We start from the raw sequence: 1,102,145 nt of genomic DNA, 5'->3' as shown, positions 1-1,102,145 counted from the left end.
CCGCACTTCCGCTTCCAAGTACGCCCAGTTCTCTGCTTTGCTTTCACAGCATCTGCTCTGTTATGTCCACAGACCTACCCAACTTTACCAGCTTTAACTATTGGAATGTTTCAGCCAGGGTCGGTGGTTCACGCCTGTAATCCCAGTACTTTGGTCAGCAGTTTGAGACCAGCCTGGCCAATATAGTGAAACCCCGTCTCTACTACAAATACAAAAAATTAGCCGGGCGTGGTAGTGGACACCTGTAATCCCAGCTACTCAGGAGGCTGAGGCAGGAGAATCGCTTGAACCCAGGAGAAAGAGGTTGCGGTGAGCTGAGCTTGTGCCACTGCACTCCAGCTGGGGCAACATGCGAGACTCTGTCTCAGAATAAATAAATAAATAAATATTGGAATGTTTCAACAAAATACAGAAAATAAACAATTTTTAAAAATTTTTTTAATTGGAATGAGGGAAACTCTGAGCCGATGAGCCTATTCTGGTTCTGGAAACCACCCTATTTTAAAAAGAGGGGGAATTGCTATTGTCTTCCCTCCTTTTTTCTTTTTTTTTGTCTTTATGGGTTTATGCTTTTTTCCCCTTTCCTGTGATTTTAGTAGGTTTCAGGAGGAATTACTGGTTAACAAGCATGTTCAACTGCAGTGTTTATCCAGAAGTTTTATCATTTAAGCTGACTGCATTTTCTATTCCTTGTAGTTAAAATCATCTTGATTTGACGGAATTGCAATGGTATTGACCCACAGAAATATTTTATGATTTTTAATGAGTACATCGTATTTCCTCTTATGGAATAAATATGTAATTATTTAATCACTCTTGAAATATTTGAGTGGCTTTCAATTTGTTTGTTTTTTGAAAATAGAATTATAGAAGTAAAAAAATTTAAAAAGTTTACAAGAATTATACAATTTTTCTGCAATTTTTTAATGTTATCGAACATCCCAAACTGGGCACAGTGGCTCACGCCTGTAATCCTAGCACTTTGGGAGGCCAAGGCAGGAGGATGCTTGAGTCCAGGAGTTCAAGACCAGCCTGAGCAATATAGTGAGACCCCCATCTCTACAAAAAAATTATTTATTTATTTATTTATTTATTTATTTATTTATTTTTGAAATAGAGTCTCGCTCTGTCACCCAGGCTGGAGTGCAGTGGCCCGATCTCAGCTCACTGCAACCTCTGCCTCCCAGGTTCAAGAGATTCTCCTGCCTTAGCCTCCTGAGTAGCTGGGACTACAGGCACAAGCCGCCACGCCCAGCTAATTTCTGTATTTTTAGTAGAGGTGGGGTTTCACTATGTTGGCCAGGCTGGTCTCCAACTCCTGACCTCCGGTGATCCACCCACCTTGGCCTCCCAAAGTGCTGGAATCACAGGCATGAGCCACTGCGCCTGGCCTCTACAAAAATTTAAAAATTACCCAGGTATGGTGGTGCATGCCTGTGGTCCCAGCTACTCGGGAGGCTCAGAGGGGAGGATCGCTTGAGCCTGGGAAGTCAAGACTGCAGGGAGTCATGATCAGGCTGCTGCACTCAAGCCTGGGTAACAGAGTGAGATCTTGTCTGATTAAAAAAAAAAAAAAAAAAATCAGCTGGGCGCAGTGGCTCACGCCTGTAATCCCAGCACTTTGGGAGGCCAAGGCAGGCGGATCACTTGAGGTCAGGAGTTCGAGACCAGCCTGGCTGACATGGTGAAACCCTGACTCTACTGACAATACAAAAATTAGCTGGGGATGGTGGTACATGCCTGTAATTCCAGATACTTGGGAGATTGAGGCACAAGAATCACTTGAACCCAGGGAGGCCGCAATGAGCTGAGATGGCACCACTGCACTCCAGCTTGGGTGACAGAGTGAGACTCTGTCTCAAAAAAAAAAAAATTTGCAAGAATATTTATATCAACTTATGCTCCTACCCTCAGAGGAGGAGAGTATCAGTATTTTCACACTCATAACAGCAGGCAGTACTTATATTGTCTTCAAGCTTTATTTTCTGATTATATTCATTTGAAAAAAATTTGGAAAAATAAAATAAAAAGCCGTGATCTCACCATCCAAAGATCTCCACCATTATCATTTGGAGTGTATCATTCCAGATGAGTCTCTATACATTGTTCTTTTTTTTTTTTTTAGAGATAGGGTCTCAGTCTGTCACCCAGGCTGGAGTGCAATGGCGCAATCTTGGCTCAAGTGTTCCTCCCACCTCAGCTTCCCGAGCAGCCGTGACTGCAGGCACACACTACCACACCTGGCTAATTTTTTAAATTTTTTTGTAGAGAGAGAGTCTCGCTTTTTGCCCAGGCTGGTCTCAAAATCCTGACCTCAAGTCATCTTCCCACCTCGGCCTCCCAAAGTGCTGGATTACAGGTGTGAGCCACTGCATGTGGCCCACATTGTCCTTGAGGGAGTGTTTTGGCTTTTTGTTGTTTTTTCTTTGCTGGACATACTGTTCTTTATTTGCTTTGTTCACTTAACAATGGGTTTTGGACATCTTTCCATATCAATATATCGATCCAATCATTTTCAAAGCTCTGTACATCATACTTTGCTTAACCCACTCCTGTTGATGGGCATTTCAATTGTTTATATTTTTTCCTAAATCCTTACAGACACAGCTTGGCAGTTACCCAATTATTTCCTTTAGATAAATAAAGAGATATACTTCTTGGTTAAAGGATGTTTACTTTTTTGAGTTTTCAACACGTTAATACGTACCACTAAAGGTAGAAAAAAGTGAGGCCAATGATAAACAGGTCTCGGGCAGAATCATTTGATCTGCAAAACTCAATTCTTGGACTTTTGATTTATATGAGGTAATGAATTTACATTTTGCCTATTCTGGCAAAATCTGACATTTGTAATTTCAAATTCTTTCTAAAGTGAGACAGTCGCTTGACTATACCTATATTAGTATTTCAGTAACATAAGGCTCAGATTTCAGCTGTGATGGGAACTGCAAAATGGTATGATTCATGTGAGTGCTAACAAATCATTCAAAATTTAGGAAGTTTGCATCTGTTTTATATAGATATATCTAAATTATGAATATGGGTTAATATTTGGAGTATTCTTAGCCTAATGTATTATATTATATTGCATCTGAAGGCTTGAATTGACACGAATTAACCTATACATCTTTAAATATTTGCAAAATTATATTTTATATGAGCCAGTAATAAATGACCATATTACAATTCAGAAGCTGAGAAGTGTAGTGAGGGTTGCCATGGGAACCTTAATGTGATATTCCCTTGCTTTCATTTAAATTTCATTTTTAATATTGCATTAACATTTTTGCATTTAATGGATAGATATTTGAATTAATATTGAAGTGCTCTTTCTAATATAAATAAAATATAAGAAATGAAAATGTGATTTTTCTTCCAATGAACAAATGAACATATAATCCAAGATCTTGTAGAAATAACAGCACTTGAGTTTTAAATTATTGGATTCCATTCATTTATTTTGAAGTTTCTTAAAGGATCTTTTTTAAAGATTCAGAAATATTTATGGATAGTCATATAATTCATGCCTTTAACATTTCAAATATGATTCAGAATTTCCTGAAAGCTTTTTGGGGATAATTTACTGTGCCGAAGTTGATTCTTCTGTATTTCTGACTGACTGACCTCTCACGTCATTTCTACCTCTCCAAGCTCACATTGGGGTAATGATGATTTATAGGGTGATACGCTTAATCTTACTTAAAACAAAATACAGATTACCAAATACCGGTTTGTCTATTTAAATCTTCTATATAAAAATCTAACTTATGCCAGAGATAAATTATAGGGTATTACTTATGGATTCTTGGCTATAAAAAGTATTCATACATAAGGGTATATGTGAATAGTGCACTGAAAATCAAAATAAATGGCTACAATGTATGGACAACAGAACCTGTGACTGCAAGCAGCTGTTGGGTGTCGGGAGCCTTGAGGGCTTGCTGATGTGGCGTAACCCACCGGACGTGTGACTGTGTGTGAGCTGCTTAATCTCATGGATAAAACAAAGAGTCTGAATTAGGATCACTAGCTTCTTTTCTACTAACGTAGTCGCTAAAAGAAATTTGGAAAATTATGTATCCCCTTACATGTTTTGACTTAACATTCAAACTTTCATTTATAAGTATTTAATTTATGGCATATTCACATTTTAAAATAAAACATTTATTTAAAATATCCACTAAAATCTACATATCACAGCAGTTTGCTACCCACCATACATTTTTTTGTTTTGTTTTGTTTTTTGAGATGGAGTCTCACTCTGTCGCCCAGGCTGGAGTGCAGTGGGGTGATCTCGGCTCACTGCAACCTCTACCTCCCAGGATCAAGTGATTCTCCTGCCTCAGCCTCCCAAGTAGCTGGAACTACAGGCATGCATCACCACGTCCAGCTAATTTTTGTGTTTTTTGGTAGAGATGGGGTTTCACCATGTTGCCCAGGCTGGTCTCAAACTCCTGACCTCAGCTGATCTGCCCACCTTGGCCTCCCAAAGTGCTGGGATTACAGGCATGAGCTACCGCACCCGGCCACACCATACATTTTCTAAAATACAAAAATAAAGCTCCATGATTCTACCTGTGGGAGGTACCTGGAGTAGCCATGTTCATAGAGACAGGAAGCAGAAGGGTGGGTGCAGGGGCTGGGGATGGTGCTGGAAACTGTTTGCAAATGATGTGACTATATTTCACACACTGAGCTGTACAGGTCTAAGCGGTGAATGTGGTAAATATTAATGTATTTTATCACAATGTTTTCACAATTAAAAAGTAATTTTAAAAAGTAATGCTTGTACTTGTCAGAATTTTTACATCACTCCTAGTTTCATTAATTTCTATTCCATTCCTATTCCCCTACAGAATTTTAATCTGATATAATTATGCCTTTTATATTTGAAAGTCCTTTATTGACTTTGTTGGCCCAGACACAGGTCTCTGCAACAAATACATGCATATAAATTTAAATTTTCTCCCCAGCCTGGGCAAGATAGCAAAACCCTGTCTCTATAAAAAAAAATTTTTTTTAATTAGCTGGGTGCAGTGGCACATGCCTAGGGTCCCTGCTAGTCAGGAGGCTGAGATGGGAGGATCACTTGAGCCCAGGAAGTCCAAGCTACAGTGAGCTATGATGGCAACATTGTACTCCAGCCTGGGTGACAGAGCCAAGACCTTGTTTCAAAAACCAAAAAAGAAAGGAACTATTTTCTCCCATGACCTTAAGACTCCAAATATTAAGTAACTGAGTAATTGTAATAGCTAGGACACAATTCATCAAAACAACCTAAATATTTCAGATATTGATAAATAATGGGTAACAAAAAGCAAAAAGTGTCAGAAACGTATTTCTTAATAAGATCTGTCAGTTAGGTCTAAATGTAGTAAGTACATAATAGGACTGAATAAATGAACATAATTAGCTGATCCGTAACATCAGGAAGGAGACTTGCCTCAGTTCAAAAATAAATATGGATTTTAATATCCTACAATCTAAAAGTTAATGAAACTGTAACATCAACATAAAACATTAACTTACCTTGAGTTTATGTTCCTTTCACTTGAAATGGTAAAGTTCATCTGTCAAAAGAAAACATGGGCATTTTCACGCTTCTTCCTTGTAGTCGGGCAAAATATGCAACTGAGACACAAGTGAACGACCATAATTGTCAAGTTCTTTCCCATTACCAGGAACTCTGAAATTACAGAGAAAATGCATTTTGTAAGAAACTGGCATTTTCCAAAATGTTATCTACACATCTTGAATATTTTAATTATTGGATGGATAGATGCTTGAATGGATGGGTGGGTGGGTGGGGTGGATGGAATAGATAGCTGGGTGGCTGATAGGTGATAGATAGATAGATAGATAGATAGATAGATAGATAGATAGATAGATGATAGATAATAGATGATTGATACATAGACAATAGATAGGTAATATAGATGATAGATTGATACATAGATGATAGATGATACAGATAGGTGATAGATTGATACATAGATGATACAGATAGGTGATAGATTGATACATAGGTGATAGGTAGATGATAGATAGATAATAGATATATAGATGATAGATACGCAGATGATAAATAGATGATAGACAGACAGAACCACCAAGGCTGGCCATGTCATTGCCTGGATGAAGCCTCCACTGCCTTCAGTAATTTCTACTCTTCCCTCTTTGCACACAGTATTTTCCCCATAAGCGATGCATTCTAAATAATCAGAGATACTAGGTCACTAAGAGAACTGTTCTTTTCTCCACTGGCCCACTGTGTAAAGATAGCCCACCCTTAACCTATGAAAGGGGAAAACATGAAACTCTACTATGGGTTCATGGTTCTTTGATTAAAGGAATCCTCAGAGACATCAGTGTTTTAAATTGATCCCCTTCACCCTGCCACCCCTTATTTTTGGTGCTCAAAAGATTCCACCTCCAGCAGCAGTGTGCCGTAATAAGGTCTGGTATGGGTGGGAAGAATCCCTGTCTCAGGTAAACTGAGGATCTCCTGTGACGCTCCCATGCCCGCTGATAGCTGTCAATGAGGAAGTGAAGCAGCCGTGCCAGGCAAGGGCAAGGCAATGAAGGGCTCGGACCCCTTACAGATGAAAGTCTGGATCCCCTCAGCTGACAAATGAGCCAGACCAGCCAAAATGTTTGGCTGAAAGTGGGGCAACCTGGAATGGATGGTGGGAGGGAGATAACAGACACCAGTTACGGGCTGGGAGCCGCCACAGCAGCAGGGACTGGATCTTGGTATGCCTGGGAGATCCACGGCCACTTCTGTTAACATTACGCTTTCATTTGTTCTTGTGGGGAAGAAGTAAGAGGATTATTCTCCTGTGAGATCTGGATATCATTAAGAGGAAGTGAGTACACTGGAGTGGTACAAAGGGTTGACTGTCCCACCCAGTGTTTATGTGCCAACCAAAATCCACATGGCCACGCCCTTTTCACCCCCTGCCTCTCCACACCGCGGTCTCTCGGCTTCTGGAGCAACACTGCATGGCTCATGTTCCTCCCTTGGTTATAGAACCACTCCTGCTTGCTGCCACCACTGCCTTGCAAATAAGGACCCTCGAAGACAATGAAAAGCCAATGCCTGTGCCTGCCCACCGGTCATCCAGGGGCCCTTCCTCCCCAATAGCTGCCTAGAGTGGCGAGGTGACACATCCTGAAAGTTTAGGGGACTGAACTCCCTCTAGGGCTGACCTTAACTAAGGAGAGACAGGAAAAGAAGACAAGGAGCGTGGAAGTCAGTTTCTTCCTCCTGAATGCAGCATTTCAGCATTTCCTGTGACGTCACTGAGGACATCCCATGAGACCACGCAGTCGGCTGAGCGTGGTGAGATGCTGTGTGGACCCAGTCATGCACCCCTGTGGATCCGCCAACACACCTGGCTAATTTTTGTATTTTTAGTAGAGTCAGGGTTTCTCCATGTTGCCCAGGCTGGCTTTGAACTCCTGACCTCAGGTGATCTGCCTGCCTCAGCCTCCCAAAGTGCTGAAATTACAGGCGTGAACCACTGCACCCGGCCTATTTCTTTGCTTTTTCTCTTTAAAACTTGCTGTGTTTTGATGACCTTTACATATAGTCTTTGTACTAATGTCTAATTATTTTCATAAGATAAATTCTTAGTATTGAAAATGCATTTCTAAAAGTTGTGCCAGTTTATATTCCTATACTGTATATGAAAACATTAGTTTCTTTATGTACTTGCAAACCACAAGTATCTCTCCTGGAAAATCTTGGTCATACTCCTGTGTTCAAAATGGTATCCATTCTGCTTTCCATTTCTTTGCTTATTAGCAAGATCACATACAATTTTCAATGTGCATTGGCCATTTCTATTTCTTTTGTGAATTGTCTACAACATGGGTCTGTTTATCTTAATTTTTTTTTTTTTTTTGAGATGGAGTCTCGCTCTGTTGCCCAGGCTGGAGTGCAGTGCCGCCATCTAGCTCACTGCAACCTCTGCCTCCTGGGTTCAAGTGATTCTCCTGCCTCAGCCTCCTGAGTAGCTGAGATTACAGGTGTGTGCCACGATGCCTGGCTAATTTTTCTATTTTTAGTAGAGACAGGATTTCACTATGTTGGTCAGCCTGGTCTCGAACTCCTAACCTCGTGATCCACCCGCCTTGGCCTCCCAAAGTGCTGGGATTACAGGCATGAGCCACTGCGCCCAGCGTTATCTTAATATTTTTATCTCAATCTATCACTTGTCTTTGTTTATAGTATCATGTTAATATATTTTTCTACATAATTAGAATCATTTTGAGAAAAAATATTACAGCAATTCTTCATTTATTCATAGTCATTCCTTTTGGAGAATTTTCTGGTCATATGGGTATTAAATACTTCAAGACCCAGCTCAAATGACCCTTTCACCATGAAGTCTTCCCTGACTTCCTCTAACTCAAGCGTCACTTAATCATCCATCCCGTGTTCCCACGCACACATTTAGCACTTCATTCAGACTTTGTTGTATTAAATGTGTTTACAAAGATATTTATCCTATTATAAGCTTTTTGAAAGCAGGAACAATATTTCATTTCTATGAATACAACAGAGCCTATATTCAATACAAGGGCTTGATTTGTGCTTTAATTACCAATGCTTTTAAATCTTTTAATATTTTTGAGAGAAATATTTCTGGATTATGTGTTTGCATACTTTTTTTTTTTTCTGAGACAGGGTCTCACTCTGTTGCCCAGGCTGGAATGCAGTGCTGCAATCATGGCTCACTGCAGCCTTAGCCTCCAGGGCCAAGGCGATCCTCCCACCTCAGCGTCCATAGTAGCTGGGACTACAGGCACATGTCCAGCTAATTTTTTTTTTTTTTTGAGACAGAATCTCATTCTGTCACCCAGGCTGGATTACAGTAGTATGATTTCAGCTCACTGCAACCTCCGCCTCCCGGGTTCAAGTGATTCTCCAGCCTCAGCCTCATGAGTAGCTGGGATTACAGGTACCTGAACCACACCTGGCTAATTTTTATATTTTTAGTAGAGATGGGGTTTCACCATGTTGGCCAGGCTGGCCTCAAACTCCTGACCTCAGGTGATCTGCCCACCTCGGCCTCCCAAAGTGCTGGGATTACAGGCGTGAGCCACCGCACCGGCCTTGTCTGGCTAATTTTTTAATTTTTTGTAAAGATGAGGTTTCACCATGTTGCCCAGGCTGGTCTCGAACTCCTGGACACAAGCGATCCACCCGCCTCAGCCTCCCAAAGTGCTGATATTACAGGCATGAACCACCTCGCCTGGCTTATCTGCATACTTTTTTTTTTTAAATGGAGTCTCACTCTGTTGCCCAGGCTGGAATGCAATGGTGCTATCTTGGCTCACTGTAACCTCCACCTCCTGGGTTCAACTGATTCTCCTGCCTCAGCCTCCTGAGTAGTTGGGATTACAGGCATGTGCCACCAAGCCCGGCTAATTTTTGTATTTTTAGTAGAGACGGGATTTGACAGTGCATACTTTTCAAGTAGAGTTTACTGAAAAACAATTTACAATTTTTAGCAATTGACATGAACATATAAAGATGATGGATAGGATTCTACTATAAGATGCTGGTTTACCAGCCACTGCAAAAACATGCCAAAATGTAAAGACCATTGATGCTAAGAAGAAACTGCATCAACTAACAAGCAAAATAACCAGCTAACATCATAATGACAGGATCAAATTCACACATAACAGTATTAACCTTAAATGTAAATGGGCTAAATGCCCCAATTAAAAAACACAGACTGGCAAACTGGATAAAGAGTCAAGACCCATCAGTGTGCTGTATTCAGGAGACCCATCTCACATGCAGAGATACACATAGACTCAAAATAAAGGGATGGAGGAAGATCTACCAAGCAAATGGAAAACAAAAAAGGCAGGGGTTGCAATCCTAGTCTCTGATAAAACAGACTTTAAACCAACAAAAATCAAAAGAGACAAAGAAGGCCATTACATAATGGTAAAGGGATCATTATAAAGCAATTCAACAAGAAGAGCTAACTATCCTAAATATATATGCACCCAATACAGGAGCACCCAGATTCATAAAGCGAGTCCTTAGAGACTTACAAAGAGACTTAGACTCCCACACAATAATAATGAGAGACTTTAACACCCCACTGTCAACATTAGACAGATCAATGAGACAGAAAGTTAACAAGGATATCCAGGAATTGAACTCAGCTCTGCAACAAGCAGACCTAATAGACATCTACAGAACTCTCCACCCCAAATCAACAGAATATACATTCTTCTCAGCACCACATCGCACTTATTCCAAAATTGACCACATAGTTGGAAGTAAAGCACTCCCCAGCAAATGTAAAAGAACAGAAATTATAACAAACTGTCTCTCAGACCACAGTGCAATCAAACTAGAACTCAGGATTAAGAAACTCACTCAAAACCACTCAACTACATGGAAACTGAACAAGCTGCTCCTGAATGACTGCTGGGTACATAACGAAATGAAGGCAGAAATAAAGAAGTTGTTTGAAACCAATGAGAATAAAGACACAACATACCAGAATCTCTGGGACACATTTAAAGCAGTGTGTAGAGGGAAATTTATAGCACTAAATGCCCACAAGAGAAAGCAGGAAAGATCTAAAATTGACACCCTAACATCACAATTAAAAGAACTAGAGAAGCAAGAGCAAACATATTCAAAAGATAACAGAAGGCAAGAAATAACTAAGATCAGAGCAGAACTGAAGGAGATAGAGACACAAAAAGCCCTTCAAAAAATCAATGAATCCAGGAACTTGTTTTTTTGAAAAGATCAACAAAATTGATAGACCGCTAGCAAGACTAATGAAGAAAAGAGAGAAGAATCAAATAGACACAATAAAAAATGATAAAGGGGATATCACCACTGATCCCACAGAAATACAAACTACCATCAGAGAATACTATAAACACCTCTACGCAAATAAACTAGAAAATCTAGAAGAAATGGATAAATTCCTGGACACATACACCCTCCCAAGACTAAACCAGGAAGAAGTTGAATCCCTAAATAGACCAATAACAGGCTCTGAAATTGAGGCAATAATTAATAGCCTACCAACCAAAAAAAGTCCAGGACCAGACGGATTCACAGCCGAATTCTACCAGAGGTACAAGGAGGAGCTGGTACCATTCCTTCTGAAACTATTCCAATCAATAGAAAAAGAGGGAATCCTCCCTAACTCATTTTATGAGGCCAACATCATCCCGATACCAAAGCCTGGCAGAGACACAACAAAGAAAGAGAATTATAGACTAATATCCCTGATGAACATCAATGCAAAAATCCTCAATAAAATACTGGCAAACCGAATCCAGCAGCACATCAAAGAGCTTATCCACCATGATCAAGTGGGCTTCATCCCTGGGATTCAAGGCTGGTTCAACATACACAAATCAATAAACATAATCCAGCATATAAACAGAACCAAAAACAAAAACCACATGATTGTCTCAATAGATGCAGAAAAGGCCTTTGACAAAATTCAGCAGCCCTTCAAGCTAAAAACTCTCAATAAATTAGGTATTGATGGGACATATCTCAAAATAATAAGAGCTATTTATGACAAACCCACAGCCAATATCATGCTGAATAGGCAAAAACTGGAAGCATTCCCTTTGAAAACTGGCACAAGACAGGGATGCCCTCTCTCACCACTCCTATTCAACATAGTGTTGGAAGTTCTGGCCAGGGCAATCAGCCAGGAGAAAGAAATAAAGGGTATTCCTAGATATTTCATTCTCTTTGAAGCAATTGTGAATGGGAGTTCACTCATGATTTGGCTCTCTGTTTGTCTGTTATTGGTGTATAAGAATGCTTGTGATTTTTGTACAAACTTACAAGGGACGTGAAGGACCTCTTCAAGGAGAACTACAAACCACTGCTCAATGAAATAAAAGAGGATACAAACAAATGGAAGAACATTCCATGCTCATGGGTAGGAAGAATCAATATCGTGAAAATGGCCATACTGCCCAAGGTAATTTATAGATTCAATGCCATCCCCATCAAGCTACCAAGGACTTTCTTCACAGAATTGGAAAAAACTACTTTAAAGTTCATATGGAACCACAAAAGAGCCTGCATCGCCAAGTCAATCCTAAGCCAAAAGAACAAAGCTGGAGGCATCACGCTACCTGACTTCAAACTATACTACAAGGCTACAGTAACCCAAACAGCATGGTACTGGTACCAAAACAGAGATACAGACCAATGGAACAGAAAAGAGCCCTCAGAAATAATGCCGCATATCTACAACTATCTGATCTTTGAGAAACCTGAGAAAAACAAGCAATGGGGAAAGGATTCCCTATTTAATAAATGGTGCTGGGAAAACTGGCAAGCCATATGTAGAAAGCTGAAACTGGATCCTTTCCTTACACCTTATACAAAAATTAATTCATGATGGATTAAAGACTTAAATGTTAGACCTAAAACCATAAAAACCCAACCCTAGAAGAAAACCTAGGCAATACCATTCAGGACATAGGCATGGGCAAGGACTTCATGTCTAAAACACCAAAAGCAATGGCAACAAAAGCCAAAATTGACAAATGGGATCTAATTGAACTAAACAGCTTCTGCACAGCAAAAGAAACTACCATCAGAGTGAAGAGGCAACCTACAGAATGGGAGAAAATTTTTGCAACCTACTCATCTGACAAAGGGCTAATATCCAGAATCTACAATGAACTCAAACAAATTTACAAGAAAAAAACAAACAACCCCATCAACAAGTGGGCGAAGTATATGAACAGACACTTCTCAAAAGAAGACACTTATGCAGCCAAAAAACACATGAAAAAATGCTCATCATCACTGGCCATCAGAGAAATGCAAATCAAAACCACAATGAGATACCATCTCACACCATTTAGAATGGCGATCATTAAAAAGTCAGGAAACGACAGGTGCTGGAGAGGATGTGGAGAAATAGGAACACTTTTATACTGTTGGTGGGACTGTAAACTAGTTCAACCATTGTGGAAGTCAGTGTGGTGATTCATCAAGGATCTAGAACTAGAAATACCATTTGACCTAGCCATCCCATTACTGGCTATATACCCAAAGGATTGTAAATCATGCTGCTATAAAGACACATGCACACGTATGTTTACTGTGGCACTATTCGCAATAGCAAAGACTTGGAACCAACCCAGATGTCCATCAATGATAGACTGGATTAAGAAAATGTGGCACATATACACCATGGAATACTATGCGGCCATAAAAAAGGATGAGTTCATGTCCTTTGTAGGGACATGGATGAAGCTGGAAACCATCATTCTCAGCAAACTATCGCAAGGACAGAAAACGAAACACCACATGTTCTCACTCATAGGTGGGAGTTGTACAACGAGAACACTTGGACACAGGAAGGGGAACATCACACACTGGGGCCTGTCGTGGGGTGGGGGGAGGGGGGAGGGATAGCATTAGGAGATATACCTAATGTTAAATGATGAGTTAATGGGTGCAGCACACCAACATGGCACATGTATACATATGGAACAAACCTGCACTTTGTGCACAGGTACCCTAGAACTTAAAGTATAATAAAAAGTAATAATAATAATAAAAGAAAAAAGAAAAGATGCTGGTTTACAAGGCTATAGGCTATAACTAAATGGGCCTAGATGCTTATAGATTATGTATTTCTTTATAATGGCATATCTCTGCTGCTGTATGACTATGGCTAGCATTCTCCAGATGAGTAAAATCATTAGGATTAAATCTAAAACTGGACTTAAATACACTTTAAGTTTATAACTAGATTGGCTCTCAACGGGGTTCCAGGTCATTGAGGTTGTCATGTAGGTGACCTCTGCACCCATTACTGTTCACTGGAATATTGTTTTTGCCCTACTTCTCTGAGTCTGGTCATTACTTAAATTGTGTTTCCTCAAACTGTACAAGATGAGTACCTCTCTTGACAATGTTCTTTTATAGTGGATACAGTGTCATCTTCATTATAAAGATCTGCATACTATTCTAATATTGATGCTGGACCTTCGCCATTGCCTTTTGAGAGCCTCTTCTCAATGCCAGAGAAATTATTCAAAACTTGGAAGGAGACACGCAAGATTCCTAAGCGATACGGTTTGGGTATTTGTCCCTGCCCAGATCTCATGTGGAAAAGTAATCCTCAGTGTTGGAGGTGGGGATTGGAGGGAGGTGTTTGGATTATGGCGGTGGATCCCTCATGAATGGCTTGGGCTGGCCCCTTGGTGATAAGGGAGCTTGAGCCCTGAGCTCACAGGAGACCTGGCCTGTTTTTTTTGTTTGTTTGTTTTGAGACGGAGTCTCGCTCTGTCACCCAGGCGAGTGCAGTGGCGCAAACTCAGCTCACTGCAAGCTCTGCCTCCCGAGTTCACGCCATTCTCCTGCCTCAGTCTCCCAAGTAGCTGGGACTACAGGCGCCCACCACCGTGCCTGGCTAATTTTTTGTATTTTTAGTAGAGACGGGGTTTCACGGTGTTAGCCAGGATGGTCTCGCTCTCCTGACCTTGTGATCTGCCCGCCTCGGCCTCCCAAAGTGCTAGGATTACAGGCGTGAGCCACCGCGCCCTGCCGAGACCTGGTCGTTTGAAAGCGTGTGGCACCTCCGCCCCCCACCCCCTTGTTCCTGCTTCCCCATGTGATGAGCCCACTTCCCCTTCTTCTTCCGCCTTGACTGGAAGTTTCCTGAGGCCTCCGGAGAAGCAGAAGCTGCTATGCTTCCTGTACAGCCTGCACATCCCTGAGCCAATTAAACCTCTTTTTTCATCAATTGCCCAGTCTCAGGTACTTCTTTATAGCAGTCCAACAACAGCCTAATACACTAGGTGTTCTTTCAGTGCACTGCTGGGCTTGTTCCTTTGACTGACTGTCTAATAACCGGGTTATCTGACAGCTCTGTAGGCGCAGAGGTTAACTTGTAGGTTCTTGTCCAGCTAGAGATGGAAGTCATTTCTGCTCATTGGGAAAGATAACCCCAGAGGTTGTGGCTTATGGCCCTGTATGACATTAAATAGTTTTATATCTAACCTACTGATCGTATAAAGAATATAACATTTCGTCCGGGTGCGGGGGCTCACACCTGTAATCCCAGCACTTTGGGAGGCTGAGGTGGGTGGATCACAAGATCAGGAGTTTGAGACCAGCCTGGCCAAAATGGTGAAACCCTGTCTCTACTAAAAATACAAAATTAGCCAGGCATGGTGGTGGGTGCCTGTAATCCCAGCTACTTGGGAGGCTGAGGCAGAGAACTGCTTGAACCTGGGAGGCGGAGTCTGCAGTGAGCTGAGATGGCGCCACCGCACTCCAGCCTGGGTGACAGGGTGAGATTCTGTCTCCAAAAAAGAAAAAAAAAAAAAAAGGAAAATAATAATCATCTAACATTTCTTTATTACATTGTTATAAATACCTACCTCCTCAAATTCTTATTTGAACCTAGTCTTTTACAATTCCCTCATTAACTAACAAATTGAATACAATGTTTGACCACATGTTCATTTTATATATATTTTTTGTTTTGTTCTTTTGAGACAGGGTCTCACTCTGTTGCCTCTGCTGGAATGCAGAGGCATGATCACAGCTCACTGCAGCCACAACCTCCTGGACCCAGTGATCCTCCCACCTCAGTGTCCAGAGCAGCTGGGACTGTACGCATGAGCCACTACACCTGCTAATTTTTTTATCTTTTGTAGAGATGGGGTCTCGCCATGTTTCCCAGGCTGGTCTTGAACTCCTGGGCTGAAATGATAACACCCACCTCAGGCTCCCAAAGTGCTAGGATTACAGGAATGAGCCACCACGCCCAGCCTCATTTTATATTTGTATGAGATGCTTTTAATCTTTTGAAAATTAGTTTTTAGTCCACTATTAGAGACCTCTTCTTTTAAATTTAGCTTTCAAGTAAGTTAGGTTGATTGAGAAACAAAATAACATGCTGCTGCTAGTACTATAAAAGCCAACAGGCAATCATAGCCCAGACTTCTTTTCCTTCTTTTGCTGTTGAATACTTTCTCTTCTTGTAACCTAGAAAATATAGGCTAGAGAGCTTCACCAGACAGTTCTTTTAGTTAATCCGTCTGCCTGCAATATTTATGAAGCCCTGTGTGTGAAGAGCATGGCCCCGGAGTGCATAGTAAACATGTAATTAAAGGGGTGGGGAGAGGTTGCTGTATAGCTTCACGTTATTGTTTTCAACTAGAGTTGTGCTTGGCCAGAGGAGAAGGGGAAAAAATCCCCAACGATAATAAAATGAAGTTAATAAATTAGCATTTTGGCCAAGTAAGTGGACAAAGCTCCCTGCCATGTTAGCTAAGTTATCATGTGTTATCGTTGTGTCCCCATCCAAATCTCCTGTCGAATTGGAGGAGGCACCTGGTGGGAGGTGACTGGATCATGGGGACAGATTTCTCCCTTGCTGGTCTTTTTTTTTTTTTTTTTTTTTTGAGACGGAGTTTTGCTCTCGTTGCCCAGGCTGGAGTGCAGTGGCACCATCTCGGCTCACCTGCAACCTCCGCCTCCCGGGTTCAAGCAATTCTCCTGCCTCAGCCTCCCAAGTAGCTGGGATTACAGGCATGCGCCACCACACTCGGCTAATTTTGTATTTTTAGTAGAGACAGGGTTTCTCCATGTTGGTCGGGCTGGTCTCGAACTCCCGACCTCAGGTGATCCGCTGGCCTCAGCCTCCCAAAGTGCTGGGATTACAGGCATGAGCCACCACACCTGGCCTCCCCCTTGCCTTTCTCATGATAGTGAGTGAGTTCTCATGAGATCTGATGGTTTAAAAGTATGTGGTGGCCAGGCGCGGCGGCTCACGTCTGTAATCCCAGCACTTTGGAAGGCTGGGGTGGGCAGATCATTTGAGGTCAGGAGTCCGAGACCAGCCTGGCCAACATGGTGAAACCCTGTTTCTACTAAAAATACAAAAATTAGCCAGGCCTGGTGGCACACATCTGTAGCCGCAGCTACTTGGGAGGCTGAGGTGTGAGAACTGCTTGAGTTCAGGGGGCAGAGGTTGCAGTAAGCTGAGATCACACCACTGCACTCTAGTCTGGGAGACACAGCGAGACCCTTTTTCCAAAAGAAATAAAAAATTAAAGAATAAAAATGAGGCCAGGCGCGGTGGCTCACTCCTGTAATCCCAACACTTTGAGAGGCCAAGGCGGGTGGATCACCTGAGGTCAGGAGTTCGAGACCAGCCTGGCCAACATAGTGAAACCCCGTCTCTACTAAAAATACAAAAATTAGCCAGGCGTGGTGGCACGTACCTATAATCCCAACTACTGGGGAGGCTGAGACAGGAGAATCGCTTAAACTCAGGAGGCAGAGTTTGCAGTGAGCTGAGATGGCACCATTGCACTCCAGTCTGGGCGACAAGAGTGAGACTCCATCTCAAAAACAAAACAAAACAAAACAAAAACCTTTTTTCTTCATAAATTACCTAATCTCAGGAAGTTCTTTATTGCAGTATGAGAACAGACTAATACATCACCCAAAATGATCGCTTTCTTTACAGGATGGCTAATACCCTAGTATAACAGACTTGGACTTTAGAATTGGACTTCAGATATGGGAAGGTCATAAGAAAACCTTTCTTTTGGGAAAAGCAGCACAAGCACCATGTCTGAGGGAGAGTATGTCACTCAAGGCGGCCACTGAGTCTATCATTTTGCTCCACCTAGGTTGAGCTTCAAGACCCAGCTCAAATCCTACATGTTCTGTGATGCTTTCCCGATCATCCTGGGCCAGAGCTGGCTTCTGCACTTGTCTGCATCCTCCATTTAAGACTCGTATTTTTTATGTGTATGTACTTTTTCTCCCAGTCCAGACTGTAAACCCCTGGAAAACAAATTTTGTATCCTCTGCTTGGATATCTTCCCCAGTGTTTGTTATACAATAGGCACTCAATAATGAATGCCTCTTGGTTGGTTCATGCCAGCTGGTTACTCCTGGCCAGTATAGGCAGAAAAGAAACTGTAGTCTGACCATTTTGAAAGACAATCAAATTCATTGGTAAATGATATAATTTCTTTCTCTGGATAATCTTGAAGTAATTAGTACAGTCCTCTGTATAGCATTTTTTCAGCTGTCCACACCCATTATTATTGTTTTCTTTATACAGTATTGTCTTAAAATTGAACTTGCATTTACTTAGCAGAGAGCTTCTGAAACTATTCTTAAATTTTCAATGTCTTATTTAAATTGGATTCGTCTAATGAAGAATAGAGTGCGCACAGAGTAAGAACAAATGTAATAGGATGTATTGCACATTTGGTTGAATGAAACATTGAGTAAAGCAACATGCCTCATTTCTCATGGTAGCTACTCATGTTAGAATCTAAAAAAGTCCAATTAGAGAGTTAGTGTGGAGACTAACCTTAGCATAGGCTAACAGCTAGATTATTTCCTCATTTGAGGATGGCGTGTCTCTGGCACAAAAACTGAGGTTTCATAAAAAAAAATTATATATATATATGTGTGTGTGTGTGTGTATATATATATATATATACACACACACACACACATATATATATATATATATATATATTCTTTGGCTGGCATAGTGGCTCATGCCTGTAGTCCCAGCAATTTGAGAGGCTGAGGCGGGAGGATTGCTGGAGCCCAGGAGTTTGAGAGCAGCCTGAGCAGTATGGCGAAACCTCGTCTTCACACAAAATAAAAAATTAGCCAGGCATGGTAGCACATGCCTGTGGTCCCAGCTACTTGGAGTCTGAAGGATGGCTTGAGCCCAGGAGGTCAAGTCTGCAGTGAGCCAAGATTGTGCCACTGCACTCCAGCCTGGGTGATAGAGTGAGACCCTTTCTCCAAAAATGAATAATTTAATTAAATAATATAAAAATAAAATATATTCTTCATAACATATGTCTTAGTACTTTGCTTACAGGACTTATTAAATACTCCTTGACTGAGTCTTGGGGGCCAGCTGTGAGCTAACACAGGGATAGACAGCATAAGGAACCACTTTATTCTATGTGATCATGAGCCCTGTTCCAAGTACTTCCCAAGTCCAAGTGCATTTTAGGGTGACTCTATTATAGAGTCCTAAATAAGGCAAGACCATTAGGACACAAAACGGTAAAACTCTTGTTTTCTACTAGTGCTTCTCAAACTTCATGTGAATACAAATTACCAGGTGACCTCATTAAATGCAGACTTTGATTCAGTATCTGGGGCGAGGCCTGAGATTCTACATTTCTTTTCTTTTCTTTTCTCTTTGAGACGGAGTTTTGCTTTGTCACCCAGGCAGGAGTGCAATGGGGCAATCTTGGCTCACTGCAACCTCCGCCTCCCGTGTTCAAGCAATTCTCCCCCCTCAGCCTCCCGAGTAGCTGGGATTACAAGCACCCACCACCACGCCCAGCTAATTTTTGTATTTTTAGTAAAGACAGGGGTTTCTCCATGTTGGCCAGGCTGGTCTCGAACTCCTGACCTCAGGTGGTCCACTAGCCTTGGCCTCCCAAAGTGCTGGGATAACAGGCATGAGCCACCGCCCTGGCTGAGATTCCACATTTCTTTTTCTTTTTTTTTTTTTTAGACGGAGTCTCGCTCAGTCGCCCAGGCTGGAGTGCAGTGGCGTGATCTCGACTCACTGCAAGCTCCGCCTCCTGGGTTCACGCCATTCTCCTGCCTCAGCCTCCTGAGTAGCTGGGATTACAGGTCCCCGCCACCACGCCCGGCTAATTTGTTGTATTTTTAGTAGAGACAGGGTTTCACCATGTTAGCCAGGATGGTCTCCATCTCCTGACCTCGTGATCCACCCACCTTGGCTTCCCAAAGTACTGGGATTACAGGCGTGAGCCACTGTGCCCGGCTGAGATTCCACATTTCTAACAGGCTCCCAGGTGCCGCTGAAGTTGGCCTGGGATTGCACTTTGAGAATCCTTGCTCTAGAGAATCTGGGATTCTCAGACCTCTCAGGATTGCCCTAGATCTACCCTATTCCTGAAGTTCTTTTTCTCTTTCTCCTCTTCATGCTCTGGCCCATGGGGCTATTGGGCCTTCTCCCTACCAGGCATCCCTGTTACTTCCCCAACACAAAATAGAACTCAGCCCCCTTCCTTTCCAATAATAATTTCTTTGTGATGAAAAAACAGGACAAGATCAGGAAGTGACGTGTTACATGCTCCACAGATGTGAATTCACTGCATTGGAGATTATTCCAACCAACAAATATTGGGACTTTTACATCACAGGCAAAGATTTACCTGTGACCCACAGTGGCATTTAACAGCAGTTATAAAGATGAAACACCTAGCTAAAATTCTATCCCACAATACATATATATTTTTTTTTATGGAGTCTCACTCTGTCACCCAGGCTGAAGTGCAGTGGTGTGATCTTGACTCACTGCAACCTCCGCCTCCTGGGTTCAAGCAATTCTCCTGCCTCAGCCTCCCAAGTAGCTGGGACTACAGGTACCCGCCACCATGCCCAGCTAATTTTTTATTTTCAGTAGACACGGGGTTTTACCATGTTGGTCAGGCTGGTCTCAAACTCCTGACCTCAGGTGATCCACCCACTTTGGCCTCCCAAAATGGTGGGATTACAGGCGTAAGCCACCACGCCTGGCCTATTTTTTTTTTTTTTTTTTTAAACAGAGTCTCGCTCTGTTATCTATGTTATCTAGGCTGGAGTGCAGTGGCCTAATCTCAGCTCACTGCATCCTCCACCTCCGAGGCTCAAGTGACCTTCCCACCTCAGTCTCCTAAGTAGCTGGGACCACAGCCACGCACTACCATGCCAGGCTAATTTTTACATTTTCTATAGAGACAGGATTTTGCCATGTTATCCACACTGGTCTCCAACTCCTGAGCTCAAGCAATCTACCTGCCTTGGCCTCCCAAATCCCAGCTCGCCTGCTGGGATTATAGGCGTGAGCCACTGCTCCTGGCCTGAGAACTATTTCAACAATAATTATCTAAAGGATAAAATTGTGACACTCATAGAAATATAAATATAATAAACACATGTCAAAGATTTTACTAAACTCACAGTTTCATGAGGGAACCAATAAGATGTTATAGCTGGTTCAAAGAGAAGTCAAATAACACACATATACAGGCAGTCAAGAATGCAGAAATAAATTTCCTAACAGTGCAAAACTGGTCAGTATCCCACAAGGCAATAATCAGTTGCATCTCCACCACCAAAAAAGTTCATTTCCATTTCTCTGGACAAGTTATTCATATTTCTACCTTTTTTTATAATTTATAAACTTATGAAATAATTCAAGTAAAAAGAAAGCCTGAGATACGAAAAAAAATTAAAAAAAAAGGAAAAAGAAAGCCTGAGATAACCCTGGAGGATGTGTTAGGCAGTACACCCATTTTAGAGTGTCACATTTTTGCTGGCAGTCTAATCCTTCTTCCTTTGTCATTGTTCTTCCCTACGAAAGTGGCAATCAGGCTGGGCACGGTGGCTCACGCCTGTAATCCTAGCACTTTGGGAGGCCGAGGTGGGCGGATCACCTGAGGTCGGGAGTTCGAGACCAGCCTGACCAACATGGAGAAATCCCGTCTCTACTAAAATACAAAAATTAGCCAGGCGTGGTGGCACATGCCTGTAATCCTAGCTACTAGGGAGGCTGAGGCAGGAGAATCGCTTGAATCCAGGAGGCGGAGGTTGCGGTGAGCCGAGATCGCGCCATTGCACTCCAGCCTGGGCAATAAGAGTGAAACTCTGTCTTAAAAAAAAAAAAAAGTGGCCATCTAGGAAACAAAATTTGGTCTTCCTCTAAAATAGGTTCGTTATGGACATGCCACAGGCAAGGAAGAAATAACTTCAAGGTCTTTCTACTTCAGGGCCATTCACAAGCTTCCACCTTCCAAATATTCATTGTCCAAGCTAAAGTTTCTCCTAGTTTCATATGTATCTTCCATGGCTCTGCTTCTCTCCAGTTAATACTGTGTGTAGTTAAGGATGATTTCTGATGTAAACACTTGCAAGACACTACATATGCATCCCCCTCCCCGCACCAAGCAACCTTCTGAGAACAGTGTCCTCTTTTAATATTTGACACTCTGAGATTCAGAGATTATGCTCTCTACCCAAGAACAGAAACAAATGAGTTGAGTTAAAATCAAAAATAGAGGGGCAGACGCGGTGGCTCACGCCTGTAATCGCAGCACTTCGGGAGGCCTAGGCAGGCGGATCACCTGAGGTCGGGAATTCGAGACCAGCCTGACCAACATGGAGAAACCCCATCTCTACTAAAAATACAAAATTAGCCGGGCATGGTGGCGCGTGCCTATAGTCCCAGCTACTCAGGAGGCTGAGGCAGGAGAATCGCTTGAACTCAGGAGGCAGAGGTTGCAGTGAGCTGAGATCACGCCATTGCACTCCAGCCTGGGCAACAAGAGCGAAACTCCGTCTCAAAAAAAAAAAAAAAATCAAAAATAGATCTATTTTGGTCTAGGCCCTCCCTCCCAGAAGAACTTGGTGGTTGTCTTAGTCTATTTGGGCTACTACAGCAAAATGCCATAAATTAGGTGGCTTATAAACAACATAAATTTATTTCTGGCAGGTTGGATATCTGGTGAGGGCCTGCTTTCTGGTCCACAGATGAAGCCTTCTCATTGTAACCTCACATGGTGGAAGGGGCAAGGCTGTTCTCTGGGTTCTCCTTAAAAAGGCACCAATGGCCAGGCACGGTGGCTCACGCTTGTAATCCCAGAACTTTGCAAGGCTGAGGTAGGTGAATCACGAGGTCAGGAGTTTGAGACCAGCCTGACCAACATGGTGAAACCCGGTCTCTACTAAAATACAAAAATTAGCCGGGCATGGTGGCGCATGCCTGTAATCCCAGCTACTCAGGAGGCTGAGGCAGGAGAATCACTTGAACTCGGGAAGCAGAGGTTGAGGTGAGCCGAGATCATGCCACTGCACTGCAGCCTGGGTGACAGAGCAAGACTCCATCTCAAAAAAAAAAAAAAAAAAAAAAGTAAAGGATGAGCACTGAATTAGAAATTGATAGAATCAGGTTGTCAGAGCAGCCCTGCTGTTCATCAATTGTGTCATCTCCTACAGATCACTTTCTTTTCCTTCTTCCCCTCTTATTGACCAACACAGTAATAAGTAATACATGTCTTCCTTTGGATCAAATGACAAAGTATAGGTTTTGAGCATAGAACAATGAGATTTGCTTTCTTTTGAAGTTTCTAAAACCAGTCTCCTTACTTTATAATCAGGCTATTTTATGAAAACATTTAAAAAAATACACTTTAAACAAGTGAATTTGCAAGTCACTGACAAGGTCTGTTCTCCTGATGGCCTCCTGAGCTCTGTCACTGAAATTCATCTGTCCCTTTCGGCTTCCTGCATGACCTCACCCTGTTCAGCAGCACGGAAGAATACTAAGAATTGACTCCCATTAAGCAACCTCCTAAACAAAAAGTGGTTTGATAGGCAATAGCCTCAGAGACATAACTGTACAGTGAAATCCAGATCATTTCCACAGGCGTCTCTTCCGTGCCCGTCTGCAGCACTTATTCTAAAAGAAAACACTGGTGAAATTTTAAGGATTTCTCTATAATGTGGTAATTGGTATTTGAAATTGCCTTAAGTCTACATTGAAAAGTCATACGGTACTAGTTTGGGAAAATATGAATCAATGTTTTAACAGAAATGCAGTTTCAGTGTTCCTTTAACACACACATACAACTTAAATGAGTTGCGGGTGCCAGACCTTCTTTTAATGAGTGGATCATTTGCAATGAACCTGATTGTGAATCCAATGCCTTAAAAGCAAATGCTTTAAGTGCTTACACAGGTTGTTCTAGATTATATTTGAGGTCAATAACAAGAACACATTTCACTTCATTTTTTAACTTTACAATAGTTTTACTTCAATTGCATTCAGAATTATTTTTTTTTTTTTTGAGATGGAATCTTGCTCTGCCACCCAGGCTGGAGTGCAGTGCTGCAATCTCAGCTCACTGCAACCTCCGCCTCCCCAGTTCAAGCAATTCTCCTGCGTTCAGCCTCCCCCGTAGCTGGGACTACAGGCACTCACCACCACATCCAGCTAATTTTTGTACTTTTAGAAGAGATGGGGTTTCGCCATGTAGCCCAGGGTGGTCTTGAACCCCTGAGCTTGGGCAATCCACCCACCTTGGCCTCCCAAAGTGCTGGGATTACAGGCATGAGCCACCGTGCCCGGCCCCTGTTCAGAATTCTGGCAATTGTAGTGCAAGAGGGACAAGAATCTGCCTCTGCACAAAGTTGCAAAATAATACTGTGGTTCTTTTCTCGTCTAATTTTCATAAACTCTTAACAACAAGCATGTTATTTCTGGAGAAACAAAATCACAGTTTGAATTGAATATAATCTTTATATATAATCTTACAGAGGGACTTTTTGTTCCTGAACTCCTGATAAGAAAGAACTTTTTATGTGACCCGTATCCAACTTGTGCAACTTATCTAAAGTAAGCTCACAAATGTATTTTCTCAAATAATACAATACATACTTCATTATAATAGCCTTGAATTTCCAAATAGGTTGAAAACAAAACTCCTTGTGAGTGGGAGGGGTAGTTTTAACCAAAAAATCAATTAAGTGAGAAGATTTGGTGGTGGTGGTGGGATTAGAAATCCTCATTTTATTTTGTTCTCATAAGCATTTTAAACTGTCCCTCTGGAATCACGTTGTTTTTGAACTTGCATGGATGGTAGGATTCTTTAAGGTAAGGACCAGGTCCTACTCATCTTTGTTTTCTCCGAAACCAGCATATCATTGGTTGAAATAATTCCCATGAAAACTGCCATTCTCTCTGGTGTGTGGACACAATTTCTAACTGACAGGGATCTGAAGTATGGATTTTCAGTAGCTGCTTACGAGTCACTGCACTGAGTCTGCTTATTACAGAAAACTGCCTGACTCAAAGCTCAGCTAAGCCCCCTTGCTTAGCTGCACCGAACCTTACAGAGCATCCCTGTCTGCACTGACCTTGGCCTCTGCCACTCTCCCAGGACACGTGGTTTGTTTCTCTGAGAAGCAATTGTGGTAATGCCACGTTGGGCAGACAGGCTTCTTCAGTGGTAGACCACAGTCAGGAGGAAAGGAACACTCTCTAGGGGACAGCGTTTCACTGGGTGGTTTTCCAGGGACGGTGCGTTGGCAGCACCCACGGTAGGGTGTGTTGGCAGTGTTGGCAGCACCCACCCTGGCCAGGCCTGTGCCTCTGCAGGGCTGCACCCTCCCCAGAAGGCAGTCCCTCCCGCCAGCCTTTCCCTAATGGATTTCCATTTCTATCGATTGGGGACTTAGACGCCGGCAAGCAATTAGTCCTCATCAGGCAGCAGGAGTTTCCTAAGGGGACTGCCAGCTAGTCTAATTGCTGGCAGCTGTGGGGACACTCAGCTGCCAGGCACAGGCTGTTAACCCCCAGTGTCCCGGGCTCCAAACAGTCTCCTGACCTAGCACAGTTCCTCACTGTGGCATGAATTTGGAGATGGCTGTTCTTTATCTTGGAATACTCTGTTGAGAGATTTGCTTTACTCTTCAAAGACACTTTGAGATAAAGTGTGAAGTGCTCAACCTTGCTCTTTAGCAGGAAAATACCTCAGAGAGGAAAAAGCAAAGGAGGATTTACAACTGGTTTCTAGGCCAGCGTGGTAGCTCAGGCCTGTAATCCCGGCACTTTGAGAGGCCGAGGCAGGTGGATCACGTGAGGTCAGAAGTTCAAGAACAGCCTGGCCAACATGGTGAAACCCCAACTCTACTAAAAATTCAGAAATTACTCTGGACATCTGTAATCACAGCTACTCAGGAGGCTGAGGCACATGAATTGCTTGAACCTGGTAGGTGGAGGTTGCAGTAAGCCGAGGTCATACCACTGCACTCCAGCCTGGTCGACAGAGAGACCCTGTCTCAAAAAAAAATTTTTTTTTAATTGTTTCTATTATGGGAATTCTCAAAAACTCACAAAAGTAGAATAAGCCCCCATATACCCCATATATACCCCCATATACCTGTCCATCAGTGAATTCTCTACCTTCTGCCATCCTTTTTGGCCTATTCCCCCCACCTCCGCTTTTTTTCTTTTTACTAGAGAATTTTTAAGCAAATACCAGACGTATCATTTTACTTATAAGTGCTTTAGCATGTCATTCTAATATAGTTTAATACAATTTTTTTTTTGAGGCAGGGTCTTGCCCTGTTGCCCAGAGTGAAGTGCAGTAGAGGGCAGTGGTTTGATCGTGGCTCACCGCAGCTTCAAACTCCTACACTCAAGCGATCCTCCCGCCATGACCTCCTAAGTTAGTAGCTGGGACTACAGGCGTGCACCACCACCCCCAGCTAATTAAAAAAAATTTTTTTAGAGACACAGTCTTGCTATGTTGCCCAGCCTGGTAAAGATATTTCAAAAAATAACCATAACATAATTACTGCACCCCCAAAAAACAGTTCCCTAATAAACAGTTCCTTAATATCACCCACTATCCAGGCATGTTCACATTTCCACAATGCCTCAAAAATGCCTTTTCAGGCCGGGCACGGTGGCTCATGCCTGTAATCCCAGCACTTTGGGAGGCCGAGGCAGGTGGATCACGAGGTCAGGAGATCGAGACCATCCTGGCTAACACGGTGAAACCCCATCTCTACTAAAAATACAAAAAATTAGCCGGGCGTGGTGGCGGGCGCCTGTAGTCCCAGCTACTTGGGAGGCTGAGGCAGGAGAATGGCATGAACCTGGAAGGCAGAGCTTGCAGTGAGCTGAGATCGCGCCACAGCACTCCAGCCTGGGCGACAGAGCAAGACTCCATCTCAAAAAAAAAAAAAAAAAGGTCTTTCTGATGAAAAAATGGCCAACATCATTAATCATCAGAGAAATGCAAATTAAAACCACAATGAGGGCCAGGCACAGTGGCTCATGCCTGTAATCCCAGCACTTTGGGAGGCCAAGGTGGGTGGATCACAAGGTCAACAGATCAAGACCATCCTGGCCGACATGGTGAAAGCCCGTCTCAACTAAAAATACAAAAATTAGCTGGGCATGGTGGCACACACCTGTAGTCCCAGCTACTCGGGAGGCTGAGGCAGGAGAATCGCCTGAACCCAGGAAGCAGAGGTTGCAGTGAAGCCAAGATAGTGCCACTGCACTCTAGCCTGGGTGACAGAGTGAGACTCTGTCTCAAAAAAAAAAAAAAAAAAAAAAAAAAAAACACACATGAGATATCATCTCACCCCAGTTAAAATGGCTGTCATCCAAAAGACAGACAATAACAAATGCTGACAAGGATCGAAGATGTGGTGAAAAGGGAACCCTCATACACTGTTGGTGGGAAGGTAAATTAGTACAGCCACTATGGAGAACAGTATGGAGGTTCCTCAACAAACTGAAAATAGAGCTACCACATGATCCAGCAATCCCATTGCTAGGTATACACCTGTGTATTACTCTGTTTTCACACTGCTGATAAAGACATATCCCAGACTGGGAAGAAAAAAGGTTTAATTGGACTTACAGTTCCACATGGCTGGGGAGGCCTCAGAATCATAGTTGGAGGCGAAAGGCACTTCTTACATGGTGGCGGCAAGAGAAAATGAGGAAAAAGCAAAAGCGGAAACCCTTGATAAACCCATCAGATCTCATGAGACTTATTCACTATCATGAGAATAGCATGGGAAAGACTGGCCCCCGTGGTTCAATTACCTCCCCCTGGGTCCCTCCCACAAGACATGGGAATCCTGGGAGATACAATTCAAGTTCAGATCTGGCTGGGGAAACAGCCAAACCATATCAACCCCAAAGAAAGGAAATCAATGTATCAAAGAGATATCTGCACTCTCATGTTTATCACAGCACTATTCACAATAGCCAAGGTTTGGAAGCAACCTAAGCCTCCATCAACCGACAAATGAATAAAGAAAATGTGGTACATGTACACAATGGACACGTACTCAGCCAAAAAAAGAATGAAATTCCGTCATTTGTGACACAGATGGAACTGGAAGACATTACATTAAGTGAAATCAGGCACAGAAAGACCAATTGCACATGTCTCACTCATATGTGAGAACTAAAATTTAAAACAAACTCATGGGGATAGAGAATAGAATGATGGTTACCAGAGGCTGGGAAGGGTAGTGGTAGGTGTGGGGGTGGAGTGAGGATGGTTAATGGGGGCAAAAATATAGTTAGATAGAATAAGATCTAGCACAACAGGTGACTACACTAAACAATAATTTATTGTGTTTATACACACACACACACACACACACACACACACACACACACACACACACGTATTTTGAGACGGAATCTTGCACTGTCGCCCAGGCTGGAGTACAATGGTGCCATCTCAGCTCAATTCGACCTCTGCCTCCTGGGTTCAAGTGATTCTCCTACGTTCAAGTGATTCTCCTGCCTCAGTCTCCCAAGTAGCTGGGATTACAGGTGCCTGCCACCATGCGCAACTAATATTTTTTGTATTTTTAGTAGAGACAGGGTTTCACCGTGTTGGTCAGGCTGGCCTCAAACTCCTGACCTCAGGTGATCCGCCTGCCTGGGCCTCCCGAAGTGCTGGGATGACAGGCATAAGCAACCGTGCCCAGCCCTATTGTATATTTTTAAATAGATAAAAGAGTCTAATTTTCCATGTTCCTAACACAAAGAAATGATAAATGCTCAAGGTGATGGATACCCCACTTACCCAGACGTGATTATTACACATGGTCTACCTTTATCATCACATGCACCCATGAACATATATACCTATTATGTACCCATAAAAATTAAAAACTAGGCCGGGTGTGGTGGCTCACAACTGTAATCTCAGCACTGTAGGAGGCCAAGGCGGGAAGACTGCATGAAGCCAGGAGTTCCAGACCAGCCTGGGCAACAGAGGGAGATGCTGTCTCCACAAAAAATAAAAAATTAGCCAGGAATGGTGGCGTGCACCTGTAGCCCCAGGAACTCAGGAGGCTGAGGCAGGAGGATCACTTGGACCCAGGAATTCAAGGCTGCAGTGAGCTATGATCACTCCACCACACTTCAGCCTGGGCAACACAGCCAGACTCTGTTTCTAAAAATAAAAGACCAAACAACTAAAATAATTAAAATGTCTTTTCAGTTTGTTTGTTTTTTGGGGGGACGGAGTCTCTCTCTGTCACCCAGGCTGGAATGCAGTGTGCAGTGGCGCAATCTCCGTTCACTGCAACCTCCGCCTCCCAGGTTCAAGTGATTCTCCTGCCTCAGCCACCTGAGTAGCCGGGATTACAGATGTCTGACACCACACCCAGCTAATTTTTTGTATTTTTAGTAGAGATGGGGGTCTCACCATGTTGGTCAGGCTGGTCTTGAATTCCTGACCTCAGGTATCTGCCCACCTTGGTCTCCCAAAGTGCTGGGATTCCAGGCGTGAGCCACCGCACCCGGCCTTTTCAGTTTGTTTGAATCAGGATGAAATCAAGGTCACCCTGAACTTAGTTGTGATTGCATGACGAGGTCGTCATTTGTCCTACACAATTTTACAGTCTAAATGTGGCAGATTATATCCTCAGTGCTCTTTTTTTTTTTTTTTTTTTTTTGTTGAGACGGATTCTTGCTCTGTCGCCCAGGCTGGAGTGCAGTGGCGCGATCTTGACTCACTGCAACCTACGCCTCCCGGTTCAAGAGAGCCTCGTGCCTCAGTTTCCCAAGTAGCTGGTATTACAGGCACCCGCCACCACGCCCAGCTAATTTTTGTAATTTTAGTAGAGACAGAGTTTCACCATGTTGGCCGGGCTGGTCTTGAACTCCTGACCTCAAGTGATCCACCTGCCTTGGCCTCTCAAAGTGCTGGGATTACAGTCATGAGCCACCGTGCCTGGCCGCCTCACAGTGTTCTTTTATGTGCTCCTTTAGCCCCCATATTTTCTATAAACTAGTAGAAAAATTTAGACCATTCATGAGAGTTAGGTTTTTTTTGTTTTGTGTTTGTTTTTGTTTTTCAAGAATACCTTGGGCTGGGCGCGGTGGCTCACACCTGTAATTCTGACACTTTGGGAGGCCGAGGTGAGAGGATCACTTGAGCCCTAGAGTTCAAAACCAACCTGGGGAATAAGACAAAACCCAATCTCTACACAAAATACAAAAAATTAGCCGGGCCTGGTGCCACGCACCTGTGGTCCCAGCTACTCAGAAGGCTGAGGTGAGAGAATCGCTTGAGCCTGGGAGGCTGAGATTGCCGTGAGCCAAGATCGTGCCACTGCACTCCAGCCTGGGTGACAGAGCGACAAAGAAATACAAAGAACAAACAAATAAAAAACCCAAGAATACTTTATAGGTGGTGCTGTGAACTTGCTTTTGCTTTTTATTCAGGAGGCACAAAATCTCTCACTATCCAATAATGTTAGAACTGATCAGAGTTCAAATGTTGTCAGCCTGACCCATCTATTCTAAAGTTCCCTATTAACATTTCACCCAATAATTTTAGCAGATATTGATAATCAGTGGCTAGAATGATTTTGTTAGGGTTTACTAAATGGCAGCATTCTAATGTTTTCATTCCTTTGGCATATATTAGCTATAGTTCTTCTATAGAGAAGAATTCCCCCGTCATGTTTGCAAAGGCAGGATAAATACTTGATTCCTTCCCCTTATTGGTATCAAATTAATGAGTTGCTTCCTTAAGCACCTTTAACTATGAAAATATTTTTGGAATATCATTACGAACTCATGGATTTTTCTATGTTTGATGTGTTTCAATCTTTGCAGTCCTACTTTCTAAAGCTAAAGTTAACCCAAGTTTAACCAATGATAGCCTTTTCCACCGGGCATGATGCCTTGCGCCTGTAACCCCAGCACTTTGGGAGGCTGAGGTGGGCAGATCACTTGAGGCCAGTAGTTTGAGACCAGGCTGGGCAACATGACAAAAGCCTCTCTCTACTAAAAATACAAAAAAATTAGCGGGGCGTGGTGGCGTGTGTGCCTGTAGTTCCATCTACTCGAGAGGCCGAGGCAGGAGAATCACTTGAACCCGGGAAGCGGAGGTTGCAGTGAGCCAAGATCACGCCACTGCACTCCAGCCTGGACAACAGAGTGAGACTCTGTCTCAAAATTAATAATAATAATAAAATAATAGCCTTTTCAAATTTGTTCTGTCAGGACCCCTGCTCCTTTTTTTTCCAGCTGTGACTCCAGACAGGATCCAAAGAGAAGTTTTACAATCTCTTCTTTGGGTTTTAAGGAGACTGGCTTCACCCTTCTGCGTTAGCCTCTTAAAGCATTGCATCAGCCTTAAAGGGGTGCAGGAAAGGGTCATGTGCCCTTCTGAGTTGCCCTACTAGTCTTTGACATTCTTCTGTCCCGTGCTTGGAATAATTGTTTTCCAAGGTGCCATGTTCCTTTCAGTAGAACTTTGAATTACGGTGTTCCTTACTAACAGATTGTTATTGCTTCTTGTCCAGCTTATTATGTTTAAGGAGACAGTGAACCTGTATTAAATTCAGTCTGGTATCAGTATCCTACAAATGTAAATACATCCTCACCCATCTTAAACTTCTTCCTTCCTGCCCCAAACGAACCAGAGTCTAAAATATGCTTTTGATGTCTTTACTTCCATTATTGCCTCACTCTCTCCAACCTTCAGCCTCATCCCCTCTGTGGGTGAATCAGAGATGCCCACCACTGCCTCCCAGTCCCCTATCTTATCTCCTCAACTGTACTGAAGGAGGTATTATTATTGCTCCATTTTATAGATGGAGAAACTGAGGTCTAGGAAGTTCACATATATGCTAAAAGAGTTAATAGTGTACTGAGCTAAAAGGGTTAATAGGGTACTTGGGACAGCAAGAATGACCTTTCTGACTCATTTTGAATCTTCCGCAATGCTGAACACAGAGTATGTCCTCGCTAAGGTTGCAACTGAATTATCACCATGCCACATGCTTGGTGGTGACGTGCTGTCTCAACCCCTCATCCAGGCACTTTTTCTCCCGCACCCAAGAAGCTTCATCCCACAACCAATTCACAGAACCGGAATAAAATAAAACTCTGATTGGTTCTGTTCCGAAGAAGCCATGCTTTAAGGAAGAAAAATCGTGCCTGGAAGAGCTGTCAGCTTCATTACGGGCCCTGCAGCCAGCCACGTGGGAGAGCAGTCGAATCCTGGAGAAGGAGCGGGTTAATGACCAAAACCCCTCCCATGGCACACCTGAGCCCCCCCACACACGTGGTGTTCTCAGAAGCCACACGATGGGGGAAATCTTTTCTCAGTTCCTTAATATTTCAGAAACAATATGCCACTAGCGATTTCTCATCTTTTCTAATTCTCTGAGGAAGATTATTTCAGAGAACCAAATAAGAGGTCCATATAGTAGGGCAGAGTGAGCTCAAGAAAAACCCTCTGCACACCCAGATGGTTGTGGATGCCGTCTCAGCAGTGGGGAGACCTCAGGAGAAGTGGGTAAAAACACTACAGGTCCTCCACATGGGAGGCGTGGACCCCAGAGACGAGCTTCAGAACTAACCCCCATTCGTGCTTCTTCGTTGAGTTTCTACTCACATGCTTTGCCCATTGGCTATCTTGGTCTGTCTTTGTTCTGTAGTTGAAGTAGTTGAAGTCTTTACATGCTGAGAATATTATATCAGCCTAGCCAGGGCGTTTGGGGTTCTTAGGGTTGAATAAACTACCCAAATTAGCTTAAGAGGGAACTTGGCCAGGCACGGTGGCTCATGCCTGTAATCCTAGCACTTTGGGAAGCCAAGGCAGGTGGATCACCTGAGGCCAGAAGTTTGAGACCAGCCTGGCCAACATGGTGAAACCCTGTCTCTACTAAAAATACAAAAATTAGCTGGGCGTGATGGTGAGGGGCCTGTAATCCCAGCTACTAGAGAGGCTGAGGCAGGAGAATCACTTGAACATGGGAGACGGAGGTTGCAGGGAACTGAGATCCTGCCACTACACTCTAGCTTGGGTGACAGAGTAAGACTGCCAAAAAGAAAAAAAAAAAAAGAAAAAGAAAGGAAGGAAGGAAGGAAGGAGAAAAGAGGGAACTCATTGACTCCATAACTGGAAGCCCAAGAGTAGATCTACACTCAGGTGCAACAGGATCCAGGGACCCTAACAATAACTCAAACCTTTCTCTCCATTTACCTTTCACCTTCCCTCATCTCTGTTTGCCTTGATGCCATCCTTCTGCAGTTAGCTTTTCCTTCTGTAGCCAGAATCATCGGCAACCACAGGACACCTCAGTCCTTCAAGCTTTGTCAACCCAAAGGTAAGGTCCATTCTTCTTGAGCTCCAAAGCCAAAAGGAGACTCTTCTTAGGGAAAGGGGATGCTGAACAACCCAAAACAGCAGATGCTCAGTACACTATTAACCCTTTTAGCATATATGTGAACTTCCTAGACCTCAGTTTCTCCATCTATAAAATGGAACAATAATACCTACAAGTAGCCGTTAGATAATGCATGTAAAATGCTTAGCACCATTCCCAGCACATAATAACCCCTATATTCATGCTGGCTCTTGTTATTATTTTTATCATTATATGCCTTTCCTAGATGGGTCATCTTTTAATTCTACTTATGATATCTCCCACTGAGTAGAACTTAAAGTTTTTTCTGTGACCAAACCTAAAAATATTTTCTTTATGGCTTCTGGATGATGTCTTGTATAGGAGAGACTTCCCCACACCAACATTACAAAAACATCCTCTTACATCTCCTTCTAGTATTTTTGTAGTTTTATTTATTTATTTATTTGAGATGGGGTCTCACTCTGCCGCCGAGGCTGAAGTACAGTGGCGTGATCGCAGCTCACTGCAGCCTTGACCTCCCCAAGCTCAGGTGATCCTCCCACCTCAGTTTTTGTATTTCTAGTAGAGACAGTTTCATCATGTTGCACAGGCTGGTCTCGAACTCCTGGGCTCAAGCTATATATATATATATATATATATATATCTGGCTCTGGCTCTTCTCCCACAAGCTATTATTCCAAAACCATTTTTTTGTTTCATTTTTGTTTTTTGTTTTTTTGAGACAGAGTCTTGCTCTGTAGCCCAGGTTGGTGCAGTGGCGTGATATTGGCTTACTGCAACCTCCACCTCCCAGGTCCCAGTTCAGGCAGTTCTCCTGCCTCAGCCTCCCGAATAGCTGGGATTACAGGCACGCACCACCATGGCCAGCTAATTTTTGTATTTTTAGTAGAGATGGGGTTTCACCATGTTGGCCAGGCTGGTCTTGAACTCCTAACCTCGTGATCTGCCTGCCTCGGCCTCCCAAAGCACTGGTATTACAGGCGTGAGCCACTGTGCCCAGCCTCCAAATAAACTTTTAAATCAGCTTATAAAGATACAATTTTAAATGAGTTGTATTTCATCTTAAAATCGGATTGAATTTATGGATCAGTTTGGAAAGAATTAGCATCTTCATAAGAATGAGCTTCCCTGACTAGGAAGCAATGCAGAGCTCCATTGATTCAGACATTCTTCATGTTCCTGAGTTTTAGAGAATAAACATAACAAGGAAAATAAACATAACACATTCACTCTTATTCCTAGTCCTAAATATTTTATGGTTTTGGTGGGCTTTTGTTTTGCTATTAAATAAAATTTTATTGCCATTAAGTTTTCTAATTTATCGTTATTGCCTTATTATTACTATTTTTTTTGAGACAGAGTCTCATTCTCCCAAAGTGCTGGGATTAGAGGCGTGAGCCACTGCACCCAGCCTGCCAATGCTATTAATATATTCGTGTTTTACTCATAACTGGTTATCCTGTTGTGCTCTTTTTATATGAACAATTTTCCGTTTTTAGTTGAATTATTCTGTTTTCTTTTCTTCTGTCATCCAGGCTGGAGTGCAGTGGCATGATCAAGGCTCACTGCAGCCTTGACCTCCTGGGCTCAAGTGATCCTCCCACCTCAACCTCCCGAGTAGCTGGGACTACAGGCATACGTCACCACACCCAGTTAATTTTGTGTGTGTGTGTGTGTGTGTGTGTGTAGACAGTGTCTAACTGTGTTGCCCAGGCTGGTCTCAAACTCCTAGGCTCAAGTGGTCAGCCCGCTAGGCCTCCCAAAGTGCTGGGATTACGGATGTGAGCCACTGCACCTGGCTAGTTGATTCTTACGATTTCATAAATAACCAGTTGTATCATCTGTAAGCAGTAAGTTTGTCATTTCTTTTTATAAACTTAGTTTTGCTCTCCTTATTTCTCGCAGTGGCTAGGGCCTACAGTAAGATACTGACTAGTAGTAGTGCTATGCAGCATCCTCGTCCCATTCTTGACTTTAAGGAGAATGGCTTGTGTTTTCACCTTTAAGTGTGGTTGCTGCTGTTTACTTCTTTATCAAAGTGAAGCAGTTTCCCTATATTCCTTTTTTTTTTTTTTTTTTTTTTTGAGATGGAGTCTTGCTCTGTCATCCAGGCTGGAGTGCAGTGGCTCAATCTTGGCTCATTGCAACCTCTGCCTCCTGGGTTCAAGTGATTCTCCTGGCTCAGCCTCCCGAGTAGCTGGGATTACAGGTGCCGGCCACCATGCCTGGCTAATTTTTGTATTTTTAGTAGAGATGGGCGTTTCACAATATTGTCAGGCTGGTCTCGAACTCCTGACCTCAGGTGGTCCACCCGCCTTGGCCTCCTAAAGTGCTGGGATTACAGGCGTGAGCCACTGCACCTGGTCCCTTATATTCCTAGGTTACTAAGAATTTTTTAGGACTGATTGTTGCATCTATTGAAATAATTTTGTTTTTCTACGCTTATCTATTAATATAGTAAACTGCATTTGTAGTAGATTTCACACTTTTATGTCTCCCTACCTATTAATTTTTAATTGATTACTGGATTTGATTTGCTAATACATTATCTGGCATTTTAAATCAATGTTTATAATTTTCTTTTTAGTGTATCTTTGCCCAATTTTGCTATCAAGGTTATGCTAACCTTGTGGAATGAATTGAAATTCTTTCCACTTTTTCTTCTATTCTCTGGAGCAGTTGAATAACAAAAAAAGTGTGTTACCTATAACTTTTTGGAAGTTTCGATAGAATTTACCTATTAAACATGAAATTTGCTTGGAATATTTTGGGGAATAAATCTGACTATATTTCAATTTTTTCTTTTTTTCTTTTTTTTATTTTTTGAGATGAAGTCTCACTCTTGTCCCCCAGGCTGGAGTGCAATTGCACGATCTCGGCTCACTGCAACCTCTGCCTCCTGGGTTCAAGCAATTCTCCTGCCTCAGCCTCCTGAGTAGTTGGGATTACAGGCGCCTGCCACCATGCCCAGCTAATTTTTGTATTTTTAGTAGAGACAGGGTTTCACCATGTTGGCCAGGCTGCTCTCAAACTCCTGACCTCGTGATCCGCCTGCCCCAGCCTCCCAAAGTGCTGGGATTACAGGCGTGAATCACCGCGCCTGGCCACTCAATTTTTTCTATTTTTGATTAATTTATGTTTTCCAAACAAAATTGTTTCAAACTATCATCTGTATTTTCAAATGTATTATTAAACTTACAATTTCTTTTCCTTATTTACTTGATCTTTTAATTTTTTTTAAAGAATTTCATGTCTCTAGTTGTCATTGCCTTGTCAAATTCTATTATTTCCAATAGGGTTTACCTTATTATTTTAAAGCTATATTGCTCAATTCATAAAAAATTATATCTTAATTAATATCTTTTATTAATATAAGTATCTATTTTAGTCCCATTAATGCTTTTTGTTGTATCTACTGCAAGTCCTGCTTTCTTTACTTTTCCTTCTCTTTGTCCATCCTATATTTTCAGACCTGCTGTGAAATTTGTGTTTTGGATGTACTTCATGTAAAAAGCATAACTTTTTAAACGCAATGTAGGTTTCTTTGTATTTTAATAGAACTTGGTCTATTTAACTGTTTTATTTAGCCTATTTAAATTTTTAATGCTCCTCGATATGGCTGGTGTAATTTTTAATATCTTCATGTTTTCTATTTAGATATATGTCTTGTAAAAAGCTTATAACTTTTTAATGCAATCTGAGATTGTTTGTACTTTAATAGAACTTAATCTATTTAAAATTTTAATGATCCTTGATATGGCTGGTCTAATTTTTAATATCCTCATATTCTGTTTATCTTGCTTTTTATGGTTTGGCTTTTTTCCCCCTTCTGTGTTTTGCTGCTTTGATCTGATTTTCTTTATTCCTTTCCCCTCAACTTAGTAGTTCCACTCCCTCTTGCTATTCTACTGACTATATTAGTTTGACTTATTTTTTGTAGCTGCCCAGAAAACTCTGTTTACCAATTAAGTACTTAACAAATTATCTTGCTGAAAATGATAACTACAATAGCAATGACATCCACAAAACGATCGAAACCTTCTAAATCTGCTTCATTTCTCTGGCATCATCTAAAGTAGAATTGAAAGCTCATAGTTTCAAAATTCTCCAAGTTAACGTTCCCCTCTCGATTCTCTTGCTGCCCACTCACTTGAACTCTGCCGTCTTGCTTAACCTTTCTTCCCACACACTGCCCACAACATTCCATATTTGGATGCTTTTCTTTGAAATGAAATTCTCTCATTATCCATCTTATCACCTAGGTCACTCCAAAGCTGCGACAGTCTCTATCCACTCAGATTTAAAGGTAGAAAACATAAAAGTGGACTCAAAAATTCATTCATTCTACTATCGCATTTGAGATTAAGAAAAAAAAATTGCCTTCTGTGCCAATAGCGATCCTGCAAACATGGTGAATGTTCCTAAAACCCACAGGACTTTTTTTTTTTTTTTTTTTTTTGAGAGAGTCTCGCTCTGTTTTGTTTGTTTGTTTGCTTGTTTTTTGAGACAGGGTCTCACTCTGTCACCCAGGCTGGAGTGCAGTGGTGAGATCTAAGCTCACTGCAATGTCCACCTCCTGGGTTCAAGCGATTCTTCTGCCTCGGCCTCCTGAGGGGCTGAGATTGCAGGCACCCAACACCACGCCTGGCTAATTTTTGTATTTTTAGTAGAGACGGGGTTTCACCATGTTGTCCAGGCTGGTCTCAAACTCCTGACCTCAAATGATCTGCCCACCTTGGCCTCCCAAAGTGCTGGGATTACGGGTGTGAGCCACCATGCCTGGCCAACCCGCGGGACTTTCTGTAAGAAGTGTGGCAAACACCATCCCCACAAAGTGACACAGTACAAGAAGGACAAGGATTCTCTGTATGCCCAGGGTGAGTGGGTTATGACAGGAAGCCGAGTGGCTATAGTGGGCAGACTAAGCCGATTTTCCGGAAAAAGGCTAAAACTACAAAGAAGATTGTGCTAAGGCTTGAGTGCATTGAGCCCAACTGCAGATCTAAGAGAATGCTGGCTATTAAAAGATGCAAGCATTTTGAACTGGGAGGAGGTAAGAAGAGAAAGGGCCAAGTGATCCAGTTCTAAGTGTCATCTTTTGTTTTATTATGAAGACATAATAAAATCTTGAGTTTATGTTCAAAAAAGAAAAAGGAAAAAATTCATTCAACTAATATTGAACTTACTGAGCATGTACTATGGCCGGATACTGTTCTTGGTAGTGGGGGTATAACAGTGAACAAGATGGGAGTAGGGAGAGTACACAGATAATAACAAGTACATTAACACACAATTACATAATCTAATGTCAGGTGGTGACAGGTGCTAGGAGGAAAAATAAAGAAGAGAGAGGTGACAGGTGGTGAAGAGGGTGCTGTTTTAGATGCGGTGGTGAGGGAAGGCATATCTGAGGAGGGAACATTCAAGCAAAGCCCAGATATTTGCAAGGCCCTCGGATGGGAGGGGACTGGCCTGCTCAAGGAGCAGCAGGGACTCGAGGAGCAACAGGGAGGGCTGGGAGGCAAATTCAGGGGGAGTCAGACGCCAGGGCTGGGACTATCTGGGAGACCGTAGTAAAGATTTTGATTTTGATTTTTAATTTAATAAAAGTCATTGGAAGTCATTGGAAAGTTTTGTCCTGGGCAGTGCCATTCCCTGACTCATGCTCTGGAAAGATCACTCTGGCTGCTGTGCGTAGAGTTGTTTGCCAGGGCCTAAGTGGACACAGAAGAGCCAGTTAGGAGACAACTTCTGCAGAGAAGACGCGCGGCCTTGGTGGCTTAGACAGGCGGCCCCGGCGTGGGGGGGAGAAGTGGCGGGATACGGCAGACACACGTTTCCTGTTAGGCTGATGGCGTGGAGGTACAATGCGGGAGAAAGAATTAGGGATGGCTACAAAGGCTTTTACCCCAGTTAAAGGAGGATAGCATTTACTCAAGAAAGAAAAGGGGCAAGAAAAGCTGGCTGCATGAAAACTGAGTTGCCGCGTGCGTGGTTTGCATCTGCCCAAAGAGGGTGGTGACAGGAAAAGTCACAAAAGGCAGTGTGAAGGCATCTTCCGTTAGTGCACGACTAGCAACAGCCAGCTCACTCAGGTAAACATGAGGAAAACTAGAGAACCAGTCCCCAACCAACTCTGACTAGTTCCTGGGAGCTGGCCAGTAAATGAGGCTCTGCTACTCAAGACTAAGTTTGTGGTTTTCCTATGGCTTCTCTTAAAAATCAGTTTTATATGGGCCGTGTGTGGTGGCTCACACCTGTAATCCCAGCACTTTGGGAGGCCGAGGTGGGCAGATCATGAGGTCAGGAGTTGGAGGCCAGCCTGAGCAACATGGTGAAACGCCATCTCTACTAAAAATACAAAAACAATTAGCCGGGCGTGGTGGTGCGCGCCTGTAATCCCAGCTACTCAGGAGACTGAGGCAGGAGAATCGCTTGAACCCGGGAGGCAGAGGTTGTAGTGACCCGAGATCACACCACTGCCCTACAGCCTGGGTGACAGAGTGAGACTCTGTCTCAAAAAACAATAATAATAATTTTTATGTCCTTTGAATCAGCGTCTAACCGTACCACATTATTTTTTGTCTTAAAATTCCCCTCTTAGTAATGCAATTTTCCTTGGAGGTCAGTTAAAACTCATATGCTATCATATGCCTTGCAGCAGCTGCTGGACTCCCAGATGTCACGCGCCCACTCAGGACCTTCAGTCCAGGCTCCTATTTGCCCTCCCTTTTGGTGGTTTATCACAAACAAATATCCTGAAAATATTCTATTGCTGTCAAATCTAACAAAATTATTGATATAGCCAGCTTTGGGACTGTCACTTTCCAAAGACAATAAATCACTTACAATGTCATGGTCTAAATAAAACAGATTGGTTACTCACCGCATACACATAAATCTAAGCTGGCCAGGCACAGAGGCTCACACCTATAATCCCACCACCTTGGGAGGCCAAGGTGGGCGGATCACTTGAGGCCAGGAGTTCGAGACCAGCCTGCCCAACATGGCAAAACCCTGCCTCTACTAAAAATACAAAAAACGTTAGCTGGGTGTGGTGGTGCACATCTGTAGTCCCAGCTACTTGGGAGGCTAAGGCACGAGAATCGCCTGAACCCAGGAGCGGGAGGTTGCAATGAGCCGAGAATGCGCCACTGCACTCCAGCCTGGGCAACAGAGAGAGAGTCTGTCTCAAAATAAGTGAACACATAAATAAATAAATCTAATATTGATTCCTTCAGGTTTCACTTAATGAGCCATGCAAGAGGATCATATTTTAAATGAATTGTAATGTGAGTTATTCACATGGTTTTAAAAATACGCTCTTGTTACATACAAACAATCTGCGTAGGACGCGTCTCCTTTTGCCTGGACAAGATATAAGCTGTTAACTTTGGGATTCGCAGAAGAACTCTTTGGCACAAGGCAGAGGCCACTCGTTATTACCGAACTAAAGGGTTTCCAAAGGCCAGCCGCAGGTAGGCGGTGTGCAGTACCATGAACTGCCCTAGTTAAAAGTTTGTATAAATTAATAGGAAAAACACTAAAACTCAAGAGAAAAATGGGCCCAGTGTGTAAACAGGTAATTCCAAGAAAGTACACAAGTAACTTTAAAAACCATTAAAAGTGGTCAGCTGGGCCGAGCATGGTGGCTCATGCCCGTAATCTCAGCCCTTTGAGAGGCTGAGGTGGGAGGATTGCTTGAGCTTGAGCCCAGGAGTTCAAGATCAGCAAACATGGTGAAACTCTGTCTCTACAAAAAATAAAAAATTAGCCGGGCATGGTGGTACACGCCTGTAGTCCTAGCTACTTGGGAGGCTGAGGCAGGAGAATTGCTTGACCCTAGGAGGTCAAGGCTGCAGTGAGCCATGATTGTGCCACTGCACTCCAGCTTGGGTGACAGAGCGAGACCCTGTCTCAAAAAAACAAAAATAAAATATAAATAAAATACAAATGGTCAGCCAAAGTGATAACCCAGAAATGTAAACTAAAACAATATGAAACAGCATTTTAGGCATTCTAATTAAAGACAATAATAATAATTTTGGGGAGAGTAGAATTCAATTTTCATACACAGTGGCAGGGGAGTAAATCAGTACAAATGTGAAAAGCACTTTGGAAATCCTTAAAATCCAAACCATTTGATCTAGAAATTCCCCTTCTGGGAATCTATTTTAAGGAAAGTTTTAAGCAATAGAAAATTTTGTATTAAAAAAGACCATCAAGTTATTTCTAATAGCAAATATAACTGAAGACAACTTTACTACTTAACAATAGGAAACTGGATAAAGAAGTTACAGTCCTGTGTATCCATATAATCAAATATGATGCTGCCATTTAAAGTGACGTCTCTGAGCCATTTTGCTTTTGACAAACTCTTTCAAAACTTAGCTCTCCAACTTTCCGACATCTACCTAACACCTAGATTTCCTGTCTCTAGATGTACCGTGATAAATTCAGACTTTCTCCTGCTGCAGACATTTAGGTTATTTCCAAGGTTTTTTCCCTTTTAAAAGCACTCAAGCAAGCATTTATGTGAATATTCAGACGTACACTAAAGACCAAGAAACATCTTGAAAGACAGTTTCGCTGGGCACGGTGGCTCACGCCTGTAATCCCAGCACTTTGGGAGGCCAAGGCGGGCGGATCACGAGATCAGGAGTTCGAGACCAGCCTGGTCAACATAATGAAACCCCGTCTCTACTAAAAATACAAAAATTAGCCAGGCATGGCGGTATGTGCCTGTAGTCCCAGCTACTCGGGAGGCTGAGGCAGGAGAATTGCTTGAACCCGGGAGGCAGAGGTTGCAGTGAGCCGAGATCATGCCACTGCACTCCAGCTTGGGCGACAGACTCAGACTTTGTCTCAAAAAAAAAAAAAAAAAAAAAAAAGCCGGGCGCATTGGCTCACGCCTGTAATCCCAGCACTTTGTGAGGCTGAGGCAGGCGGATCACGAGGTCAAGAGATGGAGACCGTGCTGGCTAACATGGTGAAACCCCACCTCTACTAAAAATACAAAAATTAGCTGGGCGTGGTGGTGTGTGCCTGTAATAATCCCAGCTACTCGGGAAGCTGAGGCAGGAGAATGGCTTGAACCCGGGAGGCAGAAGTTGCAGTGGGCCAAGATCGCACCACTGCACTCCAGCCTGGTGACAGAGTGAGACTCCATCTCAAAAAAACAAAAACAAAACAAAAGAAAGACACCTTCAGAGCAATTCTGGTCTGGGGACCTTGTTGAGAGTGGCTGGGTCCCCAGGCCAGTCCCACAAGCCCACTGAGAGCTGCAGCTGCACAGGTCTTTCCAGAACTGGAAGCAATATTCACAGCCACACTCATTATCACAACTCCCAGGACTTCAAATTTGTATCAAAATTTTCATGTTTATCTTCCCTAAAGTCTCCATAAACAAATCCAGAAACTGCTCAGGGACAAACTTATTTGCTCCTGGGAAGAGAAATCCCTCCCAGGCATGTGCAGGCCGGCCTGCCACAGGGGACAAGGAGCTAACGGAAGTTTTGTCCAGGAGTAACGAACGCCCACGTCTAGTTGAAGATGCAAAGGAAAACAGACAGACAAACATGATTACCCAGCGTGGGCCCTGGGCAGGACACCACAGTGACTGCCTCATAGCCACCTACATACTTTTTGGTTGGTTTGTTTCTTGTTGTGGCCAATTGTTCTGCCCCACCCTCCACCACTGTCACTAATTCAAACCAGGAGGGCCACGGAGGGAGGTGACAACGGAGAGGGAGTAGGCTGGGTTTGGTTGTGTTCTTTTTTTGTTTTGAGACAGAGTCTCACCCTGTGTCCAGGCTAGAGTGTAGTGGTGCCATCTCGGCTCACTGCAACCTCTGCCTCCTGGGTTCAAGCAATTCTCCCGTCTCACCCTCCCAAGTAGCTGGGATTATAGGCACGCTCCATCATGCCCAGTTAATTTTTGTATTTTTAGTAGAGACGAGGTTTTGCCATGTGGCCAAGATGGTCTCGAAATCCTGACCTCAAATAATCCACCGGCCTGGGCCTCCCAAAGTGCTGGGATTACAGGTGTGAGCCACTGCACCCAGCCAGTTTTATTTTGTTCTGTTTTGATAGCAGAACTCCCTGTTACAACAGGAGCCTAAAGCAGCAATCTATTAGTTAGACTCTGGGGGCAAGTAATAACCACCAGCTCAGTGAAAGACCGCCTAGAATCCATTCACTGGCTTGGAGGCAGGAGGTGGGGTGAGAGTTTAGCATGAGGACAGCTGGCTCCTTCTCACATGTGACAGTCTTGTGAGCCTATTATGGGGTCTTCAAGCTCCATCAGGCAGAAGGGGGGCAGCTTCTGCTGGAAGGGGCACTCTGTGGGTTGGGGATACAGCAAGCTCCAGGTCATCCAGATCTTTCCGCATGGCCCCATCCAAGCCACTGGACCCTGTGGAGTCCTCCTTATGGGAGTCCTCCTGTTCACAAAATAGTGCATAGCCTGTCACAGACTGTAAACAGTACCCAGTGGCCAAAGCTGCATAGACCGGCAGCCGCACACTGCCATTGTTGGAGATTCCCATTCAGAAGAGTCAGAAATTCCCCAGTTCTTTGAAAACATCTTAAGCCAAAACTTAAGACTTATTGTCTCCAGTGTTGTTGTTGTTGTTGTCGTTTTCTGAGACGGAGTTTTGCTCTTGTCACCCAGGCTGGAGTGCAATGGCACAATCTTGGCTCACTGCAACCTCCACCTCCTAGGTTCAAGTGATTCTCCTGCTTCAGCCTCCCAAGTAGCTGGGATTACAGGCACCCGCCACCACACCTGGCTAACTTTGTATTTTTAGTAGAGATGGGGTTTCACCACGTTGGTCAGGCTGGTCTCCAGCTCCTGACCTCAGGTGATCTACCTGCCTCAGCTTCCCAAATTGCTGGGATTACAGGTGTGAGCCAACATGCCTGGCCAATTTTTTTTTTTTTTTTTTCCTGAGACAGAGTCTCACTATGTCGCCCTGGAGTGCAGTGGTCTGATCCTGCCTCACTACAACCTCCGCCTCCTGGGGTTCAAGTGATTCTCCTGCCTCAGCCACCTGAGTAGCTGGGATTCCAGGCACCTGCCACCACATCCAGGTAATTTTTATATTTTTAGTAGAGACGGGGTTTCACCATGTTGTCCAGGCTGGTCTCAAACTCCTCACCTCAAGTCATCTGCCTGCCTTGGCCTCCCAAAGTGCTGGGATTACAGGTGTGAGCCACCACAACTGGCATCCAGTGTAGTTATTTATTTATTTATTTATTTATTTATCCAAGGTCAGGTCCAGGGTAATGTGCCAACATCGTAACAAGGTTCAGAGGGTGGCACATCCCACACGTGCACGTGAACACCCAGTCATCGTGCTCGGGAACTACAGGGGCCTCCAGTGTATCTAAATGCAGCCAAACAACGCGCCAAGTTTAACCTTCTTGTTTCCATCCCATTCCATGGCTGTCCCCTTTCATTCCGCACAAAGCCTTGCCTTCAATGGATGTGACAGTCCAGGTCACGACAAAGTCCTCACTGAAGTGACACTTTTGCCCCTGGTGCTCACCCTTCTACACGAAATGCATTCTCTCTGTGTTCAGACCCACTCATTTCAGATAACAAACTTCATATCCCGCTTTTCCTGAAGGTCTGTTGCTTGGGACCACTCCTGGTACCAATGTGTAAGGGTCAGGATTTTTAGTTACCAAAAACAAAACTCAGAACAGAATTCACCATGGCTAATTTAAGCAGAAAAAGACAGACACACAAAAGATTTGCTAAAGATCTCAGGTTGGCCGGGCGCGGTGGCTCATGCCTGTAATCCCAGCACTTTGGGAGGCCGAGGCGGGTGGATCACGAGGTCAGGAGATTGAGACCATCCTGACTAACATGGTGAAACCCCGTCTCTACTAAATGTACAAAAAATTAGCCGGGCGTGATGGCGGGCGCCTGTAGTCCCAGCTACTTGGGAGGCTGAGGCAGGAGAATGGTGTGAACCCGCAAGATGGAGCTTGCAGTGAGCCGAGATCACTGCACTCCAGCCTGGGCAACAGAGCGAGACTCCGTCTCAAAAAAAAAAAAAAAAAAAAGACCTCAGGTAACTCACAAGCTCAACCCCCCTTGAGAGGGGTCGGAAGAAAGGCGTTGAGGCTGAGCTTCCTGTGGCAACTCTCAGGACCATGGCCACAGCCACAGCCACAGCCTATCCCGAGACCTGAACCCAGGGGCGTGACTTTCCTGCAAGCATAGCTGAACCCAACATGGGCCCTCAGAGACTCACTCTTGCCACTGCTGCTGCCCCCAGCAGCCAGGTGTCACCACCACTAGCAGTACCAGCAGAGCAGGATCTGTGCACAGAGCCTCTCCCGTCAACCAGTCCCTGTCACGCGAAAGCTTAACACAGGTGCATCCGAGGGGTGTGAGCTGGGAAGCGTGTCCATGTCTCCTGGCAGAGAGGCTAGGAGTCTCTAGGAGTCTGAGTTCACACTTCTTTTTTTTTTCCAGAAGGTGTCTTGCTCTGTCACCCAGGCTGGAGTGCAGTGGCACAATCTCGGCTCACTGCAACCTCTGCCTCCTGGTTTCAAGTGATTCTCCTGCCTCAGCCTCCCAAGTAGCTAGGATTACAGGCATGCACCACCATGCCCAGCTAATATTTGTATTTTTAGTAGGACGGGGTTTCACGATGCTGGCCAGGCTGGTCTTGAACTCCTGATCTCAAGTGATCATCCTGCCTTGGCCTCCCAAAGTGCTGGGATTACAGGCGTGAGCCACTGCACCCAGCCGTGAATTCACACTTCTTGGTAGGGAAGGCAGAGTTCATAACATGGAAATTTAACTGGAGAAAGGTACCCAGAGGGTGATGGGAAACCTCAGTGGGACAAAGGCCCACTCACATGATGGAGCTGAAATGGTCATGTTAGCCTATTGGGTCTAGTTGTGGTCAGGTCTTGTCATTCCTTAGAAGACAGCATGTGGGAAGGGGGTACCTCAGGGTTTCTGCGTCTCCCCAGCAGTGCATTGTGAGAGTTCTGTGTCTGAGACAATTCATCTGTACCTGAGAAATCTTACCTAGCACATCTTAAAGTCCCAGAGTTCTAATACCGTATATTTCTTTTCATGTAAATCCATGATACCGCAGCCGGGCGCGGTGGCTCAAGCTTGTAATCATAGCACTTTGGGAGGTCGAGCCAGGTGGGTGGATCACCTGAGGTCAGGAGTTCAAGACGAGCCTGGCCAACATGGCGAAACCCCGTCTCTACTAAAAATACAAAAATTAGCCAGGCGTGGTGGTGCATGCCTGTAGTCCCAGCTACTTGGGGGGCTGAAGCAGGAGAATTGCTTGAACCCAGGAGGCGGAGGTTGCAGTGAGCTGAGATTGCACCACTGCACTCCAGCCTAGGCAACATGAGACTCTGTCTCAAAAAAAAAAAAAAAAAAAAATCCATAATATTGCAATTGTGATTGGAAGAAACATTATCCTAGCCAGGCACAGTGGCTCACACTGGTAATCCCAGCACTGTGGGAGGCTGAGGCAGGTGGATCATTTGAGCTCAGAAATTCAAGACCAGCCTGGGCAACATGGCAAAACCCCATCTCCACAAAAATTACAACAAAAAATCAGCTGAATATGGTGGCACGCACCTGTAGTCCTAGCTACTCAGAAGGCTGAGGTGGGAGGATCAACTGAACCAGGAGGTTGAGGCTGCAGTGAGCGGTGATTGCACCACGGCACTCCAGCCTACGCAACAGAGGGAGACCCTGTCTCAAAAAAAGAGAAGAAGAAATAAAGAAGCATCAACCCACTATTTGCACTGGTCACTGTCCCTGGAACTGTCCAAAGCAGGCCCTGACCTTCCCTGTAGGAGTTTGAGTAACAGCAATAGTTCCTAGCTAGGAACACTTGGGAAATATGTAAATATGTAAGGCAGCCGGGCGCGGTGGCTCATGCCTGTAAGCCCAGCACTTTGGGAGGCCAAGGCGGGTGGATCATTTGAGGTCAGGAGTCCAAGACCAGCCTGACCAACATGGTGAAGCCCCGTCTCTACTAAAAATACAAAAATTAGCTGGGTGTGGTGGTGGGCACCTGTAATCCCAGCTACTCAGGAGGCTGAGGCAGGAGAATCGCTTGAACCTGGGAGGCAGAAGTTTCAGTGAGCTGAGATCGCGCCACTGCACTCCAGCCTGTGTGATGGAATAAGACTCCATCTCAAAAAAAAAAAAAAAAAAATCTCCCGCCATACCACCCTGAATGCACCCGATCTAGTCTGATCTGGGAAGCTAAGCAGGGTCAGGCCTGGTTAGTACGTGGATGGGAGACTGCCTGGGAATACTGGGTGCTGTAGGTGTGGCCTGGCACGGTGGCTCACACCTGTAAATCCCAGCACTTTGGGAAGCCAAGGCAGGTGAATCACCTGAGGTCAGGAGTTTGAGACCAGCCTGGCCAACATGGTGAAACCCTGTCTCTACTAAAAATACAAAATTTAGCCGGGCGTCGTGGCAGGCGCCTGTAATCCCAGCTATTCTGAAAGAAAAAAAAAGAAAAAGAAAAGAAAAGTAAGGCAAATGAACCAGTCCATCATTAGCATCACCTTCCCGGAGCATTTAGTCACGGGAGTTTCTGTTGATGGGGCATCAGAGGTCATGATAACGATGGGAGGAACAACCTGGAACACTGAGCCAGGCCGTTTTCCTAGAGACCCACAGCCGGGATTCCACGTGTAGGTGTACAACAAATGCGCCAACATGACATTAGAGTTTCTGGGAAGCATGAAAGGGATGAGAGAGATGAATGCATGAACTCACAGAGGCAAGGGACATTCAATGGCAGGGGTCAGTTTGGTGAGGATCCAGAGCCACTGAGCAGCCACTGAGAAACCTTCACCGGAGAAGAGTGGAAAACTAAACCTCCAGATCCCCGTCCAAGCAACCATACCCTAAAATCGCTCCGGGCTCTCTCAGTACACTCACAGATTACCAGTGACATGAATGTTAATATTTTATGGCCCTAACTTGCACTTCTAAAAGTTCTAATTAATCTCACTAGATAAAAGCTGGCAAGCATGCTGGTACAAAGGAGAATCGCACCCTCCTCGCAATGTCTGTGTGCCAACTCATCTGGGATCCTGCAATGATTTGCCCTGTCTCGGCTCCATAAAGGGGCCAGTAATTAGCATCTGGAAGCTAAGCCACACTTCCCCACTGGCTGCCATTTGCTGATTGTTAATTAATTAACTGATTGATTAGCAGCTTCCTGTAGCACTGGCTAGTAAAGGCCCCTTCAAGGAGTTCTCCTCAGTTCTCCCCTCTCCCCACCTCCTCACACCCTGGCAGGAGAAGGATTTCCATAACACCCTTGAAAGCAGGGCTACATCTTGGACATTGTTTCTGTAGCTTGCACGGCGCCTCGCACACAGAAAATATTTACAGAGTAAAGGGATGGAAGATTGGTGGATAGATTGATAGACATGAAAATGTATGATATACTTCCTATTGTTCTCTCACGTTATAAAATTTTTTTCTGAACTTTAGATCAGAAGAGAACTTAAATATTATCCAACCTAATTTCATTTTAAGGATAAGGAAACAGGCCAGGTACGTGGCTCATGCCCGTAGTCTCAGCACTTTGAGAGGCCAAGGCAGGTGGATCACTTGAGGCCAGGAGTTGGAGACCAGCCTGGTCAATAATGGCGAAACTCTGTCTCTACTAAAAATACAAAAAAAAACTAGCCAGGCGTGGTGGCAGGCACCTGTAATCCCAGCTACTTGGGAGGCTGAGACAGCAGAATTGCTTGAACCCAGGAGGCAGAGGTTGCAGTAAGCTGAGATCATGCCACTGCACTCCAGCCTGGGTGACAGAGCAAGACTCTGTCTCAAAAAATAAATAAAGAGGGAAAAAAATATAAGGAAACAGGCCCACAAAGGTTCAAAGGATGTATACATATGCTCAGCTACTAAGAACATAGACTAGGCCGGGCACCGTGGTTCATGCCTATAATCCCAACACTTTGGGAGGCCAAAACAGGCAGATCACCTGAAGTCAGGAGTTTGAGACCAGCCTGGCCAACATGGCGAAACAAAAATACAAAAATTAGCTGGGTGTGGTGGCGTGTGCCTGTAATCCCAGCTACTTGGGAGGCTGAGGCAAGAGAATTGCTTAAACCCAGGAGGCGGAGGTTGCAGTGAGCTGAGATGGCACCACTGCACTCCAGCCTGGGCAACAGAACAAGACTCTGTCACAAAAAGAAAAAAATTCACTCTTTGAGGAGGACGCAGTCGTAGGTGGTGAGGAGCTCGGATCCACCCGCTCCCGCTCCTCACTCACCGCTGTTTACTCTTGCCCAGGAACAAGTTGGTCAGGAAGCCACGCAGGAGCCAAGGCTTTTAAAGATACTGTAAAATCACCCGTGGAGCTGAGGTGGCAATTCACCGAATTCGAACCACTCTAACCAGCCGCAAGGTAAAATCCCTGGAGAAGGTGTGTGCCCACTTGATCAGAGGGACAAAAGAAAAGAATCTCAAAGTGAAAGGACCAACTGGAATGCCTACCAAGACTTTGAGAACCACTACAAGAGAAACTCCTTTTGGTGAAGGTTCTAAGACATGGAATCGTTTCCAGATGAGAATCCACAAGCAACTCACTGACTCGCGCAGTCCTTCTGAGATTGCTAAGCAGATGACTCCATCGGTATTGAGCCAGGAGTTGAGGTGGAAGTCATCATTGCAGATGCTTAAGTCGACTGTCTTAATAAATTGATTATCAGTTGTTAAAAAAATTAAATTAAAATCAGCTTATTCAGGTTTCCTAGAAGATTACATGGATGACAAAATTTAATCTATGGCCCAAATGAGGGAACTGGAGTTAGGAACATCTATTTTTGCTTTCCATGTTATTTGATTATCTGAAATGTATACAGAAGATGTTCCTGTCCTTTTTTTTTTGGAGGGGGGGGATGGGGTCTTGCTCTGTCACCCAGGCTGGAGTGTAGTGGTGCAATCTCAGCTCACTGCAACAACGTTCACTTCCCAGCCTCAAGTGATCCTCCCACCTCAGCCTCCCAAGTAGCTGAGATTACAGGTGCACACCACCATGTCCGGCAAATTATTATTTTTTATTTTTTATAGAGATGGGGTTTTTCCATGTTGCCCAGGCTGGTCTCAAACTCCTGGGCTCAAGCAATCCACCCACCTTAGCTTCCCAAAGTGCTGAGATTACAGGCATGAGCCACTGCGCCCAGCCAGATGTTACTATCTCGTTTAACAAATAATGAAACCAGCCGGCTGGGCGCAGTGGCTCACGCCTGTAATCCCAGCACCTTGGGAGGCCGAGGCAGGCAGATCACCTGAGATCGGGAGTTCAAGACCAGCCTGACCAACATGGAGAAGCCCTGTCTCTGCATGGTGGTGGTGCATGCCTATAACTCAGGAGGCTAATGCAGGAGAATCACTTGAACCCGGGAAGTGGAGGTTGCAGTGAGCCAAGATCGCATCATTGCTTTCCACCCCGGGCAATGAGAGCAAAACTGTCGAAAAACAAAAACACAATAACGAAACTGAACTCTGGAAATTAAAATAAATTCATCATGAAATCAGTGGATTGGAGTTGGATGGTTAGAATGGGAAAGGACCTTAGAAAGTATCTATCCAGGCTGGTCATGATGGCTTACACCTGTAATCCCAATAGTTTGGGAGGCTGAGGCAGGAGGATTGCTTGAGGCCAAGAGTTCAAGACCAGACTGGACAACATAGGGAGACCCTATCTCTACAAAAAAAAAAAAAAAAAATAGCCAGTGTGGTGGCAAGCACCTGTTATCCCAGCTACTTGGGAGGCTGTGGTAGGAGGATAGGTTGGGCCCAGGAGGCGGAGGCTGCACTGAGTCATGGTTGCACCACTGCACACCAGCCTGGGTGACAACAGAACAAATCCCTTTCTCTCTCTCTCAAAAAAAAAAGTATCGGCCGCGCACGGTGGCTCACACCTATAATCCCAGTATTTTGGGAGGCCGAGGCGGGCAGATTGTCTTAGCTCAGGAGTTCGAGACCAGCCTGGGCAACATAGTGAAACCCCATCTCTACTAAAATACAAAAAATCAGCTGGGCATGGCAGCATGCACCTGTAGTCCCAGCTACTCAGGAGGCTGAGGCAGGAGAATTGCTTGAACACAGGGGAGAGGTGGGGGTTGGTTGCAGTGAGCCAAGATCATACCACTGTACTCCAGCCTGGGCAACAGAGCAAGACTCCATCTCAAAAGAAAAAATAAAAAAGTATCTATCCAAATACCTCTTTTTGAAAATGAGAAAACAATTTTTTTTTTTTTTTTGAACAGAGTTTTGCTCTTGTCGCCCAGGCTGGAGTGCAATGGCACAATCTCAGCTCACTGCAACCTCTGCCTCCCGGGTTCAAGCGATTCTCCCACCTCAGCCTCCCCAGTAGCTGAGATTACAGGCGCCCACCACCACACCCAGCTAATTTTTGTATTTTTAGTAGAGACAGGGTTTTACCATGTTGGCCAGGCTGGTCTCGAACTCCTGACCTCAGGTGATCCTCCCACCTCAGCCTCCCAAAGTGCTGGGATTACAGGTGTGAGCCACCACGCCCAGCCGAGAACACAATTTTCAGTCCTCTCTTTAATCTTAACTCTAAAATAACTCTTCTCTGGATATCGTCATTTTTGCCATCTACAATAAATGACCTTGTGTGTCATTAGCAACTAACCAACCTAACAACACTTAGAATAAACAAAGCCTGTACTGAGAATTTTCATCATTCCTATGTCACCCAGGCTGGAATGCAGTGGTGCAATCTTAGCTCACTGTAACCTCAAATTCCTGGGCTCATGTGATCCTCCCACCTCAAGTCTCCCAAGGCGCTGGGATTTCACTGCGTCCAGCCAAAAGATAATTTTAAAGGTAAAATTATAATTGCTCTGCAAATATAAAAGGTACTCATGTCAGAGACTTCATTTAGCTCATTATCTAATGGGGAACCAGTAAAATGTTACAACTAATTCAAAAGAAATTCAAACAACAAGCAATAATGTAAAATGATTTTACGATATATGCAAGATAGATCAATCCACAGGGCAAAAATAAATTGTGTTCCACCAGACACAATTAGTTTGCACTTCTACGGACAAGAATCAATTTTCTAAAAGTCACAGAGTTGTAAAGCATCCCAAAGACAAAGACAGGCTGAGATAGCTTAGGAGCTGAGCTAGACAGGATATACTTTCTAATCCTTTCAGTCCATACACAATTTTTTTCCAAGCTAGTAAGAATTAATTCTTGAATTCCATAAAATATTGAAGAAATACCTAATAGTAAATCTACACAAACTCTTCCAGAGAATTGAAAAGTAGGGACCACTTCCCATTCCCTCATTCTATGAGGCAAGTATTACTCTGTTACCAAAACCAGATAAAGACATTAAAAGAAGACCAATATTCCTCATGAACATAGATGTAAAAGCTCTCAACTAATTAAATACACCAATATGTAAAAAAGATAAGACATCATGACCAAGTGAGGTTTATCCCATAAATGCAAAGTTGGTTTAACATTTGCAAATCAATCAACGTAGTTAATTCTATTCATAGACTCAAGAAAAACATTATCTCAATAGACATAGAAAAAGCATTTGACAAAATCCAGTATCCATTCCTAACAAACTCTCAGTAAACTAAGAATAGAAGGGTGCTTCCTCAACCTGAAAAGGGCATCTATGAAAAACATACAACTGTCATCATACTTCACAGTAAGAGAGTGAATGCTTTCCCACTGAGGTCAGGAACAAGGCAAGGATGCCCACTCTCACCACTTCTATTCAACAGTGCCCTGGATGCTCCAATGGAGCAATAAGGCCTAAAAAATAAATCAATAAATAAAAGTAAGGAAGTCATAAAACAAGGGAAAAAGTAAAACTATCTCTACTCACAGATAACATAATCAGCTGTGTGGAAAATCTGATGAATCTACAAAAAGGCTAATTAGCAAGAGTGGAGGATTCAATATCAGTATACAAAAACAACTATTTCTACATTCAAACAATGAACAATTGGAATTTGAAATTTTAAAAATAACATAATAGAATTAAAACATGTGGGGTCTCCCTCTGATGCCGAGCCGAGGCTGGACGGTACTGCTGCCATCTCGGCTCACTGCAGCCTCCCTGCCTGATTCTCCTGCCTCAGCCTGCCGAGTGCCTGCGATTGCGGGCGCGCGCCGCCACGCCTGACTGGTTTTCGTTTTTTTTTGGTGGAGACGGGGTTTCGCTGTGTTGGCCGGGCTGGTCTCCAGCTCCTAGCCGCGAGTGATCCGCCGGCCTCGGCCTCCCGAGGTGCCGGGATTGCGGATGGAGTCTCGTTCACTCAGTGCTCAATGGTGCCCAGGCTGGAGTGCAGTGGCGTGATCTTGGCTCGCTGCAACCACCTCCCAGCCACCTGCCTTGGCCTCCCGGAGAGCCGAGATTGCAGCCTCTGCCCGGCCGCCACCCCGTCTGGGAAGTGAGGAGCGTCTCTGCTTGGCCACCCATCGTCTGGGATGTGAGGAGCCCCTCTGCCTGGCTGCCCAGTCTGGAAAGTGAGGAGCGTCTCTGCCCGGCCGCCATCCCATCTGGGAAGCGAGGAGCGCCTCTTCCCCGCCGCCATCCCATCTAGGAAGTGAGGAGCGTCTCTGCCCGGCCGCCCATCGTTTGAGATGTGGGGAGCACCTCTGCCCCGCCGCCCTGTCTGGGATGTGAGGAGCGCCTCTGCTGGGCCGCAGCCCTGTCTGGGAGGTGGGGAGCGTCTCTGCCCGGCCGCTCCGTCTGAGAAGTGAGGAAACCCTCTGCCTGGCAACCGCCCCGTCTGAGAAGTGAGGAGCCCCTCCGTCCGGCAACCACCCCGTCTGGGAAGTGAGGAGCGTCTCCGCCCAGCAGCCACCCCGTCCGGGAGGGAGGTGGGGGGGGTCAGCCCCCCGCCCGGCCAGCCGCCCCGTCCGGGAGGTGAGGGGCTCCTCTGCCCGGCCGCCCCTACTGGGAAGTGAGGAGCCCCTCTGCCTGGCCAGGCGCCCCATCCGGGAGGGAGGCGGCGGGGGGGTCGGCCAGCCGCCCCGTCCGGGAGGGAGGTGGGGGGGTCAGCCCCCCGCCCGGCCAGCCGCCCCGTCCGGGAGGTGAGGGGCTCCTCTGCCCGGCCGCCCCTACTGGGAAGTGAGGAGCCCCTCTGCCCGGCCAGACGCCCCGTCCAGGAGGGAGGTGGGGGGGTCAGCCCCCCGCCCGGCCAGCCGCCCAGTCCGGGAGGGAGGTGGGGGGTCAGCCCCCCGCCCGGCCAGCCGCCCCGTCTGGGAGGGAGGTGGGGGGATCAGCCCCCCGCCTGGCCAGCCGCCCCATCCGGGAGGTGAGGGGCGCCTCTGCCCGGCCGCCCCTACTGGGAAGTGAGGAGCCCCTCTGCCCGGCCAGCCGCCCCGCCCGGGAGGGAGGTGGGGGGGTCATCCCCCCACCTGGCCAGCCGCCCCATCTGGGAGGGAGGTGGGGGGGTCAGCCCCCCGCCCGGCCAGCCGCCCCGTCCGGGAGGGAGGTGGGGGGGGTCAGCCCCCCGCCTGGCCAGCCGCCCCGTCCGGGAGGGAGGTGGGGGGATCAGCCCCCCGCCCGGCCAGCCGCCCCGTCCGGGAGGTGAGGGGCGCCTCTGCCCGGCCGCCCCTACTGGAAAGTGAGGAGCCCCTCTGCCCGGCCAGCCACCCCGTCCGGGAGGGAGGCGGGGGGGGGGGGGGTTCGGCCCAGCCGCCCCTTCCGGGAGGAGGTGGGGGGGGTCAGCCCCCCTTCCGGCCGGCCGCCCCGTCCGGGAGGTGAGGGGCGCCTCTGCCCGGCCGCCCCTACTGGGAAGTGAGGACCCCTCTGCCCGGCCAGCCGCCCCGTCCGGGAGGGAGGTGGGGGGGACAGCCCCCCGCCCAGCCAGCCGCCCTATCCAGGAGGTGAGGGGCGCCTCTGCCCGGCCGTCCCTACTGGGAAGTGAGGAGCCCCTCTGCCTGGCCAGCCGCCCCGTCCGGGAGGGTGGTGGGGGGGTCAGCTCCCCGCCCGGCCAGCCGCCCCATCCGGGAGGTGAGGGGCGCTTCTGCCCGGCCGCCCCTACTGGGAAGTGAGGAGCCCCTCTGCCCGGCCACGACCCCGTCTGGGAGGTGTGCCCAGCGGCTCATTGGGGATGGGCCATGATGACAATGGCGGTTTTGTGGAATAGAAAGGCGGGAAGGGTGGGGAAAAAATTGAGAAATCGGATGGTTGCCGGGTCTCTGTGGATAGAAGTAGACATGGGAGACTTTTCATTTTGTTCTGTACTAAGAAAAATTCTTCTGCCTTGGGATCCTGTTGATCTGTGACCTTATCCCCAACCCTGTGCTCTCTGAAACATGTGCTGTGAACACTCAGGGTTAAATGGATTAAGGGCGGTGCAAGATGTGCTTTGTTAAACAGATGCTTGAAGGCAGCATGCTCGTTAAGAGTCATCACCACTCCCTAATCTTAAGTACCCAGGGACACAAACACTGCGGAAGGCCAAGGCCGCAGGGTCCTCTGCCTAGGAAAACCAGAGACCTTTGTTCACTTGTTTATCTGCTGACCTTCCCTCCACTATTGTCCTATGACCCTGCCAAATCCCCCTCTGCGAGAAACACCCAAGAATGATCAATAAAAAAAAAAAAAATAAATTAAAAAAAAAAATAAATAAATAAAAAATAAAACATGTGAAACACTTAGGCATAAATCTGACAAAGGATGAACAAAGGATATACACTGAAAACTAATAGAACATTGCTGCAAGAAATCAAAGGCCTAAATAAATGGAGAAATATATATATTTTTTATTCAGTTTTTTATTTTTATTTTTTCCTTTATTTTTGTAGAGACAGTGTTGCCTAGGCTGGTCTCGAACTCCTGGCCTCCAGTGATCCTCCTGCCTCAGCCTCCCAAAGTGCTGGGATTACAGGTATGAGCCACCATGCCCAGACAAGAAATATATTTATTCATCAATTAGAAGACTCAATGGCCAGGCACAGTGGCTCATGCCTGTAATCCTAGCACTTTGGGAGGGTGACGTGGGTGGATCACCCAAGGTCAGGAGTTCAAGACCAGCCTGGCCAATATAGTGAAACCCCATCTCTATTAAAAATATAAAAATCAGCCGGGCATGGTGGCATGTGCCTATAATCCCAGCTACTCAGGAGGCTGAGGCAGAAGAATGGCTTGAACCCAAGAGGCGGAGGTTGCAGTGAGCCCAGATTGTGCCATTGCACTCCAGCCTGGGTGACAGAGCAAGACTCTGTCCCAAAAAAAAAAAAAAAAAAAAAAGACTCAATATTTCTAGATCCCACACAATCCCACTTAAATTTTCAGCAGTCTTTTTTTTGTAGAAATTGACAAGCCGATTTTAAAATTCATATGGAAATGCAAAGGACAAGACTTACTACAAAGCTTCAGTAATCAAAGCAATGTGATAGTGGTTTAAAAACACACAAACAGATCAATAGAACAGAATAAAAGTGCAGCAATAGACCCATATATATATATGGACATCAATTGATTTTCAAGAGATATGCAAAGGCAGCTAAGGGAAAGGATCATCTTTTCAACAGATGGTGCTGGAATACTTAGATATCCACGTGCAAAAAATTATTTAAGGCTTGGCACAGTGGCTCATGCTTGTAATCTCAATACTTTGGGAGGCCAAGGTAGGCAGATTGTCTGAGCTCAGGAGTTTGAGACCAGCCAGGGCAATATGGCCAAACTCTAACTACAAAAAAAAAAAAATTATTTTAATAATTTAAATCCCTGCCTCACATCATACACAAAAATTAACTCTAAATGTAAAACCTAAAACTATAAAACTTCTAAAAGAAAATATATTGATCTTAAGGCAAAGATTTCTTAGAAAACCAAAGCTACAATCCATAAATGAAAAAAAATTATAAGTTGTACTTCAAAAAAGTTAACAATTTTTGCCCTTCAAAAGGGATATTAGAGAATGAGGGCCAAGCATGGTGGCTCACACTTGTAATCCCAGCATTGTGGGAGGCCGAGGCAGGTGGATCATTTGAGCTCAGGGCCACCCTGGGCAACATGGTGAAACCCAGTCTCTACAAAAAATACAAAAAATTAGCCAGGTGTGGCGGCGCATGCCTGTGGTCCCAAGTACTCAGGAGGCTGAGGTGGGAGGATTGCTTAACTCCAGGGGGCAGGGGTTGCAGTGAGCTGAGATCATTCTACTGCACTCCAGCCTGGGTGACAGAGCAAGACTCTGTCTCAATAATAAATAAATAAAGTAATTAAATTAAATTAAATTAAAATGAAAGTAAACTACCTAATTTTTAAAAAGCTACAAGATTTGGACAGACACTTCACCAAAGAACATAGATGAATGGCAAATAGCACATGAAAAGATGTTCAAGTCGTTGGCCGTTAGGGAAACACAAATTAAACCCACAATGAGATACCACCGTACATTTATAGAATGGCTTAAAGACTGATTGTATGAAGCATTAATGAGGCTATTAGAGAACTGGAATTCTCATACACTGCTGTTGGCAATGTAAAATATAACAACCACTTTGGAAGTCAGGTAGGTGGGGTTTTTTTGTTTTTTTTTTTTTGTTTTTTGAGATGGAGTCTCACTCTGTTGCCCAGGCTCACTGCAACCTCTGCCTCCCGGGTTCAAGCAATTCTTCTGCCTCAGCCTCCCAAGAAGCTGGGTGAAGGCCTGCCACCACACCCAGCTAATTTTTTGTATTTTTAGTAGAGACGGGGTTTCATTCCCCCATGTTGGCCAGGATGGTCTCGATCTCCTGACCCGTGATCCATCCGCCTCGGCCTCCCAAAGTGCTGGGATTACAGGCGTGAGCCACCGCGCCTGGCTGGGTGGGTTTTTCTAAGTTAAACATACACTGAGTAGATGTACCATCAACTCAAGAGAAATTAAAACATGGACATACGAAGACTTGTATACAAATGTTCACAGCCACTCTCCTCAAAAGTGCCACAATTTGGAAATAACCCAAATGGCCTTCACCAGGTGACGGGTAAACTAGTACATTCCTACCATGAAATTCAGGCAACAGTATGGATGAATTTCAAAATAACTGTTATGTGGGGAAAAAAAAGTAAGAGAATCCATACTGTATGGTTATATTTATACAAACTTCTAGCAAATACCAACGGACCTATAAGAGCATGTGGGGGGCTGGGTGCAGTGGCTCACGCCTGTAATCCCAGCACTTTGGGAGGCCGAGGCAGGCAGATGATAAGGTCAGGAGTTCGAGACCAGTCTGGCCAGCATGGTGAAACCGCGTCTCTACTAAAAATACAAAAATTAGCCAGGCATGGTGGTGGGCGCCTGTAATCCCAGCTTTATATATATATATATATATATATACCCCTTGGGGACACGGCTGAGAGCGTGGTGGTGGGATGGAGGTGGGAAAAGGCAGGAGGGACAGATTACAAAAGGCCACAGGGAAACTTCTGGGAGTGATGAACTTCTGGGAGTGTTCATTATCTTGGTGGTGTTGACAGTTTCATGAGTATATGCATATGTCAAAATGTATCCAATTGTACCCTTTAAGTACATGTAATTTATTGTCTATCAACTGTATCTCAGTAAAGCTATTTTTATATAAAACCTACTGGAATGGTAGGATTCTAAGCAATTCCAGTTGCCATTTCAACCTAGGCACTTTTTGGGGGACTTGCTTTGGAATTTTAACCTGAATGTGAGTTGACAGCCCTATACCAATGCCATGACTATTTCTCACCTTTGAGGCTAGATTCACACTGCTCCCCCAGCCCCTGCCCGCAAGCATGCAGTATTTTTGGCATGATTCTCTAGGACAGGGCACTTCTGCTTCCATGGAAGGCCTGAGCACAAGCTCAGCTGCCACCTGTCTTTCACTGGATGGATGTATTTAGCTGACCTTGCTGATGGGGCACAGAAACTCTCCTGAGCACTCATCTACAGAGAACAATCTTCCTTGATCGAAGAAGGCTGTTTTCCGCCAAGACTGTAAGTCAATTTCAGGGAGTCCCCTGAGGATGCTACCACCACTGTCCGAATGCAGATTGTTGGGGAGGCTTGTGGGTGGAGCAGCAGGATGAGGCCCAGGTCCCAAGCTTGGGAGGCTTCCTGGACTCCCCACGCTGGGAAATGGCTAATGATACCAGTTCACAAGGGTAAAGAATGGGCTCAGCTGGGTTTAAAAAAAAAATAACTGGCCGGGAGCAGTGGCTCACGCCTGTAATCCCAGCATTCTGGGAGGCTGAGGCGGGCGGATCACGAGATCAGGAGATCGAGACCATCCTGGCTAACATGGTGAAACCCCGTCTCTACTAAAAATACAAAAAATTAGCCGGGCATGGTGGCGGGCACCTCTGGTCCCAGCTGCTCAGGAGGCTGAGGCAGGAGAATGGTGTGAACCCAGGAGGTGGAACTTGCAGTGAGCGGAGATCGCGCCACTGCACTCCAGCCTGGGCGACAGAGCGAGACTCTGTCTCGAAAATAAATACATAAAAATAACCTCTTCTACAGAAAATCAGTCCATGGCCAGACACGGTGGCGCATGCTTGTCATCCCAGTACTTTGGGAGGCCGAGGCAGTGGATCACCTGAGGTCAGGAGTTCGAGACCAGCCTGCCTAACATGGAGAAACCCCATCTCTACTAAAAAAAAATACAAAATTAGCTGGTTGTGGTGGCACATACCTGTAATCCCAGCTACTAGGGAGGCTGAAGCAGGAGAATCGCTTGAACCCGGGAGGCGGAGGTTGTGGTGAGCCAAGATCGTGCCATTGCACTCCAGCCTGGGCAACAAAAGCGAAACTCCGTCTCAAAAAATAAAAAAAAATCAGTCCATAATATTTGCACTGTCCCCAAAATAAAAGGGCAGCACCGCTCCTACTTTCTTTCCACATATGCCTGTCAAGCTGAATTGTTCTTTTACAATTTTGCCTCCTTTTATGTACATTTTAACATGTAGTACATATAACCCATGTACATGTTCCCCCTAGTGAAAAAGGGGGAAATGAAGTGATATCCACACAGTCTATCCCCTGAATTGTGGCTCTTCCTCCACCCTGACCCCCATGCACATCCATGTAGAACGTGGAGAGGCAGAGAGCAGCCTAATCACCCTGGCATTTGTCTGGGACATTCGTGAACAGGAAAAAGCACACAAAACAGATACCCAAGTGGCTACACTGAGATTTTAAAGACATCAGTGAGGATAGATTTGAATATCCAAAATAGAGTGAATGGCTGGGCAAAGCGGCTCACAGCTGTAATCTCAGCGCTTTGGGAGGCCGAGGTGGGCGAATCATTCGAGGTCAGGAGTTCCAGACCAGCCTGGCCAACATGGCAAAACACCCATCTCAACAAAGAATACGAAAAATTAGCTGGGTATGGTGGTGCGTGCCTGCAGTCCCAGCTACTCAGGAGGCTGAGGTAGGAGCCTCAGGAGGTCAAGCATGTACTCAGCTGTGATTGTGCCAGTGCACTCCAGTCTGGATGACAGAGTGAGACCCTGTCTCGGTCAGGAGTTCGAGAGCAGCCTGGCCAACACAGTGAAACCCTGTCTCTATTAAAAATACAAAAAATTAGCTGGGCATGATGGTGGGTGCCTGTAATCCCAGCTACTCAGAAGGCTGAGGCAGGAAAATCGCTTGAACCCAGGAGGCAGAGGTTGCAGGAGCCGAGATTGTGCCATTGCACTCCAGCCTGGACAGCAGAGCGAGACTCTGTCTCAAAAAAAAAAAAAAAAAAAAAAAAGGAGTGAAAATGAAGACAGAAGGCATTGGGCATTGTTGCCTGAGATGGTGAAATGAGATCACTGGAAAGAACGGGGCTGGATGGTCTTCATTAGCAGCTAGCAAGTCCCTTAAGCTCAAGAGCCTTCTTCCCAGCAGGGATGGTGGCATCATGAAGCTGTTGGGACAGTAGAGCTCTCTCTACGAGCTCCACCCAAGAACAGAGAGTTTTTGGGAACCCAGCAAACGGCCGCCCCGGCGAACAGGCTTCATATCCCGAGGATGACCAGCGTCCTGGAGAGGAGCCAAAACAAAACTGCTAGCACACCTCATCAATCACAACAATCAGAAGAGCAGCATTTACTGAGCACGCGCTATGGGCCAGATGTGATGCCAAATATTGCAAATACATCTTTGACCTAATCCTAACAATCCATGGAGCGGGCATCAGTGGAAGAACATTGCCAGCTCTGCTCCTGAATGAAGAACAAGACACCCAGGAACAGTCCTTCAGTTTTTCTAACTCTGATTCCAGAGAAATTAAGGAGAAGAACCTGGCCTGGGTATACAATAATAATACACATTTTTTAAGAGATTTGCAAGCAGTTAAAAGCAAACAAACATCTTCTCACCCTGACACATAGATCCAGGTGAAATGCAAAGCAGGCACTGGGCTGGCTTGGCTTTCTGACCCACCTGATGTTCTCAAAATCTTAGTTTCTCTTATCTTCTGGATTCAGAAGTACAGACTGTTGCCTTGGCCTCTCCAAACCAAAAATCATTATAGGCACGACGTGTAATTACACATCCCAAATTAATTCAGTCAACCAATAGATATTGAGGGCTTACTTTAATTCAAACCTATCCATGCCTGGCACTGGAGTTTCAAATAAGGACAGCCTTCTAGGCTGCAAGGAGTGGAAGAGACACTAAAATAAGCAGATAATTGTCATGCAGTAGGGTGAGGGAGTAGAGATGTGTAGAAAGTGGGTTAATAGGCCAGGCGCAGTAGCTCATGCCTGTAATCCCAGCATTCTGGGAGGCGGAGGCGGGTGGATCACCTGAGGTCAGGAGTTCAAGACCAGCCTGACCAACATGGTGAAAACCCATCTCTACTAAAAATACAAAAAATTAGCTGGGCGTGGTGGTAGGCACCTTTAATCCCAGCTACTTGGGAGGCTGAGGCAGGAGAATCGCTTGAACCCAGGAGGCAGGAGGTTGCAGTGAGCCAAGAATGCGCCATTGTACTCCAGCCTGGGTGACAACACCAAAACTCCATCTCAAAAAAAAAAGAAAAAGAAAGTAGGTTAATAAGGTTAGAGCAAAACCGCCTTTGCAAAATTATGAGAGTAAGAGAAATCTGACATAGTTAACGCCATCTTGCTTCTGACTTCCAAGCGTCCTTGGTCATTTCTGGGCCTGGGCCAGGCTAACTTTGGGAGAAATTTAGTTTATAGCTTAACCTTGAAGCAAGAGTGATAATAATCCCTTCTTAAAACTAAGCCCTTCCCTGTTCTGGGCTGCTGACACCGGCTTTGTAAGATGAGTGAAAGGCCATAAGATAGATGTAGTTTCCTTTTAAAAAAAATTTGTATTGAATCTTTTTTTTGAGACAGGGTCTTGCTCTGTCACCCAGGCTGGAGTGCAATGACACAATCATAGTTCACTGCAGCCTTGACCTCCCTGGGCTCAAGTGATCCTCCCACCTCAGCCTCCTAGTAGCTAGGACTATGGGTATGCACTACCATGCCTAGCAAATTTTTTAGTTTTTTTGTAGAGATGATATCTTGTCTCTAAGCTGATCTTGAACTGCTGGCCTGAAGTGATTTTCCTGCCTTGACCTCCCAAAGTGCTGGGATTACAGGCACAAGCCACCCACCCTGCCCAACAGGTGTTTCCATAATCCCTTACTGCTCAGGGATCATGCAGCCAGATAACATCACTACTGTAAAGCCTAAGGTTAGTTTTTTGAGATATTTTTCAGACTGACCCCACCCCACCTGGACTTGGGAGTCATGACAAGTGGTCCTATGTCCCCACCCAGAGGCAGACTCAGCACAGGGACTATTTTCCACACCCCTGTGATCTCATCCCCAACCAATCAGCAGCATCCATTCCCTAGTCCCCTGCCCAATAATTGCCCATAAAAACCCTAAGGTTCGAGACTTCAGGGGAGAGTGATTTGAGTGATGGCTCCATCTCCCTCATACTGTGGCCAGCTTCTACTAAACATTTTTTTTTCCTTTTTTTTTTTTTTTTTAAGAGACTGGGGCTCTCTATGTTGCCCAGGCTGGTCTGAAATATCTGGGTTCAAGCAATCCTCCCACCCTGGCCTCCCCAGTTGCTGGGATTACAGGTGTGAGGCATAGTGCCAGGCCTCCAATTAAACTCTCTCTGCGGTAATGCCACGGTCTCAGGGCATTGGTTTTGTCTGTGCAGCAGGCAGGAAGAACCACTGGGTGATTGCAGGAGCAGCTTTCTGAAGAACTGGAAAATCCTGGAGGATAACGATGTCTTAGCCAGGCTTTCTGCTGTTGGTGGTGGTTTGGGAGGGGCAGTTGGGAGAAGGGCCTCAGTATAGCGGTGAAGAGCCGCACAGTGTGCACGGGCAGGCATGGCTCACAGTCTGGTTGCCAGAAGAACACACAGGAAGCAGGGAGCAGGGTGATGCGGCTAGGGAGCTGGCTGAGACCCCTGTGCTGGGTCTCCAACGCCTGTGTAGAAGCCCTTTTTCCTTAAGGGCAGGAGAAACGTACGGAAAGCAAGGAAGAGCTTTAGGTAGATTCTCACTTTCAAGTGATCACTCTGTTGGTTGTAAGAAAGACAAACTGGAGGGTCACAGTGGAGGTGGGGACAGCCTAAGAACCCCCTAGAATTGCGGGTGCTCACGCCTGTAATCCCAGCATTTTGGGAGGCCAAGGACGCGGATCACCTGAGGTCAGAAGTTCGAGACCAGTCTGACCAACGTGGTGAAACCTCGTCTCTACTAAATATACAAAAATTAGTCGGGCGTAGTGGCACGTGCCTGTAATCCCAGCTACTCCGGAAGCTGAGGCAGGAGAATCACTTGAACCCGGGAGGCGGAGGTTGCAGTGAACTGAGATTGCACCACTGTACTCCACCAGGCTGGGCAACAGAGCAAGACTGTCTCAAAAAAACAAAAAAACAAAAAAAGAATTGCGTTGTTTGGGGGTGAGAGGCAGGGTGCCCGACCGGCCCCCAGTCCTGAGGTGGGCCCCAGGCCCACTTGCAAACGTGTCTCTGCAGCTGTTCAGATCTCTTTCATCACAGGCCTCCCAACTCCCGGCTGCTCCGACCCTCCAACGATACGAGGGCGTATGGTAAACACTCGCAAATGCTTTCGAATAGTCCGACCCTCCAACAATAAGAGAGCATATGGTAAACACTCGCAAATGCTTTCGAATAGTTCACTGAATGGAATAATTAATGGATTAATCACTCTGCTGAGTAAATTGCAGCTGAACATAAGTACGATTCTTCTCCTTTTTTTTCCTTTTCTTTTTTTTTTTTTTTGAAACAGGGTCTCTCTCTGTTGCCCAGGCTGGAGTGCGGTGGCGCGATCTCGGCTCACTGCAACCTCCGCCTCCCGGGTTCAAGTGATTCTCATGCCTCAGCCTCCCAAGTAGCTGGGACTAGAGGTGCACACCACCATTCCCGGGTAATTTTTGTGTGTTTTGGTAGAGACAGGGTCTTGCCATGTTGGCCAGGCGGGTCTTGCCATGTTGGTTAGGCTGGTCTTGAACTCCTGACTTCAGGCGATCCACCTGCCTCAGCCTCCCAAAGTGCTGGGATTACAGGCATGAGGCACCGTGCCTGGCCTCTTTTTTTCTTTTTGTCAGAGCAGGAGTGGTGCAGGGAGATGCTGAGAGTCTGTTTGAGGTTATTGTGACTGAAATTAAACTTTGATGGGTTCTCGGTAGTTGCAGAAAGGGGTTTGTCCTGGGCTTCAGGTAGGTGTAGCAGGGATTTGCTCTCCCTATTGTAAGGAGCCAGATAGACTTCCCCAGGGCAGCGTGACCCAGCCTGTAAGAGGCTGGAGTCTGGGAGGGGCATTTAAACCCCCCAGGGCAGATGTGGGTGGGTGGTCCGAGGACGATTCTGCGGACAATGGGTGGTGCTTATGGGTGGTGCTTACGTGTCTAAGACTATTTTTCAACTTGGCTCAGGTGACAGTGAATCATATAACCATTAAGTGAGGCCCAGAGGTTGATTTGCCCCAGGTCACACAGCTGCTTAGTGAGGGGAAGTCCAGACTCTGGGGTCCACAGTACAAAGACTTTTCATCGACCAAGAGATAAGCTTTCAGGTTTAGTGAAAGCGGCTCTGAGTAATAAAAAATGACAGGACCCCATTTGCACTTTATTCTGTGAACCATGCAAAACCCACAGCAGTCCCCAGCTGCCAGGAGGGGCGAAGCCAAGGCCGATCAGCCCCAAGCACAGCTGCGGCTGCAGTCCGGGCGCCTCGACCTTCCATTCCCTTCCTGCTTGAACAGGGTTTATGGCGGTTCTGCTCTCCCACTGTGTTAATTACAGGCACTCTGGAAAGTACCTGCGGGAAGAGGACCTAATGGAAGAAGCAAAGCCACCCACACCCAGAGCCTTCACCTGTGCTCCTCTCAGGCTTTCTGTGGCTTCTGCTTTTAGAGCTCTAAAAGCCCTCTGAGATAACATGAACAAACATGCTAATTTTACAGACAAGGAAACTGAGGTCTAAGTAAGCAAATGACCTGGCTGTGATTACTTGCCGTAATGGCCAGCAAGGACCAGATCGTAGCACTTTGGGATAAGAAGGAAATGTGGGATGAGGTTTGCCTTCTCCCTGATGCAGGAATGCTCATGTCCAGCAAGGACCAAGTGATGGCTACTCTCCTTGGGAGTGCTGCTTGGGAAGGTTCCTGTCTCAGCCAGGGTATGCGGTAGGGATGGAGTGGATAGACAGGGCTCAGTACCCCCTTGTCAGGTAAAACATGTCATGATCTCTCCCCTTCACCTTCAACACAGACAAAAAAAAAAAAAAAAAATTAAAAGCTACCCCTCTCCCACACACACACAAAACAGATATGACAGCATTTGTTCTCACCATAATTTTTCTGTAGCTTTACAAAAATGATGTTTACCAGGAGGTGGAGGTTGCAGTGAGCTGAGATCATGCCACTGCACTCCAGTCTGGGTGACAGAGTGAGACTCCATCTCAAATAAAAATAAATAAAATTTTAAAAAACCAAAAAAAGGCTGGGCGTGGTGGCTCATGCCTGTCATCTCAGCACTTTGGGAGGCCGAGGAGGGTGGATCATGAGGTCAAGAGATCAAGACCATCCTGGCCAACATGGTGAAACACCATCTCTGCTAAAAATACAAAAATTAGCTGAGCATGGGGGCGCACGCCTGTAATCCCAGCTACTTGGGAGACTGAGGCAGGAGAATCGCTTTGAACCAGGAGGTAGAGGCGGCAGTGAGCCGAGATTGCGCTACTGCACTCCAGCTTGGGTGACAGAGCGAGACTCTGTCTCAAAAACAAAAAAAAAAATTAGAAAAAAAAATGTTTAGTAAACACAGAGGAGAATCAATATATTATTGGAAAGAGAATTTAGTAACAATCAGAGAAAACTGGTTGAACCATAACATAGCAAATGAAAAATGCATTGACGTACTTCCTCATACCTTTCGTTCAACAGGATTTAAAACAAGTGTTCAAATTGTGAGGCTCTTCAAATACATTTTACTATCAAAACAACTTGAAACAGTGAATAGAGAATCATACAAGAAAAAATTTAATATACACACCTGGAAAAAATAAATCTTTTTCTTTTTTTTTTTTTTAAGCCCCTGATTAAAATTTCCTTGGAAAGACATACTAAAGTTTTTAGCAAGCAAGCAACAGATGGTAAAGAGAAGTTAATTGTGCATTAGCCACCATTAGTAATTTTAAGAAGTAGAAAATGTCACTGATATATTATTTATTTAAAATGTTTCCTTTAGGTCTGGCATGGTGGCTCACACTTGTAATTCCAGTACTTTTGGAGTCCTAGGAGGGCAGATCACCTGAGATCAGGAGTTCGAGACCAGCCTGGCTAACATGGTGAAACCCCATCTCTACTAAAAACACAAAAATTAGCCGGCCGTTGTGGCATGTGCCTGTAGTCCCAGCTACTCCAGCTACTCGGGAGGCTGAGGCAGGAGAATCACTTGAACCCGGGAAGTGGAGGTTGCAGTGAGCCGAGATTGAGCCACTGCACTCCAGCCTGGGCAATAGAGCAAGCCTCCAACTCAAAAAAAATAAAAAATAAAAATAAAATGCTTTCTTTAGTGTCTTATTTTAATGACAGTACAAAATATTCCTACAGTTTTATATAGGTTCAAAGTTTACATCCTTCCCCTCCTAATTTTAGCTCTGGATTTCTTTTTTCTTTCTTTTTTTTTTTTTTTTTTTTTGAGACAGTCTCGCTCTGTCACCCAGGCTGGAGTGCAGTGGTGCAATCCCAGCTCACTGCAACCTCCGCCTCTCAGGTTCAAGTGATTCTCCTACTTCACCCTCCCAAGTAGCTAGGATTACAGGCACATGCCACCATGCCAGGCAGCTCTGAATTTCCTTTGTTTGTTTGCTTTCTGAGTTGGGGTCCTCGTTCTGTCACCTAGGCTGGAGCGGACTGGTGCGTTCATAGCTCACTGCAACTTAAAACTCCTGAGCTCAAGCCATCCTCCACCTCAGCCTCCTGATTAGCAGGGACTACAGGTGTGCACCACCATGCTGGGCCAGCTCCAGATTTCTTATGCTCCGCAGGCTGGAGAAGTTATGGAAGGGATATTCTGCAAGATGAGGACAACTGATTATCAGAAGAAGGAATGAGAACATGATCCTGCTTCTCTAGGTAAGAGGAACGTTTCGAGTAGGCAGTGGAAGGATTAAAGTAGTATTTCAGGAAATTTTAATCTGGTCTTGGTCTATAGAATGGACGTAATGGGGAGGAGGAAAGCGGGAGGTGGGCGCGTCAGTCTGGAGGGAGGTGGTTTTTCTACAACTAAGAGACAGTAGGTCATTATGGCGGGGAAGACCGGCTTTGAGACCAAATTGAGTGAGTTCCAGTCCCAGCTGTGCCCCTTGCTAATCACATGACTTTGAATAAATTACTTAACTTTGTGCTTTGGTTTCCTGCTTCATAAAATATAGATATGAAAATCTAAAACCCATCTCATAGGGTTACTACGAGAATAAGAAAATGCGTGTTGAAAGCCTTGGCACAGTACGTGGAATGTGGAATGTGGTAAACTCCCAAAGAAACTGGAGCTTTTTATTCTCGCTATTGTGTCATTTGTGACACTACATAAAACCTAAGAAAAGTCTATTAATGTCATTAACAACAATAACAAAAAGTTCCCAAAAGGCACCCACCTACAATCTATTTTTACCTACAATCTAATTTTTTCCTTAGCAGCTGCTTAAAAGAATCAACTGGGGCCGGGCGCCATGGCTCACGCCTGTAATCCCAGCACTTTGGGAGGCTGAGGCAGGCAGATCACCTGAGGTCAGGAGTTCGAGACCAGCCTGGCCAACATGGTGAGACCCCATCTCTACCTTTTTCCCCCCACCCTGAGACAGAGTCTCGCTCTGTTGCCCAGGCTGGAGTGCAGTGGTGCGATCTCGGCTCACTGCACGCTCTGCCTCCCGGGTTCACGCCATTCTCCTGCCTCAGCCTCCAGAGTAGCTGGGACTACAAGCGCCCGCCACCGCTCCCAGCTAATATTTTTGTATTTTTAGTAGAGACGGGGTTTCCCCGTATCAGCCAGGATGGTCTCGATCTCCCGACCTCATGATCCACCCACCTCGGCCTCCCAAAGTGCTGGGTTTATAGGCATGAGCCACCACGCCAGGCTGAAACCCCGACTCTACTAAAAATACAAAAATTAGCCAGGTGTAGTGGTGGGTACCTGTGAGGCTGAGGCAGGAGAATCACTAGAACCCAGGAGGCAGAGGTTATAATGAGCCGAGATTGCACCACTACACTCCAGCCTGGGTGACAGAGTGAGAATCTGTCTCAAAAACCAACAAACAAAAAACCAAAAAATCGACTGTCTTGGTCTTGAGCTGGCTGTTGCTGACTACAGTGGGTGCAGCTTCTGAAACAGAAAAAGCAGGATCGTGCATTAAGCGCTGACCCTTCTACTGCCCATAGCTCAGTCCTCTTCACCTCTGCAAGTCTGTCCTGGAACACACTGAAACAGGCAGAGCAGCTCCCTGCAGTGGCTGAAGACCAGCGGACCTGAAACAGAGGGTCTCTGAAGCGGAGTCAGGCCTGGAACCCCAGCTGCTGCCTGAGACTCCCAGCAGCTCCCAGGGGAAACCTTGCTCAGCCGTGCCAGCTAGGAAAACTCAGCAGCTCCCAGGGGAAACCTTGCTCAGCCGTGCCAGCTAGGAAAACTCCACAGGAGGGGTGGGTTTTCAAGTCTGGGAAGGAGAAGAATGAAATCACTGGTTTCACAAACATTTGAGTGTTTTATGTCCGTTCTCTTCCTGAATCTTAGTGCCATGGATGGATACATCAGAGTCAGCTACACCAATTAGAGATCAGATACTCTAGAGTCAGCTACACCAATTAGAGATCAGATATTCTAATCAGCAGCTCAATGAATATTCCAAAGCTGAAAAACACAATCATTTCTAATTCCATCCGTAGTACAGTTTATATACTTACTAGGCCAAGCTGTCCAACCCACGGCCCTCAGGCTGCAGACATGCTTTGAATGCGGCCCAACACAAATTCATCAACTTTCTTAAAACACTATGAGTTTTTCTGGGATTTTTTTTCTTTTTTAGCTCATAAGCTATCATTAGTGTTAGTGTATTTTATATGTGGCCCAAGACAGTTTTCTTCTTCCAGTGCGGCCTGGGGAAGCCAAAAGATTGGACACCCCTGTAACTAGGCATTCAGATAAAAACAGAAAAAAAATCAGCAAGAATCCAAATATTAAGTCATTTAAACCTGAATATCAAGACATTTAGGAACCTAAACCCCAGATCACAGTAATCTTTATAGGGCAAATATTCACCCAAAGTGATTAGAATTTGTGTTTGCTTTTTTTTTTCTTTTCTTTTTTTGAGATGGAGTCTCACTCTGTTGCCCAGGCTGGCGTGCAGTGGCGTGATCTTGGCTAACTGCAACCTCTGCCTCCCAGGTTCAAGCAATTCTCCTGTCTCAGCCTCCCGAGTAGCTGGGACTACAGGCGCCCGCCACCACGCCCGGCTAATTTTTTATATTTTTAGCAGAGATGGGGTTTCACCGTGTTAGCCAGGATGGTCTCGATCTCCTGACCTCGTGATCCGCCTGCCTCAGCCTCCAAAAGTGCTGGGATTACAGGCGTGAGCCGCCGCGCCCAGCATGTTTGCTTATTTTTAAAACTTCATTAGAAGCCAGGTGCATTGGCTCACTCCTGTAATCCCAACACTTAGGGAGGCAGAGACGGGAGGATTGCTGGAGCCTAGGAGTTTGAGACCTGTCTGAGCAGCACAGCGAGACCCCGTTCTCTACAAAAAAGAAAAAAAAAAAGAAAACCACCACCATCTTACCAGAAATGCCTGAGAAAAAAACAGAAGAGCTGGCAAACCCATGGTCAAGAGGAAGATGCTCTAGGGAAGAGAAAGAAATACTCCGGCCTGGTAACCTCGGAGTTTGGTTAATGTAGTTCGACTCGTAGCTATCTGTGGGCAGTCACTTGGTGGTGGCTGAAGTCTAAGAGAATCTCAGAGCCCAGATATAAGGATGTGGCATCTTTTGTGGAAGTCACATTCTGGTTTCTCCAGTCATCGTTGGTGGATGCCCAGCACTGACTGATCTAGGACTATAAAAAGAGCTGTGGTAGCCGGGCACGGTGGCTCACACCTGGAGGCGGAGGTTGGAATAAGCCAAGATCGAACCACTGCACTCCAGCCTGGGCGACAGAGCAAGACTCCATCTCAAAAAATAAATTAATTAATTAAAATAAATAAATAATAATTTTTTAAAATAAAATAAATCTTTAAAAATTAAAATACAAATACAAAAATCTGGGCGTGGTGGTACACACCTGTAATCCCAACTACTTGGGAGGTTAAGGCAAGACAATCGCTTGAACCCAGGAGGTGGAAGTTGCTGAGATTGCACCACTGCACTCCAGCCTTGGCAACAGAACAAAATCGTGTCCCAAAAAAAACAAAACAAAACAAAAAAAAGGCCTGTGGGTAAAGTCAAGTATTTATTCATCCAACATCATTCATTTAGTAGCAACCATCTTCTGGAAAGGCACTGGGAGTGCAGAAATGAACACGGCACAATCTTTGCACCTTCCCAGGGCACAGGCTATGAGATCAGTCACTCTAGCAGGACAGGTGACTAGAGGGCGGGGCGCCACGGCCATGAGGGGCACTCTGCAGTCCTTGGGGGCCCCGCCCCTTTTCTTGAGCTCTGGTCCTTAAACTCTGAACCTCAGGTCCTCATCTGTGAAGATGGGGATAAAATGCCTAACAGGCCAAGTTACAGTAAGTTCTGAAATGTGTCTGACAGATGGTGGGCCCTCTGGAAATGGTAACCGTTATCTATAATTTATTATGATTATTATAACAACAAAGGGGTGGATGAGGCCCTACAGGGGAAGGAGTGCTTTCTCCTGCCCAGCAGGGGCCAGAAAAGCTTAATAGAGAGGGTGACATTTGAACTGAATCTCAAGTCAGAGAGCCTCTATAGGTTCAGGTGATGGGCATCAGAGAGCATATGAGGTCTCTTCAGTTGTGCTCCAAACCTTAAGTTGTATGCATACGGACGGCCTGTACTTTCCAACATACTTTTTTTTGTTCGTTTGTTTTTTGAGACAGTGTCTCACTCTGTCACCAGGCTGGAGTACAGTGGTGCGATATTGGCTCTCAACCTCCTGGGCTCAAGCGATCCTCCAACTTCAGCCTCCCAAGTAGCTGGGACTACACGCGGGTGCCACCATGCCCAGCTAATTTTTTTGTGTATTTTTTTGTAGAAACAAGGTTTTGCCCAGGCTGGTCTTGAACTCCTGGGCTCAAGCGATCCAGCTGCCTCAACCGCCCAAAGTGTTGGGACTACACTCATGAGCCACTGCACCCAGCCCCAACATATTCTTAAAGGGTTAGTGACCACCTCAAAAGGTGAAGAGCTACCTACACTGGTCTAGAAGTATAACTAAAAGTTCGCCAGGCAGGCAACATAGGAAAGGTCATCTCCAGCATGGCAAACAGTTTAGAAAGAAGTAAAGTGGCTTCGTGGGCACATGACCTATGCAGTCACAGAGTCTGACACTCGGAGCGCCTGTGCTCCCTTCAAAGTGCTGCTGCTGCTGTCACCCTCAAACTTCTTGATTTTTTTATTTTTTATTTTTTTTTTTGAGACAGAGTCTTGCTCTGTCACCAGGCTGGAGTGCAGTGGCGCAATCTCGGCTCACTGCAACCTCCACCTCATGGGTTCAAGTGATTCTCCTGCCTCAGCCTCCCAAGTAGCTGGGATTACAGGTGCCCACCATCACGCCCGGCTAATTTTTTGTATTTTTAGTAGAGGTAGGGTTTCACCATGTTGGCGAGGATGGTCTTGATCTCCTGACCTTGTGATCCACCCACCTCGGCCTCCCAAAGTGCTGGGATTACAGGCGTGAGCCACCACGCCCGGCCAACGATTTCTTAACAAGAATCAAAGAAGCAAGCCCAGGACCCTGGACACAGCAGCACAGGTGAAAGGGGCAGAGCTTGAGAGTGGCAGCGCAGTTGGCTTCGGGCTCCGGGAAGCCAGAGGTGCATCAAGTCCCGAAAGTGAGCAAAGTACTTCTCACAGAGAACGGGGACTAACTCACCGGGGAGCTGAAACAAGAGCCTTGCAAATTATCTAGCCTGTGCTTCTGAGAAGCATGGCATTTTCAGAAAATTCCCAGCAGGTGGTGGGCACAGGTGCTTGGTGGAAAATGGCAGGAGATGAGGTTAAAAAAGTAAGACAGACCAGATGAAAGATGTAAGATTCTAGCTAAGAAACTTCAGAACCTAGGAAGAGGCAGAGGTTGCAGTGAACCGAGAGCGTGCCATTGCACTCCAGCCTGGGTGACAAGAGTGAAACAAACTCAAAAAAGAAAAACAACTGCTCTAAAGGTGCGGAAGGAGACATTCAAGGATGTTTTTGGTTTCGTGTTGAGACAGGGTCCTGCTCTGTCCCCCAGGCTCTTGTGCAGTGGCACAATCACATCTCACTGCAGCCTCGACCTCCAGGGGTCAAGGGATCCTCCCAGCTCAGTCTCCAGAGTAGCTGGGACCACACGTGTGAGCCACCAAGCCTGGCTAAGTTTTTTTTTGTTTGCTTTTTGTTTTTTGTTAGAGACAGGATCTCACTTTGTTGCCAGGTTGGTCTCAAACTCCTTGGCTCAAGCAATCCTCCTGCCTCAGCCTCCCAGGGTGCTGAGATTACAGGCGTGAGCTACTAAACCCAGTCTGAAGGATATAAAAAGTGAAATGGCATGGCATTTCACTGTTAAAAAGATTACTCTAGTGGCTTCAAGAGGATGAATTGGAAGGATTAACAACTGTAGGCCAGGCGAGGTGGCTCACGCCTGTAATCCCAGCATTTTGGGAGGCCAAGGCGGGTGAATCACCTGAGGTCAGGAGTTCGAGACTAGCCTGGCCAACATGGTGAAACCCTGTCTCTACTAAAAATACAAAAATTAGCTTGGCATGGTGGCGCATGCCTGTAATCCCCTACTGGGGAGGCTGAGACGGGAGAATTGCCTGAACCCGGGAAGCGGAGGTTGCTGTGAGCCGAGTGTGTGCCATTGCACTCCAGCCTGGGCGACAAGAGAGAAACTCTGTCCAAAAAAAAAAAAAAAAAAAAAAAAAAACAGGCACGGTGACTCACACCTGGAATCCCAGCACTTTGGGAGGCCGAGGCGGGCAGATCACAAGGTCAGGAGTTCGAGACCAGCCTGCCCAACATAGTGAAACCCCGTCTCTACTAAAAATACAAAAATTAGCTGGGCGTGGTGGTGCACACCTGTAGTCCCAGCTACTCAGGAGGCTGAGGCAGGAGAATCACTTGAACCCGGGAGGAGGAGGTTGCAGTGAGCCAAGATCGTGCCACTGCACTCCAGCCTGGCGTCAAAATGAGGCTCCATCTCAAAAAAAAAAAAAAATTGTAGACAGTGTGATCAACGTGGTGGCTACCACGGTAGTCCAGGGAAGAAAACAGGAAGGCTTGAATGAAACGGTAGCCATGCAAAAAGGAGGAGACTAGAGGAGAGGAGAGGGAGCCATTTAGGTAGACCTGAGGTGGGGTCTGAGTCATTGGTGACCTGGTAGCTGAAGCCCTGATCCCAGAGAACATTACTCACAAAAACCCCACCAAGTGAGAATATCAAGAAGCCAGCCCAGGATCCTGGGAACAGCGGCGCAGGTGAAGTGGGCAGAGCTTGAGAGTGGCAGCCAGCTGGCTCCAGGCAAGCCAGAGGTGCACAGGGGCCCCAAAGTGAGCGCAGCCCTTCTTTGGGCGAGGGGGCTACCTCGCCGGGGAGCTGAAAGAAGAGGAGAGGAAAAGTCATGTGTGTCCATTTATTAGAAGGTTGCAGCTGAGGATTTAGAGGAATGGCTGCAGCGAGGACCAACCAAGGAGTGAATGAGAGGCAACGGCGTGGAGACAGCTAGGAGGGAACGAAGGGAGGGCAGGACGTGCAGGAAGTGGCAGTTGGTTTTTGGATTTGGGAGAGACTTGGGCAAGTTCCTAAGACGCGGTGAAGGAATCAACAGAGTTCAGGAAGTGGCGCGTGTGGAAGAGAAGGCCTGTTGGAGGAGCAGCGGCTCAGAGGATGTCAGCAGAAGGACCTGGGGTGGGGGTTAGAGAGAAGCCTCCCAGGGACTTCCTCGGAGCCTGAAAACATGGAATCGGGGTTCCCAGACATGTATGCGTGGGGCACGAAGTGGAGCGCGATCCCGCAGGTGGGTGGCATCCTTTTACTCTACAGAAGCTGCAAGCTAACGTCTGGAGGGAAGAGGGAAGAGGCAGGGTAGAAGGCTTTAAGGGAGAATGTGCTGAGAGTGTCCTGAGCAACGACAGGAGAAAACATGCCAGCATTACCGAGAATTTAGTGGAGAATGACAGCAACCCCGTGAGTTTCTGCAGCTGCCCTCAGCAGCCTTTGCATGCTGTGTGTCCCAAATCACTTCTCACCCTCTCCAATGCTAACATTAGCCCAGGCAGCCAAGAACTTTTCTTAAGGTGACTGCATAGTCCCCCTGTTCTCCAGCCCACCCCTCTACACAGCAGACAGAGTGATCTTTCGGAAATATGTCAGCTCACATCAAGTCCCCGCCTTAAGACCATGCAGTGGTACCATTACACTTAGACCAAAGTCCTCAGAATAAAATTCAAAGGCCCGCATGATCAGGGCACTCACCCCTTCTCCCTACACTTTCTCCCTCATGTACTGTGCCCCAGCCACTTTGCAGTCCCCTCCTTCCTCAGAGGTGCCAGGCTGTTTCCTGTCTCGGGACTTGTGTGGTTGCCATTGCTATGCTTAGAAGATTTTTCCTCTGGTTCGTCACCGTGGCTGTTTTCACCATCCACATCTTCCTAGTGTTTACTAATACCTGGAATTATTCTACGTATGTATGTGTTTACACATTTAGTTTGTTTTCCCCCAGTGAAATACAAGTTCCTTGGATGCAGGGTCTGTTTGCTTTCTTTACTGTCCAACATCGATTGGCTCATGTGAGGAACTTGATAAATATTTGTTGGCTGTTTGGTGGCTGTGCAGGAATTGAGAGCACTGGTGGCTGGTTGATGCAGGAATGTGGTTGGAAAAGTAGCAATGCAACTATATACAATTCCTACAAGGGTGAATTCAGGTAACACTCATTTAATTAAAAGTGAGTAAATGAATAGAAATGGCCAGAGGAGACTAGGAAATTATTGCAGCCAAAATATGGCAAATTGTACAACTTTAGGACTAGAAAGAACCTTAAAGATGGAGTCTCAATGGTCTCAATAGATTAGAAAAGGGAGTTCTCTCCCGAAAGGTAGGTGCCATGGCCGTTCACACTGGCAGTCTGTGTCCAAGCCAAGTCACATCTCCTATTTGTCTTGCCCTTGGTTTTGAACTTTTCTGGAAACTCAATTGTTGTGTTAGATATTAGTTGTGGTGTTCAAGACTTCTCCCCACCCTTTCTAAAATATCATGATTTCTCCCTGGGAAATAATGAGTGGAGTTTGCCCTCCCTGCGGCCATATTTCACCCCAACATTAGAAAAAGCTGAGTAACTTCATTTTTTGTGCCTTGCATTGAAACGCGTCTCTGCATCTGGAATAAATGGCATTTAAGAGCATCCTCTAGTTTCTAAGTCACTATGTATTTGCGAAAGCTCAGGCTTGGAGTGTCAGAATTAAACGGGGTCAGGAAATATTGCAACGTAGACTTTTCACTCATTACTGGGGTTTCTCCCACAGGTCGAGAAGTGGGCTTGCACACAGGGGTGGTCTATTTGTTTGCTCAAGAATCTAGACCGGCTCTGGAATAAGTAGAAAAAAGTCCCACGTGGCACTCAGTGAACAGGAAGTGTATGCTCTCCAGACATGTGGCTGTCCCCTCCTGCCCTCTCACTAAGCTGCTATTTGTTCAGAGGGTTCTTGGCCTTAGGCGGAAGGGCAGAGCTGCCAGCAGAGAGGCATTTTTCCCAGAAGCCCTTGGAAGGAGCACAATCCAAACTTGTTTCTAGAAGAGTCTGCAGCACAGCACTCCTGGCTGCCCGTGTCCCCGCTCATGGCTACAGGGACCTCAGTGGACTCACAGAGGTGGCAAATCTCACTCCTCTGTGAAAATGGCAATATTCTGGAAACGCTGCATGCTGATAGCACCGTTCATCGGTCCGTTCATTCCTTCTTTCGGCAAGTGGTTGCAAAGCACTTGGTTTGTGCTAGGCCCTGTGCTAGACACTGAGGAACCAGTTCTACAAAACAAGTGGTTAAGGTCTGGCACCACGGCTCACGCCTGTAATCCAAGCACTTTGGGAGCCCGAGGTGGGCAGATCACTTGAGCTCAGGAGTTCGAGACCAGCCTGGGCAACATGGTGAAACCAAGCCTCTACTAAAAATACAAAGGTCGCCGGGCATGGTGGCACACACCTGTAGTTCTGGTTGCTTGGGAAGTGGAGGTGGGAGGATCGACTTGAGCCCGTGAGGTGGAGGTTGCAGTGAGCCGAGATCGCATCATTGCACTCCAGCCTGGGTAACAGAATGAGGCTCTCAAAAAAACAAAAACAAACAAGCAAAAAACCGAAAAACAAGTGGTTAAAAGCTTTGGCTCTGAGAGAGCTACTTTTGTTCTAAGTCCCTGTTTCCTTCTAGCTACAGATTATAATTTTAAAATGTCAAAACAATTCACAATCCATATTTACTTAGACAAATAACTTTTGCTAATGTCCTTTTTTTTTTTTTTTTTTTTTGACACTGGAGTATTGCTCTGTTGCCCAGGCTGGAGTGCAGTGGCCTGATCTCAGCTCACTGCAACCTCAGCCTCAAGGGTTCAAGCGATTCTCCTGACTCAGCCTCCTGAGTAGCTGGGATTACAGGTGCCCACCACCATCACGCCTGGCTAATTTTTCTATTTTTGTAGAGACGTGATTTCACCATGTTGGCCTGGCTGATCTTGAGCTTCTAACCTCAGGTGATCTACCTGCCTCAGCCTCCCAAAGTGCTGGGATTGCAGGTGTGAGCCACCACACCCGGCCTAATGTCTTTTTTTTTTTTTTTTTGACACAGTCTCACTCTTGTCGCCCAGGCTGGAGTGCAATGGCGCGATCTTGGCTCACTGCAACTTCCGCCTCCCGGGTTCAAGCAATTCTCTTGCCTCAGCCTCCCAAGTAGCTGGGATTACAGGCATGTGCCAACACGCCTAGCTAATTTTTGTATTTTTAGTGGAGACAGGGTTTCACCATGTTGGCCAGGCTGGTCTCGAACTCCTCAGGTGATCTACCCACCTTGGCCTCCCAATGTGTTGGGATTACAGGCGTGAGCCACCATACCTGGCCCTATGCCTTTTTTTTTTTTTTTTTTTCATAGAAATGGCGAGTCTAAGTTGCCCAGGCTGGTCTTGAACTCCTGAGCTCAAACAATCCACCCACCTTGGCCTCCCAAAGTGCCGAGATTACAGGCGTGAGCCACCACACCAAGCCTGCTAATTTCTTTGCACACATTGATTTCTTGCAATCCATTATATCTTCCAAGGTTCATTTCTCTTCTTGGAGAATGTCCTTTATTCATTCCTTCAGAGAGAGTTTGTAGGTCCTAATGTGTCTTACTCTTAGAAGATCCAAAATGTCTTTATTTTACTCTTAATATTGACTGGGAGATTGAGAATAAAATTCTAAGATCAAAGATATTTTTCTCAGCACTTTGATGGCGCCACTAAATTATCTTCTTACAGGCCCCGTGGCTGATGTCAGTCTCACTCTCATGCTTTGGTAGGTAATCTGCCAGATTTTCTCTGACAGCTTTTAGGATTTTCTCTTTATTCTTAACTACCCCCTATTTAGGTGTGGAGTTTTTTTTGCTTATTTTTATTCTTCTCAGGACTCAGTGAGATTCTTAATATGTTCTAGGAAATTCTGTGATCTTTATGTCATTACTTCTCCCTACTCCATCCTCTCTGGTATTCCTTTTAAAGGATTACGTCCATGATGCTTACCTTCCATGTAATAGTGTCCATCTGTTCTTATTTTATGCTATAGCCTGAGAGAATACGTCAATAAAATCTTCTAGGTCATCAATTCACTTTTAACCCTGCTCAACCTTTCATTTAGTCTATCTGCTAGCTTGGTAATTTTAAATGTTTTTTTGTTTTGTTTTGTTTTTTGTTTTCCTTTTTTGAGACAGAGTCTTGCTCTGTCACCCAGGCTGGAGTGCAGTGGCATGACCTTGGCTCACTGCAACCTCTGCCTCACAGATTCAAGTGATTCTCCTGCCTCAGCCTCCCGAGTAGCTGGGATTACAGGTGCCCATGACCACACCCGGCTAATTTTTGTATTTTTAGTAGAGACAGGGTTTCACCATGTTGGCCAGGCTAGTCTCGAACTCCTGACCTCAGGTGATCCACCCGCCTCAGCCTCCAAAAGTGCTGGGATTACAGGCGTGAGCCATCGCACCCAGCCAGCAGTCCCCAAACTTTTTGGCACCAGGGACTGGTTTCATGGAAGACAATTTTTCCATGGGGGGCAACGGGATGATTTCGGCATGATTCAAACACATTACATTTATTATGTACTTTAGTTGTATTATTACATACTCACCATAATCAGTGGGAGTCCTGAGCTTGTTTTCTTCCAACTAGATGGTCCCATCTGGGGGTGATGGGAGACAGGGACAGATCACCAGGCATTAGATTCTCACAAGCAGCACGCAACCTAGCTCCCTCACATATGAAATTCACAATAGGGCCCGAGCTCCTATGAGAATCTAATGCCGCCACTGATTGGACAGAGGTGGAGCTCAGCTTCCCTCACCTGCCACTCACCTCCTGCTGTGCAGCCTGGTTCCTAACAGGCCACAGACCAGTGCTGGCATGTGGCCCTGGGGTTGGGGGCCCCCATTTTAAAGTACACATAAAAATTTGCCACAACTCCACTTAAACTATTCAAATGGTTTCCAGCCTCACTTGGGATAATATCTAAACTTGATCCCCTGAATTGAAAAGCTCAACATGACCTGCCACCTGTCTACTTTTCCGTACATAATTGTTGCTACTTTTTCACTTGCGCCACTGCCCAGGATAGTCTTCTGAACTTTGAAAAGCTGAACTTTTTGTTCCTCCAGAACTCAGATTAGACATCTCCCCTCCTAGAAACCTTTAAGGATCACTTAATGTAAAATAGTCACTGTATCACATCACTCTTTTTTTTTTTTTTTTTTTTTTTTAAAGACAGGTAGGCTGGGCCTGGTGGCTCACACCTGTAATCCCAGCACTTTGACAGGCCAAGGCGGGCAGATCACCTGAGGTCAGGAGTTCGAGACCAGCCTGGCCAACATTGTGAAACCTCATCTCTACTAAAAATACAAAAATTAGCCGGGCACGCCTGTAATCCCAGCTACTCGGGAGGCAGAGTTTGCAGTGAACCAAGATCATGCCATTGCACTCAGCTTGGGTGACAGAGCAAGACTCCATCTAAAAAAAAAAAAAAAAAAAGACAGGGTCTTGCTCTGTCACTTAGGCTGGAGTGCAGTGGTGCAATCATAGCTCACTGCAGCCGCGACCTCTGGGCTTCAGCAGTCCTCCTGCCTCAGTCTCCCAAGTAACTGGGACTACAGGCATACCCCACCATGCCTGGATAATTGTGTGTGTATGTGTGTGTGTAGAGTTGTAGAGATGGGGATTTCACCATGTTGCCCAGGCTGGTCTTGAACTCCTGGCCTCCAGTGATCCTACCACCTGGGCCTCCCAAAGCGCTGGCATTATAGTCATGTGCCATTGCACCAGTCTATTTTTAATTACCTTTCACCATCACTTTTAAAAATGTGTTTGAAAAAAAATGTGTGAGTTTGCCTGTTTATGTGTTGCCTGGCTTCCCCGGGCCCCGACAAGACTAGAAGCTTCTGGCAGGTCATGGTGGCTCACGCCTGTAATCCCAGCACTTTGGGAGGCTGAGGCAAGAGGATCACTTGAGGCCAGTAGTTTGAGATCAGCCTGGGCAACAAAGTGAGACCCCCCTCTACAAAAAATCAAAAACTCAGCCAGGCATGATGGCGTGGGCCTGTGGTCCCACATGGAAGGCTGCAACAGAAGGATCACTTGAGTCCAGGAGGTCGAAGCTGCAGTGAGCCATGTTCCTACCACTGCAATCCAGCTTGGGTGACAAAGTAAGACCCTGTCTCAAAAAAAAAAAAAAAAAGAAGCTTCTTGAGATCAGGAACCTTGGCCTAAGGTGCTGCTCTCCCCACGGCATCTGGAGCTATATCTGGGACACAGAAGGCACTTAATAAATATTTGTTGAATGAGGACAAGTTTGGCTGTGAAGAATGAGTTTGGGAAAGGGAATAAAAAAGGAAGAGGGAGTGAGACAGGTCGGGATAGCATTTGAAGGTAGGGGTGGTGACCAGAGGGTAATTAAAAGGTTGCTCAATCACTCTGTAATGCTGAGGCCCCCAAATGAAGCCGGCCTTCAACTTAGCAATGACATCCATTGCTTGGCAATGACATTCATCTGCTTTGCTCTGTGATTTTCTACCCACAGGGTTGAAGAGTCCCGGAATAAACTGAACAAACAGATGGCCTATTTCTTCACTTGTAAAACATTAAGTGTTAAAGTATTATAGATAATGTTTAAGGACTATCCAGCCTTAAAATCAATGAGGATTCAAATAACTTGGGAAACCAGGTATTTTTAAAAATCTGCTATAAAATAAATAATCAGTGACTCCCTATCTATTCTTTTAAAGTTCCGAGTTTTGGGCAGGGTGTGGTGGCTTATGCCTGTAATCCCAGCACTTTGGGAGGCTGAGACAGGTGGATCACTTGAGGTCAGGAGTTTGAGACCAGCCTGGCCAATATGGTGAAACCTCCATCTCTACTAAAAAAAAAAAAATACAGAAATTAGCCGGGTGTGGTGGCGGGCACCTGTAGTCCCAGCTACTCGGGAGGCTGAGGCAGGAGAATTGTTTGAACTCAGCTAGACGCAGTGATTCATGCCTGTAATCCCAACACCTTGGGAGTCCGAGGCAGGCAGATCACAAGGTCAGGAGTTCGAGACCATCCTGGTCAACATGGTGAAACCCCATCTCTACTAAAAATACAAAAACTAGCCGGGCGTGGTGGCGCACGCCTGTAGTCTCAGCTACTCGGGAGGCTGAGGCAGAAGAATCACTTGAACCAGGGAGGCAGAGGTTGCAGAGAGCCGAGATTGCGCCATTGCACTCCAGCCTGGGCAACAAGAGCGAAACTCTGTCTTGCAAAAAAAAAAAAAAAAAAAGAGGCTGATGTTAGACTCCATTTAGAGAAGTGGTGTGAGGGACAAGGAAATTCTGGCGCTTTACAAACAGAAGGTGGCCTCTAGCACAGAGAAGTTGAAGTCTGCAGGTTAACACACAGCATTCAGTGGTGCTGCTAGACGGCAGCCTGAAGCGGGCTCCTGGTTCAGAGAGAACGAATACTAAAAATACCAGGCAGGCCGGGTGCGGGGGCTCACGCCTGTCATCCCAGCACTTTGGGAGGCCAAGGCAGATCACTGGAGGTCAGGAGTTCAAGATCAGTCTGGCCAATATGGCGAAACCCCATCTCTACTAAAAATACAGAAATTAGCCGGGCATGGTGGCAGGCACCTATAGTCCCAGCTACTCAGGAGGCTGAGGCAGGAGAATCACTTGAACCTGGGAGGCAGAGGTTGCAGTGAGCCAAGATCACACCACTGCACTCCAGCCTGGGCGACAGAACAAGACTCCATCTCAAAAAAAAAAAAAAAGAGGCAAATGTGTATTATACATTTATGCAGAACTTTTCTATTTTTCATTTGTGTGTGTGTGTAATATATTCTTACACTTTTCACTGATTCCTTTAATTCAATATTTATTAAACATCTATATATGTTAGACACTGGTCAGGGCTACAGTGAGTACAAATGAATGAATAACAAATCCTGCTTTCCAAAAGCAAAAACTAACAGGAGAAAGGAAGCTATGCACCGGCAACCGGCACGCACAGTGGGCTATGATTCACTGTGAAAGTTCCAGTGAGGGGAGGCCGCTTCTGGTCAGGGGAAGAACGTGAAGGACTCCTTCACGGAGGAGGGCGTTTGCATTGAGACCCGGGATTGGGGTAAGCATTTGAGAAACAGGAATGGAGAGATGGGAGTGCTATTATGGGATATCAGCGATGGAAAACTGTTCCATAGAAAAGAGCTTGGACTTTTCATGAGGGTCACTATAGTGGGCAAAATCAGGATGCATGATTGGAAATGTTTAACTTTAGTTTAATGTCAAACCTTTTTGACAAATGGATATGGAGCCTCTGGTGTATCAGAAGCATTTCCGCAGCAGAGGAAATGTTGGACTAGACCAGTGTTCTCAAGTTGAGGGATGTATGGAGCCATTCTTAAAAAATCAAATTATTTTATCATAGTACCATTTACAAGTAATAAACATGGGCAAGGTGTGGTGGCTCACACATGTAATCCCAGCACTTTGGGAGGCTGAGGCGGGTGGATTACCAGAGGTCAGGAGTTCGAGATCAATCTGACCAACATGGTGAAACCCCATCTCTACTAAAAATACAAAATTAGCTGGGCGTGGTGGCGCATGCCTGCAATCCCAGCTACTCAGGAGGCTGAGGCAGGAGAAACACTTGAACCCAGGAGGCGGAGGTTGCAGTGAGCTGAGATCGCGCCACTGCACTCCAGCCTGGGCAACGAGTGAAACTCTACCTCACACACACACAAAAAAAGTAATAAACATGAACCTAGGTATAAACGCTTAAGATTGTGAATTTTGGCCAGGCGCGGTGGCTCACGCCTGTAATCCCAGCAGTTTGGGAGGCAGAGGCAGGCGGATCATGAGGTCAGGAGATCGAGACCATCCTGGCTAACACAGTGAAACCCCGTCTCTACTAAAAATACAAAAAATTAGCCGGGCGTGGTGGCGGGCGCCTGTAGTCCCAGTTACTTGGGAGGCTGAGGCAGGAGAATGGCCTGAACCCAGGAGGCAGAGCTTGCAGTGAGCCGAGATTGTGCCACTGCACTCCAGCCTGGGCCACAGAGCGAGACTCCGTCTCAAAAAAAAAAAAAAAAAAAAAAGATTATGAATTTTATACTATAATAAAACCAAACAATTTGCAAATAATATACAGACACAAGTATAAGGCAAATAGAAGTCAAATTAACAGCTCTAACTGAATGTAACAGTTGATGTTGTTTTGCTGAAATGAAATCACTCTCCATACAAGAACACAGTACAGATTGCCACTGCCTGGCAGCCACCGGCAACTGCTGTGCGAAGTCGGTTTTTCTACTGCTTTTCTCCATTCAAACTGCTCAGTATCCTTATGTGAACGGCGCGAGGCACAAGGCTCTTGATGTCATCGAGCCTTCATTCAATTTGAATGAATCTTTCCCAGATTCAGTCCAACTATCTCTCTCTTGTAATTAATGCGGAAAAGTAAAAGTCATCCTACCCGATGCCTGTATCAGTCAGGATCCCAACAGAAGGTGGCGGGCTCACCGAGCCTTGGGTACTCGGGGGAGGGTTGACTTACAAGGAGACGCCTGGCATGTGCTGAGGTGGTGCGGAAACCAGGGGCTGATGGCAGAGGAGCTGCTAGGCTTACAGGACACAGGACGGTGAGGGGCCCCCAAACAGGAGGAGGGAGTCAAGGAGAGAAGCCACCGTGAGACATGTGACCTTTGGTCTAGGGGCACAGACAGCCAGGGCCAGGCTCGCTGGGAGAGGCCTCACTCTTGCTGTCGTCCCCTCCCGCCAGGGCTCCTCACACCAGAAAGCAAAAGGCAAGGGAGCCTGTGGATTCCGTCCATACTGATCAGTTTCTGCCGGGTGGAGAAAGGTGGGTGGTGGAGACCAGAGAGGGAAGAGGGCAAATGAACAACTAGTACCAGGACACATGCGCAAGCCTGATATGGTATGCGGACACTCAGTCATGGGTGATCACCAGCTAGTTTAGAAAATATATTGTGGGCCGGAGGCGGTGGCTCCCGCCTGTAATCCAACCTGGATTTACAGGTGGATCGTGAGGTCAGGAGTTCAAGACCAGCCTGACCAAGATGCTGAAACCTCATCTCTACTAAAAATACAAAAATTAGCCGGGCATGGTGGTGCACGCATGTAATCCCACTACGTGGGAGGCTGAGGCAGAGAATTGCTTGAACCTGGGAGGCAGAGGTTGCAGTGAGCCGACATTGCACCCTGCACTCCACCCTGGGCAACAGAGCGAGACTCCATCTCACAGAAAAAAGAAAATGTATTGTACACACACACACAAAAGTAAGTACAGGAGGTAATGCATATGTCAGTTTGCTTGATGTAGCCATTCTATTCAAAGAATCATGGTGGGCCAGGCACAGTGGCTCATGCCTATAATCCCAGCACTTTGGGAGGCCAATGTGGGCGGATCGTTTGAGGTCAGGAGTTCAAGACCAGCCTGGCAAACCTGGCAAAACCCTGTCTCTACTTAAAAAATACAAAAATTGGCCAGGCGCAGTGGCTCACGCCTGTAATCCCAGCAATTCAGGAGGCCGAGGCAGGCGGATTGCCCGAGGTCAGCAGTTCAGGACCAGCCTGACCAACATGGTGAAACCCCGTCTCTATTAAAAATACAAAAATTAGCCGGGCATGGTGGTGTGCACCTGTAATCCCAGCTACTCGGAAGGCTGAGGCAGGAGAATTGCTTCAACCCAGGAGGCAGAGATTGCAGTGAACCAAGATCGCATCACTGCACTCCAGCCTGGGCGACAGAGTGAGACTTTGTCTCCAAAAAAAAAAAAAAATTAGCCAGGCATGGTGGCATGCGCTTGTAGTCCCAGCACTTGGGAGGCTGAGGCACAAGAATTGCTTGAACCCAAGAGGAGGAGGTTGCAGTAAGCCGAGATCGCACCACTGCACCCCACCCTGGGCAACAGAGCAAAACCTGTCTCACAAAACAAACAAACAAAAAAACCCATCATGGTATACACAATAAAAATATACAATTTTTAGGCCAGGGTTGGTGGCTCACACCTGTGATCCCAGCACTTTGGGAGGCCAAGGTGGGAGGATCTCTTAAGTCCAGGAGTTTGAGACCAGCCCGGGCAACATAGCAAGACTCCATCTCTACAAAAAATAAAAGAGTTAGCTGTGCATGGTGGTGCACACCTGTGGTTCAAGTGGGAGCATCACTTGAGCCCAGGAGGTTGAAGCTGCAATGAGCCGAGATGGCGCCACTGCACTCCAGCCTGGGCAACAGAGCAAGGCCCTGTCTCAATAAATAAATATATACATACACACACACACAATGTTTATTTGCCAAATAAATAAAAATAAAATTTTAAATTAAAAAAAAGTAAAAGTCACATTGTTTTTCAAAACTAAAATACAAAATTGCAAAATTCTCATAGAACTCTTTCAAACACCCAAGAACATATCTGTATTCCCCCAGGAGCTCAAAGGCCTCGTGTGGTCCTGTCTAACCTGGAGCTCCCAGAATGTAAGCTCAGGGGAAGAAAGGGACAAGGTCCTTTGGCTTCCTCAAAGTCCTATATGATCAGGACCCTGCCTACCTCTCTTCCTTCATATAGAGCCTCTCCCCACCCTATTCCCACCTGCCTCTTCCCTCTACATTCATACACACAACTTCTTGCATTTCCCCTAAATGCCAGACCTTTTCCTTCAAACATGCCATTCCCTCCACAAGAGGCAGGAGTTTGTTGGGGGAGGGTCACGTCCCCAGCACGCTTCTCCCTTAGGCTCACAAGGTGGCTGTATTAGTCCGTTCTCAGAGTGCCATAAAGAACTACCTGGGACTGGGTAATTTATAAAGAAAAGAGGTTTAATTGACTCACGTGGCTGCACAGGCCTCAGGAGGCTTCCAATCATGGCAGAAGGCGAAAGGGAAGCTGCACAAGGAGGAAGAGCGTGGGGCGGGGCGCGGGGGGGTGGGGGGTGGGGGGCGGCTACACGTTTTTAAACAACCAGATCTCGCGAGAACTCCCTCACTATCAGGAGAATAGCAAGGGGGACGTCCATCCCCAATATCCAATCACCTCCCACCAGGCCCGTTCTCCCGTGCTGGCAATTACAATTCAACAGGAGATTTCGGTGGGGACACAGAGCCAAACCATATCAGTGGCTACTTAGCTCCAGGCCTTAATGCTCTCAAATCAAGCACCACAGGGAGGAGCACCTGCCATAATCCCAACGCCCTCAGCAAAATTCTCCTGGTACCCGATTGGCTTTGCAGAGTCGTGTGCCTATCCCAGTGCCACCTCTGTGCTGGGGGTAACGTGAAGCTGTCATCCGACAGACAGGAGCCACAGACCACTCCTGCACCCAGCTGTGGAGTCTGTTCCCAATAGGATGATGAAGCATAATCCCAGCGCTTTGGGAGGCCGAGGCGAGCAGATCACGAGGTCGGAAGTTCAAGACCAGCCTGACCAACAGGTGAAACCCAGTCTCTACTAAAAAACAAAAATTAGCTGGGTGTGGTGGCGTGCACCTGTAATCCCAGCTACTCGGGAGGCTGAGGCAGGAGAATTGCTTGAACCTGGGAGGCAGAGGTTGTGGTGAGCCAAGATCGTGCCATTGCACTCCAGCCTGGGCAACAACAGCAAGACTCTGTTTCTCTGTTTCAAAAAAAAAAAAAAAAGAAAAGAAAAAGAAAAGAGAGTTGAACTGGAATCTAAAGCATGGGTTGGCTGTCCATAGATAGAAGGAAAAGGAATAGTGCCTCAGTGTTGACGACACTGTGTGTAAAGGCAGAGAAGTCAGGCAAGTGTGGGGATGTGTTGAGAATGATAAAATGACAAGGCCAGCATGAATAGGACAGTTTGTCAGAGAACAGTGCAAGATACATTCATTCGACAGGTATATGAGGGAAGGACTTGTCACTGTTAATATATTCAATGTCAAAATGTGCATGAGACAAACTATGTGCCAGTAACTTATGGGTTTCCTTCTTTATATCCAGCCATGTTGCTTGGTAGTTAAATTCAAAGATGAATGGGAGAGGTAGACACATTCAGCAATGCTTACTGAGCATGTACTGTGTGCAGGCAGTTCTAGATTCTGCCACCCAAGGTCTCTGCTTGCAGAGCACTGACATCCTTATTGAGAGAGACAGGGAGTAAACTGACAAACAAGAAAATAACAGGGAGTGATAAGTGCTTGGCTGAGATATGAAATAACCTGATGGACAGAGTGATTGGGCAGCTATTTCAAACCAAAGGGTCACAGAGGGCTTCATGGAAGAGGTGGGCAGGAAGCAAAGTTGCCAGCCATGCTTAAGTCAGGGAACGGGAGCAGCCAGGGCAAGGCTGCCTTATGTCACCTGACACTTTTCCTAATGCTCCCTTCTTCCTCTTGCTCACCCCCTGGGTTTTCTACTATCTCTGCATTTTTTATTTTTTTATTTTATTTTTTTGAGACAGAGTCTTGCTGTTGCCCAGGCTGGAGTGCAGTGGCACGACTTTGGCTCACTGCAAACTCCACCTCCCAGGTTCAAGTGATTCTCCTGCCTCAGGCTCCTGAGTAGCTGGGATTACAGGTGCCTGCCACCACGCCCAGCTTTTTTATATTTTTAGTAGAGACAAGGTTTCACCATGTTGGCCAAGCTGGTCTTGAACTCCTGACCTCAAGTGTTCCACCCGCCTCGGCCTCCCAAAGTGCTAGGATTACAGGCGTTAGCCACTGCGCTGGCCCTAAAATTTGCATTTCTGTACTTGCACTTCTTCAGTGAAAATCTGGGCTGAAAGCTGCACGGTGGTGTGCCCCTGAAGTCCCAGCTACTCAGGAGGCTGAGACAGGAGGATTGCTTGAGCTCAGTAGTTCAAGACCAGCCTTGACAACACAGTGAGATCCCGTCTCAAAAAAAAAAAAAAAAAAGTCTAATCTGGTAATTCCAGACTGATATCATCAGTTTTCCCTGCCACCCACTGCACTGAGTCCTCTGTTCTACCTTGAACTTTGTCAGCCACCTGACCTTCTTCCATACCTATCTGCCAAGCTTATTTCTTATCTTGGGCCTTTGTCTGCTAAATACACAACCTAGCACAGGATCCTGCCACAATGAGACAAACACTGTGTAAGTTGCAAAACACATTGACGTGGTATTTTTATACTTATTTATTTATTTATTTATGTTCTGTAGGGGTAGGGTCTCACGATGTTGCCCAGGCTGGTCTCAAAACGCCTGGCCTCAAGCAATCCTCCCGTCTTGGCCTTCCAAACTCTGGGCGGCATGAGCCACCATGCCTGGTTGACTTGGTCATTTTAAATGATGTTCTCAGACTTTGATTAGTCTCCTAGTTATTCCCCGGTTTTCCTCAATTACTCATCCATTGGCAAGCTTGCTTTCCTCACCTCCTGCTATGTGTCCACAGTGCATCTCTGCTGCAGGACGGCATTTATTAAAGACTAACTCTCCAGCTCAAAGATGAACCTTAAGCAGTTTTCTTTTCTTTTCTTTTTTTGAGACAGAGTCTTGCTCTGTCGTCCAGGCTGGAGTGCAGTGGTGCCATCTCAGCTCACTGAAACCTCCGCCTCCCAGGTTCAAACGATTCTCCTGCCTCAGCTTCCTGAGTAGCTGGGACTACAGGCAGGCGCCACCACACCCAGCTAATTTTTTTTTTCTTTTTCTGAGACAGAGTTTTGCTCTTGTTGCCCATGCTGGAGCGCAATGGCATGACCTCGGCTCACCACGACCTCCACCTCCCAGGTTCAAGCGATTCTCCTGCCTCAGCCTTCTGAGTAGCTGGGATTACAGGCATGCGCCACCACGCCTGGCTAATTTTGTATTTTTAATAGAGACGGGGTTTCTCCACGTTGGTCAGGCTGGTCTCGAACTCCCGAACTCAAGTGATCCACCCACCTTGGCCTCCCAAAGTGCTGGGATTACAGGTGTGAGCCACAGCACCGGGCCTGAAGCAGTTTCTTTGTCCTCTGAGTTGGCCTTGAAACTTGTATTTTACAGGTGGATGAAACACAAACAAGAAAGGCAACGTCAGCATGAACATGGAGGAGGACGTCTTCGAGGGAGAGCTGGCAGGGTGGGTTAGTGGGGGCAGAGGCTGGGGTTGTTGAGGACTGTGCGAGGTGATGCTCGCGGTGGAAATGAGGAATGAGCAGGCCTGGGCCATCTGGGTGGGGAGAGTGGGAAGGAAGATCAGTGAAGAGATATACAACCTGATTGAAAAGCCCAGACCCCATGTTTCTTTTCTGCCCTTGCCATAGGCAAGTTCAAGAAAGAGAACCATTCCGTGAAAGAGCACTTCTTCTACCAGCAGGTCTAGCACAGACCCGATGTGTATCCTGTAGCCTCAAGCTGTCCAGAAAGCTGCCATCAGCCCTCCCTGATGTGGGGTGCCGGCTGTCCGGGCTGAGCCACCAATGCACAAGACACACCCTGGCCCAAAGTGCATCACTAAGAGCCTCTCACATTCTTCTGCTTCAAACAGGACCCAGGAGTACCGACTGAGGCATTCGCCACCTTTATTTACAGAACAGATTTTGTCCAGCTTAGGAGTCATCAGATAAAGGAAGAAAACATCTCATTACAAAGTAGAATTTCCCTGGAGACTCTCGGTCCCCATAAAGGTGGTGGTCCTAGGGGGCAACAGAGACAAACTTCAGCATCAGCATTTTGACCTCCTTAGGAAAGCTGCTTGAGAGAGTCCATACTCAGGTATAAAACTTTCAAGGACAAATTTAAGGAAAATGGAAAACTATTTCTACTTGTGGCTTCCTTACCAAGAACTTTCTCCTTTACAAGAAAATGACTGCATTCTGATGGGATCTGTGTGTTAATAGTGAGACAAAAGTATAATCACCATTTTTCAGAGACCCCTGTGGACTTTGACAATGAGGTGCCATGGGAGATGGGCTATTTTTCTCACAGTAGAGTCCCAATAGGTGCTTTATTTTGAAATGTTCTGCTTACTATTTTTAATTAAAAATACTGTTTACTTTCCTATTACTACCTTTTTTGTGTTGAATTTGGAAAAAAAATACAATAGACTCAAAGAAGAAAATCAAATCACCATTACTTCATTGAGAAATAATCACTAATTACAACTTGGCATATGTCTTTTTTTTTTTTTTTTTTTTTTTTGAGATGGAATCTCGCACTGTCACCCAGGCTGGAGTGTAGTGGCCTGTGGCTCATTGCACCTCCACCTACCAGGTTCAAACGATTCTCCTGCCTCAGCCTCCCGAGTAGCTGGGAATACAGGCGTGTTCCACCACTCCCGGCTAATTTTTGTATTTTTAGTAGAGACGGGGTTTCAGCATGTTGGACAGGCTGGTCTCGAACTCCCAACCTCAGGTGATCTGCCCGCCTCGGCCTCCCAAAGTGCTGGCATTACAGGCATGAGCCACCGTGCCCGGCCTGGCATAAATCTTTACGATCATTTCTCAGCAGAACAATGAGAAAATAGTGATTTATTCTTACATTGAAACCTGTTTTTTTCCCACATATCACAAACACATTGCCATGTGTGAAAAATTCTTTTGAAATTCTTTTTATTTATTTATTTTGTAGAGATGGGGTCTCCCTTTGTTGTCTGGGCTGGTGGCGAACTCCTTCCTCAAGCAATCCTCCCACCCTGGCCTCCCAAAGTGCTGGGATTACAGGTGTGAGACACCACACCCAGTGTCTTTTGAAATTCTTGTCTGGCAAAATGTTAGCAACTTTAGTAGCCAGGCGTGGTGGTGTGTGCCTGTAGTCCCAGCTACTCTGGAGGCTGAGGCAGGAGAATCAGTTGAACCCGGGAGGCAGAGGTTGCAGTTGAGCCAAGCTCGCATCACTGCACTCCAGCCTGGGCAACAGAGCAAGACTCTGTCTGAAAATAAAAATAAAAATTAAAAATTAAAAATGTTAGCAAGTTTTTCTGTTGACTGCCTGGCACCCACTTTAAGAATGTGTCCTAAGGCCAGGCGTGGTGGCTCACGCCTGTAGTCCCAGCACTTTGGGAGACTGAGGTGGGCGGATCACTTGAGGTCGGGAGTTCGAGACCAGCCTGGCCAACATGGTGAAACCCCGTCTCTACTAAAAATACAAAAATTAGCCAGGCGTGGTGGCGCATGCCTGTAATCCCAGCTGCAAGGGAGGCTGAGGCAGGAGGATCGCTTGAGCCCAGGAGGCAGAGGTTGCAGTGAGCCGTGATCACGCCACTGCAGTCCAGCCTGGGCGACAGAGCAAGACTCCATCTCAAAACAACAACAGCAACAGCAACAAAAAGAATGTGTCTTGCTTCATGTAATCAATCTCCTTGTGTTGAAAGTTTGGTTTTTTCTTTTTCTTTTTCTTTTTTTTTTTTTTTTTTTTGAGTCAGAGTCTTGCTCTGTTGCCCAGGCTGGAGAATAATGGCACGATCTCAGCTCACTGCAACCTATGCCTCCTGGGTTCAAGCAATCCTCCTGCCTCAGCCTCCCGAGTAGCTGGGATCACAGGCATCCACCACCATGCCCGGCCAACGTTTGTATTTTTAGTAGAGATGGGGTTTCACCATGCTGGTCTCTTTCGCCAGGCTGGTGTCAAACTCCTGACCTTGTGATCTACCTGCGTCGGCCTCCCAAAGTGCTGGGATTACAGGCGTGAGCCACCACGCCCAGCCAAAAGTTTGTTTTTTTTTCTTAACTTTTCTCTATCATAGCCACTCTACCATACCAACTCTGAGATTGTTTGTAACTAATTTTTTTTTTTTTAAGATGGAGTTTCCCTCTTATTTCCCCAGGCTGGAGTGCAATGGCGCAATCTCTGCTCACTGCAACCTCCGCCTCCCGGGTTCAAGTGATTCTTCCGCCTCAGCCTCCCCAGTAGCTGGGATTACAGGCACCTGCCACTACACCCAGCTAATTTTTGTATTTTCAGTAGAGACAGGGTTTCACCATGTTAGCCAGGCTGGTCTCGAACTACCGACCTCAGGTGATCTGCCCACCTCAGCCTCCCAAAGTGTTGGCATTACAGGCATGACCCACTGTGCCCAGCCAATAACTAAACTTTTGTGTGATTCTTACTTAGCCCCTCAGGATAAGGTTTTTGGTTGTTGTTGTTGAGACTGAGTCTCGCACTGTCACCCAGGCTGGAATGCAGTGGCATGATCTCAGCTCACTGCAAGCTCCACCTGCTGAGTTGAAAGGATTCTCGTGCCTCAGCCTCCCAAGTAGCTGGGATTATAGATGCCTGCCACCATGCCCGGCTAATTTTTGTATTTTTAGTAGACACGGGGTTTCACCATGTTGACCAGGCTGGTCTCGAATGCCTGACCTCAAGTGATCCGCCCACCTCAGCCTCCTGAAGTGCTGGGATTACAGGCGTGAGCCACCATGCGCCGCCAAGGTCTTATAAATAGCACTCCTGAGCTACACATTTTGTTGGTGCCTGGTGTTAGCCCGTCCTTCATGATGGAACGCCTTCGGCAGCACAGAAAATGGCCTTTTCCCTGTGACTTCACAAACATGAGATTTTTTTCAGTTGAAGGTTCAAAACAGACAGTGTCTCAGTGCCTCACCCTAAATGTCCCTAGCTGCTGGTGAGATTTCTCCTTTTCCCTTGTCGACTTCTCTTTCTGTGTCCCCGTCCATAGAGACAGCACAGCAGGGTGGTCAAGAGCACAGGAACAGACTGGACCAGACCACCTGAGCTCCATCCACTTCTGCCTCATTCATCAGCTGTTCGATCTCAAACAAGTAACCAATCTCAAACAGTGTCCCTGTCTGTAAAGTGGGGACATCAGGTAATGCATAGAGTCATTGTAAAAATTAAATTACTTCATAGCACATGCAAAACACGAAGAACAGTGCTTGGCTTGCAGTAAGCACTTCAGAAGTATTAGCTCTTATTTGTCCATTAAATTTAGTAAAACACCTAGAGTGAACACGAACGTAAACTGTAGACTTGGGTGATGATGTGTCAGGGTGGGCTCATTAATCGTAAGAAATAGCCAGGTGCGGTGGGTCACGCCTGTAATCCCAGCACTTTGGGAGGCCGAGGAGGGCGGATCACAAGGTCAGGAGATCGAGACCATCCTGGCTAACATGGTGAAACCCCGTCTCTACTAAAAATACCAAAAATTAGCCGGGCGTGGTGGCAGGCACCTGTAGTCCCAGCTACTCGGGAGGCTGAGGCAGGAGAATGGCGTGAACCTGGGAGGCGGAGCTTGCAGTGAGTCGAGATGGCACCTCTGTACTCCAGCCTGGGCGACAGAGCAAGACTCCGTCTCAAAAAAAAAAAAAAATCGTAAGAAATGTGTCACTCTCTGGTTGACAATGGGAGAGACTGTGAGTGTGTGGGGACAGGGATATATGGGAAATCTCTGGTGCTTCCTGTCAATTTTGCTGTGAACCTAAAACTGCTCTTAAAAAAAAAATATTGGCCAGATGCAGTGGCTCATGCCTGTAATCCCAGCACTTTGAGAGGCCGAGGAGGGCGGATCATGAGGTCAGGAGTTCGAGACCAGCCTAGCCAACAGGTGAAACCCCGTCTCTACTAAAAATACAAAAAATTAGCCGGCGTGATGGCATGCGCCTGTAATCCCAGCTACTCAGGAGGCTGAGGCAGGAGAATCGCTTGAACCCGGGAGGCGGAGGTTGCAGTGAGCCGAGATCATGCCACTGCAGTCCAGCCTGGGCAACAGAGCAAGACTCTGTCTCAAAAAAAAAAAAATCTTAGGCCAGGCACGGTGGCTCACGCCTGTAATCCCAGCATTTTGGGAGGCCGAGGCGAGTGGATCACCTGAGGTCGGGAGTCCGAGACCAGCCTGACCAACATGGAGAAAGCTCGTCTCTACTAAAAATACAAAATTAGCCAGGCGTGGAGGCACATATCTCTAATCCTAGCTACTCGGGAGGCTGAGGCAGGAGAATCACTTGAATCCAGGAGGTGGAGGTTGCGGTGAGCTGAGATCGTGCCATTGCACTGCAGCCTGGGCAACAAGAGTGAAACTCCGTCTCAAAAAATAAAAAATCTTAAAACAATTATTATTATTATTATTATTATTATTCAAGACAGAGTCTCATTCTGTCTCCCAGGCTGGAGTGCAGCAGTGCAGCCACAGCTCATTGCAGCCTTGAACATCCAGGCTCAAGTGATCCTTCCATCTCAGCCTCCCGAAGTACTGGGATTACAGGTGTGAGCCACTGCACCTGTAAAAAAAAAAAGTCTTAAAACAACTTTTGAACACCACTTCATTAAGGAGAGTATACCTTTACCATGTACTTTGCAAATCTTTGCCTTGCCTTCGTTGTTTAGAATTTTTCACAATATAACCTTTACTTGAGAGGTTTGACAAGAATAGAGAAGAAACGATACTATTTTGTCCAAATGTTATTATCACCATTTGTTTTATATTTGCGTATCCTAAAGACTTTGGCCAGCAACGCGACCTCAGGACGTAGAGGCCAGGATGCTTGTCCTGTTGGGATGCTGGGAGGGAGTGCCCCGACTCAGGAGCCACTGTTTCCTGCCTCTGGCTTCCCTGCCTCTGAGAAGAGAGTGTTTACAGGGACTAGGGACTGTCTTCAACTAGTAGGAAGGCAATGGTGTAGAAGGAAAAAGGAATGGATTCGCTGTTATTACTCCAAAGGGTAAAAGTTACCAGGAAGTAAATTTTGGCCTAATCTAAGAAGGAACTTTTTATCACATACTCGAGCTGCCTGGGAGGTAGCTCCTAAATTCCTCCCGAATAAAGGCCTTCAAGCGTGGGTTGCACAGGCAGCAGAGAGAGCTGCACCCCGTGGAAGGCTGGGTTAGATGACTGCTATAGTTTTTGTGACTTGCTTTGTTCTAAATTCCTTCTATGTTGATATTTCTGGCTCTTCTTCTTCTTCTTTTTTTTTTTTTTTTTTTTTTTTTTAGACAGTCTCGCTCTATCACCCAGGCTGGAGTGCAGTGGCGCAATCTGAGCTCACTGCAACCTCCGCCTCCTGGGTTCAAGCGATTCTTGTGCCTCAGCCTCCGCAGGAGCTGGGAGTACGGGCCCGCGCCACCACGCCCGGCTAAGATATTTATGGCTCTTCATTTGCGCGATCAGAAGCTGTATCAGCTCTGTGTACTTCTCCCTCTTCTGTCCGCTGGACAAACAGACTCTCCAGCTGAGGCAGCGGAGGTCCAAGCAGAAGGGAACACCCCTACTTCTCCCGCTGGTATTTAAATGTGGCCGCATGGGGTTCCTGAGCTCTTGTATTTACAAGTCAGTTTTCCTCCCTGTTGTTACAAAGCGCTCCCTTCCCACTGATGTTGAAGTGCCACGACTTCAGCGTTTGCCTGAAAAAAACATGACCACAAACTAAGAAGCCAAGGCCAGGCGCGGTGGCTCACGCCTGTAATCCCAGGACTTTGAGAGGCGGTGGCAAGCGGATTGCCTGGGCTCAAGAGTTTGAGACCAGCCTGGGCAACACGGTGAAACCCTGCCTCTACTACAACACACACACACACACACACACAAAAATTAGCCGGACAACACGGTGAAACCCTGCCTCTACTACAATACAAAAAAAAAAAAAAAAAAAAATTAGCCGGGCATGGCGGCGGGCGCCTGTAGTCACAGCTACTTGGGAGGCTGAGGCAGGAGAATTGCTTGAACCCGGGAGGCGGAGGTTGCAGTGAGCAGAGAACTAGGCAGTTGGTGGGCGGAGTGCTGACCTGCAAAAGAGTCAGTGAGGGAAGAGAGGGTTAGAAACAATCCACCCTAACATCCTCCCCACCCACTTCTCCAGCCGGTCTTCCCTTTCGCATTCTGTGAGATTCTCTGACCTTCATTTTAATCTGATCGTCTAACACTAAAATGTAGTCAGAACACTCCTCCCCAGGCTGAGTCCTCTAGGGAGAACCATAGAAATGTAAATTGTCATCCTCTTCACCGCAATCATTACTGTAGCCCAGAGCCCAGAGGCCCCCCAGGGCAACCCTTCATCTGGTAAACAAGAGGATACAAACCCAGGCACATTTTTTGACTAATGAGAAACACTCACAGAAAATGAAAAGGCCACCCTCCCTGCAGTGGCATCCAGGCCTGGCCTTGGTCCTTCCTTCCTCCTCGGCTGCTCTGTCTTCGTGGAACTCACACCCCCACGTAGTCATCTTCCCCGTGGAGAATACTTAGCCTTGGATTAGCACTGGCTGCATTTTCTTCAGCTCCATTTCCAAATTCCCGTAATTCCTATTTCATTCAATTAATATATTTTGGCCAGTTCTCTTCTAGCAGACTGGGGACAGAGACATCTCCCATACAGAAATAACAGCGTCGTTGTTATATATACATTTTTTGAGACAGGGTCTCGCTCTGTCATCCAGGCTGGAGTGCAGTGGCACGATCTCTGTTCACTGCAACTTCGACTTCTTGGGCTCAAGATCCTCTCACCTCAGCCTCCCAAGTAGCTAGAACTACAGGTGCACGCCACCACGCCTGGATAATTTTTGTTTTTTTTGTTTTTTTTGTAGAGATGGGGTTTCACCATGTTGCTCAAGTTGGTCTCAAACTCCTAGTCTCATGCAATCCGCCCACCTTGTCCTCCCAAAGTGCTGGGATTACAGGCCGAGCCACCATGCCCCACCTGTCCTCATTGTTAATAAAGACCATGCCAGCCCGGTGTGGTGGCTCACGCCTGTAATCCCAACACTTTGGGAGGCCAAGGCAGGTGGATTCCCTGAGGTCAGGAGTTTGAGACCAGTCTGGCCAACATAAAAAATAAAAAAATAGGCTGGGTGTGGTGGTTCACGCCTGTAATCCCAGCACTTTGGGAGGCCAAGGCGGGTGAATCACCTGAGGTCAGGAGTTCGAGACTAACCTGGCCAACATGGCGAAACCTTGTCTCTACTAAAAAAAATGCAAAAATTAGCCGGGCGTGGTGGTGCGTGCCTGTAATCCCAGCTACCCAGGAGGCTGAGGCAGGAGAATCTCTTGAACCCGGGAGGCGGAGGTTGCAGTGAACGGAGATCGTGTCACTGCACTCCATCTCCTGGGGAACAGGGCAAGACTCTGTCTCAAAAAAATAAATTAATTAATTAAATAAAAAAATAAAGACCATGCCACTGGTTAGGGTGAGCCCCAGCCCCATACTTTTTAAGGCTTTAATAATTAACTTTAGTTCCTCTAATATTCTAATTCTGTCCTGAAATGGATGCCATCTCAAGGAAGAGACTACCTTAAATCAAGTGTCTGAGAAGACAGCTTTGGTGGAACCGTACTATTCTAATTCTACTTAAGATGTTGGCCAATATGAGCACACATAGCTTTTCATTTCAGTTCCCACTCCCTACTGCCCAACATGCTTACTTTTTTTTTTACTTTTTTTTTGTTTTTTTCAGACAAAGTCTCGCTCTTGTCCCCCAGGCTGGAGTGATCTTGGCTCACTGCAACCTCCACCTCCCAGGTTCAAGCAATTCTGATATTCGTTTGTTAATTTATTCATCCAGTAAGCATTCATTAATCCCTTCCCTCAAGGAGTTTCCATTCAGTGAAACTGAGCCTATACAAAGTAGGGCTGACTTGGTGGGGATGCTAACCTTGTATGTGGCTTGAAGGAGTAGTAAGACGCCACCTATTCAAAAGAGTATCTCCTGCATTTTGTATGTAATATTATCGTAGACCATCCTCTGCCTTACAGCAGCATCTCCCAGTGTGTGGCCTGCAAGGTTCATTTGTTCACCACAGATGCTCACTAATGGCCTACTGGGTACCTGGCTGTGGCCTTCACAGAAACCTCCATGGTCAAGTGAGTGTCAGAAATATTGGCATAAACAAGCTGAGGCTTGTCACGCTCATTATGCAATATGACTTGTGCCCTTCCGAAGTTCTTGCCATAGAGGCGAAGGTTGCAGTGAGTGGAGATTGCACCACTGCACTCCAGCCTGAGCAACAGGCAATTATTTTTAATTTTATTTATTTAAAAAATTACATCTTTCATGCTTTTTTTAAAATTTTGTTTTGTTTTGTTTTGTTTTTGAGATGGAGTTTCGCTCTTGTTGCCCAGCCTCCCGAGGAGCTGGGACTACAGGCATGCACCTCCACACCCGGCTAATTTTCGTATTTTTAGTGGAGACGGGGTTTCACCATGTTGACCAGGTGGTCTCGAACTCCTGACCTCAGGTGATCTGTCCGCCTCGGCCTCCCAAAGTTCTGGGATGACAGGCGTGAGCCACCGCACCCAGCCAGTTGTTTCAAATTATATGCTAATACTATATTAATTATAAAGCAACTTCTTCAAGCAAGCAAACACCGTATGAACGCACCATTGTTAACCTATAATTAAAATATGAACAATCATGTTACAAATATATATTTAATATTATTAGTTCCAAGAGTAGGAATGATCAAATGTTTGAGGGATTTTTTGCTGTTGTTCGAGACGGAGTCTCGCTCTGTCGCCCAGGCTGGAGTGCAGTGGCACGATCTCAGTTCACTGCAAGCTCCGTCTCCCGGGTTCACGCCATTCTTCTGTCTCAGCCTCACGAGTAGCTGGGACTACAACGGACTACAGGCGCCCACCAACACGCCCGGGTAATTTTTTGTATTTTTAATGGAGACGGGGTTTCACCGTATTAGCCAGGATGGTCTCGATCTCCTGACCTCGTGATCCACCCGCCTCGGCCTCCCAAGGTGCTGGGATTACAGGCGTGAGCCACCGTGCCCGGCCTGTTTGAGAGATTTTTTATTTCGGTACAATCACTTTAACAATCAGATTAGCCAGAGATTTTTTTCCTTCACTTTATGAAAGCATTGTTTTTCTGTTTGTTTGTTTTCTTTTTTGCCTCCCTATTAAGTTCTTTGAAAGCTCAGAAGAACTCTTATCTTTTCCCTTCTGAAACTGTCTTGTTCTCCAGGGAGCAGTGGGAGGTTTGTTTTGCTGCAGAAGAATGAATGATTCTTGATACATTTCTGGCCTTGTCCTGTTAAAAACTGAGGAGGGGCCTCACATCCCAGCCCTGGGTAAGAGCACAAACACAAATGGGATTCTTCTCTGCAGCAGTTTCCACTCCCACCTTGATGAGTGTTCTGCGGTTGGCAGGACTATCCAAACCTGCCCCAGAGTCCCAGGAAGCTGAGAGGCCAAAGAAAGAGGCTGACAAATCCTGTTTCTTAGCCGGAATCACCTAATGGAGACTTATAAACAAAAGCTAATGGAGGTGGTGGATCCGCAGGCTGCCACTCCCCTACTCCGGGCTTATGTAGCATAGGGGAGGGGTGGTTCAGAAGGGCTATGCAGGAACTGAAGTATGATGACCTCAAGGTCGTTTGCCCTAAGGGCAGGATTTATGATAGTACCTACTCTTACACAAGGAACAAGAGACAAACAGGAAATCTTAGAAACCAACATGGTGAGCCGGGCGCGGTGGCTCATGCCTGTAATCCCAGCACTTTGGGAGGCCGAGGCGGGCAGATTGTCTGAGCTCAGGAGTTCGAGAACAGCCTGGCCAGCATGGTGAAACCCCATCTCTACTAAAAACACAAAAATTAGCTGGGCGTGGTGGCGGGCACCTGTAATCCCAGCTACTTGGGAAGCTGAGGCAGGAGAATCACTTGAACCCGGGAGGCAGAGGTTGCAGTGAGCTGAGATCATGCCACTGCATTCCAGCCTAGGCAACAGAGTGAGACTCCATCTCAAAAAAAAAAAAAAAAAAAAACTGAGGAGGGCTACTTCGTCTGATCACTGGAGTACTGACTTGGTCTACAGCTCCCCTAACTTAACCATTTCCATTTTCTTTGTTTGTTTGTTTGTTTTTTGAGACAGAGTCTCACTCTGTTGCCCAGGCTGGAGTGCCGTGGCATGATCTCAGCTCACTACAACTTCTGCCTCCCGGGTTCAAGCGATTGTCCTGCTTCTGCCTCCTGAGTAGCTGGTACTACAAGTGCACGCCACCATGCTCGGGTAATTTTTGCATTTTTAGTAGAGACGGGGTTTCACTATGTTGGCCAGGCTGGTCTCGAACTCCTGAACTTGTGGTCTGCTCACCTCTGCCTCCCAAAGTGCTGGGATTACAGGCATGAGCCACAGCTCCCAGCCCCATTTCCATTTTCTTAGCCTCACAATTGCCAAATTCAAATATTAGTAAACAAAATATCATGCGATATAATTTTAGAAGCAACAAATTGGTCCCTTTGTCCAGAAATATTTTCTCTGCTTATTTTCCTCAGTTATTAAATTCTTCAATAAGATTTTAATAATTCAGACTAAAGTTTTGACCATGCCTTCCAGTTCAGACAATGCCGTGGTCTGTACATTTGGGAATTTGGAATAGTGGTTAAAAGCACCTGCTTTAGTGGGGTGCGGTGGCTCACGCCTGTAATCCCAGCACTTTGGGAGGCCAAGGCAGGCGGATCACCTGAGGTCGGGAGTTCAAGACCAGCCAGGCCAACATAGTGAAACCTTGTCTCTACTAAGAATACAAAAATTAGCGGGGCGTGGTGGCGTGCGCCTGTAGTCTCAGTGAGAGGTGACAGCGTGCTGGCAGTCCTCACAGCCCTCGCTCGCTCTCGGCGCCTCCTCTGTCTGGGCTCCCACTTTGGTGGAACTTGAGGAGCCCTTCAGCCCACCGCTGCACTGTGGGAGCCCCTTTCTGGGCTGGCCAAGGCCGGAGCCGGTTCCCTCAGCTTGCAGGAAGGTGTGGAGGGAGAGGCGCAAGTGGGAACCGGGGCTGCGCCCAGCGCTTGCGGGCCAGCTGGAGTTCCGGGTGGGTGTGGGCTTGGCGGCGCAGCCGGCCGGCTTATGAGGGGCTTAGCACCCGGGTCAGCGGCTGCGGAGGGTGTACTGGGTCCCCTAGCAGTGCCAGCCCACCGGCGCTGCGCTCGATTTCTCACCGGGCCTTAGCTGCCTTCCCGCGGGGCAGGCCTCGGGACCTGCAGCCCGCCGTGCCTGAGCCTCCCACCCCCTCCATGGGCTCCCGTGCGGCCGGAGCCTCCTCGATGAGCACCGCCCCCTGCTCCACGGCGCCCAGTCCCATCGACCACCCAAGGGCTGAGGAGCGCGGGCGCGCGGCGCAGGACTGGCGGGCAGCTCCACCTGCAGCCCCGGTGCGGGATCCACGGGGTGAAGCCGCTGGGCTCCTGAGTCTGGTGGGGACGTGGAGAACCTTTATGTCTAGCCCAGGGATTGTAAACACACCAATCAGCACCCTATGTCTAGCTCAGGGTTTGTGAATGCACCAGTCGACACTCTGTATGTAGCTACTCTGGTGGGGCCTTGGAGAACCTGTGTGTCTTAACTCTGTATCCAGCTAATCTGGTGGGAAGGTGGAGAACCTTTGTATCTGGCTCAAGGATTGTAAACGCACCAATCAGCGCCCTGTCAAAACAGACCACTGGGCTCTACCAATCAGCAGGATGTGGGTGGGGCCAGATAAGAGACTAAAAGCAGGCTGCCCGAGCCAGCAGTGGCAACCCGCTCGGGTCAGTTTCCACACCGTGGAAACTTTGTTCTTTCACTCTTTGCAAAAAATCCTGCTGCTGCTCACTCTTTGGGTTCACACTGTCTGTATGAGCTGTAACACTCACTGCGAAGGTCTGCAGCTTCACTCCTGAGCCAGTGAGACCACAAACCCACCAGAAGGAAGAAATTCGGAACACATCTGAACATCAGAAGGAACAAATTCCGGTTACGCCGCCTTTAAGAACTGTAACACCCACCGCGAGGGTTGGCGGCTTCATTCTTGAAGTCAGTGAGACCAAGAACCCACCAATTCCGGACCCATCAGCTACTCGGGAGGCTGAGGCAGGAGAATCACTTGAACCCAGGAGGCGGAGGTTGCAGTGAGCCGAGATTGTGCCATTGCACTCCAGTCTAGGTGACAGAGCAAGACTCTGTCTCAAAAAAAAAAAAAAAAAAAAAAAAGCACCCACTTTAAACCAGAGAAGGTAAGTTTGAATTCCAGCTTTGCCATTTGTTAGATGCCGAACTGTGGGCATATCTAGTCAGCCTTTACTTCCTAACCTCAGCAATGGGAACAACGTAGTATCTCTCTCATAGAAATGTTGTCAAGAGTGCAAAAATGCAACAATGCACGTAAATGATTAACAGTGTCTGACTCAATAAATAGTGGCGGTTGTAATCCTGATAAATATTTCTTTCTGTCCTCTTATTTTGCTAAATTAAGGAAAGAAGCATTCAGAGCTCCCATCTCCATCCAGGACACATGACTGACCAGAGTGTTGGATGCTCTTCAGCCTTAAAGCTGAATCCACATGTTGTGTTTTCCAGCCTTGAGGGCAAGCTGAGGATGGAAAAGGTACCTGGATTAGTGACGGCCACAGAAAGCAAGAGTAGGATGCCGCCAGGCAGGTTCAAAAACAAAGACAGACGGCTGGGCATGGTGGCTCATGCCTGTAATCCCAACACTTTGGGAGGCCAAAGGTGGCGAGTCACCTGAGGTGAGGAGTTCGAGACCAACCTGGTCAACCTGGTGAAACCCTGTGTCTACTAAAAATTAAAAAACTAGCCAGGTGTGGTGGCGGATGCCTGTATTCCCAGCTACTCAGGAGGCTGAGGCAGGAGAATTGGTTGAACCCGGGAGGTGGAGGTTGCCAAGATCTCCCCCCTGCACTCCACCCTGGGTGACAGAGTGAGACTCCCTCTCAAAAAAAAAAAAAAAAAAAACCAAAAAAACAAAAACAAAAAACAAAGACAGATGTCACCAGCTTCGCAGTTTTGCTAAGGGTAAGCTCAGGCTTACCTCTATGAATATTTTCTTTCTTTCTTCTTCTTTCTTTCCCTTTCTTTCTTTCGTCTTTTCCTTTTTGAGACAGGGTATCGTGTTGTCACCCAGGCTGGAGTACAGTGGCACGATCTTGGCTCACTGCAACCTCTGCCTCCTGGGTTCAAGCAATTCTGCCTCAGCCTCCCGAGTACCTAGAATTACAGGTGCCCACCTCCACACCTGGCTAATTTTTGCATTTTTAGTAGATACAGGGTTTCACCACGTTGGCCAGGCTGGCCTCAAACTCCTGACCTCAAGTGATCCACCTCTTTCAGCCACCCAGAGTGCTGGGATTACAGCCATGAGCCACTGTTTATGACTGTTTTCTAATCATTTGGGCCAATCAAGGATCAGTTAAAGCATCATTAACCATAATTAAAGCAAAAATTCCATAGATATATGGCATTGAGTTTTTGCCTATAGAGATTGATTTTTTTCAGATTCATTCAATTACTATTTATGAAACAGGACTAGAGTCCATTTATTCACCCACTATGTGCCAGGCACGTTGCTATCTTCTGAGGATACCAGATGACGTGACATGAAGCCTTCCCTCACATAACTCACTTGGGAAGGTGGAACAGACATGTAAACAAATAATTACAATGTAATAGGAACAGCACAGCAAGAGGGAGAGAAGCAAAGGAGAGATTCTAACATTTCCTGAGCTCTTCCAGGAGACAAATGACTCTTTTTTTTAATTTTTTTGAGACGGAGTCTCACTCTGTCGCCAGGCTGGAGTGCAGTGGCACAATTTCGGCTGACTGCAACCTCCGCCTTCCCCAGGTTCAGGCGATTCTCCTGCCTCAGCCTCCTGAGTAGCTGGGACTACAGGCGCCCGCCACCATGCCCGGCTAAGTTTTGTATTTTTAGTAGAGGCGGGGTTTCATCATGTTGGCCAGGATGGTCTCGATCTCCTGGCCTCAAGTGATTCCCCCCGACTCGGCCTCCCAAAGTGCTGGGATTACAGGCGTGAGCCACCACCCGGCTGAAATCATAAAATATTTTAAACTGAATGACAATTAAAATATTACATATAAAGCTGGTGAGATGTAGGCTAAAGCATTATTTAGGGGAAGAATCTATAGCCTAAAGTACTATATTAAAATTTGACTGGCTTAAAAATAAAAAAAGAAAATGCTATATTAATAAAGAAGAAAGACTGAAAGTTAATGAGTTAAGCATCTATCTCAAAAGTTAGAACAGGAGTAGCAGAAAACACTAAATGAAAGTAGAAGGAAGAAAATAATATAGCTAATGGCCAGGTATGGTGGCTCATGTCTGTAATTCCAACACTTTGGGAGGCTGAGGTGGGAGGACAGCTTGAGCCCAGGAATTTGAGACTAGCTTTGGCAACATAGGGAAACCCTGTCCCTACCAAAAATAAAAAAATTAGCCAGGTGTGGCACCTGTGGTCCCTGCTACTCGAGAGGCTGAGAAAGGAGAATCGATTCAGCCCGGCGGGTTGAGGCTGAAATGAGCCATGATTGTGCCACAGCACTTCAGCCTGCATGACAGAGCGAGACTCTATCTCTATAATAATAACAATATACATAAAAGCATATATATATATTTTTTTTTTTTTTTTTGAGGTGGAGTCTCACTCTGTTGTTCAGGCTGGAGTGCAGTGGCCCTGTCTCCACTCACTGCAACCTCCACCTCCCAGTTTCAAGCGATTCTTCTGCCTCAGCCTCCCAAGTAGCTGGGATTACAGGTGCCCACCACCACACCTGGCTAATTTTTGTATTTTTAGTAGAGACAAGGTGTCTCCATGTTGGCCAGGCTGGTCTTGAACTCCTGACCTCAGGTGATCCACCCGCCTCGGCTTCCCAAAGTGCTGGGATTAGAGGCATGAGTCACCACGCCCAGTCAATAAAAGCATATATTGATGATTATATATATATATATAATTATATATAAAAACAGACAGAAAATAGAGAAAATCAGTAAAGCAAAAAATTGGTTCTTTTTTTTCTGAGATAGTGTTTCACTGTGTTACCTAGGCTGGAGTGAGGTGGCACAATCACAGCTCATGGCCGACTCAACATCCCAGGTTCCCAGGCTCAACTGATCTTCCCATCTTAGCCTGCCAAGAAGCTGGAGTTACAGGCTCGCATCACCATGTTAAGCTAATTTTTCTATTTTTTGTAGAGAAGAAGTCTCACTGTGTTGCCCAGGCTGGTCTCAAACTCCTGGGTTCAAGTGATCTTCCCACCTTGGCCTCCCAAAGTGCTGGGATTGCAGGTGTGAGCCACTGCACCTGGCCAAAAATTGGTTCTTTTAAAAAAAATACTAGGCTGGGTGCGGTGGCTCATGCTTGTAATCCCAACACTTTGGGAGCCTGAAGCGGGCAGATCACGAGGTCAAGAGTTCAAAACCAGCCTGACCAACATGGTAAAACCCTGTCTCTACTAAAAATACAAAAAAATTAGCTGCGCATGGTGGCACGCGCTGGTAATCCCAGCTACTCAGGAGGCTGAGGCAGGAGAATCGCTTGAACCCGGGAGTCGGAGGTTGCAGTGAGCCGAGATTGCGCCAGTGCACTCCAGCCTGAGCGACAGAGCAAGACTCCATCTCAAAAATAAATAAATAAATAAAAATACAAAAATTAGCCAGGTGTGGTGGCACACAGGTGTTGTGGCGTGCACTTGTAATCCCAGCTACTCAGGAGGGTGAGGCAGGAGAATCCCTTGAACCCAGGAAGCATAGTTTGCAGAGAGCTGAGATCGCACCACTGCACTCCAGCTTGGGTGACAGAGCAAGACTCCATCTCAAAAAAAAAAAAATTAAATTGATAAATCTCTGATGAAACTGCTCAAGAAAAAAGGAGAAGAGGAACCAAAAAAATATGTTTGGAATGAAAAAAGAGACATCACTACAGATCTTGCAGATATTCAAAAAAAAAAATAGGTATACACTTTAAATGACTTTATGTAAAGATTGAAAATTTTTACTAAAAACAAAATGGACACAAAAAGACACAGAAAACCTGAATTATTTTATAACTATAAAAGAGGTTAAATCCGTAATATAAAACCTTCCCCCAAAGAAAACTCTAAGACCAGATGGCTTTTTCTATAAATTTTATCAACGTGTAAGGAAGAACTAAAACCAATCTCAAACAAACTCTCCCAGAGAAGTGAAACAAAGTACATTTTATGAGGCTATCATAACTTTGTAGCAAAACCTGTCAAGGATATTACTTAAAAAAAATTTAATTACAGGCCAATATCATTCATAAACATAGATGCAGAAATGCCAAATAACATATTGCAAACCAGTTCTACAAATGTATAAGAAAACTAATGCAGCGTGACCAATTTACGTGTATGCTATGAATGTTAAATTGGTTTACTAAAAAAATGTAATTCAGCACATTAGCAAAATAAAGGAGAAAATTATGTTACCATCTCAATAGATGCATTAAAATATTTAATAAAATTGACCTCTGCAAATATACTGAATAGAGAAATATGGGCCAGGCTCAGTGGCTCACGCCTGTAATCCCAGCACTTTGGGAGGCCGAGGCAGGTGGATCACCTGAGGTCAGGAGCTCGAGACCAGCCTGGCCAACATGGCGAAACGCTGTCTCTACTAAAAATACCAAAATTAGCTGGGCATGGTCATGGGCGCCTGTAATCCCAGCTACTCGGGAAGCTGGGAATCGCTTGAAATATAAGAATTGCTTGAACCTGGGAGGCGGAGGTTGTAGTGAGCTGAGATCGTGCCACTGCACTCCAGCCTGGGTGACAGAGAGAAACTCAGTCTAAAAAAAGAAAAAAAGAACTATAACCAGGCACAGTGGCTCATGCCTGTAATCCCAGCACTTTGGGAGGCTGATGTCAGTGGATCACGTGAGGTCAGGAGTTTGAGACCAGCCTGGCTAACATGGTGAAACTCCATCTCTACTAATAATACAAAAATTAGCCTGACTTCGCCGGGCATGATGGCTCACGCCTGTAATCCCAGCACTTTGGGAGGCCGAGGCAGGTGGATCACGAGTTCAGGAAATAGAGACCATCCTGGCTAATATGGTCAAACCCTGTCTCTACTAAAAATACAAAAAATTAGCCGGGCGTGGTGGCGGGCGCCTGTAGTCCCAGCTACTCGGGAGGCTGAGGCAGGAGAATGGCGTGAACCCGAGAGGCGGAGCTTGCAGTGAGCTGAGATGGCGCCACTGCATTCCAGGCTGGGCGACAGAGTGCATCTCCGCCTCAAAAAAAAAAAGAAAAGAAAATTAGCCGGGCATGGTGAAGCATGCCTGTAATCCCAGCTACTCAGGATTTTGAGGCAGGAGGATCGCTTGAACACAGGAGGGAGAGGTTGCAGTGAGCCGAGATTACACCATTGCCTCCAGCCTGGGTGACAAGAGCGAAACTGTGTCTCCAATAATAGTAACTATAATAATAATAATGGCTGGGCATGGTGGCTCACGCCTGTAATCCCAGTACTTTGGGAGGCCAAGGTGGTTGGATCACCTGAGGCCAGGAGTTCGAGACTAGCCTGGCCAACATGGCAAAACCCCGTCTCTATGAAAAATACAAAAATTAGCTAGGCGTGGTGGTGGGCGTCAGTAATCTCAGCTACTGGGGAGGCCGAGGCAGGAAAATCGCCTGAACCTGGGGGGCAGAGGTTGCAGTGAGTCGAGATCACCCAATGCACTCCAGCCTGGGCGACAGAGTGCATCTCCGTCTCAAAAAAAAAAAAAAGAAAAAGAAAATAGATAGAAATGTGAACATTTTTCCCTTTGAAATTAGGAATGAGGAAAGATGCCCACTCTCACCACTTCTATTCAGCGTGGTTGTGGAGGTGGTGGTAGCCTGAAGGAACTGAAAAATGAGAAGGTGGAGTTTGAGAGGTTTTTTCTTTTTTTCTTTTTTTTGGTTGTTGTTGTTGTTTGGAGACAGGGTCTGGCTCAAAACTGGCTCGTGCAGTGGCGCGATCCCAACTCACAGCAACCTTCACCTCCTGGGTTCAAGCCAACCTCCTGCCTCAGCCTCCCAAGTAGCTGGGACTACGGGCTCATGCCACCATGCCCCGCTAATTTTTGTATTTTTTTTTTTTTTTTTTTGAGATGGGGTTTTGCTCTTGTTGCCCAGACTGGAGTGCAATGGCATGATGTCGGCTCGTTGCAACCTCCACCTCCCGAGTTCAAGCGATTCTCCTGTCTCAGACTCCCGAGTAGCTGGGATTACAGGCATGCTTGGCTAATTTTGTATTTTTAGTAGAGACAGGGTTTCTCCATGTCAGTCAGGCTGGTCTTGAACTCCCGACCTCAGGTGATCCGCCCTCCTCGGCCTCCCAAAGTGCTGGGATTACAGGTGTGAGCCACCAGTCTTGGCCAATTTATGTATTTTTTTGTAGAGACAGTGTCTCAACCTCCTGAGCTCAAGCATCCCAATGCCTCGACCTCCCAAAGTGCTAGGATCACAGGTGCAAGCCTCTGCACCCAGCCAAGAATGTATTTCTGATACGGATCTGTAGTCCTAGCAATGGCAAGGCTTAGGTGTACCATTGGAACAGGTGGAGCAAGGAGAAAGGAGGTGAAGACTCAGAGCTGGAGGTGAAGGAAGCTTGAGACTAGAGTTTTATGCCGATTATTCAAATGGGCACTGCAGTCACTGAGGATGATGGGGACGTGGGCTAGAATGAAAGACTGCCACGACCCATGCCAGAACCTTCAATAAATATGGCCGTGACCAGGACTTGGGTAGACGGCGTGGAGGAGAGGTGAGAAGTAATGAAACAGAAAGAAAAACTGTGCAAGAGTGTGTGGGATTTGGCCAAGCGTGGTGGCTCACGCCTGTAATCCCAGCACTTTGGGAGGCCGAGGCGGGCAGATCATGAGGTCAGGAGATCGAGACCATCCTGGCTAACACAGTGAAACCCCGTCTCTACTAAAAATACAAAAAAATTAGCCGGGCGTGGTGGCGGGCACCTGTAGTCCCAGCTACTTGGGAGGCTGAGGCAGGAGAATGGCGTGAACCCAGGAGGCAGAGCTTGCAGTGAGCCGAGATCGCGCCACTGCACTCCAGTCTGGGCGACAGAGCAAGACTCCGTCTCAAAAAAAAAAAAAGAGCATGTGGGGTTTTACACCAAGGTGACATGATGATTTGAAAAAGCTGGTGTGTAACAAGGAACTAACAGGATACTGATTTGAAGTCCTTGTGCAGGGAGTTTCTATCAACAAACCACCGCCATGCAGCACAGCTCTGGAGGGAGCCTTCCACTAAAAACAGGTTTTATATTTTTATTTACTTATTTTTTTTTTTGAGACAAAGTCTCACGTGATCTCGACTCACTGCAACCTCTGCCTCCCGGATTCAAGCGATTCTCCTGCCTCAGCCTCCCAAGTAGCTGGGATTAGAGGCGCCCGCCCCCATGCCCGGCTAACTTTTGTATTCTTAGTAGAGATGGGGGTCTCACCACGTGAGCCAGGCTGGTCTCAAACTCCTGGCCTCAGGTGATCCACCCGCCTCGGCCTCCCAAAGTACTGGGATTACAGGCGTGAGCCACCGCGCCCGGCCTAAAAAAAGGTTTTGCATCAGATCATGTGTGCAGAGCCCCTGGTATAGTGCTTGGCACATGGGAGGTGATGGGTTTTAGCCAGAAGACTCTGTGGAAAGAGAGGAGGGGTCCTGACGGGAAGCACGTCAAGGGAAGGGAAGCGACACCAGCAGGAGACAGAGAGAGGGTGCACATTCTGGGTGGTGGAGAGGACAGGGATGGGAAATGCAGTGGAATTACCTGGCCTAGCATCAGGTTCCCAGCAGGTTCCAACTCTTTTGGGATAATGTCTGGAAGAGTGACATTAGCATCAGATTCCATCTCTCTGGGGAGCTTATGAGGGCCTGGGTGTTTCTCAGTTCCCAGGTCCCATAGCGTCTGCTTCAACTACGTCTCTTATCTCCCTTTTCCCTGCTATGTCCATTACCATCATCCCATTCAGGCCTCCATGATTTCTTTCCTGGACTACAGTCTTCCCACTGTTTCTTCTGCCTCCATGTCATTTTGTAGGCACTACTTCAAAATGAATCTCTGTCATTTACCTGCTCCAAAATCTTCCATGACTCCCAACCAAAGGAAGTTTAATCTCCTCACTTAATGGTCAAGACCTTCGCCAGGTGCGGTGGCTCATGCCTGTAATCCCAGCACTTTGGGAGGCTGAGGCCAGGGGATCACTTCAGGTTAGGAGTTCGAGACCAGCCTGACCAACATGGTGAAACCCCGTCTCTACTAAAAATACAAAAAGTAGCTGGGTGTGGTGATGCGCACCTGTAATTCCAGGTACTCGGGAGGCTGAGGTGGGAGAATCACTTGAACCCGGGAGGCAGAGGTTGCGGTGAGCCAAGATCCAGGCACTGCACTCCAGCCTGGGCGACAGAGCAAGATTCCATCTAAAAAAAAAAAAATAAGGGAAAAATGTTCTACTTTCTTTCTTTTTAGACGGAGTTTTGCTCTTGGGATTACAGGCATGAGCCACCGTGCCCGGCCAATGTTCTACTTTCAAATGTCAACAAAGTAAGGTACCTAAAGAAAAGGGAAAGGATGGCAGGGCACACTGGCTCACGCCTGTAATCCCAGCACTCTGGGAGACCAAAGCAGGAGGATAGCTTGAGCTCAGGAGTTCAAGACCAACCTGGCCAACATGGCAAAACCCCATCTCTACCATAAATACAAAAAATTAGCCAGGCATGGTGGTGCACAACTATGGTCTCAGCTACATGGGAGGCTGAGGTGGGAGGATCGCTTGAGCCTGGGAGGCAGAGGTTGCAGTGAGCTGAGATCACACCACTGCACTCCAGCCTGGGCCACAGAGCGAGACTCCGTCCCAAAAAAAAAAAAAAAAGGCGGGGCATGGTTGCTCACGCCTGTAATCCCAGCACTCTGGGAGGCCGAGGCGGGCAGATCACAAGGTCAGGAGTTTGAGACCAGCCTGACCAACATGGTGAAACCCCGTCTCTACTAAAAATACAAAAATTAGCCAGAGGTGGTGACGCGCACCTGTAATCCCAGCTACTCAGAAGGCTGAGGCAGGAGAATCGCTTGAATCTGGGAGGCGGAGGTTGCGGTGAGCCCAGATCACGCCACTGCACTCCAGCCTGGGCGATAGAGTGAGACTCTGTCTCAAAAAAAAAAGGTGGGGGGGGAGATACATTTTATTTGTTTGTTTGTTTCCTCTGCAATATTTTTCATGAAGGGATAAATAATTTTTAATGAATGCCTGCCCTCTGAATGTTATGTGATTTCATTCTTGTACTAAACCTGAGAGGCTAGTTTCCTTATTCTCATTTTACAAATGAGTAAATCACGGCTTAAACTAATTCAGTCAGTCAGGGTCACCCCACTCAAAGCGGCAGAGATAAGGGTGCTGCCCGCTGTGTCTCACTCCAAACTCACTGCAGCCTCGAAAAGCATGAATACTACAGCCTCGAAAAGCATGAATGCTGCTTCTGCAGGGTAACTGTTTTATTCATTCTGTGGTTAAGTCAGAGATTATGTGACATTTACATGATTCGTCTAGTGGCTCTTTTCAAAACCTATCCCCCTCAGGTATGTATTTACCCTCTTGAAGACAAGTGAATTACAGCAGTTCTCACCCTGGACTGGTGGCCTAAATGAGAATTCCCGGCGGATTTAGTGGAAATCCATTTAGCCCTTTCAATTCTTTTTTTTTTTTTGAGATGGAATCTCACTCTGTCATCCAAAATGGAGTGCAATGGCGCGATCACGGCTCACTGCAACCTCCGCCTTCCCCGGGTTCAAGCGATTCTCCTGTCTCAGCCTCCTAAGTAGCTGGAACTAAAGGCTCACACCACCACGCCTGGCTAATTTTTGTATTTTTAGTAGTAGACAGGGTTTCATCATATTGGTCAGGCTGGTCTCGAACTCCTGACCTCAGGTGATCCACCCACCTTGGCCTCCGAAGTGCTGGGATTACAGGCATGAGCCACACCCCCAGCCTCCCTTTCCATTCTTTCACCGCCATTTTCTTTTTCATCAACTCAGTTGCATGTGATAGGGTCTTTTGAAAGAGATCTCTTTCTGAATCTTTGCAAAAGGAAGAATTTCAGCACAGCCAAAAAAGTATAAAGGGAAACCATTTTAATTTTTTAATTCATGCCATTATTAGTTCTCCTTGCATCAGCTTCTAATTATGCAGAAGTGCGTACATCTGACAGAGTGCCTGGCCCTGACTCATGACTTACTAATGAGATCATATTTTTCATTACAATTCCAAAATCCCATCAATCTTTTCTTAATTATTTTTAAGTGAATTTGCTGCCTTAGAAAGAAAAGGGCGTATGTGGCACTAGCAGGAACTAGGAAAGTTTCATGCGATTTCAATTTCAGAAAGTTTGTTGGCAAGATGGCCCGTATCTGCTGCCAATGTTAATAAATCAAATTTCGATGTCTAGGAACGGGTTTCATGCCATGGCCCCCCCTCCCATGTACCAGAACTCACTCTCATATTCAGTGGATCAGCCTTCAAGCATTGCCATGGCAGAGCTCCTTCCAGATGTCTCTGCCAACACATATTACAGTCATCGGTATAAGCAGGGGCAATATTCAAAATGTCTAACAACGGATACCAGCTTTAACTCTGAAACAAGGTCCTGGACCCCAGCTATGCCAGACTTAGCCCTTTAGCAGCTGGATTTTAAGAAGCTCCAGGAGATCCCTAGAGAGGGGCCAGAAGAGGCAGATTTTGGGGCGTGGGGAGAGATGGAGCAGCATCTATTTAACGACTGGTAGAGACGTAGTTAAATATTTTTGGATGCAGTATGGTACAGTGCTTACCGGTATCCACCGCACCTACAGCCGCCCAGGCAGCCTGACAAGGGCCATCTCCTAAACCTGGATTACAATCGCCTTTGTCGTCCCAGGGCGGTGGTAGTGGTGATGGTGTTTTTTCTTTCTTTCTTTTTTTCTTTTCTTTCCCTTTTTTTTTTTTTTTGAGATGGAATCTCTCTCTGTTGCCCAGACTAGAGTGCAGTGGCACAATCTTGGCTCACTGCAACCTCGGCCTCTCTGGGTTCAAGCGATTCTCCTGCCTCAGCCTTCTGAGTAGCTGGGATTACAGGCACCCGCCACCACACCTGACTAATTTTGTATTTTTAGTAGAGACAGGGGTTCATTCACCATGTTGGTCAGGCTGGTCTCAAACTCCTGACCTCAGGTGATCCTCCTGCCTCAGCCTCCCAAAGTGCTGGGATTACGGGCATGAGCCACCACATCCAGCTGATGGTGTTTTCTCAGTTGTGTCCAACATTCTAGATGAGTTTTCATCAACAGCATCACACCTAAAAACGTGCCCTCGGTCACCCTCCACCCTCTTTCCACAGTTTCAGCTGCAATACAAATCAGTCACCTGCTCCTAGTCCTCAGGCGATGTACCCTGCAAATATTCACGAGTACGTAAATGAGAGGGAAGCCAACGTGGTCACGAATTTTGTCTTCCTTGTTCTGGGTGATCTTTGTTGTCCATGTTAGACTTTTTCATTTTCTTCCTGAAATCCAGGACCTCAAAAATCAAACACCAGTTTTTTTTGTTTTTGTTTTTGTTTTGAGATGGAGTCTTGCTCTGTTGCCAGGTTGGAGTGCAGTGGCGCGATCTCGGCTCACTGCAACCTCTGCCTCCCAGGTTCAAGTGATTCTCCTGCCTCAGCCTCCCGAGTAGCTGGGACTACAGGTGTATGCCACCACGCCCAGCTAATTTTTTTTTTTTTTGTATTTTTAGTAGAGAAATGGTTTCACCATGTTGGCCAGGATGGTCTCAATCTCTTGACCTCATGATCCACCCACCTCAGCCTCCCACGGTGCTGGGATTACAGGCGTGAGCCACCACACCCTACCCCGAAACCCTAGTTTTTTTTTATTACAAACTTAAAGAGCTTAATTTAAAATGTTTAAAAAATTGAAAGCAGGTGTTTCATGTCAACATCACCATTTGTAGCTCTTGGAAGTTCTGGTAGCCCCTTGTAAACAAGAGGGAAGGAGGAAGTCAAATCTCTGAGTTGAAAGGGGCCTGTATCCGTCTTGCCTTCCAGGCTCCCCTGGCAGCCAGGGGAGGGTAGTAACACCTCGCCGCTGGTCGATCCCACGCACAGACAGAAAGTCTCCAAGTCCCTGATGGTGGCACCTCTACTTTCATCTACTCCAATATCAGCCACTTCTCTTTATTTTATTATTCATTATTGTTGGTTTTTAAAATATTTTAAATTTAATTTAATTTAATTTTTTTATTTGTTGAGGTGGTGTATCACTCTGTTGCCTAGGCTGGAGTGCAGTGGCCCAATCTCGGCTCCTTGCAACCTCTGCCTCCTGGGTTCAAGCAATTCTTCTGCCTCAGCCTCCTGAGTAGCTGGGGCTACAGGTGCTCACCACCACACCCAGCTAATTTTTGTATTTTTTGTTTGGTAGAGATGGGGTTTCACCATGTTGGTCAGGCTGATCTCTAACTCCTGGCTTCAAATATCTGCCTGCCTCAGTCTCCCAAAGTGCTGGGATTACAGGTGTGGGCCACTGTACCCAGCTATTGTTGTTGTGCTTTTTTTTTTCTTTGAGATGAACTCCCACTCTGTCACCCAGGCTGGAGTGCAGTGGCATGATCTCAGCTCACAGCAACCTCTGCCTCCCAGGTTCAAGTGATTCTCCTGCCTCAGCTTCCTAAGTAGCTGGGACTACAGTCACGTATCACCACGCCTGGCTAATTTTTGTTTTTTGCTTTTTTGAGATGGATTTTCACTCTTGTCACCTAGGCTGGAGTGCAATGGTGCAATCTTGGCTCACTGCAACCCCCGCCTCCCCGGTTCAAGCGATTCTCCTACCTCAGCCTCCCAAGTAGCTGGGATTACAGGCATACAACACCACGCCCCGCTAATTTTTTTTGTATTTTTAGTAGAGACGAGATTTCACCATGTCGGTCAGGCTGGTCTCGAACTCCTGACTTCAGGTGATCCATCCGCCTCAGCCTCCCAAAGTGCTGGGATTATTAGGCATGAACCACCGCGTCCGGTCTAATTTTTGTATTTTTTAGTAGAAACGGGGTTTTACCATGTTGGCCAGGCTGGTCTCGAACTCCTGACCTCAGGTGATCTGTCTGCCTCGGTCTCCCAAAGTGCTGGCATTACAGGCATGAGCCACCGCGCCCAGCCTATTGTTTTTTAATAGAGACAGGGGTCTCACTGTGTTGCCCAAACTGGTCTCAAACTCCTAGGCTCAAGCAATCCTCAGGCTGTGGCCTCCCAAAGTGTTGGGATTACAGATGTGAGCCACCATGCCCAGCCTCAACCCCTTCCCTTTAATTGGAGCTGTTTTCTTTTTTAAACGTGTTATTCTTTTTTTTTATTTTATTTTATTTTTGAGACTGAGTCTCGCTCTGTCGCCCAGGCTGGAGTGCAGTGGCGCAATCTCGGCTCACTGCAAGCTCCGCCTCCCGGGTTCACGCCATTCTCCTGCCTCAGGCTACCCAGTAGCTGGGACTACAGGCTCTCGCCACCACGCCCGGCTAATTTTTTGTATTTTTAGTAGAGACAGGGTTTCACCGTGTTAGCCAGGATGGTCTGGATCTCCTGACCTCGTGTTCCGCCCGCCTCGGCCTCCCAAAGTGCTGGGGTTACAGGCGTGAGCCACCGCGCCCGGCCGTGTCAGTCTTATTTATTACACTTCATGCTAAGCTGCAGTTGAGAAATGATGGCCTCACCCACTCACCACTCAGTACTCAGTTCTGTTTGTGGAAATGTCCTAGGCTGGCAGGGCCAGGACCCCACAGGGAAGCTGGCTATCAGGAGACAAGCCCTGCCTCTGTCCCCTGCCATGAAAGCAAAGCGAGCCCAGGCTCTGTGTGTAGGAATGTGACCGATCACCTCCTGGTAGCTTCATGGCAGGGCCAGGGAGCCACACTTGCTCTCAGACTCCATGCGCCAGGCCCAGGTTCCGGAGCTTTCCTCCCCGGTCCATGTACTGTAATAACTAAGTCAACTGGAAAGAAAATACTGCAGAAAAGAGTAAGGAAAAACAGGGCATGGGGGCAGCTGGGGCCAGGAAAGAGAGCACACAGCGAGGTATAAAGGACCATTGTGCTGGGCGCAGGACTTGGCACTCCGGGACTCGAAGGAGCCGGCAATGATCCGCTTTCTCTGGAGGGAGATCCTTGGATCCCAGCTGAATAAAGAACAACTTGAAACGTGGCGAGGGAGCCTGGGGGGGACACGGCAGGGGGAGGAGCGGGCAGAGCCAAGGGGAAAGTGGTGTTAAAAACAGGGGCTGCAGCAGGATCGGAGGGAATCAAAGGCGAAGACCAAGCTCTCCTATGTTTTTACTGCTCTCCGTCACCCCAAAATAACGAAGGTCCAATCAGAAGCTCACTTTAACAGCTGTCCACTAGGAAGACCAACTTGTGGGTCTGAGGTGGGAGGATCGCTCGAACCTGGGAGGTCGAGGCTGCAGTGAGCTGAGATCACGGCACTGCACTCCAGCCTGGGTGACGAAGTGAGACCCTGTCTCAACAAACAAACAAACAAACAAAAAACAGGAAGAGCAATCTTTCAAATGGCTAATCAATACATATTAGAAGAATGTTCTTGCAGGAAGGAGAAGAATGGAGAAGAAACTGAGAATCCATTCCAGTGATGACGAAAATTATAAGGCCATGATTTTGAGGCTTTGCTGCTCCCCATGTGACACTGGAAGGAAAGGGAGAAGATGACAGAAGAAAAGGGGGAAATGTAACCTCTGCAGGGGGTGTTGTTTTAATTTTATTATTATTATACTTTAAGTTTTAGGGTACATGTGCACAATGTGCAGGTTTGTTACATATGTATACATGTGCCATGTTGGTGTGCTGCACCCATTAACTCGTCATTTAGCATTAGGTATATCTCCTAATGCTATCCCTCTCCCCTCCCCCGCAAACTGAAATTTATTAAGGAAGACAAGACAAGCTGAGAGTCAAGGGTCCAGGGACGCTTTTGAGCCGGAGCTGTCCTCATTGCAACCGTGGCCCTCCTCTGTCCTCAGTCCCTTCCTCGGGGAGAAGCCCGTGGGGTGCCTTTAGCCTCTTGAGACCTTCCAGTGGAAAACGGAGTTCATCCTAGACCGATGGTTTGTCCCGAGAACAAACTGGGGGTGGGGGAGACTGGGACGAGAAAAAAAAAAAGCGTTAAGAGGAGGAGAGAGCTGGCACTGCTAAATGGAGAAAGGTTCCAGCAGCTTAATCCATCTTGAACAGAATCATTAATCAGGTGCAAAACTCCTCAAAGGAGCAAAACTAGGACCAGCTCCTTCCGAGGGCAGCCTGCCAATCTCCCCCACTTGCATTTTCATTTCCAAATCCTTGGTGTCTTTGTATCAGGGCTGATCCCAGCCAGCCTCGTCAGGAGCCACCTGTTCATGTCTCCTCCTATCTCCCTGACCTCGGAAGTGAGAGGAGAAATGACGGGAAACCCAGACAGCTGCTGCGATCCCCTCCCCCCTCCCCCACAAAACAAGCAGCCCAATTCTAGGATCTGGGCCAGACCCTGGCAGATGAGTTCCTCTCTGTGAGAAATGCTTTTGTAGGCACGTTAACTCTTTCATTCAGCACATCACTCTCTTGCTTAATAGAAGGTAAAGTCGGCCGGGTGCAGTGGCTCACGCCTGTAATCCCAGCACTTTGGGAGGCTGAGGCAGGCAGATCATGAGATTAGGAGATCGAGACCATCCTAACACAGTGAAACTCCATCTCTGCTAAAATACAAAATATTAGCCAGGCGTGGTGGCACGCACCTGTAGTCCCAGCTACTCGGAATGCTGAGGCAGGAGAATCACTTGAACCCAGGAGGCAGAGGTTGCAGTGAGCCGAGATCATGCCATTGCACTCCAGCCTGGGCAACAAGAGCAAAACTCCATCTCAAAAAAAAAAAAAAAAGAAGGTAAAGTCAGGCCCAGGAGGGCCCTCACAGGTCAGGCCTCGCCTACCCTTATTGTTCCAGCCCAGAGAATTCCAGTGACCTGCCCAAGGTCACAACACGGATTACAAGCTGAGTCATGCAGCCAGTCTCCAAGATATCCTCCAGTGATTCCTGCCTCTGTGTCCACACCCTTGGAGTCCCTGCCACAGAGACTAGAATCTCTGAAATCAACAGGACACTGCAAAAGGGACCATGTGGGACTTCCAAGGCCGGGTCATTAAAGACTCTGCAGCCCCCAGCTTGCTCTCTCTTCATTCTTGGGGGGAGCCAGCTGCCACGTCACAAGGACACTCAGACTTGTGGCAAGGCCCACATGGTGGAAACTGAGGCCTACCACCAACAGCCAGCACCAAGCCGTCCACGTGAGTGTGCCACCTTGGAAGCCGACCCTCCAGCCCAAGACGAGCCTTCAGATGAGTGCAGCCCTGGTCCACATCTTGAGAGATCTTGAGCCAGAACCACCCAGCTAAGGCTCTCCTGAATTCCTGGCCACTGAAACTGTGTGAGTTAATAAGAGTTTATTGCAGTGTCAAAAAGAAATAGAGCCAGGCACTTATTAAAGACAGCAGGATGGACTTTATTGAGACTACTCCAGTAAGGGAGAGAGACATCAGTGCATGCTGAGCTCAACTCTGAGCCATGCAGAGGTGACTGGGCATTTTTTTTTTTTTTGAAACAGAGTCTCCCTCTGTTGCCCAGGCTGGAGGGCAGTGGCAGGATCTTGGCTCACTGCAACCTCCCCCTCCCGGGTTCAAGCGATTCTCCTGCCTCAGCCTCCTGAGTAGCTGGGATTACAGGCACGTGCCACTACACCCAGTTAATTTTCGTATTTTTAGTAGAGACAGGGTTTCACCATGTTGGCCAGGCCAGGCTGGTCTCAAACTCCTGACCTTGTGATCCACCCACCTTGGCCTCCCAAAGTGCTGGGATTACAGGTGGGAGCCATCACGCCCAGCAGTGACTGGGCATTTTTAAGGGGAGGATGAGGGAGGATGGAGGAGGAATAAGCAGGAGGAGCTTGGGTGGGGTCGGGTGGAGTCACGTAAGCAGAAACTTACTAAGAGTGGGTGGGGGGCCCTTTTCAGAGAATTGTTAGACAAGGCAGTCATTGGGTCCATGCAAATCTCAAACAGTAAATTCTGCTGGCAGCCCTGAGCTTTTCCAGGCAGGAACTCAAGAGGAGCTGGGTCATGCTAGGGACATGACCTCGAGCTGTTAGAAACCAAGCTAGTGTGTTTTCAAGTCTCCTAGTGTGAGGGTGAACAGAATTGTTTCTGTTGAGATTTTGCGGTTTTCACAGGCAAGGTTAAAGCCTCTTTGAGAAGAAGACTCAGGGGAGCCTGACTCAAGTTTGGTCAAAGAGAAGGTCTTTTTCAATAGTTCTAAGTCACTGTGTTGGGGAGTTTGTTTTGCAGCGATAGATAACAGCTCACAGTAAATGTATAGAAGCAGATTCTCAGAGTCCGTGTCTCATGCTTTTTTTTTTTTTTTTTTTTTTTTTGACAGAGTCTCACTCTGTTGCCCAGGCTGGAGTGCAGTGGCTTGATCTCAGCTCGCTCACTACAGCCTCCGCCTCCTGAGTTCAAGGGATTCTCCTGCCTCAGCCTCCTGAGTATCTGGGATTACAGGTGCATGCCACCATGCCCCGACTAGTTTTTGTAATTTTAGTAGAATCGGGGTGTCACCATGTTGGCCAGGCTTGTCTTAAACTCCTGGCCTCAAGCAATCTGCCCACCTTGGCCTCCCAAAGTGCTGGGATTACAAGTGTGAGCCACCATGCCTGGCCCTCCATGTCTTATGCTTTTCCCACCATACTACTCGGCCCTCCCTTAGAAGACAAGGCTGCCAGACATCTCATGCACAATAACAGAGCTTCAAGGCCGGGCATGGTGGCTCACACCTGTAATCACTTTTGGAGGCTGAGGCGGGCAGATCACCTGAGGCCGGGAGTTCAAGACCAGCCTAACTGATATGGTGAAACCCCTTCTCTACTAAAAATACAAAATTAGCTGGGCATGGTGGTGCATGCCTGTAATCCCAGCTACTTGGGAGGCTAAGGCAGGAGAATCACTTAAACCTGGGAGGTGGAGGTTGCAATGAGCCAAGATCATGCCATTGCACTCCAGCCTGGGAAACAAGAGTGAATCTCTGTCTCAGAAAACAAAACAAAACAGCTGGGTGCAGTGGCTCATGCCTGTAATCCCAGCACTTTGGGAGGCCGAGGGTGGATCACTTGAGGTCAGGAGATTGAGACCATCCTGGCTAACATGGTGAAACCCCATCTCTACTAAAAATACAAAAAATTAGCCGGGCGTGATGGCAAGTGCTTGTAGTCCCAGCTACTCAGGAGGCTGAGGCAGGAGAATGGCATGAACCCGGGAGGCGGAGCTTGCAGTGAGCCAAGATCGCGCCACTGCACTCCAGCTTGGGAGACAGAGTGAGACTCCATCCCAGAAAAAAACAAAAAACAATAACAGAGCTTCAGCCAACATGCAGGACAGCTGGAGACCCTCACCTGTCCACATACTCATTCCTATGGACACTCAAGGCTGAGCACACAGCAGGTAGATTTCTTGACTTAACAGTCATGAGGGTTCCTTCCTCACCACAAATACCTCTGCAGGAGAAATCCCTGCAACTTGGCACGTCTTGCTGTAAATGGAAGCAGTGGCATGTCCGTGTCAGGCATGAAAGCCGTTCATAAAACCACCTTGCTGAGCACTTTCTGTCTGTCAGGCAGGTCTGAAGACACAGAAATGAACGTGCTCATCTCTGCCCTCCAGGAGCACAGTTCTAGAAACCCAGTGAAAAATCTCTTATTTAGATTAGGGTTTAGGTAGGAGCTAGGGTTTGTCAAATGCAACATGAGTTCCTTTACCTACTTTTGAAGCCATTTCATCCCAGCTAAGCTGAGGGCCCTCATGATTGCACCGATAGTCAGAAATGTTTATTTAATGCATTTAACTGTGGGGCAAAGCAGAGGCCAACAGCATCATAATCATCGACAATTGAGCCAAAGCCTTCATCAATGAGATGTTCACAACTTGAGCACCCTAATGACTTTATCTTTTTAATCTTAGGGTGTAGAGAGGTGTGCCCCTACGATTAAAGACCAACCAGACAACTAATCAGTACCATTGGGATAGTAGTCAACACCAAGGGTGGCCATTTTTCTCAAAATTATATCCTATAGATCTTTCTATAGATATTTGTTGCTATAAATGTTTTAAAACTCATAAACATTCTTAACCACCCATATTCAAAGCAGAGAGACAGTGGTGGTGACCAGGTGCCTTGAGAAAGTAGAGCCTTCAACAGGACTTGGTTCAAGTACCACTTTCTCCTAGAAGTTCCTAAAAAAGGAAAATGTGAAAATACAGGAAAGTTCTGTGAATTTTGGTCCAAAGCCCTGGCAGGAGAAACCAAGGAACTAATATTCTAGCTGCTTCTAATTTCAACTTTTCTGCACCTTTATTTTAGGTGCAAATTACCCGAGTGATTGGCAATTTTTCTCATAAGCCATAGAGAATATGCCAGAAGTGGAAGAATTAAACTTCAAAGACAAAAGATTTAATTAATTTTTTAAGCTCTCCAAATGAGCTCTTAAAAATGAAATGGCTCAAAAATACATTTAAATCAAAGTTAGATTTCAAAAGTAATTGAGCTCTGGAAAGTAGTGGAGGGCACTTTTATATTGCAGACTCACTGTTTGGAGTTGAGCTCAGCTGCACCATCCAAAGGCTATACATTTGTCAATTTAGTCATTCTGGTCTCGCAAAAATAACAATGTCCAATTTCTTTGTGAAAAAAGTATACACAAACACATATTTATGCATTGCGAAAAATTGTATGTGTTAAAATCACAGTTTCTCGTGTGTCAAATGGGACACTAAAGGTGCCTACTGCATAGAATTGTTGTGAAGAGTAAAAACATGCCTGGCATATGATAAATATTCATAAATATTAGCAATAATAATATAACAAAGGCATGTCAATCTTGTCTCTTAAATACCTCATTAATCCAGCAGTTCTTAAAGTTTGACCTGGGTTCCTTGAATGGGGGAAAAGGGGTGCTGAGGTCCCTTCAGGAAGTCCAAAAGATCAAAGCTATTATCACATGAATACTAAGGAGTTATTTGTCTTTTCCATTCTCATTCTCTCACAAACGTATAGCAGATCTTCCCAGAAGCTGCATGGCTTATGGTATAGCAACAGATACAAGAATCCAACAGCTACTAATAAGTCAGACATTAAAGACATGCAGAAATGTATAACAATGTCATTCATCTCACTACACTTTTTTTTCTCTTGGCAAACACGGGTTTTTTGTTTGTTTGGTTTTGGTTTTTTTGTTTGTTTGTTTTTGAGATGGAGTTTTGCTCTTATCACCCAGGCTGGAGTACAATGGTGCAATCTTGGCTCACTGCAACCTCTACCTCCCGGGTTCAAGCAATTCTCCTGCTTTAGCCTCCTGAGTGGCTGGGATTACAGGCACCTGCCACCACGCCCAGCTAATTTTTTTTTTTTTTTTTTTTTTGAGATGGAGTCTCACTCTGTCGCCCAGGCTGGAGTGCAGTGGTGCGATCTTGGCTCACTTCAAGCTCCGCCTCCTGGGTTCCTGCCATTCTCCTACCTCAGCCTCCCGAGTAGCTGGGACTACAGGCGCCCGCCACCATGCCTGGCTAGTTTTTTTGTATTTTTTTAGTAGAGATGGGGTTTCAATGTGTTAGCCAGGATGGTCTCGATCTCCTGACTTCATGATCTGCCCACTTCAGCCTCCCAAAGTGCTGGGATTACATGCGTGAGCCACTGTGCCCAGGCTTTGCCCAGCTAATTTTTGTATTTTTAGTAGAGACAGGGTTTCACTGTGTTAGCCAGGATGGTCTCGATCTCCTGACCTCGTGATCTGCCCGCCTCAGTCTCCCAAAGTGCTGGGATTACAGGCGTGAGCCACCGAGCCTGGCCAATTTTTTTTTTTTTTTTTTTGAGACAGAATTTCACTCCTGTTGCCCAGGCTGGAGTGCAATGGTGCAATCTCGGCTCACTGCAAACTCCGCCTCCTGGGTTCAAGCAATTCTCCTGCCTCAGCCTCCAGAGTAGCTGGGATTACAGGCATGCATGTGCCACCATGCCTGGCTAATTTTGTATTTTTAGTAGAGACAGGGTTGCCTCATGTTGGTCAGGCTGGTCTCGAACTCCCAACCTCAGGTGATCCAACCGCCTCAGCCTCCCAACATGCTGGGATTACAGGCGTAAGCCACCGCACCAGGCCATCCTCTAATTTTTAAGAGTAAAAAGAGGTCCTGAGATAAAAAAGGTTGACAATGGCTGCTTGAGTTCAGCCTCTTCTTGCTGTCTATACCACAGTCAACCTACAACCCGTCATCACTCACACCCTCCCAGAGGGACTCCCGCCAGGCACCCACTTGACCCATTGTCACTCATTCCTACTGCCCCAACGTCTTCAGCATCCACCCTGTGCCAGTCACTGTCCCAGGCAAAGGGGATGCAAGGCAGTTATGGTTCTTTCCCTCCTGGAGCTTATATGAGGGAGATTATTAGAAAGAAACCCAAATAATCAAATCCATATAATGATTGCAGGTTGTACTCAGCATAAGCAAGGAAAGAATCTCCGGCTAAGATGGAGAATGAAAGGGGACCTCATGAGGAGAGTGTGGGTGGGCAGGCTCCCGGGAGGCTCTGCCGTTCATACCTCAGGCAGCTCCTTCAGTGGATCGGGGAAGAGCCTTCCCAGGTGGCGGACCAGCCCGGGTGAAATAGCCCAGGTGGAGGCGGCTCCAGGGCTGAGCCTGGGGCCAAGCAGGAGCCGAGCCGTGCAGCACCCTGGCAGTGCTCCTACAGTCTCATCCCAAATTCCAGCCAGCCTTTCATTGCCCATCACATTGACTGACCCATTTCCCTGGCTTCCTATTGTTCTTGGAATAAAGAATAAAATCCTTAACAAGAGCTGTGTATTCATGTTGCCCAGGCTGGTCTCGAACCCTTGAGCCCACCCACCTCGGGCTCCCAAAGTGCTAGGACTACAGGTGTGAGCCACCACACTCGGCCCCTGATCTGAATTATAATCTGCTTAAAGGAACATGAGAGTGGCTTAAACTTCTTTGTATCCCCTGTTCAACATGATGCAAGCATTTAATGTTTTATTCATTCTATAAATAGTTTACAGAGCACATATTAGGTGCCAGGCAGAGTGTCAGACTGTGGTGATACAAAGATGAATACATTGTTCTTGTTTGGTGGGACACACAATCCAATTGATTAAATGCTTTTGAGAGGTGAAGCCGGCTGGGCCTGTGGGTCAGATGGGGACTTGGAGAACTTTTCTGTCTAGCTAAAGGATTGTAAATGCACCAATCAGCACTCAGTGTCTAGCTAAAGTTTGTAAACGCACCAATCAGCACTCTGTCAAAACGGACCAATCAGCACTCTGTAAAATGGACCAATCAGCAGGATGTGGGTGGGGCCAAATAAGGGAATAAAAGCAGGCTACCTGAGCCAGCAGCGGCAACCCGCTAGGGTTCTGTTCTGCGTTGTGGTAGTTTTGTTCTCTTGGTCTTTGGGTCTGCACTACCTTTATGAGCTGTAGCATCCACCGCTAAGGTCTGCAGCTTCGTTCCTGTAAGCTATCGAGACCAGGAGCCCACCGGGAGGAAGGAACAATTCCGAACTCGTTGCCTCTATGGGCTGTAACACCCACCGCGAAGGTCTGCAGCTTCACTTCTGAAGCCGGCGAGACCACGAGCCCACCGGGAGAAACGAACAACTCCCAACGTGCCGCCTTTAAGAACTGTAACACTCAGGTCCGCGCCTTCATTCTTGAAGTCAGCGAGACCAAGAACCCACCAATTCCGGACACACTTTCAAGACTGCCTTTATTGTAAAAGTATCTCTAAAAGTAGTAAAATACATATGTACTCAGCAGGAAGTGAGAAAGGATGAAGAAAACAGTGAGCAGGGGAGTCACAAGCTTGAGTATTCTGGTGTACAATTGGAAGCTGTTGAAAATGCCAATTCCTGGGCCCACCAGCTGACCCCGATTCAGTGGAACCAGGGTTGGGCCCAGGAATCTGCATTGAAGGTGCTTCCACAGCATTCTAGGTGCTTCTGACGCAGGCGGTCTCTGGGTCACACTTAGGATGCACCGAGAATTTAAGGTCAGGTCCTCGTGGTGGGGTGAGTGACCCAACCTGATAAGCCATCCTCAGCGTCGCCTCCGTAGACACGGCGCCCTTGGAGCAGAGTCTGAGGTGGGAATTCAGCTGCCCGCGGGTTGATGGGGAGTGCTCTTCTGGAAGGACCTGCAAGGCAAAGTAGGGAAGCAAAGCTTGGAAGGAGATGCAGCTGACCGGGGAGGATTTCCGGAAGTCTGGTCTTAGCCTGTCCCACGCAGCAGGTGTCCCTGGCAGATTCACCCCTCCGGAGATACAGGGGCCCCTTCTGTGCCTCTGCATCAGTCATGGGGGCAGGGGCAGGACAGCAAAAACCTGGAGCAAACTGGCTCCTGCCAGCCAAGGATGACATCCCAGAGAAGAGGCAGCCTTGATCGCTGGCGGCTGGGGTTGGAGTGCTGGCCCAGAAAAGGGAATGTGGGTGAGGCCTCACAGCTTCTAGCTCACTAACTGAGCAAATACCACCGCCAGCCCCGGAAATAAGACTGGAAAATTCTGTAAAAGATGTAAACAAAGAAGGGGACCACTTACATCCAAAAGGATCTAAACACTTCGCCAGCCATGAGCAAGATCCAAACTCCAACGTCCTGTGAATATAGCAGATCCCAGTTGATTTGCAGCCCTGATTTCTTTAACCCTGCCAGCACTTTCGGTCTCAGGCTGCAACAGGACTCTATTTCATGCATAGAAATCTTGTCTACCAGAGGCAGAGACCTCAGATTGACATGCCCACGCCATCTCGTGCAGGCCAACCGCTAACCAAAGTGACTGCATTTTCTATCAGCTTCCATCACTCATTGCTGCTACTGTATTGCTACTTGCTACTTCCAAAGCCCCCGCGCCAGTTCCAGACTTCTGGGAAACAAATGTCAAGGTGGAATTAGAGGGAGCATACGTCGGCAGGGAAAGTCTTCTGACTGAGACACGGGTCTGACACCTGTGGAGGGTGGGAGGGAAGGAGGGATTGGGCAGGAAGCACCCCAGTGGGGCTCTACAGGTCTCTTCTGCGTGTGTTACCTCGTCTGGTCCTCACTGCAACCCAATGACATAGGAGTCATCTACCTGTAATAAAGCTGGGAAAACAGGCTCTGGGAAAGGTGAAGGAGGCTACCCCAGACGGCATAACGAAGCTGGAGCTGACATGTGATCTAAAACCCAAACCCTCTGCTTAGTATTTCTTTTCCTTTTTTTTTTTTTTTTTTTTTATTTTGTTTGTTTGTTTTGAGACAGAGCCTTGCTCTGTAGCCCAAGCTGGAGTGCAGTGGCGGAATCTCGGCTCACTGCAACCTCCGCCTCCCAGGTTCAAGCAATTCTCCTGCCTCAGCCTCCTGAGTAGCTGGGATTACAGGCGCCCACCACCACGCCTGGATAATTTTTGTAGTTCTAGTAAAGACAGGGTTTCACCATGTTGGCCAGGCTGATGTCAAACTCCTGACCTCAGGTGATCTGCTTGACTCGGCCTCCCAAAGTGCTGGGTTTACAGGCGTTAGCCACTGTACCTGGCCAGTATTTGTTTCTTTACTGGCAATTAGCTCTATCTGTCTATCTATCATCTATTTCTTTCTGTGTTCATCTGTGGATATCATTATCATATTACCATAAATTATAAATACCTTGAGTTTCAGCTGGGTGTGATGGCTCACGCCTGTAATCCCAGCACTTTGGGAGGCCGAGGCGAGCAGATTGCCTAAGCTCAGGAGTTTGAGACCAGCCTGGGCAACATGGCGAAACCCTCTCTCTACTAAAAATACAAAAAAAAGAAAAAATCCGGCTGTGGTGGTGGGCGCCTGTAATCCTAACTACGCGGGAGGCTGAGGCACGAGAATAGTTTGAACCCGGGAGGCAGAGGTTGCAGTAAGCCAAGATCGTGCCACTGCACTCCAGCCTGGGTGACAGAGCAAGACTCCATCTCAAAAAAAAAAAAAAATTCCTTGAGTTTGGAAGCTGACTTCTACTTCCTTTTTATTTTATTTTTGATTGCTCATCATTCAACTTCACCTACTTCCTTTTTATCTACAAAAAGTGATAGGTACAGTCCTCCGCTACAGAGCTAGTTCAACAAAACCACATACGAGAAAGCCTAAGGGTTGTTCCTGCACCTGCTGCTGCTGCTGATTAATTACTAAGTCATAGCTTTCCTGTCTAGTTTCCCCTCCACTTTTTTTTTTTTTGACACAGAGTTTTGCTCTCGTTGCCCAGGCTGGAGTGCAATGGCACAATCTCAGCTCACTGCAACCTCCACTTCCTGGGTTTAAGCGATTCTCCCTCCTCAGCTTCCTGAGTAGCTGAAATTACAGGCATGTGCCACCACGTCTGGCTAAATTTTTGTATTTAGTAGAGATGGGGTTTCACCATGTTGGCCAGGCTGGTCTCAAACTCCTGACCTCAGATGATCCACCTGCCTTAGCCTCCCAAAGTGCTGGGATTACGGGTGTGAGCCACCACGCCCGGGCTAGTTTCCCCTCCACTTCTTTTTTTTTTTTTCTTTTTCTTTTTTTTTTTGAGACAGAGTCTCACTCTGTCGCCCAGGCTGGAGTGCAGTGGCGCGATGTCAGCTCACTGCAAGCTCCGCCTCCCGGGTTTCACGCCATTCTCCTGCCTCAGCCTCCTGAGTAGCTGGGGCTACAGGCGCCCGCCACCACGCCCAGCTAATTTTTTGTATTTTTAGTAGAGCCAGGCTTTGACCATGTTAGCCAGGATGGTCTCGATCTCCTGACGTCGTGATCCACCTGCCTCGGCCTCCCAAAGTGCTGGGATTACAGGCGTGAGCCACTGCGCCCAGCCTTTCCCCTCTGCTTCTATCACCAGTGTCCCATGGTGACCTCCTTACTTCCTATTCCTTGCCCCAAACCACCATCACAACTCTGAGACCCCCATTTCTCTGGTGTTCCTCTCTTTTTTATAATTGCTTCTCAAGGCAAGCTTATCTCCTCAACCAAGTGCAGGACCAAAATAAAAATAAAACAAAAACAAAAAACAAGGAACAGGGGCCGGTTGCAGTGACTCACGCCTATAATCCCAACACTTCGGAAGGCTGAGGTGGGAGGATACCAAGGAAAAGTGGATTGTGTAAAAGGGAGAAGTAGGCTGAGTGCAGTGGCTCACGCCTATAATTCCAGCACTTTGGGAGGGTGAGTCAGGAGGGTCACTTGAGGTCAGGAGTTCAGGACCAGACTAGGCAACATAGCAAGACCCTGTGCCTACAAAAAGTTAAAAAAAAAAAAAAAAAAAGCCAGGCGTGCTGGCTCATGCCTGTAATCCCAGCACTTGGGGAGGCTGAGGCAGATGGATCACGAGGTCAGGAGTTCGAGACCAGCCTGGCCAATAAGGTGAAATCCCATCTCTACTAAAAATACAAAAATTAGCTGGGCGTGGTGGCACACACCTGTAGTCTCAGCTACTCGGGAGGCTGAGGCAGAAGAATTGCTTGAACCCAGGAGGTGGAGGTTGCAGTGAGATCGTGCCATTGCACTCCAGCCTGGGCAACAGAGCAAGACTCTGTCTCAAAAAAATAAAAAATTAGCCAGGCGTGGTGGCACGTGCCTGTAATGCCAGGCTGAGGCAGGGGGATTGCTTGAACCTAGGAGTTCAAGGCTGCAGTAAGCTATGATGGTGCCGCTGCACTCCAGCCTCGGCAAGAGAGTGAGACTCTGTCTCTAAAAAAGGTGAGGGTGTGTTGAGAAATTGCTGAGGGAAGACTTGGCATGCAGAGGAGATGGTGCTGGACGAGCCTCTGCAGGAACACAGGACTCTCCACCCCAGAGAGATACCTGCATACGAATGAATGTGTTCATTTGGCTTCTCGCGTGTAGAGTTGAGGTTAGGAGCATGGACTCTGGATTCATCCTGCCTGGATTTGAATCCCAGCTCCCCCACTTACAAGCTGTGTAACCCTGGCCGAGTTCCTTAACCTCTCTCTGCTTCAGTTTCTCACCTGTAAAATGGGAATAACCATAGAACCTTCCTAATTGGGCTGTAGTTAAGATTAGGTGAGTTAATAAAAGTAAACTTAAGGCATTGCCTGCCATACAGTAATGGCAGTTGACATGACATCAATGACTATGATGATGATGATGATGGTGAAGAAAATGTCCTCCCCATAAACAAAACAAAATTGTACACACACAAATATATATTACCTCTATCTTGTATTCTACTGAAAATTAACATCTCTTTATGCTTACTAGATAGATAGTTATACACTCGTTATCTTCAATACTAATAAAGTTCCTCTCTTGTATGTGTTTTAAGTTTTTTCTTTTTGGTTGGGTTCGGTGGCTCACACCTGTAATCCCAGCACTTTCGGAGGCCAAGGTGGGCAGATCACTTGAGCCCAGGAGTTCAAGACCAGCCTGGGCAACATGACGAAACCCCATCTCTATTTCTGTTTATTTATTTTATTATGATTTTTGTGTGTGTGCTGTTGCCTAGGCTGGAGTGCAGTGGCACGATCTCGGCTCACTGCAACCTCCACCTCCCAGGCTCAAGCAATTCTCCTGCTTCATCCTCCCAAGTATCTGGGATTACAGGTGCACGCCAGAATGCCCAGCTATTTTTTTTGTATTTTTAGTAGAGATGGGGTTTTGCCATGTTGCCCAGGCTGATCTCAAACTCCTGAGTTCAGGCAATCCATCCACCTCGGCCTCCCAAAATGCTAGGATTACTGGTGTGAGCCACCCCGCCCAGCCCCATCTCTATTTTTAAAATTTTTTTTAAAAATTCTTTTTATTTTGCCTTGAGTAGGAAATGATTCAAAATAGGAGTAGAAAGGAAACCTTCAGAAATTTGTGATGGCCCTTGTGACATGTGTTATTTTATTATATATGCTTGGTCATTTAATAGTTTTTGCTTTGGATTTTTTTTTTCTTTTTTTGAGACAGGGTCTCCCTCTGGCACCCAGGCTGGAGTGCAATGGTGTGAACACAGTTCCCTGGAGCCCCTACCTGCTGGGCTCAAGTAATCCTCCCATCTCAGCCTCCCGCATAGCTGGGACTACAGGCATGAGCCACCAAACTCTGCTAATTTTTTTTTTTTTTTGTAGAGATGGGGTTTTGCCATGTTGCCCAGTCTGGTCTTGAACTCCTGGGCTCAAGTGATCCTCTTGCCTCTGCCTCCCAAAATGCTGGGATTACAGGCATGAGCCACCATGCCTGGCCTTGGTTTGGACTTTCTAATTGCAAAATAACACATACATGCACACTTTTTTTTTTAAACGGAGTCTCACTCTGTCGCCTAGGCTGGAGTGCAGTGGCACGATCTCAGCTCACTACAACCGCTCTCCCAGGTTCAAGCGATCCTTCTGCCTCAGCCTCCCGAGTCGCTGGGACTGCAAGCACACGCCACCATGTCTGGATAATTTTTGTATTTTTAGTAGAGACAGGGTTTCACCATGTTGGTCAGTCTGATCTAAAACTCTTGACCTTGTGATCAGCCACCACGCCGGCCCACACATTCATATTGTAGAAAATTCAAGCATACCAGAAGCCGACGGGAAAAATGGGACTGTCCCCTTGCCACCTTTGCCTTTACCCTGTTCCCCTCCAGAGCAAATCACATTCCTCACTTAGTGTGTGCCTTGCAAGCTACTTTCTATGCCCTTACACAAAGATACCTTTTTTGAACAGCCTTGATTTTTTTCAACATATAAAACTATCTGTTTGCTGTTTTTTCAACTTGCTTTTTTCCACTTACATAGATCATATACAGCCTTGCATACATATCAGGATATAGATATATACACACACATATATATTTCACTCCTTTTAAGAATTATTAATGATTTAGCAATTATTGTTTTAACCACCTCTCAATCCATAGACATTTGTTTCCAGTTTTTGCTATTGTAAACAATCCTGCAAGAAACATTAGCTGTATATATGTTTGCATCATTATGCTTTAAATTTTATTTACACTCTGCTTACTACTAAAAAGGACTTAAAATAGCTAAAAATTATTTTTTCAGTTGAATCCAAATCTAAAAGATGCCAGGTGTGATTTAAGATGACAAAAAGGAAGAAGAGAAGAATCAAGCTAATGTCAGAAAATGTATAAGTGAATTAAGCTAAAATGCTAATTTTGAGAGGGTAAAACAGATGGGGCTTTGTAATATGTGATCCAAAGGTTTCTGGAGACACTTATGTTTGAATTAGAAGATACTGCCTGAGATTTCTTGGCAGCAGAAGTGGAAAGCAAAGTGATGTTAAATTGATTTTTTTTTCAAACAATTACTCCCACCAAATCATCCTCCATCATTCTATTTTTAAATACCAACAAGCATGTTGTATACATTTAAAATCAATGAATACTATTTAATAAAATTTTGTATTTATGTACATTTTCCATTTTTGCATTTTCATACTTTTTCTGTCTTCTCATTTCTAATGCCAACACTCTCGTCGATGTTAGAAATTTTATGAGAACTTTGCCCTGTCTTCTACACTAGCTAATTTAGAAAGAGGAATGGCCTCCACCCTGAGGTTCTTCCCAACAGATACATGCCCATGAAAAATCTCTCCAGAGGCCTCGGATCGCATTCCATCAAATGTGTCCCTCGTAGCCACCCATAGCTATATAAAGAGATATTTGGGGCTGGGCGTGGTGGCTCACAACCGTAATCCTGGCACTTTGGGAAGACGAGGTGGGCGGATCACTTGAGGTCAGGAGTTCAAGACCAGCCTGGCCAACATGGTGAAACCGCCTGGCCAACATGGTGAAACCTTGTCTCTACCAAAAAATACAAAAATTAGCTGAATCTGGTGGCGCATGCCTGTAGTCCCGGCTACTCGGGAGGCTGAGGCACGAGAAGCGCTTGAACCCAGGAGGCCAAGGTTGCAGTGAGCTGAGATAGCACCACTGCACTCCAGCCTGGGTGACAGAGTGAGACCGTCTCAAAAAAAAAAAAAAAAAAAAAAAAAAGATATTTGATAGTAATGTTGCCCTAATGGAAACTCTTTCTAAGAGCTAGCAAGGCCAAGTTTGATTAAAGAAAACTCTGAGAATATATACGATGAATACTGGTAACGATGGTGATACTAGTAAGAATATTGGAGGAGGGGTGATAGGAGAAAAACTCAAGAGAAATCCAGCTGGCAGTCAAATGTGAGTTATTTATTTATTTGTTTTTATTTTTTATTTTTTTGAGACAGAGTCCCACTCTGTTGCCCAGGCTGGAGTGCAATGGCATGATCTTGCAACCTCCGCCTCCCAAGTTCAAGCAACTCTCATGCCTCAACCTCCCAAGCAGCTGGGATAACAGGCACGCACCACCACACCCGGCTAACTTTTGTATTTTTATTAAAGATGGGGTTTCACCATGTTGGCCAGGCTGGTCTTGAACTCCTGGACTCAAGTGATCTGCCCACCTCAGCCTCCCAAAGTGCTGGGATTACAGGTGTGAGCCACCGCACCCGGCCAAATGTGATTTAAATATATAGGAGCAAACAGGCTCTTTCTTTATGGGTCATTGCTTTTTTTTTTTCTTTTTTTTCTTTTTTTTTTTTTTTTTTGAGACGAAGTCTTGATCGGTCACCCAGGCTGGACTGCAGTGGTGCAATCTTGGCTCACTGCAAGCTCTGCCTCCCGGGTTCAAGCAATTCTCCTGCCCCAGCCTCCCGAGTAGCTGGAACTACAGGCACATGCCACCACGCTCAGCTAATTTTTTGTATTTTTAGTAGAGAGGGGTTTCACTGTGTTAGCCAGGATGGTCTCGATCTCCTGACCTCATGATCCGCCTGCCTCGGCCTCCCAAAGTGCTGGGATTACAGGCGTGAGCCACCACACCCAGCCAGGGTCAATGCTTTTTCTACAACTAAATGAAATTGTTGAAGTCACTTGATTCTTTTTGCCACCATCCCCATGTTATCTCTCCTGAGTATGGAGGAGAGGCCTAGAGCATCTATCCCTCCTCTGAGAATTTCGCAGCATCTTTCAAATCACACCGGGTAGGCCAGGTACGGTGGCTGATGCCTGTAATTCCAGCACTTTGGGAGGCCAAGGCAGGAGCATACTTGAGCTCAGGAGTTTGAGACCAGCCTGCACAACATAGACAGACCTCATATCTACTAAAAAATAAAAAAACAAAAAAATTAGCCGGTCGTGGTGGTACACACTTGTGGTCCCAGCTACTCAGGAGGCTGAGACGGGAGGATTGCTTGAGCCCAGGAGATTGAGGCTACAGTGAGCCATGATCATGCGACTGCACTCCAGTCTGGATGACAGAGATCTTGTCTCAAAAACAATGGCCGGGAGCAGTGGCTCGCGCCTGTAATCCCAGAAGTTTGGGAGGCCGAGGGGGGCAGATCACTTGAGGTCAGGAGTTCAAGACCGGCCTGGCCAACATGGTGAAAGCCCATCTCTACTAAAAAGACAAAAATTAGCCAAACGTGATGGCGTATGCCTCTAATCCCAGCTACTCGGGAGGCTGAGACAGGAGAATCGCTTGAACCTGGGAGGTGGAGGTTGCAGTGAGCTGAGATCGTGCCACTGCACTCTAGCCTGGGCAACAGAGCGAGACTCCGTCTCAGTAATAATAATAATAATCCCCACACTTTGGGAGGCCGAGGCGGGTGGATCACCTGAGCTCAGGAGTTCGAGACCAGCCAGGCCAACATGATGAAACTCCGTCTCTACAAAAAATACAAAAAAATTAGCTGGACGCGGTAGCGGGAGCCTGTAATCCCAACTACTAGGGAGGCTGATGCAGGAGAATCGCTTGAGCCTGGTAGGCCAAAGTTAAAGCGAGCAACATCATGCCACTGCACTCCAGCCTGGGCGACAAGAGTGAATGAAACTCCATCTCAAAATCAATCAATCAATCAATCACGCCACTTAGGCATCTGGTCACTACTTCCTCTTGTTCTCAAGGTCTTTCCTTCCTAAAGACTATAGCCTCTAGGGTGGCACACCTTAGCCATCTCCATACCTCAGCCATGTGACATGGTCTCAGCTGGAAGCTGTTCAACAGCCTCCTTATCTAAGGCTTGGGCCTTTGCTGGGGCACCCGCGGCAAAATATTATGTGTTGGAACCTCAGTATGCTCAGCTGTAAAATTGATATGACTGTATTATAGCTCTTTTTCCTTGTTCCAGCTTGCCCCCAAATCACTGGAACAATTAGGACACTCACCTAAAGCACTTTGGTGTCCTTGATGGAAGGTCCATGTCAAGAGGTGTGCTGGACGGAAACACATTGGGTCTTACCAGCCTGCAGGAGCAGACTGGCAAAATTTCAGGGATTTTGCAACCAGGGAGATATCACCCTGGTAGCCTGAAATTTGTTTTAGTGGAATATCAGCACCATAGAAATCATTAAAAGCTACAAACAGCACCTTTGAAAAAAATGTATTCCAGGCCAGGCACGGTGGCACCTGTAATTCCAGTACTTTGGGGGGCCAAGCAGGACAGCTCACCTGAGGTCAGGAGTTCGAGACCAGCCTGGCTAACATGGTGAAACCCCATCTCTACTAAAAATACAAAAACTAGCCAGGTGTGGTGGCAGGCACCTGTAATCCCAGCTATTCAGGAGGCTGAGACAGGAAAATCACTTGAACCCAGGAGGCAGAGGTTGCAGTGAGCCAAGATCAGGCCACTGGACTCAGGTCTGGGCAACAATGAGACTCCGCTTCAAAAAAAAAAAAGAAAAAAAAAATGTATTCCAGAGAGCTGTTTACAAAACAATTACCAGCACACCACTAGTTTGTCTAAATTTTTGAGGCTACTTTTTTTTTTTTTTTTTTTTTGAGACAGAATCTCATTCTGTCGCCCAGGCTGGAGTGCAGTGGTGCAATCTCAGCTCACTGCAATCTCCACCTCCCGGGTTCAAGCGATCCTCCTGCCTCAGCCTCCTGAGTATGTGGGATTACAGGCGCCTGCCATCACACTCAGCTAATTTTTGTATTGTCAGGAGAGACAGAGTTTCATCATGTTGGCCAGGCTGGTCTAAGAACTCCAGACCTCGTGCTCCACCCGCCTCGGCCCCCCAAAGTCCTGGGATTACAGGCGTGAGCCACTGTGCCCGGCCGTGTTGGGGCTACTTTCTAACTACTTCTGACTGATCACTTTGGTGACAAAGGAAATGCTGAATAGATAAGGGGAATCCAATTCTTTTGAGAGTGTCTTTTCAAAGATCCTGCCCACTTTCAGTGAAATAAACTAGACGAATTCCAGGAAGTGTGGACACTGAAAAAACTACAGTAAAGTTCTAGAAGATTACCCCAAGTCCTGGCTGACACCAGCACCTGCTCACAGAGTCCTTCCTTAACAGAGCTGACCAGGGTCTGCATCTGGTGCCAGGTCGTGAAACCTCCAGGAGGGACTAAGTGTGCCCCCTGAGCTAATTGTGGAAGGCAGCTGGGGAGAGGGCCAGCTCCAACCAGCTCTACCAGTTTTCCCCAAGGCCATAGGCAGATCTCCTGGGAACGTCTCCTGAGCTCATACCTATCATGGTTTCAGTGTTCCTGCTTCTGCTATGGGAGAGGATCAACAAACCATTGGTGGGGGGTGGGGACTGCAGTGAGGACAGAGCTTTAATGCCAACTGGACGAGCATGAGCTGTAACTATTTGGCTGTCCTTCTGAATTTCTATTGCTCTGCAAATATTCTCTGAAGAGCAGCAATGAGCAAGGTGAAGCAGGCAGATGTGGGTGAGACTGGGCTGGTATCACCCCACCCATCCGCCCAGCTAAGCAATCTTGGGCAGGCCACTTGTCTATGCCTCAACTTCCTTGTCTGCTAATTGGGGACAATACCCTTATAGGCTTGCGTGGAGATTTAATAAGTCTCACAAAAGTCTCAGAACGAGGCTGGCTTCAGGGGTATGCTGTTAGTGCCGTGACACAGCGTCCCCATGCTCAAAAGGGTCCCACACTTGGGACTGAATGTTCTGCAGTCATCATCTTGAAATTCTTTATTTTTTATTTTTTTGATATGGAGTTTTGTTCTTGTCACCCAGACTGGAGTGCAATGGCACGATCTCGGCTCACTGTAACCTCCGCCTCCCAGGTTCAAGTGATTCTCCTGCCTCAGCCTCCTGAGTAGCTGGGATTACAGGTGCGTGCCACCACACCCAGCTAAGTTTTGTATTTTTAGTAGAGATGTGGTTTCACCATGTTGGCCAGGCTGGTCTCGAACTCTTGACCTCATGAGATCTGCCTCAGCCTCCCGAAGTGCTGGGATTACAAGCATGAGCCACTGCACCCAGCCTGAAATTCTTAATGATTTTGTCTTTGAATTTCTGTTCCCACAGGGCAATGGAGTGCGCATGCATCATGGACTTGTAGTGCAGTGTGTGGTCCCACCTCCCTGCCTCCCCCTGGCAGGTTCCTGACTGCCCATTCCCCTGTCCCCTGCACCCTGGGTTCCATGGCCCCCTCCCCACTCCCACCTGGCCACCTGGCCACCCTTCACTCTGGGCAGGGCCTGAGTGTGGGTGCAGGAGGATCAGGGTAAGGCACGTGTTCCCTGGTGTCTTGAGCACACAGCATGCTCCCGAGCACCCCCGGTGGGGGCAAGCCTCTTGCCTGCTGCCTACCCAGGTACCTAGTGTGTGCTGGTGCAAACTTTGCAATGCCTTGGAGGGTGACCTCTCTGCCACAGATTGGGTGGTAGGCTCCTGGCCCCTAGCCAGGGCATGGTGCATTGGTCTAGTGGCTAGTCAGAGTGGGGCTCAGTGGCAGATGGATGCGCCTGTGAACACAGAATGGTAGGGCAGGGACCCCAGCCCTTGGGAGCGTCCCCACTCCTCCAGGAGCATCCTTGATGCTGCAGGGAGTATAATATTCAACAGAAGATTTACAAACAGGACAGTTACACAGATAGATCATGAAAAAAAGAATACTTTGTATTTGGTACCCTTTTTTTTTTTTAAGACAGGGTCTTGCTCAGTTGCCCAGGCTGGCATGCTGTGGTGCAGTAATAGCTCACTGCAGCCTTGAACTCCCGGGCTCAGGCCTCCCACCTTGGCCTCCTGAGTAGCTGGGACTAGGTGCACAACACCACGCCTAGCTGATTTTTTTTTTTTCTGAAGTAGAGATGAGGTCTCACTACGTTGCCCAGGCTGGTCTCAAATTCCTGAGCTCACACGATCCTCCCAGCTCAGCCTCCCAGAGTGCTGAGATTATGGGCGCAAGCCACTGTGCCCGGCCTGTACTTGGTACCTTTAACAGCACTTTTCTCTGCTGTTCGAACAAGGAGCCCTGTGTTTTCATTTTGCCCTGAGCCCTGCAAATTATGCAGCTAGTCCTGCTGAGAACATTACCTGGCACACAATAGGTGCTCAATCAAAGTTAGTAAGTAGAATTATTATGACAATATATACATTCCCTGTGGAGTCATGTACCTGAGAGGACCATTCCACATCTTCACATGTAAGGATAAGGGTCATGTCTGTTCAGTATCGCGTGGGTCTTGATACAGCATCTTGTGTTAATATGAACATCCAGCCGAGCGTGGTGGCTCATGCCTGTAATGCCAGCACTTTGGGAGGCCGAGGTGGGCAGATCCCTTGAGGCCAGGAGTTACAGACCAGCCTGGGCAGCATAGTGAAACCCCGTCTCTACTAAAATACAAAAATCAGTCGGGCCTGTAGTCCCAGCTATTTGCGAGGCTGAGGCTCGAGAATTGCTTGAACCCGGGAGGTGGAGGTTGCAGGGAGCCAAGATCACACCACTGCACTCCAACCTGGGCCACAGAGCGAGACTTTGTCTCAATAATAATAATAATAATAACATAAACATCCACAGCAACAGAAGATGACATTGATTGCTGCGGTGACCTTTAGCATTCAATTTTTTTTTTTTTTTTTTGAGACAAAGTTTCACTCTTGTTGCCCAGCCTGGAGTGCTATGGCACAATCTGAGCTCATTGCAACCTCCGCCTCCCAGGTTCAAGCGATTCTCCTGCCTCAGCCTCCCAAGTAGCTGGGATTACAGTTATGCGCTGCCACACCCAGCTAATTTTTGTATTTTTTTTAGAGATGGGGTTTCACCAGATTGGGCAGGCGGGTTTGAACTCCTGACCTTGTGATCCGCCCACCTTGGCCTCCCAAAGTGCTGGGATTACAGGCATGAGCCACCACCTTCTTTCAAAGAGCCAAGCACTAAATCTTTATTGAATATCTACCTGGGGAGTAGACAATCTACCTGAATCTAGGGAAGCCTACTATAACAATTCTTTAAAAGGGGATTCAGCTCCAAGTGATGTACTGTGAACTGTACGTGGCATGGGGACCCAGAGAAGGGAGGGATCAATATGGCCTTAGAGCAGTGACAAGCTAATCTGAGTCACATCAAAAGCATCTTAGACTCAATGACACAGAGTGCTGGGCCCCCCAGGGTTGCCAGCTCAGTAGGTCTGGGGTTGCAGGAGTGAATTTCCAGTCCCAGGTGACACTGCTGCTGCCGTACTGTGCTTTGAGAACTACTGTTGTAGACTAGACCAATCCAGGAAGCCTTCATGGAGGAGAAGATCAAGACTTAGTAATTAGCGCAGTTAGTTGATTGGTGGGAAAGAAAGCAATTGCAAACAGAGGGAATGACATGAACATAGGCACAAAATCCAAAATGAGAGTGTTTTGTGTGTGTGCGGGGAAAGGTTTTAAGGAGACAAGGGTGACATGCCTCCTGGTAAGATATTCTGTTCTGATGAGCTATGACTGTGCACTTCTCTCCAAAAAATAAAATAAAATAAAATAAAAATTTTCAAAAATTGGCAAAGATAAATCATGCTATTAGAATAAAATTTTTTTTACTTCTGTTGTAAAACCAGAGTTGTAAGCCATGAAAGTAGATATTATTTTTCTCTAACCCTGTCACCAAAACTCTGTGTGTGTGTGTGTGTGTGTGTGTGTGTGTGTGTGTGTATTGTCAACCCAAAATATCTGAGACAGGTCTCAGTCATTTCAGAAAGTTGATTTTGCCAAGGCTAATGACCACTCGTGAGACAGCCTCAGGAGGTCCTGCGGACATATGCCAGAATGGTCAGGATACAGCTTGCTTTTATACATTTTAGAGTGACATGAGACATCAATCAATATGTGTAAGATGTATATTGGTTTGGCCGGGCCCGGTGGCTCATGCCTGTAATCTCAGCACTTTGGGAGGCCGAGGTGGGTGGATCACCTGAGGTCGGGAGGCCGAGGCAGGTGGATCACCTGAGGTCGGGAGTTTGAGCCTGACCAACGTGGAGAAACCCCGTGTATACTAAAAATACAAAATTAAACAGGCATGGTGGCGGGCGCCTGTAGTCCCAGCTACTCAGGAGGCTGAGGCAGGAGAATCGCTTGAACCCGGGAGGCGGAGGTTGCAGTTGGCTGAGATCGTGCCATTGCAATCCAGCGTGGGCAACAAGAGCGAAACTCCATCTCAAAAAAATAAAAAATGAAAAAAAGATGTACATTGGTTTGGTCCCAAAAGGCAGGACAACTCAAAATTGGGGCTTCCAGGTCCAGGTAGATAAGAGACAAAAGACTGCATTCTAGTCCGGGCACATTGGCTCACACCTGTAATCCCAGCACTTTGGGAGGCCAAGGCAGGGGGAATCACTTGAGACCAGGAGATCAAGACTAACCTGGCTAACACAGGGAAACCCCTTCTCTACCAAAAAAATACAAAAATTAGCTGGATATGGTGGTGCACCTTTAGTCCCAGCTTCTCAGGAGGCTGAGGCAGGAGAATTACTTGAACCTGGGAGGCAGAGGCTGCAGTGAGCCGAGATCTCCTCACTGCACTCCAGCCTGGGCAACTGAGCCAGACTCTGTCTCAAAAAAAAAAAAAAAAAAAGGTTGCATTCTTTGGAGTCCTTGATCAGCCTTTCACTGAATACATAACTGAGCATGACTCAGTGAATCTGCATTTTTACATAACCAGTAGAGGAAGCAATCAGATATGCCTTTGTCTCAGGTGAGCAGAGGGACGGTCCCTCATCTGTAAAGATAAGCTATCAATTTACATTGCCAGGGTGAAATTCAACAGAACTGTTTTAGGGTAAAGATCTTGAGGCCCACAAGGAATTTCTCTGGGGGCAAATTGTGAGGAAGGTATGTAGCTTTTATTTATTTATTTTTATTTATTTATTTTTAAGACAGAGTCTGCTCTGTTGCCCAGGCTGGAGTGCCGTGGTGCAATCTTGGCTCACTGCAATCTCCGCCTCCCGAGTTCAAGCCTCCTAAGTAGCTGGGATTACAGGTGTGCGCCACCACGCTTAGCTAATTTTTGTATTTTTTTAGTAGAGACAGGGTTCCACCATGTTGGTCAGGCTGGTCTCAAATTCCTGACCTTGTGATCTGCCTGCCTCGGCCTCCCAAAGTGCTGGGATTACAGGCGTGAGCCACCACACCCAGCCATGTAGCTTTTTTCTAATTTACTTTTTTTCTTTTTTCTTTTTTTTTTAAAATACCACAATCAGGCCAGGTGTGGTGGCTCATGCCTGTAATCCCAGCACTTTGGGAGGCCAAGGCAGGTGAATCACGAGGTCAGGAGATCGAGACCATCCTGGCTAACACGGTGAAACCCCGTCTCTACTAAAAATACAAAAAAAAGAGCCAGGCGTGGTGGCGGGCGCCTATAGTCCCAGCTACTCGGGAGGCTGAGGCAGGAGAATGGCGTGAACCCGGGAGGCGGAACTTGCAGTGAGCCGAGATTGCGCCGCTGCACTCCAGCCTGGGCGACACAGCAAGACTCCATCTCAAAAAGATAAATAAATAAATAAGAAATAAAAATACCACAATCATGATTACATGAGGTATATAGCTTTTTTATCTTTGTAACTATCTTATTTAGGAATAAAATGGGAAGCAGGTTTGCCTGACACTTCCCAGCCTGACTTTTTCCTTGGCTTAGTAATTTTGGGGTCCCAAGATTTATTTTCCTTTCACACTATATAGAAAATACCATGTTACAAAGGATGAGAACACTCCTGAAATTAAAGTATTGGTCCCTTGGAGAGCTTTCTTTTACACTTTCTGTTTGTTTTTTCAAAATTCAGTTTATGACACTATTCCACTGTAAATAGTCCCTTTAAAAGTCCTAGGTCTTTAAATATTTATCTGAGAGCTTCAGTTAAAGCTCTCAGTGGCTACTGATATTTTGACTTTGTATTCTCTGCAAATCTTTAATAGTATACAGCTGCCATTTTTGTAAACATTAGTGGTAAGAAGAATAATTTACTGAAAATAACAAAGTTTTACAGAAAACAGACCTGGTTCATATTCAAATTTTGCCATGTCTTAGGAACTTGTCTAATGCCTTTAGGAAATAAATAATGACAGCCTGGCACAGTGGCTCACACCTGTAATCCCAGCACTTCGGGAGGCCGAGGTGGGCAGATCACAAGGTCAGGAGTTCGAGACCAGCCTGGCCAACATGGTGAAACCCTATCTCTACTACAAAAAGATACAAAAGTTAGCCGGGCGTAGTGGTGGGTGCCTGTAATCCAAGCTACTTGGGAGGCTGAGGTAGGAGAATTGCTTGAACCCGGGAGGCAGAGGTTGCAGTGAGGCGAGATTGCGCCACCGCACTCCAGCCTGGCAACAGAACGAGACTCTGAAACAAAAAAAAAAAAAAAAGAAAAAAAGAAAAAAGAAAATATATAATGACAACCTATTTGTATTAATGAAGATAAGGTTCAGCAGCAAGTAATGAAAATGCCAACAATCAGTGGCTTGAGCAGATAGAAGTCCATCTCTCCCTTAGATAAAATCAAGGCTGGTTCTGCCATCCCTGGGTGAGGGACCCTGACTCCTCTGTCAGGCTCTTGGCTGCACGTCACTCCATGGCCTCAGGTGGTCCATGCCAGCTGTCTCAGCCCTGGCCTGCTCCTCTGCGTGCTGGCCAGGAGAAAGAGGAGAAAGGGAAGGATGATTTCCAGAAGGTGCCCACTCCAGCTGTAAGAGGGGCTGAGCATTGTAGTGTTCACAGCCAGGTGCCCAGCAAAAAAATCAGGATTCTTGTTACTAGAAAAGGAAAAATGCCTGGGCACAGTGGTTGACACCTATAATCCTGACATTTTGGGAGGCCAAGGCAAGAGGATTGCTTGAGCCCAGGAGTTCAAGACCAACCTGGGCAACATAACAAGACTTCATCTCTACTAAAAATAAAATAAAATAAAAAAGCCGGGCACGATGGCTCACAACTGTAATCCCAGCAGTTTGGGAGGCTGAGGCAGGTGGATCACCTGAGGTCAGGAGCTCAAGACCAGCCTGGCCAACATGGTGAAAACCCATCTCTAACAAAAATACAAAAATTAGCCGGGTGTGGTGGGGGGCGCCAGTAACCCGAGTTACTCAGGAGGCTGAGGCAGGAGAATCACTTGAGCCCGGGAGGCAGAGGTTGCAGTGAGCCAAGATCATGCCATTGCACTCCAGCCTGGGCAACAAGAGTGAAACTCCTTCTTAAAAACAAAACAAAACAAAACAAAACATATATATATAAAATCAGGGTGCAGTGGCATGTGCGCACAGTCCCAACTATACAGGAGGACTGCTTGAGCTATGATTGAGCCACTGCACTCCAGCCTGGGTAACGGGGTGAAACTTTATCTCAAAAAAGAAAAGGAGCACAGATATTGAGGATATGTCATTTAGATTATATCTATGAAATCCCTACTAAAGTTCTATACAAAGGCAGTCACAAAACACTAATTATGACTGTCACCACTATCATATATTTGTGTTGCCCGTAAATGGATCATTGTCTACAATAAGCCAGGCGTGGTGGTGGGTGCCTGTAATCCCAGTTACTTAGAAGGCTGAGGTAGGAGAATCGCTTGAACCTGGGAGGTGGAGGTTGCAGTGAGCCAAGATAGGCCCACTGCACTCCAGCCTGGGTGACAAAGTGAGACTCCATCTCAAGAAATAATTTTTAAAAAGGATCATGTTCTTAATTTATTATTTCTTTTTTTTTTTTTTTTTTTGAGACGGAGTCTTGCCTTATCACCCAGGCTGGAGTGCAGTGGCGCCATCTCAGCTCTCTGCAAGCTCCGCCTCCCGGGTTCACACCATTCTCCTGCCTCAGTCTCCCGAGTAGCTGGGACTACAGGCGCCCGCCACCACGCCTGGCTAATTTTTTGTATTTTTAGTAGAGACGGGGTTTCACCGTGTTAGCCAGTATGGTCTCGATCTCCTGACCTCATGATCTGCCTGCCTTGGCCTCCCAAAGTGCTGGGATTACAGGCGTGAGCCACCGCGTCTGGCGTATTATTTCTTTAAGTAGGAAATTTCTACTAAATGAGTAACAGAAAATGTATCATTATTTTCCTCCTCTGCAGTAAAAACTAAGACGGTAAAATAAATGTGTATTCTGCATAATTTACCAGATATATACAAAGCACTATTCCATCAGGAAGGATGTCTTCTGCTCTTAGGAATGGAAAACTCAGTTAAACACAAAACACAGTAGGCCAGGCGCAGTGGCTCATGCCTGTAATCCCAGCACTTTGGGAGGCCGAGGTGGGCGGATCACCTGAGGTCGGGACTTCAAGACCAGCCTGACCAACATGGTGAAACCTCGTCTCTACTAAAAATACAAAAATTAGATGGGCATGGTGGCACGTGCCTGTAATTCCAGCTTCTCAGGAGGCTGAGGCAGGAGAATCGCTTGAACCCAGGAGGCAGAGGTTGCAGTGAGCCGAGATTATGCCACTGCATTCCAGCCTGGGCAACAAAGTGAGACTCTGCCTCAAAAAACACCAAAAACCAAAACACAAAAACACAAAACACAGCTAAGCACAATTCATCTCATATAACAAAATTTTGGCAAGAAGTGAGCTGTCATTCTTATTTTTATCCCTCTGGACAAATTATATCAAGTATCTGTTACAGCTGTTTAGATTTTCTCTTTAACACTAGTTTTATGTATTTTTATTATACTTGTGACTTAATGTAGGTTTTTTGTTTCTATCTTTTGCTTGGGGTTCACGGAACTTCTTGGATCTGTGGGTTTATAGCTTTCATCAAATTCAGAAAATTTTTGACAATTATTCCTTTTCTTTCTTTCTTTCTTTTAAGATAGAGTCTCACTCTGTAGCCTAGGCTGGAGTGCAGTGGTGAGATCTCAGCTCACTGTAACCTCTGACTACAGGCTCAAGCAATCCTTCCACCTTAGCCTCCCAAGTAGCTGGAACTACAGGCATGCGTCACCACTCTTGGCTAATTTTTTTGTATTTTTTGTAGAAGCAGGGTTTTGTCATGTTACCCAGGCTGGCCTCAAAACTCCTGGGCTCAAGTGATCCACCCGCCTTAGCCTCTCAAAGTACTGGGATCACAGGCATGAGCTACCATGCCAGCCCACCATTATTTCTTAAAAAGAAATGTCCCTTCTCTTTCCCCTCTTCTTCCAGTACTCCAGCTTCATGTATATTAGGTATGCAAAGTTGTTTCACTTAGTGATGTTATGTTCATTTTTTTAAAGGCTTTTTCTCTTTGTTTCATTTTAAAGTTTCTATTGATGTGTCTTTAAGTTCACTAACTTTTTTTTTTTTTGAGACAAAGTTTCACTCTGTTACCCAAGCTGGAGTGCAGTGGCGCAATCTTGGCTCACTGCAACCTCCGCCTCCCGGGTTCAAGTGATTCTCCTACCTCAGCCTCCAGAGTAGCTGGGACTACAGGTGCCCGCCACCACGCCCAGCTAATTTTTGTATTTTTAGTAGAGACGGGGTTTTACCAGATTGGCCAGGCTGGTCTCGAACTCCTGACCTTGTGATTCACCCACCTCAGCCTCCCAAAGTGCTGGGATTACAGGTGTGAGCCACCAGGCCCTGCTGCCACTTTCTTTCAAAGAGCCAAGCAGTAAATCTTTATTGAATATCTACCTGGGGAGTAGATGATCTACCTGGATCTAGAGAAGTTTGCTGTATTAATTCTTTTTTTTTTTTTTCAGACTGAGTTTCCAAATTCTTATATTTTTAAAAAATTCTTGAGCTCTGTTCTAGGACACTGCTGAGTTACTTGGGAACAGTTTGATCCTTTGGAGATTTACCAGATAGGACCTGAGTCACCTTCGATGTCCTAGGCTAGTTTTTCTCTATTCCTGAGGCAATTCCTTTCTGGGATGATTTTTTCTCACCAGCTTTTGAAAATATCAACTACTCCCAGCCCTTTGGGAGCTTGGATTCTTGTGCCTGCTTCTTTCAGGTAGTTCTTTCCCTGGCCTTAGGTGCTTGTCTCCCCTGTAAGCCCTGGGCAGCTTAGGGGCACCCTCTGCAGCTCTCTGGAGGCCTTGACTTGTGCAGCTGTCTCCTCTCCAGTTCTCTGCCTTATAAACTCTGCCTGCCTTGGTTTCTCTGAACTTTCAATTCCATCTCCTCAATTAGAGAGACCTCCATACCATCCAGCTCCCAGCTCTGGCTGTGCTCAGTGAAGTAGCCCACTATTACTATTACTGTTGCAAATAGTGAGAGATACAGGCGCATGCCACTATGCCCAGCTAATTTTTAGTAGAGATGGGGTTTCACCATGTTGGCCATGCTGGTCTGAAACTCCTGACCTCAGGTGATCTGCCTGCCTCGGCCTCCCAAAGTGCTGGGATTACAGGTGTGAGCCACCCCACCCAGCCAATTTTATTGAATTTTTAATAGAAATGATTATATCATCTGAAATACTGATCATTTTGCTATTTCCCTTCCTGCTCTTACCTCTTGCATGTACCTCCTCTCTTGGCATAGAGCTGGAAGCCTCCTATTGTATGCCAAATGTTGGGGGGAATTGGCAGCAGGACATATGGCAGGGAGGACAAAGGTAAGTGGCCTCAAGGACAATGGAGGTAACATTGTCATGTTCCCTATCTTAAAGAAATGCATCGGCTGGGCGCAGTGACTCCTGCCTGTAATTCCAGCACTTTGGGAGGCTGAGGCAGGAGGACTGCTTGAGTCCGGGAGCTTGAGACCAGCCTGAACAACATAGCAAAACCCTGTCTCTAAAAAATTTAAAAATTAGCAGGACATGGTGGTACATGCTGTGGTCCCAGCTACTCAGGAGGCTGAGGCAGGAGGACCACTCAAGCCCAGAAGGTTGAGGCTGCAGTGAATCATGATCACACAACTGCACTCCAGCCTGGGTGACAAACTGAGACCCTATAAAAGAAAGAGAAAGAGAAGAAAAGAAAAGAATAAATAAAAGAAAAGAAAATAAATAAAAGAAAAGAAGGGAAGGGAAGGAAAGGGAGGGGAGGGGAGAGGAGGGGAGGGGAGGGGAGGGAAGGGAAGGGAAAAGGGAAGGGAAGGAAAGGGAAGGGAAGGGAAGGGAAGGGAAGGGAAGGGAAGGGAAGGGAAGGGAAGGGAAGGGAAATTCTAAAATTTCTGCATCACCTCTGAAATCTGCTGTAGACTTCTGGCATCAGGCTAAGAAGGTGTCTAAGTAAGAGAAAGAAATCTCAAACTTCTTTTCCTGGGCTACTGCTATAATATAAAAATAAGAATTCAACAGAGATAATAACACCTTAATTTTTTTTTTTTTTTTTTTGTGATAGAGTCTCACACTGTTGCCCAGGCTGGAGTGCAGTGGCACGATCTTGGCTCACTGCAACCTCTGCCTCCCAGGTTCAAGCGATTCTCCTGCCTTAGCCTCCCGAGTAGCTGGGATTACAGGCATCTTCCACCATCCCCAGCTAATTTTTGTATTTGTTACCCTACTTCAAGAAGACAGAGGCTTGTGCTTCTCTTAGAGATGGGATTTCACCATGTCGGCCAGGCTGGTCTTGAACTCCTGATGTCAAGTGATCCACCTGCCTCAGCCTCCCAAAGTGGTAGCATTACAGGCGTGAGCCACCATGCCCAGCCACCTTAAACTTTTTAAAAGGATTACTATTTGGAGCTTTGTTTACTTTTCTCAAGTATATATTCTTTACTATATATCTGTTCAGTTTTCAGTAAATTGATGAGTTTGCTTTTTTAGACTACTGCAAATGTATTGATACATTTCTAGATATCAAACCAGATATGATGGCCCATGCCTGGAGTCTCAGCTACTCAGGAGGCTTAGGCAGGAGGATTGCTTGAGCCTAGGAGTTCAAGACTGTACTGTGCTATGATCGCACCTGTGAATAGCCACTGCACTCCAGCCTAGGCAATGTAGGGAGACCCTATCTCAAAAAAAGAAAAAAAAATTTCCTAATGGGAAAAGGACAATATAAAAAATTGTGAAGGAGATTTCAGTTAATATTTTAAAATATTGTCCTCGAACCCCTCTGAGCCTGTCCTGGTTCTGAGAGCTGCCCGATAAATTTTATATCCTGTAATTCATAGCTGCAGAATCCAGAAAATGTTACCCTACTTCAAGAAGATACAGGCTTGTGCTTCACTTAGGATCTGCACCTGCTTTAAAATCTGATTCTGGATTATAAAAGCATCAGCTAGAAGTAATTTTTGTCTCAAAAAGCTCTCTACTATAACAACATAGGATAATAGCTAACACTTTGAAGTTAAGATTATTTTTTTCCAGATATTAAACAATGGGGAAAATTTTTTTTAATTAAAAAGCCTCAATTACAAAAGCAATACCTGCTTCCTGCATGAAAATTAAAGCAATTTTCAAGCTATAAAGTAAAAAATGGAATGTCTCTAACCTGCTTTTTCCTCCCCTATTCCTGTTACAGAGCTGTAGTTTATAACCTAGAACTTTGGAAAACCTTTTTGACAATATAACCTGTTAATTTTCTGAAAGCTGAACAGACATTATAGTAAAGAATATATACTTGAGAAAAGTAAGAAAAGCTCCAACTAGTAATCTTTTTAAAAAGTTTAAGGCATTATTATCTCTGTTGAATTCTTGTTTTTATATTATAGTGGTAGCCCAGAGAAAGAAGTTTGAGATTTCTTCGTCTTGAAATCTTTTTTTTTTTTTTTTTTTTTGAGACAGAATTTCGCTCTTGTCGCCCAGGCCAGAGTGCAATGGTGCGATCTCGGCTCACTGCAGCCTCAGCCTCCCAGGCTCAAGCAATTCTCCTGCCTCAGCCTCCCGAAGTAGCTGAGATTACAGGCGCCTACCACCATGCCCAGCTAATTTTTTTATTTTTATTTTTAGTAGAGACAGGGTTTCACCATGTTGGCCAGGCTGGTCTTAAACTCCTGACCTCAGGTGATCCACCTGCCTCAGCCTCCCAAAGTGCTGGGATTACAGGTGTGAGCCACCACGCCCAGCGAAAAAATTCTTAATTATCTGTTTTAGCCCCAGGGACACCTTGGAAGAAAGCAATTTTAGTGTGAGAGAAACAGAACGGTACCTTGCAGTGGGATGAGAAGGGATGAATTTCCCAGCATGGGTAGTGTGGCCAGGAGGAGCAGAGTGGAGGGTGAGTGTGGGAAATTCCACAGAGCTCTAAGTCTCCCATAGGAGTCACTCCAGCATAGGTTTGTTATTTTTTTGAAGTATTATGATGCCCCTAAACTTCAGATAGACCCCAATTCTCTGGTAATTACAAAGAACCTCTTATAAACTAATTAGAAATAATTGTAGGAGTAGCTGATACTTTGGGTTTACCCCTGCTGCTGCAAACACTGCAATAAGATAGAGGCCAAGTTTCTTTTTTTTGTTTTTTTGAGACAGAGTCTCACTCTGTCCCCCAGGCTGGAGTGCAGTGGGGCAATCTCGGCTCACTGCAACTGCCACCTCCTAGGTTTAAGCGATTCTCCCGCCCCCGCCCGCCCCCTGAGTAACTGGGACTACAGGCATCTGCCTCCATGCCCCGCTAATTTTTGTAGTTTTAGTAGAGACAGAGTTTCACCATGTTGGCCATGCTAGTCTTGAACTCCTGACCTCAGGTGAGACAAATTGGCTGGCACAGTGGGTCATGCCTCTAATCCCAGCACTTTGGGAGGCTGAGGCAGGTGGATCGCCTGAGGTTAGGAATTTGAGACCAGCCTGGTCAGCATGGTGAAACCCCGTCTCTACTAAAAATACAAAAATTAGGTGGGCATGGTGGTCGGTGCCTGTAGTCCCAGCTACTTGGGAGTCTGAGAGGGGGAAATTGCTTGAACCCAAGAGACTGAGGTTTCAGTGAGCCAAGATTGCGCCATGCACTCCAGCCTGGGCGACAGAGTGAAACTCAAAAACAAAAAAAGATAGAAGCCAAGATTTGTCATCAGATATTCTGAATAGTACCAACCCCATTATAAACACTCAAATCAATGTTAGATGGTGCAACAGCAACAAATGACAACCCAGGGACCTTTGCTCCATCGCCTTTAATTAATGATGAAATGATAGCAGCTTTAAGCAGAGAGGCAAGGCAAAAGGTTTAGAAGAGATGGTTCTATTTTGCTATTGGTCTCCATTCCCCACTTCCCTTCTTGTTGCATTCAGAGAGAGGATAGAAAAAAACACTCGGAAGGAAAGACAAAAAGAGAGGAGCATTTTTAAAAGACATAAATTGTAATGGAAGAGCTACAAGATTAATCATTGTTTCTGCTTTTTTGAGACAGGGTCTCGCTCTGTCACCCAGGCTGGAGTACAGTGGTGTGATCTTGGCTTATTGCAACTTCTGCCTCCTGGGCCTCAGGCAATCCTCCCACCTCAGACTCCCAGGTAACTGGGAATACAGGTGCATGCCACCACGCCCAGCTAACTTTTGTATTTTTTTGTAGAGATAGGGTTTTGCCACATTCCCCAGACTGGTCGTGAACTCCTGGGCTCAAGTGATCTACCCACTTTGGCCTCCCAAAGTACTGGGATTACAGGCATGAGCCACCGTGCCCAGCCCTACAAGATTAATCTTATTTCTGATTTATTTATTTACTAACCGTGTTAGTAACCTGTGAACCTCAGTTTCTTCAGTTTTTTTTTTTTTTTTTTGGAGAGACAGGGTCTCACTATGTTGCCCAGGCAAATCTAGAACCCCTGGCCTCAAGTCATCCTCCTTCCTCAGCCTCTCAAAGTGTTGGGATTATAGGAGTGAGCCACTGTGCCTGGCCTCTGCAACTTTAAAATTGGGCCCAGGAGTTCCACACCAGCTATGATCACACCACTGCACTCTGGCCTGGGTAACTCAGCGAGACCCTGTCTCAAAAAAAAAGAAAAGAAAAGAAAAAAGAAGGATTTCTGACTAGATATCAGAGTTGTGAGATCAAGAGATAATGTTGGAATAAGAAAAATGGGCATGGTGGCTCACGCCTGTAATCCCACCACTTTGGGAGGCCAAAGCAGGTGCCTGAGGTCAGGAGTTCGAGACCAGCCTGGCTAACATGGTGAAACCTGGTCTCTACTAAAAATATAAGAAAAATAGCTGGGTGTGGTGGTGCACACCTGTAGTCCCAGCTACTCGGGAGGCTGAGGCAAGAGGATCGCTTCAACGCAGGAGGCAAAGGTTGCAGTGAGCCGAGATCACACCATTGCACTCCAGCCTGGGCAACAGAGCAAGTAGCGATGGGTTTTTGCCATGTTGGCCAGGGTGGTCTCGATTTCTTGACTGCGTGATCTGCCCGCCTCAGCCTCCCAAAGTGCTGGGATTACAGGCATGAGCCACCGCACCTGGTTGGTTTCAGGACACTTTCACGCTCCTAAAAATTACAAAGAACCCACCAGGAGGTTCGTTTATGTGGATCATATTTTTTGATATTTACCATATTAGAAACTAAAATTGAGAAAATTTAAAAACACTTCATTACTTCATTTTAAAAGAACAATAAACCCATCATGTTAATGTAAAGAACACATTTTTATTAAAAATAATTATATTCTCCAAAACAAAAGACACCATAAAGAGTGGCATTGTTTTACAGTTTTATGAATCTCTTTGCTATCTGGCTTAATAGAGGACAGCTGGTTCTCATATCTACATTCAATCTATTGCAGTCTGATGTTTTGGTTGAATTACATGAAGAGTATCTGGCCTCACATGGATATGAAGTTGGAAAACGAAGGGCCTCACAGACCCATCGAAAGGGCCTCCAGAATCCCAGGGGTCCTCAGGCCACACGCTGAGAACCGCTGCATTGGAGCGTGGCACGTTAGAATAAAGATGGGACTGGCGTGGGAATAAAAAAGCCTATTCTGAGGTCTTTGTATTAACGTGAAATATCTGTTTACAATTCTGTCATTTTCAGGATCCTACAGTTGGGGGCTGGGAAATTCCATACTTGTCAATTCTCCGCCATTTCCAGCACAGCATAGAAGTATGACTCATGTCTCTTAAATAGTAAAATGAAACAAGGGGCTACACTTATAATTTAAAATACAGTTGTTGATTTATTTATTTATTTTCATTTATTTTTTTTTTTTAGACAGAGTCTCGCTTCTTCACCCAGGCTAGAGTGCAATGGCGCAATCTCTGCTCACTGCAACCTCCGCCTCCCGGGTTCAAGCAATTCTCCTGCCTCAGCCTCCCAAGTAGGTGGGATTACAGGCATGTGCCAGCACGCCTGGCTAATTTTTGTATTTTTAGTAGAGACGGGGTTTCACCATGTTGGCCAGGCTGGTCTCAAATTCCCGATCTCAAGTGATCTGCCCGCCTCGGGCTCCCAAAGTGCTGGGATTACAGGCGTGAGCCACCACACCCAGCCTGTTGATTTATTTTTCTTTTTTTATTTTTGTAGAGACAAGGTCTCACTATGTTGCCTAGGCTGGCCTCAAACTCCTGGCTCCAAGTGATCCTCCTGCCTTGGGCTCCCAAAGTGCTGGGATTACAGGTGTGAGCCACCAGCCACAGTTGTTGATTTTTTTTTTTTTTTTTTTTTTTTTTTTTTTTTTTTTTAGATAAGGCCTCACTCTGTTGCCCAGGCTGGAGGGCAGTGGTACCATCACAGCTCACTGCAGCCTCAAACTCCAGGGCTTAAGCCATCTTCCCAGCTTGGCTTCCCAACCAGCTGGGCTAGAGGTGCACGCCACCATGACTGGCTCATTTTAAAATTTTTTTGTAGAGATGGGGTCTTCCTATATTGCCCAGGCTGGTGTTGAACTGTTGGCCTCAAGTGATCCTCCTGCCTCCGCCTCCTGAAGTGCAGGGATTACAGGCATGAGCCACCGTACCTGGCCCACAGTTGTTGACTTTAATGGAGAGAGACACTATATCTAATCATCCATCTCTGAGTACTAAAAATATGAAAAGATATATATTTTAAATCTGTAGGCCAGGGGAGGTGGCTCAGTAATACCAGCACTTTGGGAGGCCGAGGCAGGCGGATCACCTGAGGTCAAGAGTTGTTTTTTGTTTTTGTTTTTTTTTTGAGACAGAGTCTTGCTCTGTCGCCCAGGCTGGAGTGCGGTGGTGCCATCTCGGCTCACTGCAAGCTCCACGTCCTGGGTTCAAGCAATTCTCCTGCCCCAGCCTCCTGAGTAGCTGGGACTACAGGCGCATGCCACCATACCCAGCTAATTTTTGTATTTTTAGTAGAGAAAGGGTTGCACCATGTTGGCCAAGATGGCCTCAATCTCTTGACCTCATGATCTGCCCGCCTCGGCCTCCCAAAGTGGTGGGATTACAGGCATGAGCCACCACACCCGGCCAAGGTCAGGAGTTTGAGACCAGCTTGGCCAACATGGCAAATCCTCGTCTCTACTAAAAATACAAAAATTAGCCGGGCATGGTAGTGGGGGCCTGTAATCCCAGCTGCTCGGGAGGCTGAGGAAGGAGAATCACTTGAACCCGGGAGGCAGAGGTTGCTGTGAGCTGAGATTGGGCCCCTGGACAGGGAGAGAGAAAAAGGAAAGGAAAGAGAAAAGGAAAGGGAGAGGGGGAGGGAAAGGGAAAGGGGAAGGGGAGGGGAAGGGAAAGGGGAAGGGGAGGGGAAGGGAAAGGGGAAGGGGAGGGGAAGGGAAAGGGGAAGGGGAGGGGAAGGGAAAGGGGAAGGGGAAGGGAAGGGAAAGAGAAAAAGAAAGGAAGGAAAGGGAAGAAGGGAAAGGAAAGGAAGAGGAAAGGGAAAGGAAGGGAAGAGAGAGGAAGGAAGGAAGGAGAGAGAAAATAATTTTTTAAAAATTAATGATTCCAGGAAATCCTAAAATGAGCCTGTCTCTTCATTTCTGTGGATTTCTTGTCACTATATAGATGAAATAATGGTTTATGTCATTCTGCAGCAAAACAAACCAACATTTACTTCTATTTACACTTCAATTATGAAAGCTAATTGTTGGATTAAATCAATTGCAACTGGGTTATATCAAACCTCACAGAGTTGTTAAAACCTTAAGTTACCATGTAATAATCTGGAAATGTCACCTAAAATTCTGGATTTCCAACTTTCTGGGAAAATGGAAATTCTGGCAGTAGTTGCTCCAAATTCTCAGATGGAAATCGTTACTGAAAGGTGAATACCAGAGATGCTCCGTAGTCCCTTGTAGTCCTACCACTTCCTGTGGTCCTCAGCAGTGAACCCTCAACCTACCCATCCACTTGAGTTTTCAGTCCTGGTATATGAAAAACTTTACACTGTTTTCAGGACTGTTAACAGTTTGCTAGTATGGCTGGATTTATATCACGAAACTCCAACAAGTCGACGTATTCATGAATCCACCTGACGTGAAATTAACAAAGAACCTCTTAGCTCAATGTTTCTTAAAGTATGGTGGACAGGAACACCATGTGAGAAAAAACTGAGAATCTCTGGAAATAAGCCTGAGAATCTCTTGAAATAAGCAACAGGCTTGTTCCTCTTCTTCTTCTTCTTCTTTTTTTTGGCGGGGGACAGGGTCTTGCTCTGTGGCCCAGGCTGAAGTGCAGTGGCACAACCACAGCTCACTGCAGCCTCAACCTCCCAGGCTCAAGCGTCAAGCGATCTTCCTGCCTTGGCCTCCCAAAGTACTGGGATTACAGGCATGAGCCACCACGCTCTGCCTGGGGTATGCATTTGAAATGAGTTCTCCAAATGATTCTCATGTATACTCAATTTTGAGAACCAATGTCCTAAAGCAGAAAAACAATTCATTATTTTGCAAATTGCTCTCCCTTCAGTGGTTTTTTGACAGAATATGTAAATTCTAAGAGAATTCAAAGGAAGAATTTACTCCTAGCTGGACAGATCAGGGAAGGCTGTCCTGGGAGATGGTAGCATTTGGGCCAGCCCTTGATGAAAACACAGGATGGAGACATGTGCAGAATGGTGCCCCAGGGGGCGGAAACTGCGTGAGCAAAGGCACAGAGGCAGGAAAAGGGCATGTGTAGGGAAGGGCAAGCAACTTTCCTTCGTTGTCATAAGCGTTCATTAAAGGGAGTAGAAGTCAAGCAGGGTGGCTCACACCTGTAATCCCAGCAATTCAGGAGGCCAGAGTGGGAGGATCACTTAAGCCCAGGAGTTTGAGACCAGCCTGGGCAACATAGTGAGGCCCGGTTTCTATTATTTATTTTTATTATTATTATTTTTTAGATGGAGTCTCACTCCATTGCCCAGGCTGGAGTACAGTGGCGCGACCTCGGCTCACTGCAACCTCTGCCTCCTGGGTTCAAGCGATTCTCCTGCCTCAGCCTCCTGAGTAGCTGCGACTACAGGCGCACGCCACCACGCCCAGCTAATTTTTTGTATTTTTAGTAGAGACAGGGTTTCACCATGTTAGCCAGGATGATCTCGACCTCTTGACCTCATGATCCGCCCGCCTTGGCCTCCCGAAGTGCTGGGATTACAGTCGTAAGCCACCGCACCCGGCCTATTTTTTTTTTTTAATGGGGGGAGTAGAGGATACTTAACAAGCTTGGCTAAGAGGCAGGGGCCTCATCATTAACAGATATGACTGCCTGACTAAGGCACATGGCAGGAAGGTTTTGAAATGAGGGCTAATATGATCAGAACCATACATTGAAAGGATTTGTCAGGCATGAGTAGGAGCAGGGAAAACAAGAAACCAAGATGTGCTTTCATGGTGTTTAAACTAAAGGGATAATACTGGGAATAGAAAGAAGGAAATAGAGCTGGGCACGGTGGCTCACGCCTGTAATCCCAGCACTTTGGGAGGACGAGGTGGGCAGATCACCTGAGGCCAGGAGTTCAAGACCAGCCTGGCCAACATGGTGAATCCCTATTTCTACTAAAAATACAATTAGCTGGGTGTGGTGGCACATGCCTGTAATCCCAGCTACTCAGGAGGCAGAGGCAGGAGAATCACTTGAACCTGGGAGGTGGAGGTTGCAATAAGCCAAGATCGTGCCACTGCACTCCCACCTGGGTGACAGAGACTCTGTCAGAAAGGAAGGGAAGGAGGATGGGAGTGAGGGAGGGAGGGAGGGAAGGAGGGTGGAAAGAAGGAAGGAAATAGATTTCTGAGCTACGTTAGGGGTAAAAGTCACAGATTGGACTCGCAACTGTGAGCCTGCAAAAAGCAGAGTAGGCCGGGTGCGGTGGCTCACACCTGTAATCCCAGCGCTATGGGAGGCTGAGGCAGGAGGATCATGAAGTCAGGATGGAGACCATCCTAGCTAACACAGTGAAACCCTGTCGCTACTAAAAATACAAAAAATTAGCCAGGTGTGGGGGCATGTGTCTGTAGTCCCAGCTACTTGGGAGGCTGACAGGAGAATTGCCTGAACCCAGGAGGCGGAGGTTGCAGTGAGCTGAGATCATGCCACCGCACATCAGCCTGGGAGACAGCACGAGACTCCACCTCAAAAAAAAAAAAAAGAAAGAAAGGCAGAGTAGTTCTTAACACTAGCTGCACGTTACAATCAGCTGGGGAGCTTTCAAAAATGTCCTTCTTAGGCCGGGCATGGTGGCTCCCAGCACTTTCGGAGGCACTGAGGTCAGAGTTCAAGACCAGCCTGACCAGTATGGAGAAACGCCATCTCTACTAAAAAAAAAAAAACAAAATTAGCCAGGCGTGGTGGTGCATGCCTATAATCCCAGCTACTCGGGAGGCTGAGGCAGGAGAATTGCTTGAACCCAGGAGGCAGAGGTTTCGGTGAGCCAAGATCACGCCATTGCACTCCAGTCTGGGCAACAAGAGGAAAACTCTGTCTCCAAAAAAAAAATGTCCCTCTTGCTAATGTAGTGTTCAGCCAAGTTGAGACCCACTTACCTAGAGCCTGGGTGACCGGGCTCATCAGAAGTCCATCATGAACAGGAATAGGTAACACAGAAGATGTTGGTTTGGGAGGAAGCAGAAGGTCCTCCTGGGCCCAGCAAGGCCAAGGGTCGTGGCACATCCAGGTGGAGGTGTCCAGTAAGTGCTAAAAATACAGACCCAGAGTAAATGAGAAGATTAAAATAGAGACATAAGGCCGGGCGTGGTGGCTTACGCCTGTAATCCCAGCAATTTGGGAGGCCAAGGTGGGTGGATCACAAGGTCAGGAGTTCAAGACCAGCCTGGCCAAGATGGTGAAACCCTGTCTCTACTAAAAATACAAAAATTAGCTGGGTGTGGTGCGGGTGCCTGTAATCCCAGCCACTCAGGAGGCTGAGTCAGGAGAATCGCTTGAAGCCGGGAGGCGGAGGTTGCAGTGAGCTGAGATCGTGTCACTGCTCTCCAGCCTGGGTGACAGAGCATGACTCGTCTCAAAAAACAAAAAACAAAATAGAGATGTGGATTTCAGAGTTCACTGCATAAAGATGAGAATTGAAAACAGCTGCTCTGAATATTGTTTGAAAGTTAGGTTGGACATTTGGCAAACAGTACCTAAGTTACAAAATCATCATGGAAGAGAAAGAGAGAGAGATGGGCCAATGCTAGAACTTGAGGAATATCTGCAGGTGTACTCAAGAGAGTAGACCATTTTAATGTTTAACATTTGAACTCCCTTTCTTCTTTTCTTCCTTCCTGCCCTTCCTTCATTTTAAAATTTACTTTCCTGTCATTTTGAGGGTTTGTATCTATATGTCAGGAAAAGTAGAAAATGGTGAGTTATGCACTTATATAATTAAATTCCCAACTTGGACCACCTTGGCCTGTCTAATCCTGGGTTAGCTCTCCCAACTATTACACCATCCCTTAGAAAAAGTATAAGCTTTCATAGGTGTGAGATTGACTGTGGAGATAGCCAGGTACGTTGGCCAGGAAAGGCTAGGACTCAGCTGGAATTAATTAACTTCTTAGAGGCATAGAAAAAAGAAACCAACACGTTCCTGGGCTTGATCATGGGTATTAGAGTTCATTTCTACTTGAGGGAACGCTGGCCTGCAAGTTGCCTGTTAGCTCTACAATCAGTTCTCTAAACTCTAATGCAAAAGAGCCTTTCCCTTTCCTCTCTCGGCTAAATTTTTTTTTTTCTGAGAAGGAGTCTTGCTCTGTTGCCCCGGCTGGAGTGCAGTGGAGCAACGCGGCTCACTGCAAGCTCCGCCTCCTGGGTTCACACTATTCTCCTGCCTCAGCCTCCCAAGTAGCTGGGACTACAGGCACCCGCCACCATGCCTGGCTAATTATTTTTGTATTTTTAGTAGAGACAGGGTTTCACCATGTTAGCCAGGATAGTCTCGATCTCCTGATCTCGTGATCCCCCCGCCTTGGCCTCCCAAAGTGCTAGGATTACAAGCATGAGCCACCATGCCTGGTCTTTTTTTTTTTTTTTAGACAGAGTCTCGCTCTGACGCCCGGGCTGGAGTGCAGTGGTGTGGTCTCAGCTCACCGCAACCTCTGCCTCCCAGGTTCATGCGATTCCCCTGCCTCAGCCTCCCGAGTAGCTGAGATTACAAGTGACTACCACCACGCCCGGCTAATTTTTGTAGAGACGGGGTTTCACCATGCTGGTCAGGCTGGTCTTGAACTCCTGACCTCGTGATCCACCCACCTCGGCCTCCCAAAGTGCTGGGATTACAGGCATGAGCCACTGTGCCTGACTTTTTTTTTTTTTTTTTTTTGAGATGGAGAGTCTCTCTCTTGTCTCCCAGGATGGAGTGCAGTGGCAAGATCTCAGCCCACTGCAACCCCTGCCTTCCGAGTTCAAGCGATTCTTCTGCCTCAGCCTCCCGAGCAGCTGGGACTACAGGCATGCGCCACCATACCTGGCTACTTTTTGTATTTTTAGTAGAGACAGGGTTTCACCATGTTGGCCAGGCTGGTCTCGAACTCCTAACCTCAAGTGATCCACCTGCCTCGGCCTCCCAAAGCGCTGGGATTACAGGCGTGGGCCACCATGCCCAGCCCCCAGCTAAGTTTTCTTTTACAGAGTTGGAGGGTGTGACCAGGCTTGACCTCATACTCATGCTATTGTTAGAATGTGATTGTATTAATCATGCTATTTTACGATGTGATTTCTTCATGGGGAAACACCTTAATTCATATTCTGGTAGGGAAGTTTCTTTCTTTTTTGTTATTTCAATTTTTTCAATGTTTTACAGAGAAGTTGGGGTAGTCTTACTACCTTGCGCAAGCTGGTCTCGAACTCCTGACTTCAAGTAATCCTCTCACATCAGCCTCTCGAAGTGCTGGGATTACAGGTATGTCACTGCGCCCAGCCCTGGTGGGGGAGTTTCTGAAGGGAGCAGGTTCTACAGGGAGCATGCCATCTTTGGCCATGGAGAAGTTTATCTACCACCTTGTCACCCTCCTAAGAGGCAAAGGAGCACCTTCTGGCAACTTGAGATTGTAAGAGATTGAGACCAGGCTGGGCAACATGGCAAAAACGCATTTCTAAAAAAAAAAAATTTAGCCGGGCATGGTGGTACATACTTGTAGTTCCAGCTTCTCAGGCAGCTGAGGCATGAGAACTGCTTGAACCTGGGAGGTGGCGGTTGCAGTGAGCAGAGATCATGCCACTGCACTCCAGCCTGGGTGATAGAGCCAGACCTTGTCTCAAAAAAGAAAAGGAAGGAAAGGAAGGGAAGGAAGGGAAGGAAGGGAGGGAAGGGAGGGAAGGAAGGAAGGAAGGGAGGAAGGGAGAGAGAGAAAGGAAGGAAGGAGAAGAGAAGAGAAAAGAAAGGAGAAAGAAGGGAGAGAAAGAAAGAAAGAACACAGAGAGAGAAAGGGGTAAATGCCTCGCCCAAGGCCGTACAGCTGCCTACAGCAAAACCCCATTGGTGGGGCAAGTTCCTGGATCCAAGCTCTGAACTCTTTTCACAATGAACACTTAGCAAAATGTCATACACTCTGCTCGTTCACCATCATCATCAATTAACAAGTGGAATCTGTAACCAAACTTTGAACAGATTCTCTTTTCTATTCAGTCTGAGCCTGTTTTGAATGAAGTAGAGAATCAAATCAAGACAGCATCATCACATTGAGTCAGTGGGTTAATTGCCTAGCCTAGGTTGGAAACAGCTTCCACTGGCCCCACTTATTACATGTTCTTCATTGTGACTGGAAAACTAAAGTCCTCAGGCCTATTTGCTCAGCCCGATAGGGCACAGTTGTTGATAGACAGAGGATTTCCTTGTACTGCCTGCCATGTGTGAGGCCTTCCGCCTTGAGAAGGCACTTGACAGAGCAAGAGAGAGAGGGTCTCCGTGATATGCAAGTGAAAATCAACAAGTAAACAAATCAATACCGACTAGGATAAATGCATTTTATGTTATGTTATGTAATGTTATGTTATGTTATGTTATGTTATGTTATGTTATGTTATGTTATGTTATGTTATGTTATGTTATTTGAGACAGAGTCTCTCTCTGTCACCCAGGCTAGAGTGCAGTGGTGCGATCTCAGCTCACTGCAACCTCTGCCTCCCGGGTTTAAGCAATTCTCCTGCCTCAGCCTCCCAAGTAGCTGGGATTACAGGTGCCCACCACCACGCCTGGCTAATTTTTGTATTTTTTAGTAGAGATGGGATTTCACCATCTTAGCCAGGCTGGTCTCAAACTCCTGACCCCGTGATCCACCTGCCTCGGCCTCCCAAAATGCTGTGATTACAGGTGTGAGCCACCGCACCCGGCCAGGATAAATGCTTTCTAAAAAGTGCTCTGATGGCTGGGCCTGGTGGCTCACACCTATAATCCCAGCACTTTGGGAGGCTGAGGCGGGTGGATCACCTGAGGTCAGGAGTTCAAGACCAGCGTGGCCAACACGGTGAAACACTGTCTCTACTAAAACTATAAAAATTAGCCGGGCATGGTGGTGGGCGCCTGTAATCCCAGCTACTCGGGAGGTTGAGGCAGGAGAATCACTTGAACCTGGGAGGCGGAGGTTGTAGGGAGCTGAGATCACACCACTGCACTCCAGCCTGGGCAACAAGAACAAAACTCCATCTCAAAAAAAAAGAAACAAAAAAGTGCTCTGACAGAGAATGAGCATGGGGCTTACTTTTGCTAGGGTGGACTGGGTGTCATTTCTTCAGAAAAGGAAATAATGAAGACATATGTAAGATGAAGACCTGAAAGCTACAAAGGAGACAGTCAAGGGTTTAGGCAGGTCATTTGTATGAGTCTGCCGGCTGCTATAACAAAACACACAGACTGGGTGGCTTAAACAACAGAATTGGCTGGGCATGGTAGCTCATGCCTGTAATCCCAGCACTTTGGGAGGCCAAGGTGGGAGAATCACCTGAGTCTAGGAATTTGAGGCTGCAGTGAGCCATGATCATGACACTGCAATCCAGCCTGGGCAACAGAGTGAGACCTTGTCTGTAAATAAATAAACATAAATTTATTTTCACAGTTCTGGAGACTAGGAAGCCCAAGATCAGTGTGCCTGCAGCTGCTGCTTCTGGCAAGAGCGGTCTTCCTGCTTTGTGGCTGCCACCTTCTCTAAGTGTCCTCATGTGGCAGAGAGAGGGGCTGGGATCAGTGCACCTCTCTTAACCTTAATTACCTCCTAAAGATCCTGTCTCCAGATACAGTGATATTGGGGGTTAGGGGTTAAACGCATGAATGGGTGGGGGAAAACAATTCAGTCTATAGCATCATTTAAGTTTTCTGTGCCTTAGGCATCTCCAAAATATAATTCCCATGAAATGTAAATAAAAAGAAGTCTTGGCCGGGAGTGGTGACTCACACCTGTAATCCTAGTACTTTGGGAGGACAGGGTGGATCACTTGAGTTCAAACCAGCCTGGGCAACATGATGAGACTACATCTCTACTAAAAATACAAAAAAAGGGCCGGGTGTGGTGGCTTGCGCCTGTAATCCTAGCACTTTGGGAGGCCTAGGTGAGTGGATTGCCTGAGCTCAGGAGTTCAAGACCAGCCTGGCAACATGGTGAAACCCCGTTTCTACTAAAATACAAAAAATTAGCCAGGTGGCCGGGCGCAGTGGCTCACACCTGTAATCCCAGCACTTTGGGAAGCCAAGGCAGACGGATCACCTAAGGTTGGGAGTTCAAGACCAGCCTGCCAACATGGAGAAACCCCTGTCTCTACTAAAAATACAAAATTAGCTGGGCGTGGTGGTGCATGCCTATAATCCACGCTACTCAGGAGGCTGAGGCAGGAGAATTGCTTGAACCTGGAAGGCGGAGATTGTGGTGAGCCGAGATCACGCCATTGCATTCCTGCCTGGGCAACAACAGTGAAACCCTGTCCCCCCACCTCCCCTGAAAAAAAAGAAAAATTAGCCAGGCGTGGCAGCCTGTGCCTGTAATCCCAGCTACTCGGGAGGCTGAGACAGAAGAATCGCTTGAACCCGGGAGGCAGAGGTTGCAGTGATCCAAGATTGGGCCACTGCACTCCAGCCTGGGGGACAAAGCAAGACTCTGTCTCAAAAAAAAAAAAAATTAGCTGGGTATGATGGCGGGGTGGTCCCAGTTACTTGGGAGGTTGAGGTGGGAGATCACTTGAGCTGGGGGGTGGAGGTTGCAGTAAGTGGGGATCATTCCTACACTCCAGCCTGGGTGACAGAGCAAGACCCTGTCTCAAAAAAAAAAAGAAGTCCAGTAGAAGAGTAAGTCAACATTGACTCAATGTCATTTGGTTATGCTGATTGATTTCCTTTGAATTTATGCTAACTGATACGAATACCAAGCAGTTTTATACTTCTAAAGGTTTACTTTAGTCCAAGTAAGCAATTTAATATTGAAACAAGGAAAAGATTGTTGCTTGCACATACAGATTTTTTTTCTGCCAATGCAAAATACAGTGATATTATTTATTTATTCATTATATATACCCTTACCTTTCCCAAAAGGGACTGGAGCCTGCTACAAAATGAAATGAAGGATTCTTTGGTTCAAATCAAAATTTCCTTGCTGTAGAAAAAGTCAATGCAGTTTGGAATTTGTTTGGTTGTTATACTTGTCTTTTTCTTTTTTTTTTTTTTTATTTTTTTGAGATGGAGTCTTGCTCTGTCGCCCAGGCTGCAGTGCAGTGGCACGATCTCAGCTCTGCCTTCCAGGGTCAAGGGATTCTCCTGAGTAGCTGGGTTGACAAGCGCCCACCATCATGCCTGGCTAATTTTTGTATTTTTAGTAGAGAAGGCGTTTTGCCATGTTGGCCAAGCTGGTCTCGAACTCCTGATCTTGGGTGATCCGCCTGCTTCGGACTCCCAAAGTGCTGGGATTATAGGTGTGAGTCACCATGCCTGGCCAAAAAAAAAAAAATTTTTTTTTTTTGAGATGGAGTTTCGCTCTTGTTGCCCAGGCTGGAGTGCAATGGTGCAATGTCGGCTCACCACAACCTCCACCTCCCAGGTTCAAGAGATTCTCCTGCCTCACCCTCCCGAGTAGCTGGGATTACAGGCATGTGCCACCACACCCGGCTAATTTTGTGTATTTATTTTTAGTAGAGACGGGGTTTCTCCATGTTGATCAGGCTGGTCTAGAACTCCTAACCTCAGGTGATCCGCCTGCCTCAGTCTCCCAAAGTGCTGGATTACAGGCATGAGCCACCGCCCCTGGCCAAAAAAAAAATTTTTTTTTAATTAGCCAGGCATTGTGGCACACTTCTGTAGTCCCAGCTATTTGAGAGGCTGAATGAAGCAGGAGGATTGCTTGAGCTCAAGAGGTTGAGGCTGCAGTGAGCCATGATGGAGCCACTGCACTCCAGCCTGGGTGATAGAGCCAGACCCTGTCTGAAAAAAAAAAGTTATCAGTGTGGGCCCTGATTCAATATGACTGGTGTCCTTATAACAAGAGGAGATTAGGACACAGACACACACATAAGGAAAACCATGTGAAGACACAAAAAAAGACACCATCTACAAGCTGAGACGCCCTCAGGAGAGGCCAACCCTGCTAATGCCTTGATATTGGACTTCAGGCCTCTGGAGCTAAGAGAAAGTACATTTCTGCTACCACCCAGTCTGTGCTACTTTGTTACCGCAGCCCTAGCAAACTAACATCCCTTCTTAGATGCTATCCATCCGTCATAGACTATCCTTCCTCAAACAAAGCTGGGGGACGGGCGGGCTTTAAGGGTTACAGTGGGGGAAAATAATTCACACCATCCCTCTCTGCTCAAAGCCGGTATTACTGAGGTAGCATCAGTATGAAATGCACTTTGATTTACTTCTCTAGCATTGGGAGTAGGTTATGCTCAGCCATCTGTTCTCTCTTGCCCAGTTCCCTTGAGATAGTTGGAAAACATTTTTGAAATCTGGAGACAGTAACATCTGTAGCTGTAGTATAATTTTTTTGTTTCTTTTATGGAACTAAAACTCAATAAGCACATGCTCAGTTTGATTTTTAGTTTCTTCCCTGATTGTGTATGTACAACATGTCACTAGAAAAATTTTTGGAAATCCATAACTGCTATGATTTTGCCATATTTTCATCTGCCCTTTTATTCTATCCTTTTAAATGTATTTTAATCAATTAAAAAACTAACACCAGCTGGGCACGGTGGCTCACGCCTGTAATCCCAGCACTTTGGGAGGCCGAGGCAGGCAGATCACCTGAGGTCAGGAGTTTGGGACCAGCCTGGCCAACATGGTGAAACCCCATCTCTACCAAAAATACAAAAATTAGCTGGGCATGGTGGCACACGCCTGTAATCCCAGTTACTCAGGAGGCTGAGATAGGAGACTCACTTGAACCCGGGAGGTGGAGGTTGCAATGAGCCAACATCACGCCATTGCACTCCAGCCTGGGCAACAAGAGTGAAACTCAGTCTCAGAAAAAAAAACAAAAAAACTAACACCACCTTTTAACTCCTAAATGTGTTTTTATACATAATTTTATTTCATGGTTCTCTGTTCATCTAACATATGGTATTAGGCCATTTTATTAAACCCTTCTCATAAGCATTCCGTTATATGAAGATACACTTTTTTTTTTTTTTTTTTTAAGACGGAGGCCCGCTCTGTTGCCCAGGCTGGATTGTAGTGGCACGGTCTCAGCTCACTGCAGCCTTCACCTCCCAGGTTCAAGCGATTCTCCTGCCTCAACCTCCCGAGTAGCTGGGATTACATACGCCTGCCAACATGCCCAGCTAACTTTTTGTATTTTTAGTGGAGACAGGGTTTCACCATGTTGGCTAGGCTGGTCTCGAACTTCTGACCTCGTGATCCACCCTCCTTGGCCTCCCAAAGTGCTGGGATTACAGGCGTGAGCCACCGCGCCCGGCCGAAGATATACATTTTATTTAAACATTTCTCTATCAATGCATGTAGATCCCAACTAAATGTAACTTCACAGAATTGTTCTATTTCTTCAGACTACTCACAATCATCATAATACACAACCCATCTGAACAAACCTGGAATCTTTTCCAGCATGCTGCTGTTCTCATTGGGCTTCGTTGGTTTTTTGGTTTTTTTGTTGTTTGTTTATTTGTTTTAGAGATGGAGTCTCGCCCTGTGGCACAGTCTAGAGTGCAGTGGCGTGATCTCCCTCACTGCAACCTCCGCCTCCTGGGTACAAGCACTCCTCCTGCCTCAGCCTCCTGAGTAGCTGGGATTACAGGTGTCCACCACGACACCCGGCTGATTTTTGTATTTTTAGTAGAGACGGGGTTTCGCCATGTTGGCCACGCTTGTCTCGAACCCGTGACCTCAGGTGAACCAGTTGCCTCGGGCTCCCAAAGTGTTGGCATTACAGGCGTGAGCCATAGCACCCGGCCTCATCTTCCATTTCTTCAGCTGCCTTGAACCCTCCAACCCAGGCACAAGATGAATGCTGTAGTTTGCTGTACCTTCGGGATTATGCTAACCTTTGGCCCTTACTGGTCCTAAAAAGTGACTGAATGTTTGTTCTTTCCTGCCTTTCTCTAATTGTACCCCAAGCATATCCTCTTTCAGGTCTTTTCTGTCATGGTTGGTGTGTCTTTTTCTACTGGCATCTGACTTCTCATGTCAGTAAGAAATATTCCCTGACAAGGGCAGAGGAGAGAGAGAATGAGCCAAGACTGAGGCAGCAAATGTGGTAGGAGCAAAATGAGAAACTCAAAAGAGAGAGAAATACGAGAGCACTAAGGGCCAATAGATGGAGACAGACCTAGACACAGCTACCACCTCCCCTCCTCCATCTACTTCCTCATCAAAACCCAACAAAACCAGGCCAGGCACAGTGGCTCAAGCCTGTAATCCCAGCACTTTGGGAGGCCAAGGCAGGTGGATCACCTGAGCCCAGGAGTTCAAGACCAGCCAGGCCAACATGGTGAAACCCCATCTCTACTAAAATACAAACATTAGCTGGGCCCAGTGGCACGTGCCTATATTCCCAGCTCCTAGGGAGGATGAGGCAGAAGAATCACTTGACCCCAGGAGGCAGAGGTTGCAGTGAGCTGAGATTGCGCCACTGCACTCCATCCTGGGCAACAGAGTCAGACTCCGTCTCAAAAAAAAAAAAAAAAAAAGAAGAAGAAAGAAAAGGAAAAAAAAGTAAAGGAAGATGAGGTAGCAAATAGGAAACTAAAATATTTAATTTTTTTTTTTTTGCTGTGTAGAGTTCATTTATTTATTTGTGTGTGTTTCTTTTTTTTATTATTATACTTTAAGTTTTAGGGTACATGTGCACAATGAGGAAACTAAAATATGACGACATAGTGTATATAAATTATTTAGAACAATGTCCAGCACTCTGCTCAATGTCAAGACATTGTTATTGTCATCATCGTTATTAGTTCTGTAGTACTTTGGGGAATTTCTTCTTCTAGTATAATCTTTCACAGTTGACTACTATTGCTAGGTTCTAATTAGTCAAGATTTCCAGTGATGTTCATTTGAATCAAGGCAAGGACTGTCGTCATTATTATTATTCACTATTATAATTATTTAGAGATGAGGTCTTGCTACATTACCCAGGCTGGAGTGCAGTGGCTACTTCATAGGTGTGATCATAATGCACTACAGCCTTGAACTCCTAGACTCAAACGATCCTTCCATCTCAGCCTCCAGAGTACCTAGGACTACAGGTGCACACCATCATGCACGGCCCAGGGGAAGGACTTTCTACATGGAAAGGAAAGCACAAAAACATTATTTTCTTTTTTTTTCTTTTCTTTCTTTTTTTTTTTTTTTTTTTTTTTTTTTGAGACAGTGTCTGGCTCTGTCTCCTAGGCTGGAGTGCACTGGCGTGATCTTGGCTCACTGCAACCTCTGCCTCTCAGGGTCAAGGGATTCTCCTGCCTCAGCCTCTCAAGAAGCTGGGATTACAGGTGCGCATCACCACAGCCAGATAACTTTTTTGTATTTTTAGTGGAGACAAGGTTTCACCATGTTGGTCAAGCTGGTCTCGAACTCCTGACCTCAAATGATCCGCCCGCTTCAGCCTCCCAAAGTGCTGAGATTACAGGTGTGAGCCACCGTGCTCAGCCATTATTTCCATTTTTTATTAACATTTTCACCTAAATATTGCCTGACCATTCCCTGTGCCTGGGGACTGGTAAACAAAATAATGGGATGCATCCAGTTGCCATATATGATCTTAATAACTTTCTATTTACTAGTTCACTGTATTTACCTTGAACAAAATCCTAAGATCACAGTGGCTCACACCTGGAATCCTAGCACTTTGGGAGGCCAAGGTGGATAGATTGCTTGGAGCCCAGGAGTTTGAGACCAGCCTGAGCAACATGTTGAAACCCCATCTCTACTAAAAGTACAAAAATTACCCAGGCATTGTGATGTGGGCCTGTGGTCCCAGCCATTCAGGAGGCTGAGTTGGGAGGACTGCTTGAGCCCAGGAGGTGGAAGCTATAGTGAGTTGAGATCATGCCACCGCACTCCAGTTTGGGTGACAGAACAAGACCCTGTCTCAAAAAGAAAAAACAATTTATATGACCTAGAGTATTTGTATTATAGTTCATTTACACACTGCTGGTAAAGACATACTCAAAACTGGGAACAAAAAGTTTTGTTTTTGTTTTTTTGAGACAGAGTCTCGCTCTGTTGCCCAGGCTGGAGTGCAGTGGCATGATCTCGGCTCACTGAGAGCTCCGCCTCCTGGGTTCAGGCAATTCTCCTGCCTTAGCCTACCGAGTAGCTGGGACTACAGGTGCCCGCCACCACGCCCAGCTAATTGTTTTGTATTTTTAGTAGAGATGGTGTTTCACCATGTTAGCCAGGATGGTCTCGATCTCCTGACCTCGTGATCCACCTGCCTTGGCCTCCCAAAGTGCTGGGATTACAGATGTGAGCCACCGCACCCAGCCAAAAAAGAGGTTTAATTGGACTTACAGTTCCATATGGCTGGGGAGGCCTCAGAATCAAGGCGGGAGGAGAAAGGCACTTCTTACATAGTGGCAACAAGAGAAAAATGAGGAGGAGGCAAATGTGGAAACTCCTGATAAGCCCATTAGATCTCGTGAGACTTATTCACTACCACAAGAATAACACAGGAAAGACTGGCCTCCATGATTCTATTTCCTCCCTCTGGATTCCTCCCACAACATGTGGGAATTCTGGGAGATATAATTCAAGTTGAGATTTGGGTGGGGACACAGCCAAACCACATCATTCTGCCCCTGACACCTCCAAATCTCTTGTCCTCACATTTCGAAACCAATCATGCCTTCACAACAGTTCCCCAAAGTCCCAAAAATCCACAGTCCAAAGTCTCATCTGAGACAAGGTAAGTCCGTTCTGCCTATGAGCCTGTAAAATCAGAAGCAAGCTAGTTACTTCCTAGATACAATGGGGGTACAGGTACTGGGTAAAGACAGCTATTCCAAATGGGAGAAATTGGCCAAACAAAGGGGTTACAGGGCCCATGCAAGTCTGAAATCCAGTAGGGCAGTCAAATTTTATTTTATTTTATTTTGTTTTATTTTATTTTATTTTATTTATTTTAGAGTCTTGCTCTGTTGCCCAGGCTGGAGTGCAGTGGCGCAATCTCGGCTCACTGCAACCTCTGCCTCCCATGTTCAAGCAATTCCCCTGCCTCAGCCTCCCAAGTACCTGGAATTACAGGGCCATGCCACCATGCCTGGCTAATTTTTGTAGCTATTTTTAGTAGAGATGGGGTTTCACCATGTTGGCCAGGCTGGTCTAAAACTCCTGACCTTGTGATCCACCTGACTCGGCCTCCCAAAGTGCTGGGATTACAGGCATGAGCCACCACACCCGGCCCCAAGGACAGTCGAATTTTAGAGCTTCAAAATGATCTCCTTTGATTCCAGGTCTCACATCCAGGTCATGCTGATGCAAGAAGTGGGTGCCCATGGTCTTGGGCAGCTCTGTCACTGTGGCTTTGCAGGCTATAGCCTCCCTCCTGGCTGCTTTCATAAGTTTGTGTTGAGTGTCTGTGGCTTTCCTAGGCACATGGTGCAAGCTGTCCGTGGATCTACCATTCTGCGGTCTAGAGGATGGTGGCCCTCCTCTCACAGCTCCACTAGGCAGTGCCCTAGTAGAGACTCTGTCTGGGGGCTTCGACCCCATGTTTCCCTTCTGCACTGCCCTAACAGAGGTTCTCTGTGAGGGCTCCGCCCCTGCAGCAAACTTTTGCCTGGGCATCTAGGCATTTCCATACATCTTCTGATATCTAGGCAGAGGTTCCCAAACCTCAATTTTTGACTTCTGTGCATGTGCAGGCTCAACATCACATGGAAGCTGCCAAGGCTTGGGGCTTCCACCCTCTGAAGCCACAGCCCGAGCTCTACAGTGGTCCCTTTCAGCCACGGCTGGAGCGGCTGGGACATGGGGCAACAAGTCCCTAGGCTGCACACAGCATGGGGACCCTGGGCCTGGCCCATTATACCACTTTTTCCTCCTGGGCCTCTGGGCCTGTGATGGGAGGGGCTGCTGTGAAGGTCTCTGACATGGACTGGAGACATTTTCCCCATAGTGTTGGGGATTATCATTAGGCTCCTTGCGACTTATGCAAATTTCTACAGCCAGCTTGAATTTCTCCTCAAAAAATGGGTTTTTCTTTTCTACTGCATCAGAGGCTGCAAATTTTCTGAGCTTTTATGTTCTGTTTTCCTGTTTTTTGTTTTTTGTTTTTTGAGACGGAGTTTCACTCTTGTTGCCCAGGCTGGAGTGCAATGTTGCAATCTCAGCTCACTGCAATCTCTGCCTCCCCAGTTCAAGCAATTCTCTTGCCTCAGCCTGCTGAGTAGCTGGGATTACAGTTGCACGCTGCCACACCCAGCGAATTTTTGCATTTTTTAGTAGAGACACGATTTCACTATGTTGGCCAGGCTGGTCCCAAACTCCTGACCTCAGGTGATATGTCCACCTCGACCTCCCAAAGTGTTAGGATTACAACCATGAGCCACTGTGCCTGGCCTCTGTTTCCCTTTAAAAACTGAATGCTTTTAACAGCACTCAAGTCACCTTTTGAATGTTTTGCTGCTTAGAAAATTCTTCTGCCGGATACCCTAAATCATCTCTCTCAAGTTCAAAATTCCACACATCTCTAGCACAGAGCAAAATGCTGTTAGTCTCCTTGCTAAAACATAACAAGAATCACCTTTGCTCCAGTTTCCAACAAGCTCCTTATCTCCCTATGGGACCACTTCAGCCTGGACCTTATTGTTCATATCACTATCAGCATTTTTTTAAAGCCATTCATCAAGTCTCTAGGAGGTTCCAAACTTTCCCACATTTTCCTGTTTTCTTCTGAGCCCTCCAAACGGTTCCAACCTCTGCCTGTTACCCAATTCCAAAGTCCCTTCCACATTTTTGGGTATCTTTTCAGCAACGCCCCACTCTACTGGTACCGATTTACTTTATCAGTTTGTTTTCTTTCTTTCTTTTCTTTTTTTTCTTTTTTTTTTTTTTTTTTGAGATGGAGTTTCGCTCTTGTTGCCCCAGGGTGGAGTGCAATGGCACGATCTCGGCTCAATGCAAACTCCACCTCCCAGGTTCAAGCCATTCTCCTGCCTCAGCCTCCTGAGTAGCTGGGATTACAGGCTTGTGCCACCACACCCAGCTAATTTTGTATTTTTTTTAGTAGGGACGGGGTTTCTCCATGTTGGTCAGGCTGGTCTCGAATTCCAGACCTCAGGTGATCCACCCACCTCGGCCTCCCAGAGTGCTGGGATTTATTAGTTTGTTTTCACACTGCTGATAAAGACATACCAGAAACTAGGAACAGAAAGAGGTTTAATTGGACTTACAGTTCCACATGGCTGGGGAAGCCTCAGAATCACGGCGGGAGGCAAAAGGCACATGGCGGCAGCAAGAAAAAATGAGGACGAAGCAAAAGCAGAAACCCCTGATAAACCCATCAGATCTCATGAGATGTATTCACTACCACAAGAGTAGCACGGGAAAGACTGGCCCCCATGATTCAATTACCTCCCTCTGGGTCCTTCCCACAACACATGGGAATTCTGGGAGTTACAATTCAAGTTGAGATTTAGGAGGGTGGGGACAGAGCCAAACCATATCAGTATTCCAAACACAGATCCCTGCAGTGGCCAGGTGGTGAAGATAAATGACTGTACTGAGCCTGATATATGGAGTGTACACCCTGTGTAAAGAGGGCAGCAGCTAGTCAGCAATACCGCAGGTAATCGTGCAAGAAATGGCCAAATCTGACTGATTTCCAAAAGAAGTTACAATTCTGTATTCTTATCTGAAATCTCTTATTTTTTATTTTATTTTATTTATTTATTTATTTATTTTGAGATGGAGTCTTGCTCTGTCGCCCAGGCTGGAATGCAGTGGTAAGATACAGCTCCACCGCAACCTCCACCACCCGGGTTCAAGTAATTCTCCTGCCTCAGCCTCTCAAGTAGCTGGGATTACAGGCGCCTGCAACCACACCCAGCTAATTTTTTGTATTTTTAGTAGAGATGGGGTTTCACCACGTTGGCCAGGCTGGTCTCGAACTCCTGACCTGAAGTGATCCACCCGCCTTGGCCTCCCAAAGTGCTGGGATTACAGGTGTGAGCCACCATGCCCGGCCCTGAAATCTCTTATTTTTTAAATCTTGGAAACTAATGTTAAAATTTCTAGACATTGTAGAGACAAACAATACATATCTGTGACCACTGATTTGTAACTTCCAACTCAAGGTGTATTTGTTTCCCATTCACAAAATATTCCACCCCTTTGGGTTTGAGCTGAATTTCCAACCACAGAGTCCTCAACCTCAGCATTCTGAGCTGCCCTGAGAATGTCCTTACCAAGGTAAAGCCACCCACCCTTCTCCCCAGAAGCAGTAAGAAGACTTACTGCTTTTTCCTCCTAGTCTAGGAAATTCACTACCAATTGAGAAATAAAACTGTGCCAAGACATTTGGGTAGGAAATTATAAAAATCATCCTTACAGAATTATACATGAAATGTTTGGGCAAAATAGTAACTCCATTTATAAAGGTAATTAATTTCCCAAACCTATTCCAAAAGTTTGCTAGCAGGGGATATAACAGAAGAAATAATTAAGGCAAAGGCTGGGCGCGGTGGCTCACGCCTGTAATCCCAGCACTTTGGGAGGCCGAGGCGGGTGGATCACGAGGTCAAGAGATCAAGACCATCCTGGCCAACATGGTGAAACCCTGTCTCTACTAAAAATACAAAAATTAGATGGGTGTGGTGGCGCGAGCCTGTAGTCTCAGCTACTTGGGAGGCTGAGGCAGGAGAACTGCTTGAATCCAGGAGGCGGAGGTTGCCGTGAGCTGAGATCATGCCACTGCACTCCAGCCTGGCGACAGAGCAAGACTGTCTCAAAAAAATAAAAATAATTAAGGCAGAATGTTTCTAATTTTCATCTTTAAGAGGAACGGAAAGAAGTAGATTTCTTCGGCTGGGCGCGGTGGCTCATGCTTGTAATCCCAGCACTTTGGGATGCCGAGGCGGGCGGATCATGAGGTCAGGAGATCGAGACCACGGTGAAACCCCGTCTCTACTAAAAATACAAAAAGATTAGCCGGGCGTGGTGGTGGGCGCCTGTAGTCCCAGCTACTCGGAGAGGCTGAGGCAGGAGAATGGAGTGAACCCGGGAGGCGGAGCTTGCAGTGAGCCGAGATCGCGCCACTGCACTCCAGCCTGGGTGACAGAGCGAGACTCTGTCCCCCCCCCCCAAAAAAAAGGAGAATTAGCTTTCTTCTGAAATTAGACGTTAAGGCCAGGTTCCTCACACCTATAATCCCAACACTTTGGGAGGCCGAGGTGGGTGGATCACCTGAGGTCAGGAGTTCGAGACCAGCCTGACCAACAAGGTGAAACCCCGTCTCTACCAAAAACACAAAAATTAGCTGGGCATGGTGGCAGGCACCTGTAGCCCCAGCTACCTGGGAGGCTGAAACAGGAGAACTGCTTGAACCCGGGAGGCAGAGGTTGCAGTGAGCAGAGATCACGCCACTGCACTCCAGCCTGGGCAACAAGAGTGAAACTCCGTTTCAAAAAAAAAAAAAAAGAAATTAGACGTTAAAAAAAGATGTGACACATCATATCAAAATTGTCTACACTACATTAAAGGAGTTAAAAATACTGAAATGCAGCAAGACGAACTTGTCTCGAGACAGGGTCTTGCTCTGTTGCCCAGGCTGGGGTGCAGTGGCGCCATTATGGCTCACTGCAGTCTCGACATCCCGTTCTCACGCAATCCTCCTGCCTCTGCCTCTTGAGTAGCTAGGTCTACAGCTATGTGCCACTACGCCCAGCTAATTTTTTGTATAGATGAGGTTTTGCCTTTTTTCCTTTCTGTAGAGATGAGGTTTTGCCATGTTCCCTAGGCTAGTCTCCAACTCCTGGGCTCAAGCCACCATCTGCTCTGGCCTCCGAAAATGCTGAATTACAGGTGTGAACCACTGTGCCTGGCCGCAATATCATTTAGGATTGCATTTTGTTTAGATTTTTTAATTCTTTAGTTTTTCTTATTATGGTAATATAATAGATCTAGGAGCTAAATTCCAGTATTCAATTTTTGTACAATGATATGCAATTCATTCTCATGATTTGACAGTGTTGACTTTCTATTATTGACAATCTCGTGATCTGAAGAAAAACACTTGTGGTTTTATTATCTTTTTAGTGGGTATTAAGATCAAAATGATGAGCACAAAAAAAAAAAAAAAACGAAAAAAAAAAAGAGGGCCGGGCTCATGACTATAATCCCAGCACTTTGGGAGGCCGCGCCGGGTGAATAACGAGGTCAGTAGTTTGAGTCCGCCTGGCCAACATGGTGAAACCCCATCTCTACTAAAAATACAAAAAATTAGCTGGGCATAGTGGCGGGCGCCTGTAATCCCAGCTACTCAGAAGGCTGAGGCAGGAGAATCGCTTGAACCCCGGTGGCAGAGGTTGCAGTGAACCGAGATCGCGCCACTGCACTCCAGCCCTGGTGACAGAGTGAGACTCCGTCTCAAAAAAAAAAGAGAGAAGAAAACAACCTTCAGTAGGAATAGATAACAAAACATTTGAAATAAGATATATATTTATATACCCAATGAGGGCTAAGAGTTTCTAGCACTGTTGAGGTTGCCAATTGGTCAAAACAGAAAGCAACGATTCCCTTTGGAAAATTAGCTGGCAGTAAGGAACTGGCTACAATGACAAGCCAATAACCATATATGAAAGGTCTCTTTTTGTTGCTTTGTTTGTATTTAATTTCTATTTAAAAGATTGGAACCTCTATTCCTACCTTAATAGCATTTACTAAATGTTAATAGCATTTACTATTTATATTACTATTTATAAATAGTATTTATAAATGTAATAAATATGGTAGTTCAAGTGTAATACTACAGCTAATTATGAATAAGCTCATTCTTAATGTTGAATTTAAGGAACATATATATCTATATATAGATATCTATATATAGACCTATATATCTATATATAGATATCTATATATCTATACATATATCTATATAGATCTATAGAGATCTCCATAGATCTATATATCTATACATACATCTATATAGATCTATAGATATCTCTATAGATCTATATATCTATACATTTATCTAGATATATAGGTATCTATATATATCTATACATATATCTATATAGACCTATATATAGATATCTATAGATATATACTTATATAGACCTAGATATAGATATCTATATATCTATATCTTTATATATCTATATATATATATAGATATAGATTTTTTTTTTTTGAGACGGAGTCTCGCTCTGTTGCCCAGGCTGGAGTGCAGTGGCACAATCACTGCAACCTCCGCCTCCCGGGTTCAAGAAATTTTCCCGTCTCAGCCTCCCAAGCAGCTGGGACTGCAGGCACCCGCCACCACGCCCAGGCTCATTTTTGTACTTTTAGTAGAGAGTGGGTTTCACCATATTGGTCAGGATAGTTTCCAACTCCTGACCTCAGGTGATCCGCCTGCCTCGGCCTCCCAAAGTGCTGGGATTACATGCGTGACCCACAGCACCCGGCCATATTTTCTTTCTATTTTTTGTAAATAAAAAAACATACGTCTGTACATTCCGTACATAGTAATATTTTATTTTCTTCCCAATGTGGTAACTAAAATACATTTAAACGAAGGCTAGAATTTAAAACAAAATTCTTTTACTGATAAGCACACTTGCAAAGTAATGAAAATGTTACATGCATTGCTTTGCATATAAACGTCCAAGAAGTATTTGTTGACCAAATGTCTGAAAATGAAGTATTTTTATCTGTTCCGAAACGCCATAATATTGCAAAGAAGCATTTCAAATTATTGTTGTGTGAAATGTTCAAATTTAGCATTCAAATTTAGCGTTTTCCCACATTTTACCCTTCAATTTACACAATTTGGAAGAAGAGTAGATGAGTTGGTCATTGTTACTTAAAACAATGCGTCACCTTGTTAGGGAAAGAAATTAACATAATGGTCAAGGAGTGATAATTAAACAGAACATGACATTTGCTGTCCATTCAATGTTAAAGTTCTAAGCAAATTAGCATGGAGAAAAGGGATGGGTAGAAATAATAACAGAGCACTAGTTGATTAGTCCGCCTCCACATCCACGCTGCAGGCGTTGGACAGATCCGGCTTTACTGAGTCCACCATGCAGGGAAATGGACGCGCGGGCTAAGCGGAATCCCAGGGGCGCGATCGCACCGGCTGGCGTTCCAGCAAACCCTGCATCCCAGGCCCTGGATTCAGGCTGCCTTCTGAGTCTTTGACTTATTTTCCTTTGCCTGGAAACAGAACGCCGCGGTCCGTACCGGAGAGGGAGAAAGTGCAGGACGACCCGCCGGGAAGACCCGAGCGCGTGCGCCTTCCCCGCGGCTCCACGGGCACAAAACGGTGGCTCCGGAGCTCCTAGACCCAGGCAGCCCCAGCTGCGCGCGCGCCTCCCCCCGAGCGCGGCCGGGCTCCCGCGGGAAACAAGCGACCGCGGCACGCGTGGGCGCGGCGGGTGGGTGCCGGCGCCAGGTTCCTCCCGGCTCCCCACTGCGGATCCTCGCGGCTCCTCCCGGCTCCGCCCAGCGGCTCACCCCGCGGACGGGGATCCCTCCGCCCACCGCCGGCCCTTCCGCGCCAAGTAGTGCGACCCCGGCCCCCGCAGCTTCCGCCAACCCAGGCTCGCGAGGACGAGTCCACGGTCGCGGGCGAGAAGGAGCGACGCAGAGACGGCCGGGGGCGCGGGGCAGTCCCGAGGTTTTCCCCGCGAGGCCGCGGGGGGTCTCCCAGTGGCCAGGGAGAGAGCGCGCCCAGGTCCGCGGAACCACGGCTCCTGCCGCGGCGAGCGGGCCGGGAGTCTACGGTCGGGGCAGAGCCGCCCGGGAAGCCGCGCGAGGACGGCGGCCGGCGGCCGGCGGCGGAGGCAGGTGTCCCGAGGCCTGCCCCACCCCCACTACCGCGGGCAGGAAGAGGAAGGAGCCGCGGCCGTGCCTGGCGGGCGGGGGTGCCCGACCCGCGGAGCGCGTGACCTAGTTCGTCCCAAAGTGGATTTGACAGGTTGTCAGCTCCACTCCCCGCCCCCACCGCCTTCCGGGTCTCCCTCCTCTCGGGGGGAGGCCCACCGCCCGCGGTCCTCGGCTCGGCCTCCCATTGGCTCTCTCGCCGCCTGGCGCCCCGCCCTCTCGGTATCACCCTTCCATTGGCTTGGGACCCCGCCCCTGCCCCTAACTCACCCTCCCACTGGCTTCGTGCCGCCTGGCACCCCGCCTCAGCCCAGAGGACCCGGCCCGCCCTCCCATTGGCCTCGCACCGCCTAATTCCCCGCCCTCGCCCCGGCCCGCCCTCCCATTGGCGTCGTTTCGCCTAGTGCCCCGCCCTCGCCCCGGCCCGCCCTCCCATTGGCCTCGAGCCGCCTGGCGCCCCGCCCCTTCCGCGGGCCCCGCTCCCAGCGCAGCCCGGCTCTCTGCTTGTCTGCGGGTTCCTGCGGGCGTTCCTCAGTGTCTGCCTTCTTCCTTCCCTCTTGAGTGTTGCTCCTCTTCCTCTCCTTTTTTCCATGTCTCTCCTTTTTCTGATCTCCTCCCGTTTCGGCAGCCCGAGCGCTCTTGCCCGGTTGCACCCCGCAGCCTGAGCTGGGCTCCCGGTGCCGGCTGCCTGAGCTCCAGGACCTGCCCTGGGGCCCCCTACAACCTTCCCGCCGCTCCCGGAACCTGACCCCTCTGTGCTTCACTTCTCGGTTTTCTTCCCTGAAATAAGCAGCAGCGAATCCCTTCTCCAGGTTTTCTCATGTGTTCAGTCTGCAAGGCTTCTCCCTTTCTCCACCCTGCGCCTCGGTTTCTCCCCCGCTTCCCCGCCCTCCCTAAACTCAGCCAAGTGGAACAGATCTCCCAGCAAAACAAGGCAGAGGGCGAGGATAAAAATGATAAATGTCAATATCAACATTTTTATTGCTTTAGGTTTTTAAAACAGAAAATTAGCAGGAACGCCCAGATCGACCCAGACCTAGGATCAAGATGGAGTTTCTTAAAGTACCAAGTGAGACTGCAGTGACAAAGTCGATTATCCCAGCAATATAATCAGCTTTGCCTGGGGAATTTACTTTTACTTTGTTTTTATTTGTTTGTTTGCTTTGAGATGGAGTCTCGCTCTGTCGCCCAGGCTAGAGTGCAGTGGCGCGATCTCAGCTCACTGCAACCTCCGTCTCCTGGGTTCAAGCAATTCTCCTGCCTCAGCCTCCCAAATAGCTGGGAGTACAGGCGCCCACCACCATGCCCAGCTAATTTTTGCATTTTTAGTAGAGACGGGGTTTCTCCATGTTGGTCAGGCTGGTCTCGAATTCCTGACCTCAGGTGATCCGCCCGCTTCGACCTCCCAAAGTGCTGGGATTACAGGCGTGAGCCACTGCGCCCGGCCTACTTTTAGTTTATGCAGTATTCTGGCGATTTAAAGTTTGTATTTTTTTTTTAATTTTCTGAGCTCGTTTTGTAAATGGCTGCTCTTGAACGTAAGGATAAATTGACTGATGAGGCTGAGGTTTGGAGCCAATCCCCGCACAAGGCATTTGGCATCAAACACGAGAAACCCTTGGCTATTCAAATGAGGAAACTCAAGTAACTTTCCCAGGGTCACTAAAGTCGGAGACCTCAAACGTGGACCCAGGTCAGGCTCCAGAGGTCCACCAGGACGACCCATCATGGCTCATGAATGTATCCGTAAAAATGGCAGAACTGCTCTTTCCAGCTGCCTTCCTACCTATCATGGGGGTCCTAACCGAGCTCCCCATCATGACATTCAAGGCCTACCTTATAGGATCCCTGCCTTACAGGAGCAGTTTCAGTGCAGCAGGCACACTGACCACCTTTCTGCCAAGACCTTTTTGCCAGAGGGCCTTTGCACTTGAATTTCTTTAGACTTTTCGCCTGGCTTAGCTCGTCTGTCACCTTGGGGAGGCATTTTTCTTTCTTTCTTTGTTTCTTTCTCCTTTTTTTTTTTTTGAAACGGAGTCTTGCCCTGTCGCCCAGGCTGGAGTGCAATGGTGCGATTTCAGCTCACTGCAACCTCCGCCTTCCAGGTTTAAGCGATTCTCCTGCCTCAGCCTCCTGAGTAGCTGTGATTACAGGCACGTGCCACCAACCCTGGCTAATTTTTGTATTTTTAGTAGAGATGGGGTTTCACGATGTTGGCCAGGCTGGTCTCAAACTCCTTCACCTCAGCTTACAGGTGTGAACCACTGGGCCCAGCCTCTCCTCTCTTCCCTGCTCCCCTCCCCTCCCCTTCCCTCTTCTCTCTCTTTTCTTTATTTTTCTTTCTTTCTTCCTTTCTTCCTTCGTTTCTTCGTTTCTTCCTCCTTTCCTTTCCTTTTCCTTTTTTTGAGATGGAGTCTCACTCTGTCGCCCATGCTTGGCTCACTGCAACCTCTGCCTCCCAGGTTCAAGTGATTCTCCTGCCTCAGCCTCCCTAGTAGCTGGGATTACAGGTGCCTGCCACCACACCCAGCTAATTTTTGTATTTTTAGTAGAGACAGGGTTTCGCCATGTTGGTCAGGCTGGTCTCGAACTCCTGACCTCAAGTGATCTGCCCACCTCAGCCTCCCAAAGTGTTGGGATTACAGGCATGAGCCACTGCACCTGGCCTCTTTTTCTTTTTTCTTTCTTTCTCTTTCTTTCTCTTTCTTTCTTTTTTTTTTTTTTTTTTTTTTTTTTTTTTGAGACAGGGTCTCTCTCTGTTGCCAAGGCTCCAAGGCTGGAGTGCAGTGGTGCAATCTCGGCTCACTACAGCTTTGACCTCCTGGGCTCAAGTGATCCTCCCACCTCAGCCTCCCAAGTAGTGGGGACTACAGGTATGCACCACCACACCTGGCTAATTTTTTTAATTTTAATTTAATTTAATTAATTTATTTATTTTGAGACAGAGTCTTGCTCTTTCACCCAGGCTGGGGTGCAGTGGCATGATCTCGGCTCACTGCAACCTCCACCTCCTGGGTTCAAGTGATTCTCCTGTTTCAGCCTCCCAAGTAGCTGGGATTACAAACACCCACCATGGTGCCCAGTTAATTTTTGTATTTTTAGTAGAGACGGGGTTTCACCATGTTGGCCAGTCTGGTCTTGAACTCCTGAGCTCTACCTGCTTTGGCCTCCCAAAGTGCTGGGATTACAGGCATGAGCCATGGCACCCAGCCAATTTTTTTTGTCTTTTTTTTTTTTTTTGTGGAGTCTGGGTTTCACATGGTGAAACCCCAGGCTGGTCTCAAACTCCTGGGCTCAAGTGATCCACCCACCTCGGCCTCCCAAAGTGCTAGGATTCCAGGCTTGCACCCCCTCGCCTGGCCTGGGGGAGGCATTTCTGACATTGTACCTAAAGTACCTTTCCCCGCTCCCTATCATATCACCGTGTTTTCCTCAGAGCTCTTGGCACAGTCTGAAATCATTGTTTACTTACTTATTATGGTCTGTTCTCCTTCATCTCCCTTCCACCATTAAGATGTGAGCTGCTGGACACAGGGGCCTTTTCGGTGTTTTTTCTGAACTGTATCTTCAGGGCACAAGGTGAGTGCTCAACAAATCGTTGATGAACAAATGAACAGGTACATTTGCTGTGACCAAATGGACTAACCAAACTGTCCTTCCCTTTGGATTCTGCCACAATTGTATAGACATACCTATAAGTAAGAAAGTTGGGAGAATAGCTATTTTGTTTTTAAATATTTTGTGTTTCTTTGATTCGTGTACTTTATTTCCTGCAATTTTTGAAAACAAATTAGCAACTTTAATTTGTAACAAAAGGATTAAATAAATATCCTCCCCCCCTTTTTTTTTAATCCTGCTATTTCGTGACAAGGAGAGTGGGAAGGCCATTGTCCCAAGGCCACTGTGTTGCCTACTTTTTTTCCAGCTGTTCACAGAATGTAGCCACTGGCCTTGCCCTCACCCTGGCCCCAGGTGGGCAGATAGTTGGCAGGCAGCCCCTTTCTCCAGAGCAGTCTCAGAGGCTCTCTGCTTGGCAGAGGTTTAGAGTGGGGGAAGGGAAGAACTACTGGTTCAGTGTGACCATCCCTGCGGCTCAGCTGCAGCCTCTGCAGTGGTTAAGTGTCATCCCCTCAGGGCAAAAAAGCAGAACATAAGAAGGCCTCTCTTAGCCTCCTCCTTCCTCCCCCTCAAACATACTTCTGGGTTCTGTTCATCAGCTAGATCACAGTCTGATCTTTATCCGGAACCTTTGCACGTGGGGCCCCTTCCACATGCTGAGGCCAAGAGAACCCTAGGTCAGTTGCTGGAGACTTGTAATTTAGTCCTAACTGGCCCCCAATAGGTAATGTATGCTGGGCAAGGTCTAATATCCTCTCTGGGTCTCAGTGACATCATCTGTCTTTGCCTATGTTGTTTATTCAGAGTTTTAAGGATACGGTATAGACGTCTCAGATTTTAGCTGCTAAAAACTATCAGTTCCAAACAAGAATCCTGAGGCTTCCCCTTAGGGCCACAGAGAGGCTGCCAGTAGCAGCAGAAGCCAGTGCTTCCTAATGTATGTTCAGCAGGAGAGAGTGTACTTCTGTTCCGGCATTCCAGTTCAGAGCCCCCAAGTCACCCAATGACTATGGCCAGAAGAATGGAAAGTGTCGATCAGAGTACATCCTTGGAGCAGGGGTGGTGTCGCCTTCTCCATTAAGTGTGTATGTAACTGAAATCTCAATACATTTACGCAGCGGGATGGAGGACAATGCTGAGTAGGTATTCAACAATGCTCTGGACTGGCGCGGTGGCTCACGCCTCTAATCCCAGCACTTTGGGAGGCTGAGGCGTGCAGATCACCTGAGGTCAGGAGTTGGAGACCAGCCTGACCAACGTGGTGAAACCCTGTCTCTACTAAAAATACAAAATTAGCCAGGCATGATGGACGCCTGTAATCCCAGCTATTTGGGAGGCTGAGACAGGAGAATCACTTGAACCTGGGAGGCGGAGGTTGCAGTGAGCCGAGATTGCGCCACTGCACTCCAGCCTGGGCAACAAGAGTGAAACTCCATCTCAATAAATAAATAAATAAATACATAAATAAATAAATAAATAAATAACAATGCCTCGTGAGTAACTGGCACAGTGCAGGACATATCGCATAGCTGATGTTAGCCATTGCTATTGGCAGCAAAGATAACACGTTGTGGGAGAATCAGCCTGGCACCAAGTCATTCTCTCAGGTCCCTAATCTGCCACTAACTACTGTCTTAGTGATGTCAGACAAATTATGGAAATTATACAATTTTAGAAGTGGAAGAGTTCTTAGAGGTCACAGGGCTCAATCCTTCATTGGACAGACTTGGAAACTGATACCCAGAGACAACAGTCTGAGTCTCAGTTTCTTCCTTTGTGAAGTGAGGCTAATAATACTGGTCATGTCTACCCTTGATGTTATGATGAGGATCAAATGAGGTACTGTTTATGTATAAGGCTTGGAAATGCTATTCTTTTTTTTTTTTTTTTTTTTTTTGAGACAGAGTCTCGCTCTTGCTGCCCAGGCTGGAGTACAGTGGTGCGATCTCGGCTCACTGCAATCTCCACCTCCCAGGTTCAAGCGATTCCCCTGCCCCAGCCTCCCAAGCAGCTGGGATTACAGGTGTCCACCACGCCTGGCTAATTTTTATATTTATAGTAGAGATGGGGTTTCACCATGTTGGCCAGGCTGGTCCTGAACTCCTGACCTCAGATGATCCACCCGCCTCGGCCTCCCAAAGTATTGGGATTACAGGTGTGAGCCACCGCCCCCGCCTGGAAATGCTATTCTTATGGGAAGCATTTTATTTGTGTTATTATTAATGTAGTAATTATGCCTCATTAAGGGGAGAAATGGAGAGTGCCTTCAAAGGATAAGCTTACTTGGTTCAAAATGAATAATGGCACTTGAGAGTGTGTGGTGTGTGTGTGTGTGTTCGTGTTCTTGTTAAGATGGGGAAGGTGTAGTTGAGACATGGCCCTTCGTGTACCATTAAGGAGTGGCATAGGGAATTGTTCTTAGGATGAAAGAGATTGGTGTGGTAGTTGGCTATAAATTGAAGTTGTCTCTCCTTGACTGACATTTGAGGAGAGTTGCTGACCTGGTAGGGCAAATCAAGTACTAGGAAAAGGCAACCTCTTAGAGAGAAATCGCATTAGGCCTTTCTTTGCCTTGCTATAAAGAAATACCTGAGACTGGGTATTTTATAAAGAAAAGAAGTTTAGGCCGGGCACAGTGGCTAACGCCTGTAATCTCCAGCACTTTGGGAAGCTGAGGTGGGAAGATCATCTAAGGTCAGGAGTTTGAGACCAGCCTGGCCAACATGGTGAAACCCCGTCTCTACTAAAAATACAAAAATTAGCTGGGCGGGGTGCTGCACGCCTGTGGTTCCAGCTACTCGGGAGGCTGAGGCAGGAGAATCGCTTGAACCTGGGAGGCAGAGGTTGCAGTGAGCTGAGATCATGCCAATGCAATCCAGCCTGGGCAACAGGAGGAGACTCTGTTTCAAAAAAAAAAAAAATACAGTCATGGTGGCGGGCGCCTGTAATCCCAGGAGAATCGCTTTAACCCGGGAGGCGGAGGCTGCAATGAGCTGAGGTTGCACCACTGCACTCCAGCCTGGGTGACAGAGTGAGACTCTGTCTTAAAAAAAAAAAGAAAAGAGGTTTAATTGACTTAGAGTTCTGCAGGCTGTACAGGAAGCGTGACACCAGTATCTGCCTGGCTTCTGGGGAGGCCTCAGGGAGCTTTTACTCATGGTGGAAGGAGAAGCTATAGCAGGGATGGGGGAGGTGTCACACAGTTTACAACAACCTGATCTTGTGAGAACTCACTGGCTATCCAAGCCATGAGGGATCCACCCCTAGACCCAAACACCTTCCACCAGGCCCCACCTCCAACCCTAGGGGTTACATTTCAACATGAGATTTGGGCAGGGACAAATATCCAAACTATATCAGTCATCTTTTTTTATATTTTTAATTTTAACTTTTTTTTTTTCCTGAGACGAGGTCTCAATCTGTCGCCCAGGCTGGAGCACAGTGGTGCTATCTTGGATCACTGCAACCTCCACCTCCTGGGCTCAAGCGATCCTCCCACCTCAGCCTCCTGAGTAGCTGGGACCACGGGCATGCACCACCACACCCGGCTAAATCAGTAACTTTATGTTAGTATTTTACCACCTTGTGTTGGTTCAGGTCCTTTGAAAAATAGATGCCAAGACGATTGTCATACAAGAGATTTATGGAAGAAACACTGATGAGGGGAAAAAAGTGGAGAAAGTTGGAGGAATGAGGAATTTTATTTATTTTTATATTTATTTATTTATTTGAGACAGAGTCTTGCTCTGTCACCCAGGTTGGAGTGCAGTGGTGAGATCTCAGCTCACTGCAACCTCTGCCTCCTGGCTTCAAGCGATTCTCCTGTCTCAGCCTTCTGAGTAGCTGGGATTACAGGTGTGTGCTGCCATGCCTGGCTAACTTTTGTATTTTTAGTAGAGATGGGGTTTCACCATGTTGGCCAGGCTGATCTCAACCTCCTGACCTCAGGTGATCCGCCCTCCTTAGCCTCCCAAAGTGCTGGGATTACAGGTGTGAGCCACCTCGCCTGGCCGGAATGGGGAAATTTGACCCCCCAGAAAGAAAAGAGAACAGAGTAAGTAGGAGGGTCCCAGACTGCAGTGCAGCTCTCAGATGATTTTGGCCAAACTGACCCAAGTCCCCATTAGAATCTGGCAGGAAGTGACCTTATTATCCCATAGTCGCTGTCTGGGCGTAGCCCTCAGGAAGCACGGTCTTATTGTAAATGTGGTGGTGGTAGATTCAGAGGACAGCAGTTGAGGTTCTCAGTCAATTACACCTGCAGCAGGAGATCCGAGTGGGGTCTTTCCACAGTTGTCATCATCCCACTGGTTTCAAAACAGCTCCATTCATTCACTGAGGGGCTGACCACCCGGGATGTTTCTGTGGCAGTGGCACACAGAAGCATGCGACCCTTGTCTTCTCCAGCCATCTTCCATGTAATTTTTCTTTTTTTTTTTTTTGAGACGGAGTCTCGCTCTGTTGCCCAGGCTGGAGTGCAGTGGCGCAATCTCGGCTCACTACAACCTCCGCCTCCCAGGTTCACACCGTTCTCCTGCCTCAGCCTCCCTAGTAGCTGGGACTACAGGTGCCCGCCGCCACGCCCGGCTAATTTTTTGTATTTTTAGTAGAGATGGGGTTTCACCGTGTTAGCCAGGATGATCTTGATCTCCTGACCTTGTGATCTGCCCGCCTCGGCTTCCCAGAGTGCTGGGATTACAGGCGTGAGCCACCGTGCCCGGCATAATTTTTCATATTTCAAAATGGCGAGTTTGTCTGATCGAGACTCCTTGCCTGCTGACCAAGTTGAATTCTGGTTGCTGGGTAATTCTTTACAAGGGTTGGCACTTAATAAATGTTCAAATTGTTCGAACAATAAACCGAAGTGCACCCTTGGGTTTATTGACTTGAAAGGTAAATAGTTACACTTACTTCCAGAACTCCACTGTTTCTATGCAGAATGAGAGGAGATGTTTAGCTTGCAACACTCTGAGAAGCTCATTTGGATAAGTCCCCCCCAAAAAAAGTTTACGAGTATTCATAGATAAAAGAAGAAAATTTTATTAAAAGCTGAAGTGCTCAGTAGAGAAAAAAAAATGAAAGAAGAGAAATTTAAGAAAATCCAGTGCTGGGCGTGGTGGCGCACACCAGTAATCCCAGCAATTCAGGAGGCCAAAGCAGGCAGATTACTTGAGGTCAGGAGTTTGAGAACAGCCTGCCCAACACGGCAAAACACCATCTCTACTAAAAATACAAAAATTGGCTGGGCGTGGTGGCACCTGCTTGTAGTCACAGCTACTTGGGAGGCTGAGGCAGGAGAATCACTTGAACCCAGGAGGCAGAGGTTGCAGTGAGCCGAGATGGTGCCACTGCACTCCAGCCTGGGCAACAGAGTGAGACTCTGTCTCAAAAAAAAAAAAGAACATCAGATTTTATAGATTGTATCTTTGTTGTAAGATGTTGAACATCTAAATTAAGACTTTAAATTTCAGTCCAGGCATGGTGGCTGATGCCTGTAATCCCAGCACTTTGGGAGACCGAGGTGGGTGGATCACCTGAGGTTGGGAGTTTGAGACCAGCCTGACCAACATGTAGAAACCCCATCTCTACTAAAACAAAACAAAACAAAACAAAAATTTAGTTGAGCGTAGTGGCACATGCTTGTAATCCCAACTACTCGGGAGGCTAAGGCAGGAGAATCGCTTGAACCTGGGAGGCAGAGGTTGTGGTGAGCCGAGATCATGCCACTGCACTCCAGCCTGGGCAACAAGAGCGAAACTCTGTCTCAAAAAAAAAAAAGACTTTAAATTTCAGTAACATATGAGTATATTTTGAAATGTTTTCTATTTAGTTTTAGGAATTAAGGCAAGTATAGATTCTTCTCAAAATGTAACATAGAAAATATCACAAGTAGTTTTAGAAACTATTTTCAACTGAAACAATATTTCAATCTTGGTTCATGGATTGTTATGCCTCTTGTAAATAAAACTACACTAGCCTGGTGCATGGCTCACGCCTGTAATCCCAGCAGGCTGAGGCAGGTGGATCATCTGAGGTCAAGAGTTTGAGACCAGCCTGGCCAACATGATGAAACCCCATCTCTACAAAAAATGCAAAAAATATATCTATATAGGCCAGGCGCGGTGGCTCACGCCTGTAATCCCAGCACTTTGGGAGTCCGAGGTGGGCGGATCACAAGGTCAGGAGTTTGAGACCAGCCTGGCCAACATGGTGAAACCCCGTCTCTACTAAAAATACAAAAATTAGCCGGGCGTGATGGTGCATGCCTGTAATCCCAGCTACTCAGGAGGCTGAGGCAGGAGAATCAGTTGAACTTGGAAGGCAGAGGTTGCAGTGAGCCGAGATCGCGCCACTGCACTCCAGCCTGGGTGACAGAGCAAGACTCTGTCTCAAAAAAAAAAAAAAAAAAAAAATATATATATATATATATATATAAGCTGGGTGTGGTGGCACGCACCTGTAATCCCAGCTATTTGAGAGGCTGAGGCAGGAGAATCACTTGAACTCGGGAGGTGGAGGCTGCAGTGAGCTGAGATTGTGCCACTTTACTCCAGCCTAGGTGACAGAGGAAGACTCTGTCTCAAAAAAAACAAACAATAACAACAAAAAGAAACCCACAGTAATAAAATTGAAATAGAAGGAGGTTTGCAATCAAAATGACTGACTAGGAATGAAATAGGAAACATAATATGTTGCATCTGCATAGGGAAGTCTGAGATTGGCTGATATTGTTCTCTTCTGTAGGGGAAATACTAGTCCAGAACTTGGGGTGCCTGCCAAGAGGGGAGCAGCCACAGTAGGGAGGGGGGATTCTGGAATGCTAGGGTTCTGGAGTCTGTGGACACAGGAGGCAGAGGACATGTGTTAAGATGTTTTAAGAAATGAATGTTGATCTGGATATGAAAATATTTTTCAGCCGGGCGCAGTGGCTCACGTCTGTAATCCCAGCACTTTGGGAGGCTTAGGCGGGCGGATCACAAGGTCAGGAGATCAAGACCATCATGGCTAACACAGTGAAACCTCATCTCTACTAAAAATACAAAAAGTTAGCTGGGCGTGGTGGCGGAGGCCTGTAATCCCAGTTGCTCAGGAGGCTGAGGCAGGAGAATGGCGTGAACCCGGGACGGAGCTTGCATGAGCCAAGATTGCGCCTCTGCACTCTAGCCTGGGCGACAGAGGGAGACTCCATCTAAAAAAAAAAAAAAAAAAAAAGAAAGAAAATATTTTTCACTATAGAGAGGCATATGTCCCCTGAGCTTGCCGGGATCTATCTTTCCTTGCTGATGCATTCTGTGAGTTAGAAGAAAACTTCCAAAGAGCCATTTTTTCCACCCTGTCTACTGTATAAAATTGCTTCTCAAACATGTGCTGCATTGCAGAGGATTACCATTGTTTTGCTAACCAGCGTCTGGTCTTTCTTATGTGGCGCTGCAATTACTAGTGTCAAACCCTGTTGGTAATACCCAGAGGACAGTGTCTGAAGTCCTTATTCAGTATTCACATTTGGCCGGGTGTGGTGGCTCACACCTGTAATCCCAGCACTTTGGGAAGCAGAGGCAGGTGGATCACTTGAGGTCAGGAGTTCAAGACCAGCCTGGCCAACATGGTGAAACCCCATCTCTACTAAAAATACAAAAATTAGCCGGGCGTGGTGTCAGGTGCCTGTAATCTCAGCTACTTGGGAGGCTGAGACAGGAGAATCACTTGAACCCAGGAGGCGGAGGTTGCAGTGAGCCAAGATTGTGCCACTGTACTCCAGCCTGGGGGAAAGAGCGACTCTGTCTCAAAAAAAAAAAAAAAAAGAAAATTCACGTTTGTAGAGAGTTTAAATTCTTTTTTGATATGGAGTCTCACTCTGTTGCCCAGTCTGGAGTGCAGTGGCAGGGTCTTGGCTCACTGCAACCTCTGCCTCCCAGGCTCAAGCGATTCTCCTGCTTTAGCCTCCCGAGTAGCTGGGATTACAAGCACCCACCAAAACGCCTGGACAATTTTTGTATTTTTATTAGAGAAAGGGTCTCACCATGTTGTCCAGGCTGATCTGAAACTCCTGACCTCAGGTGATCTGCCTGCCTCGGCCTCCCAAAGTGCTGGGATTACAGGCATGAGCCACTATGCCCGGCCGAGAGTTTAAATTCTTAAGTCCTACGCTTCAATGTGTGGGAAGTATTCGTGCTATGCTTTTATAACTAAATCATCTCAGTATTTCTATTTCTAGCCCCTTTTTCTGCCTGATGGTAAAATAATTAATCTAGTCAATTCCAGGTAAACTTTGGCCTTTTATGATTTTTCCTGATCAGGCTAAACCTCAACCAAGTCCATTCTTGATCTTCTCCTTCACCTCCTTCTCTCATTCACCCCACAATTAGTCTCCAGTCCACGGGCTGATGCAGCATCTTGGTGTCCTGTGGTCTGAGGTCATTTTCTGTCTTTCTCAAGCCTCAGCTAAAGTTTACAATCCTACCTTTTCTCATGACCTTGAAATGCCCTAAGGTTCAGCGGCTTCATGGTTGCTGCTTCATGGGGGACCCTGGCTGTTCTCTGAGGCTGCTCAGCACCGCGAACATCCCATCAACTACCCGGGGCCCATCTCCGCCCGAGGCCTCAGCCATTCCTGGTCTACAGCTCTGCTGTCTGGTTGGCACAGGGAACTCCTTGGGGCCCCAGGGTTCCAGATTGGAAGCAGAGAATCTCCTCTCTTCTCAGACCCCCAAACTTTGCTGCGGATTCTAATTGTCCTTTCCCCAATCTCACTCCTTGGAACCCACTGGGAGGTGAGTAGAATCCCTCTCAGAGATTCTACCACCATCTCCCTCATTCTTACCCTAACCTTCTTCCTCTTCCTCCCTAGTTAGGAAAGAGGATCTTTAGCCTGCGGCGGGGGGCGGGGGGGGGGGGGTTGGGGGGGTGGGGATTCTTGATGTTTCAGGGGAAAAGGTGACTCATCTACTTTTGGAATATCTGTCATACCTGTCTACTGGTGCAGTGAGCCGGGATCACACCACTACACTCCAGCCTGGGTGACAGAGCAAGACTCCATCTCAAAAAAAAAAAAAAAAAAAAAAAGACTCTGGAGAAACAACTCAATACGCATGAGAAGAGGCTGGCCCATGTAGAGAAAGGACTGGCAAACTATGACAACTCTTTTCTGTTGTTTTGTTTTCAATCTTCTCTTCACAGTTCTTTTCACAGTTTGGAATTGATACCTTTTTCTCTTCATCAGAACTCCAATGTTTTTGTAGATTGAAGTCTTTTTTTTTTTTTTTTTTTCTTGAGAAAGGGTCTCACTCTGTCACCCAGGCTGGAGTGCAGTGGACCAATCACTGCTCACTGCAGCCTCGACTTCCTGGGCTCAAGAAATCCTTCCATCTCAGCCCCCCCCAGTAGCTGGGACTACAGGTGTGCACCACCATGCCCAGTTAATTTTTATTTTTTAATTTATTATTATTATTATTTTGAGATGGAGTCTTGCTCTGTTGCCCAGGCTGGAGTGCAGTGGCACCATCTCGGCTCACTGCAACCTCTGCCTCCTAGGTTCAAGAGATTCTCTTGCCTCAGCCTTCCGAATAAGTGGGACTACAGGTGCATGCCACCACACCTGGGTAATTTATTTATTTTTTTGTAGAAAAGGGGTATCAGTGCGCTGTCCAGGCTGGTCTCAAACTCCTAACCTCAAGCGATCCGCCTGCCTTGGCCTTTCAAACTACTGGGATTAGAGGTGATGAGCCACCATGACTGGCCTACATATAGCCCAAATGGATGAGCAGTTCCCAAGGCTCAGTCCCAGCCTCCACTATCCAAGTCAGCCTCTCATCTCCTTCATTTCCGAGGACTCAGTTCTCATTTTCCTCCCGTTTTCTCTGGATTGTGGCTATTGTTCTCTGGTTGCTAGATCAAGCTGGAGCACAGTAAAGCAGTGTCACAAAGCTGGAAGGGGTCTGGGATGAGTCCACCAGCTACAAGTTCTTATAGAAAATGTACTCCAGGAATGGCCAGGCGCAGTGGCTCATGACTGTAATCCCAGCACTTTGGGAGGCCAAGGCGGGCGGATCACCTGAGGTCAGGAGTTCAAGATCAGCCTGACCAACATGGAGAAACCCCGTCTCTAGTAAAAATACAAAATTAGCCAGGTGTGGTGGCACATGCCTATAATCCCAGCTACTCCTGAGGCAGAGGAATCGCTTGAACCTGGGAGGCGGAGGTTGTGGTGAGCCGAGATTATGCCATTGTACTCCAGCCTGGGCAACAAGAGCGAAACTCCCTCTCAAAAAAAAAGAAAAAGAAAATGTCCTCCAGGAATTGTCATTTCTGAAATTCAACTGCTTCTGGAATTGAAGCAAGCAGCTCATCTTGGAAGAGAAATATGTAGCCAACCCCAAAGCCAAAGCCTTTGAGGATTGAGACCTAGCATGCTAGGAGACCTTGATCCTGTAATCTCAGAAGAAGAGTCTGGATCTGGCCAAATTGAGGTCAAATTCTGGTCAACTTCTCCATAGTCAGTAGGAGAAAAAAACCAACTTGATGTTTGAGTCACATGTTTTGACAACTAAAGAGGACACTTATGCTGGGGTTGGTGGTTCATGCCTGTAATCCCAGCACTTTGGGTGGTTGAGGCGGGCGAATCATTTGAGGTCAGGGGTTCGAGACCAGCCTGGCCAACATGGTGAAACCCCGTCTCTACAAAAAATTCAAAAAAATTGGCTGGGCACAGTGGCTCATGCCTGTAATCCCGGCACTTTGGGAGGCTGAGGCGGGTGGATCACGAGGTCAGGAGTTCGAGACCAGCCTGGCCATTATGGTGAGACCCTGTGTCTACTAAAAATACAAAAATTATCCAGGCATGGTGGCGCGCACCTGTAGTCCCAGCTACTCAGGAGGCTGAGACGGAAGAATCTCTTCAACCTGGGAGGTGGAGGTTGCAGTGAGCTGAGATCACACCACTGCACTCCAGCCTGGGTGACAGAGTGAGATGCCATCTCAAAAAAAAAAAAAACAAAAATTCAAAAAAATTAGTCTGGCTTAGTGGCGGACGCCTGTAATCCCAGCTACTGGGAGGGTGAGGCAGGAGAATCACTTGAACCTGGGAGGTGGAGGTTGCAGTGAGCCGAGATCATGCTACTGCACTCCAGCCTGGGCAAGTGAGACTCCATCTCAAAAAAAAAAAAAAAAAAAAAAGGACACTTAAAGATGACATTAAAGAGGATACTTAGATTCTAGACAAAATCAAGATATAGCAAATTGGGGTGGGACACACCCGTAATCCCAGCATTTGGGGAGGCCGAGGCAGGTGGATCACCTGAGGTCCAAAGTTTGAGACCAGCCTGGCCAACATGGCAAAACCCCGTCTCTACTAAAAATACAAAAATTAGCCAGGTGTGGTGGTGGACACCTGTAGTCCCAGCTACTCAGGAGGCTGAGGCAGGAGAATCATTTGCGCCCAGGAGGTGGAGGTTGCAGTGAGCTGAGACTGCACCGCTGCACTGGTTCCTGGGCCACACCAGTCACTATGCCTGGGTGACAGAGCAAGACTCTGTCTCAAAATAAATAAATAAATAAAATTTTGTTTTGCTGTGTTGCGGCTAATATGCGTGCTATAAGACAATGGTTTCTTGAGTCTCATTCTCTCTGCATATGCCTAAAGCTTTTTTATTTTTATGATTCTAAGAGATTGTACCTTCTCATCTCCTAGATTCTGTCCCATAGGTTCTGATCTTTTCCTAGGGTAACTTGGATGGTTAAAAATGTGGAAAAAGCTTTGGGTATTAGGTGCTGAACCCACTCACCTCTGCTTAGACCCCTTCTTTAATGCCCAAGGTTGTCCAATCCTAGCCCTTCCCCCTACCCTCAGCTTTCTCCTCACCTACACAACAACCTTAGCATAGTCCTAAGGTATGTGTTCTTATCTTCTGTTATCTATGCCAAGGATGTTTGCTGGTTTTGGTTTGTTTTGTTTTGTTGAGACAGGGTCTTGCTCTGTCTCTTAGGCTGGAGTGCAGTGGCACAATCACAGCTCACTGCAACCTCGATCTCCTGGGCTTAAGTGATCCTCCCACCTCAGCCTCCTGAGTAGCTGGGACTACAGGTATGCATCACCACGCCTGGCTAATTTTTTTTTTTTTTTTTTTTGAGGCAGAGTTTTGCTCTTGTTGCCCAGGCTGGGGTACAATGGCATCATCTCAGCTCACAACAACCTCTGCCTCGCGGGTTCAAGCAATTCTCCTGCCTCAGCCTCTCAAGTAGCTGGGATTACAGGCATGTGCCACCACGTCCGGCTACTTTTTTGTATTTTTAGTAGAGATGGGGTTTCTGCATGTTGGTCAGGCTGGTCTTGAACTCCTGACCTCAGGTGATCCGCCCACCTCGGGCTCCTAAAGTGCTGGGATTACAGGCTTGAGCCACCACGCCCGGCCCACGCCTGGCTAATTTTTTTTAATTTTTATTTTTGTAGAGACAGGGTCTCACTATGTTGTCCAGGCTGGTCTTGAACTCCTGGACTCAAGCGATCTTCCTGTCTCAGCCTCCCAAAGTGCAGGAATTACAGGCATGAGCCACTGTGTCAGGCAAGGATTTTTTTTTTTAAGTTAAATTTCTGCCTGCCAGCACAGCAGCCCCTTTTCCTGCTTTCTCTCTCTCTCTGTGCTTTAAGATGATAGTCCCTTCTTTTTTTTCAAATAACCACAACAGGAAGGACTGACCACTCTTGTAAGCTGCAACTGATGTTTTCAGACTCCTAAAGTGACATCTAGACATAAGTCCATATATGTCAGAATATCATGCAGGGAATGCTCAAATAGTTGGGAAGAGATTGCTGCACTGTGTTTTGCATGCCCAAAGCCCACATAGGTACTCAGTTTAAAAATCTTAATAGAATTGAATCCTGCTCTTATCGTAGGAAAGGAAGAGAATCTGATAGAGAGAAACAGAAAACGAAAAGGTCAAGAACTGGCCGGGCACGGTGGCTCTCGCCTGTAATCCCAGCACTTTGGGAGGCTGAGGCAGGAGGATCATGAGGTCAGGAGTTCGAGACCAGCCTGGCCAATATGGTGAAACCCCGTCTCTACTAAAAATACAAAAAAATAGCTGGGTGTGGTGGCGCGCACCTGTAGTCCCAGCTATTCGGGAGGCTGAGGCAGGAGAATCGCTTGAACCAGGGAGGCGGAGGTTGCAGTGAGCCAAGATCATGCCACTGCACACCAGCCTGGGCAACAGAGCAAGACTCCATCTCTAAAAAAAAAAAAAAAATTCGAGAACTGGAAAGGAACTAAGCACATGAAAAGAAATTTTATGTTCCTTCATGTTTTTATTTAAAGAAACTGAATCAAGTACCAAACATGGAATAAAGGCAAACATTCATTTTTGGGGTGATTGTTCCCTTCTTGGCAATCCCTGTTTTATTGAGGGTATCACTAGTTATTCATTCCAAGGATTTTTTTTTTTTCCACAGGAGGTGGGCGTTTCTTTGTCTTCTTAGAGTCAGGATTCCAGATCTGCTGATGTGTGGGACTTTTCTTGGCCACTACGATTTCATCTACAGTCACGAGCTGTAGCACCACCTCAGCCACTGCTCGAAATCCTTGGGCTTTGACTATTAGGGTGTCCCACACCCCTTCCTGGGCCACATTTATTATCCCTTCAGCTCCCACACCCATTAGGAGGTTCCCACCTTGGTGCACTCCACTCATTTCTGCAACCACGTCTGAGACAGCTAAGCCTGCATTCTCTGCCAAGGTTTTAGGAAGATACTTCAGGGCCCGGGCAAATGCTAGGAATGCAGGCCCATTGGGCCCTTCCAATCTGCTTCCTTTATCAGAGAGCATTTTTGCCAAAGCCATTTCTGTGGCCCCAGCTCCTGGGATCAGTCTGGGATCTTGACATGGCTGGAAATAGGCATCAATGCTGTGGTAGACGGCCTGCTCTGCACTCCGCAGCCCCTGGGTGGTGGCTCCCCTGAGAACCACGGTGAGGGCAGGTGTGCCTGTACATTCCCATTCAAATACCACAGCCAAACCATCTCCCAGCTCCTGCCTGTAAACCCTCTGGCACTTGCCTGGCCTCTGGGGAGGGAGCAGACGAGGCAGCAGCGGTGTGTCCAACACCTCACTCAGGTAAATGATCTCCATCCGAGACCTAGCCTGAATCACCACGATGCCATACTTGTCCGCCAGTGTGAGGGTCTCCTCGTCGACCTCCCCCAACACCACTGCCACATTAATTCCCGCGGCTGCCAGCTGGCCTACTTGCTTTTCTAGTAATTGGTCACTTCCTTTACTAAATTGAGCTAGATCAGCAGGACTAGAAAGACAGGCCGTTGCTGGTGCATTTGGATGGGCAGGACCAAAGGGGCAAGCAAAGAGAGCCACCCTGGCACCACTTAACACTGCGGCCATTTGCCCACAGAGCTTCCCAGATATTGCTAACCCCTGGAGGAGGCAGGAATCCTCCAGTGTCCCCCCGTGCAGCGTGCACACCCCAACACGCTCAGGCTTGAAGCTGCCGTCTAGCTCCTTGATAGCCCAGCAGGCGTGGGCCACCAGCTTGGTCAAGTGGTTCATGGGGGGCAGGGTGTGGGTATTCATCACAGAATGGAGGGCCCAGGACGGATCTTCCAAAGGCCCCAGAGATTGGATGGCCAGGGAGGGCAGTGTGGCCAGGACCTCTGCAGTGGCTGTGGCGTAGGCCTCCCGGAGCTGCGGGCGAGGCAGGCCGAACTTCAGCAGCTGCTCTGCCTGTTCCAGCAAGGCTTCCGTCAGCAGAACCACGAAGGCTGTGCCATCCCCACTATTCTCTGCTTGGGTTTGGGCTGCTTCCCGGAGGAGCCATGCCGCTGGGTGCTCCAGCTCCAGGGCCCTGAGGATGGCAGTGGCACACCCCGTGCACACTGTTTCTCCTTTCATGGTCACCAGGAACTTCTGCCGGCCATGGGGGCCATAGCAAGGCCGGATGACATTGGCCAGGGTCTGGACTGCAGCCAAGCTGCTCAGCAGGTGGGGCTCCTCCTCTTCCGGACTCCTTGGGCTCTCCCTTGGGTTCAGTGCCAGCCGCTGGGGCAGCTCCAGGGCTGAAGGGACTGTGCTGTCCATGGCCCGCAGAAAGAGGAGAGGCCACCGTGGGTTGCAGAGATGCTCTAGAAACAGCAGCAGGGGCACCCTTGACACCGATCGTTGAAAGTACTCAAGAGGTCAGTGGAAGCAAGGAGCCAAATGCCCATTGATTGGTATCTGAAGATGTTAGCACAGACCAGCGCTCCACTGTGGGTCCAAGGATGAGCTCCAAAGAGCCCAGTCCTAAAGCCACCCCAGGGTTGATTCTGTAAAGGAACTGGGTCTTGGGGCCTCTCAACCTTGGTGGCTGAAATGGGATCTTTAACTGATGAAGTCACAAAGTGGAAAATGGAACCAGGATAGAGAATGAGGTCGCAGAAGTCTGGTTAGAACTGAGGAGGCCCTACCAGCAGGCAAAAGTCAGGCCTTGTCCAGCAATGGAGGTACATGCACCTCTGCACCAGGTCTGAGACTTGTTTAAACGTTAGATACAATAAGGAGGAGATCAAGTGAAAAACTACCCACTTCACCCTGTCTGGAGTGCAGGGGCATGACCATGGTTCACTGCAGGCCCAACTCCCTGGTCTCAAGCAGTCTTCCTGTTCAGCCTCCCAAGTACCTGGGACTATAGGCGCACACCACCACACCTAGCTAGTTTTTTTATTTTTTATAGAGACAGGGTTTCTGTATGTTGTCCAGGCAGGTCTCAAATTCCTAGCCTCAAGAGAGCCTTCCACCTTGGCCTCCCGAAGTGCTAGGACTACAGGTGTGAGCCACCACCACACCCACGCTTTTTTTTTTTTTTTTTTTTTTTTGAGACAGAGTTGCACTCTGTTGCCCAGGCTGGAGTGCAGTGGTACAATCTTAGCTCACTGCAACCTCCGCCTCCCAGGTTGAAGCAATTCTCCTGCCTCAGCCTCCCAGTAGCTGGGATTACAGGTGCCAGCCACCATGCCCGGCTAATTTTTTGTATTTTTAGTAGAGATGGGGGGTTTCACCATGTTGGCCATAGTTGGCCAGGCCGGTCTCGAACTCCTGGCCTCAAGTGATCTGCCCACCTCGGCCTCCAAAAATGCTGGGATTACAGGTGTGAGCCACTATACCTGGCCTTTTTTTTTTTTTTGAGAAGGAACTGAGAGACGATGTCTGTGTTTTGTTTTGTTTTGGTGTTACTTTCTCTTGCAGTACTGTGTAATATTAGCCATGTTTTGCTATCTGTCTGCCTTTGCCTTTTTGGGTATCTTATCAGTTTGTGCTTGTGTATCAGGTTTCTTAGGGTGTCTGTTGGTCTTTCAGGGTGCAGGTGTGGGAGGCTGCACAGCGTGCATGCCTGTGCCACGACTCCCAACTCTGCCTCCCTGGCAGAGGCAGGGCAAGACAAGCGGGGAAGGATGCTGACAGCTCACAGACAAATAGAAGTGAACCCAGAGGGGTGAAAAGCAACCAGCCTCCCAGCGGTCAGGGAGGTAGAAGCCTAAATGGGGCCCTGAGGTTTAAATGCGAATCGCCTTCCCATCCTAACCTTCAATGCTTACAATTTAAGTCTCTTTTTTTCATTCTCTCTCCTTTCCTCACTCGTCTCCTCTTTCTTCCTATAGAGCCTACTCGGGTAATGATGCTTCTGCTTTAGTTTAACACATATTTAGTCTGGGTGTGGTGGCTCATGCGTGTAATCCCTGCACTTTGGGAGGCTGAGGCGGGAGGACTGCTTAAGCTCAGGAGGTTGAGGCTTCAGTGAGCCATGATTGCACCACTGCATTCTAGCCGGGGCAACAGAGTGAGACTTGTCTCAAAAAAAAAAGGGGAAAGGTCATTTGGAATCCTAGTTCAGAGATAACCGTTGTTTACAACTTGATGAACATTACTACTTTGCACATATTGTATGCATACATAATTATAGATTTACACCATGTTACATAAGATTATGATACATATATGCTATTCTGTAATCATTTCCTTCTCAACATTATCTTGGCTCAGAGAAATGTTTCTTTTTTTGTTTGGACATGGAGTTTCGGAGTTTCGCTCTTGTCACCCAGGCTGGAGTACAATGGGGCGATCTTGGCTCACCCTCGGCTCACCGCAGCCTCTGCCTCAAGCAATTCTCTTGCTTCAGCCTCCTGAGTAGCTGGGACGGAGTAGCCATGTGCCACCATGCCCGGCTAATTTTGTATTTTTAGTAGAGACAGGGTTTCTCCATGTTAGTCGGGCTGGTCTCAAACTCCCGACCTCAGGGGATCCACCCGCCTCGGCCTCCCAAAAGTGCTGGGATTACAGGTGTGTGCCACTGTGCCTGGTCTGTGAGCCATCGTGCCCGGCCTGAGAAATGTTTCTTTTTCTTTTTTTTTTTTTTTTTTTTAGCAGAAACTCATTTATTTATTAACCAAAGGGATGATCCTAATGAATCCAACACACTTTGAAATAGCTGCATGTAAAATGTTTGTGATAAAGATAATTGAACACAGTAATGAAAAAAAAAAGAAAGAAACAGTATGGAGATTTGTTCATTGAACTGAGCTTGGTCATTCTCTTGGTTAACTCCTGTCCAAAGTGATGATGGAATCTTTATTGTGCTTTTTCATAGATCCGAGTACAGGCGACATGGTTCATGACACGCTCCACCACTAATTTCCCATCTTTCAGTTTTCTTGTTATTGTGCTTTCCTTCCCATCCCACTCCTGATGCTGAACCAATGCACCATCTGTAAAGTTGCAAACAGTCTGAGTTCTTCTGCCATCAGCTGTGTTTTCTTCAAACTTCTCTCCCAGGGTACCAGAAAACTGTGTTGTTTTCAAAGTGCTCTCAGTTTTTATGGTGAGGTTTTTGCTATCACAAGTGATGATACAATCTGGCTTGGCCATTGCGCCCATTTTTCACAAAGCTATTCCCACTCCTAGCTCCTTCATGTATTCATCAAAGCCTTTGTTGTCCACCAGGCGCCATCTTCCTTCTAGCTGCTGAACTGTGGCCATGGTGGGTGCAGGGGGGCTGGCGTGCAGAGTGGGGTCTGCGTCGGCATGGCAGCGTGCTGTCGAGAAATGTTTCTAAGTAGATCTTATTTGGTCTGAGAACCATGAATGATTATTTTGAGCAGTTTTGATTCTGGAGACTCCATTTGGTTCAGGCATGGTCCTCCAAATTCAGGCTTCTGAAAGCCTGTACCTCAGAGTAGGCTTGATGTTCCATAAAAGATGTGGTTATGAGTGCAAAGATGACTTGCCTGTATTGTTATACAAATGTAAAATGTAACAATCAACAAAAATGTAGCAAAGTATGCATGTATACATTTTCTCTAAAGATACAGTTTCTTTTTTTAAAAAAATAAACACATTAGGCAGGTGTGATGGTGGGTGCCTGTTATCCCAGCTACTCGGGAGGCTAAGGCACGAGAATCTCTTGAACCTGGGAGGTGGACATTGCAGTGAGCCGAGATTGCACCACTATACTCCAGCCTGGGCAACAGAGCGAGACTCAGTCTAAAAAAAAAAATAAATAAATAATATAAATAAATAAATAAATAAATAAAATAAACACGACTGGCCAGTGGCGGTGGCTTAAGCCTATAATCCCAGCACTTTGGGAGGCCTCAGCCAGGTGGAGTTCAGGCATTCAAGACTAGCTTGGGCAATATGACAAGACCCCTGTCTCTACTAAAAATACAAAACAATAGCCGGCCGTGGTGATGTGTGCCTGTAGTCAGCTACTTGGAAGGCTGAGGTGGGAGGATTGCTTGAGCCCTGAAGGTGGAAGTTGCAGTGAGCTGAGATTGTGCCATTGCACTCCAGCCTGGGTGACAGAGTGAGACCCTGTCTCAAAAAATAAAATAAAATAAAATAAACACTCCTATAAAGGATCCTCTTAGCTCTTTTTCTAACACCTAACCTATATTTTCATATTCATTTCAGTTACCCTACAACTGTTCACTGAGCTGCTGTTGAATAGGGGAAATAAGGCAGATAACTACTGCCATCTCCGCTGGGTTTAGGGACAATATAGACATTAATCTGGGCACTTTCATTACAGGCAATGAGAGCTGTGAGTGGGGAAAGCACAAGGTTGGCAGAAGCATTTAGGGGGACACAGCCATTCTCACGGAGGGCAGAGGTCTAAAGCAAGAGCCGAAGAAAAAGTAGGAACTGGCCTCGTGGAAAGGGGAAGGGCGATGGGACAGCCTGGTGGTTTGTAGCCCACTGGAAGGAGTTCTGAAAACTGGTGGTCAGGTGAGAAGGAAAGCTGGGGAAGAGATGAGCACGTTCGCCAGAGGGTAGCAGGGGCTCTCCAGGACCTAGTGAGTCAAGCCAAGGAATTTAGGCTTCAGCCTGCAGGGTGATGAATAGGGCTGTCTATTCCATTTCTTCCTTCTTTCTTTCTTTCTTTTCTTTCTTTTTTTGAGACAGCATCTCACTCTGTCGCCCAGGCTGGAGTGCAGTGGCACGATCCTGGCTCACTGCAACCTCCGCCTCCCTGATTCAAGCAATTCTCCTGCTTCAGCCTCCAGAATAGCTGGGATTACGGGTGCCTGCCACCACGCCTGGCTAATTTTGTATTTTTAGTAGAGGCGAGGTTTCACCATGTTGGTCAGGCTGGTCTCGAACTCCTGACCTCAAGTGATCTGCCTACCCTGGCCTCCCAAAGTGCTGGGATTACAGATGTAAACCACCATGCCTGGCCTGAAAATTTCTAGTTTATGATACTTGCCAGCAGAATGTGTTCTGTCACCCTCTTCTGAATAGATATGGTTGTCTGCTATGACTTCTCCCACTGCTGCCCTTCCCCCTGAATCCACAGATGCATTTCTTTTAAAACTATGATCTTGTACACAATGGACGTAAATATTTAATCTTTCTATTTGTATGTTTTTCCATGTTTCTTTTCTTTCTCTTTTTTTTTGGGGGGGGGTGGTGTCTGCCTCTATTGCCCAGGCTGGAGTGCACTGGAACAATCTCAGCTCACTGCACCCTCCGCCTCCTAGGTTCAAGGGATTCTGCTGCCTGAGCCTCCTGAGTAGCTGGGACTACAGGTGTGCACCACCACGCCTAGCTAGTTTTTATATTTTTAACAGAGACAGGGTTTCACCATATTGGCCAGGCTGGTCTCGAACTCCTGACCTCGTGATCCTCCCACCGCGGCCTCCCAAAGTGCTGAGATTACAGGCGTGAGCCACCATGCCCGGCCTCCATGTTTATTTTCTAGTTGCTTACTTGTCCTTTTGTGTTTATCCTTGTTAACTACTACTGCCAGGCTTAAAGTATAGACCCCTAGAGGGCAAGATTAGTATCTATATAAAATGTACTGCAAAACATCTACTTAAGCCTCACATTCTTAAACACAAATTACTTTTGAAGATGACTGTTCTGCTTGTTTCCTTCCTGGTTTCTTCCTTTAACTTTTCCACCAAACAGGCACATGATATACTTTACTGAAATAACTTATATAGCAATATGAATTTTTTTTTTTTTGAGGCAGAGTTTCGCTCTTGTTGCCCAGGCTAGAGTGCAATGGCGCGATCTCGGCTCACTGCAACCTCCGCCTCCTGGGTTCAAACAATTCTCCTGTCTCAGCCTCCAGAATAGCGGGGATTACAGGCGCACGTCACCATGCCAGGCTAATTTTTGTATTTTTAGTAGAGATGGGGATTCACCATGTTGGCCAGGCTGGTCTCGAACTCCTGACCTCAAGTGATCTGCCTGCCTTGGCCTCCCAAAGTGCTGGGACTACAGGCATGAGCCACCGTGCCCGGCAAATTTGAGGTGGAGGTTGCTGTGAGCCGAGATCGCATCACTGCACTCTAGCCTAGGTGACAGAGCAAGACTGTCTCCCACTTCGGCCTCCCAAGTAGCTGGGACTACAAGCATGTGCCACCAGGCCTGGTTAATTTTTTTTTCTTTTTTTTTTTTTTGAGACGGAGTCTCACTCCGTCACCCAGGCTGGAGTGCAGTGGCGCGATCTCAGCTCACTGCAAGCTCCGTCTCCCGGGTACACGCCATTCTCCTGCCTCAGCCTCCCGAGTAGCTGGGACTACAGGTGCCTGCCAGCACGCCCGGCTAATTTTTTGCTTTTTTAGTAGAGACAGGGTTTCACCTTGTTAGCCAGAATGGTCTCGATCTCCTGACCTCATGATCCGCCTGCCTTGGCCTCCCAAAGTGCTGGGATTACAGGTGTGAGCCACCGCGCCCAGCCAGGCCTGGTTAATTTTCTTTGGTATTTTTTTGTAGAGACGGAGGTCTCACTATGTTGCCCAGGCTGGTCTCGAACTCCTGAGCTCAAGTGATCCACCCGCCTTGGCCTTCCAAAGTGCTAGGATTACAGGCATGAGCCACAGTGCCCAGCCTACAGTGCAACTTTAATAATAACAATATGAACACAAAAATTCTAAGATCTAAAATTTAAGCTTTCAGTGGTCCTTCTATAACAGTGAAAGTTTGGTTCCTAAAAAGCCCTGAGGAATTTATGGGAAAACAAGAGAGACAACATTTAGTAGTGAACCTGTGCATTCTAAATAAAGACAATCACATGTTATAGGCCTTCAATTAGTAAGAATGAATATTGGACTATGAATTTTTATTCACTGTCACTTGTTTGCTAGATGCTTTGAGAATCTTCCTTGCCTATATTTTTCTGAGATGTTGGTTTTTCTTTGTCAAAGATAACAATGCTCATTCCCTCCCCATTAAAAACTACATATATATATATATATATATGATTAGATGATTACTACATGTGCTTTGAAATATTCAAATATTTTAGACAGTAAAAGTCCCTTGTAATTCACCCCTTTGCAGATGATTGGTTAACAGGTTAGTACACATCTACCTAAATTTAAAATCCCATATTTAACATGTATACTTATTAGAAAGTACACATTCTAATATTTTTCTGTTGTATTTGGTACTGTTTCCAGATGCTCCTGCCTTTTTGCTTTCATAATTTTGAAGGACCTCAGCTCCCTGCCTCCTAGATTTTTGCTACTGTGGTCTCAGAGCTGTGTAATTTGGATGACTGAGACGGAAAAACCTCTGGAAAACCTTTATTTATGTTGAATAAGTATTCCTTGAATCCTTCCTCAGCATCCTGGGTTATATTTGATTTGCTCTGTTCATGATAACTTCATGCCAAGGAGACTGCTATCAGCTCTCTTAAAACAGATCCCAACTCCCTGCTCATAGTGGCCAAAGGAATGGAGATTTCAGGCTGAGTTTACTTACCTGCATCATCATCTATCCAGAAGCATCCCTGCACAAACCTCTGTTTCTACCCTTCCATTCACTCGGCTCACTTTTCTGCTCTTAGTACCCTTTGTTTCTTGTGAACTCTCCAGCAGGAGTGACTTGCAATTTGTATCCACTGACACTTAAGTTCTCAGAAGTGCTGGAGAAGCGTATGGAAGTAAATTATCCTGATGTATAATTTTGTACATGTGAAACTCACCGTGGAAGTGCCTATTCTAATTTCAGTACGGAACACAGCTAAATATTTGGATCAATAATCCAGTTTTGAAAGCACACTTTATTTAAAGTACAATGTGCTGAAGAAAATGAAAAAAGAAAGGGTGCTTTCAAATTTGTACTGAGTAAACTTTCACTAGATCACATCATATGTTTATCACTAGTCACATATATGTTGTATTTCTATGTGTAATCGTCAGGCACTTTTAATTTCTAGTTTGCATTTACCATGCCAGCCTCCTCCTCAATCCCAAATTTCCTTTGGTTATAAATTTAGTAAATTTGAAAGAGCCAGCAGGGATTAAACCCTGAAGGTATTCAAATGACTATCTGACGTTATTCCTCATTTCAGCCATTTCAAAAAATTATGCTTTCATTTAGAATAGGCTCTGGGAATCAAAGTGTGTGTATTTTGCCCAAGTAGAAGACACAGTTTAAAGTTAACATCCTAGCTACTAGAAGGGAAAGCAAACATCGCTGGAAAAGGAGCCTATTTTTTTTTACCTTACACTAAAACTACACTGCGAAGATCAAAAGAAATCAACATGAGAGTGTGCCTCTTAACGCTAGGCCCAAAGTAGATGCTTATTAAATGATAGTTTACCCCAATCCTTCACAAATGGTTGATAGGTCTTACTATTTCCCCCCATTCAAATCTAGAATTTTTTCACTCTCATAAACTAATCGATAGTGAATGGAAAGCACAGAATAGATCATCGTCCAAGTGTTAGGTATTAGCCTGAGAAATCCAGAATCCCATATTTGTAACTGTCCTTCTTGAGAAAGTGCATTTTTCAGGCGGATTCTAGCCCCATTTTTCTTTTTACCATTTTTACATATTATGAGAGGTGGCTTAGAAGTACTTCGATTTTTGCCTCTTCATCACAACACACTGAACGTTAAAATCAAGTGGTTGGGTTTTTATTGGCTTATTTTGTCTCTAACCGTTTTATTTCTCGAGCTGTCATCGTTCTTTTCGTCTTACATCCTTATGAACCTTTTCTGGATTAAAAAAAATGACGTTATAATAAGGAAACTAACTGGCGTTGGATTCGAACGAAGTTGACTCCATTCCTTTTCCTCCCCGTAGTGTGGGCGCTACGAGGAAAGACCTCGGCGAGAACCAGCGAAGCCCGGGCTGCCCTCGCCGTGCGGGCGCACATTTGCTCCTCGCGCCGGGCTGCGCCGGGCGACCGCGGCCGCCTCGGCGTGTGTCCGCGGCTCCCTCCCGCCCTCGCCCGCAGTTCCCCGATCCCGATCCCGGATCTCTGGGTCCACAGCTTGGCTACCTCCCGAGCCGGAGCCGGAGCCGGAGCCGGAGTCGCGGCTGGGCCCGGCCGCCGCGTCACAGGGGGAGGGAACCCGGGGGGGAGGGGGAGGGGCGGTGAGGTCAGCGGCGGCGGCGCGTCCGCGGGCGGCGGGAGCGGCGCATGCGCGGAGCGAGGCCCGTGAGTGGCAGCGGCGGCGCGCGGGGGGCGGGCGAGGGGCCGAGTGTGGGGGAGCGGGCGGGGGCCGTCGAGGCGGCGGTGTGTGGGCGCGACGGCTGCGAGTTGGAGAGGTCTGTGGTGCGGGTCGCCCCGGGGGATCCCCGGCGCGGGCCTCGCGCGACGGCCACGGTCGCGCGGCGTGTGTGTGGGGTCCAAGCACACCCGCAAAACTTCCTCCTCCCCTGCTCCGGGAGAGCGAGCGAGCGTGTGTGAGAGAGCGAGTGTGAGGAGCGAGCCGCGGCCCGGCGCCCAGCGCCGCCACTGGAGCAGCTGTCAAAACTTCGCCGCCGCCGCCGCCCGGGCCTGACGGGCCTGACGCGCGGGGGAGGGGCGGCCGGCCGGGGGCGCGACCCCCTCGCCGCCCCCGCCGGGCCCCGCGGCCGGCCCTCCCCGCGCCGGGCCCCTTTCTCCTCCTGCCGCGGGCGGCTCGGGGGAGGGGCCGCGGGCGGAGACCCCGGGGGCCGGCGCCCCTCACGCCGCCCGCCCGCCCGGCTGCCCCGCCCGCCCGCACCCGCCGGCCCCGCCCGCCCCGCACCGCCCGCCCCGCCCGCCGCCCCCCGCCCGGCCCCTGCGCGCGGAGGTGCGCGCGCCCGCGCCGATGTGTGTGAGTGCGTGTCCTGCTCGCTCCATGTTGCCGCCTCTCCCGGTACCTGCTGCTGCTCCCGGGGCTGCGGGAAATGCGAGAGGCTGAGCCGGGGAGGAGGAACCCGAGCAGCAGCGGCGGCGGCGGCGGCCGCGGCGGCGGGAGCCCCCCAGGAGGAGGACCGGGATCCATGTGTCTTTCCTGGTGACTAGGATGTCGTCGGAGGAGGACAAGAGCGTGGAGCAGCCGCAGCCGCCGCCACCACCCCCCGAGGAGCCTGGAGCCCCGGCCCCGAGCCCCGCAGCCGCAGACAAAAGACCTCGGGGCCGGCCTCGCAAAGATGGCGCTTCCCCTTTCCAGAGAGCCAGAAAGAAGTAAGTTGAGTGCGAGGGAGCCAGGCCGGGAGCCAGCGGCGGCGCCGGGCCGGAGCTGTCACCGGGCGCCCGCCCCGCGGCCTCCGCGCCCCGGCGCCCCCCGGCGGGGTGGGGGCGGGGCGGGCCCGCGGGCGGTGGCGGCTCCCGGCCCCGGCCCCGCGCCCCTCGGTAGCCGCCCGCGCCCGGCCTCCCCCGCTCCGCGCCGCCCGCCCGGGCTCCCGCCGGCGCCCGGCTCCGCACACTTTACTTTTCAGTCGGGCCTTTTCACTGGGTCTTCTCCGCGACTCTTCTTTTGGAGAAATTTCTCGTAGCCGCGTCTTGGCCTAGCTGGATCATTGAGAAAACAAGCCCGGAGCGCGCCCAGGTAGTCCCCGGACGGACTCCGGGCGAACCGCCGAGCCGTCGGCGCTCGGGAAACTCTCGGAGCTGTCAAAACGCCCGGGCCAGGTGGTCTCGGGGCGCGGGCTGGGGGCGAGAAGAAAGCGGCCGGGCGAGTGCAGCTTTTGTTTGTCAGCGACTTGCTCCTGGAACTTTTCCTGGTCCCAAACCTGTGTTTTCTTCTTTTGATGATATATTAGGAAGCCATTTGACTTCTTCCTCCCCCCTCCCCCAACACCCAGCACCGCACTCCCGGGCTCCGAAAGCACAAGTCCTGTGGGATCCCCCAGCTTCGGGGAACGGCCTGCCTAAGTTTTGGAGACGTAGCCAGCGTCCCCTCGTAAGGCAGAATACCAAGAGCACTTATTCGGAGAGAGTGCAGATGTAAATGTCGCTTCCCTCGTAAGTCTTAGCTGTAAGGGGCTTGGGAATAGGGTCGCCTGCCTTTGAGCGTACAGTAGGGCTGGACCCCAGCTTATTAGAGGACCAGAAATGTCTTCTTACAGAACGGTTATTTGACGGCTTTGCTTGTAAATTAAGACACCGTTTTAGTGCCAGCGAACTGCTCGGCTTCTGTGGCTCTCGCGTGTGCCGTGGAAGAACTGTGAATGTCTCTCGAAGTTGTAGAATGGCGTGTGTGCTTACTCATTTCGTGAGATGATATTCTCATTGAACTGTCGGGAGTGGAAGGGTGCGCTGGGACGTGAAGGAAGCCAGCACGTTTATGGATAGGCTGTTTCTTTGGTTCGGGTGCATTCACTTAGTAATAGTATTGTTGTTTGGTGATTTGTAGTAAAAATAGTAGCGTGAACTGAGGCATAGCAGAGCTGGGTTGTGGGAACCCATTGAGCTCTTGACTTGAATGTGCTCTTTTCTTGCCCCGCTGTCCTTTTACTATGAAAATGATTCAGGGCCTTCAACTTGCCTCCATATTTTATTGCCAGCTGTTACCTAGCTATGATAATCGTGAGGGAAGCAAGTACAGGATGTGTGTACATTATTACATTAGCTTGTTCGTGATACAAAGTTAGGACTTATTTATTATGCCACTTGCGTTGTAATACAGTGGCAAGTATAAAATGCCCTTATTCTGTATTAACTGAAATTTGTAGAAGGAAGTGGAGGTTTAAGTAATTTTTAGACATGTAAGCCACTTTTTTTTGCATCCTTTAAAGCAACTCAGGACAAGCCATATTGGGGTTTTACCTTGATTGCCTCCCATTTCACTATTTGCAAAGCATTTCTTCATCTCTTACTGAACATTAATTTGCAAGTATTGTTTTAAATTTGCATTTGAATTCTTACTCCAGAAAGATTAGATCTATGTTGTCACACCCCACACCCCATACTCCTGTAAGGGCGTGCTTGTGCACGCGCACACGCGCACACTCACACGCACGCGCACACTCGCACACACCCTACTTTTGAAATGAGCTCATTTGTATTAGTGCAGCTCCTGAGTGCACTGGACGATTAGGGTATTGCCACTTTATTATTTTAATTCTGAATCTCATGAAGAAATAGGCAGCCTTTGGAGAAGATAAAAAATTTCTGCTGAATAACAGTATAATCTAACTATGAAAAATCAAAACTTTTGGAAATATTTAGAACAAATGTAAGTCTGTAGAGAGCTTTTTCTTTTAGATTTGAAAACTAGTACTGCTTTCTTTATAGGAAATTAAAGTCTACTGGTAAATTTGACGGGTCTAAACTTTTTAGAGCGTTTTTTTTGAAATTGTGTCTTTTGAAGGGAATGGAATCTCCAGTTGTTTTTAGCAACATGTAAATGGAAACTAACATATGAATTGGAAAGCAAAGAGGTTTTTGAATTGTGTATCTCTATACTGTATAAGAATCCATGCAGAAAAGACCCTGTAGTTGGACAGTAAAGACCCTGAAAGTGAAACTTATGTGTAACCAGTGTAAATTAGGTTTGTAACCAGTGAAATTATGTGAAATTGCAAATAATTCACCTGAGAAATGAAAATTAATCTTCTTTGCTAAATCTCATAGAGATATTTTAAGTTGCTAATGTTACTTAGATGTTCATTAACTTAGTGAGTTACATTAAGTAGAGAAGATGCCTTTTTTTTTTTTTTCTGGACGAAGTCTTGCTCTGTAGCCCAGGCTGTAGTGCAGTGGTATGATCTCGGCTCACCGCAACCTCTGCCTCGTGTATTCAAGCGATTCTCCTTCCTCAGCCTCCAGAGTAGCTGGGATTACAGGTGTGCGCCATCGCACCTAGCTAATTTTTTGTATTTTTAGTAGACACAGGGTTTCACCATGTTGGCCAGGCTGGTCTTGAACCCCCGACCTCAGGTAATCCACTCTCCTCAGCCTCCCAAAGTGCCAGGATTACAGGCGTGAGCCACCGCACCCCGCTGAGAAGATGCCTTTTGACAATGAAGTGGATTTATGTATTTATCTTTGGCTTAAAAAAACATGCACCACCAATTACACTTTCCTCAAGTTTAAATTTTTAATAATTAGGTAAATAAAGCATTTTCTTGTCTTATAGTGTTAGCTAGATTGTTTTTGTGTATTTTGTCATGAATAAAAAGCATAGCTATATAGTTACTGCTTTTACATTAACTATAAATATCTTAAAATTTTACTACCTAAAATCAAGAAACTTGAACTGAAGCTATTAATCTTAGAGTTGGAAAAGTAAATACATAGAGGTTTCCTATTGTACAAATGTCAAGTGGCACAGTGAAATTTACATTCATTTGAAAGTTTTCCTTAACTGTAAAAAGTATCAAATTATTTGATAATTTGGAGTAGTTCATCATCTTTATCAGAGGCACAGGTCTTAACCATTGGCAGGCCTCTGTCAGAATATGCACATATTAAAGATCTCATTATTTTTGTGTTAATGTTAAAAAATTTTTCTGAAGCTTTTTTCTTATTTTTTCCATCCTTACACTGTAAATTCACATTACCAAGTTGGGAAGCCAAAGAAACATTCTACTCTACTATGTTTCTTACCAGTTCATGAAAGTTGATGTTAGAAATGGGTGTGGGTGTGGGGGATGGGGGTGGTTGTACAGAAGCAGCAGGTGGTAGGTATAGGATTTCTGAAGCACTATCCTTGGCCTTTTTTGAGTAAACTCTTTATACCCTGAACCACTTTCTTTTCAGAGGGCAATTGCTATTATTAGAGAGCCACCTTAAGCATTATTGTTGTAGAAAAATTAGGCACAACCAGTGATTGTCATTACAAGGACCAGCAAAAATGGCTAGGTTGCTACTCTGTATTTGTAACGCCCTTCCCCCAACAAAATTTCTCCTTTTCATAGCTGTGAATTTGAAATAAGTGATAGAAAACTGTACTGCATTACAATATATACCATTTAATAAAACAAGTTTATAGTTGAGAGACAGCACTATTATTCATGCTTTTTGAGATAATGCAAATTTGTAATTTTTATGACAGCAATTCTTAATAATTTATTGTCCAAGAGATCTGATAAAATTTTTGATATTATTGGTCTCTGGGACTCAATAGGCACTGAAATGTTTTAATTCAGTTGAAAAGTTGACTCAGGATTGCTACCCTCTCTTACCTGTTAGGAGGTTGTTGTTTAACCTGACCTGAAATTCCCATGAATAAGAACCTGTTTTTTTTCTTTTTTTTTTTTTTTGACAGAGTCTTGCTCTGCCGCCCAGGCTGGAGTGCAGTGGTGCGATCTTGGCTCGCTGCAACTTCCGCCTCCCAGGTTCAAGTGATTCTCCTGTCTCAGCCTCCCAAGTAGCTGGAGTAGCTGGGACTGCAGGCACGTACTACCATGCCTGACTAATTTTTGTATTTTTAGTAGAGACGGGGTTTCACCCTGTTAGCCAGGATGGTCTCAATCTCTTGACCTCATGATCTGCCTGCCTGGGCCTCCCAAAGTGCTGGGATTACAGACATGAAACACCGCACCTGGCCCAGGGAATTTCTAATATTTGAGAAGATGTTATTTTTAGTCTATTATACAAATTTATATATTGTTTACTAATATATAAATTTACATATTAGTTACTAATATGTAAACTTACCAATTTACATATTGGTTACTAATATGTAAACTTGATAAACATGGATTTCCATGGAAATATAAAAGTATCACAACAATTTGTTTTCCCATTCTGACACTTGTGATTTATTACATTTTCGTACTATTTCAGTTAATTCCATAATGCCAGAATTGTTGTTAATCTGCCAAGTGACAAGCCACACTGCTTCATCTCATTCCTCTGTTCCGCAAAACTGCAAAGTTTCCCAGACCACAGTCAGGTTTCTCTGGGTAGATAGTGGTTGTCCAACTCTGTAAACTTAAGTCACTTTAAGTTTATGATGGAGGGGCTTCGTGAAACTTCATTGACCTTCCAAGGTGAAAATTGGTCAGTTTCCAGTTATAAAGGACATTAAGGATGGGTGTGGTGGCTGATATATGTAATCCCAGCACTTTTGGGAGACTGAGTCAGGAGGATCACTTAATCCTCATTTAAAAGGAGTTTGAGACCAGCCTGGGCAACAAAGTGAGGCCTTGTCTCTACAAAAAAATTAGCTGGGTGTGGTGGTAGGCACCTGTAGTCCCAACTACTCTGGAGACTGAGCTGAGAGAAGATTGTGTGAGGCTTGGAGGTTGAGGCTGCAGTGAACGGACATCACACCACTACACTCTAGTCAGGTGACAGAGCAAGACTCTCTAAATAAATAGGAACATTAGATGGTCTCTCTGCACTCTTGCCTGGTGGGGACGTGTTAGATACCCTCGTTAGGTTGTGATTTAGTTTTTAATCTGTGAGATGTTTGGGCCAAACAACTTTTAGCTGCCATGGAATAAACTTTACAGTCAGCGTGTGAGTTTGTGTTTGCCTTTACTTTTTTTTTTCTATATTGTTTTGGTCCATTTTTATCTTTTAATTTCAGAAAGCTGATTAATCTCTTCCTTTTCTCTTTAAAAATTTTCTTTATCATGTTTGTGCTACAGTGGTTATTTTGAGAACTTGTTGGCAGGATAAGTGGCAAAAGTTACGAAGTAGAATAGAGATGATTTCTGTTTTTTTTTTTTTTTCTTTTTTTTGAGACAGTCTCACTCTCTTGCCTAGGCTGGAGTGCAGTGGCGTGATCCTGGCTCACTGTGGCTGCCGCCCTCCGGATTCAAGCGATTCGCCTGACTCAGCCTCCCAAAAAGCTGGGATTACAGGCGCATGCCACCACACCCAGCTAATTTTTGTGTTTTTAGTAGAGATGGGTGTTCACCATGTTGGCCAGGCTGGTCTCAGACTCCTGACCTCAGGTGATCTGCCTGCCTCGGCACTCCCAAAGTGCTGGGATTACAGACGTGAGCCACCACGCCCGGCTGAGATTATTTCTTTTTTTATTATAGCTATTGCTTGTAGATATATGCTGGTGGTTATCTGTGAAAATGTAATAGAAAGGCTGGGCACGGTGGCTCACACCTGTAATCCCAGCACTTTGGGAGGCTGAGGTGGGCGGATCACAAGGTCAGGAGTGGGAGACCAGCCTGGCCAATATGGTGAAACCCCGTCTCTACCAAAAATACAAAAATTAGCTGGGCGTGGTGGCAGGCACCTATAGTCCCAGTGACTCGGGAGGCTGAGGCAGGAGAATCGCTTGAACCCAGGAGGCAGAGGTTGCAGTGAGCTGAGATCATGCTATTGCACACCAGCCTGGGCGACAGAGTGAGACTCTGTCTCAAAAAGAAAAAAAAAAAAGTAATAGACCAATCTTGGATTTATAATTGGAAGTGTTGATCCCTTTATTTGCAGAATTTGAAGGACTTAAGAGCACAAGTTGAGAGAAACAAATGACACAGCTCTTTTTGCACTTTGTAATATTCTAGAAAAAGCCTCAGGTAAAAGGAAAATTGTTTCACTTTGTTTCTGCTGTTAATTTTGTGATGGCAGTAACTACATATGATCTACAAGTGTAAAATTGTTTAACAAGTCTTAAGTTTTCTATACTTCTATGTAACTTTTTAGATCTTTCATTTGGTACATGTTATTTAAAGAGCTACAAAGTGCTAAATATGTCCTGGGATGAACAGTCAACCCTGGAAGATTTATTGTGGCCTAGAGGGGTGCTCAAAGATTTGGAGGAAGTAGTATTTGAATTAGACCTTGAAGGATTGGTGGGATTTAGCCAAGTAGAATGACAAGAAAATGAGTGTGTGAGGGAGCAATGTGAATGAAATTATTGAGGGAAGGAGGTGTAAAAGGTGGGGTGGCTTCTGACTGTGTGACTAGAACAGAGGCTGTGTGTAGTGGTGAGGCCAAGCTGTGATAGTTCTTGAATGCCAGACTCATGAGTTTGGGCTTTATCCTGTAGTCCAGGAGTTATAAACTGTTTACAGGGAGCAGGTAAGCAATTTAAATGAACAGTAGGCTGCTTCTAAGAATCTGAATGACAACTGACACTTTAGACCTTGGGTTGGGGAGAAAATGGGAAATAATAACAGCCTTGGGGAAGTCTAGGAGTCCTTATGCCCTGCTTAAGGTGAAACTGATACAGAATTCTGGCTGATGGTTGCTATTTGAGATGCTGTTTCTAGATTTTTCAAGAGGGCGGAAATTTGGATTTTTATGATTTTTTTTTTTCTTTTTTGAGATGGAGTTTTACTCTTGTTGCCCAGGCTAGAGTGCAATGGTGTGATCTCGGCTCACTGCAACCTCTGCCTCCCGGGTACAAGTGATTCTCCTTCCTTAGCCTCCTGAGTAGCCAGGATTACAGGCACCCACCACCATGCCCGGCTAGTTTTTTTTTTTTTTTTTTTTTTTGTATTTTTAGTAGAGACGGGGTTTCACCATGTTGGCCAGGCTGGTCTCGAACTCCTGACCTCAGGTGATCCACCTGCCTCAGCCTCCCAAAATGATGGGATTACAGGCATGAGCCACCGCACCCAGCCCTTTTTATGATTTTTAAACTTGGATTTTAAGTGTTTTTCATTAATTAGAATCTAAAACGGTATTTGCGCCTATACTTTGTAGGCTAGGTTTAATCTGCGGACCACCAGGGGACTACAGGTCTCAATCTCTGCTTTATGCCCAGTTATTTTATTTTTTAAATGAAAGTTTTCAAAGCAGGTATTTACAGTATTCTTGAGGATAGGAACCTTACTAAATTACTTTGTATTCTGTTTAGCATTTATGCATTTGAATGTAGGCACTCAAATACTTGGTGATTTAATGATGCCTATTATTAAAAAAACACTGTGGTAATAATATGGAGACAGGAGTTACCTGGAGGCAGAGATAATAGGCTGTTACAATAGTTGTAGTGTGAGAGATCAAGCCAAAGCATAGAATGTTGGTAGTGCGAATGGGGAGGAAGATTCCAGTCACTGCAAAGGAGGAATTCGGCAGTTTCTGGCATAGATGTTGTAGCAGGCATCCAAATAGATTGGATGCCTGCTAAGCATTCGGGGAAGTAGGACTGGAGTTGAGGAATCGATTAGGATAAGTATTTAAAGATGTGACTTAACATGTAATCACTGAGAATATGGCGTATGGGAATTAGTAAAGGATTAGGATGCTTTGTTGCCCTTAGGAGATAGGGGACCAGTTATACCCGGAAAAACAAGAAAGGAAATCAGAATATATTCTCATGACAAATGGACAACATATACATACAAGATGCTCATGGCAGCAGTATTAGTAGTAGAGAAAAGTTGGCAACAACAAAATATGCATCAATGGACTACCATGCAGTTTTAAATCAAGACATAGAGATAGATCTGTGGGCCCTGAAGTGGGAGAATGTCTATGATACATTGTTGAACTAGAGAAAAACCTTTCCAAAAGTTGTAAAGCAGTAAGTTTAGCAGTAACTTTATTTTGTGAAAAGCACATAAACCCAAACTGTGTGTATATTTTGTGCATATAAAAAGATTGGGAAGAATACATAATAAATATTAATACTCTGGGGGCCGGGCGCAGTGGCTAACGCCTGTAATCCCAGCACTTTGGGAGGCCAGGAGGGTGAGTCACGAGGTCAGGAGTTCAAGACCAGCCTGGCCAAGATGGTGAAACCCCGTCTCTACTAAAACTACAAAAATTAGCCAGTCATGGTGGCAGGCGCCTGTAATCCCAGCTACTCGGGAGGCTGAGGCAGGAGAATTGCTTGAACCTGGGTGGCAGAGTTTGCAGTGAGCTGAAATCGTGCCATTGCACTCCAGCCTGGGCGACAGAGTGAGACTCTGTCTCAAAAACAAAACAAAACAAAACAAAAAAAAACTCTGGGGAGTATATTCTTTCAGTATACATTTATGCATTTAAAAAAAGAAAAAAGCTTAATACTTCAGAAATGGTAAATCATTTGACAAATGAGAAAACCAAATTCTGGGGGCATCACTGATTATAGAGCCTAGACCTTCTGGATTCAAGTCTAGGTTGTACTACATATTAGCTGTTTGACCTTGGGCAAGTTACTTAAATTTTTTGTGCTATGGTTGCCTCACCTGTAGAGAGGACGTAATAATACACCTAATTTAGGATTGTTATGAATTTATATATATGTGTAGAATTTAGAACAGTTTCTGGCATAGACTAAGTCCTATTAAGAGGTGCTGTTGTAAGGATTTAACTACTGTTGTTACTGTCATTGCCACTAATCATCAATTATCAATCAGTTGCCTGTTATAAACTATTTAGAGACAGAAGTGATTAGAAACCAAACTCACTCCAAAAATGCCATGATATAAGGCTGGGTATGTTGGCTCACACCTGTAATCCCAGTGCTTTGGGAAGCAAAGGTGGGAGGATTGCTTAAGTCTAGGCGTTAGAGACCAGCCTGGGCAACATAGTGAGATCCCCATCTCTACAAAAAATTAAAAATAGCTGGATGCGGTGGTATGCACTTGTAGCTCCAGTTACTTGGGAGGCTGAGATGGGAGGATTGCTTGAGCCCAGGAGTTGGAGGCTACAGTGAGCTGTGATCATGCCACTGCACTCCAGCCTGGGTGACAGAGCGAGACCCTATCTCCCAAAAAAAAAAAAAAAAAAAAAAACTATGACATAAAATAATGCAGTTGTTATTGGAGGCGGGGATAGTGGGGTGGCAAAGATTTTCTTTGTACGCAGATGTCCCCAATATATAGAAGAAAGATTTTTAAAAAGCTAGGTCAGCAGAAATCTCTATGAAATGTTTTTCATTATGAGCAATACACGAAAAACAGTCAAAGCAATTCCCTAGGAGTTGTATATGTAGTAATATTATTCCAAAGTTTTTTATTGCTCAAACTTTTAAATGTTGTTAGAGTAGATTTTTACATATTATAACTCTACTGGCTAGGGTTTTATTAGTAGGCCTCCCTCAGTGAGACTTGTTTTAGGTGGTTTTAAAATGATTTCTTACATCTTTTATCCTTGGTCACTTTAAATCTTTACACCTTATTGTAATCGATTTACATTAGAAGCAGCATACTTGATGGTCTCAGTGAAGTCTGTGTGGTGGTGTTCTTTTAGTGGAGCCTAGCAAAAAAAGAATTTCCTTGATTTCCTGATCTTTGGGATTCTAGTCATATGGACCACATTTGGAATAAGCACATAGTTGAATATAAAATGACAAAATGAAACATAACCATATTCTTAAAGTTCTCATTGAATTGTTCTACCATAGTTGAAGTGTTTGGTCAGTATGGCCAAGTGTTTGTTTGTTTTTGAGACGGAGTTTCGCTCTTGTCACCCTGGCTGGAGTGCAGTGGCACGATCTCGGCTTACTGCAACCTATGCCTCCCTGGTTCCAGCGATTCTCCTTCCTCAGACCCCGGAGTAGCTGAGAGTACAGGCGCCCCTCCACCACGCCTGGCTAATTTTTCTATTTTTAATGGAGATGGGGTTTCACCATGTTGGCCAGGCTGGTCTCGAACTTCTGACCTCAGGTGATCCACCCACCTTGGCCTTCCAAAGTGCAGGGATTACTGGTGTGAGCCACTGTGCCTGGCCCTAAGTGTTTCTTATATTAGACTTTCATACTTATAGAGTTGTAGAATATTAGAACTATTAATAGATGAGAATTCAAGAAGATTGAGTCTAACCCCTCATTTTATAGATAACTGAGCCCCAGAGAGATTATGGAATACTAGAAGTCATATATTAAGGTGTTACTTTTACAGTAAATAAAGGAGATGGTAGTCTACTGTATTGGTGTAGACCCATAGTAAATCATGCCTATGGGTATTCATGCTATTGTATAGTCATCTCTCTTTGTATCTCGCCTAGCCCTGTGACTCACTTTAACCAGTAGAACATAGCAAAAATGACACTTTGCTATTTTTGGGTACAAGCCTTGAGCATGTCAGGCAGCTTCTACTTTTGTACTCTTGGGAGCTCTGAGTTGCTGCCGTGCAAGAAGCTGTCATACCTTGCTGGAGAGATGATGTGGAGAGGAAGAGATTCCAGGACTATATGGAAAGAGGGAGGCTTAACTATCTCAGTGTCCTAGCTGCCTTCAGCCCTTAGTTGACTTGCCTGTTGAATACAGACACAAAAGTGATTAGTAAGATTAGCGAAGGGGCCGGCGTGGGGGCTTATGACTGTGCAGTCCCAGCACTCTGGGAGGCCAAGGCATGTGGAACACTTGAGCCCAGGAGTTCAAGACCAGCCCGGGCAATATAGCAAGACACTGTCTCTACAAAAAAATACAGAAATTAGCTGAGTGTGGTGGCATGTCTCTGTAGTCCTAGCTACTTAGGAGGCTGAGGTGGGAGGATTGGTCAAGCCCAGGAGGGTGAGGCTGCAGTGAACCATTATCTTGCCATTGCACTCAAGCCTGGGCGACAGAGTGAAACCTTGTTTCTCTCTCTCACACACAAAAAAAAGATTAACAGAGGAACCACCTAGCTAAGCTCAGTCCAGGTTACGAAATCATAAATAAGTAAAATGCTGGTTGTTTTAATCTGTTTTGCTGGAAGCAGATAGTTTTCTGAATTAAGGGACGCTAAGAACAAAGAGTATTTGGAGCTGGGTGTGGTAGTACATGCCTTTAGTCCCAGCTACTTAGGAGGTTGAGGTGGGAGGATCACTTGAGCAGAGGAGTTGGAGGCTGCAGTGAGCTATGATCCTGCAACTGCACCCCACCCAGCCTGGGTGACAGAACAATACCCGGTCTCAGAAAAAAAAAATGCATTTGGGATACGAGTGATAAAAATCATTATTTTCCATCCTCTTTTACTGAAATAGTTAAATGAAGTTTCTCCTTAACCTTACCCTTTATTTTTCTAAAGTATTTTGAAATACAGATTTTTATTATTGAGGACTTTAAATAGTATTTAAAAATGGAATTGTCACAGTGTAGATTGGGCTATAGTTAGGTCATACAGAATAGAAAGATAAAACAATTATGAATATCAACCCTAAAAAGGATATAGTTTATTTATTTATTTATTTTTGTTGACTTGTACAGAGATCTTTATATATTTGAGCATCCTGGACTCTTGACAGAAGAACTGATTTCTATTTCTGGGCCAATTCTTAACAGCCGGGTATATCAGTAAGGACTAGGTTTGTCTTTATGTGATTGAAAACCCCGTAATAATAATGACTTGAACAGGAGTGTTTATTTCTGTTTCACTTCAAAATCTGGAGGGTAGGTACTGAGGCTGGTATTGTCCCTCTACACTGCAAAGTCATCAGGAGTGTCTCCCTTTATCTAACTTCTCAGACATTTCTAGGTTGTGGCCTTTGCCCTAAGATTCCTTGATGGCTACTAAAGTCCCAATTACATTACATGCATGTCCCATGAAGCAAAATACAGAAAGGAGTCCAAGGGCACACAGCCTCCTCCTTTGAAGAAATATTGTATGTTTTCTCTTACATATAATTGGCTAGAACTATCACAGAGTTCACATGGCTACCTGTAGCTGCAAGGGAGGCTGGGAATGTAGTTTGTTTGTTTTCTGAGACAGAGTCTCGCTCTGTCATGCAGGCTGGAGTGCAATGACATGATTTTGGCTCACTGCAACCTCCGCCTCCCGAGTTCAAGCGATTCTCCTGCCTTAGCCTCCCAAGTAGCTGGGATTACAGGCATGCACCACCAAGCCTGGCTAATTTTTGTATTTTTAGTAGAGACAGGGTTTCACCATGTTGGTCAGGTTGGTACGAACTCCTGACCTCTGGTGATCCACCTGCTTTGGCCTCCCAAAGTTTTGGAATTACAGGCGTGAGCCACCGCACCCGGCTGGGAATGTAGTTTTTTTTTCTTTTTTTCTTTTTTTTTTTTTGAGATGAGAGTCTCGCTCTGTTGCCCAGGCTGGAGTGCATTGGTGTGATCTTGGCTCACTGTAAGCTCCGCCTCCCGGGTTCATGCCATTCTCCTGCCTCCACCTCCTGAGTAGCTGGGACTACAGGCCACCATGCCTGGCTAATTTTTTGTATTTTTATTAGAGACGGGGTTTCACCGTGTTAGCCAGGTTGATCTTGATCTCCTGACCTCGTGATCTGCCTGCCTTGGCCTTCCAAAGTGCTGAGATTACAGGCGTGAGCCACTGCGCCTGGTTGGGAATGTAGTTTTTTTAGATGAGTACCTTGCTACTTAGAATAGGTTCAAAGTCTGGTTACTGATGGTGGGAATAAATATTACAGAAATAGCTAGTAAATAGTCTTTACCACTTTGAGCAATTGGTTTATCACCATAGGCCTAATTTTCTCATGTGTGAGAATTATGATACTGAAGTTCTTGCGATGGCAGATAATTTCATGTTGAGGCCCGGTTGATTGGTAGTGACTGCTTTCAACAATGCTTTGTTGAATCCTGAGCCCCCAGGGTTTTCTTTTTTTTTCTTTTTGAGACAGAGTCTTGCTCTGTCGCGTGGCTGGAGTGCAGTGATGCGATCTTGGCTCACTGCAACCTCCGCCTCCTGGGTTCAAGCGATTCTCGTGCCTCAGCCTCCCTAGTAGCTGTGATTACAGGCATCTGCCACCACGCCTGGCTAATTTTTTTTTTTTTTTTTTTTTAGTAGAGACTGGGTTTTGCCGTGTTGGCCAGGCTGGTCTCGAAATACTGACCTCAGGTGATCCACTTGCCTTGTCCTCCCAAAGTGCTGGGATTACAGGTGTGAGCCACTGCGCCCAGCCCTAAGCCTCCAGTTTTTGACCTCAGCATGGTGAGGAAGTAGTAGAAGTATGTATTTTGGGTGAAGAGGAGAGTAAAAGCATGCTCCCATTTATATGCTAACGCTGTGCTTTTTAAAAATGTGGTTACTTCAACTTTTGTAATCTTTTCATTGAAAACATTTGGTTATTCTGCTAACCTTTGACTATTCTCTTTAAAAATGTCCTACATTCATTCCATATTTTAAAGTTTTCTAATAAACCTGAGTTCCCACTTGTTTTTTTTCCTTCCAGCTTTTATTTTAGGTTCAGGGGTTACATGCACAGATTTGTTAACATGGGCACATTGCGTGTCGCTGAGGCTTAGAGCACAAATCATTTTGTCACTCAGATAGTGAGCATAGTACCCAGTAGGTAGTTTTTGGATCCTCAACTTCCTCCCAGCCTCCACCCTCGAGTAAGCCTTGGTGTCTCTTGGTCCCCTCTGTGTCCACATGTACTTAGTGTTTAGCTCCCACTTGGAAGTTAGAACACACAGTATTTGGCTTTCTGTTAATTAATTCGCTTACGAATAATGGCCTCCAACTGCATCCATGCTGTTGCAAAGGATCATTTCATTCTTTTTTTATGGCTGCACAGTATTCTGTCTCGTATATGTACCATGTTTTCTTTATCCAGTCCGCTGTTGATGGGCAGTTAGGTTGATTCCATGTCTTTGCTGTTGTGCAAAGTCCTGTGATGAACATATGTGTATGTGTGTCTTTATGGTAGAACGATTTCTATTAATTTGGGTATATATCCAGTAATGGGATACCTGGATTGAATGGTAGTTCTCAGTTCTTTGAGAAATCCCCAAAGTGCTTTTGACAGTGGCTGAACTAATTAACATTCCCACTAGCAGTGTATAAGCCTTCCCTTTTCTCTACAACCTTGCCAACATGTTTTTTTTGTGTGTGACTTTTTAATCATAGCCATTCTGACTTGTGTGAGATGGTATCTCATTGTGGTTTTGATTTGCATTTCTCTAATGATAAGTGATGTTGAGCATTTTTTCATATGCTTGTTGGCCACATATGTCTTCTTTTGAGAAGTGTCTGTTCATGCCCTTTGCCCATTTTTAAATGGGGTTGTTTTTTGCTTGTTTTTTTTTTATTATAAACTATTTTTTTATTATACTTTAAATTCTAGGGTACATGTGCACAACTTGCAGGTTTGTTACATATGTATACAAGGTGCCATGTTGGTGTGCTGCACCCATTAACTTGTCATTTACATTAAGTATATCTCCTAATGCTAGTTTTTTGCTTGTTGATTTAAGTTCCTTACAGATTCTGTATATTAGGCCTTTTTTTTTTTGAGATGGAGTCTCTTTCTGTTACAGTCTGGAGTGCAGTGGTGCGATCTCAGCTCACTGCAACCTGTGCCTCCCGGGTTCAAGCAATTCTCCTGCCTCAGCTTCCCGAGTAGCTGGGACTACAGGCGTGCACCACCGCACCCAGCTAATTTTTGTATTTTTAGTAGAGATGGGGTTTCACCATGTTGGCCAGAATGGTCTCGATCTCCTGACCTTGTGATCCACCCACCTCGGCCTCCCAAAGTTCTGGGATTACAGGTGTGAGCCACTGAGCCAGGCCAGGCCTTTGTTGAATGCATAGTTTGCAGATATTTTCTCCCGTTCTGTAGGTTGTCTGTTTACTCTGTTGATAATCTCTTTTGCTGTGCAGAAGTTCCCGCTTTGTGCAGAACATTCCAAACACTGGAGATAGGGATGATGCAGATAAATACTAAACTCCTTTAATGTGTATATCAGAATATACAGAATATGTTACGGTGACAAAGGATCCCAATTCTTAGTGGCATCAGTCACAAAGGTTCATTTCTTGCTCATGCTATGTGTTCATCACAGATCGGTGTGGGTGTTAGATTATAGGTGACTTAAAATCTCTTCCTTTCAAAGTACATTTCTGAAGCATGGTTTATTCTTAGTCAGATTTGCTTTTCCTATTTGTTCTCTGTTAATCACCCAAGGAGGATGTTAGGCAAAATCAAATACTGAGAATCTGCTGTGTATTATACAGTGGAGAGACCAAAATAAGGCAAGATCCCTACCTTCAATTTCTGGTAACTCAGTGCAAAGTATAATGCAAATGACACATTTTACAATAGATTTCAGAAAGTGCTGAGGAAGCTTAGAGAAGGAAGAACTTATCTCAGAGGAACTGAAGAAAGAAGACATCTTTGTTGAGTGTTTAAAAATGAAAACAGACTTTACCGAAGAGAAAAAGGGGAGTGAGAAACTAGTACCTGGCTATTATGTGTTAGGCACTACTAGTGCTTACCAGAAGTTACCTTTTTGATAATTACTGATCACATGGGGTTGAATCATTAGTACGTTTTACAAATGAAAGATGAATTTTTATATAGCTTGTAAGTGATTGAGTCAGGATTTGAATCCAGGTGTGTCTGACCCTGACCTTTGCTTTTTAAGAGACTACAGTCCAATATGGGAGGAAATGAGGAAGGGAAAGTAAATTGGGCATTTTGAATATTAACTGTAAACAATAGGGAGCCATTGAAGATGTTAAACAGAGGTATGACATTGTATCTGTGTTAGAAAAATAACCGGCAACAACTGTAAAACTGGAACTAATGATTTTTTGCATGTGATTAAGTATCAAATGAAGTATAATTTCTGATCTCCTTTAATTTGTTTGTAGTATTTTATAATTTTCAATGCACAGGTCTTGTACTTTTTTTGTTAAATTGATTCCTAAGTATTTCATTGTTTTTGATGTTGTTATAAATGTAAATGTTTTCTTTCCCCCACTTTTTTTTTTGGAGACAGAGTCTCGCTCTGTTGCCCAGGCTGGAGCCCAGTGGCATGATCTCGGCTCACTGCAATCTCCGCCTCCCGAGTTCAAGTGATTCTCCTGCCTCAGCCTCCTGAGTAGCTGGGATTACAGGCGTCTGCCACCATGCCCGGCTAATTTTTTGTATTTTTAGTAGAGATGGGCTTCCACCATGTTGGCCAGGCTGGTCTCAAACTCCTGACCTTGTGATCCACCTGCCTTGGCCTCCCAAAATGCTGGGATTACAGACATGAGCCACCATGCCCAGTCTATTTTTTTTCTTTTAAATGAAAAACAAATCTTTTTATGTAGGGACAGTCGTCTCACTATGTCACCCAGGCTGGTCTCAAACTCCTAGGCTCAAGTGATCCTCCCACCTTGGCCTTTCAAAGTGCCGAAATTATAGACATCAGCTACCACACCCAGCCTGACCTATTCTCTTTCAAACTTTTTTCATATACACAGTTTTTTTTTTTTTGTGATACTACTTATGTACATTTAGAGTTTTGTAACCTACTTTCCCTTGTAACATGTAAAAGAAAATTTCCGTATTGTTAATCTTTTATAACATTTTTGAAGGGTGCTTAATTTTCCATTGAGTAAAACTGAGGGCTGAGTGCTGTCGCTCACGACTGTAATCCCAGCCCTTTGGGAGGCTGAGGCAGGCATATCACAAGGTCAGGAGTTCGAGACCAGCCTGGCCAACATAGTGAAACCCCCTCTGTACTAAAAATACAAAAATTAGCCAGGTGTGGTGGCATGCGCCTGTAGTCTTCAGCTGCTCAGGAGGCTGAGGCAGGAGAATCGCTGGAATCCGGGAGGTGGAGGTTGCAGTGAGCCAAGACCACACCATTGCACTCCAGCCTGGGCGACAGAGCGAGACTCTGTCTCAAAACAACAACAAAAAACTGAGTAACCACACTATAATTTATGTAACCATACAGCTGTCTCCCCTTTTCCTCTTCTCACCCTACTGCCTTTTGTTACTATGTGTAATGCTCTGGCTGACCTTTTTGTAGATAAAGCCTTTTTCATATTTTGGTTATTTTTATAGGACAGATTACCATAGGCAGGATAATTAGGTTAAAAAATAAGCATTTGGCCGGGCATGGTGGCTCACGCCTGTAATCCCAGCACTTTGGGAGGCTGAGGTGGGTGGATCATCTGAGGTCAGGAGTTTGACACCAGCCTGGCCAACATGGTGAATCCCCATCTCTACTAAGATACAAAAATTAGCTGGGCGTGGTGGCGCACACCTGTAGTCCCAGCTACTTGGGAAGCTAAGGAAGGAGTATCGAGGCAAAGGTTGCAGTGAGCCGAGATTGTGCCACTTCACTCCAGCCTAGGTGACAGAGTGAGACTCCATCTTTTTTTTTTTTTTTTTTTTTAAAAGAAAGAGGGTGGGCGCGGTGGCTCATGCCTGTAATCCCAGCACTTTGGGAGGCCGAGGTGGGTGGATGACGAGGTGAAGAGATTGAGACCATCCTGGCTAACGTGGTGAAACCCCGTCTCTACTAAAAGATACAAAAAATTAGCTGGGTGTGGTGGCAGGCGCCTCTAGTCCCAGCTACTCAGGAGGTTGAAGCAGGAGGATGGCGTGAACCCAGGAGGCGGAGCTTGCAGTGAGCCGAGATCATGCCACTACACTCCAGCCTGGGCGACAGAGCAAGACTCCGTCTCAACAACAACAACAACAAAAAAGCATTTTTTGATTCTTCATAGATATTCAGAAGCATATAGGCTCTAATGTCTATTTGCTTATTGTCAAATTCTGGTCTTATCACTTTCTAGTTGTTGGACTTTGTATAAGCTGTTCAATCTGTATCTGTTTGTTACCTATAAAATAGGGATGATAATAACATCTTTGTCACAGGATTATTAAAAGATTTAAAGAGGGTATATGTGTTAAGAAAGCCGCTAGAGGCCAGGTGCAGTGGCTCATGCCTGTAATTCTAGCACTTTGGGAGGCCGAGGTGGATGGATCACCTGAGGTCAGGAGTTCGAGACCAGCCTGACCAACATGGTGAAACCCATCTCTAGTAAAAATACAAAAATTAGCCAGACATGGTGGTGGGCACCTGTAATCCCAGCTACTTGGGAGGCTGTGGCAGGAGAGTCGCTTGAACCTGGGAGGAAGTGGTTGCAGTGAGCTGTGCCTATTACTTAGTAAGTTCTTAGTAAATACGAACTTTTTAAAATTTTTTCCTTCTTATATTTGATGCCTTAGCAAGCAATAAATATAAACTCTTTTTTTGAGATAAATATAAACTCTTTTTTTTTTTTTTTTTTTTGAGATGATGTCTCACTGTGTCACCCAGGCTAGAGTGCAGTGGTGCCATCTCGGCTCTCCACAACCTCTGCCTCCCAGGTTCAAGGGATTCTCATGTGTCAGCGCCCTGAATAGCTGGGATTACAGGCGTGTGCCACCATGCCTGGCTAATTTTTTGATTTTAGTAGAGACAAGGTTTACCATGTTGGCCAGGCTAGTCTTGAACTCCTGTCTCAAGTGACCTGCCTGCTTTAGCCTCCCAAAGTCCTGGGATTACAGGTGTGAGCCACCGTGCCCGGCTTGATCTCTTATTTTTTTAAATTACATTGAATTTTTTTTTTTTTTTTGATACAGAGTCTTGTTCTGTCACCCAGGCTGGAGTGCAGTGGCATGATCTCCGCTTACTGCAACCTCCGCCTCCTGAGATCAAGCGGTTCTCCTGTCTTAGCCTCCCAAGTAGCTGGGATTACAGGCGCGCTACCATGCCTGGCTAATTTTTTGTTGTTGTTGTTTGTTTTTTTTTGAGATGAGTCTTGCTCTGTCGCCCAGGCTGGAGTGTAATGGCGTGATCTCGGCTCACTGCAAACTCCGCCTCCTGGGTTCACGCCATTCTCCTGCCTCAGCCTCCCTCCCGAGTAGCTGGGACTACAGGTGCCTGCCACCATGCCCGGCTAATTTTTTGTAGTTTTAATAGAGATGGGGTTTCACCGTGTTAGCTAGGATGGTCTCGATCTCCTAACCTCGTGATCTGCCCGCCTCGGCCTCCCAAAGTGCTGGGATTACAGGTGTGAGCCATCGCGCCTGGCCTACGCCTGACTAATTTTTGTATTTTTAGTAGAATACTAAAAATACAGGGTTTCGCCATGTTGGCCAGGCTGGTCTTGAACTCCTGACCTCAAGTGATCTCCCCTGCCTTGGCCTCCCAGAATGCTTGGATTACAGGCATAAGCCACCATGCCCAGCCCTGATCTCTTATTTTTATTAAAGTTTTGAAATGCCACTCCCTAAAAAGGTTGCATCAATTTGTAATGTCATTAGCAATGTGTGATAGGTCTAGTTTTATCAAACCTTTGTCATGTATGATATATTAAAATCTTTATCTTAACAACAGAAAAAAAGTAGTTCTAAGCTTTTACTTACTTGATTAGTAGGACTAATGAATATTTTGAATTTCTTTTTCTTTTTTCTTTGAGACCTGAGTCTTACACTGTTGCCCAGGCTGGAGTGCCGTGGCACGATCTTGGCTTACTGCAACCTTCGCGTCCCAGGTTCAAGCAGTTCTCCTGCCTCAGCCTCCCAAGTAGCTGGGATTACAGGCATCCACCACCACGCCCAGCTATTTTTTTGTATTTTTAGTAGAAATGGGTTTTCACTATGTTGGCCAGGCTGGTCTCGAGCACCTGATCTCATGATCCACCCGCCTCGGCCTCCCAAAGCGTTGGGATTACAGGCATGAGCCACCGCGTCAGCCTTTTTTTGAATTTTATTACTTGTATTTCTTGCGAATTGCCCAGTCGTGTTTTGTCCATGGTTTATTGGGGTGGGGGCATTCTAACTGTTTCGTATCATTAATTTAAGCTTGTTGTATGACATATTTGCTCTAAGAATTTCACCTCATTTCATTGTATAGGTAATTATCTTTTGTGTAGTGAAAAGTCCCATTATTTCTTTTAGTTCATTTAAGATTTTATTCAATTATTTATAGAAGTAGTAAGATAAATATTTGTAGATAGGTAAACAAAGCATTAGAATTTTTGACTTTTAGAAAGTAAAATCATTTGATTTAATGTCTATTTTTGTTCATTCCTATTTCCTATCTAATTAATAGAACACAGTACTGGGAGGAGGAACAAAATTTTAATCATGATATTGCTGTTTTTCATAATAATCTAGGACTAGTAATAAGTCCTCTCTTTCATCCAGAAAATATTGAAGGCCGGATGCCATCACCTGTAATCCCAGCACTTGAGGCTGAGGCAGGCTGATAGCTTGAGCTCAGGATTTCAAAATCAGTCTGGGCAAAATGGTGAGATCCTGTCTCTACAAAAAAATAAAAAATTAGCTGCATGTGGTATGCACCTGTTGCCTCAGCTGTTTGGGAGACTGAGGAGGGAGGATCGCTTGAGCCTTGGAGATTGAGGCTGTAGTGAGCTGTGATCATGCCACTGCACTCTAGCCTGGTAGCAGAGCAAGACCCTGTCTCAAAAAGAAAAAAAAAAAGAAAGAAAGTATTGAGAAGTTAACTTATTTCATTACCTTAATGAAAAATAGTTAAGGCCAGGTGCAGTGGCTCACGCCTGTAATCCCAGCACTTTGGGATGCTGAGGTGGGTGGATCACCTGAGGTCTAGAATTTGAGATCGGCCTGACCAACATGGTGAAACCTCTTCCCTACTAAAAATACAAAAATGAGCCAGGCATGATGCCGGGCGCCTGTAATCCCAGCTAAAAAAAAAAAAAGATTTTTTCCAAATACAGTATTTTTATTAAATCTTATTGAGTAGTTTTCACATTGGCAACTCTGTGTGTTTCTTTCTTTTTTTGAGACAGAGTTTCGTGCTTGTTGCCCAGGCTGGAGTGTGATGGCACAATCTCGGCTCATGGCAACCTTCGCCTCCCAGGTTCAAACGATACTCCTGCCTCAGCCTCCTGAGTAGCTGGGATTACATGCATGCGCCACCATGCCCGGCTAATTTGTATTTTTAGTAGAGATGGGGTTTCTCCATGTTGGTCAGGCTGGTCTCGAACTCCTGACCTCAGGTGATCCGCACCCCCTTGGCCTCCCAAAATGCTGGGATTACAGGTGTGAGCCAGCCACCACACCCAGCTTTTTGTGTTTCATATGCATTTTTTTTTTTTTTTGAAACAGAGTCTCACTATGTCGCCCAGGCTGGAGTGCAGTGGCACAGTATTAGCTCACTGCAACCTCTGCCTCCTGGGTTCAAGCAATTCTCCTGCCTCAGTCTCCTGAGTAGCTGGGATCACAGGCGTGCGACACCACGCCCAGCTAAATTTTGTATTTTTAGTAGAGACAGGGTTTCACCATGTTGGTCAGGCTGGTCTCGAATTTCTGACCTAGTGGTCCGCCCGCCTTGGCCTCCCAGAGAGTTGGGATTACAGGCATGAGCCATCGCGTCTGGCCTCATACATTTTCTAAATGACTTTTGTAAATTTTTTTTTTTTTTTGAGACGGAGTTTTGCTCTTGTCACCCGGACTGGAGTGCAGTGGTGCGATCTCGGCTCACTGCAACCTCCGCCTCCTGGGTTCAAGCGATTTTCCTGCCTCAGCCTCCCAAGTAGCTGGGATTACAGGCGCCCGCCACCACACCTGGCTAATTTTTGTATTTTTAGTATAGATGGGGTTTTGCTATGTTGGCTAGGCTGGTCTCGAACTCCTGACCTCAGGTGATCCACCTGCCTCGGCCTCCCAAAGTGCTGGGATTACAGGCGTGAGCCACCATGCCCGGCCAGTTTTTGTAATTTTAAAGAGAACAAAAATCCTGAGATGGAAACTTATGTAGAATTTTATTCATAGTTGAAGTTAGTTACAGTGGAAATAAAAACTAGAAAGTTGCATTGTATCTTCTAAACATATGTATTTAACATAATTTCACATTTCATTATAGATGGTTCTTTGGAATGATATTTAAAAATTTTGTGGCTGGGCGCAGTGGCTTACACCTGTAATCTTAGCACTTTAGGAGGCTGAGGCAGGCGGATTGCTTCAGCTCAGGAGCTCAACTAGTCTGGGCAGCATAACAAAACCCTGTCTCTACAAAAAATACGTAAATTATCCAGCTATGGTGGCCCGCGTTAGTAGTCCCAGCTACTCGGGAGGCTGAGGTGGGAAGATGACGTGAACCCAGGAGGTCGAGGCTGCAGTGAGGTAAAATCGCACCACTGCACTCCAGCCTGGACAAAGTGAGACCCTGTCTCCGAAAAAAGAAATTGTTATAATGAATGAATAGATTTACATTGTTAGTTTAGTTTTGTTTTTTTTCTCAGAAGTGTAGAGTTTGTTCTTAGTCTGTCCATCTGTATACAAGCATGAACTGTACAGTCAACTGCCTTGTAGAGGGGCTGGTTTTTGGTTATGTCTTAAATCTTAACTCCTTTTAATTATTCTGAATTTTAGTGGGATTCCTATATCATTGTAGATTTGGAAAGTATTGAGTAGGAGATGATAATCTATAATCAGGATTCTGAGTTGGTAAGATTTTATAGATCTGAAAAAAGTAATTTCTTGACCTTGGCCTCAATAAGAAAGTCAGAACTTGACCCTTATTTACCAGCACCATCCCCCCCACCACAATATTTAAAGTGTTTAAATCATTTATTTTGAAATTCTTATGTGATCCAAGACCACTGTGCATTTAAGCTAGTTTATTTGTTTATTAAAACAAAAGAAGTAGACTGCAGTTACGTTGTTTCTTTTTCTGTTGTTTGGTGTCAGGAGTAGAATACATTTGGCCAGCTTCATGAGAGGATTAGAAAGTTGGAGAAGGAAAAATAGAATTGTTTACGGAGCCAGGAGAATAATTGTCTATAATTATAGATGCTTGTTTTGAGGTTTGGAAAAGGTGGTTTAAAAAACTTTTAAGAAAAAACATGATAAACATCTATAAATATGAGGAAGAAAAATTGGTTGCAACATTAAAAAAATTTTTTTTTGAGAGGGAGTCTTGCTCTGTCGCCCAGGCTGGAGTGCAGTGGCAGGATCTCAGCTCACTGCAACCTCCGCCTCCCGGGTTCAAGCCATTCTCCTGCCTCAGCCTCCTGAGTAGCTGGGATTACAGGTTCCTGCCACGATGCCCGGCTAATTTTTGGATTTTTAGTAGAGATCGGGTTTCACCATGTTGGCCAGACTGGTCTCAAACTCTTGCCTCAAGTGATCAGCCTGCCTTGGCCTCCTAAACTGCTGGGATTACAGGCATGAGCCACCGCTCTTGGCCAGGTTGCAACATCTTCATTAGACTTGTTTAAATGAGAATTTTCCTTTGTTAAATGGAAGAAAATAGGCTCTGTTTGGGAGAGTGAGGCCCAAGTAGGACATCCTTGATACACATTGAAGATCTATTTATTTATTTATTTAAATTTTTTGCTCTGCAAAATTGACCAAAGAATGAAGATCATTTTAGTTGGTTAATATTTCAGTTTTGACTTCCTGGCCAGAGATAGTAGATTGGAAAGGATTTAGAGATTTACTGAGGGAGTTAACCCAAGATTTTAACATTGTGATGCAAAATGATGTTAAAACGCGTTCGTTTCCCTTTTATTATTTAAAGAAATCCTAGATTTCTTTAAATAATACAAAGTAATTAAATGGACCTGTTGGGTTATTTGAAATTAAGCAGTAGACAGGGGAAGTTCTTGTAAGTGGTTACTAAAGCGTTAACATTAGAGGCATTCTCCACTGGCTGGCTGTAGCAGAGTCCCTGATCTGGGCTTTGGAGAAATCCATCCCACCTTTTTTTAGGTGCCTGCTTTACGTCGGATCTACTTTCTCTACTCGTGCCTTTTCTTCCACCTTCTTCCCCCTCCTCTTTCTCATAGATGGTGTGGAGGTGGGAGAGAGGGAGGGAGAGGGAGATCAACTGATTATTGTGTGTTGAGGGGGTGGGGGGTCAGAGATTCTCTGGGCCATAAAAGTTGCACGAAATAAAATGCTCTTTTTTTTCTTGTGTGGGCCCTGCCATGAGATCAGGTTGTCGGACTTGATTGGGAGCCACGGATCCCGCCCTACTGAAAACATTGTTGCAGGATGGGATGGGATGAAGCTGAAAGTCTTATCAAGTGGTATTATATCTGGCACAACAAAAGGCCAGAACCCCAAAATATCCTAAGGATAAAAAGTTTTTGTTTCTTTTCATAGGATATTTTTGTATCTGGTTTGGAAGGATGACTTGACTTGGATTGTACTGTTAAAGACAAAATGAACTATTGTATTTATTATGTATTTAACCTTATTAAAGCATTAAGTATGACAGCACTAGTTATAGAGAATTGTGTGTGTATGCACACATATACACACATATACATATATACACACACCATATATATATTTTTTTTGAGACTTGGTCTCGCTCTGTCATCCAGGCTGAAGTGCAGGAGTGAGATCTTGGCTCACTGCAGCCTCGACCTTCCAACCCCAGTGATCCTTCCACCTCAGCCTCCCAAGTAGCTGGGGCCGTGGGGATGTGCCATCACCACCAGCTAATTTTTTTATCTTTTATTTTTTGTAGAGACGGCGTCTCTCGATGTTGCCCAGGCTGACCTCGAGCTCCTGGGTTCAAGTGATCCACCTACCTCAACCTCCCAAAATGCTGGGATTATAGGCGTGAGTCACTGGGCCCGGCTGAGATGTATATATTATATATACATCTCATATACATATACATATATACATAATCTCATATATAAAAATTATACATTATATATAATATTTATAATATAATATATATAAATTAAAACTTAAAAAAAATTTTATTTTATTTGAGATGGAGTCTTGCTCTGTCGCCCAGGCTGGAGTGCAGTGGCGCTGTCTCGGCTCACTGCAGCCTCCACCTCCCAGGTTCAAGCGATTCTGCTGCCTCAGCCTCCTGAGTAGCTGGGATTACAGGGGTGTGCTTCCACACCTGGCTAATTTTTTTTTTTTTTTTTGAGACAGGGTCTTCCTCCGTCGCCCAAGCTGGAGTGCGAGGGCGCGATCTTGACTCAGTGCAAGCTCCGCCTCCTGGGTTCACGCCATTCTTCTGCCTCAGCCTCCCGAGTAGCTGGGATTACAGGTGCCAGCCACTATGCCCAGCTAATTTTTTTGTGTTTTTAGTAGAGACGGGGTTTCACCATGTTGGTCAGGCTGGTCTTGAATTGCTGACCTCGTGATCTGTCTACCTTGGCCTCCCAAAGTGCTAGGATTACCGGCATGAGCCACCGTGCCCGGCCTATATTTTTAATAATGAAATCAGAACTAGGTTTGTAAACAGGGAAAGAACAAATAATCATAAAAGTTTTATATTCTGGATTTGGAAGTTGGTTGATTTAAGAGTAATGAGAATAAATAATATCCCCTCCCCCTTTAGTTCTCAAGGTTTTCCACTTAGTTTAAGTAGTTTTATTAGCTATAGTAGAGTAACTCAGCATTTTGAAATATTTGTATAATTTGAAAAGTCTCTGAAAGAACACTGTGATTCGGGTATAGCATTGCAAGTTTGAGGGGTTTCAACAGATTTCTTCATGTGTGTTTAATTCCATGATGATTTAAAAAAAAACCCAAGAAATAAAACCTCTGGTCACTTAACCAGCATTTTATTTTATTTATTTTTATTTTATTTTATTTTTTTTGAGACGGAGTCTTGCTCTGTCACCCAGGCTGGAGTGCAGTGGCGTGATCTCAGCTCACTGCAAGCTCCGCCTCCTGGGTTCAAGCGATTCTCCTGCCTCAGCCTCCCAAGAAGCTGGGACTACAGGCGCCCGCCACCACACCTGGCTAATTTTTTTTTTTTTTTTTTGTATTTTTAGCAGACATGGGGTTTCACTGTGTGGTAGCCAGGATGGTCTCGATCTCCTGACCTCCTGATGCACCTGCCTCGGCCTCCCAAAATGCTGGGATTACAGGCGTGAGCCACTGCACCTGGCCCACTTAACCAGCATTTTAACATATTTCTTCTGAAAATCTGATTACCAGAATTTAATTACATTAGAAGAAATTTTTTAAAAAGCTCATAACTATTACGTAGCAAATATGTTTTCAAAGAACTTGTTTTAAGGTGGGTCTTGGTGGCTCACACCTCTAATCCCAGCACTTTGGGAGGCTGAGGCAGGTGGATCACTCGAGGTAAGGCGTTCAAGACCAGCCTGGACAACATAGTGAGACCCTGACCCTAAAAAAAATACAAAAATTAGCCAGGTGTGATGGCACATTCTTGTGTGATCCCAGCTAATCGGGAGGCTGAGGTGGAAGGATCAGGTTGAGCTCCGGAGGTCAAGACTGCAGTGAGTTGAGATGGCGCCACTGCACTTAAGCCTGGGTAACACTAAGCCTGGGTAACAGAGGGAAACTCTGTCTCAAAAAAAAAAGAGAGAGAAACCCACCCAGTTTGATGAATTAGATGCATGTTAAGTGAAACAGTTTTTTAGATAGTGTAGAATTAACTTCATTATGTTCACAGTTAAATTCATATTAGACTGTTACCTATTCTAAGATATTTGATATTAACCCTCAAGGGACATTGGCTACATTTTTTTTTTTTTTTTTTTTAACAAAACCTTGTAGTTTATGTTAGTGGTCTCCAAACTTTTTGGCACCAGGGACTAGTTTTGTGGAAGAGAGTTTTTTCCACAGACCCCAGGGGGAGCACGGAGTGGATGGTTTTCGGGTGAAACTCTTCCACCTTAGATCATCAGGCATTAGTTAGGTTAGTTAGATTCTCATAAGAAGCATGCAGCCTAGGTCCCTTGCTTGTGCAGTTCACAATAGGGTTTGTGCTTCTATGAGAATCTAATGCCGCTGCTGATCTAGAGGAGGCCGAGCTCAGGTTAATGCTGGCTTGCCTGCCGCTCACCTGCTGTGTGGCCTGGTTCCCAACAGGCTACCGAGTGGTATTGGTCTGCAGCTATAGGTGGGGGGAACCCTGAGTACGATAAACTATCTTCTAGAATAATTTTTTTAATATATTGAAGCAGTAGTGCCTAGTTTATAAGTAGACATATGTATAGTATAAACTATATAGTTTATATTCAGAGTACAAAATCCACCTTGGCCACTATTTTTTTTTTTCTTTTTTTGAGATGGAGTCTCACTCTGTCACCCAGGCTGGAGTGCAGTGGCACGATTTTGGCTCACTGCAACCTCTACCTCCCTGGATTCAGCGATTCTCATGCCTCAGCCTCCCAGGTGGCTGGGATTACAGGCACACGTCACCACACCCACCTAATTTTTGTATTTTTAGTAGAAACGGGGTTTCGCCATATTGGCCAGGCTGGTCTCGAACTCCTGACCTTGTGATCTGCCCACCTCGGCCTCCCAGAGTGCTGGGATTACAGGCGTGAGCCACCCCACCCGGCCACCTTGGCCACTATTACAAAAGTAAAGCTAAATAATACTGAAGTATATGTTCCATATTTTGTAAGGACTGTTGATTTGGAAACAGTGTATTCTAACAAGATAAATTTTAAATGTAACTAATAGTATATGTTTCTGAATAAATAGTTGCTGCTTCTAATATAAAGTGTCATATTTGTTTTAAAATCATTGCTCAAGTTGTATAGTTGTTTTGGGCACGTATTTTCAACTTCTAGACCAATACAAAATGTAAAATAAGTAAAAGACGTGATATAGTTGTATCCTTTCTAAACACTGACCTATTTTTTTTTTTTCCTTTGCTACCTTTTTTTTTTTTTTGAGACAGAGTCTCGCTGTGTCGCCCAGGCTAGAGTGCAGTGGTGCGATGTTGGCTTACTGCAGCCTTCGCCCCTCGGGTTCAAGTGAGTCTCCGGCCTCAGCCTCCCAAGTAGCTGGGATTACAGGCGTGTGCCACCATGCCTGGTTAAGTTTTTGTATTTTTAGTAGAGACCGGTTTTATCATGTTGGCCAGGCTGGTTTCGAACTCCTGACCTCAAGTGATCTGCCTGTCTTGGCCTCCCAAAGTGATAGGATTACAGGCGTGAGCCTCCGTGCCCGGCCCCTTTGCTACATTTTAATGATAATGAAAATGTAATCCAAGTGTCAGATTATTCAGTAGCTTCCTGTCTTTTGGTTTGTGGGAAGTTTGATACGTTATTTTTTAATGTTTCTTAGTCCTTTGTTATATTTCATGGATAGTGGGGAAGTGAGTCTGTGACTTGATTGAAATATATTGTACAATGCATTCATCTGCATCATAGGCACTTGGCTTTTAATGGTAAAGTGGAAACTAAACTTCTCCTTAGGAACAATTTGCACTAATTTATTTAACTGATATTGATGATGCTCCATAAAGATAAAAATGTCATTGCATGGAGGCTTACTTGTGATGTAATTTGTACTTTGGAGAAGTAAATCATAGTATGATTTTAGATGTTTTATTAACATCTAAAATGTTTCAGTTTCTGTAGTAGAATATTGTTAAATAAAATGGTAAACACTGTAAACCTTAATACTCCTTCCCAAGAAGAAACCATTACCACCACTACCTCTTCTCCCTCCAAAACAGAAACCATTACCACCTCCACCTCTAACAACAGAAAAAAAAAACCAAAAAATAAAAAAACCCTTTTTTGGCCCCACACCTTTTTTGGCTCACACCTGTAATCCCAGCACTTTGGAAGGCCAAGGCGGGATCCTCTTGAGACCAGGAGTTCGAGCCCAGCCTGGGCAACATCAGGAGACCTCATCTCTACTAAGAAAAAAAAATGGCTGTGTGTCGTGATACACCTATAGTCCCAGTTATTTGGGAGGCTGAGGCAGGAGGATCACTTGAGCCTAGGAGTTCAAGGCTGCAGTGAGCCATGATTGTACTACTGCACTCCAGCTTGGGCAGCCCAGGAAGACTGTGTCTCAAAAAACAAACAAGAACACCTTTTTAATCTGTTAACTCATGGTTTGTTTAAGATTTTCTTTTAGCCATTTTTGATGCCTTTTTTTTTTTTGAGACAGGTTCTCACTCTGTCTCTCAGGCGGGAGTACAGTGGTGTGATCATGGCTCATTGCACCCTGGACTTCCCAGAATCAGATGATTCTCCTACCTCAGCCTCCCAAGTAGCTGGGACTACAGGCACACACCACCATGTCCAGCTAATTTTTGTATTTTTTGTAGAGACTGGGTTTTGCCATGTTGCCCAGAGTGGTCTTGAACTCCTGGGCTCAAGTGATCCACCCACCTTGGCCTGCCAGAGTGCTGGGATTATAGGCATACGCCAGCTGCACCCAGCCCATTTTTGATATCTCAAATCTTTCATCATAGTTTAGTCAGCCATATTTTTCCTAGAATTTTTTTAAAAACTATTTTGTCTTGCTATCAAGCTATTACTCTGTAGTTTTACATACATTCTTTATTTTAACTAAACTGTTATGAGCAATAATTTGTGATAACTTTTTTTTTTTTCTGAGACAGAGTTTTGCTTTTGTTGCCCAGGTTGGAGTGCAATGGCGCACATGATCTTGACTCACTGCAACCTCTGCCTCCCAGGTTCAAGCGATTCTCCTCCCTCGGCCTCCCGAGTAGCTGGAATTACAGCCATGCACCACCATGCCTAGCTAATTTTTTATTTTTAGTAGAGACTGGGTTTTTCCAAGTTGGTCAGGCTGGTCTCAAACTCCCAACCTTGGGTGATCTGCCCACTTCGGCCTCCCAAAGTGCTGGGATTACAGGCGTGAGCCACCGCACCCTGCCAATTTGCGATAACTTTTTAATCTTTTTGTATCGTGTATTTAAACTTTTAAGTTCTTTTCCCTGTCAATTTCTGACAGATTGAAAAATAATAATCTTTATATTATTTAAAAGCTTCTTCTAAAAGGTACAAAGGAAAAAATAGAATGCAAAGTGAACTAGGCAGCGTGTAGTGGCTCCTGCCTGTAATCCCAGCACTTTGGGAGGCCAAGGTGGGCAGATCACATGAGACCAGGAGTTTGAGACCAGTCTGGCTAACATGGCGAAACCCCATCTCTACTAAAAATACAAAAATTAGCCAAGTGTGGTGGTGCATGTCTATAATCCCAGCTACTTGGGAGGCTGAGGCATGAGAATCACTTGACCCTAGAAGGTGGAGGTTGCAGTGAGCAGAGATCGAGCCACTACTCCAGCCTGGGCAGAAAAAAAAAAAAAAAAAAAAAAGTGAAGTTAAACTAAATTTAGATCTGTTGAGTTTGAAATGATGGTTGTATATACCTCTAAGATCAGTAAAACCTAAATCAATCTAGAGAACAGGTGTTAAAGATACATTTTTGGTGGGGTGTGGTGCCTCATGCCTGTAATCCTGCCATTTTGGGAGGCCAAGGCGGGTGGCTTGCTTGAGCTCAGGAGTTTGAGACCAGCTGGGCAATATGAAGAAACCCCATCTCTACAGAAAATACAAAAATTAGCCAGGCACAGTGCTACACGCTTGTGGTCCCAGCTCCTCAGAAGGCTGAGGTGGGAGGATTGCTTGAGCGTGGGAGGCAGAGGTTGCAGTGAGCTGAGATTGTGCCACTGTACTCCAAACTGGGCAACAGAGGGAGACCCTATCTCAAAAAACAAAACAAAACAAAACAAAAAAACAAAAAAGATTTTCATGCTCTGGTAAAATAAGTATTAAAATTAGGAAACTATGGATGAATTGAATGTTTTGGTCTGGTCGAAGTACTGTGCATTAAATTTTTGGTTACATTTTACTTTGATAAGCAGTGACGGTTCAGTAATTTTGATGATAGTCTATACATCATGTAACTTGACTTATTTAGTTGTCAACAAATATCTTTTTTTTTTGAGACCTGAGTCTTGCTCTGTTGCCCAGGCTGGAGTGCAGTGCTGCGATCCTGGCTCACTGCAACCTCTGCCTCCCGGATTCAGATTTTCCTGCCTCCGCCTTCTGAGTAGCTGGATTACAGATGTGCACCACCACGCCTGGCTAATTTTTGTATTTTTAGTAGAGACAGGGTTTCAGCATGTTGACCAGGCTGGTCTTGAACTCTTGACCTCAGAAGATCTGCCCACCTCGGCCTCCCAAAGTGCTGTGATTACAGGCGTCAGCCACCGCGCCCGGCCTAGAGATACCTTTTAAGGTGGTTCTAAAGCCTCAGAAATTATTTATCCTGAAGAGAAAGATTAAAGTTTTATTCATTGCATTATGAGGGAAAGTTTAGGCAGAGTATCTTATGGTTTTGTTTTTCATTAAAAGATCAATGTTCTTTCAGATTTTAAGTCCATTTAAAAACTTTGCATAGTAATATATGTACATGGTTGAAAAAAGTCTAATAGCCCAGAATGCTTATAATAAGGATCAAGAATTCTGTTTCACTCCTTATTGCCACTCTCCAAACAACTTTTTTGTATCAATTTAAGGGTTACAGGTGCAGTTTTGTTACATGAATACATTGCATAGTGCTGCAGTTTGGGCTTTTAGTGCATCCATCATCCAAATAATGTACGTGTACCCATTCAGTAATTTCTTGTTACTCACCCTCCTCCCAGCCTCCCAACCTTCTGAGTCTCCAGTGTCGTTATTCCACACTGTGCCCACATGTACACATTATTTTGCTTCAACTTATAAGTGAGAACATGGCCTCCAGGTCCTTCCATCCTTCCACGTTGCTACAAAAGACATGATTTCATTCTTCCTTTATGGCTGAATAGTATTCGTGTGTGTGTGTGTGTGTGTGTGTGTGTGTGTGTGTGTGTGTGTATGTGTCCCAGTTTTTCTTTATCCAGTCGTCTGTTGATGGATATGGAGATTGATTCCCTATCTTTGCTATTGTGAGTGTTGCTGTGATAAAGGTACGAGTGCAGTTATCTTTTTGATATAATGATTTATTTTCCTTTGGGTGGATACCCAATAGTGGGATTGCTGGATTGAATAGCAGTTTTATTTTTTATCATTTTTACTTTTTTGAGATGGAGTTTCGCTCTTGTTGCCCAGGTTGGAGTGCAATGACATGATATCGGCTCAGTGCAACCTCTGCCCACCAGGTTCAAGTGATTCTCCTGCCTCAGCCTCCCGAGTAGCTGGGATTACAGGTGCACACCACCACGCCCAGCAAATTTTTGTATTTTTAGTAGAGACAGGGTTTTACCATGTTGGCCAGGCTGGTCTTGAACTCCTGACCTCAGGTGATGCACCTGCCTTGGCCTCCCAAAGTGCTGGGCTTACAGGCGTGAGCCACCGTGCCTGGCCAGCAGTTTTATTTTTTAGTCATTTGAGAACTCTTTATATGGTTTTCCATACAGGTGGTACTAATTTACATTCCCGCCCACAGTGTGTTAAGTGTTCCCCATTGTCTGCATCTTCCCCAACATCTGTTATTATTATTGTTTCTTTAATAGTGGCCATTCTGATTGGTGTAAGATGATATGTCATTGTGGTTTTTATTTGCATTTCCTCGATGATTAGTGATGAGCATTTTTTTCACATACCTGTTGACTGTTTGTATGTCTTCTTTTGAGAAATGTCTATTAATGTCCTTTGCTAACTTTAAAATTCTTAAAAATTTTTTATTAAAATTTTTTCTTAAGACCAGTTAAGTGCAGTAGTGAAAGGGGAGTAAAGAGTATAGAACAAGGAATTTGATCGGTAACTGACAGTGAACCATCAATTGGGATAACTCACTACCAGTTATCAGTAGTGAGGTATTCAGAACAGCCCTTTGCTTACTTTTTGATGGGATTATTTGTGTTCCTTGTAAATTCTGGATGTTAGTACCCTGTGAGATACATAGTTTGAAACTTTTTTCTCCTATTCTGTAGGCCATTTGTTCAGTCTGCTGATTCTTTTGCTATGCAGAAGCTTTTTAGCTTAAGTCTCATTTGTCTATTTTTGTTTTTTTTTTTTTTGCTTGTGCTTTTGAGGTCTTAGTCATGAATTCTTTAAATTCATGAATTCTTAGTCATGAATTGTATAGATCAGTGTCCAGGAGAGTTTTTCCTAGGTTTTCTTCTAATGGTTTTTATAGTTTCAGGTCTTTGGATGAAGTCTTTAATCCTTCTTGAGTTGATTTTTGTATATGGTGAAAGATAGGGGTCCAATTTCCAAAGGAAACTTTCAAATTATTTCTTCCTGTGGTATTGTCGTGACTATATAATATACATATGTTATGATTTATGATTGATTTCTGCTCTGATAAAGGAGGATTTGGCTTCTTTACATCTGCTTCCCCAATAGATTTTTTAAAAATCACTTTTAATTTCTCTGCTAGTTATCTCTGCAGTTTATATCAGAACTTTCCTTCATGTTATATAGACTGTTGATCTTGATGTACCAAGCAGTAACTTTTGTTTGTTTGTTTGTTTTTTTGAGACGGAGTTTCACTCTTGTTGCCCAGGCTGGAGTGCAATGGCGCGATCTCGGCTTGCTGCAACCTCTGCCGCCCGGGTTCAAGCGATTCTCCTGTCTCAGCCTCCCGAGTAGCTAGGATTACAGGCAGGCGCCACCATGCCTGGCTAATTTTGTATTTTTAGTAGAGATGAGGTTTCACCGTGTTGGTCAGGCTGGTCTTGAACTCCCAACCTCAGGTGATCCACCTGCCTCAGCCTCCCAGAGTGCTGGGATTATAGGTGTGAGCCACCACGCCCGGCTGCAACTCTTCTTTTTACCTTTCCTTTTCCCTTTATGTGCTTACATCTGTCATTTCTGACATTGACATTGTCAAGGTTGAGAACAGTTATGCGCTGTATTGTACTCCTTACTACTTTGTTTGTTTATTTATTTATTTTTTTGAGACAGTCTTGCTCTGTTGCCCAGGCTTGAGTGCAGTGGTGCGATCTTGGTTCACTGCAACCTCCGCTTCCTAGGTTCAAGCTATTCTCCTACCTCAGCCTTCCAAGTAGCTGGGACTACAGGTGCGTACCACCGTGCTTGGCAAATTTTTGTATTTTTAGTAGAGACGGGGCTTCTCCATGTTGGCCAGGCTGGTCTTTAACTCCTGACCTCAACTGATCCACTTGCCTCGGCCTCTCAAAGTGCTGGGATTACAGGTGTGAGCCACTGCACCTGGCCGGTATGACTTTAATACTTGAAAGTTAATGGGCTGGACGTGGTGGCTCACACCTGTAATCCCAGCACTTCGGGAGGCTGAGGCGGGCTGATCACCTGAGGGCGGGAGGCCGAGACCAGTCTGGCCAACATGGTGAAACCCCGTCTCTACTAAAAATACAAAAATTCGTGGTGGCGTATGCCTGTTATCCCGGCTACTTGGGAGGCTGAGGCAGGGAGAATTGCTTGAACCCCGGAGGCGGAGGTTGCAGTGAGCCGAGATGGTGCCATTGCACTCCAGCCTGGGTGACAGAGTGAAAAAAAAAAAAAAAAAGTTAATGAATAGTTTCTACATTATTATGATCATGTAATATTTTTCACAGCAGAGGCAAGTAGTATGTAATTACATTTCTTTGTATTGTTTCTTGGTTTTTGAATCTGTAACTGCATTTTTCTTGTCATATTTTCACGATTCATTTTATCAATCTTTTTCTGTGGTTTGTCATTATTACTTATTTTATGCATATCAAGTCCCTCCCACCCTCCCCTGCTTTCCCTTAGTCCTATTTCCTTCAGTTTGGGCTAGAAGTATTTAGACCTGTTGCCTTGTTTTTGTGCTGAACTTTTCCTTACTCTTTTTGCACAGTGCTACTACTGTTATTAGAGCTTTATCATTTCTTGAGTTACTAACTTGTTTTAATGCAGTACACCCACATAAATAGCTAAGAAAGAATATGTGAGAAATAAAGTTTTGAATCCTTGCTTATCTGTAAAAGTCCTCATTAGCCCTTACAGTTGACTGGTATTATTTTATTCAAGTGCAATTAAGCTGAAAATTGTTTTCCCTCAGAGTTTTGAAGGGATTGCTCCAGTGTCTTCTATGTCCATTGTTGTTGGTGAGGAAAAGTCGGATACTGTGTGATTCTTCTTCCTTTGTGGGTGATGTGTTTCATATTTTCATCCATCCCTTTAGAGCCTTCTTTTATCCTCATTAAACTGAAATTTCTCAAAGATGTCCAGATGTGTTTTCTTCTCCATTACAATAAGCAAAATACTTTATGTGCTTCACTTCTTGAAAGTTTTCATGTTACGGCTTTAGTGATCTTTCTTTTTTTTATTTTTTTGAGACGGAGTCTTGCTCTGTTGCCCAGGCTGGAGTGCAGTGGTACCATCTTGGCACATTGCAACCTCTGCCTCCTGGGTTCAAGCTATTCTTCTTCAGCCTCCCAGGTAACTGGGACTACAGGCACCTGCTACCACACCTGGCTAAGTTTTTGTATTTTTAGTAGAGAGGGGGTTTCACCGTGTTTGTTAGCCAGGATGGTTTTGATCTCCTGACCTCGTGATCCGCCCATCTCGGCCTCCCAAAGTGCTGGGATTACAGGCGTGAACCCCCACGCCCGGCCTCTAGTGATCTTTTCTTTGTTTTCTCTATAGCTGCTTTTAGTTGGATTATTAGACTTACTGAATTAATCCTCCCCAATATTTTTGTCTGTTTGTTTGTTTGTTTTTTTTTGGTCTGGCCATCTCTTCTACTTTATTTATTCTTGGACCTTTTAATTTTATATTGGAAGTTATATTTTAAATGTTTGAGATTTCTCCTTCATTTCCTCCCCCGCCAATATCTTTTCTCATTTTATGGATTAATAATCTTCTTGAGTCTCTGAAAATGTTAATAAGGTTTATTTTTTTTTTAAATTTTGTTGCCCTCCCTCTTACCTGTCAACTCTATTGTAATTTTTGTTGTTATCTTAGTCTCATTTATATTGTAGGCTTTTAACCAAATATCTGCTGACCTTGGATATCACTCAGCTTTAAGATTTAGTAGAAGGGTTCACAATGAGCTCTTGGTGGGAATTAATGGTTGGCAGGCAGGCTTTACTTTAGGGTTAAGCTGTTAATTAGTCTTTTGTATTCTGACATTCAAGAGTCCATTGTTTTACCCCAAAGTGCCAACTCCCATGCTAGGTTCACTAGTTTCCTCTCTCCCAGACTCCAGTTTCTTTACTTTAGAAGAGATCTCTTTCCATTAATTTTACTTTGTTTTTTAATAATAATTTGGCTTTAAATTTTTTTAAACTACTGTTTAAAATGGTCTTTTGCTGAAGAGAGATAAATGTATATGTTTGATCTGCTATTTGAGCCAGAGAATCTCTTTCAGTTCTCAAACTGGACTAGACCAAAAACTAATAATTATTTAGATATTTATTTATCCAGTGTTTCAGAATGTGTTAGGTTGTAGAAATATAATAGCAGCTTTAAGTGGTGTAGGAGGTGTTTTGCGTGTTTATAAAAGCGAGTACTGGCTGGGTGCGGTGGTGAGCGCCTGAAATCCCAGCACTTTGAGAAGCCAAGGTGGGTGGATCGCTTGAGCTCAGGAGTTGGAGACCAGCCTGGGCAACATGGTGAAACCCTACCCCTAAAAAAATCCCACAAAAATTAGCTGGGCTTGGTGGTGCGAACCTGTAGTCCTACCTACTCAGAGGCTGAGGTGGGAGGATCCCTTGAGCCCAGGAGGTGGAGGTTGCATTGAGTCAAGATTGTGCTGTTGCACTCCAGCCTGGGTGACAGAGCTGAAACCCTGTCTCCAAAACAAAACTGAGTACTCATTATGTGTGTTAAGCCTTTTACAGTATGTGGAAGATTAGAAGATGTCACATAAAAAGTTATGAATGTAATACATTCTGGTAAAAATAAAGAGCACAGGAGGGCATAACTTAAAAAGTAAAAGGGGCTGGGTGCAGGGGGCTCACGCTTATAATCTCAATACTTGGGAAGGCCGAGGTAGGAGGATCACTTGAGGCCAGGAGTTTGAGGCCAGCCTGGGCAACATGTGTTTCACTGGGTGACAGAGTGAGCCTCTTATCTAAAATAAAAAACAAAAAATGTGAAAGACCCTCTTTTCCCTGTTTTGCCCCACATTTCAGAGACAATTACTGTATCCTTGACTTTTGTTATGGGTATACCTTTGCTATTTCTATGTATGTGTATGTACTTATATCCATTTTTATGATAATGGGATCATTTAATTTATATCGTGATTTGATTTTGTCACTTTGTGGTTGATCTTAGGCATCTTTCCATTTTAGCTTATACACATCTATCTCATTCTTTTCAAAATTTATCCAAAGATATGAATCACGTGCTTAATTTGCCAAGGAGTGTTTTAGGTGTAAGGATTCAGTGGTGAACCAGAGAGACCAAGCTCCTGCCCTTATGGAACAATATTTCAACGGTGAGAAACACAAAATAAATGCATTTCTCGTAATTAGTCTCAAATACTGAGAAGTGCTATGAAGAAAATAAAATGTGGTACTGTACTGAGTGTGTCTGTTAATGGTATGAGAGAGAACGCATGTGGCTAAGGTGGTCAGGAAGGTCTGTATGAAGTGATGGCATTGAAACACACGTGAATGATGTGGAGGCATTTTAGGAAGAGCAGGATTTATTGTGAAGACTCAAAACAAGAATGAGTGTTGTATTAGTGCGTTTACTGCTGATAAAGACATACCCAAGGCTGGGTAATTTTTAAAGAAAAAGAAGTTTAATAGACTCATAGTTCCATGTGTTTGGGGAGGCCTCACACTCACAGCAGAAGGCATGTCTTACGTGGTGGCAGGCAAGAGAGAGTGAGTACCAAGTGAAAGGTGTTTCCTCTTACAAAACTATCATATCTCGTGAGATTTATTCACTACCAGGAGAACAGTATGGGGAAACCACCCCTATGATTCAATTCTTTCCCACTGTGTCCATTCCACAACACGTGGGAATTATGGGAGCTTTAATTCAAGATGAGATTTGGGTGGGGACACTGCCAAACCATATCAAGTGTGTTATACTCAAGGGATCCTCCCATCTCCCAAAATAAACGATTGGTGTTACTGTGCAATGAGGGGAACTTAGGAGACCATATTTGAGAGGCAAGCAGGAGCCCAAGCAGTGCCCTTCACACCGTGGTAAGAAGCTGGGATTTTATCCTTAGTGCAGCAAAAGCCCTTAGAAGGTTATAAACCAGGGCACCCATAAGGCTGTGAAAGTAACCTTGACAGATATGGCTTAGAGTAGAGTGATGGCAGAGGAGAAAGGCAATCAGAAGTGTTTGGAAAGCTCAGGAGGCTGAGGCAGGAGAGAATTGCTTGTACCTGGGAGGTGGAGGTTGCAGTGAGCTGACATCAAGCCCCTGCACTCCAACCTGGGCAACAGAGTGAGACTCCATCTAAAAAAAAAAAAAGCTTGGAAAGTTACAGCGGTAAGATCTGCTAAAGGATTTGATGAGATGGATATGAGATAAAGAAGAATTAAAATTGTCTTCTAGATTTGTGGCTTCAGTAGTTGAGTGGACAGAAATGTCATTTACTTAGATTAGAGATTGATCTTAGTGGAGAAACAGGTTTTAAACTAGATTGAAGGCCCTCTGATTAGTTAAACCATTCCCCTACTGATGGTCATTTAGTTGATTTCCAGTTTTATTATCTTTGTAAGGAATATCCTTGTACTTGTGTATTTGTACGTGTGGACATATTCTGGAAGATAAATTCCTAGATGTAAAGTTCTCTCATCGAAGAGGACAGTACATATGTTTCAAGTTTTGATGGATATTCATTAGTTGCCCTCCAAAAGTGAGGTGTTGGCTTGGATTCCCCCAACAGAGTATGCCTTTTTCCTGGCATCCTCACTAACAACATACCTGGTGGGAGAGAAAGTAGGCAGGGCCTACATTTCTGAAAATGGGAGTGGGAGTTCTAATAGCATTTTTTCTTTACTAAATCACTTTGGCACTTTGTTCCTAGAATGAAAATCAGCAATTGTCGTTTTCTTTTTGGTATCCCTAAAGTCATAACATGTCTCTGGCCATAGTTTTTTCCAGTTACTAATCATATAGCTGTTGGTCAGTCCTTCTAGGCTTAGTGGTATTTATGGAGCCTTTCATAATAATTATGAGAATTACAATGAAAATGAAAACTATTAATTGGTTTAATGTATGCCAAGCACTATCCTAAGTGCTTTACACGTACTATATTAATTTATTTAATCCTCACAACAACCTAAAAAGTAATTACTGTTATTATCTCGATTTCTTGAAGTGAGACAGAGGATGTCCACCAATCTTTGTCTTTTCATTTATGTATTTTTTAATTAATTTTTTTCTGTCAAAATATCTTTTGGGAAGTTTGGCGCTGTTACTTGAATACCTTTTGTCAGTAGTTGTGGGTCAGAATCCAAACACAGAATAAATGGCAGGAAAAGGCACATTCAGTTTAGGAGAATGCTCTGCTTATGGGTGATAGTGTTTGTAATGCTTTGGGTTTTGGTTTTCAGAACTGCCTATGTTCAAATCCCAGCCTCACACTTAGTAGCTGTTTGATTTGGGGCTGATCATTGATCTATTTTTGTAGCTCAGTCTTCTGAGCTTTAAAATGGGAAAACAAGGTTTTGTAGGTTGTAGGATTGTTGCGGGCAGTAAGTTACACATGTAAAAGTGGCCAGCACAAGAGGAAGCACTTTATCAGCATCAACTAATATTTTTATATAATTGGCTAAGAGTGGGCAGTCCTATCTAGCACTCAAAGTGTGGGGAAAATACTGGTGATAGGATATCACACTCTTACTGAGTTATATATATTAATATTTAGGTATAAAACTTAGAAAGTGGGGTGGTTCACGCCTGAGGCTGAGGCAGGCAGATCACTTGAGGTCAGGAGTTTGAGACCAGCCTGGCCAACATGGTGAAACCCTGTCTCTACTAAAAATACAAAAATTAGCCTGGCATGGTGGTAGGCACCTGTAATCCCAGCTACTCAGGAGGCTGAAGCAGGAGAATCACTTGAACCCAGGAGGCGGAGGTTGCAGTGAGCCAAGATGGCGCCACTGCACTCCAGCCTGAGTGACAGAGGGAGACTGTCTCAAAAACAAAACAAAACAAAACAAAACAAAACTTAAAAATGGTTAGGCACTGTGGCTCATGCCTATAATTCTAGTACTTTGGGAGGCTAAGACAGGAGGATCACTTAAGCACAGGAGTTCGAGACCAGTCTGCTGGGCAACATAGTGAGACACTGTCTCTAACTGGGGGGGGGAAAGAAAAGCCAGGTGTGCGGCCACGTGCCTGTAGTCCCAGCTACTCAGGAGTCGAGATGGGAGGATTACTTGAGCCCAAAAGGTCGAGAATGCAGTGAGTCATGGTTGCGCCACTGCACTCCAGCCGGTGCAACAGAGCAAGACCCTGTCTCAACAAACAAAAAACCCTTAAAATTTTTTTAATGCTACTATTGTTGTAATGAGTCATATTAAGTGGGATTATACATGTACCAAACTTTTATTTTTTCTTGAGTGAGATTATTTCATGGTTATTTTAATTGGCATGCCTTACGATTGAGTTAAATTGATTATATTTGTCACTTTTTTTTGCAAACTGCCTACCAGTACCCTATTTCGGGTACTTTGCAGCTTCAAATAAGAAAAATTTTAATTAAAAATGCATTAAACCATAAATAAAATTTACCTCACATGACTGGAAGTCCAGGTGTAATTCAGTGGCTCAATTAAATTATCACGGACCTAGATGGTTTTCATTTTCCTGCTGTTTTATACTCAGCTTGTTGTCGATAGTTGCTAAATTAATTCACTTAAATAATCATTTACCACCTAAAATGTATTAGGCAGTAGTCCATAAGCACGGGAAATACAGCAGTGAGCAAAACAAAGTTCATTGCCTTCCTTCACGGGCTTATATTTTAGTGGGGATAAGGGAGAAGACAGTCAAACAAATAGGTAGAATTTATAGATTGTCAGAAGATGTTAAGTTTTATGGAAAAAAATAAAGCCATGGAAGGGACGGGAAGGGCTGGGTTGGATTGTTTTAAGTGGGGCCATCAGAGAAGGCCTCAGTGAGCTGATGTTTGAATAGAATCTTAAAAGAAATAAGAATGCAAAGGCAGATATTTGGGGAAAGAGCATTGCTGATGCGGGGAACAGTGAGTGCAAAAGCCCCAGAGGCAGGAATGTGCTTAGCATGTTCATAGAACTGAAAGGGCCAGTGTGGCAGGAGCTGAGTTATGGAGAAAACATCATAAGAGAAGTAGCGTGGGGAGTCAGATTGTGCAGGGCCTTGTAGACCATTGTGAGATCTTTTGACTTTTACTCTGGATTAGATGAGAGTCCTTTGGGGGCTTTTAAGTGGAGGACTGGCTTTATCTGACCAAGACTCTAAAACTCTCATGCTGGCTGCTGTGTTGAGACTAGAATGAAGGAGATCAAGGAAGAAGCAGGCATGTTAGATAATATTAGCAGGGTAACAGATGATTTGAAGCATGATAGGCATCAGAGAAATGTTGAAGTAATTCTGCATATGTTGAGGCAGAGCCGAAAAGATTTGTTGAGGGATGTGGCATGTGAGAAAAAGAGGATTCGTAGTTCACACCAGGTTCAATGACCAGTAAAGATGAAGTATATTTGTTCATGCACATCTATTTTATTTGGAATTAAAAACCTTTCCTGGAAGCCCTTAGCAGATTTTTTTTTTTTTTTTTTTTTTGAGATGGAGTTTTGCTTCTTGTTGCCCAGGCTGGAGTGCAATGGCACGATCTCGGCTCACTGCACTGCATCCTCTGCCTCCTGGGTTCAAGCGATTCTCCTGCCTCAACCTCCCCAGTAGCTGGGATTACAGGCATGCACCACCATGCCCGGCTAATTTTGTGTTTTTAGTAGAGACAGGGTTTCTCTCTATTGGTCAGGCAGGTGATCTGCCTGCTTCAGCCTCCCAAAGTGTTGGGATTACAGGCATGAGCCACCGCGCTCGGCCAACAGATTTTTTTCTTAAATCCCATCAGCCGTGATTGGTATCCATCCATGTCCTAGATACAAGTGAGGGTGAGAGAGCAAGGATGTTCCTTGCAGCCATGATAATGGGAAGTGGACTCTGTAAGGAACAGGTTGTGAGTGGGGAGTGGCTATTGGTTAGGTAACTAATAGTCTGTTTGTCATTGCCCATTTTTCTGTTAAGTCGATCATCCTTTTTAAATGATTTGTAAATAATTTTTGCATGCTAAGAAAGTAAGTATTTGTTATATAATTCTAGATTCTAAATATTTTGGAGCTGTAAATGAGGTTTTAAACTCTGAGATCAGTTTTCTAATTTTGAAATAAAGTGAATCTCCATTGAAATTTACAAGTAGGGGCTGGTGATCGCAGAGTCCAATGCATAATTTATAGTTTTTCCTATTCTGGGTGCAGTTGTCATTTTAACCTGAATGCCAGGTAGTTATCTTTATAAAACTATCATGTGTGAGTTATAGAGGTAGCATTGGGGTGGTGGAAAAAAACAAAACACCACTTTTGAGGTAGGATCTCACTCTGTCACCCAGGCTGGAGTGCAGTGATGCAGTCATGGCTCCTTGCAGCCTCAACCTCCCTGGCTCAAGTAATCCTCCCTCTACTCAGCCTCCAGAGTAGCTGGGACTACAGGTGCATACCACCACACCCGGCTAATGTTTAAATTTTTAGTAGAGACAAGATATCACTATGTTGCCCTTTCTTCCTTCAAAAAAAGCTGATAAACTGGCTTATTATATAACAAGGAATTCTCATTTTATTTTACTTATATTGTATTATTGTTCTTTAATTTCAGTGATGTGAAGCAGTGTTTTTTGGAGGTTTTGAGTGTGAGCTTTCTCATCAGATACTGAAGAGTTTTTGAGCCTTAACTCCATTACTTAATTAGCTGTGTGACCCAGACCACTTCATTGTACAGCTCCGTTCTTGTTGTGCTGGGGAGGGCATTCACACAAAATACAATGAAATTGTGCTTCCTGGTGGTTCTGATGTGACTTTAGGCAAGTTCATTAAACACTGCGCTTTCAATAAGATAATGCATGTGGAATGCTGAGCACAGTGCCTTTAAGACACTGAAGGGGATATGAGAACAGTTCCATAGCCCTTCATTTTTACTTTTGATTAAGAGTTGTTTACTAATAACTAACTAGGTGAGTTATAAATGGGGAAGTAGGGTCATTGTGAAGTGGCTATGAAACAGCATAGAGGATATATTTTAAAAGCTGTATTTTTACTACCTATTTTCAAACTGCATATTTCATTTTAGTTTGGAGAACTTTACTGAAAAATAAAGAAGTAGTAGTATGTGAGTTTGGATCATTTCTGTGGTTAGGTGGTGGCTACACTAAGGCCTTTCCAATTCTTGGTCCTGTGAGAGGTAGGTAGGGTTGTGGGGGGTAGGGGAGAACAGATAAATGAGATACATTTATATTTTTTTGCATGGTAACTTATAAGGCATTGCCAAGAGAGGGAATTCACTGCAGGCAAAGAAAAATATAAAACATAGTGTATATAGGGCTTTGTAGCATCCGTGGTTTCAGGCATTTATGGGAGCCAGGCAGGGGTAGGGTATGGGGTTGAAATGTATTTCCTATGGATAAGCACAGGACTACTTTATATCACTTAATCCAAGACCCTTTTACTGGTGAGGAATCCAGCATTTAAATTTATGTATGTATATGATAAAGCTAGAATTTTTCCAGATCTGAGACTCAAAGCTCTTTGTGTTTTCGTTTATACTCCAGCTCTTTTGAGGAGCTTTAAAGTCTAGTTACAAAGACAGGAAAAACAAGAACGGCCACAGTGGCTCACGCCTGTAATCCCAGCACTTTGGGAGGCTGAGGCCGAGACCAGCCTGGTGAATATAGTGAAACCCCGTATCTACTAAAAATACAAAAATTAGCCCGGTGTGGTGGTGTGTGCCTGTAATCCCAGCTACTCAGGAGGCTGAGGTAGGAGAATTGCTTGAACCTGGGAGGCAGAGGTTGCAGTGAGCTGTGCCACTGCACTCCAGCCTGTGTGCCAGAGACTCTGTGTCAAAAAAAAAAAAAAAAAAAAAGGCCGGGCATGCAGTGGCTCATGTCTGTAATCCCATTGCTTTGGGAGGCCAAGGCAGGCAGATTACCTAAGGTCAGGAGTTCAAGACCAGCCTGTTCAACATGGCAAAACCCTGTCTCTACTAAAAATACAAAAACTAGCTAGGCGTGGTGGCAGGCACCATAATCTCAGCTACTCGGGAGGCTGAGGCGGGAGAATGGCTTGCACCCGGGAGGCGGAGGTTGCAGTGAGCTGAGATGGAACCAGTCAGTGCACTTCAGCCTGGGTGGCAGAGCAAGACTGTCTCAAAAACAAAAAAACAAACAAAAAACAAACAACGACAAAAAACCTAGGAAAAACATACATGCAACAGAATGTTAAAGAGGAGATTTTAAGGCTTTTTTTTTTTTTTTTTTTTTTTTTGGAGACAGTCTCACTCTGTCGCCCAGGCTGGAGTGCAGTGGTGCAATCTCGGCTCACTGCAGCCTCCGCCTCCCTGGTTCAAGCAGTTCTCTGCCTCAGCCTCCCAAGTAGCTGGGATTACAGGCGCCTGCCACCATGACTGGCTAATTTTTGTAGTTTTAGTAGAGACGGGGTTTCACCATCTTAGCCAGGCTGGTCTTGAACTCCTGACCTCGTGATCCATCTGCCTCGGCCTCCCAAAGTGCTGGGATTACAGGCGTGAGCCGTTGCTCCTGGCAGAGATTCTAAGTTTTTTGAGAATAGTGACTGTATTTCTTGGGTCATGGCTCTATCTTATACATCTGGCACAGTGTGTGTGTGTGTAGCAGGTGTCTAATATTTGTTAAACACACATGGTCCTTAATATCAAACGGCATGGGATTTAAGACATGAACTTGGGTTTGAGTCTCAGCACTTTCATTTCTTAGTTGTATGACCTTGACCATTTAATCTGTTTGATCTTGAATGTCCTTATCCGAAAAATAGGGGACATACTAATTAACATCTATTGTGATGGGTTGTAATGAGAATTAAATGATAATGTATACAAAATACCTAACTTGATTGGATTTGTGGTACTCAGTAGCTATAATGACCATTTTAACCCCAATATGAGAAGGATTCACTCATCACACTGTTGTATACTTCGTAGCTATTACTTCTTTAATCCCCAAGGACTTGTTTAACAAAGTGTTCTTCAGTTTCTACTTCCTAGTTCCTTTGTGGAACTGGTAAAAATTTAAAATATCTTAACATAATATTTTATTTCAAATGATAAACAGTAAGGTAAAATGTGGTTTTTCTTGGACAACTTATGGTAGAATGATGTCTAGAATATTTAGTTATGTCATTTAATACTTTTTTTCTTTACAATTTAAAAAAAAATTTATTTTATTTTAGATTCAGGGGGTACACGTGCAGGTTTGTTACATGGCTAGATTATGTAATGCCGAGGTTTGGCCTGCTAGCGCAGCCATCATCCAAAGTGACCCTAGTACCCAATAGGTAGTTTTCAACCTGTGTGCCTCCTCTTCTACCTTCTCTTTTGGAATCTCTAGTCTATTACTTCCATCTTTATGTTCACATGTACTCATTGTTTAGCTCCCACTTACAAATGAGACCATGTGGTATTTGATTTTCTGGTTCTGAGTTACTTCTTTTAGGATAGAGGATGAAAAAGAGTGTAGCCTCCAGCTCCATCCATGTTGCTGCGAAGGACATGATTCCATTCTTTTTTATGGCTGTATATTTTTACCTTTTTTTGCGAGGGGGAGAGGATTTAAATATGGACCAGCATAATGAAGAAAATGTCTGTAATCCCACTATTCACATAACCCCTGCTAGTTTAAAAAAAGTTCGTGTAGGCCGAGCATGGTGGCTCACACCTGTAATCCCAGCACTTTGGGAGTCCAAGGCTGGAGGATCACTTGAGCTTAAGAGTTTAAGACCAGCCTGAGTAACATAGTGAAACCTCATGTCTACAAAAAAATAAAACTTAGCCAGGTATGGTGGTGCATGCCTGTAGTCCCAGCTACTTGGGAGGATTGCTTGAGGCCAAGAGTTCGAGGCTGCAGTAAGCTGTGATTGTGCCACTGCACTCCACCAGGTATTTAAAAAAAAAAAAAGTAAATAATTAGAAAATTTAAATAGTGTAAACTAGAGGCCTCTCCTATCAGTTTGCTAGAGCTACCATAACAAAATACCACAAACTGAGTGACGTAAGTGACAGTATTTTTTTTTTTTTTTTTTTTGAGACGGAGTCTCACTCTGTCACCAGGCTGCACGATCTCTGCTCACTGCAGTCTCGGCCTCCCAGGTTCAAGTGATTCTCCTACCTCAGCCTCCCGAGTAGCTGGGACTTCCAGTCTCCAGAATTGAGAAATTTAATTTCTTTTAATTTAAAAAAATTAAGAGTGACAGTTGGCTGGGCGCAGTGGCTCATGCCTGTAATCCCAGCACTTTGGGAGGCTGAGGCGGGCAGATCACGAGGCCAGGAGGTCGAGACTATCCTTGCTAACACGGTGAAACCCCATCTCTACTAAAAATACAAAAAGTTGGTCGGGCGCGGTGGCTCATGCCTATAATCCCAGCACTTTGGGAGTCCGAGGTAGGCGGATAACCTGAGGTTGGGAGTTTGAGACCAGTATGACCAACACGGAGAAACCCTGTCTCTACTAAAAATACAAAATTAGCTGTGCATGGTGGTGCATGCCTGTAATCCCAGCTACTTGGGAGGCTGAGGCAGGAGAATCGCTTGAACCCGGGAGGCAGAGATTGCAGTAACCCAAGATCACGCCATTGCACTCCAGCCTGAGCAACAGGAGCAAAACTCCATCCCAGGAAAAAAAAAAAAGTCTAAGTAGTCCCCAAAACATAAAATTTGAGCCTAAAATAAGAACTGTTTTAAAATTTTAATATATTGTGTTTTTTCGCCATACAATCCCAGGTATTCTTCAGGTTAGAACTCAGTTTCACAAAAAAGGGTGTGCTTGAAAAGCTTACCAAAATCTCCTGATTAGATACTTTTTTCGTTTGTTTCTGTTTTTTTGAGACAGTCTCGCTCTGTCGCCCAGGCTGGAGTGCGGTGCCACAATCTCGGCTTACGCAACCTCCGCCTCCCGGGTTCAAGCGATTCTTCTGCCTCAGCCTCCCGAGTAGCTGGGACTACTGGCACACACCACCATGCCCGGCTAATTTTTGTATTTTTAGTAGAGACGGGGTTTCACCATGTCGACAAGTCTGGTCTTGAACTCCTGACCTCAGGAGGTCCACCCACCTCGGCATTCCAAAGTGTTGGGATTACAGGCGTGATCCACCACGCCTGGCCAGAGCATACTTATTTATTTAGCAGGTGTGGATATGTGTATTTAAACAGACTTACTTGTAAATAGATGTATAAATGTATACCCATAATGAATGAAATTAATGAAATTATATATATTTATATATTCATTATAAGAGGTTACAATTTTTTTATTTTATTTTTATTTATTTATTTTTTTTTTTTGAAGAGGTTACATTTTTTCCCCCCAGCCTAGAAAGCTTCACTGCATAACATGATTATGTGGGAATTTCAGAGTTGGATCACTTTGCATTACTGTAAATGATAGAGCTTTAAAGTATTTTTTATTCTAAAGGTATATGTGCTTTTCATAAATTCAAATTCTAAGAAAAGGTATACATCACAAGTTCAGTTTTACTCCCCAGAGGTTATCACTGGAAGCTTTTTTTGTATATTTTTCTAGATGTTTTTGGTTTGTAGATAAGACGTGTATGTATGTAGAAAAAAATACAGACATAGGCATATATATTCTTTGAAAACAAATGGAATTAGGCCGGGCGCGGTGGCTCACGCCTGTAATCCCAGCACTTTGGGAGGCCGAGGCGGGCGGATCACGAGGTCAGGAGATCGAGACCATCCTGGCTAACACGGTGAAACCCGGTCTCTACTAAAAAATACAAAAAATTAGCCGGGTATGGTGGTGGGCGCCTGTAGTCCCAGCTACTTGGGAGGCTGAGGCAGGAGAATGGCGTGAACCCGGGAGGCAGAGCTTGCAGCGAGCCGAGATGGCACCACTGCACTCCAGCCTGGGCCACAGAGCGAGACTCCGTCTCAAAAAAAAAAAAAAAAAAATGGAATTATACTATAAATACTGTTTTGTCACTTTTTTTTTTGGCATACTAGTATATGTTATACATCTTTTCATAGGTATATTGTGATTAATGTAGGTGCAGTTCAGTAATGATTGAAATGAAGTTTTTTCATTATATTCTATTTTTGAAAAATTACCAATAACTACATATATAACTGAAATCACATCATGTAACTGTCAGTATAAAGGAATGGCTCAGATAAAACCAAATAGAAGTTGTATATTTAATATTTTTAATAATTTTAATATTTAATTAAAAAGTTAAAACTTGTACTACATGGCTGTTTATTAGGGTAAGGAAGTATGATCTCTTTAATGTACATGGTATTTAAAAAATATCTTATTCTGGTGTGTCTTCTTGATTGTAAAACCCCACTTAACATTTTGGGCTCCTATTTATATCTTTTTACTTTAAAGTAACACTATTCTGTGGTTATTCTTATGGCATATTAAAGTGATATTTTAAGGAATACTTAACAAAATTCTATATAAAATGTATCTACTCTAAGTTAGAAATCTTGGTGCCCTTACTGGTCTTGTGATCTTGGAAGTCACTTAAGATCCCGAGCTCTGTATTAAGACAGTGCTGGTTCAAGTTCTGGATCTACCATTGAGTAATTGACCATGACTTTCTTTATACTTCAGTTTCCTCAACTGTTGAATAGGAATAATGGTTGTTGTGATGAGTCCATAAAAAATACAGTCTTACTGACTTTATGGTGGCCGAAATTTCAAGAGTAACACAGTAACAGTTAAGTCATACTGGGACTCAGGCTAATCTTTTCTCCGTTGCCCTAGGCATTGATGTCCACCTGGCAAATGAGGGTGAGAAGCGGTGAGGGATTGCATGGGAGGTTTGGGGACAAGGCCTGGGAGTAGTACAGAGGCATCTTTCACTTTTGCCCACATTTCATTGTCCAGACCAGTCATGTGAAAGGGAAGCTGGGAAATGTAGTTTAGCCATATGCCAGGAGGAAAAGGAAACGCTTTGGTAAATAGCCAGTTTTTGCCACCAGTGCTAAGCACAGTTCCTGGAAGATGGTTTTCAAGTCATTAAGCAAGTCACTTTTCACCTCTCCAGGTCCGTGTTTCTTTCTGTAAAGTGGGAAGGGGGATGATAATGAAAACTTCTATGAAGCACTGTTTTGGGAGAACTATATGTTATAACCATCTTAACTCACTTAATTCTTACAAAAGTCCTCTGAAGTAAAGACTACTATTGTCCCTTTTTTTTTTTTTTTCTTTTTTAACAGCTGAGGAAGCTAAGGCTCAGAGTGAGTCATGGACACAGGATTTGAACCCAGGCAGTCTTTTCTGTAGGGTCTGTGCTTTTATTTATTTTTATTTTTATTAATTTTTTTTTTTTGACGGAGTCTCATTCTGTCACTCGGGCTGGAGTGCAGTGGTATGATCTCAGCTCACTGCAACCTCGCCTCTCAGGTTCAAGCACTTCTCCTGCCTCAGCCTCCCAAGTAGCTGGTATTATAGGTGAGTGCTACCACGCCAGGCTAATTTTTGTATTTTTAGTAGAGTCGGGGTTTCACTGTGTTTGCCAGGCTGGTCTTGAACTCCTGACCTCAGGTGATTCACCCGCCTCAGCCTCCCAAAGTGCTGGGATTACAGGCATGAGCCACTGCACCTGGCCTCAGGCATAATGTGATATCGTTTATAAATATTAGAGAATGTAGTTCTAAAAAGTGAAGGCTTAAGAAAAACCTAATACCACCATCATACTTAAAAAAAAATTGACAGTTAAATCCATAATATCATCATATTCTATGTTCAGGTAAACACGTCTCAATTTTTTTTTTTTTTTTTTTTTTTTTTTTTTTTTTTTTTGAGACGGAGTCTCGCTCTGTCGCCCAGGCTGGAGTGCAGTGGCGGGATCTCGGCTCACTGCAAGCTCCGCCTCCCGGGTTCACGCCATTCTCCTGCCTCAGCCTCCCAAGGAGCTGGGACTACAGGCGCCCGCCACTACGCCCGGCTAATTTTTTGTATTTTTAGTAGAGACGGGGTTTCACCGTTTTAGCCGGGATGGTCTCGATCTCCTGACCTCGTGATCCGCCCGCCTCGGCCTCCCAAAGTGCTGGGATTACAGGCGTGAGCCACCGCGCCCGGCCAACACGTCTCAATTTTTAAAAGTATTTGAATAAGGCTTACTTATTGCGATTAAGTGTCTTAATCTGTAGGATACCACCTTCCTTTTTATTCTCACAATTTATTTGTTAAAGAAATGGGTTATTTGCCCTGTAGAGTTCCTGTAGTCAGGATTTTGCTGATTCCTGAGATTCAATACCAGGTTTATCCCCGATGTTTCTCTATTTTCTGTATTTCCAAATGAGTAGTTAGAACCAGAGGCTTGGTCAGAGTCAGGTTCAGTCTTATTTTATAAGACTGCTTCTTATATTGTGGTGCATTCTTTCATCAGGAGGCACAAAATATGGTTGTCTCTTTTTGTGACATTAGCAACTGTTGGTGACTAATGCCTAGATCTGTTGATTCATTAAGAGTTGTAAAATGATAATGTTCTAGTTGTGTTACTCCTTCATTTTATTATCTGGAATACTGTTTTATAAAAAGAAAAGTTTCCATCACCTCTTACTTGGTTGCCCAGTGTAACTGTTCATATGGGAAAGGCAGAATAAATGTTTGCTTGTTTACCTTTCTTTACCAGTTTCCAGTGTAATCAGTAGGTTCACTGTATTTTCCAGCTGTGATTAATAAATTTTTAAAATTATTATTTTTAATGTATCTGTTACTGTATAGGACAGTATCTGGAAATACCCAAAGACAAGATCTCTAAAGGAGTCATCGGCTAGTGGTGGATCAGTGCAGCGTGGTGGTGGTGGTGGTGGTGGTGGTGGTGGTGGTGGTGGTGGTGGTGGTGGTGGTGGTGGTGGTGTTATGCACATGGGGGATAATATAGCAGAGGCATTTAGCTTGAAATCAGGAAAGAGCTCTGGAGTTATCCTTGAGCTGCATTTTGAAGGTTGAGTAGCAGTTTGCTATTGGAGGAGGTAGAGGTTACTTTTCAGGCAGAGGGAGCAGCATGTGCAAAGGCTCTGAGATGTGAGAGTTTGTTACTGAAGAAATTCAGTAGGGCTGGAAGCTCAGTGAGCTTGGTGCGAGAGAGTCAAGAGATGAGGCTTTAGAGGTAGTATGGGTTTTAAGTCATTCCAAGGAATAGTTTTGATTTAACTCTGAAGGCCATGGAGAGACATTGAAAGGTTTTATCCAAGTGAATGATGTAAGGAACAAACTGTGGAACTCTTGGGGCAGCACTGAGGAGAGTGACTCATGATGCCCCTTTTCTGAACTGCTTATACAGATTTCTCATTCTTGGCATTACTCCTGATTCCTCCTTCATCTACATGCACACGCGCCTACACACACGCACACACACACAGACACACATGTCTGCCTCTCGGATCTCCTTCTAGAGTCTTAGTTCTTGTTTTTTTTTTCAGAATTTGGGCAACTAACAAGGCTAGAAAGGAGGCCATCTAAAAAAGTGATTGGTGTTGAAAAGTTGCTGCTCCTGTCCTAGCAGCACAACTCTTCACGTCATAGTAATAGGAGTAATGACGATGATGAGTGTGGACAACTAATGAGCACTTAACTGTAGTACCAGGCACTATTCTCAGAATTCATTAGTGTGACAACCCTCTAAGGTAGGGTCTGTTATCCCCATTATACAGATGGGGCAGAAACGGCAGGGAGAAGTTAAGTGACTTGCTTAAGGTAATAAATGTAGTAAGAAGCAGAGGTGGGATTGAACCTAAACAGTCTGCATCTAGAGTTCATGCTCATAACATTCTATTTATTGCCTTTCTGGTTTTATGACCCCCTTCTTATCTAAGTGTATGCTCTGTGCCCCGCATATACAAACTAGTTCCCATAACATGTGTAATATAATCCCTCCTTTCCCAGGGTTTCCCGGCTTCCTGTCCTTCCCCTTAGCTTTCTATCATCAGTTTTTCCTAGGATTTCTGGTTCAGCCTATGTCAAAGTGAGAGTCACCAACATAGTTGATGATAAATACTGTTTGATTACAGGAATGTAGGAAGATGTGCAAGCATTCTACTAAAAATGCTTTTCCCACAGATAATGTAAACTAAGGTTGCTTAGGTTTTGTAAGACTGCCATTCAACTATAAATAGGCCTTATGTATGTTTACTAAATCAGAAAAAATTTAATGTAGCTAAATTTTAAATAATCAACAACAGAAAATAAAAATATTTTGCCCCACCATCTTAAGGTTACAAGACTTAGAGGTATATTTTATTTACATGCATGCATACACACACACACACACAAATTATATATAGATGTGTGGAAAATATAGAAAAGTAGAAAAATGTATACAAATATTTGAAATACATTATGTGGAATCATGTTTGTATTTTTCTTAGCTTAGGAAAGAAAGCCATTAAAAGAGTTACATGTCAATAACCATGATACTATAGGATTTTAGTAGTTGCAGAGTATTACATTACTTAAATAAATGATTCATGGAATAGTCTTTTTTTATTGGACAAGGAATTTTCCCCTCCACCTCAATCTTTGAGAGTTAGAAACAATGCAGAGATGAGTGTCTTTATAGTTAAACCTTTGTACATTTTATAATTTACTCATGATAAATTTTCAAGTTGAATTCCTAGGCCAAAGAGTATACAGATTTTAAAGACTTTCAATGTTGGCAGATATCACTTTAGGATAATTATACCAATTTATACTCTTACCAGTAATATATGAGTGTATATATTTACCTATTCCTTGCCAGTTCTGGAAATTGTGAATTTAACAGAATCTTCCAAAAAGCATTGAAAATTGGCCTGGGAATGTAAATATCCTTTTCTTCCCCATTCAGCTTACTAATGAATCTATCATAATCTCAGCTGTCTGAATCTAAAAGAGAACCAGTAAAATTGAGATGACAAGTTTATTGCAAAATAAATGACCTGAAAGCCACAGGCATTGGGTGGGGTGGGGGAAGGGCAGGTAATGGTGACTGAGGTGACTCTGTGTTTGGGTTTTTGAAAAGATGGTAGATTTGAAGGATAAGGAGTTCAGAGAAGTAGAAAGGCAAATAGGGGCCGTTATAAATAAGGACAGTGGCATGAGCCAACAGGGTTATCTCTCATGTTTATAGAACATGGCTAGATCTGGTTTCCCTATAAGTTGATTTCTTACTGTTATTCTGAGTTGAATGCGTATCTTTTGTCTCAATGAAGCCTGAATGGCTTTTGATGTCTCTGATCTGGAAAGGTTGTTTATGTATCTCAGAATAAGTCATTTTGCTAAAAAAGGCTACTCCTGAGGGAGAGCAGTGGAAAAAAGAGTTGGAAAAGTGGATTGTAGCTAGTTGAAAAAAGGATTTGAATGTCAAGCTTTAGGAATTAGGTTCTTATTTGGTATGTTACGGGCAACCATATGGACTTTTGAGCAGGTGAAAAATACAGTATTAATGGGTAGGGATAGCTTGGGAGGGAAGGAGACATGGACATTGAGCTTCAGAAAAACCAGTTAGTAAAATATTTCAGATGATACATTGGTAATAGAAAAGGATCCGTTGAAATGTGAGGCATTCACTTGGAAAGAACTGGCAGAATGTGGTAATTAACTGCTATAAGGACCCCAAAATAAAAGGAATAATCAAACATCACTCAAAGCTTTTAGCACAGTTTTTGATAACAGTCAGTGTCAGAAGGAGAAGACAACTTTGTTCCTAAAAGTTATATTGTAAAATAAATGTAGCTTATACATTTTTGAAAGTGAAATCTCAGGATTCATGGTATCTTTACTTCTACTTGCCAAATTATTAAAATGGTGTTATATTTCTTAAGATATTTTAAAGCCTCTATTGTAGAACAGAAATAGTAGAAAATGGAACTAATGTTTATTAACAATTACTATGGAAGAGGGAATAGAAATGTGTTGCTCTTGAACAGATTTATTCAGCTTTGGCACTGTTGACATTTTGGACTAGCTAATTCCTTGTCATGGGCAGTATCTCCTGTGTGTAGGATGTTAAGCAGCATTCCTGGCCTCCACCCGCTAGATATAGTAGCACACCCGCACCCCTCCCCCCCTCCCTGCCCCCGTGACAACCAAAAATGTCTTTAGACATTGCCAGATGTCCCTTGGGGAGCAAAAATTACTCCCTCTCCCCAGTTAAGAACCATTGTTCTAGAGTACAGAATCAATCCCACTAAATAAATGTTATTGGCGTGTTTAGAACAGTGCCTAGCACATAGCTGGCACTCAAATATTTGTTGAATAAATGAGTAGTCAGATTTTCATTGTGAATTAAAAACAGAACAAAACTTGATGACTGACCACTCAAGTTGCTTTTACAAAAGAAATGGGATGTCCATTGAACATCTGTTTTAGATCTGATTTCCCAATCTGGATTATTAAAATGAGGAGGCTATTTTTTCCCAGTATATAAATGATTCTAATACTTTTTGCTGTAAAACTTTTGGAGTCTCTCTGCTAAATTATGTTCCAGTTTCGTAGCTTGGGATTCAAGTCATAAATATACTAGGTCTGTCTTACCTTTCGGTGCTTTTATTTGTTCCCTTTTGAACATGGCTGAATTTTACTTTTCTGTCCACCTGCCCGCCATTCGTGCTACCCCTCCTTCCTTTTTCCACTCTCATCTTTTTCCCATTTTCCAGTCTGTAAATCCTACCTATCCTTTTATTTTTTAAATTACAAGATCTCATTCTGTTACTTAGGCAGGAGTGCGGTGGCACAATCATAGTTGACTGCAGCTTCGAATTTCTGGGCCCAAATGACCCTCCCATCTCAGCCTCCCAAGTAGCTGGGAATACAGGTGCGCAATACTGTGCCCGGCTAGTTTTTTTTTTTTTTTCTTTTGAGACAGAGTTTCGCTCTTGTTGCCCAGGCTGGAGTGCAATGGTGCGATCTCGGCTCACTGCAACCTCTGCCTCCCGGGTTCAAGCGACTCTCCTGTCTCCGCCTCTCGAGTAGCTGTGACTATAGTCGCATGCCCCCATGCTCAGCTAATTTTTGTGTTTTTAGTAGAGGTGGGGTTTCATCATAGTGGTCAGGTTGGCCTTGAACTCCTGACCTCAGGTGATCTGCCTGCCTCGGCCTCCCAAAGTGCTGGGATTATAGGTGTGAGCCACTGTGCCCAGCCTAGTTTTTTTTGTTTTGTTTTTTGTTTTGTTTTGTTTTTTTTTTTGGAGATGGAGTCTCGCTCTGTTGCCCATCCTGGAGTGAAGTAGTGTAGTGGTGTGATCTCAGCTCACTGCAACTTCTGCCTCCTGGGTTCAAGTGATTCTCCTGCCTCAGCCTCCCAAGTAGCTGGGACTACAGGCACATGCTGCCACCCCTGGCTAAGTTTTTATATTTTAGTAGAGATGGGGTTTCACCATGTTACCCAGCTGGTCTCGAATTCCTGAGCTCAGGCAATCCGCCTGCCTCGGCCTCCCAAAGTGTTAGGATTACAGGTGTGAGCCACCATGCCCAGCCATTCCCGGCTAGTTTTTGTAGATACTGGGGTCTCGCTGTGTTGCCTAGGCTGGTCTCGAACCCATGGGCTCAAGTGATCCTCCCATTACAGCCTCCTAAAGTGCTGGGATTACAGGCATGGGCCACTGTGCCCTGCCCTGTCCTCCTTTTTGAAGTCTCTCTCTCTCTGTCTTTTATACTTATTTTTTCTCTCTTGTCATGTCTTTGTCCTTGTCTTTTTTGATGGAGTCTTACTCTGTCACACAGGCTGGATTGCAGTGGCACAGTTCTAGCTCACTGCAGCCTTGAACTCCTGGGGTCAAGTGATCCTCTAGCTCAAGTGATCCTCCTACTTCAGCCTCTGAGTAGCTGGGGCTCTATGTGTGCACCACCACGCCTGGCTCCTTTGTCCATTTTTGTTTGTTTGTTTTTTGGAGACAGAGTCTTACTCTGTCGCCTAGGCTGGAGTGCAGTGGCATGATCTCGGCTCACTGCAACCTCCACCTTCTGGGTTCAGGCGATTCTCCTGCCTCAGCCTCCTGAGTAGCTGGGATTACAGGTGCCCACCACCACGCCTGGCTTATTTTTGTATATTTAGTAGAGATGGGGTTTCACCATGTTGACCAGGCTGGTCTTGAACTCCAGACCTGTGTTCTGCCTGCCTTGGACTCCCGAAGTGCTGGGAATACAGGCATGAGCCACTGCACCCTGGCCTTAACTACGTATTTTTTATATCTGCACAGTGTTTTGGAAAAAGTGGTTCAACTGAAAGAATGAAAAGATGGGGGCAGAATTTGCTTTTTAAAAAAATAATAATAATTTAAAAAAAGGGCATTGAAAAAAGTTTCAGTGGTGTTGGGAGGGCCTTGGAACAAGGAATGAATGGAAGATGAGGGAGTGGAGGGAGGCCATGTATGGACTCTTTCTACAGACCAGGCTGTTGAAGGAGAGAGGGCTAACAGGAAATGAAGTGCGGGGGAAGTTTTTTGAAGATGGGAGAAAGAGGACAACTTTTATATATTTCATTTCATTTGATTCCTTATAAATTTGTAAGGAAGATAGAGCTTGTATTATTTCAGTGAAGTTGAAAATAGAGTACAGAAAAATTAAGATACAGCACCCCCAAAACTGAGAACTTCTGACATAATACACTGTTGGAAATACTTACTTCAGAGTGAAGAAAATATTGGAAGTTAGGCTTGTTAATTGCTCTGCATGGTTCATAATTACTCTTTCTTATTAACTATTTAAGGAACATGAGACCAGGAAGTTAAATACCTGGGTATATGCAGATATATATCTAGAATTGGTACCAAAGTAAATACAGGCATACCTTGGAGATACTGTAGGTTCCATTATAGACTACCACAATAAAGTGAGTATCACCATAAAGCAAGGCACACAAATATTTTGGTTTACCAGTGCATGTAAATATTATGTTTATATTCTACTGCAGTCTATTAAATGTTCAGTAGCGTTATATTTAAAAAACCAATGTGCATACTTTAATTTAAAAATACTTTATTGCTAAAAAATGCTACTGATCATCTGAGCTTTCAGTAAATTGTAAGATTTTTTGCTGATAGAGGATGTTGGTGGCTGCTGACTGATCCCAGCAGTGATTGCTGAAGGTTGGGGTGCCTCTGGTAGTTTCTTACAATAAGACAACAATGAAGTTTGCTACATTGATTGCCTGTTTCTTTCATGAAAGATTTCTCTGTAGCACGTGATGCTGTTTGATAGCATTTTTTACCCAAAAGTAGAACTTTTTTCAAAATTGGAGTCAGCTCAAACACTGCTTTAACAACTAAGGTTATATAGTATTCTGAATCCTTTGTTGTTATTCAACAATTTCACAGCCTCTTCACCAGGAGTAGATTCCATCTTTAAGAAACCACTTTCTTGGCTCATCTGTAAGGAACAACTCCTAATCTGTTCAAGTTTTATCATGAGATTGCAGCAATCCAGTCACATCTTCAGGCTCCACTTCTAATTCTCTTGCTGTTTCCACTACATCTGCAATGACTTCCTCCACTTGAGTCTTGAACCCCTCAAAGTTATCCATGAGAGTTGGAATCAACTTCTTCCAGACACCTGTTCATGTTGATATTTTGACTTCCTCTCATGAATTATGAATGTTCTTAATGACATCTACGGTGGTGAATCCTTTCCAGAAGGTTTTCAGTTTACTTTGCCCAAATCTACTACAGGAATCACTTTTTTTTTTTTTTTTTTTTGAGACGGAGTCTCGCTTTGTCGCCCTGGCTGGAGTGCAGTGGTGCGATCTTGGTTTAGTGCAACCTCTGCCTCCTGGTTCAAGCGATTCTCCTGACTCAGCTCCCCCGAGTATCTGGGACTACAGGTGTGTGCCACCACGCCCGGCTTATTTTTGTATTTTTAGTAGAAATAGGGTTTTGCCATGTTGGCCAGGGTCTTCTTGAACTCCTGGCTTCAAGTGATCCGCCTGCCTTGGCATCCCAGAGTGCTGGGATTACAGGCATGAGCCACCGTACCTGGCCGAAATGTATTTCTTAAACAGTAAGACTTAAAAATTGAAATTACTCATTGATACGTGGGCTGCAGGATAGATGTATCGTACTGGCAGGCATGAAAGTAACATTCTTCTTTCTGAACATATCCATCAAAGCCCTCGAATGACCTGGTCCATTGTTAGTGAGTGCTAATATTTTGAAAGGAATGTTTTTTCCTTAGCAGTAGGTCTTGACAGTGGACTGAAAATATTCAGTAAGCCAACCTCTAAACAGATGTGCTGTCATCCAGGAGACTGTTGTTCCATATGTAGACAGCAAGCAGATTAGATATAGCATAATTCTTAAGAGCTCTAGGACTTTTTGAGTGGCAAATGAGCATTAGCTTCAACGTCAAGTTACCAGCTGCATTAGCCCCTAACAAGAGAGTCAGTTTTTATTTATTTATTTATTATTTTTAAAAGAGACAAGAGTCTCGCCTTGTTGCCCAGGCTGGCCTTGAACTCCTGGGCTCAAGCGATTCTCCTACCTTGGCCTCTCAAAGTGCTGGGATAACAGGTGTGGCCCCAGCCTGACCTTTGAAGCAAGGCATTGATTTTCCCTCTCTAGCTGTGAAAGTCCTAGATGGCATCTTCTTCTAATGGAAGGCTCTTTTGTCTACATAAAACACCTTGTTTAGTATAGCCACCTCCAGCAATGATCTTAGTTAGATATTCTAGATAACTTGCTACAGCTTCCATGTCAGCACTTGCTGCTTCACTTTCCACTTTTATGTTATGACGAGAGCATTTTTCCTCATGAACCAATCTCTACTTGCTTCCAGTTTTTCTTCTGCAGTTTTCTCACCTCTCTCAGCCTTCATAGAATTGAAGAAGGTTAGAGCCTTGCTGTGGATTAGGCTTTTTGCTTAAGGGAATGTTATGGCTGGTTTAATCTTCCATATGGACCACTAAAACTTTCTTCATATTAGCAACAAGATTGTTTCATGTTCACTGACATAGTGCTTTTAATTTTATTCAAGAATTTTTCATTTACATTCACAATTGGCTGAGTGGTACAAGAGGTCTAGCCTTAGGCCTTTCTCACTTTTTGATATGCCTTCCCCACTAAGATTAATCATTTGTAGCTTTTCAGTTAAAGTGAGAGGCACATGACTTTTCCTTTCCCTGAATTGTTTGAGGCCATTGTAGGATTAGGGTTAACTAATTGGCCTAATTTCAATATGGTTGTGTGTTGGGGAAACGGGAGGTCTGAAAAGAGGGAGAAAGAGAGATAGGGAATGGCTAATTGGTGGAGCAGTCAGAACACACATTATATGTTAGCCATCTTATGTGGGCGTGGTTCATGGTGTTCCAAAACAATTACAATAGTAACATCAAAGATAGCATGGTAGCTCACTCCTGGAATCCCAGCACTTTGGGAGGCCAAGGCAGGAGGATCGCTTGAGTTTGAGACTAGCCTGAGCAACATGGTGACACCCCATCTCTATAAAAAATAAATCAGCCAGGTGTGGTGGTACATGCCTGTTGTCCCACCTACCGATGAGGCTGAGCACTTGAGTCCGGAAGGTTGAGGCTGCAGTGAGCTGTGATTGTGCCACTGCACTCCAGCCTGGGTGACAGAACAAGACCCTTTCTCAACCAAAGGAAAAAATATATATATATCACTGATCGTAGATCACTATCACAGATATAATAATAATGAAAAAGTTCAAAATACTTTGAGGATTACTAAAACGTAACACAGAGACACAAAGTGAGTGCATGCTGCTGGAAAATGGTGTCAGTAGATTTGTTCAGGCTGGGTACTATGGCTCACACCTGTAATCCCAGCACTTGGGAGGCTGAGGCGGGTGGATCACCTGAGGTCAGGAGTTTGAGACCAGCCTGGCCAGCATGGTGAAACCCTGTCTCTACTAAAAATACAAAAATTAGCTGGGCGTGGTTGTGGGCGCCTGTAATCCCAGCTACTTGGGAGACTGAGGCAGAAGAATTGCTTGAACCTGGGAGATAGAGGTTTCATTGAGCCAAGATCATCCCACTGCACCCCAGCCTGGGCGACAGAGCAAGACTCCGTCTCAAAAAAAAAAAGACTTGTTCAGTGCAAGGTTGACAAAAGCCTTTGCTATTTTAAAAAAAACTCGCTGGGTGTGGTGGCTTACGCCTGTAATCCCAGCACTTTGGGAGGCCGAGGTGGGCAGATCACCTGAGGTCAGGAGTTTGAGACCAGCCTGGCCAGCATGGTGAAACCCTGTCTCTACTAAAAATAAAAAATCAGCTGGGTGTGGTGGCACGTGCCTGTAGTCTCAGCTACTCATGAGGCTGAGGCAGGAGAACCACTTGAACCTGGGAGGCGGAGGTTGCAGTAAGCCGAGATTGTGCCACTGCAGTCCAGTTTGGGCAGCAGAGTGAGACTGTGTCCCCAAACAAACAAACAACTTATTATCTGTGACGTGAAATAAAATGAGGTATGTCTGTAAGCAAAATGGATATTCCTCTTAATGTTTGACATTATTTTTTAATCGAGGAGTTCTGAAAAATTGATTTTGCATGGATTTTTTTCCTTGTGTTTTTCTCTTCAATTTTTTTTTTTTTTTTTGAGAGACAGAGTCTCCCTGTGTCACTAAGGCTAGAGTACAATGCTGCGATCTCGGCTCACTGCAAGCTCCGCCTCTCGGGTTCAAGCCACCCCAAGTAGCTGGGATTACAGGAGTGTGCCACCATGCCTGGCTAATTTTTGTATTTTTAGTAGGGACAGAGTTTCACCATATTGGCCAGGCTGGTCTGGAACTCCTGACCTTAAGTGATCCACCCACCTTGGCTTCCCAAAGTGCTGGGATTACAGGCATGAGCCAGCACACCCGGCCTGATTGTTCAGTTTACACTCCTACTAGTGTCGATTTTCCCATAACCTGACTAGCAGAGTGTGTTATCACTCTTTGCTAATTTGGTATCTGAAATGATACTCCTTGCTTTCATTTCCATTTCTAAAATTGTTTAGTTGAATATCTCATGTGTTCAGAGACTTTCACTCTTTCAGTTGTTGGACTGTATTTGTTATTTTTCTATTGAGAATTTGTTTTTCTCATTCACTCATTTTAAAAATTATTATTTTTAAAATTTCTTTTCAATTTTTATTAATTATTATTATTATTATTACTATTTTTTGAGACAGAGTCTTGCTCTCTTGCCCAGTCTGGAGTGCAATGGTGCAATCTCGGGTCACTGCAACCTCCACCTGCCAGGTTCAAGTGATTCTTGTGCCTCAGCCTCCTGAGTAGCTGGTACTACAGGCATGTGCCACCATGCCTGGCTAATTTTTGTATTTTTAGTAGAGATCTCGGGGTTTCACCATATTGGTCAGGCTGGTCTTGAACTCCTGGCCTCAAGTGATCTGCCCGCTTTGGCCTCCCAAAGTGCTGGGATTATAGGCTTGAGCTACCAGGCCTGACCAGTAGTTTTCATTTTTCATATCATTGTTCGATTTCCCTGATTACTTGGTAAAGTTGAGCACTTTATCATATTCTATAGGTTGATTAATTGTGTCTGAATTTCTTATTCAAAAATGAATTTGTTGTTCATATCCTTTGTCCCTTTTTAAAAAAAATTAGGTTTGTGTCTCAGGATACTTTATTCTTCCTTTATGTTCATAAGTAGAGTTTTATATTACTTATTAAAGTTATTCCTAGTAACTTTGTTGTTGATATCTCTTTCTATTACAGTAGAATAATTATTTCTACTGTATGCTGTATAGAAAAGTTATTGATGTTTATATGTTACTGTGTTGATCTGACAATCTTAAAGAACTCTTTTAACATTTCAGTTGATAAACTTGTATTTTCTAAGTAGACATTAGTGATATTTTCTGCTAATTATGACACTTTAGCCTGTTCCTTTATGGTATTAAAGTGTCTTATTTCTTATCACTTAGCTTAATGACACAACATCCAGTATTAAGTGGCTTTGTTTTAAAGTTTGATTCCCTGTGAAATTTTATTATTTTGTTCAGTGGGAGACAGAACTGTAACTTGCTTTTCAGAATTGTTAGGCTGTTATCTCAATATTTGTTATTGAATCCATATTTTTGTCCTGAGTTATAGAACCATCTACTCTTTCAACAAAACATATATTGAGTGCTTATGTTTCATCTGGTGCTGTTAGGTGTTGGGGGTGCAGCAGTGAATAGAACAAATTTCTAGTCTTCATGGAGTATACAGCTAAAGAGACAGTAATAAACAAATAATATTTTTTTGATCCATAGTCATTTGGATTTACAGATGCGGAACCCGTGGACATAGAAGTCTTACTGCATTTATATCTGTTTTTTTTCTGCATTTGTTGAGATGATCATTTTTCCTTGATTTGTAAATATGACAACCATATTAACAGATTTTCCCTTTTGATTTCTTTATGAATTTTCTAGCTTTCTTCCTATGTCATTGATTTCTAGTTTCATACAATTGTTGTTAGAAAGATACTTGAAATGATTTCATTCTTCTTGAATTTGTTAAAACTTGTTTTGTGGCCTAACATATGATCTATCCTGGAGAATATTCTGTGTCTGCTTAAGAAGAATGTATATTCAGCTGCTGTTGGCTAGAATGTTCTGTATGTGTCTGTTAGGTCCATTTAGTCTGTAATGTTCAAGTCTGTGTTTCCTTATTAATTTTTGTCTGGATTATTTATCCGTTGTCGAAAGTGGGGTATTTAAGTTCCCCACTATTACGGTATTGCTATTTCCCCCTTTAGTTCTATTGATAGTGCTTTATATATTTAGGTGCTCCAAATTGGGGCATGTATATATATTTATAAATGTTACATTCTCCTGATGAATTGACCTCTGATCTCTTTTAACACTTTTTGACTCAAAGTCTATTTTATTTTATGTAAGGATCCTCTGCTCTCTTTGGTTAACATGTGTGTGGAATATCTTTTTCCATCTCTTCACTTTCAGCCTCAGTCCTTTAAAGCTAAAGAGAGTCTCTTGTAGGCAGCATATAGGTGGATCTTGTTTTTAAAAATCCGCTTGGCTGGGTGCAGTGGCTCACGCTTGTATTCCTAGCACTTTGGGAGGCTGAGGTGGGTAGATCACCTGAGGTCAGGAGTTTGAGACCAGCCTGACCAACATGGTGAAACCCCATCTTTACTAAAAATACAAAAATTAGCTGGGTGTGGTGGTGGGCGCCTGTAATCCCAGTTACTCAGGAGGCTGAGGCAGGTGAATCGCTTGAACCCAGGAGGTGGAGGTTGCGGTGAGCTGAGATCACACCATCGCAGTCCAGTCTGGGCGACAGAGTGAGACTCCGTCTTAAACAATCAAAAATCCATTCAATCTGTGTCTTATTGGAGAGCTTAATTCTTTTCATTTAAAATAATTATTGATAGGTAAGGAGTTACTACTGCCATTTTGTCAGTTTTTCTGACTCTTGTAGTTTCTTTGTTCCAGTCTTCCTCTCTAGCCGTCTTCCTTTGTGATTTGACGATTTTTTGGTAGTGATATGCTTTTGATTTTCTGTTTCATGTATCTTGTAGGCAGCATATCATTGGATCTTGTTTTTAAAAATCCACTCGGCCAGGCACGGTGGCTCACACCTGTAATACCAGCACTTAGGGAGGCCAAGGCAGGTGGATCACCTGAGGTCAGGAATTCGAGACCAGCATGGCCAATATGGTGAAATTCCATGTCTACTAAAAATACAAAAATTAGCCAGGTGTGGTGGCATGTGTCTGTAATCCTAGCTACTCAGGTGGCTGAGGTGGGAGAACTGCTTGAACCTGGGAGGTGGGGTTTCCAGTGAGCTGAGATCATGCCACTGCACTCCAGCCTGGGTGACAGAGCGAGACTCCATCTCAAAAAAAATAAAATGAAATGAAAAAATTAAAAAAAAAATCACTCAGCCAATCTGTGTCTTCTGGAGTATTAAATTTATTTCCATTTAAAATAATTATTGATAGGCAAGGAGATGCTATCGCCATTTTGTCAATTTTTCTGACTCTTGTAAGTTTGTTTGTTTCAGTCTTCCTCTCTTGCTGTCTTCCTTTGTGATTTGATGATTTTTTTGATAGTGATATGCGTTGGTTCTTTTCTGGTTTATGTATCTACTACAGCCTTTTTTTTGTGGTTACCATGAAGCTTACATAAAACATCTTATAGTGTTAATAGTCTATTTTAAGCTGACAACCTCAACAGTATACCACAACTTTACATTTAACGTCTCCTTTCACATTTTGTATTATTGATTTCATAATGTATATCTTTTATATATCATGTATCCATTACCAAATTGTTGTATGTATAGTTAATATTTAATACTTTTGTCTCTTTACATTTATACTAGACTTAAATCTGATTTAGGTACCACCATTACAGTATTGGAGTATTCTGAATTTGAATATATTGTTATCTTTATAGTGAGTTTTATTCTTTAATATGTTTTTATGTTTTTAGAGTTCTTTTGTTTCAATTTGAAGAACTTTCTTTAGCATTTCTTGTAAGGCAGGTCTAATGGTGGTGACCTCCCACATTTTTTTCTGTAAGGGGTCACATAGTAAATATTTTAGGCTTTGCTGGCAATATGCTGTCTGTTGTAACTGCTGATATCTGCTATTGTAGCATGAAAGCAGATGTAGACTGTATGTAAACAAATATACATGGCTATGTTCCGATAAAATTATTACAAAGACCAAGTACAGGACTGGATTTGGCCTCTGGACCGTAGTTTGCTGACCAGTGATTTAGACTTCTAACATGGTAGATTACATTGATTGATTTTTTGAATATTGAACAAGTGTAGCATTCCTGGGATAAACCCTACATGGTGTGGTATATTACTCTTCTTATGTTCCTGAGTTTGATTTGCTAATATATTCTTGATGATTTTTGTGTTTATGTTCACTTAGGAAATTGGTCTTTAGTTTTGCTTCTTTGTACTGTCTTTGCCTGATTTTGGCTTTAGGATAATGCTGACCTCATTAAATGAGTGGAGAAATGTTGTTCCCTCCTTTTTCTGGAAGGGATTCTGTAGAGTTGGTGTTACATCATCTTAAAGTGTTGGTTAGAAATTAGTTAGTGAAAGCACCTGGGCCTGGAGATTGTTATTTCAGAAAATTTCATACTATAAATTCAATTTCTTTAATAGTTACAGAGCTGTTCAGGTTACATATTTCATCTTGGGTGAGTTTTGGTAGTTTGTCATTTCCTATGAATTGGTCCATTTCATTTAAAGATATCAAACTTATGTGTGTGGAGTTGTTCATACTGCTCTTTTATTGTCTTCTTTTTTTTTTTTTGAGACGGAGTCTCCCTCCGTTGTCCAGGCTGGAGTGCAGTTGTGTGATCTCGGCTCACTGCAAGCTCTGCCTCCAGGGTTCACGCCATTCTCCTGCCTCAGCCTCCTGAGTAGCTGAGACTACAGGTGCCCACTACCACGCCCAGCTAATTTTTTTGTATTTTTAGTAGAGACGGGGTTTCACCGTGTTAGCCAGGATGGTCTCGATCTCCTGACCTCATGATCTGCCCGCTGGGATTACAGGCATGAGCCACCGCACCCAACCTTATTGTCATTTTAATGTCTGTGGAGTCTATAGTGAAATCCCCTTTCATTCCTGTTTTAGTTCATTTTCTATTGCTATAGCAAAATACCCGAGAGTTGGTAGTTTATAAAGGAAAAAGATTTATTTGGTTTATGGTTCTGGAGGCTGAGAAATCTAAGATGGGTTGCCGCATGTGGTGAGGGCTTTGTGCTGTGTCATAACATGGCAGAGAAGTGCAAGGGGAAGCACATGTTTGCAAAGAGAGGCCAAACATGAGAGGCATCCTCACTTTATAACAACCTACTCTTGTGGGTTCACTTCTCCAAGAGTGAGAACTCCTTTCAGAACGACATTAATCCCTCTTAACAACCTAATCACCTCTTAAAGGTACCACCTCTCAACACTGCTACATTGCAGACCAAGCTTCAACATGAGATTTGGTGAGGACAAATGATATTCAAACCATAGTAGTCATTTTTTTGTGTGTGTTAGTTTTGCTGGAATCTTGTCAATTTTATTGATCTTTACAAACAGTCAGATTTTGATTTGAGTTTTTAAAAAGTTGTGGTAGAATATACACAAAATATAATTTGCCATCTTGTTTTTTTTTTTGTTTTTGTTTTTTTTTGAGACAGGGCCTCACTCTGTTGCCCAGGCTGGAGTGTGGTGGCGTGATCTTGGTTCACTGCAGTCTCTGCTTCCCAGGTTCAAGTGATTCTCCTGCCTCAGCCTCCCAAGTAACTGGGATTACAGGCACGTGCCACCATGCCCGGCCAACTTTTGTATTTTTAGTGGAGACAGGATTTTGCCATGTTGGCCAGGCTGGTCTCGAACTCCTGACCTCAAGTGATCTGCCTGCCTTGGCCTTCCAAAGTGCTGGGATTACAGGTGTGAGCCACTGCTCCTGGCCCTTAACTATTTTTTTTTTTTAACCTTCCACAGTCCTTTTATTTTGGAATAGGCTGTAAACAATCAAACCACGAGAACATGATTGTACAACAGTAAAATGTTCTCCTGTATTAAACTGAAGATATCTGTTTAATAAAAAAAAGAAAAAGAAAATGTAGGAAAGGTACTTAGAGCTGTTACTTTCTAAGTACACAACACCCTAGACAATTCAAGGCATCTTAATCTCCATCAAGAAAAACAAGAAAAAATAATTTTTGTCACGCTGTTAAATCCATCATTATGGATGAAACTGGTGCATATTGGTCAAACGGATCCAACAAACACTGATGTCCAAGCTGGCATATTGGCAACTAATACGTAACTGGTGGTCAATAGAGAGTTTAAAAGATCTTCCCTTTCTTCTTGTTCTTTTCCAAGGTTCTCGAAGAGTTCTGTTCTAAAATATGTTGTTGAGCTTCCCAGTTTGCCTTCTCATCCTCAAACTGACGACGTTTTTCCTCTAATTCTTTGTGCTGTGCTTCCAAATTCTTTTTCATTAGCTCACGGCGCCACTGGAGCTCAGCTTCAGAGTCCTTTAGTTTTTGAACTTTTTATTTGACCTTCATCTCTAACACCTGCTCCATCTCCATCTCTATCTTCTTCATTTTAGCTGCATACTCCCTTCTTTCTTCTTCCATTTGTGCCAGAGGGCTCTTAGTCAGCTGCCCTTTATTCTTGTTGTTATCAACTCCATTATAAGTCACAGCTGCCAGTTTTCTGCTTCTGTAGTTCTCATAGTGGACATTATTAGTAACATCTTTCAAGTCCTGAGTGTGTGTTTTTATCAGCATATTTCTTAGAATTGTAAAATCACAATGTTCACCATTTTCAACTTCAGCAGCACCCCAAGGATACTGCCTTCCTTTGACCCTTTTGCCATTAACTTCAATGATAGTATTACTAGCTTACCACAGCAAGAGGTAAACAGTCCTTTACCTTTTTAGCAAGTTTATTTTCTTCTTCATCATCTATTTCTGGAAAATCATATATCTTAATTTTATGTTCTTGGATTTCTTTCATTATCTGTTTTTTAAACTGTTGGCATTCCTCTGGTATAAGTGTGTCTGCTTTGGCAATAAGTTGGATGATAATCACTTTTTCATGCGAACGCTTCATAAACTCAATATCCAATGGTTTAAGTTCATGTCCTGAAGGAGCAATGAAGTATAAACAACACTGCACCCTGCTATTAGGCATCTGACGTCTGTTCACTCGTGATTCTGCATTTAGGTAGTCCTCAGATTTACTATCAATGTAATCGATAAGAGGCTGCCAGCAATTACTATTATCCACTACATCTCCAAATCCTGGGGTGTCAGCTATTGTGAGCAGCAACTGAACACCACCTTCTTTGATTAAAACTTTGGATTGTCCACCTGTATAGTCTTTTTAATTCTATGAGAAGGACCTGGATACTCTGGAGCATACAAATCTGTAAGGAATAATGAGTTGATTAATGTCGACTTTCCCAATCCAGGTTCGCCTCTCTGGGTAAGGTGGCTCACACCTGTAATCCCAGAACTTTGGGAGGCCGAGGTGGGTAGATTGTTTGAGCTCAGGAGTTCCAGACCAGCCTGCGAAATAAGGCGAGACCCTGTCTCACTTTGTATGCTGGTGCCAGCCGGGGGTGCCCCTGGTAGGTGCTCCCTGGGGTGTCTGCTTCAGGGCTTCTGCGAAGGTGCAGGTCAGGGCTCCTCCAGCTGGGAAACTTGGAATAGTTGGCAGCTGCTTTGAATGTTGGTTCCTTCTTCTCTGATGACCGTGCTGTCAACATCAAAACACACTGCATCTGCTGAGTAGAAAAGCTTCCTCAGCTCTGAGTGGGAGACCATCCTTGGAAGAATTTTCCTCGTTTCTCCAGTGCTAGATTTCTAGGAGACCACACTCTTCTCTTCCTGTTCCTTCTCTGGATAAAAATGCAGCACAGAGTTCTGACTACAGATTTCTTCAAGAAAGACCTGTGGATTCCGCAAGAGCAAGAGCCCAGGCTCAGGTGAGGCAAGGGTGCGGCCGGGGCTGCAACTGGCGCTGGCCATTGAGGAGCTTCTGCGCGACCTTGCGATCGTGCCCGCCAGGCGCCGGCCCGTTGGCTCGCAGCGCCAGCTCGCGCCGCGTCTGGCCCTTGCTGCGCCCGGCTCTGCAGGCCGGGAAGTTGTAAAGCTCCTCCATAGCTGATGGGCGGCGGCGGCCGGGCCGAAGCCTGCGGACACGGAAGGGCTGCAGCTCAGCGGCTGGTTACATCCCGCCCGGCCGTCTGTGGCCACCCAACCCCTTAACTATTTTTAAGTGTACATTTTAGTGATGTGAGATACATTCATAATGTAGACACTATCCATTTTCATAGCTTTTTAAAAAATCTTGTTAAACTCATACTTTATAGCCATTAAACAATAACTCCCAGTTTCTCCCTTCTCTCAGCCTCTGGCAACCACCGTTCCACTTTCCGTCTCTGATTTTAGCTACTCTTAGTACCTTATATAAGTGGAATCATCCACTATTTTTTTTTCTTTGTGACTGGTTTAATTCACTTAGGAGATTGTTGTCAAGGTTCATTTATGTTGTAGTATCGCATATGTCAGAAATTCCTTCCTTTTTAAGGCTGCATAGTATTCCACCATAGACATACTGCCAATGTGGTATGTCTGTACCACATTTTACTTAACTGTTAATTATGTTTTATTTATTGTGAATAATGCTGCTGTGAACATGGGTGTATAAATATCTCTTTGGAGACTCTGCTTCTGATTCTTTTTGGTGTATACCCAGAGGTGGAATTTGTGGATCATATGGCAATTCTATTTTTAACTGCTTGAGAAACTGCCGTACTGTTTTCCAGGGCCCATATCATTTTATGTTCCCTACACCTGTGCACTAGTGTTTCAGTTTCTCCACGTCCTTGCCAACATTTGTTATTCTTTTTTTTATTTTTCACAGTAGCCATCCTAATGGGTGTGAGGTGGTATATCTTAGTTTTGATTTTTCATTTTTCTAATAGTCATCGTGAGCATCTTTTCATGTTTTTTTGGTCATTTGTATAACTTCTTTGGAAAATGTCTGTGGAAGTTCTTTGCTCATTTTTGAGTTGGGTTGTTTTTGTCAGGTGTTCGTCCCACCTCATCCTCCTGAGTACCCAGGACTACAGGCACATGCCACTATGCCCCACTAATAGAATCTATTTTAGACCTAATTATATTCTGTCTACCTGAAAGACAATTGAAATAAAATGACATAAAGAGAAAGATAAAACATGCCAACACTAATCAAATTAAGCTGGAGTGGCTATGTTAATATCAGACAAAGCACACTTCAAAACAAAACACTGGGCCGGGAGGCTAATGCCTGTAATCCCAGCCCTATGGGAAGCCAAGGTGGGAGGATCGCTTGAGACCAGGAATTCAAGACCTGCCTGAGCAATATAGCGAGACTCCATCTCAAAAGAAGAAAAGAAAAAAGGAGGAAGTTTTTAGTTAACTGTTTGTTTGTTTGTTTGTTTGTTTGAGACAGGGTCTCACTCTGCCGCCCAGGCTGGAGTGCAGCGGTGCGATTTCTGCTCACTGCAACCTCCACCTCCCTAGTTGGAGCAATTCTGCCTCAGCCTCCAGAGTAGCTGGGATTACAGGCGCCTGCTACCATTCCTGGCTGATTTTTGTATTTTTAGCAGAGACAGGGTTTCACCATCTTGGCCAGGCTGGTCTCGAACTCGACCTCAGGTGATCCGCCTGCCTCGGCTTCCCAAAGTGCTGGGATTATAGGCGTGAGCCACTGCACCCAGCCTACTGTTGCTTTTGAAGGATACTTTTTTTTGCTGCATGTTTTGTTCAGTGTTTAGAAGGGTTTTTCCTTTAATTTTCTCCTTAGTACTTTAAATATGTTTTTTACTGTCTTCTGGCTTACATAGTTTCAGACAAGAAGCCTGCAGTCATTTTTACTTTATTCCCCCTTTAAGCAATGTGTATTTTCTTTTGCTGCTTTTAATATTTTCTCTTTATTAATCTTTTTCAGCAATTTGACTATAAAGTACCTTACTGGTACGTGTGTGTGTGTGTGTGTGTGTGTGTGTGTGTGTGTCTGTCTGTTTCAGATTTTGTTGTGCTTGGATCTGTGGGCTTATAATAATACAGCTTTTAAAATTTACAGCTAATTATTTCACTAAACAATTTTTTTGTCCCTATCCCTTTAACCCCAACCTCACACATATTAGTTAGGTAGGTTGCTATTATTCCACAGGGCACTGTAGCTGTGTTGTCATTTTTCATACTGTTCTTTATTTTGAATAGATTTTTTTTTGTTATGTCTTTAGGGATAATGATCTTCTTTTGTCATTTCTAATCACATGTTAACTTTTCAATGTGAAATTTGCATTTTTTTCTTTTTTTCTTTTCTTTTTTTTTTTGGAGACGGAGTCTCGCTCTGTCACCCAGGCTGGAGTGCAGTGGTGTAATCTCGGCTCACTGCAGTCTCCACCTCCTGGGTTCACACCATTCTCCTGCCTCAGCCTCCCAAATAGCTAGGACTACAGGCACCTGCCACCACGCGCCCGGCTAATTTTTTGTATTTTTAGTAGAGATGGGGTTTCACCATGTTAGCCAGGATGGTCTCGATCTCCTGACCTTGTGATCTGCCCGCCTCAGCCTCCCAAAGTGCTGGGATTAGAGGCGTGAGCCACCACACCCGGCCTGAAATTTACATTTGATGTTATCTTTTGATGTTACCTTTGAGTTCCATGTTATTTTTAATATCTTCTGTTTCTCTCATATTCATGTTTTCTTTACATTCTTGCGCATATGAGGCATACTTATAATAGCTGGATTATTGGATTATGCCCAGTAGTTAAGTTGGGAATCATTATTGTTCAGTTGAGACTTATTTATTTTTTTCATACAGAGTCACTCTCAGGATAAGTTGAGACTTATTTGTCAGCTCTTTTAGGGATGGTCTAGAATAGCATTTGTTCTGTGGCTCATTTAGCCCTGCTCCTAAAGGTGTGTCTCACTCTGGTCTCTGCTGAATGTGTTACATAGTCATTGAGGTCTTGCCACTCTGGCTAAAGACAATACAGTTGGCTAGAGACAATACAGTTGATTCGCAGCTTTCTGTGAGCTCTGGGAATTGTTCTTCTGTAATTGCTCTCTCCCTGGAAGTTGTTCTTGTTCAGTCTTCTGGGATTTCACATCACACATGTGCAGATTGGTATTCAGTTGAAACTCAAGGGTATCCCTCTGCAGATTTCTGGAGCTCTTTCTCTGAATACCTCTCTTCTCTTGGGTAGTCTGTCCCACAAATTCTAGTCTTCTTGAGCCACCTGAACCTATGATTTCTGTCTTCTCATTTCAGCTCTCATTTTGGGTTCCTATCTCTGTGTGGTAGTTTCTAAATTAATGCCAAGCAGAAAGCCTGTGCCATGGTAGGGGTCACCCTGTTTCTTTCCCTTTGTTCCCTTCGCCATACCTGTTGCCCAGTGTCTTATAATAAGGTTGTTTCTTATATTTGTCTGGTTTCCTAGTTGTTTGGGCTGGAGGGTAATTTTGACCTGTCTTACTCCCATGTGGCTTTATGTAGAAGTCTCCTATGTTACTTTAGGAACTCAAGTTGGTTTCAGATTCTGAGATTAATATGGAACATAAAGTTTTGGTAGAAAATTTTCTCAAATAAAGTTAGTTGTATTCTTTTACTTCACATTTCTTGGTAATAAAGTGAAGTGAAGAACACTGAAATGAAAGGGTTAAGAGACAGGAAAAAGAGGGGAACGAAGAAAACCCAAAGAAGGGTTAAAATAAATAATCTTCATGTTGTCATTTGTAATTAGACTTCAAACTTTCCTTAAAAACTGAAACTGGAAATATCTGACTCAATATGGAAATATAAAACATGTATCTATTTTGCTGTTTAAATATGAAAGTTGGCAACTGATAGGGTTTTGAAGAGTATGACCATTATCTTTGCATTCAGAATATAGTGTTTGATTAGTCAGAAAAGTCACATGGCAGAAGCCAATGAGCAGCAATAAGGACACCGATGAAATAAAAGAATTCGAAAATGACATGATGTCAATAAGTTGGTCCATTGCCCAGAAGGAAAGGAATTCTGATGAATTGATCAACGTAAAAAGCATGTCTTCCTAGTGCCAAAACCAAGAATAGAAATCAGAAGAAAAATTTGAAAAGCAAAAATTAAAATCAAAATTATTTTTTAAGGAGTAAGTAGGGCAATGCAGATAACTGATATGTTGATAGAGATTATAAACTAGACAGAACGAGCTTGAAATAAAGCCAGTTGTGCCAAAACAAACAACAGCATAGACAGTGATGGTCAAGATAGTGGAGAAAAAACTCAAAGTAGAGCAAAACATGGGTCTGAGAGATTAAGTTAAAAAGTCAGCTAAACCATACGGTTTCCAATTTCTTTAAAAGTGGATGTTTATGATTATGAAAAATCACAAAAGAAAGATGAAAAGTAAACTCTACCTCCATAATGGCATGTGAATTATTTTGTCATTCTCTATTTTCTTTGAAGCAGCCATGTTGGGATTGTTTCGAGGATTTCTAGTCTCCCAGTCCCCAGTTCTTGTATTGGTCTACAGGTTTCTAAACAAAAAGTGATCCTATTAAAAAAAAATTCTTAGACCTCATGCCTTCTTACCCCCTACCGCTGACTCTGCCCCAGCCACCGTATATCCTTCTTGTCCCTCTAACCCCCCTCACTTGCTCTCATCTCAAGAATTTTGCATTTGCTGTTACTTCTACTGCAATGCTTTTCTCCCAGATATCTGTATGGTTTGCTTCATCTTCAGTTCTGTGCTAAAGTGGCTCCTTACAAAATTTTATTTTAAAACATTTATTTTATAAATCTGTTATTTAAAATAGCTAGTCCCTTTTTCTTTGCTTTCTTTTGTTGGATGTTGTATGTGTAATACTTGTTTACTGTTGTCTCTTCTCACTAGAATGTAGTTTTGTGACAGGAGGGATTTTGTTTTATTTATTTCTGTATCCACTGTGTTTGAACAGAGTCAGACACAAAGGAAGATTGATAGAGTAATCTAGTAATGCTTGCTCAATGTGTTGTCCAAATACTTGTTTAAAATGCTTCAAACTATAATGTTTCATCTATCAGTTTCCGACAGTGGGATGTTAATATCTCTCTAATGATTAGTTACCAATTTCTCTTTGTTCTGTAAATGTTTGCTTTATGTAATCTGAAGTTCTCTTATGTTATCCAAGTAAATTAATTTTTTTATCATTATGACAGTTTAAGCCATTTATGTTTACTGTGAAAATTCATATTTATATTTATCTTTTTATGTTATTTTCTATGTACCATTTGTTTTCATTCCTTTTCTGCCTGCTGTTGGATTGATCAAATTTTCTTATCCCTTCTTTCCACTTTATTTTAATGTTTTCTATCAAATTTAAAAACAACTACTTAATAAATTCTTTTTTTTTGAGACGGAGTTTCTCTCTTGTTGCCCAGGCTGGAGTGCAATGGTGTGATCTCAGCTCACCGCAACCTCTGCCTCCCGGGTTCACGCCATTCTCCTGCCTCAGCCTCCCGAGTAGCTGGGACTACAGGCGCCCACTACCACGCCCGGCTAATTTTTTTGTATATTTTTAGTAGAGACGGGGTTTCACCGTGTTAGCCAGGATGGTCTCGATCTCCTGACCTCGTGATCCACCCACCTCAGCCTCCCAAAGTGCTGGGATTACAGGCGTGAGCCACCGTGCCCAGCCTAAAAACAACTACTTAATAAATTCTAAAGATGTTCTTTCTTTTTGTCCATGAACAATAAGATCCACCTTAGAGTGTTTTCTCCCTAATTCACCCTTTTTCATCTTTCAGGTTTTGTAGTCTTTTTATTTAGTTCTGCCTTCTTTCCCCTTTCCCCCTGTGAAGTTTGAAGTGATGCTATTTTGACTGCTTGACTTGTTATGTAACATTAACAAATTTCTAATGTTGAATCATCCTGGCATTCTGATTATATTCAATAGGATTGTTCTCAGTTTTTATTTTCATTCATAGTTTTTGACAATGTTTGTTGGAATTCTGAGTCAGGTACTTCCTTTTTTTTATTTTTGGTTAAGACCGACTTTTTGATAGTTTTTAGTAGTTTAATTATAAAACCATTTAGGCTTTGATTACTTCAATTTTTTTTTCTTTTTGAGATAGAATTTCGCCCTTGTTGCCCAGGCTGGAGTGCAGTGGTGCAATCTCGGCTCACCGCAACTTCTGCCTCCCAGGTTCAAGCAATTCTCCTGCCTTAGCCTCTCGAGTAGCTGGGATTACAGGCATGTGCCACCATGCCCAGCTAATTTTTCTTTTTGTTTTTGTATTTTTTTTAGTAGTGACGGGGTTTCTCCATGTTGGTCAGGCTGGTCTCGAACTCCCTACCTCAGGTGATCTGCCTGCCTCGGCCTCTCAGAGTGCTGGGATTACAGGTGTGAGCCACTACGCCCGGCTGGTCACCTTAATTTTTAATATATTATTATGTTATAGCTCCTTCATGGTTTAGGTTGGTTAACTTTTTTTTTTTGAGACAGAGTTTCACTCTTGTTGCCCAGGCTGGAGTGCAATGGTGTGATCTCGGCTCACTGCACCTCCTGCCCACTGGGTTCAAGCGATTCTCCTGCCTCAGCCTCCTGAGTAGCTGGGATTACAGATGTGCATCAACACGTCCAGCTAATTTTTGTATTTTTAGTAGAGACGAGGTTTCGCCACGTAGGCCAGGCTGGTCTTGAACTCCTGACCTCAGGTGATCCACCCACCTCGGCCTCCCAAAGTACTAGGATTACAGGCGTGAGTTACTGTGCCTGGCCTAGGTTGGTTAACTTTTTTATGAGAACAAGACTTAAATGGATTTCTTATTGTTTAAAACATAGTTCTTTGTTTTATTCTTTTTTCATATTATTCTTTTATTTCATATTGTCCCCCCCCCCCCACCCCCCTTTTTTTTGTTTGTGTGTTTGAGACAGTCTCACTCTGTCGCCCAGGCTGGAGTGCAGTGGCATGATATCAGCTCACTGCAACCTCCATCTGTCAGGTTCAAGCGATTCTTGTGCCTCAGCCTCCCAAGTAGCTGGGATTACAGGCACACGCCACAACACCTGGCTAATTTTTGTATTTTTAGTAGAGACGGAGTTTCACCATGTTGGCCAGGCTGTTCGTGACCTCCTGACCTCAGGTGATATATCTGCCTCAGCCTCCCAAAGTGCTGGGATTACAGATGTGAGCCACCACAGCCAGCTGTTTTTCACTTTTTAAATGTTTTATGTTTTTCAATTAAATACTGAGTTGATTTGTATTTTTTCTTTCTATTTCCTCCCTCCCTCCCTTCTTTGTTTTTTTTCTTTAGCTGGAATTACTGGCACGCCACCATGTTTGCCTAATTTTTGAATTTTTTTTTTGGTAGAGATGGGGTTTCGCCATGATGGCCAGGCTGGTCTTGAACTCTTGCACTCAAATGATCCATCTAACTCGACCCTCCAAAGTGCTGGGGTTACAGGTGTGAGCCACCTTACCCAGCCTTTTTCTTTTAAAGAGTTTAAAATACTGCGAAATAATTTAAAACACTGACATTATCTGAGTACTGCTTTGTCAGTTTCCAAGTTTTTATGTGTAATATCTTGTTGCTCTTATGTGTTATTAATTTTTCTTTTACTCATTTCTATACCGTATTTAGTACAATTCAAAGAATTTAAAGGCATTAGTTTTTTTTTTTTTTTTCAATTGCTTTCTGTCAGGAATTTCACCTTGCTGTGACTCTTACCTTTATTTTACTTTCCTGAAGTGTTTATAAATTAAATTTTATTATGCTTGTAAGGTGGACATGATTATAATCGTGCTTAATTTTTAAAATTTTGTTTTTTAGTCATCTGCATCACAGTCACCAAAAGCACCTTTTACAAAGCTTTTAAAAATACATATATCTGGTCATTTCACATCAACTTTATTAAATATAGAAGTTAAACCTGGTATGTGAACTTTGTGAAGAACCCATTATGTAGTTAAAAGCCACTACTGTAGACAGAGGGAGACTTCAGAAGGTTACCTAAAAAAGGGGCAAAACCAGAGTGAGGAATACTTAAGTGAATTATGAGGACACAATTATATTCATGTGGGTCTGTCCTCACATTTAGAGTATAAGGAAGTGCTGGATTTAAGGGAGAAAATGACTGTAAACTCTGATATTTTCTACTTGATATGGTAAAATGCTGGAAAAATGCCCTAATTACTTATTTTGTATACCTTCAAATTGTGCCTTATGTTGAATATAAGTCTAAGCCTTAAAATTTAACATTTAACTCTATGTACTTATTATTTTTTTTTTTTTCTGTAGACCTCGAAGTAGGGGGAAAACTGCAGTGGAAGATGAGGACAGCATGGATGGGCTGGAGACAACAGAAACAGAAACGATTGTGGAAACAGGTATCAGAACTCAAGAATTTATAAGAATGTATAATGATGCTTTGCATATGTTTGTACACTGCATGTAGCATTTGTATAACAATATTCTGTGTTAAGCATTTGTTTTTATACTGAACTCTAAGTTTCCCATCTGCCTTGTTTTGATAACTAATGACAAAGTGAAAAAACTGAGCCCTCTATCTCTCTTTTTTCCCTAAGCCCTGGTTTAGTATAATTATTTTATATCTGAAGATAAATGTTTTATCAAGGAAATAAAGACTGGGAGAAACAGTAATCCAGGCTGTTAGTATAATCGCTCATAGTATATTCTGGCCTATGAACCATCTAGTGTTTGTTTAAAGCTTATTTTGTTAATATGTGTTCTGAAAAAAGTAGTATGTTTCGTTATGGAATTAATATTGTGAAAGGCTAGGCCAAACTAGACCAAATAGTTTCTGGTCTGTTGGACTTTTAGGTGCCCTTAAATAAGCTGCTGTATGTTGTGCATCTGCAAAAGGTAGCTAGAGTTGGTTGCCCAAAGCAGTTTCCAAAATTTTCAGGTCAGTGGTAAGTTATCAAAGGGACTAGGATTCATATTGTATTGAGAGGATACCTGTAGGAGATAGTCTCTCATTGGTAAAGTTTTCAATAGTTGTTAGATAAAGTTTAGACACAGTGATAGGCTTTTTCTCTGAAGTTGAATATCATCTTGATGCTTACAGAATATCATGCAGTTAAGAGATGAGAAAAATTAAAAATTGTTATAGATTTTAAAATACATTTTTCCAGAAATCCTTACAGTTGTCAGATGTGTTGCTATTATATAGGTATAATTCTTGGAAAGCCTTCAAATAATCTATAGTTTCTTTCCAATAAGGTCTAGTTAGAGTATTACTCTTGGAAGCTCAGAATACTAAATTTCACCCTTTTGTGCACATTCATGAATTACTGTATTACTTTAAACTGTTAATTCTTTTTCATATGGTTTTTTTTTCTGTACTATATATTGTTACTTTTACTACTGAAAAGTCTTTTTGAAGCTTTAGTGTTTTTGTTTGTTTGTTTGTTTGTTTTTAAGACAAGAGTCTTGCTCTGTTGCCTGGGCTGGAGTGCAGTGGCGTGATCTCAGCTCACTGCAAGCTCTGCCTCCTGGATTCACAGGTTCATGCCATTCTCCTGCGTCAGCCTCCTTAATAGCTGAGACTACAGGCGCCCGCCACCACACCCAGCTAATTTTTTGTATCTTTAGTAGAGACGGGGTTTCACCGTGTTAGCCAGGATGGTCTCAATCTCCTGACCTCATAATCCGCTCACCTCAGCCTCCCAAAGTGCTGGGATTACAGGCGTGAGCCACTGTGCCTGGCCTATTGTTGTTATTTTTGAGACAGAGTCTTGCTCTCTCTCCCAGGCTGGACTACAGTGGTGTGATCTCGGCTCACTGCAACCTCCACCCGCCGGGCTCATGCAGTTCTCCCTGCCTCAGCCTCCCAAGTAGCTGGGATTATAGACATGCGCCACCATGCCTGGATAACTCGTATTTTTAGTAGAGACAGGGTTTTGCCATGTTGACGAGGCTGGTCTCGAACTCCTGACCTCAGGTGATCCACCCACCTCCCAAAGTGCTGGGATTACAGGTGTGAGCCACCGTGTCTGGCTCTAATTATTATTATTGCTATTATTATTATTATTATTATTATTATTATTATTATTCTTTTTGAGTTGGAGTCTCACTCTTGTCTCCCAGGCTGGAGTGCAGTGGTGCGATCTCAGCTCACTGCAATCTCTGTCTCCCGGGTTCCAGTGATTCTCCTGCCTCAGTCTCCCTCCTGGTCTGGGACTATAGGTGGATGCCACCACGCCTCGCTAATTTTTGTATTTTTTAGTAGAGATGGGGTTTCACCATATTGGCCAGGCTGGTCTTGAACTCCTGACCTCGTGATCCACCTGCCTTGCCCTCCCAAAGTGCTGAGATTACAGGCGTGAGTCACCGCGCCGTGCCTGATTATTATTTTTTTTAATTTTGTTTTTTTGAGACAGAGTTTCGTCCTTTGTTCCCCAGGCTGGAGTGCAGTGGCGTGATCTTGGCTCACTGCAACCTCCGCCTCCCAGGTTCAAGTGATTCTCCTGTCTCAGCCTTCTGAGTAGCTGGGATTACAGCCACCCGCCACCACGCCCGGCTAATTTTTGTATTTTTAGTAGACACAGGGTTCTCCCAGTGTTTGCCAGGCTGGCCTCGAACTCCTGATCTCACGTGATCCGCCCACCTTGGCCTCCCAAAATGCTAGGATTACAGGCGTGAGCCACTATGCCCGGCCCTTTGATTATTGAAGATGATTATTTCACCACCTTTTCTTTTCTCCTGAAACTTCCAACACCCCTTCTCATTTTTGATTCTTTAGTGATGATCTTGCTTATTTCAGTGAAAAAATAAAAAATAGAGAACAATTAGAAAAGAAGTTCCATATTCATCTACCATCAAATCTATTTTCTTGCTTGCATCCCTACCCGTATGTTGTTTCTGTCCTGGTAAAATGGGATAAAGACTGCGGATAAAGCCAGCTCCTCTGCTTGTGTCTTCCATTGTGTCCCCTCTCATGTATTACGGACTTTGGTTCTGCAGTTGTCCTTGCTTTTCTGCATCAATAACTTTTCCATCTCATTGATTTCATTAGCATAAGGGGGGTGCTGCAGAATCACCCCCTTTCAACACAAATAGCCTCTCTTGATCCAACATCCCCTTTTAGGTACTATACAGCTTCTTTGCTCCATCATAGCAAAAATCCTTGAGTTATTTATACCTATGATTACTACTTATTTTTCACCATTTTCTCATGAACCCACTCTAATGAAGCTTTCTTCCTCCCATTCTACTAAAATTATTCTTGTCAATGTAATGATCTCATATTGCCCAGACCAGCTTTTAGTCTTCATCCTCCTTAACCTTTCAGGATCATTTCACACAGCTAACCACTCTCAGGAGTGAAACTTTTTTTTAAAACTTGACTTTCAGGTCACTGCATTGTCTTGGTTTTTTTTTGTTTGTTTGTTTGTTTTTTTGTTTTTTCCTACTCCTTCACTGGTTTTTTCTCATTCTCTTCGCTCATCTTCTTATGTATTAGGTGGTCTTATTCAGTTTAATGGCTTATTATCTATTTTTGTGCTATTATTATGTTATCTAAATGCTAATGACTCTAAAATTACGTCACCAGCTCTTTCTTGCTTTGAACACAACCTGTATCTTTCAGCTTGTTTCTTAACATCTCTTCTTAGATGTCTGAAGAGGATCTCATATTTAGTGTGTCCTCTCTGGAAATTTTTGTTGTTATCCTGAAACCCTCTCTTCCAGTGTTACCACCTCTGGTATATTGCCACTGTATATTGTTCAGGCTTAAAAAGATGGAGTCTTTCTTGATTTCACATTTTCACATTTTACATTTTATACATTCACATTTTAGACATTCACATTTCACATTTTCACATTTTAGACATCCAGCCCACTGGAGGGCTTTACCTACCCAGTATATCCTGGATTCAATTACTTTGACCCCTCCACTGCTATTATTCCAGAACTTCACACTACCATTCCACTGGACTGCTGCAATAGCTTCCTAACTGGTCTTTTTCCTTTTCATTCCATTCTACTCTTGTCCCACACATAGTAGCCAGAGTGATCCTTCCAAATTCAAAGTGAGAGCCTTTTACTTCCCTCTGTCAACCATCCAAAGACTCCAGTGATATTTAGAATAAAATTCAAAGTTCATGCAGTACCATTGTTTTCAGGCTCCATTGATCTGACTTTGGCTACTTGTATAACCGTATCTTATGTTCCCTTGTTCACTGGGCTCCATCCTTACTGGCCTCCTGGCTTTTCCAGGAGCCCACCAAACATACTCCTTTCTCAGGCATTTGCACTTTTTGTCTTCTTTGCTTGGAAAAATTTTTTCTCAGATATTCATACAGCTTATTCCCTTACTTCAGTCAAGTCTCTACTCAGTTACAGTTTTCCCAGAGACCTTTCCTGACAAACTTGTCTAAAAAGTAACACTTGTCACTTTGTCTTCTCCTGCTTTATTTTTCTCCTAGTACGTAACAGATAGGACATTTAATTTCATATTGGCTTATTGTATGCTTTCCACACTAGAATGTAAGCTTTATGAAGTCAGGGGATTTGTCTTGTTACCTTATTTATCCCCAGTGCCAAGAATACTTCTAGGGATATAGGAGGAATTGGATTCACTAAGTGAAGCAGTATTGTGTTCTTGAATTTTCTTTATGTTTTCTAAGCTACCTACCATTCTTGGAACATTACAACATTACAACAAAACTAAATTCCTGGCATTTTTTTTTCCTTACTGGAGAGTAGTAAGCCCCACGAATGGACTGTCTTCTCATGCTGTCTCCTATGAGAGGTCAAGGCAAATACAGTTTAGATAAATGTTTTAATAGGAGCAGAAAACTATTTTTTTTAACCTGGCTTTACTAAAGTTAATAAAGCCAAGTGTATATTAGTCTTTGTTTTGTCTTTGTCCTTGGAAAGTCCATTGTCCACTTCTTTTAGGGAACATAGTGAACATAGGGCAAGGAGAACAGTGAAAGAAAGAATAACTGTTATAACCACTAAACCTGCAAATCCAGACAGAGTTTGTTCCATAAATTTCTAGTTCATTTAAAAGCACATTCAAGTTTGCTGCAAGGTTTTAACATATGTATGTCTCAAGACCCCAGGGTTTATTTGAAGGTTCTCTTGTTCCTGTAAATCCTGTGCCTTGACATGCTTACTTAATGTTTTGTAGTAATATAAGGGTATTACGCTGGGCGTGGTGGCTCACACCTATAACCCTAGACCTTTGGGAGGCCTAGGTGGGTGGATTGCTTGAGCTCAGGAGTTGGAGACCAGCCTGGGCAACATGGCAAAAACCCGTCTCTACAAAAAAATACAAAAATTAGTTGGGTGTGATGGTGTGCACCTGTAGTCCTAGCTACTCAGGAGGCTGAGGTGGGAGGATCGCTTGAGCCCGGGAGACACCAGTTGCAGTGACCTGTAATCAGTCGCACCACTGTTCACCAGTCTGGGTAACAGAGTGAGATCCTGTCTCAGAAAAAAGAAAAGAATGCTAATGAGTCTCCTACCATGGTGGGTGGATGGGAATGAGTAATCTAGGAGTAGCCATTGGGAAAGTAATAAGAAACCTCATTTGGTAATATTTTATGTTAAGAAAATTTCATCTTTATCTCAGCTCACTGCAACCTCTGCCTCCCGGGTTCAAGCAATTCTCTGCCTCAGCCTCCCGAGTAGCTGGGATTATAGGTGCCTGCCACCATGCCTGGCTAATTTTTTTGTATTTTTAGTGCAGACTGGGTTTCACCATCTTTGCCAGGCTGGTCTTGAACTCCTGACCTCGTGATCCACCTGCCTTGGCATCCCAAAGTGGTGGGATTACGGGCATGAGCCACCACACCCAGCTGAGAAAATTTGATCTTTTGTTGGTGGTGGCTGTTACCAGTCTCTGCGCATTTTTTTTATATGAATAAAATCAACTTGAGTGAAGTGCTAGTTACTTGAAGAGAAGAGAAACTTTTTTTTTCTTGAGAATCACATAATCAGGTCTTTGCAAACTTGTTTTCATTAACTATAATTAGCTAATTATAATTCAGTTAGTTATAATTAAACATTTTTCTCCTAGTGTTCAAGTTGTCATAGTTTGGCTCATGGGAGCCCCTTGTCAGCTGGCTTCTGAGTCCTTTTAAATAACATCTCAAAACCTTTCAGAGCTCTGTGCTCTTTGGCAAAAGTTTTATTTTTCAGGCCCATTTAAAATTCTCCCTGCCACAAGGTATGAAATCAGCTATTCTCTAAGGACTTCTAGTTTTTTAGTGGAGAATAGTATTAGGGACAAAAATTTAGGCTCAAGGGATATCGGGGGAAATTCAGCCAGATATTGGGCAAAATTCACCCCCGATAATTCACGTAGGTTCTTTTCTATTTTCCCTAAGCTTCGGCTGGTTTGAGAAATAGAGGGACAGAGTACAAAGGAGAGAAATTTTAAAGCTGGGCATCCGGGGGAGACATCACATGTTGGTAGGTTCCGTGATGCCCCACAGGCCGCAAAACCAGCAAGTTTTTATTAGTGATTTTCAAAGGGGAGGGAGTATATGAATAGGGTGTGGGTCACAGAGATCACGTGCTTCACAAGGTAATAGAATATCACAAGGCAAATGAAGGCAGGGCGAGATCACAGGACCACAGGACCAGGGCGAAATTAAAATTGGTAATGAAGTTTCGGGCACGCATTGTAATTGATAACATCTTATCAGGAGACAGTTTGAGAGCAGACAACTGGTCTGACCAAAAATTTATTAGGCGGGGATATCCTCTTCCTAATAAGCCTGGGAGCGCTACGGGAGACTGGGACTTATTTCATCCCTACAGCTCGACCATAAAAGACAGCCGCACCCAAGGGGGCCATTTTAGAGGCCCACCCTCAGGGATGCATTTGCTTTCTTAGGGATGTTCCTTGCTGAGAAAAAGAATTCAGCGATATTTCTTCCATTTGCTTTTGAAAGAAGAGAAATGTGGCTCTGTTCTGCCCGGCTCACCAGCGGTCAGAGTTCAAGGTTGTCTCTCTTGTTCCCTGAACATTGCTGTTATCCTGTTCTTTTTTCAAGGTGCTCAGATTTCATATAGTTCAAACACACATGCTCTGCAAACAATTTGTGCAGTTAATGCAATCATCACAGGGTCCTGAGGCGACATACATCCTCCTCAGCTTATGAAAATGACGGGATTAAGAGATTAAAGTAAAGACAGGCATAGGAAATCACAAGGGTATTGATTGGGGAAGTGATAAGTGCCCATGAAATCTTCACAATTTATGTTCAGAGATTACAGTAAAGACAGGCGTAAGAAATTATAAAAGTATTATTTTGGGGCTCTAATAAATGTCTGTGAAATCTTCACAATTTATTTCTTCCACCATGGCTTCAGCCGGTCCCTCAGTTTGGGGTCCCTGACTTCCCACAACAAAGGGATGCATATTACAATTGTTACTGTTGAGAATTAGTTATGTGAGTCCACTTTAGTCATATACTAGTACAGTCATGCACTGCATAATGACAGCAGATCACATATATGACAGTAGTCCCATAAAATTATAATGGAGCGGAGAAATTTCTGTCACCTCAATATGTCATAGCTGTCATGATGTCATAGCTGTCGTGATGTCATAGCACAGCGCAACATAGTGCATTACTCACATGTTTGTGGTGATGCTGGTGTAAACAAACCCAGTGTACTCCCAATTACATGTACTATACAAAAGTACACTACATACACTCTTGCACAGTACATAACTCTTGATAATAAGTGACTGTGTTACTGGTTTATATATTTACTATACTATACTTTTTATCATTATTTTGGAGTGTACCCCTTTTCTTAAGCAAAAAAGCTGTAAAACAGCCTCAGGCAGAACCTTCAGGAGCTATATCAGAAGAAGGCATTGTTATCATACGAAATGACAGCTCCTTGTGTGTTATTGTCGCTGAAGACCTTCCAGCAGGGCAAAATGTGGAGGTGGAAAGACAGTGATAGTGACGATCCCGACTTCGTGTAGGCCTGGGCTAAGTTTAAAACAAAAACAGAGAAACAAAAAAGAAAAACCCTAAAACCAAAAAACTTACAGAATAAGGGTAGAAAGGAAGATTTTTTTTGTATAGCTGTACAGTGTGTGTTTTAAGCTGTGTTATTACAAAAGTGTCAAAAAGTTTAAAAAAAGTTTATAAAGTAAAAATGTTACAGTAAGCTAAGGTTAATTTATTACTGAGCAAAGAAAAATAATATTTTAAAAATTTGGTGTAGCCTAAGTGTACAGTGTTTATAAAGCCTACTTTAGTGCATAGTAATGTTTGAGGCCTTTACATTCACTCAGTGATTCACCCAGAGCAACTTCTAGTCCCACAAGCACCATTCATGGTAAGTGCTCTATGTAGGTGTACCATTTTTTGTGTTTTTACACTGTATTCTTACCATTGTTTCTATGTTTACATATATTTAGATACACAAATACTTGACTGTTGTGTTATAGTTGCGTACAGTAACATGCTGTACAGGTTTGTAGCCTAGAGTACTAGGCTGTACCAAATAGCCTAGGTTTTTAGTAGGCTATACCATCTAGGTTTGTGTAACAGTGACAAAATTGCCTAATGATGAATATTTCAGAACATATCCCTGTTCTGAGAGGACTGTAATTACATAGATCTATACACACACTTACAAATGTGAGTTCACATCGATACATTCAGTTACTTCTAGCATAAGTTTTTAAAAATAGACTTTATTTTATTTATTTATTTTTTTTGAGACAGAGTTTCACTCTTCTTGCCCAAGCTGGAGTGCAATGGTGCAATCTCGGCTCACTGCAACTTCTGCCTCCTGGGTTCAAGCGATTCTCCTGCCTCAGCCTCCCGAGTAGCTGGGACTACAGGCATGTGCCACCACGCCCAGCTGATTTTGTATTTTTAGTAGAGACAGGGTTTTCCATGTTGGTCAGGCTGGTCTTGAACTCCTGACCTCAGGTGATCCGCCCACCTCAGCTTCCCAAAGTGTTGCGATTATAGGCATGAACCACTGCACCTGGCCAAAAATAGCCTTTATTTTTCAGAGCAATTTTAGGTTTGTAGCAAAATTGTGAGGAAGGTACTGAAATCTCCCATAAATCCCCTTCCCCGACACGTGCATAGCCTTTTTCAGTATCAACATCCTATACTAGAGTGGTACATTTGTCACAATTTTTTAAGCCTACATTGACACATTATCCACAGTTTATAGTTCACATAAGGGTTCACTCTTGGTTTACATTCTATGGGTTTGGACAAAGGTATAATGACAGGTATCTGTCATTATAGTATCATAGTCACTGCCCTAAAAATTAATAGGTGTTCCACCTATTAATCCCTCCCTCCTTGCTCCCTCCCTCCTTGCTAACCTATGGCAACCACTATTCTTTTTACTGTCTCCATAGTTTTGCCTTTTCCAGAGTGTCAAATAGTTTGAATCATATAGGATATGTAGTCTTTTCAGACTGGCTTCTTTCACTTAATAATATGCATTTATGTTTCCTCCACATCCTTTTCTGTTTTTTTCTTTTCTCTTTTCTTTTCTTTCTTTATGGAGTCTTGCTCTGTATTCCCAGGCTGGAGTGCAATGGTGTGATCTTGGCCCACTGCAGTCTCCGCCTCCCGGTTTCAAGTGATTCTCCCGTCTCAGCCTCCCGAGTAGCTGGTATTACAGGCATGCACCACCACACCTGGCTATTTTGTATTTTTAGTAGAGACGGGGTTTCTCCATGTTGATCAGGCTGGTCTCGAACTCCTGATCTCAGGTGATCCACCCGCCTCAGCCTCCCAAAATGCTGGGATTACAGGCGTGAGTCACCGCGCCCAGCCCTCCTCCGTGTCTTTTCATGTCTTGATAGTGCATTTCTTCTTAGTGCTGAATAATATTGTATTGTTTGGATGGACCAGAGTTTATCCATTTGCCTACTGATGGAATTTCTATTTGCACCCTGGTTTTGGCAGTTAAGAAAGCTTCTGTCAACATCTATGTGCAATTTTTGTTGTGGATGTAAGTTTTCAACTCATTTGGATAAATACCAAGCAGCATGATTTCTGGATTGTATGGCAAGAGTATGTTTAGTTTTGTAAGGAACCACCAAGCTGTCTTCCAAAGTGGCTGTGCCATTTTGCATTCTCACTAGAAATGAATAAAAGTTTCTGTTGCTCTGTGTACTTACTGACATTTGGTGGTGTTGGTGTTCCAGATTTTGACCATTCTAATAGGTGTGTAGTGATGCCCTGTTGTTTTAATTTTCATTTCCCTGATAACATATAATGTGGAACATCTGTTCATATGCTTATCTGCCCATCTGTTTATGTTTATTGGTGAGGTGTCTGTATTCCCTATGCTTTTTTTCTTTCTTTCTTTCTTTTTTTTTTTTTTTTTTTTTTTTTAAGACAGAGTTTTGCTTTTGTTGCCCAGGCTGGAGTACAATGGCACAATCTCGGCTCACTGCAGCCTCCACCTCCCGGGTTCAGGCGATTCTCTTACCTCAGCCTCCTCAGTAGCTGGGATTACAGGCACCTGCCACCATGCCTGGCTACTTTTTTTGTATTTTTAGAAGATACGGGGTTTCACCATGTTGGTCAGACTGATCTCGAACTCCTGACCTCAGGTGATCCACCTGCCTCGGCCTCCCAAAGTGCTAGGATTACAGATGTGAGCCACCATGCCTGGCCTTCCCTATGCTTTATCTCCTGAAAGAGAGTATAGAGAAATGGTATAATTTCTTCCTTAAATGTTTGGTAGAATTCAGCAATGAACCAAACTGGGTGTGTTCAATATTCGAAGTTTATTAATTTTTGATTCAATTTGTTTTAATAGGTATAGACGTATTCAGATTATTTCTTCTTGTGTAAGCTTGAGCATATTGTGTCTTTTAAGTAATTGGTCCATTTCATCTAGGTTATCAAATTTGTGGGCATACAGTTGTTAATAGTATTTCTTGAATATTTAAGATTCCATGGGATCTGTAGTGATGTCCCATTTTTCATTTTTGATATTACTGAGTGTAGATTTTCCCTCCTTTCTGAAACAGTTGGCCCTTTAATAGCTTGGGGTTGAACCATGTGCATGCACTGATAAATGGATTTTTTTCAGTAAATATATTGGAAATTTTTCGTGGAGATTCGTGACAATTTGAAAAAATGCGTAGATGGACTGTGTAGCCTAGAAATATTTAAAAAATTAAGAAAAAGGTATGCATGAATGCATAAAGTATATGTAGATACTTGTCTGTTTTATTGTTTACTACCATAAAATATACACAAATCTATTACTGAAAGTTAAAATTTATCAAAACTTAAGCACACACTTAAAGACTGTATGTGGTACCATTGGCAATTGAGAGAAATGTAAACAAATGTAAAGATGTAGTATTAAATAATAACTGAATAAAATTTACTGTAGTACATACTGTACAACTGTAATAATTATGTGGCCACCTCCTGTTGTTATTGCAGTGAACTCAAGTGTTGCAAATATCTGATTAAAACACCATGGGATACCAATCATCTTTGAGCAGTTCATCTCTCCAGTAAATTGGGTATCTTGGTAAAAAGTGATCTGGCGCTTCTCATGTATCTTTCACCATGTTCAGTGCAGTGCTATAAATTGTGCATAACACCACGGGACCCATATGAAGTGCCACTAATGATGCTTAAAGTGCTCCCTACAAGAAGCAAAGTCATGACATACAAGAAAAAGTTGAACTGCTTGATGTGTACCATAGATGGAAGTCTGTAGCTGAGGTTGCCCACTATTTCAGGTAGACAGTCTTGTAAACAGGTGACATAAACTTATGGTATCAGTAAATACAGTATGGTCTTGTAAATGTATTTTCTCTTCCTTATGATTTTCTTTTCTTTTCTTTCCTTTTCCTTTTCCTTGTCTCCCTGGCTGGAGTGCAGTGGCACGATCTTGGCTCACTGCAGCCTCTGCCTTCCGGGTTCAAGCGATTCTCCTGCCTCAGCCTCCTGAGCTGGGATTATAGGCACATGCCACCACGCCCAGCTAAGTTTTTGTATCTTTAGTAGAGACGGGGTTTCACCGTGTTAGCCAGGATGGTCTCTTATCTCCTGACCTCCTGATCCGCCCGCCTCGGCCTCCCAGAGTGCTGGGATTACAGGTGTGAGCCACTGTGCCTGGCCATGATTTTCTTAATAACATTTTCTTTTCTCTAGCTTACTTTATTGTAAGAATACGGTATATAATACAACACAGAAATATTTGTTAATCTACTGTTTATGTTATTGGTAAGGCTTCCTGTCAACAGTAGGCTATTAGTAGTTAAGTTTTCAAGGAGTCAAAAGTTACACAGATTTTTGACTGTGTGGTGGGGGGGTTGGAGCCCCTAACCCTCTCATTGTTCAAGGGTCAACTGTATATGTGTTAAATGCCATAACTTTTCCTCTAAGCACTGCTTTCACTGCATCTCACAAATTTTCTTTTTATTTTCATTTAGTTTAAAATATTTTTCAATTTCTCTTGAGATTTCTTCTTTGACCTATGTGTTATTTAGAAGTGTATTGTTTAATGTCTCAGTATTTTGGGATTTTAAGCTATCTTTCTGTTACCGAATTCTAGTTGAATTCTGACGTGATCTGAGAGCAGACATTGTATGATTTCTATTTTTAAAAATCTGTTAAGGTATGTTTTATGGCTCAGAATGTGGTCTACCTTGTAAGTGTCCCATGTGGATGAGAAGCATGTGTATTCTGCTATTGTTGATGAAGTAGTCTTTAGATGTCAGTTATTTCCAGTTGATTAACGGTGTCAGATTCAACTATGTCTTTGTTGATTTTCTGCACGCCAGATCTATTTCTGAGAGGGGTGTTAAACTTTCCAACGATAATAGTGGGTTCATCTCTTACTCCTTGAGATTGTATCATTTTTTTGCTTCACATATTTTGATGTTCTGTTTAGACACACTGATGTCTTGGGAATTAACCCCTTTATCATTATAAAATGCCTTTCTTTATTCCTGATAACTTTGACATCTGAGCTGTCTGAAATTAATATAGCTACTCCTGCTTTCTTTTGATTATTTTTAGCCTGGAATATCTTTCTCCATCCATTTATTTCTTATCCGTATGTATCTTTATATTATAGTTAAAGTGGGGTTTTTTTGTAGACAATATGTACTTGGGTTTTCTTTTTAAAAAATCTATTCTAGGCCATGTGCGGTGGCTCATACCTGGAATCACAGCACTTTAGGAGGCTGAGGCAGGTGGATCGCCTGAGGTCAGGAGTTTGAGTCCAGCCTGACCAACGTGGTGAAACCCCACCTCTATTAAAAATACAAAAATTAACCGAGCATGGTGGCGGGTACTGTCCCAGCTACTCAGGAGGCTGAGGCACAAAAATCACTTGAATCCAGGAGGTGGAGGTTGCAGTGAGCTGAGATCGTGCCATTGCACTCCAGCCTGGGCGACAGAGCAAGACTCTGTCTCAAAACAAACAAACAAACAAACACAACCTATTATAACAATTTCTGTCTTTTAATTGGTATATTTAGACCATTGTTACTCAAAGTGATTCTTCTTTATTTTTAGAGACAGAATCTCACTGTATCACCCAGGTTGGAGTGCAGTGGTGCCATCATATTTCACTGTAACCTTGAACTCTTGGGCTCAAGCCATCCTCGCACCTCAGCTTCGCAAGTAGCTGGGACTACCTGTGCTCAGCCTCCCAAGTAGCTGGGACTACTGGTGCACACCACCACTCCTGGCTAATTAAAAAAAAAATAGTTTTTTTGGAGGGACGGGTTCTCGCTGTGTTGCCCAGGCTGGTCTTGAAATGCTGGCCTCAGCCTCCTAAAGTGGTGGGATTACTGGGATGAGCCACCATGCCCAGCTTTAGAGTGATTGTTGATATAATGGAATGGATATCTACCATATCTGTTAACTGTTTTCTATTTATTGTCCTTGTTCTTTGTTCATATTTTTGTCTTCCACTCTTTTTGTGCTTTTTGTGGTTTCATTTTATTTTATTGTATTATAATTTTTTGAGACAGAGTCTCACTCTGTTGCCCAGGCTGGAGTGCAGTGGCATCATCTTGGCTCATTGCAAGCTCCGCCTCCTGGGTTCACGCCATTCTCCTGCCTCAGCCTCCCGAGTAGCTGGGACTACAGGCGCATGCTTTCCTGCCCAGCTAATTTTTAATATTTTTAGTAGAGACGGTGTTTCACTGTGTTAGCCAGGATGGTCTCGATCTCCTGACCTTGTGATCTGCCCGCCTCGGCCTCCCAAAGTGCTGGGATTACAGGCGTGAGCCACCATGCCCAGCCTGCCTTTTGTGGTTTTAATTGAGCAATTTGTATGATTCTGTTTTCTCTTCTTTCTTAGCACAGTTCTCTCTTTTTTTTTTTGAGTTGTTGCCTTAGAGTTTGTAATATATGTTTACAACAAACCCAAGTCTACTTTCTAATAACACTGTGCAGTAGTGTCCCACTTTAACTGTGGTTTTGCTTTTCACAGTTTTGGTTACCTCCAGTTAACCGTGGTCTGAAAATACTAAATGGGAAATTCCAGAAATAAACAATTCATAAATTTTAAGTTGTACGCTGTTTTCAGTAGCATAATGAAATCTTGTGCTTTTCAGCCTGAGATGTGAATCATCTCTTGGTCCAGCACATCCATACTGTATATGCTACCTGCCTGTTAGTCACTTAGTAGCCATCTTAGTATGATTGAAAAAGCATACTGGATATATTGGGTTTGCTGTTATTTGGTTTCAGGCATCCGCTGGGGTCTTGGAATATATTCCCCATGGATAAGATGGCACCACTGTAATTTTCACTTGTAATGTGAGTACTTTATAAGAACAAAATAATCCTAATTCCTTCCTCGCATCCCTTGTATTGTTGCTGTCAGTCATTTCAGTTATACATAAGCATATGTATTTATACATAAGCAATCATAATTGAATACATTGTTGCAGATATTATTTTGAACAAACTTATCTATTAGATCAGTTAATAAGAAAAAAGTTTTTTTTTAAAATTTTATCTTCACTTGCCCCTTCTGAGATGCTCTTCCTTTCTTGATATAGGTCTAAGTTTTTGACCTGTACCGTTCTTGTTCTCTCTGAAGGACTTTTAACATTTCTTGCAAGGTAGGTCATCTGACAACAAATTCTTAAATTTTTGTTTGCCTGAGAAAGCCTTCACTTTTGAAGGATAATTTTGCAGGGTACAGAATTCTAGGTTGATGTTTTCTTTCTCTCAACATGTTACATATTTCATTCCCTCTTTTCTTGCTTGCATGGTTTCTGAGTTGATGTAATTGTTACCTTAGGTATTTTTTTCCCTCTGACCTCTTTTAGGTTTTTTCAGTATTCTGTGGTTTTTAATATGATGTGACCAGGTGTAGTTTGTTTGGGCATTTATCCTTTTTGATGTTCTTTGTCATTTGGTTTCTGAGATTAATTTGAGGAATATTTCTTCTTCTTCCTCTCTTTTGTCTCTTTTTGGTATTTCCATTACATGTTACCTTTTTGTAGTTTTCTGTATTAAACATTCTGTTCTTTTTTTTTTTTTTTTTCCCAGTCTTTTTCTCTTTGCTTTTCAGGTTTGGAAGTTTCTTTTGAAATATCTTCAAGCAATGAGATTGTTTCCTCAGCTGTGTGAGGTCTACTAATAGACCCACTAAAAGCATTCATCATTTCTGTTAGTTTTAAAAAAATCTCTATCATTTTAATCTCTAGAATTTCGAGTTCTCTGCTTACATTGCCCACGTCTTCTTGCATGCTGTCTACTTTATCCATTAGAACCGTTAGCATATTAATCATAGTTGCTTTCAATTCCTCATCTGATCATTTCAAATTCCTTCCTGCATCCAAGTCTAGTTCTGATGTTGCTCTATACTGTGTTTTTTGCTTTTTAGTATACCTTGTAATTTTTTTTCTCGATAGCCAGGTGTAGTACACTGGGTAAAGACAACAGCTGTAAATAGGCCTGTAGTAATGTGGTGGGCCTTGTAGGAGGAGGGGGAAGTCTGAATTTTTTACTCTTCCTCCCCACCCTGCCCTTTCACTGCTTTTAGGTGGGGCAGAATGGCCTAGAATGGGCTAAAGTTAGATAGTTCTCTTAGGCTAGAACTGGCTGGAGTTTATTTCTCTTCTCGTAGGTTAGGCTCTAGTTAAATAGTTTCTCCTGAAGGCAGGCCTTGTTAAGAGAAATGGTTCCTTTTCCCCTCCTGCTGTTGAAAGCAAGAAGATATTTTTCTGTGAAGTTCACTGTGAGAAACTGGTAGAGCTCCTAGAGGTAAAACACAAAACCGTGGGGCCCCACGATGACTGGGTCCCTCTGTAGTTTGTATCTTCCAGACTCGTCCACACTGAACCTCCAACGTTTTGTCAATTATGGTTCAGGTTTTTGTACCCATGGAGCTTTTTACCCATGGGTTTCTGCTCAGGTAAGTTGTGATTCATGTCTATTCCTCCAGTTCTGAGGGTACCTGTTTGCCCTGTGACTTTATTGACCTTATGGTTCTAGCAAGAGTTGTTGATTTTTCAGTTTAGCTTTTTACATGTATTAACTATAGTTATATCCCTTTTCTAATTTGGTAAGCCAGTTCTAACTATAGTGGAATGGATTATAATTGTTAACAATAACTAAGTTAATACCTATCCATTATTATAAATATGTCTCATAAATAATAATTCTTATTAAAATAGTAAAACTATCGGATTTAATATCAAGATTACCATTTGTGACTAACCTTTGAGGGATTTCCACTAATGATGTCTATCATACTGCCTTGAGTTATGTATCAAAATCTTAGATTATCTTCTGGTCTAATTATTTGTTAATTTTTAGCTGTTGCTTATGTAATGACTATTGGTTCTTATTTAGTGGTGGTTTTCAGATGTTAGTATTTAATTGACATAGACAAGATAGGGGTCTTTTGCTTTGTCAGTACACTTGATGAGACAGGTGGAATTGGAGTTCCAAAGCCATACACGTGTTACTTTACTTCAGCGCCTTTTGGTTATTTGCATATGGTTTAAGTATACAGCTTTGTATAAACCCTACATATGCCTTTATTTACAAGAATAGAAACTTTAGTGATATTATTATTTTAAAAAGTGGACACCCCAAATTATTGTTTGTACATTTTGAGTCTAGCTGCTAATTCACAACAGATTATGGTGACATTTGGCACAAAGAAAAAGCCTGGATTCTTATTACATTAATTGGCCTAACAATTTAACTTTACCTGTCCTTTCTTATCTTTTTTTGATATGAAAGTTTGTAATTGACACTTCTCTTTTTGAAGTATCAGGTTTTTCTTTGGATAAAATTTTCCCTAACTTTAGTATATTATTTAAAATTATATACTGTGGTGGTAGATATTGGTGTTGTCTGTCAAATAGTTCTGGCACTCTCCCTTCTGGATATGTGGTGGAATTACACAGCTCCAAGCCTGCTTGACAGGCCCATGTGACTGTGTCCAGTGAATTGTGGGTGGAAATCATATGGGTCACTTCTGGACTGGAGCAAAACCCTCTGAGCTTTTTTCTTTTGTAGTTACTGTCAGTGTTTGAAATACTGACTGCTTCGATGGTTTAGTTGAAGAGATGGTGAAGCAAAGACACCTATATGTCTTTGATAAGCCATACATAATTTTCAAACTGAAGTTTAAAATGAAAAATTCAGCTTCTTATTGCCACGTAACAAATCATTTCAGAACACAGTGGCTTAAAAAGCAAACATATTTCATGATCTTGTGGGTTAGGAATTTAGGTCAGGCTTGGCTGGGCAGTTCTGCTCTGCTGGCATCCACCAGAGTCATTTATTGCTATTCAGGTGACACCTGGGCTGGTCTAGAGGGTCCAAGACAGTTTCATTGGTTCATTTTTGTTTTTAAGGCCTAAATAAAGTTAAATTTCAGAAGAAGATCAATATTGGTAGAAATAATTGTTATAAAGATGTATGTTGTAATTTGTTGGTTTATTTTAGTTTCTTTTATTAATTGCAAAAAATTCCATTAACATTTAAAAGTTATGTAGGAAAACTAAAGGAAATACTGATAACAACTAAATAAAACACCTAGAGAACAGTTGACTTCCAACAGTTACTATTTTTTTTCATTTATTAGCAGTCTATCCTGCTTAAACAATTACTATTTAAATTAATGCCCGCATATTTTTTGGCTTTTGACAAGTATTGGACTCTTAAGCTTTTTGAATTTGCATTAAAAAATCACATTAAATATTATAACAGTAATGTATATTTGTAGAAATTTATGGAACTGTGGGTAATTATAAAGAGAGTAAGTCACCTGTAAAAGTGTTAACTCTCAGAGAAAATTAGTGCTTTTTTTGTGTATTTACTTTTAGTTGCTTACATTGTTCTGTGAAAGCAGCAACTATATTCATATTATTAATCAGTGTCAATATTTTAAGTAGTTTAGTGAATAAAGATAGTGTTAATAAATAATTTGCTTTTTCTAATATAGTGCTAATGTTTTAGCTTTACAGTACAATTTTGATGACATTGGATACACTAGATTCAATGAGATATATCCAGAAAACATAACTGTCAGGAGGCAGACTTCTTTCAAAAGAAGGGAGGGACATGGTTACACAATTTCTTAGCTATGTTTTCTTCTGTAGTTTTAGTAGGAAGCAAGCATGAAAAGTATTGCCATTCTCTGGAGTTAAGGGAAGTCAGTTATTCTATTTAATAGCTGATTAGGCTGGGCATGGTGATGGTGGCTCATGCCTGTAATTCTAGCACTTTGGGAGGCTGAGGTGGGAGGATAACTGGAGCCCAGGAGTTCGAGACCAGCCTGGGCAACATAGTTAATCCCTGTCTCTACCAAAAAAAAAAAAAAAAAAATCCAGGCGTGATCGCATGTGCCTTGTAGTCCTGGCTAGTGGGGAAGCTGAGGTGGGAGGATACCTTCAGCCCAGGAGTTTGAGGTTCTGATGAGCTATGATTGTGCCACTGTACTCTAGCCTGGGTGACAGAGCATGAGCCCATCTCTTAAAAAAAAAAGTTGATTAAAGCATAGAGGGAGAAGGCATATTTTTTGGATAACTAGTCGATAATGAATGTCAGTGTTTACTTGCATAGTTAGTAAATATGAGTTCATTTTAAATATATTATTTTTCTCTGTGCTTTTTATAAATCTTTGTATCTATATATGAGATTTATCTGCTTGCTTTATATTATATAATATTAATTAAGCAACTATCGAACATCATTCAGGTTTTGTGGTAGCTCTGGTTTATAAAAACAGATACAGTGCCTGTTTTCATAGAGCATATAGTCAAATTGGGGCTGTGGTCTCCTGTGAATGGCACATACAGAACAGGGGTTCTTAACTTTTTCAGTGCCATAGTCCCCTTTGGTACTATGATGTAATCCATGGACTCTTTTTCAAATAATGTTTTTAAATGAATAAAATAAAAATACACCAAAATAGGATTACAAAGATAAACAATTGCATTGAAATAAAAATAAGCCAAACTTGTAATCTTATAACATCTTTTTAATTCACTTAAATTATAAAATCTAGCAGTGAATTTAATAACTACTGTAATTTTGAAGTAGTGATGAGGGTGAATGATATTTTGGGATATCTGCAACAACTGCATGTGATAAGAAAATATCCGTGATTTCTGTTGGTGACAAACACTTAGGTATCCACCAATACCACTGTGCTTGTTGCTTACATTCTTAATATTTTCTTAGAATTCTAAATTTTGGAAGTGAATAAAAATTAGAGGTTAGTAAAAATAAAGAAGTAATTTCTCCCTCTAAAATCCTATAACCCTTGAGTGAGTAAACTTTAAAAATCCATTGAAAAAGTAGGACGCTTTGAAAGAATATACTAATGTATTGATAAGGGAGTCCAAAATTGACCTCTAAAATATTTTTGACATAGCCTGTTATGCTATCAGTGTTGGTAAGTTTGTTCAGTATATTTGTAGGCTACACACAGTCCTTTCAAAGAAGTATTTAACCTTTGAGGGAAATACTTTTGTAATTGTTCAAAATCAAAATGCTTTATTTCTGTGAACTTGGCTGTGAGATAAATGTTCTGTCCACTTCATAATTTTATTCAGCAGTGCTTAAAAAAGAGTATTTTTAGTTATCTCATAGTGTTTATATTCAGTAAGTGATCCCTCAGTAACATGGTCCTAGTAAGACTGTTAACATTTCTCTTTAATATTGATGTATTTATAAAACTTACATGCTACACTTTGATGCTCTGCCAGGCGGTGGAAGTAGTGAAAAGAGCACATCAGGCTTTAGAGTTACACAACCCGATTTTGTATCCCAGCTTTGTTTCCTATTAGCTTTGTGATCTTGAGCTTGTAATTAACTTTCAGATTTTAGTTTCCTTATCTTTTGAATGAAGAAAATATGTTAGATGTTATTCTTTTTTTAAAAGAGAAAACTTGAGAGAGAACTATTAGGCACACTTTGATTTATCCTTTTAGTTTTAGCTGGGCTTCTAATACCTTTCTGAAGCCTTTCTGAGCTGTATTCCCCACCTCTTCCCCTTAACTCCCATCATGCCATGTGCTTACCAGCATCATCATTATTGTGTCCTATTTTTATTTTCAGTCTTTCATCTAGATCCATTAAACGTAGGGATCTTGACTATCTTTGTAATGACTACCATTTGAATAGAAATTATAGTATGTACTTGTTACTCAAAATTTTGTTTGGTAAATAACCATTCTAAATTAATGATATATTAACTCTGGAGCATAGATCGGAGGGGGCTAAATAAATGTCTTCTTTATTCTCATTAATTCTCATAATGCAATTTAATAATTCATGATGTGACATCAAGAGTTAGAAATTGAGTAGGTGAGGGCTGGGCACGGTGGCTCATGCCTGTAATCCCAGCACTTTGGGAGGCTGAGGCAAGCGGATCACGAGGTCAGGAGATCGTGACCATCCTGGCTAACACAGTGAAACCCCGTCTCTACTAAAAAAATACAAAAAATTAGCCAGGTGTGGTGCCGGGCGCCTGTAGTCCCAGCTACTTGGGAGGCTGAGGCAGGAGAATGGCGTGAACCTGGGAGGCAGAGCTTTCAGTGAGCTGAGATCGCGCCACTGCACTCCAGCCTGGGCGGCAGAGCGAGACTCTGTCTTTAAAAAAAAAAAAAAAAATCAAGTTGTATAAGTGAGGTGGACAAGTGAATCCATAGACTATAGTGTGTGAATGTAGATAGAGGTCATCAGAATAGCAGCTACATCACTACACTTAAGACGTTGAGCTAAGTGCTTTTCATGCGTTCTTTTTTTTTTATTTTTGGATCATAAAGACAGTTTTATACTAGGTGGTATTGTCTGTCTTAAATGACGAGCAAAGTAAAATTGAGATGAAGTTAAGTAACTTGCCAAAGGTCACATTGCTAGCAGATGGCAGAGCTAGAATGCAGACTCGGAACCATTGGATTCCAAGCCTTTGGTTTTAACTAACACAGCAGACACCTTTTGCTATTAAACTTTCTCATGTCTTAGAACCAATTTGTGTAGGATAAATTAGAGTCATTGGAGGTGGAAAAGTAAAGGTTTAAAAGAGGGTATGTTATGAACTTATTTAAGGGAAAGGGTTAGATCTAATTTATCTTTGCATCCCCAGAGATAATGCCTGGCACATAGCTGATGCTATTTAATGAAGTGCACATTGTCTTCAAGTTCTCTTAGGAATCTACTTACATGTGATTAGGTTCTCTTTTTTATTGTTGTTGTTGAGACAGGGACTTGCTCTGTCACCCAGGATGGAGTGCAGTGGTGTGATCTTGGTGCAGCTGCAACCTCTGCCTCCCAGGCTCAAGTGATTCTTCCACCTCAGCCTCCTGAATAGCTGGGTCTACTGGTGTGTGCCACCAAGGCCGGCTGAATTTTTTTTGCTTTTGCCATGTTGCCCAGGCTGGTCTTGAACTTCTGGGCTTAAGTGATCCTCCTGCTTCCCAAAGTGCTGGGATTACAGGCTTGAGCCACCACGCCAGGTCAATGATTAGGTTCCTTAGTATAGTTTACCACTGTACATGTGCCACCTAGTGGATGGAGATTATCCGTAGATAGTGGCTACAGATGAAATCGCCTTGCCTGTCCTTATCCCAGGGTTGCAGTTGTCCCCACCTTTCTGACTTTGGTGCATTTTGTGACCAAGTGTCATTGCCTGTATTTTAGGTCAGGTTCAAAGTAAGGGAAAAGATATATTAGGGATTTTATATTCAAGAAAAATACCACACTGAATTTTTAAAAATGCAATGTAATTTTTTAAATGTCTGCTCCAATTTCCACAGTTTGGCTTGCAGGCAGTTTGAGCTAATTGGACCTCATGAAAGGCAAAAACTCTGCAAAGTGGTGGAGTCGCCAAACCTGGACTGTTTTATTGGTTGAATGGCTAGCTTCTTTCTTTAGGCAAAGCATAGGATAGTATTCAAGAGTACATTTTTAATAATAAACTGGAGATAATTAAGTACTGGCATCAGGCATATTTCCTCAGATATCACTGGGTTTGTAGCCATTTCATCCAGAGCATCTCTGGATGACATCTCTGGTTGGATCCCTGGTTGACATCATTTTTATCCAGAGCAGTCTGTTTCACATTCTGCTGCCAAACTCTGACAATTGTTTGAAGACTAGGATTAGGAGAAGAGAGAGAGACATAAACACTCAGTTGTCCTGCCTTGACTTTGACAGATACTAAGATCTAACATAGTCTACCAAATGAAGAGTGACAGTTAAAGACAGCTTCTGTTATTACCTGAAGTATCAAATATTTAGTGATACCTTTTTTGTTGTTTGTTCCTATTTTGTGGCAGGAATTACTGCTATCTAGGAAGCAGTCATAGAGTCCTCTTTATTTGTTAAAGAACACAAGACTGAAACAACAAAATCTAAACCAAAAGTAAAACCAAAACTATCGCTCCCTACTGTTTCTTTAGCAGATCCAAGTTAGAATCATGGGCAGAGCCAGTAATAATAATAGCTAGAGGAGAAAAGAGAACAGGATGAACTCTGAAAGCCTGTCTTCTTACCTGCTTTATGGGATCAGATCTGGTGCCGATCCTATTTCTTAAAAAACAAAAAAAAAACAAAAAAACCCTATAGTCTGAATCTGTTTTTTTCTCTTTGAAATGCAGGAAACATAATTTCAAAAGGTTGTATACCTGCAAACCTACTGGCCAACCAGTAACATTAACGTTTAACTTTTCTATTTCCTTCTGGCTCTTATTTGAGGGAGAGATAGACATTGTCCTGCTTCTTTTCCCTTAGCTGTAAGCAATAAAACTCCCCTAAAAATAATAAAAGTGCTATGTATTTTCTTTTTTGGGGATAAAAATAAGGAAAAAGCTGAAACTGTTATATACTTCGCTAGGAGAAGGAAATTTTTGACTGGAGGTCATATATGGTAGATAGCAGCATAGTAAAAGGAAGCAGACAAGTCATACTGGATTGGAGAGAGCACAGCTTGGGAGTGGAGACAAATGGATCTGGCTCCAGGAAAAAATGTGTTTTCAGGGTAATGTAATGATTTGCGACCCTGGGCCATTTGGCTCATTGTTGGTAAGTTTCTGAAGGCACTATTCTTATTCCTCCTTAAGTTTGTCACTTATTTTTCTCTTCCCCTTTCTTGTTACCCAGTAGTAAGAATGGTATAAAATGGGTATATCCCAAAATGTATTCTGGGACTCTCTGAGTAGAAATGAAATGCTTTCATACAGGTATTTATATATGTGATAATTTTATAGTACTTTGAATATAATAGGCAGGCAGAGAGAGTCTCTCTAGCAGAACTGTATTCTTTTCTATCTTTGGCTGTAAAAATACTAGAGAGAGGCAACACAGAATACCCTTTGGGTCATTCCAGATGCTTTGCCTAGAGCTACAGGCTCTGTAGGTACAGTCTACATTCCAAATTGTTGTAGGTCATAGCTATATTAAATATTTTAATATAGCCTAAAAAGGGTCAGTTGATTTTCAGACTCCATTATCAGTGTTTCACGGCCTGATCAAGCCACTTGAAGATTTTGTTACGGCAATTCTTCACTCTTTAATACCAGTTTTCTGTGTTAATTAGGGCATGGGTTAAACTGCTGTAACAGAGACCCCAAAATATAGCAGTGGCTTAAATAAAACAAATTGATCTTCTCTCATGTAATATTTCTGAGGATGGAGAGGTATAGGCTGATGAGTTGTCTTTTGCTCCATATTATTGTTTGTTGACCCAGGTTTCTTCTGTCTTGTCTCTCTGCCATCACCTGGAGCATTGCGCCTCATTGGCAGCATTGCGACTGGGTTGCTGTCATGTCCATTCCAGTCTGTAGGAAAGGGGACTATAATTTAGTGAAGAGCAGCTCACTTCCTTTTAGATGATGAGGTTGCGCAGTTGCTTCTGGTCATATTCTCTCGGTGAGAACTTGCCATGGTTTGCTGCAAAGAGGGTTGGGGAATAAAGTCTCTAGCTGAGCAGTTATGTGTCCTACTAAAACTTGGAAAGCATAGAAGATGAAGAGTATGGATTTTGTCCTTTGTCTACTTTCTTTCTTTCTTTTTTTGAGACGGAGTTTTGCTCTTGTTGCCCAGGCTTGAGTGCAATGGCATGATCTCGGCTCACCGCAACCTCCGCCTCCCAAGTTCAAGCAATTCTCCTGCCTCAGCCTTCTGAATAGCTGGGATTACAGGCACGCACCACCTCGCCCGGCTAATTCTGTATTTTTAGTAGAGATGGGGTTTCTCCATGTTGAGGCTGGTCTCGAACTCCTGACCTCAGGTGATCTGCCTGCCTTGGCCTCCCAAAGTGCTGGGATTACAGGCGTGAGCCACCGCACCCGGCCCCTTTGTCTACGTTCTACAGGTTTATGTGCCTTGTTCATCTTTGGAGTTATTTAGCTATTCTTGATCTGAATACCTTTTTTTTTGGGGGGGGATTCAAATTGTATTTATTTTCTCTCATCTGTGACACATTCATTTTGTTCATGAGGTCATTTGTCACATAGAAATGTAAATTTTCATTTTATTATTCCTTTTGAATACAAGCTTACGTATTTGTAGATTTGATTCTAGATACTTTATCAATTTTGTCTCGGGATAGACAGGACACCTTGATTGATAGACTGTATAAACACTTAATTTAAGGTCAGCTTTTCTATTTCAATTTTTTAAAAAAGAAAAGAAACATGTTATTTTAAGTATGAAAACCAAAACCATCTGTTTGATGCTTCATGTTATCATTAGTTTTATGATTTGATAGGATTTACAATTATTTGTAGTTTTTTCTAACTACCCAAGAATAGTTATACAAATTGTTTTTCAAAATACTTTTCTAAAATTCATTTTGAATGTAGAAGATAGTTTTCTTTTTTTAAAGAGGGAAGTCAGATTGAAGTGCTAATCTGAGCGATAAGAGATAAAGTTTTGTGTGAAATTTAGTGTTCAAGCTGCTAAGTATGTCTAGTGTATAGTTAAAATATGGTGTGGAACTCAGGAGAGGAGTTAGTGCTAGAGATGTTGACTTACAAATCATAAAGTCCAGAGGAAATTGTTGAAATGTGGATAATAAGTTCTTCAAAGAGGAGCTTATAGGCTGGGAGTAGTGACTCATGCCTGTATTCTTGGCACTTTGGGAGGCCAAGGCAGGAGGATGATTTGAGGCCAGGAGTTTGAGACTAGCCTGGGCAACATAGTGAGACCCCCATCTCTACAAAAAAATGAAAAAGAATGTGGTGACATGTGCCTGTGGTCCCAGCTGCTTGGGAGGCTGAGGTGGGAGGATTCTTGAGCCCAAGAATGCGAATGATCATACTACTGCACTCCAGCATGGGCGACAGAGTGAGTCCTTTTCTCAAAAACAAAAACAACCACCCAACCCCAGGAGTATATAAAGGATGTATAGAGGGCTGTACCTATATTTAGAGGTCTAAAGGAAATCAGCTGAAGAGATAGATATTAGACTATTATATCTCTGTGCTTATAAAAGATAGAAGATCATTTCACTAAGGAGGAAGTGATCCTGGTGTGAAGTGAACTTTTAGGATGTTTGAAGAAAGCTTGTGGGTGCTAACTGGATTGTTAATTCTTTTGCCGTTGGTCTATTGGTGGTGTTGACGAGAATAATTTGTGTGTGTGTGTGTGTGTGTGTGTGTGTGTGTGTGTGTGTTTTGAGACGCAGTTTCATTCCTGTTGCCCAGGCTGGAGTGCAATGGCATGATCTCGGCTCACTGCAACTTCCATCTCCCAGGTTTAAGCAATTCTCCTGCCTCAGCCTCCCGAGTAGCTGGGATTACAGGCATGTGCCACCAAGCCCGGCTAATTTTATATTTTTAGTAGAGACAGGGTTTCACCATGTTGTTGGTCAGGCTGGTCTCGAACTCTGGACCTCAGGTTATCCGCCCACCTTGGCCTCCCAAAGTGCTGGGATTACAGGTGTGCATCACCATACCCAGCTGAGAATAATTGTTATAATAGGAGGCTGGATACAATTAGAAAGGTATAGTTGAAGGGGAAGGTAGTAGAGTTCAGTCATGCCATCTCATGAATTTGGTGGTAAAAGGAAAGACAGAGAAGAGGCGCTTGAAAGGACTTTAAGATGTTTTTGTTTGTTTGGGGTTAGTGATGCAGAAAGGTCTAAATAAATTTCAAATTAGAAAAGAAGGAGCCAGCCAAGAGCATGGAACTGCATCATGAGCACTGGTGGGGAGGTGTAATGTCCCTTCATTGTAGTAATAGAGCATGACAGACAGAGTGGACATATAATTTTTATTAAACAAGAAGAATGATGTTAGGGGTAGTGGTGTGTGGAAATCCTCTCAGCTGTTAGGCTGCCTCCTGAGAAAGAACATTTAAGGTGTTTGGGGTTGGATTCAAGGAGAATGGAAAAAGGCAATAAAGTGAAGGTTTGTCCTTTTCAAATATTAAGCTTTTAGAATGGGTAATAATTAAGATACATGATGAGTCTTTTAATGATGATTTTATAAAGTGTGAAGCAATTTTTAATGAGTCACTTTGAAATACATTTGTTCTGTAGACCAATTGCTATAATCCTGAAATAAGATTTTTTTTTGGCCGGGCACAGTGGCTCATGCCTGTAATTCCAGCATTTTGGGAGGCCGAGGCAGGTGGATCACCTGAGGTCAGGAGTTCAAGACCGGCCTGGCCAACGTGGTGAAACCCAGTCTCTACTAAAAATACAAAAATTAGCCAGGCATGGTGGTGGGCGCCTGTCATCCCAGCTATTCAGGAGGCTGAGGCAGGAGAATTGCTTGAACCCGGGAGGCAGAGGTGGCAGTGAGTCGAGATCGCGCCATTGCATTCCAGCCTGGGTGGACAGAGCGAGACTCCATCAAAAAAAAAAAAAAAAAAAAAAAAATCTTTTTGTTGTTGTTGTTGTTGTTGTTGTTGTTGAGGTAGGATCTAGATGTGTTGCTTAGGCTGGAGTCCAGTGGTGCCATCACAGCTCACTGTAGCCTCCGCTGCCGGGGCTTGATTGATTCTCCCACCTCAGCCACCAGAGTCGCTAGGACTACAGGTGTGTGCCACTATGCTTAGCTAATTTTTTGTAGAGATGGGGTGTTACCATGTTTCCCAGGCTGTCTTGAACTACTGGGCTCAAGCAATATGCCTGCCTCAGCCTCCCAAGGTGCTGGGATTACATGTGTGAGCCACTACACCTGGCCAAAAATAAGATTCTTTTTTTTTTTTTGAGACAGGGTCTGGCTTTGTCACCTAGGCCTGAGTACAGTGGCACGATCCCAGCTCACTGCAGCCTCTGGCTCCCAGGTTCAAGGCATATCCTTCCATCTCAGCCTCCTGAGTAGCTGACATTATAAGCACTCACCACCTTGCCTGGCTAATTTTTACATTTTTTGTTGAGATGAGGTTTCACCATCTTGCCCAGGCCAGTCTGAAACTCCTGAGCTCAAGGGATTTGCTTGCCTTGGCCTCTCAAAGTGCAGGGATTACAGGCATGAGCCACCATGCCTGGCCAAGATTCTTAACATTTATTACTAGGATGAAACTTCTCTGAGTCAGCTATAATTTGGGCACAAGGAAAAGTATACCATGCTTCACATTATTTTGATAATCATTTTGCGGTAGAGAATAAAGATGCACAATACCACTAATTACGTGCATGAACTTTTCTTGTGTTAGTGAAATATTGTTATTTGTTGTTTCTTTTTACATTATGACCTATGCTTTATAGATACATTCACCAGTGATTAAAATAAACACAAAAATGACTCTTTGTTTTCTCTTGTTTACTGTTAAGCAGAAATCAAAGAACAATCTGCAGAAGAGGATGCTGAAGCAGAAGTGGATAACAGCAAACAGCTAATTCCAACTCTTCAGCGATCTGTGTCTGAGGAATCGGCAAACTCCCTGGTCTCTGTTGGTGTAGAAGCCAAAATCAGGTTAGAGAATGAATGCAGCTGGATTGGATATTAGTGACAGGAATAAAGCAGTGAAATGACTATAGAGAAAATTCAAGGAGTATGAGTTTAGGATGAAAATCTGGGTGGGATTTTATGATTTAGTAGCTAAATTTGAAGCTGATACCTCTGTGTTTAGTTGGGATGAGTTACATCTGTGGGCTTAGGCAATTGTAGAGCAGGGCAGCACACTACGGTTTTACTCTAGTCACCTCAGGCCAGTACAGAATATTACCAATGTGCTGTTCCTGGCAGAAGACATAAATGTGAGCATTTAGCATGAGGATTAATTTTTGATACTTACCTGTAAACTTAAGTTGATAGTTTTGTTCCTTACCTTCTCCCCATTCATTAAAAAAGGAAACACAGGACATTATAACCTATTTTTTTTCTTTCTTTTTCTCCCCCCCCCCACCACCCCTCCCCCCCTCCCTTTTTTTGAGATGGCGTCTTGCTCTGTCACCAAGCTGGAGTGCAGTGGTGCCATCTCAGCTCACTGCAACCTCCAATTCCCTGGTTCAAGAGAGTCTTCTGCCTCAGGCTCCTGAGTAGCTAGGATTATAGGCATGCACCACCATGCCCAGCTAATTTTTGTGTTTTTAGTAGAGACAGGGTTTCACCATGTTGGCCAGGATGGTCTCGATCTCCTGATCTCATGATCCACCTGCCTCGGCTTCCCAAAGTGCTGGGATTACAGGCATGAGCCACTACACTGGGCCTGTAATATATCATTGTATAATTCAGCTTTGAAGTTTTAAGAGTTTTTAGACCTTATTTGAAAGACATGAATAAAATAATGAAATTATCCATCAGTTTGGTACTCCCATCTCCTTCCTTCCCTCCCTCCTTACCTGTCTCCCTCCCTTCTTTCCCTCCTTCCTTCCCGCCCTCCTTCCCTCCCTTTCTCCCTCCTTCCCCTCCATCCCTTCTCCCTCCTTCCTCCCTTCGTTTCCCTTCTACTTCCTTTTCCTCTTCCCTTTTCTTCCTTTCCTTTCTTTTTTTTTTTATTTTTTGAGGCAAGGTCTTACTCTGTTGCCCAGGGTAGAGTGCAGTAGTGTGATCACAGCTCACTGCAGGCTCAACCTCCCAGGCTCAGGTGATCCTCCCACCTTAGCCTCCCAGGTGGCTGGGACTACAGGTGTGTGCCACCATACTTGGCTAATTTTTAAGCTTTTTTTTTGGTAGAGACTGGGTCTCTTTATGTTATCCAGGTTGGTCTGGAACTCCTGGGCTAAAGCAATCCTCCTGTCTCAGCCTCCCTAAGTGGTGGAAGTGCAAGCATGAACCACTGCACCTGACCTCTCTCATCTTCTTGAACCATTTTCTTTCTTTTGCTTTTGGGACATCTCACTCCTCATTTTATCTTTTGCTAGTTGCTGTGGAGACTCTACATGTTTATAATTTTGGAGTTCTTAAGGATAAGTCCTCAGATATCTTGTCTACTTTTTGTCTCTGTTCACTCCCTGGGAAAGAAAGCTCATTCATTCTAATGGCTGTAACCTCTGTGTGTGCCCTTAAGAGTCTCACGTGTTCATTTCCGTTACTCTTCTTTACCTGAACTCCAGACTTTTATGTCCAACTGTCTGCTTGACGTCTCTATTTGGAAGTGTATTAGACACCTCACCCTTAACATGTCCAGTACCATGCTTGATTCTGCCTCCACCTCTGCCCCAAATCTGCTTCTCCCTACGATTTCCTCATTTCAATAAATAATGCCAGTATTCACTCAGTTGTTTAGTCCAGAAACTTTGAAAGTTAATCCTTGATTTCTATCTTTTCTCATACCTTGTAGCTCAACTCGATAACCCAAACAACTTGTTAGTGTCTTAACTTGCCTAACATTTTAGTTGAAGTCACTGTTATCCTTTGGAAGTTGTAGTAGCCTTTTAACCAGTCTTTCTGCTTCTCTTTACCTTTCCATAGTCCAATTTGTTTATAGCACAGTTGCAAAAATTATTCTAATAATGATAATCAGGTCCCCACTCTCCACTCTCTTTCATGACTATTATATTTAAATTATATTCATAATTTCAAGTACTTACCATGTCTACAAGGTGTGATCTGTTCCTGACTGCCTCTCTCATGTCATTTGTCACTCACTGTGCTCTCACCACATTGGCCTCACTCTTTTAAATGTGCTGATGGGGTTTCTGTCTGAGAGCTTTGGTGCTTGCTCTGCTTGTCTCCTGGCTTACCTCCCAGAGAGGCTACCTTGCTGATAATACTAGCCTCCTCTGAAGGGCCACATCCAGCTTAGTCTCAGTCAGCTTAGGAAAAAGAACATACAATGTGAATCAACGAAAGAACACACTGGTGTTTGTTATACTGTAGTCCTCTCCTCCTCCTCCAATATTTTTTGGGAGGTTTGAACATTTTCAAAATAAAGGAGTAGGATGGAAAAGAAAACAGCAGCTCCCACCATATTTTACATAGTAACCTGCTTTATTTTTCTTTGTGGCACTTATTATTTTCCAACAGTTCATTTGACTGTCATGTGAACTCTGAAGACACGCACTTTGTTGGTGGGCTTTGTTCACCACACTGTGTCCTGCACTTAATAGTTCCTGACGGAGATTAGGTGCTGTATAAATTTTTTTTTCTTTTTTCTTTTTTTTTTTTTTTTTTGAGGCGGAGTCTCGCTCTGTTGCCCAGGCTGGAATGCAGTGGCGCGATCTTGGCTCACTGCAAGCTCCACCTCCTGGGTTCACGCCATTCTTCTGCCTCAGCCTCCTGAGTAGCTGGGACTACAGGTGCCCGCCACCACGCCCGGCTAATTTTTTGTATTTTTAGTAGAGACGGGGTTTCAATGTGTTAGCCAGGATGGCCTTGATCTCCTGACCTCGTGATCCACCCGCCTTGGCCTCCCAAAGTGTTGGGAGTACAGGCGTGAGTCACCGCGCCCGGCCCAATATATTTTTAATGAATAATGAATTCTAGTTGATTGAAAAGCATTTAAAGTTCTGCTTAAATTTTTGTAGTTTGATACTACCATGAACTTTACTTTTTGCTATGTGTTATATAGAGATTAGAAATGGTGTAATGCATATGTGGTATTGAGAGGTACAGAATGCAGAATATTTGCTAGTTTAGAGCAGGTGCCTGAGAGCCTTCTGAAAGTATTCTGTGCCTCTGTATCCTCTAGGCCTACTTCGGGAACCCATTGTAGTTCTTAACCTTCTTGCTTGGTTCTTCTGCAGATCTTAAGGACACAGTATGCCTGACTGACTTATCTTTTTGTCACCTGTGAGTAGCACACTGTCACTGTTAGTCCTCATCTAATACTTGTACAGAGAATGAAAGTTAAAAGCTACTCATGAATATATGATAATTTCATTTATAATAATCATGGCCTATCAGTGGAAAAGAATAGGTCACTCAATAATTGGCTATCCATGTAAAAAATATAGGTAGATTGATGCTCATGCCACATGGAAAAATAACCTTGAGGTAGATTAATAAGCAATGCCATTGTTATTTATTTATCCTGGGCTATACTACCACTACCACTGTTATTTTCATTAGACAGGACAGAGTGAATGTACACTGAGAAAGCCAGCATACTGTAAATACAGACTTGGTGTTTATTCCAAGCTCCGACTTTTTGACCTTTATTTATTCATTTTTATCTCTCTGTCCCACAGTTTCCTTAAAATAGGATGAACAGATTGAATTTAATGAATTTTATTTTATTTTATTTTTTTTGAGACAGAGTCTTGCTCTGTCGCCCAGGCTGGAGTGCAGTGGCACGATCTCAGCTCACTGCAGGCTCCGCCTCCCGGGTTCGCGCGATTCTCCTGCCTCAGCCTCCCAAGTAGCTGGGACCACAGGCGCCTGCCACCACACCCGGCTAATTTTTTTGTATTTTTAGTAGAGACAGGGTTTCACCATGTTAGCCAGGATGGTCTCGATCTCCTGACCTCGTGATCTGCACATCTCGGCCTCCCAAAGTGCTGGGATTACAGGCGTGAGCCACCGTCCCCGGCCTGAATTTAATGAATTTTAATGGTGCAGTATATAAAATGTTCTAAATGAATATGTATAATTAATAGGATTTTAGCAAGATTACTAGATAACAAAATCAAAATGCAAAAATCACATGTATTTTTATATATTAGGAACAGAGTTAAATGGTATTTTTTAGAATATTTTCCAATAATATAAAATAATATGTGACTAGGATTATGTGCAAAAATGTAAGACTTTTATAGAGAAAATTATAAAACTTTTTGGAAAGATTAAGGATCACAGACATAATAGCAGTATAATACTCACATTTTAGGGGATTCAGTATTTTAAAGATATTCTTTCCCAATTGATGTGTAGGTTCAAGAAAATTCTAATAAAAATTTCTACAGTAAATTTTACAAGCTGATCTTAATTTATATGAATATGCAAAAGACAGGATAAGCCAAAGGACCCATGAAGAAGAGGAAGGATTGCTTTACTTGATACTAAGACTTTTTGTAACACACTAATAAATTAAGTCAGTGCTGTATTACCACAGAAACAGACAAATAGACCAATGGATCAGAATAGGGAACCCAGATACAGATACATGATTAATATGGACAGGTTATTTATAACAAAGGGGCATCACAAATTAGTGAGGAAGGAAGTCTCTTTCAACAATTGTGCTAGAACAATTAGACATACTTTAAAAAAAAAAAAAAAGAAAGACCTAATTTATTCATGTCTACTCCAGTTAATTTATAGACTTAACACGTGAGAAGCAAATTAATAAAAGAAGTTAATGTAGAGGAATTTCTTCATTGCTTTGGGGTAAGGAAAGACTTTTAAAAAACAAATGGAAAGCCCTAATTATAGAAAAGGGTTGATTGGCCAGGCACAGTGGCTCATGCCTATAATCCTAGCACTTTGGGAGGTTGAGGCAGGAGGATTGCTTGAGCCCAGGAGTTCGAGACCAGCCTGACTTGAACATGACAAAGCCCTGTCTCTACAAAAAATACAAAAATTAGTAGGACTTGGTGGTGCTACTCAGGAGGCTGAGGTGGGAGGATCGCTTGAGCCCAGGAGGTCGAGGCTGTAGTGAGCTGTGATCCTGCCACTGCACTCCAGCCTGGGTGACATAGTGAGACCCTGTCTCAAAAAAAAAAAACACACATAAAAAGAAAAGGGGCCGGGTGCGGTGGCTCATGCCTGTAATCCCAGCCCTTTGGGAGGCTAAGGTGGGTGGATCCCTGAGGTCAGGAGTTTGGGACCAGCCTGGCCAACATGGTGAAACCCCATCTCTACTAAAAATACAAAAATTAGCTGGGCGTGGTGGTGGGCACCTGTAGTCCCAGCTACTTGGGAGGCTGAGGCAAAATTGCTTGAACCTGGGAGGTGGACGTTGCAGTGAGCCAAGATCGCACCATTGCACTCCAGCCTGGGCGACAAGAGAGAAACTGCATCTCAAAAAAAGAAAAGAAAAGGATTGATTAATACCACTATACTTAAATTTACAACTTTTCATGAAAAATACCAAGAGTAAAAAGATAAATGACAGAAAAGGGAAAAATATTTCTAAAGCATATAACTAACAAAGAACTTATGTTCATATGTATTTAAAAATGAAGCAAAACAATGCAATAAGAAGAAGCTTCTGTAGAAGGCAGTAAGCATTACTTGATTACTTGCAATAAACATTACTCGATTACTTTCAATAAACATTACTTGATTATGACATTTTTTAAACATGCTGTTGGGTTTTAGTTAGCTAATATTTTGTTTATGTTCATAAGCAATATGAATTTTTGTAATATTGTAATGTCCTAGTTTTGGAGACAAAATTACACTAGCCTCGTGTGTGAGGCATCTTTCAGTTTTCTTATTTTCTGGAACAGCTAGTTTAAGACAGGAATTGACTCCATGTAGGTCTGAAGTAACTGTCATAAAATTACATGGGTCTGTGGGGTTTCTTCTAGAAAATGAAGTCATTACCAGTTCAATTCAAAGATTTTTTTTCTTGGAATATGTATTCCATAAATTTGCTCCCCACTTCCAAATTTTTTTCTATTCAGCTGTCTGTTTCATCTTGTACCAATTTTCTCATGTTATATTTTTCTCAGAACATATACATTTTATCTAAAATGATTCATGATACATTTATTATTTTTGAATGTTATTTTTGATTGGCAAATCCTAATTGTACATTTATGAGTACAGTGTGATGTTTCAATTCATGAATGCAAAGTGGAATGATTGAATCAAGTAAATTAACATCCATTACCTTGATTAACTCTCATTTGTTACTTGAAATTTACTCTTAAGTTGGTGCAAAAGTGATTGCGGTTTTTGCCATTACTTTTAATGGCAGAACCACAATCACTTTTGCACCAAACTAATAGTTATTTTAAAATATAGGTCACCCTGCTATGCACTGTATCTCAAAACCTATTCCTCCTGTCTCAACCTTCGTATCCTTTGCACCAAATTGTTATTTTAAAATATAGGTCACCCTACTATGTAGTATATCTCAAAACCTATTCCTCCTATCTCAATCTTCATATCCTTTGACCAACAACTTACTATTTCCTTCTTCCTGCCTTACCTTCTCCGAGTGTCTGGTTACCATCACTCTACTACTGGTTCTTTTAGTTCAACTTTTTTAGATTCTACATATAAGTGAGATCATGCCGTATTTGTCTTTCTGTGCCTGGATTATTTCACTTAGCATGATATCCTCTAGATTCATCTGAGTTGTTGCAGATGACAGGTCCCTCCCGCTTCTCTCTCTCTCTCTCTCCCCACTCTTCCTTAATCCCCTTCCCCTCCCCTCCCTGCCTCCCTTCCCTTCCCCTCCCCCTCTTTTTCTACCTCCCCTTCCCTCCCTCTTTTTTCCTTCCTTCTCTCCCTTCGTCCCTCCCTCCTTCCCTTCCTTCCTTCCTTCTTTCCTTTTTTTCTTTCCTTCCTTTCTTTCTCTTTCTCTCTCTTTTTTTTTTTCTTTGAAAGGGTGTCACTCTGTTGCCCAGGCTGGAGTACAGTGCCATGCTCACAACTCACTGCAGTCTCAACTTCCTGGGCTCAGGCAATCCTCCCACCACAGCCTCCAAGTGGCTGGGACTACAGTTGTGTGCTCACCACACCAGGCTAATTTTTAAAATTTTATGTAGAGATGGAGTCTTACTGTGTTGCCCAGGCTGGTTTTGAATATCTGGGCTCAAGCAGTCCTCCAGCCTTGGCCTCCCGAAGTGCTGGGATTATAGGCATGAGCCACCACTCCCCATCCTCCCGCTTTTCAAGGCTGAATAGTATTCCATTGTTTATATATACCATGTTTTCTTTATCCATTCATCTATTGATGGATACTTAGGTTGATTCCATATCTGGCTATTGTAAGTAATGCTGTAGTAAGCATGGGCATGCAGATATCCTTTTGACATTGATTTCAGTTCCTTTGGATATATACCCAGAAGTGTGATTACTAGATTATATGGTAATTCTATTTTTAGTTTTTTGAGGAACCTCTTTACCATTTTCCATAATGGCTATACTAATTGACACCCCCACAGCAATGTACAGGACTCCCATTTTTTCTGTATCCTTGGCAATACTTATCTTTCATCTTTTTAATAGTAGCCATTTGTTAGGTGTTAGCCAATAGCCAGGTGTTACGTGATATATACTTGTTTTAATTTTCATTTCCCTAATGAGTAGTGATGCTGAACATTTTCTCATGTACCTGTTGGCCATTTGTATGTGTTCTTTTGAGAAATGTCTGTTCAGGTCCTTTGCCCATTTTTTAATCAGGTTGTTTTCTTGCTGTTTATTTGGGTTCCATATATATTTTGGATATTAAATATTTTCTCCCATTCTGTGGGTTGTCTCTTTACTTTGTTAATATTTTCATTTGCCGTAAGGAGCTTGGTGGTTTAGCCATCCCATTTGTCTATTACTGCTTTTGTTGCCTATGCTTTCAGGGTCATATCCAAAAAGTTATTGCCCACATGGAACTTTCTCCCTATGTTTTATTCTAGTAGTTTTATAGTTTGACATCCGAAACATAAGACTTTCATCTATTTTGAATTGATTTTTTGTGTTATGTGAGACAAGGGTATGATTTTATTCTTGTGCATATGGATATACAGTTTTTTCAGTGCCATTTATTGAGGAGACAGTTCTTTACCCATTGTGTTTTCTTGGCATCTTTGTTATAAATCAACTTAGTGTAAATGCGTGAGTTCATTCCTGTTCCATTGGTCGATGTGTCTTCTTGTTTTTTGAGCCAGGGTGGTATTTGTAGCCCAGGCTGGAGTGCGGTGGTGTGATCTTGGCTTTCTGCAACCTCTGTCTTCTGAGCTGGAGCCGTCCACCCACCTCAGCCTCTTGAGTACCTGGGACTACAGGTGTTCACTACCACCCCTGGCTTATTTTCGTATTTTTAGTAGAGACGGGGTTTCACCATGTTGCCCAGGCTGGTTTCAGACTCTGGGCTCAAGCAGTCTGCCTGCCTCAGCCTACCCAAGTGCTGGCATTACAAGTGTGAACCACCATGCCTGTCCAGATGTATGGTTTTTTTTTTTTTGGTGCCAGTACCATACTATTTTGATTACAATCATTTTGTAATGTTTTGAAATCAGACAGGGTGATGCATCCAGCATTGTTCTTTTTGCTCAAGGTTGTTTCGGCTGTTTGATGTCTTCTGTGCTTCCATATAAATTTAAGGATAATTTATTTCTGTGAAAATTGACATTGGAATTTCGATAGATATTGCATTGAATCTGTAGATCACTTTGGGTAGTATGGACAGTTAGTTTCACAGTATTAATTCTTCCAGTCCATGAACATAGGATATCTTCCCATTTCTTGATGTTTTCTTAAATTTCTTTTGTGAGTTTTATGGTTTTCAGTATACAGGTCTTTTACCTCCCTGGTTGAAATTACACCTAAGTATTTAATTTTTTTGTTGCTATTGTAAATGGGATTATTACATTAATTTTCTTTTAGGATCGTTTGCTGTTAGTATATAGAAATGCTACTGATTTTTGTATATTTACTTTGTATCCTGCTACTTTATCAAATTTGTTTATTAGTTCTAACAGTTTTTTGGTGGAGTCTTTAGGGTTTTCCATATATAAGATCATGCCATCAGCAAATAAAGACAGTTTCACTTCTTCCTTTCCTACTGGGATCCCTTATGTCTTTCTCTTGACCATATTGCTCTGCCTAGGACTTCCAGTAATATATTGAAATTTTTATATTCAGTATTTTATATTTTATATCAATTTTATATTCAGTATTTTCATTATGATTTTATTTCACATATTGGGATTTCCATTTTAAGTGAAAGATTCTTAAACAATATCTTTTCTAGTTTCCAAATTTATTTATTTATTTATTTATTTATTTTCTTGAAAGGGAGTCTTGCTCTGTTGCCCAGGCTATGCAATGGTGCGATCTTGGCTCACTGGAACCACCACCTCCTAGGTTCAAGCGATTCTCCTGCCTCAGCCTCCTGAGTAGCTGGGACTACAGGCGTGTGCCACCATACCCAGCTAACTTTTGTATTTTTAGTAGAGACGGGGTTTCGCCATGTTGGTCAGGCTGGTCTCAAACTGCTGACCTCAGGTGATCCACCTGCCTCAGCCTCCTAAAGTGTTGGAATTATAGGCATGAGCCACTGCACCTGGCCAGAAGATTTTAAGTTATCCATTTATTATACATTTTTAGTTTTACTGCATTATTGTCAGAGAATGTTGCCTGCATGATGTTGGTCACTTGCTATGTATCATGTATTCTTTTATGGCCTACTATGTAATCCACTCTTGAAATATTTTAATATACTTGAAAAGAATGTGAACCGTTAGTTGTAGATAGAGCTGAATATAGTATCTCAAACTAATTTATTATGCTCAGGTAATTAATAAATAATGAACAATAAAGATGTTCAATACTTAATTTTTATTGGTTTGACATAGTATTTTCTGAGAAAAATAATTAAAATCTTCCACTGTTGTTGATTTAATTTTTTTAGTCTTCCAGTTTTGTTCTGAGAAACTCAGGTTGAGTTTCTCCTATCCAAAATGCTTGGGACAGGCCAGGTGTGGTGGTTCATGCCTGTAATTCCATCACTTTAGGTGGCCAAGGCAGGTGGATCACCTGAGGCCAGGAGTTTGAGACCAGCCTGGCCACCATGGCAAAACTCCGTCTCTACTAAAAATACAAAAATTAGCTAGATGTTGTGGCGTGTGCCTGTAGTCCCAGCTACTCGGGAGGCTGAGGCAGGAGAATTGCTTGAACCCAGGAGGTGGAGGTTACAGTGAGCCAAGACCGTACCATTGCACTCCAGCCTGGACAACGGAGTGAGACTCCATCTCAAAAAAAACAAAAACAAAATGTTTGGGACCAGATGTGTTTTGGATTTTGGATTTTTTTTGGATTTTGGAATATTTGCACATACATAATAAGATATTTTGGGGATGGGAGACATGTATAAACATGAAATTTGTAGGGTCCAGCCCCACAGGTTCGGTGGGTTTTCTCCCCGTGTGCGGAGACGAGAGTATAGAAATAAAGACACAAGACAGAGATAAAAGAAAAGACAGCTGGGCCCGGGGGACCACTACCACCAAGACGCGGAGACCGGTAGTGGCCCTGAATGCCAGGCTGCGCAGATATGTATTGGATACAAGACAAAGGGGCAGGGTAAGGAGTGTGAGCCATCTCCAGTGATAGGTAAGGTCACGTGGGTCACATGTCCAGTGGACAGGGAGCCCTTCCCTGCCTGGCAGCTGAGGCAGAGAGAGGGAAAGGGAGAGGGAGAGGGAGAGCTTATGCCATTATTTCTGCTTATCAGAGACTTTTAGTACTTTCACTAATTTTCTACTGCTATCTAAAAGGCAGAGCCAGCTGTACAGGATGAAACATGAAGGCGGACTAGGAGCGTGACCACTGCAGCACGGCATCACAGGCAGACGGTTAGGCCTCTGGATAACTGCGGGCGGGCCTGACTGATGTCAGGCCCTCCACAAGAGGTGGAGGAGTAGAGTCTTCTCTAAACTCTAAAAGAGTTTAGAGACTCCCTTTCCCGGTCTGCTAAGTAGTGGGTGTTTTTCCTTGACACTGACGCTACCGCTAGACCACGGTCCACTTGGCAACAGGTGTCTTCCCAGACGCTGGGACCAAGGACTCCTCTGGTGGCCCTGTCTGGGCATAACAGAAGGCTCGCACTCTTGTCTTCTGGTCACTTCTCACTATGTCCCCTCAGCTCCTATTGCTGTATGGCCTGGTTTTTCCTAGGTTATGATTGTAGAGTGAGGATTATTATAATATTGGAATAAAGAGTAATTGCTACAAACTAATGATTAATGATATTCATGTATAATCATATCTATGATCTATATAACTATTCTTATTTTATATATTTTGTTATACTGGAACAGCTCGTGCCCTTGGTCTCTTGCCTCGGCACCTGGGTGGCTTGCTGCCCACAGAAATTCATTTATGTTTCGTATATACCTTATACACATAGCCTGAAGGTAATTTTATAGAATATTTAAGTAATTTTATGCTTGAAACAAAGTTTATATTAAGTACTTAGGTGTGAAATTTTCTACTTGTGATATCATGTTGGTGCTTAAAAAGTTTTGAATTTCGGAGCATTTCAGATTTTGGATTTTCAGATTGGAGATGCTTAACCATCTCTTTCAGATTCGAGATTCATTTTGAGACCAGATTCATGTTGGTCTGAGTATATGGTTATGATCGATATCTATTATACTATTCATCATTTTGTTAGTGTGTAACATCTTTTTCATCTCTAATGTCATGTTTTCTTTTTGACATAACTTTCATTTTGTCTGATAAAATTATTGCCACTCAAACTTCCTTTTGGTTTATGTTTGCCTGGTATCTTTTTACCTCTTTTCCCATCAACATTTTTGTCCTTGTTTTATATGTCATTTGTGTTTATACTTCCAACATTTTTTGCACCTATTTTTTTTTTTTTTTTTTTTTTGAGATGGAGTCTTGCTCTGTTGCCCAGGTTGGAGGGCAGTGGTGCGATCTCGGCTCACTGCAACCTCTACCTCCCTGGTTCAAACAATTCCCCTGCCTCAGCCTCCCGAGTAGCTGGGATTACAGGCGCACACCATCAATGCCTGGCTAATTTTTTTGTATTTTTAGTAGAGATGGGGAGGGGGTGGGTGGGTGGTGTGTGCTTCACCATGTTGGCCAGAGTGATTTCGAACTGACCTCAGGTGATCTGCCCAACTAGGCCTCCCAAAGTGCTGGGATTACAGGTGTGTGCCACCACACCCAGCTGCACCCAATTGTTAGATCTAATTTTAATCTAATCTCAAAAATGGTCTTTTAATTGGTGATTTTTGCCTTTTAATTGGTGGTTTTGGTTTACATTATTGTAATGGCTAGTAAGATTTCGTATGCTATTTTAGAAAATGTTTTTTAGTCACTGTATATATGTTTTTTCTTTCTTTTATTTGTTTTTGAGGTGGAGTCTTGCTCTGTCGCCTAGGCTGGAGTGCAGTGGCACGATCTCAGTTCATTGCAACCTCCGCCTCCTGGGTTTAAGTGATTCTCCTGCCTCAGCCTCCCGAGTAGCTTGGATTACGGGCGCCTGCCACCATGCCTGGCTAATTTTTGTATTTTTAGTAGAGACGGGGTTTCACCATGTTGGCTGGGCTGGTCTCGAACTCCAGACCTGTGATCTGCCCGTCTCGGCCTCCCAAAGTGCTGGGATTACAGGTGTGAGCCACCATGCCCATCCTCTTTTTCTTTTTAAAATACAGGCAGGGTCTCACTATGTTGCCCAGGCTGGTCTCAAAATCCTGGGGTTAAGCAATCCTCCTGCCTTGACCTCCCAAAGCACTGGGGTTGCAGTGTGAGCCACTGTTCCTGGCTGAGTTGCTGTAGTGCGTGACATCTAATGAGGTACATGAAGAGGAGCCTTTGTGTGGGTTAGAATTCCCCTGTCTTTGGTCACAGGTGTTAACATAGTCTCACTGTGTTTCACACTTGGCTTCTAGCAATTTCTTAAAAATTTTTACTGAGTTCTTATCACCCTGCTGGTATGATATCAGTGGCCTCTTCCTCAGAGGTGCTATTGTCACATTTCTTTATGGAAGTGTCTTTCATTTGGTGGTGAGTTGGTTGCCTTGTGATTTCTGCCCTCTGATGGGTTTCAGAAAAGTGAATTTGCAGATTCTCTGGTTGGGTTATGTTGTGTGGTTGGGCACAATGTTGTTTGCAGCTTTCTACAGCCAGACCAAAAGCTAGAAATTTCCCTTGACCTCGTATTAAAAAAAAGTCAACAATAAATTACTCTGAGGTGTTTGACCTCCCTTACTTCATACAACCTTTTCTAATTCTTTAATAATTTAAGTACTTCTCTAAAAGTATTTTCATTTTTGATCTGTTGTCTGGCAAAATTTCTGAGGTCTTCTAAGCCAGAGAGTAATTTTATTATACCTTCACATTTAAGCGATAGTTTTGAATATAAAATTGAATGCTAAGGTATTTTTCTGCAATAGCTTTAAAATATTGCTCCATTTTCTAATCAGTGCTGTTACAATCAATGTTGATAAGACTAATGTCAATCTGATTGTTGCTTCTCATGGGTAGTGTTTCTAGGGGAAGAAACAAACCAGAAATGGGATATGGTGAAATAAATGTAAGCTTAATAGCTCAGAGAACATTACAAATAAGGGGATAGTAAGATACTGGCAAAGCATAAGGTGGTGGTCTCTTTTTGGAAAGAAGAAATTTTCTTTTTCAACTTGACTTGATTTTTTTTTTTGAAATTACACTACATTTAATTTGTGTATGTCTCGGTACCAGCAGACAACATAGTTTCTCATGAACTTGAAATAGGTAATTTATTACAAAAACAAAGCTAATTTTGATAAAAGTAATTAGTTGAGAGTCCAATATGATTTAAACCTAAGTTTTAAAAAGTCACCTCAAAAGGCTATAGGTTAGTTCTATCACCTGGTAATGCAAGATATGTAAGATCATGGGGTAAATACTGTAGAGGTAACTTTAATGCCCAAGAAGGAGGATTTGGGTATAGCAGCAGTAAATATCTTGTGAAGTGTAAATATAATCAAGAGGAAGCAGTCCTTTTAATTTCATTCTTTCTAAGATCTCTTAGTAAGTGTATATTCTATATATGTATATTGATTGTTGTCTCTTAATTTTTTAATGTTTTCTCCTTTTTTATTAATAGACTTAGAGCATTTTTAGGTTTACACAAAAATTGAGCTCATTCTCCCACCTCTACCCCCAGCAGTTTCCCTCATGATTAGTATTGTGTGCTGTGTTACAGTTGGTAAACCAATATGGATACATTATTTTTAACTACAGTCCATAGTTTACATTAGGGCTCAGTATCTACCATTATAGTATCATATAAAATGGTTTCACTGGCCTAAAAAATCCCCTTTGCTCCTAATCATCCCTTTCCTTCTTCCAGTTCAGCTCTTCTGCTTCCCTAAAAATCTACTACCACTCAACCCAGGAACTATTTAAGTTTATATTTTTATATCTCCCCGTGTGTATGCATGTGTGTGGTATATATATATCATGCATAATGAACGTTCTATCAAGTGGTTAAATAAAACTGTCACCATATGTTTTACAGAACTGTCATACAGTTGGGTGGCTACTAAACTCTACCTTCTTTCCCATTTTTAACTTGCATTTTTTTTGTTTCCTGAGACAGAGTCTTGCTCTGTCACCCAGGCTGGAGTGCAGTGGTTCAATCTCAGCTTACTACAACCTCTACCTCCCGGATACAAGCGAGGTGCCTCAGCCACCCGAGTAGCTGGGATTACAGGGGTGTGCCACCACACCCAGCTAATTTTTGTATTTTTAGTAGAGATGGGGTTTCACCACGTTGGACAGGCTGGTCTCGAACTTCCACCTCCCAGAGTACTGGGATTACAGGCATGAGCCACCGTGCTTGGCCCCCACCTTTAGCTTTCTTACTTGGATTTTTTTCTAGTCAAATATAAAAGAAAATAACTTTTCTAACTGCTAACTAGAATTTTTTGGATTTGATATGTGTACTACTTTTTAAAATGCTATGGAAAAGTAGAATTCCAAATGTATAATTATTAAACTTAATTGTTCTTATGGGTAATCACTGAATAGACTGTAGAAAATAGATTGAAAAGCTTAGCTTGTGCTTTAGACATAATTTAAAAGCACAAGTATCTATAGTTATCGCTTAAAGCAGTTGAATAAAGCTACTTTTCTCCTTCTCTGACTTACATTTCATTTTTACTAGTGAACAGCTCTGCGCTTTTTGTTACTGTGGGGAAAAAAGTTCCTTAGGACAAGGAGACTTAAAACAATTCAGAATAACGCCTGGATTTATCTTGCCATGGAGAAACCAACCTTCTAACAAGAAGGACATTGATGACAACAGCAATGGAACCTATGAGAAAATGCAAAACTCAGCACCACGAAAACAAAGAGGACAGAGAAAGTAAGCAGTTTCGACTTTAAATGTTGGAATAGATTAAGACTGCATATAATTTATTTCCATTATAATGTTTATAAATTTTCAAATGGGATTGTTCTTGTTGAACAGTTTCTCCTGTTCTCCACATTTATGGGATACTCTGACTCACCATTAACCCAATTAATCCAACAAACTATCCTTTTCACAAATTTTTCTTGTTATTTTTTAAAAAGTTTATATTAATTGTATATGAAAGCGGTGTGATCACAAAACTAAACTTTTGGAAGAAAACTTCAAAGAACATAACACAAGCTGAGAGGGAGGGAGTTCATGGAATTTATAAATGGAAATAATGTAATAATAAAACAGATCAATAAAGTCCTTCTTTTGTTTCTCTAAATAAGCTTTTAATTTTAAGAATATAACATAATACAATAGCAAATCCAGAATTGGTTTTCACTACTCATGTCTTTTGTGTCATTCATTCATCAATCCATTCAGTCATTTATTTAATTTATATATAAGTTTGTGTGCTTCAGAAAATGTTGCACTGTCCTATACATTCTTCCCTCCCTCCCTCCCCTGCCTTCCCTCCCAGAAGATGCTTTTTTCTTTTTTAAGGAATTTTTTTTTTGTAATGATGTGTGTATGTCTGTATTCACGGGCACATTGTAATTACCTAAAGGTCTTGTCTGATATAGTTTAAAATATTTTGTACAGTTGTGTTTAAAGACCATATTAATATGGAGACTTGGCTGTGCTGGTTAAGGGAGTAGAAGTTTCTGTAGTTGATGAGAATGTGTAAAAATTAATTTAGCTTGCAAAGCTAACACTGCCTCTTGAGGGTTATGATGTAATCACTCAAGTGCTTATCTGGCTTATATCCAAATTTAAGTACTAAATCATTGTTGTGTTGTACTTATTTGATTGGCTCATTGTTTTGAACTGCTGCCAATGCCTTGAAGACCTGAAGTAGGAAATGAAACAATAAAAAGAGGGAGAATCTTTTAAAAGAATTTAAGGTGGAACAGTTTAAGGAAACTTAGAAGTACTATATTTGGAGAGTTGTGATGTTTTGGAGGCTATAGCTTTTTCTTTAGTTGTCAGTTGAGTACACACATCTTAATAAAATAATCAAAAGGCCAGCAAACTTAAAATGTCTATTAGCAAATTTAATGGAGTGAATCAGGCTGTATCTTATATCCTCATGTTCTGCCTTAAATAATGGCAATTATATAAAATCCTCTCCTGAGAAATGGAATTGGTTTCATTTCCTTGTTTTAAAAGTGAAATTAATTTTTAGTGAAAATTCTTATGAGCTCAGATAATTATATAAAAATAGCCTTTGTTAAACGAAAGTCTTTATATATACTTAGTGCTTACCAACTTAATAAGTAATGATAATATGGCAGTTAATGAAGTACACTTAAAAATTTGGCATCATTGAAGGGTAGGCAATTAATTTAGCTTGGTAATGATTTCAAATATTTACAAAATGTATGTTGCTAATGAAGTTTAAATAGCTAGTTAATTTAAAAAACAATTTTACAAAGGTTTTGAAAATGTCTTTGCTCATTTTCACTAAATAAAAAAATCAAGAATTTTTTTCCTTTTTTTGTTTTATAACTAAGAATTTTGTGGGTATGCATTTCAGCTGATTCCTCTTGATATCTCTTTCTAAGCTGGGCTGCTGTCATCCTTAGTGTTGACATTGATATCTTACTGATATGGTATATACATACAAACCAGTCTCAAAACTTGAAGGTTGAATTTGATTAAGCTGCTGGTTAGGACCTGATTAGTAATAAATTAGTCATTCTCTTGGTTTTTTTACACCCCTTTCCCTCATCAAATACTAGTGCAAAACAGTATGCTAAAACAACATTTAGTAGTTATAGATGAACTGTTGGTCTTTTTTTTTTCTCCCAATAAAATAACAATGATTTGTAATGGAGCATATATTTGTAGGAATAGAGATTATACTTATAGGAAAGAATTTGTTCTCATTTTACTGTGGGCATTTATTAAAATGAGAATTTAAAGTTAGCATAGCATGCTATACCTTTTAAAAAAAGTCTATGCATTTCTAATGCTGAACATAAAAACATTACTGGTTATTTTTATATGGTTTGATATTTAAATGTACTTATTGAAATATGTTAATACTTTTTTTCTTTCAATGATTCCAGGTATAAAAATGTTTAGTACCCTGGTCATTGTGCTGATTTTCTCTTAATAGGAATCATGATAAATATCCAGCATACAGAAGTGCAGTGAGTTATGATCTATATTCAATAGTGATTTAATCCAGAATTATGATCAGGTTAAATACTATGATATTAGGAGAAGATTTAAGTTTTAGTGGTAGTCATCTGATTTCCCATATTTAATAATTAAGTACAATAGCCATTTTTATTTATTTAATGGTCTTAAATAATACCTAAAGTGTTAGACCTTGAAAGCCTGAAATCTCCCATATGTTGTTTACTTTATTCAATGTTCTTTTTTTAGACTATAGTTTTTGCTGTTATACTATCTTCCTTATTCTACATGCCTTTGGTAGCTATTTTGCTTTTGCTTTTTACTTCCAATTTGTGACATACAGTCTTGATTGAGAGTACTTGCAACGTCATGCCACAGACCAGCTGTTGAGATTTGTTGACGGGACCATAAGAAAGCTACAGCTGATACATTCCATTCCTCCTGCCTCTGTTTTCACACTCTGTAGTGGGTTTTCATTTTCCCTGGAAAATATCCTTTCTTTACACAGTTAACTGCCACCTCTGTTGTGGCAGTCCTCAGTCAAGATACAGCAGACTAAACATTTCTGATTTGATCAAGTTTTGTTTTGTAAGCGTTTAAGTAAAGCCAAAGGAAATACTCAGTTTATGTGTTAAATACAATTCCTGACTAGGATATGAGAGTTGGTTTTAAAAACATTATATTATGGAATGGAAAAACAAATTTACAATTTAATACTTCCCTGTGGGTTTGGAGACTCTTTTTCTTACTTGTTACTTATACGATATAATATGGCAACCCAGTTTAATATTATACCATGGATAATACTAACAGATGAATTCTAAAAGTTGTTTTATGACAGTTAATGGCTGATAAATTAAAATTGATTTGGCAGTACATTGCATTTAAACAGTTAAAAATGAAACAATTTTCTGCTTGTTTTCACTTTCACAGTTATTTTATTTTATTTTCAGAGAACGATCTCCTCAGCAGAATATAGTATCTTGTGTAAGTGTAAGCACCCAGACAGCTTCAGATGATCAAGCTGGTAAACTGTGGGATGAACTCAGTCTGGTTGGGCTTCCAGATGCCATTGATATCCAAGCCTTATTTGATTCTACAGGTATGGGCATGTTTTCAATAATGACTGCCTCTTAATTCTGGAAGCATTTTAATTTTAATACATTATTAATGTCCTCAATAATAAATACCTTTCATCTAGAAATAATTATAATCATACTATAAAAAAATCATTATTAAATATGCCTGGTTAGGTAAAAGAAAAGGTTTATCTATTTAAAATCTGTACAGTACCACCACCGGACTGGATGCTTTTTAAAATACTTGTATTTTTTCTTGTGTAGATAGCGGTGCCATGGAGATCTGACAATTGAGAAAAGAGAAAATTTTAAAGGGGAAAATTTTAAAGTGAGAACTTGGGGAATGTGGCATTCTGAGTCTATTTTATTTGGGCATGAATGAAAATAGGTCTTAGCCGGGTAGATTATCTTATTATAACAGTATTGTAACTCAGCACTCATGATATGGTGCTACTGGAATTTAAAGTACATCTCATTCTGTAGTTGAACTGCAGATTGACTGATAGTGGTTCAAGTGTTATGTGATGGATAATTTAAAGGCTGAAGTGTTAATAATCATTGATACGTGCTCTCACTGTGGGATGAGGGAAGTAGAGGTGTATGTGTAGTTTATTTTCTATACATTTCCTTTGTATATCACCTCAACAAAGTACTAAGTAATACTTTGTTTGCTTTATATAAAGATACCAGAAACATATCAAATACATATATAATATTTAAATAAAATGACTAAAAACTAATTTTGTTTGTTGAAGAAATAATCACTAATTCAGTTATTCTTAAACTTGTGTGTGCATCATAATAACCAGACGGCTTGTTAAATCACAGATTGCTGGCAGGGCACGGTGGCTCACAGCCCGTAATCCCAGCACTTTGGCAGGCTGAGGTAGGTGGATCGCTTGAACTCAGGAGTTCAAGACCAGACTGGGCAACATGGTGAAACCCTGTCTCTACAAAAAATGAAAAAAATTCCCGGAGTGTGGTGGCATGTGCCTGTAGTCCCAGCTATTTGGCAAGGCTGAGACAGGAGGATTGCTTGAACCCTGGAGGTTGAGGCTGCAGTGAGCTGTGTTCATGCCACTGAACTTCAGCCTGGGCAACAAAAAAAGTGAGACCCTGTCTCAAAACCAAAACAAAACAACAACAACAAAAAAAAACAGAACCAAACACAGATTGCTGGGCCCCACTGCACGAGTTTTTGATTCAGTAGATCTCACTTGTGATCTGCGCTTCTGCATTTTTTTGGTTTTTATTTTGAGACGGAGTCTTGCTCTGTTGCATAGGCTGGAGTGCAGTGGTGCGATCTCAGCTCACTGCAACCTCTGTCCCCTGGGTTCAAGCGATTCTCATGCCTCAGCCTCCTGAGTAGCTGGAATTACAGGCGTGCACCACCACGCCCAGCTAATTTGTAGAGACAGGGTTTTGCCATGTTAGCCAGGCTGGTCTCAAGTTCCCAGCCTCAAAAGATCCACCAGCGTTGGCCTCCCAAAGTGCTGAGATTACAGGAGTGAGCCACTGCACCCAGACAGATTCTGTATTTCTAAGAATTTCTCAGTTTGATATTGATACTGGCACTCAGTGGTTGGTCCACATTTTTAGAAGGGCCACTTTACTGCTATCACAAATACAGGATGCCATTGTATATTTACATATTAGAGTTGATTTTGAAGTTTTATGTCTTTATTTATTAGCTTTAATTTTTTTAATGTTTGCTCATTTGCTCCTTTTCATTTTTCCCATTTTAGGCACTTGTTGGGCTCATCACCGTTGTGTGGAGTGGTCACTAGGAGTATGCCAGATGGAAGAACCATTGTTAGTGAACGTGGACAAAGCTGTTGTCTCAGGGAGCACAGAAGTAAGTAGACAAAGCAAATATTTAAATCATAGTTTTATAACATTCACTTTAATCAGAAGTTCACTTGAAAGGATTATTAAATGATTGCTGTAGTGTAAAAGCTCTCAAAATAGGAAATTATTAATTTTTATTAAGAGAAATTCTAGGCCAGGTATGGTGGCTCACACCTGTAATCCCAGCACTTTGGGAGGCCGAGGTGGGTGGATCACTTGATGTCAGGAGTTTGAGACTAGCCTGGCCAACATGGTAAAACCCCTTCTCTACCAAAAATACAAAAATTAGCTGGGCATGGTGGCAGTCGCCTGTAATCCCAGCTACTTGGGACACTGAGGCAGGAGAATTTGCTTGAATCTGGGAGGTGGAGGTTGCCCGTAGCCAAGATTGCGCCATTGCACTCCAACCTGGGTGACAGAGAGAGACTCCGTTTAATTAAAAAAAAAAAAAAAAAAAAAAAAAAAGTTATTTTATGCAAAAATTAGCCGGGCATGCTGGTGCACATGTGTAGACCCAGCAACTTGGGGTGCTGAGGTGGGAAGATTGCTTGAGTCCAGTAGATTGAGGTTGCAGTGAGCCATGATTGCACCACTGCACTCCATACTCCAGCCTGGGCGTTGGAGTGAGACCCTGCCTCAAAAAAAAAAAAAAAAAAAAATTAATTTGTGTAAGCCATTGGAATGTAGTATGTTACTCAGTGAACTTGAATCTTTTAAAATAAGTAGTTTACATTTAAATTAGAAATTAAAATTTTAGAAATGAAAATTTTGCACTATGCTTATACATTCATGTGGTAACTTTTTAAGACAAAACTATTTGATAATGATTTAAAATGAAAGAAAATATTTGAAAAGATTTGAAGGTCATTAGTCCATAATGTGGACTACCTCTGTTTGATATTTTAAAAAGTGATTAAAAAAATTTTTTTAGTTCGGTCAGCAGTTCAGTTCATCTTTATTGCATTGTATCAAAGTAATATGTGCATAGTCTGCCATTTTTCAGAGCTTTTCCTGTGATTTTCATGTAATTTTGAAACAAATGCAAATGAAACGGCTTCCTCCCATCTATAAAGACAGCAAACTCTGTGAAGTGATACTGCTTTGCTGTCTACAAATTGCTTTTCTTTTTCTTTTTTCTTAAAATGTAGAGATGGGGTCTCACCATGTTGCCCAGGCTGGTCTCAAACTCCTGGACCCAAGGGATCCTCTCTTCTCTTCTTGGCCTCTCAAAGTGCTGGGAGTTTAGTTGTGAGCTACTGTGCCTGGCCTTCCTTTTTTTTTTTTTTTTTTTTTTTTTTTGAGAGGAGTTTTGCTGTGTTGTGCAGGCTGGAGTGTGGTGGCATGATCTCAGCTCACTGCAACCTCTGCTTCCTGGGTTCAAGTGATTCTGCCGCCTCAGCCTCCTGAGTAGATTGGATTATAGGCTCGTGCCACCACACCGGCTAATTTTTGTATATTTAGTAGAGATGTGGTTTCACTACGTTGGCCAGCCTGATCTTGAACTCCTGACCTCAGGTGATCTGCCTGCCTTGGCCTCCTGACGTGCTGGGATTACAGGTGTAAGCCACTGTGCCTGGCCCCTTTGGTTTTTAACAAGTATATTTGGGAGAAGTGAGACAGCCCTTCCAATGGAATATTAAAACTGGAAATTTTGACCTTAGAAACTATATGGGCTTTAATAGATAGAACATAGGCAAAGCTTTCAAAAGTATAGTTGAGACAAGGACTTAGATTCAAGTAAAAATTCAATCATTAGAACATTAGCTTTACTTGGATTATCAAAATGAACTGATTTACATAGATGAGTAAGCATCACCTCAAGAGTAGTGAAGTCAGAGTGCTTGTTTTGGAAATTTTACATTAAAGTGTATATGTCATCAAATTTTGAACAGTTTAATGCATAATAGTATTTTCCCCAGCCTGAACATTCTTAGAGACTGGATTAAGACAATGATATTTCAGTGAAAACCATCTGTTTTATGAATTACTTCATAAAAGTAATTTTTATTTTGGGCTATTTTGTGACAGTGAAAAGTATTACAGGGAAGGTAACAAAGGCTAAATGAGCTTTTTGGTGGTGGATTAGAACCAGAGGAATCAATATAAACTCGTAGTGTTTGATACTTAGTACAGAAATGTAGGTGTATGTATTTGCATGAGTTTGTATGTGTCCATGTATTTCCTACCTCTGTTTGCTAGGAAGGTAGTTAAAAGAAAACTTGCCTCACTCTGTCCCTTTTGGACAGAAGTTACCATTTTTGTTCTTACTGATTAATAATTAAATGGTATTTAGAGATGAAGACTGTGTCCTACCACTGGCAGAGGAATCACAAGCCCTTAGGAGACATTGCATCCCTTCCGACTTTGTTTAGGCATTAGAATTTGGTGGGCCTAAGCAAGTTAAATGCAGATTGAGTACTTGGAGTTGGTAGACCATGTGGGGATTAGAAGGGATCTAGTGGTAACTCTGTCAAATCTTTACCTCTCCACTAGATTGAATCACTCAAAACTCACAGGAGTGTCAGTTTTGTGTCGCCATTTGTACGGTTGTTTGTTTTGTCCTTCTTCCTTCTCCCCTCCCTTCCTCCCTCCTTCCCTCCCTCTCTCCCTCTCTCCTTCCCTCCCTCCCTCCCTCCCTCTTTCCTTCCTCTTCTGTCCTTCGTCTTCCTTCCTTCCTTCCTTCCTTCCTTCCTTTCTTTCTTCCTTCCTTCCTTCCTACCGTCCTTCCTTCCTTCCTTCCTTCCTTCCTTCCTTCCTTCCTTCCTTCCTTCCTTCCTCCCTCTTCTTTCCTTCCTTCCTCTTCTTTCCTCCCTTATTTCCAGGGTCTCACCCTGTTGTCCAGGCTGGAGAGCAGTGGCATGATCACGGCTCATTGGCACCCTTGGCTTCCCAGGCTCAAACAGTTCTCCCCCGAGCCTCCCGAATATCCGGGACCACAGGCATGCGCCACCTCGCCTAACTAGTTTTTAAATTTTTTGTAGAGGCTAGGTTCTGCTGTGTTGTCCAGGCTAGTCTCTATCTCCTGAGCTTAAGCGATACTCCCACCTCATCCTCCCGAAGTACTGGGATTATAGGCATGTGCCACCACGCCTGGCTTTTGTTCATTATTCTTCATTATCAAATAGGCACAAGATGGACCAGTTAGCTAGAACTTTGTCTCAAGAAAGGAAGACTTGTCTCACTGGCAAAAATTCAAACATAAAACAACACATTTGTTGACAGGGCTGTGGGGAAACAGGTACTCTCATTCTTTGCTGCTGCAGATGCAAATTGGTACACATCTTTTGGAGGGAAATTTGGTGATACCTAACAAACTGTATGCATTTACCTCTCAATTATTCTAGGAATCTATGCTGAATATGCCTCTAACAATACAAATTATGTATTACTTAATGTTATTAATTATAGTATTATTTAATTTGCGAAATATTGGAAACAAACTAAATGCCCACACAGAGGAGAAGGTTTGAATAAACTGTGTTACATCCATATAGCCATATAATGGAGTACCATGCAGATAAATCAGAAACTAGAGATTGGTTACCTGTAGGGAGTGGGAGGGAGAAGAAGGGAGTGGAGATCTGTGTAGCATGGATGAAATGTGAGTGGCACTTCTCAGAGTATATTTGTCAGTATAACTCTGATTCTTAGAACCATAGGAATGTTTTAAATGCTTCTATGCAATTGCCACCAACCAGGATGTGGGAGACCAAATAAGCAATTACCACCTACCCAGATGCAGGAGAACCCAAAAAGGAATAGTAAAATTCACATAAAAGAGGATAGGGAGGGAAAGAACTCACCTAAGTAACTGTAGAAAATAGTGTCTTGATTAAATAACATAAAACTAGAGGCAAAAAGAACTGTACAGTCATGCTGTAGTGTTGAGATCAGAAGTATGAAAATAAACTCATGTTTTTTAATATTTACACAGACATACAGAAATATAGATGTGTGCATATGTATGAGTTAATTTGAATATGTGTATTTCCTACCTCTATCCCCTGAGAGGGCATAGAAACAATGACACCCCAGTAGCATTGAGAATACCTAGTGCTTAGATCTTGGTCTCCAACCATTGCTCTTCAATGAAAGGAACCAGGGCTCCTTGAGAAGTAGTTCCTTACGGGACTGGTGCAGAGAAAATACAAGGTAAGCCTAGATCATCTTGTGGTGCCAGAAAGTAATGAAGTGCTTAAAAAGATGAAAACCTGTTCAAAGCACGGGAACCTACCTGAAGGAGCTCCTAAGAACTGGACCAATTTTAGCAACCACAAAAATAATGATAATATTGCATTTTCATCCATAGAATAAGTACACGAGTCCATACTGATGTAAATAGATTGTCCAGTCATGTCACTGCTCTACTTAACACTCTTCAGTGACTTCCCATTTTATTCTGAGAAAAAAAAAAAAAAGATTCCTTGCTAACCTGTAAGGCTCTACATGATCTTCACCACACCTCACGTATACTTCTCAGACATCTTTCACTATAACCGTTTGTTCATTTACTTCCTTCAGCCATGCTGACCTCATTGGTCTTACTCAAGTACGCAGACGCAGATCCACCTCAGGGCCTTTCATAATGCATGTGTTGCCCCCTCATATCCTTTATGTATTTATTCAAGCGTGACTTTACAGTGAGGCCTTTGCTAGGCTTGCTGTCAAAGATTTCAAATGCCTTCCCATAATATCTGCTTTTTTGTTTTCTTTTTCGTACTTATCACCTCTGACAGAGTGTATATTCACGTAATAATCTTACTTATTGTTCATCTCCCTCTCACTAGTATACTAGTGCCATTCGGATGGGGTTTTTTTCTGTTTTGGTTATTCCTCAGTGAATATTTGTAGACTAATTAATAGCACTGAAGATCATTCATGGAATCATTCATAGGCAGCAAATAAGTTCTAAGTACCCAAAAGTGTTACTGGAGGTTATCAATATGGCTAATTACATGAAAGTTTATATACTTAATCTCTAAATAGAGCAAATCTTTACAGTTCTACAGAAATGATTGGGAAGGAGGAGCCAAGGAAAATTTCTGCTATCACAAAAGTTTCCCTAGGGGCGATATAGCTATTGAACTTAGAAGACGTTTTTATTTTGCCAAAAGGTCGATTTTGCTGACCTTGGCTAGGTGCAGTGCCTCCCACCTGTAATTCTAGCATGTTGGGAGGCCAAGATGGGAGGATTTCTTGAGCCCAGGAGTTTGAGACCAGCCTGAGCAACATAGTGAGATCTCGTCTCTATTAAAATAAAAAATGAAAAATGAAATTTGCTGACCTTTATTATGTAGCTGAGTATATTCTGATACCTAGCTCTATTTTCAAAGAAAACAAACACTTAACCTGCCCCTTCAAGATAAAGATGACATTTCAACATTGAGAATGCAGTGACTTTTCAAAGAAACATGTCCTGGGGCGTTGAACATTTTGAAAACAGATGTTTTGAACTATTTATATTGATATTTTATTGTCAGAAATAATGAAGGTTGTAAAAACAAAACAAAAAACTCTCATGTTTGTCACCTTAAAAGAAACTTGAACATGGAATTTTCTGATATGTTTAAAATATTCTAAAGAGCTCTGGTTTAAGCCCATTTATTAAACATTCAATATTTTTATTAGAGAGGGTGAAATTTTATTTGCTTAAATTTTGATAATTTCGGTTGAGATTTAAAAATGGTTGCAGAAATCATGTACTACTTCTAATTAGATCATTTTACTTTTGGGGAGAACCTGTTTTTTTAAACCTATGAGAGCCATAGAAACTAGGTATTAAAATAAACCAAAGTTAGAATTAGGCTTTTTAATCTAAGAAAATGGAAGGGAATGAGATACTATAAAGCTCAGGTGAGGGGTTGCAGTATTTTGTAAATTTTTTGATTGTGCACATCTTTTAATAAGAAATGTTTGAGTATGCAGCTTTATTATACATTCTCAGTGGAATATGTATGTCTTCTCTCTCTTTTTTTTTGTTTTTGGAGACATAGTCTCTCTCTGTCTCCTAGGCTGAGATTGCAGTGGCGCAATCTCAGTTTACTGCACCTTCTGCTTCCTGGGCCCAAGTCATCCTCCCACCTCAGTCTCCCAGGTAGCTGAGATCATAGGCGTGGACCACCACGCCTGGCTAATTTTTGTATTTTTAGTAGAGACAGGGTTTCGCCATGTTGGCCAGGCTGGTCTTGAACTCCTGGCCTCAGGTGATCCGCCTGCCTTGGCCTCCCCAAGTGCTAAGATTACAGGCATGAGCCACCATGCACAGCCATGCATATCTCCTTTATGTAACTTAACATCTGCAGCGTTTGTTTGTGTGAGTTTTTTATTCTGTCTGCATTTGTGTATGTGAGTCTTTTTCTATGGATTTTTCCCACCATGGCTGTAAGCACCATGAGAGTGAGGAAAATAGCTGTTTTGCTTTATCATATTTTCTCTGGTGCCTAACAAAGTATCTGGAACACAAGAGAGTCACTAATGGGATAAATACATGCATTAATGGGATTTGTCAATGAAGGGCAAAATTTAGTGCATTAGCTTGAATGAGGAGGTAGGTCCTACTGGCTGGCCTCTTGGGTAGAGGCCAGGACTGCCGCTAAACATTCTGCAATATGCAGGACAGCCTCCCACACCAAAACTATACAGCTTAAAATGCCGATAGTGCTGAGGTTGAGAAATCCTGGTTTGACATATTATTCCTGTGTTAAAATTAATATATTTAAAGTAATTTCCTCGGTTGTTAACATGGCATTTTTGTCAAGCAATTTTGTTTTCTCTGAAACATACCTCAGATTGTTTTTAGTTTTTCCAGGGGAAACTTTATTCATTTTTTACTAGAGAAAAGAACATGGCAAACAGTGAATCTGTGTTTCAGGAAGGGTAACGTCGTTTTTCTTTTAATTTCCCTTTTGAAGCTCTCAGGGTGCTACCAACATCTTGGAAATCTGGATAATTTGAGTATTACTGAGGGAATATTTTCATTCTACATGCTACAAATGTTTAATCATTTTATTTATCTAAAGTTCCTTTCTTGGCCAGGCGCGGCGTCTCATGCCTGTAATCCCAGCACTTTGGGAGGCTGAGGCGGGTGGATCACCTGAGGTCAGGAGTTCGAGACCAGCCTAACCAACATGGCAAAACCCTGTCTCTACTAAAAAAATATAAAAATTAACCGTGTGTGGTGGTGTGTGCCTGTAATCTCAGCTACTTGGGAGGCTGAGGCAGGAGAATTTCTTGAACCCAGGAGGTGGAGGTTGTAGTGAGCTGAGTTTTCGCCACTGCACTCCATCCTGGGCAACAGAGCAGGACTTCTTCTCAAAATGAATGAATGAATGAAAGAAGGAAAGGGAAAGGAAGCTCCTTTCTCTTCTATTCCCAGTATTGCCCCCCAAAAAGAAGTAATCCATAAACCCCCAATGTATATTTCTGTTTTCTTAACTATTTCTGAATAAAATGTTCAGTGTTGGCTGGGCATGGTGGCTCACGCCTGTAATCCTAGCACTTTGGGAGGCTGAGGCTGAGGTCAGGAGTTTGAAACCAGCCTGGCCAATGTGATGAAACCCCCTCTCTACTAAAAATACAAAAATTAGCTTGGCATGGTGACGTGTGCCTGTAATCCCAGCTACTCGAGAGGCTGAGGCAGGAGAATCACTTGAATCCTGGAGGCAGAGATTGCAGTGAGCCAAGATCGTTCTATTGCACTCCTGCCTAAAACTCCATCTCAAAAAAAACCAGGTGTTTTACTCTTAAAATAAGACATTAAAAAAATACTTCTGTTGTCTCCCCTCATAGAATTGGTAATCTCTTCCTTCTCCACCCTCATCCCCTGCTGTAATTCTATATTGAAATTTCATTGTATTTTGTGCCAGATGTCTTTGTGTAAAACCAACTTAGTTCTGTGAGAAGAGTTGTACGTTTTTAATATTTTTGTTCTTTTTGTAGACTGCAGAAACAAAAATAGCCTTCCTATAGTAAGGTGGCAATTCACATTAAGAATGTAGATAGGCAAATTTAAACTTCTAAATGTAATTTGTCTAAAAAAGTTGAAAAACAGTGTATAGTAAAAGTCTCTCCTCCAACCAATGGAAAGTACTTTTATGTAAGATCCTTTAAGTTACTGACTTGAATCTTTACGTAAGGTAATTTGCTAGTATCTATTTTATAAATAATGTTATTTAATACTGTTTTATTTTCTATAGAATCCTAGTGTTTTTCCATGTAAATTTTTAGAAATTCTTAAAGTATGTATCCCTCATTTTCCCCTATAGTTGTTTGCTTCTACTTCTGTTTTTAAGAGATAGCATCTCAGTTGTTTAAGCTGGAATGCAGTGGCACGATCATGGCTTACTGCAACCTTGACTTCTTAGGCTCAAGCAGTCCTCCCGTCTCAGCCTTTAGAGTAGCTGGGATCACAAATGCATGCCACCACACCTGGCTAACTTTTCTTTTCTTTTCTTTTTTATTTTTTTGAGATGGAGTCTCACACTGTCAGCGGGCTGGAATGCAGTGGCATGATCTCGGCTCACTGCAACCTCTGCCTCCCGGGTTCAAGTGATTCTCCTGCCTCAGCCTTCCAAGTAGCTGGGATTACAGGTGCCCACCACCATGCCCAGCGAATATTTTGTATTTTTTTTTTAGTAGAGATGGAGTTTCACCGTGTGGGCCAGGCTGGTCTCGAACTCCTGACCTTGTGATTTGCCCACTTCGGCCTCCCAAAGTGTTGGGACTACAGGTGTGATCCATCACACCCGGCCAACTTTTCTTTTTTTTTTTTTTTTTAGGAGACAGGGTCTTGCTCTGTTTTCCAGGTTGGTCTCAATTCCTGGGCCCAAGCAGTTCTCCCACCTGGGCCTGCCAAGGTGCTAGTATTATAGGCGTGAGCCACTGCGCCCAGCCCTTTATAGTTTTTTTCTTTTTTTTGAGATGAAGTTTCCCTCTGTCACCAGGCTGGAGTGCAGTGGCGCGATCTCGGCTTACTGCAACCTCTGCCTCCCTGGTTCAAGCGACTCTCCTGCCTCAGCCTCCCGAGTAGCTGGGACTACAGATGTGTGCCAGCATGCCCAGCTACTTTTTGTAGTTTTAGTAGAGACGGGGTTTCGCCATGTTGGCTAGGATGGTCTCAATCTCTTGACCTCGTGATCCACCCGCCTCAGCCTCCCAAAGTGCTGGCATTACAAGCGTGAGCCACTGTGCCCGGCCAGCTCTTTATAGTTTAAGAGGAAGGATAAACCTTAAGAGATCACAACCATATATTTGTGTCAGGGGTCCACAAGACTGCCTCCATGTTTGGAGATTTGCTAGAAGGACTCATGGGATCAGCTTAGGGTTGTAATGGCTAAGATTTATTACTGTAACATAGTATGGATATATAGTAGAAAGACCTCAATGGCAAAAGACACTGACAGAGTCTGGAAAAATCCATGTACCAGCTTCCTTATGTGCTGTGCCTTCCATGAGGATCACACAGACTACCTTCTTTCCCCCTTAACGAAAATACAACAACATATGTGACTGCCCAAGAAACACAGTTTTTATCTAGGCTGGTCATGTAGGTGTACTCTCTGCCTAGCATGTGTGAAATTTCCAGACTCATAAAAAGAATAGCAGGATAAGCCACATTATTTCCATAGTCTAGATATAGTAAACCATGATTACCAGTTAGGGAACCCTCTTGAAATTCAAGTTCTCAGAAGCCAGCCTAGGACCAACTGTGCAAACAGACAGACCCTCCTTCACAGGATAATGTAATAGTCTCAGATCTGCTTTGTTAATTTTTGTTTGCATAGAGTTTTATAATTGGAAGGTGTCTCAAATGCTACATATTTCTGTCTAATGGACTATAGTAAGAGTGTTGTATAGTATATAACATTGAATTATTCTCCATTATAGACAGGCTGTGATAAGTGTTCTAATGTTTATACAAAAGAACTTTGTAACTTTGAGCAGAGTAAAGAGACTGTTAATGATACTTTTGACTGCAAGTAGTAGAAAAATGTTGTGTTTAACTCTGAAATATGCTTTGCCTCATATTAGTATTTCTACTCTAGCTTTCTCTTGACTAGCGTAAGCATGGTGTATATTATTCCATTCTTTTATTTTAACCTGTTTGCATCTTTGTATTTAACTTGTGTTTCTTGAAGGCGATAGTTTTATTTCTCTGATAAAAACATATAAGAAGACAATCACATTAAATGTATATGGTCTAAAACCTCTGCTTTTTAATTGGGGGTATTTAGACCATGTACATTTAATGTGATTGTCTTCTTATATGTTTTCTATTTATCTCTATCTGTTCCTTGCATCATTTTTCTTGCATCCCCCACCTGCCAAGATGGGGTCTTACTCTGTCACCCAAGCTAGAGTGCAGTGGTGTGATCATACCTTACTGCAGCCTTGACCTGCTAGGCTCAAGTGATCTACCTCAGCCTCCCAATAGTGGAGACCACAGTTGTGCACCACCACACCTGGCTACTTTGTTTTATTTTTTTATATATGGGGTCTCACTATGTTGTCCAGGCTGGTCTCATACTCCTGAGCTCAAGTGAGTCTCCTGCCTTGGCCACCCAGAGTGCTGGGATTACAGGTGTGAGCCATTGCACCTGGTCTTCTTGGATTCTTTTACTTTATTTATTTATTTATTTATTTATTTATTTATTTTTTGAGATAGAGTCTCGCTCTGTTGCCAGGCTGGAGTGCAGTGGCGCTATCTCGGCTCACTGTAGTCTCCGCCTCCTGGGTTCAAGCGATTCTCCTGCCTCAGTCTCCTGAGTAGCTGGGATTACAGACGTGCACCACCACACCCAGCTAATTTTTGTATTTTTAGTAGAGACGGGGTTTCACCATGTTGGCCAGGATGGTCTCGATCTCCTGACCTTGTGATCCGCTTACCTTGGCCTCCCAAAGTGCTGGGATTACAGGCGTGAGCCACCGTGCCCAGCCTACATTATTTATTATGATTCCAGTTTGCCTCTTTTTATTACTTTTACCTGTTTTTAAAAATTATTTTTGTAGTTGCTTTAAGATTATAGTGTACATTTAGAGAGGTCTACCTTCAAGTAATATTGTACACTTCATCTATAATAAAAGCATTCCTTCATTTGCTTTCTTTTCCTCCCTCGTGCACTTTGTGCTATTGCTGCCATGCATTTGACTTTTATATATGTTATAAACTCTGTAATATTTTGCTGTCTTTTATTAAACATATATCTCTTAGAGATTTAAATAATAAAAAATTTAAAAGATGTTTGCTCATATAGTTACCACTGTGGTGCTCTTTATTCCTTCGTATTGATCCAGATTTTCATCTGACATCATTTTGTTTCTGGAGAATATCCTTTAACATTTCTTGCAGTGAAAGTCTCCTGGTGATGAATTATTTCATTATTTATGTTTCTGGTGTGCCTTTATTTCACCTTCATTTTTGAAAGATATTTTTGCCAGGCATGGAATTCTAGTTGGCCTTTTTTCTTCTAGAACTTTAGAGATGTACTGCTGTCTTCTCACTTGCATTGTTTCTCAAAAGAAATCTGATGTTGTTCTTATCTTTGTTCTTCTATAGGTAACATGTCTTTTTATACAGCTGCTATTAATAATATATCCCTGATTTTGAACAATTTGATTATGTTATCCCTTAATGTAATTTTCTTCATGTTTCTTGTGCTTGGGGTTTGCTGAGTTTCTTGGATCCGTGAGTTAATAGGTCTTTTTATGGCTAGAACATTTTCAGCAGTTGTTTCTTCAAGTATTTTTTTTCTCTTCCTCTTTTTTCTCCTTTGGGGACTCCAGTTACCTGCATATTATTAGGCTATTTGAAGTTGCCTGACTGCTCACTGATGCTTTTTAAAAATCACTTTTTAAGATTTTTTTTTTCTTTTTGTACTTTAGCTAGTGTCTGTTCTTGTATCTTCAAGTTTGCTAATCTTTTCTTCTGCAGTTTCTAATCTGCTTTAGTTCATCCAATGTAATTTTCATCTCAAATGTTTTTGTCTTTGAAAGTTTGATTTTGGCTTTTCTTGTTTATCTCCCATGTCTCTATTTAACTTTTTGATTATATGGGATACATGTATAAAAACAGTTGAATGTCCTCCTCTGCTAATTTTAACATCTATTTAAGTTCTGGGTCAGTTTTGATTGATTATTTTCAGTTTGCATCATGATTGTCTGCTGCTTTTTATGCCTGGTAATCTTTATTTAGTTGTAAAATTTACCTTGGGTTCTGGCTATTTTCTTTATTCTATAAATCTTCTTGAGCTTTGTTTTGAGATGTAGTTGAGTTACTTATAAACCGTTTCATTCTTTTGGGTTTTGTTTTTATGATTTATTAGACAGATATGAAGGAGTGCTTAGTCCAGGACTAATTATTCCTCACCACTGAGGCAAGACTTTCTGTGGACTCTGTTGAATGTTCCATGAATTAATAGTTTTCCCAGTTTGGCTAGTGGGAACAGATACTATTCCTGGCTTTGTATGAGTATCAGGCCCTGTTCCCTCCCATTGTTTCTGATGGTTCTTTTTCTGGATTCTCATAGTTTCCTCATATGCATATGCTGATCAGTTATCTGGTGAATGCTTGAGAGAAGATCTCTATAGACCTCTGGGGTTCTTTTCTATGCAACTGTCTCCTCTCAGCATTCTGTGCAGTTATTCCTTGCTGCTTTTTTCTCTCCTGGCTCTTAACTTTCTCTTTCCAACTCAGGAGTCAGCTGAGATTTGCCTCAGTTGCCACTCTCTATGCCATGGCCTGGAAACTCTTATCGTTGTGTGCTGGGGCATATGTAGGGCTCACCTCTTTTGTTTCTCATTTCTCAAAGCTCTACAGTCCTTTGTTGCCTGATGTTCACATAGCATATATATGTTCACATATATTCACGTCTTTCTTTCTTTCTCTCTCTCTCTCTCTCTCTCTCTCTCTCTCTCTCTCTGTCTTTCTTTCTTTCTTTCTTTCTTTCTTTCTTTCTTTCTTTCTTTCTTTCTTTCTTTTTCTTTCTTTCTTTCTTTTTAGTGGTGATGGGATTTCACCATGTTTGTCAGGCTGGTCTCAAACTCCTGACCTCAAGTGACGCACCTGTCTTAGCCTCTGAAAGTGCTGGGATTACAGGTGTGAGCCACCATGCCCTGCCATGTCTTCATTTTTTATGGTTGTTTCAGGAGGAGCGTAAATCCGATAATCCGGTCTCTGTGACTCCATCTTGGTCAGAATTAGAAGTATTATGCAAGTAACTAAGAAGTTTATTATTTCACAATAGAAAATTAGGAGTTAGGGTGATGGGTAGTTCAGTAGCTTCATGATAACAAGTTGTCAGGGTCTTAACATCTTTTCTTGGTGCATCCAGAACATATTGGTCTCTTTCTTGATCCAGTTCCTCTCATGAGCAAAAGATAGTGGGCAGGACCTCTAAGCATTGTACTCTCAGGATAGCATTCAGAGGCAGAAAGGAAAAAGGAACCTTTTTATTATTATGTTAATTAAGGAAAAATCCTTGCCAGATGCTTGTCCCATCCTAGCATATTTCTCTCTCTCTCTCTCTCTCTTTTTTTTTTTTTTGAGATGGAGTTTCGCCTTTCGCCCAGGCTGGATTGAAGTGGCGCGATCTCGGCTCACTGCAACCTCTGTCTCCCAGGTTCAAGTGATTCTCTTGCCTCAGCCTCTGGAGTAGCTGGGATTATAGGCACCCACCACCACGCCCGGTTAATTTTTGTATTTTTAGTAGGGATGGGATGGGGTTTCGCCATGTTGCCCAGGCTAGTCTTGAACTCCTGACCTCAGGTGACCCGCCCGCCTCAGCCTCCCAAAGTGCTAGGATTATAAGCGTGAGCCACCACGCCCTGCCCCTGGCATATTCCTCTTAACATTTTATTAGCTAGAATTACCTTGAGTGTTCATATCTTTTTTTTTTTTTTTTTTTTTTTGAGACGGAGTCTCGTTCTGTTGCCCAAGCTGGAGTGCAGTGGCGTGATCTCGGCTCACTGCCAGCTCTGTCTCCTGGGTTCACGCCATTCTCCTGCCTCAGCCTCCCGAGTAGCTGGGACTATAGGCACCCGCCACCATGCCCGGCTAATTTTTTTTGTATTTTTAGTAGAGACGGGGTTTCACCGTGTTAGCTAGGATGGTCTCGATCTCCTGACCTCGTGATCTGCCCGCCTCGGCCTCCCAAAGTGCTGGGATTACAGGCGTGAGCCACTGCGCCCAGCCGAGCGTTCATATCTTAAACCAATAACTGATAAAGAAGTTGAGACAGCCATGATGGCTTTCCTCTGAGGCTGGGGAGAGTATTTAGCCCCTCTGAAGCATGTTTCTGCTTAGAGCAGGGTGCGTATCTGAAAAAGTGGAAATCTGTAGGAAGGAAAAAGGGGGAATGGATATTTTATAGGCAATAAACAGTGTCTATTATTGGAAATATGTTTTAACTGAGGGAATCTGAAAATATTTTTAAAGAAGGAAAGATTTAAGGTGGTGCTTGGAGGATGGGTAAGTTTCAGTAGATTAACATAGGGATTCTAGACAGAGGGTCACCCTTTACAGGGTTTGAAACTATGAGGGTATATGGATTTTGGAAAAATGGCACATACGTAAGAATGACTGGAGAATAAGTAGGGTAGAGAATACTAGGGGACAGGAATGGAAAATTTCCTTGGCTTTGCATACCAAGATGAGGAATTTCAGTAATGTACCTTTTAAATAAGAAGAGCAGTATTAAATGATCTAAATTCCCCCAGCCCTTTGTAATTGAATTGGAAAAGGTTTACTTGAAGACAAACATATTTAGGATTACTGCTATAAATTAAAGGCCAATGAGTGTAAAATCTTGAGTTTAGGTATTATGTGTAAAACATAAAGATGAAATATTGTAATAGAATGCATAGTATTTGATTCTTTATAAATTAGATGGAGGAACTGCAGATGTCTTTTTTTTCAAGTCTAAGTATGTTGGAAGATCACAAGTTTTGTTTGGTTGTGCTGAGCCTGAAACCGTGTGAAATGGCTTTGACACTAAATGTCAGGGTAGGAATCATAGACAGTTTTCCTAACTAGCAGTGGTGGCAAATCAAACTGACTTTGGAGAACAAGAAGAGAAAAGAAGATGGAAGATTGATCCTTTGGTCAATGCTCTGAGGAAGAACCAGTGAAAAGGTGGATGTTAACACAGAATAAGTTACAGGAAGTATAGTAGAAATTATAGTAGTTTGGATTAATAGATTTAAGGAGGTATGGTCAATAATCTCAAATGCCTCTCAAGTGTGTTTTTGTATTATAAGATTTTCTAAATAAAAGTTTCTAAATAAAACCTAATAATATTTATTTTTTAAGAGATAGAGTCTTCTATTTTGGGAGTGGCGGGTCCGGCAGAGAGGGATCTTGCTGTGTTGCTCATGCTGGAGTGCAGTGGCTATTCACACATGTAATGATAGTATACTGCAACTATGAACTCTAGCAATGTTTCCAGCTCAGCCTCCCACATAGCTGGGACTACAGGTACATGTCACCATACCTGGTCATAATTATTATTTTTAATGGGAAGCAATCGGGAGTCTTCACTTCTTAATCTGTCTCTGACATTGTTAGCTAATGTCAAGTGACTTCTTCCCCAGGTCATGTTACCTGTCAGTACTCAATCATCATGTACACAGTAAGAAATTGTTTTATCTTTTCACTCTGAAATGCAGGGATAGAAGGAAGGCATCAAAAAATTAACAATGGATTATTTCATCACAATGTTAAGTGCAAGGTGTCGGTACAGCAAGATAATCCTAGATATTTATTTGACCTTGGAATGCCGTTAGGCATATATCTACTTAAAAATTGATGTGGCTGGGCATAGTGGCTCACACCTGTAATCCCAGCACTTTGGGAGGCTGAGGCAGGCACATAACTTGAGCTACAAGTTCGAGACCAGCCTGGGCAATGTGACAAGACCCTGTCTTTTCACTAAAAGTACCAAAAAAAAAAAAAAAAAGGCAGGTGTGGTGGTGCACACCTGTAGTCTCAGCTACTCAAGAGGTTGAGGTGGGAGGGATGGCTTGAGCCCAGGATGCAGAGGTTGCAGTCAGCTGAGATTGCACCACTGCACTCCAGCCTGGGCAACAGAGCCAGACTTTGTCTCAAAAATGAATGAATGAGGGAATGAATGAATATGTTTATTTCCCGTCACCTTGACACCTTGACTCTGGAGCTAAGAGGAAGCTGAAAAATTTGTTTTAGAAAATTAAGAGTTTTGTATGCCTATTTAAAAACAGTTAAATTTTGGTAGGCCCATTCAATGAAGATGTCTCAATTTAATTTTAATCTTTCTTTTTAGTATTAAATAAGTTTAAAGAAATGAACTTACCTTTGTGATGAGGTGGGTGGTATTCTTTGGTATTGTAAAGGACCCCTTGAATGTAAAGTTTAGGGGAGGGGTGGAGAATAATATGAACTTACATCTGCATAAAATATCTTGTGAAGGATGCATAGGAAACTGGTAAAATTCTTTGCCTGTAGGAAACTTATTTTATATAGTTGTATACAAAGTGATTTTATACTGCATACCCTTTAGGAACTTTTGAACCATGGTAATGTTTTTATTTCAAAAATTAAAAACCTTTTAACAGTTTCTAACTTGTTTTGAAAATATACTTCAAAAACTTATTTCTCTAGTTGTGCACTATTGTGTGTTTTATCTATTTGAAATTGATTTGTGTATCATGTGATATAAGGGGTCCAGTATCATTTTTTCACACATGGACAGCCAATTGTTACTACACCATTTATTGAAACATCTTTTTCCTCCACATTTGAAATATAACCTATTATATAGCAAACGTTCAATGTATTTTAGATTGTTGGTAGGTTCTCTGTTTTATTCTTTGTGTATTTGAGAATCCCAGTGATATATCATGATGTCATTGTTACTGTAGCTTTATACTAAGTCTTTCTATTCGGTAGTATAAGTGTTATTTCCACCTCTTCCTATGGCAGAGATACTTGGTTTAGACTAGCCTTTCCACTGAGAACAATTAGAAAAGCTGTATAAAATGTTGTTTCAAATAAATATTTAAGGGATCAGAAAACTAGAAGAGTGGTGAGGACCTGAGGGAGTGAGAATTCAGAGGGTAAGGTTGTGCAGAGTTTGGCCTGACCTTAAATTTTCTTTTCCCCTTGAGTTAATTACTCAGTTCAAAAAAATCCAGCTGAGAGGTTGAAAAGCTGAGAAGCTTCTGGCAGTCTGCAGAGCTGGGAAGACAAAAAGGGAATTTAGGGGTCATTAAATGCTATAGAAGTTTATTTAGGACCCTGAAGGCTACAGAGGGGTGGATGGAGGTGTCAGCAAATGACAGCCTGTGGGGTCACATTCGGTCCTCCAGCTGTGTTTATGTGGGACATGAGCTAAAAATGTTTTTTACCTTTTAAAATGTCTGAAAAAAATTTAAAAGGGAATAATATTTTATGACACAGGAAATCATAACGACATTCAGGTATGAGTGTTTAAAACTAATGTTTTATGGGAACAAAACCACACCCATTTATTTGGGCATTATATATGACTTCTGTTGCACTACAGTGTCAGAGTTGGTTGCTGCAGAGAGCACATATATTTCAAATTGCTGCTCTGCATGCTACGAATCACAATGACATAGTTACAGTTTGTCAGTATGTGTGTGTGTGTGTGCGCGCCACACATATTGCCCTGGCATCTTATTTATTTCTCTCATTACCAGTGCATACCCACCTATCATGTTAAAACAAGAAAAGGAGAAAAGTGGACTTTATATGTAACACTTTAGAGGTATAGTGGAATGTATATTATTATTAACAAATTAGATAGCAAAGCATTATATTTATTATGCTAGAAGACTATGGCTGTGCTAAAAGAATATAATATATGTCAGCATTACCAGACTTGGCACTTCTCACAATATTCCCAGCCAACAGGAATAAAACTAAAAGGTCAGAAAAAAAAATAGTAAATTAAAACAAAATTTTATCACAGCAGAATTTCTTCTCAAAAACAAAAAATGGAAATTAGGCTATAATTAAAGTAAGTTTTTCAATGGCTTATTTGTTAGCCAAGCAAGGAAAACCATTACCAACAGTAGTTAATTAAATTATGTTTTATTAAGGTAAACAAAGATGTGTCCATAGAAAATAAACTTTAAAAAAGACTATTAGCCTTTCAGCGAGAGTAATTGCTCTAAAAGTTAAGGACGTTGGGAGTAATATCAAGTCATTTTGGAAAGAAGGGTGAATGATTTTTCATGGTTTTCTTAGGCTTTTGATGGATGAATAGGTGTTACCAGTACTGTTCAGTTGTTACATACTCCAGAAGTTAGTGCTGAGTTTGAAGTGATGGAAGAATTAGTGTTTATGCATAGTCTATGTGAAACAACTACAAGAGAAAATATTTTCAGAAAAGTTGAGCAAACACTAACTTAGTACAACCTGAAGTGGAATCCGCTAAGATGCGTTACAGTTGATAGTGGCAAAAATAACTGTGGAGCAGAAAGACTTGAGTTGGACAAATTTACAAAGCTTGTTAAATGTCAGGTGTTTAAAGCCTGATTATTTACTGTATTATTTATTAGCAGGTACTTTGCAGAAAATATTTAAATCTGTCATGTTTTAGTGAACTATTATATAATAGTGTCAGCAGTGATTTTGACTTGCATTTGTGGACTTCATCATCAAATCCTATGAATTTTTGTTAGATATAGAGGCAGAATATACTGAATTGCCATTCTACATAGCAATTTAGTGACTTGGCAGTGGTAAAGTTTTATTGCAGTTTTTTGCGCTGCGGAATGAGATTGAAATTTTTCTGAATAATAATGCCCTCAACTATTAAGTCAAATACTTAATAGCTTTGAAAGTTGGCTTTTCCTGTAGATTTCATAATATTTTGTAACAAATTCACCTAAAATTACAAGGCAGAACAGTGATTATAAGTGAACCTTATACTGTGGTAAGGTCACTTCTACAAGAATAATGAATCATGAAAATCAAGAGAAAGAACAAATAGTAGGAAAATGTCTTCCAATTCCTTTTAGCCCTTCATATTTCTACCTGAACTCATAAGCTTTTAAAAAGATAATTATTTTTATTTATATTTAAAAAGATAATATAGGATAATATTTTTGTAAAAGAGTTCTTGAGATACAGCACTGAATGTAAAGGAAAATATTGGAGCATTCAACTACATTTGAGAAATAACTTCTGTTTATTAAAAGATACTATAAGAATGAAAGCACAAGCCCTAATGAATATTCTTGTTTGATACTAAACCAAAGCTTGAGAAGTGGTAGTTTCGCAAGTTTTTCAAGTGGTTTGGTGCAATCTGAAGACTGCAATCCCATCAATGAACTTTATATCTTTACCCTTTAAAATTATAATTTATGGGCCGGGCGCAGTGGTTTACGCCTGTAATCCCAGCACTTCGGGAGGCTGAAGCGGGTGGATCACGAGGTCAGGAGCTCAAGACCAGCATGGCCAAGATTGTGAAACCCCGTCTCTACTAAAAATACAAAAATCAGCCGGGCATGGTAGCAGGCACCTGCAGTCCCATCTACGGGGGAGGCCGAGACAGAGAATCGCTTAAACCCAGGTGGTGGAGGTTGCAGTGAGCCGAGATTGTGCCACTGCACTCCAGCGTGGGTGACAGAGTGAGACTCCATCTCAGACAAAAAAAAAAAAAAAAAAAAAAAAAAAAAATATATATATATATATATATATATATATATATATATACACATACACACACACACACACACACACACACACACACATATATATATAAAATTTATTAGACTACCTTGCAATTTCAGGGGATCTTTTACCCATATATGATTTTATAAGATTACTAAGTGGTCTTTGGAAAATATTGGTTCACTGAGTGATCCAGATATTCCAACTATTGATACGGTTGTTTTTGTTTGTTTGTTTGTTTGTTTTGTTTTGTTTGTTTTGAGACAGAATCTCACTCTGTTGCCCAGGCTGGAATGCAGTGGTGCGATCTCAGCTCACTTCTGTCTCCTGGGTTCAAGTGATGCTCATGCCTCAGCCTCCTGAGTAGCTGGGACTATAGGCATGCACCGCCAGGCCCAGCTAATTTTCATATTTTTAGTAGAGATGGGGTTTCACTATGTTGGCTAGGCTGGTCTTGAACTCCTGGCCTCCAGTGATCCCAAAGTGCTGGGATTACAAGTGTGAGCCACCTTGCCTAGTCCTACACATTTTTAATAAATAACAAAATTCACATTTGTTATAATCCACTGATCTCATCAGAAAAGTCTTTAAGTATTGGAATTAGTTAAGCTTACATTGTTGGATATAAGTTTTTCAAATCTTCTTATTGTCCACTCATGTTCTAAGTTGTTTTCCTTGAAGTGACAGGCTCACTTTATTCCTTTTTTCAAGAAATATGTTAGATAATCAAGTTTTAATAATTGTGGTTTGTTATTTGTTCTTACATGTAAAACCGGTGTTCCATGAAAAAAGCATTTATTTCAGTTTATAAATCACATGATCACAAATTCTTTCCTCAAGAAAAACTATGGTGTAACAATTATTTTACTCTTTATTTCTCGTTTTGTCACATAGATAATTAAAAGATGTGTATTCATGGATCAAGACTTAAAACATTAATGATTTTTGCTGCTTCATCAGTGATATTCTCAATGATACTCTACATTATTTTTACTGTAGTTGTAGTGCCAATTGAGAATGTGACAACTTCTAATACAGCTTGGTGCCAACTGCTTTCAGTTTTGGAAATGCATCAACAGTTTTACCCACCATAGCTTTTGCATCGTGTAACAATTTTTGCTTCAATTGTTAAACATTATTTTGAAAACTCAAGGAACAGTAAAGTCTGTTTTATTGCCCATATTTTTACTATTTGTTTGTTCTTTCTTCCTTCAGGATGTTCTGAGAATCCTTCTTTTTATCATTCTCCTTTCTGGTTCAATAACTTTTCTCACTATTCTTTTGGTGTAGTTTTGTCTCATGACTAATTTTTAGTTCTCATTCATCTCACAATTTCTTGATTTCCCTTTCATTACTAATGGATGTTTTTGCTGGATATAGAATTCTTTGTTGTCAGTTCTTTTAGGACTTGCAAAAATGTTATGCTGCTTTGTTCTGGCCTCCATGGTTTCAGGTGAGAAATCTGCTGTCATTTGAGTTGTTTTTCATCTGTGGATAAGGTGTCATTTCTCTTATTTATCTCAGGGTTTTTTAGTTTAGTCATTAGTTTTCAGAAGTTTATGATATATATTAGCATTGATTTATTTGTGTGTATCCTCTTAGGATTTATTCAATTTCTTGAATCTGTGGGTCTTCGAATAATTGTTCAGCTGCGTCATGTTCCTTTTCTGAGATTCCAGTGACAGGAATGTTGCATCACTTATTATAGTCCCACAAGTGTCTTTAATGTCTTTTTTAAAAAAAAAATATTTATTTATTTATTTATTTATTGTCAGAGTTTTGCTCTTTTGCCCAGGCTGGAGTGAAGTGGTACGATCTCAGCTCACTGCAAACTCCGCCCCTGGGTCTAAGTGATTCTCCTGCCTCAGCCTCCTGAGTCGCTGGAATTATAGGTGTGTGCCACCATGCCCAGCTAATTTTTGTATTTTTAGTAGAGACAGGGTTTTGCCATGTTGGCCAGGCTGGTCTTGAACTCCTCACCTCAGGTGATCCACCCATCTCGGCCTCCCAAAATGCTAGGATTACAGGCCTGAGCGACCGCACCTGGCCACTTTTTTTTTTTTTTTTTTTTAAATCAGTTCATTTTCTTCTCTTGTTTAGGTTGGGTAATCTCTCCCATTTTGTTGTTCAGCTTAGTTTGTATTTTATTTTTGTTAGCATATTTTTTAGTTTTCAACTTGGTATTTGTTTCTTTCTTGATTTCTTTGCAAAACTTTGTATTGTTTCCTTTGTTTCAAAAGTATGTTTGTAATTGCTTTTTTTTTTTTTTTTTTTTTTTGAGGCAGACTCTTGCTCTGTTGCCCAGGTTGGAATGCAGTAAATGATCTCAGCTCACTGCAACCTCTGCTTCCTGGGTTTAAGTGATTCTCATGCCTCAGCCTCCTGAGTAGCTGGAATCACAGGCGTGCACCACCATGCCTGGCTAATTTTTGTATTTTTAGTAGAGATGGGGTTTCATGATGTTGGCCAGGCTGGTCTCGAACTCCTGACCTCAAGTGATCCAACCACCTCTGCCTCCCAAAGTGCTGGGATTGCAGGCGTGAGCCACTGTGTCCGGCTGTAATTGCTTGTTGAAGCAGTGTTATATAGTTTAAAATCTTTGATAGATAATTATGACATCTATGAATTCTCATTGTTTGCACCTTTTGACTATATTTTCAAATTCCTGTTCAGATTTTCCTGGTTCTTAGTATGGTATAACATGTTATATTTGGTTGAATCCTTTGCATTTTAAGTGTTGTGTTATGAAGCTCTGCATTTTATTTAAATACCCCCTTTTAGTAGGATTTATCTGAAACTTTGCTTTTGGGGTGGAGGTGGGGCACAGCCTTGTTACTACTCCCAGGTGTATGTGAAGATTCCAGTTCCTTAGTAGGCCTTTGTTGACTCATTGATGGAGACGTACACCTAGTAAATGCTGAGTAGGAGTGAAAACTCTGGACTTGCATTACACCTTTGTGAATACCACCCTGGCTCAAAAGGTTCCTGCTTTTCACTTGGCCTCCACTGAATGGGATGGAGGGGTGGTTAAGTTATCACTGGGCAGTGCTTTGAGTTTGGATTCTCCAATAGGCCTCTCCTGTCATATCTCTGTAGAGGGAGGGATAGGGATATGTCCTTATCACTGGGTGGGTGTTGAACTCAGGCTCCCCACTTTTTTTCCACCCACACTCTAGAGGGAGGAAGCCGCGTTACTGCTCAGTGGGTATGAATGTCCTGTGTCCCAGTTGGCCTGCTGTGGTATCATGTTGTCCGTGGGCAGGAGTGGGGAATGGCTGACTATGTCCTCCTTTTAAGTCTTTGCAAAAGGTATATGGCTTGGGCTTTTATTTGTACCATTTGGCTTAAACTGGTTTGTTGTTGTCTATGAGTTTTTTGTCTTGGTAGCCTGCCGCTTCCCTGCTTTTTTGACAAAAGACAGCAGAATTTTCTTGGAGTTTTACGTATGTGTGTGCCTGTTGGTGTTTCTGAGTTGTCTGCTTCTCTAGCAACTTTTCTTGTATATATGAGTCAGAAAGGAAACCTAGGGAATTCATCCTCTTTTGTTTCTTGGCTCCTGAAGCCCTAATTGGTCTGCCCTCTCTCTACATTTTGTTGTCTTCTTTTGTTTGTCTTATGTATCACGGCTAAGGGTTTTTAAAGCTGTATTTAGTGGAAAGAACAGGGAAAAGTACATTTTCTGCATTTTGTCTGGAAGTGGAAGTCTGCATTCATTTTTGCTGTTTTTCCCTGAATACAGAGTTCTGGGATGATTATGTTTTTCTTCTTCAAGCATTTAAAAGATGTTGCATTGTTTCCTGTCTTCCATGGTTTCTAATGAGAAGTCAGGTGTGGTGTCAGTAGTATCATTATTCCCATGTATATAATAATGTTTTGATATTCTCTGGCTGCTTTCAGGATTTTCTCTTTATCTTTGGTTTTCAGCAGTCTGACTATGATGTGCCTAGGTGTGGTTTTCTTTGTATTCATCCTGCTTGGGGGTTGCTGAGCTTCTTGAAACTGTAAGTTGATATTTTTCACCAAATTTGTGAAAAGCTTGACTTTTATTTCTTATTCTTTTTCTGTCTCATTTCTCTCTCCTCTTCCTCTGTAACTCTAATTACATGAATGTTAGTATATTTGATATTTTGTAGATTACTGAGGGTCTGTTCGTTTTCTTCCCAGTGTTTTTACTTTTAGTTCCTCAGAATAGATACACTATTCATGTATTTTCAAGGAGATGGACCAATTTTCTACCAATCTCTTGTTAAGCCCATCCACTAAAATTTTCATTGAAATTACCATACTTATTAGTTGTAGAATTTTCTTTTCTTTTCTTTTGAGACAGGGTCTTTGTCTCCCAGGCTGGAGTGCAATGGCGCGATCTCGGCTTACAGCCACCTCCACCTCCCAGGTTCAAGCGATTCTTGTGCCTCAGCCTCTCAAGTAGCTGGGATTATAGGTGCCCACCACCACACCCAGCTAATTTTTGTATTTTTAGTAGAGATGGGGTTTCGCCATGTTGGCTAGGCTGCTCTCAAAATCCTGGCCTTAGGTGGTCCACCTTCCTTGGCCTTCCAGAGTGCTGGGATTACAGGCAGGAGCCATCGCGCCCAGACTGAAACTCTATTTAAATATAGATTTTAGCCAATGATATTCTGCTTTTTTTCCAAGGGTATAATGTCCTCCCATTCCAGCCAGTTTTTGGTTATTTACAGGTAACTTCAATTAGTTAGCTTTTACGTTTTCTTCAGATTTGAGACATTTTAGGAAAGTTACTCTGATATTAGTCCCTATGCTGTTACCCAATAAATAAATAAATTTATGTGTGAGAGCCATTGTTTTGTTAAGGTATATTTTGCATACGCTATAATTCACCCTTTCTAAGGTGTGTATTGAATGTGATTTGGTAAATATGAACAGTCATGTAATTACCATCATAGTCAAGATACAGAATAGACCCTTTACCCATAAATTCACTCATGACCTTTTGAAGTTACTGCCTACCTCCCACTCCAGCTCCTGCCAATCACCGATCTGTTGCTTTCCTATAGTTTTGCCTTTTCTAGACTAATATATGAATGGAACCATACAGTATAGAATCTTTTCTGTCTGCCTTTTTTTACTTAGCATAATGGTTTTGAGATTGGTCCATTCACTAGCTTACAGTTAAGTTTCGTTCAATTTTTGGCCAGTATATAAAGCTGCTGTGAGCATTTATGTAACATGCTTCGTTGTGGATGTATCTTTTCATGTTTCTTGGGTAAATACCTAGGACTGGAATTTCTGACTTGTTGGAAATATATTCTTAACTTTGGAAAACAGTTTCACAGTTTCTTAAGTGTCTGTATACTTCTCCGTTTCTAGAGATCTGAGAGTTCCATTTGCTGTACATTGTTGCCAGCACTGGATATTGCCACTGTTTCTAAATTTTAGCCATCTGGTTGGCATTTAGTGATAATTTATTGTGGGTTTGATTTTGCATTCCCTGATGATTAATTAGATTGAGCCTCTTTTTATGTCTTTTTTTGCCATTTGTGTATCTTTGGTGACATGTCTGTTATTTTGTCTCTACCATTTTTTTCCAATTGATTTACTTGTCATCTTCTTGAGTTGTAAGAGTTTTTTTATATATTATTCACAGAAGTCAGTTTTGGAGATGCATTTTATAAATATTTTTGCCTAATGTGTGACTTGTTTTCATTTATTTAGCAATGTTTATTGAACAGCAGAGGGTTTAATTTTGATGACATTGGTCATTTGTTAATTTTTTGGAAGTTGAAAAAATTATGCTGTTTATGCTTTATTAAAAAATCTTTGCTTGCCCCAGTGTTAGTTGTAGGTTTAAAAAATCCATTTATGGTTAAATTACACATATGATAAAAGAATTTGAGATAAGATTCATGTTTCTTTGTTTTCCATACGGATTATTTAGCAGTTCCAGCATCATTCTAAAAGACTATTTATTGCTCTCTTGGATTATCTTGGCCCCTTGGTCAAAAATTAATTGAATATGGAAAAGTGAGTCTATTTCTGTATTTTCTGTTTTTCTGACTTATTTGTCTCTCCTTTTACCAAAACCAAACATAAAGATTTTTTTTCAAAATCATGAGTTGATATTTATGTTTTCAGTTTAATTCAATAGCACAATTACATATCTTTAAAACAGTTTTATACCTGTAGCTAAGCTATAGTTGTATATTTTCTTTTAATATCATCTTTCCTATAACTGAAAAAGTCATTAAAAGAAGAAAAGATTATTGTTTTTGTTTCAATTTCAAAGTAATCAAAACTAAGTGTACTAGTATTAAATAGTTAAAGCTAGTAGATCAATAAGGAAATTTAATGTTATTGCTTTTTTCTATCTTTTTTTGAGTTTACTAGTGATGTAAAAGATTTGAGTTATTTGCTGTGATTATATAAATACTCTTTTGATGCATAATTCAGCAGTTAACATCATGTTAATTTGTGGCATTAGTAATTTTACTGATAGCCCTTCTGTGATTCTGATTTTTGGTAGTGGTTTTTACCTGGTAAGTAGCATTTTATCAGTTGGCAGGTACTGGAAATCTGCTTTATCACTTCTTTTTTAAGAAAAGTGGAAAACACAAACAGTTTGTTCACCAAAGTTATGTTTCAAGGATTCCATTCAACCAGAATCTGGTTCACCTTATTGACTCACCTTGGGGGTATATGTACTAGATTTTTACATACATCTGTTTGGAGAAACTCGTTTTATCTGTGTAATGTTTGTAAGACCAGAAGTTCTTTTACTGTTCTTGAAATAAAACTTTTAAGAAGCTGAGTATTCTTCTGTTAGTTTCAAATTTGGACTAAAATTACACCCAGGTTTTGGACTAAAGAGAAAGCAAATAATCTGTTCTCATGTTCTTAAAAGACATGATTTAAGTGTATCCAACTAACTTGATTCTTACTGTGTCTGTGTTTACTCCTACTAAAATGAAAGCTTTTAAATTTTTTCCCACTTTTTGAAGTATTTAACTCTTCTGTAATAGGCAGTGTTTTCTTATTAACTTTAAAGTTGTGTTAAGCAAACGTGTTTAAATTAATATTTCAATTTCAAAAACCCTAATTTGAAACAATAAATTTTATCATTGTATACATTATGAGCTTTTAAGAATAACCAAAAAAATGGGGGTGGATGTTTTATGTGGAAGTTATGTGTATCCCTTTTCTGCTTTTGGCTAAGGACAGATATCTTAGAATTAGCTTTATGGCGCATTCATCTATCTGATTATTTCAGTTAATATCATCTTAATATAATACAGGTTACTTGAGAAGAAAACAAACTCTTAACCCACTATTGGAGAGATACCAGGTAGGATACTAACCTTGATATAGAATTTCATGTGAGAAAGAAAAAGGAAAATATTTTCCATTAAAAGTTGAGTTTTTATCTAAAATTCTCTTAATTTTCTAGAAAAAACTTAATTTTTCTAAAAATATGTTGAAGAATTATATATAAAATTCACTTTGCTATATATATAGCAAGTGAATAATAGGTACACATTTCTAGGAATACCCCAAATATTAGAACGTATATACTAAAATCACATCAGGAAACAAATAATAGCGCCCCAGAAATTCCATTCAGCCTCCTGTTGGTTACTATTCCTAACTCCCCAAAGACATGCACTATCATCTAGTAACAACATAGGTGAGTCTTGCCTATGTTTGTACTTTGTGTAATTGGCTTTGTACTTTGTATAATTGGCTACTAAGTACTGTTTTCTGTCATCTTTCATGTATATATTTGTGAGATAAATCCAAATTGTTCCTTCCAGTCGTTTATTTTTCTCATTGATGTATAGTATTCTGTTGTTAAGAGTACTATAATTTATTTATTTTACCGTTGGGCATTTTGAGGACTTTCAATTTGAGGTCATTATGAATTGTGTTCTATGAACATTGCAGTACATTTCTTTTGGTTGACACTGAGAGTATTTTATGGATTCTAACCCCAAAGTGGCTACTTTCTTTTCTTTCTTTCTTTTTTTTTTTTTTGAGACAAGGTCCAGCTCTGTCACCCAGGCTGGAGTGCAGTGGCGCAATCTTGGCTCACTGCAGCCTCCACCTCTTGGGTTCAAGCGATTCTCCTGCCTCAGTCTCTCGAGTAGCTAGGATTACAGGCGTGCACCACCACGCCTGGCTAATTTTTGTATTTTTTTTTTGGTAGAAATGGGGTTTCACCATGTTGGCCAGGTTGGTCTCGAACTCCTGGTCTCAAGTGATCCGCCTGCCTTGGCCTCCCAAAGTGCTGGGATTACATGCACGAGCCACCGTGCCTGTCCATATGTTATTTTCTTACAACCTAAATAAAAACCATTACGTAAACAAGACAAAGTACTTAGTACATTTCCATAGTCGATGAATTTGTCTTTATTACTTGTATATAACTAATTATGAACTCCTTGAGTTCAGTTCCTTTCATTTCCTGACTCATTGGGCTTGAACAAGGATATTTAACCTCTCTGCTTCATTTGTAAAATGAAAAATAGTAATATCTACCTGAAATGGTGGTGGTTAGATGGGAATAAAGTAATTTCTTTTTTTTTTTGTTTTTGTTTTTGAGATGGAGTCTCACTCTGTTGCCCAGGCTGGAGTGCAGTGGCGCGATCTTGGCTCACTGCAACCTCTACCTCCTGGGTTCAACTGATTCTCCTGCCTCAGCCTTCCAAGTAGCTGGGATTACAGGCGCCTGCCACCAGGCCCAGCTAATTTTTGTATTTTTAATAGAAACGGGGTCTCACCATGTTGGCCAGGATGGTCTCAAACTCCTGACCTCAGGTGATCCACCTACCTCTGCCTTCCAAAGTGTTGGGATTACATGCGTGAGCCACTGTGCCTGGCGTAGATGGGAATAAAGTAATTCTTATAAAGTACTTGGCTTAGCTGCTGGCAAATAATAATGCTTACTGATTCTTGCATATTACCCATAGTTTATTGGCTAACTTATGTCTTCCTTAAATTATGAAATTCTATAAACTATCCTTGTCTATTTTAAAATTATACTCATTTTTATAACTTACATGCTTTATTTGTATATATCCAGGATACTAGATATTTGTAATTCAAATTGGAGGTTATTTTTTGTCACTTGATTTTTTTTCTGTAATGTGTGTTCTCACCACATAGAAGTTTTTACATTTCTATGTAGTCAGATTTATTCATGTTTTTATTTATGGTTATGTTAAAGATTATAGCTATTAGGGACCTATTTCTTCAGGGTTTATAATTTATGTATGTTGTTACAAATAGAGAGATTACTTTTTCTTTGACCCAATAGGTAGAGGGCACTTTTGTGGACTCAGAAAGCTTGCCTCTCCTATTTTTTTAGGAAAATATCTGAGATTCTGCCTCCTCATTTCCAAGCCAGAGTTTAAAATATTTACATTTTTACTTCATAGTGTTAAGACATTGTGTAATGTAAGTATAATGTTTAAAAAAAAATCTTAAAAATGTAATAGTGATTTGGCAGAGACCAAAGCATGGAGGGCCTTGAAATGCTGCTCTGTTTGTTATCTGTTACAATAAAGCAATTACCATAAACTTAATATCTTAAAACAGCATCCATTTACTTAGGTCAGAACTCAGGGTAGGCTCACCTGTGCTCTCTGTTTAAGGTCTCACAAGATTCAAATCAAGGTGTTACCTGGGTGGAAGCTCTGGGGGTGAATCCTCTTCTAGGTGCATTCAGGTGTGGGAGGAATTCAGTTCTATGCAGTTGTAGGGCTGAGCTCGCCATTTTCTTTCTTTCTTTCTTGATCTGCCGCCCAGGCTGGAGTGCAGTGGTGCAGTCTCGGCTCACTGCAACCTCTGCCTCCCGGGTTCAAGTGATTCTCGTGCCTCAGCCTCCCAGGTGGCCGGGATTACAGGCGTGCGCCACCACGCCGGCTAATTTTTTTTTTTTATTTTTATTTTTAGTAGAGACGGGGTTTTACCGTGTTAGCCAGGATGGTCTTGATCTCATGACCTCGTGATCCGCCTGCCTTGGCCTTCCAAAGTGCTGGGATTACAGGCATGAGCCACCGCACCCTGCTGAGCTCACCATTTTCTTACTGCCTATTGGCTTGGGTCACTCTCAGTTCCTAGAGGCCACTCTTTGGTTTTTCCTCGTGGCTCTTTTTATCTTCAAAGATAGCAACAGTGTATTGAAATGTTCCCTTGCTATGAATTTCCCTTTTGCTACTAGCTGGAGAAAACTCCGCTTTCAAAGAGGTTATTTGATTAGATTAGGCAAATCTCCCTTTTGATTAATTCAAAGGCAGTTGATTGGTGGCTTTAATCACATCTGCAGAATTCCTTTGCCATATAATATATTAATGGCATTATCCTTGCCATGATATTTCATCATATTTACAGCCTCTGTATTAGGGTAGGAAATTTGGTGGGGTCGGTGGTATGCGGGCATTTTAGAATACTGCCTACCACACATTCTGTATTGAGGGGTTTGCGTGTGATTCAGAATATATTTGTATTCCTTCAGAAAGATTACTGTGGCAGCAGGGAGGAGAATGTGGCAGAAAGGAAAGGTACTGGCAGGAGAAAAATCCCACTCTTAGCAGTCTCCATTTTGATTTTGTAATGTCGTTTGATGTTATTTTTTTTAGCAGATGTTTCAATCAGAAATGTGTGTTTAATAGTATGCCAACTAGAATGATTAGCCTGGACCAGAACAAGAGTTATGAGTCAGTCAATGAACTGTTCATTACTTCAGGTCAATTCATATACAGAATAATTTCATAGATTAGGTTTTATTTCAGTCAGCTTTATTTCATTTTCTAAAGTGAACAGTTGTTTAAACCTCGGATCTCATTAACAGCATTTTAATAAACACAGTATTAGGGTGGGTTTACTTCCCTAGATTGTGAATCTCATGGATTATATGTTGATTCTTATTGGCTTAATTTTTGAATTGGGCATTATTTATTTTAATTCTTTAGTCTTATAGTTTTGCATGTTTGAAGCTATATGTTTTCCTCTGAAGACCACATTTGCCACGTCTCAGAGATTTTTTTGATGTTTCTTAATCATTTAAAAATAATACATGATTTTTCTTCTTGATTGAAACTCTGCCGTTATATAGAAAGGACTTTTAAATTTTGCCAGTGGATAGATTTGGGACTTTATCCTTATATTGTGAATTTCTAATTTTTATTGTATTAGGTCTAGGGACACATCTGCTTTTACTGAATATAACCTAGGAAATACCTGCTTTTTAAAATATGTGGACATTTCTTTACGACCATACATGTGGATTTTTTTTTGAAAATTCTATGTATATTTGAATAGAATGTTTTCTCTATTTTTGGAATACAGAGATCTGTGTGTATTTTATGTGTCTGTTTGAATCAAACCCGATCATTGTTATTATTTATTTCATATCTACTTAATATCCTGATTTGAGAGCTATGTTAAAGTCTAATCTATGCATGTTATTTCTACTCAGCTTTACTTTTTATATGTGACATATATTTATTAGGTGTATAAACTTTAATGACTATGGCTTCTTTTGGAATTTACACTGTAACATAAAACTTAGGTTATTATGAAATATTATCTTTGACTTGTTCACTGCTTTTTAGTTTAAATTCTATTTCTTTGCAATTATTGCTATACCTGCATTTTTTGGTTAGCGTTTGTGTTTTTTCCCCTCAAGTCTGTTTTTGAATTGTGTATGTCACTGTGCATTGTGCATATATATAGCTGCTCCTGTGTTGCTGTAAAGAAATACCTGTTGCTGGGTAATTGATAACAAAAAGAGGTTTAATTGGCTCACGATTCTGCAGACAGTACAGGAAGTGTGGTGCTGGCATCTGCTTCTGGTGAGGGCTTCAAGAAGTTTGAAATCATTTAGCCAGGCGCGGTGGCAGGTGCCTGTAATCCCAGCTACTTGGGAGACTGAGGCAGGAGAATCGCTTGAACCTGCGGGGCAGAGGTTGCAGTGAGCCGAGATCAGGCCACTGCACTCCAGCCTGGGCAACAGAGTGAAACTCTGTCTCAAAAAAATAAATATAAATTAAAAAAAAAAAGTTTGAAATCATGGTTGAAGGAGAAGGGGGAGCAGGCATCTCACATAGCCAGAACAGGAGCAAAGGAGAGGGGTGGAGATGCCATACACTTTTGAACAGCCAGATCTTGTGAGAACTCACTCGTTATCGCAAGGACAGCACCAAGCCATGAGGGATTTGCCCCCATGACCCAAACACCTCCCATAAGGCCCCACCTCCAACATTGGGGATTACATTTCAACATGAAATTTTGGCGGGGACAAATATCCAAAGTATTTCATTTATTTCATATTATATATGTGTACACACACACACATACATAAATGAAGTCTGTAGTAATATGTAAAATATGTATATGTGTTATGTAGTATATTTTGCATGTTTTGAAAGTTGCTATCTTTTACTAGAGAATTTAACCTATTTACATTTGTTATCCATGGACTTGAATGTTAGCTTAACAGACATTAAAATTTTGGTTTTAAATAATTTTTTATAGGCCTAGAAAAATAATGATTTTTTTTGGGTTTCTTTTTAATTCAGTATTGATAATGAGAACTGATGCCCGATTCTTCTTTTTTTGTAATGATCTGTTTTCTTTTTTATGTGGCTCCAAGAATTTTCCTTTTATCCTTGTTATTTCAAAGTTTCTGGGAAGTTTTTACCTGAAGCTGCCATTCAGGGAGTTTAAGGAGACATTGTTACAGATCAAGAGTGGGTATTTTTGTAAGGATATAGAAATAAGTGGAACAGTGATAATGACTCTTTCGGTTTTAGGTTCCTCATCTGTTGAATGAGGATTATGCTTAATTAAATGTTAGCTTTTATTATTAGATATTTACATAACTTTTCCTTTAGAATTTTGGTGATTATAATCCCTCCCATTTTCTCCCATTCTGGTACTCATATAAAACAGACATTGCACCTTCTGGATCAGATTTTCATGTCATTCTACCTCTTTCTCTTACTTTCCATCTTTGTTCTTTATTACTGCATCCTGGGAGAATCCTAGTTGCCTAATACTAAAAAAAGACTGGTGAAGATTAAAAACAAATTTGGAGCATGGGGAGCCTTATAATACTTATTTATTAGAGCACGTAGCCTAAAACCATTGCTATAGTTGGTACAGAATAAATACTGGATAATTAATTAAATGAACTGTGGAATATTTAACTTCTTGGTATTTTTTTATGATACAACTTTAATCTCAAATTTTGTTCATTCTGTTTTGTTTTATGGATACATTTTGACAGATTATTTCAAACTATTAAATAAAAGTCTTGAAAATTCCTCAGACTCATTCTTAAAATTGGTAATACGAGTTCTCACTGAGTTTTTGTTGTTGTTGTTATTGTGTTCTTGGATTAATATGGGAAAATATTATTATAACATGTTACTTTTTTCCTTTTCTTACTCCCTGTCTTTTTAATGATGAATAAAAGTAAAAAGAAAAAATGCTGTCTAGGAATTTTCATTATTGATTCAAATAAACCATTTAGTTGATACACCATTTAAGGGCCTTTTTTTTTTTGAATTTTATAGACTGGTTCTCACTTTTGTTTCCCAGGCTAGAGTGCAGTAGCGTGATCACAGCTCACTGCAGCCTCAACCTCCTGGGCTCAAGCAGTTTTCCCACCCCAGGCTCGTGAGTAGCTGGGACTATAGGTGCATGCCACCATGCCCACCTAATTATTGTATTTTTTGTAGAGATGGAGTTTCACCATGTTGCCCAGGCTGGTTTCTAACTCCTGAGCTCAAATGATCCACCTGCCTCAGCCTCCCAAAGTGCTGGGATTAAAAGCATGAGCCACCATGCCCGGCCAAGAGCTGTTTACTTTATCCCTCCTCCCCAAATGTTAATTAGCTTCGTAATTGTTACTTATGTATTATATATTACTTATTGTATTATTAATATTTTAACTTGCTTGATTTCTTTTATGTGTAGTGTATAAGAGTGTTGACATTTGAGAAGTTCCCTGTGGAAATCCATTCTTTGATATTGTCTACGATTTTACAAGTACTTTTTACTTGGTTTAGGAAGATACATTCCAGACTGTGTATATATAGTAAACATTTTCTTTTAATGCCGAGTGCTCTTCATTAGCTATTTAATTGTAACAGATGGGTTTGAAGCGTTCTCCTAAATGTAGTGTTTTATTTTCCTTCTTTTATTCACTGATATCTTTATATGATATTGTAAATTAGTATGTTAGATATATTCCAGTACTTCTCATAGTAGTTTAGCTAATATAATATTTTTCATTGCAGATATGATTAAGAGAACATATTGGTGTTTCTAAAATGAGAAAGACATTGAGAAGCTGGTCAATTTAAATTACTTTCTGTTATTATATACTTACCTCTCATTATATTTTATCTGCCAAGATTATTTTTAGTGTAAAAGGCTTCTGCAAAACTTGCCATATGGTATCAAAATAAGCGATTTTAGATTTTAACAATTTAGCAGAAATTAGTTATGTTAATGAGTTGTTATAAACATTTTTCAACAGATTGATTGTACTTTTCCTTTCGACATTTACGTGGTCTTTCTATTCAGACATTTAGACTACCGAGGTGTTGTATTTGTAGTTAATTCTGGGTTCTGTTAATGCACTAAACATATTTAGATACCTTGGGAGTTATAAAAAATTACCTGTTTTGTAAAAGCTGGTTATTACACTTTATCAATGAAGAAAAATATTTATTTTCTGTGTTTCTAATGCATTAATACCCTTGAGTGCCAAAATAGCACTGAAATGTTATTCTGTATACTTATAATATTATATAAAATTAAAGTGTCACAACAGTAATTACTGTTTATGAGTTATTTAGAAGCTTCTCCTGCTTCAGCCTCCCAAGTAGCTGGGACTACAGGCGCCCGCCACCACGTCTGGCTAATTTTTTGTATTTTTAGTAGAGATGGAGTTTCACTGTGTTAGCCAGGATGGTCTCGATCTCCTGACCTCGTGATCCACCCGCCTTGGCCTTCCAAAGTGCCGGGATTACAGGTGTGAGCCACCCGGCCCAGCCAAATTTTTGTATCTCTTTCTTTTCTTCTTTCTGATTCAGCCCTCAGGAGTCACTTAGCTTTGTTATGTTGATTCAGTGCAGTAGACTGATGACAGTGAGGAAGAGTTTGATAGTATGTGATATACAGATTTACACATAAAACATTGAAAACAATTATAATTTTAACTACTGTAGTCCCTGGTTAATTAGCAGAATATAAAGTCAGTGTAGTAACATGTGAAGATATCCACAGTAATGTTAGCAGGGTCCAACTGTCTGTGTTACATGAGGCTCCAGTTATCTCAGCTAAGCTGTTTATGAGCCACACTCACAAAAAAGATCACCAAAAGTTAAGTCTTTTTGGTATATGTATAGGAACACCTTTCTATTAGGGCCTGTTTCAAGCAGCATTTTTGGTGCTTTGGATACAAAGATAGTATGGTGCCTCAATTGAAGGATCTTGGACTAGGATGAGGAAAAGATAAACTGATCATGTAATGGCATAAGCAAGTAAGTACCATGTAATGGTGTAAACAAAAATTTATGTTAGATAGTCATTTCCCACAGAGAGATGTCATACTGTATAGTACAGGGCCCATCAAACTCTCTTCAAAGAAAATGATGCTCAAAGTGGACTTGGGAGAATGAGGAAGAGTTTGTGAATCATTCTAAGGGAAAACTGAATAAGTAAATGCAACATTTTACATAATTTCTTCTGACTTCTTATGTGTTCACTTGCCCTAGACTGCCCCTCTTGTTTGGGGCTTATTTCTGTGCGTTTTACCACTTGCAAGATAATGGAGGCAGGTTGAAATGGGAAAGATACCAGATGACTAATTTTTTTTCGCCCACATTTCCATCTTTTGTTAAGAAATTTGAAGTTGATTGCTACATTGAAGTATGTAGTTTTGTGTTTTTTTCTGTGAGTCTTTAACCATTTGTGTCCCTGTTAACTTACAATTGATGAGTTTATTTTGTATTTATTTTTAGGCAGGGTAAAAAATAGTAATATGTCTCATAAATAAAATATATGTTCCTATTACTAGTTTTGGTGGGATTTAAAAACTTTATAATAATCCTCAATATAGAAACCTGCCCTTTTAACCATATTACTATTTGCTTTAAAAAAAAATCTTTAGGTTTTGTTTCAAAAATGCTTCAAAATTTATTTTTGAAAATATAAGGAATGAAATTCTAACTTTCTAATTTGAATGGAAGGATGAGTTGGTAGCACACGAAGCGCTAAATTGAGTAATGTAGATTTTATTATTTTTAACGAATCCTTTGTTTAATATTTTGCAGGTTCAATTTGTTTTACTTGTGATATACAGAGAGTTTTTTATACCTTCCCAGCTTATATTTGAATATTCCTTTTCAAGGTTTTATAAAGAGATTTCTCTCCTTTACCCCTTTCAGCGATGTGCATTTTGTAAGCACCTTGGAGCCACTATCAAATGCTGTGAAGAGAAATGTACCCAGATGTATCATTATCCTTGTGCTGCAGGAGCCGGCACCTTTCAGGATTTCAGTCACATCTTCCTGCTTTGTCCAGAACACATTGACCAAGCTCCTGAAAGATGTAAGTTTACTACGGATAGACTTTTAAACTTCAACCAATGTATTTACTGAAAATAACAAATGTTGTAAATTCCCTGAGTGTTATTCTACTTGTATTAAAAGGTAATAATACATAATCTTTAAAATCTGAGGGATCGTTGCCAGGGATCGCTGGGGAGGGAAATGTTATCAGTGGTTTCATTGAAATTAAATCCAAAAAGTTATTTCCTCAGAAAAATCAAATAAAGTTTGCATGGTTTTTATTCTTAAAACATTTTAAAAACCACTGTAGAAAGATGTAAATAGGGACTATGCAGTATTTCTGATTTATACTATAAAATAATTTATTAAAAAGTCAATCAACACTAAAAAGCCATCCAGTTGAAGAATTAGAAGACAGTTCACTCAGGTGTTATTTCAGGATTTACGTTAATAAGAACACCAAAGACTTCTGAAATTCTTAGAAATTGTGTTTCCCTGATAGGTATAATAGAAATCTCTGCTAGTACCTTTTCATGATTCATCTATCTTAGTCTTCTGTAATCTGCAGTTGTGCTGTTTTTCTTTTCCAAATAGTATTTTATAATTCAATGAAAATGTTTAAATGCGTGAAATTTACATTATACAGGAAATTATAACTCTTTACTATTGTATCATTAAATAGAGATCTCTCCTTTTTCTTACTATGTGTTTTCCCTATGAGCATATATGTTTTGGGATCTTTTTTCTCCTAGTCTATTGAATTTCCAATCTCATTATGAAACCTCCATGATATTTTATTCAATCTTTTTTATGTCACCTCTTAGTTACCTAATGTTAGCTTTTATCTGTTCCTTAGCAATGTTAATAAAAGCTTTTTTCCTATCTTCTCCAGGTCTGTGAAACGTAAGTATAGCTACCCCAGGCTTAAACTAATCTCAAATACAGTTAGTCTACATGATCATTACCCTTTTCTTTGTTGAGTACCATAATTTCATTTTCCATTAAAATTATTTTGTGTCCACATATGTAATCATATCACCATTAGTAACCTAGTGTACAAATTATAGGTAAGGCAAACTAGAATTTTAAATTATATTTAGGCTAATAAGGGATTTAAAGTTTTAAAATGCGTTAGATTGTACACTCTTCAATCTGGAAGAGAAGAACTTCATGCACTGCAACTGTTACGGCTACTATTTATGTACTGAGTTACTTCAGCAAGTGCATAAACTGGCAGTTATCAGAGTGGATTATATTCTGGGTGGCATAATAAATATACTTTGTCATCTCAATAAAACAATTTTGTGTGTATATAGGAATCTGAATTTTATTCAGCCTTTTGTAGTTAATCATGCTTTAGACCTCAGCAAACAACATGCAAACTTTTACAAGAATGTTGTTGTAGTGTTAGAATATTTTATTACTTAATGGCAGTGCTACTTTCTACTGAAAACTGTGTTCTAACAGTGTATACCTTCAGTTACATGTTAGCAATCATAAATCAGTTTGTAAAATAATAAATACTGAGGTGAGATAATATGCTGTTGTTGATCATGTATATAATGAAAGGTTTATGGCAACATAAAGCTAAAAGATACACTAAAATTATGAGTACTCTGCCTTTTTCCAAAATAGACTTATGGAGACTCATAAAAATACATGAGCAATAGGATAAAACTAAAGTAAGGAAATTTGGCAATGGAAAATTTAGATAGGATAAATATGAAGGTAATAGAGAGACCCCCCCCAAAAATATATAACTCCAGACGTAACCACAAATTTGGCCCCATACCTTTTCAGCAGTCAATACAAAGAAGGAAATATGAGCCCTTAATCTGATTCTTACTATTTATAACAAGACGTCACTTGATATAATGATATAATAATAACAAGACATCACTTGATACAATGCAATGAAAAATTATCTTAAAGTAGCCACCTTGCAGTAGAAAAATATCAGTTTCATAGGGCTGTTTCTTATAGCAGCCTTCAAACTAAGTCGGTGGTGTAAAATCAAGGCCTAAATGACTAAATTAGATTTCTTTGGGGTTTTTTTTTTTTTTTTTTTTTTGAGATGGAGTCTCGCACTGTCACTCTGGCTGGAATGCAGTGGCATGGCCTTGGCTCACTGCAAACTCCGCCTTCCAGGTTCATGCGATTTCTCCTGCCTCAGCCTCCCAAGTAGCTGGGATTACAGGCGCATACCATCACACCCGGCTAATTTTTTGTATTTTTAGTAGAGACAGGGTTTCACTGTGTTGGCTAGATTCGTCTCGAACTCCTGACCTCGTGATCTGCCCGTCTCAGCCTCCCAAAGTGCTGGGATACAGAGGTGTGAGCCATCGTGCCCGGCCTCCTTGGGGATCTTAAGCAGTGCATTCTAACTACACAGCGTTCTGACCCATCTGTTAAGACGATCATAATCTTGGATTAAGTACCAAGGATATAATTTAAAGAATATTGCAGATAGGATGTTTTGTCACCTTTTTAACATGTTTTATAAATATTTTTTCCTATCCTAATTGTGTGTCATGGCAGAAGTTAATTTTTATGCTTTTAAAATGATACTGTCTTAAATCATAGTGTTATTATGAGGGTTAAATGAAAACAATGAATGGAATTCACATAACATTGTGCCTTGTATGTATTAATTGCTTTAAAAAGGGTAGTTATTTTACCTCCTATCTAAGGATTAAGTTATGAGAATGATAATACATATTGAGTATATGTATTTTCTGTTGCTTCCTAAGGGGCAGAGCAGTAGCTGTGATAGTTGACTGAGTTAGGAGTAAGGTTGACATCTTTTTATAAAAGTTGAGAAATTTAACAAAAGCATGCATCTCATTATAAAGAAATTCACTAAAGAGAGTATCTGTGAAGAAGGCCAAGATTTTCTTCAGGAAACACTTTTAGGGTGCTCTGTCATAGGTAAATGGCTGGTCATTGTTGCAACATTATTTTCATGATGATACAAGGATACATTAACCTTGTCTGGAAATTTTACCCTAAAAATCCATCTAGTAGATACAACCAGATATACTTCCTGAATAGGAAAACTGAATGGCACAAAGCCAATCATGCAAGATAAGAGGAAAGAACATTCCAGGGAGAGGGAACAGACCACTACACAGACCTTGAGGAATGGATTTGGCATGATTCATGAACAGGCAGCATGTCATTTTACTTGGAGCATAGTAGCCTACTAGGTGGGTAGTAGAGACATCATCAAGGCGAACAAAGGCTAGATCATGTAGGCCTTGTAAGCAAGGGAAGGAGTTTGGGTTCTATTCGGTCTGCAATGAGAAGTCTTTGCAAGGTTTAAACATGGAAATGCTACATATCCTAATTCACCCCCTGTTCCTCAATGTATTTACTCATCATTTAGCTTTAATTCCTTTTACTTCACTTAAGCTTTAACTCCAGCCTCTTTTCTTTGGTTATCTTTGTATTTCTTGACATTAAGTCCTGTTGCTTTTCTTTTACCCTAAATTCTGTCAGTCCTCTGACCTTTCTTATCTACCTGCCAATGATACGGTCTAGCCTCTTTGGATGACATCCATGATTTATTTTTTCTTCCCAGAGATTCTCTTTTATAGACAAATCACTCAGCACAGTGTCCTGCCAGTGATGAAAATTGGCAGATGATAGGGTGTGATGGAAATTAGAAAGCAATGCTGATTTGGTCCTTCTTAAATTCACACTGTATGACAGCTATTTTGACTTTTGTTGCTGTTCACCAATGCTTTTATTCTTATGTGTTGTCTGGATTTTCTTAAGTAATAGTTTCATCAGGTTTAAGGATCTGTGATAAGCTCTGTTCTAATTTAAGCTCAATGTTTTTGTCTTTTTTATTTATCTCTTCTCTTTTTACGGCTGTCTTTTAGGAAATGACCTTCTCTAAAGATGATCATTTTGTTTCCTCTCACTTTTCTCCTGCCATAAGAACCTTGCTCCCTTTACTTCATTTAGCTTCATCTTATGCCACTGTTGGCATTTCATGTCTACTTTTGTGTATACTCAAATACTCATCACTTTCATTGATCAGTAGTAAAGTTTGCTGAGGAGTCAATTTGATTAGTAGTCAAGAGCCTGATCTTAGAATCCAAATAGACCTGGAATTTACTCCTCTGCCCTTTTAAATTATCTTTAGTTATAGCCTGTCTTTGCTTTTTCAACTGTTTAAAGAAAAATTTCTTAGTTGATTATTGCTTTAAACTTAGTGTCTCTGGCTTACAGACATGTGTGTCTAAATATTCATATTTAATTTCTGTCATGACACCAAAGCTATCCAGTAGTATCGATAATCTTGTACATGACCTCCAAAAGGTTGTTTCAGTATTCCCACACATCTTCTCCCTGACTGGGAGGGTTGGAACCAACCTCATTTCTTTGTGTAGTGCTTTTAAAAATTATTGTGTTTCACATAAGGCATATTAAGTGTTTTTGCACCAGATGTATGTATTACATGGATGTTTTTCTTTGACTAATTTATTACCAATGATCCATAGTAATCAAAGAACACAGCAAGGTTATCAGTAAGGAATTGGTGGAAATCATCATAGTCTAAAAAGTGATTTTTGTGACAATGACAGTTGTCTTGTTGCAGAGCGAACTTTGTTGTGTATAACAGTGCTGTGCAGTATAAATACAATGTGAGCAACATAAGTAATTTTTCTAGTGGGTATGTTAAAAATTTGAGTAAAAGGAAACATTGGGAATAATTGTAGTAAATTTTATTTAATTCAGTAATCCAAAATAGTAATATCTCAAATTTTGAGATACTTTTTCTCCTGTTAAGATTTTGGAATCCAGTGTGCATTTTATGCTTACTGCACACCTCGATTTGAACTAATTACATTTCACTTGTTTGGAAACCACATGTCGCTAGTAGCTACCATGGCAACTTGAAGTGTCAGGGGAGCAAACTCTAGAAAGTTTCACAGAAGCATTTTAGTGTTCCTAGGAAAGTATAATAGAAAAATGAATTGTTTATCTGATAATTAGTTTATTATTTCCCCCAATTTTTAAAAGTTTTACGGTGAGCAAAAAGATCAATTTTTAAATGTACATATTTTGAAAGATAAATACTGGTACTGTCTTAAGAAACATAACATCCCAGTTATGTCCTTTCTATCAAAAATGAACTAATTTATGATGCTTCCATTGTTAGATTAATGATTTATTTTAAATGCCTATCACTTAAAGAGCCATTTAAAAGTGATTTTAGCAGTAAGTCCTTCACTTAAAATATGTTCAATAAGACTTGATTCATGTTAGGCAGTTGGGGATACAAAGTTAAAAAAGTTAAGGCCCCTGTCCTTCAAGGATTCACAGAGTTGTGCTGTAATTAATTGATTATGTAACAGAAGTTTCTTGTAAGCATATGGGTAAAAGTAATATTCAACAACTAAAGGTATTTGGGTGTGGTAATAGGTATTCAGGAAATAATGTGCAGAGTTTTTTTTTGAGACAGGGTCTCACTCTGTCCCCCAGGCTGGAGTGCAGTGGCGCAAACTCCAGTCACAGCAGCCTCCACCTCCCGAGTTCAAGCGATTCTCCTGCCTCAGCCTCCTGAGTAGCTGGGACTACAGGCATGTGCCACCACACCCTGCTAATTTTGTATTTTTAGTAGAGATGGGGTTTCACCATGTTGGCCCGGCTGGTCTCGAGCTCCTGACCTCAAGTGATCCATCTGCTTTGGCCTCCCAGAGTGCTGGGATTACAGGCGTGAGTGTCTGTGCCCAGCCATGAGCAGAGTTTTGAAGGCTGGGAGCACAGCAGAAAAACAAAATTTCAAGCAGAGGGAACAGAATGTGTAAAAGCACACAGACATGAATAGCATGTTATGTGAGGTGCATGGCAGACAACCCACCATGACCACGAGATAGTGAGTGGTTCTGAGATTCAGTTGGAAAGGGAGATAAGGGCCTTTTTGCCTCATACTTGAAAATTCTGATTTTCTTTTAGGTGAAAAATGAGGTATTGGTGGAGTTTTAATTTATACAGAGGTTAACAATTAGATTTACATTTTTGAAAGATTGTTCTGGATGTGCAGAAAATGATTTAGACAGGATGTCAGAACCATAAGTAGAGATGATTTGATGCAGAAGATACTGCAGTTAGCGAGACAGAGTATTAGGTAGGTACAAAGGTAATTGCAGTCTTCGCCATTAAAAGTAATGTCAAAAACTGCAGTTACTTTTGCACCAACCTAATATGATAGACTAAACTATAAACATACAAGGAAGAATGATGTGTAGGAAGTTTAATACATAAGAATTGGGATCTGGCTGGATGTGTTGGGTCAGGGCTGAGTTCAGAGTGAACAGTGATACTAAGGTTTCTGCCTTTATCTATTCTTGAGAAAAATGGATGATGTTTCGGGTTTTTAAAAAAGTTTCACTTTAGAGCAGTTGAGATTGAGTGTTTTTAGAACATCTGGCTATTGAGATCCAGTAAGACTTGAAGAATAAAGGTTTGGGGTTTATGAAAGAATTCTAGGGCCAATAATACAGATTTAGGAATCATGGTGGCATTTTATGGCATGAGAGTTGATGTGATCACAAAGGGAAACTATGGGGGATTAGGAAAGAAGGAAAAGGATGAAATCCTAAGAAACTCCAGCATTTAGAAAGATTGTATAGGTACAAAAGCCAACAAAGGAGGATGAGATGAAAGTAAGGGAAAACTAAGGAGAAATTAGGAGAGAGTTGCCATGATAGAAACTAAGGAAAGGGGCGTTTTAATGTGGGAGTGGCTAGCAATGCAAATGCTACAAAGTGCAAAAAGCCAAAGACTAAAAAGTAACAATCGGGTTTCCTATGGGCATTGGCAACCTCACTAATGTAGCTTCAGATGAGTATTAGGTGCTAAGCCAGCCTTCATGAAGTACGTCAGAGGTCCAGCCAGCGTCCACATTTTGAAGCCTGTTTTTGTACTGCCCTCAAGCGAGGAATTATTTTTACATTTTTAAAAGAGTGCAAATAAAAACAAAAAGTCTGACTTTTTGTCAGAGACTGCTATGGCTCACAAAGCCTAAAATATTTACTATCTGGCCCTTTTCAGGAAAAGTTTGCAGACTCCGGTACAAATAAAAGAAATATATTTTTACTCTGTTTCAAGATGCTTGACTGGAAAAGAAAGAACGTGTGAGTCAGAGAGAAATTGATAGGATTGACCAAACCTTCAAAATGGAAAAAAGGCTGAGTGTGGTAGCTCACACCTGTAATCCCAGCACTTTGGGAGGTTGAGGCAGGAGGATTGCTTGAGCTCAGGAGTTTGAGACCAGCCTGGGCAATGTGGCGAAACACCGTCTCTACTGAAAATATAAAAATTAGATGGGCATGGTGGCACACGCCTGTAAGCCCAGCTACTGGGGAGGCTGAGGCATGAGAATCCCTTGAACCTGGGAGGCGGAGGTTACAGTAAGCCGAGATCGTGCCATTGCACTCTAGCCTAGGTGACAGAGTGAAACTCTGTCTCAAAAAAAAAGGAAAAAAAAAAGGTTCATATACTTTGTGATACTTGTTAAATACAGGCATATTTATATATATTATCTAAGGTTGGTATGATAGGCTTGACTGGAAAAGAAAGAACGTATGAGTCAGAATAGTAGATAGGAATGATCAAACCTTCAAAAAATGAAAAGATTCATATACTTTGTGATACTTGTTATATACAGGCATATTTTTTATACATTATCTAAGATTGGTATGATTTTAGAATACATTATTTTCCTTATTTTGCAGTATGCATAAGTTTAACTGTATATTTGGCAGGGCAGTTTATCCTTATATTTTCTGTTTTATATGGTAAAAGAACTGTTAGTACATTTTCTTTTAATCCACATTTAGGGATGGATGATGTCCATAATTATGTGGATTTTAATGCTTTTACAACTAGAAATTAATATAGATGAATATATAATTAGTATATTAAGTAATGTGTTTGTGTATGAATATGTAGCTTCTGTCTTTAATGTTCTTCCACATAAGGCATTTTCCAGTAATTAAAAAAAAGCCCTTATATGATTTGAATAGTCTGTTTATGCTTAAGAAGCATCTTAGTCTAATTGATATTAATGTTTCTTAATTTTGTCTCTTATCTGATTTTGTAATTTCAAAATATATTTAACATTCAAAGAAAATGTTTATGTTACACTGCAAAGCATTTCTTAATTTGTATTTTCCTTGTTTGGTTCTTTCCAGTAAGCATATATTGAGCATTAATTAGGTATCCAGCATTATCATTGGCATTAGGAATAGAAAATTAAAGAAGACCTGCTTATGGTCTCAAGTAGATATAGCCACAAATAATTGCAAAACTATACGATTAAATTTAATGTGGTTACATTTAGATTAAATACCCTACAGTGTTTTTATTGGTACCTCTTTCTGATTAGATGACAATTCAATGTGAATAACTTCAAATGTCTGAAAGGTTCATGATGCAAATCCTTTCAAATGATTTTACTGTATAGTCAGAAAAAATTTAAATTCTTATACAACAATTTCATTGTTTCACTGTTAATTATAGCGAAGGAAGATGCAAACTGTGCAGTGTGCGACAGCCCGGGAGACCTCTTAGATCAGTTCTTTTGTACTACTTGTGGTCAGCACTATCATGGAATGTGCCTGGATATAGCGGTTACTCCATTAAAACGTGCAGGTTGGCAATGTCCTGAGTGCAAAGTGTGCCAGAACTGCAAGTAAGTTTTCATTTCAATTCAAAGCTGTGTATTGGGTTTAAGAGGGACCCTATTACTAGGTGCTAAAGGTTTGTGTAATATAATAGAGGTTGTTCATATTTTAGCTATATTCATTCAGTGACTTCATCATACTTAAAAAAATTACTGGATATTATAACATTTATCCAGTATATATCCATAATATAATTTGTTATTATATTATAATATAAATAACATTTATATAATTTTGAAAGAAGTCTAAACAAAACTGATTTTAATCATTTAAATTGCTCTGGTCGTCTAAAGAGCTAATTTAAATTTGCCAACAATTTAAAAAATAAGCGATATTAACAATTTAAAACAAACAGAAGAATAAAGTAGTTTTTCTTAAGGGGTACTGGGGAGGAGATTTAATAGGATTTAAACGTCTAACTACAGAAGTAGAAGAATTAGAGTTGAGCCAAAAAATCAGTCATGTGTTTGAATTTCCATTCCAGGAAGGACAATTTCTACTATTATTTTAATGTACATCTGCATCTCTCTAAAAGCCACCTTGAGTAGATCCTGGTCAGCATAATTCCAAAACGAAATATGTGGCATTTACAAATTTGTAAGGGGGTTATATTTTCCTATGGTATTTCATCTCTTGGTCATTTCTCCAGTCTTTTCTGTGATTTCCGCTTGCACCCCCATGATTCTAATGAGCATGATAATTTGGGGATGTTACCAGTATCTTCATTTACAGGCTGAGAATTTTTGTTGTAACCAGCAAGAATTATGCCCAACTGCCATGATCAGTCTGTTTTTATTATTTAGTTTGATAAGAAATAAACGTCAGTATCTTAGAGTTACGTGACATAAATAGGACTATGTACCTCCATATTTTGGTAAAAATTAGATAAAATATTCAGTAAACATTTATTCGATACCTTATATCTGCGCTCAGTTTCTTGGGAAGGATTAAAAGAACTTGAAGGAAGAGTACTTGTCCTCCAAGATCTTTCCACGTAGCTGAGGAGATAAAACGTGACTTTTTATGGAGAGGCTGAACTGAATAATAATTGGAGGCTAACTGACCCATCTTCCTGTTGACATCTATTTATCCCCCAGATTTCATTCAGAGATTCCTCTCTCAGCTCTTCTTGCTTTCCCTGTTGTTTCTTTTCCCCTCCTCTTGAATTTAAAATCATAGTATCTGAAAGTGATTATAGTCAAAAATCTCAACAGAGATAAAGCTGTAGGACAGGGGCCCAATCTTTGGGGGCAGAAGAGTGTTTAGAGAAAGATTTTAGGTTTTCAACTATAATTCTTAATAATTATGACAAGGTTCGTATTTTGAAATAATTATTCAGCATTTAATTGCTTAATAGACATTCTAAGCACTTGAACCCGCATTACCTTTAATTCTCGCAGTAATCTTTATTATTCCCATTTTATACCTGGAACTCAGAGAGCTTTAGTCTAAGTTGTTTAGTGACACAGCTAGAAAACAGCAGCCTGAATACAAATAGAGATCTGATGCCAAATTTGATCCTCTTTACGTTATACGACAGTGTCTTTTCAATTCGCTGTGCCAAGATTTGTTCCTTTCCACACAGTAGCACCTATCAGTTATAGCACCTTCCTCTCAAAAATTCTATTTTAAAAGTAAAGATCAGAGGCTATTCATCTTGCCTTAACCCTTCCTCCTTTGCAGGAATCCTAAAATGGCTAGAGCAAGTTAACCATAGGTGAGCATTGAGTAAAGATCACCATTTAGGAGGTAATCCTTATGGCAGGGTTACCTCTGTTACTATCTGCAGAGACAAAACAGATACTGAGGTATTTATGAACTGTGCAGTTCCCAGGACTGATTATTTTCATGATTACTTATGTTACAAAACATAAGTTTAAAGATAAGGCATCATTAATGCTATCTTATTTTTTAGACAATCGGGAGAAGATAGCAAGATGCTAGTGTGTGATACGTGTGACAAAGGGTATCATACTTTTTGTCTTCAACCAGTTATGAAATCAGTACCAACCAATGGCTGGAAATGCAAAGTAAGTTGTTTATTTATTTATTTTTTTAAATCCTCTCTATGTTTTATATGGAGACCAGACAAATCGGATACCTATTCAAATCTGTACATCATCACCATCAGCTTTTTAAAAACAGCTTTATTGACATATAACTGACATATAATAAACTGTACACTCTTCAAGATAATGAACATAGTCATCACCCTCAAAAGTTTCCTGGTGCCTCTTGGCTTGCTTTGTGGCTGTTCAAACCCAAACTCTGTCTTCCTAGTCTGCTTTTTCACTATAGATTAGTATTCACTTCCTAGAATTTTTAATAAAAGCTTCATATACTATATACTCGTTTTTGGTCTGGCTTCTTTAACTCAGTGTAATTATTTTGAAATTCATCCATATTGCTGCACAGATCAGTAGTGATTCTTTTTTATTACTGAGTGCTGGAGATACCACAATTTGTGTATTGAATCACCTGTTGGTGAACATTTGGGTCCTTCAAAATTTTGAGCTATTACAAAAAATGCCGATGAGCTCATTAACTAACTTCCTACCTCACTTGGCTTCTGCCCCTTCAGGGTGAGGCGTTCAGAGCCGGGTTGGGGGCAGTGGGGTAGTGGAGATAGCCCTTGGAATCCAAGGTGCGGTTTAGCTTTTAAGCTTAGTCTTCCTGGGCTGCTGGTGTTGCGAGGTTGAGGGATGGAGATGACCCTCAGGTGCTGCATGGGCCTGGAGCGGGTTTTTCCTGGAGCTGGAGAGGGCATGATGGCCCGTGTGCGGGAGTGGAAGGCACAGCATTGTCATTGCTCTTCTTGGAACTGCTTTTTCTAGTGAGGAGGTGGAGGGCCTGGGAAAGGAGGGTGATGTGGCCAGAACCCCAGGTCCCCAGCTGGGGGAGGAGGTGGAGCAGACGCAGGGAGATTCTGTACCTGCACCCTGTCCTCGCCAGTGAGGTTTGGCACCTAGAACTGCAAGCAGTATTACCAGGTTCTTTTGTGGTCTTCAGCAAGTCCTATTAGGCATCTGCCTGAGTGGTGGGGGTTGAGGGGAGGGGCTTTCTCTCCTGGGGGGAAAAAGAGCTGCTGGGTAACTGTGCTCAGCTGTGGCTACCTGGGAAGTGGGGTCTGAGGGCTGAAGGATTGTGATGAACTCTGGCCTGCTTCCTCAGGTAGTTCAGATTCCTTCTCTTGCTGAATGACTTATCATTGGAAAGGAAAAACTCTGCTATTTGACTGATTTGTATATTTACACTCTTATCTTCACTCAGTTCCTCTACTTGCCTTTTTATTTTTAATATGAAGTTGAATTTGTAATTCATTTTCTTTCCTTTCCTAAGGAAAAAGGACATTTAAGACTATAAGTTTACCTTCGGCTGTAGCTTTGGCTGAAGCCAAATTTATTGTATTTGTAACTTTATGTATGTATATACCTTACCGAATATCTTTATCTTTTTTTTAAGTTGTGCTGAAGTATGTTAATTTATGCTTTCATTTCATTTAATCAGATAATTTAACTAAGGTAGGTTTTTTAAAATAAATGTGTTGATACTTGTAGTGACTTTTTAAAGGTGTAGCATTTGTGTTTATTAATTTCATTTAGTTAGATGAAGTCCTTTTACCTTATTTTTTGACTTGTTGATTCAACAAGTTGTTACAATTGACCACTATTAATTGTTCCTATCAATTTATCATATTTTTAAACAAATACCTTGTGGCTGTTATTTAGCAAGTAGGTCACGCCAGTGTTAATATATTGTGCTTTTTACCAGTATGAAATTGTTCTTTATTCTATGTAATGTGTTTTTTGTTGAGGGATCAGGAAGGGCAGGTATTTTGCTTTGCCTGACACTATGGCCACGTAGGGTGTTAGTTTAACAGTTGAATGGTTATCTTTTCACATCTTTTTATTTTGGATTCTTTTGTGTTATAAAAATGTTATCTTTTGAAAAGCTTAATAGAGGTAACTGTTTGGATTGATGGTTGTAATTGAAATGCTTGGCTGTTTTGAGGCAAAATTGTTCTTATAATTCCTTTCTACTTTTCTCTTCTTTTACTTCCTGCAATGATTTATAATTCAGAATCTCATTTTGTGAATGTAAATGATTATAAATGTTAAAGATATAAAATTTCTCCCATTCCCCACTGAAAATGAAGTTTTTATTCCCCTTTTCTCTGTTTGATTTGATTAACCTAGATTATAAACCTTGTCACAATTTTCTTTCAAAAATATATTTCCTCTGTTAATTCCAACTTTACCCTCAATCTTTCGGAGTCTTGGTTATGTTCCTTTAAAAATAATTATAAATTTTCTGAAACCCTACATGTCTGAAAGAGACTGTTCCCTTTAGGCTATAAGAACTTGGCACAGTATAATGTTTCATATTACAAATTTTTCTTTCTTATACTCTGAAAACATTTTCTTCAGTTTTTTCAGTTTATGCTGTCACAAGAAAAATCTTAACTTTAAAAAATTTAATCATAATCCTTTTTTTCTTCCTGAAAGCTTTGGGAGATGTGTGAGTCCCCATCCCCCACGCCACCCCAGCACCTTTTTAAAAAAATATATTTACTTAAAAAATTACCTTCTTTACACTCTCTAATAATATCTAGTAACTACTGGATAATTTTTGTTCTTGCTCTTGATCTTCTTTATTAGGGTTTTCATTATCTTGAGAACTGGTAGAGAATTCTGGGTGTCTTTCTCAGCTTGTTCTGTCTCCCCTTTGGTGTGCTTCTTTCTAATTTGCTCTTTGTAATCTGCTATTCTCTTTTGAGAGTGACAGAATTACATAATTTCTGGGAATACTATTGGATACTTAATCTTTTTATCCTGTTCTATGAAGGGACTATAGTGTGGTGGTTCAAAGCTTATGCTGTGGAGTCAAAATGCAGTTTTTTCAGTTACTAAATTGATGATCTTTGGCTACCTGTTTAACTTCCCTAAGTCAGTGTATAGAAGGTTAACGGTACTTACCTCACAGGGATGTTGGATTTAATGAAGTGGTATCTATAAAGTGCCCAGCACAATGCCTAACACAAAGTAAGTACAGAAATAGTTACCAGAGTTTTTCATGGATTGAAAGGTTTGTCCTTTGAACCATTTGAAGAGTGATCATCTTTCTCTGCTGTTAAATTCTTCTGTAGTTCTCTCTGTAGTCTTGAGTCATAATTTGCTCATTTGTTTGCATTTAACTTTTGAGTGTTTACTGTGTGTGAAACTGTAGTGAAGGCTGGAGATGTTGGGACAAATCAGTGTGCCCCCACAGGGCTGTCAGTCTAGTTTGGGGCTGCTCCCTGGTGAGCTGGAGTGGGGGTAATCTTTTCAGGATCTTTATTGTAAACCAGTCATTGTCAGATAGGTTTCTTTTTCCTATTTTTATCTCAAGAATGTCTGTTTGTTGGTATGTTATGTGTTTTTAGAAAGTTTTTACTTGAAAATAAGTTCAAACTCTAAAAGTTGGAGAAAATAAAAATAATACCCATGTCGCATTTACTTAGATTTATCAGTTGTTAGCATTTCATTGTCACTGGGCATGCCCTCTCTTGCTTTCTCTGTGTGTGTGTGTGTGTGTGTGTGTGTGTGTGTGTGTGTGTGTGCGCGTGTGTGTGTCTGTGTTTTTGTCTCTATTCCCCCTAACCCCCTACTATTTGAGGGTTAATTACATACGTTGTGCCTTTTTACCACCATTTCAGTATGTATTTCTTAATAGTAGGAATATTCTTAAAAAATCACAATCCTGCTATCAACTTCCTAAACTTACATCAATGTAGTATGTTTATCTAATGTACTAGCCATATTCCAGTTATGTCATTTGATCTTATGTCCTTCATAACCTACCCCTTCCTCCAAGTAGGTTCTAGGATTTAGTTTTTGTCATTGGTATTTTTGAAGAATAGAGTTCTTCTCGATATACTTGTTTTTTTCTTTTTTTCAAACAAATTTCCCCATTTTGTCTTTGATATCCCCTTATAATTAGATGAGAGGCATGCATTATTGGCCAGAATACTGCAAAGTACTGATCCATCCTCAGGGTATCACAGCTGGAAGCACACATTATTCCACTTTCCCTCATGGGAATCACCTGGTCAGGCTGTTGTCCAATTTCTTTTCCCCCTCCTTTGTATCTAATAAAGCAGTATGTAAGGACACTTTAAGACCATGCAAATATCTTGCTTTTCCTCAGAATTTCCTTCTAGATTTGAAAAACTTACTCCCTAGGCTGGGTGTGGTGGCTCATGCCTATAATCTTAGCACTTTGGGAGGCTGAAGCGGGTGGATCAGTTGAGGTCAGGAGTTCGAGATCAGCCTGGCCAACATGGTGAAACCCTGTCTGTAATAAAAATACAAAAATTAGCCAGGCATGATAGTGGGTGCCATGTAATCCCAGCTACTCAGGATGCCGAGACAGGAGAATTGCTTGAACCCGGGAGGCAGAGGTTGCAGTGAGCCGAACTCATGCTACTACACTCCAGCCTGGGTGACAGAGATAGACTCTGTCTCAAAAACAACAACAACAACAACAGCAACAACAACAACAACAACAAACTTACTGCCTGATGATGCCATTTTAACCTGCTTTGTTTTGGTTGCAAATGATGCATTTCCAGCTCTAGCACTCCCACCGCATTTACCAGTTAGCCCTCTGCTTTCTTTTGTAAGCAAGAACACTTCTTTCACATGTTAAACTTACTTATTAATACTGACTCATGAGCTCCTATTATCTTCAATCATTTACAACTCATTACCTAATTATTTTTTGGCTGAAATAGTCCCATACTTGCTGTCAGTTGCTCCTTCAAGCTGGCGCTGGTGTTGTGCCCTCACCACTTACTTGAACACTTCATACTTTTTGGTGTAACAAGATGTTACAAGCTCATCTTATACCTCCTGTGCCCCAGCCCTGGAATAAGTCCATTGTTAAATAAGTAACCCAGATTCCTTTAGTGGGGAATGGGTGCTGGGTGTGCTCATTGCTACTGAAGGGTGTTTGCTTCTTCATCCTTTCAGCAGGTGGTGTCAGGAAATACATGCGTGTGTATACACTTACAGAAGTTTGTCCAACCCATGACCCGCAGGCTACATGTGGTCCAGGATGGCTTTGAATGTGGCCCAACAGAAATTCATAAAATTTCTTAAAACATTATGAGGTGTTTTTTTTGTGTGTGTGTGTGTGTGTGCGTGTGTGTGTAGCTCATCGGCTATCGTTAGTGTTAGTGTATCTTGTGTGTGGCCCAAGACAATTCTTCTTCTTTCAGTGTGGTCCAGGGAAGCCAAAACATTGAACACCCCTACACTTAACGTATATACACATAAATATTCATATACATATGCATAACTTAGAAATAATGAATTTACACCAGTACCTCCAGTTCTTGTCCTTCTCCACTGAATTCTTTGCCTTCTCATTCTTGCATGTCTGTTCTTCTACAATAAAAATTCTGGGTTGTAGCAACATCAGCACATTTATTCAGTTGCTCAATCTAAAAAGCAAGTCTGCTTCAGTTTGCTCTCAGTAATAGATTTTATTCCCCTTTCTTTTCTTAGTGATTTAATTTTTTAAATATAGAAGATATTAGTATACTTTCAAAACTCAATACTATATGAAGTTTTACTCAGAATTGTCACTGCCTCTTGTTTATTATTTATACTCCATTTCTCCCAACCTCTTGGAAGTAACTAACTTCATTGTTTTCTGTTTTAAACCTCCTGTTATTTTTCGTCTAAGAATAAGAAGATATATTGCTCTTATTTTCAGTGAAGGTAGCATGTTGTGTATGTTCTTTTGCATGTTGCTTTTTTCGTGTAATAAAATCTGGAAATCACTTCCAGGCAAGTTAGGCAAGTTCAAGAGATCTCATTCTCCTTTTAAACAGCTGCATAGCACTCCATTGTGTATCTGTGCTATGGGTTACTCAACCAATGGCCTGTGCTTTGGTATTTCAGTAGTTTACGATATTTTGCATTATAAATGATTTTACACTCCCTAGCTTTGTGCATGTGTGTTTTTGAATTCTCAGGGACAAATCTGTAGGGTAAATTCCTAGAAGTAGGATTATTGCCTCAGGAGTGTACACATATGTAGCTTTGTTAGATACTGTCAGATTCCCTTTCTTGGGGCTTATGGTACTTTGCATTGCCACCAGAGATGTGTGAGAGAACTTTTCTTACGTCTTTGCTAACAGGATGACTTGTTCAGCTTTTGAATGTTTGTCTGTCTTCTGGGCGAAAAGTGGTGTATCAATGTAGTTTTAATTTTTGTTTATCCTGAGTGAAGTTGATCGTTTTTTCATGTGTTTAAGGGTCAGTTTTAATTTCTTCTCGTGAATTGTCTGTTCATGTGTTTTGCCTGTTATTGAAGATTTTGGCATTTTCCCCTAAATTTAAGAGTTCTTTATAAGTTAGGGATGTAAGCTTTTATCTGTGTTACATGATGCAGATACTTTCTGCCAGCTTATTTGTTCTTGTTTTTTTTGCTTATTTGTGTGAGACAGTGTCTCACTCCATCACCCCGGCCATAGTACAGTGGTATGGTCATAGTTCACTGTAGCCTTGACCTGGGCTCAAGCAGTCTTCCTGCCTCAGCCTCCCGAGTTAGCTAGGAGTTATGTGTACCACCAAGCCCAGCTAATTTTTTACTTTTGTAGAGACAGGGTCTCACTATGTTGTCCAGGCTGTATTATGTGTCTTTTGACTTTGTTTTTATTATTTTTTTTTTGCCATGCAAAAGTTTCTTTCTTATGGAGTTAGATTTATTAATCTTCTTTTGCTTCTGGATTTTTGAGTCATATTCAGAAAGCCTTTCCCTACACTGAGGGTATAGAGGAGTTCATATTTTCTGCTAGGATTTGCAGTTTTTATGTTTATTTTATTTTTGAGATAGAGTTTCACTCTGTCGCTCAGGCTGGAGTGCAGTGGCTCAATCTTGGGTCATTGCAACCTCCCCCTCGCGGGTTCAAGTGATTCTCATGTCTTAGCTCCCCCAAGTAGCTGGGATTACAGGCATGCGCCACCACGCCCAGCTAATTTTTGTATTTTTAGTAGAGATAGGGTTTTGCCATGTTGGCCAGGCTGGTGTTGAACTCCTGGCCTCAATTGATCTGCCTGCCTCGGCCTCCCAAAGTGCTGGGATTGCAGTTGTGAGCCACCATGTATGGCTTGCATTGTTTTATTTTTTACATTTAAATCTCTGATCTATTTGGAGTTGATGTTTGTGTATGATGTGAGTATCTTTTTCCAACTGGCTATTCAGTTTTCTAAAAACCATTCATTAAAAAGACTGTCTTTGCCCTAGTGACTTGAGATTCCAGACTACAATGTTAGATTTGATTGAACTTATATCTGGAACCTCTTTTCCATTCCATCGATCTGTCTATTCATTCACCAGTACGACACTGTTTTTGTTATAGAGCCTTTGTAGTATCTGGTAATGTTGGGCCCCTTCAGAACTTATCCATTTCACAGGTTTCTTATCTGTGCTTGTGTATTTGTTTTTCTGTATAAACTTTAGGATCACCATATGTAGCCCCAATAAAAACCTCATTGGAATTTTTATTGGAATCACATTTAATTTATTGAGTGTCTGGGTGCAGTGGCTCACACCTGTAATCCCAGCACTTTGGGAGGCCAAGGCAGGGGTGTTGCTTGAGCTCAGGAGTTTGAGACAAACCTGGGCAATATGGTGAAACTGCCTCTCTACAAATACAAAAAAATTAGCCAGGTGTAGTGGCACACGCCTATAGTCCCAGTTACTCAGAAGGCTGAGGTGAGAGGATCACTTGAGCCCAGGAGTTCGAGGCTGCAGTGAGCCATGATCATGCTACTGTATTCCAGCCTGGGCTACAGAGCAAGACCCTGTTTCCAAAACACACACACACACACACACACATATATATATATGTATATATATATATATATATATATATATATATATATAAGTGAGAGTTGATTGACATCTTGATTTTAAGACATCCTAACCAAGAACAAGGGATGTCTTTACAAGTTTGTTAAAGTCTAGTTTTGTGTCTTTTAGGAGTGTTTTATAATTTTCTTCATACTGATTTTCAACATTTAAGCTTATTCTTGAATATTTATTTTTCTGCTGTTATAAATGGGGTTTTCTTACCATCCTTTAACTCGTTATTTGTGTGTGTGAATTCTATTGCCTTTTGCATGCTAATTTTATATCCTAGTACTTTGTTGAATTCTTTTATTGAATTTTTGAACAATTTTCTAGGATGTTCCAACTCTGTTTACAAATTAAGAGTTTTGTTTCTTCTTTTCCTGGTCTTATGTTTCTGTTTTCATTTGTTTCAATGCTTGCATTGGCTCCAGAACCATGTTAAAATAGTAGTGGAGATAATAGGCACCCTTGCTTTTTCCTGTCCTTAGTGGGAATGCCTCTCGGGCTCTCCCATAAAATAAGATGTTGCCTTTAGAATTGAAGTATTTATGTTGGTCACATTAGAGAAATACCCATCCATTTTTACTTTCTCAAGAGTTATTAGTAATGGGTTTTGATTCTTCCCAAAGACTTCTTTCTTTAATCATCTGTTGCATTGAAATAATTTTTTCTCCTCAGACCTTTTAATTTGTTAAACTTTATTAATGGATTTTTCTAATATTAAATATCTTTGAATTTCTTGTATAAACTCCACCTGGGCATAGTTATTATTTTCTTAATGTGGTATTAGAGTCTGTTTGATAGTATTTTATTTAGGATTGTTTTTCTTTTCTCCTTCTCATTAGATAAAGGATAATACATTCTTTTAAAAAATATATGTGTATGTATTTCAAAAGATGGGGTCTCTGTGTGTTGCCCAGGCTGAATTCTACCTCCTAGGCTCAAGAGATCCTTCTGCCTCAGCCTCTCAAGTAGATGACACCACAGTTCTGTGCCACCGTGCCCAGCTATTTAGGATTTTTGCATCAGTGTTGTTAAGTGCATTCATTTTAATCTTTAAGACTAGCTGATCTATGGTTCCTGGTAGTTTCTCTTTTTAAGTGAGCATCCCTTTCATATCAACCTGGTAGCACAGAAAGATAAAGTTCCCTTTTATTGATATTTTAGATTCAAAATTTGGGGTGGGTAATGAGAGCCCCACAATGTATTAACCTTACACCCAGGGATACCCAGGGTTTTAAGGCTGACTAGCTCACAGGCACAGAAGTAGTTTTGGCTGGCCTCTGGTTGGCCTTTTACTTCATAAACAATTCTAATTTGGTAAGGATAGGACACTCTCTCTATTCTAAAAACATGAAGGGCCATCATTGGACTTTTGATGTGGAGCAATATATTTTCACATTTTCAGACACCAAGTCACATGGCGTTGACCGTGCTCTGTGTTTCCCCACCCACCATGGCAGTCTCACATTGTTGCCCAGGCTTGAGTGTAGTGGCGTGAGCTCCCTGCAGCCTCAAACTCCTAGGCTCAAGCAATTCTCCTGCCTCAGCTTCCCAAGTAGCAGGGACTACAGGTGTGCACCACCATGGCTAATTAAATTTTTTTTTTTTTTTTTTTTTTTTTTTTTGTAGAGAAAGAGGTGTTTTGCCTTCTTGCCCAGATTGGTCTCGGATCCCTGGCTTCATGCGATCCTCCCATCTTGGCCTCCCAAAGTGCTGGGATTACTGGCATCAACCATCACACCAGGCTGGCCATGCTATTGTTTTAGAGTTGAGCAGACTTACTCCACAAAAATTACTTCCTGCTCCTAGCATATGTTTCTTTTTTTGAATTTTGAGTTGCTGTCTTTTTGGTTTTATCTCTTCCACCTATATGTTTTCCTGGATATCCCCATTCCCTTATTTAAATTTTCCTGGAGATTTTAGTGCAGATTTTGTGAGGCCACATCAGACATTGAAAACAGCTTTTTAAAAGGTGTATACCCTAAGGCCAGGCGCAGTGGCTCACACCTGTAATCCCAGCACTTTGGGAGGCTGAGGCAGGCAGATCACTTGAGGTCAGGAGTTGAAGATGAGCCTGGCCAACATGGTGAAACCCTGTGTCTTTAGTAAACACAAAAATTAGCTGGGTGTGGTGGCACACACCTGTAGTCCCAGCTACTCAGGAGGCTGAGGCAGGAGAGAATCACTTGAACCCAGGAGGCAGAGGTTGCAGTGAGCCAAGATTGCGCCACTGCACTCCAGCCTGGGCAACAGAGTAAGAGTCCATCTCAAAAAAAAAAAGCATGTACCCTAAATTAGTGTCATGAAAATAAAAGCTTAATGTATAATCCACAAATGATTCATGACTTTTTAAAGGTTTACATCAGAACTACAATTACAAATGCATAACAAACTGTTTTTGTTTTTATTTTTCCTGGTGTTTAGAATTGCAGAATATGTATAGAGTGTGGCACACGGTCTAGTTCTCAGTGGCACCACAATTGCCTGATATGTGACAATTGTTACCAACAGCAGGATAACTTATGTCCCTTCTGTGGGAAGTGTTATCATCCAGAATTGCAGAAAGACATGCTTCATTGTAATATGTGCAAAAGGTAAGAAGATAGTTATTCTATTCAGTTGTTTTGTCGATTGTTTTATTCATGTGGTCATTTGCTCTACCATCTTACAGCTTCTAAGTTTTTATCACTCTAGCAATTCCATCAGTACTGATTGCTGTTATAGATGGAATTAAATGATGTTTTTGAGTCTCAAAGGCATAAGGAAGTAAATGGGCAAAAGATAAGACCAGACCACATCAGAAATGAGCACTAATAGGGAAAAGTAAAGAGAAAATAGCTTAAAAATGTCAAGTAAAAATACGGCAGCATCTCTAGTGACATGCACAAATGTGCTTTAAAAAACCTTTGTCAGTTAGCAACTCCTCTAACCTCTCTCCTCTCATACTTAATTAACTGTTTTCATATCCAGCTTTTCAGCAATGCCTTCTCTTTACCTAGATAATAACTCGATGTTAGAAATTTTTATTTAAGTATACTTATCACTGCAGGTGGGTTCACCTAGAGTGTGACAAACCAACAGATCATGAACTGGATACTCAGCTCAAAGAAGAGTATATCTGCATGTATTGTAAACACCTGGGAGCTGAGATGGATCGTTTACAGCCAGGTGAGGAAGTGGAGATAGCTGAGCTCACTACAGGTAAATTTGAGAATGATTTTTTTTTAAATTTTTTGTTTTTGTAATGTTGTGCCATTGTATCACCAATATATTGCTTTAATCAGGAAGAGAGGATCCTGTATTCCAGATTCCATCTTGTTCTCAGTTTCTCAACCTTTAAATGTATTTGTTATCTTGGTCATCTCTGAATCTGATGGCTAAAATCTAATCTAACTTAAGATAGTTTTTTTTAGTATTTGAATTCCGGGTCTAGTGTGCTTTCCTTCACTTGTGTTCTTCAGGCCGACAGTGGAAGTTCCCCAGTCTTTGGGTTTGCTTAGTTTGTTCTTTATAATGTGGGTTATTTTTCTCTAAGCATGTTGTAGTTTTGTAATGTCCTTCTTAAGTTAATTATCACCTTTTCAGCCCAAGATTTTGTTCAGGTATGGAATATTTTTAGTAGTATCCTACTGTTAAAAACATGAGTCTTAGAGAGTAAAGGAAATAGAACTGCTCGCCAGATTGTTTTTCATTTTCATCATTATGAGTGGCAGCTTTTGTAAAACTTCTCTTTATCATCTTCAAGGATAACTAAACATCTTAATTACTAACCTTTCATTTCCAGAATGCCATCAGTATTTAGTTTTGAAATATCCTTTTAAAATAATGTGCCAGTTACCTTTTAAAAAAAATTGTTTTAGAGATGGGTTCTCACTATGTTGGCCTGGTTGGTCTTGAACTCCTGGCTTCAAGCGTTCCTTCCGTCTTGGCCTCCCAAAGTGTTAGGATTACAGGCATGAACTACCACGGTTGGCCCACCTTTTGATGCATTATAATTTTCATGTTTTTTAAAAATGTAAATATACATGTGGTTCAACAGAGAAAAATCTGAAGAAAAACTTAAAGCATTTTTGGTGATGATTTGCCCTTACTCATACAAAATCATAATTGTTGACTTAATGAACAAAGAAAAAAACTCATTCTGAGCTAAAGAATTAATAATTTTTTGTTAAGATTATAACAATGAAATGGAAGTTGAAGGCCCTGAAGATCAAATGGTATTCTCAGAGCAGGCAGCTAATAAAGATGTCAACGGTCAGGAGTCCACTCCTGGAATTGTTCCAGATGGTAAGAATGTTTAATGGATATACTCTGTTTTTGAAGAAAATGTGTATATACAATAAATATGTGAATATTGACTAAAACTTCAGTAAAAGCCAAGATGCAGTCACTTAGGAAGAGTTTTTTAGTAAAATAATCTTAGACAAATTAATAGGAGAAAGGACATGCGTGTATTTGTAGTTCAGCTACCATCTAGACTTAATCATAAGTACTTACTTGGTTAAGGGACCAAGTGATTTTCTATTAAAAAGCAATTCGTATTTTTATTTCTTTAGTTGTAGTTGCTAAGTAGAGCTGTTGCTGATGATGAGATGTTTCATGCTGAGATAATGAAAAATTTACTGTATTGGATCATCTCAGCAGTCCTATTGAGGGTTATTTCACTTATTTCCATGATGTTTCAATTAAGCTTTTTGTAGTAAATATTGATAAGAGCTATTATTGTACTTGCAGATCTGGAATTAATAAGAGACCATGTTGGGGGAAAACTACTTGTTACATTTAATCACAGGCTCATCTGAAAGTCTTTGGTGTTGTATGTGAAGTTGTATGTTCAATTATATAGTATACATAAAAATTATAATGTATACATAAAAAGCCACTGAGATGTTTTGAAATTTATTAAGTTTACGTATAATAACTCTCATTAAAATTATTTTCTATAATCTTTCTTGTGAGGTCTAGTTGTTAAAGAAAAAGAGAAAAAGACAATTAAAAAATTTTTACCATAGTGCAAAGACTTCTAATTTTGTCTTCATAACTTACTAATAAGTGGTACAATGTTTCATGCTTATATTGGAAATTGACATTTAGTAGAATAAAACTCTTTACTCAAATTACTGTTGAGGGAACAGTGTTACAGAAATTTTGACTCCTTAGAGATTTTATAAATGTGTTACTCACAGCGGTTCAAGTCCACACTGAAGAGCAACAGAAGAGTCATCCCTCAGAAAGTCTTGACACAGATAGTCTTCTTATTGCTGGTAAGCAGTATGTTCATATTGTCTAATTTGATTGAGTTACAAGATAATGTCTTTATCCCAAAGACATTTTTGCGATTGCTGTATGTATATACATTACGGTAACTAAATCTTTTAGTTAAGAGATTCTGGAAAAGAATTGACAATGGATCTAAAGAAGGTTAGTTTCTCTTGAAAGGTTTTTTTTTTTTTTTTTTTTTTTTTTGGAGGGGGGAGGTCATGATTAAAAATATTTTGTACTTTCAGATCTGTTACTTGGTAGTTTTCTTTTATCCCTACCTGTAGTCTTTCAATAAAGTGGGAAAGAAGATGAGATTTCAGTTTGATATCAGAACATGTATAGGCCTGGGCGATATAGTGAGACCCTGTCTCTACAAAAATAAAAAAAGTATCTGGGGATGGTGACACATGTGTGCAGTCCCAGCAGCTTGGGAGGCTGAGGTGGGAGGACCACTTGAGCCCAGGAGGTTGAGGCTGCAGTGAGCCATGTTTGTGCTACTCTACTCCAGCTTGGGTCACAGAGTGAGACCCTGTTTCAAAAAAAAAAAAAAAAAAAAACCAGATAAATTTTAGTCACTGATTGGTAAATGAGGCTAGCAGTGTCTTTTTACTATAACTTAAAAATTACCTTGATGAGATTGAGTTAAAGGTTTAACATACTGGTATCCTGATTTAAAATTTACCAGTGACTATGTTTCTGATATCTAAGTTTATAGATTTCCTGAGATTAGTCTTTTAATTTATAGACAGTGATGAAGAACAAGGATTATATCCAAAGAATATTTTGGGTAGGTTGGCAGGTATGGTTAAGCAAAATAAATATTGGTGGTTAGTAAATCTTTTCTGTCTGTGCTTTTGAGTCTATAGTAACTTTGTTACATCTGGGTATCTACTATTAGAAAATGCCTACACATTCTAGATCACTCTTTACTTTTTAACTTAGGTACCTCACATAACATGATTGATCCTCATTTTCTTAACTAAAAAATGAGTATGAGAACTTTTCCTGTGTAATTTTCAATCCATTTGGAAATCCTTAAGTTGTAAAACATAATGTTTTCATTAGGTTTTCTGGTGTGTGGCTGATTCTAATCCATAAATCCTTGTGTACTTTGGCTTTCATTCACTTAATAATTGTCTGCTTTGATGAATACCTTCTGATTTAAGTTCTAGTGTAGCCAAATGTTTTATATATCTATAGTTAGAAAATTTAAAATTTGTTTGTACATTGCCATAACAAATGTTCTGAATTTTGTAGTATCATCCCAACATACAGTGAATACTGAATTGGAAAAACAGATTTCTAATGAAGTTGATAGTGAAGACCTGAAAATGTCTTCTGAAGTGAAGCATATTTGTGGCGAAGATCAAATTGAAGATAAAATGGAAGTGACAGAAAACATTGAAGTCGTTACACACCAGATCACTGTGCAGCAAGAACAACTGCAGTTGTTAGAGGAACCTGAAACAGTGGTATCCAGAGAAGAATCAAGGCCTCCAAAATTAGTCATGGAATCTGTCACTCTTCCACTAGAAACCTTAGTGTCCCCACATGAGGAAAGTATTTCATTATGTCCTGAGGAACAGTTGGTTATAGAAAGGCTACAAGGAGAAAAGGAACAGAAAGAAAATTCTGAACTTTCTACTGGATTGATGGACTCTGAAATGACTCCTACAATTGAGGGTTGTGTGAAAGATGTTTCATACCAAGGAGGCAAATCTATAAAGTTATCATCTGAGACAGAGTCATCATTTTCATCATCAGCAGACATAAGCAAGGCAGATGTGTCTTCCTCCCCAACACCTTCTTCAGACTTGCCTTCGCATGACATGCTGCATAATTACCCTTCAGCTCTTAGTTCCTCTGCTGGAAACATCATGCCAACAACTTACATCTCAGTCACTCCAAAAATTGGCATGGGTAAACCAGCTATTACTAAGAGAAAATTTTCTCCTGGTAGACCTCGGTCCAAACAGGTAGGGTGATTTTAATGATATTGACAGAAAAGATATTGGAACAATTCTATAAAATCAGAAGGTATATGTGTAGCTTTGGTGTGGATGGCAACTTTTTCTGTCTTCAGATAGAACTTCAGTGTAATGTTGATTATGTGTTTCAGCCATTATTTTTTAAATGCTGTTAATGAAGAATGCCATTTATTAAATTTGAAGTGATCTTATTTGGAATTTCAACTCAGTTGGGCCATAAAGATGCAACCTATTGATAATAGTTTCTAATAGAAAGAACTTTAAAAATTCTTTTAGTTCTGTGCTGCAGTAAATATAGAGCCTAAAATACAGTATAGTTTTGGGTATACAGTAACTAACATCTATTATTTCCTTCTAATATATTTATTTATTGATATTATTCATTGTATATATTTTTAACTGGATAAACATCAACATTTATGACAGGAATTTTCCATGCTGGGGAATTTCTCATTTTGATGTTTTTATTAATTGCTAACTCTTGTGGGATTTCTTTTTTCAAGTAGGACTTATTTCAGTAGTTTCATGGAAAAAAATCTTAGAATTGTACTGTTGATTTTCAGTAAGTAAAGATAAATCTTCCTTTGTCTGCTTTACATCATGTACATTCTACCCTTTAAGAATGAGTTCCATTTCTTTTTAAGTGAGATTTAAGTAAAACTGCATGGCAAAATGAAGATACTGTAGGTACGAATTATTTATTGTTTTACAAAATTGCTGCTTTCTGAAGTGTTTTTTAAAATTGCAAGATAACAAATAGTGGAGAAGTGTTAATTCACAATAGTAATTTGGAGTTTTAAGTTTCATGATTGAAATTGCTTCAAGTTAAGTTTTAAGTTTCATGATTTAAATGGATTAAAGTTTGGCTTTTTATAGGAATAATATATTGATTTTAATCGTATAATTTTTAAACTGTAAGGCCAAGCTTTTAAGAAAATCATTTTTTAATGTGAAAATTAGTCTCCTCTATATCAAACCCAGATATATTTTATTCTCTAAAGACAAGGTACACGAAAGGGAAAGTAGTTGTCAGATGGGATTTAGCTGTTTCTGCATGGCAAAAGACGTGTGCAGTAAAACTAGGCCACTCTTTATATATGCCTTTTTCTAAGTATTTTCCTTGACAGTTATTTCTGCTCTACCATGAAAAGTTTTTCTTCTCAAACCAGTTGTGCTCCTTTCTAGTAAGTTTTTTTTTGTTTTGTTTTGAATAGTTATATAATAATTATGTTGTTCTGACTCTGAAAAGACTTTACCAATGGAAATTTGAATCTCAAATTTACTTTTGGTTGATATATTTACATTCTTTAAAGATACTGCTTCATATGTATTCCTGTTAAATTTTACTTATCTCTCCTTCCTTGTAGACTTTTGTTTCAATTGAGAAACCAGGTTCAATACATTAGGACTCTTTTTCTGTAGACTTTATGTTCCGAAATATTGGGGAGGGGGGTGTATTTCCAGGCTTATTCCATCTTATATGAGCCATGTCCTAGTATTTTGCTGAGCTGTCTTTGATTCCCAAATCCGATGATAATCTTTCTATTTTTCTGCCCCTCTTGTTACTACTTCATCATTTGCTGCTACTCTTGTAAGTATTTTGTAGGCTGTGTTTTCCCTCCCTCCAGCTTTTTAGTTTTCCAATCTTGGTTTTAGTTATCTAGCAAACAGCCTTCACTTGATGATGAACCTGCTAATATAGTGCTGTTATTAGGGAGAGTATGAATTGAATAGTACAAGATAGATCTTCCATTGGTGAGGCACTGGGACCATAACTTGCAGGAAATATTCTACAGTTAGCAGGAATGTGTATATCCGTATATTAGAAATACTGAAGTTCAGTATTCTGTTACATGAATTTCTTTGGTATTAGGCATTTCTGTATTATACTTCTGTTTTTATTTACTGTTTCTTCTACATATTCTTCACGTTGGGGATTGGCTGTAAAATAAGCTGCATTTTCCTGGCTGTGATTGTGATGTAAGCAAGATTCTTTGGTTTCCAGCTATTTTTTGTTAACATCACTGGCATTTTCATATTTTGTTGAACATTACCAATTCTTTGGTCTTTACCAGTAAAGTAAATACTAACCAAAGAAATGTAGATTTACCTTAAGTTCTGTTTCATGGTGGGCAAATTATTAAGTTGATTTTAATGATTTTCTATAATAGTATTATATGAGCTTTTCTAGGAATTCACTTCAAAATTAAACGAACATTTTAATAGGAAACATCTGAAAGATCTAGTTTGTGATAGCTAGTGATTGGATTATCAGATGTTATCTGGAGGTACAAGCTAGCCAACTAGTAGAACGGTAAGCCAGTGCTGTCTAATATAAATATAATGCAGACCATATGTGTAATTTTAAATTTTCAAGTAGTTACACTTTAAAAAAACAAAAACAGGTGAAATAAATTTTAATCTATTTTATTTAACCTGGTATATTCAAAACAATATTTCAGCATTTAGTATAAAAATGAACAAGATGCTTTATACTTAAAACATCAGTTCTGGCTAGCTGCATTAGAAGTGCTCAGTGGTCACATATGATGGTGGCTGCCTTATTGGACGATGCAAGACAAAACATTTTGAGAAATATAAAAACAGCAGTTCCGGAATTATTGGTGAAATTAAAATACCAAAAGAATTCAAGATCGACAAACTAAGACTGTGGCTGTGCTTTCACAATTTTTAAGGACTGAAGTAGAAATATTCTTTTTCTGTTGTTCATGGAACACATTTTAATGCAGATAATTGCTAAACCATTTGTTGCTGCAACAAATCTTTCACATTTTCAAGTATATTCAGTTTTAAATATATAATCCAAATAACCCAATATTGGAGATTTTCTGAAGGTGAGATGTTAGGACACAGAAAATGGAATTTATATCTCAGGTATTGGACATCCATTATCAAATATCAAATCATATAGAATTATTTTCCTTTAAGGAGGTTAGTAATTAAAGTTTAGTTTTTTGTATTTTTCCTTTCATATGGAATATTTCAGGTGCTATTTAGTGAGAAATATGATGCTTATTTTCTTTATGACATGTTTCAAATATATCTCAAATGTATGATTTAGAACCTAACTGACTACAGGAATAGTAACACATTTTTCTGATGGCTGTGAATAGAATAAGATTCCTTTTGTTTTTTGTTTTCTTGCCTATTGTAGACGCAGGATTTCACAAAGATGAGGAAAAATTAGACATGATAAGGTAGGAGAAGTAACAGACAGCAAATTGGATATTGTTTCATACAAATTGTCCTAATGACCTAGTTGTATTTTCTCATCTTTTATTGAAGTTATCTATTCATAAATAATTTAGTATTTCATTTTTCAGCATTTAAAAATATTTTTTATTTTTTTATAGAGATGGGGGTCTTGCTGTGTAGACCAGGCTGGTTACGAACTCCTGGCCTCAAGCGATCCTTCCATCTCGGGTCTCCCAGAGTGCTGGGATTACAGGTGTGAGCCCCACAGCGCCTGGCCCATTTTTCAGCATTTTTATAGGTGTATGTACTTTGCGACCTGGGTTTAAGAAAGTGATTATTGACACTGCCACATATTGTAATCAACTCGGTAGATTTTAGAACATCAAGCTAATGGCCCTACCCTAGACCAATTAAAATGCACTTCTAGGATCATCTTTAACTGTAACCCTGAAAGCGGAGTTCTGAACTAGAGAAATGTGCTACTTGTCTTACTGATTTTTAAAAATGCATTAAACTGAATACTGTAAGGAATGCTCTTTAAAAATGGTGGAAAATAAAGTGGAAATTTTAAATTTGTCATATTAAATCATAACATTTGTTTTTATTTCTGTCTTCAGTCCATTTCTCTCATTGCACAGTTGTATTCCCATTCTAATTAGGAAATTCTGAGATAATAATCTTAGGTCTTCTTGTATTATTTACCCTGTATGTATCATCACGTCTTATAGAAAGATATTGAATGTAATCACACTACTATGATCTAGTTCAGACACCTTCATGTTCTAATTGCTTTCATGATGGTATTGAAAGTTTTTATTAAGCATTTTATGAAACGTATTATTTGCAGTAGACATTTCTTTATTTTATTTTTACTTATTTATCTGTTTATTTTGAGATTGAGTCTTGCTCTGTTGCCCAGGCTGGAGTTGTGGCACGACCTCACTCACTGCAGCCTCTGCCTCCCTGGCTCAAGCAGTTCTCCTGTCTCAGCCTCCTGAGTAGCGGGGACTACGGGCGCACGTCAACACACCTGGCTAATTTTTTAAATATTTTTAGTAGAGACGGTGTTTCGCCATATTGGTTAGGCTGGTCTCGAATTCCTGACCTCAGGTGATCCACCCGCCTTGTCCTCCCAAAGTGCTGGGATTACAGGGGTGAGCCACCACGCCCAGCCTACAGTAAATATTTCAAGAAAATTTCATAAATGAAAACATAGGTACTGTATTTTGATATCTCTTGGACAAATTATAAGAAGTTTACTTTATATTATAAGAAGAGTACTTTCAGTTTTAAAAGTAGCCAGAGAACCATAGTGTTAAACCTAAAAAATACCTACCCCTTTGGAACACCAAGCTAACAACACAGCCGATTAGAAGTACCAGACTTTCCTTTTAGTTCACTTGTGCTTGTTGTGGTATTTTTGGAGATATTACTGTTGCTAGTGCCACCTAATTTGTATTGTGAAATTATTGAAGGCTAAAGCTGATAATAGCTGTTTCTGTAGTTATCAAAACAGGATTAGGTCTAATTTCTTGTTCTACTTGATATCGAACTCAATTTTATATATGAGACTTCTTTTAAGAATTCCCTAAATAGTGAAGTGTTTGCTGCTGTAGCTCCACTGTATACAAGTGATTATATTTACCAAAAAGACAAACTGTAAACTCTTTTGTTTCTTTTACCAGTTATCTTCCTTTCGGCTCTCTCTCTTCATTGCTTTCACTTTTCCTAAATTAGACTTACTGTTTATAAGCAACCTTGGTTTTACATAGTATGTTGGAAGAGTGTGGGGCTGGGGTTGATTTAGGATTTGGAGGTGTAAAGTTTGCCAGTGAGACACCAAACCTTCTCTGGCTGCTTTTAAAACTGATAGTACTCTTGGGCTGTAAGAGTGACTTTGATCATATTTAACAACCAGCAATAGAATTTGACTTTTAATAGAAAGTTGCTTCTAAATAGCCTATCCTCCACGTGTCATTATTGTTCTCATTTCCCCATCCCACAGTCCTTGTATAACTTACTAGCTTGGACAGTTTACCTGAGAAATTGGCCTCAAAACAGAAAGAAACTTAATGCTAATATTAAACTGTTTTTGGGTTAAATTATTTTTCTTGGGTTCAAATTCAGTCCCTGCCAGGTAGTGTTTTTTTAGTTTCTGTAGTATTTGATAGCAAGTTGATTCTATTTACAACTTAATAATGATTACATTAGGAACTATTTTGCTTTTAATTCAGTTTGTAGATTAAGGAGGCATTATATAGATTTTTTAGTAATTTTTAGTAACTTTTTTTAAGTGAAGAAATTCAAGATTCTAGGTTATTACTGGTGGAGGCATTAGTGTGTTTCATATCATAGTTCATTGTTTATTGATGAATTCATACACATATGCAAAAAAAGATAATAGATGCTCAGCAGAAAAAAAGTTCAATAAGTGCTGAACAGGGTGCTTAACATAGCAGTGAACAGAAAGGGGCATGATCTTTAATTACAGTGTAAAAAGTGCTGCAACTGGATTGTAGGGGAAGAGCCCATACATTACAGGGGCAGCTAACCTTTTCTGAGTGGTTTGTGTAAGTTCTTGATCAAAGCTAAGATCTGAAGGATAATTTAAACTTTGGTAATTATAGCTATATTTTAGTTTTAAGGTCTAAGGAATATACTAGATAATTTGTCAGAATATCTAAGTATAATGATAATTTTTCTTCAGAACTATAAAATTACACAAAGTCTGTCTTCTTTTTGAAGTGAGATAAAATTTTGGCATCAAAGCTAACTTTTAAATTATGATGAATAATACATAATTACCAGAAAATTCTTACTTCTGAAATAAAATTATTCAACATTATTTTTATCTTAGAGTACGACTTTCTGTCTCATATTTTTGAGAACTGTCTACTGCCAACATAATATTAAACTATCGACTAAAAGGAATTTAAGATGTATGTTAGCCAAATCTCAGAGAAAAACCAATGGAAATATTGAGAGAAGTAATTTAGGTATCTTTTGCCCCCACTGCCTACCACTAAATAAAATTACAAACAATAAAACGTCCTAGGTGGTGATGCAATGAGAGGCACTAATGGTGTGGTAAGAGAGATGATGGTTCACCGGGAGCACTAAGGAAAGGTCTGCTGTTGAGAAAATATGTAAGGCCATACCTGAAGGGTTAGAAAACGCCAGACATGGCTGGCCGTGGTGGCTCACGTCTGTAATCCCAGCACTTTGGGATGCCAAGGCTGGTGGATCACAAGGTCAGGTGTTTGAGACCAGCCTGACCAACATGGTATCGCTCCTAAAATACAAAAATTAGCTGGGCCTGGTGGCGCATGCCTGTAATCCCAGCTACTCAGGAGACTTGAGGCAGGAGAATCGCTTGAACCTGGGAGGTAGAGGTTGCTGTGAGCCGAGATCGCACCACCGCACTCTAGCCTGGGTGACAGAGCGAGACTCCATCTCAAAAAGAAAGAAAGAAAGAAAATGCCAGACATTTATTGAGGGGCTGGAATGATATAGTGAAGTGTTCTGAGTCAGTCGGGCTCTGATTGATAAAGAGCTTGGCATGTTTGAAGGACAGCAAGGAAGCCAGAATAGCTGGAGCGTAGCAGCGGGGAGACAAATGCCACAAGGTTAGTTGGAGAAAGGCATTGGGAAAGGTTTGTCTTTTAAGTGCTCTGAGAAGCAATTGAAGGTTTGAAATAGAATAGTGACTTGCTTGATCACATTTGTACTTTTGAAAAGTTTCTCTGGCTGCTGTGGGGAAAGGCTTCAGTAGATGCAGGGTCGGAGAAGCATAACCAGCAGTAGACTCTTGTAGCAGGTTAGGTGAGAGATGGTGGTGGCCACGACTGAGCTGCTAGTGGTGGAAGTGACAAGAAGTAGAAGGATTGGAGACAAAACTTGAAGATAAAAAGTCTTGAATTTGCTGATGATTTGCATTGATGAAGTGTTGGGGGAGAGGACTGAAGGAGCAAAGGAGAGTGACAAGGGACTGGATGCCATTTATAAGGATGGGGAAGACTGGGATGAAACCGGTTAAGGGAGAAATTTTAAACATGGCAAACTTAAGAGGGGTTTTGTGTGAGAAAATGGAAATGCTAAGAAGGAAGTTGAAAATCCTGCTAATTTGGAGATCTTTGATTAAAACTAGAAATAAGAATATGGGAAGCATCAACTTCCAAGATGCCCTCATTGTAGATAATACCATTTAGGATCTAGGCTCAAGCCCTGGGAAACTCCAGGGCTTTGGAAGTCAAATAGAGGAAGAACACGTACAGGAGATGAAGAAAGATTAGCGAGGAAGGCAGTGAAATATCCACAGGTGGACTGCTGCCAAATCCAGCAGAACAGTATGCCAGATGTCAGGAGCATGAGTAAAATGAGAAAAGAGAAATGGCTTTTGACAACACTTCCTTACTAATAGTAGGGAAGAAGACATAGGTACAGATTCAAGTTGATTGGAAATTATGAAAGTGAGGTAATTGACCTGCAGTGGTTGCTGCTCAGTGAAATCAGCATAGTGATTACCTGAGCTAGGTTAGAGATTTGATGGGTAAGAAAGAACACCTAACGGTAATCCTGGAGGGAAAAAAATAAAGTGTTTGCTGGAGAGAATGAGTTGGATTGCTGGACTTCAATGTGTGTGGATTCAGTTTGTGACTTAAAAATGAAACCAGTCTATTGCTTGTGTGGCTTTTCTCAAAATACTGTTATTCCATTACCTATCTCTTACCCCAAGAGTAGTCACATTCTTATTTCTGGTTATTTTAATTCCTGGTGGTATTTTTATGTGATTAATGAGATAGTACTTTTTAATTTGATGATATTCTAGAAACCTGGTAAGTACTATGTACCTTGTCTTAAGTTTTGGTTACTTAATTGGTAAAATTATAGCATGCACCATTGAATTACCTAATTCAAAATATATTCTTTTATTGTTTGACATTTGTCTTGTTTTTCTTTAAAATGTTATCTTTGTGGAGTAAACATTTTTCTTTATGCTGTTTAGCATCTTCATCAGATTAGTTCAGGGTATTGCTGAATGTGGTTGTTTGGAAGTAAAATGCTTTAGTTTTAGTTATATAGATTTTAATAAGATACTACTTTCTATATAATTTATCAGGTACTTTAGGCATTTTAATTTGCAAATTTAGGACAATTTGCTTTAACGTTTCTTCACTTTTGTCCATTGGATGTAATTTCCATAAAGTATTCATTTCCCTAAGTAAAAACCAAAACCAAACCGACAACTAATGGTCACTGAAGAAAGAGTGATTAAATGCTTAGATTATAATGGTATTTGCATTTTAATGTTACCAGCTCTCTACAGTTTAACGTGTATGCATTTATCGATTGCTTATGTTTCTCCTTGCATTCTTTGGCCTACTGGTTTTGGTTGTTTATAGCTATAGAATATAGAATTCCTTATGGTTATCCATTTCTCCTTTTAAGTAGAGTGATAGTTGTTAGAAGAAAAATAACCCCCCAATACTTTCTTCTAGTGTTAATTCTTAAAGTGTGATTGACTTTTATTTACTTTTTGGTGCAGTAATTGCAGTTCATGAGTCAATGTTGATGTCCTATAAACCTTAATTTTTAATGTTTCATTGTAGTGATGTCTCAGGCAGAATAAAATATTTAATGTAAATTGTAGCAGCAAACATTTAAGTTATACTTAAATGTTTAAATCACTGTTAGTGATTAACTTATTTTGCCTTCCTTGAAGCAATTTGTCCTAAATTTCCATACGTTTGCATTTGTTTTTGCTGTTCTAAAATTCCTTAGTTGCTGGCTTTGACCTTTTATGTTGCTGAGTTTTACACATCTATTTTCTCAACTGCCATATCCTAGGGGGCTTGGAGTACCCATAATACAGTGAGCCCACCTTCCTGGTCCCCAGACATTTCAGAAGGTCGGGAAATTTTTAAACCCAGGCAGCTTCCTGGCAGTGCCATTTGGAGCATCAAAGTGGTAAATAAAATTGCATTTACATTCATATATCATTTCTGTCTGATTTGTTTTGCCCTACTGGATGTTAAGAATTAAATCTTTCTTTTCTAGATTGAGCTTCCAAGAAACACTTTTTAAATCTAAAAATTTTAATGTAAAGAAATAATATGCTTGCATTTAAAAATCAAGTATACATTTTTAATACCTCTTTTTATGGTTAATTCCTTTTGTTGTGATTACTACTGTTTTTATGAGGGAGAAGTCCTTGACATGTAGACCAAAAGGTAATTAAGGACCTTTTCATTCATGATATCATAAAACCTTGTTGCTTAGAAAAAAGCAAAAGAAAAAGCTCCATTAATTTATTATGTTCTCATGGAGAAGAAATACCAAAATTGTGGCATATTTCATTGTCTGGTTAATACCTTAAAATGACAAGGCTTTTTCCCCCATGACATTGGTTGATGGCTCTGCCAGTCCTTGAAGTGAGTTAAGTAGTGTGATGCATTTTGAAGAGAAAAAAATTAATTTGAAAAAGTATTAACTCAAAAGTTAAAATACTTCATTGACTGGAGATGACAGTTTTTCTTCATATTCTATATTTAATATTCTGGAATATGGCTGTTTAATTTAGACTAATCAAGGATTTTAAGGAATTCTAGATTATACTTTATTTTCTTTCATGACTGGAAGAACTATTGTTTTTTAACCTCCCTACCTCCCCCTGATATCATCCAAGATATTGAGGTATAAATATACCTCATTTGACAGTTTGATAATATAGACCACCAATTTTCACTTACTTTTTTTCTGGGTCAGCATTTCATGTTCGAGAAAATAAATTGAGAGATTACTGTAGTCTCGATTTTTAATCACTAACTTAATTTTTCAAAAATCTTTTATACCAATTTAAAAACAAAACAAACTCGGCCGGGCGCAGTGGCTCATGCCTGTAATCCCAGCACTTTGGGAGGCTGAGGGGGCAGATCACTTGAGGTCAGGAGTTCGAGGCCAACCTGGCCAACATGGTGAAACCCTGTCTCTACTAAAAATACAAAGAAATTTAGCCGGGTGTGGTGGCATGTGCCTGTAATCCCAGCTGCTAGGGAGGCTGAGGCAGGAGAATTGCTGGAACCCAGGAGACGGAGGTTGCAGTGAGCCAAGATCGCACCATTGCACTCCAGCCTGGGCAAAGAAGCGAGACTCCATCTCAAAAATAAACAAACAAAAAAAACCCCCAAAAAACTAACCTGACGCCATCCATCTGTTGTGCAAAGAAGCTGATGCACTTCTCAAAAGGGATCTCAAGGAGAGCAGGGTAAGAGAAGACAGGAGTGGCAGTTTGAAACTGGGAGCTGGCTGTATTTGTTACATCCAAAGGGAAAAAAGCCATTCCTCCCGTTCCTTTTGTTCATGTGTATCTATTTTATGCTTACAGTATCACCATAAATTTTTGACTTGGAAACCATTCTGCTAAATAGGGAATAAGTTCATTTCAAACTATGATAAGGGACATCAGTTGAAGATATGACATATTATTTAACTTAACTGTGAGGGAAACATCTAAGTATTTTCCTGAGCATCTGGATAATTTTAAATATACATAATTCATCTACTTAGGGAGGTGCCAGGTTTTTTCAAGGAGTAATTAATTAGTACAAACAAGGGTGAGGGGGCAGGGAACACCATACTCTGGTACTTAATGTCTGAAATTATCAGGGAATTTAACACATTTTCCCATAGGTTTATTTCTTGTGTAAGAAGTCAGATAAATTATTTCCATTTCAAGTATTTATTATTCAGATTATTTAAAGCAAAGCTTTCACAAAGCCTTTTGTCAGCTTTCCTATAATCCTCAAATAATTTTTCCTGGCTGGACGCTTTGGCTTACTCCTGTAATCCTGGCACTTTGGGAGGCAGAAGCAGGAGGATCACTTGAGCCCAAGAGTTCTAGGCTGCAGTGAGCTATGATCACACCACTGCACTCCAACCTGAGTGACGGAGCAAGTTCTTGTCTCAAAAATAAAAGTAATAACAATAATGATAAATTTTCCTCTAAATACAATGGTGAATGAGGTAGAAATGTTGAGTTCATAAGAGAACTGTTGAATAGTGAAGGAAACTGACTTAATTTTAATGAGAGGAAGAATACTGTTACACAACACTAGCAAAAATGAACTTTCACGCTGATGTAGCAGTACAGAATATGCTTCCAACCCCGGGACGCTGCAGCCAGACTTGCTAGCTAAGTGACCTTGGACAAGTTACTTAACCTTTTTATTCCTCAGCACACTCATCTCAAATGGGGATAATAAAACCTACTATATGGGATTGTTGAGAGTAAAAAATACTTAGATTAGTACATAGTAAGTACTCAATAGATGTTAGCTATTATTGTAATCACCGCGAGACCAGTTAATGAGAGAGTTCTTCCTTATACTTACTCTATATTGAATACAATTTGTTGCACTTCGAAATATCTGGATCAGGCTATAGTTGTTGTCGTCACCAAGAATGTAGGAGTGGGAAAGAGAAAAATCATGCAAAGGCTTGCTGATAGCATTCACAGTGACAGGCCTAAGGTATGATTCTAAGGTTGTAAGCATTTTATATTTAGATTTTTAAGTTGTGGAGTATACGTTTAAAGATAAAAATAATAAGCCAGGTCTCTTAATACTTATCTAAGGAAGTGTTTGTGTAACATTTAATAAAATGTTTTATCTCAGTGGCATTTGGATTTAAAAATTATTTTGGTCTGTCACAGAATGTTGACTTTTCCCAATCTGTTACATAGGGCCGTGGGTCTGGATTTCCAGGAAAGCGGAGACCTCGAGGTGCAGGACTGTCGGGGCGAGGTGGCCGAGGCAGGTCAAAGCTGAAAAGTGGAATCGGAGCTGTTGTATTACCTGGGGTGAGGCTTGCTTCATGTATATTTTCTCTAATCTAAATGTCAGTTAATGATGAAAATCTCATAGCAAGTTATTTTGATCTTAAGAGTCATATAAATAGGTCAAAATGTTTATTTTACTGTCCTACTTTGCTTTTTTTTTTGAGCCTCTGGTTATGTTTTCTTGTATATTTACTTTCTCATCCTTTCTCTTTTCTTACCTTCCTCTTTGACTCCTTATCTTTCTATGCCAACCCTCTCTAAAAAGTCAGTATGTAATATAGTTGCTCTTTTATTTAAAAAATTTTAAGATTGATAGATATTTGCTTACTATCATGTTATGAGGCTTTATTTATATGTGTATTGCAAATATATTTGCTAACTAGCAAATATTTTATGTAATAACTTCGCTATTTTATTAAAATTCTGTTTTTAAAATTCTGAAATGTCATTTTAAGTATAGGAGACAGGTGAAATTGTTCAAGTTTACTACTAAACCAGGAATAAGGAAGCTTAGATTCTTGTCCTTTTTTCAAAAAGAAAAATTTTAAAACCAGGCTTATTGAGGTACAGTTGATATAAGCTATATTTGACATGTACAATTCCATAAGCTTTGATATATATATATATATACACCCTTGAAAACGATACCACAATCATGATAGTGAATATATTCATCTCCCAAAGCTTCTTCATGCCCCTCTGTAATTTTCTGCATTCCCCCTGCCATCCGTCCTTGTCCCCAAGATTAGTTTGCATTTTCTAGAGTTGTATATAAGTGGAATCATACAGAACTGTACACTTTTTGGACTGATTTATTTCAGCACAATTATTTGGAGATTCATCTGTGCTGTTGCATTTGTTAACAGTGTACTCCCTTTTCTTGCTGAGTATTAATAAAACTGTGGATGCACCATGGTTGTAGACCTGTGCACTTTTTTTTCTTCTTTTTTTTTCTGAGACAGGTTATCATTCTAATTCCTGGCTGGAGTGCAGTGGTGCGATCATAGCTAACTCTAGCTTCGACCTCCCACCTCCGTCTCCCAAGTAGCTGGGCCCATAGGTGTGTGCCACCACACCCAACTCCTTTTTTAAAATTTTTGATAGAGACAGCATCTCACTATGTTGTCCAGGCTGGTCTCAAACTTCTGAGCTCAAGCAGTTTTCCCACCTTGGCTTCCCAAAGTGCTGGGATTACAGGCGTGAGTCACCATGCCCCAGCCTGTAGTCTTACATTCTTGTAATGTCTTCGTCTGGTTTTGGTATCAGCATAACTACAGCTTCATAGAATGAATCAGGAAGTATATTCTCCTCTTCAGTTTTCTGGAAAAGTTGTGTAGTAGTGGAAATGTATCTTCTTATATTATACGTTAATTTATTAGTGAAACCATCTTGGCCTGAAATTTTCTTTGTGGGGGGTTTTTGTTGTGTTTTCCTTTTTTTTTTCTTCTTTCTTTTGAGATAGAGTTTCGCTCTTGTTGCCTAGGCTGGAGTGCAATGGCACAATCTCAGCTCATGCAACCACTGCCTCCCAGGTTCAAGTGATTTCCCCTGCCTCAGCCCCCTGGGTAGCTGGGATTACAGGTGCCTGCCACCACGCCTGGCTAATTTTTTTTTGTATTTTTAGTAGAGACAGTTTTTCACCATGTTGGCCAGGCTGGTCTCGAACTCCTGATCCACCTGCCTCGGCCTCCCAAAGTGTTGGAATTACAGGCGTGAGCCACCATGCCCAGGCTGGAGTGCAGTGGCGTGATCTCTGCTCACTACAGCCTCCACCTCCCAGGTTCAAGCAATTCTCCTGCCTCAGCCTTCTGAGTAGCTGGGATTACTGGCGCGCACCAACATGCCTGGCTAATTTTTGTGTTTTGGGTACAGATGGGGTTTTGCCATGTTGGCCAGGCTGGTCTCGAACTCCTGGCCTCAGATGATCCGTCTCCCAAAGTGCTGGGATTACGGGATGAGCCACCAGTGCCCAGCCTGTGGGACAGTTTTTAACAACAAATTTTATTTCTTTAATAGGTACCTATTTAGGTTATCTGTCTCTCCTTGCATAAATTTGCATCTTTCAAGAAATTTGTTCATTTTGTCTATCTTGACAAATTAAAGGAATGGAGTTGATCATAATGTTTCTTATTATTTTAATACCTGTAGAATCTGTAATGATTTCACCTTCCTCATTCTTGATACTAATAATTTGCATCTTGTCTTATTTTTTTCCTGATCAGTCTGGCTAGAGATTTATCAATCTTATTGACCTTCTTGAGTCAGCCTTTGTTTTCATGGACTTTTGTCTATTTTCTTTCCCCTTTCTGTTTTATTGATTTTTATTATCATCTTTATTTTTTCCTATCTTCTCACTTTGAGTTTAATTTGATCTTCTTTTTTTGTTTACTCTTACGTGTCCCTGCTTGGAAGGGACACTTGTGAAGTTTAGGTCAGAACTTTCTATTCTCCTTGGCTCATATCTGTGGTCTAGGAAAATGAAATTTCTATCACCTTCTGGATAAATCACACTATTATCTATGCAGGCAACAATAGCACGTATTTTCTCAAAGATTACCTTTGCCCTCAAGGTAGGTTTTATTTTTCTAGCAGTCTAACGGTCATGAAATAAATTATAAAATAAAAACAGTGGGTCTTCAAGCTAGATGATACTATTTTCTTTCTTGCATGGACAATTATTTTAAAATATTTTGGTTTTTCTGCACTTATTATTTAAATATGACAGTATGACTCCCCACCCCCACTTGAATCTAGGGACATTGTAGTTTTCTACTGCAGACTTTGTTTCTGGTTTATACTGGGAATATATTGTTTATCATTTTCAGTGAAAGCGTTCACTGGTTAAATTTCCTTTTAAAAATAATAATGGATCTTTACAATTTCTTTGAGCTGCTCAGTGGGTATAATGTGTTGAATTTTCTGTTAGTGGTTGGGAGGTAGAAATAGATACTTTATCTCTATTTTAGCCATTTCCATAATTATATATCTCAATAGTCTTGTCAATGCATCATTAGTTCTATGACTGAATTAATGATTACTTTTAGTAGTCACTTAATTTCTTACTGATGATGATGATTCTACTTTTGTGAATCATCTTGGATGATTCTCTAAAATCTTAGAAAGCTGATTTTGTTAATACTATGCATGTAACACATCAATACATTTTCTCTATTAAAAAAAATTAAAGCATTATAGGTAGATCAGAATTTACCATTACTAACTCCTCAGTCCTTCTTATTTCCCTGTTATCAGTTTGGTATATTTATATATTAGGTTGATCCATATGAAATTGCCAATATTATTTCTGAACTGATGAAAAGCAGCAATTTCTTATGATTCAACCTATTATATATGCCCATAGACTACATATAATGACTTTGCATGTTTTTATATTATAGTGCTATACCTCAAATACTGTTCTGCAATTTATTTTTTCACTCAACAACGTCTTTTGATAATTTCTTTCATGGCAGTCTATACAAGTTTCTACCTCCCTACTTTTAAAATGTTGCGTAATTTTCTAATGTTTGGATTTGTCATTGCTTTACTTACTCCCTAATGATGAATATTGGCATTATTAACACTTGTAGTCATTAGGGTTCATATGACTATAAATTGCTCTTATAAAGCATTAGTACTATCCATTAAAACTGCCTTTAGGCTGGGTGCGGTGGCTCATGCCTGTAATCCCAGCACTTTGGGAGGCTGAGGTGGGCAGATCATGAGGTCAGGAGATCGAGACCATCCTGGCTAACATGGTGAAACCTCATCTCTACTAAAAATACAAAAAATTAGCCAGGCATGGTGGCAGGCACCTGTAGTCCCAGCTACTCGGGAGGCTGAGGCAGGAGAATGCCGTGAACCTGGGAGACAGAGCTTGCACTGAGCCGAGACTGCACCACTGCACTCCAGCCTGGGCGACATAGTGAGACTCTGTCTCAAAAACAAACAAACAAACAAAAAAACTGCTTTTAAATGTATTTGTATTGAAAAATACTGAGATGTAGTCCTTCTGTTTAGTTAACCAACCAAACTTCCTTCCTTCTTTTTTTTTTTTGAGACAGGGTCTCGCTCTGTCACCCAGGCTGGAGTGCAGTGGCGTAATCTTGGCTCACTGTAACCTCTGCCTCCTGGGTTCAAGTGATTCTCCTGCCTCAGCCTCCTGAGTAGCTGAGACTACAGGCGTGTGCCACCACGCTTGGCTGTTTTTTGTATTTTTGGTAGAGACAGGATTTCACCGTGTTGCCCAGGCTGGTCTCGAACTCCTGAGCTCAAGCGATCCACCCACTTTAGCCTCCCAAAGTGCTAAGATTATAGGCATGAGCCACCACACCCAGCTGGTTAATCTTCTTTCAGTTGTTCCTCAAGAAAAGTAATTCAGTTGTTTTATGTTTTGACCTTGAACATAACCTGTTGTGTTTCAACTCTGTCTTTCCAGGCTTAGGTTGTAAGCTTTTTAAAGAAAGAGGATTGTATTTTATGATTTTGGCAATGCCCTCCTTGTCTTCTTCTACAGCTTCTAGTTCAGAGCTTTGTTTTGTTTCATAATCACTCTAGAAATTATTAACAAACCAGTGGGTACTTAGTTGATTTAGTCAAATAGAACTAAGTCCAGACTGAGCAATATTGGTTGATAATCATATGGCTAATACTGAAATTTTGATGTTATTCAAAATAATATTCTAAAGCAGTGCTAATAGAAATATAATGAGAACCACATATGCAATTTAAAACTTCCTAGTAACCACATTAAAAAGTTACAGTGAGCTGGGTGCAGTGGATCATTTGCGGTCAGGAGTTAGAGACCAGCCTGACCAATATGGTGAAACCCCGTCTCTACTAAAAATACAGAAATTAGCTGGGCATGGCGGTGGACAACTGTAATCCCAGCTACCTGGGAGGCTGAGGCAGGAGAACAGCTTGAACCAGGAGGCAGAGGTTGCAACGAGCCGAGATCGCGCCATTACACTCCAGCCTGGGCAACAAGAGTGAAACTCCTCTCAAAACAAAATAAAGATTATAGTGAACAGGCGAAATTAATTTTAATGCCTTCCATTTCGACCGATATATCTAAAATATTACCATTTCAACACGTAATATGTAATTATGTGCTGTATTTTATGTTTGCAGGACATCTCAGTTCAGACTAGCTACATTGCAGATCCCAAGTGTGTGTCATTAAAATAGTGATAGATTTGTGTGGGTACATACATATATTATCATTTATAGTTTCCTGATTAGAATTCTGCATAATCAAGTCTTACTAAGACAGGTTTATTATATTTTCTCATTACTTCTTGGTCTATAGGAATTCTACCTCTAAAGAGAGAATTAGGTGAATAATAAAATGTCACGACTCCATTTTACGGTAGTATCTTAGCATTAATATTTGGAATTGTTATTCTAGACCTTAGCCAAAATATATGTTTTGATTATGAATTTTCTGAAGCTTTCCAGTTAAGTGTAAAACAAGTGAAAAATATAACTTCGTATTCTGTGTATTTTGCTTTTTATAGGTGTCTACTGCAGATATTTCATCAAATAAGGATGATGAAGAAAACTCTATGCACAATACAGTTGTGTTGTTTTCTAGCAGTGACAAGTTCACTTTGAATCAGGTTTGAACTTGACAATTTACTGTCTTCCTCATTGAATTCCTCCTTGCACATTTCTGCTTTATCTCATATACACAGAAGTCATTCAATATTTAGCTATAGAGCTATATTAGTTAAGAAGGTATTTTTAAAGTAAAATTTGTAGGTTTTTAGCTTAGTCTCCATTTAAAATATGTTCTGTTTTCTTAACTTCAGGATATGTGTGTAGTTTGTGGCAGTTTTGGCCAAGGAGCAGAAGGAAGATTACTTGCCTGTTCTCAGTGTGGTCAGTGTTACCATCCATACTGTGTCAGTATTAAGGTAAACATCCTTAAATTGAGTTAACAAATATGTATTGAATTTTTATTTGGTTTTAGTAGTAACATGAGCTCCCAGTTCTCACAATTAAGTATTATGATTATTAAACATATGTGACAGTATTTAAATACTTAAAATACTGCTTTTAAGGGTTTCCTATCTCAAGAAATTTGCTCCTCTATAAATCTTATATTGTACAATATACTTGTCTTGAAAAAGTAAAACATAAAAATATATGCATTTAATTTAAAAGACAATTTATAGTATTCACAAAGATTTTAGGTTTAGCTAATTCATTTTGTCTGCTGATTTAAAAAGCTGAGAACTGGAATATTTAGTAAAAAATTATTAGCCCATTCTGTTCTTTCCCGCATTCTCTCTCCTCTATGCTCACTCGTATACAAAATGACATTTTCTCCTTATAGCCAAAAGAAACAAAACAAGTGTCATATTTAATGCAATTGGTAATAATCGAGAGTCAGCGCTGCTCACTTTGAAGCATTTCAGGATAGAGGCTTTCTGGGGAACCTTTTAAGTGGTATCGTGTGCTTGGTTTTAAATATGGACAGGTCTCAATACTTCACTAGTTGTATCTAAGGTTCTTGGTTTTTTCTTTTTAAGAACTCAGTCTTAATAAAACTTACATATTTGAATAAAGTGTCATGGCCACTGGAAGCAAGCATGGAGGTATAGCTGTACAGCAGAGGTCTTAAACTGTATACTCCACAAGGAAATCTTTTCTAGTACTGCCATACCATGTAATATAAATACTAACCTCAGTTTCAGTAACAGGTTGTGAACCATGAGTGATTTTTATACCTTTCTCCCCTGCCCTTCAAACATCACTGTATTATATCATTGTCAGTAAAATGTCAGTATAGTAAGCAAATCAACATTATCTCCTTCAGAATTCTTTGTTGATAACTACACTAGTATTTATTTTATAGGGTAATACAGGTTTTTGTGAGTTTAGGAATCAAAATGAAAGATTGTAATTAATACTATCCAAAATAGAAGACTAGTACGGTTAATTTATGTAGTCTTTTAAAATTAGTTGCTCATGGTATGTGACTGAAAAACACAGAGTATATAAAGCCAATTAAAAAATAGAGTTATATATGCATAAAACATGTTTCTTTTCTTCTTTGTACTTTATATTCTGTATAAAAGTTGCTGCTATCATTAGATTTTGTTTTTTAGAATACTTAATGTTTTGGACCTAAGGAAATTGAATAAGATCCCTTTCAAGATAGTAATGTATTTCTTTTAACCCATCCAACAATTACCGAATTCCCATTTTACAGATGAGTACGACTTACATAAGTTAAGATTGGACAATTAGTGCACTATCAAACACATAGTTACTGGTAGAGCTAGAATTTGAATTCCTGTTTTTAAAAATTATGTATGGTTCCTTTTGCACGATGACACTGTTTTGGACAGTATAGAATACTGCAGTCTCATTGAGAAATACAGCAGTATCTAGAAATATACTAGGGATATGTGAATTGGCTCAGCTTGCATTTTTATTGTAGGAGGCAATTGTTTGTGGATAAGTTTGATACCTTTGAAGCTTCTTTTTAAGCTTGCTGGGGCAAGTCTAGAAAGTCTTCACTCTAAGGTGGATATTTTCAAACTTTATGGTTTTAGAACCTTAACACTCTTTAAAATTACTGGGGACTCCATAGTTTTTGTTTATGAGGATTTTAACTATGGACTGTTCAGCATTTTAGAAATTAAAACTAGGAACATTTTATAACACAAGACTACAGAAGCACAACCTGTACAATATCAATGTAATATTATGATACAACATGTAGCCTCTATAAACACCACTGTATAATTGTGAATGAATTAAAGTGAAAAAAGGCAAATTAAATCTTAGTATTATTTAAACTTGTTTTAACTTTACAGACTCACTGGGGTTCCCTAGACCACATTTTGGTAGCTGCGGTCCTAGCATTAATTTAACCCTATACTTAAGACTTGGCCTTTCTGGGATCACTACTGAATTCTGCTCCCTGTTCACCAGTGTCTTTGTACTCTGACTGGTTGTGCTTCACTTGTCTTTGAGCCTTTTGCAAGCTGTGGTAATTGTGCAGCTTACAAATTCCCAGTAGATGTACTTTCCCCTGGTTGTGGGTCTTTGGGCTTCTAGAAGTACGGCTTGGTGTTCCACCAAAGACTTCAGGGGATCCTTTGTAGATTTCTGGAGCTCTTAGTCGTTATTGCTTCTTCATTTTGAGTACTGTGTCCTGCAAATTCCACTGCCTTGCCTTCCCTAACCTCAGCGAGGCCATTGATTGTACTCTGCTGAGGTTCTCCCTCCCTGGGCAGCATTCTGGAAAATGTTTCTAGGCAGAATATCATAGGACTCCCTGAGTGTTTCCTTCCTCTCAGAGACCACTGTCTCCTGTACTATGTGTTGTCCAATATCTGAAAACAGTTGTATCATACACTTTGTCCCATTTTCTACTATCTTATGGGAGAACAGGCTGGTCCCACCTACTCCATTATAGTTGAAGCGTGTATCCGTATTAGATTATAAAACATATCTGTAACAACTTTGGACATGGTACCATGGATGGAATCCTGGATGACATCTTATTTGAAAAAACTTTTAAAACTAAGGCTAGACTGGTTCAACGGAAGAAAAAAATGATAGTACAACCCCAGTACCTAGGTTAAAAGGAAATTTCAAAGAGGGAGAAATTGTTGAAGTGTTGAAGTACTAGAAGTCAAGAAACACAAACACTAATGTTTCCATTAGATTTGAGAATAAGAAGGTCTTGACAAGCCTGGCTTAAGCAGTTATGAGTGGATGTGGGTGTAGAGACCAGACTGTAGTGTTTTGAAGAGTGAATATAAGCTGAGAAACTTGAGAGTTTGGTTATAAAAGGGACCACAGGTATCTGTGAAGAAAACTTAGTAGGAATGAAGATAAATATTTTTAAAATTCTGCCACTGAACACCTCAGATCTGTCTGCCACTTTATCTTCAGGTCATTGTTTAAGCCAGGGTCACGCAGACTGGCCCATAGACTAAATCTGGCCCATTTCCTGTGTTTGCAAATAAACTTTTATTGAAATATGGCCATGTTCTTTTGTTTACATATATTTGTAGCGGTTTTTGCATTACACTGGCAGAGTTTTTATAAAGTTGCAACAGATCATATGGCCCTCAAAACTTTCTGTTTACTCTCTGGCCCTTTATTGGAAATGTTTGCTGGCTACTGCCATAAGCCACCCTGATCTTACCCCTAGGCCATTTCCTTCATTTGGGCAAATAATACATTAACTTGGTAATCTAAGACAAATTCTTAAAAATCAATAAGCTAATCAAAATAATAAATATACATGTTTAAAAATCAAATGACATTAAAAGCCTTGTAATGGGCTGGGTGTGGTGCCTCACACCTGTCATCCCAGCACTTTGGGAGGCCGAGGCAGGTGGATCACTTGAGGGCAGGAGTTCAAGCCAGTCTGGCCAACACAGTAAAACCCCATCTCTACTAAAAGTACAAAAATTAGCTGGGTGTGGTGGCTCATTCCTGTAGTCCTAGTTACTCAGGAGGCTGAGCCAGGAGAATTATTTGAACATGGGAGGCGGAGGTTTTAGTGAGCTGAGATCACACCACTGCACTCCAGCCTAGGCAACAGAGCAGAGCAAGACTCCATCTCAAAAAAAAAAAAAAAAAAAAAAAAAAGGCCTTGTAATGAACAACCAACTCTTGTCTTACTCTACCTCCACGTCTGAGGCAGTCGCTTTTAATCTTTTCAGGTCTTTTTTTCTTGTGGTTAATGCTATAGCTCTAAATAATCAACTGGTTTACTGCTTTATCAATGCTAGATTTTGTTGACTTTCTGCTATGAATAAATAAATTCTGATTTAGGTCTTAAAATACACCTCCATCCTTCTCCCAATATAGTTGTATTACTATGTTTAGTTCAATTAATAAGGTGTTGGTTATGACTCAGTAAATGTTCACTGCAGGTCTAAACAGTATACTATGAGTTTCTTTTGTCTTTCATGGAGTTTTTTATAACAAGAAAGTAATAGTGACTCTCCATTCGTTCTTTGTTTTTGCCTACTCTAGAACTATCATATAAGATTAGTTTTTAAAGTACTGTTTTTTTCTGGGAGAAGTCCTACCCTCCTTCTAGACATTCCCTTCTCCTGCTCTGATATGTGCCAGTGGCTTCTAGGTATGTTGTTCTCATCCTTAAACTTCCTGGCCTGATGTCCTTTGTTGGATCTGTTGATTTATAGATCCCAAGTCTTCCTATTCTTTATAATACATCCTCATTCTGTTCCGCATATCTCTAAGTAACTTTATTAGAAAGGAGAATGAGGGAGCTGAATTTTGAGTCTTCCTGTGTCTACAACGTGTTCTGTCTTCACACATAGTTGCTTGTGTAGCTAGGTTGAGAATTGTACTTTGAAAAGTATTTTCCTGTAGAATTGGAAACTTATACTCTTCTAGCATCTGGAGTTGGGAAGTTTGGTGCCATTCTGATGGGTGTTCCTTTGAATTTAACTCTTTTATTTTCTTCTCTGGTAGCTTTTAGGCTTTCATGTACCTCATGATCTGAATTTTTATTCTGTACCCTCATTACTTGCTGTTTTATTATAATGTGGGCACTTGATTGGTTCTGTCTGAGGATCCTAGTCTTTTGAGATCTTTAAGAAGTTCCACAATCTTAATATTACATGGTGTGGCTTCCTTCAGGAGTTTATTAGGGATTTGGAGATTCCCAAATATTCTACTAACTTATACCCTTGAGAGAGGGGAGAATAAACAGAGGAGTGAATGTGAACTTCAGAATTCCTAGCTTCATAGTCTAAATAGAAATCCTCTAAGATCATAAAATGTCCCTAAGAACTCATGCCTTACATTAATTTTTTTGGTATTTTTTCTATTGATTCTAAGCATGGAAATGTAGATGGAGATTTTGTTGATGTATTTTCAAATTATGTATCAATAATAGGGAAGCTTACTTGATTTCTTTAAAATCTGGTCACTATATCTATAAATATAGTGGACATTAAATGTACAGCATAAGGTAATTATGTGGACTTTAAAAAGGCGTTAAAATATGTGCCATTTTCTATTATTCTGCTCAGTAGGCTTCTAAAAGCGTGTATGAACATGCCCAACCCAGTATTGGGCCTCCGTAGGTGCTCAATAAATGTTAGTTGATTGCCTCTTTTCTGCTTCTAGGTACATAAGCACCATATTAATTTATATAGTATATTTGATTATGTTAGGTTAATGCATAAATCACATGGATTGGTTGTTTCTTTTACAGATCACTAAAGTGGTTCTTAGCAAAGGTTGGAGGTGTCTTGAGTGCACTGTGTGTGAGGCCTGTGGGAAGGCAACTGACCCAGGAAGACTCCTGCTGTGTGATGACTGTGACATAAGTTATCACACCTACTGCCTAGACCCTCCATTGCAGACAGTTCCCAAAGGAGGCTGGAAGTGCAAATGGTACTCTAGGGTTTGTTTGCCTTGTTAGTCTTTCAAGTTCAGAGCTTTCTCATACCACTTTGGTTTTTAAAAATTAGCCACACCTATTTAATTGAATAATACACATATTCTATGATAGATACCAGTAATCAGAAAAATTTTCACATACACATTAAATCATTTCCCCCATTATGTTCGTATGTAGCTTCCTGAATTACAGTAACTGAGTAACTAAGAAAATAAAATTGAGACTTTTCGGGGGGATTTGGATTTCAGGTGTGTTTGGTGCAGACACTGTGGAGCAACATCTGCAGGTCTAAGATGTGAATGGCAGAACAATTACACACAGTGCGCTCCTTGTGCAAGCTTATCTTCCTGTCCAGTCTGCTATCGAAACTATAGAGAAGAAGATCTTATTCTGCAATGTAGACAATGTGATAGGTATTGTGCTATTTTTTCATCTTTTTAAAGCTTTTCTCTTTGAAATGTAGCAAAAAAAAAAACAAATGGAAAATAGCTTTTCCTTAATCACAAGTTTTAGGTACAGAACTTTTTGCCTTGTAGATTTTTAGTCACCTAGAAACTTACAGAAGCGATTTCCTGTTTTGAATTCTCAACTCCGGACTAAAATTTTGTTTTGTTTTGTTTTTAAATTTAGAGACAGAGTCTTGCTCTGTCACCAGGCTGGAGTGCAGTGGCGCTATCTTGGCTCACTGCAACCTCCACCTCCGCCTCCTGGGTTCAAGCGATTCTCCTGCCTCAGCCTCCCGAGTATCTGGGACTACAGGTGCATGCCACCACGCCCAGCTAATTTTTGTATTTTTAGTAGAGACAGGGTTTCACCATGTTGGCCAGGATGGTCTCCATCTTTTGACCATCTTTTGACCGCCCGCCTCAGCCTCCTAAAGTTTTATGATTATAGGTGTGAGCCACTGTGCCCGCCCAAGACTAAAGATTTTTAATTTAGGCCTTTTTGAGGGTTTAGGAATCCCTTGAAATTAGATGGAGAATTATTGCCTTCATCTATGCCGTTTCTTATGAAGGGTTTCTGAATCTTCTAATAGATTATAAAAAATATCTAACACATTCTGTTCTCCTTAAACCACTTTTTCTTAAAGCTCTAGATACTAGATATCTAGATATTAGATAGCACCTTCTGCCCTCCCTACGTAATTATGTGGAATTTCATAATCAAGAATGTTTCCTTGCTTTCATTGGTATATTGTTGTACTCTTTAGAAGTTAAGAAGTGAACATATATTATTAATAGTATTATTTTATCAGTAGTACAGTATTCTTGGGACTCTGGCTACTAATTATTTGTTCCATTGCAAGACAACTTTTTACTTAATTTCCCGATTACCATTCAACATCGCTTTCCGTGAGATATGTCTACTTCAAGTTAGATGCATTACCTGGAGCACATACCTGCTAGCACTGCCATTTGCAGTTTTCTGAATACCTTTGTGTTTGCCCTAACTAGCTTCCTTTCTGTCTTTGAAATATTTAATATATGATGATAAAATAATTAGCTTCCTTATGTAATGTGCTTTGCTTCCTCTCTAATAGTTGTTCTCATTCCTTTTTATTTCCTTCTTAGCTGTATGAAAGTTTTTCTGTTAATAGAGATAGTTAGGAGAAAAGGGCAAGGTAGGAGGAGCATGTGAGGCTTAGGGCTTTTAAGTTTGAAGACTCAGTGTTACAGGTTTTAAAAGGTAGCAGTTCTCAGTATATTCCATTTTTTAAAAAAAATGTACAAATATGGTCTTTTTAGATGGATGCATGCAGTTTGTCAGAACTTAAATACTGAGGAAGAAGTGGAAAATGTAGCAGACATTGGTTTTGATTGTAGCATGTGCAGACCCTATATGCCTGCGTCTAATGGTAAGAGAATAATTTAAACTGTGAGTCTGCACTCTTGTACCACTCACTTGCACCTTACTGTCCATAACCAATGAATTAGCTTAGCTCTACTCTATTTTGTCTTTGTGAAACTTACTTTGACAAGTATTTTATGAAAAATATTATTTTTGGTTATACATGACTTATCACAACTTGTTATAAAACAATTTACATGAAACAATAAAAAGCATATACTTTAGATGTAAACTATAATTTTGCTTCCAAGGAACATGATCTTGTAGTTATTGACAATATGTCAGAATCCAATATGTTGATTGTTTCTTAGCCAGGTTTTCCTCCATGACTTGAGTATTTCCTTCATCACTTCTTGTTTTGTTGTTGCTTTAAAAAGCACTTTTAACTTTAGTGTTCAAACATTTATTTTAATAAAATGAGTATAGAAACAGAAATTATAATCATATATAAGTATTTAAATACACTTTACCTTTTCTGAAAAGAATTACCTGGATTTTTTTTTTTCGTTTCAGTGCCTTCCTCAGACTGCTGTGAATCTTCACTTGTAGCACAAATTGTCACAAAAGTAAAAGAGCTAGGTAAAATTTGAAATGCTTTACTTGATTTAATTAATTTACTTTGCTTAATTTTTACATAATTGGCTTACCACTTGTCAAACCTGCTTCAATCATATGGGTGTTCTATCCAAATTCTGTAATGTTGGTAATCATTTCCACAATGATATATAAAATGTCATCCAGCTTTACTGGGGCAGTATTCCTATAAATTTCAGCAAGTAGGCAACAAAAATAACAGCTCTTAGAATAACCATTAATGCCATACTTGCTTTAGTTTCATTGATATATTACTGTGCTTAATTATCAGTTAGCAGAAAACACGGCCTAGTTAGCGAACAGATTTCTTTTAGAATTAATTCAATCTCTTAATTTTTAAAATAATTAATAAGCCTAGTATGGTGATTCATATGATATTCTTATTAAACAGTCATTCTTTTGAATATTTGTATTTAATAGCACCTGATACAAAAATGTTTGGATAGTACAGGAATTGTTCTAAGGAACAACAGTTTTGTACATTTAAAATTAAATCTGCAGGATTTGTACTTATTTATTACTTCTCCCTATTAGTAATTATGTTGATACTCTGATTTTTCCAGATGAGCTTCTGGAGTATTCTCTCTTCTCTTACGTAAATAGATCCCTGCCTTTTGATCTTTTCTACGAAGAAGCTCATAGTGGATTAGCTGAGCATTGCATTTAGTTGCAGTGCTTCTAACTCTTTTTATTGGGACATGAAAATAGAAATTCCAGGAAGACTTTTTTGAGACAGAGTCTCGCCCTGTCGCCCAGGCTGGAGTGCAGTGGCACGATCTCGGCTCACTGCAACCTCTGCCTCCCGGGTTCAAGCGATTCTCCTGCCTCAGCCTCCCGCATAGCTGGGATTACAGGTGCCCGCCACCACGCCTGGCTAATTTGTTGTATTTTTAGAAGAGACAGGGTTTCACTGTGTTAGCCAGCATGGTCTCGATCTCATGACCTCGTGATCTGCCTGCCGCCTCGGCCCCCCAAAGTGCTGGGATTACAGGCATGAGCCCCTGCACCTGGCCCAGGAAGACCATTTTTTAAAAACATGCAACCTTTCTGCCTGTAATCCAAGGAAATTTGACCTATTGTTCATAGTTTTTATTGGGTATCATGAAGTTAATTATTCATGCATTTCATAGATACGTAATTGCTTTCTAGAACTACAGTCACATTCCCTTGACATGGGTATTTTGGAACAGTAATCAGTCAAATTTGAAATGAAAGTTTAAATTTGTATCCTTGGGATTTTGTAATTTTAGACCCACCCAAGACTTATACCCAGGATGGTGTGTGTTTGACTGAATCAGGGATGACTCAGTTACAGAGCCTCACAGTTACAGTTCCAAGAAGAAAACGGTCAAAACCAAAATTGAAATTGAAGATTATAAATCAGAATAGCGTGGCCGTCCTTCAGACCCCTCCAGACATCCAATCAGAGCATTCAAGGGATGGTGAAATGGATGATAGTCGAGGTAATACTAATTTATTTTCCATGAAATATGTGTGCAAGAATTAAAGCATATAAAGTAACTTTTGAAATATGTGTATGATTTACCAAAGGGTAAATCACACTGACTTAGTTAACCCCTGATGTGACTGACCCTTGCCATTTCCAAATGAGTGATCTTCTTAGACCTTGCCTTTTCAGGTTCTCTTCCTTTCACACATTTTAGAACAGACCTACCTTACAGAAATCTCAAGGAGCACCATATCTTTGAAGATCACAGGTGGGGAACTACAGAGGGCTTGACTTTAGTTTGCTAGATAACGACACAAACCTTCTCAGATACTGTGAGCTTGGATAATACCATGTTTCAGTTAAGGTAGTTGATGCATACATTCTAGAAATGGAAAAGCTGTCATTTAATGTTACTTCAGGTATAACTTCATATTCACCAGTGTGCATCATAAAGTATTGGTTTATAAACATTTTCTTGATCAAAGTAAATATAAGGTTTTTCTAGCTGAATTCTTTTTTTTTTTTTCAGTTGGGAGACAGGGTCTTGCTCTGTTGCCCAGGTTAGAGTGCAGTGACACGATCTTGGCTTACTACAACCTCTGCCTCCTGGGTTCATGCGACCCTCCTACCTCAGCCTCCTGAGTAGCTGGGACCATGGATGCGGGCCACCACGCCTGGCTAATTTTTGTATTTTTTTGTAGAGATGGGGTTTTGCCATGTTGCCCAGACTGGTCTGGAACTCCTGGGCTCAAACCATCTGCTCTGCTCAGCCTGCTGAGTTCTTGAGATAGCAAAATATTTTAATAGTAACCCAAAATCCAATATGAGTTAAAGAGGATTACTGTTGGTTTGCTCATTTTTGGGGCGGTTATTTATTTTCAACTGATTCAGAAATGAAGTGATAATTATTTGTTTGATTATATTTTATTTCATAGTTTTTTGTTTTTTTTTTTTAAGGGGCAGTGTCTTGTTACGTTGCCCAGGCTGGTTTCCAACTCCTGGGCTCAAGTGATCCTTCTGCCTCAGCCTCTCAAGTAGCAGGTACTATAGGCATGCGCCACTGCAGCTGGCTTTGAGACAATAGAATTTATTGAATATCTACTGTATGTCAGATGTTGGAAATCATATCAGTGTACAAAGCAGGTAGAATTCTCTGCATAGAGTTTATATTTTAATGTTAGGTAACCCAACTCTTAAAAAAAATCAGTTAATTATAATGTGTTTGGCAAGTCCCATGGTAAAAATAAAGTTTGATAAGAATTGCCTGGCCAGGCGCAGTGGCTCATGCCTGTAATCTCAGCACTTTGGGAGGCCGAGGTAGGTAGATCACTTGTGGTCAGGAGTTCGAGACCAGACTGGCCAACATGGTGAAACCCATTCTCTGCTAAAAATACAAAAATTAGCCGGGCTCAGTGGCATGCACCTGTAATCCCAGCTACTCGGGAGGCCAAGGCAGGAGAATTGCTTGAACCTGGGAGGCGGAGGTTACAGTGAGCTGAGATTGCACCACTGCACTCCAGCGTGGGTGACAGAGCAAGACTCTGTCTCCAAAAAAAAAAAAAGGAATTGGAAGTACAGATGGGTGTTTAGGGTCCATATGAACAGAAAGCAGTATTTGAGCACAGATTTTAAAGAGGTGAGTGAGTGAGCCACTTGATTACCTGAGAGAAGAGCATCCCAGACAGTGAGGAAGCCGATGTAAAGGCTCTGGGTGAGAGTGTGCTGAGCATGTTTGAAGAAAGAGTGTTGTGGAGACCAACAGAGTGAGCAGAGGGGACAGTCAGAAGGTGAGAAGATTAGAGATGTGAGGACAAGAAGGACGGCTCAGTATATCTCACACAACCATAAGGTGATGTGTCAGTAGTTTGTGCTTAATAGCAATGGAATGGGAGGCCATTGAATGTTCCTGAAAAGAAGAACACCATGATCTTATTTATATTTTAAGAGGAACACTCTCCTATGATATAAATAGATGATTAGGTGCAAGAGTTATGACAGGTAGATCAGTGAGAAACAATGGTCCAGGTGAGAGGTAATTGTGGCTTTGAAAAGGTATGTCATTTGTGGCCGGGCTCGGTGGCTCATGCCTATAATCTGTAATCCCAGCATTTTGGGAGGCCAAGGCGGGTGGATCACCTGAGGTCAGGCGATCAAGACCATCCTGGCCAACATGGTAAAACCTCATCTCTACTAAAAATACAAAAATTAGCTGGGTGTGGTGGCAGGCACCTGTAATCCCAGCTACTCGGGAGGCAGAGGCAGAGGATTGCTTGAACCCAGGAGGCAGAGGTTGCAGTGAGCCAAGATCGAGCCACTGCACTCCAGCCTGGTGACAGAGTGAGACTCCATCTCAAAAAATAAATAAATAAATGAAAAGATATGTCTTTTGTATGTTCTTGATAATTTTTGTTTTGTAGTGTGTTTTGGGTCTATGTTACTGGGAGAAACACTTTCTGATGCTTGTATGTAACTGATTTTCAGATACAATTGAACAGGTAATTTGATTTGGGCAGTTGGAGTTTGCAAAGAAGTAGTCCATATACTTAGGAGGAATTGATCAGATCAGCTTTAACAAGAATTTCCATTTCTGAGGATGTTAAAAAATGTCTGAAAAAGGTTTCCATAGTCTCTTAAATTTGGGAAGTGCTCCATTTCACAAAATATGAAAGGTTTCTTGATAATAGTACACATTGTTTCCCAAATTATGAGATTATAATACCTTTTAAAAACAACACAAAAGACCTTGGAAGGTTTTCCTTGTGACTACCACTTGTAAACTGAGAAATGGTGATATGTTTCAATTTCATATTTTCTCATTGACTCGTATCAGGGTAAAAGAAAATCAGTTGAAAAATTACCCTTGCTTTTTTAAAATTTACGTGATAAAATAGCCCATCTGAATTTACTGAATTTGTCCTTATTTTTATTGAATATGAAAAAAGATTGTTTAGTGTGTTGGATGTTAAATGCTAAGACAATTTTAGAATTTAAGGAATTGAATATACAGCATTTTCATGACTAGTCCCTCATGTTCATTTACGTGCCAGGATCTCACATCCTTTGCAGAAGGAAAGGTACATTCCTAGGGATAAAATAAGTGCATGTTACTTGGACAACATTTTTGCTTTCTGTTTGCTAAATAAAAATCCCTTTTAAAAATTCAGTATTGCCACACTTTGCCATATTAAAAATGTTTTAGATTACTATATTATCCTGAAACTACATGTACACACACACCCCTAAAATAAGTTTTATGGTATTTCATATGCCTGTACAGGAGAAAAAATAGGGAAAGAATACAATCATCGTAAGTTCTTATTATTACATTATGCTGAGATTTCTAATAACACTGCCCTTTTCTGGGTATTTTGTATTAAACCTAAAATTTGTGATGTTTTAGACTGTTTCACTAACGTGTTTTGATAATGTCTCAGTACCCTTGGGAAAACATTATAAAGTAGTGGGCAATGATGAAACCTACTCTGGGTGTTTTTAGGCAAATTTTTTAACTTCTTTGATGCTAGTGTTCTCATTTATAAAATAGGTGAACCAGGATGAGCCCATAGGATAGTTGTGCTGATGAGGTGCAAGGATGCATGCCAGGCACCCAGCACTGGCTCTTCCCACACATGGAGTGCTCAGTAACCGTGAGCTATTAGAATACAAGTGCTCAACCAGTGCTTGAGCAATTGTGTCTTGTGTCCAACAGAACTCAACAGAATCCCATGCTTGTCTTTATATGTGAATTCAGTTCCTTTTGAGTTAGTAAGAAATTATGCCTGTGTTGGGGTAATTGAACTTTTAGGATGAGGGAATTGTCTGCCACAATTATTCTATGAGCTTAATGTTTCCATGTCTTTTTCTTCATTTTGGAAGTTGTGGAAAAATTATAATGAAAGAGTATATAAACGTTTTCCTCTGTATTATAGCATATCTGACAGTTTCCTTTATTAAAAAGTACAATACATTAGGGAGAGACTTGATGAATTTAAAATTAAAGTTTGAAAAGTATTATTGACTATAAGTGATCTTCAGCTGTGCAGTTTTCAACTTGAGGTTGTCAGAATGTAATATTACACATTATATTACACACATCTACAGAATCCAAACTGTGATGTTCCTGGAGTATTGGAACAATACCTATGACTTTTTGTTTCTATTTATTTTTAACTCTTCTAATAACCGCTTCCTTAAGAAAAGTCATACATCATCACTTTGGTGTATCAGAAACAAATTCCTTATGCAATAAAAGCATACTTCTTTCTCATTCACCTCCTGGGATCTAGAAACCCTGTTAATGCAAGAAAAAAATCCCATACCTCAATAAAATAACACTCTGTTTGTCTCAAGAGTGGAAACACAACACATTTCCTCTCAACTGGTGGTCCCAGATCGACCATCACAGTGTATGGATGTGTTGGGAGGTGTGGGAATAGGACTGCACTGAGGCTCTAGAAGGCCAGCAGGTGGGGCAGACTGAATGGAGGGAGGGGACTGGCATTCAGTAACTACTGGAGAGTGGGAAGAGTGAGGTAGACTATCCATCTGGTGAAGGTGGCTGCTTCCTTGAGGTTTGTTACTTTCTGTAATGTTAATTCCCTCAACTTTTAAAATTTGATTTTTAGACAAGTTATACATTCAAATGATTTAAAATTGGAAAATAATTAAAAGGTAAACAGTGAAGTCTCTCCCTTTCCCCTGCCTTCATGCCCCCAGTTTACATCTCCAGAAACCTCAGAGGTTTCTTGTGTAACCTTCCAGATGTGTTTTATGCATGTATAAGGAAATGTGTGTGTGTGTGTGTGTGTGTGTATATATATATATTTTGTGTGTGTATGTGTGTGTGTATATATATATATTTTGTTCCTTTTGTCTTACTACTATTTACTGTCCTTCATTTTTTTATGGCTGCAAATATTCCTTTGTATGGAAATATAAGCAATTTAACTTACCTGTTCTTTCCCCTGTTGATAGACCTTTGGGTTTCTTTCAATCTTTTTTTTTTTTTTTTTTTTTTTTTTTGAGACAGAGTCTTGCTGTGTCGCCCAGGCTGGAGTGCAGTGGCACGATCTTTGCTCACTGCAAGCTCCGCCTCCTGGGTTCACGCCATTCTCCTGCCTCAGCCTCCCGAGTAGCTGGGACTACAGGCACCTGCCACCACGCCCGGCTAATTTTTTTGTATTTTTAGTAGAGGCGGGGTTTCACCATGTTAGCCAGGTTGGTCTCAATCTCCTGAACTCGTGATCTGCCTGCCTCGGCCTCCCAAAGTGCTGGGATTACAGGTGTGAGCCACCGCGCTCGGCTTTCTTTCAGTCTTTTACTGTGAATAGTACAATGAATCACCTGGTATATTTATAATGTTGTATGTAAGTGGGCCTGCAAAGGTGAATTCCTTGCTAAATCCAAAGACATAATGCATTTAAAACTGTTTTTGGCAGGTAGGATACAGTTTTTTTTTTCATTTATTTTTATTACACATATCTGAGGTATACAACATGCTTTGTATACATAGTGAAATGATTACTATGGTCAAACAAATGTCTGTATCCTTCACCTTCCATAGTTACTCTCTGTGTGTGTACACCTAAAATCTCTTTCAGCAAATTTTCATTACAATATTATTAACTGTGGTTCTCATGCTGTGTATTAATTTGATCTCTAGAATTACTCGTCTTACCTAACTGCAGATTTGTACCCTCCGACCTACTTCTGCCCATCCCACCCATCCCCTACCTCCAGACCCTTGATAACCACCATTCTACTCTCTATACGTTCAGCTTCTCACCCCGCTGCCTACCATTCTGCTTATTAAGTGAGATCATACAGTATTTTTCTGTGTCTGGCTTACTTTATTTAGTATACTTTCCTCCCGGTTCATCCATGTTGTCACAAATGGCAGTGTCTCCTTTCTTAAAGCTAACTATTCCATTGTATAAAGTCCTCATTGTCATCAGTAAGTTCTTAGAAACTGTGGTTAAGAGGGGGAAAAAAGTATGACAAAACTGATTTTTTTTTCATTTTGCATTATGCCAAAATTAGATTGAAGGAAACAGTGTTACTTGAGGACCTGCTGTATGTTCATTTAGCTTAACGTCTCAGTTCCCAAGAACCTATTGATGACATTAAGGGAGGACTTAATATATGTGTATACACACGTCACAATTTCTTTATCCATTCATCTGTCCTTGAATGGGTAAGTAAATTGTCCATCAGGACACTTAGTTTGTTTCCATATCTTGGCTATTGGGAGTAATGTCGCCATGAATATGGGAGTGCAGATGTCTCTCTCAGATGCTGATTTTATTACCTTTGAATATATGCCCAACAGAGGCATTGTTGGATCTTATGGTGGTAGTTTTTTTTTTTTTAAGGAAACTCTATACTGTTTTCAATAATGGCTATACTAATTTACATTCCTATCAACCATGTACAAAGGTTTCGTTTTCTACACATCCTCACCAACACTTATGTCTTTGCCTTTTTGATAATAGTCATTCTAAGAGACATGAGATGATATCTATTGTGGTTTTAATTTTCATTTTTCTCATGATTATGATGTTGAGCATCTTTTCATATACCATTTGACCATTTGTGTGACTTTGGAAAAATGGCTATTCAGGTCCTTGCCTATTTTAAAATCCAGTTATTTGGGATTTTTTTGCTACTGAGTTGTGTGAGTTCCTTATATGTTTTGGATTTTAACCCCTTATCAGATGTGTGGTTTGCCAATATTTTCCCCTAATCCCTGTGCTACCTTTTCACCCCGGTGTTTTTTTTTTTTTTTTATTGCTATGCAGAAGCTTATTTGCTTGATGTAGTCCCACTTGCTTATTTTTGCTTTTGCTACCTGAGCTTTTGGTGTGATATCCAAAAAATCATTGTCAAGGAGGATATCAAGGAGTTTTTCTCCTATATTTCCTTCTAGGAGTTTTATGGTTTCAGGTGTTAGGTATTTAATCTATTTTGAGTTGCTTTTTATGTATGATGTGTAAGATAGGCATCAGGTCCAGTTTCATTCTTTTGCATATAGATATCTAGTTTTCTTACCACTACTTATTGAAGACACCATCTTTTCCCTATTGTATCTTATTGGACTTGTCAAAAATTAGCTCATAATATATGCTTGGGTTTATTTTTGGGCTCTGTATTCAGTTCCATTGATCCATGTGTCTGTTTTTATGCCAGTACCATACTGTTTTGTTAACTATCACTTTGTAATATAACTTGAAATCAGGTAGTGTGATACCTTCTACTTTGTTTTTCTTTCTCAAGATTCTTTTGGCTATTCAGGGTCTTTTATGATTTAATACAAATTTTAGAATTGTGTTTTCTATTTTTGTGAAAAATGCCTTTGGAAATTTGATAGGGATTGCATTGAATCTGTAGATCACTTTGGATAGTATGGACATTTTAACAATATTCTTCCAATCTACAAACATGGGGATATCGTTATATTTATTTGTGTCTTTAGTTTTTTTTCTGTTTTTTGAGACAGAGTCACGCTCTGTTGCCCAGGCAGAAGTGCAGTGGTGTGATCTCCGCTCACTGCAACCTCTGCCGCCTCCTGGGTTCAAGCAATTCTGCTGCCTCAGCCCCCCAAGTAGCTGGGATTACAGGTGCCTGCCACCACGCCTGCCTGGCCAATTTTTGTATTTTTAGTAGAGACAGGGTTTCGCCATGTTGGCCAGGCTGGTCTTGAACTCCTGACTTCAGGTGATCTACCCGCCTTGGCCTCCCAAAGTGCTGGGATTACAGGCGTGAGCCACCATGCCCGGCTGTGTGTCTTTAGTTTCTTTTGTCAATATTTTATAGTGTTTAGTATATAAAGCTTTCACTTCCTTCATTAAATTTGTTCCTCAGTGTTTTATTCTTTTTGATGTTATTTTAAATGGAAATGTTTTCTTCATTTTTTTTTCAGATCATTATTTGTATAAAGAAATGCATCTGATTTTTGTATATTGATTTTGTATCCTGCTACTTGACTGAATTCATTTATTCTAGTAACTGTGGAATTTTTGGGGGTTTCTACATACAGGATCATGTCATCTGCACACAGGGATAATTTTACCCGCTTTTTTCTGCTGATGCCTTTTATTTCCTTTTCTTATGTGATTGCTCTGGCTAGGACTATGTTGAATATAAGTGTTAAGAGTAGGCATCCTTGCCTTGTAGCAGATATTGAAGAAAAGCTTTCAGTCTTTCCCTGTTGTAGGTTTGTTTTTGAATAGGCAATACCTGTGCATGATACAAGAAATACAGAGGTCTTAAAAAGAGTGAACAGTGTTAAGTTAGCCTACCTTTTGACCATCCCTTCCTTGGAAAGAACCAGTGTTTTCTTATAGCTTTCCAGAGATTAGTCATCTAGATACAAGTATGTATATATGGGAGAATTTCTCATATTTGGGTGATATGGTCTTTTTCTTTTCTTTCTGTCTGTCTTTCTTTCTGTCCTCGTCTCGTCTCTTCTCTTCTCTTTTCTTCGTTTCTTTCGATGGAGTCTTGCTTTGTCGCCCAGGCTGGAGTGCAGTGGCGCAATCTCGGCTCACTGCAAGCTCTGCCTCCCAGGTTCGTGCCATTCTCTTGCCTCAGCCTCTGGAGTAGCTGGGACTACAGGCACCTGCCACCACGCCCGGCTAATTTTTTGTATTTTTAGTAGAGACGGGTTTTCACTGTGTTAGCCAGGATGGTGTCTATCTCCTGACCTCGTGATCCGCCCGCCTCAGCCTCCCAAGGTGCTGGGATTACAGGCATGAGCCACCGTGCCTGGCCGATACGGTCTTTTTCTTTATTTCAGCCTGTGGGAATCAGAAGGCCCTTGTGAAGATGTTGGTTAGAAGAGACTTTAGCCTACAGTGATACCACCTGTGTGAGGGCACTGTATGTGCTACTTTATGCCATTTGTCTCAACATGTATGCTTACTGGTGTCACTATGAACCTCATCAATAAAAGTGCTCTCTTGGTTTTTACTGTCCTTGTGTGCATTGTTTCAGGTGAAAGGTGGCCTTTGTACTAGATCCAGTGTTATCCTTGGCCACAAACCATTACATATGATTAACTTGGGGATTTCCTCTTCATCATCCTGGAGATCATCTTCTGTTCTCTCCTGTGTTACATGTGTTTTCTGCAATTTCATGAATTTCTCTTTATTTTTTCCCTCTATTTGGGTGGAACGTATATTCCATAGCTCCCTGACAGAGAATGTGTGGAAGGTAAGTTTTGAGCATTATATACTTCTGAAAATGTCTTTATTTTACCTTCCTACCTGACTCATCTTTTCCAGGTTGGAAATACATTTTCATTTATCAATTTTAGTCAATTGATCCACTGTCTTTTAGTTTCTAGTATATGAAGAACTCGGTTCTCTCTATGTGACCTGCGTTTTCTTGGAAGCTGTTAAGATTTTGGGAAATTCTTTGTCCTCAGTGTTCTAAAATTTCATGAGGATAACGTCTGTTTTTGTCTATTTTTGATTTTTAAAATCTGTTTTGTTAGGCACTGAGTGGTCTCTTTCAGTCTGCTGTCTTATATCCTTCAGTGGTAGGAAATGTTCTTGAACTATATTATTGATAACAATTCCCTCTGTTTTTCCAGAATTCTGCTTTTCAGATGTGAAACATACTCAGTTTTTCTCTGCTTCTTTCCAATTCATGTCCTTATTTTATCTTCCTCTACTGAGTTTTATTTCTATTTCAGTTATTTCAAGAGCTTTCTTTCCTCCCTTTGAATGTTTCTTTTGTAGCATCCTATTCTTGCCTCATGGGTATCTTATATTATCCCTCAGAGGATTTTAATCTTTTTTAAGATTTTTTTTCTTCCTACTTAGTCTGTTAATTCCAAATTGTCTTTTATGTTCTCAGGTCTCTGTCTTTCATGTTACAGATCAGGGGTGTTGCAGATCTTCTGGCTTCCATGGCCCACAATGGAAGAAGCATTGTCTTGGGCCACACATAAAATACACTAATGATAGCTGATGAGCTTTTTTAAAAAAAAAAAAACTCATAAAAAGTCTCATAATGTTTTATGAAAGTTTATGAATTTGTGTTGGGCTGCATTTAAAGCATCTTGGCTGCAGGTTGGACAAGCTTGTTATAGACCATAGTCGGATAATCTTTATGGTACATGCATGATTAAAAGTGAAGAACTAAAGATGGAGACTGGATAGATAGTATTTTTATTTTTTAAAAAAGGAATTAAGTAGTTGATTAGAAAGCTTTCTGTATGTGGTGGTGCTTGTCGATTTGTAAGTTTAGTGGGGTGATTTGTGCTGACCATTTGGTGAACCCTCTGGTTTCCGTATCTTTAGATGTTCTTCTTGAACTGCTCAGGTTCCCCACTGCAGTCTTTTCAAACCTCATACTTGGAGGCTAGAGATCTGGCTGCTAGCTTTCTGAGAATTCAGTGGGGAAACGTGGGGTCTGGCAGCGGGAGCAGGATGGGGTTGTCCACATTTAGTATGCCCATATTTTCTTGGTCCTATTTTCAGTCTTCATCCCATTGTTCCATTTAAGGTCACCCAGGAATCCTGCATCCCACAAATGAGAGTAGCAGCTTCTCAGTGTGTAAACCTAGGAAGCAGATGTAGGGAGTATGACTTCTGCAGATAATTAAATCTCTTGTTGCTTGGGTTTTCTCCCACTTATTTCCAAAGGTGGCCAGTTTTCCTAGTTTCTCAGCCTTCTGAGGAGTGTTATAAACTGGATTCTTTTTTTCAGTTCTTTCTGCTCTCAACTGAGAATTTGCCTTTGTTAAGTTGTTTTTCTCCTTTCCTATTGTCTTTTTTTTTTTTTTTTTAAAGGAGATTGGGTCTTTCTCTGTTGTCCAGGCTAGAATGCAGTAGTGTGATCATAACTCACTGTAGCCTCAACCTTCTGGGCTCAAGCAATTCTCTTCTCCCACCTCAGCCTCCCAAATAGCTGGGATTACCGGCATGCCACCATGCCACAGCTTGATTTTATCTTTTAAAAATAGATTATTTCAGTGTGTTTTTTAGTAGGGTTTCAGGAGAATGTAATTTTAACATATGAATTTAGTCTGCCATCTTAACTCAAAATTCCCTGTCATTTTTTTTTTTTTTTTTTTTGAGACGGAGTCCCGCTGTCGCCCAGGGTGGAGTGCAGTGGTGCCAATTCGGCTCACTGCAAGCTCTGCCTCCCAGGTTCACGCCATGCTCCTGCCTCAGCCTCCCACGTAGCTGGGACTACAGGCACCAGCCACCTCACCTGGCTAATTTTTTGTATTTTTTAGTAGAGACAGGGTTTCACTGTGTTAGCCAGGATGGTCTCGATCTCCTGACCTCGTGATCTGCCCGCCTCGGCCTCCCAAAGTGCTGGGATTACAGGCGTGAGCCACCGTGCCTGGCCTTTTTTTTTTTTTGAGAGTTGGAATTTCACTCTTGCTGCTCAGGCTGGAGTGCAATGGCACAATCTCGGCTCACTGAAACCTCCGCCTCCCAGGTTCAAGCAATTCTCCTGCCTCAGCCTCCTGAATAGCTGGGCTTTTAGGCGTGTACCACCACGCCCAGATAATTTTGTATTTTTAGTAGAGACTCACCATGTTGGTCAGGCTGGTACGGAACTCCTGACCTCAAGTGATCCACCTGCTTTAGCCTCCCAAAGTGCTGGGATTATGGGCATGAGCCACCGTGCCTGGCCTATAAACTTTTCTTTTCATGGCTTAGTCATAAGCCGATAGCCATTATCAGATTGTTATGGAATTGGCCTCAAATATAGACCAAATATAATAAAAAACAAAAGACAAATACCCTGTTCATGCCATTACTGAAATATGTTATCTCTAATACTGAGAATATTGAAGGAGTTAACAACTTGATTTTAAAATGTATTTGATAAACATGTCTTTTTCCTGTAATACAATGTAAAGCATATATAACTTGGAAAAGTTTGATTACCATAGTGTTAAAATAGCATTCTCTAAAATAGCATTCTCTAAGCATTCCATTTACCTCATTCAGTGAAGTATTTATTGAACATGTATTAGGTATCCTACTAACAATACATCTGTTACTAAGAAAATCTGTGTACCTGTTCTCATGGAGAATATAGTCTAGCAGGGACACAGATTTTAAAGAACCAATAAAAATAAAGCATGACATTAATACATAGGAGCATACAACTGTTTGACATAATCTTTTCTAAATATCAGGAATTCTTTAATACAGTGAAGTTTAGAATAAATCCTGAAAGATAAGTTAGGTAGAAGGCAGAAATTGGGGAAGATAGTGGAAGAAAGAGCTTGATACATTCAAAGAACTGAGTGTAGTTCACTGGTGGGAGTGAGATGAAGCTGGAAAGTTTACAAGAGACTGTTGTAATGGGCCTTGCAATTTAAAGTTTATTTTGAGGGCATTGGGAAGACATGAAAGGATTTTAAGCAGAAAATGGATACATATTTATAGAAAGATCATTTATGCAGTAATTTAAAGAACTGATTGGAGAGAGGTAAGCTTTAAGGTGGGGAACTAGATAGGAGCATGTTGTATTAATAGTGAGTCATCTGAGGTTGGACTAAGATGGTAGTAGAGAGTGATAAAATGCATTTCAGAGGTATTGAGAAGTCTTGGTTGTAGGAGGAAAGAGATTAGGAATGATTGAGGTGGTCTTCCAGGCCTCTGTCTTCTCCGGGTTACATTTCCATGCCTTTTAATGATGATAGGTAACATGGGAAAAAGGAGAAAGTTTATTTTAAATTAGTAGTTCATTTTGGATATACAGTTTTCAGTAACTAGGTAATATTCAATTATAGCTGTGGTTGAAGCTCAGAAGAGAGTTCTAGTCTAGAGACCTGGACCTGAAGACATAATTAAAAGCAAGTGAATTTGTTAAGTGCAAATGGATTGCACTTAACAGAACTCTGAGTTCTGTGTTCCCCTTCTCTGATTATGTTTTATTTCATGGGAACACTGCACTAAGCAGCACAATTTCTACAACCATTTGGGGCTTCTTCTATCTCCTTTCATACTTTCCCTACCAACAGGGATGTACAATTAAAATGGCTCAGCAACAACCCTACTTTTTATTCCCCATTATGTAGGGATTATATATTTGATAGGTTTTTCCAGTTTTGTGTATACATTTACTTTTTTCCAGAAGGAGAACTTATGGATTGTGATGGAAAATCAGAATCTAGTCCTGAGCGGGAAGCTGTGGATGATGAAACTAAGGGAGTGGAAGGAACAGATGGTGTCAAAAAGAGAAAAAGGAAACCATACAGACCAGGTATAGTGCCTGAGGTAGACATTTCAATATCATCAACACTTGGTTAATTAAAGAAAAATACAATACTGAAGACTTCAATTAAAATTAAATATTCAGGCTTCAGAACTGTCTAAACAAAAATATGTGCACATAAATTAAAGAACTAAACTATTTGAATACGACTTTTTAGCTCTAGAGTTCTTTATTTTGAATGTGTGAATACTTCACAATGAATCATTATTGAATGCCTTGTCCCAAATGTTAACCATTTTATTAAAGGCTTTACTAGATTGGCTTTTGTTCATACTTGGACTTTGAAGGCCATTTATATAGTTCCTCTGGATGTGTACTTCTGTAACGCTTTTAATTTTCAGTATTCACTTTCTAATATCTTTTTTTGAAAAAACTTATTTCAGTGTTTATGCAGGAGTGCCAGTAAGTATACAGTGTGAAGGGGAATAAGACAGAGTTATTATGGCTCCTAGAATTTATAGTCCAGTTAAAAACCATGACTGATTAAACACTCATTTCTTATCTGCCTCAGGAGTGGAGAGAAAAGCGGTCTTGCTTGTCAGTTTTATTTGCCTTATTGGAAAAAATTATTAAAATTGTCACAATACAGAAGTTGTAGGCTTTTATGTATTTATTTAAAAAATTTTTTTCCCGCTTATCACACGTGTTGAGTAGGCTTTCCTTAGGCAGTTTATTAATATCTTGTTTACCAATGAGGTTTTAAATTGGATTTGTACAATCTTTATGCTTCTTATTGCTTATATTTTATTGGTAAGAGTGATCTAAATCCCTTTTGATATGGAAGGAAGAACTTTCTTACTTCATTCGTATTCCATGAGACCTTAAAAGATAACCTATCTTTTAAATAGGTCATATCTATAATAAGGACCTAAGATTAGTTGCTTCTGAATTGTTTTATGAAAATGATTTCATTTCTTCCTGATCATGAGGCTTATAAGTGTACTTTTTTAGACATTGCAGATTTCTTCCAGGAACTTGTATTTACCGTTTTTTTTTTCTTTTCCTCTGCCTCACATGGAAGTCAACCCTCTAATTGAGGGACCCATTAGGTCACGGAGTAAATTGCTAGACAACGATATCATTTCACAAAAGCTTATAGTGTTGACTGTGTACCAGACCTCTATTCTAAGCACTTCACTTATGTTATTTGTCCTTTTAACATGTGTATGAGAAGCTGCTTTGCCTCACCCCCTTTTTTAACCAGTGAAAGAACTGAGGCATTGAGAAGTATTTAGTAAGCAGAATTACATAGTCTGACTCCAGATTCCATGCTGTTAAACACAGGGCTCTATGTGTCCCATGTATAAATGCCCTCATACCTTGGAGTACCAGACACCGTCCCCCTGAAATCATATCAGTCAAAGAATATTTGTGTCATCTAGGTAGTTTGTGCCTTCTATCCTCCAGCTAATGTACCAGTTAGCCGGTTAATATACAGACAGTCATCCATCACTTAAGTTCAGAGAAATACATCATTAGGCATTTTCATCGTTGCGTGAACATCATAGAGTGCACTTCCACAAACCTAGATGGTATAGCTTACTACACATTTAGGCTGTATGGTACGCTAAATTCATTTAAAAAAATAAAGTAATTGTGCTACGGTGTTATAACTACGGTGATGTCTGTATGTGGTGGGAATTTTTCAGCTCCATTATAATCTTATGGGACCACTGCCTTGACATGCAGCCCTTTGTTGACCAACATCATTATGCAGTGCATGACTGTTATGTGATGTATGAGGCACTAATATTTGTCAAATAGATAAGCCAGCGTAATTTAGTGTTTGATATTTACACTGATACTGTTGAGAAGAGGAAGTGCACACAGGTCTTTTTGTATTCTGTTTGATAAGTGATAAGAGTGGCTTTGCCTTTTTTTTTTTTTTTTTTGGTCGTTTTTAACTTCTATTTTACCTAAAAATCAGGTTATTGATTTAGATTAGCACAGATTTAATTTTGGAAAATGACTTACTATTCAAGATAAAGCAGTTTTATCCTGTGTACTGTGGAAATGTAGGGAGAAATTACTTATCAGTTTACCTAATTTCTTTTTTGGATAGGTATTGGTGGATTTATGGTGCGGCAAAGAAGTCGAACTGGGCAAGGGAAAACCAAAAGATCTGTGATCAGAAAAGATTCCTCAGGCTCTATTTCCGAGCAGTTACCTTGCAGAGATGATGGTATAGTACTGACTTAAAAAAAAATTTTTTTTTTAATGTAACCCTTTGGTCTTGATATTTCTATTGGAAAAAACTATCCTAAATAATGTTACAGTCAATAAGAGCCTTATTGCCTCTTATTGTTACTCAATAAGAGTCTTATTGCCTTTTATTGATGAAAGGATTTGAGTGCGTATAGAGTTCATATCTGTAATACAGTAATCAGGTTTTATAAGGAAATGGTTTAAATCCAATAGACTTTATTCTTTTGAGATTTTTTGACAAGCTCTTTTTTCCTGTATCAAATTATTAAATATATTTTCTATATTTAAATATAAATGGTTTAGGGACTGAATAACTTAGTTACATAAGGTACTTTCTGGTCATCTCCAAAGCCTTTCTTTGACTGCCTTAGCTACTTATCATATAATTTGAAATTCTCAAGTGACAGTGCACCTCAGTTTTTATCTATTTATGTATCTGTCTGTCTATCTATCTATCTATCTATCTATCTATCTATCTATCTATCTATCTAGGGGTCTCACTATGTCACCCAGGTTGGCATGCAGTGGCACAATCATGGGTCACTGCAGCCTTGCACTCCTGAGCTCAGGTAGTTCTCCTGTCCTCAACCTCTGATGTAGCTGGAGACCACAGGCACACACCACCATGCCTAGCTAATTTTTTGGCTTTTTGCAAAGACAGGGTCTCACTTTGTTGCCCAGGCTGGCCTGCAACTCCTGTGCTCAAGCGATCCTCCTGCCTCAGCCTCCCAAAGTGCTGGGATTACAAATGTGAGCCCAGCTGATATCTAAAAAAAATTTTGTTTTTGAGACAGTCTTCCTCTGTTACCCAGGCTGGAGTGCTGTGGTGCCGTCTCAGCTCACTGCAACCTTCACCTCCCGAGTCCAAGCAATTCTCGTGCGTCAGCGTCCCAAGTGGCTGGGATTACAGGCGTGAACCACTGCATCCAGCCAGGAGTTGTTTTTTTTTTTTGCTATTGGTGGTGAGCAGGAGGTGGCAAGTGATGGTTTGTGTGAAGGTGTATTTCTTATTAAACTGACCCTGAGCTTTATGCAAGTCACCTCTGGCCTGTCTGCCTTGGAGAGAGGCCTTAAGCTTTGTCTTCTATTCCCTATTCCTCGCAATGCTCTGAAAATTGGAGTTTGAGGTCATTGGATTTCAGCAAATTTCGGAGAGCTTTTACTTTTTTGCTTACTTCTGTGGTTCCTTATTTATCTTAATTTTTGTTTTTCATGGATTCCTTATGTTCTGGCTAGGTTACTGGTGCCTTTAAAAAGATTGTTGTAAAAAATGTTTGTCTATTTCTAGTTTTCAGAAGAGTCAATTCACTTACGTAGTCTGGTGGTAGAGTGCCCATATTGATTTTCAGAAGGGATGTGCCATTTGCCCTGCCATTATGAAGCATCTGAGAATATCATTTGATTGTTTATTTGTCAAATTTAAGCTGTGTTCTTGTTTCTTTGCTAGTTTCATAGTCCCCAAATTTATTTCCATTTCTGATTTCAAGAATAAGTGTTCATTGCATATTTATTAGCATATTCATCGTCATGTTTTCACAATGTGTATATCCTACAAATAATTTATAATAAATTTCTGAACTTGGAATTGCTGTATTAAAGGACACACTTTTTCTTTAAGGTTTTTGTTGAGTATTCTCAATACACCCTACAAAAAAGTTACACCCACAGAATTTCTCTTAATAGTTTATAAGTTGCCATTTCGTCATACTCATGAGCTTTGGGTATTTATTATTATTATTATTATTATTTTACTCTTTAACAAAATATGTTTAAATAAATACGTTTTTGCTTTGTAATCGATTATTAAGAAAATAGGAAAAATGCTAATACTAAGTAGACATGAAATCAAAATTTTATGGCACTTAAAAGTAACAAACTTGATTTGAGATTTTTTTGTTCAAAAAGCTTGTTTGTTTATATGAAACTGTGTGTATGTTGGTAAGGTATAAAATTACCTTCAGTGGGTTTGTCTAGAAATTTTAAATGTCACATATTTATAAATGTGACTGTTGTTTCAGGCTGGAGTGAGCAGTTACCAGATACTTTAGTTGATGAATCTGTTTCTGTTACTGAAAGCACTGAAAAAATAAAGAAGAGATACCGAAAAAGGAAAAATAAGCTTGAAGAAACTTTCCCTGCCTATTTACAAGTAATATTTTGCTTTACATTATTTTACATGGTTTGTTAATTGAGGAAATAAAATGTATTGAGTTTTAAAACATAGGTTTGTTGTTTTTGTTAATGTTTTACTTGTTTTGTTGTCATTTAGTCATCATAAATGCCATTTTTACCTTTCAGGGGTCCATAAAAATTAAATTTACTTTTTTTGTGTGCTTTGATACTTGTCATAAATTGCTTTTTTAATACCAGTTGTTCACTTCTAAGCATTCTATAAGATGTAACAAGGACACTTTGGGATAGGAAAAACTCAATCTTCCAAGTCATTGATAGCTATGTATACCCCACACCCAAGTTCTGTTGAAATTTCCTTTGCCAATACAAGTTACATTAATTATATTCATTGATTAAAGATAGGCTTTTCAGCCAAAGTTATAGCTTTAATAATCGTTACCACTTTTAGAGGCCTGGAGAACCAAAGATTTAAGCAGTATTCTTTTTGTTTTCCAAAATACACATCAGAAAAATACCTTTCAGTACGAATAAATTATGTTTGATAGATGTAGACTACAAAAAAAATTTTTTTCTAGTTCATCTTGTAAACATTAAGTCAGAGTTTAAGGCCATGTGATACGGAAACAGCTCAATATTAGAAATTGTACTGAGATTAAATATCTGGCTCTGCATCTAACTAATTGTAAATTCCTAAGCGTGTTATTCATCCTTCCTGGCCTCTATTTCTTCATGTGTTAAAATTGAACTGGAACAGACTATCATTGAGAGGCCATCCTCATTTCATTGTAGACAACTATTCATCTGATCTGTTCCTCCTAAGAAACTATGGCTTACACAGATAACCCTTCATTGCCTGAGTTGCATTTATTTTTTACATCAATTTTCCAGTTAGGTATTACTAGTTTAATTGGTTTTAAAATACATTGCCTTTCAACTAGCATACAACTTCCTCAATTTTCTTTTTTGTAGCTACTAACATCTTAATGGCAGTATTCATGTTAGAGCTCAGCCTATAAAGTCAGGATTTAAACACCATTCCACTACCAGTTAGCTGTGTGATTTTGTTCTGTTTAACATCTCTTGTGTCTCGGTTTCCTCATTTGTGACATAGTGGTGCCTCTCAGAAATGCTCAGAAGTTCAGTGAGAGTATGTATGTAAAGTGCCTAGCCTGTGCCTTACTTTTTGTATATCCTTCATACATGTTTTTCCCCTCAATCTCTTATATCCTAGGTTTGCACCTTTGTTTTTTTTTAAACGATCATTTAATTGGTCAGGAAAAAAAATCCATTTATAGGTTGGCTTACCTTTTTTTTTTTTTTTTTTTTTTTTTTCATCTTTGTTGTTGTTTTCTCCTGGGATTCCCTTTACCTCCCTTCTTAATAGTCCTTTCTAGGAATATTGTGATGGCAACCTACTTTTCCTCCTATTGATCCTTCTGTAAAGTGTAATATAAATTTAAGAAGCTTTCTTTAGGTGTTTCTGCAAGTATGAAAACTAGCCATTTAATACTTTGGCAAAAGAGTCTTTAAAATTATTAGGTCTAATTTCCCAATTACTGCTGTGATCTTAGTCTCCTGGGCCGTCTTGTTCCCCTGTTGCACATCAGTAACTTTCAGCGTGTGTGTGTGTGTGTGTGTGTGTGTGTGTGTGTGTGTCTGTGTCTGTATGTGTGACATGAGGGAGGCCTTTTTAATGGTAGTTTTCTTGGACTTTTAGAGACGATATGGATGGAGCCCCCTCTTTATGTTATCTACAGGGAATGTAAAACACACTAAATTAATAAGGGTGACACAGTTTTTGATAAACACCAGTAAAGTCATGAGTCATTAGACAGAATTCTTGCTGATGATGGTGTAAGATTTCTCAGATTTATACTGAAGGCATTAAATAAATGACCTCTAAACTTCTAAAACGCTTTCTGCTGTTCATCATTTTTTCTAATGATAAAAGCATTGCTTATTATAAGAAATGAATCCTCTTCTACCTGGTATTCTAGTTTTGTGAATTTTTAGATTTTTCATAGTGAGATGACTTTTTCATTTAAAATGTGAACATTTCAAATCAGATATATCATTGCCTCCACCAGACTTCACACACTCCCAATCTCTTTTCTCAAAGGGTAGTATTGTTAATAATTTGGCATTTGTCCTTCAGAAACTTTTTTATAATTTATTTTTGCAAACTTATAATAGTCTTGATTTGAACTTTCTAATTTTTTTTTGAGACAGCCTCACTCTGTCACTGAGGCTGGAATGCAGTGATGTGATCTCAGCTCACTGCAACCTCTGCCTTCTGGGTTCAAGTGATTCTCGTGCCTCAGCCTTCCAGGTAGCTGGGATTACAGGCATGTTGGCGCATGCCTGGCTAATTTTTGTGTTTTGTGTAGAGTCAAGAGTTTTGCCATGTTGCCCAGGCTGGTCTCTAACTCCTGGGCCTAAGTGAACCACCTACCTCGGCCTCCCAAAATGCTGGGATTACAGGCGTGAGCTACTGCGCCCGACCTGTATTTTATAATTTACTGTATGTGTAATTCAACTTACTTTCTTTTAGTAATGTATTTTAGGGCTTTTTCTTTGATAACATAGAACTATATACTTTTAAAAAATTGTTGTATTTTGTAATATAAGTGTCTATAATTTGGATAGTTCTATGCCTGTTGATAGACATTAAGGCCATTTTTACTTCTTGACATTACAAAATATGCTACAGTGAACTTTTTTGTGCATGTTTGGCAAGAATGTGTTAAATGTTGTATTGCAAAATTGTCCTGTATGGAGGATCCTTTTTCCAGATAGACTACATCATAGGATATAGACTAAAGCAGAGTTCCTGGGTTGAAGCAGGGTAAAGGGGTGGAACTGTGCTTCCCTTTTGTCTTTGGTATTGATTTTTGAGAAATTTTGGAGAGATCTTGGAGTTGCAAGGAACCCAGCTTGAAAGTATATTGAAATGGAAAAATGTTAATATGCCTAAATAAATAGAAAACCACAAGCCTTTAGTAGCTGTAAATATTGCACACATAGTATGGCTAAACTGACTATAAAACCGTCTTTCAGATTGATGATGTAAGTAGTCTTATAGTGTAAGTGTGGTTATATGAATCAATAGATTACAAATCTACCTGAAGTAAATATTAAAGCCGTAGATCAAAGTCTTATGCTGTCCTCTGCAAGTAATCTATAAAAATTAATAATACTCATGAAGCTATTCTGCAGTTTCTAGAAACCTTTGGTATAATTGTGTGGTTTTATTTCCATAATTTTGTCTCTAGTAAAGCTACCAAAAAATCTTATTTTTAAAATAAGGAGAATCTATATAAAATAATTGACAGGATATTTCTATTTTTTAATACTTCTGTATTCAGTTTCTATATTGTTAAATATAAACCTTTTCTGTTATTTCTGCTTCCTTGTCAAAAACCATGACAGAATAATCTATTGTCTTTTTAGAATTTTCTAACCATTTTTGTATGTGCTTATCTTCATCTAGGAAGCTTTCTTTGGAAAAGATCTTCTAGATACAAGTAGACAAAGCAAGATAAGTTTAGATAATCTGTCAGAAGATGGAGCTCAGCTTTTATATAAAACAAACATGAACACAGGTTTCTTGGATCCTTCCTTAGATCCACTACTTAGTTCATCCTCGGCTCCAACAAAATCTGGAACTCACGGTATGTAGAATTATTCACAGATATTTTCTTTATATCATATAACATACATCTTCCTTTCAGTTAAATCTTTTTGAAATGTTTTTGTTTGGCCTCATATGCATTTTAAAAATCAACAGCATTGAAGTATAACTTACATTCAGTAAGTGGAACTATTTTAAGTGGACAGGTGTATAAGATGTAGCAAATTAATTTACCTGTGTAACTAGTACCAACATCAAGAGTTGTGAAGGAAAACATTTGGTTTACACTTTGCTGAGGGCAATGTGAGGGGTTATAATTTGGCCAACAGTGACTTTTTGACTAAAAATCTAAGATAGATTTTTGTTAATCATACAGCTTAAATTCAAAACAGAGAAACCGAAATGGATGTGGGGGTACTTGGGAACTTGCTGGCATACTGTGTTACTACAGTGAAGTCTGTTGCCCTAGGTCATGGTTTCTTACTGCTGACAGTTTGCACCAGTAATTCTTTGTTGTGGGAGGGAGCCTTTCTGGTGTATAGAAGGATGTTTAACAGCATCTTTGGCCTCATGATGATCAAAAATATCTCCAGATATTGCCAAATACCTTTTGGTTTTGGTGGGCAAAATCACCCCCGGTTGAGAACCATTATCCTAAATGCAGGAACTATTAACAATCAGAGAAAGGTATGAGAACTTGATGTATTTACAGAGTTACAGCAATGTCAGCAAGGCTCTAGGAGTTTAACTCATTGGGTAGGTAAGTGTCTTGATCAGTGTTTCTCCCACTTCTCCCCTATGGTTCTGTCAATTGTAAATCATTGTTCTTTTGGTAAGCTTCCTTTTTTTACCATTAATTGCATTTGTTACTCAGTTAATTTTATAAACTCATTTTGAAAAACAATTTTAAAGCAATCTTCCACTGAAAAATGACTTTGGATGTTAAGTAGTTAATGCTTCATTAACTTGGCATTATCCTGAATTGAAATACTGACAACTATTTTTGATTTTGACTTTTTGAAATAATTAGAAGCAATCTTACCCCGTGTTGGACACATGTGCATGTCCAGTCTGCCTCATTGTTGGTAGTGAGGTCATGCTTCTTGTTTGTTCAATCTTACATATTTTTTACCTCCTACTTTAATTCTGTTGTTTTAAGTATGACCTGCTCTTGTCCTTGTCAGTATGTTGTTAAAAATAATGTATAATGAAAGACCTGTGGGTCCTTCAAAGGATATTTTACGATAAAGTTTATCTTATAACTCTCATAACTAGCCACTTTGAAGACTTAAATAGGAGCTCTTTGCACTTGAGTTTTAAAAGCAAAAGGATTGAAATTGGACAGAGAACATATAGGAAAGATATTGATACAAGTTTTTTTTTTTCTTTATTTATTTTTTTCCACAAAAATACTGAAGAGAGAACAGTTTTACAATAAGGCCAAAACTTGGAGGACTAGAAAAATATACCCATTTCAAAACCTAGATTAATTGTTCTTTGCAATTGAACTACTCTTTTCACTTTATAATGGAAAATTAATGACTAAAGGCTTTTTTTTAACATGTCATTCATTGTAGCCTATTATATCAATTTTAATGATTTATTCAGATATAAAATCCTTTAGGTAGGGGCAAACTTGTAAAACAGTCTTTAAAAAATTAGTTATAATTGTATAGTAGAATTCCATTACTTTAAAACAAAAAACTGCTATATGACTCCTAAAAAAATTATCCAGATTTTTTTTCATTCAACTACAGTGTTGTCATTATTGAAATAATTTTCTCTAAAAAGTTCCTGGATATTTGGGCACGCAAAACTTAATGTGATATGTTACATATGAATTACATTTTGAAAACTATATAATGGGACCAAGACTGTTTGACAGAAGTATTTGACCTGGAATATTACATTTATGCCCTCCTCCCCCTTTTAAGTAAAAATAAGCTTGAGATGGATTAAAAATTTCAGTTTCTCTTTACTGAATGACTAATATAATTATTAAAGCTAGCCTAAACAAGAGTTCCAATAGTTTCTTGGTTAAGCCCAAACCCGTAGAATCCTCCTTGACTTTTCTTTCCCTTTCATTCATCCACGTTTGTGTCTGCCTTCAAAATACGTCCCAAAGCCGACCACTTGTCTCAGCTTTCCTTAGAACCCTGGTGCTGTCATCACCTCACCTCTCAGACTGCACCAGTGCCCTTTTCTAATCTTACCAGCCCCTCTCTAATTCCCACCCCTCATCTGCTCTACATATAGCAGCCAGTATGTTCCCTTTAAAATATTAGTCATCTCCTATCTTTCAGCCTCCCAGCAACTTCTCATTACACTTCAGAATAAAACCCAGTCTTCCCCATAATCTCTAAAATCTTAACATAATCTTGCCCTAGCTGCCTCTTTTTTATCCTTACCACAGTTTTTCTTACTGTTAACACTCTGGCCTCTCGTTGGCAAACCCGGCTTGCCCCAGGGGCTTTATGTCTGCTTTGCCTTAGTTTGGAGGGTTATCTCCATCTTTGTGCATATAACTTACTCCCTCATTTAGTTTTATGCTCAGTCATCTCCTAAAGGTCTTCATAGACCACTCTGTCTAATACAACATCCCCGCAGCTTATTTTTAATCCTTTTTCCTTGTTTTTTCTTTAAATAGCACTTACAGCGATGTCGTTTATTTACTAACTCCCCCTGAGAAAGTAAGCCCTCTGAGGGCAGGCACTTTGTTTCAGTCATTACTGAGTGGGCAATGCCTGATACGTGATCCATAGACACAGTTCTGTGGGTAGTGAAATACTTTTTAAAATAAATGAGTGAGTAATCAGTATGAACAGCAAAGCTGCAAGTAGTTACTAGATGGTACCTGGCTTGTGCTCCATATGGAATTTCTGGCTTGTGCTCCATATGGAATTTCTAAAGAGTGACAGGTTTGTCTTTCATATTTTAACTTTTCCTACTGTGTTTTAATTTCTCAATGTCACTTTTAGACATGCCACTTTCTTAATGAAAAACTTTTTTTTCTTTGCTTTGTTTCTTACAGCATTTATTCTGTTTCACTTTTATTGCCTACAGGTCTTTAAATTTTGTCTCAATATACATTAGTCACAAGACAAAATCGTCTGAATTTTTAGTAAATTTTTGTAATTCAAAACATTATCTCCTTTGCTATGGAAAATTTTTACTGTAAAATTAAGAGTCTCAGGTTTTTATTCCAGTACTTGCCTCACTCAGTATCTGCTGTACTCTAGGTTTTTAGCAAATGGCTTAATATCTGAGAAAATACTGAAATTTTAAAAAACATATTTACTATATTTAGGTCCTGCTGATGACCCATTAGCTGATATTTCTGAAGTTTTAAACACAGATGATGACATTCTTGGAATAATTTCAGATGATCTAGCAAAATCAGTTGATCATTCAGGTATATATGAATACTGTTTACCCTTTTTCTGGTTTCTGATGTGAGCGAGAGGTGTATGATGTGTGGAACAAGTTTAGCCTTTTGTCTGTTTCCCAGTAACTGTGTTTTTGTTTTTGGCTTTGTTAAAGGACTCAGCATTTTCTTTGATCTGCCTCAGCTTTCCTGCTTTAGGAGGGGTATAGCAAGTTAGTTAATTTCTGTCGTCTTTCTAATTGCATCACATTTAAGGCATGTTGCCTTAAAGTCTTGCTGTATCTTTTTTCTTCTTTTGTTTGTATTTTCCCTCACTTCCTGCTCCTGTGGTAATCATCCATTTTATTTGGTTTGGGTCTTATAGGTCTTGATTTATGCACTTTCCAGGTTGAGAGCTCACCTTTTCCATTTGGTAAGAAACTGAGCAATGGATGACGGCTGACTAGAAGTAGTCTTCTTTTTTTATAGTGATTTCAGCTGAAACAACCTGTAGGTGCATGCTGTTTATCAGTAGTGCTAATTTGTCACTAATCCATACTTTGCTTTTCCCTTTTTGTGTGTGGCTAAAGCATAGTATAGCTGTACTGTACTTCGGGTGACTTTCTCAGTAGTTTTTCTTTAATGAATAATTTTATTTTTGTTAATATGTGGTTTACAATATTACCTAAATGTCGTAGAGCTAGTTCCTAATATAAGATCAAATAAGAACAGACTAAATTTTTACTTTTTAATAGTAATAATATTGAGAAAGCATGAAAAAAATGTAGATGATAAACCACTTTTACATGTGACTCTTACAAATTTGAGCTGCAGCATGTTACAATTTTATAAAATGTAATGTACATAATCAGAATGTGCCTATAGAATACTTTAAAAATATTACCTATAATTGAAGTTATTTACAAAGGATAATATTAAACACTGAGCATTTTAGGGCTTTTCATTAATTCATATGAAACATATTCCTTTTTACATACTGTGCATAATAATTGAACTGTACATTTGATAACACTATTTTCCAAATTAAAGCAATTATTTGCATATCGATTTCTCATAAACTCCTATCTTAAGCTTTTTTTTTTTTTTGGCAGGAGTTGGCAAGTTAAAATCAGATGTATTCTTTTATTCCTCAGGAAATGTTTTTACTTGAAATAGAACTTTACATGGCACCGAATACAAATATATTGTGCCTAATTTTTACTGAGCGACTCTCCAAATTGATATGAGAATTCTGATTCAGAATTACAGACTTTATTTCTCTATTTTAATCATATTGTTATATACTAAGTACAGGTAAATAGTGCTATACATTTTTGTGTGAGTATTCTGAATGTACCTTTAAATTTATTTTCCTTACTCTTGTAGATATTGGTCCTGTCACTGATGATCCTTCCTCTTTGCCTCAGCCAAATGTCAATCAGAGTTCACGACCATTAAGTGAAGAACAGCTAGATGGGATCCTCAGTCCTGAACTAGACAAAATGGTCACAGATGGTAAAATATTTGCCCTACATCTAGGCTTTCTAAAAGACCTGAGTAAATATGATTTTTAAAGATTTTTGCATGGTTATAATTTAACTTCTAATTATTTCTGTCAGTTAAATACTATTTTATATCAGTATATTGAATTAGTAGCTGTTAATGTTTCTTTTTTTTTTTTAATTTATTCTAGGAGCAATTCTTGGAAAATTATATAAAATTCCAGGTAAATGTGTTTTGATTTTCTAGTTAATGAAAATGGCGTTCCCCATACCAGGACCCTACTAGTCTTTTAATCTTGTTACTATTATTGTTTTATCTCCTAGAGCTTGGCGGAAAAGATGTTGAAGACTTATTTACAGCTGTACTTAGTCCTGCGAACACTCAGCCAACTCCATTGCCACAGCCTCCCCCACCAACACAGCTGTTGCCAATACACAATCAGGGTATGTTATGACTTTATAATTCTACATTATATTCACACACATGTGTATATATGTGGGTACATATACACACACAAGCAAGTTTTGCCCTATTCTTTAGTAGCCACGTATACAAACTGATAGGGAGAAAAACCCTTTTGTAATGATTGAAAAATACTGACTTCACATAGCGGTCTCCCTGAAATTCTCTGTAATTCTGTAATTATCCTTATGTCCAGTGGGGAGGATGTAACAGTGCCTGCCCTCTTCCCTCCCTGCAAGTCCCATTCCCAGCTCACTCCACTCTAGTCATTTGCCACATAGGCACTTGCTGTGTGTGTGTGTGTGGAACTGTCCCCGCTCACCTGGCTGCCTGTACTCATTGATCTGCCCTCGGTTTCACTGTCATCTCTCAGAGGTTAGCTGGTCACCACCCCACCCCCATGTTTTTCATTTGTAGCATATGGCACAAATATAATACCTGTTTGGGTAATTATGTCTTCCCTTTAGATTGTGAGCTCTTTAAAGGCTAGAGTTGTCCATGTCTTGCTTATATGCCCTGCCACAGAGTATGTGTTCAGTACATACTTTCATAGTAAATCAGTGACCTTTCTATCCCTGTAGACACTATGAAATTTTGTGAATGTTTGCCTATTTTGTTCATTTTTCTTCTGCCTACTTACAACTAGCTACCAATTTCTCCCCTTTTCTGTAGAGCTGAAATTTGATAGCCTAGGATTAAGGTCTGTATGAGTAGATAGGGAAATTGGTACAGGTATGGGAATCTATAGGAAGGAGTTTATGGAGTTGCATGGTGGCGTGTATATAACTCTATCTATATGTATTTTTGTTTTGTTTTGAAACGGTCTCGCTCTGTCACCCAGGCTGACATGCAGTGGTGTGAACACAACTCACGTCAGCTGCGATCTCCTGGGCTCAAGCGATCCTACTGTCCTCAGCCTCCCATGCAGCTGCGACCACAGGCACACGCCATCATGCCTGGCTAATTTTTTGATTTTTTGCAGAGGTGGGGGTCTCACTTTGTTGCCCAGGCCAGTCTAGAACTCCTGGGTTCAAGTGATCCTCCCACCATGGCCTCCCAAAGTGCTGGGATTACAGGCGTGGCCCTCTGTGCGCAGCTAGTATATATTTCTGATGATTTGAGCATAGGAACATCTCTCTCTATCCTATTGTCACTGCCTCATGACTATACCCTGAATTGAATAACATGAGGATATCTTCTCCTTTTCTTGTGTAAGTGCCAAAGTGTGTGAATAATTTGTAACCTTTACTAACAACTTTGTATATACATGAAAATTCCATAATGCACATAATGGAAATATTTGTGTTTTTACCAGTTTAGCCTCTAAACATAAATTTACCTTGATTTTTGCTAGGCTAAACATGTGATTTACATTTGGGTAATATACTTATCATATAACTATTCTTGCCTTAATTGTTCCTATGTGCTTTTTTTTTTTCTTTTTTTTCTGAGACAGAGTCTCACACCTTCGCCCAGGCTGGAGTGCAGTGGCGTGATCTCGGCTCACTGCAACCTCTGCCCTCTGAGTTCAGCGATTCTTCTGGCTTAGCCTCCCGAGTAGCTGGGATTACAGGTGCCTGCCACTGTGCCCGGCTAATTTTTTGTATTTTTAGTAGAGACGGGGTTTCACCATCTTGGTCAGGCTGGCCTTAAACTCCTGACCTTGTGAGCCATCTGCCTCAGCCTCCCAAAGTGCTGGGATTACAGGCGTGAGCCACCGCGCCCAGCCCCCATATGCTGTTTTAACGATTAAGAACTATTCAGTATTTCTCTTTTCAACATATAAAAATGACCTGTCTTTATGTTTTCTGAACTGAAAGTGCATATTTTAAAAATCAAAGATGTATTTCTTTATAAAAAACATCTTACAATCATTATGAAAATCACTTCATTGTGCAGTCTCATTTTTAAAAGGTCTTGGGAGGATGACTTCTTTTTCTTTTTTTTTTTTTCTTTTGCAAGGTGTTAATGTGTAATACAAGGTGAATCAGGTTGCCTACCCTTAGGAGTTTGTAATTCTAATACTGTAGACTTTCAGGTATACAACTAATGTGTATTATAGTACAGTATAATTCAAGTACAGCCTTGTGAATCACTAAGATTTCATTGTTCTTGTTTGAAGGAATAGTAGTTCTAATGTAAGGGCAAAGCATGATCAAGTTACATATAGGGCGACACATAGTTATTCAAGAATGGCAACTTTAATGTTTTCCAGAGCAAAGGGAGTGGGCATTGTTTAAGGAAGCAAAACTAGAAGTGGACATTGGTGCTGATTGTAAAGGGCTCTGAGAAATAGGCAGAGGCAGCTAGCCTTTTCCCTAGAGGCTTCCAAGAGCCTTTGAAGACCTTACACCACTGGTGTGATCTGATCACTTATGTGTTTTGCTAAGGTAGCTCTGGTGTCAATATTGGGAATAAATTTGGGACGAGAAGAATTGTACTAATGAGGTTATTGTGGTTGAGACTAAGTTAAAAAGTAGGTTCCATGTAAAGATACTTCCGTGCTGATTGAAAGGAAGGAATAGATACGAGAGAAAATGACATTAGAACAAGTAGGACTGTGCTACTGAATGGATATAAGGTGTGAGGAAAGGGGGAAATTAAAGTGAATTAGACTATGTATAAACCAGGGGCCCAGAGGATAATCATGAAACAGAGGAAGACTTAGTGTGTGTGCTGGTAGAAGGTAGTGGAGGTACAATGAATTTAGTTTTAGACCTCTTTTAGGTTGGTAGAAATGGGACATATACACTATTTTGACTTACAGGCAGTTGCAGTTAGTCAAGGAGATGGATGAAAATGTAGGAATTATCTGTGTAATTGTGCTAATTGCACATGTGGGAAGGATGAGATTTATTAAGAGAATATACTGCCAGTAGAGTATAGAATCTCGAGGAATGCTTTTTAATTAAATGTAATTAAGTATATGCTTAACTCATCTGATTTATATTAGGTGTGCAATTACATGTTTCTTATCTTTCTTCCTTTTAAAGGTTAGGTGAAAGTAAAAAAAGTGGTGAGAGATTTGAGACATTGAGTGAGAGGTATAGGATCTTGGAAATGAATGATCATTAGAGACAGGTTGTACAGTTAAGTAACATGACTACTTGAAAAACATTGTTTCATTGGACCATGGGAAGGTTGTTGCTAATCTTCAGTGGAGTAACTTCAATAGAATTGATGAGAAAGGGGAGGCAAAGTGTAATATGTTATTATGTAATATGTAATATGCTTTATTGTCTGATGGTAATAAAGTTCAGAAAGTAGAGAATAGAATTTTCAAGATTGAGATAGAGTAACTTGAAATACCTTTATGTAAAAGTTGTGAAGTAACTTTTGAACTTTTATAAACTAATATGACTAGTTTGGGTAGATATGGTAGACTTGGAAAAAAAAAAGACCACTTCTTGAATAAAATAAGAAGAAATACTTTGCTTTTACTTATTTGTCCTTGAACAAATTATTTAATTTCTGTGGGTCCTCTTTGCTTAAATGGAGCTGAACATAATAACCTATTTCAGTGGGTTTTCATGAAGCTGTAAAGCTTTTAAGACAGTGCTTAGCATAGCATAAAGTACTTAACAAATAATAGCTAATATTACTATTGGGAAAAGTTTCAATATGTTAATATTGTAGATTATTACAAGATTATTATTGTAATATCGGTAGATGGCACTGATACCTAGCTACAGTATGGATCACATTCTCCTTGTCAATAAACTCTTGTTTCTCCTAATTACATGAAAGACATTTGATATTGTTTATTAAAATTGCACATTCCTTAACGCAGCAGTCCCCAGCCTTTTTCGCACCAGGGACCAGTTTCAAGGAAGACCATTTTTTCACAAACCCAGGTTGGTGGGTTGGGGAATGGTTTTGCGATGAAACTGTTCCACCTCAGATCATGAGGCATTAGATTCTCATAGGAACATGCTCGCATGCACACTTCACAATAGGGTTTGCGCTTCTATGAGAATCTAATACCGCCACTGATCTGACAGGTGGAGCTCAGGCGGTAATGGTCACTTGCCCGCTGTTCACCTACTGTGCGGCCGGGTTCCTAACAGGTCATGGACTGGTACCAGTCTGTGGCCCCAGAGTTGGGGACCCCTGCCTTAATGGAACCTGCTTTTCACTGAAGTTGAAAATAGATGTGGCATTCTAGTTTGAAAAAAGCAGAAATCTTGCCCTTTAATCCTTGGAGTAAATGTAAGTGTCATGAGATATTTGTCATTGTGAAAACCTGATCCAGTGGACCCAGCTGTGGCATTTAGTAGGGTAAGCCCGTTTGTGAAAGTCAGAGAGTTCTAGGAAGTCTTTGAGACAAAATCTTTTAAACTTGTCAGTGATCATCCTTAGTATCTGCACATACATACTGGAGCTATGTAGGTTTTAGTGTTGTAACATTCAAATGATGTGGTTTAAGTGAAAGATCATTATACATTGTAAAATGTACGTGTATGAGACTTTTTTTTTAATCTAATGGAATGACATTAGATAAAAAAAAATCAAGTGATCAGGTTAGGAATTCTCTAGTTATACCAAGTATTGGTCAACTCTGTATTGCCATTTGTGTAATTAATTGGTGATGTGGATCTCCTGTAATAGTATGGCTCTAAGTGTTGCAACAATTAACAGAGGCCTTGTGTATTTCCACAAATCATCAAGTTTAATTGGGAGGGCTTTTTGAAGGTAAACAAAGTTTTTGTTGTTGTTGTTCTTTCTTTTTTCTGGAAACTGCTCCAATATGGACAGTTGGCTTAGTTCCAAATAGTTTAGACAAGTAGACTTTCACAATAAGGACTGGAGTTACATGCTTAAAGGAGTGTTGTAAAGAAGCATAAGATGGTCCTTTTATTTGCCTAATGTCTATTCAGAAAGAAAACGATAAGGTATTTGATGTTTGTGAATAAGCTCGAATGAGAATTCAAATGTGTTTGGGGGCTGAACTGTAAGTTATAAAAATTAGGCCAAAACCAGAGTGTATGTATTTTTAGGAATAATCATCTGATTTTTAGTGATAGATATATTGCTTACTCAAAACTAATTTAGAGAAAGTATCAATTTAAGAATCATAGGTGGGGTGGACACAGTGGCTCACACCTGTAATCCCAGCACTTTGGGAGGCTGAGGTGGGTGGATCACTTGAGGCAGGAGTTTGAGATCAGCTTGGCCAAAATGGTGAAACCCCACCTCCACTAAAAATACAAAAATTAGCTGGGCATGGTGGCAAGTGCCTGTGATTCCAACTACTCAGGAGGCTGAGGCAGAATTGCTTGAACCTGGGAGGCAGAGGTGGCAGTGAGCTGAGATCTTGCCACTGCACTCCAGCCTGGGCGACAGAGTGAGACTCCATCTCAAAAACAAAAAAAAAAAAAAAAAAAGGAAAGAATCATAGATTTTTTTTTTTTTTTGGTATTAAGAGGAACAGGAATAAAATATAAGAAACATCTGTTTGTAAATTTTTAATGAAGAGAAAGAATATTTGATAAAACTTACTAGCATTTGCTGTGATTCATTAGTGTTTTTTAGGAGTTAATTGTGTCGAATAGTTACTGCATACCAGGAACTATGTTTAGAGCTGTACATACATTATCTCAATTAACCCAAATAACAGAATACCTACGGTTTACAGAAATAGAAATTGATTCTGCTTCTAACAGGTAAAATTGAGGTTCACACCCTGGGCTTTTGGACTCCAGAACACTTGCTATTTCTAGTACACAATAATGAAATAATCACAGCTGTAGAGATCATATTTCAAAATCTTATAGCCAAAAGTCACTCTTTAAGTATTATAAAATACTGAAAAAAATCCTACTTTTAAATTGCATTAAAGGTTTTGATTTAGAAGTATAAGCATCTCTTCTGTACTTGGGGCTTTGGTTCCAGGACCCCCAGGTATAACCAAAATCTGAGAATACAGAAGTCAAATGTTGGCCCTATGGAGCTTGGCATACAAGAAAAGTTGGTCCTCTCTATGCATGGGTTTCCCTGTGTTTTCTATCCACATTCAGTTGAAAAAAATGTGTGTTTATGTGGACCCATGCAGTTAAAAACCATGTTGTTCAAGGGCCAGCTTTACTTCAACTCCTTGTTACTTGTGAATATCATGCCAACGGAATTATTTTTTTCTCTGAAGATGCTTTTTCACGGATGCCTCTCATGAATGGCCTTATTGGATCCAGTCCTCATCTCCCACATAATTCTTTGCCACCTGGAAGCGGACTGGGAACTTTCTCTGCAATTGCACAATCCTCTTATCCTGATGCCAGGTACAAGCCTTATTTTCTATGGAAACTTAAATTGCACTAATTTCTGTTTGATTTATATATAAATTAGTCTGCTTAAATGATTGTGTATGATATTATTGTATGTTGCGTTTATTGTGGCTTTTGCTATAAATATGTTACTTTTAACTGTTTTGTAATAGGTTTTAATGAAAGCTATACTTGAACATATATTAAGAAGTTATTTTATGTTCATAAAGTAAAGATATTTATTTTTTCCCAGGGATAAAAATTCAGCCTTTAATCCAATGGCAAGTGATCCTAACAACTCTTGGACATCATCAGCTCCCACTGTGGAAGGAGAAAATGACACAATGTCGAATGCCCAGAGAAGCACGCTTAAGTGGGAGAAAGAGGAGGCTCTGGGTGAAATGGCAACTGTTGCCCCAGTTCTCTACACCAATATTAATTTCCCCAACTTAAAGGAAGAATTCCCTGGTAAGCCATGAATATATTATTTCTGTTTTACCAACATTTTCACATGTGCAATACCTTTTTTTTTTTTAACTGCAATAGAAAGGTAGCTTAACTAATTTTTGTCTATGATGACCCACAACATGAAGATTCCCTAGATGTCTAGAAACATCTTGCATTTTACTTTGTCCTAGACCCTGCATCCATCCTCATATTTCCCAAAAATTAGTTTCAATTAGTGAAATGGTCCGTTTTTCAGCTCCTAGCAGTACTTATTAATATGCAGAAATCCGTGTTATGTGATTCTTTAAAAAATTTCTAGAACCCAAACTATCATTTAATCAAAAATACTGCTAGGCTAAATCAGTGAATCCTAAATAGTGTTTTTATGAAACGAATTCAATATTGTCTTCCCTTCTTCCCCTCTCACTTTCCCTGACTGCCCAGCTATTACCACTGCCTCTTGAAAAAAACAGATGATAATAGTACAGTTTGTGAAAATTCTGATTAACCAGTGAATGAGAAATTTGGATTAATGAAATGTCAATTATTGAATATATGCAAGCAATGCGGTTTTATTATTTTGAGTTCATGGTATCAGACAAACTAGGATTGAAAAAGTTATTCAAACTCAGTTTTGCAATAGTTTCCCAGCTATCTATCAATACACAAACTCTTAAATTACTAGAGGGGTACCTGGAAGTGACTTTTCATTTGGATGACCCCTGTATTTAGGTACCTTTTTGGATTGGCGTCTTCATGGGACTTTATTCATTATGTATTGTAATAAATGAAATGCTTTTTATCTAACAATAGAAATCAGTGGTTTGATGCAGGGAGACCTGTGAAGGCAGTATCCCATTCTTCAGCCACTTTCTTTCCATGCTTACATTTGCTGTTTATGAACGTACATGGGTATGTTGTCATTTTGTGTCAGCACAAATTGTCCTTACAGCAGAGCTGTAACTTTTTTAAAAGTAATTTTCTTTAATAATTTTACTTTGTGATTCAAGAACCTCATGAAATACTGTGTTAAAGCTGTTGGTCTGTGAACTGATTTTTCATTTTCATTGGCTTTTTGGAAGCTTGCTTTCTTTTTGTAATGTGGAATAAATAATTTCTGTATTTATCATTAACTGTTGATCTTACCCAGGCTTCTTCATTTTGTATACCGTCATGACACTGAGTTTCATATAAATGGTTTGAACTCATTACTTTTCCATGTGTTTGTTGTCCACAAATGCTAGTGAGATGCTTATTTATGACTTTGTTTACTTCTGGTAGGTCAAATTGATAGATTTCTGTTTAGCACAGATGTTTTACAAACTTGTACTTTGGTTCTGGTGGTGTCTTACCACCAGAGGGAATTTATTATGTCTGGCTTGCATTTTTGCTACTTTGTCCCTTGAATCTAAAAACTTCCCAACTTTACAAGCTACGTTGTTAATAAGGCAGCACTTCATTTAGAAAACGTTTGTTTGGCCTACAGTGTGCCACGATCTTTGTTCTTTGTAAAAAACTTAATATAGGTCTATGACCTCATGAGAATACGGCCTGAATAAGATTAACTGTCAGCAGTTCATCAACATTCTTTATTACAACACATCATTAGCATGGCTCTGAGAAAGTGTTATACTCTGTTCTTTTGTTGCAGATTGGACTACTAGAGTGAAGCAAATTGCCAAATTGTGGAGAAAAGCAAGCTCACAAGAAAGAGCACCATATGTGGTATTTTAAGAAACTCCTCTATCTTTTAAATATTTAAATACAGTGCTTGAACCTTATTTGTATTAGGTTAATAAAAAACAAATTTCCATTTCAGAAAATGCTTGTTAGTACCTGTACAACAAGCAACTTTATTTTTAAAGTGATTTTCTAACTCCTTATGTCTTAATAGAGAGTGTGACATTTTTATAAGCAAGTTAATAGAACCAAAACGTTGAAGATTGAAAATCAGCTGTTTTAGGGGGGAAGGAGTAATTCATTTCACTTTAAAATTGTTTTATCTCTTCAGCAGAGGTACAGTTGGCCGTCTGTATCCATGAGTTCTATATCTGTGGATTCAACCAACCATGGATCAAAAATATTTTGGAAAAACATCTATACTGAACTTGTACAGACTCTTTCCCTTGTCATTGTTTTTAAAACAATGTAACAACGATTTACATAGCATTTATATTGTGTTAAGTATTACAAGTAATCTAAAGATGACTTAAAGTATACAGGAGGGGCCAGGCACAGTGACCCACACCTGTAATCCCAGCAGTTTGAGAGGCCAAGGTGGGCAGATGGCTTTGAGCCCAGGAGTTCAAGACCAGCCTGGGCAACATAGCCAAAACCTCATCTCTATAAAAAATGAAAAAATTAGCTGGGTATGATGGCGCATGCCTGTAGTCTCAGCTACTTGAGAGACTTGAGAGGTTGAGGCTTCAGTGAGCCAGAATTGTACGACTGCATTCCAGCCTAGGTGACAGAGCAAGACCACCCTGCTAGGTCAAAAAATAAAAAGGGAGAAAGTATACAGGAGGATATGTGTAGGTTATATGCAAATACTGTGACATTTTCTATAAGGGACTTGAGCATCTGTGGATTTTGGTATCTGCAGGGAATCCTGGAACCAATACCCCATGGATACAGAGGGACAACTGTACTAAATTTGGAGACTGGATTGGCATGCCTCAGTGTCTTCCACAGTCACCTCTTTTCTTGTTAGGTTTCATAGAGAATCTTTGTGCATCTTGAAAGAGAAATATTTAGACATGTTTAAAGAGTTTTTGACACATGATCTTTGCCATGAACTATTAGGTAATTTTATAAGATTCGCAGTTCATATGGTAAATTATTTTCTCCCAAAGAGCCAAATTAAGATTGTCAGCTGGAACCAAATCCTTGCTTTCGTTTTAAAGCATATTAAATCTGTATTATTGTTGGAAAATATATATAGTTATTTTCCAGCTTGTTCCCCAGTGCACATATTTTCAGTTACAGTGATTATTTTGGATAGAGCATATATGTGTGTATATGCTCTATCACATATATATATATAGATGTGTTAATATGCTGTGTTTTATTTTGACTTGAATTAGGTAATGACAGAATTTTTAAATTTTTAAGTGATTTCTTTAATGATACGTTTCAAATATCCAGATTTTTTTTTTTTTAAGACTGATTGGATATTTTTCCTTTTTTCTAAATTTTTTTTTTTTTTTTTTTGAGATGGAGCTTCACAGTTGTTGCCCAGGCTGGAGTGCAATGGTGCGATCTCGGCTCACTGCAACCTCTGCCTTCCAGATTCAAGCGATTCTCCTGCCCCAGCCTCCCAAGTAGCTGGGATTACAGGCATGTGCCACCATGCCTGGCTGATTTTTCTTTTTCTTTTTCTTTTTTTTGAGACAGAGTTTTGCTCTTGTTGCCCAGGCTGGAGTGCAATGGCGCAATCTTGGCTCACCACAACCTCCGCCTCCTGAGTTCAAGTGATTCTCCTGCCTCAGCCTCCCGAGTAGCTGGGATTACAGGCATGTGCCACCACATCTGGCTAATTTTGTATTTTTAGTAGAGATGGGGTGTCTCCATGTTGGTCAGGCTGGTGTCGAACTCCCGACCTCAGGTGATCCACCCGCCTCAGCCTCCCAAAGTACTGGGATTACAGGTGTGAGCCACTGCGCCTGGCCTAATTTTGTATTTTTAGTAGAGGTGGGGTTTCACCATGTTGGTCAGGCTGATCTCAAACACCTGACGTCAGGTGATCCACCCGCCTTGGCCTCCCGAAGTGCTGGGATTACGAGCATGAGCCACCATGCCTGGCCCCAGCCCCTTCTTTCTAAATTGAAGGAGACATAATTTCTAAGGATATGTTAAGAAAACTAGGAGCTAAAATATTAAATCACACCTAGGATCTTTAAGCTTAATTCAAATACATAGAAATATATCCTCAACTGATAGGTACTATGCACTGTAAAGAGAGAAGATGAGTTAGTGTCCAGATCCTTTTTTGGGAGGTGCCGTAAGTATTTCAGCTATTTTACCTGACTTTTTTTTCTTTTATTTGAGAAAGTTCATGATAGTTTTATTTTATTCCTTAAAACATTTAACATAATCTGGGAAATTTTTTTCTCTTCTTTTGTCAAAGCAAAAAGCCAGAGATAACAGAGCTGCTTTACGCATTAATAAAGTACAGATGTCAAATGATTCCATGAAAAGGCAGCAACAGCAAGATAGCATTGATCCCAGCTCTCGTATTGATTCGGAGCTTTTTAAAGATCCTTTAAAGCAAAGAGAATCAGAACATGAACAGGAATGGAAATTTAGACAGGTATGGAATTTTTGGATAATCTACTTTTTGAAGTTGCATTTTTGTTTTGAGAAGGGAGGTCTTTGCATTATTATTTTAGAATATAGTTCTTAGACCATGAAAATTTGATTTAGGATAGACTTGTTTCTCTTTTCAGTAAAATATATTTAAATTGATTTGAGAAATTTATTGAAATATTATAAACAATATACTGCCCTAGGCACAAATGGAACATACCATGATGAGTAATTTCTCTTCTTCAGGAATTCATAATCTAATATGGGAGCAATCTGGTAGCGCTGACATCAAACAAATTAACTTTCTGTTGCTTTTTCCCCCCATGATGGTAGTTTTCTTCCTTAACCTAAATATGATTGCTTTTTCTTTTCTATTTTAATAGCAAATGCGTCAGAAAAGTAAGCAGCAAGCTAAAATTGAAGCCACACAGAAACTTGAACAGGTGAAAAATGAGCAGCAGCAGCAGCAACAACAGCAATTTGGTTCTCAGCATCTTCTGGTGCAGTCTGGTTCAGATACACCAAGTAGTGGGATACAGAGTCCCTTGACACCTCAGCCTGGCAATGGAAATATGTCTCCTGCACAGTCATTCCATAAAGAACTGTTTACAAAACAGCCACCCAGTACCCCTACGTCTACATCTTCAGATGATGTGTTTGTAAAGCCACAAGCTCCACCTCCTCCTCCAGCCCCATCCCGGATTCCCATCCAGGATAGTCTTTCTCAGGCTCAGACTTCTCAGCCACCCTCACCGCAAGTGTTTTCACCTGGGTCCTCTAACTCACGACCACCATCTCCAATGGATCCATATGCAAAAATGGTTGGTACCCCTCGACCACCTCCTGTGGGCCATAGTTTTTCCAGAAGAAATTCTGCTGCACCAGTGGAAAACTGTACACCTTTATCATCGGTATCTAGGCCCCTTCAAATGAATGAGACAACAGCAAATAGGCCATCCCCTGTCAGAGATTTATGTTCTTCTTCCACGACAAATAATGACCCCTATGCAAAACCTCCAGACACACCTAGGCCTGTGATGACAGATCAATTTCCCAAATCCTTGGGCCTATCCCGGTCTCCTGTAGTTTCAGAACAAACTGCAAAAGGCCCTATAGCAGCTGGAACCAGTGATCACTTTACTAAACCATCTCCTAGGGCAGATGTGTTTCAAAGACAAAGGATACCTGACTCATATGCACGACCCTTGTTGACACCTGCACCTCTTGATAGTGGTCCTGGACCTTTTAAGACTCCAATGCAACCTCCTCCATCCTCTCAGGATCCTTATGGATCAGTGTCACAGGCATCAAGGCGATTGTCTGTTGACCCTTATGAAAGGCCTGCTTTGACACCAAGACCTATAGATAATTTTTCTCATAATCAGTCAAATGATCCATATAGTCAGCCTCCCCTTACCCCACATCCAGCAGTGAATGAATCTTTTGCCCATCCTTCAAGGGCTTTTTCCCAGCCTGGAACCATATCAAGGCCAACATCTCAGGACCCATACTCCCAACCCCCAGGAACTCCACGACCTGTTGTAGATTCTTATTCCCAATCTTCAGGAACAGCTAGGTCCAATACAGACCCTTACTCTCAACCTCCTGGAACTCCCCGGCCTACTACTGTTGACCCATATAGTCAGCAGCCCCAAACCCCAAGACCATCTACACAAACTGACTTGTTTGTTACACCTGTAACAAATCAGAGGCATTCTGATCCATATGCTCATCCTCCTGGAACACCAAGACCTGGAATTTCTGTCCCTTACTCTCAGCCACCAGCAACACCAAGGCCAAGGATTTCAGAGGGTTTTACTAGGTCCTCAATGACAAGACCAGTCCTCATGCCAAATCAGGATCCTTTCCTGCAAGCAGCACAAAACCGAGGACCAGCTTTACCTGGCCCGTTGGTAAGGCCACCTGATACATGTTCCCAGACACCTAGGCCCCCTGGACCTGGTCTTTCAGACACATTTAGCCGTGTTTCCCCATCTGCTGCCCGTGATCCCTATGATCAGTCTCCAATGACTCCAAGATCTCAGTCTGACTCTTTTGGAACAAGTCAAACTGCCCATGATGTTGCTGATCAGCCAAGGCCTGGATCAGAGGGGAGCTTCTGTGCATCTTCAAACTCTCCAATGCACTCCCAAGGCCAGCAGTTCTCTGGTGTCTCCCAACTTCCTGGACCTGTGCCAACTTCAGGAGTAACTGATACACAGAATACTGTAAATATGGCCCAAGCAGATACAGAGAAATTGAGACAGGTAAACACATTGTATGTTCTCAGTTTTAAATGTATTATTTGAGGAAGCTGTTCATTTCATCAAACTGAGTAATTTCTACACAGGAGTTAATGTTTTATTTTTTTTATTCTGTAGAGTTTGTCATACTGCAAAAAAGAAAAATGAAATTGATGAAATTAACACCAGTTTAATTTATTCTGTATCTGATTTCAGTTTTCACGAATTCGCAGGGGAATCCTTAAATATTAAAGCTTTGTTTTGTGATAGTTGTCTGGCAAGGAAAAGGACCCAAATCATCAAATTATTTTTCCTAATATATTGAATAGTTAAATGTAACTGGTATTTCATCAAACTTTGAAACATTACCATAGCCACATAATGAAAGTATCAGGATTTAAAAAGCCACTAACCTGTCAGGCACGGTGGCGCATGCTTGTAATCCCAGCTACTTGAGAGGCTGAGACAGGAGGATCACTTGAGTCCAGGAATTTGAGGCCAGCCTGGGCAACATAGCAAGATCCCATATCTAAAAATAAAAAGCCAGTAACCTTTAAAAAGCCATTAATTACCACAAATCCCAGTGATTTTTGTTTCTTCCCATTTAGCGGCAGAAGTTACGTGAAATCATTCTCCAGCAGCAACAGCAGAAGAAGATTGCAGGTCGACAGGAGAAGGGGTCACAGGACTCACCCGCAGTGCCTCATCCAGGGCCTCTTCAACACTGGCAACCAGAGAATGTTAACCAGGCTTTCACCAGACCCCCACCTCCCTATCCTGGGAACATTAGGTCTCCTGTTGCCCCTCCTTTAGGACCTAGATATGCTGTTTTCCCAAAAGATCAGCGTGGACCCTATCCTCCTGATGTTGCTAGTATGGGGATGAGACCTCATGGATTTAGGTAATGCTTTTAATTTCCTGCCGAATTTAAATTGCTATTAGAAGAGGGAAACAGAGCTGGGTGTGGTGGCTTGTGCCTGTAATCCTAGCTACTAGCTGAGGCAGGAGGATTGCTTGAGGCTAGGAGTTTGAGACCAGCCTGGGCAATATAGTGAGACCACCCCCCCCCCCCCCCAACCTCTTCAACAAATTTAAAAATTTTTTAAAAGAAATAGACAAATGAAGTTAGTATTAATCAGGAAGCTGTTACTGCTTTCTACTTCTTTCTCCCCTTTGAAATATATATAATCTGCTATTTAGTGCTAATGAGAGGTCATAGACATTTTTTTCCTCTAAGAACTCTACAGACTCTGAAAACATTACCTTTGTTTTTAAGTATTAACTGTGTTAGCATTACCTTGCACCCTTAATGATGCAGTTTATCATATGACATCCTCAAAATGTAGCTATTCTGCGTAGGCAAAGCCTCCTACGATGTGATGAGACTTGTCCTCTCTCCAAATTTCTACCTTTTAACTTTACATTCTAAATTAATTTTAGGCTGGGCGCAGTGGCTCAGGCCTGTAATCCCAATACTTTGGGAGGCCGAGGTGGGCGGATCACTTGAGGTCAGGAGTTCGAGACCAACCTGGCCAACATGGTAAAACCCTGCCTCTAGTAAAAATACAAAAATTGGCCGGCTATGGCGGCAGGCACTGCACCTGTATTCGCGGCTACTCAGGAGGCTGAGACAAAAGGATCACTTGAACCCAGGAGGTGGAGGTTGCAGTGAGCCGAGGTCACGCCACTGCACTCCAGCCTGGGAGACAGAACGAGACTCTGTCTCAATTTAAAAAATAATAATAATAAATTTTAGAGATTTCCGAACTGAAAGGACTTTCCCTTTAGGAACTTTCCATGGTGAGATAGGGTTGTAAGTTAGTGGTGATGAATCATAAGAATGTTTCCTTTTTCAAAGTGGCTAAAGTCAAAGCCAAACCTATGCCCTAGTTATAATAAGGAAATAGTTCTTTAAGATATGCTTTTTAGTTTTATGTCTTTTAGTCTTATATCTCTACCTCCATGTTATATTCTTTTAGTTTCCTTTTCTTCTACCTTAGTTGTAATTTATGCCTCTTTCTGCATTTTATATTTTGTGTAAGTTGCCTGTAATCTTACTCTTAATTTCCCTTTTTTCTTCCACCTTGTTATAATTTATGCCTCTTGCTATGCTTTGTATTCTGTGTAAGTTGCCTGTAATCCTGTCTAGAAGGAAGTACAATATAAAATAGTCCAACAATTTATACATTTACTTAATCTTTATAGATGAGGCCTACTTGTCCTTTTCTCTAAGTTTATTCTATCCCATCATCAAACCTGTGCCTTTGTAGTCTCATGTACTGAGGCCTGTAAGTCCCTCAATAGGTATGAAGACCTATCTTCATTCAAACATCATCCCCGAATCAGCTTCCTCCATCGAACCTCCCTAAATATAGATAAAAGAAACTCTTCCTGAAAAAGTCCAGTAGTATTGTTCTTATCTCTGAACAATTGATTTCATCTGCTTGGTTGTTCTTCCTTTGTCTTCATTTTTGTTATCTGTTAAATCTTAAGCCTTTAGAGCTCAGATATGGTGTTCATTATAGGATTCTTAGCAAAATCTTACTTGCATATGAATACTGTAAATACTTTTTAATGGTGATAGCTTTGCTTTTGTAAGTCATAGTATTTGGCAACATTTTGTATGTACAGTTTAATTGAAGACTTTTCTTTTTTTCAACTTAACTCTAAATTTAACATAATACCTATTTGCTTTTTTTTTTTTTTTTTTTTTTTTTTTAAAAGATTTGGATTTCCAGGAGGTAGTCATGGTACCATGCCGAGTCAAGAGCGCTTCCTTGTGCCTCCTCAGCAAATACAGGGATCTGGAGTTTCTCCACAGCTAAGAAGATCAGTATCTGTAGATATGCCTAGGCCTTTAAATAACTCACAAATGAATAATCCAGTTGGACTTCCTCAGCATTTTTCACCACAGAGCTTGCCAGTTCAGCAGCACAACATACTGGGCCAAGCATATATTGAACTGAGACATAGGGCTCCTGACGGAAGGCAACGGCTGCCTTTCAGTGCTCCACCTGGCAGCGTTGTAGAGGCATCTTCTAATCTGAGACATGGAAACTTCATTCCCCGGCCAGACTTTCCGGGCCCTAGACACACAGACCCCATGCGACGACCTCCCCAGGGTCTACCTAATCAGCTACCTGTGCACCCAGATTTGGAACAAGTGCCACCATCTCAACAAGAGCAAGGTCATTCTGTCCATTCATCTTCTATGGTCATGAGGACTCTGAACCATCCACTAGGTGGTGAATTTTCAGAAGCTCCTTTGTCAACATCTGTACCGTCTGAAACAACGTCTGATAATTTACAGATAACCACCCAGCCTTCTGATGGTCTAGAGGAAAAACTTGATTCTGATGACCCTTCTGTGAAGGAACTGGATGTTAAAGACCTTGAGGGGGTTGAAGTCAAAGACTTAGATGATGAAGATCTTGAAAACTTAAATTTAGATACAGAGGATGGCAAGGTAGTTGAATTGGATACTTTAGATAATTTGGAAACTAATGATCCCAACCTGGATGACCTCTTAAGGTCAGGAGAGTTTGATATCATTGCATATACAGATCCAGAACTTGACATGGGAGATAAGAAAAGCATGTTTAATGAGGAACTAGACCTTCCAATTGATGATAAGTTAGATAATCAGTGTGTATCTGTTGAACCAAAAAAAAAGGAACAAGAAAACAAAACTCTGGTTCTCTCTGATAAACATTCACCACAGAAAAAATCCACTGTTACCAATGAGGTAAAAACGGAAGTACTGTCTCCAAATTCTAAGGTGGAATCCAAATGTGAAACTGAAAAAAATGATGAGAATAAAGATAATGTTGACACTCCTTGCTCACAGGCTTCTGCTCACTCAGACCTAAATGATGGAGAAAAGACTTCTTTGCATCCTTGTGATCCAGATCTATTTGAGAAAAGAACCAATCGAGAAACTGCTGGCCCCAGTGCAAATGTCATTCAGGCATCCACTCAACTACCTGCTCAAGATGTAATAAACTCTTGTGGCATAACTGGATCAACTCCAGTTCTCTCAAGTTTACTTGCTAATGAGAAATCTGATAATTCAGACATTAGGCCATCGGGGTCTCCACCACCACCAACTCTGCCGGCCTCCCCATCCAATCATGTGTCAAGTTTGCCTCCTTTCATAGCACCGCCTGGCCGTGTTTTGGATAATGCCATGAATTCTAATGTGACAGTAGTCTCTAGGGTAAACCATGTTTTTTCTCAGGGTGTGCAGGTAAACCCAGGGCTCATTCCAGGTCAATCAACAGTTAACCACAGTCTGGGGACAGGAAAACCTGCAACTCAAACTGGGCCTCAAACAAGTCAGTCTGGTACCAGTAGCATGTCTGGACCCCAACAGCTAATGATTCCTCAAACATTAGCACAGCAGAATAGAGAGAGGCCCCTTCTTCTAGAAGAACAGCCTCTACTTCTACAGGATCTTTTGGATCAAGAAAGGCAAGAACAGCAGCAGCAAAGACAGATGCAAGCCATGATTCGTCAGCGATCAGAACCGTTCTTCCCTAATATTGGTAGGAGTTTTCTTGAGTCTCAACGTATATTACTATGGGTATTAGAGTGGCATGCGATATGCTTATAAGATTTTATTATTAGAATTACAGTTGGAATAAAGCACTGAGTTTTTCTATTCCTCCTTGAGGAGTTTGTTTGTTTTGTTTTGAGACGGAGTCTCACTGTGTCACCCAAGATGGAGTGCAGTGGCGCGATCTCGGCTCACAGCAACCTCCACCTCCTGGGTTCAAGTGATTCTCCTGCCTCAGCCTCCCGAGTAGCTGGGACTACAGACACGTGCCACCATGCCTGGCCAATTTTTGTATTTTTAGTAGAGGTGCGGGGTTTCACCATGTTGGCCAGGCTGGTCTCAAACTCCTGACCTCAGGTGATCCGCCTGCTTTGGCCTCCCAAAGTGCTGGGATTACAGGCGTGAGCCACCCTGCTTGGCCCTCCTTGAGCTTTAGAATGAAAGCAGTTGGCTGGGCACAGTGGCTCACGGCTGTAATCCTAGCACTTTGGGAGACCGAGGCAGACAGATTGCCTCAGCTCAGGAGTTCCAGACCAACCTGGGCAACACAGGACATGGATGAAGCTGGAAACCATCATTCTCAGCAAACTAATGCAGGAACAGAAAACCATACACTGCATGTTCTCACTCATAAGTGGGAGTTGAACAGTGAGAACACATGGACACAGGGAGGGGAACATCACACACTGGAACCTGTCGGGGGTGGGGGGCTAGGGGACGGATAGCATTAGGAGAAATACCTAATGTAGATGACGGGTTGATGGGTGCAGCAAACCACCATGACATATGTATACCTATGTAACCAGCATATTCTGCACAAGTATCCCAGAATTTAAAGTATAATAATTAAAAAAAAATAACAAAAAATTAGCTGGGCATAGCAGCGTGCGCCTGTAGTCCCAGTTATTCGGGAGACAGAGGCAGGAGAATGGTGTGAACCCAGGAGGCGGAAGTTGCAGTGAGGCGAGATCGCACCATTGCACTCCAGCCTGGGGGACAGAGTGAGACTCTGTCTCAAAAAAAAAAAAATGAAAACAACGAAGAGTTTTAGATTCTTTCCAGGTAAATTAAGAGATTCAAAACTGAGTTACAAACTTCCCTCAATTCTATTATTTATGGAATTGTTTAATAGAAACTAATTGTCTTCTTAGTTCCTACATTCCAACCATTGTTGCCATATGTTTTCAGTCATGGAAGGATGAATTTAAGAAAATTATGATGGAAATAAAGCTTCTTACTGTCCTTTTGTGTATGACAAATGCTTGGCGATTTTTTGCTATATAAACCTCTTTAACTTGTTTCTAATGGTTTACTGATTCTAAAAACAACAAAAGCAATGCAGTCAAAATGCCTCAGTGCCTCTAAGAATAAGAATTAGCAATCAAAGGGCACGTGTCTAAGCAGTGTGCCTTATTCTAAATAATAAAATTGACATTCCATTTTATATATCCCCAATTTCATCATTTTGCTCCCTTTTTTTCATTTAGATGCAAATAGGTTTTTTCGTAGTAGCTTCTTATTGAGAGGTTATACCCTTAAGAAATTGGTGCATTTTTCTTTTAAGAGTGATAACTAATTTAGTAGAATTCCTTAGTATTGCAAATTCTTATTTGTGATGTTATATTTACTAAAGAAGCCATTCTGATTAGCATTGCAAAAGTTTGGATGAAAGGAAATTAATTGCATTGCTTTAGATTATTGCTTATAATCTCCCTTAAACTTGACTTTTTGTTTTAATTCCTGCAGGACTAAGGTATTAAAGCATGATTCAGTTAAGGACTACTGAGATGCGATTAAACCCAGGATAAGGTTGCCATCTCAGAAATCTGTAATGATTATTAAATAATAAAATTTAAGAGCTTGTAATATTTGAATTACTTCTTAGTGTACGTTGAACTAATTACTATGAAATAAGTAACTTTATATTTCTTTTCTAGATTTTGATGCAATTACAGATCCTATAATGAAAGCCAAAATGGTGGCCCTTAAAGGTATAAATAAAGTGATGGCACAAAACAATCTGGGCATGCCACCAATGGTGATGAGCAGGTAGGTGGAGTGGCTGCTTGTTTCTACTGGGCATCTAGACATTCATGAAATCATTACTAGTTTTTAGAAAAAACATACAGAAAATGGAAAGCCCTTGTCTAGGAATGAACAACACTATTTAAGTTGTCATGGCATCAGCTCGATATGATCAGATACAAAATGCTATACCAATTTAAGAAATTAGTGTAAGAACCAGTTTAAGAGCATTAGTCTCAAGGATGGTAAATGTAAAACATCTTAAAAAGATTTGGAAGATTGGATTTCCTGATTACTCAAGTCAAAGTATTTAGGTCTGTGCTCTTTTAAATACCTTTAGAATTGTTCATGTTATCTAAGATTTTTTTCAGTTAAGACACTGAGTGATTAAAGCAATTATAAATTCAGTTCTAAAATAAAATGTTCCCAAACCGGTTTTGAATCAGAAAAAGAAAGTTACAAGGAATAGATAAGAGGACAGTTGGAAGTTGGAGTTACAGAGTTTGTCTTTTCTCTCTTAGGAGAAAAACAGAAATTACGCATTAAAGAAGACAGTAGGGGTTATTTCAATATCTGAATTTTTGAAATTATGCCCTCTAAGGGTTGTTAACCACATGGCACTGTTTCTTAAATTTTGATCATGGACCACCATGAGAATTATGGGGTAATTTTTTTAAAATGCAGATTATTTTGCTCTACTGCAGACCTACTAAATAAGAATATCTGGAGATGGTTGCCTGTGTGTCTGTATTTTTAGCAAGCGTCATGAATGAGTCTTACGTGTATTACTATATGAGAACCTCTGTCAATAAAGTAAGCATAGAGCCTCAATTTAGTCTAGTTATCTTGTTGAAAAACTTTTATATAAAAAATGTGGATGATTATAGAATTGAATATAAAATTTGCACGAATTTAAGATGTATATATTTCAAAGAAATTTGAATTCTTAAGGGTATAATTCTTTTCAATTGTTGAGATACTTTGGACATGGTTAAGAAGCATTTTTGAGATCAAAGTAGAGATAGTGGTTTCCAATGATTTTCATTATTGAGCAATATTTATTAACACTATTTCTCTATCATAGAGATTCCTAACTGTTTTATGTCTTGAATATTTTTGGATTCCAGTGAAGCCTTTGAAATTCTCAGAATGTTTTATATGCAGAAAATTTAAGACATAGCATTACGAAGGAAATGATTATACTTGAAATATAGTTATTAAAATATAATTAAATTTATGTATATATGTTCCTTAAAGTATTAACAAATTTAGCAATAAACCATAATTTGAAAGTAATGATGAACATAACTAATCTATTAGGTGCCTGCAACACTCGATAGGAAAATAATCTGTCTTCTATTGGTGATAGTTGTGGTACTTGCTAATAATATTGTAGTTTCTATGTATATTCAAAACAAGGAAATGCTGAGTTTTATTTACTACTTAGTTTTGTTTTGGTTTTTGTTTCTGAGACGGAGTTTCGCTGTTGTTGCCCAGGATAGAGTGCAATGGCTCACTGCAGCCTTCACCTCCAAGGTTCAAGCGATTCTCCTGCATCAGCCTCTGGAGTAGCTCGGATCACAGGCACGTGCCACCATGCGCAGCTAATTTTTGTATTTTTGGTAGAGACAGGGTTTCACCATGTTGGTCAGGCTGTTCTTGAACTTCTGACCTCAGGTGATCCACCTGCCTCCCCCTCCCAAAGTGCTGCAATTACAGGCATGAGCCACTGCACCCGACCAGCACTTAGTTTTAAATATGGACCTCAGAATTTGAGGCCTTTCAGCATCTGATGCTCTTTTAGCATCATGCATCTGCCGGTTAGATACATTAGTCATGTATCAGGTATATGGCTTAGTATTCTACTGACTGCTTTTTAGAAATGGAAGTGATAGTCCCTTCTTAGAGTAGTGTGATATGTTGAGTTAGGATGATAGACCATGTGTGATATTCAGATTAGAAGATCATTTAGACCAGACCTGTAGCAGTGGGTAGGGTGACAGATCAATGAAAAACCTGAGTAAAAAATTTAAAAACATATTCTATATCCTAATAGTACTTAAATAGTAATATACAGCTTTTGGAATACATTTTTAAAATTGTATGTATATCTTGATACGTTAAAGCATTTGATAATGCCAGAGGAAATACTTTCATGTAAGCAGTAATGCTTCTGTGAAGTTTTTATAGTTTTAATTAGAATGAGTAACATTTCTCTAAACACGTTTAACCATGCAGACTGATCTTGGTCAGTCGTCCATTTTTGATTTGCTTTAACATTAGATATAGAAATGTATGAAAATGTATGAAAATTCTTAAATTGGGAAATGTCTTTTGTTTTAGAATATAAAATAACTAAGCTCTCAATTAGTTTTTAACACAGACTGGAATGAGAAAACATTTCCTTAGAGTTCGTTATAAAACTAAATCAACTTATTTTTATTCTGAAGTCTTGAATTCATTTTATCGTAAAGTGGAGTGAGGCACATAATAGAGTAAAACCTCTAGAGTCAGCCTAGCTGGCTTCTTATTGCAGCCCTACTAGTCCTTGTGGGGAAGGTTACGGAATATCTCTGAATCTTACTTTCATCATAAGTAACATGAGGGTGCTAAGAGCACACTTCATCGAATTACAGTGAGGATCACATCTGCCCAGTACATGAAAGGTAGGGCTTTAGTGTTTTGATGAAGAAGAAATTGCCACTGTTCTTCTCTGGAAGAGAAAACTGTTAAGCACCTAATACAGTTTTTAATTAATATTAATAATTTCTAAACGCTCATCACTTGATACTTGTGTACCCTGTTTTGACAGGTTCCCTTTTATGGGCCAGGTGGTAACTGGAACACAGAACAGTGAAGGACAGAACCTTGGACCACAGGCCATTCCTCAGGTAACACTGCCTGTAATGAGTCCCTCTAGAATGCACGCTTTTCTGTTTCCCAGCAAACTCATGCTTTAGAGTAAGTCCCCTGCTAGAGAGTAGTACTAGGTTTGTGCAGAAGTAAATGCGGATTTCACCATATGCCATTTGCCAGTGGCAAAAACCGCAATTACTTTTTCACCAACCTAAATAGTAGCCTTATCTATCAGCACAGCCAAAAGTAACCAAAAAGACACTTTACTGCTTTTTAAACAAAAGACAAATTAAGGTTAAAAAAATTGGCTGTGATTTCTGAAAAGGATTTATATACTTACGGGTAAAAAGTCACTTGATGGCAAAACCACACGCTCAGGACTTTTGGTTTTATTTTTATTTACTTATTTTTAACTCCAGAAGGACATTTTCATGTCCTGCATTTTAGAATTAAACCCATTATATTTAAAATGTAAAACTTCTATAAATACTAGAAAATGGCTGGGCACGGTGGCTCACTCCTCTAATCCCAGCACTTTGGGAGGCCGAGATGGGCAAATTATGAAGTCAGCAGTTTGAGACCAGCCTGACCAACGTAGTGAAACCCCGTCTCTACAAAAAATACAAAAATTAGTCAGGCGTGGTGGCGCACACCTATAGTCCCAGCTACTTGGGAGACTGAGGCAGGAGAATCGCTTGAACCCGGGAGGCAGAGGTTGCAGTGAGCCGAGATCACGCCACTGCACTCCAGCTTGGGTGACAGAGCGAGACTTCATCTCAAACAAACAAACACAGCAAGTAGAAAACAATATGCTATATTTGTTTTTTCCTTTTTTCTTCCCATCCTTGTTGAAAGATATGCTATATTTTTAATATAATATCAAGCAGTATCTGGGGAAGTAAAACTCATGCAGTATTTTTGTCAGTGATTTTTTTTTTATAAAGGGAGCTACCTACTATAATGTATGTCCTGTTTTCTTCCTTGCCCTGCCAGTTATGCTTTAGATTTATTATGCTGATAATTATATTCTTCTCATTATTAAAAGAGGAAACAGAAGCCATTTGATATAATGGGAAAAGCATAGCCTTTATAGCTGAGTTTTTTTAAAGAAATTATAGTTCCACTATGAATTTACTGTGCAACTTTGGGCAAATTCTTTAGCCTCTTGTTTTTTAATATGTCAAATGTTAAACCAACTGCTTTGTAGTATTGTGAAGATTGCACATAATACATTCTGGCTGCTAGTATAAGTTTATAATTATTACCTTGTATACAGCTCATGTTAAGGAGAACTTGTGACAACTGGATAAACATTTTTCAACATTAATTTGTTAGGTGATTATCAGGGACTTGTGAGATTAATAACTGCTTGTTCAGTCACCTGGAAGAAATAAGACTTTTAACTTGAAAATAAAACGAATTAAATACTTTTTATTTATTTTTTTTATTTTTTTGGGAACAGGATCCTGCTGTGTTGCCCAGGCTGGCCTCAAACACCTGGGCTCAAGCGATCCTACCACCTCAGCCTCCCAAGTAGCCGGGACTACAGGCGTGTGTAGAAAATAAGACTAATATTTTTATTAACGTATTTTTCTTTTATATTTGTGCATGTTAGAGACATTAGTTTTTGTTATAAATAACCATGCTGTGGAGTGGCATTTAGTCAATCTGGAACTTGTGTTTGATTGAAGAAGAAACCAGGTAAACTTCATCAAAAAGTGAGATTTTTTATATAGATCTCTCGCTTAGTATTAGCAGTAATTGATTTGCCCTGTATTATATTTCTGATGAATAATCCTTTACCTCAAGCATAATTGTTTTCAGCCAAAATCTAGACAGTATAGTAGTTCAGAGATAGTAATAAGAATTCAGAATTAGGTTGCCACCACTAAATTCACTCTACTTTTTATAAAAAAACCTTTAAAAGATATCTTAGGAAATTAAAGGGTTTTTTCTTCCATTTCTTTTTTTCTTTCTTTCTTTTAAAGTTTTTTCCCCCCTTTAACTGAAATGTGGAATAAACATATTTGTAAATTTTACTTATTTTAGGATGGCAGTATAACACATCAGATTTCTAGGCCTAATCCTCCAAATTTTGGTCCAGGCTTTGTCAGTAAGTATAAATCTAATAAGTTAATGTTTTCTGGGGATTGCTTGTCTGCACTCTATGTGTGCTGTTCTAAACCTGAAGTGAGTGTAGGTACACCAGTTCAAGCCCAGGTGCCCTCCTGTCTTATTAAACATCACTGCCCTATTAGGCAACTCTTCTTCAAGGCGTGTGTTTTCATTGCTTTTTTCACTGTGCATGAAGAATTATAGTTACAGAAAAGTATTTTAATACAGAAAAACCATCTTCCCCATTCTCTTCAATATTGTTGCTGTTTTTGTATACAGATTGGGCACTTTACAGTCTATAGAACTAAACCACGTTTTGCTCTAAGAACTGTCTTCCTAAGTGACAAGGACACTAAATGGGAAAAACAAAGGGATTATACTTAGCAGTAAGTTGGGTTAGCAGCATGGTGTAAAGGTCAGGTATGCAAGGTGCCCCTGAATCCTTTCTAGTTATTTGCAGGGGTCCCAAGGTGGTTCAGGATAGTGTTTAAAGTTCTCCCCAAACTGAACCTTTCTGAAATCTTCAGACTGTTTAGCTAACTTTTTTTTCACCATTATTTTTCATTTTGCTCACCTCTGCTCTCCTGGTTCCAGAAACCAGAAAGGCTTTCCTTGCGGTAGGTCTCATTCTACCAGAAGCAGAACTTCTGAAATCTTGTGAAAAAGCCTGTTCTTAAAAAATGCCCTTCAAATTTAGTAGACTAGATTTCAAGTTCATACATGTACTGGAACTTCTGGGTTTAGGAACAAACCCAAAGTCTGACCTTTTGAAATTCCCCCTACATTAATTGTTACTATAATTTGAATACATATTTGCATTAAAAACAAGTAAAGAACTATACCAACTGGCTTTTTCTGGCTTTATTGTGCCCATTGGCTTTGGTTGGATTCTTAATGTATGACAATATTCTGTTATCATTGATGTTATTTTCAGCGAATGTCCTTCTTAGAAATGTATTTATTCATTTCTTTGTCTTGTAGTGAGTCAAAAAGGTATATTCAGAATTTCACTACATACGATGACTTTTTTTTTTTCCCCTTGGACTGGGTATCAATGAAGTAAAGTGCCCTTAAAGAATAAAGAAGAGAATATTGGTACAAAATGAAGAGATATAGCCATTTGGGGAGAATTACTGGCAGTTGTAAAAGTAGAAAATGTTTTGCTTGGTTAACTATTCCCTCCCCTTATTTTAAAAAATATAACTACAGAATAATAATTACCAATGTTTTCAACTTATGGATTTCCTTTATAAGTCATAGACTTTAAATTATTCCATTCTAAAACATTCTGGGTTCCTTTTCTCTCTGTTTAGGATATTTTTTCATTATTAAGAAATAGGAAAGAACTTATAAACTCAGGAAAATTAACATGGGAAGTGATTTCCTAGTCTATGCGCTAGACCTTAATGGGATATGTCTTTGTCTCTTCAAAATCTGTAAAATCGTATTCATAAAATGCATGTATACCTTAGTATGTAGTTTGGCTTGTGGGTTAGAGAATTTGTTTAGTAAAAAAAAAGAATTTCATTACATAAGTCTGCTTTTCCAAGATTGGATTTGTAATATTTATAAGTGCTAAGTTAACCAGTATCTCAAGAATGTGCATTCTCTGGCTTTCTCAATTAAATATTTTTCTAAAATCTGATATTTTATCATTACATAATCGTCTAATATTTAGTATTGTGTTTTCAAATTTCCTATTATGTGGTCATGGTGAAACTACTTCCTTACAAAATAGATTTGTGTAACTTATAATGTTGGACTCTTTAGAAAATTAACACAACTGAATTTTAATTTTTCCTCAGATGATTCACAGCGTAAGCAGTATGAAGAGTGGCTCCAGGAGACCCAACAGCTGCTTCAAATGCAGCAGAAGTATCTTGAAGAACAAATTGGTGCTCACAGAAAATCTAAGAAGGCCCTTTCAGCTAAACAACGTACTGCCAAGAAAGCTGGGCGTGAATTTCCAGAGGAAGATGCAGAACAACTCAAGCATGTTACTGAACAGCAAAGCATGGTTCAGAAACAGCTAGAACAGGTAATAAATAGGTTTGCAAAATAGAAACTACCAACAATTAATGAGTAGAATGTTTTGGTGTGTTGTTCATTAGTGACTTTGACTAGTGATTTTTTTTGACTAGTATTAAATGGCATTAAAAGTACATTGCCAAAAAGTGACAGCTCTGAGACCTCTTAGTAACTGCAGCCATAACAGCTCCAGTCTTTTACTTAAAGTGACGGTCACAGCACATACTAAATAAATGACACAAAAGAGATTGAGTCTCATAATTTCGACTTCGAAGAACTATTTTCAACTTTGGTATAGTTGGAGACGTTATTTTTTTCTGCACTAAGAAATCACTGCAAAGACCATGTTTCTGTTATACATCATTGAGAGTATTCGACTTAACTGAGGACCGAGCTCATGGGGAGATACTGGGTTTAGTTTGGAATAAGAATTGGGGGCCCAGGGAGTATTTTTGTTTACTTGGAGTTGATATTATTATTATTTCTTAATGTTTTGGTCTTAAAATACATTGGTATGTCTTATGTGAAGTACTGTTCCAGAAAAATGAAATCATTTTGCCATTATCTTCTATTATAAACCAGAAGTTTATCAGAATATTTAAACTGAATAATATACTGGAAAAGAAGAAACATGTAAAAATTGTATTTAAAATAAAACAATAGTAGTGTACAAAATGGGTTCAGAGCCAACTCCTAGGTATATTTACCCAAGTAAATTAAAAACTTAAGGTTCAGGCCAGGCGTGGTGGTTCATACCTGTAATTCCAGCACTTTGGGAGGCCGAGGTGGGTGGATCACTTGAGGTCAGGAGTTTGAGACCAGCCTGGCCAACATGGTGAAACCCCGTCTCTACTAAAAATACAAAAATTAGCTAAGTATGGTGGTGTGTGCCTGTAATCCCAGCTATTTGGGAGGCTGAGGCAGGAGAATCCCTGCACCAAGGAGTCAGAGGTTGTGGTGAGCCGAGCTTGCGCCACTGTACTCCAGCCTGGCGACAAAGTGAGACTCCATCTCAAAAAAAAAAAAAAAAAATGTGAGTGCTCTATAATGAACACTGTAGGAAGCACTTCCATTTACGTTGTCTTATCTACATCTTTCTGAAGGAGTTAGTATTATCCCCATTTTACAAACTGATTCATTGTAAAGGTTATAAACACTGTGTACACGTGGCCAGGCACGGTGGCTCACGCCTGTAATCCCAGCACTTTGGGAAGCCAAGACAGGCGGATCACCTGAGGCCAGGAGTTCGAGACCAGCTGGCCAACGTGGCAAAACTCGTCTCTACTAAAAATACAAGAAGTTAGCCAGGCATGGTGGCAGGTGCCTGTAATCCCAGCTGCTTGGGAGGTTGAGGCAGGAGAATTGCTTGAATCCGGGAGGTGGAGGCTGCAGTGAGCTGAGATTGCACCATTGCACTCCAGCCTGGGCAACAAGAGCAAAACTCTTGTCTCAAAAACAAAACAAAACAAAAAAAATCCCAAAAAATACCCCCACTGTACATGTTTGCTTATAACTATTAGATTAGGGATTTGGACTCACGTGTCTTATCTTCAAACCACAGCTACCACAATAATGTACCAACAATAAGGTGATCATAATTCCAGTTGTTTAAAACTAGGATTATTCCAGAATGAAAGGTTTCTTTTCTCTTTAAATCTACTCTCTGGGTTCATGTTTACTGTAGGTTAATATTCTTGTAAAGATATGTTTAATAAAGTATATTTTTTTTAGCACTTTCATTGCCATCTGGCATATTTGTACAAGGTCTTTTGATGAGGGCCTAATTTTTGCATATCCATAGATCAAATCCTATTTAGAAGCTAATACTTGAAAAATGGGATACATCATCTATTACATAGTTGCCAAAGATCCAGTATAATCATATTAAGATAAGCAGTTGATGGTAATGTTTTAAAAAGTATTATAAAATATCATGGGAAAGACATGGATGACCACCTTATATATCCCACATAGTGTTGTAGGTGCTTTCTGTACTTTCTTACTACTTCACCAACCAATGGTAATTTCTCAGTTCTAACCAGTAAACTGGCCAGGAAAAATAAGAAAATAGGAGTTACACAACTGTTGAAGAAGAGATGAAACACGATTATTTGCAGAAAGTATTAGTCTACCTGGGGAACCCAAGAAAATACTTTGAAAAACTATTAGAACTCCTGAGTTTAGTATATTAATATTTATCTAAAAATTGAATGATGTTGAGAGATATACACATCCTTTTGCATTCCTTCTTTCCCTAGCTTGCTGAATGAGATGGTGAGGTTCTCCAGAACATAGTTTGCGTCTTGATTGATATCTGGCCTGTAGTATTGAGCACATTGGGACACAAAGGTTTTTGGAATGAATTAATTAATTGATATTAGCCATTATATTAAGAGTCTATTTACAGACTATTCAAAATACTTCCTCGGAGCTTGTATAGATTTCAGAAATTATAATTTGAGTGTTAGCCATTAAATTGAAAGTGTTCAACAAATTTAGTCTTTTTAATCTGGGTGGGGGGTGTGATATTCGTGCTGGTAATTCATCTTGTCTTAAAATGTTGTACAGGCCGGGCGCAGTGGCTCACGCCTGTAATCCCAGCACTTTGGGAGGCCGAGGCGGGCGGATCACGAGGTCAGGAGATCGAGACCATCCTGGCTAACACGGTGAAACCCCGTCTCTACTAAAAATACAAAAAATTAGCCGGGCGTGGTAGCGGGCGCCTGTAGTCCCAGCTACTCGGGAGGCTGAGGCAGGAGAATGGCGTGAACCCGGGAGGCGGAGCTTGCAGTGAGCCGAGATCGCGCCACTGCACTCCAGCCTGGGCGACAGAGCGAGACTCCGTCTCAAAAAAAAAAAAAAAATGTTGTACAATTTATATATTTAAGAAATGAAATCTTAACATTTAAATGGTTCAAGTTTGAGTTAAGTCTGTTATTCTAACATTGTATATTGTAATTTCTAGGACATCAAAATTAGCTGCTTGTGTAACCTTTTTTATTGTATATTTTTTATGTATAGTATAAATAGTATATATGAGTTTCACCATAAGATTTTAATATTTTACTAAACCGTTTTTGATATTTCATATGTGAAGCACTTTTACAGATAACTTTATAAAAATCCTGTTGTTAAAGAGATTGACAGTTGTTAGTTAAGGCTTATCAATTCAATTTTTTTGTGACTTTTGCAGTTACCCAAGCAAAATATGTTTGCTTCTGCAGGGCCAAACTGCCCTCTGTGTAACCTCAACCACAGTCATCAGCCAGTGTTTTACTTCAGTACCTATGCTGTATAGAAATGAGTAATGATGCATTTTGTTATTCCAGATTCGTAAACAACAGAAAGAACATGCTGAATTGATTGAAGATTATCGGATCAAACAGCAGCAGCAATGTGCAATGGCCCCACCTACCATGATGCCCAGTGTCCAGCCCCAGCCACCCCTAATTCCAGGTGCCACTCCACCCACCATGAGCCAACCCACCTTTCCCATGGTGCCACAGCAGCTTCAGCACCAGCAGCACACAACAGTTATTTCTGGCCATACTAGCCCTGTTAGAATGCCCAGTTTACCTGGATGGCAACCCAACAGTGCTCCTGCCCACCTGCCCCTCAATCCTCCTAGAATTCAGCCCCCAATTGCCCAGTTACCAATAAAAACTTGTACACCAGCCCCAGGGACAGTCTCAAATGCAAATCCACAGAGTGGACCACCACCTCGGGTAGAATTTGATGACAACAATCCCTTTAGTGAAAGTTTTCAAGAACGGGAACGTAAGGAACGTTTACGAGAACAGCAAGAGAGACAACGGATCCAACTCATGCAGGAGGTAGATAGACAAAGAGCTTTGCAGCAGAGGATGGAAATGGAGCAGCATGGTATGGTGGGCTCTGAGATAAGTAGTAGTAGGACATCTGTGTCCCAGATTCCCTTCTACAGTTCCGACTTACCTTGTGATTTTATGCAACCTCTAGGACCCCTTCAGCAGTCTCCACAACACCAACAGCAAATGGGGCAGGTTTTACAGCAGCAGAATATACAACAAGGATCAATTAATTCACCCTCCACCCAAACTTTCATGCAGACTAATGAGCGAAGGCAGGTAGGCCCTCCTTCATTTGTTCCTGATTCACCATCAATCCCTGTTGGAAGCCCAAATTTTTCTTCTGTGAAGCAGGGACATGGAAATCTTTCTGGGACCAGCTTCCAGCAGTCCCCAGTGAGGCCTTCTTTTACACCTGCTTTACCAGCAGCACCTCCAGTAGCTAATAGCAGTCTCCCATGTGGCCAAGATTCTACTATAACCCATGGACACAGTTATCCGGGATCAACCCAATCGCTCATTCAGTTGTATTCTGATATAATCCCAGAGGAAAAAGGGAAAAAGAAAAGAACAAGAAAGAAGAAAAGAGATGATGATGCAGAATCCACCAAGGCTCCATCAACTCCCCATTCAGATATAACTGCCCCACCGACTCCAGGCATCTCAGAAACTACCTCTACTCCTGCAGTGAGCACACCCAGTGAGCTTCCTCAACAAGCCGACCAAGAGTCGGTGGAACCAGTCGGCCCATCCACTCCCAATATGGCAGCAGGCCAGCTATGTACAGAATTAGAGAACAAACTGCCCAATAGTGATTTCTCACAAGCAACTCCAAATCAACAGACGTATGCAAATTCAGAAGTAGACAAGCTCTCCATGGAAACCCCTGCCAAAACAGAAGAGATAAAACTGGAAAAGGCTGAGACAGAGTCCTGCCCAGGCCAAGAGGAGCCTAAATTGGAGGAACAGAATGGTAGTAAGGTAGAAGGAAACGCTGTAGCCTGTCCTGTCTCCTCAGCACAGAGTCCTCCCCATTCTGCTGGGGCCCCTGCTGCCAAAGGAGACTCAGGGAATGAACTTCTGAAACACTTGTTGAAAAATAAAAAGTCATCTTCTCTTTTGAATCAAAAACCTGAGGGCAGTATTTGTTCAGAAGATGACTGTACAAAGGATAATAAACTAGTTGAGAAGCAGAACCCAGCTGAAGGACTGGTAAGTGTAAATCATAAAAACGACAACTTTTTTCTTTTGTTTTAAATTATACTTACAGCAGATTAGTACCAGCAACTGTATTTCCACATTATTCTACAACCTTTTTATTCTAAAGGACCATTTTTTATTTTGTCATTTCTACCTCTCTGGAACCCATGTTTTTACTTATATCTAAACTATATTAAATAATAATTTGTTTACTATTTTTTAAAAAGCAAAGGCATGTATTGCATTTCATATATAACGTGATGTGTAGCAACTGGTTATTACCACATTGAGTTGATATGACTAAAGCAAAGTAAGTAAATGTCTATGTACTTTATTGTAAATAAGTGATTAATTTCCATTAACCTCTTTAAAATGCAGAGGATAGCCCATGCACCCCTATTAATACCCTTGGCACTCTTAGGGATACCACACTGGGAAGCTATTGTGTGGTTACAGTGTTGTATTGATACTTAATGTAATGTTACATGTAGATACTGTTTTGTAGTTTTCCATGTATCAATTTTCTATCAGTTTTAAGTTATTAACATTTAATTTGCTTTTTTTTTCATTTACATGAAGAGCTAACTTGTAAATATACCTTTACAAGAATCTGTCCCCTTTATTTCAGTTAACTTCATTAAGATAGTTCCAAAACTGGAGTTTGAGTCATGGGAATTGGTCTGCTTAATAGCTCTTGCCTGTTTATCTTTCAGAAGGTGCAGTGCCATTACCAGTGCATTCATAAAGCTGTCCCTAGAGAGCTTCTCAAATTGGATTTCATTTTCATATTTTAATTAAGGGTTGAGTGGTATATTTAGTTGTCCAGTTTTTTCATTTTAAGATTGTTAATGAAGCTCATCTTTTTGCAAGTGTTGCTTTTTTTCTTGTCTTTGACCATTCAGTAGAGATTGAGTGTTGACTTGATAGATTTGTGTAATTTTTGTAAATTTTACTGGTTATGCTTTTACAGTTGTCACCAGTAAATATAGGCAACTCTCCAGCACAGTCTCCATCCACTTTCTCCAAGACATCTTATACCCTGAGGAGTACTGAATAACTTGCAGCCTTCTGTCTTTTTACCCTTCTATGTATACCACATGCTGCTGCTTCTGCCTGTTCTGTTCTCCCTTCTTATATACGTCTGGACAATATATTTTTATCTTTTGAAATGCAGTTCTTGAGTCATCTTTTTCCAGATACCTTTCTCACCTCTCCCAATCTCAAATATGTGTTGATGCTCGTGTTCTCACATAGCGATTTCTGTTGTACCACTTAACATTATTTAAATAGCTCCTTGAAGGACGTAGACTACATTTTGAGCATGTTTATATTAAAATTTGTGGGTGTAAGAATGTTTAATGGCATGGGGAACAACCACGTCAAGTTTAAAAAGTAGCCCCTCCCCCCAAATTAAAGTGTGATTTAAATAAATATATAGTGATTTAAATATATATAAATATATACATCTATATATAAATATATATATAAATATAAATATATAAATATATATATATAATTAATTTTTAGGTTCTTGCCACTCAGAGTGCAGTCCTTGGGGATCCGCAGCATCCACATCAGGTGGGAGCTTTGTAACACATGCAGAATCTCCCGCCACACACCTGCTTCTCAGAATGTAGACTTAGGAAGATCCCCAGGTGATTCCTGAGCATCTGAAGGGGAGAAGTACTGCTCTAGGCAGGTGATTCTCAAAGCTAAAGTGTGAGGAGCACCAGGAGGGCTTGTTAAACCAAGATTGCTGGGCTCCAGCCCCGGTATTTCTGATTCTGCAGGTCTGGGTGGGACCAGATAATCTGCATTTCTAGACCAGCTCTAGATGCTGCTGCCGCCCTGGAGACCCCTTGAGAGCCACAGAACTAGCCTGGAGATGAGCAGTCTAAGCCTGCTTTCGCCTCCCTCCATGAGCTAAAAATGGCTTTTACATTTTTAAATGGTTGAAAAAAAATCTAAGGAAGAGTAGTATTTTGTGACACATAAAAATTATACAAAATTCAAATTTGTCCGTGAATTTTAAAAGTTTTATTTGAACGCAGCCAAGCTCATTGATTTATGAATTGTTTATGGCTGCTTTTGAAGTACAAGGGCAGAGTTGAGTAATTATGCCAGGGGCTGTATGGCCTACAGAGGCTTACAATATTTATCATCTGGCTCTTTACATAAAAATGTTGCCATCCATGCGCTAAACTATTTAGAATATAACTGGAAACTAATTTTCAGAACCGTCAGAGATTCAATGCAGAATTCATTACAGTAAGTTCAGCTACTATAATCGTCTATAGCAGAGTACTGCTGTTAAATTTAGAAATAATGGAGCCTGAAAATATTCCTGTGTTTTAAGGTACTGATAGGACTACCCTTAAAGGCCTTTTCAGGGCTTGGCTTATTCTCACTTTGTAATGATAAAAATAAAGAAAAGGTTTATTTGTTATCATCTACGTTCTCTCCCATTGACTTTAAGTATGTGGCCATTATTTTTCAGTCAAATACGGTTGTGAACTAATTTGAAGAACCAGTGTTTTTTCTTTTTATTGTTGTCTGGTGCTATCTGTTCTCTCACCTAAGATGCATAGGCTGTAAAGCTTTTCTGGAGCCTGTGAATTGTTTCAGCACACCTCATATTTCACTAGTTCCTAAGGGGAACCAAAAATAACTCACCAAGACCACTATGCAGAGGCTCCTATAGCCATCTACAAGCATTTCCTTCCCTTCTGCAGTAAGTAAGCAGGAATAAGGGGTTCCCCAGCCCCAGGGAGGTCAGCATGAGGGGTAATGCTTTGCCAGAAAGGGCTGTGGCCTTACTAATGAGTTCTGCTCTTTCCTCAAGCTTCGCAGCTTACTGATTTCCATACTCGAGAATAACGTTTGAAGAAAAGGATGGTGTTTTTGGAAAACCAGCATTGACACCACTCTATCTTCCCTACTTATTTAATACCTTTTAGTGCCATGTTAGGATGACGCGTCATAGCTTGGCACTGCATGAACTAAAAACCAAATATGCAAATTGTTCACTTATTTTTTACCCTTTCCAATTACATTAGCAAACTTTGGGGGCTCAAATGCAAGGTGGTTTTGGATGTGGCAACCAGTTGCCAAAAACAGATGGAGGAAGTGAAACCAAGAAACAGCGAAGCAAACGGACTCAGAGGACGGGTGAGAAAGCAGCACCTCGCTCAAAGAAAAGGAAAAAGGACGAAGAGGAGAAACAAGCTATGTACTCTAGCACTGACACGTTTACCCACTTGAAACAGGTGAGGGTGAGTCATTTAGAGCAGCCTCTTTTAAAAGTCAAGGATATAGGCTGGGGGCAGTGGCTCATGCCTGTAATCCCAGCACTTTGGGAGGCTGAGGCAGGTGGATCACTTGAGGCATGAGTTCTAGATGAGCTTAGCCAACATGGCAAAACCTCATCTCTACGAAAAATACAAACATTTACTGGGCGTGGTGGTACACGCCTGTAATTCCAGCTACTTGGGAGGCTGAGGCACGAGAATTGCTTGAGCCTGGATGGCAGAGGTTGCAGTGAGCCGAGATTGTGCCACTGCACTCCAGCCTGGGTGACAGAATGAGACTGTGTCTCAAAAAAAAAAACAAAAAAAAAACAAACAATTCAAGGACACGAGAGATCAAATGCTAAAAGACATCTGGACAAGGAACCTAGTAGACTTTTTCCAAGCAGAATTGCACCGTATCCTATTGGCATCTGAAATTTACGGTAATACAAATGGATTGATAGGTGATAGTCAAGATTTTCTTATGTTCATAAGGAGTAGCCTCAGTACCAAGAAAAAAATCTGTCCTCAGTACTTTGTTGTGACTCTGAATCCAAAGAAACACATTGTGAATTCTGTTCTACACCTTTGTGGTTGTTACAGAAGGTGGGAGACAGTTGCTAACAGTGCTGTTGGTGGTACCCAGCCTCAGTTGATGCCCCAGTTTTTGCTGAGCATAGATAAGAAATATGTTTTTCTTGTTAGATGCCTGGCAGCATTCATTTAGTACAGAGCTTATTTTTAAGTCTCAAAGGTCTGTAGTCTCTCTCACTTACTCCAGCATTTTGATACTTGAAAATTTTAAGTCTCATTTTTCTGAAGCCTTATTCAACAAAGTTGCTTCGGGTCTTAGAAAGTTGAGCTACACTGAGTTCCTTTTATCATGTACATTACTCTTAAATGTGTTTTTTAATAGCAGCTCTCTCTGCTCCCTCTAATGGAACCAATCATTGGAGTGAACTTTGCGCACTTTCTTCCTTATGGCAGTGGCCAATTTAATAGTGGGAATCGACTTCTAGGAACTTTTGGCAGTGCTACCCTGGAAGGGGTTTCGGACTACTATTCTCAGTTGATCTACAAGGTATGTTTCTCTGCCAAGGTGTTGTCTTGCTTCATCTTTGGGTAACATGTCAGAATTGATAGAGCTTGTCTTATTTTTGTATTTAGTTTACATCTACTCTTCCAAGTTTTATTAAAACTTAAGTTCAGCTACAGGGTTAAAATTTTACCTGGTGAAGTATTTCTAGCATAAACATTTGAAGTTGTTTTTATAGGTAAGAATACAAATTGCAAGAAATATCTATTATGTACTTCCATGGTAGTGGAAATCCTTATTTCCTTATAACCTTTATTAACACTTAAAATGAATTCAAAAATCATTGTAAATGGTGGGGATTTAAAAAAAGTAGTAGTTTACCTTGAAAAATGAAATTAAACAATTTTAAGTATATCTAATAATTTAGGTATTAATTACAAGTAATTCCTAGACTATTGTAGGTTTTTTTTTTTTTTTTGAGACAGGGTCTCGCTCTGTCACCCAGGCCAGATTGCAGTGGTGCAATCTCAGCTCCCTGCAATCTCTGCCTCCCAAATTCAAGCAATTCTAGTGCCTCAACCTACCAAGTAGCTGGGACTACAGGCATGCACCACCACACCCTGAGGTCAAGGCTGCAGTGAGCATGATTGTGCCATTGCCCTCTACCTCTAGCTTGGGTGACAGAGCAAGTCTCTGTCTCCAAAAAGAAAAAAAAAAAACTATCTTAACTCATAAGCTGTTCTCCAACCTTATTTTATCATCCTCATGAAATTCTTTATCTTTGCAAAATTTGTAATTTGACTTTGCACTTGATTTGCATGGTGTTATTGGTAGATTCCAAGTCTCTCCTTGAGAGACTAATCAGTAAATGACAAATTGGTGATAACTGTTAAGCTGGGAGAGGTGTCTGAAGAGGAACTACATTAATGATTTAGTTACTTTAGTAGTAGCATTAGTACTGTTGCTTCTTTTAAAGGTCTTAGTCAATCCAGATTCTCATATCTCGGATGTGAGTTGTATTACAAGTTTAAGACCAGAAATTCTTAAGTTTTTCATAGAACTAGGGCATATCTTAATGAGAACTTAAAGGATATTTTGATAATATTTTGCAATTTCTTGATTGCATTTTAAAGTTATCCTTCACTAGCTATAACCACGAAACTTGAAGAATTGCATAAATAAAATCAGGTAGAAAGGAAATTAGCTTCTTAATTTCAGAGCTTAAGTAGTCAAGCTGGGTAAAGTAAGCAAGTTGGTATGTCCATAAAATCACGAGTATCTGTTCCACTAAGAAGCCTCCTGGCCTTGTAGGTATTGTTTTCTTGGTGTGCAAGATACATCTTGATTACATTTCTGTAGCCTTGCTTCTATGTGCAAAAAATTCACAGAACTACGTTTTAGCAAGGTCATTGCATATTCGCTCAGTAGCATATAATTTAAATTTTTTGGTCTCCTGCAGCAGAATAATTTAAGTAATCCTCCAACACCCCCTGCCTCTCTTCCTCCTACACCACCTCCTATGGCTTGTCAGAAGATGGCCAATGGTTTTGCAACAACTGAAGAACTTGCTGGAAAAGCCGGAGTGTTAGTGAGCCATGAAGGTATGATTATAGCCTCCAAATTTCACACCTCGGAGAAATGTGCCTCTGCCAGTTGTGTATTGTGAAATGGCAATAGAATTGTAAAGTTCTACCCATTTATCAATATTGACTGAATGTATTTATGGTTTTGTGTTTTTGCTTTTCCAGTTACCAAAACTCTAGGACCTAAACCATTTCAGCTGCCCTTCAGACCCCAGGACGACTTGTTGGCCCGAGCTCTTGCTCAGGGCCCCAAGACAGTTGATGTGCCAGCCTCCCTCCCAACACCACCTCATAACAATCAGGAAGAATTAAGGTACAGGTTATTTTTTTCTCAAATAATTCTTAGTTATTTCTTCTTTTAAAAAAAATAAATGTATGTATGTGGCATAATGTCTTTAGGAATAGCATGTAAAAACATTTGAAGAGTACAATTTGGTGAATAATCTTCAGGATTTAAAGTTTATAAGACATTGTTACCATTAAACATAATTAGTTTGCATTTTTTTAAGCCTACATCATATAGAGAGTTAAATAATCTAATAGACAGTTAAGTATTAGATTATTTAATCTAATTAAATAATCTAATAGACATGAAGGTAGTGGAAAATCTCCATGCAACATATTTCAGAAATCATTGTCCTTTAAAGGGTATTAATGTGATTTATTGGGTTTATTGTTGTTTGTAGATGTCTAAAATGAAAGAGCAGAAGTTGCTATATCAGAGAACGCCGTCGTGGAAGAGAGTTTAAGAACTGTCTGGGGTTTGATGTCTTTGTGTCAGTTCTTTAACTGTAAGATTCTAATTGGGGAGAATCAAGTTCCCTTAGTAGATGATCGCTAGCCAACTCTTTAGATCCAGAGGGTTCTTACAACTTCATCAAATAATTATCTCTTCTTTGGAAAATCTGCCCACTACCCTCTATTTGATGAGACATTTATTTAACCTAAGTCCCTTACTTTATTAATGGGGAAACTTTGGACCGAAGTGGAGAATAATCTGTCCCAATTGAGGATCCAGGTCCTCTTTCTACTGTACCTCAGTAGGCCAGCCTTTCTTGGGTCTCCTGCATGACAGCTACTTCTCTGCGTGAGGAGTGGGAGACAGCAGTTCCACAGGGTTGTGGAACTTAGTCTGAGACCTCACAATTGGCCTGGTAGACTCAAACTTGAACTCAACAGAAGGGACCAGTCTTTTGTTTTTCTCACCTCACTTTATCAGTTAAGAAAAATAAGGGCCGATCAAGTCAATGGCTAAGTTTTCTCCCATCTTGCCAGTGTAAAGAGCAGCAGTAGGACAGCTGTTTTCCCAGTCAGGTGAATGCAGGTGTGACCATTGCATATGTGTTGGACTTCTCTTTCCTTTTTTTTTTGTCTTTTTAAAGTTTTCCTTTTTTATTGTTAAATCCAACCAGCAGCTCTTTCCTTTTCAAGCTGCAGGAGTGCTGCCCTAGGCTCAACGATCTGGGATTTTGAAAAGGTGCTTTCATGCTCTCTATGTTACATGCTAATCAGAACATCTTCCTCTTTGGCAGGTCTTCAAACTTTGGTGCTGAAGCTTTCGTTAAAAGGAAACATACCATTTAAATTATTTTGTAACTAAATATTGTTCTTGTATTTTTTTCCCAGTGTGGCTCTGAGCTGATTCATTTGCTGCTCATCGTATAGGTGCTGCCCAGAGTATCCTTACAGCTGTATTCACAGATGTCAGCAGGGTTGGTACAGGAAGCCCCCAGTGGTGGATTTGCAGACTTTGATGTGTGTGTTTATGTTTTTTCAGGATACAGGATCACTGTGGTGATCGAGATACTCCTGACAGTTTTGTTCCCTCATCCTCTCCTGAGAGTGTGGTTGGGGTAGAAGTGAGCAGGTATCCAGATCTGTCATTGGTCAAGGAGGAGCCTCCAGAACCGGTGCCGTCCCCCATCATTCCAATTCTTCCTAGCACTGCTGGGAAAAGTAAGAACAACACTTAACCTTATTATTTCCCTTTACACTACGCCAATTTACTAATGTAAATATTTTGATTTTGAAAATCCATTAACACTATTTTCCTCTTTTTTTTCTCTCTTTTTAAAGGTTCAGAATCAAGAAGGAATGACATCAAAACTGAGCCAGGCACTTTATATTTTGCGTCACCTTTTGGTCCTTCCCCAAATGGTCCCAGATCAGGTCTTATATCTGTAGCAATTACTCTGCATCCTACAGCTGCTGAGGTAAAAGATTAAATGACTTCTTAATGTTAAACAGTATGTCCCCAATTTTCAAAGATGGGTCAGGTGTCTACCATAAAACACACACAAACAGGATCACTGAGGATAAAGGGTCAGAGAGCAGAGCTGATGCTCACTGCAGACCTCTCAGCTGCCTTTGAGTGCCATCGTTTGTCATTGAATTGGTCTCAGCCTACGTCAAGTAAAAAGGGAAATTAGAGCTCACATTTTCTTATTAAAGGATGTATACTTTAGAGAACTCTTTTTTTTTTTTTTTTTTTAATAGAGACACAGTCTCCTTCTGTTGCCCAGGCTGGAGTGCAGTGGCACAGTCATAGCTCACTGCAGCCTCAAACTTACTGGGCTCAAGTAATCCTTCTGCTTTAGCCTCCTCAGTAGCTGGGACTACATGTGTGAGCCATCATGTCCATCTCAGAAAAAACTTCTTTGTAACTGTTAACAGAGAAGAAAATTAAGCAATGAAAAAGAACTTTATCAACAGTAATAGTTTTGCAGAAGCAATAGAAATGTTCTTCAAGTAGCATCTGCTTATATCAAACATAAGTAATTTCCTGAGGATTTTTTATTTTTTTAACTCTGAATTCTGTGAAGACATTTCAGTAGAGACCAAACTAGAAGTCCAATGATGTGATATTTTGGTTATCAACAAAATACAGCAGTAGCAAGACCTTTGTCTGTTCTTACGGGTTGTGTCAGAGCTGGAGGGAAGCCCCTGGAAGTAAGCTTTCTGACCACCTGTAGGAACTGACGGGGTCTGTCAGATGTTACAATATCTAAAATAGTTTAATGTGTTACTAGATATTTAATGTTAATTGGAATCCCTTTATGAGGATTTCTGTTTATAAATTTCTTTTTTTGGATATTAGTTCGTTAGAGCTAATTTTTTTCCTGAGGTTCTTTAAGTCTAAATAAAATTTGTTGGATTTTCTTAGAATCTATGTATCATGCAAAGAGGATTTATCCTAAGTGTGTATTTTTCTTCAGTGGTTCACTGTTGCCTTCTGGGTGAATAATACAGCATTTGCATTTGGTTTTAGAACATTAGCAGTGTTGTGGCTGCATTTTCCGACCTTCTTCACGTCCGAATCCCTAACAGCTATGAGGTTAGCAGTGCTCCAGATGTCCCATCCATGGGTTTGGTCAGTAGCCACAGAATCAACCCGGGTTTGGAGTATCGACAGCATTTACTTCTCCGTGGGCCTCCGCCAGGATCTGCAAACCCTCCCAGATTAGTGAGCTCTTACCGGCTGAAGCAGCCTAATGTACCATTTCCTCCAACAAGCAATGGTGAGCTAGTGAGCTTTTTGTTAACCCCAAATCCATTCCTGATTCAAAAGTTAAGCTTACTCTTTGAGATACTGATTATCTTTTAACAACGGACAGGTAACATGCTGGCGTATAGTCCTTGGTGAACTTACCATGTGTGGGTGTTCTGTTTTCTGTGCTGTGATTTTGACCTCTAGTGCTTTGGCCTGTGTATTCTGTCATGCTGTCACCAGGGGCTATGTGAGTGCCAGCCATCTGTGCAGGCTGCCAGAAGAAGCCTGTGACGGGCTTGCCCTTGAGCAGCTTTTGTTCTTCCTGTCTCCCAACCCCCATCCCGCTGCACCTGGGCCACCTGGTACAGATGGGGCTGGTGACCTGACGTGGGTTCTGTTTCCTGTTCTCCTCTGCTTTCCATCCTCACCTACCTCTTGTTTTACCTCTGCACCAGCTCTATAGGGCCCTTCTCTTCCCACAGAGGTGTTCATGCCCCCCATCTCTGAGAATGGAACAACTTCCTTAGACCGACCATGATGTCGCTTTCCTTCCTGCCTCACTGGCAATCTTACAGGCGTGCTCAGTCCAGGCCCTGGCTTCCTCCTCTTGGCTTCTAGCTGTTCTGTCACTTTTTCCCTGCTCCTTTTTGCCTTCACACTGCACCTGAATGATGCTTTCTAATTCCTGAGTCCTTATTTACCTTCTTATCCTTGGCCTTGGCTCTTTCCTCATTTCTGACTCTGCAAGTCACACTTATTTAAGACTCTTATACATATGTCATTGTATCTTTCATAAAATGTTTTTTTACCATCTTAACCTGCAAGCAAAAGTAATATCTGTTTCCCTCTCTGTCTTACTTTGTACTTAGACTGAATAGTAATCTCTCTTGGTGACTTAGTTTTATTAGATTCTTCTTTTATACTGCCATTGCTTTCCCAGCTATTTGAGAATAGGCATGTTTCTTTATTTTTGCCCTAGTGTCAGATAATCGACTCTGTAACCATTGCTTAGAAGATAAATTTTTTTTATTAATTAAAGAATAATGTTAATGAACCATGTTGTAATGAGTTGATACTGCATAATTTTTCACCATGTGCCACCTTGTGTCATCAGTCAGTTTTAATTACTAACAAAAGTTGATTGCCTTTAGGTCTTTCTGGATATAAGGATTCTAGTCATGGTATTGCAGAAAGCGCAGCACTCAGACCACAGTGGTGTTGTCATTGTAAAGTGGTTATTCTTGGAAGTGGTGTGCGGAAATCTTTCAAAGATCTGACCCTTTTGAACAAGGTACTTTGCTACTCCTTTTATGACCCCACCTCCTACCTCCAGCGAAAATGTCCTTGGCAGTGTCTCTTCCAACATCAGAGAGAGACACCACTTATGGTGGTGTGATGGACACATGTTCCTGGTGATGGCACCAGCGTATATCAGATGTGCTTGGGCTGAACACCAAAGAGCTACAACAGGCTGTTAAAGGGAATATTATGAGGACTACGTATTTTTAAATAGAGTGAACCGTGGACCACATAGTTTGGTTTTATACATGTATTTTTTCCCTAGCTAAATTATCACATGCTAAATATTGGAACATAGTTTCCTTTCTACTATTAAGATAAAGAACCACTGTCACTTTTGAATATAACATAAAAATAATGTATAGATCCTGTTTTTATTAAATTTTGACTTGTTGAGATTCCCACACATTTCTCTTTGCTTTTCAGGATTCCCGAGAAAGCACCAAGAGGGTAGAGAAGGACATTGTCTTCTGTAGTAATAACTGCTTTATTCTTTATTCATCAACTGCACAAGCGAAAAACTCAGAAAACAAGGTGAGATTAGGATAATCTCAGCTGATAACAATGTGTAACGAGTGACTTCTGTGTTCTGGGCATATGGGAGTGAATAAAGATGTGTCCCTGCCTTCATGGAGCTCTGTGTGGGGAATCCAAAGCAGGTGCTGACCCGGCAGAGGAGGAGAGGGTGTAGGGAGCCTTGAGTCGTGCTACTCTTTCAACTTAGTTATTTGACAGAAGTGGGCAGAGTTATGTTTTAAAAGTTCAGTAAACAGAACACTAATATTAAAATCTTTAATTTTACCAGTTTAATTTTTTTTTGAGATGGAGTCTCATTCTGGTCCCACAGGCTGAAGGGCATTGGCACCTCTTGGCTCACTGCAGACTCTGCCTCCCAATTCAAGCAATTCTCCTGCCTTAGCCTCCTGAGTAGCTGGGATTACAGGTGCGTGCCACCACGCCCAGCTAATTTTTGTAGTTTAGTAGAGATGGGGTTTCACCATGTTGGCCAGGCTGGTCTCAAACTCCTGACCTCGTGATCCGCCCACCTCAGCCTCTCAAAGTGCTGGGATTACAGGTGTGAGCCACTGCGCCCGGCCGTAAATATCTTAATATTTTAAAATCATTTTTATTGATGTTACCCCAATAGGAAAACCTGTTTAAAGATAAAATTTAAGACTATTTGTGCATTTTAAGAGAAAACACTTTGCTCACAGTATGGTGAAAGAGGTCTGCTTTACTTGATTTTATGTAATTTGAGTGTGTCCAACTAATGGTTGATACAAATGATATGTTTATAATCATGTTTTGAAGGAAGCTTTTCCTGTACAGTAATACTGCCAGTCATTCCTCCATCCAGGTTATTGCTCTGGTATGTCTTTCACAGAAGAACATTCTGAAGACTTATTTTTAACAGGTAGTTGTTTGTAGTATGCCTGTAATAAAATCTAGGCTAGATGACAAATAAATTTAGATCTTAAAATACATCAGCCTAAATGCAAGAAGGATTTTTTTTTTCACCAGATAGTTTAAGTTGGTGTGCAGTCCCTGCCTGATTTGGTATAAGGCATGTCTTTTTTCAGATACCTTGTCAGGATTGGGGCATGTGAAAAGAGGGCAGCCTGTGGGTTGGTGTTTATTAGTTTATGATACTCTGTACCATAAAGTAAATAAGCTATTGGAGATTTCCCCTCAGCTCAACTGTTTCAGCAGCCGGATCAGAGCTGAGAAGCCTCAGAGAAAAGTTAGTATGATTCATTTGTTGACAGGGGCTCCTTCCCTTTCTGTAACATTTACACCAATTGATTAAGGCTGAGATTAACAGATGTGAATTTTAGAGTGGAGATAAGCTCTCAAGAAACGATGCTGCAGCGTTCTTATTTGGTTAAACAAAAAACACTGTTCCATTGTACAAATTATATTAGCTCTTCTGACAGCATTGTGAGTGTGTGTGTGTTTTTTCTTTTTCTGGTTTTAATATAGTTAGAAAGGGGATTGTCCCAGAAAGTGTAAGAGCAGAATATTCTCCAGAATTATGGCTTTGTGGAAAAGGCCTCGAAAGGACGCGGCACAGCTGCCATCACCCGCTCTCTATCCCTGTGCACCTTAGAGCATGGTCAGCTTCTGCGGTGCATGAGCCCCCAGCACTTACTGCTGACTCTCCCTCTGCCCCTCAGGTCACCCATCCTCTTCAGTCATACTGCTCAGCTTCTTGTCTTAACAAGAATTGCTTTCCGGGCTTGTGAATTATTTTTCTTTGTCATGGTTTCTTTATGTTGCCCAGGAATCCATTCCTTCATTGCCACAATCACCTATGAGAGAAACGCCTTCCAAAGCATTTCATCAGTACAGCAACAACATCTCCACTTTGGATGTGCACTGTCTCCCCCAGCTCCCAGAGAAAGCTTCTCCCCCTGCCTCACCACCCATCGCCTTCCCTCCTGCTTTTGAAGCAGCCCAAGTCGAGGCCAAGCCAGATGAGCTGAAGGTGACAGTCAAGCTGAAGCCTCGGCTAAGAGCTGTCCATGGTGGGTTTGAAGATTGCAGGCCGCTCAATAAAAAATGGAGAGGAATGAAATGGAAGAAGTGGAGCATTCATATTGTAATCCCTAAGGGGACATTTAAACCACCTTGTGAGGATGAAATAGATGAATTTCTAAAGAAATTGGGCACTTCCCTTAAACCTGATCCTGTGCCCAAAGACTATCGGAAATGTTGCTTTTGTCATGAAGAAGGTGATGGATTGACAGATGGACCAGCAAGGCTACTCAACCTTGACTTGGATCTGTGGGTCCACTTGAACTGCGCTCTGTGGTCCACGGAGGTCTATGAGACTCAGGCTGGTGCCTTAATAAATGTGGAGCTAGCTCTGAGGAGAGGCCTACAAATGAAATGTGTCTTCTGTCACAAGACGGGTGCCACTAGTGGATGCCACAGATTTCGATGCACCAACATTTATCACTTCACTTGCGCCATTAAAGCACAATGCATGTTTTTTAAGGACAAAACTATGCTTTGCCCCATGCACAAACCAAAGGGAATTCATGAGCAAGAATTAAGTTACTTTGCAGTCTTCAGGAGGGTCTATGTTCAGCGTGATGAGGTGCGACAGATTGCTAGCATCGTGCAACGAGGAGAACGGGACCATACCTTTCGCGTGGGTAGCCTCATCTTCCACACAATTGGTCAGCTGCTTCCACAGCAGATGCAAGCATTCCATTCTCCTAAAGCACTCTTCCCTGTGGGCTATGAAGCCAGCCGGCTGTACTGGAGCACTCGCTATGCCAATAGGCGCTGCCGCTACCTGTGCTCCATTGAGGAGAAGGATGGGCGCCCAGTGTTTGTCATCAGGATTGTGGAACAAGGCCATGAAGACCTGGTTCTAAGTGACATCTCACCTAAAGGTAACGTCTGCCGTTCACATGCTGTGCAGTGCTACTTACTCTGATGTCAGGCTAATGAATGTATTTTGTCAATTTTCCATGTTTGTCTCATGTTAGTTTTATATTTTATAATGTGTATTTTTCATTTACAAATGCCAATGTTTGTGTTCTCACACCTTGCTCTCTTTGCTATACAGTTGTCTAAACACTTTCATAATCAATATATCTTTGAACATACGAGTTGGTGAGGTAAATCCGAGAATGATTTGTAGATAAAGGTTGCCTGTCATTTGCATTGGGGACCTCCTTTTTCTTTTTCTTTTTCTTTTTTTTTTTTTTTTTTTTTGAGACGGAGTTTCTCTTTTGTTGCACAGGCTGGACTGCAATGGCGCGATCTCAGTTCCCTGCAACCTCCGCCTCCTGGGTTCAAGTGATTCTCCTGCCTCAGCCTCCCGAGTAGCTGGGATTACAGGCTTGCGCTACCATGCCCGGCTAATTTTTATATTTTTAGTAGTTTTTAATTTTGTATTTTTAGTATTTTAGGGTTTCAGCATGTTGGCCAGGCTGGGCTCAAACTCCTGACCTCAGGTGATCCACCTGCCTCAGCCACCCAAAGTGCTGGGATTACAGGTGTGAGCCACCGTACCTGGCAGGGACCCCCTTTTTCTTAAAGTCAGTTTCTAGAAGGCAGGAATGACATCTAAATCATACTGTATACATTGTCATAAGACAATGTATAGGAACATCAGATATTACGTAAGTTTAGAGATGGAAATTAAACACTTAGTTTGGACCTCCATGGTTAAGTCTAGATTGTCACTTTTGCTTATGTAGAAAGTACACAAACAAAAGTATGTGGAGCTGCTTTCTTAAGTTTAGCACTTAAAAAAAAAAAGTCTGAAAATACTCTAAAGATAATTCCAAAGAAAATATCAATTTAACATTTTAATTTAAATCTGAGGGGAAAGGAACATAGCTATAGACATTACCAATTAGACTAATCATTTTAAAATCTGGTATGTTATATGGCCACTATGAAAGTAAATGAACTGTTTGCATGAATTTCAGTTACATTAAGTTTTTTCACTTTAATGTCCTTAATCTATTATTTTCCCCAAAATTTAGGTCTTTAAAAAAAATTGCTGCCATTTAATAAACAGGTTCATTAGATTATTACCAAACAGATTTATTAGATTATTGCCCAACAGGATTTATTTGGAAATTAGTAAATCCTTGTGAGTGGTTATTCTTCATTTTGCTCTTGTTTTTTATACTGTATCCTATTTCCTATAAAAATTATGTTTTTGTCCCTGTGTAGGTGTCTGGGATAAGATTTTGGAGCCTGTGGCATGTGTGAGAAAAAAGTCTGAAATGCTCCAGCTTTTCCCAGCGTATTTAAAAGGAGAGGATCTGTTTGGCCTGACCGTCTCTGCAGTGGCACGCATAGCGGAATCAGTGAGTGTCTTGGTCAGGCTTTGAGATTGGAATTGCTTTCCTGATTCAGTGTGACCACTTGAACACATGCTGTAACATTTGTGGCACTCTTCAGAAAGTGACTGAGCCTGTGCATTAACCCGTTTCTCTTAGAGGAATAAGGCATTGGTGATTAATCGGGAGAGCTCAGCCGTGTTGGTATTCACCCAGTTGAGGTAGTTAACCAACTTCAGGTTCTCTTCCAGGCTGGAGGCAAGCAGGGGTGAAGGACACCAGGCTTGTCACATCTTCTGGGTGTGCTGGATGGGTGAGGACACTCTCCTCTTCCCTTGCCTTTCTGAAGTTTCTCCCACCTCAGAATGTCAGTGTGCCCATTTCCTGACACTTGGGTATTTATGGCCACTCTCCTGCCCTCTTCCTAGGATGAAGTCACTAGAGGGCAGTAGATCGCAGCAGCACTGATTTCTGTCCTCTCTTGACATTTCTTTGCTTAAAAGATTACAAGCCTGTTTGTCAGTGAGTCTAACTGAACCATATCTACACAATAGTTTTAGAAAATTGTATGATTCTAAGGCATTGTTTTCAAGAATAAAAATATCATTGGTGTGTTTTCTTTGGACAGGCAGAGGAAACCCCAAAAGCCACTGAGTAATGTGCCTAATTGTTTTCTTTGGAATCGCCCTGCCTAAATGATACTTATCTTTTATGACTACAGAGAAATAAATTTCACAAGCAATGTATTCCAGAAAAGACCTTTAACATGTAAATGACTTTGAGTAAAGCTTGAGTTAACACCTATGCTTTATGCTCCCAGGACATGGAGAGCGATAACCTCATCACATCAGAGTCAAATTGAAAGGAGTGAGAAACGATCAAGAAAGAAACCATATAGATGATTTTTTAACTGTTTTTAATTGTAAAATTCCAGACAGAGATATAAAAGTTGGCATTAATACAGGGGAAAGAACTCAATGCGAATCATTACATGCCCTGTGTTTGTGGGTATTGTGTGTTTCAGTCAGGCCCTGAAATCACACAAGCGTGTATATTGGTCAGCCAGTGTTTGTTGCATGGGCTAATCTTTTTCTTCAAGGAGCATTTGGCAGGGTTTACCTAAGTTTGGCTTTGAAACTGAATTTGCATACTCATATTTAAGTAGATCTACCTGCAGGCCAATAGTGTTAACATAAGCTAGAAGACCATTTTATTATCGGGGAAAACGCTGATGAGTTATTTCTGTCGTGGGCCATCCTTTGACCAGCTTGAGATTGTCTGTAGTCTCCATCAGATGGGGTGACTTTGTGTCTGCTTTGCTTCTTTTCAGCTTCCTGGGGTTGAGGCATGTGAAAATTATACCTTCCGATACGGCCGAAATCCTCTCATGGAACTTCCTCTTGCCGTTAACCCCACAGGTTGTGCCCGTTCTGAACCTAAAATGAGTGCCCATGTCAAGAGGTTTGTGTTAAGGTATTTTGTTTTAACTTCACATAGTACAGCCCAGGGTTTCTAGGCGTATTAGTGGTTTCCTGTGCTTGATTTGTCTGCTGCTTACAAACCCTGCTGTCTGGCTGTGTATGTGCCCAACTACATAAGAGAACTCGCCGTGTGTCTCTGCTAGGCAGCTTTCCATGTATGTTTCTGTCAGTAAGAATCTGAATTAACCTGGTTTTGGGCATTACTCAGAGGTATCTTCAGTTTTCCTTGTATTTTTTTCCTGTTGATATGCCATTGTCTGCAGGCCTCACACCTTAAACAGCACCAGCACCTCAAAGTCATTTCAGAGCACAGTCACTGGAGAACTGAACGCACCTTATAGTAAACAGTTTGTTCACTCCAAGTCATCGCAGTACCGGAAGATGAAAACTGAATGGAAATCCAATGTGTATCTGGCACGGTCTCGGATTCAGGTGAAGAAATACTTTGTGTACAGGAAGTGGAGAGACAGGGTGGAGTCTAGCAATCTGAAGCTATTGATGTCCAGTATGTGAAAATGATTTCACATAGCTGCAGGGACAGAAACGTGTTTTCAAAATCGTATCAAATCCTGTCCCTTGGTAACACTAGGGATTTAATATGTAGTCTTGGGACTTGGTGATTGGCTTCCCCAAAGGGAAAGCAGACCAGTGGAATCCACATCTTTGCATCTTGTTGAGAGCTCCTGGGAGGCAGGTAGCATTGTAATTTGCACACACTGGATTTGTGGAGTGCTCAGTAGAGCTGTTTCAAGCACTTGAGAGAAATACAAATGAAAATATTTTCCAAAGGTACACCAATTTTGGAAGTTACCTTATCTTTTGGAAGCTACCGTTTCATGAAATCAGTGCATGTTTTTTGGTAGACTGTGGACTATCTTACAAGTAAGGCCGTGTATAGGCTAAGCATTTAAGTTTACACCTATAGTCCATACTTCCTGAGCTGCAGACCCAAATATCCAAATGCCTGTTCAGCATTTTTCTCCTTGGATGTCTCAGAATGGAATTACAAAGCTCTTACTTTGTCAAACTTGTCCAGCTCCTAAACCCCGCCATCCTACAAGCTCCTTGCTGAGTGATGTTACCGTTTGTGTACATTGGCCTCAGTACTGCCAGATTAAACCTAAAGCATCATCGAGTTCTGTTTTCTCCTAAAAATTCTCTCAGATCCACTCTTAGGTTTACCAGCCCTATCTTGAGCCACATATCACTTGCCTGTACCACTGCAGGCCTGGCTGTCTCCTCCCATCCAGTTCCCTCTCAGCAGCCAGCAAAGTATCTTTACCCTATAAACTGGATCAGCGTTCCTTTGTCTATACTCATTCAGATTCTTGTTCCTTTGTTGGAACCCTTTTACTCCTCACTAGAAGTTTGTAGGATCTTCTCTTTATTGATATTTGGACATTTCACAGAACTACACCTCAGTGGAGGTCTTTTTGTTGATTGCTTTCCTCCCTTGATGAGCCCTTTCAACCTGGAGCATCGTGACCTTCCGTCTGAGAAATGTGTTTTGTATTCATTCTTTTGCAAGTTCTGCCCCTCTGTTTCCTCTGTGTTTGCACTAAAACCCCTGAGATTCAGGATCTCACAGTGTGGACCTGAGACTAGAAGCAGCAGTGTCACCTGGGAGCTTGTTAGGATGTGCAGGTTCGGGGGCCCCAGCCCAGCCTCACTGAATCCAGCTCTGGAGGTGGGGCCTCCTGGATGATTCTCATGCATGTCAGAGAGTAATTTCTGTCTTATATCCTTTCTCCCCTTCTGTTCTTTGTTTCCTTGTCTCTCTGTTCTTTCTGAGACTTCCTCTACTTTATCTGCTAATCTTTCTTGTCTATTTTTAGAGATTAGCTACGAGCCCTTTCTGCTCTTGATCTTGTTTGATATTTTGTTTTTACATTATGAGTGGAGTATCTGTGTTTTCTCTGCTGTTGCCCCTCTCTGTTGAGCCTCTCTCGGATTCTGTGGGTGAATTAGTGCTTTGCCTCTACTCCTTCCAGTTCTAGCTTTCCCCTGCTAAGTCAATTACTTTTCATTTTAAATAGTCCATTCACTCTTATACCCATTCGTGTTCTCGAGGAGTGTGCTTTTACTGTGATTTTAGTGGGTATCTTAACTGTGTTCAACCTGTCACCTTTAACCTGAAGCATTTTTGAGAGCTCTGGTTTCTGTCTCTTTACTTATTTCATCCTGCCACCCTCCCATCTGTCCACCTCCCTGGGGATCCCGTGGATGATCTAATATGTATCCTGTTTTTCTGTGCTAATATCTTAGAACTATATACACTTTTATGTACATATATAAAAATGGAATCATGTTATATTTATTTTTCTCCGTCTTCCTTTTCTCTGTAATAATCAGAGGTCCCTCTCGATCAACTGACGTAGCTTCATTTCATTCTTTTGAATGGTTACCTGATGTTCCATAGTGTTGATGAACTGCAGTTAAACCATTGCATTACTGATGAGTGTGTATTTGATTTATAATTTTTCTCATAACAAACAGTGTTGCTATATCTTGTACAAATATCACAATGAATTAATAGTTTCACTCCTATGGGGTATATTCCCAAACGTGAGGTTTCTGTGTAAAAGCGTGTGTACTTTTCATTTAAATAGATATTGCCAGTTTTCTAAAAAGTCTCTTACTGCACACTTCTTCCTGCAGCATGTGAGACTGTTTTCTTGTTTCCCATTTGTAGCTGGTGTTACTATTTTTTTGTTTAGTTGGTCTGATAAATATAGACTGATGTTACCTTAATTGAATAGGCAGCTTTTCATGTCCGCCATTTGGATTTGCTTTCATAGGAATTGCGTATTCATATCCTTTGTCCATTTTTCAATTTTTAGCAGTTTACACTATTCAGAATTTTCCCCTACAAAATATCCTTTGCCTACCAGCAAGTGTGACATCTTTTTTCTTGTAAAAGTTACTGTTTATATAAACAAACATACATAATTTTCTGTTGCATCTAGTCTTGGTCAAGACCCTAGATTATATACGGATTCTAGAGGTTTTCTTGCATAACATTTTTAAAATACAATTTCGCTTTCTTCCATTGGATAACCAGTTGTTGAAGGGCCATTTAGAAGTAACCCACTCATTTTTAACTGATTTTCTTTCTTCTTCTTTGAGACAGGGTCTCACTGTGTCGCCCAGGCTGGAGTGCGGTGGCACAATCTCAGCTCACTGCAGCTTCGATCTCCTGGGCTCAAGCGATCCTCTTACCTCAGCCTCCTGAGTAGCCAGGGCTACAGGCGCATGCCACAATACTTGGCTAATTTTTAAAAATATTTATTTAGAGATGAGGTTTTGCCATGTTGTCCAGGCTGGTCTTGAACTTCTGAACTCAAGCAATTCACCTGCCTCGGCCTCCCAAAGTGCTGGGATTACAGGCATGAGCCCCCGTGGCTGGCATGAATTTTTTTTTTTTTTTTTTTTGAGACAGAGTCTTCCTCTGTCACCCAGGCTGGAGTGCAGTGGCACGATCTCGGCTCACTGCAACCTCTGCCTCCCAGGTTCAAGCGATTCTTCTGCCTCAGCCTCCCAAGTAACTGGGACTACAGGTGTGTACTACCATGCCCGGCTAATTTTTTTTTTTTTTTTAAGTAGAGATGGGATTTCACCATATTGGCCAGGCTGGTCCTCAAACTCCTGACCTTGTGACCCGCCCACCTCTGCCTCCCAAAGTGCTGGTATTACAGGTGTGAGCCACCGCACCTGGCCTTTTTCTTCTAACCCCACGAAATCTTGACTATAAACTGAATTTTAATACCAGTTACTACTGTACGTTAGATTTTCATACATGCAGGGATCTATTTCTCTTTTCTGAGATGGAGTCTCACTCTGTCACCCAGACTGGAGTGCAGTGGTGCCATCTTGGCTCCCAGATTAAAGCGATTCTCATGCCTCAGCCTCTGGAGTCTCACTCTGTTGCCCAGGCTGGAGTGCAGTGGCATGATCTCAGCTCACTGCAACCTCTGCCTCTGGGGCTCAAGCAATTCTCTTGGCTCAGCCTCCCTAGTAGCTGGAATTACAGGCACACGCCACCATGCCCAGCTAATTTTTGTATTTTTAGTAGAGACGGGGTTTCACCATGTTGGCCAGGCTGGTCTTGAACTCCTGACCTCAAGGGATCTGCCTGCCTTGGCTTCCCAAAGTGGTGGGATTATAGGCATGAGTCACCACGCCTGGCCCATTTGGAATCTCTTCATTTCCACTGATCTTGTTTATTCTTAAACCACACTCTATTGATCTCCATACATACTTTTTGTGTGTTCTGGTTCATTCACTTGTGAGTTGTATCTGGAGTAGAACAGATAATCAAAGATGCTTGTTCAGAGGATAAATCAGTTCACATACTAAAGTCTCTCACATGGCCCTTCCCACCATGTGCTCCCGGATGTGCTTCATGAGGATGCAGCTGGGGCAGCACATGGTCCTCCTAGTAATTCCGACTAGAATGCAGTTGATTTCTGCATTCTAGAATTCAGTTCAATTCTAGAATTGCATTCTAGTCTAGTACTTCTGATTCAGTTGCATCTAGTCTAGTACTTTTGCATTCAGTTGCCTTCTAGTCAGAATTAAGTGCAAAAACCCAAAATTGGGACAAGAAAATACAACTATTTATGGCAAAGACCCATATTTTGTTAGTATGTTTCTCTACAAGTTGTGCTACCAACCTGAATAGTGCACCTGGCAGGCCACCAGCACGGGAGTACAAGCTGCGCAGTGAGAGCTGCTTCCATTTCAGCCCGTTCAAACTTCTTTCCCAGCCTCAGAATTTTGTATTAGTGAAAAATTTACCTTCCCCAAGAGCTTCATTTGTTTCCAACATTCCTGATATTTACAGCAGAGTGACGTTTCCTGTGTCTGCTCTTTGCCCTGGCTGCTGGGAAACTCAGAGCCAAGTCTGAACCCTGTTTACAGTATCAGTGATTGGTTATAGTTAGCCTGATTTCTATGTTATTGAATTTATTATGTCTTTTTTGAAATAGTATTGGGGTAAAATAAACACCACAAGTCAATAAGCTTATTTAGTTGGTGGGAACTCAGCTATCTCATCTGGAAGGTTAGATAGCCTAATACATAAGACAGCCAAGCCACAGTACTACTTTATACATAGACTCTAAGAATTTAGTGCTAAAAAAGATGTAGGAATAAGCTAGTGATGGCATAGTTTTAAGTAGTAAAAATGTCCAATTTTTAAAATTTCAGAAAATAGCATATTCAAAAATGATTTGAGTTCAAGTGAAACTTAAGTATGGCTTCTAATAAGACCCGAGGGTGAAACCTTTGTATGAAAAACAGAAAAAAGACTTGTTGTCACATAAATTGGAAGTATGTACACACTTTTTTTTAGGGGCTGGGCCTGTATGCTGCTCGAGACATTGAGAAACACACCATGGTCATTGAGTACATCGGGACTATCATTCGAAACGAAGTAGCCAACAGGAAAGAGAAGCTTTATGAGTCTCAGGTAGGTGTCTGGTCCCCGAGATTGTATACACAGCACCATCATCCTCTCCCTTTCTCCGTGCCAGCCAGACACCCTGGAAGGCAGAATGAAATCTGTCATGCTGCATTCAGCTTTAAACAAAAGCCATATCTGTATATTAGTGTATTTTTATCAGTTGTATCTCTTTCAATTGGTGTTACAGTTTACTTTGATAGACAACTGTAAATTAATGAGCCTGGCTTCACACACAACCTACTGATTCCATGCTTTCCATTCGTGCCATGTAAATGTCATCTGTGCCTAATAGAATATCCACAGTAAGGATGATCAGGCTGCCGTTCCGTTCAGTTTCGACTGAGTCCTCCTGGTGTGGATAGGAACACAGAGGGGAGTTTCAGGTCGACATTGATGACTTACTGACTGACTTTTCCCTCAGAACCGTGGTGTGTACATGTTCCGCATGGATAACGACCATGTGATTGACGCGACGCTCACAGGAGGGCCCGCAAGGTGAGACAGCGAGGAACCTGACGGGGAGTGCTTTTGCTTGTGGGGCCAGTGCTGGTGGAGAGAACACTGAAGCCAAGGGAAAGGCTCTCACGGCAGCCTGGCGGTGACTAAACATTCAGAGCAAATGAGTTGAGAATTTTTATTTAAATGTTATATTTGTGCTTCTAACAATGGGCAAATAGAAATTTAATTAGCAAAAACTGCTTTATCAATAAATGGGAAGTTTTTAAAGCTGCTTCTAGCTGTTTTACAATACAGTTTTCTGACATGGTGGCTTGCAGGTATATCAACCATTCGTGTGCACCTAATTGTGTGGCTGAAGTGGTGACTTTTGAGAGAGGACACAAAATTATCATCAGCTCCAGTCGGAGAATCCAGAAAGGAGAAGAGGTAAGAGTGTGAGAGATTGCATCTGCCATGTTGTTCAGATCCTGGGCGAATAGTTCCCTCCTCACACAGGTCACTTACTCACTTGTTTCCCAATTCTTTGTTGTGATAAAAACTCTGTCCATAATAGGCCAGATGTTCCCACCCTGCAGTATCTCACCCTTCAGGCACTCCAGTTCACCTTCCTCCACATGGCAGCTCTGTGAGCATTTGCTGTCACCTCTCCCTTCCCTTCTGTGCCACGGGTTCAGCATCCCCATGGCACCCAGGTGGTATCATTTCTGTGTGCCATAGGATCCTTCTTTATCCCCTTAACCTGGACACAGTTTGGCAGTGTCCCCTCTGAAGAGCATCCCCGTCCTTCTCCAAGGGGGCCGTGGCTCCTGAGATGGCACTGTTGGGCTGTGGGCGGCAAATCTGGGCCGCCGTGCTGCTGAGGATTGTGTGCTCACGCTGGCGATCAGTGTGTGCTTAACCAAGTGCCCACATCGCCACATTCTTCAGCAGTTCAGGTGTGGGTTGTTGTCTTCAAAATGCCGAGTGCCAAGCTTGCTGTTTGTCTCCGTGCTCTCAGAGGTGACTCTGGTCCGGCGGCTCACCCATTGGGATTATTTTTGGCCTTAATTGCTGCATTTGCTTCCCACCTTGGTCTTTCCCACTGTGATTCAGGTACCTTGGTTCTGGAATTGGCATTTCCTGGAAAGCTGTCACTGAGCAGCAGGCTTGGTTTCTGTAGGAAACGTCCCGCATTTGGGGAGTGAGGCACCTGAGTGACTTGACTTTGTTGGTGCTCCTCTCCCTTCGTGAACATAGCCATGGGATTCGTGGGATTCTATCTGTATTTTGGGTCTTTGTGGAATCTCCTTTCTTAGTCAAGAATAAGGATCCGACTAGACCCAAGGCCCGTTATACATCTCAAAGTAACGTGTAAATAAGACAGTGTGTGGGAGCCCTGGCACAGTGCCAGTAACCAATGGCTACCATGGTGGTCAGAAGAGACTCAGCCCAGGGCCACCTGCCTCCTTCCTACTTGAGTATTCTTGAGTAAATAGTTTAATATGAGCCCCTATTTTATCTTCTGCAAGATAGAGAAAATGACTTCCTTACCAGGCTCTTGGAAGGACTCAGCAGATACCTGAAAGAAAGCAGTGGAATCATTGCCAAGAACAGCTGCTCAATAAACACTGGTTTCCTTCCTTTCTGTGTAGAAGGTCTTTCCAGCTAGCGTCTAGAATCATTTCACTCAGAAGAGACCTAGAAATTCCTGGGCCTCCCCTTCATTTTGCAGCATCGGCTCTCTCTGGGGTGGTGGGGGTTGCAGGGCCGCGCACTGAGGCTTGTACCGTGGGACTCACGCAGACTCCCACCTACCTTGATTGGTCTGAGATGTTAATTTGGTGACCTCTAAATAGAAAGACATCCTTTCAGTCTTGAGTGAGGAAAAATGAAGGAGGGAAAACAGAGTTAGCTGGCAGTTCATCTCACCCAGAATTGCATGCCCCATTCAGTAAATCAGGGGAGGTGAAAGGCTTCTGGGTTTTAGGGAGAGGGCTAGGAAAGCAGTTGCCCTTCCAGTCCCCTCCATCCACTTGCAGGGACAGCATTATGAGAAGTCACAGAAATACAGCTTTCTCTGGTCAGGCTCCCGTTCTCAGATCTCGCTGTTTAAAAATACTGCCTCCCTCATTTCCTCTGTGCAAGCACAATGCCTCTTTTCAGGGTTCCCCCAGGGTCCCATGGAACCTCAATAAATCAGGTCTTCCTTAATTTACGTCTGTTTCGTTTGCTGGTTTTAAAATGCAAGGGAGATGGAGGCAGAAACGCTATTGCCTTCCTTGCTGTCCTTTCTTACCCTGTGTCTTTGCCGTGGGCAGCTCTGCTATGACTATAAGTTTGACTTTGAAGATGACCAGCACAAGATTCCGTGTCACTGTGGAGCTGTGAACTGCCGGAAGTGGATGAACTGAAATGCATTCCTTGCTAGCTCAGCGGGCGGCTTGTCCCTAGGAAGAGGCGATTCAACACACCATTGGAATTTTGCAGACAGAAAGAGATTTTTGTTTTCTGTTTTATGACTTTTTGAAAAAGCTTCTGGGAGTTCTGATTTCCTCAGTCCTTTAGGTTAAAGCAGCGCCAGGAGGAAGCTGACAGAAGCAGCGTTCCTGAAGTGGCCGAGGTTAAACGGAATCACAGAATGGTCCAGCACTTTTGCTTTTTTTTCTTTTCCTTTTCTTTTTTTTTTGTTTGTTTTTTGTTTTGTTTTTCCCTTGTGGGTGGGTTTCATTGTTTTGGTTTTCTAGTCTCACTAAGGAGAAACTTTTACTGGGGCAAAGAGCCGATGGCTGCCCTGCCCCGGGCAGGGGCCTTCCTATGAATGTAAGACTGAAATCACCAGCGAGGGGGACAGAGAGTGCTGGCCACGGCCTTATTAAAAAGGGGCAGGCCCTCTAACTTCAAAATGTTTTTAAATAAAGTAGACACCACTGAACAAGGAATGTACTGAAATGACTTCCTTAGGGATAGAGCTAAGGGATAATAACTTGCACTAAATACATTTAAATACTTGATTCCATGAGTCAGTTTATTGTAGTTTTTGATTTCTGTAAAATAAGAGAAACTTTTGTATTTATTATTGAATAAGTGAATGAAGCTATTTTTAAATAAAGTTAGAAGAAAGCCAAGCTGCTGCTGTTACCTGCAGAACTAACAAACCCTGTTACTTTGTACAGATATGTAAATATTTTGAGAAAAAATACAGTATAAAAATAGTTATTGACCAAATGCTACCAGGCTCTGCAGCAGCTCGGGGGCTTATAAAATGTTCATAGGGATGTTACAATATAATTTTGTGTTATAAAATATGCCATTATAATTATGTAATAACCAAAATTTCAACCTAGAGTGTTGGGGGTTTTTTGGAAACCGCAGTCTATTAGTACTCAATGGTTTTATACACCTTACTTCTGACAGAGCGGGGCGTATGCTACGACTACAACTTTTATAGCTGTTTTGGTAATTTAAACTAATTTTTTCATATTATATTGTTGCATCCCTACTTCTTCAGTCAGGTTTTTTTGTGCTTACAATTTGTGATAACTGTGAATAACTGCTTAAAAATACACCCAAATGGAGGCTGAATTTTTTCTTCAGCAAAAGTAGTTTTGATTAGAACTTTGTTTCAGCCACAGAGAATCATGTAAACGTAATAGGATCATGTAGCAGAAACTTAAATCTAACCCTTTAGCCTTCTATTTAACACAAAAATTTGAAAAAGTTAAAAAAAAAAAGGAGATGTGATTATGCTTACAGCTGCAGGACTCTGGCAATAGGGTTTTTGGAAGATGTAATTTTAAAATGTGTTTGTATGAACTGTTTGTTTACATTTCTTTAATAAAAAAAACACTGTTTTGTGTTTGCTTGTAGAAACTTAATCAGCATTTTGAACCAGGTTAGCTTTTTATTTTGTACTTAAAATTCTGGTACTGACACTTCACAGGCTAAGTATAAAATGAAGTTTTGTGTGCACAATTCAAGTGGACTGTAAACTGTTGGTATATTCAGTGATGCAGTTCTGAACTTGTATATGGCATGATGTATTTTTATCTTACAGAATAAATCAATTGTATATATTTTTCTCTTGATAAATAGCTGTATGAAATTTGTTTCCTGAATATTTTTCTTCTCTTGTACAATATCCTGACATCCTACCAGTATTTGTCCTACCGGGTTTTTGTTGTTTTCTGTTCTGTATAATAGTATCTAATGTTGGCAAAAATTGAATTTTTTGAAGTATACAGAGTGTTATGGGTTTTGGAATTTGTGGACACAGATTTAGAAGATCACCATTTACAAATAAAATATTTTACATCTATAAGAGCTGCCTAGAGCTTCTGTGTTAACTCCTCATATTCAAATTTGAGCTCTTAAATTGAGGATTGTCTGAAGTTCACTGACCATCTGATAGATCTTTCACAATTAGAGTGTTGATGCGATCAACTTGGTTTTCTTAGATTTTCAAATAAGTTTAGATGTAAATTCATAATTCATTCTAATTATGATACTTTTTCCTTCCCTTCGACTGAATAAAGAAGGGAACTTCTGTATCTTTTTAGGGTGTTTACCAAATTTAGAATATCCTTGGTGCCTTGTTCAAAGCCTGTTTTTGTTTAATTGGTAAATTTAGTCTTGGTTATGTTGCTGTTTTTTTTTTTTTTTTTTTTTTTTTGAGGCAGCTTTTCAGACTTTATTCTATGTGGTAGACTTTCTTTCTATCTTATTGAATTATTTAACGTATTAAATATAAAGGGGTTAAGAAAAAAACTGCTCAGAATCCCCTTTAGTTTCTAGGACAGATTTTTAACTGGGACTTCGCTAACACTAAAATAGCCAGCATTCCTAGTCCACCATGGAGCTTGCCTTCTAGTGAGGGGCACGGACAAAAACAGGTGACTTTTTTAGATGGGAGGTGGGCTGGGAGTCCCGTGGGGGCATTCTAAGGAGGCAGCATTTAAGCAAGACCTGAAGGATGAAGAGGAGCTGGGAGCGTGGCAGAGGCTTGCCTGGCAGAGGGGACAACTCATACAGGAGCCTTGAGATCTGAAAGAGGCTGATGCTGCCAGTAACTGAAAGGCAGGTGTGGCTGGGACAGAGTGGCAGGAGGTGAGATGAGAGAAAAGCAAGGGTGAGTGGCGCAGGTTTAGCTCGCGTGGGTCAGCAGGAAGCTGCTGCCGGACGGTGCTGAGTTCCCACTGTGCATAGAGGTGACACGCTGCCCAGAAGAGGTGGCCCGCCTGTGGGCACCAGCGTGTGTACACTGAGGCTGAGTGGGCTCCGTACGAGTCCCAGGAGGAGCAAGGGGTGCCCTGGGCTAGGCGGATGGTCGTGACATGGAGGGAGCTGGCAGCAGCTGAGGTGTTTTGCATGTAGATGGCTCAAACATTTCCCATTTCAAAACCGCCTTGTCTCAAGTCTCTCCTCAGCTTCTCCTATCCTCCTTTGGCCCCATGTCACGTGGAGGCTGCACTGCCCTCTGTCCTAGTCACCAAACAGAAACAAACACACTTAGTCTGATGTGGTGTCCGATGCGGTAGATGATCATCTGGCCATTAGGGTTTCCTGTCTCTGGTGGCGGTGGCAGCCGCTGTCTCTGAAATTCTCTCCAGCCCCTGCTTGTGGAGCAGAACCCTTTCCTGGCTTTCTTCCCACATTGCTGCTTTAATCTTTTCCCTCTAAGGTCTCTACCCCATTCTTTTTTCATCATTAAGGTATGTATTTAATAGTAATCTGAAAAACAGCCTTCGGGAGGCCAAGGCGGGAGCCTCACTTGAACAGGAGTTCAAGACCAGCCTAGGCAACATAGTAAGACCCATCTCTACAAAAAATCAAAACATTAGCCAGGTGAGGTTGTGCGCACCTGTAGTCCCAGCTACTTGGGAGGCTGAGGCAGGAGGATCACTTGAGCCTGGGAAGTCCAGGCTGCAAGGAGCTGAGATTGTACCACTGCACTCCAACCTGGGTGACAGAGCAAGTTCTTGCCTCAATTAAAAGAATAATAACGGAAGCCAGCTCTTCCAGGAAACCATAGCTATGCAGTAATTCATGGCTTCTATGATACTAGTGCATTTTTTATTAGGCTCGGACAGAAACACCACAACTGTCCCACTTCAAATGCCCAGGAACAATGTAGACAAATTCCAAAGAATGGGTTGTTTGCTGTGAACACCATGGAAAGAAAAAAGGCACAGAGTCTGACTTTATCTTTTGGCCCTGAGCCTAGGGCCATCCTGCCCTATTGTAATAGGAAAGGACAGTCTCAACAGCAGAGTCACCAGCACTCCCTCAGCTTCACAGCAATGCAGTAAAGCCCCCGGTGGCCTGTTCCCTGGGGCGCATTGTCACATACACTGGCAGAAGCTTTGAAATGAGAAGTGCTACATTTAAAACATTAAAAATTTAAATATTTCAGTTACGACCATGTAACGAGAGAGACTTAAGGTTCCAAGAGGCAGAATCATGATGTTTTTAACTGTGCTTACTAGACTTAAATGTGTTCCTAGATAAGGCGGCCTCAGCACTTCCATCAGGTTTCCAGCTATGCCTGGGAGGACTCCCGCTCCCATCACCTTCTGGCAGAGTTGAAGAATCCTTTCCCAAATATCTAAAGAAATTGGGTAAATATCAGCAAAGCAAGGTTCTTCTCGTGGGGAGGTGAGTAGACCGACGGTGCCCGTTTGCACAATGTGCTCCGTGCTCCAGCTCAGTGCCCAGCGCCACTCTGAAGTCTCGTTTTCTTCCTGCCGTGCCGTTGACAGCACAGCTTTATGTGTAGTTCCTGGAGGCTCCTTCAAGCGTTCAGGACCTTCTAAAATGGAAGCCATGTTCTACTTGCTAGGAGGGTCAGCTGTCTGCTCATCCCCCGTCAGCCACAGCCTTACTCCAGGTCTCTGGGAATCTTGCATCCCGGCCCTGCTTGCTCCTGTGTCCTCAGACCCCATGGTGGGTCCATCGAGCCCTTCAGGGGCCGAGATCTCAGTGGGACCCTGTCTCTGGTGCCAGGGTTTTGCCTGTGACGTGTCCCAGCTGGTACTACAGACTCTCCATCCACTTTGTCCTGAGGATGCTCCAGCATCCGTCCCGGGGCCAGCGCCCTCGTTGCCTAGAGCAGGCCTGCTTGCGGCTCCCTGTGCAGTTTCTGATGCTCTGTTCCTGCAAGGGTTCTCGTTTTTGAAGACACTACTCCTGGGTCCCAGAAATTCTTTTAACCTAGTTTTTATCCTAACCACAGAAATGTTAAAAGTATTCCTTCTTCCTTGATGGCAACCTTACGAAACTTTGCTTCCTGAAGAACAAGTCGATGCAGGCGGAGCACACGAGGTGTATGACTTCTCAGCGGAGGCCCCACTCATAGGTGACCCCTCCTCCTCCCACTACCCTCCCTCACTCCAGCCCTGCTATTCCCACTGCTGCCAACTCCACAGCCTCAACTTTGTGTGTACGTTTTAAATACTAGCACCCCCCACACTTTTCTCAACTCTTCTCATCCTCTGCTCTCGCCACGCTGACTTCGGCCAAACCTACAACGTAACCCAACATGGTGGGAACAGCGTTCCAGACGCCTCTCTTCTGAGCTCTAGACCCCTGGCACGACCCTGCAGCCTGCCCACTCGGCCCGCAGAAGCTCCACTGCAGAGACTTCATCCTTTTTCTCTTCCCCAGAACCATTCCACCAATATCTCCTCACTCGGAATGGCAGCTACCCGCTCCCAGGCGCCCACACCAGAGCCCCGCGCCATCCTCACGCTCTGCAGCCTGCCCGGCTCAGGGCTTCAATCCAGCAGCCCCAGCCAGGAAGACGCTTCGCTTTCAGAACAGAACGACCTGCTATTCCCTGACCTTGAAATGCATGCGCCTGCCTCGATGCTTCCTAACTGCTGTGCGTTCCGCCGGGACCTCGTCCATCCCAAGGCCGCCTGGCCTGCTCCAGGAAGTTCTCCCGCCCTCTTGCCCGCTGTGGGAGTGCGCAGCCCCGTTCTGTGTTTTCTTGGTACGTGAGTCTATCAGAGCATTTCTCACTTTCATTTCTAAGCTTTCCTTTCACCTGAAGGTGGGAACTTTAGCTTGCAACTATTTCTCCAGCACAAAAGGGAGGGAGGACGGGCAGAATGCAGAGTGCCAGGTGGTCACCTCCCTCCCCGCAATCCCCCCTGCTCTGCTGGGTCCAGAGGGCTGACCCTTCTGGTCTCCTGGCTCTTGCTTCATTTCAGCCAGTGGGAGCTGTGGGGGGAGGCCGGGAGGCAGGACAAGGGACCTGGGTGTTTCTGCTCCTGCTGTCTGGTGGTGGAGCGGCTGCCTGTGTCTAGGCCTACGGCTCCGGACGCTGCTTCTCACCCTTCGGGCTCAGAGGTGGCCGTGCCCCTGAGGCTGCCAACACCGTCATAGTCCCTTCCCTCACAGCTCTTCAAGAAGCCAGAGATGCGCGCCTTCTCATTTCCCTGCGGACCCCCACTCAGACAGGAAGGAAGGATTTTTGGAAACACATACTCTTGATAGCGTAAGTTAATATACTATGTAAAAAATAATGTTATTTGATTAAAACATCCATATTTATAAAGAAAAAACGGGGAAGGAGGACAAAAAGGAAACTGAAAGATGTTTAGGGAGTTTACAATTTTTTCTTGTCAATTTTATGGAGAACATTTTCAGATCTCTAAAGTGAATTACTTTATATTCATATTAATGATATAGTATTTGGGAGCACTTTGGGATTACTTTTAGGAAAGTGGCAGAAATAATACAGAGAGTTCCCATACACTCCTCATCCCGTTTGCCTGATGTTAACTGTGGTGCATTTGTCAAAACTAAGGAATGAACATTGGTCCGTTGCTGTTAACTAACCTGCAGGCTACTTAGGTTTTACCGGGTTTTCCAATGATGTCCTTTTTCTGTTCCAGGACGCGGCTCAGGCACCACGTGGTGCTTGGTCCTCACGTCCTCTTAGCCTCTTCTGGGACACTAGTAATCTGGTAGTTTCTCAGATTTGCCTTATTTTTAGTAACCTTGACCAGTTCTGATTTGACAGTTTCAATCCTCATTATCTTCAAGTTTTCCTGTAATTTTTCTTTTTCTTTTTCTTTTTTTTTTTTTTTTTTAGCACATTGAGCCTATGTGTCAAAGCCGTTTTCAACACCGGCGTGTGCTGATTCCATCCTTTCATTGCTAGGCCTGTTCGTTTTTATTTAAGACTTTTATTAACAGGTGCTTGCAGTTTGTTACTTTTTTGAAAAAATCAAGTTGTAAACTTTTATGACAAATTAAAAATGAAGTTCTTAAAAATCTCAACTTGAGCAGATATGAAATAATTTTAAAACCTTTAAAGGCGTATTGAGAAAAACCAGGCTTTTTAAAAAAACACTTTGTTATTACCAAAAAGAGACGTCTTTAGGTAAAAATAATTGGAAACCCCATGCCCCACAGATAATGCAGCTAGTTCTAGTTATCTGGTCAGTGGACGAAAAGCAAGCACTTAGGGTCTTCAGCTCCAATTTTCGTTCATTTCTTATCGCTGGAATTTCCTAGTTCTTGTTTGATGACTAAACGGGGTGATGGTAGAGGTAGCAGCCGCATTTGCCCAGCCTGGAGCGAGGAATTCTCAGCTGGTGGATCAGCTGCTTCTGTGTCTTTGCCATCTTGTGGTTTAGGGTTTTCTGTGCGACCGCGTCGGTAATCGAAGTTGCGGCGGCCCCGGTGCTGAGGTGGCTGGTGACCTTGGGTCTCATCTCCCGGATTGTCTTTATCCTCTTCCTCGCTGTCCTCTACAGGCCGTCTTGGGTGAGGTGGGTCCTGCGGAATCGTGGTCTGCGTCCCCGGTACACTCGCTGCCCCGCTGGTGTCCCCGCTCCCCGCGCTGTCACCCCCGCATCGCTGCTCCCGGCCGCCCCGGAGGCTGGAGAACTGCGGCCTCCATGGAGGAAAGTGGGACTCTGCGGTGGGGCCCGCGTGGTGGGCCTGGCCCGCGGCAGCGCTGTCTCATCCCTCCTTCCGTTCCCCACGGAGGATTCTGGTGATTCTGCCGGTGACGGCGGGGAGGTCCCGCGTCTGCAGTGGTTACGGTGGCCGCAGGTTTACTGCCTTGACCTGGGCCCCACCAGGCCCTGGAACACTTGCCGCCGCCTCGCCCTTTTCTCCCTCAACATCGGACTCCGCGGCCTCCGCAGCTCCCCCGCCGCCAGGGTCCTCCCCGGGGTTCTCCTTCACGGCAGTCTGATGAACACACATCTTCCTTGGTGACGTTCCTGTTGATGAAACCGTATCTGTTGCTTACCCTGAACCATTTGTTCCCCAAACGGCGGGGGTGACGGTGCCTGGGCTCCTCCCGGGCTGTGGTGGCAACTAGGCCACAGCGGCGGTGGGGCTGCCCAGGGCTCTCTGGGACCCGCTCCCCGCTCCCCGCTCCCGATCGAACTCTCTAGGCCTGTTTAAATCACCTTTTTCTCCCGGTGACGGTTATATATATTTTTTAGACGGAGTCTCGCTCTGTCGCCCAGGCCGGAGTGCACTGGCGCGGTCTCGGCTCGCTGCAAGCTCCGCCTCCCGGGTTCGAGCGATTCTCCCGCCTCAGCCTCCCGAGCAGCTGGGACCGCAGGCGTGTGCTACCGCGCCCGGCTAAGTTTTTCTATTTTTAGTAGAGACGGGTTTTCCCCATGTTGGCCAGGCTGCTCTGGAGGCGATCTGCCTGCCTCGGCCTCCCAAAGTGCTGGGAATCCAGGCGTGAGCCACCGCGCCCGGCTGGTTTCCACCTTTGGAAGCTTGTTCTTGAAGCACTTTTCCGACGAGTCTGACAGCGTCTTTACCCTTGGCCGAGTCCAGCCCCACTCCTAAGGCATGGCCCTTCGGGGAATGCCCTGGGCGCCCCGAATACTCAGTGGGGCCTGTTACTTGGCTGGTGGCAGCTTCAGTGATTTCCAGCCCCACCTGATCTTTGGGAGCTGTTCAGTTTAGAGCCTCCCAGCCTCAGGAGTAAGTTTCCACGGGCCGACTGCAACACGGCTAGACTCCAGGCGCCCCTGGGCAGGTTCTGGCCCTTCTCTCTGTTTAGCTCCTTCCTCTCCTTCATCCTCCGATGCGAATTCCAGCCACCTTAGCCTCCCTGGACTCTGGTGTCCATCTCGACCTGCAGGATGATGGGCCTCTTTTTAAGTTCCCCTCCCTATGCCAAAGTCAGAAAACTGTCCTAGGTGGGGAGAGTCTTGGGCTCACCCGTTTCTGGGGCTTTACTGTCCCGCCACTCCCTGGGAGCCACTGGCTGAAGAGGTTCTGCATGTTTTTCTTTCTAGTCTCTAGTTTTTTACTCCAGGAGGACAAGCCCAGATCCTGTTACTCCTTCTTGGCCAGAAGCAGAACTTGTGTTTTTTGTTTAAAATGTTTCCTTCTTGTCAAATTCTACTTTTTTAAAGGCCTTATTATGTCTTTGCCCCCGTGTTCCTCCTTATCTATTCTTAATTTCTCACACTTCTTGAGTTCTGCCACCACATTCTGAGTTTTCAGATTTGCTGTATTTGGTCCTCTCATGTCACTCTCCTCATAACTTAAGCTCATTTTTGAATCAGTATGTTACAGTTTGGGTCGGTTCTGTGAGCATCTCCTTCTGGAGTGCTTTCATTATACAAATGCCATTTAGCTCTCTTTTTCTTCTTATACTTTGTATGGGACTTGGCCTTGATCGTCTTCTGTTGCTCATCTGGTGGGAACTGAGTTTCTCAACATGGAGGAGCGTGGCCCAGACGGCTTTCCCACGCAGGGGAGCATGGTCCAGATGGCTTTCCCACGTGGGGCAGCCTGGCTCAGACGGCTTTCCCACGCAGGGGAGCATGGTCCAGACGGCTTTCCCACACCGGGGAGCGTGGCCCAGACGGCTTTCCCACGCTGGGGAGCCTGGTCCAGACGGCTTTCCCACACCGGGGAGCGTGGCCCAGACGGCTTTCCCACACGGGCAGCCTGGCTCAGACGGCTTTCCCAGCCTCGCAGAGCTCCCTCTTCTGTTTTCCTGCACTGCTAAAGCTATGGTCACTCCTTCTGCCAATGCTTGGCTTCACTTCCCTCTACTTCTCCAAGCTGTGTCCTTTTTCTTTATTCTTATTCACTTACTACTGTTTCTCTATTATCCCTGTCTTGCTCAATTTTGATTCCACTCCCTGGCAGTTTCATCAGTTCAAAGGAACTAGAAGTCTTCATCCCCTAAGCCCTCCCTCCCCCAGGGACCCCTGCCGCTGCCTAGTGCTGGAGAGGCAGACGCCCCCGCAGTGTTTGCTGCACTGATTCCTCGGTTTCCTGCGGCCACCATTGCCTTTCCATGTCCTCCGCTCCTCAACACACCGTCTGCCTGGAGCTTGCCTGGCTTTCTGCCACACAGGTCTCAGGCATCCAGCTCCTCCTACCTGCTTTAGAGAATTTGCAGCTACCTTGCCACCTACCTACTTTGAAAATACCATCCATGGGTTTTGGGTTTGCCTCTCTAGTTGCTTTAATTTTATGTGGATGTTGACTAGGCAAAATCTGAAAGCTGTGTTGCAACCTTTCCTGCAATTTCCTGAGAAGCCCCCATGTGGGTCTGTTTTATTTCAGCCATTTTAATGGATGTAAAGTGGCATCTGAATGTCGTTTTAATTTGCATTTCTTTGATGACCATGATACTGAACACCTTTTCATATATTGAGCTATTTATACTTTGGTGACATATCCAAATATTTTGTCCATTTTGAAAATTGGGTTGTCTTTTTAGTACTGAATTTTAAACACAAACCCTTGAATACAGTTGTGGCTTTTTTCATTTTCTCAATGGTGTCTTGATAAACAGAAGTTTAATTCTGAAGTTCAATTTGTTAATATTTTATGGCTAGTTCTTTTAAAAAAAAAAAAGTTTTATTAAAGACAGGATCTCACTATGTTGCCCAGGCTGGTCTCTAACTCCTGAGCTCAAGCAATCCTCCCACACTGGCCTCCCAAAGTGTTGGGATTACAGGCATGAGCCACCTGTGCCTGGCCTTTATCTTTTTCAAATAGAGACGGGTTCTCACTATGTTGACCAGGCTGGTCTGGAAACTTCTGGCTTCAAGCGATCCTCCTGCCTTGGCCTCCCAAAGTACTGGGATTGCAGGCATGATCCACCAGGCCTGGCCAATGGCTGGCTCTTTAATGAGTGCTTAGGGAATCTTTGCCTACCCTAAAGTCATGAAGATATTCTCCTACATTTTCTTCTAAAAGCTTTGTAATTTTAGTTTTTATGTTTAGATCTTAAAATAATGTTTATTTGTGGTATAAGGTAGTGGCAGGGGTGTCACAGGTAATTTCTGTCCACAGGGATATCAGATTCTTGCAGCACCATGTGTTATAGTAATTTTCCCCTCCCCACTGCATTGTATTGGCTCCTTTGCTGCAAATCAATTGGCCATATATGTGTGGGTCTATTTCTCTTCCACCAATCAATTCATTATCCGTAAGTCCACAGCATAGTAAGTCGAATTAGTGTAAATCCTCCAACTTTATTTCTTTCAAATTATTTTGGCCACTCTTAGTCCTATGCATTTCCATATCAATTTTAAAATTAAATTATCAGTTTCCACAAAAAGCGTACTGGGATTTTGATTAAAAGTAGCATTAAATCCATAGATCAAATTGTGGAGAATTAACATCTTATTAACACTGAGCCTTCCAATCAGGAATGTAGTATAATTCTCTATTTAATCTTAATTTTTCTCAGCAATGTTTTCTACTTTTCATCATACAACTCTTACACATATTTTGTCATATGTACCCTAAATTCTTATATTTTGGATACTATTGTAAACTGCAATCACAATACCATGAACTTCAGTTTTGAGCTGTTTGTTGCCAATATGAAGTATTCATTTTTATATTGATTTTTTTGTGGTCCTGATAAATAGTAGTTTTGAAGACGTCCTATGATTTTCTGCATTACTTGATCATAGTCTGCAAATAAATACACTTTTACTTATTCCTTCCTAATGTACATGGCTTTCTTTTTCTTGCTGTATTGCGCTGGCTAGGAGAGGTGAGAACAGGTGTCTTTGCCTTGTTGCCTATCATCTTTCACACTGTATGAGGCTAGCTATAGTACCTCCATAGATGCACTGTATGAAGTTGAGGAATTTTCTTTCCATTCCTAGTTTGCTGAGTTTTTATCATAAGTGGGTGTTGAATTCTGTCAATTTTTTTTCTACATTTTTTTCCTGCAAGGTTGCGTATGCCTTTCCCCCTGTATTACTAACAAACACTGTAAATTATCGTAATCAAATCTCTAATGTTAAACCATCTTTGCATTCCTGGGCAAAAACCAAATTGTTCATAATGTATCACCCTTTTTATATGTTGCTGGATTTGATTTGCTAATTTTTGTAAGGAAATTTTTCTATATTCATGTAGGATATAAAAATCGTCTGTGCTCTACCTGCTCATCCCTCCCTCCCTGTGTTAGCTGGGTTCTCCAGAAAAACAGAACCAATAGGATGTATAGAAATACAGAAAGATTATGAGGGACTGAGATACTCTATGATTTACTGCCTGCAAGGTGGAAGCCCAGGAAAGGCAGTGATGTTGTTCCAGCCCAAGGCTGAAGGCTGAGGCCCAGGGGAGCCAATGATGCAGGTCCTGGTCTGAGTCCAAAGGCCTGAGAGCCAGAACGCTGACATCTAGCTCCAAGGAGAGAGCAAGTCACCCTTCCTTCACCTTTTTGTTCTATTTGGGCTCCCAATGGATTGAGTGGTGCCCACCCACATTCGTGAGAGAGGATCTTCTTTCCTGAGTCTGCTGATTCAAACACTAATCTCTTCTGGAACCACCCTCACAGACACTCGCAGAAATCATGTCTTACAGCTACCTGGGCATTCTTTAGCTCAGTCAAGTTGACATAAAATCAACCATCACACTCTCCCATAACCCCTAGCAAGCAGTGATCTTTTTGTCTTTGCCTTTTCCAGAATGCCATATAATTGGAATCGTACAATATGTAGCTTTTTCAGATTGGCTTCTTTCACTGAGTAATATATTCTTAACATCCCTCCATGACTTTTCAAGGCTTATGGCTTAATTCTTCTCAGCACTGAATGTTCCATCGTCTGAATGTACTATAGTTCATCCATTCATGCACTAAAGGACATCTTGCTTCCGGGTTTCGGCAGTCCTGAATGAAGCCGCTATAAAACATTCCTGTACTAAAGGACATCTTGCTTGCTTCCAGGTTTCAGCAATCATGAATAAAGCTGCTATAAAACATTCCTGTACTGAAGGATATCTTGCTTCCAGGTTTCGACAGTCATGAATAAAGCTGCTGTAAAATCCATGTGCAGGCTTCGTGTGGTTTTCAGCTCCTTTGGGTAAACACCAAGGAGCACAACTGCTGGATCATAGGTTAAGAGTATGTTTAGGAAGAAACTTGCCAGAGTGGCTGTACCACTTTGCACTCCCACCAGCAGTGAATCAGAGCTCCTGCTGTTCAGCATGCTTTTTAGTATCTGTAGACTCTAGTGCGCTTGCAACTCATTCCTGATGTTGGTAATTTCAGGGTGGTTTTTTTTTTTGTTTGTTTTTTGTTTTTTTTTGGCTAGAGGTTTATCAATTTTATTGATCTCTCAAATCAGCTTTTAGCTTTATTTTCTCTGTTTTGTTTCATTCATTTCTGTTCTGGTATTTAATATTTCATTTCTGCCTCTTTGTCTAACTTGCTCTTTTTCTGTTAAGATGGAAGCTAAAGTCATTGAGACTTGTATCCTTTTCTAATATAGGTGCTTAATGCTATAAAACTTCCAAGTACTGCTTCAGCTGCATGCCACACACTGTTGTATTTTCATTTTTGGTCAGTTCAAAATAGCCTTTTGATTTTTTTCTCTGACCCATAAGGTATTGGGAAGTGTGCTAGTTTTTTATAATATTTGGAGATTTTTCCAAGTGTCTGTTATTGATTTCTATTCTACTTTGCATGACTTGAATTTCTATACGTATATCACACCTTGCTCAATATCCCAGAATATGGTCTATCTTGGTAAATGTTCCAAGTATTGTGTTGCTGGGTAGTGTCAATTAGGCCAAGATGGTTGTTTTTCTGTCTACTTGTTCTATCAATTATTGAGAGGTGTGTTGAAATCTCTTACTACAATTGTGGATGCGTGTACTTCTTGCAATTTTAACAGAACTTTGGGATTATTTCTTCTTGATAAGTTGAACCTTTTATTCATGAAATGACCCTCTATATCATCTGTAGTAATATTCTCTGTGCTGAAATCTACTTTGTCTATCTATTCAGATGTCTTTCATATATCTATCTTCCCATCCTTCTAATTTTAATGTATTCATAAAGTGAGTTTCTTACAGGCAGCATATAGTTGGATCTTGCATTTTTATCTAATCTGCCTTTTAACTGTGGCATTTACATTCATTACACTTAATGTGATTATTGACACTGTTGGATTTCAATCTGCCATCTTGCTGCTCTTGTTTTCCATATGTACCATCCTGGCCTTTGAAGTCAAATGACAGATAAAATATTTAGGATGTGGCAAACTGTTTTGTGGTTCAGATAAAATATCTGAGTGCATCCCCTGCAATATGAGACCATCTCTCCTCTTAAGATGTGGTTTGGGAGGAAACTTCACTTTATATTTCAGAATTTTTAGTATATGCAGGTGATTCCCAAATGTATTCTCTAATTGAGCTACGTCTTCCAAGAGTCTGACCTCTATATCCAACTGCCGGTTGAGCAGCTCTCCCTGGGTGCTGCACAGGCAACTTTGATGTCCAGTATCTAAGGTCACACAGCTCAAGCTAAGAAACTGGGACGCGTCTTGAGAGGCAGAGGACTCTACCGAGCCTACTGGGTCATCACCTGAATCCAAGAGCATGCAACACACCTCAGACCAGAGGCCCCAATACAAGACAAAATATCCTAAATAATCAAAAGGATTCTTTATTATGTAGATTGTATCATAATTCATCAAAATAATTTTATAATTAACTGCCATACTGTCTTATAAATGATGCCTTCTGAAGTTAAACATAATATAGATTCAGTTTTTTAAAATGATCTACTTACAACATACTAAACAAATAATAGAAGTTTTTTTTTTTTTTAAAGCACTATCTCCTATGAAGTCTAAGAAAGGAAATCATGACAAGTTCCTGATCAGATAAAAACCACTGCATCATTAAAGGGGATTAAAAAGAGGCATAAATAAATCTGAATAGAAATATCCATTTTCCTGGGTTTTATCCTTCTGTACAAGCCCAATTCTAGAGTTAAAATGATACTGTGGTTTGCCTCTATAAGCAAGAAATTCCTTAACAGCAGCTCAAACATCACCTTAATGTCCAGGTGAAACATACTCACTTCTTCACCCGTGGACACTCACTTCTTCACCCGTGGACACTCAGAGCTCCCGTCTCTGTCAGACACGTGTCACCTCTGCTAACACACCCAGGCATCTCCGGGAGGACAGGGAACTGTCATCTTCTCCAAGATGGTTCTGCTCCACCCAACCCAGGCTTTCCTAAAGCCCCAAACTCCACACCGGAGGCAACGCCTGATGAAGCAACGTTCCCACCACAGCATCCACCTTAACCTTCCAAATGCCACTGCTGTGAAGAGGAGCCATCGCAGATCGCCATGGCGACAGAGCCCTTCTGACCCAGGGGATCCACTGCTCTCAGGCACTGTCCAACCGACACCTGGTATAGCCGATTGTTTTTCTGAAAAAAAGGTAGCAACAAAAAAATACTGCCAATTACTGGCAAAACATGGAAATCCAGAGGAGAGATGGAGCACTTAAGAATTCAGATTAAGGGATACAATAGTCCCCTCTTAGCCAAAGGTTAGTTTTCTGCTGTTTGTTATCTGCAGCACAATACAATAAGATATTTTCTGACCGCAATCACAATTTGTATTATAGTATACTGATTTGTTTTTATAGAGAAAACAAACAGGCTGTTGGGCTACGGCGATCCGCCCACCTCCGCCTTCTCAGTGCTGGGATTACAGGCGGGAGCCACTGCGCAACCACAGTATGCTGTTCTAACTGTTCCGTTTCATTTCAGTTATTGTTGTGAACCTCTTACTGTGCCTAATTGATAAATTTATCACAGGTGTATCTCTAGAAAGAAATACAGTATATACAGGGTTTGTACTACCTGTGGTTTCTGGGGGGACCACTGTACTGCAGACTGAGAAGACCACCCCCAAGGTAGAAAATGAGTTCATCTGCCACACTCCCTCACTCAACCTTGTGGGCCTCTGCGCATTCTCCCAACATCACCGAGCACTCCTCACCCCAAAGGTCCACTGCTGGGATCCTCCTGACCCGTGGCATTTCATGAGCCGTGGCGGGTCTGATGAGCGAGTCTCTGACATATCTAGACAAAGGAGACTATTTAAAACCAATTCATGCTCTTCATTATAGATCCAGATCTAGAGAAGAAAAATAAAATAAAATTTAGATAACGAATTTTAAGACTGAACAACACTTTGCATATTCTTCCACATATTGATTCTGTAAGGTCTCAAAGCAGAAACAGACCAATGCACTAGACTTACAGGGAAGCAGATTTCAACTTGGTTCATTCCACTTCAGATAGCTAAGGCAGGAGAAAGTGAGGTGCTATTCTGGGAAGAAACCTAAGCAGTGGCTGAATTTTGTTCATTGAATTTGACTGAATTAACTCTTTTCCAATTTTAGGGTTTAACAATTACATAACTCTCTTAATTCCTGGACTGTGTAGGTGACAGAGGAGCCCGACAGCCTCTGGCTGACCCTCTGGAGACAGAAGGGCACACGGCTGCCATTTTCGTCGATGCCTCATCGGGGCAGTCAGGAAGTGCACAGGCTGAATCACAGATTATCTTCAGGAACACAACTGGGTGACATGGCAAGTGCAGTGAACAACTCACTCTCCAACATGCGCCATCACTATGCTCAAAAGGAACCTATTCTCTTCTGTTCTATTTACTCATTGCTTCAACTCATAGAACCCAAATGGATGTGTGCAGTGTTCACTAATATGAAGACCCTGAATCAGAGTCATAGGGAGCTGTGAGAGAATTTTCTGCAACACTGTTATTGTCTCATAGCCTGTGTCCAATAAGGGAGCTACTGGCCACATGCAGCTATTGTACACTTGAAATGTGACTAGTGGCTACAGAATTAGCACAACTATGCATATAAGCATAACTAAGCAATAAGCATAACTAAGTTAGCCTTAGAATAGGATAACTCCATCACCCCAACTTATATTTTCTGGAACAAATTTCAGCTCTCATCTCACTGTGACCTACACCACTGAAACTGCGTCACCGCGATTTTAATACTTCCACAACACTGCCACCTCTTCTACCCAGAAGATGCACAGAAATCCCTTCTTTTTTTTGAGACAGAGTCTTACTCTGTCACTAGGCTGGAGTGCAGTGGTACAATCTTTGCTTACTGCAACCTCAGCCTCCCAGGTTGAACCAATTCCCCTGCCTCAGCCTCCTGAGTAGCTGGGATTACAGGCACGCACCACCACACCCAGCTAATTTTTTTTGTATTTTTAGTAGAGATGGGGTTTCATCATGTTGGTCAGGCTGGTCTTGAACTCCTGACCTTGTGATCCGCCCACCTCATCCTCCCAAAGTGCTGGGATTACAGGCATGAGCCTCTGCACTGGGCCCCAGAAATCCCTTTTAAACTACATTTTCAACACACGTATCACCTGAGACAGTGGGCGTGACCTCTTCTGGTGGAGCGCTGGATGACATCTCACAGCACACATCACAGCACACATTATTTACCCAAAAGCCCAAGTGGCTTTTTTTTTCCTTTCTGAGTGACACCAACCCACCACTAAAATAGAAATGAGACACTACAATTTATGAGATTAGACTGCTGTTCCATTATGCTATTTTATCAGACATAAACGAGTTTGAAATTACCGTTCTAAACTGAAGTTATTTGCTGATTTTTAGGCCCGTTTTAATATTATTTAGGAGACATACATAAGCTGAAATGAAATTAGGTGAATGGAATCAACTGAAATTCTGTAGTGCTTCCCTTGGCCATTTCTAACAAATTCCTATGGCTCGTAAGTCACAATTTATTCCGCATAATATTAGAAAGTACAAATAATGGTGTAAACAACTAAAATGCTCTATGACGACGAGCAGAGATAGGAAAAACATACAAAGGAGACGAAAGTAGCTGACTGAGGTGTCATCTAAGGCCACTCTCTTCCTTTTAACCCATTTATGCTGGAGGTTGCAGTTTTTTTCGGTGAAAAATCAGACCCTGGCGGTGACCTTGAGCACTAGGATATAGATAACCCCCATAAGCTTAGCGTTCCAATAACGCAACACTACACAGAAATGGGTTAAGAAAAGCCAGAATAGTAGACACTGATGTCCTCAGGAGTGACTGGCAGCAGCTTCCCTACACTGGAAGCCTCCTTGCGGACACTGGCTGTGAGCCCCGAGGTGTCACTCACCTGATTTGGGTCACTGTAGTCACAGGCCTTAAGCACCACGAGACCTCCCTTCTGACTTGGGCGGCCCTGGGCCACCAGGCATTTGTTGGTCTGGAGGTGATAGAGCTGTAAGAGAAGGCACAGCTCAGAATGTGGGAAACAATCCCAGAGACGCCTCCCAAGCCTGGAGGTGGTTCCAGGCAAAATGTGAAAGGTTATTCCGGAGGTACGAATTCCAAGGCTCATAAAAATATATGCATTTTTAATTCCTAAGTTCTAGCCTCAGAACACAGGAGCATCAAGATAGACAAAAGTTATAACTCCAAAAGTTATTAGCAGTTTTAACATGCAGACAGTGTCAGCTAGGAATTCTAGCTACATATACATGTTTACTAATCTACAGCAGATGAAAGAAATTAAAATGTCATCCCTGCCCTAAAGAACCTTCAAATGAAGTCAGGGATATAAGAACAACATGTATAAAAAAGTACACAATGAAATGCAATATGCATGCTACACTGGAGAGACACCGGTGACAACTATCACAGAACTGCGAGGGTGAGACAAACAGCAAGAAATAATAATGGTAAGCGATCAACTACATGGGCACACACTGCTCTCTCCTACTTAGAGAAAAACACCTGACACTAAACATCCTGATACTGGGTTTGTTTTTGTCTTATTATAGGGTAGAGAGAAGAGGAAGGGGGAAAGCTCTAGGCTTCCTCCTAGCCACTGAGGGAGAGTTGACACTGCTCTGGGAGAAGTGCCTTCTTCATAAAAGAAGGGACACTGGGCAACACAGACAGTACCTGCCCTTAGCTTTTAGAAGCCAACTCTAAGAGATGACTCAGGAGAAGGGGATGATTTTATGGCCGGACCCCTACAATTTAACTGTGACTATATAACTGTAATGAGTTTAAGACACAAAGACAGCTAAGGAAATGTGGTTGATCAATGTGCTTTCTGCTGAGCTCAGATGACTTCTGGGAACACCAGGCATGAAATCCATGTCCCCACTCTGACCCTCACTACCACCTCTGCTCTGTGATTTGGTTCCCAGAGCTAAGAGCAAATAGCAGATCACTGCCCCATTTCTCCACTTGTTGGCCTGGCCTCTGACACACGAAGTTGACACTTCCATGGCCTCTGTCCGGGGTGTATTCCCATATGCCTCTGCGCTCTTGGAAAGCGTCACATAACTTACCCTCACAGAAGGCAGCTATGCCGGCAAGGCAAGGATCTACACTTGAGGTCCTACACTTGCGTAGAGAAGTTCCCATAAAGAGAATATAATGAAAGGCAAGCTGAAGCCTGTCATTACACTCTGTTAAGTCCACAGTGTCACCTGTCATAGCTTATGGACACCTCAAAACTTTTCATATCAAACGCTTTTCATAAGCCACTTGGAAAAAACAGCTTTCTTACCCTTCCACGTTGAAGGACTTTGGGTCGTTTTGGCCCTCTATTGACAAAAATGGGTTGTTGGGGTTTGGCGTGGGACCCAGATATCTGCATCTCTGGGTATACATTATCCAAATACCATTTAAATGATTTACAGCCCAACTTCTTTCTCAGTTCCACACGCTCACTGATATTGCCATAGCTTTTCGTCTTCAGGTCAGGTCTTAAGGAAAAATACTGCTCCTGAATTTAAAAAAAGTAAAAATAAGAAAATCGAATTTTTTGTTAAAAATGATGATACAACTATATAGAGATTTTTTACACGATTAAGTCCATTACTAACAATGATAATAACATGTACCTTAAACTGTATCTGAGAATCAATGAAACAGGCGTATATATGAGATCAGTGGGTCTCAAACTCGTGAGTCTCAGTCATCGATGTTCTTAAAAATTACGGAAAACTCCCAGGAGGGTCTGCGTGTGTGGGCTGTGTCTGTTCATATTTATCACACAGAAATTAAAACAGAGAAACCTACAAATTATTAATTCCTTAAAATAATTAAATACTCATTACAAACACAAAATGTAGTGAGAACAGTGACACTGCTTTCTATTTTTGCAAACCTTTTTGCTGGCTGGCTGGCTTAAAACAAGCCAGCTAAATTCTCACATCTGCATTTAGCCTGTTGCAGTGTGTTGTTTTGGTTAAATATATGTATTTTTAAAATTACAACCTATATATAATTATGGGGTTAATACTACTCCAAAATTCAATAACTTTCGAAGTCTAGTTACGATGTGGAATATGAAATCATATTAAGATTTTTACACTGTTGCATTAAAATGTACTGGTCTATCGGCCAGGCGCAGTGGCTCACACTTGTAATCCCAGCACTTTGGGAGGCCAAGGCAGGCGGATCACTTAAGGTCAGGAGTTTGAGACCCGCCTGGCCAAACATGGTGAAACCGTGTCTCTACGAAAAAATACAAAAATTAGTTGGGAGTGGTGGCGCATGCTCCTTGGGGGCCGAGGCTGCAGAATCACTTGAACCTGGGAGGTGGAGGTTGCAGTGAATTGAGATCGTGCCACTGCACTACAGCCTGGGCAACAGAGTAAGACTCTGATTCAAAAAACAAAGATAAATAAAGTTAAATAATATCTCCTGGTCTGTCTTGCTCTCTGAATGGATCTTCCACCCGTTTTTGTAACAGTGTGGATTAGTCATTTGGAAAATACTACTCCACTGGATTGTACTGTTCTACCAAATATTGAAAAATTTCACTATACAATATCAAAAAATTATATATAAAACCACTGATCTCCTCAGTAAATTTTTTTTGAGATGGAGTTTCACTCTTGTTGCCCAGGCTGGAGTACAATGGCACGATCTCGGCACACCACAACCTCCACCTCCCAGGTTCAAGCGATTCTCCTGCCTCAGCCTCCTGAGTAGCTGGAACTACAGGCATGCGCCACCACACCCGGCTAATTTTGTATTTTTAGTAGAGATGGGGTTTCTCCATGTTGGTCAGGCTGGTCTCAAACTCCCGACCTCAGGTGATCCTCCTGCCTCGGCCTCGCAAAGTGCTGGGATTACAGGCATGCGCCACCGCACCCGGCCAAGTAAAATTTTTAAGTACTAGGAAGCTGTCAAGCTCCTGGCGGTAAATGTAAGTTTTTCAAAATTCTAATTTTCACTTGAGGGCTTGAATTTTGTCATTTGCAACAAATACTGTCAGTTGTTTTCATTTTCATTATTTAGTTCGTTTTACCCAAATACGAGTAACTATGGTTTGTGAGTCAGTCTTAACATATAAAAAGAGTGTTCTGGAGAGCAGCCGCTAGCTCCGCCCATAACTCAAACAACTGCACAAGTGTTTTTCCTTGAACCAAGCACCGTACTTCAGTACACAGCAGAAGTGCTTTTTGTATGAGCACGCATACTCACACAGGATACTAAAAAGGCACATTGAGATTTACTAAAATTATTATTATATCAATGATATTCGGAAATGCAGCTGGCCTTTGTCTTCTGAGTGAGTGCTGGTGAAGAATGCAGTGACTACAGTATAACTGGGTGCTGATGCCTCGATTTATGCTAAGGCACCAGCCACTTTACTCCCCTGATTTTACACACTCAGTGCAATGTCAACACGGTCAAAGAGGCAAATACTGTATTAACCTGACTATGAAAATGAGTTTAAACTGGCAGACCTCCTCAAAGAGTGGCTAGGAGTGGGACCATGTGTTGAGAACTATGGTAGCCAGTGATGATTCAGAGATGAGCATGGAATTAGACCTCAAAGTCTGGTCAAGGAGGGAGAGGGGAGATAAACAGTGCTGTAGGAGAAGCACTGTGGAGTCCCTACTGCCCCCAAACACAGTGCACCACTGTGTCCCTGTCATTCCAGCACAAGCTACATGTCTCTGTTGACATTTCCCTCACGGTGTGAAAAATTACTGTGCACTTCCTTATTCATCTTTTATCCCCCAAAACCTAACACAGAGCCTGGCATACAGGAGGTGCACAACAAATGTTTAAAAAATAGCTATACACAAATACAGCAGCAACCAGGCGTGGTGGCTCACGCCCTAACACAGAGCCTGGCATACAGGAGGTGCACAACAAATGTTTAAAAAATAGCTATACACAAATACAGCAGCAACCAGGCGTGGTGGCTCACACCTGTAATCCCAGCTACTCGGGAGGCTGAGGCTGAGGCAGGAGAATCACTCGAACCCAGGAGGTGGAGGTTGCAGTGAGCCGAGATTGCGCCGTTGCACTTCAGCCTGGGCAACAAGAGTGAAACTCTGTCTCAAAAAAAAAAAAAAAGTGGAAACAACCTAAATGTTGATCAGCTGGTGGATAAAGTAAAATGTGGTCTGTTCATACAATGGAATATTATTTGGCAATAAAAAGGAATGCAGACCCATACATGGAACGGCACGGATGAACCTGAAAACGCCATGCTCAACTGAAGAAGCCAGACAGAAAAGACCACATAGTTTATGATTCCATTTGTAGGAAATATCCAGAAAAGGCAAATTAAGTAGAGACAAGGAGTAGATTAATGGTTGCTTATTGGCTGTCTAGGGCTGAGGCAGAGAGGGAGACTTTGGGGAGATGATCGAAGGCTATGGACTTCTTTTTGCAGTGATAAAATATTCCAAAATCAATTTTTGGATTATACTTCAATAAATCATTACAAAGAAAATATATAAAGTGACCTAAGGCAGAAGAGAAAGTGGGAAGTAATTCTAAATGTGCCCTCTAACAGGGGAAGAAACGGGATTGGGTCACCACGAAGTCCAATGAGTAAAAGAAAAGGCCAGGCCTGGCACAGTGGCTCACACACGTAGTCCCAGCACTTCGGGAGGCCAAGGCAGGAGGATCTTTTGAGCCCAAGAGCTCAAGACCAGCCTGGGCAACACAGTGAGATCCCATCTCTAAAAAAACAAACAAACAAAAAAAAAAACACTTTTTAAAAAAAATTATCCAGGCATGGTAGCACATGCCTATAGTCCCAGCTACTTGGGAGGCTGAAGCAGTAGGATCACTTGAGCCCAGGAGACTGAGGCTGCAGTGAGCCGTGATCACACCACTGCACTCCTGCCTGGGTGACAAAGCAAGACCCTGTCTCAAAAAAAAAAAAAAAAAAAAAAAAAAAAAAAAAAAAAAAAAAGAAAGCCAACTTTTGCAGGCGTCACAATAGAGAGACCAGACGGAATAAAGAAACTGAAGATGGAATTTCTTCCAACATTAGCCGCATTACTTCTTATGGAGTAGACACTTACAAAATTAAAAGAGTCAGATTAGAACCAGAAAGAAGTGAAGTACTAGGTGAAGGGGGTGGGGGGAAACTAGAAAGAGTTGGCCCTAAGGTGAAGGTTAACCAAGAGAAATATGCCAGAGTGAAAAGTAAGCAACTAAAGCTATCACTAGGCCAGTCACTGCCGGCCTATCATTCATCCTTCTAAACAAGAAATTTCATCTCACCTTGTATTCATCCAACCAGACATGTGCCAGCCGCAAAGAGTTGTGTGTCATGGTGTCCTGGCCTTCGGGAGATCCATATGGTCGCCTTTTTCGGAAAATGTGTCCTACTCTAGAGCAAGGGATGATGAAGAGCTTACCGCCACACATCCAGATCTGGCCAGAAGCAAAAACAGGTGTTAACAGTTGCCTCATGTTGTTGTGAAACCAATGTATGAATTTTCAATGAAATTAATCTTTATTCAATAGGTGTTTATGAAACTTGGCAAGATATTTATCTTATTAGATACAAATATTCAAATAGAAGGAAATGAGAAGGTACACATTGTTAGAAATTGTCTGTCTTTATCATTACAAGGAACTAAATGCTAAAACAATGCTATAGTCAGCATTTACTACCATAAGTCTGAAATTGCACTTACCCAACTTTGTTGCTTTAACAGATCAAGAGACTTGATCTTAGGCACTTAAGAACAAGAAGTGCTTATTTTTATTTATTTATTTATTTATTTTCTTTTAAGAAGTGCTTATTACCTGTTCTCTCATTTTAGTTTCACAGGTACTTGCTTATACAATGCATATTCTTTTTTGGAAAACAGATTTTTTAATATAAAATATATAGAATAACTCCAGATTAAGATTCAAAAGACCTTAGCTCTGGTCTAAATTCTGTCCTTGACTATCTGAATTACTTTGGAGTTAAGTTCGTTTTTGTGGGATTAGATTGCCTTATCTAAAAAGAGACTGAACTTTTAATAATAAAATCTATTAAATAAGAAGCATAATAAAATCTATTACGCCTTTAACCCTAACATTCTAAAACTTACAGAATGAAAACCTGCTTTTTCTTTTTTTTTTTTTGTTGAGACACAGTCTCGCTCTTGTCCCCCCGGCTAGAGTGCAGTGGCGCTTGGCTCACTGCAACCTCTGCCTCCCAGGTTCAAGCGATTCTCCTGCCTCAGCCTCCCGAGTAGCAGGGATTACAGGCACCCGCCACCACGCCCAGCTAATTTTTTTGTATTTTTAGTAGAGACGGGGTTTCACCATGTTGGCCAGGCTGGTCTTGAACTCCTGACCTCAGGATCAGCCCACCTTGGCCTCCCAAAGTGCTGGGATTATAGGCGTGAGCCACCATGGACCCAGCCAAAACTTGCTTTTTAAAAATACTGTAGTCAATACATTTGCAGAAATACAGAAGGACATATGAACAAGTATCATGGTATTATCTGATAGGGATTCTGCTAACTGGACTAGGAGATGGTTGGGAGAAATACTGGGATATTTGCTTGGAAGGAGAAGTCTCAGCTCTCCCCTCGCCCTCTTTCTGCCTTTCCCAAAGACTGTCTACACCATGGTCCTCTGAGCCACAGACTCCACCTATGCTGTCACCTTTCAAACCTTAGCAATTGGAGAAGACAGATAATGCGAGGTGGATTTCCTCCTCGGGACAGGGGTGCCTGTATACACAAAGGACTTGGTAAGCTATACATGGGGTGATGGTATAATGCAGCATCAAACTGAGCTGTTTCTGAAAGTACAATGGGAAGCTATTTATTTTTCCAAGAGAACAGGTATGAACTAGGATGGTCTTAGGCCTCAGGGAAATCTGGTCACCCTGACTATATGACTATATGTATCTGGTAGTATCAATAAAATAAACCAACAAAAAAAGAACAAACCTTTAAATTAGCACATTAAGACATTTTAAATTTATATCCAACCATTCATTACAACAATACTTTTATAATTTAAAAAAATATATATATATATATACACACACACACAGAGTGGAATAACAGATACTGGAGACTCTAAAAGATGGGAGAGGAGTGAGGGATGAAGTACTACCTGTTGGGTACAATGTGCATTACTCTGGTGATGAGTGCACTAAAAGCCAGACTTTACCACCACACACTATGCACTTGTACCTCTAAATCCATAAAAACAGACTAGGCACAGTGGCTCACGCCTGTAATCCTAACACCTTGGGAAGCTAAGGCAGGAGGATTGCTTGAGTCCAGGAGTTCAAGACCAGCCTGGGCAACATAGTGAGACTCGCATCTCTACAAAAAGTAGAAAATTAGCCAGGTGTGGCGGCATGCGCCTGTACTCCCAGCTACTTAGGAGGCTGAGAGGTGGGAGGATCGCTTGAGCCCAGGAGTTCAAGGCTGCAGTGAGCCACTGTATTCATCCCACTCTACTCCAACCTGGGCAGCGGAGCAAGACCCTGTCTCAAAAAAATAAATACCAATAAATACATGGCTTCTTACATGCTTTTTCATTTTGTTGTTGTTTTCCTAGCCAATGGATCAACATGTATACTCTTGACATTTCGAACAGATATTATCCATATCACAGATTCTGACAAAGTAGCATTCATTAAGGACAATTTGTCAATAAAGATAGTCATGGAGCACTCTGGGAGGCCGAGGCAGGAGGATCACTTGAGCCCAAGAGTTCGACACCAGCCTGGGCAACATAGTGAGACGCCCATCTCTACAAAAAATAGAAAAATTACAGGCACATGCCTGTAGTCCCAGCTAATCAGGAGGCTGAGGCAAGAGGATCGCTTGAGCTCAGGAGGTCAAGGCTGCAGTGAGCCATGACCACGCCACTGCACTCCAACCTGGGCAGCAGAGAAAGACCCTATCTCGAAAAAAAAATAATCAAGGAGAATATAAAGAAAATATGAGATCATGGATGAAAATCATATTCCACTACACAGTTATTAATTGAGCATGCAAAAATTAAATTACCCGAAATGATATTTCCAAATTTTCTCCTCCCCAGATATCCATGCCACTATCATACTGTCCAAGTTCATGGAAATACTGTCTGTTCATGGCAAACAAACCTCCAGCCATTGTTGGTGACCTAGAAAAAGGAAAATTACTGTACTCATTCCTTATAGTCAGTTATCTTACCTACTACTTTTGTTTAAAATACTCAGTGTCATTTTGGAACATAACTAATAAAAATTGAATTAATGATTATGAATCATTTTATCCAGTATCAGAGAATGAGCCAGGCCATACAACTGAATTTTCTAGATTGCTAATAATATGCTAGTATCTGGCATACGAAGGCTACTTTTCTAAGTCTCGAAAGTTCTTTTCCTATTATAACCATTTCTGATGGAAAGCCACCTGATATGGTCATTCCTTCTGACAATCTCACAGAGCCTTGGGGATCAAAACTGGGCTCTAAGGTCCACCAAGGAGAGACCTGACAAACATCACACGTTGGGAGTTGGACTCACACAAGTTAGACCAGTGGCTCTCAACTGGGATGACTGTGTCCCCAACAGACATTTCATAATGTTGGGAGCATTTTTAGCTGTCACATCTTGATGTGTTTGTGTGGCAGGGTGCTCCTAGAATCTGGGTTGAGGTCTGGGATTCTGCTACCTATCCTAAAATGCACAAGAGGGCCCCTACAACAAAGAATTATCTGGCCCAAAATGTCAGTAGTGCCAAGGCTGAGAAGCCCTGTGCTGGAGTGAGAAAAGCCACAGACTAGTCCTCTCAGGGACTCGAGCTAGCTTCCAGTCCGCTCACTTCCTAAAACTGGATAGAGGGGATTGTGGATTCTAGTGGCCCAAGCTGCCTGCACAAGAGAAGCAAAATTATCTCTGCAGGGAAAAAACATCATCCCAGGTATGAATGTATTTCTATAATTTTTCATATATCATGTCTGGCACTAAGCAAAAATAAATAAGCAACAAATAAATAACCAGGCAAATGGGAAGATAAAATCACATGAAAACAAAATGAGAGAAACAACATACACCAGAAACAGATATGAAGGGGTTTCAAATATGGAATTATCAAGCAAAGACTTTAACTGCTCAGTATATTCAACAAAAAAGACAAGGCAGAATTCGGCAGCAAATTAGTTACTTCAAAAAAGTAACCATGTTTATACATATCCAAAAGACACTTTTTAAAAACAAGACCAAAAAAAATGTAAGCAGCCAATGAAAAAGAGATTATCTTAAGGGAAGCAAAGTAAGACTAACAACGCTGACTTCCTGTCTGAAACGGTGAATGCCAGAAGGTTCTTGAATGATGCCTTCAAAGGCTGAAAGAACATATATGTCTGCTATTGCCAACCTAGAACTGGATACTGAGTAAACATGTTCTTCAAAACAATGGTGAAACATAAGGACATTTTCGGAAAAACAGAGGACTGATCACTAGGATGTCCAACTAAAAGAACGACTAAGAGTGTGGGAGCAATCCCGGATAGAGCCTACAGCTGCAGAAAGAACAGGGTAACATAAAGCGGAGATACTTGGGCAAGCCTGTGTGAATACTGCTACGTAAGAAATGGCTTCTGGGGTTTAAATTATATAACAATATACAATATTGTTGTATATAACAACAAATAAGCAACGATAACAACATAATAACAATAACAAATAAATTGGGGGAGGAATAACTGAAACGTGAACCTTCTGAGATCCTGGCATTGTTTGGAGAAAGTACCAATTTTGATTACACTCTGGCAAATCAAGAACAAATGTATTCTTTAAAAAGTTAAAATACAGGTACACCTCTTTGAATTCAATCTACGTAAGAAATTTTTAAAGAAAACAAAAATAAGAGCAGCTTTATATTACAGAAGATGAAACACAGATAAGAACGTAAAATAATTCCTATACTATGACTTAGTAATTATACTAGCAGGAATCCATCTTCAAAATCCTAATGAAAGAAAAGGCTTACGTATTAATGTTTTTCACAACATCACTCCGGCTACCAAAGAACTGAAGGTAAGTTAGTGAACTATAAATACACCGCAGTGTTTGACATACCAAACAGCAACCACCACACGGGGCCCTCCCAGGGCTTCCTCTGCAATGGTGGCCTGGTCTGTCTGCTCTTCTCACAGGCTCTAAGTCCTTGAGGGCACACATACTGTCTTACTCATAAATCTTTCCTTAGGACTTGGCAGACTGCATAAAATTCAATACGTACTCAAGAATTTTTAACGTACAAATTAAGTCTAACACTTTTGCTCCTTACAAAGAAGGAGGAATTATCTTTAATATCATTTTGTTCTCTTTTAAGGAAGCACTGGTAGGAATTTGTCAAACAAAGGAGCGATCTTACTTTATTGGTGCAGTGGCTCCCTCCGCTCGTCCTAGCTCAGAAAGGGGGACAAGATCCCATTTGAAGTGCAGTCCCCAGTTGAACCCTCCGCGGACGACAGGGGACGAGCTGTAGGCCAGCGTGTCGGCGCTGATGATGTCAATCACTGGGCACACCACGGTGTGCCGGTCCTCACGGATGGCGGCCAGCAAGGGCTGCAGCCACATCACATTCACTTCACAGTGGCTGTCCAGGAACACAAGGACTTCTCCTGGGGAGGAAACAACAGAGGCTCAGGAGAGTGTCACAACACTCAATTTAGGTACAACCACCCGTCCAATGGGATGACGCGCTGACACAGCATGAAACACGACTGCCACCCTCCCAGCCCCAGACGGCCTAACTGCTCCACTACACTTCACTGCCGGTGGTCAACAAGGACGTCCCTCAGCCAGTAATGCTGCGTGCAGTGTCCTGCTGTGATTGAGGGACCCATACAAATCATACGCGCGACTCTTGAAAAAACTGACAGGCAATTCAGAATCTCTTCAGTAAACAGAGTCAAAGTCTCACCGTAACAACTCAACTCTTTGGAAGCCCAGATATTGAGTATTCCAAGATGTTTTGGTGCCATGACGGTGGCCAGTTGTATGTAGGTATTTTTATTACAATTATTTTAATCAAAATATTTTGAAGTTTGGCACACACTTAGAAGACATCTCTCTGCCTCAGTAAACAGAGTACAGAGAACACAGCTGCCTTCTCACTGGTGACTAGGACATGCACTGTAACTATGGATGATGGCTGCCACACAGCAGTTCTCCCCGGAGAGAGGGAGGCGCAGCTGGTGGCGCTCTCGGGGACGCCTCTTGCTCATTTCTGTTTCTTCCATCTCCCACCTTTCCTTTCTACTGCCCCCCACCCTCTTAGCTTCAGTGGCTCTCACCTGCCAATGGGATACACCTTTCTTCTAGTTAGCAACATATAAATCATCGACATTTTATTCTGCATTTTAAGCTCCTCTTGATAAATGTGAGCAGAACTGAGGTTTTTTTTTTTTTTATAATTTCAAATTTAAGAGCTCCACGGTTCTTCTGAGCAGTTGAGAAACTCAGAATGACATCATCAGGTCACATTATTGTTTTTCTAAAAGTGCACTCGTGAAATGTATGAAGATTTTACATGAACTACTTAAAGCACCAAATGTTATCTATCCAACTTCAACTAGTGATAAAAGCAGTATCTCAGACAGTTTTCAATGATGCCCGTGAATCAGTCCCACAGCTCAGTGTCTGTAAACAGCCTGAAGGGTGGGGGATGTAGGCAGCTCTCCGCTGTCACTTAATGCAGAAAGGCAGAACCTTCCACATGCACATCAGTGGGGGTGAGGTGAGACCAATCACAATTGCTTCGAGGAGAAAATGGATTCAGAGCTTTTCTTAATTCTAAAAGTGTTACTTTTTCCAATTAACACCAATTTAAAGGAAGACCACATCTGGTCACAGTGAACCTGAAACAATGACTTCCATGCAAACTGGCTTGCTTCGGACAGATCCTAAACTATATCTCAATGAGGACCTGAAGAGATCATAAGGGAAAAAAACCTAAATAGCTATTGCTATCTAAAAAAAAGTCAGTTCACAGTAAACTTGCATTGTAACAGTACAATGTTTTGAGTGGCTTAATATTGAAAATACCCCAGGATTTTCACTTTATTGCTTTGCCTTAAATAACTCCACACAGCCAATTCAGTAAGTTTTTACATGACTAGAAACCTAGAAAAAAAGTCTCACAAGCCTTGAATTCAGTCTGCATCCACTGCAGATAGGATGTAGAGGAGCTGCTTCTCTTTTTTTTTTGTTAATTGCTTCAGGTCACTGTGGGCTTCAGAGAAATAAGAGAAGACAGATACTAAAAGTGAAGTTCCAACTCAGCCCAGCACACGAGCCAGTGGCTCCACAGGGGGAGTGGTGGTGAGCAGTGCCGACCACCACAAACCCAGAGGCAGGTTATCTAGGAGAGCGTGGAATATAGGAAGGACTGCAGTAGATGCTGTCACTGCTAGGGAATATCCCCACCAAGTTCCATCATTCTCAAATGATTTTCAAAATTTTTTCGCCATGTCCATGCCCTACCTGCAATATCACATGCCTAACATTTTTAAACAGATTCATTAGTTTTAATTACATTTATTTAAAAATGTTTTAATTACAGTCATAAATGAAACTCAGGGAGACCAATTACACATAGGTAACCATAAAACGAAATACAACAGAATCAATATAACGTAACTGAAGACTAACCAGATATATTTTCTGCAGAAGACTGAATTTGAGATCGGTTATTTCTTTTTAAAGGGGGAGAGCAGTGTATGATGGAAATATACTAGTAACAACGGAGACTTGCTCCTTGATGGAATCAGAAGGATTAAGAGGGAATTTTAAAGAAAATGCCATTTATAGTTTTGTAAGTCAATCTTACGTCCATTAACCAATTAAAGTCATGATGTGTGGCTCCAGAGGGATGCACTCCGCACTAAGAGTTAAAAGCATAGTTCCAATCGACAGTTTGGGTTCATACATTTTAAATTTTGTATTTAAAAACATAAAAATTCAGTTACATTTTGGTCTGGGCTTTTCTGCTTATATAAGTGAATAAGATATAAAATATATTTGAGGGGCAGTAAGTATCAAAGAAGGGTTGCTATGAAAATAGACACTGAGGATTTGAGAGTTCAGCCCCCTGCACTATGTGCTTTGGGATGGCAGGCTTGGCGTTATGAACAGGTCTTTCCCAAACAGAACAAGCCTCATCTCTCCTGCTGGCAATGTCCGTTTGAAACACTACTCTTCATAGACTTTGCAGAATCAGGACAGGCGCTGAGGCTCGAGCCCTTGTCATCCAACACCTGTAGAGCAAAGCTAACGAGAAGTGATACCTGTCGCGTGGGCCGCGCCAATCATTCTCCCTCGAATCAACCCCTCACGCTTTGTATTTCTTATGACTTTAATTTTTCCAGGGAGGTATTTTTGGACATATTCATCTAGTTCTCCTTTCAAATCATCTGAAAATAAAGTCCCACAATTATTCAAACTGTATGAGACATATATAAAGACACTTTACAGCTATTCTAAAGTTGTATCTAGTACTTGCTAAAATTTACAACAAACTATCAAGCAAATACTACAGAATATTTTACTTTAAAAGAGTATTGTAGCTTATCCTGTAGGAAGAAAAAGAAATGAAGGGTAAGAGCTGGAATACTAGCAAAGAGGAATACTTACTTTAGTTACAGACTTATTTGTATCTCCATAGCATCGAGCACAATGCTTTGCACAAAGAATGTTTGAAATGAGTATTTTGAGTGCATAAATGTTCAGCTGACCATATATAAATCACATTGATAACAAAGAAAATGAGATATAAATGCCTTTTATTACAAAGGAATTTATTAAGTCTTAGTCCATTTCAAAATAGTTAAGAAACAACTTCTATTGCCCCTACCAAGAATAACAAGAACAGCATTGAATATGTCCTTTTATTAATTTAGCATCTTTCTTCCAAGGTTGCTAAATATTTTTTAAGGAATTCTATGTCATTCACCTGTATATTTCAGAATAACTTGAAAGATCGTGTAAGATAATAAGCAGTAATTCTTTCCATAGTTAATATACAAACCACCTCAAATTATGAATTTTTCCTTTTAGGTAAAATAGCCACAAAGTGAAAACCAAAATACAAGTTGACTTAAAAAAAAACAAAAACCAACCATAAATTCTAGAAATCAGTATGTAACCAATCTTCTACGTGGTCCAGACTCAGATTTATTTATTAGGTTTTTTGTTTGTTTGTTTTTGGCCAAGGTTTGAGAATTTTGCTCCCATGACTCTCTCCATTTCTTTACCTTCTATATTTAAGTATACTGGTATACCAACTCTGATGTTGATACAAGTGGTACTTAATAAACGCTCGAGTGCATGAAAAAGTCACTGGCATACACCTGTACCACTGTGTTCCTGCAGCCTGCTGTCATGAAAAGAGCAGAAGGCTTGGAGCTATGCAGACCAGAGGTCTCATTTCCACTCTACTACTTAACAGCTATGGGGTCTGAGCAAATTACTTTTTATATTTCTCCCTCTATAAAATGGGCTTCCAGCCTTTCTTGCAAGGTCACTGAGAGCTGAATGAGCAGTGTAATAAAAAGCCTTCTATCCTGTTTGGGTACACAAAGCCATTCTTAGCAAGAGTCTATGTTGAATTAAGAAAGGCGTACAGAATATAGAATATGTAGTGAATCATAAAATACTGGCATTCAGAGATCATTGAGGAGCTATCAGAATGCAATCCACTTTTATCTGGGGACGATCAGTGTAAGAGACTTAATAGAGAAGCATAAGCCAAGGCATCATGCCAAATGAAAAAAGCCCATCTCAAAAGGTCACATACCGTGTGATTCCATTTATATGACATTCTTGAAATAACAAAATCAGAGATGGAAACAAAATCATAGAGTCGTGGTTTCAGGGACTGGGGAAGAGTAGAGGAAAGCAGGAGGTGTGACTAGAAAGAGGCAGCACAAGGGCCCTCCGGGTGAGGAAACAGTTCTGTATCATTGCAGTGAGGGTTGTGGGAGTCCACCTGTGTGACAGAATGACCCTGGACCACACACACTGTACCAATGTGGATTCCTGGTTCTGACAGGGGAATTTTATGATGGAGCAACTGGATAAAGGTACATAGGCCGTCTTTGTAACTTCCTGTGAACCTACAGTTATTTCAAATAAAAAGAGGTGTGTTTTTTAAAGTAAGCCACGGAAAAAATTTCACGGCCCAAATTTGGGTAGCATAGTTTATAAGCAGGTTACAAAGATAATGGATTTCTTCAGACTTATTTGTGGTCAGCCCAGCTGTGACTGCACGTGTAGGATCCCCACCTACCACGTACTTGAAAGTTCAGCTGTGTTAGTGTTTGTCAGTGCTGTAGTGACTGACAGCCTGGATCCAATGTTACCAGGTGCAGCATTCCTTACCAAAGTCACTATCATCATCCACAAGGATGATCTCATGAAGCAGGTGTGCTGGCGTGCGGTCTATGACACTGTGCACTGTCCGAAGCAAGGCAGAAAACGCTTCATTATAGAAACAGATAACAACACTAGCAGCTGGCAGGTCAGGTGGGTAGAACTTTTCTTTACATCTGTAAAGATAAAGATGAGGAAATTCTGACATTTTAAAAGGCTCGAATGGTTTAGATTATTATTCACCTACAGATTTACTGTCCCCTTGTTCACCCTCTTCCCCCACCCCCTGCCTTTTTTTTTTTTTTTGAGACGGAGTCTCGCTCTTGTTGCCCAGGCTGGAGTGCAGTGGCGCTATCTCGGCTCATCGTGACCTCCGCCTCCCAGGTTCAAGCGATTCTCCTGCCTCAGCCTCCCGAGGAGCTGGGATTACAGGCATGCGACACCACATCCGGCTAATTCTGCATTTTTAGTAGAGACAGGGTTTCTCCATGTTGGTCAAGCTGGTCTCGAACTCCTGACCTCAGGTGATCTGCCCACCCCAGCCTCCCAAAGTGCTGGGACTACAGGCGTGAACCACCACGTCCAGCCTGTTCAGCCTCTTTCTAACATTATGGTAACAACAATTTTTTTTAAAAGCATTTACAAAAACAATACGGTTTCTTCTTCAAGAGTTTTACATTTTGCTAATAATGTCTCCCTCCTATACCTGCTATCTTGTTTACTTTTGGATAAATTTTTTCTTTTTTTGAGACGGTGTCTTGCTCTGTCACTAGGCTGGAGTGCTGTGGCGCGATCTCGGCTCACTGCAACCTCCGACTCCCTGGTTCAAGCGATTCTCCTGCCTCAACCTCCTGAGTAGCTGGGATTACAGGCCTGCGCCACCACGCCCAGGTAATTTTTGTATTTTTAGTAGAGACAGAGTTTCACCACATTGGCCAGGATGGTCTCGATCTCCTGACCTCGTGATCCACCCACCGCGCCCTCCCAAAGTGCTGGGATTACAGGTGTGAGCCACCATGTCCAGCCGAATAAAGACTTTTTAAACTTCAGGGTTTTTTTTCTTTTTTGGAAGAGAGGGTACATAAAAATGTGAGTTCTTTTTACCAAAATCACTGCAAGTGTTTCATGCAGCACTCATGAGCTGATGTCCAGCTTCTCCTCAATGAGGTTTCAAAAGGAAACAAATATAAGACTTTATATTTGAAATTTTATTTTTTTGCCCAATAATAAAAAAGATTTGAATAAATTATGATATACCAAGATAACAGAAGAGCTTCCATGTATCAAATCATTCCAAGCAACTATTTGGGAAAAAAAGGGTTAGGAGCTTTAAGCAACATCAAAAAGCCATGAACTGGCCAGGCGCAGTGGCTCACGCCTGTAATCCCTGCACTTTGGGAGGCCAAGGTGGGCAGATCACGAGGTCAGGAGTTTGAGACCAGCCTGGCCAACATGGTGAAACCCTATCTCTACTAAAACTATAAAAATTAACCAGGCGTGGTGGTGCACGCCTGTAGTCCTAGCTACTCAGGAGGCCGAGGCAGGAGAATCACTTGAACTTGGGAGGTGGAGGTTATAGTGAGCCGACATCATGCCACCACACTCCAGCCTGGGCAACAGAGAAAGACTCCATCCCCCCCCCCCCAAAAAAAAGCCATGAACTTAGAGAACACATTGAGAACCCTGAATTCTTTCCCAGGGCACACACAGCCCTCCAGCATCTGAGCCCTGCCTCCCTCCAGCCTTGTCACCTCTCTGCAGGGACCACTCCAGTACTATGCCCCCATTTCCCCAAACCCTGTCACAGCCCTTACTCATGTAAGGACTTGTTGACTTATTTGCCTCCCCTGCTAGACTCTAGCCCTGAGAACTGAGGAACTACTACATCTGTTTGTTTCTTCCAGGGCTCAAGACGGCGTGTAGCAAACAGAAGGTGCTCAACAAATGTCTGTCTGTGGAATGACTGACCACATGCACGAAAAGCCTTTGATGGAAAAAAAACAATGAAAGAGAAAAGTGAAATGAGAGTAAAATTCTTCACTGATGTTAATTCCTATTTGCCATGAATCCAATCAATAAACATTTAGAACAAACTTATACTCAGGTTATTTAATTAGCACCCTACTCTGCTTCCCCAGGTGATCTGAAATGTTAAAGGAGACACAGCAAGCTCCAGGACTCTGTTGGTACATCTCAGACCATGTGGCTTCACATATAATACAAGTGGAAATCTGTCTCAAGTTTCCTAGTATGCTGAATAAAGACGCTGCATTGGGAAATATGAACCCCGTCCTCGTGACCTCTTACACTGACACTAAAAGCATCGTGTTGTTAAAATGTATTTGCAAATCCGATAAGGCACATACGCTGCATTCCTTGTGTCTGGCACATCTCTGTGGTAGCCCAAGCGGTCACTGATAAGCATATTAAAAGCATGTTTCTGATAGCCCAAGTCTCTCAACTCTTGATCGCGTTCATTAAAAATCATACCTGCAAAAGAGTGAAGTTAGTCAGCGAATTAAATCTAGAAAGTATCATGTTACTGTTAACGATATTATGATCTTAAGAAAATGCTGACTTTATCCTATTATAATCTAATATCTCTTTTCTCAAACTTAGGTTGTCTCTAGGTTGAAGTCAAATTCTTATCAGTCTAGGTCAAAGCAAGGTGTCTTAACCATAAACACCACCTGCTCACAAGCCATAATTTTTTTTTTTTTTTTGAGATGGAGTTTCCCTCTGTCGTCAGGCTGGAGTGCAGTGGCACGATCTTGGCTCACTGCAACCTCCAACTCCCTGGTTCAAGCGATTCTCCTGCCTCAGCCTCCCGAGTAGCTGGGATTACAGGCAAATGCCACCACGCCCAGCTAATTTTTGTATTTTTAGTTGAGACGGGGTTTCACCATATTGGCCAGGATGGTCTCGATCTCCTGACCTCGTGATCTGCCCACCTCGGCCTCCCAAAGTGCTGGGATTACAGGCGTGAGACACCACGCCCGGCCACAAACCATAATCTTAAGAATAGTTTATTATATTCAAAAGAAAAATTTACCTGCAACCAGGAAAAAAATTTTTATAATTTTCCATTAAAGCAATAGATTTTAGAACCCCAGTGGCCCTTGACAGGCCTCAATTACATGCGAGTTTTTACAGGAGTCCCTCCCCAGAAAAAGGCGACTGATAAGCTTTTCCATAAAAAGAGCTTCCCGGGTCAGACGCAATGGCTCACGCCTGTGATCCCAGCACTTTGGGAGGCCAAGGCAGGAGGACTGCTTGAGCCCAGCCTGGGCAACACAGCGAGACCTTGTCTCTACTACAAAAAAAAAAAAAAAAAAAAAAATTAGCCAGGTGTGGTGGCTCAGTGGCTCACACCTGTAGTCTCCATGACTTGGCTACTCAGGAGGCTGAGGCAGGAAGACTGCTTGAGCCCAGGACATCAAGGTTGCAGTGAGCCACAGTTGTGCCACTGCACTCCAGCCTGGGTGACAGAGTGAGATCCTGTCTTTTCAAAAAAAAAAAAAAAAAAAAAAAGCTTCACAGTTTCTGGTTTAACTGTCAGGGAATTCCTCCACAGGCCTAATCAAAGTCACTGTAATATTAGGCAGGGCGCGGCTGCTTATGCCTGTAATCCCAGCACTATGGGAAGTGGAGGCGGGCAGATTGCTTGAGGTCAGGAGTTCAAGATCAGCCTGGCCAACACGGTGAAACCCCATCTCTACTAAAAATACAAAAAAAAAAAAAAAAAAAAAAAAAAAAACTAGGCGGGAGTGGTGGTGCATTCCCGTAGTCCCAGCTACTTGGGAGGCTAAGGCAGGAGAATCTCTTAAACCCGGAAGGCAGAGGTTGCAGTGAGCCAAGATCGCGCCACTGCACTCCAGCCTGCAGAGCAAGACTTTGTCTCAAAATAAATAAATAAATAAATAAATAAATAAATAAATAAATAAAAGTCCATTTTTAAAAAATAGTAGAACTCTGTTCCTTTAATACAGTGAATGTTTTATGAATATCCAGGTGTAAAGGGTTGAGATATAGAATGCAGTGTTTCCAGCCGGGCGTGGTGGCTCATGCCTGTAATCCCAGCACTTTGGGAGGCCAAGGTGGGTGGATCATGGGAGGTCAGCAGTTCAACGCCAGCCTGACCAACATGGTAAAACCCCGTATCTACTAAAAATACAAAAATAAGCCAGGCATGGTGGCACACGCCTGTAATCCCAGCTACTTGGGAGGCTGAGGCAGGAGAATCACTTGAACCTAGGAGGCGAATGCAGCAAGCCAAGATCATGCCACTGTACTCCAGCCTGGGTGACAAAAGCAAAACTCTGTCTCAAAAAAAATAGAATGCAGTGTTTCCCCAATTTATCTGAACGCAACTAGTGTCCCCATATCTACTTTGAGAAACATTATCTCTTAATATGCCTTCTCTCTGAAACTGTTTCAAATGCAGTTCATCCTTTTTAAACACAAAACAACAAACCTCCACTAGCATTTTATACAAGGAGAGAAACTCCACAAGAGAAGAGACTTTGGTGATGACCAAAACATAAAAGAAATAAAACTAAAATTGCTTGATACCTAGAACCTAGAGCAGAGCCTTGCACAAAGAAGATTCTCAATAAATACTCCTTAATTCAACAAGTATCAGAACATGAAAGAATCATGTTCTATTATAGGTCTCTTGAAAAGATTCCATATGAAAAGATTGTTTTAGCTTACTTTTCTTATTCCCCTACTCAAAATTGTAGCCAAACCTCAATGAATTAACATGCCAGAGGACCCTTTTCAATTAATTTTATAATTAATTTCAGATTAAATGAGAAAATGTTTTTAATTTTAAATTTATTTATTTATTTATTTATTTTTTTTGAGACAGGGTCTTGCTCTGTCCCCCAGGCTGGAGTGCAGTAGTGCAATCTCGGCTCACTGTAGCCTCTGCCTCCTGGGCCCAAACAATCCTCATAAGTAGCTGGGACTACAGCCATGCGCCCCCACACTCAGCTAATTTTTAAACTTTCAGTAGATACCACCTTAAGCTGGTCTTAAACTTCTGAGCCCAAGCGATCTACCAGCCTCAGCCTCCCAAAGTGCTGGGATAACAGGTGTGAGCCACCATGCCTGGCCAATAATCTTTCTCAAATATACCTTTTCATAGGTTCCTTTCCCTGCTTGTTCAGTAATTCTCTACTCAGAAATCTGCATACTTTTAACTACTACATTATTTATACTAATTCCTTCTATATTAAATTTATTTTATGTAAGAAATTGTGGATGTTTTTCATTTTTTAACTGTGATAATTATGCACGTAACATAAAACATACCATTAGTGACATTTAGTACATTCTCAATGTTGTATGACCAGCATGATTATCTAGCTGCAGAATATTGTCAGCACCGCAGAAGAAAACCCTATACCCATTAAAGCAGTTATTCCCATTCCTCCCATTCCCCAGTCCCTGGGAACCACTCATTTGCCTTCTGTCTCCATGGACCTGCCTATTCTAGACATTTCACATAAAGGAACCCTACAACATGTGACCTTTTGTGTGTGGCTTCTTTCACAAGCATAATGTTTTCAAGGTTCATCCATGTTGTAGCATGATCACAACGTCATTCCCTTCTCTGTCTGAATAATATTCCATGGTATGGATAGACCACACTTAGTTTATCCCTTCATCAGTTGATGGATATTTGGATAACATGTTGTCACCTTCTGTCTATTGAGAATAGTGCTGCTAATGAACATTGAGTACAAGTTTTCGAGCACCTGTTGACAATTCTTCCAAGTACAAACCCTGGAGTGGTATTGCTGGGTTATATGATAATTCTACGTTTAATTTATGGAGGAACTGCCAAACTGTCTATAGTGGCTGCACTATTTTCCATTCCCACCAGCAACATGTGAGGGCTCCAGTTTCTCCACATCCTCACTGTCGCTTGCTACTCTCCTTTTTAAGTTTATTATTATAGCCCTCCCAGTGGGTGTGAGATGGCTATCTCATTGTTTTGATTTTCATTTCTGTAATCACTAATTATATTAAGCATCTTTTCATCTGCTTGTTGGCCATTTGCATATCTTCTTTGGAGAAATGTCTATCAAATCCTTTGCCCATTTTAAAATTGTGCCATTTGTCTTTTTATTACTGAGTTTTAAGAACTGTTTGGGCCCAGGCACAGTGGTTCATGCCTATAGTCTCAGCACCTTGGGAGGCAAAGGCAGGCGAATGGCTTGAGCCCAGGAGTTTGAGACCAGCTTGGGCAACATGGTGAAACCTTGTCTCTACAAAATATACAAAAATTAGCTGGGCATAGTGGTACACCCCTGTAGCCCCAGCTACTCGAGAGGCTGAGGCAGGAGGATCAAACGAGCCAAGGAGATTGAGGCTGCAGTGAGTCATGACTGTGCCACTGCCCTCCACCGCAGGTGACAGAGCAAGGCCCTGTCTCAAAATGAAATAAAATTACAAACAAGCATTCTTTATATATTCTGGATACTGAACCCTTATTAGAAATATGATTTACAAATATTTTCTCCCATTCTGTGGGTTGTCTTTTTTCACTTTTTTTTTTTTTTTTTTGAGACAGAGTCTTGCTCTGTCGCCCAGGCTACAGTACAATGGCGCGATCTTGACTCACTGCAACCTCCGCCTCCCAGGTTCAAGCAATTCTCTTGCCTCAACCTCCCGAGTAGCTGGGATTACAGGCACCTGCCACCACGCCCACCTAATTTTGTATTTTAGTAGAGATAGGGTTTCGCCACGTTGGTCAGGCTGGTTGCAAATTCCTGACCTCAGGTGATCCACCCACCTCAGCCTCCCAAAGTGCTGAGATTACAGGCATCAGCCACTGCGTCCAGCCCTTTTTTCACATTCTTGATATGTTATTTGATGTACGAAAGTTTTTGTTTTTGATGTAGTCCAATTTATTTTTAAAATTGGAAAGTCTGAGTCTTACAACTTTGTTCTTTTTCAGACTGTTTTGGCTATTCAGAGCCTCTTGTAATTCCATATTAATTTTAGGATAACCTTTTCCCTCTTTACAACAAAGACCACTGACATTTTGATAGGGATTGCACTGAATCTACATATTGCTTTGGGTGATACCTACATCTTAACAGTATTTAGTATTCCATTCTATGAACCTGGAATATCTTTCAATGTGTGTAGGTTTACTTTGATTTCTTTCAGCAATGTTTTACAGTTTTCAGCATACAAATCTTGCAGCTCCTTGGCTAAATTTATTCTTAAGTGTTTTATGACTTTTGATGCTATTGTAAATGAAATTGATCTCTTAACTGCATTTTTCAGGCCACTTGTTGCTACAGTATAAAAATGCAACTGGTTTTTGCCTGTTGATCTAGTACCTGCAACTGCCAAATTCATTTATTACCTCTAATAGGTTTTTTGTGGATTCTTTACGATAGTCTATAAGGAATTTAGTTTTTCAGTTAGGCAGCTGGAGTTTGTTATTCAATATCTACAATTCTCTCACTACTTCTTTCAAAAGCAAATACAGAGTCTATTCAAAATGGTAAACTCAGTATTACTTCTTGATAAAAGCTTTACCAATGTAACTATAAATAAATAAAAGAGCTAGACATTTTCCCATTAATGCTTTAAAAATGTCCACTGGCTATTTGAAAAAGATTTATGAAAATTGTACTTTATGAAAATTGAAGTTGGTGAGATCACGTCTCTATTTAAAAATATTTTTAAATGAAAACTGAAGTAGATATTAGCTTGTTTCCTCATAAAATTTTACATACTTTTGACTTCCTATATTAGAAAATCATTAAGTCCTAAGAACTGATTTTATTTCTTTGAAACTATGACCAAGTGAAAACTCTATTTTAACATTTCTTTCACATTCTAAGGCTCTCTCAATCTCTCAAAAATCTCTTGTATTTTACTCTTAAATTACCTATTATTTGATGTTTTTGTGACAAGATCCAAGTTCTTTAAGTTTTAATGATAACAAAAATTGCTCACTTATCCCTTAAAATAAAATGTCAAAATCAACACTCTAAAATTGCAGTATTCAAAGGCATAGACAATAGAGTCTTGCATCCAAGTTGAAGAGAATATAATTTTTTAGGAGGAAAAAAGGGCTATTTTATAACTAAGATTTCATAAACTATATTATATATACATATATTTTTTCTAGCACCTTAGTAATTCTTGTTAAGTGAAAATCATATTAGATATAAATAACCCCAGCTTATTTTTAAACTCAGTACTTTATGTTCTGTATTAATTAAATGTACCCTTAAAAATAAGTTAAATACAGTCAAGGAAACTTTCAACCATTTCTTTCCCTTATTAACAATTCTAGCAATTAAAACCTTCTTCCAGGGCTGGGCACAGTGGTGCATGCCTATAGTCCCAGCTACTCTCAAGGTTGAGGTGGGAGGGCAGCTTGAGCCCAAGAATTCGGGGACAGCCTGGGCAATATGGTGAGACCCCATCTCTTAAAAAAACAAACAAAAAACAAACCCCTTCTCCCATAGGTTCCATTTTCTTTCTAGCCTTTTAATTTTTCTTCCCTGGACCTTGTTTGTTTTCTCATAAGATACTGAAGTCAGAACTGGATAAATTAGAATATAACTCCCCACTGAGTCTGCAGAAACCACAGAACTTCAGGTAGTTCACAAACAAAATAAATCAGTGGGGAAAAAATGATGCAGCATTTCTGATCTCCTAATTAACTAATTAATCAAACTTCCAGTGATTAAATACATTGATATGGATGCTGGTAAACATCATATACTTACCTAATTCAGAAGAGAATTTCAAGTGGCCTTCTTCTGGATCTTCAACACGACTGTCTATCACATCGTCAATTTTGTTTGCTTTGAACTGTGGCTCGAGCACTCGACTTGGGCCTCGAGTGAAACGGGGATAGAATTTTTTTGGAGATGGTCCGTGGGGCCCAGACCCCTTGACGGGCACATTCTTAAGTGGCTGAGTCACTTCACTGAAGTTGAAATAAACAAAAAGCAAAACTGTCCAGGTCGCAGATGTAAAAAGGCACCCATAACAGAAATACCGAACTGTGACACTTCCCATTATAGACCTAGCATAGCTGAAGGGCCATTGTCAATTTCCTAAAAAAGAAGAATAAATATGTTAGACACTTCAGTATACTTTAAACCATCCACCAAATACAGAATCACTGTTTTCCAAACCACCAAGTAGGACCACTATGCGTACAGTTAACGGATATTCAAATACAAGAAGATGTATGGATAGTACTGAGTTTTTAAAAAGGGTTCAACAATGAAAACCTCAGGCCTGTGGGTTAATGCTCAGAGAACCAACGGCAGTGAAATAGCTGACTGATTCATTTGCCCATGTTAATGGATACTTCTTCACCTTTGTTCTGGACTGCTTTCAGTTGCGTAATTTTTCTCATCAGGTTATAATTTTCACAAGGAAAATAACAAGTACCACATGTATCATAACAGGACAACTAAAGTCTCTTCCAACCAAAGAACTGCAAGATTCTTTTTTTAATCCAAGGATCTTAAAAATCTATTATTAAAAATAAGCAACTCTAAGCAACTCTGGCCAGGTGTGGTGGCTCATGATTGTAATCCCAGCACTTTGGGAGGCTGAGGTGGGCGGATCATTTGAGGTCAGAAGTTCGAGACCAGCCTGGCCAACCTGGTGAAACCTTGTGTCTATCAAAAATACAAAAATTAGCTGAGGGTTGTGGTGGGCGCCTATAATAATCCCAGCTACTTGGGAGGCTGAGGCTGCAGAACCTCTTGAACCCGGGAGGCGGAGGTTGTGGTGAGCCAAGATTGCACCACTGTACTCTGGCCTGGGCAACCGAGCAAGACTCTGTCTCAAAACAATAAAAATAAATAAATATAAACAACTTAAAAAAAATTCTACTTTCCAATCAAAGGTTATGCCTGCCCTAGTGTGCACTCTAAATCTAAGTTATTTTCAAATAAAGAGTTCAAGTAATTATATTCCCTCACCTATAAAACAAGGCAAGAAGAACTAAATGTAGCACTGAACAGCAATTTTTCCTAAGCTTTTTTTTTTTTTTTCCTTTTTAAGACAGAGTCTCACTCTGTCACCCAGGCTGGAGTAAAGTGGTGGGATCTTGGCTCACTGCAACCTCTGCCTCCCGAGTTCAAGTGATTCTCCTGCCTCAGCCTCCCAAGTAGCTGGGATTACAGGTGCGTGCCACCATACCTGGCTAGTTTTTGTATTTTTAGTAGAGATGGGGTTTCACCATGTTGGCCAGGCTGCTCTCAAACTCCTGACCTCAGGTGATCTGCCCGCCTTGGCCTCCCAAAGTGCTGGGATTACAGGCGTGAGGCCACCGTGCCTGGCAATTTCTCCTAAGCTTTCTGATATCTGATCTTCATGGAGGCTAATACAATTTCCTAAGGAATTCTAAGGAGCCCAATGCACATATAAAATCATCTCAGTAAACAGACTTATGGCAGAGAAACCATATAAGCAATGTAGATACATAAGAAAACTGCACAGAGATACTGCTTTTAAGTTACTTATTTCTACAGCATAAAATAATCTTAAAAATGGTATTGTCCCCAAAAGATCAGGACAAAGCAAACTGGCATCAGTAAAGCACCACTGTAAAAATTAGGTTCTCTTGTACAAGGTTATGCCATAAGCCTAGAAGATGGTAAACAGTTCAGTTTCTTAACTGTCTGCCAACCAAGAACTATTAAGTATTCTACTACAAGTTAATTAAAAAGTAAAAAAACAAAACAACAGTAACATACCAAAACAAAACAAAAACCCAACCAAACAAAAACTCCCACCAACAGTAATACCAGAGGCATGGCTGGAAATGACAATAGTACAAAGGAAAATCAGGCGCCAGTGAAAGCGCTGCTATGTCAGCTGCAGGTACTTTTAAAACTAAAGACATAAACAGAAAAACACAAATACTTGAAGTAGAAGAAAATGTTCTCTAAGTAAGGAAGCCCATGAGAGCAAATGAAAAGACAAAAAAAAATTGCAATGTGCAACTTTGTAACAAAAATATTGCAACAAAAATGTACAGAGCAGTGACATTTAGGGGAAACAGACATTATAACTCCCTAAAATGTTCGCTTAGGGTAGACAAAGAGCAAGTAAACAAACAACAAAAACAAAAGCACTGCTTCTTCCACAGGCCATGAGATCCTGAAGTTAAAGAGTGTAACCGGACAGGCTGCTCTGAATCCACGAGGAACCAGGCACCTAGGGAGCCAACCCCTTCTTCATCCATATAGCAAGGTCCACGCTTACAGGTTGTTTTCCTCAAACCACTCCCGGCCTTCCCGCTTCCACCATGGGCTGCTTGGCCCTCACAAAAGGGAACCATCCAAAACAGACCCTGAAGAAACCAAGAGCTACTCCATTAGCAGCTATGAAAGATGGACACTGATGTCGTTTCTCGTGTTTTCTTTAGCCTGATTCCCACTATCATGTTGGACCATGCCCAACCCTGCCTCCAAATGTCTTGGTTAGTGTTCCTGCTGTCACCTTTACCTAAATTCCACATAAGGAACTTTGCCCCACCCTCAATTTCATCATCATCCAGGACTGATGTGATGACCTCTTCATGTCTAAGTTGAAACTTTCCTCTCCGGCTGGGGGCGGTGGCTCACACCTCTAATTCTAGGACTTTGGAAGGCTAAAGTGGGCAGATCACCTGAGGTTGGGAGTTGGAGACCAGCCTGGGCAACATGGTGAAACCCCGTCTCTACTAAAAATACAAAAAATTAGGGCCGGGCGCGGTGGCTCACGCCTGTAATCCCAGTACTTTGGGAAGCCGAGGTGGGCGGATCACAAAGTCAGGAGTTTGAGACCAGCCCGGCCAACATGGTGAAACCCTGTCTCTACTAAAAATACAAAAAATTAGCGGGACGTGGCGGCGCACACCTGTAATTCCAGCTACTCGGGAGGCTGAGGCAGGAGAATCGCTTGAACCCGGGAGGGGGAGGTTGCAGTGAGCCGAGATCGCGCCATTGCAATCTAGCCGGGGTGACAATGCGAGACTCCGACTCACACACAAAAATAATAATAATAATAAAATAAATATATATATAAATTAGCCAGGTGTGGTGGCGGGCGCCTGTAATCCCAGCTACTTGGGTGGCTGAGGCAGGAGAAATTGCTTGAACCCGGGAGCAGAGGTTGCAGTGAGCCGAGATCGCACCACTGCATTCCAGCTTGGGCGACAGAGTGAGACTCCACATGAAAAAAACAACAACAACAACAACAAAAACTCCCTCTCCAACCACAACCCTGACTCCTCAGCTGCATCTACCCCTATGTCTTCAGTCTCATGACAGGCAAAGTCCGGGCACTCAGCCCTCCCCACTTCCCTTATGATTTAATTCTATTTCAGTCTCCAGCTATACACCCCATAATGGCTTTACTTCCTTCTCTATCCAGCTGGGAACACTGTGTTAAATAATACATTAGAAAGTGATAAGTGCTGAGGAAAGAAAATAAAGCAGGAAGAGCAACGAGGAGAAGAAGGTGTGTGAAGCTTCAGGAAGATGGAGAGGGAAGGCCTCCCTGAAAACGTGATACTTGTGTCAAGACGTAAACTGAATAGTGAGTACTGCAGCTATCTGGGGAAGAGCTATGCAGGGTGGGGTGGGGTGGGGGGGTGGGGGAATAAGAGCAAAGGCTCTTGAGGAGTGCGACCAGTGGGGTCAAGGAGCCACATGCTGTGACCAAGACAAGTACACTAAAAACCAATGGTAACGAAGTAACTAGAAAGGTTACAAAATGTGCAAATGAACACTACAGAGATTTCTACAGAACCTAAGTAGTGAAAATACAACTTTTTTAAAACCCATAGGATATGGCTAAATTTATAGCTTTTGATGCCTATATTAGAAAACATGACCACAAACTATGAATTAAGAAAAATATAACTGAATAAACCCAAGGAACATAAAAGAATAATAAAAGCATTATCAGGAATTAATAGAAAATGAAAATAAAACAACAGAAGCCAAATGCTGGTTCTTTAAAAGATCAGTAAAATTAATAAAATGAAACTGCCTTTGCAAAATTGTGACAGTAGAAGAAATCTGACATAGCTGACCTCCAAACTGTCCCTGGTCACTCCTGGGTGTATGCCAAGCTAACTTTAGGAGAAATGTGGTTTCCAGTTTAACTTAGGAGCAAGGATGATAACAGCCCCTCCCTATAACTAGCCCCTTTCCTTGATCAGGGACTGAAAACCACCTTTGTAAGCAAGAATATGATAATGGGAACTGGAAGGGCCTAAACTCCACAGAAATGTAGGTGTAGTTTCTATAATCCCTTACTGCTCGGGAGTCATGTGGCCAGACGTCGCAAAATTCATGACTTCCTCGATTGTTCCTATAGATAACATCATTATTGTAGAACCTGTAGAAAGTAAAAAGTTCCTCTTCAAAGTTTCCCTTCTTGTTAAAGAGTAAATCATAAGTGTTAGAAATAATAGTTTATTTTAAAGACTAACTTCCTTCAAGCCTCTTCACTTTATGCTAATAACTCTTTGTTAAGCCCTATCCTATGTAGCTGTTAAACATGCTCACAGGTGCATAGTACATTCTATGTCCTTGTACCTTAACCAAAATATTTGTGCTGGACATGCTCACGGGCACGTTCCAGCTCGCAGCCTATGCCCCTTCCCTATTTGGCATAAGCAACTTCCTCTTTTCCTTTGTCTTTCCATTACTTTTACCTATTTAGAAAAGTTTTAAACTGTTAGCCAATCGGGTTTTAGTTTAGATTGCGCGGTCTGGCTCCAGCCAATGGAGACAGGACACAGTAGCAGGAACAAACAGCATAAGGGATAAAAATTACGTCTTTCCTTTGTTCGAATGTGCTCTCGCCATTGTTCCAACTGCGATGAGCACCCTTTCTGCAGAAAATACAGATTGCCTTGCTGAGAGAATTAAATTTATATTTGAGTGCTATTTCTTTATGGCACCAGGGAACAAACATTTTACATATAACAAACCTAAGATTGTTTTTTTGAGATATCTTTCAGACAGATCCTACCCAGGCTTGTGACTCATGACTCAACTGGTCCCAGAGGTGAACTCTGTGCACAAAGACTGTTGTCCACCCCCCTATGATTTCATCCCCAACCCATCAGCCACACTCGTTCCCTAGCCCCCTGCCCACCAAACTGTCCATAAAAACCCTAAACTCTGAGCCCTCAGGAAAATGGATTTGAGTGATAAGCCCAGTTCTCCTGCATGGGCCAGCTTCACATGAATGAAGTTCTTTCTTGACTGCAATGCTATGGTCTCAGGGTATGATTTTGTCTGTGGAGTGGGCAGGAAGAACCCATCGGGCAACTACACAAGCACTGGCAAAACATATCAAGAAAAATGCACAAATAAGACGACAATGAGAAAGAGGCATAAATACAGACACAGACTGAAAACAGGAGCACTGTTTACAAATTCAGGTGAAATGATCAAATTCCTAGAAAAACATAAATGCATAACACCAACTCTGGAAAATCAGGAACCTGGATGCCCTGTAGTACCTTTGAATGTTAAACTATCATAAAAACATTTCTAGGTGATTTTAAAAGTGAGTTCTACCAAGTATCTAAGGAACAGATGGTTTTAGGTAGATGCAATGACCTTCAGAGGACAGAAAATGAGGAAAGATTCTCCATGTCCCTTTCTGAGGCTGTTACCACTCTGATATCAAAATAAGGGCAGTTTAAGGAAAGAATATTAAAGACAATCTCAGAGAGATTACAGAAATCTTAAAAAAAAAAAAAACCCTGAAACCAACCATGTTTTTAAAAACTGAATATACCATAAACAAGTTGTATTTACTTCAAGTACTCAAAGTTGGTCCAATATTTGAAAAACCATAATCTACCACCTTCATAAATTAAAAGAAAAAAAACCCAAATGGTTTTATCAATGGAGATAAAGAGTTTATTACAATTCAACACTCAATTCTTAACAAACTAGGAAAAATAGGGAAATCTTTGCCTGACAAAGAGCATCTCTAAAAATCTGGTAGCAAACATGATACTAAACAATGAAACAACAAAACCATTTTCTTTAAAAATAAAAGACAAAGGTTCCTATAATCACTTGTATCACACTACCATAAATATAATAATGGAGGGTGGTAGTTTCAAAATACAGAAATCCTTGGAGTATTTATTAAAAATACAGATTCCCAGGGCTCCACGCCAGCTATGCTAAATGGGAATTCCCAGAGATAAGGTTAAGGAATCTTTAGCTTAAACAAGCCTCCAAGTTAACTCTGATGCACAGCCAGATTTGGGAATCAATGGTATAATGAAAAGATAAGACTGAATTCTAATCCCATTCTGCCATATATCAGTAATGCAACTTTGGAAAAATTAGCAGATTTTCTTAGCCTCATTTTCATCAACTGTATTCCAAGTTAATGACATTGTCCATCTTATTGGATACTCAGAATCAAATGAAATACTCAGAATTACACAAGGTAAAATATGTAAAGTGTCAGATACAATGACTGACACACAAAACACCACCCTTTGCACTGAACCAAGATAGTCTTCACAAGGACTGTGGCTTGCATTTGCTGTTTGTTTTCTTGTTTAATGTTTTCCCTTCACTTAGCACAATGAATAGCCCACAGAAAGTGCTGAAAAGTATCTATAGGATGAATATAGTAAAAACTGAACAAATATTAATTTTTTGTCATTAGATCTAGACTTAACATATAATATCAATGGTAGACATGACCACCCATCTGCTCCCTACAAAGACCTGCAAGTCCCTACGTAATCTGGCATTACCTCTCTGAGCACTTTTCCCACCACCTTCTCTCTGCATTCATTTTGTCCTAGACACAGGTCTCCTTGTGGGTCAAACATTTCAATTACACTCCATTATGGACTATGCACTGGCTCTTCACTTAGTCTAGAACACTCTTCCTCCCAGGTAATTTCATGATGACTTCTTTCACTGCCATTGAATCTTTGCTCGAATATCTTCTTCTCAATAAGGCCCTACCAAGATTACCCTATTTAAAACTTCAATCCACCCACTAAACATTAAACCTGGTCTTCCTTATTCCATGGAATTTATCACCTTCTTACGTATACATAATTACTTATTCCCTGAGTTTATTATTTATTGTTTATCTCTCCCATACCAGGAAGTAAGCTCCAATAGGGAAAGAGCTTTTGTCTATCCCTGGAGATTATAATAATGCGTAGAATATAGCAACAATTTAATAAATATTTGTTAATAAATGAAAAAAATTACTGTAATATGGTTAGCAACATGCTTGCAAATTTCTAAACAAATCTGTTACTATCTTGTTTGGGCTAAGCAATACCTTAATACTATGCATAGAGGTCATGACCATCTTATTCAACAATAGTATAAAAACTAGCACAGAACAACAGCCATGTTTATTTTTGGAAAAGGTACAAGAAACAACTCAGGAATTTATTGTCTCATTTCAAAACTTAAATAATGGTCTTTGTGATAAAAACAGGCAGACTAATCTTACAGAATTCACTGACAACAACAAATAAACAAAAAACCCGGGAAACTACTTTCCTTAGGTTCACTCTTGGCTACCTGCCAGCACCTAAGGGCAAAATGAAAAAGTTTTCTGCTCAAAGACCTCACCAACAGGATTTGGCTAACTCTGTCCAGATTCTCCATGGAATAACCACCCTGGCTCATCCTATCCACAACAGCTCAACATCATGATTCCTTGGTTTCCTGAGCTGTAAAATATACTAACTTTCAACAACTCTATCAGGCAGATGTTATTCTTTTTCCCAAACCATATTATAATTCTTTAGAGAGTATTTTTTACATAGTAAATCGTAAGACTAAATTTAAAAACATATACATTTATAAAATCCCATCATTTCTTTTATACAATTAAGCATAATGGTATTCAGAAGCAATAAAGGAACTATCTGTTTTCGGATAGGTCAAGAAGTTAGGGCTGGGCGCGGTGGCTCTCGCTTGTAATCCCAGAACTTTGGTAGGCCAAGGTGGGTAGATCACCTGAGATCTGGAGTTCAAGACCAGCCTGGCCAACATAGTAAAACCCCGTCTCAACTTAAAAAAATACAAAAATTGGGCCGGGTGTGGTGGCTCACACCTGTAATCCCAGCACTTTGGGAGACTGAGGTGGGCAGATCACGAGGTCAGGAGATTGAAACCATCCTGGCCAACATGGTGAAACCCCATGTCTACTAAAAATACAAAAATTAGCTGGGCATGGTGGCACGTGCCTCTAATCCCAGCTACTCAGGAGGCTGAGGCAGGAGAATCGCTTGAACCAGGGACTCAGAGGTTGCAGTGAGCCGAGGTTGCACTACTGCACTCCAGCCTGGCAACAGAGCGAGACTCCATCTCAAAAAAAAAAACAAAAAACAAAAACTAGCCAGGTGTGGTGGCACACACCTATAATCCCAGCTACTCTGGATGCTGAGGATTCTGAGCATCGCTTGAACCCAGGAGGCAGAGGTTGCAGTGAGTCAAGATCATGCCATGCACTCCAACCTGGGCAAGAGAGCGAGACTGTCTCCAAAAATAAAAAAAAGAAGCCAACACCCAAATATGAAGGAAATGCAAAGAAATCAGATGTCTATTATTCAATAAATTTCTCACCTGCTTAAGAAACTAAAAACATCCAAACAAAAATCAAAAGCTAAAACTTTAATCTACACTAATAATGAATGATGAATCTAGTATCTACACAACAAAATCTTTGTGTTTCATACTGTTTGCTATCCCTTCTAAAGGCAATTACCCAGGCCTTTAATATCCAAGTCTGAAAGCCTTTGAAAAGAGAGTCAAAGCAAGTATCTCAGGTTACTTAAGGCAAAACAACTAGTGACAAATTCTTTCAATCATAAACTTGAATAGTTAATAGGGCCAAAACTTCAGCAGTTAGACATCAACTAATACGTTCTTCAAAGTTAAATGAATAAAAGGCTAACCAGTTGTGAACTTGAATTTATTAAAGTGAGACAAGTCACTATGGTTTTACGTTTTTCTTCAGTCATGGTCTGGTAGCTGCTCAGGGATAGGTGCCTTGTAAGCTGAGACGTGGGTTTTTGCCAGGGAGGTACAACAGTACAGGAATGGGGCAAGGTATATGCAGTGGGATGATTATGACAAATCACAGATTTAAGCCAGGGAAACAGAGATGTGAGGATGTGGAAGTATGAGGCAAGATGAAAAATGTGGATAGGCCTATGGATTAGAGGACCTGGTGTGGCCAAATAATTGCTGGAGTTGTTACCAGACAGAGGGAACCAGAAAGGTGAAATGTCATGGCTGGAAAATGAGATGCTCAACATTGTGACTTTGGAGGGGGACATTGACAGCAGAATCATCCTTTACAGGTATGTGAACCCAAGATATCCCAACAGACAATTTGCCTGTAGGGTAAGCACTGCTATACTTACCATAAACAAGCCCCCTGAGGACAGAGATCATTTCCATCTTTTCAGCCCCATATATTTAGCATAGCGCTTAGTATTAACAATTAATACATACTTGTTTGTATAATTTTTGAAGTGTATTTCTGTTCCAGAAGAGGTTAAAGGACATTGTTCACATTCTGTGCAATGCGAAATCTTAGAGAAGAGTATAATGTGTGAGCAGACCACATCCTCGGAAATGAATGCTTATTGTGAAGAAGGAGAGGCAAGAAAGACGGCTAACCAGTTTAAACAGTTTCATTAGACGGTTTCATTATGAAACAAAATACTCAACACGCCAACAAAAGTACGAAGTCTTCCTCTTAGTCCATGATTTCTTAACAATAAATTTGAAAACACTGTGAGAGAAAATATTTAAAAGAGGTGATTTTGTATAGTTCTAACAAAATCAACTTGAAAATGTAAAAGTTTTTTTTTTTTTTTTTTTTTTTTAAAGAGACAGGGTCTCCCTCTGTTGCCCGGGCTAGACTCAAACTCCACACTCTAGGCTCAAGTCATCATCCTCTCAGCCTCCTGAATAGCTGGGATTACAGGTGTGCACCACTACACCTAGCTAGAAGAGAGTAACTTTTAAAGAAAATACAACTTATTAAAATTGACCCCAGTCCCAAAGAAAGTCATAAAAGAGTTCCCCAAAAAAACCCCAAAATAAAAACACCAAAGAAAAAAATAAAAAACAACAACAAAAACAAACTACCAGGCACAGAGAAGAGTGTCAGAGGAAATCCTACTGCTACTTAAGCCAAATATTTTTTTAAAGGAAAGCTTCCCAATTTGTTTTATGAAATGAACATAACATTGATTTCAAAGACCTGACAAAGACTGAACCTCCCCCACAAAAAGTCTCATTTATGAATATCAAGACAAACATCTTAAATACTAAACACAAATTTAACAATAAACGTCTAAAACATTTATGAGGAAAACAATAAGAAGCTCCAAAAGGTCCCAAAGGAAGACCTGAACTAATGGAAAGATGTACATGCCATATTCTTGGATAAAAAGACACAAAATCCTAATAAATACGTCATTTCTCCCTAAGTTAACTTGTAAGTGCTACACAATCATGTTAAATATATTATCAGGTTTTTTTTTCTGGAGCTAGACAAGTTAATTATAAAGTTCATTTGGAAAAGAATAAATAAGCAGGGAATAGCCAGGTAAACTTTGGAAAAAGAACTAGTGGGGTGTGAGCCCCACTGCAGAACAAGTGAACTCCAGGGCTTCTCTATCCAAACAGCGCAGCAGGGCCCACGCACAGACAGACAAACCAATGGGAAAAGAAGAGAAAAAAGACCCAATTACATTTAGAAATTTAGAAATCTAATATGTTTGCTATAAATAAATTTAGTATAAGCTTAGTATAAATAAAGAAAACATCACAAACCTGAGAGGAAATGAATGACTTTCAACTAAATGATGTCAGAACAACTGTTTAGCCATAAGGAAAAACAACAGAGTCTACTCCTCCCATCATTTATCCCGAAAACTGGATATTTAATTATAAAACATGACTCCATACAAGTACTAGAAGAGAATATGAGTAAATTCCTCTATTATCTGGGATTGGGCAAAATTTTTCTAGCTAGGACTAAAAAAGATCAGAATATAGGAAAAGAAACTGGATTACATAAAGACAAAAAACTTTGGATACTAAAAGACACCAAAAGAAAAGTAAAAAGACAAGTGACAAACTAGAAAAAATACTCACAATTGGTATCACAGACAAAAGAGTAATATCTCAGTGTTGGTTTTCTATTGCTATGTAATTACCACAATTACTGGGGGTCACCTTAGGGTCTGTGAGCCACAATCTCAAATAGAGATTCTAAAAATAAAGGACCAACAACCTTACAAACCATTCACAGAACAGAAACACAAATAGTTCTTAGCTATATGAAAAAATGCTCAAACCTGCTTATACTAAGAGAAGTGCAAATTTAAATTACATTGAAATATCATTTCCCACCCGATCAAACTGAAAAAATCCAAAAGCTTGACAACATATTCTGAGAGTGAGGCTGTAGGGAAGCTTTCATACATGTGTAAAAACCAAAGGAGAGTTTCCTCTTCAAAAACTTTCCTCCCCATCTAATTAGGAATAAATAGTAACTTCTCTTAGCAGCAAAATTTATTCAAAGACCTGTGCTAACATTCTTAAATATCTGCTAGCCATAATAAAGAAATCAATGTACTTTATGTTCTTAGCTCCCACACTTTAGCCTAAATATCTGCCCTGGCATGCTTTTACTAGTCCAAGCAAGCATTAGGTCATAGCCCGTTCCTCTTCCTTATTTGAAGGTTTTTACCTTTCTCAGCATTCCACAAGTTACTTCCTCTTTCCTTTGTTCTCCTCTGCCTTTGCCTCTTTTAAAAAGTTCTAAGTTGCTAGCCAATCGGGACAAATACAGAATGTGAGGTCCCGTTCCAGCCAATGGAAACCAGACACAGCAGTAGGGTGGATGCGTCAGGTTATAAATGACCCTGTCTCCTTTGTTCGGTGTACTCTCATGGCAAAACTGCTGGTAAGTGTACCCTTTCTGCAGAAAGTAAAAATGGCCTTGCTGAGGAAATTAATGTTCAAGTGCTATTTCTTTACAGCACCGAGGAACAAGCATTTCTAACACATGGTATACCTTCTATGCAGGTTCATTTAGCAATACCCAGCAAAAATACACTATCTACTCTTTGACTTAGTAATATTACTTCCAGTAATCTAAACCACAGATGGTAAAAATAGAAAACAATATATGCATAGGCCTATTCACTACAGGACTATTTATAATAGTAAAAGGCTAAAATAAATCCCATTGTCCATTAATAAGGGGCTGGTTGAACAAACTATGAACTATCCACACAATAGAGCAATACACAGCTATACAAAGGAAAATATTTTTATTAGTTGCTAATTACAGATTAATCTGTAAATTATGTTGTCAGGTGAAAAAAGATGAGAAAAGTATATATAGGATGCTACATGTAAGTACACACACACCTGCCTATATTATAAAACAAAGGATAAAAAGAGGAAAGACAAAGCATAATATTGGGTTGGTTTCTAGCATCCCCCATAAACCATTTTAAAAAAGCTGATACCCATAAGAAGAGGAAGAAAACATAGAGTGGTATGGGGTCAGGGCTGGAAGCTGACATCATCTTTGCAGGTGAAGAGTAGCCTTACACTACTATGCAATCCAGGAAACTAGAAAAATGTGTATACAAAAACATGCAAATAACAATTTAAGCACATACATATTTTAATCTGCACAAAAAGCAAACTTTTATTGTGACTGTTAGCATCTACTGTTGTTAATATTTAAAAACTGTTGTTAATATCTAAAATGCTTTGTGGCAAACTATTTAGGTCGCAAAGGACTAAAATCTCAGCTCACCCAATTTACATTCCGGCATCATCATCAGATTAGCCTGAGGGGTGTTTCTCAACAGCACAATACCGGGCTTTGAGGTAAGAAGGCTTCTTTTGAAATGCTTTTTGTAGTCGTCCTCTATTAACAGAGGTCATAGTCCACACCAGCTATAAAACTGTGCTCCATGAAGTAGTTAAATTACATAAAGGTCACTAAGACAATGCCTGTTATGCAATGTCACTCTACAGATGATGGCTTAATTCCACTAATCTTCCAGTCTAACCAATCTAACATTTTTCAGAAATCTTAATCTTTCAGAAATCTAAATCATTTCTGAATGATTTAATGAAAATCTTAAATAATCCTAAAGAAAAGGCTAATAAACTAGGAACACAGTAGAAGATCTACAGGCAAGGCTCCATTCAGGGTGCTGGCAATTAATGGGGTTTTTTTTGTTTGTTTTTTGGTTTTTCTGAATCAGAGTTTCGCTCTTGTCGCCCAGGCTGGAGTGCAGTGGCGAGATCTTGGCTCACTGCAACCTCTGCCTCCTGGGTTCAAGCGATTCTCCTGCCTCAGCCTCCTGAGTAGCTGGGATTACAGGGGCCCGCCACCAGGCCCGGCTAATATTTTGTGTTTTTTTTTTTTATTAGAGATGGGGTTTCGCCATGTTGGACAGGCTGGTCTTGAACTCCTGACCTCAGGTGATCCTCCTGCCCAGGCCTCCCAAAGTGCTGGGATTACAGGCGTGAGCCACTGTACCTGGCCCGCAATTAATGTTTTAATAGCTTTTGCTATTGTGCTAAAAGCTCAGAAAACACAGACAAGCAAAAAGGAAACTACTTAAAAATCACCAGAAGTCTCACCACTTTAATGTTTTGCTATATAATCTACTACTTATTTTCATCTTTCTACACTATCTACAAAATGCTATACTGCTTTTGGCAACTACCAAAAAATTAATAGACTCAGGTTAGTGGCATCATGGCTAATTTTCTTTGTTCTTTCTTTTATTTAAAACATTTTCTACAAGGAATATGTAGTGATTTAATAAATGAGGTAAAAAATTTCTTAGACAGAAACTCCCTAACTTGAAAATATAAGAACAACTATGGAAAAGATTAAATACTTTAAGGCTATGAAAGAAATAGGATACCATATTATTTTAACCTCACAAGCAAAGGGGATTTCCATAGCCACAAGCACCAAGAAAAATGAGCAGGTTTAAGCACACCGAAAGAATATTTTAATTCCATCAATTTGTCAAAAATATGAGAATAAAATTTGAGTACTGAACAAATGTTCTAAAAGCACAATTTGAAGAATAGTTTTTCCTCTATGAATCACTATCTAATCTGAAATTCTTAACCACCTTTTAATGTCCATCTTTTACCACAAGACTAATGAGAAAATTCTATTTCACAGGACAGCTTTCATTTTCTACCAGAATAAACTAATTTTCATAATATTTAATGCATTTAAAATGTATTTATTTACCTTTCAGTAGTTTCCAGCTATTTTCTTGTAAGATACTCTTGCATTACAAATTGTCAAACAGCAAATATTTATTAGCTTTTTCCATAAAAGAGGCACACTCATATTTTAACTCAGCTGTAGTCATGTGAGTACAAATATTAATTTACAACAGTACAGTACCCACATACCCCTGTGAAATTACCAGGTGATGACAACATAAAAATACACATTATTCTTTCCCATTCCTTATCTACCCAGAAAGCTAGAAGAAAACATAGCTACCAATAGTAGTTTATAATTACACATAAGGCGATTGCTGAATTAGGAAAGGTTCAGAGCAAATTCCAGACATCATATGCTCCCTGGGAATGATCCTCAGACATCCCTGATATTTATGAATCTCTTCTCTGTAAGACAATCGAAAAGAACATGAATGCATCAAATGTCTAACACTGTGTCTCAAATGCAGAAGAAAACCACAAGGTAATGCTGATGGGAGAAAGAAGCAAATTTAATCAAACACATAGAAAAGAAACTAAAAGGACAAACAACATGGCAAATACCTAGAAGAGCAAAACCTGGGACAGCTGATGAGCCAGTGAATAAGGGATGGTAGAGGCTGTTATTCTTCAACACTTTGAATGAATGCCCAAGTAAAAAGTAGCAGCTCTCGCTCACTATAGACCTGTGGAAGACAAGAAGGTAAAAGCTACCTCAGGTAAAAGCTAGCCTCAGGGAGCAAGCATGAGGTCAGTAGTTTCTACCTCCTAATTCTATGAGGTAGAAAAGAACAGTAAGGAAAACAAATAATATAAATTGAAATAAAATGACTATGGGCACATGCTACTGTGTCCAGCTGTTATACATAATTATTAATAGTAGTATTAGTTAAAGGGTTTTCGCTTGCATCCTACACATACTCTTTCCTGTGTCAGCTATGCCATTCATCCGTGAGAGTCATTCTTCCCAGTCGGCAAGGGAGACAGAGTAGGAGCTACCTATAAACCATGGCTGAGTGGTGCCAGTGAGGGGCTCTGCCCCCTGACTGCCCATTATGCTGAAATTCCTGCATTATAAACTAATCCTTTGGGTCTGGAAAGCTTGCCTTTTATTTAAGATGTTCTTATCTCTCAGTCTTCAATCAAAACAGAAGTTGCATCCTTTTTGTCCAATCAAAATTTTTGGAACTCTAGCACATAAATTATTTTGTAAATGTGATTAAAAAAAACATGTAATTCATCACTTGTTAGAAAAACACTTACTCTCAGCAGAATTCTGAAAACCACTGCTAAAATTAGAAAGGAGGAGGGGAAGGAAGCTCAATCTAAGGAAAATGAATTTGCATATTACTTAGAAGTGGAAAACTTTAAGAATCACCTTATGCTATATTAAGAATCTCTTAATTCTGTGGATTGTCATCTTTCATGGGGTTTCAAAAATCTTTGCCATTATTTATTCAAATATTCCTTCCGGCCGGGCGCAGTGGCTCATGCCTATCATCCCAGCACTTTGGGAGGCCGAGGCGGGTGGATCATCTGAGGTCGGGGGTTCAAGACCAGCCTGACCAACATGGAGAAACCCTGTCTCTATTAAAAATACAAAATTTGCTGGGCATGGTGGCATACGCCTGTAATCCCAGATACTCAGGAGGCTGAGGCAGAAGAATCACTTGGATTTGGGGTAAGCCGATACTGTACCATTGCACTCCAGCCTGCGCAACAAGAGTGAAACTCTGTCTAAAAAAAACAAACACAAAAACAAATATTCCTTCTACCCCCCTCCCTCTTCTCCTTCTAGGATTCAAATCACGTATGTCAGACTTTCTCAGGATGGAGTATATTTCTTACAGCTTCTTCAGTGTTGTCCAGCCTTCCCCCCTCACGCTTCATTCAGAGAGGTTTCTTCTGATCTCTCGGGGGCTCACTTTTCTCTTCAGCAGTATCTAATCTGCTGAATCCACTGAATCCTCCATTTTGGCTACTGTATTTTTTAGATCTAGTATTTAGTTGTTTTTCAGGTCTGCTTTGCCCCCTTATATTAAGTTTCCAGTTCCTTGTTGAAATGTTTTTATTCAACTTTTATCTCCATGAACATAATAAACATATGCTTTAGCGTCTGTCTGGTAATTCCACTGTCTGCAAAGCCTGTTTCTATCCTCTGTTATCTGTGCGGGTTCTTGTTAAGGTAGTCTCCCAGTGGGCCTGGTTACACTGACTTGGTGGTATGGTGGACACTATTTGAAAAATCATTTCAGAAATAATTTGAGGCGTGAGATGTTATCTTCCTCTGGAGAGGATTTTCATCTGTCTCTGTTAGGTGACTGGGGTCACCAGCAATTTGAGATCACCCTAATCCATTTCACCATTTGAGATTTACTAAACCCCCAGGTGACCCCATGGAGCTTCAGTCCAGGCAAAGGCTGGCACACTCCCAGCCCATGAGTGTTCTGGATGGCAGCCTCTCAAGGTTTCAACATTAACCCCAGGTGGCTCACCAGGATTCTTACCCACAGCAAGTTCTAGACTCCAGTTTTTGTTTCTGTCCTCCTGTGAGTCAGTTAACTACACTGCTCAGCCTCTCACCTGCTCTTCCAGAACAGCAAATAGCCGGGCAAAAGCGGCCCTGGGTCAGAGGCTCACGTCTCTGGTTTTCTATCATCTCCCAAATCTTAACCCAGTAATTCTTTACTATGTTGTAAATTCCTTGATGCTTTTCAGAAAAGTATCAGCTGGCTTTAACTAGGTTACTCAGGCCATTATCGGAAGCACAAGGCCAGGGCTATTTTCTAAACAGTTGTTTTGGCATTTCAAAGAGTGCAGGCTAGGTACTGCCAAAAAGAACATCAGCAAATCAAACTGTGACAGAATCTTGGGCCTTTTTTTTGAGACAAGGTCTCACTGTCACCCAGGCTGGGGTGTGGTGGTTATGATCATAGATTACTGTAGCCTCCAACTCCTGGGCTCAAGCGATCCTCACCTCATCCACCCAAAGTATTGGGATTATAGGCATGAGCCACCATGCCCAGCTATGGGCCTTTTTCAGAAAACTTTTTTCCTCCATACATCGTGAACTGTATAGAAAATTAATTTCTGAGAATCTACCACCTCAACAGGTTTAGAAAGCTGACAGACTTAATCAATCTGGCAAATCACCAGATCCTAGCTCATGCTGTTAACCAAGCCCAGTAAATAAACATCGCAGTTACTGTTGTTTGCAGGTCCCCTTGAGCATTACTATCCCGCACAGTGTTCTGAATTCCAACTGCCAGTACCTGTATCTCTGGCTTCTGAAGCCCATCTGCCCACGTGCAGGGCAGGCCCAAACTACAGGGGAATGTGTACCTACCTGAGGGCAGTCCTCACAATATACTGATAAGAAGACTCCAGCTTCCTTAAATCCAGCCTCCCTCCAAACCCCCAGTGGAAAAATCACAACTCTGACATACGTATGCTACACTGGCTCTAGAATTCCTCAGCACAATCAAGCTTCATTTGTCCACAGCGGGACCTGGCTTGAAAACATGCCCTTTATTGGCTGTCTTTCCTAGACGGCGCACTTCATTCCCCTACTGGTGTGTCCTGGGATTACCTCGCAAATACACAACTTGGATTCAGATTTCTATCTCAAGATCTGCTTCCAGAAGAACCAAAACCAATCAATTCAGGTTTCAACAGAAAAGGAACAACTTGACAAATCCTTAGATGAACTAATTTATTTCTAAATGAAAAATCTAATAAAGAGAGCCTTTACAGCTTTTCTTGCCTTAAAGTGCAAAATAATGCACAGAAAAAAGCACACTGCTTTTTCTGAAAAGCAGTAACATATCTTCATACTTGCAGGAACAGAACATTAAAAAAGCGATGAACTTTTCTCTCTTCTTCTTTTTTTTTTTTTTTTTTTTTTTTTTTTTGAGACGGAGTCTCGCTCTGTCGCCCAGGCTGGAGTGCAGTGGCACGATCTCGGCTCACTGCAAGCTCCACCTCCCGGCTTCACGCCATTCTCCTGCCTCAGCCTCCGGAGTAGCCAGGACTACAGGAGTCCGCCACCACGGCCAGCTAATTTTTTTGTATTTTTAGTAGAGACGGGGTTTCAGTGTGTTAGCCAGGATGGTCTCGATCTCCTGACCTCGTGATCCGCCCGCCTCGGCCTCCCAAAGTGTCTTTTTTTTTTTTTTTGAGACAGAGTTTTGCTCTTGTTGCCCAGACTGGAGTGCAACAGCGCAATCTCAGCTCACCGCAACCTCCGCCTCCCGGGTTCAAGCGATTCTCCTGCCTCAGCCTCCCAAGGAGCTGGGATTACAGGCATGCGCCACCCCACGGCTTGTATTTTTGTAGACGGAGTTTCTCCATGTTGGTGAGGCTGGTCTCAAACTCCCGACCTCAGGTGATCCGCCAGCCTTGCCTTGGCCTCCCAAAGTGCTGGGATTATGGGCGGGAGCCACGGGGCCCAGTCAAGAAGTGATAAGCTTTTCTAAGGAAAGCGAAAGCTACCAGGCAGGGTAGTTTGAAATCCTTACTACTCCGGTGATACATAAGAAAGGTTAAATTTAGCATAATCAAACCTAGACACAATATTGCAGCACTGAGCCTATGTGTCTAAAGCACTGAAGTGGTAACAAGTCACAAAATACAAGTTAAAAACAAGGTGGTGACTTCGCTTTCAGCTGCAACATGTAATGAGAAAAAGCTGGGAAAATTCAAAATCAATGGCTCTTTTGGGACGATCAGAGAACTGAGCTAACAGGGCAAACTGTGCTGGAAACCTGGAAAGACACAGAGGAGATCCGCTTACCTGGAGCAGAAACTGCCAGAGCCATAAGCTGGTGCTGGATGCTCGGTGTGGACTAGTGAGAGTGAGAAACTCGGGGAAGCAGTCTCAGGAGGTGCGAGACCCACACTTCTGTGGGCTTTACCTCCAGGAACTCCACCAGGCACTAAGGTAAAAGATCCCAGAGAGATCCCTCTGGCAGGGGAGGGGAAGAGTAATAAGCCCAGAGTTTTCTCTGCCACAAAGTCATTTGCTCCAGGGGAAAAAAACTTTGCTAGATCCTTCTCCTAACTAGGGGAATGCAAAGGGCATTCCTCCCACTCCAGCCCCCTCCAGCCTTCCTGTCATACCTACAGGGCAAAAAAATCCGCAAAGGTCAGGGCCTCAAGGAAATAGGGCAGGAATAGATAACAGGGGAGAAGAGCTCTAACGCTAGAGAAATACTTGTGAAGATCACAGCCCACTGTAAGAGTGAACCTATGTGAGACCCAGACCCACTGTCAGACTGAGATTTAACCAGATTCCAGAACTCCCACCCTCCCTCACACTTCACCACCACACCCACAGGGTTCCAAATATACTAAAAGTGGCTTACAACTCAAAGAGGAAAAAAAAGTTATAAAGCTGGAAGCGTCATGCTCCCAGACTTCAAAATATACCTCAAAGCTGTAGTGATGGAAACAACATGGTACTGGCATAAAAACTGATATACAGAGCAATGGAACAGAATAGAGAACCCAGAAATCAATCCACAATATCTACAGCCAACTGATTATTGACAAAGATGCCAAGAATACTCACTGGGGAAAGGACAGTATCTTCAATAGATGATACTGGGAAAACTGGATATTCATATGCAGAGGAATGAAACTAGCCTCCCACCTCTATGTGAAAATCAACTCAAAATGGATTAAAGACCTAAATGTAAGACCTGAAACTATAAAACTACTGAAAGAAAACAGGGGAAATGCCTCAGGACGTTAATCTGGGAAAATATTTTATGAATACAACTTCAAAAGCCCAGGCAACAAAAGCAAAAACAAACACATGGGATTATGTCACACTAAAAAACTTCTATACAGCAAAGGAAACAATCAGCAGAGTGAAAAGACAACCTATAGAATGGGAGAAAATATAAGCAAACTATTCATCCAAAAGGGGATTAATACCCAGAATAAACCAGAAACTAAAACATCTCAGCAGGAAAAAAAAATCAGATTTAAAAATGGGCAAATGATCTGAATAGCCATCTCTCAAAAGAAGACAAATGGCCAAGAAATATATGACAAAATGTTCACTTATCACAAATCATCAAGGAACAGCAAATCAGAAGCACAATGAGGTATCATCTCATCCCAGTTAGAGTGGCTATTACCAAAAAGACAAATAAAACAAAACCAACAAATGCTGGGGAGGATGCAGAGAAAAATGAACTCTTACACTCTGCGGGTGAGAATATCAACTAGTACAGCCACTATGGAAAACAGTATAGAGGCTCCTCAAAATCTACAAATAGCATACCATATGAACCAGCAATCCCACTACTGGGCATTTATCCAAAGGAAAGGAAATTGGTATATCGAAGAGACATCTACATCCCCATGTTAACTGCAGCATTATTCACAATAGCCAAGATACGGAATGAATCTGGGTGTCCAACAGATAAACAGATAAAGAAAATGTGGAATATAAACACAATGAAATACTATTCAGCCATAATTTGAGTGGAATCCTGTCACTCACAGCAACATGGATGGAACTGGAGGATATTAAGTGAAATAAGCCAGGAACAGAAAGTTAAACACCACATGTTCTCATTCATATGTGGAAGCTGAAAAACAGTTGATCTCACAGAAAAATCAGAACAGAGGATACTAGAGGCTGGGAAGGGTGGGCGAAGGGAGGAGATAGGAAGAGATTTGTTAAAGGTTACAAAATTATAGCTAGATAGGAGGAATAAGTTCTACTGGTCTATAGCACTCTAGGATGACTATAGTTAACAATAACATATTGTAGAGTTTCAAATAGCTATAAGGAGAATATTGAATGTTCCCAACACAAAGAAATGATAAATGTATGAGATGATGGATATGCTAATTACTCTGATCTGATCACTGATACGTTACGTATATAGAAACATCACTATGTACCCCATAAATATACACAATTATATGCCAATTGAAAAATAAAATAAAATGTATATTGTAAACTCTAGAGTAAACACTATGTTGGAAATAAATGCTTATTCCCCGATGTCGCAGAGAAGAATCAGCAATCAGACAAAAAGTTTCCTTAGCAAGGCGATGTTTACTCTCTGCAGAAAGGGTGGTGCCCGTCAGCAATCCTGCCACAAGCACACACAAAGTAAAAAAGACACTAGAATATTTATCCTTTACGCATGAGGTCCCTATTGCTGTGTTCTGACTCCATTGGCTGGAGCCAGACCTCACAATCTAAACTAAAACCCGATTGGCTAACAGTTCAAAACTTTTCTAAACAGGTAAAGGCAGTGAGGAACAAAGGAAAAAAGGAAGTTACTTACGAAAGGATTTACAAAGTAATAATATTCCCAAATAAGGGAGGAGGCTGCAAGCTGGGACATGCCTGGGCACATTCAGCACGAATAATTTGACTAAGGAACAAGGACACAAAATGTATTATGTGCCTGTGAGCATGTTTAACACAGATACTGAAGTCAGAGTATGCTTATTCTGTCACATTTGCTACATAAGGCTTAACAGAGAGTTATTACTATAAAATAAGAAACTTGAAGAAAGTTAGTTCTGAGAAAAGATATCAATAACATTTATGATTTAAAGGGGAAGCTTTGAAGAGGAACTTTTGCTTTCTACACATTAGAATTTCTTTTTTCTTTTTTTTTTTTTTTTTTGAGACGGAGTCTCACTCTGTCACCTAGGCTGGAAGTGGCACAATCTTGGCTCACTGCAACCTCCACCTCCCAGGTTGAAGCAATTCTTCTGCCTCAGCCTCCTGAGTAGCTGGGACAACAGACGTGCGCCAACATGCCCAGCTAATTTTGTGTTTTTAGTAGAGATGGGGTTTCATCATGTTGGCCAGGCTGGTCTCAAACTCCTGACCTCAAGTGATCCACCTGCCTTGGCCTCCCAAAATCCTGGGATTACAGGGGTGAGCCACAGCACCCAGCTTAAAAACTTTTTTTTTTTTTTTTTTTTTGAGACAGAGTTTTGCTCTTGCTGCCCAGGCTGGAATGCAGTGGCATGATCTTGGCTCACTGCAACCTCCGCCTCCCAAGTTTAAGTGATTCTCCTGCCTCAGCCTCCTAAAAACTTTTTAAAAGAAGTATAATTGACATGCTACATCGTAACTGACAGAATAATGGTCTGTTGCAGGAAGTCAGGGACCCCAAACAGAGGGACTAGCTGAAGCCATGGCAGAAGAACGTGGATTGTGAAGATTTCATGGACATTTATTAGTTCCCCAAATTAATACTTTTATAATTTCTTATGCCTGTCTTTACTGCAATCTCTAAACATAAATTGTGAAGATTTCGTGGACACTTATCACTTCCCCAATCAATACCCTTGTGATTTCCTATGCCTGTCTTTACTTTAATCTCTTAATCCTGTCAGCTGAGGAAGATGTATGTTGCCCCAGGACCTATGATAATTGCATTAACTGCACAAATTGTACAGCATGTGTGTTTGAGCAATATGAAATCTGGGCACCTTGAAAAAAGAACAGGATAACAGCAATTGTTCAGGGAATAAGAGAGATAACCTTAAACTCTGACCGCCGGTGAGCCGGGTGGAACAGAACCATATTTCTCTTCTTTCAAAAGCAAATGGGAGAAATATCGCTGAATTCTTTTTCTCAGCAAGGAACATCCCTGGGAAAGAGAATACGTGCCTGGAGGTATACGCTTATAAACAGCACCCCCAGGTGTGCCCGTCTCTTATGGTTGAGAATACAGGGCTGAAATAGACCCCAGTCTCCCATAGCGCTCCCAGGCTTATTAGGAAGAGGAAATTCCTGCCTAATAAATTTTGGTCAGACTGGTTGATCTTAAAACCCTGTCTCCTGGTAAGATGTTATCAATGACAATGGTGCCCGAAACTTCATTAGCAATTTTAATTTCACCCCAGTCCTGTAGTCCTGTGATCTCTCCCTGCCTCCACTTGCCTTGTGATATTCTATTACCTTGTAAAGTACTTGATGTCTGTGACCTACACCTATTTGCACACTCCCTTCCCCTTTTGAAAATCCCTAATAAAAACTTGCTGGTTTTTGTGGCTTGTTGGGCATCACGGAACCTACCGGCATGTGATGTGTCCCCCGGACGCCCAGCTTTAAAATTTCTCTCTTTTGTACTCTGTCCCTTTATTTCTCAAGCTGGCCTACGCTTAAGGAAAATAGAAAAGAACCTACGTGAATATTGGGGCAGATTCCCCGATAATGGTCCCCTCAGAAATGTACACATCCTAATCCCCAGAATTAAGGTAGCAGATGAGATTAAAGTTGCTACTCAGATGACGTTAAAATACAGAGATTATTCTGGATTATGTGGGTAGACCCAATATAATTACAAGGGTCCTTAAATGTGAAAGAGGGAGGCAAAAGAGGAGATCAGAGTTGATACAATGTGAGAAGAACTTGACCTACTGCTAGCTTTGAAGATGGAAGAAAAGGGCCACAAGCCAAGGACTGCAGGTGGCTTCTCAATAGGGCAAGGAAACAGATGCTCTCCCAGAACCTCAAAAAAGTGAAACAGCCCTGCCAACACCTTGAGTTTAGTCCCCTGAGATGCTTTTCAGACTTCTGACTTCCAGAACTGTGTGATAAGTTGTGCTGTAAGAATAGGAAGCTCATACAAGATAAGAGAGGAGATAAAGTTGAATCACATAAAATGTCCAATTAAAAAGAAATAAAAGGCCAGGCGCGGTGGCTCACACCTGTAATCCCAGCACTTTGGGAGGACAAAGCAAGCGGATCATGAGGTCAGGAGATCGAGACCATCCTGGCTAACACAGTAAAACCCTGTCTCCACTAAAAATACAAAAAATTAGCTGGGCGTGGTGGCGGGCACCTATAGTCCCAGCTACTTGGGAGGCTGAGGCAGGAAAATGGTGTGAACCCGGGAGGCGGAGCTTGCAGTGAGCCAAGATCACACCACTGCTCTCCAGCCTGGGCAACAGAGGGAGACTCTGTCTCAAAAAAAAAAAGAAAAAGAAAAAGAAAAAAGAAAAAAGAAAGAAAAAAGCAATGAGTGCAAAACAGTTACAAAGATGGAAGATGCTAATCCAACAATATTAATAATCACTTCTAACGTGAATTGTCTAAATACACCAATCAAAAGAGAGTGTCACAGTGGACAAAATTTTTTAAAAAGACCTAACTATATCATGTCTGTAAGAAACCAACTTGAACTATAAAGCTTTAGATATGCTAACAGTAAAGGGATGGAGAAAGATATATCATGCTGACATTACAAATCAAAAGAAAGCTGGAGTAATTGTAACTGCAGACAAAACAGATTTTGTCTGATAATCAGGGACAAAAAGGATCTTATATAATGATAAAGAGGTCGGTTCTCCAAGAAGACGTAACAGTCTTGAATGTGTATGCTTCAAATAAGAAGGCATCATAATACATGAGGCAAAACTAAGAAAAATATACAGAGACAAATCCACTACTACAGTTGGAGACTTCAACACTGTCAGTTACTGACAGATCAAGCAGCCAGAAAATCAGTAAAGAAACTGATAACTAGAACAGCACAGCACTATCAATCAACCTGATCTAAATGACGTTTATAGAAAATTCCATCCAATCATGGTAGATATACATTCTTCTCTAGCTCACATTCACCAATATAGACCACATTCTGGACCATAAAACACATCTTAACAGATTCAAGACTAGAAAGCATACAAAACATGGTCTCAAATAACATAATTAAACTAGAAATCAGTAACGGAGATATCTGGAAAATCCCCCAATATCTAGAAATTAACACATTTCTAAATAACCCATGGGTCTAAGAAGTCTCAAAAATTAAACAATATATTGAACTAAAGTAAAAATGAAAATATAACTCATCAACATTTGTGGGATACAAAGCACACAGTGTTTAGAGAAAAACGTGCAGCATTAAATGAAAATATTAGGAAGAAAGATCTAAGCTTGCACTTCTGAAAACCAGAGAAAGAAGAACAATTTGATTCTTTTGTAGTTCATAAGTGTGGTGACTGGGTTTTCATGTGCTTGTGGGAAATATGCCTCCCTCAAATCTTATTACGAAGTCAGCCCATTTTACTTGTCTGACATGAACTTACTAGAAAATTAAAAATTAAAAAATTAAAAATAAAAAGGAAAACAATTTAAGCCTAAGGCAATCAAAAGAAAAAAATACAATAAAAATTAAAATAGAAATCAATGAAATTGGAAAAAGGAAAACAGTAAGAGAAAAATTAACAAAACCAAAAGCTGGTTCTTTAAAAAGATCAAAAAAAGTGATAAACCTCTAGCCAGGTAAAACTGATTAGATTGTACCCTCTCTTCCCTTAGAAAAAAGAGAAAAGACAAATTACCAATATCAGCAATGAAGAACCAGTCATCATACTGTTCCCATGAACAGTAAAAGGATAATAAAGAAATATTACAAATAACTCTATGCCCACAAATGCAAGAAAAAATGTACCAATTTCTTTAAACTATCAAAACTCACCAACACAAAAACCTGCATATGAAACCTTACAGCAGCTTTATTTATAACCGTCAAAACTTGGAAGCAAACAACTAAGAGGTCCCTCAAAAGATGAATGAACAGTGGTACATCCATACAATGGAGTTTTATTCAGCAAAAAGAAGAACTATCAAACTACACAAAGATGTGAAAAAAACTGAAATGCATATTGCTAAATGAAGGACGCCAACTTGAAAAGGCTACATATTGAATGCTTTCCATTGTATGACATTCTGGAAAAGGTAAAACTATAGAGATGATAAAGAGATCAGTAGTAGTCAGGGGCTCATAGGGTGGGGAGGCAGAGGGTTCAATATGAAGCACAGGGGAATTTTTAGGGCAGGGCAACTTCTGTGTAATATGACAGAGGCAGATACATGATCCAGTGCTGGAGGTGGGGCCTGGTGGGAGATGCTTGGATCATGGGGGTGAATCGATCCCTCATGGCTTGCTGCTGACTTGCTGACAGGGAGTTCTTGCAAGATCTGGTCATTTAAAAGTATGTGGCACCTCCCCTACCACTCTCTCTTGCTTGCTCCTGCTTTCACCATGTGACGTGTCTGCTCCCCCTTCACCTTCTGCCATGATTGGATGCTTCCCGAGGCCTTCCTAGAAGCCAAGCAGATGCCAGCACCATGCTTCCCGTAAAGCCTGCAGAACCCTGAGCCAATTAAACCTCTTTTCTTTATGAATTACCCAGTCTCTGGTATTTCTTTATAGTAATGCAAGAATGGCTTAACACACACCCAGTTCTTGGTTTTTAATATCATTCTCCAATAAAAAAGGACCAGAAGTCCTTAGAAAAATGGCAGATTCTAAGACTGGGACAGGAAATGTGCAAGATGGCTCTTGCAGTGCCAGAAAATAAGGAAGTGCTCAATAAAACAAACAAAAACTACAATGTCGGGGGCACATCAAAGGGACAGATGGAACCAAATGAAGAGCTCGTAATAGCCGTAGCTGTGACAATCATCTGAACAAAAAAATAAAGTTGTATTGCATTATAGCCCAAAGTATAAAATAAACGTCCCTAAATCCAAACTGAGAGAAATAAATGACTAAATAGTAAACAGGACAGACTATAACAGATCTCCACACAGAATTCCAAATAATTTAGACACTTCGCCCTCAAGGGTGGGCTGTGCACATGGACTTTCTTCCAAAGGACTACAGTACAAGAAGGGAGGGTGGGGAGAAACTTTACAGTGGAGAAACCTGACAACCACTGCCTCAGCCAGGTAATTGAGATTACTCTAAATAGTGATATGCACAGATAGTATGTATCCTTAATATGGTATGATGACAATGGCATTTGACCTCTGTAGTCTTCCTCCCCAAAACATGAAACAAATCCCAACTGAGGGACATCTACAAGATACCTGACCAGTGGAGGTATACCTCATTTAAACATTTCACTTTATTGTGCTTCGTTGACGTTGTGGTTTTTGTTTGTTTGTTTTACAAATTGAAGGGTTGTGGCAACCCTGCATTGACCAAGTATATGAACACCATTTTCCCATCAGTATTTGTTTACTTCGTGTTTCGGTGTTACGTTTTGCGAATACTCAGGATATTTCAACTTTTTTATTACTATGATATTTGTTATGTGATCTGTGTCGATGATCTTTGATGTTACTCCTGTAATTGTTTTGGGACACAAGGAACCACGTGCAGATGTGAAACAGGGAACTTACTCAATAAATGTGTGTGTTCTCACTGCTCAACCAAACCAGCCATTCCTTTGTCTTTCCCCAACTCCTTGGGCCTCCCTGTTCCCTAAGACAAAACCGTTTTGAAATCCAGACAATTAATAACCCTACAATGGCTTATAAGTGTTCAAGGGAAAGGAAGAGTCACACATCTCTCACTTTAAATAAAAAACTACAAGTGATTGGGGGTGGTTCCAAGATGGCCAAATAGGAACAGCTCCAGTCTACAGCTCCCAGCGTGAGTGACGCAGAAGACGGGTGATTTCTGCATTTCCAACTGAGGTAACCGGGTTCATTTCACTGGGGCTTGTTGGACAGTGGGTGCAGGACAGTGGGTGCAGCCTACTGAGTGTGAGCCAAAGCAGGGCGAGGCATCGCCTCATCTGGGAACTGCAAGGGGTCAGGGAATTCCCTTTCCTAGCCAAGGGAAGCTGTAACAGACGGTACCTTGAAAATAGGGTCACTCCCACCCTAATACTGTGCTCTTCCAATGGTCTTAGCAAATGGCACACCAGGAGATTACATCCCATGCCTGGCTCGGAGGGTCCCACGCCCACGGAGCCTTGCTCATTGCTAACACAGCAGTCTGAGATCGAACTGCAAGGCAGCAGCGAGGCTGGGGGAGGGGTGCCCGCCATTGCTGAGGCTTGAGTAGGTAAACAAAGCAGCCAGGAAGCTCAAACTGGGTGGAGCCCACCGCAGCTCAAGGCCTGCCTGCCTCTGTAGACTCCACCTCTGGGGGCAGGGCGTAGCCAAACAAAAGGCAGCAGAAACCTCTGCAGACTTAAATGTCCCTGTCTGACAACTTTGAATAGAGTAGTGGTTCTCCCAGCACAGAGTTTAAGATCTGAGAATGGACAGACTGCCTCCTCAAGTGAGTCCCTGACCCCCAAGTAGCCTAACTGGGAGGCACCTCCCAGTAGGGGCACACTGACACCCCACATAGCTGGGTACCCCTCTGAGATGACGCTTTCAGAGGAAAAATCAGGCAGCAACATTTACTGTTCATCAATATTTGCTGTTCTGCAGCCTCTGCTGCTGATACCCAGGCAAACAGGGTCTGGAGTGGACTTCCAGCAAACTCCAACAGACCTGCAGCTGAGGGTCCTGACTGTTAGAAGGAAAACTAACAAACAGAAAGGACATTCACACCGAAATCCCATCTGTACGTCACCATCATCAAAGACCATAGGTAGATAAAACCACAAAGATAGGAAAAACACAGCAGAAAAGCTGAAAATTCTAAAAATCAGAGTGCCTCTCCCCTTCCAAAGGAATGCAGTTCCTCACCAGCAATAGAACAAAGCTGGATGGAGAATGACTTTGACGAGTTGAGAGAAGGGTTCAGACGATCAAACTACTCCGAGCTAAAGGAGGAAGTTCGAATGCATCGCAAAGAAGCTAAAAACCTTGAAAAAAGATTAGACAAATGGCTAACTAGAATGTAGAGAAGTTCTTATATGACCTGATGGAGCTGAAAACCATGGCACGAGAACTACGTGATGAATGCACAAGCTTCAATAGCTGATTAGATCAACTGGAAGAAAGGGTATCAGTAATTGAAGATCAAATGAATGAAATGAAGCAAGAAGAGAAGTTTAGAGAAAAAAGAGTAAAAAGAAATGAACGAAGCCTCCAAGAAATATGAGACTATGTGAAAAGACCAAATCTACGTCTGATTGGTGTGCCTGAAAGTGACGGGGAGAATGGAACCAAGTTGGAAAACACTCTGCAGGATATTATCCAGGAGAATTTCCCCAACCTAGCAAGGCAGGCCAACATTCAAATTCAGGAAATACAGAGAACGCCACAAAGATACTCCTTGAGAAGAGCAACTCCAAGGCACATAATTGGCGGATTCACCAAATTTGAAATGAAGGAAAAAATGTTAAGGGCAGCCAGAGACAAAGGTCGAGTTACCCACAAAGGGAAGCCCATCAGACTAACAGCGGATCTCTCAGCAGAAACTCTACAAGCCAGAAGAGAGTGGGGACCATATTCAACGTTCTTAAAGAAAAGAAATTTCAACCCAGAATTTCATATCCAGCCAAACTAAGCTTCATAAGTGAAGGAGAAATAAAATCCTTTACAGACAAGCAAATGCTGAGAGATTTTGTCACCATCAGGCCTGCCCTAAAAGAGCTCCTGAAGGAAGCACTAAAGATGGAGAGGAACAACCGGTACCAGACACTGCAAAAACATGCCAAATTGTAAAGACCATCAATGCTAGGAAGAAACTGCATCAACAAACAAGCAAAATAACCAGCTAACATCATAATGACAGGATCAAATACACATAACAATATTAACCTTAAATGTAAATGGGCTAAATGCTCCAATTAAACAACACAGATTGGCAAATTGGATAAAGAGTCAAGACCCATCAGTGTGCTATATTCAGGAGACCCATCTCATGTGCAGAGACACACATAGGCTCAAAATAAAGGGATGGAGGAAGATCTACCAAGCAAATGGAAAACAAAAAAAGGCAGGGGTTGCAATCCTAGTCTCTGATAAAACAGACTTTAAACCAATGAAGATCAAAAGAGACAAGGCCATCACATAACGGTAAAGGGATCAATTCAACAAGAAGAGCTAACTACCCTAAATATATATGCACCCAATACAGGAGCACCCAGATTCATAAAGCAAGTCCTTAGAGACCTACAAAGAGACTTAGACTCCCACACAATAATAATGGCAGACTTTAACACCCCACTGTCAACATTAGACAGATCGATGAGACACAAAGTTCACAAGGATATCTAGGAATTGAACTCAGCTCTGCACTAAGCGGACTTAATAGACATCTACAGAACTCTCTACCCAAAATCAACAGAATATACATTCTTCTCAGCACATCACACTTATTCCAAAATTGACCACATAGTTGGAAGTAAAGTACTCCTCAGCAAATGTAAAAGAACAGAAATTATAAGAAACTGTCTCTCAGACCACAGTGCAATCAAACTAGAACTCAGGATTAAGAAACTCACTCAAAACCGCTCAACTACATGGAAACTGAACAACCTGCTCCTGAATGACTACTGGGTACATAATGAAATGAAGGCAGAAATAAAGATGTTCTTTGAAACCAATGAGAACAAAGACACAACATACCAGAATCTCTGGGACACATTTAAAGCAGTGGGTAGAGGGAAATTTATAGCACTAAATGCCCACAAAAGAAAGCAGGAAAGATCTAAAATTGACACCCTAACATACAATTAAAAGAACTAGAGAAGCAAGAGCAAACACATTCAAAAGCTAGCAGAAGGCAAGAAATAACCAAGATCAGAGCAGAACTGAAGGAGATAGAGACACAAAAAACCCTTCAAAAAAATCAATGAATCCAGGAGCTGGTTTTTTGAAAAGATCAGCAAAATTGATAGACCGCTAGCAAGACTAATGAAGAAAAAAGAGAAGAATCAAATAGACGCAATAAAAAATGATAAAGGGGATATCACCACCGATCCCACAGAAATACAAACTACCATCAGAGAATACTATAAACACCTCTACACAAATAAACTGAAAATCTAGAAGAAATGGATAAATTCCTGGACACATACACCCTCCCAAGACTAAACCAGGAAGAAGTTGAATCCCTGAATAGGAAAATAACAGGCTCTGAAATTGAGGCAATACTTAATAGCCTACCAACAAAAAAAAGTCCAGGACCAGATGGATTCACAGTTGAATTCTACCAGAAGTACAAGGAGGAGCTGGTACCATTCCTTCTGAAACTATTCCTATCAATAGAAAAAGAGGGAATCCTCCCTAACTCATTTTATGAAGCCAGCATCATCCTGATACCAAAGCTTGGCAGAGACACAACAAAAAAAGAGAATTTTAGACCAATATCCCTGATGAACACCGATGCAAAAATCCTCAATAAAATACTTGCATACCAAATCCAGCAGCACATCAAAAAGCTTATCCACCATGATCAAGTGGGCTTCATCCCTGGGATGCAAGGCTGGTTCAACATATGAAAATCAATAAACGTAATCTACCATATAAACGGAACAAAGACAAAAACCACACGATTATCTCAATAGATGCAGAAAAGGCCTTTGACAAAATTCAACAGCCCTCCATGCTAAAAACTCTCAATAAATTAGGTATTGATGGGATGTATCTCAAAATAGTAAGAGCTATTTATGACAAACCCACAGCCAATATCATACTGAATGGGCAAAAACTGGAAGCATTCCCTTTGAAAACTGGCACAAGACAGGGATGCCCTCTCTCACCACTCCTATTCAACATACTGTTGGAAGTCCTCGCCAGGGCAATCAGGCAGGAGAAAGAAATAAAGGGTATTCAATTAGGAAAAGTGGAAGTCAAATTGTCCCTGTTTGCAGATGACATGATTGTATATTTAGAAAACCTCATCGTCTCAGCCCAAAATCTCCTTAAGCTGATAAGCAACTTCAGCAAAGTCTTAGGATACAAAATCAATGTGCAAAAATCACAAGGATCCTTATACACCAGTAACAGACAGCCAAATCATGCGTGAACTCCCATTCACAATTGCTTCAAAGAGAATAAATACCTAGGGATCCAACTTACAAGGGATGTGAAGGATCTCTTCAAGGAGAACTACAAACCACTGCTCAATGAAATAAAAGAGGACACAAACAAATGGAAGAACATTCCATGCTCATGGATAGGAAGAATCAATATCGTGAAAATGGCCATACTGCCCAAGATAATTATAGATTCAATGCCATCCCTATCAAGCTACCAATGACTTTCTTCACAGAATTGGAAAAAACTACTTTAAAGTTCATGTGGGACCAAAAAAGAGCCCACATTGCCAAGACAATCCTAAGCCAAAAGAACAAAGCTGGAGGCATCATGCTATCTGACTTCAAACTATACTACAAGCCTACAGTAACCAAAACAGCATGGTACTGGTACCAAAACAGAGATATAGACCAATGGAACAGAACAAAGCCCTCAGAAATAATACCACACATCTATAACCATCTGATCTTTGACAAACCTGACAAAAACAATAAATGGGGAAAGGATTCCCTATTTAATAAATGGTGCTGGGAAAACTGGCTAGCCATAAGTAGAAAGCTGAAACTGGATCCCTTCCTTACACCTTATACAAAAATTAATTCAAGATGGATTGGAGACTTAAATGTTAGACCTAAAACCATAAAAACCCTAGAAGAAAACCTAGGCAATACCATTCAGGACATAGGCATGGCCAAGGACTTCATGTCTAAAACACCAAAAGCAATGGCAACAAAAGCCAAAATTGACAAATGGGATCTAATTAAACTAAAGAGCTTCTGCACAGCAAAAGAAACTACCATCAGAGTGAACAGGCAACCTACAGAATGGGAGAAAAATTTTACAATCTACTCATCTGACAAAGGGCTAATATCTAGAATCTACAAATAACTCAAACAAACTTACAAGAAAAAAACAAACAACCCCATCAAAAAGTGGGCGAAAGATATGAACAGACACTTCTCAAAAGAAGACATTTATGCAGACAATAGACACATGAAAAAATGCTCATCATCACTGGCCATCAGAGAAATGCAAATCAAAACCACAATGAGATACCATCTCACACCAATTAGAATGGCGATCATTAAAAAGTCAGGAAACAACAGGTGCTGGAGAGGATGTGGAGAAATAGGAACACTTTTACACTGTTGGTGGGACTGTAAACTAGTTCAACCATTGTGGAAGACAGTGTGGTGATTCCTCAAGGATCTAGAACTAGAAATACCATTTGACCCAGCCATCCCATTACTGGGTATATACCCAAAGGATTATAAATCATGCTGCTATAAAGACACATGCACACGTATGTTTATTGTGTCACTATTCACAATAGCAAAGACTTGGAACCAACCCAAATGTCCATCAATGATAGACTGGATTAAGAAAATGTGGCGCATATACACCATGGAATACTATACAGCCATAGAAAAGGGTGAGTTCATGTCCTTTGTAGGGACATGGATGAAGCTGGAAACCATCATTCTCAGCAAACTACTGCAAGGACAAAAAACCAAACACCGCATGTTCTCACTCATAGGTGGGAATTGAACAATGAGAACACTTGGAAACAGGAAGGGGAACATCACACACCAGGGTCTGTCGTGGGGTGGAGGGGGGGGAGGGATAGCATTAGGAGATATACCTAATGTAAATGACGAGTTAATGAGTGCAGCACACCAACATGGCCCATGTATACATATGTAACAAACCTGCACGTTGTGCACATGTACCCTAGAAATTAAAGTATATATATATAAAAAAAAAAACTACCAGTAATTTAGCTTAGTGAGGAAGGCATGTGGAAAGCCAAGATGGGCTGAAAGCTAGGCCTCTTGCACCAAACAGCCAAGTTGTGAACGCAAAGGAAAATTCTTGAAGGGAATTAAAAGTGCTATGCCAGTGAACACAGGAATAAGAAAGTGACACAGCATCAATGCGGATATGGAGAAAGCTTTAGTGCTCCAGATAGAAGATCAAACCAGCCAAAATATTCCTTTAAACCAGTCTTAGGGCAAGTCCCTAATTCTCTTCAATTCTATGCAGACTGAGAAAAGTAAGGAAGCTGCAGAAGAAATGTTTGAAACTGGCAAAGAATTGCTCATGAGGTTTAAAAAGATATCATCTCCACAACATAAAAGTGTAAGGTGAGGCAGCAAGTGCTGATGGAGAAGCTGCAGCAAGTTATCCAAAAGATCTAGCTAAGATCACTGATGAGGATGGCTACACTAAACAATATATTTTCAATGCAGACTAAACAGCCATCTATTGGAAGGAGATGCCATTTAGAACCTTTCATAGCTAGAGATATCAATGTCCGGCTTCCAAATAGGGTGACTCTCTTGTTAGGGGCTGATGCAGCTGGTGACTTTAAGTTGAAGCCAATGCTCACTTACCATTCTGAAAATCTCAGGGCCTTTAAGAATTATGCAAAATCTACTCTGCCTGTGCTCTAGAAATGGAACAACAAAGCCTGGATGACAGAACATCTGTTTTACAGCATGATTTACTGAATATATTAAGCCCACTGTTGAGACCTACTAATCAGAAAGATTGCTTTCAAAATATCACTGCTCACTGACAACATACCTAGTCACCCCAAAACTCTCATGGATATATACAAGGAGATAAATGTTGTTTTCATGCCTGCTAACACACTGTCCATTCTGCAGCCCATGGATCAAGGAGTAATTTCTACTTTCAAGTCTAATTATTTAAGAAATAAATTGCGTAAGACTATAGCTGTCACAGACAGTGATTCCTTTGGTGGATCTGTGCAAAATAAATTGAAAACTTTCTGGAAAAGCTTTATCATTCTAGATGCCATTAAGAACATTTATAGCCAGGTATGGTGTCTCATGCCTGTAATCCCAACTCTTTTGGAGGTGGAGGTGGGAGGGTTACTTGAGGCCTAGAGTTCAAGACCAGCTTGGACAACAGAGTGAGACCCAATCGCTACAAAAAAAAAATACAAAAAAAAAAGTTGGGCATGGTGGCACATGCCTGTAGTCCCAACAACTCGGGAGGCTGAGGCGGGAGGACTGCTTGAACCCAGAAGTTTGAAGCTGCAGTGAGCTATGACTGCAGCACTGCACTCCAGCCTGGGTGACAAAGCAAAACTGTATCTCACAAAACAACAACAACAAAAACCCATTCATTCGAGGAGGTCAAAATATCATTTATTTTTTTATTCCACATTTGCCAGAACTACAAAATGTCAATATTAACGGGAGTTTAGAAGAAGTTGGTTCCAACCTTGACCGACAGGTTCAAGACTTCAGTGGAGTACGTCACTGCAGATAGGGTGGAAATAGCAAGAGAACCAGAATTAGAAATAGAGACGGAAGATATGGATGTGCAAATAAATGGTTTCTTGAAATGGAATCGCTCCTGGTGATGATGCTGTGAACACTGTTGAAACGATAACAAAAAGCAGATTACTAAATTTAGTTGATAAAGTAGCAGCAGGGTTTTAGAGGATTGACTCTAATTTTGAAAGAAGTTCTACTGTGGGTAAATTGCTATCAAACAGCTACAGAAAAATCTTTCATGAATGGAAAGTCAATCGATGAGTCAGACTTTACTTCCGTCTTATTTTAAGAACTTGGCCAGGCACAGTGGCTCACGCCTGTAATCCCAGCAGTTTGGGAGGCCGAGACAGGCGGATCATTTGAGGTCAGGAATTTGAGACCAGCCTGGCCAACATGGTGAAACCCCATCTCTACTAAAAATACAAAAAAATTAGCCGGGTATGGTGACGCATGCCTGTAGTCCCAGCTACTCGGGAGGCTGAGGCAGGAGTATCGCTTGAACCGGGAGGCAGAGGTTGCGGTGAGCCGAGATGGCACCAACCTGGGCAACAGAGCAAGACTCCATCTCAAAAAAACAAAACAAAACAAAACAAAACAAAAAGAACTTGCCACAGCCATCCTAACCTTCAGGAAGCATCAGCAGGCATCAATGTTAAGGCAAGACTCTCACCAGCAAAAAGATTACCACTCACTGAAGGCTCAGATGATCATTAGCATTTTTGAACAATAAAGCATTTTTAAAATTAAGGCATGCACATTGGGCTTTTTTTTTAAGCTATAATGCTATTGCACACTTAAAAGACTACGGTATAGTGTAAACATAACTTTTATATGCACCCCCCCAAAAAATGTGTGTGATTCACTTTGTGATAGTCCCTTTATTGCAGTGGCTCAGAACCGAACCCACAGTATCACCAGCATATGCCTGTATTTCTCAAAACTGTCAGGGTCATCAAAAACGAGGAAAGTGTGAGAAACTGTCACAGCCAAGAAGAGCCTAAGGAGACACAATGACCAAATACAGTGTGGTATCCTGCATGAGAGCCTTAGCTTTTACCTATTGTCCTTAGAACAGCAAAAGCACATTAGGTAAAAACTAAGAAAATCTGAATACAGTATGGACATTAGCATTAACTGAAATACACGTACCATATTAATGTAAGATGTTAATAACAGGGGAAATTGGATATGGGATATGTGGGAATTCTCTACTATCTTCACAATATTCTGTAAATCTAAGGCTACGCTAAAACTAAAAGTTTATTTTAAAAAGAACGGGGGTCAGGACATAGATTATTTTGCATCACCAAAATCATCTAATTCTGGCCGGGCACGGTGGTTCACACCTACAATCCCAGCACTTTGGGAGGCTGAGGCGGGTGGGTCATTTGAGGTCAGGAATTTGAGACCAGCCTGGCCAACATGGTGAAACCCTATCTCTACTAAAAATACAAAATTTAGCCGGGCATGGTAGCAGGCGCCTGTAATCCCAGCTACTTAGGAGGCTGAGACAAGAGAATAGCTCAAACCTGGGAGGCAGAGGTTGCAGTAAACCGAGATGGCACCACTGCACTCCAGCCTGGGCAACAGAGTGAAACTCCATCTCAAAAAAAAAAAAAAGGAAAAATCATCTAATATCTGAGATTTGCTTCAATTAACCAAGAAGGGCAGGGCTATAGGTTAAAAAAAAAATTACTAATAGATTTTTTAAAATCTATTACTTTCTTCATGTCTGAAAATTTCCATGATATGCTTTTTAAAAAAGAAAGTATCTGGGCTAGGTGCAGTGGCTCATGCCTGTAATCCCAGTACTTTGAGAGGCCCAGCAGGCACACAGCTTGAGCCCAGGAATTCAAGACTGGCCTGGGCAACATCGCAAAACCCTGTCGCTACAAAGAACACCAAAAAAAAAAAAAAAAAAAAAAATAGCTGGGCATGCTGGCACACACCTGTGGTCCCAGCTACTTGGGAGGCTGAGGTGGAAGGATCACTTGAGCCTGGGGAGGTCAAGGCTGCAGTGAGCCAAGTGATCATGTACTGCACTCCAGCCTGAGTAGGTGAAGCAAGAACCTGTCTCAAAAAAAAAAAAAGTATCTGACCCAACAAACTACCGTTCCTTTAACCCTGACACCTGACACCCAGGTGCAGGGTTCTGTATGCATATTGGTTTCTAGAGGTTATAATGTGTCCACATGATTTAGTTGAGTCTTGTCCATGGAGTCAAAGGACACAGCCTCCAGAGTCCATTCTCATGGGTTTGGTGTGTGTCTCTGTATATGTTAACTATTTTCTTTTTACTTCTGCTTCTTCATTATTTAATACAAATTTCATTGTAATGTTACAATGTAGTCTCTAGGTAAGGGAATGCTCACATGGACATGTGTGTAGAAGGGTGTGTAGACATGCAGAGTAGTCTGAGGATGGATTTTGCCAGTGGTTAAGTTGTAGTCTCTTCACTCCAAGTCCACTTTCTATACTCTACTCCAGTGGTTCTCACCCAAGGGATAGGATACTTGGTAATTTCTGGGAAAACGTGGCAACCCGCGGGAACTTTAGGCAGTGTCTGAAGACATTTTTGGTTGCCATACCTGGCGAGATCCTATTAACATCCATTGGGTAAATGCCCCAGATGCTGCACATCCTAAAATGCACAGAACAGTCCTCAAAAACAAAGAATTATCTGGTCCAAATGTCCATAGTGCCAAGTCTCAGAAACCCTGTTCTGTGATGCTGGGGCTGGATTCTAAACGGCATTTTCCAAACTACCGATAAATGTGACAACTTGGATGAATCAAGGGAATTATGCTGACTGAAAAAATCTAATCCTAAAAGCTTACTTACTGTATGATTCCATTTATATAACATCCTTCACATGACAAAATTATAGAAACAGAGAACAAATTAGTGATTGCCACGAACTGAGGACAACAGGGATTTGGGGGGTTGTGGAAGGGGGAAGATGGGTGTAGGACGTCAATATTCTGGTTTTAATATTACAGTATACTTTTGCAAGATATTACCATTGGGGGAAATTAGGTAAAGGGTACACAAGATCTCTTGATATTATTTCTTATAATTACATGTGAATCTACAATTATCACAAAACAAAATGTTTTATTTTAAAAAGAAGAATTTTTAGTTCCCATGATGCAAGATTTTAGAAGTCCAATCTTGTCGGTAAGGAAATGCTAATGACTTTAATATTTTTGTAAGATTCAATATTGAGTTTATATACTTTATAGAATAAGATAGTAATAAGCACCAATTCTAGTTTTTGAGAAATATTTAATTTAAAAAGTATCCTCTTAACAAAAAGTACCAAATACCTGGTACTTTGTGTGTATATATATATATGTATATATACACACACACACACACACACACACACACACACACACACACACACACACGCTTTATATATACCAAATACCTCGTAACTTATTATGAAATGAGAAGTCAGAATTTTCTGGAAACACTTTGGAGACAGAATAAATTACCTAGCAATTTATAAATATAACATCAGATAATAAAAGTGAATTGCTAGCCATTTATAAAATGCATTTCATACAAAATTATGAATTCCATAAATGAGTTTAAGAAAATATCTGCTGGTTTGCTTCCTCCCACTCCATCCCACAGGAGATTATTTGGCATCTTTTATGGGATGAATTGTGTTTTCCTAAAAATTCATGTTGAAGTCCTAACCCCCAGTACCTCAGAGTGTAACTGTATTTACAGATAGAGTCTTTAAAGAATAGTTAAATTAAAATGAAGCCATTAGGCTGAGCCCTAGTCAAATAGGACTGGTGTCTTTATAAGAGGAGGAAATCTGAACACATACCAATGGAATTCTGCCCCCGCGCTGCCTTTGGACTCAAATTGCAACAGCAACTCCTCCCTGTGTCTCTGGCCTGCTCCACAGATTTCAGATTTGCTAGTCTCCACACACTCCTAACAATCGTTTAAGTCAGTTCCTTAAAATAAATCTGTGCGTGTGCATTTGTGTGTGTGTATACACACATCCTATGGGTTCTGTTTCTCTGGAGAACCCTAACAAACACAGCATCCTTTCCAATAGCATGAATAGGCTCAGGGATTGAGTAACATGAACATGCCAAGCTCAGTGGCTCACGCCTGTAGTCCTAGCACTTTGGGAGGCTGAGGTGGGCGGATCGCTTGAGCCCAGGAGTTCAAGACCAGCCTGGGCAACATGGTGAAACCCTGTCTCTACAAAAGTACAAAAAAAAAAAAATTAGCCAGACATGGTGCTGTGCACCTGTGTTCCCAGCTACTCAGCGGACTGCAGCAGAAGGATCACTTGAGCCCACTAAATCAAGGCTGCAGTAAGCCATGACCATAGCCACTGCACCACTTCTGCCAGGGAAACAGCATGAGACCCTGCCTCAAAAAAAAAAAAAAAAAAAAAAGACAAGAAAAAAATTCATTAAAACTATAAACTTCATGTTATCTACATTTTACCACAATTAAAAAAAATGGAAAGATCACTGTGCAGGAAGGTGTACAGGAAGGAGCAAAAAAAAAAAAAAAGTGAGGTAGACCTTTTTACTATCCTGAAGATTTTTAAGTTAACTGATCAATAGATTGTAAGGATAATATATGCTTTCTCTTTTAAAATACAATTTATAATGAAGTTCCCTTGTCTTTTTACCAACTCTTTCCAAGTTTCTAAAAATATATTGAAAACTAAAGAAAACATTTACAAATATTAATCTTAAAAATCAATTAAAGCTATTACTATAAGTCAAAAGGTGATGGGCAAAATTAAAAAGCAAAAGGACAAAAATAGAAAAAATATCTATAGCAAATGAGTCATGGGATTAGATAAATGAATAAAGTATTAGATTAATGGAACAAGTATATTAAAAAGACTATTCACTAGAGAAACATACAAGGAAATACATTGGAAAAGTCTTCAGTCTCAATATAATTAGCAAAAACAAGCAAATAAAAACAAGATACTATTTTCTAACAAAAACTAGGAAAGTTTTTCTAAATACTTACATTCAAAGTATAGTAGTTAAATGATACACTTATCAATGATGAAATTATAAATTGCAAGGTTTATTTATTTTTGTGCAGACAAAAGGTTTATTTATTTATGTTGCTCAGGCTGGTCTCAAACTCCTGGCCTCAAGTGATCCTCCCACCTTGGCCTCCCAAAGTGCTGGGATTATAGGCTTGAGCCACCCAGCCAAAGTGCAGACAGCTTTTTAAAAGCAGTCTGACAACATCATGAGGGCCTCGGAAACCGTTACACATTTTGGTCGGTAATCTTTTTCTCTAAGGAAAAAAATCGTAAAGAAATAATAAATCAGGTGGAAAACTTTAGCATATCCTGAAGCAAACTTCAAAGTGTGCTACAATAAAGATATAAGCAAACTATATGGAATGAGGATGCAGACATTAATTTTGTCTGAAACACTTGAAGATGATTTCTTAGATAAGTTGAGATTTAAGTGTTGGCTTTAAGGATTAAAATTCCAATGGCCAAATACTGAAATATTTCAAGGAGAAAGTTCAAGTCTTGGGAAACTGCAACCTGTACATTTTCAGTTTTCCAAAGAGAAAAGCAAGTAGAATGATTGGCTGTAGTAATGAATACAGATGGATCACGGAGCAGGATAAGGTTACTGGAAGGTAATTAATTATATGAAGACAGGAAGGGGATCTGATGCTGAGGATGAGAAGAATTAACTTGTTCTGCATGCAAAAAGGGTATTGTCTTTAAGCAAATATATCTTAGGGAGAAAATTCTAGCAGCTGTGTGGAAAATGATTTGGAACAGAGGGAAAAAAAATCTAGAACCAAGAAATATAGTTAGAAAAATTCAAGAAAGACGCTCTCATAGCATGATTTAGAACTGTGAAAGTGAGTGCAAAGGAGGACCAGCAGGAGAACTGCCCGCACTCGTCAACTTTACAGGGCATGGGCCCCCAAGGGACAAAGGGATAATAAAATCAATATACAGCTTTCAAGCCTTAGTGACAGGGACCACGGAGAGAATGGGCTTGAGAGGATTAACAGAAGATGAATGTTGTTTTAGACATGTCACATTTGAGAGAACACTGATATGGAAATGCCTATGAGATTCAAGTTCAAATGTAGGCCTGACAGAGGTGTTTAAAATCAAAAGGATAGTTTAAGTTACACGAAAATAATAGCAAAGGAGAGTTTAAGTAACTGAACCTCTGGGAACATGTACATTTAAGGACTGTGTGGAGGAGGAAGAACCCAGGAAGGGCCTGAGAAGGATTACAAAGCAGAAGAATAAGAGGGTCTATCGACAGCAATGTGAGGTGCCACAAAGATTTATAGAGAAGCTAAGACAGGTGAGAAGAGAGGTAGAGCCATCAGATTTAGCAACTAGTAAGGTACGAAGATCTTTAAGAAAGCAGTTTTTAAAATGTGAAGAAGAGTTTGTCAGTTCCTCAATATGTTAAACATGGAACTGCCATATAACCCAGCAGTGCCACTCCACTATATATAGGTATACTGTATAAATATATACAAATATATAGTGTATACATATACAATATACTTTTGAGTATATAGTATACTCAAAAGAATTGAAAACGGGTCAGATACCTGTGAACACATGTTCACAGCAACAGTATTCCCAATAGCCAAAAGGTGGAAACAATCCAATATCCTAGGGGATGAATGGATAAGCAAACTGTGATATATACACACAATGGAATATTATTCAGCCATAAAAAAGAATGAAGTATAATGCATGTTACAGCATGGATGAATCTTGAAAACATTATGTGAAATAAATCAGACACAACAGGATAAATACCGTACAATTCTGCTTATATGAGGTATCTAGAATACGCATATTCACACAAACAGAAAGGGGCTGGGAAAATGGGGAATTATTGCTTAATGGTTACAGATTTCTGTTTGGGGTAATGAAAAAGTTTTGGTGATAGTGACAAAATACTGTGAATGGACTTAATGCCACTCAATTATACAGTTAAAAATAGTTAAAATGATAAATTTTACATTATGTATATTTTACCACAACAAAAAGCGCAGTAGAACTTTTTACAAGGAACAGCAAAGAAATTGTCAGAGTGAAGAACAGACACTTACTGCTTGATAACATTTAACTTGAAAAGTTCGAGTGATACACACTGAGCATAAAGAGAGGTTTTTCTATTTCCTATTTTTGCTTAGGCAGAGTAGATCTCAAAATATAGTATTTCTGGGGAAAAGGAAAACATGATTTTTTAAAATTCTGAAGAGTCTACCCTACATCTGTGATTTGGGGGAGGAGAGTAATACCAGAATATTTTGGTGAGTGCAGAGTAGTATGAAAAGCATATTCCAAATTACAATACCATTTTATGTTTGGAAAACCAACCAACCAACTGTTCTCATAATGTGAAGTAGAAAGGAATAGACCAAATCTTCCTTGATGCTAAAAATAAGCAAAACTAGTCCATCACGAGCATATTAATATCCCTCAAGAGGTAAAGTCTACCAGAATTGGAGGGTGGGGGCCTTGATATTTTTCTATTTATCCCAACAGCATTCATTTTAAAAATATATGAAGTTGTACAAGACAAATAACCCAATTTCTTTAACAAACATATTGCAAAGAAAAAAAAAGAAACTTAAGAGGCATATCAACCAAATAAATGTGGATCTGGTCAAAATCCCGGCTGGCACAAACTACTGAAAAAAAAAAAAAAAAAAAAAAAAAAACAACCAGATATAATTCTAGGAGGAAAGGCAGAGCCAGATGGCCAAATGGAAGCCTCCACCAATCATCTTCCCAAATTAAACAACAATCCACACAACAAAGCACCTTCATAAGAACTAAAAATCAGGTGAGCAATCACATGGTTTTAACATAATATCACTGCAAGAGGCACTGAAGAGGATAAAGTCGTGAATTGCTGACACCACCCCTCTCCCATTCCTGTGGCACAGAAAGAGAATCTCTGTGTTTGGGGGAGGGAGAGGGCAGGGATTGTAGGGCTTTCACATCGGAACTCAGTGCTGCCCTGTCACAGTGGAAAGCAAAAGGGGGCAGAATTCAGCTGGCGCCCACAGAGGAAGCATTTAGAGCTGTAGCCAGAGGGGAATTGCCCATCCTGGTGGTGGAAACTCAAGTTCCAGCAAGACTTACCACCATGGGCTAAACTGCTCTGGGATTCAAAATAAACTTGAATAGCAGCCCAGACCACAAAGACTGCAATTCCTGGGCAAGTCTTGGTGCTGGGCTGGGCTTGGAGCCAATGGACTTGGAGGGCACGCAGCCCAGTAAGACACCAGCAGGACCACCAAGGGAGTGCTTGCACCACCCCTCCCTCAACCCCAGGCAGTGCAGCTCGCAGCTCCAGGGGAGACTCTTTCCTTCCACTTGAGGAAAGGAGACGGAAGAGTAAACAGGATTTTCTCTTACAACTTGGACACTAGCTCTGCCACAACAGAACAGGGCACCAGGCAAAGTCCTGAAGCTCCCATTCCAGACCCTGGACACCAAATGTCCCAGATAACATTTCTAGACACAGCCTGGGCTACAAGGGAACCTGCTACCTTGAACGGAAGGACCTAGTACTGGCAGGATTTATCACCTGCTGAATAAAGAGCGCTTGGGCCCCAAATCATCAGCAGTGGTAACCAGGCCATACTCATCATGGACCTTTGGGTGAGACTCAGAGACGTGCTGGCTTCAGGTGTGACCCAGCACACTCCCAGATGTGGTGGCTACAGAAAGGGACTTCTGCTTGAGAAAAGGAGAGGGAAGAGCAAAGGGGACTTTGTCTTGCAGCCTAGGTATCAGTGTGGCCACAGTGGGGTAGAGCACCAAGCGGGCCCTTGGGGTCCTTGATTTCAGGCCTTGGCTCTTGGATGGTATTTCTGGACTTGTCCTGGGCCAGAGGGGAGCCTGCTGCCCCGAAGGGAGAGTCTCAGGCCTGGCAGCATTCACTACAAGCTGACTGAAGAGCCCTTGGGCCTTGAATGAACACTGGCAGTAGCCAGGCAGTACTTGCCATGAACCTAGGACAGTGGCAGCTAAGGGGGAGACTCCTCTGCTCATGAAAAAGGGAGGGAGGACTGGGAAGGCTTGGGTGCCAGCTCAGCCGCAGTAGAATAGAGCACCAGGTAGATTCCTAAGGTTTCCAACTCCAGGACCTGGCTCCAGGATGGCACCACTGGACCTAAGACTGAGGGGAGCTTGCCATCCTGAAGGAAAGGACATAAGCCTGGCTGGTTTTACTACCTGCTGATTATAGAGCCTTAGGGCCTTGAGCAAATATAGGCAGTAGCCACAGTGGTTACCAAGGGCCTTGGTTGAGACCTGGTGTTGTGCTGGCTTCAGGTCTGCCCCAGTGTAATCTCAGTGGTGGTGGCCACAGCAGTGCTTGTTTCACCACTCCCCCAGCTCCAGGAAGCTCAGCAGAGACTCCATTTGTTTAGGAGAGAGTAAGGAAAGACAAAAAGCATCTCTACCTGGTAATCCAGAGAAATCTTCTAGATCTTATCTAAGACCATCAAGGCAGTGCCTCTATAAGTCTAAAAGAGCCACTGTGTTACTGGGCTTGGGGTGTCATCTAAGGCAGATATGGCAACAATGACGAAAAATTTACATCACAACATCCAAGTTCCTTTGAATATATGGAAAGTCTTTCCAGGAAGGATGGGTACAAAAAGTCCAGACTGTGAAGACTACGATAAATACCTAACTCTTCAATGCCTAGGAACCAACAAACATCCTCAAGCATCAAGATGATTCCGGAAAACATGACCTCACCAAATGAACTAAATAAGGCATCAGCAACCAATCTTGGAGAGCTAGATATGTAACCTTTCAAAAAAATAATTCAAGATAGCTGTTTTGAGGAAACTCAACAAAACTAAAGATAACACAGAGAAGGAATTCAGAATTCTATCAGATAAATTTAACAAGAGATTGAAATAATTAAGAATCAAGTAGAAATTCTGGAGCTATAAAATGCAACTAACATACTGAAGAATACATCAGTCTCTTAACAGCTGAACAGATCAAGCAGAAGAAGGAATTAGTGAACTTGAAGACAGGCCATTTGAACATACAGAGTCAGAAGAGACAAAAGAAAAAAACAAGAATGAAGCACACCTACAAGATCTAGAAAACAGCCTCAAAAAGGCAAACTTAAAAGTTGTTGCCCCTTCCTGGCTAACACAGTGAAACCCCGTCTCTACTAAAAATACAAAAAAATTAGCCAGGCGTGGTGGTGGGTGCCTGTAGTCCCAGCTACTCTGGAGGCTGAGGCAGGACAATGGCATGAACCTGGGAGGTGGAGCTTGCAGTGAGTTGAGATCGCACCACTGCACTCCAGCCTGGGTGACAAAGTGAGACTCCGTCTCAAAAAAAAAAAGAAAAAGAAAAAGAAAAGTTGTTGACCTTAAAGAGGACGTAGACAGACAGTGGGGGTAGAAAATTAATTCCAAGAGACAATAACAAAGAACATCCCAAACCTAGAGGAAGATATCAATATTTAAGTATGAGAACATCAAGCAGATTTAACCCAAATAAGACTGCTTCAATGTATTTAACAATCAAACTCCCAAAGGTCAAACATAAAGAAAAAATCCTAAAAGCAGCAACAAAAAAGAAACAAATAACATATAATGGAGCTCCAATATGTCTGGCAGCAGATTTCTCAGTGGTAGCCTTAAAGGCCAGGAGAGTGGCCTATTTAAAGTGCCGAAGGAAAAAACTTTTATCTTAGAATACTATATCCCGCAAAAATATTCTTCAAACATGAAGGAGAAATAAAGGTCTTCCAGAGAAACAAAAGCTGAGGGATTTCATCAACACTAGACCTATCTTAAAAGAAATGCCAAAGAGAGTTCTTAAATCTGAAAGAAAAGGACATTAATGCACAATAAGAAAGTGTCTGAAGGTACAAAACTCAGTGGTAATAGCAAGTACACAGAAAAACACAGCATATTAGAGTACCGTCATTGTGGTGTGTGAGCCATACATGTCTTGAGTAGAAAGACTAAAAGACGAACTGATCAAAAATAATTACTACAACAAGTTTTCAGGTCATAGACAATACAATAAGATATAAATAGAAACAACAAAAAGTTTAAAAGCAGGGAATGGAGTTAAAATGCAGATGTTGTTAAAATGTAATGAAGGTAAAATATATTTATTTACTTATTTATATATAGAGTATACATACTTGTGTGTGTGCGCACACACACACACACACACACACGGTGTCACTGTTGACCAGGCTAGAGTGCAGTGGTGCAATCACAGCTCACTGCAGCCTCAACCTCCTGGGCTCAAGCAATCCTCATACCTCAGCCTCCCAAGTAGCTGGGACTATAGGTGTGCACTAACATGCCTGGTTAATTTTTGTATTTTTTTGTAGAGATGGGGTTTCACCATGTTGCCCAAGCTGTTTTGTTTGTTTTGTTTGTTTGTTTGTTTGTTTTGAGATGGAGTCTCCCTCTTGTCGCCCAGGCTGGAGTGCAATGGTGTGATTTTGGCTCACTACAACCTCCGCTTCCCAGGTTCAAGTGATTCTCCTGCCTCAGTCTCCCAAGTAGCTGGGATTACAGGCACCACACCCAGCTAATTTTTGTATTTTTAGTAGAGATAGGGTTTCACCATGTTAGCCAGGCTGGTCTTGAACTCCTGACCTCAAATGATCCCCCAGCCTCGGCCTACCAAAGTGCTGGGATTACAGGTGTGAACCACCGTGCCCAGCCCCTAGGCTGGTCTTGAACTTCTGAGTTCAAGCAATCCACCCACCTCAGCCTCCCAAAGTGCTGGGATTACAAACATGAGCCACTGCACCTGGCCAACATGTAGTTTTTATTAGTTTTCTTTTTGCTTGCCTCTTTGTTTAGACAATCAGTGTTAAGTTGCCATTGGTTTAAAATTGTTATAAGATACTATTTTCAAGCCTTGTGGTAACCTCAAATCTAAAAACATATGATAGATACACAAAAAATAAAATGCAAGAAATTAAAACATACCACCAGAGAAAATCACCTTCACTAAAAGGAAGACAGGAAGGAAGGTTAAGAAGGAAGCAGACCACAAAACAACCAGAAAACAAATAATAAAAAGGCAGCAGTAGGACCTTACTTATCAGTAATAACATTGAATGTAAATGGACTAACTCCCCAGTCAAAAGACACAGAGTGGCTGAATGGATAAAAAAGCAGACCCAACAACCTGTTGCCTACAAGAAACATACTTAACCTATAAAGACACACAGACTGAAAACAAAAGAATGAAAAAAGATATTCCATGCAAATGGAAACCAAAAAAGAGCAGGAGTAGCTATATTTATATCAAACAAAATGGATCTCAAGAAAAAACTATAAAGAGACAAGGTCATTATATAATGATAAAGAACTCAGTTCAGCAAGAGACTATAACAACTGTGAATATATACGCACCCAATACTAGAGCACCCAGATACATAAAGCAAATATTATTAGAGCTAAAGAGAGAGATAGATCCCAATACAATAACTGAAGACTCCCAATGCTTCATTTTCAGCATTGGACAGATCATCCAGACAAAAAATCAACAAAGATATATCAGACTTAATCTGTACTACTGACCAAATGGACCTAATAAATACTTACAGGGCATTTCATTCAATGGCTGCAGAATATGCATTCTTCTCCTCAACACATAGATCATCCTCAAGGATAGACCATATGTTAGGTCTATCCTTGAGGTCTAAAAGCAAGTTTTTAAAAATTCAAACAAACTGAAATTATATCAAGTATCTTCTCCGACCACAACAGAATAAAACTAGAATCAATTACAAGAAGAATTTGGGAAACTATACAAACACATGTAAATTAAACAATATGCACCTGAATGACCAGTGGGTCAATAAAGACATTAAGAAGGAAATTTTAAGATTTCTTTAAACAAATGATAATGGAAACAACATACCAAAACCTATGGGATATAGTGAAAGCAAAACTAAGAGGAAAGTTTATAGCAATAAGCACCTACATCAAAAAAGTAGAAAAACTCCAAATAAACCACCTAATTATGCATCTTAAAGATGCAGAGAAAGCAAGAAGAAAAGCAAGAGGAAACCAACCCAAAATTAGAAGAAAAGCAATAAAAAAGATCACAGCAGAAATAAAAGAAATTAAGATGAAGAAAACAATACAAAAGATCAACAAAACAAAAAGTTCATTTTTTGAAAAGATAAATACAATTGACAAACCACTAGCCAGACTATGAAAAAAAAGAGAAGCCCCAAATCAATAAAATCAGAGCTGAAAAAGGAGACATTACAATCAATATCACAGAAACTCAAAAGATCATGAGAGGCTACTATGAGCAACTATATGCCAATAAATTGGAAAACCTAGAGAAAATGGAAAAATTCCTAGATACATATAACCTGCCAAGACTGAACTATTAAGAAATCCAAAACTTGAACAGACCAATAGCAAGTAACAAGATCAAAGCTGTAATAAAAAGTCTCCCAGCAAGGAAAACCCCAGGACCTAATGGCTTCAATGCTGAATTTTATCAAACTTTTAAAGAACTAATACCAATCCTACCGAAACTATTCCAGAAAAACAAAGGAGGAAGGAATACTTTCAAACTCATTCTGCGAGGCCAATATTACCCTGATACCAAAACCAGACAAAGACACATCAAAAAAATAAAACTACAGGCCAGTATCCCTGATGAACACTGATAAAAAAAAATCCTCAACAAAATACTAGCAAACTGAATTCAATGACACATTAAAAAGATCATTCATCATGACTAAGTGGGATTTATCCCAGGGATGCAAGGATGGTTCAACATACACAAATCAATCAATATGATACATCAAATCAACAGAATGAAGGATAAAAACCATATGATCGTTTCAATTGATGCTGAAAAAGAATTTGGTAAAATTAAACATCCTTTCATGATAAAAACCTCAAAAAACCGGGTATAGAAGGAACATACCTCAATAGAATAAAAGCCATATACAATAAACCCACAGTTAGTATCATACTGAATTGGGGAAGACTGAAAGTTTTTCTTCTAAGATCTAGAATGCAAGGATGCCCACTTTCATCACTGTCATTCACCACAGTACTAGAAGTCCTAGCTAGAGCAATCAGACAAGAGAATAAAATAAAGGGCATCCAAATTAGAAAGGAAGAAGTCAAAGTACCCTTGTTTGCAGATGATATGATCTTATATTTGGAGAAATCTAAAGATTGCACCAAAAAACTATTAGAACTGATAAATTCAGTAAAGTTACAGGATACAAAATCAATATACAAATATCAGAGCATTTCTCTAGGCCGACAGCAAACAATCTGAAAAACGAAATCAAGAAAGTAATCCCATTTACAATAGCCACAAATAAAATTAAATACTAGGAATTAACCAAGTGAACTGTTCGGAACAGGCCCCCAAATCTAGTCATAAACAAAATCTCTGCAGCACTGTGACATGCTCATGATGGCCTTGATGCAATGCTGGAAGGCTGTCGGTTTACCAGAATGAGGGCAAGGAACACCTGGCCCACCCAGGGTGGAAAACCCCTTAAGGTGTTCTTAAACCACAAACAATAGCATGAGCGAGCTGTGCCTTAAGGACAAGTTCATGCTGCAGGTAACCAGCCAGAGCCCATCCTTTTATTTTGGCCCATCCCTTTATTTCCCGTAAGGAATACTTACAGTAAATCTTATGACTGCCTTGCTGTCAATAAATAATGTGGGTAAATCTCTGTTCATGGCTCTCAGCTCTGAAGGCTGTGAGACCCCTGATTTCCCATTCCACACTCTATATTTCTGTGTGTGTGTCTTTAATTCCTCTAGCACCACTGGGTTAGGGTCTCCACGACCAAGCTGGTCTCAGCAAGTAATGCCCATACGTGGGGCTCGAACCCAGGTCAAAGGGTCACCAGAGCAACAGTTGGAGAATGTGGAACTAAGCTGGAGGACACCCAAGTACTCTTAAGCAGTCCCTGTGGTAAGAAGGGGAGCTTGGAAGCATCAGGGTAACAATGGGACAAGTGTGGGCTCTGGTTCATTCCACCTTGGAAACTTTTCACACTGATGAGGAGGAAGGAGAGTATAATGAAGTAACAGAGCAGGTTTGTTTGCCAGCTAAAGGTAAAGCGGCAATGGAGGGAGAGGTTCATCCCTACCCTTCTGTACCCCCTCATTATTTTGAAGAAAAAGAGTAGCCTGACCCTCCGGATCTTTCTTTTCCAGATGACACTGGGCGAAAAGTAGTTGCCCCACTGACTGTTCAAGCTGCACCTCAAGCAACAGCTCTCAGTTCTATTCAGGCAGGAATTCAGCAAGCTAGATGAGAGGGTGATTTAGAGGCTTGGCAGTTCCCTGTTAGAGTACACCCCCCAGATAAACAGGGAAATATTATAGCTACATTTGAGCCTTTTCCTTTTAAATTGGGGAAATGCCATGAGGGGCCAGTTCCCGGCCCCATTTCAAACCAGGGCATTTCTGGCTCAGGCCATTCCCTCACCCCTGTACAATGTCTGTCCCCCGCCACAGCCGGTAGTGCTGCAGTAGATTTATGCTGCACAAAAGCTGTGAGCCTTCTGCCTGGGGAATCCCCGCAAAAGGTCCCAACAGGAGCCGGTGGACCCTTGCCAGCGGGGATGACAGGATTACTTCTAGGCAGGTCTAGTTTAAATATAAAAGCGGTACAAGTACAAACAGGAGTCACTGATTCTGATTACAATGGGGAAATTCAAATTGTTACATCTACTTCTGTTCCCTGGAAAGCAAAGCCTGGAGACCATATAGCACAGCTCCTAATTGTGCCGTATGTGGAAATGGGGAAAAGTGAAATTAAATGAACAGGAGGATTTGGAAGCACAAATAAACAAGGCAAAGCAGCTTATTAGGTGAATCAAATTACTGATAAATATCCTACCTGTGAAATAACTATTCAGGGAAAGAAATTTAAAGGTTTGGTAGATACAGGAGCGGACATTTCAATCCTTTCTCTACAGCACTGGCCGTCTGCGTGGCCAATTCCACCCACTCAATTTAACATAGTTGGAGTGGTAAAGCCCCTAAAGTATATCAAAGTAGTTATATTTTGCATTGTGAAGGGCCCGATGGACAACCTGGGACTATTCAACCAATTATAACTTCTGTACCTATAAATTTATGGGGAAGGGATTTATTACAACAATGGGGAACACAAGTTCTAATTCCAGAACAATTATATAGCCCTCAAAGTCAACATATGATGCATGAAATGGGGTATGTCCCTGGCATGGGAACAGGAAAAAATTTGCAAGGTTTGAAGGAACCGCTTCAAGTGGAAAGACAAAGTTCCTGCCAAGGTTTAGGATATCATTTTTGATGGCGGCCATTGTTAAGCCTCCAGAACCTATACCTTTAAAATGGTTAACAGATAAGCCAATTTGGACAGAACAATGGCCGCTGAGTAAAGAGAAACTGGAGGCTTTAGAAGACTTAATTACTCAACAATTAAAAAAGGGACACATAGCTCCAACATTTTCCCCTTGGAATTCTCCAGTTTTCATAATTAAGAAAAAATCAGGTAAACGGAAAATGTTAACTGACTTAAGAGCCATTAATTCAGTTATACAACCTATGGGGACATTACAGCCAAGATTGCCTTCTCCTGCTATGATTCCAAAAAATTGGCCTTTAATAGTCATAGATTTAAAATACTGTTTCTTTACTATCCCCTTAGCTGAGCAGGACTGTGAATGGTTTGTATTTACAATTCTTGCAGTAAACAATCTGCAGCTTAAGCCTGCTAAACGTTTTCACTGGAAAGTGTTGCCACAAGGTATGTTAAACAATTTGCCAGATATATGTAGGGCAAGCAATTGAACCTACTCATAAAAAAATTTCAGTGTTACATTATCCATTATATGCATGATATACTTTGTGCTGCCTCCACTCAAGAAATATTACTCCAATATTATGATCACTTGCAAAATTCAATTTCTCCTGCTGGCTTAATTACAGCTCCTGACAAAATTCAGACTACTACTCCTTATTCCTACTTGGGGACCTTAGTAAATGACACTACCATTGTGCCACAGAAAGTAGCCATACGTAGGGATCAAATGAAAACATTAAATGACTTTCAAAAATTACTAGGGGACATTAATTGGATATGACCTGCTCTAGGCATTCCTACCTATGCCATGAGTAATCTATTTTCTATCCTTAGAGGAGATCCTAGTCTCACTAGCCCTTGGCAATTAACAAAGGAAGCTGAGGCAGAGTTACAGCTGATTGAAAAGCAAGTCCATAAAGCTCAAATAGAATAGATCCAGAGAAGACTCTAGATTTGCTAATTTTTCCAACTCAGCATTCACCTACTGGTGTTACTGTCCAAGAGCTGGACTTAGAATGGCTTTTTCTTCCACATGCTAATTCATGGACTCTAACTCCTTATTTGGATCAAGTCACTACTCTGATAGTGATATAATAGGAAATGGCAGAACTCGGATTGTTAAATTACATGGATATGATCCTGGAAAAATTATTGTCCTCATAAAGGCACAAATACAGCAAGCTTTTATAAATAGTCTTACTTGGCAAACCCATTTAGCTGACTTTGTGGGTATTCTCGATAACCATTTTCCTAAAACAAAACTGTCTGAATTTTTGAACTGGTTTGGTGGAGAGACCCGATAATAAAAAGTTGGGAAATAGGTAAAATAATAACTTGGAGTAGAGGTTATGCTTGTGTTTCTCCAGGACCAAATCAACAGCCAATTTGGATACCATCAAGATACCTGAAACCTTATCATAAGCCAGATGCCAAGGAAGAGATTCCGGAAGGATCCCAAGGATTCCCAGTTGCAGCCATGTCAAGACTGACGCTGAGGAGGACCCCAACTGTCACGAGCAACACCCATCGAACACAGCCACCCACCTGGGGACAGATCGAGAAGCTGCCACAGATGGCGGAAGAAAACCTGAGGAAAGCTGGACAACCAGTCACAATAAGTAATTGGATTCTCCCTAGAATAACTAAATTTAAACCAATTGAAGGTGCTGAGAATGTTTTTACAGATGGGTCTAGCAACGGTAAAGCTTCTTATTCTGGCTCAAAAGGTAAAGTTTTTCAGATGCCCTATGGTTCAGCTCAAAAAGCAGAGCTCGTAGCTGTAATTGAGGTATTGACTGCTTTTAATATGCCTATTAATGTGATTTGATTCTTTATACATGGTTCATTCCACACAGTTAATTGAAAATGCTCAGTTATGATTTCATACAGATGAACAACTGATTACTTTATTTACCCAATTGCAAGCAGCAGTTAGGAGTAGAATGCACCCTTTTTACATCACTCACATTAGGGCTTATACATCTCTTCCAGGACCTTTGACTGAAGGGAATCAAATGGCTGATCGCCTTGTTGCTAAAGTAATATCTAATGCTAGACACTTTCACAATTTAACCCATGTTAATGCCTCTGGTCTCAAACGCAGATACAGCATTACCTGGAAAGAAGCTAAAGCTATTATCCAGCGATGCCCAACTTGCCAAGTGGTGCGTTCCTCATCTTTTACAGGAGGAGCTAATTCTCGAGAACTGGAACCTAATTCTCTTTGGCAAATGGATGTCACACATGTTCCCTCGTTTGGGAGACTAGTTTATGTACATGTATGTGTGGACACCTTTTCTCACTTTGTCTGGGCTACATGCCAATCAGGAGAGTCTTCTGCTTGTGTTAAACGTCACCTCTTGCAGTATTTTGCAGTGGTGGGCATTCCAGCTTCTATTGAAACAGATAATACCCCAGGCTATACTAGCCAAGCTCTAGCTACATTTTTCTCTATATGGAATATTAAACACATTACTGGTATCCCATATAATTCTCAAGGACAAGCCATAGTGGAAAGAATGAATCTCTCCCTGAAACGGCAGTTGCAAAAACAGAAAGGGGGAAATGGATTACAGGACAGCCCGCATACAATTGAATCTAGCATTCTTAACTTTAAATTTTTTGAGCCTGCCTAAAGGCCAGATGCTATCAGCAGCTGAACAGCATCTACAGAAATCAGCTGCAAAGACAGAAGCAGAAAAACTGGTTTGGTGGAGAGACCCAATAACAAAAAGTCGGGAAATAGGTAAAATAATAACTTGGGGTAGAGGTTATGCTTGTGTTTCTCCAGGACCAAATCAACAGCCGATTTGGATACCATCAAAACACCTGAAACCTTATCATAAGCCAGATGCTGGGGAAAAGATTCCAGGAGAATCCCGAGGACCCCCGGTTGCAGCCATGTCAAGACTGACGCTGAGGAGGATGCCAACTGTCATGAGCAACACCCATCGAACACAGCCACCCACCTGGGGACAGATCAAGAAGCTGTCACAGATGGCGGAAGAAAACCTGAGGAAAGCGGGACAACCAGTCACAATGAATAATTTAATGATAGCGGTGATCACCACTGCCTTCAACAAGGGCTGACACAGAGAACAATTACACTTATTGGGCATATTTATCCATCTTGGCTGGCAACAATGCCTGGATGCAATCACTCTATGACACAGTTACACATGCTTTCTGATCTCAGTATTTACCATAATGAATCTGCTCCTACAATTGAGGCATACCACCCTCAAAAACCTATTTATAAATAAAATTGAACCTGGCAAGAAAAAATGAACATACTTGTTTAGGAAAATTGCATTGCAGAACAGGCAGAGGTGCTGTGCAGTGATTCCTATGGAATTGATTGGTCCCCTAGGGGATGTTTAGCTTGAATTGCACCTCAGTCTGCGTGCCATGGCCACACTATGTTCAGCTGGTCTGAACAAAATGGTCAGATGGTAGAAATGGTAAGAAGTATGACAAGAGTTCCTATTATCTGGAACCATGGCAGTATAGTGGCACCTCAACCTCAAATGATATGGCCCATTGTAGGAGCTAAACAAGGATTTGTGGAAATTATTAATAGCTCTTAATAAAATCAAAATTTAGGAAAGAATAAAAAAGCATCTAGAAGGCCACTCTACAAACTTGTCTTTGGATATTGCAAAATTAAAAGAACAAATATTTAAAGCATCACAGCCACACTTGACCTTAATGCCAGGAACTAGAGTGCTCGAAGGAGCTGCAGACAGATTAGCAGCTAGTAACCTATTCAAATGGAGAAAAACACTTGGAAGCTCTGTGATTTCAACAATGATCGTCCTTTTAATCTGTGTTGTCTTTGTGTACTCTGCAGATGTGGATCCTGACTCCTGCAAGAAGTAGCTCACCATGACAAACCTGCCTTTGCTTTTATCACTTTGCAAAACAAAGGGGGACATGTTGGGAACAGGCCCCAAAATCTGGCCATAAACTGGCCCCAAAACTGGCCATAAACAAAATCTCTGCAGCACTGTGACATGCTCGTGATGGCCTTGACGCAATGCTGGAAGGTTGTCGGTTTACCGGAATGAGGGCAAGGAACACCTGACCCACCCAGAGTGGAAAACCACTTAAGGCATTCTTAAACCACAAACAATAGCATAAGCGATCTGGGCCTTAAGGACATACTTATGCTGCAGGTAAGCAGCCAGAGCCCATTCCTTTATTTCTGCCCATCCCTTTATTTCCCATAAGGAATACTTATAGTAAATCTTATGACTGGCTTGCTGTCAATAAATATGTGGGTAAATCTCTGTTCATGGCTCTCAGCTCTGAAGGCTGTGAGGCCCCTGATTTCCCATTCCACACTCTATATTTCTGTGTGTGTGTCTTTAATTCCTCTAGCGCCGCTGGGTAAGGGTCTCCATGACCCAGCTGGTCTCGGCAGTGAATGATCTCTGCAATGAAAACTATAAAATACTGATAAAAGAAATTGAAGAAGACGGGCTGGGCACAGTGGCTCAGACCTGTAATCCAAGCACTTTGGGAGGCTGAGGCAGGCAGCTCACCTGAGGTCAGGAGTTCGAGACCAGCCTGACCAACATGGAGAGACCCCCATCTCTACTAAAATTACAAAAATTAGCCGGGTGTGGTGGTGGGCAACTGTAATCCCAGCTCCTCAGGAGGCTGAGGCAGGAGAATCATGCGAACCCAGGAGGTGGAGGTTGCAGTGAGCCAAGATCACAGCAGTGCACTCCAACCTGGGTGACAAAGCAAGACTCTCTCAAAAGGAAGGAAAAAAAAAATTGAAGACATGCACGCACAAAAAGAAAGATGTTCCACATTCACCAACTGGAAGAATCAATACTGTTAAAATGTCCACACCACCCAAAGCAACCTACAGATTCGATGCAATCCCTATCAAAATACCAATGAACCAAAGACATTCTTCACAGAAATAGAAAAAAAAAATCCTAAAACTTATATGGAATAACAAAAGACCCAGAATAGCCTATGCTATCTGAGCAAAAACAACAGAACTGAAGGAATGACATTACTTGACTTCACATTATCTAACCCCAAATTACAACTTCAAATTATACTAAAGAGCTATAGTAACCAAAATAGCATGGCACCAGCATAAAAACAGACACACAGACCAATGAAACAGAATGGAGAACCCAGAAACAAATCCATACATCTACAGCGAACTCATTTTTGACAGAAGTGCCAAGAACATACATTGGGAAAAGGAGAGTCTCTTCAATAAATGGTGCTGCGAAAACTCGATATACATATGCAGAAGAATGAAACTAGATCCCTATCTCTCACTATACACAAAAATCAAATTGAAATGAATTAAAGACTTAAGACCTCAAGCTATGAAACTACTAAAAGAAAACACTGGAGAAAATCTCCAGAACATTGAACTAGGCAGAGATTTCTGGAGTAATACCCCACCACAGCATACATGGACAAATGGTATCACATCAAGTTAAAAAGCTTCTGTACAACAAAGGAACAACAAAGTGAAGAGAAACCTAGAGACCAGGAGAAAGTATTTGCAAACTATCCATCTGGCAAGGGATGAATAACCAGAATACATAAGAAACTCAAACAATGCTATAGGAAAAAAATCTAATAATCCTATTAAAAAATGAGCAAAGGTCTGAATAGACATTTCTCAAAATAAGACATACAAATAGCAAACAGGTGTATGAAAAGGTGATCAACATCACTGATCAGAGAAATGCAAAACAAAACTACAAGGAGATATCATCTCACCCCAGTTAAAATGGCTTATATCCAAAAGACAGGCAATAATGAATGATGGTGAGGATGTGGAGAAAAGGGAATCCTCATACACCATTGGTGGGAATGTAAATTAGTACAAGCACTATGGAGACCAGTTTGGAGGATCCCCAAAAACTAAAAATAGAGCTACCACGTGACTCAGCAATCCCACTCATAGTATATACCCAAAAGAAAGGAAATCAGTATACCAAAGAGGTCTGCAGTCTCATGTTTCCTGCAGCACTGTTCACAATAGCCAAGATATGGAAGCAACCTAAATGTCCATCAACAAATGAATGGATAAAGAAAACATGGTACATATACACAATGGAGTACTATTCAGCCATAAAAAAAGAATGAGATCCCATCATTTGCAACAACAGGGATAGAACTGGAGGTCATTATGTTAAGTAAAATAAGCCAGGTACACAGAATGACAAACTTTGCCTGTTGTCACTTATTTGTGGAAGCTAAAAATTAAAACAATTGAACTCACGGAGAGAGAGACTAGATAATGGTTACCAGAGGCTGAGAAGGGAGTGAGGGGAGAGACAGTTAATGTATACAAAAATATAGTTAAATAGAATGCATAAGATCTAGTATTTGATAGCACAACAGCATGACTACAGTCAACAAAACTTTATTGCACATTTTAAAGTAACTTTAAAAGAGTATCATTGGGTTGTGAAAGATTCTCCCCCAAGCCTGAAAGCTTAAGGGAATGAATACTTCCTCCCTCTTCAAGCCCAGTCCAAATGCGCAAGGACAGTTGCGCCAGCAGCATGCATCAGCAAGTTAGCAGAAGCAAGAAGAGAGCTGGGCAGAAGACACCCCCTGAAGATCAAGAGGGAGGCCAGCGGGCACTACGCAGCAGCCACATCAGACTGGGACAATTCCTGCTTATAGAGGACTGTAAAACCCCTTCCCCATCCTCACTTGGGGCTGACGCTATTGCCAAGCAGTGAGTACCATCTGACCCCTTTCACTTGCTATTCTGTCCTGTTTTCCCTTAGAATTCGGTGGCTAAATACCAGGCACCTGTCGGCCAGTTAAAAGTGACTAGCGGCCAGTTAAAACTGACTAGCACAGCCGCTGGACTAAAGACACGGGTGTCAGGCTTTCCGGGATAGGGCTCTCTAACAACCCCTGACTCTTCGGAGTTGGGAGTGTTGGTTTGCCTGGAACCAGCTTTCCGCTTTTCCTGTACTTCCGGGCTGAGCCGAGGGTCGACAGAGAGGAAAGCCATTCAGCTCCGGGGTCCTGACAACAAGTTGGTTGACCCTGTGGCCATGAGCAGAACTCTCGAAGTCATGTTGCCCAAGCGAGACTCGCCCATCTATCCTACCTATCCTGACCCTTGCCTCCTGGGTCCTAATGCTTGTCAGAAAAACTTTCTCTTGCCTCTCTTCTCTGAGGCTAGTCCCGCTTCTGGAAACCACTCCCTGTCTCTGGTGCTTTTCTAGTTTCTCCTGTAAGAATCATTTCTAGTATAAACTCCAGGACTCTGTTAACCTTCTTTAGGCACCCGGGCTCACCAATTAGAAAGACATAATTTTTGCCCAAAGCCCCATCAGGGTGGGGGACTGTCTTATCCGGAATTTTAGGATCCCTCCTCAGACTAGCAGGCCTAACAAAAGCTATTCCAGAAGCTAGGATACGGGGAGCTTCAGAAATGACATTCTTGTATTCATATAAGTGCGGACAAAAAGGCATCACTCTTCCAACTCTGGAGATCCCTCCCCTCCCTCAGGATATGGCCCTCCACTTCATTTTTGGGGCATAACATCTTTACAGGAGGGGTAAAGTCCCAATACTAACTGGAGAATGCTTAGGACCCTAACAGGTTTTCGAGAATGCATCAGTAAGGGCCACTAAATCCAATTTTTCTCGGTCCTCTTTGTGGTCTAGGAGGACAGGCAAGGGTGCAGATTTTTGAGAATGCATTGGTAAGGGCCACTAAATCCGACCTTCCTCGGTCCTCCTTGTGGTCTAGGAGGAAAACTAGTGTTTCTGCTGCTGCGTCAGTGAGTGCAACTATTCCCATCCGCAGGGTCCAGGGACCGACCGTTGTGGGTTCTTGGGCAAGAGGTGTTTCTGCTGCTGCATCGGTGAGTGCAACTATTCCGATCAGCAGGGTTCAGGGACCATTGTGGGTTCTTGGGCAGGGGGAGAAACAAACAAACCAAAACTGCGGGCGGTTTTGTCTTTCAGATGGGAAACAATCAGGCATCAACAGGCTCACCCTTGAAATGCATCCTAAGCCACTGGGACCAATTTGACCCGCAAACCCTGAAAAAGAGGTGGCTCATTTTTACCGCACTATGGCCTGGCCCCCATATTCTCTCTCTGATGGGGAAAAATGGCCACCTGAGGGAAGTATAAATTACAATACTATCCTGAAGCTTGACCTTTTCTGTAAGAGGGAAGGCAAATGGAGTGAAACACCTTATGTCCAAGCTTTCTTTTCATTGAAGGAGAATACACAACTATGCAAAGTTTGCAATTTACATCCCATAGGAGGACCTCTCAGCTTACCCCCATATCCTATCCTCCCTATAGCTACCCTTCCTATTAATGATAAGCCTCCTCTAATCTCCCCTGCCCAGAAGGAAATAAGCAAAGAAATCTCCAAAGAACCACAAAAACCCCTGGGCTATCGGTTATGTCCCCTTCAAGTTGTAGGGAGAGGGAATTTGACCCAACTAGGGTACATGTCCCTTTCTCCCTCTCTGATTTAAAGCAGATCAAGGCAGACCTGGGTAAGTTTTCAGATGATCCTGATAGGTACACAGATGTCCTACATGGTCTAGGGCAAACCTTCGATGTCACTTGGAGAGATGTCATGCTACTGTTAGATCAAACCCAGGCCTTTAATGAAAAGAATGCGGCTTTAGCTGCAGCCTGAGAGTTTGGAGATACCTGGTACCTTAGTCAAGTAAATGGCAGAATGACAGCTGAAGAAAGGGACAAATTCCCTACTGGTAAGCAAGCCATCCCCAGTATGGATCCCCACTGGGACCTTGACTCAGATCATGGGGACTGGAGTCGTAAACATCTGTTGACCTGTGTTCTAGAAGGACTAAGGAGAATTAGGAAAAAGCCCATGAATTATTCAATGATGTCTACCATAACTCAAGGAAAGGAAGAAAATCCTTCTGCCTTCCTTAAGTGGCTACAGGAGGCCTTAAGAAAATGTACTCCCCTGTCACCAGACTCACTTGAGAGTCAATTGATTGTAAAATATAAGTTTGTTACCCAATCAGCCGTGGATATCAGGAGAAAGCTCCAAAAGCAAGCCCTGGGCCCTGAACAAAATCTGGAGGCATTATTAAACCTGGCAACCTTGGTGTTCTATAATAGGGACCAAGAGGAACAGGCCCAAAAGGAAAAGCGAGATCAGAGAAAGGCTGCAGCCTTAGTCATGGCCCTCAGACAAACAAACCTTTGGTGGTTCAGAAAGGACAGAAAATGGAGCAGGCCAATCACCCGGTAGGGCTTGTTATCAGTGTGGTTTACAAAGACATTTTAAAAAAGATTGTCCAACGAGAAACAAGCCACCCCCTCATCCATGTCCGCTATGCCGAGGCAATCACTGGAAGGCGCACTGCCCCGGAGGACAAAGGTTCTCTGGGTCAGAAGCCCCCAACCAGATGATCCAACAACAGGACTTGAGGGTGCCTCGGGCAAGCGCCAGCTCATGTCATCACCCTCACTGAGCCCCGGGTACATTTAACCATTGAAGGCCAGGAAATTGACTTCCTCCTGGACACTGGCGTGGCCTTCTCAGTGTTAATCTCCTGTCCCGGACGACTGTCCTCAAGGTCCATTACCATCCGAGGAATCCTGGGACAGCCTGTAACCAGGTATTTCTCCCACCTTCTCAGTTGTAATTGGGAGACTTTGCTCTTTTCACACACCTTTCTTGTCACGCCTGAAAGTCCCACACCCTTATTAGGGAGGGATATGTTAGCCAAAGCTGGAGCTATTATCTACATGAATATGGGGAACAAGTTACCCATTTGGTGTCACCTACTTGAGGAAGGAATCTACCTTGAAGTCTGGGCATTGGAAGGACAATTTGGAAGGGCAAAAAATGCCTGCCCAGTCCAAATCAGGTTAAAAGATCCCACCACATTTCCTTATCAAAGGCAATATCCCTTAAGGCCTGAAGCTCATAAAGGATTACAGGATATTGTTAAACATGTAAAAGCTCAAGGCTTAGTAAAGAAATGCAGCAGTCCCTGCAACACCCCAATTCTAGGAGTACAAAAACCGAACGGTCAGTGGAGTCTAGTGCAAGATCTTAGACTCATCAGTGAGGCAGTAATTCCTCTATATCCAGTTGTACCCAACCCCTATACCCTGCTCTCTCAAATACCAGAGGAAGCAGAATGGTTCCCTGTTCTGGACCTCAAGGATGCCTTCTTCTGTATTCCCCTGCACTATGACTCCCATGACTCCCAGTTTCTCTTTGCCTTTGAGGATCCCACAGACCACACATCCCAACTTATATGGACCGTCTTGCCCCAAGGGTTTAGGGATAGCCCTCATCTGTTTGGTCAGGCACTGGCCCAAGATCTAGGCCACTTCTCAAGTCCAGGCACTCTGGTCCTTCAGTATGTGGATGATTTACTTTTGGCTACCAGTTCGGAAGCCTCATGCCAGCAGGCTACTCTAGATCTCTTGAATTTTCTAGCTAATCAAGGGTACAAGGCATCTAGGTCAAAGGCCCAGCTTTGCCTACAGCAGGTCAAATATCTAGGCCTAATCTTAGCCAGAGGGACCAGGACCCTTGGCAAGGAACGAATACAGCCTATACTGGCTTATCCTCACCCTAAGACTTTAAAACAGTTGTGGGGGTTCCTTCAAATCACCGCTTTTGCCAACTATGGATCCCCAGATAGAGCAAGATAGCCAGGCCCCTCTATACTCTAATCAAGGAGACCCAGAGGGCAAATACTCATCTAGTAGAATGGGAACCAGAGGCAGAAACAGCCTTCAAAACCTTAAAGCAGGCCCTAGTACAAGCTCCAGCTTTAAGCCTTCCCACAGGACAAAACTTCTCTTTATACATCACAGAGAGAGCAGGGATAGCTCTTGGAGTCCTTACTCAGACTCGTGTCTGACAACTGGTGGCACACCTAGGTAAGGAAATTGATGTAGTAGCAAAAGGCTGGCCTCACTGTTTAAGGGTAGTTGCAGCAGTACCCATCCTAGTGTCAGAGGCTATCAAAATAATACAAGGAAAGGATCTCACTGTCTGGACTACTCATGATGTAAATGGCATAGTAAGTGCCAAAGGGAGTTTATGGCTATCAGACAACCACCTACTTAGATACCAGGCACTACTCCTTGAGGGACCGGTGCTTCAAATACATACATGCGTGGCCCTCAACCCTGCCACTTTTCTCCCAGAGGATGGGGAACCAATCGAGCATGACTGCCAACAAATTATAGTCCAGACTTATGCTGCCTGAGATGACCTCTTATAAGTCCCCTTAGCTAATCCTGACCTTAATCTATATACCAACAGAAGTTCATTTGTGGAGAATGGGATACGAAGGGCAGGTTATGCCATAGTTAGTGACGTAACCGTACTTGAAAGTAAGCCTCCTCCCCCAAGGACCAGCACCCAGTCAGGAGAACTAGTGGCACTTACCTGAGCCTTAGAACTGGGAAAGGGAAAAAGAATAAATGTGTATACAGGTAGCAAGTATGCTTATCTAATCCTACATGCCTGTGCTGCAATATGGAAAGAAAGGGAGTTTCTAACCTCTGGGGGAACCCCCATTAAATACCACAAGGAAACCATGGAGTTATTGCATGCAGTGCAAAAACCCAAGGAGGTGGCAGTCTTACACTGCCAAAGCCATCAAAACGGGAAGGAGAGGGGAGAACAGCAGCATAAGTGGCTGGCAGAGGAAGGGAAAGACCAGCAGAAAGGAAAGAGAGAAAGAAACAGAAAATCAGAGAGAGACACAGAGAGAGGAAGTGAGAGACAAAGGAGTCAGAGAGAAAGAAAGAGACAAAGTCAAAGAGACAGAGACAAAGAGAGAGTCAGAGAGAGAGACATAGAAAGGCAAAGAGAGAGAGGAAGAGACAGACAAAGAGGGACTCAGAGAGACAAAGAAGTCATCAAAGAGAAAGAGAGATAGAAGTAGTAAAGAAAAAACAGTGTACCCTATTGTGGGCGGCAAGCCACCCAGGTGCCGAGGCAAGAGACTGAGGGCACGAGCTGTTCCAGTATAAAATATATAAAATAAGAAGTTATACTAAATATAGATCATAGAGATGATTATATATGAATATCATTAATCATTAGTTTGTAGCAATTACTCTTTATTCCAATATTATAATAATCTTCACTCTACAATCATAACCTAGGAAAAACCAGGCCATACAGGGATAGGAGCTGAGGGGACATAGTGAGAAGTGACCAGAAGACAAGAGTTGAGGCTTCTGTTATGCTCGGACAGGGCCACCAGAGGGCTCCTTGGTCTAGTGGTAACACCAGCGTCCCGTGATCTAGCGGTAGCATCAGTGTCAAGGAAAAACACCCGCTACTTAGCAGACCAGGAAAGGGAGTCTCCCTTTCCCCGTGGGAGTTTACAGAAGACTCTACTCCTCTACCTCTTGTCTTTTCTTTTATCTCTGTCTTGTGTCTTTATTTCTACACTCTCTCGTCTCCGCACACGGGGAAAAAACCCACCGACCCTGTGGGGCTGGACCCTACACCCTATTCCTTTAAAAGCCACAGTAAAGTTAAAACCTATAACTGATAATTGAAGGCCTTCTCTGTAACTCTGTAACACTCCAATACCACCTTGTTGTCAGTGTAAACAAGGGCGTAGCCCAAAAGCACTGAGGCCACTGACAACCCATAGCCTTCCTATCAAAAATCCTTAACCCAGCAGGTTTCCTAACAGGGGATCTAAATCTTAACTAACTACCATACAAAGGTCCGACCAGATCTAGGAGGAACTCCCTTCAGGACAGGACCATAGATGGTTCCTCCTGGGTGATTAAGGAAAAAAGACACAAGGGGTATTCAGTAAATGATAAGGGAACTGTAGAAGCAGAGTTAGGAAAACTGCCTAATAATTGGTTTGCTCAAATGTGCGAGCTGTTTGCACTCAGCCAAACCTTAAAGTACTTACAGAATCAGGAAGGAGCCATCTATATCAATTCTAAGTTAATATGGACTGAACGAGGTCTTATTAATAGCAAAGAATAATTGAAATCCCAAACTTACAAGGTTTTCAACAAAAGTAAAGTTTGCTAAAAGTTAACAGTGTAAACATATATTATTCTAACTTCTAATCTTGTGGAAATCAGACCCTATCAGTACCCCTCAAAGCTCAAGTCCGTCAGTGCAGAGCCATACAACTAATACCCCTACCTATAGGGTTAGAAATGGCCACTGCTACAGGAACTGGAATAGCCAGTTTACCTACTTCATTATCCTACTACCACACTCTCAAAGGATTTCTCAAGAGAGTTTGCAAGAAATAACAAAATCTATCCAGTAAGGATAGTAACTACAATTCCAAATAGACTCTTTGGCAGCAATGACTCTCCAAAACCACCGAGGCCTAGACCTCCTCACTGCTGAGAAAGGAGGACTCTGCACCTTCTTAGGGGAAGAGTGTTGTTTTTACACTAACCAGTCAGGGATAGTATGAGATGCCACCCAACATTTATAGGAAAAGGCTTCTGAAATCAGACGCCTTTCAAACTCTTACACCAACCTCTGGAGTTGGACAACATGGCTTCTCCCCTTTCTAGGTCCTGTGGCAGCCATCTTGCTATTACTTGCCTTCGGGCCCTGTATTTTTAACCTCCTTTTCAAATTTGTTTCCTCTAGAATTGAGACCATCAAGCTACAGATGGTCTTACAAATGGAACTCCAAATGAGCTCAACTAAACTTCTACCAGGACCCCTGGACCAACCTGCTGGCCCTTTCACTGGCCTAAAGAGTTCCCCTCTGGAGGACACTACAATTGCAGGGCCCCTTCTTCACCCCTATCCAGCAGGAAGTAGCTACAGCAGTCATTGGCCAAATTCCCAACAGCAGTTGGGGTGTCCTGTTTAGAGGGGGGGGATTGAGAGGTGAAGCTGGCTGTGCTTCTGGGTCGGGTGGGGACTTGGAGAACTACTCTGTCTAAAGGATTGTAAATGCACCAATCAGGGCTCTGTGTCTAGCTAAAGGTTTGTAAACACACCAATCAGTGCTCTGTGTCTAGCTAATCGGGTAGGGGACTTGGAGAACTTTTCAGTCTAGCTAAAGGATTGTAAATGCACCAATCAGTGCTCTGTGACTAGCTAACTGGGTAGCAGACTTGGAGAACTTTTCTGTCTAGCTAAAGGATTGTAAATGCACCAATCAGCGCTCTGTGTCTAGCTAAAGGTTTGTAAACGCACCAATCAGCACTCTGTAAAAACCGACCAATTAGCACTCTGTAAAACAGACCAATCAGCACTCTGTAAAACAGAGCAATCAGCACTCTAAAATGGACTAATCAGCTCTCTGTAAAATGGACCAATCAGCAGGATGTGGGTGGGGCCAAATAAGGGAATAAAAGCAGGCCACTGGAGCCAGCAGCGGCAACCTGCTCGGGTCCCCTTCCATGCTGTGGAAGCTTTGCTCTTTCATTCTTTGCAATAAATCTTGCTGCTGCTCACTCTTTGGGTCTGCACTAACTTTATGAGCTGTAACACTGACTGTGAAGGTCTGTGGCTTCACTCCTGAAGTCAGTGAGACCACAAACCTACTGCGAGGAACAAACAACTCTCGACATGCCACCTTTAAGACCTGTAACACTCACTGCGAAGGTCTGCAGGTTGACTCCTGAAGTCAGTGAGCTCATGAACCCACTGGGAGGAAAAAACAACTCCAGACGTGCCACCTTTAAGAGCTGTAACACTCACTGCAAAGGTCTGCGGCTTCATCCCTGAAGTCAGCAAGACCACGAACCCACCAGAAGGAAGAAACTCTGGACACATCTGAACATCAGAAGGAACAAACTCTCGACATACCATCTTTAAGAACTGTAACACTCACCGCGACAGTCCGTGGCTTCATTCTTGAAGTCAGCGAGACCAAGAATCCACTGGAAGGAACCAATTCCGGACACATTTACGCAGCAGCCACGTCAGACTGGGACACTTCCTGCTTACAGAGGACTATAAAACCCCTTCCTCACTTGGGGCTGATGCTATTATAAAACCCATTCCTCACTTGGGGCTGATGCCATTTAGGCATAAACCCGTCTGCACCCAGGCGCTTATTAAAACAGCATGTTGCTCCACACCGCCTCATGTCGTGGGGGTTGTTGGTGCGTCATCGGGGTTCAAACCAATACAAGAGCCTTGCAGGTTGTTTGTAGCACTAACAAAGGATAAATGCTTGAGAAGATGGATACCCTGCTTATCCTGATGTGATTATGCATTCTATGCCATATCAAATATCTCATGTACCTATAAATACATATGCCTACTATGTACCCACAAAAATTAAAAATAAATTTTTTTGAGATGGAGTCTCGCTCTGTCACCCAGGATGGAGTGCAGTGGCGTGATCTCGGCTCACTGCAAGCTCTGCCTCCTCGATTCACGCCATTCTCCTGCCTCAGCCTCCCAAGTAGCTGGGATTACAGGCGCCTGCCACCACGCCCGGCTTATTTTTTGTATTTTTAGTAGAGACGGGATTTCACCGTGTTAGCCAGGATGGTCTTGATCTCCTGACCTCGTGATCCGCTCGCCTTGGCCTTCCAAAGTGCTGGGATTACAGGCGTGAGCCACCGCACCCGGCTAATAAAAAAATTTTTAAAGAGATTTATTCTGAGCGAAATGAGTGTCTATGGCCCATGACACTGCCCTCAAGAGATCCTGAGAGCATGTACCCAAGGTGGTGGGGGCACAGCCTAGTTTTATACATTGTAGGGGAACATGAGTCTTCAATCAAATACAGGTATAGACTAGTTCGGGCAGGAAAGGTGGGACAACTCAAAGTGGCGGCTTCCAGGTCATGGGTAAGATGAGAGACAAACGGCTACATTCTTTTGAGCCTCTGCTCTGCCTTTTACTGAACACACAATTTACGCCATGGGGCAGGCAGAGGAATAGCCACTTGTGCCTTAGTCTGGCTCAGTGAATCTGCATTTTTACATAAATACAGGGCAGAGGAAGCCGTCAGACATGCATCTGTCTCAGGTGAGCAGAAGGATGACTTGAGTTCTGTCCCTGTTCCTCACCTGCGAAGACAAGCTGTCAATTTACACTGCCAGGGTGCAATTCCACACAACTGTTTCAGGGTAAAGATGTGGAGGTCCACAGCGAATTTCCTCCTGGCCAAAGGGTGAGGGAGCTGTGTGGCTTTTTATCTTTGCAGCTGTCTTAGGAACAAAACTTAGGGGCAGGTTTGCCTGACGCAGCTCCCAGCTTGACTTTGGCTTAGTGATTTGGGGTCCCGAGATTAAATTTCCTTCCACACTATTCTCCCTAGTTTTGTGTATGTGTGAACTATTCTATTTCTGGGCACTTTTAATTTTAAAAAGTGGACAATACTGATCTGGACTTCATTTTAGGAAATGCTGGGGGAGGCTGCAGGATCAGGTGTGCCTCCGTCCTAAATACGCGAAAACGAGGCCAGCGCCCTGGTCCTCGCCCCCACGCCCGCGAACAAGCCTCAGGAGACGCTGGGGGAGGCGCGGGGGCAGCGGCGTCTCCCGGAGACACGAGCCTCGCCCAGGGGGCGTGCGGGAGCCCAGGACCCGCGGGGAGCCAGGCGCTGCCCCGCCGCCGCCCCCAGCCTGCCCAGGCCCCGCGCGCCGCCGCCGCCGCAGCTCTCGAGGTGCTGAGGGACGCCGGGAGGCCGCCGCCTAGAGGGTACTCACCGCCTTGCCCGCAGCCCAGGATCGCCGCCTTCTGGGACTCGGGCTGCGGCATCTTCTCTCCCGCCACAGCCCCAGTCCGACCCGCAGGAGCGGCGCGGGCTGAACTGCCCCGGGGCCCAGCAGCCAGGCGTCGCGCAGGCGCTGGGCGCAGTGGCGGCCGCGCCTCCTCAGGCCCAGGGCCCTCGCCCAGTCCCCGAGCCGCTGCCTCCGCCCAGCGCCGCGCGTCCGCCGGCGCCGCGTGACAGGCGGCCCCGCCCCCGCGCCGCGGTGACGAAACCTCTCGCTGCCCTGACGTCACCGGCCGCCGCGCGCTGAGTCCTCCCTAGCGTTCGCGCAGAGGCGCCGCGCGTGGCCTGGCTCCTGTTGTCTGTCACCCGCGGTCTCAAAAGACCCCATTAATGACAAATGCCCTGCCTGTGGCCCCGGCTACTCCGGAGGCTGAGGCGGGAGCAGCGCTTGAGCCCGGGAGCTCTGCGCTGTATGCGCTGTGCCCATTGCGCGGCGACACGCATCTGTGTTCCGCATCGGTGTGGTGACCTCCCGGGAGCAGGGACCACCAGGTTCCCCAAGGAGTGGGGAACTGGCCCAGCTCGGAAACCGGGCAGGGCAAAACTCCTGTGCTGATCGGTAGCGGGATCGCGCCTGTGAATAGCCACTGCCCTCCAGCCTGGGCAATACAGCGAGACCCCATAAGTGAAAAAAAAAAAAAAAGACAAATGCCCTTAAACATATTAAAAGAAGTTAAACGCCACTTGTGATAGAAGAAAATGTAGATTAAGGTGTAAAGAGAGAAGTGGTGAAAAAAACACTCATACCTTGGTGATAATAGTGCAATGTATACAAATACCATAAAAGGGGAATTGGCAATTTTTAAGAAAAATGGTGTGGGCATTCATCTTTGGCCAATAATGCCAAGTTATATTGAAGAATATCTTAATACTAATCTTCTTTGCATTTCTGAAATAAATCCCACTTGGTTAAGAATATTTTTGAACTTTTTTAAAGAACTCATTGCTTCACAATTAAAGTCTGATGGGGTACACGCGTAGCAATGGAGGAACTTCTACAGCTACTATAAATTAAAGAGCACCACCTGAACCAAAGTAGTGGCCTTCTTGAGCTGAACTGAGCTAACCACATTCCCCAGCCCCTCTTCCACAGATACCCCATGGGGTTGTCAGGGTGTAGGGGATGCCATGTTGTACCACCCAGGTTTCCCCTTAAGGACTGAGGACTCATTTCTCCAGTTGTTGGGTGTGTAGGCCGCTGATGGCCCCCAGCTGAGTCTTGTGGCCACTTCCCTCAGCCAAAGAGAACTGCTGCTGGGTGCCAAGTTGAATGCTTTTGACTCCTTCTACCATGCTTGTGTCTTGATTGGAGATTGACAGATATTTCAGGTACTGGTTTCTCTTGCAAGGGCAGTGCAGACAGCACACAGGTATCTTTGCCCAGTTTCCTTCAATGGTTGCAGCTCATGTAAAATATACATAGTATAATATCAAATAAGCGTCATTGGGGATCAATCCTGCTGGGATCCCCCTCAGAAACTATTCACAGCAGTGGCAGGCAAACTAGGGCAAAGTCTACTAGGTATATTTAAAAGTGTATTACAAGTTTATTTAAATACATAAATATGTTTCCAGAAAGTAATCCTTCCAACTACCTAAACTAGTAATGAAAAATGTTAAATATCACCTTAAATATGTATAAGGGGATACTAAGTTCTTGTATTTAAACCTTATTATTTTAGTATATACTCAAGCAAAAGAGTTTGAAGACCAGACCTTTAGGGCCTCACTACTCAAATGGTGGTCCAGCAACAAGCGACACCAACGTCACCTGGAGTGTGTTAGAAATGGGGAGTCTTGTGCTCCACCTACTTAATTAAAATCTGCATTTTTACCAAGATTTCCAGGTGATTTATACACAAATTAACATTTGAAATCATGCTCTAGGATTAATCAGGGCATGTAAATTTCCATTGTTTCATCTTCTCCTGACCCTTGATAGTATCAGATATTTAAATATTTGCCAACCTGATGAGTATGAGATGCATCTGTTTATTACTTTAAATACTATTCTACCTGATTAATGTGCAATAATTACTTAACCATTATTCTCGTAATTGAGGATTTGGGTTAGCTCCAATTTTTCACTATCATACAGAATGACACTAAAATGCTCTTTTCAGCGTATCATTCTGGTTAAACACAATCTTTGAGGCCACGCTGATTAGGATCATGTAAGGGCCGTGTTATTGTTTGTCCTTGGATACAGTTGCCAGATGAAATACAGGATGGCCTGAAATTTGAATTCCAGATTAAGAATAATTTTGTGGTTTAAGTATATCCTGTGCAATATGTGAGAGGCTTGTCTTCATCTGTGCTGCCATAATAAAATACCTGAGACTAGGTAGTTTAAAAACAAATTTGTTTTCCCACTCTCCTGGAGGCTGGGAAGTACAAGATCCAGCAGCCGTATCTGGTAGGCTGCTGGTGAGGGCTTTGTGCTACATCATAACGTGGCAGAGAATCGGAAGAGGAAGCGCGCACTGGCTAAAGGGGCAATGTTACTTATTAACAACCCGCTCTCAAGGTACCTAATCCAGTCTCAAGAGACTGGGAACTCTCAGTGACTGCGTTAATCTTTTCATGGGGGGCTGGTCCCTCATGGCTCAAATGCCTCTTAAAGGTCCTACTCTGTCTCAACACTGTTACCCTGGGGTCCAAGCCTCAACATGAATTTTGGTGGGGATAAAAGGTATTCAAACTGTAGTGCTGTTGCTTTGTCAGTTGTTTCAACATGAATTATGGAAGACACATTCAGAATGTAGCCATATGTACAGTAAAATGTTATTGTCTATTTGAAATTCAAGTTTAACCAGGCATCCTGTATTTTTATTAGCCAAATAGGGCAACGTTAACCTGGGCACATTCTAACCATCGTTTTCTCATCTATGAAATGAGGATAGCAGTAGAACTCATAAAGTTGTTGTATGAATGAAAGGAGATAATCCATGCAGACTACTTATAACAGAGTATGAAACGTAGTAAAAGCTCAGCAAATGTCAGCTCTTCTTAGTTGTTGTTTCATACAGGTGTGTCTTGGGATAAATTCCTAGAAGGATGTTTTAGTTACAGAACTCCTGGGCTTAATTTCAGACTTGTTTGAGCATTCCATCATACCAAAAACTGTTTTGTAAGAAACCCTAAGCAGGTTACCAGATACTTTTCAACTAGCTTCAAAATACAAATCAGATTTTTAAATTTCCACACAAAAACAAAAAATTGCCATCTATAGGCAAGTATCAATTTCCCTTTAATCACACCAAATATTTGGATATTGATTCTGATTTCTTTTCTATTTTAGGGTCAACTGAAGCAATATTTAAGAAGATACTGTCCAAGGGACATGCTGAACAATTTCTAGGACTTATCTGTGTTATCTAGTACCTAAACTAAATTACATTACAAAACTAAGACTTAATATTAGGCCCACGGCTTTTAACAAAAGAGAACACTCCTGTCTTTTGCTTTTGGGAAAGCTGATATTTACAGCATCCATTCTTTATGCTTACCAGAAAAAAAATATACTTTTTAATGTTACATATATATCATTTATATATTACATATAATAATTATATATAACATATATATATTCTCAAATTTCAACTAGAAAAAAACTGTTACTTTAAGAAGATACTCCATATTTATACTACTATAATTCTCTTTTATTTTTTCAGCTACAAGATTTCTATTTTGCTTTTTGTTTGTTTGTTTTTTGAGACAGTCTCTGTCACCCAGGCTGGAGTGCAGTGGTGTGATCTTGGTCTTGGTCTCGGCTCACTGCAACCTCCACCTCCCATGTTCAAGCGATTCTTGTGCCTCCCAAATAGCTGGGATTACAGGCACGTGCCACTGAGCCGGGTTCTGTTTTGCTTTTTTTTTTTTTTTCCTGACGGAGTCTCACTCCGTCGCCCAGGCTAGAGTGCAGTGGTGCAATCTCAGCTCACTGCAACCTCTGCCTCCCAGGTTCAAGCAATTCTCCTGCCTCAGCCTCCTGAGTAGCTAGGATTACAGGCGTGCGCCACCATGCCCAGCTAATTTTTTTGTATTTTTAGTAGAGACCGGGTTTCACCATGTTGGCCAGGCTGATCTCAAACTCCTGATCTCGTGATCCACCCGCCTCAGCCTCCCAAAGTGCTGGGATTACAGACGTGAGCCACCGCGCCTGGCCTGTTTTGCATTTTATCATAATTTTAGTAGACTCATGGGTTTATTATGATTAATTTTTAAATGACTTTCTAGAGGCAGGAAAGGTATAAATAATATATGGGCCAAGAATACAATCAAGCGTGGCACTCGTTTTGTGCTGCCAGATCAACCTTTTAAAGGATCAATCAAGTGGCTGTCTGTAATAGATCAGCTCATGTCTGTCTAGCAATAGATTTTATGCAGTATTTTGCTAAATAGATAGGTATAAAGGGGTTATTTGCGGCCGGGCGCAGTAGCTCACACCTGTAATCCCAGCACTTTAGGAGGCCGAGGCGGGTGGATCACCTGAGGTCAGGAGTTCAAGACCAGCCTGGCCAACATGATGAAACCACATCTCTACTAAAAATACAAAAATTAGTTGGGCATGGTGGTGGGTGCCTGTAATCCCAGCTACTTGGGAGGCTGAGGTATGAGAATCACTTGAACCCGGGAGGTGGAGGTTGCAGTGAGCCGAGATCGGGCTACTGCACTCCAGCCTGGGCAACAAGAGTGAAACTCTGTCTGCAAAAAAAAAAAAAAAAAACTTCATTCCCAGCAACTAGAAGAATACCTGTCTGATTGAAGGAGCTCAATAGATGATTCAAATTGTTTTTCTGCTGTAAAAACTAACTTACCTTCTTTCCAGCATAGACTATTCTCTTCCACTTTTTTTTTTTTTGCCCCTTTCAATGTGTTTCTTCTCTCATTATCTGTCTCTCTTTCTGAATTCAGTGTCTTTCACCTTCTTAGCCACCATCACCAGCGTAAAACCAACAGTGATCTGTCTAACTCCAAAGATGCCAAAGAAGTACTTTGGACATCTGAGAATGTGTTTACACAGGACAGACAAGTCACCCAGCTGCTGCTTCCCTGATCCCAGCTAAACAGTTTACCAAGAGTCAAGAAGTGTCTGGAGAGCTGGAGGCCAGAGCCATAGGAGGAGACAGACATGAAAAAGGCAAAATTGGCCGGGCGTGGTGGCTCATGCCTGTAATCCCAGCACTTCGGGAGGCCGAGGCGGCCGGATCACAAGGTCAAAAGATCGAGACCATCCTGGCCAACATGGTGAAACCCTGTCTCTACTAAAAATACAAAAATTAGCTGGGCATGGTGGTGTGCGCCTGTAATCCCAGGTACTTGGGAGGCTGAGGCAGGAGAATTGCTTGAACCCGGGAGGCAGAGGTTGCAGTGAGCCGAGATTATAACACTATGCTCCAGCCTGGCGACAGAGCGAGACTCACAGAAGACGGAGTATCTTCAGATGACAGAAGGGCTGGCAGGAACAGATGGGGAAGCTGGCCTGGAGAGCTGACCAGACACCCAGGCAGGTGGACTGGACGCCAGATGTTCAGGTATGCAGCTGAGTAAGGTGTCGTTACCAGAATCTACCCTGGCAGGAAGAAAGGAGCTTGCTGCAGCTCAGCCAAAGTCACGAGAGCATGGCTCCCTAAGAAGCCAATCGCGACAGATTGTCTGGGGCAGAAGCCGGGTTGGCAAAGGGAAAGCAGTCCCTACAGTCTACCAGGGCCAGGTGGCTGTGGTAAACAAATGCACTTTAACTCAGTCAGCTGTATGATAGAGTCGTAACTGTGTGACCACTTACCTTTCTAATGTTCAAGGTCTTGTCACCTCAGAGATTCAGTAGCAGATGAGTAACAAAGTATCAAGAATTTTCATTGAAGGGAAAATAAAGGCACTCACGTCTGGTCATATTTTTTTAATTGCATTTCACGTAATTCCACGATGTTCCAAACTTACACTCTTGTGACACTATGTTGAATGACTAGGAGACTTTTAACCCTTTATTAATGAAAGTGATTTGTTTTCCTTTCACAGGCTGTTCACAGATGCCTCCAACTCTGGGAAGACATTATCCAAATACCACTGAAATGACTTGCAACCCAGTCGTTTCCTTAACTCAACACGCTCGCGAATATTTCCGTAGGTGACATATTTCAGACCAGGCTTTCGAAGAAAAAACTGCTCCTAAATGAAAATATAGAGTCAGTCGTTACGTTCAACCAAACAAATCTTTGCTGATCAAATGATTATATCTAACATAGACGCATGTATTTTCATCATGTGAACTAAAAAAGCCCTCCAGATCCCAATTTTTTTCTGTCTAGGGAATGAAGGCAGAGACATACTATGGGACCTCGGATTTACCCACCCTGCATATGTTCACAGCACGTGCCATGGCACCCTAGCGGGATCCAGGAAGACTGGGTCCTGCTTCTCAGGAGCCAAAGAAGCACAGCCACCTATTGCGGTATCCCCTTTCTCCTGTTTTTTCAACAATACCCAAGGACAAACCCCGTTAGTCCCTGGTCCTCATCAGTATGTTTGTCTTTTCAGAAATGGGGGATGATGTAGTAAAGGGAGAATAGATCCTGCAGGAGTACAGCCTGGATTCAAAGTCTGGCCCTGCCATTCAGGGTCTGTGTGACCCTAGGCAAGTCTTCCCCTTGCGAAGTGCTTGTGAGGGTTGAACAGTCTAATAGGGACATGCAAAGCCCCTGGGCGAGCATGGTTGGCACATACTAAGTGTCATGTCTGAGGTGGTCATTATTACCACACTTGGTTAGTTTTTTGTGTGCTCTGACTTAAGGAAGCCCCAAGAATGAATGTCTAATGGACTCTGTTGGCCCCATGTTGAAAAAAGGTATTCTAAGTAGACTGAAGCCCTTCGCAAACAGAACCCTTATCTTTTCATCTGTGTTTTCCCAGGCCTGGCATTCAGGGTAGTGATAGTGTTGAATGACAGAAGGAGTTTGCTCATCCAAATTAATGTATTATGGGCATGCCATATTGGATTCTCCCTGGGGATCCGTGACCACTGTAGGTCTTTGCCATCGCATTCTGCCACCCCTAGGTCCCCAGGGTGGATTGGTGCAGGGGGTGAGCCTGCAGGTGGGGGAGGATGCCATAATTTTGGAGACAAGACAGCATGGATGACCTTAGGCACATCTTCCTGTCCAAAGCCCTCTCTTGTCCCAATCAGTCACTAAATTTCCCATTGTGCTGTATTATGCAATCCATTGATTTTTATACTTAACACGTCATATCCCTTTAAGTTAACTTTTTGCTCTGTGAAAGTCAGTAAACCATGCAGAAATAGCTATGTTCAATTCAACCATCTAGATCCCTGACCAGCGTTCACAGAAAAAAAAAATCAACAAACATGAAAATAAGCTCAAGAGTTGTCGTAATGAAATACAATTTTAAACAATGAGATGTTTTTTAACCTATCTGATTAAAACAAACAAACAAACAGTTCAGCTATAACCAATATGAGGAGACAGGCACTTTCGTATACATTTGATGGCAGCACAGATGACGAGACAGACAGTGAAGATCATTTGGATATTACCCCATCAGGATTTAAAATGCACTAACTCTTGCCCCAGCAAGTTCATGTCTTGAATTTATTCCAAAGATATATTTGCAAAAATATGCACAAAAAAGTATGTCAATAATTCTCATTTCAAGGCTGGGCGTGGTGGCTTATGCCTGTAATCCCAGCACTTTGGGAGGCCAAGGCAGGCAGATCATGAGGTCAGGAGTTCAAGACCAGCCTGGCCAATATGGTGAAACCCCGTCTCTGTTAAAAATATAAAAAATGAGCTGGGTGTGGTGGCATGCACCTGTAGTCCCAGCTATTCGGGAGGCTGAGGCAGGAGAATCACTGAACGTGGGAGGTGGAGGTTGCAGTGAGCCGAGATTGCATCACCGCACTCCAGCCTGGGTGACAGAGCAAGACTCTGTTTCAAAAGAAAGAAAAAAAAAAAGAATTCTCATTTGAGGATTGTCAAGAAAATAGCAAAAAGCCGAGGAAATCAGAATGCTTATCAACTGGTACTATTTATTAATGGGATCAATTTTGGTAGATCCAGTTAAAGGAACTATTTAAAAAAATGAGATATGTTTATATGTTCTGATTTTGAAAGACAATTTGAAAGCCCCCTGCTTTTTCTTTCCTGATCATTGCCCTTTTCCTTCGTTTTACATTCTATCTTGATTACGTATTAATTTCTTTTTATTCTAGCTTTGATATCTGATTATTCATGCACAAATTATAGGTTTAATTTTACCCATTTGAACTTTACAGGAAGGAAATAATACAGTATAAGTTCCGTTGTGTTTGGCTGCTTTCATTCACCATTACATCTCTGAAATTTACCTATGCTCTTGTAGGTACAGTCATGTACCACGTGATGAAGTTTCAGTCAACGCCTGACCATGTACATAATGGTAGTCCCATAAGATTATAATACCATACTTTTACTGTACCTTTTATTTAGATATGTTTAGATACACAAATACTTACCATTGTGTTACAACTGCCTACAGTGTTCAGTAGAGTCACATGCCATACAGGTTTGTAGCCTGGGAGCAATGGGCCATACCATATAGCCAAGGTGTGCAATGGGCTATACCATCTCCATCTAGGTTTGTGTAGGTACACGCTATGATGGTCCCACAACAATGAAATCACCTAATGATGATTTCTCATAATATATTCCCATCGTTAAGTGAGACATGACTATACACTATAGTTGGTTTTCTTTCTTTTCTTTTCTTTTTTTTTTTTTTGAGATGGAGCTTTGCTCTTGTCACCCTGGTTGGAGTGCGGTGGTGTGATCTTGGCTCACTGCAACCTCTACCTCCTGGGTTCAAGCAATTCTCCAGCTTCAGCCTCCCGAGTAGCTGGGATTACAGGTGCCCACCACCATGCCCGGCTAATTTTTTTTGTATTTTTAGTAGAGATGAGGTTTCACCACATTGGCCAGGCTGGTCTTGAACTCCTGGCCTCAGGTGATCCATCCGCCTTGGCCTCCCTAAGTGCTGAAATTACAAGTGTGAGCCACCATGCCCAGCCCAGTTAATTTTCATTGCTGTATAGGATTATAGCGACTAAATATATCACAGTTGTCCACTGTACTGTTGATGAGTATTTGTATTGTATTAAGTTTTAGCTAAAACAAATAATGCTGTTTATTAGTTTTCTTGTTCATGTGTCCTGGTGCACAAAAGCATGCGCTTCTGTAGCATATGCATGAGCAGAACTGCTGAATCACAAGGTATTCAGATCTTTTACTTTAGTAGGTGCTGCCACGCCATTTTCAGATGTAATTTTGTAAAAGTCAACACTCCCATAAGTGAAAGAAAGCTGAGAGATCCTATTGCTCACTGACACTCGGGCCCATAAGATTTTTTTTTTTTTTTTGAGACGGAGTTTTGCTCTCGTTGCCCAGGCTGAAGTGCAACGGCACAATCTTGACTCACTGCAACTTCCGCCTCCTGGGTTCAAGCGATTCTCCTCCCTCAGCCTCCTGAGTAGCTGGGACTACAGGAGTGTGCCATGATGCCCGGCTAATTTTGTATTTTTAGTAGAGATGGCGTTTCTCCATGTTGGTCAGGCTGGTCTTGAACTCCCAACCTCAGGTGATCTGCCTGCCTCGGCCTCCCAAGTGCTTAGATTAGAGACATGAGCCACTGTGCCCAGCCAGGCCTGTCAGACTTTTAAAATTCTGCTAATCTAAGTGGTGGTGTTGAAATAGCTCTTTGAAGTTTTAGTTCACATTTCTCTAATTACAAAAGAAATGGAGCATTATTACCTTCATAATTAAAGTGTGTTTTTTTCAGTTAGAGAAACATAAGATGAAGACCAGGACATACACTGTCAGAGAGATTCTTACACATTTCTATTTGTTCATCTGAAATGAGATTTTGCTGGGGTTTTTGTATTTATTTACACATAGCTTCTGGATGGACATGCACCCTTGTAAGTCCTGGCAAGGTACTTAACTCCTGGGGAAATGCACAGATGACAGGGTATAGTTTTGATACAGAAATCTTTGGCTGTTGGTCGAAAAGTGGTAGTGGAAGTTCTCACACGGTCTCAAGACCAGCAGCATCCACATTGCTTGGGAAATCAGCGGGGAAGAAAAAGAATCTCAAGAGTTGCACATGGGCCGGGTACGGTGGCTCACTCTTATAAATCCCAGCACTTTGGAAGGCCGAGGTGGGCGGATCATGAGGTCAAGAGATTGAGACCAGCCTGGCCAACATGGTGAAACCCTGTCTCTACTAAAAATACAAAAATTAGCCAGGCCTGATGGTATGCGCCTGTAGTCCCAGCTACTCCAGAGGCTGAGGCAGGAGGATCGCTTGAATCCGAGAGGCAGAGGTTGCAGTGAGCTGAGATCGCGCCACTGCACTCCAGCCTGGGCGACAGAGCAAGACTCCGTCTCAAAAAAAAAAAAAAAAAGAGTTGCACATGGGGACGGGGCAAGGAGAAGCTATTTGCTTCAGGTGTGGGACAATTCCCTGGAGGTGGGAACGGAGGGAATAGATCCAGCACCTCCATAAAAAAGACTGCTCATGTTGATTGATTTACTTCTGAGAGACTTGAGTTTTCCCAGAAATTAAAACAAAAATAATGAGATGTAAGAGTAGCAGCTTAGGATGAACTGAGAATAGGGTTGGGGATGGATTGATGAGGGGTTAGAGGGGTGCTGTATTCAAGAAAAACAGAGAAAAGAACAACTATCAATAACTATCAATAGGTAGTTTTTTATCCTCACCCTCCTCCCACAGTCCACCCTCAGGAAGGCCCCAGTATCTGTTGTTCCCTGCTTTGTGTCCATGTATAATGTTTAGCTCTCACTTGTAAATGAGAACATGCAGTATTTGGTTTTCCGTTCCTGTGTTAATTTGCTTAGGATAATGACCTCCAGAACAAACGCTGGATCTGGAAAGGCAGCAGCAGGCTTCCTCAGAACAAGTCCTGCTCCGGCCTCGCATACATTTTCCAAGTCAAGGATGTGTTCCCCACCTTATATTCATCCAGCCAAACGTGCACCAGTCTTAGGTAGTTATGTGTCATAGCACTGATGATTGTAGAAGGTTTTCCAGTTTGTTTCTTACTGATATGTCCTACTCGAGAGCAGGGGATTATAAAGAGTTGGCCTCCACACATCCAGATCTAGGCATAAGAAGAACAAAAAACATACGAATGCATTATTACTGCTAACAGGCAACTGCTTTTAAACCAATATAATGGCCAGGTGCGGTGGCTCATGCCTGTAATCCCAGCATTTTGGGAGGCCAAGGCAGTCAGATCACCTAAGGAAGGGAGTTTGAGACCAGCCTGGCCAACGTGGTGAAACCCTCTCTCTACTAAAAATACAAAAATTAGCCAGGCGTGGTGGCGCATGCCTGTAATCCCAGCTACTTGGGAGGCTGAGGCAGGAGAATTGCTTGAACTCAGGAGGTGGATGTTGTGAGCCGAGGTCGTGCCACTGCACTCCAGCCTGGGCAACATAGCGACACTCCATCTCAAAAACAAAAAACGACAACCACAAAAACCCATAATAATGGCTAATTAAGTTTCTTATTTAATTCTCACAACAGCCTTATAATTCAGATTCTGTGATTATTCCCATTTTACAGATGAGGAAACTAACACATAGATTGGTTAAGAAGTTTGCCCAATGACACAGAAGTTACACAGTAGAGTACAAGGTTCAAATTTAGAAAGCCTGACTGAGAGCCAGCAATGAAGATGAAGGGGTTCTGCCTCTCTCATAATTACCTACAGGAATTGCTGGATGTAGGCAAGAAACAAGAGAAATGCTGATCATGACTGAATTCAATTATTCATCTTTTTTAATACCTAAAACTCCTTATGTTGCTCACTTTTAATAGCTATTAATTTTACTACACAAAAGTAAAATATAACCATTGAAAATTTGGCAAATGCAGGAAAGCACACAGAAGAAAACACAATTCACTTCTTGTCCTAACATTCCGAGTGAGTCAATATTAACCCAGGTATATATGTAAACTCACGTAGACATAAACATTAAGATAACTTGATTTTTTTTCATTTGATGTTGTGTGAAATTATTTTTGAAGTCTTATGTTGTTTGGACACTTTGGTAGCTTCTGATTTTTATTATTAAAAATAATACCCCAAAGAACGTGCTTATGATATAAATCTTGTGCACCTGATTTCTCATCTTACAGTATACTTGCCATAACTCTTTTGTTTAATTACTCTAACCACTCTGTGAGTAGCTCTCACACCAACACAACTCAGCTATTCTGGCTAAGCCTAGAAGAACCACTTTAGCGATACAATGGATTATGAGAAATAACCATTGCTTGTTGCTTTAAAGTACTGTGTTTTGGGATAGTTTGTTATACAGCAAAAGCTAGCTGATACATGAAGGAGCATTTTCCTCCTAACACCAGTTTTTGTTTTTTTTTTTCTTTCCAACTTTTGTTTTCAGTTCAAGGGTACATGTGCAGGCGTGTTACATGGGTAAAATGCATGTCTGGGGGTTTTGAGCACAGGTCATTTCATCACCCAGGTAATGAGCATCGCACTCAATAGGTAGTTTTTTATCCTCACCCTCCTCCCACAGTCCACCCTCAGGAAGGCCCCAGTATCTGTTGTTCCCTGCTTTGTGTCCATGTACAATGTTTAGCTCTCACTTGTAAATAAGAACATGCAGTATTTAGTCTTCCGTTCCTGTGTTAATTTGCTTAGGATAATGACCTCCAGCTCCACCCACTTTGCTGCAAAGGACATGATTTTATTATTTTTAAATGGCTGTGTAACATTCCATGGTGTATATGTACCACATTTTCTTTATCCAGTCCACTGGTTTTTGTTTTTGTTTTTTTGAGACTGAGTCTTGCTCTGTCATCCAGCCTGGATGCCCCGCCATCCAGGTTCAAGCGATTCTCATGCCTAAGCCTCCTGAGTAGCTGGGATTACAGGTACACACTGCCAAACCCAGCTCATTTTTGTATTTTTGGTGGAGATGGGGTTTCACCATGTTGGCCAGGTTGGTCATGAACTTCTGACCTCAAGTGATCTGCCCACCTTGGCCTCCCAAAGTGCTCGGATTAGAGGCGTGAATCACCATGCCTGGCCCCAGTCCGCTGTTGATGGGCATCTGGGTTGATTCCATGTCTTTGTTATTGTGGAAAGTGCTACAATGAGAACATAGGCATGCATGTGTCTTTATGGTAGAACAATGTATATTCCTTTGGGTAATATACCCAGTAATAGGATTGCTGGGTCAAATGGTAGTTCTGTTTTAAATTCTTTGAGAAATCTCCCAACTGCTTTCCACAATGGTTGAACTAATTTACACTCCCACAGCAGCAGAGTATAGCATTCCCTTCTCTCCACAGCCTCGCCAGCATCTGTTTGTTTTTTTGTTTGTTTGTTTGTTTTTTGACTTTTTAGTAATAGCCATTCTGACTGGCTAACACCAGTTTTATTTACTCAAGTAAATAAGACCTCCATCCACTTAGCTGGTCATTCCAGAAACTTGGTGTGATAGATTGAAATCTTGTTCAATAAACAGCTCAGTCCTTGTCCCTCATCTTGCAGAACAGCGTGTTTCCCTGACCCACTGAATTTGGGCTTCTCTGTTTGACACATTTGGCCAATGGATCGTGAGCACACATCATGCATGCAGAGGTATAAATGTGCTGTGTGGTTTGGCTTGACTTTTGAATTCCTGCCATTCAGCATGAGAAGGATATGCTGTGAGTCGCTGCTACTCCTAGAATGATAATCAGATCTGAATCCAATTCAGAGACTAGAGCCCAGCCCAACAACCTGTATTCTGAGGCAGAGCCACTTTGGCCAACCATGGACAGATGAAAGAAAAAGTAAATGCTTATTGTTCTCAACCACTCAGTTTTGAGGTGGTTTATTACATAGCATCATGATGGCAAGAGCTGACTGCTGCTGTGACAATAACTGCCTGAATCCTAAAACTCTTAGGAATAGAAATTCTGAGCAGATGGGCCAAGGGTAACCCACTGAGGTACTGGAGTGTTCCAGGCAGAGAAGGAGGAGACTGTTGAGTGACTTGCCTAATTCTCCCTTGTGCAGGTGTTTGAGAATTTGCTTGACTATTTCTCTATTACAGAACATATGGTTTGTTTTCACACCAGAGCATCCAAGGAGATTTAGCAACCTTGGGTGGAGTCTAAACTGGCATTGATATCTAAGAGGTTCAGCATGGGGGAGAGGCAGAGAAAAGGGCTTCTCTAGGGATAATCTTTCAAGTGCAGGGCAAGGCCCTGGTTCCTGGAGCAGCACACCTTGCCAGCATCTGGGGATGGCAGGATGGACTGCAGGTGTCGGGGAGATCAGGTGAACCAAGACTGCAGATTGTTGGGGCTGTTTGAGGCCAGCCTCTGTTTTGCCAGGAAAATTGAAATGCCATGTTGAAGCTCAGTTACCAGAACCATTCAGAGACTGGAAGTGAACCTGTAGCTTTGTGGGCATCCACGAACCATCACTTTCCACGAGCAATAGTAGCACTGAGTTCAGGGCAACTGAAAAAAAATTCAGAGCATTGGAGGCTTCCAATACATTGCCGGCCTCAGATGGAAGTGACTTAGAAACAGGGTGGAACTGAGCTGGTGGGGTCTCAAGACCTGAAGTTGAGTAGACAGCATGAGGCAGGAAGCAACAGGTTGGGAGCAGAGTGCTTACTAGTTCTGTGAATTTGGGCAAGTTACTCAACCTCTCTGTGGCTCGGTTTCTCCACTAGAAGTCAGAGATAATGGTGGTACTTACCTTACAGGTTTGTTAGGAGGATTAAATGAGTTAATATCTGTAAGATTTTAGAGCAGTGCATGTCAGATATAAGAACTTGTTAAATAAAATATATTTTATCCTTTACATGTATCTTAAATGTCAGTTCTTCAGGGAAGCCATCTAAGACACATAATCCCCCAAGAGAAGGCTAGGTTCTCCTTTTAGAGGGTCCCATAATACTCTGTATTTTTCTATTGCATTTATCAAAAATAATTTTTTTTTTTTTTGAGACAGAGTCTCGCTCTGTCCGCCCAGGCTGGAATGCAGTGGCACGATCTCGGCTCACTGTAACCTCCACCTCCCAGGTTCAAGCAATTCTCGTGCCTCAGCTTCCTGAGTAGCTGGGATTACAGACGTGTACCACCATGCCCAGCTAATTTTTGTATTATTAGAAGAGACGGGGTTTCACCATGTTAGCCAGGCTGGTCTCAAACTCCTGACCTCAGGTGATCCACCTACTTTGGCCTCCCCAAGTGCTGGGATTATAGGTGTGAGCTGCCGCACCTGGGCCAAAAATAAAATTAAATATCTGATAATCTCACCCTACTCAATAGATAGAAGATTCATGACATTAGAAGCACTTTTGGCTGGACGCGGTGGCTTGTGCCTGTAATCCCAGCACTTTGGGAGGCCGAGGCAGGCGGATCACAAGGTCAGAAGATCAAGACCATCCTGGCCAACATGGTGAAACCCCATCTCTACTAAAATACAAACAATTAGCCAGGTGTTGTGGTGCATGTCTGTAGTCCCAACTACTCGGGAGGCTGAGGCAGGGGAATCGCTTGAACCTGGGAGGCGGAGATTGCAGTGAGCCAAGATCGTGCCACTGCACTCCAGCCTGGCGACAGAGCAAGACTCCGTCTCAAAAAAAAAAAAGAAGCCACTTTCGTATTGTGTGCCACTGTATTTTAGCACCCAGCACAGTGCTTCATACATAACAGTACTCAATACATATTGTTGCATGGATGAATTAATGAAGACTGTGTCTTCTTCTCAATGCTCAGCATACAGCACAGTTTGACTTAAAGGAAGTGCTCCTTAAATGATGGCTAGATTGAGCTTAAATATTACTCTCAAGAGATAGTCCTAAACTGAAACTATAGAGTTGGATATTATCGTGATACAGGTATTAGTTACAGCCATGGGGACTGATGCAAGTATCCTACTAAAAATATCAACAAGGGTGTGGCACAGACCCTCGGCGATCAGAGTAGACTTGCCCTGCCAAGTGCTATTCCCTTAGTTACTGGAACATGGGAAGGTCCAGGGAGCGTAGACCTATGGTTGGGCTGCAGGTGGAAGGTATTTGGTTGGCTCAGAGTAGAGGTTTTTTCACACCAGATGCAGAAAGACTGCATTATGTTAACAACCAGTGTGGCTTCACAGGAGCAGAGGACCTGGATGCTAGCCCTGAGCCCTGAAGAGCACATGGGGTAAGAAGCAAAGTCTGACAAGGATGGAAACCTTGGGGACACCTGTGTCTAAGAGATGAGCCACAGCAGAAATTCCTACAAAGGAAACTGAGAACAACTGAGCAATGGAAGGCAAACCAGGAATATTGTCCTAACGTCCAAGAAAACTTCCAGAAAAGACAGTTTAGTGTCAGATGCTGCAATGACCTCAGATAGATGGAAGATCAAAAGCCATCCATTAAGGACATCACTACAAAACTGGTGGCAGTTCCTGGAACGATGTCACGGAAAGCTGAGGGCCTTCCAGGATATCGATTTACTGGAATGAGGAGTAAACGAGAAATGAAGAGGTGTATGCAGGTGCAGAGATCATTCTTTTCTCAGGAAAGACAAGGTTACTTGTCGTGGTTAGAGACAGCTGCCAGTGTCAAGAGAATATTTCAGCTACTTATTAATTTACATACTTCTTTATAAAAAGACACCCAAGTATATTTAAAAGATATGACAGGCCATCAGGAAAGGCGCCATTGAAATATTGGAGTAGGAATAATTAATGTTTGAATAATAAATTAGTTGTCATTTGCTATCTATAGGGAATGTAGGGCCAGAAAAAGGAATATACTGACTCTCCAACTCTGCCTGTATAATACACAAAACTGATCACAGTTATTAGATCCTGAAAGGAGGTGAACTCCTTGAGCCATTTTCTTAGAGTGCAATATAATAAAACAAGGAATAATCAACTAAACAGAATAAAATGCGCCAAAGGCATGAGCGTTATAAAATAATGCCTACGTCCAAAGGGAACATGAGAATGAAAAAAACAAAGCAAGCAAACAAACAAACAAACAAACAACAAAAACAACAAGCTTAAGAGGGACCATCAGATAGAGGCTTGGAGGAAACTATATTGTTCTAGATATTTTTATATGCATAATCAAGTATCTGAAGCATTATGAAAGAAGTCTGCTTGGGAACTTTAAAAGTGAACAAATAACTGGCCAAAAGAAGGAAGGAAAAGAGAGAGAAAATAAAATCCAAAACAGAAAAAATTGGAAAAAACACAACTACTGAGACAATAAAGACAATAGATTTAAAATATTATATTAATTTGATATACCATACATCAGAAATAACAAAACATATGGTATAAGAACCAAATATTTTTAAATTAAATTAAATATATTTATTTTAAGAAGTAGAGTCTAGGCACAGTAGCTCACACCTGTAATCTCAGTGCTTTGGGAGGCCGAGATGGGAGGATTACTTGAGCTCAGGAGTTCAAGACCACCCTGGGCAACATAGCGAGACCACATCTCATAAAAAAAAAAAGTAGAGATGGGGGTCTTGCTATGTTGCTGAGGCTGGTCTTGAACTCCTGGCTTCAAACAATCCACTTGCCTCAGCCTCCCAAAGTGCTGAGATTACAGGCATGAGCCACCACACCAGGCCAAGAATCTAATATTTTATTAAATGTTTTCCATTTTTACAAGGAGCCCCATAAATTGTTTATTGCATGTGCTGCTGGAATGGTACTGGATGTTCATGTAGGAAAATTGAGCATAATTACCACAGCATTGTATGTGACAAAGTTAGGTTTCACTCTCTATAGCTATTTTAAAAATGAAATCTGAATTACCCTTAGTGAAAGTTCCAAATTTTCTCTTCCCCAAAAATCCATATCCTTGTCATACTGTCCAATTTCATTAAAATAATGCCGACGTATAGCAAAAATTCCTCCAGACATTGCAGGTGACCTAGAAAGGGGACATAAATATGAAATTAATTTCACAGAGAAAGTCATTCTGTAGTTTCCTCAAAATTATATTAAATTAGTAATAACTTATAGTTTAAAATGAGAAAACAGGCCGGGTGTGGAGGCTCATGCCTGTAATCCCAGCACTTTGGGAGGCCGAGGCGGGTGCATTACGAGTTCAGGAGATCGAGACCATCCTGGCTAACACAGTGAAACCCCGTCTCTACTAAAAATACAAAAAATTAGCCAGGCAAGGTGGCATGCGCCTGTAGTCCCAGCTACTCGGGAGGCTGAGGCAGGAGAATCGCTTGTACCTGGGAGGCAGAGGTTGCAGTGAGCTGAGATCGTGCCACAGCACTCCAGCCTGGGACGACAGAGCCAGACTCTGTCTCAAAAAAAAAAAAAAAAAAAAAAGAGAAAACATTAATACTAAAATTATCCTATTATACATTTAAGTATATAAAATTACTAAAAACCACAACAAAAGTAGGCAATAACTTTTACTTAGTTCTCACCAAAATGTGTATGCGATATATTCTAAATGTTTTCCTAATGAGAAGGAAAATGATATTTGGAATGTAAGTTTCCCATGAGGATGACAATTGAACTGGGTAGCAGGGCTCAGAGCTCTCCCTTTCTAAAGACATTAGGTGAATTGTAATATTTACTTCTGGACAAACCATAATATTAAGAAGCATCTTGTTTTGTCCACCAATAGTAGGGCCAAATAATACCAAACTAAGTAGTTTGAAAATAGTCACAGCTGGGTGTGGTGGCTCACACCTGTAATCCCAACACTTGGGAGGCTGAGGCTGGTGGATCATTTGAGGTCAGGAGTTCAAGACCAGCCTGGCCAACATGGTGAAACCCCATCTCTACGAAAAATACAAAAATTAGCCAGATGCAGTTGCCCGCGCCTGTAATCCCAGCTACCCAGGACACTGTGGCATGAGAATCGCTTGAACCTGGGAGGCTGCAGTGAGCTGAGATCGCACCACTGCACTCCAGCCTGGGCAACAGAGTGAGAATCTGTCCCGCCCCCCCCAAAAAAAAGAAAAAGAAAAATAATCACAAGTTTACATTCATTTGTTCAAATAAGTATTTATTGAGCACCTATGTTTTAGGGATATGAGTCACTCAACACACAAACCAAGACCCATGTGTAGGGGAAAGGGTAGGGAAGCCAATTAGAGGGGCTGCAGAGAAAAATAATGGGATCCGGGATAAGAATGCAGCAATGTAGGTAGTAAGATGCGGTTGAATTCCTGGCATATTTTGGAGATGGAGCTAACAGATTTGCTTATGGGTCGGGTGTGGGGTGCCTACTGCACCAGATGTGACACACATTGCCGAGTGCACCAGATAGGAACATTCCTATCAGAATCCAGTCATGCTGTTATCTCTGCCAATTACAAAATTAAAACCGCCTTATTTTGACCCCACTTCCTGTCAGTTATGTCCCCTTTTCTCTCTTTCGTATTAAAGCCTTAGAAAGATTTGTCCATCACTATCTCTAATTCCCTTAAACTCCCTTCCATCAGGCTTCGCCTCCCGCCATTCACAATTAAGACTTGTTCATGACCTTCTCATGGTTTAGTCCAATGCTCATTTCCAGTCCTTCTCTCGCTGATCCAGCCACTGTGTTGGATGCTGCTGGCCACACCCTTCTCTTGGACACACATGCCTCCCTGGGCCTCCAGGGAACCAGATTTCCTGGTCCTTCTCCTCCCTCCCTGGTTGCTCCTTCCCATCTCCTTTGCCAGTTCCTCTCCTCCTCTCAACTGTCAATGTTGAAGCACCCAGGGCTCAGGGCTGGTCCTCTACACTTCTCCACTCACCCACATAGTGATTCTCATCCATCCTATCCATGACTCCCAAAGGATGCCTCCAGCCCTGACCTCTCTCAAAACTCCAGACTCATGATTGAATCCATATAGGATTGTGTTCAGTACCAGAGAATCAAAGAGTTATAGATGATATGAAGATAAATGTCATATCATGTTATAGATTGAGTCCTAAGTAATTCTATTGACAATAATTCTATTACTGTATTAAAGACTTCTAGAAGCAAGTAACAGAACAATTTGATTAAGCCTAAGAACTTGAAAGAATAATCTCTGGAGGCTTTTTCCCCCTGGGTCTCAATATACATATTCTATATTTTTCCAAAACCAGAAGAAATCTCACCAGATTGGTTTAGTAGGTCCTTCTGGCCCATCCATCTCATAAGGGACTCATGTATCCAACTGCATCCAACTACCTACTTCACATCCCCACTTGAATGCCAAATAGACATCTCAAATATGCCCCAAAGAGAATCTTCCTGCCAAAAACCTGCTCCACTCATGGTATTTCTCATCTCAGGGCACTGCAGTTCCGTCCATTTGGTGTGCAGGCCGAAAACGTTGGAGTCAGCTGTGGTCTGAGACAGCAGGGAGAAAGTGAAAGGGCCTTGCTCTGCCCTTAGAAAAGGGCAGGTGGCTGGGGGAAAAGGGCATGATCCTTGGTCATGGTGATGCCTGCATGTCAGGGAGCTGGGGAGGTCTTGAGTTATCATTGGCTTAAGCCCTAGGCATGATTTTGCTTTTTGTGTGTGTGTGTGTTAAGTTTTCCAAAACTCATTGCACCTAGCTTTTTTGGTCGTCATTAGAACTAAGGGAAAAATGTATCTTCAGATATGAATGCTAATTAATACCATGACTAATATGTAACAGATGCTGGCGAGGATGAGGAGAAAAGGGAACGCTTGCACAGTGTTGGTAGGAATGTAAATTAGTACAACCGCTGTGGAAAACAATACAGAGATTTCTCAACGAACTAAAAGTAGAACTACCATTGAATCCAGCATTCTCACTATTGGGTATCTTCCTAAAGGGAAAGAAATCATCTGTGTCAAAAAGATACCTGCCATTGTATGTTTATCACAGCACTATTCACAACTGTAAAGTCATGGGATCAACTAAAGTGTCCCTCAGTGGAAGACTGGATAAAGAAAATGTGGTATATATACACAATGGAATACTATTCAGCCATAAAAAAGAATAAAATGATGTCTTTGGCTGCAACATGGATGGAACTGGAGGCCATTATCTTAAGTGAAACAATCCAGAAGCAGAAAGAGAAATACACATGTTCTCATTTATAAGTGGGAACTAAATAATGTATACACATGGACATAGAGTGTGGACTGACAGGCATTGGAGACAGAAGGGTGGTGACAGGAGGGCAATGGATGATGAGAAGTGACTTAATGGGTCCGGTGTACATTGTTTGAGTGGTGGATACTTGGAAAGTCCAGACTTTACCACTAGGCAATATAGCCATATAACAAAATTGCACTTGTACCCCTTATATTTATACAAATAATAATAAATCAATAAAATAACAAAATAAAATTTATTTTTTCTTTTAACCTTTAAAAAATAACTTATGTTTTCTTATACATATTATATATTTTAATGTAACATACAATTATAATATATGTAATATGTATAATATATATTACATATAATAGGTACATATTTAATCACACAAAGGTATACTGACAGAACATTTTTTATGGTTTGATTTTTTAATTTAACACATGAGAAGTTTTCTTTCTAGTTAATTAGCCCTTGAAAACTTAACTTTAATGATTATGTGATAGTCCATAAAAATGAATATACTTTATTTTTTACCCATTTCAATAGTATTGAATATGTTGTTTTCAGTTTTTTATGAATATAAATATTGACACACTATATATATCTCCGTGCTTATTTCTGACTCTCTTCAAATAAATTCAAGTAAGTGGATTACTGCATCAAAGAATAAGGATATTTATAAGATTCTTAATTTGCATTGCCAAATTGTTTTCAAAAAGAATGATCCAATGTATATACACACGAGCAGTGTATTAGAATTCTAAACATTTTACCATTTAGCAAATAAATATTAGGAATACAGTTTCCCTGTTGAATATCAGTTATTTTTACATTAGAGCCTAAAAATGTTTTATATGTGAGATATGGAAATATTACAAAAATTATAAACCAAGTTTGTGTAATTGGAACACCATAGCTATTTCTTACTAAAAGTAACTATTTAAAATAGTTTTGAGATAACTCAAAAGATTAATGCTGTTTATTTTTATTAAGTTGAGATTTCTACATATTACATTTTATTACAATAAAGTACACTTTTGTTCCTCTTTGTTCCAAAGTCTGTGACATTACTGTAGCTAATGTTGATATTGATCAGATCACTTCCTCTGTGTCAAGCCTTATGCTATGTGTTTTACATGTATTGGCTCATTTAATCCCCTCAACGATCCTAAGAAATGTGTTAATTATTACTATCACTGTTTAACAGATGAGGACGACATTGAAGTTGAGAGAGGTAATTGTGCCAACTGAGGGCCATCTTAATGTACAATTCCAGACATGCCATTGACCTTGTGGTCTTTGTGTGAACAGTATCTCCTGGAGATGTGCAGTGCACAGCTGGTGCAACTGTACATGGCAGCCCTAAACTGCTAACAAATGATGGAGTCTCTCCTTCAAACCAGATCTGTTTGACTTGAGCTTTTAGTCAAATGAAATATTGCTCCTGAAAGTCATGATTGAATCCATATAGGATTGTGTTCAGTACCAGAGAATCAAAGAGTTATAGATGATATGAAGATAAATATCATATCACGTTATATATTGAGTCCTAAGTGATTCTATTAACAATAATTCTATTACTGTATTAAAGACTTCTAGAAACAAGTAACATAACATTTTGATTAAGCCCAAGAACTTGAAAGAATAATCTCTGGAGGCTTTTTCCCCCTGGGTCTCAATACACGTATGCTATATTTTTCCAAAACCAGAAGAAATCTCACCGGATTGGTTTAGTAGATCCTTCTGGTCCATCCATCTCATAAGAGAAAACATTATCCCATTTAAATTGTAGGTTCCAATCAAAAGTTCCCCTTACAAGAGGAGAGGGCTTATACTCCAGAGTTCTATCATCAATGACATCTATCAGGGGGCACACCACCATTTTGGGGTCCTTGGCAATGGCATGCAGCAGGGGCTCCAGCCATACTCTGTTCACCTCACAGTGGCTGTCCAGGAACACCAGAACATCCCCTGGGGAGGCAAGAACAGGGCAATGTTAGTCCACATAGCTGAAAAAATACGGCAATCCAAATCAAAGTTCAATGTGATGAATATTTCTTGAGCATTTACTATGTGTTTGGCTCTTACAGTGCTTTCATTTTCATTGGAAGGAAACAAGAAATACATTATTATGTACAAAAATATGCAACATCATGTGCCATAGATGTTGAGGGGAAGCCAGTAATTGTGGGTTAGAGAGTGGTTTTGGGGAGAATTCTAAAGGAGCAGGTGGAACTGAACTGGATTTCCATTTTAAAAAATGATTTTAGCTTGGTCTTGACTGATCAGCTTAAATTTAGCAAATTTTTACTGAAAGGACACCTTCTTAGGCATTGAGTTTGGTGCATGGGATGCAGACATGCATCACGACTTTTGCTCTTGAGTTCAAGTTTTTTTTTTTTTCTGAGATGGAGTCTTGTTCTATCACCCAGGCTGGAGTGCAGTGGCATGATATTGGCTCACTGCAACATCCGCCTCCCGGGTTCAAGCAATTCTCCTGCCTCAGCCTCCCAAGTAGCTGGGATTACAGGTGCCTGCCAACATGCCAGGCTAATTTTTGTATTTTTAGTAGAGACGGGGTTTCACCGTGTTGGCCAGGCTGGTCTCGAGCTCCTGACCTCAGGTGATCCGCCCACCTCAGCCTTTGAGTTCAAGCTTCAGTGGGGACCTATTCTGCTTAGAGGACATGGGAATAATTGGCATGGTTAAAGTAGAGAAAGTGTATTATTGAAGTACACCAGGGGCTTGATGTAGAAGGAACCCCAAACTTCAAGTAGCAGAGTTTAGACTTTTTCTTGTAGCCAGTGTAAAATCATTAGAAAGGTATAAAAAAATCTCATGTTTTGATCAGAAGACTTAATATGGCAATAACCCCCATACTAATCTACAGATTTAGTGCAATCCCTATTGCAATCCCAGCTGGCTCTTTTTAAAGAAATTGATCCTAAAAGTCATATGAAAAGGCAATGGACCTAGATTAGCCAAAATAATTTTGAAAAAGAAAAATAAGGTTGAAGGGCTTTCTGATTTCAAGGGTTACTACAAAGTGATAATAATCAAAACAGTGTGCCATTGGTGTAAGGATAGACACAGAAACCAGAAATAAACCATGTGTCTATGGTCAATTGATTTTTGACAAGGGCCAAGACAATTCAATGGAGAAAGTATAGTCTTTTCAATAAATTGTGCTGAGGCAACGGAATATCCACATGCAAAAGAATGAAGTTAGACCCCTACCTCATATCATACTAAAAATCAAATCAAATGGGTCATAGACCTAAGGTAAGAGCTAAAATTATAAAACTCAGAAGGAAACATAAGCATATATTTATGACCTTAGGTGAGGCAATGGTTTCTTAGATATGACACCAAAAATACAGGGGACATAAGAAAAAACATATACGTTGGAATTCATCAAAAGCAAAAACTTTTGTGCTTAAAAGACACAATCGAGAAAATGAAAAAAAAAAAATGGCTGGTGCGGTGGCTTATGCCTGTAATCCCAGCACTTTGGGAGGCTGAGGGGGGTGGATCACCTGAGGTCAGGAGTTCAAGACCAGCCTGGCCAACATAGCGAAACCCCGTCTCTATTAAAAATACAAAAAAAAAAAATTAGCCAGGTGTGGTGGTGGGTGCCTGTAATCCCAGCTACTTAGGAGGCTGAGGCAGGAGAATCACTTGACCCCAGGAGGCGGAGGTTGCAGTGAGCCAAGATCGTGCCACTGCACTCCAGCCTGGGTGACAGAGCAAGACTCTGTCAAAAAAAAAAAAAAGAAAGAAAAAAAAGAAAAGAAAAGAAAAAGAAACAAAGAAAGAGAAAAAAATCCACAAAATGGGGGAAAGTATTTCCAAATCATACATATACTAAAGGACTTGTATGAGAATATATAAATAATTCTTACAAGTTAGTAATAAAAAGACAACCTGATTTAAAATGCGCAAGAGATTTGAATAGACATCTTTGCAAAGACGTATAAATGGCTGATGAGCATGTGAAAAGATGTTCAACACCATTAGTCATCAGAAAAACGTTAATAAAAATCACAGTGAGGTATCCCTTTACATCCACTAGGACGGCAAGAATGAAAAAGACAGACAATAGCAAGTGTTGGGGAGGTGGTGGAGAAATTGAAACACTTGTCCAGTGCTGTTGGGAATGATGGGTGGGAGGGGAGGAGTACAGAGAACAGGAAAGTTCTCTCTTGCCTGAAGGGCACTCTCTGGGCTGAGTTCTCTGAGGGTGTGTGGCTGGCAATAGCAACTTTGAGGACCTCCCTTCTCATCCCTGGTGGTCTCTGGTCAGCAGTTCCCACAAACTGGGCAAGTGCATTCTATTCTGGTGACTCAATCTGTCTTCTCAGCTCCTTAAGATCCTGTGTTCTGTCTCCAGCTTCTCTGCTGAGGCCTGTCCATTCTTCTAGATAGTCCTACCGGACACCATCTAAGATGATCCCTATAGCTCTCTCTCCAACACTGCCAAAGCAAACTCTGCCATAAATACAGCTACTAATCTAAAAGCAAGTGTCCTTTGTTCTACAGCTGGTCACAGTCTTTTTATCCTTTTGATTTTCGGCAGAAAACTAACATTAGTTCACTTCTCCTCAATCCCAATATATTTCCAATTTTATTGTATTGATGTCTGAGAATGTGCTGAATTCATATCAAGTCTCTCTCACCAGGCTTTGAGCAGTAGCTTTCTCCAAAAATCTCCTTTAATCTCTAACAACATGACTCAATCTGGCTGAGCCATCTCATTGGTTCTCAGATCTCTATTTTGAAATATCTTTATCGTGGTCAGTCTAACAACTCACTTTGGAATATTACAGCTATGATTTTCATGCCTCAACCAAAACTGAGCTAACAAGAGTCCCATTTTTAACACATATGTTTTCATACTATTGGCAGCACACACACAGCTTTATACTTCACATTTTTCACCTAAAATAGCTTCTATAATATTACGTAACATTATTAGCATTTTAAAATCATGTCTGCTCATTTGATAGGTGAAAAATAACATCTGGTTCTCCTAAGAAGATGTACGAATGGCTAGCAAGCACACAAACAGATGCGAAACATCATGTCATTAGGAAAACACAAATCAAAACCAACGTGAAGAACCACTTCACTTCCACTAGGATGACGAGAACTTAAAAAATGAAAAATAAGTTTTGGCAGGGATATGGAGAAATTTGAACTCTTACACATTGCTGGTGGGAGTGTAAATGGTGCAGCCACTGAAGAAAAGAGCTTGGCAGCTCCTCAAAAAATTAAACCTGGAATTACCATAAGACCCAGCAATTCTATTCCTAGGAACATGCCCAAAAGAATTCAAACAAATGTATATATGTGCATGGTCACAGCAGTACTGTTGACAACAGCCAAAAGAGGGAAACAGCCCAAATGCCCATCAATGGATGAATGGAGAAACAAACTGTGGTGTATCACAGAATGGAATATTATTCAACCATAAAAAAGGAAGCACTGACACATCCACCATGTGGATGAACCTCAAAAATATACTAAGTGAAAGAAGCCCGACACAAAAAGTTACATATTGTATGATTCCGTTGATATGAAATATCTAGAAAGAGACAGAACACAGATAGGTGGTTGCCAGAGACTGGAGGGAAGGAAGCTGCTTAATGGCTAAAAGACTTTCTTTTCAGGTAATGAAAATGTTTTGGAGTTAGAGGTCATGGCTGTACAACATTGTGAAGGTGCGAAATGCTACTTAATTGTTCATTTTTAAATGATCAGTTTTATGTTAATCGTGCCTCAATTTTAAAAAATCTGGTTAATTTTTTTTTAATCGCTGGTGAGGTTGAATTTTCCACATGATTAGCCATTTGTAAATGAAATTGTCGTGTACTTTGCCTATCGGAGTAGTTTTGTTTTTTGTTTTTTTTTTTTTAGATAGAGTCTCGCTCTGTCACCCAGGCTGGAGTGCAGTAGCATGATCTCAGCTCACTGCAACATTCACCTCCTGGCTTCAAGCAATTGTCCTGCTTCAGCCTCCCAAGTAGCTGGGATTACAGGCACCTGCCAACATGTCCAGCTAATTTTTGTATTTTTAGTGGAGATGGGGTTTCACCGTGTTGGCCAGGCTGGTCTCAAACTTCTGACTTCAAATGATCTACCTGCCTCAGCCTTCCAAAGTGCTGGGATTATGGGCGTGAGCCACCATGCCCAGCTTGGAGTTGTATTTTTAATGGATTTTAAATGTACATTTTACATACTAAAAATATTAACTTTTAGTCCTGTTACATTTCCCCAGCCTACTGTTATTTAATTTTATTATTTTTTATTTGCAGCAATTTTACATTTTTTTGTTAAAAAAATAGACTTTTTTTTAGCACCTTTTCCATTGGTTTTAAGCTTTGAAATTTCTTTATTCATAAAACAGGCAAGTATTAATCTATGTTTTTATATTTTTAAATTATCCCTTAAGAAGTTTGATGATGATGATGTTTTTACAGAGACAGTCTCACTCTGTTGCCCAGGCTGGAGTGGAGTGGTGCTATTATAGCTCACTATAACCTCCAACTCCTGGACTCAAGCGATCCTCTTGCCTCAGCCTCCTGAGTAGCTTAGGACTACAGGTGTGCACCAACACACTCGCCTACTTTTTTTAATAAAAATTTTTGTAGAGATGGTGTCTCACTGTGTTGTCAGGCTGGTCTTAGAACTCCTGGCCTCAAGCAATCCTCTTGCCTTGGCCTCCTAAAGCGCTAGGATTACAAGCATGAGCCACCACACCTGGCTATGGTTTGATTTTTTAAAATAAAATTAACATTAATCCAGTTATAATTTATTTGGGTTATGGTATGAAATAAAGACCTAAAATTTTCCCAAATGGCTAATTGTTTAAGTGGCATTAAACAACAACTGCAACAAAAACATTTTAAAAGTCTTTTTTCCCATACAGATTTGTGGTATCTCTTTACTGTATACAGTGTACACTTGTACCCTTAATATTGAAAGATTTAAATATTTGCAACTTTGAGGATTCTAATGACCCAGAAAGACCATAAATGCAATATTAAAAATTGCAAAATAATTTAAAATTATACTTTATGCAAAATTAATATGGGGTATTACTGAATTTTGATTTAAGTTAAAAACGTGGGAACAGGCCACCTAGCACCTACATTTCAATGAGGTTTTATTTTCACTCATCATAAAATATTTAACAGGGGAAATTTACATCCTGTAAGGAGAGCAAAGTAGTAGTGAGGGTCCCTCTTCAGCTGATTTCTCTCCTTCACAGGAATATTTTGTGGAAACCTAAAGTTTGGTGCTAGGAAAGGACGGTTGCTCTACTTCTGCTGCCTTCGAGAGTTTCGGGAAGGACCGTGCTATTTATTGGTTTTAGAGATGGCCTATCATTCATGTGCTAGATGACCTATCAGACATTCATCAGATTCTCTTTAGTGCTTGTGATGAGTAAAGGGCGTGAGGTCAAGCCTGCCTGATAGAGGAATTCTTCCCCTACTTGCTTCCAAAGAGTATTTGTGGAAATATTCTAAACAATTCCATTGCTCCCTAAAGTTTGGAGTTGGGAGCTACGTCCTCCATCTTACCCTGTGTAGAAGCTTATTTTCTGCTCTCCTGTCGTAGTCTATTTGCACCATTTCTCTAGGGATTGTGGATTGCAACGTTTGTTAACTTGTTTTTTGAAAAGCAACAAATAGCGTATGTATCAATTTCACAGTATTTCCTGTTTTTCTCTGTTTTGTATTTATTTTCGTTCTTTGGTTAGTGTCCACATTTTCACCCTTAAACGTAACTCATTATATATAATTTATTTTACATCACATTAAAATTCTCAGTTTGGTCTCTACAACCAAGCATTTTTAAAATCTTAAAAATATTTTTTCTTTTTTTTTTACCTACACGTTATGTTATTGCTGTATCTTGTTTTAATTTGTTTTGTGAGATGAGGTTGTGATGTGTTGCTCTGTCTAGAGCACAGTGGCATAGTCATAGCTCACTGTAACCTTGAGCTCCTGGGCTCGAGCGATCCTCCTGCCTCGCCCTCCCAAATAAATAGGATTACAGGCACGGGCCACCACGCCTAGCTTATTTTTATTTGTTCATTTATTTCTGTAGAAATGAGGTCTTCTCATGTTTCCCAGGCTGGTCTCAAACTCCTGGCCTCAAGCAATCCTCCCGCCTCAGCCTCCCAAAGCACTGGGATTACAGGCGTGAGCCACGGCACCCAGCCTGTTATTGCTGTATCTTTCCAATTTTTTGGTATTGATGTTCAAGAATGTGGTGTGCAAGGGGAACATCACACTCTGGGGACTGTTGTGGGGTGGGGGGAGTGGGGAGGGATAGCATTAGGAGACATACCTAATGCTAAATGATGAGTTAATGGGTGCAGCACACCAGCATGGCACATGTATACATATGTAACTAACCTGCACATTGTGCACATGTACCCTAAAACTTAAAGTATAATAATAATAAAATAAAATTAAAAAAAAAGAATGTGGTGTGCAAAATCTGTGTCAGGGTATTTACAGAGAATCTGTGCTTAAGCGTATGACCAGTTTTTGTAAAATACATAAGCATTTCTATTTAACTCACTATAAATCTGTTAAACCTAGCCATCTGGATTTTGTAAAAAGAAATCGAAGCAACTATACTATTAAATATCCCAAATTTTGTTTGTAAGCTACATCCTCATAATCTGGTGGTGGGATGATGCTGTCTACTGAGATGGCATCAGAATTCCTGGGTTTGAGCCTGGAGTAACGTGACCTAGAGCCAGTCTCTAATCTTTCGGGAGCTTAGCTTCTTTAACTGGGATAAAAGGCTGATGAGTTCTAAAACCTCTGAGAGCCTTTCCACCATTAATATTTTGTATTTTATTATTTTTACCCTGTATTTCTTTTACTTTTATGTATTTCATCATTTTGAAGGATAAAATTCAATGTTTATGTTTTAATTATTTATTTGTCCTAATTGCTGTATAATAAGCATTTATTTAGTACATAATGCCAAAAAAAATGTAGGTGATGTCCTTATCTGATCATTGTAACAGCCATGTTAGTTCGATAGCATCATTCCCATATTTGGATTATCAGGCTGAGGCTCAGAAGAGTGACTTGTCTAATTCTCCCTGGAAGACACTGTTTCCCTGCAATGTTGCTGATAGAAGAAAAAAAAACTCCTTCTCTCAAACTGCATGAACCCCACATCCAGAAGCAACACTAGCATTTCATCACTATCCATGGTTTAATCATCACCCATGTTTGCCTCCAAATCATGACACTTCCGCTCCCATGCAAAAAAAAAAAAAAAAAAAAAAAAAAAAAAAAAAAAAAAAAATTCATACCAACTGATCGTAGATTTCTTTAGATTCAAGCCATCTGATTGCAACATTCTCTTTCTTCTTCACTTTGCAAAACCCCTGCCTTCTCCTCCTCTGCGGGGTTATCCATCTGCCTGCATCTCAGGCGGTTTCCTTCATGCCCTGCAGGTACGGCACAGCATTCACCGCAGGCTGCCCACCTCAGCTCCTGCAACCTGTGGGAGACTTCAACAGCCACGTGGACAGCACCACCGGCCCAGAGAAATGGACAGATAGTGATGAGAATTATGAAGAGAAAGAAATGGGGGAGGCCGGGCGCGGTGGCTCACGCCTGTAATCCCAGCACTTTGGGAGGCCGAGGCGGGCGGATCACGAGGTCAGGAGATCGAGACCATCCTGGCTAACACGGTGAAACCCCGTCTCTACTAAAAAATACAAAAAATTAGCCGGGCGTGGTGGTAGGCACCTGTAGTCCCAGCTGCTCGGGAGCTGAGGCAGGAGAATGGTGTGAACCCGGGAGGCGGAGCTTGCAGTGAGCCGAGATCGCGCCACTGCACTCCAGCCTGGGGGACAGAACGAGACTCTGTCAAAAAAAAAAAAAAATTGGGGGTAAGGGTGATGATAGAGAGGGATAGGAGTCTGCTATTTAATATGGGGTGGTTTGAAAGACTATGGTGATAAAGTGGCATTTGATCAGAGAACTGAACAAAGTAAGATAACAGGTCATGCAGATGCCTGAGAGAAGAACGTTCCAGGGGAAGCCAATCACGGGCAGAGGCTCTGAGACGGGATGAGGCTTGGCAGGCTGGGAGAGAAGCAGGAAGGCCCGTGCAGCTGGTGGGTGGGTGAGGGAGGAAGGAAGGGAAAGGTCAGGGAAAGCAGGGAGCACATCACGGCAGGCCCTACTGGAGAGACAGCGTCGCTTTGTAATAATGCAAATAGCTCCCAGGAAGATGACCTGGCTCCAAAGGAGTGTGCGCACATGAACATCACGTGAAAACCCGTCTCCAGGCTCAGTAGGTACAGTTTGCATCTCAATAGAGTTGATAAAAAAGAAAAAAAGAAAAGAATAAATGTGCATGGGTAGCACACAGTCGGCAAGAGATAAGTTAAGGAAGGGCCGCTGGCTGCTGCCTCACCTGCCCACACAACAGGATCCCATACTTGTGACTCAGGAGCACGCCTGGCTCAGGCAGCCACCTACATCACTTGGGGGTGTAGGGAACAGACAGGCTGAGAGATGGCAAGTGCTGGCAAAGGGCCAGGAGAAGTAGGTGCACACATCCACAGTCATAGCTGAAGGTTTCAGTACAACTCTAAGAAACTTAGAAATGAAGTCGAATTCCATCATCAAAGATATGAACAAAATTATACATATATACACACACACAGAACCTACAACCATAAAGAAAAAATATACATTCTTTGAAAATACACATAGAAGAGCCATGTGTGGTGGCTCATGCCTGTAATCCCAGCACTTTGAGAGGTTAAGATGGGAGAATATTGCTTGAGACCAGGAGTTTGAGACCAGCCTGGGCAGGACAGTGAGACCACATCTCTACCAAAAATTAAAAAAATAGGCCAGGTGTGGTGACTCCTGCTTGCAATTCCAACATTTGAGAGGCTAAGGTGGGAGGATCACTTGACCCCAGGAGTTCGAGGCTGCAGTGAGCTTCGATACTCCACTGCACTCCAGCGTGGGTGACAGAGAGAGATCCTGTCTCAGAAAGAAAAAAAGTATAAAATACACATAGACATTGTGAAAAACTGACCTAGCTTAAGCCACAACAGAAATTTCAAATTTCTGACCACAATACAGTTTAGTAATAAATAATTAACAAATAATTTTTAAAATCTCTGAAAATCGTTTGGAAACTTTCAAAATCACTCCTAAAAAAAAGAAGACAATGTGGATTAAAGAGGAAATCAAAAAAGACACCAGTGCCTGTGCAGTTTATTGGCCAGTTCTCTGCAAGTTCCCACACACAGTCAATCTCTGTCTTATGTAAATTTTTAGAAAAAAAGAAAAACCATACAATTTGTTCTATGAGTCTGGTAAAGTGAAAAGTATAAGAACACAGTACAAACAAAGAAAATCATAAACGCATCTTCCTTTTTTTTTTTTTTTTGAGACATGGTCTCACTCTGTTGCCCAGGCTGGAGTGCAATGGCATGATCTTGGCTCACTGCAGCCTCCACCTCCTGGGTTCAAGCAATTCTCCTGCCTCAGCCTCCTGAGTAGCTATGGATGCATGTGCCACCATACCTGGCTAGTTTTTGTATTTTTAGTGGAGATGGGGGTTCTCCCTGTTGGTCAGACCAGTCTCGAACTCCCGACCTCAGGTGATCCGCCCGCCTCGGCCTCTCAAAGTGCGGGGATTCTAGGCATGAGCCATCGTGTCCAGTCCGCATCTTACTTTTGAACACAGATGCGATGCGTGTGCGTGGGGTGAGAAGGGGCGGAGAGCACGTGTGTGAAGTGGGTGTTGTGAGATATTTACATCTACACCTAGTGACTCTAGGGGAGCATTTCTATGGGTATTATGTGGGTTTGAAAATTTTCAAAATAAAAAAAATAAGACTCCCCTTTTAAACAAAAACAATCCAGACCGTAGTGCTACGGGTTGAACTGTGTTCCCCAAAACGATATTTTCAAGTCCTAACCCAGGAACCTCAAAATGTGTCTTTATCTGGAAACAGAGTCTTTGCAGATGCAATGAGGTCATACCAGGGTAGAGCGAGCCCTTCATTCAATGTGACTGGAGTCCTTCTGAGATTCGGTTGGGGGAGACAAAGACACAGACACAGACACACAGGGAGGACGCCTGTGAACAGAGAGGCGGAGCCGAGGGTGACGCCGCTGCAGCCCGGGACTGGCAGCCACGGCCAGAAGCTGAAGAGGCAGGGAAGGAGCCTCCCCTGCAGGTCTCAGAAGGAGTGAGGTCCTGCTCACACCTTGATTTTGGACTTCTGGCCTCTAGAACTGGGAAAAAATGAATTTCTGTTGTTTTAAGCCACCTGTTTGTGCTACTTCATTATAACAGTCCTAGGAAACTAATACACATCAACATAGTAACTAAATGATAAGTCAGAATTATTCCCATGAAAGTCAAAAGCAGAAAGGATGCCTGCTGCCGCCACTTCTAATCAACATTAGAGGTAGAAGGAAAATTACCTTCAGGTGATAGAAAATGCAAGCGACTCTACCCACCAACCACTAACGACTAAGAGTTTACTGAGGTTTCTATTTACAAGATCAAATATACCAAAAGATCTCATTCCTATGTACCAGTAATAATTTAAAAATATAACAAGAAGGTCCCAAATCACAATTTTTAAAACAACAACCAAAAAATCAAGATAAACAGAAATAAATCTTTGCACATAATATCTATAGAGCAAATGACAAAACACCAAATGAATATAAAAGCAGATCTGAATAAATGTCCATGGGTGGGGACATTTATCATCAAAAATATGTAAATTCTTTCCCATTTTAATCTATCATCTCTATACAATTCCAGTGAAAATCTCAACACGTTTTTCCTGGAACTTGATAAGACAATCCTAGCTAAGACACTTGCAGAATGAAGTGGAAAGATTTGTCCTACAAATCTTCTTATCAAGAAAATAAGAAGATATAAAAACTTCTTATCAAGCTGTACTAATCAAGAGACAGCGTGATTAGCCTAGAAATACAAAAATACCATCATAGAGCAGAAGAGAGATGCTGGAAATAGACCCAGGAATACATAGACATTTGATAAAATGATAAAAATAGCATTGCAACCAATGAAGAAATGGTGGACTATTCAATGAACGGTGTGGGAAAACTGGCTATTCATTCTGAAAAAAATTACATTACATTCTTAATTTACACCGTTTGCAGAACAAACAGTTCCAGGTAGACTCAAAGTTTAATGTAAAAATCAATTTTTTTTTACATGAGGAAGAAACTAAAGAAGAGTATCAGGCCGTGCGCAGTGGCTCACGCCTGTAATCCCGGCACTATGAGGCTGAGGCAGGCGGATCACCTGAGGTCGGGAACTTGAGACCAGCCTGACCAACATGGCGAAACCCCGTCTCTACTAAAAATACAAAAACTAGCCGGGTGTGGTGGTGGGTGCTTGTAATCCCAACTACTTGGGAGGCTGAGGCAGGAGAATCACTTGAACCCGGGAGGCTGAGGTTGCAGTGAGCCGAGATGACGCCATTGCACTCCAGCCTGGGCGACAGAGCGAGACTCCATCTCAACAACAACAAACAACAACAACAACAAAAAGAACAGTATCATCATGATCGCAGGGTAAGGAAGAATTTTTTTGAACAGGAGACAAAACCCAAAAATCATAAAGGAAAAATATTGATATGTTTGTTTTTTATTATGTTAAAGCTAGCTACTATTATAATAATAAGATTCCAAAATGATAATGGCTCAAATGCAATGGAAGTTTATTTCTACGCATTTAGCCATCCAAGGCGGGTGCTCCTGATTGAGGGAAGCCCTCCATGTGGTCATTCAGGGATGCAGGCTGGCGGAGGCTCTTCAACCCAGAGCCTCCAAAGTCACTTAGTCATCTTGGCCCCAGTCAGCCAGAACAGGAAATGAGTGTGGAGGGGACAGACCAGCTTCCTAAGAGCCTTGGTCGGGAAATGGTACATGTTACTTGCACTCACATCCCATGGCTAAAACTTAGTCACAAGGCTATTCCTATTGAAGAGAGGCTAGGAAGTTCAGTCTAGCCCTGTGCCCAGCAAGAGAAAGTGGGCTTTTTTTTTTTTGAGATGGAGTCTCGCTCTGTCGCCCAGGCTGGAGTGCAGTGGCGCAATCTCGGCTCACTGCAAGCTCCGCCTCCCGGGTTCACGCCATTCTCCTGCCTCAGCCTCCCGAGTAGCTGGGACTACAGGCGCCCGCCACCACGCCCGGCTAATATTTTTGTATTTTTAGTAGAGAAGGGGTTTCACTGTGTTAGCCAGTGAAGTGGGCTTTCTGGTGAACTTAAAGACTTAAAAATTTCTAGCCAGGCACAATGGCTCATGCCTGTAATCCCAACACTTCAGGAGGCCGAGGCAGGTAGACCACTTGAGGCCAAGAGTTCGAGACTAGCCTGGCCAATATGGTGAAACCCCTTCTGTACTAAAAATACAAAATATTAGCTGGGTGAGGTGGCAGGCACCTGTAATCCCAGCTACTCAGGAGGCTGAGGCACAAAAATCACTTGAACCCAGGAGGCGAAGGTTGCAGTGAGCCGAGATTGTGCCACTGCACTCCAGCCTGGGCAACAGAGTGAGACCCTATCTCAAAATAAATAAATAAATAAAATTCTGCTCAACACAAGACAACCCCAGAGGAGAAGAAAAGATAGGCTCTAGCCTGAGGACCGATATTCTCAGTGTTCATAATATAGAATTTCTGTTATAAGGCCATGTTTGAATCAATAACAAAAAGACAAACAACACATTAGAAACATTGGCAAAGAATATGAACAGATAAATCGACAGAAAAATGATCTGTAAGCAATCTATGAAAATATGAAAAAATTTGATGGCTGGTAATACCAAGAAAAGAAAAGGTAGCCTATTTTTTGGCCAACTGTGGCAAACATTAAAAAGACGGGCCATATTCATCTCTGGCTGCAGAGAAAGGGCAATTTATCTGTGTGATGAGATTGTTAATTGGTGAAACTTTTCAAGGACAATTTGGCATTATCTTTCAAAATTTAAAATAAAAATTCCCTTATTCCCAGCAATTCCACTTTTAGGAATTTATCTTACAGGCACAATCAATCACACAAAGATATATGTTCATGAATTGTAACTGCTGCATTTTTTAGGTAATAGTAAAAAAGAAAAATAACCTATTCAGAAATGGCTAAACAAGTTATGAAAATCAATTATAAAATCCATATGGGCTGAGCACAGTGGCTCACACTTGTAATCTCAACACTTTGGGAGGCCGAGGTGGGCGGATCATTTGAGGTCAGGAGTTAGAGACCAGTTTGGCCAACATGGCGAAACCCCGTCTCTACTAAAAATACAAAAAAATTAGCTGGGTGTGGTGGCGCCCACCTATAATCCCAGCTCTTGGGGGAGGCTGAGGCAGGAGAATCACTTAAACCTGGGAGATGGAGGTTGCAGTGAGCTGAGATCACACCACTGCACTCCATCCTGGGTGACAGAGCGAGACTGTCTAAAAAAAAAAAAGAGAAAAAATAAAATCCATATGAAATATCATACAACACAGCAATTCAAAACTGAAGTAACTCTTAAGTACTGTCATGGGAAAAGTTCCAAAAATTAAAAATAAACGAGTAAGTCTCAGGACAGTACAGACAGTATGATTCCATGTATTTAAAAATCCCAGGCCAGTCGTGGTGGCTCACGACAGTAATCTCAGCACTGTGGGAAGCCGAGGTGGGCAGATCACTTGAGGCCAGGAGTTAAAGAGCAGCCTGGCCAACATGGCAAAACCCCGTCTCTACTAGAAGTACAAAAATTAGCCGGCATGGTGGCGGGCACCTGTAATCCCAGCTACTTGAGAGGCTGAGGCAGGAGAATTGCTTGAGCCCAGTGGGAGGAGGTTACAGATTGTGCCATTGCACTCCAGCCTGGGTGACAGAGGGAAACTGTCTCAAAAAAAAAAAAAAGTAAAATAAATAAAAATCCTTAACCCTGTGTATACACACGTGCATATATATGTATATATCTATAAATGCATAAAAACGCGGGTCTGAAAAGATGCTCTCCATATTGTGTTTGGTTTCTCTTGGGTTTTGGACAATGAACATGTATTATCTTTGCAGTTAAATAAGAGAATGTGTCCACCGACCAGGGCAACATGGAAAAAGAGAGTCCAATTTTGTTTTTTTTCTTTTGTCCTTCCATTCCTTAAGGAGGTGTTTCCTGCTAAGGAGCAGGGACATTTCATCAGCTTGCAATGCAGCCTGAGGAATGCCCTTACAAATGATTCGCCTCCCGTGGTTCCAGCTCAGCGTTCTGCCAACATTCCCCTACATGCGGCAGGAGGCGTGATCGTAGGAGGCCTGGGCTCTCTATCAAGCTGCTCAGATGCTCCTGGGACTCAGCCGCCCAGCAGCGTTGACAGCCAATGGTTCACAACAAAGTCCCTCCCCAGAAACTGCCCTTGGCCAGCCATGGCTACCAAGGTCATACCTGCCCCCAGGGGAGGGCAGTGTTCATATCCAATGACTGGTCCATGCCTGGTCCCCTTACCTGGAACTGGGATCCCTCTGAATGGCTCTTGGGGCAGCCCTGGGAGTGTGCTGCTCGGATGTCCCTTCACAAGAACCTGCTGCAGGGGACGGATTTGAGTGCTTCCCACTGCCAAAGTTTTCGGATCTACTGAAGCTCATGTCAAGGTCATGCCGTTCCCAGGGTGCTGCCACCCAATGACCAAGCACAGTGTGAGGGTGGTGGTTGGGAGGAAGTGGAGATGCGCCACCCGGTCCCATTGCAGGTCTCCCTAACGGGCAGCCTTTGCAATGGGGCTCCCCCTAGCCCACTGAGCCTTTCTGAGACCTGCACCTTGTCTGAAGCGCTTCAAGATAAACTTCCTTCCTTCTCTGTCCTCCTCCACGTGTGTCGGGTCAGAAGCATCAGCTCACACTTTTTCTTCTGTTCTCCTATCTCTTGCCCCATAAACTCTTTCTCTTATTTCATTGTGGGGTCCTGGCTTCAGAGGTCCCCGTGGATGAGCGCTGCAGCTCCCTCCCGCCCACCCCACCCCCAGTCTTGCTCTCCTCACTCTTGTGGCTCCCAGTGGGTCCCCTGTGGTTGAAACTCCATTTCAGAGTTTGTACTGGGGAACTCAGCCTGTGAGAGGGGCTGACATTAACGTCCCTGCGAAAGAATATCTTCAACCCAAAATAGCAAATTGACATTTCAAAGCAGAACACTTTCAGAGGCAAAAGAAGATTAAAGGCTCATATGGCTGGAATAGATTTCCACTCTTCTGATGAAGCAGACACAGACATAGAAGGTCTCCCTGCAGAGGAGTCCCGCTCAGAAGGGAAGATCTCTGTGACGCCGTCACTGGCTCTTGTCCCCAGGAATGTTCCTACCTGAAGCATGAGAAGCTCCAATCAGCCTTGCTCGAATCAGCCCCTCTCTCTTTTTGTTTCTTATTATTTTAACCTTTCCCCGAAAAGTTTCCAGGTGATAGTCTAGTTTTTCTTTCAAATCATCTGGAAAAATATTCAACACATGAGAATGTATAAACGGCAACTATAGAAATTGAAACAGTGTATCATCATTATGACGTATTCCTAAAATCCATGCTATTCCACAGAAGTTCTAACTTTAAAAGAGAATTTTGGGGCCAGGTGTGGTGTCTCATGCCTGTAATCCCAGCACTTTGGGAGGCCGAGGCAGGCAGATCACTTGAGGTCAGGAGTTCGAGACCAGCCTGGCCAACATGGTGAAAACCCCCTCTCTACTAAAAATACAAAAATTAGCCGGGCATAGTGGTGGGCGCCTGTAATCCCAGGTACTCGGGGCTGAGGCAAAAGAATCGCTTGAACCCGGGAGGCAGAGGTTGCAGTGAGCCGAGATGGCCCCATTGCACTCTAGCCTGGGCAACAAGAGCAAAACCCTATCTCAAAAAAAAAAAAAAAAAGATAGAATTTTTATCCCATTTAAGGGAGAGAAACACAAGTGATTCATTATCAAAATCAACTGTAAATATTTTTCTTTTTGTTTCGTTTTTGTTGAGACAGGGCCTCATTCTGTTACCAACGTTGGAGTGCAGTGGCATGATCATAGCTCACTGCAGCCTTGACCTCCCAGGATCAAGCAATCCTCGTGCCTCAATGTCCTGAGTAGCTGGGACTACAGGTATGCACCACAACACCTGGCTAATTTTTAAATATTTTGTAGCAATAGGGTCTTGCTACATTGCCCAGGCTGGTCTTGCACTCCTGGCCTCAAGGGATCCTCCCATCTTGGTCTCCCAAAGTTCTGGGATTATAGGCGTGAGCCACCACGCCTCGCCCTGTAAATATTATTCTATGGTTCTAGTGAAATAACTCTATTTTAGTAAATCACTATTAACATTTTAATAGAAAAACCATGCATTATAGAGCTTTGGCGCAATCTGGGTTTGCTACTATCTGTGCTTCTAATTTTTCAGTAGCTCTTGGGAAAGTTATCGAACCACGAGAGTCTTAGTTTCCTCAGCTGAGAGAAGGGATGACCATCATGTTCCCGGCAGTACTCTGGTATGAGGAAGAAGAAATATATCACCCAGCACAGAGCCTGGCACCCAATAGTCACTTAATATTTGGAAGTTAATACAATGATGATAAAGGAGGCTGGGACCAGGTGAGATGGATGCAGGTACCTCAGAGGTCTAAATTCCTAAGTCCCAGCAATCTGGGTCAGGGGCAGGTTGAACAGGAACAGGTTCATGGTAATCCCAGCAGAAGGAGGGATCTTCTTCCTTGTTTTTAGAAAGAGGCAGGGATACAGGCTGCATAGCTGCACTTGCAGGCCTGGGCAGCATCTCAGCTCAAAGATCTCCAGACACCTCACTCACATCCAGGATGTAGGAGGCAGCAAGAGGAGGGAAAAGTGGGACGCCATGAGCCAGGCCCTGGAGGAGATAAAGGCAGTTAAGGCAGCAGCAGTCACTGACATGAAGTGGAGGGTGTGGGTTTTTCAGAAGATGGTCATGTTGTTGGCTTGCAGTCTAGAGGGACCAGGACTATGGGAAAAGTGGATGGCAGCAGGTCATGGACAGGCCATTTGTGTAGCTCAGTGGGAGCAGTTCCCTGGGCCCCTGGCCCTGCTCCCCCAAGCTGAGGAGTCTATCGGCCATACCTATAGGTGTCAGCTGGGACAGACAGGGTTTTGTTGAAGAAATTGTCCTTAAACCCATGATGAAGTCACCGTGAATTAAAGGAGGAAGGTGTCAACCTGAGCTCCATCAGAGCCTAGAACACCCTAGTCCTGTGTTTAAGGCTCTGTGTGGGTCAAAGGCTCAGATAGAGGAGGAGAAGCAGAGGTGTCTGGTTGGGAAGCACACCCACATGTTGGCAGCAGCGACCCCCTAGTCTCTCATAAAGGGGACCACAATGTGTGATGAATGTATGAGAACGTTGACAGATCTTACGGCCGGTATGTTTGTGTCCCCACCAAAATTCAAAGTACCCCTCAGTATGATGGTATTTGCAGGTGGGGCCTTGCAGAGGCATAACTGGGTGATGGAGCTAGCTTGCTCTCTTTCCACAACATGAGGACATAGCAAAAAGATGGCTGTCTATCACCCAGGAAGAGGGCCCACTCTAAGAACTCGATCCTGCTGGCACCCTCATCTCGGACTTCCAACCTCCAGGACTCTAAGAAATAAATGTTTGTTGTTTAAGCCACCCAGTTTGTGGCATTTTGTTACAGCAGCCAAGCTGATAAGACACCAGTTACGTCTCCAAATTCATGGTGTGGTTCTGAAAGGCTGGGGGAGGTATCCGTCCCCTGGTCATTCCTGGCACTGTGTCTCCATGGCAGCATTCTTGTACTTCTGGGTGAGAAGTTAGAATTCCACAATCCATCAGGTTATCCCACCCTGTCCCCTGCTGGTGGCTTTCCCAGTGACTTCTTGCCCAGCAAGTCACCAAACATGCTGCTCAGTCTTTTGAGCAGAAGAGGCAGCGTGGGTCACAGGGGCAGCAGGGAAGCCAGGCCCTCACTCCACACTCTTCCCATGCACAAGGCTAGAAATAGACAGTCCTGTGCCCTCAGACATTGGTGACCCCCTTAGAAACAGTGTTATTTACGATAGGTGCCTGGCCAACATCTACATTTCCACCACACAACTGCCAGTGACTTGAGTCACATTCAGGAGTCACCTAGAGTCACTTCCCCGCAGGGTGAACCTCATGGGATGGTTTCTTCCTCTGCCTGTTCTTCCTACTGCTTCTCCTCATCTTTTTGTTTCTGAGCTCATAGTGGGTCACATTTAGAGTGGATTGGGTTGACTTTCAGCCTGAAACTTACTTAATATTGACATCATTGCTTTGGTACTCCTGGCTTGCCTAAGGTTTGTACTCCATTGTAAATTAGGTGAGTAATTTCCAATTCTAAGTGTAGTTAACTAGTGCTAGTATCACAATTCTTTAAAACCAGTAAGCATGAAAGAATACACACTTAACTGCAGTTGGTCTGATTCCGCTTCTTTCATGGAATTCCTAGATCATCTCATTTTCCTGCATTAAGCCCTTAATAGCTCCTCATAGCTTCAAGATAAAATTCAAATAATGCGCTTTATGAGCAGTTACCCCCCGTGCCCTGCTTTTTTTAAGTGATGGGGTTTTGCCATGTTGCCCAGGCTGCTCTGGAGCTCCTGAGCTCGAGGGATCTGCCCACCTTGGCCTCCCAAAGTGCTGGGATTGCAGGTGTGAGCCACCAGGCTGGGCTGGGAGTTCCCTTTTAATAACTCTGGTTTTGCCCACCTCCCCCCTGCAACTCTATACTCATGCATAGACTACATAAAATATGGTAGCATGTATTTCAAGCTCTCTATGGCTTCTCTTACCTCTGGGCCTTTACGATGCTGCTTAAGCTACCAAAAACACTTTTTCCTTCCTCTCCACCTAGATCATTACAACTCATCATTCAGACCTCAGTTGACATGTCACTTCTTCCTGAAGTTATCTCCAAGGATGTGGCCGGTGCCCCTATGTTTGCCTTATGGAAGCACCGCCCCTCCACCCCTCTGCCATGGGCCCAAGTACAGGGCCCAGGTCTCACATGTCCACCATATACCAAGAGCCCCTAGTGCAGTGCCTGCCCCAATACCCACCAAAAAGATTTTTTTGTACAAAATACTCAAGTGCCATCGGGGAGCGCACTACCTTCAGAGTAGATTAGATGGTCAGGCGTCGTGGCTCACACCTGTAATTCCAGCACTTTGGGAGGCTGAGGCGGACAGATCACTTGAGATCAGGAGTTCGAGACCAGCCTGACCAACATGGTGAAACCCCGTCTCTACTAAAAATACAAAAATTAGCCGGGCGTGGTGGCATGCACCTGTAATCCCAGCTGCACGGGAGGCTGAGGCAGGAGAATCGCTTGAACTCAGGAGGCAGAGGTTGCAGTGAGCCGAGATGGTACCACTGCACTCCAGCCTGGGTGACAGAGGGAAATCTCAACAACAACAACAACAAAGTAGATGAGATAATGAGTGTTCTATCTTACCAACTTTGCTCATGTCATCTACCAAAATAATTTCTTCAAGAAAATAGTGTGGCGTGAGGTTCGTGACACTGGACATGGTCTGAAACAAGGCATTACATTCTTCATTATAGAAGCAAATGACAATGCTGGCAGTCGGGAGGCGGGCTGGGTAATGTTTTTGAAGACACCTGCAGGCAGAAGCAATATGAAGAAAACCATCCATCTAAATGCCTTGGATGTTGTGTCATCTCGTTCAAACACTTCTCCTTATTTGCATCTTTTTGACTCTTTACTCCTTCAACTGATAATTATGGTAATAAGGTGACAGTACATCTAAAAACACAAAAATTTATTTAACTTCTTATGTTGTTCTAATATTTTCTGAATAATTTCCCCCTTCTTAATGTCAGTAATAATTGCTCTTTCCTGAGACTGTGTTGATAATCTCAGTTCTATTTTAAACATAGTATAAACACAAATTATATTCATGTATTAGCTTCTGTTATAAAAATGAATTAGTTTTATCTTTTTTTTTTTTTGCTGTCACCATGGCAGGACAGATAAAAATGAATTATTAAGCTCACACATTAAAAAGTGTACATTAACTTTATTGTGCTGTCTTCAGAGAAAACTCCAACTTTATTCTTATATTTGTGGAGTCTGTCGCAACAAAAAAGTATAGCAGATATGGTCTAATTGGATTTCTTCTGAATATTTGACAAAAATGCTTTATTTCATTTTTATTTATTCATTCTTTTTGAGATGGAGTTTCACTCTTGTTGCCCAGGCTGGAGTGTAATGGTGTCATCTTGGCTCACTGCAACCTCTGCCTCCTGGGTTCAAGCGATTCTCCTGCCTCAGCCTCCCGAGTAGCTGGGATTACAGGCATGCACCACCATGCCTGGCTAATTTTTTATGTTTTTAGTAGAGACAGTGTTTCACCATGTTGGCCAGGCTGGTCTTGAGCTCCCGACCTCAGGTGATCCACCTGCCTCAGCCTCCCAAAGTGTTGGGATTACAGGCATGAGCCAATGTCCCTGGCCCCAGAATACTTTATTTTTTTGTGTGTGTGCATATGAGGGAAATATAGAAGCTGAATTCTGGAATTCTAGTAATATTAGTTATTAATTATTATTTAGATATATTATTTAGTTGTATACTGAAATATTTTGGTTGTAAATTAAAGAAATCTGCTGGAGCTAACTTTAGCAAAAGAAAAGGAGCTGTGGCTGGCACAGTGGCTCATGTCTGTAATCCTGGCACTTTGGGAGGCTGAGGTGGGTGAATCACATGAGGTCAGGAGTTCGAGACCAGCCTGGACAACATGGCAAAATTCTGTCTTTACTAAAAATACAAAAATTAGCCAGATGTGGTGGCACGCACTCGTAGTTCCAGCTACTTAGGAGGCTAAGGCAGAGAATATTTTGAACCTGGGAGAGAGAAGTTGTAGTGAGCCAAGACCATACCACTGCATCCAAAAAAAAAAAAAAAAGAAAGAAAGAAGAGGGGGAGGGAGGGAGGGAGAGAGAGAGAGAGAAAGGGAGGAAGGAAGGAAGGAAGGAAGGAGGGAAGGAAGGAAGGAGGGAAGGAAGGAAGGAAGGAAGGAAGGAAGGAAGGAAGGAAGGAAGGGAAGAGAGATGTATTGTGAGCTGACTCAAATGTCTCACAGGACCTAGAAGCTGCAGCAGCTGGAGCCTCAAGGAATGATTAGAACTAGAGGCTTGAATGATGTCTGGACACTCTCTATCTCTGCTTTTGTGTTTACATTTGGGAAAAATAATAATAGCGATATCAACCTACCTCCAAGGGCTGTGAAGATGCAATGAATTAACATGCCTACAACACTTAGAGCAGTGCCTGGCACGCAGTAAGTATTCAGATAGAAGGCGCATTACATGATTATGATTCTTCCTCTGCACCTGGGCTTTTTCCACTTCTTTAGTGGGAAATGTGATTGACATCAGCATTTCTTATAGGCAAGGACCCAAGGAGAAACTGGTGGGACTTTACCTTTTCCAAGATCAAATATTGACTGGAAAAGATTCACTGGCCCAGCTTGCCATAGGTGCCCCATCCCTGGGTTAATCAACTGGGGCCAGAAAATTGAGTTGAAATAAAAAAATCATTGTGGCCGGGCGCGGTGGCTCAAGCCTGTAATCCCAGCACTTTGGGAGGCTGAGGAGGGCGGATCACGAGGTCAGGAGATCGAGACCATCCTGGCTAACACGGTGAAACCCCGTCTCTACTAAAAATACAAAAATTTAGCCGGGCGCAGTGGCGGGTGCCTGTAGTCCCAGCTACTTGGGAGGCTGAGGCAGGAGAATGGCGTGAACCCAGGAGGCGGAGCTTGCAGTGAGCCGAGATCCCGCCACTGCACTCCAGCCTGGGCGACAGAGCGAGACTCCATCTCAAAAAAAAAAAAAAAAAAAAAAAAAATCATTGTTAGCACTGCAATCACACGGAAAGGGGAAAAACAGTGGGAAAGGAGTGCTGGGCAGGCAATCCTATGGGCATCCTGGACAGTCCCCTCAGGGTACTCACAAAATGAAGTCACCAGGGAAGGAGAGGGCCTTGTCCTCGTCTTCCTTTTTATCCAAGACAAGATGAAGACAGAGAAGTCATGCCCACTGAGTGGAACTGACATCAGACTCAAGGGAATGGAGAGTCCGAGGGACAGGGCCAAGGAAGCACCGGAACAGATGGGAATGAGGGCACCTGCACCGTCTGCACTTGGGTCTGTAACGGTGAGTGGGAAAACGCGGCTGTGCAGAAACATGTGGAAAAATAATTAAAAGGCTTAAATGGCTCACGCCTGTCATCCTAGCACTTTGGGAGGCCAAGGCGGGCAGATCACCTGAGGTTAGGGGTTTGAGAGCAGCCTGGCCAACATGGCAAAACCCCTTCTCTATTAAAAATACAAAAATTAGCTGGGCGTGGTGGTGCATGACTGTAATCCCAGCTTCTCAGGAGGCTGAGGCAGGAGAATCACTTGAACCCAGAAGGCGGAGGTTGCAGTGAGCCAAGATGGCGCCACTGCACTCCAGCCTGGGCAACAGATTGAGACTCTGTCTCAAAAAAATATTCCAGTAAGATCATTGAGTTGAGAGACAGAAAGTAGGAGAGAAAGAGAAAATATGATACTAGACTGAATTAACGGAAGGCCAATACCATGAATAAGAGAAGTGGTGGTCCAGGATGACTTCTGCTGCTAAAATCACATCTCTGATGTTATAGTCAGTCCTGGGTGTATCACTTTAAGAAAACTGGAAATAAACTGCGTCCCTTCAGTTTGATGTTGGTGGAGGAGCCTGAAACTCACATGAGGACTCTTTAGACCCCCAAGAGAACCTGGTGTGTGTGGGTTTCTCAAAAATAGATCAACAAATGTTGCTGTGGTATGTCTATAAAAACTTTCCTGGCCAGGTGCAGTGGCTCATGCCTGTAATCCCAGCACTTTGGGAGGCCAAGGTGGGCGGATCACCAGAGGTCAGGAGTTCAAGACCAGCCTGGCTAACATGGTGAAACCCCATTTCTACTAAAAATCCAAAAAATTAGCCGTGGTGGCGGGTGCCTGTAATCCCAGCCACTTGGGAGGCTGAGGCAGGAGAATCTCTTGAACCCGGGAGGTGGAGGTTGCAGTGAGCCAAGATCCTGCCATTGCACTCTACCTTGGGCAACAAGAGCAAAACTCTGCCCCCCTCCCCCCACCAAAAAAAATCCTTGCTGGGACCTAAGAAAGCTGTTTTTAAGAGTAAAAGGAGGCCGGCCGTGGTGGCTCACACCTGTAATCCCAGCACTTTGGGAGGCTGAGGCAGGCAGATCACGAGGTCAGGAGATCAAGACCATCCTGGCTAACATGGTGAAACCCCGTCTCTACTTACAAAAAAAAAAAAAAAATTAGCTGGGCGTGGTGGCGGGCACCTGTGGTCCCAGCTACTTGGGAGGCTGAGGAAGGAGAATGGCGTGAACCCGGGAGGTGGAGCTTGCAGTGAGCCGAGATGGCACCACTGCACTCCAGCCTGGGTGACAGAGTGAGACTCCATCTCCAAAAAAAAAAAAAAAAAAAAGAGTAAAAGTAATTTGGATGGCCTTTGGTTGTCCTCAATTAGCTGATCATATAAATTTGCTAACCTTACACATTGCTGACCTTATACATTAATAATAGTTCAGTACAAAGCAGGACTCTTTTAGGCTGAATTGTGTCTTCCAAAATTCATATAGTGAAGTTCTAGTCCCCAGGACCTCAGAATGTGATCCTATTTGGAAAAAGAGCTGTTGTAGAGATAATTAGTAAGGTGAGCTCATTAGGGTAGGCCCTAATCCAATATGACTCATGTTCTTACAAAAAGGGGAAATTTGAACCCAGAGACAGACATATACAAAGGGAAGATGACGTTAAGAGTTATAGGGAGAAGACGGCCATCTATAAGCCAAGGAGAGACGTCTGGAACAGAGCCTAATTTCTTTACAGCTCTCAGAGGCGAGCAATCCTGCCAACAACTTGATTTCAGATTTCTGGCCTCCAAAACTGAGAGAGAATAATTTTTGTTGTCTAAGCTACCCAGCTGATGGTACTTTCTTATAGCAGCCCTACCAAACCAATATTTGGATACCAAATTTTACCATGCATCAGTCTCAACTGGGGTTCTTGCTGACTGCAGATTCTGATTAAGGAGATTTGGGTAGGGGCCTGAGATTCTGCATGGCTAGCAAGCTCCCAGGGGCTGTCAGTGCTGTTGGTTTTCAGGCTGTATTTTGAGTGGAAATAGTCCACCAGGCACAGGCACTCTTACAACGACAATCTTTTAAGCACATTAGAAAAAGATGGTGATAGATGACTGCTAAGCTAATTTGTAAATGGCTATTCATTTGTTCAAATCCAATTAAAAAAATGGATTTCTCCAAATAATTTTTGGATCAGAGGAAGTTAAAAATTGTAAATTATATAGAAATTAAAAATGAAAGCCTATCATGTTAAATCTAAGAGATATGGCTAAAATTTAAATCTGAATAAAATGAATATTTATAAATGTATTATTATACCACAAAGCGGTAAAATAATCAAACTAACCTTATAAACTAGCAAGAAAAACAGGATAAACCAAAAGAAATAAAAATGAACCAATAAAGATAACTAGAAATTAATGAATTGGAAGACAAAAAAGTAAAATTAGTAAGTATAATCAAAAGTTGGCTTTTTGAAAGACAAAACAATGCACATCAAACTTAAAAAGAGAGTGGGAAAACATACAATAAAAAATGAGAAAGAAGGTATGGTACTAGCGGAGATGATAGTAATTAGGGAAATAAGATACACAACTTTTGCCAATAAATTTGAGAAATAGGTGGAATAAAGTTTTATTACAACAGTGTCCTAAATAGCCCCTAGAAATAGAAAGCTTGAGTAGAACAATAACTTTAGAGTAATGTGCAAGTTTATCAATGTCTACCACTAAAAAATGCACTGGTGATTCATAATTACCAAGCAAGTGCTATTTCAACATAATAGGTGATTATCATATTATCCCAATTATTTCAGAGAGTCAAAAACTTTCAAATTCATTTTATAAAGCTAGTATAAGTCTGATATCAAAATCTGATGAAGATAATACAAAAAAGAAAAACATAAATCACAATTTTAAAAACTTGAATCATACATAGACTTTTTTTGAAGAGAAAATAAGGTCTTAACCTCCAGAGATGAATTGTTACTTTAATGTTTCTTAAATATGTGAACCTATGAGCTCAGAATCTCCTTGTGCTCATAAGTTCGTACCCAGCTATAAACAAAACAGTTAAAAATAATAAAATATGGCTAGAAGGGTTAAAATCAAATTAATAAATTAATTTTAATTTCAGGTTGGGTTTTGTTGAAATGACATCACCACTTATAACTTATTTTCTACTTGTTATAGGAAAGTTTATTTCTTAATTTGACTAGACTTTCCTACTATGTAGTGTGTGTTTGCTTAAATCTCTCAGTCCTATTTTTGTATTTGAAATATTGGTTTAAAAAATTCTATTGGCCATATTGTAAAGTAACTTGTCATAACATATAATTTAGGTATTTGGTCTGCCTCTGTTTGACATCATTTGTATAATGTACCTATTAAGTTTACTAATACTTTTCTCATTACTTACTGAAATTTGGTGACAATAGTAACAGGCTGTCCTCCTGTATAAATATATATTAATTAAAAATAATAGGCCAGGTGCAGTGGCTCATGCCTGTAATCCCAGCACTTTGGGAGGCCAAGGTGGTTGGATCACCTGAGGTCAGGAGTTCGAGACCAGCCTGACCAACATGGTGAAACCCCATCTCTACTAAAAATACAAAAATTAACCGGGTGTGGTGGTGCACGCCTGTAATCCCAGCTACTCAGGAGGCTGAGGCAGGAGAATTGCTTGAACCTGGAGGCAAAGGTTGCAGTGAGCTGAGATCGTGCCACTACACTCCAGCCCAGGCGACAGAGCGAGATTCCATCTCAAAAAATATATATATATAAAAGTGGGAAGATGAAATTTTAGAATTCTCATGGAGAATCTCATTAAGAATTTGCAGACTTCTGAAAATACATACATAAATCTCAACTTGAAAAACATGATTAAAAAAACAAGACCTAACTGATGCTGCCTATAAGAAACTCACTTCCCCTTTAAGGATATACAAGGATTAAAAGTGATGAGATGGAAAAAGATATTTCATGCAAATGGAAACCAAAAGAGAGCAGAGGATACTTATACTGAAGTAAAACAGACAGTAAGTCAAAAATTGCAAAAAGAGATGGATAAAGCAGGTCATTTTATAGTGATAAGGGGCCCCTTTCATCAAGAAGATATAACAATATTATATTGCCAGTTGGTAATATAATACCAAGATATAACATCAAGAAGACATGTTGTAAATATATCTGCACCCAACGTCAGAGAACCTAAATATATAAAGCAAATATTAATAATCTGAAGTGAGTGATAGACTGCAATAAAATAAAAGTAGAGGACTTCAATACCCCACTTACAACTATGTACAGATCATCCAGACAGAAAATCAATAAGGAAATACTGGGCTTCAACTATACTTTAGATCAAATGGACCTAACAGACACACATGAGCATTTTATCCAACAGCTGAAGAGCATATATTTCTTCTCTGAGGCACATGGAATATCCTCCAGGATTGATCAAATATTAGGCCACAGAACAAGTCTTAACAATTTAAGATTGAAATCATATCAAGTATCTTTTCTGACCACAATGGTATGAAACTAGAAATCAATAATGAGACAAATTTCAGAAAACTCACAAATATATGGAAATTAAACAACATGTTCCTAACCAACCAATGGGCCAAAGAAGAAATTTTTAAAAAGACATTAAAATGAAAATTAAAAATATCTTGACAAATGGAAATAAAAAAAAATACCAAAACATATGGGATGCAGCAAAAGCAGTACTAAGTTTTGGAATTATAGGAATAAACACCTATATCAAAGCAGAAGAAAGTTTCCAAACACACAACCTAATGTTATACCTGAAGGAACAAGAAAAAGACAGCAGACTAAGCCCAAATTTAGTAAAAGAAAGAAAATGACAAAGATAAGTGCAGAAATAAATGAAATAGAGATTAGGAAAACAATAGAAAAGACAAACCAAACAAAGAGTTGGGTTTTTAAAAGGATAAGCAAATTTGACAAACCTTTAGCTAGACTAATTAAGAAAAAAGAAGACTCAAAAAAACAAGACCAGAAGTGAAAGAAGAGACATAATTGATATCACAGAAAAAACAGAGAATCATAAAAGACTACTATGAACAATTATATGCCAACAAATTGGATAACCTAGGAGAAATGAATAAATTCCCAGAAACATACAACCTATCAAGACTGAATCATGAAGAAACTGAAAATCTGAACAGACTAAAAATGAGTAAGGGCATTCAATCAGGAATAAAAATCTCTCACCAAAGAAAACTCCAGGACCTAATGGGTTCACTACTGAATTTATTTAAAGAATAAATACCAATCCTTTTCAAACTCTTCCAAAAAATTAAGGAGGAAGAAACACTTCCAAACTCATTTTATGAGACCAAATTACATTTTTTAAAAAAAGTAAGGGAAAGCTAAAATGAAAATTCCATTTAATGAAATAATATGGCTATTACAATAATGGCTAAAAATCTGGTTGGACTCCAGATAGTGGTAGTTGCTCTTAGAAGTTAATTTTTAAACATAGTAGTGGGCTCTTTGTACAGAATTGAATTTCCTATTAAATAAGTTATATTTTAAATATTAAAACTGCCAAGTCCACTTTTCTTTCTGGACAAATCTCTCTAAACTTTGTTTTTCTGAACAGTAATCATGTGATGGGGGAAGGGAAGCAAAAGCAATCATACTATTTTAGAAGGTGAGATTTAGGGAGAACAAATGATGATACAGAGAGAAATTCATAACCTAAAAGATATGTTAAAATGGTGACCTTTGTAGTAAATATTCAGTTCAGTGAAATATTGTTCTCTATGTTAATACCATGTTCTATGGTTTGAGTAAATTTAAGTTTTTTATTTTATCATGACCCAGATACATTGTGTCATCATGTACAAACTCCACGTCTCTTGAGTGTACCACATCATGAGTGATATTTGTGGCTTCAAATGTTTGCGTTGCACACAAGTTGCAACAAGGCAAAGTGGCCCTGCTTTCTCCTGTTTCATGGATATCCTTAATGTAAGTACTTCTCATTTAGTTAAAGGAGAATATTGGCCCTTTTTGTCTGGAAACCATCAGAACTTAAAGATGCTAAAAACGCATTAGCACATACACACTACAACATAGATGAACCTTGAGGGCATCATGCTAAGCAAAATAAGCCAGTCACAAAAAAAGACAAATACTATATGATTCCACTTATATGAGGTACTTAAAGTAATGAAATTCATAGACACACAAAGTAGAATGATGACTGCCAGGAAGTGCTGGGGTTGGGAAATGGAGAGTTGTTGTTTATTGGGTACTGTATTATATTACTTCATTTTCACACTGCTATAAGGATACCACCTGAGACTGGGTAATTTCTAAACAAAAGAGGTTTAATTGACCACAGTTCCACATGGTTGGGGAGGCCTCAGGAAACTTATAATCATGGCAGAAGGTGAAGGGGAAGCAAGGTACATTTTACACGGCAGCAGGACAGAGAGCGAGCACGGGGGAAACTTCCACTTTAAAAACCATCAGGTCTCATGAGAACTCCCTCACTACCATGAGAACAGCATGGGGGAAACTACTCCCATGATCCAATCACCTCCCACCTGGCCCCTCCCTCGACACCTGAGGATTACAATTCAACATGAGATTTGGGTGGGGACACACAGCCAAACCATATCATTCTGCCCCTGGCCCCTCCCAAATCTCATTTCACATTTCAAAACCAATCACGCCTTCCCAACAGTCACCCGAAGTATTAACTCATTCCAGCATTAACCCAAAAATCCAAGTCCAAAGTCTCATCTGAGACAAGTCCCTTCCTCCTATGAACCTATAAAATAAAAAACAAGTTAGTTATTTTCAAGATACAATAGCGGTACAGGCATTGGGTAAATATTCCCATTCCAAATGGGAGAAATTGGCCAATTGGCCAAAACAAAGGGGCCACAGGCCCCATGCAAGTCTGAAACCCAGCGGGGCAGACATTAAATCTTCTTTTTTTTTTTTTGTAAGACGGAGCTTGCTCTGTCACCCAGGCTGGAGTGCAGTGGTGTGAACTTGGCTTACTGCAACCTCTGCTGGCTGGGTTGAAACAATTCTCCTGCCTCAGCCTCCCAAGTAGCTGGGTCTATAGGCACGCATCACCATGCCTGGCTAATTTTTTTTTTTTTTTGTATTTTTAGTAGAGATGGGGTTTCACCATCCTGGCCAGGCTGGTCTTGAACTCCTGACCTCGTGATCCACCTGCCTTAGCCTCCCAAAGTGCTGGGATTATAGGCTTGAGCCACAGTGCCTGGCCCCTAAATCTTAAAGTTCTGAAATGATCTCCTTTGACTCCAAGTCTCACATCCAGGTCACAGTGATGCAAGGGGTGGGCTCCCAAGGCCTTGGGCAGTTCTGCTTCTGTGGCTCTGCAGGGTACATCCCCCGCAGCTGCTTTCAAGGGCTGGTGTTGAGTGCCTGTGTCTTTTCCAAGTGCATGGTGCAAGCTGTTGGTGGATCTACCATTCTGGGGTCTGAAGGAAGGTGGTCCTCTTCTCACAGCTCCACTAGGTATTGCCCCAGTGGGGACTAGGTTTGGTGTCTCTATCCCCACATTTCACCTCTGCATTACCCTAGTAGAGGTTCTCCACGAGGGCTCTGCCCCCGCAGCAGGCTTCTGCCTGGACATCCAGGTGTTTCCATATATCCTCTGAATTCTAGGTGGAGGCTCCCAAAGCTCAACTCTTGTCTTCTGTGCACCACAGGCCCAATACCACATGGAAGCCACCAAGGCTTGGAGCTTGCAACCTCTGAAACCACAGCCTTAGTTGTACTTTGGTCCCTTTTGGCCATGGCTGGAGCTGGAGTGGCTGGGACACAGGGCACCTTGTCCCAACGCTGCACAGAACAGCAGGGCCCTGGGCCTGGCCAACAAAATCATTTTTCCTTCTAGGCCTCTGGGCCTGTGATGGGAGGAGTTGCCATGGTCTCTGAAATGCCCTGGAGACATTTTCCCCATTGTCTTGGCTATTAACATTCAGCTCCTCATTACTTATGCAAATTTCTGCAGCTGGATTGGGCTTGAATTTCTCCCCAGAAAATGGGTTTTTCTTTTCTACCACATAGTCACCTGCAAATTTTCCAAACCTCAAGTTCAAAGTTCCATAGATCTCTAGGGTAGGGGCAAAATGCCACCAGTCTCTTTGCTAAAGCATAACAAGAGTCACCTTTACTCCATTTCTCAACAAGTTCCTCATCTCCATCTGAGACCACCTCAGCCTGGACTTCATTGTCCTTATCACTATCAGCATTTTTACCAAAGCCATTCAACAAGTCTCTAGGAAATTCCAAACTTTCCCACATCTTCCTCTTTTCTTCTGAGACCTCCAAACTATTCCAACCTCTGCCTGTTACCCAGTTCCCAAGTTGCTTCTACATTTTTAGGTATCTTTATAGCAGTGCCCCACTCCTGGTACCTATTTTCTGTATTAATCCATTTTCACACTGCTATAAAGATTCTACCTGAGACTGGGTAATTGCTAAACAAAAGAGGTGTAATTGACTCAGTTCCACATGGCTGGGAAGCCTCAGGAAACTGACAATCATGGTAGAAGGTGAAGGGAAAGCAAGGCATGTCTTACATGGTGGCAGAAGAGAGAGAGAGAGAGAATGCAGGGGAAACTGCTACTTTTAAAATCATCAGGTCTCATGAGAACTCCCTCACTATCATGAGAACAGCATGAGGGAAACCACCCCCATGATCCAATCACCTTCCACCAGGTCCCTCCCTTGACACCTGGGATTACAACTCAAGACAAGATTTGGGTGGGGACATAGAGCCAAACCATATCAGGTACAGAATTTCAGTTTGGGATGGTGAGAGAGTTCTGGAGATGGATGGTATCGATGGCTGCACAATGTGAATGTCTGTATTGTACATTTAAAGAGGATTAAAATGGCAAATTTTATGTTATGTGTATTTTATCACATAACAATGATTATGTTAATCATTAACATAATAATTATTAATGCAACAATTGAAAGAACAATTTTTTTGAAAAAAGTAAATTTTGGGGAATAAAAAGTAGCTGTCCAGAGCATTTTCTATCAGGAATGAATGCCCCTTTGGCCAGAAGCCCTTATTGGTGATTTAATAAAAAGATCTGTGGGTAACTCAATTCTTGGAAGCCTCTAGAACACATTTTGTGCCCACGAAGAAGACATTCTCTACACTATAAGCATTAGAATCTTGAAATAGAATCTTGACATTATCTGACTTCAAGTCCTAAAAATAGGAATCTATAACATTTCTAGTATGATCAAATTAAAATCTGGTTAGTAACTGTTTTCTTTCTATCTATCTATCTATCTATCTATCTATCTATCTATCTATCTAGAGAATGAGAGAAAGAGAGAGACAACATACATTTTACTCCTGGTATCTGGCACTTCTCTTTCGATGCCCAAGCTTCTACTGATAATCACATTAAATCCATATTTTAAAAGTTCTTTATGAAGTTCTGGGTTTGTATGGTTAAAATCTGTACCTGCAAGAAAATGTAATTAGAATCATATAAGTAAAGGCTTACTAGCAGTGATGCAGGAAAGGAAAGATCTAGAATAACCAAAACAATTTTTTAAAAGAACCAGAATAGAATTCGGAAATCGATCTGTGCAAAAATGGTCAAATAATTCTTGGCAAAGGTGGGTGTTTTAGTACATTTTGCATTGCTATAAAGGAATACCTGAGGCTGGGTAATTTATAAAGAAAAGAGATTTATTTGGCTCACAGTTCTGCAGGAAGCATTGAGCCAGCATCTGCTCCTGGTGGGGGCCTCAGGAAGCTTCCAATCTTGGCAGGAGGTAAAAGGGAAACAGGCAGGTCACGTGGTGAGAGAGGGAGCAAGGAGCGGGGGATGCCAGGCTCTTGAAACAACCAGCTTTCCCATGAGCTAATAGAAGGAGAGCTCATTACTGTAGGCAGGCACCAAGCCATTCATGAGGGATCTGGCCACGTAACCCAAACACATCCTGCCAGGCTCCACCTTCAACATTGTGGGACAAATTTCAACATGAGACATGGAGGGATAAATATTCTGATTGTATCAGTGGGGAAAGGGAAGTTTATCAACAAATGGTGTTGGATCATCTGGATTATCTGTAGAAAATAACCTATATGTGATGGTCCATTTTCAATTCTAAGTGGCTTAGTATAGGTTTAAGCAGGCTACATGGAAATAGGGAGATAAAGAAGCAGAATGTACTGAGCCCACCCCCACCCCCCGCCCCTTCCTGCTTTCCCTTTCACCCAGCGGCCAGGCGTCTATTGGTGGGGGCCCCCCCAACTACCCCCTCCCCACCCACCAAAGAATTCAGTTTTGGGGCCGGGTGCGGTGGCTCACGCCTGTAGTCCCAGCACTTTGGGAGGCTGAGGTGGGTGGATCACGAGGTCAGGAGATCAACACCATCCTGGCTAACACGGTGAAACCCCGTCTCTCCTAAAAATACAAAAAAAAAAATAGCCAGGCGTGGCGGCTGGTGCCTGTAGTCCCAGCTACTCGGGAGGCTGAGGCAGGAGAATGGCGTGAACCCCGGAGGCGGAGCTTGCAGTGAGCCGAGATCGTGCCACTGCACTCCAGCCTGGGCGACAGAGCGAGACTCCATCTCAAAAGCAAAACAAAACAAAACAAAAATTTAGTTTTGTTTAGCTTGCAACATAGGTAATTGTACCCTTTCTTATCAGCTAAGTGCAGCCACTAGGGCCATAAATCAAATGTTTGAAGAGTCCTGAGAGAGTTGCAATGCATTGTGGGCTGCAATAAAATGCAGCAGAAAGACCCTAAAGAACATACTTGAAGCCCCTGTCTAACAATCAATAGGCGACATCCGGGAAGATGGTGACCTCATAGTACTCAGTCTATGAGGAACCGGGGAGGGATCTGCGCACTAGGGGATACATTGCTGGTTGAAACTGTGCTGGCTGTGTCTGCGTGCCAGACACCCGCTCTTGCATCACCGCCATTAAAAGTCTCACTTTGACTATTCTCTGGGTCTCTGAGTCCATTCATTGGGTTTGGATGGGTGAGTTTGTTTCTCACAATATCCATATGGAAAAAATGAGCATTTATTCTTACCTCACATCATCACAAAAATTAACTCGAAATAGATCATGGCCTTAATGTGAAACCTAAAACTTTAAATTCATTTCCAAAAGAAAACATAGAATGAAATCTTTGTGAACTTGTAAGCAAAGGTTTCTCAGATGAAACATAAAAACCATAAATCATACAAGAAAATGGGATGAATTGAACAGCACCAAAATGTAACATTGTGAGGCATTTTGGGGACTTATGAAAAATAAAAAACCGAAAATTTTAAAATGTAAAATTGTGCTTTTTGAATAACACCATTAAAGAGAATAAAAAGGCAAACTACATATTTGTCCAAAACATTTGAAACTCACATATCAAGAAACTTGAATTTAGGATATATAAAGAAGTCTTAAAAATTAAGAAGAAAAACATGCCATTTAAAAATAGACAAAAGATTCCAAAAGATCCTCTACAAAAGACAGTATATGAGTGGTTATCAAGCACATGAAAATGTGCTCAAAATCATTAGTCATCAGGGAAATACAAATTAAGACCAAAGTGATGGCTTTACTCACCCATTAGAATAACTAAAATTTAAAAACTGGACCATGTCAAGTGTTGGCAAAGATCCAGAGAAAATGGGATTCTCGTACACTCACGTAAAGTGGCCCAGCTACTTTGGGGAACAGTTTGGCCATCCCAATACTTGTTTCACTTGGCAGAGAATCAGGTTCTACTCACATCCCAGAAAGCAACACTGTCCCCCTGGCACTCACCCTTGGTTTGCTGTTTCTCTCCTTTCTCTCACCATCCGAGTGGTAAGACTGAGAGCCAGAATTAGGGTGTGACCTCGGGGAAATGAGCAGGAGACCTGCCAAGGGGCTGTCGTGTGTCACACGCTGGAGTAGTGCTTAGGGTAGGGTTTCAGGCCCACACCTACCTAGTCATCTAGTGGGAGGGCCGTTCAGAGCAGGGATCCACAGAAATAGTAGGCCTGTGTGTTAAGGCTTTAATTTCTACTCTTATTTTCTTCATCTTTCTTTGGGTTTATTTTGTTAAACTAGGTCTTCATATTTGTATTTTATTTATTTATTTTTTTTTGAGGCAGCATCTCACTCTGTTGCCCAGGCTGGAGTATAGTGGCCCAATCATAGCTCACTGTAACCTTGACTTCCTGGGCTCAAGCGATCCTTCCACCTCAGCTCTCCAAGTAGCTGGGACTGCAGGCATGCACCACTACACCTGGCTAGTTTTTATTACTATTTTTGTTGAGGTGGTGTCTTGCTATGTTCCCCAGGCAGGTCTTGAACTCCTGGCCTCAAGTGATCCTCCTGCCTTGGCCTCCCAAAGGGTCGAGATTACATGTGTGAGCCACCATGCCTGGCAAAACTAGGTCTTCATGTGTGGGAACATGGAAAAATAATCTTACAAACATAGTGATGAGGGACAAAAGCAAATTCCAAAAAGATATGTGTATCAGAATACCTAAAAATATATTAAAAATATAGAACACAATATTTTGCTTAGGGATAATATACAGAGGAAGTGGAAAGACATACATGAGAAAGACACCCATCAATTCAGGTCAGACAACCTCTGAGGGTGGCGTGGGGACGGGAGGGAGGTGGAGTTTTTACTGTACTATTACAACTTATTTCTTGGAAAAACAGAAAGCTCTCTGAAGCAAATATAGCCAAATGATATTTAAAATGATAAATTTAAGTGGTAAATACATGCATACTTGTTTTATTATTTTCTATGTATAGATATATACACTATATAAAATAATTTATATCTTAAAAAGTAAATTGCTTTAAAAAGGATAGTCTCGTACTCTTCCAAATATTAAATATTGTTGTACATTTTCCCCTTCAAATGGCTAACGGAAAAAAATCCAAATACTTACCTAACATAGACTTTGCTTTATCTTCATCAGTCCTTTTGACTATTACATGAGGTTTTGGTATTTGCTCTGAGCCATAGATAATTTGCTGATGCACTTTTTTTCCAGGGGACCAAGCTGACAGAGGCTCCTGGCTTTTCTTCTGCCAGCTGCTCACATGATTATGGTGCAAATATATGAATAACAGAGCTGTCCAGATCCCAAATGTCAAGGACCCATAGAATAAACCTTGAATTATGGCATTTCTCATTGTAAATCTAGCATTTTCAAAGGTCCATTTTTCAATTTCCTAAATCAGAATGATTTAAGAGGAGCAGCATTAGATATTCCAATGGTTTGTAGATCACCTACTTGGCTTAAATTCCATTTTTAGTGTTTTAAAAACAATCACGTTGATGGCCCTTATCATATACATAAAGTGTGTCCTTATTTCTATTAGCACAAATTCCTAAAACTGATATTCCTAAGATTATTTAACATCAAAATGTATAACATGCTTATAAAACATACGGTGTCATTTCAAGTCATTGGCCCATACTCGTGTACATATAGGAAATACCATCAAAGAAGGCTTACTCATCCCTTATCCAGATCCAGTCTACCTTGGAGTGATAGTATGGATCTCTAAAAAATCTGATCTGACTTCAAGCAGCTTGTTAAAAATGTAAAAACACACAATCACATGCTGGAAATAAAGGGAGCAGTGAGTACTGTGGCCCACCACTGATGAATGGCACAATGGCACAATCGTTTTGGCAATATCTAGTCATGTTGAAGATATGTATATGATATGACAAAGCAATTCCATCCTTAGGGATATATCCTAAAGAGACTCATAAGTTGCAGCTCTCATCTAAAGAGATGTATCATGAGACAGGTACAAGAATGTTTATTGAAGTAATGTTTGTCATAGTGAAAACTAGACACTGGCCGGGTGTGGTGGCTCATGCCTGTAATCCCAGTATTTTGGGAGGCCGAGGCAGGTGGATCACCTGAGGTCAGGAGTTCGAGACCAGCTTGGCCAATATGGTGAAATCCTGTCTCTACTAAAAATACAAAAAATTAGCCGGGCATTGTGGCAGGCACCTGTAATCCCAGCTACTCAGGAGGCTGAGGCAGGAAAATCGCTTAAACCTGGGAAGCGGAGGTTGCAGTGAGCCAAGATCGCACCACTGCACTCCAGCCTGGGCAACAAGAATGAAACTCCGTCTCAAACAAAAAAAAAAAAAGAAAGAAAAGAACAAAAGAAAACTAGATGCAACTGAAGTTTCCCTCAACAGGAGAACTAATAAAGTGAGGCTACTCTTTCAATGATGGAAATGAATCAGCTGGAGCTATGTGTACTACTGCTGTAAAGTCTAAAAAACATCATGTGCAAAAAGCAAGTAGGGTGTGATATAAATTTGGAAAACATGAAAAGCAGTGCAATTATTTATGGGTACACCAATATGTAGCAAATGCATGGGAAAAAAACCATGCATGTGAATGATGTACCCAAATTTACATAATAGTGATTATATATATATATAATAGTGAATTTACATAACAGTGATTACCTCCATGGTTGGGGGGAGGAGAATAAAGAACTCCTACTGTATCCCTTTTTTTTGAGACTGGGTCTCACTCCCCTCACCCAGGCTAGAGTGCAGTGGCACAAACATGGCTCACTGCAGCCTTGATTTTCTGGGCTCAAGTGATCTTCCTACCTCAGCTTCCTGAATAGCTGAGACCACAGGCACATGCCACCACGCGTGGCTAATTATTATTATTATTATTTTTTTGTATAGACAAGGTCTCACTATGTTGCCCAGGCTGGCCTTGAACTCCTGGGCTCAAGCAATTCTGCCGCCTTAGCCTCACAAAGTGTTGGGATTACAGGTGTGAGCCACCATGTCCAGCCTCCTACTGTTAACGCTGATTTTTTAATTAAGCTCTGAAGAAAATGTGGCAAAATGATGTGATTTGATTGAGCTTGATAAATGAGAACACAGAGTGCTCATGATATTTTTCTCTATATTTTCCTTCTGTTTGAAATTGTAATTTATTTTAAAAAGAAAGAAGAAAGTCTTGCGAGGTTTCCTTTAAAGATGATAGATTGAATGTGTGTGTGTCTTCTCTCCCTCTTGACTCAACTGAATAAGAATAAAGCTAAAAACTCTCATGGGAAAAGAGAGCGGTAGAGGGAACATCAATGCACATGAGATTTTAACACGTCTGGAGGCGAGAACGTTATTGGACGTGTGGTAACAATTTGGAAAGACAGAGGACTCTGATGTGGAAACAAGGCTGCTAACCCTGGAGCAGCTTGGGGCTTGGATGCCCCTGGTGAGTCAGTGGACACATGGCTTTGGGCTTGGGGAAAGCCACGTGTTAGTATTCAGAATAGTCAGCTCTCTTTGCCCAGCCCTGCACAGCAAAACCCAGGCAGGAGTCAGAGTGGTTTCTTCTTTGGAGAAGTAGACTGGTAGAGGCTGAGCCTCTACAAAGGAAAACTTGGGGCTAAAACCAAGAGTGTCACTTAGAATATGTGGATGTGGAGTGTCTGGGTCCATCTGTCTTCTTCCCTTCCTCCCACACAGGATCCCGGCAGCCAGGTTGCTACGTCTGAGGTGGGATTGATAGAATTGTTCTGGGATGAGAAGACAGGGCCTGGAGAAAAGACCTCCACATGCTGAAATGTAAGAGCTTCCAATAAGGCAGGCGGCTCCCTGGGTCGTCCCCCTGAAGACAGCACACCTGTGGCCAAGGTTGGCCCAACACTCAGCTATTCCAATCAGCTGGTTGGCATCTCACTTTGGGATTGGAATCAGTATTAGTCTGTTTTCACGACACTGATGAAGATACCCGAGGCTGGGTAATTTATACAGGAAAAGGGGTTTAATGGACTTACAGTTCCACGTGGCTGGGGAGGCCTCACAATCAGGCTGGAAGGCAAGGAGGAGCAAGCCACACCATGGATGGCAGCAGGCAAAGAGAGAGTTTGTGCAGGGAAATTCCCCCTGATAGAACCATCAGATCTCGTGAGACTTACTCACTCTCACGAGAACAACATGGGAAAGACCTGCCCCCATGATTCAATGACCTACCCCTGGGTTCCTCACACAGCACGTGGGAATTCAAGATGAGATTTGGGTGGGGACACAACCAAACCATATCAGAATCGAATGCTGCAATGAACGGAACTGTGTCCCCCTGCAACTCACATGTGGAAGCACCAAGCCCCAGTGCGACTGCATTTGGAGACAGAGCTTTTAAAGAGGTAATTATGGTTATATGAGGTCACAGGGTGGGCCCAATTCCAATAGGACCAGTGTCCTTATGGGAAGAGGAAGAGTCCCCAGGCAGGTGCTTGCACAGAGAAAAGACCGGTGAGGGCACAGCGCGAAGGCAACCACCTGCAAGCCCTGAAGACAGGCCTCAGGGAAACCAAACCTGCCGGCAGCTGGATGCCGACTCCAGCCTCCAGAACTGTAGGAAAATCAGAGTTGGCCAAGCCTCCCAGTCTGTTGGACTTGGTTATGGCAGCCGGAGCTGACTCCTACAGCTGCCAAGGATTGCCTGAGACATTTGAGGAAAGACTCCAGAAGGAAAGAAAATGCAAATAGAACCAGAAAGGGGAAGAAAGAAATGAGAACTTTGAAAATATCAAAACATTGATGTTGGTTGCTCAGAGAGATCAAAGAAGGTGCTACAGTCATACAACCAGAGGAACAGGCTATCAAAAAGGAGCATTGAGAGAATAAAAAGGGGAAGCTGCAATTTAAAACACGATTGTTCACATTTAAAAATTAGAATAAATGGCCAGGCGCAGTGGCTCATGCCTGTAATCCCAGCACTTCCAGAGGCCGAGGTGGGCGGATCACTTGAGGTGAGGAGTTGGAGACCAGCCTGGCCAACATGGTGAGACCCCATCTCTACTAAAAATACAAAGATTAGCTGGGCATGATTGCCCACGTCTATAATCCCAGCTACTCTGGAGGCTGAGGCACGAGAATGGCTTGAACCCGGGAGGCCGAGATTGCAGTGAGCCTAGATTGTGCCACTGCACTTCAGCCTGGGCAACACAGTGAGACTCCGTCTCAAAATAAATACATAATAAAAATCATTAGAAAAATGGTGGGAAAGGAATATTTTGAAATGCACAAGAAAATGGCAGAGGGAAGCCTAAGAGAAAGTTGAGACCTGTGGTGTTTCATTCTAGAAGGCAGAAAGAACATCTACCCAGTAATGAGTTCCACAAAGTGATGAGAGAAAAATGGAGAGGAAATTGTCAACGCAATCATACAAACATTTGCAGAACTAAAGGGGCCCACAGAATGCCCCATATAATGAATGAGACTAGAAAGAGTGTCAAAATGACATCAAACTTCTCAACAGCAACACTGGATTGTGAAACTATAAAACAGCTTGAAATTTTATGCATCAATTCTTGATCTAGTCAAAATTTAATCAAGCTTGGGAGTGGAATAAAAATATTTTCAGCTATGTAAAGGGCTCACAAAAATTACTCTCCATGTATTCTTTTTTTTGGGAAACTACCTGTGGATTGCAAATGGCAATAAAGGAAAAAGCAAATAAAGAAGACATGGGCCGGGCATGGTGGCTCACTCCTGGAATCCCAGCACTTTGGGAGGCCGAGGTGGGTGGATCACTTGAGGTCAGGAGTTCGAGACCAGACTGGCCAACATGGTGAAAGCTTGTCTCTACTAAAAATAGAAAAATTAGCTGGGCATGGTGGTGGGCTCCTGTAATCCCAGCTACTTGGGAGGCTGGAGGAAGAGAATTGTGTGAACCCGGGAGGTGGAGGTTGCAGTGAGCTGAGATCATGCCACTGCACTCCAGTCTGGGAGACAGAGCAAGACTCTGTCTATTAAACAAACAAACAAACAAAACCCAGACATGGACCCAGGACATTGAATGCAACCCCGTTGAGAGGAAGAGTATGTGGGATGGAGAAGTTTAGGTGGATGACACAGCTGATGGTAAAAATTAAGGAACAGTATTTACAGAGTGATAAGATGCAAACACTGATTACTGCATTAACCAAAAAAAAAAAAAAAGAAAAAAAAATCACACAGACTTTTTTAAGGAAAAATAAACTAGAAGAAATGGAGGTCATGTAATAAAAATGAAGTTGATGTATAAAATTAATTAAAAAAATAGAAGTCTAAGAACTCCGTTTAAAATATGAAGGTGGGCTGGGCTCTGTGGCTCAGGTCTGTAATCCCAGCACTTTGGGAAGCTGAGGTGGGTGGATCACGAGGTCAGGAGTTCAAGACCAGCCTGACCAACATGGTAAAACCCTGTCTCTACTGAAAATACAAAAATTAGCTGTGTGTGGTGGCATGCGCCTGTTATCTCAGCTACTCAGGAGGCTGAGGCAGGAGAATCGCTTCAACCCGGGAGTTGGAGGTTGCAGTGAGCCGAGATCACACCACTGCACTCCAGCCTGGGCAACAGAGCGAGAGACTCCATTAAAAAAAAAAAAAAAAGAAGGTAACTATCATAAGAAACAGATTGAAGAGTCAAAAGTGATTGTAAGAGGGAGTTGAACTGGGGGCTGGGCAGGAACTGGGCAGGGACCTGCTGATTTTCTTTATAAGATTTTGTTTTTATTTTATTTTTTATATGTATGCATTACACTGAAAAATATTTTTAAAATAAAGATTTTCTAAACAGATTAGAAATGCAAACCATATCAAACAGCATGGATACTGGTAAACACAAGAATACATCAGCCACTTGTCCCCTGGACCCTGCCCCTTTCCATCACATGTCATCCCTGCACCTGGAAAAGGTAATCCCTGAAATGAGCCTTAGGCCCTGCAGGTAAATCCAAGCTCTAGGACCGTCAGCGTCTGTCCTCCTTCGACCCACACTCTGATTTGCTCAAGTATCCTCTTGGCCTTTGAATATTTACTATTGTCTCCCATTTTTGTCCTCTCTCTAACTTGAGAACAGAATTTGGCTTCTACAGTTTTGTTTTGAGAAAGGGTCTAGCTCTGTCACCCAGGCCGGAGTGCAGTGGTGCAATCTTGGCTCACTACAGCCTTGACCTACCTCCCTGGCTCAAGTGATCCTCCCACCTCAGGCTCCCAGGTAGTTGGGACTACGGGTGCCCACCACCACACCCGGCTAGTTTTTGTATTTTTTTTTTTGTAGAGTTGGCGTTTTGCCATGTTACCCAGGCTGGTTTCGAACTCCTGAGCTCAAGCAATCTGCCTGCCTTGGCCTCCCAAGGGATTAATCCCAAAGTGCTGGGATTACAGGTGTGAGCCACTGTGCACAGCTTTGTTTTGTTTGTGAGTTGGTGTCTCACTCTGTCACCCAGGCTGGAGTGCAGTTGGCATGATCATAGCTCACTGCAGCCTCGAACTCCTGGCTTCAAGTGATCCTCCGTCTTTGGCCTCCCAAAGTGCTGGAGCTATAGGCACACGCCCCCATGCTTGGCTTTGACTTCTACGGTTTTGACCTTAGGCATGTCCCAGGAACTGGCTTGCATATACATTGTAGCTTCAGTAGGAAACCCACGCTGCTTGACAGAACTTGGTATCCAGAGCAATTCCATGGCATCAAAGCACCAGAATAGGACATTGTCCCCTCAAAGAGACTTGAACTCACCTGGACAAGATGTCTTCTACATGGGATGCTGTGCTGCGCTACCGAGACACCGCCTTCAGGGCAGAGACACCCATTCTCCCAGCTGCCATGAGAAGTAGCTGCCACAGGCTCACAGCTCATGACCGAGGCAAGCCGCTTTGCCCAAGTGTCCCCCTCTCTGGGGATCTCGCATTCAAAGACTGGTCAATGGGTGCAGCTCCCTTGTCTATCTGGGGGGACTCTGGAGAGCGCAAGCTGCCTGTGGGGTGGGTGGAGTCTCTTCTGGAAGCTGCACTGCCATCTAGGCTCTTCCTCTGATTGAACCTACTTGTGTCCCTGCCTTGCAGTGTTTGTCCCCAGATCTGCTCCGAATAAAGTTTTCCATGCAAATCTTAGTCGAATAGTCTTCTTCCTGGGGAACTTGACCTAGTATGATGGTTGCTAATGGTCCAGGAAAATGGGCTGTAAAGGGGATTTTAGGGCTAAGCCACCCTCCAGGCGGCTGGCCCTGAGCATCCCATTGCTGGTGGAAAGGTGGTGTTCTGAAAGCCCCTGGCATACTGTGGCTGATATGTGCTTGTTAAAATCTCACTGGCTGTGAATCAGGATGGAATATAGGTGGAAAGGAATTTTCTGGTTGGTGCGCTTGACTGAGGAACAGGGAGGAGTAATTATAAATATTGCAAGGTAGATGGCTATTGCCGGATGCCATGGTTGCATCTGAAAAAGGCAAGGAAGGCTGAGGGTGGTAATCACCAATTTAAAGCAAATTAACAGAGTCAGAGGCCCTTGTTAGCATATGAAGGATCTCATTTCCTACAACCGAAGGGCGGGGAGAGCTGAGGATCATGCCCAGGGCCTGATTATCTGGGCAGCAGAACTCCAGGGAAGGTTGAATTCTCAAGCCTGGCTGGTCTTCTATCCAGGGAAGGAGGAAGGCTCTGACACGTGGGATGGGGATGTCTGGGTAGAGACACGCCAGAGACCTGGAAGGCCCAGGTCCACAGGAACCCTCTGAGCCTACAGAAATGGCCCACTGCTCCCCAACAAGGCTAGCTCTCCTCCTCTGCTTTGCAAGGCAACACGTGCCCTGCCTCAGGACCTTCCCCCCAGTACCCTCCTGGCCACCAGATCAATAAGTAGGGTCACATTACAACTTAGCCTGTGTGGGAAACTGCTACCCTGCTAAGGGAAGAAGGAGAGTGTTCCCAAAGGAGCTGCAGAATCAGCCATCTTGAACCAGCAGGCACGCAGGGTGTATATATGGGACTGAGTCCAGAGGATACAGATTAAGGGAGGGGGAATGTAAATTTTGATTTGGGAGCATTTATTACAACAGGAATATCCCCCAGGACACAGGCTTTAACACTCTGGCCAAGATCCTGGGTGCAAAATAGAGATTCATTGATTGAATAAATAGCACTTTACAAATGAAATATTTGATTATGCCAATTAAAAGTATCAAATATATAAAGAGAAGAAGGCAACTTCTAACTAGGGAAAATGGCGAATTAGGACGCCTGAAAAGAGAATAAAGCTGTTTTAATTTACATTACCACCATATCTCCCTATTAAATATCTAAATTTTAAAGTTATCTAAAGTTAACTTCCATGTCAACTTTCTCCAAAAACCAAAAGCAATTAGAAACTAGTTAAAAAAAAAAGGTAAGGGGAGACAACCAAATGTAATATACAAAATAAACACATGCACTAATATGATAGTGATAGCAACAGGAGACAGACAAATTCCTAGGCAGAGAGGGGCAGGTCCCCAGTGAAATCCAACCTTCAAGCCAAAGACAGCTTAAAGCCTGAAAACTGAGTTGCCAGAGTCCACGACCGGAGTGAGAACTTCCTCAATGCCTTGTAGCCAATCAAATGGTGTTATTTCCAGGCCCACCTGGAAGGACTGGTGCTCTTTCCAGCATGTACTTCCCCATTCTGAGCCCATGAAAACCCCAGACTCAGCCCCATGTTGGGACTATCCATCTTTGAGCCCCCTCTCACACAGAGGGCTACCCACTTTGGATCCCCTCTTGTGTCAAGAGCTGTTCTGTTGCTCAATAAAACCCTTCTCTGCCTTGCTGACTCTCCAGTGTCTGTGTAACCTCATTCTTCTTGGACGCAGGACAAGGACCTGGGACCCACCGAATGATGGGTGCAAAAGGAGCTGTAACACTGTAACCTTCCCACCTTCTGCCAGTGCCAGATGGCCACCCCACATCATGGGAAGTGGTGGTAGGGCTGGGCCAGCCTAGGAGCACCAGTGGGCTGGAGCAGGATGGTGGGACAGAATGAGCTGTAGCACAAATGAGCTGCAACACACCCCTTGCACTGTTTGCCGCAACCAAACAAGCCATAACACACCCCCCTCCCCAACCCCGTTTCACTATGCTGCAGGTGGCAGGAAGGAGACAGAGAGCTGTAACAGTCCTTGGGGGCTCAGACCTTGGGACTCCCCAGGTGAGAGCTGTAACACCCCTTGGGGCTCTGTGGCGGTTGGCATCTCTGAGTTTTCAGGCACCACCATGTTCCCCCTCATCCAGATGCTGGTGCCCAAGGTGGAAGATGGTTGTGGCACACTCAGACCAGCCATGGGCTAAGCACAGAGTGGTGTGTGTGTGCAGAATCTAGGTCGGTAGTGCCAGCCGAGTGCAGCCTGCTGCGTCCAGTGGGGAGAGCAAGCCCAGAGGTGAGCCTAGAGCCAAGTGAGGCCCAAGGACGGGTGCTGCCAGCCGGGAAATGTCCAGCTGGCAAAGTGACATTGAAAGAATCCTGTCTCAATAGGATTATTACTGAAAAATAAATTATTCTCTAGAAAGATTCTAATACATCAGGAAAACTTGGGGGGAATTCTCTTTAGACGTGAACACTTATGAACATATCCCCAACCTCCTTAATTTTCTTATTTTACTAATATGAGTTCTTATATTATGTTTTCTCTGTGACAAGCACCTCACCTCCCAACCCACCCCCTATACTCCCACAAAACACAGAAAACCCCTCCTATCAAGAGATCGATGTAAGAGGTGTGTGATTGGCCTTTGGACTTTGTGTCTTCAGAAGAAAACCATGTTCAGTTATTTTCTTCACTAAAAGATGCAGAATTCAATGCTAGAAAAGCACAGAATTTGTAAAATATATTTCAACGAGGATTCATATGTACAGCAAATAAAATTTTAAGTGCATTAAAGAGACTTAGCAGATGATCAAAAGAATCCTGTAGAGAAAAGAATGCAGCTAATAGTCACCAACATGCCCCCACCAACACGCCAAAACCCTAGCCTAAATCTGCATTTACAGTCATTGAGTTTCTTTCTTTTTTTTTTTCTTTTCTTTTTTTTTTTTGAGACAGGGTCTCGCTCTGCTGCCCAGGTTGGGGTGCAGTGGCCCAATTACAGCTCACTGCAGCCTTGACTTCCCAGGCTCAAATGATCCTCCTCTTTCAGCCTCCCAAGTAGCTGGTACTACAGGCTGGTGAGTGCCACCACGCCTGTTTTTTTTTTTTTTTTTTAAATAGAGATGAGGTCTTGCTATGTTGCCCAGGCTGGTCTCAAACTCCTGAGCTCAAGTGATCCTTCTGCCTTGGCCCCCAAAAGTGCTGGGATTACAGGCATGAGCTACCATGCCTGGCCAAGTTTTTAAAAAAATACGAGTCTATTGAATCAGGAAAACATGACCATGCTTTAGATAATATCACAACTAATTCTTCTGTCAATAATCAACACTTTTTTTCCTTTTTTTTTTTTTTTTTCTCGAGACAGAGTCTCACTCTTTCATCCAAGCTGATCTTGAACTCCTGGACTCACATGGTCCTGCCACCTTAGCCTCCCAGGAGCTGGAATTACAGATGCCAGCTGCCGTGCCCAGTTTATAATCAGCATTTTTAACCCCTAGCTTTCCTAGGACCATCTTAATACTGATCTCCATATAAGATCTAGGACTTTATGACACTGCTAAGGGCCTTTATTTCCCTATTTTTTTCAAATAAGTAATACAGTCACTGTATAAACATTACCAGCATAAAGACACATGTAATGAAAAGTTTCCCTATTTTTCATGAACTAAAGCCATTACAATGCCCAGTCCACGTTTAGGGTGGTGTAACCAGCTAGGAGGCTACTCCTTCTTTAAAAAATAAAATAAATCTTCTTAAACCTAATCCCCAGAGCTAGCACCTCCTTCAAGACGCAGTGATTTGATGTACTGCTTCCGCTGATTCAAAGTGAAAGACGTTTCCCCCCATCTTTGTTCCCACTTCTAGCACATGGGGCTCACTTCACCTACCCTTGAGATAATTGCATTGGCTGCTTTGTAACTGATGAATTTTCCAAGCAGAGTCACAGCTGAATGAGGCAGGGGTCTGTGCCGAATGAACTGAGAGATGTAAAATTTTTTTTAGCTAGCAGGCTTTATGGTGGCTGGGTTCCAAGCAGATACCTGGTTGTGCTGGGTTGCGGGGCCACACAGTAGTACTCAAAGGGCAGTACAGTCCCCCTCACAAAGCCTGATGACATCACACAGGGCGTCACAGCCCCACAGGGGCCCCTGCCTGTAAGCTCCAACCAGCAGGTGGAATCCAGGAGTTCCAAGGTCCTAAGGGTCCTTACCCCTCAGCTGAGAAAATAGGGAAAGCCTCATATTAGGTGAGGCTAGAATCCAGGGTGACTCTCTTCTCTAGGCAAGGCCTAATTTTTAGCTTTTTATATTTATTTATTTATTTATTTATTTATTTATTTATTTATTTATTTATTTATTTTTGAGATGGAGTCTCGCTCTGTCCCCCAGGATGGAGTGCAGTGGTGCAATCTCTGCAATCTCTGCGATCTCCGCTCACTGCAAGCTCCGCCTCCCGGGTTCACGCCATTCTCCTGTCTCAGCCTCCGGAGTAGCTGGGACTACAGGCGCCCACCACCACGCCCGGCTAATTTTTTGTATTTTTAATAGAGATGGGGTTTCACCGTGTTAGCCAGGATGGTCTCCATCTCCGGACCTCGTGATCGGCCCGACTCGGCCTCCCAAAGTGCTGGGATTACAGGCGTGAGCCACCGCGCCCGGCTAATTTTTAGCATTTTTGAAATAAACTTAAGAAAAAGAACAAGCTTTCAGAAAACATGAAGAAACTTAAAGATGAGCCAAAGGGTTATTTGATTGCCTTTTAATTCTTTACTCTACGTTACTCAACATTTAGATGTCAGTACACAAGTTCAGCCAAATGCTTGTGAAATTTCTTCTGAACGCATCCCAGGAGACTTGACCCTCCCCGCTTCAGGATGCTGACTCTGTTTTGCCTGAAACCAGACAAGCTCTGCTTCAGGGTCTGTGAGTGGAAGGGGGTGGGTGGGAACCTCTCGCAACCTCTCCTGGGACAGACACAATGGGCAATCGTGACCTCCTGGGGTAGATACTGAAACTGTGACAAGTGATAACAAAACTGGCAGAAATCAGTTGGACCCAATATGGCCAACTGGAGTTTCTGCAGAAAGAGCTTGCTGATATCACAGCCTGAATTTCCACGCATGTTTCGTATTAACTGCCCCGGAATTTGATTTGCACACAGCACCCATGAGGAAGCATGAAGAGATAACTGCGCATGTCTGAGGACTTGCCAGACCTCCTCTTTCCTTCCACCGATCTCCTGCTAATCCCGGAACCCACCCTCTAACCCTTTTCTAATAAAATTATTTCCTTAAAGGCAGCACAGCGAGACAGATTTGAGCTGGACTCCTGTCTCCGTGTTGGTCAATTTGCAATGAAAAGCTTTTCTTTTCTCTGAAACCCAGTGTCTTAGTATTTATTGGCTTCTAGCGCACGGGTCAGTGACCTCTTTTGCTCGGTAACAACATAATGGGCTATAATGACCTCCTGGGGCAGACGGACGGGCATTAATGACGTCCAAGCCAAACTCATGAGTCTCCTTTCTGCAGGCTCGATGGGAAGGTCCTTCTTGCCCATTAATAATATAAAAGTAAGCTTTTATTCATATTAGCCTCAAACTGGAAAAAACCCAAATGTCCATCTGTAGTAGAATGGACCCACTGTGGCATATTCATATAATGCAATGCAAACCAGCAGTGAAAAAGACCAGACTGCAGCTGCATACAACATGGATGCATCTCGCAGACATGGCGTGAGACCGAAGCAGCTCATGGGAGAGCGCGATTCTATTTCTGTGAAGTTTCTGCAGAACGAGGGCTTGCTGAGGTCACAACCCAAATTCCTACAGCATGTGGAAGGGAGCAAGAAAAGGCAAAGCTACTCTAAAGTGATAGAACAGTTTATCTATCTATCAGTAACAAGTAGCTGTGTTTGGGAGCCAGAACAGGATTGCTGGTTACTGAGAGGGAGCAAGAGAGAGCCTTTTGGAGTGCTGGAATGTTCTGGGTCTTCTTGATCTGGGGGAGTGAAGGCTTCACGGAGCCTACTTGTACAAACGTGCATTGGGCTGGTCACTGAAAGTGTATATACTTCACTGTATGTATGTCGTATCCTCAAAACACGAGGGAAAAAAAGTGAGTCAACACAACTTTTGGACAAAGATTTTATTGTGGGAGTTTTGCAACCATTACACAGTTTGCTTGGTGTAATAAAGTAAAATCTTTCTTTCTGAGAAAGGTGCACATATACCGTATTCAAGGACAATAGTTCAAATTGTGTTTATTTATTTATATTTTTATTTATATATTTGAGACAGAGTCTTGCTCTGTTGCCCAGGCTGGATCACACCACTGCTGGTGTGATCATGGCTCACTGCAGCCTTGACCTCTCAGGCTGAAGCAATCTTCCTGCCTCAACCTCTTAAGTGGCTGGGACTGCAGGAATGTGCCACCACACCCAGCTAATTTTTTTATTTTATATTAGTTTTCGTAAAGGCAAGACCTCGCTATGTTGCTCAGGCTGGTCTCGAATTCCTGGGCTCAAGCTATCCTCCCACCTTGGCCTCCCAAAGTGCTGCAATTACAGGCATGATCTACTGTGCCCGAACTTTTTTTGAGACAGAGTCTCACTCTGTCGCCCAGGCTGGAGTGCAGGGGCAAGATCTCAGTTCACTGCAAGCTCCGCCTCCCGGGTTCTTGCCATTCTCCTGCCTCAGCCTCTCAGGTAGCTGGGACTACAGGTGCACGCCACTGCGCTCAGCTAATTTTTGCATATTTAGTAGAGATGGGGTTTCGCCATGTTGGCCAGGCTGGTCTCGAACTCCTGACCTCGTGATCCACTCCCCTCAGCCTCAGTGCTGAGATTACAGGCATGAGCCACCTCACCCGGCCTGGAACTTTATTTTTTAATTGAGATATTACATCTCGTACAATTCACCTTTCATCCATTTTGTGGCATTTGTCAGTATTTCATTCCTTTTTATGCCTGAATAATGAGCTGTTGTTTGAAAATACCCCATTTTATTTATCTATTCATCAACTGGTGAATATTTAGCTGGTTTCCACTTTGGGGGTGTTATAAATAGTACTGCTATGAATATTCCTGTACACATTTCTGTGTGGACATAAGTTTTCAGTTCTCTTGAGTATACACATAGGAGTAGAGTTGCATGTGGTAACTCCAGGTTTAATTTTTTGAGTAATTGCCAGACTGTTTTATAAAGCAGCTACACCATAGAATTTTTATTTCCAAGATTTTTCCCAAGGGAAAGGAAAACGAGTCATGAACAGCCCTTCCTTAGGGCTTGCCCTACCGATTTCAGACTTGCCTTGCCAGCCCCTACCGTTGTGCACCAGCCAACTCCTGGCAATACATTTCTTCATGTGTTTCTCTTACTGGTTCTGTTTCTCAGGCTAACAAGCCCATACTCCTGTGTAACTGAACCCTTTTAAAAATTACAGAACCTAGAAAGTTCCTACACGGTCCTTCTCTGCTGTCAGTGCCCATTACCATCTGGCCCCAGAAGCAAGCACTATTCTGATTTTATTTACCATATATTAGTTTTGCCTGCTATAGAATTTCATGTAACTGAAAGGATATGATAAGTGGTAGGAAACCTTGTGTAAGGTTTCTTTCATTCAGCATAATATTTTTGAGACTTATTGTTTCATGTATCAGTAGTTTACTTTTTATTGGTGAGTAGATTTTTATCATTAAAATCATACCATACCATTTGTTTTTTCATTATTTTGGTCATGAATACCTGGGTAGTTTAGTTTGCTCAGGCTGCCATAACAAAGTACTAAAGGCTTGGTGGTTTAACAACCAAAATTAATTTTTTTTTTTTTTTTTTTTTTTTGTAGACAGAGTCTCTCGTTCTGTCACCCAGACTGGAGTGCAGAGGCGCGATCTCAGCTCACTGCAACCTCTGCCTTCTGGGTTCAAGCAATTCTTCTCCTTCAGCCTCCCGAGTAGCTGGGATTATAGACATGGGCAATCTTTGTATTTTTAGTAGAGATGGGGTTTCACCATGTTGGCCACCATGCCAGGCTGGTCTTGAACTCCTGACCTTATAATCTGCCCACCTTGGCCTCCTAAAGTGCTGGGATTACAGGCGTGAGTCATTGAACCTGGCCTGAAATTAATTTCTCATAGCTCTGGAGGCTACAAGTCCAAGATTAAGCTGCCAGTGGGGTTGGATTCCTCTGAGGACTCTCTCCTTGGCTTGCAGTTGGCCACCTTCTTGCTTTGTCCTCACATGCTCTTTCTTAGGTGTGCACACACCCGTGGGGTTCTCTCTCTGGGTGTTGTAATGTCCTCTTCTTAAAAGGGCACCAATCCGATTGTATTAAGGCTCACTCTAACAACCTCATTTTAACTTAACTGCCTCTTTAAAGGCCTTATCTTTAAACACAGTCAGTACCATTCTAAGGTACTAGGGGTCAGGATTTCAACATATGAATTTGAGGGGGATGCAATTCAGTTGATAGCACCACACTGTTTCCAGTTTGGAGCCTTTACGAATAAAGCTATTCTGAAATTCTCGTTCATGTTTTTATGGACTGACGCTTTCGGTTCTCTTGAGTAAACACCCAGGAGTGTTTAGTCTTTTAAGAAGTGGTCAGACCTTCTACTAAAGTGCTAGTGCCACGTGTGCTCCCATTTGGCGTTGTCACTCTTTTTAATTTTAGCTATAGACAGGCTGGCTATCCAGCAGCAATAGTGACTGAATCGGCCTTGGTGAGAGGGAGACCACGTTGTCGGGTTCATGAATGGTCTCTTCTTGTATAATCTGTTGCAGGAGCATTGCACCAGCACTGGTGACCAAGGAGAGGCTCAGGTGGACATTCTCTGATGAGCATTAACTCGAGGCACTATGGTGTGCTCAGTTTGTGCCACCAGCATGGGTCCATCCTCAGACTTCTTTGCCTCTGGTCTTTCCATCATCCTCTTTCCAATCTCCGGACTGAAAAGGGATAAGTAAGCTCCTTTCTTAGGCTTTCGTTGCCTCTGGTCTTTCCATTGTACTCTTTCCAATCCCAGGACATTTCCTACTGACCAAGGCTCCAGGTATCCTTGTACCTCAGGCCAACTCACCCTCTCAGGTGTATAACATTTCCCATCATTTGGTGGATTGTTGCTCTGCCCACCTGACCTTATCCCTCAGTGACTCTGATAAAACCCACCTTGTAATGGGCAGCTGTAGTCACACAGCCATTTGGTATCTAATGATCAGAAGCTCAGTGTCTATCAGGGTTCAAGCCAGGAGCTGTTTTTAGAGAGGCATATCCATGCTCTCAAACTCTAATAAGTCTGCAGAATAGCTCTCCTATGGGGCTTGCCAGAAACCACCTGCCACCCTGCAACAGTGTCCTCATTCATCACAGGTCCCTCTGGCACCATCCCATTTGCTGGGTCATGCAGCTGGAGTGGGAGGGCAACCTGTAGCCTGGATCTGTTGCAGAGCTTTCTCCTCTGAGCCTACCTGAAATTGGCAGCTTTTCAAGTTACTCCCAGAATGGGTTGGATCTGTACTCCTATGTGAAGTCTGTGCCACCTATAAAATCCAAAGAGGTTCACTCTATGCTGTGCCTTTTTCTTGGTAGGAGCCGCAAAGGGCAACAACTTGTCCTTTATCTTAGAATCGCTGTCTTGGCATGCCACAGACTACAGGACTTCTAAAAGCTTCAGTGTTGAAGCTCCTGAATCTTCATAGGGTGTATCTCCCATCTGGTGCACATGTGTCTTCCTGAGTGTCTTCCTACGGCACCAGGTCTAACTGATATGACAACATCAATATGGCGGAACAGCATGATGTGTGTGGAAGGTCTGGATGAGCACTGTACCTGCAGATCACATGTGACAGAGAGAAGAAGGTTACACAGCCTGGGGAAGTCTAGTGGATTGTGCCATCCCGACCACGTAAGGGCAGACTGTTTTATTGATGGGGATAAAGAAGAATGAATTTTCCAGAATAAGTGCTCCATACCAAGTGCCAAAGCCCACTGAAGACAGCACATCTACTACTGGGGCTACCACTTGATTAAGTTTAAGACAGTTACTGTCATTTGCTACGGTCCAGTTGATTTTGATAGGGGCCCTACAGGGATGGTGAATGGGGATATGACGGGACCACTACTCCTGCATCTTTTAAGTCTTTGATGGTGTTGATCTCTGCAACTGTTCCTGGAATGTGGTGGTTTTTGCTTCTGATTTACTGTCTTGGAAGGGTGTGCAAGGAGTGGGGATGGGAAGTTTCAGGGGCTTCCTCTTGGCTGACTCTTCTGTAATGATCCTTCTTACACAGGTGAGGGAACCAATTTAAAGATTCTACCAATCGCTAGGTATGTCTATCCAAATTATACACTTAGGGACCAGAGAAATAACTGCAGAGAAGATCCGTGGGCCCATCAACTCACTGTCATTCAAACTTAGGTAAAACGCCATTTATCACCTGGCCACTTCAAGTCCCCACTCTAATAGGGGCTTGTGATGCTGTTTCAGATCCTCTGAAATCAGGACTAGACATCACATCTAACAGTTCCTGGTGGACCCACGACTAACCATTTTTTCCCTTTTTATCCCCCCAGAACAGAAGAACTTGATATATCTAACCTCTTTTTTTTTTTCTTTTTGAGATGGATTTCATTCTTGTTGCCCAGGCTGGAGTGCAATGGCGTGATCTTGGCTCACCATAACCTCTGCCTCCCAGGTTCAAGTGATTCTCCTGCCTCAGCCTCCCCAGTAGCTGGGATTACTGGCGTCTGCCACCATGCCCAGCTATTTTTTTGTACTTTTACTAGAGACAGGGTTTCACCATGTTGGCCAGCCTGGTCTTGAACTCCTGACCTCAGGTGATCCACCCGCCTTGGCCTCCCAAAGTGCTGGGATTACAGGAATGAGCCACCAGGCCCGGCGCCTAACCATTTTTGAAAAGTCAGGGTATTCCCTTTTTTTCCAAGGCACAGTCAAACTGACAAATGGCTGAAGGCTCTTTTGGGGAAGGGCTGGGCACTATGTACTGTATGTACTGTGTGGCCGTGTCTCTCGTGCTGTGGATATCACACCAGATGGCAAGTCAGGACTCCTGTGCTGCTCCATTTCTGGCCTCGGTTGCCTCACTTGTCAAAGGAGGATGTTTTCAGACATACTCTTTGGGTCCCTCGGGATTGGCCTGGGTGCTTCTGGGTCCTGGGAGTGGGGTGGGTCGTACTCCTCTTTCAGCCGGAACATCTCTGCCTTTATCTGTTTTACATATGGGGCTTCCACTTAAGATTTCATATGAGGAAAAATTTCTCAGCTAAAAAGCCATCTGCAGAGCCGGGGAACTACATGATCTCATTCAGCCTTAATAACGTGAGCAAATGTAACCCCTTCTGGGCCTGAGCTTCTGATCTCTAAGAAGGGATAATAGTATTGACTTCCCAGGTGCTTGTACAGATGGAGAGTTTAGAGAAGTCTTCAGGCATGCTGTAACTCTTAGAAAACCTGCAAGAGAGGAGCTGGTGAACAATCTGGAGGGGGCTGTGTAAGAAAATTGAACCACTGTCTTTTCAGGGAGACCCTAGGACAGGCCTGTCACACTGTGTACCTGCTATTATGTGGAGCTGTTATAATTTAAATGTGCTGCCAGTTAACTGCAAAACCAGTAACAACTGATGGTCTGTCCTCCCTATCAGCCTGTGAGCTCTTGGAGGGAAGGGACTGTGGTGTTCATCATTGTATTTTTTGAAATTCTGACCCAGAGCCGGGAATCCTGAACTGAATCATGAAAACAGCAGTGTGATTGGAAGTTGCAGACATCCACTCCCACACCTGCAGAGAAAGGGTGCCAAAGAACCCACGGTACCGGGTTGCCCCTTTCCTTGCACGGGAGCAGGACAGGTGGCCACCCCTTTTGAGGAATGGCCAGGGTGAATTAGCTGTGTGGCCTTCTCTCAGCATTCCCTACAGAGCCAATTTCAGCGGGCCTTTCAGATAATTATCATAAAGAGAACTTTGAGGATACTATCAAGATAGTTAGCAAGTAAAAGTACTGTAGGAGATTCCACACACACACTCACACACACTCATACATATACACACATACACACATACACATTCACACACACTCATACACACATACATACACACACATTCGCTCACACACTCATACACACATACACATACATACACACACATTTGGACACACACTCGTACACACACATACACATACACACATTCACATACACATATACTCGTACACTCATTCACACACACTCATACACATATACACACATACATTCACACACACATACACATACAAACTCATACTCACACATTCACACACACATACATACACACATTACACGCATACACATACACACATATTCACATACACATACACACATTCACACACACCCACCCTCATACACATATACACACATACATGCATACAATACACATACACTCACACACACTCACACACTTGCAATCACACACATACACACTCACACACACATACACTCACACACTTACACACATTCACTCTCACACACAGTCACACACACACTCACAGAGAGAGAGAAGGGAGAGAGGAGAAGCCCATAGCGTTTTTCCTGCCGATACTGGTTGCATTTCATTCTTCTAGGTATCATCTTGTTATGGGCTGAACCGTTTCCCCCACAGAACTCATATGTTGAAGTCCTAACTCCCAGTACCTCAGAATGTGACTGTGTTTGGAAACAGGGTCTTGAAAGAGACAATTAAAATGAGACCAAATGAGTGGGCCCTGACCCAACATGACTGGTGTCCTTAGAAGAAGAGATCAGGACACAGACACACACAGAGGGACGACCCTGTGAGGACACAGGGAGAAGATGGCATCTACAAGCCATGGAGACAGGCATCAGAAGAAGCTGAACCCGCGGAGGCCTTGATCTTGGAGCTGCGGCCTCCAGAGCTGTGAGAGGATAAGTTTCTGCTGTTTAAGCCCCAGTCTGAGGTCTTTATTATGGCAGCCTGAGCTGCCCGATGCACATCTCTGTTGCAGAAACATGTCTTCTCACATGCAGCTGCTCAACAGAGCTGCATTCAAGAATAATACTTTAGTAGAATACAAGGAACAACATGATGGGATGGGGAGGACCAGGGTTGTGGAAGAGAACGCTGGCTGTTCCTCCTACTCGATTCTCCTCTTCTCTCCTCCAAGCTGGGCATATGCTCCCCCTGTTTCAGCTGGTGGTGACCATGACTACCATCTCTTCCATAGCAGGTGAGCAAAAGTGACCTGCACCACTGCCAGGCCTGACCCAAAAGCCTCCCCAGAGGTTCCTTCTATGTTCTTCCTGGGGTGATGACAATCAACACAACATTGGAAACCACGTGTTCAAGATGGCAGAGCCACCATCAGCCTGGTTCCTGAATGACCACGTGGAGCAACATGGAATATCCAAGTGAGCAAGAAATAGAGTCTTATCTTCTTGCTTCATTATATTTCGGATATTCTTGAAAAGGGGTTCAGCCTACCCCAAATACAAGAGACATGAAAGAAAAGGATAAAGATGAAAAATAAGTGAATGGTGTCAAGTGAAATAAACAATGTAACACTGAGAACAAGCTAGATATTCAGTATTTTTCTGTGATATAAAGGACGTATGAGATGTGGATGCTGCCCAGGTATTGCTAAAGGGTTACTGGGAAGCTAGAATAACCACATGAAGGAATTAGGGGAAGATACAAGATTAAAAGTGTTGAATTACATGGTACAGACTTGAGCTGCTACAGCCTGGTGTCAAGGAAAGAACACTGGACCAATGTCAGGGGATGTAGTTGCCAGAATCAATTCATAAGGGGAAAGGATAATGTTTAAAAAAGGCATAGCCCCGGAGTGTGATGTTCCCCTTCCTGTGTCCAAGTGTTCTCATTGTTCAATTCCCACCTATGAGTGAGAACATGCGGTGTTTGGTTTTTTGTCCTTGCGATAGTTTGCTGATAATGATGGTTTCCAGCTTCATCCATGTCCCTACCTGTTGTGGGGTTGGGGGAAGGGGGAGGGATAGCATTAGGAGATATACCTAATGTAAATGACGAGTTAATGGGTGCAGCACACCAACATGGCACATGTATACATATGTAACAAACCTGTATGTTGTGCACATGTACCCTAAAACTTAAAGTATAATAATAATAATAAATAAAATAAAATATAAACGTAAAAAAATAAAAATAAAAAAAGGCATAGCATAAAGTCATGACACAAAGCAGGTAGCTGGCAGGAGCTTAAGGGAGGAAGTTGGGAAGAGAAAGATAAAAGTTATAGAGGGCAGGGAAGGTGGCAGAGAGTAGGTAGAAGTAAACCATGGAGGTCAGTTCTGCGGTAGTGACCACAAAGCCTGGAAATTTCCTCGTAGCTAAAAGAGGATTAGGAAGAGGACACTGTACATTTTCTCTCCAATTAGTAGGCGAGTTCCATCCTAGCCAATTCTAACGTAACAATTACGGAGAGAAACAAAGCACCCATGAGCTTTATTCTCAGGTTGAGAAGGAAAAGGAAACAGATCAAACTTCAAAATGTGAGCCAGGAAAGCCGTCTCTGGTCTTGTGTCTCCTGAGGAAGAAAAGCAACACTTAGAAGAAAGGGCAGAGAAGCAGAAAAGGGGATGCACGCTGAAGGAAAGCAGGCAAAGTTCCAGGCCAGCCTGGGCAACATAGTGAGATATTGTCCCTACAAAAAATACAAACAATTAGCCAGGCATGGTGGTGTGCACTTGTAGTTCCAGCTACTCAGGAGGCTGAGATGGGAGGATGGCTTGAGCCTGGGAGATCCAGGCTGCAGTAAGCTGTGATTGCGCCACTGCACTCCTGCCTGGGTGGTAGAGCAAGACCCTGTCAAAAAGAAAAAAAAAAAGAAAAGAAAAGAAAAAGAAAGAAAGAAAGAAGGAGAGAAAGCAGGAAAAAACACTTAGGAATAAGATTTGCCCATTTTTGCAAACCATCCCACCCATTTTTGAGAGTTGGTAGCTCTCAGAGGGCAGAACCCCAGGCTTGTGTCTCGTCTTCCCACGTGAAATGAGACATACAAGGAGAACGCCCCCGCCATGGTGATAAGCAGAGGCTGGAGCAGTGCGTCTACAAGCCACAGAGCACCACGCGTGGCTGGCAACACCAGGAGCTAGAAGCGGCGAGGAAGGATTTTCCACTGAGTCTCAGAGAAGCACAGCCCCGCTGACACCTTGGTGTCAACTCCTGGCTTCTGGAACTGAGAGAAGATAAATTTCTGTAGTTTTAAGACATGTTCTATGACACACTCGTGGTATATGACAGGTGCTAACAGGCACTTGCTAGATACATTCTCACATAATTATGATGCTTAGAGCAAGACAACAGAATTGGTAAACAATGTCAAATGTGACTATCTATAGGGAAAAAAAGAAAAACCAAAGTGGGGAGGAGGGAAAAAAGGGAATTAAAAGTTACTAAAGTGGACTTACTTCCTGACTCCCTCCAACCACTATGGGCTCATCTATGCAAAAATTCCAGTGCATTCTGTCTGATTCTGCTGTAGTGGGAAAGGCCTGCAGACCTTCTTATGTTCCCAACACACCCTTCTGACCTCCAAGTTCCTCTGTATCTTAGTCGTCAACCTTCCCAACCCATGTTCTTTTTTGTCTTAAAACCCCTTCAGAAGAATCCAGTTCCCGTCCACTCTGGGTACCCAGCCATCCATCATGTGGGATCTGATCATCTCAGAGTACAAGCAATGTTTTCCCCAATAACCATGTAGTAAACTTTCTCCATGGAGGTGGGCTGTTATCTCAGGAAACTCACCAACTGGGTTGTAATTTCAGAGGCTTTCATTAGAAATTAAGGGCTTACCGGCGGGGCGCGGTGGCTCATGCCTGTAATCCCAGCACTTTGGGAGGCTGAGGTGGGCGGATCACGAGGTCAGGAGATCGAGACCGTCCTGGCTAACACGGTGAAGCCCCGTCTCTACTAAAAATACAAAAAATTAGCCGGGCGTGGTAGCGGGCGCCTGTAGTCCCAGCTACTTGGGAGGCTGAGGCAGGAGGATGGCGTGAACCCGGGAGGCGGAGCTTGCAGTGAGTCGAGATCGCACCACTGCACTCCGGCCTGGGCGAAAGAGCGACACTCTGTCTCAAACAAAAAAAAAAAAAAAAAAAAAGGAAAGAAAAGAAATTAAGCGCTTACCATCTCAAAGCGTGGGCCCGGGGCTGGGGCTGTGGGGCTGGGGAGGAGGGGGAATCTATAATAAGTGTCAGGCAGAGGACTTCCCTTGGCTAATATCCAGGGAGGATCATCTTATTCGATAGACCACATGCTGATTGCTTCTATTCCAAACCAGAAAAAGCAAAATGTGAATCTTTTGCGGAAGGGGGAAGATGCTGTTTTCATCTTTAAGTACATTCTGTGTGATACCCGGTTGCACTAGCTAATGGCACGGTGTGCCGAGCCCTGTGTTAGGCTAGGACACAGGAAGAGAGTCCACAGTCCTCTTCTACAGCTGCCTACGTCTTCAAAAGGGCAAGAGATGTTTTTTCAAGGCAAATTCTTTGGTTCAATTCCCATGGATGGATTTGATCAAAAGAGGTCAGTTTCCCTAGATAATTCATACAAAATTCTTTTTTTTTTTTTTTGCGGTAGATGTTAATCAGTGGCCTCGAGTGAATGATCAGTTTTGTCTGCAATTAGTAAAAAACTAGCAAACTCTGGTTATGGGATGGAAAGAACATCTGCTGAACGAAGATACTCTAAATTTGAAAGTTAGAAAAACCCTAGGGCCCCAGGTTAGTTATTCAAAATGTGAATCATGTGATGAGAAGCAGTCCATTTGGAAACTTTTGATGTTGATAGCTTAGTTCATGAGCCAAATAGTCATCTTTTCAGGCAACATTGTGAGAAATCAGACAAATGAAGAAAGTGGAGGAAAGTGATATGTACATTCTTGGGGATTGTTCTCAAAATGAAATGTATTTAAAGCAAACAGGATCTCAGCTACTGGGAGCTGGTCTGGTGGGATGTGGCCAAATAGAATTCCAATGAACCCAAGAGGTCTTCTATATCTTTGACCATTGTGTTGCTTTTGTCTGCTTTGATGCAATCTCCATGGAAGCTGAGATGAATCTCCATCCTCCACGGACATTTTTCTAAAATAATCACAATGTCATTTTTTCTTGAATCTTCTGTAGCTTTCCCTTAAAATAACACAAAATCCAAGCTGGAAGAGTCACTGGGGACCATGATCAGTAATTGACTTCCCCTGGTCAGTAACTCAGATATTCCTAATTATCGAATTATCAAATCTTAAAAATTAACTACATTGCCAGCAAGACTATCTCAGAACAACACTGACTGTCTTCCCAGGCCCAACCAATCCCTTTGACAGACTGATTGCCTCCGGGAAAGTCACACCTTGAGTTAAACAAACAAAACAGGTTAAGAATAGGCAGGGTGCGGTGGCTCACACCTGTAATCCCAGCACTTTGGGAGGCGGAGGCGGGTGGATCATGAGGTCAGGAGTTCAAGATCAGCCTGGCCAACATGGCAAAACCCCGTTTCTACTAAAATACAAAAATTAGCTGGGCATGGTGGTGCACACCTGTAATCCCAGTTACTTGGGAGGCTGAGGCAGGAGAATCATTTGAACCTGGGAGGTGGAGGTTGCAGTGAGCCAAGATCATGCCATTGCATTCCAGCATGGGTGGGTCGAAACTCTGTTTCAAAAAAAAAAAATAATAATGATAATAGAAGCAGCTAGCACAGGGGTTATTGAATGAGATGATCCTCTTTTTTCCCTCCTCCTTTCCTTCTTCCCCTCCTTTCTCCTTTTCTTTCTCCCCCTTCCTTTTTCTCTTTTCATAAACATTCCATCCAGAGCCCAGTCTAGACAGGCTGCCCCAGTGTCACTACAAAATCTCCCTTCTCCATCATCCCCCTGCCTTTCTCCTGTGTCGTACTTCCTTTTGCACGTGTGTGTGTGTGCATGCGTGTGTGTGTGTGTGGTCTATTCCCTGTATCTTGGCTTCTACCTTTTAAGTTTACTCATTTGTTTCAGTGCAGCATCTACTCCAGAATTTTTCCAAGAAATGGGGATGGGAGGTATGGGCGCAAGAGTGACCTTATTTTACCACCTGGCTAAGCCCAAATCTGAGAATGGCTCCAAAATGTCGACTTGACGTGTTACTCTTTTTTTTTTTTCTGAGACAGAGTCTGGCTCTGTCGCCCAGGCTGGAGTGCAGTGGCGCGATCTCGGCTCACTGCAACCTCTGCCTCCCAGGTTCAAGTGATTTCCTGCCTCAGCCTCCCAAGTAGCTAGGATTACAGGTGTGTACTACCACGCCCGGCTAATTTTTGTATTTTTAGTAGAGACAGGGTTTCACCATGTTGGCCAAGCTGGTCTTGAACTCCTGACCTCAGGTGATCTGCCCACCTCAGCCTCCCAAAGTGCTGGAATTACAGGTGTGAGACAATGCGTTTGGCTGATGTGTTACTCTTTATGTAAGAACATCCACTCATTGTTAAGTTTCCTCCAAAGCAACTCTTGATTTTGTTGTAGAAATCATACGCTGTGATGCCCGAAGCACCTACATTTCCCCTGAGGTCTACTTTTGCCCTGGCTCTGGGGGGTTGCAGTGTGGAGATCTACCTGTTTTGCACTGCCCATGACCACGCTTCTGTCTGTTAGTTCCCCTAAGAAATCACCCCAAACTGACAAACTGGATTTGTGTGCCCCCTCCTTTGGTTTCTTGGCTCCTTCTGCATATGGGGGATGATTTGCACTTACAGCCCTCCCTATGGAACAGCAGGTAAGATATTTTAGATATTATAAGTCCTAAAACATCACTGACTGCCTAGCTGTAAAAGTCTTTGAATGATTTTTATTCAGTATTTGGGGGCCTTGCTCCAATAACTGCAAGTTCCTCCCTCCACACTGCTTCAGCCCCAGTCCTGTGTTCTGGGATCCTTGGCCCTTTGATTCTTGTCTCTTTTGGGGTGCAAGGAAAAGGTATCCACTAAGCTAATTCAAATAAAGGGGTGTATCTGCATGGGGTGGGGAGGTAGGAGGGTTCCTGAAGATAGCCAGCAAAATTGAGGCAGGAGAATAGGGTCTGGAGGCAGGGAACCTAGGCCGTTTCACGCTGACTTCCTGGAACTAGACTGAAAGGAAAACCCTCTTTCCATGCCTAAGTAACAAAAGGACCAGAGGCTACTCCCGTTGCAAACCCCCACCTTTTCTGTGCCCCGGAGATGGGAAATTGCAAGTACTTCTGATTGGTTGCTTTCTGCAACCAATCAGATGTTTGAAGAAGAGAGTAACTTTGTAGCTTCATTTCAGCCTCTGATTGGTTGCGGGCCACCTCTTCATTTACATGGGGTGAGCATGAAGTGTGGCCCATGGGAAAGCTCTACGGGGTATTTAGACCTGAGTAGATTCTCTATCCAGGGCCCTTGAACCACTGCTTGGACCCACTCCCACCCTGTGGTGTGTACTTTCCTTTTCAATAAGTCTCTGGTTTTGTTGCTTCATTCTTTCCTTGCTTTGTTTGTATGTTTTGTCCAATTCTTTGTTCAAAATGCCAAGAACCTGGACACCCTCCCCCAGTAACAAAATTATATTAAAAATCCAAGAGCAGAGCTGAGAAACACTGAAGTGGCCCAGGACTGGTGGCCGCTCTCCCAGCATCTCTTGAGTCTCCTCTCTGGGGCCCTGGCTTTCACCTCCCACAGCCCCCACTGGATGCTCCAGCGTGTGCCCACGCCCAGCGCCCCCCACTCCGCCCTGCACCCTCCCGGGCCCTCTTGCTCTGGCTCTCCCTCTTATCTTTCTTCCCTTCTAACTCACTAATCTAATTTTCAATTTGCCAAACAGATTCCCAATAAAAAAATCTTTCTGAGCTAGACAAGACAACTCCTCTGTTGCTGGCAGCCTCATCCATGGGCTGTCCTGAGTCCAGCTCCAGTACTTGGTCCAGGCTGCTCTGGCAGGGACCCAGCCATGAACGGATGCAAAGGAACATGGTTTTCATCTGCGCTTCTCTGATTTCGGATGAAGCTAAGCTTCTCTTCTTGTTTGGTGCTCTTTGGGGTGTCTTCTTCTATGAATTGCCTATCTACATCTTATCCCTTTTTCCACTTTCTGTCTTTTTCCTCTTGATTTGCATGAGTTCCTTGAATTTTCTAGGCACTAGTCCCTTGTCAGCTTTGGATATTGCAAGCGTGTTCTCCCATTCTGTCCTCTGTCTACAGGGATACCTCAGAGATGTTGTGGGTTCAGTCCAGATTACTGCAATAAGGCAAATATTGCAATAAAGTGAGTCACACATTTTTGTGGTTTCCCAGTGCATATAAAAGTTATGTTTCTATACTGTAGTCCATTTAGTGTGCAATAGCATTATGTATAAAATGTACTGTATTAATTAAAAATACTTTATTGCTAAACAATGGTAACAATTATCTGAGCCTTCATGGAGTTGTAATCTTCCTTTGGTGGAGGGTTTTGCCTCGATGTTGGTGGCTGCTGACTGATCAGGGTGGTGGTTCCTGAAGGTTGGGGTGGCTGTGGAATTTCTTAAAATAAGACAGTAATGAAGTTTGCTGTATCCATCGACTCTTCTTTTTTAATTTTTTTCTACCCCTGCCCTTCCCCTGACTCTTCCTTTCACAAAAAGATTTTTCTGTAGCATGTGATGCTGTTTGATAGAATTTTACCCAGAGTAGAACTTCTTTGAAAATTGGAGTCAGTCCTTTCAGACCTTGCCACTGCTTTGTCAGCTAAGCTTATGTAATATTCTAAATGCTTTGTTGTCGTTTTAACAGTGTTCATAGCTTCTTCATCAAGAGTAGTTTCCATGTCAAGAAACCACGTTCTTTGCTCATCCAAAAGAAGCAACTCCTCATCCTTTCAAGTTTGATCATGAAATTGCAGTTCAGTCCCATCTTCTATTTCTCTTGCATTTCCACCACATCTGCAGTGACTTCCTCCACTAAAGTCTTCAACCCCTCAAGGTCATCCATGAAGACTGGAATCAACTTCTTCCAAACTCCTCTTAATGTTATTATTTTGATCTCCTCCCATGAATCACGAATGTTTCTAATGGCATTTAGAATGGTGAATCCTTTCCAGACGTTTTCAATTTTCCTTGCCCAGATCCATCAGAGGAATCACTATCTATGGCAGTTATAGCCTTATTAAATCTATTTCTTAAATAATAAGACTTGAAAGTAGAAATTAGTCCTTGATCCATGGGCAGAGAATGGTGATCGTGTTAGCAGGCAGGGACACGACATTTATCTCCTAGCACATCTCCCTCAGAGCTTATAGGTGACCAAGTGCATTGTCAATGAGCAGTAATATTTTGAAAGGAATCTTTTCTTCTGAGCAGTAGGTCTCAACGGCGGGCTTAAAATATTCAGTAAACCATGCTGTAAGCAGTTGTGTAGTCATTCAGGCTTTGTTGTTCCATTTCTAGAGCACAGGCAGAATAGATTCAGCATAATTCTTAAGGACGCTAAGATTTTCAGAATGGCAAGTGAGCACTGGCTTCAGCTTAAAGACACCAGCTGCATCAGCCCCTAGCAAGAGAGTCAGCCTATCCTTTGAAGCTTTGAAGCCAGACATTGATGTCTTCTCTCTAGCTATGAAAAGTCTTAGATGGCATCTTCTTCCAATAGAAGACTGTTTAGTCTACATTGAAAATTTGTTGTTTAGTGCTCCTGTCTTCATCAATGATCTTAATTAACTAGATCTTCTGGAAAACTTGTTGCAGCTTCTCCATCAACACTTGTTGCTTCATCTTACACTTTTTTATGGAGCTGGCTTCGCTCTTTAAATCTCATGAACCAATGAGGTTCAAAAGCTTCAAACTTCCTTCTGCAGCTTCCTCACCTCTCTCAGCCTTCAGAGTGGAAGAGAGTTAGGACCTTTCTCTGGATTCGGCTTTGGCCTAAGAGAATGCTGTGGCTGCTTTGATCTTCTATCCAGACCACTCAAACTTTCTCTGTATCAGCAATAAGGCAGTCTCACTTTCTTATCATTTGTGTGTTCCCTGGAGTAGCAGTTTTAATTTCCTTTAAGTACTTTTTTTTTGAGATGGAGTCTTGCTCTGTTACCCAGGCTGTAGTGCAGTGGCATGATCTTAGTTCACTGCGGCCTCCACCTGCCAGGTTCAAGTGATTCTTCTGCCTCAGCCTCCCAAGTAGCTGGGATTACAGGTGCACACCATGCACACCACCACGCCCGGCTAATTTTTGTATTTTTAGTAGAGATGGGGTTTCATCATGTTGGCCAGGCTGGTCTTGAACTCCTGACCTCAAGTAAGCCGCCCGCCTCAGCCTCCCAAAATGCTGGGATTACAGGCGTGAGCCACCGTGCCTGGCCAAGAACATTTTCTTTGCACTCACAATTTGGTTAACTGTTTGGCACAAGATGCCTAGCTTGGGGCCTATCTCAGCTTTCGACATGCCTTCCTCACTTAGCTTAATTACTTCTACCTTTTGATTTAAAGTCAGAGGCCTGTGACTCTCCTTTTCACTTGAACACTTAGAGGCCATTGCAGGGTTATTAATTGTCCTAATTTCAATCCCCAGGGAACAGGGATGCACAAGATGAGGGAGACAGACAGAGGAATGGCCAGCTGGTGGACCAATTAGAACACATACAACATTTATCAATTAAGTTCACTGTCTTATATGGGACCCCCAAAACAACTACAGTAGTAACATCAAAGACCACTGATCACAGATCATCACAATGATATAATAATGAAAAAGTTTTAGATACTGCAAGAATTACCAAAATATGACACAGAGACATAAACTGAGCATGTGCTGTTGGAAAAATGACACCAACAGACTTGCTCAAAGCAGGGCTGCCACAAACCTTCTATTTGTAAGAAATGCAACATCTGGGAAGTGCCATAAAGCCAAGCATGTTGAATAAAAGCCTGAATTAACTTTGTCAGTGGGCCACTAGTTGACCAGAAATTTTTCATTCTGATGTACTAAAAATCATCTTCCTTTTTTTTTTTGCTTACAGCTTGTGTTTTGAAATTTTAAGAGGTCCTTCCCCACCCTTGGATCGCAAGGAAGTGTGTCATCACCATATTCTGTTAACTTATCATTTTACTGTTCATATTCGGTATTGGCTTCATTTTGAATAGTCCTATGTATGTGATGTTGGTTTTTTACCCCTGCAGACACTGAAATGACTTCTAAATATCCACAAGTAACTCGTCCTTTCCCCACTGATTCCTGGGCTGTCTTTATCATGTAATGATTCCCATGTAATATAGTCTCTCTCTGGGCTCCCTCTCCTGTTCCCCTGGTCTGTGTGTCTGTCCTTGGTTTTGTGTTGTATCTTAATTCCTAGTTGAGCAAGTTTGACTTAGCATTTCATGGATTTTTATACTTCCATAAAAAATTTAAATCAGGGCCAGGCGCAGTGGCTCATGCCTATAATCCCAGCACTTTGCGAGGCTGAGGCGGGCGGACCACTTGAGGTCAGGAGTTCGAGACCAGCCTAGCCAACATGGCGAAACCCCGTCTCTACTAAAAATACAAAAATAAGCTGAGCTTGGTGGCACATGTCTGTAGTTCCAGTTACTTAGGAGGCTGAGGCAGGAGAATCACTTGAACCTGGGAAGCAGAAGTTGCAGTGAGCTGAGATCACACCACTGCCCTCCAGCCTGGGTGACAGAGTGAGACTGTCTCAAAAAAAACCCCAAAAAACAAAAAACAATTAAGTCAGGTTTTCAAAGTCCTTAATAGGATGGTTGAAATTCTGATGGGAAATCTGAGTAGCATAAAGGCATTCTAAGTGGGGAAATGATAGGCGTGAAGGTAGGAAAAATGAGTAAGTCAAGGTTAAGGCACGTGACCCATTTTTGATGAAGCTAAAGGTATCGAGGTATCTTAACATCACCAAGTTCTTTCTCTTTTCACAGTTTAACAAAGTTAAGATCAAGGTATCAGTTATACTTTTATTGTATAAAAGCACATAAGATGACCTATATCCTTTACTCATGCCAAGAAAACTACCTGCTTTACCCACTCTGCTCTTGATGCGCTGTTTAAAAAGCAGTTTCACTTCCATAGCAACACATTCGTTTCCTTTCCACTTCCTGTAATACTTGCTAACTTTCACTTCTGGTTTGTTTTGACTCCTCTATTTTGGAAGTCATTTCGTTTTCAAGTAAAGTAAACATGAACAACTCTAAAATACAACTTATACCTCTGTGTCTTAGTCGAAACAATACAAACACCCTAGCACTTTTCATCTTTAATTCAACTAGACGTTCACTACCAGATGGCATACTAGGCCCGTTGAGTTTTGCATTACTTAGTTCCTTAAAAATAAAAGGAGAGAGGCTGGGGCCGGTAGCTCATGCCTGTAATCCCAGCATTTTGGGAGGCTGAGGCGGGTGGATCACTTGAGGTCAGGAGTTCGAGACCAGCCTGGTCAACATGGCAAAACCCCATCTCTACTAAAAATACAAAAATTAGCTGGACGTGGTGGCACATGCCTGTAATCCAGCTACTTGGGAGGCTGAGGCACGAGAATTGCTTGAACCCGGGAAGCAGAAGTTGCAGTGAGCCGAGATCATGTCACTGAACTCCAGCCTGGGCGACAGAGCGAGACTCCATCTCAAAAACAAACAAACACACACACACACACACACACACACACACACACACACACACACACAACAGGGAGAAATAAAAGCAAAGTGCTCAGGTCAGGCTCTGGTCAAACCAGGGCAAAACAGACAGCTCCCCAGGGAGCTCAGGAGGAATTCCCAGCTCCTGCAGGGCTGAGCAGAGAGACCAGCTGGAGAATACACTTCCTTTTCCCTCTTCTTGTCTTCCACCTGGCCCTTATTTCCATTTCTGCTTTGTCTCCAGGCAGGTGCACACTCCACCTTTTCTCATTGATGTGATGGTCCCCACTCCTCTGTCCTGCCAGATTTAGGTCAGCTGTTCTGAGCACACGGCAAAGCAGCTTTAGACTCCTGCACTGTCGAAAAACACTCGCTGAGCCTGAGTAATTGCAAGGAAAACGGATGCATGCTGTCAGATCCTCCACTGCTATTTTCTCACACTGAAGTCTATTTTTCTTAGGTATCTAGATACCTTTAATTTCCATTTCTCTCACTCCTTTCTTGCCATCTGTTCATTTTATTATTGTTCCTTATTTATACATTAACATTAAATATACTCTTTTGAACGTATAATAATGACTTTCATAATTAAAACATTTAAATGGCTTATTCCTTCTTTCTTCGAACTATTTTTATCTACTTATTTATTTTGAGATGGAGTTTTACTCTGTTGCCCAGGCTGGAGTGCTGTGGTGCGATCTTCGCTCACTGCAACCTCTGCATCCTGGGTTCAAGTGATTCTCATGCCTCAGCATCCCAAGTCGCGGGATTACAGGCATGTGCCACCATGCCCAGCTAATTTTTGTATTTTTAGTAGAGACAGAGTTTTGCCATGTTGGCCAGGCTGGTCTCGAACTCCTGACCTCAGGTGATCTGCCTGCCTCAGCCTCCCAAAGTGCCGGGATTACAGGCATGAGCCACCGCACCCAGCCTCTTTCTTCTGATCTTCGTTCTCAGCTCTCACCAAACTGGCTTAGAGACTTCACTAGGAAGATGTGTCCTCCGCCATCCCAGAATTCTACAGGTAAGTCTTTCACCATCTTTATAGCCCAGTGGTCAAATAGCAGCTCGGGATCAGACAGGTGAGGCTGCATCAGTTTCACTTCCGCTCTGCAGTTCATTATCTGTGTGGCCTTGGGCAGCGTCCGGGACTTCTCTGATTTCCTGTAAACCAGGCTTGCTAATGCTGCCCCCATAAGATTGTTGTCATTTTAAAACAAGAAAATTCAGGCAATTCGTGTAACCTGGTGCTTGGCACATGGTGAAGGCTCGATTAATGGTGGCTACTGCTCCTTCCACCTGGCTGCCCACTGGGAGGACAGATGACAGGAAAGGAAAGAGCTCTGCTGACGGTCGGAAGGTAACGTAGTACCATCCTCTATGAGCAGTAAAGCTGAAGAAGCCCAGTATAATGAGCCAGCACTCCCCTTTTAGGATATTCTAGAAAAGTTCCCATATACAGACAAGGAGGCAAGGCCAAGTGTGTTCACCACAGCATTGTTTGTTATGAGGAAAAATGGAAATAACCTAAATGTCCCAGAATAAGAGAACTGGTAAATATGTTGTGATATTTATACAACCAATAGCATACAGAAGAGGAAAATGAATGAAACAGAAACACAAGGAAAAACTTCAAAAGTATAATATTGTGGGAGAAAAACAGATTGCAGAATAATACATGCAGTGTGACAGTAACTTCTTATAAAATTTCAAACATATAAAACAGCAGTGTGCATTGTATTGGCACACATACATGTAGAGAAGTATAAACATATGTATGGGAGTAATACAGATAAATTCAGAACCATGATTACTTTAGGGAGAGGATATATTTAGGGACCCTCAACTGTATCTATTTTACCTTTTTAAAGGATCTGAAGTAAATGTGGGGCAAAATGTTAAGATCTGATAAAGCTGGTTTGTGGGTGCATGGGTATTTTTATATTATTCTCTATATACATTTAAAAAGTCTGTAATATTTCATAACAAAAAAACTAATGGTCTTACATGTTGAAATAGTACTCACAGAAATTAATTCCTTATAACCTATAACATTCTTCATTGTATCTATTAAATATGATTGGTTTTGGCGGGGGGGCGGGGGGGCCGTGGTTCACACCTGTAATCCCAGCACTTTGGGAGGCCGAGGCAGGTGGAGTCAGGAGTTTGAGACCAGCCTGACCAACATGGTGAAACCCTGTCTCTACTAAAAATACAAAAATCAGCTGGGTGTGGTAGTGGGCGCCTGTAATCCCAGCTACTCAGGAGGCTGAGGCCGGAGAATCACTTGAACCCAGGAAGCGGAGGCTGCAGTGAGCCGAGATCACACCACTGCACTCCAGCCTGGGCAACAGAGCAAGCCTCTGTTAAAAAAAAAAAAAAAGACTGGTGTCTTTTATTTCATAGATGGTCCACAAGAGGGAGATCTAGAATAATTATGTGTAAGGAGAACAGCCTCCTAGGGCTTGTCGGGAGTGCTATGGAAACCAGGTGTCATCGGACAGTCCTACCGCCCTCTGGCAGGAGAGGCGATGCCCCTACCCCTTGTTCCCAAACCTACACAACAACTCCTTACGGCAAAGAGGACACATCACAGGGCGCAGTGACAATCTGAACCGTGTTGTGTTTTCTTGTTTTGTTTTGTTTGAGACGGAGTCTCGCTCTGTCGCCAGGCTGGAGTGCAGTGGCGCGATCTTGGCTCAGTGGAACCTCCGCCTCCCGGGTTCACGCCATTCTCCTGCCTCAGCCTCCCGAGTAGCTGGGATTACAGGCGCCCGCCACCACGCCCGGCTAATTTTTATATTTTTAGTAGAGACGGGGTTTCACCATGTTAGCCAGGATGGTCTCGATCTCTTGACCTTGTGATCCGCCCGTCTCTGCCTCCCAAAGTGCTGGGATTACAGGCGTGAGCCACCGCACCCGGCCTGAACAGTGTTTTAAAAAACACAATGTAACAAATTGTTGGCAGAGTAAGTAACACCCAGCAGCTAGAGGAAGGGAGTTGAGAGTGCAGGCAAACAGGCGCGACCCACGGGTGTCCCTGGCACCTATGGCGGGTGCTCCCTCCATTCCTTTGGGACGCTTCCTAAGGCGCTGTTTTTCTTGTTATTCTGTACACTTGATTCCCTCGAATTCTCAGGAAAATGCTGCCAGCGGCCAATTCACCAGTAAAGAGCTTTTATTACACAATCATATAATAAATATGACCTCAGAGCTGGCTTTTATCCAGGCTAATGCCCACAGAGAGGGGACCGTGTTCTGGCCACCTTTGGAGACTGGGCTTCCTATTGAGGGTTGGGAGCCTTCTCCTAAAGAACTAATCAACCAGAAACCAGAAGTGAGTCTTAGAAAACAGCAGGCACCACCCCTCTGATGTCATCTTTGAAAGAACCAAGAAAATCTTGCCTTTCAAGGATAGAGCTCTCTCCAGTGCAGCTCACAGGAAATTAAGCACTACGTTTCAATGAAGACGGGAGTGAGTGTAAATTCTGATTTCACCACCTACTAATTGCATGCCCTTGGGGAAGCGAATTAGCCTTGTTAAGTCTATTTCCTTTCTTTGTAAAACTAGGAAAATATTACTTACATCATGTGCAAGTTGCTCTAAGAGTGAAATGGACACTAGTAGAGTGGCACATTTCTTGATTCATTTTTAAGAACTGACGGTATACCAGGTCAAGAATTTGCTCCGCTCACACCTGTAATCCCAGCACTTTGGGAGGCAGAGGCAGGCGGATCACGAGGTCAGGAGATCGAGACCGTCCTGGCTAACACAGTGAAACCCCGTCTCTACTAAAAAAAATACAAAAAATTAGCCGGGCTTGGTGGCGGGCGCCTGTAGTCCCAGCTACTCGGGAGGCTGAGGCAGGAGAATGGCGTGAACCCGGGAGGCGGAGCTTGCAGTGAGCTGAGATCGCGCCACTGCACTCCAGCCTGGGCGACAGGGTGAGACTCTGTCTCAAAACAACAACAACAACAAAAAGAATTTGCTCCATAAATGTTAGTTTGTTTTTCCTTTCCCCTAAACAAGGGAGAAAGGAATTAGTTTCATGATGGCTGTCCTGTAGAAGAGATGATGAAAGGCTTTTGCGTTCATATTGGTGCCCCATCACTAACATTATTTGGAGAAAGATATTTCTTTGTATATATGTGTATACAAATATACAGTTATACAAATATACATTGTATGCAAATAACACACATATAAATATATGTTAGGTGTGTGTATGTTTATTATACTATACTCTGGTTTCCAAAAGGGATTTGCATCACTTTAAGAAAAAAAACAAGATAGTTAAAAATCATGCAGTCATTTAAATACTTTTATTCTCTGCTGGTGGGAGTGCCAATCAGCACAACATTTCTGAAATGCATTTTGTTATATCAAGAGTCTTAAAATGTTTATTTCGGACACTTCTAGAAATTTATTCTAAGTAAATATTAAAAATCAAAGGAAACTATGTTTTAAAATAGTTTATTACAAACATTATTTTAACAACAAAATTTGGAAACTTCCCATATGCTTAACAGTGAAGAGAAAAGGTAAATAAATAATTGGAAATGCTATAATATCCAGTGAAAAATCAGGAAATACACAAAAATTGTGTATACAGTATGATTGCAACTATGTATAGCTGTAGAGACACACACACAAAAAGACTGGAAATTATCACCTATAATTTCACCATTTCTTTGTGTGATTCAGTATTTTCAAATTTTGGAAGGTTACTTTCATAAAAGAAAATATAAACATAATATTAAAACAACAATAAAAAATAGTTTCTTTGAGAGAGGTAAGAAAAGATCAATGCCTTCCCAGATGTTGATCCCCCAGCCTGTTTCAGACGTCATCCTGTTTGAGCTAACCGCGGCATCTGACGCTGCAGACCATTCCTGCTTCCAGGAATCCTTTTCCAGTGATGTCTGCAGCCCTTGGCTGTGCGTGAAGAGTGCTGTGATTGATTGATAATGCCTGACATGGGCAACGGAGAGCAGGAGTGGGGCCATGTGCTCTACGCACTTGCCATCTTTGTTCTACGTTTCCCTTGATAATTGCCCTCATTCCCATGGCATCGCTTCTCATGCTCATGCCAATGATTCAAGCCTACATCCCTCTCTCACCTCCTTACCCACCTATTCCACTCCATCTAGTCTTGCTATCAGTCGTCTTGAACTTCACAGGTACAAACTGAACTTTCTTCCTTTTCTCTTCCTACTCAGAAACTTCCCCCTTTTCTCTCTTCCCCCATTATGTCAGTACTCACCTGGTTTTTAAAGGTCAAAACCTTTAAAGGTAAAACCTTGCATCATTCTTATCTTTTTCCATCTTTTCCTCCCAACCCACTGAGTCATGGAGCCCTAGGTGTGACCTCAGAAATATGGAGCTGCCCTGGTCCGGCCTGCGTTGCTTCCACGTCCACCTATTCCAGCAGCTGCCAAACTGGCTTCTCCCTGTTTCTGTCCTCCTCCACTTTTGTTGCCAGGGTTATGGTGTCATCGTCGAAGTAGAGACTCATTTGCCTGCCTGAAGACCTCTGTTGCCACCCTTGGCCGGCTGCTGGTTCACCGACTGCACTTCCCCCGTGCCCGCCTCACCACCTGCTCCCTTGTCCCGCATTGTGGTGGCTCGTGTGCCCGGCTGGGTGCCTTTCTGCCTGCAGGGCCTCTTGTCCTCCTATCCCAGATTTAGTTCAGAGGCCTCTTCTTGGAAATGCCGCCCCAGTGTCCACAGTTGGACGTCCTCTGTGTCCTGCTGGGTGTTCCCTGCAGTCCCCCATTACCTGGGCTGGTGTCTGTGGCTCCTCCAGGAGGCACCCGTGACCCCACCACCTCGGGAGCCCACGGGGCTGACAGCCTGCTCCTAAAAACATGTTGCTGAGGTCAGGTGCGGTGGCTCACGCCTGTAATCCCAGCACTTTGGGAGGCCAAGGCAGGTGGATCATGAGGTCAGGAGTTTGAGACCAGTCTGGCCAATATGGTGAAACCCCGTCTATATTAAAAATACAAAAATTAGCCAGGCATGGTGGCACACACCTGTCATCCCAGCTACTCAGGAGGCTGAGGCAGGAGAATTGCTTGAACCCGGGAGGCGGAGGTTGCAGTGAGCCAAGATCGCGCCACTGTGCTCCAGCCTGGGTGACAGAGGAAAACTCTATCTCAAAAAACAAAACAAAATAAAACAACAACAGCAACAAATGTTGCTGAGTGAATGAATGAGAACAGAGGGGGTTAGATATTTTCACCAGAACCTGAGAAAAGACTGTCTTTGTATTTGAGCATTCCATGTGTACGATATTCCTGGTAGTTATGAAAGATCAGAAGCAGAAGGGATTACACAGTTCTCATTGTCTATTCCCGTATTAGATCTTTAGGAGGAAGAACTGTTTTGGGCCCTAGGGCCCAGTGGCATTTGCTCATTTGAATCCCCTTGTCCAACACCCTCGCCCCAAGCTCCGGGGCCAGCCTGAGGAAGGACACACCGGGAGGTGTGCGTGATGATGACAGGGATAAAAACACCAGTCCTGGCTGAGTGGTGTGGTAGCTCATGTCTGTAATCCCAGCACTTTGAGAGGCCGAGGTAGGGGGATCACTTGAGGTCAGGAGTTTGAGATCAGCCTGGCCAACATTGTGAAACCCCGTCTCCACTAAAAATACAAAAATTAACCAGCTGTGGTGGTGTGTGCCTGTAATCCCAACTACTCGGGAGGCTGAGGCAGGAGAATCGCTTGAACCCAGGAGGCAGAGGTTGCAGTGAGCCGAGATGGTGCCACTGCACTCCAGCCTGGGTGACAGAGCGAGACTCCATCTCAAAAAACAAAAATAAAAACAAAACACTGTTCCTTGTGTTTTAGTCCCTGTCCAGAGGATCCCTGAGATCCCAGCGTCCAAACACCTCCCTCCACCTGATGGGGCCCCAGGGTGGCACAAACGATCTCCTTGGCAGTCCTTGAAGCTTCCTGGGAGCTGCTAGGAGGTGATGGGTGGCAGGTGGCAGGTGGCGATATCGTCCCTCCCCTCTGCCATTTCCCTCCACGCCCCACCCCTCCTGTAGATGACCACTTTGCCCCAGCTCAGAAATGCACCTCTGGTGTAAATTTACATTATTTTTATTGCAATAGTACTTTAAATACACAAATGCAAAGTACTTTAAGTATGTGAAAGGTTGAACTCCTTGTACTTAACTAGGAAAACATATGTACAAACGAAACCTCAAATCCCTGTAGAGTATAATAATTTAATGTGAGGGATGAGGCTCTTTGGCTGAAATACAATCTCTAAAGTTTGTTTTAACAGGGAAAAAATAATGCAGTCATAGGTCTGGTTTAATGTTTAATCTGCTTTAGTATTTTTAGCTTTAATAATAATATAGATAATGTCTTTTCATATCAGTGTATTTTGCAAAATGTCATGATTAACGTAAGGGCTTTGTTAGCTGGTTTACATTCATCAACCCTTGTATTTAACCAGATCCTGCTACCAAGCAACCTGAAATGTCAATTTAAGTGAGATAGCATTACACACTGTAAAACCATTGCTCAAATAGAGTTAGCAATAGGGTGATGTTGTTATCTACATTAAAAAATACCTAGTTTAATACTGCCAGGCTCAGGAATAGAAATTAAAATTGGTTATTAATCCCAGCAGAAAGACAAAAAAAAATCTCAGTTCAGCATAGGCTGTGGAAGGAAAGCAAATGAATGCTGGAAATGATGCATTTGTGCAATTTCAAGCATGGTCTGACCATAACTTAGGCTTTCTTACTGTCGTTTTCACTTTATCTTCACGTTAAAGTATCCAAACTGCTGGGAAACCTGCGTTTGCTCAGTGATGTTAATATCATTGGACTTTACTTGCTGCAAACCTTCATGTACATGTTACGCTGTTCTTCTCTCATTAGCTCGTGAAAGGTAAAACAGACCATCACTCCAACACAGTGCACCAAAGTCGCAACGTATGGTGTTAATCATTTAAGAAAGTGATGTTTTAACTATGAAAATAGCTGTCAATTGCAAACTATGACTGCAAAAGAAGAGTTTTATCTTTATAATGATCAAATAATTTAACATGACTACAGTATGGTTTATCGTGACTCCTGCATGTCGGGACAGTTCCAGGGAGGTGACACGGGCTCAGAATCAAATGTTATCCAGTGTCACCGGATGGACAGCAGCACCCCAGCACCTTCCTGGGTGAGCCTCTGTGCTTGTCACTACTTCTGGAGTAGCCCTGGCCAAGCCAGACTGCAGTCCCAGCTCCACCTTCTCCTTACGCAGACCTCAGGTGATGGAGCAGTCAACTTCACGAATACAGGTGGAAATACTTTGTGAAGCAAGGGGGCGAGTAGAGCCTGCAGACCCTCTGCCTCACTCCTTCTGCACAGGCAAGGCAAGCTGTGGGGAAGGAAGCTGGTCTCACCAGAGAGGGTCATCTTCCTAGGGGCTCGCAGCCCACAAGAAACTCCCTGTTATAGGTCATGGAACTGTGGGAACCCCAGCACTGATTTAGAAGGCAACAGAGATGTCAAAAGGACACTGTTATGGCAGTGGGTTCAGGCCCTGATCCACCTTGAACCTCCCTGGCTGCCAGTGTAATATCTTAGAGTGGAGACTGAATGGAGAACAACTCCCTTCTGGCCATGGTGCCACGGGGAGATAGAGGATGATTCTGAGATTACGCAAGACTTTCCTGTCCAAAATGTGTGTTCAAGGGCCAAGCACGGTCGCTCACGCCTGTAATCCCAGCAGTTTTGGAGGCCAAAGTGGGCGGATCACATGAAGTCAAGGGTTCAAGGCCAGCCTGGCCAACATGGTGAAACCCCATCTCTACTAAAAATGCAAAAATTAGCCAGGTATTGTGGCAGGTGCCTGTAATCCCAGCTACTTGGGAGGCTGAGGCAGAAGAATTGCTTGAACCTGGGAGGTGGAAGTTGCAGTGAGTCAAGATCGTGCCACTGCATTCCAGCCTGGGCGAGAGAGTGAGCCTCCATCTCAAACAAAAAACCAAACCAAACCAAAACAAAACAAAAAAACCCAAAAAACAAAGTGTGTGTTCAAGGAATTAGTCTCAAAGGAGCATTCAACCCAGCACAGTTTTGACAAAGTCAAATAAGAGTAGCTCCCGTCTTGTCGTGTGCCAGGCACCTTGCTAAACGCTATAAGCCTTGGTTTTTCCTCCCATTTAACAATGTTTGGGTACCTGTTGCTGTGTACAAACCATCCCAAATCTCAGTGGTTAAAGAGAGCCATTCAGTTCGCCCCAGGATTCTGAGGGTTGACTAGATTCAGTGGGACAGTCTTCTGTCCCACGTGGTGTCCACTGAGGCTGCGGCCACCTGGGGACTGGCCTGCACTGCTCACTCGGGTCTGGGGCCCTGGCAGGGACAGGTGGAAGGTCAGGTTGTGCTGGGATTTGGGGATGGCTGGGCCTCTCCCTCTTCTACACACCTCTCCATGTAGCGTTTTCACCTGGAGGTGGAGAAGCAGGGCAGACAGACTTCTTCCTCAATGGTGCAGAGCTTCCCAAAGTACAAAAGTAGAAGCCACCAGGTTTTCTCGTGGCCTAGACTGGGAGTGGCACAGCATCATTCTGGCGCTTTCTGTTGGCAAAGCGAGGCACAGGGCCAGCCCGGATGCAGAGTGGGAGGAGCCGCACAGGGACATGGAGCACGGCAGGGGTGGTGGTTGTCACTCAAGGAGGCAGAGGCTCAGGAAGATGGAGTCACTTGAGTTCACATAGCTGCTGACTGGTCTATTGCCAAGATTCACAATTCAAATTCAGGTCAGCCAAACTTCAAACCCAGATTCTTCCCTGCTGCTAAACTGATCATAACCCAGGACATACAGAAAAGAGGGGCAGAGGCTAAACCGTGTCACAAAAGCTAAGAACCATCCTGAACGAAGGCTTGCAAGTCATGCTGAGTCAACTTTTAAAATAGATTTTAGTCATGCTCAGAAAAACAGGAACAAGAAAGAAGAGGCTCCCCGCTTGGGACAGATGGTGACATTAAACAGATGAAAACACAGAGCTGCTGAACTCTTATTTGGCTTCTATTCTATCCAGGATCATTATCTTCAAACTGTGAAGGGCAGAGCAAACATCAGTCCGAGGGAGGCTGTGTTCTGTGTAGATTCTGAGTCGGAAGTCCTGGGGTTTGCTCAGCTCTGCCCGGCCGGCTGCTTTAACGCAGGAAACCCACACTCGTCCTCCAAGATGGTGTCCGGCACTAAGCGGAGAAAATAAAAACAAGCCCACAGGCCATCTGAAGGGCAAACGAGATGACGTTGTGACAATTAATGAGATAGCTCAGACCTAGAACAGAGCTACACTCAATCCATGTTAATTTTTATTGAGGAGGTCATGTGACCATCTGATTTGAACGAATTCGATTTCAGAGCATGAAGGAAGTACGATGTACAGAAGACACTGATGGATGTATGAGGCGCTTTAAAGAATGCAGGAGGCCGGATGTGGTGGCTCATGCCTGTAATTCCAGCACTTTGGGAGGCTGAGGCAGGTGGATCACTTGAAGTCAGGAATTTGAGACTAGCCTGGCCAACACGGTGAAACCTGTCTCTACTGAAAATACAAAAATCAGCTGAGCATGGTGGCGCACACCTTGTAGTCCTGCTACTTGGGAGGCTGAGGCCTGAGAACTGCTTGAACCCTGGAGGCGGAGGTTGTGTTGAGCCAAGATTGTGCCACTGCACTACCAGCCTGGGCAACAGAGTGAGACTCTGTCTCAAAAAAATAAATAAATAAAATAAAATAGAGAACGCTGGAAAACAGCAAAAGTGCAGGAAAACTAAAGACAAGCAACTGTGGTCCTGAGTTCCAAAAGAGGCAGGTGTTTCAACAAAATATAGACCAATACAATTGATTTTAATCCTGGACAAGGTTCTAGATGTAAATCATGATAATAGCCATACAACAAAAATCTTGCAGTCATTAAAAATCATGTTGTAAAAGCCTATTTCATGATAAGGAAGACTGTTCTCACTATAGCGAGTTGTAAAACTGATGGCAGAACAATATGTATGCTATTATCTTAATTTGGATTAAAAAAACTTGTAAATGTGCCTCTCACAAAACAAGGGTCCAAAGGTCCGAGGCCGTCCCTTTAATCCCTCTGCAGACTGGCTTTTCCTCTTTCTTTGTTCACAGGACGTCCGTCCACCAAGACTGGCTGGGCTTTCTCCAGTCTTGACCGAGCACCTAGGAGAGGGCAGCTGGCTGGCCTGGTTGACCTTTGATCTCCACTCCAGCCCAATCCGTTACAGGCACTTGGTGCAAACATGGGTGCTGGGCCCACCCCTGCGATTTGGGGGACAGTTCTCAGAGAAGATGAGGGGTCATGAGTTGGCCACGTACCCCCAAAGGTGACCACTATACAAAGCTGGCAACACGCATGAGAGAACAACAAAAATGACCCACACAAACCAGGTGTCTATTCACCAGGGGTCCAGGAGGAGATAGTTGGCACCCATAATTTACGTAATTTGAGGAGAGATTAATAAAGGGACTATTTACGAGTGTAGGGAGCCCCAGAGGATGGTGCAGAGTCCTGGAGCTGGTGACAGCAAGGCACCTCGGCTCCCTCGGCCTGAAGAGGTGAAGGAAGCAGCTCCCAGAGCCTGTAGGACCTGCCAGCAGTGGCCAGGGTACCCAGTAGCACTGAGGCCACCGCAGGGAGGGAACGGGGAGGACACATTCCCAACTTCTATTCTCCTCCTCCCTCGGTCCAGTGGCCCAGGGGTGCCATCCACTGGTCCAAGCCCACCAGAAGCCAGAGGTCAAGGTGCCCGTTGAGGCAGCTCATGAATCTGCAAACAGAAGGTATTCAGCACATCTAACGACCTTCAGCAGAATTTTGGTTTATAAAAAATGTAAGGGGTCTCAGATGTAGATTCTGTTCCACAGCCAGCCATTTTCAAGGAGCATCATTTTGGGACCACCATTTTCATGTCTCCAGAAATTAAATGGCTGATTAACATTCTTCTATGGGGTCATGACAATGAGCTGTTCTCTTATTTAGCAGTTGGGTCATTTCCAAGTTTCACCCTGACGTCTTTCGGTTTGGTAATGGTCTGCTGTAGAACACCACGTCCTCCCTTTCCCCACAGACTTGCCACTTGGCATTGTAATTGTCTGCTGTCTGTTTGTCTGCCTTCCTCCTAGACTGTCTTGCCCTTGAGTTCCTTTGTCTCTGTAGCCCAGCTCCTAACAATGCCTGGCACAGAATAGGCACTTAATAAATATTTGCGGAACATAAGAAAATGAACGAATAACAAGACAGCAAGTGAAGGCTGGATCCTGGCCCAAGGGCGTGAATTTCTCTCATCTTTGATGTACACCCCAGGGTGCCGATGAAAGTGCCAGAATGTGCCACCCTAGCTTGGTGTTGAGGCAGCAGGCTGCAAGTGAAAGAGGTCGGGCTTCACTCCTATACTTCCCAGGTTTTCAGAGCACGTTCCCTAATATCTCTGCCTCTCGGTTCCCTCTTTGCGTAACAGGGGCACGGGTTCTTACAGGTTTAGCCCCGTGTTTCTAATCCTCAAAGCTCTGTCGCTATTATTCTCTTCCCTTTTTCAGTAGCATTATTACCCAAGAATATGTTAGGCAATTGTGTTGAGATAGAAAAGGGAAAAATGCCAGAAAAGAAGGTCAAGCTAAGTGCTCTATTAAGAAAAGTGCAAGATTATAATGGAGAGAAACCAAAGGGCAGCGGCACCAGCAGGAGACAGGGAGCTGAAGCTGTGACCGAAGACTTCCAGAACCAAGACAAACGCACATCTCAGATTCACCTCGAATTCCTGCAGATTCTTTTTTTTTTTTTTTTCTGAGAGTCTTGCTCTGTTGCCCAGGCTGGAGTGCAGTGGCATGATCTTTGCTCACTGCAGCCTCCGCCTCCTGGGTTCAAGCAATTCTCCTGCCTCAGCCTACCGAGTAGCTGGGCTTACAGGCACCCGCCACCTCACCCGGCTAATTTTTGTATTTTTATTAGAAACGGTTTCACCATGTTGGCCAGAGTGATCTCGAACTCCTGACCTCATGATCTGCCCACCTCCGCCTCCCAAATTGTTGGGATTACAGGCGTGAGCCACTGTGCCTGGACGAATTCCTACAGATTTTTAATTGTTCAATATTTAACAAATGTGCTTCTTGGAAAAGTCTTGATGCACCTGACGAAATCTTATCCAGTGACAAGTTTTTATATTTCAAGCTGAATAATCATAATAAAACAAGTGAAACTGCTGCCAGCTTAAGATGAAGAGTTGGCGGGGCCTCACCAATTTTCACTGGTTCTGTGATAACAATTAGTAAATTATTGGAACCCCTGTTTCTTTTATATTTATTTATTTTTTATTTTTGGAGACAGGGTGTCACTCCAGTTGCCCAGGCTAGAGTGCAGTGGCGCAATCTCGGCTCACTGCAGCCTCGACCTCCCGGGCTCAGGTGATTCTCCCACCTCAGTCCCTATTTCTGTTAAACTTTTCTTTCTGTTAGTGTCTAGCTCCTTCATTCCCATTTCAAGTTGAATTTCAAACTCTCTGAGGGATAGTCAATTTCCAGTTGGCCCTTCCTGAAAGTAAGTTTAGGTGTTTCCTGGGCCCCTCCTCCCAGGCAGGTCCAGAATTCCAGGCTCTGGTCCTTCTAGCACTGGGAGGCTGCCGGAAGCTCTGTGTGGCCTCTTTGCAGCTGCCCTCTTCTTGGTTTCTTGGCCTCTCACCATTGTGTGCAGGAAGGACTTAGCCAATGCCTGGGAGCCTGGATGGTGGACAGACAACAGGCCGGCTTCCCTTGCCTCAGGGATCTTGGCCCTCAAGTCCTGGCAATGAAAGTTGACTTTCTTTCCTTTGCCTTTTATTTCCTACCATTTGGAGTTGGGAGTGGAAGTCAAGCAAGCCACATGTTTTCTTGCAGGAGAACAGTTTCCCCCTGGAGTCCTGTGTGCTGCCTCAGCCTTATGATTCCTATTCTTCAGCTCCACCAGCCTCAGCCACCCGTTCACATGGCTGACACTAGATTTTGTTATAACCAAGCCCTGTACTACCTCTGAAACCTCAATTCCCAGCATCCGCTGCCGCCGCCTTTTGTCCTCCTGGCTCACTCGCTCTGCACTCCCACGTCAACCATTCCCCCACCTGGATGAGGCTCTCCTCCCCAGCCCACATCTTCCCACTCCCCAGCATTCCCCGCTCTCACCTCCTGCCCCCTCAAACCCCAGTTTCATTCTGACTGCTGCTTTGCGAACCCCCTAACCTCCCTTGCTCATTTCTCCCTCTGACATATAGCCTCAATGATGATCGAGCCCAGCCATTTCTCACGCTACATTAGGTGCTGGACATGGCTGGAGAACCTTCCAAATCGGTTTCGAATGGGCACTCGACCGAGCCATGTTTCCCAGCTCTCAGTTGATGACTTCACCAAAGCTGACAGATAAAATATGTGCTATCAGGCTGGGTGCGGTGGCTCATACCTGTAGTCCCAACACTTTGGGAGGCTGAGGCGGGCAGATCACTTGAGGTCAGGAGTTCAAGACCAGCCTGGCCAACATGGTGGAACCTCGTCTCTATGAAAAATACAAAAATTAGCTGAGTGTGGTGGCTTGTGTCCATAGTCCCAGCTGCTTGGGAGGCTGAGGCAGGAGAATTGCTTCAACCTGGGTGGTGGAGGATGCAGTGAGCCAAGACTGCGCCACTGTAGCCACTGTACTCCAGCCTAGGTGACAGACCGAGACTCTATCTCAAAAAAAAAAAAAAAAAACAGGGCTTGCCATCTTCCGGACCTCAGTCCCACTGACATCCTACCTGTGTCACCAGGGAGCTCCTTCTCTCTCTGTCCTCTAAACATTGCGACCTCAACGTCCTGTTCTTGGGTTTCATCTCTGTCTATACCCCTTCCCTAGGTAATTGTTCAGGATTGAATAGTGTCCTTCCAAGGTTCCTGTCCACCACAACCTTATTTGGAAATAGGGTCTTTGTACATTTAAGCAGGTTAAGATGAGGTCATACTGGAGCAGGGTAGACCCTCATCCAATGACTGGTGTCTTCTTATAGGAGGGAGATTTGGACATAGATAGAGGTGAAAAGGCCATCTGATGACAGAGGCAGAGATGGAGTGATGCAACTGCAGGCTGAGGACTTCCAGTGATGCAAAAGATGGACCAGAAGTTGAAAGAGGCTGGGAAAGATTCTCTTCTAGAGCTTCCGGAGAGGGGGTGCTCCTGCTGACACCCAATGCTGGACTTCCAGCCTCCAGAATTTTGACAGCATAAGCAGCTGTTGCTTTACATCACCCAATTTGTGCACTCTGCTATGACAGTCACAAGAAACCAACACAGTAATCCTTTGACTTCTACCATCTCTGCACTGATGATACTGAAAATACATAACTTCACTGCTTTCCTTGTATCTGAGTTCCAGGCAGGACTACAAACCATTTGCTCAGCATCATCCTTTGGATATCAAAAGGCGCCTCAAACTTACCATGGCCCAAAGAGAACTACTGAATGCCCCTACATCTGCCCCCTGCAAGCCTTCTCCCTGCTCAGTAAATAAAACCCACGCAGTTTCTCAGGCAAAACTCATCATGTTCTCTCGTACTTTCGCTCTATCACCTTTTTATTTTTCTTTTTGAGACAGGGTCTCACTCTGTCACCCAGGCTGGAGTATAGTCCCCCAGTCACAGCTCACTGAAGACTTGACCTCCCATGCTCAAGCGATCCTTCCACCGCAGCCTTCCAAGTAGCTGGAACTGCAGGTGCACGGCACCAAACCCAGCTAATTGAGTTATTTTTTGTAGCGACGGGGTTTCACCATGTTGTCTAGGCTGGTCTTGAACTCCTGGACTCGAGTGATTCACTTGCCTTGGCCTCCGAAACTGCTGGGATTACAGGTGTGAGTCACCGTGCCCAGCCACTATATAAAGCTAGAACCTCAGTGCAGGTCCCCATCAGCCCTGGCCTGGACCATCGTCTCTCACCTGGACAACTTCCTGTGTCCCAGCTTCTGCTTGGACTCCTCACATACAGGGCATCCCACATGCAGCTGCTGCGGTGGCTGCTCTGCGGAGGAAATCGGAGTGGGCCTCTCCTGACCCCAGGGGTGAAAGGCATGTACTTGCCAAAGGACAGCGGCCCTGTACTGCTGCTTCCTGCTCTCCCCACTACCAGCCTGGCCTTCCCGCTGACTCTTGCCTGGGTTAAGCTGGTTCTGAGGGCCCATGTGGGAGACTATGCTCCTGTCCCACTGGGGGAAAAGAGACAAAGTGCAGCTCTCCTATTTAGATAAACTCCTGAGGCCAGGAGCGGTGGCTCATGCCTGTAATTCCAGCACTTTGGGAGGCTGAGGCGGACAGATCACCTGAAGTCAGGAGTTCAAGACCAGCGAGGTCAACATGGCGAAACCCCATCTCTACCAAAAATACAAAAATTAACCAGCCATGCTGGTGCATGCCTATGATCTCAGCTACTTGGGAGGCTGAGGCAGGAGAATCGCTTGAACCCAGGAGGCAGAGCTTGCAGCAAGATGAGATCAGGCCACTGCACTCCAGCCTGGGTGACAGAGCAAGGCTCTGTCTCAAAAAAAAAGAAAAAGAAAAAAGAAAAAATCTCCTGAAGAAGTGCTGCCAATGTGTCCCGGTGGCGAACATTCATCCAGCACCTCTTTGGACAGTAACAGCTATTCTCTTCACACTTTTATTTCTTTGTTTTTATTTTTAGAGACAGAATCTCTCTCTGTCACCCAGGCTGGAGTGGCCCCAGCATAGCTCACTGCAGCCTAAACCTTTGAGGTCAAGTAATCCTCCTTCCTCAGCTTCCTGAGTAGCTGGGACCATAGGTGCACGCTGCTATGTATGCCCGGCTTTATCGGAGTTTACAATTTACAGGTTGTTTTCACATCTATTGTTTTCTTTTGAATCCCAAAGCAGCATTTTGTGGTATGATTCTGTTATCTCCATTGGACAGATTAGGAAACTGAGGCTCAGAGGGTGGGAAGAGGCGAAGGCAGCTGTGGTTCACTAAACCCTTGCCATGCCGGCACATCAGACATCTCATTTCATTTGTTTTCACAGGAAGCCCTGTTGGTGTTTGTTCTGCTTCCAATGCCAGGTAGTTGCTGGCTCTGTTCTTGTCTCTCCAGTCTTTTCTGAGAGGCCCTTCCAGTGTGCCACAGCTAGAGCAACTCCTCTGCTCCACGCTTCCACACATCACCTCCATAGCCCTATCCCCATCTGACGGGCTCTGCATGTGTTTGCTTAAGTGAGTCTCACTCCTGCTACTGGAATGCTTCTTGAAGACAGCGGCTCAGCTGTGTTCCCTGCAGCACCTGCACCCGCTAGTCCAGGGCCTGGGCTCTGTTAGATAGAAGGTCCTCAACAATTTGTTTTTTCACCAGTGAACGAGCCTCAGAGCCCATTGTGAACAGACGCTGTGGATCTGGATTACCCCTTGAATATGCAGCTCCATTTGAGGAACCAAAAGGAAAAAAAACGATTTCCTTATACTGCGCTGCTTTCCCTGGAACTTAACTTCAAGAAGCAGTGCTTTGTCTAAGAATCTCCCAAACAAATGCAATAAAACCCCAGCCGCTGTGCACAGCCAAGGGCGTTCCTGCCATGCCTGGGGCCAGCTGTGCCCAAGCAGTCCAGCCACACCTTCTCCACCAGCATTGGGAATGGGTGTAGAACCCCAAAAGGAGAATACTTCCCTTGTGAACAGACCATCTCTTCTAGGCTGAGCAGGGTCATTATCTAGAATTTACAAGGTGCTGGCTGTTTACACAGTACTTTGTTCTATTTTACTAAGGTAGCAAGGTCTAGAGCAAACATTCACACGCAGATACAAAAGTTGAATCAGAAAACCCTGGATTTATTCCCAGGTTTGCTGCTGACTTAGGGGATTTTTCTAAAGGTCGTCTGACTTCTTGATGCCTGTAGAGTGAAGCTTGCCCTTGCTTTACTACACAGAGATGTTGCAAAACTAAACGAGATGTTGGTGAAATGTCTCAGACACGTGGAATAATAGGGTGGACTTTATTCCCCAGTGCATTGTCACCTAAGATGTCTGTTTCACTAAATCCACTGCGAGAAGAGGAAGCTAAAGCAACCATAATGGGCCTTCAGCCCTGGGGGGCCCTTGTCCCCTGGTAAGTCCAGGGCTTACCTGTGTATTCCTCAAGGTTTGTGGTAGAAAAATAGGGCCTCGGGACTGTCAGGATCTTGCTACCCACCCTAGCCACGCTGTTGGGGATTTTTCAAATCTGGAGGGAAGCCCCTACGTGTTCTCTGCTTCTGGCCAAGGCACTATGTCCCCATCCCAATTGTCCTTAGGTTTCTAGAAAACACAAAAGCCATAGGGGCTTGCTGGCTCTCCCATCCCTCCCCTGAAGCAAAAAGTAAAAAGAGAGATTGGCCGAGTGTGGTGGCTCACGCCTGTAATCCCAGCACTTTAGGAGGCTGACGGGGGCGGATCACAAGGTCAGGAGATCGAGACCATCCTGGCCAACATGGTGAAACCCCATCTCTACTAAAAATACAAAAATTAGCTGGGCGTGGTGGCACGTGCCTGTAATCCCAGCCACTCGGGAGACTGAGGCAGGGAGTCGGAGGTTGCAGTGAGCCAAGGTCGCGCCACTGCACTGTAGCCTGGCAACAGAGTGAGACTGCATCTCAAAAAAAAAAAAGAAAAAAAGAAAAAAAAAGAGATTTCTTGCTTGAAGTGGGAGAAAGGAAAGTGGGAACGAATGCTGTGGGTCCAAAAGATACTAATATATTGCAGTCTGAATCCCCAGGACCTCAGAATGTGACCTTATTTGGAAGCAGGGCCATTGCAGGTGTAATTAGTTAAGATGAGGTCATCCTGGAGTAGGTGAGCCCCTGATGCATAAGGGCCAGTGTCCTTATAAGAAGATGGCCTGGCCGGGCACAGTGGCACAGTGGCTCACGCCTGCAATCCCAGCACTTTGAGAGGCTGAGGCAGGAGGATTACTTGCTTCCAGGAGTTTGAGACCAGCCTGGACAACATCATCAGACCCATCTCTACTGAAAACAAAAAATTGGCTGGGCATGGTGGCGCACAACTGTAGTCCCAGCTACTGGGGAGGCTGAGGCAGGAGGATCCCTTAAGCCCAGGAGGTTGAGGCTGCAGTGAGCCGTGATCAGACACATGGAGGATCCCCATGTGAAGATGGAGGATTGGAACAACACATCTAAAGCCGAGGAACACGAGGGTTTGCAGCAACCACCAAGAGCCAGGAAGAATTTCCTGCAGGCTTCAGAGGGAGCACGGCCCTGCAGGGAAGCTAATGTAGACAGGCATTGAAAAGCACAGATTATGCCTCAAAATATTTCCCCTCATCTCCACAAATCACGAGAAAAAAATCAAAAATTACTGAAGTTACTTGTTAGTTGGTTAGCAGAGGGACAGTAGATTTGGACTTTTTTTTTTTTTAGGCCAAATTTAGCAGTGGGGGTCTATATACCAATTTTAGTGACACTAATGTTAATAAGTTCCGATAACTCAACACCATCGGGCCAGCTGATTCCGACTCTGAAGAAGAGGTAAAGGATGAGTACAGGCCATCAGGGAAGAAATGAGGACAGCTTTTCAGGGGATGAGTACAGGCCATCAGGGAAGAAATGAGGACAGCTTTTTGGGACCACAGCAGGGGTATGTTTGAGGGAGTTGCAGAAATGAGGCTGGACAGGCAGCATGAAATGTTGAATGCCGAAGGTCTTTAAAATGATTGATTGGTTTTATTCATGGGAAACTAATTTAAGTTTTAAAGCCGGGAATTACTATAGCAAATGCAGTTATTTAACAAAATGTAGGAAAAAACAAAACAAAACAAAAAAGGGCTCTGAATCAGAACCAGGTCCAAATGCTGATTTCCCCACTCACTAGCTGTGTGACTTAAATTAGTTTACCTCTTTGGGAATTCAGCTTTCTCAAGCCCTAAAAAGAGATACTGGGGGAATTCTGGGGAGATGCACAGAGGTGGTAGCAGCAGAGTCTTTGGATTTACTCAAATCCCCAGGTAAAAACATACAGAACAACTAAGTAGGAAAAGCAAACACCCATACACAGCATTTACAAAATAATTAGGTGTCGAGTGTCCCCATCAACCCCCAAATACATGCAGGTGGGACCAATCGCTAATGCCATAAGACCTGAACAGTGTTGGCACCTGCGTGGGAGATGCAGGGGAGTAATGGGGCACCTAACAGAACAATAGGCAGAACCTGGCTGGGCTGGTTGGTTTGAGGACTTAGGATGGTGACTGAAACTGGGAGGGGCTTTGTCTATTCCAATAGAGAATAGGAGGCTTCTGCTGCAAACCCTTCAAGGGCAGGATCGGTCCAACCTTCTAAACTCTTGAAACTGTCCCACAAGGGCCCCTGCCTGGATAAGGCCCCACACTAAGGAGAAATGTCTTGGAATAAAATCAGGATTGAGCGGAAGAGGGAGAACAGAAGTGAAGAAAAGAGAACGTCCAGATAAAAGCAAGGAAACCATGCCAGTAAACCCCGACAAGCAAGCTGCTACATGAAAACCACAGAAGGTTCTCCATTAAGTTAAAAAGAAAGAAGAAGCTATTCGAACCAAGCCTTCTTATAAAAGTCAGGAAAACCAACTTCATATAAAAAGTAGCAGCAGAAAAATATCAAGATCAAATCTCATATAAAGGTACTATTTAGAAAAAGAACAAGAGTAGAATAACATCCTTACAAACCGTGAGGGTGCACTGGAGGACATGCTCACTGGGCAGATCAAAGCTGTAATATTGCATCTCCATTGCTGCATAAGAAATTGCCACAAACTTCATACATTTATTATCGTGTAGTTTCTGTGGGTCAGGAGCCCAGGCACAGGTTAGCTGGGTTCTCTGCTCAGGGTCTCACAAGGCTGAGGCTGCAATTTCACTGGGGCTCAGGGGCCTTTTCCAAGCTCACTGGTTATTGGAAGGATTCAGTTTGTTGTGATTATAGAACTAAGACTTTTAGCTTCTAGAGGCTGCCCACTAGTTCCTGCCACATAGCCCCTTCATGGCCCAGCAGTTGACTTCTTCAAGGCCAACAGGAGAGTGTCTCTGCTGCTTTGAATCTCTCTGACTTCTCTGTCTCTGACCTCTAGGCTCTCATTAAAAGAAGTCATATGATTAGGTCAGTCCCACTCTGACCATCTTGATTAACTTAAAGCCAGCTGATTAAGAGTCTTAATTACATCTGCAAGCTCCCCTCATTTTTGCCATATAATGTAACCTAATTCTGACAATAATACTCTTTCATATTCAATAGGTCCTGCCCATGCTCAAGGGAAAGGAATTATGCATGGCAGATACACAGGCGGGGGCTATATTAGAATGTATTGAAAAAAGCTAAAAGCATTAAGAAAATGACATAGATGCAAAAGAACAACATAAATTACAATTAGAAAGTGAGTTGACAGAAGTGAGTTGACAGATATAAAAAAGAACTAGAAAGAACCATCTTAGAAATGAAGATTAAACTAGAAGAAACACAAGAAAAAAATGCAACCGATAATGAGAAGGAAAATAGAAGGGAAATTTAAAAATCCAAAAAGGACAAATAAAACAGTAGGAAGATTCAAGAGTGTGACAAATAGTGAAGATAGACAAAGAAGACCCAACACATGAATAACAAGAGTCCCTGAAGAAGAAAACCAAAGCAAGGGGTCAGAACAAATACTAAAAACTATAGTTCAAAAAACTAGTTAAGAAAACTAAAGAAAGCATTTCTGAAATAACAAAGATTTAAAACTCTATATTGAAAGAGAACACCTGAAAATATTGACCCATACAAATCAACACCAAAACATATTCTAGTAAAATTACAGGACTTTAAAAAAAAGAAAAAATAAACTTTGAGTATCTAGATAAAAGAGAGAAACTGACTTCCAAAGAATACTAGGTTATCATAAGACTTTTCAACAACAATACTTTATGCTGCAAGAGTAACAAATTTGAGTTATTCAAAGAAAGAAGATGGGAACCTGATATGGTTTGGCTCTGTGTCCCCACCCAAATCTCATCTCGAGTTGTAATCCCTATAATCCTCATATGACGAGGGAGGAACCACGTGGGAGGTGGTTGGATCATGGGGGCAGTTTCCCCCATGCTGTTCTCGTGATAGTGAGTGAGTTCTCATGAGATCTGGGGGTTTTATAAGGCAGTTTTCCCTGCTCTTGCTTACTCTCTCTCACCTGCCACCATATAAGATGTGCCTCTTTCCCTTCCACCATGATTATAAGTTTCCTGAGGCCTTTCAGCCATGTGGAACTGTGAGTTAATTAAACCTCTTTTCTTTATTAATTTATAGGAGTTTTCACACTGCTATAAAGACACACCCAAGAATGGGTAAATGGACTAATACAGAACCTAAGATTTTATATCAAGCAAAAACCTTTTTAAGTATAAAGAGCACACATCATTATTAGCATGGAAGAACTCAGAAAATACTGTTTCTTTGACTTCTTTTGAAGGAATCTACTAGAAAATAAGTTTCAGACAACTAAATTTCTGCAAATGTCAACAGAAGGACTGGTGATGAGAAGTATGTAGTTACTTGTAAAACCAAGATGAGTGAGGAGTTAAAAGAAGAGATTGTAAAATGTGATACCTATATAATCTGATGATTATGACAAATAAAGAATGAAGATAACATATATAAACAACACTTTAAGTGTTTTAATAATGATAATGTGGTAGTATTAGTATTGTTCTGGGAATATAGTGTGTGGGGTAAAGCAAATATATAATTATGAGATATTTTAATTCTATTATCCCACATATCTTTGAGAAGTAGGATTCTCAGTGTGGGGGAAAGAAGATACAGGTGGAATATAGAAATGGTTAAGTAAAAACCTTGTTTTTTCTCAATCTGAATATAAAAATCTGCTATTAACTCAAGATATACAGATTGAGATATCACATCTATCTATCTATCATCTATCTATCTATCTTCTACCTGCCTATTTATCTATCTATCTATCTATCTATCTATCTATCTCTAGATCCTATTAGGTCTGTCTCTCAAGAGGACCCTGGTGGATACAGGCATACTGATTTTTATTAACCTAATTAATTCCACTTTATTAATTTAGAGGGGTGGGTAAAGGCATCTATAAAGCACCATCAGTGCTGGGCTTCACCCCATCTTGGGATGACTTTCCAAATATTATGGGGATTAGTTGGCCCAGTAAAAGGTTAAACTTGAATTTTTCTGCATCGGAGTTTAGGTTTTGACATAGATTTGCTGATGTCAGTCTTCATGCCCATGTGACTCTTACTGGCTGAATTTGAGACAAGAAAATAAGACAGCGGAAGTTTCCAGTAGCCCAATCCTTGAATACAGTGTCTAGGTTGAGAGATAGGGCCATAACTGCCTATGTGATTAATTTTTAAGAACTTGGAGAACACTTAACTTTAAAAAGAACAACAACATCTTCACCTACTTATGTGGCTAGTGCCTAACTCCAGCTTAGAATTCTTCAAAGGTTTGATTCTTGTTAACAGTTTTACTCATCATTTTAGTGTGAAATATAGTTTCCTTACTGGCCTCAGAATAGCCAAGATACAGTCTTCCATCCTGGGCTAAACAGCCTGGTGCTCTTCCTTCAACTTGCAGTCCCTACAACACTGTGATTAGAAGGCATTTCAGGACAGTAGAGCAAAGGGCCAGGAATTGCTGTCTGTTGGTGAGTGTGACCACAAAGCAACTGAAAACTGGGAGGTAGAAGGCCAGAAGTGGGAAAATGATGCACTGTGGGGTTTTTATTTTATTTAATTAACTAATTACTTAATTAATTTTGAGACAGGGTCTCACTCTGTCACCCAGACTGGAGTGCAGTGGCACAATCTCAGCTCACTGTAACCTCCGCCTCCCAGGGGCAAGGGATTCTCCTGCCTCAGCCTCCCGAGTAGCTGGGATTACAGGTGCACACCACTACCGCCCAGCTAATTTTTGTATTTTTTAGTAGATACAGGGTTTCACCATGTTGGCCAGGCTGGTCCTGAACTCCTGACCTCAAAGGATCCACCTGCCTTGGCCTCCCACAGTGCTGGGATTACAGGCATGAGCCACCGTGCCTGGCCTAGTTTTTATTTTTTATCATAATTACACAAATATAGTCAAGTTGGTTGAAAAGTCAAATTGAAGAGATAAACACTGGACAAAGACTTCTTATTAAGACAAATAAACAAAAAGCTGTTTACTCCTAACTCCCTCTAAGAGCAACTACTTTAAAAACATTTTTCAAATGTGTTCTTTAGATATATACCTCCATATCACATATCTCTATGGGCTTTTCAAGGTTAAGTGGCGCTACATTTTATAACTTATCCAATTTCCAATGCTTGATATTCAATGATTTTTGAAAGAGAGAAGAACCCAGTGCCATAGCTTTGAAAGCTCTAAATATTGAGCCAAGAAATCTCCTATTGGCAAAGTACTCAACAAATACCCAGATGATGGCAGTTCATTACTCAGTGTTTTCATGGCGGGTTTATTTGTTCATTTTCTGTTGCTATAACAGAATACCTGAGGCTAGGTAATTTATTTTTAAGAAGAGATTTATTTGGCCCACAATTCTGGAGGCTGGGAAGTCCAAGATGCATGCCGCTGGTGCTGCTCAGCTTCTGGTGCTGCTTCACCTCGTGGCAGAAAAGCAGAAAGGCAAATGGATGTGTGCAAAAGGAATGAAACATGAGGACAAGCCTCACTTTATAAAAATCCCACGCTCAGAGTAACTCATCCAGTCCTGTGAGAGCAAGAATTAACTCAACAAAGACACTAGACACAGCATTAATCTATTCATGACGAATCTACCCTCTTAAAGGTCCCACTAGCTCTCAACACTGGCAACTACATGAGTTTTAGGCAGGGACAAACCACAGCCAAACCACAGCAGCAGGTTTGAAGGGCAGAGCTGAAATACTAGAGTCAACGTCCAGGAAATATGTATTTTATTTTATTTTATTATTTTATTTTATTTTATTTTATTTTATTTTATTTTATTTTATTTTATTTTATATTTTATTTATTTTATTTTTGAGACAGAGTCTTACTCTGTCACCCAGGCTGGAGTGCAATGGCATGATCTCCACTTACTGCAACCTCTGTCTCCCAAGTTCAAGCGATTCTTGTGCCTCAGCCTCCCAAGTGGCTGGGATTACAAGTGTGTACCACCACACCTGGCTAAAATTTTTGTATTTTTAAGTAGAGGAAGGGTTTCACTATGTTGGCCAGGCTGGTCGCAAACCCCTGACCTCAGGTGATCTGCCTACCTTGGTCTCTCAAAGTGCTGGGATTATAGGCGTGAGCCACCGCATCTGGCCAGGAAAGTGTATTTTAAATTCTTTCTTAAGATGTTGCCTTTTGTGGACTTAAAATACTCTCTGTTGGAGCATTTGTAGTGTTTGGCATGAGAATATCCCCGTAAGACATTCTTTGAACTACTACTGCTGAGCAAAAAGACGGCATGGAGCACAGGGCAAAGGGCCCACCCCAAAGGTGTCTTTTATTCCTCTGACATCGATTCTTCACCTTGAAGGTTAAGATTTATGAAAAGTCAAACCCTTCTAGGAGGAAGTATGGTGGTTCCCACAGAGCTGATAACGACCTTCCAGGATCCTTTCTCCAGATCCATTTTAATGGAAGAGAAGAGTCTACATTCCTGCCAGGAAGTCTATTTCATCTCCCTGTGCCCCCAAGATTTCCTAGTCTCTCCTTCCCTCCCAGTCCCACTTTGGAAGGGATTGGGTACACAGTGGTAGCCTACGAAAGCTGTTTAATGACAGCAGCCAGTGTTACCTTCTCAACCACAGTATTATATAAAAAAATATACGATTTATTTATTTATTTATTTATTTATTTATTTATTTAGAGACAGGGTCTCACTCCGACATCCAGGCTGGAGTGCAGTGGCACAGTGTCAGCTCACTGCAGCCTCCGCCTCTCAGGTTCAAGCAATTCTCTTGTCTCAGCCTCCCAAGTAGTTGGGATTACAGACGTGTGCCACCATGCCCGGCTAATTTTTGTGTTTTTATTAGAGACAGGGTTTTGCCATGGTGGCCAGGCTGGTCTCAAACTCCTGACCTCAAGTGATTTGCCTACCTCGGCTTCCCAAGGTACAAGGATTACAGACGTGAGCCACCACCCCTGGCCTAAATTATACATATAATTTTAAATTGTAAGGACACTATTAGATAGTTATATAAATTATACAAAACACCGTCATGATTTCAAATGTCACAGTGAAGCCCCGGCTGCACAGTTCTTTGGGGTTTCGTTGGCCCGATGCTTCCCCCTCCCCACTTCACATCTTTTCGTGGCCCCACTTGGTAATTTGGTTGCCCTACTAAAGAAAGTCTCCTCTCCTTACACACTCTTCCTCCGAGCCATAATGCGTTTTCTCTTAGATTTAGCCTTCTGGAGAAACTTTAAAGGTACACATTCAAAACTTTAGGAGTCCTCCGGGAGTGATATGGTTCACTTCTCTTCACTTTAGAGGATACTTCGGGAAGAATGGAGATTTTACAGCCTTAAGTCTCCTCGCCCGAGAATGAGACTGCCTCTCCGTTTATTCCAGTTTTCTTCGAGTCTCATGCTGAAGTTTTTGTTACTTTCTTCATCTAGGAGCTGCATGTTGCTCGCTTATGCCTTGATTTCATGAATCACATATTTCTTCCCTTTAACTTTCTAGCTGGTTATTGTTATTACAGTTTTAAAAAGCAAAAGTTTTGTGTATTTATTTTCCAGCCAGTCACTTTATAGAATTACCTTACTGGTTATAAGAGTTTTTCAGTCGATTTTAATTTGTTTACTGGGTAGGTGATTATATTATCAAATAGAAAATCTTGACTCCTTTTTAATACTTATGATTCCTGGTTTATCCAGAACTTAATGAGAATACCTCTCTTGCTTCAATGACTCTGTTGGGTATTTTTTATTACATTATGGAAATAACATTTGATTACTGTTTTACCATGGATTTGTTTAATTCAGGGAAGAATGCCGGTTTGGTTCAGATGAAGGTTCTGTATGAAGCCAGGTTGCACCAAGCATGCAGAACGTGGAATGCTGTGCCTTAGGAAGACAAATCTGATATCCGTGTGTGAGGGGGCCTGAAGGCTGAGATCAGAGATGGAGAAACCAGGCAGGTGGAGCCTCAAAGGAGAAGTTAATGGACAGCTACACAAATAAGAATTCTAAGGAAAAAAAAGGCTGGGTGCGGTGGCTCACACCTATAATCCCAGCACTTTGGGAGCCTGAGGCGAGTGGATCACCTGAGGTCAAGGGTTCGAGACCAGCCTGGCCAACATGGCAAAATCTCGTCCCTACTAAAAATACAAAAATTAGCTGGGCAGGGTGGTGGGCACCTGTAGTCCCAGCTACTTGGGAGGCTGAGGCAAGAGAATCGCTTGAACCTGGGAGGTGGAAGTTGCAGTGAGCCAAGATCCACCCTGGGTGACAGAGCCAGACCCCGTCTCAAAAACAAAACAAAACAAAACAAACAAAAACAAACAAACAAACAAAAAACCAGCAACAGAGGAGAAGGAAGAGACACCAAATGAAAGAAAGAAATAGAAGGAGCATTTCCTAAACTGGAGGAAGACTTTACCTTCAACTAGAAAGGAAATACTAAGTGCCAGTTTTAAAAAAATAATAAAGGAAATCTCATCCAGACTTATCCTGATGAAAGTTTTTAATGTTAAGGATAAAGGAAGCTAATACATGTATTAATGAAAAAAAATTTGTCTACAAAGGGAAAAAGTTAGATATACATTAGACTTTTCTACAACACGAAAGGCCAGGTGGAGCAACAGCTACGGAATTTTAGGTCAACAGATTGTGATTTCCGTAATCTACGTCCAACCAAGTTACTCAGTTGCAAGTGCAGCCAAAAGACACTCTCAGATCTACGAGGACTCATAAATATCTATTCCTGAAAAAGTGCTCTACCAAAAACTCCAGGTATCACTGTGTTTATAACTGAACATTTATACAATTTTAATGTATTTTATGTAAGTAATTGTGTGCATGTAATAGAAGTTTTGACTGTACATAAAGTATAAAATGAAAAGTAAAAATCTTTCTCCCTATAATATATTGATAGTCTCCCTCTCTCAGAGTTAGCCCATTTTAACAACTTTTGTTTCTGTTCTTCCAGTGATTACTATTTAAAAAAAATTGTCTTTCTTTCATTTATTTTTCCAAGTTGTATTTTAAGTTCAGGGGTACATGTATAGGATGCGCAGGTTTGTTACATAGGTAAAGGTGTGCCATGGTGATTTGCTGCACAAACCATCCCGTCACCTACGTATTAAGCCCAACAGTCATTAGCTATTCTTCTCGATGCCCTTCCTCCTCTTAGCCCCAGCCCTCCAACAGGCCCCAGTGTGTGTTATTCCCCCTCCACCTTGTGTCCATGTGTTCTCATCATTCAGCTCCCACTTATAAGTGAGAACATGTGATATTTGGTTTTCTCTTCCTGTGTTAGTTTGCTTAGGATAATGACTTCCAGCTCCATCCATGTCCCTGCAAAGGACATGATCTCATTCCTTTTTATGGCTGCATAGTACTCCATGGTGTATATGTACTACATTTTCTTTATCCAGTCTATCACCGAAGGGCCTTCAGGTTGGTTCCATGCCTTTGCTATTGTGAATAGTGCTGCAATGAACATATACGTGCATGTATCTTTATAATAGAATGATTTATATTCCCTTGGACATATACCCAGTAATGGGATTGCTGGGTTTGCTAGCATTCCTATACACTAACAAGTCAAGCAGAGAGCCAAATCATGAATGAACTCCCATTCACAATTACCACAAACAGAACAAAACACCTAAGAATACAGCTAACAAGGAAAGTGAAGGATCTCTTCAAAAGGAATTACAAACCACTGCTCAAAGAAATCAGAGATGACACAAACAAATGGAAAAACATTCCATGCTCATGGTTAAGAAGAATCTATATTGTGAAAATGGCCATACTGCCCAAAGCAATTTATAGATTCAATGCTGTTCCCATTAAACTACAATTGTCATTCTTCACAGAATTAGAAAAAACTGTTTTAACATTCATATGGAACCAAAAAAGAGCCCAAATAGCCAAGATAATTCTAAGCAAAAAGAACAAAGCTGGAGGCATCATACTACCCAACTTCAAACTATACTACAAGCCTACAGTAACCAAAACAGCATGGTACTGGTACAAGAACAGACACATAGACCAATGGAACAGAATAGAGAATGCAGAAATAAGACCACACACTTAAAACCATCAGATCTTCAACAAACCAGTGGTTACATTCTAACTATAAATGTGTGCTAACCCTGTTTTTCTATTAATTTTTAGACAGTATTATTGCCAGAAATGGGTTTTATCTCTCTTCCCTCCTCTTTCTCATCTGCCAAGTTTTTTAAATTATATTTTTGCTTTTGGCTCATCCATTAATTGCATCTATAATTTTAAAAATATAAAAGAAACCAAAACATCTATTCTCGATCCATGAACTAGATAGTTAAGTTGCAGGACTGATCACTTCCCACTTCTCTCTACCTCTTCTCACCTTCCTGTGTCTTTCAGCCTCACTAATCCTTTTACAGTTAAGATTTATAGCTTCTATATCCTGTTCTATAACTTTAAAATATTTTTCTACAGGTTAATTCTAAATATTGAAAACCACTTTTATTGGTTCAGTTGCAGTTAATAGGAACCATGGTGGCTATTTTAAACCAAAAGAGATTTACTAGAAGGAACTAGATGCTTTCAAATGTTTTCAAAGGGCTGGCAGACAAGGCTCTAGGTAGGACTTTCAGGAACGACTCCCACAAGTGTCCAGCCAGGGCAGCTGCCATCTCTGCCCCAACAGGAAAGTTGAGACGTGCTGTGGGTTCCAGGAAGCCAGTTCGAGTGTGACACAAGGTCAAGAAGCTGCCCCTCATGCTTTTATAGGCTCCTGAACCATGCTCCAAGAGCAACATCCACCTCAGAAAAAAAACAGAAGCCTGATGCCCTGTCTCTGGGCATCATGGTGCTGTTAACGCTGCCGCAGAAAAAACAGCAGACAACCCAGTGCCTTGGTGACCACGCTTGTTAGCAAAAAGAGCAGACAAAAAGAGAGCGGACAAGCTCACATTCGCCCCACTTCCACCTTCCGTGAAGCACATCTGGTGGCCAAACATAAATCACAAATGCAACTCCACTGGGAGGGAGTCTGAAACCATGGGTTTTGCTTCTTAGCCTCTGCAAAAGAGGGAGGAGCACTAAGAAGACAGTGGACCTCCTCTGAGGGCCATTCTATCCATCCCATCCGCCACGCCAGGTATCTGCAATGAAGCCAGGGTGCACCACTGGACCCACCAGTGAGAGAACAGACACGCCTGCTGCTGCTATGCCCAGAGCTGACGCCAGTGGATTCTCTCTTCTTATGCCTTTAATTGCTCCAAGTCGTTCTGCATTTAAGTTTGCTTCTCAGTAGATCACCGGTTTCTTATAGATTTTTATTCTCCTGGAGTTCCAATTGACTTTTTGTGTGTGTGTGTTTGACAAAATAATACTTTGCACCTGATCACTACGTCATTTGGCTTTGTAATCATCTGTCATCTGCCTACCCAATGCATTCATCTTGAAGTACTCTGAGTTTCTGCTCTAACTGGCATCATCGAAGCAATATTTTTTTTATTTGTTTTTGTTTTTGTTTTGAGACGGAGTCTCGCTCTGTTGCCCAGTCTGGAGTGCAGTGGTGTGATCTCAGTTCACTGCAACCTCCGCCTCCTGGGTTCAAGCAATTCTTGTGCCTCAGCCTCCCAAGTAGCTGGGATTACAGGTGTGCACCACCATGCCAGGCTAGTTTTTGTGTTTTTAGTAGAGACAGGGTTTCACCATATTGGCCAGGATGGTCTCGAACTCCTGACCTCAGGTGATCTGCCCACCTCGGCCTCCCAAAGTGCTGGGATTACAGGCGTGAGCCACTGCACCTGGCTAATAATATTTTTAACTTCTAAGAACTTCTCTCTGATTGCTACTTTTTACAACTTCTTGTTTTATGGACTAACACCTTGAATCTCTCCCATAATACCAGTTAGAAATAAAAAGTCTTTTATTTCCTAATGATCATGGTTTTCTCATGGGTTCGATGTTTTATTGGTTCATATTGATTCATGCCTTCTTCTATGCCGTTGGTTTTTCTCAAGTACCTGGTAAACCTTGTTGTCTGTTTATATTTTTAAAAACTAGGCTGATTGACAGCAATGGCTGGCACGGGTCTCCTCTGCTGATTGACAGCAATGGCTGACACGGGTCTCCTCTGCTGATTGACAGCAATGGCTGGCGCGGGTCTCCTCTGCAGTCTGGGCTTGCTTTCCCACTTGCCATCTCTCTAGAGGGAGCCCCTTACATGGGTGGTGTGTGCCAAATGGCAGGATTCCCACAGGGCCCCGGGTCAGGGTGGCAGGCTGCCCCTGCCCCCAGCAGCCATCGGTGACCCAACCCTATCCTTTCAGCACTCCCCTCTGCACACCCAAGGCTGCTGGCTTAGGTCAGTGTCCTAGTTTCCCATGGCTGTCATAACATCTAGGGGTGGGTGACTTTGTCCCATGCCTTTCTTTTAGTTTCTGGTGTTGCCAGCAGTCCTTGGCTATGAGTGCACATGGCTCAGATCTCTGCCTCCATCATTATACGGCCTCTCTCAGTGTGTCTTTGTCTATGTCTCATCTCTTCTTGTAAAGACATCAATCCCAGTGGGTGAAGACCCACCCTAATGGAGTCTGGCATCATCTTACCTTAAATGCAACTCCAAAGACCCTATTTCTAAATTAGGACACATCCCCAGGTCTTGGGGGTTAGGACTTCCACATGTCTTTCTGGGGGACACAATTCAACCCACAGCAGCCGGGTTCCTGGAGGTGGATCCTGAGACAGCGTGCACATGCAGCTGGCTCACTCAGGAAAAACCTCCAAGGGAGCGAGGGGAGCAGGAGGGGCGGGTGCTGCCTCAGGCAACATCTAATCTGGACCAGATCCTGGGAGGGAGGGTGGTCTGCAGAGCTGTCCAGCCTCAAGCTGAGGCCTGGGCTTGTGTATCCCTGTGTCCACCAGTCCTGCCCTAGGTGGAGGAGTATAATTTCCTCAGCAGGGTGGCTCTTGTAGGCTGAGCACACGTCTCTGGAGAAGATCTCAGGCGTACGGCCATTGGCCACACACTCCAAGCAGCACAAGTGAGGAAAAGGGCAGTCTCCTCTCTGGAACTCCTATCACAGTGCTCATTCTACCCCCCCGTCTCTAAGCTCTGTTTTCTATTTGATCTCTTTTTATTTTTCTAGTCATTCTAAGTTCTTCAGCTGATAATCCCATATGTATGTGTTGGAGGGTGTGTGTGTGTGTGAGTGTGTGTGTGTGTGTGAGTGTGTGGGTGTGTGTGGGGTGAGAGTGAGTGTGAACCACCGTGCCTGGCCAATATTTAAACATTTTAAGACTTTATATGATAAGATGCATTTCAGAAACATTATACTAATTGGCACTCCCACCAGCAGAGTATAAGAGTATTTAAATGACTGCACAATTTTTTAGTTATCCTGTTATTTTTTCTTAAACTGATGCAAATCTGTTTTGGAAACCAGATAACATAATATAAGTGTATGTATATAAACATACACAGACCTATACATCTATTTGTATATATACATATGTGTATACACACATATACAGATAAAAATCTTTCTCCAAATAATCTTAATGATCTGGGCACCAATATGAATGCAAAAGGCCTTTATTGCCTCTTCTACAGAATAGTGATAAGGAAACTAATTACAAAGGACAGAAGAGTGAAGTCTGGATACCGTTCTCATCACGTAATCCACGTGAACATCAGAAACGGGACATATCACCGTTGTGCCCCGCCCGTTAGGATGCAATGACAAAAACCACAGCATCAAACAGACTCTTCTACTGTCCCCATAAACTACTGAGGTTTCCTAGAAAGTCAAATGTCTCAGCCTCGAATCTACCATCAAACAGTTCAGTAAGAAAAAAAGTGTTATTTGCATAGTACTTGCAACTTTTCTATAAGCTTGACATTGTTTCAAAATAAAACGAAAAATATAGGGTCAGAGGCACAGTGGGGGAGGAAGGGAGGGCGTCGTCACCCCTGAACGTCGTCAAAGGCCCTGCTCTTGGTTCCAGGCTGTGCTGTCGTCTTCAACTGTTATTAATTTTCAAAGGGGCGCTGTGGGTTCATTTTGCAGGGGCCCCACGGATTATGTGACCAGTGCCGGTAGCGGCTCCCCTGTTGCTAACCTCTGGCTTTCCTTTGCTTGGCGCACATTTCTTTGTTGTGTACGTGTGGGTGAGCATTTCTGAATCCTGACGCTGGGACCTCTCCCTTCCAGATCTGCATGAGTCTGCCATGCTGGAGGACGGAAGACGGCTGCTCTCTCAGATTCTTCTCCAAGCTCAACAAGGCCTCGTGGTTGGCCTCGGGAATAAGCAGAGCTTAGATTGGCCCATGTGCGAAATATTTGGCCAGGGGTAGTCCTGCCACTGGCTCCACGGATCTATCTTGGTTCAAGATGCTCCCTTGATGAATATGCAGATTATGTAAATTCTTCTCTTTTTTTCAGCAGCTTAACCACTAGGTTGGAACGACGGCCAAGTTCAGTTTTTCCTCTGTTCATCAGTCAGTTCTTCTACCTCAATGCATGACATTTCTTTAGTGTTCAAGCCCTTCTTCTTTGTTCGGCTGAAGGAAGAATAACCATAATGGTGGTTAGGAGCAGGGGTTAAATCCAGTTCTGCCACCCACAAACTACGTGGGTTGAGCAAGTTACTTAACTTTTCTGTACCTCAGTGTTGTCATCTGTAAAATGGGTTTAATGATAACACCAGCCCTTCCCCAGCTTTAAATCTTTCTCTGACTCCCCGCTACCCACCTGACAAAACCCAGATCCTTGATGAGGAGTGACAGGACCTCCCTCCCACCCTCTTGGGGCATCCAGAGCCCCTCCTGTCTCCTTCTGTGCTAGACGCTTTCTCACACTTGGCCTCATTTATTTCTGGCCACGGATTTGCAAGGGGGCATTATCTTCTCTATTTTACAGGTGAGGAACTGGAGCTTCGGTGGCTGACAAACTTGCCCCACATGTCACTGGCCGGTGGGAGAGCTGAAGTCAACCCAGGACCTCAATGTCCTTCCTCTTCAGCACGTGCCCTGCCGTCCCCATGTGCTCCAGCCCAAGCCAGATTTTCTGCGATTTCCAGAACATTCTGTTCTCTTTCATTCCTCAGTTTGTCTATCTACTGCTCTCCTCCCCAGTGCCTTCAGAAAGGGATGAGTACATACATTTGGCAAAAGTGGGGTGGGTGTGGGCACGAGGGAACAGACAGTAGACAGGAGGGTGGGAGCCCTGGAGTAATAGACGCAGTATTTTGGAGAGGGTTTTTGAGCAGGGTGGGAATGTGTCCCCGAGCCCTCCCTTTCCTGAAGGTGGAGTTCTGGCTTTCTACATGGGATTCCGAGAACGAAGCTTGTGGTTTCAGCATTTCAGACTGAGGTTGAAAAGTGCACAGAGCGCGTCTGCCTCTGATGGAGTTAAAAGCAGCTTCGTCTGGAGTGCAGCGGTCGTCATGGCGATGCATAATTACCAGGGTTTCACTGGAATTGGGAGTCACTGCCCAATCATTGACGATTGATCCGCACACTTTTCCTTTCTTCCCCTGCAAGAGATTTCCCTGGAAGGCAGGCATAGCCACGAGAAGGCACTTCAGGCCTACGTGATTCCTAGCGCTCAATGTGAATCACTTTCTTTTCTTGACTGGGGCCAAGGGAAGATATTTTGTTGCCACAGGCAGCTTATGACAGGGACCTAATGATTTGCGGTATTCCCTGGATGTCCCTGGAGCTCCATTTCAAACCCCAGTGCACCAGGAGTCCTGTTTCACCTGCCAATTTCCTGAACCCACCTTGCACTTGGCTTCTCCAGGACTTGCCCCTTCCTCTCCCTGAGAGTAGAGCCCTGAAGAAGCAGTGCCTAAGATTTCACAAGTCTCACCCTAGCAGTTATCCCAACCGTTATTATGATTTCACTGAACCTCACCCGTCCTTCAAGGCTCAGCTCAAGCTTCCTTGGTGAAGCACTCTCAGTGGGGAATGCACGCCTTCTGGCTTCCTCCACAATGCCCCACAGCTCTTGGCCTGTGTCACATTCATTCATTCATTCATTCATTCACTCACTCAACATCGATTGACCACCTACTAAGTGCCAGGCAACTGTACTGGGTTCTGGAGCCTGGACAAAACAGACAAACGTCTCTGTCCTCATGGGGCTTAAAACCTTGTGTGGAGCAGACAGTAGTCATGGTATATAGGTAAGGTAGGTAGTGCATTAGAAGGTGACACGTGCCAAGGAGAAAAATAAGCAAAGGCGAGGTAGGAAGTGTCAGGAAAGGGGGTTTCCATTATTTATGCATCTATTTTTTGAACACCACGAATCTGTGTGTCATCCTTGCACAGAAGCTGTGCTCATCTTCTCCGTATTGTTCCAATTGTAGTGTATGTGCGGCCACACAGAGTACTGGGATTTCCATTTTAAAGTGGGGTCCAGGAAGGATTCACAGAGAAGAGACCTGTGAGTGGAGAACTACAGGGAAGGAGAAGGTGAGTCATCTGAGTGTCTAGATATAAGGACGCTCCAGGCAGAGAGGCCAGCCAGCACAAAGTCCCCAAGGCAGGAGGGAGCCTGGCATGTTGAAGCGACAGCTTCTGGAGTGGAGGGAAGGAGGGGATGAGTTGGGGGAGACAAGCTCAGAGAGGAGAGGAGGGCAGATCCTTAAGGCCCTGTGGGTCATTGCGGGGACATGGGCTTTTACGTGAGCGAGAAGCAGAGCCTTCGGAGGGTTTCTGACAGAAGATCACTCTGTTGCTTTGAGAATAGATCACAGTAGGGGCGGGGGCGGAAATAGAAACCTGTTGCCACCTGACAGATGATCCAGTTTGGAGCAGGCTGGCACAGGTGCGGTGGTGACAAGTGGCCTCTGGCTGTGCTTTGACAGTAGGACCACCTGTTTGGTGGTGGATGGGAAGTGGGCATGCAGAAGGAATGAGGTGGGTATGAGGAAACAATGTACTGGGGCAACTCTGCCATGGCTTGAGTCCCCGAAAGGCTGGCGAGGTCATACAAGAGGGGGAGCGGATGATAAGACCAGCTGAGGGTGTGGTGGGAGACCCGGGTTCCAGTCCGGGAGGTTTATGAGACACCCAATGGGAGAGGTCAAGGAGGTGTTTGGAGATACGGGTCTGGAGTTCATGGAGGGGTCTAGTCCATGGACCTCTTGGGAGTCATCACTGATGAGGTGATCTATGAAGCCACAGATGGGATGAGTGCACCAAGCGAGTGACAAGAGGTCCCAGGATGGACCCTGGAGCCACCGTCACTGGTCGGTCAGGAGGAACAAGCACGTGAGCCAGTGATGGAGAAGGAAAACCACAGTGTGGCATCAGGAAGCGGAGGGCATAAAGGGCTTCAAGGAAGAGGGAGAGACCACCCCATTGGTGCTGCTGGGAGGTGAGTAGGATGAGAGTCAAGGACCAGCCAGCAGATTTAGTGATAAGATGGTTAGAACCTTCCAATGGAGCATTGATAAGAAAGTCCTATTGGAGGAGGGCTAGAGAAAAATCAGGAGGCCAGGCATGGTGGCTCACGCCTGTAATTCCAGAGAGGCCGAGGCAGGGAGATCACTTGAGGCCAGGAATTTGAGACCAGCCTGGCAGACAGGCCAACGTGGTGAAATCCTGTCTCTCCTAAAAATACAAAAAAATTAGCCGGGCATGGTGGTGGGCACCTATAATCCCAGCTACTCTGGAGGCTGAGACAGGAGGATCACTTGAACCCAGGAGGTGGAGGTTGCAGTAAGCTGAGATCACGCCACTGCACTCCTACCTGGGTGACAGAGCGAGACTCCATTTCAAAAAAAAAAAAAAAAAAAAGAAACTCAGGAAAAAAAACCCCAAGACACTGTAAGGCTAGACAGCACTTTGTAGGAGTGTTGTTGTAAAGGGAACAGAGAAAGGGGGCAGTACCTGGAGGGGGATGGGGGCCAGGATGGAATTTTGGGGGGTGGGAGAGGAAAGCATGTAGGGTACCATGGCTGCTGAGAAGGATCCAGGAGGGGTCCTCCCGGATGGGGCTGCACACTGAGCAGCTTTCAATAAATTCTCTCTTCTCACGCAATCCGAATTCTCGGCTTGAATTATTTCCTGCACAAGACCCAGGAGCCCTCTCTTGCGGTCTGGATCAGGACGCCTTTTTCAGGCAGCAAGATGGCCATCTGGGGGAGCAGGTCCTGGGGAGTCTACTGTGTCCTGGGCAACGCAGGGGCCACTTAGGCTTGGGGTCAGTCGTCTAAAGTGGGATGACTCCGCCTGGCTCCCCTGCGGCTCCCCTGCCGGGCAGCTGCTTTGGGGCCCACAGAGCAGTGAGGTCTTGGCGCTGCCATTTACTGCTGTGTGATCTCTACCATGCTGTTTAATCTCCCCAAGTCTCCATTTCTTCATCTGTGAAGTAGTGACAACACCTACCACCAAAAATGCGTTAAAGATCAGAGGTCGATTTTTTTTATTATTTTTTCAGAGACAGGGTCTCACTATGTTGTCCAGGCTGGTCTCAAATTCCTGGGCTCAAGCGATCTGCCTGCTTTGGCCTCTCAAAGTGCTATAATTACAGCTATAAGGACTAATGAGTGAGGGCTGGCGTGTTCATGTTCCATGGAAAGGAGCCGTCTTCTCCCCTCTCTGGGCATTTGGGACCAGTATTTTCTCTTTGTATCCTCCAAAAAACATGCCACTTATGTGCTGGCCACATGGAGATTATAGTCGATAAATGCCTCCTGGCTGAATAATTAACTACATAATGAGCATTTGTCTTTGTGTGAGTGATGAGACTATCAAAACCCAGAAGAGGGTGAAAGCAAGGTGAGCACATCAGCCTGTTTCACCAGCAGTGTTTTTTCTCTATAATCCTCGGCCATTTTGCACTGTCAGATTCTGATCTTAACTGCAGAGTTATAAATAAAATGCATGATTTGTACCTGTCCTACTTAGAAGGAAAATATGTGAGATCACATACAATACAAAGCACAGATATAATAGAGCTATTCAAACAAGGGTGAGAAACACGATTAGACGACTAAGCTGCAGGCGGCAGGAGAGACACCCTGTGCACGCAAATCGGAGTTGCTGAGCTGGAGGGAGTGCATTGATCTGACTGAAGACAGCACGCTACGTTTGCGGTATCTTTGTCTAGATCAACCATGATTTTTTTTTTCTGTGTTTGGGAATATGGCAGGTTTCAGGTACCGTTTAGGGCACAGCTTCATCCAGGAGGGAGGCGGTGATACCGTTTGGATATTTGTCCCCTCCAAATCTCCTGTTGGAATGTGATCCCCAGGGTTGGAGGTGGAGTCTGGTGGGAGGTGTCTGGATGGTGGGGGCGGATCCCTCCTGGGTGGCTCAGTGCCTTTTGCAAGGGAGTGAGTGCGTGCTCACTCTTAGCTCCCGTGAGAACTGACTGTGAAAAGGAGCCCGCACCACCTCCCAGCTCCCTTGCTCCCTCTCCAGCCCCACCTCCCCCCTCCCTCACTCCCATTCTTGCCCTGTGAGCTCTGCACACGCTGGCCTCCTTTCACCTTTCTCCATAAGAGGAAGCAGCCTGAGGCCTCACCAGAAGCAGATGCTGGCTCCATGCTTTGGGTACAGCCTGCGGAACCATCAGCCACATAAACCTCTTTTCTGTCTAAGTCACTCAGCCTCAGGTGTTCCTTTATAGCAACGCAAACACACTAAGACATTCCTTCCAACTGGCCCCGGGAACAACCCCTGAAAGCCTGGGTGTTTTCACTCTACCTCTGAAGCCCACTCATGGTGAAGTAAAGAGGGGTGTGGGCCCTTCCTACCTCTGGGCTAGTAATGAGCAGCCTCCTGGAAAAGGGGCACCCGAGCACCCCATTACCCACAGACAGAAGGGACACAGAGGCCCGCCCTCAGGGCCCCCCCCAGCAAACTCAGTGGTGGGTGTGCCTGAGGTTGGGGGCTGTCCCTTCCCAAGGAGTCCCAAAGACCCCTTTGCTGCATAAGGAGGCAAAGGAACTATCCAGGGAGAAGCCACCCTGGGGCCCCACGACTGGAGTTGTGACATCTGCTGTACCTTCTGTGACCATAAGGGTCACATGGGACCCAGACACCTGGGGCTGAGCCTCCTCACTGCTCCTCCCTCACCTCCCTCTGCTCCGGCCGGACTTTCCTCCTGCCGTGTGGCTCTCTGAAATGCCCATCCCAGCAGGCACGACCAAGCCAGGCTGACATCCTCATGAAGGAACTTGGTTCCTTCCTTCTGCGGCCTCCTCTGATTTGTGGCATATGACAGTGATCATAAGGATGCTGCCTCATGGGCCTCCTCCTTCAAGGCTTAAAATAAAGGACTGCGTGTTCTGGGTGCTGATTGTGTGGTTGAGGAAGCCGAGGCAGGTGCACAGTCATGCTGGGGCTGGTGGGTGACTGGAGCCCAGGACCTGCCTGGCTTCAGGGAGAAGCTTCATGCAGGGTGTCTGTCTAGCAGAAGCCGGCTATGTTGTGAGCAGTGGCTCAGCATGGCTCTCTGTGGCCCTGTGACCTTGAATGAGTCACTCTTCATCTCTGGACTCAGTATCTTCCTCAGTGAAAAGTGGGGGGTGGGGGGGTGAGGGTGGGGATGACAGCAGAGGGCCCCCAAGGCTCCTCTGGGATTCTGTAGCAAGGATAGTGATGCTGCACCCTCAGTTTCTAAGTCACAGGTCAGAAGGAGCTCTCCGGAGCCCTCCCAGAGGCCAGGCACACAGACACCTGGCGCCGGGAGAGCACAGCTGGGCCCGGGCAGGCTCCTCACATCCCACAGCTCCCTCTAAAGCCGTTCTGCCAGCTTACACGGTGTGTCATGAAAGCCTGGTGATGCACTGGCCGTGATTGCAGATGAGCTACTGTCTGCCTTAATTAAGCTTACAGGGACTAAATGTGGCTGCTGACACGCTGAATGCAAATTACCTCTGATTCACATTTGGAATGGCTCCTCATGTCCCCTTTCTGTGCATAACTGTCATGCGGCAAGATCTGGAATTGTTTTTTCTGGAGTTTGACGCTTGAGGGGGTTTAACTCTGGGGCTCTGCCCAAATCCCACCATTCATAGCTTTTGCTTTAGTCTGCATGACACCATGACTGGTCAAATGAAGGAGTCAGTCCTAAAAGACCAAAAGCCCCCTGCGGCCTGGGAGTGAGCGTTGCACAGGTGTGGTCTGACCAGTGTCAGAACATGGACAGAGGCTGCTCTCAGATACTGGGTTTCTGTAGGACCTGCACCCGTGAGGCCTGGGCCTTCTCCGGCAGGCCCTCAAAACATGTTGAGGCCTGTTGAGTGTGCTGAGGTCTGAGGTCTAAGACTAGTTGGCTCCAAAAATAAACAATGGAGTCAGTCTTGAAAAGTTATAACAGAAACAAACCTCTCGGCAAAGAAAAGGAGGAGTCGTTGCCTAAAAGCCTCTTATGGAGCAAGGCGAGAGAGGAAAATAAATGGGGCAAGTCAGTGTATAATTAAGCGTAACCTGAAGGGTGTGGCACAGCCCGTGAAAGTGTTGGGCACACAGCAAGGCAGAGGAGCGGGGAGGGCGGAGGAGCGGGGAGGGCGAACAAGCAGGGAGGACGGAGGAGCAGGGAAGGTGGAGGAGTGAGGAGGACGCAGGAGCAGGGAGGGCGAACGAGCGGGGAGGACGGAGGAACAAGGAGGGCAGAGGAGCGGGGAGGGCGAAGGAGCGGGGAGGACAGAGGAGCAGGGAGGGCAGAGGAGCGGGGAGGGCGAACGAGCGGGGAGGACAGAGGAGCAGGGAGGGCAGAGGAGCGGGGAGGGCGAACGAGCGGGGAGGGCGGAGGAGCGGGGAGGATGGAGGAGGGGGGAGGACAGAGGAGCGGGAGGGAGGACGAGCGGGGAGGACGAAGGAGCAGGGAGGGCAGAGGAGCAGGGAGGAGACAGGATTGGGGAGGGCAGAGGAGCAGGGAGGAGACAGGATTGGGGAGGGCAGAGGAGCAGGGAGGATGGAGGAGCAGGGAGGGCAGAGGAGCGATGAGGGCAGAGAAGCCAGGAGGGCGGAGGAACTGGGAGGGCGGAGGAGCGGGGAGGACGACGGATCGGAGAGGGCGGAGGAGTGGGGAGGACGGAGGATCGGAGAGGGCGGAGGGATCGGGGAGGGCTTGAGCCCTTATTGCAGCTTCCAGGTGGGGCCTGGAAGGAGACAGATGCCGGGGAGATGTGGGAGAGAAGAGAGGGTGTTCCAGGCAGCAGGGGGCCCGGACAAAGGCACAGAGGGCAGCTAAGAAAGACCTGGGTAAGGAAGCACCACAAACCAGGTGGCTTAAAACAATAGAACTTTCTTTTCTCACAGTTCTGGAGGCCGAAGTCTGCAGTCAAGGTGTGGGCCGGGCCCGCTCCCTCTGAAGGCTGCATGGGAGGGTTCTCCCCGCCTCCTCCAGCTCCTCGTGCTGCAGGCAGCCCCTGGCGTCCCTCCGCTTGCAGAGCATCATGCCAATCTCCACGTCTGTCGCCACACAAGCTTCTCCCTGTGGGTTTCTGCCTGTGTCTGTTTTCCCTTCTTCTAAAGACTATTGGATTCGAGTCCACCCTCATCAAGTGTGACGTCCTCTTACATGATCACATCTCCAAGACCCTATTCCAAATAAGGTCACATTCATAGGTCCTGGGGGTAGAGCTTCAACATGCTTTTTCACGGGACACAATTTAACCCATAACATCATACACAGAGGCCAGAGAGGCCAGCCTGCCTGACCTTTGGGGGAAATACTGCTGAGGAGCATCAGGGAATGAGGTTGGAGGAGGATGTGAGGCAGGCGGGGTTCTGGGTGGTCTCAGAGATGACGCCACAGCCATGGCGGTGGCCACCAGGGTCTCCTCCCTGAGAACCTGCCACAGCCTTGGTGGTGTGGAGGTGGGGGGTGACGCAGCGGGGGGTCACAGCCATCCCGGGGGAGAATCACAATGCAGGCACTTGGGGGTCTGGCATCCTTGACTGACAGCCCAGAACCTCTCTTGGGTCCTTCACACTCTCCCCACCTGTCCCCAAGCAAGGACAGGGCAGGGTGGCAGCCCAGAGCCAGCCCACTCCTCCCTTTCCCAGCATCCTCTAACTGAAGAATGTGCTTGGTGACCCCCCACCCCGGTCTGGCCGAGACTTGCTCAGAACTGAGCTGCAGGCTGGAGGCCCTTCCTACCCAATCCTTCCTTCCAGGTGTCAGGCTCCCCGGAGGTCTGAACCCACTCCTGCTCTTTCTCCCTTTACCCTTCACAGGCATTCCTTCCATTAAATCTCTTGCACATCTAATCCCATCTTGGCATGGCCTCATGACTGTACAGATAGAGTAGAAAACAGGGAGGCAAACTGTTTGTTTGTATTAAGAGAGAGCTGAACTGAGCAATCCCTGTGATGCTAGGATTTCAGTCTGAAGCAGATCCAGTTTTTCATTGATAAGGGTCAGTTAGAGTAAAATCCACGACTGGAGAGATGTGGACAGAGACTGGAATAAAGGGAGTTCACTTTGACCTGCTGCGGGAATTTCAACGGGATCATTTACATGCCTCTTCTATGCTGGTGATGTTGCTAAGCTTCTTCGCAAATATTCCACCACAAGTTTATTGAAATGGACATTTTTGCTATTTTTCATTTCACAAAGTGGTGCTACATTTTTTTTTAAAGAAGTTCTAAAATATTTTGAGCATTGGGAAAATCATTCGAGTACATGTGGATCTTCCCAGTGGAAGATTATAATGCTGGTGTTTGTATTCTGTGACATTCTCCCCCTCACTCTCAATAAAAGTAAAATGGGTAGAAGTGAACACAAGACAGGATACTTTGCAATCTCATGTAGTCCTAGGATCAACCATTCTGTTAATCTGTTTTGTTTGTTCATTTTTGAGACGTAGTCTTGCTCTGTTGCCCAGGCTGGAGTACAGTTGTGCTATCTCCGCTCACTGAAACTTCAGCCCCTCAGGTTCAAGCGATTCTCCTGCCTCACCCTCCCGAGTAGCTGGGATCACAGGCACCCGCCACCACGCCCGGCTAATTGTTGTATTTTTAGTAGAAATGGGCTTTCCCCATGTTGGCCAGGCTGGTCGTGAACTCCTGACCTCAAGTGATCTGCCCGCCTCATCCTCCTTAAGTGCTGGGATTACAGTCGTGAGCCCCCACACCTGGCCCATTTTGTGAATCTGAATTTTAAAATGGAAAGAGATACTAGGGTCAAACAAATGAGGAACAGGTAAGAGTACACCAAAAGGAAAGTAGGTTTATTTTTCCTCACTCCTCAGCCCATCCCCTCAGCCCAGAGTTATCTGGTTACAGTGCTGCGGGAATTTAACCATAAATAAATGGAATCTGAATTATGCTTGTCAAAGTAAGTGACCAACATCAGCTGATGGTTCTGAGTTTTGGCTTCTGCAGTCGCTATTTTTTTTCTTGCTCAAGTAACTTGAAAAATTACTAATGGACATTGCTAATCCCAGTTATTAGTAAGCTTTAGTCAGGCTCTCTTCGACTACAAAGGGAAAAGTTATTTTCCTATAGGGGAAGATTAATGCACTCAAGTTCCACCAGTTATTCGTCTAAATCCCCAGAGTAACAAGAAGATCCAATGCCTCTGCTTTACTTGAGCCTGGAAATGACTCTGGCATCCCACAAGCACCAATCGGAGTCAGAAGCCCACCCACCCAAAGACTCGGGATTTTATGAACCACAAGTCTGCCGTCCCCACAGACACCCAGCATGGAGGCTTTGTGATAAAACCAAAGTCATTCCCTGTTCAACACTGCTCCCGCCCTGATGCTGCCCGGGGATCGCAGGAGTGCAGGGCTACCTGACCACAATGAAGGCTGTGGGGGCTGTGGGGCAGAGGAGAGGCTGCAGCAGCTCAGTAACAGGTACTCATGTTAGTTATAGCTCTGCTGACACAACGTGTCTTTCCTTCTTTGCTTCTCTCCTCCCTGCCACGCTTCTTTACCTCCTCCACTTGTTCTAGAAAGAATAACCTACAAATGGACAAAAATGACAACATGATTAAGTTAACTAAAAGTGAGTTTATTCGTTAGGACTCTTGCATTGCAGGAGACAGGAATCCCACACTATCTTAAGAAAATATGGGAATGTTCTTGACTCACAGGGAGAAGCAGAGGAGGGATTGGTCTTAAGGATGACAGGAACCCAGGCTTTGCTGTTCCTCCCATCTCTGAGTACTGTACCCTGGCTCCCAGTCTGGCCGTCCCTGGAGCAGGGGTAGTGCCAGGCTGAAGTCTAACTGCCTCGAGATAAGAATGGAAAGGGCTCTGTCAGCGCCAGAGTCACAAGGAAGGCTCTGATTGGCCACCAAGACCAAGTCTCCCGACTGGGGGTGATTATGACAGGCTGAGCCAGGGACTAGGGAGGCAGAATACCAGCGTCCCCTACCAGACCTAAATACTGTGCTGGGAGAGGTAATTTCCTCCAATAGCAGATGTGTGTATACGTCAAGCCAGGAGCACGCACTTGCTGTGGGTGGGCCACAGCTTGGGTGATTATGTTCCAGTCAGCTCTAGGACTCACAAGATACAAACAGACCAAGAGTTCAGGAGAAAGACAACTATTCTTGGTTTAAGACCGAACAGGAATTTCTCTCTAGAGATCTTAGCGTATGTCTTTTTGTTTGTTTGTTTCAAACTATCAAATCCCCAAGGTGGTTAGCACCCATGGAGCCCTGGCCGCTGTAACAAAATGGAGTCCTCTCCAAGAGTTCCCGGTAGAAACAGCACTCTCCATAGTGGCCTTGTGCCCTTCTCCTTGGAGCCCTGACCCAAACAGCCCCTGTGTCTCCTCTCCCTCCAGAGTCCCCTGCGCAAAGCCCAGCTCTGCTAAGGATCACTCTTCTCAAATCCCACGTGATCCCGCTTCTGACTGAATAAAAGTCCCTTCTTTCTGCCTGGCCCTGAAGTAGATCACATCTATGGGCCTCGAGCTCATTCCGTCATTCAGTTATCGAAAAGTCACTGGAAAAAGACTCATGTAAAATCAGCAATTCCTATAACAACCAACACCCCCACTGTTACACCTCACATGGCATAGTCTCTCTTCAGCAAAGATCTGAAGATGTTTGCAATAATAGTCCAAATAACAGCAAATATCACCGGCATGAAATGGAAAGGGGAAGTAGGCTGGCATCCCCTCTCCACATTCCCCTCCCTGGGAGAAGGAGCTCCGCCCACGCAGTGAGGTGGGAGGCAGCCCTGCTCTGCTGCCCAGAGCCTCTGTGGCGCAGGGCGTTCTCCACAGCATCCTTGACAGCCTGTCAGGTGACAGCAGGGTGGCTCAACACAGCACCTGCAATTCTCTAGCAGGAAAGACAGATGCAAAATGTGTGACTGCTTTTTTTCTGGTTCCCAAAATACTTCCCAGGAGAAGGAGCAGAGGAAGGGCCAGGGCAGTGGATCTCAAACGATATGCACACGTGAGTGCACACACATGCTTACACATGCACACACACGCTCACACATGTCCACACGCACACACACATGCACACACGTACGCATGCGCACACGAACACACATGCACACATGTACACACTTTTGCACATGCACACGCACACACGAACACACAAATGCACACACATATGAATGCACACACAAGCACACACACATGCATACACATGCCCTACCCCAAATCCCCCAACCACAGCCTGGGGAAGGAGCCCAGGCACCTCCTGGACCCTCTGAAGCAGGGCCTGAGGGCCACTCTGAGAAACGCTGCTCCTAACTCCAAGGTGCCAGGTCCCCGGCTGCCCTGGACCCACGGGAACAGCCTTCTAGGAAACACACTCTCTTCTGCGGTGAGGGTGGCCTCTGGGGGCCAGGTGTATTAGCTTCAGAGGGCAACAGGGCATGTGCCCAGGAAATTGTGGACTTTTTGCAATTTTCCAGAAGATTCTGGAAAGCAAACCACGTTGACGGTGCTACAGCTGTGTGTCTGGTATTTGCACTAACATCAAGGAAGAGACAGGAACGAATGTGAGTGGAGCCTCTGCCAGCCCTGCTGCCTGCAAACACCTGGGCATCCTTCTCTCCTTTTTGCTCAGTGGCTACGTGGCTTGCCTGCAGTCACACCAGCAGCAAGCAGCCAGGCAGGTCTGACTCCAGAGCCCAGGCTCCTTCCTGTGCACCTCTTTAAAGTCCCAAGGCCAGCGCACACAGAGGCACGTCCCTGGGTGGTGTCATTAGGGAAGCAACCAAAAGGAACCGCAGCCCTGGCCCCTACTTCTTCTGCAGAGGCTGAAATTCCACCATTAGTAATTACTTTCCTGGGAGGAAAAGTATATTAGGGTTCTCCAGAAAAACAGAGGCAATAGTGTTTGTATATGTATGTGTGTATGTATAATGTACATACATATACTTATATATGTGTATATCGCAGCCATTCTTTAAACTTACTCCCCTCCCTCCCACCGCGTGCACACACACACACACAGAGGAGAGAGAGATTGATAAGATTGATTCACTTTAAGGGACGAGCTTGTGATTATGGGGGCTGCCAAGCCTGAAATCTGCAGGACAGGCCAGCAGGCTGGAAATTCAGGTGCGAGCTGAGGTTGTAGCTTTGAGTCAGAAGGCTGTCTGGAGGCAGAATTCCTTTTTCCCTGGGGCATCTGAGTCTTTTCTCCCATGGCCTCCAAATGACTGGATGTGACCCACCCTGCTGTGGAGGATGGAGGGTGATCTGTTTTCAGTCCACTCATTTAGACGTTCATCTCATTTGAAAAAGGCCTTCACGGAAGCATGTGACCGGCATTTGACCAAACAGCTGAGCACCGCAGCCTGGCCACATTGACATTTAACGTTAGCCATGGCAGAGCCCATTAAATCGGCATGTGGGGCTCCGTGCAGAGCCACAACACCCTGGCTCTGACCTGCCGCTGATGGCTGTTAGCCTGGTGATCTCCAACAGGGCCGCTGTGTAAGTCACTCAGCCTTTTCAAACCTTGTATTTGTGTGTGGCAGGGTAGGGGTGGGGATATAATTCTTACTGTAAGAATGAAATGAGCTGACATCCATGAACACACCGTGAAATGGAAAATCCTCCACGCCTGTGTTTCTCACTCTGTGGTGGGAGTGGGTTCAGCTGGTATTTTCCTGTCTGCATGTCCACTGGATCATCACTCCCAGGCTCCTGTAGAGGAAGGGCCCTATTGATCTGCCATCAGTAGGATGGGCATTTGGCGGCTCAATCAGTGCAGATGGGTTTCTGGTGACTCATCGCACAGCATGCGCTCAATAAGTATTTATTGCCTGAGTGCGGGAAGACAAGGCAGCCACTCCTTGTACTCACCACACAAACTTTGGTGTCCGACTCAGTTCTCCAAGAGTCCAGAGAGAAAGGGAGAGAGCATCCTCAACAGACTCCTCGACGGTCTGATGGCAAGGACCTTGGAAATCACCCCACCTGGCGGTCTCACTTCACAGATGAAGGCGGTGGAGGCTCAGAGAGGCACGTGCCTGCCAAGTCTGGCATGGGATGGTCGCCGGTCCAGGACCGGGGCCCAGGCCTCCTGCCCAACATCAATAAATAGGACAGAAATTACTGTGAAAGTCTATCTCCTCCTCCACTGCTTCACATCTTTTCCAGAATAAATGCCATATAGAAAAAAAAAAGATTTAAATGTAATATGATTTTTTATGTTAAAAAAAGGAAACAGTACAAATGCAGAAGTAAATATGGGAGAGATTTTAAAAATAATTTTGAAGTAGGAAGGGCTTCTCTAAATATGGCAGAAAACCCCAAATAGCCATAACAAATAAATTAATGAAATAAAACATATAAAAAGAAAAAATCCTGCATGGAGAAAAGGCATAATAAACAAAGTCAGAAGACAAAAAATAACTGGGAAGAAATATTTGCCACCCACTGATGAGGAGCTAATCTCTTTATATATAAAGAGTGCCTATAAGTAGATAAGAAAATGATCCACTACCCAATAGGAGAATAGGCAAAAATCACAAATAGACAACAGACAGAAAGAGAACTCAAAAAAGACACGCGAATGTGTAAAAAGATGTGCATTCTTATTTATCACAAGAAAAATACACAGTAAAAGTGCGAGATACTATTTTCACCTAAGAGGTGGGCAAATATCAAAAAGTTAGAAATAGATTTGTGTCGATGAAGGTGTAGAGAGACAGGCGTGTTCATACACTGTGGGTGAGAGTGCAAACGGATGAACGTCCCAAGGAAAACAAATCACTGGTCTATGAAACTGAATCATGTCTTCACACCTTGTTCTAGCAAGTCCCTGTCTAAGCATTTGTCCTTCGGCACACTCCAAAATGTGTGAAATGACATGTGCACAGCATTCCAGCATTGGAAACAGCCTACATTTTCATCAGTAGAGGACTGCACACATAAATACAAGGTAATACATAAGTAATGATAATAAATTATGCAATGCTCGTACCATGGAATACTAGGCAGCCATTCTCAGGAATGAAGCAGCTCTCTATGAAAGGATATACACAATCTTCAAGACTTACTGCTGAGTTGGAAGAAAAGATAGAGGACATCATCAACAGCAGGCCTCCTCTGTGGGGGGAGAATGTCCACATGGACCTCAGCCTCCCACTCCCCTCCAGAGTCCGTCTCACCTTTTCTCGCCCTTCAAACCTCCCATCCACAGGTGGCACTGCCTCTTATTCACGGGGAAAACAGAAGCGCTCAGGAAAGAGCCTCACAAGCTCCCTGACTGTGTCTCCCAGGCTGCATTCGACGCGGTCCCTTCCAGTCACCTGGGTGATCTGTCCCATCTCCCACCTGTTGGCGGCCGGCCACGCCGCTGGTTCAGCTCATCTCTCTTGTCTATGAGGTTTTCCCCTCTCTTTCCCGCACCGTCGACACAACTCCCTCCCCTGAATGTTACAGGGTTGTTAGCACACAAACATGCCGTAATATCCCCCATCTTTTTTTTTTTTTTTTTTAAGACAGGGTCTCACTCTGTCACTCAGGCTGGAGTGCAGTAGTGTGATCTTGGCTCACTGCAGCCTTGACCTCCTGAGCTCAAACGATCCTCCCACCTCAGCCTCCTGAGTAGCTGGGACCACAGGCGTGTGCCACCACACCTGGCTAATTTTTGAATTTTTTGTAGAGATGGGGTTTTGCCATATTTCCCAGGCTGGTCTTGAACTCCTGATCTGAGGTGATCCACCAGCCTTGGCCTCCCAAAGTGCTGGGATTGCAAGCATGAGCCATCGTGCCTGGCCATATCCCTCACGTGAAAAAAAAAAAAAAAAGCCCTCTCTTGACCCACATTTTTCCCTGCTCACCACCTCATTCTCTGCTCCCTCATACAGCAAAGTTCCTAGAAATAGTTCTCACTATTCACCACGTCCTTTCCTCTGGATGTCCAGAGCCAGTCCCAGCAGGCTACTGCTCTCAAGCTCCTCTGCTCCTGCAAGCTAACCAGTGGCCTCCAGGTCACCATCAACTCTGCCTCTTCTTCTAACTCACTGCTTCTTCTCTCCCTTGCTCTCTGCAGGCCACTTTCTCCCAATTCCCTGATGACTCCCTGGCTGTTCTTTCCTGGTCCCTTTGTTGGCTCTTTCTTATCTCCCCAGCCTCCAGCTGTTGGAGGCTGCGAGGTACAGTCCCAACCTCTTTGCTGTCTACATTCTCATCCTAGACCATCTCTTCCCACCTCACAGCTTTAAATTCCATCCCTTGGTTGACGACTTCCAAACAAGCGTCTCTTGTCACCCTGACCCCTGTCTCTCTGGACTCTTCACTTGGGTGTTTGATGTATGTCTGAAGTTTACTGTATCCAAAAGCAAACTGTTTCCCCAGCCCCTCCCTGCCCCTGCCGTCCCAGTAAGTGGGATCATTCCAGGTGCTCCCATGCTGCCCTTTCCTCCTCTCAGACCCCACATCCAATCTATCAGCAAATTCTGGGGATTCTGTCTTCAAAACATATCCAGAAATAACAATGCCTTCTTGCCACTGCTCCTCTCCCACCCTGGCCTGAGCACTGTCACCTCCTGCCTGATGACACGATGGCCTTCTTACTGTGCTCCCCTGTTCTTTCCCTGTTGCTTGCACAGTCTTTTCTCTCCATAGCAGCCAGGCTGCTAAGGTCCTTTAAAAACGTGAATCAGATTGTGTCATTCTTCTAGTTGATGTTCTCCAACATGATCTCATCTCACTCAGATAAAAGCCAAGGCCCTTACTGTCCAATATGTTAAGTCCTACCACTCTTTCTCTCACCAACTTCAAACACCCCGATCTCACCCTTCTGTTTTGGAATCCTCTCCCCAGCGACCCACATGGCTCACCCCACCATGTCCGTCAGAGGTCTGCTCGAGTATTCCGTGACTCTAGGGCCACAGTCAAGGCTGCCCGGCAGACGCTGGGCCCACTGAGGGAGGGTCAGGCTAGTGGGGCCACAGCCACAGAGGCAGGAAATGCTTCCCATGATGCTGCTCAAGGCAAAATAACAGCAGAAGAATCCCCTGGCTTCTGTTGCCCTCCTACTCTTCCATTCTCTCCTATTGGCCAAAGCTCGCCGGACACCAGTTGGTGAAAGATCCTGGGACTAGAGGCCCTGGCAGTCCATAGCCGGGCAGGTCAGGGAATGGATCTAAGAGCAGAGGGAACCGGCCACACAAAAATAGATCCCCACGCAAATGAGCACAGCCCCATACTGGACCGTAAGTCAGTCTTTGGGGAAATGGTTACCATGACACCGTTCTAGAGATGTGTCAGTGAACATCTTGGTGAACAGTTTGCACCAGCTTCTTAAACCTGAAAGATAAAGAATAGGGTTGAAACCAATGGTCCTACCGAGGCGGACTCTCCTTGAAGCTCCATGAGAAACAGCTGCTCTCCTTGCGTCCTAACTGCAAGAATCACAGACAAATTTGCTGGCCTCAGTGTTGACCACAGTGAGCACCGGGGGCCTTTGGCGAATGCTGTGCTTTGGCAATGAACCCCACCCACTCCTTCACAGATACCTTTCGGATACCCAAAGCAATGTCTGCTTCCATCCCTGTAAGATATTGGCAACTCCTTCAGGTCATGGGCGCATAAGCTTTACAGTGTCAGGAAAATGTTCTCTCATGCAGGTCAAAGAACAATGAACTTAGTTTTGTAATTATGCTTTATTTTTTGACCTAGAGAGTAAAAAGCTACAATAAGTGGGGCTAGAAAAAAACAAGGCAAGACCTTTCGTACAATGGTGCTATCAGGAGCATGTGTTGCAATGATCTCAAAGAACCTTATGCAAGCCCATGGTACAGAGTTCTACTTGGAAAGTTCCTCACTGTCCCAAGACCTCACACAATTCTTAGGAGTTAGATTTAGGAACATTTTAAAAATTACCTTTTGACCCACATGGCACAGGGAGTGTTGTCATAAACCATTATGTCCTTGAGAACCACCTGCATGGCTAGAGTTTTTGAACTAACCATCTTTGAGGGCTTTGGCATGCACCAAATGCGTATTTATTGATTATGGCATAAAGTGCTAGTGAACAGGGACAGAGATAAATTCTGGAAAGGTCATGCTTGAGTCTAGCTCAGGGTTTGTCAGTGGCTTCTGGGAGGAACACAGCTTCTTCAGAGAGTCAGGATGATGCTGTGCCTCTCTAGCACGGCTTGGAGGTCAGTGGGTCTCTGCCTCTGTGCACCTGGTCCTCTGGAACATGAGCTGGCGCTCTGCTCTGCAAATGCTGCCAAGTCCGAAGGCATAGCATGCAAATCTATTTTTTCTGGAGTCTTGTTGAGAAGCCATGACTGGCATTCTAGAGACCAGGTCTGGGTATCAGCTGCATATCACTGGAATGGATGGTATCAGTGGTGCAGGCAAACCAGAGCTTCAGACAGACCCTCTCATGTAAGTGAACAGTCAGATTTGCATTGCAATGTACGAACTTTGAGGCCAATATCATTACCAAAATAATTTTATTTGCTTGGGAAATTATTACAATTAATTTGCATTACTTAATCATGTGCCCATAGATGGGTGAGAGGTCAGAAACCAGTCAAGAGCCATATTCAGGTAATAGTAGTATTCAGATTTCCCAAGGTTAATCAGGATGTTTATTGCATGTTGAGAGCTCATAACTAAGTCAAGAACCAACACACACAGACCTTTAGTCAAATTCTGCAGCCCAGGGAGACCAAATCTTCCACCCCAGTGGGAGGTAATGCCGGATCACTAGGATAAAAGTCACATGGGACACTCTGCAAAACAATTATAAAGGCAGCTGTTAGCAGAACCAAAGACTTTATTCCCAACTAATGCTGTTTACATGACGGCTACCCTTAGTCAGGAAGGGGGCATCATTGCTGGGGATTCCCTATTCTATTATTTAGCAAACAGACACCTCCTCACTGCACAGCGCTTGTGGATACACATGCCCTGTTTGGTGAATCTGTCATTCTGTAGAACTGCTGAGTGTGTGCTTAGGTACAGAGCTGGCCAAGACACGAAGCTATTCTCTAGAGAGAAGATATGCACAGCAAATCTGTCGTTTGGGAGAACATTGCTACAGGGTTCACCTTTACCTTAATCCAAAGTACTTCTTGGATTTCACGATGAGGACTTCCTTATGGTTGACTGGCATCATGGATGAAGAGCTACCTGGAGCACTGACCAAGGAGGTGGCTGGCACAGGTGCCCGGGAAAATAAAATGGACCCAGAAAGGGGCAGTCAGGCAGTCAGGAGATGTGTTGTCCCAAAGCAGTGTTCCTGCTGGTCCTGGGCCCCTGCCTCCACTTCTCTGCGTGGATTGATACTAATGACTCCATTTGTACCAGGGAGCAAAAGCCATCACAAGGTTACACAACCATTGCCCAAGCTTAAAGGAAATAAAAACTGGAATGTGACTATTTGCCCTGTTTTTCACAATTAGATAACACCCCCTTAGCTTGGTATTCAATAAGTTATCAAAGCATTTACAGAGTCCTGAGCCCAGAACTTGCTGTTTAGTTTTTCTAAGAGTTGTAAAATTGAGCTGTTGTTGTCTTCCTGCATATACAGACCATTGCTCTCTCCATTTGTGTCACAGGCAAATAGACCAAGGCAGCTAAGATGTTCTTAGTTGGTCTCTCTTAGACGGTCCAAGGTTATCCCAAAGGCATTTCCTAAAGAGTCTTCAGCAAAGTTCTTAAAAGCAGAGGGGCCACATATTTTATGTTTTCCTAGAGGGCACAGCCAATTAATACTCACGGGCAGAAGTGAAATGAATGCCAGCGGATTCCAGCAACTAGGTTTCTGTTCCCTTCATCTGTAAAGTGGATGTGATCGTTCTCTTCAGGGATTTTAGTGGAAATTAGGGTGAGATAGTTAATATGAAGTACCTAACATGGTGCCTGGCATGTTATTAGTGATCAAAAAGTTCCTTTCTTCTTTGCAATGTGGAATCCACTGTCACTGAGGTTGGGAACTCATCAGACACAGACATCCATCTCCTGATTACAGAGGAAGCTTCTAACTGCTACATTCTAAGCACCCAGAGTAAGCTTGGACTTCAAACCCATGAGGACACCCCCAATTCTAAGACTGTCTATACTATATAAAGATGACTCATGGTTTTCAAAGTCATTTTTATTTATATGGAATAACAGGCCAAATTAAAAAAAAAAAAAAGCATGGGTGGGCGTAAGGGAACACGTAAGTTTGGAAAACCAGATTAAGTGAAATTAAATAGCCAGTGTCCCCTTCATAAGCTCTGATCAAGGATTTCCTTTACGTTAACTCTCCTACTGTGGGTATTTCACTTCTCAGCGGGTTGTAGGCCCTGGACCTGGGTGCAGCATTTTAAATTATCACCTCTGAATGAAATGTTGCCTGGCTGGGGAAGAGGTGGCTCACCCTGGCAGGCCAGTGTGTTGACCAGGATCCCTGAGAGCTGACAGCATTCAGAAATGGGTACCCCAAGTATTTGCAGGTGATGTTGGTCTAGGATACTAATATAGTGGGACAGCAACGACACAAACACATGTGTGGTATAAAATGTGCCAATCATATCTGCTCCCCCATTCAATGTGCTAACATGTGTATGAGCCCTTGGCACTGTCACATAATAGAAGCTGCATGTTTTTAACCCTCATGCTCACCAGCCTGGGCCAATGATGCCCCCAACGGGAAGCAGCCTCAGTGATAGGGTTTGGCTGTGTCCCCACCCAAATCTCATCTTGAATTGTAGCTCCCATAATTCCCATGTGTTGTGGGAGGAATCATGGGGGTGGGTCTTTCCCATGCTGTTCTCGTGATAGTGAATAAGTCTCACGAGATCTGATGGTTTTATAAATGGGAGTTCCCCTGCACACTCTCTCTTTCCTGCTGTCATGTAAGACGTGTCTTTCCTTCTCCTTGCTTTTCACCATGATTGTGAGGCCTCCCCAGCCATGTGGAACTGTGAGTCAATTAAACCTCTTTCCTTTATAAATTACCCAGTCTAAGGTATGTCTTTACTAGCAGCATGGGAACAGACTGATACACTCAATATGCCCCTTTCTCCAACAAGCTATCCCAAACCATCTGTAGGAAGGGCCTTGGGTGGTTTTTTAGTTGTTTCTGTTTGTTTTTAATTTCCAACTTACTGTGGAATGATACTTTGTAAAATTCAATAAAAAATAAATTACTAGAGCAATACAATTAACAAAGACATACCAAATACAATCAGGACAAAAATACAAGCTCCCTTAAAGAGGCCACAGAAATATTCTGAAGACCATCCCACTTCTCTTACAGATGGGGAACTAAGGGACCTGCCCCCATTGCATAGCTGGTCAGAGGCAGCTCCTCTGGCTGAAGCAAGCTGGGTGCTTTGGCCTAAGCCCTAGCCCTGACCCCAGCCCCAGATCCAGCCCCAGCCCCTGCCCCGGCTCCAGCCCCAGCCCCAGCCCCAGCCCCAGCTCCAGGCCTGGCCAAGTTCTCCTTCTCATCCTTCTCGGAAGACGAGGGGGAGGTGAATGAGGCATTGGCCTCAGGTGCAAAATTTAAGGGGGTGCCAAAAACTCAGTCACCAAGATAAAGAATATGTAATGCAATATATTTCTAAACATTAGAATTTTACACAAAGACAGGATCAGTAACAGTGCTGAGCCGAGCAATATTGGCACCGGAGGCAAAAGGCAGAATCAGTGACATTGTCAGAGCCTTACTTAAAGTTTTGGCCTTTTGTTCAGCACAGATTTTACTGCATTAATGTTGAGAAGGAGGTCATAGGTAGGGCATAGAGAAAGAGTGAATGTCAGGGGTCATTATATGAACAACGTCGCGTGGGCCCGCGACATTTAGCTCCTGGCTAAAATAACTGTGTGCACACCAACGGGAGGGGAAGACGGGGGTTTTCAGAAAACACCTCAAATCAAAACAATTACTGTGTTCCTTCCACTCTGAGACTCCACCAGTCAGAAGATATGTGATCAATTTGTTAATGTATCTCTAGAAGGAAAAAAATGGCAGGTAAACTTCTTCTGACATCATCTATAAGCAACCCCCATAATTCAGAAATATTCATATATAGAACCCTGAAGGGAAAAATCCCAAATTGTTTTTTCCTCTGCTCTCACGCTACGACAATCATCAACGCGGAAGGTTCGTGTCACCATATGTGTGTGTTGGGGGTTCTCCCCACTGCCAAGCAAGCAATCAGTTCCGCAGGAGACACCAGGGTGTCTTCCAACTCATTTCTGACACTGTCTACCTGGAGATAGTGGCAGATCCCACAGGTTGAGGGCTCAATCCCCAAGGCACCCCACCCCCATCCCACTTCGCACAGCAGTTGCAAGTCCAGGCATCCGGAGCTTCTGACCGACAGGCTGGGCTCTCAATTGGGGTTCCCACAACCCCCTCTCAGGTTCATTAATTTGCTAGAGTGGAACACAGAACTCAGGGAAATGTACATTTACTGGTTTATTATAACGCATATTACCAAGAACACAGATGATGGGATGTACAGGGAGAACAGGCACGGAGTTTCCATGCCCTTCCCAGGCACCCCGTCTTCCAGCAGCCTCCACATGTCCAGGGATCCAGAAGCCCCCAAACCCAGACCTCTTGGGCTTCTTAAGGAGACTTCATTGGACAGACACGATTGACGACCATGCAGAAATGTGATCGAACAAAAAGGTATGATCCAATAGTGACTGAGTAAGTGTGGACACCCAAACAAGTCCTGCCTATTCCGACCGTTATTGGCCTTTCCGTGCAGGATTTCTTCCTCTCGGGAATGGGGCAGGACCCCTTCTGAATAGAGGGTCTTAAGTCCCACAATCAGAAAGATGAGGGAGGATTAGAGTCCTGCCTTGGGCTGGTGAGGTGGTGAAGGAGGGCAGGGGAAGTTCAGAGGAGATTGTTTCCTGGGGTGTCTGAGGCCTAAAGCGCCCCAACATTATAACAAGAGACTGTGATGAGGGCGACGAGAGTGCTAAGCCAGGAACCCTGGACAAAACCCAGAATTTATACCTCGTCATATCACAAGGACCAAAAAAATTAAAAATTAAAAAAAGGCTCTTAAAATGCAGGCAATACAGTAAAATGTTTTAATGTAGGAAGCACTAAAGTCTTTGTTCCAACAAAATTAACTCAGAGAACAAATTATTTTACATATGTATACAGATCAATCAACAAAAGTACACATTATAACAATTGCTAAACACTGTCCATAAAGAAAACATTTCAAATGAGAAGCGCCATCGCGGTTTTCTCCTTCTGGGTCACCCAGTGGAATGAGGGCCCTCGCCAGGGGCTCTTCCCAGACGTCTCTTCACACCAACCGGCTTCCTTCTGATGGCCCCATTTTCCTTTAAAACCAGTTCTCATCAAATAGGGTGTTTTATGCACCCTGGCAAATGATCATTTTGACAAGGATTAAAACTGTAAGCTAAACAGATGACACAAATGACAATTGGGAATAATTTTTAGTGGGGACAGAGGCTAAATACTACCCCCTCCCCTTTTCTACTTCTAACCAATATCTTGAGCATTCAGTGGGACAATACAGTCTTGCTGGGTCTCTTGAAATCCTCTAGCAAGAAGCCAGCCAGGAGAAGACCCAGAAGTCCCACACCTGTGGGGCCAGGATGGCTGCTTGGTTGCTAAACCCAGACAGGGTCCTTCCAGTGCATCTGCCCCTGTCAGGCTCTGTCTCGAGACTGGGGATCTTCCAGGCTGGCTTCATTCTGGACCAGAGAGCAGAGGAGAAGGAGAAAGAATATAAACCCACCCCTATGAGCCAGGGAACCACCCAAGCTGTAAGGATTTTGTGCAAGCTGCTGGAACTCGGGTTGGAAAAGCCACCCGGCAAGCAGCTGAAAGGAAGGATGCTTCTCCCTGCGTGGGCGCACGCCTGCTTCCTAAGAGATGATCCTTTGGGTGGGCTGATCATGCCTCCTCCTCTGGGGAGGGAGTCCTGCGAAAGCACGCACCTCAAAAGGAGTAAAGGCCCTATGGTGTCCCCAAAGCGACCCCTGTCGCGTTCTTTCTGCGGGTGGCCTCCCTGCATTACTGATTACTCGGAGCGGCTGAGCTGACGTCAGCATTCTGGGAGCGCCAATGACCTTTGGGGTCATCACATCCTCAGAAACTAGAGCAGGAGGGGAAGCGACCCCCAAGCCAGCACTCCCCCTACTTTCCACCAGGGAGCCGAGGTCGCGCCATCCTGGGGCGCATCTGGGGGTGGGGGACACACCAGCCCCCTCCCCCAACCCCTCTAGGGCCCTCGGCAGCAGGCGGTACTGGATGCCCACCCGGGGCTCTAAAGGACCTGGGCCGCACCGGGAACCCTCGCCCGGGTCTTCGAGCCCTCCCCTTCTCCCAATTCTTTCCGCAGTCTCAGGAGCCCCACGTTTCCCGCGGCGTGGGGACACGCACTTACCGCGGATCCACTGCGCAAACCTTGATGAACCTGAAAAAAGCAGGGTGGGGTGGGGTGGGGTGAGGGTGGGGGTGGCTAGACCCTGCTCGCACCCAGCGCCACGCACCGCTCTCTGGGCGGGTTCGAGTGCGCGCGCCGGGCGGGGCGGGACCCGGGGGCTGCGGTGTTTCGAGAAGCACGTGCTACTTCGCGCGCAGCGCCCCCGGAGACTGTGGGCTTCCTCGCTGCCTGGTCTACGGCAGGGCGGGCGCGGGGGCGTGTTTCAAAGGGTAGGGCACACAGTGAGACGCCGGGAGGCGGGATGGATCCGAAACCAGCTCGCAGCGAGTCCCAAGCGGCTGCGGCCGCCGCAGGGGTCTGGGCGCGGCGACGAGGGCGGCGTGGGGCGACGGGGAGCGGGACGGTGGCGCTGCACGCCGCGCACTTCCTGTTCAACACGCGCCGCCTCCCACCACCCGCGCTCCCCGAGCTTGCGTCGGTGCCAGGCCCGGCCCCTCACTGTCCCCTTGCGGTCCCCTGGGGCCGCGGCGCGGCGGGGGGCGAGGAGCGGGCGCCCTGCCCTTCTTGGCCCGCTGGACTCCGGGCGCCCCCTCCGGCGCGCAGGGCCGCGAGCGCCGCCGCCAGAACTTCTGCCAGCGGCCGCCCGTAGCCTAATTGCGCAGAGGGCTCGCCTTGCACCTCCTCTTCCCCCGCCGCCCTCCCTCTCGCCCAGAAAGGAGGACGGACCCAGCTGCAGGCTCCGAGCTGGTTTATTCTGCGGCCGAGGATTACATTTATGCACGAACGGGCTTACTGGTTCCAGATTCCCCACTTGGGCACAGGCATAGGAGGCTTGTTTTCCAAATTGCTGGTTTTAATTGCACCTGCCTTTCAGATTACCTCTGGGAATCTGTGGGAGGAGCCGAGAGGGTGGAAAATGTTTCTTAGCTTTGCAAAAGGAAGAAAACTTTGTCACCCAGCGGGAGACCTCAGCCACGAGTAACCCGGGGAGACACCAGAACCGGGACGGGCTTTGACTGATTTGCCTACGAGGGTTCCGTAGGAAAGGACGCTTGAATTCGGCGCTTCGGCGGCGGCGGCGGCCGCGCGAGTTCCCTGCTCACCCTCCCTCTCCGCGGAAGTCCCCACGAGGTGGCTTCAGGGTGTAACAGAGCGCGCGGCTCCAGTCCGAAGGCAGCGGCCGGGGGAGGGAAGGAGGGGACCGAACCCCCGAGGAGTTTCGCAGAATCAACTTCTGGTTAGAGTTATGGGAAGCGCGGTTATGGACACCAAGAAGAAAAAAGATGTTTCCAGCCCCGGCGGGAGCGGCGGCAAGAAAAATGCCAGCCAGAAGAGGCGTTCGCTGCGCGTGCACATTCCGGTGAGTCCCAGCACTCGGTCCCCTGCTCCCCAGCCCTCCTGTCGCTCCCGTCCCCGGCGCCGAAGCGGTTAACGCTGGACGCCCCGCGCGCGCCGTGCGTGCCCCTCCTGTCACTTCGGGCGGCTTGGGGAAAGGGTAGAGGGACAGGGCCCGAGCTGGGCTGGCGGAGCCGGGGCTCAATCTCTCTCTCTGCCCGCGTGCAGCCAGGGCTGGGGCTCCGCCTGGGGCGGGGGCTGGGCGGCTGCAGACTAGAGGGGGCGCCGGGCGCGGCGGGTGGGCGGCTGGGCGTAGCCCGGTATCCAGCCGGGTGCGGGTGCGGGGGGCGGTGCGTTGTGTTGTTTTGCTGAAAAGGGACGGTGTGGACTGCGCTCCGGGGAGGTGGAGCCCGCGCTCGGCTGCTGGAGACGGAGAGAGGGGAGGGGAGGGAGGAGAGGGGAGGGGCGGTGGGTGGGGAAAGCAGCGGGGCGGGGGTTGGGGGGAGCTGTGTAGCTGCGTCTTCCAATGCACCCCCTCCGCTCCAGTTTCTCTCCGGGCGTTTCTGGGCCTGGAGCGGGGGTCTCCTCTGCCGCCGTTCCCTTCCCCCGCCCCGGGAGTGTACTTTGGGTCTCTGTGGTATTTGGGGGCTCGGAGCTCCCTAATCCGTGCAGGCTGCATTGAACTTCAGCCCCGTCCGCGCCAGCCGCCCGGGAGGACATTGGCGACTCGGATCTGCCTGCGGCTTCACTTTGTCCAGCCAGAGGGGCGGCGGGCCGCGTAGTGGTTCTCTTTTCGGAAGGCGCCCCGGTAGCCCGCGGCCACTGTTCCTCGCCTCCACGTAGCGGGGTAGGGCGGTGGGAGGTGTGGCCCACTGGGTCACACCCTCCGCCTCAGCCAACCAAGTAAATGTTTGTGTACACACACACACACACACACACACACACACACACACACACACACACACACACCAGAGTGCTCCGTAGAGAAAGTTATTTTGCTCTCCCGGGGCAGGGTGGGAGTGCGCAGTGAATGGGCTGTCCGGACCCCTCATTAAAGCTAATCCTTCCCGACAGGGTCAGGCGCAGCTGGCATGGCCGAGGCAGGCCACTCACTTCCCACTGTGAATCCCAGGGCGCACTGCCCCGTGTTTGCTGAGCCACCCTTCTTTTAGACGCCCCGCTAAGGTCCTCCTGTGTAAACTCCGGCCCACACGTGCCTAACGCTTGGGTGAAGAGGGTGGAGTCCAGGGGCGGGTCTCCAGACACCTGATGCCAAGTAGCCCCACAGGGGCCCTGGGCCAGCCCTCCCTGGCTGGAAAGCTCTGGGGCTGGAAACTTGGACCCCTGGCTGCTGTGTGGCCCCCACGGTGGTGACTCGATTATGCAGGAATAAGTGTTCTATTTGAAAATGAAACATTCTTGTTTACATCTCTCATGTAAGACATTTAAAACCATGTTCGTGAGTTAAAAGTTAGATGTTGCTGCCACAAACCTCTTAAACAGTGATCACTTGAGCTAACCGTGTAACTACTGTTTCTCCCATTTGTCAAATGCAGGAAATAATACCCATTTTTCCTGCTTTATACGGATATTGAAATAAAGTAATTCATGGGAAAACTCTTTTTTATTGTTTTTTTTGTTTTGAGTCAGGGTGTCACTCTGCTCCCCAGGTGGGAATGCAGTGGTGCAATCATGGCTCACTGCAGCCTCAACCTCCCCAGGCTCAAGTGATCCTCCCACCTCAGCCTCCTGAGTAACTGGGACTACAGGCATGTGCCACCACACCCATCTAATTTATTTATTTTTTTTGTAGACATGAGGTTTTACCATGTTGCCCAAAGCTGGTCCACATGAGCTGGGCTCGAGTGACCCGCCCACCTTGACCTCTCAAAGTGCTGGGATTACAGGCGTGAGCCATCACACCCATCCCGGGAAAACTCTTGACAAGTGTAAAGTGTCCTATAAATGTATGGCTTATACATATACATATACATATACATATACATCATATACATATACATATACATCATATACATATACATCATATACATATACATCATATACATATACATATACATCATATACATATACATATACATCATATACATATACATATACATCATATACATATACATATACATCATATACATATACATCATATACATATACATATACATCATATACATATACATATACATCATATACATATACATCATATACATATACATATACATCATATACATATACATATATATCATATACATATACATATACATCATATACATATACATATACATCATATACATATACATCATATACATATACATATACATCATATACATATACATATACATATACATCATATACATATACATCATATACATATACATATATACATATACATCATATACATATACATATACATCATATACATATACATCATATACATATACATATACATCATATACATATACATATACATACATATACATCATATACATATACATCATATACATATACTTATACATATACATCATATACATATACATATACATCATATACATATACATATACATCAGACACCTAGTTTTTTAAAAAAATATATAGAGAGAAACAAGAACATGCCATTGTCCAGTGGTTGGGCCATTTTGTGTGGCAGCCACATGCTGAGGCTGGTTCCAAATGCAGGGTGTGAGTGATGTGTGGGCGTGCCCGTGGGGTGGTGCCAGCGATAGTGTGAGACAAAATCCAGAACCAGAAAAAGGACTGTGAGGCCAGGCCGTGAACGTTGAAAAACCATGTTATAGTTGGGGTCCTCGGACCACCCTTCTTGCTGCCAGTGGTGACTTTGGCAGCTTTTCATAACGTTCTTGGCATGAGCCAGCCCACCGCGAAAGTAGTATTCATTCAGTTATTCCACAGTGGCTGAGGGTGACCACGTGCCCAGGCTCTGGTTAGGGTGAGATCTGGGGAAGATCTGCCCAAGTCCTCACAGGGCTTGCAGTTGCTTTGGGTACCAGGGAGGTCCCCTCATCTGCCTAATGGTCATTACCTATGGATCATTGTGCCAGGCTAGGTGGCAGTTATAACCTCGCTGGGAAAATGAGGCTTTCAGACAAAGGCTAGCAAATGATCCAGGGTCATACGATGGCCAGTGCAGACCACACCTGTTTCTAGAGGCAGAAGGAGCGATGACAGTGGCCTGATGTGTTTAGAGAGACTTTACACCCAGAGATGGCAGGCAGGAGTCACGTAGAAGTGGGGGTGATACTCCCACTAAGGAACCAGTGGGAGCACCCCACAGAATCGGGCGGGAGGGGATGGCTGCTTCCAGGTGAAGAGCCACGCCTCCTGGCGAAAGGGTTTGAGAGCTAGAGTCATAGGAAATGCTTTGAGACTGGATCAGGAAGGACCTGGACATAGGGTTGCCAGCTGTAGTAACTAAAAATACAAGATGCCTAGTTGAATCTAGATTTCAGGTAGACAATGAATCATGTTTTAGCATAGGTATGCGCCATACAATATTTGGGAAATACTAAAAAGTATCCATTGTTGATGTGAAATCCCAGATTAATGGGGGCGTCCTGTATTTGATCTGGCAATGCTGCCTTGAAGACCAGGCCTAAGGCGTGAGGACCCCCTCCTGAAGGCGTGAAGAAGCTGCGGTGGACGCTGTGGATAGCCTCCTCCTGGTGCCTGGGGCCCAGCCCACCCTCACCTGCAGCCTTGGTGGACTGCCTCTTACTCGTGTCTCCCTCCCCACCTGAAGGAATCCTCTCAGACCCTGGCAGCTTGCTCAGCCTAGTGCAGGAACCCCTGGAAGTGCTGGGATTATGCCCTGAGGGGCAACCCTCAACCCAGGAGGGGTCCAGTTGGTGGCCAATGGCCCAGCCGCCCTGCTGCTCAGTGGGAAGTTCTGACCTGGGTTCTGCAGGATGCCTCAGGGGATCCCTAGCAGGGTGGGGATCCACAGTGTAACCCACTCGTTAATGCACCTTACTGGCCCTTCTGGCCAGTTCCTGCCTCAGTTTCCCCATTCCCTTGTCTGCACTCCCTGGGATAAACTCCTGAACCTAAGTTCCTGTCTGAGTGTCTTTTCTGGGGGGACCTGAACTAAGAAGCCATTAAAGGTAAAGAAAACAGCATTCCATGGGAATCAGCCTGGAAAAGTGTACAGAGTGGAGTGATGGGAAACGGGCTGGTGTCAAGGAAACCAACTCAAGTACTTTGGCAAAAGCCCCCCCCCAGGGTAAGGGTCCGAGGGCCTGAACTGCAGCTGTGATGAGAGAATGCAGAAGGGCAGACGTGGGACGTGAGAAGGCCAGCCTAGTGGATGGCAAGGGGTTGAGGTGGCAGGAACTGATGTGGAGGTATTTGGGATAAGGGGCCGGTTCTTGGGGGAAATGATGAGTCTGGTCATAGCCCGGGTGTGTCTCAGCAGAGGGCAGCACGTCCATGGGGAATCACATTTGCTTCCTCACCCCAGCCTCAGAGGACTGTGGTGTGCAGGGACTGCCACTGCCAAGGACATCTTGGATTCTGAGGAGTAATAACTCTTGAAAGACACTGTGGCCCTGGCTGGCCTGTGACTGGGGTCATTTGGTGGCCTCCTCGGACCCCTAGTGCCCAAGCAGCTTGTCTCTTCATTGAATTGGATTGAGTCGTTTTGGGGACCTCAGCCTCCAGCCCATATCATAAACAGAACCGTGGCCTAGGGTGTTGGAGGCAATTGTTGCAAACCTCCTCTCTCGGGCTCTGATGATTTTGAATGTCCCCACTGCCCGCTTCCTGTCAACAGCCCATCTAGGCTTTGGGACACCAGGAAGGAAGAATCCATTTTAGGGGACAGCCTAGGGCCAGTGGGTAGTGGACGGTGGTGGAGACCTAGAACTACTAAGTAATTTATCAATTGAATTCGGTTGATGGCTGTGTACTGGGGAAGGGAACGTGGCCCTTGGACCTAACGAAGGTGTCGCCTTGCTTGGCTTCAGCCTTTCTTGGGCATTTTGGGTCACCTTTATGGGCACAGCTCCAGGGTCTTGGAGGAGGAGGGGGAGGATGCAATGGAGAGGAAGGGGAAGGACTGACGGCACATTCTATCCTGAGGCCATGCTGGCCTTTCAAAGTAGCAAAGGGCCGTAGAGGTCAGAGTCCTGGCCTGTTGGCATCCCGCCTTGGCTCCCTGCTCTGAGCCTCCATGCCTCTTGTAAGGCATGGCTGATTATGAAGGTGATGGGAATGGTTTTAGGAAGTAACTCACTGGAAGCGTAGCTGTGCGTGGTGTTCTGCCGAGACTTTGGTAGCAAGCGTGCTCTTTCTCCCTTATGTCGGTCTAAGAAAAAGCAGCTTCCCTATTAGTGCTAAAGTTCATAGACCCCATAGACATGCTTTAATCAAGGCTGGCTGCCATGTCGTGTGTCTCTGGAACTGTTTCAAGCCAATGACAGAGCTGGAGACCCAGGGAGAGGGAAGACGTCAGAGAGATGGACCCAAGGCAGAAGTCTTTGGGGACACTGAGGCAGGCTGGAGGAGTTCAGATGGTTGCTGCTGAGTGGGGCATTTCTGTCAGAATGTACATGTCGCTGGCCCTCTGGGGAGAGGTGCTCCAGAAAGCCTGCACAGTCGCTGGAGACAAACTAAAAGTAGAGCCAGGGAGCTGGGCAGTCACAACGTTTGCAGAGATGGGGCTGGGCTTGGGCGGGCCTGTTGCCAGCGGTGCCTCCCCCCGCCGCGTGGCCTCAAGGGAAGCCCCGCGCTGCGAGAAGGCCACGCACCCTCCGAGCTGGTGATGGCCTGGGACCTTTGCACCCAGCTCCTGCCCCATAGCCTCTATCCGGCTGGAATGAGCCAGTTTGGGAACTCCAGGATGAGGGTGGGAAGGGGAGCCCCGTCCTGCCCCGGGGCTGGAGGATCGAACCGTGACAGTGCTTTGTGCCCCTCACACCACTGAAACGCTCCGGATGGAAGCCTCCGCAAAGGGAAGGGGGATGCTGTGTGGCACAGTGGACGTGTCAGCTTTGACCTTGGCCAGTTTGTACCATCCTGAGCAAGATTTGCTGGATTAGGGTTTAGGGCAATGTTTAACAAAGTGTGGTTCATGGACTAGCTTATGTAGAAGCTCCCAGTGTTTGTTTAGAATATAAAATTCTGCTTCGTAGCCCAGACTTACTGAATCAGAATGCCTGAGGGTGGGACCCATGAGTTTGCATTTTTCTTAAGTTCTCCGGTGATTCTTGTACCTACTGGGGCTTAAAAACAACTGGGTACTATTAATAGCTTCCCTGGTGTAATACTGTTCCATTTCTTCTGCCCCCATGAGTTATTCCTCTGTCTGCCTGCCTGCCTGCCTGCCTGCCTGCCTGCCTGCCTGCCTGCCTATCTATCTATCTATCTATCTATCTATCTATCTATCTATCTATCATCTGCACCTTTTCAGCTGTCATTGAGAAGAGATATCCTTGACTTTTGACTATTCAACAAAGGCAATTCAACATTTGGCTTCCAAATAAAGATGAATGCCCAAACCAGCCTGTAGCCAGAGCTGCCTGTGTGGGCCAGCCCGTTAGGCCACGCTGCAAGCTTTCTTGACTCAGCCCTTCAGTGGCTTCATGCATCTTAGATGCCCTGCCGTAAGCTCCAATAGGGCCCAGAGTATGCTATGGGAACCTTCAGTAGTCAAGCTTCTTGGTGATGGGGTCCTCAGACTGGCCTGTGGCTCCAGGGTTTTTGATGAAGCTTGGTTGCCGCTCTGCAGCACGCTGGGTGTGAGAGGGCTGATCAGCGAGGGTCGTCCTCAGTGGGGCACGGCACATTGGCCCAATGCCGCTTGAGCACGGCCCAGTGCTGGTCCTGGAGGGAACGGGCAGCTAGACAGTGATGCGTGATCACTTCCTCAAAGACTCTACCACACAGAGGGCGCAGGGACACCCACAGAGCAGCTCACATGGGGGAATAGTGCGGAGCCTGCACAAACCCATGGGCCTGCAGAGTCACATGCTCAGTGCCTTGCGGGAGTCACCTTGGAGCTGCCTCGTCCTCTTATCCCTACTTCACAAATGCCCAGCTGAGAAAAAGCCTGTTCATCATTACATGGTAGATGACAGGGTTAATTACAGTGGAGGTGAAATATGCATCTCTGCCCTCATCTAGCCCCCGCTGCCCTATTCGCGCTTGGTCCTGGTACCTCTTTGTGGAGGGTTCCAAGATTCTTATATAAACGAGGCTCTACATACTGCAGAGGAGCAGCCTACTGATGAATGCAAAGAGTTAAATCCTGGATCATGATTTCCCAGCTCGAGTACTGAATTAACATAAACAGAAGCAGCAGCCAGCAGAGTTGGTGGGTTCAATCGATATTGCATCTTTTCACATGTCACAAACTTGTTAGGAGTCTCAGTGCATTGCTAGTGTCTTTTCCTGCCTCTTTTCTTTGAACTGCCCCCCCCAATAAAACCTCTCAGAACAATATTGCTAGTTTGCACTCAGGGTTTGCAATTTGGACTGTGCTGAACACTAGACTGGCGAAAGAAATCATTTGGAAGCACTTTTTATTTGCCAACGCCTCTTCATCTACTCAGACTTCGCTTACGTAATTTGTAAATCAGTTTGTATCTTCTAAAACCTTCAGGCAAATACATGTGCTCTTAAATATTCCTGTTTCTTGGCTGTTTATTTTCTTTTGCTCTCCCTGTTTTCCTATAAGAGCTGATTTTGGTGTATTCAGCTCATGGCCAGTGTCTTTCTGTTTCTAGGCACCTTTTTACATTTATGGGGGCTGCTAAGGTTACCGAGTAGAGCCACAGACACTGACAGGAGCCGAGTGAGAATGTGGCTCACCCGTTCTCCTCCCTCCGCCCTCCCTTCGGCCAAAATGGGACCAATGAACGTGATCACCGATGAAGCACCAGCTGTCTGCCGTCCTTTCAGGACGGTGAACCAGCCCATCCTGATAACCCCACAGTTCTGTCAACGTCGTTTAAAATGCGCAACAAACAAAGGCCGATGGGCAGCTGAGCTGTGACGTTGAAACAGAGTGGTGACTTTGCTTGGTTCTTTAACCGTGACTCGCTCTGAGATGAGCAGAGGGGCCACCTGAGAGTTCAGCTGCGTCCTTCGGGCTTAACCATACGGAGTTCTTAGAAGCCCCCACTGTTACTCATTGCATGGCTTATGCCCCCAGACCAGAGGAAGGGGTTAGCTATTAACGAGCTGAGCTTCCCCAGTAGAAGAAGGTGATTTGGTGGAACTGTATTTTAGCCCTGCCTTGGAATGGTTAATTGGAATCTCACTCATCTCTTTCTTCCACTACCTACTTTGAAAATAATTTAATCCCTGTCCTTTACTTCCTGTTGACAGGAAGCCCTCTCTGCCAACCCATGGCTGGTCACGGACCAATCGGCTATCACCAGGCTTTGGGGCGTCTGCCAGGGCCTCTGTGTTTTGATATACTCTGACCTGGCAGTGAAGCTGCTGATGAATGCACGACAAAGACCAGTTTGCTCCGTAACCCCAGGCTCCCAGCGTCTTTTCCATGAGCCAAAGGCCTGGTCCTGGAGGGGGGTGCCCTGCAGCTCTGCTGGCCTTCTTCCAGGGGAGTTCATTGCTGGGGGTGGCCCTGCAGTGACCTCCACTGTGCTGGGGAGGGGAAGAAGAAGGATGCAACAGGGTGAGGGGAGAATTTGAGAAAATAGGATGCAAATTCTCCACTTGTGAATAAAGAAATAGAGAGCCATTGCTAAGAACTATGTTTACGCAGGGTTAGTGCTGGGACCAGAAACCAGTCAACTCGTTTCTGTGTGCTTTCCAGGGACTGGGCTGGGTGTCGAGGACACAAAGATGAACAGTGCGATGGAATTGGATTCTCCAAAAAAAAGGTCGAAGTCCCACACCCTCTGCACCCCATACCTGTGAATGGGACCTTCTTTGAGATGGGGTTTTTGCAGATGTGATTAACATATAGATTAGGATGAGGCCATTAGGACCGGCCCTCATCCACTATGCCTGGAGTCCTTCTAAGAAGAGGGAAGTTGCATCCAGAGGCACAGGCAAGAAGGCCTGTGAGGGCGGAGGCAGAGATTGCAGAGCTGCTGCCACGAGCCTCGGAATATGGGCCGCTGAAGGGTGGAAGAGGCAAGGAAGGATCCTCCCGGAGGTTTCGGAGGGCGTGTGGCTCTCACAGCACCTTGATTTCAGACCTCTGGCCTCTAGAGCAATGAGAGAATCCATTCTGTTTTAAAGCCCCCAGTATGTGGTGCCGCATTATCACAGCCCAGGAACCTAATCCAACAGGGCCCTGCCCTCAAAGCACAGCGCAGCCACAGCCTCCGTCCGATAGAGCTGTAGGGCAGGGGCTTGCACTGAGGGGCTCCATGGCATGGCCTGGAGAGGTGGCCAAGGCCCCAGGAAGGGGTCCCAGCGTCCCACTGCCCACAGCACTTTGACACTCCCTTCCAAGGTCTGGGTCTTTCCTTGCGTCCCCTCCTCCCACTGCTGGAAGTTCTAGTGTGGAGGGGCTGTGAGAAAACCAACGTAACGTGACAGAGGCTGGTGTGGCAGCTCTGGGACCCAGGCCTGCTCCCTCTGTCCAGAGCACTTCCTCTTTGCCTGCTCTCCCCTCCTGGGTGGCCACCAAGACTTAGCCTCCTGGGGCCAGGGGTGCAGAGGTGTGTGCGAGGGGTGGGGGTGGGAGGACAGCTCTGTCACCTGCTCAACTTCCAGAAGACGGGCAGGCAGGCAGGCTCCACACAGCCATTTGCCTATTGGGCTAATGTGGAAACCATTTACTCAGCTCCACCCTGCTCACCACCTCAGCCATGCCAGCAGCCATGGGGTGGTGGGCTTGAAGCATACATCACCTGGGCCCCATCCTCATCTATAGCATATGTTGTAATAAGCACCCCAGAGAGCCTTCTTCCTCCATGCAACCTAGATACGCTTGATGGGGAGTTGCATTCATGGTGCTGATGACCGATCAATATTCTTGATTGTATCAGATACCATCTGGGGTGGCATGGTTTTCAACAGATTGAGCTAATATTGCTGAAGCACTTGTTATATGCCAGACGTGTGCTTTTATATGAGCCGTCTCTCTTTATCTCTAAAGTAATATGTGAAATATTAGTATTGTTATTAGTCTTATTATCCTTAATGTAGAAAAGACAGTGTAAGGTTCACAACCATTCTAGCCCAACCTGCTGAGAAAAGTCTCTGTTGTGTCTTGTCAGGTTTTTGATATCTCTGCTTGGCTATGGCCCAGATGCCCCACGAGCAGCCAAGGCCTCCCTGGGGTAGGGGATGAGGCTGGACGGTCAGGCTGAGGCTGGACGGTGGGCCCAGAGAGGGCGGCGTCTGCTGCCTCCCTTCGGTTTGCCCTGTGTGTGTCAGGTCTCCATACGCTTCACTTGGCCCCTTTCTAGATGAAGGTCATTGAAGGTTATTCTTTACCCTTCTTATCTCAAAAATAAATAACCTGTCTTCTCCACTTTCTTTTCTTTTTCTTTTTTTTTTTTTTTTGAGACAGAGTCTTGCTCTGTCACCCAAGCTGGAGTGCAGTGGTGCGATCTCCGCTCACTGCAAGCTCCGCCTCCCAGGTTCACACCATTCTCCTGCCTCAGCCTCCCGAGTAGCTGGGTCTACGGGCGCCCGCCACCACACCCAGCTAATTTTTTGTATTTTTTAATAGAGACGGGGTTTCACCGTGTTAGCCAGGATGGTCTCAATCTCCTGACCTCATGATCCGCCCGCCTTGGCCTCCCAAAGTGCTGGGATTACAGGCGTGAGCCACTGCGCCCGGCCTCTTCTCCACTTTCATAGGTTCCAGTCTCTGGTTCTTCTTTCTCAGTTTGTTGTTTTTGCTTCTTAAATAATGGAGATTAGAATGAACACTACACTCGGAATCAGGAAGCCCTGCCTGGCGCCTCTGTCACCTGTCTAGGGGCTTCTTCTCACTGAGTCATCCAGTATTGACCGCAGCCTGTTGTGTGCCAGGCACAGGGGTCTCACTGTGATCCACATGGGCCCCTCTCTCCCCTCACAAGGCTTAACCTGGGGCATGCCGTCACCCTGTCAGTTCACGTCTGCTGCTACCAAAACACCAAAAACATAGGGACTGAAAGCCACAGAATTTATTCTTTCTCACTGTTCTCTCTGTCAGCTGGGAAGTTCTCGTGGTTGGGGCTGGCTTGGCCGATCTCTGGGGTCAGCCAGCAGCTGGGCCCCAGGACAGCCTCGCCTGCATGTCTGCCCATCGCCCAGTCGGCTCCATGCCAGCCGAGCCGCGGGGACAACTGGGCCGTGTGTCCAGCAGGCCGTCTAGGCAGCAGCAAGAGGGCCAGCCTGAAGCTCAGGGGCTCCTCAGGCCCCTTGGCCATGGCAAGTCACACGGCTGAGACTCAAGGGATGGAGGGACAGACTCTGCCTGTGGATGGAAAGCAAGGTCATGTGCACAGGGGCCAGAAGGATTTGAGCGGAACCAGTCACTTAACCTGTCTAGATCTGTTTACATATATAATACATTCATATATTATATAATTAGTATTATATAAAATTGTTATCTAATCATATGCTATTTAAAGTATATCCTATATGTAATATGTGTAATATGTAATATACATATATACACTTTGAAAAAGAGGGCTGGAGCCTAAGTCTCCGTTTGGCTCAAGCACCACGGCTGTATGGAAACTGCTTTGTCCTGGGGACAAGTGGCTTTAAGGGGCTGTGGGTGAGGGGCGTGCAGAGCAGTGATGGGGCCTGGGTCCTTCCAAAGCTGGACTTTTAAGAGTGTCACCTGAGCCCTCCCATTTGCACCACTGAAGATGAGTGAGTGTCCGAGGAGATATTTCACCCCTGGGGAGCTGCCAGCGCCAGGAGAACAGAGAGGTCGCTTGTCTCCTCACCACTCTGCTTTGCATGTTAGGTGTATTTTGAGATTTCTGACATGACCTTGGGGCATAGGTAATAGAGTATTTTCAAAGACAGAGGGAAATGCTGGGCAGCGATACCAACCTGGTCTGGGGAAGGAACTGGGCCAGGAGACCTCCCCTCTAGGGTTGCAGGGTACCTGCCAGGTGTGGAAGTGGCGCAGAGGATGCATGGTAGCCCCTGGGAGAAGGGAAACAGGAAGCTGCACCCTGGACCGCCGTATAATGAGGAAACAGCCCCAAGAGGTTAAGTGACCTGCCACGTCGCATGGCTGGCCAGTGGCGAAGCAAGGATTGAACCTGGGCCTTTGCACTGGAGGCGTGTTGGGAGGAGAGGAGTCCCACCCTGGCTGGTCAGCTGCTGTGGCTACGGTCAGGGAAGGGCTTCTGGGAGCCAGCATTGCCATCTGCCGGCCCTGTGGCTTTCTGCCTGAGATGCCTGCTCTTGAGGCTGGAGGTCAGGAAGCCAGTTCACAGCAGTGCTTGTTTCGTGCTATTTCAAGACAAGGGCTGTGGGCTCCAGACTCCATTCTCTATCACCTCCCTCCTCTCTCCTCTCCTCTAGATGTGGCAATATCAGTTCTCAGGAAAGGCTCAAAGCGATGTTCTGTAGGAGAGGCATGCAGGCATAGAGTTTACTACTGTGATAAAATACAGCATAAAGGCAGGTGGACATATTTGGTTCTTGGTTCCTTTTTTTTTTTTTTGAGACAGGGTTTTGCTCTGTAGTCCAGGCTGGAGTGCGGTGGTGCGAACACTGCTGCCTGGAACTCCTGAGCTCAAGCGATCCTCTTACCTCAGCCTGCTCAGTAGCCGGGACCGCAGGTGCCACCAAGCCCGGCTAATTTTTTGATTTTTCATAGAGAAGGGGCTTCATCATCTTGCCAGGCTGCTCTTACACTCCTGGGCTCAAGCAGTCCTCCTGCGGTGGCCTTCCAAAGTGCTAAGATTGCAGGCGTGAGCCACCGTGCTGGCCTCATATTTGGTTCTATTCCTTGTTAAATGATGGTCTGCCCTCCAGTGGCCTTTGTCACCTTCACCTGAAGGTTATGCTCAGCTGGTGAGTCTGTGCCTCTAGCTTTGGCCACTCAGTGGTGAAAGAGGGAAGCAAGCTGGACTGAGCAGAGGGGAAGGGCGATGAAGCATTCACACCAAAGGCCTCAGCTGACCCCTTGGAGCATTCTGGAACTGGGATGACCCTTCAGAGTTGTCCCAGATTGAGGCAAAGGGCTCCCACACTGTCCCTGGGAAGGGGATGTGAACTTGGGTGAGGCGGATCCCGTCGGGTGAGGGCAAGTCTCAGCCAGGCACTCAGCTGAGTACCAGTGGCTACCAGTGCTCCCTGTACCCGGGGACTTACCAGTGCCCCCTGTACCTGGGGATTTACCAGTGCTGCCTCTACCCGGGGACCTACCAGCACCCCCTGCACCCGGGGATCTACCAGCGCCCCCTGTACCCTGGGGTCTACCAGTGCCCCCTGTACCCGGGGACCTACCAGTGGTCCCTGCACCCGGGGACCTACCAGCGCCCCCTGCACCCAGGGATCTACCAGCGCCCCCTGCACCCCAGGACCTACAAGTGCCCCCTGCACCTGGGGTCTACCAGCACCCCCTGCACCCCAGGACCTACCAGTGCCCCCTGCACCCGGAGATCTACCAGTGCTCCCTGCACCCAGAGGCCTACCAGTGCCCTCTGAACCCAGGGATCTACCAGTGCTCCCTGCACCCAGAGACCTACCAGTGCCCTCTGAACCCAGGGATCTACCAGTGCTCCCTGCACTCAGGGACCTAACAGTGCTCCCTGTACCCAGGGACCTACCAGTGCCCCCTGCACTTGGGGACCTACCAGTGCTCCCTGCGCCTGGGGATCCGGGAGCCACACCACGGCATCCACGGCACCGCGTCCCTTTCTCATAAAATCTCACGATTTTTCTTTCGAAGTATCCAGCCTGTCTCCTTAATTAAACCATAAGCTCCTTTAAAGATGGCATGCGTCTACACTTTGTCATGTCCCAGCCCTGAGGAAGCCACCTCTCACACAGCCGACCTGAATGTTGACAATGATGATGATGATGGTGAGGACATGCAGAAGCTTAACTAACAGAGGGGGAAAGAAAGAAAATGGGGGCCGTCTTTGAGAATGGAAATGCTTAGTTAACTCGACGACCCAATTTAGAAAAATCTGAGTGAACCCGTTTTTTACAAATCTTGTGGGAGCCACATACCTCAAAGAGAACATTTTCAGACAAATCATGTCTTGTTGGTTTCAAAAAGAGGCATTTTTTTTTCCATCCAATCTACTGGCCAGAAAAAAAAGGGGCAGATTTTAGGCACATTACTGTGTTATTTGTTTTTTTCCTTCACCTCCCACTTGGGAAAGTTACTTGGGCTTTGGCTCAGGCTGATTGACTAGTACAGCATCCTGTGTCTGGCAGGAGGCATCTGCCATGGCGGGATGGTCCTCTGCCTGGAGACGGGCCGGGCGCCTAGACCTTCATGCAATGCAGAGCCCGGGGGCCAGATGCCAGTGCCTCGGGCCTCATCCCCTTCAGGGACCTCTCTATTTCCTGGTGCCATTGGAGGAGGGAGCATCCGTCCACTGAGGGGACGGGCATGGACCTAGCCGTCCCTCATACTAGATTCTCAAGAACAGAGTCCTGTGTGTGAGCAGGAAGATGGGATGGTTTTTATCTTGCCAATGGAAGAGTGGCTGCTAGGGAGGGAGCATGAGTTTGGGTGCCAGAGGCCAAGGTCGCAACCCCGGTGTCAATGATTGCCCCCTGTGTCCTATTGGGCAGTTCACTGGCACAATCTAAGCCTCAGTTTCCTCACCGGTAAAATACAGAATATAATCCCCACCTCACAGGACTTGGGGGAGCATGACTGAGATGCCACAGTAAAGAGCAGGATGTCTGTGTCTAGAAGGGTTGCCTCCCTCTCCCTAACAAGCCGCCCATGGGAGGACCGACCCTAAGAATGTAGCTGTGGCCACCATCCCATCCCAGGTTTTCTGGGGATGTCCCCAGCTTCAGATAATTTTATTCTTTTCAATGGAGGTGATTCTTTTTTTTTTTTTTTTTTTTGGAGACAGAGTCTTATTCTGTCACCCAGGCTGGAATGCAGTGACACCATCTTGGCTCACTGCAACCTCAGCCTCCCGGGTTCAACCAATTCTTATGTGTCAGCCTCCCCAGTAGCTGGGATTACAAGCATGCACCACCATGACCGGCCAGGTTTTGTATTTTTAGTAGAGATGAAGTTTTGCCATGTTCAGGCTGGTCTTGAACTCCTGGCCTCAAGTGATGCACCCGCCTCAGCCTCCCAAAGTGCTGGGATTACAGGCATGAGCTACCATGCCCGTCCTGCAGGTGATTCTTTGATTGTAATTTGAACGAGATTTCCTTTTTAATCCCTCATTAGGCTTTGGCTGAATAATTTGCAAATTTGTTCAATAGGTCTCCTTATTCACACTGAGACAGGCCAAGGTCCTGACCCCAGAGTGAAGCCAGCTTGAGCCCCCAGGGCTGAAGGTACTGAGCCCTTAACTGAGAGTGAGAAGGCTTAGAAATGGGCTTGGCCTTGGTCCACGTGCCAGGAACTTGAAGGCAAAGTCTTGGGGTGGGGCTGCAGAGAGTTGAGGTGGCGGGCAGAAATCTAACCTGGCAAGCTCTACCTAGAAGCAGAATACTGGGACTTTAGGGTCCTTGGAGTCTCGTCTGCCTGCACCTCCCTCTACCACAAGCCTAACGTGACCCCAGTAGGGTCATGGCATGGAAGACAGGTGGGCAGACAAGGGGAGACAGTGTTCCCTGGGCGAGAACAGTGCCCTCTAGGAGAGGTAGGGCACAGCAGGCATCCTTGGGAATCAGTTCATCAGGTTAATATGCTTTTTGTCCTCTTCTCCTTGGGGCATTTGCTGTCTAATGGGGAACTCATGGGGACTTTGCACCTTGACTCCAGAAAATAAATATGGGGCTTTTAGAGAACACTCAGGCTCCCAAGTCATCTCCTTCCAGTCTGCAGTGGGCCTCGGGTGGGGTGGGTGAGCTGGGGGCCGTGCTCTCTCTCTCTGTCTTGTGGTTGGTTCATTCCCAATGGGAGATGAAACCCACACCCCCTTCCACAGGCGAGGCCTTGGGCACCACAGATGGCACCCATCAGTGCGTGTCTCTGATTGTCCACCAGTACAGGCGTGGATGCCAGGGAGGAGAGGGGGTGGGCAAGGACAAGCAATGTAGAGATGCAGGTGGCCGTGTGTGGTATTGGAGGAGTGAGATGTTTGCAAGAAGTTCTGGTTCTCTCTGCTGCAAATGGCGCAAAGCATGCCCAGCCTGTGGTCTTGCCTGTCCGAGGGCCTGTCCTGGTGCCCCCTTTCTGCCCTGCCTCCAGCAGGAGGGGCTCCACGGAGGCTGGAGAAGGGGCAGTGGCTGGGCATATCATAGCTGCTGGTTAATGTGCTTAATGGAAGGTGGATGAAAGCATCCGATAGGCAGATGGAGCCCTGTTAGTGACTGGAAGGGCCCCTCCGGGTCCAGCATTCTAGGCTTCTGTGATACCTGCTACAGCTCCAGGTGCCCGGCCACCTCCGTCAGCCCAGCCCACAGTCCCACCTGCAGGTGGCGGAGAGGGAATCTTGGACTACATCAGAAGATGGGCACTCGTGTCCTGCAACCCTGCGTCCCTCCAGCGGCATGGACTCAGGTGACTCCCATGGCCTTGGATTTCCAGCTGATACCCTGAGATGACTACTGCCTAAATGGGAGTGAGGGACAGCTGTTTACCAGATCATTCAACTGCTTGGCACTGGACAGAGATGGAGATACATCCTCGGTGCCTTAACCTGCAGCTCTCACTGGGACAAGAGGATGGCTGGCAAGTGGCTGATGAGAGCAGAAGGGGAGCTGAAGGTATCCAAGGCCACTCAGCTTCTGATGGCGCCAAGGGACAGCTCTGGCACTGTGGGCTGTGGCTGGCAGCAGACCCAGCCGGGCTTGGGCACACAGCCTCAGGCAGCTGCCGCCAGATTACTCACCTCCACTCTCACAGTCCTCGCCCCTGGGAAGTCTTCCCTATTCGCTAATCCCATGGCCCTTTAAGTGTGTGTCTTAGCTGTGTCTCAGTGAACACGGAGAGATGTGCTGGGCGCTGCCCTCACTCTGAAGACCATGATTCCTGGCCAGCACCTTTGTCTTCTTTGGAGAATCATACCTTTCCACGGGGCTGGCAGTCGCATCCCACCCTCTCCACCCACAGACCTCACAGAGATGGTGGGAAGGTGTTGCCGCAGCTTTCCGCCTTCGCTACCGTGTGCAGCAGGGACTGGCTTGCGGGCCTCACCTCGCCCCGCCCCGTCTGACGCCGTTCCCCGCGGAGTGTTCTCTGGTGCCACAGCTGTGCAGCACCCTCGAAGCCCATTCCCTGGGCATCACAGGACGATGCACACAGATGTGGTATCGGCTGTTTGCTGGAGGCCCCAGCGACCTGTTTTTCCTGAATCTGTTCTGTGACAGACTCCAGAGACACCTGGCCAGGGTCTGGCTTCTCCTCAGGAGACACTGGATTTTCTGAGCTTTCCTTGATCTGAGAAGTTTCTGAAAACTCCCCTTGAGTCACTGAGGCCAGGGATGGGGCTGGACCTGCTGTCGATGCCAGCCTTGCAGAGGAGCAGGAAGAGGGGCCTCCTAGGGGCGAGACAAGGCCTAGGGTGCCCGTCAGCTCCATCAAGACTCCTGGGGGCAGAATTCGTGTTCCGTTCATCTTTATGGTCCCTCCAAGTGCTCCACACTGTGCATTCTGCATAGCAGGTGCTTGCTGAATACCTCCTAGCTACCAGCAAAGCATCTTTGGATTGGGGGCTCAAACCAAACCCATCTCAGCACTGGAAAACTTTCAAATCACAGGAAGCCGAGAAACGGCCGAAGTGAATGACGATGTCACCCCTTCTTCCAGCAGCAATGGTGTCAGGCATGGCCATGGTCCAGGACCATTGAGGAGGCAGGACTTCCCTTTCCCTGTGACTCTCTCTTCCTGTAGCACAGGGGTGGTGTGTGTGTGTGGGCAGGTGAATAGTGGAGGGGAATAATGGGGTGTGGGAGATATGGGTATTTAACTATCCACTGAGGCTTACCTAGTCCAATCCCTGACACGTATCTTTATGACACCTGGATACCGAAAGTGACACAAGGTATGCATAAACAAAAATAAAAATAATCTCCATACTGCTTAAAGCTCCAAGGAGCCAGTAGCTTCAGTCACCTTCCCACCAAGTGGTACAGATTGGGCTCTTCAATGGGCCAGCTGGGGACAGCTGTGGCCGAGGCTGGCAGGGTGCTGCTGAGTACTGGGGAGGAGAGGGGAGTGTAAGGGAGGGGAGGGGAGGGGTAGGCACGGTGCAGGAGAGGCTGGGCTGCCCCACAGTCTCAGCTAGGGCCTCAGCCCACCCTTCTGAGCCTTGCTGGGTAGCAGCAGGGGCTGGGGACAATCATTGGTGGATGTAGCTGACTGTGGAAGAGGCTGGGGCCTTGGGAAGGTGGCTCCTCCAGCCTGGGCTGTCCCCATAAGGGGCTGGCAGCCGAGGGGCCACAGCACCACCAGCAGTGGGGGAAAGGAGCGCTTCATTCCCAAAGAGAGATGGGAGAGGCAAGTCCCAGCACCCTGTACCCCTTAGGGAGCAGCCAAAGGAGTAAAACCCGCAATTCTTTGTCTCCTATGCCCCATTCCTTCCTAGTGACAGGAAATCACCGTTTGGGATTGTATAGAAGGTGTTAGAAATTGTATGCCCGCCTTCTGATGCTCCAGCGAGGTGGCACCTGGTTCAGATGACTTTTCAGTTCAGACCTGAAGGGAAAAGAAGAGCAACAGTGACCACAAAGAGAGCGAGCGCTCCCAAGCCAGCAGGTCCTCAGCATGCGTGGGTGGCAGCTGACTTCATCCCCACACAGCTGTGTGCTGGTGCTGCTATTGTCCCCATTCTACAGATGGGAAAATCTGCACAGCAGAGGCCGTTGGCAGGGGGTGGCACAGCCGGGCATCAAGCCGGAGCCGTCTGGCGCCTGAGCCCACACACAACCGCTGTGCTGAACAGACAGATGGTGCCGGAAGGCAGCATGCAACCCGAGAAAATGCGTGGAGAGGAGTGGGCTGTTGCTTTCCAACCATTTTTATAGGCTGACTATAGATGCATTTATATGAAGTCTTTTTTTTTTTTTTTTTGGTACTTCCAGTTGCTGATGGGTCCACCTTGGGCACAGCCCCCTCTCACAGGCGGACCTGGGCATCGGCCTCATTCCTCATTTGTGCAGAACTCTGTAGGGCTCAGTGATCTGGGAGCTGGGAGCTGGCAGGAGCAGAAAGGTCCTGAATGTCACCCAGCAAAAAGCACTGACCTTTTCTGGCTCTCATCTCCCACACCGTCTTCCGCAGGATGCTGCGCGTTCTGTGCCCATCCCTTATACTCCCTGTGGGCTTTTTTTTTTTTTTTTTCCAGCAATGATCAGCCCTTGCCTAATTGCAAATAGATGGGTCTTAGGATTGTTTTTTTGTTTTAATGTTGCCTGCAAAAATTACACTGGTTAGTGTCTCTGGAGCCCTAAAAGATACCACCTTTTACACAAAGCTGAAAGCAGTAGACTTTGGGCTGCAGTCCAGTAGTTTCTTTTGTCACCGTTTTCTGTTTCTTTCCTCTTTCTCTGCTCCGTTTTCTCTCCGCCCTTCTTGTTGTCTTCTGCCTGCTGTCCTGTATCTTCTCCTCCTTTATCTTGTTTCCTTAGAGCTGGGTTTCACCAGACTTGAAACACCTGCCTTGCGATCCAGTTCTCTTCCCTGTGGCGGCCACGTGGCTGATGAGGCACAGGTGACCGTGCTCCGGTGGGGACGCCGTGACCGTGTGTGTGGCTGGTCTTGTTTTTCAGATGCGGGCATTCACTGAGTTATATTCGGTGTGGGTGCCAGACTTAACGTCTTTCACATATTTTGCCATTTAACTCATCAGCAACTCTGCCTGTTCCTAGTATTCACCCGGTTTTTACAGTTGGAGAAACGGAGGCTCAGATAGAATGAGTTGTTTGCCTAAGGGCCACGGCGAGGCCAATTGAACCCGGTGTGGCTGTCTCCAAAATCCACGCCCTTCCCTGCAGGACGTCTTTTCGTCTCCCCCTACATCCTAATTTGGGGCAATGAAGAAGGCAAAATACCTTCCAGGGAGCTGCAAGCCTCCGCAGGGGCCCGCCTCGGGGCCACTCCAGCGTGCTCGTGGCACCTGTGCTTGCGTCCTCGGCTGCGCGGGCCTTGGAAAGATCGCCACGGGGAGCCAGGACTTTGGGGACCTGGTTTCCCTCCTGCCACACCTCTCATTGGCTGTGTGACCTTGGACAGGCTCCCTGATGGCCCTGAACCTAAGTTGCTTTGTTAGTGAAACAGCAATAAGAATACCTGCCTGCAGGTGGCCATGAGAATTAAATGATACCCTATGTAGGTTTGCCATGATATGCCATGTAGCAAACTTGAGTATGCTATAATTTTTAAGAAATCTTCTTTCTTCATTTGCTGGAGAAACCCCAAGGGCAGAATGTGTGGCCTGTGTCTGGCGAGTGTGTAGGACTTACGGGTTTTTGTGTCTTAACCTCTCTCCAGAGACCGCCTTACTTTATCTTCCTGTGGCTACTGTTTTTCCTCCTTTCAAGGTATTTTATGTAACTGCATTGCAAGCATCCTTTTGGAAATGGAGACAGGGTGCACATAGCATCATGGAGCTCAGCTTTCGCCTAAGCGAGGACACAGACTCATCTGTGAGGTCCATATGGTCTGGAGCAGGTGTGGCTCTGAGCCTCTACCCATCCCTGTGGTTCCTGCCGCCCCCACCCCTCTGCCTGCCCCCACCCACCCACTTTTCCCCTATGGCACAGCCCATGCCTCTCTGCCTGCAGCCTCTCTGCTTGGCAAAAACATCCCAGTGTCTGCAGTGGTATGTGTGGAAGGTGGTGTGTGGAGTGTGGTGTGTGTGGAGGGTGGCGTGTGTGGAGGGTGGTGTGTGTGTAGGGTGGTGTGTGGAGGGTGGCGTGTGTGTAAAGTGGTGTGTGTGGAGGGCGGTGTGTGGAGGGCGGTGTGTGTGGAGGGTGGTGTGTGGAGGGTGGTGTGTGGAGCATGGTGTGTGTGGAGGATGGTGTGTGTGGAGGGCGGTGTGTGTGGAGCATGGTGTATGTGGAGGGTGGTGTGTGGATGGTGTGTGTGGAGGGCGGTGTGTGTGGAGGGCGGTGTGTGTGGAGCATGGTGTGTGTGGAGGGCGGTGTGTGGGAGGGTGGTGTGTGTGGAGGGTGGTGTGTGGAGGGTGGTGTGTGTGGAGGGTGGTGTGTGTGGAGGGTGGTGTGTGTGGAGGGCGGTGTGTGTGGAGCGTGGTGTGTGTGGAGGGTGGTGTGTGTGGAGGGTGGTGTGTGTGGAGGGTGGTGTGTGTGGAGGATGGTGTGTGTGTAGGGTGGTGTGTGTGGAGGATGGTGTGTGTGTAGGGTGGTGTGTGTGGAGGATGGTGTGTGTGGAGGATGGTGTGTGTGGAGGATGGTGTGTGTGGAGGGCGGTGTGTGTGGAGCATGGTGTGTGTGGAGGGTGGTGTGTGTGGAGCATGGTGTGTGTGGAGCATGGTGTGTGTGGAGGGTGGTATGTGGAGAGTGGTGGAGGGTGGTGTGTGTGTAAAGTGGTGTGTGTGCTTTCCCCAGCTCCAGCCCTGGAGTATGGAGCCCTCAGCCATCCTGGAACTGGGCTGCGAGGCCATCCCTCTGCTCAGATGTGTCCTTTCTTTGACTGAGCCCTCCTTCCGTGACTCCCCCGCTGCCTCCCTTCTTGAGGCCGTTGTGTGAGAATCACAGGAGGCGCGCCCTAAGGACCAGGCACCCTGATTCTGTGGCCGTACTCATGCCCTGAGCTCAAGGAGTGGGAGCCAGGAAGGCTGAGCTCCAGTCTCAGCCCAATTGTGCAAACTGAGGTGATGTCACTCAAGCCTGTGGCAGTGCTGTCCGTAGCCATTAGCATTCCATGAGGCCCTCGAGTTTGGCGGCTGGATTCCCGCTGCCTGGCCCTTGCCAGGGATGTCACACAGCCCTATCCTCGGGCGCTCCAAATGCCTCCCTGTGCCTGTGATGTGTGGGGGAAGGCTGCGTCCTGGCCAGAGGCTCTTGGGGGCAGGTCTCAGACAGCAGCCCTGATGGCGTGGAGGAGCTGTCCACCCTCAGGCCCCACAAGCATCCAGCTGGTCCGTGTGCTGCTAAGTCCAGAAGGGTTATGTGTGCACACGTGTGTGTGCATGTGCACGTGTGTTCGTGTGTGTGCATGTGTGTGGGGGGAAGGGAGGCATGCATGTAGATAGAGATGCATAGATACTCTGCATTTTAGAAAGTTCCAGGTTCAAGTCAAGCTCCTTGGAGGCTCATTTCTAATGTGATTTTTTAGAGAAATAAACAACAGCAGTCGGGGTGGAGGCTTCTTCTCTCTGGCCCGTGATGGGCACTGCCTGCTGGCACTGCAGAGCAAGGGCTGGCTGGGGTGACAGGAGTGGGCTTTGCCTTTGGGCTGCTGGTGAATGACCCAGCTGTCCCCAGCGGGTGGACAGGCCTGACCTCAACACCAAGGTTATCCTTGTCTGTAGAATAAAGGGGGCCTGGATTCTATTTGTTTTTGGTTTTTCGGTGGGAAGCAGCATGATTTCATAGGAGGAGCCTCGGTTTGGGGTCAGAAGGTCTTATTTTGAGCCCAAATCATCCTTTCTCAGCCTGTGCCCAGGTTCCTCAGCAGTGAAGAGCAGGTGATAATATTAGGTTAAACTGCGTGGAATAGCCAATATTTGACTTTTTTTTTTTTTTTTTTTGAGACGGAGTCTCACTGTGTTGCCCAGGCTGGACTGCAGTGGCATGATCTCAGCTCACTGCAAGCTCCACCTCCCGGGTTCACGCCATTCTCCTGCCTCAGCCTCCGGAGTAGCTGGGACTACAGGCACCCGCCACCACGCCTGGCTAATTTTCTTGTATTTTTTAGTAGAGCTGGCATTTCACTGTGTTAGCCAAGATGGTCTCAATCTCCTGACCTCGTGATCCACCCACCTTGGCCTCCCAAATTGCTGGGATTACAGGCGTGAGCCATATTTGACTATTTTCTAACCTCAAAAATGATCATCTCACAGAGTTCAACGTAATATCTGACCCATCAACCATATAAAATTGTCAAAATTGTCATCTGAAAAACATATACGTAAATTATTTTTAAGCAGCTGAGTTTTCAGAATGTAAGTTATTTTTCTGACAAACCTGTCATTTTGACTTTTTTCCCCTTTTCTGAAACCGACTTTCTCCTCTCTTTTCTGGAATCTTGCTGTGTCGACCCAGCTGCAGCCCCTCCTCCTCCTCCAGGGTGCTGCGCCTATGGGACAGCACACTCACGCATCCAGTCCTTGTTGGCCTTGTCACAATCGTCACCTACTTTTAAAAAGTTTAAGAGCAAGTGTTGTAGCATCTCCTGGGTCCCGAGCTCTCCGAGGGACACAGTAAAAAGTGACTTAGGGCTGAGTCCAGAGACACTAGGTTTACCCTTGGAATCCTTGGAATCCATTCAAGGCAGCCGCCCCTACCTTTGGAGGGTGAAATTAAATTTAGTCCAAGCTGCAACAGCCAGTCCTGGGGTTGCCCGTTGAGCTGCGGCCCTGCCAGGTGGGTCACATATGAAAGAGCAGGTATTCTTCCCTCCTGACCCCTTATGGGGCCGTGCAGGCTGTGAGATAGGAGAGAGGCGGGGCCCCAGGGAGGGAGGAGGAGGTCAAGATCTAAGCTAATTCTCGTGGAGTGCAGGGCTCTGGGCAGAAGCTCCGTGCACACCCCTGGCCTCTCCGGTCTCTCTGTAGGATGGGAGCACTTCCAGGTCATTGTGTTCCTATAGGACCCTCAGGCGTGTGGGGTTGGCATCTCTGTGGTCCTGGGGCGGTTCTTCATATGGTCTCAGCCTGTCCTGTGGCTTCTCAGGGCCCCATTAACAATGGGGTGCTTACCACATGCCCCCCTACAGGTCTGTGGTCTACACTGAGGATGTAGCAGTGGAGGGCACATGAGGCTGCTGCCCTCGTAGGGTTTACTTTCTTTTTTTGAGATGGAGTCTCACTCTGTCGCCCAGGCTGGAGTGCAGTGGTGCGATCTTGACTCACTGCAACCTCCACCCCCTGGGTTCAAGCAATTCTCCTGCCTCAGCCTCCCGAGTATCTGGGATTACATGCGTGTGCTACCATGCCCGGTTAATTTTTGTATTTTCAGTAAAGACGGGGTTTCGCCATGTTGGCCAGGCTGGTCTTGAACTCCTGACCTCAGGTGATCTGCCCACCTCCCAAAGTGCTGGGATTACAGGCACGAGTTTCTGTGCCCCGCCAGGGCTTACATTCTTGAGGGTTCTGTCCCCCCTAGCCCCAGGGACCCCCGACCAGTGCCTCGGTCTGAGCTGGCACCTTACACAGGGCACAGGCTTGCGTAGGAGCCTGGGTTCCTGTGCGTCCGTCCTGTCACTCAGTAAGCAGCACTGTTGAGGGTTTGCTTTGAGGCTGGCATTCTTCCAGACATGGGACGGAGCAGGCACGGGACAGGCGAGAGCTTGCCACCCGTTTTCAGTCTTGCTCCTCCCCTCACTGCCCCCTGCCCTCCAGCTGAGAGGGAGTGGAGGGAAGCCCTTCACCAGAGCAGGAAGCCCCGGCTCCCTCTCCTGTGAACTCCCCTGGGGAAGTTGAGTCTGAGCAGTGTTTTAGCAGTGATGGGAGTGAGGACGTGCACATTTCATAGACGATGATGATACAGAGTAAGGCATTTTGGACGTGAGCTGTGGAGGGGGACCCATGAGGAGGGAGGCTTCCCATCCTTCCTTCCAGAAGCATCCACTTCTAAGACATTCGAGCTCACCAGCATGCAGAGTGGGGCCCCAGGAGCGCTCTCCCCTAGGTGCCAGGGGTTAGTGGTTAATGGTTTGACAATGATAATGAAACCAAAAGCCTGTGATTTTGGCTGAACAGGGGCATATGGAAATTTCCATCTGTAGCCGACTCTGGAGAGACGTGCGTGGCCAACTTCACAAGAGCTGCTTGCCCACACTGGCCATTGCGACTCCACGTCTCAGATCCCCGCACCAGCCTGGGCCAGCCAGGAGTAGCTGTTGCTGGCAGAGTTGCCCACAGCGAGGTGGGGATCGGGCAGTTTCCAGAAAAAGGGAAGCTGCTTGGCAAAAGCAGAAGTGATTTTTTTTTTTCTTTTTTTTTTTTGCCAGAGGCCCCAAACTCGCCAGTCTCAAACTGGGAAAACCCGTTCTTAGCAAAATGCTCCAGTGAGCTCTCATGGCAGGAAAGCTCACTCCAGTTCCGGAAAGTTGTGGTTTTGGCCTCTCCCAGCAAGAGGCACCAATGTAATGTCAGAGCCACGCTGAACTCTGGCATGGGCGACGTTTCTTTTTTCTTTGAGTTGTGTGTGTTTGTTTTGTGATATTTCCCTACCAGGCCATTAAGAAAAGTTAGATGGCAGCAAGGGTGTGAGTGGCTCGATCCCAGATAAAGAGGGCCAGGCACAGAGACGGCGGGATCGCTGGAGGAATTTGAGAGTCCCTCAGGTCTCACCACCCATTTGCGGGTTGGGGAGCAGGGGTACCCCTGTGGGCCGTGCCTTGGAGCTCAAGTGACTGGCCTAAGGTCACATTGCGGCGGCTCATCGAGGACTTCTTATTCCGTGTTGTCAGACTCGGCTTTCAGTGACACCATCAGTGACTGTGGGGGGAGGGACTAGATCTTCAGCATCAAAGTAGACACTGAATTAAAACTCACTGAGCTGAACTGATTTGCACAACTGCGAGGCAGCGCTCAGAGCACCAGACTCTCACCTCTGACTCCTCCCTCTGGCAGAAGCCGGTGGGGCGGGTGGATGCTGGTGGGGCACAAGGGCCATGTTCCTGGACACAGGACGATGGAGGTGGGGCAGGCGGGAAGGAGTGTAGAACTTGAGGATTTTGGAATTGGTCCATCTGGGTTCCAATCCAGGCTCGGGGCTCCTTGGCTGAGTGTGAGCTTGGGCTGCTTTGATGAGCATGGCCAATGCCATCTCTGAACCTCGGTTTGCCCACCTCCACAATGGCAGGGCTGCCCACCAGATGACGTGTGCTTCGAGGCAGAGCATGGGACAGGTTGCCCTTCTGCCTCCTGTTCATTTCTTCCTTTCTAAGATGAGGAAATAACCTATTAGCTGAGCAGGGTTACTTCGGAGCTTAGACAGATTTGATCCCTCCTTCCAGGAGAAACCTTCTGGACAGGCGTCTTTCCATTAAACACTCAAGAAGCGTTCTAGGTGAGGGGACTGTACCTCCAGGTTTCTCCTGGGCCCACCCGGTTCACACCCACTGTCCCTGTGTAATCATTTGATGTGCCCACTATGGGTAATTGGTGCTACGGTTCCCCTGCACCCCCCTCCCGCTTCTTTCTGCAGACACTGAGCCACCTGTGTGCACGGCCCCTCGGTTTAGGCGGTGTGGGTTCTCAGCCTCCCTGGTGTGTCTCGCTCCCCCTGCAGCCCAGCAGAGCCTCTCTGTGCCTAGCTACAGCACGCTCCGGAAAATGGCAAACGTGCTGCGGGCTGGGCAGGAGCAGCTTCCCCAGGTGGGAACACGCCCAGCATGCACAAGTGGCACGGATTGAATTATGTCCCCCAAAATATATAGAGAGGTCCTAACCCCCAGCACCTGTAAATGTGACCTTGTGTGGATATGGCGTCTCTGGCAGATGTACTTAGCGAAGATGAGGTCATCCTAGAGCAGGGTGGGCCCTTAATCCAGCATAACTGCAGCCTCCCAAGAAGATGGAAGACACAGGCCCGTGGGGAGCAGGCCATGGGACAGCAGAGGCCGAGACAGGAGTGCGCTGGTGGCTACCAAGGATCCCCAGGGAGAGCCAGTGACCCTCAGAACTAGGAAGAGGCACGGAAGGGTCCCCCACAGGCTTCAGAGAGGGCGCGGCCCTGCCCACCCCTTGATCTTGGACTTCAGGCCTGCAGAACTCTGAGAGAATCCGTTTCTGTTGTTCTAAGACCCCGTGTGTGTATGTTGTTACAGCAGCCGCCAGAAATGAATACAGCAGGACTTGGTGTTTCTTGTCACCCTCCATCCTTTGGTCTCCTGTCCATCTAGACACAGAGACTAATAGGGACATGGAGAAACTGAGGCACGGAGATTCTTGACTAAGAACTTCCCCACCATCATCCTGACATCGCTTGGACTCCTGCGGAAGGGAAGGGCCAAGTTCCAGAAAACAGAGCCTAGCTGGCATGGCCAGACCGCCCCGTGTGGGAGGGAGCAGGGCCCTGCCAGAAACTTTCTCCAAAGCACGGTGCATCGGAGGCCCCTTTCCCCAGGCAGCCTGTGTCTCAGGGCCTGCGGCCTGCCAGGCAGGGGGCACTGCCTCTGCGTCTTCGTTTCCCCAACACGGTTAGAATTCTCGAGGTCTCCACCACGCCCCTGTATTCCAGGATCACAAAGAACTTCCTAAATGGGAACCCATTTTCGTTCAGAACACCCTGCAGGAGCCATTGGGAGAGGAACCGTGGAGCAGTACCCAGGTCCTGGGCCTGCCTGAGCCAACCCGTACGGCTCGGTGGCTGGCCTCCCCAACTCTCCTCACCTGCGGGCTGTGAAGATCAAATGAGATGATGTCTGCTGACGGAAGTCCAATTTAATTTTTAAAGTTATTTATTATCCTTATTATCATTTTCTTATTTTTAGGTAGATCAAAAGACATGCAGTAGGCTGGGTGCGGTGGCTCACGCCTGTGATCCCAGCACTTTGGGAGGCCGAGGCAGGAAGATCACCTGAGGTCAGGAGTTTGAGACCAGCCTGGCCAACATGGTGAAACCCTGTCTCTGCTAAGAATATGAAAATTAGCCAGGGGTGGTGGCGGGGGCCTGTAATCCCAGCTACTCAGGAGGCTGAGGCAGGAGAATTGCTTGAACATGGGAGGTGGAGGTTGCAATGAGCCAAGATTGCGCCACTGCCCTCCAGCCTGGGCAACAAGAGCGAAGCTCCATCTCAAAAAAAAAAAAAAAAAAAAAAAAAAAAAGACATGCAGTATTTTCTTCATCTGTTTGTACTGCTATAACAAAATACCCGAGACTGGGTGATTTCTGAAGAATAGAAATTTATTTCCAGTTCTGGAGGCTGGAAAGTCCGAGACGAGGGTGGTGCCAGGAGGTTCGGTGTTGGGTGAGGGCCTGGTCTCTGCTTCCAAGGTGGCACCTTGCACACTGTGACTTCACATGGACAAAAGTAGGCCTCACTGGTTCCTTCCAGCTCTTTTCTAAGAGTAGTAACCCATTTCTGAGGGCCCTGTCCTCATGACCTAACCACCCCCAAGCCCACTTCTTAATATTGTTGCATGAGGGATTAAGTTTCAGCATGAATTTTGTAGGAGGCACAAACATTCAAACCATAGCAGTATTTATCCAAAGGTTTCATCTGCTCCCATCCTGAAAGCTGAAGTCCTCAGCCTCGTCTCTGCAATCTGACTTCACAGTGCAGGAGGGAGGGGTGGCGTAGTTTAAAAGCCGCTGGGCCACGGGCACTCTTTAGCAACTGACTCTTTAGAAAAGCAGCTCTGATTCATAGTGTTTCCTGACTGCTGTGGTGTAAATGTTCCCACCATGGAAGATTTCCACATGGCCTCAGTTAATGGAGCTGGGGAAAGACACCCCCAGTCTGCTCCGGGGAGCCCGTGTGAGCTGCCAGCTTCACCTGCCTAAACGGATGCTTCCGGGCGCCAACCTCACAGGGTGGCCTCCTTTTCTCTACACCTGAAACCCCAGAGGACAGAAGCATTGTGTCTGGAAGAAAGAGCCAGTTCGAAAGACTCAGGTGCCCAGGCTGGGAGCAAGGGCTGGAGCAGCCCCAGCGGAGCTTGTCGGTGCTTTGCCGCGTGGTTATATACCAGGTTAGCTCATCGTCGTGTTGGAAGGAAAAGGGCTCTGAGCCTTCAGAAGATGAGCAGTGCCCCAGGATGAGTGATGGGGCTGGGAAGGCCAGGGGGTACAGCCTCAGTGGGGTGCTTCACAGGGTCTCAGGTGTCGATGTCCTGTGGGAAGGACAAGTTCCTAGAGAGAGAGGCTCGGGGACAAGAGCTCAAGGCCAGCGTCCGTGAGGATGTGGCTTGAGAAAAGGAACAGAGCTGATCATAGAAGGAAAAGTCAGCTAAGAGCCACCTGCCTAATTCACTCTCAGTAGGCTCCTGTCGCCCCAGCCTGCTAACCCTTGGCCAGAGGAAAATTACCGGCAGCTCAGGGGCTCCCTTTGGATGCTTGGCCAAGAGGAATATTCTTCACTGTACCATCTCGGCCACACAGTTAAGCTGGTATCTGCTGTGTGGACACTGCTGTGTACCCAGAATAACACTAGACATCAGGGACCCCAGCCTAAGGCTGCAGTCTTCCTGCAAAGTCCAGGCGGTTTCACTGGGAGATTCCAGAACCATTTCCCTCTCGGGCATCCCCCGTCAAGCATGGGCTTTGCACAGGTACAAGGCCGAGAGCATTTACCTAGCAGTCCCTCACCCAGCCGCTTACCCCCATACACACTTACATTAGTAACAGCCTTGGTGATCTTGCTGACAGTTTAAGAAGCAGATGAGGACTCACATTTGTGTCATTAAAACACAAATCCCTTTGCAAAACTGGATCTCATTCCCAGCTGTGCGTGTTAGTGGACTGTCCTCCTCTTCAAATATGACCAAGCTTTTTAGAACAGTCATGCAAACGTCCTAGAATCCAACTACAGAAGAATACTGTAGGACATGGCATTTATGAAGCCCTATGGTGGTTATAAGAGGGGGATTCATTTTACAAAGATACAAAGATAACCAGAAGAATACTCACTTTATCTACACGTCCAAACACTCATCCACATGCACACGCATACACACCTACACATACAGACATACATGCACAAAGGGTCTCATATACCACCTCCTGCCAGCGTCCTAAGTTACGGTGTCCCTCAGAAACAGAGGTGGCGTTGTGGGATAGGGTAGTTCCAAATTGCAGCCATTCACACCTGCACAATTTTTATATCCAAGTGCAATTTTTAAGCTTATTTTTATTTTTTTATTTTTAAATTTTTTTGAGACGGAGTTTCTGTCGTCAGGCTGGAGTGCAGTGGTGCGATCTTGGCTCACCGCAACCTCTGCCTACCGGTTTCAAGTGATTCTCCTGCCTCAGCCTCCTGAGTAGCTGGGATTACAGGCGTGCGCCACCACACCCAGCTAAGTTTTGTATTTTTAGTAGAGACGGGGTTTCGCTATGTTGGCCAGACTGGTCTCGAACTCCTGACCTCAAGTGATCTGCCCACCCCCAAAGTGCTGGGATTACAACTGTGAACCACCGCGCCCGGCCTTACATTTATTTTTAAAAGAAACTTTCTAAGACTAGAAGAAATGGAAAACTTCTAACATGGTTCACCATAAATTGTAAAAATAAACAGCTGCCCATCAGGGTAAATCGTGTCAGCTCACACACCGCAAGTAGGGGCGAGCACTGATCAGGCCGGGAGGTCTGGCTCTGGAAAGTCATGTCACAGGGACTCATCTGTTGAGGAGGGCTCCTCCAGACCCTGCTAGCCCCCGATCTGAGGACAGCACCCGTCTGTGTTCCGGGACCATACACACTGTGTGTGTGAAAATCCAGCCCCCAGATGCCGGGAGAGGGACCCTGAGGGAGCGGCAGACTCTGGGGCTAATGGCAAGAATTATTCCTGGTGGCTCCGATGAGCTGGGGTTGCCGTTGGTGTTTGGGAAGAGCTCTGATCTCCTAGGTGGGGCCTTTCCCGCCCCCGCAGTGTTTTGGGAAATGCGGCTCCCACTACCTGCCGCCCTCAGCATTTAGGTGACTTGGCAGCCACCTCCCCTTGTGAGGATGACGAGGTTGGGAAGGGAGGCAGGCATCTGAAAACGGCAGCCACCGCCTTTCCCTTCCCAGCGCCTCCCCCACGAGTCAGTCCTGATGCTGCCAGGGCCCAGACTTCCAAGTGGGGCCACCACCGCTTCCTCCCTCCTCAACAATAGTTAGGCTGGTGGTTCTCAAACTTGAGCAAGCTCTGGGGTCACCTGGAGGCTGGGCCCCACCGCCGAGTTTTCCGTTCAGTAGGTCTGAGGCGGGTTCATGAATGTGCTTTTCTAGCAAGTTCCTAGGTTGACAAGGACGCTGCTGGTCCGGGAACCACGCTCTGAGGACCACTGGGCCAGGAGTTGAAGAGAGCCGGAGCCCTCTTGCAGCTCAAGGTTCTGATCAGCTCATTAGCCCAAGATTCATTTTCTCCACTAACAACGTCTTCACCTGAGAAGGAAATGAGTCCCATCCTGGCTCAAGCAGGCCACAGACGAGGAGAAGAGGCTGTCGGGGTGAAGAGGGCCATTTTTGTCGCTGCCAGGAGAGGGATGCCGAGCAGTGATCCTGCCAGGAAAGGGAACTGTGGGGTTGAGATGTGGGGGGCAGCTGGGAACAGGGGCAGGTGGGGAGGGACAGATGTCTCCCAGCACCCTTGTGCGGGGCGGAGGCTGCCTGCCGCCATCCCTGGAGCTCCGCATACACTCTTTTCAACAGCACCGAGAAGAGGAGCTGTGACGTCCCCGTGTCCCAGGGAGGTTTGCCGGGCTGGGGAGCACAGAATTCATCTGCCAGACTCAGACCCAGGCGGTCTAGCCCAAGAGGGAATATATGTATGTGACAACAATTGCATGGAATGATACCGATTTATTCATCCAGTAAATACTTACTGAGCCTTTACTTTGTGCCGGGCACTGTTTTAGACACGGGGCTTTAAGAGTGAACAGAACTGTCAAAAATCCCTCACTCATGGAGGTCACATGCTGGTGACGAAATAGAGACAGTGAGCCACAGAAAGTTAGTGTATTTCAAACTTTTGGACCATGACTCACGATAGAAATAATAACTCGTGTTTGCATAGTGCTCACTGTTTGCCAGGCACTGAGTTATTGTCTGTTCTACGTTTCGTATCTCTTTCTATTTCGTATGACCTACCTAAAATAACTTTGTGATTCGCTCATGGGGAAGGGCTTCTCATTTGAGAACCACTGCTCCGATGGACACGCTCACCCAGGTGGGAGGGTTTTTACCCCCGTTCCTTCCCACCTCTGCCTCGCCAAACCAGCCCCTTCATGTGATGGGTCCTCTTCCGCCTCTTTGAGGAAGCCGCTCTGACTTCCAGCCCACACGACTTCGCGGAGTGGTAGAAGTTGAGAGCTAGAGACGAGGTGTTAGGGATGAGGTCACCCAGTATGATCTTCCCATTTTACAGAAGAGTACACTGAGGCCCAGAGGGAGCACTGGCCTGCCTGTGGTCTGTAGTAGTGAGTGACCAGTCTCTGAGGGACACTGCCACAACTTCAGAGCCACGCTCTTTCTCTATCTCTGCAGCAAAAGAGGAGAGCTTCCCAAGGGCTTCCCCAACCCCTGGGAAAGGCCTGGAGTGTGGGAGGAAACTGACTCATGCCTTCTTCTCCATCTCCTTCTATCTCCTCCTTCTACCTCCTTCTACATCTCCAAACCCTGGCCAGGAGTCAGGAGGCCCAGGCTGAGGCCTTGGAATCTGAATTTTTAAAAAGCTTCTGTTCCTTGGAATTCTACAGAGGTGGGCAGCCATGTGCTGCCTCCTGCTCACCTTCCCTGGCTGGGCTCTGAGGACGATGGAGCCTTCTGCCATGACATGTCCATGGATGTGAGATGTGAAGAGGAAGAATTTCTATCCGATCTTAACCAAACAGAGTGTAGGTTTTGGTCTAGATGTTTGAATTGGGTCCAAGTCTTCCTGCTTTGAGTCAGCTGATTCCAAATGAATCTATTTTATTAATTTGGTGATAAGTGGTCTCAAGTTCCAGCCTAAACTTCCTTGGGGGGCCTCACCCCAGTGGGGATAGAGATAAGGCTGTGTGATACCAGATCCTAGAACAAACACTCAAATACTCAGCTCTGGGAATAGAAGTGCAAGCAGAAATCCATTTATTCTCTTTGAAAACACACCAACTAGATATTGCTTCAACTTTACTCCATAAATCAGTGAGTTTTTTGGTGACATAATTCATGAAACTTTTGGGAAAACAACAATGAAGCCACCAGATTTGAAATTCAGAACAACAGCTGTAGCCGCGTGATGGTGCAGCCTGTCTTCAGCTTGTCAACACCATATTCCTTAGGAATGGTTGGCCCACCAGTTCCTTGCAGAAACCACAGAACTAGAATGAAGTGTCTCATGTACATCAGCTTCAGGAAACGACAACGTGAGACATAGCCCTGCTGCTGTGTTCCATCTGCTTTTATATGCAGCTTTGTTCCAGGTTCTAGACATGTGGACACTTAAGTATTATCTGTGTACATATGCTGCACGTCTGTGTGTAGGTTTATATCAAAACTTGTAGGTACACTGGGGCTTGGAACACATATATTCATGCCCAGAAATCTGTGCACATAGATATATAGACACTGTGTGTTTGCATGACTAAAAGCATGGCCTGCGTGTATGTGTGTCTTTCAAATGCCTGCTGTATTGGCTTGTTGGCCTGCACAGATACACCCAGATTCTTGAACTCAGATGGAGCCTGTTCAGCAGTGTCCCAAAGTAGGGACAGGGAAGAACTAGACCTTGAAGGGAATCCTGCAGTTTACTTGTTTTCTATCCTAAAGACACGTTTCCACCTGAATTGAGAAGATCAGAGTTCTGAAGCCTTCACAATCAGAATTGTGAAGCCTCCTCTGCTTCACGGCAGCATCCCCATGCTACCACCGCTACTTACTATCACTACCTACCATCACTACCCATCACTACCTACCATCACTACTATCACAACCATCACTACCTACCATCGCTACCATCATCCCTACCTACCATCACTACCATCATCACTACCTACCCTCACTACTATCACTACCATCCCTACCATCGCTACCATCATCACTACCTACCATCACTACCATCCCTACCTACCATCACTACCATCACTACCTACCATCACTACCATCACTACCTACCATCACTACCATCATCACTACCTACCATCACTACCATCCCTACCATCCCTACCTACCATCGCTACCATCATCACTACCTACCATCACTACCATCCCCACCTACCATCACTACCATCCCCACCTACCATCACTACCATCCCCACCTACCATCACTACCATCCCCACCTACCATCACTACCATCCCTACCTACCATTGCTACCATCATCACTACCTACCATCACTACCATCCCCACCATCACTACCATCCCTACCTACCATTGCTACCATCATCACTACCTACCATCACTACCATCCCTACCTACCATTGCTACCATCATCACTACCTACCATCACTACCATCCCTACCTACCATTGCTACCATCATCACTACCTACCATCACTACCATCACTACCATCCCCACCTACCATCACTACCATCCCCACCTACCATCACTACCATCCCTACCTACCATCACTACCATCATCACTACCTACCATCACTACCATCCCTACCTACCATCACTACCATCACTACCATCCCTACCTACCATCACTACCATCCCTACCTACCATCACTACGTACCATCACTACCATCCCTACCTACCATCACTACCATCACTACCTACCAACACTACCATGACTACCTACCATCACTACCATCATCACTACCTACCATCACTACTATCACTACCATCCCTACCTACCATCACTACCCATCACTACCTACCATCACTACCATCACAACCTACCATCACTACTATTACTACCTACTATCACTACCATCATCACTACCTACCATCACTACCATTACTACCTACTATCACTACCATCATCACTACCTACCATCACTACCATCCCCACCTACCATCACTACCATCACTACCATCCCTACCTACCATCACTACCATCATCACTACCTACCATCACTACTATCACTACCATCCCTACCTACTATCACTACCCATCACTACCTACCATCACTACCATCACTACCTACCATCACTACCATCCCTACCTACTATCACTACCATCCCTACCATCCCTACCATCACTACCATCCCAACCTACCATCACTACCATCATCATTACCTACCATCACTACTATCACTACCATCCCTACCTACTATCACTACCATCCCTACCTACCATCACTACCATCACTACCTACTATCACTACCATCATTACCTACCATCACTACCTACCATCACTATCATTACTACCTACCATCACTAACATCACTACCATCACTACCTACTGTTACTACCACCACTGCTACCCTCACTACGGTGGCTCATGCCTGTAATCCCAGAACTTTGGGAGGCTGAGATGGGAGGATCACTTAAGCCCAGCAGTCCGAGACCAGCCATGGCAACATAGGGAAACCCTGTCTCTACAAAAAATAAAAAAATTAGCTTGGTGTGGTGGCAGGCACCTGTAGTCCCAGCTACTCAGGAGGCAGGGTGAGAGAATTGTTTGAATCCAGGAGGCCAAGGGTGCAGTGAGCTGAGATCGCACCACTGCACTTCAGGCTGGGTAACAGAGTGAGATCCTGTCTCAACCAATCAATTAATCAATTAACCAATCAATCAGTCAATCAGATGGGGTCTCACTCTGTCTCATAGGCTGGACTTGAACACCTGGGCTCCAGTGATCTTCCTGCCCCAGCGTCGCAAGTAGCTGGGACTGTAGGTGCCACCGTGCCCGGCAGCACTTTATATTCTTAAACTAACAACATCCACAGTTGATGAATGAGGAGCCTGAGACTCGGGTGGGCAGCTCCTCGCTCCGGTGTAAACCCCTCCATCAGAAGCAGGCCGGCTTGGGGCCGGAGCCCCTGTGCACCCTGCTGGACCACTCTGGCGACGGAGGTCCGGGGGGTTCATGTTTCACAGAACAGTGAACTTCCATCTTGGGAGGACCTCCCATTCCTACTCTTGCTCCTGAGGCAGTGAACTGACAGAAGCCACATCCACACAGTGCAGGTCCGGGGGCCAGATGCATCTGTAGTCTCAGGACTGCAGGTTGGGGCCTCGGGACAGGTGCACAGAGGCAGGAGGCTGAGATGGGAGGATCAATTGAGGCCAGGAAGTTGAGGCTGCAGTGAGCTATGATTGCCCCACCCAGCTATGATTGAGCCTGGATGACAGAGCGAGACCTCATCTAAATGAATGAATGAGTAACTAACTGGTGCATGGTGAGGGCCCTTTGCAGCTGGGCTGCTGGGCCAGCTGCTGCTTTCTCTACACAGGCAGCCTGGGGAACCTCGAAGGCACCTTAGCCAGCCAGTTGCATTCTGGGCATGGAGGACCTGTCCTCCCTCAAGGCCTGTGCTGTCCAGGCACCTTTTCAAATGCCTCCCTACTGTCACCAGCTCCGGGGAGATGAATCTGCCACTCCTAACAAGTAACTTAGATGATGTCTTCTTTTGAAAGTCTACTTTTCTGATTACAAACGTAATGTAAAATGTAATGCCCTCAAGGACTGGCGCACACACTCAGGGTACAAATACAGTCACTCCTCTTTCAGTGTCCAAATTCACCGCTCCAGCCCCCACTCTCTTTGTTAGGGGGATATCTGATCTCCCTCTTGAGCCCTGCCCCCAATTGTCCAAGAACCCCTGGGGTACAGGTGTGGCCTCCCAGGGAGCTGCCACCCTGCTCAGCTTCCTCTGCCGCCCTGCTCAGCTTCCTCTGCTGTGGCTCCTGGGCCACACGGTGTCCCTGGGGAAGGCGGGCCCCTGCTACGTTGGGCTGGCTGGCCCTGGATGGACCACTACCCAAGCTCAGTGACATTGCAGGTGTGACCACTTGGGGCTCAGCACCCTTGGGCTATGGACAGAGCTAGAGCCTGGAGCACCAGATCCCAAGTCAGGACCAGGTGTCCCTGGCGTTTCTTCCCTAGTGGTTACCGAGGCCCGAGGCGGCGTCTCCATGACACCCTCATTCCCTGCTGAAGGAATTCTCGTGGGTGAAGCATTATGTAAATCATCAGACCGGATTTAAATACAAGACATGAGTAAGGTGTGGCGAAAGCATTGGAACTGTAGACATTGCTATTCTCATTCCGAACAGGCACTGAGTACAAGGTTGCTCAATGAAAAATAGCAGACTCATGGACCATCATCCTTGTCTAGGTGGGGAAACTGAGGCCTAAAGAGGTCAGGGTTAGGGCTGGACGGCAGGGGCTGCGGACCGCTTCTGAGCTGCAAACCAGCACGAGAGTTCCGACCGCGGTGCCCGGCCACGCTGCCTTGCCCCAGCATCACTTGACTTCCTCCTTCTACTTTCCTTCCTTCTGCAGGCCAGTCTGTAGTTGGCTGATGTCTGAGAATATCACGACTTTTCTGATTCTTAGCAGAAAAGATGTGGTTTTCTAGGAAGCTTCTGGTGCAGCGAGCCCTGGTTGGGGTGGGGCTGAGGGCAGTTAAAGCCCAACGTGCCCCTGCCTAGCCGTTCAGGAAATGGCCCGGCTGAGGTGTCAGGCAGCTGCCAGTCTGCAGAGCTGGCTTCAGAGGAAGCTGCCCCTTTTCTATTTTTTTTTTTTTTTTTTTGAGACAGTCTCACTCTGTTGCCCAGCCTGGAGTGCAATGGCTCAGTCTCTGCACACTACAACCTCTGCCTTCCGGGTTCAAGCGATTCTTCTGTCTAAGCCTCTCGAGTAGCTGGAACTACAGGCATGAGCCAACACGCCTGGCTAATTTTTGTATTTTTAGTAGAGATGGGGTTTCACCATGTTGGCCAGGCTTGTCTCTAACTCCTGAACTCAAGGGGTCTGCCTGTCTCAGCCGCCCAAAGTGTTGGGATTACCGGTGTGAGCCACTGTGCCTGGCCTTCTTTACTTTTTTTTTTTTTTTTTTGAAACAGGGTCTTGCTTTATCTCCCTGGCTGGAGTGCAGTGGAGCAAACACAGCTCACTGCAGCCTCGACTTCCCTGGCTCCAGCGGTCCTCCCACCTCAGCCTCCTGAGTAGCTGAGACCACAGGCATGCACCACCACACCTGGCTAATTTTTGTATTTTTTGTAGAGACGGGTTTTACCATGTTGCCCAGGGTGATCTCCAACCCCTGGGCTCAAGCAATCTTCCTGCTTCAGCCTCCCAAAGTGCTGGGATTATAGATGTGAGCCACTGCACCCACCTGCCCCTTGTCTTGGTGGTCTTGTGTCAAATCAGGTGAGACATGTCCAGGATACCCGTCTGCTGGAGACGAGGGTGCTGAGGGGATTGAGCAAGGCTGTGGGGCCGAGCCTGGCAGGGTCGAGGGTGTCCAAGTCAAGGGACACCAGGCCCTTCATGGAGTGGTGCAACGCCACAGCCCCGCTGACCCCAGCTGAGTGCTGCAGCAGTGGGAGCTGGCCTCCTCTTCCTCTTCTGGCTCTGAGTCTACTGTGTTTCCTTCGTTGCTTCTAGAAATAAAGGCACCACTGTGGAGGGAGAGGGAACAGAGATTAAATGTGGGCCCAGCCTCTCCTGTCCTTTCCAGTCCTGCCTCTGCTGGTGCCTGTTCCCGAGGCCCAGGTGTGGCCTCCTCCGGGGTCCTGTGCGCGTTCCCGAGGCCCAGGTGTGGCCTCCTCCAGGGTCCTGTGCGTGTCTCCAAGGCCCAGGCGCGGCCTGCTCCAGTGTCCTTTCCAGCCAGCGCTGCCCACAGGAGTGACTGTCTGCTCAGATCCCGGCTTTACCGGAGGAGAAGCTGCTGTGGGTTTTGTTGCAGGGGGCGGGAACTCTGGATTAGCTGTAGGAAGTAATTCCTCCCTAAGACAGGCCCACTCGGTAGGGGAGCTTCTGAAGGCACTGGTGTAAAGGGAAGTCAGCCAGAAACAGTGATTAATAGATCATTAGCATCTTAAGGGGAAATTATAAAGGTGTTAGGGCTTAAGAGCCCCCTGAGAAAAGTGCCTCGCGTGTGGCATTCAGAACTCTCTAAGCCTCTCCCCTGCTCCCTGCAGTCCCCCCTCGAGGCTGCCTGATTGCCCCGTTCCCAGCTCAGCTTCTAATCTTTAAAAAGGTATTTAAGGTTTATATTAACCATGACTATACTAATATCAACCATTTCTCTCCGTTTGTGTGAAGCACTCTCAACGCCCTGCGAGCGCCGACGGTTGGATGGAGGGAGGGTCGCCCGGATTCACCCCCAGCTGCCATCCCCGTGGGCCAGCACTGCCTCTTTCTCTCCCTCTTCTTCCACCTTATCTTCCTGTCCACTTTCCCCCTTTCCCTCCCCCATAATTGACCCCAATGTGGAATTGAGGGTCATTTCAAAATATTTCTGATACTATTTGAAGAAAATAAACTTTATCTGTTTAATGAAAAATACCAGGTCTCACCAATTTGCTTTCTCCTGTAATGATTGGGGTGGTGGGGGGAGCTGTGTAGCCCCGAAGGGCACTCTGCCCTGGCTGTGGCAGTGGCAGGAGGTCACACTTTATGGGATTCGGTCTGTCTCCCCACCGCTCCTGTACGGTGATGTCTTCCAGAGATGTGAAGACGGCTGTGCACGGTGTGGTGTGGCTTTGTTTTCCTCGCAGCGCCCAGGGCAGGGCTGAGCTGGAGGTAACCGGGGTTCAAGTTGAATTTAAACAAATAGCCTCAAATAAACATTGGCAGTCTGGCAGGGACCTCGTCTCGGGGGTCCCCGCAAGCTGGCTGGGCCGGGCCCTTTCGCGTCTGGAGTGCTCACTCTGTTCTGCTTCCGCTGTTGTGGATGATCCAAGAACTGAATATTCTCAGTGGCTTCTTAGTCCTAAGTGAATTTGTCACAGGACATTAATGCCTAAAGCCAGAGAACCTGCCAGGAGGAGAGGGCAGGGGACCCGAGGGGCTAGGTCCTACCTCACAGTTCTCCAGCCCAGGAGCTGTGGCCTGAGGACCCTGGAGGACCCGCATACACGCCCTCCTGTGCCCCGCTAAGGCTGCACCCAGACAGGAGGCCAGAGGCACAGCTGGGACAGCCTAGAGACTACCCCAGCCTCCACACCCCATCGGAGGGGAATTCACACTGGGAAGGGGGCAAGTTCTGATCCCCTGGAGGCAGAGGAGCCAGCGATGGGTCCACCTTGCCTTTGTTGTTGTTGTTGTTTTTGTTTCTTGTTTTGGTGACTGAGTGAAGGGACTTGACCCTGGTTCTCCCAGCTTGAGCAGGAGCGTCACTGCGGTGATCAGGGAAGCTGCCTGGACCAGCTGGCCTGGGGCAGCCACCACCCCATTCTCTCGCCCCTCTTGAGAATCCAGCCTGTGGACCCAGGTGTGTCAGCCTGCAGTCAGACCACAGTCTGTCTCGGGCTGGTGCTGGGGGTGGCAGAAAGGGGGTCCTGACGCAGCCCCTGCTCCCCCGAGTCTCTCAGTCTCCTGGGGAAGAGATGACAGACAAAACATAAAAGAGAAATCATGCTATAGGGGAAGGAATGCTCCAAAGACACGGCCGAAGACAAAACTCAGGATATGGGAAGCGGTCATGAATATTCATTGTAATCACATCTCACTGGTTTAAAACCAAAAAATGTCGGGGTGAGTTAGACTCAGGATGTGCACTGGGTCCTGGGTCCTGCAAGTCCCACAAATTAGATACATTCACAGGGAGCTCAGACACGCTGGTCCATGGAGCAATCAATGCCCGTGGATTGGCCTCGTCACAGTCCCCATCTCCGATGCCTCCCTGAGCTGCACCCCACTCTTGAATACGGAAAGGCTGCCCTTTGTGGGACAGATGCACTTTCATCACGGTGAGCAGCCAGCAATCTGCCATCACAGTGGGCCCTTCCTCCTGGCATCACCAGGCTGCCCACGAGAGCCCCCGGGATGTCCGATCCAGACCAATGGAAGCCCAGGGTGGGGCCAGGATGCTGGGTGACTGTCCTGCAACAGGACCTGGGTCAGTCTCCTTGTGTGTCTGTCCATACAGCAACCTCTCCTTATCTGGCAAGTGATGACAATTTAAAACCACAACGAGAGTGGTTCCTAAAGGCGAGCTTACGCCTTTAGGAAGGCTCCCAGGCTTAGGCCAGGGAGGATGCTGTTAGATGCCTCGGAAGGGTAAGCAGGCAGACAAGAGCAATTTCTGAAAACTTTCTAAGGGTGTCGAGTGTGGTGGTTAATGCCTGTAATCCCAGCACTTTGTGGGGCCGAGGTGGGAGGATCACTTGAGCCAAGGAGTTCGAGACCAGCCTGGGCAACATAGGGAGACCCGTCTCTACAAAAAATTAAAAATAATAAAAATAATAAAAAATAAAAATATTACCTGGAGGATCACTTGAGCCCAGGAGGTCAAGGCTGCAGTGAGCCAAGATCGTGTGTGTCATGGCACTCCAGCCTGGAAAACAGCAAGACCCTGACCCTAAAAACAAATGAACATAAAACCTTTCTAAGGGCACCCTGTTATGAGTTGAATTGTGTGTCTCCTAAAAGATGTGTCCAAATCCTAACCCTCTGTACCTGTGAATGTGACCTCTTTTGGAAACAGGGTCGTTTCCGATGTGATGAGTTTTGATGAGGCCACATTGGAGCAGGCTGGCCCTTTTCCACATGGCTGGCATCTGCGTATGAGGGGGATTCTGGACACAGATATGCCCGGAGAGACCTCTGGTGAGGATGAAGGTGGAGATCAAGGTGATGCTTCTACAAGCCAGGAAACCCCAAAGATGGCCGGCAGCCACCCGTAGCTGGCAGAAAGGCCTGGACAGATTCTCCCTCTCAGCCTCAGAGAGACCCAGCCCTGCCGACACCTTGATCTCGGACTTCCGGGCTCCGGAACTGGGAGATGGTGCGTTTCTGTTGTTCAAAGCCCCCCAGGAGACTCACCCACAGCGATGGGGAGGGGCGGCACTGCGCCGTAGCCCTCCACACTCCCTCCACTCCGTTCCTGGGGTGGGGGCTTAAACCTCTCTGCACCTCATCAGATGCTTTCCAGGGTCCCTTCCGACCCCAGATGGTCCACATTCCAGCAAGTAGGGGTAGTGCTGGGTGTTCCTCCTCCCACTATGTGGAGATGGGATGTTCAGCCCGGAAGACTCTCACCTGAGGGTGCGCTGTGCGGTGCAAACAGGGACACCCGTGCCTTTATTTAAACAGAAACCCACATCAAACAACGTGATGTACTGATTGGTTGACAAAAACGTGGCCAGAGGCTCCCAGGAAGCTAACCCTGCACCTCCCCTGAAAACAATGGCTCAGCATTTGCTAACTCAGTGTGCCTGGCGACTTTGTGGAGCAAAACCACCTTGAGTAACGGGAATCACCTGTACCTGGTTACAGGACTTAATTTACCAAAAATTGTGGCTCAGGTCATCTTGGGTGTACTTTCTCATTCCCTTAGAAGTGGGAGTCAGTTTAAGACAAATCATGATCACCAAATTCTGTGACTTGAGTTGACACCTTGTTTGAATTTGTCCTTAAGTTTTCAGGGTCAGCCCTGTTGGGGGCTGCTGGGCAGAAACCTTGTTCTTTCCAAGGTGCATTTAACTGCTGTCGGGGAATGATCCACCTGCTGCCATTTTCTATTTTTTTTTTCCTCCAGAAACTGGCAGTAAGGTGAGTATTTAGCAAAGGTAACTTTTTAAGTAGATTCACTATTCTGTTATCCCTGCCTGGCCCCCGCCATGGGCCGGGCCTTCTCCTAGAGGAAGGAGAGATGGACGGTGAGGTGGAAATGCTGGCTGTGGCCTCAGGCTCCCAGCGGGGGCAGTGTGCTTGTGTGCCAGTGCACTGGGCACCCCACAGAACACACCCCCTCCCGCCATCTGGGGGAGGCACAGCGGGGAGGCTGTGAACCTTTCCTCATTAAGGACTTATTTTTTATGCCAGTTGGATTCTGGGCTTGCCTCGTGCCAACCTCCCCTTTGCCCCTTTCTGAATGTGTTAATCACAGGGGAAGTGTTATTTCTCCAAACTATCCCCCACCCCTGGAACAACTGAAAAGCCCGCTGGAGTTAGAAGGATCTTGGCTGGTGCTGGGGCTGGGGACCAGATGGGTTTCTGGAGCGTCCATCGGCTTAAGAGCCGAGACAGACACTCCTGCCGCCCCGCTCTGGCTCTCCTCTCTATAGCAGAGCGCAGGTGAGGGCGGCACCCACAGGGCTGTCTCTCACCCGCACCATCCCTGCAGACTTCCCCAGGGCCCTCCCTGCCGCTTCCACCCTCTCCTTTCCAGGGCCTCCTCCGCTCAGCAGCTGGAACAGCCTTTGAACATCATTCGTCACACCCTGTCCTGCTCAGGGATGAGCAGGGATGAGAACCCTTCCCGCTGCACACTCCCGAGCCCTGCCTCAGGGCCTTTGCACTGGCTACCCTCCTGCCCGGGGTGCTCTGTCCCAGCTTCCAATGGTCAGTTCCCTTTCTCAGGTCCACCCCACAGATCTCCACGAGGCCTTCCGTGACCATCTAATCAAAAGACTCACGCGCTCTCTGTTGCACTGATCACACCTGATTCTCTTACAGTTCTTACCGGAATGAAATTAGCTTTTTATTTTGACATGCGCCTCTCCACTGGAAAGCCAGCTTCGTGATGGACGCTGTCTGTCTTTCTGTTCCTGAATCTTCCAGGGCTGGTGCACCATAAACGAGTGAGTGCCAGCAACCTCAGACACCTGATCTGCCCACCTCCTCCAAGATGTCCCCCACTTTTCAGGGGACAGTGTGGGTGTCCTGGGAGGAACACCAGGCTAGTCCGGAGCGGGTCCTGCAACGTGGGGTCAGGGCACGGGGCCTCCCTGGAAATGGCCACCGTCCTAACTGCTCGCCTGGGATAGGGGTCTCTGGGAGGCTGCCCATTTATTACCTAGAGAAGAGGGAGGGAAGGTCTGAGGATGGGCCTCAGAGGTGGGCTCTGAGCTTTTGTCGCCTCAGTCCCAGGTAGCACCTGGAGAGTACCCGAGAGCGGCCCCTCAGGAGTGGACATGGATCCTGCGTTCCTTTGCAGGCACGGGGGGCTCACGCTGTGGAAGGGACCCAGGGTGGGCTGTGCTGGGACCCCCCCCCCAGAGATGCCTCAGTGCCCAGCAGACCAGCCCCAGGGGAAGGGGGGAGAACCCCTAGGCTCCTTCCTCTGAGGGGGTGTTCAGCCGCCCTGACCCTCCTCCCTTTCTCGTGGACCTAACCTCTGACAGCCTCCCACGCCTCCCACAGTGGGCAGGTGTCTATGGAGGGTCTGCTGGCTGCCTGGGAAGGCACTGTGAACACTGCCCAGAAGTCGGAGCTTCTGCTTCGCCCCCAACAAGCAGGTCTCCTTGGTGTGAACTGGTGTCCACAAACTCTGTGGGGCAAAGACTCAGATTTATTCCCTCCCTCCTCCCTTCCTTCCCTCCTCCCTTCCTTCCCTCCTCCCTTCCTTCCCTCCTCCTCTCCTTCCCTCCTCCCCTCCTCTTCCTCCCTCTAATCAGTCACTAGTGTCCACCCTATTGGGTTGGGGGGAAATTCAATTTCAAGCATTCTGGGAGGGACCTTCCTCCCCTTCCCCCAGGCCTCAGAAGAGTCTGGGTTCCAGGCATCTGGTGGCCCCTGTACCCTTCTAGTCCAGACTCCTGAGATTCCTCCATCTTGGAGATTTCGTGCAGCAGCCAGGCCTGAGTTTGAGATTCTTTGCCGAGTGGAGGCCCCAGTGTGTGAGTTTGTTCTGGTGGATGCAGCAGCCACCCCGCTCTGAGATCTGGCCCCTCTCTCCCGTCTCGGTTCTGGGGAAGTGTCCTCTGCTCCCCACTCTGTCACCTCCCTAGCGGCCTCTGATCCTGCCAGGATGCCCCAGCCTCGGTGCAGGCAGGCCAGGGACACAGCACCTGACCGGGACACAGCTCCTGCCTGGGACACAGCACCTGTCGGGCACACAGAACTCCCTCCAGGGGGCGAGGCCAGGACCCGAGACCAGCTTGGAGGAGGAGGCAGGGCGTGCAAGGGGGGGAACATACAAATGAATATCAGAACACGTTTTCCTGCCACATCAGTGAAACAAGGGCACGTGTTTGCCTAAACCTGCTGTAAGGATTGGCCCAGAACTCCGCTGACCATAGCCATTAACTCACTAAGGTGTGATGACCAGAAACCACTTTAATGGGCCACCTCTTGGGAGAATTAAGTGAGGGAAACTCCTTCACCTAAAAGAAGTCTTTTATGACTTCTTTCACGTAACGAAATATTTTTAAGGTTCGTCCATGTTGTACCATGCGTCAGTCCTTCCTTTTTATGGGCTGGATAATATTCCATTGTATGAATATACCATGTTTTGCTCATTCATCAAAGGAAATTTGGGTTGTTTCCACCTTTTGGCTATTATGAATAATGTTGCTATAAACATTTGTGTACAAATTTCTGTATGGAAATATGTTTTTATTTCTCTTGAGAATATACCTAGGAGTGGAGTTGCTGGGTCATATTGTGACTTTATATTTAACTTCTGAGGCACTGCCAGGCAGTTTTCCAAGCTGGCAGCACCCTTTTACATTCCCACCAGCAATTCCCAGCAATATGAGGATTGCAATTTATTTGTATCCTTGTCAACACTTGTAATTGTCTCTCTTATGTTCTAGCTGTCCTAGTGGGTGTGAAGTGGTGTCTCATTGTGGTTTTGATTTTCATTTCCCTGATAACTAATGTTGAGCTTATCTTCATATACTTATTGGTCATTCGTGAATCTTTCTTGGGAGAATTAAGTGAGGGAAACTCCTTCACCTAAAAGAAAGGATTTTTAGTGACATTGGATGACTCGAAGTCACTCCAGGTGAGAGAGCACAACATGTGTAGAATAAATAGTGAAAGAAGGGACCACGCTCCTCCCTCTCATCACAACCCCCCCCCGCCCCGCCCCCATCCTAAGAAGCATAAAAGAGGGAAGTTTGGCCAGAGGGAGTTTTCCAGAGCAGCCTCAGCTGTCCACCATCCCGCAGGAGGCCTCAGGCCAGGCTCTGGTTCCTCTTCCCCCCGCCCCCGGGGCTCTTTGCTGCCCCTCATGAGTCCCATCGCGGGAGGGCCGGGGAGGCACAGATGGATTTCTGGAAGCTTCTCTGAGAGATCTTCTCAGGTCACACTGTAGGGGCCTTTCAGGGCTCAGAGTTTCCGTCCCCCAGTCCTTCCAGCTCCGTGTGTTACCTCAAAGGAGAGTGAGATGCTGACGGATGCCAGGTGCAGCCTGCTCAGACCCCGGGCTTGGCTTATTTCTCTCCTCGGCCTCTCTCTTCTCTGCCTGCTCCCTGCATCTCAGGGCGCCCTGGAGAGGAAAGAGGTGCACCCTGGGCCACTTGGCCTTTCCGTGGCCCACACAGCACAGTGCAGGTGGCGGGACTTGGCTCTGGCCCGTGCAGGTGGCGGGAAGGGTGGCTCCCGGTCAGCCTGCGGACAGATAGGTTCCTCTCGGCCTGGGCCAGGCACAGAGTTTCAAGCCTGAGAATGGCGAATGGCAAACCGCTGAACTTCTATCAGCGACCCCAGGTGTCCCCTCGTGAGCATGGTAAAAAAAAAAAAAAAAAACCAGGTGGAACAGTCCTCGACATTGGAACAGAAGCCATTCCATCCCATTTCTCCATCTAGAATGAAATCCTCAATAACCTTGGATTCTATAACGCAGAAAGTGTGGTTCTGTCCAGGCCCCTCCCCAGCTGACATCACTAATGACCAATGGAGGCAGGCTCATTGTCAGATGGCCTCAGGGGGGTGTCTGCGCCTCGGTCTCCTCAGGAACTCTGGCAGCTGCGCAGGCTGTACACGGGGCCACCGTCCCCCTCCAGGACTCTCCTGCCTGGCTTCCCCCCGTCAACCCCGTCCTCTTATGCCCTCCCCCGCTGCAGGGTCCCCGGAAGGAATTGTATGATATTTGGTCTTTTATGACTTCTTTCACGTAACGAAATGTTTTTAAGTTTCATCCATGTTGTACCATGTATCAGTCCTTCCTTTCTATGGGCTGGATAATATTCCATTGTATGAATATACCGTGTTCTGTTTATTCATTCATCAGTTAAAGGAAATTTGGGTTGTTTCCGCCTTTTGGCTATTATCAATAATGCTGCTACAAACATTTGTGTACAAATTTCTGTATGGAAATACGTTTTTATTTCTCTTGAGAATATACCTAGGAGTGGAGTTGCTGGGTCATATTGTGACTTTACATTTAACTTTTGAGGCACTGCCAGGCAGTTTTCCAAACTGGCAGCACCGTTTTACATTCCCACCAGCAATTCCCAGCAATATGAGGATTGCAATTTCTTTGTATCCTTGTCAACACTTGTAATTGTCTCTCTTATGTTCTAGCTGTCCCAGTGGGTGTGAAGTGGTGTCTCATTGTGGTTTTGATTTTCATTTCCCTGATAACTAATGTTGAGCTTATGTTCATATACTTATTGATCATTCGTGAATCTTTCTTGGAGAAATGACTTTCAGATCCTTTTCCTGTGTTTAAATTGGGTTGTCTTTTTACTATTGAGTTGAACAGTTCTTTATGTATTGTGAATACAAGTCCCTATCAGATATATGATTCATTCTTTGGGTTGTCTTTCCATCTTCTTGATGGTGTGCTTTGAAGCACAGAAGTTTTCATTTTGATGAGGTCCAGTTGCTTTTGTTTTTTCTTTTGTTACCTATGCTTTCGGTATCCCATTTAAGAAGCCTTCTAACACATTGAGAACACGTCAAATAAACACAAGTATAAGCAGTTATTTTTTATTGTTCTGTTTTGCTTTTTAGAGACAGGTTCTCTCTTTATTGCCCAGGCTGGAGTACATTGGTGTGATCATAGCTCACTGCAGCCTCAAACTCCTGAGCTTAAGTGATCCTTCCACCTCAGCCTCCTCAGTAGCCACCATGCCCCACTGACTTTTAAAGTTTTTTTTTTTTTTGTAAAGACAGGGTCTCGCTGTGTTGTCCAGTCTGGTCTCAAACTCCCGAGCTCAAGCAGTCCTCCCATTTTGGCCTCCCAAAGTGCTGAGAGTTACAGGTGTGAGCCACCATGCCAGGCCCAAGTATTGGCAGTTTTATATTGATATCGTGGTGAGTGAAAGGCCCTTAAAAGGAGGGAAGAAGAGATGAGACAAAGCCACGGTCAGTTTGTAGGCTTCTAAGACTATGAAAATTTCTTCCTTTCTCTCCTAAGTTTGCTTTGCTAGCCTTTATAGCAGTGTCACCTCTGTGAGATGGCTTTTAGGGTCATTCTTTTTCTTCATGCATTAAACTGTTCATTCTCTCTTTAAACAAATATTTACTGAGCATGCACTGTCTATCAGGAACTGTGCAGAGATGAATACAACATAGACCTGAATCCGGGGAGAGTCCTGCCGTCACCCCTTGTTGGGCTAGGATTTGATATCCATTACAGGACTCTCTGAAAACCCCCAGAATGCCACTGTGACCAGGGACCTATCTCCAGGCTCTGTGGGAAGGAGAGGTAGCTCTTCCTCACAAAAGCGTGGAGACCCCTGGACAAAGAGTTGCACTCATTCCAGGGCCAGCCTGGGGTCGGGGCTCCCCTGGGTAGCAGGCGTTTGCTGTGTGCTTGCTGGGTGAATGGGTGGCCCAGTGCACCTGGATCCACTTGGGATTCCTCCTTTGTTCCAAGGTGAGATCACACCCCAGGCTCATGTTGACCTGAATAATCACCCTGGGAGTTTTTCTGGACTGGATGGGAAGGGAGAGGAAGCGACATGATGGGGAGCCCATGGCATCTGCTGCGAAGCTGGAACCCAGGGAAGCGCCCACATCCACTATTACAATATCAGGAACAACAGCACCAAGACGGAGGCCACGTGGTCCTCCTGGGGCTGCCCTTGGAGGCACGTAGGCTCTGGCATTGGAAGTCATACCACGACAGGCTACAGCAAGGCAGTTTTTTTTTTTTTTTTTTTTTTTTTTTTTACCTAAGGCCACCTCAAGAAATTCCTACTGGAATATGTGTTTGGAAAAGCTGTGCCTCTACCCAGGACCTTTTCCTGGTAAAAAGCATATTTCTCTTTATGTAAAATGAGCGTCCTGGAACCCACTGTGTTCCTTTCTCTAGGTCTACCTACCTATTTTGGCTGCATGTTAGAATCACCTGAGGGACATTTAATAAACCCCAGTTCCGGCTGGGTGCAGTGGCTCACACCTGTAATCCCAGCACTTTGGGAGGCCAAGGTGGGCGGATCCCTTGAGGTCAGGAGTTCGAGACCAGCCTGGCCAACATGGTGAAACCCTGTCTCTACTAAAAATACAAACATTAGCTGGGTGTGGTGGCAGGCACCTGTAATCCTGGCTACTCCAGAGGCTGAAGTAGGAGAATCACTTGAACCTGGGAGGCAGAGGTTGCAGTGAGCTGAGATTGCGCCACTGCACTCCAGCCTAGGCAACAGAGTGAGACCCTGTCTCAAAAATAAATGAATGAATAAATAAATGAAAATAAATAAAAATCCCAGTTCCCACTGGACCCCAGATGGATTAAATGAGAAACTCTGAGACCAGGCATTGGGGTTTTTGTGGTTGTTGTTTTGAACTCCAGAGATGATTTCTGTGTCCATCCAAGGTTGAGAGCCAGTGGTCTGCAGGAAGTCTGGACCCAAATATATGACTTATCTGTAGTGTTCCATCCTACACAGCTGTGTTCTCTGGTTCCAGCCTTCCATGTTAAATTTTCTCCAAACCTGATTTTCACTGGCTTGTAGAAAGGTGGCCTTTTTTTTCTCAATACAGCCTTTCCTGACCACAGTCTCTGCCGTGATGTATGTGTGCAATACAGAAACACATTCTGTTGGGTGAATAAACAAGTGAATAGAGCAATTAGGAAGCAGGAGAGAAAATGGAATTGCAATGGTGTTTTATTTAACTCAAAAGTGGTATTTTGTGAAAAACAAGTTTGATCAGTGGAAGGAAAAAAATAAATGGAGAATGTTGGAAGAGGGCTCCGTGTATTTGAGGATGTATCACGTCTAGTATTTGTTTAATGTCCCTTTAGAACATTTATTTTCACTTACAGTCATTACTTTTTCTTGATAGCATACAAATCCCTAGCTCTTTTCTTTTTCAATGATTAGGGTACATTTTCACCTCATAAAGGAAAGAGAGAGGAAGGGAAGGTGAGAGGGAATTTCCTCCTTATGAAGAGCTGGAAATGGAAAGAGGAAATGGGTGAAATTAATGGAACTGAGCCAGGCGCGGTGGCTCACATCTGTAATCCCAGCACTTTGGGAGGCCAAGGCAAGTGGATCACCTAAGATCAGGAGTTCGAGACCAGCCTGTCCAACAAGGTGAAACCCTGTCTCTACTAAAAATACAAAAAAATTAGCCAGGCGTGGTGGTCGGTGCCTGTAATCCCAGCTACTCGGGAGGCTGAGGTGGGAGAATCACTTGAACCTAGGAGGTGGAAGTTGCAGTGAGCCGAGGTCACGCCACTGCACTCCAGCCTAGGCGACAGAGCAAGACTCTGTCAAAAAAAAACAACAACAAAAAAAAAAGTGGAACTGGAAGTCAGGAGAGATGGAGAAAGAGAGAATGGATGGGTGGGGGTGTTTAGGGCAGGGCGGTGGTGGGTGCACAGCTTTGCATACCAACTGGGGAAAAGGTACTCTACCTGTTAGGGTGACAGCTGCTCCAGTTCTCTGGGATGGAGGGGCTTCTTCAAATGTGGGACTTCCTGTTTTAAACCCACACAGTCCTGGGTAAACCGAGACTAATTGGTCACCCTGGATGCTGGCCAAGGACCTACTGGCGGCTTGCTTGCTGATTTTTGTTTGGAGGCAATTGGGGCCAGGAAAGGGAGTGAAGAAGCCTTAGGCTGGGATGGGAAGCTTGACCTAGCTCTGAGCCACACAGCTTTATGCTCTGGTGTCTGTAATGCTGGGCATCCCTTCGCTCGATGCATTTGTGCTCAGGAAAGGACTTGCTGAACAAATGTCCAGCTCAGGGGATGGGACGTGAAAGGAGATGTGGGCCTGAGGAGCGTCCCAGAGACAAACAGGGCAGGAAGTTCTCTGTTTTAACATGAAAGGGGAAAAAACAGGCTTCAAATGTATTCTTCCCACTGTGCTGGGAGTTCCCTGGAGGGCGGAGACTTGTGCTTCATCTGGTACCCCTGTCACCTAGGGTGCCAGGTGCATGGGGAGCGGCCAGTGCATGTTAAATCTGGGCCAGAGGAAGCATGCGTTGGGTGTCTGGCTCTATGTCAGGGTTGGGAGCATTTATTATACAAAAAGACTCCCATCCTCACATCATTTTAAGGTATCATTGAGGGTACGAATCATATACTCAAAGTCTTCATAATCAGAGAATAATATAAAGTGAATTTAATGAAGAAAAACAAAGAATCGTGTCCTATTTGGGTTTAGGACTACATTCTCAAAGGCCCTTTAATTCGAATTTGATTCAAATAGCAATGCCAGGGCAAAGAAGCCAACAAATGACCTTCTGTTTTTTTTGGAGACAGAGTCTGGCTCTGTCACTCAGGCTGGAGTACAATGGCACGATCTCAGCTCACTGCAACCTCTACCTCCTGGGTTCAAGCCATTCTCCTGCCTCAGCCTCCTGAGTAGCTGAGATTACACGCGCCTGCCACCACACCCAGCTAATTTTTTTGTATTTTTAGTAGAGACGGGGTTTCACCATGTTGGCCAGGCTGGTCTCGAACTCCTGACCTCGTGATCCGCCCGCCTCAGTCTCCCGAAGTGCTAGGGCTGCAGGCATGAGCCACCGTGCCCCGCCTAGATGACCTTCTTAAGCGCTATAAGTTACACTGAGTTTATTTAGGATTAGGGAATAGACTCAGAAGAAAGAGAGGGAAGGGGGCAGGAGAAAGCGCACGAGTGTCGGCTGAGTTCCGCTGGGGTAGTAAGTGGCCCCACGTCCTCAGCAGCAAGCCAGGACAGAAGTGCATTTCTCGCTACTGCTGTACATGCATCACCGACAGCTGGGGCTCTGCTTTGTGTCCTGTTAATTTTGGGAACCGCAGGCTGAAGGAGCAGTTCCTGTCTGGGTGCTTGCTGTGAGAGGAGCAGGAGAGAGGTGTCAGACAGCTCCAAAAGCTTCCACTGGGAAGTGGCACCCATCACTTCTGGGAAATGCAAGGCACACAGCCAAGTGTGGTGGGGGTAGTGGGGATAATAACCCTCCTAGAGGGAGGGGCTCCACACAGAGGCTACTAGGATCTCATTACAATCTCATCACGATTTAAAGTATCAGTCGATACCATTCACCGCGGCTTAGGAGTTCCGGCAACTATCTGCACTACCTTCCACAAACCTTGATGTTAACACAAGCAGCATAATCCAATCACTTCTGTATCTTCTTAGAATGTGGAAGTCAGGAACCAGGCAGGATGACAGGAAGTGGGGAAAAGCCGAGGGGAGCAAAACACAAGCTGAACTGGGATCTTTGACCTGAACCAATTACGAAGCTTCCAGCTAAGAAGCTTTCCAAGTCATAGAATATTATGAATATTCTGAACCAAGGGCGATTTACGGCATGCCCTTGAGTCCCTGAAGTCCAAGGAATTGCCTCTCAGTTTACTTTAAATCAAAAGCTGATTCCTTCTTAAAGGGAAAGCTCAGATTTCCGACTTCACAGTTCCCTTCTCAGAGGTTCCTTGGGTTCTGCCTCCATAAGTTATACCAAGAATAACTGGGGGCCTCCCACACACCATTTTCTCTCTATGCCTGTTTCCCCGTCTTTACAGTGAGGTGGGTGGGTGCTATCAGTGGTTCTTACTTAGCAGAATATTTCAATCACCCAGTTCTCAGCCCCAGCAATTTTGATTCAGTAGTTCTTAATTGGGATCTAGTTTTTGAAAACTCCCCAGAGGTTCTAATTTTCTCTCCAGGTAGACGAATGATTTAGCCAGGGGTGGACTTTACCTCCTTTCCAGCCCCCATCCACCAGGAATGACTCTGGGCCCCACATCCCTGGGCCCAGCCCTGGTAAAGGATCATAGGATCAGGCTGTGGAAGTTTCCAGAAACAGATGGAGGGTGTCATCTCTTCCCACGTCTCTCCCTAGCCTCTGATGTGGAGTTTGACATTTTAATCAGAGATGAGGCCCCCAGATGGCCCAGTAGGCCAGGACTGGTTAGGCAGAGGGTGAGTGAGGTTCCATCTCCTTGGGATCTACTCTCTTGTCCCTGGACTGACTTAGGAGAGGGGTCTGCACCCACCACGGTGCCTGGCCCATGTGACCACTCACAAATGGGGCCAAATTCAACAGCCCCTATTTCCAAATAAGGTCACATTCTGAGGTTCTGGGAGTGAAGACTCCAATGTCTTTTTTGCGGGTGCAAGCACTTTAACCCATAACAGCAGAGTATAATGCATTCTGAGATATTTCTTTTAAAATCATTAAAACATTTAAGAAGTTTCAGCTTAAGTTTTAGTGTTTATTCAATTTTTGGAAAAAAAAATGTTGATACAAAATCCCTGTAGCCAACAAAACTGGATACACATTTTTCCTGTTCTTCCTGAGCTTCATAGAGAGTGTCCCCAGGCGGCTGTGCTGAGAGGGGCCACGCCTGGCAGAGTCCGGCTGTGGCCTGGCCCCTGCTGCTGTGACAAGCCAGGGGTCAGGGAGCAGGTTCTGCAGTTGAGCTTGCGTTTTCCGCTGTGGGGTGGGGTGGGGTGGGGTCTGAAAACCAGGTCGCTGGGAGGAATTCTAGGAGCCCTAGATTTTCAAGTGATAGAGCCGGGCTTGGCGGCCACTCAGCTTCCCCAGGCTGATTAGTCGCTGGAGGTTGTTTTCTTGTTTGTTTCATTTTTGAATCAGGGCTGAACATTCTGTGTTGTGGATTCATTGGGCAACCTTTTGTGGGGAGGGAGGGAGTGTGACGTGGAGGTGTGGAGGCAGGTCCCTGTCACCTGACCCAGGGTGCAGGTGGCGTCCACATGGGTCTGCACCCCTGACCCTGGCTCCACACAGCCAAGGCCATTGCACTAAGCGTGTCTGTCAGAGCTTGGGAAGACGCTGTCCACCTGCCACCACTGGAAGCAGCACCATCTCACAGGCCAGCTGCCCCAGGTGCCCAAGCCTGGGCAGCGGGGCCGGCTCACCGTTCCTCTCAGCCTTCCCCTCGCCTCCTGGCCCTTGGCTTTTCACAGTCTCAGCTGTGCAGCCCAGCCCCAAGGGAGCCCCTGGACCTGGGCCGCCGCGTGCTCTGAGACATGTCCCAAGACTGGCTCAGAGGGTCTTCAGGGCCGCATCTGCCTTTTGCTCCTTTTTACTCCCACAGCGCCTTCACCCAGGCAGCGCTGGGTACATCGTGGTCAGTTGATTAAAGGAGGCCTTGGGGACAGTAAAGTCACCCCCCGCCCTTGACCCTGGCCTGCTGACAGTAAAGTCACCCCCCGCCCTTGACCCTGGCCTGCTGCCCTCCTGAACCCACCTCGTTCCTGGGCTCGAGGCCTCCTAGGGCGGTGGCAGTTGTGCTCTGGCCCCAGCCCTGGCCAGAACATCATCCCACCCAGAGGAGGCTGCAGGTGTCTGTTTCTGGAACATTCTATTATTTACTTTCTGCCATTTCCTACCTTGCCTTAAGGTTCAGAGTCTCTGTATCTGTCCCCAGTGGCAGTTGTCATGGGGTGAGGTCTTTAAATGGGCTTCTCTGACACCTGAGTCACGCGGCACTGGAACGCACTGGGGTGCCTCCCAGATCCTTGGCTCCCAGCAGCTCTCAGGCCCTGTTCGCCTCCGTAAAACTCAGCCTACAGATGTGCATATGTGCGCGTGTGTGTATGTGTGTGCATGTACATACATACATACGGATTTAATCCTCACAGTAACCCTGTGGGGTGGGCATAATTATTATTAACTCCACTTTACAAATGAGGAAACTGAGGCATAGAGAGGCTAAATGACTTAGCCAACGTCCCAGCACTGGCAAAGCAAAGCTGGAATTTGAACCTGTAGAAAAAGAGCATCCGTTTCAAAGGGTGAGTAGAGGCATTTTTCTCCTTCATGGTGTGCTCAGGACGAGGAATCCAATGTGTCTTAGAGAGGACTTGCTTAGGGGCATTGTTATAGAGGGCAATTTGTAGAAAAAAAATGGTTTTGTGCAGTGTGGTTTATGTTGATTTCAATTAAATTGGGGAGCCTTGTGCATGCTAAACGACAGCTTGGCCTTCTACCACCTGGGCAGCCCGGGGCCTTCTGCTCAGCAGTGCCATTGAGGCTGTTTTAGGTCACAGACATTCAGCCCCGGAGCACCTGCCTGAGACTAGCCAGGCTTGTGCTACAGCCTGTTGGCCTTCTGTGTGTGCCAAGCCTGGGCCCAATCCTGGTTCCCAGCTTAAAAGAAAGATCGAGTTGCCATGAGCCTTCCACAGCCTTCTAGAGCCTTCCAGAGCCTTGACAGTGTGTCTAGGGAACAAAGGAGGAGGATGCTCTGGGGCCTTACAAAATGCAAGGACCCTTCAGTGCCTCTGATTTTTACCTGATCTTGCTTATCTTAGCTTCAGTCTTACTCCTTTCATGAAGTTATTTTTTAAGACTTTCTTCCAAAGTAGCCCCTTCCTTCTGGAAACTTCTATGATGGTGGCTGCTGTCTGTGCCACACACGATGTTGTGTGGACTCTCAGCCTGCTTGTTCCCTGTCTCCACAGCTTTCCTTCTGGCCGGGACTGAGGTCCGTGGGGTTGGAGGCTCTCTCTTCTACTTTTCTTGGGTCCCAGCAATGCAGCATGAGGCAGGTACCTGGCTGGGGGGGGTCCTAAGAATATCCATTGACTGGGAGACGGGGTGCCGAGAGAGAGAGCGGGAGTGGTGATGGGCCACTGAGAGCTGCTAGGGCAGGGTGGGCCTCAGGGTTAGGAGAGAAGCCCGGCTTATTGTTGTTTAAAAAATGGAAGAGGAAAGAAAATGGGGCTTCCCAAGTGCCAAGTTCCTTCTGTTGAAGGTGGCGCTCATCTCCAGACAGTGGCTCCTGCTTATCAGGTCTGAGGAGCTCTTGCCTTGACTGGACATTGACCCTGTGGGAGACGTGAAGTTGGAGACCACGGAGCGGTGTTCAGAGTAGAGTGTGCCCTGCAGTAGCCAGAGGGGCCAGGCCACGGAGCGGTGTTCCGAGTAGAGTGTGCCCTGCAGAAGCCACAGGGGCCAGGCCACGGAGCGGTGTTCCGAGTAGAGTGTGCCCTGCAGAAGCCACAGGGGCCAGGCCACGGAGCGGTGTTCCGAGTAGAGTGTGCCCTGCAGAAGCCACAGGGGCCAGGCCACGGAGCGGTGTTCCGAGTAGAGTGTGCCCTGCAGAAGCCACAGGGGCCGGGCCCCAAGCATCAAAATGACGGAAGTCAAAGGAGCCCACGGCAGTGGGTGTGGAGGAGTAATCGTGATGGGGGTAGGAGCGAGGTCAGAGAAGTTCTTGGAAGGAGTGAAGCTCTGACAGATGCTTAAGCCTGTCCCTCTTGAATTTATGCTAAGCCCATCAGCTCCTTTTGGCATGCACCATTTTTTAGAAAAAGGTTCCAGCTGCCGGCGTGAATAGCGAGTCCTTCCTCCTCTCACTTCTGCTCCCTGCACACATCGAGCTTGTTCAGACTGGAGTTAGACAAGTCACTGTGGGGTCACGGGACAAAGTCTCAGCCGGTTTTCCAGTGGATAGGCATATCTCTTCCTTATCAGGTGCTGGCATAAAATCAGGAACACCTGGTCTTAGCCTTGGCCCTCTAAGGACACAGCCATGTGACCTTGGGCACGTCACTTAAACTGATTGATCACATATGACTTAGCGTTTATAGACCTGCTGGCTTATTTGGTAGAGGTGGGTCCCTGATTGGGCAGGTGACATGCTCCAAACACAAGTCAGCCACCGCAGGAGCTGCATGCACACTCAGTACACACGGCACTTCTTTGGACAGAGGGCTCTGGGGCCCCATCCCACATTTGAGGCTCAGGGGACCGGTTTTCACCCGTAAGGCTCCAGGCAGTAGCCCAAGTATCTCAAGACCTTCAGGTGGTCAGAACATGGCCTTGAAAGATAGAGAAACTGTTATCCTTTGCGGGGGTTGGTTTGTTTTTGTTTAGACTCCATTAAAATCAGGACACAAGGTCTTAATGACTCCAAATGTCTTTGCAATCCTGCAGTTTTAGAACTATTAGTTCTACCTGGATGGAGGTACCCAGGGAGGGGCAGGGGGGCGAACTATTCTCAGCTAATCTAATCTCAGCACAGCCACTCAGCAAACATCTGGTTACTTTGGTAAATATTGGCAGTCTCTAGCGACTGGAGGTGGGTGAGGCTGCGTGTCCCCCTGACAGCCTTGGGACTGGTGGCCTATGACAACAAAAGGAAATCCTAGAGCAGGGTTTGCCAAATCCCTATAGGCGATTTTAGGCGGCAGGTCCAACCTGTTCTTGTAGCTCAGAGGAAGTCTCAGCGCTGCCCTCTGGCAGATGCACTCCGAGCAGGACCCAGAGGTGTTAGGACCGGCAGGACTGGTCTAGCTAACAGCAGATGCAGCAGCTGGGTCCTCGGAGGTGGAGGATGAAGACCAATAGCGTCCAGGTCACCGGGGCTGGGTGGGCTGCGGGCCGGCCAGATTCTCTGTCTCTTTATCCAAGGGGGCTGCAGCCTGTGCCATCCTCCTGACTCACTCTGCACACCACTCATTTCGCCAGGGAGCTGATTGACAAGCCCTCTGCTGTGAATTTCAACAAGGATGTTCACGGCGCAGAGCAGCCCTCTTTGGCACATTGGTTCCCAATTGGGATATTTCAGAAGCAACCACAGGACCTGGCATATTGCACAGAGTTCATGAGTACAGGGCACTGGCCTCAAGCTGTCATAGGAATGAGGTTCCAAAGTAAAATGCCACACCGTCTACATCCCACCAGGCCCAGTCAATCTCAAATGCTGGCCCCAGCCAGTGGCATGCCGTGCCCCGAATCCCCAGCTGCCAGCTCCCAAGTGAAATAAAAGTGTGGTCAATGAGGCTGGGCCTTGAGCCCAGGGGGTTCCCTCTTCTTTCAGCTGCCCTGGCCTCTGGCTTTCCCCTGCACAGATCTTGCAGGACAGTGAGGGCAGGGACAGCATTGGCACATAAAAGGGGGGTAGAATATGGGCTTTATTGGTCAGCGTCTCTGCCCAGGGCAGTTGCCATCAGCCCTTTTGCAGATACTCCCTCTGCAAGCTGCCCTGCCGGCCTGGTGCCGAGATTGGCTCTGGACACAGGGTTCTGGGGTGCAGTGGTGTAGTCCTGCATAGCAATGCCTCATCGCAGGGACGTGAGCTTGGCATGCAGCATTTGACTTTTAGGTGAAGGGCTGAGGGCGGCATGGGATTTGGCAAAGATTTGTGCTAGATTTCTGGGATGCTGAGAAATCTAACCCAGGTCTGTTATTCAGGGGTTGGGGGGTGGGGGCTGGAGACACGCCTTTTACACATGTGTGCTCATGCATGTCTAGTTTTCTAGGCCACTTACACAGCTCAGGCAGTACCATGCATCATTTGAGATTTTCCTGTCACATTTGCCATTTGTCATTCTTTGAAGTCACTGTTTTGACTTGTTATGTAATATCATAAGGCCCCAATGTCTGGCTCTATCAGAACATACTTGACAATATCCCATTTCTGCACACTCAGGTGGTACCTGATCCTTTCCGTATTGCTGCAGACTTTGTTTATTTCAGATGTTATAGGCTGGACCTGTAAAGGGGGACTCTCAACTTGTGGTGTGTGAGTATCTTCCTCTTATTCTTAATTATGCAAGTAATAAACAAGCATGAGCCACAGAAAAACTAGATGATAAAAATAAACAAAAATGAATAAAGGGACAGTGGCCCTGTTAGGATGTGCTGTACGGAGCCAGGCTGGGGAGGGGAACATCACTTTGATCGAATCCTGGATTTGCAGCTTGTGTGTTCTGTAACCTTTGTGACTCCACTTCTCTGGGCCTCAATTTCCTTATCGATAAAATGGACAGTATTTTGTGCAGGTTGAGAGAGGATATGTAAAATACTCAGCACTTAAAATAGACTCAAAACATGAGTTCCAGGAGAGGGCCCTGGTGATAACCTACAGGTGCCAGGGAGGGGCTTTAGGGGCAGGGCTAGGCTTTCTAGGGATGCCAAGCTCTAGGGTCAGGAGGGTGCCTGCATGCGGGGCCCAAGGGTCATGAGGCCTGACAGCCTTGGGAAGCCTGGGGGTGTGGAAGGATGACCGTGGGCCAGGCTCCTGTGGGCCTGGCAGCCCATGCTGAAGAAGTGGGGTTTGTTCTGTAGATGGCATGGAGCTAGTGAAGGTTTTCTGGTTCTGTTTTGTTATTGCTTTGTCTGGTGAGGGTGCTAAGAGTAATGCCTGAAAAACAGAGTTTAGGAGGATGAATTAGAGCGGGTGAGTCCGAGGGGATGTGCTTCAGGAAGGCATTGCCTTTTCACTTCTGATTCTGACACCAGCCCCATGCACCAAAATGGTCTTCAGGCTTTGCTAAGTATCTGTGATCTACTAGGCTCTGTTGTTCAAGACAGCTGACTCCGCCCTCCAGGGAGAGTAGGTGGAAAGCTCAGAGCCACCTGCATGCGGAGTGCAGTGGAGGTTCTGGAAGCGAGGAGAAATGCAGGTGAAGACAGTGACCGTGCTTGCGGTGGGCAGCTTGCAAGCAGGAGTGGAGTTGTTTATGTTCCTTAATCTCTAATGAGTGATCCTGGGTCCCTGAGACGTGGAATTGCTGCCGTGAGAACTACAGCATCATCACACCCCATAAGTCACTCTCAAACGCTGGTCTCCAAGCGTAGCAAACCTCTGAATCCTTTAGACGACGGAGCCCATTTCTCTGACATTTCCAGCTTTTCCAAGGAAAACCAATTAGGCTTTTTTCCTCAGGCTCGTATGTATGCTTTGGAATAAAGCACACAGAAAATAAAACAGGCCCAGCTCACCCAGCAAGGCTAGTTCCAGAACCAGCAGGAGAAAATATTGAGATTGGCCGGATCTCTGGTCGACCACTTGCATCGGTGCCCGGGGGGCTGGCTGCAGGCTGCAGGAGGTTTGGCCCTTCGATCTTCGCCAAATGGCGCCAGCTTTCTGCTAAACCTCAGGTTTATGCTAGCACTGCCCTCTGGTTCCAGAATAATCCCGCACATCCCAGGATGATGCTTATTTCTGTCCTGATGCGTGTTCATCCATGATCCCAACAGCAGCCCTGGGAGGTGTGCAGAGCAAGTGTTTCCACTCAGCTTGGTTTTTCAAAGGAAGAACTGAGGTTCAGAGAAATGACTGATCCAGGACTTGGACCTGGGTTGTTGACACAGAATATTAATGCTCTGGTCTGAAAGGGACCTTGAGGAACATCCCATAACACATGGCTCATTCTACGGACAAAAAAAAAACAAAAAACAGTTTCCGCTTAAAATGGCCTGCTCAGGTAGGCAAGTGCAGAGCTCAGGCTTGTGAGTTCTTAGAGCTATCTGGCCACAGCACGCCAGGCCTGTGATTTGTCAGGTCTCTGAGTGGACAGCTGGATTGCCTGGTACCCTCCTGGGCTGAAAGTGACTTTAAGAAAGCCACGGACTTCCAACCCCTACAGAGGCCCCCCAAAGTCCCAGCTGACTCAGCCGCCTTTTTGTCCGTGGGCCTTAGTAGATGGCCATGCAACGCCCTTCTGTCCCCTCTAGGAAGCCTTCCTGAATACGTCATCCACATTAATCTTTTTCCACCTTGTGTTGCCATCAACCTTACCTGAATAACACATTTGCCCACTAAATCATAGCCTTTGAGTCACAGGCTCGTGGAAGAAGCCTCCTTTTCTTGAATACCTGCAGCAACAGATCACTCAATATCTTTGGAAGCAATTCCTCCACTGCTGAGAAGTTCAAGTCCTGAGCAAGTTTTATTTAATGAGGGACACGGCGGGGTTCTGAAATGGGGACCCTCATTTTCTCCTAACAATTCAAGTTCATTTTCTGCCCCACAGCCTGTTTTCAGGGCACCTGGGATTTGTTGTAATCAGGTACAGGAAGACATGCAGACTCAGGAATGAGTGTCACGAAGGAAGGAACTGATGATACTCACAGATCCCTGGAAGCAGGAGGCTAGGCACACCACTGCCACGTGGGGAAGCACGGGGTTGGGCAGGAGGCAGAGGGAGCAAGGGGGAGATGCAGGCAAGAGACTTTATTGTGGTTTCTGTGAATAATTTTAGGGGACTGTGGGTACAGGGGCTGTCCCTAGCTGTCTGGTACCTGCCCTGGGGTGATTTGGGTAGTGGGTGATGGCCTGGGGTGTGAGAGCCCCCAGGAGGAGGTGAGGAGGGGAAGGGTCTGTGTGGGTTGGCTTGCATAGGAAAAGCAAGCTCACAGATGAGTTGCTTACTATCTCCAGGAATTGCCCAGCCCTGGGAGGGCAGTCCCTCCAGGATCAGCAAGGCCCCAGGTGTCAAAGCATCAGAATACAGAAAATCAGAGACATGGCTGATATAGGCAGAGACCATGTTGTCTCCTGGATGATGTTTGCAGGCTGTCTGGTTGGAGTTGGGGGAATGGAGTGTAAATGGGGATTTCACTGCCAGAGCCTTTTGGAAAGCCATACCCATCCTTCTGGCCAGAGGGGAAAAAAACCCCCACAATCTTTGTGCTCCAAGGACAGGAATCCCCAGGGAGTTCAGATTTCTGAAGCCTTTGCCTGAAGTTAGATGGGAACAGTGCAGGGGTTGTGCTGGCCAGAGGACCTGGAGCCCAGAGCTGTCCACTGCTGCATCATCGGCCTCTGCTCCTGCCTCCCTCCATCCTGCTGCCTGTCTTTTTAAAAGCTCCGGTCCAGCCCTCCCTCCTGCTGGCTTGCTGTGTGGTAAGGAGTTTCCTCCCCAGCAGCGCCTGACACAGGTGGGAATGACAGTTTGCTGCAGTCCCGTCAATGGGGGAATCTGCCCGAGCTCTGCCTGCATTTTGAGCAGCAAAGCAGCTCCAGCCACCAAGACCGTTGCCTGCGCTGTCTTAGGCCAGCCCATGCTGTCTGCCAGCCGCTTGTTGCGCTGCCTTGGGGACTGGGAACACACCCAGCCCCGGTCCCCATCTGTTGCAGACATGCAGTGGCAGCAGCTCGGAGCACAGCCGAACCCTAGAAATTGCCTGTGCTGAAGGGGCTGGGAAACCCCTTCTCTGATGGACCTTTCGAGTGAGGCAGCAGGATTTGTCAGAGCTGGGAGTGCCGCCCGTCCCCGTCACTCGCATCCTGCCATCCAGCAGCTTACAAGCCTGCACTGCTTATTAGCATCTGGAAGAGAAGACCTCCAGGACCCCTTGGGGCTGAGTAAGCAGACCTGCGGGAGCTGGCTTTCTAAATGCATAGTGATTGTGCGTCCCTGGGTGTGCGGTTTTCCCCCTCACGATGCTTTGTCTCCTTGGTGTGTAAGACTGATGCTGAATTGTGGCTTTGTTCTCCAAGAGCCTCTTATTAAATCAGATACCCCAAGGCTGAGCAAAATGTTCCTTCTCTCCACGGAAGCTGTATGTTTTCTCCTTACATAACTTTTTCTTGGTGATTTAAAGAGCATCACTAGTGAAGGTGGTATGTGTGTGGGCGTGTTCAGCTCCATTCCTCTCTGAGTCTGTCTCTCCTCCCCTGCCAGGCTGAGCAGAGCTGCCTCACACACTGGGTCCTGGGTACAGGGTCTCCTCCCTGCCTTCCCACCCTGGCTTGAACTTCCCTTACTGGAGCTGAAATCTTAGCGAAGTTGTCATTCTTTGCCTGGCCTTGCCCTTCCTGAGTCATCACTTATTACCTTTGGCCCAAACAGAAAAGACTGGGGATGATGTGGGGGCTTTGGGGATGGCCCACAGTTTTCTGGGGACTCTCTTGACCCCATATACATTGAAGGGTATCTTGGCCTCCTGCGGAGCGTGGAGCCCAACGCTTACTTGCTTGCTGAAGTTGTGGGGAATCCAAAGAAGCAGCAGATGGGAGGGGAGTGGGGGAGAGAGGAAGGGAAGGAAGAGAAGATCGTAGATGGCCTCCTCAGTGGCTGAACCGTGGGCTGTCACCGCTGTCTGGTGGAGAGGAGGAGGGGGAGGCTGAGAACCAGAAGCCCTGACTGTTGAGTGAATTTGCAGCAACAAGTAGAGCTGCAGGCTGGAAAGTACTAGATTCGGAGCTCACCCAGCATCCCTCTTGTCGCCCTTCTGTGACATTGATGCATGGCACTTTGAGTAAGCCATGTCCTTTTTTTTTTTTTTCCTTACAATCGCCTTCCGTAAGCCAGAGGCTGTCTGTCTGCTTCAAGTCTGTGATTCGGGGTCCTTGAGTGCTGGTGATTAGGAGTGACCTGGGGGTCGCTTGACCCCCCTCCTGGGGGGAGGCTTGATTCTGTGCATCTGAATTTTCAACCCAGGTGGAGAGCAAAGGTGATAGTAAACAATTGAAGAAGGCTGGGCTAGCAGGGAATCCAGCGTTGATGGCGTTACGGATTGTAGGTGTTGGAAGATGGGGAGAGGCCTAGGGATACAACCAGGATGCAGGCAGGAGGCCCCAAAACATAAATCGAGAATTCGGGGACTGCTAGGTGTGAATAGTTGAGAGTAAGTGAGAGGGGGAAGCTCCCTGGGACGCAGTCAGAGTGAGCCGGCACCCTGGGGCTCCACACACCCTGGGCAGGCTCCGACTCACCCGAGGGGCCTCACTGTGGGCCTCTTAGGTCTGGGGGTTTCTCACCTTCCAGCTGCTTCCCCAACTTGCATGGAAACTTCCAAGGACTAGATAAATCTCAGGTGTGTGTGTGTGGTTTTTTTTTTTTCAGCCCAGCAGTAGTAGGCCTTGAGAGACACACGCTTATAATGAGGAAACTGAGGGTTCAGTGGTTAAATTCAGTGAACATAATTGAAAATCTAAAATATTTAATCTTCTTTGCCTAAAGTCACAAAGGGATTCAGCTGGAAAGAGAAGCCAGGTGTCCTGCGGTCCAGCCTGTTCTTTTGAAGCTGGGAGTGGGGTGGGTGGTGGAGGGGAACGGAGGCTGGTGGACTGAGGTTGGGTGGACCCAGTCCCTAAGCCTGGTCTTCGTGTTTGTTACCCAGCTCTGGCTTCTCTTCAGGTCCTGTCCCAGGGTGAAATTAAACATCAGCACTTTAGCAAAACAAACTCTTGAGTCCTGTGTCCCAGGCATTGGCCTTTCCAACAAGAGGAAGATGCTTGGTCTTGACCTCCTCACTTCATAGTGTTGGATAACCAGGGGTCCCTGGAACTGCGGCTTCTAATTTTGTGTTCTTCTTTCAGCTCAGCTGTTAACTAATGGAATCCATCTTGGATTTATCCAACTCCTTCACAGCGCTCTTTCAAACTATAGATCTTTTTCTTCCTTTAAAAGTATTCAGGTCTCTCCTCCCCAGAGATGCCCCACAGACCAGTCTCACCACACCCCCTTCTAACAAACCCCCTTACCTCCTCTCAGACTCAGCCCAGGCCTAATGAAGGTGAATGCCTGTACTTTTGTTTTATGCATTACTTTGTATTAAATTGTGTTCAATTCTTGTCGGTAGATTCAATTGATGACTCCTAATGCAGTCAGGTAGGGGTCTTAATTTCTTAGAAGGATCTGTCTCTACGTTACCTCTTACACTGCTGTTAGCTGTCTGTATTGCATATTTTGGTAAATATTGATTGATTGATTATTAGGCATCTGGCACCATGTGTGGCAGTTTCATGAATGTTAATTATTATAATTTTCATGATGATCCTGGGAGATTTCCCTTTTACACAAGGAAATTGAGGCTCCATGAATTTGAATAATTTACTGAGATTGCATAACCAGTAAATGGCAAACTAGAGCTCAAACTCGGGCCCTCGGACAACTCCAAAGTTGTCCCTCCAACTGTACTTATGAGCCACATGGTGAATGTCCGGTAGTGAAAACCTACCTTTAGCTCTTGTTGGGGGCTGGTGACGTAGCAGGAAACCTAGGTTGGACCTACAGGTAAGTGGCTCGTTCAAGGCTCAATACCTTCCCTCCCTTCCTAGTGGGCAGGCTTGTCCTGAAGCCTCAGCAGCCCGGCACCAGTGGGACAGTGCACTGACCTGTCATCAGCCCTGCACACCTGTCAGCTTTGTGGGCTTTCCAGCCAAGCCTTTCATTGGCCTGAACCAAACATCCTTCCCACAAGTGTGAGTTAAGGCCCTGGAGTCCTAAAAGGGTTTAATGTGAGATGGCAAAGCTCTAGCCTCAATTACTGAATTATGAGTTAAGAGAAAAATAGAATGGAATCACAAGCACCTGATGCCCAAGAACTGGGGGGTGTTCCTTCTTCACCCCAGAGGCCTCGTGGCCTGGGCCTGGCAGAGCATTCTGCTGTTCACCCCCTGGCTACCACGGGCAAATTATTTCCTTCTCCTGAGCCTGATTTTTCTTCTAAGAATGGAGACAGTACCTGCCTTGCAGGAGTAAGGGGCAGCTGCCAGCACATAATAGATGCTTCATAAATAGCAGGTCCCTCTCTTCAGGTGAGCCGTCAGCCGTGGCCTGTCCTGGCAGAGCCCAGCAGAACACCTTCCAAAGCAGTGGGAGCAACTGAGTTTTTGATGGAATTCTCCAGGTCTTAGCACTTTGACTATTCATCAGGCGACTGAGGCGAGAGGGCTGTGGGTTCTGCAGGGTCCCTGTCGTTCCTTTGTTCTTCCAATCCCACCTGTCCTAGCTGGTGGTTCTGCCCCACCTGTCACACATGGACAGGGTCTGCCCTCTCCGCCACCTGGGGTCCCATGGTGGTTCTGCTACTGCCACCTTCTGAAGGTCACTGGGCATGTCCGTATGGTCTTCCTCGATCGTAAATTTCCTTCTCGGTGCCCCGTGCACCTCTCCCCCTGTGCTCTGACCCAGGGGAGGTAGGGAGAGAGCAGAAGAAAAGCAAAGCCAGACTTAGGTGTTTGTTTTGATTTTATTTTGTGGGCAAGGTATGTGGTGGCATTTTATTGTTTAATGTCTGCTTTTAGGGAGTCTGCCATCTGCCTGGTAATAATGGCTGCAGCTCCTTAGTCACCGGTGAGCTAGAGCCTGGCTGTGCAGATTCCAGTAAATAAGATAACAGACGCTTGGCGGGGCTGCGGGTACAGAGCCAGCCCATGGGCTGCAGGCGCTGCCAGGAACTGCCCCACTACTGTGTTGCGGGGGTGGCAACTTTAGGGGGTTCCAGGCAGCCCAGGGTGGGCCCTCTGGGCAGAGTGGAGGGCTGTGGAGTTGGGGGCCCCTGTTCTTCCCCAACTTGGCTTTCCTTTTCTTTTTGGTCATGGGCTCTCAGAGTCTGGGGGCTCCTAGGGCAGGGTTTTGCTAGTGCTTGGAGAGAGAACCAGCTGCAGAATCAGGAGCTGAGGACAGTGAGAAACAGCACCAAGCCTCGGAAACCTTGTGGGCTTTTCTTTTCTCACAACCCAAACAACTGATGTTTTCAACCTTAGATGAAGACGTTCTTGCTTTGCAAGCTGCGTTGGCCAAGTCACATTGAGAATCAGGTTTTAACTGAGGGTGGAATTACAGCTGACAAATGTGAGCATTTGGGGGTGCTCTCTAAGGCTTTTCTGGAAGGTCTACTAGGGTCCACTTGCCTGTTGTCAGAAGGGAGAACTGGGGTGGCTTGTGTTAGAGAAAAAGTGGGAAGGAAACAAAATATTATCTTCACTTGATGTAAGGAGAATGCACATGACTCCAGGTAACCCGGGGCCAGTAAGCAGCGTCTTCCGTGGACCATGGTGGGTGTGGGGCTCTTTCTTGGGGCCCATTGCTGTGGCTCATACCCTGCCTGTGGCTCTGGGGTGGCTGACGTGGAGGTTCTGGCACTTTCCCAAAACCGTAGCCATCAGACAGTTAAATCCTGCCCTGCCGTTCCATTCATCAAAGCAGGGAAATGTGCAGGACACTTTTAGAAATATTCTCACCAATAAGCATCCGAAGGGTGATTGCTGCTTATCCAAACAAATAAGTAAGAATGATAATCCTTTAATTGCCATTCCCCAAGGTTTTCTAGTACCTAAGGCCTTCCCGCCACAACTTTGGCAGGAAATGGGTAGCTCTTCAAAGATGAGCTTTCTGGATAACGGAGCTTCCCCCTAATAAACGGTGCTTGATTTGGGCTCAGGCAGCCCGGTGACCATTGCCATGTGAGTCAAGTGAGCTGGCAGGGAACCTGGAGGTATCCTTGGAGGGGGAGTTTGCATCTGAAGAGCAAGCAGGAATGATATGCTTTTAAGCCCCGGAAGACCAATGTGAAGGCACCGTTCCTGTGCTGAGAAGACTGGTGGGAGGACCCCACAGCGAGCGCCTGCCGGAGTCCCCTCGAAGCTCGCCAGGTGGAGCGGCCACCACAACTCTGGAATGAGGCCCACTCCGACACCTGCCGTGGACTGCGAGAGTCTCTGGATGATCCCCGCTGCTGATTCTGCACCCGTCTCGGGGTAGGGGTGTGTGGGAAGGGGCCGGGCTGGCCTAGGGATTCACCTGTTTTGAAAGCAGAATTGCTCAGATTCCAGAAGCCCACTCACCCCTCTTGGGATTTGCCCTTAGTATTAGGCCAAGACCCAAGGCAGGCATTTACGCAGGATGGCCAAACCTGGCTGGGAGCCAGCTGCAGGCATCTGCCACCACCCCTTCCCTCTGAGTCACCCCATACTCATCCGTGCAAGGCGTAGAGCCCTGAGACGTGCTCACTGGCATCTTCCAACACGAACTCCAGGGGGACGATTGGAAGGAAGGGTGGCCGTGGAGTGGGGAGGAGGGGGAGCGCGGGAGAGAACCGTGCTCCCACCAGGCCTGGGCTTGGGCGTGAGGAGCTTTAAGTGCCCCACTGCGGCGTTAGGATAGCCAAGGCTTTAGCCTTGGATGCTGGCCCAGACCCTTCGGGGGTCTCACAGACTGCAGGACTTGCAGCTGCTCCTCCCTGGCTGCCTGGAGGCCGGCCCTCAGGCCGCGCAGCCATCTGTCGTGGTTCGCCTGTGAGGAGAGACTTGGGAGGGAGGGGCTTTCTGAGGCCTCTATTTTTTTTTTTCTCCTGTTCACCTTCCTTCTCAAAGCCCGACTTGATCTATGAGAACCATCTCCCCTACTGTCTCCTGACTGGGGAGAAAAGATGTCAGCGGATAGCCTCAAGCCCCCCCAACAACCTGCACTAGACTCTCTTGTTACAGTACACGTTCCTGGGTCTCGCCCGTCTGCTGACTGTGCATCACCAGGCGCTCAGCCATGCCTTGTGTGCACTTTGGACCAGCTTTGCAGGAGAGAGGCCTCCTGTTTCCCTGCTGCTCTTTTATCTGAGGAACAAAATCATGGGCCTTCTTGCCTACAGTCCAACTGGTCATTGAGTCTAGCAGTTTCCCCCCAAATCAGTTTCACCCATGAAGAGAGATAAGTAAATCCTTGTGCAATTGCAAAAGAAAAAAAAAGAATCCAGAGTATTTTTCAATGGTCCCAAATGCCGAGGCACTGCGGTTCAGCCAGCTACACCTTGTCTGGAATACTGTCGACAAACTAGAGTCCTGCCAGATGCACTTGACAATGAAATCAACCCGAGCATCACCAATCTCTGGTGCTGGACTCAGCTGCCACCACTTTGACAAAGTCTGGAGTGCAGTGAGTGAGGACACTAGGTGATGGGTGGGGAGCCCCGCCCGCTGTGGCCGGGGTTCCTCACATTTTAAATATCTGCCGTCGTCTTGCTGCGGGGCGGTCCCTGTGCTCACTTGGGCAGAGGGAAAGGGGGTAGTTTGTAGGGAGGGGTTACGAAACTATGCCTTTAGCCTCTTCCTTCCTCCAGAGCCTTCCCTTGAGTCTAGCGTCCCCACTACAGGCTTCCCCCGACTTTTATTCTCCAAGCGGTTTTTCTGTTTGGCCGTTGTCTCCACCGCATCCAGATTTATCTCTTCTCTCCCCTATGCCTTTTGGGTCTTCTGAGAGTAGCTAATCCAATAACCCGCCAAGTCAGAGAAGGGTTCGGATGCACGAGTTCTCGCTCCTGGCTTCCTCTGAAATGCTGCCTTGACCCAAGTGAGGGGCCCGGGAATAGGCAGTGGAAACGGTTGTGTAGGTTTGGGACATCGCACCCTGCTGGGACTTACCTGTTGGAGAAACTGGGCTTTTGGTGGCAAACGAATCATTCTTCCTACCTCCGTGGCAGCTGTGCATCTACGCTGGGTTCTGGAAGGCGCAGTGCTGGCCATTTCAGCTCGTAGGTTGGGAAGAAGGGGCAGTGTGCCCGATCTGATAGGTGTAACACGCCATGGTGCTTTGGCACCAAGAGGCCAATTGAAACTGGAGAGTTTTAGAGAATAAAGTATGACCGTCACCCACAGCACAGCTGCTTCCTGAAAATTCCACTCCCGCTGCATGAAAAAGCACATGGAGTATTCCAGGATTCTTAATATAGGCATTTTCCCACGTTCTGTAGATTGCTTGTTTTTCTTCCCCTATCCCATGGGTCTGCTGGTGGCTGACTGGCCACTTTTTGGTCAGCTTTATTGAGGTGTGATTTACATATAATGCCCTTTGACTGACAGTATACAATTAGATGGGTTGTCGTAAGTGTGCACAGTCATGTGACCACCGCCACAGTGTGATCTGGAACATTTCCACCACTCCACAAGGTCCCTCTGACCCTTTACAGCCTCTGCCCTTCCCCACCTCCACCTTCAGACTTGAGGGTGGGTCCATGTCTTACCTTTGTGTATCCCATGTCCAGCGCAATTCTGAACCCAGGTGGACACAAGTGATGTTTAAATGAGTACATTAGGAGGCCTGGCTTTTTTTTTTCCCCAGGCTGGAGTGCAATGGTGCGATCTTGGCTCACTTCAACCTCCATCTCCCAGGTTCAAGCGATTCTCGTGGCTCAGCCTCCTGAGTAGCTGGGACTACAGCATGCACCAACACGCCCAGCTAACTTTTTATAGTGTTAGTAGAGACAGGGTTTTGCCATGTTGCCCAGGCTGGTCTTGAGCTCCTGAGCTCAGGTGGTCTGCCCGTCTCCACCTCAAAGTCCTCAGGTTACAGGTGTGAGCCACTGTACCCAGCCAGCTCTGGCATATTTTAAAAATCCTCCCAAGACTCCTTCTGTCTCCTCCCATTGATCCTAAATTTTGAAGGATTGTCCACCCAAGCATTTGTTAATTAGTAATTTCTTCATTTAGTCACTCACTCCTGGTACCAGCCTTCCTGATCAGCCTGAGATAATCAGCGTGACCGAAGTTGATAACATTCCAGCTGAAAGCAGAGACTTGCTGTTCTCGTTTGCCTATGCAGTCACGGGTGAAATGTGCAATTTCCTTTCCGTTCCTTGAGTGCCTGCGAGCACTGCGAGAGCCTCCATTGTTACTTTCTGTTATCTCTCACCCTAGACCAGAAATCGCCAGCCTTCACCACTGGCCTCTGCCTTTTTCTTTTTTCTTTTAATAATAAATGAGGAAGTTAGCCCTTGAGCAATTTAGGAGTTCACCCAAGAGCACCCCAAAAGGCTTGAAGTTTACAGGGATTTTTCTCTGTCCCAAACTGTTTGTTGTTGTCATAGTTGTTGAGACGGAGTCTCGCTCTGTCGCCCAAGCTGGGGTGCAGTGGTGGGATCCTGGCTCACTGCAACCTCCGCTTCCCGGGTTCAAGCGATTCTCCTGCTTCAGCCTCCTGAGTAGCTGGGACTACAGGCGGCCACCACCACGCCCAGCTAATTTTTGTATTTTTAGTAGAGACAGGTTTGGCCAGGCTGGTCTAGAACTCCTGACCTCAGGTGATCAGCCTGCCTTGGCCTCCCAAAATGCTTGGACTATAGGCGTGAGCCACTGTGCCCAGCCTGTCCTAAACTTTGTCACCAAGGATTTGATGTGTCCCTTCATTCTGCCTTCCTGAGCTCCCTTTCACTTGTACGTTGGGGAAGGATCTTGGCAAACCTGAAGGTAAGGTGGAATCTGCCTCTTTCCTCTCATCAAAGCTCTGAGAAGGAAGAATCTGTAGTGTCCCTGGGTTCAGTAATCATAGTATATTGCCTCTAAACTCAGTGAAGCATTTTAAAGTGATAACTCATGTTTTCCAAATGAGTCCCAGGCATCACAGCCATGTCTTTGTTAACTCATATGTGGTTCTATACTTCTATATGTTAACTCATTTTCCAGTAGGAACTCCCATGATTCCCAGTTTTTAGATTAAAAAACAGAGAAATGAAGTAACTTTCCCAGGGTTACATAGTCACAAGATCACCTATTGCTACATAACAAACCACCCCAAAACTTAAAAATATGATTTGAAATCATCTTTCATGGATTTAGGAGTCATCTGGCTCAGCTGAGTTCTCACTGGGGGTTCCTCCTATTTGAAAAGTCAGGTGGCAGCTGAGCCTGGCACATCCTAGAGGCTCCTTCACTCTCACATCACTCCCTGGGGCTGGCCGTGCAGCTGTTTCTCCATCCGTGCAGCCTCTCCACGTGGCTGGCTTGAGCTTCCTCATAACATGGTGGTCTTGGTGCAGATTCCTAACGTGGCAGCTGGTTTCACCCGCGGCAGACATTACAAGAGATCCAGGAGGAACTGCGAGGTTCCTTCTCACCTAACCCAGAAGTCAGGTGGTGTGGTTTCTGCTGCATTTCTGTTGAGCACAGCTGCCCCAACTCAAGGATGGAGGAACAGATTCGCCCACTCAACAGGAGACAGCACATGTATGCAGGGAGGGACCACATTCCTAGTGGCTGTCCTGTGGGCTACTTACCCCATGGAGCCCCTGTGCCTGCCATGCGTTGAGCCACTTCCGCAGCGGCTTTCAGACTTTGACAGTGAGCCACGGCGAGGAACTTCACATCATGACCTATTGGATATAGACATCCCAGAAAACTCCTGGAGCTCTGGTTTTGTTCTATGAACAGCAGCCGCAACAAAACCTGTGTGTCCTGAGTGGATTTTATGACCTATGTCCTACGTGCAGTTTGAGAAGCAGTTCCACAGGATGCCACCTCAAGTGCCGACTCTGTGCCGCGATGGAACACCACGGAATAAAGAAAACAAATGTCAATTTGGGTTACACAGATGCCACGTCTTACCAACCCAGCAAAAGTCCAGGTGTTGAACAAAATAGCCTGTTGGTGAGTCAGTGCGGGAAATAGACTCTCCTACATCATAGTTAGGAGAGCAAACTGTCCAATGCTGAGGAGGGCTCGTGGTGACATCCGTGTCCCCACCCAAATCTCCTCTTGAATTGTAATTCCCACATGTCAAGGGAGAGAGCAGGTGGAGGTAATTCAATCATGGGGGTGGTTTCCCCCATGCTGTTCTGTGATAGTGAGTTCTCACGAGATCTGTTGGTTTTATAAGGGGCCCTTCCCCCTGTCTGCACGTGGCAGAAATAATAAATGCACTGACCTGCAAGCAGCAGCCACACTTCTGGGAACTTATGCTGGAAATATGAAGTATGGACCAAGTTTTTATTGTATTAATTCTCTGTAATTGCCAAAGATTGAAAGCAGCCTGCGTCACCTACAGGGGACTGGTTAAACTAGAGCATTCCAGACAAAAGCATATGACGTGGATACCCCCAAATCCCTACGTGCTGATATTGAAAGATCTCCCAGATAGGCGAGGCAGTAAGACACGAGCAAAACAGATAAGAGACAGGGAACAGCCTTCATATTTGCATTTGCATAAAGCAACCCTAGCTGTCTACGCAACTAAAAGTGGTTCCTCTGGGGACATGGCATGGCTGGGCCAAGGGTATGACTCTTCAATTACAGGTTGTTATGTTTTGACTTTTGAATCCTATTAATTTACTTTTTTTTTTTTTTTTTTTGAGACATAGTCTCGCACTGCTGCCCAGTCTGGAGTGCAGTGGCGCGATCTCAACTCACTGCAACCTCTGCCTCCCAGGTTCAAATGATTCTCCTGCCTCAGCCTCCTGAGTTGCTGGGACTATAGGCGCCCACCACCATGCCCAGCTAATTTTTGTATATTTAGTAGAGATGGGATTTCACCATGTTGGCCAAGCTGGATGAATTTACTTCTTAAAAAAAAAAAAACAAGCTGGATAATATAGCCGTTGCTCTCAGAGTCCTCACAATCTATACAGAGATACAATTTATATGTAAATAGCAAATGGGTAATACGTGACTGATTTTAAATTCTTAGGCATTAAAATGCAATGGAGTAGGATATCATTTTCAACTGGACTGCTCAGAAAAGTTGGTGTAAATTTGTGGGAATCAGCTAGTTTTTGAAGAATGAGTAGGATATAAATGGGTGAGAGAAAAAGGGTCAGGACACTCGAGGTAGGAAGGAATGGTGTGAGCCACTGCTGCTCAAATTTTGTAACAAGCCTCCCTTTGAAGGGAGAAAATTTCTTACTGATGGCTGTCCTTGAACCCCAATATGATAAAGATCGCCTTAAATTCCTATACAAAGTGTTTTAATCGCAAATCATCAGAATCAAGGAATTCCGGCTCCCCAGCTATTACCTTTAAAATCACTTATCTAGGTCAGGCACAGTGGCTCACATCCATAATCCCAGAACTTTGGAAGGCTGAGGCAGGCAGATCCCTTGAGGTCAGGAGTTCGAGACCAACCTGGCCAACATGGTGAAACCCCATCTCTACTAAAAATACAAAAATTAGCTGGGCATGGTGGTACATACCTGTAATCCCAGCTACTCTGGAGGCTGAGGCAGGAGAATCACTTGAACCCAGGAGGTGAAGGTTGCAGTGAGCTGAGATCACACCACTGCGCTCCAGCCTGAGCAACAGAGCGAGACCCTGTCTCAAAAAAAAAAAAATATATATATATATCATATTGCTTATATATATATCATATATATGTCTATGATAACTTTAACCTTGTGGGAGTCCTGAGCCCCCTTTTTTGAGGAATGCTGGCACGGGGGGATTAAAGAGGAGTAGAGGGTGTCCCAGGACAGCGTGTAGGTCAGGTGGCTGCTGCAGAAGAGCGGTGTGGGAGAAAGGAGAGGCTGAGGCCAGGGCTGTGTCCTGGGGTGCACTGAATGCCAGGCAGAGTCCGACACCTTCTGCAGGCAGGAAGCAACCACTGAAGGTTTCAGCCAGCAGGTCCCTGTTCAATGTTCATTCCTTTCTCTAGGCTGGGCACACAGATAGCCTGGGGAGAACTGACCTACTGTGATCTTTTGATTCTGCCCTTTAAGCCATGAAAATAGGGCAGTGCAGACTAAGAGGGGGCCAGGTGGGCCGTGGGGAGTATCCCTCAGGTAGCTTCGGTTTCCCCTCCACCTGTGGAGTTCCCCTTTCTTCTTCACGGACCTCTCCAAAGGCTGTCTCCCAGATTAGTCTGAAAACAGATCTTTGGGAAACGTTGGCACCCTCGGCCATCCTGGAAGGTCAGAGTCCACTCACTTTGGGCACGAAGACCTGAGACGTGGCAGCCTCGTGTTGCACAAGCAGAGGGAGGTGTCCCTGGGCCTCATGAGTGCAAAGGGCAGAAGTTCATGATCCAGGGGGCTTCTAGGATCCACTGCTGAGAACCAAGAGTGAAACCAGAAGCACTGGCAATGCCAGGGACAAACTACACAAAGGGGACGGTCCTCTGGCTCTAGGGATGTCCCACAGGGCCTGACCCAGAATCTTCTGCACTTTCTCCATGAGAAAGAAAGATCCCAAACCCTTCTGACAGGTGTAGGTGACACACGCAGAGGCCACACTCAGGGAGGGGTTTCCTTCTGCCTCTCAGCAGCCACCAGGCCCTGCAGAGAGGCTTGGGCTGCATGGAGACTCCATCCTGCACACAGGACACGAGTCAGGGACACCTCAGTGACCAGGCCCTGCTCACAGAGGCGTCCAAACTCTGTCCCAAGAGACGACGACTTTTAACCCCATTCCTAGGACATGCGATGCAGGCTTTTTGCTTTTTCTTGTTTGAAAAAACAAAGACGCAAACAACCCCCTGTTTTTTGTACCTGACTCCCAGCTGGCGCAGCAGCTGATCTGGAAGTCTCTCCTCCTCTGGTGACTTTGGCCTCACATCTCAGCAGTTTTCTTCCCTCTCCTCCTTATATAACAAGCCCCTCTAGAACAGAATGAGTTTGTTGGCAACAAAACACCAAAAATAAGAAAACCTAGCAAATTCCCTTGTTTAGGTTCATTAGCGCCGTGGTTTGCAGCCTTGAGTCCCCAACCAAGAAACTCAAGCTTTTCTGCACCACGTAGTCTCCCCGATGAACCAGCTGCCCAGCGAGCCCTGTGAGGGGTCCCCCAGCTCCAGACATTCTGAGGCTGCCTGGTGCCTGCAGCTGGTCCCTGGCCTCCATCTGGAGCCCTCTGTACTTGGTCCTCATTGCCCCAGCCTGGGGGCCAAGGGCCTGGGCCTGAGAGATGGGGACCTGGGTTCTCAGACCCTTCTCCCAGCTTCCTTGCTGCCCAGCCCCAGCAAGGTATTTAATCTCTGAGTGTCTCTGGTCTCATTTATCTTCTTGGTCTGAGCGCTGAGCCTCAGACTGGATCCCACTAATCTTCTGACCCTGAGCCTGGGAGCATGGCATGCACCTTTCTCTGTGTTCTAGAAGGACCTGGAGCCGTGGATACAGGAAGAATTGACCTCTCCAGTTCCCATTTCCTGGGGAACCTATGACCTCCAGCATCTCTGAGGAGCTGGGTGGGTGGTCCAGGCCTGGCGTGATGGGCAGTTGTTTGGCAGATGAAATTGAGGCCATCTCTGGCCATTTGCTGCTATTGCTTTTTAAAAATTTAGTGGATTTTACTTGTGAGCAGTTTTAGGTTTACAGAACCTGAAGCGGAAAGTTCAGAGGGTGCCCATCTGCCCCTCCCTGACCCTGCAGCCCCCATGCCAATCTCCCCTGTTGTCTGCGTCTGGCATTACTGTGGCACCTCTGTTACCATTGAGCTTCTGTTGATACCTTATTGTTAACCGAAGTCCATAGCTGACATTAGGGCTCACTCTTGGTGGTGTACATTCTGTGGGTTTTGACAAATGTGTGATGTCGTGTGTGTGATGTTGTGTGTCCACTATTACACTCTCATGCAGAGCGGTTCCACCGCCCTAGAAATCCCCTGTGCACCACCTGCCCTTCCCTCCCTCCCTCACCCAAGCCCTGGCTGCCATCACATCCTTTGGTGGTTGTCCTGCCTCTGTCCTGGAACTGCTCATGCCTTGGGGCCTGAACACAGGCTGTACCCACCAGGTGGCAGTGACCAGCGTGGCCCTGGGGCCCACCTGGATGTGTTCGAAGGAGGAGTGTCATTGCGGTGCTGGGAGGTGGGATGGCCTGGAACAGAATTTGTTTTGGGAAGGCCTTGGAGGAGCTGGAGGGGTTGAGTCTAGACACCTCCTGTCTCAGAGGAGGAAACTGACGACCAGAGATGGGAGGCGACTTTCTTTTTTTTTTTTTTTTTGAGACAGAGTCTCGCTCTGTCGCCCAGGCTGGAGTGCAGTGGCGTGATCTCAGCTCACTGCAAGCTCCGCCTCCCGGGTTCACGCCATTCTCCTGCCTCAGCCTCCCGAGTAGCTTGGACTACAGGTGCCCGCCACCACACCTGGCTAATTTTTTGTATTTTTTAGTAGAGACAGGGTTTCACCATGTTAGCCAGGATGGTCTCGATCTCCTGACCTCATGATCCGCCCACCTCGGCCTCCCAAAGTGCTGGGATTACAGGCATGAGCCACCGCACCCGGCCCGTGAGGCGACTTTCAAATGACACAGCTGGTTAGGCAGAAATCTAGATCCAGGCCTGCCTCACTGAGGGGGTAGAGGTTCAATTTATCTTTTTAAACAAGAATTAAACTTATAAAAAGACTAAAAAGTAAAATTTTAAAAGAGCTAGCAGTGTGGTTGTTGTGAGTGTTGTTAGCCCACCCGTGAGGGATTTTGGCCGGTGTGAGGTTCTGGAGGGGGCGGCATACCTCCCAGGCACCTTCATGTCCTATCTGGTAGCTGCCTGCAGCGTGGCCCTGGCGGTGTGGCCTGGAATGGGGAGTAGCAGACACCTTCTCCTGACCTGGCTGGTCTTTATGCATCGCTGCTGGCTAGATGCTAGATGCTGGCCGGTGGCATCTGGAGCCCCTCCATGCAGAGTGTCCGCGCCCGTCAGTCTGGAGGACACGACAGGTTCCATGGTTCCTGGGAAGTTCCTGGAGCGGCTGCCGCCTGCGTGGCTGGGATCACAGACTGAAGGGCTCTGGGGAAGTCACAGATTCATGTACAATAAATGACACCAGAAAGGGAGTTGGAGCACGGGCTTTGTGCTGTCGCTGGAGACAAGATGCAAAGGTGCCCGCAGAACCCAAGTGGCTTCATAGAATTAGAACATTTGCTATGTGCCCAGTATAGCCAGGCCCGTGCGAGGGATGGCCAGCCCGTTGCAATCCTGTAAGAGTTACTGTTACCAGCTTATGTAGTGGAAACACAAGCTAGAAAGTCAGAAGCAGCTATAAGAGCATGACATGATCAAAAGGGACCTTGGTTAGAAGTTGCAAGACCAGGATTTGGTTCTGGCTGAGTCACGGCTCTACCATGTGGCTCTGAGCAACTTGCTTGAATCTCTGGACATCTGTTACCCCACCTGTAACAGAAGGGCCTTGGAGAATTTCTGAGGCCATTTCCATCCTAACACCCTGTGACTGCCCAGTTCTCTGGGTTTAGGCGCTAGAGGTGAGGGCACCCGCAGCAGGCCCGGGCCAGTTGGGAACAGAAGCTGACAGGCACCGCTCGGCAGGGGGCTGGGGCTGGTGGTTGTCCCCAAAGGTGTAATTGCTGTTCTGGGTCTAGCGGTGGCCTGGGGATGAGGCCAAGCTACCCTGCATGTCAAAGGGCCAGGGGAGGAGCAGATGGGGGTGGTGGTGAGAGGTGAGGAGGGAGGGAATCACCACACCCTTGTGGTAATAAAGAGATGTGATGTTCTGTGTTCTTAACTCCATGTGTATTTCTGGGCATAAAGTACGGAGAGGGGTCAGAGGGCTTCAGCCAGGAGAGGAGGACAGATGGTACCCCTTGCTCCACACTTCTGGTGACACCTCGGGGACAGAAGGTCAGCTCTTCTCTGTTCCCTGAAATCTACCTGCATGATTTCAAAGCTTATCTAATGCAGAATTTTTCAGACTTTTTCACCCACAACACAATAGGAAGTACATTTTATTCAGGCTGGGTACAGCGGCTCATGCCTGTAATCTCAACACTCTGGGAGGCCAAGGCAGGTATATCCCTTGAGCCCAGGAGTTCAAGACCAGCCTGGACAACATGGGAAAACGCCATCTCTACTAAAAATAGAAAAATTAGCCGGGCGTGGTGGCTCACACCTGTAATCCCAGCTACTTGGGAGACTGAGGCATGAGAATCGCTTGAACCCGGGAGGCGGAGGTTGAAGTGAGCCAAGATTGCGCTACTACACTCCAGCCTGGGCGACAGAGTGAGACTCCATCTCAAAAAACAAAAAACGAACAAACAAAAAAACAGGCCGGACACGGTAGCTCACACCTCTAATCACAACACTTTGGGAGGCCAAAGTAGGTGGATCATGAGGTCAGGAGTTTGAGACCAGCCTGGCCAACATGGTGAAACCCCATCTCTACTAAATATACAAAAATTAGCCAGGCGTGGTGGCGGGCGCCTGTAATCTCAGCTACTCAGAGGCTGAGGCAGGAGAATCACTTGAACCCAGGAGGCGGAGGTTGCAGTGAGCCGAGATTGTGCCATTGCATTCCAGCCTGGATGACAGAGCAAGACTCTGTCTCAGGGGAAAAAACAAACAAACAAACAAAGTACATTTTATTCTATGTGTGTGTGAATCATTGAGACACAGGCTTCATGCAACCATGAGATACATTCTTATTGTAATTCAGTTTTTGGTGGTTGTGCAATCCACTAAATTGATTTCATAATCCACTGACAAGTTGGGACTGTCAGTGTGAAGAGCCGTGGCCAGATGCTGCGGGAGTGGCCGGCTCACCCCGGGATGGAAGTGAGGAGACAAATGAAAGCTCCTCTATTCACTATGCTTGGCTTGGGAAGCCCTGGCTTGCTTTTTAAGTCCATGGTATTTCCTCCTTCCTCTGAACTCCCTGTACCTTTTGATCTATAATGTGCCTGGCACAGAGCAGGTGGGTGAAACAAGATGGAGTAGAAGGAGTCCTTGGGTACCCGTAGAAAGTGTTGGGGAAGAATCTTTTGATGTATGGCTCTGTAAATATGGACAGTTGAGATTCTGGAAGCACTGAGGTGGCAGCCTTTGCAGGCCTCAGCTCTGGGCCAAAGCCCAAAGCCACATCTTGGGTAGCTGTTTGGGAGCAGAAATGAGGTCTCTGAGCCCTCGTTCAGAGGTGTCCTCTCTCACACAAGGTCCTCTACGTAGAGGAGGGTGTGTCTCAGAGCCAGCCAGCAACTCGGTGACCTTACAAAAATGTCCCCAGGGTGCCCAATTTTATTGTAGTTCATGGTGTCCCTCCTGCAGTTTGTCTTCAAGCACTAACCAAAACCGCTGGGTGTGTACCCGGTGGGGAGCACCAGGCGGCGGTGGGGGGTGGGGGGGGTGGCAAGAAGCTGACTGTGGGGGAAGCGTCAGATCTGACCAGGGCCATTTGGGCCTCTGCAGCAGAGGTCAGGCCGGGGCCATCTCACTTTCACCTCGTGGCTGGTTTTTTCCTCTCTGAAGTCTGGGTGGCCGATGACTGGAGGGTGTGTCTGCAGCTGGCTGGCCGGGCCGGGTGTGGGGCCTCGGGGCCTTTCCCTTGAGTCGGTAGTGCCCACGGAGGGCTCTATGCTGGTATTGGCTGGTGGTTTGGCATTTTATTTGCGAGCCAATAAAACCTCCCCAGAACCCCAGAGCTGGCCTTTTCACACCCTGTCTTGGTAGAATCATAATGTCAGAGCTGAAGACAGTCCTAGAAATGAAGGGCTGTTCCCTCCGTACAGGGGCTGGAGGTGGCGCATCAGGATGTCATTCCCTTATCCCGAGGTCTTGGTGTTTACTGGCCCCCGGGCCGTCCTCAGTCATTTACGCCCCAGCTTATGACCACTCTCCCCGTGTCAGCTCTGCGAAGGGGAAGGACAGAGGCTCATGGAATCCAGCCCTGGGAGGAGCCGGTGACTCAGGGGTGAAAAAGACGCGGTCCTTGCCGAGCTCCAACTGGGTGTGGCAGGAGACAGGCCCTCAGTGACAGGACAGGGTGACAAGATGCCATGACAGACACTTGCACGACTGTTACCCAGCGTGCGAAGGCAAGAGGATTGCCCCACTCTGCTGCCAAGGCTCAGAGACGAGGCTAGGAGGTGATCGTGGTGCTTTTCTAAACCTGTGATTGCCCTTCACGTACTGTGAATGTTCCCTGACAGTCAAAGGAGGACATTTGGCCATTTCCTGTTGTTCTCTAAGCACTGCCAGGACAACGGCCCTTCACATCCGTCTTTGTCCTCTCGTCCAGCTGGGGCCTGTGGGTGTCTCACTGGGCCCTGGGCAAAGTGAGGGTTCCATAGTGTGGACAGAGAGCCACAGTGTGGGCGGAGAGCCCACCCGATGACTGAGCAGACCCATCCGTCTATGCAGCGAAGGCTGAGAGCTTCCAAACAGCGGCCTGCTTTTACCCTGGACTCTCCCCATGTCTGTCCCCACCAGCTCGGGTGAGGGGGCCTAGGGCTCTGTGTTAGGAGGGGTCTGCAGAGAAGGAGAACCAAGACTAGAGATCCAAGCATATAGATCTCCTATTTTTCTTAATATATGTATACTAAGAAAATATATTAAGTTAATATATTATGTGATTATATCTCCTTAATATACATATTTTTCTTAATATGTATATTGAGATATAATCACATAATATATTAACTCTATATAATGTATATAACATGATTACATATACATATTATCGTGATATATATATATATATATATATATATATATATATATATATATATGAGATTTGTTTGAAAGAATTGACTCATGCGTTGGTCGGAACTGGAAAGTCCCGAATCCACTGGGCAGACGGACTAGAAGCTCAGGCAGTCGATGCTGCAATCATGAAGCAGAATTTCCCCTTCCAGAACCCTCTGTTTTCCCTCTTCAGGCCTGCTGCGGATTGGGGGAGGCCCACCCACATCATTCAGCATGATCTGCTTCACTTCAAGTCACTGACTGTAGATGTCATCCACGTCTGCAAATACGCCCACGGCAGCCACCTGCTTGGTATTTGATTGAATCAGTGGGTGCTATGGCCTCGCCAGGCTGACACATCAAATTAACCGTTACTGACTCCACGATGGGATGTGGTCAGTGGAGCCCAGCGCTCCCTGTCCCATAACATCCCCTCCCCTGCCCCCTGGCTGGGGCCCGCAGTGCCACCTGTGAAGACCGCAGCTACTCCGGATGGAGGCGGCAACCTGCAGCCCAGGCCACACCCTTGGAAGGGAGCTGGGAGGCTGCCTGCTGCTGGTCCTCGAGGAGACGGCTGCACAGACCATGCAAATGCGCCCCCCAACCTGCATGTCCCGGGGCCTCCCAGGTACTTGCCTCCTTCCTCATGAACTGGGAGCTGACCCAGACTCCTGTAGCCTCCACCCAACCTGTCCCTCTAGGTGCTGCCCCTGCCCCCCACTCTCCCTCCTTCTGGGGGATCTCAGACAGGCTGGAAGAAGACAAGCATGTGTGATGAGCAGAGGCTGGACTCAACCTGGCCTGGGAGCAGCTGCCTGTAAGAGGCTGCCCTGGGGCCCTGAACTAGGAAGGGGCTCTCAGGAATCCCACAGCACAAGCCCCTGAGGTCAGGACGGTCAGGATGGCCACCCCCAGCTGGTCAGAAGAGGCACTGTTGGCCCCTGCAGAGCATCCTCCACCACAACGTGAGGAGGCCAGTGGGGTCCCTCCAAGCTTCCATGGAGCTCTGGTCAAGTAAAGGCTGCCCGGAGTGGGCAAGGAAAGGCTCGGCTGCCCTTTGCACGAGGACAGAGCCGGAGACTCTGGCAGCGGCCATGCTGTGATCCTCTTTAGAACTGCCGTGCACAAGTCATGAATCATCTTGGCTTTCACCTTGGGAACGGGATAAAGACAGCTCTCTAATTATAAGGGGGACAGCCAGTGTCTTTGCAGAAGCCTCTGAAACCCGATCTCAGGCCTTGGTTGAGTGTGAGCAACTGCCCTGGCTTCCGCGGGAGCCGCATGAGGGGCCTGGCTGCCCTGGTGATGATGCCTTTGTTGCTCCCCACAGCCTTCATCATCAGGCCCCAGTGTGCCCTCGGCCAGCGGCCCTCGCCATGCCCAGTGCCACGGGGGCTCACACCGCGGGAAGGGCCTTTGATGACGTCCTCTGGTCTCGTTTCCCACCAGCCCGTGATAAGAAGGATGATGGCCTCCTTTTACACACTGGAAAGTGGAGGTTCCTGGATTTTAAAGGGCGTGCTCCACATAAGACGTGAATGCAGAACTGCGGGGAGGGTCGAGGTCTCCTGGGCACTCCGGGCCAGGGATTCTGCAGCTACTTGGTTTTGAGCAAAAAGAGTTTCATGTCTGGTGCTGATATGGAGCTAGGGAAGCCCCGGGTGGCCTCGGGCCAGACGAGGAACTGGGAATACGGTGGAGCAGGGGACTTCCTCAAAGCCAGGGGAGGCTCAGGCTGCCAGGCCAGGGTCCTTGGCCTTGGGGGGCGGGGAAGGGGAGCCCCGAGGCGGTTGTGGGAACCAGGACCACCAGGTGAGGGAGCCAGGGAGGAAGGGTGGCCATAGGAGTGAAAAACAGTTGGATGTTTCTTTTGACATCAGGAAGTTGCTTAGGCTGTAGTGAGAAACTACGGTGTCCTCTGTGGAAAGTAAATGGCTCTGGAACTTCTCTGAGAGTGGAGCTTAGGCCTTCCCGGATTTGGCCACTGGCCCTCCCCTGCTGCCTGGTTCCAGTGATTCAATATTTGTTCCTTATTTTTCTGAGAGTGGTTATATAACATGAATGTTTTTCAAAGGCTCCAATTGACCTGGCTCTGGTCACCTCCTGCCGCCCATCAGTACCAAGAATTGCCCGTTTGGTGGTTTTGGGGATTGCGCAAGGCCGGCCTGTCCAGAGGCACCTCCCCCGTGCCTCCCAGCAGAGGGGCCTGCCAAGGCCGTCACCACTTGGGGCGAGATCCAGGCCACAGTCACCACTCAGCCGTGGTCAGAACCTATGAGCCACTCCCCGGGCAGTGACTGAGGGCAGGCAAGGTGGGCAGGACGGGGTCCAGGTGGGAACCGCGGGCCTCGGGCCTGTAGCTGGAGATGCCACACGCAGCTTTCCCGGGGTCACTGGGCGTCTGATAGAACCCGCCTGGTGCTGGATCCCACAGCCCAGGCCCTTAGGATTGAGGGAGCTGAACAATCAGTTGAGAAACCTTAAGGGTTAGAACCTAAGAAGCGTATCAAGACACAGGTTAAGATGGAAAGGCAGAAATGCTGCTGGGTCCTGGCCGTCTCACCTAGATAGCGTTGTGAAGGCAGAGGAAGCTCCTTCCTTCCCCGGCGGTGCACGCCCCGAGACTCCGTCCAAACACCCTGTGGCTCTGAGAGCAGTGGAGAGTCTTTGGTCGTTTGAGAGTAGGAGGAAATTATTTTGATGATGAAGATAGGAGATGAGAACATGCATCTTATTCTGAGTCTAATGGGAGTCCTTTACAATGTTCCTGATCTCGCCTATTGTTGTCCGCTTCAGTGGGTAAAAACAGAGAACGTGCGAGCTACAAGGCATCTTCACAGGTTCTCTAGTTCAACCCTCTCATTTGACAGATGAAAAACTGAAGTCCGGATATGTCCAAGATTCCCCAGATCGCAGATCACAGAGCTGGGGCTCCGGCTCAGCCCCCGGCTCCCTCCCTGCTGCAGGCTGTGTTCTTGTGGGCCTGAGGGACACGGGGGCTTGAATATGGCCGGGAGGGGCCCTGGCCTCGGCGGACGCAAGGCCCAGCAGCTCCAGATGGTGCTCTCTGTGCTGGGGTCCGCTCAGCAGGAGCGGAGAATGCAAATCATTCTCGATGTGTTGCTTCCTCGGTTGGAATCAAACAGGAATGTTGTATCGTGACCCTGATATTGTAAACCTCGAGTTTGCCCTGAGGTGGGGGCCATCGTGGGCCCCTGCTACTGGCAGCCTTTCTATTTGTCCTGTATTTGCACTCTTGTCTGTCTTCTTTCTGGGGTATCCCAGCTGCATCAACAAAGGAGCTCTGTAAGACAAAACATCAGAAACGCTGGAAGGTCGGAACTGCATCTGATCGATATACACTTAGCACCTGCTGTCAGGGCTAAGATGTGAGTAAAACTGCCCCCATCCTTCAAGAATACACAAATTAGTTGATTGCAAACATTAGAAAGTCTATTATCCTATGGGGAAATATTGGGATAAGTAGCGGGCCGGGGGCAGGAGGAGCTGTATGTGACTCCAAATGTGGATAGTGCAAGAATGTGAAGTGATTGCATTTGGTGGTGGGATTTTTTAGACTTTCCTGTTCCTTGCAACACCAGCTTGAGTTACTTTTAGTTAAGAAGAACTTGAAGAGAAAGTTAGTATGGTAAGTTGCCTGGGGAATGAATCACAGGACTATACAAATCCTTATGTATCCTTCCTTCCTTCCCCTGAGGTCACACTGTGCCAAGGATACTTGTTTTAGGAAGAAAAGCTCTCTTTTTATAGCCTCTGATACCAAATTGTTTTTCTATTACTGGAACTGAACCACTCCAAGGAGGTGGTAAAGTTTCATAGAAAGAGTTCTGAGCTAGGAGCAGGTGGACCTGGTTACAGGACATGCTTGCTACTGTCTGATTCTCTGGCATTGGGCAAATGACTTAACCTCTCTGACCCTCAGTATCTTCATCTATAGTCGGGGATGATACCACTTGTCTTTCCTACTTGTGTGGGTTGCTGTAAGGACCAAATGAGGCAACAGTTGGGAGATTTCAGAAGGACATACTAATGTCAGATTAATGTTGGCTCTGTCGTTAATACTTCACTTTTTTTGTGATAGACTTTTGGCTTTTGCCTGGATTTCTAAGGCAGCGAGATGGATGAATGAGTTGCTTTTAAGGTCAGCTTACATCTCAGGAATTCTCTCAGATTTAGGGCTTTTCTCTTTGGTCCTGATGCTTTTCTGACAGGTGACTTTATCAGTCCAAATCCTGAAAATTCACCTTTTTATCTCCAACACATGTGGTCAAGGTCTGACTTACATTTTGTGCAGCGGATGAAAATCAGAGTGCTAAAGCTGTCTCTTGGCGGAAATCAGGGCTTCAGCATCTCTTGGTGCCTCAGCGTTGCCCCCTAAATGTCCTCCCAGTCCTGTGAGGGCCTGAGTGGCCGGCAGACGGGAAGAGGAAGTGAGGGACTGGACTGGGAGTAGAGACCAGTGGTGGGGAAGGCCCAAAGCTCTGGCAGGAGTTTTAAATTTAGAAATCACGGGAATGGGGCACATCCAGGAGCCTGGGCCTTCTGGCATGTCACCCGAGACACCAGGTCCTAAGTATTCTACAAGCCAAGACTCTAGTTGCCATAGTTGCAGTTAGAGATTTTCCCACACCGGCCCCAAGATGCGTGATGTTTCCTGGTGAGCTCTGGAGATGAGAGCCAAGATTAGAATACTGGGACTTGCTGGGAGGTGGGATTGGGGGTGGGGAGCCTTCCAGCAAAGCCTGCCATCTGTGCCAGGGGACTTCCCTGTTGGGCTGCATGACCAGGCAGGCACACACACCTGAGTCCAGCAGCCACGCAGCAGGCCACGATGTTGGGCTTGACTTGATGCTTTCATACTCACTCCAGCCCGAGACACCTGCGTGGGACCTGCCTCCACCACTCCGGGCAGCCGCCTGGGGTCCACGGGCAGCCTGAGCTAGCAGCAGGCCTCACATCCGGCCCTCAGCTCTTTTACACCATCTTGACGTGAGTCCCTTTGAACCTCCTCGGCCTCAGTTGTTAGAGCAGGATGCTGCTTAGGGTTGCATGAGGAGCAAGTGAGGATTTGTGAAAAAGCTTCTGCATGTGGAAACTGCTGGTGCTGAACAAATGTTAGAGGGTAATGAGAATTTGAAACCAGAGAGGAATGTGCTCATTAAAATGGGCGATAAGAGACCCACCCTGGTCCCTCGTCACTTCCTAGTGAATTGCAACTGCGTGTGGCCTGATGGTTCACTGGCCCAGCGGCACAGACTCTGCGGCCCCATGCTTGCTGCAGGCGCAAGAGGGTGCTTGGTCGGGGAGTTAATTCAAACACATCTGGAACCTGCTGCCTGCCGGGTACAGTATGAGGCCAAGAATAGAGAGGTGGGTAGCTTTCCTCTTGCCAGGGATGGATTCAAAGTCTAGTTAGAGAAATAAACTGATAGATGAGTATAATACGGGATTATCAGTCTGGTAATAAAGGTGTATCTAAAGTACTGTGGGACACAGTCTAGGATAATTAATAAGAGATAATTAATTCTGTCTGAGGGTGACTCTCAGCCAGAGAGTGTGTTTGACTTGGGCTTTGCAGGACACATAGGAGTTTACTCTGTGAGCCAGGATTTGGGGACACGGAGCAGGAAGAGCAAGAGGAAGGAAAGAGAGCTCAGAGGAAGGAAAGGGCTTGGGGTGTTTGGTGAATGGCACCAGGGTGATTCCTGCATTGCTATGGGCCGGGCTTCATGCTGGGGGCTGGGGATGGGACCCTGGAGCTGTCCCTGAGTGGCTGAAGCAAAATGAGAGCAGTTCACAGGAGGGGTGGATGGTAGCCATGAACAGAAGTGTCTGAGGAGTTAAGACAGCATTCCAGGTGGGATGTCCATGGATGCATAGCTGTGTTTGGAAAATGACAAACCCTCTGCCTGGGCTGTTGCTGAAAGGAGGAGACCGGAACAGAGAACATCAGAAATAAGGCTGCGGAGGTCAGTTCATCTATGGGGCTTGGGTTGCAGCCTGCAGGGCCGGCTGGGAGCTCCTGACTGTGTCTGAGACTCCTGAGACTCCTCCTTGGGAGGCACGCAGCTCTCCATCTGGTCTGTGGTGGAATTTCCAAATGCCCTCGCTGTACCGCAGGCCAGTGCACTCTACCCATGCTCCCCAGGTGATGTCAGTGTGCAGCCAGGGCTGAGAACTTTGGAGATAAACACCACCAGAAAGGCTGAGTCTGGAATCTGCACATCTGAGATCTCACTGGCGTGTCTCAGTCAGCCAGGCCTGGAAGCCATTGCTGAGGTGACGGTACGAGTGGCTGGGGCCTTAGCAGGGGGCTGACGTGATGAGGCTCACCCTTTCAGGGGTTGCTCTTTAAGCAGAGACTTGGAGCACAGATCCAAACAGGGAAGGCTGAACAATTTGGACAATAATTAGGTGGCCCAAGAGGGAACTGGGTGAGAGTGGGTGTAGGCCTGGACCCCCAGGGCAAGGACGTGGAGAGAAGGGAATGGGTTAAAGAAAGGTTAAGTGCACAGAACACTACAGAAGGAAATGAAAGGTGGAAATGAAAGAAGACACGCAAATAAATGAAAACACATCCTATGTTTATGGATTGGGAGGCGATATTGTTAAGAGGTCAGGACTACCCAAAGTGGTCTATAGATTCAGTGCAATCCCTATCAAAATCCCAGTGGCATTTTTTTCCAAAAACAGAACAATTAGTCTATCCTAAAATTCATGTGGAATCTTAAGGGACCCTAAATAGGGAAAATAGTCTTGAAAAAAAGAAGAACAAAGTTGGAGGTCTCACATTTCCCAATTTTAAACTTACTATAAGGCCACAATAATCAAAACAGTGTAATACTACCATAAAATACAGACATATAGACCAATGGAATGGAATGGAGAGCCCAGAAATAAACTCTCAGAGATAAAGTCAAATGACGTTCCACAGTCATGCCAAGACTATTCAACTGGGAAAGGACCATCTTTTCAACAAATAGTGCTGGGAAAACTGGCTATCTACATGTAAAAGAATGAAATTGCACCCTTACGTTTATACCATATACAAAAATTTACATAGGTCAAAGACCTAAATATAAGAGCTAAAACCATAAAATATAAAACTCTTAGAAGAAAACATACGGGAAAAGCTTCATGACACTGAATTTGGCAGTGATTTCTTGAATACAACACCAAAAGCACAGGCAACAAAAGGCAAATTAGATAAATCAAAGACTTCTGTACATCAAAGGACACAGCAGAGTAAAAAGGCAACCCACAGAATGGAGGAAAATATTTGCAAGTCATGTATCTGATAAGGGGTTAATAACCAGAATATATAAACAATTCAACCACAATCAACCCAATTAAAAAATGGGCAAAGGAGTTGAATAGACATTTCTCCAAACAAGATAGACAAATGGCCTGAATGGACATTTCTCCAAACAAGTCAGACAAATGGCCTGAATAGACATTTCTCCAAAGATGATAGACAAGTGGCCGATAAGCAGATGAAAAGATATTCAACATCACTAATTATCCAAGAAATGCAAATCAAAACCACAATGAGATACCAGCTCACGCCCACTTAAGATGGCTGTCACAGAAAACAAAGACCAAAGATAACAAGTGTTGATGAGGATGTGGAGAAATTGAAACCCTGTGTACTGTGGGTGGGAAAGTAAAATGGGGTGGCTGCTGCAGAAAACAGTTTAGTGGCTCCTCAAAAAATTGACAGTAGGATGACCTGATGTCCAGCAGTTCCACTTCTGGGGATAACTGGAAAGAATTGAAAGCAGGGTCCTGAAGAGATATTCGTACACCTATTATATTGGTTTGCTAGGCTGCCATAGCAAAGCACTACAGATTAAGTGGGGTGGCTTAAACAACAGAAATATGTTTTCTCATGATTCTGGAGGCTAGAAGTCTAAGATCAAAATATCAGCAGGGTTGGTTTTTCTGGGGCCCCTCTCTTTGGGTTGGTAGCTGTCTTCTCCCTGTGTCTCTATGTGTGGTCTCTGTCTTGTAGGTGCCTGTGTCCTAATCTCTTCCTTGAAGGACACCAGTCATATTGGACTAGGGCCCACCTTAATGACCTCATTTTAAATTAATTGCCTGCTTAAAGACCCTATCTCCAAATACAGTCACATTCTGAGGTCCTGGGGGGCAGGACTTCAACATATAGATTTTTTTTGGTGGGAAGGGAGACACAATTCATACCATAACACTCATAGCAGCGTTATTCACAATAGTCAGAAGGTAGAAGCAACCCAAATGTCCATCAACTGATGAATGCGTAAGCGGAATGTGGTCTACTCATACAATGGAATATTATTCAGCCTTCAAAAGGAAGGGAACTGTGGCACACACTACCACCTGGAGGAGCCTTGAAGACATTATGCTAAGTGGAGTCAGACAGTCACAAATACTGCCTGATGCTACTTATATGAGGTACCTAGAGTGGTCAGATTCAAAGAGATAGGAGGGTGGTTGCCAAGCACTAGGGGGAGGGGGAGGGGGAGTTAGTGTTTGATGGGAACAGCGTTTTGGTTTGAGAAGATGGAAAGGTTCTAGAGATGACAGTGGTGACGGCTACACAGCAGTGTCAATGTGCTTCATGCCACCAAACCGCACACTTAAAATGGTTGAGATGGCAAATTTTATGTTATGTGTATTTTACCACAACTAAAAACTTTAAAATGAAAAAGAAAGGTTAGGGATGCAGCTGTGCCCGATTTGAGGATGACTGGGCAGGATTCTGCCTGGTGTGGAGGCAAGATTCAAGAGGAAGAAGGGGCAGGGCTGTTTCAGACACAGTAAGTGTGTGGTGAGCTACTTTCCCCAAATCTATTTTAGACTCTGTTTTGGCCACGATGTCATTAGACTCTGCTAATAGTTTTGCCTCAGCCGCCACCCCAGTGTCACCCTCCCCATCCCTGTCCCATCATCTTCCTAGGCAGACACATGTCCCTGGACCCATGTTCCGTGCTGTGGGGTAAAATCATGTCCATCAGCAGAATAGCCTGAGACGGGCTCTCCTCCCTCCACCCTTTCTGCCTGCCTTCCTGACTCCTTTAGTCCCAGCCATTTCTTCTTTCCTCCTTCCCTGGGGTGTTGGGAGGTCATGGCTGCTCCTGGAAGTTTGACTGCACGTTCTGGAAGCGGATGTGCATGGTGGTCAGGGGCTTTGGGGGCTGGGTGTAGCAAACACGTCCACATCCCTTCTTCATGGTGGATTTGAAGGATAAGGTCTCAGGAAGGGGGAGGTGACACCCACGTAGAGTTCCATGCAGCCCCTGGGCCCGAGGGCCACTGTCACTGACCACGTGCTCTCTGTCCACCCTAGGACCTGAGCTCCTTCGCCATGCCGCTCCTGGACGGAGACCTGGAGGGTTCCGGAAAGCATTCCTCTCGAAAGGTAAGACCTCCTTTCCAGAAGTTTCTCACAGCTCACTTGAGGTGCCACGGAGGCAGGCAGAGCCTGAGCCCACTTCCACCTGTGTGTTCACCCTCACGCCCACCCGCATGTCCGCTTGCACACCTGGCCGTAACCGAGCCCATCCTGCGACAGCTCACCTCGCATGGCCAAGCCTGGCGTATCGGCCGGGCTATCCCACTAGAGAGCCTCCTGGGCTTCACCCCTTTTTCTTCTCCTCACGTGGCACTGACTGTGGCCCACTAGACCCCCCTAACATGGGCAGAGGCAGTGGAGGAAGATGAGCAGTGAGCTAAGCCCGGTGGAAGGTATCGGTCACTGCCGACCATCTGTGGTCTTTGGGCTGAGTTCGACTGGCAGGACTTTGCCCTGCTGCCCACCAGCGCCCACCCCCAGCGCTGGGCTCTCTCCTTCCACCTCGTGTTGCACCCTCTCCACACGCCTTTTTCTCTCTTTCCACTTTTCCTTTCCTCTCTTTAGCTCCTCGCCGTCCCTCCTGCACTGGTGAATTTCCCTCCCATTAGGAAACTAGTGTCTCGAGGAGGTTGTTGACTGTGTAGGGTCAGGTGGCCAGAAAGAGTGTGGGGTGGGGTGGGGGGCTCTGGAGAGGGAGCCACAGCATCAGGTGAGGGTCGAGGTGGCCGTGGCAGGGCGCAGAGGTCCAGGCTGCTTGCAGGTTTCTCCTGCAGCCAGGAAGTAAGGGTGGGTGGAGGCCTGGTAGGGGACGTGCTTCCTGGCATTCTGCCACCCACAGACCCCTCCGGCAGGTGACAGCAGACAGAGCTAGTGATCTGGGGGCTACGTACAGGGTCTGGGATGGGTTCTGGGTGCCGGCTAGCCTGGGATGAAGGCAGGAGTTCCCATGCTGGAAAAAGCAAATCTCCTCTTTAAGCATTTGAATTACACACAACTGAATCAAATTGGTGTCGGCCTGTGGGGCTCCACTGGTGCCAGTGCCCTCCCCACCCTGCCCTGAACAAGCAACCTTATTAGCAGCTCTCGTGGCCCATCCAGCAAAGACTGCCAGGGAATGGCCTTGAGCTTCTGGGCCAGCAGAGAGTGGAGTGGCAGGAAGGGGCCACCAACCCCGTGCAAGGCTGTGGGACCAGCCCCGCGGGCACTGGGTCGTCTTCCTCCTGTTTGACTCTGCAAAACCCTTCTTTCCAGTGAAAACCTTGCACGGAAGATCTGAGAGTGTGGGAGAGACACAGGGGCCACAGCCAGGCCCTGGCCCCAGCTTCCTCTCTGGCAGCTGCATGACAAATGGCCCCATAGGCAGAGCTCTGCTCCGCAGACGGCTGAATGCCTGCTCTCCATTAGCTCTGCGGAGCCAGGCACACACTTGGGAGTCTTGTCAATACCCGGGGAATCATCCGGTTGCATTCACCAACATATCATTTGGCTATAGCTTGCCCAAGAGCAAGGCCTGAGGCCCTGTCCCTGGTGGCTTCAGCTGGCGCCTGTTATCTGCACCGCCACGCAGCCCACCCCAGCAGGCCTGTCCCTCCGCCTGGCTTTCCCACCGTCTGGGAGTGTGATCTGGCCCCCAAGGTTCCCGGTGAGAGGGGTCAGACAGGGCCCAGCATCCAGCATGCTTCGGCCATTTTCCAGAGACAGGACTGGCAGGGCTGCTTCCTAGGGCTCCCTCCTCAGGCCTGATCCCTGGATGCCCGACTCCACTGGCCTGGATTCAGAATACAGAATGGAACCCCATTCAGGATAATCCTGGGGTCCCCCTTGCTCATCAAATATGGTTAAACTGGCCTTTCATGACTGGTTCTCCAGGGGCTCATGGCTCAACTTCCCCCGTGACCCCCACCCTCATGGTGGCCCAAGTGAATGGCCGGCCCTCTGTCTCTGTGCTTCAAACCCCTTCTCCTCTGTCTCTGGGCACTGGACACCTCCCCGGCCCTGTCACTGCGTCTCTGAAGCCTAGCCAGCTGTCAGGGCCTCCTCTGGGTCAGGGCCTCTGTTAAGGGGCAGGTTTCAGCTCCGGGCCATTTATCCATCTGCATGGTGCTTATGGTGCTTCGGCCTTGTGGGCACTCTGCAAGCTCTCCTGGGGCCCCGCTCCCCTATGTGTCTCTGTTTCCCTGTAGGACTGGACATTTGCATTGGCTCGGCCCTCTCCCCCGGCTCCCCAGCAAGCTCCCTATGCTGTAAACAGAGCACGTCCATGCACCAGGTCCGGGCTCACCTTTCCAGCAGCTCCAAAATCCCACCCCTCCCTCCGGTCCTCCCATGTGGCCTCGGCTCCTCTTCCGGTTCACACCCTCGAGGCTGCTGTCGTGATTGTCTCAGCCCTGGGAACGAGGCTTGGACAACCAAGTCGTTGTCCACATTGCGGGAAACTGAGCTGTGACCAAACCCGGGCCTCCACCCAGGACCAGCTTATGTCACCTTGTGATAGGACCACCCTGGTGCCTGTGTGTGTTGTTCCTACTGGCTTCTCTCAGCCCCCATCCCACCCTAGACCTGCACACACAGCACCCACCACTTGAAGAAGAACCTCTTTTTTTTTTTTTTTTTTTTTTTTTTTGAGACAGGGTCTTGCTCTGTACCCAAGCTGGCTGGAGTACAGTAGTGTCACCTTGCTCACTGCAACCTCCACCTCCATCTCTGGGGCTCAAGTGATCCTCCCACCTCAGCTGCTTGAGTAGCTGGGACTACAGGCCACCACACCTGGCTAATTTCTGTATTTTTTGTAGAGACAGGGTTTTGCCATGTTGCCCAGGCTGGTCGAGCTCAGGTGATCCACCCACCTCGGCCTCCCAAAGTGCTGGGATTACAGGTGTGAGACACCACCCCCTGCCTGAAGACTCTCTTGTTTGTAAATTTATTCTCAGGATTTGTCCTGATTCCCATAGTTAGGTGGAATAGTGGCTAACTGGGATATTCTATAAACAGAGAATCTAAATGCTTTTCATATTAAATGGTCAAAAAAAAAAAATCAGCTGGGCATGGACAACTGTAATCCCAGCTACTCAGGAGGCTGAGGTAGGAGGATTGCTTGAGCCCGGGAGGTGGAGGTTGCAATGAGCTGAGATTGCGCCAGTGCACTGCAGCCTTGAGCGACAGAGGGAGACCCTGTCTCAAAAACAAAAAACAGAACTACACAAAAAAAGAAAAACTCAAAACTTAGCTTGAGTTACAAGGTCCTATAGCACCACACTCTTCTTCCTGCCGGGCCCACTCACGAAGGTGTCCGCGCCAGGCCGGACCTACACCTCCACGTGGCGGCGCCGGCTCTTTCGGCTGGAGAGGCCGCGCGGGGAGGCTGTGCTGCGCGGGTCCACGCCACGGGCATCCTATCCTCCCGGGGCCGCGGGCTCGGGGCTTGGGCCGCCCTCTAGTGGCGGAAGAACGTCCCCAGGCCGCGGTCCGGACAGCGCACCCCGTGGTGGGACAGAGAGACCCCGAAGTGGCACCGAGGCTGCCTGTGGGGTGTCCTGTGTTCCCTTTTCAGCACAGCGCGGCCGCCCGAGGGCAGTATTTCCCGCGTCTGCCCTGGTCCTGGCTCCCCGCGAGCGCTGCGGACGAGTTACTCGCCCTTCTTGCTTCTGAACTGGGTCATCTCTGAGGTCCTTTCCACTCAGTGTTGCTTGCAAGTTTCCCAAGTGGTAGGACAAGAGCTGTTTACCACGCACCGTGTGCTTCCTGGCCTCACGCGGCTTCATCTGACGTTCAAGCAGCCCTTGAGGTGAGGGCACGGCCATCCTCATTTTACAGATGAGGGAGCTGAGGCTCGGTGAGACCAAGTAACATGCCCAGGTTGGCTCAGCAGGTGGCAGAGCAGGGGCCAAATACCGGCACCCAGAGGCAGGGCAGGAGCTCCTCCACGCATCCAGCAGGAACACGGCTGCGGGCACGTGAGATATTTCTCAAAGTCTGCTATGAGCTCTGTGCCTTGGCTTAAAGTTATGGGGTCTGATAATTTTTTAAGCCATGACTAGAATTTTAAATCATTGGTGAAGTGAGTCTCAGAGGTTTGGGGCTTTGTTAACTTCCTTCTTTCCTTCTTTCTTTCCTTCCTTCCTTCCTTCCTTCCTTCCTTCCTTCCTTCCTTCCTTCTTTCCTTCCCTCCCTCCCTCCCTCCCTCCCTCCCTCCCTCCTTCCTTCCTTCCTTCCTTCCTTCCTTCCTTCCTTCCTTCCTTTCTTTCCTTTCTCTTGAAATGGAGTCTCGTTTTGTTGCCCAGGCTGGAGTGCAATGGCGCCATCTCGGCTCACTGCAACCTCCGCCTTCGGGGTTCAAGAGATTCTCCTGCCTCAGCCTCCTGAGTAGCTGGGATTACAGGCGCCCGCCACCATGCCCAGCTAATTTTTTTTTTATTTTTTTATTTTTAGTAGAGATGGGGTTTCACCATGTTGGCCAGGCTGGTTTCAAACTCCTGACCTCAGTTGATCCACCCGCCTCGGCCTTCCAAAATGCTGGGATTACAGGCGTGAGTCACCGTACCCGGCTGGCTTTGTGAACTTTTCTCCTGACTTCTGTTGGCAACCTCAGTCTTTCAAATGCTGAAGCAGCTTGGAGGTGAAAAATTCATCATCACCTAGGACTGAGGTCTCAGGATGGAGCTCCAGGCCCGCTCTGTTCTGGAACATAGGGATCTTATAGGCAGGCAAGAGGACTGCAGTCCTGTGTGGTCAGAACTTGGATGGACGTGAGGTCTTGAGAGGTGAAGGCAGGCAGGCCCATAATAAAGGAGGGAGACGCTCATTTTGAGCTCCGCTTCCCTTCCTCCCCTCTACCTCCTGGAAGCCCCTTCTAAGGAGTGGGACAGGATGGTCAGTGGACCTCCAGGACGTGGTGCTGCCAGCCTGTGAGGGGCCATCCTTGGGGCAGGTGCTACCTGCAGACCATTCAGTGGCTACCTCTGTGGAAGAGCTTAGGGCTGTTTCTCTGGGAGGGTACTATGGGGGGCCCGCATGTGAGAGAGGACAATGATAAGTTTCATACAGGGCAGGAGGCAGCGTGTCCAGAGCGTGGAGTGACTGCATCCATTCGTCTGTTTTTCTGCAGGTGGACAGCCCCTTCGGCCCGGGCAGCCCCTCCAAAGGGTTCTTCTCCAGAGGCCCCCAGCCCCGGCCCTCCAGCCCCATGTCTGCACCTGTGAGGCCCAAGACCAGCCCCGGCTCTCCCAAAACCGTGTTCCCGTTCTCCTACCAGGAGTCCCCGCCACGCTCCCCTCGACGCATGAGCTTCAGTGGGATCTTCCGCTCCTCCTCCAAAGAGTCTTCCCCCAACTCCAACCCTGCTACCTCGCCCGGGGGCATCAGGTTTTTCTCCCGCTCCAGAAAAAGTAAGACCTTGATGCTATTGTTTCAGGTGGGTGCTGGGGTGCTGGGGGTCTCTTCTGCAGCCACACATCCACGGTGGCACCGAAGCTGCCAGGTGGCTGTGAGCAGCTTGGTGCTGAGTGCCTGTATCTGTTTCTCCCCACCCCCACTTCCCCCTAAACAAATCTCTCTCCAGAACATCAGTTTCCACCTGTCACTTTCTTCCCATGCTAATCTATCAAAGCGTAATCCTTCTGGTCCAGCAAGGTCCTTGGGTTAACTGTAAACATCCTGATACTCACAGTACAGCTTGTATGGACAATCAGATGACACACTTGCCTCCAGCCTTCTCTGGAAACTGCAGGCATGGAGCCAAGCTTAGGCCCTCACCCGGGGCCACGGGACCATACTGCTTTGGTCAGCCTGATATGGCTTCCACTCTCTGTGGTTTGGTATTTGAGGGTTTGACTACACCTGTTTCTGGCAAATCCTAACTTTTTCTGTTTGGGGCTCTGGGCAGCAGGGAATGGAAGCTAGGAGGGATTTGCTGGGGAAATGGAAGGAGGAAATGTGAGTGTTTAAGAAAGAGTTCCGTAGGTTCATTAGTGTTTGTGATCTGAGGATAAGGTATTTTCATTTGAGCGCCGTCGATGATAATATGAAATATACCACGAACTAGAAAGTTTATGGCGTTTACTTTCTCCTTTCCTTTGTCTATTCTTTCCAGTTCTTTCTACTGACTTAGAACATTTGTATTGGGGAAGATAGTGATGTGGAAAACAAATTTGTCCTTGACCATCAGAGGCCTGGGATAGTTCACCTTTCTCTCCAGGCTGACTTTTACTCAGAAAGACTGGCAATACTGTGTGTTAGAGCAACGCTTTATATCTGCAAGGCCAGGCGGCAGCAAGAGGGGAATTTCGGTGTTTCTGACTTCGAACTCTTCCATCAGGCAGCAGTGGCTGTAGGACGAGAAGCCAGGTCTCTGTCAGCCTCACTACTTCATCCACCACCTTGGAGGTGGAGGGGATGGTGGCCGTATTCTGTGTGAGTGGAGCAGATCTATCTCTTGGACAGATTTTGCACTTCGTCTTTCTACATAAAACAAATGAAGGTGCTCCCGCCTGTGGGTTGTGTGTGTGTTGTGGGGGGCAGGTCCTGACCATGCTCTACACACACCCCTCACTCAAGGCTGTGGGGTTGTCACAATTTCCTTTAAGTTTGTGCACTTTAGCCTTAAGGTGCCCCTTTCTTTCCCCATCTCCTTGTATAAACATCGTCTAGAGATGAGGGATCAAAGTGCTGTACAGAGGAAGGAAATCAGGCCCGTCCTGATGGGAAAGCTGCGTGAGGGCTCCACGTCACACAGGTGGGATTTGTCAAAGAGAAGGAGGATGTGTGCGCAGTTTGCCTTGTTGGGGAACTTGCGATGTTGTGTAGATTGAATGTGCTGGAATTGGTGGATGAAAAGACAGGATTCCTGCCTTCAAGGGCTCCTAGTCAGAGGCAAGCAGGCTTCAGAAGAAAGGACGAGATTGTCTCCATGGTACTGCCTGTGCTCAGTTAGGACAGGGCAGGCTTTCTGAGCGGGGCGGAGAGCAGCACAGGGAACCTGATGATCGGAAGGGTGCCCAAAGGAGTGTAGGAGCTGTGAGCTGGCTCCCATGGGAAGGTCTTGAAGCTCTGGCAGGAACCATCACCCTCCGCCTCCCTCTACATCATTCTCCTGCACAGAGCCCTCCATGGGGGTGGGAGGAGAGGGTGAGAGGGAGGAGCGGGGAGAGGAGGAGGAGGGTCCCTGCAGGCAGAGGGTCCCTTTGGGAGCCCAGCAGTGGCACCAGGAGGTGCAGGAGAAGTTGTTCAGTCCTCAGGGCCTAGGCTGCAGCTCAGTACAGCATTTGGTGGGAGGTTTGGTGCTGTCCACTGTTCAGCCTGGGAAATGAGCTGTTCTTTTAGAAACTGGGTCTGGAAAAATCTCTTTTTGAAACCATATCAATTTCTTAAAGTATTCCTCCTTTTCACTATCTTTCATTGTTATTTATGTTTAGATTTTCAATCTCTTTCAACTGTTTTCTTTCAGTAACTGACAGAATTGCAGACAGACAGATAATCAAAGCTAGAAGGGACTGTAAGGAAAGCATTTATGGGGGAAGAAAGCATATGCATATAATAATTTGAACACAGCATATATGGGTGTGTGTGTGTGTGTTTTGGATTTGTATAGATGTATGTGTGTATGTATGTGCATATATGTATGTGTGTACACACATATATACCTTTTTTATTTTTTAAAAGGACATGCATTGGACTGCTAGTGGTAGCTTCTAAGTGAAGAATTAGGAGTGGATGGGTGGAAGGAAAATGTTGCTTTATCTGATATTCCAATTTTTTGAGACTAGCTTCACTTATTGGTAATTAAAAATGAATACATCTTGAAAAAAATGTCAAGCTCCCAGACCTGAGCTTTGGGGCGGTGGCGAGATGTGGAACAGAAGTTGCGGGTGTTGGTAACAGCAGAAGAAAGAGTTGAGCCACCAGGAATGCCTGGGGACAGCCAAGGCCCCGTGCTCAGCCTTAAGGGCTAGCTGGGGAATGCTGGGATGTAGCAGGGCTTGGAGAAGGCATGGGGAGAACCTACAGATGGCTGAGTGTGGAGGTCCAGGATGGGAGGCGGTGTTGCTCCATTTTGCATTGCTATAAAGGAGTACCTGAGGCTGGGTCATTTATAAAGGGAAGAGGTTTATTTGGCTCATGGTTCTGCAGGCTGCACAGAGGCATGGTGCCAGCATCTGCTTCTGGGGAGGGCACAGCCATCCAGTGGGAGCCTCATGCCCACTGCACAGATAAAACCAATTCACCGAGATCTTGGTATTGTAGTAAAATGTTTAATGTGAGGCCAGCCACATGGGAGATGGAGCTATCACTCAAATCAGTCTCCCCAAAGGCTCAGAGCTTAGGGTTTTTATGGACAATTTGATGGGCAGGGGGCTAGGGAACGGGCACTGCTGATTGGTTGGGGATGAGATCACAGTGGTGTGGAAACGGGCCTCCAGCACTGAGTCGGCCTCTAGGTGAGGGCCACAGGGTCAGCTGAGTCATGAGTCATGGGTCTGGGTGGGGTCCATTGGTTGCCAGAATTCAAGTCTAAAAAATTATCTCAAAAGACCAATCTTAGGTGTTAAATAGTGATACTATCTACAGGAGCAACTGGGGAAGTTGCAAGTCTTGTGACCTCTGGCTCCATGACCCCAGAGCAGTACGAGATCATAGAAACTACACCTGCATGTTAGCCCGGTTCAGGCCCCTCCCATAATCCTAATCTGTGGTCTTTCATTCATCTCACAAAGCTGGTTTTCAGTCCCTGAGCAAGGAACAGTTGGTTTCAGGGAGGTACTATTATCATCCTTGCTTTCAAATTAAACTATAAACTAAATTCCTCCCTTTGTTAGCTTGGCCTCCGCCCAGGTAATGAGCAAAGCCAGCCAGCCTGTGAGGCTGGATGCAGGATGGAGTGGGCCAGGCTGGACCTTCTCCTGCTGTCGTGATCTCTGCCAAGGTGTTTGCAAGGGCTTCAGGCTGCTTCCACTCATGGAGGAAGGCGAAGGAAAGCCGGGGTATGCAGAGCTCACACGCAAGGGAGCAAGAGAGAGGGGGGAGGTACTGGAGTCTTTAAAGCACCCAGCTAAGAGAGCAGGACTCACTGCCGCAGGGAGGCAACCCAGCCATTCATGAGGCATCTGCCCCCAGGACCCAAACACCTCCCACGGGGCCCCACCTCCAACACCGGGGATCCAATTTCAACCTGAGAGCGGGGAAGAAACACTCAACCTCTATCAGAGGTGGATCCAAGACTCCCAGCCCCTCTGGATCTCAGCGGGTCCCAGCAGACACTGTGCTCACAGTGAGGGAACGCAGGCACAGGCCTGGGGATGACTCTGCTGGTGTCCACATGGGGTGCTGCCGCAGTGAAGAGCTAGACCTCGGGGCCCATGCTGAACCTGGCCATGGCCCCTTCCATTGGGGCCTGTGGTCTGCACAGGAGGAAGCTCCCAGACTCCCCTCCACCCTTTCCTTAAAGCCAGGGGCCGAGACAGGCAGGTGGAGTCAGAGAGTGAGTCCCCCAACCCATCTCCTGTACTGCAGGAGCTCCAGCTGCGGGCTGAGGAATGTGGGGGCTGTACCTTCGGGAGGCCTCACCCCGGCAGTGTCCAGCACCCAAGGGGTCCTGGGGATGAGGCTGGGGCTCAGAAGCAGAGACTGTGAGGCCCCTGATCATCCTCTGCAATGTACCTGAAGGCCTCATTGCTGGGTAGGGGCCCACAGTCCACTCATAGCTCCACACCCCTGTGCCCCTAATCCACACACTGGGGTATATGAGCCCCTCAGCTACCTCTCATTCCAGAAACTTAAAACTGCTGCTTCCTCACCTAGGGTGCCTGCACTGCCCCGGCTGGGCCTGCCATCTGCGCCTTCCTCCAGGCCTGAGTGTGGTCTGTGAGCTCAGTGAGCCTGTGAATTGCTTTTTTCCTATGGCAGAAGTGCAGACAGCTGCGAAGGGAGCGGGACCTGGGGCTGCCTGCTGGGGCCCGTGTGTACCCGGGGCCTGGGCCCTCCCTTGGGACACAGGGAGTCAGGCACTGCAGCTCTTTATTGTTGGTGGACATGGTGGGACGTTGGCCACTGAAGACAGGCCTGACTCCTGGCTCCTTTCGGCTGCCTTTTTCTGTTGAGTATTTCCAAGGCCCTTCAATGTCCTTGGTAGAAAATCCCCAGGTTCACTCTTCTGGCTTGTCAGGTACTATGGAGAAGGCAGAGCCTGTTACAGCCCGGTTACACCATCGGGGTAGACAGCCAGGGGCCGGGCTCAGGAAGGCTATGACATGGCTCTCAGCTACTCACAAGGGCAAGGATTGATTAGGTTGGGGTGGGGGCATGGCTTCTTCAGAGAAGCCCCCTGGGATGGGGAGTTCAGAACAGAGCAAGCCTGGTCCCCAGGGCAATTGCTCATGTTGGTGCCCTTGAGAATCAGTGAGGCCAGCTCCTTGGCTTTCCCTGAAAGAAGCCATCCCTCCCCGAGCCCTATGGCTGATAAGGCACGAAGCTCCAGGTCTCTGTGCTGTGGTGTTACTTGACTGGGAGGTCACCCTGAGCTCCTTCCAGATGGCCGTTCATTTGTGCCTGGCATGAGGCTGGCCTGGAGGAGGCAAAATCTGTCTGCTTTTCTCCGTACTTGAAATCTATTCCTGGATCAGGGTTCCCAGACTGTAGATTGCTCCCCCACTGCCCTAGAACTAACTTCATGAAATTGAGCCTGTGAGTAATGCCATCGGCCCATCTGGAGGGTCTTGGGAAGAAACAGCCCCGTGAAAGCCACTGTGTCCACTGGAGGGATGTCATGAAGACTTCGTTCATTACACAAGGCCCCTGGGAGGAACTTGCTGTCTGGTCTTGGTACCAAGAATAGCTGAACTTCTGATCAACGGGACTGCTTTTGTCTCTAGCAGACATTAATCGTGTAATAGCGCATTTCCTCTGTCTGCACTGGCTGCTAGAAGCCTTTGAACCAAATCTGGACAAAAGGCATTAAGGGATACATTTCCAGCCTTTCTGAATCCAGTTTTCGTCCCTCTTCTTTTATATTCACACGACCACTTTTTTAACAAGCAAACAATGTGTTGGAAGGATTTGGGGGCATTTACGGAATTCCAAAAAGAGCTGAACCCTCAGGACTCAGGAAGGGAAGGAACCAGACTGGCCCTGAGGCCTCAGCAGCAAGAATTCGTGGATCTTTCCAAGAGATCCAGAGAAGTCCTAGTCTGTGTCTCTCTCCATTTACTGTCCTAAATGCCTTGTCGCAGGATATCTGATTAGCCCAGTTAGGATCCCTGAATCAATCAGGGCGGGGTGGGGGGTAGGATCACGCAGGAGAAACAGAATGACCAAGAACCAGGAGGTAGGGCGGGAAGTTCCAGGATAAGAGGTCCAGTTGGCAATCCAAAGGGGACTGTGGCATCCCACCCTCCTTGGCCAGCATGTGTGCATGCACGCAAGGATGCCCTCATCACACGTGGCCCAACGAGCCTACATACAATTGTGTAAGCTGCTTCCCCCATGGAGGGCGATGCAGCCTCACATCCAGCCTTGACATTAAGGAGGATGTGGCTATGATCCCCTGTTTTCTGAGTCTTCTGTCTCAAGGTAATGCCCACTTCTCCTCATGTTCTATTTGCATCTCATCTTTCTGTCCTATAATTTATGGCCTACATGACAAACATAGAATCTAAAGTGTTGACAGGCTCCTCAGGTAATACTGATATACACCAGAGCTTGATAAGCACTGTTTTCTTTCTTTTTCTTTTTTGTTTTTTTGAAATGGAGTCTCACTCTGTCACCAGGCTGGAGTGCAATGGCGAGATCTCGGCTCACTGCAACCTCCACCTCCTGGGTTCAAGCGATTCTCATGCCTCAGCCTCCTGTGTAGCTGGGATTACAGGCGCCCGCCACCACACCTGGCTAATTTTTGTATTTTTAGTAGAGACAGGGTTTCGCCATGTTGGCCAGGCTGGTCTCAAACTCCTCACATCAAGTGATCCATCTGCCTCAGCCTCCCAAAGTGCTGGGATTACAGGTGTGAGCCACTGTGCCTGGCCGATAAACACTGTTTTATATTATTAAGGGGAAAGAAAGCAGGAAGATGAAAATTATGATCACTGTCATTTCAGAGGGAGAAATGAAAAAGGAAAAAGAGGTAATTCAATCTTCTAAGACACTCTAAGACAGGAGGGGGAACACAGATGGGGACCATGGTTCTGGATTCCACAGCTGATCTTGGGACCAGCAAGTACCTAGGCTGGCTGGTGTTTTTTGCCCAGGGAAGAGAACCAGACCTTTCTTCTGGAAGGATCTTACCTCTCAGAGGCTGCCTGTATGGAGTTGCCGTAGTCTTTCACTAACATTTGCCTCTGGTCAGAGGTACAGTAGCGTGAGGATTCGTAGTGTGGCTGGCGTTCTCATCATACTCCTAGCCACCATGGAATATCAAACCTACTTCCCTTTGATGATCAGAGTCAAACACCCCAACCAAAACAATGCCCCACTTTTCCGTCTCTCCCTCTAATGCAGCAGTCAGCAAATGACAAAATCAGCCCCGGGACAAAATCTGGCGTGCCACCTCTTTTTGTAAACAAAGCTGTCATGGAGACACAGTCACGCCCATCTGTGTGTTCCTCTCCTGCCGCTTCCACACTTCAACAGCAGAACTGAGCAGGTGCAACAGAGACCCCATGGCCTACAAAGCCTGAAATGTTTACCTGGCTGACCTTGTGCCACAAGAATTATTACGTGGCTGAGTGGCTGCAGGAGCTTCCAGAACAGTGAATCTTTAGCTTCAAAAGATTTTGCAAGTTGGTTTAGGGTGATCTTGCCTTTGGAGATGAGGAAAGGAAAGTGCATGTCTGTGTGTTCATGAACTGCCAATAATAAGATTAAAGTCTTTTAAAAAAGCAAAAAGAATCTTACACAGTCAGCAAGGCAGGACCTCCAGAATGATCTAATGTCGTGTTGCTAAATTTTGCTCCTTATAAAAGTCTGTGTGTGTTCTAAGTGCATTGTATGTAATTCTTTCAATCTTCATAGCAACTCTTCTATTTGTACAATGTTTACCAAACTAGAAACTGAGGCACGAGGGCTTAAGTTGTGGAACAAAGGCCACACAGCTACCAAGTGGTAAAGCCAAAATGTGAAGTCAGGTGGTTGAACTCCGAAGTCCACTTTTAGTCCAGGTGCTGAGACTCTGCTTTAATGGAATAGATCTTAGGGATCTATAAACCAATAATGGGATAGCCAGCTAGCCATTTACGAAAAAATAGATAAAAGTGGCTCCTTGGTCATTTCTCTCTCTTTCTTTCTCTTTCTTTCTTTCTTTCCTTCTTTCTTTCCTTTCCTTTCTTTCCTTCCTTTCTTTCCTTTCTTTCTTTCCTTCTTTCTTTCCTTCCTTCCTTCCTTCCTTGCTTCCCTTCCTTCCTTCCTTTCTTCCCTTCTTTCCTTCCTTTCCTTCCTTCCCTTCCCTTCCCTTCCCTTCCCTCCCTCCCTCCCTCCCTCCCTCCCTCCCTCCCTCCCTCCCTCTCTCTCTCTCTCTCTCTCTCTCTCTCTTTCTTTCTTTCTTTCTTTCTTTCTTTCTTTCTTTCTTTCATTCATTTAGAGACAGGGTCTCTGTCATCCAGGCCAGAGTACAGTGGCAGAATCACTGCAGAGCCTCAACTTCCCAGGCTCAAGCGATCCTCCTGCCCTTTGCCCGCAATAGGTGGAACTGCAGATGCACACCACCATGCCTGGTTAATTTTTTAACTTTTTGTAGAAATTGGGTCTCAGTGTATTGCCCAGGCTAGTCTCAAGCTCCTGTACTCAAGCGATCCTCCCACCTCAGCCTCCCAAAGTGCTGGGATTTAGGTGTGAACCACCACACCTGGCTCTTGGTCACACCAAAATAATTTCCGTGTGGAACTAAACTTTAAGTGTTTTAAGTAATGTACCTCCAAAACATTTGAATATCTAAATCTTGGGATGTCAGGCCTTTCTAGAAGGTGCAAAAAATATGTTTGTTTGTGATATAAATATCCACAGCCTTTCTTGCCTTCTCTCAAAGTTTGCAGGCTTGATTCTCAGAGCTTTGCTATATTGATGAGGTAGAGGAGAGCTGGATGCATTCCTGTTAGAAAGAATGAAGAATGTCTAAGAGAGAAATGCATAACGGGGGTCCAGGTGAGTGAAGGGAAGATTCTAGAAGGTGAGTTTTGGTTGGAGAAGATTTTGGAGAGTTTGGGAGCGTCATACCAGAGATTGAAGCCCAGTTCTTGTGCTGTGTAGGATGGTGGGAGAGGGATAGAAGAGATGACCCCCTGAAAGGGGCATTATGTGTGTTGGGAATATAAGCACACCGCTGGCTCCCAGGCAGCCTCTCCAGACACCTCTTCAGATTTCCTGAAAGGACTCACCTTAGTAGAAAGGCCTTCCTTTGACACCCTGGGTAAAGTAGTAGCAATCTCCTTGCAGGCATCTACACTACTGATTCCCCACAGGATATACTGTCTATTTACTGGTTCACTTGCCTGTCTCTCCCCACCAGAGTGTAAACTGTCTGAGGACAGGAATTCTGTTTTATTCAAAGCTTTCTCAGGGTCTAGAATGGCGCCTGAAGGCACTGAGCAAATTGTTTGAAATTAATTCACCAACAACTTAACTTGTTTTTCAATGCTTTCTAAAATGTGGGCTGATGCTTCTGAATACAAGATGATGGCTATACTGACCCAGGGATTTCAGTGGGTCATATGTAAGCCCGACCGGGTCCAGAAACTGTGAAGGGACAGAGGCAATTATCATTGATGACATCAAGATGACCACTTCCATACAGCTTCCCACTCCAAATAGAAAATGAAACAAAACAACAATATAAACGTGAAAAACACGTGCTAGACCAGAAGGAGATGATGAATTGATGGAGGACTAATATCCCTAATGTACAAAGATATTTACAAACCAGTGAAGCGAATGACTCAATGGCCTGAGTCTTGGAATCGAAAGTTTTAACAGGCTCCTCAGGTGATATTGATATATACCCCAGAGCCTGAGACTTCTAGGAAAGATGGCATTGTGTGTACTGCATGCATACAAAATGATTCCTCCCACAGTTGTTCAGATACAGCAAAAGGACACGGAGCTCTCTGGCTTTGGAACAGAGTGCAGGAGGAAAGGAGGAAGTGGAATAATCCCTAAGCACCCACCTCCCATTCCACCACCAGCCTCACTCCAATTTAATGGTGCTGAGTTTGGGACGTGGGGATTTTGAAAGCATCAGCAGACTTGGAAAGACAAGAAACGTGGTGCTGATAGAAGTGATATAATGTTTTATTTTAAAATGCCAAAAATGTAAAGCGGAAATCGAAATTTTAGCTAAGGGAAAAGCATAAAGAATAACATAGCTGGAATGAAGATAGGGTAAAAATCATGCATGTAATGAGATTACTTTCTATGTTCTTACAGTAGTAGAAATCAGGCAGATCTTAGAGCCTGAAGTAAGGAACAGAGGAGGGCTGGTTATTTTTGTAAGCAACCTATACATTGTGGGCAGATAATTTGATCATGCTTTGGCATAATTTCTGCAATGGTAAATGTGTGAGGTCATAAGCCCACAGTGCTGCTTGAATCTTAGGGAGCCTGTGGTTGCACTGGAAAATGGTCAACACAAGACCCAACCGTGGCTGGAACCCCTACTTCTCAGCCTCTGCAACGCTTAATGCTAAAGTCGGGGATGGGGCGTGGGGCATGGTGGTTTGTTCACTGGGTTCTCCAGGAGGGAGGCCACTTTCTATCTCACCCCCCTACAGCTCCAGGTCGAACTCCTAAAACCCAAGAGACAGGGCTGCTCTGAGACTGGTTGATGTGTTTTCAATACATGTGCTATTTGTAGGTCACTCCATAAGAATCAAGCTCCCCAGAAAACCTGCGAGACCTCAGAGCCCTCACTCCTCCCAGCACACCTTGCTCAGTGACCAGCAAAGTGTCAGTTGAAGAATGATAAGGTTCCTACATTTGGAAAGGATCACTTCTTTAAAAAGGCTGCAGCCAGCAGGTCACCATTCTGACAGGCTGGGAAGCATAGTCTCTAGCCAGATGCTGGAAACAGGCACTGCGAGAGTGGAAGACAGGGATTTATGCTGAACAGCGTGGCCAAATGTACATATTCAACAGGTTATAGGAGGAGCTATGAATATTCACAAAGAGGAAGCATAGACATGCATAATTGGCTAATTGTGTGCAGCATGCATCCATGTTCACGCTGGGGTGGAGACTTAACCTTTAAATGGATTACAGTAGGCCCTATATGTCAGAGGGTGAAGCCAAGGATGCGAAGACTGTCTGTGTGCAGCCTCCATAGGCTAGTCAGAGCCACTCCATGGTCAGGGGTCTCTTATCAGGAAGGAATGCTGGTCGGTTGTGTCGAACCTGCAAAAGGAAGGGGCAGCATCAGACAGCTGGTTGATCTCAGGAATGGAGCAAGTCTTTCAAAAGGGCAGGTTTCCATTTAACCCTTGGGGAAGGAAGCCTAATGGTGGTTAGCAAGGGAGGGGGTGTAATGAGGCACATCCGACCTCTCATCCCATTATGGCCGGGAACTCAGTTTTAAGGTTTTTCTGGGGTCCCCGTGGCCAAGAGGGGGTTCTTTCAGTTGGTTAGGGGCTTAGAATTTTAGCTTTATTTCTCAAAAGGTACTGAATTTGGCCTCCGTGGTCCCTAGCAGTGGACACACGCACTCTGGGGCCAGCAGGTTAGGTGCCCACTCTATGGGGTGGGGGTGCACCCTCGGCCATGTCAGCCCAGCACCCCAGCCCCGCAAGCAGTGCCACCTGCCCACCTCGTGTTTCCGCCACACCTCCCCAGATGCGGCTGCAGCATCCGTGCCTTCATGGCCCACAGGTTAGTTTCAGGGGCTGTCACACAGGCACCACAGGCTGCATGGCCTAAGCTGCCCGGATTCCTGTTCCCACAATTCTGGAGGCTGGAAGTTGGAATCAGGGTGTCAGCAGGACCATGCTCCCTCTGAAGGCTCTGGGAGGGCTCTGTTCCAGGCCTCCCTCCTAGCTTCTGGCAGTTGCCCACAAACCCTGGGGTTCCTTGGCTCGTAGATGCGTAACTTCAGCCTCTGCCTTCATCATCCTGTGGCCTTCCTCTGTGTGTGTCTGTCTCTTTTTCTTTTCTTAAAGTGACAGCAGTCAAAGGAGATTAAGAGCCCACCCTACTCCACTGCGACCTCAACTTAAGTGACTACATCTGCAATGACTCTGTTGCCAAATAAGGTCACCTTCTGAGGTTCTGGAAAGGAAATGAATTAGTGGGGGCACTGTCTAACCCAGCGCAGTCTACAACCACAGCATCAACTGCATTCAAAGTTCCTGGGCCATTTTCTTTGATGTTTACTTTCACTTGTCTTCTCTTCTTTGCTTGACTGAGGTTTGTTCACAGCCTTTCTGCCTGGGTTAGTTTCTTCTTGTGACTCTTAAATGCAGTAAAACACTGTAGAAAGCTGCCTGCCCAGCACAGCTGACACAGCCCTTTGGTAAAACCAGATAGCATCATTGCTCCCTGCACTGGGGGGACACCCTCCATGGAGCTTTGGAGCATCTCAGGGGGACAGGAAGGCCACAGTGCATTAGAACTCCAAGTCTGTTGAGGTCTTGCAAGTGGGGATTGGATTAGGAGTGGGTAAGAATCATGACACAGTGGCCCAGGATGGGAAGAAAGAGCAAGGCTACAGAGTCGCTGTTTCTTCAGGCACGGGCTGTCCTTGTCCATTGACTTAGTCCTGGCACCAACTGCAGCCTTCTTGGTCTGTTTGGAAAAATCTTGAAGACTGGCCAGGTGCAGTGGCTCACGCCTACAATCTCAGCCCTTTGGGAGGCTGAGGTGGGCAGATCACTTGAGCCCAGGAGTTCAAGAGCAGCCTGGCCAACATGGCGAAACCCTGTCTCTACTAAAAATATAAAAATTAGCCAGGTATGATGGCATGTGCCTGTAATCCGAGCTACTAAGGGAGGCTGAGGCAGGAGGATCGCTTGAACTCAGGAGACAGAGGCTGCAGTGAGCCAGGATCGTGCTAGTGCACTCCAGCCTGGGCAATAGAGTGAGACTCTATCTCCAGAAAAAAAAAGAAAGAAAGAAAGAATAGGAAGAGAGATCTTGAAGAACAAGAGTTCTAAACTTTATTGATGAAGCTTCTGATTTATTTAAGCTTTGCCGTTGCTAATGGGGTTTTGGTGGGGTCATTGCAGGCGTATTCCCCTTACCTCAAGAATATCCTAAAATTTGGGCAGGAAGTTTGGCCTCATGAATGATGACAAGGGGCTGCATGATACAGCCTAGAAGTTTGGGGGAGTTTAGCTCTCCACAGAGTAATACTTGACCAGTAGGAACTGTGGCTTTGAGGAAGCTGGGCAGAAACCTCCTCCTTGATGATGGCTATGGATCCCCCCACATATAGTTCCTTTCTAGAACCCTCCTGGAGGAGTCCCATGAGCCAAGTGAACATGCTTTCTAAGCTCCCCTGCTCTTTATTCTGATTATTATGTTATTATTTGCAGCTTGTCATGCATCAGCAGCCAGCATGACAACTCATTTCATTGCTGCTTCTCCTGCCCTACCTCACCTTGATCTTAATCCTTGCCTCAGGCTCTGCTTCTAGAGGAAAATGGCTGAGAGAAAAAGGAGGCTGTGGAGAAATGAGAATCTCTGGGCAGCAGCACTTAACTCTGGCTCCATAATCAGAATAAGAGGAACCAGAGCTTTTGGCCAGTTCTTCCTTTGAGCAGGTCTAAGACAGAAACATTTGGTTTCAAAAAAGTCAGTGAGTAATGACTCACGTCACAGAGTGACTTGCCACAGGATTTAACAATTAGCTGGTACTCTTTGAGCCTCACTCACATGCACTGATATCTAAGCGAGTGTGGATGACTACAAATCATGACAGGTGTATTCATTTGGTAGGGCCACTATAACAGCACCACAAACTGCGTGCATTAAACAACAGAAGTTGGCTGGGCATGGTGGCTCACGCCTGTAATCCCAGCACTTTGGAAGGCCAAGTCGGGCCAATCACTTGAGGTCAGGAGTTTGAGGCCAGCCTGGCCAACATGGTAAAACCCCATCTCTACTAAAAATACAAAAACTAGCCGCACATGGTGGCAGATGCCTGTAATCCCAGTTACTCGGGAGGCTGAGGCAGGAGAATCGCTTGAACCCGGGAGGCAGAGATTGCAGCAAGCTGAGATCAGGCCACTGCACTCCAGCCTCGGTGACAGAGTGAGACCCCATCTTTAACAAAATAAAACAAAACGGGAGTTTATTATCTCAAGAGGCTGGAAGTCTGGAATCAGGGTGTGGGCAGGGCCGGCTCCTTCTGAGGCTGTGAGGGGGTCTGTTCCATGCGTCTGTTCTTTCTCCTGGTCTGTGCTGGTCATCACTGCCATTCCTTGGCTTGGAAGCACAGCCCCCAGTCTCCGCCTTCATCTTCACAGAGGTTTTTCCATGCACATGTCTCTGTGTTCAAATTTCCCCTTTTTCTAAGGAGACTATCCCTATTGGACTACGGGACCCTCTGACTCCAGTATAACCCTCATCTCAGCTAACCACATCTTCAATGACCCTACTTCCACATGAGGTCACGTTTGGAGGTGCTGTGAGTTAGGATTTCAACATGTGACTTTTGGAGGGACACAATTCAACCCATGACATAGGACTATCAAGGAATGGATATGTCCTGCCTTCTCCACGATTGATGTGCTGAATGGAACAACACAGGCCGTAGGTACGGACAGAGTTGGAGAAAGATGAGTTAGTGGTAGGCCGGACTGGCTCGGAGAGGTGTTGTGATAAATGGAGACACTTTAGCGGGCCTTGACGGATAAATGAGAGGGAGCCTCCCACACAGTAGCAGACCCCACTGTCTTCAGGTGTCTGTGAACTTGCAGTCCTCTGACACCTTTTTCTTGAAACACACTAGTGCCTGGGCATAGGTCATCCCCAGTCCCCCTTTCTAAAGTGGCCTGAGCCAGTGTTCCAAATCAGGGTGATAGCTGGTCTCAGCACTCTGCTTTTACTCTCTCCTGGGACTTATCCACGATCTGGGCGCCTCGCCTTTGGTTTTCTCCTTTTTAGTGAGATGAACATGTCTGTTGTTACTGAGTACAGGTTGTTGAGTGAACTGTGTTTGAGCTTCACTTCCCACCAACCTCCCACCTACCATTGTTGACTCCAAAATGTCTCCTTTTGACAAGACTCTTCCTGTAAGTTTCTCCCCCACCTCACTTCTTCCCCGTTCCTACCATCATTTAAAGGAAATAGATTTTGATAAATGGGCTTTACTGCTGTAAGTGAAGTTGGAAGAACAAAGGTTTCAGATCTGCAGCCCAGCCGAGTCCTCGTGCAGCGCATATGTGAGAAGTTACAGTGACACCTCTGTGTCCTTTGGGAGATTTTGGCATGGGCTGAGTGTTCTTTTGGTCCATTGTGTTCCCATTCACACAGTGTCACAGATAAAGGAGATGAATTGAGTCTGAAATTGCTGTTTATTACAGTTCCTGGAGATACTATAATACCTGAGTAGGATCTGCACACAATAGCCACTCAAAACCATTATCAGATGAATCACCTGTCAACGTTAGGAAGGTCCCCAATCCAGACACATGATGCCATCATCAGCATCAGGTTAGTGGGTCAGGAGTGCCAGGGGTCACACAGGAATGAAAATCAAGTTATCAGGCCAGGGCTAATTGGGGAATTAGACAAGATGAAGAATTTATTTCAGGTGCAATTAGATAGAGTTTTAAAATACACTGTAGGATTTCATTTAATCCTATAGTAACTGTTAAGGGTTGTATGATGTTCCCGGCAAAAATGGTTTGTGGAAGTCCTGACCCCCAGGACCTCAGAATGTGACCTGACTTGGAAATAGGGTCATGGCAGGTGTAATTATTTAAGATGAGGTCATTCATGTGGGCCCTCAGTCCAGAATGACTGGTGTCCTTAAAAGAAGGCCCAGTGATGACGGAGACCCAGGGAGCTGGTGGAGCTGAGACGGGGATGCCCTGGTGCCTGTGATCCCTGAAGCTGCAGGGCAGAAAGGGCTCCCCCAGGTTTCAGATGGTGATATGGTTTGGCTTCTTGTTACCACCCGAATCTCCTGTTGAATTGTAATCCCCACATGTTGGAGGAGGGGCCTGGTGGGAGGTGATTGAATCGTAGGGGCAGACTTCCCATTGCTATTCTGGCGATAGTGAATGAGTTCTCACGAGATCTGGTTGTTGAAAAGTGTGTAGCACTTCCCCTTCACTCTTTCCTTCCTGATGCCATGTAAGACGTGCCTGCTTCCTCTTCACCTTCTGCCATGATTGTAAGTTTCCTGAGGCCTCCCCAGCCATGCTTCCTGTAGAGCCTACAGAACTGTGAGTCAATTAAACTTTTTTTCTGCATAAGTTACCCAGTTTCAGGTAGTTCCTTCTAGCAGTGTGAGAACGGACTAATACAGATGGACTGCGGGCTCACACACACCTTGACTTAGGCTCCCAGCCTCCAGAACTGTGAAGGGATAAATCCCATTGCTTAAGCCCCCCTGGCCATAGACAGCAGCCAGAGAACAGACACAGCAAATGTCCAGGAAAGCTATGGCCACACAGCAGACAGGATGCTCGGCCTCTCAGCCATGATCTTCTGTTGTTTTCAGTGAGGCAGAGGGCAGGTGTGTTACCTTGGAGTCCCCACTGCAGCCTCCCCATGCTTCACAGATGGGGAAGGAGTCCCTGTCTCTCTACAACCTTGAGGCCTTACCCCCACCTGCTGGCCCTGCCCCCACGTCCTGGGACCAAACCCTGACCATCCTGACACTGCCCCCACCTCCTGGCTCTGCCCCTGACCCACTTGCTCCTGGGAGCATGGTTGGGTGGGAGGCAGGACAGTGTGAATAGGTCATGAGGTCTCCGGGCTTCTGGTAGGACTCATGAACTAAGGAGTTGACAGCACTCGTGGTGTAGCCATCGCAGTCCTGGGATGCCTCTAGGCACTTCCCCGCTCTCCCTGGGTCGTCTGACAGGTGGAGAGCTCTTGGCACTGGGGGTGGACAGTCAGAAAGTACTGGGCGGGGGTAGCAGGTCCCTAGGCCCTCAGCTCAGGTGTCAGCAAATCAGAGCTGGAGTTGAGTGTTTGTTAGCTTAAAGGACAAATAGCAAAATGAAAAAGCATCCAAGGAAGGGCGCCAACCTCTGGGTCTCTGGACAGCCTTTCTCCCTTCTGGAGCGCTGGTCTCTCCATCACTCTCCTGGGCTGGGCTGCGCTCTGGCTTTGGCCCAGGGCAGTGGCCTGAAGTGTCCCCTGTGGCCATTAGAGCTGTGATTGCAGATCTGTCAAAGCGGCTGCTGCACAGATGTTTCCATCACCACTTTTATTATGTCATTCCCTTGCTAGAGACTTCAGAAAACTCAAACTGCTTGCCAGATCAGGGCCAACCTCACCCCCCAATTCACACCCCGTCCACCTGCGCAAACACTGCCTCCCTCCTCTGCCAGGCTGTCTGCCCGTCCCAGCCCTGTCTAACTTGGTTTTAACTTCATTTGTGCCCCTCTCCACCTGGAGTGTGCCTTTGTCCCTTTTAGACACCAACTCCTGTAGAGACGCACAAGGAGGAAAGCAGTGAGGCTGCATGTTCTGTCCAGAGCTTGCGGGTTTCCGGGCCTGCAAGCTCCAAGGGGAGCCTGGGCTCAGGGCACTGTCAGCTGCAAATGGGTGTTAGGGCTCGTCAGGTGACACAGGCAGCAGCTATAGCCCTGGACGGCATCAGCCAGACCAGGCACGGCATCTGGAGACAGACAGCTGGGTATGGCTGGCACACGAGGGAGGGCAGAGGCCCAGGGTCCATGAAAGAGGCCAAGGAGGCATATGGGTCACAGAGGCCCAGAAGAGTCCCTCAAGAGAGGGGACGATCAGCCCTGGAGGTCCGGCCAGGCTTTGGACTTGGCAGGTCATTGGTGATTTCCAAGAGAGCAGCTTCAGTAGCCAGGAAGGGAAGGAAAGCGTGTGGGGCAGTGGCTGAGGAGCCAGCGAACTTCCTTCAAGGCCCTGGGGTCAGAAGCGCAGGTGGATGCATCTGTGCCAGGAGCTTGGTGCTTGTGCAAGAGCCAGGAGCTCCTCTGCCTCTCCCAGCCCACCCCTGCGGTCAGGGTGGGACCACATGATGGGGTTTCACCAAAGAGAGAGGACAGGCGTCACTTCCCACCCAAGACATCAAGAGCAACCCGTGTGCTCGACTCTGTGCCGGGATGGCTGGAGGCAGAGACACAGAGGTGAGGAGGGAGCAGGACAGCAGGAGACCCGCCTTAGCGTGAGACCTGCCTTGGCTGCGTCTGACTGTGTGTGGCCTTTTTAGGGGCTCAGCTTAGATTCTGGCGCTTAATTCTTACTGTGGCACTTCCGAGCCCACCCGACAATTAAGGCGAGCTGGTAGCGAGGGGATGGATTCAGTTTAATGGACGTTTTCAGTTGGTTCTTTGTAAGGTGGGAGAAGCACGTGCAGGCTGAGAGGGGAGGAGCCGGTAGAGGGAGCAGGGACAGAGCTGTCACGACTCGGGAGCCCTGCCCATCTCTAGTGCTGGCTTTTGTCCTGCTCAGGCTGCTGGCTTATTTGCTTTGGGGGACGCCTCCTGTTTGTCCCCATGGTCTTGATGAGGCTGCTTGTCCTCACAGACCTGCCCTTATCCCAGCCAGCCATCAGTCAGGGAGCCGCGCTGTGGGCATGTGTCTGAATGTGCCGTCTGCTCTGTAAAGGATGCTTCTTAGGGTTGCAGATGGACCTCTCTTGTGTCCCCCACCCCTCAGTGTTTAGCAGTGAGCTTCAGTGGGGTTTGAGTCCAATTCTGAACACATGGCAATCCTGCAAGGCAGCTGCTCATCCTGGCAAAAGGCAAGTGGCTTGTTCTACGGCACACAGCTCAGAGGTGCTGGTCGATGTGCGTGGGCTAGTCTGCCCCAAACACAGAGGATGCTTGGCATAGTTTGCCTCTTTTCCACCAAACCCCTGTATTTTGCTCCCATGAATAGCTGACCTGCCCATGCCAGCCTTCCTAGCCCCCATCCTCACAGAACTGACACTGCCTCTCAGTGGTGGCTCCCTTTAGAGGCTCCCAGTAGGCCACAGCTAGGCTTCTTGTGCCTGCCTACCTGCTCCTTAAGCTTACGTATACGTCGTATATGTAAGAATTAACATATGTGTGTGAGTACGTGTGTCAATACTGTGAGATAGCCAAGCCTCCTTCCTCCATTGGGCTCATTCTTGCAACAGTTGCCTGCCTACTGCGGAAAGTCATTTCCCACCCTGGAGATGCGTGTAGGGGATCCTGCTGCCCTCGGCTACCATGCAGGGCCTTCCTCTCGTCTTCTCCCCACCTGTCCTGGGCCCCTTCTCCCGCTAAGTCCATCACATTTGTCCATGTGCACAGTTTGTTCCTCGCTGAGGTGCGCAGCAGACTGTGCTAACCCATCGGACAGTGGCTGCCTCTTGTTTCTTCATAGCAGAACCTGGTTTAACTCAGGGCATGGCCCCAGGCCATGAGCTGCAGTTGGTCTAGTTCAGTCAGAAGTATCCCCTTCCCACATGCCAGTGAATGGGAGAAGTCGGCTAGGGATTTAAGAAAAACGTGCGTCCCCTAACAACAACAAAAAAGACACACGGGGATAAATTTCCTTTTCTTCCTTTGACTGTGGTCTGGGGACATGGTTTCTAGGGCCATGAGGACAAAGGTCAAGGCACAAGGTGGCTGAGTGGAAAGGTGGGCAGGTGATTCTCCACGCAGTTGGCAGCACCAATGTCATTGCCCGATGGGTCCTTCCGCCTCTTGTACAGGGAAACTCAATCCACTGAGACCACGGCGTCACAGTAAAGAAAGAGTTAACTGACATGAGTCCGGTCATGCCATGCAGGACAGTTATCTATCAAATCAAGTCAGTCTACCTGAAGGCTCAGAGGTTAGCAGTTTTCATGGATAGTTTGGCGGGCAGGGACTAGGGAATGGGTGCAGCTGATTAGTTGGGATGCCTTCAGAGGGGTGTGGAAAATGACACTGACTCCTCCTCTGGGTGGGGCCACAGGACTGGTTGGGTGGTGAGTCAGGAGTCCAGGTGAGGTCAAATTGGTTGCCAGAAATGCAGAAGTCTGGAAAGACATCTCAAAAGGCCAATCTTAGGTTCTCTAATAGTGATGTTATCTACAGGAGTAATTGGGGAAGTTACAAATCTTGTGACCTCGGGACAATGGCTGGTTGTCATTTAACTACACCTACATCTTAGCAGAATTCAGGCCTCTCTCAATCCTAACCTTGCGGCCTCTCATTAGTTTTGCAATGGTGTTTTAGTTTGGGGAAGGGCTAGTATCATCCTTGCTTTAAACTGTATGTAGTTTAAACTATAAACTAAATTTCTCCCAAAATTAGCTTGGCCTGTGTGTGCCCAGGAATGACCAAGGACACTTGGAGGTCAGAAGCAATATGGAATCAGCTATGTCAGATTTCTCCTAACAGTGATACTTTTGCAAAGGCAGTTTCGCTAAGCTGACCTGCTTTGCAACTGCCTACCTACTAACTGTTCGTTATTGTAGGTGATAAGCATCCTTGTGGCTTAGCCTCCTTTCAGTTATTTTTTTCTGTTCATGCCACGAAGCCATCCTAACTTTATCCTGACACATCTCCTTGCCCCAGGGGAGCTATGGACAAGGTGCGCTGTTTGGCTGAAGGCAATCATGGCCAAGCTGGCAGAGCTAGCCTGGAATCTTCCAGACAGAGGGCTGGAGGAGGGATGGGGCACGGGAGCACAGATAGACTTTAACTGCCCCCACGTTGTCAAGGAAAGGAAAGCAGAGCGAGAGAGTGGGTAGTGGGGTGGGTGCTGCTTTGGATGGAATGGCGAGGGAAGTCTTCTCTGGTAAGGAGACCACACTGGAGCCAGAGAGAGAGCCACTCAGAGGTCTGGGGCAGAGGAAATGCTAAGTGCACATTAGCAAAAGCCTCATGCTGTAGGGCAGTCCCCAGCTTTTAAAAAACTCTCTCAGCTGGGTGCAGTGGCTCATGCCTGTAATCCCAGCACTTTGGGAGGCCAGGCCGAGGTGGGCGGATCACCTGAGATAATGAGTTCGAGACCAGCCTGGCCAACATGGTGAAGCCCCGTCTCTACTAAAAATACAAAAATTAGCCGGGCATGGTGGGTGCCTGTAATCCCAGCTACTCAGGAGGCTGAGACAGGAGAATCACTTGAACTTGGGCAGCAGAGGTTGCAGTGAGCCGAGATCCTGCCATTGCACTCTAGCCTGGGAACAGAGCAAGACTCTGTTTCAAAAACAATAAACAAACACCCAGCTCTCTCTCAAAGAAGTAAGGAAGCAAAGCAGGCTGATGGAGACAGGCTTCTGGGAGACCCAGCTGCTCAGGTCTGGGCTCTGCCTGCTGTATATTCACTTCTCCTAGGTTCTCTCTGGCCTGCCTCCCATCTCAGCTTCCTTTTTTAAAAAAAGAAAAGGCTAATCTTTGATAAATTCCCACATAATCTGCAATGAACAGAGAAACTCTGTAGGAATGACTTGGTGCTACCCCACCACAGTCCACATCTTGGGACAGCCGCTCAGCCTGGAGCCCGTACTAGAAGGAAGAATGTCGATGTTAAATCTCTCCCTCATTCAAGACAATGTGGCCTCAATATTAGATGCCTTTTCACCTTTATTTTCTGAATGTCTGTTTACATCTGAGTTCACTCGTAGAAAAAGTCTGGGTGAGAGAGTAGGTCGGGGTCCCCTTGGCCCTGAGAACAGCTGGCCAGGCGGAGCCCACCTCTGGTTTTTCTGGCTTTGTGACAGAGTGACCACTAGGGGGTGACATAGCCTCACATGCTGAGTCTGGTGCTGGGAGCAGGTTGGTCCTGCCTGGGGGAAAGCAGCAGGTATCGTTCCTGCCTGGGTTTTTTCCAGTGCGGTTCACCTTCAAATGCGCCTCCCAGACAGAAGAAAGCTGGTGTTAGGAGCGGACAAGGATACCTGCCTGCCCAGGCGTTTCAAAGGGGAGTTGTCTGGCATGGAGGATATTCACCTGCACCACGTTACATGAGAACCTGCTAAGTGCTGGGCCCTTGGGAACGCAGCAGTGAATGAGCCCATCCCTGCCCTCGTGGGGATACCATTCTAGGGACAATCGGTACCACAGGTGGAAAAGTGTCATGTGTCCCAAGTGCCAAGAGGAACAACAGTCAAAGGAGAGGGGCTGCGGGGGTGCTGCTCTATGTGGGCAAGTCAGCAATAGCCTCTGACATGGAGACATTTGGCCAGTGGTGAGATGGAGCCAGGGAGAGGACAGGTGGAGGCCATGGCACGCCTGGCGGAGGGGCCCACGATGCAAATGTCCGGAGGCAGGAGCAGCCTCTGAGCCTGCAGGGAGCTGGTCAATGTGGCCAGAACCAAGTAGGGAGGGAGCAGGTGCTGGAGTGAGGTCAGGGAGTGGGGCGGGGCCTTGCAGGAGAGGTCAGGATTCCAGGTTTTAATTGAGCGATACAGAAAGCCATCGGATGTCGATCGGATGCAATGCAGAGAGATGTCTGGCTACTGTGCAGTAAAGAGATGGTAGAGACAGGGCTGGGGTGAGCAGTGAGGGGTCCCTGCAGTGGATCTGGAGATACATTAGCATGGTCTCCCGCCTCCTCAGAGACCTCCTTCAAGTCTTGCCCGCTACAGAAAGCCTTACTGGATTCTGTTTGCCTTGAGCAATCTGCCAGAGCCCTGAAATATAGCTGTTATTTTAAGTCTCTTTGCAGTCTGTGTTCTCTCGTGATAACTTCCTATTGCCTTCTTGTCTCTTTAAAAATCACATATTGAGCTTTTCATGCACTTGCCTCTTATTTTCCCAAGCTCTTCCAGTTCATACCTCCTCATCCCCCCAGGTCTATCAGTGCCTTCGGGGTTTGGAACCTTTGGGGTACACTGATGGTCACCCAACATGGGAAGAACACCATGTCTCTGGGGACCTTGGATCTCCCTGCTCTGTTTTCCTTTCTGTGGGCTCCCAGCTCCTAGAGCTCAACATGCCTTTATCCTTTTCCCTCCTCCCTCAGATGGAAACAGTTCTGGCAAAAATATTTAAAATAGACATTATAGAACTTAAAGGTGACATAGTTCAGGGGTAGTTGACACATTTATCTCATAACAAAGAAAGAATTCCTAGCATCAAAACCAGATGCCACAGATTCTCTTTTTGGAAGCGACTGTCTTCCCAGAACCCTAAAATCATGCAGTGGTAGCTTTTAGGGAGTGAGACAAGGTGGCCTTTGGCCAGCTGGCCCCCACGGAGCAAGAAATGGCATCTTGTCTGATGGGGGCAGCAGGGCACACCCAGTAACTGCTACTGACAGGATCAGCCCTGCTGGACATTGGGACATTATCTTTGTCCTACTAGAAAAAAAAAAAAGAGTTGAAAATCACTGGCCTAGACAGCCACCTACTTTGATTACACCGAAGGCTACTCTAGGTGATGACCATGGTGTCTGGTAGGGACAAGCACAAAGCAAAAGGTGGAGAATATACTCTGACACCCGGGGAAGATTTACAGCACTGAGATGGTAAAGCGGAGCCGCAGGGCTTCATCGCAGCAGTGGTTTGAAAACGTTTTGACTGCAGCCCACAGTAACAAATCCATCTGATGGCATAATCCAGCACATACAACACATCAACAAAAGCCCTTTTACGAAGCAATATTGACCCTGACTAGGTACTTTATTTTCGATTCTATTGTTTCAGCTGCTTTATCTGACCCACACGGTTGATTTCATGATGGGGTGGCGGGGGCAGTGGTTGCAGTTTGGAAAACACCACCCTAGATGGTCAGAGAACAGCAGAATGCGTCTGGAACGCCTTTGAGGCGAGTCTGGTTTGGGGGGTTCTTAGGGCACAGAGGATCCGCTGGATGGAAGTAAGTCCCGGGTTTCTGCCAGAGATGTGGAATGGTAGATTTTCCCCCTGTCCGTTTCCAAGACTAGCTCACAATTATGACCGAGGTCATGTGTATTTTGAACATCCAAAAGGAATTTAATTTTCTCTGTTTGTGGTTGAATCCGAATCTCCCATTCCACATGGTTGACCCCCACCCTGGAGCGGGCACTGTGTCTCATCCTGCTGCATCTGGGGATCTTTTTCAGAGGATCTGTGCTGGGAGCTGTTTGAAATTCGAATGAGTCTTTCAGAGAAGTTTATTTAACTTGTAAAACTTCAGGTCCTTTCACACCATTTCAGCGTTGGATCACAGACAGCTCTTCCTTTATATCCCAGCAACTTGAGTTTATTTTTCAAATAAAAGTCTGTTTTCCCATAAAATGCCAAAGGTTTTGTGCTTTGTGTGGAGGAATGAGCCCAAGCTTTTAAGACTTTAATTTAGAGCCTCTGAGTCTTGCATTTCCATCCCAAGGGCTCCCGGGGCTGAGGAGCACCCCACTCCAGCTTGCCCCGCAGAACAAACGCCAGGCAGTGGTTCAGCGAGTGAGCATCAATAGGGCCATTGTCCCTAAATATAGAGCAAGACCAAAAACCGGGGGGTCAGACTCGAGTAATTTTAGGACTCCAGCATTTAGGCCTGAAGCTCACCGCTGGTTACTCCCCCGAATCGCAGCGCTGACCCCGTCTGAATCGTCTCCTGCAGATGGCCCTAGCTCAGCTGTCAGCCCGGGTCCTACCTGGAAGAGGGTTACTCTCCGTACTAAAAGCAGATGGAGTTTAATACACGGACGTCACAGTTCTGATTATGTGGCTGCGTGGTTATAAAGGTGAGGAAAGAGCTGAGACGCCAGACTAGAGTTTGGGAAGCGACCCACCGATGAGTAAGGAAAATCCTTTCCCACCCCAGGTGGGAGAAGGGAAGAGGGCGGCGCTGGGAGCCCTGGCGGGGCTGGAACCAGGAGCTGCAGTTGGTCTGTCTGGCAGGAACGGGAGCCAAAGGGGCTGTAGCTATGGTCAGATGTTGCCCAAGGTGTCTCCCTGTCTCCTGCCCAGCGGGAGCCTGGACACATGGCAGCAGGGGTCAGAGGTCAGCCCCTGCATCCAGGCAGAGTAGGGGTGAGGATTGAGCATGAGAGCAGCGCAGGTACCCGCTCGCCTGGAGGCACCACTGAGTCGTTGCGTGTGCCTGAGCCATGTGCTGAGCGGGGTGCCCGAGATGCACCCACAAATCCATCTAGGGTCCCTCCCAGCATTGCAAGGACAGGAAACCTTTGGTGCCTCAGAGGCAGAGAGGTTCCTGGGGAAGCTCTGGTGGCTCCTACGTTAAAAGGAACCCACACTTCCTTCGTTGCAGTCACGTGTGTGGTGTGTGTTCCTGGGGCATTGCTCACATGACCTGTACGTGAGTCATTTTACTCCTCACTTTCAGGGAGGCCACAGGGGCCTGTGGGACTGTACCGATGGTGCAGAGGCGAGACCTGCTTTGGGGGCAGAGGGACCTGTGGCTGCCGGCATCACTGGTGGTCCAGGGGGAGAGGCCTGAGAAGAGGAGGAGACCAATGGGGGATGGGAGAGGAGGCGGGAGAGGGCAGTGGAAGTATTTGTGTTTGCGCACAGGTAGAGACACTGAGGACTTTTCTCCACTTCCACCTGGGAGGGCCCCGCAGCCTCCTGGAGGAACCTCATGGTGTGCACAGGTGATTTATATCATTAATACCAAAGAACACGAGCAACTGCTAAAGTGAGTTGCTTTAGGCACCGGGGTGAAACTGGGAAGGCTCGTGAGGGGCCGTGGCCCCCGTGAGAGTCCCCTTGCTGCCTTGGAAATGACTCTGCCCAGCAAGGAGAGGAGTCTCTTCAAACAGCAGTTGACAAATGTTTCCTGTAAAAAGCCAGATGGTAAATGTCTTAGACTTCGAAGGCCACGTGGTCTCTTTTGCAACTACGAAGCCATAGACAAAGTATAAACTAATGGTGCAGCTGTGTTCCAATAAGTATTTATAAAAGCAGGTGGCCAGCAGGATTGGGCCATTGGGTAGTAATTTGCCAACTCCTGTTTTTAAAACATAAATCCCATCATGTCATCCCCTGTTCAACCCCTTGACGCCGCCCCAGCACATTTAAATGAAAACTCCAAGCCCCACCACACATGGCCTCTGAGGTCCTCTGAGGTCACCCTGGGCTGGCTCTGACTGTGTCTTGTGCACACCCACCCCCTGTCTTCCTCTGCTCAGGCTCATGTCCCCTAGGCCCTCTGCCTGAAACACCCTGAGATGCTGAGCATGTCCCCTAGGCCCTCTGCTAGAAAACACCCTGGAGCCAGAACACCCTTGAGGCTGTGCTGTGCCGTGCCTCCCAGATTCCCGATTCCTTCAAGAATGAGGAACTCACTCCCAGCTGTGGGTGTGACAGACAGATGGCCCTCAGCTAAGGAGCACCACCTCGCCAGCCTTCAGCCCCTCCCAGAGCCGGCCTACGCCCAATAACCGGCCGATGTACATAAAGGACCAGCCCCCGACCCCCGCTCAGGACAGCTCTGAAGGGGCATCCGGGCTTCAGAACTCTCTGTCGGGGCTTCACGGGGTCTCCATCGCCCCTTTGTCAGGCCCAAGAGCACTCCCTGATGTACATCCAACATGCTCATTTCCATCCCAGAGCCTGCCTCTCAGAGAGCCTGCAGCGACCCTTCCTGCAGATAGACACAGGTGGGGTCCCTTCCTTCAGGTCGCTGCTCCAACTTTCCAATACCACAGTGGCCTTCGGAAGGAAGGGAGGCAGGGGAACTGAGGGGACCGCGAAGGTAGGGCCTGGAGAAGTGCTGGGGAGTGAGGTGCAGCTCGAAGTGCTGGAGAGTGAGGTACTCGAAGTTAGGGCCTGGAGAGGTGGTGGGGAGTCAGGTGCGGCGGAGGGGGTTGGGTGGGCGGGAGAACAGGGACTATATGAAGCCAAAGCCCAGCCTCCCTCAGGGCTGTGCCCTGTGAGTTGTACAAAGGGCCCTGGGTCTGTCCCCAGATGTTGCCATGATCCAGAATTACTGTGAGCTTTACCCTGTACCCGACAAAAAAGATTGACTCTGGCTTGCCCAAGTCTGCCCCTAAGCCCCAGTGCTGGCCCAGCCAACGCGGGCACCCTGGGCCCCCCGCTCACTGGCCACAGCTGGAGCCTTCCGGACCAGGGCAGCTGATGAGGTCTGAATACTGGGGCTGAGCAGACTCCAGAAAAACGTGACTCATCTTGCCTGCCCACAAAGAAAGGAAAAGTATGTGCGGCATCCAAGTTTCCTGAAAAGTTCAGCCAACACATTGCAGAGTTATGTGGCCTGGCATCCCGTGTGGTCCCTGGGGACAGCGCCCTCTGGCGCCAGCCTGGAAGACGTCCCCAGCCAGGGCTGGCCTGCACATCCTGTGTCCAGGCTGTTATTATTTGGGAGAAGCCAACGAAAAATTCCCGGAAGAATCTCCTTGCCCTCAGCGAGTTAGAGTCCTCTAGTTCTCTCAGGGCCTGCTTTGGTGATGCTCCCACCTTCGGAGACAGTAAAAGGCAGCACTAACACATGCTCTTACTTAACACACAGGCCCACTGTAGCTCTTTTTCTTTTTTTCGAGATGCGGTCTTGCTCTGCCTCTCAGGCTGGAGTGCAGTGGTGCGATCACAGTTCACTGCAACTCAAGCGATTCTCCTACCCCAACCTCCTGAGTAGCTGCGACTACAGGTGTGCACCATCATGCCCGGCTAATTTTTAAATATTTTGTAGAGATGGGGTTTTGCCATGTTGCCCAGGCTGGTCTCAAACACCTGGGCTTAAGCGATCCTCCTGCCTTGACCTCCCAAAGTGCTGGGATCATAGGCACAAGCCACTGCTCAGCCTGTATTTCTTAATTCCTTTTTTAAAATAACACTTTAGGGCTGGGCGAGGTGGCTCACGCTTGTAATTCCAGCACTTTGGGAGGCCAAGGTAGTGGATCACTTGAGCCCAGGAGTTCGAGACCAGCCTGAGCAACATGGTGAGACTCTGTCTCTAAAAAAACAATTATTAAATAATAAATAACATTTTATTTTGACAATTTCAAACATAAAGTCACAAAAATAATACAAAGAGTTCTCATATCCTTTTCACCCAGATTGCCCGATGTTAGCATTTCACCAGATCTGCCCATATCTCATTTCTCACGATCTCTCACTGTGTGTTTATATGAATTCTGAACCCCTGAGAGGAATTTGCAGACATCATATCCCTTTACCCCTAAATATTTCAGTGGATGTTTCATAAAAACAGGGTCATTCTCCTAACCACAGTATAATTGTCAAAATCAGGAAATCAGCACAAATATCATGCTATCAGCTAAGCTGCAGGCTTCATTCACATTTTGTGCCTTGTCTCAGGGGCGTCATTTCTTGGAAGAGGAGACCTCCAGCCACGCGTTTTGTTTCGTTGTCCTTTCTCTTCAGTCTCTTCATCTGGAACAGCTCCTCAGTCCTGTCTCATCTGTCACGACCTGAGCACTTTTCAGGAGGACAACGGCCAGTTCTTGTGTCACCTGCCCTTCGACATTTCCTCACCATCAGAGCCAGCCTCCGCCCTCAGGTGGGCACCCACCCATCCGTGGGCTGCCCTGGGCTTCTGCATCCCAGCAGGGTCACCCGATGCGGCCGCGACACCTTTCCGGTGAAGTGGACGCCGGTCACTTGGTGAAGGGGGCGTCTGCCACCATAAAGTTCTCTACTTTAATAAAGGGCTTACTTTCCCCCTTGTCACCAGTCAGGGCTTCAGGGGGACCTACTTTGGGATTGTGTAAATGTCTTCTTTCTCATCAAACTTTCACTTGCTAGTTTTAGGATTGATATGTATTTCTTGCCTGAATTGTTACTATAGTAATTACCAAAAGGCGATTTTCTAAATTTATCATGAATTCTACATTGACTGGTTGGAATGCTACTTTAAAGAACAGGTTTTTCTTCTCTCCCTGTGTGTGTATGTATCTATGGACTCATGGATTTGTATCCTATTCAGTGCCATGTTATTTCTCATTATCAAATATTTTAAAAAATTTTTATTTTAGGTTTGGGGGTCCATGTGAATGTTTGTTACATAGATAAAGATGTGTCATGGGGGTCTGTTGTACATATTATTTCATCACCCACGTATTTCATCATGTATTAGGCTCAGTACCCAATAGTTATCTTTTCCGTTCCTCTCCCTCCTCCCACCCTCTGCCTCTTAAGTAGCCCCCAGTGTTTGTCGTTTCTTTCTTTGTGTTCGTAAGTTCTTATTATTTAGCCCCCACTCATAAGTGAGAACATGCAGCACTTGGTTTTCTGTTCCTGTGTTAGTTTGCTAAGGATGATCGCCTCCAGCTCCATCCATGTTCCCTCAAAAGACGTGATCTCTTTCTTTTTTATGGCTGTGTAATATTCCGCAGCACATATGTACTACATTTTCTTTATCTGGTCTGTCATTGATGGGCATTTAGGTTGATTCCATGTCTTCATTATCAAGTTTTTGATGCTCAAATTGTCCTAGACGTGGCCAGCAGGAGCCTCTCCAGGCGGATCACTGTGTCCTTTGACTTTCCCCATCATATCCCCACCCTGTCCCCATCATGCTGTGGGCACTTCCTGGCTTTCTGGCTGATCTTGTACATTCCTCACCCCAGCCCTGGAATTAGCCATTGCTCTAAAGAGCCCTTGTCACTTTTAGTGGCAAATAGTGTTTACGTGTGCATGTCACTCCTGGGGTGTCATTGCTTCTAGGCCTTCTCAGCAGATGTATTAGAGACAACCTAAACACCCACATAGAAGAGAGTAGTTGGCCAGGTGAGGTGGCTTACACATGTAATCCCAGCACTTTGGGAGTCTGAGGCAGGAGGATTGCTTGAGCTCAGGAGTTCAAGACCGTAGCGAGACCCTGTCTCTACCAAACAAACAAACAAACAAACAAACAAACAAAAATAGCTGGGCATGGAGACATGTGCCTGTCGTCCCAGGTACTTGGGAGTCTGAGGCAGGATGATCACTTGAGCCCAGGAGTTCACGGCTGCAGTGCGCTGTGATTGCACTGCACTCCAGTCTGGGCGACAAAGCGAGAACCTGTCTCAAAAAAATAAATAAATAAATAAATAATAAATAGAGTAGTTCAATGAAATAAAGAAGTTACAGCTACATAGCAGAGTACCATGTAGCTGTAAAAAAAATATGGCATCTTTGGGCCGGGCGTGGTGGCTTACTAAACCTGTAATCCCAGCACTTTGGGAGGCTGAGGCAGGCAGATCACGAGGTCAGGAGATCGAGACCATCCTGGCTAACACGGTGAAACCCCGTCTCTACTAAAAATAAGTAAATAAATAAATAAATAAAAATTAGCCTGGCATGGTGGCGGGCACCTGTAGTCCCAGCTACTTGGGAGGCTGAGGCAGGAGAATAGCATGAACCTGGGAGGCAGAGCTTGCAGTGAGCTGAGATCACACCACTACACTCCAGCCTGGGCGACAGAGTGAGACTCCGTCTCAAAAAAAAAAAAAAAAAGGAATCTTTGAATCAGTATGGCAAAAGACATGCCTAGGCAATCCTCAAAAGACATGAAAATAGCCATTAGACAATAGCATGAGCATACTTAGTCATCATTAGAAATCCAGATTGTAGAATTAATCCATATTTTCCTTTAGTATTTGTAGGTTTAACTTTTTTTGTGGTAAAATGCATATAATATGTAATTTAGCACCTTAACAAATTTTTTTTTTTTTTGGAGACAGGGTCTTGCTCTGTCCCAGGCTGGAGTGTAGTGGTGCCATCTTGGCTCACTGCAACCTCTGCCTCCTGGGCCCAAGTGATCCTCCCACCTTAGCCTCCTTAGTAGCTGGGACGACAGGAACATACCACTGTGCCTGGCCACCTTAACAGTGTTAAAGTATATAACTCAGTAGTCACAGTGTTGTGCGACCATCACCCCAATCTAGTTCCAGAACTGTTTCATCACCCCAAATGGAAACCTCACATCCCTTAGCCCTCAATCTCCATTACCCCTTCCCACAGCTCTTAGCAGATGCTAAGCTGCCGTCTGCCTTTCTGGACTTGCCTATTCTGCATATCTCACAGAAACAGAACCCCATGACCTGCGGGCTTCTGCATGTGGCTTCTATCACTTAGCAGATTGTTTTGAAAGTCGATCTACTTTGTGGCATATATTGGAATTTCATTCCTTTTTATGCCTGAATAATATTCCATTGTAGAATAGACTCCATTCTGCTTACTCAGTCATCCACTGGTGGCCATTTGGGTTGTTTCCACCTTTTGTGAATAGAGCTGCCATCAACGTTCATGTACAAGTTGTTGGAACACCCGTTTGCAGTTCTCTTGGGTATATACCTAGGACTGCAGGTTCTGGGTCATATGGTCATTTTGTGTTTAACTTGTTGAGGAATGTTTTCCACAGTGCAGTGTTTTACATTCCCATCAGCAATGTATGAAGGTTCCAGTTTCTCCATATCCTTGCCAACGGTTCAGTTCTTTTTTTTTTTTTTTTTTTTTGAGATGGAGTCTTGCTGTGTCACCCAAGCTGGAATGCAGTGGCACCATCTCGGCTCACTACAACCTCTGCTTCCCAGGTTCAAGCAATTCTCCTGCCTCAGCCTCCCGAGTAGCTGGGGCTATGAGCATGTGCCACCATGCCCAGCTAATTTTTATATGTTTAGTGGAGATGGGATTTCACCATGTTGGCCAGGCTGGTCTCAAACTCCTGACCTCACGTGATCTGCCCACCTCGGCCTCCCAAAGTGCTGAGATGACAGGCATGAGCCACCATGCCCGACCCAGTTCTTTTCCTTTTTTTTTTTTTTTTCAGTGTGGTTGTCCTAGAGGATGTGAAGTGGTCTACCATTGCTGTTTTGATTTGCAGTTCCCTAGTAAAGTTTAGCATCTTTTCTTGTACCTTTTGGCCACCTGTGTGTCTTCTTTGGGGAAATATTTAATCAAGGCAGCTGCTCATTTTTTTGATTGGATTGTCTTTTTGTTGTAGAGTTGTAGTTCTTTATGTATTCTGGATACTAGACACTTATCAGATATATGACTTGCAAATATTTTCTCCTTTCCTGTGAGCTGCCTTTTCACTCTCTTATTATTGTCCTCTGATGCACAAAAATGTTTCATAACAGCAGAGTTTTGATGACCAACGTCACCTTCATATGCTGCTTCTCTGTACCTGGCCCATGTAGACACTGAACGCTTACTGAAATGGAGGAAGCAGAGAGAGTGAGGGAGGTGGATACCGGGGACTACAGTTCACTGATTCAAAGAAATGGGGCATCAGGATAGGCTGATGGACGGGGGACTGTCTCATTGCCCCTCCAGGTGTCTGCTTGCTACAATGTGAAAGGCTGACTCAGGGTCTAACTATCCCTTTAAAGCTTCTAGTGAGGAGAGAGAAAAGATGGCAAATTCTCCGTAGCCTCCTTTTCTGAGTTTGATCTTTGGATGGATGGTTAATCCAGTTCTCTTGCTTAACCGCATCTCTTCTGCTTTGCAGTGAGCACAGTTTCTTTTGAGCATCTCCTCTCTGGAGACATCTGGCCCGTGGGCCTCTATGAGGAAAACCGTCAGCCTCTTCCTCACCCTCGGAGGCTCCAAAACACCCAGGCCAGCCCCATGTTGCCTAAAGCCCAGAAAACTGTGTTTTAAAATTTTGGCGAATGATTAGCAAATACTCTCACTGTCGTCACTGGGGGCAGGTTGGGTGAAAGTGCCCAGCTCATCTCTCTGGCTGCGGGCGCGGCGGGGCGAAGGCCAGGTGGCACGGCACGGATGTTCTTTCCTCCTTGCCGCTGCTGATGACGGAGTTTTGCAACCTTTTTTATTTTTATTTTAGCTTTTGCCAAAGGGAGTTTTTGAGAATGTACCTTGCTGATTTTTGTCTGCTATAGATACTTATCACCATTTACCAGATTTTTTTTGTTCAATTTTCTCCCCTTTACATTTTAATTTTCAGTGAAGTAGTTCAATCGCATGGTTAAAAAAACCAAACATTCCAAAACAATTTATATTGAAAAGCAGTAGTTCCCACCCTCCTCAACCAAACCCCAAAAGAAGCCTTTAAAAATCATATGCCTCGTCAACTATTTTATGATTTATCAGTGTTAAACCTTGTATGTTGACGTCCTATTAAAATGGAGGGGCAGATAATTCAATGTCCCACCCCACACCTTCCCAGTTTTCCCTCTGCTCTCTTTTAAAAAAATCAATCTTTTGAAAATTACCCCCTAAAATGCCTTTCTGACTTTTTTCTGATAACCTCTATGAAATTTTAATAAAACAGATATACTATCTATTGTTTACATTGTTACATATACTATCTATTGTTTACTTATACTGTAAGTATAGCTGTTCCTTGTATATAAGAAGTAAGATTTTTGGCTGGTTACAGTGACTCACGCCTGTAATCCCAGCACTTAGGGAGGCCGAGGTGGGCGGATCACTTGAGTCCAAGAGTTTGAGACCAGTCTGGGCAACATGGTGAAACCCCATCTCTACAAAAACTACAAAAATTAGCCAGGCGTGGTGGCACGTGCCTGTAGTACCAGCTACTAGGGAGGCTGATGTGGGAGGATTGCTGAGTCTGGGAGGTGGCAGTTACAGTGAGCTGAGATTGTGCCACAGCACTCAACCCCGGGCAATAGAGTGAGACCTTGTCCCAAAAAAAAAAAAAAAAAAAAAGTAAGTTTTTTTGCCCCCTCCAAGAGGTGATTTTCACCCCCTTAGCCCCACTGAGAGTGATGCTATAAACAGAAAAGAATTTGAGGTGAGTGATGTCCGTGAATGTAGTAACATCTGACATTTGGGATAAAGCCAATCTGAAAGAGTGAACAATCAAGTGGTAGAATGACTTTTGTTTTTTGTTTTGTTTTGTTTTGTTTTTGTATCTTGCCAGTCTCAAGGAATGAACAAGCCACGTGAGCTAACTTTCTAGATATCTGGAACTTAAGCCATCGAGTACCAGAGCATACATCTTTTTTAAGTGTCAGATGCATTACATACTTTACAGTTTTTTTGTTTGTTTGGTTGGTTGGTTTTTTTTTGAGACGGAGTCTCTCTCTATCACCCAGGCTGGAGTGCAGTGGCGCAATCTCGGCTCACTACAAACCCCGCCTTCCAGGTTCAAGCGATTCTCCTGCCTCAGCCTCCTGAGTAACTGGGATTACAGGCGCCCGCCACCACGCCCGGCTAATTTTTGTATTTTTAGTAGAGACGGAGTTTCACCATGTTGGCCAGGCTGGTCTCGAACTCCTGACCTCAGGTGATCCACCCACCTCGGCCTCCCAAAGTGCTGAGATTACTGGCGAGAGCCAACAGTTTTCTTATTCAAAAGATACCAAGTACTGTAATTTCACTCTTTATAGATGAGTCAGGTTCTTGCTAGATCACCCTATATGCGTCAACACATCCAGCAGCAGCCACTGAGTTATGAGAACAAACTTCTGTTTGAGGCAGGATGTCTGTGCCCTCTGCCCGAGTTCTGCTCACCCTCTCTGTCTCCTTCCTTGTGCCACTACCTGCTCTGTGGCAGCCCATGTTCCTGCCTTGAATGGTACCTACCCTCTCCCCCGCCCCATCACAATTTGCTGCGAATAAAGTTTTCTTAGTATGTGTGGTTAAAAAGAGTAAATTGTTACTGAGAAAATCCCTTCATTCCTCATTCAGGACGTGAAATGCTGGGGCTTTGAGCACTGGGCTGATGAGCAGGGCTTTGTCCAATTCCTTCTGATTTCTCTGCTGAGATCCAGAGCAGGTTCTGCCAAGGTGTGGAGCTCCTATTGCAAGTCCAAGCGCTGCCTGGCCAGGCCAGAATCGTGGAGCCCAGCGCTCTCTCCCCAGGCTCCGGCCACAGCCTCTGAATTCTCAGCATGGTGCCCAGCAGCCGTCCCAGGAGCAGCCACTGGAGCAGGCGGCCTTCAGTCCTCACCCAGGCTTTCCGCAGCTGTTCACGCGAGGTCCTTTCGGGCACCTTGTGCCTGAGCTAGTGGAGCTCCTGAGAGGCTGCTTTCAGGGACAGAGAATGGCCATGTCCTCTGTTTGTGAAATGCTCTGCAGCTTACAGGATATTTTTGCTATTCTGTCTTATTTAATCACCTTGAAACCCTGTAAAATGGTCTCTCTTATGGGAGAAATGTGGAAGAATAAACTAAATGGCTCAGAATTGCATGCCAATGGGTGAACCTGTGTTGCTTTAAGGTTCTCTGACCTAAGTGTTTTAAACCTTTCTACCTGTTACCTTGTTTTGAAATATATTTCACTATAAGAAGAAAGAGATCTGAGGCAAACTTCAGCTCAGCCCTCATAATCTAAGCTAGGGGCTTCTTAAGGAGTGACGTGCAGGAGGAGGTGGATTGCTCTGTGACCAGCCCAGGTCCAGACACTGGAAATCCTGCCCCATCGCCTAGAAGTGAGAGACCACAGGCCAAACTGGCTTTCCGCTGAGTCCGGGAGTTAACCGGGTCCTTCTCCAAGGCTTCGGTGCATTCCCAGCTCACTTCAGCACTTGTAAGAGAATTAAATCACTTAAAGAGAATTAAACAGAAAACCCAAATGGCTGGCCTGCAGAGTTTCAGAATCTGGTTTTCAGAAGCCATTGCTTGGTGGCCCCCGTTGAGCCCAGCGCTCAGCTTCTGCGCCACGGAGCAGCTGGAATCAGGGCAGGTTCTTGCCGCTGGAGCCCTCAGAGCTCTTGGCCTGGTGTGCTCTTGGACACTGAGCGACTGCAGGGTTGCCAGGCACCACGAGAAGGGACTGAAAAGGGCCCCACCGAGCCCTCCATGGGGGAATGCGATGCCCCTTCCAGATTTTAAGGAGATCCAGGGATTTCTTACTCTTTGGGTGCTGCATTTCGGCATGCTAAAAATAATTATTGCTATCGTTTTTCACCTTTTTAGTACTTCTCTGTGTTTTTAAAATCAAGATGCCCCTGTTGCCTCTGCCAGTTCTCAGTGGCCTTAGATATCGCTGGTGTGAGTGGAGCTGTGTGAGCTGAGGTGGTTTGTCTCTGCCAAAAAAATCACCCTCTTGTCACTCAGAGACTCAGGCTCCAGTTCCTGTGGTCACCACGAGGCTGTGCATGACCATGAGTGTGTCGGGCTGACGTGGAACAGAGGCGTGGGGGCTTGAGTCAGGGCAGAGGGTGCTCCGCAGAGGTGCCAGCTCATAAACACCTCCTGGGGCAGGGCGTGGAGGCCCCAGTGAGGCGACGTGGCGATCTCAGAGTCAAGTGCAGCAGTGACCTTTAGAACTTTCCATGAAACATGACACAGTATTTTGCAACCGGCAGGAGAGCTCTGGCAAATATGTGCTAAGGCGTGTTGCTGCTCCCCGGCGCGGAGGGGACCCGTGCCCTCTTGCATAATGAGATGTGGTTTGGAACGCAGCCGTGCAGGGGACTGGGTGCTTTGCAGGTATGGCCTCGTGATCCGCAAAGGTTCAGGATGAGCGGGAAGTTTTTGAGTAGTGCATCCTCACCTGCTTCTGCAGCCGTCCACCCATGGAGCAGAGGCAGCCTGGCTCTTGATGGCCCCCTGATGAGGAACCAGCAGAGCCAGTGTCGACCCCCACAATCCCACAAGCTGCCCACGGATCCTGGGCAAATCACTGAGCACCTCTGAACTTCTGGGTTTTTGAAAAATGTTATTTCTTGAACTGAATAGTCATGGCTGGCCTCCCTACCACACAGCATGGTTGAGAAGAATGTAGGAAACTGCTGCGGGCAAAGTCTCCCAGCTCTGTACAGCCGCAGGGTGTGGGTGACTAGGGTTCCCCCTGCCCTGCTCTGCTGGTGGATCTCTCGGTCGGCCGGGCTGATTCTGCCTGCGCGGTGCTCCCAGGCCTCAGCAGCCCTGCCCTGGGAAGTGCCAGTCTCATGAATGAATGGAGGCGCATGGAGGGAGGGTGGTTACACGGAGTCTCAGTGACTTTTCTCTCATATGGGTCCCCAGTGACAGCTTCAAGGAGACTATTTGCAGCTTCACATAACATGCAAAGTGGCTTTGATGAGACGGAAAGCTTGGGGTCTTTTCAAAAATTTGGTTTTGATATAATTGGAAGTCCAGAGATAGGGTGGGCTTCAAGGGGCTTGATCCTGTAGGTATTCACAGGCTACCTGGAGTAGGAGGCAGCTCGGCCTGATGACGCCCTCGGCTCTCAGATGCCCACTGCAGTGGTGGGGTGGGGGACAAGTGGAGGCTAGGCACCAACCATGGTGTCTACAACGGAGACCCAGAGTCCCATTCACCAGGCGATAAGGCTGGGGTGGGGCTCCAACCTGCAGCCTGGACCAGCACCACGTTAGTGGGACAACATGTGCCACATGTCCTGGCACTTCCCCGATGCCGTGGGAACGTGGCCCCGGGGCACCGGCTGAGAACCTCCAGCAATTAAAGGGTTTACTCGCATGTTTTGGGTCACCGGAGTCTGGGGGTGGGGGTTACATATCAGAGCCACAGGAGCGCCATTGTGTCTCTTGTGGAAGGGTGGTCGCCTTCACGCCACTTATCCTCATGTGCAGGAAGCAGGGGTGACCGTGCTCCATCTTCGAGCCCATCTGCAGTTCCCCTGACCTCTCCTTCCTCATCTCTCTCGCCCCCAGCTCTGCTGTGTAGTGCACAGTCTGGCTGTGGAATGTTTTGCAGCATCCAGATGTGGGGGGGCTGGCACACCTGGTAAAATCCAAGTATTAGAGTGAACGGGACCTAGTGCCATGGCCTCCCGCAGCCCAGCCCTGGCTGGCCAAGCCTGGAGCCCTGCCGAGGGCAGAGGAGCAGTCAGCACAGCCTCCCTGGCTCCAGAACAGCCACAAAAGCGTCCTCCAGGAACAGGACATGCTGCTCCCAGGGATGCCGAGCATGGAGCAGCAGCTGGCTTGCTGTTCCCTGACCCATCATGCTGCTCCTGAGTCTCGTGGAGGAACTCAGTAATCGCTCCTTTTCTTTCTTCTGCGGGTGAGATACCTGTCATCGGGGAGCTTTCAGTCTAGCTGGGGAGAAAATTAAACCAAAAGCCAGAAAACAATGAAGCATGCTAACAGTATGAAATGCCTTGTGGTAGTATTCTTCCACACTGTTTTCTTTTTCGAGTTGTCAAAGGTAGGTTTGTAGTCAGAAATCTAAAAGAACAGCCACCAGAAGACACACGTAAAGAACACACGTTGAATGAGCTGAGCTCTGATTTCACTCCCTCCCAGATCTTATAAACCTAGTGTCAGAATGGTGACCTGGAAGCCTTGGCCACACAGCACGGGGCACTGCTAAGAGATAAAGGCATCTGCCACCCGAATTACCTGGTCCCGTGCCAGGCTTTGGGTTGCAGCACCAGCCAGGGGTGTGAGTTTTAAACTGTGATCCAAAAAGGCCCTGGCCCTTTAAAAATACATTAGAAAATACGGTTCCTATTTGGGAGCCATTCTTTCCTTCCTTTTTCAGCCCCTCCCTTTAAAAAAGAATTCTGAGTGTGAAAAGCATTCTGTTAGAAGGAACTCTGAGCAGGGTCACAGTTGTGGCAGGGAGTTTCCCCTCTATTCATGTGGGATCATCGACTGGCGGAAACAGAAGAGGGGAAGGTTTGGTGTCCCCATCCGCCTGTGAGTGGTCAACTTTCCCCCGCCCACGTATGCTGAAGAAGGGTCCTCAGCCCCTGCCCTGCAATGGGAAGGCGCCATCTCTCCCAACGCATCAGCGTTCATCTCTAATCGTGGGATCCAAAGCTTTGTCCCTCATGTAAGGAATTTCAGGCATGTGTGAGTCAAACAGAAAGACCCCAGCAGTGAGGAGTTTTTTGTGCCCCACCTCTGTGCTCAGCCACCTAGAAGTGGCCTCGGGGAGGAAGCAGCCGGCTTTGTGCTTCCAGAGTACGGTGTACCCACAAGGCAGGTCAGCTTGTTGTAGCCTCCTGACTCGTCTGGTCTGTGTTGCGAGGTGGCTTTAATGCAAATAAGGACTTTTTATTTTATTTTATTTTTTTTTTTTTTGTGAGATGTAATCTTACTCTGTTGCACAGGCTGGAGTGCAGTGGCACAATCTCGGTTCACTGCAACCTCCGCCTCCCGGGTTCAAGTGATTCTCCTGCCTCAGCCTCTCGAGTAGCGGGGACTACAGGTGCGCACCATCACGCCCAGCTAATTTTTGTATTTTTGGTAGAGACGGGGTTTCACCATGTTGGCCAGGATGGTCTCAATCTCTTGACCTTGATCCACCCGCCTCAGCCTCCCAAAGTGCTGGGATTACAGGCGTGAGCCACAGTCAGGATTTTTAAACATGCTTCTTCTTTTGCCTTTAAATTTCCCAGCCTAAAATGAAAAATCAGGATGTAGAGAGAAATTCTTTTCCAAATCCCTTCAGTCCACAGCGGTCCTCTGGAGTCCTATGGGATTCAGGCTAGGGTATTGAATGGCTGCTGAATTTTCCTGTGCACATGGATGAGAAAGTATGGTATGGTGGAAGGATGTGAATTTGGGAATCGGGTCCACATGAGGGGACAAGTCCATCTTCTCTCAACTTACCAGCTGTGCCATCCAGGTCAAACTACTTCTCTGACCCTCAGTTATTCAATTTCAATGAAATGTTAATTATACCTGCCCTGCTCATGTGTGGGAAGGATGAAATAAAATAATAACTGTAAGGTGACCAGCACCCCAGCTGGCATATGGTAGGCATTCAGTAAATGTTATTATGTTACAAATAAAATATGGTTCTTAGAGGACAGGAATTTCTCCGAATTATTTGTAGCACCTCATCCCTTCAATCAACAACTGCCCTGCACGCTTACTAGAGGTTTAATAACTACCTGTTGAATGAATGACCATTTAAACTCAAGCACGGAAACGTCAGGCCTGCCTAAGTTGCTGGTTATTTTCCACACAAATTTCAATACATTTACCTCAGTCACTAAACTTTGAAATGTTCTTTTTTTTTTTTTTTTTGAGACAGAGTTTTGCTTTTGTTGCCCAGGCTGGAGTGCAATGGCATGATCTCGGCTCATCGCAACCTCTGCCTCCTGGTTCAAGCGATTCTCCTGCCTCAGCCTCCCTAATAGCTGGGGTTACAGGCATGCACCACCATGCCCAGCTAATTTTATTTTTAGTAGAGATGGGTTTTCACCATGTTGGTCAGGCTGGTCTTGAACTCCCGACCTCAGGTGATCCACCTGCCTCGGCCTCCCAAAATGCTGGGATTATAGGTGTGAGCCACTGCGCCCGGCCTTGAAATGTTCTTTCTGTCCGTTGTATTATGTAGTGTAAGAATAGTACACTGGCTGAAACAAAACCTTTTCATTTTCCTTTTAATCAAATCTGCCTCTTTCTTATTGGGATACTTGTTCAGGTCTTTTCCTAAAGATGTTTTGCTTTGTTACTTTTATTTTATTTTGTTTTATTTTATTTTTTGAGACAGGGTCTCACTCAGTTGCCCAGGCTGATGTGCAGTGGCAGGATCATGGCTCACTAGAGCCTGGACCTCCCGGGCTCAAGCAATCCTCCCGCCTCAGCCTCCCAAAGTGCTGGGATTACAGGTGTGAGCCACCGCACCAGGTGTTATTTTATTTTTAAATCGAGAAAACAATTTTTGTTAGAAGCTGATTTTTAAAAAGAAAAAAAGACATCTAAACATGAAACTCCTAAACTTACCTACTTCCAGAATTTAATCACAGTTAAGTTTGGGCTACCATATTTAACAGCAGAAATAATCCATCAGTATATCAGGGGACCTAGCTGGCGGTAGATTTCGCGGCTTGTTTGGGAAGGCTGGGGTCCCCTCCGGCATTGATTTGGCCTGGCCTGGGTTCCCCCCTCTTCTTCACACCCTCCAACCCTGAAGGCCCATCTCAAGTTCCCCTTCTCCGGGCAGGGCCACACGGGCCTTCTCCTCTCCTTCCTTTGTGCTGACGACACTTGCAGCCACGGCTCACATACTCACGGCTTTTTCATGCAGTTAGCATTGTTTATCTTTGTCTCCAGCTCATTTGCAAAGTCACTGAGAGCAAGACCTATTTTGTGTGTTCATTCATGCATCCTTGCTACAAATATCTGATCCCCGTATCTATCAGTCAGTCCCAGCAGGAGAAAGGAGGCACACTGAACTTTTTGGATCACTGGAGGAGAATTGAATAAAGACACTACTTTCAAAGGTGTGGGCAGGCTGCCAGGAACCCCCTAGGACTGGTGCAGTAACTCGGGTTCGTATCAGCAGGGCTGCTGCCACTGCTGTGCCTGAAGGATGAAGGAGAGGGTCCCTGACCCAAGACAGAGGTCTGAGGGAGGGTTTCTCTGAGAGGAGCTGAATTCTTCCCTTGGGAGATGACACAGCAAGGCCAGAGCAACCCTGCAGGGATGTAGGGAGCTATGAAAGCCTCAACTCCTCCCTCCTTCGGGCGTCTGCTGTGCCCACTGTTGGCTGCAGCTAACCAGCAGCCCGGGAGGAGGAGCCTGGCCAGGTAGTCCCTCCAGTCGGCTCCATCAGGGAGCAGGGGCAGCTGGAGGGACCGCAGGCGTTCAGGGTGACTGTCCGGTGCCTCCCAAAGCAGGTGCCTTGCTGTAGGCTTGGGAGATCCTCACAACGGGTGAGGCCTGGGCCCCTATCTTTTTGGGGTTCCCAGTCTTCTCTGTGGTAAGGGCGACATTCACATATAGAATAGAAGAGCTAAAATCTTTCAAAGGAGAGAAAAGTCCCCTCTTTGGGGAGTGATGAGGGAGGGCTCACTTGGGGGAAGGCACGGTCTCTGGATTGGGCCGTAAGGGTTTCATGGGGTTTCAGCAGGCAGAGCTGAAAACCACGGGCTTAGGAGGCAGGGCAAATGGTGTAAGCGAAAGCAGGTAGGTTAGAAAATTCCAGCCGGGTGTGGTGGCTCACACCTGTAATCCCAGCATGTTGGGAGGCCAAGGCGGGTGGATCACTTGAAGCCAGGAGTTCGAGACCAGCCTGGGCAACATGGCGAAACCCCCGTCTCTACGAAAAATACAAAAATTGCCTGGGTGTGGTGGTGTGCACCTGTAGTCCCAGCCACTTGTGAGGCTGAGGTGGGAGGATCATTTGAGCCCAGGAGGCGGAGGCTGCAGTGAGCTGAGATTGTGCCATTGCACTCCAGCCTGGGCAACAAGAGCAAAACTCTGTCTCAATAAATAAAAATAGATAAATAAATAAATAAATAAATAAATAAATAAAGGCTGGGTCATGCCTTATAGGACTCCCTGACCTTACAACATTCAGCACAGCACCAAGTAGACAGTTGTTACTCAGTCAATTTGGTAGAAATTGCATGAGAAAAGTTGAGACCATAGTTTCTTGATCGGCTAAGCAATGGTATGACTATGAGGTCATTCTAGACAGAGATGGGTCAGGTCCCCTAGGCAGGAAGAGCACACTTACACATCTTTAATAGGTCAGGTCCAATCACGTGAGCAGTTGCTCTACCAGTCGATGGGATCTGAAATGCTAGAACCAGCTCCAGCTACACCGGAGCCATGCCGGGGCCGAGCAGGCTTCTTGGGAGCTGGTGTGTGTCCCCTGCAGATGGAGGCTACCGAGACCAGCTCAGCTGGGGAGACCCGAACCCGGTTGGCTTCTGTGGATGGAGGCCCCATGGGAGTGGCAGATCTGGGGTGGGAGCTGAGCTTCCAGGGTTTCATCTCACGGGGATAGAATGGAAGACTTCCCTTGGCCCTCCTTCCTGTTGCCCTAGCCTGGAGCCATCTTTATCTCATCAGGCATCTGCAGTGACTGGGCCAACAACTCCAGTGGTACTAGAGGAATTAAAGACACACACACAGAAATATAGAGGTGTGAAGTGGGAAATCAGGGGTCTCACAGCCTTCAGAGCTGAGAGCCCCAACAGAGATTTACCCACATATTTATTAACAGCAAACCAATAATTAGCATTGTTTCTATAGTTATTAAATTAACTAAAAGCATCCCTTAAGGGAAACAAAGGGATGGGCCGAATTAAAGGAATAGGTTGGGCTAGTTAACTGCAGCAGGAGCATGTCCTTAAAGCACAGATCGCTCATGCTATTGTTTGTGGCTTAAGAATGCCTTTAAGCGGTTTTCCGCCCTGGGCAGGCCAGGTGTTCCTTGCCCTCATTTCCGTAAACCCACAACCTTCCAGCTTGTGCGTTAGGGCCATTATGAACATGTCACAGTGCTGCAGAGATTTTGTTTATGGCCAGTTTTGGGGCCAGTTTATGGCCAGATTTTGGGGGGCTTGCTCCCAACAGAGGCCCCATGGCAGTGGCAGATCTGGGCATCTCTGGCTTCTGTGGATGGAGGCCCCGTGTGAGTGGCAGATCTGGGCATCTCTGGCTTCTGTGGATGGAGGCCCCGTGGGAATGGCAGATCTGGGCATCTCTGGCTTCTGTGGATGGAGGCCCCGTGGGAGTGGCAGATCTGGGCATCTCTGGCTTCTGTGGATGGAGGCCCCGTGGGAGTGGCAGATCTGGGCATCTCTGGCTTCTGTGGATGGAGGCCCCGTGGGAGTGGCAGATCTGGGCATCTCTGGCTTCTGTGGATGGAGGCCCCGTGGGAGTGGCAGATCTGGGCATCTCTGGCTTCTGTGGATGGAGGCCCCGTGGGAGTGGCACATCTGGGCATCTCTGGCTTCTGTGGATGGAGGCCCCGTGGGAGTGGCAGATCTGGGCATCTCTGGCTTCTGTGGATGGAGGCCCCGTGGGAGTGGCAGATCTGGGCATCTCTGGCTTCTGTGGATGGAGGCCCCATGGGAATGGCAGATCTGGGGTGGGAGCTGAGCTTCCAGGGTTTCATCTCATGGGGATAGAATGGAAGACTTCCCTTGCCCTCCTTCCTGTTGCCCGAGTGTGGAGCCATCTTTATCTCATCAGGCATCTGCAGTGACTGGGCCAACAACTCCAGTGGCACTGAGCTCTGTAAATGAAAGAGGTGAGAGAAAAGGCATGAAAAGCAGCCCAACCCAAGTTGGGAGGCTGGACCTGTGGTTCCTGAGGAGGCCTGGGCTCCAGTGGCAAGCTGCTGGGGCGCTTCCACCCCACACTCCATCCCCTTGTTTTCGGACGAGCCGTAGATAATAACAATTCCGCTGAAGAAACTGATGGCGTTGCAGTTTTGGGAGGTTATCCCACCCTAGTGGGCGGCCAGAAGAACCCAGGCTACTAATCTTTAGCTCGGGGGTTATTTAACTGGTCTGACATAGTCTCCTCCTCATGTGCATAGTCATTTGGGAAGAATCAGTTACCATGAGAGGTTCAGACTGTTGGAACTAGGCTAAATCTCTCTTTTTTTTTTTTTAATAGAGATGGGGGTCTCACTGTGTTGCCCTGGCTGGTCTTGAACTCCTAGGCTCAAGCCATCCTCCCACCTCAGCCTCCCAAAGTGCTGAGATTACAGGCGTGAGCCACCGTGCCTGGCCCTAGACTAAATCCTAAAATGACCTGGTCTTGTCTTAGTTCACTAAGGGGGAAACTGAGGTTCAGAAATGGGAAGTAACTTTCTGATGGTCACAAAGCTGGTTAGTAGCAAAGCAGGTAACTTTAGTGAGGCTATCAGACAAAAAGTCAAGGATTTTTTTTCTATCTTTTGCTTCCAAAGTTTGTTTTATTGGTTGCAAAACATATACAAATTATAAATGTTTTAGGTTTTACTTGATCAGCGGTTTGGCTTAGGAGTCAAGGAGATTAGAACTCCAGTCCTGGTTCTACCATTGGCGACAGGATCTTGGGGAAGTCACCTCCCTGTCCTGAGCCTGTTTCCCCATCTGTCATAGAAGGGAGTTGGACTAGATCTCTCTAAAATCTCTTCCAGCTCTGTCATGCTGCAATTCTCAGCAAGTCCAGAGCTCAAATTACGCATTTGCCGAAGACCTTCCGTTAAATTCCAGTCGGGGAGCTGTATCCCCTCCTTGAAGACGGCATTGCTGCTTTCATTGAGTGGAACCGTGAGCCAGGGTAGATTCAGCAATTTCCAGCCCAGGGACTTGTGTGGCTTCTCCACCCGGCAGCAGCCGGAGCCTTCTGACCCCGTGGGGCCCTGGAACCCATGAATCAAAATAGTTGTGTGATGTCATGTCACAATGGGAATGTGCTCTGGCCAATTGGTGCCAAGAATTGTCTGCCCAGGGTGGTTTCCTTTTACAGTCTGTTTAAAGAGACATCATGCACGGCTGCACATGACTTGCAGGCTTGTGCCTCCTTTGCCTATCTGGTCTTCCCTCCTTTTTTTAATTTTAAGGAGAAAAAAAAAAAAAAAAAAAGCCCTGGAGAGTATCAGTGAGCAGCTGACCTTAACTACATCAACAAATCCCCTGCGAAGTTCTGTTTGCGCTTCCGGCAGCTTCTTGCTACTTAAGGACAGCCGGGCTGACGCTCCAGCTGCTGTGGCCGGAGGTGCAGCCCCGTCAGGACGGCTCCACTCCCTGGCGCCTCACAGACTCTGGGGCTGCGGTGAGGTCGCCCTGAAGACCCCCTGGTGAGGACGCTTGAACCCGGGCTGTCACCTGAGCACAGGCTGCCACTCTGAGCTTTTGGGGCGCCCTGTGCCTGTCGGGCTGATGCTCCTCTGGCTCCCGGCCACCTGGGGCTGACACCGGTTCTGTGGGTCCTGATATGTTCACCTGTCGCCACTCCTGTGGCCACAGCTACCCATGAAGCGCTTTGGGAGCCTCAGGAGCAACAAGAAACACAAGGACCAAAATCGAAGCACGGAGAGGCGCCAGTCGGAGCCTCATGGCCTTTTCGGTAGGACTCTGCCCATTCCCGAGCCCCTGGTGGTCTGTCCTTGGGAGGGAACCCCACGGCGTGTGTGCACACCCTCCTAAGCAGTAGCTGTTTCCAGCCACTCTCTTCCAACTGGGATATAACATCAGGCGGTGGTTAGAGGAATACGTGGGAAGTGTTTCCTTGCTGATGGCAGTGCTGCTGTGGGGAGCCGCCTGACAATACTCTTTCTGAAGCTGTTTCCTTTCTTGCCCCACCTGGCCCAGGGAGGCTAGTGATGGATTGGATTGTCATTCATTTATGCAAAAACTGTGGCTCAGGGGAAAAGTAAGAGTGGATGGGCACTGTTGTTTTCAGCTGTTAAAAATGAAACATGCAGTTTAGAGGAAACTATTGGAGGTCAGGAAGAGAGAGGTCTTCTTCCCAGGTTCCGTAGCGGAGTAATCTGACAGATCGTGGGCTAATGTGGGAGGGGAAACACCTGCCTAATTTGTGCCCCATGAGGAGAAGCTTGCATTGTGGTCTCCCTGGTCTCTGGCAACTTCTGCAGCTCCTCCATGTACAGGAGGATGGGGTCAGGGCAAGTGGAACAGGTGGTGAAGCATCTGTGGTTCAGTATTTTCAAGGACCTGCAGACTTGGAGTGGGTTTTGCCCTTGTCTGTCTGCAGCCACACAGGTCGATTCCAAAGCTTTCTTAGCTCCACACCTGGTTAAGACCTGCCCACTCAAAATTAGATGTCAGATTTCATTTATTAAGAATCAGAGGCCGGGCGCGGTGGCTCATGCCTGTAATCCCAGCACTTTGGGAGACCAAAACAGGCGGATCACCTGAGGTCAGGAGTTCGAGACCAGCCTGGCCAACATGGTGAAACCCTGTCTCTACTAAAAATACAAAAAATTAGCTGGGCGTGGTGGCGTGCGCATATAGTCCCAGCTACTCGGGAGGCTAAGACAGGAGAATCGCTTGAACCCAGGAGGCAGAGGTTGCAGTGAGCCCAGGTCACACCACTGCACTTCAGCCTGGGCGACAGAGCAAGACTCTGCCTCAAAAAAAAAAAAAAAAAAAAAAAAGAATCAGATTTAGGCTGGGCCTATAATCCCAGGACTTTGGGAGGCCAAGGAGGAAGGATCACTTGAACCCAGGAGTTTGAGACAAGCCTGGGCAACATAATGAGACCTTCTCTCTACAAAAAAATTTAAAAGTTAGCCGAGCATGGTGGCACATGCCTGTAGTCCCAGCTACTCAGGAGGCTGAGATGGGAGGCTCCCTTGAGCCCAGGAGGTCGAGGCTACAGTTAGTTGTGATTGGGCCACTACACTCCAGCCTGGGTGACAAAGCTAGACCCTATCTAAAAAAACAAATCAGAGTCAGCGCATTGCCAGCGTTACTGCTTGCATGGCATAGGTTATTCCTGAAGAGCCCACTGCAAGATGGAACAGCAGGACCCCTACCCCAGTGCTGTTATTTATCAGCTGAGTTTCACCAGGGCTGGGGAGACACAGCCTAGGGGATGAGTAAAATGAGGAGCCTGGGGGGTGTATGAAGCCATGTCCCCTGACCGGAATGTGATGTGTTAAGTGGAAAAATATTGTCATTATGTGTAACAGGGAGGTGACTTTGGCAAAATGTCTGAACTGTAAATGAAAACTGGAAGAGCAGAAAAAGAAAAAGGTAAATCTAAAATCTGCCTGTATTTCTTGCTATATCCGCTTTGGGCAGCTCTCCTGGAAGCGTCTGCAGGCTCAGATTGTGCTGAGTCCTCGGGGGAGAGCAGGTGAAGGAGACAGCAGTCCTTGAACCCAGAGAGTGTTCAATCTTGTGAAGAAGAAAGCCCCATAAAGAGAACTAGAGAGCGGCGTCTAATCGAGTAGAGTTCCAGCTACTCAGGAGGCTAAGGTTGGGGGATCACTTGTAGGTGAATGTAGGCCAGGTGCGGTGGCTCAAGCCTGCATTCCCAGCACTTTGGGAGGTTGAGGTGGGAGGACTGCTTGAGCCTAGGAGTTCGAGACCAGCCTGGGCAACATCATGAGACCCCTCTCTACAAAAAAATAAAAAATTAGCCAGGCATGGTGGTGCACACCCATGGTCCCAGCTACTCAGAAAGCTGAAGTGGGAAGATCGCTTGAGCCTGGGAGGGGAGGCTGCAGTGATCTCTGATCACATCACTGTACTCCAGGCTGGGAGTCAGCGCAAGACCCTCAAAAAAAAAAAAATGGTGACTGTGCACGGGAATAGGACACCCAGCCCTGAGCAGGGAGAGGAGGGATGGAATCCTAGACGGGAGACTCACTAACACGGTCTAAAAAGATGACTTTTATTTAAGTAATAAAGTAATAAACACTTATCTACTGTAGAATTAAACCAGAACCTATTATTAACTAAAAATCTGGTTTTGCTAATGGGGATGGACAGGCCCATTATTAAGAGCCTATTATGTGCCAGACAGTGGCTTCCCGCCTTGTGTTTAACGGTTGGCTGTCATCCTGTCTCCTACGCTTCTGACATCAAAAACAATGTTTACATCTCAACCAAGTTTTGTAAGAGCCTGGATGCAGATGCAAGCTCTGACCACAGGGTCAAGAAAATCGGAGGTCCCTCCAGAGCCTTCCTCTGGAATTTGGGAAACAGCAAGAGGCCATAGCCCCTGCTCAGGCTAAGGCTCCTCTTAGTGGGCTGGAGCCCAGGGACCTGGGTTGATAGTATGTCTGACTTTGGTTAGTGTGTCAGTGAGAAGAGCCAAGAGCTAGGCTGGGTGGGAGGCGGGAGCCCTGTGCCCCACAGACAGTGTTGGGCGTGGATACACTGAGTGAGGAAAAACAGTCCAAGAGTGTTGACCAAGCCCTCCCTCCCAAGCCTGTGCCTGTCTAAACCTTACCCATTTCTCAAGACCCAGCTGAACGATCACTGTCTAGAAAACCACCCTGAGGGCCTGGCACGGTGGCTCACACCTGTAATCCCAGCACTTCAGGAGGCTGAGGCAGGTGGATCACCTGAGGTCAGGAGTTTGAGACCAGCCTGGTCAACATGATGAAACCTTGTCTCTACTAAAAATGCAAAAATTGGCCGGGGGTGTTAGCAGGTGCCTGTAATCCCAGCTGCTCGGGAGGCTGAGACAGGAGAATTGCTGAAACCCGGGAGGAGGAGGTTGCAGTGAGCCAAGATTATGCCATTGCACTCTAGCCTGGGTGACAACAGTGAGACTCCGTCTCAAAGAAAAACCACTCTGGGTGCCTTTTCTGTGATCTGGCTGCTTGTGAACAGGGGCGATATCTCAGGAGCACGGTCTGTAGCTCTAACCCTAGGTCTTGCAGCATCGCAGGTTCTCCATAAAAACCGCTGGCTCTGCGATAGCTGGAAAACGTTCCAGCCCAGGGTTGCTCCCTGTTCTCCAAGAAGGATTGCTTCAGGGTTTTGTGTTTTAAATTCCCTCTCAGCAACGCCCTCTCCTTCATACAGTTATTCCCGGAGATAGAATCTCAGGGCTGGGTTCGGTGGCTCATGCCTGTCATCCCAGCACTTTGGGAGGCGGAGGTACGTGGCTCGTTTGAGTCCAGGAGTTTGGGACCAGCCTGGACAATGTGGTAAAACCCCATCTCTATGAAAAATACAACAATTAGCCAGGCGTGGTGGTGCATGTCGGTAGTCCCAGCTAATTGGAAGGCTGAGTTGGGAGGATTGCTTAAGCCTGGGGAGGTCAAGGCTGCAATGAGCCGTGATCATGCCACTGCACTCCCGCCTGGGTGACAGAACTAGACCCTGTCTCAAAAAAAAAAAAAAAAAAAAAAGCCAGGTGCTGTGGCTCATGCCTGTGATCCAACACTTTGGTAGGTTGAGGCAGGTAGAGGAGTGCTTGAGCCCAGGAGTTTGAGACCAACTTGGGCAACATGGCAAAACTCCTTCTCTACAAAAAATAGTTAGTTGGGTGTGGTTGTGTGCACCTGTAGTCCCAGCTACTGGGGAGGCTAAGGTGGGAGGATCACTTGAGCCCACAAGGCAGAGGTTGAAGTGAGCCAAGATTATACCACTGCACTCCAGCCTGGGAGACAGAGTGAGACACTGTCTCAAAAGACAAACAAAAATCTTAGATGAGGCCTCTTCTCCCTGAGAAAGCTTCTGTGAGGGTCATGAAATCCCTGTCATTGACTTCTCCTCCCTCCTCTCCACAGGAAGCCCACCTAGGCTGTTGGCACAGGTCCCTCCCATCCACTGGGTTTCCTCTGTGGCTGTGTCAGTCTTTTCCAGGAACCACGGGCTCCTCTGCCTTAACTCAGCATGGAGCTGCTTCCCCAGGGACAAGGTGCACACTGTTTATCTGGGGGCTTCCCTGCAGTTCCCCGGGTCAAGAGATACACACTCGCACACACATGTCATGTACCTGTGCGCACACACACACACAGAGCTCTCCCCACAGCCATCAAATCAAGGCCCTGCAGCCCCCGGAATCACCAGGTCCATTCGTAATTGCGGTGGATGGCATTTCCACTGGAAAGCCTGTGGCTGTCGCTGGAAATGTTCACCCGCTGGCCTTGTGACAGAGCCCCCTGGAAGCTCTGACTCAGGAGTGCTCAGCCCTTACCCCTCTCTGGCTGCAGAGCCAGGCAGGGAGGCCATGTCTGGCACAGAAGGGAAGCTCCCCACCTCTCCAGCTTTCAGGCTCCAGGCGCTAGACAAGTGACGAGCTTGGCTAAGCCTTTCTTTCGGCCTCTTTGGCAAAGAGAAATCCAGATTATGTCGACAAAGGGTATGTGGCAACAATAATAAAAATGTAGAGGGAAGATTAGGAAAGGATTATGCTAATCAGATCAAAGAGCAATGACTGTAGTAGCGCTTTCACCCTCTGCAATTACAGGGCAGTAATTAAATAAAAACCATTTAGCGTCTTAAGGGCTCATTTCTGAGGCCAGCACTGGAGCCAGGAGTCCAAGCGGTGTGTCAGGAAGCTGGTGTTTCATCCTTGTGTGCCCAGGGTCCCAGTAAGACCGGAGACCACATCCTCTGAGGACGCTTGGCCCTTATACCCACCTCCCCTTCCATGAGCCCACACCGCATGACTACGCAACGGCTTCTTGCCCAGAACGCCAGCATCCTTCCTGGCCCATGAACATTCAGGTCACCCCAATACTGCGTGCCATGGCTCTCCTGCCCTTGGCTGAGTATGGCCCTGTGGGGACCATCTTGTGCTCTTCACTTCAGCAGAGGGATAGGGCTGAGAAGTCAAGCCTGTGGTCTCTCCCGCCCCCATCCAGCCCCCCTGCTCCTCCTCACCCCTCATAGTCCTCACACTGCCTCTGGCGCCCATCTGCTGGCCTGGCTGCTGGTATCACTATTGGTTTTGCCCTGAAATTTCCCAATATATATGTTTGCCTTTTTCCAATAGAAATTTTCTTTTTATTTTACTTTTTAAATTTGTTTTTAAAAAGAGACGGGGTTTCCCTATGTTGCCCAGGGTGGTCTCGAACTCCTGGGCTCAAGCGATCCTCCACGTTGGCTTCCCAAAGTGCTAGGATGACAGATGTGAGCCACCACACCTGGCCAGAAATTTTCGAAAGAATACAGAAGTAGGGAGAACAGTATAACAGCATCTGTCTTCCAGGGTTAACAATGACAGGTTCTGTCATTCTCACCTGCATCCTCAGGGTCTTTGTGCTGGCCTCTGTTCCCACACTAGGGACAGCAGTGAGTGAGAGATGCATGCACCCTCGGGGCCACACGGCCTGGTGAGAGTGGGTAGATGAATGAGGGGATTTTAATTGTGGTCAGATGTACATAATACAAATTTACCATCTTCACCATTTCACGTATGCATTCCCATTATTGTGTAGGCATTACCACCTGCCATGTCCTCCATCACTCACAGCTGAAACTGTCTCTTCTAAGCCCTAACTCCCCACTCCCCTGACCCCAGCCCCTGGCAAACACCATTCTACTTTCTACGAATGTGATAACTCCAGGGACCTCCTAGAAATAGAATCACGTAGTGTTTGTCCTTTTGCGTCTGCCTTGTTTCGATGGCAAACGTATTTTCATCACCAGGTCAGGTGGTGGTGATGCCGTGGAGGCAGGGCGAGGGGTCGGTTCAGTGGGTGATGGGGAGAGGGCTGTGTGGATGCCTGTGCTCAGACCCTTCCGAGAGCTGGAGAGGCCAGGCCCCAGAAGGGAGCCTGCGGTGTGTTCTAGGGACTCCGAGAGGCCTGCGGGGCTGGACGGCAGCAGGCAGAGCCACAGGAGCCGGTCTCTGGCAGGTAGGAGATGAGGCTGAGGCTGGGCACAGCAGCCAGTGTATGCCCCTCTTGTGGACCGTGGGAGGGCTCTGGATCACACCTGCTTGAGATGAAGGCCCTCGGGGGTCTTGAGCACCGATGGGCTAAGGACTGGCCTGCCCAAGTGGAGTGCGGACAGAGCTGGGGCTGAGCCCACTATTAAGAGCCTATTATGTGCCAGACAGCTGGGGCTGAGGCTGTCCCTCCCCCAACCCCTCTGGCTCCAAGGCCCTCCCCGGCCCCCACCCACCTCTCCTTTTGCCAGTTCCCACCCAAAACCGTCCAGCCCTGGTGCCCATTGTTCTGCTGGATGTGTCCAAACAGAAGACTCCTAGGGGTGCGGCATCCTTGTTTGTGAGGATGGGTCTTTGGGGGGTTTCGGACACTGTAGCCAGTGAGTAGAAGCATTTGGGATGATGGGACAGTGTTCACACAATTTGAGAACTCTCCACTCCCAGCCGTGGATTTGGTGAGGCCCGCCCGCCACCCCCTGTCCGCCCCACTCTCATCCATGCCTGGAAAAGCTCATAACCCATCTGCCTGTTCTCCCTACGTCACTGTCACCAAGCGCTGCCTGGTGGAACCCTGGACAAGTGGCCCAGCTCTCCCAGAGGTGCTGCTCCCCGAGGACTCCCGGAGTCACTCAGCAGGCCAGGCGGCTGTCACCTCACAGGGTGGCAGGGTAGCAAAGCAGCTCTGGTGCGTGTCCTTGGATGTCACGGTCAAGTGCCCCTTTCCCTTTTCTGACCCCATCCCAGTCACCCAGAGCTGCTGCTCTAAGTCAGGAAGACTAAATCCCCAGGAACAGGTGAGCATCGCCTGTGGACGGGGCTGGGCGCTGGTGGGGTGTCAGCGAGGTGCGTGCTCTCCCAGGGGCGCTCATCAGGGCTGTGAGAGGTGAGCTGTCGTGACAGTGGCGTGGCTCTGGGAGCAGCCGCCCTCTGGAGAGCCCGGGTTCCCAGCAGAGAAGCTGAACACTGGACAAACAATTCCAGGACTGCAGCGTCTGAAAGTGTCCGAAGACGAAAGGGAAAGATTTCAGAGCCTGAAGGGGTAAATAATGAAGCAGGGAGAAAGGAGATTCAAAAGGGGGTGTATTTTTAAAATAGTGACTCTGGACGGTGACAGAGAAGCCACCACAGCTTGGTGACCTGGGGTTGGGGCCGCAGCCTGGCTGGGTGCTGGCCAGCCCCTGCTGCTCTGTCACCCCCATCCTGTGAGACAGGACCTCACTCAGGGCTTGTGCGTGGGTCCAGGGAGCCTTGGCACCCAAGGATGGTCACCCGGGGTTCCAATTTCCAGATGAGAGTGAGCACTTGGTACATTCAGAGAGCAAGATGAATTCTGCCCTGCGGTAATAATTTGTCTTTTAGCGATTGAGAAGAAAAAAATAGGCAAAGTCCAGGTGCTCTCAGCGTAAATCAACATGAACGTTCCCTGAGGGCCAAGGCAGTCTCTGGTGCTGCTGTGTGTTCTTGGGGCCCTGGGGACTGCTGGCCTCCGGGTGTCTCATGACAGTGGTGCTGGTTGGGGTGCAAGTCCCCAGGAGGTGGCGTCTCCCCTCCCGGTCAGGCCCGTGGTCAAACACTCTGCTGGGCCTGGAGGGATCCACGGAGGACGGGCCCCCGGAGCTGAGCAGCGCAGTGGCCTCTGGAAAGCAGGCTGCTGGGGGAGTGTCCGGGCGTCCGCCCCAGGGCCCTGAGGCTAAGAGCATGACTGCAGGAGGAGGAAGGTGGGGCTCAAAGCAGACCCAGGAGGAAGTTTTGATGACTCACATCACTAAGATGCTTGGCTGGGCCCCACTTTTGGCTGGAAGAGATGACACATCAGCTAATGCTAGTGAGTTCATCAATGAACAGCACCTGAACGCTGACCCGGCTGCCCTGCGCCTCCCAGGGGATACAGGGCCTGAAGGCCCCTCCTCCCTCCCTCCCTCCCTCCTTCTCGCTCCTGGGCCTGGCCAGCCCTGTTTTGATCACAGAACAGCTAAGGCTGATGGAAAGGGAGTGGCTGCAGTCTGGAGTGACCTCTGAGCAGCTGTGGCCAGTGACCCTGAGGAGGGATGTCCAGTTGGCAGCACAGAAAAAAGGAGCAAACCCCTGCGTCTCCAGGCAGGCACCCGTGCGCCAGCCTGCAGGGTGATCAGCCTCAGTTTCCTAGCCCTTCCAGAGTCCCTGCCCAGGGGCACCCCAGCTCTGGTCTCCTGCTGCCCCAGCCTGCCTTCCTCCCCACGGGGCTCCCGTGGCTGCTGGTGGCTCACCTGGGGTCCTCCCCACCTCGATGGCTGGATGCCTCTGCCCCTGCACTCATTACAGCCTGGAGGGGCGTAGGGCCCTGCCTCCTCCTGGAGGTCCCAGTCCCCCACAGGCAGGTCTGCCTCAAAGCCCACCAACACCAAATACCATTGAGTATCGGTTTTGTTTTGTTTTTTGTTTTTTTTTTTGAGACTGAGTTTTGCTCTCGTTGCCCAGGCTGGAGTGCAATGACGCAATCTTGGCTCACTGTAACCTCCGCCTGCTGGGTTCAAGAGATTCTCCTACCTCAGCTTCCTGAGTAGGTGGGATTACAGGCGCATACCACCATGCCCAGCTAATTTTGTATTTTTAGTAGAGGCGGGGTTTCACTATGTTGGTCAGACTGGTCTTGAATTCCTGACCTCAGGTGATCCGCCCGCCTTGGCCTCCCAAAGCGCTGGGATTACAGGTGTGAGCCACCGCGCCCAGCCAGTATCACCTTTTTGATACTTGACTAACAATGCTGTGCTAACTTCTAAAAATGTTTAAGGCAAAGTTTGCTAAAGTGTAAGCATATGGAGAAGAGCACAGATCATAGATGACGAATTTGCACAAACTGAACACCCTTGTGTAGCCAGCACCCCAGAAGCTCCCCATACTCTCTCCCAGCTACTTCCCCTCAAGATTGGCATCGTCTGGTTTTGAATTTACACGATTTTTTTTTGGTCTGGCTTCTTTCACTTGCACTTTGTGAGATGCAGCCGTGCCTGCGTGCGGCGTTGAAGTTCATCAACTCCATTTCATTGCTGCAGAACCCTCCGCTGTCTGCCCAGACAACGACTCCTGCGTCCGTCCAGTTGTTAATGGACACCGTGGTTTCCAGTCGGGGCTGTGACAGAGTGCTCTCATGGGCACTCTTGTGCGTTGGTGTGCCTTTCTGTTGGACTCGTACTAAGATTACTGGTAGTAGGGTACGCACGCAGCCATAGTAAATAATGTGGCATCAGCTCTGTGTGTGTGTGCGTGTGTGTGTGTGTGTGTGTGTGTGTGTGTCCTGCCTCCCTGGTGATTCTGTAAGCAGGTGCTGTGTCTTCACTTCCCCAGGCTTCCTAACCTGGCGCCCTGCATGCCAGCTCTCTTCTGCCACCATCCGGCTCTGCGCACACGCAGGTGCTTTGCCTCACCTGGTAGTTGAGGCTCAGCATGCATTTCTGCTGAAGCCCTCGGTTCCTCTGATGGGCAGTCCCCAGCGCCCCATGTCCTGAGCTGCTTCCCCACTAGCAGGACTTAGATGCTGCCTGTGAAGGACACACCATGAAGATAGCAGGTGGGACCCCTGTGGAGAGGGAGCACCATCTCTGAGGCTGCCTGCTTCCTCGGGCTCAGCCTTGGGATTTATTCATGACTGGGAACTGTAGCAGGACCTGGTTTGTAACCACCAGCTGTCGCTATAGCAACTCCTTATACCAGCCTCTACACTAAAAATAGATCACCTTCATCCCTAGGATAGAAAAATCAAAGAAAATCAAAGTGGGGGAGGGCCCAACCTGCTCAGCCACCGGGATTTCGAGGTGCAGTGACATAGCTCCTCTCGGCCTCTTTCTTCTCCCACCAGTGGCAGAAAGGGCACAGGCAGGGTGCAGACCAGCCCCTGTGCAGCCCTGGGGGCCCCGGGTGCTGAGGTCTTCCCCACACTTCAAGTCTTATCTGTCTTCTCCTGTCTGGTATGAACTGTCTGTATATAATTGAATACAAATTATAAATAATTGTATTTTTGCCTAGGTTTTATTTGGTTTCTTGATATTAGCTCTTCTGTGGAATGGTAAAGTGCCACCACACCCAGCCTGGCTCTTTTTTTTTTTTTCTTCACTGCGGTAAATATGCATAACATAAAATTTACCAATGTACCCATCTTTAGGTGTACAGCTCAGTAGCATTAAGTACACGCACGTGGCTGTGCAGCCAGCCATCCATCTCCGGAACCCTTTTCATCCTGAAGCACTTAAACTCTGGCCCATCAACCCTGACTCCCCATGCTCCTCCCCAGCCCCTGGAGGCCACCCTTCTACTTCCTGTCTCTATGCATTGATGACTCCAGGGACCTCTCGTCAGCGGAATCAGACAGTATTTGTTTGTGACTGGCCTGTTTCCCTCAAGCATCATGTCCACACAGATGTCCTTCGTGTGTGTGGGTGGCGGGTGGCAGGATCCCCCTCTTTTTTAAGGCTGAGTAATATTCTGCTGTGCATGTGGACCCCATTTTGTTCATGCGTCGATGGACACGTGGGTTGCTTCTCGCCTGCTCTTTGTATCATCACACGGTAGGGGGATCACAGGCCCTTTGAGGCAGGGCCGACCTCGCTCCTGTTGGCCCGTGAAGGGGCAGGAGTACTCACGTCAGGCGCGGTGAAAGGGGTCGATGCATCCACAGGCCAGGGTTGGGAGGCCTCTCCTGGACTCACGGCCACAGTGGCAGCCTCCTTGGGCACCGAGGAGGAGCTGGGACGCACTGAGCAGCCCCGCCACGCCCCGGGTCCCCACTGTCGGAGTTTCTGAAGGTAGAAATCTAGGCTCGGGGGGTGCTTTCTGGTGCCGGTGCCACCCTCTGTTCCACTGTCACTCCCGAGGCCTCTGCAAGTCGGCACTTGGAGCCCTAGCAGGAGGGAGCGTGGCGCGGAGAGCCGCACTTGTGGGGCGGGCAAGCGGCTGCTCCGGCTAGGGAGTGTGCAAGCTCTGGAATCCTGCGCAGGGTCCGAGAGCACAGGGTCCTTTGAAAAGAGGGAAGCAAGGGTGCCCAAAGCCCGGGAAGTGCCGGGAGGGAGCGCCTGGGAGGGCGACGACGGGACCTGGAGACAAGTGAGCCAGCACCAGCTCTACCCTCCAAGGGCCCGCGCAGAAGTTCCCATCCTCGGGCTCTGAGCAGCATGGCCTGTGGGAACCTCCCTGCCTTGGGAAGTCACCAGTCACCCCCTTCCTCAGGAGGGGAGGACGGGAGCAGGTGCAACCTCTGAGGGACAGCAGGGCCGACAGACTCTGTGGAGATGCCCATCCCTGGGCTTGCTGAGAGGATGACAAAGGGGCTGGGAGCTGGAAGAGCCCTGCAGTCTGTCTGGCTGTGTCTGTGAAAGGGCCCTGTATGCAAAGCGACCCCCAAATGCAGAAAGAGCCCAGAAACCAAAGAACAAGACAGACAAATCCAGTGTGTTGTTATAGGGTGATTTTATTGGGGGAACTTACGGGCAGAAGTGTAGTCTTGGGCAACCACAAGACAGGTAGGTCCCCACCAGCACCCCCCGGACCCAGGGCTTCTATACATAGGGCAAAGGTATGGTGCTCCAGAGGGAAGGTGTAGGAATATGCCTAAGGGCAGGATTTACCGTGGAGTTTATCAAGGTTGATTTGCCGTAAGGGCAGGATTTATGACAAGTACTTGCTCTTACACAGAACAGTAGATCAGCTGGAACCGGGGTTGATCAGAAGCCGAGGTGGAGGATTTGCTCCCAAGATGGAGCTGCTTCAGGCTTCACGGGCGGGTTGGCTGAAACATGGACCCAAAGGTGGCCCATGCTGAACGGAGTTGAAACACCAGAAACGCCTGCGTCTGCTGCAGAGGGAGGCATCATGGCTCAGGGAGACTGGAGAGGATTTGCCAGTTGAGACCAACTCACCTGCCACTCACACACCTTTCACCAAGACTGTGGTGAGGGAGCCCAGCGCCCTTGAAGAGCTCCCTGTAGGTTGGAAATCACAGGGGGACCTACTGCCACTGACCAGGGATCCTAAATGAAGTGGGAGTATCTGGGTCCCAGCATGGCAGGGGCCAAGTGGAAACAATCACCAAAGGCAAGGCAGGTGCGGCCCATCGGCGAAAGCAGAGGCCAAGCAGCCATCAGGACCGTCAGACTCAACTCCTTGGGGTGGGCCGCGTGACCTAGGGCGTGGGCCAGTTCGCCACCATGTTCTTAGAAGTGAAATGGATGGGAAGCCTACTACATTCTAACTCGATCTGTATAAGTAGAAGTGTAGGCCAAGTGAACAAAAGTCTAGCTCGAATGCGTCATGGTCCTTCAATCAATTCTTAGGCTTGAGCCAGTTTCCAGACCCAGAACTCTTTGAGTGGAGGGGGAGGCTGGGTCCCCTTGAAGAAGGACTCCACTGCACTACCAAAAATGTATACTATTAACCTCTCTCCCGTTCTTCCCCAAAGGGACTTATGGCTTTTACCAGGGCAACTGGGCATTAGGGAAAGGGTATTGGAGGTGACAGAACACTGATTCTAAACTGACATTCAGCCCAGGAGATGCACAACGTCACTGTGGTCCACCTCTCAGAGCCGGGGCTGTGGACACAGAAAGAGATGGTGACTAGCATAGAATTTCTCCAGTTCTCCTGCGGTGGAGGGGAGGAGTGGGCAGGCTGCAGGGGATGTCTTTCCTGTCTGCAGCCTTCCGTTTTCCACTTTTTGGGAGGCAGAGACCTAAGAAAAGAGGAGCCAAGGATGTGGTTGTGGGGCTGGGGTGCTCAGAAATGGGGAGCAGCTGGAGGATTAAAAGGCCTCTGGGGCAGGGAAGAATGTCCTTTAATGGGGACCTGCCGGGCCTGTGCCTATCTAATCAGTTTTGCTGTGTGTTAGTAGCACATCCATAATAAGAAGTGCCTGTGACAGCCGGGACTGGGAATCGGTGTTGAGCTGTTGGCTGATGGTGGGGAGGCGGCGGTGCACACTCTCGGCTTCCCTTGCACACGAACCTCGCAGAGCATGGGGCTGCATGTCCGTGTGTCCCCACGGGAGTCTCATGGCATTTCTGGAGAATAGACAGGATCCTACCCCCGCCACTCACCTGCTAAAGTCTAGCATTCCTTTATCAAAGCCGAGCCCTTCTTTCCTCAGTGAGAGATGAGCTCCACGAGGAGACCCCTGGGGAGGGAGCTGGGGTAAGTGATGGTAGTCCTTTCGCTGGAAGTTTTGATGCCAAGAGTAGGAGAGGAAAGGATGCCAATGGCAAGACATCCTTGGCTGAAAGATGGCTGCTTTCACCCATCCTAATGTTTGTAAACTTATTTACCCTTTTCCTAAGGTGAGGTTGGCAGGCAGTGCCATGTCAAGCAGGTAACGAACTAACGCTCCCCTGAACATAGCTCGTCAGGAGGAAGGGTGCTAGGAAAACCAGACTGCAATGGGCTGAACCCCTTTTATAAGATAGCAAAGTCTTGGTCACATCTGAGTCTACACCTGCATTGTAAAGAATGTCTCTGGGGGTAAATGAGAGAGCCAACTAATGAGAAATACGGGTTACAGGCTCACTGTGCTGTGGGCACTAGGAGCTATGCCAGGAGGATTCTACAACATCCATCATATTCACATGCAGGAAACAATAGCCAGCTCACCCACAAGACAGAATGCCACAGCCACGCTTGAGGAATTCTGCAAGGTGATTGTGTGGGAAGGAGTAGTCAGGGTGGGCTGCATGGAGGAGGTGGCCTTGAACTGGGCCTCGAGGGAGTAGCAGGGTTGGGATAGGCAGATAAGGGGAAAGAATCTAGGACAAGGAGTATGTGTAGTGTTTGTACAGAGTCACCATGGGAACTAAGGGACCTGGGTCAGAGAGGAATGGTAAGGCCAGATAACGTCTATGAAAGCAAACATAATTGGCTGGTACATGCTTGATGGGACGTTGGCCTGACACTGTGAATATCCGAGGCCAAAACATCTGTCTTCTCCAGACAAACTAAATCTCTACTCAGATTTTAGAGGGGCCTACCCTGCTGCTCCCTGGCCAACAGGGTAGAATGTCCTTGACTGCCCCAGGGGGTCCTAGCATATGTCCCCCACTGTCACGGGCAGGCCTGGAGGGGGACATTAGGTGACCATGGGGCAGAGGGGTGGCACGCCTCCTGTGGGAGGTGGCTGGTCACCCTCGGTTCTGCATGAGAGGCCTTGGAGGGAGGACGTGCTCTGGGGAGCCAGGCCCTCAGGCACCCCAGCTGGGCCCCATAGCGCTGTGCTGGCCTCGGCCCCGGCCCTGGCCCCGGCCCTGGCCCTGGCCCTGTCTTCAGCCCTTTCCTGTTGGCATTAGAGCTCCAGTTGTAGGCAGAAGGCAGCTCCAGAGTGACCGAGGAGATGGCAGAGGAAGCAGGAAGGGGCATTTTCGAGATGCAGAGAGGGGACAGGACCCCCGCTTCAGGATGCAGGATGGGTGGCTGCAGGGATGGGACCCCAGAAAAGCCTGAGTGCTGGGCGGCTGCAGGGTTCTGGCTCCCATGCCTGGGTAGGTGGCCAGGCTGCCCCATCCAGCCCTCTGACATCCTCTATCCTTCTGTCCCCCTCTGCCCTCTGTGTCCCCTCCATCCCCTCTGCCCCCTTCATGCCCCTCCACCCTGGTCTGTCCTTTTTCACCCCCCTCTGTTCTTCATTCTCCTCCATTCCCTCCATCCCCTCTGCCTGCTCCATCTCCTTCTGTTCCTTCTGCCCTTATTACCCCGCTCCATCCCTCTCCATCCCCCTCCATTCCCCCCACCACTACCCTCTGTCCCCAACCATCCCCTCTGACCCTCTCCCTCCCGTTCCATTCTCCTCCATGCCCTTCTGTCCCCTCTATCCCCTCCAAACCCTCCATTGCCCTCTCTCCCCTCAATCCCCTGTCCCCCTCCATCCCTTTCCATCCCTCTGCCCCCTTCATCCCCCTCCATCCCCTCCATTCTCTCTGTCCTCCTTTATCCCCCTCTGTCCCCATCCATCCCCTCCATCCCCCTCCATCCCCTCCATTCTCTCCTCCTTCATCCCCCTCTGTCCCCCTCTGCCATTTCTGCTCATCTGGACGGGCTCTGGAGCCCTGCATGCATTTTCTAGAGCTTGACGGTGCTTTGTTTTCAAAACAGAGGCTGTCAGTGCTTGACTTCAGGGTGTCAAGGTCTGTTCTATCTATTTTAAGAAAATTGTTTTCCACAAATAGCAGTAAGAACACAGTCTGTGTTACACCCACAGAGATTTAATTGCCTATAGACCGACCTCCTGAGCTAGCAGCCTCCACCCTTTCTGGAAAGGGCCATGGTCTTGCTGTATTAGGTAGACTCTCCTATCTAGGGTGCTTTTGGGGCTGGAAGTAACAGAAACTCAAACGCGAACTGGCTTGAACAACAATGCTTGTCCCAGACCAGCAAGTCTGTGTTCTTTCTCTCTGTGTCCATCTGGGCTTCCACTACCTTTCCTTGTGGTCACAAACGGCTGTCTGCAGCCACTGGAGGAGTTTGTAGGTTTATGATCTGGAGGGAGAGAAAGAAGAAAGGGCATTTCCCCCTACTGTGGAATGAGGGCCCTTCCCTGATTCTGATTGGACCATCTTGGAAGGGCTCGCCCCTGGGCCAGTGCTAGTGGCCAGGCCTCACCCTGACCTAAGCACATCCCCTGGGGGTGCTCACAGACCTGGAGGAGCCCAGGACTGGGCCAGAGCTGCCCCTGGTCTGGACCTGGGCAGAGCAAGCACAGCCAATTGGGAGAGTTCCATGGGAAGGTGCAGATTGAATGTGGCGGCCTCAGTGAAATAACAGAACTACCTCAGTAGGCACAGGGGCCAGGGAAGGCGTTACTTGGAGCCCCAACTTACAGGCTGCCTGGCAAACTCAGGGGGAGGAGGGGCAGGCTCCAGTTTCTTGTTGAGAACAGATCAGGGTGCCAGGCCCACATAGGCTCTGGGAAGCCAGGTGGGAGTGACAGTGCCCATCGCAAGACAGTGGTGCTGTGGGCGGGACCCAGGCAGGAATGCAGGTCCCTTGAGAGGCAGGTGCCAGGACAGGACTCAACACACACCAGACTCACTGGGGGAACTGCCCGGGAAGGATGAGGGTAGGAGGCAGAAGACAGGGGGCATCTTCTTTCTGACCCCTGCGGCCACGGTGGCAGGGAAGATTGGACAGCGAGAGTCTCAGGGTGACCCAGCACCCGGCGCTTAGGCATTGGCTGGGAGCAGCCCAGGGCAGGGGCTGAGGGTGCTGGCGGGTTTGGGGTGGGTTGGGAGCATGGTCTCTGTGTGAAGGGGGAAGCGGAAGTTATAGCCCAGCTCCCCCAGCAGGAGGCCTGAGCGGTGGGTCTCTGTGACTACCTCCTTCATAAAGTCCCACTTGCCCAAGAACTTGTATGATAAGTTGGACCAGGGCTGAGCGTGCCGGGGCCGGGAAGCATGTTGCAGAGACCGGGAGTGGGGCAGGACCTCTCTCCCTTCTGCCATGGGGCTTTCTGTCTGCACTTCCACTGCTTCCACCGCTGAGCTGGTTGCAAGATACATCTCGTCTCCCGGAGCAACGCTCGGGGAACAGGGTGGCACACGTCTCCTTCAGTCCCCTCCATTTCCCTGAGTTCGGGGCCTTGTACTTATCAGGGGCTTAATGAATGTTTGTGGGTGGGTTGGAAAGTCTGAGCACAGAGAGAACAGGAATCATCTGAGTCTAAGAAACTACTTGGCAAGATGCAGGCTGGCACCCTCAGGAACACAGGGAAACAGGCAGCCCTTTAGGTCTCAGAGGCCGATGCTGAAGAGAGATGAAGCCAGTTCTTGAACAGAAGGGCCAGGGGAGGTGGGCAGACCTGCCTTCTGGTTTGGTGGACAAGAATGAGAGAATCCCATTGAGCCGTCATCTTTGGACTCCATGGAAGGGGTCCCTCCAGTCAGCTACGGGCCCAGAGATTCATTCTGGCTGGTTGTAGTGGATCCCAAAAATGTATTAAAAGCAGTGAATAGCTCACAGAGTCCCCAGGATGCAAAAAAAACCTGGGTTTTTTTGTTTGTTTTGTTTTTGGGTTTTTTTTTTTTTTTTTGCATCCTGGGGACTTCATGAGCTACTCAGCACTTTTACTGGGGACTTTGGTGGGTTTCCGAGAGGAGCCCACCATGACTTACAGAGCGGGGACACGGAGGCCCACGTGGCACTGGGCACAGCCACCATGACCTGCATGCAGCTGGAGGACTCGTGCCGTGCTGTGGACCAGATCGTGTCCCCCGAATTCATACGTTGAAGCCCTGACCCTCGATGTGGCTTATTTGGAGATAGGGCTTTGAGGAGGTAATTAAGGGTAAATAAAGTCATAAGGGTGGGGCTGTAAGCTGATAGGACTGTGGCCTTACAAGAAGAGGAAGAGCTCTACCCCCCCCTCCACCCACCACCATGGGAAGGCGGCTGTCTGCAAGCCAGGAAGAGGGTCCTCACCAGAAACCAACAGGGCTGGCACCGTGACCTTGGGCTTTCCAGCCCCCAGAACCGTAAGAAAATCAACTTCTGTTACGTAAGCCACCCCATCTATGTGCTCTGTTCTGCCAGCCCAAGATGACTAAGATAGTGTCTGCTCTGGAAGGCAGGACCTCCTGCCTGGCATCTGCTTCCATGTAGCAGAAGCTGAGTCTGGCCCAGGACGACCCTCACATCAGAGCCCCTTCCCCCCACTCCCAAGGTCAGGCATAGAGGAGGTGTAAAAAGATGCTGCGTGGGCAGAAAGAATGACAAGCACCTACCCATGCAGGGATAGTGAATTTGAGGCAGGTCCCCAGCAAGGTCAAGGCCAGCTCCTTTCTCATGAGGAGATGCTTTCCTGGTGGGTCCCCAAGGCTCAGGGTGGCTCATCAACTTTATAGGCTGAAAAACCCCACTATTTTCAGCACACCAAGAACAGATTTATTACCTGGTTCACAGAAACTTAGCCAGATCCAAAGCTTTTTCATCCCAGTTGGCAGGCATAGTAGGCAAATACGTGGGTGGGCATGGCTACTCACACATGCCAGGCCCTCCCCATCCTGTTGGCAGGGCCACACGGGAGCCAGTCCAGAGCTGCTGAGTGGTCACTGTACCAGCCGGTGAGTCTGGGGCCGGGGCAGCCCTTCTCTTAAAAGGCATCTGGAGCCACCTGTTTTCTGCCCTTTCCTTGGGACACCACCCTTCTGCCATTCTCTTCACCTGGCGTTTCTCCAGAAAGTTCCTGCATATGAAATTCAAGTCAAATATTATTCTTGCCTCCCTGCAAATGACCCCAGTCACCTTGAGTGGAGTTCTAGGTGTTTCCAAATTCTTTAACCATGTAATTACAGTCTCTTGGGTAACTCTCGTCAATGACTGATTGCACCCTCTTTTTATGCGATTTTACAGCTTTATGAAGGCAACCTCTTTCCTTCTTTTTTTTTTTTTTTCTTTTTGACATGGGGTCTCGGTCTGTTGCCCAGGCTGGAATGCAATGTCACGATCTCAGCTCACTGCAACCTCCACCTCCCGGGCTTAAGCAATTCTCCTGCCTCAACCTTCCGAGTAGCTGGGATTACAGGCATGCGTCACCCAACTCGACTAATTTTTATACTTTTAGTAGAGACAGGGTTTTGCCATGTTGGCCAGGCTGGTCTCGAACTCCTGACCTCAAGTGATCCACCCACCTTGGCCTCCCAAAGTGCTGGGATTACAGGCGTGAGCCACCACACCCGGCCCACCTCTTTCCCTCTTTTGTTGCCTCGAATTTTTGTGGGGCAAGTCGCCACTGCTCCCCTTCCTGCCAACACTCATTTCCCTAAAACGCTCTGGAAGCTGAAGGTGCGGGGTGTGTACCCATCTCTGCTCCACGCGGGCTTGGGGGCTGGAGCAGCTGCGTGGCTCAGGCCTACGTGCTTTCTGCAGGGCTCTGTGTTTCAGACGCTGTTTCCTTTCAGGAATTCAAAACACTGACTGCTAATTTCACTGGTCCCCGTTCTTTGCAGAATGAGTTTATATGAAGTCCCATTCTTAGGTTGATTATGTCTAAGCCTCAGTTTCCACCTCTACAGAATGGGGCAACAGTGTCCCATACCCTCCTTCCTAAGGGATTATTATGCACCTGTTAAGTGCAAGGCTGGGCGGGGTTCTGTGCGTGTCAAGCATGGGAACAAGTATGTAGCTGGCTGGCTGCCCTTTGAGCCTGGAGTGGTGAGGCCAGGACTTGTGGATCCAAGCCCTGCCTGGACAAGGTGGGCTTGCTCTGTTGGGAGTCCACATACGGACCCCTGCCCAGCCCCTGCTTCTCTAACAGGTGCCCAGGGTCACAAAGGGGGCTTGAACACAAAGCATTTTCACCCGATGGAGGTCTCTATCCATTCACTTGGCAAACATTTGCCTGACATGTCATAATCAACACTTTCACACTCGGCCTCCTCTAATCTCCGGTTTTCTTAAAGGCCAAGGGCACCTCAGGTTCAGCACCACATCTGACCCATGGGGCTGACATCAGCCTGTGAACTTCCTGATTTGTGTATAGTTGTAAATGTTTAAACTTCTTAAACTTGTATTAGGCAAATCTCCAGCACTTATCAAAGAGAAAAGAGCGTACTGAAGCCCTGTGTGTCCTCTGCTCAACCCCAGACTACAAACTCAAGGGCAATCGAGCTCCATCCCTGCACACACCCACCTCCCCTGCCCCTTGGATTATTTTGAAGCAAATCCAAGACATATCATTTCATCTATAAATATATAAAAGTGCCTCTCGAAAATCCTTCCTGGAAGCCTAAGATGCCGTGAGATGGGACCGCCGCCCTGTGAGCGAGGAGAGTGGAGTCCCGCACCAAGGCTCCTTGCCCCGCCCCGCCCTCTCTCCTGCCTTTGCCTTTCGCCTTGAGCACCTGTTTTCTGTGGTCTTGGCTTTCCTGTTCGCTGCCTCCCTGGCATGATCTTTAATTCTTCAGCCTTCCCCCTATCTTTCTCTTCTTCCACTCCATCCTCCCTTTCTAGATCACAACTCAAATTGGAATTTTTAAAAAATTTGCTTTTGGCCAGGCACGGTGGCTCACGCTTGTAATCGCAGCACTTTGGGAGGCCGAGGCAGGTGGATTACCCAAGGTCAGGAGTTCGAGACCAGCCTGACCAATATGGTGAAACCCCGTCTCTACTAAAAATACAAAAAAATTAGCTGGGCATGGTAGTGTGTGCCTGTAGTCCCAGCAACTTGGGAGGCTGAGACAGGAGAATTGCTGAGACAGGAGAATTGGAAGTGGAGGTTGCAGTGAGCTGAGATTGTGCCACTGCACTCCAGCCTGGGCAACAGACAGGAACTCTGTCTCAAAAAAAATAATAATAATTTTTTTTTTTTTTTTTTTTTTTTTTGCTTTTAGGCCAGGTGCAGTGGCTCATGCCGGTAATCCCAGCACTTTGGGAGGCTGAAGTGGGTGGCTCACCTGAGGTTAGGAGTTCGAGACCAGCCTGGCCAACACGGCGAAACCCCGTCTCTACTAAAAATACAAAAGTTAGTTGGGCATGGTGGCACGCACCTGTAATCCCAGCTACTTTGGAGGCTGAGGCAGGAGAATCACTTGAACCTAGGAGGCGGAGGTTGCAGTGAGTCGGGATCACACCAGTGCACTCCAGCCTGGGCAACAAGAGCGAAACTCCATCTCAAAAAAAAAAAAAAATTGCTTTTAATTGGGTAGAATTTAACATCACATATTCTTATTTATTTTTTCTTATTTATTATTTTTTTGAGATGGAGTCTCGCTCTGTTGCCCAGGCTGGAGTGCAGTGGCACGATCTTGGCTCACTGCAACCTCCACCTCCTGGGTTCAAGCGATTCTCCTGCCTCAGCCTCCCGAGTAGCTGGGATTACAGGTGTGTGCCATCACACCTGGCTGATTTTTGTATTTTTAGTAGAGATGAGGTTTCGCCATGTTGTCCAGGCTGGTCTCAACCTCCCAACCTCAGGTGATCCACTTGCCCGAGCCTCCCAAAGTGCTGGGATTACAGACATGAGCTACTGCGCCCGGCCCACTTATTCTTAATTTAGAAGTAGATGTTTAACAATTTATTTCACTTTTCTTTATAATGAAAGGAAACTTGCTTTTTACTAGAGTAGTTTTTTTCTCTGTTCACCAATGGCCCTGAACAGATACACGAAGGGCAAGGCCACCAGGGAGAGGTGGCAGGGTGTGGATGGGAGGACGTGGTGCGTGGATGGGAGGATGGCGGCATGTGGATGGGAGGACGGCGGGTCGCGGATGGGAGGACGGCTCTCCGGGAAGCCCTGCCGCCTCTCCACCTAGGCACGGCGGGGCGCGGATGGGAGGACGGCAGCGTGCGTGTGGGAGGATGGCAGGGCTGGGATGGGAGGACGGCTCTCTCGGAAGCCCTGCCGCCTCCCCCATACCTTGGCACACATTTTCCTCAAGGCTTAGAAGTCAAACGTAAGTTAGGCCGGTGAGTAACTGCATAGGATGTTTAATGAGCGCTGACTCTGTGCTAGGTGCTCTTCTTGTGAGATCTTGTTTATTCCCCATGACAACCCCGTAAAGCCCGTACTCCAATGGAGATCACCTGTTCAGCTACCTAGCTAGTAAGTGGCAGGGCTGGGACCCCAGCCCGAGTTATCTAACCGCTACCAGTGACCCCCCACACTTGACTGTCTGTGAGAATCCTTTGGGGGTATGTGCCGGTTCTTGGACTTGAACCCCCAAATTGTGATATATTTGATCTGGGGTGAGATCCAGGAAATTTGCATTTTTCATAAGACTTGTAGGTGATTTTGATGCATACGTCATGGTAGCTACATTTAAACACTGGGGGTCAGGTGCAGTGGCTCATGCCTGTAATCCTGGCACTTTGGGAGGCCGAGGTAGGAAGATCACTTCAGGCCAGAAGTTCAAGGCCAGCCTGGGCAACATAGACCCCTTCTCTATGAAACATTTAAAAATTAACTGGGTGTGGTGGCCTGCACCTGTAATCCCAGCTACTCAGGAAGCTGAGGCAGGAGGGTCACTTGAGCCTCCTGAGGTTGTAGTGAGCTGTGTTCGCACCACTGCACTCCGGCCTGGGCAACAGAGCGAGACTTTGTCTCAAAAAAAAAAAAAAAATTAAAAAAGCAAAAACACCATCCTCATGAGTTAATAGTTGTTGAAATGGCATGCTAGAAAAAATGGAGTTCATTATTCTGTTCTGTCTACTTTTACATATGTGTTTAAATTTTTCCATACTAAAAAAGTAAAAAAAGAAAATACTGCATTACATACATGTGTGAGCTGTGGTACCATATCCTTTTCAAAAACCGCTGATTCACAGCCTGGCTTGCAAGCCGGGGTGCGTCCTACAGCATCAGAATTAAACAAAAGGGTCTGCTTTGGGTGGGGGGAAAGATATCAGAGCAAAAGGAAACAAAGTCCACAATTCTCGCCATTCCCAGAAGACAGTGTGAGGGATGTAGATCTGCAAACTGCATATCCATTTTCTAAGATGTCAGGCTCAGAATTCCTTCTTCCATGACCCCCTGTCCTTCCGGGAGTTTTGCCCTTGAGTCTTCCTTCTCTGTTCACCATTTCCCGTCCCTCTGCCTCGATTTGACAGTGCCATACAGGAGAAATGGGAACTGCTTCAGCTCCGAGGAAGGGCCATCCACTGGGCATTTGTAGGGAAGCAGAGAGAATGCCCCAAACCAGCTCACGCCCCTCTGCTCTTGGCACGTTCCAAGCACACAGGGCTCTCCATGACAATCCTGTCTTTGCTTTGCATGCTGGGAAAGTGCTGAAAATATCCTGCACCCAAAATGAGTGATGGAAAACGGAATGAATTTGCATGGCCAGAGCATTTTCCCCTCTGAAGCATCAGGCTTTGTGTAAATCTCCACGAGGCCTCAGAACCTCTCCCAGGAAAGACAGAGATGGAGGCTGGAGAGGATTGTGGTGTGTTCCACACCCTCCCTCAGCACAGCGTGGCCCCGGGTGACTGAATGTGGTTATGGGGCACACTCATTTTGCTTACTCTGCATGCACTCCCTTTTTTGGCAACAGGAGCCTGATTGTGCCTGGGTGCCTCCTGGACCTGCAGCCCAGGAGCTGGTGTCCGAGGTCAGGCCAGTGGGCACCTCCCATCCCTGGGCTTGGCTCTGGCCGGGTGTCAGCTCATCAGGGCCAACAAGAGCAGATTTGTTTTGTTACATCAGTGGAGGAAGGGGACTTTCCCTTTCACAGTGGGCCAGAGCAAGGCCCCTGCAGGGCTGTCCCTGTGGTTACCATTAGCAGTCTCGTGGGTCCTGAGTGTAGAGTCACTGCCAGGGAGTGGAGGAGAGGGACCCAGTCTCCTGCGGTGGCCACCCCATCTGATTCTCCCTCCAGGCCACACAGGATGTCCAGGCTTTGGGTGCCAGGCCCCTTCCTGCTGAGCCAGCAGAGCGTCCTTCCCGGGTGAGTGAGCCTGAGCCCGTCCCATTGTTCACACTCCTCAGAGCTCTCAGAGGGTCGGGCGGAGGCTGGGTGCCAGGAGGGCACGTGAGGGTGGGGGCCACACTGAGCCGCCCAGTCATGTTACACCACGTGATGCACGTACGCGCCGCGGAGGAAGGCCTGGAGTCCCTGGTGGCACCTGACATTCTGCCGCCACTGCCTCCGGGCAGTCACACCCTGACATGGGATCTGTACACCTCCTCCATCACCCGAGACACAGCCCAGCCACCTGGGGCGCCTGGGAAACCCAGAGGAGGGCGGCTTCTGGGTGATGGTGCCAAACCCAGTCGGTGGCAGGCCACCAACACTGGACCTGTGTCCCCATGTCTAGAGTTAGCACCAGGCTGTGGCTAGGAAGAGTCCTGGGGTCCAAAGATTTCTAAATTGTAGAACTTGCATCTGAGTTGAGACAGGCTAGCGGCTCTCAGGAACCTGCATATCCGAGAGTAACCCTAACAAGTAGTTTAAACACTTCTGTGATGGAGAGCCTGTTCTCTTCCTCGTTCCTTCAACACATTTGATAAATATCTACAGGTTGCTTAACTTTCCTGTGCCTCAGTTTCACCATCCATAAAATGGGGATAATATTGCTGTCCTCCTTGGTGGATGGAGATTAAAGGAAGCAATAGATTTAAAGTGTTGAAATATATTAACCTATTTGAATATTAACTCTTTGACTATTTTCTGAAGTGCATACACTAAAGTGCTTAGTCATCACTGGTACTGTGATGCCTATTACTGTTACTACTAAGCCTAGCACTGTTAGTGCTCTAAGCTTAGCACTCTTAGTACTCTAAGCCTAGTACTCTTAGTACTCTAAGCTTAGCACCCTCAGTACTCTAGCCTAGCACTATTAGTACTCTCAGCCTAGCATCCTCAGTACTCTAAGCCTAGCACCCTCAGTACTCTAAACCTAGCACTCAGTACTCTCAGCCTAGCACTCAGTACTCTCAGCCTAGCACTCTTCATACTCTCAGCCTAGTACTCTTAGCACTTTAAGCCTAGCACTGTTGATCCTCTAAGCCTAGCACCCTCAGTTCTCTAAGCCTAGCACCCTCAGTACTCTCAGCTTAGCACTGTTTAGTACTCTCAGCCTAGCACTCAGCACTCTCAGCCTAGTACTGTTGATACTCTAGGCCTAGCACTGTTAGTACTCTAAGTCTAGCACTCTCAGTACTCTAAGCCTAGCACTCTTAGTACTCTAACCCTAGCATGTTAGTACTGTATTCCTAGCACTCGCAATACTCTAGGGCTAGTACTGCTGGTACCATATGCCTAGCACTGTTAGTACTTTGTAAGCCTAGCACTCTTAGTACTCTGGACCCAGCACTGCTGACACTCTCTGCCTACCACTATGAGTGCTCTGTGCCAAGCAATATTCTAGACTCTGCTGACACAGAGGTACAGAGAACAAAGTCCCTGGCTTCGTGGAGCCTATTTGCTTGTAGGGGCAAGCAGAGTGTGTTAGATGTCATGACATCTCCATGTGTGTATCTGGGCGGATAGTGACAAGTGAAGAGAGAAAAATGAAGCTGAATGAGCATGTGGCAAATGGGGGTGTGTGAGCGGTGCCCTCTTAGATGGTATGCTTAGGGAGGCCTCACTTTGGGTGGCTGCGCCCTGGGAGAGATGCAAGAGCAGGGAGAGGGCAGGGCTCCCGGGGAGGGGAGAACAGCACATGCACGGGCCCTGAAGGGGCTGCCCCTTGAGTCTTCCTCTAAGTGTGATGGGGTCACCGCAGAGCTTCGAGCAGAGGAGTGACGGGGTCTTCTCTTCCCACGAAGGTTCATGTGGCCTCAGTGTGGCAGCGGAGCAAAGGGGAGGGGAGTCTTTTGTGGTGGGGAGACTGGTGGGTGACCACTTGGTGTGCTGCCTCAGGGCGGGGGGCGAGAGCGAAGCCTCGGCAGCTGGGGGACAGGGGTGCCACGCACTGAGATAGAGACAGGCTGGGCGGGGCACGGGTGGCAGAAAGTCCCGGACTTAGAGTTCTGGTTTCAATCCTGAAGTGAGAGGTGCCTCCTGAGTCTCCACCTGCCTCTGCCATCTCTCTGCTGGTGCATCCAAGCCTCAGCTCAGGGGAGAGGCGGCTCCCAAAGGCCGGCCCTTCTGCTGAGGTGGCTGCTCCGACTTGGAACTGAGCTGAAGACACCAGTGCAGTTTCTATTCACTGGGCTCCGGCCACCCTTCTAGACTCGAGAGTGCTCCGTGGGGCTCTACTGTAAATGCTTTTCCTCCTGAAAGCCCTCTGGAAGGCGAAGTGGCCATTGAGTCCCCCAGGCACTCAGTGTCACACGTCACTCAGTGTCACAATATCACATGTCACTGTCACTGTCACATCACTCAATGTCAGTCTCACGTCACTCGTCACTGTCACTCAATGTCACACATCACTCACAGCATCACACATCACTGTCAATGTTACACATATCACTTCACATCACTCCGTGTCACAGTGTAAGAAACATCCAATATCACAATGTCTCACACTTCACTCAGTGTCACGCAATGTCACTTGTCAGTGTCAGTGTTATGTGTGTGTCACACAATGTCACATGTGTCATTCAGTGTCACATATATCATGTCACTGACAGTCACATGTGTCAGTGTCACTCGTCATTCAGTATCACATGTCACTGTCACACTCAATGTTACAGAATGTCACAAATATCAAAGTCACTCAATGTCACCATGTCACACAGGTCACTCAGTGTCAATCTCATGTCACAGACACATAATGTCACAGAATGTCACATCACTCAATGTCATCACTCAACATCACCAAGTGTCATGCAGGGTCACACAGTCACAAACAGCACTCAATATCACATCACTCAATGTCACTGTCATATAGTATACATCAATGTCACACATTGCATATCATTGTCACACGTCACTCAATGTCACACGTCATTGTCAGTGTCAATGTCATACAGTACCATACATCCCTCATCGTCACACAATGTCACACATTGTCACAAATCGATTTCACACAATGTCAGTGTCACAACACTGTGTCACACAATGTCATTCAGTTCATACATCGGTGTCACAGTGTCACTCAATGTCATACAGTTCACACATTGTTCATTGTCACAATATCACATACCATCATAAAATGTCATATCACTCAATATCACGTGTCAGTGTCACACACGTCACTCAATGTCATGCACTGTGACAGTGTCACAGTGTCACCATCGCCCATCACACAGTGTCACACAGTGTCATGGTTTCCGGCCCCTCTGCTTCTGGTATTCTCACAGAACTAGGTAGCTGGTCTGCTGGGCTCTGACGAGAGCAGTGGCGTGCCCTGGTGGCTTCCTTTCAGCTCTGTCCATGGGTGCCCCGAGCTGAACCTGTGCTGGGGTTTAGTGTCAGGTGGCAGCACCAGGCTGTTGGCTCACATGGAACTTAAAAGGCCCTGCCTCACCAAGGGCACTCCAGAGAGGCAGCTGCCGGCCACTGCACTTACCCAGTGACTTTGCTGTGCTCAAGTTCCCTGTGAATTGCTGGACATTTTACCTTTGTCATCCCCTCTGGTCACTGCCCACATTACATGGCTAACACGGGGTACGACAGGAAAGCCCTCCACGTGGACAGTGTATCCTCACTTGCCAGGACCCTACAGGCATGCCATGAGGACCCTCTGGCTCCAAATTCCCTTTACCTGGCTGGCTCGGTGGCTGAAAATCCTTCGTTACAAATGCATTCCTTTGCTAAACAGAGAAGGCTGTAGAGTGAAAACCATCTTTACGCTGCATAGAAGATACTGGTACATTTACTATTTTTATTTTTTGTTGCTTCTATTCTCTTCGATGGCTGGCAGGTGCCAGGTTGGCATGGGGGTTTGAGGGGCCACACAGTGCCCCACTGGACGATCATTCTGAGGGCAAGGCCTGACACCAGGAGTTATTAGAGTCCCGAGTTCACTAATGCGGCCTTTCAGAGTCTAGTAAGCCAAAAAAGAAATAATAAGATTCATCCGACTTTCCTTTCACAATACCTCACAGTAGCTGGCTGCATGGAGAGTTTAGGGTAAGAAGCAATTGGAGGTTTGGAGCCTGACAACCCTGGGTTCAGGTCCAGGTCAGCCAAATGTTGCTGGGCAAGCCCCTTCATCTCTTCCTACTTCCATTTCCCCAGCTTTCAACGGGGACAGCGCCCCCCTTGTGGACAGCGGGGGCCAGTTCACACCCAGTGGTCATGTCCGGGGGCCTTTGCAGGTGGACAGTCAGCATGTTTTCTCTGTGCGTCCTCCCCTGCCCCGTCTGGGTTGGGCCGAGAGTTCTCTGGGTAGATGTCCACCATGTTCGCTATTGGGCTTTCCTGCCTTGGGGCCGGTGCTGGCTCATGCCTGGGCTTTCTTTGGCCCCGGTGGCCCCGGGGTGAGTTGGGCACATCACGGGCTCTGTGGCTATTCTGAGCCCCCTACTGACGTAGGCCCAGCTCCCTGGCTGGCCGGTTTAACTTGGTTCTTGACCAGCCACTCAATTATTTTTGTGTCCTTTGTTTGCCACTGCAGCAGTGGTGAGGACCCAGTTCTCCCTCAGGACTCCTTCTGGAGATGAGGTGGTGACATCAGATGGCTGCATTTGGCTTGGAGAACTGAGTCACCTTCGGGAGCACCCCACCAGAGAGGAGAGCGGGTGATGGGTGCGAGCCAGAGAGCCTCTGGCCTTCAAATTCCCATTCCTCTCCCCCAGAGCCAACAGTGTGACCCTCCCGAGGTTTGGGGAGCTCTGGAAGCTGAAATGCAGGCTCAAGGGCGGGAAGAAACATTTCTAGGAATGTCACTAAACGGTCATTATATAGCAGCTTCTCCGACCACCGTTTAGTAGGAGGGACCTGCTAGGAATTTGCAGCCACACCTCAGCTACCCTGCTCCACACTCCATTCTGGGGACTGCCTTATCAGGGACTTGCCTTATTGAGGTCCCCTGCTCACCTGTTGAATGAATGGGACACTGCTGTTCATTCTCCTGCTGCCAGGATGCCGTCTAGCCTGGACAACGGCAGCTCAAGTTTGGGCAGCGTCGGAGGGAGGAGGACTGGGTTTCATGACATGGTCCAGTTGCTATCCAGGTGCTTGGACTTGTCCTCTGACCAGGTGTTAAATGTCCTGGGGACTTGTGGTCCCCTGTGAGCATTTCCTTCTGAAACTGAGACAGGGCTGAGCTCAGTAAGGCTGGGGCACCCAGGACGCAGCCGAGGGGGAAGGCCTCCTCTGCATGACTGCAGGCAGGTCCGAACATTTGAGGCTGACGTTGGGTTGGGCCAGAGGCACCCTCTTCCCTCATGGTAGACGCCTCTGGAGGGTGTATTTGAGTGCCCTACTCCATCTAGTCCCTGGCCAGGCCAGGTGGCTCCAATTGGGCTGAGATGCATGGGGAACCACCGTGGCCTCCGGCTCAGGTTGGAGAAGCAGAAGCCATTGCCGGAACGTATTCTAGACTCAGGCTGTGTTGAGCGTTTGCTGAAGCTGCTGTTACTGCCACAGCTAACGCCTAGTCTGGGAGACAGCCAAAATGGGTTTGCATCTTTCCTTTGAATACATTCCTTGGAAGAAAGTCAGAAGATTTCAGCTTGAAATTCTATAAAAACCATCATTTGCATTTCCAGTGCACACCTGCTCAAAGCAGGAGGCAGGTCAGGGTGCTGGTTGCTCGTACTCTGGCTTTCTGCAAGAAGCCTCGTGGTGGGAGATCTCGGTGTCTTCCTGGGACTTAATCTTTACAGCAAGGCACTGTCCCAGGTGGGGAGATAGTCCTGACCCTTTTGGGACCCTAGTTTCACAGTCTGGGAGATGAGTTGGATGTCTTGGAGAATTTGACTTGTTAAAGGCAGGGCGAGGCAGGAGCCTGACCTCCCAGTCCTGGGCTATGAGTGGGTCTCTCTGCAGCCTTGATTGCAACTAGTCATTACCACCTAGGAGGAAAGATTAATTTCTCCTTTGGTGCTACAGGGCAAAGAGGCAGGAGGAGACAGCAGTCAGGAGCTTGGTCTCCAGAGCCAGACTTCAAGGCTTGGCTGGAGCTCTGACTGACACCAGCCAGCTGTGTGGCCTTGGGCATGTCCCAGGGTCTTCTCTGTGCTGCATATCTGCTGTGCTGAGTCACACTGAAGTTGTGTTACCTAACCTTTTACTCCGGGAAGCATTTTCAACATGCTTTGCAGGGTACAACATGGTTTCACATACCTGTCGTTTCATCTTAACCCTGATGAGCAAGACTCAAGAGACCCAGGCTCCTGGCTTGAAGTTCTACCCTCAACAACAGTGAACTTGGGAGTTGCAGGTGCACAGATGGGGGGCGGGGGGATGTGAAATCATAAAACATGTGTAGGAATGTCAAATAAAACGCAGCGGGTGAGATGAGATCGGCTAAGAAGGGCCACTTATGAGATTTCTACAAGGAAGTGCCACCAACCTGCAGAGGGCAGTGTAAGGAGGAGTCAACACTCTTGCTCTAGGAGGGGACCCCAGAGCCTGGAGAGTTAAGCAGGGAGACTGAAATTAATTTGAAGAGCAGAGCACCCTCCAATCGAACACCCTGCTCTAGGAGGACCTTAGTGAGCTGATCCTGGACAAATAGAATTGCTTTCTTTATGGGCCTTTGGGAAAACTGTGCTTACCTCTCACGTCTCTTTCTCTCTGAAAAGACGTAGCCCTCCCCCTATCTGTCTCCCTAAGGAGTGTCTGTCACAGACAGTCGGCTGTCCCCTCGCCCAGCTGTGTGTGATAGACAGATGCTTGCAGCCAGATGCCGGCTGCGTGTTCGGCATACCGGGGTGATCCTGCTTGGGACCGAGTGCTTGCCAGCCAACTTTCCCGGCTGGATTAATTTCCAATCCATGTACATCTGTGTGTGTGTTTTACAACCCGATTGAGAAAAGAGAAAAAACACCATAATCCCTTGTTTCCTTGGTGTTGCTCGAGAGGAAGTGGGCTTATCAGTAGGAATGAAAAGGGAGCCTGATATTCTCAGCCAACTCTGAGACCAGAGGGGTTTCCAGAGCAGCTTGATAACCTGAACATTTTATCCTGTACGTTTCAGACACCAGGCCTCTGTTCAGAGCAGCTGGAAGTATAACTCAATTGCATTTACGTTTTATCAGAAGGTTGAAAAATTCTCATTAACTTGCTAATCGTCAAAAATGTGTTCAGCATTTGGCTGGTAATTTCAGTGGTGTCTCCTATAGAAGATAGTATCTGACACACCAAAGAAACCTCATTTCGTTCATGGCTGTTTTATTCCCGTTGCTGAGGCTAGCAGGGGCAGGACTTTTAAGCGCTAACATTTTGGGGACGTGGTCTGTCCACTAAATCATAGGCTTTGTAGTGGTTACACTTGGGTTCAAAACCTGCCGCACCGCTGAGCAGCCTCGCTCTCCCTGTGCCTCCCTTGGCAATACTCACTCTCTTTCTCCAAGCCGTGGCGCCCCGGGAGGCAGAGAGTTGTAAATCCCCACCCGGTAGGTGCCGCGTGGATTGCAGTAGATACGCAGGCCCAGCACATTGTAGGTGTTCCACAAATGCTCAGACTTGGGCCCCTCCCCTTTCCTCATCTCTCTATAATGTCTTCTGTGCTGAATAAATACATTAACTAAAAGCAAGCAGCAATTCTGGGGAACATATGTATAGAATGTTCATACAGCATCATTTATAATAGCCCCAGAGTAGACGCCGCCCAGATGCCCATCAGCAGTCGAAATGGTAAACACATGATGGTAGATTTGCATAATGGAACCTCCTACAGCAATGTGGAGAAACAGTCTATAGCCACATGCAGCAGTGTGGCTGCATCTCACAACCAACACTGAGCAAGAGAAGCCTGAAGCAAAAGAATACAAAATGTGCAGCTCTGGGTCACAAAATACACAGCCAGGCAAAACATATGATGCTAGAATCATGAAGATTAGTTAGAAAGAATAAGACCTACTATTTGATAGCACAGTAGGGTGACTGTAGTGAATAATAACTTAATTGTATATTTTAAAATAACTTAAAAAGTGTAATTGGATTGTTTGTAACTCAAAGGATAAATGCTTGAGAGGATGGATATCCCATTCCCCGTGACCAGCTTATTTCACATTGCATGCCTCTTTCAAAACAGCTCAGGTACCCCATAAATATATACACCTACTATGTACCCACATTTTTTTTTTTGAGACAGAGTCTCGGTCTGTCATCCAGGCTGGAGTGCAATGGCGCAATCTCGGCTCACTGCAACCTCCGCCCCCCAGGTTCAAGTGATTCTCCTGCCTCAGCCGCCTGAGTAGCTGGGATTACAGGCACCTGCCACCATGCCTAGCTAATTTGTGTGTGTGTGTGTGTGTGTGTGTGTGTGTGTGTGTGTGTGTGTGTGTGTGTGTGTGTGTGTGTTTTCCAGTAAAGACAGGGTTTCACCATGTTGGTTAGGCTGGTCTCAAACTCCTGACCTTGTGATCCACTCACCTCAGCCTCCCAAAGTGCTGGGATTACAGGCATAAGCCACCGCGCCCAGCCAAAAAAATTTTTTTAAATAGAAAAAGAATGATGATGATTATCTGAGGAGGCAGGTGGTGCCTGGCAGGGAGATTGAAGGGGGCTGCCATGTGGGTAGTAACATTCCTTTCCTTCTCTGGGTGCTGGTTACATGGATGCATGAACTTTGTGCAAATTTGTCAAGCTGTACACTCTCAATGTGTGCACTTTTCTATATTATGCTCCATAAAACATTTTTTAAAGCCCAAGTGGCCAGATGATGTGGGAGAAGTTCCTTGAGTTGTTCTCATCAGTAAGACAACTGAGGGCTTGACGGAGCCATCCAGTGCTCCGGCCACAGCGGAGAGCAGAATCGCTGCTATCTGGGCAGAAGACACTGCAGGGGAAACACCAGTTTATTTGCTCATTGGTAAAATAAACTGAAGACACATTGAAAAGCAGCTGCAGGAGCTCTGAAAACAGATTTCCTTTCTTAGAGCACCCGCAGTCCTTTGCAGGGTGCCATTCACTGTGACGGAGAAGGTGCGCTTTTCCTCTTTCCTTCTTTGCTTCGCGCGCGCTGATGAGTGAGTCAGAGAAGCCATCATGGCCTTGAAGAAAGATGAGCTATTTGAGCAGCAGGCAATGTGAGAGGCTGAAGGGCTGGCAGAGGTGTCTTCTGCCAGGTGTTCCCTTTTCTCCCTGGGCAGGCAGGTTAGGGAGCCCAGCATAGAGGCTGGGTCCCTGGAGAGATGAGCAGAGGTGAGTAGTACATGGACGGATGCTTAGAGGCAAAATCGTGCCCTTGGCAGTTTGACATTCACTCTACTTGCTCCAGTTCTCGGAACTGGAAGGCGAGAGGTATCACCCCCAGCTTCTGGCATTCCAGACCTACAGTCCTGAACTTGGACCCTTCCCAGGAGAGACCTTTGGGCTCTGGTCCTCGCCCTCCTTGCCATCACCTCATCCCCTCAACCAAAACTTTGCTATCCTAGGGGCTGTGCCCCCCAGGCCTTCACTCTGATCATTAATTCATGCTAGAGTCTTATTATCCAATAACAGGACTTGGTGTTTCTCCTGAGAGTATTTTAACTTGGGATTCTTGGGACTATGAATGCCTCCATCCTAAGGAATGCATTGCCAACTGGTGAGTGTGAAACTTCAAAGTTGCATTTGTCTGTGTACAGAGCGGACCTGGCAGTGCCCTGATGGGCTTCCTGGCAGATGGGGAGAGGAGATAGGGGAAGGAAGGCAAGCGGGTGGGCAGGGACCTGGCAAGACTGCCGTGGGGGCTCCCTCTGTGGGTGGGACTCTCAGGATCAGTGTGGACCTGCATCCCCATCCGTCTGCTGTCAGCATGGACGAAAGCTCCGGCCTGAATGTCTAGGTGGACTTTCTCATGTCAGGGAAGAGAGTCAGTGTGTGCCTACTGATGTCCCTTTGATGATGAGGCCTCCTCTCTCTTTTGGGGGACCGGCACTAGGGATGTAAAGGATGTGGAAGATGCAACTGGGCTACCCCAGCAACTTTTTCTGAAAATTAAACTTTTAACCTTTGCTTCTTTCTTAGAAAGCATTCTGCAGAACACCACCCTCCAATCGAACTCCCCGCACAGGGGGAAGTGTTCTGTATCCATGCTGTCCATCTTGGTAGCCACCAGCCACATCTGGCTGTTGAGCATTGGAAATACGGACAGTGCAGCTGGATTAGCACCCAGGGCTACCATACACAACAGAGCACCACACACCGGGTGGCTTCAAACAGCAGAAACTGACTCTCTCACAGTTCTGCCGGCCAGAAGGCTGAAGTCAAGGTGTGGGAAGGTTGGTTTCTACTGCAGGCCCTGAAGGAGAACCTGCTCCCCACCTGCCTCCTGGCCTCTGGCAGTTCTCGGCAATCCTTATTCTTTTTTTTTTTTTTTTGAGACAGAGTCTCGCTCTGTCGCCCAGGCTGGAGTGCAGTGGCGCAATCTCGGCTCACTGCAACCCCCGCTTCACGGGTTCACGCCATTCTCCTGCCTCAGCCTCCCGAGTAGCTGGGGACTACAGGTGCCCACCACCAGGCCGGCTAATTTTTTGTATTTTTAGTAGAGATGGGGTTTCACCGTGTTAGCCAGGATGGTCTCCATCTCCTGACCTCTCGATCTGCCCGTCTCGGCCTCCCAAAGTGCTGGGATTACAGGTGTGAGCCACCACGCCCGGCCGGCAATCCTTATTCTTTGGCTTAAAAAGATGCACCGCTCCAATCTCAGCTTCCATCTCCCTGTGTATCTGTGTCCACGTTTCCTCCTCCTTATAAAGACACCGGCCACTGGATGAGGACCCACCCTAGTATGACCTCATCTCAACTTGATTATATCTGCAATGACCCTATGTCTAAGGTCACATGCACAGGTACCAGGGTGAGGTTTTCATTGTATCTTTTTGGGGAGACACATTTCAACCCATAACAGCAACTAAGGAGCTGAACTTGAATTTTATAAAGAAATAGCTATGTGAGGCCAGTGGCTGCCTCTTGGACAGCACAGGTAGAGACTGGAGGGAGAAGGTGGCTAATTTAGTGTTTCTGTTCAGACCTCCTCCTCCCCCGGCCCAGTGACGCAGGCCTCAGGTCTGGGTCAGGTGCCTGCTCCAGTGGGGCTTCCCTGGGGGGCAGCCCCTGAGGAGTGGGAGGTGGAAGGGGGTGGACTCTTGTGCCTGACAGCTGAGGGGAGGAGAGGACAGGCGTCTGCTGGGTGCTCGTGTGTGCAGCACATTGCATGACTCAGTTGGCACATCAAGGCTGCATAATGCTCTGTGGTCTCGCCTGTGTGGAAATGCCTGGGACATCCTGTGTGATCCCTGCTCGGATTTCCCGGGCAGGCTGGATGGGTTCTGCATGGATGTTTGACCTCTAAACGGGCAGGCCAAGCACTGAGGATTATTTGGGGTTCGGCACAAGGCCAGGCTCCCCCCGTGTGGAGGGGATGGGTGTGGGAGGTTAAGGGAACTATGGCCTGGCCACATAAGGGGAAGCCTGGAAGCTACCGTCAGCTTCTCCAGGGCCTGGGACGCGTGGCGGAGATAGCCCCAGTCTTCTCCCAGAACTCAGATGATCTCCTACAGCAGGTGGCTCTCAGGGTGTGAGCCCCAGACCGGCAGGCCTGGCATTACCTGGAACCTCATCAGAAAAGCCAATTTCTGGACCTCCATCCCAGTTCCCAAATCTGAATCTCTGAGGGTGGGGCTCAGAAATCCACAGATTCACAAGCCTGCGTTAAAAAGGGGGTCCTGATTCTTGCCAAAATTCGGAACCCCTGGCCTACAGCCGCGTATCTCACCCTGACGTGTCTGTCGGTCACTGAAGAGTCTTGTCAAAGGGCAGATTCAGGCTCCGTAGGTCTGGGGTGGGGGCCTGGAGGTCTGCGTGTCTAACAAACAGGCTGCTGGTCCTCAGACCATACTCCAAGGAGCCAGAGTCTACAAACCTGAGCTCCACGAGGGCTGGGCTCTTCTCTGTCGTGTTCACTGTCCCCAGCACCCAGAACACAGCCCGGCGTATAATACGCCTCTTTCTTTTCTAGCCACTCAACTTAAAACACTGCTGCAGAAGGAGCTGCTAAACGTCACCCCCGATTTCCCTTGTTGGGGAGGAAACATCATTTTGCAATGATGCAATGACTTATTCAAAGACCTGTTTCCTATGAGATGACAGGACAAAAACCACATTGCCGAGAACTCCATCACCAGATTTCAGTGGAACTATTTCATTAATCTTGTATGCAGCAAAATGTTGGCAGGTACACAAGGCTCCTGTTGAGGCTGTTTCTGCAATGTGGGGGCACCCATCTGCGGCCGCCTGTGGCAGCAGAGCACTGCCCCTCTACTCCCTTCTTCCTCCGCTATGTACCCCAGTTTATCTTAGTCCCAGTCCTTCTTAAAGACCAGCCTATATCAAGAACCTCCCCACTGCCTCCTCTGAGGGCCTGAGCACCTTGCTGTGTCCCAGCCTCCTCGTCCTGCTTTCAATGATTGATGAAAAGATTGACGTGTCCTCCATCAGATGCTTCCTGCACTGTCTTAATGGCTCATGCATTTCTTTCTGGCCCGTAGGCTGGGTTCTGTTACCCCAAGCCCAGGCACTGCATATCCCACTTCCAGTTCTTCCCTGTACAGCCGGTGCCCAGTGAATACTTCTCATCTCATTGATTCACTGATTTATTTCAAAGCAAAAGTAGTCTGAAAGGCCCTTTGCCATTTCTTAATCATAAAACTAAACATCTCCAACAGGAAGGAGGGGCCTCCTGTGCTGGCCTTCATGATAAAGTCGCCGAGATGATCTCAATCCCAGTGAATTCACGGCTCCAGGGCCACCTTAGCGCCTCTTTCTCAGCAGGGGGCTGAGATGTAACCGGATCGTAACCACACAGGCATCCGGCCAGCAGTCAGCATCTCCCGGAGATCTGCTGGGACTAGGCCTGCAGGCAGCCTGACCGCAGGGAGGGAGGCAACCTTCGTGGGAGATCTTCAGAAATATTGTTCATTCGGTTTCTCAAGAGTCTCCAACTACAGTGCAGTTTAGCTTTCACAGCTTACATCCCAGGTGTCAAAGAGACACAACTTGGGGCAGGGATGGGGACAGAGGTCAGAGAAGGAAAGGTGGCCTAAGGGCATTGAGGGGTGCTCCCCAGAGTTTGCAGACTGGCTCTGCAGACTTGCAGGTCATTTCCTGTACCCTGTCCTGAAACCCTCCCACGGCCCGTTTGAGCCTATCAGTCATTTACACTGTAGCGAGAAGTTACCTGATTTCAGGACCTTCTTGCAGAGGTGGGTTTTCCTAGGGTTCCACGTGGCATCTCAGGGTGGCTTGGAGTGGTCCAAAGAGCCAAGTCCTTGCATCTGGATAGGTCTGCAAGGGGCTGACGCTGGTATCCATTGCACCCATTCCCCTGCCTGTAATGTGGATTCCCTCAAAAGCAGAGCTGGTGACAAGGGTCAGGGAGTTGGTTTGGGAGATTGTGTTAGTCCATTTGTGTCACTATAAATATCTGAGTTTGGGCAAATTATGAAGAAAGGAGGTTGATTTCAGTTCACAATTCTGTAGGCTGTAGGAGAAGCATGGTGCTGGTGTCTGCTCCTGGCGAGGCCTCAGGAAGCTTCCAGTCATGGCAGAAGGCAAAGGGGGAGCTGAGGTGTCACATGGTGAGAGGGCAAGAGACAGGGAGGAGGTGCAAGTCTCCTTCAAACAACCAGGCCTCGTGTGAACTCATAGAGCGAGAACTCATTCACTACCACGAGGACAGCACCACGACATTCGCCCCCATGACCCAGACTTCTCCCACCAGGCCCACCTTCAACTCGGGGGTCGCATTTCAACATGAGATTCGGAGGGGACAAAACACCTAAACCATACCAGCGATGATCCCAGGAAGCACAGGCGAGGGGGTGGGGGATGGGACAGTGAAGGGAAAAACCAGGAGGAGGCTCAGAGGGACAGTGGGGACAGCTGAGGCCTCACAAGGGACCTGGTGAAGTGCTGGCTGAATGTGCCCCCAGGGGCATTAGCCCAGGTGGCCCTGTGGGGACCAAACCCCTAGTTCCCCAAGCTGGCGGCGCTCCTCCCGAGGGAGCTCCTGGGCACCAGAGGAAACTCTCAGGCAGGGTTGAGGTGGGTGGGAAGCCCCAGTGCCCACAGGAACTGCCTCCCAGCTGCAGGCGAACTCAGAAGTGAGACCTAGGGACAGGGCATCAACAGTGCCTGCTTCCCAGGGGGCTGGCACAGAGGAAAACAGCACAAAAATGCACCTCCCTCTGCCGTGTCCCCTGAATGCACCCACTGGCCTGTGCACCCATGGCTGTGGGGACCACACAAGAGTCCTCTGTACCTGCACACCTCAAAGCTTGGATTCGCCTTGACCCGTTACACCCGTCCTTCTTTATCCTGGCAGCCTTGAGCCACTGGGTGGATGAGGTTGGAAGGCAGGGTGGAGAGAGGCTCGATTTCTGTGGCATTTTCTGGGCTCTGATGTCTGCTCCCGGCACCTGCCTCCTCCCTGCGTCCACACCCCCTCCCTGCACCCAGCGCACCACTGTATCCCAGCCGTGCCCATTCTCTGTGCCCCCCACAGCTAAGGGGTTATGTCAGACCCTTGCTGACCTGTCACCGTCCACAGTGGATTGGAGGCACCCTGTCATGTGTGGACCTTATGAGGGTTGGGCATCATTGTGTACCCAGCTCTCCAAGCCAAGGACCAGGGGCTCCGGGGCTTCCCCTTTCCTGTGACCCTCACTTCCAGCGGCGGGTCCTTTCTGCTCCAAGTCCCCACAGAGTTCAAGCTCCTCCTGCTGTCCCACAGGTGGTGGCAGAGCCTCCTCAGAGGGCTCCCGGGCTCGGCCCACTCTCTACACCCCTGGGGAATGATGGTACCCCTGCTGGGCACCCAGCATGCCCACTTGCAGCGCCCCCTGATGCTCGGACACAGGTCCACCACTTCTCCCTGCCTGTTGGGACCCCAAGAGCAGGCCTGGTGGGCTGCAGCTGGTGCCCATTCTGCCTTGACCACCCCAGGGTGTGCAGCTCCCTACACACCACCCCCCGTTCCCCAGCAGCTGCTCTTCCTCTGCCAGTTATCATGTGTCCTAAGGGAACTGGCTCCAGCTCTCTCCCCGGGGATGCTCCCGCCCAAGGCCCCTCCCAGGCTACACACCCCTTCCCCATGCCAGGCGCCTCCATCCCGCTGACTCAGACTGGCCACCTGCCTGCCTCTCCCTGGGCCTGCGCTCTGGGGGCAGGGTCCACTTTTTCTGCCTGGCTCTCGGGGAATCTGCGGCAGGTGAACAGGGCCTGAGCCTGCAGGTGGCAGCGCCTGGTCCTAAGGAGCGGCCTTCTGTCTGCTCCCAAGAGCTGCTGCTGCCAGCTCCACAGGGCCCCTCCCAGCCAGAGGAGACACTCCGGGCTGCTCCCCACTCTCCAGCTCTTTTTCCCTTCAGCTGCCCCTTTTCAGGCCTCTCCTCCCTGGTGTGATCGTTTTTATCTGACTTGAGAGGAGAGGTTTGGCCTGACCCTGCCTTCCGATGGATCTGAAACCTACTTTTCAGACAGGGGCTTCAAATCCCAGACTCTCTGCTTTTGAAAGTTTGATGATGGTGGGTGGAAGGTTGCGGGGGGCTTCCTGAAACCTCTCGTAACTGGGGGTGATTTCCTCTTAGCCGTAGGCTATTTAGGCAAGGAAAGAGGTCCTTGTTCTCAGTCAAAGGAGAGATGATGGCGTCAGGGCTGAGGCGCCGGCAGGCCTGGGCCTGCAGAGACGACCTGGCTCTGCTCCTGAGAAGCGCTCACTTCCTCACCTGCCCCAGGCCACCAGAGCAGATGCTTTGCCACATCCACCACAAGGTCCTGTGGCGTTGCGCTGCCCCGGAGCCCCACTGGGGAACCCCATACTCTCCTGATGCTACCAGTTGCCATTGGAGCTGGGAGCTGCCCAGGCGGCTGCACGATGGCTGTGAGAAGGCCCCGGGCGCGCCACGTTTTCCTCTGAAAGTGCTGTGAGCTGCGGCTGAAGCTTGCCAGTATCATGCGCTGAATTTTAACGAATAAGGAGAAGGGAGGAGGAGGAGGTATTTGGTTGGGGTGAAATAGAACAAAGGCCGGCTGAGCTCCTGGCAGCCCTGGCAGGGGCTGCAGAGGAGGCACTGATAGGAGGCTAAGCCACTGGGCTTCCGGGGATGTGTTGGCGATTCTAGCTGGCAACATCAAACCTTATGCCGGCATCAGGCCCGCCCCCTCGGACCCCTGAAGAGCTGGTGTCGTGTAAACACAGGGTGGGGTCTGCTTCCTCTGCCCGGATGAACACCAGACTGTTCTTGCTGTGCTGAGGTCTGGAGGACACAGTGCCTACGGTTTCCACCTGTCTACAGAGAATTCAGACCACCAAGAGTGATTAGTTCAAAGGTCTGTAGGCCAGGGACAGCTAAGAACAAGGCCAGGGCCTAGCCTTACAGCTTCTGCTCAGACCACAAAGAAGAGAGCCGGCTTTAAGCACACCTTGGAAGCAACGCCACCCTGCTGCCCAGGGGAGGTGGCCCATTCAAGAGTTCCTATTTGATTTGTCCATTTCACTGATGGCTGAACTGAGGCTCTGCTCATAAGTGAGCAGCTCTAGTTAGTTGTGCTAGAATGTGTTCCTGAAGTCCTTGCAAAATCAGTTGAAAGAGGGCAGGGATGGTGTCTGCTACCACTGTGCTCCCAGCCCCCAACACAGCTTCCTGCACAATGCCGGCACTTAGGGCACCCACACGAGAAAGTTTGTGTGCACAAGTGCACAGAAAGGCCATCACAAATGCCTACTTCTGGCTGGGCTCATGCTCTCTGGACTCTCTCAAAAGAATGCACCTGAGGGCATTTGGCCTTCTCCCCCTGCAGGAAGTGGATGGGTGTTTATCAAGTAGCTTTATTCAGAAGGAAGACAGAAGAGTCCCAAAGATCAAGGTGACAGGCGGTGTGATTTTATGGTCACATAAGAGGAAACAGGTTTGAGCCATGACTTAGAGAAACAGGTGACTGTCGCTTCAATTTACACAACACAGTGTCATCAGACTCTGCCGGGCTGCAGGCTCTGTGCCCAGAGACACACCCCCAACCCCCCTGTTATGTCACTGGGCAGCCCCACCAGGCATCATGTAAATGTCACATTACCCTTGGCAGGATTCCTCCAACAGCACATCGGAAACTTGGCTGCAGGAAGGCAGGAATGTCTGGCGTTGTCCCGGGCTCCCTCCCTGCCCGGGCCTGCTGACCCAAGTCCTGTGACCGTGGCCCAGAAGGAAGGGACAGGCATGGGCACAGGCTGACAGATTCTGACCCGGAGGGACTGGGGCATCCCCAGGAAACGTGTGGGTGCGGTGTTTGCATCGGATGTCCTTACTCCTTGCTCTGGCCCTCGGTGTTGGGGGCACATGGGGACACCAGGCCATGCAGGCAGCAACCATAGTTGCTGTCACCACAGGAAAGGGAAGCTGCAGACCTAGGAGGGGCAGCGATCTCTTGGGAGACACAGAGCAATAGCAAAGCGATGGCAAAGCCGGGAGGGAATTGTGAGAGAAAGCCCTCCGTGCTGTGTGTAGATGTGGTGGAATAGTATTCAGCCTTCAAAAGGAAGGAGATTCTGACAGGTGCTGCCTTGTGGATGAACCTTGAGGGCATTGTGCTGAGTGAGAGAACGCAGTCATGAAGGGACAGACACTGCCAGATTTTACTCATATGAGGTCCCTAGAGTGGCCAGATTCCCAGATACAGGAAGTAGAAGATGGTTGCCAGGGGTTGCAGGTGGGGAGAAATGAGTTATTTTTATGAGGACAGAGTTTCAGTGTTGTACTATGAAATGGTTCTGGAGATGGTGGTGGTGGGGGCTGCACAGCAGTGTGGTTAATGCTGCTGAACTGTGCGCTTGAAGATGGTCAATTTTAGGTTGTGTGCATTTTAACAAAATCAAAAATAAATGTTTAAAAAGAGTGGACTGTTTGGATCAACAAATTAGCTAACTCAGCGTCTTCGTCTGTTTAGGCTGCCGTAATCATACCATAGACTGGGTGGCTTATAAAGAACAGAAATTGTGGCTGGGCACTGTGGCTCACGCCTGTAATCCCAATACTTTGGGAGGCTGAGGCGGGCAGATCACTCGAGGTCGGGAGTTCAAGACCAGCCTGGCCAACATGGTAAAACCCTGTCTCTACTAAAAATAGAAAAAAATTAGCTGGGTGTGGTGGTGAGCAACTGTAATCCCAGCTGCTCAGGAGGCTGAGGCAGAAGAATTGCTTGAACCCAGGGGTCACAAGTTGCAGTGAGCCGAGATCACACCACTGCATTCCAGCCTAGGCAACAGTGCGAGACTCCGTCTCAAAACAAAAAAAGAACAGAAATTTCTTTCTCACAGTTCTGGAGGCTAGAGTCCAAGACCAAGGTGCTGGTAGATTCTGTGTCTGCTGAGGACCTGCTTCAGCTCCTCCTGGCTGCGTCCTCACATGGTGGAAGGAGGAGGGGTCTCTCTGCGGTCCCTCTTGTAAGGGCATGGGGCACCACCCTCCTCACCTCCCAAGGCCCGGCCTCCTAACACCATCACCTTGCGGGTAGAATTCAACATAAGGACTTGGCAGGGACCCACACATTCAGACCACAGCCTTCAGAAAGTTTTACTAACATATTTCTTGGATATTTGTAAATATTTTTATACTCAGTATATAGATGTCTTTAAAACACAACTTTTAAAGCTAAAAATAAAGCAAGCTCTCAAGGTGCAGCCATTGCATAGAACCCTCTCGTGGGCCTAGCGTGGCTGCTGATGGCCCGGGGAGGTGATGGGCCTGGAGGAGGGACGGGTGGGGCATATTCAGGCCTGCAAACTCCTCTCTGGGATGAGTAGCCACCTGGTGAGGGCCTCACCTTCTCACTTTTCCCTGGAACCCCTCGTGCGCCCCTCGGAGGGCCTTGGGTCTCCTTATGGCCGCCTTGGGCCTCCTGTGCTGCGGGTCTCAGGCCTGCCCTGGGCAGCAGGACATCATCAGGCTTTCTGCATGTTCGGACCTGTGCCAAGAGCCGCTGTAGAGAAGACTCATTGACCTGTCCACACCTTTCAGGGATATGCAGAGATATACCAAAGACCCCTGTCCTCAGGAGCGCCGGGTGACTGAGTCTGGTGGAAGGTGAGGGCGGGTGAAGGAGTGGGATCTCCCTTTCTGCTCCCAGCCTAACCTTTCAGCTCTCTCCTGCCCCCTCCCCTTCTCCCAACAGCAGGGGAAGGCAGGGTACAGGCTGTGTGAGCACAGCTGTCTCCAGGAGGGGAGGGAGTTGTCTGGGTGACAGGGCCCAGGTTGCCTGAGCCTCTGAGACCTCGCTCCTTCCCCCTCGCACTCCCCCGCCCCCTGGTAGTGGCTCCATTCTGTCACCTTCAGGAGATGACCTTTGGGCCAGAGGGAGAGGGAATTCAGCTGCTATTTTTATGTGAGCAGGTCTTGGGCCCCAAGGCGGAGGCAAGGTTTCCACCATCATGCTGAGGCGTCTCCATCCGAGCCCTGCCTGTCCCTCCTTCAAGGCCCAGGGGAAAAGCACCTGCTTCCCCCATTGCAGAGACAACCCCCCCGAACTCATGTTAGGGCACTGTTGTAAAAGTCAGGATTATTTAGCTATAAGTTACGTAGAGTAAAACTCACCCTTTTAAAAAAAAATGTGCTATTCTGAGAGTTTTGAGAAACATCTGCAGTTGTGTAATCAGCACCACCGTCAAGACATAGAACAATTCCAACACCCAAAGAAATTTCCGCATCCCTTTTTATAGTCAATTTCTCCCCTCATCCTCAGCAAACACTGACTTTTTTTTCTGTCCGCTATAATTTTGCTTTTTCCAGAATGTTGTATAAATGGAAATATATAGTATGTATATATTTGGACCTGGCTTCCTTCACTTAGAAAAATGCATTTGAGATTAATTCATTGTGTTGCATATATTAAGAGTTCTTTCCTTTTTATTACTGAGTAGTGTTCTATTGTATAGATGCACCAGTTTTTTGGTTTGTTTTTCATTTTTTTTTGTTTTTTTGTTGTTTTGAGACAGGGTCTCACTTTGTCGCCCAGGCTGTAGTGCTGTGGCGCAGTCATGACTCACTGCAGCCTTGAACTCCCAGACTTAAGTAATCCTCACACCTCAGCCTCCCAAGCAGCCGGGACAACAGGAGTGTGCCACTGCACCCAGCCAACTTTTTTAATTTTTTGTAGAGATGGGGTCCCACTATGTTGCCTAGGCTGGTCTTGAACTCCTGGCTTCAAATGATCCTCCTGCTTCAACCTCCCAAAGTGCTGTACCAGTTTATTAATTCACCAGTTGAAGGATGTTTGAATTGTCTCCAGTTTGGGGCAACTATGAATAGAGCCACTGAAAACATTGCATTCAGGATTTTGTGTGAACAAGGTTTCATATCTTCTAAGAGTGGCATCGCTAGGTTGTATGGTAAATGTATGTTTAACTACAGAAGAAACTGTCAAACTATTTTCCAAAATGGCTATACTAGTTTGTATTTCCACCAGTGACAAATGAGAGTTCCTGTTGTTCCAAATCATTGTCAGCACTTAGTATTGTCAGGTTTTTGTAGACGTTAGCTGGTCTAGTAGGTGTAGTGATGTTTCATTGTAGTTTTAATGTATATAGCCCTAAAGATTAATGATGGTGAATATCATATCATTATTTGTCATCTGTATATCTTCTTTGCTGAAGTATGTGTTTAAATCTTCTGTCCACTTTTTTTTTTTTTTTACTGAGTTTTTTTTGTTGTTGTTGTTACTGAGTTTTGAGAGTTCTTTATATACTCTGCTACAAGTCCTTTATCATATATGTGTTTTGCAATACGGTCAGCCCTCCATATCTGCAGGTTTCACCTCCTCAGCTTCAACCAATTCAGATCAAAAATATTCAGGGGAAAAAATAATAAAAATAATAATACAACAATAAAAATACAGATGAAAAACCAACACAGCATAATAATTACTTGCATAGCATTTCCATTATATTAGGTATTATAAGTGATCCAGAGATAATTTAAAGTATACAGGAGGGTGTGTATAGGTCATATGCACGTATTACACCATTTTATATCGGGGACTTGCACATCCTAGACTTTGGTGCCTGAGAGGGGTTCTGGAATCAATTCCCTGCAGACACAGAGGGATAGCTGTGTTTTCTCTCTGTCATGTTTCTTGTTTCATTTTCTTAACGGCGTATTTTAAAGAGCTTAAGATTTAAAGTTAGATTTGTCTACTTGTTGAGCACTATGTACAAAGCAAGCTCCACAAATCTTTCTTGAGCTGGGACAGTGCACCAGGCCCCATGGGATAGCGATAAGCGAGACTCACTGCCATTCACGCTTAGTGGAAGACCCGAGGTGCATCAGGAAACAACCCAGCACTCTATCATTTGATAACATTGGAATGTGCTAAGTGCATGAAAAGGAGGAATGATTCACTCTAGAAACCAGTGAGGGCTTCACAGAAGATGAGCTTAGCTGACAATAGATGCTGAAGCTGTGGAGTGAATCAGAAGTGGAAAAAACCCGGCTCCCCTAAGCACCGTATTCAGATATCATTTTTCATGCACTGATTCTAGAAACCTGGCACTAAAGAGAAAATTGCATGGAGGCAACATGTATGATGTGGTACAATTGAATCCGGGAACCCTGGTCCTGTCCTTCCCTCCCAGCCTTGCACCTTCCTAACGGCTGCTCCTCTCTTGGGTCCTTTGTGGAGTATCCGGCCTGCCTTCTGCAGATTGACCAAGAATAACAGAGCAGGAACCTTTCGGGGAAGAGCAATGTGTAGAAAGGGGAGGCAGGGCATCTTGGAAGTTTGTCAAGTAGATGAGGTATCTGGAAGGGGGCAGGGGGCTTTCCAGAGCCTCAGATCATGCAAACAGAGGGCTGAGTTCTCCCTCCCCGCGAAGCGAGCTCTACCAGGGGTAGGTACTGTCCATCAGACACAGGCAGCATTAGGAATTCCAAGCTCCCTAGCAAGAGGGCTCCTTTCCCACCTCCCTCGGGATGAGTGGTTACCTGTCTATTAAAAACACTAGCAGCAATTCAGGTGTGATGCTGTCATTTTTTATCATGGCCCTGAACTCCCAGAATTGTTGTTGCCATCGAGGGGCAGAGGTAAACCCTAGGTTTGAGATTCCAGATCGTCTTTGAAAGGATGCAACCAATACTTTTGTTTCCACCACGAGACGCTTATTTCCCTTTCATCTGCAGCTTTCCTTCCTCTTCTCTTCCTCCTCCGTGGAGAATCGTACCAATTAATCACTGGAGGCAGACAACCACTAGAGCTCACGATCCCTGCCTCTCCCTTCATGATGTGAATGAGGAGAGCTCCTGGAGCTGGGAACGGCACCATGGAAACGAGCTCTGGGGCAGAGGCGGCAGTCTGGACACCGTCCCAGCCTCCCCAACCCGTCTCACTGGCACCTGACACCCAGAGGGCCTGCCGGGGTGGCGTCAGATGATGTGTTGAGTCAACAGAACCCCAGGAGAGCCCTGGTTGGAGTCCCATGGCAGCCGGCTGCAGCCAGCACCCCAGGAAGGGAGTGTCTGCCACCGGCTGCAGCCGCCACCTGGCCTCCTGGGAGACCTGGCGGGAAGGGGAAAGCCGGGCAGGAACCACACTCACAGACGGTCTCCCCATCCCCGCCTCTGCCGCCTTCTCCTGCTTCGCTGTACGTGGCTCTCCAAAGTGGAGGTTTGGGAATGTGCTTCTGTGGCCCATACCCCACGTGGCCCACACCCCATCGTGCCAGGTAGAACAATGCATTCTTGTCTCCCCTGAGAGCTGTACACCTGGAAATGGCTTGGGATACACTTCCAGGAGGGGATGGTGACTGAAAGCCCTCCCTGCATCACCCACAGCCCTTCCCACCTGTGCCTCATCCAGAGCCGTGAGCCTGGATGATCAGAGGGAGCCCTCCAGAGTGAGGATAAACAGCTCAGGAATGGGACCATTGTGGGAGGCCACTGGAGCCCCCCAGGAGGGGATCTGTTCATGAGCAGTGAGCTACCACCAAGGGTTCAGAGCAGACTCAAAGAGCTGAATTATAGAAAGCACAGGAAAAAACTCCAGGTACTATTACAGATTTTAAAAACGACTATGCTCTGGAAGCTTTAGTGTGACAGGGTCCCAGCGAGGCGTGATCTTGATTTGGTTATCACACTGATTTTCCACTTCATTTTCAGCCACATTTTCTCCTATTCAGGGCTCCTCAGAGACTTCTGAGTTTGGAGGTTCAGGGTGCAAAATGGGTATAGCTCCTCTCAGAAGATGGAACAGGGAGGCCGGCCACCCTGGAGGAGAGGGGAACCACGTGAACATTTTGAGACCCCTCGGAATACAGATTCCTAAAACCTGACTTTTGGGGAGTTAGAAGGGCCCCGAAGTGATTTGAGAGACAGAGAAATCTGTGTACCCATGCTTCATTCATCAGTTTCGTCAGATGATCCAAGTGTCCTGAGATTCAAGAAAGTTGAAGAACTACTTCTTCCCCAGTTTTTAGGAAGTTTCCTCAAGAGCTAGAATAATAAACAAATTGTCAACAACCAGGAATTTCAAGAGGGACTGGAAACACTCCGCGGCAAGCAGTGTCCGAATCCCGGGCACAGTGGGGGAGCCCGCCGCGGAGTTCCCTGGCCAGCACAGGGCAGGGACGTTGCAGACGGAAGCTCTGATGATGGAGGCCTCCCTGAAAGAGGCATGCTTCCAGGGCCTCGCAGCCACTGGACCCTCCCCACACCGCATCTCATCGGGGTAAATTCCAAGTTTACCCTCACATGAGATCTGCTGTTTTACATCATAGCGATAGCCGTGTATACCGGCTTTGCCAGACAATTGGCATGAACGATGCTGTGTTATAAACAGGCATCTCGAAGAGATCAAGGTTAGAATGACATTTCTGAAATCTCGAACTCTAGTCCTGACCTAAGAACATGTTCAGACATGCTCAGGCAGGATGGGCCACCTGGGGGGGCTCCTGCCCAGGAATATTCTGGCCCCATCCTGCCGCCAGGGCCAGGAAGCCTTTCCCCTGCTCACTGGGCACCCTGGCATCAGCTGAGAGTATGAAAGTCCCCCAGGTCTCCTATTGAATTGGTGTCCTTCCCTTATTTCCTTCTAGGAAATGACAGTAGTCACCATGCTGACTCAGCAAGGAGCCCGGGGGGGGGCCTCATTTCCTCCTCCTCCTCCTCCTCCTCCCTCCCCTTCCAAACCCAAAGTGCCAAGTCTTGGCCTTCCACTACCCGCTCCACCCTATACACCCTTGGCAGCTGGCCGAGGGAGCCCCGTTGGGGAGGAGGGTGGACACGGAGAGGCAGCCCAAGGCAGATACACCTCTGACCTGAGGCACCCACCTCGCCTGGTGCGACCGTGTGCTTTTTCCTGTCGCCCATACAAACGGTCTTCTCCCCAACATTCCACAGGGATGAGGTCACCGTCAGAAACCTCCTGGAATGGAGCAAGGCCCTGGGCTGCGGCCTGAAGACCTGAGTCATGGCTGTGGACCTGCTTCTGGGGTGGGGGGTAGATCCTCGGCCACACACTTCACCTCTCAGAGCCTGCACTTCCTCCACCGAAAATGAGGTTCTGAGATGTTTGTCCAAGGTCATGCCCATTCTTACCACCTATGATTCTCATGCTGGCCCATTCCAGACTATCACATTCGGCAGAGTTCATCTCCACAGCACCAAACAATGCCTGTTGCTTTTGTGATTCCACAAATACTGATAATTAGAGGGACTGAGGCTGCTAACATTTCCCTTTCATTGACAAATTATTAGCAAATTGTTTTTCCGAAACCATTGTATATGGGAAAAGTTCTGTGGCAGAATTTCTCTCTCTCACAAAGCAGCAGAGGGGCCTCCCCTGTGCCTCCCCAGGACTGCTTTCTAAGTGGCAACATCAAGATGCATATCTGCTGTTGTCTTTTGCCCAAGCGAAGTATCTAGGGTTACGTTTTGGGTCCATGATGTAGAACTCTGACCTCCAAGCAAGCGTGAAGAAGGAACAGGGCAGACAGCAGAGGCTGGGACCACATTGTCAGAGTTGGGACAGATTTAAAATTAGCCCCTGTGAGATTCTCCTTTCCTTCCCCTGCACCACCATTTCTGTTTTGTTTTGTTAGTTCCCATGTAAATACCCATATGCTAGAGCCAACTATTTCATAACTAGGTGCAGAATGTTATTGGGTATACAAAGCCCTATAAGACTGGATATTTTCCGGATTCCTTTTAGGAGAATAACCTTGGAAAAATTCCTGAAAGTTTTTTTTTTAAATAGAAATATTTTTTCACCTTCCATATTACCATGATGCTTTGACTTGAAGATCACTCAGATATTTTCCAACATATTTTGAACAGTTTCAATGACAAAAGATCATAAAACAGATTCTTAGAGCCTAGAACCGAAATCTGCAGCCTGAAACCTTACTCCAGATTGAAATATGAATTGAGAGTGAGCTCAGCTAGGGCCAGGGCCATTCAGCTATAAAGGGGCCAGAGTCCAGAAACTCCTGCTGAGAGAGGGGGTCCTGCAGGGGCAGGGCTGGAGTGGGGTGGGGAGGACACCAGGCGGGTGTGAAACTTGTCTTTTAGGAACATTCAGAGCAAGGTCTCAAAGCAGCTGGCTGGAAAGGAGCAGCAGAGCTCAGGAGAGCTGGCCTGGCCGGCAGCTGCATAAACGCCTGGTACCCGGGGACGAGGCATCATTCCAGGGCGTTTCTGCATGAGGCTGACCTTGGCTGCAGGGAGAGTCATTCCTATCAGAGTCCAAGCAGGTGGCTGGGAACTCAGAAGGAAGGGAATTTGCTCTTCCATAGAAGGGAGCTGTGAGACAGGATGGAGGCACTCGGACCACATGACCATAAAGAATGGGAACTAACAATTACTTTAGAAGTTTCCTATCTGTGAAATAGGGAGATTGGATTAAATGAATGGTTCCAAAACATGTCCAACCACCCGCGTCACCTGGGGAACGTCACACAGCTCACATCCCCAGGCTCCTCCTGGCCCCATCGGTCAGGATCTTCCGGTCCTATGGGCACATGTGTTCTCAATGCTCCCAGGTGACTTTTGGCCCAGCCAGGTTTGAGAACTGAAGCCTGAGAAGCATCCTAACTGTCTCTGTGGCTCAGATGCTCTACTCAGCATGTCGGGTTAGACTCAGTGGGGACAGGGACTGGGGACTGCCCAGACAAGGGTTTAGAGCAAAACCGTCTCACAGGGAAAGAGGGCACTAGCAGATACATAAACCTAGCATCTTCGATTAAGCCAGCTATTCAAGACATTTGCAAAAAGTAAAAATGCCACTTATTTTTTGTTTTGTTTTAAAAAATATAGATTGCTGAGAAGTTACTTTTAAAAAAATGAGGATCCCAAGGAGCTTTTATTTCTGTGGGTCATATGAATCAATATTCACCATATTAGAATTTTTTTTTTTTTTTTTAGAGACAGGGTCTTTCTGTCACCCAGATTGGAGTCCAGCGGCGCAGTTGTGGCTCATTGCAACCGCAACCTCTCAGGCTTAAGCAATCCTCCCTCCTCAGCCTCCTGAGTAGCTGGGGCCAAGGGCACAGGCCACCATGCCCAGCTAATTTTTTATTTTTTGTAGAAATGGGGGTCTCACTATGTTGCCCAGGCTGATCTTGAACTCCTGAGCTCCCAGCCCCTCCCTTCTCGGCCTCCCAAAGTGCTGGGATTATAGGCCTAAGCCACCGAACCTAGCCTATATTAGAAATTAAAACTGAGAAAATTTTAAACATTAATTCATTTATAAATGACAACCATAAACTCATTATATGTTAAACACCCTATTTTTCAAGAGTGTAAAGGGGTGCTGAAGCTGAAATATTTGTCTACCACAGCAGTTCTCAAAGAGAAGCTGAGCATGGGATAGGGGTGTTGGTGGGGTGGCCCTGAGGACAGGCTTCTTTCAGAGAAGTATTGGGCAGCTGGGGCTGTGGGAGGTAGAATAGTTCAGGTTGAATGGATCATTCTGGAATGCATCCACCAACACGGAGGGTGGAGAATGGTAGAATGGTCTTGAAGATGACCTCGCCACTCCCACCCTGGGCTGGGGGGAAAGAGAAGAAATGGCTGAAGGCTCAGGCAGGCCCGCTCTGTGTAGGGTATTCCTGCCTCTGTGCAAATGAAACAGCAGCCTGCAGTGGGTTATAGAGGAAGTGGACTCCTGGGCCTAAGTGGTACTGATACCTAAAGTCACCCTGGTCCAGGCGCTGTTCAATGAACTGACGTGTGGCACCTGGAGCTTGTCTTGGGGGTGACCAGCTTTTTCCAATTTCTTACGTCTCCAGGTGATGAGAAACCAGGGACTGGCCTCCACGCCCTCAGGAACAGCTTCCAGAGTGCATTGTGGCTGACTGTGGCTGGGGGCACTGGGATGGCTATGGCCAGGACTGCCTGGAGGAGACCCCAACTTGTCAGAGAGGGCTCAGCTGGGATTTCTCACCTCCACACTGAGCCTGTGTGGAGGGGCCGCAGGGTGGAGTCAGCCAGGGGTGAGCTGCAGCTTGAACTTCAGGTGTGTCACACTCCTGTCCCCCAGGCAAGGCAGAAGCTAGAGCTGGCTCTGAGCTTCCGACCAGCAGGGTCTTCTCCCGGAGACGTCACCTGCTATCAATGGCAGCTGCCCATACTGAATACGGGCCTTATCATTCAGTGTCCTAGGGTGCTTTGCTTCTTACCTCTTACTCATCACACAAAGCCCACGGGCAGCTCAGATGTTCAAAGAATGAAGCAAGCCTCTGAGCTGACTCCTCTGAGGCCACATAGCTGGCGAGTGGTGACTTAGGGTCCAGCCCAGGTTTCTGGCCCCAGAGCTCAGCTGCTTCCACGGTGCTGGCCAGTCCTTATCCTGGTTTGGGAGTGGAGGCTGGAAACTGTATCGTTGGGGGCAGGAAACAAGGACATTCAGCTGGGGTTCTGAAGGGGCTTTTCCCAGGGGTGTGGGCAGGGTTTCAGGAGTCATTACCGCCCAGGCCTGGAGCGACGAGGGGAAGAGGAGTTGCTGGAGGCATGGCAGGCAGGGTCCCTGAGGATACTGCCCCTCTATTCCCTGGCTCCCCCAGCCTCCTGCAGTTGCCTGCACTGCCCAGAGCCATTCTGGAGTCAGAGGGCTGGGCACTCAGCTCCAGCGGCCCTGGAGGGTAGGGCTCTGGAATGAGGGGTGGAAGGTAAAACCTGCGGGCAATAGGGGCCGTGCGGGGAGAGGGTGTAGGAGCCAGGCCAGAGGGCACCTGAGAAAGGGCCAAAACATTGAAGCAGTGGGTTTGCTCCTTGAGAAAACAGAGTCCTAAGCAGACATCAGAGGCTGGGTTCTGGGTCACCTGCCTGGCCTGAACTTGTGTCACACAGGGTCTCGCGCCGCCCAGGGTCTCCGCCTGCCTGCTGGTTGCATCCCTCTGTGTGCTACAGCTACTCAGCACAGGTACTCCTGTCCCTCTCTGGCTGTGGCACTTTCGTTGGGCACCTCCCTGGGCCACCGTTCCCCCTCACGGCGCTCGCCATCCTCCCTCCAAAGTAGGGAACAACACCTGGCCCCTCACTCTGATGAGTGGTAGGAGGTTTCAAAACCCTGTATAAGCAAAGCCTCCCTCCAGTGTCAATGGAAATGTTGCTCTTCTCACTTCATGGCTCTTGTAACAACAGTCAGCAGAATACATTACTTCCTTCTTGTCGTTCCGTTCCTCAGGCAGGAATGAGGCTCTAGCTCATTCCATTTACGCAGTGGAGGGGCCGGATTGCACCAGATAGGCATCTGGTCTACCTGGTTTATTTTTACCAAGGCAAGGGGTGGATTTGTCCCAGAGCCCATGGCAACTTAGTGGTAAAACCAGACCTAGAGCTTGGGGCTTCTGAGGGCCAGGCCTCTGTTTCCACCCAGCACAGCTATTCCGTTCCAGCAGGGCTCAGTTCCCTTTGGTGGCACCTCTGTTCTCCTCCTCCTCCTCTCCAGCGCCTGCCAGCAGGGCCAGGCCCTGTGAAGTCACCAGCCCATGGCTCCCCAGTGTCTGGACCCCCTTTCGTGGTGTTCTGTGTGGCTGCCAGGAGCAGTTTCTGTTCCCTCGCTGGGCTGTTCACTGGGCCTGGCTGCCGCCCTGGGAGAATCAAAGGCATTGTTCACTGCAGAGGCTGGCGGCGTCCTAAACAAAGTCCTTAAGGAGCAGGAAAAAGGAGGAGATGTCTTCTCAGAAGGAACAGAAAGGGGGCACCTGTCTGTCCTTTGGCCAGAGCCTTCTTGGGTGACTTTGGCCATGGCCCAGTTCTGCCTGGGCCCTTAGGAGAGGCCCCTGGGCCGGGGCAGACCTGTGTCCTCCTCCAGGATCGGGGCCCAGCTCTTTCCTGGGGTTTCTGAGCCACCGTCCCACCCCCACCCTCAGGCCCTCTCCTCTTCCCTGAGCTCCCCCCTGCTTTCCTGGTTCTCGACTTTATTGCATGGTGGTGTTGGGGCTGATTTTTTGGTTTTGTCCCCATTTCTCCTACAGACTACAGGGACTTGCTCTAATCCATCTTAGCACCTCCTTCCTCAACACCCCCAGCATACTTGGCCCGTGGAAGCTGTCCAGGAACTATTCATTTACTGATCAGACCCAAGGTTGAGTTCAGCAGTTGACCTTATGATTAAGAAATACATTGGTCTATTTAAAAGTAATGGGGGGCCAGGCATGGCGGTTCACACCTATATTCCCAGCACTTTGGGAGGCTGAGGCAGGAGGTGACTTGATACCAGGAGTTCAAGACCAGCCTGGGCAACATAGTAAGATGCCATCTCTACAAAAATAAAAAAATTAGCTGGTGTAATGGTATTTGCCTGGAGTTCCGGCTACTCAGGAGACTGAGGTGGGAGGATCACTTGAGCCCAGGAGTTTGAGGCTGCAGTGAGCCGTGATCATACCATTGTACCCCAGCCTGGGCCACAGAGTGAGACCTTGTCTCAAAAAAAGTAATGAGGGATTGTGTCAGCATTGCCCATTTTCCCTTTTATTTATGAATAGTGATACCAACATTGAAAAGAAAAAAAGCTTAGGAATCATTCTTACTACCCACCTTACCTGACTCATAAGACAGTTGTTTCTCTACTGATTGAATAGCATAAACCTGAGTAGAAGTCACTTCTTTGTTGGTCTACCCTTCCTGGCTGGCATGGAAGAAAACCCTCTTTGGGGGAAGCCTGTCCCTCCCTACATGGGGCTGTCCCACCTTAGGAAGCACATGGGGTCCCAAGCTCACTCCGTCTCTGTGCCCTTCTCTCTTCTGTGGCACCTCTTCTTTCCCTCTGCAGTCACCCAGTGTCATCCAAGCTCTCCTTCCTGTTGGCCCCGTGAAGCCCCACTTCTGGGAGAGTAATTCATACAGCTAAAATGTAATTTTAAGTCTTCATGTTCTTTCTCTCGGTGATACCCCAGTTTGATTGTGGCAGAAAGTGTCTGGGTTATAGAGTCAGGACAGTGGAGCTGAGGTGTGGTCCCTGCCATTTATTCGCTAAAGGACCATGGATAAGTAGCTGAACTTTCTCCAGCTACCAGTTTCTTCATCTGTGAGGGGCAGAGGGGGCCAGAGTGTGTAAGCCCTCTGTAAACAGGGTGGCATCGTGCAAAAAACAAAAAAAAAGTGTTGATGCTGCAAGACTCTACCCCCTCTTAAAAACATTTCGGGTATCAGTCAACAGATAGGGCATATGTTAGGTTCCAGGAGGGTTCACTCCCCATGCCCCTAACTACACACATATCCCTAATGCACACACTGTGAGTCTCAGCATTTCACCTGTCCCTTCCTCTAAAAGTTTCCCTTCCCCCTCTGTAGTCCAGAGTGCCACCTGTTTTCCCCACAGGAGTCACCAGCTCTGGAAGGAACAGGAAGGCCAGGTGGAAAGATGGGAGCAGCTTCTGAACTTGGAAAGATGGCAATGATAGAGAATCATTCAGCCCCACCAGAAATGAGGTGTTCCCACCCCCAAATGAACAGTCCACCTTCTCATCTCCTCGGCCCCAGAGGTTCACTCCTGCATCCCGCCACCTCTCTCACCTCCTTTGGGACTGGGTTAGGATCATTCCAGTACTCACACGGGGGTGGCCTGCAAGGGGACAGGGCCATGGGAGGAGCGGACACCGTGGTTTGTGCTCTTAAGAGCTCTCGGCAGGGGGTGGGGAGGGGCTTGGTCACAGTTGCATTCTCTTTAAACTGTTTACTTGAAAGATGAACGTTCTGTACCCAAAGAACTAGCAAGGAGTTTTCATGGGCTGTGAACATCCCTTGCACAACAGTGACTAAGCTTCATCCCTGAAGAATGTTGGAAGTGGAAAAACTTCTCGAAGAGAAAGAGCAAGGGAGAGGACAGCTCAGGAAGGCACAGCCATGGCCCTGATTCTAGTGGGAGACAGGACAGAGGTCCTGGTCCTGGTCCTCGTGGGAGACACCCCTGCACAGAGCTGGGGGGCGCGTCGGGGCAGGCAGGGCAGGAAGCAGGTCAGTGCTTAAATATGGCCTTCGCCAGCCTCTTGGCTCAAAAGCAAAGCAGTGGCTGAAAAGAAGTAATTTTCTGAATGGATAATCCATTCTCATGATAGAAAGTTTGAAAAATCAAAAAGGGGATATGATGAAAGTCCTCCCTGCCAGTTGTTCCCTTCCCTGGAGACAGCCAGTGTTTCCAGATCCTGCCAGAGATAGTCTAGGCAAAATCAGACAGGCAGAATATAGATACTTTCTTTCCTTTTTTCAAAACTACAAATGGTATCATTCGATACAGATGGCTCTGCAGTTGGCTTTCTTCACTTACCGCTCCATCTTGGAGATGAAAGGAACGAGGATCCCTGTCATGTTCCGACAGGAATGGTGGCTGCCTGTGCCTGCAGATGGGCCATGATTTATCTAACCTCTTCTTGACGAGCCTCTGCGTCTCCAGGCTCTGCTTTTAAAAGCACCATGGTAATGAATAAGCCGACACTTAGTACAGTCGACACTTAGCAATTACACAAATAAGTCTATGGCCCCAGAAATGGAATTACTGGGTCCAGGAACATGCGCGTTTGTGGTTTTGATCAGTGGTGCCTAGATAGGCACCACAGAGTACCTGTTTCCTCTGGGCCTTTGCCCAATGCCTGCATGGGTGCAGTTTGGGCTCATTTTGTTGTGTTGTGTTTTGTGAGATAGGATCTTGCTGTGTCACCCAGGCTGGAGTGCAGTGGTGCAGTCCTAGCTCACTGCAGCCTTGAACTCCTGGGCTCAAGCAATCTCGCCATGTAGCTGAGACTACAGGCATATGTCACCATATCTGGCCAATTTTTTTTTTTTTAATAGAGACAGGGTCTTGCCATGTTGCCCTAGGTGGTCTCAAACTCCTGGGCTCAAGTGATCCTTCTCCCTCAGCCTCCCAAAGTGCCGGGGCTACAGGCATGAGCCACCGCACCTGGCCAGGGCTAGTTTTGATCATGCCCTGCTCAGGGATGGACATAGCTACTTTTCAGCATTGTCCATGGAGGAGGCTTTAGAGATCTCTGTGGCTGGCCCCTTCCTTTACACACGAAGACCCCAGCCCCCCAGAGGGGTTTCTCTGCAGGGCTGTCACAGGTCATGAGGATGTGGGGGGTGGCACAGGTTTTTGAACCTAAAACGCCCCCCACCACATCCTATTCAGCTCTGCCCCATCAGGTCCCTGCACATGCCTACAGGAAGCAGGGGCACAGCCCCCGGGAAGTGCCACTGAAGGGGCCCTGTGTCCAGTGGGGAAAGGGGCTGGGAGAGGAGGATGAGAACATTCCCTCTTGACTCTCAGGAGAGGAGATAGCCTGTCCTAGGTGCATTGTGGGACCAGGACGAGCCCCTGCTGGAGACTTTGTTGCTGCAGGAACCACTGAAGGATATGACTCTGGGGTCTAAGGCCCCAGGCAGTGCCCCACACTACACACAAAATAGCACACAGGCTTCTTTGCTCTGCCCCTGCAGATCCCCCTGAGAGGCCCCGGGCAGGCCTCCCCGAGCCCTGGCTACTGTCTCTATTTCTCAGTGCCAAGCAGCTGGAGCCTGGCCCTGAGAAGGGTCCGGATGGGCCGGCAGCCCTTTTGTGGTCCTGCCTGCTGACACACCCCCATCTCTGAAGAGCTGCTAAACCACATCAGGACCTTCCCACTCTTCCTCTTCCCTCTCCTTCCTCCCCACCCCACCTCAAAGCAGGGTTTTCTTCTCAAGACCTTTGGGGGAAAATATTCTACTTTTCTTTTTTTTCTTTTTTTTTGAGACAGAGTCTCACTCTGTCACCCAGGCTGGAATGGAATGCAGTGGCACAATCTCAGCTCACTGCAACCTCCGCCTCTTGGGTTCAAGCGATTCTCCTGCCTCAGCCTCTGGAGTGGCTGGGACTACAGGCGCGCGCCACTACGCCTAGCTAATATTTGTATTTTTAGTAGAGATGGGGTTTTGCCATGTTGGCCAGTCTGGTCTTGAACTCCTAACCTCAGGTGGTCCACCCACTTCAGCCTCCTGAAATGCTGAGATTATAGGCATGAGCCACTGCACCTGGCCTCTATTTTTCAAGAGTTTGGGACTTTGTTGTGAGGGCCTTTTACATTTTAAGTTTCGGGTCCTAACCCTCTCCTCCTGCTTCCACCCAGAGCTGCCTCCCAAGTGCCAGCCCGGGGCTTCCAGAGGGCTTTCCACTCACACTGCTCAGTCTCCTGAAGGGACTCCCTGGAAAAGGGGGCTCCTTCTCTAATAGGTGACTTCCTAAACCTCCCCCGGACACACAAAACAAAACATGCGCCCCACTCTCCACAGAGAGGAACAGATTCACCCTGACCTTGAGCCGGTCCTCTCACTGTTCTTTCTGTTCCTTGCCTGGTGGCAGCAGGCATTTGCCAGACCCCTTGGCTCAGGACAGCACTGGGTGCCCTGGGGCCCAGAGGGAGTGGCAGGACCCCCGTCCCCAAGACAGACGGTAGATCTTGGTGGGGAGAGGGGACTTACATACTTTTATGTTTGGTTTGAACGTTAAACAGTTTGTCATTAAGTGGTAACATACAGGACAGTGAAAAGGCTTTATGAGTTTGGTGACACGAGGGACAGGAGGACAGGTCCTTCCCCATGAGGATGGAGCAGGAGGGACACGGGTGGTTCTGGGAGCTGCGAGGAGGAGGAACCCAGCAGAGATGCCTGGGGAGAGTGAACCAGGCCTGTGGCTCTGTAGGTGACGCAGCCTTGTCCAGACCAGAAACAGTGACTGGTGGCTCTAGGACCTGATAAAAGGAAAACGTCTGCCGAATTATGTTTAAAGGAGTTTGACTGAGCAATGAACGATTCGCAAATCGAGCAGCCTTCTGAGCCAGAGTAGACTCCGAGAGCCCAGCTCTCAGCCATGTGGTGGAAGAAGATTGATGGACAGAAAAAGGAAAGTGACCACAGAAAGCGGAAGTAAGGCACAGAAACACCTGGATTGGTTACAGCTCAGCATTTGTCTTACTTGAACACGGTTGGAACAGTTGGCTACATGTGATTGCCAAAACTCTGGCTGGCACGAATGTAGGCTATGGTCTGTTACAGTTCACAATGTACAGAAAACCCTTTAGGCCAAACTTAAAATATTTAAGGAGGCAGCTCTAGGCTACATGTAATTTAACAGGGCATGTTCACTGACATCTTTGGTTTGACTTGCATAATTCAAATTTTATTTTAAAATTTTATTTTTCTACCTGTAAGATGTAAGATATCAGAGGGTGAGTGTGATGGCTCATGCCTGCAATCCCAGCACTTTGGGAGGCCGGGGCAGGCAGATCACTTGAGGTCAGGAGTTCGAAAGCAGCTTGCCCAACATGGTGAAACCCCATGTCTACTAAAAATATTTTTAAAAGATTAGCCAGGCCTGGTGGCAGGTGCCTGTAATCCCAGCTACTCAGGATGCTAAGGCAGGAGAATCGCTTGAACCCGGGAGGCAGAGGTTGCAGTGAGCTGAGATCACACCACAGCACTGCAGCCTGGGCGACAAGAGTGAAAACTCTGTCTCAAAAAAAAAAGAAAAAGAGATTTGAGATATCAGACCCAAAGCCAGATTCTGCTTCTCTTAGAACACAATCCATGCATTGCATCAGTCTCCTCAGGCTGTTATAACAAAGTGCCACCGACTGAGTGGCTTAAAACAACTAAAATTTAGCCCTGTCCTGAAGGCCAGAAGTTCAAAATCGAGGTGTTGGCAGCGCCACGCTCTCTCTGAAACCTGTAGGGGAGGATTCCTCTTTGCCTCGCCCTGGCTTCTGGGTTTGCCAGCAATCCCCATCGCGCCTTGGCTGCAGCTGCATTGCTCCGATCGCTGCCTCTGCCAGCACGAGGCCTTCCCTCTGGGTATCCGTTTCTGTGTCTCTTTTCCTCTTCTTATAAGGACACCAGTCACATTGCATTAGGGCCCACCCTAGTCCAGCAAAATCTCATCTAGACTTGGTTGATCTGAAAAGACCCTGTTTCCAAATAAGGTCACATTCACAGGTCACATCCTACCTGTGCACTGTGCCATGATTTATTTAACCTCTTCTTGACGAGCCTCTGCATCTCCAGCTCTGCTTTCAAAAGCACCATGGTAATGAATTAGGTGTACACTCGCCACTTAAAAATTACATAAATAAGTCTATGGAAGAAATAGAGTTGTTTCTGTTAGTTAGAAATAAGTCAAAGTGGAGAACCTTTAACTCCCAGAAGATTCATGTCTCCAGTCTTCCTACAATCCTCCACTAACACCGTTGCCCCTCCCATTATTTGCCCCCTCCCTTTTCCTGACCATCTAAATCTGTTTCACTTTTTAGACCCCATTCCAGTCCCACCCTTTCCCTGAAGTCTCCTTGGGTATTTATCTTCGCAGTGAAGTCTTGCTACTGGGAACTTACAGTGGTGATGTTCATGTTGCACGTTTTGGTAGGAATAACACATCCATCCCCTCCCCTCCCCTCCCCTCCCGTCCCCTCCCCCTCCCCCTCCTCAGATACATGGTCCCATGGCTTCTGCAGCATTGGCCTGCATCTCTGCTGCACATTTTCCGAACTTCCCCATGTTTTACCTCAATAAATAAGGCACCACTGCGTTTGCTCTTGGCGCCATGCTGGGGAAAGAAGGAGAGGAGATCAAATGATATTTGGCTGAATGGAGGAAAATAGCCTCTGGAGGGTGTGTGTAAAAGTTCACCAGATAACTCGGGACCGTGTGAGCACCCCGTTCCCAATGAGGGGATGCTGCCCACAACCGAGCGTGGATAGTGAGGCGTTTCTGGAAACAGCTGATTCTAAGAGACTAGAAATTGGTTTTTAAAGCTTTTCCTCAACATTCAGAATAATTTGGCTTCTTGCCATTTGAGGTTTTGGGCACCAGGAATGGTGAGAGCCTCCCTCTGCCATGGCGGGACCTCTGACCACCTCCAATGTCCCTTCCTGGAGGCCGGACCTCTGACTGCCCCCGACGTCCCTTCCTGGAGGCCGGACCTCTGACCTCTCCCCATCTCCCTTCCTGGAGACCAGACCTCTGACCACCCCCGACGTCCCTTCCTGGAAGCCGGACCTCTGACCGTCCTTGGTGTTTCTTCTGCAGCCTCCGGCCTCTCCTCCTCTCCGTCAACACCCACCCAAGTGACCAAGCAGCACACGTTTCCCCTGGAATCCTATAAGCACGAGCCTGAACGGTTAGAGAATCGCATCTATGCCTCGTCTTCCCCCCCGGACACAGGGCAGAGGTTCTGCCCGTCTTCCTTCCAGAGCCCGACCAGGCCTCCACTGGCATCACCGACACACTATGCTCCCTCCAAAGCCGTAAGTCTGGGCCCTTCTGTGGGTGGGGCTGCCGGGTGGCAGAGGGAGGGCAGAGCAGTTATTGCCCCAAGCTGAGCAGTCTATCTGCAGCCGAGGCTGAGGTCGTGTGCTCCCGACATCTTCAGGATATTGTACCATAAATCACAGGCTGAGGGAGAAATGGTGAGGGCACAATAGCAAATGGAAATACACAAAAAATAGCTGGGTGCGGTGGCTCACACCTGTAGTCCCAGCACTTTGGGAGGCCAAGATAGGCAGATCACTTGAGGCCAGGAGTTCGAGACCAGCCTGGCCAACATGGCAAAACCCTGTCTCTACCAAAACTGCAAAAATTAGCTGGGTGTGGTGGCGTGCACCTGTATCCCAACTACTCGGGAGGCTGAGGCATAAGAATTGCTTAAACCTAGATGGCAGACACTGCAGTGAGCTGAGATCATGACACCGCACTCCAGCCCCTATGTAACAGAGCAGACTCTGTCTGAAAAAAAAAAGAAAAAAAGAAACAAAATGAAAAATGGTAACATCTGGGACATGACCAGGAGGAGGTTTTTTTCCCCTCAGCTTCTTAAAAATCATTCATTGAAAGCTTTATTTGAATTTACCTTGCTTGGGATACTACAGTATTCATAAAATGTCATAGGTAAAGCAAAAAAAAAAAGTAAAACAGAAGTGTTATTCTAGAGGTTTAAGATTTTGAGTCTGATGACATCATCAGACTTAGGATGCCCTCTTTGGAAGGGGAGCATTTCATAGAGGAGTGGGATGGAGCGACAGACGTGTGCAGCCTCCAGCACTTCCTGAGACCGAGGCAGCGAATCTCCGTGGCTTCACTAAGCACTTAAGCACTCTCTGTTTCAACACAGTGGGCCCTACTGAGACCCCAGCTGTCACTGCTGGTTTAATTACCGCAGGTACCCAGTATTATTCCCGTGCCCAGCGACACTGTGAGAGCCACATCCCTGGGTCTACCTGTATGGCTGGAACCACTCCATTCAGTTGTCACATTAGTGTCGCATGTCACTGGGGCATGACATAGTGCCACACACTGGATGGCTTAAAACAATAGAAATGTACTGTCTCACTGTTCTGGAGGCCAAAAGTCCAAAGTCAAGGTGTTGGCAGGGCTACACTCTCTTCAAAGCCTCTAGGGAGAGTTCTTCCTTGCCTTCTCCAGCTTCAGCTTGTGACAGTGTTACTCCAGTCTCTGTCCCGTTCTCACATAGCCATCTTCCCTTTGTCTTTCTTTGCATCCCAATTTCCTTCTTATAAGAATACAAGGCCAGGTGCGGTGGCTCATGCCTGTAAACCCAGCACTTTGGAAGGCCAAGGTGGGTGGATCACTTGAGGCCAGGAGTTCCAGACCAGCCTGGCCAGCATGGTGAAACCCTGTCTTTACTAAAAATACAAAAAATTATCTTGGCGTGGTGGTGGGCACCTGTAATCCCAACTAGTCAGGAGACTGAGGCATGAGAACCGTGGGAACCCAGAGGCAGAGGTTGCAGTGAGCCGAGATTGCACCACTGCACTCCGGCCTGGGTGACAGAGCGAGACACTGTCTCAAAAAAAAAAAAAAAAAAAAAAGAACACAAGCTACATTGGATGAGGGCCCACCCCTATCATCTTAACCTGATTATATCTACAAAGACCCTATTTCCAAAAGTCACATTCACAGGTACTGGGACTTAGAACTTCAACATCTCTTTTTAGGAGATACGGTCCAATCTGTAACAGTTGTTATCTTTTAGGAGAAGATGCGTTGCCATGCTGAGAACATACTATTCCTATTCTTGTTCATTCAGTTATTTTATTAAACACAGGTGTAGCAAAGTATTATTTCAGGTGCCAAAGGTTAAACTGCAAGTTATTGTTCCTGCCTTCTAGAGCTTACAATCTGATTGGGAACTGAACAGTACTGGGGCAAAACAGCTCAGTAAAGGGGGAGAGCGGTTTCGCCGGGATAATGAGTGGCACAGTCGGCCCTACAGGAGGGAGAAACGGAAAACCGCTGGTCTGATAAGGGCAATGACAGCTTCAAGGCACGTCACCTGCTGGGCTGAGCCTGGAGTACTGTCAGTGTTTACATTAAGGGAGAGGGAAGGGAGAACCTTCTAGAAAAGAAAATTAGGCTTTGACTAGGGATCATGGATTAGAATAACCCCATTTAAGAAGAGACAGTGGTTTGACGAGAAAACCACGATTTATTTGAGATCATTTGAAGGGATAGTGACAGACACAGACGCAGGGCTCTTCCACGAGTCCCTGATGTTTGACGGCAGCAGCTTTGTGCTGGGGACAAGCCCAGAGCCTTCCCAGTTGAAAGAAAAGAGAATACAGGGAGTGCTCTGGGTTTGCTGTCAGCTTCCTCCCCGCGAGTGTAACAGGAAAGTGGTGTTCTTATCTCCTTATAACCCAACTGTTTATACCCCACACAACCACGCAGCCCTTGGTCAAGGCCAACAAGTATAGGTCCTTCCAGGCTTGCCACGGTGATCAGAGAGGGAGTGTCCTGGGGTCAGAGAGAGAGTGAGTATGCTCAGCTGTGTCCCATACTCAGCAGCTGACCCAGAGCACGTGCCCTGTGCCCAGCACGCGGCTGGCAGCAGGAGTGTGCAGTCGAGTGGGATTTCAACAACAATCCAAATGTCGTGAATGGATAAACAAATGTGGTGTATACAGATGATGGAATAGTACCCAGCCTTAAAAAGAGAGGAAGTTCCGACGCAGGGAGTGACACGGAGGGGCCCTGAGGACCTTGTGCTGAGTGAAATAAGCCAGTCACAAAAGGACGCATACTGCATAATGCCACTTATAGGAGTCCCTAGAGTCATCCAAATAGAGACGGAATGTAGAATGGTGGGTACCGGGGGCTGGGGGGAGGGGAAAAGATGAGTTAGTGTTTGACGGAGACAGAGTTTCAGTTTGGAAAAGTGAAAGAGTTGGGGCAATGAATGGTGGTGATGGCTGAACAACAGTATGAATGTACTTGCTGCAACTGAACTGTACACTTGAAAATCGTTCGAATGGTGGCTGGGCGCAGTGGCTCACGCCTGTAATCCCAGCACTTTGGGAGGCCGAAGTGGGTGGATCACGAGAGATCGAGACCATCCTGGCTAATACGGTGAAGCCCCGTCTCTCCTAAAAATACAAAAAATTACCCGGGCGTGATGGCAGACACCTGTAATCCCAGCTACTTGGGAGGCTGAGGCAGGGGAATCGCTTGAACGCAGGAGGCAGAGCTTGCAGTGAGCCGAGATGGCGCCACTGCACTCCAGCCTGGGCGACAGAGCGAGACTCCTTCTCAAAAAAAAATAGTTCAAATGGTGGCCGGGAGAGGTGGCTCACGCCTGTAATCCCAGGGCAACAAGAGTGAAACTCCATCTCAAAAAAAAAAAAAAAAGTTCAAATGGTAACTTTTATGTATATTTATCACCATAAACCAAAAAGAGGAATGATCTGGTCAAGACTCCAATTTTTATGTCATTTGAGCTTCTGAAAATCAGGCTGATGGCCCAAGGCTCCCCACTTACATTTTGAAAGGGTGTATTTCAAGGAATGGAAGAGAATGTCCCCATTGGTTACCTGATGGTAAGCAAGCCCCTCACCCCACTTGTAAGTTTCAGCCCTCAGGCCAGCAAGGGCTGCCTTCACCTGCGTCATTCACAGCCTCTGTGGCCAAGGTTTGGCTCAAGCCCTTTCTGCTTTCAGCATCCTGGCAGCAGGTTAACCTGATTACTCAGCAAAGACTCTGCTTCCAAATAAGGTTGCAGTCACAGGTACCAGGGCTTAGAACCTCAACCTCTTTTCAGAGGACGCTATTCAACCCAAAACAGTTGTTATCTTTTGGGAGAAGATATGTTTGGCATGCAGAGAACATATCATTACATTCTGGCAGCAGGGTGGGTGGTAGTTTCAAGTTCGTAGAAATTTGCTCCTTTATAATTGGATTTTATTGAGTATCTTTATGTGCTAAGTTCCTTATGTGCTTGGCTGATTCTGTTAATTTGGCTACCAGGATAATCTCTGTGGAGGAATGTGAGTTACTTAAAGACTTTTGATGGTCTGAAAATATTTGGATGTAATTTATCTCTGCCTTTTGTAATAAAAAGATACTTTCTGTAAACATCGACCATGAAGATCATTTTTATAAAATCTGTTCCCATGAATTTTATTCTAAAATAGGGAATGGAATGGAGAAAATTAGTCTTTAGAAGACAGCACTCCTTTTTTTTTTTTTTTTTTTTTTTTTTTGAGACAGTCTAGCTCTGTCACCCAGGCTGGAGTGCCTTGCCGCGATCTCAGCTCACTGCAACCTCTGCCTTCTGGGTTCAAGCAATTCTCCTGCCTCGGCCTCTCAAGTAGCTGGGGCTACAGGCATGCACCACCACACCCAGCTAATTTTTATATTTTTAGTAGAGACGGGGTTTTGCCATGTTGGCCAGGCTGGTCTTGAACTCTTGACCTCAGGTGAATCCGCCCACCTTGGCCTCCCAAAGTGCTGGGATTATAGGCGTGAGCCAACCACGCGCGGCCAACAGCACTCATTTTATCATGTATTTATTCAGCAAATACCTATTAAGCAACTTATGTGCCTAAAACTGCTAGCATGGGTAATAGGATGACAAATATGTGAGCCCTGCTAATGGGAAAAGGCCAATGTTTGTTTTATTTACCATTTGATTAACAGCTCCGTGCATTATGCATAGGAAGGTGTCAGTGAATATCTACTAATTGAACAAAGGAAGGAGCTTTTGTTTCTTTGGGAAGAACAGACAGGTAATTCATTACAATGGAGTGTGATAGAACCCGTTCCGTTATTGTGGGAGGAAACCCCATCCTATCTTGATGAGTGGAAGAGCTGATCCCAGAGGAAGTCGAAATTCTTTTCAACAGGGAAAAGCAATAATCAGCTGTGCATTTTAGGGTGATCCCCTAACTGGTTATGGAAATTAGATTGGAGGTGGTTAGAACAGGAGCCCAGACGAGATGCAGTGTGAAGTAATCTAGGCCCAGGTTGCAGCTGAAGGTAGAAAGAAATGGAATCGTGTTTAAAAGTAGAGGGCAATTTTGAAGGTAAAATTGAAAGGAATTTGGAAGGTAGTGGTTGATTAATTGAAGGGGAAGGAGACAAATCAGGGGTGATTCCAAAGGTTTTGCCATGGAAAAGTGGATGGATGATAGTTCCAGCTCTGGGGGTATGGAGCAGAGGAGGAAGAGGGCAGGGTGTATATGTGAGTGCATGTGTGTGGGTGTATGTGGGCATGCATGCAGGTGTGTGCACAGGTGTGTGTGCATGCAAGTGTGTGTGCATGCAGGTGTATGTGCATGCAGGTATGTGTGCATGCAGGTGAGTGTGCATGCGGGTATGTGCACAGGTGTGTGTGCATGCAGGTGTGTGTGCATGCAGGTGTGTGCACAGGTGTGTATGCATGCAAGTGTGTGTGCACAGGTGTGTGCAGGTGTGTGACAAGTTGTACATGCAAGTGTGTGCACAGGTGTGTGTGCATGCAGGTATGTGCATGCAGGTGTGTGTGCATGCAACTGTGTGTGCAAGTATGTATGCATGCAGGTGTGTGCACAGGTGTGTGCCTGCAGGTGCACAGGTGTGTGTGTGTGCAAGTGTGTGCACAGGTGTGTGCGTGCAAGTGTGTGCACAGGTGTGTGTGCATGCAGGTGTGTGCACAGGTGTGTGTGTAGGTGGTGGTAGTCCAATAAGGCGCCTGTGGCACATTTAAGTCGAGGTGCCCAAAGGGCAAGTGGATATTGAGTCTGGAGCTGGAACTTCAATTTGAAAATCATTCAGATATAAGTGGCAATTGGTGCTATAATAGTAGGTGAAATAATTCATAGAAATGTATGGCAGGTGAAAAGAGAACCAGAAAACACGTGGACATCTAAGGGACAATCGAAAAAAACGGATTCTGAATTCCCTGGAAATGAGGCAGAAATCCAAGTGAACACAGCATCACAGGAGCAAAGGGAATGTGTGTAATCGTGTTTCACATACTAAGAGTGTTGAGTGACATCAAATGCAGCCAACTAGTTGTGTAACATAAGGTCGTTGTGACTTCGGCAAGGATACTTTTAGTGGCAGGGTCGACAGCAGAAGCCATGTAATGTGAGTTGATGATTAAGGGATAAAGAAGTGGTGATCTCTAGTGTAGATAGCTCAAGTATCCTGATGTGAGAGAGAGGACAGGGGCTGTAGCTAGAAGAATGGAGGTGATGGCATCTTCCTACAAAGAGGAATAGACTCAAACCCTACTGGGGAAAGAGTGAGTGCAGGGAGAAATTAAAGATTGGAGAGAAAAGAAAGTGTCATTCCCGTCTTACAAAGGAAAGGAGTGCGTTTCCTTATAGGCAGTGGGAGCACATCAAGCACTTGCGATGGAGACGTTTGTCTTGGACCAATGGGAGGAGAGTCATCTTCTATTGGTTTGAAAACTTCTACTGCAAAGGTGTTAGGATGATCAGCGCTTTTCCAATTTCCTTCCACAGCAGTCACTCCCATGCTCCCCATCTTTTTCTCCTAGGAATTCACTTTTGATTTATTGGAAGCAGAGCCTGAGCTGGGGTTTCAGGAGCAAGTTTGTTTGTTTATTAAGGGAGTGCTCTCGGAAGGAACCTGTAAGAGGGTGAGAGAAAGGAAGAAGAAGCTGAGCAAAGATGTGGTTGCAGATGAGATCCACTCTCAGCCTGTGACAGCAGAGGAGATTGGTGCTGTAAATTGCCCCAGAATTTGCCCTACCTTGAGGCAAGACAGCTGGATTTTGTGCCCTCACACAAGACAGGCTTTAGTTATAGGATGTCCCAGGACAAGGGAGATGCACCTCCAGCTGAGATGGCTTTGATCACCCAAGAACGATCCTGCTAAAAAGGTTGCAGGTGTGAGCCATCGGTAGCAGCTTCTGCAGCAGCTGGGTGCACCAGAGCCCATTAAAATGAATCGAGGACATATTCTATAGTCTGAATTCTCTATGCTCTTCTTTTGCCAGCTGATTCATGTATCCAGCAGATTTGAGTCTTGTCTGTTTAATGTTGCTGTAACAATATACCTGAGGCTGGGTAGTTTATAAAGAGAAGAGGTTTAATTGATTCATGATTCTGGAGGCTGGAAAGCTCAAGATGGAGCAGCTGCATCTGATGAAGGCCTCATGCCTCTTCCACTCATGGAAAGCAGAAAGGGAGCAGACATGTGCAAAGAGATCACCTGGCAAGAGAGAGAAACTGAGGAAGACAGGCACTTTTTAACAACCTGCTCTCAAGGGAACTAATCCATTCCTGTGAGATACCCCTGCAGTAGGGTATTAATCTATTCATGAGGGACCTGCCCCCATGGCCCAAACACCTCCCACTAGGCCCCACCTCTCAACACTGCCACATTGGGGGATCAAATTGCAACATGGGTTTTGACAGGAACAAACCACATCCAAACCATAGCTGATACTACATCAGTTTTTCTATTGCTGCATAGCAATAACCTCCCCAAAACTTAACATAACCACCATTTACTTAACTCACAATTCTGTGGGTCAGCAATTTGGGTGGGCATTCTTCTGGTCTTGACTGTGCTTATTCATACTACATCTTTGGTCACCTACCAGGTTACTTGGGGACTGGCTGGACCAGAGTGACCTCGGCAGGAACAGCTAACTTGTCTCAATTCCACATGGTCTCTTTTCCAGCAGGCTAGCCCCAGCTCGTTCAAATGCCTGTGACAGGGTTCCAAGAGAGACAGAAGTATATGCAAGGTCCCTTGAGGCCTAGGCTCAGAACAGGCACACGGTAGTTCCTCCTATCCAAGGTAGAATCTGTTTCCTCCTCCCCAGATCTGGGTTGGCCTTATGATTTGCTTTGGCCAACAAAATGAAGCAGAAGTGGCAGTCACATTACAGAGGGAGTGGATACAGGAAGAAGTGGAGGATTAGGCACACCTCTATCTCTACCAAGACAATCTACCTTATCACTTGGTTTCAACAGCTAGGTCTGCAGTTGAACACATGATGTACTAGATAGAATCTGGAGGTTCATTTGGCTATTTTTAGATGGTTGACAGCTCTGAGAATAATCTTCCTGTAAAGTAGATTGTTGCGGTTTGCATCCCCTCAGATACAAACTCTAAGAAGAGATTGGTGTGCAGGATGTTTATCATGAAGTGCTCTGAGGATTGACACCTGTGGGAGAAGGGAAGGCAGGAAGATTGGGCAGAGGGTGAAGTTGTGATGCAATGCAGTCTCAACAAAGGCCTCAGCTAACCCACAGGGAGGACTAAGCTGGGGCGGCTCATCAGAGTTATCCCAGGTTGGTGCAAAGAAACTAGGCCTTTATACTCTGACACCAGCCAGTCAGTAGACGACAGCTGTCCTGGGCAGGGAGCTGACCTTGGGCAAGGCAGCTCTCTTTAGCCAAGGGCAATCCCGGCTAATAGTTGAAGGTTGTCAGTTGGCAGGGTTCTCAACAGCTGGGAAAATACCCTTCATTTCTGAAAGGGGATCTGGGTAGTGCACCATGGAAAATACATGGGATTTTTCTCCCCTTCATTTTTAAATTTATGGTACCAAAATCCTGACAGGAGAAAATAAGGGCTGTCCTATTTCTTCTTATTATATATTTAATATATAACTAAACTAAAGGGAAGGCTGCAGGATGGTTGGTTAGGACTGAATGAAGAAGTTTCATTAGGCCCAGGCAGGGAGGAACTACGGCCCCTTGCCAACAGCCATCACTAGCTTGCCAGCCATGGGAGGGCATACCATGGAAGTGGATCATCCAGCCCCAGTCAAGCCTTCAGATTAGGCAGCCCCAGCTATACCCAACTGAGAGACCTCATAAAAGACCATGAACCAGGATTGTCCAACTGAACTGGTCATGAATTCCTGACCCACGGAAACCATAAGAGATACTATATTAGTTTGCTGGGACTATCATAACAGAATACCACAGACTGGGCAGCTTAAACAACAGAAGTTGATGTGTCACGGTTCTGGAGGCTGGAAGTCCAAGATCAAGGTGTTGGCAGGTTCAGTTTCTCCTGAGGCCTCTCTCCTTGGCTTACAGAGGCATCACTGTGCTTTCATCCTTGGCAGCTCCTCTCCTTCTTTTAAGGACACAAGTCCTATTGGACTAGGGCCTACCCTATGGCCTCACTTAATTACCTCTTTAAAGGCTCTGTCTGCAAATACAGTCACATTGGAGGTTAGGGATCCAGCATATGAATTTTGGGGAAACACATAACACATAAATTCAGTCCATAACAGATAATAAATTATTGTTGTCTGAAGCCACTGAGTTTTTGGTGATTTGTTATGGATCAGTAGATAACTAATACTTGTTTCATCCGGTGTGAGGGGAGGTAGCATAGCTCAGTGAATTGAGCCATGGATAATAAACTCAAGAGCTTTGGGTTGTTTTTAAAAATGGACTGTCTTTTGCCATTCAGTCAGTCTCCAAGACCCCTAGTTCTCCTATTATGAAAATCTGGGAGAAGATCACTGACCAGTCTTTCAAGGTTGTTATGTGAAATAATTACCTTTTCTTTCAAAGATAGAAAGGCACTTAAAAAATCTATAAATATCTCAAATCGCTTGACATTAAGGAACAGTTAAAGACTTTATATGCACCACTTTGCTCTTATATTCCTGACTGCCATTTTAAATACCCTTACAACCTCATCAGGTCTTGATGTTAAAGCTGTCTGCCCAGAAATGGTAAACTAGCAGCTCTATAGTCTGTGACTCACAACAGATTAGATACTTTAAAAATAGTTTGGAAAAATTTCACATTGGGTCAAGGAGTAGGAGCTACAGAGAGAACTGATTCTCAGCGGGATTGGTTATCACGAGAGCTGGCGCTTAGACAAGTGCTGCCTGTGTGCTGAAGAGACAGGCAGAGTGTGTCTATTCTCCCAGCTGTCAAAAAAATATTATAATTGGCATTCTTCCTATGTTCCTGCACTGTTGGAATCATGACTCAATGAACAGAAAGAAGGCAGAGAGAGAGACACACACGACTGGGAGCGTGGCCCTTTTTTCTGAGCAGTGGCCGGGGTCTTTGGGATTCTTACTCATTCTGTTCCCCAGGGTAGCTGAGCTCCAAAGAAAAGCTGTTGGATCTTTTTAATGTGATAAACTCCCTGCCTCTGTCGTCTCCCCAGGGACCCATGAGGGGACTCACTTGTTCAGTGGTCATTTCCTATCTGCTTGGCACTGTCCTAGGCACTGAGCACTCAGAGACAGTTGAGATCATTCCTCTCTTTGAGAGTCTCCCCAGCAAAAAGGGGGTGCATCCTGTAGAAGCAGAACTCTGGAGCTAAAGCCATTGAAGGGTGCATCCTGCCTCTTCACTCACGGGGCAGCAAAACTAACAGATGAAATACCTACTCCTACAGATGCACAGATTGCATGGCCTTGGATTAGCATCATTTTGGTCACAGGGATGCAAGTGTAGGGTGAAAAATGGAAATGTCCAGTAGTGTATTATTTTGCTCTCTTGGTTGATAGAGTTCTCAAGATAAAATCTGCATCCCTTAACCATGACGATGGCCACTTTAGGGTTCATATTGAATTTTTCCATCCTAGAGAGGCAACCCTGCCTTCACCTGGGTGAGGCCAGGGCTCAAATATTGGTGTTGTAGAGTTGAGATGTTCACTAGAGTGAATCACAGGTAACCTACATATAGCACCTCTATTGGGAGGCAGAGTGCACCGTGATTATCTTTTTCCCTAACTTGGGCTGGCAATGTCAATAAAGGACATCACCTAGGTATGCAGTAGACCTTAAATATGTGTATTTCTTGTCTAAGAAACCATCATGATAAAACTGTCACCAATTTCAAAGCCAGGGACAGAAGCCAGTTGCAGAGGGTTGCAAAGTGAGTGTGAGATGACAAAGTAAGGGTGGAGGATGTGGACAGCTTTATCAAGAAGCTTGGTGTGAAGAGGAGATGTGAGTGAGGGCTTGGCTGGAGGAGGAGGGGGACCCAGGCAGGGAGGGCACCTCTTTTAAAAGATGAGAGTGACTCGGCATGTCCCTGTGCTAATGGGAAGTTCCTGCACCTTGGATCCCACTGTACCCGGGCCTCTGTTAAATGGGAATATCGGATTTATCTCACAGGGTTGCTGTGAGGCTCAAATGAGATAAAATTGTGTAAAGTTACTCCCCCAAAGGCTCAATGGCTAGCAAACGCTAAAGCCAAGATTTGAACCAAGGCAGCTGGGCTCCAGAATCCGTGTTCTCAGCATGGTTGTCCGTCACCTCTGGAGAGATCCGAGATTCTCAGCTGATCCAAGGTTGACGCAGCATCTTAGCTCATATACCTGATTAGGGGTTTGGCACATGGTGTCTCATGGGTCAAGTCTGGCCCACCACCTGGTTTTGTGATTAAAGTTTTATTGGCACACAGCTACGTGCATTCATTTATTTATTGTCCTTGCCGTTTTCATGCTGCAACAGCAGAGTGAGTTGCTGCAACAGAGACTATATGGCTCACAAAGCCGAAATATTTCTATCTGGGCTTTTTTCAGAAAGTTTGCCAATCTGTGACTAATCTGTGCCAGAGCTTCCCTTTATACTGCTAGCCAGTTGCTTGTTGGAACATCCAATGCAAAGGGGCAGATTGAGTCTCATCCCCAGAAAGGCAAGGGACAAACAGTAGTGCTTTGCCTCACTAAAGACGTGGAGTGCATTCCACTGGAGAGGGCAGTGGAATTAGTTATTTGTCCTGCCCTTAAGGAGGATCAGACTGGCCACTAAGCTGGCAAAGTGGGCCAGACGTGGTGGCTTACGCCTGTAATCCCAGCGGTCTAGGAGGCCGAGGTGGGCAGATCACTTGAGCCCAGGAGTTCGAGACCAGCCTCAACACGGCAAAACCCCATCTCTCTTAAAAATACAAAAAATTAGCTGGGCTGGTGGTGCACGCCTGTAGTCCCAGCTACTTGGGAGGCTGAGGTGGGAGAATCATCTGAGCCTGGGAGGTCGAGGCTGCAGTGAGCCATGATTTTGCCTGGGCGAGAGGACTGAGACCCTGTTTGAAAAACAAAAACAAAAAGAAAATGTTGGCCAAGTGGTAAATAATCCAGCAGAGTTAGGACTTGAAGATTATACTCCTTGCCTTCAGAGCGTTATAGAATTACACACTCTGCTTTTGGGCTGATTGAGGAGATTTGGAGTAACATAAAGTGAAGGTGGAAGGGTCTTTGTTCTTCCCCTTAACCTCCTTGAGTAAGGAAGGGCTGCACATTTGAAGTGGCACAGACAAACAGCATAAACTTGCCCTTCCCTCCCTTGCCATGATTTCCAGAGGAGGGACTTGTTCAGATTTGTGTCGTTTTTTTGTTTTGTTTTGTTTTTTAAATTTTGGAAGAGACCAGCGTTTTGCCATGTTGGCCAGGCTGGTCTTGAACTCCTGACCTCAGGTGATCCACCCACCTCAGCCTCCCAAAGATTCCCAAAGTAATCCCAAATCCAAAGGGATTACAAGTGTGAGCCACTGTGCCAAGCCCAGACTTGTGTTTTATGTATTTGTTTGTTTTTAGAGATAGATTCTCCCTCTGTCACTCATGCTGGAGTGTGATCATAGCTCACTGCAGCCTCAAACTCCTGGGCTCAAGCTATCCTGAGTAGCCTCCTAAGTAGCTGGGATTACCAGCACACACCACCATGCCCGACTAATTTTTTTTCTGTTGTTGAAGAGATAGGTTCTCCCTGTGTTGCCCAGGCTGGTCTTGAACTTCTGGGCTCAAGCCATCCTCCTTCCTTGGCCTCCCAAAGTGCTGGGAGCCACCACGCCCAGCAACAGACTTGCATTTTATGGAATGATTACTCTAGTAACAGGCTAGAGGCTGGAATTTATGCGGAAAAGACTAAACCAGAAAACCAGTAAAGTGCTGCAGTAGCCCAGTGAGAGGTGACAAAAGGCTGAATTACAGCCACAGGAGTGGAGATTCAGAGGAAGGAATTCATTATAAAAGTGCAGCCTGGATATGTGGCGTGTGGGAAGAGGACTCTAGGGGGACTCTCCAGTTTCTGGCATGAAAGGAAGGATGACAGTGTCATTAAATTAGAAAAACACTGGACGGAGAAGTAGAGCTGGGATGAAACCTCAGTTCCATCTGGGGCACATTTTCTTTCATTCCTTTGGGACATCAAATAGAAATGGCACGGACGTGGATTTAGAAGTCTGATGTGGAGAAGCAGAGGTTAGGAAAATGATTCTCTTTGTCCATTTTATTTCCCATGCCTTAAGTCAACCAAATCAAGACTCTGAACACTTTCTACCTATGTAACAGCCGGTGCGGGGAAGAAAGCAAATGTCGTTTAATTCTAATAAGGGATACTTCTTTACCAATAGAGTTGTGTGAAAATGCATTTGGGGGGCTGAACATTAAATGGTGGAAAAATTACTGTACCTATTTATGCATCCTAGACAGGCTTGTCTTGATTTGCATTTAGATGAGAATTCCTTCAGCTCAGAACCGGGACTGTCCCCTAATTCATAAGCACTTAGAAAAGCATTAACTTTAGCTGGCGAGGTATCCTTGGTACAACTGTGACACAAAACCTAATACCAGTGTTCCCTTAATGACTCAGGAGAAAGTAGCCATTGAAATGGTGGAAAAGTTTAGAACAAGCTTCCTTTGCCATCTCTTTGAGAAGGAACGCATACCCTGTTAATCAATGACCGCCCAGCCTCTCTCACCGTGCTTGAGTAAACCTGTTTCGAAGGGTTGTGTATTTTTTCCACTCTTTTGGAGGCTTCGTGCAGGACTCTAAAGCATTATTATTCTAAGTCCTGAGTAAGAATGTCAGCTGCTCATCGTAGCGTGATTACAGACAGAGGTATATTTTATTTTTTTAAAAAATGGAAATTGAAACAGGTGGTTCAATGAAAAGCTTTCTAAGGAACTACACAGATGAAATTCTAATACGATTTCTACAGCTCTGCCCGTGATTTCCTCTTCATGTGCTGAATCAAAAGCCCTTTGGGAGGCCAAGGTGGGGGGTTGGATCATATGAGGTCAGGAGTTCAAGACCAGCCTGACCAATATGGTGAAATCCCGTCTCTACCAAAAACATAAAAATTAGCCGGGTGCGGTGGCTTGTGCCTGTAGTCCCAGCTATTCAGGAGGCTGAGGCAGGAGAATTGCTTGAGGCGGAAGTTGCAGTGAGCCAAGATTGCACCACTGCACTCCAGCCTGGGTGACAGAGCAAGACTCCGTCTCAGAAAAACAAAAACAAAAACAAAAAAAGACAGTGAAAGGCCCATGGCTAGTTCTTTCACGAATTGGTCAGGCTATTCAATTATGGTGGTTCGGTCTGATTAAGCCATTACTTACTTTGCATTTGATTTTTCAAAACACATACATCTGGAGAAGTATTTGGTTCTCTCTTTTAAAAACAACATTCCTGTAAGATGAAGAAGTTCTGGAGATTGGTTACACCACAGTGTGAGCATGCTTAATGCTACTGACTGTCTACTGAAAAATGGTTAAGATGGCAAACTATGCTATGTGTATTACACCACAACTCAAACCTTTTAAAAATGACATTCCTCTGATTATAAAAGGAAAAACATAAAAAAGAAAATTAAAACTTCCTGGAATCCCGCCTCTTTGAGACAAATGGATAAATTCCGGTGTCACATTTTCGTCTAACTTTTGTTGTTCCTTTATACACAAATACAGAAATGGACAGATAACAGATGTAGACCCTGCTAGAGACTGTTCAGCAACTTAGCTTTTCACTTAATAGTATAATCAGGTCCCTGTCTTCAATTTACATGGTTTCATTGTTGGAGGAATGTCATCTTTTCAAGTCTTATTTTCATAAAATCTAGTAGACACACAGTATAAGTATTGCTTTATACAATTCAAATTATAAAGCAAACTACTGGTTCTAATATAGTAAACAACGAATGTTACATATAGCCTGGAGAGCATTTATTATATACCAAAAGCCATTGGATAGAGGTTGTATTGCTATTTGGATACAAATCGTGCAATTTCAGTAGAATGGCTCACTATGAATCAGATTCTTTTAAGAAACTAAGTATACAGTACTTTAGTACCAGGGAGACCATAAACGTTTCTGAGTCATTTGCCTGCTCAAGACTCAGCTACGGGTTTGAGAAGCTGGGAGATTGAAAGAAAGGAGATTTTCCTTCTTAAGATCTGTCCACGTTCCTGGACTTGAATCTGCCCTTTCACTTTTATTATGTCTAACAATTAAAGATTGATTTGGGGAATCTCTGAATACCAGTCTATGTGTTCACTACTCAGATCTAATAATACTAGCATTGGGATGTGGTATTAATATGGTTTATTCTTTTCCGGAATGTAGGAATGAATTGTGGAAATAACTTTTTTTGGAGACAGGGTCTCACTCTGTCACCCAGGCTGGAGTACAGTGGCATGATCATAGCTCACTGTAACCTCGAACTCCCAGCCTCAAGCAGTCCTCCCACCTCGGCCTCCCGAGTAGCTGGGACTACAGGCATGCACTACCACGCCTGGCAGAGAAATAATTTCGCATGAGCCGTGAGTGATGTGTTCAGACACAGCTAGTGGGAAAATATATACTTAATCCATTCCGAATTTTTTCTAGCGGAGCCTCCAAGAGGCTATCTATAGCCCTCCATGCTGAAATAATCAAAGACATTATCTTCAAACTAAAGCCTTTGTCTTAGCTTAAGAATGTGTGATCCTTTCTGTTCCCAAGACACACGTCTATAGATGGGGCTGTGTTTACACTCTGCCTGCCTACTTATTCAATCTTACAAATGGGCAATTAAAGGAAAATTCTGTTTCCCACCAGGCATTAACTGTATATTGCATTTAGTCTACACATTAGTTTCACACGCATCTGTCTGCCCGGTCACCATGTGTGAACCCCTGTGTTAAGATATCTGCGTGGTGTGAGAAGAAAAGCCTCAAGGTCAACACAAATACTGATCCATGCCTTTTTATAAGGTGGTAAAGCAAATACAAAGGGCTTTTAGAACCAGTAGACTCAGTGCATCGTCAGCATTTACCCTGTTAACCTGACTTAAATGGGAGTGGTGGACATGCCATGGACTCCCCTGAACAAAGCAAAGTCAATTTTCTATTTTTCTGAGAAACAGAAGCAGGAGGCAAAAAGAGCAGTAGAGCAGGAATCTATGGCCTGGATAAAACAAACACAAATTTTTTTTAAGTCTATGCAAAACAAAATCATAAAGACCCAGCTTTTTAAATAAACCGCCTAGATCCAATGTCAGAAGATGGAATTGTATTTACAAATATATTTTGTTGAGTGGCTTGGGTGCATAGAAAAAGGTCAAATTTTATTTCTGTTCAAACAGCACTGTAGCAAGTTACTATGAATCATGGTTGATTGCTCAGGCACCAGATCCCCTCACTTCTCAAGAAAGTCAGCAAAATCTTCCTGCAGCTCAACACAGTACCAGCAATACTGTACCCATCCATTATATTGCATTCCCTTCCCCTCCAATCTTACTGAATCACATTCTGACTTGACTCAGCAGATCATTGTCATCAGTAATTAGGAAATTCTTTGCCTCTTTTCCATCTTAGTCCTTTAATACAAATGGGCACCAGTCAAATAATAGAAACTGGCTTTTCGTTTGTCTACACCAGAAATAACCTGATAGAACGCTTATAATGTGTTCTGCTAGATGCTTAGTGATAGAGCTGCAGATTAGTTTAAAATCATCTTATAACATGTTCTTCATTAATGTGCTTGGGATAAGCCTATTTTTGTACTGTTTCGGCGTGTGTTCGCACCCCAATACTGAATTAGATCAGGCACATTTGGTGGCAAATAATTTTTGAAAATGTTATTTTCAGTCTTAAAATAATTTTCAATGGATTTGGCAAATGCATAAAACAACTCTTACTTTGTAGGTGCTCTGGGATCTGTGAAATACTTTTTTTTTTTTTTTTTTTGCGACAATCTTGCTCTGTCACCCAGGCTGGAGTGCAATGGCGTGATCTTGGCTTACTGCAACCTTTGCCTCCCAGGTTCAAGCGATTCTTCTGCCTCAGCCTCCTGAGTAGCTGGGATTACGGGCACGCGCCACCACGCCTGGCTAATTTTGTATTTTTAGTAGAGACGGGGTTTCACCATGTTGGTCAGGCTGTTCTCAAACTCCTGACCTCATGATCCGCCCGCCTCAGCCTCCCAAAGTGCTGGGATTACATGCATGAGCCACTGCACCCAGCCCTATTATTCTTATTTATTTATTTATTTATTTATTTATTTATTTATTTATGAGACGGACTCTTGCTCTGTCACCAGGCTGGAGTACAGTGGCGCAATCTCGGCTCACTGCAATCTCCGCCTCCCGGGTTCACGCCATTCTCCTGCCTCAGCCTCCTGAGTAGGTGGGACTACATGCGTGCGCCACCATGCCCAGCTAATTTTTGTATTTTTAGTAGAGATGGGGTTTCACTGTGTTAGCCAGGCTGGTCTCAAACTCCTGACCTCAAGTGATCCACCCGCCTTGGCCTCCCAAAGTGCTGGGATTACAGGCATGAGCCACTGCACCTGCCCTCCATCATTCTTTAAACACAATATTGTTTATGTGTCTTACTTTACAAATAAAAACAAGCATTTGACACATTTGACTTCTCAAAGTAGATGGAGCTGCTTTTTTGTCTCATCCTCACAGCCCAAAGCAGTTAGTCTCTTCTGCCTGGTGTCTAGACTATGAAGGTAGGGGCTTGGATTCAAACCCACTTGTTGATGCCTGTTATGGGCCAGCCACACACAAGTTCAGTTCATTCTCACAACAGTCCTGCAAAGAAGATATTATTATCTCTATTTTGCAAGTTAAGAACCAAGGTTTAGAAAAATAAAATCTACTGGAGATTGTATGACTAGTAAATGATTGAGATAGGATTCAAATTGAGACCTACCTTTGGAATCCATGTTCTTTTCATTTTACCAAATGGCACTCCCCACTCCCAAACCAACAACAGCATTTATTGCCACCTAGCCTGAGCCAAGACCTATACCAGGCACACAGTGGACATTGGCACGAGGCTTAGAGACTGACACACAGAACAGTCCAGCAGTGAGTCAGTGGCATAGCTGGGACTCAGAGCCAGAACTACCGAGAGAGGAAAGGTGCAAGCTTTGAGCCCAACCTATGTCTTCTTCCATAGGCGATGTTTGCTGTCTTCATTTTATATACACTATGGTCACACAATTTGACTTTGAGAATATTCTTCAAAATCTTAATTAAAATCAGTTAACAGCTGATGAATAACCACCCCCCCTTTTTTTTTTTGAGATGGAGTCTCACTGTGTCGCCCAGGCTGGAGTGCAGTGGCACAATCTCAGCTCATTGCAACCTCCGCCTCCCAGGTTCAAGCCATCCTCCTGTCTCAGCCTCCCCAGTAACTGGGATTCCAGGCGCCTGCCACCATGCCCAGCTAATTTTTGTATTTTTAGTAGAGATGGGGTTTCACCATGTTGGCCAGGCTGGTCTCGAACTCCTGACCTCAAGTGATCCACCTGCTTCGGCCTCCCAAAGTGCTGGAATTACAGGCGTGAGCCACCGAGCCTGGCCTAAATATGCTTTTGAGGTTTTACCTTTGCACTTTTGAATTCCACGATGTTACTTGAATCAAACTACTGATCCAATACAATCAAGTTACCTTTCATTCTTAAATCAGGAAACAACAACATCAAAAGAGAAAACACATTTTTTATTTATTTACACATGCTACCTAAGACATTGGCATCCCTCTACCTGCATCCTAATAAATGGATTCAATCCTTCAAAGGTTTATGTTTAGCTAAATATATTGTTGGATTAAGATATTTGCATATGGAATAAATCCTGGGGTTTGTTGTTGTTATTGTTTTGAGATGCAGTCTTGCTCTGTTGCCCAGGCTTGAGGGCAATGGCGCAGTCTTGGCTCACTGTAACCTCCACCTCCTGGATTCAAGCGATTCTTCTGCCTCAGCCTCCCGAGTAGCTGGGATTACAGGTGCACACCACCATGTGCAGCTAATGTTTGTATTATTAGTAGAGATGGGGTTTCACCATGTTGGCCAGGCTCATCTTGAACTCCTGACCTCAGGTGATTCGCCCAACCTCAACCTCCCAAATTGCTGGGATCACAGGCATAAGCCACCATGCCCGGCCAAATTCTGGGTTTTCTTATTGTCGTGAAACGTAGTTTGTATTGTCATCCTTTTAAAATTGTTGGTTATTTCCAGTTTTTCGTGACTCATTCATTAGATAACAAATTTATAGTTATCAATGGCTATGATAAATGAATATGTACTTATAATTTTTAAAACTTAACTACAATAAAGCACAATATAGTGCTACTCAGGTTTCAGGTTTAAAAAAATTAGACTGAGTTTTTGTTTACTGATAAAAATTCCAGGGTTTCAAACAGCTGTATTGCTGTTAATGAAATTTACAAATTAAGTTTGCCTGTTTGACTTTTACCATGTCACAGAGAAATAACTAAATGAATTTTCACCAGATTTGGGTAGTATGTTTGAGATGGCCTGACTCAAAGTGTAGGCTATGTGGGGTGTGATAATAATTTACTGAGCTCTTACTAAGTGCTGGCACTCTTATAAGTGCTGTCTGTGTAATTAACTCACATATTCCTTACCGCTCTATGAGGTAGGTGCTGCTACGATCCCATTTTACAGATGAGGAAACTGAGGCACGAGCAGCTTCATGGATGTTTCACAGCACACAGGGCCCTGTGTTTAGATGAGTCCCATCCTTGATTTGATGCTCTATTGTCATAGTCTGGAAATTCCCAATTTTTGAACAAGGGACCTCTCATTTTCTTTTTGCTCTGGATCTGGCAAATTATGTAGCCAGTCCTGGAGCAATTTAATAAATTGCTCAAGCCAGGGTTAAGCCCAGGTAGTATGTCCAGAATCCATACTCCTTACCATTGCTAAACTACCCTTGGAAACTGAGTTTTAGTCCTAGAGAGGCTGCCAAGCCACCAAGCAGCTGTGGGCTTCTTGCCCAGGGTGCTACTTCACACACAGGTGATTCTGCATGGGCTGTGTTAGGGTCCAGCAGCAGAGAGATTAAGGAGGGCTCACGATTCTTAGGAGCGATCAGCTCATATCTAATAGGCTATTTTGAAGAGGAAAATGGAAAAAGCAATGCCGCACAGAGTACTTTTGGGCCAAATACCTTTGAATGGCAGTGTAGGGCTGTCCAGAGATGGCGTACCCTTTCATTTCTCTGATGTGGTGTCCTTCAAGAATACAAAACTATTGCTGTTTCTTTCTGAAAGAATACCCAAGAAATAACAAGTAAAAAAATAAAAATATAATGACTTGTTCACATATTTCCCGAGTAATACTTGTCATTTGAGTCCCTCTCCTCAGGTTAAATTTGGGAATATTTCATTTTCAAGAGTGAATTCAACAACAACGTATCCCAGCCGGGCATGGTGGCTCATGTCTGTAATCCCAGCACTTTGAGAGGCCAAGGTGGGTGGATTACTTGAGGCCAGGATTTCGAGACCAGCCTGGCCAACATGGCAAAACCCCGTTGCTACTAAAAATACAAAAATTAGCCAGGCGTGGTGGCACATGCCTGTAGCCCCAGCTACTTGGGAAGCTGGGGCATGAGAACAGCTCGAATCCAGGAGATGGAGGTTGCAGCAAGCCAAGATCACACCACTGCACCCCAGCCTGGGCCATAGAGCGAGACTCTGTCTCAAAAAAGAAAAACCCAGCATATCCTGAGCTACTTTGACATTTCTCCTCCTCCTCTACTTTGTCTCCCTTTACTGTCTCTGGCACTTTCTCCAATATCAGACTGAGCATAGTAAAAGCACAGGAGAAAAATGACAAAAAGGAAGGTGAACTATAGTACACTATATGGTTTGGCTCAGGTATCAGTAGTATTTGCATAGTCGTAATAAGTTGAAACCTTGAATATTGACATAGCAAAAGAATTCATAACTATATGGACAGTGGGAGGAAGGGTTTGGGGGCAAGGTGCATTTGTGAGAGGTAGTCTTGATAGGCATAGAGAAAAAATAGAAATGACTAACATCAGTGAGCCATATGAGTTAAGGAGGGGAAGCTAGCAATGCTGTGATTGTGTCTGGGGTGCAAGAAGACTGCAGCACAGAAGGCGGGCCAGGGGATGGCTTGCTGCAAGCCTCGTCCTCATCCTTCACCATGGGACATCCTGTAGACACGTTTCTTTGAAGACAAAGTTAAATGGAAGAAAGGCTTTCCTGGTTGGCATATCTATGATCAGCCAATGAACACTGTATGACTATTTCAAAAGGATGGGTTTGTCTGTCCAAAAACAGATAAAGAAAACCCCAGCATCTATAAAACACAAAGAAATTATCCTCATTTTGAAAACACCATGATTTAAAACATCTAAAATAATTATGATAATTTTTAAACAAGTAAAATTATATTGCATATAAGGGTATTTATCAACTTAAGTAGGGTTCAGTCTCTTTTGAGGAATAGAAATTTGACAGATTTCTGTCATTATGAGTATATGAAAGGATTGGGCTTATCTGCAGCGAGACGTGTACCAAGTCTGTAAGATTTTTGTTCGTTTTGAGATGGAGTCTCGCTCTGTCACTCAGGCTAGAGTGCAGTGACACAATCTCAGCTCACTGCAACCTCCAGCTCCAGGGTTCAAGTGATTCTCCTGCCTCAGCCTCCCAAGTAGCTGGGATTACAGGCATCCGTCACCATGCTTGGCTAATTTTTGTATTTCTAGTAGAGACTTGGTTTCACCATGCTGGCCAGGCTGATCTCAAACCCCTAACCTCAGGTGATCGGCCCGCCTCAGACTCACAAAGTGCTGGAATTAGAGGCATGAGCCACTGCACCCAGCCCCAAGTCTGTAACATGTTAAAAAAGAATTTTCAACCCATTCCTGTTTGCTTCTCTGTTGCATTTCCAACCCATGATTTGGATTCTAGTAGCCTGAGGTTATCCAGGTTGTCGTATCGGTGGGTGAGAATAACTAAATTATGTACATTTTGTTAATTATCCAGTACTCATAAGGACAAATTTTTTCCTGTTTTCGATCTAAAGGGGACTGAAGCTATATTAATCAGCACTAGAATAGTCTAAAACCCCTTGCACTTTAAAATATGTATGTGGTATTTAGGCAAAAAGCTAACGTATTTTTTTTTAACAAGCAAATTTAATGATAATTTTTTCACACTGAAAACACTACTAATGATGTGGTTGAGATAAAGGGAACAGGACCTCTTGGTTTATAGAAGGTAGTAGAAATTTGGATTATAGCTGTACTAGGCTCTGCTATGATGATTAAAGTTTTTTCTGTTGATACCTCACACAATTCTAGGGCATTAAGTTCAGAGAAAAGGAGGAAAGGGATATTTCCTTTAACTTTCATTAGCGCCTGAGTTATTTCTGAGCTTGAGGTCTTGCTGTACGGCAGTTCAGTAGTTATCAAATCAGTTGGTCTCAGGACCCCTGTGTACTCATAATTATTGAGACCCAAACAAGCCGGGTGTGGTGGCTTCCATCTGTAATCCTGACACTCTGGGAGGCTGAGGCGGGCAGATCGCTTGAGCCCAGGAGTTCAAGCCCAGCCTGGACAACGTGGTGAAACCCCATCACTACAGAAAAATTAGCCAGGTGTGGTGGCTCACATCTGTAGTCCCAGCCACTCATGAGAAGGACCACTTGAGCCTGGGGGTGAAGAGGTTGCAGTGAGCCCGATCATGCCATTGTACTCTAGCCTGGGTGACCCCATCTCAAAAAGAAAAAAGAGACCCAATGGGCTTTTTTGGATATTGGGTTCCATCTACTAATATTTACCATATTGTGTGCCTGCTTTGACAGCACATATACTAAAACTGGGATGATACAGAGAAGATTAGCAAAACAAGAAAAGAAAAAAGAAAAAGAATTTACCATATTATAAATTAAAACTTTTTAAATATTAATTTATCTGAAAAGATCAGTAATAAACTCATTACATATTAGCATAAATCCATCTTTGTGAAAAAGAACTCCTTTTACATTGCTGCAAAGCTTTTTCATGTCTGGGTTAGAAGAATTCGGTGGAATTCTCAGATCTGCTTCAGCACCCGGTCTGTTGCCATATGTTGTTTTGGTTGAAGCACATGAAGAAAATCGAGCCTCAGACAGATAGGCGGTTGGAAAAAAAGAGAGGAGTGTATTGGTTTACCTCTTCAGATAATTGTGGATAGCCTTCTTGACAAGTGGTGGGGTTTTTTAAATATTTAACTGCTAAATAAAAATCGTATATAATTATGGGGTACACTGTGATGCTGTGATATGTGTATACAATACAGAATGATTAAACCGAGCTAATTAACGTATCTGTCACCTCACATACCTATCATTTCTTTGTGAGAACACTTAAAATCTACACTTAGCAGTCTTTATTATTAACTGTAGTCACAGTGCTGTGCGATACATCAGAACTTATTTCTCCCATGAAACTGAAACTTTGTACACTTTGGCCAGCCTCCTGCCTTTCCCCATCCAACCCCAGCCCCAGTCTCTGGAACCTCCATTCTACTCGCTGCCTTTATGAGTTTCACTGTTTATAATCTACAAGTGAGCTCATGCAGTACTTGTCTTTCCGTGCTTGGCTTATTTCACTTAGCCTGATGTCATCTGTGACAACATGGATGAACCCAGAGGACAAGTGGTAGTTTCTTGAAGGTTAGCCGCAGTGTGTAATCTGACACCATATCATTGAACTTTTCGGAGCCTACTTACCTAGAGTCTATTATGTTAGAATCTGTCCATCTATCTTGCATTTTTGGTTTTTTGTTTGTTTTTAGGTGGAGTCTCGCCCTGTTGCCTAGGCTGGAGTGCAGTGGCGCAATCTCAGCTCACTGCAACCTCCACCTCCCGGGTTCAAGAGATTCTCCTACCTCAGCCTCTCGAACAGCTGGGATTACAGGCACTCGCCACCAAGCCCAGCTAATTTTTGTATTTTTAGTAGAGACGGGGTTTCACTATGTTGGCCAGGATGGTCTCGAACTGCTGACCTCAAGTGATCTGCCCACCTTGGCCTCCCAAAGTGCTGGGATTACAGGCATGAGCCACCGTGCCCAGCCCTATCTTGTATTTCGAATGGATCTTTCACCCATGCATGATTTTATAATACCATGCATTAGTCATCTGGAAAATATTGGCTCACTGACTAATGCAGATCTTCCAAATAGGAACACATTTTGTTACACAATAACTAAAAAGCATTTCTTAATAACACCACTAATCTCCCCAGAGAAATCTCTAAGTATGGGGAAATTGTCAAGCTCATCGTGGCAGACACAAGGTTTCCAAAATTCTAATTTTTGCTTGAAAACTCAAACTTTATCATTGACAACAAATATGTCAGTTGTTTTCCTTGCAGTGACAGGCTCAGTTTATTCATTTTGAAAAAAAACTGTCTACCAAATACCCAGGTCCAAATAACTACAATTTTTCAGGGTTTTAAAAGCAGCTCAATTGCACATGTTTTCCTCAAGAACATCATCATAATTTGCAACGGAAAAGTTATATGTGCACCTCTCATTTCATCACACAGAATATTAAAAAGACACATACTCAAGAGCTGAGATTTGACAAAATGAATAAATGTATGGCATTATCAAAGACCTTCTTAAGTGACACTGGCCTTCTCCCCTGGAGTAGGAGGTTGTCACAGTTTGCCACTGCCTTGTTGATGTGAATTAAGGCACCAGAATTTGCCACGGTGCTGACATTGATGGGGAAAAGCAATGGTGGGTAAAAAGCAAATGACGCCTTAGTGTTGGCACAAAAAGTTTCCACCTGTAGACTCCCTGAAAAGGTTTCATGGACCCTCAGGAGTCCTCTGGCCAGTTTTCAAACTGCTAGTATAGCGTGTCAGCATATGTCACTGTTGTCAAGCATTACTGTCATCCACAGATCTTTAGGAACACAGCGACAGGAACTGCTGAGTTTGGTAGGATTTAGGACCATAACCCCTTCCCCTGCTCTGGTTCCAATCTTAACATGCAAACCATTCCCTAGAGGTAAAGTTTGCGTAATTGCCCACTTCTCAGCAGAAAAATCATTAACCATTACCATTTTTCTTCTAAATTTTTTTTTTTTTTGAGACTGGGTTTCGCTATCACCCAGGCCCACTTCTCAGCAGGAAAATAGTCAACCATTACCATTTTTCTCTTAAACTTTTTTGTTGAGACAGGCTCTCTCACTCTGTCACTCAGGCTGGAGTGCAGTGATGTGATCACAGCTCACTGCAGCCTCCACCTCCCAGGCAATCCTCCCGCCTCAGGCTCCTGAGTAGCTGGGACTATAGGCGCGTGCCACCGTGTCCGGCTAATTTTCTTTTTAATTTTTGCTGTTTAAAAAGAAAATAGAAATACCAAGTAGTCATTACGCTTTGCAACACATACAGGGGTGTGTGTCGGGGAGGTGAGGGGGACATTTCCTCCAGATATGTAGAATTAGATACCTGCATATCCCTTTAAAAAGCACTGTATGAGTCCATTCTCTCATTGCTATAAATACCTGAGACTGGGTAATTTATAAAGGAAAGAGGTTTAATTGGCTCACAGTTCTGCAGGCTGTACAGGAAGCATGATGCTGGTATCCGCTCGGCTTCTCTGGAGGCTTCAGTAAAATTATAATCATGGCAGAAGGTGAAGGGGCCGCACATACCTCACGTGGCGGGAGCAGGAGCAAGAAGGAGGGGAGGCACTGCATGCTTTTGAACAACCAGCTCTCATGAAAATTCACTGACTATCACGAGGACAGCACTGAGGGGATTGTGCTAAACCATTCATGAGAAACCGCCCCCATGATCCAATCACCTCCTACCAGCCCCACATCCAACACTGGAGATTACAATTGGGCATGAGATTTGGGTGGGGACACAGATCCAAACCATATCAAGCACAACCAACATGACAAAAGTTGGTACACACTAATTTTTCACCATATTACTTGCAACTTAAAAATGCAGTCTTGGCCAGGCACGGTGGTTCACACCTGTAATCCCAGCACTTTGGGAGGCCAAGGTGAGAGGATCACTTGAGATCAGGAGTTCAAGACCAGCCTGGACAACATGGTGAAACTCCATCTCTGCTAAACATACACAACTTAGCCAGGTGTGGTGGTAGGTGCCTGCAATCCCAGCTACTCAGGAGGCTGAGGCAGGAGAATCGTTTGAACCTGGGAGGTGGAGGTTGCAGTGAGCCAAGATCACACCACTGCACTCCAACCTCGGCAACAGAATGAGACTCCGTCTCAAATAAAATAAAATAAAATAAAATAAAATAATCATTCCTTCCCTCAGGTCTAACTTAGTACAGACACTGGCTACTTGCTCTTCGGGTGAAGGGAAATTTGAGCACATTTAGTGACAAGAACATTCCTTTAACTCATATCCCATATGAATGACTACGTCTTTCGGTCAAGAGGCATCCGAAGATGTACACTCTATTTCTTTATTATGTAGTCTCTGATCATAAAAAGGAAAAAAAAAAAATCCTGGTCCTCTCTCACATACCTGATTTTTCCCCTTTCTTTCTGTTTTTTAAAGAGACGGGGGTCTCACTATGTTGCCTTGGGTTAAAACTCCTGGGTTCCAGCCATCCTCCTGCCTCACCCTCCCACGTAGCTGGGACTACAGACATGGACCACTGCACCCAGCCCTCTATTACATTTCATTTTAAAGTAAACTATTATTTTACAGTACTTGACTCATAATTGATTTCATGACCCATGAGTGGGTCACAGTTTACAGTTTTAAAAACACTGGTTTAGATTTTCATTCCCTAAAGCCTGGTTTCTCAGCTTCCAATTATAGCAAATGCCTTTGTGTTGCAGCTACTAGGGCTGCTTGTTAAATCGATGTCTCTTCCCTTTCACCCTTTGAGAAGACACCGGCCCCTCCTAGCAATGTCTCCGTGCTTTTCCCGGGTGCCCCAGCCCTTCATGCTGACTCCGCTTGTTCTCACACACCAGTTTTCCCAAAGCAGGGGGCATGAGGACCACGGTGGGATGCAAGATGCTTTCAGGCGGTACAAGGATGAACGTTTTCATAGCGACATTTTTGTATATCATGGAAAAATATATCTGAAACAGCAAAACCTATGATTTCATGGAATTGTTGCCTAAGGGAAGACTTGGGGGTTTAAGTCAATTTAAATAACTGTGTAGGTTGTATGGGGATATGATAGAATGACACCTGTCCAAAGTTTGGGAGGCATAGCTGATGAATCAAAAATCTCTGTCATTCTTCCTCAGCATGATCCACACCACCCACCCCTCCTCTCCGCCAAATGACACTGGAAGCTACTCTAGTTACACACCAAAGGTACTTTTTTGGACAGCCTTGTAATAGCTGAAGTTTAACAGATTGATTGCAGCATTCCCCCTTTATTACCTCACACAGGCCCATTCAATCCCTGTTCCCTGACATTCCCAATCTCTTTCCTATTTACTTCCTAATCCACAAAGTCGAAACTGTTCTTATCTCTGCAGTACCTCTGACCTGCTCGCTTAATTTTTACATTCATTGTAAAGACGTCTTCAATGTCCCCGCTGACTCCAGGCTCTCCTGCAGCCAACCCTCTCTACTGTATGCAGATATTAGGATTTTTTTATATTGCCAAAAACGATTTGAGATTATCTACATTCACTTCTTACATGCAATCCTAAGAAATCCAATTCCATTCCTTTCACTCCCAGTGGTCTCCAATCTTTCTTTCACTTCTCTACAAGAATGTTCTACTCTCAGATAAAGACCATCAGCACATCCTGACCTTCAGGCTCTTCCTCTGCCACAGCCGCCACCCGAATGTCCACCTTTCCTTGCTCCCTTCAAAATCTGCCTCTGCACATCTCTGTAGGAAGCCTTCCTCTCAAAGGTTTCCTTAGCATTTGTGCCCACAATGCAGTCGCTATAGCTTTTTATTATTTAAATTACTTTGTAATTTTTTACAGTGTGACATATGCAGAAATCTGATTTCCCCAATTATAACTGTCACCTAATTAGAATATAACCTTCTGAGGGCCGGGCCTGTATCTCATTGAATACCCAAATGTTACCTAGGCTGTTTCTGGCTGCAAAGCAGCAGAGAATTCCAACTCAAACTGGCTTGAAGGATAAGGACATCTATTGTATCATCCATACAGGTACAGAAGCAGGCCAGGCCCCAGGCAAGGTGAGATACAGCCCTGCTCAATGCTGTCACCTAGGACCCACGTTCTTCTCTCTCTCTGCAATGGCTTCATCTGAAGGCTGTTTCTCAATAGCAGTCAGGGCTGCATGCTTGCTTGTGGCAAGAACAGGGGATGGACGGGGCTGTGCACACATGCATGTGCGGTCTGGCTCTCTCCAACCCTGAGTCCTCCCTGGTAGCCCAGGGTAGCTCGAGAGAGCTTGTCACTATCATGAAAGCATATATACTGCAACAGCATTTGGGTTATTCTAGGAAGGAAGGTAGAGGAAGAGGAATGGATGCCAAGTAGGCAGCCATGAGTACCCGCTCCAGCTGGCTCCAGTGTGCACACGTCAAATGGTGGATACCACTACTGAGGTTGTGCACGTGAGCTGAAAGCAGCAGATATCCATCTATCCATGTGTAATATGACATAGGTAATCTGTAATATTACATATATGTGTAACATATAGTACATATTTTATATGTATGAGCCAAGGAATAACTAAAATGATACATTTTGATAAGAATCAGAGTTATGTATAATACACTGAACACATAGCTAAAATTATACAGTATCGGGGAATTGCAAAATAATTTAAGAGGCAGTAGATGATGTGATTACTTATGCAGAAAAATCCTAAGAAATCTACAAAATTACCACTAGAACTTACAAGTGAATTTAGCAAGGTCACAGGATACAAGGTTAATGTATGAAAATCCACTGTATTTTTATATGCTAACAGCAAACAATTGGGAAATGAAATTTTATAAGCAATTTCATTTATGAGAGCATCAAAAAATAAATACTTAGGAATAAATTTAACAAAAGATATGTAAGACCTCCATGGTGAAAACTACAAAAGATTGCTGAGAGAAATCAAAGGGCTAAACAAATGGAAAGATATGCCATGATCATGGATTGGAACACTTAATACTGTTGTCATTTCTTCCCAAATTGATCTGTAGATCAAATGCCGTCCCAGCCAAGATTCCAGTAGGTTTTATTTTTAATTCTGGAATGTATATAGAAACATAAGGAACTTAAAGGACTCACAGCCATTTTTTAAATGAAGAACAAAGTTGGAGAATGTCCACTACCTGATTTTAAGGCCTATTATAGAGCTACAGTAATCAAAACAGTGTGGTCATGATGAAAGTATAGATATAAATCAATGAACAAAATAGAGAATCCAGAAATAGATCCCCATATATGGTCAATTGATTTTAAATAAAGGTACCAAGGGAATCCAGTGAGGCAGCAAAATCTTTTCAACAAGCAATGTGGAACAATTGGATTTCAGTATGGAAAATATGAACCTCAACCCTTGCCACATATCATAATTTAAAAATTAAATCAAAATGGATCCTAGGCCTAGTAAAAGGAAAATGTAAAACTTCTAGAAGGAAACATTTAAGACAATCCTCACAACCTTGGAAGAAGAGGAGGCAAAGATTTCTTAGCTAGGACAGAAAAAGCATGAGTCATAATATAATAAATAGGATCTTATCAAAATTAAAAACTTGCTCTTTGAAAGACATGACTAGGAATATGAAAAGGCAAGCCACAGAAGGAGAGAAAATATTCACTATTCACAGTACATGTGTCTGACAAAGGACTTACATCCTAAATGCATTTTTTTAAAACCCATTGTATTATCTAGTTGTGTAAGAGATTACCACAAACTTAGTGGCTGAAATCATGCATTGATTATCTCATAGCTTCTGTAGGTCAGAAGTTCAGGTACAGCTTAGTTGAGTCCTCTGCCTCAGGCTCTTTTGTGAAGCTTGCAATCAAGATGTTGGCCAGGACCAGGGTCTCATCCGAAGGCTCAGCTGGGGAAGGATCCCTTTCCAAGCTCATGTGGTTAGTGGCAGTGTTTAGTTCCTTGCAAGCGGTTAGACTGAGAGCCTTAGTTCATTGACATGGGCCTCTCCCGCATGGCAGCTTGCTTCACCAAAGCCAGCAAGATAGTGATCTGCTAGAAAGACAAGCCACAGTCTTATGTATATAGACAGAAGCTTAATAATGGAAGTGGTGTCCCATCACCTGTGCTGAATACTGTTGGCTAGAAGTAAGTCACTAGGTCCTGCTCACACTCAAGAAGAGGGATACACAAGTACATGAATGCCAGGAGGTGGGGATCATGCATTGGGGGCCATCTCAGAGTCTGCTTGCCATATTCATACAACTCAATAAGAACAAAAACTCTAATAAATAAATAGACAAAAGATGTGTACAGTCACTTCACAAAAGAAAACACATTAATTACCAATAAACACAAAAAGATATTGTCCTCAAGGAAATGCAAATTAAACTCACAGCAAGAAACCTATACACCCACTAGAATGACTAAAATGATAAAAAATGTTAAGAGACCATACCAAGCATTGATGAGGACATGAAGCAACTGGAACTCTCAACCACTTTGGGCAGAAATGTAAAATGGTACAGCCAGTCTGTGAAATGGGTGGTTTCTCATATTAAACACACACCTACCAAATGACTCAGCCATTCTACTCCTTGGTATTTGCCCAAGAGAAATGAAAGCATGTTCCTACAAAGACTTGACCACACATGTTCACAGCTTTATTCCCAATGGTCAAAAAGTGAAAATATCCCACATGTCCATCAACTGGTGAATGAATAGACAAAATGGGGTCTATCCATAGAATGGGATGCTACTTAGCAATAGAAATGAACAAACTACTGGTATACTGAGCGACATGAATGAATGGCAAAATAATTATGCTAAGTGAAATAATCCAGGAGCAAAAGCACATATACTGTATGATTCCATATACACAAAATTCTAGGAAATATTTATAGTGACATAGTGATAAAAAGTAGATCAGTGGTTGCCTTGAAGAAGGGGTGAACCACAAAGGAGCATGAGCAAACTTTTGGAGTGATAAAAAAATTTTCTCTATATTTTATTTTTTTAATTTTCTCTTTAACATTTATTTACTTTTTAAATTTTATTTTTCCATAAGTTATTGGCATACAGGTGGTATTTGGTTACATGAACTTACATGAGTAAGTTATTTAGTGGAGATTTGTAAGATCCTGGTGCATCCATCACCCGAGCAGTATACTCTGCACCATGTTTGTAGTCTTTTATCCCTTGCCCCGCTTCCGCTCTTCCCTCCAAGTCCCCACAGTCTATTGTATCATTCTTATGCCTTTGCGTCCTCATAGCTTAGCTCCCACATATCAGTGAGAACACACAATGTTTCGTTTTCCATTCCTGAATTACTTCACTTGGAATAATAGTCTCTAGTCTTATCCAGGTCATTGCAAATGCTGTTAATTTATTGCTTTTTATGACTGAATAGTATTCCATCGTATAATTGTACTGATGATTTCATCCTAGCTCATCAAATTGTACACTTGGAATAGAAATCGTTTATTGTTGGTAAATTACACACAACAAAAAGGGACACTACAAATCATTCTTTAAAGGATTTGCATTATGAGGTATGAAGGTCCTGCTTCTCCATTTCCTTGGCTCTGTGTCTGCAGTTCACTCTAATCCACCATAAGTGGCTATGTAACACTGTGGATAGTAAATGAAGACCACTGAAGTCTCCAGAATGTAGAAGATGTGGTGGAGGCATTAGTGGGTCCCTTTAATTTCAGCTGGAATATTGTACTTCCTTTTGATCACGTTATGTAGAGCAGAACTGAAGTGGAAGTAGTCTGTCTCAATCATGTTTGTAATTTTTCACCAATTTAGGAATAGAGCTTCCACCCAATATGGGATTTAAAGGGGCTGAAAAACAGTTAACAGTGATCTGTTCTAGAAAGGGTTAATGAATAGGTCAGTTGCAGGGGAGGGAGCAGAGAATAGAAAACAGAGACTGCCTTGTGACACTATATCATTCTGTACATTGCATTCTAATATAAATACAACATATTTCAAAGTTTGTGACTTGGCTGCATTAAGAATTGAAAGGTTAGATGAACTTGGTGAGCATTACTTATTTTTTTATTTGCAATGTATTATAAGACAATACTAAGAGTTATCAACCTATAAGAGAATATAAATATTCCGCTCCCAATAACTCATGTTAAACACAAAGCTAATAATAAAATATTTTGATTGGCAAAAAAATGGATTTATTTGTGAAAGGCAAGAGATGTATGCATTTCAGACTGTAACGAATGAATTTGAAGGGTAGCAAGGCAATCATGCTGATTCTCCATGTTCCTTGAGCTCCTTCTTCATATCTTCTATGCCAATTTCTAGTCATGCTAGCACATGTTCGTTCAACAGATATTTTATTAACCAACTACCCTGGTTCTGGGCACATAGCCCATATTAAGTAAGTATTTGCTGAATGAATGACTGTCTTCAAAAGCTTACCATTGTCTCCTATTTTGGAAATTCGAAGATAATTTAACATAGAGAATCCAAAGGACTTTTTGGGTTAATCAATTTTCTTCACCTTTTGTTTAACAATACTTCCTTTGAAACAGGTTTTCAGCTGACTTGAGCTGGACAAATTGGTTGCTACTCTCTCTGAAAAGATACTGTGGAATAAATTATCTTTAAAGAAATCATGAATGTTAGGGAGGAACTAATATTTATAGCATCTGAAATTGTTATTCAGAAAGCTGTCAAAATGAACAAAACCTTCTCTCCAAATATATTGATTAAAAGCAATCAGCAGAATTAATACACTTCTTTTTGGGGAGTGGGGTGGTCTCAGTTTGTTGCCCGGGTTGGAGGGCAGTGGTGTGATCACAGCTCACTGCAGCCTTGAACTCGTGGAGTCAAGCAGTCCTCCCACCTCAGCCTCCTGTGTAGCTAGCTGGGACTACAGGCATGAGCCACTATGCCCAGCTACCTTTTGTTTTGTTTGTTTGTTGTTTGTTTGTTTGAGATGGAGTCTCGCTCTGTCGCCCAGGCTGGAGTGCAGTGGCGCGATCTTGGCTCACTGCAAGCTCTGCTTCCCATGTTCACACCATTCTCCTGCCTCAGCCTCCTGAGTAGCTGGGACTACAGGTGCCTGCCACCATGCCTGGCTAATTTTTTTTTTTTCTGTATTTTTAGCAGAGACAGTGTTTCACCGTGTTAGCCAGGATGGTCTCGATCTCCTGACCTCGTGATCCACCCGCCTCGGCCTCCCAAAGTGCTGGGATTATAGGTGTGAGCCACCACGCCTGGCCCCTTTTTTTTTTTTTTTTTTTTTTTAAAGATGGGGTCTCCCTATGTTGCCCAGGCTGGTCTCAAACTCCTGGGCTCAAGTGATCCTCCCACCTCAACCTCCCAACATGCTAGGATTACAGACCGAGCTACTGCATGTGGCCAAGAATTAATACTCATAGTGTTGAATATATATTTGAGATTTTTTTCAAATTTCTACACTACTTTTAAAAATCAATTGTCTTCCCTTAACAGAAACTAAAATTGGCCAGGTGATGTCACTCATGCCTATAATCCCAGTGCTTTGGGAGGCTGAGGCAAGAGGATCACTTGAGCACTGGAGTTTCAGACCAGCCTGGGCAACATTAGCCAGGTATGGTGGCACGTGCTGGCACTCCCAGGTACTTGGGAGGCTGAGATGGGAAAATCACTTGAGCCCAGGAGTTCAAGGTTACAGTGAGCTATGATTGTGCCACTGCACCAGCCTAGGTGACAGAGCAAGACCCAGTCTCTTAAAAAAGAAAGAAAGGGCCGGTTCTGGTGGCTCCTGCCTGTCATCCCAGCACTTTGGGAGGCTGAGGTGGGTGGATCACTTGAGGTCAAGAGTTTCAGACCAGCCTGGCCAACATGGTGAAACCTTGTCTCTACTAAAATACAAAAAATTTGCTGGGTGTGGTGGTGTGCGCCTGTAGTCCCAGCTACTTGGGAGGCTGAGGCAGGGGAATCACTTGAACCAGGGAGGTGGAGATTGCAGTGAGCCGAGATCGTGCCACTGCACTCCAGCCTGGCAACAGAGCGAGACTCCATCTCAAAAAAAAAAAAAAAAAAAAAAGGAAAAAAGAAGGGAACAAAAAAGCTGAAATTGTAGGGTGGTGGCAAGAGCTGGCAAAGCTCTCAGCCAGTATCCATGCCAGGATCTCATACTGCCAGCGAACTTTGGTCCTCAGATAGAATCTATTACAATAAAAACTACCCTGCCATCATTTCTTGGCACAGTCACTTTTTTTCCTTCAAAATGTTAATTCCAACACTAAAGGGAAAGTGACTATAATGATTTCCAAACAGCAATGAGGTCCAAGGGAAGCATGAGTAAATTGAGTGAAATAACTTCTAAACCCATTTATGCTACTAAAATCAACTGTTTCCCTACCAAGTTTTAATGGATGTCTGAATGAACAATTCATTTCACTCAAATATTTTTTGAATGCCTACTATGTGTCACACACAGGCAATACAAGGATGATGAGTCATTCGTTCCCTTCAGAGAGCAATGTGGGACTCAGAGGAAACAGAAAAGTAAATCCCAAGCCAGTGTGTTAAATGCCATATGGAAGCATGTGGGTTCAGAGAAGTAATTAACCAGGCAAGTTGTGAGAAAAGGTCGTGAATCGGGGAAGGAAGGAAGGAAGGAAGGCGGTGGGGGAAGGAGGAAAAGCAGACTGAAAGAAAAGAATCGGGAAAGGCTTTCAGAGAAAGATTGATCTGAATCTTTAAAAATAGTAAGAACTGGCCAAGGAAAGGAGGAAGAAACAAGGAGGCCAGAATGCTCAGAAACCCTTACAGCAGGGAGTGTATGGTCTATTCCAGGACAATGCCTTAAGGTTTAGGTGTGGGGTACACAGAGGGACATGGCAAGAGAAGGTGAATAAATGATCAGGCCCTTCCCCCCAGCTCAGGAGTTTGCCAAGAAAATCCTAAAGATTGCCGAGAGCCACTGAATGGTTCTAAGTTAGTGAATAATAAGTCTGTTTTGTTTTTGTTTTTGTTGAGACAGAGTCTCACTCTGTCACTCAGGCAAGAGTGCAGTGGCAGGATCTCAGTTTACTGCAACCTCCGCCTCCCAGGTTCAAACAATTCTTGTGTCTCAGCCTCCCAAGTAGCTGGAATTACAGGTGCATGCCCCATACCCGGCTAATTTTTGTTTTTTTCATAGAGACATTGTTTCACCATGTTGCCCAGGCTGGTCTTGAACTCCTGACCTCAGGTGATCCACCTGCCTCGTCCTCCCAAAGTGCTGGGATTACACATGTGAGCCACTGTGCCTGGCCAAGACTACATTTTTAAAATGTCACTCTTATCAGTCAGGGTTCTTCAGAGAGACAGAGCCAATAGGTGATAGATAGATGATAGAAACGGATGGAGGTAGGTAGATAGATAATAGATGATTGATTGATTGATTGATTGACTGACTGATAGATGGATGAGAGGGGATTTATTGGGGGAATTGCCTCATGGGATTATGGAGGCTGAGAAGTCCCACAACAGGCCATCTCCAAGCTGGAGTCCCTGGGATGCAGGTAATGGTAGCGTGGCTCAGTCCAAGTCTGAAAGCCTCAGAACTAGAGAAGCCAGTGGCGTAATTCTCAGTCCAAGGCCAAAGGCCTGAAAACCAGAGGGCTGCTGCTGTTAAGTCCCAGTGTCAAGGCAGGAGAGCCTGGAGTTCTGATGCCCAAGAGCAGGAAGAGGAAAGTGTCCCAGCTCCAGGAGAAAGAGCAAGGAAATCCTCTGTCACCTTTATTGTTCTCTCCAGGCCCCCAGCTAATTAGATGGCGCCCGCCCACACTGGAGGCAGATCTTCCCCACTCAGTCCACTGACCCACATGCCAGTCTCTGGAAACTCCTGCACGGACACACCCAGAAATAATGCTTTACCGGTTGTCTAGGTGTTCCTTAATCCAGTCAAGATGACTGGATTCAAATTTAACCATCATAGGCACTCTGGCTACACGGAAGGAAATAGACTGGAAAGCGGGCAAGACTGGAGGAGCTCAAGCTGCCCGGCTGGCCAACCCTGAGAAAATGGAAGCCTGAAACAGGGGAGGTGTAGCAGGGATGGAGACAAGTGGGTTGTCTCAAAAGAAACCAAGACGGCAAGACCCAGAGGACTGGGGCACAGTTTTAGATGAAGTGCATCTGCGTTGGTGTAGAAAACTCCAGTGGAGATGATGGCAGTGTGGAGCTCAGGAGAGGGCTGGGCTGGGACTGAGACCTGGACATGTCAGGCACAGTGGTGGGTTGGAGCTGCCTGGAGAATGCCCAGTGGGAACGGGAGCAGAGTGCATGTGCAGCTCCTGTCCAGCATCCAGGGGGTTTCACGTCGTTCTTTACTCTTTGGAGGACGCCCTTGCAGAGCAGAGTGGAGCTCAAGGAAGACAGCAGGATGCACAGAAACTAAGAGTTCTGTATGCTAAATTATTCAGGAGCTCCTTACCCAGTATTTGAGGTTGATTTATTTCTTGCAGGAGCTATTTAAGACTTCTTTTAAGAGGCAGAGCAAACTCATATCCGACCTCTGTGCGTAAAGGAGTGCTTTTTTGGCAATTGTTTTATGATTAAGTTTTCAGGCTGAAGTTTTCCCTTCTGATAGTCATTCAAAATACAGTGTTTTGCTGCACCTGGGCACAATTATGTAAGACACAACTTAATAATTTAGCTTTTTTTTTTGAGACAGAGTCTCACTCTGTCGCCAAGCTGGAGTGCAGTGGTGCAATCTTGGCTCACTCCAAGTTCCGCCTCCTGGGTTCAAGCGATTCTCCTGCCTCAGCCTCCCGAGTAGCTGGGACTACAGGTGTGCGCAACCATGCCCGGCTAATTTTTGTATTTTTAGTAGAGACGGGGTTTTCACCATGTTGGCCAGGATGGTCTCGATCTCCTGACCTTGTGATCCGCCCGCCTCGGCCTCCCAAAGTGCTGGGATTACAGGCATGAGCCACCATGCCGGGATAATAATTTAGCATTTTTTACCAACCAAGAAGTCACACTTGTGATGGCTCCATGTTTCTCAGGCATTCTCTCCATAAAGTCCAACTTGGGTCCCTCTGTTCCCTCCCACCACACTAGAGTCCAGTAACCTCAGACTGGCTGATGTGATATAAATGGAAATGTTCCCTGTGGTGGAACTGTGCCAGGCTGTTAGCAGAACCCAGTTCCTCCCTGCCATGGTTGGCCCATTTTGTTCTCCCTGGGGAGATCGGTCTGGATTATCAGGAGGGTTTGGGTGGTGGATTTGGTCTGTTTTTGCTACATCAAACATCCCTGATGCTGATGGACTGAGAGAGGAGTCGGTGTCACAAGTGCACGCCCCTTCCCTTTGCTTGCATGACATTGCCCACGCCCTTCCCCTCCCTTCGCCTCTTCTCCCGGCTTTCCCTGCCTGCCTGAAACAGCTAAAATTAAGTCTGGCATAAGTCTGTTGAGACTTTAAGAAAACATTGCCATAAAAGGGCAACGACGACCACCAGCTTCAAGTTCTGTGTGCTGACAAATTCGTCTGTCTTTTGACCCTGTGCACATTAATGTACATACCTAAACTGTAAAAGCCCTCAAATTCCTGAAATTGACTTAGTGTGTTATAAAAAAAAAAAAAAAACCTCATGACTTTTTCTGTTGTTCCATGAGTAGCCTCCTTTCTAAGGAAGAAAACATAAGATTTCTTACTAAGTAAAAAACCTGTAGAAATAAATTCAATCCCACTAGCATATTACATAAAAACATTTTTATTTTAGGCTACTCCTGTACACCCATTCATTATCAAGTGGAGTTGCATAAAACATTAATTGTTAGAATTTCTACTCTCTACCAACTTCTGTAGTGATGGTTTATAGGTCTTTTCAGTCTGTGAACCACTTTTGCGGTCCTCCTGACGTACATACTGCCATTTGTTGCCCATTTCTGCCTCCCAAAAAACAACCCCTCACGATTACAGGTGAAATTGATGGTGCTTATCATAAACACCGGTAAGAATTTTTTTAAATTATTGCAAGAGACAAAAGCATAGACTTAGAACGAGAGATACTTCCTGTGTACCTTGGCTCACTCCAAGTTTTTTTAAAAAACTTTTTTTAAAAATTAAACTTTTTATTTTGAGATAATTGTATATTCACATATAGTTGTAAGAAATAATGCAGAGAGATCCTGTGCACCCTTTACCTAGTTCCCCGCAGTGGTAACATCTTGCAAAACTAAACAGTACAGGAGAAACTTGAATCCTCATACATTGCTGGTAAAAATGTAAAATGGTGCAGCCACCTTGAAAACAGTTCAGCAGGTCCTCAAAATATTAAATGTAGAGAGGCCAGGTGTGGTGGCTCATGCCTGTAATCCCAGCACTTTGGGAGGCTGAGGCGGGTGGATCACCTGAGGTCAGGAGTTCGAGACCAACCTGGCCAACATGGTGAAACCCCATCTCTACTAAAAATATGAAAATTAGCCGAGCATGGTTGTGCGCACCTGTAGTCCCAGCTACTCGGGAGGCTGAGGCAGGAGAATCACTTGAACCCAGGAGGCAGAGGTTGCAGTGAGCTGAAATCGCGCTACTGCACTCCAGCCTGGGTGACAGAGTGAGACTCCATTTCAAAACTAAATTTAAAATATATATATATTAAACATAGGGTTACCCTGTGGCCCAGCAATTCCACTCCTGTATATATGAAATGAAACACATGTCCACACAAACACTTGCACAGGAATGTCCATAGGAGCATTTTCACCACAGCCAAAAAGTGGAAACCACCTGAGTGCCCATCAGCTGACGAAAGGATAAACAAGGTGTGTGTGTCCACACAACAGAGTATCGTTCAGCAGTCAACAGAAATGAAGTGCTGATCCGTGTTACAATGTGAATGGGCCCTGACATTAAGCGGAAGCTAGTCACAAAAGACCACCTATTGTATGATCCCATTGATGAGAAATACCCAGCATCGGCAAATCCATAGAGACAGGAAATAGTTGCCTAGGGATGGGTGTGAGGGTTGAGCAGGTAATGGGACGTGACTGCTAATGGGTACAAGCTGTCTCTTTGGGATGATGAAAATGTAAACTTAGATAGTTGCACAATTCTGAATATTCCAAAAATCACTGGGCTGCACACTTTAAATGGGTGAGTTATTTTATGGTATGTGAATTATATTTCAGTAAAGATTTTTTTGGCTGGGCGCGGTGGCTCATGCCTGTAATCCCAGCACTTTGGGAGTCTGAGGCGGGTGGATCACGAGGTCAGGAGATCGAGACCATCTTGGCTAACACGGTGAAACCCAGTCTCTACTAAAAAAAATACAAAAAATTAGCCTGTAGTCCTAGCTACTCCGGAGGCTAAGGCAGGAGAATGGCGTGAACCCGGGAGGTGGAGCTGGCAGTGAGCTGAGATGGCACCACTGCACTCCAGCCTGGGGGACAAAGCGAGACTCCGTCTCAAAAAAAAAAAAAAAAAAATTTATTGTCATTTCCTCCACAGAATTAAATCAGCTTGGCCTGACTCATAGGGAAAAATACAGGGTGATATCACAAGCAGGATATTGACATTGATACAGTCAAGATGTAGAACAGTTCGGTCACCACAAGGATCTCTTACATTATCCTCTTATAGCCATAGGCACCTCTGGCCCCCTACCCCAGCCCCTGATCCCCGGCATCCACTAATCTGTTCTCCATTTCGACCATTTTATTTCAAGACTATAATATAAATGGAATCATACAGTATATGACGTTTTAGGACTGGCTTTTTCCCCCTCAGCATAATTCCCTGGAGATCTATCCAAGTTGTTGTATGTGTCAGTAGTTCCTTCCTTTTTCTTGCTGAGTAGTATTTTACGGTATAGATGGACCTACCACAGCCCGCTTCACCATTCATCCATTGAACGACATCTGTTATTTCGTTTGCACTGTTGCAAAAAAGCTGCTATGAATATTCATGTACAAGTTTTTGTGTAAATGTAAGTTTTCATTTCCCTGGGATAAATGCCCAAGAGTGTAACTGATGTGTTACATGGTAGTTGCATGTTTAGTTTTATAAAAAACTGCCAAATTGTTTTTAAGAGTGGTGGTTCCTGACCAGGCACAGTGGCTCACGCCTGTAATCCCAGCACTTTGGGAGGCCAAGGCAGGCAGATCACCTGAGGTCGGGAGTTCAAGACCAGCCTGACCAATATGGTGAAACCTCATCTCTACTAAAAATACAAAAATTAGCTGACCTGTGGTAGCATGTGCCTGTAATCCTAGCTACTCAGGAGGCTGAGACAGGAAAATTGCCTGAACCTGGGAGGTAGAGGTTGCAGTGAGTTGAGATAGGTCCACTGCGCTCCAGCCTGGGCCACAGAGGGAGACCCTGTCTCAAAAAAAAAAGAAAAAAAAAAAAAAAAACAGTGGTTCCATTTTGCATTCCCACCAGCAGTGTAGAAGTAATCCTGTCTGTCTCTCTACATCCTTACCAGCATTTGATGTTGTTACTATTGTGATTTTAGCCATTTTAACAGTTGTGTAGTAGTATCTCATTGTGGTTTTAATTCGCATTTATATAATGGCTAATGACTTTGAACATCTTTTCATGCACTAATTTGCCATCTGTATATCTTTCTTGGTGAAACAGCTCTGTGTCATTTGCCTATGTTCTAATTGGATTATTTTCTCCATTTTCTGTTTAATATTGGTAGTGTTTATGTATTCCAGACATTTTTATTTTATTTTATTTTTGCTATTCCTTGGAGAGCAGGGCTAACCCTATAGGCAGTGTGCTAGTAATTTGTTGGCTATGTGATTTGCAAGTATTTTCTCCTACTGTGTAGCTTTTCTTTTCATCCTCTTAACAGGGTCTTTCGCAGAGCAAAAATTCTTAATTTTAATGAGGTCCATTTATGTTTTTCCTTTTATGGACTGTGTTTTTGGTGTCAAGTCTAACTTTTGCCTTGCCCCAGTTCCCAAATATTTTCTCCAAAAAGTTTCATAGTTTTAAGTTCACGATCCAATGTGAGCTAATTTTTGTGTAAAACGCAAGGCTTAGGTTGGGGTTTGTTTTTGTCTTTTTACCTTTTGATATCCAATTACTCCAGTTCTATTGCTTTTACACCTCCATCAAAAATTGGTTTGCCATGTTTGCATGGGTCTATTTCTGGGTTTTCTATTTATTTCTATTGATTATTATATCCATTCTTCTGCCAATACCATTGTCTTGATTGCTGTATCTATATAGTTTGCTTTAATATTAAGCGACTTCAAGATTAAAGAATTCTACTGTAGTCCCAGCTACTTGGGAGGCTGAGGCAGGAGAATGGCGTGAACCCAGGAAGCAGAGCTTGCAGTGAGCCGAGGTTGCGCCACTGCACTCCAGCCTGGGTGACAGAGCGAGACTCCGTCTCAAAAAAATAATAAATAAATAAATAGAATTCTAGAGCTTGCACCTTTCCATATAAATTTTAGAATAAGCTTATTTATGTCTTTAAAAAAAACCCTAATTTGGTAGCAATTGCATTAAACCAAAAGATTAATCTGGGGGAGAATTGTCATTTTTACTATGTTGGGGCTTCCAGCTCAGGACTGTCTCTCCATTTATTAGCTCGTCTTTCATCTACAGTTTGTGATTTTCAGCATACAGCTACTATACATGGTTTCTTGAGTTTATGCCTAAGTATTAATTTTCTTTGAAGTGATTGTATTAAGTGATATTGTTTTATATATTTTTCCATGTGTTCATTGTTAGTTTATAGAAATGTGATTGATTTTTGTGTGTTGATCTTGTATGCTATGACCTTACCAAACTCACTAATTCCAGGTGAGTTTTTTCTTTCTTTTGTAGATTCTTTGATATTTTGTATGTAGATAACATGTTATCTACACAGGTGTTTTTCTTCCTTTCCAATCTGTATGCGTTTTCTTTCCTTTTCTTGCCTTATTGCAGGGCCTAGTACTTCTAGAACCATGTTGAATAGGATTAGTGAGAGCAGACACCCTGGCCTGGTTTCTGAACTTCATAGGGAAAACAGTCTTTCACTATGAAGTATGGTATCTGCTGTAGCTTTTTACCATGAAACATCTTAGTTTTGTTTTCTTTTTCTCTCCCCACCCCTTTTCTTTTTTTAAGAGGTTTAAGACTTAGGGATTGGCGCAAGTAAGATGACAAAGCTAAACGAGAGGCATTTTCAGGACTTCCTCTTTCAGGCCCGGCTTGCAAGAGCGCTAGGGCCAAGCTCCTTTCAGCCCTAATCGGTACTGGAGCTAATCGCATTCGCGGCGCCCGTGCACTCTGCAGGGATGGGCCGTGGGGCCAGGGACCTCAGTCCCCTCTCGGCCTGTCCTGCCCTTCCAGGAGGCTAGCGGCTGCTGGCCGCGCAGCCTGCCAACCTGAGTTGGCCATAGTAGAGTCTCAGATACCCAGCTCCTGAGCGGCCAGGGCCAGATTCAGGGTGTGTACGTTTTTGGCAGCGGCTCCCCAACCGAGAAGACACTCGGCTGCGAAGAGAGGACGCGAATTAAGAGTTCCATGCTGGAAAAAAAAAAATGGATAGCGACAAAGTGCATCTACAATACGTGTAGCCCACGGAACGATTTTTGTTAAGGGGGCCGAGGATGGGCAGTTACATCTAAAATTTGGAAAGGGAAGAGGAAAGCGAGAAAGGATCCCCTAGCTGGCGCCCCGGGGCGTTCTGCAGCCTCCAGCCCCTCTCCCCCTCCCCGCGCCGCGGAGCCCACACCTGCGCAGGTGGAGCCTGCCGAGCGCGGCCGCCGGTGCTGGGAAGGTGAGCGGCGCCGGGGGGCGGAGTGGGGGCGGGCCGCGGGCCTCTCCCAATGGCGGCACGGCGGGGAGGACGCGGGCCACGGCCGGAGGGGGGCGCCCCGGGCCCAGGCGCTGCCGCCCTCGAGCTCCCGGGTCCCTTCCCACGCTTCCTCCCGGGCGGGCCGTACCAAGGCGCGGGGGGGAGCGGCGCGTCCCACTCGCGGAGGGGCACGCGGGCCGCGGCCGCGCCACCTGCGGCGGCGGCGGCGGCCTCGGGCGGGTGGGGGCAGCGCTCCCGCTCCGCCCCCGGCCCCCGCTGCCCGCGTCCCCTGCCAGGCCCCTCCTCCCGGCGGCGCGGCAGAGCCAGGCCCCAGCGCTCGGCCGGCCGCGAGCCCGCCGGCCGGGGACGAGCGTCGCAGCTCATGCTGATCGCTGTCCTCCTCCTCCCCCTCAGGCGGCGCTGGCGGCGGCCCTGGGACCCGCGGAAGCCGGCATGCTGGAGAAGCTGGAGTTCGAGGACGAAGGTGAGTGCGCCCCGCCCGCTGCCGGCCCGGCGCTCCCACGGCCCGGCCGCCCGAGGACCGGGACCCGCGGGGACCCCGCGCCCCATCTCCGGCGCTGCCCCACGGCGAGCTGCGTCCTGCGGAAGCCCAGGGGCCGGGGCGGGAACCGGGGCGGGGATGCGGGCGCCGGCGAGCTCGGGCTGCGGGGTACCGGGCGTCCGCGGAGGGGACGCGAGCCAGGCTCCCAGAGCGCAGCCCTGAGCCCGGCATCCACACGGACGGGCGGCCCTTTTGTCCTTACTCGCCGAACTCGAATTACAGCAAGGTGTCAGGGAGCGCTAATTGTTTGTGCTTGTCACCATGCACTCGGAGGCAACCCCGAATCATACCCACAGTCCAGACCCTTTAATCATAGACTGGTGCCCTTATCTGCGCCTGTGAAGATATGACCGGTAGGGTGTGTCTTCTTTTTTAATGGGGAAAGTTAAATAGGAAAACCTGAAGAGGTTATTGAATCGGTGTTGAGTTCAGGCGACCCTCTCACTCCGTCATTTCTGTCGCCTCTCCTCTCACTTGGTTGTTTTTTTTCCCTCTCCTGTCTTCTTCTTGTATCTTACAGGTAAATAACTTGGATCTTATTTGGAGGCTGTTAACATTTGAAAGGCATGAGCTCGTTCTTTGGCAAAATTAATATTTAAAATGGAATGTGACGAGCTTTCACCAGGATCTTATTTTGAAGCTGTTAACATTTGAACGGGATGAGCTTGCTCTTACGCAAAATTAATATGTAAAATGAAATGTGATGAGCTCAGAGTCGGGAAAGAACTTTATATAAGATGCTTGACAATTCGAGGACTTGAAAAGGCGTTCACACTGTCTTGTGTGCTTCCATTATTTATTTAGCAACTTCTCTTTTTTCCAGGAGTATTGATAGAATAAAGCTCTCGAAACAAAGAACGTGCCATGTGGATGCTGTCCCTTGTGCCAACTTTACTTTAATACCTCTGTTCATTCACAGTCAGGCAATTACTTAAATAAGCCTGCACAGCCAGCATGGACGTGTTAACCCAATAGAATTAGCCGGGTGCCTGTTATCTTTGAGATTCACTGCAGCATTTCACAAACATGTTAGCTGGAAGAGAACGCGTTCATAGTCATTGTCATTAAAAGTGTTTGTCTGTATTTATTGGTAACAAATGGTGCATTTCAGAATTTTACCGGACTTAATTTGCATTTCATCCTACAGAAAAATAATCCAGGGTCTTCATTCGAACCCATCTCACTATTCCTCAGTTTTATTATATTGCAGGCCAAATCTTGGCCGCTGTCCACAGGGTGGAATGGTGTGCCCGTTCCATAAGACTTTGAATGTCTAAATCACCAGGGTTTTGTCTCTTATATTAGTAAGAATGAGAGTCTTTTACAGTTACAATTTTTGCAAATTAGCAGGGAGGCAAGAAGAACTAGAGAGCAGCTTCTGTTCGAGAGGAATCGCTACTACTTATTTAGCTGTGTGACCTTGGACAAGTTACTTAACCTCTCTGTGCCTTGGTTTTCTCATTTCTAAAATAGAGCTAATATCAGGTGTTTTGAGGATTAAATGAGCCAATCCGTATCATGGCATTTAAAAACAGTGTAAACCCATAGTGAGTACTTCATAAATGTTAGTTACTATTATCGCTTAAGTGCCATTAAGCATTGTACTGAATTCATGAGCTTTTTAAGATTTTTATTAATGAAACCCAACACAGAGATTCTTCTCAACACAGATTTGGTGTCCTGTCCCTTTTCTTCTTCTTACTTGAGATTTATTAATTTAATTATGCATTTCTCTAAGCAGATATACACTCTTTTTTTTCTTTTCATTGTGTCTGCCAATGTAATGAATGTAAAGTATTAAACCTAAGTGTCTAAGAGAGGAATTTCCCCTCTTCACCCATCTATTTTTATCTATATTGCTGTCATTCCTTTAAAGCACACCGAATCCCACGAATAACCCTGTCAAACTTTTCTAGATTCTTAAGGAGGCAGAATGTTAAACAGTGACTTTGAGGCTGAGCTGAGCTGGAAGAAAGAACAGTGTTGGCGTGGTAGTCCAAATGCAGCTTTGTTTCTTTTGAACTTTAAATTGCTTATTCATCCAAAATACAGGAAAATTGAATATCAAGCAGAATCTCACACTTATTTAGCAGGGACAAAAGTCCCAGCAGTAAGACATTACACCTCTAAATATCCTACATAATAGGGAGCCCTTGACGAGATCCTCATTTCATCTTTCAGCATCCAGCATACCCTGTTAACGTCTTCATGTATGCATTGATGTCTAGAGGCATTGCTTCAACCGAGATATATTCGCTGTACGTGGAAACACATGATTACTCATATTTTCATTACCAAGATTTTTCTATTTCCTAATAAGTTATAACTGATACTATATTTGTTAGAAACATCTTGGAAGCACTGGTGAGGTTAGGAAGAAAGATTGAGTTCTACCCTGCCTAGTTGGGTCGTCTTTGGCCTGGGTTATGACAGGAGCTGCCATCCCTTTTCTGCTGTCAACCCTTCTTACCACGACAAGAGGGACATGGTACGGGTGGGTTTGATGGCCTCACTCCTCTATGGGAAGGTCTTGACCACGTTCCTCTGTCCGTATATCCGACAGGTGCAGACTTCTCTTACTCCGCAGGCTCAGTGCCCCTCCCTCTCTGTGCATAAGAATAGCCACAGATCTTTTTGAAAGGCAGATTCCAGTTCTCTAGGTCTGGGGTGGGACTTGCCTAGCACAGGGGCCGCTCCTGCTGCCGGTTCACAGACCCCTCTTGGAATAACAGGACATGGGCCGGCCAACTTTTTCTGTAAAGGGTCAGATAGTAAATATTTTAGCCTTTGCGGGTGTTATGGTCTCAGTTTCTGTCACAACCACTCAATTTGCCCTTGTAGCAAGAAAGCAGAAAGCAGCTAACACAATCCAAGGGGCGGGGCTCGGCTCCAGTAAAACTTCTTTACCAAAACCCAGATTTGGCCCTCAGGCATAGTGTGCCAGCCCCCTGCTCTGTGTCTCCCTCACTGTGCCTGTGCCTTAGGGGGTGGCACGTGATGAGGGCTGCATGCTTTCCATGCCACACCGATCTTAGTAAGACTTCAAGGCTCAGCTCAAGTCTCATCTGGTCTCCGAGGCCTTCTCTGAATACCCTCTGTACTTCTCTGGCATTCACCTTTCTCTCCCCCGTGCCTGCTACCACAGCTGGCACATAGCAAGTTCTCAGCAGTGCTTTGGATCTCAATGATTTCATTAAGTGTTTGTAGTTACTTTGTGGGCATATTGGGGGAGGAAATGATTTTGTGTATGAGAAGCCTTGCCCATAGCAATTTTTCCCTCCCTCCCTCCCTCAGGGTCTCACTCTTACCTGGGGTGAAGTACAGTGATGCGATCTCAGCTCACTGCAGCCTCAACCTCCTGGGCTCAAGTGGTGCTTCCGCCTCCCAAGTAGCTGGGACTACAGGCGCATGCCACCATGCCTGGCTAATTTTTGTACTTTAGTAGAGATGGGGTTTCACTATGATGGCCAAGCTGGTCTCAAACTCCTGGGCTCAAGTGATCTGCCGGCTGCAGTCTCCCTAACTACTGGGACCTACAGGCATGAACCACGGTGCCCAGCCAGCAATCCCTTTCTGTGTTTGCTTTTTACATTTGTAATTGTTACACCGACCACGTCTTTGCTGTGTTTGTGTTTATCTATATTAACTGCCTTGAACTAACTTACTGGCCAGGACCAAGCACAAAGTACTTTGTAAGCACCTAAACACAACTCATGAATGCTTTTTGAAGTAGGTAATTATTCAGCAGTTTTATCCGTGATTAATAAACCTGCTCTACTCTGGTACCACTTCATGAAGTCTGCAGCCTCTTTAGAGCGGTCCGCATTCTCTCCCAGCTGCCGGAGGAGCTGGGCTCTTTCAAGTTTTTGATAACTTGCTGTGGTGATTTTACCCGCTTCTTAGCAGAGAGTGTCTTGCCAGACTGACTGTCTCTCCTCTTCCTCCTCATTTGCCGCTTATTTCATCCCAGTTCAGCCATTCTGTCCTATTCTTCTTCACTTGCAAAGATTTTCCAAAGTAGAATCCAGGCCGGGCGTGGCGGCTCACCATTGTAATCCCAGCACTTTGGGAGGCAGAGGCAGGAAGATTGCTTAAGGCCAGGAGTTCAAGACCAGCCTGGGAAACATGGTGAGACCCCGTCTTTATAAAAAATTTTAAAAATTAGCTAGGCATGGTGGTGCACGCCTGTGGTTCCGGCTACTTGGGAGGCTGAGGTGGGAGGATCACCCGAGCGCATGTGGTTGCACCACTGTACTTCAGCCTGGAGTAATTTCATGTCTCCAAAAAACAAAAACAAAATGACAACAACGAAATAGAATCTTCTTTCCAGAACGTGCCTCAATCTTGCTTTATTTTTCTCTCTTTTTATTTTTGTCTCGCTCTGTTGCCCAGGCTGGAGTGCAGTGGTACAATCTCGGTTCACGGCAACCTCTGCCTCCCAGGCTCAAGTAATTCTCATGCCTCAGCCTCCTGAGTAGCTAGGATTACAGGCATGCACCAGCATGCCTGGCTAATTTTTGTATTTTTAGTAGAGATGGGGTTTCACCATGGTGCCCAGGCTGGTCTCGAACTCCTGGCCTCAAGCGATCTGCCTGCCTCGGCCTCCCAAAGTGCTGGGATTATAGGTGTGAGCCACTGCACCCAGCCAATCTTGCTTGTTTCTAGCAAAACTGGTCAGCCTCACCTACAGTGATCAAAATAGGTAAAAGTAGGGGCCACTTTTCGTAGGAGGGAAAGAAAGCATTGTCTTTCAGTGAGGCATCTCGGGATTCAGGCCCAGATCTGTGATGAAGGGCCTGTATTTCCTTGGACAACCCGTGAGGCCTCTCCGGGCTTTGTTTTGTTGTTATTGCTGTCGTTAAGAGTTTTCTCTATAAAACCAGGGGGCCGGCACTTGGTGATCTTTTGCTTTTTCTCTCTCGCTTAAAAATCAGACCCCAAAGCAACCAATAATCACTCTTTACAAATAAACAAAACAAAAATGTGTGTTCACTCAAAACTCATTCATTCTCAACTGGAGTGAGTAACACCCTGAGTAAGTGAAGATCGGTTCTTGTTGGGAGACAAAAAAATTGCAGCTGTTACAGTGGATTTTGGCCACCCAAAGGGCCACGGCACATGAACAAATACACAGTATATCTGTGCTATTAAAATGTCGTGGGGGTAGGACAGTTGGGGGAGAATGTATAAAAAAGACTCAGGGAGGGGAGTATAATGAAAACAAGGCTTAGAAGCTGCTGGAACTTGCTTAAGGGAGAATTGCCTCCCTGTGTATTTGTGGTCATCTATTGAATTATTCCCTTGTCCCTTGACTCTCACAGCCAAGCGTCAACTTGCAGGTTTCTTGACTCTACTGCGGGGCACTGACCTCTGCTGGTGGAGATATCAAAGTGGCAGGTGTGTGGGCACAGTCTGGTACTTGTCGATCATTACTTAGGGCACGAGAAGGCTCGGGTGATTATCTGCTTTCCAAACTCTACCCTTCCCTGCTGAGTTCACACACTCCTCGTAGATAAGAGACTTATTGTTTCTGGATTATGAGTAGTTACAATTGTATGAAATCCCTGTAATTAAAGTTGTTCCTCTGGAGCTGGCGCCATATGTAACATATTGCCCTATTCTGTAGGGTCTAGGTACACATTTCAGTATCTCTGAAGTCAGGACGTGACTTCACATTTGGTGGTGTCTCCGACTTGGTGAGGTAGGGTTGTTGTCTTGGAGTAGATAGAGGTTTTGTCACCGGAAGATCCCTGACTAGTTTAAGCAGAGGACAATGCTGGGAGGATTCGGGGGTATTGGTAAGTGGGACTCGTCACCAGTCTTCGCAAGTAACTGGAACCAGCTGGAAAGTCATCAGGGCCCAGGGCATTGAGCACCTCTGGCCATTGCTCTAGGGCCATGTGACCTCCCATCTCAGAACTTTCTCTGCTTCCTGGTGGATGTGTTGAAGAATGGCCTCTTGGCCCTACAGCTGTTCAGCTCCAACCCCACAGCCAGCTGTGCTGAGTCCTTACCCATGCTTCGGACCCCTGTGATATAACTCACATCCCATACGATTCCCCTCCCTCCTGGAGCACTGGATATGGGCTTCTCGCTGCCCTGTCTGAGGCCTACATCTCATCCTGTGCCTTCAGCCTGGAGGTCGTGCCCTCCTCCACGGCTCAGATTCCCCTGACACTGATCTCTCTGTGCCCATCTCCTTCCTTCCCCTTCCTTCTTCGGTTTGTTTTCTTTCTTTTTAACCAGCCTGATTCCATAAATGCCCGCATCCTCCCAGCTGTTTTAACAGGAAAGCTGCTTGACTCCAGGTCCAAGAGAACAGCTCCTTGCTGCTGCTTCCGGCTTGTTCACCTCTCTCCCTCACTCCCGGCCAGTGTCATCTTCCTATGGACCGTTCCAGCAGCCAAGCTCTCCCAGCACCTGCTCTGCCCCCTCCAATTAATTTGCCATGCTGCTGTTGGAGATATTTCCTTCAAACATATTTCTAATCCCATCGCTTTCATTTCTAAAGCCTCCGGTACTTTTCCTTTGCCTGTAGGAGTCCGCACTTCCCGGCACGCCCTCCTTGCCCCCTTCTCCTCCCTCCCCAGCCTCACCTGGTGCCTCTTTCCTCCCTGCATTTCCCTCCAGCTACTCTGGCCTTCATCAGCTTCCTCAAACTGCCTTGCTCCTCCAGGCCTGCCAGACTTTACACAGACAGCTCCTGCTCCTTGAATCATTCCTTCCTCTCCTTTGGCCACCTGCTCGTTTTCTCCAAGTCTCAGGTTAGATGTCGCTTCCTCAGGGAAGCCTTCCCAGAAGCCCCGATGAAGACTTCCCATGCTATCTCATGATCCCTCACAATTGATAGGTGCTGTTAGGGGGACGCACTTCTTTGTGTTTCCCAGTAGCCCCTCCCATTTATTTGCCATTACATTGTAAGCTCTGTGAGGATGGAGACTGAAATCTTAATATTTGCCAGGTCTTGAGGCCACTGGGATGAGTGAAACTTGGTTTTCAGTAAACATTTGTCACACAAATGAACGTATGTATTTTGGAGCTTATGCTTTTACTGTGGCACCTAGGCTTGCCATACTTCAGGTGGTCAATGTTATTTCTTACAAAGACATAAGGCATTTCTATTTGAGGCATTGGAGAAATGAGAGGAATTGCATTTGCCATGTTGATGGTGCGCTAATCAAAGAGCAGTGAGGGCGGAGCAACGGAGGAAGTGAAATGACTGAGTGAACCCTGGAGGTGTGAAAGGCTTCTCCACCCGACGGTGGGTGACATCAGGGCTTGTGACGTTTGCAGTTGAATAACTGAAGGCAGTAGCAAGTGGGTAGAGTGGGATGGCTCGCCTGCGGAATCTGGCATCCGAGGAAATCGCCTTGACACCTTCCTTTCATGGCCGTGATTACACTTGTGCTAAGGTTAGGGGGAACAGAGCCAGGTTCATCTCTGATATGAAAAGGGAAGAGCGATTTTGGGGGAAGGGAACTAGTCTGGGAACCTTTTGGCTAAATTTTAGTCACTTTTTAATCTGTTTAATATGCTGCCACGGCCGGGTGCTGTGGCTCACCCCGTAATCCCAGCACTTTGGGAGGCCAAGGTGGATGGATCATTTGAGTCCAGGAGTTCGAGATCGGCCTGGGCAACATGGCGAAACCCTCTCTCTATAAAAATAAATAAATAATACAGAAAATTAGCCAGACATGGGAGGTGAGTCCCATGCCTCCTGAGTCCAGGAGGTTGAGGCTGTGCTGAACCATGAGGGCATCACTGCATTCTAGCTGGGGCAACAGAGCAAGACCTTATCTGAAAAAAAAAATATATATATATGTACACACACACACACACACACACACACACACGCTGCCTTCTGTCCCACTTGGAGCTGTTTCCCATGTATCTGAATTTATATAACATCAATGAGGTTTCTGAACATCATGCTAACTGATTCATTTTATTTTAGGTTGTACTTTGGTCATTTGTAACTGACAGGAAGTTGCTAGCAATAAGTTGTTATTTTATGAATCATTTTCCACATTTTCTTGGAAGTGGAATGTTTCATTGTTCCGTCAAGACCTCCTCCCCAGTACACACATGCGCATTGTAAGACGCTTATTTACCCTCTTTCCTTGGCTCTCAGTCTTCACGTTGACTTCTCTAGCTTTGAAGCTTATACATACATACGATGTAACCCCCCTTTTTTTAATGCATGTGTAATTAGAGCCATAGCAATTAAGAGCATGAGTCAGATTCACCTTAGAGTCTCATTTCTTCTACTTAATAACTGTGAGAACTTTAGTAAGTTTCTTAAAGCTTTGGTTTCTTCATATGTAACTTGGAAATAATAATAGTACCTAGCCAGGAGGATTATATGTGGATTAAATAACATGGGCATGATATCCACTAGAGCAGGGGTCCCCAACCCCCTAGCCACAGACCACTACTGTTAGGAATCGGCCCACACGGCAGGTGAGCAGCAGGCGAGCGAGCATTACCTCCCGAGCTCCGCCTCCTATCAGATCAACAGCAGCATTAGATTCTCATAGGAGCGCGAACCCTATTGTGAACTGCACAAGCAAGGGATCTAGGTTGCACACTCTTTATGAGCTTTTTTTTTTTTTTTTTTTTTTTTTTTTGAGACAGAGTCTTGCTCTGTTGCCCAGGCTGGAGTGCAGTGGCGCAATCTCGGCTCACTGCAAGCTCCACCTCCCAGGTTCCAGCGATTCTCCTGCCTCAGCCTCTCAAGTAACTGGGATTACAGACACTTGCCACCATGCCCAACCAATTTTTGTATTTTTGTAGAGACGGGGTTTTACCATGTTGGCCAGGCTGGTCTCAAACTCCTGACCTCGTGATCTGCCTGCCTCAGCCTCCCAAAGTGCTGGGATTACAGGCGTGAGCCACCGTGCCCAGCCTTCCTTATGAGACTCTAACTCATGCCAAATGATCTGAGGTGGAACAATTTCATGCTGAAACCATCCCCCTGCTCCCCCATCCATGGAAAAATTGTCTTCCATGAAACTGGTCCCTCCCAAAAAGGTTGGGGACCACTGCATTAGAGGGCCTGGGATGTAGTATGGGGACCGCTGCATTAGAGGGCCTGGGATGTAGTACAGTCTCCATCAGCAGTAACTGCGATGATGACTAGGAAGACAAGAAGAAACCGAGCAAAAATTTAAAGTGATTCCAGCGATTCTGTTCTTCTGCACTGTCAGACTTTGCCCCATGTGGACACAGGTATGTATGCCACATATAGTTGGCAGCTTTTGCGATTGGATGTTTGTGCTTATCCCTGTTCCTGAGAAATGCTCTCAGGAAAGATGGTGTGTCACCATTTTACAAATGAAGAAATTCAGGCTCAAGGGTATCAATTTGTTCAAGCTCACAAGAAAGGCAGTAACAATTCTGACCTAGGGTTGGTCTAGATGCTTCTGTCTTCTCCATTGCCTCCCATTTGAACTGGGAGTACCTTGAGTAGTCCCCATTGGTGAACACTGGCTTGCTACCTGACATCTTCTATTGGTGACTTATTGTAATGGCTCTGCCAATGGTTTTTTTGTGTTTTGATTTGCAGTAGTAATTCTTGTCAGTGCTGTCACACAGTGTAAAAACAATGGCACGCCATAGTAGAAACTGTCAGAGGACGCACAACAGAAAGATCCATTATATTGCAAAACCCCAAAGAGGTGCACACATTTATGGACGTATGTGTAATCTCTGCGAAACTCCAGTGTTTCATTGTGAGTTAGGATAGCCTTTTGTCAGAGTCTCAAACTTCAGGACACTTGCGGGGACTTGGATGAAGTGCCCATCTTGAATTCATCAGAATGAATTCACCAAATTGCTCTGCCACTCTTGTGACTCAGCGGTTTGCTGAATATATTCACTTACCTCTCTTCCCTCCTAAAGTCTACTGAAATGACATAGATCAGTGAAATCAACTACAAAGGTAGTCATGCTTAATAAAAACAAAAACTTAGTTCTTGGATAAGTCAGTAAAGTGGATAAACCTTTGTCAAGTCTGTTCAGGAAAAAATGGGAGAAAATGCAAAGCTTTAGAAAGAAGAGAAGCTTCTTAACTATAAATGCAGAGATCTTTAAAAGTAACGTTGATCAAAGCACACCGGCCGGGCATGGTGGTTCACGCCTGTAATCCCAGCACTTCGGGAGACTGAAGTGGGAGGATCCCTTGAGCCCAGCAGTTCAAGACCAGCCTGGGCACCATGGCGAAACCCCATCTCAACAAAAAAAATACAAAAACTATCCGGGTGTGGTGGTGCACGCCTGTGGTCCCAACTACTTGGGAGGCTGAGATAGGAGGATTGCTTGAGCCTGGGAGGTGGAGGTGGCAGAGAGCCAGGATCACACCACTGCACTCCAGCCTGGGCAACAGAGATGGTACACTTTAAATTGGCGAACCTGTGAATGTGAATTATATCTCAAACTATTTTTGTTGGTTTTTTGTTTTGTTTTGTTTTGTTTTGTGACAGGGTCTCACTCTGTCACCCAGGTTGGTCTGCAACTCCTAGGCTCAAGCCATCCTTCCACATCAGCCTCCCGAAGTGCTGAGATTACAGGCGTGAGCTATTGCACCCAGCCCCAACAAAGCTATTTTTTAAATAAGATAATGAAAGGTCTTATTCCTCTTCTGCTACAGAAGAGCATACCATTCTATTCAGCCTGTTTATGGATGAATTCTGTAAAACTTTTCAGGAACAGTTAATGCCTTATTTAAATTATTTTAGAACATAGGAAAATATGGAGCACTTCCCAGCTCCTTCCGTAAGGCTAGCTTGATCTTGAAATCAAAGCCAGAGGAAGATAGCACACAAAGAAGAAAACAAGCGATCAGTCTTACATTTAAAATGTGGCCAAAGCTCCTAAACAAACACTAGCTATGCAGGATTAAAAGCCGAATATATTGTGGTCAAGTAAGGTTTATCTTAGAAATGCAAGTATTCTTCTGTTGATTAAGAAATCTAGGCTGGGCAAGGTAGCTCTTGCCGGTAATCCCAGGCCTTTGGGAGGCCAAGGTGGGCGGCTCAGGTAATCCCAGCCCTTTGGGAAGTCAAGATGGGTGGATCGGGTAATCCCAGGCCTTTGGGAAGCCAAGGTGGGTGAATCACTTGAGCCCAGGAGTTCGAGACCAACCTGGGCAACATGACAAAACCCCATCTTTAATTTTTTTAATTAAAAAAAAATTTTTTTAATCTATTAAGGAGCTGGATGTGGTGGCTAACACCTGTAATCCCAACACTTTGGGAGGCCAAGGTGGAAGGATCACTTGAAGCCAGGAGTTCAAGACCAGCCTGGACAACATAGCGAGACTCCCATCTCTACAAACAATAAAAAAAATTAGCCAGGTATGGTAGCGGATGCCTGTAGTCCCAGCCACTCAGGAGGCTGAGACAGGAGGATTGCTTGAGCCTGGCCATTTGAGGTTGCAGTGAGCAGTGATCATGCCACTGCACTCTAGCCTGGGCAACAGAGTGAGACCTTATCTCAAAAAAAAAACAAAACAAAAAAACAAAGCCATCTATTGAGAAATCTAGTCCCAGCTTCTTGGGAGGCCATGGTAGGAGGATCTCTTGAGCCCAGGAGTTTGAGGCCAGTCTGGGCAACATAATGTGATCCTATCTCTAAAGAAAGAAAGAAAGAATGAGAGAGAGAAAGAAAAAGAAGAAATTGCCTAAGGAATTAATGTTGTTGATAAAGGAGAGAAACTGGTAGTCATCTCAGTAGATACTGAAATAGCAATTAATAAAATTCAACATATGTTCCTTTTTAAAAATCGTTAATAAACCAGGGATATGAGGAAACTTCTTTAAGTAGCTAAAAGTATACCTCATGACAGCCAGCGGGGGCAGCAGCTGTATAATTCCTGGTGCAGGTTGAGTCTCCCAAATGCGTGGAACTGGAAATGTTTAGGTTTTCTGATTTATTTATTTATTTTTATTTTTATTTTTATTTTTTATTTTTGAGACGGAGTCTCGCTCTGTCACCCAGGCTAGAGTACAGTGGCGCGATCTCGGCTCACTGCAACCTCTGCCTCCTGGATTCAAGTGATTCTCCTGCCTCAGCCTCCCGAGTAGCTGGGATTACAGGCATGCGCCACCATGCCCAGCTAATTTTTGTATTTTTAGTAGAGATGGGGTTTCGCCATGTTGGCCAGGCTGGTCTTGAACTCCTGACCTCAGGTGATCCTCCCACCTCGGCCCCTCCAAAGTGCTAGGATTTCACAGGCATGAGCCACCGCGTCTAGCCGGTTTTCTGATTTTTTTCAGATTTTGGAATATTTGCATATACATAATGAGATATCTTGGGGATGAGGACTCAATTTTAAACACGAAATTCATGTTTCATATATACCTTATATACATAGTCTGAAGTTATTTTATACAATTTTTTAATAACTTTGTGCATGAAACAAAGTTTGTACAGATTGAACCATCAGAAAGCAAAGGTGCCACTGTCTCAGCCACCCTTGTGGACAGTCTGGCATCACCATCGTTCCTGACTCTGTATTTCTATGCTACTGATAAATACAGTGAAAAACCGATGTGTTCAGGGTAACTTATGGCATTGTGTTGGCACTCGGAAAGTTTTGCATTTTGGAGCATTTGGGATTTTACGTTTTTGGATTATGGATGCTCCACTGTACCTGCCAAGGTGGGTCTCACTCTTCTGGCCTGGCTGGTGCTTGCTGCTTCATCCCTGTGAGCTCTCCTTGGCCATCACCGTTCTCCAGCTTCATCACTGGGTTTTCTTCCCTGAGAAAGGAATCATTGGCTGTGGTAGATGCTTTAATTATGTATTAATAGTTCCTAGAATTCTATGCAAAACCATTTTAAAATTCTGACAGGAGCCACATACAATTTCAAGGTCATTGCTTTGTCCGTGACTTTCCTTAGGCATCGATTGCAACTCACTTTGAACTAATTGGGCAAACTCTGCCTTGATCCTGCCTGTGCTTTTTCTTCTTTCCTAATAACTCTTTTACTGCCCCCTTATTTAGAAGAGTGTGTGCATTTTCTCGCCCGTGTACACATTTGCCCCCACACACAAAACCAAATGCAAAAAGCATGGAAAGGGGAAAAAAAGTAACAGACTTCATTTATTCTGCCACCTTATAATTGTAAATCCTGTAAAATTATGTTTAAGATTTGCCTTTGTTTCTGTTCATGTTTCTAGGCACTTTAGAAAAACTTAGGGGTTTTTATTTTATTTTATTTTTTGAGACGGAATCTCTCTCTGTCGTCCAGGCTAGAGTGCAATGGTGCGATCTCAGCTCACTGCAAACCCCGCCTCCTAGGTTCAAGCAATTCTCCTGCCTCAGCCTCCCAAGTAGCTGGGATTACAGGTGCCCACCACCATGCCTGGCTGATTTTTGTATTTTTAGTAGAGACGGGGTTTCACCATGTTGACCAGGCTGGTTTCAAACTCCCGACCTCAAATGACCCACCTGCTTCGGCCTCCCAAAGTGCTGGGATTACAGGCATGAGCCACCACCACACCCGGCCTATTTTATTTTATTTTATTTTATTTTGAGACGGAGTCTTGCTCTTATTGCCCAGGCTAGAGTGCAGTGGCATGATCTCGGCTGACTGCAGCCTCCGCCTCCTCGGTTCAAGCGATTCTCCTGCCTCAGGCTCCTGAGTAGCTGGGATTACAGGCACCCACCACCATGCCCGGCTAATTTTTGTACTTTTAGTAGAGATGGGGTTTCGCCATGTTGGCCAGGCTGATCTCGAACTCCTGACCTCAAGTGATCTGCCTGCCTCGGCCTCCCAAAGTGTTGGAATTACAGGCATGAGCCACCACGCCCGACCTTATTTTTTTAAATAGAGATGAGGTTTTACTGTGTTGCCTAGGCTGGTCTTGAACTCCTGAGCTCAAGCGATTCTCCCATCTTTGCCTCTCAAAGTACTAGGATTACAGCCATGAGCCACCGCACCCAGCCAACTTATGAGTTTAATTTTTTCTCTTCCATATACTTTTGACTGTCACATTCCTCTTCTTTGCTTATTTCTTACTCAGATATTTTTTAACAGTTTTCTAAAAAGAGAAAACACTATATAAATATAGTAAACTTGTATTTCTAAATGCAGAATAAAGTATAAAAGATACATTTTAACACTGATAATTTTTTGTGGAATTATAATGAAATTCAGCATATTAAGTTAAAATTGTGAATAAGGAGTCAGGGTTTTTTTCGGTTTGGGGAGTTTTTAAGTGAAGTTTGGGACAGTGTAAATTTTGTTTTAAAATGCATTTCATTCTTATACACTTAGTCTTTAAGACAAGTTTTGAATATGTTACTATGACCTGTGATTAATGAATATGGGGGTTTTTTTCTGTTAACATGATTATTTTAAAAAAACTCAACAATGCTATTAACAACAATAATAAAAGTATTCTAATATTATGTAACAACAAAGAATGTCCTTGCATAAGATGATGATATTTTTTGTTTCAAAATTGTATTATGAAAATTTCCAAACATATGAAATGGTAGAGAGAATGGTTCAATGCATTCCAAATAGCCACCATCCACCTTCAATGCATCAATTCCTGAGACAGCCTTGTTTCATCAACACCCTCACCCACTTCCCCACACTCGGATTATTTGCAGGTGAATCCCGGGTCTAGTGACGCCTTGGTGCTACACGAAGCAATGTGCCCTCCCTCTCTCCCTCCCTCCCTCCCCCCCTCCCTCTTTCCCTCCCTCCCTCCTTCCCTCGCTCCTTCCCTTGCTCTTGTTGCCAGACTGGAGTGCAACAGCGTGATCTTGGCTCACTGCAACCTCCGCCTCCAGGTTCAAGTGATTCTCCTACCTCAGCCTCCCCAAATAGCTTGGATTACAGGCACCCACCACCAAGCCCGGCTAATTTTGTATTCTTTTAGTAGAGACAGGGTTTCTCCACGTTGGTCAGGCTGGTCTTGTACTCTTGACCTCAGGCGATCTGCCAACCTCGGCCTCCCAAAGTGCTGGGATTTGAGGCGTGAGCCCCCGCGCCCGGCCTAGTAGTGTGCGTTTCTAAAGGCCCTTGGCGATCTGGTCCTGAGTAACTTTCCTGTCGCATCTCCAGCCATATCCCATGAGTGCTAGACTCCAGCTGTTTCAGGCTAAGATACGGCTACATCATTTTTCAAACATGCCATGTTCTTTGGGACCTCTGTCTTTGTATATGCTATTACGTCTTCCTAGAATGTTTCTTCTTCTCTTCTCTCTCAAACACTTCTTCTTTCAGGATCCAGCTCACATCCCCTTGGCCGTGAAGGCTCCTCTGGCTCCTCCTGTGTATGTTCCTTTAGCACTTTGCAGTACTTCACCCACAGTGCTTATCACACTGCACAGTCCAAACACTCCTGCAGGGCGGGGACCAGCCTGCCACGGGGCAGTGTTTGGTGTGTCTCCTGGGTCCTGCAGAAGCAATCTGCCTTCTTCAAGGGTCTGTGGATTCTCTCAGCTTTCCTGGCCTATTCCTGCAGTAGTTCTGGAAGACAGGTTCATGATGCAAGTTGCCACACGCTGCTCTGTCCGTCTGAGTGGGAGCTGCATTCCAGTCCTGCTTCCTATCCACTATTTTCCCTTGAATATGTGTTTTAAAATATAATAGTCAGTGGTCGTGATAAAAGAGAGAGGGGTTTAACTTGGTATCAGGTGTATGAGTGTGTGTGCATGTGTGTGTGTGCCTGTGTGCATATGTGCATGTGTGCATGCATGTGCACCTGCTTCCTCCCGCCCTCGTTGCCTGCCTGGCCAAGCAGAGCCTCTCTCTGGTGGTAGCTGGACAGCAGCTCCAAAAGCCCACCCTGAGGAGAAGCCACTGCACCCTCCAAGGCACACATGCATTCCGCCTTTGCTTCACGCCCCCACCACCCACAGCACTGTTAAAATGAACCCTCTGACCAGTGGCAAAATTTGCTTGCCAAGGAGGACGTCAGTAATTGACTAAGTCAGGGCCCCACAACTACAGGAGCTGGTGTGGGTGAGCAGTTACTCTCTTCTGTACACAGAGGCTCTAATCATGCTTTGTGTTTATACTGCCGGTGTGCAAATGGTAGACCAGGGCATTTGGCTTGCAGCAGGCAGAGTTCCCAGTGGTGTTGAAGGTGCAGCAACATCATTAGAGAATCAAGGGTTTTGATTTGCATTTCTCTAATGAGCAGTAGTGTTGAGCTTTTTTTCATATTCTTGTTAGCCATGTGTATGTCTTCTTTTGAAAAATGTCCATTCATGTCCTTTGCCCACTTTTTAATTGGGTTGTTTGATTTTTTCTTGTCAATTTGTTTAAGTTCCTTATTGATCCTGGATATTGGACCTTTGTTGGATGCATCCTTTGTAAATATTTTCTCCCATTCTGTAGGTTGTCTCTTCACTCTGTTGATAGTTTATTTTGCCGTGCAGAAGCTCTTAAGTTTACTTAGATCCCACTTGTCAATTTTTGCCTTTGTTGCAATTGCTTTTGGCATCTTCATCACGAAATCTGTGCCCATTTGTATGTCCAGAATGGTATTTCCTAGGTCATCTTCCAGGTTATTATAATTTTCAATTTTACATTTAAGTCTTTAATCCTGCCATTTGACCTAGCAATCCCATTACCGGGTGGATACCCAAAGGAATATAAATTGTTCTACCATAAAGGCACATGCATGTGTATGTCCATTGCAGCACTATTCACAATAGCAAAGACATGGAATCAAACTAAATGCCCATCAGTGGTGGATTGGATAAAGAAAATGTGGTACATATACACCATGGAATACTATATAGGCATAAAAAAGAATGAGATCATGCCCTTTCCAGGAACATGGGTGGAGCTGGAAGCCATTGTCTTTAGCAAACTAATGCAGGAACAAAAAACAGCTCCTTTCTCGGGGTTCTCTCTGGATCTGCACAGCTCCTCTCTGGGGGTTCCCTCTGGATCCACACGGCTTCTGTCTCGAGGTTCCCTCTGGATCCACACGGCTTCTGTCTCGGGGTTCCCTCTGGATCCACACGGCTCCTCTCTCGAGGTTCCCTCTGGATCCATACGGCTCCTCTCTCGAGGTTCCCTCTAGATCCACACGGCTCCTCTCTCGAGGTTCCCTCTGGATCCACATGGCCCCTTTGAGGCTCTTTTGTTCCAGTGTAAAGGTGAGGAGACTGGGGCTGAGAGCCCAGTGCCAAGTGATCAGTGGTCGGCAAGGAGTTTGCAGAAAAGCCATTGTGATTAGTGCCAGGTGGTTGCTGGTGATGGGGACTCAGAAGGCCCAGGTGGAGTCCCATTCCATGGTGCTGAACTGGAGCGGTCCTGGCAAAGTGGGCTTAGGGCCACAGATCATCACTGCGAGCTGTTTGCTCTGAAAGAAAGGCAGTGGAGTGGAGTGAACCACCACAAGGTCAAGTGGAGATGGGGAGAGAGAGCGGGAAGCAAGCTGGTGAGGGGCGGAGGTGAAGGAGAGCACGCAGGGATGGGACGGAGAGTCACGATGGAGGGAGCAGGGTCTCAGAGACGTCCACTGACTGCTCTGCCTCTTTTCTCCTCTGACTGAGCGTCCACGCAGCCCTGATTTTTTCAGCCTCCTGTGTGAGCCCCTGTGTGGCTTCTGGTCACCTCCAGGATAAAGTAGTACAGAGCACATGCCAAGCGCCCAACGTAACCGACCCCATGGCCTCCCTGCCACCCTGCTGCTGCTCCCCCATCGCCATGGGGTGCCAGCCCCTGCCCCATGTCCCCTGCGAGCTCCTGAGGATACCCTCAGATCTGAGGGGCTCAGGCCTCTGCCTGGAATCCCTTTTCCTGCCTTCAAGACACAGCTGGAGACAGCGTCACCTCCCCTGACAGGCCGTGTTGGAGTGCTGGCTGGGGCGCTCAGCATAGCCGTGGGAACGGGGCACCTCCTGGTCGGCTCCAGTGAGACCAGAGAGTTGGTCACTGGAGCGGGGGTGTCTGAGTTGGAGGTAAGGTGGATCACCTGAGGTCAGAAGTTCGAGACCAGCCTGACCAACATAGCGAAAGCCTGTCTCTACCAAAAATATGAAACTTAGCCAGGGGTGGTGGTGTGCGCCTGTAATCCCAGCTACTTGGGAGGCTGAGGCAGGAGAATCGCTTGAACCCGGGAGATAGAGGTTGCAGTGAGCCGAGATCGTCCACTGCACTCCAGCCTGGGCAACAGAGCGAGACTCCATCTCAAAAAAAAAAAAAAAATGCTTGGGACTGCTGCCGGGCACAGTGGCTCACACCTGTAAGCACTTTGGGAGGCCAAGCTGGGCAGATCACCTGAGGTCAGGAGTTCAAGACCAGCCTGACCAACGTGGCGAAACCCCATCACTACTAAAAATACAAAAATTAGCCAGGCGTGGTGGTGGGTGCCTGTAATCCCAGCTGCTTGGGAGGCTGAGTCAGGAGAATCACTTGAACCCAGAAGCCAGAGGTTGCAGTGAGCCTAGATCCTACCACTGCACTCCAGCCTGGGTGACAGAACGAGACTCCATCTCAAACATATATAAAATAAAAACCAAAATGCTCGGGACTGGGAATGTTTCAGATTTAGTATTTTTTCAGATTTTTGAGTATTTGCATCATACATACCAGTTGAGCATTCCTAATTCAAAAATCCAAAATCTGAAATGCTCTGATGAGCTTTTCCCTTGAGTGTAGTATGGATGCTCAAAAAAATTTGGATTTTGGAGCATTTCAGATTTCAGGTTTTCAGATTTGGGATGCTCAACCTGTGTATATCACTGTTGTTATTTTTGGAAAACATGTTCATGCCTTTTATTGCTATTACAAATAATAATTTCTGAAAACAAAGTTTAAGTTATTTCAGGCGTTATTGTAGAAGATACTGCGTCAACCCCAACTGTCTTTCTTCCATCTGCCCAGTCTTAGAGTGCCGCAGGTAGCTCCTGTTTGCCCCCAGGTCCCATTTTCACCCTGCCTCACCTGTCTTTCTCACCAGGGAGGCTGAGTGTGGGACACATCGGCTGGGCTCCCGTATTCTGGGGTCCTGTTGAGCTTAGCCAGTGAGGAGCCCCCAGAGGAGGCAGGTGGTTACTCCTGTAGCTCCCTCATCCTGGGAGGCTGCCGCTACCTGGCTGGACTGCTCGAATGAAGGTCGCTGCCCCACCCAAGGGGACTGGCTCTACCTGAAACTCTCTCCTTCCAGGTTTTGTAACTGTTCCTCACCCCAGGTCTAGGGCTGGTAACAGCTTCAGGTTATTGCACTATTTCTTGGGGTTCCCCATGCACCTGTGCCTTTGGGAATGGTCCCATAGACGGTCACTCGCTGAGCATCATCTTAGAAATGGGGCTGTGCACTATGAAGGTGAGCAGGCAGAGGTGGGTACGCTGGTCAGACCCCTGGACTGGTGACAACCGCCAGGCAGTGCACAGAGTTGGAGTGATGGGGGGCAGAACCAGACCATGGCAGCAGCCCCTACGCCTGCTGATGGGACAGAACAGGTGGAAGCAGGGGGTTCCCCAGGTTGCTTCACAGTGAGCAGCAGTGGCAGTGTCTTGCCTAGGCAGGGCTCTGTGCTTGGGGCCTCCAACTCTGTCCCCTACCTGTGTGGGTCAGTAGGGGAGAGGCACACTGCAGGTCTCTGCAGTGTGATTTTAGAGTTGACAAGCCTTATACCTAAAAGCTCTCTAGCAAGGCATAAACCTTCCATTTCACAAGTACAGATAAGGATTAAACTAGGAACACCCTGCAAGAAGGGACTGTGGTAGCTGACGCTCACTCTGCAGTGCACTCAGCGGCTCCCAAACCTGCGGGCAGGTTCAGCAGAGGATGGGCATCCTGGGGAGAGACAGGCTGAGCATGTTACTCAACTCTCCTCTTTCTCTCTGCATGTAAGTCCAAAGTCAAAAGCACTGCATTTAATTCAGCTCCTTTAGTGATGCTGGTGTCGCTGTCCTCCCACAAAAGGGAGCACAGAAAGTGCTGAAGGGAGTAACACATTGGTGCTGACGGAGTCTCACTGTGTCGTCCAGGCTGGAGTGCGGTGACACAATCTCAGCTCACTGCATCCTCCGCCTCCCAGGTTCAAGACATTCTCAAGCCTCAGTCTCTCGAGTAGCTGGGACCACAGGTGTGCACCACCACGTCCAGCTAATTTTTGTATCTTAGCTGAGGTTTCATGTTGGCCTGACTGGTCTCGAACTCCTGACCTCAAGTAATCTGCCCGCCTCGTCCTCCCAAAGTGCTGGGATTACAGGTATGGGCCACCGTGCCCGGCCCGAGACTGCTTTTTTACCATCTTAATGTTGTCTGAGATGATGAGTGTGAGATCTGGACCACCCCACGTAAGTGCGCCAACGTCTTTTCTAAGAAAGCTGTTGTGTTTCCAGCTTTCCCTGCGGTTCCTGCCACTTGTCCTGGTGGGATGGGGTGGGCTCGGCTCTGCTGGATCCACGCCTCACTCATGGATCAGATCATTCCTTTCTCAGTCTGTGCTCACTAACCTGGCCTCCATCTCTTTACCACTTAATTGATATTTCAGTTTCCTCATCACTTACTGATTTATTTCACTTGAATCACCAAGTCCCTAGAAGACTGATGGTTACAAAATTAAGCATGAAGCTGAGGAACGGATCCTGGAACAGGGCGGCCTCTGGCAAGCGCTGCACCGCCCTGGATCTGAGCACCTTTGAAACCGCAGCAAGCATTGCTTAGTAAACGAAGGTGGTTCTGTGGACAAAATCTTCGCATAATGGGTATAGAATACAGAGAGGAAGATGCCGAGGGGTGTAACCATCGATCAGCACTCCGCTGCTCTCTGTGTGTGGGTTCCAGATGGGGAAGTCCTCCTTGGCATTCTGACCCCAGTGTGCTCTGCTCCCACCCTGCACGCATCTCTTCTCTGTTCCTTCTTTTGACTTAAAAGCAGAGAATATAAAAAATGACTTATTTAGAGCTCCCTGTGGCCATTTTCTCAACTTTGAATTGAAAATATTGGCTGGGTGTGGTGGCTCACGCCTGTAATCCCAGCACTTTGGGAGGCCAAGGTGGACGGATCACCTGCGGTCAGAGGTTCAAAACCAGCCTGGCCAACATGGTGAAACCCCATCTCTACCAAAAAAAGTACAAAAATTAGTTAGGCATGGGGGTGGGCGCCTGAAATCCCAGCTACTCAGGAAGCTAAGGCAGGAGAATCACTTAAACCCAGGAGATGGAGGTTGCACCACTCCCAGGAGAAGGCAAAATTGCACCACTGCACTGCAGCCTGGGTGACAGAGCAAGACTCCATCTCAAAAAAAAAAAAAAAAAAAGAAAAGAAAAAATATTTATAATATGCTAACACACTAAGGCTTTGTTTTTTGTTTTTTGTTTTTGAGATGGAGTCTCGCTCTGTCCCCCAGGCTGGAGTGCAGTGGCGCGATATCAGTTCACTGCAACTTCTGCCTCCTGGGTTCAAGCAATTCTCCTGCCTCAGCCTCCAGAGTAGCTGAGACTACAGGTGCGCACCACCACGCCCAGCTAATTTTTGTATTTTCAGTTGACACAGGGTTTCACCATGTTGGTCAGGATGGTCTCAATCTTTTGACCTCGTGATCCGCCTGCCTCGGTCTCCCAAAGTGCTGGGATTACAGCCGTAAGCCACCGCGCCCAGCCCACACTAAAATGTTTGTTTGTTTGTTTTGAAATGAAGACTCGCTCTGTCGCCCAGGCTGGAGTGCAGTGGCGCAATCTCGGCTTGCTGCAAGCTCCGCCTCCCAGGTTGACGCCATTCTCCCGTCTCAGTCTCCCAAGTAGCTGGGACTACAGGCACCCGCCACCATGCCCGGATAATTTTGGTTTTGTATTTTTAGTAGAGACGGGGTTTCACCGTGTTAGCCAGGATGGTCTCGATCTCCTGACCTCGTGTTCCGCCCACCTCGGCCTCCGAAAGTGCTGGGATTACAGATGTGAGCCACACTAAGGTTCTTATAGTCTGGAAAGTAAGCAGCAGTCCCTGTGTATGTTGACATATTAAAATGTGGAGCATGAGATAAAGGTGGTGTTGGCAGCCTCCGGGGTAGAGCCAGCTACACAGGTGATAGGACTAGGTCAGCAAGTTCGTGCTGCTCATGGCAGGAGAGGTGTGTCTGCAGTCAGTCACCCAGATCGTGTGGTGAGGGAGCCCCAAATGGTGGGCACGGAACCGCTAAGCCTGGACTGTTTTCTCAGAAGGTCTTCTTTTCTTCTCACGTTAGAAGCTTCCTTTTCTAGTTGAGGCCAACCCCTTCTGAAATTGGAGTAACCATTCCCAGGAGTGATGGGACAATCCTCCTTCTAGACTAAACAAGAGTTCCAGGACTGGACCAAAAGAAGTGTGGAACTTGAGGGTGGGAAGTGAGTCCTCACGCTCTGCTTCTCGGGGCGTCTATTCCCTCACTGTGTGGGTGTTGCCAGTATCAGTGGGGAGAGAACCTGGGACGGGCAGATTGATGGTAACTGTCTGGTTAGTAGTGGATTATTTTAGCAGTTGTTATTTTTATAAATAGGACACGTTGAAATCCATTTTGAGTCACTATCCTGCTCTTAGTTTGATTAAGGTGTATAAGTAAAATGAATTTCATACTGGTATGTGTCTGTTAAATTATCCTTTAGTATTTTTGCCTGACTAATAAATGATTAGTGATAGTCTGTCTTGTTCATTTTCATAGAATTAAGGCCAAGAAGACCAAAGAATTACACCGTCTTACAACACATTTTTTTTATATAAATTCTTTCTAAATTAAAATTCTGTGTAAATGGGTTTCAGAAAAAGTAATTGATGACTGTAGTGCTTATCTCTGAAACATACTTGTCCAGTTGTTTGCTGTATTTGCAGGTGTTTTTAAAATGTGTATGGTAGAATGAACATTTGAAGGTCTTCTGCAATCTTATTCAATTCAACTGCATTTTTTTGTCTAATAGAATTAGAAAATAGCTTCAATATAAAATATACTTGTAAACATGTTAAAGCTTTATTTAGATCAATGCTGTTTCACTTAAAAAAACAAAAATTGCAGTGGTGTATGCCTATAGTCCCAGCTATGTGGGAGGCTGAGGTGGGAGAATCCCTTGAACCAAGGAGTTTGAGGCCAGGCTGGGCAACATAGTGTGCGACCCCATCTTGAACAAAAAAGAAAGAAAGAAAGAGAAAAAAATCACATGAGGCACTTTCATAGGTGCATTATTTCTCTTACAAAAAAAAAAATCCATGTCTAATCCTTTAATCTTATAAAGGAATATAAAGGTAATCCTTTAATCTTATAAAGGTATATAAAGGTTTTTGTTTTGTTTTGTTTTTTTATACTGGTTATTAAATCTAGATTCACCAGTGTTCTTTTAAACCTGCGTGCTTCATTTGCTGACATTTCCTCTCTGAGGTCAGGAACACAATATAGTCATCTCAGATCCGTACTTGCCCCTCTCAAATTTGATCTGTGCTTCTTCAGTGACTTGCAAGATACCAGGCATTAACTCATGCCTGATATCTACAATGAACCTTCCAGGGGCCTGGATTATAGAGAAGAGCAAGGGACGTCCACTGCTGCCCCCCGGTGCGCATGTCTAAGGGAAGAACAGACCTGTAACTTCAGTACAAGGTGTGTGTGACTCACGAAGCATTAACAGGCATGTCAAAACTGGAGCAGTTAATTCCGACCTGAGGGGCTCAAAGGGAAGGTTTTATGGGAGGAAGTAGCCTTTGAACTGAACTTTGAAGGCCTATTAGTTTCCCAGGATGCCACAACTTGGTGGCTTAGACAACAGAAGTTTATTTCCTTGTAGTTCTGGAGGCCAGAAGTCTGGAGTAAGTCATCAGCAGGGTTGGTTCCTAAGTCCTCAGCAGGGGTGGTTCCTTCTGGAGGCTGAGGGAGAATCCGCCCCACGCTGCCCTCAGCTCCTGCTGTTGCCGGCAGTCCTTGGCATCCTTGGCTTGTCGCTGCGTCGCCCCAGCCTCCACCTGTCTTCACGTGGCCCTCCCCTCCGTGCCGCGCTGCATCTTCTCTCTCTCTCTTATAAGGACACTTGTCATTGGATTTAGGGCCCACCCTAATCCGGGATAACCTCATCTCCAGATCCTCACCTTAGTTACATCTGCAGAGACCCTTATTGCAAATAAGGTCTCATTCTGATGTTTCCAGTGGACCTGTCTTTTTGCGGAGGCCACTGTTCAGCCCACTGCAGAAAGGCAAGCAGGATGTCAGGTGACCATAGGAGAACAGGGAAGGCACTGTTGAGGAAGAAAGAATAGTGTGTGCAGAGGCACAGAACAGAAGCATGAGGAACGCATTCTCAAAACTGGATTTCCCAAAGTTCAAACCCTTCCTTTGAAAAGGATATGTTGAAATGATCCTAGAGATGAGATTCCTAGGGGATGTGATAGGAGATGAGGCTGGAAAGGTAGGTTAGAGTTCGAGTTCTAGAACCTTGAATGATACAGGGTATATTGTGTAGGTAGGGAGGACACGAGCAGCCAGGCACAGTGACTCATGCTTATAACCACAGTGCTTTGGAAGGCTGAGGCTTGAGGCCAAAAGTGCAAGACCAGCCTGGTCAACATAGTGAGACCCCATCACTACAAAAAAAAAAATACAGAATAAAAAAGTTAGCCAGATGTAATGGCAGGCATCTGTAGTCTCAGCTGCTAGGATTGCTTGAGCCTGAGAGTTCAAGGCTGCAGTGAGCCATGATCGCACCACTGCAGTCCATCCTGGGTGGCAGAGTGAGACCCTGTCTCAAAAAAACAAACAAAGGTACCAAACAAGCATATTATGTAATCAGATTTGTTTTTAATAGGAGAAATACTTCCAATATTTCAATTTAGTGTTTATAATTGCTTGCATTTAAACTTAGATGTTGCATTTGTAAAAGTTTGTTATTAACCTTTATGAATTAAACACTTTAATATAAACTTGCTACTTACTCATATTCTTCTTTAGCAACTCCCTTGCATAATAATGTTGGGTTGGCATCTGTTTAAAGAGTAGTGAGATTTAACATCAGTCTGCAAACAGGTTTCTTCCTTTTGTAGAGCAGTAACTCAAGTCCCAGTGTGATACTCTGTAATTATGCTTCTATCCTATAACACTGAAAATATCAAAAGCAAGAAGGGAGCATTGTGTTAATATCTTAACCTCAGTTAGCTTTTGAATATGGAGTTGGAACTTCTTGCCCTCTCAGGAATTTTGATAATTTATTTTATTTTATTTATTTTTTTGAGACGGAGTCTTGCTCTGTTGCACAGACTGGAGTGCAGTGGTAGGATCTCGGCTCACTGCAGCCTCCACCTCCCGGGTTCCAGCCGTTCCTCTACCTCAGCCTCCCAGGTAGCTGGGATTACAGGCACATGTCACCACGCCCGGCTGATTTTTGTATTTTTCATAGAGATGGGGATTCACCATGTTGCCCAGGCTGGTCTCGAATTCCTGACCTCAGGTGATCCACCCAGCTCAGCCTCCCAAAATGCTGGGATTACAGGCGTGAGCCACCGCACGCGGCCAAGGAATTTTGATAATATATTTTAAACAGCCTGTTGTTGAACAATTTGGGTGGGTTTTGTTGTTGTTGTTGTATAACTCCAAATTACACTCATTTTCACTCTGTTTCAATTTATTTCTTCCTCCAAGTACAATGTGAGACTTCACCATAATGTAACTAACACAGATGGTGCCACCTATAATCGTAAAGTTTATACTAAAAGTAGAAAAGCGACATTAAAAAGGAACGTTTTATATTTTACTGTATTTTCCTAGCTTAAAAAGCTTATACTTTTGTTGTGATTGATGTTGTTTTATTACATCAGTAATAATCTGTCCTTATTCCCACTCAACAGAAATTTTATTATAATTTGTAGGTGGCTCACGCCTGTAATCCCAGAAGTTTGGGAAGCCAAGGCAGGTGGATCACTTGAGCCTGGGAGTTTGAGACCAGCTTGGGCAACATAGTAAGACCTCATCTCTATTTAAAATTAATTATTATTTTTCTTTTTTTGAGGCAGAGTACCATTCTGTTCCCCAGGCTGGAGTGTAGTAGCACAATCTCAGCTCACTGCAACCTCCATGTCCTGGGTTGAAGCAATTCTTTTTTTTTTTTTTTTTTTTGAGACGGAGTCTCGCTCTGTCGCCAGGCTGGAGTGCAGTGGCACAATCTCAGTTCACTGCAACCTCCGCCTCCAGGGTTCAAGCGATTCTTCTGCCTCAGCCTCCTGTGTGGCTGGGATTACAGGTGCGTGCTATCATGCCAGGCTAATTTTTCTATTTTTAGTAGAGACAGGGTTTCACCATGTTGGCTAGGATGGTCTCGATCTCATGACCTTGTGATCCACCCACCTCGGCCTCCCAAAGTGCTGGGATTACAGGTGTGAGCCACTGCACCTGGCCTGAAGCAATTCTTGTGCCTCAGCCTGCCAAGTAGCTGGGATTACAGGCATGCACCACTATGCACAGCTAATTTTTGTATTTTTAGTAGAGACGGGGTTTCGCCATGTTGCCCAGGATAGTCTCAAACTCCTGGCCTCTCAAGCAATCCACCCGCCTTGGCCTCCCAAAGTGCTGGGATTACAGGCGTGAGCCACTGCACCCAGCCATAAAATTTAATTTAAAAAAATTTTTTAAAGAAATTTTATTATAAATTTTATTTTTGTTTTTAAAATTATTTTTAACTGGTTTTACACATTCAAAGAGGGTTTATTATAATTTATTTTAAATATTTAACCTTTTACGGCTGGGTGTGATGGCTCACACCTGTAATCCCAGCACTTTGGGAGGCTCAGGCAGGCAGATCACTTGAGGTCAGGAGTTTGAGACCAGCCTGGCCAACATGGTGAAACCCCGTCTCTACTAAAAATACAAGGATTAGCCAGGCTTGTTTTCCCACACCTATAATCCAAGCTACTCAGGAGGCTGAGGAACAAGAATTGCTTGAACCCTGGAGGTGGAGGTTGCGATGAGTTGAGATTGTGCCACTGCACTCCAGCCTGGGTGACAGAGCGAGACCCTGTCTCCAAAATAAATAAATAAGTAAATATTTAACATGTTACTTTGTTTGGTCGAGTGCTTTATATTTTTAAAAAATGTCGTAGATCCTCCCCCAAACCTGGAACCCAGTTACAGAGGTTCTAATCTTGAGAAAAGCATGAGACCTCTTCCAGCCAATGGGCATCCTCCAAAGTGCCTCATCAGAACTTCAAAGCTTCCAAGGCCATCACAACAAGGAGGGTCTGAGAAACTGTCGCAGCCAGGAGGAGCCCGAGGAGATGCTCCCGACCATCATGTGGAATCCTGGACGGGATCGTGAGACAGACACAGGGCATTAAGGAAAAAATAAGGAAATCTGAATAATGTGGAGACTTTTGTTAATACATTGTTGGGGTGTGTGTGTATGTGTGTGTGTATGTGTGTGTGACAGAGTCTTGCTCTGTCACCCAGGCTGGAGGGCAGTAGCACAATCACAGCTCACTGCAGCCTCAACCTCCTGGCTCAAGAGACCCTCCCACCTCAGCCTCCTGAGTAGGCTGGGGCCATAGGTGTGCACCACCACACCTGGCTAATTTTTTTTATGTTTTGTAGAAACGGGATCTCACTATGTTGCCCAGGCTGGTCTCAAACTCCTAGCCTCCAGGGCTCCTCCTGCCTCGGCCTCCCAAAGTGCTGGAATTACAGGTGGGAGCCACTGTACCTAGACACATTCATTATGATTTTCTTGGCTGCTTAACTATAACCGCTGCACCATGCTAATGCAAGATGTTGATGATGGGGAAACACATTTCCAGCTGCCCTGGAGGCTGTGTGCATGCAGGACAGAGGCAGGAGAGCCCAGCTCTGCACACCTCCCTGGATGACGGAGGAAGCCCACGCAGGGAGCACCAAGCCACACTCCCACAGCTCCCCAGCCAACTAGGGGGCTGCCTGTGTGTGAAGGCAGTGCTGGAGGACCTGCCAGAAAGTCTAAGCCATGGCAGGCTTGGAAACTGTCTTAACTAGGAGAGGGCTCCACAAGCCACCCACCAGTCCATCAGCCACAGGTGGGTGCCTGACTGGCTGGGGCACAGCCTCTGACCGCTCCTAACCTAGGATTGGATTATACCTAGGTTGAAGTAAATATCCATGAGTCTACACTGATATGAATAAATGATCAGATAAATAAATAACTCTCCTGTACATAATTATTTTAAACAAGGAGGTAGGGCATAACTCCTTGCCATTAAGTGAGGGGTCCTAGTGACCTTCTTAAAAAGATTACAGTACATAAAGGAGGAGGGAAAGAGTACCTCTACTTGGAGAAACCTGACAAATATGACTTCACTCAGGTGATTAAGGTGATGAGTCACGTTGATTTTAGGCACCCTGGATAGGATGGGATGAGAAGGCATGTGTACCCTCAGTATGATGATGAGGACGGAGCGGGTCCCTCCGTGTGCGGTGAGGACGGAGCGTGTCCCTCCGTGTGCGGTGAGGACGGAGCGTGTCCCTCCGTGTGCGGTGAGGACGGAGCGGGTGCCTCCGTGTGCGGTGAGGACGGAGCGTGTCCCTCCGTGTGCGGTGAGGACGGAGCGGGTGCCTCCGTGTGCGGTGAGGACGGAGCGTGTCCCTCCGTGTGCGGTGAGGATGGAGCGTGTCCCTCCGTGTGCGGTGAGGACGGAGCGTGTCCCTCCGTGTGCGGTGAGGACGGAGCGGGTGCCTCCGTGTGCGGTGAGGACGGAGCGTGTCCCTCCGTGTGCGGTGAGGACGGAGCGTGTCCCTCCGTGTGCGGTGAGGACGGAGCGTGTCCCTCCGTGTGCGGTGAGGACGGAGCGTGTCCCTCCGTGTGCGGTGAGGACGGAGCGTGTCCCTCCGTGTGCGGTGAGGACGGAGCGTGTCCCTCCGTGTGCGGTGAGGACGGAGCGTGTCCCTCCGTGTGCGGTGAGTATGGAGCGTGTGCCTCCGTGTGTGGTGAGTATGGAGCGGGTGCCTCCGTGTGATGATGAGAATGAAACTGTGTAACCCAAAGACTGAGAAAAACCGTGTGTTCTCACACTGCTTTAAATAGGCTACCTGAGACTGGGTGGGTAATTTATAAAGGAAAGCGGTTTAATTGACTCACAGTTCTGCATGGCTGGAGGGGCCTCAGGAAACTTACAATCATGGCTGAACGGGAAGAGGCACGTCTTTCGTGGTAGCAGGCAACAGAGAGAGCGAGGGCAGAGAAAACTGCCTTATAAAACTCTCAGATCTCCTGAAAACTCAGGCACTATCACAAGAACAGCATGGAGGAAACTGCCCCCATGATCCAATCACCTCCCAGCAGGTCCTGCCCTTGGCACGTGGGGATTATGGGAACTACAATTCAAGATGAGATTTGGGTGGGGACACGAAGCCAAACCATATCAATAACGTAAGATGATAAACTTGGGGGAACCTGATATGGAGTATATAGGAACTGTTCCAGCTTTGCAACTTTTTTGTAAATCTGGAACATATATTTATTCAAAATACAATGTTCATTGAAATAATTTAGAAATCAACACATTAAAATGGTATATTAAAAATATAATCTAACACCAAACTTACAGATTTTCAAAAATTCTGTAAGTTTGAACATTCCTGCCCTATATTATTTTCAATTATTTCACATATTCATATAGTAATACTAACATGTATAATATGTCTATAATATGTGTACCTCTTTTATGAAAATTCTTGATTTAATGAATGAACAAAATTATCTTCTGAGATTTCCTTTCTGGGAGATGGTTTGTTACATTTTACTATACTTAGCCTCCCTCTTGATTTCTTGCTTTTGAATTTTAGGATGTTAGATTTGGCAGGCAATTTGTAACTTAAATACTGGCTGAATGTATGCTTGACTGCCCTGATCTTTGGCTTTTGTTTTGCGCCAATTCCACACTCAGTAGGCATGAGGAGACTGCGCATGCGGCTGCGCGAGGAGCGTCATCCTTAGCAGCGATGGCGGACACGGACCAGATCTCTCTGTGCCGCTCTCATGAGAGCTTGCTGTTTCAGGCCTTTCTTAAGCAGGGCCCTCACTGTCTAGTCTATCAGTGTTTTGAGAAACATGGGAGCACACCAACTGAAACTTCATCTGTCCATCCGTTCCCTCCCTGACAGCCGCTGCTATTCATTCACGAACCCCGAGCTTGTCCTTGGTAGTGCTGGTGGCAGTGTGATGACAGTCACTGTCCCCTCCATTGGTTTGCAGTGTCTGTAAGGACAAGGGTTGTGTTTGTTGTCTTCCCTGCGGCATCCCCGCCTCTCGCACAGTGGATGCTGCGGGTGCCTCACCAGAATCCTGTCTCATCCAAGTTCTCATATTTCAACATCTCTGCCCCAGGACATTCTTTGGCAACTGGGCTTGTGGGTAGAAATGACGGGGGTGATGTCCCAGGAATTACCTGGAACCCAGGCAGGGCAGGAGTGGTCCTCCCACGAGACAGTTCTGAGGTCTGTACAGCCTCAGAGCATCCTCCCTCATAGCTTCACTCCAGGGTCACGAAGGTATAACCTGCTTACTGGGCACCCTTTCTTTTGAATTTTTCCTCCCCTAACTTTCCATGGTCTCAGGATCAGCTTTGGGAGGAATGCACACTAGACAATATGCAATAAATATTTATAGACTGAATTAATGTATGGATTACTTGAGTAAGATACTGATCATTCAAATAAATTATCACCCAGGAAGGAAAAAAATATTAGAAATACACAGTCACTGTTAACGAGATAGAAGGTAATAACTGATGAGACAGAAGTAAAATGCTGTTGGCGTTCAGGGGAAGAAGTCATTTTAGATTTCCTTACCCTTTCCAGGTCAGGGTTGGTGACCCACCTGTGTGTTCTCAGGTGATCCAGTGCTCACCCTGGGCTGATGCATAAGCTTTGAGGGTGGATAACCGGTCATTGTGTCCCCCTGTGGGTAACCCCAGGACAGGGCCCAGGACACAGGGGTCCTCCCCAGGTGCGCTCAGATGAGCGCACCGTTGAGTGAGGGAAGTGAGTTTAATAAGGAGCTACTGGAGCCTGGGACAGAGCTTCAAATCCCGCTTGGGTCACTACTTCACCGTCTGATTTGGGGCAAGTGACGCAGCTTCTCCTAGCCTCGGTTTCCTCAGAGGTAAAATGAAAAAATGAAGCTGTATTCCTCGAGGTTGTCACATCAGTTAAGTGAGGTGATTTATTGCAGTACCTGGTCCGTAATGAGCACTCAGACGTTCACTTCTTTTGTGGGAAAAGATGTCCGTTGAGGTTGGATTGAAATTGAACAAGGAAAAGTCAAGGAGGAGGACGTTTAAGGCAAGTGAGTGAACAAGGGCAAGAAGGGAGAGGTCAAAGGCTACAGGAGACTGACAGGGAGACCGTTTGCTTAGACATGAAACCAGGAGCTGGGAAATAAGGCTGCGGAGAAGCCAGATGTGGAGATGCATGAATGAGACAGGAGACGTCTGGAATTTATTCCACATCAGGAGGGAGACATTTGAGAGAGAAATATCCAGGAGGCAGTTGCAGTGACAAAACTCTGCATTATAAATTGTAATATCCCAAAGAGAGGTCAGAATGAAAATAGACTTGAGAGTGGTCCACATCATTTGTCATGAAATTGGCAAACCAGCTGCATGGATGTCCACAGTAGGAAATATACAAAATTGTGGGGCTCCTTTCCACAGCCAAAGAGCTTGGTTAGTATCACTTGTTTAACACTTGTTTTGCTAATTAGCTTATACACTACATGTTTTTCTTCTCAGATATTTCCCAAGTAGTCCAGATCTTCCTAAAATGCACAGATCGGTGTGGGCTGAATGGAGCTGTCAAGGATGTCTCTTGCAGATGGCATAATTTGGACTGACCCATGAAAATAGGGAAGGATTTCGGCAGAACGGGGAAAGCAGTTGTGGCGGGCCGAGGGAAGGAGGGGGATCAGCTTGGCTGAGAACACAGCTTTGGAATCCAGAGGCTTCAAGTTCAAATTCAGGTTCCATGACTCACCAGTCATATCCTTGAGCCAAGGTCTAATGAAGGAGTTCACTGGGCCACAAACAGACGGAGAAAGTATTTCAGGCAGAGGAAGCAGTAGTGTCAGGCCCCATGGAAGAGACAGCAGAGCACTGATGGAGGACTGGAAAAAAATAGGGGGTTGGAGAAAATACGGAGCAGGAGTGTTTAATACAAGAGGCAGGGAGGTAGGCGGGGGCCAGGCCTCCCAGGTCTTATAGGTCAGGGGTCCCCAATCCTGGGGCCATGAACCAGTACAGTTCCCTGGCCTGTTAGGAAATGGGCTGCACAGCAGGAGGCAAGGGGCGGGTGAGCCAGCATTATGGCCTGAGCTGTGCATCCTCTCAGATTAGGGACAGCTTTAGTGTCTCATAGGAGTCCAAACCCGATGGTGAACTGTGCCCACGAGGGATCTAGGTTGTGTGCTCCTGATGAGAATCTGGTGCCTGATGATCTGAGGTGGAACAGTTTCATCCTGAAACCACCCACTACCACCCCCAGTGGAAAAATTGTCTTCCACAAAACCAGTCCTAGGGACTGCTGTTCTAGGTGACTTCAAGGGTTTTGCCTTTATTCTAAAGCATCTGGATTAGATTATATTTGCATCTGGCAAAATCTTCCTGGATGCAGTGTGGACAGCTGTGGAAGATGCAGGGGGCAGAAGGATTGGTGAGGAAGTTAGGATATGTAGGGGGTGGCCATGGAGGCAGAGAAATGAGTGGATTTGAGGGTTCTGGGGTGCAAAATCAAGGCATTGTGATAAATTGGTTAGGGTGACAAGAGGACATTGGCAAGGGTGACTCCTAGATTTCCATGATTGGTTGGACGGTGTTGCCTTTTCCTTATCAGTGTGCTATCAACCCCACAATACATTGTCATTATTTTTGTTTAAATTGTCAGTTAGGGCTGGGCACAGTGGCTCACACCTGTAATCCCAGCACTTTGGGAGGCCGAGCCATGCAAGATCACCTGAGGTCAGGAGTTCAAGACCAGCCTGGCCAACATGGTGAAACCCCGTCTCTACTAAAAATACAAATATTAGCCAGGTGTGATGGTGTGCACCTGTAATCCCAGCTACTCGGGAGGCTGAGGCAGGAGAATCTCTTGAACCTTGGAGGCAGAGGTTGCAGTGAGCCAAGATCTAGCCACTGCACTCCAGCCTGGGCAACAAGAGCTAAACTCTGTCTCAAAAAAAAAAAATACATAAAAAAATAAATTGTCAATTAGCTTTTAGAGAGATTTAAATAATTTTTGAAAGCATTTGTATATTTGTCCACATTGTTACCATTTTCAGTGCTCTCTGTTCCCTGTGTAAGTCCGTATTTCCATACAGCATTTATGTAAATAGTACCTTTAAAATTTTTTTAAATTTCTGTCTGCTAACAATGAGTTAGTAGATACAAATATAGTAGCCTTTTTTTTCTATTTGCATTTGCTTTATTGTACTTTTTTCCTTTTTTTAAGTTTTATTTTTGGTTGACACATAATTGTACATATTTATGGGATACAGTTTGATGTTTTAGTACATGTATATATTGTGTACTGATAAAATCAGGATAATTAGTATATCTGTCACCTAAAACACGTATCATTTCTTTATGGCAGGAACATTCAAAATCCTCCCTTCTAGCTATTTTGAACTATACAATACGTTATTGTTAACTATAGTCACCCCACTGTGCAATAGAACACCAGAATGCATTCCTCCTGTCTGACTGTAACTGACCAACCTCTCCTCATACCCCCACCCCATTCCCTCCCCAGCCTCTGGTAACCACTCTCTACTTTCTACTCCTGTGAGATCAGCTTGTTTAGATTCCACAGATGAATGGGATGGTATTTGTCTTTCCACGCCTGGCTTATTTCATGTAACACAGTGTCCTCTAGGTTCATCCTGTGCTCACAGATGTCAGGATTTCATTCTTTTTTATGGTTGAATAGTACTCCATTGTTTATAGGTACCACGTTTCTTTATCCATTCATCTTTTGGCGACACTTAGGTGGATTCCATGTCTTGGCTGTTGTGAATAGTGCTGCACTCAACATGGCAGTGCACATGTGTCATGAACACTCTGATTTCATTTCCTTTGGGTATATACCCGGTAGTGGGATTGCTGGATCATAGGGTAATTCTATTTTTAATTTTTTGAGGAACCTCTGTACTGTTTTCTATAATGGCTCTACTAATTTATATTTCATTCCCACCAATAGTTCAATAAAAGAGCGGGGGGGGGGGCTCCCTTTTGTCCACATCCTCAGCAACACTCATCTTTTGTTTTGTTTTGTTTTGTTTATAATAGCCATTCTAACTGGAGTGAGGTGATATCTCATTGTGGTTTTGATTTGCATTTCTCCAGTGACTAGCGATGGTGGACATTTTTTCATATACCTGTTGGCCATTTGTATGTCTTCTTTGAGAAATGTGTATTCAGTTCTTTTGCCCATTTTTTAATCAGATTATTTGGGGTTTTTTTCCTGCTGTTGAGTTGTTTGAGTTCCTAATCTGTTTTGGATATTAACCCTTTATCAGATGTATAGTTTGCAAATATTTTCTCTCATTCTGTAGGTTGTCTCTTCACTCTGTTGATTATTTCCTTTGCAGGATAGAAGCTTTTTAGTTTGATATAATCCCATTTGTCCATTTTTGCTTTTGTTCCATGTGCTTTTGAGGCTTTATCCATAAAATATTTGCCCAGACCAAAGTCATGAAGCATTTCCCCTATGTTTTCTTCTAGTAGTTTCGTAGTTTGGGTCGTAGATTTTCAGTCTCTAATCTATTTTCCATTGATTTTTGTATCTGATGAGAGATAGGAGTCCAGCTTCATTTTTCTGCATGTGGATATCTAGGTTTTCCAGCACCATTTATGGAAGAGACCACCCTTTGCCCGGTGTGTATTCTTGGAACCTTTGTCAAAAATCATTTGGCTGTAATGTGTGGATTTATTTCTGGGCTTTCTAATTCTCTTTGTCTGTGTGTCTGTTTTTATGCCAGCTTCATGCTGTTTTGGTTATTATAGCTTTGTAGTACATTTTGAAGTCAGGTAGTGTGATATCTTCAGCTTTGTTCTTTTTGCTCAAAATTCTTTTGGCTATTTGGGGTCCTTTGTGGTTCTATACAAATGTTAGGATTTTTTTTTTCTTGTCCTGCGAAGAATTGGTATTTTGATAGGCATTGCATTGAATCTGTAGATCACAGTGGATAGTGTGGTCATTTTAACAATATTCTTCCAATCCATGAACACAAGATATCTTCCCTTTTATTTGTATCTTCTTCAATTCTTCCTCTTTTTTTTTATTTTTATTTATTTTTTTGACAGTCTCACTTTGTAACCAAAGCTGGAGTGCAGTGCCGCAATCTCAGCCCACTACAACCTCCGCCTCCCAGGTTCAAGCAATTCTCGTGCCTCAGCCTCCTGAGAAGCTGGGATTACAGGCCTGTGCCACCATGCCCAGCTAATTTTTGTATTTTTAGTAGAGACGGGGTTTCTCCATATTGGCCAGGCTGGTCTCAAACTCCTGACCTCAGGTGATCTGCCTGCCTCAGCCTCCCAAAGTGCTAGGATTACAGGCGCGTGCTACCACACCTGGTCTGCTTCAATTCTTTCATCAGTGTTTTATAGTTTTCACTCTAGAGGTCTTTCACCTCCTGAGTTAAATTAATTCCTGAGTATTTTGTTTTTTTGTAGCTATTGTAAATGGGATTCTTTTATTATTTCTATTTCGGATAGTTGTCTATTAGTGTATAGAAATGCTACTGATTTTTTATGTTGAGTTTATATCTTGTAACTTTACTGAATTTATTAGTTTTGACAGTTTCTTGATGGAGTCATTAGGGTTTTCCATATATAAGATTATGTCATCTGCAAACAGGGACAATTTAACTTCCTTGTTTCCATATTTGGATGCCTTTTATTTCTTTGTCTTGCCTGACTGCTCTGACAAGGACTTCCAGTACTACCTTGAACAGAGTAGCAACAGCAGGCATTCTTGTCTTGTTCCTGGTCTTTTTTTTCCCCTTTATTTTTATTTTTATTTTATTTTATTAGTTTTGTAGAAACTGGGTCTTGCTATGCCACCCAGGCTGGTCTCGAACTCCTGGGCTCAAGTGACCCTTCCACCTCAGCCTCCCAGAGTTCTGGGATTACAGGTGTGAGCCAATGCACCTGGCCTTGTTCCAGATCTTGAAGGGAAAGCTTCCAACTTTTCCCCATTCGATTAGCTTTGTCTTTGTTTTATTAACCCTGATTTAATTCTATGACCCTGCTAAACTCATTCTTTTTAGATCTAGGAACTTTTTCTAGATTCTTTGGTATTTCCTATGTAGAAAATCATACAGTGTGCACATAAAGACAGTTTTGCTTTTTCCTTTTCAACATGTATGCCTTTCATTTTTTTCTCTTGCCTTATTTCACCATCTGGGACCTCCAATATAGTGTTCATAGAATTAGTGAGAGTGAGCATCCTTGCCTGGCCCTTGATCATACTGGGAAAACATTTCGTATTTTACCATTAAGTCTGTTAGTGATAGGTTTACGTATATGCTCTTCATCCGATTGAGGGAATTCTTTATTATTACTGATGTTTTGCCTTTTTTTCTTTTAGCAGTAGAAGACTCAGAAAGTGGTGTTTACATGCGATTCATGAGGTCACACAAGTGTTATGACATCGTTCCAACCAGTTCAAAGCTTGTTGTCTTTGATACTACATTACAAGTAAGTGTACTCCATTTTCATGAATTTTTTGGTATTTTTTGGATGGCTACTACTTTATACAGTAATTTAAAACCAGCAATGCCAGCAAACGTTTATTGAGTCCTTTGCACTATCGGGCACTGTGCTGAGGTTTTATCTGAATTCTCAACATCTTGGCAACCTTATAAGAAATGTGCTATTACTGTCTTCTTCCTAAAGACAGGGAAGCTCAAATTATAGAGTTTAAGAACTTAAGTCAGAAAGCTTTGGCCAGGTGCAGTGGCTCACGTCTGTAATCCCAGCACTTTGGGAGGCCGAGGCTGGCAGATTACCTGAGGTTGGGAGTTGGAGACCAGCCTGGCCAACGTGATGAAACACCATCTGTACTAAAAATACAAAATTAACCGGGTGTGGTGGTGCATGCCTGTAGTCCCAGCTACTCAGGACCCTGAGACAGGAGAGTCGCTTGAACCCAGGAGGCAGAGGTTGCAGTGAGCCGAGCTTGTGCCACTGCACTCCAGCTTGGCAACAGAGTGAGACTCCATCTCAAAAAAAAAAGAAAAAGAAAGCTTAGTCCACAAGTTGTTGTGGAATTTAAGGACCTAATCCACAGAGCTAGTACAAGATGGGGTTTTGAACACAGGCCTGTCTAATGTGTGTTAGAACCTAAGCTGTTCATTATTAAACTGTATGGCCTCGCTCAGTATATCCTCATGGTCTTTCTTAGTTATTTAGTAGAACATATGATAAATTTGAAATAATATTGGTAAAAAAGAAGAAAATCACAAAAATGGGCAATCTTTTGAAAGAAGAACCTTACCGATCTCTTTTCCCAGAAAATTTGAATCTTAACATTTTGGTATTAAAATTATGCGTATTGCAACTTACTTTATATCAATGTAACTTATAATCACATACAAAAAGTCCTAAATAATATACTCAATACCGTGATCAAACTACATTCAGTGTAATCAAATGGGTGTCTACACACATATCTGTGCGTATACATTTAGTGTATTGTTTCTACATAAATATTTTCCAAGTAGGATTGTCCTCAGTCGAGTTCCTCAGAAGTAAATGCTAAACCAAGAATTCATGGGTTTATGAAGGATGCACTCCCAGGAGGAAGCATGAAGGGATCAGAGGAAGAGCAGGGCAGGGGAAGACACCCAGCAAGGGCCCTGGAAGGGCTGCCTCAGCCTGAGCCTTCGGGAGCACCAGCTGAAAGGTGCCCTGGAGTGTATCCACCCCCTCCCATAGCCCTGCCTTAGATGATCCTTCCAGGCTCTTCCTGCTCCACCAGGCCCTTTAGACCTCCCCAGGGACCCCCAGGTGTGGCCTGCTTCTGTTCCCATGCCCCACACCTGCCGTGCGTCCTCAGAGGGCTCCCCGGGCTCTTGGAGCCCCTTACCTGTATTCTGTGCCTGCCACCCAGGACTTACAGGATGACCAAAAATGACTTTGCTTTTGTTTAATTTCATTTTCCAATTGTTTCTTGTTAACGTATGGAAATACAATTGATTTTTGCAAATTGGCTTTATGTTCTTTGCTGAGTTCACTTTGGACCAGGTAACCTTCAGAGTCACTTTTAAAACCCTAAGATTCTTGATTATTTGACACAAAGAAGGAAGCATCCAAATACAATCTTATAGTAGGGAAAACAGTAGGCAGTTGTTTTAAGAGATGCGGTCTCGAGAACTGTGACTACATGTTTCAATAACAAAATAATGAGAAGTTCTGAATTCCCAAAATAAAGGAACTACTGGCTCAACCTATTTCAGCCTCACGCCCATCCCCCAGAAGGTTTACTTTTTAAAATACCAGATTTTCTGACCACCGGCATTTCTACCAACTTAAAAATAAGCGACAGTAGGCCGGGCACAGTGGCTCAAACCTGTAATTCCAGCGCTTTGGGAGGCCAAGGCGGGCAGATCACTTGAGGTTAGGAGTTCAAGACCACCCTGGCCAACATGGTGAAACCCCGTCTCTGTTAAGAATACAAAAATTAAAATTAGCCGAGTGTGGTAGAAGTCACCTGTAGTCCCAGCTACTCGGGAGGCTGAGGCGGGAGGGTCGCTTCAACCCAGGAGGCGGAGGCTGCAGTGAGCCGAGATTGTGCCACTGCACTCCAGCCTGGATGACAGAGCAAGACTCCAACAAAGCAAGACTCTCAAAAAATAATAATAACAAGTAACAGCTGATTTGACTTTTACCCAGCTTTCCATGTATTACTCATTTTGGCTAAACCCTAGAGAAAGTCAAGTGAGTAATACATGAAAAATGCAATGCCTTATGGATGTCCAAGGTGACTGATCCAGTAAATATCACTTCCGTAATTAAGAGGAGCTGTGAGCATCATCTCCGGGAAGCCGTTTATCCTGTGAGCCTCTAAGTTGAGAGGAGCTGAGATGCATTACCATGGAAATAGGGGGAGAGAGTTGTTTGGCATTGGTTAAGTCAAGGTAAAAAGATGTATTTGAAAAGGGGTGATTTGAGTATTTTCTAGACACAGGCTGCAGTAATAGCCATTGACACACCCTCAAGAGCTAAGAAAGCAAACAAAATAGCCGCGTACCCAAAACAACCTAAGAGACCAGTTAAATAAATCCTCGCATAGGCATATAATAGAATACTGCATAATGGAGAAAATGTTTGTCAAGAGTATATTCATTGATTCATTGATTAGGAAAAGAAAAAGTAAGCTGCAGAACAGTACTCAAAATGACCACGTTACTCTGAGGATACGACGTCATCAGAGCCGTAACTGCTCTAGGGACCAAGGCGAGCCACTTGCAGGGAAGCTGAAAGAGTGTGCGCAGACAGGAGTAGAACAGAGCCAATGAGAGGAGAGCAGAATGCGAGGGTGTGCCACCAGAATGAGGGGGAAGAGCAGTCTCGGGCTTGGCTTTTCTGCTTCCATCTTCGGTCTCTTGAGAGGCCGACTGGACTCCCTGCAGTTGGGTTCCATGAGATTCCCCTCGGTTTAATACTGGAATCACCCTGGGGATCCATGTAGATATGTCCTGGCCATCTCAGTCCTGATAAAGTGGAAATCAAATGTCCAACTGGGAGGTCTGCCTGCTGGGGGATGTAATCCCCACTGTCCTCAAGAGCCACACTGTGCAGTGCCAGCAGGGGCCAGCCCAGCAGGAGAAGCACCTGTAAACCAAGCCCAGCTTTTTCTCCATCAGTCAGTGGCTCATAAGGAGCTCCCCCGAGTCTGGGTGTGGATCGAGGTAGGGGAGGCACCGGTGTCAGAGCAGCTGCATCATGTACCCATGCAGTGTCCATGTACTTCACAGGCCTGGGCGAGCCCCGTCTCGGCCTGGCGAGAGAGGGTCGCTGTGCATGCTCAGCATTCGGCTTGGGGGGCCTAGTAGTTCCCTGTTCGTGATGGGGAGCTCAGGTTGCATGGTCTCCGCATCTCGTGGCTAGCTTGTTTGGTCTCTATAAGGGCCTGGTGCAGTCGGCCAGGAACTGTTTCCCAGCGGGAGAGTCATTATCTGCAGGAGAAGGCATGGTTGTTTTGGGGTTAATCTTCCCTCAAAACCCTCAATGTCTGCTCTGTAAATTTCCTTTTGGTGGAGGCTTCCTACAGCACCCCTAATATCAACCTTGCTGGGTCCTAAGGCCACACAGAAGAGCAGCCTGGACTTGCCACATGCCTGATCGTGCCCTGGGCCTCTCTGAAAACAGCTTTTAGTGTCACTCAGTACCGGTGTCAGAGTAGCACGTACACATGTGGTGCATGTTGCCTCCAAAACACCTGCCTGGTGGTTGCAGTGGCAGGTGGAGTGTGGAGTGACAACTTGAAGCTCCCATTGGAGGGGTGTCTCCAGTGTTTCAGGCCGTTCTGGGGTGTGAGACCCCCGGTTCTGCGGGGTCTGTCCCTCATGCTCTGCCCGGCACATATCTCACAGAGGCACCTAGAGCTCTGCTACTTCCTGCCTGTCTAGTCCAGCCCACACCGCTATCAGCGCATGGGCCAGTGTGGCAGTGTGCAGTGTGAAGATGGCCAGCTTCTCTGCAGACCATAATAAGGTAGAGAGCGGGGGTGCCGCAGCCTTGAGACACACGGGTGAAAGTATCCTGTTGCCAGGTAAAGCAGACTCCGTCTAGGGGTCCTTGTAGATTGGTATAGAGAAAAGGAGTATGTGTCCAGGCAGGGGCTGTGGGTCCCCCAAGATACTACATTGGGAACAGCTGCTGCAGTGACAAGTTCACTTTTCCTATTGAAGGGGCCCCTCACCTGTACATTCCTCAGGGGCTCCAGGAGGGAGTGTCCTCTGGGTATGGAATGTGCAGGTGGCACATGACAAATCCGTGCCAATGCCCCTGTCTCCCGAAGCCTGTGGATTCCTCCTGTATAGTTCACTGTGCCACAGAAGCCTGGCATCTCAGCCTCATTAAACACGGACTCAGCAGTGCCCTGCACTTCAGGCAGTCAACCAAGTGAGCGGTTAGAGCCACTGCCGGCTGCGTGCACAAAATGTTAATGAACAATTTCTCATAAGACCACTCATAGCAATCAGTCCCACCAAACTAGTGTTAAATTTCTCGTCTTTGTCCTAACGTTACTAGCACCTATTCCCATACATACTTCTTCGGTTTCTGCAGCTGTGAAATGGCAAGATCTCACAGTTTGTTTTGCATATAAGTGGTTTCCTCCCCTGCAGCATGCGGAAACCTGTCCCCAGTTACAGGTCAAGGGGTGGCAAGGGTGGGAGGGTGAGAGGCCCACGCTAGGCGTCTGCCCTAGGAAAGCCTGTCACTGGGCTTTCGAGTAAAGAAAGGTGATTCTCAGACACTGGGGAGCCAGCTGTTCCCACTGCCATGGGAGGCTCGGAGGAACTCCCGAATCTGGAATCTCAGCTTCATCTGAGTCCAGTCAGATGTCCCTCTGTCCGGTGCCAGGGTCCCACTCCTTCCAGATCCATGCCCAGCTTTCCCATCAAACCTGGTGATGCCACCAATTCCGCCTGTGCATCCACACCCCGCAGAGTTATGCTTTGTGTTTGATTTTGGAAACAGCCCTGTAGCTACAAGAAATAGACTCTCTGGGGACTGCCATAGAGGCTTGTTGGGTTCTCTGTCTGTGGGTGCAGGTCCCAGACCTGGGCTTGAGGTTTTCTCAGAGGCCCCAGCGCACTCACAGAATGCTGTCATACTGAGTCCTTTGGTCCTGGCTTCTGCCTCAGTGGCCAGTGCAGTGGCCATGTGGGCCCTGGCACACAAATGTCATCACAGGCACAGATGATGGCTTTTTTAGTCACAATGCCATGGCCTGCCCTGGATTACAGGAATCTGATTTCCCACTGACAAAGAGCTCAACACTGTGTTAAACCCATGGATGGGAAACCAATTCCAAGTCCTCTGTTCCTGGGAACCAGTCTTGGCAGTTTCTTTTTTCTTCTTCTTCTTCTTTTTTTTAAAGACAGGGTCTCATTCTGTCACCCAGGCTGAAGTGCAGTGGTACGATCTTGGCTCACTGCAACCTCTGCCTCCCAGGTTCAAGCAATTCTTGTGCCTCACCCACCTGAGTAGCTGGGATTACAGGCACCCACTACCACACCTGGCTAATTTTTTGTATTTTTAGTAGAGATGGGGTTTCACTTTGTTGGCCAGGCTGGCCTGAAACTCCTGGCCTCTTGACCTGCCCGCCTCAGCCTCCCAAAGTGCTGGGACTACAGGTGTGAGCCACCGTGCCCGGCCGTGGTGCCAGTTTCTTGATCAGTCAAGGTTCAGTCAGGAGACAGAAGCCACACCAGTTATTTGAACAGAAAAAGAACATAAGCAAATGTTAACTGGATCTAAATTAACTGGTAACTGAAAGGACAAATAAAGACCTCTAAGGCAGTGTTCTCAAAGTCTGATTCCCAGACTAGCAGCTTCAGCATCAGCTGGAACTTTTAAAAACGCAGCTCATCAGACCCAATCTGAGACCCGAATCCAAAACGGGGGGATGAGGCTCAGTGACCCATGTTTCACCATGATGCTGTGTGAGTCTGGTGTACTCCACAGTGTCGTGGAGGAGAGGGGGTCCTGGCGCGTGCCTTCTAGCTGGTGCTTATGTCTCTGGGTGGGAGTTGGGGCTTGAGGAAGCTCATTTTGCACAAAATGGGAAAACAACAAACTGTATTCAGCCGCTGCTACAGGAGGTGCCTCGGTGCCCAGGTAAGGCAGTGCCTGGGTGGAGCTCACGGGAGCTGCAGGCAGACAGGAGCCCTGCTAGCCGCTGACGGGAGGAGCAAGCCCTTCTTCCTGCTCTGGCTTTGAGTCCCTCCCTAGACTCCTGTATTGTCAGAACCTGAAATAGAGCCAGTTGGCAACACCGAAACAGGGTCTGCAAAGTCCCAGCATCACCAAGCCAAGTTAGAGGGATGGGCATGGAGCAGAGAGACAGTAACTTCATGACTGGCACAGTAGAGAGGGGGGACATCCCCTTCCCTTCCAGATAAGCCCAGGAATTCAGAGAAAGATAGGTATCAGTTAGTGTATTAGCCTGTTTTCATGCTGCCAATAAAGACATACCTGAGACTGGGTAATTTATAAAGGAAAAGAGATTTAATGGACTCACAGTTCCACGTGACTGGGGAGGCCTCACAATCATGGTGGAAGGCAAGGAGAAGCAAGTCATGTCTTATATGGATGGCGGCAAGCAGAGAGAGCTTGTGCAGGGGAACTCCTCTTTATAAAACCATCAGATCGCTGGGTGCGGTGTCTCACGCCTGTAATCCCAGCACTTTGGGAGGCCGAGGCAGGTGGATCACTTGAGGCCTGGATTTTGAGACCAGCCTGGCCAACATGGCGAAACCGTCCTCCTAAAATTACGAAAATTAGCTGGGCTTGGTGTTGGGTACCTGTGGTCCCAGCTATTTGGGAGGCTGAAGCAGGAGAATCGCTTGAACACAGAAGGCAGAGGTTACAGTGAGCCAAGATTGCACCACTTGCACACCAGCCTGGGCGACAGAGCAAGAATCTGTCTTAAAAAAAAAAAAAATCAGATCTTGTGAGACTTATTCACTATCATGAGAACAGCATGGGAAAGACTCCCCCCCATGATTCAGTTACCTCCCACTGGGTCCCTCCCATGACACGTGGGAATTATGGGAGCTTCAATTCAAGATGAGATTTGGGTGGGGACACAGCCAAACCACATCAGTTAGTGATTCCAAAAGATGACACCTCGAGAATTATGAGAGGCCCAAAAATAAATAAAACTTCATAATGGAATCCTCACACCCTAGGATTGGTGGGGGGAAGCATTAGGAATGATCCAGGCTTTTCCTCACAGTGGCAATGTAACTTCTTTTAGCAATACTCTACAAATGATAGCTTTTTTTTTTAACAAGTGTTTTATAAGAGTTTTAGATGTACAGAAACATGGCAAAGCTAGTGCAGAGAATTTACATATACCCCACACCCAGTTGAATTTTGACATCTTGCGTTAGTGTGGTCTATATTTGTCCCAGTTAATGAACCAATATTGATACATGGTTATTTGCTAAAGTCCATGCTTTCTTCAGATTTCCTTAGTTTTTGCATAATGCCGTTTTCTGTTGGAGGATCCCATCTAGGTTACCCCATCACGTCTCGTCATCATGCCTCCTTAGGTGGGACAGCTTCTCAGACAGGTACTCCCTGTGTTTGACACCTTGACGGTTTTGAGGAGTGTTGGTCAGGTATTTTCCAGAATGCCCTCTACTGAGATTTGCATGATGATTTATCATGATTAGACTGGGCATGTGGCTTTGGAGGAGAAAGACCAGAGAGAGGTAAAGTGCCCTTTTCATCATACCGTCTCCAGGGTGCTTACTGCCTGTGTGACTTACCACTCTCCATTACCTGGCTGAGGTGTGCCAGGTTTTTCCACCATGAGATGATTCTTCTTCCTCCTTTCCATGCCATAGTCCCAAGAAGGAAGTCACCACGTACAGCCCACACTTAGCCATGGGGAGTGACGCTTCACCTCCGTGAGGGCTGAGCAGCTACGTGAGTTAGTTGGGATTTTTCTGCAAGGGAGATTTGTCCCTTCTCCATCTGTTTGTTTATTCAGTCATCTATTTCAGTATGGATTTATGGATATTTATTTTTGGGTTATAATCCAGAACAACTTCATTTTGTTCTTTACATTATTCCAGGCAATGTGATTTTGAATAATGCCAACAAAAAAACAAGCAAGTATCCAAATAAGTGGCTGTTTGCCAAGCACTATTTTTTCTTTTGAGGCAGAGTCTCGCTCTGTCGCCCAGGCTGGAGTTCAGTGGCGCAATCTCGGCTCACTTGAAGCGATTCTCCCACCTCAGCCTCCCGAGAAGCTAGGATTACAGGCGGGCAACAACACGCCTAGCTAACTTTTGTATTTTTAGTAAAGGCTTGGTTTCACCGTGTTGGCCAGTCTGGTCTCGAACTCCTGACCTCAAGTGATCCACCCACCTTGAAGAATGAGTAGAGAATACAGAATGCAGAGCACATGATCAAAAGTAAAGTAAAAGGAAAGCTTGAATAGGAGGGAGCTGCCCAGGACAATCCTAGTTTAGTGTTAAAATTAAGAGGCACAAAGGGAAGGGGCGCTTGATTATTTTAAAAGCAGGAAGGAAAGAGAAGCCCCGGTCCTATTGTTCCAGGCTGATGCTGCTGATGTCAATAAAGAGAAAACAGAACTGCTCAGCTCAAACTGTACTTTGTTCATTATCAAGGAAAATGATCTTCAAAGTGGAAGAGGTAAAGTAATAGTGATTCGAGGAAACTAAAGCCCACAATAGTTGCGGAGAGCACCTGTCAGCATGAACCACATCTCATTTCTGATCCAGATGAATCACATTCTAGCATTAAAGGGAACTTACAAAGGAGATTCCTAACCTGTTCGTGATATTGGAGGAGTTGCGGAGAAGAGGTCTGATTTCGGAGGCCAGAGATAAAAGGAAAGAGCAGATAGATTTCTCAAAAAGCAGAGGCTGGGGAATGTAGTATCAATCCCAGCTGAGATTTATGAATGAATGGAATCGGTCATGAATTGACCAAAAAAAAAATTTACAGGAGATTCACCTGCCTTTCTTTTGTGGCTGTTGCGTAGACGGCCGTGCCATGACAGGCACGTCTGGATTCCAGCTAGAGTAGGCTGGCAGAGCCTGGCACGAGGTCCCAGAGGATGAGATGCAGAGCTGCAGCTTGGCAGCCAAGCAGATCAATTAATATTTAAATCTCAGTCAACACCTGGAGCAAGGTTTCTAATTGTGTTGGATGCCTCTCGTGGGCCATTTCCAAATCCATTCACATCAACTCATAGTCCAGCACTCCTCACTCTGTGCAGGGGCAGTGGGACGGCCCTCAGCCCAGGACCATCCCATGTACCCCAGCTTCCTCCGCCAGGGGAGGATAGAAGCTAGCAGCTACATGCAGTCCTAGGAAGATCCCACTGGCATCAGCATCAGTGGGCTCTGCGGCGGCAGCTCAGGAACGCGTCCTGCGCTGACTCACCCGCCCACCCGTCTCCTTCCTCCCTTCCTGTACTTCTGCTCCCTGGCATCACATTCCCAAATACACTCTGCCTTCTGGGGAGCCCCAGCTGAGAAACTGGGGGTACGCCAGAGCATTCTTGTGCCCCACGCTCTTCAGCTTTGGAACAATGACTTGAATATTGATTTCATTGATGGCATCATCTAATTTACAGATGACTTGAAACCAGGTGGGATAGCTGATAATAATCGAAACGCAGAAAGATTCCTCAGTAGGCAAAATTTATACATAGGATCACTTGATATGGCATCAAGGACAGAAGAGATGAGAGCATGTGAATATTCTAAAAAGATGAAAACGGGCTGAGAACAGGGAGGGAGAATGGCAAGCCCTGCCACACATGGGCTCGTGCTCGGGAATGTGCTGGAGCAGAGCAGACTAGTGGCTGAGAGTTTTTCAAAGCACATATTAACAATTTCTGTCAAGTGGTACCAAAAAAACTGACAATAAAGACATAGTCTCTTGCTCCTGTGCCTTACTCTTGTCATATTCCACAGAAACAACCTGTTGAGCCGTTGAACCAAACACACTGAGTCCATAAAACCTCCCAAGAAAAGATGCGTGGGAATGTATTACTTGAAATTTTATATATCACTTACGTTCAACCTGTAGACTGCTATGTCTAGAATTCTATAACAGAAATCATTTTTATTAAGAATTGTGAAGGTACTAATATCATTCCATTTCTTCTAGCTACCAGTGCTGATCGAGAGAAATTTGATGCTTTTTTAAAATCCCCAGCCTTTATATATGATTTTATTTTTCCCCTCTGAAGCTTTTGTGGCTCTCGCTTTCTACCTGGTACCCTAAAATTCCATCATCATGTGTCTTGTGGTCAGTTCATGGTGCCGGGCAGGTGACGTCCCGCTAGAACCTGACACTCCTAGTATCCAGTTCTCTGGTCCTTGCGTTGTTTCTTTTTTAGAATTTTTATTTATTTATTTATTTTAGAGATAGGGTTTCACTGTGTTACCCAGGCTGGAGTATGGTAGTGCAGTCACAGCCCACTGCAGCCCCCAGTTCCTGGGCTCAAGCGATCCTCCTGCCACAGCCTTCCAAGTAGCTGAGACTACAGGCGTGCACCACCACATTCAGTTAATTATTTTATTTTTTGTAGAGGCAGGGTTTTGCTATGTTGCCCAGCTGGGTCTTGAACCCCGAGGCTCAAGCGATCCTCAGCGCTGCGGCCTCCCGAAGCCACTGTGCCTAGCCTTCCTTGCATTCTTTCCTCAATCATTTTCTTCCCAGTGCTTGCTTTTCTCCGGAACTTCAGTGAGCAGCTCTGAGACCCCCGAGTTGATCTTTAATATTCTTTTCCCATTGTTTTTTCAATTTTTCTTTTCATTCCACTTTTTGGAAGATTTTTTTTTTCCTAACCCTTCTAGTGAGATCTGTGTAAAACTGGGACTTGTGTGACTTCAGCGTTCAAGGCCCTGTCAGATGGCTGCCCATTCATTCATAATTAAGAGTGACTGCTAACAGTTGGCATGGACATACCAAGTTCACAGGTGGGCTTCTTGCTTGGTGGGCTTCACTGAAGAGCAGTAAGCCAGCCATCTTTTTCATTGGAGGCCCCATGTTCCTATGTCTGTTTTATTTCTGGAGCAGTGCATTTCCTCCAGAAAACAGTCCTTCCATGGCAATGGTGGGCAACTGTTCTTCTGAAGTCGAAGGAGTACTGGGGCTTGGAGGGGCATGGAAGATGAGTTCAGGGAGGAGGGAGTCATGCAGCTGGCAAGGGAGGCCTGGGCCTGGACGGAGAAGAGTCTCGACGACCGTATTTCAGAAGCTGGACCCTTCTTGACGCAGTAGATATCAGCGTTAATTTTAAAAGCTTCACAGTCAACTTAATTACTGAAAATCAGAGTGAAGCTGTGTAGAAAGCAGTGAGGCATCAGAGGAACCAGCTTCCCATTCTGGGGAACACAGATGTTCTCCTTGGTATAGACTGCCAGAGTCTCTTAGAGCAGCTCGGGCCTGCTCACTATTCTAAAAACTTACCTATGAACATTTTATTTCCCATCTTTTCTTATCTAATTATCACATTTGCTTTGAAATGTGTTGAAAATCCTATTAAAATGTAAACTTTAAAATTAATCATAGTTTGAGCAAATTGCGTATCAGTTAAAAGGAAAGAAATTTTCAAAGGTACTCAAGATCCCTGAGCGGTTTCTTCCTGCAAATTAGAACTAGATTGTGTTAGTCCTCTTTGTATCCTGTTTATTGGTTAATTGGAACACCCTGTGCCGTCTATAATTATGGAGAATTTTCCAAGTATGATTTTAAATTGCTTTATAAACAGCTCCATGCACGTGTTCTTAAGAAAGCCAAGTTTTAGAAGGCCTCGTTATTGCAAAGAAGGTCGGCAAAACCACAGAAGCGTCAGGCCCCTCCCGAGCTCACCCAGGACACTGCTCTTTAATGCATTGTACGAGTATCATGTCCGTTTGGAATATTATATGAGATCTCTGAAGGATGGAATTGAGACTTCCTCAGTGACCTGCGGACAGGTCAACAGTGTATGTGGATGAAATTAAAAGAATAAATCTTTCATCCCAGCACTTTGGGAGGCTGAAGCAGGAGGATCACTTGAGGCCTAGAGTTTGAGACCAGCCCGGGCAACATGGCAAAACCCCATCTCTACAAAAAGATTTAAAAATTAGCTGAGCATGGTGGCATATGCCTGTGATCCCAGCTACTCAGGAGGCTGAGGCATAAGGATCACTTGAGCCTACGAGGTTGAGGCTGCAGTGAGCCGTGATCATACCACTATACTTGAGCCTGGGCAACAGAGTAAGACCCTGTCTCCAAAGTGAAAAAAAGAAGAAATTTCTGTTGGCTTCTGGTTTGGTCAGTATAGACTGGAAATTTTAAGCATTTGTTCTTCTTGGCTGTTAGTGCTGAGCACCATACTGAACATCTTCAAATACTAGCCTATTCAATCCACACCCTACACCTGTGAGGAAATATCCATTAGCCCCATTTTATAACAGCATGTTGAGGCTCACAGAGGGTTAAGTGACTGAGCAGCCACCACACAGCTGGCACGGGCCAAGGAGCCCGCGAGAAAGCCTTGGTGCTTGAGGCCATCAGAAAAACGAAGTGAGCTGCTGTGCTTATGATTTCAGTTTGAGAAATGAAGCAGTGTCCCTGTTCTGTAGAGATACACATTTTATGTGGAAAACGAGAAGTTGAAGTCCAGTAGGTGTAGCACCTTAGCTCGTTGACAAGAAGTGGGATGGCCTCTTAATTCACTCCACGTGCTTCCGTGAGCCTTGGTTGTTTTATCTTCTGTTGCAGAAGAGATACCACTTTGCACGTTAAATTCTTAACGTTCTCTTTGCCATTGAACTGCTGCTTCACTGGGGCTTTTCTCTCTATAAACCTTGCCATTGGGCTGGGGGAGGTGGCTTACCCCTGGAATCCCAGCACTTTGGGAGGCAGAGGCAGGAGGATCACTTGAGTTCAGGAGTTCAAACCAGCATGGGCAACATAACCGGACCCTGTCTCTACAAAAAATAACAAAATAAAAAGCTAGCTGTGGTGGTGTGCACCTGTGGTCCCAGCTACTCAGGAGGCTGAGGTGGGAGAATCACTTGAACCCAGGAGGTTGAGACTGCAGTGAGCCATGTTCCTGCCACTGCACTCCAGCCTGGGCAACAGAGCGAGACCCTGTCATTCATACGTACATACATACATCGATCCCTCTGTTGGACCGATACTGTCTGAAATTAATTAATTCCTCCCTCCATCCCTCCCTGCCATTGACCACGCAGCATCAGTGTCTTTCATCTCAGAATTAACTTGATTCAGCACGCGTGATCAGTTTCTAACGTCTGTATTATTACCCCGTATACTTTCCCATACATGTATTTGCCACCTTAAGAATTGGTGTTAGGCAGTTATTTCCTGTTTGTGTTGTTCACAGTGGCCTCACCGTAAACAGTATCTGCAGCATTTTGGGGGCTGAACGCTTTTGTAGCAGATTAGTCTGAGAATTTATTATGGGGAAGCAGGATGTTTTTTTCTGAGTCTGAAGTAATAATCATCATATTTGAGTGTTAAACTTAAACCCCTGCTTTTGTTGGTATCATTCTTTTAAGCCTGAGGTGTGATGAGGCTCACTGTAGTGTAAAAATGTCCATTAAATCTGTTGGATCTATATGTGATCATTTGTACAAGGTGTAAACATTAAATATCAAAATATCAAAATATTCACAAACTAAGCTAATAGCAATATTTATTCTTGGGTTTTTTTAAATTATTACACTATTTGACCAGAGATTTTTGTGTGTAGATGTCCACTGTGCTCAGTCATTTATGTCTTGAAGCTGGATACAATAGTCTCTGCCAGAAGCTTCTAGAAATGTGTCCACTGAAGGAAGCCCTCTTGTTTGGCTCTCACGTGGTCTCATCTATGGTTTAGATCCATTGGACTCATTGGCCCTTATTAGAGAAAGGCAGTCCTTGATAGGATCCTAGGACTTAGGTCATAGACAAGGTTCGTTTACTTTCTGTATTGACAATTGCAATTAAACCATGCAATAAATGCCTAGAATAGCATTTAATTACCGTTTAGTCCATTTTCATTTCATGCAGTTACTGCTATAGTTAGGTTTGTCTACCATTTTGCTATGCGTTTTTCACTTTTTCTATTGATTTGTTCTTTTATTCCTTCTTCACTCGATTTAACAAACTATGTTTAACCCATTTTTCTCCTCTGCTAGCTTTTTAGTTATACATTCTTTTTTCATTTTTATGGGTACATAGTATGTGTATATACTTATAGGGTGCATGAAATATTTTGATACAGGCATACATTGTATAATCACATCAGGATAAATGGGGTGTCCATAACCTCAAGCATTTATGATTTCTTTACATTACATACATCCCAATTATTGGTTATTTTTAAATGTACAATAAATTATTGTTGACTGTAGTCACCCTGCTGTGCCATCAAATACTAGACCGTATTCATTCTATCTAACTACATTTTTTTATCCATGAACTGCCCCTACTTCCTCCCCGCACCCACCCCCACTACCCTCCCTTCCCAGCCTCTGGTAACCATCATTCTACTCTCTATTTCCATGAGTTCAGTTGTTTTCATTTTTAGCTCCCACAAATGGATGAGAACATGTGAACTTAGTTATACATTCTTTTGTTGATCTTTCAGAGGCTGTCTTACAGATTACATAGCATCTTTGACTTACTACTTTCCATCTTTTAATAATAATTTTACCAAGTCCCAAACAATGCAAAAAATGTATACAAAAGTTAAACCGTCTCCTACCCTATGTGCTATTGTTATATATTTTGCTTCTATATAAGTTATGAATCCCACAGGATATCATTACTCTGGCTTTATGCAGTATTGATTTATGTTCACCTACATCTCTGCCCTCTCCTGTGCTCTTTGTTCCCTCCTACGGTTCTGTGCAGGTCTAGAATCTTTCCTTCAGTGCAGAGGACTCCTTAAGTATTTTTTATTTTTTTTGAGATGGAGTCTCACTCTGTCACCCAGGCTGGAGTACAGTGGCATGGTCTCAGCTCATTGCAACCTCCACCTCCTGGGTTCAAGTGATTCTCCTGCCTCAGCCTCCCAAGTAGCTGGGATCACAGGTGCGCACCACCACACCCGACTAATTTTTGTATTTTTGGTAGAGATGGGGTTTTTTCATCACGTTGGCCAGGCTGGTCTTGAACTCCTGACCTCAAGTGATCCCCCCACCTTGGCCTCCCAAAGTGCTGGGATTACAGGCATGAGCCAGTGCACCTGGCCTCCCTTAAGTATTTCTTAATGCTGGTTGGTTGGTGACAATTTTCTCTGCTTTTTTAATCCAAAAAACCTTACTTTGCCAATCCTTTTTGAAGGATATCTTCACTGGATATATGCTCTAACCTAGATTGGCAGGTTTTTTATTTTAGCATCTTAAAGTTTTCTTTCTCTTGTCTTCTGACTTTCATAGTTTCTGCTGGAAAGTCAGCCGTCAGCCTGCTTGTTACCCTTTTGAAAGCCAATGTGTCTTTTCCCCCTCTAGCTGATTTTCCCTTTACCTTTGGTTTTTAGCATCTTGTCTATGACGTGCTTAGGTGTGGTTTTCTTTGTGTTTATCTTACCTGGGATTTGTTTGATTCTTCTTGATAAATTTCAGCTTCTTGTTGAAATTGACCTATGTGCAGATGATGTGGGAAATGCCCTCAGAAAAATTCCAGAATGAATGTGATGCTCAATGCATAGCCTTCTTTTCTTTCAAGAATTGTAGCTCCCAGAATCCACCCCGTGTTGATGCACTCCAGGGCCCTCAAATAGTGTTTCCTGTCTTTTGTACAACTTGGATAGTTGTTTTCAACTGTTTCATTATGCCAAACTCAGAACTTTCTGGCATAGGTTTTCAATAGCTATGGCTACTTAGGGTTTCATGAATGATCCTCATGAATGTTTTTAACATTTATTTTCTCTGCTAAATCTGTCATTTTGAAGAAAACAGTAAGCAATTTGTGCTTTTAAAAGATGCCCCTGGCCAGGTGCAGTGGCTCATGCCTGTAATCCTAACACTTTGGGAGGCCAAGACAGGAGGATCACTTAAGCCCAGGAGTTTGAGACCAGTCTGGGCAACATAGCAAGATCCTGCCTCTACAAGAAAAAAAATTATCTGGACATGGTGGCATGTGCCTGTGGTCCCAGCTACTTGGAAGGCTGAGGTGGGAGAATCACTTGAGCCCGGCAGGGGCAGCGGGGAGGGGTGCAGTGAGGAAACAATGAGCCAAGGTACCACTATACTTCAGCCTGGGTGAAAAAGTGAGACCCTGTCTCCAAAAAAAATAAATAAATACAAATAAAACATAAAAGGTGCCCCCATTCCCATTCTATTCCAACCAGTTTAGAAAAGCAAACTTACCAGATATTCAGTGTGTTTTAAAATCTATTTACATGCGACTTTTCCACTATATTCTTCTATAATATATTCTAGGACCACAATCAGAGATGCCCAGGGTACAAATAGCAAACCATTCAAATGGGCACACCTTTCCTGGATGCCATTTAGTTACAAAAGCAGTGTATTTTGGTGCCTTTTTGATAAAGGTGTGTTTCAGAAACAGTTCATGAGTTTCTGGATGCTGCTCAGTTACTGTTGCTCTCCCACATCACTGGGTTGGCTCTACTCATTTCCTCATCGTCATTCTCTTGTAGTCATTTGACTAATGTCTAGAATCCCTGCTATATTCAGGACTCAGCGCTGGACGGGTTAAAATAAATGCGTGAAATAATTGATGAGCTCCCTCAACGCACCAGTAGTCCCTATATTCTTGTGTAGGTGAACTAGGTACATGCATGAGCAGTTCCACATAAGGCAAAATATATCACAATAAAGGAAGAAATAGGTACTAAGTTATTAGTCCTAAAGTCATCTGCTCTAGGTTCCTGCAGTTGTTTTCATTAGTAAGTTAACAAGGATTTTGTTTGTTTTGTTTGTTCATTTGTTTGTTTGCTTGTTTGAGACAGAGTCTCACTCTTCACTCAGGCTGGAGTACAGTGGCGTGTTCTCGGCTCACTACAGCCTCCACTTCCCAGGTTCAAGCGATTCTTGTGCCTCAGCCTCCTGAGTAGCTGGGATTACAGGTGTGCGCCACCATGCCCAGCTAATTTTTGTATTTTTAGTGGAGACGAGGTTTTACCATGTTAGCCAGGCTGGTCTCGAATTCCTGGCCTCAGGTGATCTGCCCATCTCGGGGGGCCTCCCAGAGTGCTAGGATTACAGGCGTGGGCCACTGTGCCCAGCCAACAAGGTTTTTTTTTGAGTAGTGAGTGAGAAGAGAATAATTTACTTTTAGTTAAAAAAAAAAAAACATAACCATACCATAATGTAACACTTTTTTTAAAGAAACATTTTACTATCCCAGCTTCTTAATGTATCAGTTTAATCTTTTTTTGCTTGTTTCTCATTGTTTCCATTTAAACACATATTTTTCTAAGTATCATAATGTATAATTTTACAGTTACATTTTTATTGTCATAGACCTTTCTTGATATAGTTATGAAAACATCATAATTATGTTAATTATTATTTGATTTTTTTTCTCATTGGTATGCTAGTATTTGATAAGTTTTGTTTGAGAGGTGGATTTTTTTTTCAGTTTTCAAGATTAGAAGTAATGTCACATGGAACATTGTTGATTCAGGAATCCCACTCCTAAAATAATTCAAAGAGAAAAAGCTGTTGCACAAGCAATATGAATACTTTGTGATTCTTGACACTAGCTGTGTTAGAAAAAATATTTTCTCAGTGTTTGGTGCCACCAGTGGTTTTATAATAGCCCTTGTATTAGGAGCTGCAACTTTAAAATATCGGCTTATTTAGCATCTACAAATGACACTTTGTTTTAATTTGCATTTCTTGGGTTATTAATAAGGTTGGACATTTTCCCTGTACTTATTTGCTGTCTGAATTTAGAGGATCATTTTCAGCACTGAACTTTTGGTTATTAATAAATCTTCAAGTATGATACCTTATGGTATCCCAAAAGATATTTGTTATGAGTGTTAAGTGAGATATGATATGTTAGTGCCTGACCCATTTGTGTCTGGAAGGTATAAAATGCAAAAATATATTGTATCTTTCATACCTTTTTTTTTCCTCAACCTTGGGAACTGAGAAAGTATGCTTGTTTTCTCATTGAAAATACTAAAAATAAATTTTTATTTCAGGTAATTTGATACAACTTCAGTGTTTTCAGATGAATTAATAACCACATGTAGGAGATATTAGACCCTGAAGTTTAATTCTTTTGTATGGTTTTAATTACATAAAGTATGTATGTAGACAAGAGTCTTCAGATACAATAAGAAAAAAAAAAGAAGTTAATTGCATTATTTCAATTTCAAAAAATAATTTCTAATCCCTGTATGCCTTTAGGTGTAATTCAAAAAGATTTTTGCTAATGTTAATAAATTCCATTATTTTTAGCTTATCAAACTTACGAAACTTATTATGGAAGATAACTGATAAGACTTGGTCAAATATGTTAAGGGTATTTTTCTGGCCAGGTGCGGTGGCTCACGCCTGTAATCCCAACACTTTGGGAGGCCGAGGTGGATGGATCACTTGAGGTCAGGAGTTCGAGACGAGCTTAGCCAACATGGTGAAACCCTGTTTCTACCAAAAATACAAAAATTAGCCGGGCATGGTGGCACATGCCTGTCATCCCAGCTACTCGGGAGGCTGAGGTGAGAGAATCAATTGAGCCCAGGAAGCAGAGGTTGCTGTGAGCCAAGATGGTGCCACTGCACTCCAGCCTGGGCAACAGAGTGAAACCTTGTCTCAAAAAAAAAAGGTATTTTTCTTCCTGGACTTTGAAAGTATGTTTTGTTTCTCCTCTTTTTCTTCAGGTTAAAAAGGCCTTCTTTGCTTTGGTAGCCAACGGTGTCCGAGCAGCGCCACTGTGGGAGAGTAAAAAACAAAGTTTTGTAGGTAAGCAGTGTGGGCCTGAGGAAAATCGAAAATGGAAACCTTGAAAGCAGAAAGCCTAAAGTATTTTAATAGATGCCGGTTTGGAATTCAACCTAGTAAACATGTTTCCAAGTTAAAGAACATTCTTGCTGGCAGGGTGCAGTGGCCCATGCCCGTAATCTCAGCACTTTGGGAGGCCAAGGCAGGGAGATCGCTTGAGCCCAGCAGTTCGAGGCCAGCCTGGGCAACATAGCAAGACCTCATCTCTACAAAAACATGCAAAAATTAGCTACTCAGGAGGCTGAGGTGGGAGGATCACTTGAGCCCAGGAGGTCAAGGCCATGATCGCTGCACTGTACTCCAGCCTGGGTGACAGAGCGAGACCCTGTCAAAAAAAAAAAAAAAATTCCTTGCTTTTACATACTGGGTAAGAAGGTGGACGTGCTAGTAAGGTCCAAACACTGTTGTCCTTTTTTTCTTTTTTTTTTTTTTTTTGCCGCCTCATTGAGAACTCTACACACTGTTGTAACTTTTATGGAGCTTTTGTTGTTGTTGTTGTTGAATTTCTTTTAATTTAGCAACTTTTTGGCTCTCTGAAGAGCTTATGTGTCTTTACCAGCCCAATGAACAAACCCCACGTAGGACACCACAGTCAGATGTGAGCCAGCTGCCCCACTTTGGGCCACACATGGCATATGGCATCCCTGGGCCCCGCACTCATCTCGCTAGTGCACACCTTTTTGACAGGGCAAATTAGATGCTGTAAACATGACTGATGTCTCTGCCAGACCATTGTTATACTGTTAAAACTGTTGTGTAACTTACAGCTATCTAAATGCCATCGTTACTTATCTTATGAATCACAGCAGACAATGCCATTGTCTCTCTTAGTATTCTTCACGTTATTTTGAAATGATCGTTATGTCTGCTTCTAGGTTTTAATTTCATCAGGGAAGAAGTTCATGTCTTTTTCATCCGTATCATCCTGGTGTCTAGCACGTCAAAAGCACTCAATAAATGGCAACTGTTAAAACCATTGTGTTTAGAATGCTTCTTGGGAAACAATCCAAGTGCCCAGAATTGTCACGTTTCTAAAGCTTACGGAATACTTTATCTTAAAGTACTTAAAATTATTTACCTGTAACTGCAATTCTTTTTTCAAATTTGTATCAATTAATGAGTTTTCTCTCATTGATTTGCCAAATTCTCTGGTTAGTTCCGTAGTACTTACTGTCAGGTTTAATTTCAGCTAAATTTGTATATCCAGTTTGGTATACACAATTAACACATCAATAGTTTTAAATAATATATTAAACTCTGCTTGATATCTTCGAAGTATATTTTATAAGCTCTTCTAGCATATATTCTAGGCTCACTTGTCATTTGAAATTTTTAAAAATGTTTTCATGGTTTTATTTGTAACATGTAATTCTTTGTTCCAGGAATGCTAACAATTACAGATTTCATAAATATACTACATAGATACTATAAATCACCTATGGTAAGTGGCACCAGTTCCTATGTCAGTAGTTGGAGCTGTACGTATCTATGTATGTGTGTAGGTATATGTGTGTATTTTAAGATTTTTAATGTTTTCAGTTTTTTCTTTTTTGGTATGGTGTGCTGATGGTGATTTTCCAAATCTATATAACATGCAGGGAACTTCAGTACAAAACTCTCTTTACTGTAAGTTATATGTATGAAACTCAAAGAAGGAATTCTCAGGAAAAATAAAAGGAAATAGATTCTTTATTCAGCTTTCGGAATTCCTTGGCTTAGCAGAATTCTACATATTTATTAGCTAGACGTTCTGTAAGTTTTGCTTATCTCTGCGGGCCTGTTGAGGTGGTAGAGCTTAATTCAGTTACCCCAGCAATTGCAGAACAAGAATTATATGTACTTTGTGATTTTAAAGCAGAAAAAAATGAGTCATTAAAGTGAAATAAATTCCGTTTTGACATGTTCCTGCTAATTAGGAAGAGACAGCTCCTGGCTGATTTTAGTAGCAGAACTCTCTGGTCCCTAGTACAATGGTTCTGGAAAGAGCGTAGCTTAAAAACCACTTTTGTCCTTCATCTAACTTTGTGATATCTGAGATTCAACCTGCTTGGTTTTGTGTTTTTAGTTTCTGTTTGTTTGTTCATGAGGGTGGGGGGAAGGACAGGATTGCATACTCTTATTTAACTAGTCCTATTTGGGGTACTTAAAAGGTGTAGGTTAATTCAATTAATACTGCTTTATGCGTAATGCTCAGTATTATCCAATAATTCTTACATCAAATACAAAAATGAGTTTCTTCATAAAACATGCTCTTGCCGGGCACAGTGGCTCACGCCTGTAATCCCAGCACTTTGGGAAGCCGAAGTAAGTGGATCACTTGAGGTCAGGAGTTGGAGACCAGCCTGGCCAACATAGTGAAACCCTGTCTCTACTAAAAATACAAAAATTAGCTGGGTGTGGCAGCGGGCATCTGTAATCCCAGCTACTCAGGAGGCTGAGGCACAAGAATCGCTTGAACCCAGGAGGCGGAGGTTGCAGTGAGCCGAGATCGCGCCATTGCACTCCAGCCTGGGCGACAGAGGGAGACTCTGTCTCCGAAAAACAAACACAACCATACTCTTAGGAAGTTTTACCAAAGATTTTGTAAATATCCTGTATTTATTTCCCATGAAGTGTATTATTTCTTCAATATTACCAATGCAAGTGAACACGGGCTTTCCTTATAGTGGTCATATCTCTGCTTTTGAACTAGCAAAATCAGCATGAGTGTGATTTTTGAATAGATAGATTTCTGTGAAATGCAGCAAATCCCATATAAGAAATCTTAGCAGTAGAATATGAAATCAAAATTGCAAAAAAGCAGTTATGTCTAAATATGCAGCCCAAAGTTTTTCTTAATATCTGTAGATACAGGCCAGGCACAGTGGCTCACGCCTGTAGTCCCAGCACTTTGGGAAGCTGAGAAGGGTGGATCACTTGAGCCCAGGAGTTTGAGACCAGTGGGGCAACATGGTGAAACCCCATCTCTACAAAAAAAAAAAAAAAAAAAAAAAAAAAACCCACAAAAATTAGCCAGGCATGGTGGTGTACATCTGTAGTCCAAGTTACTCAGAGGCTGAGTTGAGAGGATTACTTAAGCCTGGGAGGTTGAGGCTGCAGTGAGTCATGATCGCACTTGTGCACTCCAGCCCGGATGACAGAATGAGACCTTGTCTCAAAAAAAAAAAAAAACTTGAGATACATTTTTTTCTCTATATCTCACCTCACTTTCTTTTTTTTGAGACAGAGTCTCACTCTGTTGCCCAGGCTGGAATGCAGTGGTACCATCTCGGCTCACTGCAACCTCTGCTTCCTGGGTTCAAGCAATTCTCCTGCCTCAGCCTCCTGAGTAGCTGGGACTACAGGCACCCACCAATATGCCTGGCTAATTTTTGTATTTTTAGTACAGATGAGGTCTCACCATGTTGGCCAGGCTGGTCTCAAACTCCTGACCTCAGGTGATCTGCCCACCTTGATCTCCCAAAGTGCTGAGATTACAGGCATGAGCAACCGCACCTGGCCGCCTCATTTTCTAATTGCGAATAGAAAATGCTATTATCCAAGCTATGTTTTGTTTCATTTTCCAAATATTTTTTCTATGTTGTATATGTATATTTATAAATAAGAATTTTTTTATTTGCAGGTACAGATTTATGAATTAGAGGAACATAAAATTGAAACATGGAGGGGTAAGCACTATTGGATGTTTAAAATCTTTTAGTATCGGGAAAGCTATGTTTAGTATGAAAAGTATGTTTTCATTTTGCAGATCCTTTTCTCTCTGCTCCATAAAATGTTATATAAAACATTCTCTTTATTTCTGTTAATTTTGATAGTATGCTACTGTACTAAAGCTGAACAATATAAGTATTGTCCCTTCTGTTTATAGACATGTATAGGACACCTTCAGCAGGCAAGGCCTTATCCTAGGGCCAGGAATGTGAAGATGAATGAGCTAACCAAGCCCCACCTCGCTGCCCACAATGGGGCCACCGCTCACTACTAAGTCTAAGCCCTCAGAGATTTGCCTTGGTATTAAGAAATGCATCAGAGGCATGCCTAACTTGAACCAAAGCAAGCATCTGTTCTTATTTAAACCTAGTAATTGTTTCTTTACAAATTGTGGAGAAACTTAGGACAAATGAACCTCAAACTAGATGGTTTGGAGCAAATAGCATGGAAGTAATTTGAAGACCATATTCTCTTCATTGTCACATTGACATTCACCCTGTAAAATCATGATACTCTTTTCTGCCATAGAACCATTTCTTAAATTCGCATTTCATGATTGTAAGGTGGTGGTCTCACTGACACTTGTCATGGTGGGTTGGTGGAGAGGACCGGGGGTGGGAATCACGGCAGACCCAGTCTGTCTGCAACAGCGGAGCCTTTGGAGGGTGCTCAAGGAAACACTGGTAGAAATGGAGGGACCAACTGAAGGAAAATTTTGAATTCAAAATTGAAGAGTTTGGTTCTGTGTTTCCCATAATATGCTTGATAGGAGAAGCAACCTTTGTAGCTGGCTGTGAAATCAGAATACATCTTGGAGTTCTCTTACACCCCCAGGGGCCCTTTCAAATCCATACGATTTAGAAGTTTCACTGAGTGATGGGTTTGGTTTATTACGGCTTTGTCAAACCAAGCTAAACAAATTTGGCATGGGATCTGTACAGTCTGTTGTGCAGTGATTGTGTAACACCAGCTTCTTGTCCAGTTCTACTGTACAAGTACTGATAGACCAAGGTTTAAGTATGTTTACGTTTTGACATTACATGATATTTTGTAGTAATAATAATGCCAAAATATTCTTAAACGCCTTCTGTATAGAAACTTTGGTAAAGCAAGGCCAGGTGCGGTGGCTCACACCTGTAATCCCAGCACTTTGGGAGGCCAAAGCAGGTGGATCACTTGAGATCAGGAGTTCAAGACCAGCCTGACCAACATGGTGAAACCCTCTCTCTACTAAAAATACAAAATTAGAGCCAGGCGCAGTAGCTCACGCCTATAATCCCAGCACTTTGGGAAGCCGAGGCGGGTGGATCACCTGAGGTCAGGAGTTCGAGACCAGCCTAGCCAACATGGTGAAACCCTGTCTCTACTAAAAATACAAAAAAGTAGCCAGGCGTGGTGGTGCGCACCTGTACTCCCAGCTACTCGGGAGGCTGAGGCAGGAGACTCGCCTGGGCCTGGGAGGCAGAGGTTGCAGTGAGCCAAGATGATGCTGCTGTACTCCAGCCTGGGCAACAGAGCAAAACTCCTTCTCAAAAAAAAAAAAAAAATTAGGCTGGGCACAGGACCTCATGCCTGTAATCCCAGCACTTTGGGAGGCTGAAGTAGGTGGATCACTTGAGGTCAGGAGTGCGAGACCAGCCTGGCCAACATCATGAAACCCCATCTCTACTAAAAATACAAAAAAAATTAGCAGGGTGTGGTGACGTGCACCTTTAGTCCCAGCTATTTGGGAGGCTGAGGTGGGAGAATTGCTTGTACCTGGGAGGCAGAGATTGCAGTGAACCCAGATCATGCCACTGCACTCCAGCCTGAGTGACAGAGTGAGACTGTCTCAGAAAAAAAAAGAAACCTTGGAAAAGCAAATTAATTGCAGTTGATATCTTCAGAAAAAAACAGTTTTTATGTGCTGGAAAGATGCCCACAATGCAGTAGGTTTTGAGCATCAATTTGGTAAAATAATACTTAAAAATATTTAAAGAACAAAGTTTGTCATAACTGATTTTATCTTATAACTTATGGAAATTGATTTTTTAAATTTCATAATTGCTTCATTTCTTGAGAGTAAGGTGAACCTGGTAGCATTCTAGTGACCTCTGCTGGTATTGCTCTTTTATCAGATTTCTTTGTTTTTCCTGATTTTATAAACACTTACTGTCACATTGTTTTTTAATATTTAATTTTTCTTCAAATGCAACATCCTGAAAACAGTTTGGAAGTTGTTTAAAATAGCCATAACTATGATTAACACAGGAGTTTTAGGCAAATTAAATTTCTTTTTATTTGAGTTTTTAATCCTTCTAACTATTAACCGTAAACTGAAGGGTATTTGAATTTGTGTTATAACTGCAAACAGCAAATGTGTTACTAACTGCATATTTTCTTTCTATAAATACAGAGCTTTATTTACAAGAAACATTTAAGCCTTTAGTGAATATATCTCCAGATGCAAGGTAAACTTGTTTTTTTTTTCTTTGAAAACATTCATTCAGATGTATGTGTTTTATCACCATGATAGAAAGAAAGACACAAATAAACATGTTCTTCATTCCAAACAGGGCCTGCCTCCTTAATTCCAGCTACACTGTACGCATTCAGTAAATCTAGGAACACTACAAAAATCACAGCCGTTGCTGGTGCTAAGGATGGATAATGGTCTAGTAATAGGGTCATACTAAACCATCACGAAGATCTCGGCCAATCTGGGGGGCGTGTTGAAATTGCAGATTCCTGGGCTTTTACCCCTGACCTGCTAAATCAGGATAGGGCCCAGGAATACACATTTAAACAACTCCCTTGGCAATTCTGCTCCACACTAGCGTTTAAACATCAGTGTGTGTTAGATGTCGGTTCAGATGTGGTGAGAGCATGGGCTGCCTTCTGTGTAGTCGTCTGGCCCGTCCTTTTTTATCCAAGCCTTCTGGTTTGGCTGTGATACATTTCCATATTGGTGTAAAAGCATCTTTCAAACTCAAATCCAGTACAGAGAAAGATTAAAATATTTATTTTCATTTTATTTCCAAGTCCTAACAAAAAGGTATAACAACCTTCTTACTGGCAGTCCCAGGAGAGGGACCAAGTAGAACAGAAATGTTGGCCCTGCAATATCTCCTAGCCGGGCCGGCCCGGGGTAGAGCCAGTTTGCCCACTCACCAATGCAGAGAGCTTGCTGCTACAGCCTTTGCTCTCTTGCCAATACGATGTATCTGTTTGCTTTTCTAAGGATTTAGGTTTCATCGTCTTTCAAATAAAATCACTAAATACACTCTTTAAAAAAACTCCTCTTCCTGGCTGGGCGCAAGGGCTCATGCCCGTAATCCCAGCACTATGGGAGGCCATGGTGGGTGGATCGCTTAAGCTCAGGAGTTCGAGAGCAGCCTGGGCAACGTGGCAAAACCCCATGTCTACAAAAAAGAAAGGTGGCGCATGCCTGTAGTCCCAGCTACTCAAATAGGCTGAGGTGGGAGGATCACCTGAGCCCGGGAGGTCAAGGCTGCAGTGAGCCATGACGGCAGGCAACAGAGCAAGACCCTGTCTCAAAAAAACAAACCAAAAAAAATCTCCTCTTCTAGAGATTTGTAGCTTGCACTTGTATTTGAGATATGTTAACATAGATTGTGAAAAATGAAAAATTTGCTGAGATCTCTAATTTAAAACTCTTCCAAAACACTGTTATTATTGCAATAATAAAAACACTGGAAGTGCTTTAAGGCAGGGGTAGTCCAAAGTGTTCTGATTTTTCTCGAAAGCCTCCTAACAACTTTAATGACTTCTCCCACAGCCTCTTCGATGCTGTATACTCCTTGATCAAAAATAAAATCCACAGATTGCCCGTTATTGACCCTATCAGTGGGAATGCACTTTATATACTTACCCACAAAAGAATCCTCAAGTTCCTCCAGCTTTTTGTAAGTAGTTTTTAGCGTTTCTAAAGACATAATTGCATTTACTTATTAAATAATGTACTTCAAGTAAATTGGCTCCTGTTACCCTCAGTAGAAGAAATTGTTAGTTTTGAGGTCTCCCTTTCTAAACTTCAGTTTCTCAACTTACTACTCTCTGAATTGTACATTCTTAAAGTTGATTCCAATTTAAAAGAATCACCTTTTAGTGCAAGTATCAAAACAATTTTAACAACAAAACTCGGCATTCTCTCTTTAAATTAAAACATTTGTCACCAGCATATGAGGGGAAATAAGGCAATCTGCAAGTCTAATTGAGGACTGTTGTACAAGATAAACTGAACTAATATCTAGAGCAAAAATTGCTTTATGTTGCTTTTACTGGTGTCATGGTTTTAGAAACATGTTCCAAAAAATGCTTTCCTCAAGATTATCTTATAAACTGCAGCAGTGATAGAAAAACCCGAAGCAAATAAAATTTTGGCAAGAGAATACCATGTTGGTCCAAATAAGGCCTGTATTAACCTGTAGGTTTTCTCAGCTACTTGAAATGACCTGGCTCCGTAGTCATCCAGAACTTTGAGCCTGTTTGGTTGGAAACATTAAAAGAGACTCAGGAAGAACAGAGAGTTTATAAGAGGCTTTTTATGTTTGTCTTTTAATTACATGCATGGAATTTGAGGTTGTAAGTAATCAGTCAAATAGAACCAGTAGAAGGTCTTAATCGTTCTGAAGAGGTACTTTGAAGAGTTGTTTTTCCAAGACTGTAACAGATATTAAAAATGTACTTCAAATTAGCTTTCCCATTTTCCTCCCCATGGCTTCACCTAAGGACCTAACATAGCGTTCCGGTGCAGTGTGAAGGAGCTGAAGCTCCTGCCCTGGAGGCAGCTTGAGGGACCCCTTTTGCTGACAGAAGCACAGAGGGCTTAGTGATGGAGAGAAATACCTTGTCAATCAACCCAGTCTTGTATTTTAATCATTTACATATATAAATAACATTTATTTAACCATGCTGTGCTAAGAAAGAAGGTAGGGAAGAGTAATTTACAAAAAAACTCAAGTCTGAAGTTTAATAAAGGCGATAATCTAGGAAAAAGGGATTAGGGATGCATCCGCATTGTTTATCAGACTGGACATCTGGGAATGCAGCCGCTTTAGTAGTTGAAGTTTAATAGGAACAGAGGGAGCATGGGGTGGGAAGGATGTATTCAGGGCCCCCACGTGCCAGGCCTGCAGCTCACTTAATCCTTAGAGTCATCATTTTTAAATAATATTAATCATGAGAGCTGATTACTGTATGTCCGGCACTGTTCTAAGCACTTGACATAATCTCATCCTCGCTGCTACCCTATCAGGTAGGTATTTTTATTAATCCTATTTTATAGGGATGCAGCTAAGAAAGGTTAAGTAGCTTTGCCAAGGTTGCGTGGCTGGGAAGCGGTAGAGCCAGGATCCCTTTCAAGCGTTCCTCACTCCCCATGCTTTTCTCCACGCAGGGGCCTTGGGAGGGAGGCGTTTGCATACCTTGCATACACAGGACACCTGGCTGGGAAACGTGCCCCCAGTCATGTGGATACTAAGTGGTAGATTGCAAACCCGGGAGTCTCTCTGACTCCCAAGCCCAAACTATTTCTGCTAGTGTGCTGTTGCACAAGAGGGAGTAAAAGCGTGAGATCATTCTTTTGCAGAGCTGCTTCAGATTTTTATCTTCTATAAAAAGGAGAGGAAGTTGCCTCTGCCCAGTACTGCCTCATATTTGGGCCAATATGGTAATTAGAATCATGCTACCAGAATATTCAGCTAACTAAAGGTTTTCAGTTAAAAATATAGAACTTAAAGACATTTCAGAGCCTGATTTTTACTGAATTATGAGATCATTTTCTGAGAAAAAAGGAGCATTACCCTTCAAGACGTTTGAAAATTAGCCTAAGCCTATAGTGTGCAACAGGGAATTCGCTATGTTGAGATGGACTAGATGACCTAATAGGGCTTTCTTTTTTTTTTTCTCTAAATTTCTAGGAGTCTCATGATTTGAATATTGATGAACTCTTTGACTTGAACATTTTGTTTCTTCTAATTGTTCATCTTTTCCTGATAATTATAAGGTACACCAGGAGGATGGAATCAACTATACCCTTTATAAAAGGTGGATTTTTGAAACCGTAGACCTTATTTTGTTATACTCAAACATGATCCTAGACTTTTCTCTCCTGCCATATCCCTCCTCCTTTAAAACAGCCCATGAAAAGTTAATTTTTAAAGATTCTTTTAATTCTGTTCAGCTGGCTTCTTTGTTCCTAGTAGACAAAAATTGGAGCTCTCCAAGGAGAATTCAGGATGTAGAGGCGGGTGGCGTGAGGACTAGCTTAGCAGTGGCTCAGACAGCTGCCGTCAAATGCTTTGGGTTTGGAAATGTATAGGTTCTTAATAAATATTACTTAATCCTGACAGCAGGACCAGGAATTTAACATGAACAATTAAGAATAAAGGATTCAATTCTTCGTGGCTTACAGGTCTTAATATCCCAAATAGACCTGTTCTTCCCTGGTTCTATACGCGTTCTTAGTGAGTGAAGAGGAGATGGAAAAAGATTACAGTATCAATGCTCTGCAATAGTTTGTGAATAGTTAAATAGAAGCATAGACCTACAAACTGGTTCAAACAAAAGATACAGTCCTTTGTAATTTTCTCATGTTAATTCAGGCATCCAGGTAGACTGTTAGAAAAAACTAACTTTAATTTGTTGGACATACTTTTTCATTCAAATCTGGACCTTTGAACATGACAAGAGTGTGTTCTGGGTCTAGAACGTTTGCGTTTATCTTCCGTTTAGATGTCTGATATGCCAAAGCCTGCCTTCATGAAGCAGAACCTGGATGAGCTTGGAATAGGAACGTACCACAACATTGCCTTCATACATCCAGACACTCCCATCATCAAAGCCTTGAACATATTTGTGGAAAGACGAATATCAGCTCTGCCTGTTGTGGATGAGTCAGGTTTGTGTGTTTGGCGCTGACAGGCAGAAATAATTGTTTATCTCAGGGTGCAATTATTGTAAGATGACCTGGCACAGGAGATACGTGGGGAAAATGAAAACTTGGGTATGGTGAATAAATTCAGCACCAAGGGGCACGCAGGATCGTAAAAAAAGTTTAATTGGTTTATTTTCATATGTCCATTAAAATATGATTTCATATCTAAGTTTTCATTTAAAATAGACAAGGTTATTTATCAGTGTTTAACTTTTAGTAATTATGTCATTAAAACTGATTTTAAATGAATTTCTTTTTGTCCCTTAAGACATTTTTCTAACATATATTTTTCATTTTTAGGAAAAGTTGTAGATATTTATTCCAAATTTGATGTAATTGTAAGTATTTTAATTTTGTTCAATCTGTCACCTAGAATGCATTTTAAACATTCATGTAATGTGTTTTTATGTTTTTATCTTGTTTCTTAATTTAATAATTTCTAACCTTTTGGGGTGTGAGGATATTATCAGAATTTTATAGACCTTCTATAGTAATTGTACTTTTAATCTGCATTGGTTTAGCAACCAATTATATATTAGTAGCATTTTATAATTTTTCATCTTTACAATACATGCATATTTTATGCACTGCCACAGCATGTGTATATATTTTAAATGTTCTTGTTTCCACGTAGGAGGCCTGATTTATTCGCCTCTAGACGCGTGCGCAGTGCACACGTGGACTCATGGCTCCTTTGTCGGGCGCATCCCATTGCTTAGTGATTGGGAGCCACTGTTCTAAAGAAGAAAAGGGGACTGACACTTTATAGCCCCAAATGTGCACGCCATTTTTTGCCACAATACTGACCCCACATTAAACATTCTTCTGCAGCTGCCTCAAACCCTTTGCTTCACACTATTATGTTAAACATAACAGTCACCGAGAAATATGCTGATCGGCATTTTGGTTGAGTGGGACCCGCTAAAATGAATGAGAGCCCCATGAAGCCATTTGGATCCATGGGGCTCCTCAAGCCTGTTCTTCCTCTGGTTGCTTGATCCCCATGGGTCCCCCAAAGCCTTCCCAGCAGAAACCTTGTTCCCCAGGGAGCTTGTTGAGAAGGTCCGTTGCTGCAGCATTTCTAGCCCTGTGGCACTCACCACCCTTTACAGATGTCAGCCCACCTTGCCAGAGATTTCATCCATGCATGGTAGAGAGCATTAGAGGGTAAAAATTGGGGGGCAGTCTTTGGCAGGATATACTGTCAAAGTTTAACAATGTTGCTTCGTAAGGAAGGTAGACCTTGTAACATGGTTATCTTTAATTGTGATTGATATGTTGACAAAATAACAGTAGCAATGGCATGTCGTAAGCCAGAAAGAACGTCTGATGTATGCAGGTACTAAATTCAGATAAGCATTAAAGTTTTTAGAAATCAGGCTCTCTTAAGCTCACTAATTTTGGTCATTGAAGTGAACTGAAATGAAAGGATATAATTTATTCTCTTGCTTCATTACAGAATCTTGCTGCTGAGAAAACATACAATAACCTAGATATCACGGTGACCCAGGCCCTTCAGCACCGTTCACAGTATTTTGAAGGTGTTGTGAAGTGCAATAAGCTGGAAATACTGGAGACCATCGTGGACAGAATAGTAAGAGCTGAGGTGAGACGGCTTTCCCAGTCCTGCTCCCCCGACGTCCACTGCAACAAGTCCCCAGTAGTGAATGATGCCTCTGGAAGCCTGAATCTCAGGAAGGGCCCAGCGAGGCAGCCTCCAGGTTCAGTCGATGGGATTCCCTCCTGTCCCAGAACCTGGCACACTACTTGGCATATAGGCGATCTCTAAAAGTTTGTTGAATTGAATTGAATGGAAAAGTCCTGGTATCATAGGTGAATCCAATAAACTGGTAAGATACATTCATAGTTTAAACTATATATGTTTGACAGTGTGGACGACATAATAAGACCTTGTCTCTACTAAAAATAAAAATAAATTAGCTGGGCATGGTGGCTTGGACCTGTAGTCATAGCTAATAGGGAAGCTGAGGAAGGAGGATCCCTTGAATCCAAGAGCTTGATATTTCAGTGAGCTGTGGCGGTGCCACTGCACTCCAGTCTCGACAGCAGAGCAAGACCCTGTCTCTAAATAGATCGATGTATCTGTATCTATGGATACATTTTGTTTTGAGAAAACAAAAATCCCAGAAGCTTTAAGTTCCATTTGAATATTTATGAATTCAAAATTTAAAGTGCGTAATATATATTTTAACAAAGTGAATGATAAGTCAGTAAAACTTTTTTCTCTCTTCCCACCAGTATCTCTCTTTCCTCAATTAGATAAATAGCAAATAATCTAGTAACTCCCAGTTTCCTGCACCTCAGCAGTCCAATTTCCTTAGACTTTACTGCTTATAAGATTTTCAAATGTACTTTGTGTAACACCCTAAATAAAAGACTCCGCCTAAAAAGAAAATTCCTTCACAAGATGACTCCTCACAGAAGGACCAAAAAAATAACAGTTTTTAGCTTTAATGTAGCTAGGAGAAGGGTGTACAGTATCAGTGATGATTCCATTTGTTTATATGACATAAATAGAACACTAACTTTTAGGTACCTCCAACAAAGGACATACATAAGTTTGACTCAGCAGCAGATGACAAGAAAATACGTGGGGAGTCATTTCAGTCTGAGAGAACTGCTTAATTCTCTGGATGAGATGGTTTCCCTTAGCCTTCAGAGTTCAAAAGATATCTGTTTAATATCCACTATTTTTTTTTTTTTTTTTTGAGACGGAGTCTTGCTCTGTCGCCGAGGCTGGAGTGCAGTGGCGTGATCTCGGCTCACTGCAAGCTCCGCCTCCCAGGTTCAAGCGATTCTCCTGCCTCAGCCTCCCGAGTAGCTGGGACTACAGGCGCCCGCCTAATTTTTTGTATTTTTAGTAGAGACGGGGTTTCACCTTGTCAGCCAGGATGGTCTCGATCTCCTGACCTCGTGATCTGCCCGCCTCGGCCTCCCAAAGTGCTGGGATTACAGGCATGAGCCACCGCACCCGGCTAATATCCACTATTGAATGTAACCAATAAAATGTCTTCAGTGTAGAAGACAAATGTGAACTATCATTTTAATGTGTGATTATAGTTAGCAAATAATTGTGCTGTGTTATATCACAGGATTACTGATGAACCTGAAAGCTTTTTTAGAGAAACATTTAAAAGAAATTTATGTTGACTGCCACGGGAAAGATGACCAAGCCATTATTATTATTATTATTATTAACCTAAAGCAACCTATGACAGAAACATCACCCAAACAGTATTATTTGAGACAAAATACAAAAACTGGATTTCCCCCTCTTCCTATCTCCTTCCTATGTCCCTGTTTTCTATCAGGGGTATCACTGTTCAATACAGAGAGGGTCTCCCAGGGCGCAGCCGGCACAGAGCTGCCGTGGCCCAGGTTCTGAAGCCTTTTTTTTTTTTTTTTTTTTTTTTTTTTTGAGACAAAGTCTCACTCTGTCGCCCAGGCTGGAGTGCAGTGGCGCAATCTCAGCTCACTACAACCTCCGCCTCCCAGGTTCAAGCGATTCTCCTGCTTCAGCCTCCTGAGTAGCTGGGATTACAGGAATGCACCACCACGCCCAGCTAATTTTTGTGGTTTTGGTAGAGACGGGGTTTCACCATGTTGGTCAGGCTGGTCTCGAGCACTTGATCTTGTGATCCGCCCACCTCAGCCTCCCAAAGTGCTGGGATTACAGGCGTGAGCCACCGCACCCGGCTCCAGGTTCCAAAGCCTTTTTTTTTTTTTTTTTAAGACACAGTCTCGCTCTGTCGCCCAGGCTGGAGTGCAGTGGCACGATCTCAGCTCACTGCAACCTCCACCTCCCAGGTTCAAGCAATTCTCCTGTCTCAGCCTCCTGAGTAGCTGGGACTACAGGTGCCCACCAGCACTTCTGGCTAATTTTTGTATTTTTAGTAGAGACAGGGTTTCACCATATTGGTCAGGCTGGTCTTGAACTCCTGACCTCAGGTGATCCGCCCGCCTCGGCCTCCCAAAGTGCTGGGATTACAGGCGTGAGCCATCGCGCCCGGCCATCATGAAGCTTTTAAGAGAATAGCAACGCCGCTCCCTTCCTGCGGGTGAAAGGCCTGTTACAGAAACACCTCAAAACGCTCTGCCGTCACTCATCAGAGATTTCAGAGTAGAAAACTAGAGATGGACGTAGTCTATCCCACTTCATTATAGCTCATTTATCCTCTTGGATGCGATTCTTAATATATGAACTTCACAGAGAAAAGACACTGCAGAAAATAAAACCCTTGTAAGAGCTGCGACCTTGTTTCTTCGTTTCTGTCATCATCTGGACTTCTCTCCCATGTATTAATAAGACAAGTACCTGATAGTTATTAGAAACTGATATACAACTTTTAGAAATTAAAACAGTTATGTTTAACAATGTATGATAGCTACGTTGTGTTTCGTGTTTGAGTTGTATCTTTTCTATATTAATATTTTGAAAATTGAAAACTCAGCAGGGCATAGCTAGCTCATTTTTCTTAAAAGTAAGCAAGCAAATCAGCTTGAATTAGAGACAAATCAGTATCATTAGAGACAGGAGATAGATAGCTTTCCCCTCTTTCCTTCTCATGCCTGTGTCCCTGTTTTTCACCAGGGCTGTGACTTTTTAATACGGAGTAGGTCTTCCAGGTAATCAGACAGTAACACATTGAACATTAGAGCCTAAGGTCATCGTATGGGTCTGTCTGTGGCTACTTTCCCTCATTTATTCATTTATGGGATGTGTGTGTGTGTGTTGCTTTTTTCTTTTTCTGAGACAGGATCTCACTCTGTCACCCAAGCTAGAGTGCACTGGTGCGATCTTGGCCCACTGCAACCTCCACTTCCCAGGCTCAAGCAATCCTCCCACCAAGTAACTGGGACCACAGGTGCACACCAGCACACCCAGCCACTGTCTAATGTTTTTGTAGAGATGATGTCTCACTGCTATTCCCCAGGCTGGAGGGATGTGTTGATCATATAAAAACATGACAGGACATTATTTCTCATGTCCATTTTAAACCTTTTTTAAATGTTAATTTTCACGTGTCCTGCTTTTCTCTTTGCAGGTCCATCGGCTGGTGGTGGTAAATGAAGCAGATAGTATTGTGGGTATTATTTCCCTGTCGGACATTCTGCAAGCCCTGATCCTCACACCAGCAGGTAAAATGCTGGTTTCTGACCTTTGCCATCGGCGTCTAGGAAGGGTGGGAGGTAGAACAGGAAGTGCAGCATTTAAACCATCATTTCTCCACCCACCTACAGATCAAGGCTTTGAGTATATTACTTTGAAACCATTTTCGTTTTCTCTTCAGTTGGGAAGTTTAAGTGTTCTGCGTGAGTGAGGAAAGTGTATAGAACGTATTCGAAGTTAAGAGCATCCTATCAAGGTCCAGTGGCCCCCTAAATGACTTGGGAGCCATTGCCATGTTCATCATAACCTTTTCCACTGAAAAGACCTCTTCAATTGTGCTTTGTGAGAGAACTAGTGACCAGAAACATAGAGGGAACGTCACTGGCTTCTATTTGATACCTTCATCTTTCCTTAAAGAGAAAAAAAACTTATATTTTGAGTAGATAAAACAGAATACCTAAACACAAACTTTTATTCATTAATATTGTACAGAAATCACATTCACTTTCAGATAGAGTGTGGTTAAACTCATTTTTTGACAGATTCACTTTGAGCAAGCCTTCAGAGTCTCAGACAGTGAGGAGCAGAGAGAACGGGAGAGGGCTTTAGACAAGAGGAGCTGGCCTTCCTCTCATTTCACACACTCAGTAGTAAGAGGTGGGCTTGAGAGTTCTTAAAACTGCCAGCCCTCCCTTCCCTCCTCCTCTTCCCATCCCTCCACCTCCCCAGCCCCAGTCAAATATGAACAACCCAGCCTTTGTCAGGGCCACATGGACCCGATGTGGGAGCAAACAGCATGCCCTTTGAACTCTCAGAATCCAATATTAAACGGTGTGTGTGCTACAGTATTGATTTCTCTTTAGTTCAGAAATTTCAGTTAAGACTAGTTTTTACAATTAAGTCTGTAACCCAAAAATACCTACCCTAAAGGAATCTTCACCACCTGCAAGAAACATGTCTTATTCGCTAAATGAGAACACCAAGAGAAATTCCAGTACAGCAGTGATTTTTCCGAGGTGGTCCTCAGGCCAGGCATCATCACCACCACCTGGAATTTACTAGAAAATGAAATGTTCATGTTGGGGCCCCGTCCCATATCCACTGAATCAGAAACTCTAGAAATGGGGCCTGGTGCAGTCACTTGCAAACTTCAAGTGTTTAAAAGACCTGAATCTCACAATAGTCTCTATAATCATGAAACATTAAGAACTAAACGAATGTTAATGCCATAAAACTGGGAATAATCCAAATATCTTTGAAAAGAAGAATGGATAAATTGTGTCACATTCATTCGATGGAATACGATACAGGATTGAAAACGAACAGTACAGCTGCATTCAACAGTGGAGGAATCTCACAGGCAACATTGAACAGAGGGAGCCAGGCTCATCCAGACCATCATTAAATTCATATAAATTTCCAGGCAGGCATAACTGCACAGCACATTTGTGCTAACTAGAAAAGGCCTCTTCTCTGGGCAGATTTATCCCCACAGGTATATAGCTTGGCACCTTCAGAAAAAGATGCCCCGTTTCCAGCCCTGGACCACGGGACACAGTCTGCCCAGCGGGTCAGGCTGAATGTCAGCTCTTGTCTGTCTCTTTGGGCATTACAAAAAGAGTAAACAAGTCAAGCGATTCATCCTCTCTGTTTCTTGATATCTCAAACCATAAGAATGAACGGTTGTGCTGGATGAGTTCAAATTTCCATCCAGATTTGGTATTTCAAAAATTCTAAGTCATTGCAATGCCCCTCCCATCACTGCTGGTGCAGAGAGGAATCTATTTCCAGCTGGAATTTGGAATGTATGTTACCATAGAAATTGTGCCGTGAAGATGGGGGTAGCTGGGTTGGAATTCCTTATGATACAGTGTATACAACACGATTTGTTGAGGAAAACATTCCGTGTTACTAATAACTGGATTACAAGTGAACTTTTGGAGTGGAACTCAGGGAGCGCCTGCATCTGATCAACAATCGCAAGTGAGGAGGCCCCCACCGTGAGGCCAAGTCCCAGCTGTCCCACCCGAGCGCTGTCTGAATGTAAGCAAGTCGCTTCACCTCCTTCAGCCCCAATTTCTTCAGTAGAGAAGGAGCCGGCTGATACAGGCCCGTCTCCCTCCTATGTTGCTATGAAAAGAGCTGAAAGCCGTGCACAAAAGCCATGTGTGTGCAATGAGGCGCAGTGCCCGGGACCTGCACTGTTAGGTGGTTGTCCATGGAATAGTCAGTAAGAGGCAGTTTGATGAAGTGTCTGCTGTTACTCGATTAGAAGGTACTAGTGGTGATTCTTTTCATCGGGCAATGGCCACCGTTCCCCAGAGGGGTACTGGTTCAACACAATAACACTTTCTCTTTCTCAAAAAAGTTTTTAGCAACAGTTCATTGTCAAACTTAGACTGTCCAAATGAACCCATGTGTGCGTGCATCCAGTGTGTGGGCAGTCTGATGCCAGGAGCTACGGTGTTTCAGCCACACGCTCTAATAGATTGCCGATCTCTTTCAGGGGTCTAGCGTCTGGTGAAAAATTAGGAGAGAAGCTCCTGTGATGAGAAAAATAGTAGCTCTCCCTGCCAATCCACTGTGGAATGTCCTAGCCAGATACTTGTTAGGTGCAATTATCCTTCAGAATATTTATAAAGGTTTTTTTTTTGTTTTTTTGTTTTTTTTTTTTTTATTTGAGACGGAGTTTCACTCTTGTCAACCAGGCTGGAGTGCAATGGCATGATCTCTCGGCTCACTGCAACCTCCACCTCCCGGATTCAAGCGATTCTCCTGCCTCAGTCTCCCAAGTAGCTGGGATTACAGGCGCCCGCCACTACGCCCAGCTAATTTTTGTATTTTTAGTAGAGACAGGGTTTCACCATGTTGGCCAGGCTGGTCTTGAACTCCTGATCTCAGGTGATCCGCCCGCCTCGGCCTCCCAAAGTGCTGGGATTACAGATGTGAGCCACCGCGCCCGGCCTAAACCTTTTTTTAATACATATTTGTAAGAGTGCACAACTGAAATACTTCACACCTTCACTAAAACATACCTACATATTTCTTAGTAAAATTTTTTAAGAGTGGAATTCTTTTTTTTTGTTTTCCAAGTTAAATCTGACATATTTAGAATGACAAGATGTTACGTGGATCCAAGCTGCCCGAACGATTGGGTGGGAGATGGGAGCTTGGGCCACCTGCTCCTTCCCACATCGCCCTCCTCCGAAGCCTCTGGATCATCCTCCTAAGGCACTGCCAGACACAGGTAGAAACCCCTGGGGTAGAGAACCCTGCTGTTACCATGAGCTTTGAAACTTTCATCTTCCATCCACTGACAGGTGCCAAACAAAAGGAGACAGAAACGGAGTGACCGCCGTGAATGTAGACGCCCTAGGAGGAGAACTTGAACAAAGTCTCTGGGTCACGTTTTGCCTCATGAACACTGGCTGCAAGTGGTTAAGAATGTATATCAGGGTTTAACAATAGGTATTTCTTCCAGTGATGTTGAAATTAAGCTTAAAAAAGAAAGATTTTATGTGCTTGAAGATTCAGGCTTGCATTAAAAGACTGTTTTCAGACCTTTGTCTGAAGGATTTTAAATGCTGTATGTCATTAAAGTGCACTGTGTCCTGAAGTTTTCATTATTTTTCATTTCAAAGAATTCACTGGTATGGAACAGGTGATGTGGCATAAGGTGAGTGCACGGTATGTTCAGATCACAGTGCCTTATGTCCGAATACAGCAATATGTCACCGCCGCAGCCGGGGCGCACGCGTGTGAAACAACACCGAGCTTGAATGTGGAAGTCTTTGAACCTTTTACCAAATCAGTTTGTTTTCTTTAGATTTGTCAAAAAGTTGTAATTTGAATATAAATAATTACTTTAAAATTGTAATGACACTTTTACACGTAAGTGTTTTGTTCTGGGCTACCGTGTCAACGAGGCTGCTTTACAACAGCTTTATTTATTTTTACTTTCATGCAATTTTTTTACACATCTTTTGGTGGAGTAAACTTCACCACATCCATGAATAAACTCTCAGTTATTTTGAAATGGCAAATTTCTCATTATTTAAGTTTGGATCTGGAAAGGACATGACTTCTGAAATAGCCGCTGCTGGGTTTTAAAAGCTGAGGTCTCTCAAAGTGTGGAGGAGACGTTGCCGTCAGGCGGGAGCCAAGTGCCGGGAAGATGTCTATTTTTTTTCTTGTGTATTGAAATGTAAAATCATGATGTTTGTTATGACTGCTGATGCGATTGTTTTTGTAAATTTTATTGTGGCATATACAGTATTGTCATACAGTTGAAGAGAAACAATGTTTCCTAATGTAAGTGCTCTGAAAATGTTGACACTGTATATATATATATGAGGATAGTTTGTTTTTTTTTTGTTTTGGGTTTTTTTTTTTCAGATTGAAAAATTAAAATAGATCCTACTATCTACCATTTTGTTAAAGAAGTTATTTAAAATGCCTTATATTTCAACACCTATCGATTAAAATTCTACATGCAGTTTTCCACTTAGCTATTTCTCCCCAAATAAAGAAGTACATGAATTTCATCTCTTTTCCGGTATCAGGAAAAAAAGTCAGGGTTTAATTCATAAACTCTCTCTCTCCACTATTAAGTATGAATATATGTATTTATTATTTTTATTTTATTTTATTTTATTTATTTTTTTGAGACAGAGTCTTGCTCTGTCGCCCAGGCTGAAGTGCAGTGGCGTGATCTCTGCTCACTGCAACCTCCACCTCCTGGGTTCAAGCGATTCTTCTGCCTCAGACTCCCAAGCAGCTGGGATCACAGGCATGCACCACCACGCCCAGCTAATTTTTGTGTGTGTGTGTATTTTTAGTAGATACGGGGTTTCACCACGTTGGCCAGGCTGATCTCAAATTTCTGACTTCAGGCGATCCACCTGCCTCAGCCTACCAGAGTGCTGGGATTACAGGCGTGAGCCACCGTGCCTGGCTGAGTATGAATATATTTAATTTAAAATTGCCACACAGGTTTTTTGCATGGGTGCTAAGGTATCAAGTTTTTCATTTCCTAGTAGTCCAAATATGAGAGGGAGAGCAAATGTGTATGTTTTCCCCATAGAAACAATAGTGGTTGTGATTTAAGCTAATGGTAATATTTGGGAGAAAGGAAAAAGTCACAAAGCTGCCAAAACAACACAATTTTGAAACTCAGAGAATTTATCAATCTGCTCCTTGTTTGTGTACCCAACACATGAGTGTCTGCAGAGTACATATCTACATACAGGTGACGTGGCACATATATAGGTACAGTCGTGGGCCATGTACAGATGCTTCAGTCAAGGACAGACTGCATATATCACAGTGGCCCCATGAGAGTATCACAGCAGCATTTTGCTGTACCTTTTCTATGTTTACATGCACAAATACCATTGTGTTACAGTTGTCTACAGTAACATGCTGTACAGTTTGGTAGCCTAGGAGCCATAGGCCATACCTATAACCCAGGCATGTAGTGGGCTGCACCATCTAGGATTGTGTAAGTACACTCTATGATGTTCACACAAAGATGAAATCACCTAGGCCAGGCGCAGTGGCTCACACCTGTAATCCCAGCACTTTGGGAGGCCGCGGCAGGTGGATCATCTGAGGTCAGGAGTTCGAGACCAGCCTGGCCAACATGGCAAAACCCCGTCTCTACTAAAAATACAAAACTTAGCCAGGCGTGGCGGCGGGCACCTGTAATCCCAGCTACTCGGGAGGCTGAGGCAGGAGAATCACTTGAACCCAGGAGAAGGAGGTTGCAGTGAGCCTAGATCGCACCACTGCACTCCAGCCTGGGTGACAGAGCGAGACTCCAGCTCAAAAAAGAAAAGATGAAATCACCTAACAACACATTTCTCAATGCATTCTCATGGGTAAGCAACACATAACTATAGGTCACCACGTGTATAGTTATATAGATGATGTGGCATATATCTAGGTGTGTAGGTGACATAGCATATTTTTGCTTTAGAAAAGGGTTTCGGGGCATGTAGAAAGGTACTCGCGATTCCTATTCCTATTCCCGCGAGGCTCGTTCAGCAGAGCTTGGTCTCCCTCAGGCATGCTTGTTCCAGGCTCCTGAGTTGTGCCAGGCACGGCACGGCTCACAACAGGCCTCTCACTGAGGCTTGGCCTTGGAGCAGCCTCTTCCTGTTGTCAGGCTACAACTAACAAAGGCCTGGTACCCTCTTCCAGCGAAGGGTTGGCATTTGTTCCTAGCAAATGGTGAAGGCGTGGCTGTGGTGAGCGTGCTGCTCCTGCTCAGTGCCTTTGTAGGAATAAGGGAAAGTGGCCCTGAATGAGGCCAAGTCTAGTTAAAGGCCACACATTGGTAAATATGTATTGAAGGAGAGATTTGAAGGGAATAAGTCTTAAGTGGTTCTAGATAGAGAAACCCTTGCTGGGTGACCCCCAGGTGTCTGCCCTGACCTCGTCATGGTGAGGCTCAGAGGGACCCCGTGGGCGCTGGCTGCCTGTGCTGTCCCACCCCCGCCTTGAGGCGGAGCTGAGGGCACTTGAGAGGATTGTCCTGAATGTCACCTGGGTGGTGGATAAGGGCAGGTGCATGTCACAAATCAAGGATGTTGGTTCTGTTTCGCATTCTAATCTCTAAGAAGAGTTTATGATGTAAATGTATTGAACTGATAGAATTTCTTAGAACATTTCTTAGGAAGGTTTAGTCTTCTAAACTCAGGGAAGCGGACGGTCTTCGCGGCCAGGGGAGATTCTGTTCCCCAGGGGGGCATTTGGCAATGTGGAAACATCTTCGGTTGTCACAGCTTGGGGTGGGGAGAGGGGACTGCGATGGGCCAGGCCCTGCTCCTCTGCCTGCACCCAGGCCCCCTAGCTCACTCATTCAAGCCACCTCCTGGGCCTCACAGGCATTGGAGGGCGAAAGGCTTTGGATGGGAGCTGCCCCTGGCACACAGCAGTGGGCTCTCAGCCGGGCTGACGCTGCTCTCAGATCAGCTTCCTTCCTTTCCTGCTGTCCCCGTCCTCACCTGTGCCCTTTGGGCCAATGGGGAAGAAGTGGCCGGAGCCGGGCCCTGCACTTGTGGCCGACTTGCCTGAGCTGCAGAGAGCAGAGGAGACACGGAGCGTGCGATGGAGTCTGCGGGGCTCAGGCGCGAAGGCCCAGGAAGGAGGAGCAAAGCTCCCACAGTGGCCTCACTTACCCGCCAGGCAAGGGGAGAGGGTGGCAGTCGAGGAGCCCTCACCTCTGTCTACAGCCCTGCCCCTGGGCACCTCACTCCTGTTTCCAACACAGCCTCCTTCACCTCTGCTCCTGCACACACAAAGCAGAAAAGCTGGAAACCACCTCGTTTTCTGTGCATTTTTAAATCCTCCTCCCCACCCCTTTGAAAAGATCTCCTAAGAGGGCAGCATTTCCAACAGCTTTGAATGCATTCGAGTTGTAAGCCCTAAGAGGTGTCCCTTCCGAATTATGGCCACTATGCCTGGCTGCATTTTTAAACCAAAAATCGAATCACTTCAGTGCTGGGAAACCCTCGCTGCCTAGAGAATCCAGCCTTATCTCCTGAGCTGGGAGATGGAGGCCCTCACTGGCCTCTGCCCACACTGATGCACTTCCCTGCACTCCAGAAGGGTCCCCAGCTTCCACACCTGCCTGCCTGCACCATATCTCCAGATTCTCCATCTAGAGCAATTCTGCTCATCTCTCAAGATCTGAATCAAATATGACTTCTGCTGTGACTCTCCCTCCCCAGCAAACAGATGCCCCCTCCCTCTGTGCTGCACAAGACCCGCCACACACACAGCTGTATTTGTTGTAAGTCACCGTCCCTACCCTACCCTCACTCCCTCCTGGCCAGCGGAGAGCAGTGGTTGAAAGCGGCTGGCATCTGCAGTCAGAGGAGGGTTTGCTGCCCGGCACTGCTGTCACTGCCAGGAAGCTGTTGTGCAATCCCTTACCTTGTTTAGACTGGTTTTTCTCACCTGGCAAGTTGTTTATAGGCAACAGCACTTTGCAGGCTCTAAAGGACCATGTAAATGTTAGTAGCAGTTGTTGTTGACACAGTGGTCCCCTGAGTCCTTTGAGGAGGGTGACCTGTTCATCTCGATGCTCTGAGCTCTGGCAAGGATCCGGCATGTGGCAGGTGCTCAACTGATGTCTGTTCAGAGTCTGGACAGTGGCTGGTGAAAGCCAGCACGTCTATGTGGATCGTGGCGCTGGTGCAGCGTCCCCATCCCACAAAGTTTTTCCCTCTAGATTGCCAGTTGACTATTAAGTTAGAGAGATGCCACATAATCTGCAGTGTTACAGACAAATCCAGAGGTGGCCAAGTGCGCAGACCAACCGCGCACAAAGAATACGACTTAGCCATGTGTGGAGAGAGCTCCTCTTGCCTTTTAGGAGAACGGAGGAAAGTGTCCCAGTGCCTGCTCAGAAAGAAAAACAAGGCTGGCTCCAGGAGCCAGAAGTACAAAAGACTGCCCCTCACCTCCACTGAGGGAGAGATTTGATGAGCTCATTCCTGAGCCTCTTGAAATCCAGACCCACGATTCCCTGATTTTTACTGTTTTAGGGGCCAGATGCTGTGACTCATACCTCTAATCCCAGCACTTTGGGAGACCAAGGGAGGAGGATCATTTCAAGCCAGGAGTTCAAGACCAGCCTAGACAACACAGTGAGACCCATCTCTACAAAAATAAAAAATTAACTGGCGTAGTGATATGTGCCTGTGGTCCCAGCCACGCCGGAGTCGGAGGTGGGAGGATCAGTTGAGCCCAAGAAGATCAGTGCTGCAGTGAGCCGAGATGGCGCCACGGCACTCCAGTCTGGGTGACAGAGCAAGATCCTGTCTTTAAAAAAAAAAAAAAAAAAAAGGCTGGGCGTGGTGGCTAACGCCTGTAATCCCAACACTTTGGGAGGCCGAGGCAGGCGAACATTTGAGGTCAGGAGTTTGGGACCAGCCTGGCCAACATGGTGAAACACTGTCTCTACTAAAAATACAAAAATTAGCTGGGCATGGTGGCACACACCTGTAATCCGAGCTACTAGGGAGGCTGAGGCTGATGCAGGAGAATCATTTGAACCTGGGAGGCAGAGGTTGCAGTGAGTCGAGATCTTGCCACTGCACTCCAGCCTGGGCAACAGAGCAAGATTCCGTCTCTAAATAAATAAATACATAATTTGATTTAATTTAATTAAGTACTGCTTTAGGACCAGCCCCTGGGATAAGTCCTAATCAGAAGTGTCCAGTGGAAAGAGGAGAAGGTGGTACCCCTGGTTCAGAGGAGTCTTTCAAATACAGGCACCAGCCACCTGGCCTGCAATGAGGGGGCTCTCATGAGGCTCATGGTCCACATCATCTCATGACTTTTTAGAACTTCACAAAAGAGATGTTTCCTCCCCAGTCCCTCTGGGCTTCAATACTGATTTATATAACAACTGTTACACTGTGCACAGAGTGCCCTGCTCCACACCAGGCACTGTTCTGGGGGCTTAGGACTCATCTAGGAGGCAGTAAACTCCCGTGCTCAGGAGCTTGCGTTCTAGTGTGGGGGAAGAAAGGAAAAAGAAAAAAATCTTAAAGCAGAGCAATGTAAGAAGGATCTGGAAGCTTTGTTACAGCTGTTTCCTCTCCCTGGAATATTTTCTCCAGATACCAGCTGGGCCAGCTCCCCTGCCTCCTTCAAGTCCTGCTGAAATCTCACCCTCATGATGAGGCCTGCTTAGACCACAGACTATTAATCATTACTACTACTGCAAATAACAGTAATGCAAAGAAAAATAAGGGGAGGAGACCTACCAACCACCAAGTGCTTCTTCCTGCCAGGCACTCAGCCAAGTGCTTTGGACACATGATCTTTTTTAATCTTCACACGTTATCATGAGGTAGTCTTTATTATCCCAGAAATGTTAACTAATTTGGCCAAGTTCATACCACACCAAATTTGAGGCCTTCGAAACAGTCTAATACCAAATCCTATGCTCGTTTTTTGGTTGTGTGTGTGTGTGTGTGTGTGTGTGTGTGTGTGTGTGTGGTTTTGTGTGTTTTGTGTGTGTGTGTGTGTTTTGGTTTTTTGTTGTTTTTTTTTTTTTTGAAAGAAGATCTCGCTGTCACCCAGGCTCGGGTGCAGTGGTGGAATCACAGCTCACTGCAGACTTGACCTCCTGGGCTTAAGTGATCCTCCCAGCTCAGCCTCCTGAGGAGCTGGGACTACAGGCATGTGCCACCATGCCCAGCTAATTTAATGTGGGTTTTTTTTCTTCTTTGTAGAAATGTGGTCTCCCTATGTTGCCCAAGCTGGTCTCAAATTCCTGGGCTCAAGCAGTTCTCCCACCTTGGCCTCCCAAAGTGCTGGGACTGCAGGTGTGAGCTACTGCACCTGGCCATAGCCTATGCTCTTAATCCCAGTTCCAAATGGCTGCTGTGAGCTAAACTGTGTCCCCCCAAAACATATAATGTCATTGTCACCCCTGGTTACTTATGCATGTGGCCTTATTGGAAATTGTGTCTTTGCAAATATATTCAAGTTAAGATGAAGCCGTTAGGGTGGGCTTTAACCCACTATGACCAGTGTCCTTAAGAGGGCAGTTTGGACATAGATGCTGTTTTAGTCCATTCTGTGCTGCTATAACAGAAAACCACAGAGCGCATCATTTATAAACAAGAAGTTTATTTGGCTCACGGTTCTAGAGGCTGGGAAGTCCAAAATCAAGGGGCCATATCTGGTGAGGGCCTTCTTGCTGAGTCATAGCATGGCCGATGGCATCACAAGGCAAGAGGGAGCCCAGGAGCCCACACTTCTTTTTTTGTTTGTTTGTTTGTTTGTTTGAGATGGAGTCTGACTCTGTCACCCAGGCTGGAGTACAGTGGCGTGATCTTGGCTCACTGCAACCTCCGCCTTCCAGGTTCAAGAAATTCTCCTGCCTTAGCCTCCTGGGTAGCTGGGATTACAGGCGCCCACCACCACCCCCAGCTAATTTTTTTGTATCTTTAGTAGAGACAGCGTTTTGCCATGTTGGCCAGGCTGGTCTTGAACTCACGACCTCAGGTGATTCACCCGCCTCAGCCCCCCAAAGTGCTAGGATTATAGGCCTGAGCCACCGCACCTACCCCAAACTTGCTTTTATAAGAAACCCACTCTCAGCATAAGGACATTAATCCGTTACATTCTTCTTAAATGTCCTACCTCACAATGCTGTCACACTGGGGATTAGGCTTCCAACTCATGAACTTCAGGGGACACATTCAACCACAGCAGATCCACAAAGAGAAGAGCATGTGACACTGGAGGCAGAGGTGGGAGTGACACATGCACAAACTAAGAAATACCAAGGACTGGCATAACCCCGAAAGCTAAGGAAGCGTGGAACAGATTCTCCCCAGAGCCTTCAGAGGGAGCGTGGCCCTGCAGCGCTTTGATTTCAGCCTTCTGGCCTCCAAAACTGTGAGAGAATCTGCGTCCCTTGTTTTAAGCCAGCCAGTTTGGGATACTTTGCTATGGCAGCCCCAGGAAGTTAATACAAATGCCTCTCTTTGCACCCTATTTTACTGATTTTTTTTTTCTGCAATACAAGTTTTGACACTTTTACCCGTTTTCACCATTAGGTGAGATCAAAGCCTCAATGTTAATAACAGAGAAACTAGACCTAGGAAGCACAAAGGGCACCCAAGGCAGTCCCTCTCCTCCCAGTGGGAACCCTGAGGGAAATAAGAGATTCCTAGTTGGGAGCAGAATGTAAGTGTCACTTTGAGTGTATCCATCTTAAATGCTTCATCAAGAAGACAAGGGGATGCATGTCAAGCTGAAAGAGTAACAGCCCAACACAGGAAAGGATGGAGGCCCTTGTTCCCTCCCGAAACGTTTCTTATGTTTGCCCTTTGGGCTGACTGCTGAAGCGGGGGCAGCCAATCTCCAGGCGCATCTTGGAGGTCAGCGGAACGTGCAGTCGCTGTGACAAGCACAGGCTGCCCCTGATCCTCCCCACCCTATGCCTCTAGCCTTAAAACTGGTTCTTCACTTCTCTGGATCTCAACTTCCAGATCTGTAAAATGGGAATAACAGCACCTTCTTCTGAAGGCATTTGGGAGGCTCAAGTGAAATAATGTAAGTAAAACACCTGGCACATAAAACACTTAGCATGTTAAGTGAGATCATGTAAATGAAACAGATGTACAGGCAGCAAAAGCAAAAGTAGACAAGTGGACTGCATCAAAATACAAAGCTTCTGCACAGCCAAGGACACAATCGACAGAGATGTTCACTGCCACTCCCCAAGATGGACATGGCCTTGCTTTTGGGAGATGAAATGCAACAGCATCGATCTGTGTTTTCCCGCAGCAGATTCCTCCCGTATGCCTTCTAGTTCATGTTTTTAAAGGAAGAAAGAAAGACCTCAGATCAAACAGTGGTCAAACCTATCCTGTCTTCTTACAAAAAAAAATCAAACTTGAATCAGATCAAGCCACTTAGGTCTAACTATTCATGTACAGGAAATGCAGACACAGGAACCCAAACAATGAGCCTATAATGGGCAAAATCCATAAAACCCGTATTCCTCAACAGATGCACTGTAAGAAAACAAAGTGGGGGGACAGGGGACAATGAATGCAACTACATAGGCCAAATTCAATGTGGGGACCCTTTTTAAAAATGATTTCATAATTCAGAGATTTGAATATTGACTGAGTAGTTGACAACACTGAGGAATTCCAGGATTTCTTTAGGTAGGATCATGGTATTATGGATATGGTTTTGTCCTTTTAAAAAATAAGTCCCCCCTCCTCAGTCCTTAGCTGGACACAGTGGCTCACACCTGTAATCCCAGCACTTTGGAAGGACAAGACAGGAGGATCGCTTGAGTCCAGGAGTTCAAGACCAGCCCGGACAACAGTGAGACCTCATCTCTACAAAGAAATCAAAAAATTAGCCAGGGCATGGTGGCATGCGCCTATAGTCCCAGCTATGCAGGAGGCTGAGGTGGGAGGATCCCTTGAGCCCAGGAGGACGAGGCTGCAGTGAGCTTGATCACACCACTGCACTCCAGCCTGAGCAACAGAGTGAGAACCTGTCTCAAAAAAAAAAAAAAAGTCCTCATCTGCTAGAGACATACACTGCAACATTTATCCATGAACTAATATAATGTTTGGGGTTTGCTTTAGAAGCATTCAGAGGAATAGAGGTGGGAGAGTGGCTTGGGGGACAGATGTAACAAGATTGGCCAGGCATTGATTAGTGTGACAGAGCTAAGTGCTGAGTATGTGTCTGAAATGTTCCATAATAAAAAGTTGTTCGCAAGAGAAGTAAACCATTTTCTTTCCTTTCAAAGTAACTGCATCTTAACTGAGACATATTAAAATTAAAATGTATCTGATAGGAAAGATAAGGCTGAGAGTTAAAAACAGGCACTAGAGATTTTTCAAATGGCAACAGAGATTCATTTCCTGGTACTTTAAAATGCATTCATTAGAAATAGGGCATGCTACTATTATTAGCACATTGAAAGGAAACTCACTTAAAGTAACCATATTATAGATTTCAGGCATCTTAGCACAACACATAATGATGAATACTTTGGATGTGTTCATAATACTTCCCCCCATAAAGTCCTATTTGTGCTATAAATTAGTTGACCCAAATGCTTTTTTTAAAAATACAGTGTTTTTTAGGAAGTGTAAACATTTTTTAAAAAAGAAAACAGGGTGCACTTTCTTCTCTTATTGGCAAGGTGTCTTAGAGAACGAATGCTCCTTCCTCTGTTTGTGAAACTAAATGATCATCTGAGGATCCCGGGAGCACATGTTGTTGGAAAGTGAAATGACAGGCAGGGTGGCAGCCTCGCACCCCTGCCTGTCCACCATTACTTTCAAGTATGTGGTCACTGAAGGAAAGAACGCGCTGATCTTGAGGGCAAACTCCTCCTTCTCCAGCCCCCTTGCTCAAGTCCCAAAGGAGACGGCCAACCCACAACCCCTCCAAACACTCGCTGGCTTCCCTCCCTTCCTTCTAGTTCAGATTCCAATGTTTATGGCCAACATCATCAACCCGCCTGTGCTCCTCTTCACCTGAAAAGCCCCCATCCCTAGATGACCTCACCCACTGCCTTGCTCCACCTCAGCAATCACTTTTTCATTTGCTTAGTGTTCCATTAGTGTTCTATCACTAATTCATCCCCCAAAACTCTTAGAAGAAAACATAAGGAAAAAGCTCCTTGACATTGGTCTTGGCAATGATTTCTTGGATATGACACCAAAAGCACAGCCACAAGAGCAAGAAGATACAAATGGGATTACAACAAACTAAAAAGCTTCTGCACATCAGAGGATGCAACCAACAGAGTGAAGAGGCAACGATACAATGCAAGAAAATATTTGTAAGCCATACATCCGAAAAAGGGTTAATAACAACATATATAAGGAACTCCTACAACTCAATGGCACAAAAACTAACAACCTGATTCAAAAATGAGGTAAGGACTTGAATAGACATTTCTCCAAAGAAGACATACAAAGGCCCAGCATCACTAACCATGAGAGAAATATAAGTCAAAGCCACAATGAGGTATCACCCCATTACTGTTAGGATGGCTGTTGTCAATAAGACCTAAGGCAACAAGAGTTGGCAAGAGCATGGGGGAAAAGGGAACCCCTATACCCTGTTGGTGGGAAAGCAAAATGGCGCAGCTGCTATAGAAATTTTTTAGAAACCTGTTCATCTCCTCACAGTGAGTTGCACCTCAGGTACTTTGTGTTTCTGTTCTTCTCAGAGACCTCCCTCCTGCACCTTCCCATCCTCTTGCTTCCATCTGGATGAATGACTTTTCTAGACCTGCTGCCCAGCCAGAAGCTGGCCAATTTGATTAGTTCTTTCTGAAAACAACATTTTGCCGTCAGGTGCGGTGGCTCACGCCTGTGATCCCAGCACTTTGGGAGGCCAAGGTGGGCAGATCATTTGAGGCCAGGAGTTCGAGACCAGGCTGGCCAACATGGTGAAACCCCGTCTCTACTAAAAATACAAAAATTAGCTGGCTGTGGTGGTGGGCGCCTGTAGTCCCAGCTACTCAGGAGGCTGAGGCAGGATAATCGCTTGAACCTGGGAGGCAGAGGTTGCAATGAGTGGAGATTATACCACTGCACTCCAGCCTGGAAGACAGAGCGAGACTCTGACTCAAAACAAAAATAAAAACAAAAATAACACTTTTCCTTATGCATAATGTTTAACTTTTGTTTTCTATATCTTCGGTTTCTGCTCTTTCTTTTCTCTCCTTTCTACTTTCCTTGAGTTTATTCTTTGTCCTAATTTTTTGTTGTTGTTGTTTTGAGACAGGGTCTCACTTGGTCACCCAGGCTGGAGTGCAGTGGCACAATCACAGCTCACTGCAGCCTCAACCTCCCAAGCTCAGGTGATCTTCCTGCCTCAGCCTCCCGAGTGGCTGAGACTTAAGGCGCATGCCACCATGCCCAGCTAATTTTTTGTAGAGATGGGGTTTTGCCATGTTGCCCAGGCTGGTCTCAAACTCCTGAGCTCAAGCAATCTGCCCTCCTCAGTCTCCCAAAGTGCTGGGACTACAGGCATGAGCCGACGCGCCCGGTCCTAACTGATAAAATAGGTTACAAAGCTGTTTAACTTTCAGTCTTTTTTCCCCCTAAAGTAAGCGTTTAAGCTTAAAATTTTTCCTTTTATGGCATCTCATAAATTTTGACTCGTAGTGCTCATTTGTAGCATTTTTCTTATTCAGTTCTAAATATTTTCTAATTTTCTTTCTGATTTTTTGACCCATGAATTATGTAGATGTGTATTTCCTATTTTCCAGAAGTATGGAGTTCTCTTTTCTATGTTTTGTTATTGACTTCGAACTCATTTGCACTGTGGTCAGAGAACATGATCGATGTGAGAAACTCTTGGAAATTTGTTGAGACTTGTTTTCTGACCCATTGCAGGGCCAGTTTTCATAAGTGGTTTATATATGCTTGGAAAGAATGTGTATTCTCCGTTTGTTGAGTGCAATGTTCTATAGGTGTTTGTTAACAAGTTTGGTGAGTTTATTACCAAATCTTCCCTATCCTTACTGATTTTCAAAAACTACTTAATCTATCAATTACTGAGAGAAAAGTATTAAAATTTCCCACATGATTTCTACTTCTCTTTTCAGTTCTGTTGAGTTTTGCTTAACTTATTTGGCATAAATAGAATTAGCTTAATCATCATATACTGCTTTGGCTATTTAAAGTTCTTTTTGGCTGGGTGTGGTGGTTCACACCTGTAACTCCAGCATATTGGGAGGCCAAGGCAGGTGGATCACCTGAGGTCAGGAGCTTGAGACCAGCCTGGCCAACATGGTGAGACCCCATCTCTACTAAAAATATACAAATTAGCTGGGTCTGGTGGCACACACCTGTAGTCCCAGCTAGTGGGGAGGCTGAGGTGGGAGGATCACTTCAACCCGGGAGGTGGAGGTTGCAGTGAGCCAAGATTGCACCACTGCACTCTAGCCTGGGCAACAGAGCGAGAACCTGTCTCAAAAATAAAATAAAATAATCAAATGAAGTTCTTTTCTTTCCAGTTAACAATGCATGTTAGAGAGGGAGTTTTAAGAGACAGCAGTGGAAAAGAATTATGTTCTGATAACTATTTTTAGTAAGTAGTTTTTAGACCAGGTGCAGTGGCTCACTGCTGTAATCACAGCATTTTGGAAGGCCAAGGTGGGAGGATTGCTTGAGGCCAGGAGGTTGAGGCTACAGTGAGCTATGATTGTGCCACTGCACTCTCGCCTGGGTGACAGAGTGAGACCCTGTCTCTGTTAAAAAAGAAAAAAGTGGTTGTCATATACATATACATTATTTCTTTTTCAATGTTCTCCTTGTTTTGCTCTCATGAAACTCTTGTTCAAAATTGAGATTTATTGGCAACAGTCCAGGGATGGAAGAGGGGAGTTCATGAAAAGTGCTCTTCTCACCACCCCTCTCTCCCCGACTTCTGAATTCTGAACTTCTCAGCTCAACACCACACTTGTAACATCAGGCTGCAGCCTGAAGGTAAATGTGAATGAGAAGGAAGAGCATAGGAAGCATTAGGGCTTGTGATGTTCCCGTGAATCACTAAAGGAGTGCTCCCTGATTTGGTGTCCCAGTGTTTGGTACACCAGGAACAATGCAACCTAGTAGGACTTAGGACTAGCGAGGGGTCTACCTTTCTTTTCTGAGGTGGGAAAAGAGCCACAACAAACTCAGGTGCATGCCAGGCAGACCCATCTAGGAAAGGGCATGTCCATGTCAGTTGAAAACCTGGAAATTGATTCTCTTTCCATTGTCTGTTCCTGTGTAGCTCTTGGACAGCTTTTTTTTTTTTTTTTTTTTTCTGAGACAGAGTCTCACTCTGTCATCCAGGCTGCAGTGCGGTGGTGTGATCTCGGCTCTCTGCAACCTCTGCCTCCTGGGTTCAAGCAATTCTCCTGCCTCGGCCTCCTAAGTAGCTGGGACTACAGGCATGCACCACCACGACCGGCTAACTTTGTATTTTTAGTAGAGATGGGTTTTGCCATGTTGGGCAGCCTGGTGTCAAACTCCTGACCTCAAGTGATTCTCCTGCCTCAGCCTCCCAAGGTGCTGGGATTACAGGGGTGAGTCACTGTGCCCCGCCTCTTGGACAGCTTTTCACACTCCCAGGCCACCTGTGTTCCTCTTTGAAGACCTTGAATTCTTTCAATGTGTCCTGATCCCACAGGAGACTAGAATCCATCTGTGCCTCTTCTGAGTACATCTCCTGGACTCTAGCCCTGCATGTAACCATACAGAAGGCTGAATGAGGTGCCAATAGCTTCATCCTAGGAAATCCGGATTAAACGGACCATTTCTCAGAGATCATCTGAATCAAATTGGAAAATATCTGCCAACCTCACTGGGCATCACAGTCTAATAAAGTTGAAAGTCAGCCCTCCATCAGCTCATGAACTCACTCTGCTTCCAGGAGAAGTATTGACCAGTATCAGGTTCAAGTTACACCTAGCGAGCGGTTTCTAGAAATAGCCTTTGTAAGGAAAGGTACTGTGCTGCTTTCCTACTGGGGAAATATGTGCCGAGTGGGTCTTATGCAACGTGTGTAGGGATGCTCTTTAATTTAATCCCCAACCTTCAGCATGGGGACAAAACATGGGGATAGGGCATGGTAGAAGTCCTAGGAACAGGACTGCAGGGAGGAGAGGCACCGTGTCCTTTCTGTCTCCAGGCTGTGGCTCCTCACTTGGCTGGGCCTGGGGAGGAAGAGAAGCTGCCAGCAGGTGAGGAGCTCAGCCAGAGGCCTCTCGAAACCACGCGGTGTCCCCGTCTGGGGCGGTTTGACTGCAGGAGAGGAATGGAGGGAATGAACACAGCAATTTCATTAGCGTCTCTAAGAATAAAATTAGCGTAAGTTGTCATTTGAGTTAGTTAAATATTAGTGAGACAGGTATAAAAATGGACTGCTTTTACTTTTCAAACATATTCTATGATATTTATCATATTATATGATTATCTGGTTTAATTTTTAAAAATGACATTTATACCAAAATAACAATTGGCATGTAGCTTTTTAGAAACCACTTTGGTGGTTTCCAAAGTGTCCAACAATAGGAAGCACAAAAGTGGTTGTCAGGGTGCGTGCTCTGGAGCCAGTGAGCCTGCCTTCCAATCGCCACGTGACAGGGGGAGCAACTGGGCAGGCCAGCAGCCCTAAACCTCGGTTTTTTGCTTGTTAAATGGAGACACTAAATCATACCTATCCTCGTAGAGTCAGTGTGCGGGTTAGTCGAGGTCGTGCATAGAAGGCACTTGAATCCAAGTAAAAGCTCCATAGGTTGCTATTATTGTTGGAGTAGCTTATGATACATATAATGGAATACTACACAGACATTCAAAATTATGCTGTGGATAGATGCATATTTGCCAAACAGATGGCATTAAATGGTATGGACAGTATGATTTCATTTTTGTAGGCTCTAAATACATACAAATGTGATTAGAAAAAGTCTAGAAGTACGTTATACCAAAGTACTAATAGGAGTTACCTCTGGATAATGGATTTTCAAGAGATTTTAAAATATAATTTCTTTTATGCATTTTATTACACCTGTATACAAAATAATAATTTTTTGACCAGGTGTGGTGACTCACGCCTGTAATCCCAGCACTTTGGGAGGCTGAGGAGGGTGGATCACTTGAGGTCAGGAGTTCAAGACCTGCCTGGTCAACATAGTGAAATCTAGTCTCTACTAAAAAAATAAAAATTAGAAAAAATACAAAAATAAGCCAGGCGTGGTGGTGCACAGCTGTAATCCCAGCTACTCGGGAAGCTGAGGCAGGAGAATCGCTTGATCCTGGGAGGTGGAGTTTGCAGTGAGCCGAGATTGTGCCGCTACACTCCAGCCTGGAGGACAGAGCAAGACTTCATCTCAAAAATAATAATAATAATAATAATAATAATAATAATAAAATAACTTTACCGCTGAATGCCTTAAGAAAAAGCTTAAATCTTCGGGAAGCTTTGGTTGCATGGATCTACCAGTAACCATGAGGAGTCTTTGTTGCCTCTGCTAACACTTTACCTTATTTGAAGCAAAATTATTTAAATGCAAAAAGAGGTTTCAGGAGTAAATAAGCCACAAAACTAAAAAGACAAAATGTTGGCCGTTGTTATAGTCAACAATTCTTGTTTAATGGAAATTTATTTACACAATCCCAAGATTTTTTAAATTTTGTTTTTAGAGACAGGGTCTCACTCTGTTGCCCAGGTTGAAGTGCAGTGGTACCATCATCGCTCATTGCAGCCTTGAACTCCTGGGCTCAAGCCATCCGCCTCAGCTTCCTGAGTAGCTGGGACTACAGATGTGTACCACCACGCCCAGCTAATTTTTTTTTTTTTCACTTTTTTGTAGAGACATTCTCCCCATGTTGCCCAGGCTGGTCTCAAACTCCTGGCCTCAAGCGATCCTTCCACCTCAGCCTCCCAAAGTACTGGGATTACAGGTGTGAACCACTGTGCCCAGCTTATACAATCCCAAACTGTAAAAGAACAGTAGTTACCCCTTATCCACAGGAAATGTGTTCCAAGACCCCCAGTGGATGCCTGAAACCATGAGTAGCACTGAACCCTGTATAGACTATGTTTTTCTTGTGTGATAACTGGGATGGCTACTAAGTCACTGAAGGGCAGGTAGTATGTACAGTACAGGTACCTAGAGAAAGGGATGTCTGATTCACATCTGGGCTGGACAAAGCAGGGTGGAGCAGGATTTCATCACGCGACTCAGGGACGGCATGCAACTTAAAACTTATGAATTGTTTCTGGAATTTTTCATTTAATATTTTTTGGACCAGGGTCACCCATGGGTAACTGAAACCACAGACAGCAAAACTGCGGTTAAGGGAGGACTACTGTAATAATTTACCATAAATTCTAGACAAGTCAGGCGCAGTGGCTCATGCCTGTAACCCCAGCACTTTACGAAGCTGAGGCAGGAGAATCGCTCGAGCCCAAGAATTCAAGACCAGCCTGGGCAACATAGTGAGACCTTGTCTCTACTAAAAATAAAACCATTAGGCAGGTGTGGTGGCCCACACCAGTAGTTCCATCTACTCGGGAAGCTGAGGCAAGAGGATCCCTCGAGCCTAGGAGTTTGGTCCCAGTGAGCTATGATCGTGCCACTGCGCTCCGGCCTGGGTGACAGAGCAAGACCCTGTTTCAAAAATCAATACATAAATACTTTCTAAGACATATCCTTCAATTTCATAGAATTTAATTATCTACTCCCTAATATTTCTCTTGGTTGCATTACTAGCCGGCCTACCCTCCTCTCCCTTTGTGTGTATTCTGGCTTAATACCGACATGCAAAGACCAGCACTTGGCCGAACTCACTCAGAGATTCTGAGAGCCCCTAGTGAGAACCAGTCAGTTTGATAAGCAAAGGCTTTGCTTGGTATCCTGGCTCCCTAGAAAAAGCTATAGTCTGGTTACCTTAGTGACAGGGTTGTACTGAAAAGAAACAGAGAACGGTCAGGCAGCTGCACAGCCAGCCTCCTGCACACAAACGTGCTTAGAACAGGAACCCTGTTGGGGATACAGCCCTGCTCTCCTGCTCTTTCTGCCATCACCCCAAGAACAGCAGTGGGCGGTGGTCGCTCCCCATCACTCCACTCCTCCGTGATCCCCGCATCCATGGTTGCTCTGTCTGCTTCGTGGCTTCTGCTGCCTCGTGGCTCTAGTCTCCCTGGGTGTCCTTCAGCCTCCACCCTGCTTCTGACTGCAGACTCTTGCATCTTATATTCAAATATCCTCTGGCTGAGCAAGCCAATCACCACACAGAATAGATGGCTCTTTTGAGCAGAGCTCTGAGTCGGCCACAGGCCAGCTTAGAAACTGGCTGCACTAGGGTCAGGTGCCCCTCTCTGACCCAATCAGCTGTGGACCAGGATCTCAGAGTCACATTGCACAGAACATGACAATCTGTGCAGCAGGAAAACCCCAGAGGGACCCTTAGGGCACAAAAAGCTTTCTAAAATTTCCCCAGAAAAAAAGCTGTATAACTAACCAGCAAGCACGGTGCTTGATCTCAGTTCCACTGGAAATAAAACTATCAATACAGACACAGTGTGCTCATTTAGTGGTCTATCTGTATCTTACATAGCTGGCAAGTTACTAATGAACTCCTGTATCTCAGCAAACACTAAGATAAAGCTACACTCCCAAATAAGGATTGGATATTTCATTTAAGAATGTATTTATTGCTGAGCTCAGTTCTCTGAGATAATCCATTCTTCCACCAGGGCATGAAGCTTATTTTCAAAAGTGTCCTGTTTGAATATTTTTACTGTTTAATATATGGCATATTGAATGGCAAATTTTCTTGAGCTATAGACAGTTGGCTAATTTTATGCTTGCATTAATCTTAACATTTGTAATCCTCATGGAAATTAACAGCTAAAATTTCTTATACATCAATTAAAGATGGCTTTTTTTCTTGTAGTTTATCTAGGCACATCACTTTTTCTTTTTTTTTAAAATATTCAACTCATTTTGTGAGTTCCCTGTTTGACCCTGACCCTGGTCGTGCTGACATCTGCTAACAATAGAGACTTTAAACCAAGCCTGGCTCTGCACAGTGCACCAGGA

The 1,102,145-nt window shown here is 44.4% G+C and overlaps 4 protein-coding genes, 6 long non-coding RNA genes, 3 other non-coding genes and 8 pseudogenes across 90 annotated transcripts, besides 88 other annotated features; 9 read left to right on the top strand and 12 right to left on the bottom strand.

The window, feature by feature from the left end:
• Positions 1-31,143: 31,143 nt before the first annotated feature.
• LOC124900247 (small nucleolar RNA SNORA26) lies at positions 31,144-31,265 on the bottom strand. Its single transcript, XR_007060662.1, has one exon. It is a non-coding gene; the product is annotated as a small nucleolar RNA SNORA26 (small nucleolar RNA).
• On the top strand, positions 38,063-38,419 carry RPL36AP28 (ribosomal protein L36a pseudogene 28; annotated as a pseudogene).
• Positions 38,577-39,076: an enhancer, noted in NCBI's record as "H3K4me1 hESC enhancer chr7:152298587-152299086 (GRCh37/hg19 assembly coordinates)". NCBI's record gives its function as "activates a minimal SCP1, AML or CMV promoter by ChIP-STARR-seq in naive H9 embryonic stem cells {active_cell/tissue: H9 hESC(naive)}" and the evidence as "EXISTENCE:reporter gene assay evidence [ECO:0000049][PMID:30033119]".
• Positions 39,077-39,578: an enhancer, noted in NCBI's record as "H3K4me1 hESC enhancer chr7:152298085-152298586 (GRCh37/hg19 assembly coordinates)". NCBI's record gives its function as "activates a minimal SCP1, AML or CMV promoter by ChIP-STARR-seq in naive H9 embryonic stem cells {active_cell/tissue: H9 hESC(naive)}" and the evidence as "EXISTENCE:reporter gene assay evidence [ECO:0000049][PMID:30033119]".
• Positions 44,548-44,655, bottom strand: LOC124901846 (small nucleolar RNA U13). The gene has a single exon (XR_007060680.1). It is a non-coding gene; the product is annotated as a small nucleolar RNA U13 (small nucleolar RNA).
• RNA5SP250 (RNA, 5S ribosomal pseudogene 250) lies at positions 47,487-47,605 on the top strand (annotated as a pseudogene).
• On the top strand, positions 49,514-50,027 carry RPS20P19 (ribosomal protein S20 pseudogene 19; annotated as a pseudogene).
• Positions 58,009-58,509: an enhancer, noted in NCBI's record as "H3K27ac hESC enhancer chr7:152279154-152279654 (GRCh37/hg19 assembly coordinates)". NCBI's record gives its function as "activates a minimal SCP1, AML or CMV promoter by ChIP-STARR-seq in primed H9 embryonic stem cells {active_cell/tissue: H9 hESC(primed)}" and the evidence as "EXISTENCE:reporter gene assay evidence [ECO:0000049][PMID:30033119]".
• Positions 95,456-96,247: an enhancer, noted in NCBI's record as "NANOG-H3K27ac-H3K4me1 hESC enhancer chr7:152241416-152242207 (GRCh37/hg19 assembly coordinates)". NCBI's record gives its function as "activates a minimal SCP1, AML or CMV promoter by ChIP-STARR-seq in primed H9 embryonic stem cells {active_cell/tissue: H9 hESC(primed)}" and the evidence as "EXISTENCE:reporter gene assay evidence [ECO:0000049][PMID:30033119]".
• Positions 101,639-102,149: an enhancer, noted in NCBI's record as "H3K27ac-H3K4me1 hESC enhancer chr7:152235514-152236024 (GRCh37/hg19 assembly coordinates)". NCBI's record gives its function as "activates a minimal SCP1, AML or CMV promoter by ChIP-STARR-seq in naive H9 embryonic stem cells {active_cell/tissue: H9 hESC(naive)}" and the evidence as "EXISTENCE:reporter gene assay evidence [ECO:0000049][PMID:30033119]".
• Positions 140,169-140,669: an enhancer, noted in NCBI's record as "H3K27ac hESC enhancer chr7:152196994-152197494 (GRCh37/hg19 assembly coordinates)". NCBI's record gives its function as "activates a minimal SCP1, AML or CMV promoter by ChIP-STARR-seq in primed H9 embryonic stem cells {active_cell/tissue: H9 hESC(primed)}" and the evidence as "EXISTENCE:reporter gene assay evidence [ECO:0000049][PMID:30033119]".
• LINC01003 (long intergenic non-protein coding RNA 1003) lies at positions 175,033-176,454 on the bottom strand. Its single transcript, NR_027387.1, has one exon. It is a non-coding gene; the product is annotated as a long intergenic non-protein coding RNA 1003 (long non-coding RNA).
• Positions 175,529-176,028: an enhancer, noted in NCBI's record as "H3K27ac hESC enhancer chr7:152161635-152162134 (GRCh37/hg19 assembly coordinates)". NCBI's record gives its function as "activates a minimal SCP1, AML or CMV promoter by ChIP-STARR-seq in naive H9 embryonic stem cells {active_cell/tissue: H9 hESC(naive)}" and the evidence as "EXISTENCE:reporter gene assay evidence [ECO:0000049][PMID:30033119]".
• Positions 175,529-176,822: a biological region, named in NCBI's record as "H3K27ac hESC enhancers GRCh37_chr7:152161133-152161634 and GRCh37_chr7:152161635-152162134".
• Positions 175,803-176,822: a silencer, noted in NCBI's record as "silent region_18834". NCBI's record gives its function as "represses an Ori minimal core promoter by ATAC-STARR-seq in GM12878 lymphoblastoid cells {active_cell/tissue: GM12878}" and the evidence as "EXISTENCE:reporter gene assay evidence [ECO:0000049][PMID:35858748]".
• Positions 176,029-176,530: an enhancer, noted in NCBI's record as "H3K27ac hESC enhancer chr7:152161133-152161634 (GRCh37/hg19 assembly coordinates)". NCBI's record gives its function as "activates a minimal SCP1, AML or CMV promoter by ChIP-STARR-seq in naive H9 embryonic stem cells {active_cell/tissue: H9 hESC(naive)}" and the evidence as "EXISTENCE:reporter gene assay evidence [ECO:0000049][PMID:30033119]".
• Positions 188,096-188,596: an enhancer, noted in NCBI's record as "H3K4me1 hESC enhancer chr7:152149067-152149567 (GRCh37/hg19 assembly coordinates)". NCBI's record gives its function as "activates a minimal SCP1, AML or CMV promoter by ChIP-STARR-seq in naive H9 embryonic stem cells {active_cell/tissue: H9 hESC(naive)}" and the evidence as "EXISTENCE:reporter gene assay evidence [ECO:0000049][PMID:30033119]".
• Positions 188,597-189,097: an enhancer, noted in NCBI's record as "H3K4me1 hESC enhancer chr7:152148566-152149066 (GRCh37/hg19 assembly coordinates)". NCBI's record gives its function as "activates a minimal SCP1, AML or CMV promoter by ChIP-STARR-seq in naive H9 embryonic stem cells {active_cell/tissue: H9 hESC(naive)}" and the evidence as "EXISTENCE:reporter gene assay evidence [ECO:0000049][PMID:30033119]".
• CCT8L1P (chaperonin containing TCP1 subunit 8 like 1, pseudogene) lies at positions 193,302-195,361 on the bottom strand (annotated as a pseudogene).
• Positions 197,562-203,683, bottom strand: FABP5P3 (fatty acid binding protein 5 pseudogene 3; annotated as a pseudogene). The gene is made up of 2 exons (NR_002935.1): positions 203,550-203,683; positions 197,562-198,283 (listed from the first exon to the last, which is right to left on the bottom strand). The product of NR_002935.1 is annotated as a fatty acid binding protein 5 pseudogene 3 (transcript).
• Positions 199,259-199,459: a silencer, noted in NCBI's record as "fragment chr7:152138204-152138404 (GRCh37/hg19 assembly coordinates)". NCBI's record gives its function as "represses an EF-1alpha promoter that drives an FKBP-Casp9 reporter gene in an ReSE screen in HepG2 liver carcinoma cells {active_cell/tissue: HepG2}" and the evidence as "EXISTENCE:reporter gene assay evidence [ECO:0000049][PMID:32094911]".
• Positions 203,559-203,898: a silencer, noted in NCBI's record as "silent region_18833". NCBI's record gives its function as "represses an Ori minimal core promoter by ATAC-STARR-seq in GM12878 lymphoblastoid cells {active_cell/tissue: GM12878}" and the evidence as "EXISTENCE:reporter gene assay evidence [ECO:0000049][PMID:35858748]".
• Positions 203,939-204,228: a silencer, noted in NCBI's record as "silent region_18832". NCBI's record gives its function as "represses an Ori minimal core promoter by ATAC-STARR-seq in GM12878 lymphoblastoid cells {active_cell/tissue: GM12878}" and the evidence as "EXISTENCE:reporter gene assay evidence [ECO:0000049][PMID:35858748]".
• Positions 204,319-204,368: a silencer, noted in NCBI's record as "silent region_18831". NCBI's record gives its function as "represses an Ori minimal core promoter by ATAC-STARR-seq in GM12878 lymphoblastoid cells {active_cell/tissue: GM12878}" and the evidence as "EXISTENCE:reporter gene assay evidence [ECO:0000049][PMID:35858748]".
• Positions 204,575-505,653, top strand: KMT2C (lysine methyltransferase 2C). Its single transcript, NM_170606.3, has 59 exons — positions 204,575-204,952; positions 281,903-281,991; positions 309,839-309,977; positions 325,240-325,440; positions 328,632-328,780; positions 330,503-330,612; positions 366,711-366,873; positions 375,369-375,540; positions 377,448-377,562; positions 387,863-388,032; positions 388,488-388,639; positions 389,612-389,725; positions 390,625-390,702; positions 391,958-392,676; positions 401,752-401,871; positions 404,645-404,761; positions 410,257-410,358; positions 410,551-410,655; positions 415,962-416,143; positions 416,399-416,563; positions 417,896-418,005; positions 418,512-418,577; positions 419,843-420,055; positions 433,150-433,278; positions 435,353-435,472; positions 437,514-437,644; positions 441,119-441,299; positions 444,567-444,671; positions 446,010-446,138; positions 446,317-446,349; positions 446,450-446,569; positions 452,731-452,863; positions 453,102-453,316; positions 454,947-455,020; positions 457,422-457,604; positions 457,984-459,867; positions 460,452-460,744; positions 462,568-464,387; positions 466,336-466,447; positions 469,236-469,314; positions 471,329-471,392; positions 473,200-473,432; positions 476,752-478,461; positions 481,506-481,715; positions 484,232-484,373; positions 484,521-484,668; positions 486,133-486,311; positions 486,432-486,568; positions 487,624-487,873; positions 488,997-489,136; positions 489,571-489,678; positions 491,426-492,545; positions 493,843-493,979; positions 495,283-495,425; positions 495,697-495,865; positions 500,787-500,903; positions 501,319-501,392; positions 501,674-501,782; positions 503,654-505,653. The coding sequence occupies exons 1-59, from the start codon at positions 204,792-204,794 to the stop codon at positions 503,744-503,746; spliced, it is 14,736 nt and encodes a 4,911-aa protein (NP_733751.2). The 5' UTR covers positions 204,575-204,791; the 3' UTR covers positions 503,747-505,653.
• Positions 204,749-204,808: a silencer, noted in NCBI's record as "silent region_18830". NCBI's record gives its function as "represses an Ori minimal core promoter by ATAC-STARR-seq in GM12878 lymphoblastoid cells {active_cell/tissue: GM12878}" and the evidence as "EXISTENCE:reporter gene assay evidence [ECO:0000049][PMID:35858748]".
• Positions 205,289-205,518: an enhancer, noted in NCBI's record as "active region_26881". NCBI's record gives its function as "activates an Ori minimal core promoter by ATAC-STARR-seq in GM12878 lymphoblastoid cells {active_cell/tissue: GM12878}" and the evidence as "EXISTENCE:reporter gene assay evidence [ECO:0000049][PMID:35858748]".
• Positions 205,559-205,608: an enhancer, noted in NCBI's record as "active region_26880". NCBI's record gives its function as "activates an Ori minimal core promoter by ATAC-STARR-seq in GM12878 lymphoblastoid cells {active_cell/tissue: GM12878}" and the evidence as "EXISTENCE:reporter gene assay evidence [ECO:0000049][PMID:35858748]".
• Positions 206,079-206,148: an enhancer, noted in NCBI's record as "active region_26879". NCBI's record gives its function as "activates an Ori minimal core promoter by ATAC-STARR-seq in GM12878 lymphoblastoid cells {active_cell/tissue: GM12878}" and the evidence as "EXISTENCE:reporter gene assay evidence [ECO:0000049][PMID:35858748]".
• Positions 206,459-206,508: an enhancer, noted in NCBI's record as "active region_26878". NCBI's record gives its function as "activates an Ori minimal core promoter by ATAC-STARR-seq in GM12878 lymphoblastoid cells {active_cell/tissue: GM12878}" and the evidence as "EXISTENCE:reporter gene assay evidence [ECO:0000049][PMID:35858748]".
• Positions 245,140-245,434: a silencer, noted in NCBI's record as "tiled region #5889; K562 Repressive DNase matched - State 25:Art". NCBI's record gives its function as "represses a minimal TATA promoter and a strong SV40 promoter by Sharpr-MPRA in K562 cells {active_cell/tissue: K562}" and the evidence as "EXISTENCE:reporter gene assay evidence [ECO:0000049][PMID:27701403]".
• Positions 245,939-246,578: an enhancer, noted in NCBI's record as "NANOG-H3K4me1 hESC enhancer chr7:152091085-152091724 (GRCh37/hg19 assembly coordinates)". NCBI's record gives its function as "activates a minimal SCP1, AML or CMV promoter by ChIP-STARR-seq in primed H9 embryonic stem cells {active_cell/tissue: H9 hESC(primed)}" and the evidence as "EXISTENCE:reporter gene assay evidence [ECO:0000049][PMID:30033119]".
• On the bottom strand, positions 271,891-273,059 carry SEPTIN7P6 (septin 7 pseudogene 6; annotated as a pseudogene).
• Positions 303,350-303,589: an enhancer, noted in NCBI's record as "active region_26877". NCBI's record gives its function as "activates an Ori minimal core promoter by ATAC-STARR-seq in GM12878 lymphoblastoid cells {active_cell/tissue: GM12878}" and the evidence as "EXISTENCE:reporter gene assay evidence [ECO:0000049][PMID:35858748]".
• Positions 375,260-375,554: a silencer, noted in NCBI's record as "tiled region #15588; K562 Repressive non-DNase unmatched - State 15:Elon". NCBI's record gives its function as "represses a minimal TATA promoter and a strong SV40 promoter by Sharpr-MPRA in K562 cells {active_cell/tissue: K562}" and the evidence as "EXISTENCE:reporter gene assay evidence [ECO:0000049][PMID:27701403]".
• Positions 404,108-404,308: a silencer, noted in NCBI's record as "peak6855 fragment used in MPRA reporter construct". NCBI's record gives its function as "represses an SCP1 promoter by STARR-seq MPRAs in K562 erythroleukemia cells {active_cell/tissue: K562}" and the evidence as "EXISTENCE:reporter gene assay evidence [ECO:0000049][PMID:32103011]".
• Positions 481,557-481,616: an enhancer, noted in NCBI's record as "active region_26876". NCBI's record gives its function as "activates an Ori minimal core promoter by ATAC-STARR-seq in GM12878 lymphoblastoid cells {active_cell/tissue: GM12878}" and the evidence as "EXISTENCE:reporter gene assay evidence [ECO:0000049][PMID:35858748]".
• Positions 506,006-539,383, top strand: LOC731075 (uncharacterized). Of its 3 annotated transcripts, XR_001745431.2 has the most exons (4): positions 506,006-508,686; positions 508,995-509,322; positions 509,733-509,829; positions 510,977-518,540. It is a non-coding gene; the product is annotated as an uncharacterized LOC731075 (long non-coding RNA). The 3 variants fall into 3 exon arrangements; XR_001745432.2 differs by lacking the exon at positions 510,977-518,540 and adding an exon at positions 539,195-539,383 and having other exon boundaries at positions 506,006-509,322; XR_007060598.1 differs by having other exon boundaries at positions 506,006-509,322.
• On the bottom strand, positions 510,922-511,741 carry YBX1P4 (Y-box binding protein 1 pseudogene 4; annotated as a pseudogene).
• On the bottom strand, positions 518,238-614,904 carry GALNT11 (polypeptide N-acetylgalactosaminyltransferase 11). Of its 34 annotated transcripts, none has more exons than NM_001371460.1 (14): positions 614,694-614,904; positions 561,170-561,291; positions 560,909-561,013; positions 546,056-546,388; positions 539,657-539,780; positions 537,300-537,466; positions 535,208-535,333; positions 532,291-532,540; positions 529,933-530,050; positions 527,180-527,332; positions 523,203-523,421; positions 521,796-521,900; positions 519,610-519,747; positions 518,238-519,032 (listed from the first exon to the last, which is right to left on the bottom strand). In NM_001371460.1, exons 4-14 carry the CDS (start codon positions 546,348-546,350, stop codon positions 518,901-518,903), a joined length of 1,827 nt encoding a protein of 608 aa, NP_001358389.1. In that variant the 5' UTR covers positions 546,351-546,388; positions 560,909-561,013; positions 561,170-561,291; positions 614,694-614,904; the 3' UTR covers positions 518,238-518,900. The 34 variants fall into 34 exon arrangements, 30 of the variants coding, with proteins under 30 accessions (NP_001358389.1, XP_047276647.1, NP_001358387.1 ...); XM_047420691.1 differs by lacking the exon at positions 614,694-614,904 and adding an exon at positions 565,398-565,541; NR_163956.1 differs by lacking the exons at positions 560,909-561,013; positions 561,170-561,291 and adding an exon at positions 523,540-523,674.
• Positions 531,890-533,089: an enhancer, noted in NCBI's record as "BRD4-independent group 4 enhancer chr7:151804574-151805773 (GRCh37/hg19 assembly coordinates)". NCBI's record gives its function as "activates an origin of replication core promoter dependent on BRD2, P300/CBP, MED14 and CDK7 cofactors, and independent of BRD4, by STARR-seq in HCT116 cells {active_cell/tissue: HCT116}" and the evidence as "EXISTENCE:reporter gene assay evidence [ECO:0000049][PMID:35650434]".
• Positions 558,326-559,320: an enhancer, noted in NCBI's record as "H3K27ac-H3K4me1 hESC enhancer chr7:151778343-151779337 (GRCh37/hg19 assembly coordinates)". NCBI's record gives its function as "activates a minimal SCP1, AML or CMV promoter by ChIP-STARR-seq in naive H9 embryonic stem cells {active_cell/tissue: H9 hESC(naive)}" and the evidence as "EXISTENCE:reporter gene assay evidence [ECO:0000049][PMID:30033119]".
• LOC124901844 (small nucleolar RNA U13) lies at positions 571,573-571,678 on the top strand. Its single transcript, XR_007060679.1, has one exon. It is a non-coding gene; the product is annotated as a small nucleolar RNA U13 (small nucleolar RNA).
• Positions 601,615-602,116: an enhancer, noted in NCBI's record as "NANOG hESC enhancer chr7:151735547-151736048 (GRCh37/hg19 assembly coordinates)". NCBI's record gives its function as "activates a minimal SCP1, AML or CMV promoter by ChIP-STARR-seq in naive H9 embryonic stem cells {active_cell/tissue: H9 hESC(naive)}" and the evidence as "EXISTENCE:reporter gene assay evidence [ECO:0000049][PMID:30033119]".
• Positions 614,370-615,069: a silencer, noted in NCBI's record as "silent region_18829". NCBI's record gives its function as "represses an Ori minimal core promoter by ATAC-STARR-seq in GM12878 lymphoblastoid cells {active_cell/tissue: GM12878}" and the evidence as "EXISTENCE:reporter gene assay evidence [ECO:0000049][PMID:35858748]".
• Positions 615,920-616,214: a silencer, noted in NCBI's record as "tiled region #5574; K562 Repressive DNase matched - State 12:CtcfO". NCBI's record gives its function as "represses a minimal TATA promoter and a strong SV40 promoter by Sharpr-MPRA in K562 cells {active_cell/tissue: K562}" and the evidence as "EXISTENCE:reporter gene assay evidence [ECO:0000049][PMID:27701403]".
• Positions 620,649-684,132, bottom strand: GALNTL5 (polypeptide N-acetylgalactosaminyltransferase like 5). Of its 10 annotated transcripts, none has more exons than NR_033169.2 (10): positions 683,969-684,132; positions 682,692-682,795; positions 673,085-673,370; positions 669,513-669,633; positions 657,426-657,737; positions 653,297-653,419; positions 637,615-637,864; positions 632,634-632,751; positions 625,785-625,934; positions 620,649-620,932 (listed from the first exon to the last, which is right to left on the bottom strand). NR_033169.2 is itself a non-coding variant. In XM_006715862.5 (10 exons), the coding sequence occupies exons 3-10, from the start codon at positions 673,329-673,331 to the stop codon at positions 620,777-620,779; spliced, it is 1,332 nt and encodes a 443-aa protein (XP_006715925.1). In that variant the 5' UTR covers positions 673,332-673,370; positions 682,692-682,795; positions 683,969-684,132; the 3' UTR covers positions 620,649-620,776. The 10 variants fall into 10 exon arrangements, 9 of the variants coding, with proteins under 9 accessions (XP_006715925.1, NP_660335.2, XP_016867282.1 ...); XM_006715862.5 differs by having other exon boundaries at positions 657,426-657,592; NM_145292.4 differs by lacking the exon at positions 682,692-682,795 and having other exon boundaries at positions 657,426-657,592.
• Positions 651,930-652,458: an enhancer, noted in NCBI's record as "H3K27ac-H3K4me1 hESC enhancer chr7:151685205-151685733 (GRCh37/hg19 assembly coordinates)". NCBI's record gives its function as "activates a minimal SCP1, AML or CMV promoter by ChIP-STARR-seq in primed H9 embryonic stem cells {active_cell/tissue: H9 hESC(primed)}" and the evidence as "EXISTENCE:reporter gene assay evidence [ECO:0000049][PMID:30033119]".
• A 100-nt stretch (positions 684,133-684,232) lies between the features above and the next one.
• On the top strand, positions 684,233-685,379 carry LOC105375571 (uncharacterized). The gene is made up of 2 exons (XR_928179.2): positions 684,233-684,327; positions 684,873-685,379. It is a non-coding gene; the product is annotated as an uncharacterized LOC105375571 (long non-coding RNA).
• A 276-nt stretch (positions 685,380-685,655) lies between these two features.
• LOC105375570 (uncharacterized) lies at positions 685,656-693,649 on the top strand. The gene is made up of 3 exons (XR_007060597.1): positions 685,656-686,193; positions 689,665-689,980; positions 693,309-693,649. It is a non-coding gene; the product is annotated as an uncharacterized LOC105375570 (long non-coding RNA).
• Positions 688,648-688,848: a silencer, noted in NCBI's record as "peak6850 fragment used in MPRA reporter construct". NCBI's record gives its function as "represses an SCP1 promoter by STARR-seq MPRAs in K562 erythroleukemia cells {active_cell/tissue: K562}" and the evidence as "EXISTENCE:reporter gene assay evidence [ECO:0000049][PMID:32103011]".
• Positions 707,105-707,154: an enhancer, noted in NCBI's record as "active region_26875". NCBI's record gives its function as "activates an Ori minimal core promoter by ATAC-STARR-seq in GM12878 lymphoblastoid cells {active_cell/tissue: GM12878}" and the evidence as "EXISTENCE:reporter gene assay evidence [ECO:0000049][PMID:35858748]".
• Positions 707,175-707,274: an enhancer, noted in NCBI's record as "active region_26874". NCBI's record gives its function as "activates an Ori minimal core promoter by ATAC-STARR-seq in GM12878 lymphoblastoid cells {active_cell/tissue: GM12878}" and the evidence as "EXISTENCE:reporter gene assay evidence [ECO:0000049][PMID:35858748]".
• Positions 714,496-714,795: an enhancer, noted in NCBI's record as "active region_26873". NCBI's record gives its function as "activates an Ori minimal core promoter by ATAC-STARR-seq in GM12878 lymphoblastoid cells {active_cell/tissue: GM12878}" and the evidence as "EXISTENCE:reporter gene assay evidence [ECO:0000049][PMID:35858748]".
• Positions 737,568-737,768: a silencer, noted in NCBI's record as "peak6849 fragment used in MPRA reporter construct". NCBI's record gives its function as "represses an SCP1 promoter by STARR-seq MPRAs in K562 erythroleukemia cells {active_cell/tissue: K562}" and the evidence as "EXISTENCE:reporter gene assay evidence [ECO:0000049][PMID:32103011]".
• RNU6-604P (RNA, U6 small nuclear 604, pseudogene) lies at positions 740,204-740,303 on the bottom strand (annotated as a pseudogene).
• Positions 749,740-750,240: an enhancer, noted in NCBI's record as "H3K4me1 hESC enhancer chr7:151587423-151587923 (GRCh37/hg19 assembly coordinates)". NCBI's record gives its function as "activates a minimal SCP1, AML or CMV promoter by ChIP-STARR-seq in primed H9 embryonic stem cells {active_cell/tissue: H9 hESC(primed)}" and the evidence as "EXISTENCE:reporter gene assay evidence [ECO:0000049][PMID:30033119]".
• Positions 751,209-752,020: an enhancer, noted in NCBI's record as "H3K4me1 hESC enhancer chr7:151585643-151586454 (GRCh37/hg19 assembly coordinates)". NCBI's record gives its function as "activates a minimal SCP1, AML or CMV promoter by ChIP-STARR-seq in primed H9 embryonic stem cells {active_cell/tissue: H9 hESC(primed)}" and the evidence as "EXISTENCE:reporter gene assay evidence [ECO:0000049][PMID:30033119]".
• Positions 752,021-752,832: an enhancer, noted in NCBI's record as "H3K4me1 hESC enhancer chr7:151584831-151585642 (GRCh37/hg19 assembly coordinates)". NCBI's record gives its function as "activates a minimal SCP1, AML or CMV promoter by ChIP-STARR-seq in primed H9 embryonic stem cells {active_cell/tissue: H9 hESC(primed)}" and the evidence as "EXISTENCE:reporter gene assay evidence [ECO:0000049][PMID:30033119]".
• On the bottom strand, positions 761,355-763,536 carry PRKAG2-AS1 (PRKAG2 antisense RNA 1). The gene is made up of 3 exons (NR_038926.1): positions 763,438-763,536; positions 762,712-762,741; positions 761,355-762,016 (listed from the first exon to the last, which is right to left on the bottom strand). It is a non-coding gene; the product is annotated as a PRKAG2 antisense RNA 1 (long non-coding RNA).
• Positions 762,969-763,398: a silencer, noted in NCBI's record as "silent region_18828". NCBI's record gives its function as "represses an Ori minimal core promoter by ATAC-STARR-seq in GM12878 lymphoblastoid cells {active_cell/tissue: GM12878}" and the evidence as "EXISTENCE:reporter gene assay evidence [ECO:0000049][PMID:35858748]".
• PRKAG2 (protein kinase AMP-activated non-catalytic subunit gamma 2) lies at positions 763,463-1,084,451 on the top strand. 33 transcript variants are annotated; one of them, NM_001407027.1, is made up of 17 exons: positions 825,719-826,162; positions 849,578-849,697; positions 854,037-854,108; positions 859,147-859,426; positions 964,941-965,158; positions 1,008,440-1,008,509; positions 1,045,127-1,045,233; positions 1,064,126-1,064,207; positions 1,065,629-1,065,687; positions 1,067,869-1,067,914; positions 1,070,353-1,070,407; positions 1,071,736-1,071,862; positions 1,074,693-1,074,858; positions 1,075,195-1,075,232; positions 1,076,354-1,076,500; positions 1,079,961-1,080,054; positions 1,083,346-1,084,451. In NM_001407027.1, the coding sequence occupies exons 3-17, from the start codon at positions 854,055-854,057 to the stop codon at positions 1,083,375-1,083,377; spliced, it is 1,575 nt and encodes a 524-aa protein (NP_001393956.1). In that variant the 5' UTR covers positions 825,719-826,162; positions 849,578-849,697; positions 854,037-854,054; the 3' UTR covers positions 1,083,378-1,084,451. The 33 variants fall into 33 exon arrangements, with proteins under 33 accessions (NP_001393952.1, NP_057287.2, XP_047276404.1 ...); NM_001407024.1 differs by having other exon boundaries at positions 1,045,124-1,045,233; NM_001407023.1 differs by lacking the exons at positions 825,719-826,162; positions 849,578-849,697 and adding an exon at positions 763,463-764,071.
• Positions 764,161-764,210: a silencer, noted in NCBI's record as "silent region_18827". NCBI's record gives its function as "represses an Ori minimal core promoter by ATAC-STARR-seq in GM12878 lymphoblastoid cells {active_cell/tissue: GM12878}" and the evidence as "EXISTENCE:reporter gene assay evidence [ECO:0000049][PMID:35858748]".
• Positions 764,271-764,410: a silencer, noted in NCBI's record as "silent region_18826". NCBI's record gives its function as "represses an Ori minimal core promoter by ATAC-STARR-seq in GM12878 lymphoblastoid cells {active_cell/tissue: GM12878}" and the evidence as "EXISTENCE:reporter gene assay evidence [ECO:0000049][PMID:35858748]".
• Positions 764,601-764,720: an enhancer, noted in NCBI's record as "active region_26872". NCBI's record gives its function as "activates an Ori minimal core promoter by ATAC-STARR-seq in GM12878 lymphoblastoid cells {active_cell/tissue: GM12878}" and the evidence as "EXISTENCE:reporter gene assay evidence [ECO:0000049][PMID:35858748]".
• Positions 785,576-786,096: an enhancer, noted in NCBI's record as "H3K4me1 hESC enhancer chr7:151551567-151552087 (GRCh37/hg19 assembly coordinates)". NCBI's record gives its function as "activates a minimal SCP1, AML or CMV promoter by ChIP-STARR-seq in naive H9 embryonic stem cells {active_cell/tissue: H9 hESC(naive)}" and the evidence as "EXISTENCE:reporter gene assay evidence [ECO:0000049][PMID:30033119]".
• Positions 786,097-786,617: an enhancer, noted in NCBI's record as "H3K4me1 hESC enhancer chr7:151551046-151551566 (GRCh37/hg19 assembly coordinates)". NCBI's record gives its function as "activates a minimal SCP1, AML or CMV promoter by ChIP-STARR-seq in naive H9 embryonic stem cells {active_cell/tissue: H9 hESC(naive)}" and the evidence as "EXISTENCE:reporter gene assay evidence [ECO:0000049][PMID:30033119]".
• Positions 801,692-801,741: an enhancer, noted in NCBI's record as "active region_26871". NCBI's record gives its function as "activates an Ori minimal core promoter by ATAC-STARR-seq in GM12878 lymphoblastoid cells {active_cell/tissue: GM12878}" and the evidence as "EXISTENCE:reporter gene assay evidence [ECO:0000049][PMID:35858748]".
• Positions 801,974-802,555: an enhancer, noted in NCBI's record as "H3K4me1 hESC enhancer chr7:151535109-151535690 (GRCh37/hg19 assembly coordinates)". NCBI's record gives its function as "activates a minimal SCP1, AML or CMV promoter by ChIP-STARR-seq in naive H9 embryonic stem cells {active_cell/tissue: H9 hESC(naive)}" and the evidence as "EXISTENCE:reporter gene assay evidence [ECO:0000049][PMID:30033119]".
• Positions 804,889-805,089: a silencer, noted in NCBI's record as "peak6848 fragment used in MPRA reporter construct". NCBI's record gives its function as "represses an SCP1 promoter by STARR-seq MPRAs in K562 erythroleukemia cells {active_cell/tissue: K562}" and the evidence as "EXISTENCE:reporter gene assay evidence [ECO:0000049][PMID:32103011]".
• Positions 829,758-834,240, bottom strand: PRKAG2-AS2 (PRKAG2 antisense RNA 2). The gene is made up of 3 exons (NR_171033.1): positions 833,542-834,240; positions 832,943-833,206; positions 829,758-831,329 (listed from the first exon to the last, which is right to left on the bottom strand). It is a non-coding gene; the product is annotated as a PRKAG2 antisense RNA 2 (long non-coding RNA).
• Positions 843,465-844,046: an enhancer, noted in NCBI's record as "H3K4me1 hESC enhancer chr7:151493618-151494199 (GRCh37/hg19 assembly coordinates)". NCBI's record gives its function as "activates a minimal SCP1, AML or CMV promoter by ChIP-STARR-seq in naive H9 embryonic stem cells {active_cell/tissue: H9 hESC(naive)}" and the evidence as "EXISTENCE:reporter gene assay evidence [ECO:0000049][PMID:30033119]".
• Positions 844,047-844,629: an enhancer, noted in NCBI's record as "H3K4me1 hESC enhancer chr7:151493035-151493617 (GRCh37/hg19 assembly coordinates)". NCBI's record gives its function as "activates a minimal SCP1, AML or CMV promoter by ChIP-STARR-seq in naive H9 embryonic stem cells {active_cell/tissue: H9 hESC(naive)}" and the evidence as "EXISTENCE:reporter gene assay evidence [ECO:0000049][PMID:30033119]".
• Positions 844,890-845,029: an enhancer, noted in NCBI's record as "active region_26870". NCBI's record gives its function as "activates an Ori minimal core promoter by ATAC-STARR-seq in GM12878 lymphoblastoid cells {active_cell/tissue: GM12878}" and the evidence as "EXISTENCE:reporter gene assay evidence [ECO:0000049][PMID:35858748]".
• Positions 845,574-846,471: an enhancer, noted in NCBI's record as "H3K4me1 hESC enhancer chr7:151491193-151492090 (GRCh37/hg19 assembly coordinates)". NCBI's record gives its function as "activates a minimal SCP1, AML or CMV promoter by ChIP-STARR-seq in primed H9 embryonic stem cells {active_cell/tissue: H9 hESC(primed)}" and the evidence as "EXISTENCE:reporter gene assay evidence [ECO:0000049][PMID:30033119]".
• Positions 849,560-850,061: an enhancer, noted in NCBI's record as "H3K4me1 hESC enhancer chr7:151487603-151488104 (GRCh37/hg19 assembly coordinates)". NCBI's record gives its function as "activates a minimal SCP1, AML or CMV promoter by ChIP-STARR-seq in primed H9 embryonic stem cells {active_cell/tissue: H9 hESC(primed)}" and the evidence as "EXISTENCE:reporter gene assay evidence [ECO:0000049][PMID:30033119]".
• Positions 854,882-855,771: an enhancer, noted in NCBI's record as "H3K4me1 hESC enhancer chr7:151481893-151482782 (GRCh37/hg19 assembly coordinates)". NCBI's record gives its function as "activates a minimal SCP1, AML or CMV promoter by ChIP-STARR-seq in naive H9 embryonic stem cells {active_cell/tissue: H9 hESC(naive)}" and the evidence as "EXISTENCE:reporter gene assay evidence [ECO:0000049][PMID:30033119]".
• Positions 855,772-856,661: an enhancer, noted in NCBI's record as "H3K4me1 hESC enhancer chr7:151481003-151481892 (GRCh37/hg19 assembly coordinates)". NCBI's record gives its function as "activates a minimal SCP1, AML or CMV promoter by ChIP-STARR-seq in naive H9 embryonic stem cells {active_cell/tissue: H9 hESC(naive)}" and the evidence as "EXISTENCE:reporter gene assay evidence [ECO:0000049][PMID:30033119]".
• Positions 857,393-857,492: a silencer, noted in NCBI's record as "silent region_18825". NCBI's record gives its function as "represses an Ori minimal core promoter by ATAC-STARR-seq in GM12878 lymphoblastoid cells {active_cell/tissue: GM12878}" and the evidence as "EXISTENCE:reporter gene assay evidence [ECO:0000049][PMID:35858748]".
• Positions 857,603-857,692: a silencer, noted in NCBI's record as "silent region_18824". NCBI's record gives its function as "represses an Ori minimal core promoter by ATAC-STARR-seq in GM12878 lymphoblastoid cells {active_cell/tissue: GM12878}" and the evidence as "EXISTENCE:reporter gene assay evidence [ECO:0000049][PMID:35858748]".
• Positions 880,559-883,715: an enhancer, noted in NCBI's record as "VISTA enhancer hs2200". NCBI's record gives its function as "enhancer in: midbrain (mesencephalon)[8/12]" and the evidence as "EXISTENCE:transgenic organism evidence [ECO:0001131][PMID:17130149]".
• Positions 883,951-887,631: an enhancer, noted in NCBI's record as "VISTA enhancer hs2199". NCBI's record gives its function as "enhancer in: midbrain (mesencephalon)[5/6]" and the evidence as "EXISTENCE:transgenic organism evidence [ECO:0001131][PMID:17130149]".
• Positions 883,951-888,035: a biological region, named in NCBI's record as "VISTA enhancer hs2199".
• Positions 884,904-885,685: an enhancer, noted in NCBI's record as "H3K27ac-H3K4me1 hESC enhancer chr7:151451979-151452760 (GRCh37/hg19 assembly coordinates)". NCBI's record gives its function as "activates a minimal SCP1, AML or CMV promoter by ChIP-STARR-seq in naive H9 embryonic stem cells {active_cell/tissue: H9 hESC(naive)}" and the evidence as "EXISTENCE:reporter gene assay evidence [ECO:0000049][PMID:30033119]".
• Positions 887,252-888,035: an enhancer, noted in NCBI's record as "H3K27ac-H3K4me1 hESC enhancer chr7:151449629-151450412 (GRCh37/hg19 assembly coordinates)". NCBI's record gives its function as "activates a minimal SCP1, AML or CMV promoter by ChIP-STARR-seq in naive H9 embryonic stem cells {active_cell/tissue: H9 hESC(naive)}" and the evidence as "EXISTENCE:reporter gene assay evidence [ECO:0000049][PMID:30033119]".
• Positions 904,536-905,193: an enhancer, noted in NCBI's record as "NANOG-H3K4me1 hESC enhancer chr7:151432471-151433128 (GRCh37/hg19 assembly coordinates)". NCBI's record gives its function as "activates a minimal SCP1, AML or CMV promoter by ChIP-STARR-seq in primed H9 embryonic stem cells {active_cell/tissue: H9 hESC(primed)}" and the evidence as "EXISTENCE:reporter gene assay evidence [ECO:0000049][PMID:30033119]".
• Positions 912,559-912,618: an enhancer, noted in NCBI's record as "active region_26869". NCBI's record gives its function as "activates an Ori minimal core promoter by ATAC-STARR-seq in GM12878 lymphoblastoid cells {active_cell/tissue: GM12878}" and the evidence as "EXISTENCE:reporter gene assay evidence [ECO:0000049][PMID:35858748]".
• Positions 913,090-913,953: an enhancer, noted in NCBI's record as "H3K27ac-H3K4me1 hESC enhancer chr7:151423711-151424574 (GRCh37/hg19 assembly coordinates)". NCBI's record gives its function as "activates a minimal SCP1, AML or CMV promoter by ChIP-STARR-seq in naive H9 embryonic stem cells {active_cell/tissue: H9 hESC(naive)}" and the evidence as "EXISTENCE:reporter gene assay evidence [ECO:0000049][PMID:30033119]".
• Positions 915,187-915,687: an enhancer, noted in NCBI's record as "H3K4me1 hESC enhancer chr7:151421977-151422477 (GRCh37/hg19 assembly coordinates)". NCBI's record gives its function as "activates a minimal SCP1, AML or CMV promoter by ChIP-STARR-seq in naive H9 embryonic stem cells {active_cell/tissue: H9 hESC(naive)}" and the evidence as "EXISTENCE:reporter gene assay evidence [ECO:0000049][PMID:30033119]".
• Positions 919,188-919,709: an enhancer, noted in NCBI's record as "H3K4me1 hESC enhancer chr7:151417955-151418476 (GRCh37/hg19 assembly coordinates)". NCBI's record gives its function as "activates a minimal SCP1, AML or CMV promoter by ChIP-STARR-seq in naive H9 embryonic stem cells {active_cell/tissue: H9 hESC(naive)}" and the evidence as "EXISTENCE:reporter gene assay evidence [ECO:0000049][PMID:30033119]".
• Positions 935,815-936,006: a silencer, noted in NCBI's record as "fragment chr7:151401658-151401849 (GRCh37/hg19 assembly coordinates)". NCBI's record gives its function as "represses an EF-1alpha promoter that drives an FKBP-Casp9 reporter gene in an ReSE screen in K562 erythroleukemia cells {active_cell/tissue: K562}" and the evidence as "EXISTENCE:reporter gene assay evidence [ECO:0000049][PMID:32094911]".
• Positions 942,586-947,779: an enhancer, noted in NCBI's record as "VISTA enhancer hs2194". NCBI's record gives its function as "enhancer in: limb[3/8] | heart[4/8]" and the evidence as "EXISTENCE:transgenic organism evidence [ECO:0001131][PMID:17130149]".
• Positions 949,990-954,322: an enhancer, noted in NCBI's record as "VISTA enhancer hs2193". NCBI's record gives its function as "enhancer in: heart[4/5]" and the evidence as "EXISTENCE:transgenic organism evidence [ECO:0001131][PMID:17130149]".
• Positions 949,990-954,853: a biological region, named in NCBI's record as "VISTA enhancer hs2193".
• Positions 952,016-953,215: an enhancer, noted in NCBI's record as "P300/CBP strongly-dependent group 1 enhancer chr7:151384449-151385648 (GRCh37/hg19 assembly coordinates)". NCBI's record gives its function as "activates an origin of replication core promoter dependent on BRD2, BRD4, P300/CBP, MED14 and CDK7 cofactors, with strong dependence on P300/CBP, by STARR-seq in HCT116 cells {active_cell/tissue: HCT116}" and the evidence as "EXISTENCE:reporter gene assay evidence [ECO:0000049][PMID:35650434]".
• Positions 954,018-954,853: an enhancer, noted in NCBI's record as "H3K27ac-H3K4me1 hESC enhancer chr7:151382811-151383646 (GRCh37/hg19 assembly coordinates)". NCBI's record gives its function as "activates a minimal SCP1, AML or CMV promoter by ChIP-STARR-seq in naive H9 embryonic stem cells {active_cell/tissue: H9 hESC(naive)}" and the evidence as "EXISTENCE:reporter gene assay evidence [ECO:0000049][PMID:30033119]".
• Positions 956,171-956,755: an enhancer, noted in NCBI's record as "H3K4me1 hESC enhancer chr7:151380909-151381493 (GRCh37/hg19 assembly coordinates)". NCBI's record gives its function as "activates a minimal SCP1, AML or CMV promoter by ChIP-STARR-seq in primed H9 embryonic stem cells {active_cell/tissue: H9 hESC(primed)}" and the evidence as "EXISTENCE:reporter gene assay evidence [ECO:0000049][PMID:30033119]".
• Positions 956,756-957,339: an enhancer, noted in NCBI's record as "H3K4me1 hESC enhancer chr7:151380325-151380908 (GRCh37/hg19 assembly coordinates)". NCBI's record gives its function as "activates a minimal SCP1, AML or CMV promoter by ChIP-STARR-seq in naive H9 embryonic stem cells {active_cell/tissue: H9 hESC(naive)}" and the evidence as "EXISTENCE:reporter gene assay evidence [ECO:0000049][PMID:30033119]".
• Positions 957,340-957,925: an enhancer, noted in NCBI's record as "H3K4me1 hESC enhancer chr7:151379739-151380324 (GRCh37/hg19 assembly coordinates)". NCBI's record gives its function as "activates a minimal SCP1, AML or CMV promoter by ChIP-STARR-seq in naive H9 embryonic stem cells {active_cell/tissue: H9 hESC(naive)}" and the evidence as "EXISTENCE:reporter gene assay evidence [ECO:0000049][PMID:30033119]".
• Positions 959,644-960,311: an enhancer, noted in NCBI's record as "H3K4me1 hESC enhancer chr7:151377353-151378020 (GRCh37/hg19 assembly coordinates)". NCBI's record gives its function as "activates a minimal SCP1, AML or CMV promoter by ChIP-STARR-seq in naive H9 embryonic stem cells {active_cell/tissue: H9 hESC(naive)}" and the evidence as "EXISTENCE:reporter gene assay evidence [ECO:0000049][PMID:30033119]".
• Positions 1,007,146-1,007,495: an enhancer, noted in NCBI's record as "active region_26868". NCBI's record gives its function as "activates an Ori minimal core promoter by ATAC-STARR-seq in GM12878 lymphoblastoid cells {active_cell/tissue: GM12878}" and the evidence as "EXISTENCE:reporter gene assay evidence [ECO:0000049][PMID:35858748]".
• Positions 1,007,866-1,008,735: a silencer, noted in NCBI's record as "silent region_18823". NCBI's record gives its function as "represses an Ori minimal core promoter by ATAC-STARR-seq in GM12878 lymphoblastoid cells {active_cell/tissue: GM12878}" and the evidence as "EXISTENCE:reporter gene assay evidence [ECO:0000049][PMID:35858748]".
• Positions 1,008,886-1,008,985: a silencer, noted in NCBI's record as "silent region_18822". NCBI's record gives its function as "represses an Ori minimal core promoter by ATAC-STARR-seq in GM12878 lymphoblastoid cells {active_cell/tissue: GM12878}" and the evidence as "EXISTENCE:reporter gene assay evidence [ECO:0000049][PMID:35858748]".
• Positions 1,036,687-1,037,239: an enhancer, noted in NCBI's record as "OCT4-H3K27ac-H3K4me1 hESC enhancer chr7:151300425-151300977 (GRCh37/hg19 assembly coordinates)". NCBI's record gives its function as "activates a minimal SCP1, AML or CMV promoter by ChIP-STARR-seq in naive H9 embryonic stem cells {active_cell/tissue: H9 hESC(naive)}" and the evidence as "EXISTENCE:reporter gene assay evidence [ECO:0000049][PMID:30033119]".
• Positions 1,047,983-1,048,483: an enhancer, noted in NCBI's record as "H3K4me1 hESC enhancer chr7:151289181-151289681 (GRCh37/hg19 assembly coordinates)". NCBI's record gives its function as "activates a minimal SCP1, AML or CMV promoter by ChIP-STARR-seq in primed H9 embryonic stem cells {active_cell/tissue: H9 hESC(primed)}" and the evidence as "EXISTENCE:reporter gene assay evidence [ECO:0000049][PMID:30033119]".
• Positions 1,060,699-1,060,899: a silencer, noted in NCBI's record as "peak6847 fragment used in MPRA reporter construct". NCBI's record gives its function as "represses an SCP1 promoter by STARR-seq MPRAs in K562 erythroleukemia cells {active_cell/tissue: K562}" and the evidence as "EXISTENCE:reporter gene assay evidence [ECO:0000049][PMID:32103011]".
• Positions 1,080,641-1,080,935: an enhancer, noted in NCBI's record as "tiled region #3106; HepG2 Activating DNase matched - State 8:EnhW". NCBI's record gives its function as "activates a minimal TATA promoter and a strong SV40 promoter by Sharpr-MPRA in HepG2 cells {active_cell/tissue: HepG2}" and the evidence as "EXISTENCE:reporter gene assay evidence [ECO:0000049][PMID:27701403]".
• Positions 1,101,269-1,101,469: a silencer, noted in NCBI's record as "peak6846 fragment used in MPRA reporter construct". NCBI's record gives its function as "represses an SCP1 promoter by STARR-seq MPRAs in K562 erythroleukemia cells {active_cell/tissue: K562}" and the evidence as "EXISTENCE:reporter gene assay evidence [ECO:0000049][PMID:32103011]".
• Positions 1,101,503-1,101,642: an enhancer, noted in NCBI's record as "active region_26867". NCBI's record gives its function as "activates an Ori minimal core promoter by ATAC-STARR-seq in GM12878 lymphoblastoid cells {active_cell/tissue: GM12878}" and the evidence as "EXISTENCE:reporter gene assay evidence [ECO:0000049][PMID:35858748]".

The sequence above is a fragment of the Homo sapiens genome, chromosome 7 (genome assembly GCF_000001405.40).
Source record: "Homo sapiens chromosome 7, GRCh38.p14 Primary Assembly".
Lineage (NCBI taxonomy): Eukaryota > Metazoa > Chordata > Mammalia > Primates > Hominidae > Homo > Homo sapiens.
Note: the sequence above shows the minus strand (reverse complement) of the source record. Positions and strands in the feature narration are given on the sequence as shown.

Coding starts and splice junctions, on each gene's coding strand:
- GALNT11 (NM_001371464.1), bottom strand. CDS start 546,350: ATGGGAAGTGTCACAGTTCGGTATTTCTGTTATGGGTGCCTTTTTACA. Junction 523,422..527,179: donor TCTGGTTGGATGAATACAAG/GTGAGATGAAAT, acceptor TTTTAAATTCAG/GAGCAGTATTTTTCCTTAAG. Junction 519,748..521,795: donor ACTACAGTGACCCAAATCAG/GTGAGTGACACC, acceptor TTTCTTCTCTAG/ATCTGGATCTATAATGAAGA.
- GALNTL5 (XM_017011793.3), bottom strand. CDS start 679,822: ATGAGCTGTGAGCCTGTGGCAGCTACTTCTCATGGCAGCTGGGAGAAT. Junction 632,752..637,614: donor GGATCTACTAAACCAATCCG/GTGAGATTTCTT, acceptor TCCCCTTTCTAG/GTCACCTGCAATGTCTGGAG. Junction 625,935..632,633: donor ATTTGGAACTTTCACTAAGG/GTAATTCAGATT, acceptor TCTTATGCCTAG/ATCTGGATGTGTGGAGGCCA.
- PRKAG2 (NM_001407021.1), top strand. CDS start 763,958: ATGGGAAGCGCGGTTATGGACACCAAGAAGAAAAAAGATGTTTCCAGC. Junction 1,008,510..1,045,123: donor GCTGGAGTTCGAGGACGAAG/GTGAGTGCGCCC, acceptor TTTTTCTTTTAG/CAGTAGAAGACTCAGAAAGT. Junction 1,074,859..1,075,194: donor GCCTGTTGTGGATGAGTCAG/GTTTGTGTGTTT, acceptor TTTCATTTTTAG/GAAAAGTTGTAGATATTTAT.
- KMT2C (NM_170606.3), top strand. CDS start 204,792: ATGTCGTCGGAGGAGGACAAGAGCGTGGAGCAGCCGCAGCCGCCGCCA. Junction 328,781..330,502: donor AGCCTTATTTGATTCTACAG/GTATGGGCATGT, acceptor TTCCCATTTTAG/GCACTTGTTGGGCTCATCAC. Junction 433,279..435,352: donor AAGGAAACCATACAGACCAG/GTATAGTGCCTG, acceptor TTTTTTGGATAG/GTATTGGTGGATTTATGGTG.